We start from the raw sequence: 1,118,858 nt of genomic DNA, 5'->3' as shown, positions 1-1,118,858 counted from the left end.
GTGAAATGTGTACTAAGCTGCTAGAAATAGACACATGATTTAAGATTCTTGGTCTCCTTAACTATAAACAGTTAATATAAAGATTTTTCTTTCAATTTTAACTTTTTATGAATAAAAAGCTTAAGTCACAACCATGAATACTGAATCAACACATAATACATTTCCCTAGATTTTTTATACACAAAATCTTTATATATTTTTAAAATGGAAAAAGAAATATGAAGCAGAAAAACAAACAAACAATTATCTGACAAAGAGAAGGAATAGATTACTTTCAAGGGAATAACAACCAGGCTGATGGGTGATTTCTTAACAGAAACTATAAAAGCCAGATGACAGCAAAAGGAATGCCAAATTTTAAAAATTTGATTATTCAATAGGTACTTCCGGGTTTCAAATGAAATAATCAAAGCCTTGAAGCTTTCTAAATGCTTGGGAAAAAATCTAGGGAAATGAATTATGTGTTGATTCAGTATTCATGGTTGTGACTTAAGCTTTTTATTCATAAAAAAGTTAAAAATGAAAGAAAAAATCTTTATTATCAATTTCATAGATCGAATTCACTGACAGCAGCTCTAAGATCATTCAGAAACTCTGTTTTCTCTTGGTTATAATGAAATTTTGAATTTGCATGATAAATTGAAGAATAATGTTTTCCTCTAATAAATTAAAATCTGGTTGTTTGTAGTGCTCTGTGCAAGGGCAAAGTTAGCTTCTGATTGAGGCTCTTATTTTTTTTTAATACACATGATTGATAAACTAATTCAAGGACAACACTAATTGCTTTTTTTTTTTTTAGAAACACATAAAACAGTGGTCTTCTCCTCTGATATGATTTTACTAAGTATTCCTTCACTCTTCAGTTTAGAAAGAGCTGAATTACTCAAAGAAATAAACAACAAAACATTCTGTACTTCATCAGGTAGAACTTTCAGTTTTATGTCCTTACTGTTCAGACTCACAGCAAACATTTCTGCTATAGTGAAGTGTCTGGATTTCAGAGATCTTAGTGTGGCCTGTAACTGTTTCTCCAATTCCCACACCTTTCATGTAGGTCCAGGAGTTCAAATGTTGGAAAGGAGCCAGAATTGTTATTGCCCCCTGTGAATCAAGCAGGATGTACACAGTCAAAAGAATCTGCTCACTAGAAGTTTATCTATATTAAATAACTTATATAATTTTTGTATTAGTCCATTTTCACACTGCTGATAAAGACATACCAGAGACTGAGCAATTTACAAAAAAAAAAGGTTCAATTGCACTTACAGTTCCACATGGCTGGGAAGGCCTCACAATCATGGCGGAAGGCAAGGAGGAGCAAGTCACATCTTATGTGGATGTTTGCAGGCAAAGAGAGAGAACCTTTTGCAGGGAAACTCCCATTTTTAAAAAACATCAGATCTCATGAGACTTATTCACTATCATGAGAACAGCATGGGAAAACCTGCCCCCATGATTCAATCACCTCCTACTGGGTGTCTCCCACAACATGTGGGAATTCAAGAGGAGATTTGGGTGGGGACACAGCCAAACCATATCAATTCTCATCAGGGAAATTATGCAACATAAGCATTAAAAAGTATTTAGACAATGGTGAGTACACTCATTCAGAAGAGAATCTTGAGATTCTACTAGCAAATGAAGATGTAATACTTTATAAACACTAAAAATTTAGAGTACTTTCATTTGTAAATATGTTCAATTTAACCTAAAGAGGTTAGAAAATAGTAAAGTAAAATTCTTTTTTAAATAAAACTCTACTAAGGCTTAAAAGATAATTTCAAGTGTTATTGAGACATCCTAACCAGAGCAATCAGGCAAGATAATGAAATAAAAGACATCCAAATAGGAAAAGATGAAGTTAAACCATCTCTCTTTGCTGACAATATAATTCTATTACCTAGAAGACCCTAAAGACTCTGCCTAAGGGACCTTGGAACTGACAAATGACTTCAGTAAAGTTTCAGGATATAAAATCAACGTACAAAAATCAGTAGCATTTCTGTACACTAATAATGTTCTAGCTTAAAGACAAATCAAGAACACAATCCCATTTACAATAGCCACACACCCAACCCCCACACACCCGCATCTCTCCGACTCCACACACATACATAGAAATACATCTAACCAAGGAGGTTAAAGGTCTCCATAAGGATAACTACACGACACTGCTGAAATAAATCAGAGATGACACAAACAAATGGAAAAAATTCCATACTCATGGATTTAAAGAATCAGTATCATAAAATGGCTATATTGCCCAAAGCAATCTACAGATTAAATTACCAACCCCAGTGTTTACAGAATTAAACAAAATCTATTCTAAAATTAATATGAAACCCAAAAAAAATGTCTGAATAGACAAAGCAATCCTAAGAAAGAAGAACAAAGCTAGAGGCATCACATTACCCGACTTCAAACTATACTCTAAGGCTACAGTAATCAAAACAGCATGACACTGGTTCAAAAACAGACACATAGACCAATGGAACAGAATAAGACCAAGAAATAAACCCGCACATGCAAAAATCATCTGATCTTCAACAAAATCGACAAAAATAAGCAATAGAGAAAGGACTCGCTTTCAATAAATAGTGCTGGGATAACTGGGTAGCCATATGCAGAAAGAACCTGACCCCTACCCTCACCATACACAAATCTTAAAATGGATTAAGGATTTAAATGTAAGACCTCAACCTATAAAAATTCTGGAAGACAACCTAAGAAATATCCTTCTTGTCATGGGCTTTGGCAAAAAATGTATGACTAAGTCCCCAAAAGCAAGTGCAACAAAAACAAAAATTGACAAGTGGCACCTAATTAGACTAAAGAGTTCTGCACAGCAAAAAAAAAAAAAAAAATTACCAACAGAATGAACAGACAGCCTACAGAATGGGAGGAAATATTTGCAAAATATACATTTGACAAAGATCTAATATCCAGAATCTAGAATCTACAAGAAACTTAAACCAACAAGCAAAAAATAATCCAATTTAAAAATAGGCAAAGGACATGAACAGATACTTCTCAAAAGAAGACATACAAGCAACCAATAAGCATATGAAAAAATGCTCAACATAACTAATTATCAGAGAAATGTAAATGAGAACCACAAAGAGATGCTATCTCACACCAGTCAGAATGGCTATTACTAAAAAGTCAAAAAAAAAAAAAAAACAAAACAAAACAGATGCTGACAAGGCTGCATAGAAAAGAAATGCTTTTGATGGGAATGCAAACTAGTTCAGCCACTGTATAAGCAGTTTGGAGATTTCTCAAAGAACTTAAAGCAGAACTACCATTCAACCCAGCAGTGCCACTACTGGGTATATACCCAAAGGAAAATAATTCATTCTATCAAAAAGACAAATGCAATCACATATTCATTACAACACTGCTCATAATAGCAAAGATATGGAATCAACCTAGATGCCCAACAATAGTGAATTGGATAAAGAAATTGTACACCGTACAATACTATGCAGCCATAAAAAGAAGAAAATCATGTCCTTTGCAGCAACATGGATGCAGCTGGAGGCCATTATCCTAAGCAAATTAACACAAGAACAGAAAACCAAATACCACATGTTCTCATTTATTAGTGGGAGCTACACATTGAATACACATAAACATAAAGATGAGAACAGTAGGCACCTGGGACTGCTAGACAGGGGTGTATGGGCTGAAAAACTACCTATTGGGTACTACGCTTACCACCTGGTTGATGGGACCATCTGTATCCCAAACCTCAGCATCACATAATATACACATGTAACAACCCTGCACATGTACCCACTGAATCCCCCAAAAAATTTTATTAAAAGGAAAAGTAAAAAAAAATTCTCAGATGAGTGGGCAATAATAGCTTTATTTATACGTAAATTGTAGAGAAAATATTCCTTGTCTTACCTCATTAGAATCAAACTTATATGGTATTGAATTTGGTAATCTATAATTCACTGAATATTGCTATCATTATTGAAATTGGATCTTGATTTTCTGGTCCTCAGAAAAAAATTGGCTTCTTCAAATCTTTTCCCTATAAATCTTCATGGAAATAGATCTCACAATAGGCAAGTTTTTGTTTTGTTTATTTTATTTTTTGTTTTTCTATTTCACATAATATGATGTTATAATAATATTAAATTGATTTAAATGAAAATATTAATATAATTCTATCAGGTTGACCCTGTTCTCCTTCCTAGATTTTTTATTTCAACCAGTAATTAATATAAATAGAGTCAGGTGGGGTTTTACACAGTTGAAATCAGTGCATTGCTTGTGTGTGTGTGTGTTGATATCATTACCGTGACATATTAACACTTTTAAAAACATTGTCAAATTATAGCTTAAATAAATTAGTGTTATTTTTTTCTGACTAATTTGACAAAACCAATACATTTATAAACCAATGTAAACATCAGAGTTAGCACAGTATTATGATTAAAAGAATGGATTCTGGTGATAGACTACCTGGATTAAATTCTAAATTAGCTAGTTGAACAAGTTAGTTCTTTGTGCCTGATCTTCTTTGAATTCATCTGTAAAATGGACATATTTTGTCACTTTCATTAGGGAATTATTATGAAGATTAAATGAGCTGTAAAAATTAAATGCGTGGAAAGGCCTTAGAAAAATTCCTGACTCATAATAGATGAAAGTATTAGGCATCAATATTTAATCAACAGAGAAATTAACATTAAAAAAAGGGCAAACTATTTGGGCACAACCTTATTGAGGTGCTTATACTAGCATTAATATTTTTTCTGTGAAATGAAATTGTTCTAATTATATGTAATATAATTTTACATTATATATTTTGCATAATATTATTTCACTCAGTTTTTTGTTACTGCAAAGCCTTGAATTTTGTAAAAGCCACATAACATTCCATCTGGTTGATATATACTATGATATTTAGATTGTTTCAGTTTATCATTGTAAATATTATAAATTTCTTTGTCAGAATGACTTTTTACTTCTCATGATTTGTTTCTTTAGAGTAAATTCCCAGAAGTGGTATTACTGAGCATGGACTTTTTCAAATCCCTTTTGCGTCCAAATTTTACTCAAGAAAGATGCAGGTAACCACAGGAAATAAAAACAAGTGGAACTACAGAAGGCCAAGTCTCTGTCTGGAGGGAGGAGGTGGAAAAATGCTCATGGAATTAAGGTAAACTGGAATGAGAACAACAAAGGGAGGACAGGCACACACAGGAAATGGAAAGAGAGACAGAAGACTTTGCAAATTTGCTTTGGGCCATCTACTAGCTTTCTTTCTCATTCATTCATAAGTGGAATTCATACCAGAAATAAGACTGGAATCACACAACTTTTGATATAAATAAACTTTTCGTTGGAAGATATGGTGGATACTGATCAAGAAATTCACAAAGCTTTGGAGCACCGAGATAGCAAAGTAGATGCATGACACCTAAGCATTGACTGATAAGTATGGCAATGAGATCATTTAATTGAAATCCCAAGCCCTGGGCAAATATCTTAGAAGAGCCACACTCCTGTAAAAGTTGACTGGTGTTATGTGTGTGTATGTGTGTGTATATACAGGTATATATGTATGTATATGTATGTATGTGTATGTATATGTACATATACATATGTATATATGCACCTATGTTTTCCAAGGGGGACCAGGCTTGACAGTGACTTTTGGCAGGAAGAACCAAGGAAAGGGAAGCCATCTAATAGATTTAAAATCAGAACTTTGAGGTCCTCCACAAAATTAGACACCTAAAACTCTGGCAGCCATGGAAATTTTCATGTGAAATTTTCAAGGGAGAGCATGAGGCAATTTGTCTGATTCGAGGTCTAGGACATATGAAGTACTGGTATGGATACCTTCCTATGCACCTCCCTAGCAAATGCTTAATTTGTCTTTGTGTCTGAGATGATGACTATTTAATGTAAACTCTACATGGAAGTTGGGAAACCTTAGAGTGGAGAACATAAAAGCTTACAAAAGCTCCTCTGTGCTCAAGCTCAATGGAGAGAGGGAAAAATCTCTAGAGAGAAGAAATGAACTTGAAAGAAGTTAGAGAATTAAAACCAGCATCAAGAAATTGCCAGCAAAGGAACATGATGGGGAGAGAGAATTCTCAAGTAATTGTTTACTATACAATGATGATTACTACTTATTGAAGCTTTGCTACTATACAGCATGATCGTAGCTTCTCCTACTTTTTTTAAGTGATTAAGCATCTCTGTTTTAGAAATGAGAAATACTAAGATTTAGAGGTATTAGTACATTTGCCCAAGATTGCATAGCTATTGAGTGGCAAAGAAAGGATTGAATTCAGACTGTTTTGCTCTGAAAAACCAACTAATCACTCCTATGAAATATAGAGCCTTTTGGAGAAGAAAACACCAGCTTGCACTGAGAGAAATGAGAAGAATTGCAGCAGAGCTTCAGAACTATGATCTATTACAAAGTAAATGGTCATTGATGAATTACAGCTTTAGAGAAATTTCAAGGTAGATGACCTTGCTAGTCCCTTTTAATGAGAAGATTCTATGATTCTAATGTTTCTTAAGATGATCCTCTGAAGTGACTCAATGGCTTAAGGGACAAACATTACTCTCTGATTCATTGTAGCCCTTCCACTGTTTGGCAAACTAGCCAAGTGATTTGGGCTTATTTCTAAAATAAAAGCAGTAAGATTCGTAAAGTGTACTTTCATTTTGGAAAAAAAGCCAAGGAAATAAGAAAAAACATATTTGGAGGAATAATTAAAAAGACTTAATACATAGTGGCATTATGAACTAGGCATCTTAGAGGTATATTTTTAATACACATATTTGTATGAATAAAGAATGATTTAGATGACATGGGAGCTTTGGATTTTTTCAATTTCTAGTCTCCTATGGGATTTCAGATAAAATAGGCATGACTTTAACTCTATGGAGGCTTACTAGGGAAAAAATATTTGCATTTATTTTGTGGTGGTATAAGAAGAGAATGTAGCTTGATGGGGATGGCATTGAATCTGTAAATTACCTTGGGCAGTATGGCCATTTTCACGATATTGATTCTTCCTACCCATGAGCATGGAATGTTCTTCCATTTGTTTGTATCCTCTTTTATTTCCTTGAGCAGTGGTTTGTAGTTCTCCTTGAAGAGGTCCTTCACATCCCTTGTAAGTTGGATTCCTAGGTATTTTATTCTCTTTGAAGCAATTGTGAATGGGAGTTCACTCATGATTTGGCTCTCTGTTTGTCTGTTGTTGGTGTATAAGAATGCTTGTGATTTTTGTACATTGATTTTGTATCCTGAGACTTTGCTGAAGTTGCTTATCAGCTTAAGGAGATTTTGGGCTGAGACAATGGGGTTTTCTAGATAAACAATCATGTCGTCTGCAAACAGGGACAATTTGACTTCCTCTTTTCCTAATTGAATACCCTTTATTTCCTTCTCCTGCCTGATTGCCCTGGCCAGAACTTCCAACACTATGTTGAATAGGAGTGGTGAGAGAGGGCATCCCTGTCTTGTGCCACTTTTCAAAGGGAATGCTTCCAGTTTTTGCCCATTCAGTATGATATTGGCTGTGGGTTTGTCATAGATAGCTCTTATTATTTTGAAATACGTCCCATCAATACCTAATTTATTGAGAGTTTTTAGCATGAAGGGTTGTTGAATTTTGTCAAAGGCTTTTTCTGCATCTATTGAGATAATCATGTGGTTTTTGTCTTTGGCTCTGTTTATATGCTGGATTACATTTATTGATTTGCGTATATTGAACCAGCCTTGCATCCCAGGGATGAAGCCCACTTGATCATGGTGGATAAGCTTTTTGATGTGCTGCTGGATTCGGTTTGCCAGTATTTTATTGAGGATTTTTGCATCAATGTTCATCAAGGATATTGGTCTAAAATTCTCTTTTTTGGTTGTGTCTCTGCCCGGCTTTGGTATCAGAATGATGCTGGCCTCATAAAATGAGTTAGGGAGGATTCCCTCTTTTTCTATTGATTGGAATAGTTTCAGAAGGAATGGTACCAGTTCCTCCTTGTACCTCTGGTAGAATTCGGCTGTGAATCCATCTGGTCCTGGACTCTTTTTGGTTGGTAAACTATTGATTATTGCCACAATTTCAGCTCCTGTTATTGGTCTATTCAGAGATTCAACTTCTTCCTGGTTTAGTCTTGGGAGAGTGTATGTGTCAAGGAATGTATCCATTTCTTCTAGATTTTCTAGTTTATTTGCGTAGAGGTGTTTGTAGTATTTTCTGATGGTAGTTTTTATTTCTGTGGGATCGGTGGTGATATCCCCATTATCATTTTTTATTGTGTCTATTTGATTCTTCTCTCTTTATCAAGCTACCAATGACTTTCTTCACAGAATTGGAAAAAACTACTTTAAAGTTCATATGGAACCAAAAAAGAGCCCGCATCGCCAAGTCAATCCTAAGCCAAAAGAACAAAGCTGGAAGCATCACACTACCTGGCTTCAAACTATACTACAAGGCTACAGTAACAAAAACAGCATGGTACTGGTACCAAAACAGAGATATAGATCAATGGAACAGAACAGAGCCCTCAGAAATAACGCCGCATACCTACAACTATCTGATCTTTGACAAACCTGAGAAAAACAAGCAATGGGGAAAGGATTCCCTATTTAATAAATGGTGCTGGGAAAACTGGCTAGCCATATGTAGAAAGCTGAAACTGGATCCCTTCCTTACACCTTATACAAAAATCAATTCAAGATGGATTAAAGATTTAAACCTTAGACCTAAAATCATAAAAACCCTAGAAGAAAACCTAGGCATTACCATTCAGGACATAGGCGTGGGCAAGGACTTCATGTCCAAAACACCAAAAGCAATGGCAACAAAAGCCAAAATTGACAAATGGGATCTAATTAAACTCAAGAGCTTCTGCACAGCAAAAGAAACTACCATCAGAGTGAACAGGCAACCTACAACATGGGAGAAAATTTTCACAACCTACTCATCTGACAAAGGGCTAATATCCAGAATCTACAATGAACTCAAACAAATTTACAAGAAAAAAACAAACAACCCCATCAAAAAGTGGGCGAAGGACATGAACAGACACTTCTCAAAAGAAGACATTTATGCAGCCAAAAAACACATGAAAAAATGCTCATCATCACTGGCCATCAGAGAAATGCAAATCAAAACCACTATGAGATATCATCTCACACCAGTTAGAATGGCAATCATTAAAAAGTCAGGAAACAACAGGTGCTGGAGAGGATGTGGAGAAATAGGAACACTTTTACACTGTTGGTGGGACTGTAAACTAGTTCAACCATTGTGGAAGTCAGTGTGGCGATTCCTCAGGGATCTAGAACTAGAAATACCATTTGACCCAGCCATCCCATTACTGGGTATATACCCAAAGGACTATAAATCATGCTGCTATAAAGACACATGCACACGTATGTTTATTGCGGCATTATTCACAATAGCAAAGACTTGGAACCAACCCAAATGTCCAACAATGATAGACTGGATTAAGAAAATGTGGCACATATACACCATGGAATACTATGCAGCCATAAAAAATGATGAGTTCATGTCCTTTGTAGGGACATGGATGAAATTGGAAACCATCATTCTCAGTAAACTATCGCAAGAACAAAAAACCAAACACCGCATATTCTCACTCATAGGTGGGAATTGAACAATGAGATCACATGGACACAGGAAGGGGAATATCACACTCTGGGGACTGTTGTGGGGTGGGGGGAGGGGGGAGGGATAGCATTGGGAGATATACCACCAGCATGGCACATGTATACATATGTAACTAACCTGCACAATGTGCACATGTACCCTAAAACTTAAAGTATAATAAAAAAAAAAAGATTAAAAAAAAAAAAGAAAAAAAAAAAGAAGAGAATGTAGAATTTGCATGAAGGAGACCTCAGCTCCTGTTCCATTTCTGTCGGTAATTGACTCTGTGACCATGGACTAGTCACTGAATTTCCATCAATCTCATTTCTATACCTCAACAATGAGCTAGATGAGAAACCATTTCCTTTTATTTCTGACATTAATTCATTTTTAAAAATCCATTCATTTAAATAAACACATCTATTTTATTCGAAAATGTATTGTAAATGGTAGGTTATATTGTGATTGAGAAGATATTGTTTCTACTTTAGTTAGCTTAAACTCAAGAAGGGCTCCCCAAAAAGACAAAAAACCAATAATCTTGGAAGTATGAAGAGTTACAAGTGAATGAAGTTCTAGATGCTGAGCGAGGGGCAAGCTTGACAAAGTATGAGATTCACTGAAGGGTAGTCAAGTAGGATGAAGACGGATTTTCACTGTTGGATTTGGATTGGATTTCACTTTTGAGCTGTCACTAGTAAATTAGAGCAATATTTTTTTTTTAGTTTTTGCTTTCTTTTTTTTGGGTACATAGTAGGTGTATATATTTATGGTGTACATGAGATGTTTCAATACAGGCATGCAATGTATAATAATCACATCATGAAGAATAGGGTATCCATTCCCTCATGCACTTATCTTTTGTGTTAGAAACAATCCAATTATACTTTTTTAGTCATTTTTAAATGCACAATTAAATTGTTATTGACTGTAGTCACCCTGCTGGTCTATCAAAAAGTAGGTCTTATTCATTCTTTCTAATTATTTTTTGTATTGATTAACCATCCTCATCTCCCTCCAACCTCACTCCCATTTCCCTTCCCAGCCTCTGGTAACCAAAGAATGTTTTAGACGGTACAAAAGGGCAAGATCAGTATTTAAACGAGCTGAAGGATAAATGCACTTAAGATGAGAGAAGGTAAAGATGACTATTCACAGAAATTTTGCCAGGAAGGGAGAAAGGAAGGAAGGTAAGCTTACTTAAGCAAGAGTTTGTGTTCCTTGAATGATTTTATTATTTTACTTAATACTTCCAGTTTTCAGTGATCACATCCCTCTTTGACATTTTTACTAAATGATTAAATGAAGGCATTTTTGCTTTTACATGGAGCATTAATGACACAGAATTGTAACATCATTACAGTGAGCATTGTAACAATTTCCAAAATGACTCTAATGAAAACACTCTAATTAAGGGGATATTTGGGGAATGGAGCTCTACACCAATTCATAAGCCTGACCTACCCCCAATTATCCATCCCTTTATTTCTTTATTTGCATCATCGCATTTTAAATTGTTTCCCAAATCACACATCAATGGGTTAACTGCTTTATATTGAGAATTTCTTGTATGCTAAGGATTATGCCAGCACTCAAATTAGAAGCGAGCAAGTAAGTGGAATTATAGAAGTTCAAGATGCTATTATCTATCTCAGAGAACACACCAAAAAAAGAAGTCTACATGGATTAGGAATTTAACATGTGTAAAACCACAGTGTCCAAATAGAGCATGTTATTAAACTATAAACAGATTTAATTAGCTACAAGTTTTCAGAAAAAAATATGAAGTTTGAGGGCTCACACAACTAAGAGGGTAACATTGCAGCCCCTAGAAAGAGAATCTCATCGCAGAAATAATGTCAGAGAAATCAAAGAGAAAGGTAAAATACAGAATATTGAACTTTTCTTGAAGCCCAGGTCTGACATGATTTAGGGCCTTTAAGTGAAAAGAGACATATTTTGCATGGGAATGCATATGCTTTGATATAGAATATAATATCCAATATGTTGTTAATTTTCTAAGATCATTGGATGACAATTTGCTCCTCCTTGACTGGCATAAATTCTCCAAATGGGAAGGAACAAAGTCTACAAATATAGTAGAAGGAGGGAGGGTCAACAAATAGGTTTTCTCTGAGAATTATACAGATGTGGATTCAACAAACAGCAATTCAAGAAGAGCATCTTTCATGTGCAAATGACAATGGCATCTTTTGGCACAGGGTATGTGGTGTGAACTTGCCACATCTCTTTCTTTAAATTTAAACTTCATGGGCAGCACCTTCTGGGGAAAATGCACCTTTTGGCTGAGGCTAGAGAATCTATTTCTCTTCCCCCAGGGAGCAGGGGGCAGGACAGATAAGGTATGCCTCTCCTGTGCAGTGGGGACCATGTTCCTGGCCAAGGAGATAAAGGTAAACTTCTTCATAAAGATTGTCACTGGTACGATTTGGCTGTGTGTCCCCACCCAAATCTTATTGTGAACTATAATCTCCACATGTTGCGGTAGTGGACTGGTGGGAGGTGATTGAGTTGTGAGGTTGGACTTCTCCCTTGCTGGTTGTTTGATAAATGTCTGGCACTTTGACCCTCACACTCTCTCTCCCTCCTGCCACCATGTAAGATGTGCCTTGCTTCCCCTTCACCTTCCACCACAATTGGAAGTTTCCTGAGGCCTCCCCAGCAATGTGGAACTGTGAGTCAATTAAACCTCTTTCCTTTATAAATTACTCAGTCTTAGGTAGTTCTTTATAGCAGTGTGAAAATGGACTAATATGGTCACATTTTTTCCTGAGAAAACAGTCACATTTTTCCTAATTCACATTTCCTATCCTTGGATTCTTGAGAAAGAGGGAAAAAAATACCATGTATTATTTTTAGTTTTTTTTTTAAATCACATTTCTTAATGTCATTTGCCAAGTCCACCAGCAAACAAGCAACACACACTATAGTTTGCTTGTGTCCTGTTCCAGCTTTTGACACTTAGATATACAGACTGAAGCCTCTGGTCTTAGGTGGTGGCATAGGTAGGACAACAGGTTAGTTTTGTATCAGGCTTGAAGAATGCCACATAGGAAGGAAAGCTCCTAAGACCCTATAAGCCCACAGTGAATGATAAATCGAGGTGCTTATTCTTTTTGACTCTTCCAGAAAATTGAAGGAATAACACACAAGATTTGTCATCATTTCTGAATCATTTAATCCTGAAATGAAATCATGCCTTTTATCTTGGGAATTCTTTTGAATACAGACCCATTTGGCATCTAAAAAGTTAGCCTCTTTGACTCATGCATCTCGCTTCTCAGACAAGGAAACACATTCTTAATTTGGGAAAATAACTTTTTAAAAAAATTCTCTCCACTTGAAACAAGGCCTTGTAAGAGCAGGCTAAAACTTGGGTTTAGAAATCACATGTGGATTCCCTTTTTATCAAACAGACACTAACCTCAAACAGGACCCAGGTTCGAAACTGAGAAAATCTCAGAGGTGAGATTCTCTGGGCCAGGGGATGGCCAATGGATTAAGAATTCAGGGTTCTCCACAGGGCAGCCTCTTTCTCACAATAAAAACTGAAAGGTGTAACAAGGAATAACAAGACCACCGTGCTATCAAAATGCAATGGGTATTCTCAGAAAGTTCTAAAGAAGTAGCGTGTTGTCTAATTCAGAATGGAAATCTGAAACATTTGTTGCTTTCAAGGCTAACTGCTGATGGAACAGGCTGAAAGTCTGCACCAAGTACTTGCTTTTTCCTCTCCTGTTCAACAGCCATCTTTTTTAAAAAAATGGAAAACTAAGACAAAGGCTCAAAAACAATCCTTAAACTCCACATCCACTTCCAGCTACCATCCTATGTTCTGAGTCTGCCACTCACATGCAAGTATTTTGAAAGTGCGATTTGCCATCATGGTGTTCAGTGAACCTGTTAGCAACTCTGGATATGAAGGGATGGCTTACTACTCTCACCACCTAGCTTTACAATAGATCTTTAAACCTAGTACAAATCCTGAAAAATATTTCTCCCAGCAGAAAATGGCATGTGCCAAATTTTATTAATAGAGAATAGTTATAATAGGGCAAGAACTTTTTGCATTTTTAAGGTCAAAGACCAAGAGATGATATGAGTCAAAATCTTGTTTCCTAAGACAACAGAAATTCCTCTATTTTGAGGTTATTAATTTTCCTACACTTATTTTTCACTATAAACAAGAGAGGAAGAGCCAACAAAGAATCATGCAATGGCCCTGCATTTCTAACTAAGCTGGAGTCAGGAAATGGCATTCATCTGTGAAAGAAGTCACTCACTGCCAAATTAGTTCACTGACATTTGGGACAGCAATGGAGAATTTAAAATGGTTAACCTAACACATTAGAAGCAGGATTTTTGGAATGAGCCTTAAATAACAGAAATCTCATTATTGTAGGTCAGAAAAGCTGACTTTTGAGAAGATAAAATTTGAAGTGAGAAGATATGGAATAATTTTTTGTTATTCATTTCAAACTTTCAAATGTAATTGTCTTTCAAGTTTCTTACACTTAACCTGAGGCACTTTTTCTGCATTTTTGTAATTGATTATGAGACTCGCTGCTTGTATCTTTCTGTCTGATTTGTTTATTCTAGGATACTTTTACAAGAAAAATTAATCTTCAATGTTTTAAAATAAAATATCTCAACATTTGCAATGTTAATGAGTAACTTACACAAATTCAATTATACTTCTCTCTTTTTAGTGATTAAAATATTATAGAATATATTAACATATGCACTATATGTTACGGTATATATTATACATTGATAAGTCCATATTTAAGTATAGGTTTAAATATATAATATATGTAAATATATAAATGTAAGTAACAACATATAATGTAAGTAAAAAGTAGTTTAAGGACTTTTTTAGAGTAATTTAAAATTCTATTTTGACCTATTTGCTAGCTTTAAAAAACATCTTCAAATAAGATATGCTACCTCAAATGTACCCATGAAATCAGTTTATACAGTTTATACATCGGTGCTACATTCACAGGAGAATTTTATTCAAATGAAAATAATCCATTTGTAGAACCCAATACAATGCCTAATGTTTATCAGGTATTCACGAGTATTAATTCCTGTCTTCTCTTAAGAAACAATATTGCATGCAGATGAGAAAGTAATTCATTACACAATAAGCAAGAAGTTTTTCCAAATAAGAAGAAGACAGTAAAACATGGAATATACATTATAGTCAAATGCAGGAGCTCAAGCAACGAGTGGAAAGATATTTCATAAACAAGAAATTTTTAAGAATCAAAGGAGAATATGTAATTATATTTTCACTGCTTTTCATTTATTTAAAATTTAATGTCCCCTTTGAGAAGTCAGCATCATTGGAAAGAAAATGCTCTTCATTTTACAGCAGAAGAATGTTAGTGTTGAGAATAGTGTGGGAGATATAAACGCTGTGGAATCTATTAGAAAGGATACAATGGTAGAATAATAATATCACCTTTCTTTATTATGTGCTTACTATAGTTAAGTGACTGAGAATGAACTAGTCATGTCCAGCACAATGACTAAATCATTTGCATTTATTGTTCTTTTTTCAGGTAGGCACTATTTTCTCGCATTTATCCATCCTGAGTATTCACTGAATGAGATATCAGTTGATGACTCCCTGATTTTTAGAGTATATGTAAAGATGCCTTGAATTTTCCCCCAGGCAATGTATTTCTTTAATATTCCAAAGTTCCCCTAAATTTCTTTAAATCTGACTAGGGTGCTAGTCGACAACAAGTAAAATGCACATGCATCTTTGGCTTCAGACTTCTGCACTGGTCAAATTCATTCAAGTTATGAATCACCTAACCATCCCAGAAGCTCTCTCTGTATTTGGGCAACACATAAAGTCACATGTGAAACTTATATAATGATACTATCTATGGCTCCTCCCTCCGAACTATTCCCGGGGCCTTTAGAAATATTATAGATGTGATAATAATTTGGTAGAGGAGGATAGAGGAGTGGTCAACATTACAACACAGCTTCAACTTCAACGTTAGTCACTCCAGTTCTTAAAAGTTCTTTAATTGTCCCAGCTTTCAGATTTGCTTTCTGCCTGTTGCTCTCTGAGTGGTACCCAGGTTCATACCTTCTTTCTGTCTTTTGTATTGCTCTTTCCCCCCGTCTTCTTTTCTCTAAGTATCAAAAAAGAAAACAAAACCCAAAAAAACAAAAACAAAATGAAACAAAAACCAAATCATTCTTTTACAAAACAGTTTGGCCATTTCCTACAAGTTTGGCCAATTCTAAGGTTGCCTAAACTCCTAATATTACCTATGCCTTGGAGTTCTCACCTTCTACCAAAGCTATTCGAGACATTTATCTCTACAAAGAGTGTTACATCCCTCAAAATAATTCTCGTGCCCAATATTAAGGTTATAAAAGTTTCAGCAACAAACCCTCCTTTCCTTTTTTCTTCCCTCCACACTTATGTAAAGATAAACTCTTTAGATCACATTAGAGTTTTCCAAAATAAGACACTGAGGATACAATTTTCCTACATCTTTTAGTTTATGAGTGAATGGATTGTTAGTAGCAGCCAGTTTCAAACATTACCTTATGAGATGCATGGCTGCTCTCCTTTTCATCTGAATTTAACAGTATATAGAGAATGTTAATTATGTGGCTGAAAAGTTAAATGTCTCATTAAAAGTCCTTCACAAACTGTATAAACACAGAATTAATTCCTTATGCAATGTAGATGGCCAATATATACTAATCCTGTTTTTAACTGTGACTCTGCCTCAGGGACAGAAACAATTCATTATACTCAAATTATTTCTCCAGTATGTGACTATTCTTTAAGCCTGACTTCAACACATTGCTGCATGACAGTTCAAACTAGAGCATTCATACTGACAAATCTACAAGAAATTTTCTTACCTAATACCTAACAAATGGTATTTTAATGTGGCAGTTTTATCATCACTGACAAGTATTTAAGAAGTACCCACTTGTGTTTCTCTGTTCGGATTGCTAGGGAATCTTAATGGATGGTTCCAGAATTATGAAAGAAAAATAATTTGGAACACAGAAAGAGCTAGACAATAGCTGCTATTTTTCTGGTACTAATAAAAATGTAGCTAGATTATATAATTAGGACAGTTATGATGTATAGTTTTGTTTTGTTTTTATCAAGAAGAGTTCAGTTCACCACTCGGATATCCAGTGATTTCACATGGCTGACTCAGAGACTGTGAAATAGAAAAGTATTATTGTGCAAATTAGTTAACTTCTCATGGGAAATTTTTTAGGAGTGTGGAAAAACAGTAGAATCAACAGAACATTACAACAGAATGGAACTTGTATTCAATCTATGGCAGAGACATTAATTTCTCTGCCATATATCACTTCCCTCATGGGTTAATTTGCTTCATTCACAGTCATGGAAGAGAGTTTCTCTATATAAGGAATCACCCCCTCCACTTTGGCCTCAGCTAATTGGGTCAGGACTTATAGGGAAGGCAGTTACTCATGTGGTTGACTAAGAGCCAATCACATTGCCTGTCTCTTGAGGACTTCATCTGAGGGCACAGAAAACGGACTTGGGAACTGTGTCTCCAGTGAGGCCAGCGAGCATCTGGTAGGGAAGTTACTGAATACTTCATTGTTTATCCCTACTGCAGCCTGCTCATTCCCATTTATTGAGACTCCTGGAGTCTCAAATTTAAGTTTCAGTTATTTGCAGTTGGGGATATTGGAATAATACTTACAGTAAGTCATGTTGAACTCCCTCACAAAAATAAAAGGAATTCCTAAATGAATGTGTTATTCTGGATTGGATCCTGGAATAGAAAAAGGTCAATAGTGGGAAAACAGATGAAATCTTAATAAAGTCTATAATTATTAGTATTACATCAATGCTAGCTTCTTAGTTTTGATAAATGTACCACAGTTGTGTACAATATGAACACTGGTAGAAGTTGAATGTAGGCTATACAGCAACACTCTCCTATCCTTCCAACTCTTCTGTAAATCTAACATTATTTCAAAATAAAAAAGTTGGATAGATATCAAGATAGATTATGATAGATAGACAGACAGACAAAGATAAATAGATAAAAATATAGAAAGAAATTTGGAGCCAGAAAAGTGAAACCCATATTGTATGATAGTGAAAGGCAGAAATTGCTCTAAAATTTTATTCTCATTACTTGAAAGACTTGTGTTTTTTTCTTTATCAGAATTTCCTGATGTGGAATCCTTTAAATATTGGTTATTCAGAACACTAACAGGTTGAAAACAAAAAAAGGTGAAAAGTAAGAGTTTTCTCATAATTAAACTAGGTTTAAGAAACACTGGGATAAACCAAGGTTTATTCCCTACAAATTTTTCTGAGCCTTCTTTGATGGGCTATTTCACTGGACCAGTATTCTGAGGAAATCATACTGGGAAATGCCCCATCTCCGTGAAGTCCACCTAGACTTTTTTCAATCACAAGTACCTTTTGTATATTTCTCACAGAAAAATTAATGAGACAATAAATATATGGTAATATACCTTGATAGCAGCTCTCACAGGCCCAGCACTTCCCAATAGGGTTGGTCATGCTGATATTTAACCTTACTGTTAGTTATGGTGGCCATGGGGAGAAGTAAGGCAGATCCTGAGGAGGACAATCATTGATTGCCTTGTGAAATGCCTCATTTGAGGTCTCTGCATAGCATTCAAGAAAGGGGTCATCTCCCTTACATCAAGGGAGTTGGAGCCACTTCTGAAAGCCAGGAGGATTCAGGGAAGTCAAGGGGGACCAGGGTCTCCAGAGTAAAATCATCCTATCAAATAGCCCTTCTTCCCTATCAGGGCCTTGACTTTGACTTGGAGGAACTGTCTAGGTTCAGAATTAATTCTTAGAAAACTGTCATTTTTCTAATGAATTTTGTGCCTGATCTTCAGCTGTGTTTGCCCCTTGGCTGCAGGAGATGAATATCTGTCAATGCAGCTAAGGAGGCTCTTGGACACTCACACTTTGCTGTAAATTGTAGATTAGTCTCCCTGGGCCTGCTATTTTGAGGAGGATTTGCAGAAGAAAGGGCATGCAGGACAGGAAAGGATGCAGGACAGGAAGGAAGGCAAGCAAGAAAGTGGCCTTGGCTGGAAATGTGTCTTAGTCTATCTGAGCCCTAAGGGGCTCAGAAGCAGAAAGTATATACCCTAGAAATTGTTCCGTTTTGAGACAAAGGAGCTCCTTTCTTTTCTCCTCCTGGATCAGTCAGTTATTAACCTCTGTCCTCTCGAAGTAAGAAGTAAGGTCCTGTTAGAAGAGTGCTGTGGCTCACACCTGTAATCTCAACACTTCGGGAGGCTGAGGCAGTTCAAATAAAAAAACACCTGAGGTCAGGAGTTCGAGAACAGCCTGGCCAAAATGGCAAAACCCCATCTCTACTAAAAATACAAAAATTAGTCAGGCATGGTGGTTTATGCCTGTAATCCCAGCTACCTCGGGAGGCTGAGGCAGGAGAATTGCTAGAACCCAGGAGGCAGAGGTTGCAGTGAGCTGAGATCACACCACTGCACTCCAGCCTGTGAGACAGAGTGATACTCTATCTCAAGGAGAAAAAAAAAAAAAAGAAAAAAGCAGCACCTATTCAGCTGAGGGCGATTCTCAGGTAAAGCATGCCACTGTGAGGGAAGCAGAGACACTCACAGCACCTGGGGGCTATATAGCTGGACTGGTGAAGGTGATCTGGGTGGGCCCCAATAGCATCTCTACAGATTCCCCAATGCCAACTTTGAGCTACTTTAATCTTCATTGTTTCCCCAGCTAATAGCTCCTCTACACTAACAGCCCATGCCCATAGTGTTTAATCTGCTGCATTTTGTTATGCATATCAACAGTTTTATAGATTATCATTTTATCTGTCCAGCTCTATTTCTTGGCATCAAAAGATAAGAATTGGGTAACACATTTGGTTTTTCTACTGTTTAAGTCACAATGTTGAACTTTTGGTTGAGACATAAACACTCAGTGATTAGCGGAATAGACAAAGTGTCTGTAATACAATACTTCTTCTAAGCTTACAATAAATACTGATTAGAGAGCAGCAGAAATTGAGTAAAACTAAAAGAAGTTAAAAAAATCAATGGGAAAATATGTATGAATAATGAGAATTCTATATTAATAAGGATCAAACATTACATGCAGCAGGCAAAACATTTGAAAAGATGACACAGTAAACTATCAAATATTCTCCATTAGGCAAACTGTGAGACAGAAAAAATATGAGATGTTACATTTAAAAAAACCTAAAGACATTGTATCATGTATACGCTTAATACAGCAGCCATAGATTGGATTTTTTTTCTTGTGGTGAATAAAGGATACCAAAGTAATCAGAAGTGATAACTACATTTTTAAAGAAAGTAAGTAGAAGTGGATGATAATACAGATATGTGAGGCCATTTGAGTAGAGAGTGCTGATGTTCCAGAGGACTCAGAAATTGCCACACCTGTACAATAGAAGGACATCCCATGCTCATGGATGGCAAAATCAATATTGTGAAAATAACCATACTGCCAAAAGCAATCTACAAATTCAATGCAATTCCCATCAAAATACTGCCATCATTCTTCACAGAACTAGAAAAAAAAATTCTAAAGTTCATATGGAACCAAAAAAGAGCCTGGATACCCAAAGCAAGACTAAACAAAAAGAACAAATCTGGAAGCATCACATTACCTGACTTCAAACTATACTATAAGGTCACAGTCACCAAAACAGCATGGTAGTGGTATAAAAATAGGCACATAGACCAATGGAACAGAATAAAGAACCTGGAAATAAACCCAAATACTTACAGCCAACTGATTGTTGACATAGCAAACAAAAACATCAAGTGGAGAAAGGACACCCTATTCAACAAATGGTGCTGAGATAATTGGCAAGCCACGTGTAGAAGAATGAAACTAGATCCTCACCTCTCACCTTATTAAAAAATCAACTCAAGATGGATCAAAGACTTAAATGTAAAACCTGAAACCATAAAGATTCTAACAGATAACATTGGAAAAACCCTTCTAGACATTGGCTTAGGCAAAGACTTTATGATCAAGAACCCAAAAGCAAATGCAATAAAAACACAGATAGATGAGACTTAATTAAACTAAAGCTTTTGCACAGCATATAATAATAATAATAATAATAATAATAATCGCAGAGTTAACAGACAACCCACAGAGTGAGAAAAAATCTTCACAATCTGTACATTCGACAAAGGACTGATATCCAGAATCTACAAAGAACTCAAACAAATCAGCAAGAAAAAAACAAACAGTCCCATCAAAAAGTGGGCTAAGGATGTGAATAGACTAAGCTTGTGGAAAAATGCTCAACAACATCACTAATTATCAGGGAAATACAAATCAAAACCACAATGCGATACTACCTCAATCCTGCAAGAATGGCCATAATCAAAAGAACAAAAAATAATAGACGTTGGCATGGATGCAGTGAAAAAGGAATACTTTTACACTGCTGGTGGGAATGTAAACATAGTACCACTGTGGAAAACAGTGTGAAGATTCCTTAAAGAACTAAAAGTAGATCTACCATTTGATCCAGCAATCCCAATACTGGCTATCTACCCAGAGGAAAAAAGTCATTATATGAAAATGATATTTGCACACACATGTTTATGGCAGCACAATTTGCAATTGCAAAAAAATACCCAAAAAAAAAAATTTTGGGTATCAGCCCAAATGTTCATCAATCAGTGAGTGGATAAAGAAAATGTTATACATATATAACATTTATATTAAGGAATTTATATTTATGGAATAAAGTCAATCTTCTTCTGCCATAAATAAACATTTATAGGCCAGGTGCAGTGGCTTACACCTGTAATTCCAGCATTTTGGGAGGCCGAGGCAGGTGGATCACCTGAGGTCAGGAGTTCAAGACCAGCTTGGCCAACATGGAGAAAACCCATTTCAACTAAAAATACAAAACAATTACCTGGGCATGGTGGTGGGCACCTGTAATCCCAGCTACTTTGGGAGGCTGAGGCAGGAGAATCACTTGAATCCAGATGGCAGAGGTTGCAGTGAGCCCAGATCACACCATTGCACTCCAGCCCAGGTGACAAGAGTGAAACTCTGTCTAAATAAATAAATAAATAAATAAATAAACATTTACATTTATAGAAGAAAGTAAATTTCTTTATCCAATCAATGAATCGATAAAGAATGTTTTATATGTATATATATATACACACACACACGTATATACATATATATATATAAAACTGAATACTACTCAGCCATAAAAAGGAATGAAATAATGGCATTTGCAGCAATCTTAATGGAATTGGAGATTATTATTCTAAGTGAAGTAACTCGGGAATGGAAAACCAAACATCATATGTTCTCATTCATATGTGGGAGCTAAGCTATGAGACACAAAGTCATAAGAATGATACATTGAACTTTGGGGACATGGGGGAAAGGGTGGGGGTAGCAAGGGATAAAAGACTACACATTGGGTAGAGTGAACACTGCTTGGGTGGTGGGTCCACCAAAATTTCAGAAATCACCACTAAAGAATTTATTCATGTAACCAAACACTACCTGTTACCCCCCAAACCTATTGAAATAAAAAAATTAAAAATAAAAAAATACAATAGCAGGAATGGGCATTACTCAATATCACAGGTGGAAAAATTCCAAATATAGTCATACTAGTCATACAAGGTTCCCACCTGACCTTTTAAACAGCTAAATATTTTAGACATTGAGGCAAATCTTCAATGAGACACAAATGCATTATTTAGGTGAGCAGGTGTTGGCTTCTGCAGTCATTTCAAAACCTCTCAGTAGAATCAAAGGAAACATGTTTAGCTCACAAAGAGCAGTTTTAATCACCACTCCCAGGGTTCAATCAGGGAAATAAATTTTTGCCTAATTCTTGTCTTTTTCAAGGTCCAGCTCCCATGAATATTTTCTCAGTCCTCTAGACAAAAAATTTAAGTAAAAATATAAAGTGTGATTCTATTTAAGTATCTCTAAGACACTGGGAATCAAGGGAGCACAAGTCTTAAGCCCATGTAGTAGAACAGTACTACTGGTGATACCGTTTGGCTGTGTCCCCACCCAAATCTCTCCCTGAATTGTAGCTCCCACAATTCCCACATGTCATGGGAGGTACCTGGTAGGAGGTAATTGAATCATGGGGGTGAGTCTTTCCCGTGCTGGTCTCATGATAGTGAATAAGTCTCACAAGATCTGATGGTTTCATAAGGGGAGTTTCCCTGTGCAAATTCTGTCTTTGCCAGCGGCCACGTAAGATGTCCCTTTGCCCTTCCTTCATCTTCCTCCACGACTGTGAGGCCTCCCCAGTCATGTGGAATTGTGAGTCCATTAAATCTCTTTCCTTTATAAATTACCCAGTGTCAGGTATGTCTTTATCAGCAGTGTGAAAACAGACTAATACAACTGGTAAAGAGATTTATGTCATGTTGGCAAAGAACATGGCCTGGCTTCAGAATGTGACGATCAGGAAGTCAGAGCCAGCTTTGGTACACAAAGGGTTTGGGTGATCAGCGGAGGTCAACTTCAGCAGGTGGTGGCTACACTTTGGTGGGACCATCATGCCCAGAGGCACCACTTATAGTTGAGAGCACTGACTGGTGAGTCCTCATGAGATATTTCTTATGGTCTCCATGAAAATGTTGGAGACACAACTCTGCAAATAATCCCTGGAGATCTGGAGATTTCACAAATAGGGAAACATCAATCAATTAGGGTTTTCTGGATGAAAACTTCAGACAGCCACTCATGTGATCCAATAGGAAAGAAAATCATTAGTGTGATGGAGTGTAGCTCACAGATTCAAGGAGAAAGCAGAATAAGGCAGGAATCAGCATAGCTCTGGAAGCCAATAGATATCCCCTTAGACCTGCTGCCTGTGTGAATTTTTGTTCTGTTTTCACTCTGTTCATGACTTAAATTCCAGAAAGATCAACTCTTTAGTCTAGCTTCAGTCGTGTGCTCATTCTTTGGCTACAGAAGAGCTAAGTGCCTTGATTTGCAGACTGTACTTGCTAGGACACTAAATAGACTGTATTCTGTGGAACAAAGACAATCCTCCCAAAGGGAAATCAGAATCTTTTTCCAAAATGAGGCACATTTTAGGAGGAAAAGGTGTACAGAACCACTGAAGTTTAGTTAATTGCTAGTATACTTAAATAAGTTGGCGTGGAACACCAATGAAAATAGTTCCAATGAAAAGATATTGAGTTGTGCAAGACGAAAATGACCTACGTTAAATAAAGTAAGGGAACTGAGACCAATGGCATGAAAAGAAAAAGAAGGCAGTTCAAAATAGATTGGAAATGGAGAGAAAAAGAATAGAACTAGAGACCAGTCTTTCAAGTTCCTAAATACAATGTGACATCCATCCTTGAGGGTAGAATGTCTTCATGGGTGTTTTACTCATATTTGTTTTCATAGCTTAGTCCTTCCTAAGTATACAGCAGATAGATGTTCTATAAAGTTTTGCTGAATTTTTGGTGAATAAATAAATAAATAGACTAGCAAATGAATGGATGGGTGGATGGATAAAAGGGAGGACAGCTAACAAAATAATGCTAATTTGGCCAATAGAAATAGACAAAATACACCATGGTAGCGTGCTTCTGTTAGAGCAGAGGTCCATTAATTAAAGTCGGGTCATTAGGTTAGCTACAAGGCAAGTCATGACTCATGCTTAAATTTCAAAAGTGTCTTACAGAAATCAGAGGGATCTAATTGTTTTCAATTCTGCATACTCAAAGAACACAGTTGTCAGCCTCAAACAACTTGTGTGAGTGAGGAGTCGACTTCAATGTCACAGCTTTTGGAAATTACCCAAAATATACCAAAATCCTTTCATCTTGTAAATTTATGTACAATCGATAGCTAGCCATTTTGTTTGCTGTTCTCCTCTAAAGTTTGCTAGAATGGTAGCTAGACTAACCTCATAAACCTGAACTTTGACATGCAATGGGAAATAATAAGTTAATTCAAGTCCTTCACAGAAATCCTGGTGAAATTGCCACAACTCAGCCAGGATCATTGCTATGTTTTAAGGGTTTTATTTCTTAGAACATTTCCTATTTCAAGAAAGGAAAAAACAGAGAGCTCAATAATTTAATCCTTTGTAATTAAAATCTTTGAGATGAGATTATCTGATTTTCACTTTTATAGCGAAGTTCTGCTTGTGATAAGCTTTCTGAAAACCTATGACCTTTTCTGGCTTGACTTCAGCTTGTTGTTTTTAATGTGACTTTTTCCGACAGACCCAATGAGAAGTTTGATATGTTTTTTGTTGTACCATTCAGTAATATATTAAATACCTTCGCATTGTCGTGCAACCAGTCTCTAGAACTATTCATCTCACAAAACTGAACCTCTATTACTCATTAAACAACAACTTTCCACTTTTTTCTCCTCCAAGCCCCTAGCAAACATCATTCTACTTTCTGTTTCAATGAGTTTGACTATGGTGTATTTCACATAACCTCCTTAAGGTTCATTCATGTTGTAGCATGTGCCACAATTTCCAATCTCCTTTTTTAAGGCTGAATATATTCCATATATTCAAAATAGCTTGTTAAGTGGGGCAAACCCGATGCTTGTCTCACCCTCAGTAGGTAACTGGGTGCTTAAAAAGTGCCTTTTAAAAGCAGGAAGCCACATCCTCCAAGGGTGAGACAAGTGGCCTTAGAAAGCTGCAGCTTTAGAAGTCAGGAAGTTTGGACAGAGAATTGAAGCACTGGAGGCGAGCAACCAGACGGAGTCGCAGGAGAGCCAGGCAGATGGTGGCCTGTCACAGGAACGCCTGGTCACCCAGGTATCTCTCTCCTCTTTCTCCCTTTTCTTTCTTCTGTCATTCCTTCTGCAAATATTTACAGAACAACTTTGTGTTAACACTACTTTAGGCCCTCAGGATATATTAGTGAACAAAGGAGATTTTTAAAAATTCTGCTCTCAAAGTGCTAGGATTATAGGCTTGAAACACCATGGGCCAAGGTGGGTGGATCAGGAGGTCAGGAGTTCGAGATCAGCCTGGCCAACATGGTGAAATCCCATCTCTGCTAAAAATACAAAAATTAGCCAGGTGTGGTGGTGGGCATCTGTAATTCCAGCTACTCGGGAGGCTGAGGCAGGAGAATTGCTTGAACCTGGGAGGTGGAGGTTGCAGTGAGCCGAGATTACGCCACTGTACTTCAGCCTGGGCGACAGAGGAAGACTCTGTTTCAAAAAAAAAAAAAAAAGAAAAAGAAAAAAAATTCTGCTCTCATAGAGTTTACATTTTGGTGTAACATTTCTTCTTTCTTCTCTCTCCTCCTTTCTGGAATCAGATTTCAGAGGTAGAACCAAAGTTTTTGCTGTGGCCAACAATTCAAAACCCTAGTCCCAGAGCAATTAAAAAACAAGAGGCTTCTGTCAACTCAGTCAGTGCTGGGCCTGAAGGATTCTACTAAATGTCCCCAGATTTTTTTCTAAGCATTCATCACCACTCATAAAAACATAAGTCTCTAACTCTCAGGGATGAACTAAGAGGCCATAGAAAGGAATGGGAAAATGGTTAAGACCATGGGGTTTGAAATTAAATTCAAAATGAGCTCTACTACACTCTGCTTGTCGACCAAGAAGTATAACTGATGGATGCCCAGTAGGGTGGCTCTAGGCAGGCTGTTGGCTCTGGGAGTCGAAACTAACAACAAATTATTTCCCAATTTAAATTGTGGTCTCAGTTGGGTTTCAGCTGTTCACTGAAAATAAGGTGAATCATTCCAAGGGCAGGTTATTTTTCATATCTTCTTAGGCTTTGTACCATATCTTCATTGCACATAAATTGCATTAAGCCTTCCTACATACAAGTCAACTAAAATCAGCTAAGTTTTTGACAATGTTAAGTTGTCAGGTTGGCAACATTGTAATAGTTCACTAGTGTAAATGATGAATTGGAAATTTTAGTGAGTGAATTGCTAGTCATGAATAGGATTAACAATTCCATGAGCACTTGAGAGTGTAATTACTTATGATCTGCAATATTTATGTTCCCTTTGGGCAACATTATGTTTTTCTATGTGAGTAATTTTATAACCCATACATCTATAAAGGTCCAAAGATATTCACATATGTTTATATTTAATTTCATTTAAAATATCTATATTACACTCAAAAATTCACAGAAGGATAAATTAGAATAATGTGAAACTGGTTACTAGAACAGAAAATATTAAATATAATTCTTCAAAAATAAGATTGGCTTCAAATGTTACATGATAATTTCACAAACATACACTGTAAACATATATATAATGTTACATAAAATATGAAAATATTAAGTCTTCTATAAGTAATTATTACTGCTATTGATTTGCTAATTATTTTTAAATACTTAATGTGTTGATTTAAATTATAAGCAATGTGGTGTACGCATAAAAGAAAAAAATCTCTCCCTCTCAAACAAGAAAAAGATACCATGGTCTATACATAACCAGAAAAGTTACATACAGATTAAATCATACAAGGCTCCTAGGGCAGTAAAGAATATCTAAATCTCATATTTCTCATTATTTGCTGTTTCCAGTTTGAAGATATTACAAATAGTGTTGCTAGGAATATTCATGTACATATCTGCTGGTGATTATATATGAGTTTACTTTTATTGTCTTCTCTGACTAGGGCCTATAGTACAAAGTTGAATAGGAAAAACAACTGTATCTCTGACGTAGTCTTAATTTTTAAAGAGATACTTCTAATGTTTTCCCATTCAAAATTATGTTTGCTGTAATTTTTTGGTATAAACCTTTACCAAGTTATATATTTCTACTTTGTTAATTTTTTTTTTTACCATGAATGGGTACTGAAATATGTGCACCTATTGTCATATAGTTTTATGTGCTTTAATCTGCTAATATGAATAGCATTTTTAGGTTTGCTAACATTAGAATACTTTTGAATTCCTGGGAACCCAACTTAATCAATTCGTGTTATCTTATAAACAGAGGTGAATTTGGTTTGCAAGTACTTTGTTTGGGATATTCAGGGGAAGATGGTAGAATAGGAGGTCCCAGGCTGCTCTCCCCGCATAGAAAGCTCAACTACAACTATCCACTGATAAGAACACCTTGGTGAAAATCTCAAAACTTGAGAATAAGCTTGAGACACCTGAATGGACCATGGAACTGAATAAGAACAGCGTTAGACAGGTGTTGCCTCTCCACATCCTCCGAGTCGATGCAGCACCACACACAGAGGACCAACAGCGCAAAAAGAGAACCAAAACCTCACATCCAGGTCCCCTAGCCTCCCGCCAAGCCAAAGCCCACTTTGATCTTGTCTCATGGGGAACACAGGGAACACAGGGGAGAAAGACATGACTAGACTGCCTGGGGTCAGATAGAAACAAAGCAAGGAGGCACTGCCCACAGTGACCTGCACCCAGATCTTGGTGGTAGCTCCATATTACTGCCAGCAGAGGTGCGGATCAGAGGTGCCAACAGCACAGCCCAGAAGCAGAGCCAGGCTGATTGCTACCAGAGCACATTAATTAGGCTTGAGTCTTTGTTTGTTTGTTTATTTATTAGAGACAGTGTCTCCCTCTGTTACCCAAGCTGGAGTGCAGTGGCATGATCATAGCTCACTGTAGCCTGGAACTTCTGGGCTCAAGAGATCCTCCTGCCTCAGCGTCCCAAGTAGCTGAGACCACAGGGACATGCCATCATGCTCGGTTATTTATTTTTTGTAGAGATGAGGTCTCACCATATTGCCCAGGCTGGTGTCAAACTCCTGGCCTCAAACAACTCTGCCACCTAGGCCTCTTAAAGTGCTGGGATTGTAGATGTGAGCCACAGAGGCTGGCCTGGCTTGAGTTCCTAGATGGCTAGCCTCCATCCTCAGCCTCAAGGCCCCTTTTAGCAAAGCTCAGGCACTAGACTTGTACCATCTAGGCTTTCAAACTATGGCTCAGTGCAGCCTCAAAGCTCACCCTAAAGCTCTGCCCAGATGAAGAGGCAAACCTCAACCATGCATTTCTACCAAGCAAGAAAAAATGTTCAATGTCACTAATCATTAGGGAAATGCAGATTAAAACCACAGTGAAATATCATCTCATATCCATTGAAATGGTGATTAAATGTCTTATTAAAAAGACAAAGATTACACACACTGTTGGTGAGAATGTAAACATAGCCATTATAGAAAACAGCATGGAGGTTCTTCAAAAAGCTAACAATAGAATTACCATATAATCCAGAAACTACATTGAAGAGATATCGGCATGCCCACATTCATTGCAGCGCTATTCACAATAGCCAAGTTATGGAATCAACTGAAGTGTCCATCAGCAGATGAAAGGATAAAGAAAATGTGGTATATATACTGTATTAGTCCATTTTCACGCTGCTGATAAAGACATGCCTGAGACTGGGTGATTTATAAAGGAAAGAGTTTTAATTGACTCACAGTTCCATATGGCTGGGGAGTTCCATAGTCATGGCGGAAGGCAAAGGAGAAGCAAAGTTACGCCTTACATGGCGGCAGGCAAAGCGAGAGTGAAAGCCAAGCAGAAAGGGAAACCACTTATAAAACCATCAGATCTCGTGAGGCTTATTCACTACCAAGAGAACAGTATGGGGTAAGACCCACCCCCTGATTCAGTTACCTCCCACTTGGTCCCTCCCATGACATGGGAATTGTGGGAGCTACAATTCATGATGAGATTTGGTTAGGAACACAGCCAAACCATATTATATATGCAATGGAATACTATTCAGCCACAAAAAGGAAGAAAATTTTTTCATCTGCAGCAGCATGGATGGACCTGGAGAACATTAAACTGGGTAAAGTAAGTGAGTCTGAGAAAGACAAAAACCACATGTTCTCACTTATATGTGGAATCTAAAACAATTGAATTCATAGAAGCAGAGAGTAGAAGGGTGGTTACCAGAGGATAAGGGTGGTGGAATGGGGCAATGTCAGTCAAAGGATAGAAAGTCACAGTTAAACAGGAGGAAGAAAAAAAAGATGACGGGTATGTTAATTCATTTGATTCAATCATTGCACAACATACATATGTCATGACATCACTGTGTATCCCATAATTCTATACAATTACAATTTGTCAAAAAAAATTAAAAATAATTTTTAAAATATTTTATTTGGGATTTTGCATCTATGTTTATGAGTAAGACTGGCCTGTAGCACTCCTTTCTCATGCGTTTTTTAATCTAGTTTTAGCATCAAACGTTATGCTGACTTCATAGAATGGGTTAGATAGGAATCCTTCTTCAATTCCCTGGAAATGTACCTGGGATTGAGCTAATCTGTCCCTTAAATGTTTGGTCAGATATAAATATACAAGAGGCCGGGCGCAGTGGCTAACACCTGTAATCTCAGCACTTTGGGAGGCCAAGGCGGGTAGATGACCTGAGGTCAGGAGTTTGAGACCAGCCTGGCCAACATGGTGAAACCCCGTCTCTACTAAAAATGCCAAAAAAGTTAGCCAGGCATGGTGGCAAGCACCTGTAATGCTGGCTACTCAGGAGGCTGAGGTAGGAGAATCGCTTGAAGCCGGGAGGCGGAGGTTGCAGTGAGCCAAGATCGCGCCATTGCACTCCAGCCTGGGCAACAAGGGTGAAACTGCGTCTCAAAAAAGTAGATAAATAAATATATAAAAACAAATAAATATACAAGACACTGCATCTGGGGTCTCCTTTGTGAAATTATGTTTGTCTTAGTCAGCTCAGGCTGCCAGAACAAAACACCGTAGACAGTGTGGCTTAAACAATAGAAATTTATTTTCTTGCTATTCTGGAGTCTAGAAGTCCCAGATCCTGAAGCCAGCATGGTTGGTTTCTGGTAGGGGCTCCTCCCTGTCTTGTAGAAGGCAGTCTTTTTAATGTGTCTTCACGTGGCAGGAAGAGAGAGAGCGCAAGTTCTCTGGTGTCATTTTTTATGGGGGCCCAGCCCATCATTGAGGACCCCACCCTCATGACTTGATCTAATCCTCATTACTTCCCAGAAGTCCCATTTCCAAATACTGTCACAATGGGGATTAGGGCTCCAACATATGACATTTAAGAGGACACATTTCAGTCCACAGCAATGTTAAACAACTTACAAAGTTTCCTTAATAATTGTAAAGTAATTTACTCTTTCTATTCTTACTCAGATGTATTTTTCATTGTGCCTATAATTTCAAATTTTTTGGCGTAAAAGATGATCTCCTTAGTTTATTATTATATTTTAACCTCTTCTCCATGTGCAATTAGTTCCTCATTCTCATGCTTAATATTTTGGTATATGCCTTTGCACCTTCTTTCTACTTTTCTGGATTAATTTTGCCAAAGTTCTTTTTTCAACTTCATTAATATTTTCAAAGAGCTAAAAGAGGTTTGTAGATCTTTTCTATAATTTCCTTATTTTCTACTTTATTGATTTCTGCTGTTGTCTTTATTTTATCTAACATAGGTAAAGATAAGACATTATGATGTAACTTTTTTTTTTTTTTTTTTTTTGAGACGGAGTCTCACTCTGTTGCCAGGCTGGAGTGCAGTGGTGCGATCTCAGCTTGCTGCAACCTTTGCTTCCCAGGTTCAAGCAATTCTCCTGCCTCAGCCTCCTGAGTAGCTGGGACTACAGGCGTGCGCCACCACGCCCGGCTAATTTTTGTATTTTTAGTAGAGACGGGGTTTCATCATGTTGGCCAGGATGGTCTTGATCTCTTGACATCATGATCCTCCCGCCTCCGCCTTCCAAAGTGCTGCGATTACAGGTATGAGCCACCACGCCTGGCCATAAAATTTTAAAATAATTTTTATTTCATACTTTCACACTAATTTAAAATAGGATAAAAAGATTACGAGTCTCTTATGGGTGTACACCTGTACCAGTTGTCAGTTTATTGTCTCTCAGCCACAAAACCAGTGTTCATTGCCCTGCTGAGGATACTGGAGCTGGAATTACTAAATATTCTTCCTTTGCCGTTAGAGGGTCTGGAAGGGATGCTGCAGGAAGAAGATTCTTCCTGTAAAGTGCCTGCTTTTTTTGTTGTTGTTTTTGTTGTTTTTTTTTTCCTACAGTGCAAGGCTAGGCTGTGGGACACCCAGTGGAACTTACCACCACCTGGTTTCAATGACGTCCCCATGGGTACTTCCCAGCATCTCTTGTGGGTGATTTCCCAGTAAGTCCTACAGTGACCCAAGCCTACTTCCCAGAGAATTTCACCTCCCTCCAAATTCTTCATAAATGTCATAGGCACTGCAGCAGGGGGTTTTCTGCCCACCAGCACCCCAGTGGGAGCTTTCTAGCTTCCCAGTCCCAGTCCTTGGCCTCCACCTGCTGTAATGGAGCAGCTCAGGCCTGGGGCAACTCGGCTAACTTCAGCCTCCACTGGGTTTTAACTTCATCCTCTCCATCGAGATCTGAATCCCATCCTTAGAGAGGGGTCCTCTTCCAAGTTTTTGCCTCCCTTTGCATTAGGGACTTTGTACAGCTCTCTTTTATCCCCTTTTTAGTAGTTAATCCCCTACAAATAGTCAATAATTTTTTTTTTGCATGAAACCTCCCTGTTCAAATTATTTTGTTGTTTCTGTTTTCTGAGTGGACCTTGACTGACACAACACCCCCACAAATATATATATATATATATACACACACACACACATATACACACACAAGAATATTTATAGCATCACCATTTAATAGACAAAAATGGAAAGCTACTGAAATACTTATTAATAATTGAATGGTAAATTAAATTAATTATAGTACGTTTATACAGTATATATTTGATTTCTGTTGCTGTATAACAAATTACCTCAAACTAAGTCACAGTTATTTATTTTTTATTTTTATTTTAAGTTCTGGGGCACATGTGTAGGATGTGCAGGTTTATTACATAGGTGGACGTGTGCCATGGTGGTTTGCTGCACCTATCAACACATCCCCTAAGTATTAAGCCCTGCGTGCATTAGATATTTTTCCTAATTTCCTATTTTTCCCCTGATAGGCCCCAGTGTGTGTTGTTCCCCACACCCAGGTCCATGTGTTCTCATTGTTCAGCTCCCACTTATAAGTGAGAACATGCAGTGTTTAGTTTTCTGTTCCTGCGTTAGTTTGCTAAGGACAATGGCTTCAAGCTCCATCCATGGCCCTACAAAGGACATGATCTCATTTCTTTTATGGCTGCATAGTATTCTGTGGTGTAAATGTACCACATTTTCTTTATCCAGTCTCTCATTGATGGGTATTTGGGTTGATTCCATGCCTTTGCTATTGTGAATAGTAAAACAACACACAGTTATCATCCATAGTTTCCATGGGTCTGGAGTCTTAGCACAACTTAACTGAGTCCTCTGAATCAAGGTGCTGGCCAGGCTGTGCTGTCATCTGAGGGCTCTATTAGGGAAGAATCTGCATCTAAGTGCATTCAGGCTGTTGGCAAAATTCCCTTCCTTGTGGCTGTGTGACTGAGGGCTCTGGCTTCTTACTGGCAGCCTGCAGTTCCCTGCCACATGGCCTTCTCCTTGGGGAATTTACAGCAGAGCTGGTGGCTTCTTCAAGGCCAGCAGGATGGGAATGACACTTCATCTTCTTTGACATATTTTATTGGTTAGATACAGGTCACAGGTCTTTCCTCACTTGAGGGAAGGGGCCATGGCTCATTGTGGGCCTTTAGGGTGTGTCTGCCACAGACTAGAATTCTTTATTGCAATGGGAATTAACATGGATAAATTAAAACAATGCTGAGTCAAAGAAGCTGGACACAAAAGAGCATTTACTGTGGAATTCCATTTATGTCGTGTTCAAAATCGGGCAAACTGATCTATATTGTTAGACATTAGTGCAGTGGTTACCCTTGGGGATGTGTATTACTTGAAATGGGGCAAGTAGGGTGCCGATAATGGCCTCTTTCTTGATCTAGATGCTGTTATTTGGGCATATTCACTTTGTGAAAGTTCATGGAGTGGTACATTTATGATTTATGAGGAAACAAAATATCTAGTCTTCTTCCTCTGTCCTTTAAATGCTGGTGTTACCAATTCACAGCCTTAAACTTCTTTCACTAGCTGGATCTTCCTGTAATACCTCATCAGTTTTCATAGCATTAACTCTTTCCTATAAGCATATGAATCCAACATTTATAACTTCAGCTAAGTTATCTCCTCTGAGCTACTAGATATCTCCACGTGGAGACCCTATACACCTCAATTTCAAATTTCAATCTCTTCATCACTTGAAGCCATTATCCTTCTCCCCAAACCCTTCTCATCCTATGTTTGCAATTGGTACCACCATCCTGACCCACCAATGGCCAGAAATCTATGGTTTATGTAGCCTAGTAGACAAAGGCAAGAGCTGGGGAGTTAGCTCGTCTGATTACAAATTCTCTTGCATACAATGTGTTTTTAGACTTGTTACTTAACTTCGGTACTCTTCTATTTTCTTTTTCATTAAACTGGGTTGGTAATATTACCTACTTCTAGGATTTTTACGATTACATACAAAGTATATGTAAAGCAATGTTCCTGGTGCATGGTAATTATTCAATACATGATATTTCTTATTAAGAAATTTGTCCCTATCTCCTTCCCTCACCCCACATTCTTTTAATCATCAAGTGGTGTCGACTTTACCACTTTAATATCTTTTTGTTTTTTTTTTTGAGATGGAGTCTCGCTCTGTCGCCCAGGCTGGAGTGCATAGGCACTATATCCACTCACTGCAACCTCCACCTCCTGGGTTCAAGCAATTCTCCTGCCTCAGCCTCCCGAGTAGCTGGGTCTACAGGCACGTGCCACCACACCCAGCTAATTTTTGTATTTTTAGTAGAGACGGCGTTTCATCATGTTGGCCAGGCTAGTCTTGAACTCCTGACCTCAGGTGATCTGCCTGCTTTGGCCTCAAAAGTGCTGAGATTACAGGCGTGAGCCACCATGCCCGGCCACCACTTTAATATCTCGAAATATCTGTCTTTTATTTATTTCCACTGTCACTGCCTTCATTCGAGTTTTCATCTTTTCTTATATTTTTATTTATTTATTTATTTTTGAGACTGAGTCTCGCTCTGTTGCCCAGGCTGGAGTGCAGTGGCGCGATCTCAGCTCACTGCAAGCTCCACCTCCTGGGTTCACGCCATTCTCCTGCCTCAGCCTTCTGAGTAACTAGGACTACAGGTGTCTGCCACCACCCCTGGCTAATTTTTTTTGTATTTTAGTAGAGATGGGATTTCACTGTGTTAGCCAGGATGGTCTTCATCTCCTGACCTCATGATATGCCCGCCTCGGCCACCCAAAGTGCTGGGATTACAGGCGTGAGCCACCACGCCTGGCTTTATATTTTTATTTTTGTAATAATTTCTCAGTAGGTCTAATGTGCAACACTGCACCTGACACGTTTTCAAAACCAGTTACCTACACTTCTTTCAAGGTGATCTAGTTTAAATTATCAAAAGATCCTCTTACCACCTTCGAACAGCCCTAGAAACCTATGGACTCTGTCAATTAAAACAGTAACTACCGTCCTAGGTGGGGGTGTGTGGGACTATATACCACCGCTGTGCAAAAGTTATTTACCAATTGCCTCCACTTCTGAGACTATAATAGAGTTCAGTGCCAAATGCTGTAGAATCTACAAGTTAAAGATAGCTTCAGGATATGTAAGGATTTCTTCGAGAGCAAAAGAGGTTATTAATCAGCTAGGTGCTCACCTCTGGCAATAGAATGATACGTAAGTCAAGTATCACCGGCCAAGCGGCTCTTTCCTTTGAAGCTGTTTATTTCTCCACAGCAGTCAAAGAGTGACCACAGGCATCTCCGCACTCACCCTTTTAGTGCCTGATTTTCACAATGTGTAGTTCTCCTGCAAGTTGTGTTTGAACTGACATTTTACATTATCTTATCCTGGAGAAGGGAACAAGTACTATTATCATTGTATTTCTTTGTTCTTTTGTTTGTGTTTTGTTCCTTCGGTGTCTGGAATACCAGTGGCTCTTTTATAAAGTCACTGAAACTCCAGTGAGGGCTTGGTGAGTGGTAAAGCCCATTGTCAGGAATCTGTTCATGTCTCCTCTCATATCACGTCTTGTGGTGCCTCTAATTTTGTCTCACCCTTCCATTTAGACATTTCCTTTCTCCACGAAAACCCCTGACACGCTTTTTTGTTGGGGCTGCTACCTAAAAGCTAAGTCCCAGCTCCAGCACCTACTCCTGCAATTATAAGACTATATTGATGATGGGATAAAGTGAATGGTGCTTTGTTTTTTGAAGAAACTGACAAACTCATTCTAAAATGAATATGGAATGCCAAAGACCTAGACTGACCAAAACATTATTGAAAAAGAAGGCAATGGTGGAAGACCCCTGCTACATTATTTCAAGACTTATGATAAAGCTACAGTAGTCAAAGCACTGTGGCACTGGGATTAGTATAGATAACTAAATAAAGAGAAGAGAACACACAGCCATAAAGAGACCCACACATATACTGTCCATTGATATTTTTTAAATCAAGAAGCCAAGTCAGTTAAATGAGCAAAAGAATTTTTTTTTTTTTTTTGAGATGGAGTCTCACTCTGTCGCCCAGGCTGGAGTGCGGAGTGCAGAGTGCAATGGTACGACCTCGGCTCAATGCAACCTCCACTTCCCAGGTTCAAGCAATTATCCTGCCTCAGCCTCCTGAGTAGCAGGGATTACAGGTGTGTGCCACCATGCCCAGCTAATTTTTATATTTTTAGTGGAGATGGGGTTTCACCATGTTGGCCAGGCTTGTCTCGAACTCCTGACCTCAAGTGATCCTCCTGCCTCGGCCTCCCAAAGTGAGGGGACTACAGGTGTGAGCCACCATACCAGGCCAAGAAAAATATTTTTAACAAATATTAAGGCAACAGGATGTTCAATGGGAAAAAGCCTCAACTGCTACTACTTAACTCCATTTATAAACACTAATTTGAGATCATAAATTTAACTATAAATGTAGAACCATAAAACTTCTACATGCAAACACACTCCACAACCTTGGGACAGGTGAAGATTTCTTAGGAAAAAAAACACAACAAAAACTAACCATAGAATAGAAAATTAATAAACTGAAGTTGTCAAAATGGAAGTGTCTCTTCATCAAAAGACAATATTAATATTTTCTAACTTCTAACACTTATATCTTAAATTCATACCGTGGCCTTTCCATTGGGAGCTGCCTTAAACTTCATTAAGATAAAATCCTATGTTATAAATTTCTATATTTATATGTCTGAATTCCCCCATCATAGTCTCTCCTGTTTCTTTCATTTAATCTGATTTTTCAACCAGATCTTCCTCTTTCAAGCTGCTCATTACTCTTGAAAGTATAATCCTAATTTGCTGTATCCTTATTCTTAGTAATGTCAGTTTATAATAGAATTCAGGAGTTATAAACTAACACCTAGGCCTAAATTTGGCCCAAATACTTGGATTGTTTGGACAAAATATACTTTAAAAAAAAAGATGTGGCTTTATATAGGAGATTTCCTCTCCAACAGATCAAAACTTCTACCAGTCTTATGATAGAAGAGTGTGCAGATTCTCTCGCATGTGTTTTAATGACCTGACTCTTGAAATCATTTGGGTTTGACACCCTCAATGCTGGAGGTCTGGCTAGTGGTTTCCTTCAGACACTAGTGGTCTAGTAAGAAGTAAACCGGAAAGAATGAATCTGTCTCTGCATAGGCTGAGGTTAAAAGGGCCCTCCAGCTGAGGGAGGACTCTGGAGGTTCATAAGCTTTCCTCAGGGCATGAGAATCTGAGAGAGCTGGTCAGTCCTCTTATATATGGGAAGATAACGATTCCATTCAAGTTGCTGAGGGCACTTAGGAGGCAGTAAGACTGACTTACCCAGCTCAGGGCACAGTGAGAGAGCTGGCTAGGTGAGCTGTGATCTCCACACCACCACATTCCAAAGCCAGCCCTTCACCACTCCCACCTCTCCTAGGCTATAGAGACCCAGCAATTCAGTTGTAGCTTGTAGACTACATCCCCCCTCTAGACAAGAAATATGGGAAATATTGTATGTAATTCTACATTCTTGAGTAGCCTCAGAGAGTAATAGAGACAGGCAAGGGGCTTACAGTAGCTGTGGGGATCCAATTATTGACACGATTTTCCCAACTCCTTTAAATTTTCTAATCTCCTCTCTCAATGAACTATTTTTTGAAGGAAGGCTGTCATAATCATCTGAAAAGATAAACTAAGAAACAGTTTCAACAGTAGTGGTATCCATAGAAGTGCAACTCTAAATTCTGGTGGATATCTGGACCAGTTAACGAAGTTAAGTAATTCTTACATTATTTTATTGGAATAGGGAATTTGGAATTTGATGAGGTTTTAATACACTAAGCTGATGAGAACACTGGGTTTTGCCTGCAGTAAAGCATATTTTAAAAATAGTTTTAACATCTTATTTTCCACATACTTTCCACAACATTTCTTTCTTTTAATTTTTGTCCTACTAATAATTTAAGAATTGAAATGAGTTTATTAAAATGAGAGGGAGCAGGATGAATTCACATTGAGTAATCCAAATTCCAAAACAATTTTCTGTGCTCTGAATCATGGTTACAATTTGTGATTGGATTCCTTTTTATCCGAGCTGAATTATAAATTTAACATGTGGACTTACTGATTATTTTTTTCCTCAAATCTTATTCTGTGATTTCCTTGCAAGCATCTTTGGGATTATACGTGAAAAATAGCTAAAGAAATGTGGGCACTGTAAGCATGGAACAGAGACCTATTGTGTGAACTCCTGTGGCTATGTTTTAGGAAAAAATAAACACCAAGGGTCCATATGCACTGTGCTTTAGTGAATATTGACCCTTCCTGGAACTAGGAAGAGCTATTTCTGTCTCTGAGTTGGTCTGTGGGTCAGATTGGTAAGCAACTGATCTTTGCAGTTTGGTGCTTGAGCAGAAATGAACTGTTGACCAAGGTTGAGGCAGGCTCTTGAGGCCATTCAACCCCCTTCAAAGCAGAGATGCTGGCCCTGTACTGGCAAATGGACCAAATGAAAGAAAGGTCACTGAACCAAGTGAGACCAAAGGCAAACCCTGACTTGGGCAGCTCCTGGGCTGCAGAGGGCCCTCGGGACAGAGTCCTGATGCAAACCAGCTACTGCTTTAATACCCTGAGTGTTTGATTCCTGGAAAAGTGAATCTTGCTTCTCAGCCGCTCTGGGACTGTAGATGTACCATGCAGTTTTTAAACACTCAATTCAATGTCCTGAAGCTGAATCATTTTTGTACCTTCCAGGCAGTGAGGCTGATATCCTTGTGACTCCTTAATTCTGGGGGGAAGGTGAGCCTCTGTTCTGTCTTGTAGCAACTCACCGCCCATATCAGGCAACAATAATGTAGGCATGAAAATTGCATCAACCTATGACTTGCATGTCAACGTATGTGTGGGCACTTCGATTGCTCTGATGTGAACCTCACCAGATTCTGTAACAGACTTAGGCTCTCAGTTCTATTCTGATGCTTCATTTTTATAGTTACAGACAGAGGCTTCATTTGCAAACCTGAGAATGAGTTCCTGGGTTCCCATGAGATTGCATAGTGACATTAGAAGTTATCAAAAAGGGAGGAATCTAAACCTTCATCTTCATGCTCCAAAGCCATTGAGTCACATGGGGTGGCCGTCTCCCAGTTCTAGGAAAACCAGAGAATATTTGCATGTATTCTTTATTCATCACCCATCCTTTTAGAGTCATGTTTTCTTTCTGATAATACGGACTGTTAAGGAGAGTCACTAATTAGCAATTTTTCTTATCACAAATACATGATGACTAATGACATTAATATTCTAGTTGATTCAAGCTAATGGTGGACGGAAGTTGTTGGCTACGTACATAGACAGTGCCTGTTGAGAAATAGCCTCTCCTTTTTAGCCCCTGCTGTTAGTGCCCCACTGAGAGTCATGGGACAAAGAAAAATGATATTTATACTTTGTCGTTTGTTCCAATACATCTTGTATCATCAATACTTATTTATTACTTCCCGAAAGGAAGTGTGAACCTTGGTAGCTTGAATTACCTTTCCACCTGCAACATCACTAAATTAGTATAATCCATACAACATCACTTCACTACAAATTATTTCCATTATTATTTAGTTTCCAAACATTTTCCAATTAGAAACAAATTAGTAGTTATGTCCCACAATTTAGTAAATTGTATTCAATTTGGGAAGTAAAATATTTTTATTTTATTTGTAAAAATCATTATATACTTTCATCATAATGTTTTAAAATATTGTCATTATAACCACTACATATAACCCAACTTCTAATATCATCTTTTATTTATTTACAATTTTCCTTTACTTTTCAGGTATATTCTCAGCCCAGCCTCTCCTATAAGCAGCTGCTCAACAAGAGCTAAGATCTTTTTTCTTTTTTTTTTCTTTTTTCTTTTTTTTGAGAGGGAGTCTTGCTTTGTCGCCCAGGCTGGAGTGCAGTGGCACAATCTCGGCTCACTGTAAGCTCCTCCCCCCGGGTTCACACCATTCTCCTGCCTCAGCCTCCCGAGTAGCGGGGACTACAGGCGCCCGCCACCACGCCCGGCTAATTTTTTTATTTTTAGTAGAGACGGGGTTTCGCTGTGATAGCCGGGATGGTCTCAATCTCCTGACCTCGTGATCCGCCCACCTCGGCTTCCCAAAGTGCTGGGATTACAGGCATGAGCCACTGTGCCCAGCCAGATCTTTTTTTTAAAACCAAGATTCACTTCTTTTTCTTTTTTATTTCTTTTTGTTTGTTTTTATATTTATTTATTTTTAAAATTTCAATAGTTTTTGGGAAATTTAATTTAATTTTGGTGGTTTTTGGTTACATGGATAAGTTCCTCAGTGGTGACTTCTGAGATTGTGATGCACCTCTCACCTGAGCTGTGTCCACTGTACCCAGTGTGTAGCCTTTTATCCCTCATGCCCTCCCACCCTTTCCCGAGGCCCCAAAGTCCATTATATCATTCTCATGCGTTTGAGTCCTCATGAGACCTAAGATCTTAAAATGGGAATTTTCACAGTTCTCTTCCATTAGTCTTATCTTCACTACCTACACACAATTTCAGATTTACCCTTCTATGATAAGCTCTCTTTTTTGGTATATGCCTGTTGCTCCAAATCCTTATTTCATTAATGTCTACCCAAATTTATAAGGGTATAGCTAACATTTCTTTATAAGAATCAAGGTAAGGGGAAATGTCTTTGAAGAAAAATTAGGAATAATGGCATAGTAATTTCCTTAGACGTCAACTACAAACTTACAGATAATGGCAACTTCTAGCTCAAAGATTCTATGTTTTTAAAGCAGAAAGGTAAATGAAATGTAAATTGAGAAAGATACTTTAACAAGTGTCATGCATCTGTCTAAGATCCCATGCAAAGAAAAGTTAAGAGACAAAAGGACATCTGGAGAGATCTAGATCCATTTTCTGTCTCTGGAACAGATGAGGTTAACATGTAGGTAGGGCATGAGGCAGAATGAGATATCTGAGAGAATGAACCCGTAACTCTGTAGAGAACAGAACAGCAAAGGGGGAAGAAGCAAAATTATGAAACGAGGGCGAGTTTCCAAGGAACAAGAAAAGAAAGAGCACAATTGTGTGGGGGAAAAATGAGACAAGTTAAAGTCTGAAAACAGATGCATCTTGCCAGAGATTTGCAATTACATAAGGCAAAAGAGAAGGACCAAGGAAATGTTTTCTCTCTAATAGGGAGAAAAAGCTGTTAACAGAGGATTGTGAAAAGGCAGATGCTTTTCATGTATCCTTTCCCTCTTTCTCCTTTCCAAAAACTGCAGCTGTTATCAGTTAACCAGCTAGGAGACCATTTGAGTGTGGAACACCAAACAAGAGTAGGGAAATAAGTAATTAGAGTATATTTTTCTAAAATCTAGATCTACTGAAATGTGCAGCTCTAAGGGTCTTAGGAACTCATAGACACGATTATAGAACTCTTAGTATCTATCTTTGAGATATCCTGTAAGATAGTTTCTGCTTCTGAAGCCCAAAACCAGAGTGTGTATGTGTACATGTGTGTGTATGTGTGTGTTAGTATTAATATTAATATAGAATACTGTAGTATTCATAGTCATATATATTATATCTGCTACATAAAAACGTATAGAAGAAAAGGTGTAACTTTGATTACTAAAATGGATAGATTCACCTTAATCCTTTCAGATGTGTTAGAAAACTAAGTATTTAGAATTTACTTTCCCAGATATTGAAAATATAATCACATTTAAGATGTCTAGATTTTGGTTATCTTAAGTGATTATTAAAGAAAATTTGGTGTTCTTCACCAAAGAACGTAGTTTCCAACTTACAAATTCAACACCTGAAACAGTTGATATAGTATGCAATATGCATTCATTCATGAATAAAATAAGCGTGCGTCCAGATCTCACATGAAGTACAATCTAGGGAAGGTAACATTACATTTGTGATATTTCTTTGTTTTCTCCCCTCTCTTCTCCATTCTCTTTTTCTGAAACTTCTATTTATCAAATCCAAGACCTCTATTGATTTTCTATGACTTATCCTTAATCTCTACTTTATCTCTAATACTTTAAGAATTTGTTTCATTTTGACATACTTTTAAATTAAATTTTATTTTAATTTAGGCAGTTTCTAAACTCCATGAGCTTTTTTTCTCTGTTCCTGAATGTTATGGTTAATATTGAACGTCAACTTGATTGGACTGAAGGATGCAAAGCATTGTTCCTGCGTATGTCTGTGAGGGTGTTGCCAAAGGAGATTAACATTTGAGTCAGTGGACTGGGAGAGGCAGACCCACCCTTAATCTGGGTGGGCACCATCTAATCAGCTGCCAGCGTGGCTAGCATAAAAGCAGGCAGAGGAATGTGGAAGGACAAGACTGGCTGAGTCTTCTGGCCTTCATCTTTCTCCTGTGCTGGATGCTTCCCGCCCTTGAACATCAGACTTCAAGTTCTTCAGCATTTGAACTTTTTTGGACTTATACCAGTGGCTTGCGAGGGGCTCTTGGGCCTTTGGCCACAGACTAAATGTTGTATTGTTGGCTTCCCTACTTTTGAGGTTTGGAGACTCGGACTGGCTTCCTTGTTCCTCAGCTTGCAGATGGCCTGCTGTGCGATTTCACCTGGTGATCATGTGAGTCAATACTCCTTAATAAACTCCCTTTCACATATACATCTATCCTGTTAGTCCTCTCCTTCTAGAGAACCTTGACTAATACACTGCATCAGGTTCTTGCTTTATACGTGCAGTATTATTCATTCTCGGTTAGACTTTATCTTTTATTATCTAGCATCTCTTTTCACTACATATTCTTTAAGTTTTCTTCAAATGCCAGGACATCTTTGGTTGTTCAGTCATAGACACCATTTATGATAGCCCCTTCCACCATTAATTTAAAATCTCTTGGGTAAAATGGAAAGGGAAAGGAAGGGAAGGGAATGGAAAGGGAAAGGGAAAGGGAAGGGGAAGGGGACGGGGAAGGAGAGGGGAAGGAGAGGGGAGGGGAAGGGAGGTCAGGGGAGGGGAGGTTAGGGGAGGGGAGGGAAGGGGAGGGGGAGCTAGAAAGTCTGACTACGACGTGGGATTTCTCCACGTGGATGAAGTTATTTAAAGGCAGGTGTCTTTTTAGGCTGAGCAGGTGTAGGAAGCCCGATGCAACCAGGGTGACCCCACATAGACAAAGGCTTAACTCTGGGTTCGACTCTCACAATTGTCATCCTAGTTCTCCCATGGCAGCTACTCCCTCTGCCCCAACCCCATTTCTTTAGAGAATAACTCTGTAATTATTTTTCTTCTGATCATCCAGGAATTTCAGCATTCTGTAGCAGGAATGGGAGATCAATAATCTTGTATGTAAGCCTTCAATTTATGCCCCTATATTCAGGCCCTTCCATAAGCTTGCCCTCAGTTATAGTGTTTCCAAATTCCTGACAAATATTAATCTTTGGTATTCAGGAAAGGTCAATCAGAATTGGCAGGAATTCTTAGGAATTTCCAAACTTATAAGTAGTTTTGCATTTTTCATAACACATTATTTATATGTTTTAAAATAATAAAAATAATCAAACTGCAACCATGAAAATTTTTCTGTGATGGGATCACACTAAATGTTTCAGAGATTTTCTGTAACAAAAACAGCATAATAAATACATGGCTTCTTATTATATACCCATATATTGTGATGAAATATCTTTCAATAATGTGTGAAAATAATTTCTTCCCGATAAAGAAATTTGATAATAAAAAAACATCAAAAAAGGCAACTCCACCAATCAGCGTTTCCTGCTCTTGCTTTTGACTTGACATCAATAGTGTCATGGGCTGAATTGGGTCCCCCTAAATTTTATATGTTAAAGTCCTAACCCTACAGAATGTGACCACAGAATGTGGATGTATTTGGAGATAGGGTCTTTGAAGAAGTAATTAAATTAAAATGAGGTCTTTAGGGTGAGCACACTAATTCAGTATGACTAATGTCCTTATAAGAAGAGGAAATTTGAGAACAGATGTACATGGAGGGGGTACTATGTGAAGACACAGGCCCAGAAGAGAGGCCTCAGAAGAAACCAATCCTGCTGACACCTTGATCTCAGACTTCTAGCCTCCTTGTGAGAAAATAAATTTCTGTTGTTTAAGCTCCCCATTCAATGATTCTTTGTTATGGCAACCTTAGCAAATCAACACAAGAGGATGCCTCTAAATGAGTAGCGCTTTTACGTTGAATGTTAAGCTTTAATTCTTGCATTCCTGATTTTGCAACTGATTTCTTTTGGGATTCAGAACTTGTGAAAGTGTATACATTCTCCCAGAAATATCAGGAAGAAATGTCTACTTGTATTTGTCAAATCTGAGCTTTTCCATAGGACAGTTAATCTGCTACAAACTGTCCACATTAGTTCAACATTGAAGTTGCCTTGTCAATTTCCTGGATCCGCTCTTCAATCCACTGCCCGTCTTTCCCCAGAAATGTACTGCAATCTGTTGACCATTTATGGCTCCCTTTTTCTTGTTTTGATTGCATGGGACAATATTTCTTCGGCAAGGAAAGGGAGACATGTTCATGAGCTCAATATACCATATTAAACCTGAGAAACTCCAGGAATATTATGTCTCTCCTTTTTTTTTTTGGCAGATTTTGTGTGTATCTACTGAAAGGAAAGGAGAAGATAGAATGTTATTTTCAGATCTATAGAGAATGATTTCTAACATAATTTTAGAGGGCATTAATCTTAGTCTCCCTTCAAACTCATGTATGCAGCAATATGGCTGAATTTTTATAACTGAAATTAATTTGTATCCTAAACAGCCCTTATGTTAAAAAAATACTGAAAAAATAATTTCAGTCAATTTTATAATCATCTTAATCAATTCAGGATTACCCTAGCAAATCTGGGTTTTGACACTTCCTCTCTTTCCGGAATTAAACTCATGTCCCAACAAGCATTTTATTTCAGTGGTTTGCTGATGCAGCCTTCCCTAAAGCAGTGGGCGCTAGACTCAAGTTCTATTCTTTCTCACTTCCGCCAGTCTAAATCCAGATCTTTATTATCTCACCCCTGATAAATGTACTCTACATACCATTTTCCCAAGCTGTAAGGTGGTCTCCACATGACTCCAACCACTACATTATTCTGGAGTAAGGATCTTAAACAGCAGGTGATGAGCACTGTGAAATTTCATGCATGGACATGTAAGATTTGGTGAATGCTCTGAAAGTATTATATATGTGTGTGTGTGTGTGTGTGTGTGTTTTCATGTGTGTGTATATACACATATGTATTTCTGGAAAAAGGTCCCTAGTTTTCATTAAGTTTTCAAAATAATAAAAAATAATCTTGGACTACTTAATTTGACCCATTTTTCTAAGTTACCTCAGTCATCACTGGACTCTAAGTATAAGAAACATATTTTCCTAGTTATTTACTCCCCCACTCATCCAGCAAACCCTTTCATATTTTTCTTTTACTTTCTTCACATCTCCTCACTTATCCTTACTCTCAGCTATTTCCCTGAGAAAACAGGTGTAATCAGAAGAGGCATTCGATAAACTTCCACCAGTTCTTCCATTCATCCACCTCGGACCCAACCACTCTGCCTGTTAGTGTGGTTGAAGAGAGCTTGTGCCAAGCAAAGGTCAATCCCTCTATTTTTGAATCACCCACTTCCTCTCTCTTCTCAAGGACATCACTCAAGTAAAACCCCACTTTACCTTCTGCATCACCAATTTTCCCTATCTTGCATCTCTCCCCTCAGCATGCAAATGTGCTTTTGATGTTTCTCTGACATAAAGCCAAATTGACACCTTCTGATATGGTTTGGCTGTGTCCCCACCAAATCTCATCTTGAATTGTAGCTCCCACAATGCCCGCGTGTTGTGGGAGGGACCCGGTGGGAGGTAATTGAATCATGGGGTGGGTCTTTCCCATGCTGTTCTTGTAATAGTGAATAAGTCTCATGAGATCTGGTGGCTTTATAAGGGAGAGTTTCCCTGCACAAGCTCTGTTTTTGCCTGCTGCCATCCTCGTAAGATAGGACTTGCTCCTCCTTGCCTTCTGTCATGATTGTGAGGCCTCCCCAGCCATATGGAACTGTAAGTCCATAATTTGTCTCCTTTGCATTTATCACTTTGTAAAACAATATATATTTTACTTGACTTTTATTATCTGTTTCAAATCAAAGAATGAAAGCTCCATGAGGGCAGGAATTTTGATCTGTATTATTCACTACTATATCATCAGAACTTAAAATGGTGCTGGGTAGATAGTAAGTTCCTTATAAATACTTGCAGAAGAATTAATTAAATGAATCGTAATCTACCCTGCAGCAGGATTTGACTCTGTTAATGATACCCTCTTCCTTGAAAGATCTTCTTCACTTGTTTTCCAGATGACATGGTCTCCAATTTTTCTCCTATTTCAATAGCTTCTTCTTCCAGTCCATTTTTATCCCATTTGTTTCTCAAAACTCCAAACTCTTAATGTTGGCATGCCCCAGGATTATTGGCTGAATTGTGTCCCCAAAAATTCATATGTGAAAGTCCTTAACCCTAGTCCTTCAGAATGTAGCCTTATTTTCAGATAGGGTTTCTACAGAGGAAATCAACTTAAAATGAGATTATTAGCATTGGCCCTAATCCAAAATGACTGATGTCCTTATGTAAAGTGAATATTTGGAGACATGCACACACCAGGGAGAACACTACCTGAAGGTCATGGCAGAGATAGAAGTGATGCTTCTATCAGCCAAAGATTGCCTGCAAACCACCTGAAACGAGAGGAGAGGCATGGATCAGATTCTTCCTCACAGCTCTCAGAAGGAGCCTGCCCTGTTGACACCTTGCTCTAGCATTTTTTGTCTCCAGAACTGTGAGACAATTGATTTCTTTGTTTGAGACACCTGGTCTGCGGTGCCTTCTTATGGTGGCACTAGGAAATAAAAACACTCAAGGATTATGTGTTGAGGTTTCTGTTTTTGTTGTGTTTTGTTGTTTAGCAACGCTTGGTCTCTTGCTGATCTCGTCCAGTCTTGTGTTTCTAAATCCCATCTATATGCGAAATCTCCCACTTGCCCATCTGCAGCTCTGCATCTCCTCTTCATGACATCTCCAACTCCCTACTCAACATCTGCCTTAGTGCATCCAAACTAAGCTCACCTTTCCCTGAAACCTCGTTCCTCCCAGTCTTCTCTGTCTATAGCAATCCCATCCTTCAAGTTGCCTCAGGTGATTTACCTTGGATGTCATTCTTGACTTTCCTCCTTCTCGAACTCCTGGCCTCAAGCAATCCTCCTGCCTCAGCCTCCCAAAGTACTAGGATTACAGGCATGACCCACCATGCCCAGCCTCTCCTATTTCTTGTCTTCAATCCATTCTCAGAAAACCTGACTCTTCCTTCAAGATCTATTCAGATATACTTCTCAATACCTCCAGTGCTTCTGCCTTGGTGGCACCATCATCTGCCACTTGATTTATAGCACTTGCCCCCTAGTTTGTACCCCTGCTTCCACCCTTAGCACTCCTTCACTCTTCTCTCATTAGAGTATCCAGAAAGATCCTGTTAAAGTGCAGTTCAGATAATATCACACCTCTGTCCAAAACTCTGCAGTATCTCATCTCACTTCACAAACAATTACAGTGGCCTGTGAGGCCCTACAAGGTCCAGTCCTTAGTAACTTCTTTGACCTCCTCTCCTACTGAGTCCCTGTCCAGCATACTGTGCTCCAGCCACATGGGCTTCCTTGCTCTACAGATATATCAGGACTGTTCCCTCATTTGCACTTGCTGTTCCCTCAGCCCAGAACAATCTCTCAGATAGCTACATAGCACATCATAGTCATTCAGTGAATATTTCTTCAATGAATTTCTTGAAGCAATAGGGAATAAATTGAAAAGATTCATATTAATAAAATAAAATTAAAACTCTTTAGTTACACACTCAAATTATGGCTCCATTTCATCTTTACAAGCTTTTTATGTACACTTAACACTTAGAAATTGTCTGCTTTCACTGCAGTGCTTCTCATAAAAATGTCACTTAATAAATATTTAATAATTTGAAGAATCAGATAAGAAAAAGAGATACAAGAAGCTCAATTTACTTCAACTTGTGAAAACTACTTTGCAATTACTGGTACTTCTAGACTAGTTCCTCCTGATGTGGCCATTTGTCCTAATTGTAGAAAATGAAACCAAGCAAAACTTTGCCTTATGGGGATAATGCTTCTTCATTAATGGTTAGGGTCTGACTCTCACTCTCTTCATTATTTCTTTAAGCTTTTTGGGTGAGAATTTAAGATCCAAGCCTGGAATTATTTTTAATTGCTGCATAAATTTATTCTTTCCTTGTTTTATATTAATAGAGTCTTAGTTTTAAGTTGGGTACATGATCACCCAGAAAAAGAAAAGAAAACATACTACATTTCCCAGCCTCTCTTGCAAATGACTGTGGCCATAAGACTATGCACTAGTAAAGGGGATGTTAGTATAAGATATCAGTTCAAAGAGAACTGGCATATAATATTTGCTCCCTTTTTTCTTCCTATAGCCTGCTGCCTGGAATGCATATGTGATGGCTGGAATGCTAGCTCTAATTTTGGATCATGAGGAAAAGTGCCACACCATTGGAGATGAGGGATGAGCTGAAAGGGGTGTAAGTTATTGAGGGTTTTGCTGAGCAGAACCATTATAATAACCCTGACATCTTACTTCTTGACTTATGTGAGAAAGAAATTTCTCTTTTATTTTAGCCATCATTATTTTAGAACTTGCACACAATCAAATACCACAAAAGCTATCTAGTGCCTAGAACTTTAGAGCTAAAATGAGTTACTGCTGAATCATATAAAATAAACAAAAAAATTATCTGCAATCATAATCGAGGTCTTTATTTTCTCTCTTTGATTTCTTAAAATTATTTTGGAAAAATAGTTGTGTCTCTAAATGTACTTTCACAGAAGGAAGCTCATATGACCAAAGCAATATTCTGAGTCATTATGGCAAAAATATTTATTATTGAACAACTGAGTGTTTCATTCACTTCACATTTTACACATACTTAACACAAGCAGAAAGGGAAGTTTCAGTGTCAGAAGCAGGGGTCGTTCTCCTTAACTGAAAGACTATCAGGAGAGAGCCTTTGGTGATTAGCAATCCAAATTTGAGATTTTTTAAAACACCATTAAAAATAAAGGTTGCCTATAAAATATGGAAACATAATATTTTCTGAAAATCTTTTTGGAAGAATGTCCTTTTATCTTCATTGTTACTATCTTAGACATTTTGAGGTTTATTTAACACAGCATTCCATCTGCTTAACATTCAAATTTAGACACACTGATTATCTGTTCTACTCTCCTGAATAGTTAAGTACACTCTATAAATAAACACATCAATTTTGCTCTATTACTACTCTTCCAAAAACGTCTCATATAATTGGAATTAACCTAGCATTTACTTATCATTAAATATATTTTTTTGTTAGAAAGGATATACAGCATATGAAATTGCAGGCTTTTTATGAGTTAAAGACAAAATTTAGAACTCTCAAATACTATTTACAATGTAAACATCACAGTTATTACATTAGCTAGAATACATCACAACATTCACAACACAATATTTTTATTTGGTTTGGATATTGAAGTTGTTTTCTTGAATTACTTATGTAGAACTCAAAATTTAATTATGTTGCGTATCGTTTTCCTTCAAGAATTCTGAAAAAGAAAAAATTGTTGCTTTAGGCATAAAATATATTTTATTTCTAGCATCTTAGTTTCATTCACTGATTTACTTATCTGATAAACACTTATTTCTCTTTGTCCCTTGTTAACAGCCTGTGGCAGGGGATCATGTCCTGGGACATACCAAGAGAGCAGCTTCTAGAGGACTGATTATCAGAGAGGAATTGGAATGTGAAAAGACGTCTAACTAACCATTATTAATGATTCACTTGTAATTTTCACTAATGGATGACCCACATGATTTCCTCTTCAAAGAATTTGTCCAAAGCCACCCATTTAAAAAAGAAAAGAATGGAGGATGGAATCTCATAAGTGATCTTACCATTTACAAAGCACAGTGTTAATCAATTCTCCTTTATATTTTAGTGCCTACCGTGTTTCTTAATTTGATGGAGAAGCCTTCTTATAAACACTCTTAGAAAAGCTATATGTAATTAACTTTCTTCTTTGAGCAAAGGGACTTGTTTCTCTGAGATGTCTATAAAAGATAAAGAGTTGATGTGGGCCACACTCCTGCCTCTGCTTTCTCTTAGAGGTCTAAGGGTAATTAGTGGACAAAAGCAGTCAATTAGGCAGGTATCTTCCCAGACACCATGTCCACTCTTGATGACTGTTGAAAACCTTAGATAACCCCATCAGGAACTGAGGTAAGGCCATGAATTGCCTTTAGTTTGAGCATGAGTGAATTTAATCTCCTTAACCTAGTTAGGGATTGGAATCTGGCTCACCTTCAGGTTTTATGAATAAAGTTTTATTGGAACACAGTCACTCCTATTCGTTTTACATCTAACTGTGGCTGCTTTTGTGCTACCATAGCAGAGTTAAGTCACTCTGACAGAAAATAGATGGCTCACAAAGCCAAACATATTTTACTCCATAGCCCTTTAAAATCTGCTAACCTTTGATATGGTGACAGTATGAAATTTCTTTAAGCACTTGCCCAGTATTATAGATTTTTTATGAGCTAATGTAAATATTAATGTAATGTAACTCAGGAAAGAAATATGTCTTGAACCCACATTTATATAAAATCAATTTTGATAGCAAGCTTATTACTTCACAAAGGAAAAAAGTCTATCCATGTTTTTTCTGCTCAAAAAATATGTTTGCAGAGAATGCTATTGGAGTCATATAGGTAAAACAAACTTACAGGTAAAACAAGCTAAATTTAACTTTTGCTCTGTGAAGTTTGCCATGTTTCAAGGAATATAGTTAGACCCAGAATGCCTTGATATTTTCATAATAATGGGCCATGCTCTAATTTGGTGGTATTTCCCTATACTTAATTAAGTGAGGTGCTAACAGTCAATTGTGAGACTAAACCTTCAATTAATAAAAGCAGCATGGGTCGATCCTCAAAAGGAAAGCCCATTTTTCTTGTCAGTGTGAGCCAGCCTCCTCTGTTTTTTTATCTTGATACAAAGGTAGAAATAACCCCAGGTAAGCCAGGAACACTATTCAGATCTCAAAACATTTGCTTATTGTGAATGTTCTCTTTTACAAGATCAAAAAAATTGCATGAATCATTCTAAGCTGTTTACTGGGTTGGGGTCCACTGCACTGTTGTAGAAGTGTTTGTCTTGGATGAGGTCTCATGATGAGAAACTATTTAACCCTAAGATGTTTCTTACTAAGTGACTCTTAGCTACTTATATAATCAGAGACTGCCATAAGAATACAGAAGGAATGCACGAATATACCCACCACTGGGAAGTTGTCATCAGCTTTGCTCCAAAGGGCTTTTTCATCATTTTTCTAACTCTTCTGGAAAGTCAGGAGATTCTCCCTCACTGCTGCAGACCAGAAAAACATTGTGCATATTAAGGCTGTCAGATGAGAAAGGTTCTAAAGAAACTATTATGACATAATGAATGTGCTGTTCTTTGTGCTCTGAAAGTATATGGGGAGGCTAAACAATTATCTTTGAGGTTTGTTAGTACCTATGAATTACTCATCAATCTTAGAGTTTCTAAAATTATTCTTACAGAATTATCATCTAGTGGGCAAAGAGGGTCATCTTGCCTGATCACACCCAAACAGAATTATCCTTAATACTCATCATTTAAACAAAAACAATTGGAATAAAAAGACAGAACACTACACTGTTTATGTATTGTGTCCAATATTTACACACCAGAGAGAGATATAGATTTTACAGAATCTAAATATACAAAATACCTAATGGTTTAATTTGATTAAATAAGAGTATTGAATATGCACTCGAAGTGAGTTCCATGTGTTACCAAATTGCAATTGACTATGCTTTACATGTTTTAAAAATCATCACTTTTGATGAAACTTGCTCTTAGATTCAGACTAGATGTCTGTATAGTCATCATTTTTAACACTGGCAGCATAGTAAAGTCAACTGGGGAACTCTTAAAAGAAATGAATGCCTAGGGCCACACCACCGAAGACACCGATTTCCTGGCAATTGGTTTGGGAGAAGGCCCAGACATCTGTATTTTTAGAGTTCTGCGGGGTAGTCTAATGTCAGCCAAGGTTGAAAATCACTGCTTCACGTAGTATAGCTAGATAAGTGAGATAGAGAGGTCTCCATGTGCAGCTTCTATTTTGAAAGTCAGTCATGATTCCTCATTTTAGCAAGTTCTCTTTTTCTTTACCTCCTCTTTCCATTCAGAATTGAGTTCAAATATTTCTTTACAGCCATTTGTTTTCTAAGGCGGGTATAGTTGTCGGTGAAGACTGCATCTGAGTGACGTTTGACTGGTACAGGGTCTTCTGAGATGTTACTGCTAAGGAACATGAGGAAAAGGAAATCAAAGAGTTTTCACAAGAAATGATAAATACACACATGTTCCAGGTTTCTTGGAGCCACATAAAAAGGAATTTCCACCCAACTAATTTTCTATCATAAAAAGACTAAAAGAAAAATACAACTAAACCTAAGGATGAAGGAAAGCAAGGAATCATCTGCCATATTTTGGCATGGCCTGGGACTGTTTTATGACACATTCTGTACAGCTGAGCAAATAATTCATCCAAAAATAAAAATTTGGGAATAGCTGAAGTTGTGCTCTGCCATTGGGAGAAATATTTTTTTTTTTTAAAACATAATTACTTCTTTAGAAGCTATGCTACCCTGAGCAACGTCATCTAAATATTTGACTGTTGGCCATTTGGAATTCTCCATTTAATTTGAGCAGGAAGTAAAAAGAATATTCTGTTTGACCTTAAAATTTACCTCAGTCTGTACTATCTCTTTTTGATTGTTTTACTGAGTCTTGTTCAATTTGATTGCAGATTGGTAAATGATTGCTACTTGAGAAAAATGTGTGTCTGGAGTCAATGAACATGATATTATGAAAAAGTCTTAGTCCATGGGCTTGATAGATGTTATTGAAGAATACAAGTTATTTCATTTAACTAAATTGAACATTATCAACGAGTTTTCAATTTCAAACAAAGTAAATAACTTGTTAAGAGTGAAAATACAATATTCAGATTGAATAATGATAACACATTTTATAAAAATAATAAATTCTCTTTACCTAACACGTTTTCCCATAAGAGACTCAAGGTACTTTTTGGCAGAAAGTTGACCCAAGAGTTTACTGAAGTCACTGGTGAAAACTCCATCAGCATGCCTGGCATTTCTAAAACAAGGAAGAAAAAAATAGCTATTATTTTGTAAATGGCTTTCTAGAATATTATTATGGCTCATTAAATAACAAAAAAATTATGGGTTTATTATGAAAGCTTCTCATTAAAACTAAAGTTCAAAAGGAGGTTTCTTAACACCCTAACAAAAGGGATCTTCTAGTCACTTATATCAAGATATACCCTATATTTCTAGCCCAAGACACTGATAAATTAAAGAAACAGGCAATTCTAGAAGCACATTTCAATATTCCTCCACGGTTGAATCTTTATAACTATTTTTTTCTAAGAAATATTGGTGTAAAAATATGATCTATTTAAATTAGCTGCTATTTGTACATGGTGCTTTGTGTCTGCCCCACTGAATAAAGACATACACAATTGGAAAATATTCTGATTTTGGAAAGTTCATAAACCCCAGTACACCTTTTTTTTCTTTTTCCAAAATATTTGGAAACAAAATCTCTTAAGATAGAGAAGGCAATAAGGCCTATCATCCCACCTTTTCTCTTTCAAATGAAGCACCTTTTATACTTTGTCTGTACCAAGTACTATAGAGCTACTTGGTCTGTACTTGAAATGATGCTCTAGACAAACAGCTTTATGAATGAACAGCTCTATCAGACACCTTTTCTTTATATAGAGATAAAACTCCTTGGCAACTCTTCCATCATTGGAATGCTAAATGCTGTAGTTTTATCAGAATTGGTATAATCTGTGATGTTGGAATTATGTGCAACAGAATGGAAGTGAATGATGTGTTCATCCTGGCTTGTTACAACCTTTCAGTATGAAAATCATGTACAGCTATAAGAGCTGCAGTAAATCAGGATGAATGAAGCCATGACACATGGAAACCTCTAGTGTTTTGCTATCGGAATAGCTTCATGGTGAGATAAAATTAGCACATTTATAATTCTTAAATACATTTTCTAAAATAAAACTCACTGGATAGTTTTATAAAAATAAACTCACCTGGATACATCATAATAGGGTGTGTCATTTTCAGCTAATGCATTTTGCAAGATGTCCATGTCTTCTTTTAATGAAACTTGATCAGGTTCATTTGCTCCCTCAAAGGGTATTCTGTCACCCAACCTGATAGGGAAAGTTACACGAGAAGAATAATACATTCGTTTTTCAGAAGACAGTGCGTATGGTTCCACAACCATTTAAAATAAGATACTTAACCTCTTGGGAAGTATTACCCAGTCATAATATGAGAATAGCATAATTTGACTTAATGGCTCATATAGTTAATGAGAGTATAAATAGGAAATTCCTATTATCTTATAAAGTAGATGTCATATGACTTTTATAATCTGAATATAAAAAACGTAAGAGCTACTTAATTCACTCTTATCAGAGCATTAAGCAAACTATACTTCTTTGGTGTAATTTACTATGCCAAGAATATCTTCACTTTGCAAAGTCAAATTTCATATGTAGAAAGATTTTATGCAAAATAAAAACTTGGAAAAAACTAATATTGAATGAGAACTGATAACAATTTATGGATTTGGTGATGTTCGGTATTACCTGTTCCAAAAATCTCTGAAGAATGGGGTATTAACTGCTTCTCCCTCTCTCTCTTGACCCCCAAGCTTTGCTTCAAATATTTACCTTGGCATTATATATTTCTCTGTATTGACAAAGTTCAAAGAATGTCTCCATAGATGAATAGCTCATCTATGAAGATGAATTTGAATTCAATAAATTTTATGGGGCCTTCTGGTTTCTTATCTTACGTATTAACACAACTTTAATAAGGGGTGTGCAATGTTATGCTGAAAGACTAAGAATAGTCAAATGCATATATGGAATATGACTATATTTGTGGATGCATGCATATTTCAATCACCGGCAACTCTTATAATTTTGTGTGTGCAGATTTTCACTGCTAGGGCAGACATCCAAGGAGCGTGTCAGCTCCTGGACACTTGTGTATCTTTCAGTGATTTGGGAGCTGGGAGTCACTAGCAACTAGTCCTCTGTGGGTCTGAAGCTTAGCAATCAACACAAATGTCCACATTCTTATGATTGTTCATCTGTTGTGGTAGAACTATTCAGATAGAACCATTTTATTTAGTTATCAAAGCAACGCAGGAACTGTATTTAAACAGATTTCACAGAGAACACTAATAGCTAAGAGGTTATTCTCTCTATTGAGCATAAGTCTACCTTAAGCAAAAAATCAAGAATGACCAAATAAGCAAAGAAGGAAACCAACCCAATTATTATTTTTCCTTTGGAGATATAGTGGTGCCCGTAAACTGAAAGGAAAGTTTAAGCTAATATAGTTTTCATTTATTGTTTACTTCTTTAGCATACATTAATAAAGTTTTAAAGAAGAGTTGTGTTATACTTTATAGATTTGGAATATATAATATAACACATAGAACAATAAAACTAAGGATTTATGGTCCAAACAAAGTATATCAAAATTTTCCTATTGGGGGAGTGTATCTCAATAGATCAATTACCCCATATTTAATATTGGCAAATTGACTCTGCCTAGATAGATTTCTGTGCAACATGATTTTATACATGTTTCACTAATCAACTACTAGTCTTATGATTATTTACTGATTAATCTTGAAAATAAACTAAAATGTGGTTGGCAACTAAACAGCTTTTTTCCACCAGAAATTGAACTGACTTGAGATAACAATGGATAAAAGCTTATTATTTATCTAAAGCTGGTTTTGAATAAAAAAAAAGTCAAAGCCTCCTTTCACCATGTTTGGGAATGTGATCCACTCAGCCCATAAAACTAATAACTGACAGTGTCTCTCATGCCCTGAAAGTGAATTCCAGGACTCAGAATGACCTGACGTTGACAAACACCTCTCACTCAACACATCAAGGAAAAATTTAAATACATAATACATAATTTACACTATTTAGTTGTCCAACAAAATGTATAGGAAATTCCCATTTAGATGAGGAAGGAATGTTCAGATGTTTGAATTGAAAGGGAACTTACCTGAGAGCAGAAGGTGCCCTGTAAAGAGGCCATGCCGACGTCTGGGAGAAGAGCACACTGAGAAGAGTCAGGAGCACAAGGAGCTGGGCCTTATTTCTGGTGTCCATTTCTGTGCCTCTAAAGAGAGAGAATCACCTCAGCTCTTCCAACCAAAGATGTCACCAGCAAGGTAATTCTGATTGTCTAGCAGTAATTTTCAATGGCTCTTGCAGAGTTTGTAAAGAGTAATTTTCATCTTGTAGAAGGAGTTAAATTGCAAGATGATACATTCAAAAATCAGTATTTCTCTCAGTGACAGGTGCTTGAATAAAAATTAGAATTCTTTTCACCTGCGGTCTGGGCACATGGTTGGCCCCAGTATCTATTGAATGCCATACTTCTATAGTGCTGGAAATAACCCTGGGGACAATCTTTTCATAACAGGGATGTACCACTCAAGCTTAGTGTATTTTTTGACGAAGGAAACAGCTTCAAGACATTGATTTTCTTCTGCTTTAAAATTTCAGTGTCTGATTAATATAAGACTGGGGTACCATCTATTTAGTAATTATTCTGCTCGTGTGTGTGCAAATGTATAAATATAATGTGTATATATACATATAATTTTAAAAAAGATTTTGTATATACATTACTTTTTCCTCTTTCAATTGTAGATATTACTGGAAACTTATTTCCTTACACCTGGATTTGAACATCTTAACTCAGTAGTGAATATTAATACTCAAAATATTACTGAATCATATGTTGTCATTAAAATAAATTTTTCCATAAGAGGAAAATATATATTAAAAGCAAAGCTTGCATTTCTTGCATTTAATCAACGTACACATTTCATTTCTAGTTTCTAGATTAAAAACCTAGGAGTTCAAGGTCTGTTTCTCTTGCTGCCTATAAAAATTATGGAATTTAAACTTAAGGAAAAAATAAATGCATCTTAGATTCACTTAACCAACATATGAAATAGGAAAAAAAATAGCACTTTAAAAATAAGTTGAAAATTTCAAAAGCAAATGTTCCCACTGAACTTTTCAGTCAAAAATCTACATACAAGTAAACTTTACTTGAAAGAATTATTTGTAAAAATCACTATTCAGTAAAAGAGCAAGCAGGGTAAAGCGTCTTACAAACAAAAGAATTCAGAAAATCTATCTATATGAGAGAAATTGAAGTATTTCTATCCTTACCAGGTGACTTGAGAAACTTGTCTTTTTGCTGTTGCAAAAGCAAAGCACTATCAAATTCTTTTCAAGAGAGAAAAATTCATTATTTTGTGAGAAAAGTTCCAGAGACAGGAGGGAAAAAGAAGAGGAAAGGTAGTTTTCACTTACCTCTCCCAGTCGTGCTCCCCCGGAGCTGACTGTTCTGGTTTGTTTTGGAGCTGTCTTAGGTGCTGAAGTCCTGGGAGTAAGAGAAAGGCTCCACCAGTTCTCTGCCCTTAGCAATGGCTAAGGGTTGGCTGTTACTGCCTGCTGGTGCTTCTCACTCTACCCTGACCAGCATTTCAAAGCCCATCATTTTATAGGGCTTATACTTAGGACTGAGCAATCACAAAGTGCTCTGAAAGACGTCACGGTATGACGGCCATGGGATGAATAGGGCTTGAAGTTCTTACTTAATTGTCATTATGTCTAATTTATATAAGTTTATAGTGAGTAACTTCAAAATGTAAGATAAGAGGAAATTTACTTTTCTTTAAACAAACAAAGTAGCAAGCTCAATGTGAAATGTTTTAACCTTTAATTAATTGTAAAATAAGAAAATGATTGTAGTGTTATAGCCAGGGCCAGTGGGATTCCTTCAGAAAATAAAGACTTCATGTGTAGAAACAAATGCAGAAAGCAACAAACACTTATGTTCATTACGCTTATATATGTATAATTATACTTTATTACAAAGTATCAATTCTCTTAATATTTTTAATTTTTATGCTATTCATATAGTTCCAGATTTAATCTTTCTTGAAATCTATCCTAACTTTAAAAGCTCTAGAGATAATTTTCACCTTCCTATTATTACATTTCGTTTTTGTTGAAACTAATTCCAAGATAAGTGTTTCAGAAAGTCTCTAAGATAGTAAGATATGCACGCTGTTGTACAAAGCAGTACAAGTAGTGCTATTTCATGTTTGTATAAATGGCACAATTCCCAATGCACTTTTACATACACTGTGCCAAATGATCCAAAAAATAAATTGTTGTCAGACTATATACCTCAAGGAATTTAATTGTCTTTTCTTTTTAAAGATTTTCCTCATCACTTTTATAAGTCTTTGCGTAATGTAGAATTAGTTTTCTACCCTCATCCCCAACACACACACATACTCAAACCAGTTTTGAACATTTCTGATTCAATCACTTGACAGGTGGCTTCAAATAGTTGAAAAGCATTTATATAGTACTTTGATAAATACTTCACTTCTATTTGTGGATTTGTAACTAAAGGTAGCCTAGAACACATTGAATCAGAGTTTAAGGTAAAAATGCAGCCACATGAAAAATTTCCTAAACAACAGAGGAAAATGCCATTTTTCCTTTTATTTTAAAGACTTTCTGCCATGTGTATTATTTTTACATTTTGTTTCTAAGTTTCATAAGAAAGAATGGCTTTACAGTCCTCTTTCTTCTACTTTAAGATTTTAGTATCTATTTCCTTCGTTCAAAGTCAGACTGATCCAGTAAAAGAATATCCTGCTATGCTTAATCATATTTTCTAATCCAGTTACCAGAAAAATTAAATGAATTAAGTTTCAAAATGTCTGGAAATTTGTTTCCCAGTTGACAGCTCTGACTTAAGCCAGAGTTCCTGTGGCTTAATTCCAGGAAATCTTTTTTACCTGATTATTACAAACTAGAGGTTGAAACAGTTCTCATATGGAATTTTTTTATCCTTAGCTCTTCATCACCCAATTCTTAGTGAACCAATTTTATTTCAGAGCAGAAACAGCAAAGCAACTTAATTGAGGGCCACAGACAAATTACTGCTGAATGATAAGAAGAAAAATTTTAAACATAAAAGATGTAAAGCTGATCATTATTTGGCCTAGGCAAGCACTTAGCATTTACAAAGAGTAACTATAGTAGCTTTTCCCAATACAAAAGACAATTGCTTCTATAATAATAATAATAAGCTAAAATAAAAAGAAATAATTCAATTTTATTACCTCTGAATAAAAGTAAACCAAACAGCTGCATTTTCTCTTATGAATTTAAACTAGAAGGCAAAACAATTTGAAAATGGAATCATAGCACCATCTGCAGGTTCAAAGTTTTAATTCACAGACTTTATAAAATTGTGTTTCTTTCTTCTTTTCTTTCAAGGAAATGAATTGTAAACCAGAGGTCCTGTAGCCGGCTTAACTTTTGGATGCTTCCAGAAAAAATAAACATAAGAAAAAGTACTGCAGTCAAATTTATCCTGAATTCTCGGTTACCATAAAACTTAGTAAATAAGTACAAAAATACAAACTTGAATTTACTGTTTAAATGTGTCTTTTCTGTACTTTGACATATTCTTCCATAATTTGCCTACATTTCTGGCAAAGTTTATTTTTGCCTTAGGCCTTCTCAGTAAAGTGATGTTTGTAATAAGGGGAACTATAATTCATTCACATAGATAGAAAAATCTTCAAGATCCTTCTTTTAAAATAAGTAAACTGATCTCCAGAAAGTTTCAGTAATTTTTGCCACTCAGGTGGTTAATAACAAATATGAGATTGGAAGATAGACCGTCTGACTTTGAGTCAGCATTCTTTCAATTTAGAATTGGTAATATTCTGTAACTGTTGCTATCACCTTTTTGATGCTAGCAGGTCAGATACGGAAATTGACAGCTCATAAAAATATTGGCATCTCCTCTCCCCTTTTTTCACCAACAGAACCAAGAGCAGGGAAATAAAACTGGCATTCTAAATTCAAACATACTGGATGCAAGGAAATTAGATGGAAGGGATTTTCAAGCTCAGGATATTAGCAGAAATCCAAATTTGCCTTTTTTTCTTTAGTGCAAAATACTAATAGAGGGTCCATATTCTTACTATGGATTAAATGCCTAAGCTTGTGCTCTTCTGCCTCTTTGTATGATGGTTTTACCTGCCTAATTCACCCTATTTCACCTCCAGTCCTGAGACCTAGCCAATGTCTACGTTGGTAATCCTGAGTGGGTAAGTCTAGATCAGAGGTCTGGAAACTACAGTCTGTGAGCTAAATAGACTGACCCCTCTGGGTTTTGTTTGTTTCTTTCTTCATTCATTTGTTTCTGTTTGTTTATGTCTCTCAAGCTAAGAATGGTGTTTATATTTTTAAATGGTTAAAAAAATTAAATGAACTTTTTGTGACACATGACAATTATATGTTATTATTTTATTTTATTTTGAGACGGAGTCTCATGCACTCTGTCATCCAGGCTGGAGTACAGTGGTGCAATCTTGGTGCACTGCAACCTCTGCCTCCCGGATTCAAGCGATTCTCGTGCCTCAGCCCCCAGAGTAGCTGGGACCACTGGTGCCCACCATGTTGGTCAGGCTTTGGCCTGGAACTCCTGAGCTCAAGTGATCCGCCTGCCTCGGACTCCCAAAATGCTGTGATTACAGGTGTGAGCCCCCTCCCTGGCCAAAACTTATATATAATTTAAACGTCAGTGCCCATAAATAAAGTTTCGCTGGAACATAAAAGCATTTCATCATATATGTATTCTCTATAGCTGCTTTTGTGCTACAACGGCAAAGTTGGATAGTTGCAACAAACTGCACAGCTCTCAAAGGTTAAAATAATTACTATTTGATCTTTCACAAAAAAAGTTTTTCAATCCCCTAGATCCTCCTGTTTGGCAGATATTTAAGATGATATGTTTGCTTTAATAGTCTTAAATCCAATATCTTTCAATAACTTGTATTAGGAAATATATATTTGTGTATATATATTTTATATACCTAACGTATAATGTATTATGTACTGTATATATTATACATACATAAATACATATATTCTATAGATTATACGTGTATATATATGTATAACATACAGAATATATACATACATTTAATATACACATATACTTTTACTAAAAGTGTACATTTGCATAAGATGTATATACATATGTATATTTGTATAGCATATTAAAAGTTTATATATTTAAAGCATATATATTAGAGTATATATAAACACTTTCAGTTCTTTTAAATTAGAAAATTTGAACTTATTTTCAGGATTTTGTATTCTTGTCATATTAGTGATTTGATGAAAATAATATTACAATAAAGGTAAATTTTCCCTTTAAAGTTACCTATTAGAATTCATTCCGGAATCTAAAAATACAGCAGCAAATATAAAGCAAAACAAATAATGATCTAAATGATATGATTGAGGACAACTTCTCCCTTAACTCCAAAACCTCGTTATCTGTCCCACTTACTGATGCTGAGAAGTTTAGAGAAAATTATTCCTTTGTCTCAGAATTTTTTTGCTTCAAATCAAATTACATGTAGAAAGAATAATGCAAGTGCTGCAAGTCATTCGAACTTTATTAGGGTTGTATGTATCAGACGATTTCCTGAAAATAGATTTCAAAAAGAAGGCTATAGAGAAATCACAGGAACACACAATACTAAGATGTAGAAGTTGAAAAATAGAGTATTAAAGATTTTAAAACCAATTTTACCTACTTCACAATGTCATCTCTTATGTATATGTTCCCCCACCACATAGAGTAGTCCTCCCTTATCTGCAGTTTCTCTTTTCATGATTTCAGTTACCTGTGGTCAACAGCAGTCTGAAAATATTAATGGAAAATTCCAGAAATAAACCATGTATTTGCTTTAAACTGTGTGCCATTCCAAATAGCATGATGAAATCTTCTGCCATCCTGCCCAGTCCAGCCTGGGATGTGAATCATCCCTTTGTCCAGCATATCTGTGCTGTCTATGCTACCTCCCAGGTAGTCACTTAGCCAATTTGTTGACAGATGGAAAATACATGGTTTATATAGGGTTAGGTGCTGTCAGTGGTTTCAGGCGTCTGCCAGGGTGTTGGGAGATGACTGTACACATTCCATGCAACCAGCCTTCAACTCAATCACCCTCTGTGTTTACTATATGGATCAAATGAAAAACAACTATGTCTAATTTCTGGCTTTTAACCTTAAGAAAGCTGCAGTCTAGACGTTAGAATGAAGATTTGCCAAGAATATTTTCTGAGTGAGTTCTCACGGCCCCTCTACCACTACATCTATTCTCCACAGGCCAGGGAAGAGCCTCTGAGATGGGGAAGCTGGTGTGAGTTTATGGTAGAGTGGAAGGGATGGATGACAGAACCCTGTGTTATCAAGTGTAGGGACTGAACAATAGAGGCTAACTTGGCTTCATTTCACATCTGGTTGACATAAGACAAAGCAAATCATGGAGAAACACTCTGCATAATGGTACGGGAGACAAACCTGGATGATAGTTGCACACCCTGCTTAGGAAAACCCAAAATACCATCCAAGGAACAAAGAGTGGAAAGGGCCTAGCAACGGACAGGTTTTAAACAACCTACCAAGAGCCAGCGTGGGTGTCCACACCCAGGGACCAGATGTCACTGCATATTTCAGTCGATGACAACCAGCCCTAGACCATCTCCAAAGTGCCCAGAGGAAACCTCCCAGATTTCACATTGCTCTATCAGAAGCTTAGATGCTACTCTGAGGGAAAAGAGGAGACAAATCCTCTTTTCAAATCTGGAAAGACAAAATTTGAAATGACAGAGAATCTGAAATGATAGAATTTTAAATCTGAAAAGTATTGCCTTTACCTAGAAATGATCAAGTTAAACTTTTTTTCCCCTAGACTTGGAGTCTGTCTCTGTAACCCAGGCTGGAGGGCAGCGGCACAACTGTAGCTCAAGGCAGCCTCCAACTCCTGAGCTCAAGCGATCTTTCTGCTTCAGCCTCCCATGCCGCCAAGATTACAGGTGTGAGCCACTGCACCTGGCAAAGGTAAACATTTTTAAAAACAAATTTTTGTGTTCATTTTACTCTGTGGCCTGTGAAAATATATACTCACCATTACTTTACAATGGCCTTGAATTGTGTATAGTCATGGTTTGCCTGGGAAGAGCGTGCCAGGGACCCTATATCCTACTTAGTGTTAAAACCAGTTTCAAAGAGGCCCTGGGACCGAAGCTTGGTAACTTTGAGATTTGTCCTAGAATGGAGCATGGGGGCAGGATGGAGGCCTGCCCTGACCCTGGAGGCCACATGTCTCCCTCCCTCTCTTTGTTCTTCAGTTGTTCCAGCTGGTCTCCAACTTTGCCACCTGGTTCCTCACCTTAGGCTTCTTCAACCCATTCCTTGGCCCTAAAGCTAAACCTGTTTCTTTCAGTTTGCCTCAGCCCTAGAGGATCTCCCAGGAGCCCTGAGTTTCAGCTTACTCTTGGGAGAGATCTGACGCCACAGGCTCTCCCCCCAGCTCCCGCCTCTGCTGGGAACCCTCTCTGCTCTTCTTCACTGTTTCTGTTTCCTTGAAGGCTGACCTTTATGGACTACATTGTCCACACCCTGGTCCTCTGGCTGCTGGCTGAGCTCAGCAAAAGAGACGTGCTGGTTGGAAATGAAAGGACCAAAGAGGAGGGAAAGAGAGCTCTGGGTATTTATTCCCCTAGGCCATGGCTTGGAAGAGACTACATTCCTCCCGCAAGATTCAGTTTCTGCAGGGTGGCCTCTCTCCTGCAGCCCTAGAGGGGCCAACGGCTCCCTGCTGAGGCTCATTCATGGATTACTTGCTACCTCACTACTTCTACCTCTTTATTAAATTCTCCTCAATTCTACCTCTTTATTAAACTCTCCTCAATTCACCTTTGGAAAGAGCCTTCAGAGTCCTTCCTGGACCCTTCCTAGTGTACTCCCATTCCCACACCCAATATTTAATTTTAGGATTGGATAGCTTCAGAAGGCCTGCACGTTTTAAAATTTTTGGTATTTTTCATTTGAGTTGGAAGAATTCTTAAAATAATCAATGGGGGAACTTGGAGGAAGGGCACTCTAGCCCCGAGCAGGTCTGTCCAACTGGTGAACAATTGATTTCTGAAGACTGCTGCTGAAACACAAATACATTAGAAGTTCATTCAGGCCCTTGATGCTCCTCGAGTCCCTCCAGGAAAAGAAGCTGGATCCATTGCTGACACAATTGCAGAGAAAAGGTCAATGTGCTGCCAGAAGCCAGACACCAAATCCTCATGGGGTCTTTGTGAGGAGGTGTAGAGTAGCCTTGGGAAGGAGACTTGAGGCAAACTGGGCCCTGCGTCTCCAGGGCTGCTGGCGCCTGGCCCTCAGGAAAGAAACTCTCCCTGTCAAGGAAGCAGGAGCTGCAGCTATTTGATAAGCTTTTAAAATCACCATTCTTCTTAATCATATATTCTAATATCCTGTATCTGTAGTTACTTCCCTGTACTTCCAAGTCTGGAACACTAATGTTCTCATTTCTGACTCATAAAACCATCATTTTCAGCTAGAAAGAATTTAAGGAAATTTAGTCCTGTCACTTTGTTTTGAGAAATTTTAGCAACTTCATAACTGAAAAAAGGCAAGTGACTTCCAATGAGTAGCGGAGCTGAGATCTGGACCTTTCACCTTTCTCTTCAAGCGGGTTGTGAGGCCAGCAAATTCAAAACCCACAGAATAGAGCATGGAGAGTGGGGAGCGGGGCATGGTTGCCTTGCTGCTGTGACCCTCTGGATTTACCGGGACGGCTGAGCAATGTGTAGTGATGATGTTAACAGGCAGTTCAATCCAGTGATTTACATTTGCTTGCAAATAGTTCTTACCCCAAATGACAACCAAAAGAAATGTTGTTGAGATGCATCCTAACGGGGAGTCGCTTCCTAGGTCCACACTCCTTTCTGTGGCTGCAGTGCCTTTAGGGTGTCTCAAAGAAATACCACGCAAGGGCCGGGCGCAGTGGCTCATGCCTATAATCCCAGCACTTTGAGAGGCTGAGGCAGGTGGATTGCTTGAGGCCAGGAGTTCAAAACCAGCGTGACCAACATGGCATAACCCTGTCTCTACTATAAATACAAAAATCAGCTGGGCGTGGTGGTGCACCCCTGTGTTCCCAGCTACATGGGAGGCTGAGGCAGGAGAATTAAGCAGAATTGCTTAAATCTAGGAGGCAGAGGTTGCAGTGAGCTGAGATCATGTGACTGCACTCCAGCCTGGGTGGCAGAGCGAGATTCTGTCAAAACAACAACAACAACAACAACAACAAAATAATCGAAACACCATGGAGGGAAAGAGAGAAAGCCGCTTTTTCTGTCAAAACAGGGCTGAGCCTAAGTAATAGATAGAGAAGGCACAGGGTGCTTCTTTCTTCTCTACATTCACAAGGACTATTCTTGGCATTTTTCTTAGTAAGGAAATGAGAAACACTTTTGCAGTCATCAGAGTTTCTAGAAACAGATATCAATGACCTCTGCCTCTGACAATCTTACTTATGTGTATAAACAGGTATCAATGACCTCTGCCTCTGACAATCATACTTACACATATACAATCATACCTTATGTGTGATGGGGGAAATCAATGTGGGATTCCAAGTTCTTTGGATGACAAAACTGAGGATCCACTAAAGAAGGCTCGGCCTCCATTCTCCCTCTCCTGTGCAACTTCTATAGACTCAAATAGGGTTCCACTAGTTATAACCTTTTTTCTTCCAAGCTCTTTTCCATAATGCTGCTAAAGTGATCTTCCCCCGAAATGTCTCTGATCATATCATTCCCTTGTTTAGAATCTTTCTGTGGTTCCCTATTGCTCTTGAAGGAAACAGGCTTGCAAGCCTGGATCACGCTATTCTCATCAATGGCCCCTCATTGTCCCCTCCCCATCCACCCACAATCTATTCTCAGCCACGTGGAACAACTTTCGGGTTCTCAAAAGTACCGTATTCTCTCATGTCTCTGGCTTTTCACACATACCATTTCCTCCCTCAGAAACACCTACACCAATCTCTTTTTATCCTTCGGGTCTCAGCTTACAGTAGAACATTTTTTTCCAGAAAGACTGTAACCCATTCTCCCATCAAATTTGGGTGAGGTGCTGTGATTTTGGGCCCTTGTTTAACCCCGTATTTCCCCCAGCCTAACACTGAGCATGTTGGATCACTACGGTGACATACAATGACATTTCCTCCATCGCCAGCCACTTTTAGCATGCAAAAGCGTGTTGCTGTCACATAATAGGTGCTCAGTAACTATTTCAGATGAGCGAATGAATGAGACTGAAATTGTACTTATTTCAACTCTATTTGGTTTGGACCTCAAGTCTTTTTAAAAAACTTTTATTGTTTTAGTTTTCAGTTCTTTGGGTCCAATGTTCAATACTTCTTTCCTATTCTCAAATGAAACTTAGTCTTTGTACAGGATGGCTATTACTCAAATCCTACCAGCTTTGTTTTTAAAGATTTCTCAGCCATGTTTATTTTTTTCTCTAGGCTAAGTTTCATTCAATGATAGTCATTTTCTTAGTCCTTTAAGTCATCTCAATAATGCTTGATTCATATATGGGGATGTATTTTTAAATGCATAAATGTTTTTCCAGGTCTTGTTAAAAACAAAAATAGTGTAACTTCACAACAGAAAAGGGAATATTTTCTATAAAAATCATACAATTTTTAAAGTCTATGATTCATTACCCCTTTAGAATGCCTTTCCAGCCTTGCTTTTATTGCATTTTATCTGTACTTTTTGTGATAATATTTTCTACAGCACACTTACATAATCAATTGATTTAATTATGCCTCTTACTGAAACTGTCTTATGTATCATTATATCCCCAATACCTGGTACATTATAAGTTGCTCCCAAATGAGTGCTGATCAGAATAAACATTCAAGGTGGAAAAGTGGAAAGGTTTTTTTTGATGTTTATTTTTGCAGCCAGTATTACTTAATCTTAATGTTGAATCTCCTCCTCTTTGCTGAAGCAAAAAGAAAACAATCTGGAAATGTTCTTATGTGAAAAAGAGTTCCAATTAATGTTTTAAAGCCTCTATAGTAATTCCAGGATCTAAAATCTTCACTTCACTCAAAAGCAAAGGGGGTTCTACTTAGACTGTTTAAGAGTTTTTCTTAGCATGAATGGGCATATTTGATGTCAAAACGTGTTAGTCACTTTACCTAGACTGGAAACATTGACAAAGTTGGGATTTTTTTTCTTTGTTCTGTGAAATAACTTCAAGTCAATGCAGCATTTTAGGGAAAAATTATTTAGAAATTCACATTGTTTTTAGAACTTGATATACTTATCCCACACTTCTTAAATTCTATAGCTCATATACATTTATCACAGGAAATAAAAAGTGGCTGGGGTTTTCCTGAAACTCCTCTCTCAGCTTTTTTAACTGTCTTTACAAACTTGACCTATAAGACCTTTCAAAATTAACTTCATATTTCTACAATTATTCTTATTAAGAATGTGCTTATGGCTAAAGAAAAATATATCTATAAATCAAATATAACTAAATATGCTGTAAATTTTTATATAAAAAATTAGTTTTTCAAAAGTAAAAAATATTCGTCCTTTTGTTCTCACTTTCTTGTAAGACAGCTCCATCTAAAAAGGATTTCATCTGGGAGATGTGTACTTGTTTAAAACAAACTGGAGCCTCTTTTGGAAGAGAGTAACTTACTGAAATGGTGTCAACTAATTATGCATTTACGTCAGATGTATACTTTAATTTCCAACACTTCATAAAAGTTAGAACTATTTTATTACTTCTTATTTTTCAAGTTTATATTTCTATTTTTGTACAATGTCTACTTTTGGTTATTTAAGGCTCTTTTGTCAGTTTGCCAAAAATTCTATATGGTTAAACAGTAAGAAAAGAAGCAAATTTCTAAGCACTTTTAGAAAGTGAAATGAAAGTTATCATGCTTTTTTTGGTAGGGATAATAATTATAATATTTCCAGCCTGGTACGGTGGCTCACGCCTGTAATCCCAGCACTTTGGGAGGCTGAGGCGGGCCAATGCCCTGAGGTTGGGAGTTCAAGACCAGCCTGACCAACATGGAGAAACCCCGTCTCTACTAAAAACACAAAATTAGCCGGGCATGGTGGCGCATGCTTGTAATCCCAGCTACTCTCTCCAGAGGCTGAGGCAGGAGAATCGCTTGAACCTGGGAGGCAGAGGTTGTGGTGAGCTGAGATTGCACCATTGCACTCCAGCCTGGGCAACAAGAGCGAAACTCCATCGCAAATAATAACAATAATAATAATAACAATAAAAATATACATATATAAAATATTTAAGAATGAGTCTGTATTTTTATTTTTATTTTTGCTTCTTACTCTGAATCAAGAATTCTAAAGAGAAAGAATCTTGGAAGTGAATATAAACACCTTCCTCAGATAGATGAAATGAACAGCCAATTGGTTTCAATTTTCACCAAACTAAAGAGTTACATACAAATAAATGAAACTGCCTGACAACTTAGCATTTTTTAAAACATAGAATTGAATATCAAGTTTATGAGTTTAAAAAAATATTTCAAATTTCAAGTAAAATTAAAAATCGCAAAGGAAGTTATGGGCTTACTTGAATATATGACAGAAAGTTAATATTTTCCAAACCTAAAGCATTCATTACAAATGGGTAATAAATATTAAATGCCTAAAAAAAGGAGAAATGATATGAATAGAAAATTCATGCAATACAAACTTAAAATGATCAATTAACATAGTTAAATATTCCATCATAAATCATTACCTTTGATCAAAAATAAAAGAGGCTTAAGTTAAAATTATAGAAACTCTCATCTTGCAAAATTTTAAAATTCTCTTTATTCATTCTTTGCTGGCAATGTGATACATCAATCTATATCAAAATCATTAAAAATATTCACAATTTAAGCCAATGATTCTATCTCTAGAAAACTATGCTAAGAAAGTAATAAAAATAATCCTAAAGCAAAAAAAATACAAAAATATTTAGAATAGTTTTACTTTTAATTGTGAAAAGTTATACTATTGATTGCAGATTATAATTTATTAAAATATTCTAAAAACTACTTGTAGAATATTTTAACAAATTATAATCTCCAATCAATATAAAATAATATAGCCTTTTTTTTTTAGGGAAACTATTTGGCAACGAAGAAACCACTTCTAGTGTTAAGTGTAAAGAGAAATATAAAACTCCCAATATAATTTTATTTTTTTAAAAGTATCCTTTGTGTATCCTAAAAATAAACCCCCAAAATGTTAACAGGAGCTGTATTTTGGATGATGCCATTGATAATACTTTCTTTTTTTCATTCTTTTCTCTATTTTTCAAATTTTTATTATTGATTTTGAGCTGCATTTAATTGAAATACCTTTGTTTCTAAAAGACTAGAAAAACTGTAATGGTGCCTTATATTTAAAATTCTGTGATGCATTATATATTTTTTATCAGCATGGCTTTAAAAACAAAACTAAATTTTGTTCTGACATGTTAATTACATTTTTTTCTTTCACCATTAAAACGGTAATGTCTCACACATTAGTCCAACCTTCTGAATACTCAACAAATGGTAGCTAAATGTGCTAATCCATTTGGGTTGTTTTGTTTCTTTTAAGCACATACTATGTGCTGGGAAACGCTGTAAACTTAAGGATTAATTTGCATTATCTCATTTGATCTCGACAACTCTATGAAGTAAGCATTATTCGCTCCATATTCAGCAGGAAAAAAAATACGGTATAAAGAAGTTAATTAACTGGCAGAGTGTCGTTCAGTTAATGAGTGGAGAAGCCAATATTTGAAAGGTAGGAATTCCATTAATGGCCAGTGAAATCCTGAAAACCTCTAGTGAAAACCTAGGAACTTGTCAAGGAATTGGCAAAATTCACTGGAAGATAAAAACCACAATATTAAGGAAAGAACAACAAAATAATTGTAAGTTTATTACAATATAACTATTTCCATTTTCTCCATATTTCCTTTCACAAGTATACATTTTACTTGCTGAAAGTATAATAGATGTTAAACATATGTCTATAATATATGTTCAAAGCATGTCTATATATATGTTAAATATATGTCTATGATAGTTGTTAATGCTGTTTTTTCTTGACATTTAGCCAGACATTTTCCATGCTTTTACACAATTTTTATAATTATTTATATTTGTGTTTATATAGCTGTTTTTATGTCCCTTAATGTAAGACCCATGGTTTTCCCCACTAATGTTTTCTTATTTTCTGCTACAAATAAAGATATTCTAGATATCTTCGTGAATATGGCTTTTTGCTTTCCTTAAATTATTTGATTGGGATAAATTCCTAGAAATAGAATTGCTATGTCAACTGGTGCAAAGAGTCATAAAGCTGGCTGGAGAAACTGAGAGAAGAAAATAAATCACTTAAATAAACTCTCTTAATTTTGTACGAGTGGAACAATACTTCCTACACTTCAACAGTCACTGGCTAAATGAAGAGATACAGCTATTATATTAGCTGCTCTGGACGCCTCTTAATTGTGAAACCTTAAACAACATATGCATTATACCAGGTCTTGAAAGAGCAGTTACTAATTTCTAGTAGTAAATAAGAGGGTTTATTCTTTCATTCACAATAACTTGTTCTTTTATGACTTAATAGCATTTTGAATGAAATAGATGATGCCTTGTTCCTCTCCTAGATCCCTTTCACAGACAGTGGAGAGTGAACATTCCTTCACAAGCAAATAGTATGATCATATTATTGTACATAGAGGGAGCATAGTGTAATGGCTAAGACAGGTGTTCTGGAGCTGCACTGCCCTTGCTTGAATCCCAGCTCCACCACATAAATACAGTATAAGACCTTATGCAAGTTATCCAATCTCTCTGGGAGACTTTAGAAATAGATATAGATATCTCCAATATTTTTCTTAATATACAATATATAATACTAAATCTTAATTTATATATAAACACACACATACATAAGATGCATAGTAATTTTATTCTCATGATCTAGCCAAGACCTTAAGAAGCTTCTACCTCAACTCTTTATTGCCAGAAAAAAAAACTTTTAATTTATTTATAGCTAACAACCCCATTCAGCAAGGTATCTCATTCAGTTACAGAGAAGTACATTTTGCAAGCAATTTATCTTAGTATATTGTTCCAGGAAATTACATTGCTCAAAGCCAGACAGTCTATGAGTGACTTATTCAACTCTTTCTTTTGTAATGTTCAAGATAAGCTTTTGGTTATACCTGCTTTAAAAATACTTGTGTTAAACTTATTAACACACTACATGATAAAAACTCAAAGTTTTGTAATTTCGTTTGGAAGGCTCACAACATCATTTTCTGTTAAGATCTATATCTTTCCTAGGAATATACCCTGTGCTTACTTCCAAACATATATGAAGCAGGGTTCTCAACCAATTAGCACTAAATCAGCATGTCAACTTTCTTAAGAGGAAGTACAAACCACCCTTGTTGACTGATTCTTAGAGCATATGTTTTTATTCTTTAATGTGTCATACAGATATTTTTTATTCCGAGAAGTAGGCACGGAGCACACTCTCAAAACTAATGATCATGCATGTTCACGAATTTCTTTTTTTAAAAAAAGTGTATTAATAATGGATGTGCAGCCTATTCTTTTCTCTCAACCTTTTCTGAGGCAAAGTTTCTTTTGTTAAAAAATGCAAACCCTGTTTTCAGAAAAATGCATCCATGACCTTATACACCCACCGATGTACACAATTTACAGCATTTCCTAGAGCTCTCTTTCAAAATTTATCGATTCCCTTTGGGGTCTTGAACCTGGTCGGGAAGTTCTCTCCAGATACTCTAATAGTCCCCTCACAGGACCATGGAAGTGAATCCTGCCTCACTGATATGGTGGGGTTTGCCTCAACAGGATTATTTTCACTGATTTTTTTTCTGTCATGATGACAACTCCCTAAATTAAGACACATCCACATAAAATTCCTTGCTGTATTTATCCTAAGGGTATTACTTAGTAATTTGTTCATTGCATCACACAGGATCCTTTTTATGATAAAATTCAAATATTGTTAGGACCTAAAATCAGAACTCACTGTGCTCTGGAATGAATAATTTGTCTTTATCTTATGAGCTCTGTGAATATATATCTGTTCCTATTCCTTTCATTAAGTGCACAGCTAAAAAGCTAAGAGCTAAATCCATGGCCCTTTGTTGGTTTTAACGATGTAAGACTGGTTTTTAGCACTAACCTTATTACTGGCTCCACTTTGCTTCCCCTTGGCCCCAACTCTATCATCTACTTTATATTTTTGTTATCTTGTTTAGAACCCCTTTTATAAATATCATATAACAATGCAAAGAGGAAAGAAATAAAAGATGGAATGAAAGAATAAAATGAAGAAAAAAAGGGCTTTTTTCTTTTAACTGTTACATTCCTTTACATTCAATTTCATTCAAAGTAAGCAATTCATCTATGGCTATACCACCCTGAGTGTGCCTGATCTCATCAAAGTCAGCAATTAATTAAATACTTAATTCTGAAATTAAGTAAACAAATATTTTAAGCTTTCTATTTCAAAATGTTATACTACTTTAGAAATTTATATTAAAACAGAAAAGAGTAATAACAATTATCTTGTCAATTTGTGTGATCCATTGGTGATTGCAAAATCTCAGTTGCCAAAACTTCTAAACTTTAGAATGCATGAGGTAAGCATATTTGGAGTTCCTCTTCACCTTTATTTAGGCGTTTTGTTTACCTCTAAACATCAATGTCCATGGATATAGCTAAATGTTTAATATAAATGTAGTGACAGAATTCATCATATGGTGATCCAATTCAGTAGCAAGAATTAACTCTAGACTACTTAAGTTAATAATAAAAAGTATCTACTAGGAAAATTTCAACTTTCAATATTACTACAAAATAAGATCTTATTTATTATGAAATATCCAAAGGTTCTATTAATTCAAACCAATATGCATTGATTTCTTAATAAAGGCTCACTTACCAAAAAGTTTATCTATTTATAATATTTACAACTTTGAAATAAAGACAATCTTCTCCAGTTATTTCAACAATGCTAAACTAAATATTTTTACCCTTTTAGCATTTGAGCCTCCTCTCTACCTGCCTTACAAAAAAACTGGATGATATCCTAATAATTTACACCCTTCTTTGTATGTTTTATTCTCCTGTTAAAAACAGTCTTGTTCTTTTATGTGCTTTAGAAACATTGGAGATAAATTTCCTTTTTAGAAACCTTCTTTCAGCAGCATTACCTCATAAGCATTGCCTGATTTTATAAATCATCTGTAGATTAGGGATCTGGCATATGTTGTTTTATTTTAAAAAACAAATTTCCAAATTTCCAGTAAATGCATTTTTCAGTTGACACTTAAGAAGTCAAAATGTCAAGATGACTCAAAAACAATACATTAAATTGCCAGTGAACTTTACAGATTTGATTTGGTAAAGATAGCACAAGATTCAATGAGACCAAGAGTCTACAATATGCCTGAGTGAGCAATCAGAGATCATTCAGGAAGATAACGTCAAAGGCCAGACCCACGCCACTTATGCAAATACCTTGGGGTGGAATTAACCTAATAGAATGAAACATTTTCCTAAAAAAAAAAATGTCAAAGCATGTGGGAAATGTTACTGAAGTGTCTTTTCCAATGAGAATTTCCATGAGTTATAATCTGTGGAAAAGCATGCATGCACATAGGGAAAGAAAAAGGACAAATGAGTCACTGCACGCAGCTCCCACCTCTTATTTCCACCCAGAAAGAACACTGCTCATGACATGTTCCCTTCCAGGCAGGTGAATGGAAGTGTCTAAACACCAACATTGCAGTTTTTCCAAGCAACACAGTTGCCTTTAGTGTTTAACACACATAAGCATCTCCTCACTTCCGAAACTTTCGGGGAGGAATTTGAACCATAAGTTTTGCGCTTAACCAGAAATAAGTTTCATGAAGTCGGAGATTTATTCTGAAGAGTTGGAGGACTGAAATCCTTAGAATAATATAGTTCCTGTTTTAAAACTGAGATATGATGTGGGAACCTTTTAACCATCAGTAGGAATTCCACAATCTGGTCTCACAAGATACTTATGATTGAGGAAGAGTATGCTCTTAAAAGCAATCACCTACCTCTAAAGGATAGTCTTGAATCCCACATTTCATTTCACAGCATAAGAAAAGCAGAGACAGGAGAAATCACCACAGTATTCTGGTGAAGGATTGATGGACTGTTTTTAATTTTTAGGACCTGGCTCTTCGTGCCAGTAGACTTTAAGAGGCAAGACTGTCTGTATGCCAAAATGTTAACAAGCAGAAGCACTTCTGGAGTGATGGAATAAGGTCTTCTGAACATTTTCTCTGCCATAAAAACAGTGGAAATAAATGGCAAAAGAAAAAGCAACTTGTTCAGTACTCTGCAAATTAACTGAAGACTTGTGACAACTCGAGGAGCATTTATTCAAGAAAAGCAACTGAATCTTGTTAAGAACAGAGACCTTAGTGACATTTTAACTTGCCTATTCCCAAGTCCTTCTTGCCAGCTCCAAGGTAGCCATGAAAATCAGCAGGCTTACAGAAACCAACAGCCTAACAGTCATCAGAGAAGTCAAAATGGGTTAGAGCTTCTTTAAAAAGCTCCATGCCTCAGCAATAGTCACTATTTGACCTGACTAGTAACTTCTTGAAAACCCCATTCACAGGGCTTGTCTTTATATAACTTCATTCAGAGCTCACTAGGTGGAAAGCTCCCTTTTTCCTCCAAGGCACTTGTTAAAAACAGTCAGCAGCATCTGTTTGATTTTGTAGCTGCCTGATAAAGAGACACCAGCTGGAGTAGAAAGAGGCTGAGCAAAAAATGTTTAAGAAAACCATGGAAGACCAGGCATGGTGGCTTATGCCTGTAATCCCAGCATTTTGGGAGGCCAAGGCAGGCAGATTGCTTGAGCTCAGGAGTTTGAGAACAGCCTGGCAACATGGTAAAACCCCATGTCTACAAAAAATACAAAAATTAGCCAGGCATGGTGGCATGCGTCTGTCATCCCAGCTTCTCCGGAGGCTGACGTGGCAGGATCACCTGAGCCCAGGAGGTGAAGGTTGCAGTGCACCAAGATCATGCCACTGTACTCCAACCTGGGTGACAGAGTGAGACCCTGTCTCAAAAACAAACAAAGAAATAAAAAAACAAACAAAAGAGCAAGCAAACAAAACAAAACAAAACAAAAAACAAAAACAAAACCACACACACAAAAATAAAAAATGAAGTGTCTATAGGTAAAAGCTCTGACATATTCCTGGGGAATCTAGAAACCCACACACATGTGAAGGGCCATGTGTATGCCCAGGAAGGATGTGAGAAGGTGCTAATGTTTTAACTTTAGCTCACCTTAAGGTTCTGCACAAGAGCATCCATTCCTTGCATCTTCCATGTTCTGACAGGGTCTGGCATTCCTTGGCTTGTGGCTGCTTCACTCCAATATTCAAGATCAGTATTTCCAGAAATCCCTTTCTGTCCCATTTTCACATCACCTTCTCTTCTTTGTGTCTGTGCCAAATCTTCCTCTGCCTTTCTTATAAGGCCACTTGCTGTAATAAATAAATACTACACACTTACAATAAATCCTAATTGTTTTGAATCTATATTTGAAAACTTTAGTTTTTTAAAAACTAATTTCAAAATTAAAAGAATCTGAAATTACATTGTTCAAAGACTAGTTTAGAAAAGTTTTTCCCATGTAAATATTTTTACATATTTATGTATTTTTATTGCATGCCACTATTTCATTTTTTGTTTACATTCTTTATCCATTTTGAACTTATTTTGAATCAAAGAGACTTTTCTCTACAGCTAATTTTCTCCCAAACATTAATTAATCAATTGTCTTAATTTGTTGAAAATACCACTCTCATCATAACTAATTTCCCATATATGCCTAGTTCTATTTTAGTATTATTTATTTTCTTCTGTTGATTTGCATGACTTTTAATTTTTATTTTAGCTTTAAGACCAGTTTAATATCTGTTAGGCCGAGGATCTTCTGTTACTTTTCTTTGTCAGAATTTTGATGACATTGTTTCTTAAGTTTTATTTCCACATGACATTTTATCTTCATCTAAGTTAAAAGACAAACAAAAGCAAATATAAAAAACAAAACAAAAGTCTGTATGTCAGAATTCTGTCTTTCATCACATTGAATTATAAATTAATTTGGGTATAAACTATCTTACAATGTTAGACTTCTTATCCACAAATAAGCCTTCCAAACTTACTTGTATATTCTTTTGCATCCTTCACTCTGTAGTTTGTTTTATAAAGTCATTTCTGCAGCCTAGGCCACATGGTGAAACCTCATCTCTATAAAAAATATAAAAATTGGCCAGGTGTGGTGGCATGTGCCCTATAGTCCCAGCTATTTGGGAGGCTGAGGTGGGAGGATAGCTTGAGCCTGGGATGCAGAGGTAGCAGCGAGCTGATATCGCGCCACTGCACTCCAGCCTGGACAACATGGAGACACCCGGTATCAAAAAAAAAAAAAAAAAAAAATGGCGTTCTCTGATGCTTACTCGTGATGCTTTATACCTCACTGGGAGTGGGCTCTTCAATAATTTAAAGTATGGATGAAGCTAGAAACCATCATTCTGAGCAAACTATCGCAAGGACAGAAAACCAAACACCGCATGTTCTCACTCATAGGCGGGAATTGAACAATGAGAACACTCGGACACAGGGTGAGGAACACCACACACCAGGGCCTGTCGTGGGATAGGGGGAGGGGGAAGGGATAGCATTAGGAGATATACCTAATGTAAATGACGAGTTAATGGGTGCAGCACACCAACATGGCACATGTATACATATGTAACAAACCTGCATGTTGTGCACATGTACCCTAGAACTTAAAGTATAAAAAAAAAATAGAGAAATGCAAACTAAAACCGCTTTGAGCTACCATGTACAATCTATTAGATTAGCAATGATATAATAAATAAAAATTTAATTAAACACACACAAAAAATTTAAAGTAATATTCTTTGTCCTATTTCACATACTTCATCTTGCCCAACTTTTTTTTCACACTAGGTACACACTAACATACTTTTGCCTGCCCTTTTACTTTCACATTTTCTGAGCCACTTCACTTTAGGCAAGATTTATTGACTTGAAGGTAGAATTTTTTTATTGAAAAGAAGTCTTTTGTGTATGTGTGTGTGTCTCATTGTATTTATTTTTTATAAAGACAGTAATCTATTTTAATTCTAATATCTTATGCTTTAAATTTTTGTTTTCATTATTATTTTCTGTTTCTACCATTTGTTGTATAACCTATGCTTCATTTGTCTACATGCCTATTTTCCCAAAAGAGATCATCTATATTTAATTTTGCCAGCAGTTGCTAATATAATTTCAGATAATATGCTTAGACACATATTTCTCAATTTATCAGCTTCAGAAATAAAGCAGTATATATTGAATCCCTGTATTGGTTAGAAATCTTTTCAGCAAGTTATTGTGACCTAATCTAATGTTGTTTATATAAAAATGAAAATTTGATAAAAGGCGATTGTGGTATCTAGTAGATTCCAATAAAGATTTCATTACCTATGAAGGAAAGAGAGATATTCAATAGCTAGGCTTCAGGGACTGCAGGGACCAATGTAACCAAATGCAAGTCTGGATGCTTCCCACTCGCAAAATCCAATTAACAAGAGTAAGGTCTGGTAGAAAGTGATTTTATTAAACAAAAATAGTAATGGAGACATGGCCAGATTCCCATCCAAAGCAACCACTTCAATTTTGAGGGGCAAGGCAAGGGCTTAGAAAGGGAAAACTTGATAATGGATGGCACGCAAAAATTGTGCAGAGTACAATGTCTGTGTGTCTTGTTCCAGTGGCTATCTTGGGTTTCAGTCCACCGGGGAGCGTGGGCTGGTGTCATTTCGACAATGGCCAAGTTGCTGACTAGCCACTTTGAAGTAATCTCTGGAATTTTGCACCTGGGTCCAGATTTGGACTTTCTGTCTGAAGATTGGCCCTTGGAACTTCTAAGATGGCACATAATTAGATGCTAGCATACAGTTAGATAAATGTGAAGGGAGTATATATGGTGAGAAAGGGTAGAACATGGAATCTATTTTAAGGCTAAGGAAAATGCTTCTGCAGTTTGCTGCAAGGTTATATCTTGAAATCCAAGAAAAAGAAAAATACAAGTTTTAAAATGCATTTTGAAGTTAAGCTGCCTGGTTACACTAAGAATTTCAATGTGATTGGCACATCTACATTTTACTGCCTCTCTCTGAGGGTTAGTTTAATTCCTTTCTTTCCATGTTGAAGAAAGGGGCTTTTAAATTTTACTTTTTATAGTTTGAGCCATCTGGAAGATATTTGCCTGACTCTGTCTGGATCCCTACCCCAAAACACTTTGCAAAGGCCACTGGATCTACCCAAGTCTGCGATTTGCCCAGTTAGAATGTGGTGGAATCCCTTGTTTCCCTCAGACCCTTTTGGTCTGTTGAGCACCTGTGGTGTAGGTGCTCAGCAGATCACAAGGTTTAAATATGTAGGCTTGAATATTCAGCACACCAACTGGATAAAGCAGGGGGAGTCTGCATTCTGAGTTTTGACTCTGCAGTTTCTTCCTTAATTTGTGTTTTTCTAACTGTGGCCAATTTCATCCTACCACGAAATGTTCCTGAATTGTGTGGCAGCTGTACCTTGGATTTCAGCTTGGTTCTCTGCATTATACTTTGATGATTTGGTGATAAGACATTCAGCAAGCTACTTTGGTGATAAGACATTCAGCAAGCTACTTTGGTGATAAGACATTCATATTTAAGAGCAATCATTTAACTTTTGAAATTTTTCATACTTATGTATACAGACTTAAGTGTTTATGTTTTTGTTGTGACACTGTATATGTATTCCTCAGGTTGTACAAAACCAAGAGCTAAAAATAGCAGGGCTTATAGAAAAATAAGGTTAAAGACAAACCACTTAAAAAAAAAACCTGTGGAAATTTGTCACTGGAGCACTAACCAAAACTAACAATCCTAGTAATAATATTAGTGTAGTTAAAATTCCAAAGAACATTCGCGCCTAGCATCAGTGTGAGTCAATACTTATAGCTCTGCATAGAATTTTTATGGCGGTTTTCAGATATTGTTAGAGTTCTTTTCCTTAATTTGAAAAATTCTATTCCTAATTGCTTCAAAACATGAGTGTTTCTCCAAACTGGATATTCAGAGAGATGACAGTTTTGTCCACTTAACTCATTCTCCACAAATCACACTGTGTCCCTAAGCTGGAAAGCACATGTTGTTCTTGATTCTTGATAACCTTGTCAATCATCAAAATTTGACTGTATTTTGTTGCTATTCTTTGTGAATTCTTTTTAATTAATGTATTATCTATTTATTTGAGACAGGGTCTCACTCTGTCACCCAGGCTAGAGTACAGTGGCACGATCACAGCTCACTGAAGCCTCAACCCCCTGGGCTCAAGCTATGCCCTCACCTCAACCTCCCAAGTAGTTGGGAATACAGCCTCCCGAGTAGCTGGGATTACAAGCCTGGCTAGTTTTTTGATTTTTAGTAGAGATGAGGTCTTGCTATGTTGCCCAGGCTGGTCTCAAACTCCTGAGCTCAAGTGATCCTCCTGCCTCACACTCCCAAAGTACTGGGATTACAGGCATGAGCCACCACGCCCTGCCTCTTTGTGAATTCTTAATAGGAGTTTTTAGTTTTTCCACTTTCAGTGTTGTTAAAGGTTTTTTTTTTTCTACTTAGAATTCTTTATGTTCATTTTCACTAGTGAATTTCTTAATTTCTTTCTTACAAAGATTTTTCCCATTGATCCTGTGAGCTCTTTATGTAAAAGCATTAACTCCTTGTCATGCATTTTGTGAATTTGTTTCCCTCAATTTGCTCCTCAGCTTTGAACAAATACCTTAGGCTACTCCCGTCATACCCTACAGTCCTAAACTCTCAGATTCTCATTGACCATTTGGCTGTTTGACTTCTGTTACTTAATGGCACCCATTGCCCATTCTTCCTGCCCAACTGTAGTCAATAATCATTTAAGTTTCAGCCCTCTTGTTCTCTATTTTAGCTAAGCAGAGGCTTACCTATGAAGCCTGCTTTTTCCTTTTTTTTTTTTTCAGACAGAGTCTCACTCTGCTGCCCAGGCTGGAGTGCAATGGCATGATCTCGGCTCATTGCAACCTCTGCCTTCTAGATTCAAGGGATTCTCCTGCCTCAGCCTCCCAAGTAGCTGGGATTACAGGTCCACACCACCACGCCTGGCTAATTTTTGTATTTTGAGTAGAGACGGCATTTCATCATGTTGGCCAGGTGGGTCTCGAATTCCTGACCTCAAGTGATCTGCCTGTCTCCGTCTACCAAAGTGCTGGGATTACAGGCGTGAGCCACCACGCCCGGCCTGAAGCCTGATTTTTCAATAAAGACTCCTCCCAGTCTTGAAGTCCCTGAGTCCCTGGCACTCTAAGAATCCCACAGTTCATAAAGGTGTCCATTTCTGCTGTAGCTTTTCAGTGGTGTCAGAGTGACAGCCATTGGGAGCAGGGATTTGTCACTGGCAGCAGTGGCACCTGCTGGCCCTGCAGCTCTAGCTCCTGGTCAGGCATTTTGGAACTTGCATCTATCCTTTCCCCAACATACCTTATAAAAGCCACCACATATGCTAGTGCACTTGCATGGCCGTTCTCTATTTTACTTACACCACAATGAAGATCTCATTAAATCTGTTCTTCCAGCATGGCTTCAACTCTCAGAACCACTCTCAAGCTATAGCTACAATATTCTAAGCTCTTCTGTGGTTACAGACACAATGTCTATACCACAAGGATGAGAGATGATCAGAATTTTACCACAACAAAGTATGGATGACTTGCTTTTCAAATCACATTAGGCTCATACTTTGTGTCTCCCCATATCATCTCAGCACAGGGACAGAGCTACAGTGTGTGAGGCCCTGGACAAATATTTTTTGCAGGGCCTTATCTTGTATTTAAAAAATTAGTTAAAAATGTTTTACAAAATTCATGGGCACAAATGAGGTGTAGTGATCTTTCCATAATTTTTTTTTTTTTTTGAGACTGAGTCTCACTCTGTCACCCAGGATGGAGTGCAGTGGTGCGATCTCGGCTCACTGCAACCTCTGCCTCCCAGGTTCAAGCGATTCTCCTGCCTCAGCCTCCCGAGTAGCTGGGATTACAGGCGCCCGCCACCATGCCTGGCTAATTTTCTTTATTTTTAGTAGAGACAAGGTTTCACCACCTTGGCCAGGCTGGTCTCAAACTCCGGCCCTCCCAAAGTGCTGGGATTACAGGCGTGAGCCACTGCGCCCGGCCTCCATAAATATTTTAAGTGAGTTGAGAAGAAGTACTTAGATAGTTATTACCCAGAGATTCTTCATTCTGAGTTAAAGTCACCCCAGATCAGCATGTCAGTACCATTCTGGCTGTCCAGTATCATGTGATTCTGTGAAAGAAATACACTCCCATCAGCAGCAGTGACCTGATTGCTAGGCTGTCCTCCTGAAACTGCGGTTCAATCACGGAGACCGCATAGATAAAAGTCCTGGAGAGCTTCTGAGATAGCTGGTTGACCTGACATGCTAGATACGGGTCAAAGATCACCTGAAAGGGAACGAAAAAAAGAAAAAAGGACTAGCATCCACACAGGTCTTGGTGTAGGCTCATGTGCCCTGTCCAGCTGGCATTGCCAGTCCTGGCCATTTCTACACACTGAACTGTGATGTAGAAAACTTCAAAGAAGGTAATCTGACGTGTGAGGCCCCATGAGGCATGGGTCCCACTTGCCTGGGTGAGGGTAGGACTATCCCAGTGTCTAGACCGTGAGGGTCTATTTATCATCAGCCATTCTTTTTTTTTTTTTTTTTTTTTTTTGAGACAGAGTTTTGCTCTTCTTGCCCAAGTTGGAATGCAATTGCACAATCTCGGCTCACTGTAACCTTTGCCTCCCAGGTTCAAGCGATTCTCCTACCTCAGCCTCCTGAGTAGCTGGGATTACAGGCATGTGCCACCATGGCCTGGCTAATTTTGTATTTTTAGTAGAGACAGGGTTTCTCCATGTTGGTCAGGCTGGTCTCAAACTCCTGACCTCAGGTGATCTGCCCGCCTCGGCCTCCCAAAGTGCTGGGATTACAGGTGTGAGCCACTGCACCCAGCCATCACTCATTCTTTGAACTAGTACTCAGGTGAATTTATTTCAAGTTGTAACATTGTAAAAAGATATGAGTAATCTTAAGTAATGGAAGTTTATTCAAAAGATACTGCAGCCATTTTACTCCAGGTCTTTGTTATTTTAGTCTCTCCTTTCCCTTCGAGGTCTCTCAGTGGCAGTTCTCCCATTCTCTCCCTTCATCCCCACCCTCTCACACAAAGCAGGGAAGATGTAGTTCGGTCGGTTACTCACATCTGATACGGAATGCTCTGATCCAGTCCCACACGGCTAGTATAGCAGGCTTGGTCTCCATACAAGTTCATCGCCACTTTTCTCAGAGAAAACCATGTACCTGGCAGGTGCTAGGAGACTTCGTGGTCTGCCTAGTGCAAGACTCCTGACACATTTCATCAAACTGCCTTCCAAAAGGGCAATGCCAGTTTACCTTGCCACCAGAAATATGTAGGAGCACTCCCTTCTTAGTACATTTGCCAGCAGTGAGGAGATTCATTATTTCATAAATAGTTAGCTATCGTGGGCCGGGCATGGTGGCTCACACCTGTGACCTCAGTGCTTTGGGAAGCTGAGGTGGGCGGATCTCTTGAAGCCAGGAGTTTGAGACCAGCCTGGCCAACTTGGCAAAACACCGTCTTTATTCAAATAATAATAATAATTAGCTAATGTGATAGAAAAAACTACTAGAGTGTTGTTTAAACGTACATGGGCACTTTCTTAGTAGTAACATGCAGTATTTTACCACAAACTTGTAAATCAATTAATTTTTCTCTTTGGTGAATTGCTTGTTTTGGTCCATTACTAATTTATCTATTTACAACTGAGTATTTTCCATATGTATTTATGTGTGCTAATCATGACTTCAAGATATTGGCCATTTTTGCCATATTTATATTAACATCTTTCTTCTTTTTTTGTTTTTGCTTGTTTTTAGATTTTGGATAAATTTATCTTTTAATGAACAGAATTTTAAATGTTTTTAAATAATCAAAACTGTTAATATTTTCCTTTGTAATTTATTTCATCCCTTTGGCTCTTAAAAAGTGCCCCTTTTCTATTTCATAGATTTGCTAAACATTTATTTCAAATTTCCTCTATTTTTTTAGATAGCCATTATTTAAAATGCTTATTCTCTAAATAAAATAATTAAATAATTCTGTAATTATATATTTAGCTAATGAGATAAGACTGTAAGTTCATGTTTTAAATAAATAATTTACTAATTCTTCCATCTGCATTAATTTTAAAAATCTTGTAAAATTTATTTGTGATGTTCCCTTTCTCCATTATACATTTTTATATGAAAAAGGATTTGTGTCTCAGTCCATTCATTTACAAATAGTCTAGATTAGGTTTAAATACCAAAGTAAAAAGGAGACTTTTCTTATTCAATAAATTTTAATAAGCTCAAATTCTATAGTATAATTTTCCATCTAATGTGTTTTCCTGATTTAATCTGAATTTTATAATTTCTTGACTCCTTGCTTTTTAGAACAGTGTTGGCATTATTTCATAAATGAATTTTGAATAAAACGACATCAATTTATTTTTATTTCACAATCCACACAACATTTCAAATTAAAGAAATACAACATTAAAAGTCTCCAGTTTTTGCTTTAATTTCACATTTCATACACTCACAATATTTAGGAAATAGTCATTTTGACTGTCTTATAACTGGGATAAGGGTGCAGCAACAATTCTGCCAGATGGTTAAATGCCCCAGAGGATTTCTGCTCTTCTCTTCCTAATTTGGGAGCTATAAAGCAGTTTTTACTCCCAACACAAATTCTTGATAAAAACCATACTCTTTGCTGATTTTTCATGTTAGACATTAAGGATGACATGCAAGTAAAAAAAAAAAAAAAAAAAAAAAAAAGTAGCCCTGATACCAAGTTAATATTCCCTTGAAACCTTACTTGGCTGCTAAATTTCTTTGTTGAAAACCAACTTATAACAAATTGGTTATCCAGTTAGCTTTTTTCCCTTTTTCTTCTATTTTCTTCTTGCTCCCTCTTTCCCTTACTTTTTCCTTTTGGCATGTTTAATTAGAGAACATTTTCTATAAGCATTATTAAGAATAATTGTCCTTAAGGAATGATGGATAATATAAGGGAAATGAAAATAATAAAGAAAATGCTACATGGAATCTCTTATTCTTGAACCATGTTCAGACACTATTAGCTGTGACCACTGCAATAGGAAATGAAAAAGAGGGTACTTTTTCACTGAAAATCCCAGTGTTCAAAGAAACAAAGAAACGGCCACATAATCTAAATATTCGCAATACTGGAAATGAACCACAGACTTTTTGAGTAATACTCCAGTGAACTCATGTCCTTAAATGAGAAGGGCAGCCACAGACATCTGCCCACTGGAGCTCTCTGGTGCCCACATTTAGGGATGCATTCTTCCTTACAAGGGCAGCCACCTGTGGAAGTGGATTCTTAAATAACTGTGTGCACCAAAGACCATCTGGCATGGCTTAATCACTGTACAGACTCTGCAGAGAAGTTGGAATTGAGATTCGTAGAGAAGCAAACCAGGAATGATGCCTGATGATTAAGAGTCAATCCAGGAAGGAGAATTCTTCATGGGCAACATCTATTTCAATAACTAACTCTCTCCCCAGTGACTCATACTTATTTGTCTGCAAAGTTACAAAAGAAGATCCCCAGAGAAAGTGCTTTCCAAGTTGCTAGATGTAAGTTTAAGAAAGAAAATTTTTCCCTTGAGAAAAACGTGAGCTTGGCTTTAAACTTGAGGCTTGTTTTTAGGTCAAATGAATTGGATTTTTTCCTGTTGTTTTTCTAACAATGTAATGACAACGGTGAAGAAAAGGTAAATCATCATGTTAGTAAATCCAAGGATTTTGCCTCCAGGAAGTAGATAACTATTCTTGGGAAAAACACATAAAGAGTTTGTCCAGAAAAAATTAGTGTCAAAAATGAAACATCCAATGACACCAAAAGAGTTCAGTTTCCTGTGCTTGAGTCCCACACTTCTTATAATGATCAAATCAAGGAACTTTAGAATGTCCTATGTTCTGTCATTTTGTGCCCACATAGTCCATTAAAAATCCAAGATTGGCCAGGCATGGTGGCTCATGCCTATAATTCCAGCACTTTGGGAGGCCGAGGCAGGAGGATCATTTGAGTTTAGGAGTTTGAGACCAGCCTGGGTAACATAGTGACACTTCCTCTCTACTAAAATTCAAAAAAAAATCAGCCCGGTGTGGTAGTGCACCCCTGTAGTCCCAGCTACTTGGGGCACTAAGATGGGAGGATTACTTGAGACTGGGAGATAGAGGCTGCAGTGAGTCCTGATCATGCTACTGCAACTCCAGCCTGGGCGATGGACCAAGACCCTGTCTCAAAAGAAAAAAAAAGAAAAATCCAAGATTGTAAAATGTCAATATGATTCACTTGTCATTCTAAAGAAAGTAAAATCCAAATTCCTTAGAAGATTTTTCTTTAAAGTGACACAGTGATTTTTTTTTCTCTTTCTAGTCACATTGGAAGTAAATGAGGATTGTAATCCACAAATATCTGAAGTTTTAATTTTAATTAAAATATATATAATGCATCTTAGCTGATTCTTACATTAGAATCACTATTTTTAATAAGCCTCACATTGAATACAAAATACATAAATATAAAACCCTTGGGGGAAAATATTACATTTTTTGAAACAAAAGGGAAAACGTGTTTGAAGAAAATGTGCTTTACATTGTAATGTCCAACTTGCACAACCATGTTTCAACTTGGAACTCATGAGTTATTTGGGCCATGCCCTCAAAATTCTGTTTAGCCTATTTATGATTTCCTTTCAATAAAAGACAAGACAAGAAAGAAACAAAAACCAAAAGCCACCCTACTCAGGAATCTGGGAATGCCTTGATGATGGACTCATAGGCAGGTGGGGGCAGTGTTGAAAGGCCCACTCGAAGACTGTTACTGGACCAGTAGTCAGGACGGCTCAGACTGTGGGAAGTGCTGATGGCGGGAGAGATATTGGAAGAAGGGAGAGTCACCAGCTGACTCTCAGTTTCCACAGGAAGTGGTGGACATTGCAGAAAGGGATGGAAAGTAGAAGCTCTGAAACTTGATTTTCTTGGAAAGGAATTTGCTTGTTCCAGGGAAGCTTGTCGCTGGAAGGTGAGACTGGCCAGGCTGAGGTTGCTTCGACGTTCACAGCCACTGTGGCGGTAAAATCCAGTTCTGTTGAGGCCGTGGGTGTAAGAAGACCTAGATCTCCTGCTTGAACTCCACTGTGAGATGGGAGCACTGGCTCTTCTTCTTCGAGACAGACAAATGAACACAGCCCAAATAAATCCTCCAAGTACCAGCCCGATTGCCATGGATACGGTGAAGGACATGATAAGGTCCTCTGAAACAAAGAAAACAAATTGCTAAATCAATTTTTAAATAGGTTTTCAACTAAAAACAAGGGTCAGCATATATACTGTAATTCAAAGAATACGTGATTAATTTAAACATACTTTGAATTAGGGAAATAGAAGACAGTGTTAGGTGGATATGAACAAATGGAAGCTGATAATGCTTCCATTTATTCAAGCAGAAAGATACAAAATAACACTTTCAGCTGTGGCATTCCAGGTCTCTTAACCTGTTTTATTATCTTTAAGAAATAAAAGATAAAAGTAGTCTTACTTGATGTCATTAATTTATGGCATTTAGTTCATCCATTTTTTACAGAGCTGCAAATGTAGCCCAAAGTTGATTTCCTTTTGAGTTATAGTAGTAACTAATGTGCCAGATTGACAAAGAATTTTGTCATCACTTTAACGTTGCCTTTTCCTCTGTCTGCTTTCATCAATCACATTGATTTCTGCCACCTGCAGTCTTCATGATGCCTCACTTCCTTTGCTCTTTCTGAGACAGGAAGTGCTGGGATAGAACCATCTGGCCAGCTGACTGATTTATGTCATATTTCCTGAACTCTCAGACAGTCACCTATATCTCTGACTCTTTGATGACTTGACCTGTGCAGACTACTGGGATCTTTCTTGTTTCCCAGGTTCCAGCTCATGCTTCTGTTATGCCCTTGTGACAATGAAATTCCTGTCACCTGAACCTCCATAGAGCCTCGGCTACGTACCAGTATTCTGTAATTCGTAGAACTTGTAATTTGTTCAGATTTTCCTTTCTGGGGAGAAAAATGCCTTTTCCTAATGGAAATGCTACCTTACTGCCTCTTGTAAACTAAATACATATTCTTGAATGAAACTAGGTAACTGAATCCCCCCTCACCACACCACTTTGCAAAGAAAAATTCTGGGTATTAGAAGACTCCTCCAGCCTGTTGGTCCCCCACATTTCCCCTCCATGATCAAACCCCTTGTCCCCAACATTTCCCCTCCATGATCTAACCCACAAGTCATGCTGGTTTCTCACTGTACCAAAGCCTGTCATTCTTTCTAAAACTCTGAGCTTTTCCACATATTTGTCCTTATATCTGAATTCAATTTTTTAAGCTTCTGTCTGGAAAACTCATTCTTCAAGCTCTACCTTCAAGTATCACATCTTCAGTAAAGACTCCTACATTTCCTAGACAAAAATAAGTTACTGCTAAGTAGAAAGGTTAGCTATCATATCTAATTGCTTATGTAGGTAGTCTGCATTGAGAGAGCCATAGCCTGAAAATTAGCTGATGGGTGTTGTGAGACTGGGGAAGAGGAGGAGACAATAGCCACAAACGTTTTGCTGTTCCTCCCATCAAGAGATAGAGTCTATTTCCCCACCCTTTGAATCTGGGCGGGCTTCATGACTTGCTTTGACAAGTAGGATGCAATGGAATTGAAGCTATACAAGTTCAAGCCTAAGCTACAAGAGGCTCAGCATCCACCCTTCCTTCTCTTGGGACCCCTGCCATTGTCAGCATATAAATAAGGCCAGACTAGCCTGCCAGATGATGAGAGACACATGGCCCAGGAACCCCTACCACCCTAGCCAAGAGCCTGCTAACCTGGACATATGAATGGTGTCATCCTAGATAATTCAGATGCTAGTCAACTCACCAAATGACTGTGACACATGAGCAAAGACCAGCAGAAAATCCACCAAGCTGATTTCATCTCAAATTACCAATCCACAGGATTGTGAGCTAAGCAAATTATTATTATTTTAAGCTACTATGTTTGGGGGTGGATTGCTACATGGCAAAAGCTCTCTGATAAAGGGTTCCAAACTCAGCTCTGTTCCTAATATGTTTTGTGATTTTTAGGGAATTTGTTTAGACCCACTGATTTCATTATACATATATATAAAGGAGTTAGATTTTATGATTGCCAAGGTTCTTTTTAGCATATTGTAATCTATGATAATATGTAGATTACCTAGAATGCAGAAATAACAAAACAAACTAATGTTGATAACTACAAAGGAATAATCACTGATGTCTAATTTTAGGATATAGTTCAGTATCCTTCCACCATATATTGTCACATTTATCTCCTGTGGAAAAGCTACATTTATTGTGTCCTACTTTCACAATTATCTGTACAAATAGTTATATCAACATTCTCTAAAGCAATGGCTTTATGCAAAGTTCCCAGGCACATTTTTTAGTGTATTATATCACTTAATCCTCAAACATCCCAATAAAGGAAATGCTAGCGTTATTCCCATTTAATAGTTGTGGCTACTGAGAGGTAAGTAACAAGCCCATAGTCCCACACCTGGTGAAGGTCAAGTAAGGATTTGAGACCAAAGCATCTTAATTAATAGCTAAATTGCTTATTTATTTTCTAAGTGTAAGGTAAGAAAATATTAATCTAAAATGAAAATGAGCAATATAAATTGCATAAACATTGGTCGATTCAATACCAGAGTATCTTGCAGCCTGTTATGAACAGAAATACTTGACAGAATGGCGGTTAAATAATATTGTGTGTTCTACAGATATATTTCCATGAATCAATAGCCTTTAGTGGAGACTTTTAAATATCGACAAGCTCAGCTATAGACTCATAGAAATCGAGTTTCAGCTAAAACAAGCTTTTGAAAATGTGTTGGACATAAATTCCTCATTTTATAGATATTGAAACAGAAGCTAAGGTTCATGTGGTAGAATTAACACTTGATTTATTGTAATAATTGATTGGCAAGTATTGCTCGTTAGGGAACTATTAGTTACACTAGTGTATGATACAAATGAGAAGACAAATACTCATATTTACAAAGTATATGTCCTTCCTATGTGTAAATGTACCTAACCACTACTAGAGTCTGACTGAAGACTCTAAATATCTCATTATATAAGCAGGCATAATAGATAAAATGTAAAAAGAGATATTTCCTTGATTTCAGCAAAATGGAGTTAAAACCAGAATCTGAAAGGAGAAAATATATTCAGTTACTCAATGAAAGTATTTAAAGATTACAAGAGTCCTTATACATGGTCTCTGTGTACGCCCTTTGAGCCTCTCATCTTCTGACAAATCAGATATTCCCAATATAAATGTTATTTATAGTGGAATAATAGCAAACTTTAGATTCAAGAAAAAAATAGAAACTATTTAAATACACAATCAATGAAAAATAATTTCTTGTCTATTATTGTGATTGAGGCCAGGTGCAATGGCTCATGCCTATAATCCCAGCACTTTGCGAGGCCGAGGTGAGAGGATCGCTTGAGCCCAGACCAGCCTGGGCAACATAATGGGACCTGTCTCTACAAAAAGTAAAAATAAATTAATTAAATAAAATACAGCAATTGAGTATATTAGCAAAAACAACAAAAATACATGGAGTGAGAAATATATTTATATTTCAGGTGACTGTTTTATTTCCAAAATACATTATTGTTCTGATGTAAGAAAACTAGGATAATATCCAAACTCTAATGGGCAAGTTATTATAGAATATATTGGACCATCACAATCTTCTTAAATGACAAGTTTCAGTTTGGGAACTAAAAAGATTATTTTTGTGGCACTAAAACTATAACAACATTTCCATGAGAGGAATTTGACAACAAACCTATTTAAAATGATCATTCTCTGTGGCTTGGTAATACTTTGATTTGATATGGTAAACTTATTGTCTATGCCCAAAATTTGGGGAAATGACTTAAAATGTCATCAAATATTGGGTTATATAGATATCCAAAAAGGATTAAATAATGAATTTAAAATGTACGTGAGAATCATAATAATAATATATACACACAATAGTAGGCTATTTAAATTTTGAATGAATATAAAGTAGGATAAGATGGGGGTGCAACAGAAATTATAAAAATTACAAAAAAATTGCTTTTGATATGGATTTGTTTAATTTTTGCTCAGTAGAGTACACGTATCATGAAAACGACTTCTTAATCCATAAAGTCAGTAAAATACACACTTTAGAAATTGTATTAGTCTGTTTTCATGCTGCTGATAAAGACATACCTGAGACTGGGCAACTTACAATAGAAAGAGGTTTAATTGGACTTACATTTCCACATGGCTGGGGAGGCCTCACAATCCTGGTGGAAGACAAGCAGGAGCAAGCCACATCTTGCATGGATGGCAGCAGATGAAGAGAGCTTGTGCAGGAAAACTCCCCCTTATAATAACCATCAGATCTCGTGAGACTTACTCAGTATCACGAGAACAGCACAGGAAATTCCTGCCCCCATGATTCAATTACCTTCCACCGGGTCCCTCCCACAACATGTGGGAATTCAGAATGAGATTTGGGTGGGGACACAGCCAAAACATATCAGAAATCATTGCACTAATTCTTATACCTTGCAGAATATTAAAACACCTACAAATAATACTGCTGACAGAAGAATTTCTAAGACTTCCTGAGATATATGGTAAAATACTTATCTATCTTCTTAAGTTCCCTTAAGTCCAAACAGCAAAGGCAAATGTAGAAATGCAGAAAGGCAATGAGAAAGAGATGCTGAGTCAAATAACAGGGGTGGTTTTCATACACATTTTTTTTTCATTTAATTATAGTTAATGATTTTTCTGACCTGCCCAAACTAGAATTTAGAAACTGTGTGATGAAAGCAGCATCTACTGGTCATACAGCTTTAAATTTTCATATATGTAATTCCATTCTGGCAGACTTTTGACAATGTATTTTGGGAGCCTTTTTTAAAACCTAGTGTAGAAGAAAATGTAACTGAAAAAAAAGACATTGGCAAAGATATTACTTTTTAAAAAATGATATGCCTTCTTACTTCTCAACAATCTAAGGAGAAGAAAAATGAGCCATAATCTTTCTTCTTAATAATTGCAATATAATGCAACTTATGAGACCAAATGATTACTTTCAAAAATGTTAACTTTCCTTTTGAAAGCAGAAGGAAAAAACTCTAACATTGGTCAGCTATGCCATATAAATTAAATAGATGTCATCCTAATTTGTAATACGTACCTACAAAACTAGCAAGTAGATGGCACATAACAAGCCCTCAATGAACACTGGCTCTTACTGCTAATAGTTGTGTAATTTCCTCAAGTCATTTGACCCTTCTTGGCCTGATAATAACAGCCATGTTCGTGTCTTCCAATTTTAATATTGTAATATTGAATATGATTTTTAGTAAATATAATCAATACCCCAAATTCCATCCACTTGTATTAAAATTTAGTAGAGGTCACCATCTAGTGGCCTTGAGTTGAAGCATTCCAACTCTGAAAGTGATTTATCAGTGATGGCAGAATGAAACATTGTTTAAAACATTCAAAAACCCTTTGCAGTTGTTAAGAATCATAAGTTCAATGTTCACCAAAGCAGGCCATGAAGTCCTTGGTATCATAGAGTGTATAGGAGAATGGTTCAGGCAATAGAACTACTTTTGACGAAAAGGATTTTTAGGGAGAATAATATTTAGGGCATAGAAATTTGATTGATTATAATAATTTAAACAGCCGAGGAGTATTTTCCATTATATCTCATGTGCCAGAACATCTTATTGGGTCTGTTTTCACAAACAAAAAGAAATCCAGAATTCAACTTCTCACTACCCACTCTGCGACTTCACTGATCCAAGTGGCCATATTCCCACATCTGTGACCTGGAATACGGTCTTCCTGCTTCTGTCCTTGCCATATCCCTCACACCCCAACAATGTGCTCAATGCAGTAGTCAGAGAGAACATTTTAAAATGTAAGTCAAATCATATCAATCTTCTGTTCTAAATCCTCCACTTCTCCCAGAGTAAAAACAAATGCCTAAGAATATCCTAAAAGTCCCTACTTGATAGGCTCCCAATTATCTGAGCCCATCTCCTCTACTCTTCCTTTGGGTCACTGAGCTCTGTCTGCACTTCCCCCCTCACCATTCCTTAAGTACATCAGATGGGCTGGCTCCTGACTTAGGGCCCATCCCTGGTTGTAATCTATTCCTAAAATTATTTCCTCAGCTATCTGTATGGTTAATTTCAGGTCTTTTGCTTATATGTAAGTTTCTCATTGAGGTCTACCCTGGCTGCTCCACCTAAAATGACACCCTGTCCCACCTCTGAAGCCTAAATGGAATTCTTGTTTTTCTTTTTTCCTTCCTGGTTAATGGAAACTACATTCATTAATTTATACTCTTTAAGAAAATGTGAATGAGACGCATAACCATTGTGAGCTGAAAATGTCATTATGTTTGAAAGATAGGAGGATAACATATATCTGGAAGGCTTAAAAAGGCTTCATGGAAAAAATAAATTGTAGATGCCTTTTTGTGAATGGTAGTGGTCAAATAAACAAAAGGCTTGGAGGTTTGAAAGTAGTTTTGATCAAAATTATAAAGCACAAGCCATATTCTGAATATAATTAGTTAACAGTATTGCTAGAGGTGAGGGCAAATTCAAAAGTATCAAGGTAGCACACCCCTTTCTGTATATGATAGACTAACATGTATCAAACCAATGAGAGCAAGCGTACAATGGAGAATAAAATATTTTCTTAAATTTGTTTGAAGCCATCAGAGACTTATCGAAACTATTAAATCAAAGGAGCAAATTCCAGGAGAAAAGAAAATCTTTCATCACAATAATCTGTAAAAAGAAACAAAAATATCTGAGTAGAATGCTGTGCACTATAAGTAAGCTTAGAAAACATAAGTTGGTGTTCAGGGGCTGCCAAGGAAGTTGGACCCTAGGAAACATCCCAGAATCTGGAATTAGGCCCCCTAGGATCTACTCCCTAAGATTAATGGTAAACAGGAGAAAGACCAGACCTCACAAAGATAAAAATATAGATCAATCCCAAGTTGGACTGAGGTGATCTTCCCCTAACTGCCAGAAGGAAAGTTTTATACATATATATAAAATAGAAAGTTATATATTTAAATAAATTTATATATACCTAATAATGTTATATATATATGTGTAACAAATAATAAATTACAAGTCATCCTAAGAGGCAAGACAAAGTAAACAAAAACTAAAAGAACAAATAGAAAATGGAAAAATATCTGTAAGTTATGAAAATATTTGAATTATCAGACAAAAATATTAAAATAACTTGATTAATGTGTTTAAAAAATTAACAAGTTAAAAATTTTCAGCAGAGATTGAGGATCTATAAAGATAATTAAATAAAATATCTAATGAAAATTATAAAATATTTTAACTGAATTCTGATAAAATTGTGAAATATCGAAACATGTGAGATGTGCCTAAAGCCACATTCATAAGAACATTTATAGCTTTATAGGTATACATTTTAAAATAAGAAAGCCTACAAAAACAATTATTTCAGTTTCCATATTAAGAAGCTAAGAAAAGATCACTAGCTGAAACATAAGTAAAGTAGCATACAGTAAATAAGAGAAAGCAGAACTTAATGAAACAGGGGCAAAAAAAAAAGAAAAAGAAAAAATAGAGGAAATTATCAAAGCCAGATATGAAAAAAATCTAATAAAAATGAATAAAATACTAATTGGAACGACAAGGATGGAAAGAAGAGAGAAAGAGAAAGAGGGAAAAAGAGTGGGCAGGAGCAAGAGAAAGAGACAGAGAGAAAGAGAAAATCACCAATATCAAGAGTAAGAAATGTGACATTAGAACAGATATAGGCAATAAAAACATCAAGCTAGGATTCCAAATCAGCTTTTATGAACTGACCCTTTCAAGTAATAATGACTATGAACACTGAAAACAATACAAAAAAAAATTCTACCTAAAGGCCTTAAGAATGACCAAATGCTTGTAGCTACTGGAGAGGAGTTGAGACCTGGAAGAAAAGAACAGCAAGTACTAGTCAAGCTCCAGTTTTCAAACCTCTTAACCTGAGGGAAGCTTCCAGTCTGGGACAGGTAAAGCTACAGTCAAAAACCTGCACTGTTTCTGATCTTGAGAAACAAAGGACAGAGATTGTGGAAACAAGAGCTGCTGAGAATGTGAGAGGGGAATCCTGGAGAAGAGAAAGCCAGAGAGGAGAATCCCCAAATTTTATTTATAAACATTTCACATATCTTTGGTTGATTCCTGATTCACACATACGCGGGATGTATTCCAAACAGCACTAGAGAAAAAAAAAAATAAACTAAAGTGAGATTTAAGCTGCTGCCCAAGGGACAGGCTTTATAGGTTTCTGTAGTTGTAGTTCCACGGAGTTATTTGCCTGTGAAAATAAACTAGGGGGAAAACATACATCATAACACTCTTCAGGGTAATATAGCGGAATCCATTCAAAATGTTCAAGATACAATATGAAATTACTGGGCACATGAAGAAACAGGAAAATGTGATCCATTCTCAAGAGAAAAGACAGTCAACAAAAACAAACTTTAAGATGACCCAGACATAAGTAGCAGACAAAAATTTTAAAGCAACTCATATGTCCATATTCAATGATTTCAAGTAAAACACTCACAATGAATAAAATGATAGGAAATTTCAGCAAAGAAATAGAAACTATAAGAAATAACAAAATGGATATTCTAAAATTAAAAAAATGAGAACTAAAAAATTTATACCATGAGCTTAACAGTGAAATTAAAATGAGAGAGAAAAGAATTGGCCAACTTAAAGGTGTATTAATAGAACTTATCCAATTTGAAAACTGGAGAAAAATATTGGGAGGAAAAAGCAAGCCTCTAGGACTTGTGGAACTATATAAAAATATTTAACAAATGTGCAATTATAATCCCCAAAACAGAGGAAAGGGTGGATGGAGCTAAAAACATTTTGAATAAATGAGGCTGAAATTTTTCAAAATTAGTGAAACAAATTAATCTACAAATCAAGAGTCTCAGTAACATCAAGCAGAATATATATAAAGAACTATGCACATCATAGTCAAACAGCTGAAGATCAAAGGTGAACAAAAAAAACTTGAACACAGCCAAATTACAAATAATAATAACGTTACATTCATGAAAGACAATTATTTGAATACTCACTTTTAATAAGACACAGTGATATTTTAAAGTGATTTAAAAAAGCTGTCAACTCAGAATTTTATATCCAGCAAAAGTATCCCTTAAGTATAATAGTGAAATAAATACTCTTTCAGGTGAAACAGAATTCAAATTAATCACCAGCACACCTACACTAAAACATGTGCTGAAGAAAATCCTTAGTCTGGGGATAATGAAAACTGGGATCTTTAAGAAGAAATTGAGACCATCAGAAATAGTATCAGAGTAAATATAGAAGACTCTTTTCCATCAATTTCTTTAAAATACATTTTTCTAGCTAGAGCAAAAATTAAAATATTTTCATATGAAATGTATAGTTTATATAGATTTAATATGTAATAATTATAATACAAAGAATTGGGACGGGATATAAATAAATCTATTAGCTTGATTGATTGATTTAGTTTTTAAGAGATTTTAGAGACAGGGACTTACTATATCATCCAGGCTGGTCTCAAAGTTTTGGACTCAAATGACCCTCCCACCTCAGTCTCCAAGTAACTGAGACTACAGGCACACACCAATGCACTCAGCTATTAGCTTGTTTTTTATATTGAAAATCTTATGTATTCTAAAATATAACTACAAATTATATTAAGCAAGATTGCAGAATGTAAGACTTATATATAAAAATATGTTTATATACTAGCAGCAAACAACTGGAAAGTATAATTACACCATTACAATAGCATCATTAAGCATAACATACCTAGGAATATTTTTTTACAAAATATATGCAAGATGTCTGCACCACAAATTTTGAAATACTACTGAAATAAATTAAAGGTCTAAAAAGTGGAGAGATATATTATATTTGTGAATTACAAGCCTCAATATTATTAAGATGCCAACTGCCCTTAAATTTATTTATATAAATAAATTTATATAACTAAGTCAACTAAAATTCCAATAAACAGGCTGTTTTTATTATTTTACAAATGACCCTAAGTTGTATATGATGACAATACAAAGGAACAATAAAAGCAAAGCTGGAAGCATCACACCACTTGATTTTAAAATATACTACAAAGCTATAATAGTCAAAACAGCAAGGTACTGGCATTTACATAGACATTTAGATTAATGAAACATAATAGGGAGGAAGCCCAGTAATAAATCCATGCATTTGTGACAATTGGTATGTGACAACAGTATCAAAAATGCACAATGGGGAAATTATTGCCTCTTCAATAAAAGGTAATGGGAAAACTGCATATCCACATGCAGAAGAATAAAATTGGACCCTTATCTCATACCATATAGAAAAATCAAGTCAAACTGGATTAAAGATACAAACCTAAGACCAGAAACCCAAAAAACTACTAGAGGACAACATAGGGAAAAAGCTTGATATTGATCTGGGCAATTATATTTTTGCATATGACAGCACAGGAAAAAAGCAAAAATAGACAAGTAGAATTGTGTCAAACTACAAAGCTTCTGCACAGTAAAGGAAATAATCAACAGAGAGAAGAGACACCTACAGAACGAGAGAAAATATTTGCAAACCGTATATCTGATAAGAAGTTAACATCTAAAGTATATAAGAAGCTCACACAACACAAAAGCAAGAAAACAAATAATCTGTTTACAAAATGAGCAAAGGACCTGAACAGACATCTCTCAAAAGAAGCCCCACAAATGACCAATAGGTAGATGAAAAAATGCTCAACATAACTACTCATCAGGGAAACGCAAATCAAAGCCACAGTGGAATATCATCTCACACATGCCAAAATGCTATTATCAAAAAGACAAAAGATAATGAGTGCTGGTGAGGATGTGGAGAAAAGGAAACTGTACAGTGCTGATGAAAATGTAAATTGATGCAGTCATTGTGGAAAATAGTATGAAGGTTCCTCAAAAATTAAAAATAGAACTACCATAGAATTCAGCAATCCCTCCAGGTGTACATTAAAAGGAAATGAGATCAGAATCTCTAAGAGATATCTGCACTTCCATGTTCATTGCAGCATTGTCACAATGGCCAAAATACGTAATCCACCTAAGTGTCCATCATCAGATGAATGGATAAATATGGTGACATATATATGCATACACACACACACACACACACACACACACACATATATATATGGTTTCTATAATGGGAATGTTATATTTCAGATACTCTTAGATTTATGATGAGGTTGGATTTAGATAAATCCATCGTACATTGAAAATACCATAAGTCAAAAATGCATTTAATACCCCTAACTTACCAAACTTCATAGCTTAGCTTAGCCTACCTTAAATATGCACACAATACTTACATTAGCCTAAAATTAGGCAAAATCATCTAACAAAATCCAGCTTTATAATAATAAAAGGTAGTATTTTTAACTTTAAACAAACTTTTATTACACAAAAGTTGTCACATAATTGGATATTTGTCTACTTTGTACACGATTATTCTCACTCTCCACAGAAAGGCTGCTTAACTTCTCATCTGGTGGTGGCAAGCACCAAAATCCTGATTTTAACAGAATAGTAGTAAAAATACCTCAGTGATTTGAGTTGAAAGCAGTACATTGTACGTGGCTCTTGTACCCAGTATCAGGAATATACAAATGTCTTTTTTTTCAAAAATACAAAATAAATTATCTGTAGGCATGAACAATGACAGCAGTAAACCATTACATAGTTTGTCAACTGAAACCAGTAACTGATGGTTACAGTGATTTCTTAAACATCAGCCAGCCTTTCCTTCATTTTCTCCAACTGACTTCTCTGAAGTTATTGGTGAGGAACACTGCCTTGGGCTTCCTGTCACAGCTCATTAATAAAGGTAAAGCACTATTCTAGGAGTTAGAACATGCCACCTCTCATACCACCTCCCATTCCACCCATTGCACCCATTCCAGGGTCCTTCTCTTTTTTAGGAATTTTTGTGACTACAATTTCTGCTGTAGTTAACGGAGAGGCCACACCAGCAGCATCTGATAAAGCAGCTCTCACAATCTTTGTTGGGTCAATAATTGCTTTTTCCACCATATTCACAAAATCTCTGACCACAGCATCGTAACCAACTTCTGAGGAACTTTGCATAATTTTCTCAACTATCAAAGATCTTTCAACACTTGCATTCTTAGCAATGGTCATTGCTGGAATTTTGAGTGTCCTTTTAATAATTTCTATACCAATTTTTTTATCTCAGTCAGCTGGAGTCTATGAGTCCAAGGCTGGAATGCACCAAAGTAGGGGAAAATTTTATAATAATAATAATAAATTAAAATAATAAACATTAAAGATCAAAATTCAAAATACAGTTTCTACTGAATGTGTATCATTTTCATATCATCTTAAAGTCAAAAAAATTGTAAGTTGAACTATCATAAGTCAGGGACCATCTGTATATAATAAAGGAATGTTATTACTCAGCATTAAAAAAAATCCTGTCATTTTCAGCAACCTAGATGAACCTGGAGGACATTATGCTAAGTGAAATAAACCAGGCACAGAAGGACAAATACAGCCAGCCTCCAACTTACAATGGTTAGATTTGGGATTTTTTGGCTACGATGGTGCAAAAGCCATAAGCATTCAGTAGAAACTGTACTTCCAGTACCCATATGACCATTTCGTTTTTCACTTTCAGTATAGCGTTCAACAAACTACATGAGCTATTTAACATTTTTTAATAAAATAGGCTTGGTGTTAGATGATTTTGCTCACCTGTAGGCTAATGTAAGTGTTCTGAGCACATTTAAGTTAGGCTATGCTAAGCTATGATGTTCAGTAGCTTAGCTCTAGTAAATACAGTTTCAACCTGATATTTTCAACTTACAAGGAGTTTGTCTGGATATAACCCCATCGTAAATGGACGAGCATCTGTACTGCATGATTGCACTTATTTGTGGAATGTAAAAAAGATGAAGTTATAAAAGCAGAGAATTATGATTGCCAGTGATTTGGGGGTGAGGGAAAAAGGGAGAAGCTGAGAAAAAAATGCAGTTTCAGTTGCGCAGGAGCTTGGAGCCCTAACATACAATATAGTGACTGTAGTTATTAAATTATTTCTTATACTTGAAATTGGCCAAAAAAGTAGGTCTTAGATGTTCTTACCACCAAAAATAAAGCTAACTACCTGAGGTGATGGTTGTATTAATTAGCTTGATTGTGGTAATCATTTTACAATATATATGTATATCAAAATATCATGTTGGACACCTTAAATATATTGTTTTTATTTGCCAATTATACCTCAATAAAGCCTGGGAGTGAGAAAATACAAAAGGTCACGAAAAGCCAAAGTAATCTTGAAAGAGAAAAACAGTTAATAATATATTGTATAGTTTCAAATATCTAGAAGATATTTTGAATGTTCTTGCACAAAGAAATAATAAATGTTTGCAGTGATGGATGTGCTGATTACCCTGATTTGATCATTACACATTGTATACTTGTTTTAGTGTTTCACTCTGTACCCCATAAGTATGTACAATTATGTGATAAAAATTGTTTAAAAAATAAAAAGGAGAACAAAGTGGAAGATTTATGTAACTTAAAGACTTACTATAAAAATCAACAAATGACACAGAATAGAGATCTCAGCAGTAGGCTTACACTTACATGACCATTTGATTTTCAACAAAGGTGCCAAAGGACTTGAATAGAGAAAGTCTTGGCTGGACACAGTGGCTTAGGCCTGTAATCCCAGCACTTTGGGAGGCCAAGGTGGGCAAATCGCTTGAGCCCAGGAGTTTGAGACCAGTCTGGGCAACATGGCAAAGCCTTGTCTCTACAAATACAAAAAGAAAAAAATTAGCCTGGTGCGGTGACATACACCTGTAGTCCCAGCTATGTGGGAGGCTGAGGTGGGATGATCACTTGAGCCCAGGAAGTTGAAGCTGCAGTGAGCTGTGATTGCACCACTGCACTCCACCTGCGTGACAGAGTGAGACCCTGTCTCAAAAATAAAATAAAATAAAATAAAATAAAAAACAGGGAAAATATTTTCAAGAAATTGTGCAGAAAAAGCTGGATATCAATATGAACACAATCCCTCAATTTCTACACTATATGCAAAAATTTAATTTGAAGTGGACAGTTATGGATCCTAAATGTGAAAGCTAAAATTTTAAAGTCTTAAAGCCTTTAGACTGGGAGGGGGCATTTGGAAACTTTTTGGGCCAGTGATTATGTATCTTGATTGGGCTTTGGGTTACTCAAGTGTGTGTGTCAAAATTCTACAAATGTTCTGTTATGATTTGTACACTTCATTTTTATGCACCTTATATGTTTCATTGTATGTAAACTTGACTTTAAAAGGAAAAGAGTTGCAAAACACAATTGAATTCCTGTTAATGATATGTATACTAAAGTAATTAGGGGGAACTGTATTGATGCCTTTAGTTTACTTTGAAATATATTGACTAATAGAATGACAAAGAAAATGAGTATTATAAAAATGTTACAGATAGAATTCAGATGGTAAGGTATATGGGTGTTCACTGTAGAATTCTTCAAATATTTATGTATGTTTGAACATTTTCATAATAAAATGTTGAAAAACTAATGAGAATGGCATAAACAACATTTAAGCAATATATTTTGAAATTTAATTCAAATGGTCAAATTCCTGGAAAACACAAACTCCCTTCACTAACAGAATTGATAGAAAATCTGAGTAGTTCACCATTGTTAAAGAAATGGAATGTGCCATTTAAAACCCTCCAACTGAAAATACTACATATAGTTACAATAGGGAATTTTCCCAAGCACTTAAACAATAAACAATGCCCTCTTATACAAACTTTTCCCAGTAATAGAAAAGTAGCGAAAACGTCCCAATTTGTTTTACAAGGCTTGCATAACATTGATACCTGACAAAGCTATCAGAGAAAGGACAGTTATAGGCAGGCCACTTTCTCTCATGAATTTAGATGCAGAAGTTTGAGGTCAGGGATGTATTAACAAGTCCAGTCTTATGGAATCCATCTTACATCTATTGAATCATAATCTCTGAGCATGGAGTCCAGTGAGAGGTGAGTTTTCATAATTCTTAGTAATTCTGATGCATTTCGAAGACAAGCATTTGTAAATGTTTGTTTTTCAAACTTTCTAGGTAACTGAGATAGGGGAACTAATGAATAGACTATTAATATGCAGTACAGACATTTCTTCTTAAAATACAAATTGAAAAAACGAATTTGAGAAATAGTATTTGTTTCCAAATTTGGGGAAGATATGGTGGAAATTCTTGGGACATATGCCCAGGCCATAAACCTGTTCCCCTCTTAACTTCTTGGGGAACATCCTATGCCCATCTGCTGGGGTGGTCCCTAAGGGCCATATTTTTCTACAGGCTAAAGAATAGTATTTGCTGCTAGTAGCCAGGGATCCCTCCTCTTGACAGCACTTGATCCCCAACAAATCAGTTCACAACCCTGCATCTCATCCATTACCTTAGAGAGAATTAAGTCTGTTAGCAAGGATGCATAGAAAAAAGTCAATACTTCACATTTAAATTACTAAATAATTTTTTAAACATATAGAATAAATAATTGTTTGAAAGCCAACATTTTTACTGCAATAGTTGGATATTTCGAAATAGAAAAGAGTGCTTTGAGTTTCTTTGTTTGGTTCAGTTTCTAAATGCTAAGAGCCTAAAGGACTTAAGAACATAACTTTTTATCATAAACAGTATAGGAAAGAATAAACCATGGCCTATGAGTCAATTTCCATGCATCTAAAGAGGAGGAGCTTTGGGGAGACAAAGAGAAGAGCTATATAGAATACGACCTGTAAGGGTTTTGGAGAAGGGAAGCATCACTCTCCAGCCCTCCCTGTGATGAGCTACAGATTGATTAGGGAATCCCAGAGGAACTGGTACTCATTTCCAGCTTCCTGGGAAAGATGGCAAGCCGCTCTGAGAACCCTTGGGTATCTGAAGGGCAGATAAGGAAGTGAGGTAGGGAGCAGGGGACATGGTGTTACTGCATCCAGGCCAAGGGCACCTGATGTAGCCCAACCTCCTAAGGAAGGCTCTTGCAGCTCTAGGGTTACGGGACAATATTGAAAATTATTCTGTGCCCTTGAGACAGATGGAGAAGTACCCAAATAACGGCCAGTAGACCAGAGGGATTTACAGAAAGGAAAAGCCATGCTGTTAGCTAATATTACACAGATCATGTGAGCCAGATTTTATAGTAGGAGATTTCGGCAGTGAAAATCAGAGAAAGGGCAATGTCTCAAAAGCTGATGAGAAATACATGTCAGTAGATGTCAGCAGAGGCCAGAACTTGATCAAGCACCAAGGTCCCCTCTCTCCAATACACAGAATATAACCCCTCCACCCCTCCACCCATCCACACACCCTCTCCAACCTTAAAGAAAATTCCCAGAGGGAGGAATATGGAGAGATTATAAATCACTGGATTGCAAGTGATCAGGCTAAATTAGATCAAACTTTTACGCTGACATTCAAATCTTGCAGAAATCTGCCTCCAACCTGCCTTACAAACTATGTCCCTGAAACAACCAAACACAGACTCTCTAGCCAAGCCGTTCTTTTCTCCACAAACATGCCTGGGTGTTTTTACTTCTGCATATTTGCTGGTGACATTTTTCCTGAGCTCCCCAAACCTCTTGAAATGCCTTATTTGTGTCACTGACTCCTAACACATTGCCTAATATGGTCAGCGAACGCTTCTGAGTGAACTAATGAACTGGATGAGAATAAGTTGATGAGGGAAAAAAATGAATGACTAGAATGTACTTCTTAGAATTATCTCCCTGTCTGAAATTTATCTTTCTAGGAAGAGATAGCACCTCATTTTTTTTCTGAGAAAGATTTAGGGATTTTTTCTGCTATATATTGTTTTAACTCATATTATCAACCGTTGCTATTTTATCATATGTTATCTTGTATTATTCCACAACTATATAGGTTTGTATGTGCATATGTAGCATATGTATAGACGCATAATTGCCTCCAAGAGCATAATCCTTTTGAGACAGACATTGTACTTTTGGTGAGAATTGAATTAAGTGAATAAATGCAAATTCCTGCAACCATATCTTCCCCCAACTTTTCACAATGCTAGCCATAAGGAAAAAAATGCAAAGCAAGACAGCAGAAACAACCAAAACTACGTCTTCTACAGGACTCTCAAGTACTAACAGAATAACTGAGTTCAGTATTCGTCTCCTATTGCCTTAGAGGAGGACATGGCAAATTTTCACGGGCCATGTTTCCTGCAGCTTTTATGGGAATGTTTATAGAGAAAGGAAGTGCATTAAAGAAAGCAAAAATAGGGAGTGGAAGGTGATAGTCTGCATCTGTGTTATCACTTTCAGGCTAACTTTGTTGCCAACCCTTGCACTTAAATGCTTGCACACCTTTAGGAAGTTTTAGTGGGTGATAGCTATGAAAATGCAAGCTATTGTTTTTGGTAATAACCTGATATTATTATGCCATCATTTAGCGCTCATTAAAGTAAACCAGAAAAGTTATATTGGGAAAACAACTTTTTCTGTACCTTAAAGTGTGCTACGTCTGAGCAATTTATATGGTTCAATGTACAAGTTTTCCTTTTCTAAGCTGTTTTTCTTTATTTTCCAAATTCAATGTGCCAAGCAGATGACTGATTTTGGAAGCAATAACAATGCATTACACTGCATTGTACAAAATTCTCAAAATAATATTTTTGAGGAGTCAGTGGTCAAAATAGACATCAATTTAGATACAAAAAAGCAATGCAAATTTAAAAGATTGACATTTATATTTCAGGAAATGTATACATTTTATATGTTTATATTTTTATTCACATTTTATACTTCATATTTTTACCCCAGAGGCAATAATACAATCTTTTATATATTTTCCTAAAATCATCAAACATTATATCTGCTCTCCATATTTCCATTGGCTTTGTTAATGTTTATCAATGCAACACTCCCCTTTCTGGTTTTCATTATTTTCATCTAATTTTCATTACAGTCACATAACAAGAGAAAGGAAAAACTAGTATTTGGCTTTGAAATAATAGGTTTTAATTCCCTCTTAAGCACAGATTTCCATATTAAAAATATCTAAATTTTTAGAATCAATAGGTGGACTCCGACTAAACATTCTCTTATTAATATCAAGTTTATTTTAATGTTTTAGTCAGTGAGTAATGATTTGTTTTTTTAAGTAAACCTGAAATTTAATTTTGAATGGTTTGAAAAAAATAGATTGGCTTCTACATATTAAGTTTTGCAAAAACTACTTTACTTTTGAATAATTTATACAGATAACATTTTTATAATGATGAATTTGATTTAGACAGACTCTAGCTCTTTTTCAGTGTGTATTTAGCACTTATTTTCTCTATAAGTGAGGACAGCAAATAATATTTTAACAAGCATGTAATCAGACATCTACAATTCAAAGGCTTCTGTCTAGTGCTAGCTACCTAAAATAACCTATTACCGAAGCCTTTCTTTACAATGTACTAGAATAATCTATTTTCTTCTTCTTAATTTTGTTATATAAATTTATTAGGAGCTCACCAATATCCTTCCTTTTCAGTCTTCCAGCAAACATAAATGTAGGTGAGAAAAAAAGAATGAGTTAATTCTTTTTTTCTTATGCTGAATTTTTAATATCTTTTAAAACCAATAAATATTTGTCCCCACATTTTTCATCTAAGAAAGTACATAGGTTAAAGGACTGGAGTGAATTCTTTTCATGCAAATTTTTGTGATGGTTCCCAGACATACAGATTGCTGGGAAAAGTCGGCCACTACTGCTCACTGTTTATGTGAAAGTTCCCAAAACCCCACCTTGAATCACAGCAGAAAGTCTGAACTGTACACTGAGAGGATTAAAAACTTGTTCTGGGCATATAAACAGATCTGTGCATATACACTATTTTCTTCATTAAAGTGTTTTTCTGAATTTCATTTAAATTACCTCCTTTAATATAAAAATTTCCCTGAACCCAAGAGTACATGTCAACTCCCCATGTGAGCCCTTCTTCTTTGTACCTCTAACCTGGAGCAACTGAATTTGACCTCAGCATAGTCCCATTGTCAACATCAAGGAACACTGGACTGTTAGCTGTGGCTGGACTCAGACAGAAAATACTCCAAAAAATACTTTTGTATTGTTCTTTCCCCCCACCCCCCTGTGATAGGATTCCATTGAATGTTACACATGAAGTTATTTCCACTTAAGCTTTTCTACTATAGTTTTCTCAAATTTCATATTATTCCATGTTTTATTTGTTATACTCTAAAGTCATTCATTTATTTTACCTGTGTTATTGCACTTTAAATTCACTCATTTAAGTACAGATGTTATTAGGATTCAGTTTGGAAATTAAAGCATATAACATTCACAACATAAGTGAAAATACCCTCTATGGAAAACCTCGGTTTCATAAAATAAAATATATAATCTATAACCTTCAAACAAATGAAAGTTAATTTTTCCAACACAATCTACATGCCATATTCTAAGCAGGAATTACCTCCACCTTATGTTTTTTATTTTTATCCTCACTATTTCCTAATTATATTTTGTAACACCAGCCAAAATCTGTGCTTAATACCCAGATTCTTCTTGAATATCTTCATAGAACACTATAAAGACAAATAAATATATAAGTATATATTTATATCTATAAATATATTTCTGCTAATAAACGTATGAAATAGATTTCTGTTAATAAACATGAAAACTTTAAGTAATCACGTTATAGTAAACAAAATGTCTCAGAGATTTTCAATGTTTTAATAATCACGCAGTGCATTTCTTACATCCTAATTTTAAATTTTAAACAGTAAAAGAAAATACCTTACCCCAAAAGTTTTCTGGCCATGGACTCCCTAAACTTGTTGTGTTATTAGCCATAATATCCACAAGAAATAGAAGAAAGAGAAGAAAAACAGAAAGAAAAACCAGTATGTCGAAAAAAAGCAGTTTGATTCTATCTCTTTGTAGTACAGCAAGAGAAAAATAATTTTTACACAACCCCTCATATACTTGTGTTCACATAAAAGGAAATAAGTGTATCATGTTTCCTGCTTTTATACTCAAATTAGCAACTGTTTTTCTTATCTTGGAATTCCACATGGTTCCTGAGACACAAAACAATGTCCTTTTCATCATTTCCTCAGCTAAGTTCCTAAGTTCTCTCCTCTCAGTCACCTCCAAAACTGCTTTTAGGATAACAGGGTTGTGTGTGTGTGTGTGTGTTTCCTCATCCCCTACTGGCATGGAAAGGAAGACTCCAAACTCTCAGCTACAGCACCTTGAATTAAATGTATACAGAATTGAGAAATAGACCACGTTCCAATGCTTGAAAATTAAATTTATATAGTAAATTGGGGGAAAGGACTATTCAAAACTCAGATACTTACTAAATTCTTTGTTGTTGTTGTTGTTGTTGTTTTTGAGACTTAGTCTCGCTCTGTCGCCCAGGCTGGAGTGCAGTGGTACGATCTCGGCTCACTGCAACCTCCCCCTCCCAGGTTCAAGCGATTCTCCTGCCTCAGCCTCCGGAGTAGCTGGGATTACAGGCGCGTGCCACCACACCCGGCTAATTTTTGTATTTTTACTAGAGATGGAGTTTCACCATGTTGGCCAGGCTGGTCATGAACTAGGCCTGACCTCAAGTGATCCACCTGCTTTGGCCTCCCAAAGTGCTGGGATTACAGCCATGCGCCACTGTGCCCGGCCACTAAATTCTTAACATGTCTGTTTCTCTATTTGGTATACAAATTTTGAAAGTTATTTAATTCATTTCATAAATATCTAAGTGTAATTTATATAAAATTTGTGTTACTCTTTACTTAGTATTTAGTATGAAAAAACAGTTTCTACATTGAAGAAATATATTTAAAATCAAGGAGGGAAAACATAAATGCAAAATTTTTCATTACAAAGTTTGTGAAGTGCTATAGCAAAGGGTACAACGATCTCAGGAATTTGTTTTTTATAGAGAAGTTTGAGAACTGATATAGGAAAGAGTTACATGAAACATTTTGAGAAACACAAGTTAGTTAACATTTCAAGAGTCTTTCCGCAAGCTTTGCTTGTTTAGACTGGATCCTCTGAGGACTTTGGAGGCACTGGAAATTGTGAATAATGTGTCAAACTGCACCTAATAACTGCGCTAAACTGCATTCCATGATCTGGCTTCATCAATCTTCGAGTGACTCTAGCCTGAACTCTTGCATATATCTTGTATTAATCATATTCTAACTTAATAGTCATTAGAATATGACTTAGTGCAAAGTAGTATTCCTCTTTGTGAAGTCTGTAATATATTCCTGAGTAGTTCTAAGAAAACAACAAAAAAAGACAGTTATATTAATTTTTGCAGTCCTGCTTCTTCCAAAATGAGGTTGTTTCTGATCAGTCTCATTTTTTTTGTGAATTTAAGTATAAATTTATTAGAAATTAAAATATAAATCATCTAAGAGAATTGTAAAACGTCATAGAAAATTTAGAGAATTCACTGAGCAAATATAAAGACTCACCTCTGTAATATTCTTGCTAAAGTTTATTTTCAAATAATCCAGTAAATAGAAGCTCCTACTATTACTTAACAGACAAAAAGGGCTTACATTTCAACAGTTGTCTTTACTTTTCAATATTGTTAACAAAGTTCATAAAAATAGAAAATAAAAGAACATGTTATTTCTGAAGAAAATGTAATCTGGATGAAAGTATATTGAAATACTAATCACTTTACTGTTCTAAAAGCATCGAGTACGATTCTTAATTACTAAATGTATTTTTAAATACACATTTTGCATTATTAAAGCCTACCTGATTGCAATAAATCCTAATTTCAAAGGTGTATATAATTTCCTAAACACTGCATAGATTGCATTTTCCTTAAAATAAACCAAAATGAGTGGAATGGGTAACTGACATTGTCTCAACTGCCTTCTGTGCAGAAACAGAGCTCATTCCATTTCAGGGCTGGGATACAGGCTGACACTTCCTTTCATTGTTCTATGTTTAACTATGCAGATTTTCTCCCAGTGGGTTTTCATTTTTGCAGATGGCCACAACCCAGTCAAAACTCTAAACAAAATGTGTTTCTTAAATCAGTTTATGACCTAGGAATAGCTTGCTTGTGGACAGCACTGGCTCTTGTCCGTGTATGTAATTTGCTTGGTAAGGGTTCATACCTTTCCCTGGCACGGATCCATCTAAGTGAACGTTTATGTCTATGTGATTTTTGAGTCCCATGACTTGTCACGCCACAACAGGAACTTGGTTTTTATCTTTACAAAACTGTTGGGTTTGCTTTTCTACTGCTCATTATTTCATAACCTGGGTCTTTAGGTCTGGGTTCTCCAGTGGTCATAAAATACATTGAGAAGTTTGTTCTTGCCTCAGATATTCACATGACTTCCTCACTCTCCTCATTCACGTCTCTGGCCAGAAGTCACCTCTTCAACAGGCACTCGCTAACCACCCTGTCTAAAGCGTTCCCACTTAAAACCATGCTCTGTCTCCTGACCCTACGTTATTTATCATTTCCTGACATTATGCTATATATGTGTCTTAGTCTGTTCCAGCTGCTATAACAAAATATCCTAAACTGGGTGGCTTTAAAACAACAGAAATTTATTTCTCACAATTCTAGAGGCTGGGAAGTTTAAGATCAAGGGGTTGGCAGGTCAGTGTCTGTTGAGGGCTCGCTGTCTTGTTGACAGTCATCTTCTCGTTGTAACCCCACACTGTGCAAGGGGTGAAGGGTCACTTTCAGCCTCTTTTATAAGGACACTAATCCCATTCATGAGGGCTGGATAACCCAATCACTCCCAAAGTTCCCACCTCTTCCTACCATCACCTTGGCGGGGAGGATTTCAACATATTAATTTTGGGGGAACGTAAGCATTCAGGGTACATAAAAATGCTTTGCTTTTTTGATTGTGTTTTGTCTCTTCCACCAGAAATAAGTTTCATGAGGATAGGAGCTTTACTGATTTTGTTCACAAACTGAACTCCAGTGGCTAACATAGTGCCTGGCATGCAATAGGCTCTTCATAAATATTTATTAAATAGGGAAATGAAATAATTTGAAGGGATCTCAAAATGAAAGTATTTTGGACACTCCAAGTTAATAAAAGTGTCACTAGACACTAAAAAACAAGTTAAAAATCTCTATTCACATGCATTTTAATATTTTTACATTTTAACTTATAACTTAATATCAAATGACACAAAAACATCATCACATTTAAGAGAAGGTACATATTTGACACTGAATTTCCTTTTTTAGCTTTATATTTTAAAACTATAATAGGTTTTATCTTCCCAATATTAAATTGACCCAAACAGTTTCAGTAAACTGGGAGTACTCTGAAAACCTATAAGAACTCCCCACAAAAAATTAAAATTTTAAATCTATTTTTTAATTCAAGTTTTTAGAAAGTAACTAGGAGGATGACTAAAACTATGAACATGTCATTTTAACAGAGTTATGCCTTTTTTCTTCTTTGTTTACATGGTATAAATGTTGGTCTTCTTTTTCTTTCTCCTTAAATTCATTCACTTTGGTAGGGAGAATGACAAAATTAAGAATAGAGGTGATGATGACAACACTAAAATAGAGGTCAGGTAATAAATGTGAAAATCTAGCTGTTAAGTTTGAAGATTTTACAAACTACAGTGGAAGTAAAGATAATTTCCCAAGGTCAGTGTCATTAATTTTTTTCTCAGTAAATAAGTCTTCATGAATGTCTGATTGTGGCTATGGAAAGTGATGATCAGATCTGAGAGGGAAATTGACTTAAATCTGAACAACGAGAGTCAGAGCTAGAGGCACAGGGAGAAAGTGCTGAAATCAGTTCTGATAGTTTTTTGGCTGAGTCTTCAGGGTTTTCTACATATATGGCTAAATCATCTGCAAATAAAAATATTTTTACTTCTTCTTTTCTGATGTGTATGCTTTGATTACATTTTCTTCTCTAGTCTCTGGCTAGATGTCCAGTACTATGTTAAATAGATGTGGCAAAAGTGGGCATTCTTACCTTGTTCCCGGTCTTAAAGGAAAAGTTTTAAGTTTTTTTCCCATTGATTATTATGTTAGCTGTGGGCTTTTCATATATGGCTTTTATTATTCTTTCTATATCTGTTTCTCTGAGGGGCTTTATCATGAATTCATGTTGAATTTTCTCAAATGCTTTTTCTTCATCTATTGAGAAAATCGTGTATGGTTTTTAAGCTTCATTTTCTTAATGCAATGTGTCACATTGATTAGTTTTCATACGTTGAATTCCCTTTCATCCCATAGACAAATCCCACTTGGTCATGGTGTATCATCCCTTTAATGCACTCTTGAATTTGGTTTGCTAGCATTTACTGAGGATTTTTGCATGTATTTTCACCAGGGATATTGGTCTATATTTTTCTTTTTTTGTGGTAGGTTTGTCTGGCTTTGGTATTAGGGTGGTGGCCTCATAAAATGAGTTTAGAAGCATTCCCTCTCTTCTGTTTTTTTGTGAGAATGTAGGACAATTGTTATTCTTTGAATGTTTGAAATCAGTACATTTGCAGGCTACAAAATCAACATACGAAAATCAATGGTATTCTATACACAATGAAAAATCTGAAAAGGAAATTAAGAAAACAATTCAATTTACAATAGCATTAAAAAGAATAAAATACTTAGGAATAAACTTAACTAAAGAGGTGAAACATTTTTACACTGAAAATTATAACATTCTGATGAAGGAAATTAAAGAAAACCCAGGTAAATGAAAAGACATGCCAATGTCATCATTTGGAATTATTAATATTGTTACAATGCTCACTTGCCCAAAGTGATCTAAAGACTCAGTGCAATCCCTATCAATATCTTAATGGTATTTGTTACAGAAATAGAAAAAAAATCTTAAAATTTATATGGAATCACAGAAGACCCTGTATAGCCAAAACAATCTTAAGCAAGAAGAACAAAGCTGAAGGCATTCCGCTACCTGATTTCAAAATATACTACAAAGAAACAGTAATCAAATCAGTATGGAATTAACATAAATACAGAAAAACAGACCAAAAGAAAATAATAGAGAGTCCAGCAATAAATCTATGCACCTACAATTAAGTGGTCTATGAAAAGAATGCCAAGAAGACTTAATGAAAAAGTATAGTCTCTTCAACAAATGGTATTGGAAAAACTAGATACCTACACGCAGAGGAAGGAAATCGGACCTTTATCTCACACCATATACAAACGTCAACTCAAAATGGATTAAACACTTAAATATAAAACTTAAAATCATCAAAAGACTAAAAAGAAAACACAGGGGAAAAGCTTCTTGACACTGGTCTGGGCAACAAATTTTTTGGCTATGACATCAAGAGTGCAGGCAACGAAAGCAAAACTATACAAATGGAATTGCATCAAACTGAAAAGCTTCTGCACAGCAAAGGAAACCATCAACAGACTGAAAAGACAACCTACAGATTGGGAGAAAATATTTACAAACCATGTATCTGAGAAGCAGTTAATATCCAAAACATGTAAGGAACTGAAACAACAGCAATGATAAAAACCAAATAACATGATTTAAAAATGGGCAACGGATCTGAATAGACATCTCTCAAAAGAAGGCATACAAACAGCCAGCAAGTGTATGAAAAGGTGCTCAACATGATTCATCATCAGGGAAGTGCAAATCAAAACCACAAGGAGATATCACCTCACACCTGTTGGAATGGCTATTATCGAAAAGACAGAAGAAAACACGTATCAGTGAGGATTTGGAGAAATTGGGATCCTTGTACACTGTTGGTGAAAATGTACATTGGTACAGCCATTATGGAAAATGGTATGAAAGTTCCTTAAAAAATAAAAAATAGAACTACCATATTATCCAGCGACTCCATTAGTGAGTACGCAGCCACAGGAAATGTCATCGGTATCTCAAAAAGATTCCTGCACTGCCATGTTCATTGCAAGCATTATGCAAAATAGCCAAGATACGAAAACAACCTAAGTGTCCATTGACACCTGAATGAGTAATGAAAATGTGGCACATATATACAAAAGAATATTATTCAACCTTTAAAAAGAAGGAAATATTAGCATTTGTGACAACAGAGATGAACCTGGAAGATGTTATGCTAAGTGAAATAAGCTAAAGAAAGGCAAATACTGTATAATCTCGTTTTTAGGTGGAATCTAAAATAGTCAAACTTGGCTGGGCACAATGGCTCACGCCTGTAATCCCAGCACTTTGGGAGGCTGAGGCAGGAGGATCACCTGAGGTCAGGAGTTCAAGACCAGCCTGGCCAACAAGGTGAAAGCCTGTCTCTACTAAAAATACAAAAATTAGCCTTGTATGGTGGTGCACACCTGTAATCTCAGCTACTAGGGAGGCTGAGGCAGGAGAATCACTTGAACCCAGAAGGTGGAGGTTGCAATGAGCTGAGATTGCACCACTGCACTCCAGTTTGGGTGACAGAGCGAGACTCTGTCTCAAAAAAACAAACAAAAAATAAGTAAATAAAATAAAATAAAACAGTCAAACTCATAGAAGCAGACAGAATGGTGGTTGCCAGGGGCTGAAGGAAGGGCAAATGGGAGATGTTGGTCAAAGAGCACAAAGTTTTGGTTATACAAGATGAGTAAGTTCTGGAGGTCTAATGTACAGCTTTGGCTATAGTAAACGATACCGTACTGTACACTTGATATTTGTTAAGAGGGTAGATCTTAAGAGTTCTCATGAAAGAAAAACATGGTAGCTGTGAAATGATGGATCTGTTAATTAGCTTGATTGCAGTGATCATTTTACAATGCATGAATATATCACCTTAAATACATAATACACCTTAAATACATAAAATTTTTATTTGTCAATTATATCTTAATAAAGTTGACAAAAATTGTTTGAGTTGATGTTTACCCTGAGGACGGCTGTGAGACTTCAGGCTGCAACTATAGTTTAGTCAGTGGCATTAGCAGTGACCAACATGCCTTGAGAAATAAACTTTCTAAAGAAACACACTTTAGGCTGGTTGCAGTGGCTCATGCCTGTAATCCAAGCACTTTGGGAGGCCGAGGCGGAGAGATCATCAGGTCAGGAGTTCGAGACCAGCCTGACCAACATGGTGAAATCCCATCTCTACTAAAAATACAAAACTTAGCTGGGGATGGTGGCGTGTGCCTATAATCCCAGCTACTCAAGAGGCTGAGGCAGGAGAATTGCTAGAACTTGGAGGTGGAGGTTGCAGTGAGCCGAGATGGTGCCACTGCACTCCAGCCTGGGCGACAGAGTGAGACTGTGTCTTAAAAAAAAAAAAAAAAGAGACGCACACTTTAAATCAAGGTATCAAAGAATTCCCAGAGATAAATTCTAAGAAACATGAACTTAAAATTGGAAAAAAGTCAGTATGCACATTACTAGGCAGAATGACTTCCCAAAGATGTTCATTTCCTAATTTCTGGAACCTGTGAATGTCACATTACATGGAAAAGGGACTTTGCAGATGTAATTAAGGGAGATTATCCTGGATTATCTGGGGCAGGAGGGGCTCAAGTTAATCAGATAAACTCTTAGAAGCAAAGAACTTCCTCTGCTTGGAGTCAGAGAGATGTGGTGGAAGAGAAGAGGGAGAGAATGAGCATGAGAGAGCGCCACATGGAAGGCAGAGAGATGATTCCCAGCATGCCCTGGCTGGTTCCAAAATGTGCAAAGACCAGAAAAAGGCTTCTAGGAGCCAAGGGCAGCCCTCAACTGACAGCCAGCAAAGAAATGGGTATATTAGTCCTGCAGTCACGAGGACCCGAACTTAGACAGCAACCTGAATGAGCTTGGAAACAGATACTTCTCCAGCACCTTGAGTAGTGGGTACAGCTCTGCTGACCTCTTGATTTTAGTCTTATGAGACCTGGAGCAGAAAAATCAGCCAAGCCACTCTGTGGCTTCTGAAAGTGTAATAGAATATAGTCATCTAAATAAGAAAAACAATCAAATGCTTAAGGAGATACTTAATTTTTATTGTATAATACCTATATCAAGAAAATGACAAAATTGAAATTGTTCATGAAAGAAAACTTAAATTTATTAAAAAAAGACACTATGCTCTTGGAATGGGAAAATCACATAAAAATATGTTTCTTCCATTATATTCAAAGTAATACTGAGGCAGGATAGGTCTGTCAAGGAAGTGACCATATTCTCAGGTCACTGTGGTGACCGTACAGTCAACACAATAAGCCTCAGCATTCACATTGTAATTGAGCTCATTCAAGAAGAGTTACCTTCAGTAGGAACTTTCCCCTCTAGAGAGGATGCTCATTTTGATTTTAACTGTCCTCAAACTGACCTTTTGCTCATTTTAATAGTAAAAAAGACACCCTTGGGTGGAGATTTAAGATGCTGATGAGACATGCTACATATGAAGAAACATTTACAGCTACTGCACATGTGCACCCCGAGGACCACCTAGAACATGCTTTCTAGTCACACCTCTTTCCACCTCCTTATGAATAATCATGGCTATCCCTAGTGCCAGTCTTTGCTGTCTCATCCTTACGAGCTTCCTGCCCTGAATTCTCTCTCTCTCAGGTTGCGCTACCTATTCCGCACCCAACTTTCAAAATATTGTTTTCTTTTGCAATAAATTATGCTACACTTCTTTTGCTGTGTGTCTCTTGTTTGAATTCTTTTAAACTAAAAAGACAAGAACCGAGGTATTACATCAGCCTTCAAAAATACCAAAGATTAATTTACAAAGATTTTGTTAAGAAAATGTATTTTATTGGATTTGCTGTTTCCAAAGTTCTCATGAAAAAGTAAATATGCAAGAATGTTTAAATGAATATATACTTTGATGCATAAACTGCTCTCAGTAGATCTATTCCATAGAAATATACACACAGTTTACTATAACACAGGTTGTGGTAATAAAATTCAGTATCTTTGTGAAATAAATTTTTGAATTGCAAACAAATTAGAAACAGCCTAAATGTCTATTAATGGGGACCAGTTAAATCATATATGGTATGACTACACTGTCAAATTCTATGCATCAGCTTAGTAGATTTAGATAAAACCATACAAAACAAAATAGGACAATCTTTAAGACACATAGTTAAATGAAAAACCAGACTATGTAATAACATTTTTATTTGGTTAAAAAAGGCAGTTGAATAGGTGCGTAGTAAATATGATATGTTATTACATGAAAATACAAAGAAGAAAGCATCAAAATTTTAACAGTGATTAAGTCTGTGGAGGAAAATGGATATGGAGTGGAATGTTAAGGGGGATTTTTACTTTAACACCTTTTACAAATAAATTTTAATGTGTACCTTGAGTTATTATCTTTAAAAAGAAAATGTGATGCATTATTAGTTCATGAGGTTCAATTGCTCATTGTACCTCCAAAAAGCATTCTCTGCGTATCCCGGAAAATGGATTTTTAACTCTTGCATAGCCTCCCAGCTAAAGCCTAATGTTCCAGTATCCCACAGAACCAGGCGCAGCAGGCAATTAAGTGCTGGCCAATCAGACATAAACGGAAGTGCCAAGGGCCACTTCCTGGTCCTGACTTAATGTTAGGATAAATAACCCCTCTCCCTGCATTTTTCATTTCTTCTTGCTGGAATGCATATGATGTGGAAGTTGCTGGGCAGCCATCTAGGACCACGAAATGATAGCAACAAGTTGAGAATGGTAGAACAAAAAGAAGGGGGCTCGGGTTCCTGATAATTGGAGGTGCCATCCAGTCTGGATCTCCTACCAATGCCATTACATAGTAATAAATAATAGTAAGAAATACTATTATCTTCTTGGCCAGGCGCAGTGGCTCACGCCTGTAATCTCAGCACTTTGGGAGGCCGCGGCGGGTGGATCACGAGGTCAAGAGATCGAGACCATCCTGGCCAACATGGTGAAACCCCATTTCTACTAAAAATACAAAAATTAGCTGGGCGTGGTAGTGGGCGCCTGTAGTCTCAGCTACTTGAGAGGCTGAGGCAGGAGAATCACTTGAACCCGGGAGGTGGAGGTTGCAGTAAGCCGAGATCGCACCACTGCACTCCAGCCTGGCACAGAGTGAGACTCTGTCTCAAAAAAGAAAGAAAGAAAGAAATACTATTATCTTCTTTAAACCACTATTATTTGGGTTCTGTGTCACAGTAAGCAAAATTATATCTGCCCTACCATAATATTTACTGGTGCTTAACAATGGACTGGATAATACAGAATTTATAGAAGTAACTTATCTTAGCAAACCAAGCTTTTATATGATAGATATGATGATATCACCACAATATGTAAAACTTTGATGGATTGTATATTCAAAACAAGAGTCGAAGCCATACTGAACAAAAAATTATCAAATTGGGGAAATATTCAAAGGCTATTCAAACATGCATGTGAACTGAGTTGTTTGCTGTCATTGATTTGCTATTTACAGTTACCTCAAATGTAAAGTGTATGGGTCACTTGCTAAGTAAGTAATAAAGAATTTATTATAAAGTGCTTGGAAATGAAACTCTAGATACTCTTGTTTGACTTAAAAATAAAAGTGTTACTTCATTTACTGTCACTTGAAAGAAATGAAGAAACATTCAAAACTGTTTAGAATAGATTTGAAAATTTGGGAGGGAAATATCTAAAAAATCAATTAAAATGTCTTTATTATAAAAAATAAAATTTGAAGATAAACAGATTTTGGAAATTAAAATTTTTATCTACTATGTCTGAAGAAAGCTTTTTTTTTTCTTTAAAGTAACATGTTTTTTCAACCTATGGATACTATATTACAAATTTAATCTAGTATAGCGGTTAAGAGTGTGATCCCTGCGCGGATTTGAATCACAGCCCTGCCACTTCTTTTGTATGACCTTGAACAAGTTAATTTTGTCTCTGTGTACCTCTGTTCCCTCACCTTTAAGCAAGTATCTTTACTGATTATAAGATTGCTGTAAGGGTTTAAATGAGTTATCACATATAAAAATACTTAGGTCCATATCCACCATACACTGATCTGACACAAATGTGAGTTACAGTTTTTTTATGAAATATTTATAGAAAAAGTGAAAAAATTTATTTATAACTTAAATGAAATGCAAAGGTAAATTAATCAATATCCAACTACTTAACATTTTGATGCAAATATTAAAGTTTGCATTAAAGTTTACTCCATATGTCTGCATGAGTTTAAGAGCTCTTTCATGGTTGAGTTCAAGAATTCATTCATTGCTTGGGTTTGCCCAATAACTGCATCAAATAGACTGTTCAATATTTCCTTTGCATGTCCTCAAGCTATAACCAAATTCGGGGAGAGGAGATGATCTGGCACTCATGGTGATGGGACAGGCATTGAGACTGTTGTGGTATGTTTTGTGCTGCTATAACAGAACACCTGAGCCTGGGTAATAAACAATGAACAGAATTTTATTGGCTCAGAATTCTAGAGGCTAAATCCAAGATCAAAAAGCATCGCCATGTGGCAAAAGCTTTCTTCCTGTATCATCACATTGATAAAGAACTGCTGTGCTCCCAGCTAAACCCACCCCCCCCATACATAAGCCTGGAACTAAGTGAAAACAGCTGACCCCATTTTTCTGCCCAAATGTTGCCCTTTTGGCCTGCCACACCCCTATCCTGTGCCCGTGAAAAAACTTCAGCTGTCAAAGCAGCACAAGCTGCTGAGCGGTGGGGATACAAGTGGCTGACTTCAGATGGTGCAGCTTCAGGGAAAGATCACCTCCCCGTACCATCCCCTTTCCAACTCCCGTCCCACCGAGAGCCACTTCCATCACCCAATAAAATCCTCCACATACACCACCCTTCAATCCATTCATGTAATCTGATTCTTCCTGGATGCTAGACAGGAACCCGGGTGTCTAGAGGGCAGGGGCTTGGGTGCTCCTGCGGGGCCTGCTCAGAGCCTGCTTCCGCCAGAGAGGAGCGACCCGCAGGTTCCAGCGTTCCCTCAGGTTCCGTACTTGCTCACTTTCAAGCTCCCTCTAAAGGGGAGTGGTCAGCGGCCAGCTGAGTGAAATGAGCCGCTCTAGTTCCTGCCCACGAAGGGGGTCAGGGTCAAGGGAATATTCCCATCTCAACATGGCAGAAGGTAGAAGGGCAAGAGTGAAAGAGGGGAGTGAACTTGCCCTTTTATAGCATTATTAATCCCATTCATGAGGGCAGAACCCTCATGACCTCATTAATGCTTAAAGGTTCCATTTCTTTCTTTCTTTGTTTTTTTTTTTGAGACGGAGTCTCGCTCTGTCGCCCAGGCTGGAGTGCAGTGGCGCAATCTCGGCTCACTGCAAGCCCCGCCTCCCGGGTTCACGCCATTCTCTTGCCTCAGCCTCCTGAGTAGCTGGGACTACAGGCACCCGCCACCGCGCCCAGCTAATTTTTTGTATTTTTTTTTTTAGTAGAGACGGGGTTTCACCGTGGTCTCGATCTCCTGACCTCGTGATCCGCCCGCCTCAGCCTCCCAAAGTGTTGGGATTACAGGCGTGAGCCACCGCGCCCGGACCCAAAGGTTCCATTTCTTAATACTGTTACAATGACAATTAAATTTCAACATGAGTTTTGGAGGGGGCAAACTTTCAAGCCACAGCAGGAAGCCACCTGGTAGGACCTGAATAATTCACTACGGCTGGGTGAGTAGTGATGCTTCACTGATTTTCCCTCACTCATATGAATATTTGACTTTGCTCATATCAGCATAGTTTATAGTAGGGGTCCTACAGCCTAGGCGTATTTTAATAAGAAAATTGCTTTAGCATGACATGATTTGCTGTATTGAAATAATACAGGTTCCCAAAATACATCTGAAAAATAGTGTTCATTCCTGAATACCCCTTAAGTCATTTATTTAAAAACTCATTCTAAAACCCATTAGGATTGATGGCAAATACTTATATTAAATTTTAGAAATCAATTTCATTTTTTAAATAAAAAGTTTCCGAGTTGCTCTGATTTTCTAAACCTACATTTGATAGATTGATATTCAAATTCTCATTAGGCTACAATCCCAATTGCTCAGACCCAGAAGATATTACTCATTTGAAGCAGCTAAATATTAATATATAGTCTTTTGAGAGACCAGACTTCAATTCTTTCTTTTCAATCTTTAGTTTCCCCTTTCAGTCTAAAGATCTGTATCCTTAACTAGAAAAAGAAAAGAAGAGCTGAAGATTTCGGTTTCTTCACTGCATCATTGGCTTTTACTTCCTTTGACCTGGCTGTGATCACAAATTTTTAAAAATTGTGTTATTAGATTTTCAAGTCTCATTCTGTGTTTTTTACATTTCTGTAAATGTATAGCATATTCTTGTGCATATTTTTCTATTTTTCCTTACTTTTTCACATATTGCTTTAAAAAAAAAAAAAAGGCTGGGTATGGTGGCTCACGCCTGTAATCCCAGCACTTTGGGAGGCCGAGGCGGGCGGATCACGAAGTCAGGAGATCCAGACCATCCTGGCTAACACGGTGAAACCCCGTCTGTACTGAAAATACAAAAAATTATCCGGGCATGGTGGCGGGTGCCTGTAGTCCCAGCTACTAGGGAGGCTGAGGCAGGAGAATGGTGTGAACCCGGGAGGCAGAGCTTGCGGTGAGCCGAGATTGCGCCACCGCACTCCAGCCTGGGGGACAGAGTGAGACTCTGTCTCAAAAAAAAAAAAAAAAAAAAAGAGACAAGGCCTCGCTCTGTTACACAGGCTGGAGTACAGTGGCACGATCATAGCTCACTGAACCCTTGACCTCCTCTGCTCAAGCAATCCTGCCACCTCAGCTTCTCAAGTAACTGGGACTACAGGTGCAGGCCATCACATCCAGCTTTTGGTTTGTTTGTATTTTGGTAGAGACGGGATCTCACTTTGTTACCCAGGCTGGTCTCAAACTCCTGGACTCAAGTGATCCACCGGCCTCAACTTCTCAAAGTGCTGGGATTACAGGGATGAGCTACCACGCCTAGCCATATATTGCCTTTTTCCTGAGTTAGCTTCAGCTCCATTTTCCATAAAACCTTTTCTTATCCTTTTCTGAATTCCTGTTGAAATTTTAGTTAATTATGAAATTGTCTAACTGATTATTTTCTAAATGCCTTCCATATGTTGAGTTTTTCTCCTCAGATCATGATGTATGCTGTGTGTCTCCTTCATATTTTAAAAATCTTAAACTGTCTCTCTGGCATAAAATAGTTACTTAATAACTATCATATTTACCTTGTTTATTCAATAATTGATATGAGGTATGACTTATTAACTATTTTGATTATTGAATATTAACTTAATAAAATTAAGTATTGAAATTAAAATAATACTAGTAATTTTCTATTATACATTTATACAAATATAACAAAAACAATGTATATTTAATGATGCATGATAAAGTTTGTTGATTCTTGAGAGGATGGAGTATAGCCTTATTGACAGTTTGAAGGCTTCTGAATGAAATATTAGAGCAAACTTAGAAAGTATCTTCATCTGAGAATTAAAATGTTCATTAAAAATCATTTTATTTCACAATCTACTATACTTACCCCATACTTCTCTAAATGGAATTCATCAGCAAAGGACTGTTTCACTCGTGTCCATGTGAAGAGACCACCAAACGGGCTTTGTGTGAGCAACAAGGCTGTTTATCTCACCTGGGTGCAGGCGGGCTGAGTCCGAAAAGAGAGTCAGCAAAGGGAGATAGGGGTGGGGCCGTTTTTATAAGATTTGGGTAGGTAAAGGAAAGTTACAGTCAAAGAGGGGTTGTTCTCTGGCTGGCGGGGTGGGGTCAGAAGGTGCTCAGTGGGGGAGCTTTTGAGCCAGGATGAGCCAGGAGAAGGAATTTCACAAGGTTATCAGTTAAGGCAGGGACCGGCCATTTTCACTTCTTTTGTGGTGGAATGTCATCAGTTAAGGCAGGAACAGGCCATTTAAATTTCACTTCTTTTGTGATTCTTCAGTTACTTCAGGCCATCTGGATGTATACGTGCAGATCACAGGGATTACTGTGGCTTAGCTTGGGCTCAGAGGCCTGACAGATTGTTTCTGTGACCTGTTTCTCTAGGTAATTGCACATTTTTCATAGAGTGAGAGCCAGTAAAGTAGTGGGTTGTGCTGATCTGGGGATGTCCTTTAATTTTGCTGCTTTTTTCATGCAGAGGTCCTTAGAATTAGAGGATTGAGTTGGCCATACTCATCCCTTCCTAAGATGCTTCATCCTCAGCTCATGCTTTCTAACATTCTTTTGTGTTTATTTTCACCCATCATTTATTATTATTGATTTACTCCTTTCATCCTCATTCAGCACTTCTATTTCCCTTGCTCTTGTTGTACTCGAGCGAGTTAGAAAAATGCCACACTTTGAGACGAATTAAGAGTCCTTTATTAGCCGGCGACCGAGAGACGGCTAACGCTCAAAATTCTCTCGGCCCCGAGGAAGAGGCTTGATTAACTTTTATATCTTGGTTTAGGACGGGGAGGGGGGTCTAGTTAAAACAATTTTACAGAAGTAAAGTAGGCAAAAAGTTAAAAGGATAAATGGTTACAGGAAAGTAAACAGTTCCAGGTGCAGAGGCTTTAAGACTATTACAAGGTGATAGACGCGGGGCTTTGGGCGTTATCAATCAGACGAATTCTTGGGGACTGCGGATATAGCTTGCCACAGTATCTTATCAGTTAATTGCATTCTTGGATGTGCTGGGAGTCAGCTTGCACAAGTTAAGTCCTTGAGGAAGGGGCTGCAAATGAAAGAGCCAAGATGGAGTCTGTCTGGTTCTTTTAGCTAAGGGAGAGTCAATTCAGGTGGAAACAAGGCTAGGTGATTAAAGGAAAGGGAGAGTCTGAAAACAGGGTTAGTAAAAACCAGGTTGGGCATTACACTCCAACCATTATTCTAATGTGTGACCTATGTATCATTTACTTGGAATGATCCTCTAAAACATATAGAGGGTTTGAATGCATACATTTTTAATAGGCATCACTGTACTTTAAGCTTCATTTTGTCTCTTACCTTTTTCCACATGGCACTGTGTTTTTCAGTCCCATCCATTTTTCTGTGTGAACATCTGGTCTGTTGTATGGCAGTCATTCAATTCAATAGCTTTCTGTGGTGAGTGCAACCGTTTTTTACTTACTAATGAGGAACACATTTTAAAGGTCTCTTTCATAGACACACCTTGGGTCATATTTAGAGTCATTTGTTCCCTGCTCATTTTTATTGTCTTTTGTTTCTTTAAACATTTCATGCATAATCGTTGGAGTTAATTTTGATTCTGATTCCAAGTTCTTAGGATGTAAATGTAGTTTTTTGTCCTTTTAATCGAGTTTCATTCATACTTACTTACTTCCTCATGTATTTGGTCCTTTTTTTAGTTGTAAGTTCATGTTTGGCTGAAGATTATGAGAATCTTGAGTGGCAGGATTGAGGCTGCTTTCCTCTAGAATAGATTTGCATTTTTCTCTCTGCTGACAGTGAGTGTCCTTCCAACCTGGGACAACTTTAATTGTTATCATGGTGTAGGGTTTTTCCACAGGTGCTGTAAATTTTAAGCCCATACAGCATGAGGGCAGATCAATGATTTCAAATTCTCAGGGAAAACAGCTCTCTGGAAACCTTGGAGCTATAGCTGAACAGAGCAGACGTTTTTCTCATTATCTCTCTTTGCCTACAGGCAGATTTTTTTTGACTACTCTTTCACTAAAGTGGAATTTTGTTAAGAATTGCAGCTTGATGCAAGGGTTTCAGGTTCCTCCTCTCCCCTCCCCTCCCTTCTCTCTCTTTCTTTCTCTGTTTCCTTTCCTTTTCTTTTCTTTTTCTTTCTTTCTTTCTTTTCTTTTCTTTCTTTCCTTCTTTCTTTCTTTCTTTTTTCTTTCTTTCTTCTCTTTCTTTCTTCTTTTTCTTTCTTTCTTTTTCCTTCCTTCCTTCCTCCCTCCCTCTGTCCCTCTCTCTCTTCTTTCTTTCCCTTTCTTTCCTTCCTTCCTCCCTCCCTCCCTCCCTTCTTTCCTTTCCCTTCTACCCTCCCTCCCTTCCTTTCCCTTCTTTCCTTCCTCCCTCCCTCCCTTCCTCCTTCCTTCCTTCATTTCTTTCCTTCCTTCCTTCCTTCCCTTCTTTCTTTCTTTCTCTCTTTCTTTCTTTCGTCTTTGTCTCTGTCTTTCTTTCATCTCTGTATCTCTTTCTCTTTCTTTCATCCTTCTGTCTTTCTTTGAGTCTCGCTCTCTCACCCAGTCTGCAGTGCAGTGGCATGATCTCAGCTCACTGCCACCTTTGCCTCCTGGATTCAAGCGATTCTTGTGCCTCAGCCTCCAGAGTAGCTGAGACTACAGGCATGTGCCACCATGCCTGGCTAATTTTTGTATTTTTAGTAGAGACAGGGTTTCACTATTTTGGCCAGGTGGATCTCAAACACCTGACCTCTAGTGATCTGCCCGCCTTGGCCTCCCAAAGTCATGAGATTATAGACATGAGGCATCACACCTGGCCGAAGGCCTATCTTTCTTATATCCTGTCAAATCAAAATTTTCCAGACTGTGAATTCCTTCTTTCAATGTTTGTTCCTAACCAACCCTAACTTTAGAGCTTGCTTCCTTCTACAGTTTCAGTTCCCTATTGTTTGTTATGTCTGTTGTCATTAGTTGTTTTTGTTTTTGCCTTTGGACATGTCTCTTACTTTCCAGAGAGCTCAGAAATTCATTTAAAAGTATTGATTTTATTTTTATCCTAAGAGAAATGTTCATTGATTTGGAGGAATACAGGAGTGAAGAGAATGTGTGTGAGGGGAGGGGAGATGGAATAATTTCATTTCAGAAAGGTTTTTTTGTTTTTGTTTTTGTTTTTTGTCTGCAGAATGGAAACTAGATTGAGGGATGTGTAGCTGAGGAAAACAAGTAAATAAATATAGATGACTGCTATTGCACTCATTTGGGAAAAGTATTTTTTGTAATATGTTCTAACCCAGTGGCAATAGAGCTGTAGAAAACTCTCATATTCAACACATATTTAGGAGATAAAAATGAACAGATGTTGTTGAGAATTGGATGGGATCAATAGAACAGGATTGCTGGCATATGTAAATGATGGTTAAGGAGACCTGGATGAGGGTAGATTCTTGGAAAGGTCAATGGTTTAGTTTGGGGCAAGTTGACTTTAAGGTGTCTCTGGATATTCAAGCACAGATTTCAGTTAGGCAATTTCATATAATGTCCAGGGTTCTGAAGAGAAGTAGCTTGTGGATATAAACTTGAGTGAGTCTTTGTGTGTGTCATTATTTTTGTTTTGATGGTCGTTGAAGAGATGGGTGTTGATGTGTTCAGTCTGAGAGCACATAGAGAGGAAAAAGTGATTCTAGGATTGAACTTCAAGAAACTGATACTTAAAATCTAGGTAGAGGAAGATGAGGCAGAAGGATAAGATAAAGGTAGCAGCAAAAGAGAGAAACCCAGATGGGTGTACTGGTATGGACGTTAAGGAGAAAATATATTTTAAAAAGAAACTGAAACTCAATATAGTAAGGATATCAATTTTTCCCATTAATCTATAGATTTCATAAAATTATTGTCAAAATCTCAGCAAAATTTGTAGTAAACATAGACAAGTTTACTCTAAAATTTACATGGAAAGGCAGAGGCTACATACAGATTAGCTGAAACAATCTGAAAAATAATAATAAAGTTGAAGGAGTCACTCTACTCAATATTAAGGTTAACTACATAGCTTCAGTAATCAAGACGATGTGGCATTGGTGAGCAATAGACACACAGATCAAAGAACAGGATACAGACCCAGAAGTAGAAACACACAAATATGCATAAGTGATTTTTTTTATAAGTGTACAAAAGCAATTCAGTGCAGGGTCATCTTCCAACAAGTAGTGCTGGAGCAACTGGACATCCGCAGACAAACAACAGCAAAATTTCAGCCCAAGTCTCATGCCTTGTGCAAAAATGACTAAAAATAAATCACAGGCTTTAATGTAAAACTATAAGAATGTAAAATATATAACCAAAAAATGTGGATTTTTTTTAAAAACATAGGAGTAAACATTTGAAATCTAGGACTAAGTGAGGAATTCTTAGATTAGACACCAAAAGTATAATCCATAAAAGGAAAAATGTAAAAATTAGATATCATCAAACTTTAAAATTTTTGCTCTCTGGAAAAAACCTGAGGATAAAAAAGGAAAGCTACAGATTTGGGGGAAATATTTGCAAACCATATATCTGACAAAGGACGAGTACAAGAGTGTTGATAGCAGCTTTACTCATAATAGCCCCAAATGGGAAATAATTTGCATGTCCTTCAATCAATGGGTAAATGGTCAAACAAATTGTGATATGTCCATACCATGGAATATTACTCAGCAATAAAAAGGGACAAATTGTAGTTCCATGCAACAGCTTGGTTGGATCTTGGGGGAATTATATCGCGTGAAAAAAGCCAATTCCAAAAGGTTATATAATGTGTGATTCTGTTTATAAGACATTCTTAAAATGACAAAATTTTAGAGATAGAAAACTGACTAGTGGTGGTCAGGTGTTAGGAATGGAGGGTGGGGGTGGGACGGAAGTAAGTGTGGTTATACAAGAGCAATAGGAGAAAATCTTTGTGGTGATGGAACTGTTTTGTATCTTGACTGGTGGATACATGAACTTACACATGTGATAAAATTGCAGAGAAATAAGCAAATGCATGCACACACACATGCACATAGATGTATGTAAAGCTGGAAAAATCTAAATAAGTTCAATGGATTGTATCCATGTCAATATCCCAGTCGTAATGTTGCACATTACAAAACTATAGTTTTGCAAGATGTTTCTATTGGGCGAAACTGGGTAAATGATTCAAGGGATCCCTCCATATTACTTCATAGAACTGCATGCACATTTATAATTATCTCAAAATAAAAAGCTTAATTTAAAAAAAAGAATGAGAGTATAGAAATTCACTAGAAAAAATACACAATTGGATTTAGTAAGGAATTTCAATGCTTTCTGAAGACTGACATGAATGATGGCATGGTGAATAAAAGAAGACAGAGAGAAGCTCATTAGGAATCAAATCCATCTACCTTGCCAAACCTCAAAGAACCTTGGGACATGAATATGCCTGATTTGAGTAAAAGTATGTGTGAGATATGGGAATATAAATAAAGAGATTAACTATAAGTATGTTCCTTGTGCAGACTGCTCCCCATTTCCCCTACAAGTCCCCAGCCTGAGAAGAGCATCTGACAGCCTGGTATCCAGGCATTCTCCCATACCATGTCCCCAAAGCCCACTCCTCTACTGCCACTTTCCACTCCTCTCCCTCCTCACCCCTCCTCACCCACCCCTTCCTCACCCCAGGTAAAAAGTGATGTCCTTTCCAAAAAGGTTCTGTGAACTTTTTAGGGAAAAGCAAGACACCTAGTCTAGGGGGTCCATGCTCCAGAGTAAAGCCTATGAACCCTAGCATTTGTGGGATTTCATAGAGCAACAGCCATCTCCCCAACCACTCATAATAAAGCATAGGTCTTCTCTGTAAAATGAGGATTCTAGTAATATTTGGTGTATATGAGTATGGCAAAAATTAAATAAGGGAGTAGATATGAACCCAGATTCGCAACACGTAGCAGGCTATGCAAGGTTTGGTTAGTAAAAATACAGCAACAACGACAACAGTGTTAAATCTAAGGAGGAGAGAGCAAAATGGAGAGCAGGGCTGAAGACACCAGGTGGGAGTGGGGAGTGACTAGAGATGGCTAAAGTGCTAAGTGCAGTGGCTACTGCAGCCCATAGTCCTCTCTTCTCAATGCAGTCACTCCTGCTATGCTCCTTCCACCCTCACTCAGGTTTTCACTTGGCCAGAGGGTGCTCCATGGTTTTGTTTTCATGAGGATTCACATTCAGATCACCTGCCCAGATTCTTTCTGTGCCTGTCTGCGGTGACATCAAGGCAGCTGGTAGAGTTGGAATCAGGAACTCTTTCCTCCTCTCAAATAATTGGAATGTTGGAAATGACTCTAAGGAGTGAAGGAGGTAAGCATCTCTTTTTTTTCCCCCTCCATAATCTCCTCCTCTGAGACACCAGACCCTGGGCTAGACTTTCTCGTCAACATTCAGGTACTAAAGGAGTCACTGGTGGTCATTGAACTCCAGTGAGCCTTTTTCCTAACCAGTAAAATGGGCTCCAACAATTTAATCTAAAGCCAGTATCACTAAATTCTATTTGCCTTAAAAGCTCATTTTACATAATAATTAGTTACCAAGTGCCAAAGGCCTTACAATAGAACACTTCTATGGGAAACCATAAGAGCTTCATTTTTATCTTTAAAGTCAGTTCTAATTTGTATTTCTTCTTAAATATAACAATTTAGACTCCCACCAACAATGTAAAAGTGTCCCTATTTCTCCACATCCTCTCCAGAATCTGTTGTTTCCTGACTTTTTAATGATTACCATTCTAACTGGAGTGAGATGGTATCTGATTGTGGTTTTGATTTGCATTTCTCTAATGACCAGTGATGATGAGCTTTTTTTCATATGTTTGTTGGCCACATAAATATCTTCTTTTTAGAAGTGTCTGTTCATATCCTTTGCCCACTTTTTGATTTTTTTTTTTGTAGATTCTGGATATTAGCCCTTTTTCAGATGGATAAATAGCAAAATTTTTCTCCCATTCTTTAGGTTGCCTGTTCACTCTGATGATAGTTTCTTTTGCTGTGCAGAAGCTCTTTAGTTTAATTAGATACCATTTGTCAATTTTGGCTTTTGTTGCCATTGCTTTTGGTGTTTTAGTCATGAAGTCTTTGCCCATGCCTATGTCCTGAATGATATTGTGTAGGTTTTCTTCTAGGGTTTTTATGGTTTTAGGTCTTACTTTTAAGTCTTTAATCCATCTTGAATTAATTTTTGTATAAGGTGTAAGGAAGGGGTCATTTCAGTTTTCTGCATATGGCTAGCCAGTTTTCCCAACACCATTTATTAAATAGGGAATCCTTTCCCCATTGCTTGTTTTTGTCAGGTTTGTCAAAGGTCAGATGGTTGTAGATATGTAGCGTTATTTCTCAGGCCTCTGTTCTGTTCCATTAGTCTATAAATCTGCTTTGGTACCAGTATCATGCTGTTTTGTTACTGTAGCCTTGTAGTATGGTTCGAAGTCAATTAGCATGATGCCTCCAGCTTTGTTCTTTGTGCTTAGGGTTGTCGTGGCTATACTGGCTCTTTTTCAGTTCCATATGAAATTTAAAGCAGTTTTTTCTAATTCTGTGAAGAAAGTCAATGGTATCTTGATGGGGATAGGATTGAATCTATAAATTACATTTGGCAGTATGGCCATTTTCATGATATTGATTCTTCCTATCCATGAGCATGGAATATTTTTCCATTTGTTTGTGTCCTCTCTTATTTCCTTGAGCAGTGGTTTGTAGTTCTCCTTGAAGAGGTCCTTCCCATCCCTTGCAAGTTGTATTCCTAGGTATTTTATTCTCTTTGTAGTAATTGTGAATGGGAGTTCACTCATGATTTGGCTCTCTATTATTGGTGTATAGGAATGCTTGTGATTTTTGCACATTGATTTTGTATCCTGAGACTTTGCTGAAGTTGCTTATCAGCTTAAGGAGATTTTGGGCTGAGATGATGGGGTTTTCTAAATATACAATCATGTCATCTGCAAAAAGAGACAATTTGACTTCCTCTCTTCCTATTTGAATACCCATTATTTCTTTCTCTTGCATGATTGCCCTGGCCAGAACTTCGAATTCATTGTGGAAGACAGTGTAGCAATTCCTCAAGTTTCTAGAACCAGAAATACAATTTGACCCAGCAATCCCATTACTGGGTATATACTCAAAGGATTATAAATCATTCTACTCTAAAAACACATGCACACGTGTGTTTATTGCAGCACTGTTCACAATAGCAAAGACTAGAACCAACCCAAATGCCCATCAATTATAGACTGCATAAAGAGAATGTGGCACATATACACCATGGAATACTATGCAACTATAAAAAAGGATGAGTTCGTGTCCTTCGCAGGGACATGGATGAAGCTGGAAACCACGATTCTCAGAAAACTAACACAGGAACAGAAAACCAAACACCACATGTTCTCACTCATGAGTGGGAATTGAACAATGAGAATACATGGACACAAGCAGGGGAATATCACACACCGGGGCCTGTCGGGGACTGGGGAGCTAGTGTAGGGATACCATTAGGAGAAATACCTAATATAGATGACGGGTTGATGGGTGCAGCAAACCACCATGGCACATGTATACCTCTGTAACAAACCTGCACATTCTGCACATGTATCCCAGAACTTAAAGTTTAATAAACAAAAATTAGTTTTTAGCTAAAATTTGCATTCTGTTGTTAGTAAGTTTTCCAGCAGCCTACCACTATTTATGATTTTTCTGTTTATATTCTGTTTATATTCTTGTTTTAGGAGCTGGCACGTGTCTTGACTACATTACTGGCATTTTACATCCTTGGTTCTTTGCCAACTGATTTCCTTCTTTCATTCCTTCCACTCTTTCCTCCATGTTTGCTTCTCTGAATTTAAATTTCTTCATTTGTTAATAGGGGTGACAATAACACTCATCACACAGAACTGAGAAGTGATCTAATGAAATGACCCATTTAAAGCATTTCGATCATTAGGTCAATATACAGTAGTTGTAATTAGTGCCTGATATACACAAAGCCCTATTATTAATGTCTTCTGAAAGAATTTGTATTAGAAAATCTCTAAGCTACTCTAGCTATTATTTTGACCTAATTTTATGGTAATTATTATCTAATTATAGTGAGTTCTTGTGTATTTTTTAAATGTCAGGCTATTAATATGAGAAGATAGTTATTTAAAATGAAACAATGGTAGTGGACTTTAACAGAGACAAAATGGGTTTATTAAATGTCTCAATCAGTATTTTTGTAGAAATTATATTTATGCAATAGCACTGAAAATTAAATGACTAGTAGAAACAGAGAAGAAGGAAACAGTAAAACAACGGTAGAAAACTTTTTCAGTAAATATTACATTTGAACATAAATTATTAATTTTTACATGGGAATAGTAGCATGATTTAATGCTTTTGAATAATTTAAAATAATTTTACCTTGAAAAAATGTAGGTAAACAATAAAGAAGATAGTTTGTGTTTTCCCATAGGAAGAAAAAATATGTCTTTATTATACCAATTTGTTCCAGGGGAATTGATGACATGTAGAAGCATATGTCTAACTGGCTCAGATAAATCGTCCAGATACAGAATGTTCCCAATAGTGTTGTCTACAGAATGTACTTTTTTGTCATCAATAAAAAATGCTGTCTGAGCTTTGGAAAGGTACCATAGTAAATATAATAATGAATTTTTTTTCCTCTGACTTTTGCTTCCATCAGTCTCTTCTCTGTCTCTTACTGGTCATTGAAATTTTGAAAGCAAAATGCAAGTCAGTGCTGAAGTAGTTGTTTTTAAGCATATTAAAGACTCATTTCCTCTTACTTGGTTCACACCCTTATGAGAGGAATTCCAGGGAAGGACACAGTAGAGAAATATCCTTGAAAGTGTGTGTGTAATCAGTGGAATTGTATTCCACTGGGAGTGATTTTTTTTTTTTTTTATCACACACAGTTTACATTAGTGGGTAATGAATCCCCGTAAATCCAAAGTTCTCAATTTCCAAATACTTTTCATCTCCTAACTGAGATTGTGTTAAACACTCTGAAATGCAAACTATTGCTTGAAACAACTCTGGTTTATTATTATAACCTGAATTAACCCTCATCAAACTAATTTTAGGTGTATCATACAGGCAATAGATATGCTTCCTTAAAAATAATGGTAATCTTTTAATAACACTTGGGAGTTCATGATTTAAAGGAGCTTTTAGAGGATTGTTTTTGTAACATAATGACTAATTTTATAATAGAAAAGAATCAAATAAGGGACACTTTACAATAAGATAGAGATGTATTGTGTGGGTCTATATTTTTACATAACTTTAAATTTTATTTCTTTTTTTTTTTTTTTTTGAGACGGAGTCTCTCTGTCACCCAGGCTGGAGTGCAGTGGCGCCATCTCGGCTCACTGCAAGCTCTGCCTCCCGGGTTCACGCCATTCTCCCGCCTCAGCCTCCCGAGTAGCTGGGACTACAGGCGCCCACGACCACGCCCGGCTAATTTTTTTTTGTATTTTTAGTAGAGGCGGGGTTTCACCATGTTAGCCAGGATGGTCTCAATCTCCTGACCTCGTGATCCGCCCGCCTCGGCCTCCCAAAGTGCTGGGATTACAGGCGTGAGCCACCGCGCCCGGCCAATATTTTAAACTTATGATAGGTTTATTGGAGTAAGTCCAAGAGCATCTGTACATGTTAACATGTAATTTTTGACATGGAGATAATAACCCAGGGTGTAGAAGGTATAACCTCAGCCTCTTTCCACCATATAACTACGGAACATACAGACAGAAAGAAATGATGCTCTGCAACAAGGAAAATAAGCTGTGAAGTAGTGGTGTTAAAGGAAACCCTTTACATTACACTTTGATGCTAATTGTCTCAATTAAAGACAAAAATGTTACCTTTTTCACATTAAGTGAAAAGAAGCTAGACACGAACAAAGATACATTGTGATGCCATAATATTACTCTTAGAAATGGACATTTCAAAGTGATTGCCATTAACACTCATTACTATGGATACAGTCAAGAATTCATTTTTTCTGTCCTTCTAACAATGGTTTCAAGGTGTTTGAACGGAACAGAAGACCTAAAAGTGGGCAGGTGATGCTATAATACTGGAATAATTATAAAACAATCACAAGAAAGCTTGTTTATTCTATAACCACATTATCCAATACGGTGGCCACATTTGTCCATTTAAATTTAAGTTAATTAAGACTAAATTAAATTAAAATTCAGTTTTTCAGTAATGCTAGTCATGCTTCATATGCTTGTAGCTAGCAAGCTTTCATTCACTTGTAACTAGCAGCTGCCATATGGACATCATAGATACAGATTTCCATCAGCACAGAAAACTCTACTGGACAGTGTGGTTTTATAATCACCAGATTTTTTTAAGTTACCCATGAAATTATGTATTACGTATTTGAGGTTATCCATATTCTGTAAAATAGCAATGACATAGTAGAAATATTCTTATATAGTATTGAAAGGCTCTGTAACCTCATGAGAAGAACACAAAATTCAGACTCACATAAGTCTAGATTCTAATCTTAACTCTGCTGACTGACCTTGGACATACTACTTTTCATTTCTAAGCTTTTGTTCCTTCATTTGCAAAATGAGGTAGCAAAATGCTTGCCTGATAAGAAGTTTATAAATATTAGAAATAATGTACATAAGGGTGCTTCCTATGGTGCCTGACACATAGTTGGTATTAACTTATGGTTGTTATTGTTTCTATTAATTAACAAAGGAGAAGACAGTAAAGCTGTCGGTGGTCACAGACACAAGTCATACTTTTGCATAAAAGGTGAATCTTTATTTTCTAGAAAACATATCTTATAAGCTCAGTTCATTTTCATAGTATCACACCAAAAATGTTTGTGATCATAGCAATCACAGAATAGTGAGGAAATGACCAAGCAAGGATAGGAAAATATATAACCACAAAGAAATCAGTGAGTCAGGAAGAGGATAACGAGAATTTTAAATGGTATGAAGCGGAAAAGACAGAGATAATAAAGAAGGACGCAAATATGCAAGAATAGAAAGGAAGAAATAATCTCAGATACAGTTCCTCCTGGAAATATACCAGAAAGATATGTGAAAACATAATGACACAATCAAATAGGGAAGGGAAAATGATTTCTTACTACAAGACTGTGAGGAAACAGCTTTTCTATAAAATTATTTTTCCTGTGCTAGAGAAGCATATAAATCTAAAAGATTAAAGAGAAAAAAAGAAGGCAGAACTGCTGCAGAACATCTACTTCTGGTGTGTTTTTAACCTTATGCATGTTCTTCTAAACTGATGTGCCACTGTTTTTAATACATAAAATGAGTAGGATGAAATAGATATTTAATCCCTCCAGATTTAGTATATATTGTTGATGGTAAGAAGTTTGGCTTTGACGACCAAAATGTGCACTCTCTGAGAAGTTTCATCACAAAAAGGCACTCCTGTAAAGTCATGTGGCTCATTTGCCAGGAGGGGCATATATGAAGGATAACACAGTAATGGAGAACAGAAGAGTCACATGTCACTGTGGCCAAAGCTTCCATAATGGAGAATTAAGGACTCAATGTGATAAAGCTGCAGAGCTAGGGAGGGATCTCAGGCATTGCCTGTATATTCCATGGGGAAAACCAGCTGCTTGAATTTAACCTGGACACTGGAAGAGATAAGGTGTTTGGAAAGGAAAGCAAATCATCCCTTTTATATAAGATTGGGGCTTTTTAACATCCAGAATTTGGATGAAACAAGAAGCAGAGTGAAAAATTTGGGCAGAAAATTTTGAAACAACCCAGAGTTCTCAGACTCAGCAATAAATTTCCATTTGATCTGGGGAAGTAAAGTCAAGCTCAAATAAAGATAAAATTGAGACCTATTAATATAACCCAACATGTGTGTATTGAATCCCCATATTTGGCATAAAAGTATCAAGTACTGAGGATGCAATGATGACCAAAACTATCACAATCCCAGCCTTTTGAAACTTAACCATCTGTGTCTAAAAACAGGTAATTTTATTTCAATCACTGTTAATATTGTTAGTTTAATAAACACATATATTCTTATTGATAAAGGCATTTGTTTGGAAAAATCAGTCATGTAAAGAGCCTGTTGTAAAACCTTATCCACCATCTGATTAAGTACTGCAAGGAGTTAATGAAACTCACCAGAAGATGGCAATACATAACCTCCTATCTCTGCTGTTATAATTGCTAAGGCCAAAAGGTAAACCTAAAGACTCCTATGACACCTCTATTACAATTGCAAATAACACTTTTTATTTTAGTTGTTTGCATCAGGCATGCTATGTATATTATGATCACCAGGCAGTATAAGTATTATCAGATTTACAGGATTTTATTGATAAGTAGGTAGCTAAAAAGTGCAATGTTATAAAAATCTCAAATCTGAAGGCCCATAGCAAGACATCACTTTGGTCTACTTGCTCTCTTTATCCTTTTCTTATTTTGAACAATGTAGAAGATTCAACAATGGCAAAATTTATGAATATAAAGTATTAATACAATTGTCCTATAAAAATTAGTTGTTTTTACATTTGAAACTTTAGCCTCAATATGTATGTATTGTATCATAAAAATATTCAAGTGTTTTTTATTTTTCTTGAAAGGCAATTCAAAATTTTAGCTTTAATTAGTTATGCAAAGTAGGTTTTGTTTTCCGTTTTAAACTCAAAATAAAAATATTTCAGTTATTTCATCAGTTTTTTTAATGGAACCAGCTAAATATTCAACTATTGAAGTCAACTGAGTTATCCTTAATATGAATATAGCAATAATAATCTAAAATCATGAGTGAGTCAGTCATATTCATTAAAATGTGGAAGAAACCTATTATCTATTCAAGCAGAAAAGTATTATTACCCTAGACATCTAAAAGTGGTTGAATAATAAGGATTTGTGTTTAATTTCAGTTGATGTTGTGGTTGATTAGAGTTAAAACTCTAAAAAAAAGGGAGACATAATAAAAACTGTAAAAGTTTGCTCTCCTCTTTATGGAAGTAAAAAATACATTATAGTTCCCAGTAGAGATAGGTTGAATAGGCAGTTTGTCAAAAATAAATGCACTAAAGTTCTTGTGTACTATGTAGAAAATGGCCAAATACTCAAGCAGTATTTGTTGCATTTCTTCCAAACTTAACACTAAAATACATTAGAGCACCAAAACCAGTCAAAATTGTGGGAATAAAACTCAAACAACATCCATAATTTAGGAGAAATTTTACTCACTATAAAATGATGGAAATGGATAAGAAATGAAATCCGTGACTTATCATTGTTCTGACATACTAAAAACGGAAAGAATGGTTTTCCCCTTCTCTGCAAAGGGAAGTTCTATTTTTGTGGTGAATCCAGAAAACCAGGCATGCACTATTAATGGGAGTAACAATAATAACAAAAAATTTTTACAGATTTGAAAAAAGATTCAACTAAATATATCAAAAGTATATATTTTTACAGGCAAATCAATTTGTAATCCAGATGTCCTGATTTTTGTTAGTGCTATATCTACCCTTGATTCATTAAGAGTAATATTCTATATCTTGAAGGTGTACCATCTCTAATGAGCAAAAACTCCTGACTGTGCCATAATTTTCCTCTCCATTGATATTTCCAGGAATCCTTTGAAAATTTATCAGTTATAATATGAATCCATAAATATTACCAAATTTGATGAGCAGCCTCTGTCAAACTTTAAATAAGAGTTAATAAACCAAGTAATTTAAGTTTAAATATATTGAATACATAAGGATAAGCAGTAAGAAAAATAATATGATATTGCTGTAAGTAGGCTAGATAATAGGAGGAAAAGAAAAAATACACTAAATCTGCATTGCTCATACCTAAGAGTCAATAGATACTGTCTAAACATATAGAGACTATGGAAATACTAAATAGAGTTAGGTAGATGTAGCATCAGCAAGATAGTGGAGTAGGCAATCTCAGCCCTTGTCTTTCTACAAAAACAGTAACTTAACCACTATTCGTAGGCCAAAAATAACTCTGGGAGAGCTCCAGAGTCTAATAAAGAAGCTGTACCAAGCCCGTGGAGCACAAAAACTGAGGATCGCCTCATAGAAAAGAGTAGGAAGCATTTTACTTGTGTAACCTCATATCTCAGGCTCTGCATCAAGAGAAATCTTCTTGGTTGCCACTTCATCCCCTGGTGAAAAAGGAGGATAGAAAGATACCGTGGTCCTTACCACTCCCACAGATACCCACAGCCTTCACCACAGAAAATCCCCACAGTCTTTGCCAATGCAGATCTCAGCTAATTGAGCTACACGGAGTCCCTGCCATTGTGCCCTGCCTTCCTGCCCTGGCACCATCACATGCACAACCATCCCCCAAATCTGATGCCATCCACCCTGGATCTGATGCTGCCCATATCCTTTGAACCAAATGTCAATGCACCCCAAATCAGATCCATCACTACTGTGTGCCCCCAGAACCAGTGTCCCTATGGATCCCTGAAACTGGTGCTCGCACATGTCCCCAAAATTTGTGTATCCCACCCACCTAGCATCCTTGTACTCACCAGCATGTGAAGATCTTTCCTCATAGAAGTCAGTTCATAAAGTCTGGAAAAGGTGAGTGTTCCATCAAATATACAGACAAGCCTTTGAATAACAAGAAAAATCAGGAAAATATAACATCTCCAAAAGAGCATAGTAAATTTCCAGTAACCAACACCAAAGAAATGGAGATCTATGAAATGCAAAATGAAGAATTCAGAATAGTTTTTCTTTCTTTTTCTGAGGTGGGCTCTCACTCTGTCACTCAGGTTGGAGTGCAGTGGCACAATCTCAGCTCACTGCAACCTCTGCCTCTCAGGCTCAAGTGGTCCTCCCACCTCAGCCTCCTGAGTAGCTGGAACTACAGGCATGCACCACCATGCCCAGCTAATTTTGGTGTGTTTTGGTAGAGATGGGGTTTCACCATGTTGCCCAGGCTGGTCTTGAACTCCTGAGCTCAAGCGATCCACCCACCTTGGCCTCCCAAAATGTTGGGATTGCAGGAGTGAGCCGCCACACCTAGCCTTCAAAATAATTGTTTTAAAGAGGCTTAGTGAGTTACAAGAGAATACAGATAGACAACTCAACAAAATCAAGAAAACAATACATGAAAAAAAGAGAGGCCCAACAAATAGATAGAAATCATAAAAAAGAACGAAACAAGTTGTGGAGTTTAAAAATTCAATGAAAGGAGTTTAAAAAATAAAATAAAGAGCTTCAATGGTTGACCCTATCAAACAGAAAAAAGAATAAGTGAACTCAAAGACAGATCGTTTGAAATTATCAAGTCAGAGAAGAAAAAAAATAATGAAAAAGAGTGAAGAAACCCTACAGTACTTATGGGACACAAGCAAGCAAACTAACTTATGCCTACAGGATACCCAGAAGGAGAAGAGAGAGAAAATAGGGAAAGAAGGTTATTTGAAGACATAACGACCAAAAAGATTCCAAATCTGGGGAAGAAAATAGACATCTAGATTTATGAAGCTCAACATTTCCAAAGAGGATTAGCCTAAAGAAGACTCTTCCAAGACATTATAATCAAATCATTATAATAAAAATCAAGGAAAAAGAGAACTTTAAAAGTAGTAAGAGAAAAACAACTCATCACATATAAGGAAATCACTATAAGACTATCAATGGATCTCTCAGCAAAAAAAAAAAAAAAAAAAAAAATACATATATATCTATGGCAAGCCAGAGGAGACTTATATTACAAAAAACACTTGAAGGAGTTCTTTAAATTGGAACAAAAACACTCTGCAAGGAACATAACATACAAAAGCATAAATTTCACTGGTAAAGATAAACACATGGACAAATACAGAATAATGTAACACTGTTGTGGTGGTACATAAGTTATCTTAACCCTAATATAAAAGCTAAAAGATAAATATTTGTTAATGGACACAATATAAAAAGAAATTAACTCTGGCCACAAAAATACAAAGTATGAAGGTGGGCAATAAAAGTGTAGAGTTTTGTATGTGATTCAAGTTAAGTTGTCATCAATTTAAAATAGATGGTTATAACTATAAGATATTTTATGTAAGCCTTGAAGTAATCACAAAGGAAAAAATACCTATATTAGATACACAAAGTATAAAGAGAAAAGAATCAAATCACTCGCCCAAAAAATATCAAATAATAAAGGAAAAAAGCAAGAGAGAAAGAGAGAAGCAACACAAATGCAAAACACACAGAAAACAATTAATGAACTAGCAATAGTAAGCCCTCACTCATCAATAATTACTTAAAATGTAAAGGTATTAAACTCCCTAATCAAAAGGCATGGAATGGCTGAATAGATTTAAAATATAGGATCCAGTAAAGTGCTGTTTACTAAAGACTCACTACAGATTTAAATGAAACACATAGAATGAAAGTAAAAGGATGAAAATATGCACATGGAACATTCTCCAGGATATATAATGTTAAATTACAAAACAAGTCTCAACAAATTTAAGAAGATTGACATCATGCTACATAACTTTTCCAACCACAATGGAATAAAACTGGAAATCGATAACAGTAAGAAAATCAGCATATTCACAAATACATACAAAATAAACAACACAATTGAATCAAAGACAAAATCAAAAGGGAATTTTAAAAATACCTTGAGACAAATGAAAATGGAAACACAACACATCAAAACTTAAGGGATGCAGCAAAAGTAGCACTAAGAGGGAAATATATAGCCATAAACACCTATAATAAAAAGAAGAAAAATTTGAACTAAGCAACCTAACTTTACACCTCAAGGAATTAGAAAAAGAAGAACTAAGCCCAAATTTAGCAGAAGAAAGGAAATAATAAAGACATACACACAAACAAGCAAGATTAACAAATTATCATGATAGAATAAAGATGAACTACATCTTTTATATGAAGAAATGCAAATAGTCTAAACTTATCTATTAATAAAAAGAAATTTCAGATTGACTCTCAAAACAAAATTTGAGTCTTGTATACAAGAGATACATTTAAAATAGAATAACTCTGAAAGTTTGAAGTATTTTTAAATAAGCAAAAAAGTACCAAGCAAATATTAACAACAAAAATAACAAATTCACACTCTTGGTATCAGACAGGGTAAATTAAAGTTAAAAAAAAAGCATTAAACAAAACAGAAAAGTATCTTATAACTATAGAGTGAGAAATACACAATGAAATTATGACAGCTATGGGATGTTTATCAATTAATATCACATCAAAACTCATTAAGCAAAATGTAAACCACAGGAAATAAAAAGAAAATAGAAACACATTAGGAATGGAAGTCTTTAATTCACCTACCGTATCAGTTTGCATCCAGTCAAGAGGAAGGAACCCACAGTTATTTTAACAGAGATAATTTAATATAAAGAAAGATAATTTAATATAAAGAATTCTTGGCCGGGCGCAGTGGCTCACACTTGTAATCTCAGCACTTTGGGAGGCAGAGGCGGGCGGATCACGAGGTCAGGAGATTGAGACCATCCTGGCTAACACAGTGAAACCCCGTCTCTACTAAAAATACAAAAAATTAGCCGGGCATGGTGGCGGGTGCCTGTAGTCCCAGCTATTCGGGAGGCTGAGGCAGGAGAATGGCCTGAACCTGGGAGGCGGAGCTGAGCTTGCAGTGAGCCGAGATTGTGCCACTGCACTCCAGCCTGGGTGACAGAGCGAGACTCTGTCTCAAAAAAAAAAAAAAATAAAAAAGAATTCTTAACTAAGTATTTGTTGTGGTTATTTCTCAGAAACAGGAGGGACCCCCAACCAAAATTCTGTTTAGATGTCAAGACTGATGATGCCTCACACACACCAAGACAGTATAGAAAAGTTTATCATCACATCATGAGGTTTTCTAGGAACAGCAGGGCAAACTTACCAGAAAGGTCCAAAAAGTCTTTAGAAAACAGAGAAAGAAGACAAATAGATGTTTTTGTGATATTTAGAGGGTGGGGCGGGGCCAAGGTGAGAATTCTGGTGTGGGCAGACTTTCTATAGTTTGAACTTCCCTCTAGAACTAAAGGAGGGAACACCCAGGATTTCTCATCAGCTTGCCCACAGGTGAGCAGAAAGGAAAGAAAGAAAGGTGACAAACATCAAAATATATTGAGTCAGGCCCTTTGTTACAGTATTAAAGAACTGAAAGGCCAAAAGGAACACCAACACCAAGGAATCACAGAGAGTGCAACTTCAGGAAGCAGCTACCACTCCTAAAGCTGAGGAAACAAAGGAAAGAGATTGGAGTTATAAAACTTATAAGTTTCAAAGAACAGCTCCATAGAGCTAAAACTCAAACCCTGAGTAAAGAGCCCTGCTTGGCTGGTGCTGGTACCTCCAAGCTTGGTGGAGGGTCCGCATGGGCATAGTACCAAGATCTCTGAAAAAATAAATGGGAATGTGCTAAGTTTCAGCATGCTTGTATTTCTCAAGTCTGAAGGCACAATCCAAAGCAATTCCTGGGCTTACTATTTTGAAGAAGAGAAAGTTTCAGTAGCTTCTGCTTGATCCTTCCTACCATAAAGGTCCTTCTTCCATAGGTCAGAGAGCCAAAGTGGGATTCTATAAGTTGCTGCATATGTCTTTTCCAGTTACGCATTCCAGAAATGGAGAACTAACCACAGATGGACTAATGAACGAATGTACTTCAAATTTGGGACAAAACTCCATTCATTATCTGTCCACTATAGACCTCCTGTTGATTGATGAAACAAAACAGCATTTTGAATCCTTTGGCATTTACACCAACTTGGAGCTAGTGTCCAACAGTCCGTATAAAGTCCAAATATATCCATTTTCCTCTGTACACATGACTCTAGAAGATGTCTTGGAAAGAAGATCTACAGTATAATCTTGTTAATTCTCCAGTGTCCTTCCTCGAAAGAATTTCATCTTCCCTTCTTAAGAGGCTGTAAGTAAAGTAATTCTTCTATTTGGAATCCAAACTTAGAAATATTTTTCTGTTATTTGGATCAAGAACATTTAAGTAGGCTATCAATCTATTTCAACCCTAGGGATATTGTGATCAAATAAATAGCCCCCACCAAAGATTCCTTCAGGACAAAATATGCTGATATTTTCAACCTCTTATCCACTAAGGTAAGTGTACTCACCTTGTCTTTGGTGATTAGGAGCTGCCATAACCTCTGCCACACCATTATGTCACACCATTATCCTGAGAAAAATCAATGAGCCCACCTCTCACCACCATATCCAGGCGTCAAAGGACAGCCAACACAGAGCTTTTCAAGGATGCTGCTACTCACCTCACCAGGTATTTCTCAATGCCTTAGTGATAGGACCTCTTATGTCAGGGGCATTCAGGCATCTCAACCTCATTCAGTGTAAGCCACAAATGAATCTAAATTTTAGTCAACTAACTAAATAAACTATTTAGAGTTTAGAGAAAAGTGGGTTAAAGAGTTAATATTTATATTAACTATTTCAAATAATGTTAAAGAACCTTTTAAAAAACAATAAAACGTCTTCTTCAAAACACCACTAGAAAGTCAACTAGATCAGTATGATCTAGTTTTGAAGATCTCATTTTTCCCCTTTGTTCTTTTAATATGCTGAATTCAAAAAGTAATTACTGCACTTTCCTCACATATAGTTACCTCATATATAAGCAACAACAAAAATATAGTACTATCAGGGATACAATGCTCCTGTGTCACCTAAGAGGTTGCAGATCACAAATCTGAGTATGGAATAGTAGGTTTGAAGTACAAATAAAGAGCCTTGGCATTCCTTGTAGTTATATTACTTCGACCTCTGCCTCCTTCCTTAATCACCTTTTTCTCTGTGGTTCCATGTTTTCTCCCCTTCTTAGAGGGACACTTGTGGTTGGATTTAGAGCCCACCCCAATAATCCAGGATGCCCTCATTTCAGGATCCTAAACTTAATTACATTACATCTGAATAAAAACTTTTTTTTTTCTCTCCCAAATCAGGTTACATTCACAGATTCCAGGTGGACATGTTTTTGTAGTGGATGGAGAAGGGAGGGTCACCATTCAACCCATTACATAGGTGTATTAATCCATTTTCAAAGTGCTATAAAGATACTCCCTGAGACTGGGTAGTTTATAAAGAAAAGAGATTTAATTAACTTACTGTTCTTCATATCTGGGGAGGCCTCAGGAAACTTACAATCACGCCAGAATGCGAAGGGGAAGCAAGGCATGTCTTACGTGGTGGCAGGAGAGAGAGAGAATGCAGGGGAAACTGACAATTCACAAGAACAGCATGAGAAAATCTTCCCCTATAATCCAATCACCTCTTACTAGGTCACTCCCTTGACACATGGGGATTAAAATTCCACATGAGATTTCAGTCGGGACACATAACCAAACCATATCAATAGGATAGTAGAGTTCTATGTTAGCTAGGGTAAGAAACTCCAGCTCTTTTACTAACTACCTCCAAAGCTCAGCTTATTGATCACTCTGATTGCTGTCCAATGCACATTAGTGGGGAGAGGAAGAATGCTCTATGCAGTCATTCAGGGATGCATGCTCTATCATCATGTTGTCCCACCATCATCTGGAACCTTGTCACCTTCACTCAACTGGCAAAGGGGAAAGAGATCATGGATGGTTGTATAGGAGGTTCTAGGGTCCAGGCCAGGAAGTGGGGTACATCATTTTTTGCCCACATTCCATTGGTCCAAACTCAATCACATAGTCCTTATTTCATTGCAAATGAGGCTTCTTGTTGAGTGCTCAAAAATAAGAGGAAATAGGTTTGAAGGGCAGTTTCTGCCACCAGCCATATGTAAAAAAAAAATCAATATTATAAATCTAATTCCTATACACATCAAAAACTAGACCTTAAAAATAGAGAATTACCTTACTTTTTAAACTCCTATGGAACATTAAAGGCAATTGACCTTACATTAACCCACAATAAAAATCTCAGTAAATTAAAATAAGTAAAAGTAGAACTAGCAGTATTCTTACTTTCAAATGTAATTAGACTAGTTTCAGTTCTCTTAAGGGCATGTAAGTCCACTGCAGTGCATCCTTTCTGCTAGTTACAACTAAAAACTCTTGGAAAATCCACTCCCCAAAGCACCAAAGAAAAGCCTACCTGAGGACTATGAAAAATATTGAACTGAGAATTTAAAAACAGAGGGGAACAAGTAGAAAACAAATAACAAAATAGTAGACTTCAGTGAAACTATATAAGTAATTGCATTAAGAGTTAATGCTATAAAATAGTACTGCTAATACGAATATAGTAAGTCATTTAACCATTTAAAAAATTTTAGCCACATTAAACAAATAAAAAGATGCTCATATATCCAGATATTGTTTAAACATGCAATCAATCTAAAAATTATTAATGAAAAATATTGCATTCTTTCTTTTGGAACATCTTTGAAATCCAGTATGTATTTTTACAAGTATATAGCAATTTGGACTAAGCACATTTCAAGTAGCTAATAGCTACTGTATTGGACAGTAAAGCTCTAAACCTTCCAGTTAAAAGGTTGACAGTCACAGAGTGGGTAAAAGTAAGACCCTGCTGATTGATTATTGGTTCAGTTTCTCTGGAGAGCGCTGACTGATGCCTTCAGACATTATGCAAGACAATTGATCCAGTTTCAGTAAGAAATCAATGGCAGGAAAAATAAGAGGGAAAAGGACAACTGCTCTATACTAAAGAGATTTAACAACCAAATGCATAATTCCACCATGTTTGATCCCACGTTAAAATCACTGTAAAAAGCATTTTCGAACAATGATAAATATTTAATTATAGATTGAATATTAGATGCATCAAAATGCTATTGCCAATTTTGTTACTGATAATAGTACTGCAGTTATGTAAGAAAATGTCATTTTTAGAGATGCATACTGATCTGTGTAAGGGTGAAATAACTTGATGTCTACAATTTGCCTACAAATGATTTATCAAATGAAAAAACTTCTAAGTATGGATGAAACAAATATAGCAAAGTCTTGAAGATTGTTAAAATTAGATAATGGGCATATGGGAGTTCTCTCTACTTCTATATTTGTTTAAAAATGTTTTATTATAAAAATGTAGAAAGCCACAAATAGAATCTTGTTAATAAAAAGGAAAAGAAATACCTGCTTCAAGAGATCATATTCGTGAGCCCCCATCCTTTCTGACATCACAGTGAAATCAAAGAATAGAAACACAAAAAAAGGAATAACCACAAAATGAGACATATATTAGGAATTAATACCTTGAGAAGGGGAGAGACTACAACAGATTTCTGGGAGACTTTAGGAATTGTGTGTGTGTGTGTGTGCCCACGCACGTGTAAGGATGAAACCAACTAAGAAAGCCACAGTCACGAATACCCAACTTGGTTTCTATAGAGCAAACTAGGAACGCTACCTCAAAGTCAGGAAGATAAGCAGAGTGGGAATGAGAAGTAATGCTGAAAAGAAGTTAATTGAAGACCTGTATACACAACAAATACTCCAGGTGGTACTCCTATACCTTTTCCCCACCTGATTGTGCCAATATAGGTGCCCTAACTAAGACGATTAACTGTCTCAGCTTGCCTAAGATTTAAGGAGGGTGGGATGGGGAGAAGCAAATCCTAGAACTCCTCCTAAATAATTTTAATGAGCTTTCTGGAGGAGACTAAGGCTTCTATTGTCAATGTTGATGCCCAAGAGGAAAGTTCTCTTCAATCTGCTAATCTGCAACTAGATAATCACTCAACAGAAGTGATGCCTATTGAATAACACACAGCCCACCCCTTCCCCACACAGGACTTAATTAGAAATTCTTAATTAGCAAAAAGAGAAAAAGAATAAAGACATTTATGTATCATAGAAAGAAAACCCACACCCTTCTCCTGTCCTCTTTCTTAAGTGTAAACAGATACTCAAGAATTGGCAGCTGTATGAGAATAATTGGCTGTTTAAAGGGGAAAGACAGACATACATTAATAAACAAACAAAATTGTTCTTAGAGGAAACCAATAGAGGAAGACAGATTAATATTCTAAGAGTGACTTAAGTTATTACATCCATAAATAAAAACATTACATACTCAGATAAAAAATAAATGTTCTGTAAGTTCAGCAGCCTAACTCTCTTGTTACATTGCTAGGGGCCCAGTGATATGAAACATGGTAATATCCCTTCTAGAGTAACAGGATTGTTGCTGTGCCTTGCACAGCTCACTGTGGAACAAGAAGTGTGATATGTGTTGAGCTTCCTGGGATTTTGGAGGTAACAATACCAGCTTTGATCAAGTTGTTCTAGTCCATTTACTGTAATTGATAAAGCTACTAGTTTTGAATAGGGCTCAGAGGAAGAAAAGGCTCTGCAGCAGGCCCGGGCTCTGGCAGCCATCCTGATCCTTGGGCCTTATGATGCAGCAGGTAGCAGAAGTCTCTGGGGCAGACAGATGTATAAAGCCTCTGAATAGTCCCCTTAAAAGAATAATAGTGCAGACCCTTGGGATTTGGGGAGCAAGGTCGTCTTGCCCTCTTCTGCAAACCACCATCCTTTTTTTTTTTTCATAGAGTTTTGCTCTGTCACCCAGCTGGAGTGCAGTGGTACAATCTCGGCTCACTTCAACCTCCACCTCTTGGGTTAAAGTGATTCTGGTGCCTCAGCCTCCAGAGTAGCTGGGTTTACAGGTGGGTGCCAACACGCCTGGCTAATTTTTTGTATGTTTAGTAGAGAGGGGGTTTCACCATGTTGGCCAGGCTGGTCTTGAACTCCTGGCCTTAAGTGATCCACCTGCATCAGCCTCCCTGAGGGCTAAGATTTACAGACGTGAGCCACCACGCTCAGCCAAACCACCATTCTTCATTAGAAAAGAAGGATTTTTGGCTTTGGTGGAGTCTGAACACCCAACCATGGGACCATAGGTATACTGGGTTGAATGGTGTCCCCTTAAAATTCATATCCCTCCTGCAACCTCAGAACAACCTTACTTGAAAGTAGGGTCATTGCAGATGTACTTACTTGAGATGATACTGGAATATGGTGGGCCCTTAACCCACTGTGATGGGTGTCCTTACAAGAAAAGAAGAAGACACAAAGCCAGACACACGAGGAGAATGTAGAATGTCATGTGACAACAGAGGCAGAGATTGGAGTGATGGGTCCACAAGTCAAGGAACACCAAGGATTGGCAGCGACACTGGAAGCCAAGAGAAAGCCAAGGACCAAATTCACCTCCAGAGCCTTCAGGGAGAGTATGGCCCTGCCAACACCTTGATTTGGAACCTCTAGGTTCCAGATTATGGGAGAAAAAAGTTCTGTTGTTTTAAGCCTCCCAGTTTGTTGTACTTTGTTCTGGCAGCCCTAGGAAACTAATACAATGAGTTACCATGCGACCTGCGTTTCATGTTTTGAACTGACCATGAAACCATAAACTTGAGTATACACAGCAAAATTACATTGTAAAGCGGAAGTGGTATCCATGAGGGCTGGCCCCAGGGTGTCTGGAAGGCAAATGCATTGCATGAAGCTCAGACTCTCAGTTTACTACTTTGCTGCCTCACCCTTGTCCCAAACCGAGGACTTCCTGGGGAATTTCCTATGAAAAGTTACAAGAAAATCTTGGGTCTTATACAAAGATGAATTCCTGCTGTGCCAGCCCAGTTGAAAGTGAGCAGCTGATGTACTAAAGCTCACACAGAGATGCTTCTGGAAAAATAGTAGTGATGGAAAGTCCTCCCGGCTGGCAGGCTTTCAAGTGTTACAGATGATAGTTCACTTTGTGTAGAAGAAGAGAGGACCTGAGCTATTGATCTACCATGACTCTTGGACAAACTAGCAGGTTTGTCACCTGAAGAGGGACTTGAAAAGAAGAAAATTAGAAAACTGATTATAAGAAAATTTGGAGGAGAACTATATAGCGGTTTGGAGGGGAACTATATATGTGTGTATATATATGTATGTGTGTGTGTATATATATAACTAACTATATATATATATATATTTAGTTAGTTGGAGGCTTTGTAAAAAGAAGAAAGTATGAAAGTATTTGTTTTCCACCTAATGCTTACCAAGGGCACACCGAAGTGGAGAAAATTCTCAGTAATAAGGTAGACAAGATTACTTCTCAATGGATGTGAGTCAGTCTTTTTCCCATGCCCTGTGCTGCTGATAGGGCCTATGTGCAAAGTGACCATGTGACATAGATGCAGCCTAGGCATGAACTCAAAAACATGGACTTCCCATCACTAAGGCTGACCTGTCTGCTACAACTGCTAGGTACCCAGTCTGCAAACAGCAGCAACTAACTGTGACTCAATACAGCCAGCCACCTACTGGATTCTTCCATCATACAGAGGACAGTGATTTATCTATACATATAGGAATGGAAGCAAAATTTATGTCAAGATTTGCCTCCTCACTCATTAACTTCATTAGCATCTCCTCCATTCATCAATGTTAAGATTGTCTGTAACATCTGCTATGGTCTGAATGTTCTTGTCCCTTCCAAATTCATATATTGAAACCTAATCACCAATGTGATCATATTAGGAGGTGAGGCCTTTGAGAAGTGATTAAATTATGAGAGCAGCTCTCTAATGGGTGAGATTAGTGACTTATAAAAGGAGCCCCAAGAGCTGCCTTGTCCCTACCATCATGTGAGGACACAGTGAGGGGGTGCCATCTATGAACCAGAAAAGGGGCCCTCACTAGACACTGAATCTAGAGGTGTTTAGATCTCCTCCCCTCCAGAACTATGAGAAATAAGTTTTTGTTGTTTGTAAGACTCCTGGTTTATAATAGTTTGTTATAAAAGCCCAAACAGACTAAGACATGATAGTATACCACATATCACCTCTGATCATAGGATACAATTTATAGCAAAGAAAATGTGATAGTCAGTTCATGCCCATTCACTCCACTAGCCTTACATGTGCTTCAACCCAAATATACTCCTATTTTTTATATTGACAAATTCTAGTTATATATGTTTATGGGGTAAAAAGTAAGGTTATAATTTTTCATATAATATGAGATGATTAAATCAAGCTAATTAACACATCCATCTCTGCAAATATTTAACATTTTTTTGTGATCAGAACGTTTGAAATTTACTCTCTTAGCAATGTCAAAATATACAATACTCAATTATCAACTATATTCACCATACTGTGGAATATACCTCCAAAATATCAGACTATCCCTCCTATCTAACTGAAGATTTTTACCCTTTATTATCTCCTAGCCTCTGATAACCACCATTCTACTCGGTACTTCTATGAATTCAATTGTTTTAGATCTCACAAATAAGTGAGAACATGCAGTATTTGTCTTTCTGTGTTTGGCTTATTTCAATCAGTGTAATATTCTCTACTTCCATCCATGTTGTCACAAATGACAGGATTTCTTCATTTTTGAAGGATAACTAGTATTCTATTGTGTATATACACCACATTTTGTTTATTGGTTTATCTGTTGATAGATGCTTAGATTGATTCCATAACTTGACTATGGTGAATGGTATTACAGTAAACATGGGAGTGCAGACATCTCTTAAACATATAGATTTCAAGTCTTTTGGGTAAATACCCAGAAGTGGGATTATTGGATAATATGGTAATTCTACTTTTAGGTTTTTGAAGAGCGTCCATACTTTTTTCCCTAATGGCTGTACTAATTTACATCTCCAACAACAGTGTACATGGGTTCCCTCTTCTCCACATCTTTGGCAACACTTGTTATCTTTTGTCCTTTTGATATAGTTATTCAACAGGTGTGAGATAATATCTCATTGTGGTTGTAATTTGCATCTCTGTAATGATTAGTGGTGTGCAGCATTTTTTCATATATCTGTTGGCTAAATATATTTGTATGTCTTCTTTTGAAAAATGTCTATTCAGGTCCCTTGCCCATTTCTTAATTTTATCTTTTGTTTTCTCTGGATAATTTAGATATAACATTTGGAAAGCATTGCTAACACATAAGTCAGAAAATGTAGAAGAAAATATCTTCAAATAATACAATTTCCATTATAAGCTGTTTTCTTTTTTTAATTTTACTTTAAGTTCTGGGATACATGTGCAGAACATGCAGGTTAGTTATAAAGGTATACGTGTGCCATGGTGGTTTGCTGCGCCTATCAACCCATCATCTAGGTTTTTCTTTTTTTTTTTTTTTGAGATGGAGTCTCGCTCTGTCACCCAAGCTGGAGTGCAGTGGTGCTATCTCTGCTCACTGCAACCTCTGCCTCCTGGGTTCAAGCAATTTTCCTGCCTCAGCCTCCTGAGTAGCTGGGATTACAGGCGTGTGCCACCACGCTGGGCTAATTTTTGTATTTTCAGTAGAGACGGTGTTTTGCCATGTTGGTCAGGCTGGTCTCGAACTCCTAACCTCATCATCTGCCTGCCTCAGCCTCCCAAAGTGTTGGGATTACAGGCGTGAGCCACCACGCCCAGCCCCTCTAGGTTTTAAGCCCGCATGCATTAGGTATGTGTCCTAATGCTCTCCCTCCCTTTGCCCCCACACCCCCCACAGGGTCCTATGTGTGATGTTCCTCTCCGTGTGTCCATGTGTTCTTATTGTTCAACTCCCACTTATGAATGAGAACATGTGGTGTTTGCTTTTCTGTTCCTGTGTTAGTTTGCTGAGAATGATGGTTTCCAGCTTCATCCATGTCCCTGCAATGGACATGAACTCATTCTTTTTTATGGCTGCAAAATATTACATGGTGTATATGTGCTATATTTTCTTTATCCAGTCTATCATTGATGGGCATTTGGGTTGGTTCTAAGTCTTTTCTATTGTAAATAGTGCTGCAATAAACATACATGTGCATGTGTCTTTATAGTAGAATGATTTATAATCCTTTGGGTATATACCCAGTAATGGGATTGCTGGGTCAAATGGTATTTCTGGTTCTAGATCCTTGAGGAATCTCCACATTGTCTTCCACAATGTTTGAACTAATTTACACTCCCACCAACAGTGTAAAAGCGCCCCTATTTCTCCACAGCCTCACCAGCATCTGTTGTTCCCTGACTTTTTGATGATCGCCATTCTAACTGGTGTGAGATGGTATCTCACTGTGGTTTTGATTTGCGTTTCTCTAATGACCAGTGATGATGAGCTTTTTTTCATTTGTTTGTTGGCCTCATAAATGTCTTCTTTTGAGAAGTGTCTGTTCATATCCTTTGCCCGCTTTTTGATGGTTTTTTTTTTTCTTGTAAATTTGTTTGAGTTCTTTGTAGATTCTGGATATTAGCCCTTTGTCAGATGGGTAGATTGCAAAAATTTTCTCCCGTTGTGTAGGTTGCCTGTTCACTCTGATGATAGTTTCTTTTGCTGTGCAGAAGCTCTTTAGTTTGATTAGATCCAATTTGTCAATTTTGGCTTTTGTTGCCATTGCTTTTGGTGTTTTAGTCATGAAGTCTTTGCCCATGCCTATGTCCTGAATGGTATTGCCTAGGTTTTCTTCTAGGGTTTTTATGGTTTTGGGTTTTACATTTAAGTCTTCGATCCACCTTGAGTTCATTTTTGTATAAGGTGTAAGGAAAGGGTCCAGTTTCAATTTGCTGCATATGGCTAGCCAGTTTCCCCAGCACCATTTATTAAATAGGGAATCCTTTCCCCATTTCTTGTTTTTGTCAGGTTTGTCGATGATCAGATGGTTGTAGATATGTGGTGTTATTTCTGAGGCCCCTGTTCTGTTCCATTGGTCTACATTATAACCTGTTTTTTTAACAAATTTGTCTAATCCACCTCTTTCATAATCTCCTATGTGGGGTCCCTCATTTCTGAGTTTGTGTAACCTACCATATTTTAGTCAGTACTACTTCGGGAGATTGAGTTCCAAAAGTACAACAGATCATTTATAAAGTGGTTCTTTTTATTTGTACTGCGTTTCCCTCCTTGATAATAAACTACCTTTAAAATGGTCTCTTTATATGTAAATCATCAAGTAATAACTTGGACATGATGGTTTTGGCAATAGCTGAGACTGAATAAAAAATGACAACAGAAATAGGAGGGAGGAAGATTAACCAAGAGCAACAGAAGAACTAGTAAACAGATAAAGCAATCAAAAAGAAACAACTGCACTGCCTGAGAACGTAGGAAGAGGGACAGAACAGGGCACAGTAGAAGTGATATGTTGGATTTGTTTATATGGAGGATTTGTTTCCTGGAATTGTCTTAAGGAAGATTAACCAAGTGGAGAATGTCAGAATTTCTGCTGCAGTAGCAATTTGGAGGAGATAGAAATAGAGAAATAAATTAGGGTGGAGGCGTGTTATCTAGAGAAAATGAATGAAGGACAAAGTGAAAGACGCAAATACACATAGAAAAAGAACCCATGTTTGTTTAAGGTCAATATCTTTCTCCTTGCTACCCAGGTTGAATACTTATGATTTATGATTGATTTCTCTCTCTTGGCTTCTACATTCAGTCAGCTGCTCAGTCATTATAGCTTTTACCTATGAAATGTCTTTCAGAGCCACCTTCTTTTCCTTTCCGCTATGATCAGCTTAGTTCAGATCCTAATTTCCTCCCCGCAGTAAACTGATAACAATATTCTTGGCTTTGCTTTCATGACCCTCTGTTTTGGATTGATTGTGTGCCCCCCAAATTCATATGTTGAAGTCCTAACCTTCAATGTGACTATATTTGGAGATATGACCTTCGCAAAGGTAATGAAGGTTAAATGAAGTTATAAGGATGGGGACATTAATCCAAAATGACTGGTGTCCTTATGAGGAGACATAGAGACATCGGGGTTGCTCAGGCACAGAGAAAAGGCCATGTGAGGACACAGTGAGAAGGCTACCAGCCACCTGCAAGCCAAGGAGAGAGGCCTTAGTAGAAACCAATGCTGGTAGTTCCTCGGTTTCAGACTTCCAGCCTCCAGAACTGTGAGACAATAAATTTCTGTAGTTTCAGCCACGCAGTGTCAGGTATTTTGCTCTGGCAGCCATAGCAGACAAATCCATCCTTTCCCTGAGGTTGCGTAAAGCTTTTTCAAATGCAGCACCCATGCTGTTACTTCTTTCCTCACGAATCATTAATGACTCCACATAGAGATGAATCACCCTGGTCTTAAAAGCCATTCTTCCTGGATTCAGCTTTTGCCAGTCCCCTATTTCAACAAAATATGACTCCTCATCATTTCTACACATGCCAAATAATTTCTTACTGCCACGCTTTTTGCAATTTATATATCTCTATCTGGAAAGTTACTTCTTTTCTTTAACCCAATAACAGTCAGGAGTAGCAGGAACCCAGTCTAAAGAAGTCCTGGGAGCCACCTCTAGTATACGCAGACTGATGCACCATCAGAAAGTCCTTGGGGCAGCAGCCGAAGCAGTAGAGGCTGTAGGAGCCCCAGAAGGATAAAAATGCCTCTGTCATTATTACTGACCTTCCTGTTCTGTTAGTATTTGAGTCTTCAAGAGAGATAAGACTTCCAGGTGCATTGCTTCTGGCTCTTAGCTTGCCTGGCTTCCTGTCATTTAACCCGCTATACTTCCCATTAGGTTTCAGCCCAGCCCCGGCCTCTAATATCAGACCTTGATTAGCTAAAGCAATATAAAGAGGACTGTAGGGCTGTAGCTCAGTAGCTAAGCAGCATATTGGTTATGCTGCCAGCCCAGATCTAGCCTTAATTCTCTGTAACTAGACCCTTCTCTGAACCAATGAGTGGCTGTCTTTTTCCACAATGACCAAACTACTGCCTAATACTCCAAATTTGCCACAGTCAAAATTACCATGATGCATGTTCTTAGATATGCCTAATGCCTTCTTGCCTGGAGATGTGCCGATCATCTGATATAGAATTGCCAATCACTTTCTCAGCCATTCTTACATCACCTTGATTCACTCTGGGTCTTATCCTGGGCTTAGAATCTTTGTTATTCTGCCCATTTTGATTGCCCCAGAATTTCACTTGGAACTTACCCTATGAGAATGATGCCCTTTTAATTTCAGACCTGTTAGAACTCCAATTTTTTCGTGAGAAATCTTTGGAAACATTCCACTGATCTTAACATCTTGATGATTTTTCTATCTTTATTCACATCCAGACTGTGAATAAATCTTACAAGTTCCCAAACATATTAGAATTTGATCACTTCTCACCACCTTCATCACCACCACCCTCTTCCAAGCCACCATCCTCTCTCACTGTGTTGCAGCAATGGACTCATAATTGGTCTCTCTCCTTCTGACTTTAATCTATCCATCTATTCTCAACACAGTAGTCAGTTATCTCCTGCAAACACAAGTCACTTCATGTCATTCTTGTGTTCAGGGCTATCCAGGGGATTCCCACCTCTCTTGGAATAATGGCAAATTCCCTATAATGACCTACCAGGCTTATACAGTTTATGCTTCACCACCACCATCATTTCTATGACTTCATCTCCCCCTCACCCACTCCATTCTGGCTACTCTAGCTTCCTTCCCATTCCTTAAATAGAACAAGGAGTTTTCAACCTCAGGGCCTTCTCCCTTGCTCTTTGCTCTCCCCAGAATGTTTTCCCCAGCTATCCTCCTTACGACATCCTCATTTACTTTTTTCAGGACTATTTTCAGAAATTACACTAAAATTTCAGCCATTGACTTGACACATCTTTTGTCTCTTCTCTGCTATATTTTTTCTCCCTAGCAGCCATTATTATCCAATATGGTATATATTTGTATAGACATTGTTTGCTGTCTACATTTTCCACTAGAAGATAAACTTTATGAATGCAAAGTTTTCTTTCTTTTTTTTTTTTCTCCCGTGCACTGCTCTAGAAAGCACAAAAAAACATTGCCTGGCCCATGTGTAGTAGGTACTCAACAAATATTGAGTGACTGAACGAATGTTGTATACCCTAACTCGGCATATCTGCCTGGATTTTGAGACCTGCATTTGCTGGTCCAGCCTATCATTTTATGCTTTTTTGCCTATCATGACACATGAAGTGAATGAAGGAGGCAGCTGAGGACCCTGCTCTGCAGTGTAATGGCTTGACCATCTGAATTGCCCAAGGCTAGCTCTGGATGGAGATGGAATGAAGTCCACTGCCCCTACAACCACAGCAGCTGTCACAATGGGACCCCCCCTGGGACACATAGCAATTCTGTGCTTGGGGAGCCGAAATTAATTATATCCATTTTAGGCCTCGTTGGTTGCCAGATGGATTTTAGAACATAGGCAGAGAAATTGCAAAATGGTGCTCAAATATAATCAGGAGGAAAAAAAAACCTTTTAGGGTTTAATGTATCCTATTGTCAAGAATGTCCACCTCTATTTTATCAAAATAGTTCCTGCTTAGTGAACTCATTTTTCTCTTATTTGATCTTCAAGAAAGAGAGAATATAAATTCTCTATCATCCACATGATCATCTTTCACATACAGAACATTTTCAGCCATGAAGCTGTCCTAGAAGTTAAGCAATATGACCCATCATTAGTTAATATCCTTTCTGTAACTGCTGATATAGCTGATGACAATCAATATGGTTAATTAAGATAAATAGTTGGTCTATGCTTCTCACCACTGAGGTAGGAGAATATTTAGATAGATAGATAGATAGATAGATAGATAGATAGATAGATAGATAGACATTATACTTAAAAGGCTTTTTGTTTTGTATTATTTTTTGGAATACTAAGTGGTGTCATAATAATCTGAAGGCGTCTAGGTAAGATTAGTGAGTCAAACACTTCTGGTCTGTAGGCAGCATTGATTGGCTGTCTCTCCAGCATTTATTGTCCTCTCCTATCTTCTTTGCAGTACCCACATTTTAATTCAGATACTGCACAGAATACTTCCCATTTGTTCCTGTCCTTTTCCATTCTGCTCTGTCCTGAAAGAATGACCAGCGTGGGCAGCATCACACTGCTCCTGCATCCTCAGGCTTCTGGTTTGTTTTAAACAATGGGGAATCCCAGTAGAAACAGGAGAAAACAAGAATATCAGAGTGCTAATTTCCCTAGTTCCCTCTCCAAGCTCCTCTGATGTTACCTGTGTTCTCCCAGGGTCATTGCTCCTATCAATATATTATTCTCTACAGGACTCTTCCTTTGCATTCCAGTAAGCTCTCCCTCCCTGATTTCCTCTGGGCCTGGGATCAGTAGCAGCTCTGCTCTTGCTCACTCCAAGTTCCCTGGCTATGTCTTATGGTTCCACTATTCCCCCTTCACACTTTGTAATTTGGCCCTTTGAATAAAACAAACCAAAATAAAACGGACTTCACCTCAAATTACCCTCATCTAGTGTTTGTGACTTCTGACTTCCCTTTCCTTTTGGGGCCAAATACAGGTATCTACACTTTGCTACGTAGGCCATTTGCTTCAGGAAGATGTTATGCCAATGATGGGTCTGACTGGGTGAAAGGCAATCAGAACATTTTATTTTTCTTGACCAAAGTGATTGGGAGGAGGCCACTAGGCACACAACCTAAGCTAGCCTAATTAGAGTAATATTCAAGACATTTGCATGGAATTTTAGACACAAATACTTTATCTCTCAGTGGGTGAAACAAAAGTATGCACCAGTCTAATTATTGCTGGTACACATCCAACAAACATAAGGATCAGCCTTAGAATGAACTCAACATGTGGACAGCAGAAGAGAAGAATAGAAAGAAACCAGATCCTTGATGTAAACTGGAATGAATCCAGAAACTTATCCTTTTGGATTTTTGCAAGCTAATAAATCTCCTTAATTTTTATTTTTGCCTGTGTCCACTGGCTTTTCTTTTCCTGGCATCACAATGCATCTGAACTGATACATGTTCATCTGGTGATTTCTTACAAATTTTCCAGCTGGAAATAGATATGGGTAATGAAATAAACCAGGAAGGAGAAACTCACAAGTAAAGATCGTCTTTCCTTTTCGGAGGCTCCTTGAAGTATTTCCAAGTGGTGGATAAAACTGTGTGTGCTAGTGAGTTCATTCAGTCACTCTGGAACACTCTTGGTAGGAATCCAGTTAAGAAATTATGTAATCCACATGATCCTCTCCCACTGCAAACTCAGCTACAACCTAATGTCATTACTGGCACAGTTATCTTGTAAACAAAAGCTCAGTTCTAAATAGTATTTAGCAAAGCCATCATACACAAGTCAGATAGACTGATAGTGGCCTATAAAAAAGCTCTTTAAATGATCCAGAAAATGTTAAGAACTTTTGGGAAAAAAAAATAAAAATAAGGGCAGACAAAAGGTAGATGATATTAATATATGATGAAGGCAAAGAAAAGTTGCCAATATTCCTAAATAATTACACAAACTCAAGGGGAATATGAAAAGCTCTACAACATCTCAGAAGTGGATGTATCAGGGGATTTCAGAGCTGTCTACTTATCAGAAACCATTTCAGACATAGAACTGTATATCCAAACAGAGCCAAAGTACAATGACAGAAGTGCTTTAGAGTAGTTAAAAAATTATGAACCAAGAAGAAAGGATAATATTAAGAGCTGAAGAGAAAAAAATATATTTTTCTATTACTTTATACCGTGAAACACGGGAATATCCTAATTGATGACCCATTGAAGATCAGGATGTCCCAGAGATTTGAGCAATCAGTTTCTAATGGGTTTGATAATAACGTAACTTTATAATTGATGGTATGTAGAATTCCATAAGGCATAGTGAGCTTGGTATGTTCATTCATTTATTTATTCAACAAACATAAATTGAGTATCTTTTATGTGCTTGTTTTAAATGCTAAGAACATAAGAGTTAACAAACATACTGAAATAGCTGCCCTCATGGAGCTTACATTTTAGGGACAGACACAAAATAAATTAGATAAGTAAGAAAATATATATACAATGTTAGTGCTAAGTGCTGCAGAAAAAAAAAGTGTGGCATAAAGGCAGAATGTTCAAAGAAGAGTGGAGGGTGTTTAAAAATTTTATACAGCACATTCAGGAAAGAGTTCACTGAGACGGTAACGCTTTGATGAAAGACCTGAAAAAAGTTAGAAGGCCAGACATGTGAATATGAGCAACTTTCAGAACTGAATTTGCCCGCAGAGAGAATATCACGGAAAAAGGTCCTGCAGTGGGAGCTTGCCTAGTAACCTTCAGGAACATCAAGGAATGCATGCAAGCTGCAGGTCAGTAAGTGAAGGGGAGGGTTGCAGATGGGGCTAGGTAGTTAATGAGGAGATGGGGCAAATCATATAGGGCTTTATAGATCATAAGAGGACTTCACTGTAAGTAATATGGAATGCTATTAGAGGGCTTTGAGCAAAGGAGTGACATCATCTGGTTTATGATATAATAAGATTTATGTGACTGTTATGTTAAGAGTAGCCTGAAGGCAGCCAGGCACGGATGCTCATGCCTGTAATCCTAGCACTTTGGGAGGCCGAGGAGGGTGGATCACAAGGTCAGGAGTTCAAGACCAACCTGGCAAAGATGGTGAAACCCTGTCTCTACTAAAAATACAAAAAATTAGCCAGGCATGGTGGCAGGTGCCTGTAATCCCAGCTACTTGGGAGGCTGAGGTAGAGAATTTCTTGAACCCAGGAAGTGGAGGTTGCAGTGAGCTGAAATCGCACCACTGCACTCCAGCCTGGGCGACAGAGCGAGACTGTCTAAAAAAAAAAAAAAAAAAAAAAGGAAAAAAAAAAAGAGAAGAAAAAAGGGGTAGCTTGAAGGCTAGAGATGATGTCTAGGGTAGTAATGGTGGAGTTGATAAGTAATAGATTTTAGATTCATTAGACTTTTTGTAACCTACAGAAAAGTTTCAAGAGTATTACACAGAACTCCCTGTATGCCTTCCAACCAGATTCATCAGTTTGCTGACATTTTGCTCCATTTACTTTCTTTAACCATCCTTCTTTATGTTTCATTATATTATGTTTTCTGAACTACTTGAAAGGATGTTAGAGACATCATGCCCTACAATTGCTAAATATTTTAGAGTCTATTTTCTAAGAACAAGGACGTTCTCTGAATATGTTTTAAAAATAGAATCAACATGTTTGCCAATGGACTGAAGGTGAGCAATGAGAAAAAAAGAATTGTCAAGTATGATGCCAAGACTTTAGGCTTGAGCAACTGAAAAGGATGGAAGTTACCATTAAATGATGTGAGGAAGCCAAACAAAGGGGCAAGTTTGGAAGAAAAGGTCACAGATTTAGTTTTGGACCAGCTTTATTTGGGATGCCTCTTAAACTGCCTGGGAAGGCAATTGGATATAGAAGTCTGGAGTTCAGAAGAGATATCTGGGTTAGATACCTAAATTTGGGAGTTCATAGCATATACATGATATTTAACACCATGAAATTGAATAAAATCCCCTAGGAATTAGTGCAGCTGGGAAATAGAAAAGCACCAAAGATGGAGCTCTTGGTCCCCCAAAGTCTAGAGGTTGAGGAGATAAGAGGGATGCAGCAAAGGAGACCAAGAAGCAGCCAGAAGAGAGAAAGTGAGGGAAGAGGTAGGTTCAGAAGCCAAGTGAGAAAACTATCTTGAGAAGGAAAGAGGAAATAACTAAATGCTTCTAATAGATCAAGATAGGGACAGAGATAGGAACATTAGGTTTAGCAAAGAAGTCACTGGTAACCTAGCTAAGGTGGCATGCTGGGGGTGAAAGCTGGCCTGTGGTGAGTTCGGGAGCAAGTGGGAAGAGAGAAATTGCCAACAGAGTGTAGACCACTCTTTCAAGAAATTTTTCTTAAAATTTAGGAGAGAAATGAGGTAGTATTTGGAGTTTAGGTGGTGAACAAGAAAGTTTGTTTTTGTTAATATGGGAGGAATAGCATGTTTATATGCTGATGGGAATGAACTAGCAAAGAGAAAAGAAAGTCATGATGCTAGGAATAGAGAAAAACGTTGTTGACAGGAAGGGATAGATCGAATATATAAGTGGAGGAGGTGGCCTTAACTAGGAGCTTAAAGAGTTCATTCCTAGCAACAGAAGACAAATTGGAACATTATATGCAGGCACTGACAACATGTATGCATATGCTAGTGGCAGCTTGTGGAAATTCTCTTTGATTGCTTAAAATAATAAATAGGAAACAAAGTTAATAGCTGAAAATTTAGATATGGGGGAACATTTGGGGAAATCTGGGAAGATAGGAAAAGTATGAGATTTGTTTAGGGAAGTGGGAGAGTATATTGGTTAGAGAAATAGAGCATTCAGGGGCATTTGATTTAGTGATTTGCCATAAAGGCAAAGACCAGTTAGCATAAGGTAGTGTTCCCCCAGCCATCTTCAGCAGTGTGGGTGCAGGCACGAAGTAGGCAGAGCTGAATTTAACAAGGGATGTGTGTTAGCCAAGTGAGTATGACAAGGCGAGAGGGACAGTCCTTGAGGATAAATTCAAGAGGTGAGTAGGATGGTTACATGTGGAATTTAAACCATTTTAAAAGGGATGAACATAAAGGGGGAGATAGACAATGAAAAAAATTGCAGAATCAACTGTCACTGAGCAGCCACATATGGTTAATGTGGGTTATGCACTACATACACGTAAGGTGACATCTTTCAGGTGGGCACCATCCATAAATGGAATTTAAGATTCGGGTATGCATTGTAATTTTCCGAAAGATGGCACTCAACCATCTTGTTTTATCAAAAGTGATCTTTTACAATAGTTTCCAAAAGATGGAGTTGAAATATCTGCTAGGCATGGTGGTTCATGCCCGTAATCCTAACATTTTGGGAGGCCAAGGTGGGAAGACTGATTGAGCCCAGAAGTTCAAGACCAGCCTGGGCAACGTAATGAAACCTTGTCTCTACAAAAAATGAAAACAAAATCAGCCAGGCATGGTGGCAAGCGCCTGAAGTCCCAGCTACTCAGAGGCTGAGGTGGGAGGATTGCTTGAGCACAGGAGGTTGATTTGAGGCTGCAGTGAGCTGAGATTGCACCACTGCAGTCCAGCCTGGGTAACAGAGTGAGACTCTGTCTCGCAGAAAAAAAAAAAAATCTTGAAGAATTCAAACAAAGGCATCCCAAGGGCCACCAGTGACCCTGCCAATGGATGTGAGGTCCTATTCAGTTGAGGGGTTATTGGAATTGGAATGCAACTGGGAGAGTACTGGGAACAAAAGAGTCAGTGATCAGAGAGTGGAGTGTTTCCAGTTGAGATTATCATCACAAATAATTGTTACTGTTCATCATGACAAGGTCAAGACTATGATCACGGGAGTGGGTGACTAAGTAGAGGAGAGACCAATGGTCTAAGAAGATCAACTCCTGAAGGAAGCATGGGGAGAAAGGGACAAGAACATTTCACTGGGGAATTAATATTTTAAAATTTATTCAGCAATGCTAAAATGTTTCATTTTTTAAAAAGTATTAAAATCTTAACTTTTAAAATTCTAAAACAATATTAATGTTAGAGTTATAAGAGATTTAAAAGATTTAACTTATTAAAGTAGAATTTCTGTACATTTTTCTTTTTTTTTTTTTTTTTGAGACAGTCTTGCTCTGTGGCCCAGGCTGGAGTACAGAGCACAATCTTGACTCACTGCAACCTCTGTTTCATAAATTTAAGCGATTCTCCTGCCTTGGCCTCCTGAGTAGCTGAGATTACAGCCGTGTGCTACCATACTCAGCCATTTTTGTTTTTGCAGTTTCAGTAGACAGGGTTTCACCACGTTGGCCCACCTGGTCTCGAACTACTAAACTCAAGTAATCCACCCACCTCAGCCTCCCAAAGTGCTGGGATGACAGACATGAGCCACCGCGGCCAGCCTAGAATTTCTGTAAATGTTAATTTCAGTAAACATTTGCATTCACCAGTTCACCCAAGTCTGTGTTTGTACTGGATACTGTTTCTTGGCAAACAACCTGCATTCACACCTCTTTCTGTGCTCTCTCCTGTATCTCTGGAGCTAGAAGTTTGGGCATTACATTTCTCAGGCTCCCTTTCCTGAGGGGTTTGGGTGAAATTTGCATTCTGCCAGTGCTCTCACATGAGATTTGGAAGGCAATGTAGACACTGAGAAATTCTCCCTCCAGCGGCAATGGCAGTAGTTTTACAGAGGCTGGCTGAACACCCAGCTCCCTCACCAGGCCTAGCCTCTGAGCAAGGGCGGCTGTGATGCTGTTGGCGGTTTGCTGCAGTATCTTGACCTCTGGGTGGCAGCAGCAACTTGCCGAGCTCTGGATTGCACTTGCAATGGTGCTACCTGAAAGCTGAAGGCAGCCTGATGATGATCACTTCTCTAGCCTTTCCAACACTCCTTAAGTTGCTTTGATTTTTCTTTAATGAATCTGGACTGACACAATATTTCATGCCAAGATTGGTTCCAGAGCTTCAAAGATGAGAATCTTGTTGTCTGACCTGGTTGCATTTGCTTACAGTGATGACCTAATTGCCTAATTCTAGTGCAAAATAGAATTATGAAGAGACATGGCACATGGTGGCAAACACCTCCTTAAATTAACACCTGTGGTTGTCAGAAGTGAAGGACTTATTGAAATCAAGAATTGAGGAGACTAAGTTGACCGCTGCTCTAGAGTCTGAAAGTAGGAAACAGAATGAGAAGGACCATGGGGTGTGTCATCTACTTCCGACTGCACCAGAGACCATAGAAAGAAAATGGCAAGCTGGGAAACTTTACACTTTTGGATCAAGGCCTGGTCAAGAACTAGAGGACTTCTAGGACCCTTGTAGCTACATTGCTGATATAGCCAAAAATCAGACCTAAGGTCCGCTTCTGCATGTTGCAAAATTACAGCATAAAATAAATTCAAAGACTTGCCAAGTCTCTTACATGAAAGCTAAAGTTCTTATTGTAAAGAGTGGTCTATGAGAACTGGAACAGGGGCATTTGGAGGATTTGGGTGAATCTGAGGACTTTGAATGCAAATCCTCCTGAGGCACTTACTTGTCAGGAAAATAAGTCCCTCCATCCTCGTTTGTCCTTTCTCCCTTGTCAACAGACTATTGATTCCACTACAGGCCGTTACCTAACAAGTGGCTCCTAGATTTCTAGAAGACCAAGCTGGACCTCTACTGACTACATCAAGACCCTGACTGATAAAATGCCCCTTAACCTTTAAAAAGTAAGAGAGCTACTTTGATTGAAGTTTCACTGCACTGTGTGTACAAGTTGGTTTTGAAGAGATTCAAGACTAAGGGAGGGAGGTGGAAGAAGAGAGCCATTTGTTGAGTTGCACATGTGTTCATTCGAATAAAGATGCACTTCTGGTAGATCCTCGGGCCGCTGCTTTTGATAAATCCACAACATATTTTAATTATGGCAATTTTTGTCATGGTATCAACACAGATACTTAAAGTAGGAATGACAGAAGTAGAAATGATTATTCGGGTTGGGCGCAATGGCTCACTCCTGTAATCCCAGCACTTTGGGAGGCCAAGGCGGGCAGATCACCTGAGGTCAGGAGTTCGAGACCAGCCTGGCTAACATGGTGAAACCCCGTTTCTACTAAAAGATACAAAAAGTTAGCCAGGTGTGGTGGCGCATGCCTGTAATCCCAGCTACTCAGGAGGCTGAGGCAGGAGAATCACTTGAACCCGGGAGGCAGAGGTTGCGGTGAGCCGAGATTGCGCCATTGCACTCCAGTTTGGGCAACAAGAGCAAAACTCCGTTTCCAAAAAAAAAAAAAAAAAAGGAAAGAAATGATTTTTCTCTGATTTCATATGGGCACAATGTCTCATATTTTACAAATGCACAGAACACCATGATGCAGGCATTGGGATGAAGCTGGGCTGAAGGCAATCTGCAACTGTTGCTATCTTTGGTACCTCTTGCTAATGCAGACAGGGGACCTTTGGGGTCCAACTACAGTCATATATAAGAAGAAGATTCTTTGTAAAGTGAGACAGAATGAAAAGACGGATGAGGAGGACAGGCCCTGGGCCTGGTGGAGGAGGAAGTCAGGTTGCTGTCCTGGCAGCTGTCTCTCAGCCTGTGATGGCCCTGGGATTGTATTTTGTTGCTCTCAGGAACTGGTGTCCTAGCTCTATTAGGCTATTGCAGTGTGAAATGGAGAGTGATGGTTTGCCAACTTCAGAAACATCTAGACTAATAGTAATAATAACTAGAAGCATAATAATGATGCTAATTATATCTTTCATTTATTGACCACATGCCAGGCACTGAAGTGCTGAGTGCTATTCAGGCATTAGCTCATTTCGTCCCCACAACCGCTCTATGAATGAGATACTATTAGAATCCTGAATTGCAGGGTTGTAAACCTGAATTCACGAGAGGTTAAATTCCTAGCTAAAAATCACATAGGCACTTAATGGTAAAGCTGGGACTCAAACCCAGGCCTTTCTCGCTTTAAAACCCAATACTTTAACCATTATACTTTTCTAACTTCCTTTCGACACAATGTCTTAGTCTGTTCGGGCTGCTGTAACGTAATACTATAGTACAGGTGGCTCATAAACAACAGACACTTACTACTCACAGTTCTGGAGGCTGGAAGTCCAGAATCAAGGCACCTTCAAATTCAGTGTCTGGTGAGAGCCCACTTCCTGGTTGATAGATGGCTGTCTTCTTGATGTGTTCTCACATGGTGGAAGGGGCAAGGACTTCTCCAAGTTCCTTTTATTAGGACACTAATTCTATGCATGAGGGTTCTACCCTTATGACCTAATCACCCCCAAAGGCCACAGCTCCTAATACCATAACACTGGGGATAGGTTTCGACATACGAGTTTGGGGGTGGGGGAACATACCTATTCAGTCTATAGCACAACATGGCCTTATGCCCTGTAAGTTTTGTCTATTAAATATCTCTCAAGTCTGTCTACATTTTCCTACCACCATCACTCTAATAATAAATACCATGGTCTTTTCTAAAGGATTACTGCACCACCTTCCTAACTGGTCCATGTTTATTGATTCTGGCTCCACTTCTAATCTGTTTTTCAACATTTTAGCCAAAGAGAAAATTTCAAAACATAAATCTAATCATGTTGCACTGAGAACACTTTAATGGCTTCATGTAAAGGACCATCCCTTTGGGGCAGTTTTTAAGACTGGCATAGTCTGCCTTTGGCTCTGTTTCCAGCTGCACTGGGCCCACCATTCCCTAAACCTCTTGGCCCCTCCCTTGCTTTTTCTTCTGCAGCCTCATCAGGCTTCCTCAGTTCCTGCAGTGCACAATGTGCTTTTCTTCCATAGAGCCTCTGCATATGCTGTTCCCTCTGTCTGGAGCGCTCTCCCAATTTCCCACCTGCCCACGTTCACCTAGTTCCTGCACCTCACTGTTCAGATGTCACTCCCTTAGCAAAGCCTTTCTAATCCCTGAAATAAATTAATTCCCCTCCTTTTTTTTTTTTCTGAGTCTTGCTCTGTCACCCAGGCTGGAGTACAGTGGCACGATCTCAGCTCACTGCAACCTTCGCTTTCCAGGTTCAAGCAATTATCCTGCCTCAGCCTCCCGAGTAGCTCAGATTATAGGCGCCTACAACCATGCTGGCTAATTTTTTTTTTTTTTTGACAGAGTCTCACTCTGTCGCCAGGCTGGAGTGCAGTGGTGCAATCTTGGCTCACTGCAACCTCCGCCTCCCAGCTTCAACTGTTTCTCCTGCCTCAGCCTCCTGAGTAGCTGGGCCTACAGGCATGCACCACCACGCCTAACTAATTTTTTATATTTTTAGTAGAGATGTGGTTTCACCATGTTGGTGAAGCTGGTCTTGATCTCTTGACCTTGTGATCTGCCTGCCTTGGCCTTCCAAAGTGCTCGGATTACATGCATGAGCCACCGTGCCTGGCCAATTTTTGTATTTTTAGTAGAGATGGGGTTTCACCATGTTGGCCAGGCTGGTCTCCAACTCCTGTCCTCAAGTGATCTGCCTGCCTTGGCCTCCCAAAATGCTGGGATTACAGGTGTGAGCCACCATGCCTGGCCAACTCCCGTTCTTGAAAGCTCTCATAGCAACATTTGCCTTTGCTTGGAGAATGGGGTTTTATAAGTATTTGTGTGGTTCTCTGATGAATGTCTGGCTCTTCCCCCATCATACTGTAAGCTCCATGAAGGCAAAAGCCCAGTCAGAGTTTGCTTACCACGGTAGCCCCAGCACTTAGGACAATATTTGTTATGTGGTAAGTGTTCAAGCAATAGCTGTTGAGTAAATGGAGCTACAACACCCTTCCCTGGGGTGTGTGAAACTGACAAGCCCTTTGCAAAACTCTAAAATGTGCTTAGTCCTTCTACAGAGGATAAAGTTTAGCTGAGAACGGGATTTCAGCTGTATAGGGAACCAATGCCAGCAAGACAGCTCTATGCTTCTGTCTGTCTCAGCCTGCAAGAACAGAGATTAGGCCTAGTAGAAGAGTTTTAGTTGGTGGAAGCAATGTTTCAGGCTTGTGTTTTAAGTGGCTCACTTCTCAAGTAAGTAAACCCAAGAAAGTAGTTGCTTAACGTGTAGAATAGCAAGTTGGTGGCCAGGTGCAGTGGCTCACACCTGTAATCCCAGCACTTTGGGAGGCCGAGCCGGACGGGTCACCTGAGGTCGGAAGTTCGAGACCAGCCTGACCAACATGAAGGAACCCTGTCTCTACTAAAAATACAAAATTAGCCAGGTGTGGTGACGCATCCCTGTAATCTCAGCTACTCAGGAGGCTGAGGCAGGATAATTGCTTGAACCTGGGAGGCGGAGGTTGCAGTGAGCCGAGATCGCACCATTGCACCCCAGCCTGGGGAATAAGAGCGAAACTCCATCTCAAACAAACAAACAAACAAACAAACAAACAAACAAAAAGAATAGCAAAGTTGGCACAATAACTTTCTACCCATCTTCAAAAGCTGGCAGGGTGGATTGATTCTATGAAGGTAGGGATTGAGAGGGTGAGCTGAGCCATTCTGATCTGTTTCTTCTGAGTGGCAAGCCTGGAAATCTGGACCCCATTTTGTGGCCACTGGGCACAGAGGGCTGACCTGGAATAATTATGCTCTGGCGGTTGTCTCCACAAGGGGCTCTGGGGGTGCCCCAGGATTGTTGCCCTCAGGCAGAGGCAGGGCATACATTGAGAGTGATCCCAAACACTCCTCCTCCAGGCCCAACTTCTGGATGTAGCAAGTTCTGCAAATAGAGATCCATTATTTGGTTTCTCTCTCTAAAAAAAAACAAAAGTCAGCACAAAGAAGAGGAACACATCAGATTGGTTTACCAGATTTGTTTCAGATGTTATTATTTTGACATGATCCAGAAGAAGGAGAATTTGAAGAAAGTGGAAAGCTAGGCAGTGGGAATGTTGGCAGCAGGTAAGGGAAAGGCAGGCAGCAAAGAGAAACTTCATCTACTTTATAAACTGCTCCTTCCTTTCAGCAAATTTAGAGGATAAATGACTGTTTTGTTCAGATTGGAGATTCAAGGGGGGAATTATTACTTTTAAGATTATTGCACCATGGCTTCGATTATTTTAGCTGCAATCATCCTGTTGGACTTGGACTTCACTGTTGGTGAAGAGAGACTGTGTTTGACTTTGCCTGGATACCATAAAACCACAACAAAATAAATTCTCCTGAATGCTACCAGGCAACACCAAGATCTCTTACACCACGAGAAGGACTTGTGGCCAAAGATACAAATGGCTCCGCAATGTACAGGGTGCATACAGTGCACCTGAAGAACCTAAAAGTGGTTTTTAGAATCATCGTAATAAACAGTCAAGAATTAAAGATGTCAAGCGCTTTCTCAAGAAGTCTAAACTTTATAAATAACATTAAAAAAATCTATAAAGCCTGACCAGTCTCCCTCAAATTAAGTTATTTGCTACTGACTTGGCAGCCAAAACGATTTAGGATCTTTCGGAAGTTGATGAAAAAGGAGCCGGCGGGTTTTGCTCTTTGCTCTGCATCACGCCCTTCCTGGGACCATCAGGGAACCTCCCAGCCTTTCAGGATAGGTTCCGCTCAGAAAGGTCACCCGGGCAGTGGAAACCGTGGGCAAAAGTTAGCTGGCAGGACAGCGCAGCTCCTCCAGGCAGCGGAGGCAGCGCGTCCCGGCTCTCAGGGACATTTCCTTCCCACCTCGACCCCCGGGAGGTGGTCCCGGTATAAAGGCTCGCTGAGCGGGTGGGTCACAGCACAGCTTTGCAGCTGCGGAGAAACGCCCAAGGCCGTGCATCTCCAGGAGGTAGGGAAGCCTGCGAGCCTCCGGGTCCCCGCCCCCAGCTCTTCCAGGCACTGGCGCATCCCGGAGCCGGGCGCGGGGCGCGGGGCACGGAGCCGGGGAGGGGGTGTGGCGGGCCAGGGCGGTGCAGAGACCCTGCCCAGAGGCTGAACCGGCCTGGACGACCTTCCTTCCCGACAGGAGCAGTAGATGCGGGGGGGAGGGCAAAGGGGGAGGCCTCACCCCCCAGCGTGCAGCCGGGAGGAGGAACCGGTCGCGGAGGGCGGGGAGCGCGGCTGAGCAGCCCGGCGCGGGAGTGAGTGTGGGCGAGCCAGCCAGGGTGAGCGCGGGCGCCGGGCCGCGGCCGCCGGCCGCAGCGGGCTGAGATTGTTGTCCTCTGTCACCAGGGCGGCTGGGCTCCCGCAGTCCTGCAGACCGCGCCCGATCCCGGCTACAGGGCGGGCGGACAGCCGCGCATCCCCGGGGTCCCGCCGAGCCTGGGCGCAGCGAGCCGGGAGGAGGCGTTCGCTCGCTTCGCCTTGCTGCTGGGAAACTGAACGAGGCCGAGAGAGAAGGTAAAAGGAAAGACAGAGACTGGGAGACAGGGAGAGACAGAGACAGGGAGAGGAGAGAGAGGTGCAAGACGAACACATTGCAGACAAATTGTCAGCAAGTTTGTGCCTGCACGCTGGGGCTCTGCGTGCTTGATGGGAGGGGGTGGTGGCAGTGATGTGTGTACGTGTGCGATACTCATAGATAAGGAGACTAGGAGGTTGGGGAGCCTCTTTGCATCTCGTACGTAGATGTCCCTATTAACATCCCCCTCTCTGAGTTGTCATTTCCGCTTGTGGCACATCCCCTGGGCTCCAATGGTGCAGAAGCAAAAGGCAGCCAGCCTCTTATTGTGATGGTCGGTACTGTTGCTACTATCAGATGGGAGAGGTAGGGCGTTGAACAGATTCTAGGAGCCTCCCTTCCTCCACCCCCTGACTATTTTAGGAAGGGCTGGGGGAGGGAAATGGCTTGAAGGCTGCGCGGAGGCCCTGGCGCGTCAGACTCCAGCGGCGCTGTCATGGTGCAGTTGCTTCCCGGCAGAGCCTGCACTAGAGGGCAAGAGAACTTTCGTCTCCTCTTTAGAAAGATACGTTTCACATAGAGAGATCTTGCATTGCTGGCGGAGGAGTTCTGGGAAATGGTGGTGCACAGGCGGCCAGGTGCATCCCAACGGGCAGGCATCCGTGCAAAACGAAGCAGCCATCAGCCGCACAGGAAGGAAAGCCCCTTGGGAAGGCAGGCTGGGTGTGCTGACTGGGATCCCAGACTTTGGATGCTGGAAGTTCTGCCCCCTTCCGTAAATAGAGTCAGGCCCAGCCTAGAGGGAAATATCAGCAATGAAGCCTTAGCATCCCACAATGTTCATTTCTGAGCTTTTCGTTTTGGGGTGGAAAACTTGCATCTGAAATGTTCCTGTGAATGTTAAGAAAGTTAAAAATGAATTATTTTTCTCTTCTTTAATGCCCATCCATTTTTTGTCTTCATCTGAGAATGACTTTCCTAAAAACAACATTCGTATACAGAAGCCAGACCTATGCAAGAGAAAGTATAATAATTTTCAATGAGGCAAAGGTCATTAATATGACCTACATCTTCATAAAATGCGAATTTAATCACGAGTCATGACGATTGTTCTTTGAGAGGCTTTTTATTCCCCATGGTGAAAAAAGATTTGTAGTATGGCTAAAAAGTTCCTGATATCACCGGAACAGTGTGACAAAATACCTATCTATTTTTTCTTTTCTGTTCATTACTTTGTGGCAGATTTAGAACAAAATGTGAGAGATCTATACTAACTTAATATGTTTCATGTTGAAGATTAAGAAACAGCTTCAGACTGACCCAGATAATAATATTTGCTAGGCTTTGGAAATATTTGCTTAGCTCTTATTTTATAGTCTCACTTTCATCTTTCTGAACTAATGATTTTCACAAACTGGTTTTCTTCTGTCCTCATTGACCTCATTTAAGAACTCGTTTTTACTTGAGTCCTTCCTGCCAGGGAGTGGAGATTGGAAAAAGCTAGTTTGCGGTTTAAAAATGTTCAAGAATTGTTTGGTGCTGCACTGGGCCTACTTTCTGATAACTATGCTGCACACACAGCATCTTGGAAATGAAAGGAGGTGTGACTGTCACAGGATGTAGAAAGCCCATAACTGGGCAAGGTTGGTGGCATTTTCACAACTCCAGCTCTAGCTACTGCAGCCACACCCTGTGGTCTGAATGTGACAGGCATGCAGGGCCCAAACGCCTCTGCGGGGTCCTCTGTGTGTCTCCTCTTAAATGTGTACTTCTTTGTGGTCTAATCTAAGGAGAACTAATGTTTGGCAAGGCGTGCAATATATACTGTAGCAAGGGAAAAAAAGAAGGTTGCAGATGTCTTTGGTCGTAATTTATACTTTAGGCTTACAATAAACAAAATTTAATTATGACACTGAATATCTTTCATGCTGATTTCTGCTATACACTTTGTCTTTTGCTTACTTGTTCATGTTCTTCTAGGGAAAAGATCATTTCTTATTGTTACTCTGTATAATTCATACTAGTGAATAAGAAACAGCATTGTTCCCTGATAACCTGCACACATTTGTTAGTAATATACTTATATTAATTCAAAGATATCCCTGTTCTTCTCTACCTTTTAGCCATCTTAGTGTTCATTAATTAGTACCATTATTAATGGGTGAATAGAGAAAAAAATAATTAAATTTAAAATTAAACAGTATGTGAACTCTCTTCAGCAAAAGACTTGAATAGAAGGGAAACTGAAATTTATTCATGACTAAAAATTTTGTTCAATAGTGGGTTTCAATATTAGTGCTATTCTTATACATGTTTAGACATTTAATTAAGTAATATCTGTACTTCCTGCTGTTGTGAATCTGTTTATGTATTTATGTTCTCAGTTCATTTTCTTTTTGGTTAGAAATGAGCCACATTGTCTCTGGTCATTGCAGGGTTTGAAATTTTCTGCAGTAGTTTCCTAATACCTAGAAATTCAGTTGCATTGCTTATATATATTTTTGTGGCTCAGTAGTATTTCTTCAGTGCTTTTCTTAGTGTATTCCTTTTTAGTCACACAAACAAGAAACTGCTTTAAGAGCCAATGTCCATTCTGCCAAGAGACAGAAAAAATTGAGTTGTGCTATTTCACAACTGTGTTTTTTCACAGGGAGTGATGTTAAGAAGAGTATGCCTTTCAACTGGGAGCATCCCAAATAGCGGATAGTCCAAATTCCCTCTGTGTCCTGAACAAAAAAAAATGCAGCAGATGGTTATTGATTGGGTGGGTGTTTTGTTTGCTTCCATAGTAGCCTGGACTTTTCCATTACAATACTTGCCCTCCTTTGTTGTAACATTGTTTATATCATCTTCCTCTACCGGCACATAAGCTGTAAGAGGGGCTTGTCTCTCTTGTTGACTGCTGTTTACTCAGTACCATGGTCCCTTACAAATAGCTACTCAATACATATTTATTGTGAAATAATAAATACAGGAATCTTACCTTTCTGGATGTATTTAGCTCCATCATAATCTTAGTTCCTTCCCCTGGAAAAATCTGGAGATGGTGCAGGGACTATTTATTGCTATACAGCCCATCAATGTCCATCAAATTCTCCAATTCCATCCCAATGCCTAGCTTCACTCTTCATTCCCTCTCCTTCGTGCTCACGCAGTATCCTGCACCTATTAAAAACTGTTTTAATAATCTTGGGAATAGTGAGTTTATTGATGTTCTGGATCTTCCTCTGGTGTTCTGGTTCTGTCATGTCCATAGCCAGAACACTGCTAGGTAAACAGTCTGTTGGAGGATCTCATGACCTTGCACCAGTCATTGTTTTAGCTGTGCCTTGTGCTGCTATTGGTTTTGGAACAGAAGAGCACACTTGGGAGTACCTCTGCATTTTAGGGCCGTCTCTCATATTGCAGCTGGAGAAACTGGGAACAGGGGAAGGAAAATGGAAACTAGTATTTGCTGAAACTCTGCTACATGCCAATCAATCTGCTGGAAACATGACATATTTATCTTTTAAAAAAATTAATTTAAGCAGGATAAAATTAAACCTAATTTGGCATAAGTATACCTCATTTTACAGATGATGAAAGAAGGGCTCAGCAAAGCTCATTTTTCTTAAGCCTGCATGCACAGTAAGAGATAGAATTAAGATTCAGCTCCAGGTCTTTCTTAGATCAAAGTCTGTGCATTTCCTGGTACCACACTCTCCTCCAATAGGTAGTTGTTGAGGACCTTCATACATAGAACCAGCTCAAAATCACCCAACTAGCTGGGATAAAGTTTAGCCTAGAACTGATATTTCCTAATTCCCAGTCTTCTTTTATTACCTTCTTTCTATTAACATCATTTAAATTTCTTATTAAATCATGTAATTAGATAAAGTATCAGTAAAAAGCAAGAAAATCATGATTTCACAAAATAGGAAATATGTGTACATGTGAATGATGAAAGCAAAATGTTTAATGTCTGAAAAAGGAAGGATATTGCATCCACTTTTTTTTGCATTGAAGAGGAAGAGGTTTTCTGGGGATTTTCTCATAAATGTAAAGTATTATGAACTTGATTCAATGAAACAAAAAATATATATCGGGGGCCTAGGATGTGGTCAGGGATATACTTGGTGTCAATGAATGAGATTTTGCAATGTTATAGCCTCTGTACCAGTGAAATGTTCACCGTTTCTTTAGAGTGAGGTAAGACTAGCAGTAGTGAAAGATAGAAGCCAAATTGTACCTAGGATAGTATGGATCATTGATGTTAGAGGCCTCAGTGGAAAATAATGGTGAGTGTTGGTTGGTGTGTTTAGCAAAAGCTTCAAGTGGTATGTGGATCCTGGGTTAGGTATTTCGATTTGTTCAGCTGAAAGTGTTCTTCAGAGGGGTGATGTGAAGGGGTAATGAAGAAGTTGCTCCTGAGTTGTTCCAAAGATATGAAGCATGAAGGGGAGAGTGTTTGGATGTAAAACCTATACAGCCCCTCTTCTGCTGAGCTCAATTAATGGCACCCCAAATCCTGAGAGTCATCTGAGACTCCTCAGATATACACTCTGGAAACCCCACCTCCTTCTACCTATACCCACCTCCACCCCTGGGTGACCAATCACCAAGTCTTACAAATTTTGCTCCCTAAAGCTGTGTTATATTTGATTCTCCACTCACTCTGCTACCTCTGTCTGATTTCCGTCTTTGGTCATCTTCTACCTGGATTCCTGAGATACTTTCCTAACTGATCTTTCTGGATCTTCCAGTTTTGTCCTTCTCAAATATATCCTTTAAAATCATAGCTAGAATAATCCCAATCATACCTTCTCACTTCCAGCTTAAGATCTCTCAGTGGCTTCCTGTTGCCTGCTAGAGAACCAGAACCAAACTTCTGAGCATAGCACTCAGGGCCCTCCGCCATCCGGACACCACCTCACTCTGTGCCCTCTTTTCCACAATGTCACCTTGTAGAGTTTCTCAGTGTCTGACTGGTGATAGTTCCATGTCCCAGTCATGCTGTTTCTCATGCTGAGGCCTTTGCTCAAGCTCTTCACCCTGCCCAGGATGTGTCTTTCATATGTTTCACCTGAATGACTAACCCATTTACCAAGACTCAGCTCAGGTGTCTGCTCCTTGCCAAGAAGGACACCTTTCCAGAACACCCACACTGGCTTAGCCACCATCCTCTGTATCTTCCCATCTTTGTATTTGCACTTAGCCCTGTTATTTTTATATTATCTTTTCTATGTTTTATCTCCTACTGTGTCCTAAGCTCTTCAAAAATAGTCTCTGTGTCATATCCACCTTAGTAATCCCAGCATTGAGCTCTGGCACTCTGAATGTGTTAGTTATGCTGTGAAAGTAAGACTGGATGAATACTGGGCACATGCAGGGAGATTCTGAGTTTAATGTAACGAGAGAGAGAGAGGGCATGCACAGTATTTCAGATTAATCTACCAAGCTATGTGAATGTGAATTAGAAGAGGATAGAGGCAGAGTGATTTCTGTTGCAATGATTTACTGAAATCCCTTTTAATTCCATAATTCTTGATTGAAGGTGGGGACTGTGTGTTAATCATCTGTGAGCTCCAGTGCTGAGCCCAGCTTGGAGTGGGGTATCTGAAATGAAGTGAATGTCTTTAATATACATGCAGATAAATGATATAGATAATAGGTAGATTGGTTGATTGATTGATTTCAGAAAGTTATATTTTTGCATTTGAAAACCTAACTTCCTAATAGCTTAGGGGATCCATTTATAAGGTCCTTCAGGCACTTTTCACTATCTATTATTCTCCCAAATTAAGATAGCTTTTGTATGTGGGCAGGTGGAATATTTTTCCCCAGGATATACAGGCTGCTAATGGGCACACAATTCCAGCAGGGCTATAGGTATGTATGTGACAGCCCAACCACAAGTAATTATTTCTCCATGAAGAATCCCTTGGAGAGTCACCCACTGAGAAGTACCTCTCTAGCCTATAAGACACCAGGTATTGGGTCCTACTTCTAGTATATACTCCTTTCCAGTAGCCAAGAGAAGTTTGCCTCTATCTTCCTACCAATGACTTCCGTTCACTGCATCGCTGTCCCGTGTCTTGCTAAGTTAGTAATGCTTTCTTGCTCCAGTACATCCTTCTGATGCATTGCACATGGGGCAGCAGCAATGTGCAAAGGTTTGCATCTTTTTTTTTTTTTAGATAATAGGCTAAAAAGCATGTTACTAGCTTTGCATTCATACATTCTGACCAGATACCAATGTATAATAGTATTAGTAATGCCATTTTAAAATAAATTGTAATTCATAATTGCACTCTATTACTTAACCAATCCTTCATGAGCAATGCCCTTTAATGGACTATAATCCAAGTTATAATATAATTTTTACAGCACTCACAGGCTCCTCTCATTTTCTTTTTTCCTTCAGGAAGGTGCACCATCTCACATGTATGAGCTTTCTTTAGGAGTTTTGCTTTTGCCATTCTCCCCTTCTTCCTCTCTTCCCCCATTCCTTTTTTTAACCTTCATCATCATAACCTAGAAATGCAATGGGAACTGTAGTCAAGTATCACCTCCCTGTGGGCCTCTTCGGAGGCCGTTTCTTTCTCTTGGTGCATTATTCACCCCCTCTTCTTTCTAATTATTTTGTTTATGGCAATACCTTCTCTTCAGCTAAACCTAGGGTTAGGAAATTCTTATTTAAAGTACATTTTGCAATATCAAGATTTCAACGACTACTCTCCTACCTCTTCCCAAAGCCCACTGCACCCCCTCCTCCCCCCCGCCCCCCATCAATGAAACTTAACCAGCCAGGCGCGGTGGCTCACACCTCTAATCCCAACAGTTTGGGAGGCCAAGGTAGGCAGATCACTTGACGTCAGGAGTTTGAGACGAGTCTGGCTAACATGGTGAAACCCCGTCTCTACTAAAAAACACAAAAATTAGCCAGGCGTGGTGGTATACGCCTGTAATCCCAGCTACTTAGGAGGCTGAGGCATGAGAATTGCTTGAACCCAGGAAGTGGAGCTTGCTGAGATCACGCCACTGTACCCCAGCCTGGATGACAGAGTGAGACTGTCCCAAAACAAAAACAAAAACAAAAACTTAACCAATGCAGAGAATTTAGAAGGAAAATGTCCACTCTGCTTAGCCCACCCCACCCTAGCCTTAAAACTTTTGAGTCTTTATACATAGGGAGGAAAAAAACTAAATCATACCCATTTGGCTTCTTCTAAAATTGGAGTACTTGAAACTCAAATTTTTAGAATGAAATGGTTTTTACATTTATACTGCTTTAATTCATCAAATTGGTATGAGAAACAAGGATTTGGTCCCATTCCTGGAAAGAGTACAACACAACAGAGCAAAACATGTGCAAAGCAGGCTAAATTAGCAGATAAGAGAACCCGTGCATATTGAAAACTAGAATTGAGTGTTTTTGGTATAAGGGAAACCACTTTCATAGATCAATGGAAAAAGTTGATAGTTTAAAAAGAAAACATGGAATGAAAGTGAACATTTCTTCTTTTAGCAACCCAATTTTATTCTATATGTCTCATTTATGTATTTATTTTATTAAATATCATGGGAATTCCTAACATTTGCATAGTACTTTGTAGTTTATAAGTGCTTTTCACTAAGTTGTTTCACTTGATAATGGACCAGGCATTCAAATTAAATAGAAATATTTCTCCTTTTAGCACTGTGGTGACCTTCGTAGATTTTTTTTTATGTTGTACCTTTTCTTTTTTGTTTTTCAGGTTCTTGAGTTCATGTAAGAGGACAGTCTTAAAACGGAAGAAGAAAAAGAAGCAGTTCAGTCTTTGGGAGAGCTGCCTCCTTGTTGAGTGCTGCAAAGGCCTGGAATTCATTTATGACAGAATAGATCTAGAAAAGTCCAAGCATGTTTTCTAGAATGGTGTAGCCCTGTGCTACCTCCAGTGAAGAGCCTCTTGGTGTTGGCTTCGTGCTTCCGGAGGGACCATGGCAACCTCCAGAGGGGCCTCCCGGTGTCCTCGGGATATCGCCAATGTGATGCAGAGGCTGCAAGGTAGGGGGAAGAAATTTCAGGTTTTAAAAAAATTCAAATACCATCTTAACCCACAATCAGTTAAATTTGTTTGGGGTTTTACTCAATTTCATGGAATTATAGCCCAGAATGGGTTGGATGTCTTTATTCCAGTGTTTTTAAACAGGGCCATGCTGTCTTCAGATGCTGTCTTCATTACATAGAAGGAAAAGATAAAAATACAGCTTTTTTTTTTTTGTAATTTTGTGTCTGCATTAGCATGTCTTACATGGTTATTCATTGTCCAGTTGGGAATTAAGAGTTATTGCCAAATGTACTGCTGTTGTTGTTCAATAATACCAGTGACAATACATCCTCAGTTGTTTTGATAGATTATGGACAAGTTGTGGACATATAACTATATGCTATTGTCAAATAGGTGAACCAGTGGCATTTCCCAACTAGAAGACCCTTAGATATTTAGAATTTTTTTAAGAAAAATGAGGCAAAAGAGGCCCGAAGAGATGAAACGATGTGATAAGATGAATTGTTCGTGGCAGGGTACAGACTAGTCCTGCATCCCTCAGTGATGCTCTTCTCCAACAACAAACAACAGTGGTTCTCTTCTCTGCTTTTGATTTTTTTTAAGATGGAATCTTGCTCTGTCTTCCAGGCTGGAGGGCAGTAGCGCTATGTCGGCTCACTCCAACCTCCACCTCCCTGTTCAAGCGATTCTCCTCCCTCAGCCTCACAAGTAGCTGGGATTACAGGCATGTGCCACCATGCCCGGCTAATTTTTTTTTTTTTTTTTTTTTTAGTAGAGATAGGGTTTCACCATGTTGGCCAGGCTGGCCTCAAACTCCTGACCTCAGGTGATCTGCCTGCCTTGGCCTCCCAAAGTCCTGGGATTACAGGCATGAGCCACCGTGCCCGGCTGCTCTTCTCTGCTTTCTAGAAGAGAACTAACAGGGAAATACTATAGAAACTCATAGGTGAACAGATTCTAATTATCAATTTTCTTTACATTTATGTTTCAATATTCCTTGAAACAAATATAATTATCACCTGTAGTTATCTAAAGATATTGCTTCTTTGTCATAATCCCAATGATATATTCACTGCTTCATTGTCAGAATCCTAACGATATATTCAATGTCATAAGCCGAGCCTTCAAATGCATGGTTTCAAGGTATAAAAATACCCCAATTTAGAAGAGTTTTGTGCTAGTCTTTGCTAAGAAAGCTTAAACATAATGTTATAGCTTGACTTTTAGGTTTTCTAGTATCTCCAACAAATGATCATTGTGGTTTTGCACAGTGTCAATGGTATTAATTTGTCACAGACCCACTTTCTTTGCTTATAATGCATTTGCTGTGCATAGCAGTAATTTCCAGTTAAGCATTCTTGACCTTCAAATACATACCAAGCTCTTAAATCGGGGTATTCATGACCCAGAACACGCTCACAGCTATAGAAAATCAGGATATTGGTGGAACTAGGAGTTTCTCCACATCTGTCCAGAGATCACCAACTTGATTGAGAGCTTCTGTGTTCAGGTGACCCCCCACTCGTGTTTATCTGCCTGGACTGGTTTGTGATGCTTCAGTGTGAGTGGTACATGTTTCCTATTTCTTGTTGACCAATCCCACATGTCATGCCAGAAAGAGCCTTGTTAGATAAAAGATCCTTGCTGAATATATAGATGGATCTAGACCTTTTCCATGGGCTGAAAATTTCTCTGCTTGGGTCTGACCAGCACCAAGGATCTCAGATTTAAGTTGTACATCTTCACCTGGGTAGATGCAATGCTGAATTTGAGTTCCATTCCACTGTCTATGTTTGTCTCGGCTGTTTGTCTGAGGGTAAATTGTTGAACCATTTTGTGCCTCAATGACATCATCTATGAAATGATGGAAAGGAAGCCTGTGAGTCCCTTACAAAAGTGTGGGGAAGATAATAAGGTAGTAAAGCAGATTTTCCTTTGAGTATATTAGATGTGAACATTCTCTGGATGACATACATGTTGACCGTAAGTGAAAGTTGCAAACAGCAAATTTGAATAAACTCAATCAGAATCAGACTGTGTTCCTACAAACACTCTACTCTTCATTCTGATATTAGTTTGAGTGGAAGTCCTTTTTATTAAGATAATTGGGTTAGGGGTGAGAAGAAAGTGAAGAGTATGGATGATTTAATGTTGTGTTTTATTATGTTTTTATAGTAGATTTAGTTTTGCTTGAGAAATCTGTGGCATGGAGGAAAGAGCTGGAGCCTCTCACCCTATCACACAAATAGGCCTGTGACAGTGGATGCCCTATTTAACATCTACATGTCTAGGTGCCCCATTTGCAAAATGTGGATTGCTCCCATCTGCTTAGCCCCTCTCAGAACTGTTGTGAAGCTCAATGAGATAATCTACTAAAGGAGATTTAAAAATTATAAATGCTGTGATATGGTAAGCCATTCAAATAGTCATGGAAGAAAACTGGATGAGAAGGCACAGCCTGATAATTTGTTCAATTTTTTCCTGCAAATTTTTCTAACTATCCTGATTTTTGGAGGAATGTTAATAGTTTTGTACACTCTGTGCTGTATAAAACTAGTAATTTTATTACATAATAAAGTAACTATACTTATTGCATTAATTAGCTTTTATTTCTATAAAAGAGAGGGTTATAAGGTGGCATAAGGGTACCTGACAAAGTTAGAAGAGTAGGCCTGAAAATTCAGAAGACAAAACTCCTGAGCACTAGATACTTATCACTAGCCTTTGGTATCAATTACTTCATGTCTATAGGTTATGTTGGCTACAAAATGTAAAGTCTGTACTGCTGCAAAATGCAACACATCTAGCCTGCATCAAAGGAAACTGGGTGAAATGGCAGGAAGTGAAAGTGATCTGGCGAGTGTGTCTTAACAAATTGATCAGCTGGATTAATTCTGCTGATTCAGTTGGTGACGTGCAGGTCTCTTGCTCTCAGTTGTCACTGTGCATATTTACTAATGCTTTAAGTCCAAAGAGGGGCCAATCTCCACAGAAAGAGGAGATCTGTCCTCTGTCAAGGGTATTTAGTAACCCTGCTTACCTGCTGGAACCTCCAAACAAGTGCCCAAGATCCTAATAAATGGAGGGCTGGTGTTATTGCCCAGATAATTAAGACAAATTTGAGGAAAAGTAAATTTCCATTAACGTAAACAGAACCAGAGTTGCTAATTTCCAAAGTTCAAATTCATAAGAACATTCTCCTAGAATCCTTTTTCTTTGTCTAGATATGTATAATGAGTAACTAACGTGTTTGAGGTTTTTTTCCCCCATTTTTGGGTTTCATTGTCATTTCAGACCTGTGCGTAACTAATAAAGAGCATGCAGCTTTGAATAATTGCAACTTGGCACTACTCCCTTGCTTATTTAGCTTACACCCATAATTGCTGACTATTTTTCCTGCTTTTAATTTTTATTTCTAGGGCTAGGAAATTAAAGCACACACAGAGATTGCTACATAATTTAGCTGCAACAGTAGCCATTCAATATTTCACCTTTGCCAATATTTGTGCTTGTTTGAGCATAATGTTTTAGGCTGGGATACTGAATTATGGATGAGCAGTCAGACTGCAATGCAGAGTTTTGTTTGCTTTTAAGAATAATGAATGTTTCTGGAACTTTAATCAATTTAAATATAACCTTAAAAGCAAATACAGGACAATAGTATAATAAAGGGGTATTAAAACTCTAAATGCACATAATTAGTACATACATTTTCTGCTGTTCAAGACCAACTAAAGGGGATCCATTTAACAGGTGGCTTATGGAGTCACTTAGTTTAGCCACAACTAAGAAAATAAATGGCTGAACTCTTCAGATTATAAACTTCTTTTAGATAGTGACAACATTTTAAGGCTTTTTTGTAATTTTTCATAGTTACTTAAAAAGAACTTGTTGACTGACTTTTATTAACTACATTTTAAATGTGAACATACTATATTAAACTTTATGTTTCTAAAATGAACATATCAGTGTTGGTTATTGTAGGATGGGGTGACATCAATGCAATCTTACAGAACAAGTGGTAAATGCCAGAAAACATTAAAATGTGCACGCTTAGGTGTTGTATATACAAAAAAATTAATAGGAGAGTAGGATTATTCACTGCAAGGACAAATTTTGATTATTAAACCTTGTGAATAGATTGAAAGAGAAACAAACAAACAAAAAAGGATAAGCATTTACCCTTGGAGATATAGCTATGAAATTTGCTAACTGTTCAGTATAAAGTAATCACAATCTCCTCTTGAAAATTTTTTATGAGTAATAAAAACCTTAAACCTTTTTTGTTTTAGGTATATTTCCTATAAGTTCATTACACAAAAGAAAACTTCAGACTAACAGAAGTATACTGAAAAGTCGAATGAAATAATAATAAATAATTGATGAAAATGTAACTTTCTTTTAATTTAGCATCATTGGCTATGATCATAGCTTGGAAAAGAAAAAGCTTGGCATCTTGTGAAGATCGAAATGTTTTTATAATGCCTTGATTAATTTTTATACTAATGATCGTTGGCCGCATGTATATCTTCTTCTTTTGCAAAGTGTCTGTTCATGTTTTTTGCCCACTTTTTAATGGCGTTGTGATTTTTCTTGTAAAGTTAAGTTCCTTATAGATGCTGGATATTAGACCTTTGTCAGATGCATAGTTTGCAAAAATTTTCTCCCATTCTGTAGGTTGTCTGTTCACTGTGATGAGTTTCTTTTGCTGTGTAGAGGCTCTTTAGTTTAATTATATCCCATTTGTCAATTTTTGCTTTTGTTGCAGTTGCTTTTGGCGTCTTCATCATGTAATCTTTGTCTGTGCCTCTGTCCTGAATAGTATTGCCCAGGTTGTCTTCTGCGGTTTTTATAGTTTTGGTTTTACATTTCAGTCTTTAATATATCTTGAGTCAATTTTTGTATATGGTGTAAGGAAGAGGTCCAGTTTCAGTCTTCTGCATGTGGCTAGCCAGTTATTCCAGCACCATTTATTGAATAGTAAAGCCTTTCCCCATTGCTTGTTTTTGTCAGGTTTGTCAAAGATCAGAAGTTTGTTGCTATGTGGTCTTATTTCTGGGTTTTCTGTTCTGTTCCATTGATTTATGTGTCTGTTTTTGTACCAGTACTATGCTGTTTTGGTTACTGTAGCCCTGTAGTATAGTTTGAAGTTGGGTAGCATGATGCCTCCAGCTTTGTTCTTTTTGCTTAGGACGCCTTGGCTTTCATACGAAAAAAAGCTCAACATCACTGATGATTAGAGACATGCCAATCAAAGCCAAAACCATCTCACAACAGTCAGAATGGCTCTTACTAGAAAGTAAAAAAAAGTAACTGATATTGGCGAGCTTGTGGAGAAAAAGGAATGCTTACATGCTGTTGGTGGGAGTGTAAATTAGTTCAACCTTTGTGGAAGACAGTGTGGTGATTCCCCAAAGACCTAAAGACAAAAATACCATTCAACCCAGCAATCCCGTTACTGGGTATATACCCAAAGGAATATAAATCATTCTATTATAAAGAAACATGCACTCATATGTTCATTGCAGCACTACTAACAATAGTAAAGACATTGCATCAATCTAAATGCCCATCAATGGTAGACTGCACAAAAAAAATGTGGTACATATATGCCATGGAATACTATGCAGCCATAAAAAGAAAAAGATCATGTTTTTTGCAGGGACATGGATGGAGCTAGAGGTCATTATCCTTAGCAAACTGATACAGGAACAGAAAACCAAATACTGTATGTTCTCATTATAAGTGGGAGCTACATGATGAGAATACATGGACACATAGAGGGGAACAACAGACACTGTGGCCCATTGGAGGGTGGAGGCTAGGAGGAGGGAGAGGATCAGAAAAATAACTAATAAGTACTATGCTTGATATCTGGATGATGAAATAATCCGTACAATAAGCCTCCATGACACAAATTTACCTTTGTAACATACCTGCACATGTACATGTACCCCTAAACTTAAAATAAAAGTTAAAAAAACTTTATACTTTATTACTCTAACTTAATGACTCTTCTTATTAAAACACAAAACAGTGTCAAAAACTCATTTATTATATTTAGGCTGAAATCCCTTTGGGTTTAATCTCTCTTTTCCCACATAAATGTTGTGTAAAATTATCTCAAATTTAAGTATGATACAAAACAGTGATCATTTCTTTATATTTTGGAACATCATAGTTAAATACATTTTTGATAAATAAATGAATAAATCATTATGCCTAACTTAATGAACTGAAGATAAAATTGATCAAGGCAATTAACCAATTAAATCAATTACATTGGGTCCTACTTTACCTGCCCTCTTTTTGAAGAATGTATATCTGAATTTTTGTTTTAATCAAGAGTGGTTTTTTACTATAAAATCAGTTTAAAGATACACATCTTGCCTGAATGAGTGATGTGTTTGTTGTTTTTATAGATACAATGTTTTAAGCACATTTTCCTTTTAAATGGTATATTACTTGTTCACATCACTTTTATTAATAAATTTTTGAAAGTGTTTACATTTGTGTAGTGTTTGGTCCTCTAAGCGCCTCTGTTTGCCAACCTATTGCATCCATTGCGCTTCATGGAGAAAGTGCTTCAGGCCTTCAGGGTCTTCAGTGACCTATAAAATATTCGCTCTCAAATAGAAAAAGAAAACAGTTAAATTAAAAAAAAAAGCAAAGGTTTACAAATACTAAGTTATGGCAAGCAGTCAAATGTAAATCAAATCAATTCAAAAATTATATATGTGTCAATATATTTTATATGGCATGTAAGTACACTTTATTGCACCTTTGATATAGTGTGTGGCAGGCCTCTAAAAGTAAGAGTGTCTAAGGTCTACAAATAAAACATAAAGTATCCCTCTATATCATGTTACCTCCACATGAATTTTTCTAAACATATTACCTTACTTTTGTTACTCTTATGATGTAACATTAAACACATATAACACAATTACTTATTTGACCTCCCTGTTAAAGTCCCAACTCCTTTGGCTGGGATTCCATATTCTAAGTCCATTTTAACTGTAACAGCTTTTTCCTCTAGCTCCCCTATATATCCACCTACGTCAGCCAAATGTTACTACTTTCCATGCTCGGAAGATGTCCTGACTCTTTCATCTCCTTCTGGGGCACCTTCTGGAATGAGCTCAAGTCACTGTTCCTAAAACCCACCTTCAATGCAACCTCCTCAGCAAAGGCTTTATTGCCAATACAATCAGAAATTTCCTCTCCTTCCTCTAAACCCCTCTAGCTCTTTATAGCACAATATGACAATTATCTTCTGTTGCTTTGTATTGGGTTGCGTGTATGTATCTAACCTATTCACCCAGAATATAAAAACTTTGAGGACAGGAATTGGGTCAAACTCACATCAGTGCCCTACACATCGTCTAGCATAGTGCATTTCATAATATGGACACTTCATAAGTATTTGTTAAGTGCATATAATATAAATAGTTAATATTATATTTATTTTCAATGGGGGAAGCTGGGAGGCCAGAATAGAGGTTATTTTTGACAAGTCAAGAGACAGATGATGGGTTGAACGGTGGATGGGGAGAGAGGTGGTAATATTCTAGATATATTTTGAAGGTAAGACTAAAACAATGTGTTGATGAATTCGGTTTGGTGTATAAGAGAAAAAAATTAAAGTTTGTCCTCTCACTTTTAGTTTTGAAATAAAGAAAAACTGTTGTGTGGAACAGCATTGAGGAGGAAAACTGAGACCTTATTTTGGACATGTTACATTTTAGATGCCTGGTAGATTTCCAGGAAAGGAGTTGAGTATATGTATGTAACTGTAGAGATCAATGGAGGAGACACAGCAGGAGAAAACATTTGGACGTTGTCAGCACAGAGATAGTGTTTAAAGCTGTGAGATTGGTTGGCACCACCCAGGGAGCCAGGACAGATAAGAAGAAAAGAGGTTTGTGAAATGGAGCACTCAACACTGAGGGAAGTGGGGAATGAGGAGAGTCCCACATATGAGACTAAGAAGCTGCAGCCTGTGTGGTAGGAAGAAAAAAGACAAAAGGAAGGTCTGAAAGCCAAACAAAGAATGAGTTCAAGGAGGGAGTGATCAACTGTGTTAATGTTGTTAATTTTCTTTACATGCACGTGTTTCTACATGTTCATAATATATAAAAAGAGTATGTGCATTTTATATATAAATATCAGGTCTGAGCAGGTGCGCGTGTGCCTGCCTATCATTTAAAATCATTCCTGGAAAAATAAAGAATGGCTTTGTGCATTGCCCACAAGGAGGTTCAAGATGCTCAGAAATTCACTGGTTAAGAGCAATTCTTTAAGAACGCGTTAAATATAATTCTATACCTTATGTAGAGCCCATTTAGAAATAAGTCCTAAGAGTAAGACGTCTCTTCTTTCAGGCCCTCCCTCAATCAGCCTCCCGCTCTTGTTGAGTTGGGGACCGTGCTGTGAGCTGACAATGACCCTTGTGAAATTCTTCTGTCGGTACCATCTTGGACACTTGTGTGTCACTGCCCCGCCTCTCAGTGCCTTCTTTCCTTGGGCACCCCTCCCCTTAGACGTCTCCACTCGCACCCCTTGACATTATTTCTCTAGAAGTTTGCTATGTAACTAAACTAGTATTATTCCTGCTTGTGTTTTGGGGAAGTTCTTTATGGAGTCAGAAATGTCTATTTTCCTTGCTTTCGTCATTGTTTAATTAGCTCTGCCAGGGCTCAAATTTATGAAAAGAAAAGAGAAAGTATGGCACTACAGGTGACTGGATTGTCTGGAACATTGTAAACGCTGGGATTTCCTCTCCATGAAAACCTGGATGGAACCCTCCCCAAAAGTAAGGCAATTGAATTGGGGAAATTGCATCTGCATCTGGAAAAAACTCTGTTAGCCACTGTGCTGGTGGCTGTGTGACCCTGTCTATGTTGGATAAGAGCTGAGGCCTTGGCGTGGTCTCTGTAAGAGGAGTGAAGACCACGCCAGTGCCCATGAAATTTAGAGTTCCATGAATGTATAATTTAAGGCAATATGTACTTATAAAGGGGGGAACCAGACTTTCAGTGTCATGTGACAAATCCCTCATATATCTTAAGAAACTTAGAAAAACAATTCACATCCCAGGTTATTATTATTCTCTTTTATATTCTTTCAGATTGGGGCTAATGAGGATATTACACTTTGTGTGTGTCTGTGTGTGTGTGTGAGACTCTCACACCTAAATACCTAGTTTCTAATCTTTGTATGACAGTCTGTAGTTTAATTAAGCAATTGTTAATCATAAGTATTCAGTGTTAATCATAAGTATTCAGTTAATCATAAGTAGTAATTTATTTTAAATAGTTGAGAATTTACTGTATAAGAATATATGCAGCCTTCCATAATGCTGAGGATAGACAATGATAATTTTCTATTTGTTTCTTCTCAAATAAATACGTGGAAACATCTCAAAGAAGTTGGTGACTGCCCCAGACAGATTCAGTTTCAAATTATCCATGTACAATTTTGAATTATTTTGATGTCGTGAAGTTTGTTAAGTATTTAACAAATGGTTTCTGTGGTAACTTATGTTCTTTTTTGTTTTTTATTGTTCACAATGACCTCTTGGATTAAAAACAAACAATTCCTTCCTCTGCTGATATTAATCTTTCATATTTAGTAAACAGTGGTCTCCACCCACATTAAAAAAGTTATTTACCTAGAATTATGCAATTGCCTTCCATTCATTTGCTTCCTTTCTCCTCACATGTGTCACTGGCACTTTGAGTTCCTTTCATCTGCCTATTCTTTATTCTACTGTTGACTTGTTTACTGACTTGGGAAGAATTTTGAGATTCTCAGGACCTATCTTGGTGTTCTTTGTTGTTGTCATTGTTGTTATTTGTTGATGTTGTATTTGTTATATGTTGTTGTTGTTATAAGTTATGAGCCACTGTGTTCATCTTGCCAAGAATTACACTGATTCCGTATTCATGGCCTGCTTTTTCAGCTCCTTTACTTTTCTGGGGCTTCTCACAGATTATTTTCATTTTATCCAATTTTGGCTGATATGAGCATTCCTTGCTTTACTATTCAACAGGAAAAAGTGGAATTCTTACAATACATCCAGAAATGTAGGAATTCAACTAGACCACATCCCAATATTGTAATAAGACAGATCTTTCAAAACACAACAGCAGTGACATCCATTGTCTTCTTCCCTGTTTAGAAGCTTGCAAGGACTCACTATAACCTTCCAGATAAACTCATTGTTGTTGGAAGGGTGTTCGTTGCCTGACTTTGATTAACCTTCCTTTCTTCATTTCTACTCAGCCTCTGTAAACTATGGTGTTGCAATCCCCTGAACAATTTCTAGATTCCTTCAAGCCAATCTCAATCTCATTTCCCTGCCCTACATGTTCTTTTTACCTTTTGCCTTTCTCAAGTTTCAAGACTCAGCTCAAATCCTGCCTCCTCTGTGAAGCCTTTCCTAATACCACCAGCCAGAGTGAGAGGATTCCTCGTTTGTGCTCTACTTTGAACATGTTTCTATTAAAGTGTTGATTGCATTAGTCTGTAAGGGTTTATGTAAGTAGCTCTGTGCGCCATTAGTGTATTAGAACCTTGAAAGTAGGCATCTTGTCTTATTCAACTTTGGATATCCAGTACTAAGCACAAGTAGGTACTCATATTTTTTTCAGCTGACATTTAGTAGGTACTTAGTTTATTCAATCATACATTCATGCATTTAACAAATATTTGCTGGGCATCTACTGTGCTCAAGTCTTCTGAAAACAAATGTAAACATAACTTACAGACTTTGTTTCCTCATGGAGCTGTGGTCTATGAGAGTGACATAATAATTGGAGAAATTTAAAAACTGAGTGTAGATACTGTGGGTAAGTATTTATTTAATGAATAGTTGAAAAACTAAAACTTCTACAAAAACAAACACATATAATTAAGGAAATTAACCAGGGTAGCACTCTACTGGATGGTCTAAATTATTTTCATGTCATCTTTTACTCTGCAAAAACACCTTCCCTTTAAAAAGCACAAGTCCCTATAGGCCGGTGTGGTTGTTTAGATGGGAAGGAACTTATAGTTCATAATTTGCTGTTCTTATTTTGCAGATGAAATAACAGAGTTCTAGAGTGGTTAAGTGGCAAACCGAGTTCCTAAGTAGATATTTGAGGGACTTCAGTCTCTGAGAGAATTGAGGGGTAACTCAGTATTCATATATTCATGCATATTCTTTCAAGGTTGTTCTTTTGCATAGCTGTTAATGACCACATGATCATTATGGATAGGCGGCAAGCCTGGCTACCTTATTTTCAGGATCCAGCACAAAATAAACAGTTATTAAGGGTAATTAATACACAACAGGGCATAAAACTGTGTGCAGGGCCCATCAGAGTGCAGGACCCTGTGCAACCACTCAGGTCACACACTGTGAAGCTAGTCCTGGGAGGAGGTCAGAATTTGGAGGACTTGGGACCCTGAAGACTTTAGGGTCATTGCAGAAGAGGAATTAAGAGGTAGAAAAGTATGAAGAAGAATGGAAGTAAAACATCAAAGAGAGCCATCAGCTGTTTCAGATTGTATCTGGAATCAATCTTGTAAAAGGGAGACTGTCTCATCCTCATCTCAATGCTCCCTTGACCAGAATCAACAATAGCTTTTTTGTTGTTGTTGTTGTTGTTGTTGTTGTTTTGTTTTGTTTTGAGACAGAGTCTCACTCTGTCATCCAGGCTGGAGTGCAGTGGTGCAATCACAGCTCACTGTAGCCTCAACCTCCTGCAGGCTCAAGCAATCCTCCCATCTCAGCCTCCCAAGTAGCTGGGATGACAGGCATATGCCACCATGCCTGGCTAATTTTTTTAAAAATTTTTGTAGAGATGAGGTCTCACTATGTTGTGTAGGGTGGTCTTGAACTCCTGGCATCAAGTGATGCTCCTGCCCAACCTCCCAAAGTGTTGGGATTACAGGTGTGAGTGACCGTGCCCGGCCCAACACTAGCTCCTGAGCACTGTCAGGCAACCTGTCTACGGCTTACTTATACAGAGGACCTGGGAGACCACCCATCACTTACAACTTTATCTTTCCGGGTTCAAAATAACTTATTATAAAGATGATTTCATGGTTATTTAATGAAGTGAAGCTTGCCTATACATTTCTTTACAAGGAAAGATCATTTTGAATATTAATTATTTCAGTATCAAGTTTCCCACCAAAAACATTTAAGTCATACTGAATAATCATGATGAGAAACTAGTAATTACTTTGCTTATTTCTGGATACATTCATGCTAATTGTATGTCTTTAATTTCTCTGTTCCAATAATTAGTAGGAAATGTGATACATGGCATACAAAAACACTGGTGAAAATTTCTGTCTCTGGACTTTGTCTTATTCAGTGAAGATGTAAAAAATTCCTAAAGAGTGCTTTGCTCTTGTGTCTGTAAAAGTCAAAAGGTGTGAAAACACTTTGTTGAGAAAGAATTGCCAAACTCTTGAGTAAGAGTCAGATATTCTGAGATCATTTTGTGTTCTAATGGTATGACACTTCTTTGAGTATATAATTATTGTAGGTAAACACCTATGCATAATTAATAAATTTAATAACAAACTAATGTAAAAGATGTTTTAATCAGACTGGAAATGCGTGTGTACAAATAATACTCTAACAACTTTTATTTGATTTTATGTTTTTGTTTCTTATGAAATATGTCTCAACTGTGTGATAAAATGGCTCCTTTTCAAAACAATAATTCTTAGCACCATAATAATAATAATCAAAGAAGGAATGTTATTTCTGATATATTTGAAAGTTTTGTATATTTTGTTCTCCTGTTACTTTGTGCTTTAAAAAAAAATAGTTTCAAGACAACATTGAGTCTTGGAGTCATCTTTATGCATTTAATATGATGATAACAATAGTTGTTCAAAACTCCATTAAATATTTATAAATATTTGGAAGACGGCTAATAATATTAGACATCCTACTTTGGCAAGTTAACATTGCCTATACAATGATCTGCATTTTTTAAAAAGCAAACTTCACTAGCAGGAATAGATATGCATTTTAAAATAGCTTCCTATGTGACACTCAATGGTTGAAATGTTGTGATCCTGAAAGAGTTATACAATTTCATAATTTTGATGGAAAAAATCTTTCTTTTTTATTATACTTTAATAAAGGGTACATGTGCAGGTTTATATGTAGGTATACATGTGCCATGTTAGTTTGCTGCACCCATCAACTTGTCATTTACATTAGGTATTTCTCCTAATGCTATCCCTCCTCCAGCCCCCACAGACAGGCCCCGGTATGTGATGTTCTCCCCTGCCCCCCGTCTCCAAGTGTTCTCATTGTTCAGTTCCCACCTATGAGTGAGAACATTCGGTATTTGGTTTTCTGTCTTTGTGATAGTTTGCTGAGAATGATGGTTTCCAGCTTCATCCATGCCCCTGCAAAGGACATGAACTCATCTTTTTTATGACTACATAGTATTTCATGGTGTATATGTGCCACATTTTCTTAATTCAGTCTATCGTTGATGGACATCTGGGTTTGCTCCAAGTCTTTGCTATTGTGAATAGTGCTGCAATAAACATACGTGTGCATGTGTCCTTATAGTAGCATGATTTATAATCCTTTGGGTATATACCCAGTAATGGGATTGCTGGGTCAAATGGTATTTCTAGTTCTAGATCCTTGAGGAATCGCCACATTTTCTTCCACAATGGTTGAATTAATTTACACTCCCACCAACAGTGTAAAAGCGTTCCTATTTCTCCATATCCTCGCCAGCATCTGTTGTTTTCTGACTTTTTAATAATCGCCATTCTTACTGGTGTGAGATGGTATCTCCTTGTGGTTTTTATTTGCATTTTTCTGATGACAAGTGATGATAAGCATTTTTTCATGTGTCTGTTGGCTGCATAAATGTCTTCTTTTGAAAAGTGTCTGTTTATATCCTTTGCCCGCTTTTTGATGGGGTTGTTTGTTTTTTTCTTGTAAATTTGAGTTCTTTGTAGATTCTGGATATTAGCCCTTTGTCAGATGGGTAGATTGCAAAAATTTTCTCCCATTCTGTAGGTTGCCTGTTCACTCTGATGGTAGTTTCTTTTGCCGTGCAGAAGCTCTTTAGTTTAATTAGATCCCATTTGTCTATTTTGGCTTTTGTTGCCATTGCTTTTGGTGTTTTAGTCATGAAGTCCTTGCCCATGCCTATGTCCTGAATGGTATTGCCTAGGCTTTCTTCTAGGGTTTCTGTGGTTTTAAGTCTAACATTTAAGTCTATAATCCATCTTGAATTAATTTTTGTATAAGGTGTAAGGAAGGGATCCAGTTTCAGCTTTCTACATATGGCTAGCCAGTTTTCCCAGCACCATTTGTTAAATAGGAAATCCTTTCCCCATTTCTTGTTTCTGTCAGGTTTGTCAAAGATCAGATGGTTGTAGATGTTTGGTGTTATTTCTGAGGCCTCTGTTCTGTTCCATTGCTCTATATATCTGTTTTGGTACCAGTACTATGCTGTTTTGGTTACTGTAGCCTTGTAGTATAGTTTGAAGTCAGGTAGCATGATGCCTCCAGCTTTGTTCTTTTTGCTTAGGATTTTCTTGGCCATGTGGGCTCTATTTTGGTTCCATATAAACTTTAAAGTAGTTTTTTTCAATTCTGTGGAGAAAGTCATTGGTAGCACTGAATCTATTAATTACCTTGGGCAGTATGGCCATTTTCACAATATTGATTCTACCTATCCATGCGCATGGAATGTTCTTCCATTTGTTTGTGTCCTCTTTTATATTGTTGAGCAGTGGTTTGTAGTTCTCCTTGAAGACGTCCTTCACATCCCTTGTAAGTTGGATTCCTAGGTATTTTATTCTCTTTGTAGCAATTGGGAATGGGAGTTCACTTATGATTTGGCTCTCTGTTTGTCTGTTGTTGGTTTATAGGAATGCTTGTGACTTTTGCACATTGATTTTGTAATCCTGAGACTCTGCTGAAGTTGCTTATCAGCTTAAGGAGATTTGGGGCTGAGACGATGGGGTTTTCTAAATATACAATCATGTCATCTGCAAACAGGGACAATTTGACTTCCTCTTTTCCTAATTAAATATCCTTTATTTCTTTCTCTTCAATGAGTGCCCTGGCCAGACCTTCCAACACTATGTTGAATAGGAGTGGTGAGAGAGGGCATCCTTGTCTTGTGCCAGTTTTCAAAGGGAATGCTTCCAGTTTTTGCCCATTCAGTATGATATTGGCTGTGAGCTTGTCATAAATAGCTCTTATTATATTGAGATATGTTCCCTCAATACCTAGTTTATTGAGATTTTTTAGCATGAAGCACTGTTGAATTTTGTCAAAGGCCTTTTCTGCATCTATTGAGATAATCATGTGGTTTTTGTCGTTGGTTCTGTTTATGTAATGGATTATGTTTACTGATTTGCATCCTTGCATCCCAGGGGTGAAGCCAACTTGATCATGGTGGATAAGCTTTTTGATGGGATGCTGGATTCGGTTTGCCAGTATTTTACTGAGGATTTTCACATCGATGTTCATCAGGGATATTGGTCTAAAATTCTTTTTTCTGTGTGTCTCTGCCAGGCTTTGGTATCAGGATGATCCCAGACTCATAAAATGATTTAGGGAGGATTCACTCTTTTTCTATTGACTGGAATAGTTTCAAAAAGAATGGTACCAGCTCCTCTTTGTACTTCTGGTAGAATTCAGCTGCAAATCCATTTCTGGTCCTGGACTTTTTTTGGTTGGTAGGCCATTCATTATTGCCTCAATTTCAGAGCCTGTTACGGGTCTATTCACAGATTCAGCTTCTTCCTGATTTAGTCTTGGGAGGATGTGTGTGTCCAGGAATTTATCCATTTCTTCTAGATTTTCTAGTTTATTTGCATAGAGGTGTTTATAGTATTCTCTGATTATAGTTTGTATTTCTGTGGGATCTGTGGTGATATCCCCTTTATCATTTTTTATTGCATCTATTTGATTCTTATCTCTTTTCTTATTTATTAGTCTTGCTAGCAGTCTATCAATTTTGTTGATCCTTTCAAAAAACCAGCTGTTAGATTCATTGATTTTTTGAAGGGCTTTTTGTTTCCCTATCTCTTCCAGTTCTGCTCTGATCTTAGTTATTTCTTGCCTTCTGCTTGCTTTTGAATTTATTTGCTCTTGTTTCTCTAGTTCTTTTAATTGTGATGTTAGGGTGTCCATTTTAGATCTTTCCTTCTTTCTCTGTGGGCATTTAGTGCTAAAAATTTCCCTCTATACACTGCTTTAAATGTGTCCCAGAGATTCTGGTATGCTGTGTCTTTGTTCTCATTGGTTTCAAAGAACATCTTTATTTCTGCCTTCGTTTTGTTGTTTATCCAGCAGTCATTCAGGAGCAGGTTGTTCAGTTTCCACATAGTTGTGAGGTTTTGAGTGAGTTTCTTAATCCTGAGTTCTAATTTGATTGCACTGTGGTCTGAGAGACAGTTTGTTGTGATTTCTGTTCTTTTACATTTGCTGAGGAGTGCTTTACTTCCAATTATGTTGTCAATTTTAGAATAAGTGCTATGTAGTGCTGAGAAGAATGTATATTCTGTTGATTTGGGGTGGAGAGTTCTGTAGATGTCTATTAGGTCTCCTTGGTGCAGAGCTGAGTTCAATTCCTGGATATTCTTGTTAACCTTCTGTCTCATTGACCTGTCTAATGTTGACAGTGGGATGTTAAAGTCTCCCATTATTATTGTGTGGGAGTCTAAGTCTCTTTGTAGGTCTCTAAGGACTTGCTTTATGAATCTGGGTGCTCCTGTATTGGGTGCATATATATTTAGGATAGTTAGCTCTTCTTGTTGAATTGATCCCTTTACCATTATGTAATGGCCTTCTTTGTCTCCTTTGATCTTTGTTGGTTTATAGTCTGTTTTATCAGGAACTAGGATTGCAACTCCTGCTTTTTTTTTGCTTTCCATTTGCTTGGTAGATCTTCCTCCATCCCTTTATTTTGAGCCTATATGTGTCTCTGCATGTGAGATGGGTCTCCTGAATACAGCACACTGATGGGTCTTGACTCTTTATCCAATTTGTGAGTCTGAGTCTTTCAGTTGAGGCATTTAGCCCATTTACATTTAAGGATAATATTGTTATGTGTGAATTTGATCATGGCATTATGATGTTAGCTGGTTATTTTGCCTGCTAACTGATGCAGTTTCTTCATAGCATCAATGGTCTTTACAATTCGGCATGTTTTTACGGTGGCTGGTAGTGATTGTTTCTTTCCATGTTTAGTGCTTCCTTCATGAGCTCTTGTAAGGCAGGCCTGATGGTGACAAAAATCTCTCAGCATTTGCTTGTCTGTGAAGGATTTTATTTCTCCTTCACTTATGAAGATTAGTTTGGCTGGAAGTGAAATTCTGGGTTGAAAATTCTTTTCTTTAAGAATGTTGAATATTGGCCCCCACTCTCTTCTGGCTGGTAGGGTTTCTGCTGAGAGATCCACTGTTAGTCTGATGGGCTTCCCTTTATGGGTAACCCGACCTTTCTCTCTGGCTGCCCTTACCATTTTTCCTTCATTTCAACCTTGCTGAATCTGACAATTATGTGTCTTGGGGTTGTTCTTCTTGAGGAGTATCTTTGTGGTGTTCTGTGAACTTCCTGTATTTGAATGTTGGCCTGCCTTGCTAGATTGGGGAAGTTCTCCTGGATAATATCCTGAAGAGTGTTTTCCAACTTGGTTCCATTCCCCCCATCACTTTCAGGTACACCAATCAAATGTAGATTTGGTCTTATCACATAGTCCTGTATTTTTGTAGGCTTTGCTCATTTCTTTTTACTTTTTTTTCTCTAACCTTGTCTTCTCACTTAATTTCATTAATTTGATCTTCAATCAATCACTGATACCCTTTCTTCCACTTGATCAAATCGGCTATTGAAGCTTGTGTATGCATCTCGAAGTTCTCATGCCATGGTTTTCAGCTCCTTCAGGTCATTTAAGGTCGTCTCTACCCTGTTTATTCTAATTAGCCATTCATCTAATCTTTTTTCAAGGTTTTTAGCTTCCTTGCAATGGGTTTGAACATGCTCCTTTAGCCTGGAGAAGTTTGTTATTACCAACCTTCTGAAGCCTACTCTGTTAACTTGCCAAAGTCATTCTCTGTCCAGCTTTGTTCCATTGCTGGCGAGGAACTGTGATCCTTTGGAGGAGAAGAGGCACTCTGGTGTTTAGAATTTTCAGCTTTTCTGCTCTGGTTTCTCCCCATCTTTGTGGTTTTATCTACCTTTGTCTTTGATGTTGGTGATCTACAGATGGGATTTTGCTGTAGATGTCCTTTTTGTTAATGCTGGTGCTGTTCCTTTCTGTTTGTTAGTTTTCCTTCCAACAGTCAGGTCCCTCAGCTACAGGTCTGTTGGAGTTTGCTGGAGGTCCACTCCAGACCCTGTTTGCTTGGGTTTTACCAGCGGAGGCTGGAGAACAGCAAATATTGCAGAAGAGCAAATATTGCTGCCTGATCATTCCCCTGGAAGCTTCATCCCCATATAGACCCGCCTATATGAGGTGTCTTTTGGCCCCTACTGGGAGGTGGATCCCAGTTAGGCTACATGGGGGTCAGGGACCCACTTGAGGAGACAGTCTGTCCTTTCTCAGAGCTCAAACGCCGTGCTGGGAGAACCACCGCTATCTTCAGTGCTATTAGACAGGGACATTTAAGTCTGCAGAAGCTGTCTGCTGCCTTTTGTTCAGCTATGCCCTGCCCACAGAGGTGGAGTCTACAGAGGCAGTAGGTCTTGCTGACCTGTGTGGGCTCTACCCAGTTTGAACTTCCCAGTCACTTTGTTTACCTAGTCAAGCCTCAGCAATGGCGAACGCTCCTCCTCCAGCCAGGCTGCTGCCTCACAGTTCAATCTCAGACTGGTGCACTAGCAGTGAGCAAGGCTCTGTGAGTGTGGGACCTGCTGAGCCAGCCTCAGGAGAGAATCTCCTTGTCTTCTGGTTGCTAAGATCTTGGGAAAAGTGCAGTATTTGGGCGAGAGTGTCCTGTTTTTCCAGGTACAGTCTATCACGGCTTCCCTTGGCTAAGAAAGGGAAATCCCCCAACCCCTTGCACTTCTGAGGTGAGGCAGTGCCCCACCCTGCTTCGTCAGCTCACCCTCCGTGGGCTGCACCTGCTGTCCAACCAGTCCCAATGAGATGAACCAGGTACGTCAGTTGGAAATGCAGAAATCACCCGTCTTCTGTGTCGATCACTCTGGGAGCTGCAGACTGGAGCTCTTCCTATTCGGCCATCTTGGAATGGGTCTGGAAAAATCTTTCAAAATCAGCTTGTCTAACTCTGATTATTTTTTTATTTTTTTATTTTTTGCCACAGAGTCTCGCTCTGTCACCACGCTGGAGTGCAGTGGCGCGATCTTGGCTCACTGCAACCTCTGCCTTCTGGGTTCAAGTGATTCTCCTGCCTTAGCTTCTGAGAAACTGGGACTACAGGTGTGTGCCATCACACCCAGCTAATTTTTGTATTTTTAGTAGAGATGAGGTTTGACCGTGGTGGCCAGGATGGTCTCCATCTCCTGATCTCATGATCTGCCTGCCTTGGCTTCCCAAAGTGCTGGCATTATAGGCGTGAGCCACTGTGCCCTGCCCTAACTCCAATTTTTAAAGACAAGTAACTGAGGTTCCTAAAGATTGATGGGTACAAAGTCAAGCATTTAGTTAAGGCAAAATAGGACTGGATTCTAGAGTGTCTGACCCTCTCCAGAGTTATGAAATTGTAAGCATTTTCCTTTGTGATAAAAATTATATACTTCATTAAGAAACATGGCCTTTTTTAGCTCTCTTCTGAGTTGAAAAGCATAACTAATATTTTGTGTGTGCTTAATTTATATAAAATTATGAACACTACATTTACCTGTAATTAGAGCACTTATTATAAATAGTTAGAGCTATTGAGGCCATAGCCAGTATCTTTTTCAACTTTGCAAAATGAGGTGAATAGTCACTAAATATTTACTGAATGGATATTAGTGAATTCACCTTGTCCATTGTGTGCCTTTGAAGAGAGAGAGCAAGCAAGCAAGAGAGCGCACACACTTTAGTTCATCACTTTAATGTTTTTTATTATTTATTTTTATTTTTTATTTATTTTAAGTTCCAGTATACACGTGCCGAATGTGCAGGTTTTTTACATAGGTATACATGTGCCATGGTGGTCTTCTGTACCTATTAACCCATCATCTAGGTTCCCTCCCCTTGCCCCTCACCCCTCAACAGGCCCCAGTGTGTGTTGTTCCTCTCCCTGTGTCCGTGTGTTTTCATTGTTCAGCTCCCACTTATGAGTGACAACAGGCAGTGTTTGGTTTTCTGTTCCTGTGTTAGTTTGCTGAGGATGATGGCTTCCAGCTTCATTCATATCCCTGCAAAGGACATGATCTCATTTCTTTTTATGGCTGTATAGCATTCCATGGTGTATATGTACCACATTTTCTTTATCCAGTCTATCACTGATGGGCATCTGGGTTGGTTCTATGTCTTTGCTATTGTAAATAGTGCCGCAATAAATATATGTGTGCATGTATCTTGATAATAGAATGATTTAGGATCCTCTGGGTATATACCCAGTAATGGGATTGTTGGGTCAAATGGTATTTCTGATTCCTTGAGGAATCACCACACTGTCTTCCACATGGTGAACTAATTTACACTCCCACCAACAGTGTAAAAGCGTTGCTATTTCTCCACAGCCTTGCCAGCATCTGTTGTTTCTTGACTTTTTAATAATCAGCATTCTGACTGGCATGAGGTGATATCTCATTGTGGTTTTGATTTGCATTTCTCTAATGATCCATGATGTTGGCCAACAAACATATGAAAAAAAAAATCTTGACATCAGTTTTTTTCTGTTGCTTCAGAAGGGCTGTTGCAAACACTTTTCTATAGGACTTCCTTACTCACTGTAGTCACATGAACTAGTAAATTTTAACTATCAGGCTATAGGTTAAAAAAAGGACATTCGGCCAGGCGTGGTGGCTCACGCCTGTAATCCCAGCACTTTGGGAGGCTGAGGCAGGTGGATCAAAAGCTCAGGAGATCGAAACCATCCTGGCTAACACAGTGAAACCCTGTCTCTACTAAAAATACAAAAAATTAGCCAGGCGTGGTGGCCGGCGCCTGTAGTCCCACCTACTCGGGAGGCTGAGGCAGGAGAATGTCGTGAACCCGGGAGGTGGAGCTTGCAGTGAGCCGAGATCGCACCACTGCATTCCAGCCTGGGTGACAGAGCGAGACGCCGTCTCAAAAAAAAAAAAAAAAAAAAAAAAGAACCGAGGCATGCGCCTTTCCTTTTGCCGGGCGCGGTGGCTCACGCCTGTAATCCCAGCACTTTGGGAGGCCAAGGCAGGTGGATCACAAGGTCAGGAGATCGAGACCATCCTGGCTAACATGGTGAAACCCCATCTCTACTAAAAATATAAAAAAAGAAAAATTAGCTGGGCGTGGTGGCGGGCGCCTGTAGTCCCAGCCACTTGGGAGGCTGAGGCAGGAGAATGGCGTGAACCCGGGAGGCGGAGCTTGCAGTGAGCCGAGATCACGCCACTGCACTCCAGCCTGGGCGACAGACCCAGGCTCAGTCTCAAAAAACAAACAAACAAACAAACAAAAAAAACCCCAGAAAAACCAGGACACTCTCTTTTGAAAACTTTGCCATATGATTGATTCACTTCTTTGCATTCGTGTGCTCTTCTATTGGTAAAATGCAGTCAGAGTGGCAATTTAGCAGATACTTTATTCCTATGACACATATAAATTGAGCATCTCCTGTGGTCCAGATACTGTTAAAGGTAAGATTCTAACTCTGCAACTGACAGCTATGTCCTGGGCCTTCAGGAACTGTAAAGTTACGACCAAGTTGTAACCACAATTTTGCCCTTGAAGAATTTTGCAGTGAGTTGCTCTGGACAGGGGGCAGTGGACTCTTTGGAAGCTGGTTTAGGTCCTTCCTGGGCTAATGCCGGGTAGCCCCTAGAGTCTCCCTGTGTACTGCTACGCTTCGTCTCCGGCTTGGACCCTGGCCCTTCATCACTTTAATCCTCATGCCAGGTTTTAGGAACTAGGCCACATTATGACAGAAATGCCAATGAGATCCCCTTCTTGCCACACTACAGATGGCCACTGGGTCACAGACAACAAACTGTGGCTTTTTCTCTCCAAGCACTGCCAAGCCACAGACTGTGAACATGGAGGGTATTTAAACCACAGATTTGTAATGTTAACATACTCTACATTATCCTAGGGGAAATTGGCTCTGGTTTCATGTCCAAGACATTTAGGAAGAATAGTTGTTAATTATTACTTCCCTGAACTTAATATTTTAACTTTGGCTTTGGGAAGGTATGAACTACTTGAATAACATACTCCGCCTATTTTATTTAAAACCAAGCAATACTCTAATGAACACATACACATCCAAGAAAAAGAAAAAAAATACCTTTTTAAATTAGCAAAAACACCAAGCCTTAATCACAGCTATAAAAATACCTTTAAAGATGTGCATTTAGAAAAGTAAAATTGTTTCTATAAAAAGAGCCTTTCTGCCCAGAAAGCTATGTGTGGAGTTTTAACCTGGAATTGGTTTTAATTGGCTCAGTTATTGAAGCCTCAGAGATGAAGTTGTATCATGGAAGTGTTGACTCAGCCTCAAGTACAGGTCACCAGACTGAAATGCTCTAATGCATTTCTTCTTGGCAGGGTCGCTTTACAATCAGCCACATATTAATGTGAACTTTTATATGTTTGATAAAGATAACTATTTCCTGTTATCCAAAATAGCTTCTGATGTGGGTCAGATTATTGATGTGGAACATTAGACACTCCCTTTACATCTCAAGGACAATCAGTACTTTGAAGTACCAAGTAGCTTTTGTTTCTGATTTAAGAGAGGAAACATGATTCCATTTTTTATTCTTCATTCCTAGTTAGCTATTTAATAATTTAACGTAGAAAATGTGATGCCTGGAAGATACAAGATTTCATCATTGCTTCTTTAGATGAGAAATAAGTTCAAGTGGAAAACTAGTAAGGTTTCTGTATTTTAAGCAGAGATATTCTTTATAAAATATAGTTGTTATTTTTTAGAATTCTATTAATGGCATTAACCATTAATAGAATTTTTTCCTTTCTCCTTCCTTCCTTCCTTCCTTCCTTCTTTCCTCCCTCCCTCTCTCCCACCCTCCCTCCCTCCCTCCCTCCCTCCCTCTCTCTCTCTCTCTCTTTCTCTCTCTCTTTCTTTCTTTCTTTCTTTCTTTCTTTCTTTCTTTCTTTCTTTCTTTCTTTCTTTGTGAGGTAGGGTCTCACTGTTTGAGTGCAGTGGCATGATCTCTAGTCACTGCAGACTTGACCTCCTGGGCTCAAGTTGTCCTCCTACTTCAGCCTCCCGAGTAGCTGGGACTACAGGCACACACCACCACACCCAGCTATTTTTTATTTTCTATTTTTTGTAGGGACAGTGGGAAGGGGGCCTCACTATGTTTCCCAGGCTGGTCTCAAACTTCTAGGCTCAAGTGATCCGCCTGCCTTGACTTCCCAAAGTACTAGGACTATAGGCATGAGCCACCGTGCCCTGCCCCCAAAAATTATTAGATAGGTTTCTATAACTTTTTTCCAAAATTAAAATAGCTGGGATGGGCACAGTGGCTCATGCCTGTAATTCTAGCACTTTGGGAGGCCAGAGTGGGTGGATTGTTTGAGTCTAGAAATTCAAGACCAGTCTGGGCAACATGGCAAAACCTTATCACTACGAAAAATAGAAAAATTAGCCAGATGAGGTGGTGCACACCCTGTAATCCCAGCTACTTGGGAGGCTGAGATGGGAGGATCACCTGAGCTCAGGAGGTCAAGGCTGCAGTGAGCTGTGATCACACTACTGCACTCCAGCCTGGGTGACAGAGTGAGACCCTGTCTCAAAAATAAATAAATAAGTAAAGCTTAATTTCCTCAGATTATATAGTAATGCAAGTTCCTTAAAATTCAACCAACATAGAACAGTATAAAGAATAAAGTGATAATCCCTTCCCAATACCACTACATACACACACACACACATACACACACACACACACATACACACACACACACACACACACACATATAAAGGGTTGGAGACTTTATCTGAAAATATTCCATAGTAATGGAAAATTTATGCAAACTCATCAATCTTTTATATCTAGAACATATATACATATATGAACATACATATATGAACATACATACATATATATGTTCTAGATATAGATATACATATGTATATATACAGATATAGATACAGATATAGAGATATATATATTTATATATACATATATGTATATATAGATAGTATATCTATATACATATAGATATATGTATATATAGATAGTATATCTATATATATACGTATATGTATATATACATAGTATATCTATATATACATATATATACATAGTATATCTATATATACATATATGTATATATACATAGTATATCTATATATATACATATATGTATATATACATAGTATATCTATATATATATACTCTCTCTATATATGTACATAAAATAAATAGAGAGATGAGTTTATATAACCCTTGAATTCCTGGGCTTAAATAATCCACACATATATGTATGTATAGATATACATATCTATATATTCTAGAACATATATACATATGTATTCTAGATATAGAATAGGGAGATGAATTTGCATAACTTTTCCATTACTATGGAATATTTTCAGATAAAGTCTCCAACCATTTTCTTCAAATACAGCCAAACTACCTAACCCAGAACTACCTAACCCAGAAACAGAATAACTCCTGTCACATCCACATCCCCCAACTTGCATGGGAAGTTCTGAAAGGCAACTTATGTCAGGAGATGTGGCTTCATTTCCTTTGATCAGACTTATCATCCTGGGGCTAAGGACAGAACAGTCCATAGCATTTTCATTTAAAATCGTGTAAACTCATTTTTGCAAAATAACCACCTGTGATATGTTAAAGCCAAATTTAGTCATTATGTTGCAGAATACGGCATGGAAATCAGGGAGGGAGGCCAAAAAAGTCTCCCTCAACTCTGATGTAATATATAGCATAGATACTGGAGTTAATTTTCCCGTTGCTTGAATCACCCAGCAACTGCCTCAGTGCTCAGCCTCATCAACTTGTGCTGTGAGTGAGAGTGAGAAGTTGGGAGAAATCTTCAAAGAAATGGGCCCCAAGAAGCTAAAGTCCTGTCTCATGTTCCTGGCAATGATTATTTCACCTGCAGGCTAGTGATCTGAGTCTGAAATTCACAGATCCTCTGCCCTGGTTGACCCCTGGTGCTGCTTCTCCACCCTGGTCTGGCTCATATATGCTCCTCCTGTTCTTTTCTTCATTTTATGGGTATGGCTTGTTTGTCTTTCCTTGAAATGCCACAAAAGGGGCACCTCCCCATTTAAGCCAGCTCTTACAGGAGAACTCTTTCCTGCTGCCTCAGAAAGGCACACACACACCTTCATCAATTTTTGTTACGTCTCTCCCTCCTTTTCCTCTCCCTCTCCCTTTTTTCTTTCTTTTTTCCTTCTTTCTATGAATAGTAGCTACTTAAAACTCAACAGGTATGAATAAAAAGAGGAAGCAACTGTGGGTTTAGTTTCAGATCACAAGAAATCTGTATTTATACCCTACTTGTTCCAGAAAGGGTTGAAAATAACAAAAACACATATAATCAGAGGCATTTTGTTTAAATGAAGCATTGAGTAACATGGGCCTATGGAAAGTACTAATTAACATCACCTTCATTCTTCACTTTGTGCAGAGGTACCTGTATTACCTTGCTAGGATGGTCATATTAAAGTACCATAACTGGGTGACTTGAACAATGGAAATGCATTGTCTCTTGGTTCTGGAAGGTAGAAGTCCAAAATCAAGATTTCAGTAGGGTGACTCCTTCTGAGGGTTGGGAGGGAAGGATCTGTTCCAAGCCTCTCTCCCTGGTTTGTAGATGGCTGTCCTCTTCCTATCTCTTCTTCATATTGTCTTCCTATGGGTATTTCTGTGTCCAAATTTCCCCTCTTTCTGAGGACACTAGTTATCGTAGATTAGGGCCCACCCTAATGAGCTTACTTTAACTTGAAAGACTTTTATCTCCAAATAAGGTCACATTCTGAAGTCCTGGAGGTTAGAACTTCAACAGATGAATTTGGTGGTGGCAGTGGGTGGAGGTGGCACAACTTAATCCATATCAATATCCAAGTCTTTCTCAAGCTGAGGGTTGAGGAAATTGGGATGGAGGCAGAGAGGAGAGTACAGAAGATGCATTAGGTAACTTATCTCCAAGCTCCTGACTTTGGCATCAAAGGAGCACAGGCACTGGATCAAAATGAGTGGAGACCCAGGGGCAAGACCATCCAGGACAAGCAGCTGTGGGTAGGCAAGATGAGAATGGCCAGGTGAACCCCGGGGATGAATTTCAAAGGCAGGTGTCACTTTTTACACACAGCCTACTTCTGAGTATATGGAATCAGTAATGAGTGGACATTCCCCTCACTCCTGTTTAGATGTTCTCATTTCATCTACTGCTGGGATCTTATCATAGGAACCAGTCCTCTCGATGACACTTAACTTCCATTCAAACTGCAACTCCAGTTAGATTCCCAGAACTATTGCTAAGTCTAGTGATTCCGCAAGCGTTTCAATGATGGTTTGTCGTGTTTTCTGTGGGTGTTTAAGGGCTCCTCCTGCCTATGGCCTGAACTTCATTTTTACCCATACCTGTTCAGCAGGATAGCAGCCTGCCTGGGTTCTTTGTATATTGGAAAAGTTAGGCATCCACATTCTAATCCTGCTGCGAAGTTTCCTCACCTTGTGTAGGCGACACTGGGCTGTCTTGTATTTGCCTTTTTTGCCCTACCAGATATCTCGATGGCATTGCCAATTAAATGTCAACCTCAGCCTATTGTTCCTTCTTCTTTGGTTTGCCTAAAATATATTTATTAACCCATGGATTAGGTGAACCTCAATTTCTTCAATTAAATTAACCCTGTGCCTAGCCAGGTCTACTATTGATCATGGCCTTGACAATGATCACATCATATATAAATCTTGTCTCCCAATAATTATCAAATGCTTTGCTTCCTATTTTTAGGCATTTGACTTGACTCACTGTTGAACTCTACCAATGTTTCTGCTTTTGATTTGAATGGCTGCTCCCTAGCTTGGTGTAAACCATTTAGCATATATCCCATATCCATTTGAATGAGCAAAGCTTCCTCACTTCTCAGAGGGATAAGTTTCTTTTGCTGTTTTGTTAGATTTGGAAAGTGATCTTCCCAGATTGTCTGATTTTAAGCTTGCAACTTTAAGACATTGTAAATACGTGGGAAGAATCACAGCATGTTTCCCATCTAGAAAAGATGAAACTGTTTGTTCAGACCTTCACTGGACATTTAGTTCTTTATTAAAATATCATTTTTACCATAGTTTCATTTAAGTAAGAGTTTTTAATTTCACAGTGCATACATTCATATTCTGAATTACTGAAAAATTTTCTGACTGTATCTCTTTTATTCTTTATAAAATAAAGAGCCATCTAGAGGAAAACTTTCCTCCAGTGACCCCAATTCCTTCCCATCTCTTCGTTTCTCTGAACATCAAGGAAAATTTAGACCTGAAGCAAAGCCAAGAAGAAAGGGAAACATGAACATGAAAATTGGAGCTAAATGATTGTCATTAGTTAAGAGAGAAATACAGAAGTAGATTTTCAGCAGATCCATTTGTTTCTTTTTTGCATTATTTGCCAGCAAACAGATACTTCAACCCCAAGGGAAAAAAGTTACCACAGCTTCTACTCATCCGTAATCAGTCTTAAAATTCTGCACTTAAGTTTCTGTGTAAGACAAAGGAGAATATGCCAAAAAGAAAGGTTTCTGTTTGCTTTTTAAAAAAATAGGAACAATTTTAAAATTGTGAGCTTTTTAAAAAAAAATTATCACCCTTTACCAGCCATTTGAGTCAAAAGTATTGTTTGGATTATACATTTTATACCCCAGTGTCTCAAAGAAAGCCATGCATAGGTGAGATCTGTTTGGACTCTCAGTTCCTTCTCACCTGGGTCATGGCAACTGTTCCTTAGCCTCTCGCCATCTGTTGTTTTGTTTCGTCACCTCTTCTGAGGTTTGTGCCATATCAGAGCTATCCTCCTGTTAAACTGTTCGCCTTTGTTACTTACTATATGTGAAGTCATAGGGCTTGTCAACTGCTACTGCATTTAATGGAGTCGTCAGTCCTGAGGAGTATTACCGGACTTTGCTGGCTCTTGTTGGCACTAAAGGGGAGACATTTTATAGAATTTACTGAATCTCTTCAGGTCTCACATTATTTTTTGGTTCAACCCAAGTCGTACCTTTTATCTTCCAGGTAGTTCTTGTGTCTCCAGTTACCTCATCTTCTACATTTCACTTACCAGATATCATTTCATGTATTTCATCTTCATCTATTCACTTGTAGCACCTTTAGAGTGTTTGTGTCTGACTTTCTATGCTATAGGATACGTATATGATTTCATAATGCCACTGCTTTTATAGGATAAGTAAACAATAGAAGACATAGCAATGTAAATAAAATAATATCCTTGAATACACTTGACTCAAATGAATCTGGCCAATGGATTTTAATTCTTACTATAGAAAGGCAGCAGAATTTTAGTTACATAATGAGCAGTTTTATAGTCAGTAGTTTGGGATTCTTACCAAAGGAAATGACCAAGCCTCTTTCAACTTTTCACAATTTATTCATGTTTATCTAAAAATTAGGCAAAAATCCCTGATGTATCTAGCTCTGGTAGACAGAGTGTCCACAGCACTAATTCCAAGCATTTATTGTTCTTTTGTCGTTATTCCTTTGGGAACCAAAGACATTTTTAGTTCTTTGATCTGATAGTGTTACCAATGTAGGACTGCTCAGCATGTCAAGGGCGGGAAGTGGGAGGAGTTCTGGATAGCCCTGTGGGTGTGTGATAACCTAATGCCATCAGATAAGTAGATCCAAATAGTACTGCACAAAGAGCATTCTTCCTCTGTATTCCAAGCACTTACTAGAGCAGCCTACAGTGATGTTTTCCTTGGCAGGCTTGTGTAGTCATTATTAGCCAGTGGCTTGTCCATTTTAAAATTGGTGATCATTTGAGGACTCAAGGGGCTGGATTTAGTGTTTTTAATACATTAAGAACGATAATTTTTCTCTCCTGTGAATTTGTAGTATTGAAATTATGAAAGAAACAGTAAATTTCCTTGGACTGTGCTGTTTATTATCTCACGAGAAGGGTGAAAATTAAATCCAGATGTTTGTTCTCTGTTTGATTATGGTATAAGACTCAGAAGAGGCCTCTGATCTATTAAGAAAGATAATAACATCACTTGAATTTCTTATTATTAGGCTTCTCTCTGTGACAAAGATGAACAGCAGCAAAACATCTGGATTAACATGGAAGCACAGCTAGATGAAAAATAACACTGTTAATTATATCATAAAATACTCTTCTTGGCTATTGTATTATCTGTCAGATAGATCACATATTGAATGTATATTTATATGTTACCTGCTTCTGTTTCTGCATACAAAGACCAGACTTACCCAGATTCAAGAATTTTGAATTCTTCAGATTCATCAACTGTGATGACTAATTGCCACATTGTCCCTTCTTGCACTCTACAAATGGCAGACTTTCTTTTAACTTTGCAAATGAAGAGGACACCACATTCCCATGATGCTATTTTGAAACTCTTGAAGCTGATTCATTATGGGAAGTATTGCTAAGAGACCATTGAGTTTATGAAAAACTGGCAAATGTGACTTAATTAAATTACTTAAAGAAGAATTGTTTTAATATTTTAATGTGTATATTCAGTTTCTGTATTAGTCAGTTTTCACACTGCTGATAAAGACATACCCTAGACAGGGCAATTTACAAAAGAAAGAGATTTAACGGGCTCACAGTTCCACGTGGCTGGGGAGGCCTCACAATAATGGTGGAAGGTGGAAGACACGTCTCACATGGCGGCAGGCAAGATAAGAGAGCTTGTGCAGGGAAACTCCCCGTTATAAAACCATCAGATCTCGTGAGACTTGTTCACGATCATGAGAATAGCGCAGGAAAGGCCCGCCCCCATGATTCAATTACCTCCCACCAGGTCCCTCCTACAACACATGGGAATCACGGGAGCTATAATTCAAGATTAGATTTGGGTGGGGACACAGCCAAACCATATCAGTTTCTGAATGTGAATATCTGAGCCTGAGCTTTTTTCTCCCTAAGGCCCAGGAAATATTTCCTTTTTCTTATCTCGTTTAAATGTAATAAGGGATGGTGCCTTCGTTACCACTTCATCAATGCAGTGATACTGATACTAAATTAGATGGAGCTCGTGGATCAATTCCTAGTCTTAGAAAAATGAAAATATGTATGTATTTATAAAAATCATCATGATATAAAAAGTAAATAATACTCACTACCATAGTTGCTATAGCGAAAGAAAAAGGGAGATTTTCTAGAGGAGAAAAACATCGCTTGACTATAATATATACTACATATTTAAGCATGTATTTTAGGGATTTTTCCTTATAAATATATTCATAATAGCTACAACAAAAGAAGGAATTCATTACAAGTAGCTGTTTCTTCAGTGGACATGCAGTCTATAATTGTATAATAGTGACATGGTCTCTGGAGTTTGTGCTCACTCATTCCGAACACAGCAGATATCTGGCTGCTGAATTAAATCCAATTCAACAGCCGTTTATCTTGTACTTGCCAAACTATAGGAGGCCAAGGCAGGAGGATCACTTGAGGCCAAGAGTTCAAGACCAGCCTGGGGAACATAGCGAGATGCCATTTCCACAAAAAATAAAAATAAAAAAATTAATCAGACGTGGTGGTGCACATCTGTAGTCCCAGCTACTCAGGAGGCTGAGGTGGTAGAAGGATCACTTGAACCCACAAGGTCGAGGCTGCAGTGAGCCCTGATCATGTCACTGCCCTCCAGCCTCGGAAACCAGAGTGAGACACTGTCTCTAAGAAAAAAGAAAGTTTGAGGCAAACAGGAAAGTGCTTTAGGTAGTTTTAGTTACTGTAAGATGCACGTCTATTTAATGTTTAAAAATAAATTTCTCTCCATATGCTCAATGGGAAAACATGTTGCTCAAAAATCAAATGTCTGTTGGTTTACTAAAATATCTAGAGCCTCCCAGAGCAAGTGCGTGTAAATGAAATCTACCACTTCATATCAATTTAACAAAAATTTTTTATGCTATTAGAGAAATACCTATGATTGGAGAAGAGGGTAAGAGTGATCTTATTGAATTTTATTTTGTCTACCAATTTAGTGCCCACATTTTCCCCAGACATATGGAGGCCCTCATGTTCCTGGCACAGAGGATGAGCAGTTTTTGCTTGTGCCTTTGTCTGTGCCTTTAGAGAGAACCAGTCCTTTGTGAAATAAACCAACTGCTCTGGTAAGTTCGAAAGTCTGTAATGCCAAATGTATTTGACTGTCAAATTCAACAGGAAGGGAAGATGATAAGAAGAAAGATCTCTTTTCAATTAATTTTTAAACATGTTGTTTTGTGAATACCATCGTTAACAAGATATAAATCCTTTACATATCGTGCTTCCCACACCTTTTCCTTTCATTCTGCTTACGTACAATACTTACCTTGAAAGTAACTAAGCAGTGAACACTCCCAGTCACCATGCATAGTGGAAAGCTTCAAGAAATAAGAATAATAATAAAAAAGTTAAAACTATAATGATAACTTGGCCAGGCGCACTGGCTCACTCCTGTAATCCCAGCACTTTGGGAGGCCAAGGCGGGCGGATCACTCGAGGTCAAGGGTTCAAGACCAGCATGGCCAACATGGTGAAACCCTGTCTCTACTAAAACTACAAAAATTAGCTGGGCATGGTGGCACACCCCAGCTACTCATGATGCTCAGGCATGAGCATCTCTTGAACTCCCCTGGGAGGTGAAGGTTGCAGTGAGCTGAGATCGCCTGGGCAACACAGTGAGACGCCATCTCAAAAAAAACAAACAAAAAACTGTAATCATAACTTTTTAAAACAAGAAAATAGTCAAAAAATACCTCATAGTGTAAAATTGGCCTTAAAGTAAATACTGACAATTGTTCTTCTCTAAGTTCCACCCACGGACACAGATCACAGGAGGCTTTTTTTTTTTTTTTTTTTTTTTTTCAGATTGCTCTTTTTGCCAGGCACGCTTTTTTGGGATAGAAGTGCAAGGAATCAGAAAGAAATCTGTAGAATCAACCCCTCGGTTCGAGCCCTCAGTTCTCCACTGTGATGGCCTGATCAGGGCAGCTAGCTCCATCTCTCTTCTCATTCTATGTACAAGCAGATGTAAGGACAAGGTCCCCATTTAGCTATTCAGGATATAGAATATTTGAAACATAATAGCATAGAATTTCAGAGTGGGACTAGACCTTAGAGAACATAGACCCAACAACCACATCGTACAGGTGAGGCAGCTGTGACCTTGAAGTTTACTGCTTTGTCAGAGCCTAAACTCTAGATTGGCTGCTGCTGTAAAGTTTCCAGAGTTCCCACTAGGGGCAGATGTAGAGCCAATTGCATTTTCCCACAACAGCTCTGTTAACAGATTTCTGTTTCAGTGTTTCCAAATTCGGGAAAGAATATATAGTTTCTGGCAAGGCAGTTTGGAATAGCTAGTGGCAACATTTTTAAGTATTACGATTAAAAAAAACAGATTGCTCATTTATTCATTCGCCTACTATTTAATAAACTTCTACAATCCTACTTGAGATAGGGGTGTCAGCAAAAGCATGCTAACGAGTTGATGTTGCATCTGAGAACTGCGTGAGAAGGACAGAGCCTTGAAAGCGGGCAAGGCATTCCAGGCTGAGTAAATAACAAACATAAAGGTTCTTGCAATAAATTGAACCAGTGTATCTGGAGCTTGGATGATGATGCGTGAAATCAAGCAGTTGTGCCTTGAAAAGTTCACATCCAGTGGAGATGTTGAGAAATCAGTTTTATTGAACAGGCTGGGGCTCAGAAGAGAGTTCAAGGGTGAGGATATGTGTTTATGATTTGGGAGCATAAAGATGACATTTATCCAGATGAGATTTACTGAAGGAAGAATGTAGAAGTGATCATTGTTCACTTGGTCCTCCCCAGTATTTTTAGTTCAGAACAAAAGACAGGAGACCGCAAAGGAACCTGAAAAGGAGCAGCAGTACGGTAAATAACAAACCAAAAACAGGAGAAGAGGATGGCCGGGCATCCAGGCTATTGGAGTTTTAAGAATGAGGGTGTAAACTAGCAATGGTAATGTGCTGAAAGGTCATGTCATATGAGAACTGAAAATTAAGCTTGGAATGTGGTACGGTGAAGGTGTGGCATTGATAAGAATGTTTTCATTAAAATAGTGAAGATGAAAGTCTGATTGGCCTAGGCTCAGGAAAGACTGGGAATTGATAAGAATGTTTTCATTAAAATCGTGAAGATGAAAGTCTGATTGGCTTAGGCTCAGGAGAGACTGAGAGTTGAGGAGGTGGAGACTGACTCAGTAGAAATTCCTTGGAAGAGTTTTTTGTACAAGAGAGTTGGGAAACTGATGGTAGCTGGAGGGAGATGTGACATCAAGGGAGGTATTTATTTTAATGAATTGTTTTTAGATAGTTTACGATAAATATGGGACATAATTCTGTAATTTAAAATAATTCACCCTGTTTCCTATAAGCTGGGTCTTGTGTAGCATCAAAACAAAGTTTCTTGAAGATTTCATAGGTTCATTGGATATTAAGTTTAGAATACCTCCTAAAGGTAATACAATCTGACCTTTTAGAACCACTTCCCTGTCCATCTTTGGACAGAGCAAACATCCAAAACCCAGTTCTTTATGTATACTGAACAGAAATATGTCTCTTTGTGACTTCATTCATGTGTCCTAGTTTTATCCCATTGGGCCTCAGGGGACCTTGTCTGGCTGTTCCTGCACACGAGGTGACGCTGGTCTCCTCAGTGTTCCTCTCTTACAGGTCAACACTCTCATGTCCCCTGTCCATTCTTTGTATGATTTGGTTTCAAACTAAAAAATCAGTCTTATGACTATTCCTTACAGTGATCCCTGTCCCACACAGAATGGCAAGACCAGTAGACTTTATGAGACTTCACCTCTTCCCTTGACTTTGTGCACCTGACAATGACTCCTCCCTCCAGCTACTGAAGCCTTTCCAGAAACAAAGAAAATGAAAATTGAGCAGAATGGGATGGGGCGGGGGCCGGGGGTGGGGGAAGAATCTTGTCCTCATCTAAAACATTGGTAAAAAGAAGTTAATGAGAAGGTGGGTGGGTTCTGCTCACTATGGTTTTTTCCAGACCTTCGTGATTAAAGAGCTCCTGTTTGTGGAGGCCCATGTTACTAACGTGCTGCGAACACATCTAGGTGCTCTACTTAATGATCTCATACGATTTTCACAACCCTGTGAGTAGGCATTTCTATCTCTGTTTAATAAATGAGAAAATAAAGGCCCCAAACTCTAAATATAGTAAATTGGTCAAGGCCACATGGTTTACAAATGGCACCATCAACATTAAAAATCACAGTCTGTCTGACCTCAAGTCTCTCTTAGACTCAACCTGGCATTTCTCAATGCACTGAGATCACAACTATAGAGTCCTTGAATGTTTTCTGCCCTCTATGTCTTCAAGCTGTGTCATTTTTTTTTTTTTGAGATGGAGTCTCACTCTGTCACCCAGGCTGGAGTGCAGTGGCACAGTCTCAGCTCACTATAAGCTCTGCCTCCTGGGTTCACGCCATTCTCCCGCCTCAGCCTTCCGAATAGCTGGGACTACAGGCACCTGTCACCACACCCAGGCTAATTTTTTTGTAGTTTTAGTTGAGATGGGGTTTCACCATGTTAGCCAGGATGGTCTCGATCTCCTGACCTCGTGATCCGCCCACCTTGACCTCCCAAAGTGCTGGGATTACAGGCATAAGCCACCGTGCCCAGCCCAAGCTATGTCATTTCATAACACATTTCATTATAGTATAATTTTCTTTATGGTACAATAAGTCCTCATTGAATGCTATCAATAGATTCTTGGAAACTGCAAACTGTAACTTCAAGTGAGATGACTTATAAGGAAACCCATTTGACCACAAGTTAATTGATATAAACAGGAGTCAAGCTCCTGTGGCATATTTCTGGTTGCAAAAGTTTCACCAAACTTCTAAATAAAGACCAAAATACTTCTCATATTAAACATTGAAATAAATGAGTTGTACATACATTTAAGAAAGATAAATACCTACATATTCTAGTTCAGGGTTGCAGGTGGTCAGAGCCCACCCCAGGAGCTCAGGTGAGAACTGCCCCAGCCAGGCTGCTGTCGCATTGCAGGGCACACTCACACCCACACCCACACTCACTCACACTAGGCCCATGAAGACATGCCAGTTCACTTAATAAATACACAGATGATTATATAAGGTGTGATATGATGGATAATCCGGAAGAGAGGCACTAATAAATTCTCTGCCCTCTCATCTGTGAGTGAAGGTGGAGAGGATATTATCAAGTGAAGGACTTTGATTTTCTTTTCTACTTTTATTTTAGATATAGAGGGTACCTGTGCAGATTTGTTACATGGCAATATTGTGTGATGCTGAGGTTTGGAGTACAGATCCCATCACCCTGGCAGTGAGCATAGTACCCCATGGACAGTTTTTTAACTCACTTCCTCCCTCCACCTTCTAGTAGTCTATAGTGTCTATTGTTCCCAAATTTATGTCCATGTGTTTTCAATGCTTAGTTCCCACTTATAAGTGAAAACATGCAGTATTTGGTTTTCTATTCCTGTGTTAATTTGCTTAGGGATTATGGCCTCCAGCTCCATCCATGTTGCTGCAAAGGACATGATTTCATTGTTTTTATGGCTGCATAGAATTCCATGGTGTATATGTACTACATTTTCTTCATCCAGTCTACCACTGATGGACACCAGAGTTGATTCCATGTCTCTGTTATTGTGAATGGTACAGCAAGAAACCTATGAGTGCATGTGTCTTTTTGGTAGAGTGATATATTTATTTATTTTTTGCATATACCCAGTATATGCAAAAAATACCCAGAATATACCCAGCATATACCCAGTAATAAGATTGCTGGGTCGAATGGTAGATTTGTTTTAAGTTCTTTGAGAAATCTCCAAACTGCTTTCCAAAGTGGCTGGACTAATTTACATTCCTACCAGCAGTGTATAAGCATTCCCTTTTCTCTGGAGCCTGGCCAGCATCTGTTGTTTTTGAGTTTTTAATAAGAGCCATTCTGACTAGTGTGAGATGGTATCTCATTATGCTTTTGATTTGCATTTTTCTGATGATTAATGATGTTGAGCATTTCTTATATACTTGTTGGCTACATGTGCATCTTCTTTAGAGAAGTGTCTGTTCATGGTTTTTGCCCATTTTTTAATGGGGTTTTTTGTTTATTTTATTTTTATTTTTATTTGCTGTTAAGTTCCCTATAGATTCTGGATATTAGGCATTTCTCAGATGCACGGTTTGTGAATGTCTGCTCTTATTCTGTAGGATGCCTGTTTGCTCTGTTGATAGATTCTTTTGCTGTGCAGAAACTCTTTAGTTTGATTAGTTCCCACCTGTCAGTTTTTGGTTTTGTTGCAATCACTTTTGGGAACTGAGCCAAAAATTCTTTTCCAGCACCGATGTTGAGAAGAATATTTCCTAGGTTGTCTTCCAGGATTTTTACATTTTGAGGTCTTACATTTAAATCTTTAATATATTTTGAGTTAATTTTTGTATATGGTGAAAGGTAGGGGTCCTGTTTCAATCTTCAGCCTAGGGCTAGCCAGTTATCCCAGCACCATTTATTGAATAGGAAGTCCTTTTCCCATTGCTTGTTTTTGTTAGCCTTGTTGAAGATCAGATGGTTGTAGGTGTGTGGCTTTATTTCTAAATTTTCTATTCTGTTCCATCAGTCTATGTGTCTGTTTTTGTACCAATAACATGCTGTTTTGGTTACTGTGGCTGTATAGTATAGTTTAAAGATGGGTAGTGTGATAACTCCGGCTTTGTTCTTCAGTAGCATTTCTGTACACCAACAACATCTGGGCTGAGAGTGAAATAAACAACACAATCCCACTCACAATAGCCACAAAGAAAATGAAATACCCAGGAATGCACCTACCCAAAGAGGTTAAAGATCTCTAAAAGGAGAATTATAAAACACTGCTGAAAGAAATCAGAGACAACATAAATAAATGGAAAAACATTCCATACTCATAGATTGAAAGAATCAACATCGTAAAAATGGCCATACTGCCCAAAGCAATTGAGAGATTCAATGCTATTCTTATCAGACTACCAATGACATTTTTCACAGAATTAGAAAAAAACTATTCTAAAATTCCTGTGGAACCAAAAAAGAGCCCAAATAGTCAAAGCAATCTTAAGCAAAAAGAACAAAGCCTGAACTTGATATTTTTAATGAATTAGTATGTGAGATGAGTTTCAAAGGAAAAGTGAATTAGATTGTCCATTGGCAGGCAGAGAACTAGCATAAGCAATGGAGTAGAGGTGGGAAACCTTAAGGTAAATTGGGACACATCCTATAACTCAGTTTAGATGGGACAAAGGATGTTTATTAGTGATCGGTGACAGACAAGTTAGGAAAGCCAGAACCACACCCACAAAGATAAGACTATTATTTTGCACTTGGCAACAAGAAACCATACAGGACTTTTTTTTAAAGTAATAATTGTAGAAACTATGGGAAGCTTGTAGTTTTTTGGTAAATATAAATTACATTTGTAATTATAAGAATAATATAATAATAATAGTTTTTGTCTTTTTACACGGTAAAATAAAACATTTAACATAAAAAATTAGGTAGTATGCTATGACCTATGTGGAATGTTCCAGAAAAAAATAAATGGATTTTCTCTCATACATGTCTTAATTTAAATGTGTTGTTATAATCTAAGATTATATTTTGTTATGCCTCAGGTGACTATTTCATTCAGATGAACACAGTTTACAAAGTTATAGTAATAAGACATATTTTTTTTTAGCTGGGCACAGTGGCTCACACCTGTAATCCCAGCACTTTTGGAAGGCCAAGATGGGAGGATGTCTTGAGGCCTGGCAACAGAGTGAGATCCCATCTCTACAAAATAATAATAATAATAATAATTAGCCAGGTGTGGTGGCATGCACCTGTAGTCCCAGCTACTCCTGAGACTGAGGCAAGAGGGTTGCTTGAGCCTAGGGTTCGAGGTTACAGTGAGCTATGGTGGCACCACTAGGTGCCCTAGCCTGGGTGATAGAATGAGACCCTGTCTTTAAAAAAAAAAAAAAAAAAAAAAAAGAACAAATTGGTTCTGGTTCCTCCGCTGAGTGAAGTATGCTTTTATATATTGAGACAGTAGGTTCAAACAGCAAACTGGTGGAATATGAAAGAATGTGTATTGAAAAAATGGATCCAGCTAAGGTTTGCTAAAGTAGTAGTTTCATTTGGCATTAATGTTTCAAGTGGGTAACTGCAATTCATATTAATTAAGAGAGCCATGCTTGATGGTTATGCTGGGCCTTTGCTGCCTCTCTAAAGGGGAGTCCCTTAGGGCTGGTCACATGCACATGTCATTCTTGCTTGACTCAAAGCTTCCAAATATTAATGGTGATATGAATTGATGGATGAAATGTTGACTGCAGACTTTTTAGAAAAAAGTTCCCATGTGGTTCTATTTTTGTACCTTTAACATTGTAACTTCTGACCTGCACTTCTACCGGTTTAGATCCATTTATTACCAAAACTCATTTTTATGATTGATTTTCTGATAAGAAGATGAAGTGTTTTCACACTAACAGGTTTTTACTTAAAGTCACCATAAAAATAAGACTTTAAAATAAACAATATTTACATTAAATTTCATGGTAGAAAATGGTTTTCTGAGATTACTAGTAGCCTTTCTCAGATAATCAAAACTAGTAATAATATATTGCATGATTACATAATCCCATGAAATGGCTAACAAATACCCATGATCGCCACTAAAAGGAAGGATTAGAACACAGCATTTGGCCAAGCATGGTGGCTCACTCCTGTAATCCCAGCACTTTGGGAGCCTGAAATGAGTGGATCACCTGAGGTCAGGAGTTTGAGACCAGCCTGGCCAATGTGGTAAAATCCCGTCTCTACTAAAAATACAAAAATGATCCGGGCATGTTGGGGTTGCTTGAACCAGGGAGGTAGAGGTTGCAGTGAGCCAAGATCATGCCTCTGCACTCCAGCCTAGACAACAGAACAAGTCTCTGTTGAAAAAAAAAAAGAGAAAAAGAATACAAGCATTTAAAACTCTTGGCTTTCCTGATTTCTTGCTTGCTATGTGGCTGTAGAGGGTTAAGCCTGGCTTATTTTTCAAAAGGTGCCCTTAGTTCTGGGTGCCCTCCCAGGGACCCACCTGGATGGACCTTTGCAGGGTGTCCCTACCAGCCTTTTTTGGATGCAGGGTGAAGAGGAAAGAAAGTTAATTACCTAGAAGACTTCAAAATGTGCCTGCCTTTCCTTCTCCCTTCTAATGTTCACTAGAACTGCAAAGCGAGGAAGCCTGGACATGTGAGTTTCAAAAGAGCTCCTCTGGCAAGTCTGACATCCCACACATCCCTCCTCCCCAACCCTTCCTATCCATAATGTAGGGGCAGCTTGACCTGCTGAGAGGATTCTTTTTTCTTCTGCAAGTCTAATCTTGACGTTGCTTGTCCTAGAACCTAGTTAGCTACTGATCAGGACTCTCATTGGCTGTCCATCTACTCAGGGAGTAAAAGCACACACACAAAAAATCCAGACCAAAGAACTTTTAATAGAATAGTTCTTGCCTTTCTGTGTGACATTGTATCACTGATCATTTCAATCTTGAAAATTGTCATCTCTATTTAGCCCAGCACGGTGTAAACTTCTTCAAGGCACAGATTATATAAGATACTTCTTTATCCTTAATGCCCAGTACAGACCCTCAACAAGAAGGTTATTTTAAATTTTCTTGTGGGTTTTGTTGTTGACATTTATGTTTTATTCACTGCTGCCCACCTTAGTGCTAAGTCTGATTTGAGACATTTGTATCTGATGAAGCAGCTGGGGGTGAGAAGTTAGAGTACTTGAATGTCAGCTAGACTGTGTAAATCTCTAGGTTCTTCAGACAGACAAGTGATAAAGGTGAAGCAGTCTTGAAATTTTACGGCATCTATGTCTAAGATAAGTGTCCAGTTAAATCCTGCTATTATTATTCTTAAACAGAAAAACATTTACAAGCCCAATGTAAGAGTTGGTTCTTTGATTCAAGGTGACTGTCCCTCTTACTTAAATCAATGTACTATTCCCAAAATCATAATTTATAGCAGTTGAGTTCCATGTGGCAGAAAAGGAATTTCTTCCGGACAATGGTTTTAAAACCATTTCTGTGATTACTAATGGCTATCCTGGATTTTCCAATAAGTGAGAACTCAAGAGAATGGAAACACATAAGGCTGCCTGCCACCACAATCTAGCTTGCACCTAACACAGCAGAGGGAGGTGTCCTAATCTCACACAGCAATATTGCCACAGCAGACCCTCTACAAGAGAGGATGTGGGAAGGGGAAAGAGAAGAGATTAAATAAGAGGAAGTTGCTAAAGAGATTTAGTTCCCTTTCTGTTCCTTTCTGCCTGAGCAACTCACCCCACAAAAGCAGCTCTTTTTCATTAGTTTTTTCATTATTCTACAGGCATCCTTTGCTTTTCTACTAGTCACTATTTTGTGTGAATTTGATTTTCTCCAATATTGGTCTTTTAAAATGTTCTTTCTTTTCAGTGATATGTATCACAGTGAAAACTTGGCATAACCTAAATATCTAAAAATGGGATATTGGTTAGATAATTTAAGTACAGCCATTCAAAGGAGCAGCAGCTAGCCCTTGGAATAATGGTGTAGGAGTTCTGGTAAAAGATGATAAGGAAGGATATTTTTATTTTTCCCTGAGACTTATCAAAAGCAACAAAAAGGAATGCAAAAATTGTGGAAAAAATTCAACATTGGTAAACTTGAAAATAATCATACTCCTACCCAAATCTTTAGGATAGGAGTATCTCTATGTGTCAAATAATAGTGATAATTGGATCAGATCAAGTGAAAGACATCAAAGACTGATACATACCACTCTGAAGCTCAGTTGGGATATGGACTTCTCTAAAGATAAGCGAAATGGTCCCAAAATAACCCTTTACAAAGATATGACTTGGCCCATGGGAAGCCATTGTAGATGTGGAGAATGTTCTAATACAGACCGATTTTCTTTCTGAAGAACATCAGAGAATCAGGGCTGAAGAAGACAACATAGAGCTGCAATTATTTTCTGTGACCTAGAATAGACTTAGCAGTTTGTTAATACAGTAATGTGTTACCAAATAGGGGAGTCTTCTAGGAATGTAGGGATAATTCAATATTATGAATTATATTAATATAATTTATCTTAGTAATAACCCAAAGAAGAAACTCTGTACCCATCCAAATGCAAAATAGGTTCTATGAAATTTGCACTTAATTCTGATTTGTATAAAATCTTCATAGTGTGGTGTGTGTGTGTGTGTGTGTGTGTGTATGAGAGTATGTTTGTATATAGCCAGCATCAGTGCTAAGTTTTAAGAACATTCCCACCAAAGTCAGTAGTCACATACCAGCCAATATAATTGGGTACAAATAAATAACAAAAATAATTGGAAGTGGTATGGCAAACCTTTCATTAGTTACATATATTATCAATGTACGACTGGAAGACATAAAGGAATTAACTGAAAAGCTGTTAAAAAAACAGCAAGAGAATTTAAGAAGGTGGAAGATGTCAAATGCGGAGAAATTATATGAGGAAAAATCTGACACAGTCTTTTGAGGAATATATAGAAGAGGACTTGGACAAAATTGAAAGACACAACTTGTTCCTGGACAAGAAAACTCACAATAAAGATGTCAGGTAACAAATTAAGCTAAAATTGCACTCTTGAGCAAGACTTTTAAAAAATTTGAATTGTTAGAAATAATTATATTAATTCAGAAAAATAAACATTATACGGTATATAGAAAAAAGTCTACAAAAGAAGAGTTATGAGGGAAACTTAATTCTATTAGATATTGGAATATACTTGCCAACCACAGTAATTTAGACATATATATACTCAGGGTGGAATATGTAGTTCAAAATAGGCCCACTTATGTAAGAGATGAGAATATTCATGACATCATTTGGAGACACTTGGATAGGGAAGCAGAGGAAAGGAGCTGACTTATTACCTCATGTCTTTGTGTTTCACACAGCACACACATACACCCCAAACACAGGCACACATACACACAAACACAAACACATGCGATTTCAAGCAGACCAAAGGTTTAAATACGTTTGTCTGCAACTGATATTTTGTAGGCTAAAATCACTTATTTTTATGATTTCATATGGCTTAACCTAAATTTTAAAAGACGAAACCATAGAACTATTTTAAAAATCATGGCGGTGTTTTTCTTTTTCTTTTATAATCTAGTAATGGGGAAATCCTTTCTTAGCTTGTCAGAAACCCAGAACCAAAAAGAAACTGATTTGTACATTTCAGTGCCTAAAAATATCTGCACAACAAAATGTATAAATAAAGAGCAAATGAGAAAGTTGGAGAAAAATGTGTCACAAATATGACAGAAATTATATAATTTTGTAATAGACAAAGGTCTTTATAAATCATTACAAAGAGGAAAACCAGTCAGTAGAAAATAGGCAAAAGACGAAAACATCTGCACTTAGGCAATATTCCTCCAATTAGAGACGTGCATAAACATTGAGTCAGTAATTTTGTTTCTATGATTTTATCCCATGGATCTGTTTGCATTTGCATGCAAAACTAGACCACAAAGTTGTTAATTGCAACATTTTTGATAATGCTAGTGTATTAGTCTGTTCTCATGCTGCTAATAAAGACATACCTGAGACTGGGTAATTTATAAAGGAAAGAAGTTTAATTGACTCACAGTTCAGCATGGTTGGGGAGGCCTCGGGAAACTTACAGTCATGGCAGAAAGAGAAGCAAACACGTTCTTCTTCACGTGGCGGCAGCAAGGAAAGAAGTGCTGAGCAATAGGGGGAAAAGCCCCTTATAAAACCCTCAACTCTCTACTTTCATGAGAACTCACTCACTATTAGCAGAATAGCATGAGGATAACCACCCCTATGATTAAATTACCTCCCACCGGGTCCCTCTCATGACACGTAGGGATTACGGGAACTACAATTCAAGATAAGATTTGGATGGAGACATAGCCAAGCCATATCAGCTAGAAACATCTTAAGTTTCCCTATAAGGAACTCTTTATGAATAGAAAAATGCATTCATGCCATGCAACATTATGCAGCTATTAAAATATGATGAAGATTTAAATGTAATGTAATGTGAAGATGCAGAAGCATGTGTACATTTTTATTCCAGAAATATTTTCTGCATGTTTTCTACATGTAGGGGTACATATAAATATTATGTTAACTTGCTATATTAAATACGATATGAAAAATATAAGGCCGGGTGCAGTGGCTCATGCCTGTAACCCCAGCATTTTGAGAGGGTGAGGAGGGAGGATCACTTGAGCCCAGAAGTGTAGAGCAGCCTGGGCAACGTAGCGAGACCTCATCTCTACTAAAAATCAAAAAAATTAGTTGGGCACGGTGGTGCACACCTGTGGTCCCAGCTACTGTGGTCCCAGTGAGGTCTGACAGCGCCATTGCAGTCCAGCCTGGGTGACAGAGCAAGGCCCTGTCTCAAAAAACAAAATAAATAAATAAAATAAGTAGGGATACAGAGAAGCAGATGTTATTTTGCACCAAGGGGAATACATTAAATGTGTATTTTGGGTTATCTCTACTTAGACTATAAATTATAAATCACACTAAATTAAGTATAAAAAGTTAAAGTATAGTATGATCCGATTTTGTGATCTCTTTCTTTCTCTCTGTCTCTCTTTCTCTCCATATTTATTGAAACTTTGTGGCCAGGCACTACTGCAAGTGTATATGACATGTGTCATCTTACTTAAATCTCATCAGAACCCTAAGGAAAACTTCAATTATTGTGCTCCCCGATTTAGCAGATAAGGGTATCGAGGCACAAGTGTCATAATCTGCCAAAGATCACAGAGCTAGGGAGTGCCAGTGCCAGGATTTGAAAGCAGGCAGTCTGGTACCAGAGCTTCTGTTCATAACCCCCAGGCAATAATGCCTTCCTATACATTGCCTCTAAATCCATCGCAAAGATGCACACAGAAGAGATGTTTTTCTCCTTCCTTGTGTGGCTATATCTAGTTTTTAGGCAACGTTGAGTAGGATAAACATATTTGTTAGGACTCCTCACCTCCAGTCCATCCCTGCTTTTTTACTGTCTGCTGCAGGCCCACCCGGGTCTAATTCACCCACGTTTGCTCTCAGGAAAAGAGCTGATAAATTCAGTCAAATGACCAAGGAGGCATAGTGCTCTCTTCCAATGTCCCTTTTACAACAGAAATGAACCACTGATTCCAGACTGACAGGCTCATCTGAGTCACTGCCAGCTTTCAGGGGATTGGAGGCTGATAGGGGGATTTGAGGTAGGAGAATTTCTGGAACCTGTAAAAACAGACACAGCCTATCTTACCAGTCTCTAGAAGTAAGGCGCCTTCTGTTTCTCTAAGTTTTCTGATAAAGGTCCCACACATTGGAATTGTTGTAATAAAACAGGCAACATTTATAGATTTCCTATTTTTCTGCACAATCCTCACAGTAACCTTAGAAAGCTGGTGACACTATTTTTATCCTCATAATAAGGGAATGGGGCTCAGTACAGTGAGGTAATGATGCCCAACTAGTAATGATAGAGATGTCACTGCAAAGCCTGTCCTCCCAGGGAGGCAGATATGGGTTGGGGGTGTGAGAAAGGGAAAGTTGTGATGATCCTAAAGGCCCCTCCACCCTGAGTGACCTTCATTTTAGGATGTGACGCGTGAAGCCGGGGCACACTACAAGTCCCAACACACAGTGGTTCCTTAATGAGGGTCACTGATTTAGGATCTGAGTAAATGTAACTCAAAATATATATTTAATGTATTCCCTTTGGTGCAAAGTAACTTTTGTATTACTCAGTAGCAGCTTATTTACTGGTCTTTGTCAATAAAATAATTATAAAATGTATAAGATTTATAACACTTCAGAATCTCTCCACTCTAACAAAGTGACCACTTGATTCTAATAGCACTTCATGATTTTGTCTGTATTCATAGCAAAACAATTACTAAATAGAATACTCTGACGAAAAATTTTAAATATGATTGCAACCTTCTACAAAGTATTTAGAAATTATGAAATAAATTTATATTGTAGAATTACAGATTTCAGCAAATTTTGAAAAGGCCACAATATATGTAAGTGGCCAGTATACTCTTTAACAAAGATGAAGTAATTTAAAAAAAAGATGGAAGTAATAGACACTGAAAACTCCAAAAAAGGGAAAGATGGAAGGAGGCTGACGATTGAAAAATAACTTATCAGATAGTTTTCACTGTTTGGGTAATGGGTACACTAGAAGCCCAGTCTCCACCAGTACCTAATATTCTCTTGTGACAAACATGCCCATGTACCCCATGGATCTAAAATAAAATAAAGTTATATATATATATATTTATTTATATATATATATAAAGTTTTGAGCACTGGTAACCCATTTTAAGCTGGCAACGTGTATATGTAATATGTAATATGTGTGTGTGTATATATATATAAATTTGACTTAAAATTTAACTCAGTGTGTGTACACACTCATGCACGCACATGTATATATACACATATTTGAATACTTTTAGGGGGTGAGTGGGACTAGGTAAGTATTGATATTGTTATTACAAGGAGAGATGTGAGAGATACTATGAGAATGTTTAAGACAAGGTGCTACAGAGAAGGGAAAGAGAACTTCCAGATATGATGATATTATGGGAGATCTTACCTTTGAACTAGGTACTAAGGAGAATTTTGACCAGCTGCCACAGAAGAGCTGAAGGTATTCAGAGTGTCAGGCTAACTTGCAAAACTTCCCTTCAGGCAGGCAGCTGGTGGGAAGTCCTGGCTATGTTTGGGAAGTAGGGGGTGGAGGGGGATACCATTTGGCAGAAGCAAGCTGTATGTCATACAACTAGCTCTATGTGGGTTATTGGTGACATGACTAGGAAGTAGGTTGAGGCCAGATTGGAAAAAGTTTTGAGTACTGGGATATAGAGCAAAAAGCCTGCTAGGCACTGGTAACCCATTTTAAGGTGGCAAGGGAGTGATATTATCAGAGTCAAGCTCTGAAAAATTAATCTAGTGTTCACAAGAAGAGTGAATCGGATAGCAGAGACTAGAGTGGGGAAGACAAGAATAGATGCATAAGAATCAGCAGGGGACATTTACAAAAATTCAAACCCTGGATCCCACCACTGGTGATTTTGACTCAGTGAGTCTGGAGTGAGCCAGGGGTCTGCAATATTAACAAAACCCCCAAGGCATTCTTGGGCTGGTGGACAACTAGGTTCCCTTTAAGAAACATCAAGGGAAAGTGATGAGGTGTTTGCACTAAAACTGGAAAGGGAGGTCTGAGGACAGGACAAGGAATGAAAGCAAAGGTGACGGATGAGACATTGGTGTAGCGAGAGGGGCCATGAGCAGTGGGAAGTTGGTGTGCTTATGTCTGCTATAGTACTCGCCACACGGTAACTGCATGTTTACATGCTTATTTTCCTACTCTGAAGTCCCTACATCATCCTTTTAGGATGCAGTGGCTACTTAGTAAATATTTGTGGAATGACATTATTCTTTGCACCCTCAGAGACTCCTGTGTACTTACTGGTGAGACTCCTGGTCTCTCTCCGGGTAACTGGGAGGTCATTTGATTTGAGGTACAGGCTGCAGGTTGTGGCTGATGGAGAAGCCTTCTCACAATATTCCAGTCCCTGGCCCACCAGGGCATCCCCTCTTACCTGTGCAAATAAAAGTCCTAGTTGATTCAGGCCCATACATGGTTTAGCCTGCTGTACTTCGCCGGGAATTCAGAGAGCTGTCAGTGCTATGTTGAGGGCATTCTCAGGAAAGCAGGTCTTTGCACACATCAGTAGTTCCTGAGGCCTCTCTGGAAGATGTATTGTTCGTTTTAACTAGGTAGGTTTTGCTGAAGTTTACAAAGTAGAGACTAACTGATCAATGAAGAATGGAACACATTGTATAAGAAGCCAAGAGAAGAGCAACATTACAGATATTAACAGATGTAGCCCAATGAGTGCCAAATACTCTTCCTGCAAATGTTTACATCTAAGTGTACATGTGTTCTGGTCGTTTGTGGCTCTGTAACAAATTAGAAAACTCAGTAGCAAAAACAATCACTTTTATTCTCACACATTTTGAGGATCAGGAATTTTGGGTAGGGCTCAGTAGGAATGGCTTATCTCTGCTCCACAATGCCTGGGTCCTCAGCTAGAAGTCTTAAATACTGATGGCTAATATGCAGAAGAGTGACGCTAGACCCCTTCCTTTCACCATATACAAAAATCAACTCAAGGTGGACCAAAGATGTAAAGGTAAAATCTAAAACTGTAAAACTGTAAAACTGTAGAAGAAAACCTAAGAAATACTATTCTAGACATAGGCCTTAGCAAAATTTCATGATGAAGACTCCAAAAGCAATTGCAACAAAAACAAACATTGACAAGCAGGGCCTAATTAAACTAAAGAGCTTCTGCATAGCAAAAGACACTATCAACTGAGTAAACAGACAACCTACAGAATGGGAGAAAATATTTGCAAACTATGCATCTGACAAAGATCTAATATCCAGAATCCATAAGGAACTTAAACAAATCAACAAGCAAAAACTAAACAACCCCATTGAAAAATGGGCAAAGGACATGAACAGACGTTTCTATAAGAAGACACGCATGTGGACAAGTATATGAAAAAATGTTCGACATCACTCATCGTCAGAAAAATGCAAATCAAAACCATGATGAGATGCCATCTCACACCAGTTATAATAGCTATTACTAAAAAGTCAAGAAATGACAGATGCTGGTAAGGTTGTGGAGAAAAAGGGAACACCTATACATTGCTGGTGGGAATGTAAATCAGTTCAGCCACTGTGGAAAGCAGTTTGGAGATTTCTCCAATAACTTAAAGCAGAATTACCATTTGACACAGCAATCCCATTACTGGGTGTATACCCAAATGAATATAAATTGTTCTACCATAAAGATACATTCATGTAGATGTTCATTGCAGCACTCTTCACAATTGCAAAGACATGGAATCGGCCCATCGATGATGGACTGGGCAAAGAAAATGTGGTACATACACACCATGGAATAATACACAGCCATAACAAGAATGAAATCATGTTATTTACAGCAACATGGATGGAGCTGGAGGCCATTACCCTAAGCGAATTAACACAGGAAAAGAAAACCAAATACCACATGTTGTTACCTGTAAGTGGGAGCTAAACATCGAGTGCATATGGACACAAAGAAGAGAATAACATAGACACCGGGGTCTACTTGAGGGTAGAGGATGGGAGGAGGGTGAGGATTGAAAAACTACCTATTGAGTACTATGCTTATTACCTGGGTGACAAAATAATCTGTATACTAAACCCCCAACGCATGCAATTTACCCATGTAACAAACCTGTACATGCACCCCCTGAGCCTAAAATAAAAGTTGGAAAGGAAAAAAAAAGTGACACAGTAAGAAAGCAAAAGAAAATGCTGGTGGCTGGAATCTTCTGAAAGCTCTCTTATTACATCTGGCAGTTGATTCAGGCCTGTGGCTGAGACTTTAGCTGGAACATCTGCCACATGGCCTCTGCCTGTGGCCTGGGTATCCTCACAACATAGCAGCTGAGATCCAAAGGCAGGTGACTCAAGAGAAAGAGCCAGACAGAACTTTTTGCCTTTAAGACTTAGTCTCAGAAGTCACACAGCCTCACTTCTTACATATCCTACTTGTCACAGCAGTCCCAATAGCTCACCCAAATTCACGGGGAAGGAAAAAAATTTCTACCTCTTAATGGGGTAGTAACTAGGTTCTGGAAGAGCATGTAAGACCAGAAATGTTATTGTTGTCATCTTTGGAAAATGCAATCTTCTACAATATGACTTAAAAAAAGAAATACTCTTAGTTACTAAATTTAAACCAATGGAGCCTATTTTGTGAGAAGTAGCAAGTGAAATATCATTATCTTTACTATAGATTTGCATTTCTTGGTTATAGGCATATGAAGTCAAATCTCTTCTGAAATAAATTAGAATATTAACTTAACATCTGTTTCCAAAGACTTGATGGATTTTTAAATAAATAACCTGGAAACAAAAGATGGCTCTTACTGTTAAAAAAAATAAAAAGTTAATGAAATAAACAGAGAAGTGACAGTCATATAAAATGTTATTAGATAAATTCATAAAAGAGATGTATGCATAGTAATTAGAGGTCAAATTCTTAATTATGAAAGTTAACAAGAAAACAGGATTATAGACTTCATAGGGTTAATAAGCCTTAAAAATTTCAAAGGGAATCTTGAAATCAAAGTTAGATACTGGAATTAAAGAATATGAAGGGTTTTTTTTTTATTTTTTTATTTTTATTTTGTTTTTTGAGATGGAGTCTCACTGGCTGCCCAGGCCATAGTGCAGTGGCACAATCTCTGCTCACTGCAACCTCTGCCTCCCACGTTCAAGTGATTCTCCTGCCTCAGCCTCCAAGTAGCTGGGATTAGAGGCACATGCCACCACACCTGGCTAATTTTTGTATTTTTTGTGGAAACGGGATTTCACCATATTGGCCAGGCTGGTCTTGAATTTCTGACCTCAAGTGATCTGCCCACCTCAGCTTCCCGAAGTGCTGGGATTACAGGCATGAGCTACCACGCCAGGCCAAGGATATGAAGTTTTGATATTATATTGTGGTAATGAAAGATGTTAACATTGGGGCAGACCGGGTGAAGGTGTACATGGGATTTTCCTGTGTATTTCCATGTAACTTCCCGTGAATCTGTAAATATTTCATAATTTAAAAGCTTTTTAAAAAGTGAAAAAAATATAAAGTTTGAGATTTCATGAATTTAACGAAAGAAAAATAGTTTGCAATTGTTTCACTGCCTATTGTAGCAAAAAATGGTTTTTTTGCTATCTAGATTTATATATTTAGTAGAAAGAATGACACTTTGCACATACACTCCCACACTCACAAAAACACTGCATCAAATCACAGAATATACAGGGAAAAATGCAGGATGTAGAGAAGATGTGGAGTTTGTTATTCCAAGAAACATTTGCTTCTGGTTGTTACTTTCTAAGTAAGGCCTGTTGGATACTATAAGCATTTTGCAAGTAGGCAAGGTATAGTATAGTAAATAAGTAAATTATTTTATTGGCATATTGCTTACAAATCTAAATTAAAAAAACAACAACAGAAAACTCAAGCTTGTAATAATGGGGAGTTGTGATACAGTCTAAGTGAATGTAGACCTTCACTCCAACTCCCGTCTGGAAAATCACCAGAGTTTAGAAGCATTTTCATAGTTAGAGAATTTTTTTTTTCTTTTGTTGTTGTTGAGATGGAGTCTTGCTCTGTTGCCCAGGCTGGAGTGCAGTGACACGATCTTGGCTCACTGCAAGCTCTGCCTCCCTGGTTCACGCCATTCTCCTGCCTCAGCCTCCCAAGTAGCTGCGACTACAGGCGCCCGCCACCATGCCCGGCTAATTATTTTGTGTTTTTAGTAGAGACGGGGTTTCACTGTGTTAGCCAGAATGGTCTCGATCTCCTGACCTTGTGATCCACCTGCCTCGGCCTCCCAAAGTGCTGGGATTACAGGTGCGAGCCACCGCGCCCAGCCAAGAATATTTTTATGATTTAAAATGCAGTAACGATGTCATTTCTTAGACTCAATTGTTTTCATGGATCTTGGTGAGTTCTTGCAAAGTGGCAATTGTGTTCATATTTCTGCCTAAAACCATGCACCCTAGGCTAGCAATGTGACTTCTTTAAAGCCCTGCATTAATTATACTTCTAATAAGATTCTTTCTATCGTTGAGCCACTTGCAACAGCAAGTTTTATTCTTTGTCAAGAACAAAAACACTTTATTAGCTGCAGTGATTGTAGCCTTCCTATCTGAAGCTCAAATTAATTTAAAGAAATGACAAAAAAAATGCCTTCTTAACATATGAACAATTTTGATTGTCTGACAATAAAAGCTGGCATTTTATATGTGTATGTGTCCCTCAAGTTATTTTTAAATTACTAAAAATGCTATTTGCTTTAGACCCCAATCTATTTTCCATATATCTTTCGTTAGTGCTCAATCATGAAGTCCAATTGTGTCTCCATTTCCTGTTTGCTTTGAGGGTGATCTACTCTTCTTTAATCTAATCGGACTAAATGTGATTACACTCAGGGAAGCACAAATTCAAAGTTGGATTTTTCCACTAATTCTTGACAGCCAGATTTAGAGGAGTGTAAAATAATTTTCCCAGTTCCTGTAGCTAATTTGAATAGGAAGGTCAAGAATCTGGCTATCTGTCCTTATACCTGCTGTGACTGAAAATATGACGAGGTTTTGAAAGCCTTTGTTCTGTGTGCCCCTGTGTCACTTGGAAAATACCTGTGTCTTTTTGGGGTAGGCTGCATCCCATAGTAGTTAATTATTTAGTTACTTACCTCTGACAGATCTAACAAGGTAGGCCTTAGAGGTTAATCTGGTGGCAAAAGGAGTAGGGTTAGAAAGGAAAACACACCAAATTGCATAGGATTTGTCATCAAGAAATTTGAGTATAATGTACTCTTGGAAACTGAGTGATTGGAAGAAAAACCTAACACTGTCTAAATACATGGGAGTGTTGTAAACTGCATAGCAGGACTCAAAAACCAAGACTGTGCTATGTGCTAGTATTTCTGCTGTAAATGCCTACTAATTCCTTATTCCCAATCCGTAGTTGGACCTTGAACACTGGCTCATGCAAAGCAAGTTCTATTGATTTTATTTATATCCTATAGATACAGAATGTGAGTGCATACCAATAATTGCAAAAGCAAGCAGCTAACGCGGATTAGAGTTAACATTAGCAAAGAAAGATGGGTTGGTACTTATTTTTTTGAAAAACCACAGCAGGAACAATTTAATAGCTGACTGAATTGCTACCAGAAAGACATGCACAGGCATGTTTGCTGATTAGCCGAGGTCCACTTTGTTCTTATTTGGCAGATTATGCAATAGCCGTTTCCCAGAACATTACTAATAATGCTGCAAGAATTATAAGAGAAAGTTTGTTTACACTGAATATTTTAAAAGAGATTACAGTCACCGCAAGTTGCTAAGACAGAAAGTAATAATGTAGCATGCATTAAAAGCCTATTACATTCCAGGCACTGTGCTATGTGTTTTGCATATACATTGTTCATTTAGCTTTCAAGCAACCCTGTGAGGTAGCTGTTAATAGTTTCCTCATTACAGTGATGATGAAACTGATGTTCTGATAGGCTGAGAAACTTGTTCAAGGTTGCATAGTTAGTAAGTTGTGGCAAATCTAGGCTGTTCTGACTGCAAAGATCATGTTTATTTATGTTGACACCACAATCTTAAAATGGAACAACATCCTATTGGATTACTGAACTGTAGTGAAGTGCAATATAACTTCTCTTTTTCATGTTTTCAGCAGTTTGCATAAATAAACTGTCGAACAACTATTTTAAGATTCTAAAGCTGTGGTTTTTGAATTCTAGTTCGGATAAGAATGACATGGGAAGTGTGTTCCAATGCAGACCTCTAAGCCTTGTCTCAGAGAGTCTCGGGGCATCTAATGCGGAACCCAGGAAGCTCCATCTCTAGTGAGCATTGCATTCTGATGTCATTCGTCCATGAAACAGATTTTGACAGATACAAATCTAGAGGCATGTAATTCAGCCCAGACCACTAAATAAAAGCTTCATTCAGAATTGTTCTGCTCAATGCAGTATGACATTAGGAAAAACTTTATCAGGTGTTGCTCCTTGAAATAGTCCTTTAGGGCATTTATTACATTCCCAGATTGAAGACCACCATCCTATACCACCGGAGTTAGAGAAAACCTCATCAACTGTACACACCACCATCATGTGTCATTCAGGGATGGGATTATAGCTTAGATGGAAGAGTTCCTACATTTCATGTTTTGATACATTCATTCACATTTATTTTTCTTAAGAAAGCGTAATTCCAATGGTTATTCTCTTAAAATAAGTACTTCCATGGTGGCTTAAAGAACCTAAAGCCACAGAAATGAAAAGCAAACAAAATTAAAAACAAACAAACAAAACAAAAAACAAACCAAAAACAGCTAAGAGTGAACTGACGTTCCAAGAGTCCTGCTCTATAAGGATTTGACTGAATGGTGCCTGTCCCAAGGATCTGAAAGTGTTAGTGTGCCTGAAAAAAACCAGAAGTTAGATTATACATTGGGGAAAATTACTTTGATTACCTTAGTTACTTCAAATACCTTAATACTTTCACACAAACATATAAAGTGTATATCCCTCAAGTGGGGTTTTCCATGGTTGAGAAACAACTACGGTATTTACTTAGCACCTATTATGCTCATCTCCTTTCCTTCCCTCAAAGCTTCATTTAGTCCAATTAATGAGATAAGATTTGGATTGATTACCAGACTGCTTAAGCTTAATCAACCAACAAAGACTGAAGAGAGTCATGAAAGAAGTGAGAGCAAGAGGAGGAAGGGCATCCCAGTCCTTGTTGTTCAATTACAGCAATTAACTGTCAGGTGCAGAAAGGAAAGGCAAGAACAAGAGCAAAGAAGAGGTAATTACACAGGGTTGAGCTTGGGGATGCCCTTTGCAGAGGTGCAGACACGTTTCTGAGGCAACTCTCCAGATCTCATCTACGAAAACAACAAATATATATATAATATATATATATATATATAATATATATTTCCTCTCTAAACCTACTCCTTTTGCCACCAAACTAACTTCTAAGGCCTACCTTGTTATATCTGTCATATATATATATATGTGTATATATATTTATGTGTATATACATATGTATATGTGTATATATATACATATATATGTGTATGTATATATATACATATATATGTGTGTGTATATATATATACATATATATATGTATATCCCATTATATATTCCATAACTGTAGGTTTGGCCCATTTTCTCCATTCTCACCCCGTTATGAGGCTCAAATCATAGTTACAGCTGGGGACTTCATGTAATTTGTTTTTAAGAATCTGTAACTCACAAAGAGATGACTCAGAGCTTGGTTGAACATCTCTAATGTTTTTGCTTCCCCCAGCTCCCACAGCCCATAAAGTTAAAATATGTTCTGTGGTTCCAACAGGTGAAACAGAGCTTTGATGCTATTATGCTGTATCTAACAATGAACCTGTTTTGTTTCTTAGTCATAGAAGTTTGCTGTATATGATACATACTCTTTTAGGATGGGTAGATGCTATTGTTACTGTTAGTTTGATCATTTTCTTCAAAGTTTTAAAAAATAATTAACCTAATTCTTGAGCATATGAATTAGAGTGTCAAGGTAACAGACTTTTATAGGGAAATCTTCAGAAAATGTAGGCAGAAAAGTTATGATTTATGAGAGTCCCAATATTACATTCTTGACATTTCTTGAAGATAGGTTCTAAATCTTCTTGAACATTTTTTCCTGTTTTCAAAATTAGAGAATGGTAAGTTGGGGTCATCTGAGGGAAGAAGAGTTGTGAACAATGGAATCCAACCTGCTTTTTCATCACTTCTCTTCAGTTTCAGTTAAAAATGTCAGCCTTGGAAGCCATCATTCTCAGCAAACTACCGCAAGGACAAAAAACCAAACACCGCATGTTCTCACTTATAGGTGGGAATTGAACAATGAGAATACATGGACACAGGAAGGGGACCATCACACACCAGGGCCTGTTGTGGGGTGGCGAGGGGGGGAGGGATAGCATTAGGAGATATACCTAATGCTAAATGACGAGTTAATGGGTGCAGCACACCAACATGGCACGTGTATACATATGTAACAAATCTGCACGTTGTGCACATGTACCCTAAAACTTAAAGTATAATAATAATAAAATTAAAAAAAAAATCAGCCTCCTCTATAGAGACCTCAAGTAGGTACTGCCCAGAGGGGAGTCTCCACCTCTAAGTGCCTCGCCCTTAGAAAAGTATTCCTTTCTCTTTCTTTACCCTTAATTTTTCATTGCCTGAGGATATTCAACAAGGTGTTATCTAATTCGAGCAGTTGACAATGAGGTGTGAATGTCAAATAGACGTATCCTTCTCAGAAGGTGTTTACATTCCTAAAATGTTTATTAGACCAAAGGCAACTCCCTCTTTCAGAATTTGTGGCTGATTTGTTTTTTGTATGCTCTGTTGGCTTTTCCTGCCTTCCCTCATAAACTAAACGACCCAGAAAACATCAACACACATCATTCACACACAACACCCATGAACAAATACCATGGAATATCTTTTACTCCATAGCTTTTGGCATTACACCAATTCATTCCCCTTACCTCCGCTCTCTCTCCTTTTTAAGTTACTCTTCATCCCTAGCGAAAGTGAGTTGCCCTTCAGGAAAGACTTTTTCTGGAACGAATCTTTCCAACTGCAGAGGAAGGAGCTTTTGAGTATCCGGCAATGATGAGTAGTATTACTGACATTCTGGTTTTGTGACATTGGGTGGGTCATAGACTCTGGAGCTGTTTCCTAATCCATAAAAAGTGCTCTTATTCTAGAAATCTGTTATTCTGGGAGTCCCCTTATTCTGTTTATTGGCTTTGAAGCTCTTCCAATCCAAACAATTTCTCCCATAAGGCATAGGAAATGAGCACTTTTACAAAAAGCAAGACATTTAGGACTGAAGTGAGTCATTCTAACAGCTAATTAGATTGTTGAGCACTTTGGATACATGTAATTAATGGACCCCTCCTTTAAGAATAGTCAGAAGAACTGAATTGGCAAAATGGACAAAAATAGAACATACTTTGGTTTATAAGTTTGAATTTACGTAAGATGGTAGTAACATTACCTCAATTGTTACGCTTCGTTACAATAAAATGCTAAGTATTATATTATGCAATTACAATAGAAATATCACTCAGACACCTCAGAAGTGTCATTAAAGATGTAGGCACTGCAAAAAATATATTTGATTTCTACTTGCCTTTTCAAATGCTTCAGGCAAAAGGTCAGTCCAAGATTGCGGTGATAAAGCTGCCTCCACCCCAACCCCTTCTTTAATTCAGGAAGTGACTAGAGTTTTGTTATTGTAATTACAAACATGATAATTTCCTGGCAAGGAAATTTTTAAAAACTGTGATGATGCACAAACTAGCATTGAAGAATTTAAAAAATGCATTGAAAATAACAAGTTAGTTGCATATAGCAAGTAAGTAGAAAATGATTAAAAACTAAATTTAGTTACATGTTACTCTTTCCTTTTTAAATTATTTAAGAAAATACACTAAAATGTTAATCTTTTCTCTGCCAGGGAAAATGCCTCTTTCATCACAGTAATTGACCCAATACAGATACAGCCATAATAAAACAATTTTGTTTCCTGAGACCCATTTTCTTTCTCTTTGTGGGTACTTTACAGTCATGGATTTTGAGTTAAATCACACCATTTTATTAGTGACAAGAAGGTAATTTGCATGCTTTCTTCCTTACTTTTTTTTAGGGTAAAAAGTATACACATATAGAAATTAAATATAAATCCTCCCCCTTCATCATGCAGCTGTCATGAAATGCCTCTGAAGGATTGTAGGTGTGTAGCTCTAAATTTCATGGTGCTACAGGATTCATATACATGTATTCTCCATTCCTTCAGAAATTGCTGGCATTTTTTGTTTGTTTCTGCACATTGAATTTTTCTTTCTTCTCTTGATTTTCCTTTTCTGAAGACCTAGAGTCAACACAAGAGCCAGTTCTCAGCTAGAGGTCATTGCCAAGGCTGTTATTTTAAAAGCAAGCCTAGTAATCAGTACTTTGTTTCCTGTTCTTAAGCAATCTCAGAAGACAAACCCAGTAGGGGTCATTTCTATTCCACTGGGTTAAAAGAAACCTCGGAATGGAACACATTGTAAGGTAATGTTTACAGGTTAAATTTATTGAAACTAAGTAACTGAGATAGAAAGTTGTCAATTGAAAAATATCTCTGTATTACTGTGTAGGTCAAAAAAGACCAGAGTAAACATCAAATTAAATAAGCAGCTTGATTTCTGAGCAAAGTCCCTTCCCTTCTTGCTTTCTGAGCAATGGGATGAATCTCCCTTTGTGCATCCCTTTCTGAGACTGGGCAGGGCGGTCTCATGTGAATTCCTCCGCATCTGGCTGCCTTTAGGAGAGAGCTCCTAGATAGATGCTTACCTTACTTATTGCTGTGAGTAGGAATTTTTTTGTTTGCTTGTTTGTCTTTCTCTTTAGTGAGGTACACTACAAAAGAAACACTTTTTACCATGATAGTAAGGACTGAACCTTCCTAGATAGCTCCCTTTATTAATTTGTAGAAGGAAGGGGATACCATTGTTTCGATTGCCTCTGATTAAGGGAACAGCTGTTAGTAATCTGCAAGACCCGTTTCCTGGTGGGAATAGGTGTAGCACACCACCCATCCCGAAGTTTGTTGGGATGAAGGACTAAAATACCCAGCGCTGAGAGACTGGAGATCCAAGGTGGCCTCAGCAAGTCCAGCCTCTAGTGCTGGCAAGGCTGCACCTCCCCAAAAGGGTCAAGTTGACCACGTTGGCCTTTAACAAGCAACTTTTTGTTCTTCGCAGATCTCACTGACTACCCCATCTACCTGACCCAAAAGGTATGTTAATTCCCTGGCTATCCTGTTCACAGGAGAGAATCTAAATACTATACACAGAGAAGGAAGAGTATGAGTTTTATATATGATATAGTAATGGTTTTATAGGCAGAGACTCAAAAGATTTTTCTGAAAGCGTAATATTTTGATGTGTTCGGGACAATCAAATACCTACATAATATAGAGGAAATACACTATTTTAACTTTTATATAGCTTGGTGCTGAGAAAGAACATAGGAGCAACAGAAAATGGAAGATTGTGTTTTTTATTTTGCTGTGACTTCATAATGATCTATTTAGTTATTATTAACATGGAAATAATTGAAGAATTCAGCAGAGTTGTCACACAGGGTCTAGACAACACAAAATAATTGCTAGACTTATGCTTTTTGTTTTTAAATTATTTCAGAAACTAAATTGTAAACTAAATTGCAGGTCAGTCTATTCAGTAGACTGAAATAACTAAGAACACATCTTAATGACAGGCTAAGATCATATTCAGATCACCTGTAATTTAATAAATGTGTATTTATTTTATGAAAGTATGGCCTCAAGACTTGTTTCTACAGCTATTTTACTAGCATCAAAAATCAAACAAACATATCTTTACCATCAAAGAGAGGTGGTTTATATACCCAAATTGTTTTAGGCAGAGTGCAAGAATTCACACTTCTAGGGCCATCTCCAAGAAGATCTCTGAATTAATTATACGTGTGGCTCTCCACTGGCAGAGTATTTGAGAGTATTTTGGATGCAGCTTGTGTATATTCTTTTTTCTTCCTCCATTTCTTCTCATCATCCCTAAAGCTGCTTATGACCCATTTTTTCTATTCTACTACAGATATGCAAATCTAGTTGTCATTTCTCACAGTGTAATTATTGATTATCTTTACTTTTAAATCTTTAAAATATGGTCTTTTCCCTTCTTTATTAAACTTACTTAAAAAAATTTAAATTTAACAATGGGCTAAGCTATATAAGCACTGATACATGTGCTTTTCAAACATAAACTTCTGTTATCCTATCAACAACCTTATGAGGCAAGTGCCATCATTACCTCCATTTCACAGATGAGGAAACTGAAAGGAGAATCTAGATAACTTGCCCATAAGGTGATGATTAAACTAAACCCAGGAAATTGGATGCATGCTGGGAACCACTGCACCACAAAATTTTCTACAGCTTATGATCCATACAGTGATCCCCAAATTTGATTGTGCATAAGAATCACCTGGGTATCTTGTTAAAGCCGATTGCTGATCTGCTTCTGTAGGTCAGGACTGGAGCCAGGAATTTACATTTCTAACAAGTTCCCAGGTGGTGCTGATGCTGCTGCTCTGGGCACTTTAAGGACCACTGATGTATGATAATACTGAGACTAGGAGCAATAAAGAACTAATTCATTAATGTTACTTAATCTTCATTATAAGAGTTAAAAATACTGGCTTTCAAAAATGGCAACTTATTACAGCTCAAAATCTCTTTCTTTTTGTTTAAAAGTTACCCCTGGATATTATGCTTATCTCATTGTTTTTTAAATTGAATAATGTAAAACTTTATTTCACATGTTTTAAAGACCATTTTATGAATTGCTGGTCCATATCTTTGCTTACAAATGTAATGGGACTGAAAGTTTTTCTCATTGATTTTATTTAAAATTCTAAGCCAGGTGCAGTGGCAAGAGCCTGTAGTTCTAGCTACTCAGGAGTCTGAGACAGGACGATCCCTGAGACGAGGAGTTGGAGGCTGCAGTGTGCTGATTGCACCCATGAATAGCCACTGCACTCTATCTTGGGTACATAGAGAGACCCTGTCTCTAAATGTAAATAAATAGGCCAGGTGCAGTGGCTCATGCCTGTAATCCCAGCACTTCGGGAGGACAAGGCAGGTGGATCAACTGAGGTCAGGAGTGCAAGACCACTCTAGCCAAGATGGTGAAACCCCATCTCTACTAAAAATACAAAAATTAGCCGAGTGTGGTGGTACGCATTTGTAGTCCCAGCTACTTGGGAGGCTGAGGCACAAGAATTACTTGGACCCAGGAGGTAGAGGTTGCAGTGAGCCGAGATCTTGCCACTGTACTTCAGCCAGCTTGAGCAAAAGAGCAAGAGATGCTATCTCAAAAAAAAAAAAAAAGAATAAAATAAAATAAAAATTTAACTCATATTTTTAGCACATATTTTCCCACTATACTCTTTGCCTTTATGTTTATAATATGTTGGGTATGTATTTTTGATTTTTATGCAATGAAACCTATTCCTCTTTAGTTATTTTTAGGCCTAAAATGTCTGTCTTCATTATTAAGCATATTTACTATATTTTCAGGTAGTTGTTATAGTTTATTTTAATTCCCTAAACCATTTGGAATTTATTTTGGTGTAAAGAGAGGTTCTCAATGATTTTTTTTTCTATTTTCATTTGCCCTCTAGTTTTCCCTAAACTATTCATCAAATAATCTTTCTCATTTTGTCTAGATAGACACAAGTCTCTTTCTGGACTGTGTATTTCATTGCATTCTATGGTGTGTTCTTTCTCTGTTACCACATTGCTTTAATTAATGCACCTTTTACATTTTATTTTTAATATTTGATAGGACAAGCGATGTGTTCCCTTACCTTGTTACTTTTCCTTTTCATATCTGAGATTTTCTACATGAGGAAGTCAGACCGCCCTCCTTTTCTCCAGAAAGCACCCAGGAAGCTATTTTTTGACAATAAAGATTACTTTTTTTTCTTGGATTTTGCACAAAAATCTGTAAGTGCAAAGTTACTGCTATAATAACTAGTTAGCATTGGAATAGAAGGAGAGTTTCAGGCTGGGGACATCATGGCAGTTGAAAAAATACTCTGTTCTTTTATTCTTCTCTGTTGCCTTTGCTTCAGCAGATGGTAGAAGGACTCAGTGGTAATAATGGAGACAAAAAAATCAATAGAAGCATCCAAATTACTGTTATATATACTTCACTATAGGCTAATTACGATCTTTACTATTAAAGAAACATGTAAGCACTGTGTAGGTTAGGAAAACAAAATAACGTACAGTTTTATATTATAATGGGAAAAAAATCTTTTTCATTGGCTGAGTTATTAATAGAATGATTAAAATGGTTATGCTTAGCATTCATCCATCTACAAATGAATGGATGAAGAAGTTGTGGCATATATATAATGGAATATTATTCAGCTTTTAAAAAGAAGGAGGTCCTGCGACTTTTGACAACATAGATGAACCTAGAAGACTTGCGCTAAGTGAAAAACACTGCATGACACTTACACAGTAAATCTAAAAAAAGTCAAATGCATAGAAACAGAGAGTGAAACAGCAGTTAACAGGTGCAGAGGGGTGGAGCAGGTTAGGGAGATGGGGGACAAAGGGTATACAGTTGCCACACACGCATACACACACACACACACACACACACACACACACACACACACACACACAGAGTATGTGAAGAGAAGGATATGTTAGTTTTCTTGGCCGTAGTAATTATTTCACTATGTGTATCAAAACATCATGTAATACAACTTAAATATATACAATAACAAGTTAATGTTTAAAATCATATGTTGAAAAACAAAAGATGCTTGGCAGTGCCACAAAAAAAGTGTTTGTGGATTGTTATTCTACCCGAGATTAGGCCCTTAAATAATGGAAGTCACTCTTACAACTGCGGTTGTTTGTGAAATTAATATTTGAGTCAGGCCAAGCTCTAGGTGGAGTAATCCTATAAAGACACCTTGCTGAAAATGCATCTGTGGTTTCTCTTCCTGCCTGATGTCCATTTGGCATCCACACTCTGTTGATAATCCCACTAAGCCTTATCCTACAGCACCGTGAATTTAAGATTTCGTGCCAAAAATGCTCTTTTAACCATGCTTTGAATTTAATTTGAAAGGTGGTGGATTGGACTCAAATTGCCTCTGAACCTATATTTTGCTGCTCTTGGATCTTCCTGTGTCCCCTCTGCACCTCCTTCCTCTCACACTTCTTAATTGCTATTTTTTTTAATGTGGATATTTTTTTCTCAAAGCTGGTATTGTTTCTTCCTGAAAAGAAACAACATTGCCCTTGACAGTGCAAAACGAAAATACAAAGAAAGGTCATGCTAGTTGCTCGCTTCAGCTTGAGAAGCAAGAACATGTTTTTCTCAAACCTGCCAGCATCTCTGTGTTACCTTGCGTCATCCCTTGTTCCTTCACTCTTATCTCAGTGGGCTGTGATGCTTAACCTTGGTTTTTCACACACACCCCGGGTTCAACACTGGAGGGGTAAGGAGCTAGAAGCTGCTACATTTGCTTGGTGCTTCTTCCCCTATTTTTCCCTATACACAGCTGTAGTGCTGTGGAAGAAAAAAAATAATTTTTCAAGGATGTAAAGGAACTAAGTTTACAAGGACATTAGGTTTAGGTTTTGTATCTTATTCTTCTCCTTGCCCCTGTGCTCTCTGCTCCCATCACCCATGTATGTAGTCAGTGCTTTGCACATAATTTGTGTGCAGTAAATGTTTCTTGAGTCATTTAAGAAGACTGGTCCTCATTTAAGGCTACAAACCATGTTTATTCTAACTTTTAAACCCCACAGTTCCTCCCCCTTAGTTGGCACTGAGTAGCTGGATTTCCAAATGGAAATAAGGCTTAAGTGAGAAATTGAAAAGGACAAGAAATCCTATTTGTAAAACAACTGAAAACCATCTCCCTCTTATTTTTTCAGTTTTTTAGAAATATGCCCTTCCTTAGAGCCTCCTTTTTTTTTTTTTTTTAAATTTCAGCAGGGAACTTGTCTGAATAAGGGAAGATTTTAAAGCGAAGTAAAGTTTAGCAACCTTTGACCCTTTTCTGGGTCTTGAGTGAATATCAAATGATCATTTCAAGAATTATAATGTTGAAGATTTAATGTTGAATATATGGGTATTGGGTCGTCAGACACTTAGCACATAATAGAGGGTAAATAGCAGTGCCAATAAATGCCAAAGAGTATTAATAAGTCCGTACTTTTCCCTGACTTTAAATTGCTGCATATGCCATACTGGAGGACAAATCTGCTAACCCTTAGGAATGAATACTAGGTGGTGGGCCCAGCTTTTAAGGATTCAGGATTACTTTATTCCCAGTAATTAACTAACTTAATTGGCCTGAACATGTCAAGATAAATTGAAACCAATGATTTGGATTTGCTCAGTAAATATACCCTTGAATGTCTAAATTCCACAAGAGGCCCTCTTTCTTAGTGTTGAAGCTGGTGGAGGCAAAAGGAACCATATAAATTAATGATCAGGTTTCTCCTGGCTTCTAGAAACTTCTTCGCTTCCCTGTCTTTATTAAATACATGTTCTAATAATAAAAGAAAGCAATGGTCTGTTCTATTCCCTTCAGAGAAGTTAATTGCTGCTATCATGTTTAAATCAATAAGAGTAAAAGCAAGTATAGCAAGTAACTAACATTTATTGATGAATGAATAGTATGTAATAAGTTTTGGACACAGCATTTATGTAAAATATGTAACTTAATATTTACAGTAATTCTAGGAGGTTTTCATTATTATTTTTGTCTCTAGTTTACATATGGCTAAATGAAGCTATAAAGTGGCTAAGTCACCTTTTGAAATTCTCGCAGTAAATGGTGATGCTGGGATTCCGAGACGGATCTGTTGCACTCCTAGACCCCAAAGTCTGTTGAGGAAATTCATATTTCTTTTGGCCTCTACTGAAGAGTGAGTTTGATTTTTTTCCCTAGAAATCATGAGAATAGTTAACATTTTTTATAAGCAAACTTTTGGGCGTTAACAAATTTGATGTTATAATAAACGTTCCTGTCCAGGCACGGTGGCTCACGCCTGTAATCCTAACATTTTTGGAGGCCAAGGTGGGCAGATCACTTGAGTTCAGGAGCTCAAGACCAGCCTAGGCAACATGGCAAAACCCCATCTCTACAAAAAATACAAAAATTAGCCAGGTGTGGTGGCATGCCCCTATAGTCCCAGCTACTTGGGAGGCTGAGGCAGGAGGATTGCTGGAGCCCAGGAGGTTGAGGCTATATTGAGCCGAGAGCATGCCACTGCACTCCTGTCTGGGTGACAGAGTGAGACCCTGTCTCAAACCAAAACCAAACCACAACAAAAAAAAAACCAAACATTTCTTACTCTAAATGAGTCAGAAAAATGAAAACATTTTCACCAGTGATGTTGTTTGTGGTGTTGTTTTAATAGGCATGAGTAGGCTACAACTGATTCGTGTTTTTCCTTGAAATCCCAGGCCAAGAAATTATTTGATTCTAGACCTGGAGAGTCTCACACATCTGTAAACATTTCTTGCTTAAAAATCTAGTCTTTGATTGTCTTAGGCAGTATAAAATGGAATTTAAAAAATATTCTTTGTACATTCTTACACCTATATTTGTTTGTCTTTTGTAAGGCTCTTTCTTTAACTGATATTTTATGTGCTTAAGTAATGTCAAACCTCTCCAATATTGTTTGCAAGTTTCAAAAAAATGGTGTGATTCTCTTGGCAACTTGCTATGTGTATTTCTAGTATGGCAATTATAATTTGTAATGAGTGTTTTGCAATATTAGATATTTGGGAAAAATTCCAGAAAGTTCAAAGAACAAATCAGAAATAAACAAGATTATATCTTTTGTAAATATAAATACTAGAAATTAAATGCCTATGTAATAGTGATCTAAAAAATGTCCATTTAATTTCTTCTCCCAAATTCTAGAATTAAATTTTGAAAGTAACAATTCCGGAAGTTTTTATAAGTTGGATGATTTTTTTTCCAACAAAAATCCCTTAAAAGTTATTAAGATTTTTAAAATTTTTTCCAGCTTTATTGAGATGACATAAACATCGTGTCAATATATCTTTTCAAGGTGTGCAATGTGATGAGTTGATATATTTCTCATTGTGAAACAATTACCACAATCAACACTAGGATTTTAATAAGATAAAATGCCTAATTTTCTAAATATCAAATGAAAAATGTCTCTTTTTTTTTTCACCAAAAGTGCATCTGAAGCACTTTTAATAAATCGATATGAGCACTGTCTTTGTAGACACGCTGGCACTGGGGAGCGGTGCATTTGGCTAGTAAGCAGGGGGTAAGGATGAAGAATGAGGGAAGAATAGTATGCTTTCATAGAGATGTTGCTATAGTGATAATATCAGAAGAATGCTGCTAGGAGAGTTGGAAGTTCCCTTGGTGAAAGCTGTGTTTGGTTTAGATACGACTGAATTAGGATAATTTACCAAAGTCAGTAAAATAGGTGAGATATGATAAAAACAATCTACAAGACTCCAGGTATGATAAAAGGTACTATTTTGTTATTGTTGTCTCTATGTGTGTTTCTCCATCTCTTTCTCTTTCTCTGTGTGTGTGTGTTTGTGTGTGTGTGTGTGTGTGTGTGTGTGTGTGTGTGTGTGTGTGTGTGTACTCTTTTTCCTCTATTATAATTTGAGTTGAAATACTTGGTACCAAAAGATGAATGTGTGGAGTAGACTTTAAAAGAACTCTAAAAGTTTAAAATCTTTTCTTCCTATTGTATCTGAACCTAAAACTAGTGGAAGTGAAATGAATAATACTGATTTACATTCGTCATTTTGGAAAACCTAAAACCAGCATTTATAGTGAAAGCCTGAATAGTGAAAATTTAGATGATTGATATTTAGAGTTTTTTAAAAAAATATATACTTTAAGTCCTGGGATACAAGTGCAGAACGTGCAGGTTTGTTACATAGGTATACATGTGCCATGGTGGTTTGCTGCACCCATCAACCCATCATCTACATTAGGTATTTCTCCTAATGCTATCCCTCTTATCCATTTGTTTGTCAATAGACAGGTTGATTCCACATCTTAGCTGTTGTGAATAGTGTGCAGGGCATATGGTGGTGCAGATGTCTCAGTGATATACTGATTTCATTTCCTTTGGATATATACTCAGTAGTGGGACTACTGGATCATATGGTACTTCTATTTTTAATTTTTTTGAGAAATCTTCATACTGTTTTCCATAATGTCTGTAATAATTTACATTCTCACCAACAATGTCCAAGGGTTCCCTTTTCTCCACATCCTCACCAACACTTGTTATCTTTTGCTATTTTGATAATATACATCCTAATGCATGAGGTGATGTCTCATGGTTGTTTTAACTTGCTTTCCCTGATGTTTTGTGATGTTGAGCATTTTTTCTTGTAGTTGGCCATTCGTATGTATTCTTTTGAGAAATGTCTAGTCAGGTCCTTTGCCCATTTTTTTTGTTTGTTTTTCTGCTATTAAGTTTTTGAGTTTCTAACATATTTTTCATATTAATCCCTTATCAATTGTGTGGTTTGCAAATATTTTCTCCACTCCCTAGGTTGTCTCTTCCCTCTGTTGATGTTCCCTTTGCTGTGCAGAAGCTTTTTAGTTTGGTTCAATTCTATTTGCCTATTTTTGCTGTGTTGGCTGTGCTTATAAGGTCATATCCAGAAAATCATTGTCTAGTCCAATATCAAGAAGCTATTTTGCCCATGTTTTCTTCTAGTACATTTATGATTTCAGGACTTACGTTTAAATCTTTAATCTGTCTTGAGTTGATTTTTGTGTATGTTGTAAAATAAGGATCCAGTTTCACTTATTTGCATGTGGATAGCCAGTTTTCCTAACACCATTTCCCGAAGGGACAGTCTTTCTCCATTGTGTATTCTTGATGCCTTTTTCAAAGATTAATTGACTGAATATTATATATGGGTTTATTTCTGTGCTTTCTGTTCCAATCCATGTATTGTTTTTTTATGCCAGTACCATGCAGTTTTGATCACTATAGCTATATAATATAATTTAAAATCAGGAAATATGCCTCCAGCTTTGTTCTTTTTCCTTAAAATTGCTTCATGGTCTTTGATGGTTCCATACAATTTTTAGGACTTTTTTTTTCTATTTCTATTAAAAATGCCATTGGAATTTTGATAGGAATTACATTGAATCTGTAGATCATTTAAGGTAATATGAACATTTTGACAATATTGATTCTTCTGATCCATAAAAGGAAATATCTTTCCATGTATTTGCCTTGTCAGTTTTTTGCATCAATGCTTTATTGTTTCATTATACAGATCTTTTATCTCCTTGGTTAAATTTACTCCTAAGTATTTTATTCTTTTTTATGCTATTGTGAATAGAATATTTTTAAAATTTATTTTTTGAAAAAAATGTCTTTTTGGATAGTTCATTGTTTATGTATAGACATGCAACTGAATTTTGTATGTTAATTTTGTACCTTATAACTTAACTAAATTTATCAGTTATAACCATTTTTTTGGTGGAGTCTACGGTTTACTCTATTTGAGATAATGTCATCTGCAAACAAAAGTTTATGTATTCCTTTCTGATTTTGATGCCTTTTATTGCTTTTGCTTGCTTAATTGATTTGGGTAGGAATTTCAGTGTTATGTTGAATAGAACATAGCACTCTGTGAGAGTGGGCAGCCTTGTCTTTTCACTGATCTTGGAGGAAAAATTTTCAACATTTTACCATTCACTATACTATTAGTTGTAGGCTTTTCTTATGTGGTCTTTATTGTGTTGAGATACATTCCTCCTGTACCTAATTTTTTGAGTTTTTAATCATAAAAGTATGTTGAGTTTTGTCAGATTCTTTTCATGCATCTATTGAGATGATCATATGACTTTTATCTTTCATTCTGTTATTATGGTATATCACATTGATTAATTTGCATATATTGAACCATTCTTGAATCTCAGGTATAAATCCCATCGACCATGGTCATGTTGAATTTGGTTTGCTAGTGTTTCATTGAGAATTTTCATGTCTATGTTTATCAGGGATATTGGCTTGTAATTTTCTTTTCTTGTATTCTTATCTGGCTTTAGTATCAGAGTAATGCTGGCCTTATAAAATGAGTGTGGAAGTGGTTCATTCTCATTAATTTTTTAAACAGTTTGGGAAAGATTGGTATTAGTTTTTCTTTAAATGTTTGGTGGAATTCACGCATAAAACCATCAGGTCCTGGGATTTTCTTTGTTGAAAGACGTTTTCTTACTACTTCAATCTCCTTCCTCATTATTGGCCTGCTCAGATTTTCTATTTCTTCTTCTTCTTTTATTTTTCTTTTTGAGATGGAGTCTCACTCTGTCACACAGGCAGGAGTGCAATGGCACCATCTCAGCTCACTGCAACCTCTGCCTCCCAGGTTTAAGCGATTCTCCCACCTCAGCCTCCCAAGTAGCTGGGACTATAGGTGCATGCCACCACACCCAGCTAATTTATTTATTTATTTTTTGTATTTTTGATAGAGATGGGGTTTCACCATGTTGTTCAGGCTGGTCTTGAACTCCTGACCTCAAGTGATCTGCCCACCTCGGCCTCCCACAGTGCTGGGATTTCGGGTGTGAGCCACCATGCCCAGCCTTCTATTTCTTCTTGATTCAGTTTTGGTAGGTTGTACGTGTCTGGAATTTATCCGTTTCTTCTAGATTATCCAATTCGTTGATATATAATTGTTCATATATTCTCTTATGATCCCTTATATTTCTGTAGTATCAGTTGTAATATCTCTTATTTTATTTATTTGAATCTCTTCTCTTTTCTTTAGTCTAGCTAAAAGTTTGTAATTGTGTTTATCTTTTCAAAAACCAACTCTTAGTTTCATTGATTGTTTTCTCTTGTTTTCTAGTCTTGATTCCGTTTATTTCTGCTCTGATCTTTGTTATTTCCTTCCTTCTCCTAAGTTTGGGCTTAGTCTTTCTCCTTTTGCTAGCTCCTTGAGTTATAAAATTAGGTTGCTTAAAATCTTTCTTTTTTAAAAAAGTAGGCATTTATTACTATAAACTATCCTCTTAGAACTTATTTTGTTGCATCTCCTAAGTTTTTGTAGGTAGTATTTCCATTTTCATTCATCTCAAGATATTTTTTGGTTTCCCTTTTATTTTTTGGCCCACTGATTGTTCAATGAATTGTTAATTTCCACATATTTGAGAATTTTCAAATTTTCTTCATATTATTGATCTCTTGTTTTATGTTTTTTTGTGGTTAGAAAAGAGAAGACATGATTTCAACTTTCTTAAATATGATAAGAGGCCAGACAGCAATAGCTCATGCCTGTAATCACAGCATTTTAGGAGACTGAGGTGGGAGGATTGCTTGAGGTAAGGAGTTCTAGACCAGCCTGGGCAACACAGTGAGACCCTGTCTCTACAAAAAAATTTTAAAACATTAGCTGGGCATTGTGGCACTCAGCTGTAATCCCAGCAGCTACTCAGGCTGAGGTGGGAGGATTGCTTGAGCCCAGGAGTTCTAGGCTACAGTGAGTGCCACTGCACTCTAGCCCAGGCAACAGTGAGTGCCACTGCACTCTAGCCCAGGCAACAGATGCGACCCTCTCTCTAAAAATAAATAAATAAATAAATAAATAAGTAAAAATTAAATATGTTAAGACTTGTTTTGTGGTCTAATATATTAATATATTATCTATCCTGGAGAATTGTCTGTGTGCACTTGAAAATAATGTGTATTCTGCTGTTGCTGGATGGAATGTTCTATATACATCTGTTACATTGTTTAGGTTTGTAGTGTTCTTCAAATCTATTGTTTCCTTACTGAGTTTCTGTCAGGATGATCTATCCATTGTCAAACGTGAAGTACTAAAATCTGCTACTATTAATCATATTGCTGTTTATTTCAATTCTGTTAGCATTCATTTTATATATTTAGGTGCTCCAATGTTGGGTAAATATATACTTACATTGTTATGTACTCGATGAATTGATCCTTTTGTCATTATATAATGATCTTCTTTGTCTCTTTTGACAGTGTTTGACTTAAAATCTACATTGTGCGATATAAGGATAGCCACCCTTGTTCTCCTTTGGTTACCATTTACATGGAATTTCTTAATCCATAACTTTACTTTCAGACTGTGCTTCCTTAAAGCTAAAGTGAATCTCTTGTAGGCAGCATATAGTTAGATCTTATACTTTTTAATCCATTTGGCCACTCTTTGTCTTTTGATTAAAGAATTTAGTCTATTTACTTTTAAGATAATTATTGGTAGGTAAGGACCCAGTACTGACATACTGTTGTTTTCTATTTTGTAGTTATTTTATTCCATTCTTCCTCTCTTGCCATCCTCTTGTGATTCAATGATTTTTTTGTGATGGTATGTTTTAATTCCTTTATCTTTATGTATCTACTTACAGATTTTTTCTTTATGGTAACATGAGGCTTACATGAAACCTCTTATAGTTATAATAGTCTGCTTTAAGCTGGTAACAATTTAACTTTGACTACAAACGAAAACTACACTGTAACTTCTCCTCTCCCCATGTTTTATGTTATTAATGTCACAATTTACATCTTTTTATATTGTGTATCCATTAACAAATTATTGTAGCTTTAGTTGTCTTTAATACTTTTGTCTTTTAACTTTTATATTAAAGTGACTTGTATGGCACCATTACAGTATTAGGATATTGTGAATTTGACTATACTGTTACCTTTACAATGAGATTTTACTTTCATATATTTTCATTTTGTTAGTTAGCTTTCTTTTATTTTAACTCAAAGAACTCTAACGTTAATTTTTTGTAAGGTAGTAGGGACTAACATCCACAGTTTTTGTTTATCTAGGAAGGTCTTTATCACTCCTTCATTTCTTAAAGACAGCTTTTCTGGATATGGTATTATTGGTTGACAGTATTTTTCCCCCGCCAGCACTTTGACTATATTATCCCACTTTCTCCTGGCCTGCAAGTCTCTGCTGAGAAAACTGCTTGTAATCTTATGGAGTTTCCCTTATACGTAACAAATCACTTTTCTCTAGTTGCTTTCAAAATTTTTTGTCTTTGACTTTTGAAAATTTGATTATAATGTATCTTGGTGAAGATCTCTTTATGTTTAATCTTTTTAGGGCTCTTGGTATTCATGGATATTAATGTTTATTTCCCTCTCTAGATTTGGGAAGTTTTCTGACATTATTTTTTTTAAACAAGCTTTCTTCTTTCTCCATCTCTGCTTCCTCTGAAACTCCCATAATATGTATATTGATTAGCTTCATGGTGTTTTATATGTTCCATAGGCTTTCTTCTCCCCCTTTCATCCTTTTTTTCCCTTCTTGATCCTCTGACTGAATAATGTCAAGCCTGTCTTCAAGCTTGCTGATTCTTTCTTCTATTTGATTGAGCCTAATGTTGAAGCTGTCTATGCAATTTTTTCAGTTCGGTTACTGTGTTCGTCAGCTCCAGAATTTTTGTTTGGTTCTTTTGTATGGTTTCTGTCTCTCTGTTGAACTTCTGATTTTTTTCAGGTGTTGTTTCCTGATTTGGGTTAGTTGCCTTTCTGTGTTCTCCTTTAGCTCACTTAGCTTCTTTGTTAGAAGATTATGTTAAATTATTTCTCAAGCAGTTCATAGATATCCATTTCTTTAAAGTCAGTTACTAGTACTTTACTTGCCCCTTTGGTAGTGTCATATTTCTCTGATATTTGGTTTGTTGTGGCCTTGAGCTGGTGCCTATGCATTTGAAGACATAGGCACATTTGCCAGTCTTCAGACTGGCCTTATCAGGGAAAGCCCTTCATCAGTCAGCCTGACCAAGGATTCTGAAAAGGTCAGCTGGAAGGGTTCATGGATAGGCATGCTACTGAAATCCTTGGGAGGGCTGGCCTGATGTTTTCGTCAGGGGACAGATGGTCCTCTCATCATGTTAGCTTATAGGGGCTGACTTGATATTTTGGACCATGGGAGTAAAGCTGGAACTATGGTCCATTGTGGTGGGCCTGGTGACTGGGTCTGTGGAGGATGGCCTAAAACCTGAGTCCACAGAAAACAGTCAGGCACTGGGGTGGGCTTTTGGCCTGAGTTCGTGGGGGTCATCCTGTACTGGAGTTGGTCTGGCACTTGGGTCTGTGAGGGCAGTCCTGAAACACAGATCTGCATGGGCAGGCCCAAATCCTCGGTCTGAAGGGGCCAACTTGACACTAGAGTCACTGGGGCAAGTGCTGGAGTCTACTTTGAAGTCAGGTGCTCACTTCACTATTCTCCCTCATATGGAAGTTATCTCTCCATGGTATGCAGTACAGGCTTGGGAAGGGGGTGATATGGGTGGGTAATATAAAACTGTTCTTCATACCCTCTTCAATGTATGTGTTTATTTCTGTGCTCTACTCAGGCACTATATTCCTTAGCTCTTAGGAAGATATTTTTGTTGCATGTGAATGGGTTGTTCAAATTGATGTCTCTGTGAGGAAATGAGCACTGGAAACTGCTATTATGCCATCTTGTTGGTATCACTTTGTTTTCAGATCTCTTTTAAAATGTGAAGGTGCCTCAGCATTTTACCTTTTTTTCACTATGTTTACATATAGGATGATAATCAGATGCACTCAAGTTTGCCTCTGGCATCACAGCAGTTTCTTCAGTGACAACCTTCAGGACATAGGTAGCTGAACCATTTTCCTTACTAGGAAACAAATGTAGATACAGTAGTAAGTTTTATTCTGGTTTGGCTACATGGAATTTACTGATAACAAGCTTACTCTGGATATAGATTCTTATATTTTCTAAAGTTTTATATAAAATATATCATGCATTCTTATAACTCATTGAAATTTAGTTATGATGTTTGTTTATATATAAAAATACCAACATGTTATATTGTTATTTATCAAATTACATGAATTCATTCATGTCTTTACATCATTGCAAGTAACTTTTCTTGGGTTCCAATTGTTCTGGGTTTCAGTGAAATAATACACTTGCTTAAACGTATACTAATTTAAAATACAATCAGGTATTGCTTAACAATGAAGATACATTCTGAGAAATGGATTATTAGGCAGTTTTGTCATTGTGCGTACATCATAGAGGGTACTTACACAAGCCTAGATGGCATAACCTACTACACATCTTGGCTATGTGTTAATAGCCTTTTGCTCCTAGGCTATCAACCCGAATAGCGTGTTACTGTACTGAACACTGTAGGCAATTGTACTACAATGTTAAATATTTGTGTGTCTAAACATATCTAAACATAAAAAGTACAGTAAAAATACAGTATTATAATTTCATGGGACCACAATTGTATATGTGGTCCATCATTGGCTGAAATGTTATGTGATGTATGCTTATACTGGGGGAACGGATTGAGAATATAAACAGAATATCTTTTCCAATTTCCCCAAAGACACAACATATCTATAACAAAGATATAATAATTGTAACAAAAAAATGAGTTTATTTTAAAATCAAGAGTCTCTATTTTACTTCTTCGCTCTTCCTAAGATTTCTCATCATGTTGCTTTTTCAAAATCTCACTTCCCATTTATGAGTATTTGAAATATAAGTCTTCCTCTTTTAAGATGCCTTAAACCCCATTACCTTCTGGTGATTTGAGAAGTAACTGGTTAAAGACAAAAGAAAGTGATGGGTCTGTGTAAAAATTAGGACTTAAGTCGTACCTACAAACATTTAAATTAAAATGTTTTCTTGGAAGGTTGCGGGGTGAAGGAAAATACATTTGGGGCCCAGATTCTGCCTACATGCCACTACTTGGCAATCCATATTTTTTATTTGTGTAGGCTCTTGGGTGATGATGTTTAAGAGCTGGAAAAATGGCATCATATTCAGGAGAAATAGTTATGCAAATGGTGGATGATGGTATGGATGTCAGAGGGGAGAACTAGATAGTGGCTGCCAAAGTTGTCTGGTTAGAGAAGTAAAATGGTACCTTAGATAGGCAGGCTCAGAGGGTAGAAATATACAACCAAGTTTGGTTGGTTAAACTGAGGAAGCATATGAATTAATAAGAAACTGATAAAAAAAACTAAGACGTCTAAGATGGTTTGGAGAACTCCATGATTGGCTGCCTCAAGAAAGCTATGGCCCTTTCCCTGTCCTTGCACTATCGATCTTTTGATCCAGAAGTCCTCAGACTTTTGATCCAGTCCTCAGAAAAGTGCAAAAGTGGGCCTTGAACACTTTGTTCATTTTGAAATAAATGGAGGAGGCAGCATCTCGTGGTGGTCAAGTGTTTGGCTGTAGTCCCAAATAGAAATAGGAGCAAATCTTGACCCCCTTTGAATGCAGTGTATCGAACATAGCATACAACTAATGAGAACTACTGATCTCATTATTATTGGGACCGTGCTGCTATTCTCATTGTTACTGGGACTGTTTAAATTTTCAGAGCTTAGTAGTTAACGTTGTAGCTGGTGCAGCAGATGACTGGGGCACAGTGCAGACCATGCCCCTCAGCTCTGAGGCCCTCATTCCCACCTCTCCAAGTGTTGCCAGCTGAAGACTCACAGCTAAGCCTCTCCCCAGGACTGGTCCTCAGCCCCGGGGATCTGCCTTTCTCAGGTTATACCTCCTCCCAGGGCCACCCCATATCCAGCAACTGGCCAATACCTGGATGCAAAGTCCCAGCCCCTTGCCTTCATTTTGGACGTCTCTGAAAGACTCTCCTAGCTTCAGCTGCATAATTGCATGAGTCCAGCGTCTCCCTGTGTCCTAATTCTGCTTCTCCACACTTAAAGTTTTTAGTTCTTGAGAGCACATGCTAAAAAACCTCCTGCTGACAAAATTCCTTCTAGAATTTGTTTCCCTGTTATCCTGACCTGTGACACATGATATAATAATAATACCAAGGCAGATGCAAATATAGACATGTGAAAGGAAAATTATTCTGTGGATTCATAGGTGAGCCAATTCCCATAAACATTTCCTGCTCTGTTGAGGAGGCTCGAGTAGTAGTAAGATGGGCTGAGAATGAGGATAGACAAGGTTGAAGAACTGGAGATAGGCGGTCAAGATGTCCGTGGATAGGAGAACTCTTTATAGTTTGTAGCTCAGGAAGATAACTGAGCATCATGGCCTAGCTTGGAGGTGCTCTATTGACCAGCTGGATTCTGGCCATATCGTTTTTAATATAGTACGAGGGAAAGGGAGTAAGGAGGGTTTCATTTGACTTTGGCACTTGCTTGCTGAGATACCCATTTCTGACACGGTTTCCTCATCTGTGAGTTGGGAATTGCGTCTACATTGCCTATCTCCAGATAGGTTGTGATATGTAAAGTTATTCTGGAAACCCCAATGGGCAATTTGGACATGAGAGTAGAATGAAGTGATTGAAGGATGGGCTTTTGAGGCAGACAGATATCCATGCTCTGCGTTTAGTGTCTTTGTCACCTCAAGGGAGTTGATGAACCTCGTTTGCTCCAGTCTCTTTACATGTAAAATTGGTGAGGGTAGAGGATATTTCCTCATATGGTTATTGCAAAATTTTAATTAGATAATATGTGTAGTAAATATATGCAACATATGCCTGCCACATACATTCTAAATAGAAGATAGATTTCTATTATTATTAAAAGTAACCTTTAAAATTATTCATTACTATACAAATAAACTTCAGCATGTATGGTTGGACTGACACTCAGGAAATTTATTTGTGACACCCACCAGCTGCTGTCTCATGTGGAAGCCCCTGCAGCTGCCGCGGTGGCCACAGGTTCTGGAGTCCAGTGCATATTCTATTATGAGGAAGGTCACTAATACCACGCTAGATCTGAAGCAGCCGAAAGCAACAGCGCCACCTGGTGCTCTGTGCAGGATTAACCACTGAGTGCAGGTCTTCCAAGTGGCTAATTGAATTACATGGTGGGGGTTGAATTGAGATTGCAGTTTCTAACATTGGCTCTTTAAACTCTGTGATTTGACCTTATTTCTCAGGTTCACTCTTTTAGGTGCTTGCTGTTTTTCATTTCATCTCCATCTAAGATTTATGAGTTTTGTTGTTAAAATTGTAGCTCTCTTTACATCTTCTCAAGGGGACAGGCAGTATAAAATATAGGTGAAATTGTGTCAAATTATCGTGTCCATGCTTGGATATTGACAAAATAATATATAAATATATAATATAAATATGTAAATATATAAATGTAAATATTTATATATTATGAGAGAGAGAGAGAGAAGGAACATTTAGATCACAGGGTGAGACTAAGAAATAATAGTAGCAGTAATTTGAAATGCAAAATCCCAAAATGAGAAAATGTAAAATTGTAGAATCCTGAACCTACTTAAGATAAAGAGCAGTAATTTGATGAAAAGCAACGACCAAACTTTGAAAGCACTTTCTGAGAACAGTCATGTTTGTTTGAGAGAACCGTGGGTTTTTTAAAAGTCTGGATTAAATATTGGACATAAAATATACGAACACCGTGACCAGCTTTTCTCCCCCCTTTCCCCCATTCCACACCAAACAATGTATTTTGAATTGTTGAAACTCTTGGTATTGGAATACAGTTTCAGGTTAAAATAAAGTGGTTCTATGAAGGTAGTATTTCAGGACATTTTTCAAGACTCCCTTTCTTTCTGTTGCCCTGGTATTGCCAAGAGCTCATAACAGGAAAATATTTCATAGTTTTGGTGGCTTTCTTGCAAAAGCAGGAGACGCCACATTTTACAGGAGGGAGCTGGCTACATGTGGCAAGTTTGTCCAGCCTCAGCTTGAAGTCCTTCTCAAGGCTTCTGTGTGTGCTCTCTGATTGGAAATAACCTTTCATCCAAGAGATCAGTTGTCTTCATGTTTTCATTAACATGTACCTTTATATGTAATTCAGTAGGAAAACTCTTAGATGTGAAGGCAGCATTTTCTCCTTAGCTTCCATTGTAGCAAGCAGTAGGAGGGTAGGCTTTCATGTTTTCCACAAGAATAATCTTTAATCATGTAGAAGTGATATTTTTTAAATATACTAATATATTTCATGTCACTGTTCTGAACTTTTCTTTGCATTTACAAAACTTGGACTGTGATGTAATTCTTTTTGATTCCTGTTTTCCCTGATGGACTCTCAGGGACCAAACCCATCCTCTCAGATTGCATCCACAGCTGGTCAACAGAACGGCTGGTACACGTGAGGGGCACAGTGGAATTTATTAAATTAGTGAATCAAATAATCAGCAAATTGATCTGGTCAAAATTAGATTAGGGTAAGAGTCTGACTACTAAATACTGGTCATTATTCTGTAACTCTTCAGCCTTCATTCCAGTTTCTAGATTTCTGGCGTATTTCCTCACTCCCACTATTCTTTAGCTTCCTCGTTCACATCCGAGTTAATGGTCTTCTCTGTGTACGTGGCAGGTTATTTGTGAGAACCCAAATGAGAAATGTATACAAAACATGAATAAGTTCAAGTGCTGTACAGATACAAGGTAAAAGGTATTTTCATTACTTTACTATCCGATCATTGTCTCCTGCAACATTATATCCACAAATAGAGGAAGAAAAAGGTGTCAGGAAAAAATCCACAAAAGTTCTGCTTGAAACTATTCAAATGTGGTCTTGATTTAGAACTAAAAGGTTTGAAGTGCCACAATAAGCTGTGCTGTTTTTCCTCCCATTGTATTGATTGCTTTGTTCTCTCTATTGTGATTATTACTCTCTGAGTGCACATCTCCATCCCTGCACTTCTGTGTGATTCACACAACCCTTTATCCGAAAGTCTAAGGACCCCAGCTTTTTTTCAAACTGAGAATCTTTTGGATTTTAGAAACATGATACGGTGCACATACTATTTATTATGGTTCACTCTCAATCAGAGTCTGTGGCAGCATCTTGCAATCAAAGACGTTGATATTTCTGCAGAGAAAAGTATGAATTTTCACATTAAGTGGAGTAATGAAAGACTATAAATAGTCTTTTCTCAATTCAGGTCAATTTTTTGCTACCAAATTATTTACTACGAAGTTACAAAACTGAGGCCCATCCAAGGCTTCAAGGCTGATGCATCTGTCCCCTCCTCTCTCCCACACCCCCATACATACGAGATGACAAATTGTTCGTGAGATGAAAGCATTTCCACATTGTTGTCACCCTAGAAGCCAACCCAGTGCCTAGCACATTTTCTAATATATGTGTCCTTATATAACTGCCACCATTGTGACAAATACATTAAAATTTGGTAAATTTTAAGATTTTTAAAATATTTGTTTTTTAAAAAACAGACTTTGCTTTATATAGTTCTAAAATACTTTTTAGAGGTTTAGAATTATAAGATAAATCGAACACACTATCAGATCTATCCACCCTCTCCCACTTATACCTTCCCACCACATGAGACCAAACTTTCCAGATTTGAATGACATAATTTCAGACATCATAAGATATTTTAATTCATATTGGAAAAATTGTGTAATTTCTATATAACCTTTCAGCAAAAGTCTTAGATTTACTATATTTTGTCACTTTTCAAGTAGATATATCACTAGGGTGTAGGGTACTACCAGTATCTAATGTGTAAAGGCCAATGACATTGCTAGACATCCTATAATGCATAAGACCACCTCCCACGACAAAGAATCATCTTGCCTAAAAGTCAATATTGCTGAGGTTAAGCAACCGTAACTTAGGAACTGAGATAATTATATTCCTTTCATTCCATCTGCCTTAGATTTAAAGTGAAATGATACTACATTTTGCAAATATAACTTTAATGAAATTGGGCTCTTTCAATCTAGCCACTGGTTTTAAATACAAAAGAAATGCAACTCCAATTCTGAAAGTCTTAAGAGCAATGTAAGTCTTTACTGACATTCACTTGAAAAAAAAAAATTGAAGCAGTCATTAGAGGACTCAACACAGGCAAGACTCCCTAAAAATTCTCTTAACTCGTCTTTTCCCTCAAGCCCACAGCTGTAGATAGCTGTTAGTTTTCTCTCTTCTCGTCTGTCCCTTCGCATCAATCCATGTCAGAACTCATGCAGAGTAACTTTGGTTGCCCTTGTTCTTTGCAAATTTTAATCCATTACTTGTCTGATTAAAACAGGAAAAGCCTAGGAGACAGGCCCAAAGAAGTAAGCCTAGAATCTTTTCATTATGGAAAACAGAGTGAGGGAGGAGGAGAAGGACCCCTCCACCCCCACCGCCCCCCAACACATGTAAATGCCTTTATTTCAGTTAGCCTTTGCTGTGTAACAAACTACTCCAAAACTCTGTGGCTTAAGCCAATCAGAATTCATCCTTTCTCACAGTATGTGGATTTGCTGGTTAGTTCAGTTAAATATGGATGGTTTCATAAGGACACATATATAAGACAATATACCAGGCAGGGGGCTGATCTTTAGGAATACGATATTGAGGAAAATGCTTTCTTCCCACAAGGAATTTGTATCAAGTATGTATGGATGTGAGAGAGAGGAGGTATCAGACACATCAGCCTTGAAGTCTTAGGCCTCAGTTTGTTGACTTCACTTGGGTTCACCTGTGGCTGAGTTCATCTGCAGGGCTGACTGAGCTTGAAGATCCAAGGTGACCTCATTCACGTGCCTGGTGGTTAGTTCTAGCGAACAAATGAGACATCTGAATTCTTCCACAGATGGAAACATCTTCTAATATAAACTGCTTTCTTTGCACAGTGGTTTTAGGATGGAGATACAAGACAGCTAAAACAGAAACTTCACGACCTCTTAAGGCCTAGAATCAGATGACATAAAGTAATTTCTGCTGCATTATTAATTAAAGCAAGTACCATACGAGTTCAGATTCAAGGGGAAGGGAAATTGATTCTACCCCTGGATGGGAAGAAGGACAAAGTCACCATACAAAAGAGGATGCATAGTTGGACCGCAGGATTTTGTGGCCATAATTTAAAATCTGTCCTCTGGTCGCTACTGTTTGTTTTCTTCCTGCATGGAAAATATATTCATCCATTCTCAAGGTATCAAAAGTCTCCTCCAGCCTTCGGTTTTGCATCAAGCTCTAAGTCCTGTGTTGCATCGTTTGCATCTTGTCCAGATAGAGATGAGGTTCCTCAGGTGAAATTTCTCTCAATCCATAGACCCATTAACTAAAAATAGAAGTTACCTGCTCCCCACTTCTTCAACATGCAGTGATGAGGCAGGAGTGGGGTCACTGCAATAGATGCTTCTGTCTAAGGAGCGAGAGAATTGAACAGAGGGAGCAATTGTGGTCCAGCCATTCTGAAATCCAGTGAGCCACATGTGACCAGTTCCTTTTGTCCAGGGGCAAGGCATGTTCCTTGCTATCTTGGTAAGAGATGGCTCAAGATTGCAACTGATAGTTTTCTTAGCCTTCTTCGTAGCCACACAAAGTTGTGGTTCCAGTCTCCTGTTCTATTGGAATGGTGCTGTCCCTTCAGTGAAAGCTGGCTTCCTAAAATCTTGTCTGTAGTGCATTCTGTTCCCCCAAAATCTCAACTTTGAAACAAACTTTGGACACATATGAGGCTGCTGTGGGCAGTGCCCTTAAGATGCTTAGAAGCTGGTTTGTCTAGTTGAGAAGGTCAACTAGGCACTACCTTAAACTTTCCAAATGTTCTCTTTTTTCCCCAGCCTTATTGAGGTATAATTGATGAATACAACTTACATATATTTAAGTTGTACAGTGTGATGATTTGATATACATATAAATTGTGAAGTGATTACCACAGTCAAGTTAATTAACACATCCATTATGACAGATAGAGAAAATGTGACACACACATACAATTGAATATTATTCCTCCATAAAAAAATAAGGAAATCCTACCATTTGCAATGACGTGGATGAACCTGAAGGACATTATGCTAAATTAAATAAGTGAGATACAGAATGAAAGATACTGTGTGATATCATTTATATGTGGAGTTTAAACAAGTCAAACTCTTTCTGAGTTTTCAACAATACTCATACCTTTGATTTGCTGTTACCCTGAAGCATTTTCTTACTTTGCAAATCTTTTTTTTTGGAAAGACTAGGAATAACAAAATATCTTATTTTTCAGTCCATCATATCCTAGGCCTCTGTGTTTCCTCTGCCTTGTGCCTGCAAATGAAACAGCTCATTTCTGTCTCTTCCAGCACCTTATAATGTTCAGCTAAAAGAAGCCAATTGACACTTTCAGCATTCTGCAAGGAAATTTCCCCAGCCAGAATCATGAGTTCAAGTTACTGCAGGTGACAGAATATATAATGTACAAAATATGTACGGCTCTTTCTCCAATTTCCAATGGCGGTTCCCTCACTGCCCAATCAGCCTCCGCTAATAGGCCCTTTGTGTCCTTCCAATCTCCTTCCCCTATTTGGTCCCAAGACCAATGCCATATGTCTTAGATTTTTGTTAGAGCAACACCACACTCCTGGTAGCAATTTCTGTTTTGGTTAGCTTTTCCTGTGCAACAAACCACCACCAAATCTTAGTGGTGTGGAGCAACAACAGTTTAGGATTTCTCATGTTTCTGTGAGTGAGTTGGGTGTTCCTTCTGCCAGCTGTGCCTGGGACCATTCACATGGCTACATGCAGCTGGGGTATCAGTTGGACTGGCAGGTCCAGGGCGGCTCACTCATGTATCAGGCAGCTGTTGCTGGCTGCCATCTGAGGTACCTCAGTTCTCCTCCAAGTGACTTTTTTTCTTTTCTTTTCTTTTCTTTTAGCTGTATTTTTACTCATTGAAACACTAGGTAAAATCAGGGTAAAGTCAACTAAAGGAAAAATGGTTGTTTCATTCATTTGTGCTTAAACCAGTCAAAGTAGTACAAATGTCATTATGATGCAGCAAATACAAGACCTCTTTCTACAAATATTAGCGCAACCAACAAATTAGGGGATATAGTAAAACAGAGCCAAAAAGTGTGAGGAATGAAGTATGTTACAGCTTAACTCTTTACCTCAATAGAGTTTTTAAAAATAAGTAAAGCCTCCCAATCCCCAAAAATAGGAATATACCTTCATCACACCAATTTGTACTTTTATTTCTTATTCTTGAGGTTTAGAATCTATCCTCCAAGTGGCTTCTTATTCACGAGGATCTTAGACCAGTTTCCTTGTGTAGAGGTCTCAGAGCAGAGTTGAATTCCAATATAGCCAAAGTGGAATCTCAAGTCCTCTTAAGGCCCAGCCTCAGATGTCACTTAAAATCACTTCTGTCATATTATTGATCAATGCAGATCTCAATGCCAGCCCAGACTCAAGGTCTGGGGAAATGAGACCACCTCCTAAGAGAAGAGGCAATAAAATCACATTGCAAAGGATGCGCTGATCACAATGGGAAGGATTTATGGTCATATTTGGAAATCTGCCACAGCCTGGTCCTGTAAATGTCTTTCATTTATATATTCAGTTTTAAAATCTTAACATTGAGTAGTTATAAGCACCTGTAAATTGTTCATTTTCTTGTGTTGGACTATTCAATATACTTTATTCCCTACCCATATATAGTAAAGTTAGTGGTAATTTTAGTAATTGTAGATATGCAATCCGGATAATATAATTCTGTTCCCAAATCAAGTCATTTGACTGTGTTTGGTAATTAATAATCATTACCTTGTCACTGTATGCCTTTGCTGTTGTTTTCCCCTTTGTATTCGCATCATTTAGTTGTGGGAAGAAATTCAATTTGCATTTGTCTATTTTTTCAATTTCATTCCAATATTTTATTGAGGTGTATTTGCCTGCAACGAAAATGATGAATAATCTTTATTAGATACTACCAGGAATAATGTGATTTTAAATGTGTGATTTGTTTTAAATGAACATTTACATTTATATTTTTAGATAATTTAAATCCTTAAGACATGTATTTAAGCTATCATTATCATTAAAGAAACCTATTAGGCATAATAATAATCTGCAAAAAAAAACCCCAAAAAGTTTATCATAACCTACTGCAAGCTCCTATAAATGTATCAATGCATGGTACTATTTATGTATTTATTTTGCCAGAGATTGCAATTTCATGCTTACCTATATATAATTATGTAAACAGCATTTCTTTCTTCTTAGTATTAATTAATTTATTTATTTTTGAGATACAGTTTTACTCTGTCACCCAGGCTGGAGTGCAGTGGCGTGATCTCTGCTCACTGCAACTTCTGCCTCCCAGGTTCAAGTGATTCTCCTTCCTTAGCCTCCCGAGTAGCTGGGATTACAGGTGCCTACCACCATGTCGGGCTAATTTTTATATTATTCATAGAGACAGGGTTTCACCATGTTGGCCAGGCTAGTCTCAAACTCTTGACCTCAAGTGATCCTCCTGCCTGGGCCTTACAAAGTGCTGGGATTACAGGCATGAGCCACAGCACCCAGGCTCTTCCTGGTAATATATATATTAAATGTGATATTAATTACAGATGGATACTTCTAGACATTTACTGTTTTGCTCTTTATGATATTTTATGATTCTGATGAAAATACATTATGCGTTATTATGTACATACTGATACATGAAATGCTATATCACTCAGTAATAAATTATTACAGAAGAATGTATTCAATATATTAAAATATACTAATTTCATTTACTGTCCAAATTTTAAACATACCATCTGTTAAGTGGATATTGTCATGTATTTTAATATTTTTGTAATTTAGTAAATCTATTTAAAAGTCAGTGGTCATAGGACGCTGTGACACAGTTTTACATCACATATTAGTTGGTACATTTGTTGTGTAAGGTAAAATTAAAAGTATATTTAACATGTTTCTAGACAATATATTATTTGTGATTGATTGCAATGGCTGCACAATAACCCAAGCCACCTTTTATTATGATCTTTGTGCTTCCAGGTGCATGTTTAAGTCACCTAGAGAAAACCACAATTGTGCAGTACCCACAGGTGACTATTAGTATAACTCATCAGGAAGAAAACCATGTGAACTATCATCAGTTATGATAGTTTCCTAATAGTCAAATGGAATCACAGTTGCTAAATTGGGCCTCATTTGTGCATTTGTTGTGTGTCATGATCTTGCCCTGAAATGGCAAAACACTGAGAAAATATCTAAAAATGGGCAAAGAAATGCAGAAATTGAATATCTGAGCCAGAACCCTGTTTTTTTTTTAACTCATTTCTACAGAGGGATACTATGGTATAATATTACCCAGAGCTAGGTGTTTATATAGCCTCAGCTGACTCCAATTCCTGAGGTCTGTAGGACCAACTGCTTTTGAAATACAAGCAATGCGAGCCTCAAGGATGAAGGACCCAGAGAGTATTTGGAACTCCTCTGTGGTTGTTGCTTTTAATGTTACACAGTCTGGCCTTTAGGAACCAATTACGATTTAGGTTATAAAAGAGAAGGAGAATTTGAACCAATTCTACCCAGTAATAATCACCCATACCAAAAACTGGTCTTAAATCAGAGCCTATCACAGCTATGCAGCACCCAAATTGTAGTGTGGCTTCCCCAGCCACACCTCTCCTCTACCCTGAGGCTGCTGTCATCTCATCCATTTTACGATGCCTTTGCAATTGGTCTGAATTCTCATAACTCTTCTCAAGCAGAAAAGCTGAAGACAGAAACATTGTTAATAAAGTTGTTACTTGTTAAATATATTTAAACTGTTTTCTTAAATATAATGACATATAAAGTCATGTGTAGCTTAATGATGGAGTTATATTCTGAGAAATTTGTTTTCTAGGTGAATTCATCGTTGTGGGAACTCTGTAGAGTGTACTTGCGCAAACCTAGAGGGTATAAACTATTACACATCTAGGCTACATGATATAGCCTATTACTCCTAGGCTACAAATTTGTACAGCATGTGACTGTACTGAATATTGTAAGCAATTGTAGCACATGGTAAGTATTTTGTGTATCTGAACATGTCTAAATATAGAAAAAGCAATGGGTTGCCCTACAATGGCAGGACATCACTAGACAACTGGAATTTTTCAGTTGTGTTTATAATCTTATGGCACTACTGTCATCTATGAGGTTCGTCGTTGGCCGAAAAATCATTATGCAGTGCATGACTGTACTTAAGAACTTTATAGACCTAGTCATGAAGGTTCATTTTGTTCCCTGTCAACAGCATTAAAAAGAAATGTTATTGTTCATTAAACTTTTAACACAAGTTGATAGACATTCATTGCATGTTTCTGTTACTTCCACAAATTGAACATTTTATGCTGTTGGTATCAGATTTAACTACCAAATCTTGGGAGTAAGGTTTTCAAGTTTTACATAAAAAATGAGGGTTTGCTGAATAATTAAATTAAACAATTTTTTTCTTTCAGGAAAATAGTAAGTAAAATCAGAAAAATATTTACCTAGAATTCAGCTGACTACGTTTGATAATACAAAAAGTGAATTGTAGGACCTAGTAAAATCTGTTTTTGCAACCATAGTGAAAAAGGAAACACGTAAAGAATTTAACATTTAAATATATGCTGTGCTACAAAAAAGATAATTTGAAGATTCTAAAAAAGGCCATTTAGCTGAAGTCTGACTATAAACTCAGAGACTTACCACCAGATGAAATTGTTACAATACTATTATTATTTCATTAAAGATTATAATAGTGAAAATATAACAATTTATATTAAGAAGTAATATATCATCAGATTATATATTTAATTTTATGACACTATAACATTAACATATTATGCCAATTTATATTAACATTTTTAAACAGTGGTATTTTGTGATGTTTATAAAAGAATGTATAATCTCAAGTTGAGTGTAAACAATTTACATATAATCTAACTGTGTCTATTTTAGATTTTGAATTGGATTTTATGCATTATAAAGTTCGAAATTCCATCCAACCTACCTTGATTGGTTAAGATCATTTTTCCGCTACCTAACTTTATTTAGACAACCTAAAGATTCTCAGGTCAAAAAATATGAACTATAAATTTATAATTTTCATGAGATTAATATTTGATAGATGAATGTGGTAATTTTTATGCTACCCTTGAGTGACAGTATAATGGCATAGTATACTACTAGATATCTGAAGTCTACAACATGGCTGTGCTGCTGGATGACCTTGGTAGTTCAGTGTCTTGACAGTTTTATATGTAAAATGGGCATTATAATAGTTCCTGCTCATAGATCTTGACAAGAATTAATGGATTAATACATATATAATATTATATGTAATATATAATGATAAATAAATGATAATTGAAATATCAAGTGATTGATTTATCTAAACGTCAGTGCCTGGTATATAGGAAGTGCTACTTATTTTTATACCAATTTGTTTTTTATATACACTTGAAAATGAGCATGTTAAAATATATTAGAGGTCATGGATTCTGTCAATTTTATAGATAGATTCAAAATTTCTCCAAATTAAAAGGTTTTGTATTTATTTTCTTTATTCATTCATTCTTATTGGTCATACTTGCAGGCATTGGGAACCAAGTTGCTGTCCTCCTGGGCTTTACATTCTAGTAGACAAGCAAATGGTCTGGGCTGAAGCACAGACAAGGTCAGAGACAAAGACAGAGATTTGGGTATCATCCCTCAAAGGGCGAGGGATTGAAATTATTTCTGGTTTATGTCCGCCACAACATAGCGTTTACTAGTTTGTGAACAGCTGATACTCAGTACATGCTGGTGGGGTGGATAAAATTCAATTCTTCTTTTGAAGGTATTAAACTACTTCTGTGTGGCTTTTCTCTCTTTTTTTTTCAACTTTTATTTTAGGTGCAGGGGTTACATGTCTAGGTTTGTTACATGAGTAAATTGTGTGTCGCTGAGTTTTGTGTATGAATGGTCTTGTCACCGGGTTAATGAGCATATTACCCAATAGGTAGTTTTTCAACCCACACCCCCTCCCAGGATACAAAATCAATGTACAAAATTCTGTAGCATTTCTTTTTTTTTGAGATGGAGTCTCACTCTGACGCCCAGGCTGGAGTGCAGTGGCACGATCTCAGCTCACTGCAAGCTCTGCCTCACAGGTTCACACCATTCTCCTGCCTCAGCCTCCCGAGTAGCTGGGACTACAGGGGCCTGCCACCATGCCCGGCTAATTTTTTGTATTTTTAGTAGAGGCAGGGTTTCACCGTGTTAGCCAGGATGGTCTTGACCTCCTGACCTCGTGATCTGACTGCCTCGGCCTCCCAAAGTGCTGGGATTACAGGCGTGAGCCGCCGCGCCTGGCCAATTCGGTGGCATTTCTATACACCAACAACTTGTAACCTGAGAGCCAAATCAAGGATGCAACCCCATTTACAATAGTCACACACACACAATAAAATACCTTGGAATACATCTAACTAAAGAGGTGAAAGATCTCTACCAGAAGAACCATAAAACACTGCTGAAAGAAATCATAGATGATACAAACAAATGGAAAAGCATCCCATGCTTATGGATGAGAAGAATCAATATTGTTAAAATATCCATACTGCCCAAAGCAATCTACAGATTCAACGCTGTTCCTGTCAAACTACCAACATCATTATTATCTCTTTATACCTCTAATTAAAGCCTACCCAAACCCTACCTCTTTTCCTTTCTATATTAGTTCCTCTTGTTACATAGCAAAGTACCACAAACCTTGAAGTTTAAAGCAAAAATCATTTATTATCTCCAAATGTTTGCATGTCAGGAGTCCATGCAAAGCTTAGCTGCATTATCTGTTCAGGGTCTTACAAGGCTATAACTAAGGCATCAGCTGGATTTCATTCTTATCTGGATGCTCAACTGTGGAATAATCCACTTTTGGGCTCTGTCACAATGTTAGCAGAATTCATTCCTTGTGACTGTTTGACAAGGGCCTGGTGTCTTACTGGCTGTTCACTGAGATTGCACTTCACTCCTGAAGGGAGCCTCTAGTTCCTTGCCATTGACCCTCTGCAAAGGAACTTCACAACCTGGCTGGTTGCTTCTTCTAGGCCAGCAGGAGAATCTCTCACTCCAGTCAGCTAAGCTGGAGTATCATAAAGTAACATGATCACAAGTGTGACATCTCATCACCTTTGTCATATCCTATTGGCTAGACACAAATCACAGGTTCTACCCACATTCTGCCGACACAAAAATGGGGACTCCATGTGGTGGGAATTTTTGGAGGTCACTCCAGTGTGTAGTCACCACATTCTCATCTGGGTGAAGTTCCTTTTGTGCTTCATGTATACGGCTCTATCTTATTGCATTATTGTGTAACCCTCTACTATTCATAGTCCTTGCTTGTCCATTTCCACCTCTAGATATTTTATAGCAGGGACCTTGCCCTATTCAACCCTCTGTATTCCTTTGCACTTAGCATAAAATTCAGCACTTAGTGGTCTTGGTGAATTTTCATTTTTAACAGCTTTGTTGAAGTATAAGTCATCGGTGAATTTTAAGTAAGTGGATGAAGGTAAACATAGGGCTAACATATGACAAATTTTAAAGCATTTGCAGATAATTTTTTAAAGGAATAGTCTGTATGATTATATAGATCGACTTTTGTTGACTTTTCCCTTCAAGACAATAATTGGTAAAATGAATGAGAAAACGATTTCACAATTCCTTCCCGATTTGTGTAAATAGGACTTTTTCTCATTATACAACTTCATGAAATATTACATTATTTAACCAGATTTCTTTTTCCTTCTAGATGAGCAAGAGATAGTACAAAAACGAACTTTCACAAAATGGATCAACTCTCACCTGGCCAAGGTAAAGGAAACTACCCAGCATTACAGGTTTACTTAGGTTGAGCCAGTAAATCATTAAATGTCCAGTATAACAAAATGCTTCTGTCCCTGTTGTCACTGTTGGGAATCAATGATACTGTAATCTTATAGGTTGGTCTAGCTGTTGCCTATGAGTGGAATTTGCTAACATTGCTTCTGGGAAGAAATGAACTTATAGCTAGAGTCAAGAGCAGTTACTTCATGTCAATTCTGTGAATCTTGAGAAACTATTTCATCCAATTATTTTTTCTAATACTAATGTGTGTGTCATGTCAAAAGGAGAATTTGTGCTGGATTTTTGTTTGTGTGTGTTTGTTCCTATTTGGAACACAAAGAAGCTATAAGTGATCTATGCTAAGCAAAAGATTTTAGCTAAAGAGATTATGATAGTATCAGTGCTCTCATCTCTGGTGCTTTGATTTAAAAAAGTAACCATGGTAATAGGACATGAAAAGGCTAAAATCATTCTAGTATTATCCACTCTGTCATTCAGTGATATTAGGTGACTATATGTCTATGTATTAGAATGTCTTTGAACATAAATACTAATATAAAATAAATCTTAATCTTGATACAGTATAATAAAATTAATCTCTTGTACTGCTGATAAAAAATAAGCAAGCCAAGAGACATCATATTTGTAAAAATAAATTCAGATTATGGGACAATTGTGTCTGAATTCAGTTAGAGGATTTGCCGATAATTTTTAAAGGAGTAGTCTATATGATTATATAGTTGAAGTTATGTTGACTCTCCCTTCAAGACAATAATTGGTTAAATGAATTAGATGATAAAACAATTTTATCTTCAAACTTTTTATTCTCACTTTTGCTGAGAGTGGTGCCTATAGTATGTAAAGCCCAACCCTACAAGCAGGTTTTGATCAGGGGCTTCCCCAAAGCCACTTTGATAGCGCAGAAGCAAACAAAGCATGACAGTTGATTTTAGTCCCATTCTACAGATTGTGTCTGCGCTAGCCTTTGAAGACACGAAAAAATTAGTAAAACACTTTCCCAGGCCCCGAGAAGCTCGCAATCCAGCCATGAAAGAAGCCTAGAGCGACCTGTCTAGATATAGGATAAACCAGGGTCATCTTTCCTATGCTCTCTTCCCCACAGCCACTTGATGAGAAGGGAATTTGGCCCAGTAGTTGCCCCACAATCTGCTCTGTGAAAAGGCAGTGGATACATAGGATTGATGACTTTGGGGCTTATTTTTTAAAGCCTCCGTTGGTCCCATCTGGCCGCTATTTGTACTATGGAATTGTCATCGATTGGGGAAAAGGTTTTTTTTTTTTTCAAAATGAAAAGAGTTATTATTTTTTCATAGTGTACAGAGGTTACATAATTGAAAATAATATTAATAATGAAACTTTTAGAAAGTGTAAAGAAAGTAAAAGTAATCTTAAATCACATAATCCAGATACAGTCATCATTAAGATATTGGACAACACTTTTCTACACACAATTTCATATAAGTGGTTTTATAGGATATTGTTCTGGAGCGTCTATTTCACCCAACACATCAATCCATGACAATGTATAGAACTATGTAATTATTGTAATGGCTAAATAAACTTTGTCATGTTTATCTGTGATGAGTTAGCCAGTTGCCTGTGGAGGGTTATTTAGGTGGTTTTCAGTTGTTTCATATTATATAAAATACTACAGTGAAAGTCCTGGTATACGTTGTTTGAACACTTGTATGATGTTTTCTTCTTAGGATAAATTTCTAGAAGTAGGTAGTCAACAGCTATGCACAATTATGATTTTAATATATTCTAAGATATTCTAAGAATCCTAATTTCCTTGCACTATTAAAACACACTTTAAAGTTTTTAACAGTTAGTGGTTGGAACTCAACCCTGGAATAATGGCAGTGATGAGCTTTTCTCACCTTTCCTGTTTGATGTTTCCTTGCATGGTAATCCAGGTATACATAGCTCTGTGCTTTGGAATGTTTTCAGATAAACTGACAACCAAACTGTTTATAAGTTAAATTTACCATTTCCAAATATAGCTTTAATAATAGGTAGTGGCAGGTTTAAGAGCTGGGATGTTTAGTTGAGAAGAAAGGAAGTTGATCCTTTTCTCCTAAAGTTCTTCAATCTTGGGAGCACTGGGAGCTGTTCAGAAGATGCTTAGGCAATCAGGCAGGAGAAAGAAATAAAGGGTATTCAATTAGGAAGAGAGGAAGTCAAATTGTTCCTGTTTGCAGATGACACAATTGTATATCTAGGAGCGCTTTTTAATAGGAATTTTTATTTTTGTGCTTGACTGCTTTGCTCAGTTGCAAATTAATATACTTATGACTTTTAATTAAATAAAAAATCTTTTACTGATGACATTTTATTCTAGTGTAACATTTCTTTATAAATATTATGACAGCAATAAGAAGAGATATTATGCAAATAAGATTGCAATCTGTTTTTTAAAATATGCTTTTATTATTTTTTCTTTTTTACATTTGTTAATTATTATAAGTAAAAATATGCTTTTCTTAAAACAAAAATCTTATTATAAGTAAGAAAAAAACCTAAGGATTTTCTGTGTTTGTGTTTTTATTCTATTTTTACTACACAAATGTTGGATCATTAAAACTTGTGGGTATAAATATCTGTTCTTTTTTGATGTTTATTATCAAATTGAAGTCTTAATGCTTCTCCAATTATGTAAAACATTGCAAATCACAAATTGTTGATATAACATTAACAATTGGCGGGTTGTTGTTATTTCATATACCTGATAATTTCTTTCAGGGATGGGGCTCTATTGTTAGACATTGAACCTATAATTTTCTCACTTTTCAAGAAGAAACCAGTATCTTTCTATTCTGTTAGCTCTGTTAATGAAAGAAGGTGGAGTATTTTATTAAATTAGCCCAATATTGATTTTTAGTGATGGTTTTTCAAAGTCAGGTTTCTGACTCACATCTAGCTTATCAGCACTTATTGAGAAAACATGTTCCTAAATTCTTATCACTGCCAATTACAGTGCCTTAGCAACTTTATCTCTTATTTATTTAACCCTCACACAAGAAAATGCATTATTTTTATTATTTTGTAGATTATGAACCAGAAGCTTAGAGTTCTAAGCTTAAGTGGAGAAAAATGGATAGACTGAAAAGATGTTTAGGAGTGGACTTGATAGAACTGAGTAATTAATTGGAATCTTGGAGGGGAAGGAATCAAGAATGACTTCTAGATTTCTGGCTTGAGCAAATGATTGAGATTATTCACAGATATAGGGAATACAAGAGGCTTCGGGGGAAAGCTAGGAAATTCAGTTTAGAAGGAGAAATTAGTTGGTAAAGGTGAACCCATTCGATTTGGCAGTTTGGAAGTCATTGTCCGCCATTGGGAGTGGCCATGTTATAGTAGAAACTAGACTATAGCGAGCTGATGAGTAAATGAGAGGTAAGGATGTTAGTACACTTAATATATATTACTATATATATTGTGTATATATATAAATATATATTACTACATGTAGTAATATATAAATATATATTACTACATGTAGTTATATAAAAATATATATTACTACATGTAGTAATATATATTACTATATGTAGTAATATATATAAATATATATTACTACATGTAGTAATATATATAAATATATATTACTACATGTAGTAATATATATTAATATATATTACTATATGTAGTAATATATATAAATATATATTACTATATGTAGTAATATATATAAATATATATTACTATATGTAGTTACATATATAAATATATATTACTATATATTGTGTATATATATAAATATATATTACTATATATATTGTGTATATATAAATATATATTACTATATATTTTGTGTATATATATATAAATATATATTACTATATATTGTGTATATATATATAAATATATATGTATTACTATATATAGGTGCAGAACATTGGATTTGGTAAAAGCTGTTTTAATAAAGGGTGGTCATGAGCCTGCATCTGTATAGAAGGGAATGATCAAGAGCTTGTAGAGAGGGAGAGGCTGAAAAAGAAGGCAATGAATGGGATTCTGAAGGAACAAGGCGCCCGAGGAGGCAGAATGAGAGAAGAAATCAAGAGCAGAGGTGGAGGGTGTAGGTTTGTTCCAGAGCAGAGATATCTCCCCTTCTCTGAGACTAGCATTGGGAATAGGAAAGTGGGTGTGGCTGTGTCTAACTTTGGGATAGGCAGAGAGATGAAGACAGAGGTGGCATGGACTTGAATTTGAAGGAATTCTCACCTAATGACCACAGATGTCTTAGGCCTAACAGCATAGGCCTTGCATTTTAGGCAAAGAAGTTATGTTACGATGAATATATTTAAAATTCGACAGTTAAAAATAGTTCTTTCACATTTTAAAATTTATCTTAAAAAATTCCTACGTTTTACATAAAATTCATAGACTGTTGTAGTTATTTAGTACTTCAGCCACCCAAAGGGAACAATCTTTAAAAACCCTTTGTAAAAAGTTAGATGTTTAAAATTAGGCATGTATAAGCAATCTTAATATTTATGTTGATTATTTTCTATTATCAAATGCTTGCAGTTTCATATTTTCTCTCATTTTATCAAATAGAATGGAATATTGTATTTTTATTTAAACACCCTTGATTCAATCTTATGATATTTGACTGTGAGATAAATAGATTGCTTGTCACTAAGCCCTTTGAGGAAAAATAGGTCTCAAATAGCCATGTTTTAGTGTTTCTATAAATGGAGCTTCTTTTCAATATAGAATGAGCAGTCCTTTATCCTTCTGTCAGCCTTAAATTTATGAAGCCATCAACAAAAGGCACTGAACATTTTAAATACTGTGTTTGGGATGAACTTAGGCATGATATGAGCATCTTCTCACTTTTCAGAAAAACTGCAGAAAAAAAATTTATAAAACATTATTTAGGTTCCCTATTAATTGCTGGGATTGCCATAACAAAGTACCACATACTGGGTGGCTTAAAATGAGAAATTTGTTATCTCAGAGTTCTGGAGACTCGAAGGCCAGGCTCCTTCTAAGTCTCTGGGTAGCTGCATGATTTCAGTCTCTGCCTCTGTGCATGTCTGTGTCGAAATTTCCCCACTGTGTGAGGGCACTGGTCATATTGGATTAGGACCCATGCTAATGACCTCATTTTAACTTGATTACCTCTCTAAAGACTCTATTTCCAAATAAGGCTGCATTCTGCAGCATTTTGGGAGGTTAAGATTTCAGCATATCTCTGGTGAGTAGGCACAATTCAACCTATAACAGATTCCATTAAGAGCACATTTTGTTTTAAAACCAAGTTAGATGCATACAGTCTTTTAAAAGGAACATTTTGGATTTTCCATGTTTTTTCTGAAAACAAATCCATGCTAATCATGAATTTAAATGACATCTTTAGAGTCATAAAATATCACTTTAGTGGTGGCTTTCATCTTCTTTAGTTGTCTTTCCACCAGCAGTGCTGAAAGATAACATGGAAACATGTTCAGAATAGAATTTTACTCCCATCTGTTTCCTTGTACACATTTTGGTGAGACTATTAATGAGCTCAGACAGGAAGATAAAGAGGCAAAGAGGAAAAGGTAAATGCAATAATTCAGCCCCCCAAATAATTTTTTAGTTGTTTTTCTCAAGCTACAATAAGTAGGTGAGATGATGGATATGTTAATTAGCTTGATTTAATCATTTCACAATGTATGCACATACCAAGATATCTATATCTTATATAACAAATATATACAATTTTTATTTGTCAATTATATCTTAATAAAGCCAGGGAAAAAATAAACCCACTTTAATTTGTCAACCCTAAACATTGTAATGAATTAGTTATTTCCAAATATGTAATTAAAACCTTATAAAGGAAAATTCCCATTTCAAAATGAATAGCATTTGTTAATTTATTTATAGGATATATTAGCTTATGGATAACAAAGATCTAGATCTCACAAAGTTTATGCAGATTAATAAACATTTTGCTAATATTAATATTTGTCAAAGTTCCTTCTTTAGAAATATATTATTTTATTTATTTATTTATTCATTCATTCATTTATTTATTTTTTTGAGACAGAGTCTTGCTCTGTTGCCCAGGCTGGAGTGCAGTGGCATGGCTTGGATCACTGCAACCTCCTTCTCCCGAGTTCAAGTGATTTTCCTGCCTCAGCCTCCTGAGTAGCTGGGATTACAGGTGCCCACCGCCATGCCCAGCTGGTTTTTGTATTTTAAGTAGAGACAAGGTTTTACCATGTTGGCCAGGCTGGTCCCGAACTCCTGACTTCAAATAATTCGCCAACCTCAGCCTCCCAAAATGCTGGGATTACAGCTGTAAGCCACCGTGCCCAACCAGAAATATATTTTATTTATCATACATTTATTCAATAAATATTTTAAAATGCTGTTTAATAAGCTAGAGAATATTCTAGGTGCTGAAAATGTAGCAGTGACCAAAACAGAAAAAAACATAACCATCTCATTATGAAGCTTATATCCTAATGGGGGAGACGGACAGTAAAGAAGATCAAGAAGCTCTTCTGCTGAACATAGACTGAAGAGAAGTAAGGGCAGAAGGAGGGAGATAAGTTAGAGGTTATTGAAGCCATCTGGCCAAGCTACTGGTGACTTGGACCAAGATAGTAGCAGTGGAGGTGATGAGAGGTGGTTGGATACTGGAAGACTTTTGAAAATGAAGCCAACAAGATTTGTTGATGAATCAGATATTGAGTGTGAGCAAAAGAGAGGAGTCAAGGGTAACCCCAACTTGTACCAAATAAATAACTTGGTACAATAATGCTTTTATACTATATAGTAAAACAAACTTTATTACATCTGAAAATTGTTAAGAGCTGAGTTTTCCAAGCAGACTTAAAGCTGAGCTGGAGGGCAATTATTGCCTTTGGAATATTTATTCGGAATTGAATTAAATAATCAAGGAAGTGGAAAGGATTATGCTATCTGTCACAGGAAACAAAAAAGAATGGGAACGACCTTCCCACCTTTGCCAAGCAGAAGTGGAAAATGATCACAACAGTGCTGTTATAAAGGCAGTGAAAGAGAAGCAGATTACACATACAATTTTTAAATTACTACACCTTGTTTCTGAAGATATTGGAAACATTCAGTTAGATTTGCTAAATAAAATGACAAAACCTGTTGGACATTAATTTTATTTGACTACTGTCAGTGGTTATAATCATGATTTACTTGATCTGGTCCAAGGATACTTTGGCATTTTGATACATATACTGTGGAGGGTTCTTTGCCAACCTTTGGGGAGGTCACTTGCTCCATATCTGCTGGTTAACCTCTCTTCCTTCCCACTTCTCTATATTACTGTTGTTTAACTTGCTGCTCCCACCCAGAAGATAATCATCAGAGCATGCAAAAACTCCAGACTGGTCCTGGGATGGGAATTTTTCTACATATACAATCTCTTAGCTTGTGAAATAATTCCTACCTGAAACTTATATAAACCAGAAGTAGTGGTTTATCTGGTTCTAGAAGTTATGGGTCGTTCTGTGCACAGAGGTTTCAAGGGTGCACAGAATGCACATGGAGAGTCAACCTTTGCCTTGAGACTTCCCTAGATGCTCTGCAGAAGAAAATGTTGTGACTATCTCAGGTCATGACTCTTCATCCTGTTCAGCAACCCTGACTGTGCTCAATAGTGTGTGTGCCTCAACTGAAGTAAATACTTAACTGTGGCATGCGCTATTCTTCTAAGCATTTTCTGGTTCAGTTTTATTGGTATCACTAGGTACCTAGCAATCACAAATATTAAGCCATAGGATATGTGTTTAGTATTTTAAAGTAAAATATTGTAGCTTTTTTTGATGATAAAATGTTTTGAGAGCTCTTTTCTCAAAAGGAAAAACCATTTACTAGAAGACTAAAAGTGATTATGGATGATGGCAAATGAGGACCTAGATGGTCCTGGTGTGAGACAGGTGATTTTATCATTTTCTTTGTTAAATACTAAATTATTAATACTGAAAATCTACTTTATAGCTGCATGATATTGGTCAATAGGGATTCTAAGATTGTAGAAGATTCGTAGAAATTTGTACCTCATACAGTGATGATATGCTAGTAATGTTTCAAAGTAGGTTTCTATTCTTCCACAATGCAGCCACTATGTAAAACAATATGTCAGTTTTTCAAAAAATAAGATAAAAATAGAATTAACATGTAGTTCAGCAATTCCACTTCTGGGTATATATCTACAAAAATTGAAAGCAGGGTCTTCAGGAGATATTAATACACTCACGCTCATAGTAGCATTAATCACAATAGCCAGAAAATGGAAACAATGCCGATGCCCGTTGATGGATGAATGGATGCAAAATACGTGGTATATCCATACGATGGAATACAATTCAGCCTTTAAAAAGGATGGAATTCTGGCACCTGCTACAACATGGATGAACCTTGAGGACATTATAATAAGTGAAATAAGCCAGTCACAAAATGACAGATACTGTGTGATTCTACTTATAAGAGGTATCCAGAGTAGTCAAAATCATTCAAAAGAAAATAGAATGGTAGAATGGTAGGGGCTGAAGGGCAGAGGGAATGGCTAGTTGTTGTTTAATGGGTACAGAGTTTCAATTTCACAAAATGAAAATGGTGGAGATCAGTTGCACAATAATGTGGAAATATTTAACACTACTGAACTGTATGCTTAAGAAGATTAACATGGCACATTTTATATTATGTGTATTTTAGCACATTTAAAAATTAAAAAGTTAAACTACATTCAAAAGGGACGTGTCTGAAACCCCAGTAGATGCCTGAAGCCACAGACGGTACTGAACCTGATCACTGTCCACTAGAACACATTTCTGTTCATGTCCTCTACCCACCAATGTAACACCTTTTCCATCTTAACTCAGCACTTACCATTTACTCTGGCCGTAACTTTTGTTGAGGTGTGACAGCCAATTTTCTTTTTTCACAGTTTCACAAATAAAAGATTTATTCTTACCATGGATCTTAGCAATCTCAGATTTTTTTTTTCATTTTCTTATTGAGAACTTTCATCTTTTCACTTAAAGGAAGCACTTTACAGCATCTTGTCAGCATATCCAAATTGACATCATCACTACACTTGCACTTTGTGGTCATTGTTAAGTAAAATGAGGATGACTTGAACACAGGCACTGTGATACTGAGGCAGTTGATCTGATAACCTAGACAACTATGAAGTGACAAGCAGGTGGGTCAGGTTGAGTAGACAGCATGAATACCCTGGGCAAAGGGATGATTCATGTCCCAGGCAGGGACAGCTGAAGATTTCATCACACGGCGGGGCGCGGTGGCTCATGCCTGTAATCCCAGCACTTTGGGAGGCTGAGGCGGGCAGATCATGAGGTCAGGAGATCGAGACCATCCTGGCTAACACGGTGAAACCCCGTGTCTACTAAAAATACAAAAAAAATTAGCCAGGTGTGGTGGTGGGCGTCTGTAGTCCCAGCTACTTGGGAGGCTGAGGCAGGACAATGGCGTGAACCCGGGAGGCAGAGGTTGCAGTGAGCCGAGATTGCGCCACTGCACTGCAGACTGGGCCACAGAGCGAGACTCCGTCTCAAAAAAAAAAAAAAAAATTTCATCACACTATGCAGAACAGTGTGCAATTTAAAACTTATGAATTGTTTCTGTCTGGAATTTTTTTTTAAACATTTTCAGACTACAGTTGACCCTAGGTAATTGAAACTGCACATAAAGGGGGACTGTTTTAGTAAAAAAAAAAAAAAAAAACCGTACAATTAGGTTCTTCTGAAGATATGCACTTCTGTTTTACAGAACAAATTTACTTTTGGTCACTTATGTGAGTGGGAGTGGGGAGACACTGATATTTAAATTGTTACACTCAGAATAGTGTTTACACACTAAGAAATTAGACACGTCAGTCATGCCTCCTTTTGTTGCAAGTAAATAAAATTAATTTTAGATGATTTAACCAAGAAGAAAGAGCTATTGAAAGGCTACTAGTTGTCTCAAAGTATGAGAAGGAAAAGCCAACTGGGCAAGACAGACTTAACTCAGCAGGCCTGCGGTGCTCAGATGCTGTGTTCCAAAGACGGGCCTTAAAAAAAAAAAGAAATTGAAAAAAAAAAAAAAAAAAGAATAGACCTTGGCTGGCTTCTGGGAGATAATCTGAGCCCTTGGAATATTCTGCCCCAGTAGTGTGGTTTTCTATGCCTGAGACCTTGAGCCACACTATATTTATAGTGAACATCAGTTTTTGTTTGTCCTGGGGCCTTGGCCATGCTGTACCACCTTGATAGATCTTTTTATGTTAATAATGTGATTTGGGTTAACTTTTTTTTTGCTGGGTTTGAGGGTGTGGGAGAGAGCTGGAGCTGAGTAGCTGAGGTCAATCACATGGATGTTGCTTGTCTATGTCATAGACCCCCCAGTAAAACCCTGGACACTAAGACTTGGGGGAACTTCCCTGGTTGGGAACACTTCACATGGGTTGTCACATGTCATTGCTAGGAAATATAAGTACATCCTCATGTGACTCCACTGGGAAGGGAGAGGTCATTCACCTCTGAAAGCCTGTGCATAGTTTCTCCTGGACTTCACTACATGTATCTTTTTGCTTTGCTGATTATAATCTGTATCTTTTTGCTGTTATAAGCTGTAACCATGAGTTCAGCAGCACTTCTGAGTTCTGAGTCCTAGTGAATCATCAAGCCTGAAAGTGTTCTTGGGAGCCCCCAACACACTGACTAACCCAGTTGCGAGAAAGTCAGAATGGCTCTTGGAACCTCAGCAGCATGACCTGATGACACTAGTCCCTAGGTCACTGCCATGGGACAATGTAATCCCAGACATCTTCTGGACCCAAGCAGAGAATATGATGGGCCCAGCTCAGGCCACTCACATACAGTATGAAATGAAAATTTAAGAAGTTCTCACATTTAAGTATTATATATGAAATAAAAAATGTTCATGCATAAAGTAATTATGACAAAATAGTCCTTCTATAGACTACATACAATATATAAATTCCAATATTTAGTAGGTATTTCTATGACTTAGATATTACTCAAATTTAGTGAGTGTTTAATAAGGATAAAAGGAGAAAGATAATAAAATAGGAAGAGAAGAAAAATGAATAAAATATTGTTAAACATCTAAGTGTGCTGAGTGCTATTATGCGGACTCCTACCTGCTATCTTGTTTAATATTCACAGCCACTACCTATGGGAACACCACCCTCTCTTTAAAAGCAAGGAATCTGAATCTCAGAGACACTAAGTGACTCGGATTAGAGCCCAGGATTTTATACTTTGAGTCATCTTGTTAGACAGGAAGCTTAGTATAAAAATGATGGTATTAACATTAATTTTTCCTGAATAATACACAAACCCATAAATGTAATTCATATTTATTATCAATAGAAAAAGTACTGACTGATCAGCTGAAGTGCCTGCTACTCTACTAGAAACACTAACTTTATTAACTTCTAAAAGTGAATTTAAGAAAGACTAAAAACGTAATAATAGAAGCATCGTATGTACTAACATATCTTAACATATACTGGCATGGACACAAGCCAGCTCAAGTCACATCTTTATTTTCCATTAAGTCAAGATCCAATAAATTATCTGCATCTCTAACTCTCCCTTTTGACCTTCAGCACTATGACCCAAGTCTTACCAAAGTCACCATATTGGTGGTATAAATATTTGTACATGTGACAGGAGAAATATTTTAGCTGAAAGATTTTCTATTAAAATATTGTTCCAAAAATTAAATGTGAGGTAGTCATCATAGTAAAGGTCCCCCTAACTGATTGTTTGGTATATATAAAGAATACCTTATACAAACTGGATGGCAAAACTTGTCCAGTAATTACTAATTTTTTTTTATTCTGGTGTAATAAAGTCTCTTTATTGGTTTCACACAATATTTACATTCATTCATTCATTCATTCATTCAGTCAGTCAGTCAGTCAGCAAGCCAGCAATAGATATGAAGTGACTGCCACATGTTTGACAAAGTTTAGGAGAGGTCGCTTACCTGGATTTAAGAGTCATGTATAAGCAGAAAAAAATTTGTAAAGAACAAAGGACTCAGGACTGAGTGGTGAATGGCCACGGTTAGGAAGAAGAGAGGAGAAAGAAAGAGAAAGGGCTGTGAACTAGGCAGTCTGGTCACAGAGTTTTGGGTAGGAACAGATCAGGGAGAGAATGGTATTGGCAATGTCCCATGCAGAGGGGCCAGTAGGCTGCTGAGCTGTTCAGCTGTCGCTGCTGAGCTGTTCAGCTGTCGCTGCTGATCGGAAGGCCAATTCCAGGAGCCTTGTGGAGGGAACAGCTGGAGGGAAAAGGAAAGCACCTGCAGCATGAGTAGCAACAGAGGAGGGAAAGAAGAGAGGCAGAAGTGAGGTGAGAGGACATGTTCCTCAAAGTGGCAGACACCTGTGTATTTTTAAAATCGAAACAGATGAAGATGTGCATTTTATCATTTTTGGGTGTAAAATTTCTTGAAATCTTTATTATTTCATGAGAATTCCCTGCTTTCCTTACTTTTTGCATATTTATAACAATGCATGAAAAATTTTATTTGCATTTGCTCACTGAATGTATCAAACATTTATGAACTTGTTCCTTATTGTTTTGCTGGATTTAAATAATTTGGGTACAAGTGGTTACTTTGAATGATAAATAGACTGCGTTTTTAATGACCGTATATGGCTAATACAATAATTTTGATTCTTATTGCACCAAATAGTTTTCTTTGTAATGGCTTCTTTTATTCTGATGAATTTTATTTATATGCTTAGAATATAAAGTCACTATTACATTTTTGCTATGTAAGTAAGAAGCAGCGTGAATGGTGAAATTTGAAAGAGAATGATCAAAAAATGAAAACTCTGTTATTTTTGAACATGTATTTCACAGCATGAGAACAAAATGTATTCAGCTGTTCATTTTATAATGAGAGAAAAATACATTTTAACTTAGAATTGTACTATTCAGACATTATAATTCATGCAGTTGTAAGAGAAATATAAATGCTCACGTCAGTTGGCAGAGAAAAAAAGTTACATTTCAACCAAACATTTGGAGTTAAATCTCTTACATAGAACACATTATTTTTTAAAGAAAGAAAGAACATTGAAAGTCAGGAATTGAGCATTAGGCCTTTAACAAGATTCAGTAAGAATCAGAAAACTATAAAGTTTGAATTCAGATGCTAAATGGAAAACAAATTCTGATTCTGTGATAAATCAGTGAACACCTCCCCTCTATTGACCGTCAACATTGGCATAATGGCTTCTTTACTTTCTCCTGAGCCAAGATAGACCCTAATTCAACGTTTGATGAATTCTCATATATTGAGTATTTTAATAACCTTCATAAAAAAAAATGCTCCATGAATTAAATGTGGTCTTTGGCTTATTTTTCCAGCAGCGATGATAGATTTGCACTGATCAGTCTGTACTTTTGTGCTTATGATCTTTTGGGTTCAATGCCACACTGAAAGAAGGTTCGCTAGATTCACCAGGCTGTAGAACACAACATAACAGCTAACTAACCCACAGGAAGATTGAACCTGCAACCTTAGCTGTGCCGACAGTGCTCCTCTAGCAGGTCACTGAGCTAATGAGGTTGCTGTGGTGAGAATGTCCTATAGAAGGGCTGCACCTTGTTAAGCCCCAGTAATGTGTCTTGCACAAAGTTAAGCTGAGGTTGGTCCATGCAGCTCTTGCTCTGCTTTTACATCCTGCTATAATCTCTCTCTTATCTTTTAGGTTGATAGTACCCTCTTTTCCTTCCCTTATCCCACACCATCCTGCCCTTGTCAAAAATCACTTTCTAGAAAGAAGCTGGTACATACATTAAGGCTCAAGCATTAAATCTTCTGAGGTTTTTCAATATCGAGTTTTATCTCCACTGGATTGTTTTTCTTCTCACAGTTATCGAAAGGCAATTGGCAACTCAATCCAAAATGAAGAATTAAAGTATGTAGAAGCCTCTCCTACAAATTTCACCACCATAAGTAACAAAGGTGAGAGAGAGAAAGAGAGAAACAGAGAGGGAAGAGATATTTTCTGCACTTATTCCTCTTTGCTTTTACAGCGGAAACCTCCAATGGTGGTGGACGATCTTTTTGAAGACATGAAAGATGGTGTTAAACTGCTTGCCCTTCTGGAGGTCCTGTCTGGGCAGAAACTGGTAAGAATTTTTTTGTGTGATCATACTTGTCAAATTGTTTCCATTTGGAATTTGGGGACTGTGGAGTTGAGAGTGCTAAGATGTGCTGCCCAGGTAAAAGAAAGTTATTTGTTGTGGTTGGTAGTATGCTGGAAACACTGCTGGCACTTCTACTTCTAGGTGCAAGGAATATATTTCCCTTCTTGTTCCTGCAAACCCCTAGTGCATTTAAAATGTTATGTTTATAATAACAACCTTACAATTAAGAGTAAAGAACTTCATCAGTAACTTAACATGATTAACCATTGTGTCTATATGGTATACAAGAAGATTAGTTGCAAATTACCATCTCCCTCACTTTAAGTGTTTGTCTTCCATTTAGAAAGAAATGTTGGTCCATATCTGTGTATTTATATAGTTGTTTATTGAAAATTAAGCAGGAAACCAGTGTGGCATTTTTCATATTCTTGTTGACATCACCCATCATCCATCATTTGTAGCAAGAACAGCCTGTTCAGAGTTGTTTTTATGTGCTGTGGAACCAGCAGAGTGAAAAACAACATTAACAGTGAGCTAGAAAGTACATTTTCTACATTGTCAAATAATAAATTATCTCTTCTTGCTTATCTCTTTTTCATTTCAGAGTAGTAGAGCATTAAGTAGTTTGTAAACATAAATTATTTATAAATAATGTTTACCATAATTTGGAAAAAGGAATTCAGGAAATAATTTTCAAGATGTTGGATAACACACTAGACACAGAGTCCAAAATTGAAAGTCCATTTTTTCTTTATCACTTGTATCTTGGCAATAATGACACAATCATTATTACTTGGATAACTGAGTTTTTAAAAGAGGATGTTTACCTCTTCAAAATTAATTTCCATTCATTTTGTACAGGGAGCCCTCAAATAGCTTTTGTAAGAGTTGTTTGTTGAAAAACATAAACTGGTAATAATTTTGCATCAGTCGTTTAAGTAATTGGATTCCCAGGTAGCGGATGCTTCTGGCACCCCATGTCTCATCTCAGCTACATCAGTGGTAGACATTCCCATATACTCTGACAGCTTCTTTCTTGAGGCACTCGTAGTATCTATCTGGCTTTCTGCCTCAGGGCTTTTCTTAAAGGCACAAGTTGCACAGAGCAGCTTTGAAGTGTTGGGGAGTTAGTAGTACCAAGGGACCCTCAACCAATGGATATGGGAGTCTATGAATAAATGCTCCACCCTAAAATTATTAGGGTAATTCTGAGATAGGTGATTCTGAGGCATATTTTACACATGTCTTATAGAGTTCCCATAGAGTCACCAGTGGGACTGAGTTCCAGTTGCCAATAGCAGTAACCCTCAATAGCACATCCTTTGTTAGCTTTTCCTCCTTCCCCATCTCGCTCGCCACATATCCTCATTCTTGCCACCTGGGGTCACCTCCCTAGTAAGCTACATGCACCCAAGTGCTTGTCTCAAGCTCTGCTTTGGAAGGAATCAAGCTAGACATATATGAACAGGCAATTTGGAATGTATATAGGCATATGCATTAGCTAAAGATACTAGATAAGCATTAGGTTGTGGGAGTCATTAGACTGAAATACATACTCCCTTGATTACCTGATATAACTGGCCATTTAGATATATCCTCCTGAATTAAGCTATTTTCTTGAAGGTTAAAGGAATCTTTATGTGAATATTCATGTGGGTATTCAAGAAGTTAATGTGTCATTCTAAGTGTCATTATAATTCTGCTGTTATACTTGACAGTACAATACAGTGTACAGAAATCTTGATGGGCATTTAACTGCCAGGCTAAATTATTCTAGAAAAAAGCATATATTTTTGACATGACAATCCTACTACTGTTTTAAGTGCCCTACTCATTCAGATATAGTTAGAATTATGGGATCTTAAAGCTAGCAGGGATTTCAGAAAAAAATCTTAGCTTTCTCATTCAACAGATAGGGAAACTGGTGCATAGAACGACAGTTTCTGATTTAACCTTTATTGTTTATTTATATTGAATTCTTCAAGAGTCTGAATTAGGTAAAACAAAATCATTCTGAAATCATAAATATGCTGTGACAAAGGTTATTTAAATTTTGTACATGTTTGTATTATTGTTCAGGACCACACTAAGATGAAGAGCATCATTGAAAGGTATGAGCATCCTAGGCATTATTTTAGAGCTTTTCAAAGGGACAATATGGGCAAGAGTGTTTCCCTTAGGAGTGTTAATATTGGTCAGGAATGTAATTATGTGATAGAACCTTACTGAGAGCGCTATACTTAATGTCACAGTTCACATAGGTCAGGATTCTGGATCTGATTATGATCATCTGATAAACGTGGCCAAATGGTTTAGCATCCTTTCTATTGCCAGCATCTTAGGGTAAGAGTGGAATTTCAATATCCTAGTACCCTTTAATAGCCTATTGTGACTCCCTTGTCTATGATTTTATTTAAGGTATTAGGGAGTTATAAAAAATTAAAATTCTTATTCTTGGATTTTTCTACATCCCTTGAATATTATTTGTGAAACATTTATTCTTTGAATGGATCAGTAATTATGTAGCTGCAATTGCACATAAACATAGGAAAACTAAATTTAACATTGCACTTAAGAGTTTTTTTAAGAATGTGAGGAATTACTACTGAAACAGAAACAATAGAAACAATATGAGTAGAGATTAAGGGCTGCAGAAGAACTTCTTTCTTATCTATGTTAGTAACCTTCTGAAGAGTATTTTTGCAAAAGACTCTTGAACACTTTGCCTTTCAAGAGAAGGGTAATAATCCATTTAGAAATGAATGATGGACGCTCAGAAAATCTTGAGTGTCAAACTTCCCTGCATGTTCACCAGGTGACCCTGTTAGTCATTGATCATTTATTTAGAGTAGAACTCAATTCTCCAGTGGTATTTGTCATTGTTTAATAATCATTCAACTAACATTTCTGGAGTCCCTATTATGGATAAGGCACTATCTTATGCCCTCTAAGAAAAACACAGATGAATGAGATATAGTCAGTGCCCTCAAAGAGATTATAGCCTGATAGGGATAATAATTATATTATAATAGGTTAAGTTGTGTGAAAATAGATGCAAATATACGGTGGAACAATACAATAAGTGTTTGTATCTTTCTCACTTAGCCAGGACACATCTGAAGAAGAAAAACAGGGACAAAGTATTTGCCCTACTAGATATCAGATCTTACTATGAAGCTATATCACTTTGGACAGTGTGGTCTTGGTACAGAGACTCTATAGTACAAATACCATAGAGTCCAGAAACAAGCCAAGGCATGAATAGAACTTTAGTATATGTCAAAGGTGGATGTCAGATATGGGTGTGCAGAGTGGGAAACTGTTCAATAAGTGGAACAGCTCAAAAGAAACCTTACAAGCCAGAAGGGATTGGGGTCCTATCTTTAGCCTCCTGAAACAGAATAATTGTCAACCCAGAATTTTGTATCCAGCAAAACTAAATTTCATAAATGAAGGAGAAATTGTCTTTTCAGACAAAGAAATGCTGAGATAATTTGTCACTACCAGACCAGCCTTACAAGAAATGCTAAAAGGAGTTCTAAACCTTGAAACAGAAGGTGGATATGCACATCTTGAAAGCATAAAACTCACAAGGTCTATAAAACAATAACATAACTAATAAAGTATCTAGGTTACAATCAACATGATGACTGGACCACAACCTCTCGTCTCAATATTAACATTGAACATAAATGGCCTAAATGCTCCACTTAAAAAATACAGATTGGCAGAATGGATAACAAAACGACAAACCAAAATATTTGCTTTCTTCAAGAGACTCACCTAACATATAAAGAATTTTATAAACTCCAGATAAATGAGTGGCAAAAATATTCCATGCAAATGGAAACCAAAAGTGAACAGGAGTAGCTATTCTTACATCAGATAAAACAGATTTTTAAATAAACAATGTAAAAAATGACAGAGAAGGCCGTTAGGTAATGATAAAAGGACAAATTCAACAAGAAGATATTACAATTCTAAATATATATGTGTATAACTCTGAAGCTTCCAGATTCATAAAACAGTTACTATTAGACCTAAGAAATCAGATGGACAGCCACAAAATAATTGTGGGGACTTCAACACTTCACTGACAGCACTAGACAGATCCTTGAGGTAGAAAGTCAAAAAAGAAACAGTGGATTTAAACTGTACTCAGAACAAATGGACCTAACAGGTATTTATAGAACACTTGACCAAAGAACTGCAGAATATACATTCTTCTCATTAACACACGGAATATTCTCCAGGATAGACCATATGATAAGTCACAAAGCAAGTCTCAATAAATTTTAAAAAGTCAAAATTACATCAAGTATCATCTCAGCCCACAGTGAAATAAAACCAGAAATCAACTTCAAAAGGAACCCCAAAACTATACAAACACATGAAAATTAAACAGTATGCTCCTGAATGATTTTTGGATTAACAATGAATCCAAGATGGAAATTTAAAAATTATTTGAAATGAATGGTAATAGTGACACAAGTTATCAAAACCTCTAGGATACAGCAAAAGCAGTACTAAGAGGAAAGTTTATAGTGCTAAATTCCTACATCAAAAAGTCTGAAAAATCACAAATTGACAACCTAACATCATACCTCAAGGAACTAGAGAAACCAAAACAAATCAAATCCAAAGCTAGTAGGAGAAAAGAAATAACAAAGATCAGTGCTGAACTAAATGAAATGGAAACAAACTAACAGAAAATACAAAAGACCAATGAAACAAAAACTTCGGTCTTTAAAAAGATAATAGACCATTTGCTAGATTGACCAAGAAGAGAGAAGAGTCAAATGAACTCAATTAGAAATGATAATGGAGACATTACAGCCAACACCACAGAAATACAAAAGATAACTCAAGACTACTATGAACACCTCTATGCATACAAACTAGAAAATCTATAGGAAATGGATAAATTTCTGGAAACACACAACTCTCCTAGGTTAAATCAGGAAGAAATAGAAACCCTGAACAGGCTAAAAACAACCAGTGAAAATTGAATCAGTAATAGAAAAATTGCCAGCAACAACAACAACAAAAAAAGCCCAGGGCCAGATGGGTTCACAGTTGAATTCTACCACACATTCAAAGAAGAGTTGGTTTTAATCCTACTGAAATTATTCCAAAAGATTAAGAAAGAGGGAATGCTCCCTAACTCATTCTAAGAATCCGGTGGCAAACTGATACAAAAACTAGGAAATGATGTAATGAAAAATATCCCTGATGAACATAGATGCAAAGATCCTCAACAAAATACCAGCAAACTGAATCTAACATCATATCAAAAATAATATACCATAATCAAGTGGGTTTCATCCCAGGGATGCAGGGATGGTTTAACATATGCAAGTCAATAAATGTGATACATCATACAAACAGAATTAAAAACAAAATCTATATGGGCATCTCAATAAGTGTAGAAAAAGCATTTGATAAAATCTAGCATCTTTTAATGATAAAAAGCCCAACAAACTAGTCATAGAAGGGACATACCTCAAAATAATAAAAGCCATATATGACAGATCCACAGCTAACATCATACTGAATGGGGAAAAGTTGAAAACATTCCCCTTGAGAACTGGAACAAGACAAGGATGCTCACTTTTGCCACTTCTTTTAAACATATTACTGGAAGTCCTAGCCAGAACAATCAGGCAAGGAAATGAAATAAGGGGCATCCAAATTGGAAAAGAGTAAGTCAAACTATCATTGTTTGCTGATGATGTGATTGGATACCTAGAAAACCCTAAAGACTCCTCTAAAATTCTTAGATTTGATAAACAAATTCAATAAAGTCTCAGGTTACAAAATCAATGTGCACAAGTCAGTAGCACTGCTATATAGCAACAGCCACCAAGCCGAGAATAATATTAGTAATTCAATTCCTTTTACAATAGCTGCAAAAAAATATCTAGGAACATATTTAATCAAGGAGATGAAAGATCTCTGCAAGGAGAACTACAAAACACTGCTGAAAGAAATAATAGATGACACAAACAAATGGAAACACATCTCATACTCATAGATTGGAAGAATCAATGTTGTGAAAATGACCATACTGCCCAAAGAAATCTACAGATTCAATGCAATTCCTATCAAAATACCAACATCATTTTTCACAGAATTAGAAAAAACAATTCTAAAATTCACGTGGAACCAAAAAAGACCCCAAATAGGTAAAGCAATCCTAAGCAGAAAGAACAATTTGAGGCATCACATTATCTGACTTTGAATTATACTACAAGGCTATAGTTACCAACACAGCATGATACTGGTATAAAAGTAGATACATAGACCAATGGAACAGAATATAGAACTCAGAAGTAAAGCCAAATACTTACAATCAAATGATCTTTGACAAAACATTCAAAAATGTAGATTGAAGAAATGACATCCTATTTAATAAATGGTGCTGGGAAAACTGGATAGTCACATGTAAAAGAATGAAACTGGACCCCTATCTCTCGCCTTATACAAAAATCAACTCAGGATGGCTCAAATACTTAAATCTAAGACCTGAAACCCCATACAAATTCTAGAAAAAAAAAACTAGAAAAAAATCTCTAGACATTGGCCTAGGCAAATAATTTTTTACTAAGACCCTAAGAGCAAATGCAACAAAAATAGAAACAGATAAATGGACCTAATTAAACTAAAAAGTTTCTGCAAGCAAAAGAAATTGTCATCAGAGTAAACAGACAACCCACAGAATGGGAGAAAATATTTGCAAACTATGCATCTGACAAAGGACTAATGTTCAGAATCTACAAGGAACTCAAACAAATCAGCAAGAAAAAAGACAAACAATACCATCAAAACGTGGGCAAATGACATGAATAGATATTTCTCAAAACAAGATACAAATAAGTAATACACATGAAAAAATGTACAACTAGTCATCAGGGAAATGCGAATTAAAACCACAATGAGATATCACCTTACCCCTGCAAGAATCGCCATTATTAAAAAGTCAAAAAACAATAGATGTTGTCATGGAAGTGTTGTAAAGGGAACGCTTATACACTGCTGGTGGGAATGTAAATTAATACAACCTCTATGGAAAAACAGTATGATTTCTTAAAGAACTAAAAGTAGATCTACCATTTGATACAGCAATCCCACTACTGGGTGTCTACCCAAAGGAAAAGAAGTCATTATTTCAAAGACACCTGCACACGGATATTTGTAGCAGCACAATTCACAATTGCAAAGATATGGACCCAACCTAAGTGGCCACTGACCAATGAGTGGATAAAGAAAACGTCATATACATACAACCATGGAATACTACTCAGTCATAAAAAAAGAATGAAATAATGTCTTTTGCAGCAATTTGGATGGAGCTGGAGGCCATTATTCTAAGCGAAGTAATTCAGGATTGAAAACTAAATACTACATATTCTCACTTGTAAGTGAGAGCTAAGCTATGGGTACACGAAGGCATGTAGAATGGTATAATGGACTTTGGAGACTCAGAAGGATGAGGGTAAGAGCGGGGTGAGGGATCAAAAACTAAATGTTGGGTGACAGGTGCACTACAATCTGAGACTTCACCACTGTATTATTCCTTCATGTAACCAGAAACCAATTGCACCCTAAAAGTTATTGAAGTTAAAAAAAATGGAACAGGAAATTAAGTTCATTCTAGCAGAAAAAGGTAAAATTGAATTCTTATCTCATGGCCTATACAAAAATTAAATCTACATGAATTAAGGACCTACTGACAGTAACACTTTAAACTCTTAGTAGAAAACGTGGGTGAATATGTTTTAGACACAGGGATAGGAAAACAATTATTCAATAAGACACAAAAATATTGACAATAAAAGATTGCTATATTTAATATATTAAAATGAAGACTATCTTAAAAATTAAAAACCTTTAAAACAACTGGCAGAAGTTACAAACTTGTTGAAGATATTCACAATTCATGTTGTAAAAGGATTAAATCAGGAATATATAAAATACGTCTTCAGAACAATATGGGTGCAAACAACCCAAAGGAAAACCTGGGCAACAGATGTGAAAAGGCATTTTACAGAAGAAACACACATCACCAATGAACAGAGGAGGAGAAGTCCACATTGCTGCTGATCAGGGAAATGTAAACGGAGACTGCAATGAAAAAGAGTACATATACATTTTACATATATTCAGTTGAAAAAAGTATGTTTAAGGTATCTGTCAAAATCAAATGTTGGAGATGATACAGATTAGCAGGATTATTTTTGCAATGCTGATCAGAGTAAAAAGTAGTACAACCATTTTAGGAGAGTTTGATATTACTTTACAAATGGAAGTCACATTCCCTTCGACTCAGCAATTCTACTCTTAGGTACATGTGCAAGAGAAACTGTGCTTGTACAAAAGGTGAGAAGTACAAGAATAATCTATCAACATATCAAAATATCAATAACCTGGAAATAGCACATTCATATCAGAAGTAGAGTATAGAAATAGCACATTATGTAGCTTTCGAAATGAATGAAATACAGTGAAAGGCAATGATATGATGAATCTTAGCAATATAATGTGGAAAAGTAGGTCTCAAATGATTAATACAGTGATGCTCTTCATATAAAATTAAAAACTAAGCATTCTTTTTAAGAAAGCGTGTGAAAGAAATGAATCTCTATAAAATGGCAAACACTGGACTAGAGTTAGTGTGACGGGTGCCCTCAATGTAGTCAGATAGGAGGATGGGATTAATGGTGGTCATATTTTGGGATATGGCTTTCATACTTAGTTGTGGGTCCTGACTTTGTTTTAGGTTGCAGGTTCTGGGTGTGTTTTACATTTTTAAAAATAATTAACTAATAAACTAAATAAGTGGGCTGTGTACAGACCAGTGATGAGACTGTGTCGTGTCTAACAGAGGTCTCAGTAAATAATTTCTGCGCTTAGACATACAGAAGACTAAAAGGCAAATGCATTAACAGATAATCTGAGAATGAATGCACTTATTGCGTGAATTAGTATATCTTCAGAGTGCCATGGGGAACACCCCTTTATGTATTTGCTAACCTTTATAGAAAGTGAACAATGTTGGTTGCTTTTGAATATTCTTCAAGTATATTTTTAATCCATTTAAATAGATCTTATAACTAACATTTTAATATGCAGATTTTGTCTCATTCCCTTTTTTACCCCACTTTTTACAGCCTTGTGAACAAGGACGCCGGATGAAGCGAATCCATGCTGTGGCTAACATTGGCACGGCACTCAAGTTCCTCGAAGGAAGAAAGGTAAGAGAGAAACAAAAACAAAATGCCCAAGGAAGAAGGTATGGGCATACTTATGTTTTCAGTATTGGCTATAGGTCAAAACACTGCATGTAATCAATACAGCCTAGACATACAATATCACTGTATTATAAAATACTCTTAGATTTATGGAGAAGTTGCAAAAAAGAAATTTTATTTCTACAGTTCATTTCAGTGTCTAGTGTTAAGAGCTTACATAACCATAATACAATGATCAAAGTAAGGACATTAAAATTGGGATGATACTATTAACTAAAACACAGACATTAGTCCAAGTTCATCAATGTTCCCTCTATTGTCTGTGTCTGTTCCAGGATCCACTCTAGTATCACATCTTGCATTTAGTTGTGTCTTCCATTCTATGACAGGTCTTCATTCTTTCCTTGTCTTTCATGACCTTGACACTTTTGATAACTGCTGGTCAGTTATTTTGCATAATGTCTCTCAATTTCAGTTTGTATGATATTTTCTCGTGATTAGGTTGAGTTTAGACATTTTTGGAAAAAGTACCAAGAAAGTGATATCATATTCTTCCCAGTGCACCATATTAGTAAATATAGGGTGCTGATATGTCTTATTACTGGTTACATTAACTTTGAATACTTGGTAATGTGGTGTCTGCCATGCTTTCCTATGGTAGAGTCACTGTTTTTCCCTTTATAGTTGGGAAGTAACTTAGGAGAGATAATTGAGACTATGCTAAGTTTCTGCTTTTCCTCAAACTTTTGCTCACTGATTTTAGTATCCATTGCCTTCAATAATTATTTCTGTGCTACTTGCCTAATGATTTTCTATTTTCCTCATTCCTTCTATATTTATTAATTGGAATTGTTCTGTAAGAAAAAGATGTCCTCCCCCACAATTCACTTATTTATTCAATTATTTATTCCAGTAGGGACACATGTATATTTATTTTGTTATGTAGTTAAAATTCATCATTATAGTCATTGTTATTATTTTGTCACTCAAATTGTTCTAGCTTTGACCACTAAGAGCTCCTTCAGGCTTGCACCTGTACGTTTTTAATATTGGCTCATAATTTTTCAAGCAGTTTTTTATTTGCTAGAACTACAAATATTCCAGGTTTTTCTTAAATTTTCCCTCCCCAGTCCTGGAATCAACCACTTCTCTAAAGAGGCTTCGTTCCTTTTAGTGATGAGTGGCATTTAGAAACCAAGATCTAAATGCTAAGTATTTCATTGCTACTGGGGCATCATTTCTCCTAGGCCCTCTCAGCAAATAGATTAGAAAATGTATATGTTTATTTATTTTTTTTCTTTTTGTTAATTATTATTATACTTTAAGTTTTAGGGTACACGTGCACAACGTGCAGGTTTGTTACATATGTATACATGTGCCATGTTGGTGTGCTGCACGCATTAGCCTGTCATTTAGCATTAGATATATCTCCTAATGCTATGCCTCCCGCCTCCCCCACCTTACAACAATCCTGGGTGGGTGATGTTCCCCTTCCTATGTCCATGTGCTCTCATTGTTCAATTGTATATGTTTATTAACTCATATATATACATATATCTGTGCTTCTCTCTCTCTCCTCCCTCTCTCTATCTCTGTATGTGTGTACATGTATATACACATATACATATGTAGCTTCTCGCACGTGTGTGTGTATGTGTGTAAAACATTAGTTCAGACTAATACCTCTGATTCAAGTTAAACACTGCAAGTTTTACTCTGGCCTTATGTCCTTAATTGTTTCTGCTTTCTCTGATAATGAGAAGGCTTACTCTCATCTACAATATATTTACTTATTTTTTCAACCCTAGTGTGTTAGTCCATTCTCACATGCTATAAAGAAATACCCAAGACTGAGTAATTTATAAAGAAATGAGGCTTAATTGTCTCATGGTTCTGCAGGCTGCTCAGGAAGCATAGCTCTGGCATCAGTTTCCGGAGAGGCTTCAGGAAGCCTACAATCATGGTGGAAGGTGAAGGGGAGCAGGGACGTCACATGGCCAGAGCAGGAGCAAGAGAGCAAGGAGAGAGGTGCTACACACTTTTAAACAATCACGTCTTACGAGAACTCACTCACTATTGTGTGGAGAGTACCCAAGAGGGACGGTGCTAAACTATTCATAAGAACTCGCCCTCCTGTTCAATCTCTTCCCACCAGGGTTCACTTTCAACATTGGGGATCACATTTCAATATGAAATTTGAATGGGGACATGTATACAAACTATATCACCTAGTATACACATCTAGTATGTCACTAACCCATGCCCCTGTGAGGAACAGATTTACAAACTAGAGAACAGGATTTGTGTGTAGTTCTTTTTGTCTTTAGCATTACAGTATCCAGTCAAAAAACTATTTTTGAAATGTTCTTAGGTTAGTTCTATTCTTCCCCATCCCCGTCAGTGGGATTATGTCATTATCTGTTATAGAGATAGGTTTATTTGTTGTTGTTTGTGTTCTATTTTGTGCCCCACCCGCATCCTGGTTGATTTTATTTGTTTTAAAGAGTGGGACATTATTATGGTTCTAAAATAATAAACGTTTTATTTAAAGAAGTCAAACTCCTTTCTCATCCCTACTACTCCATTCTCATTCCCTGCCTCTAACTGCATTTCCTACCTTTAGATAACCAGTCTCTCTAGTTTCTGACATACATTTTGCATTTTTTCCACAAATAAGATGTGTTTTCATATATCCCCGTCTTTCTTACATGAAGGATAGCATACCATAGATGCATTTTGCTTTTTTCACTTATCAATATATCCTGGAAATCATCCCACATCAGTTCATAGTGATTTCTCTACTCATTTTTACAGTTACACAGTGTCGCATTGCCTAGATATGCCATAGTTTATTCAACCACTCTCTTATGAATGGGAATTGGGTTGTTTCTAGTATTTTTAAAACACAAACAATGATGCAGTTAATAGCTATGTGCATAAGTGCTTCCATATAATTGGAGGTGTATCTCCTAGGTAAATTTCTAGAAGTGTGCTTGCTAAGTCAAAAGGTAAATGCACATGTAATTTTGGTAGATATTACCATATTTCCCTCCAAAAGGGTTGCACCAATCCTCTTACATTTAGCCTTTTCTAATTTGTGGGAATTGAGGAAGCCTGTGCTTGGTAATACCAAAACTAGTTTTATAAATGGAGATCCAGATACTTCTGGAAAATAGACTCATTCAATTATTTCCTTCTCAGTTTATATGCACTGAATTAATTAGATTACAAATGTATAATTGATGACTTTCTATAAGACAGGAACTCTAGAAAATACAAATTTATAGAAAACTTAGATTCTAGCACTTAAATAATCTACATTGTTGATAAGTTGGTAATGCGATCCATCAGTATACATTTCAGTCAATTGTGCAAATTTCATGCCCAAGAGAGATTCCAGGCATTAGGATAGTGTGCAAAACAATTTTAGCTTCTTATGCAATATCAGGCAGTGTTTCCAGATCACACTAATCTCATTCTTATTGAAGGGTTTCTCTTCTTTCTGCTCACCCTTCATTAATTTTTCATTGAAAGCTGAATGAAGCCTTGTTAAACAGGATATTTAGAGTTTTTCAGGACCAGATGCAGTGGCTCACACCTCTAATCCCAGCACTTTGGGAGGGAAGGGTGGGTGAATGGCTTGAGCCCTGGAGTTTGAGATCAGCCTGGGTAACATGGTGAGACCTTGTCTCTAAACAAACAAACAAACAAATTAGCCAGATGTGGTGGCATGTGCCTATGGTCCCAGCTACTCGAGAGGCTGAGGTGGGAGGATCTCTTGAGCCTGAGAGGTTGAGGCTACAGTGAGCTGTGATTGCACTCCAGCCTGAGCGACAGAGCGAGACTCTCTTAAAAAAAATAAAAATAAAAAATAAAGATAGAGTTTTTCAGGTCATTCATTCTCCCATTTCAGCTGTATGACAACAGTGTCCTACTTCATTCTGAGTTATATTGATTGGCTGGAATACAAAAACAAAATTCCTCTTATTAACTTGGAAGCCTTGGCGAAAACTTTAACAACTTCACCTATGAAAGGCATTGTTTATAAAGAAGACTTGTTTTCACAATGTCCATTTTCACGGAACAACCCAAAGTAAAAAAAATAAAGTTTAAATATATTTGCTAAGCACCAAAAGTAGTGTCTTGAGAATCAGAACAAAATGAAAGAATTTCTCTTTTTTCCCCACAAGTCTCTTAATCCTTTTAAAGTCACCGCCTCCCCGCATCTCCCTGAAACATTCTTGTCGGCCACACTCTCTTGCACTTCTGTATCCTACGGCCTCACAAAATGTTTGCCTGTGGGAAGTAATGAGTTTTGGAAGGTTCTTTAGTGCCCTCCCACTTATTATCTTAGCATTGATCTTTACAAGTTAAAACTTATGTCTCTATCATATTTTTAGAAATTTGTCTTTGATCTTTGTACTGACTTTGTCTTCCATTTGGAATTTTTTTCTTTTGATAACAGGACATTTATTTAGTCCTTTTATTCTTATTTAGTTTGACTTAGGGAATAATGAAGGTATTCCTCATTTTACTGGGGAAACCCTAACAGTGTCCTTAGCTTTTCTCTTATTTGCAGGGCTATTGAAAAAACATATGTAAGAATCTGATGAGAAATGTGTAAATGTGACTGTGGTGAACAGATTCATCACCATTTGCCACAAGTTTCTTTCTCCAACGAGGTGTCAGGCAGATCATTCAGCACCGTAATACAGGGAGCCAACCACTGACCATCATAGTGCAGACAGGGGACATAAATTCAGATTCCTGTGAGGTCCAGAAAGGTGATGTAAAGGAATGAGGTGAGTTCCAGGCTAACTGTGGTAACAGGAGAACTGAGTGGTCCTGCGTCCTGTCTGGAAGAGGGGAGCAAATAGTTCCAACTAAAGTAACCTCAGTGAACCTCAAGAACTGTGATCCCTGGTTTTCTAATTTACAAAGAAGAGCCAGTCGTCTGGACTTTTATTAAAATGTAATTAATGTTTAAAATTCCTTTAAATTGTGTATTAAATAAGGCAGGCAGTTGACTACTTGCATTATTGTTGAGAATGAGGTACCTGATACCTCATTGTAGAAAGCAACTAGTGGAAAGCAGTAATGGATTTATTCATTAAGTTTTCAAATTTATGAAGAAAAGCTAGTAACATGGATGTTTACTGAGAGTTTTTTGAAATTTATTTCCAAATAATTCAAATGTTTTACTTTTTTTCTTTTCTTTCTTTTTTTTTTTTTGAGACAGACTCTTGCTTTGTCACCCAGGCTGGAGTGCAGAGGCACGAACTAGGCTCACTGCAACCTCCACCTCTCAGGTTCAAGCGATTCTCCTGCCTCGGCCTCCCAAGTAGCTGGGACTACAGGCACGCACCACCAAGCCTAGCTAATTTTTGTATTTTTAGTAGTGACAGAGTTTCACCACATTGGCCAGGCTGGTCTCGAACTCCCGACCTCAAGCTATCTGCCTGCCTTGGCCTCCCAAAATGCTGGGATTACAGGCGTGAGCCACCACGACTGGTCTCAAATATTTTTTAAACATCTGTGAGCTGTGTATTAGTCCGCTTTGGCTGCCATAACAGAGTATCACAGACTGGGTGGCTTAAACTACAGAAACTTATTTTGTCAGCGTTTTGGAGGCAAGAAGTCCAGGATTAAGGTGCCTCAGGGTTGTTTTCTGGGGAAGCTTCTCTTCCTGGCTTGTAGACAGTTCCCTTCTCTTTGCGTCCTTGCATGACATTTTCTTTGTGTGAGTGTAGAGAGGAAGATCAATCTTTGGCATCTCTTCATTTTTTTTTTTTTTTTTGGTATTCATTGTTTTTTTTTTATTATTTTTTTAAATTATACTTTAAGTTCTGGGATACATGTGCAGAATGTGCAGGTTTGTTACATAGGTATACACATGCCATGATGGTTTGCTGCATCCACCAACCCATCATCTACATTAGGTATTTCCTAATGCTATCCCTCCCCTAGTCCCCTACCCCCTGACAGGCACTGGTGTGTGATGTTCCCCTCCCTGTGTCCATGTGTTCTCATTGTTCAACTCCCACTTATGAGTGAGAACATGCAGAGCTTGGTTTTCTGTTCTTGTGTTAGTTTGCTGAGAATGATCGTTTCCAGCTTCATCCATGTCCCTGCAAAGAACATGAACTCATCCTTTTTTATGGCTGCATAGTATTCCATGGTGTATTTGTGCCACATTTTCCTTATCCAGTCTATCACTGTTGGGCATTTGGATTGGTTCCAAGTCTTTGCTATTGTGAATAGTGCTGCAATAAACATACATGTGCATGTGCCCTTATAGTAGAATGATTTATAATCCTTTGGGTATATACCCAGTAATGGGGTTGCTGGGTCAAATGGTATTTCTGGTTCTAGATCTTTGAGGAATCACCACACTGTCTTCCACAACGGTTGAACTAATTTACGCTCCCACCAACAGTGTAAATGCGTTCCTACTTCTCCACATCCTCTCCAGCATCAGTTGTTTCCTGACTTTTTAATAATCGCCATTCTAACTGGTGTGAGATGGTATCTCGTTGTGGTTTTTATTTGCATTTCTCTAATGACCAGTGATGATGAGCCTTTTTTCATATGTTTGTTGGCCTCATAAATGTCTTCTTTTGAGAAGTGTCTGCTCATATCCTTTGCCCACTTTTTGATGGGGTTGTTTGTTTTTTCTTGTAAATTTGTTTAAGTTCCTTGTAGATTCTGGATATTAGCCCTCTGTCAGATGGATAGATTACAAAAATTTTCTCCCATTGTGTAGGTTGCCTGTTCACTCTGATGATAGTTTTTCTTCATCTTTTTTAAGAACACTAATCTCACTGGGCCCAGCATGGTGGCTCACTCCTGTAATACCAGCACTTTGGGAGGCCAAGGTGGCCAGATTGCTTGATGTCAGGGGTTCGAGACCAGCCTGGCCAACATGGCAAAACTTCATCTCTACTAAAAATGCAAAAATTAGCCAGGTGTGGTGGCGCATGCCTGTAATCCCAGTTGAGGCAGGAGAATCGCTTGAACCTGGGAGGTGGAGGTTGCAGTGAGCCAAGATCGTGCCACTGCATTCCCTCCTAGGCAACAGAGTGAGAATAATCTAAAAAAAAAAAAATCTGATTAGATTAGGGCCCCATGCTTATGAACTCATTTAACTTCAATTATCTCTTTAAAGACTCATTCTCCAAATACAGTCACATTGGGAGTTACATTTCAAAATATGAATTTTGGAGGGACACAAATAATAATTCATTCCATTCAAGCCTCTGTCTTACAACTCAGACTTCTCCAGATTACATGGGCCAGGTACAATGGTCTAGTCCAGGATTCTCAAGCACTAATGTGCATCAGAATCACCTGAAGGTTTTAAGACACCTTCCAGAGGCTCACTTCCTTAGTTTCTGGTTTAATGGGTCCAAGGTGAAGTCTCCGATTCTACATCTCTGACAAGTTTCCAGGTGACGTGCTTGCTGCGACTCTGGGAATCACCCTTTGAGAACATCTGGCTCAACATCCTTCTGCTGTGGTTTTATCTGTCAATATGGTCCCATCTTCCTTCTGGCTTCTGGAAATTCTTCAATCTCTTTGGATGTGTCTCTATTGCCCATCCTACCCTCCTAGGCTACTAAGAATGTATTGTACGTTCAATAGGATTTTGCAAGAGATGGGAGGTTAAATAAACAGACAAACCAACCTGTGCTCCCTAAACTCATTGTGAAACACATTTTGGGGCAGATAATCATGGAAAACATTTTTCTTCACAAGTTAGGCAAAAGATCCTTTAGCTTCTGTAATAAATTGAATATGTTAACAATGTACAATTTCAAGTACAATTGGAACTGGGTCGAGGTAGGATAATCAAATTATATTCAATAGCACTTTTTAAAAAATGATGCACAAGGAAAAGGAAGAAATTTTCCCCTGTGAAATTCATTAATCTTATGGATATTAGCATATATTATAATTTTTTTGTGTATGTATGCTAAAATGGATGTGGAGAAAATTCTGGAGAAGTTGTAAAATGAAGCTCTCAAAATGATCCTAGAGATCATAGTAGATTCTTTCATAAAAAGTTAAAAAAATTGATGTTCTTTATTTTCCATAAAGATATCTTAAACGTCTTATACTGATTGATTCAAAGGAAGTAGATATACAAGTTTGTAATCTATACCAGTTCTCAATTTTTATTTTTTGTCATCGAACCTGATGAATGAACTTCACCAGTGAGACAAAAATCCCATAGGTATATCTCAAATCGTTTACAATGATTTTTGTGCTAGCTTTTACTCCACCTCTGTGATGTAAAACTAGTAAATTTAAACTTTCAAGAGTAAAGTATTTGAGAAATGATTTTGCATCTGACACAAATTTAAGTAAAAAATGTACAAACATCTGAGCTTTTTATTGATAACACACTTCATGAAATCTTGGCTGAGAATTATTGAGCTAGAGGTCTGAGGGGTACTTTATTATTATTTGTTTTCATTTGTTAGGAATTATTAAAAGGATGTTTTTGATGGTAGGCTATAGAAATTGAATGAGATAGACTTAACCATGTAAGTCCATTTTGCTGGGACTTAGCAAACAACTTTGTAGTGGATGGAAAACATTAGCATGAATAATTGGGGGTCAATTGTACATAGATTGACGTCTCTCCTTAATGCTTTATATGTCATCACCCAAAAGTAGGGAACTGAATGCTAATAGGCTCTGTTTTGCTATTTCTTGCCTTTCCTTTGTTTTTCTTTAAAACGTATTGCCACAGTCAGGTTCTAAACTGACTACCTACCTCTTTATTACCTTTGAACAAATAATGCTGATTTTGAAAGATGATTTATGTATATCTATTATCTTCTCCCTTTGTTTTTCATGTCAGTCCATGCACAGAGGATCACCGGTTAGTACAAATTTTAGAATTCTTAACTCCTGATTTTTATAGGTAAAAGGGAACATAAGTTACCTGCTATTTGGTAACAAACTTCAAAGTAAGTGCATCTTCTTAAACTTCTCATTGCAGTTTCTTTTAAGCTCCAGTCAACCTCTAAATATAAATAATAACATTTTTTTTCTGTTTGACATTTTTGTTGGTAATTGCCTGCATGTTATATTTTTTCAACTTTAAACAAAAGAAGTTTCTGAAATCCATTTTATAGTTTTTACTTTGTACACCTAACAAATCCCCCTGAAATTTTCACTGAAACCTTGTGCTTGTTTGTTTCGGTGCCTCACTCTACTTACTCCCATGTACTATTACATAGGCATGATCCAATCTTATTGATGTCTACTAAAGGCCTAATTGTTACATAATTAAACGAGTTATAATGTTCTAGTACATTACTAGTACAGTTTCTCTTTTTTAAACAGATTAAATTAGTCAACATTAACTCCACTGATATAGCTGATGGCCGACCCTCAATAGTTCTTGGATTGATGTGGACCATTATTCTATATTTCCAGGTATTGTGCTACAGTTCCTCTTTCAGTTGATGCAATGTCTCAGAGGGAGATCATGGTGGCCATTTTAATAATGCTCTCATTTGCCATGTCTTTGGGGTTGATCCTTAACTTAGCAGAAATGTACCTTTCACACATACGTTGTTTCTTTGGTAGGAGAATTTCCTCTTCTCCCTTGCAAAGCTGTTGCATGTGGAACCTCACACCCCGAAGAACTCCAGCAGAGGTGCCCAATCTGAAAAGCGAGCACCTCAAGATGGAGATGAAATATTGTTGCAGAAGGAGCTCAGGAAAATTTTCTTTTTTCTTTGGAAGGGAGCACTTCTAAACTCCTTTTAGACATGAAGGGGAGGAATGAACTTGCCATTCTATTCAGAATAATTGTTCTAACCATTAGGTTTTAGTTGATTAATTCATTCATGTATTCTACAAATATGGATTATTGTATGTAAGATACACTAGGGGTGCAATGGGAAGTGCAAAGAGGAGTAAGATATCAATCATGCCCTTTAAGAGCTTGCATTTTGTCAGGAATGTCAAGAGTGTTAACATACCTCATTTGTTGCTGGAAAAGTAAAACATCTGAGGAAATAATAACAAAGATAATGCTTATATTTTTGCTGGCTGTTAACTCACAAACAGATTGAAGAGTTGACCAGCAACCTGCCCCACCTCCAGTCTTTGTCCAGCAGCGCATCCTCTGTGGACAGCATAGTTAGCTCTGAGACTCCCAGCCCACCAAGTAAACGGAAGGTGACCACCAAGATCCAAGGAAATGCTAAGAAGGCTTTATTAAAGTGGGTTCAGTACACAGCTGGCAAGTAAGTATCAAGAGTTTGTCTAAATTTGAAACCGTTAAATAATTTGAGTTATGAATGTTCCTAATTGCAACTTCTAATGATTGCAAAATGTGAAGAGACATTTGAATGAATGGCTTTGCCTTAGCGCTTGTTTCACTCTTGCCTTGAATTGAGATATAAACAAAAATCACCACTAATACTCTAGGAAAATATGCTCTTAAAAAATTAATTTTTTCTTTATTCATGCGATTGGGCCTAATTAATTAAACTGACTAATCCTAAACTTTGAGTAGCATGAGGGATAATTCTATTTAGGTCATTGTTTAGAGTTTCTGCTCCTATTAAATAATCTTTATATAAATAAATTTGAAGTTTAAACTTGGTTATCTCTTCATGAGACTATTATGTTCTATTTAAGAACAGTGTGAACTGTTCCAAAAACATTTTTTTTTTTTATGTTCTGAAACTTTCTAGCAATTTGAGTTTTTAAATTTTTTCCCTTTGGTCTCATTTTTTATCTAGAGTGTAGATTTTTTGTCAACTCTAGCTTTGTGAGCTGAGAATTTGCATCTAGTTTTCAGTTTTCCTCTAGGCATAATAAATTTACATGTGTATACATTTATATGATAATAGTGGATAGAAAATGACTGCTCTCAGCCAGACGCAGTGACTCATGCCTGTAATCCCAGCTCTTCGGTAGGCTGAGTTGGGCAGATCACCTGAGGTCAGGAGGTCGAGACCAGCCTGGCCAATCTGGTGAAACCCCATCTCTACTAAAAGTACAAAAATTAGCTGGGTGTGGTGGCGCGTGCCTGTAATCCCAGCTACTCGGGAGGCTGAGGCACCAGAATCGCTTGAACCTGGGAGGTGGAGGTTGCAGTGAGCTGAGATCAAGATTGTGCCATTGCACTCCATTCTGAGCGACAGAGCTAGACTCCATCTCAAAAAAAAAAAAAAAGAAAAAGAAAGAAAAAAAGAAAAGAAAAAGAGTGCTCTCAAAAAGTACTTTTTCATAGCAATTTCAATGGAGTTTTCAGTTGATCATATAAGTATTTTGTAGTCTGATGTGGTCAGGGGTAAGTCCTTTCATGTAGAGTATGCTTTTGTTTGATTTTCCTAAACAACATGTAAAATTACTCATTTTTTATCTTGTTTTGCATGCTTAAATGTAGTCTAAATTTGATTCTCTACTTCTGGAAAATAGTTGTAAACAAGTACTTATTATAAAATATTGAGGTACTAAACATAGGGAGTTCTATATTTAAGGTGTTTGAAGAGCAAAAATAAAAAAATAAAAAGAGAAACAAAGGATGTAATTAGTGTTACTAATTTATGTTGTTTTGTTTAACTTTTAAAGTGTGTTGCTGGTTTTCTAATTTGGGCTATGTTTTCACGATTCAAGTTGTAGTCAAATATATTTCTGAAAACAAAGCTTTGTGGCTCTTTAGAATCTGAAGTAGAAATGAAATAAAAAAACCCTTCCCACATTGCTGGAACACTGTTTAATTGCATCCACAGTGGCATTACTAATCTCTCTTACAACTTAACTGGGTAGGGAGAAGACTGGTGACTGCACACTGATGTGTCACGATGCCATTGCAATTAAACTTTGTAATAATGTCAAGGTGATATTGTGTGGTCCATTGCTTCACACGGCATTAAATTAACCAAAAACAAATTGATTTTCTTTTAATAAAACAGTAGCTTGAAGTAAACTCAAATTTAATGCTGTTGGAGTTATCCAGCATTTAATTTAGTTTCATGCATGCTGTGTTGGGTTTCAAAGATGTGCAAGAGTCTGGTGACAGCTCAAAGTCATTGCTACAACTTATATGTTGGTAACATCAGTGGAAGTTTTACTTTCCTTATCTGGGCCAATATCCAGAATCCTGGGCCTGAGCGTTCTCCACCCGTGAGCAATCAATAAAATCCATTTCTTTTGTAGCTGCATAAATTGTAGAGGTTTGGGGCGATGACTTTTCTCTGCCATAAAAATTCTGTAATGAACACATGATTCCATGATGCTACCAAACTGTTGATAATTTTTTCTAAAAACTGCTTTTTACACTATCCCAGTATGTACTTTTCAAGCAACTTATTATCTAACATGTGTAAAAGGCTTTAGAATCTGTATCCATTTTGAGGTATGAGTGATGTTATTCCTAAAATCATAATATTTCGTGGGACTCTAGTTTGGAAGTTCATCACACTCATAAGATTGAAGATGGTGGGAAATGATAAAACATCCAGTAAACACTAGACTAGTTATCAGGATGTATCCACTGTTTTCGTATAAAGTTTAAAAATATTTGAGAAATAAATTTAAAAATGATTTCAGTAACATAAGATAGTTAAGCCCTCTAACTGCTAAAACTAATTTCATCCACTATCAATACATATTATCAGAAATAAAAGCTTTAAGTTATAGCATATCTTACATTTGCATAACTATTGTCACATTTATAAGAAGAACAATTATATTTTCTGACAAAAATTAGTAAGGTAACAAAATAAATAAATATATGCATATACGTAGTTATTCAAAGTAGCTTGAAGTAAATACATATTAGAGGTCAGAAATGCTTATAAATTGGGCACCGTTCATCACTTCTTTAAATGGCGTGTCTTTCTTTTGGTTCATATCTAAAATTCTCAAATAAGACGTTTGAACTGAAACTAAAACTTTTAAGGAATATTACCTACTATTTTAACTGATACAATAGGAAACAGTGTGTGTGTATGTGTGTGTGTGCATACCTACATATATTTTTTCAACAAATATAGAAGAAATAAAATGTGCTGAAACATTTTTAATTATTTCATTACAGTAAATATTTAGAAAAGCATATTATGTATTTCTCTTTGAAAATGTCTAAAACAATACATAAGTTCAAGAAAATTAGAAATAGCTAATTACATAGTGAATATTTATTAGCTAATTATTTATTTACACCCCACTTAATTTTGTTAAAAACTAATTTGAGGTGGCTGAACAAGATAAAAAACATTTTTAAATGAGGAAATGTGGACAAAGAAAAATAAAATGAAGTCAGAGATGGATTACAAATGAGTAGATAGAAACGACATACTGTTCAACCTGCATGATTGTCAGCTGTCTGCTGAAAAAAATTATATCTGTACTACCAGAGACAAGCTTGAAGATAAGAGAAGATTCAAGATTACTTTACAATTTCTGGAGTCTCATAAAATTGTTTTTAGGATATTTATTGATGAAGCCAATGATCAAGCTCAATGATGCATAATATATTTTATGCAAACAGTGTACATTGGTAAAACATGTTTTAAAGTGAATGGTAAGTTGTCTACAATAAAATTTAAGGATAGGCTGTGCACAGTGGCTCATACCTGTAATCCCAGCACTTTGGGGGGCCGAGGCAGGTGGATCACTTGAGGCCAGGAATTTGAGACCAGCCTGGCCAACATGATGAATAATACAAAATGTTTGTATTCTTATTGTATTTTTTGTATTCAATAATACAAAAATTAGCCAGGCGTTGTGGCACATGCCTGAAATCCCAGCTACTTGGGAGGCTGAGGTGCAAGAATCCCTTGAGCCTGGGGGGTGGAGGTTGCAGTGAGCCGAGATTGTGCCACTGCACTCCAGCCTGGGCAGCAGAATGAGTGAGATTCTGTCTCAATAATAATAATAATAATAATAATAGACACTTACAAACTTATTATATTAATCAGCATACCATTCAGATTGTATTTTTTCATGAAAATTTTGAGATTCTAGTGAAAATTAATTGAGCAATATTTTTGCTTTAGTTAGAGACATCTATAAGGTTAATGAGACTAACTTTTTAAAAAGAAGCTACTAGATGACTTTATCCATTGAATGTTCCCTAATTAAGTGATCATATTTGCAGGCCCTCCACTTATTCAAGGGGTGCAGCCGATGCTCAAAATCATCTTTACAACTCTGTTTTTGGAACTGCCTTTATAATTGATAAGTTACATGTAGAAAAAAAAATCATTCATTGTGAGCTTGCCTCGCTTCTGTTTTCCAAGGGCAAAATATGGCTACCAACTTGAATCAGTTCCTTAATAACTGGCTTTGAGTTAGTCAAATCCGCCACCAAAGAAAAAAGATTTACCACCATGGCTTTGCCCTCAAGACAATTACCAAAAAGGAGCTTAAAAACAATTTTATTGGTGGAGTAATTGGAATTATTGTTTGCATTTAGGTGGAATACAGGGTCCTTTGTGAACACTTTGAGATATAATTGCAATATTTGCATTTGTCTATTCTGTTGCATTTGAAAGTATTCAGCCACATTATCTTAGTCTGTGATAACCTGTGTACAACATAGTGCTGCTTCCCATTAGAAACGTGTTAGCTCTTTCTACAAAAAATATACAGTGGTTAATTGCTGTCACTTTTGGCATCTTTATAATTTGGTTTCTTAAAATTTTTTCAGACATTTTTCTCTAAATTGATTTTTCTTTATAAAATAAATGTAAACATCCTTCAATAGCTCAGCTGGTAGAGCAGAGGACTGTAGGGGTTTGAGTATAAAATAAATGTAAAAATATGCTTTAAATTAACTATCTTAATTGCTGAAAAATCCAACATAGAAATCTCTAAATATAGAACCAGAATTTCGACATCTTATCTTGTTGCCCCCTAAAAATTTTGTTTCCCTTAATTTTTCTCAAATACAATGAACTGATACAGCTCTCTGCATATCGTTGGTGAAAAGCACTGGATTTTGCATGAGGCCTTGAAGAAAGTGCTTGTATCTATTCAGAATGTGACATCATTTTATGTTTTTATAATACAAAGGCAGACTGGAATAGAAGTAAAAGATTTTGGGAAGAGTTGGAGAAGCGGGGTTGCCTTTCATTCCGTTATTCATGCCATTCGACCCGAACTGGTGGACTTGGAGACAGTGAAAGGCAGATCCAACCGAGAAAATTTGGAGGATGCTTTCACTATCGCCGAAACAGAACTGGGGATCCCAAGACTGCTAGATCCTGAAGGTAGGCTGAATATTCATTGACTGTTATATACCTTAACACGGAGGGTTTTTATGTCTTAAACCCAGAAATACACATGACTTCCAAGATTCTATTGGAGGCCAGAAAGCTGGAGAAAAGTGGCAAGTAATGGTATTTTCCTGCATCAATTTTCTTCTGGATAAATATCTACCACCATGGTTGGGGTAAAATATGATTCCATTGCTCCAAACAGCACTTTGGCATTGGTATGTCAGTCGGGTGAACTGGACTTAATATACTTAAGGGTGGAATGAAAGTTTTAGAAGTGTGTGTATGAGGGGTAGGTGACAGGATAATATAATTACTCTATATAATCTCAGAGGTCTGGAAGATGTAGATTATTCATACTTAGAGATGTTGTTAACCATGCAGTGTTTTGGTGTCAATCAGCAAACTTCACAAATGTTTGACTAATATTTGTCATTTCAATTGTTTGGCACGTGTTTTGGTAAGGGCGTGAGTGCTAAGACTTTTTGGAAATGGAGTGAACTCTTTCAAGCCTTCAAAAGACAATTTAGATGCCTTTGATAAACTTTTATAAACTAATAAGTTGTTATGTTGAAACAAAAGTATCAAAGTGAAGTTTCCAAATGTCACAGATAATTTCTTATTTGGGTTGGCAATTATGGACATTTCTACCAGTGAATGCAGAAATGTAAATATACAGTGAAAGCAAATTGTTTTTCCCCTCTCCTCCCTACCCTTCCTGGCCTCTGGTAACCACCAATCTACTCTCTGTCTTCATGGGATCCACCAAAAATTATTTTTAACGATGGAATTTCAGACTGAACTTCCCTAGCTCTAAAACAAAGAGGATAGACTTGTGTTTCCAAGAGTAAGTTACAGAGACCCAGTTAGGTTTCCTCTGAGATGAAGGGCCCCATGGAGATTCCTTGCCATTTTAGGATTCTGTTTTTGAGTCCCACTCTGCCCCCACCCCCACTTTCACTAGGATATCAAAGGGCTTTCTGCCTTCTTTCTGCACAAAAATAAATCAAGGGAAAAACACATATTCCAGCCATCGACTTCAGAGGATGTATCAGAGCTGACATTATTCCTAGAGTGGGATGAAAGGAGAATATACATGATTCTTTCATATCCACCAGACCGGAAGATCTTAATATTTTCTTTGATGATTAGAAACTGAGGTTGCCTAAATACAAGGCTATCCTAGATACAAGACGTTCCTCTAATTTCTTAATGAGAACTTCCCCTTCAAAAAGTTATTTAGCCAACTTGGATGTATAAGCTTTTAGGGATACAGATTAAGTAGACCAAAAGCTATAATAATAATTATTTTATGATTTACATATATAGTTAACAGCATATACTATGTTAAATCATGTATTAAATATTGCTTTTCTTTCCACTTTCATATTTCCTGAAAAAAAAGTTTTACTCAATGGTTTGACTCATCACCTTTGAGTCATTTAACAAATTTCAGAATACATTATCTTCGCTTCCTTTTAAATGGTGTGAGTTGCAGCACTCTTTAAACCCTATATTGCAAGTCTCTAGAAATTATACCTCTAATCAAAAAGAACTTTTACGAAAGATTAGATTAGTTTTATACTTCATTGTGGCAATTTGGTTTGCTTTCTGCTCTATAAATTGCTCTGTAAGATATAATCATTTCTATTGCCTTTAAAATTGATATTTAAAAGACTTGTTTACAACGCGTTTTACTTATGCATTCTTACCTCCATGTATAATTACTAAATCTGTATGAATCTATTTGCCTGATTTTTACCATTTGTATTAGATAAATATCTGTAAGCTTCAAAATCACAGTGATGGAGGGCTTCTCAGGCAGTTTCCCTCGAAGAGTGCTTGATTGCTCAAAGCACTGTAATTTGGAGAGAATGCTCCAGAAAGAAGAGGCTGCCCAGGAAATTGAATATAAGGCATCTGCCTTTCTTCTAAACTTAAATTTGTGGGGGCAGAGAGGGGGCTTGTCTATATTTGGCCATATATAGTGTGTGTGTGTGTATATATATATATATATATATATATATATATATATATATAAATAATGTCATTCAGTGTCACACTTGTAAGCATTTTTGTACTTCCTATTTATGCCAGTTCTAAAATTTACATATTATTTGTGTTCTATTCACTAGTATGAATAGAACTAGTATGAGATACTGTATGAGTAATCATACCGTATCTCACCCATTTGGGAGATACTGTCTCATGAGATACTGTATGTCTTATTTAAATGACATATATGCTACTTTCTTAAACGCTGTTTGTTTAAATGTGTCATCTTTCTGAGTAATATAATTTTCATCATGTAATATCCAGACTAAATTTGGTTTACCCTCCTCCCCGTCCGAAATTCTAAGTAGTACTTCTGTTTTTCTTCTGCTTTTAGCGTTTTTGGTGTGATAGCTAGATACCAAACTTGTATTATCAAAATCCAATGAATGCTAATTGATTTATTCACATTTCTTTTTTGTTTTTTCAGATGTTGATGTGGATAAACCAGATGAGAAGTCTATTATGACCTATGTAGCCCAGTTTCTGAAACATTATCCTGACATCCACAATGCAGGCACTGATGGGCAAGAGGATGATGTAGGTATTTGCTTTCTTCAAGTATCACTGGTATATGCAATGACAGTGACTCAGCTTTTTGAGTATACTGTTCTCAAAAAATTAAATTTGAATGCATTTTAATATGAGACCAACTGATTTTAAAAAGCTATCACCAAATGGGGTAATGATTAGAGGAAAGGGTTTTTCTGGTTTGTATGTTAGATATATTAGAGAAAGCATTGCTAATAACAAATGTAAGGTATGTGATGCTGATACACTAAAACAGAAAAGATAGCAGTGTTGGGAACTCCATTTTAGCGATCTGAGAATTGACGTAATTGTATTTCTGTCATAGCATTTGCAAATCTAGATCTTGAATCCGCTCGCTCTGGTTGATCTGATCAAATCTAATTTTGACTTTTGGATTTTATTACATCTATTGGCAACAAACATATGGAAGTAAGACACAATTTGTAAAAGTTCTAATTATTCACTGTCATTAGATTTTTCAGCCTTTAAATAATTTAAATAACATTAACATTTTTCATGCTGCTCAAATTACATATGTTAATTGTCATAAATTTTTTAAATCAAGAAAAAAAGGAAAAGGAAAAAATTTTCTGTATTTGACCTTCTAGAGAGAACCTATACCAGAGAAAAATTAATATGTTGATGTTAATTCCCAACGTTTGTATTGTATATGGCAGATACATACAATATTTTAATAAAAATAGAATTATGGTATACATATAATTTTATAATTTTCTTCTTCCATGAACATTATAAAGAATTCTGCAGATCATCATATGTATGTACATTAATTTATTACTCAATCTTGTTTTAATTTATAATTTTTGTTGTTATAAGCAATGCTTTTATGAACAATCTTGTAATAAAACATTGTTCCGAGATTCTTTCTTTTTTTTTTTTTTTTTTTTGTGAGATGGTGTCTTGCTCTTTCGCCCAGGCTGGAGTGCAGTAGCACAATCTTGGCTCACTGCAACCTCTGCCAGCTGGGTTCAAACAGTTCTCCTGCCTCAGCCTCCTAAGTAGCTGTGATTTCAGTTGCACATCACCATGCCCAGCTATTGTTTTCTGTTTCTAGTAGAGATTGGGTTTCACATGTTGGCCAGGCTAGTCTCAGGCTCCCGACCTCAAGTGATCTGCCTGCTTCTGCCTCCCAAAGTGCTGGGATCACAGGCATGAGCCACCACGCCTGGCCAAGATTCTTCTTTAGAAGTGGAATTCCTAGGCTAAAGGGCATACAAAATTTTAATGCTTTTAAAAATGTTTTTCGTGTTGCCTTGTAGAAAGTTTGTCCTATTTCACACTCCAACCAGAAAGTTTGTCCTATTTCACACTCCAAGACACCAGACTGCCTGTTTTCCTGTTTTTTTTAAACAACGGACATGACCATTCTTTTAATATTTTTGAAGTAGTATTGTATTCTATTTTTAATTACATAGAGAGGTGGATTCACTGCGGAATTTTAAATTAATTAGAAGTTGCTCCTCCTCTTCCTTTCTCCTTTCTTCCTGAAAAAAATAATTATAAGGCAAATGACATCAGGAAAAATAAGAAATGGAATTTTCAAGATGTGTGAAAAACTGTCTGTCTTCACTGTTCAGGTCTCAGCTGGAGTTTTCAGAGCAGTTTGAGATGACAATGAAAAGTAATAAGAAAACCAAAAAATGTAAAATATGTTTTCTTTTTTTTTTTGAGATGGAGTCTCGCTCTGTCGCCCAGGCTGGAGTGCAGTGGTGTGATCTCGGCTCACTGCAAGCTCCGCCTCCCGGGTTCACGCCATTCTCCTGCCTCAGCCTCCCTAGTAGCTGGGACTACAGGTGCCCGCCACCACGCCTGGCTAATTTTTTTGTATTTTTTAGTGGAGACGGGGTTTCACTGTGTTAACCAGGATGGTCTTGATCTCCTGACCTCATGATCCTCTCACCTCGGCCTCCCAAAGTGCTGGGATTACAGGCGTGAGCCACCACACCTGGTCAATATGTTTTCTAAATAGACTTAGAAACATATATAAAGAAGAAAAAGGCTAAGGAGCATAACCAAAAGCTTACAAGTAGACGTCACGCCAATAGTTAGAAATCAGTGACTTCATAAAAGAATAAGCAAAATAGAGGTAACTGCTGTTTCGTAGGTCTCTAAATGAAATTAATTTGGCATTTGATAGAAATATGTTAGCTTCTTAAAAACAATAAGTTCAGGGAACCTCTTTTGTTCCTTGCCAGGATTGGGGCACAAACATTGGCCACCAGAGTGACTTATCTATAGTTATTACTAGTAAAGTAATTGTTTCTAAAAAGCACCACAAATGGCTAAAGCAAAGACTCCATGTGCAAATGCTGGCATGGATTGATGCAAATATTTTGGAGTCATCTGGGGCTTGCTGGGTTTTGACAATATTGCTGTGTGAATAAGAAACTCTATAAGAAAACACATTAGACTTACCTCATATAGCACAGAGAAAATCCATCCAAACTTCCATCTGGTTTTTATACGTGAAGTCCTTATATTACCTAGATGGATTTATATCTAATTTGGTGTCTGAGGTTTTACTGTTTTAGAGTCTCTGACATTAATCATCTCTCCAGATTAGTAAACTTTGTGGCTGGAAGCATCTAAAAAAACAAAAGGAGATGCTTTAGTTAATGCTCATGAGCAGGAGTTTAATGCAAAAATCCTTAGAGATTCGAAACACACAATCTATTGATATAAGCTTTTTAATATACTTTACTAAAGAAGCTTTATTATTTTCAGAGGTTACTTTAATCATCCAGAAAATAAATTCTGGTCGTTAAAAAAATTCCCTCTATCCCTTTCCTAAAAAGAGGATGCATATGATTTATTCAGGCTTATTATCTCAAAAATTAATTTTGAGGAAAATGTATTGGAAGCTTCGCCCTTTTTTAGTGGCATTTGTCATGTAGTACATAAGCATCTAAAACTGAATATTTTGAAAAATGTATTTTTTTGTTATGACATAGGGCTTATATTTAACAGTTAATGGTAACCTGATTCTGTCTAGTGAACCTTTAATATTTTGTAAACTATGCATGTTAGTTTTGAGCCCTCACCTCAAAGTACTCAGTATTTGTCACTCAGCTCTTACTCTCTTAATTCATTTTTTAAAAAATTCTTGGCATGAACATATCTACCAGGCTTTCATTTTTGTGTGTATTTGATTTATATATCCCCTTTGTGATTTTATTTGAATTAAATATTTTATCGATACCATTTTAAATATGATTTTCTTACTGAAAATCGACATCACCGTGGGTTTTTTTAATCTCATCCAATAAAACTGATAAACTTTTCCCCTTAAGATATTTCTTGAATAATTAGCACTCAGTCATAAATAAATAAAATAGGTCTATTGGCTTATCTCATTCACCTTCTAAACTTTCATTTATTTTTTCACCCATCTGTTCTTCCATTGCAACAAACATTCCTGACTGCCCTAAGAAGCACAACACATTCTTAATTCTTATGAGGACAAAGAAACATGTGTGCTGTGTATATTTATAGGGAAAGTAATATGAGTCCATATAACTCTTCTTTACATAGTTTACCTTCTAAAATATTTAATGTTATTTCGAGATATGTTTACAAAATATATAGCTACATATGACTATTTCAAGTTAAAAATGTGATTTCTAGGAAATGATGTTGCCTTATTGGAGTTGAATATTTTTGTAGTTTCAAAAGCTATGAAAATGTCTTAAAGTAAATATACCCTTGAAATGATTGCCTATTTCTCTAAAGGCAGATGCCTTTCCATTGATTTTATTCTTGTTTTCTAAATAATTTTTGACCCTGATTTATATTATATTTCTATATATTATCTTTTCATATTGTTAGGAAATACTTCCAGGTTTCCCATCTTTTGCAAATTCTGTACAAAATTTTAAGGTAAGATTTAAGTAATCTTGCATTGATGACCTCTTTCAAACATCCTGCATTCTGTAGCATTTTAGTCATTCCCTTGCATGTTTTTGTATTTATGTATACATTTCTCTTAATACTTTAATCACATCATTTGTGTTTCCTTTCTAACAGAACAAATAACATACATATGTGTTACCAAATGTTAGTGATAGTCTAAGCTACTCCCATGGACTTGCCCATTAATCTTTCATTATAAAATGGTATCTATCAATTAATTTCTTCTTTATAATACTTAATAACACTAATAAAAAGGACTTACAGTAACTACGTATGGTGTCTTTAAATGTGACACAGAAAATAAAAACAAAATAAAGGTTTAGTTTTGTATCTTAAAATGTTAGCAGAGAATCAATGAACAAGGTAAGTATTCGATCAGCTTGTCAGTCTGAGTTTCCTCACTCTCTTCTGCTCAGTATTGGGTCTCATGGTTTAGTAAAATTCATGACATGTAGTGGGTGCTCAAAAGATATTAGCAGAATGAATGGTTATGAATTCCTGTCCATATCCAAGTTATTGAATGCATGTCCCATATTTCAGCTTTTCCGTTTTTCTTTATGTTCCATCTAGGCCACAGGTTAAGGATATTTGTATTTATATCAACATTGGAATAGAAAAATCAGAAGCAACTAATTTCATATCAGATAGTAAATTTTTTAAATATCATGCTCCATAAAGTATGAGTTTATGTATATGTGAACATGGTACACAAATGTAAATGTGACTTATATGTGTGTGTTTGTTTGTATGTGTGTGTATGAGTGAATGGGAGAGAAAGAAAAACAATAAAGTGAAAGAAAAAGTAGAGAGAATGCTGGCAGTATAGCTGCTTGGAATTTAGATATAAGCAATAGGTTGCCACGTCTTCTGAATGTGTGTGAAAGTTATCAGTTGAAGAAAAGCCCCAGACTAATGGGCTATAAATATTGTTTTGTACTTCATTTTTCTCTTAGAAAGGAGAGTGTTGAGTATATAAATAGCGACATCCTTCTCACCTTATTGTAATCTGCTAGACACTTTCCAACCATTAGAAAGTCATTTACTAAATAGGCTCTAATAAAGTTATTTTAAGAACATAACCCTTTTCTCTCAGATGACTTTGTGTAACAAATAGCTCCTCTTCAGGGCAGTCAAGTGCTTTTTAAATGCAGAAGTTGGTGAGCAGCCTGTCCTCAGGCTCACAATGAAGTCTTGTGCTCACTGTTAGATGGGTCACTTCTGGTGGCCACACTGACCTCTGGTACCTTGGGGACACACCAAGAACAAGTTTTCTCTCTGAGCTCATAAGAATGTGGTATCAATGCTTTTCTGGGCATGAGAATCAACTGATAATAAAACATGTACCTTAATTATATTCACCTGTTCATTCAGGAAAGACATCCTGGGAAGAATTGAAGTTTTGTAGTCTTGGGCTCCAGTTCCATTTCTTTCTACTTTTAACTGAGTTTCTAACTTATTGCTTATTCTGCAATCATATATTGAGTGATTCTGAGTGCCAGACACTGTGTTAGATGATGGAGATTAAAAAGATACATAAGGAGTGTCAAACGTGTCCATGTGAAGAGCCCACCAAACAGGCTTTGTGCGAGCAATAAAGCTTTTTAATCACCCAAGTGCAGGCAGACTGAGTCCGAAAAAGGAGTCAGCAAAGGTAGATAGGGGTGGGGCAGTTTTATAGGATTTGGGTGGGTAGTGGAAAATTACTGTCAAAGGGGGCTTTTCTCTTGCAGGCAGAGGCAGGGGTTACAAGGTGCTGAATGGGGAGCTTCCGAGATTCATTGTCCAGAGAAAGAATTTCACAAGATCAATTGATCAGTTAGGATGGGGCAGGAACAAACCACAATGGTGGAATGTCATTGGTTAAGGCAGGAACCAGCCATTTTCACTTATTTTGTGGTTCTTCAGTTGCCTCAGGCCATCTGGATGTATACGTGCAGACTTGGGCTCAGAGGCCTGACAAGGATTTTGTGTAGTTGTCCCTAGATATTCACAAGTGATTGGTTCCAGGACCCCCAAGATAGCAAAATTTATGATGTTCAGGTTCCTGATATAAAATAGTGTAGTATTTGCATATAACCTACACATATCTTCCCATATACTTTAATCTGTAGATTATGTATAATACCTAACACAATGTAAATGCTATTTCAATAGCTGTTATACTGTGTTGTATTTTGTTTGTATTATCTTTATTGCTGTATTGTTATTTTTATTATTTTCTGAATATTTTCAATCTGCTATTGATTGAATCTAAGAAAACAGAGGGCTGACTTTATATAATGCATTTGGGTGAATATTAGCGCTGAGGTTGTCACAGGATCATAGAGAAGTGTTCTCAATATATGATTCCTTCACCAGCAGCATCAGATTCACCTGGGAACTTAGACATACGGATTTTTGGCTCTACCCCACATCCACTCAGCCAGAAACTCTAGGGGTGGTGCCCAGCAATTTGTGTTTTTATAAGCCCCTCAGATGATTTCTAGTGTGTACTAAGTGTGAGAACCACTGGCATAGGAAACAGATGCCCTCACTCAGACTTCTGGGTTAGAAAATCTTCCTAGAGTAGGTTGTGCCTGAGCCGAGTTCTGAAAAAGGCATTATCCAAGGGAAAATGTGGTAAGTGTTTAGGCAGAAGACAACTGCTTTTGCAAGACAAGAAAGTGAGAGAAGGCATGGATCATGAGAATATGACAACCTCTGTACTAGACATGCTACATAGATTACCTCTAATTCTCAGCAAAACCATTGAAAGCGTCCGTGATGATTTAACACACCCTTTAGTACATCCTGTAGTACAACAGTAGAGAGGTTAACGAAAAAAAAAAAAAAAAAGACACACCAAGCTCACAGAGCTAATGCATGGCAAAGCCAGAATTTGAAACCAGTTTAGCCTGCCTCCATAAATGGCATTCTTTCTATTCGGAAACATCACCTGCCAAGGGGGACAGTCATTTTACCTGTGTCACAGCACTGTCAGCAGCAAGTGAGATGCTGGAGTTGCATTTTGTAAATGCCGAAAAATCATGTACCATATGATTATGAATACTTGGCATTCTTATGAGACACGACATCTTGATGAAAAGTTAGGATATTTTCACTAAATCAGTGCTATGATAGAATGGCCCTTGTCATTATTTGTGAAAATAAGTATGAAAATCCCAATTTTATTTTTCATTTTTGAGATGAGTGGTGACCTGGATACATTTATTCACCAAATAACTTGATAAATCTCTAATAGGTATTATGTTCCCAGGGTCTAGGAATACTGTGTTGAACAAGATAACTGTGTTTTCTGTCCACATGGAGATTGTAATACCTAATATCAGTTTAAATAGTAATATAGACAAGTCACCCAATAGTATTCTGGGTGTAACTCCTCAAATTCAGTCAAAATGAATCCCATCTAGAACTGTCTTCTGGGTTACCAATGGCTTTGGGTAGGAAGCAAGCCACAGGACTGTGTTTCTACTCCAGCTATTACTCTTATTATTTGTGTACTTAGGAAATTCCCTCCTGGTCACATTTTCTTTATTAAATTAGCGTTACTTGGCAAAAAAAAAAAAAAATGGAGTTGGTTAATTTTGTTATTCAATAAGATAACTAAGATACTTTTCTCGAGTTAACTTTTGCTTCTTACTGTCCTAAAGGTGGGGGTGAGGAGAAAGGAAATTTTTCAGAGACAGTTGGGACTTACTAAATATTAAGTCTCTTCTAGAATCAGTCAAGTATTAATCAGCAATTAAATAAATGCACAGATACTAATAAAATTGTAATGTCTCCTCATTTCCAGAGAGAAGACAGACTAATTTTTAAGGAAATGAAAGTTTGGATAGAACAATTTGAGAGAGATTTGACAAGAGCACAGATGGTGGAATCAAATTTACAGGATAAATATCAGGTAATGTATGGAGAAGATTTTTGAATTTTTCAAAAGCTATTTTTGACTAATATTTATATATTTCATTTGATCTCCATTTAATGCTTCAAATTACATTAATGAGAAAAATCTTTAAAGACATAACATTCATTACCCTAAGTTTGCATATAATTTAATAATTGTATTTCTAACTTATGTAGATAGTCTTAAGTTGCATTGTGTCCACACTATATATGGAGCACTGAGGCTTCATCACTTTTCCATAACTCAGTCTTATAGATGACTTGGAAAACAAATGCAGAGTCATTGTGTTTATAGAACTCATGAGTTTTTTTTTTTTTTTTTTTTTTTTTTTTTGAGACGGAGTCTCACTCTGTCTCCCAGGCTAGAGTGCAATGGCGTGATCTTGGCTCACTGCAAGCTCCGCCTCCTGGGTTCACACCATTCTCCTGCCTCAGCCTCCCGAGTAGCTGGGACTACAGGCGCCCACCACCACACCTAGCTAATTTTTTGTATTTTTAGTAGAAACGGGGTTTCACCATGTTAGCCAGGATGGTCTCAATCTCCTGACCTTGGGATCCACCTGCCTCGGCCTCCCAAAGTGCTGGGATTACAGGCGTGAGCCACCATGCCCGGCCAGAACTCATGATCTTATAGATCTCACCTAACCCAAAAATCTACCAAGAACAAAGAGTTGAGTCAAACTGAAAATTACTATAAAATAAACTGAATTTAACAAAGGATTGCAACATGAGTATTGGAGGGTCCATTAAAGGGATCAGTTTCGACTGCAACCTGCCTAGTCCAACACCATTGCATTCGAGTTGAGCTCAGAGTTAATGTTTTTCTCCAGTCTGACTACAGTGTCATTAATTGGACTTCTGCTTCCGATTTTCACTTCCAAGACACAAAACACAGTTCATTCCCATTTAAAAAGTGTGATTTCAATAGCAAAGACACAGAATCAACCCAAATGCCCATCAATGTAGAGTGGAGAAATAAAATGTGGTACATATATGCCATGGAATACTAGGCTGCCATATAAAGGAACAAGATCATGCCCTTTGCAGGGACATGGATGGAACTGGAAGTCATTATCCTCAGCAAACTAATGCAGGAACAGAAAACCAAACCCTGCATGTTCTCACTTATAAGTGGGAGCTGAACAGTGAGAACACATGGACACATGAAGGAACAACACACACTGGGGCCTGTGGGGGAGTGGGAGAAGGAGAGCATCAGGAAGAATAGCTAATGGATGCTGGGCTTAGTACCTAGACGATGCGTTGATCTGTGCAGCAAACCACCATGGCACATGATTACCTGTGTAACAAATCTTCCTGTACATGTACCCTAGAACTTAAAAGTTGAAGAAAAAATAAAAATTAATAAAAATTGTGATTTATTTGATCCAGCATTATCATTTTTCCCAATGTAAAACATCAGTCCCTTTTAGTGGCAAAATTAAATATAGTATATTCTGAATGATATTCTGTAATATATTCTACTCGACATCATATTTCAGTCATTTCTGCTACAGAAAAAGCTCAAATGAAGTGAGAACTTCAACATGGTAGACAAAAGATTTATCTATGGCATTAGTGATTTTATATAATCGTATCTTTAAAATATGCCTGAATTTAGGTGGATGATAGCATCAATATTATATTTGTCAAACTTAGCAAAGCAATAAATATGTGGTTAATATGCATGTACTCTTTTGCTTTGAAATTCAGTGTAAGCTTTTTTCCCCAAAATAAAATTTTCTGGGCTGAGATCCATTAAAAAATGATTAAGCCAGTAAATGGAGAAAAGAATTGCAAGAACAGAGTGAATATACTTATTTAGTCCACTGATGAGGTTTAGGTTTGGCACCAATTATCAAAAAATAAATTCCAAGTTATAAAGCTATCTGTTATACAGATGCTAGTTCATGAGGGAAACAAAGGCTTAGAAAAACAGAAAACAGAAATCCTCCTTTCAGCCCGAAGGTGATCACTAGTCTCTTAAAAATGGGTTTAGAGTCTATCTGAAATCTGAATTTAGGGAAAATTTCATTTCATCTTTACATTCTGTAATCAGCATTTTAAATCTCTTTCAATGTGTAGCAAATGCTGCATTTTCCAGTTTTTTCACTCAGAATCCTGTGGAATAAAATTTAAAAGTTGATTTTATGTTTTGTTTTTTTTTTAATTTATTTTTATTTTTTGTTTTTTTTTTAATTTTTTTTTAGACAGAGTGTCATTCTGTCGCCAAGCTGGAGTGTAGTGGCATGATCGTGATCTCAGCTCACTGCAACCTCTGCCTCCCAGGTTCAAGCGATTCTCCTGCCTCAGCCTCCTGAGTAGCTGGGACTACAGGCATGCGCCACTACGCTCAGCTAATTTTTGTATTTTTAATGGAGACGGGTTTTCAACATGTTGGCCAGGATGGTCTCAATCTCTTGACCTCATGATCCGCCCGCCTCGATCTCCAAAAGTGCTGGGGTTACAGGTGTGAGCCACCGTGCCCAGCCTATGTTTTGGTATTTTTAAAATTCCATTCAGTTAGAGAAAATGGAAGAAAACCTTGTAGGTAAAATTCTAGTTCACTATCTCCCCCCAGTGTTCTTCAAGTGAATTTACATGTTTGTTTATAATTTTGAAATTCTTTTAGTTGTGTTATCTGCTAACTTTTGTGGGGCCATTCTCCTGTAACATAATTGCACACTTTAATTATATTTTCATTTTATGTTTAGATTTGGAGTCATATTTTAGGATGGGTTAATTTAATTAATGTAAAGTATAAAACTTTAAAAATTGTTTTAATGTTAGCATTAAGCTTATAGTTAAGTCTACATATAATACATTGATGTCAACTGTACTGTGATATACTTAATATTTTAATACCATGAAATTAAAGCAAAGGATTATCATGTAAACATGGTCCCCTAAAGTAAACCTCTTTATGCAGGCTTACTTAAATACAAATCTAGACAGCTTTAATTCTGCATTATTTTGATATATGCAATTTCTATTTGTAAATTGTTTGGTACTTGAAGTAAAGCAACTATCTTGATTATTAGCTAAGATTTATACTCCTGTTTACTATGATTTCCTGACAAACATATACTGGTACATAAATTACTTTACTAGAAGTGAGAAATCCTAGGCTTTAGTCCTACCTCTACTACTTGTCCTTGATAAGTCATTTCTGGGCTTCAGAATAATAATGCATGTGTAGGGTGATGGAGAGAACCAGAGAGGATAATATGAAGAAAGCACTTAGCACAGGGTCAAGCTATGTCAGGGCTTGATGAATGACAGCTGCTATTACTATCATAACTACATTATTATTATCAACAACATATATTGAGTGTTATCCAAATAGAAAAGATTGTTATTTAGGAAATGTGCTTTCCTTTGCTTTTGCTTTTTTTTGACTCATTGCCATACTGTTGCTGTTTTTCCTCTTTTAGTCATTTAAGCACTTCAGAGTTCAATATGAAATGAAGAGGAAACAGATTGAACATTTAATACAACCATTACACAGAGACGGTAAATTGTCACTTGACCAAGCATTGGTAAAACAATCTTGGGATAGAGTGACCTCCAGGGTAAGTTCTCCCACAATTAGTTGTACTGAGCTTAATAAATTTAGAAAAGAATATTTTTCATCATCTATTTCTACACAGTGATATGACAACAGGTTCTACTGCCTCTGTCTGAGGCTAGAAAGACTTAACTATGGGAGAATCTTTGCCTCCTTGTCTAGTTTTCCTGTAAGTTAATGGAAGTCTTTGGTTTAACAGCTATTTTCTTGCCTTGGCTTCCCTCTATGTGATATCAGCCATTAACTAGATGATAGATTAAAATCCTGAGACCATCTGGATCACTTCACACTTTACACAACTTCCTTCTGGGTGGTTTAGAAGAGGTGACTCTCTGGTCTTGTAGCAGATTCTCCAGAGCGGAGCCACAGCAACTTCTTGTATTCCAAAATCATGTTTCATCAACAGTTAATGACCTTCCTGTGTTGACATACAATTTTGCATTCTTTAATTCAAGCATCTTTTTTTATCTGATCATGAATCTGAAGGAAAATTGCTCAGTATCTTCCATATTCATATTCTTCGTGCTTAAAGGCCAAGATTTCAAACCCCTGGAACACTTCTATCACTAATAAGAATATTTGTCTTGAACTTACCATATATTCTTTATTTTATTTTATTTTGTTTTTGAGATAGTGTCTTGCTCTGTCACCCAGGCTAAAGTGCAGTGGCACAATCAAAGCTCACTGCAGCTTCAACCTCCTTGGCTCAAGCAATCATCCTACCTCAGCCTCCCAAGTAGCTGGGACCACAGGCATGTACCACCATACTTGGCTAATTTTTTTTTTTTTTTTGTAGAGATGAGATCTCACTATATTGCCCAGGGTGGTTTTAAACTCCTGGGCTCAAGCATCTCACCCATCTTGGCTTCCCAAATTTCTGGGATTACTGGAGTGAGCCACTGCACCCAGCCTAATTTCTTTTTGATAGTCTCATTTTTTCTAGTGACTCCATTAAAGAATAGGCTAGTTCCTAAGCACCTCAACTCATCCCACCTGGCTTTCCAGTAAGCTAGGAAATGTGTCTGAGAATTGGGTAAAATGGAAGAGATGGAGAGAAGGGTAGACAATCATAGGATTATAGAAAGAATCCTTTAAACCCATCTTTGTCCAGAGCTGCTTAGATAATCCTCATTTTTCTGAACTTGTTCTGATCACGTGGGAGGTTTTAATGGGATTCTCATTCCGACGACCAAGATACACATGTGCCAGGTGTATAACTGCTGCATCCTCCAAGCATGTCACCAAACCTGATCCCTTCCCTTTCAGCAAAAGCTACACTGAAAATCAGTGGGTGCTTCATGCTACTCCTGTAAGAGGAAAATTGCTTACACTTCTGATAATATTCTTCCGTGTTTAAGATGTATTTTCAGTTTCTTCAAAATTTGCTTTTAACTGTAATTTTCTCCCCATCCCTAAAGTGTCAAACTCAGAACACAGACATTTGCTTGTTTGATATTTATTAACTTAGCCTGAAATCATTAACTTAAAGCTTTATGTATGCTTTACTATTATTTGGGTGTAATTTTATAAATTGCCATCTGTATTAAAGATATTTTACTTTTCTGCTTTTTAAATTTTAGCTCTTTGACTGGCATATACAGCTTGATAAATCTCTTCCTGCACCTCTGGGCACCATAGGTGCCTGGCTGTACAGAGCGGAGGTGGCCCTGAGAGAGGAAATAACCATTCAACAGGTCCACGAGGAAACAGCAAACACGATACAACGGAAACTTGAGCAACATAAGGTAAAAATTCTGGTTGGAAAACCTTGCAGCATAACAGCCCTACCGTGGTCTGGAGAGGTAGCCTGGTTACAACCTGCTCTGACGGGGACGCCCCAAATATTAATTCTACATGATCGGAGATGTCACACCTTCTTAGAGTTCTCTAATTTGATTATTTCTTTCTTACACTGGTTAATGACGGTTCCAGTGGGTTGATTTCCTGAGATATTTTCCATACCTGTGTGGTATTTTTTTCATCTGCAGCTATCTTTGTTATTTCTGTTGTTACATATTATTTTTCAAAAGATAAGCATAGATGGTATGCATTTACATAATAACGTGGCCGGCCATTGGCTTCAGACCTCATTTCTGCCTCCATTCTCAAAGGAAGGCAGGCAAAAGTTCTTTTGTCCTGGTGCTGTGGGGTGGGGGTAGAAGGAATGGAGGCTGTAGGAAGTGGTGGGGTTAGGCTTTGATGGTCTCTTAGTCATTTGGGATGTTTTAAACTTAATATATGATCAGTTGTATATGGTATAATTTCCAATATATTTCCTTTTTGTGTTTTGTGATATTACAGGCCTAACTAAAAATGCTGTTTTTCATTAACATCACATTAATGCAATCTTGCATTTTATGCAATTGAATTTGTATACTTCATTTGCTGTAATGTGGTGGGGTATTCCTGCGTATGTGAAAAATAGAGATTTCTACTCCTGACTACCCATGGGCAATGTATAGCCCATGTATATTTTCTGCCAAATTATTGATATTTTTAAAAAATTACCCCAAGGAAATACACTGTCCTTTATTCTAGACAAGATCATAAAGCGAATTTACAACAGATTTTATTGCCTTTTATTATTTTATGCCTCTCTGGGGCTTTACTTTTGGAGCTAGATATACAGAGACACAGAGATGTGATGCCATTGCCGATCTTGGCCATTTCAACTTGACAGACTCAACCTCAGACAAACTCATCAAACCAGATGGCCACGGCAAGATTTGATGATCTGCAGAGGCCATCACTCAGGGTCCTGCCTCCATTTCCTCTTGGCCTTTTCTGATACTCAGTGCCTTTAGACACTTTTAAAGTTGCTGATTATCTCTTAGCTCCTCTCCTCCCCCAGTCACCAACGCAGACAAACACACACACTGAACTCTCTGTCATTTGGCTTCTCAGATGCAAGCATGACTTTGGGGTCTTCTTCATCTGTGCAGATACTCACAAATAAAAGCTGGGCCTGCTTATCTGTGCCTTAGTGCCCTAAAGTGGGGGCAGCTATGCCATAAGGGACCCAGAGTTCAGGCCTCATACGAGATCAAGTCACAAGAATTTTCCTGGGATTGAATCAGTTTCCTGGGCCATGTCAATTTTGAACCACCCCAGTATATTAAAAATAGAGGGAAGTGTGAAAATAGTATTACACAAACAATAACATCTTTAGCAAATTAGCAACTAAGCATATATAACACACAATACTTTTTTCATGGAAAACTTAATTGAAACTATTTTTTTACCTTAACTGGCATTTGTTTATTTATTTATTTTTAAATTGCAGATTCAGGGGGTACATGTGCATGTTTCTTACATGAGTATATTACATAATGGTGGGGATTAGGATTCTAGTGTACCTGTTACCTACATATGAAACTATTTTAATTGATGTAAATATTTGATACTAAAGAAGTCCATTTAGAATTTTAAATGAAATGTAGAATGTATATTTATTGAGAATTAAATACGTTAATTCAGCAAATAGGCATGGTAGCAAATATTCCTACTATGTGCAGGTTTTCAGCTCCAGGGCAACAGGTGAGGGGCCCAGACGAGGTCCGGGCGTTTGTGGTGCCTCCAGTCTAGAGGTCTGAGAAGCATCTACACAATTGTTCTTTGTATAATACCTTTAACTTTGACTTAAATGTCCCACCACAGAGAAAATGCCTGACAATGTAACTGCTATTTACTAGTTAATTATAACAGTTTGTAGAAATATTAATTCAAGGCACACTATAGACAGTAGTATCTCCTACGGGGGAGTGAGTCCTAAGTCGGCCAATGCACATGCTATCTGTGTGTTTCAATGGCTATATGATTTCAGGCCCTTCATGAGCCCTTCTAGCTCCCTCGAGAGACAGTGAGAGAGAGACACCCTGTGCCAACCCCCAAGAATACAGCTAGAACAATCTCTCTGCCAAAGTCTAGTGAACAAAGCATAGAAACCAGAAATGAAGTGGATCGGGGAGAGAGAGAGGGGCAGGAGTTGGAGAAAATGGTTATCTGAGGCAAACAAACAAACAAAAACCCAGAAAGGACTAGACTACAGAGAAAACCAAGGAATGTAATAAAGAGATAAAGGTAAAAAGCAGAGATAGGGGCTCAGGCCAGGTTAAAGGTGAATATTAGAATGATCTTTTCATTGAGGTAGGAACTTTTACTAGGCCTGGGCATGGGTACTTAAAGTAGCTCATAAAACAATTAAATTGTCAATTTTAAAATCAATTCTCATTTATTGAAAAATATATATTAGGAGCCTATAATAAGCTAAGCTTTGAAGGTGAAAAGCTTGAATTATTATTATTATTGAAATGGAGGCTCGCTTTGTCACTCTCAGACTGGAATGCAATGGCGCGATCTTGGCTCATTGCAACCTCTACTTCCCAGGTTCAAGCGATTCTCCTGCCTCAGCCTCCCGTGTAGCTGGGATTTCAGGCATCCACCACCATGCCTGGCTAATATTTGTATTTTTAGTAGATATGTGGTTTCACCGTGTTGGCCAGGCTGGCCTTGAACTCCTGACCTCAAGTGATCCGCCTGCCTCAGCCTCCCAAAGTGCTGGGATTACAGGCATGAGCCACCACGCCTGGCCAAGTTTGACTGATTAAAACAACTAAAAATTATAAGTTTCCTCAATGGCACCAACTCAGTCTCTCGATTTGATGTAACACCTCTGTGCTGGTATCTTGGGCTCACTTGGAGATGCAATAAATTGGGAAAATCACAATTTAGGAATCATTGATGTATGATCAAGAATGTTTGGGAATATTGTCTTCCTATCTTGGTCTAAAAAGTAATTCTGGTTTTTGTCAAGAAAACTTGAACAAGCTATCAAAATTACAATGCTTGGTTTTTTTCATTCTTCACACCTTTTAAAAAAAATAACACAATTTCAACACTTAATGCATAGGCAACGTTTGCAAGTTGGATTCAGATCATTTTTTTGAAGGTGTGTTTCCGAGAGTTCACTTCGTGAATGGTTCTGCCAGTGGTTTTGTTTTACTATTTCTGAAAAATTAACATATATATGTATATATATGTAAGAACTTATTTATTCTGCAAAACAGAGTGTACCTGTATTATCTTTTCTATTTTCCAGTTACCCTAATGTTCAGTTATCTAGAAAAATAACAATAACCATAGCCAACTATTATGGAGGACTTAACCATGTTTCAGTCCTAAGTATCTGATTTTTACCAAACACTTAACATGACGGATGTGAGATAGGTATTATTATCCTTTTTTGCTGATGAGGAAAGTGTAGGCAGAGAGAGGTTAAGTGACTTGCCCAAGGTCACATAGCTGATGAGCCAGGTTGTCTTCAGCACTAGGCTTAAAATGTGACCACAAAGCTATTGCTTATCGTACTTGTAGAGTGATTATACTGACTAATTTATTATTCTTAGTATTGATTTGGCAAAGTAAGGCTTTCAGTCATAAGGAATCATGAAAGTAGTCATTAGGCTCTGCCACCTGCTACACATCCTTATTGCAGTTACCAACCCTACCTAGGTCACTTGCCTTCCTTTCTTGAAGATTTTATTTCCTGGATGACAATACATGTCATAATTCTTAATAACTTCAGTAACCTAGAGATGATCCTCCCAATATCATGACCTCTCAGGTTCTTGACCTCTTCCCCCAGGATCCTGTCCTACACCCAACCCTAGCCACTCACTCCACAGTCATAGCCTAGAATGCTCATCACCAGTAAATGAGACCCCTCCACAAGCTCTTTGTCAAGTACCTTCCTCTCCAGTCAGACAAGGCTTCATCTCCTCTGTGCCCTATAATCTGTTACCCTACCACCTTTTCACTGTATCCTGTTCTCTTTACCATCTCCCTTTGTGCTCTGCTTAAATGCAATGTAAAAGCCCCACTCGTCCACATCCTCGCTTGCCTTGTCCGTATTTCACTTTGTTTTAGTGTCCTGGTAAAAACACAATGCCGGTGAAAGCCAGCTCTTTGCCTAGTTCATGCCCACACACACGTAGCTGACTGTGGCTGGAGAAAAACACACCCCCAGGCGCAATGACTAACCCAAGTGGGCCCTTAATGGTGCCTGGCAATCAGAAGGCATTTCCCGACTCCATTCCCTCTTCATTTCTGGGACAACTATTTCATATCTTGTCTCTTCAAACCTTCCACACCTCCTCCCCATCCTCACTCTTAGCTGATGACATTACTTCCTTTTTCTTTGAGAAAATAGAAGCAATCAGAAAAGAATTTCCACCAGCTCCCACGGCCACATCAACCCACCTACTTGCATCTGTGCCCGCATACGCGCTCTTCACTTCTGTTACTATGGGTGAACCATCTGTGCTCTGGGCCGAGGCCAACCTCTCTATGTGTACATTAGATCCCACCCTCTCTCCAAAAGGTAATTCCTGTCCTTCCTCCCTTCTCTATTTTTTTCTCTTTCTTTCTTTGTTGGAGTTTACTCATCCACATACAAATATGCTGCCATTATCTCATCTTTAAAAGTCTTTTTCTTAGCCCCACTTCCCCTCCCAGCTACTGTCCAATTTTCTTCCTTCCTTTTACAGCAAAGCTCTTTGAGAGAATTGGCTCTTTCTTCTTTCTAAATTCTCTTCTCTCATTCTTTCTAAAATCCATTCCAATCAAGCTTTTATCTTGCCATCTACCATGTGAAGTTTACCAGGCTTTGCCTCATTCCTCATCCAATGGCCAGTTCTCAGTCTTCTTACATCACCTGTCACAAACATTTCACATAGTTGTCCCTTTACCCTTGAAAGACTTTCTTTAAGGCATGGTGGCTCATACTTATAATCCCAGCATGTTGAGAAGCCAAGGCAGGAGGAGCACATGAGTCCAGAAGTTTGAGACCAACCTGGCCAACAAAGCGAGACTCTGTCTCTACAAAAAATAAAAATAAAAAATTAGGCATAGTGGTGCATGCCTGTAGTCCCAGCTACTCGGGAGGCTGAGGCAGGAGGATTGCTTGAGCCCAGGAATTAAAGGCTGCAGTGGGTAAGCTATGATTGTGCCACTTGTAGTTTCCTTCCTACTCCCCTGGCTGTACCTTTCTGGTCTTCCCTATTCTTTCAACAAATATCTGTTGAGCTTTCTCAGTTGCAAAGCAGTGTTTTAGGCATTTGTGATACATCTGTAAGCAAAACAGACAAAAATCCCTTCCCTTAGATAATTTACCTTCTAGTGAGAGGAGGCAGATAAAAGTAATAAATATAAAAAATAAGTAAATTTAGGTTAGAAAGTAAAAGGACATGGGATATTAGGTGTTGTTGCAATTTTAAATAGGGTTGTCAGTGAAGCCTCATTGAAAAGATGACATCAAACAGGCAAGCATATTCCCTACCTTGAGGTCTTTACCCTTGCCATCCTTCTGGAATGTTCTCATCCCTGAGTCTGAAACATCCTCTTACTGATATTCCCGTTATGTTCTTCTTCATCTCTTTAAGGCCTTTGCTAAAAGGTCCCCTCTTCGTCCACCCTTTTCTGGCCACCTCTTTTGAAATTACAACTTCCCCCAAACTCCCCTTCCCCTTTCCCATTTGATGTTTCTCTTTAGCATTTATCATCATCTCAACTGTTACCAGTTTTAATCATTTATCTTATCTTTTGCTTGATTTTCTGCACTATAATGTCAACTCCATAAAAGTGGGAGTTATTGATTTTTTTTTCACTGTTGTCTCCCCATATTCAGGCTCTCAAAATTGCAATTGGGTCAATATTGATAATGCATACTTTCTAAAAATGTGTGCATTTGACTAAGTCTTCAGAATTATTAGCATAAAATTGTTCAAAATATTGTTTTATATATTTTGTGGTGTTTTCTGTGCCTATGTATATTTCCCCAATATTGTTTCTTTGAACTGCCTCACTTTCGTTAATCACACTTTGGCATTGTTGATTTGCTCCACAATGTTCTAACCTTCTTTTTTCATCCATTTTCTTTCTTTCTTTTCTTTCTTTTTTTTTTTTTTTTAGATAGGGTCTGGCTCTGTTGCCCAGGCGGGAGTGTAGTGGTGTGGTCATGGCTCACTGCAGCCTCTGCCTCCCAGGATCCAGTGATCCTTCCACCTTAGCCTCCCGAGAAGGTGGGACTACAGGCATGGGCCACCACACCTGACTAATTTTTGTATTTTTTGGAGAGATAGGGTTTCACCATGTTGCCCAGCCTGGTCTCAAACTCCTGGGTGCAAGTGATCTGCCCACCCTCCTAAAGTGCTGGAATTACACGCATAAGCCACAGCACCCAGCCCCATTTTTTTTTTCCCCAAAGGAATGACAGTATTTTCATGATATGGCTGCTATGTGAGAATAGACTGGGTTAGGAATGGAGACCAGAAGCCAGGGTACCATTTCCATCATCCAGTTAGAGTGCTTTGAACAAGGGAAGTAGCTGTAGAGATGGTGAGAAATGGACAGATTCTGAATACGTTTTGAGGGCAGAACAATTTTCAGCATTAGATACATACCGTGAAAGAAGAAGAGTCATAAATGACACTATGATTTGGGGGCTGTGCAACTGAAAAAACAGTTTCTATCAATTAAGAATAGGAGACAATGAAGCGGCTTTGGGAGGAAAGATCAGGAATTCAGCTTGGGGCATGTTGAGTCTTTTTCTCATCCAAGAGGATATGTGGAGTAAGCAATAGGTAAGAGAGCTCAGGGAAGAAGTACAGCTTGGAGATAAAAATTCGGAGTCATTGGCATCTAGAGGGATGTTTAAAGCTCTGAGACTGGATAAATTAAATAAAGAAGTATATACAGAGAAGAGAAAGGGACCAAGGACTGATCCTGGAGGGAATCCAGTATTAAGAGATTGAAGAGTAGAAGAACCAATAAAAGTCTGAGAAGGAGCAACCAGTGAAGTTGGAGGAAATCCAGCTACAGTGTTGTCTTAGAAGCCATGGGAAGCAAACGTATGGAGGATAGGGTATTTTCAGAAGAATTGCCACAGTGATCCTTAAAATGCAGCTGAGATAATTTCACCAATCTGCTCAAAATTCCTAGCTGGCTTCCATTATCAAAACACCACAAGTTCTTATAAAGACCATTCCTGCAGCCCTTTCCCTTCTTTACCCAACAAGCTGCTATAACACTTGCTTCCTTTGCTCTATCTCATTTAGAGAGGCATGTTGATAAACCCCACAGTGATGTTGACAGTTCAGGTTCTCCTTACAGTTCTATCAGTTTTTCCTTTATATATTTTGAAGTTTAATGGGCATGCTCAAGTTCAGGAATAATGTACCTTCTAGTAAGTTGAAAGTTTAATCTTTATGCAATTAATTATAGATGGTTTCCAACTTATAGTGATTCAACTTACAATTTTTGACTTTACAGTGGTGCAAAAGCAATATACATTCAGCAATGACATGTGATATGATATTCTTATATGAGATATTCAACATTTTATTATAAAATTTGGCTTTATGTTAGATAATTTTGCCAAATTGTAGGCTAATGTGAGTGTTCTGAGCACATTTAATGTAGGTGAAGCTAAGCTATAATGTTTGGTTGGTTTAGGTGTATTAAATACATTTTTGACTTACAACATTTTCAACTTACAATGAGTTTTATTGGGACATAACCCCATCATGAGTCAAGGAGTGTCTGTACTTACAATGCTTCTGTTCTGAAATCCATTTTGTCTGATATTAATGCATTTATATCAGATTTCTCTTAGTATTTGCCTGACATGTGTTCCATTTTATTAATTTTAACCTATCCGTGTTCTTAATGATTAGGTGTATCTTTTGTAAAAAGAAGATAGTTCTGTTTTGTTTGTTTGTCCAATCTGGTAATCTCTGTCTTTTAACTAGTAAATTTCTATTTTATTCACATTTATTTATTATTATTGATGTACTTGAATTTGTTTCTAGCATCTGAGTCTTTGCTTTCTAACTGTTCTACTTTTTCTTCTTTTCTACTTTCTTGCTATTTATAAGTTGATTAAGGAGGTTTTGCTTTTTGTCTCCTTCCTCATTTTTCTTATTCCATGGTTTTATTTCTACTAGCATGAAAGTTATAAGCTCTAGTTGTACAGTATGATTGCCCTCAAAATTTGACCTTAGATACTTAACAACATTGAAAGTTAGCTATATCTTAACCTCCTCTTAATCAATATAAGGAATTATGAATACTTTAACCAAACCACTCTCCTTTTTATCGTACACATTGTTGTCAAATATTAAATTATTGACATTTTTCTAGCATGATAAGTTTGTTGTTTCTGCTGGTTCTCTCTCATGGTGGCTTGTTTCCTGTGGTTCGTGGTCTCTGCTTTCCTCCTACTGTATTTGCATTTGCTAATAACCTGGCCATGTTAGCCCTCATTGAGGGTTCTGACTAAATGGAGGAGATCTCATTTCAGTGTCCTCATCCTGTTCACATTCTAAGACTCAATCTCTCTCAGCAGTGGTGTAGATATTTGCCCAGGACAATCTGGATTTGTCTATTTGTTTTTTGCCTACAGGTCTGTGATCTAGTTTTTGGGTCATGTTTTACTAAGAATGGGGGACCTAAAATATTTCATTTACTTCCTGTGAACCCAGCAAGGTGAATTAAAATCATATATTTTGCCCAGCATCTAGCTGCTTTATAGTGAGATGGCCTTTCAGAGGAATCAGTGACATCATGCCAACTGTTGAAGTTCTTTTTTTTTTTGAGACAGAGTCTTACCCTGTTGCCCAGGCTGGAGTGCAATGGTGTGATCTTCCCTCACTGCAACCTCCACCTCCTGGGTTCAAGCGATTCTCCTGCCTCAGCCTTCCAAGTAGCTGGGACTACAGGTGCACGCCACCATGCCTGGCTAATTTTTTGTATCTTTAGTAGAGACGGGGTTTCACCATGTTGGCCAGGCTGATCTCGAACTCGTGACCTCGTGATCCACCAGCGTCCGCCACCCAAAGTGCTGGGATTACAGACATGAGCCACCACACCCGGCCTAAGAAGTTCTTTTATCATAAGTGTGAAAATGTTTTTGTTTGGGTAGCTTGTAAAGACTTTTTCGATATAGTAGATATTTAAAAACTGTCACAAATCAGAGCTAGCTGGGGTGATAACTCCAAGTGTGCTCTGCAGTCACTTGGGAAAGTTTCAGCCCAATCATAAGCTACAGTAATGTGTCTGTGTGTGGTAAAGGAGGTAGAGAATGGCTAGAATACTCATCATCAATAGCTGCTCTAAGAACACCTGTTTGTTCTCTGCCCTCCTGTGATGAGTTCTTGGCTTCACATAGTACCCTCCCTTGAGGCACACATGACTTGTGAGTATCTCTGCACTTACCTTCAGAGTCAAAGCAGGTCAAAATGTGATCGTAGCAAAATATATCAGGATAGAAATAGTTTGGCCCTAAGGTTTTTCTACCATGTTAAAATGTCATATGTGGGCAAGCATATACAAACCTGAACATTTTAATTTATATAGAAAAGTCTTCACTTGTCCCACCATCAAGTGTGTCTCTTGATTTTAGGCTGGTTTTGCTACTAATTTCTCTAATTTGCTAAATGTTAGTATGAGATAAAAATATTAATTTTAATGTATTATTTTGGTGGTCTAATATGTCTTACTTTTTCAATGAGTGACACATTTTTAAGCACTGTATTTATTCTGCAATCAAGACACAAACTAAGCTCTAGAAATTAAGGCATGAATCTCCTTTCACCTAACTTCTTCCTTGCTTCTATGTGAGAAATTGGTGAGGGAGTGTAAAATACATGTACATCTTTTTAGAAATTAGTTTGTAAATGATGAAAAACACAGCAAACAAATCAAAGAAGATTCAAATTAACCTAAATAAATGAATCAAACCTGTGGAGTTCTATACAGTCTATAATTAATATTTATTAACATCACATTTAATCTTCTCACTGTGTTACCTATGGGGTATTCCCTGCACTTGTTTGAAATTTTCTAATCAAAAGGGTATTTCAAAATATATTGTAATATGATTGATTTACTTTAGATGGCAAGCAAATACCACTTTATAATAGTCTGCATGCATTCAAAATAAAATAACAGTAGAAAGCCTAATCTCTTTTGCCATTAAAGGTTTCAGTTTGTCATGCTCAGTTTTAAGCTTTCAAAAACCAACACATCCAAAATCAAGAAAGGCAAAAAATACTAAAATCATTTCATAGCAGTAATTACATTTTCCTTTGGATCATGTGCCTTTAAAACGTCTGAATGCATTGCTGTGCAAGTGTCATGTGTGTTTAAAAGATGCATAATTATTAGATGCAGTTCCAGCATAGTGTTTTAAGTACAAGCACCCAGCTCCTATTCAAGGTAAGAGCCTTTGACAGGCACCAAGCTGCCTCTGAATGTGGCAGCGGGATCAAATTGTTGAATACATTGACTCATCGGTGCGGGCTGGAAATTATGCTTCTTAGCCCTCTGTGAAACATGTTTTTCATTTTTTATTTTTTTTTAAACTGTATCTTAGGATCTGCTTCAAAACACAGATGCCCACAAAAGAGCATTCCATGAAATCTACCGGACCAGGTCTGTTAACGGGATTCCAGTGCCACCTGATCAATTAGAGGACATGGCCGAGAGGTAAGAGAATATCTGCATTTAAATGAAGTCTCTTTTTAAAACACTAGGTGGATGCTTTTTATATTTCTTTTATTTTTTCATGATTTTTTTTAACAGAGGTGCCTACCTTTGGTAAATAGAAAGCGGGCTCCCGTAAGACATGCTAAGAATGCCACCATTCTAATGTATTATTAACTGAAAAGAGTGAATCTGAATTTGTCCACAGCCTAGAAATCACAGAAATGGTTTCTTCAGAGGCTGTATTTTTGTTCAGTACTGTAAGGAACATTATGTAATATTGCAAAAACAGCTTATAAAAGAAACAGACGAGAGATGTGTTGGCAGGGGAAAGAATTAAATCGAAGACTTCAATCATTCATGTTTTGCTTTTAAATCCAGAGCTAGAAAAGGAATCGGATTTCCAGAAAATGATCAGCCAGAGTTAGAAGAGCTTGTGGCTGCATTCTATTTAAGGCTGACATGTAACAGGTTAAGTAAGCATCAGTTCTGTTACTATTAGTTACATTCTATAAATTCTCCCTGTTTTATTTCTAGGTTTCATTTTGTTTCCTCCACATCAGAGCTACACCTAATGAAAATGGAATTTTTAGAATTAAAGTACCGTCTGCTCTCACTGCTGGTTCTTGCAGAGTCAAAGCTGAAGTCTTGGATCATTAAGTACGGGAGGAGAGAGTCAGTGGAGCAGCTTCTACAAAACTACGTGGTGAGTCCCCGGTGCTTTGACAGAGAATTCCTATGAGCCGTGGATTTAGCAACACAGTTCAGTTTCTTTGATGTTGTTATTTTAATTCTTGAATTTAAACATAAAGATAGCGTGTGTTAAATGGGTTAGATACAAGTTTATGAGCTTTTCAGAATTATCTGAAATCTAAACCTATTTCTTTGGAATTTGATTATTTAAAATCCCCTAGTTCAGTTTAGTTTAATGCTTTGCTGCATTAATCATATGGGACCATCCTGACTGACTTAATTGATTTTTTAAAAAAGTTTTTGTATTGCATACCCACATTTTTTATTGGAGGTCACCATTTCAACTGCATTAAAATACTTAAAGATTACCTTCATGTCTTTTAAAATTCAACTATGACTAGTTTAGAACCATTCTCAAGTGGCCAAATGGGAGCTATCTATTTTTTTAGATTGTGTCCACTGTGTCTTTTTTTACCGTAATTCCCTGGGCTTCATTGCCTCTTGTGTGCACCCTGGAAGAGTAACATTTTGTCTATGAATCTCTGTACCAACTTAATTTTTAAAGATTATCTCACATTTTGGGCTATCAATATAGATAATTCTATGTTTACTAGAATCATAGACCTGCATTGATGAAAGAATTTGTTTGCTCTGTAACTAGCAGTTTTCACTTACATGTAATTAGTGTATTATAGATACTAAAGACAGGTTATTTCTTAGTTAATTAAACATGGCCATCCTACAAATTAATTTTCAATGCAAATTTGCTCATAAAATTAATGTTAATAGAGTATCTTAGTCTTGTACTGTTTCATTTATGTTTAAACACAAATACTATGATAAATCAATGAACTTTTAAAATATAAACCCATTTATAACTTGATTAGTCACTGTGACTCTATAACATGTTCTGCTTGAAGTACTTATTGAAACCATATTTTCACTGAAGCATCTTAGAACTATAATCTGTTTTGCTACATTTTAATTTCATTTTCTGTGATGGGTGAACAACATATAGTTGAGAAAAAAATGATTTAACTGCTTTACAGTAAAATCTTTCCCTAGATTTACTAAAATTGTCTAGGAAACATTTGTTCCAAAATGCAAAATCTGTTATGTTCCTTTACTCATTTTTAGTTGTTTTGGAAAGTTATGAAAAACTTGATTTTAAGCTTCAAGCAATTACATTAGTTCTCCAAATATGAAATACAAATATGCATGTATATTTTCAGATTTAGTCATGCCAAATGATACCCTCTCAGCCCAGCAGTTATTTATACCAGACACAGTCTTTGTTCTGGATATTTCAGAACAGCCAATCAGATTTAAACAGCTAATAAGACTATTCCACCAGGTTAATGTTCCAACACAATGATGTTAATAATTCTCTTTTTCTCAAATGATATGTGAATAAACAATTATTAATGATACACACGTTAGTACTCCCTGCCTACTTCATCAAGCTCACTCAGCTACTAATTCCAAACTGCCTTGTAACTTTCATAACTATTCATAAAATTGCTGATTATCCTACATACGTAGCATGCTTTAATTAACATTTCCTAGTACTCTCATCTGCTACTGAAGAATACCTACTTATCACTCGTGTTTCTTTTCTGTGAAGGGTTTTAAGGTAATTTTGTTTAATAGTTTTGATAACCGTGGAGTATGGAGCATTTCCCACATGCCAAGTGTTTTACATGCATCATTTCTTATCTCAGTGATGGCCCTACAGGCTGGGGGTTTCACATTGTTTTAGATACCAAGGAGCCAGTGCAGGAGCACTGAGACTCCATAGACTCAAGTCACTTGCTCCTGGCGGCACACGCTCCAGGTGGTAAATTGTGGAATCAGAAATTGAATCCATATCTTTCCAAATCAAAAGCCCTTGGGCTTAAGTGCTGAATATCACAATCTAAAAAAAATTGTAAAAACAATTTTTAACTTAAAAGACCAAATCATTGATATGGTATCTTACGTCTTAGTGATCTAAAGAATGTAATTCACATAAATATCAGTTCGATTTAATATTGGTCCATACCTGACAATATTTTACACTTACATACCTGTAAGTGTACTGTGAAAGCCTCGTAGTTGCTATTATTTATATATGAGGCAGCATGGTTGTAGTGGTGGGGAACCGGTGAAGTGCAGATACCAGCCACTAGAAATGTGTTTGGTCATGGTTTAGCTACTGAGCACCCATGTGTCTGTGAATAACTTAATTTCTAGAAGGCTTAGTCTTTCCCCAATGTTTAATAATGATAATGATGATGATGATAATAATAATAATAATAATAATAAAATGGTAGGAATTTTTCTAGGGAACAAAGACTGACATATACTGTTTTTATTCTATGTTAACACCTCATAGAGCCTCTCTTATCCTTTTAGAGTGTTATGGAAAATCATTCATTATAGAACAGGCTATTTCAAAGAGGCTGAAAACTTTCAAATAAAATCACAAATCACCAAAGTCAGTTTTGTAAGTGCAATTCTTTCCTTGGTTTACACCCCCCACACTCCCCCAAAACAGGGCTGGGGGCAGCAGCTCACACACACCTGTAATCCTAGCACTTTGGGAGGCTTAGGTTGAAGAGCCACTTGAGGCCAGGAGTTTGAGACCAGCCCGGGAAATATAGTGAGACTCTGTCTCTACAAAAACTTTTAAAAATTTAGCCTGGTGTCATGGTGTGCACCTGTAGTTTCAACCACTCAGGAGGCTGAGGCAGGAGGATGGCTTGAGCCCTGGAGTTCATGGCTGCAGTGAGCTATGATCTTGCTGCTGCACTTCAGCCTGAGCTACAGAGTGAGACCCTATTTCAAAAAAATAAAAAGAAAAATAAATAAAGTGTTATAATAAGCTACAAGCTTCTACATCATCTAATAACCAAAGTAACATTCGGGCCATAAATTTTCCGTAATTATATTTTCCTTAGTCATAATTCTCAATTCAGACTTATCCATCCTGCAAAAAAGAAAGAATACTTTTTTTAAATGTTAGAGAAAGAGAATGTACATCCTAGCTCAGATATGCAGCCACTGAGTGCTTAAAGAATTCTTGGAAAATACTTCACAAATCCTTTCTGTCATTAATTTAGGCCACATGCCATTGGTAAGTGATTGCATGCTGTAATGCAAACCAAAAGGTAATTGGTTTAGTCCTTGCTCTCAGAATTGTTGACAATGACCAAAACATGTGCTTCCATTTCACCATGGAAAAAAGAGGCTAATATTTCAATCTTTCACATGAAAGAAAAAAAAAAAACAGCTCTTGAAATTGTGGACTGTGTGAATGCAACATAGTGTGAATATTCATTTTATTATTCATAATTATATTTTAATGTAAATAGTCTTGATAAACCTCTCCTCAATGTTAATTTTAAATATCTTGAATAATCTGGCATAGTTTCATTCAAGTGAAATTGATGAGCTTCATATTTATTATATTTACACTCATCTTGTGAAAGTAGAAATGCAGTCACTAACACTAAAGTTAAATACCAAAAATAAGTATGTCACTTACTTTTCTTGAAGTACCATCAACTTTAAAAGTCCCCTGACTGAAATGTCTTATTTGTTGAACTTGGGATCCAAGTTTCAACCTTATTTTGAAAGAAATAAATGAATCTTGTTATTATTATTTTAAACATGCATTTGTATTTACTTTTGCATTTTTCTGACAGGTGTGTCTAAATAGCTTACAGTAAAATGGAGATTTAGCAGTTCTGCCAAAGTGATTCAATAGATAAAATAATCCATATTGCTAAATGCATTTACTCCATATTCAGAAAAAAAGGACCAAATTAAATGGACCAATACAAATTTAAAATACAAAATAGGTATCTTTCTTTAAAAATTAATCATCCAGTCTTCCTAATAGCCAAATTCAAAAATACATTAATGAGTGTCTACAGCATTTGTAAAACATTCTTTCTGAAAACATTCTCCCCTCTTTCCTGCCTCGTGGGCCAGACATAAATTGGAAATAAGCTTTTCTCACTTGTTCATTTTTAATTATTTTGTAAACTTCTCTAGCAAAAGCATATTTAAGTCTTCCTGTGCACCACATGCACTATTTCCCATTTCTTTGACACTTAGAAAAATTGTTTTGCTACTAGCTTCTTGAAATTTGTACCAATACTAAATGCAGACTCTTTTCTAAACTTTGCCAAATATAATTATTTCTTCAGTTTCTTACGCAGTATCTTGAACATTAGGTATAATTTTCCATTTTTGATCAAATAATGAATTGCTTGTTTAGTTAAATTATTCAAAATTTAAATTCTAGTAAATTATTCTTTTCTCAACTGGGTTGTAATAAGAAGATATAAGGTTAAATAGTGAATTAATCAGAATACTATTGTCTGACTTTATTCTCAAACAAATAAAATAAAGCCAATTAAAGTTATTGAATGTAGTATTCATCATGGAACCTCTCATTCCAGCTTTTTCTATTCACTTTATCCCTAAGAATAATTTATAAGTAAATGCTTTATAAACATAAAATGATATGAAATATGTTATAGATACAATTTTTAAAATGTTATCTCAAAACATGATAAACAGTTATCAATAAAAATCCAGAGATTTCTATGAAATTGCTGTATGAATAATGTTTCCTCTGCACACAAGTGTCTTGCATCTCTATATTAAGCATTCATCAGCATGCTATACAAGAATTCAGCTGGTTTTTGAAGGCTAATTTTGTATTTATGACCGTGACATTTATCAAGTATTTTAATAGATTCAAATCATAGGAACTCATTATACTATCGCAAGAAATTAAAGAGCCTTTGGTGATATGTTCTTAACTGTAATTGCATTAATTTTCTACTTTCAAGAAGTAATAATAATCTTTGAAACGCACATTATTTTATATTCCTAAAAGTGAACAATAATAACATTTACCTAAGGACTTTTTTGTCTATTCTCAATTTTATAGTATTCACTTTCCAGTAGTGATTCTATTATATATATAAATTACAAATAGATATATAAACATGTCTTACTGCAATTTTTCTATAATAGGTCATTGAAATGTGAGACCATTGATAACATGGATAGAATATGTAATTATTTCCAATTTTTCTACTGACTTTTTATTTTAAGGGAAGCATTTGTGCACTGTCATTTATTTATAATCTAGAGTTCCTCAGAGCAGTCATTCACCAGGATTAATGTTCAAAGAGCAACAGAATTCCGCAGCTGAGACACAGTGGGACACTTTAAAATGTTCTTCTAAATTTAGTGCTTTCTAAGTGTTAGACCCAAGTTCTCTGGAGAAATTTCGGTCTCTTCAAAAAGCAAACCCTTGGTTGGTGAAGAAATAGAATATTTTCTCAGTCCTGTACTGGGTTAGAATCAAAAGCGTGGAATCAATTTATGTGTTCAGCATGATCTTAGGTAATTTGTAGCAGTGGAATTAATTTTATGTTTTCAAGAAGACTGAGATTAACAAATTTGGGTAAACTGTGCTTATAGCTATATTGAAGAAAATTGACTTTGGCATTCTACATGAGCCTAATGTTTGCTATCTTCTAACCATTCCTCCTTTTCTAGTCTTTTATAGAAAATAGCAAGTTCTTTGAACAATATGAGGTGACATACCAGATCTTGAAACAGACAGCTGAGATGTATGTCAAAGCAGATGGTTCAGGTAAAACATACTACAGAATTTGTTGCAACGTAGACTGCAGTAGAATTTAGAGCCTGCAGGTTTCTATCTGATCAGATCATTCTTTCTGTCCGTGGAATTTTTGAGTGACCTTGCCATTGGCCAGGAGAACACATACTGGATTCAGTTCCCTTGGCTTTGTACAATGCCTAACCTGCATAATCATTGCGTGTGTGTGTGTGTGTGTGTGTGTGTGTGTGTGTGTGTATGTGTTCTTCTAAGAGAGAACAAAATAAGCATTCATTTTCTAAATTGCATCTAAGGATTAAAGGCAAAAGCATAGAATAAGTTAAGTATTAACAATCAAGTAAATGAGAAATTAATTAGTATAAAGACACAATTTGTAAAATACATTTGTTTTCCATTTGTAATTATGTCTGTCACATTTGTTGGAAATGAACTCTGGCCTTTGTGATGGATACTATTGCACACCAATGTATAAGACCATAGAAAAAAAGGTGTGGAGGATTTAAAATATAAGATAAGGGTTATAATTGGTTTTATCTGTTTCAGTGGAAGAAGCTGAGAATGTGATGAAATTCATGAATGAAACCACCGCTCAGTGGAGGAATCTCTCAGTAGAAGTTAGGAGTGTGAGGAGCATGCTGGAAGAAGTGATCTCTAACTGGGATCGCTATGGCAATACAGTGGCTAGTCTGCAAGCCTGGCTAGAGGATGCTGAAAAAATGCTCAATCAATCAGAAAATGCCAAAAAGGTAAGATTGGCTCATGCAAAAAGAAAAGACGTTTGATGTATGTAAAAATGAGAGACTTTTACAGCGTAGCTCACTAGGGGATCTCATATATTTACAAGTGTCACTCAAGAATCTTGACTTTGCCTGAAAAGTTGCACTTTCAGGTTAGCAATAGACCAATAAATACACTGCTTAATAGAAGCTGATGGAGGGTTGAGCAAATCCAATGGGCAGCAAAGGGGAGGGCACTATATTACCCTGAAGTCTGTCTATGAAGGGGAGTGTCTAGGGCCCCAGCCTTCATGGATTTCCTGATTTAAGAGAGGATGAAAACAACTTTGTTTTCACGTAGTGCTGAAACACATACTACTGGATCTATGTGGTAGCATACACCAGTCGAACAACTGGACCATGACATTTGTATCTCGTTAGATATTCTCTTTTGGATTTTATCAACCTTCAAGCAAGGGTCTCATTCTGGGTAGGAGTGATTTCTTTTTTGGCCAGTTATAAGTGTGTATGTGTGTGTGCCTGTGAGAGTTACTGTTTTATGTTAATGTCACTTATATGTAAATGTCACATGAAATGGACTGATTTCTGCTTATATACTTCCTAATGGGAGCCTGGCATTTTTACATGGAAAATCAATTTATATGTAAGTGATACTAAAAATGCATGCATTAGAATTACCATATGCCATCCAAGATTGGTTCATCTATTATTGTTTGGACAAGTAGATGTATCACTTTTAAATGTTTTACCATTCTATATTTCATGTAGATCAACTATTCTTGTGTAGCTGAGGGAAGCAGTAACTATGTACCCATACAGATTTTGGCTTTTCTGATTAGACTGGCAGTGCCCTAGTGGATGTCATACGTGTTAATTTGATCAAAAGAAATATAACCACCAGAAACAGAAGTGTTCTAATCTATTTATATATGTAGGAAGTCCTCCCACACAAGGCTTACGAAATGGATTTTGAATTATCTTTGGTATCCTTGTTTTTCACTGTGATGTGTGTTGTGTGTGTGCGTGTGCACACAGACGCTATATTTAAAATGAGTTGGAAACTGTTTCATTGCCAAGAGGGAACCCTTAAATAAATAAGAAAGTGTGTTATTGTACTAAGTGCTCCTGACTCAGATATTTAATTTAAACTTTTTTTCTTTGATGGTTTATCTCCATGATTGCTAATTATCTTAATGTACTACACTGAAATTTAAAAATCAAAAGTAACAGGTCAAAAAGAAATTATTAAAGAAAGCTATTCTTTCTTTAAAAAGGAATAAAAGCCCCAACTTTACCACCACACGATCTATGCATGTAACAAAATTGTACTCATACCCCATCAATTTATACAAATAAAAAAGGAAGCTATATATTTCCCTAATGTATTATGCCTTTTATATGACTGTGGCACTGATATTTACTAGCCTGGAGGTTATGCACAGGTCTCTTACACTTACAGAGATTCAGCTTTTTAATCTGTAAAACAGAAATAACAGAAAATGGTCATCATGTTTTGTTTTGTCTTCGGCAAATGATATGGCACAACTGTTCCTATAAAAAAAGACACTCAGTATCTCTAGCTCACATTTTGAAACTTTTTATCAAAAATGTGCATTTTAAAGAGATTTATGATTTATCTTAAAATTCACATGAATGTTAAAACAAAAATATTTTTCCTACTTTAGTCACTTTCATATCAGTCACTGATATTTGGTTTATGGTTTATGATATTGTGCATTATTTATTGTTTAGGATTTTTTTCGGAATTTACCTCATTGGATTCAGCAGCATGCTGCCATGAACGATGCTGGCAATTTTCTAATTGAAACCTGTGATGAGATGGTTTCCCGTGACCTGAAGCAGCAATTACTGTTGCTAAATGGGCGGTGGAGGGAGTTGTTTATGGAAGTCAAGCAAGTATGTCTTTCAAATCTATATAAACCTCAACGTGTATGTGTTACAAATGTGATAAGTAGTCTGTTTAGAGAGAATGCTATTTTTAGAGCACGGGTTTATTAAGGCAAAGCATAGATATGTTTAAAACCGGTGTGTTTTATGGTTAGTTATTCATTCTTTTCCATGTATAATGGAGGAATATTACAGAAATGCATTAGTTTGATTAAGGATTATGTTGACATATGGAGCCTACTTATATGGAATGATTCTCGTTTCAAATCGTATTTCTTCATTTTCATGCTAGTTTCTTTTTTTCTTTCAAACTAATTGGACTTACTTCAAATTTATCTAAAATGAGAATCAAAGATTAGAGTCTTTCTTACCGGATAACAATTCCAGCGAATACGTGAAAGTGAAAGTTGTGGTTCCAGTGGTCGCAGCTAAATGGCTTTCACGATGTTCCCTCCTCCCTTTCCTTAACAGTATGCTCAAGCTGATGAGATGGACAGAATGAAGAAGGAATACACAGACTGTGTTGTTACCCTGTCTGCTTTTGCAACGGAAGCCCATAAGAAACTTTCTGAACCCTTAGAAGTCTCTTTTATGAATGTCAAGCTATTAATTCAAGACTTGGAGGTGAGGGGTTTCTGAATCAAAATGAAAAGCCTACTCTGTTGTGAGAGGAAAGATCAGCAAGTTTATTCAGATCATTGCAAAAGCTGTTTCTGTGTCTCCTGGGCATCATTTTGACATGTCTGTATGTCCCAATTTGCACCTGTCAGAAAAAAATGTATTGAACGTAAAAAAGACATGTCTTGATCATATAAAGTAACTTCAAATTGTTTTTCAGTTTGGAGATTTTTTTTTCTACAACCAAGTTATAAAGTATTAGGAAAAAACAGGAGACATCTATAGATAGCACCCGCACCTAAATACTTTCAATAATAAAGGATTTATTGCATGAACTGTGGTATTTGCAATTTTGAATAGCCTGCAGCTCTCAAAAATGAAGTAGTGGAAGAATTTTTGATGACATGGTAAGATTTTGCAATATATTGCTACATGAGAAAAGCAAACAACAGTATCATTCTTTTGTCTTTGTAAAAATTTTAAAATGGGTGTAAACACAGGAAAAAAACTTAATGATGTATAGATAAGATGTTGGCTTTGGATTCTACTGTGGGAGAAGACTATAAGTAATTTAAATTGTCATTATCCTAATATTTCTAATTTATAAGTTTTTATAATGGCAATGAGTTACTTTTTTTTTTAAAGAAAACCAGTCTAATTTTTAAAGTCAGAATTCCCCCACATTTTAAATATACATTTACATTTTATTTTATATTTCCATACTACATTAACATGGGATTTGTTTTGGAAAGTACAAAGATCGTTTCAGCTAATCTTGATGTTTTGGTCACTTTTAAAGGAAAATTTTATTAACTATATAATATTACAAATATTTATTAGTAATGAAGGGAAGCAATAACTGGAATCGTCTAAAGTTTAGTGTAAGTATTGGATTTTATACAGTGCATATTGATTTTTGTTCTGCCTTCTGTGGAATCCTGAAGTTAAGAGGAAATGTGTCATGTGTGAATCTGGCTGTTTCAATGATTCATGCAGGATATTGAGCAGAGGGTGCCTGTGATGGATGCCCAATACAAGATAATTACAAAGACAGCACACCTCATTACCAAAGAAAGCCCCCAAGAAGAAGGAAAAGAAATGTTTGCGACCATGTCAAAGCTCAAAGAGCAGCTAACCAAGGTGCGAAAATAATTTAATACACAATAGGCTGTGTCACACCAACAGTGCCTTCAGCTTGCTTGCTGCCTCCTTCTCCCCACGGGCAAAGTGTTTACTTGTTAACAATGCTTTTGTTTCTAATTGGGATTCTAAATTTAGTAACTTTGTCATGAATTAAAAAAAAATAAAACTATGATGCTGATACCAAGTATTACCTCTGTTAATTTAGAAGTATTATAGGTATATTTTAATAGAAAGTTAGATACTTTTGGGGAACAGTTACATGTGATAAAACCAAGAGAGGGAAAGAGAAATGAAGAGAAAAAGGAGATGAGGAGGAGGAAGAAGAGGGGATCATAAATTTAAATGAGAATTGATTAAGATTTGTTTGATATATCTCCACTCCAAACTTATTTGTGCAATTTTCTGCAAGCATAGCCACAAAGCCGTGGAAATTCTGACTTCCTCATCTCATGGAGCTCACTTAGGCTTAGAATATATACATTTAGGCCAGGTGGGGTGGCTCACGCCTATAATCCCAGCACTTTGGGAGGCCGAGGCGAGCAGATCACAAGGTCAGGAGTTCGAGACCAGCCTGACCAACATGATGAAACATCGTCTCTACTTAAAAATACAAAAATTAGCCGGGCATGGTGTCGTGCACCTATAATCCCAGCTACTCAGGAGCCTGAGGCAGGAAAATCACTTGAACCCGGGAGGCAGAGGTTGCAGTGAGCCCCGATCGAGCCATTTCACTCCAGCCTAGGTGACAGGGCGAGACTCTGTCTCAAAAAAAAAAAAAAGATTATATACATTTATACCTTTTCTGTACAGGGAACTAGATGGATGTAAGCACTAGTCATAAGCATTTTCTAGTCTATTCAGTGATTTTCCTTAAGAGCTTTGGAAGTTCCATTGGGATTTGTTATCTATCCAAATATGAATTTTAGGAAGATGGTATTGTTTGCAAAATCCACCTAGATTGGGTAATTAATTTCTAGTAAAAGAGAGAAGTGATTATAATAAATGAATGGAAATATTTTAAAATGAAGAATGGGAAAACAAAGTAGAAACAAAGTAGAAGACCCTGTTAAATAGGAAAGAAAGGTAGAAAGGAAGAGAATAACCTTTGTGACATCAGTGGTAGGGAATTAATGAAAAAGAATGCATTCAAAAAGCTAAAATAGGAAAAATCATGACCATAAAAAAGAAAATTTTATCTATCAATCTGGTATGTATGAGAATGTTTATGTTCAGTTCATTTTATTTTAACATTCAAGTTAGAATTATTTATAATTTAAAGGTTGTGGGCAATAATGATAATATTGGCTACTAGTAAAAGCTGCTAAACAATGAGTACAATTTGAAGTCAACATTTCCAATTTGATAACTCCCCAGCAGCTTTCAGGGCCATAGCTGGGCTTGCACATCTTAGCCTGAGCCATGCTTAGGTGTTCAGGACAACCCCTGAGAAAGCAAATTGTCATTTGCCTTTTTACTGTTTCAGATGCAGCATCTTGATAGGTTTTCTCTTCTACCCAGGAGAGATCAATAAAACACACTGATTTGTATACACGTTAGTAGACTCTCTTGGTTTTGTTCAAGGTAATTATATCAGAGTCTTGTTGCAGTAGCAGGATGGTAACTTTCTTTTGATGAGTGTATACTTCAGGCAGTATATCCTAGAACATAAAAATGTTTCTTCATACATAATTCTATGTTTAACAGTAGAGCAAAATGTTGCCCTCTCCCACTTTCTTCAAGGATTATTTTTTGGAATATGCCTCATCTGGTTAGAACATTATTGTCTTTATACTATATGAAAAACAAAGAATGGCTTACTAACAAATACTGATTAATTTCCTTTCCCTGGTTATCTGAAAGTATGAGAAGAGGTGGGAAGTTCTTGGAGGATGAAGAGTAGACACCTCCTGGAGCTCTTGATTTCCAGGAGCTAGTGGCCTCATCTTTAAGACAATACAGGTCTATAAACTAAAACATATTTTACAAGACAAGTGACAGGTAAGGGCTGCATCAGTTCGGACTACAGAGCCCTCCCCTAGCATGGGAAGCTTCATGAGTAAATTGGTGTGACTTTAGTGCTTCGGATGAGTAGGATGTTGATAAGCAGGGAGCAGCAAAGCATGGAGCTGGTGGGAGGCAGGAAAACACAGGCCTGTCTGGGAAGAGTGAGTCAACAGGTTTCTAAGTTTATCAGCAGTCAAGGGTTCAAGTAGGCAATCTCTTGAAAACAAAGCTGGAAGACACAGGTTGGTCTAGGTAATATAATAATAATTCGTGACTGTCTTAGGTCAGATTTCAAGGCCAAAGTGAAAATGAGTTGCATGGTTTATGAAGTATAATTTGATGCCATCTGGCTCACTAAAAACAATCATTTAGATGAGAAAGTGCTATCCAGATGGACGATTTAGATGAATTTTCATGAGAAAACTCAGTAGCCATTTATTTGTCTCAGTGGTACAGCACTATTATTTTTCACAGCAAAATTTGACAATATAGAGGAAATATCATTAAAGAAATGTCTTTGGATATTTGTAAGCACCAAATGATCATGTCACTAAAGAAAATGTTCCTCAGAGCTATGAACGTTCCCTGAGCTAGTGGCACTTAATGGTCTTTCATGGAATTTTTGTCTTTATGTTTTTAAAGGTCAAAGAATGTTACTCCCCACTCCTTTATGAGTCTCAGCAGCTGTTGATTCCGTTGGAGGAATTAGAAAAGCAGATGACGTCCTTTTATGACTCACTTGGGAAAATCAATGAAATTATCACAGTTCTTGAGCGTGAGGCACAATCGAGTGCTCTTTTTAAACAAAAACATCAGGTGAGAACAATCCTTTTCAGGAGACAATTATTCTAAAGCATGTGTAACAAGACCAGGGTGTTGCTTACAGGAATAGAAATTCAGTGAGGACAAGAAACATTTTTCTAGAATAGTACTACTAACTCAAAACAAAAATACATGTCTTGTCCAAAGATGAAAATCCATTCGCTATCAGTGGAGGGGCTATGTGAGCTGTTTGTTTCCAGGGAATGGTCTAGCTGGACTCAGGTGCAAACCAGGCTCTATTCATCTGAATCAGTAAGTTCACTGAGTTGAGCAAAATTAGAAAAAATGGTTTGTTTTGAGCACCCAGCTCCCCTTTCTATCAATGGAGCAACATTGTGATCTGGCAATACTCAGCAAGCATTTATAAACATCTGCTGTGTGCATGCATAAGCCATGCATCCTGAGTCCCAACTACAGAAAGTGCAAAGTTCACAATGTCTCTGTGAAATAAGGGATGTGTTATAGAGATGGAGCCAAATCCACTACTCTAACTTCAAACATTAAGTACCCATAATCAAAGGACTTTCTATTATTTCTCTGCTTTGTATTTATTTACTTTTCTTATAGTTCCTGTCTACTAGCAATAGACCACATATAGTCTATCCTTTTAAAAATACAAATGAGAATTTATTTACATTAAACTTTTTATGGGCTTTGTTCATGAAACGTGATCCCTAGGTTCGCTAGTAGAAAGACACTGTAAGAAAATTAAATAAATATCCTGTCTCTACATTAAATAACTAAAAGATAAATATATATAAATTTTATACATATAAAACTTATACAGAGAGGATATTTATATAAAATATATAAATATTTGTATTATATATACAGATATAATATTTTCATTCTTATATTGACTTTGTTTTGGAGAATCATTTACTCTTGCTTCCCACACATAGCTTTAGGCATTACCTGCTGCCTCGCTGATTGACGAAATGGTTAATTTCACTTAAAAAGGCATATGTGCCTTCATTTCTTGATACTTTGAAAACAGATAGATAGATAGATAGATAATTTGATATATATTTACATACATATAATAAAAACAATTGCTTTCCATTTTCATCCAGTATCCATAACCTCTGACTTATGAGATCTTTACTTTGCTTCTTGGAATACGACAGTTTAAACAACCTTGAAATTCTGGAAATGTGTTTGATGTGATAATCATTTTTCTTTGTCTCATTTTTAGTAAACAGATTGTATGCATAACAGTCTCCTACTGAGTGTTGTAGTTAATTGAGTTATTTGGTTTATTATAATGAACCTATCCATCAGAGGAGAGAGACACTAATGTACAAAAGGTTTGCCACTGCATTAATTGACATAGATTCATGGGAGGAAGTTAGCATCATTAGTAGAAAGAGCCGAGAGTGTCTGAAATGAGTCTGACAGATATTCAGATCTTAGATTTAATATTGCAAATTAGGAAGCTTTGATTAGCTTTAACTTCCTCACTTTAAGATGAAGGCTATAATACCTGAGTGTAAAGCTTATTGCAGATATTACATTAGATACACCATGATGTCACTAGCATATAATAAGTGGCACTATATGACTGATAGCGTTATTATTATTATTATCTGTAGTAAAGCCACAACGATTATACCACCAAACTGCATTCTCATTGTATTGGATAGAGATTATCTTTCATTTTTAAACATGGTGATATCTCCTACATTTCTAAATTTGTACAAGTTGTCATTATACAATCTTTCCATAATTAAAATAATGTTCATAGCATTATTAATAATAAAATCTAATAATACATTTTGGACTTATATTACCCTTTTATCTCCTAAGTTTTCAAAAGGAAAAAGTATGTCTTTATTCTGTTTTTCCCAAAACAAACAAACAAAAAAACCATGCTCTTGATATTTGCATCTGGATATCCAAAAATGGCATCCAAATGAGCAGTTTGAAGTATTTTTTTAACGCAGTTGAGGATACTGAACTGCAAATGGCGTAATTCAAGCCAAAAAATGACCCTCTGCCTTGTGCTGGGCTCAATGATTTCCATGCTCTCTACTGCCAAAATCACAATTGCAGGCTACAAGTCAGAGGTGGAGGTGTCTGTAAGTCACCATTGCATCTTGTCCTGCAGATGTGCAACAGTTGCAAGTCTTCCCCAAGTGCATCGGTCTGCTGCCTTTTTTTTCTTAGGATCTGAACCCTACCATTTCATTAATAAGGCTGATAGGTTGTACACCTTCAAATATTATAAATTAGGATATACTATATATATATATATAGTGCATCTCTTTCAGCAAAGTGAATGTGCATTGATGTTTAATTTGTTTAGTCACCTTAAAACCTGATATGTATTCATTGATTTCATGATTGTTCTCTCAATAAACCACAGGCCTATCATCTTACTAGAGGAATGCAGACCTAGACAACTTTTGATGCTCTATCATTTTCTTAATGACAATAAAATGTACATGAGGTATTTAAAAATCTCAAAAAAAAACTGTTTGTAACATTTAAATGCCTTATATAAGAAAGCACTGACTTCAGTGATTGTTTAAAATTGAGATCTTTTGAAATGTTCCACCGTACTTTTGGTTTTACTTATTGGTGTTAGAAGCCTAAAAGCTATATAATGTTGTTCTTATTATCTGTAATGGTCACTCTCTTTCTTTCTCTCTCACTCTGTTTTGTAAATAACATTGTTGTGGGGTTTCATTTCGTTATAGGAACTGTTAGCTTGTCAAGAAAACTGTAAGAAAACCTTGACACTTATTGAGAAAGGCAGTCAAAGTGTTCAAAAGTTTGTGACCTTGAGCAACGTGTTAAAGCATTTTGATCAGACGAGGCTACAAAGACAGATTGCAGATGTTCATGTTGCTTTTCAGGTAATTTGCTCTCCCTGCTTTAGAGCTGTGAGCCAGGGAAAATGCAGAGTGAGGACAAGAAACCATCACTCGTGCTTTTGGTCTTGCTAAAACGCCTTACCTGCTGGTGTTTGGAAGCCAATCATTGTCCTACTCTTTTACCTAATATTAATTAATATTGAAAAGAGTTAATTATTCCCATGATGATGAAACGTCTTTTTTCCAAGTGCTTTTAAAATGAATAATACCCTCTAACAAAATGATCCTTTCAGTAATGAGAAAGCAGCATCATATTATGATTGTTTTTCACATCAAGAGTATGGTAAAGAAAACTGGAGATTGGAAGAAGCACGTGGAAACCAACAGTCGCTTGATGAAGAAGTTTGAGGAGTCTCGAGCAGAGTTGGAGAAGGTACTGCGGATTGCTCAGGAGGGCCTGGAGGAAAAGGGGGATCCGGAGGAGCTCCTGCGGAGACACACTGTGAGTCCACCCTTTAGGGGACACTTGACCTGAATACATGGACAAACAACCTTGGAGGAAAACTTAAAAAAGGCATGCTGATCTGATACAGAAGGGGAGCGGGCAGATGAGTCAGGGAAGCAGAGACTTTTTAGGTATGAGACCCAAAGATATGGTGAGCAAAAAGAACTTCAAGAGAGTTGGTGAGCTGACTTGTCATTGGCCATTCCTAAGTCCCCAGAAGAGTAGAGAGTCATAGAATAATTCAAGTTATCCAAATTACTAATTCATTATTTAGCTTACAAATTCTTCTGTAACTAAAGATTCTTTTAAACAGATAACTCGAGGTGACTAGCTAAGTCCTTTGTGCTCATTTTATACATTCACCATATCATAGTATAGATACAGTGTCACTTGAAGTCTGGTGGCTGATACACAACTTGTCCCAGTATCTTCATGTTTATCATCTTCATGTTTATCATGAAAAGCCATCTTCATGTTTATCATCTCAATATCAATATTGGGAACATTAGTCATAATGTTCATGAATGGTATATGGAAATAACCAGCACTCTGAGAACGTGTATTTGAGTTATCCTTCCTGACATTTCAGTGGCTATTTGTATAAACCACACTCTCAAATGATACATGCAATGTATTTATGATTATGCAGACTAGATTTAGGGTTAATGTCTGTGACCACGAAACACAAAACATCTCATTCAGTTTATTCACCTCTACAGTATGGTACTTTTTGTTTTGAATCACCGTTTTTACAAAATAATTCTGCATGTCTACTCCTGAGACTGTGTGAGACTTAGTCATATGTAATATGTACATGTGTATTGTCTTTATCTGCTTGACTGCCATAGCAAAATACCATAGACGGGTGGCCAAAGCAACAGAAACTTATGTTCTCACAGTTCTGGAGAAGGGAAATCTGTGATCAGGTGCTAGTATAGTAGGGTTCTGGGGAGGGCCCTCTTCCTGGCTTGCAGATGGCTACCTTTTCCCTGTGCCCTCACATGGCAGAGAGAGTGAGCTAGCAAGCTTTCTGGTGTCCCTCCTCATAAGGGCACTAATCCTATCATGAGGACCTCATCCCCATGACCTCATCTGAACCTAACCACCTTCCAAAGTTCCCATCTCCAAATACCATATGAGTCTGAAGAAGAACACAATTTGGTGCTAGCATGTGTGCCTATGTGTGCACATGTGTGCTTCTGTGTGCACATGTGTGAATGTGACAATGGCTCATGATGAAGCATCAGGCCCTGAAGCACTGTGGTTGGGGAGTGTGGAATTATGAGGCTTAGTCCTGGCTTCTGTTCTGTTCTTCTGACTTCACCAAAGGGGAACCAGAGCTCTATCGCACAGAATCAAGGTTTTGGCATCTCCCCTTGGAAGATGAGATATTCCTTTTGGAATATTCTACCAAATTTGAAAATCACAAAGAATTTTTCTAAAAAATAAAAAATACTAGTAGAATTTCAGATATGATGGCTTCTGATTCATAACTATAGGTGCACATAGTTCATCCTTAAAAAACAATAGTGGGTGCCTGGAAGTCTCCAAGAGGGCAGCAGCTGGCTGAGAGGCTTGTTTAGAGGCTTAGAGGCTGATCGTGCCTGATGCTGCCTTTTCATCTGTCCAACACTCTTACCCACTTTCCCCTTCCATGTCAGGAGTTTTTCAGTCAGCTGGATCAGAGGGTGCTCAATGCTTTCCTGAAAGCTTGTGATGAACTCACCGACATCCTTCCAGAGCAGGAGCAGCAGGGGCTGCAGGAAGCTGTTCGAAAGCTCCACAAACAATGGAAGGTGAGTCAGGACAGGACGGAGACACCGTGCATCCTCAATGAAGGGAGAAGCTTGAGCGTGTTAAGGTCCAAATGTAAGAGAAATTTAGAAATTCCTGGAAAGTCACTGTAACTATTTTGCTCATTTAAAAAATCAAAAAACTGGATTTAAATAAAACCTGATAATATATGATAGAATTGTGTTATTCCTATTTATTATCAGCATCAATTTTATCCTATTACTCGAGCATTCTTTTTGGTTTCCTGATTTTTTTTTTAATCCAGGGTGCAAGAACATTTAACTTATTCTAGCAACATTTCATAAGCTTCTCTCTGCTGAATAAATCTTGCTAGGTATACCTACTGAAATCATAAAACATGTATTTATAGTTTCTGCCCCCCAAAGATTTTATCATCTAGTTGAGATAGCTATGATCAAAAAATATAAATGAAAACATTTTGTAGTCAAGAATTCAATGATGAATAAAGCATACCCCTCTTCCCCCCAAGAGCTTAAGAGTTCAGTAAAGGAGATAATTAGTTGCAAATAATACAAGTATAAATATGATAAATCCAAATGTGCGTATATTTATGAAAGCTTTGAAAGAGGGAGGTGGACCCACTTGGAAATTGGAAAACAGCGAATCGGGTAACTAGTTTTGAGCCAGAACTTTACAGAAGAAGCAGAAATGGGAGTAAGCAGGGGGTGACACAACAGCACAGAAGAGAGAAAGCAGGAGAGTGTGCAGGGGGACGCGGGGGCCCTCGGGCTTCCGTCTGACTTGTGTGTCATGGGCTGTGGAAGACCCATGGGAGATGAGCTGAGTCTGTCCCATGGAGGCTGACTTCAGACTGCATGTCAGGTTCTGGAAGTAGCTGCAGCACAGTGGAGACCCATGGAAGGCTGTCTTCCTTGAGGTAGACAGGAGGAAGACAGCTCTAGCTTTAGGTGAGTGTGTACTACCTTGAGGTGATATTTCACATGCGCTACATGGAGGAGTTTTGGAGTTCAGAAGATTGGCAGCTGAAACTCTCTCCATCAGGTTGTCTCACTTTGTGTATTTTTAAGATCTCAGTAACATAAGCTAAATAATTATCCCTGTGCACAAGAAAAACACAGTTAAAGAAATATCCTTTTTACTTGCTATATTACTAAATATGAAAATTCAAGTTTTTCATTAAAAAAAGGATTCTTAAAGAAATCCAAGCTTTGTTAGATGTCTTTGAAACATATCATATTGTAAATGTATTATGGAATAAAGACTATAACTGAAGGTTGTATTTTATTACACACACACACGCACACACACACACACACACCTCTAGGATTTAATCTAGGTGGGACTTTCCATAGGCCCACCTCATTTTTCTCATCAGTCATCTTAGTATTCTCTTTCAAAGGTAATCCTTTAAAATGCCATAGGATAGAAGTTAGTTAAAATTAATTATGGGACTAAAGTTAATGATGAAGCTTATGTTTATCATTTAAAAGAACATGAAATGTTATGTAGTGTTTGAGTGCTTGCTTGCTTGTTTCTCAGTGTATGATCTAAGGAAAAGAGGATATGGCAGGTGGTCAGCAGCCTGGGCTATGTTTTCTTTTTCTTTTTCTTTTCTTTTTAAAACTTTTTTTCACTAATAAGCTTTCCTCATGTTCTTTCTTTTTGAAGTGGGTATAATATATGCCCCTCCTACCTCACAAGGTCATTGGCAAAATCAAAAGGGACACATACAGGGAAGAGGGTATGATTTAAATCTATGGTAAAATCCTAGCTTTTGTACTTACACCTGAGACTTAATGATGTAATCTGTAAAATAAGAACATTAATACTGTGCAGCACTGGCCAGACTTAGTGGCTCACGCCTATAATCCCAGCACTTTGGGAAGCTGAGGTGGGTGGATCACCTAGGTCAGGAGTTCAAGACCATCCTGACCAACTTGGTGAAACCCTGTCTCAACTAAATGTACAAAAAGTGGCTGGGCGTGGTGGTGCTGCCTGTAGTCCCAGCTACTCAGGAGGCTGAGACAGGAGAATCTCTTGAACCCAGGATGCGGAGGTTACAGTGAGCCAAGATCGCACCACTGTACTCCACCCTGGGTGACACAGCGAGACTCCATCTCACCAAAAAAAAAAAATAAATAAAAAATACGGTGCAGGGCTACTGTGAAAATTAAATCAAGTAATCACTGAGGAAACACCTAACCCACAGCAGACTGAAAGGATTTGCTGTGGTCCTGGTACTTGGAAAAATACAAAGTAGAGAGACCAGGTGTGGAAAGTAGTGACCCATTCACACTGGCCCTAAAAGGAATATGTTATGGATTTTTTTTTTTTTTTTTTGCCACTTCAATTGGGAATGTACATAATCAGGAACTTCATCCTAATTTTCTGAATCTTCCTATGGAATGTAGGATCTTCAAGGAGAAGCCCCTTATCATTTGCTTCATCTGAAGATTGATGTGGAGAAGAATAGGTTCTTAGCCTCTGTAGAAGAATGCAGAACTGAGCTGGATCGAGAGACCAAGCTGATGCCCCAGGAAGGCAGTGAAAAGATAATTAAAGAGCACAGGGTACGTCTCCCACACCACAATGTGGATAGCCGTGTCAAGTCACATTGTTCCATAAAGGATATTACTAATATTTTGGTTTGAGTCTGAAAAATAATAGCTTAATTACTCTACGTTGGTAGTCTGTGTGGGAATCTTCCTTTGGTTTTTCTGTGAAAATGTAGAAGTACTGTGTGGCTTCTCACAGAGATTATAAAAACATTTATTACACATTAGGTTTTCTTCAGTGACAAAGGTCCTCATCATCTCTGTGAGAAAAGGTTACAGCTCATCGAGGAACTCTGTGTGAAACTCCCAGTGCGGGACCCAGTAAGGGACACACCTGGAACCTGTCACGTGACTCTCAAAGAGCTCAGAGCTGCCATTGACAGCACCTACAGGAAGCTCATGGAAGACCCAGACAAGTGGAAGGACTACACTAGCAGGTAGCCTTAGAATGGCCTCCAGAGAGGGGTGTAGTCAAACTTAATTCTGTTAGTTCAGAGATCATGACAAAACAAGAAATAACATATTTCATATTTCTTGCTCATGTTCTCATACAAAAATCCTTCATTTAATAAAAGGAATGGATGTTAGTCAGTATCAGGGTGAGGCACTTTGTTTCCAAGTGACCCAGATGTTATCTCTTTGAGGCAAAGTTGGCCAATCCCTTTCTCCCCAATATCCTTATGTATTAGTCCTTTCTCACATTGCTAATAAAGACATACCTGAGACTGCGTAATTTATAAAGAAAAGAGGTTTAATTGACTCACAGATCAGCATGGCTGGGGAGGCCTCAGGAAACTTACAATCATGCCAGAAGGGAAGCAAACATGTCCTTCTTCACATGATGGCAGGAAGGGGAAGTGCAGAGCAAAAGGGGGAAAAGCCCCTAATGAAACCATCAGATCTTGTGAGCACTCACTCACTATCATGAGAACAGCAGCAGGGGGGTAACTGCCCCCATGATTCAATTACCTCCCCCCAAGTCCCTCTCATGACATGTGGGGATTATGGAAACTACAATTCAAGATGAGATTTGGGTGGCGACACAGCCAAACTGTATAACCTCATATCCCTAAAGGGTGGCTTCTTCCTCTACAGGTTCGTGTCTCACCCTGGTGGGGACACACGAGGCCAGACCTCAAGTGGTCCCTTCCCTCTTTTCAGGTGCTCATTCCCTAGAACACATCTTTTTCCTTAGCTGAGCTCCCCCATCACCCTGCCCCTAGTAACTGAGCATAGAGGAGGCCACCCCTGCCCTTTAACATGAGCTTCATGTTAAAACAATAGTTTCCAGAAAAGTTGTTAATCAATTTGGTAATCACTTAATTGTTAAATTTCCATGAGTGAATTCAAAATAGAAAACATATTCTAATCATTCTGGTATGTTCTCCCTTTAATAAGAAAGTGCTTATGTTATTTCAGATTCTCTGAGTTCTCATCTTGGGTATCTACAAATGAGACACAATTAAAGGGGATCAAGGGTGAGGCCATCGATACTGCCAACCACGGAGAGGTTAAACGTGCCGTTGAAGTAAGTTCAGGGTCATTATTTGCTAGAGGAAAATTTCTCATAGTGGAAAAATAATGTTAGAGAATCTAACGGTTCTCTGCTTTTTTCTTTCTGGACAAAAAATAAGTTCTTGAAAATTGTCTTTAAAATAAGTCCCCTTATATTACTGTGGAGCATTGTAGAGTTTTTTCCTATTGAATCCTTGGTAGCTTTGAGGGTTAGTCATGCTCCGTGGTGCCACAAATGCATCTTTAGCTAATGGGGAGTCCTGCGTGGAAAATTGCATGCATGGGCGTATAACCCAGTAGAAACTTAAGAATCATCATGGAAAACAAGAACACTGTATGCGTTTATACAATACATTTTCAGCCATGCAAAAGGCAGGTCACAGAAAGATCAGGGAGCTGGGCAAGGTCTCTAGGCATCCTTTCTATGTGACATTAAGCTGGATTGGTTCATTTCAGCCTCTATGAGTGTGAGTACAGCCTGAGAAACCCCACCAGGGCCACAGAGCCTCAGGCTCAAACACAGTTTGCATTCTGTAAATGGCACTCTCTCACTCTTAGACACATAATGTTTTAAAAAGTCTTCATCTTTGAACATTTTTAACCCTTGCACATCACATAGTTGCCACATAGTTGCTGTTGGGGAGAATATATTTCCTTTCTGTTCCTGTCCTTTGAGTGTTTGTTTGTTTGTTTTTTGAGACAAGGTCTCTGTCACCCAGGTTTGGAGTTCAGTGGCACCTTCATAGCTCACTTCAGCCTCGACCTCCTGGGCTTAAGCAATCCTCCCACCTCAGCCGCTTGAGTAGCTGGGACTGTAGTCACATGCCACTATGCCTGGCTAATGTTTGTATTTTTTGTAGAGGTAGGGTTTTGCCATGTTGCTCAGGCTAGTCTCAAACTCCTGGGCTCGAGCGATCCGCCCTACTCGGCCTCCCAAAGTGCTGGGATTACAGGTGTGAGCTATTGCCCTTGGCCCATTTCTTTTTCAATTAAATTATACAATCCCCTCAAATGCTAGTGGTGCTCAATATCATGGTATGCATATGGAAGGATATCTACATTTGCTGCTGGTTGCTTGCATCGCGCAAAAAAAATTCACATCCTAGAATGAAGAGATCACTGGGGTCTGGAACCAACAGTTTCCTGGCTGGTGTGCATTTGCCCTGGCAAAGCCCTGGAGTGGCCCTGGTTGGGGACCCCTGCTCTTGAGCCACCCCAGAACTGCTGTAGGGAGGACAGGCTGCTCCAGTCACCACTCCCTCAGTCAGCAGCCCTTCAAGGTCTGAAGCCCTGGAGTCTTTCTAGCATTTTCTTATCAATAAAGCCTCGCTTCCTAAATTAGAGCTGTGCTCCCATTTATACTTCTTGCTATATGGGATACTGGCTTCTAAAAGCTAATAAAAATTCAGCAGAAAATGTAAGTTAATGAAGTTAAAATAAACCTTTAGAGCATCCATAACAATATTCAACAAGTAGACTCTTCAATAAAAGAAATCAGCTGCTTGAAAAAAAGAACTTTCATTATTTTTTCACAACATATCATCTTCTTTCCGGCTCAAAGGAAGTGAGATAACAAAGTATATGTATGTTATAGTTGCCAATTGTAGCGTCTCATATTTTTCTACAGTATTTTTAGAATCATCTTTTTTCCCATAAAGGACATATCTATAAGTATCTAACCAATCTAATTATGAAGCTGATTCAAGAATAGACAACAGTTTTCTTTCAAGCACTTGTGGACTTTTGTTGAAAGTACATACAAAAAGTAAACTAAGCAGGCACTGTATTGCTGAATGATGTCTGGCTCTATTCTGCTCCACCTGCAAACCTTTTTAGGCTGAGTCCTTTATTGCTGGAAAGTTATGATTTCACAGTTGCACTGTGTTCATCAAAAGTGTTCTCTCATTTCAGGAGATCAGAAATGGTGTTACCAAAAGGGGTGAGACCCTCAGCTGGCTGAAATCCAGGCTGAAAGTTTTGACAGAAGTTTCTTCTGAGAATGAAGCCCAAAAGCAGGGAGATGAGCTGGCAAAATTATCCAGCTCTTTCAAGGCTCTTGTGACGCTGCTGTCAGAGGTACAGCGTTTACTCACACTCTAAACAGACAGTTCTGAGTGAGGCATCTGGAAGGTTCTTTTTCTTCTGGTTGTAGTTTAGCAAGTAATTTTATAAAGAAACCATAGTTGAAACAGAATTGTTGTTATGCTTTTTTTGTATGAAGCTTGTTGGGAAAGATGAAGAGGATGTTTGATGTATGGTCTGTGCCATTATTGGAAATGTTAGTTCAGGTTCATGACCTATATCTGAAATATAAAACTTGTCAAATCCACTGTTTTTACTCTTATAAAAAGCATTGTTATTTTATGGTCAGCTTAAGATAAATCATGGAGGCTAAGAATAAGGCTTAGGGTCAAAGAAATCCAGGATTAGAGTTTAAATGTGATACCCTACCTCCTAGGTAACCTTCAACTTACGTAACATCTAGGTCTTGATTTCCTTATTTATAAAACAGGGTTAAAAATACTCACTCTAAAAAGAAGTATCATGAATTAAATGCAGTAATGTATGTTAAGCACATAGTGTAGTTCCTGAAACAGAGTAAATGCTCAATAGCTGGTTCTTAGTAATAATAAAATATTCAGTGTTTAATCAGCAGGCCAGTGAAATTCTCTTCCTAGTGCTTTGATATGCATTTTAATGTTTTTCTATATTCCTTTATAGATTAAAATATACAAACCCATCTACTTCATTTCCAGTAGGGCCACTTCCACCATCAGCAAAAATATTTTTACTGACCAGGTTTTTATATAAATCTAAGTTTGTGCTTTGGAAGATAATGTAAGAACGTAAAGTAGAATAGATATTTACCAGTATTTCTTGAAATCATTTAAGTGGAAACTTGCATGGAAAAATGGCCTAATGGATTACAAGAAAATGACCACAAAGCTCTGTTTCTGAAAATCTGAAATTCTCCATAGAGATTTCTCATCTAACAGTTCATCTGTTAACCTTCATGTTTTTGATCTATTTAAATCTGCTTGAGACTCTAGTGCTGAATTTACATAAGCCAAAAATACTCTGAACTGCTTACGATTTTAGTTTTATGTGAGAATTTTTATATATAAATTAGAGTTTCCCTATGAGTTTTTGACAAATTGAAAATAGTTCTATGATTAATCAAATTTTGGAACATAATCTATTTCAATCCTTTGATTATCCGTCTTTCAAAGCAACGGTCAAATTTAGCCAGTTGCCACAACCATACCCTTTAGTGAAAATTTGGCAGTTGCCTCTTTTGCTCTTTCCTTCCCTCTTTTGGTGACAGGAAAAGTAAAAACAACATTCTAAAAAGTTAGTGTATATGAAGGTGATCTTTGAGCCAAGATCAAACAAATACTTGTCGTTATTCACAGACAAGCTTGTAATATATTTTGTCTCACCAAAAAAAAAAAAAAAAAAATTGACTGTCTTTAAAGTTAGAAGTCAGTAGTTTCCCTAACATTTACCAAGGCCATTTGCTTTATCTTCCAAGTACTGTCATGATTTTGCCCCAGGACTTGTAGTAAGAATCTCTCTCTAAAGAATGTTCATACAGACATTAATTTTTTACACACTCATCTCCCTTAAACTTCTGCATAATTTATATTAATACCCTTTTCCACTACTTGATCACTTACTTAGTGAAAGCAGAAAGAGAGGAAAGGAGAAAAACACATTTTGTTTACAGATGGATTTGTATGAAGAGATGGATGTGGCACATTCAGCCCCTTTCTTTGATAATAATTCATTTAGTATTTAAATTAATGTTGAACACAATGTGTTTGCAATTGTCCAGTGTAAGAAAAAAAAAAGACTGTGGGTGGATGCACAAGATACAGTGAAGAGTCATTATTTCAACAGATTTGCTCTGATTTATATTGAAATTGGGAGTTTGTGTTTTTCATAAGGTCTCATTGCTGCTTGTTTGGAGAACAGATTGCTCTCCTTGGAAAAACTTAGATCAGAAGAGAGTCAAAGAAAAAAGATAGGATAAAAGAAGAAGAAACTGGAAGGCTTCTGTGGAAAACAAATGACAACATGTAAAAATGAGGATCTTAGTGAAGATAAAGGATAGGCTTCGAAAACAAAGGATGTTGGTAAAACTGAAATAGAGGAAGCAGAAATTAGACAAGAAAATTCAAAATTTAGGGAAATGATAAGGAAGAGAATCCATTAGATGACTACAAAATTGTAAATTATATTTATTTTTATGTAGGAATATTGGAAGTACATTTATAACAAATACTCTTTTATTCTCTTTTTCAACTCTACAAATGTTTTCCTATTTGTTTTAAATAATACGGACTCACTTTCCTGTAAGGCACTTTTATAATTAGGTTTTAGTCATGCAATTATAATTAAAGAGACCTAAAAGGCAATATATATATATAATATATGCAGTTTTGTTATCCTTCCTTGATTACCAGGTTGAATGGGTTTTTAATATGCCACAGAGCACCATATCGAATAAAGCCTGCAAGCCCCATAAATGATTATGAAATTTAATGATAATGGAATAAGCCTGAGTAATATGAGAAAGAATAAAAGTTAAAGATCTGTGTTTATATGTCAAGTGGTTGAGGTAGACTTTGTGCATAGTCCTAAAATATGTAAGATTACATGATCTTCAACAGGGGGGTTTTGATTGACGAGTACAAACATTAAGTTCTAAGATGAAAAAGTTCTGGTGGTGACTGCAGTTAATATTACCTATTGTATACTTGAAACTTGCTACGAGAGTGCACCTTAAGTGTTCTCACAAAAAAACAAAAGGAGAAATATGTGAGATGATAGGCTAATTAGCCTGATGTGGAGAATCATTTCACAGTCACGTAGTACACCTTAAATATATACAATGTTTATTTGTCAATCATACCTTACCAAAAAAATTATACAAACTTCAACAACTAGCATATGATTTACGTGTTTTTTTTTTCATGAAAATATAGGTTGAAAAGATGCTAAGCAATTTTGGGGACTGTGTCCAGTACAAAGAAATAGTCAAAAATTCTCTTGAAGAATTAATTTCTGGCTCTAAAGAAGTCCAGGAACAAGCTGAGAAGATCTTGGATACTGAAAATCTGTTTGAAGCACAGCAGTTACTTCTTCATCACCAGGTAAAAATGCCTCTTCCTTCCAACAAGATTATGTAAAGTTGATTTGCTACTGAAAGAACCAGAGAGATAAAGAATACAACCACTGGCCTGAGGGAGTGGGTGAGGGGGTGTGGGAAGGAAGAGTTGAATGGCTAAAAGAATTTGGCGCTTCTGGGTTTTGCTTTCTCTGTTAAATATTAAACATTTCAGGATATTCTGCAACATAAATTTCCACACCGAGTGACTTGATGACATCAAAAAGTTCAAGGAATACTGTGGAGAGAAAATTGATTTAGCTATGAAAAACTGCACAAAACTTGCTAGATTCTCCTTTTCAAAACAGATGGAAAGGCATAGATGGACCAATTGCTTCCTATTTGAGATCACTGTTCTTTTGTCATTATATTAAAATCTTTCTCTTCAACTTACAACGTTGAACACACTTTAGTTTGAGAAATGATGACTTACTTGAAGTACTAGACCTTCCTGGAGTGCACACTCTTATAAAGATTAGAACTAGAAATACAGAAATTCTGGTATATATCCTGATAAGAAACTATTTTAATCAACTTAATTTCTGATAGCTGGTAGTGCACATTACAAATGTTTGCATAAAAGGAATATATACCTTGTTAAACGCAATATAAATGGAAATTTGATTCAAATAAAATATTTTAATGAAAAATTCTAGCTAACCTGATACACAGTAGCAAAATGGTAGCTAATTTATATAGTATGTTCGTGTATTATATACATATATATTCTGTAATATATAAAAATGGAAGTCGCATTAAAAGTATGTTTAAAATCCCAGCCTTCAGGATTTCTAGATTTACTTAATAATTATAAAAAGGCTGAGTATAGGCCGGGCACGGTGGCTCACGCCTGTAATCCCAGCACTTTGGGAGGCTGAGGCGGGCACATCACGAGGTCAGCAGATCGAGACCATCCTGGCTAACATGGTGAAACCCAGTCTCTACTAAATATACAAAAAATTAGCCGGGCGTGGTGGTGGGCACCTGTGGTCCCAGCTACTCAGGAGGCTGAGGCAGGAGAATGGCATGAACCCAGGAGACGGAGCTTGCTATGAGCCGAGATTGCCCCACTGCACTCCAGCCTGGGCGACAGAGCAAGACTCCGTCTAAAAAATGGCTGAGTATAAAAAATTAATATTTGGTGTTACATTGTTCTCAATCATTGTGAAATGGTTTTTTGGGTTTCCATTTACTTTAGGTCCAATAAATTTAAGATTATAGATATTTATGTTAATATTTTAAAACGCTTAGGCCAGGTACTTTTTATATGGGTGCATTTACTTTGTGAAAATTTATAAGCTGCATATCTGAGATTTATGTACTATTCTATTTGAAGATTATACTTCAATAAAAAGTTTACTTTAAGACAATTTCCCCCCACAAAATCTCAGCAAATTAACCATTCCGAATATACTCAGGAAATAAATATTTATTCATTTATTTTTGGAGACAGTGTCTCACTCTGCCACACAGGCTGGAGTGTAGTGGCACAATCATAGTTCACTGAAGCCTCGAACTCCTGGGTTCAAGTGACCCTCCCAACTGAGCCTTCTGAGTAGCTGGGACCACAGGCATGTACCACCACACTTGGCTAATTTTTTAATATTTTTGTAGAAACAGGGTCTTGCTATGTTGCCCAGACTGTTCCAAGCTTTTGGCCCCAAACAGTCCTCCAGCTTTGGCCTCCCAAAATGCTAGGATTACAGGTGTGACCCACTGCACCGCCCCTGGCCATAAATCTCTTAATATTTGCATTTTAATAAAGTAAATGATTTTTAAAAATTGGAGTTGGGACTTTGTGTTTTTAAGCAGAAAATAATTATTTAAGAAGAATCATGTCAGATGAATTGTTTTGCCAGACTCTTCCTAGAGTATTGCACAAAATGCTAAATGTTCTCCAAATTTGCACACAAAACACGAAAGCCAAATTATTTATGTTGTTTACCATTAAAAACATACAATATTTATAAATAATGTTCATCTTTGACTAATATAGCAACCGACTACCATTTCAACTGTTAATCTTAGCTTTAAAATACATTTCGGGCCCACCTTTCTGTACTTCTGTTAAGCGTGGGTGTTGATGTCCCTACTTAGCTGTTTAGAGAGCACAATTTATATCCATCTGTTGAATAAATGCTTCTAGCAAAAGACAAAGCGGATCTCAGCAAAGAAGAGAGATGTGCAGCAGCAGATCGCGCAGGTGCAGCAGGGAGAAGGGGGGCTGCCTGACCGAGGCCACGAGGAGCTGCGGAAGCTGGAGAGCACCCTGGATGGCCTGGAGCGCAGCCGGGAGAGGCAGGAACGCCGCATCCAGGTAGGAGCCGAAAGTTAGGGGCCATTTAAACAGAGGCTGGGCAGTGTTCACTTCCGGTTGTGCCTCATAACACCAAGGCGAACCTTTGTTACCGCCTCTGATGTTTCAGCCCTGTGTCAAATTCTGTACATGAACCATCTTTTAATCATCACATCAGCCTTAGAGATGGATATTGGAATTAGCACATTTTGCAAGTGTGGATGCTTAAGAAGAAAGAGTTTGGGGACTAGGTGCTGTATCACACAGCACTGATCAATAATAAAGCCAGGATTTCATCTACACTTTTCTGAATCCAGAAATTTGATCATACCGTTTCACTTTTCCAGAAAGCCATGCAGCCACACATTTATGCCACCTTTATGCTTTATTGGGATGTTGACACATTACCTTTAAAAATGTTTCTGAGTTTTTGCCAACTGCTTAATGCTCTGTCTTCATCTCCTTGTCCCTCTCCCTACCTTCTTCTGTGCTTCCTTTCTTGTTTGAGACAGATTGAGAGGCCTTTTTTATTTTTTTGTCACTTATCTACATTTTAAGTAATATCTTTACATTTCTAAGACTTTACAAATTATAAAAAAACTCAGAAATCATCTGAGTCCATGTGTCCTCTCTTTTTGTAGATGAAAACATTAACATAGAGAAAAGAAATTCTTACAGAAGATACTAGAATCATCTCTATTCATTGTGACTGTGTGAAATTTGAAATGAGAATTCGCTGAAAGTTGACAGTTTTGCAAACGAATGAAAATGTGATAGTATTGTGTGACATTTGTAACCCAATTGTTGTTTATTTTTTCAAATTTAGGTCACATTAAGAAAATGGGAGCGATTTGAAACAAACAAAGAAACAGTAGTAAGATACCTTTTTCAAACAGGTTCCAGTCATGAACGCTTCTTGAGTTTTAGCAGTTTGGAAAGTTTATCTTCAGAACTGGAACAAACAAAGGTATATTATGGCTCCTTGGTACCCAATATTCAGAAAAAACAAAGCAAAACAAACAAAATGATTTCTCCTCCATTATTACTATTAATTGTTATTGTTAATTTAATCGATACTTACTATTTATTGATGACCCATTCTTTCAACATATTGGAGAATGAAAACATAAGTAGGATTAAACATCAAGAAGTCAAACAAAGATTTTTATCAAATTGGAAAATGGTTAGTTCCCTAATAGATGTGTATAGAGTTTTTAAAATCTGGAGGCAAGCCGGGCGCTGTGACTCAACTCCTGTAATCCCAGCATTTTGGGAGACTGAGGAGGGCAGATCATGAGGTCAAGAGATTGAGACCATCCTGACCAACATGGTGAAACCCCATCTCTACTAAAAATACAAAAACTAGCTGGCCATGGTGACACACACCTGTAGTCCCAGCTACTCAGGAGGCTGAGGCAGGAGAATCGCTTGAACCCGGGAGGCAGAGGTTGCAGTGAGCCAAGATGGCACCACTGCACTCCAGCCTGGCAACAGAGTGAGACTCCATCTCAAAAAAAAAAAAAAAAAAAATCTGGAGGCAATAATATTTTTTAACTGAACCTTAAAGGGCAGTAAAACTTAGTAGAGTTTGGAGCAAAATACAGACATTCTTTGGAAGGTGGAATGGCATAGAGCATGTAAGTGTTCTGAATAGGAATTCTGGGTTGTAAAATAGAACAATGGGAAATGAATTTGTAAAGGAAATTTGGCCCATATTTCAGAGTCTTGAAGACCTAAAGCATTACTTTCTAGGCAACATGGAGCCGGACTTGTTGAAGGCTTAAAAGGAAAAGCCACACGATCAGAGCTGGGCTTTGGATGAATTTTTAGGCAGGTGTAGAAAAGTGACTGAAAGTGTGAAAGACTGGGGTCATGGGATCCATTTAAGTTATTGCATATGGGCATATGGGAGTTAATATGGGCATAAATAAGGGCGGTGGGGTGGCAGGTGATACACAGAAACAGATACAAAAGATGTGGAGTTCACAGGAAGATAGGGAAACTAACCAGACAGAGTGAGTGACGAAAGTGTTGATACCCGAGGTTTTGAGTCTGACAGAGACAATGGAAGTGAGGTGGGGAATGTGAATGAGAAGCTGTTCATGGGAAAAGATGACCAACTTCATTTTGGAGGTAGCGATTTTGAGACTCCAATGGGGCATCAAACAGACCGTATTTAGTAGGTGTACTTGGTGAACCCAACCCTACAAGCTCAAACACCTTGGACACTCTAAGCAGACCAACCAATTTGTACCAAGCATTGAAGTTCTTATGGTGCCTCTTTGGGGTTTATAGAAAGACTGAATCAGTAGAGAAATGAGCTAACCGGTGTCTTAGAAAGAAGAGCCTTGTGCCCACCCTTCCCTAGCCTTCAGCAAGAAAACCTTTGTGTTTCTGTTTTCTTACCTGCAAAAGGCTTCTCTCTCTCCCATACTGCTAATTTTTTGTTTCTCCTAAAAACTCACTGAGGATTTTGAAGTTTTCTAAGACCACAGACTCTTTCAAGTCTATACAATATTCATCAGCCATTTAAATAGAACATTATTTTAATTTTTAATTTAAATTATTTGGCCGGGTACGATGGCTCATGCCTGTAATCCTAAAACTTTGGGAGGCTGAGATGGGAGGATTGCTTGAGGCCAGGAGTTGAGACCAGCCTGGTCAATATAGCAATACCCCATCTCTATTTTAAAAAATAAATAAATAATTTCGTGTATTAAAAACATATCAGGTGCCTTTTATAAATACAAAGATATTTATTGGGTTAATTTCCTAAATGTTTCTGACCACGTTCCATCCAGAGTTTCTGACCCCCTATGATTCCATTTGCACTAATCCCTTTGGATCAGTTTAAGTACCTGTAGATTGAAACAAATGGAATCTTTTGAGTCTTGTTATTCAAATTCTCCTTTGTCCATGGTCTTCTATACTTTGGGATTGATGTAATAATATGAGGTAACATTTATCAAACACATATAATATGCCGAATTAATTATTTGATGTTTATCATCACCTTTAATCCTCAAAACAGTCCTAAGAAATAGGTATCATTATCAATCATGTTATATGAAGAAGGACACATAAGGCACAAAGCTGGTGATGAACTCACTCAAGATCTGTGGATCACTAAATGGTGAGGTTGCGATTTCAGTCCAAAAGGTCCTTTTCCAGAGCCCACATCTTTAGTCACTACGTTATTTTTTCATTCAAAAAACAGAGCCATTTTACTAACTGCCTATGCTCACTGCCAATCTAGAATCATTGTTCTCCTGTAGTTCTTTGCTCACTTTGCTTTGTTATTACAAACCTTTATTCAAGTTGATAGCCCTTGAGTAGTTGTGCTAAGGAATGGTTATGCTAAGGGACTTGAGTGTCCTCTGTGTACTGGTGTGTGTGATAGAGGGTTCATAGCAATATCATGTTTAATCTTGAAAATAAGGTATGGCTTTAGTGATGAAGAAAGGAAAATTCAGAGAGATGTGGCCAAAGGTCACTCAGCTAGTGAAGGTCGGAGCCTAGGTTTCATCCCAGATCAATCTAATGTGAGTCAATTTTTACCTGATGCATCCTGCTGCCTGCCACTCATATGTTTTCTAAGAAGTTAGAGATAAGGCCTTACAATGTTATTCTGTTTTTGTTTAATTTTGTTTTTTTATCTCCATCATTCTGCTCTTTCGATTTCTCTGCATTATGCTTTTTCCATACATAGCTCACATAAAAAGCTCTAAAATTGAATGTATATAAGCATTTTCAAACATTACTTTTTCCATGTTTTTCCTGGGTTCTGAGAAACACTAGCAGAAAAAAATAAAACACTTTATTTTTCACTTGTGATTATATTCATGGGATTCTAAGAGATCATGTGGTGATTTGTAATCTCCACAATTGAATCTACAATGACTGTCAGATATAGTAACAGTGGGTGCTTTTATCCAAAGAATTTAATGTTGTGACATTAGCAACTACCATATTTTAGTGTACTATAAATCTCTATGCCATAAGGAAGCTGTACTTATTCATTTTTATTCTCTTAAATTGCAACGTAGTTCTCTGAAATAATATTGATTTTTTCTTCTTCTTTTTTGAGACAGAGTCTCACTCTGTCACCTAGGCTGGAGTGCAGTGGCACAATCTCGGCCAACACTGATATTTGTTGGCCGAACTCGTGATATTTCTATGAGAACATTAAGTCTTTTAAACATGAAGATATAATAGTATTATTTAGTAACTCTATCTTATATGGCACTATGTTCTAGGAGATGCTCTTACTGAAAAGCTGACTTTGGAAAAATACTTATATTTCTACATTATTCATTTAGGAGAAGGGAGTTGATCAAAATTTAAACCTCCTGTGAGATTCTCTTACATGAGAAGAAGTGAGATACCAAGTACATTTTCTTCACTTAGGTTATTACTGGGTTTACCTTTTCTAATTCAGCATTCAATATAATTACTTGACAAAATTCAGGTAACATCTAATATTTACCAGCCACATACATACTAAATCAACTTTTCAATTAAAATAGTTGAAAATAAGTATTTTAAAATATTGAAAATAAGTATATTGGCTTAATAAATCATTTTGTCCTCAAGTTTGTATGAGAGACATAAAAAACAATAATCAGTATCTCCCAGAGTGTTAGGCACTTTAAAAGTAAGATTGCTAATAGAATGCTAACAGTAACCTTCTAAGAAAAGCATTATCATCTGCATTTTACATGAAAAAGCCTGAAAATAATTCACCAAAGTCAAACAACTAGTGATCCTGGATTCTAGCCCAGGCTTGACTGGTTCAAAACTTAAATTCTCTTTCCATCATGTGATACATGTGTATGTAATAAATAAGATTTAACAGCACTAAGATTAGATTATAGCTCTTTTCAGAGAGAACTAGTTAACAAAATGGCTTGATTACTTCTCTCTCTCTCTTTTTTTTTTTTTGAGACAAATTCTTGCTCTGTTGCCTGGGCTGGAATGTAGTGGCGCCATTATGCCCGCTCACTGCAGCCTCTATCTCCTCTCTCCTCAGCCTCCTGAGTAGCCAGGACTACAGGCATGCACCATCATGCCTGGTCACTTTTTTTTTTTCCCTAGAGATGGAGGTCTTGCCATTTTGCCAAGGCTAGTCTCAAACTCCTGGCCTCAAGTGATCCTCCTGCCTCAGCCTCCCAAAATGCTGGAGTTAAAGGCATGAGCCATCATGCCTGGCCAAAGATCACTGATAGTCTCTTTTGACTAAGATATTACATTAAATAAATAAATGTTTCTATTCATTGGCCTAGAAATCTATTATGTCTATGATCAATCACTATTGATTTTGTGAACTGGCCTGTAATAAGTAAACATATTTGTGAATAAATTAATTATTATAATGGATCTAAGAATTCTAAACAATGAGACAAAACCAGGAAACAAAGGAGAAACAATTTTTGTGAGTATTATTGGAAAACTATGAAGGTAAATAGCTGGTTGTGTATAGAAAATTAAAAAGTTAGCCAGGCATGGTGGCACCTGCCTGTGATCCCAGCATTTTGGGAGGTCAAGACTGGAGGATCACTTGAGCCCAGGAGTTCAAGATCAGCCTGGGCAACATAGTGAGACCTCATCTCTACAAAAATCAGAAAATTAGCCAGGTGCGGTAGTGCCTGCCTATGGTCCCAGCTACTCAGGAGGTTGAGGTAGGAAAATCATATAAGCCCAGGAGTTGGAAGCTGCAGTGAGCCATGATTGCACCACTGCATTCCAGCATGGGCAAAAGAGCAAGACCCTATCTCAAAAAAAATGAAATAAAATAAAAAACTGTTAGCAAAGTGTCTATTTTGGCCATATGGAAATAAGTCAGATTTATTGTTAAGAACAATGTAAGATCCATACATGTATGACTCTGTCTCTTCATCCACCTATCTGTTCTGTATGCAATATGTGCACTTTATTTGAGGGCAGAGATAAATAATATAAAGTGCCTACCTAATGATCATAATATTTTTTCTAGGAGTTTTCTAAACGGACAGAAAGTATTGCAGTCCAGGCTGAGAACCTTGTAAAGGAAGCTTCAGAGATACCGCTTGGGCCCCAAAATAAGCAGCTGCTTCAACAGCAGGCCAAGTCAATCAAAGAACAAGTCAAAAAATTAGAAGACACGCTTGAAGAAGAGTATGTGATTGACAAGTCCTAAACTTTCTTCTCTGAGATAAAGTTTCATACAATCTTTCCTGTACCTTGTATTCAAAACACTCTTTTAAAATCTCAAAGTGTCTGTGTATTTCAGCATGTTTTGAGGGAACAACTCACAGTTCAAAAGAAAGTATTGCTAATACAGAAACCAATATCTATAACAGAGCCCAAAAAATATAAAGGATGTGGGTTTTGCATCTTAAACTGATCATGTTCATGAGAAAGCCATATCTATTCTATTCTGTGGCCTTTGTACATTGTAGAGGGAATCTTGAAAAAGAACTAATATTTAAAATAATTTTTTTACTATATTATTTTGCTGTCACCATTTAGAGCGAAAAGGAGATATTTTGTTAGTGTAGATTCCAGGCCTAAATACACATCACATAGACCATATATCTCCAACCTGAAGAAGCTCCTGGAGCTTGTTTACAGTGCCTCGGTATTCAAGTTATCCTGACTAATATGCTCTTTCCAGAAATTAACTTTAAAATATTTTATTTTTAAACTTTTAATGTTTGTTTATCTGAAAAAAAAAATAACTGCTTGGCCTATTGATATCCTGTTGTATACCCAATATATACAAAAGAGTTTGGAGGGGAAAAACATATGAGGATACAGCCAATATTATCAAAACAATATGGCTAAACATTTCTATTTTTAACATAATTTAGTGGCAAATCAATGATATATAACAGCATATTATTATTAAGGGACAGGCCATCATTTCTAAGGTGGGTTTTAAAATGTAAAATGTGTTTTTAATACTATTAACAGCTTAAAATTAACATTTTACATTTGCCTAAACTTTAAAATTTGATACATATTTTATTTAAAACAAATTATGACTTGAAATTTTGAAGACTTTATATTACATTAAATATTCTCTATCAAGTTATGGAAATAGTAAAACAGAGTTTATTAGAAAGGAATTTACTTCTATTAAGAATAGCCATTTTAACCTTTATTTAATTTAAAAAGTTGCAATATAACACAGCTTGCATTACCTGTACTGCTGACAGCATTAGGCACATTCAGGGTATACATTTGAGACTGCAATATTATTTAATTTGACAATCAATGATGCCACTGTATTTTTCTTGATGTCTTCAAGTGCCTTTTGGTAAACAGGGACATTCTTTCACTTTTTTTTTTTTAACCCAAGGACTTACCAGTTCAATTATATACTGTTAGTTTCTTAGTCTTTTTCTAAACTGAAAGCCATAGTCACCTGGTTATACATGCATAGCTAATACAAATTAGAAATCTATAGTTGAAATTCTGTTCACTAGATTTGTTACAAATAAAACCTAAGTTGTCTAAAAGTAGTTAGGGTGCTCATGTACAATAATTTATAAATGTCTTTTGGAATCAGGACCATAAGACATTTATGAAAATGGCTGAAGTCACAAAGATTATACATCGCAGGATTAGCTCTCATAATAGAAACAGTTCTTGCCCGGCAGCATGGGATTGAGATCACAAGCTCGGTCTTGATTGATAAGATGCAGTTTATAAAGGTATTTCTATAGAAAGCATCACTGCAGTGTCTCTCCTTTAAGTGTAAGAAGAACATTTCTTTGGAAATAGGACTATTGAAAAGCTGTGTACACTGAAATCTTTTCTGGCATAGTTTATAAAAATAAGTCCTGGCAACAACTGGTCACATGCAGAGTTTAATTAGATTCTACCTGGATTCAAACCCCTTTGGACCCAGCAATATTTTGTTCAAAGTGCAGTTTCACTCAAAGTGTAGATACTGCCTCATTAAATGTTCATTCTCAGAGAAGATAGGAAAACCTGATAAACTACTCAGAACAACCGTGCAATTTTTTTTTTAGCGTGAATAGTTTCAACTTTGAAATGGTCACAAATGTCTTCATTATCTCTTCACCTGGTGATTTCAAGGAAAATGTGTTGTTGTTCTCTATTAAAATACTGAGTTTTATTTACTTAATTTGGTTAATTTTAGTATTAAAACCATGGAAATGGTGAAAACCAAGTGGGATCATTTTGGCAGTAATTTTGAGACTCTGTCCGTCTGGATAACTGAGAAAGAAAAAGAACTCAATGCCTTGGAAACGTCGTCATCTGCCATGGACAGGCAAATCAGCCAAATTAAGGTGACCTGCTCACACGTTATATTTATAATCCATGTCTAGCTTTTAAGAACTACTTTCTTACATTTCCTCAAATGCTGTTCGGTCCCAGGACAAGACTTTCATTGCAATGTGACTATTAAAATTAAATTCATACATTTTATCAAGCTAAGAGGTCTGGATTAATACTGGGCAACATTTATAGTTGGAATTATGTATTCACATTGTCTGACTTGTGCATTCAAAGTTAATATTGTGTGAAATATCATTAAAATATTTTTATGGTTACATTAATTCTTTTCCTTGATTTTGAATTAACCTCAATAGAATGCTCTGCCGGTTCATTATACAACATGAAATGTATTCATCCTGTACAACTCTAAAATCCCATTCCCAATGTCTAGTTCAAGTATTAATGGTACTTACCCACACCAATCACAAGGAGGAGTTTGGAAAGCATCTTTCTTAAGTGAAGCAGTTCTACTCCATGGTTATGATGTTTTCATTTATGACCTTGGAGCATGGACAGAGGTCCTCTGATTCCTTAGCTCTCCCAGCTCTAAAATGACCAGGTGGATAGACTATCATTGGCCACTTCATTCAGACAGTTCAAGAAGAAAAATGGGCTTACGGGGGCTTGGAGTGTTTATTTCTCTTTCTTTTATACAATTTTATACCACACATTTTCAAAATTCAGCCACTTTTTCTACCTCAGCTTTTTTTTTTTTTTTTTGGAATGGGAAAACCCTCTGCTATTTCATTCAATTAAATATAGTAAAATAAATACCAAGGTGAGGGAACATTTCACACTGTGGCTCAGAACAAGTCATTACCATGTGGAGAGTGGGAAGGTGCAATGTTGCTCAGATAAGATTACCCACTGTGCAGATCATCCTTGCTTCTCACACATCTTTTGCAATCAAGCATACATGGAGTTTCATATACACAGTCTGCTATGTCTTCTTTGGTATACCAGGAAAAATAGATGTGAGGCCATGGAAGAATATTCATTAAATATTTCTAATTTGTTAAAATTGTTTCTAAAAGTTGTCATTTAATCATTTTCACTAAATTCTAAGAAAAAAGAATAGCACATTTAAATAGTTTTGTCTCAAAAACGTCCCCTTTTGAAAATTAACACACATTTTTCAAAGTATTTATTTTTTCTATAATTCATTTACTATTATTTCCACCCTTATTCCAGAGCTTCTGGAATATATCAACTATCTAATGTCATCTCATTGTTATTCTCCAGAAAAAAAGATTACATGTTTTCTTAAAATATATATTCAATTGTCTATTTTTATCTTATCAGACTAGAAATACATTTCAATACGTCCAATAAGGCATTTTTAAAACTATCTAAAATATGTAAGTGAATATGAATACCAGGAAAAAGATATTTGCTAGAAATAAGCAAAGTTACAGTGGAATACACTGTCCTATGGAAATTGGTCTATTAGGTTCACATTTTATTTCCAAACATAAGACTACATTATAGGAAAGGTTTAAAATATAGTAACACTTGTAATATTTTTCCTTTAAAACGATCTTAGGATTAAAAGTAATGAAGCATTTGCCTTGGAAGATAAATACACTAAGCCCACTTTTGTTCATTATTACATGCCATTTCAAATGACTGATTTCTTATTCCTAACTTATAATTGATAAATGATAAGAACATATGCTGGGTTCGTCTTCCATCTTCTTCTCTTGGATGGATTTATTTTTACCACAATCCAACAATATGATTGAGTGATTCGTATATATGAATTTGTTGATGGCAAGTATTACTCTAATAACTAAGAGCTCGGTTCTTAACTAAGTTTGTTTCACCGATGTGTTACAAGCAACTAGAACAATTATTAGTGCTTTGTAGACAACCTATATTTTTTGAATTTATGATTAATTTTTCTAAAAAATATAATCTTAAAAAACAGCAAAACAAAGGAAGCCTGTATAAATGCTCAAATAACAAATATTGATGAGATATACCACTTCATTCATTCATATGAAAAATAAAAATAAGTGATGCATATCCAACATTTAATCTTATGTAAATTATTTCTGATTGCCTCAACTAGGCAGAAATTATTTCTGACTATGGTGTCTCATCTAGACAGAAGTCAAAACTTTATTTTTTTCCTAGGGTAATAGTATTTTCCATTTAAATAATCCGAAACAGAGACTTGGCTGAATTTTTGATGTATTTTGATTGAATAATTTGGCCCTTTTTCTCAGAGAAATAATTTTCATCTTCTTATATACAAACAAGCTTCTATGTTTGTGAGAGACACTCCACAGACACACATAAACACATGTGCACATGCACACACTTCCTTAATAGTTTTCAGTATTTTTCAGATGTTGGTTAACATGTAAAATGTCCTTTCTTCCCCCAATTGAAATAAATTGAAATGACAGTATGTGGGCTTTTCTCTGTCAAGTACATAGCAATGAGGTCCCTGGATCAGCAGCCTCAGCATCAGCTGGAGATTTGTTAGAAATGAAAATTCTTGAGCCCCACCTTAGACTTAGTAAGTCTGAATCCCGGAGAATAGGGACCAGATGGTCCTAGTGCATTCTAGCTTTGGAAACCACTGGCATCAAGAATAGATGATAAGTTTGAAAAAGGAAAACTGCTTTTAGGCAGCTGTGCAGTTATTAAACCTTTTAGTAACATATAAAATACTCAACTGAATTTTAGAAAAATAAGTGAATGTCAATATTTAGCATTCTAATGAGTTACTGAAACACAATGCTTCCCCAGCTCAGTTAATTAAAACGCCTAATTCATAATGTAAACATAATTCTCTGTACCTTCAGAGACACTGTAAGTGTCCCAGGGACATCTCCTTGCTTACTTCACTGCAAGCAAGAGTAGCTATTTCTTCATATGCTCTATCCAGCAAGCACCCCCCAACCCATCACTGTATTTTGCAGACATTTTCGGCATATCTCATCTCCCCAAACACATGGTGTTTGCTCACAACTGCGCTCTAACCATCCAAGTCTTCAAATATCAGTTAAGGAAATATTCCCTCTTTGCAGATAATTGTATCATTTCAGGAAGGCAAGCTTGCTCAGCCTACATTGTCATTTTTCTTGTTTTAACTATTAGGTCACAATTCAGGAAATAGAAAGTAAGCTCAGCAGCATTGTAGGATTAGAAGAAGAAGCCCAGTCTTTTGCTCAATTTGTTACCACTGGAGAATCTGCTCGAATTAAAGCCAAGTTGACACAAATAAGAAGATACTGGGAAGAGCTTCGAGAGCATGCACAGTGTCTGGAAGGAACAATCCTGGGACATTTATCTCAGCAGCAAAAGTTTGAAGAGAACCTTAGAAAGGTAAGAATTGATCCACCCATACTTAAGTTTACATATTTCACATTGTATTTATGGGTAAATGCAATAAATACTTTACAAATAGTGGAATAAGAGAAAGACATAATTTGTGAAATAATGGGACATGTTGATTTTAGATGTTTAAAGAATGCATTTTATAATTACATTAAAAGTTATCCATAAAAGGTGGGTATGCCATTTTCTCAGTAACTTTTTTTTTTGTCTTGCTATGTATCTTTCCCACTGTTATTTTTATATTGCACCAATGTTTTAGATCCAGCAATCTGTGTCTGAATTTGAAGATAAACTTGCTGTTCCAATTAAAATATGTTCTTCAGCTACAGAAACATACAAAGTTCTTCAAGAACATATGGTAAGAGTATGCTTCAACATTTCTACTATTTACCGACTTAAAATTTGATAATTCCCACTTGAAAAGAAAATACAGTAAACTTTTTAAGAGAACTGAAATTGGAAAAATGTTTATATTAGTTGAGTAATTATATAGATCTAATGTATTCACTTTATATAATCCAAGACATGTAAGGATGTGAATAAATTTTCATTAAAGATGTATATTAAAGGAGTATTCATTTCAAATATATTTCTCTCTTTCAATTAGAATGAGTAACATTTTTAGAGCTTAGCTTTAATAAACCCTGTTACCTCTTGCCAGCATTATAAAAAAGTATATGTGCAAGGAAAAATATATGTGTATAGCTGTCTTCATATTTTCACCCACTGTACTCAGATGTTTAAGGACTATATCCTCACTGATCTGTTTCCAATGACTGGTTTTTCTCATCATTGCGAATCTTCTGCAAGGCTACAGGCAGATGGCTCTGGCAGAATTTAGGGGGAGGAACAAAGGGGGAGAATTATGCACAAAGAAATACTACCATATGTTAATTAATAAACAAAAATACAAATATGATTCCTATTGCACATTCATGTGTGCACGAGCATTTATAAAGGTGTATGTAATAGAAAACAAGCCATTGACAAAGGCACATCTGGAAGAGGGAGTGAGATTTCTATTGTTTAAATATTGATAATGAGAATACACTTTTGTGTTACTTATTCGTAATTTCTTAATACAAAAAATGAGGAAAAGTAGGAGAATTCAGTGTGATGAAATTATTTTTATGGACAACTAAGTTAATAATGGAGGACCAAAGAGGCTAATATTCTACTTTTCCGATATTTAGATTTCCTAAAGCAAGTTGTTTTTCTGTGTCTTGATTTTCTAATCTGTAAAATGAAGGTAATGAAAGAACATACCTCTTAGGGTTCTCAGGAAGATGGAAAGTCAATACATGGGAAGCAGGTAATGCAGGGCCTGCCACATTCTGAGGCACTGTGTCATTATTATTATTATTATTACTATTGAGATAGACAGTAGCTTCTTCAGCCATAATTCTTTTTATATGTATTTTTTGGAGCGATTATAGCATGTTACATGTGGGTTTTGTAAGTTAAGAATAGGGTTTTTAAATACATATTTAGCATAAAATGACTAATAATCTTCACAAGTTACCTAAATTGTTAAGGGAAAGTTGAAAGTTTTTAGATAAATAGCAGTGCATTCTTATTTGAAGAAGTGTCTCCATTTTCGTTTTTGATTTCTGTATTTATGAAGTCACTTTCTTCTCATTTTCACTATGTCTTGCTGCAAATCATGGGCACAGACCTTTTAAAATAGATATAACTCTTATTTGTTTTTGGGGGTGCACATGTGATAATTTAATATATTCATATAATTTGTAAAAGTAAAATCAGTGGAATTGGGACCTTCATCACCTAAAATATTTGTGTTTTATTTATACAAGAAACATTCAAACTATTTTCTAGCTATTTTGAAATATAGGATAGATTATTGTAAACTATAGTCCCCCTACTAATCTGTTGAACACTAAGTCTCATTTCTTCTATCAAACTATATTTGTACCCATTCTTAGTACTATTCCTGTTTATTATGACTGAGGGAAAATATTTTGTGATGATCGGTGTCAAAGAAAAACGCAGGCCTCATTGGCTCCTGTGCTTTCATTGCATTCTTCTCGCACTCTTCTTAGGATCTCTGCCAGGCCCTGGAGTCACTGAGCAGTGCGATCACTGCCTTCTCAGCCAGTGCCAGGAAGGTTGTGAACAGAGATTCCTGTGTTCAGGAGGCTGCGGCTCTACAGCAGCAATATGAGGACATCCTAAGGAGGGCGAAGGAGAGACAGACGGCGCTGGAGAATCTGCTGGCCCACTGGCAGAGGTGAGCAGCACTTTTCCTTGAGTTGCTGCACTACTAAATAGGAAATTCTGGATTAGCAGTTCTTAAAGTGATGGGGAGTAGTTATCCCAGATGCAAAAGACGTGAACTTGTGGGTCTACTGTAGGAAACTCTTGATCTTTGTTATAAGGCAAAGATTCCCGAGAGTGGAGAGGATGTATATGGGTCTTTACATATTATCCAATATAAACATGAGTGCAGGGACACAAATGAAAATAAAAGGAGTGATTTTTGTGCTGGCATAAGACTGAGATAACTGAGGCTGTATTTACTATGGTTTGTGTTGGACCCTCCAACTTCAGAAAGGTTTAATCTGCTAGCATGATAATTTTCAATAAATTTGTTTCTGCTCTCTGCTTCCTTTAGGCTAGAGAAAGAACTATCATCCTTTTTGACCTGGTTAGAGCGGGGTGAAGCTATAGCCAGTTCCCCAGAAATGGACATTTCTGCAGACAGAGTCAAAGTGGAAGGTGAACTTCAGTTAATACAGGCAAGTTCAAGGAAGTGTGAGGAAGGAAAAAATAAAATGCTTTTTGTTACAGTTACATTATTTAAAATAATAAAATAAATAAACTTGTACCTCCCTTCTTGCTTTGGTTTTGTGATTCCTGAAGCATCATTTGACATCAGGGTGTTCCGAAAAGAAGAAAGCAACCATGACCTGAAAGGGAGAGAAACTAACAATGAGAACTTTGTGATGATCAATTTCCATGATGTGTTAGAAAATCCTGTAATGTAATGCCCGGCATCTGAATAACATGATTTGGCAAAGGAGTTGAGGAAAGGATGGGTAGGAATATAGATGAAAGAGGTTGGCTATCAGTTCATAATTTCTGAGGCTGGAAATAGGTATAATCTCTCTACTTTTGTAATTATATGACGTTTGGGCAATAAAGGGTGTTCTTTTAAAGAAATAAGTAATAGAATGTAGAAAGAAGTCACAGTAATGATTATTCTTATGGAAGACAGAAAAAAATGAATGAGCACAAATGTAGGTAATAGGTAGAAAGACAAAGTTTATTTCATACTTGAAGAAGCCAATTTTTTAAACTTAAAGAAAATCTTTGAGTATAATTGAAGCTAAAGGCAATGTTACTGATTTCTAGAGATTAATAACTTGCCTTAAATGATACTGTCTATGCTGGAAAATTCAACAGTCAAAATTGCTTCTCAAAAGAGATCTATTGTATTACAGATTTATACTCCAACTTTCTCCCATCAACTTTTATAAGACGTTTAAGAGGAAGCTACGTTCTTTTGCCTTTTGTAATCGCTTCTCTGAAAACTCTGTCACCAGTGTCTATAGCATCGGAATCTGTGGCCCCATCTTTAAATGTTCTCCTTCCTTGACTTGGGGGGTACTCCGTTCTTCTGGTTCTCCTGCCTTTCTGGTTTATTAAACACTGGTGTCTGCACTCATCTTCCACAAAGTCCCTTCTCAGAAACCTGTAGTGACTGTTTCCTGCCCTGACCATAAAGGGCAATCCTGATCTACAATCTGGTTCCTGTCTTCTTGCAAATACATGTGGGGTATTCCCAGAGGGGAGGGACTTCACAGCTCTTTTCCTTATAAATGAAGACACTGACTCAAGGCTACATGGGCATGTAAAACTGTTGCTGCCCATCTCCACGTGGAAACTAAGTGCCATATGACTGAGAGGACTGCAGACTCTGTTACTCCTGCATCCTGACATTGCGTCAGTAAGGCAGCCTTGCCTTGTGGGCTGGACCTGACTTGTGCATTCCTAACTCCTGGCTCTGCACCCTGCGCTGTTTCTTTCCTTTGTACCCAGCATAAGTTGCAGTTCTGCTTTATGATCTCACCTGTCATCCACAGGCTGTGTACTCCTTCCTCTAATCCCTTTAGCAATCTTGCTTGTATCACCTATGTGGCCTCACTAGGAAGGGAAGGAGAGCATTTTGACAAGTATCTACTTACTATCTGCTGTGCCATACCTATCATTTCACTTAATATTTTTTTATTATTATTACCTATCTATTGGAGTGTTTATATTTTATCTTTTGTTAGGTAGGAGCCACAACTTTATGCACCTCACAGCACTTAAGAGATTCGTTGACTGATTACATTTTTAAAATGAAGGAGTTATGTTGCTTAAAAGTAAAATGAAGAGCCCTTAAGTTCTCCAGTTTGGCCTAATCTAGACTCTAAATAGAAAGGCAGAACATGTCCCAGGCTAGAATTGCATCTCTCTTATTGTTAGCTGTGCGCTGAGTCTCTCCGGCAATAGTTTTTCTTTGATTTTCTTTGCCTACTCAGTCTCTTCATCATGAAAGAAATTCTACAGCTTCTAGATTTGCCTAACTTAGAACTCAGACTCCAGAAAACTTATTCAGGTTTTAGTCGCATTTTATTACTTGATTTAGAAATGGATCCACTTAACCTTTAATGGAATGGAACCAAATTCCACTAAAGGTTAAGTGGATGAACCAAATTCCTTTAAAAGGTTAAGTGGATCCATTTCTAAATCGAGTAATAAAAACTCTCTTCAGCCTGGCCCGAATGACTTGCATTTTGCAAGAATGCAAATCCTTTGGACAACAGCTGCCTGTGCCGCATGGTCCTTACTTTTCAGTCCTGTTAGGATGAGATCCGTAATGTCTTGTATTTTTCAGGCACTGCAAAATGAAGTTGTATCCCAGGCCTCATTCTATAGCAAACTTTTGCAATTGAAGGAATCATTGTTCTCAGTAGCCTCCAAAGATGATGTGAAAATGATGAAACTACATTTGGAGCAGTTGGATGAGAGATGGAGAGATTTACCACAGATCATTAACAAAAGGTTGGTTCTAAAAGATAAATCTTCTAATATTGTTCATTTGTTTTTAAATGATGAGCATATAAATTAAGAAAGCATAGTTTTGTTTACTTTTATTTAACTCAACTACTCACCTGATAACTACAGAAGGGAAGAAAACTTTTATTATGAAAATCAAGGTCCATAAAACTGAGCATTTCTGATGAATCCCAATACACAATTTAGTCTTAAAATAAGGGCAAGTTATTAAACCAGTTGCAATAGATTAAAGAGAGTAGGATTGCTAATGTATGTATTATTTATTGCTTAAGCTGTTTTTGTATAGGAAAAAAATGGTACCTAAAATTTTATCTCACATGACATTTCTCAACCAGAGGCATTTTATACACATATGCTAGTCCATTTCATTTTAATATAGATCTTTTGGAGAGAGCAAGGGAGATTATTGATAAATGGAGGCAAAAATGGATTAAATCTTAATTACTAGGTGATTAACAATTGGCATCTATACCTTTCCAATATACCAGAAAACAATTTTCTCTTTAAATTGGTATTGATCACCCGTGTGATCTTAGGCATTTATAACCTTTCTGACCATTTAAAAATTCATTCGGAGGGGGGAGGAGCCAAGATGGCCGAATAGGAACAGCTCCGGTCTACAGCTCCCAGCGTGAGCGACGCAGAAGACAGGTGATTTCTGCATTTCCATCTGAGGTACCGGGTTCATCTCACTAGGGAGTGCCAGATAGTGGGCGCAGGTCAGTGGGTGCGTGCACCGTGCGCGAGCCGAAGCAGGGCGAGGCATTGCCTCACTTGGGAAGCACAAGGGGTCAGGGAGTTCCCTTTCTGAGTCAAAGAAAGGCGTGATGGACGGCACCTGGAAAATCGGGTCACTCCCACCTGAATACTGCGCTTTTCCAACGGGCTTAAAAAACGGCGCACCACGAGATTATATCCCGCACCTGGCTCAGAGGGTCCTACGCCCACGGAGTCTCGCTGATTGCTAGCACAGCAGTCTGAGATCAAACTGCAAGGCGGCAGCGAGGCTGGGGGAGAGGTGCCCGCCATTGCCCAGGCTTGCTTAAGTAAACAAAGCAGCCGGGAAGCTCGAACTGGGTGGAGCCCACCACAGCTCAAGGAGGCCTGCCTGCCTCTGTAGGCTCCACCTCTGGGGGCAGGGCACAGACAAACAAAAAGACAGCAGTAACCTCTGCAGACTTAAATGTCCCTGTCTGACAGCTTTGAAGAGAGCAGTGGTTCTCCCAGCACGCAGCTGGAGATCTGAGAATGGGCAGACTGCCTCCTCAAGTGGGTCCCTGACCCCTGACCCCTGGGCAGCCTAACTGGGAGGCACCCCCCAGCAGGGGCACACTGACACCTCACACAGCAGGGTATTCCAACAGACCTGCAGCTGAGGGTCCTCTCTGTTAGAAGGAAAACTAACAAACAGAAAGGACATCCACACCAAAAACCCATCTGTACATCACCATCATCAAAGACCAAAAGTAGATAAAACAACAAAGATGGGGAAAAAACAGAACAGAAAAACTGGAAACTCTAAAAAGCAGAGCGCCTCTCCTCCTCCAAAGGAACGCAGTTCCTCACCAGCAACGGAACAAAGCTGGATGGAGAATGACTTTGACGAGCTGAGAGAGGAAGGCTTCAGACGATCAAATTACTCTGAGCTATGGGAGGACATTCAAACCAAAGGCAAAGAAGTTGAAAACTTTGAAAAAAATTTAGAAGAATGTATAACTAGAATAACCAATACAGAGAAGTGCTTAAAGGAGCTGATGGAGCTGAAAACCAAGGCTCGAGAACTATGTGAAGAATGCAGAAGCCTCAGGAGCCGATGCGATCAACTGGAAGAAAGGGTATCAGCGATGGAAGATGAAATGAATGAAATGAAGCGAGAAGGGAAGTTTAGAGAAAAAAGAATAGAAAGAAATGAGCAAAGACTCCAAGAAATATGGGACTATGTGAAAAGACCAAATCTACGTCTGATTGGTGTACCTGAAAGTGATGGGGAGAATGGAACCAAGTTGGAAAACACTCTGCAGGATATTATCCAGGAGAACTTCCCCAATCTAGCAAGGCAGGCCAACGTTCAGATTCAGGAAATACAGAGAACGCCACAAAGATACTCCTCCAGAAGAGCAACTCCAAGACACATAATTGTCAGATTCACCAAAGTTGAAATGAAGGAAAAAATGTTAAGGGCAGCCCGAGAGAAAGGTCAGGTTACCCTCAAAGGGAAGCCCATCAGACTAACAGCAGATCTCTCGGCAGAAACCCTACAAGCCAGAAGAGAGTGGGGGCCAATATTCAACATTCTTAAAGAAAATAATTTTCAACCCAGAATTTCATATCCAGCCAAACTAAGCTTCATAAGTGAAGGAGAAATAAAATCCTTTACAGACAAGCAAATGCTGAGAGATTTTGTCACCACCAGGCCTGCCTTACAAGAGCTCCTGAAGGAAGCACTAAACATGGAAAGGAACAACCGGTACCAGCCGCTGCAAAATCATGCCAAAATGTAAAGACCATCGAGACTAGGAAGAAACTGCATCAACTAACGAGCAAAATAACCAGCTAACATCATAATGACAGGATCAAATTCACACATAACAATATTAACTTTAAATGTAAATGGACTAAATGCTCCAATTAAAAGACACAGACTGGCAAATTGGATAAAGAGTCAAGACCCATCAGTGCGCTATATTCAGGAAACCCATCTCACGTGCAGAGACACACGTAGGCTCAAAATAAAAGGATGGAGGAAGATCTACCAAGCCAATGGAAAACAAAAAAAGGCAGGGGTTGCAATCCTAGTCTCTCATAAAACAGACTTTAAACCAACAAAGATCAAAAGAGACAAAGAAGGCCATTACATAATGGTAAAGGGATCAATTCAACAAGAGGAGCTAACTATCCTAAATATATATGCACCCAATACAGGACCACCAAGATTCATAAAGCAAGTCCTGAGTGACCTACAAAGAGACTTAGACTCCCACACATTAATAATGGGAGACTTTAACACCCCACTGTCAATATTAGACAGATCAACGAGACAGAAAGTTAACAAGGATACCCAGGAATTGAACTCAGCTCTGCGCCAAGCAGACCTAATAGACATCTACAGAACTCTCCACCCCAAATCAACAGAATATACATTTTTTTCAGCACCACACCACACCTATTCCAAAATTGACCACATACTGGGAAGTAAAGCTCTCCTCAGCAAATGTAAAAGAACAGAAATTATAACAAACTGTCTCTCAGACCACAGTGCAATCAAACTAGAACTCAGGATTAAGAATCTCACTCAAAACCGCTCAAATACATGGAAACTGAACAACCTGCTCCTGAATGACTACTGGGTACATAACGAAATGAAGGCAGAAATAAAGATGTTCTTTGAAACCAACGAGAACAAAGACACAACATACAAGAATCTCTGGGACGCATTCAAAGCAATGTGTAGAGGGAAATTTATAGCACTAAATGCCCACAAGAGAAAGCAGGAAAGATCCAAAATTGACACCCTAACATCACAATTAAAAGAACTAGAAAAGCAAGAGCAAACACATTCAAAAGCTAGCAGAAGGCAAGAAATAACTAAAATCAGAGCAGAACTGAAGGAAATAGAGACACAAAAAACCCTTCAAAAAATTAATGAATCCAGGAGCTGGTTTTTTGAAAGGATCAACAAAATTGATAGACTGCTAACAAGACTAATAAAGAAAAAAAGAGAGAAGAATCAAATAGATGCAATAAAAAATGATAAAGGGGATATCACCACCGATCCCACAGAAATACAAACTACCATCAGAGAAGACTACAAACACCTCTACGCAAATAAACTAGAAAATCTAGAAGAAATGGATACATTCCTCGACACATACACTCTCCCAAGACTAAACCAGGAACAAGTTGAATCTCTGAATAGACCAATAACAGGAGCTGAAATTGTGGCAATAATCAATAGCTTACCAACCAAAAAGAGTCCAGGACCAGATGGATTCACAGCCGAATTCTACCAGAGGTACAAGGAGGAACTGGTACCATTCCTTCTGAAACTATTCCAATCAATAGAAAAAGAGGGAATCCTCCCTAACTCATTTTATGAGGGCAGCATCATTCTGATACCAAAGCCAGGAAGAGACACAACAAAAAAAGAGAATTTTAGACCAATATCCTTGATGAACATTGATGCAAAAATCCTCAATAAAATACTGGCAAAACGAATCCAGCAGCACATCAAAAAGCTTATCCATCATGATCAAGTGGGCTTCATCCCTGGGATGCAAGGCTGGTTCAATATATGCAAATCAATAAATGTAATCCAGCATATAAACGGAGCCAAAGACAAAAACCACATAATTATCTCAATAGATGCAGAAAAAGCCTCTGACAAAATTCAACAACCCTTCATGCTAAAAACTCTCAATAAATTAGGTATTGATGGGACGTATTTCAAAATAATAACAGCTATCTATGACAAACCCACAGCCAATATCATACTGAATGGGCAACAACTGGAAGCATTCCCTTTGAAAACTGGCACAAGACAGGGATGCCCTCTCTCACCACTCCTATTCAACATAGTGTTGGAAGTTCTGGCCAGGGCAATTAGGTAGGAGAAGGAAATAAAGGGTATTCAATTAGGAAAAGAGGAAGTCAAATTGTCCCTGTTTGCAGACGACATGATTGTATATCTAGAAAACCCCATCGTCTCAGCCCAAAATCTCCTTAAGCTGATAAGCAACTTCAGCAAAGTCTCGGGATACAAAATCAATGTACAAAAATCACAAGCATTCTTATACACCAACAACAGACAAACAGAGAGCCAAATCATGAGTGAACTCCCATTCACAATTGCTTCAAAGAGAATAAAATACCTAGGAATCCAACTTACAAGGGATGTGAAGGACCTCTTCAAGGAGAACTACAAACCATTGCTCAAGGAAATAAAAGAGGATACAAACAAATGGAAGAACATTCCATGCTCACGGGTAGGAAGAATCAATATCGTGAAAATGGCCATACTGCCCAAGGTAATTTACAGATTCAATGCCATCCCCCATCAAGCTACCAATGACTTTCTTCCCAGAATTGGAAAAAGCTACTTTAAAGTTCATATGGAACCAAAAAAGAGCCCGCATCACCAAGGCAATCCTAAGCCAAAAGAACAAAGCTGGAGGCATCACACTACCTGACTTCAAACTATACTATAAGGCTACAGTAACCAAAACAGCATGGTACTGGTACCAAAACAGAGATATAGATCAATGGAACAGAACAGAGCCCTTAGAAATAACACCACATATCTACAACTATCTGATCTTTGACAAACCTGAGAAAAACAAGCAATGGGGAAAGGATTCCCTATTTAATAAATGGTGCTGGGAAAACTGGCTAGCCATATGTAGAAAGCTGAAACTGGATCCCTTCCTTACACCTTATACAAAAATCAATTCAAGATGGATTAAAGACTTAAACATTAGACCTAAAACCATAAAAACCCTAGAAGAAAACCTAGGCGTTACCATTCAGGACATAGGCATGGGCAAGGACTTCATGTCTAAAACACCAAAAGCAATGGCAACAAAAGACAAAATTGACAAATGGGATCTAATTAAACTAAAGAGCTTCTGCACAGCAAAAGAAACTACCATCAGAGTGAACAGGCAACCTACAAAATGGGAGAAAATTTTCGCAACCTACTCATCTGACAAAGGGCTAATATCCAGAATCTACAATGAACTCAAACAAATTTACAAGAAAAAAACAAACAACCCCATCAAAAAGTGGGCAAAGGACATCAACAGACACTTCTCAAAAGAAGACATTTATGCAGCCAACAGACACATGAAAAAATGCTCATCATCACTGGCCATCAGAGAAATGCAAATCAAAACCACAATGAGATACCGTCTCACACCAGTTAGAATGGCAATCATTAAAAAGTCAGGAAACAACAGGTGCTGGAGAGGATGTGGAGAAATAGGAACACTTTTACACTGTTGGTGTGACTGTAAACTAGTTCAACCCTTGTGGAAGTCAGTGTGGCAATTCCTCAGGTATCTAGAACTAGAAATACCATTTTACCCAGCCATCCCATTACTGGGTATATACCCAAAGGGCTATAAATCATGCTGCTATAAAGACACATGCACACATATGTTTATTGCGGCATTATTCACAATAGCAAAGACTTGGAACCAACCCAAATGTCCAACAATGATAGACTGGATCAAGAAAATGTGGCACATATACACCATGGAATACTATGCAGCCATAAAAAATGATGAGTTCATGTCCTTTGTAGGGACATGGATGAAATTGGAAATCCTCACTCTCAGTAAACTATCGCAAGAACAAAAAACCAAACACCGCATATTCTCAGTCATAGGTGGGAATTGAACAATGAGATCACATGGACACAGGAAGGGGAATATCACACTCTGGGTACTATTGTGGGGTAGGGGGAGGGATAGCATCGGGAGATATACCTAATGCTAGATGACGAGTTAGTGGGTGCAGCGCACCAGCATGGCACATGTGTACATATGTAACTAACCTGCACAATGTGCACATGTACCCTAAAACTTAAAGTATAATTAAAAAAAAAATTCATTCATTCAGCAAATATTTATTGAGTTTCCACAATGAGTAGCATACTCTTCTATGTGCTGGAAATAGCAGCAATACAGAGTTTCATCCTTTGCTTTCATGGAGCTTATATTTATTCTATTATTTATTTATTCCTGTATTCAATCAATCAACAAATATATATCAGGTGCCTGCTGAGTACAAGGTACCATAGCAGACACCAAAAGCCATAAAAATAAACAAAACCTAACCCCAAATAATTTACAGATTAGTGTGGGAATAATGAGGGGTGAACATGAAGTATTATAGGATCAAAAAAAAGGACATTTGAATGGGTTCAGAAATTTACGGAAAGATTTGATGCCACCTCTTGAAAGGTGAGCAATTTCGTAAAACAAAGCAGTAGCTGCCCTTTGCCTATCCCTTAGAGGGAAAGTAAGGGACTTTTAAAGTGATACCAATGTGTGAAGTCATTGAAAATATAATGAATGCATATAAGGATAATGTGTAGAAGATTTTATAAGTATTAAAATGTGAAAGCTGATTTAAAAGTTGAACTTTGGATACAAACCATTTTAATAAATACTAGTTTTGATTAAGGTATTATTTTTAATATGTTTGGATTCTGATCTCCAATCACCTATTATTTATTAACTAATTCATTTATTACACATGCATTGATTGGTCCCTGATGATATCCCAGGCACCTTTTTAGGTGCCGAGGATACAGCAGTAAGCAAGGCAGGTCCATGGGGTGGAGAGAGGGGAGGAAGGAGCTGGGGGGAACATAAATATATAACTAAACAAGTGAACAAACAAGACAATTTCAGGCAATGTTCAGTATTATGAAGACAATAAAACAGGGTAGCGTGGCAGGGACTGCAGGATGGTGTATCTTTAGAATGGTGGTCAAGCAAGACCTCTCTGGGGAGATGACACCAGATTAAGATCTGTGGGCTGTGCAGGAAACAGACCCACACAGGCAAAGGGAGCAAAAATGGCAAAAGCTCTAAGGCAGTAATGAGTTGGTTTTATTGGGAGACAGAGAGGAAGTCAGTGGGAATATGGGGCAGAGCTGTGTCAGATGAGACCAGAGAAGTAGATGATGTGAGGTTTCTTGTAGACCACAGTAAGGAGTTTGGGGTTCTGCCTTCTTAAGTGCAATGGGAAACCACCTAGTGTTTAAGGAAAGGGAATGCCCTGTTCACTTGAAATCATGTTTACTTATTATCTAGAGAGTATATTGTAAGGAGGCAAAGGTGGGAGGGAGGAAGCCAGTTAGGAGGCTGTTGAAGGTCAGGCAAGAACTGAAGAGGTTTAGACCAGGATGAGAGCAGTGCAAATGGAGAGAAGAGTGCAGAGTCAATGTATAGTGTGTGTTGGGGGGGAGGGAGGAGGGGGGGGATTATAGGGCTGAGGCCCTTGGCCCCCTAGAGGTTAGAAAATCACTGACATGAGGCAGATTAATAGAAAATGAATATAAATTTATTTAATGTATATACACAGGAGCCTTCGGGATGGAGATCCAAACTCCATACATTTGACATACAGAATATATGCCATATTGAGGTTACAGAAAGATCATGAGCTCAGAAAATGGCCCAAAACAGGTTTTCATGTTAAGACAGGTTATTGGAGGGAGAAAGGAAGAGGCTTGGCTAGCAAAACTGGTCTTGTTATGTAGACGAAACCTCACAGGTATAGTCCTCAAAGAGAATACATGGTAAAGGTCTTTTTCAGGTCTTTATGGTGTTTGACTCTCAGTTCATCTTTCCTAGATCTGGACAAAGGCAGGGCTAGCTGCATTAGTGCAGATTCTCTACAGATCTACAGAAGCAAGTTTATTCCCCAAAAGACAGCTTTGCAGGGACATTTCAGAATTTGTCAAAGAAATATATTTTGGAGTAAAATATTTTGATTTCCTTCAGTTCCCATTTTGAAACTTAAAAAACATTTCACATATTAGAAGCTACATGGAAAGTTTTGAAGAGATTTGTGTTAAAGTTTGTTTGATAGAGATTGGGTGTGATGGCTCATGCCTATAATCCCAGAGTTTTGGGAGGTCAAGGTGAGGGGATTGCTCAAGGCTGGGAGTTCAAGACCAGCCTGGGCAACATAGCAAGACCCCATCTTTACAAGAAATTTTTTTCAAAAAAGTATCCAGGCATGGTGGCATGTACCTGTAGTCTCAGCTGCTCAGAAAGCTGAGGCAGGAGGATTGCTTGAGCCCAGGAGTTTGAAGTTACAAGGAGCTGTGATCACAGCACTGCACTGAAGCCTGGGTAACAGAGTGATACTTTGTCTCAATAAAATAAAAAGAAAAAAAAAGGTTGTTTGATAGAGATAGACAAAGGAGTGGAAAAGCAAATTAAGATAAACAGAAAAAAAGCAAACTGAAATATATTGTTGCATGTCTTCTTTAGTCAGTCTCTTAGTCCTGAAAATCGATCAGTTCAGTTAAATAGCTGTGTCCCATTCCAGAAGGTGGCATTGCAAATGGGCTGGGCCTCTATATATGATGCAGGCAAACAGATCTTTAATAAGAGGCATTTCTAAGGAAACAGAAGAAAAGCAAAGTTTAATATCTAGAGTAGTCTATAGACTTGTTTTTCTAGAGTTTGTGAAGCATCTTCAGATTGCAGTAGCAATCTGAACAGATTTTTCTGGATTGTAGTTCAGTTCAGATGAATGGTCGAGTGAATTTTCTGAGAAGTCAATACATCAGCAGGCACATAGGTTGTTTACTTACAAGTTTCTTTTATTTCTCCCAAAGTTTAGTTGCCTAGCTTCAGTTTGTGGGGCATTAAGAAAAGCAGTTTTGGCTGAGCATGGTGGCTCACACCTGTAATCCCAGCACTTTGGGAGGCCAAGGTGGGCGGATCACCTGAGGTCAGGAGTTTGAGACCAGCCTGGCCAATGTGGTGAAACTCCATCTCTACTAATGATACAAAAATTAGCCAGGTGTGGTGGCAGGTGTTTGTATTCCCAGCTACACAGGAGGCTGAGGCAGGAGAATCTCTTGAATCTGGGAGGCAGAGATTGCAGTGAGCCAAGATCACACCATTGCACTCCAGCCTGGGCAAGAAGAGTGAAACTCCATCTCCAAAAAATAAATAAATAAATAAATAAATAAATAAATAAATAAATAAATAAAATAAGGAAAATGGAAGGAAGATTTGGAAAACCTTAGTTTGGAAACTTGCGGCCAGGAAACAATTCAGGATTCAGTCCAAATTATGGGAACATAATAAAAACTCAAAAACAATGAACAAAGTTAGATTCTAGTAACATACATACTGTTGTTTTTTTTAAAACATAATTTTTCTCTCTCCAGCCCCCAATTTCTACCAAAGACAAATCACAGTAGGATCAACTTATTTGCAAGATAAATTTTAGTCTTATTATACTTGGCCTAATTATCCATATAAAGTGCAGCAAGATTAGTGACTGGCCATACAAGCTTTTTAAAAATTGGCTTTGCTGCTACGTTTTTCATAAGAAATCTCAGATTAGACTTTCAAAAGTCTCTCAACGTTAACCAAACCAAAGGTTTATCTGTGCCTGCAGATAATCCTTATGAATTGGGTGAATTCCTTTTTTCTCAAGGTCCTAATATAATTTGAGATTCCTGGGCCTGTCAGAAAGTGACATTCTTTACTTACCACAGGTCAGGAACTTTATAAAGGCACCACATAGAAAAGTATAAGGCCAATCTTCCCAAGGGGCTTTTCATTGGTTCTGTAAAGTTTTTCTGAATTCCTCAAAGCAGTCTGATCATATCTGAAAATATGCCATTCCAGTCAAAGCCTTGGTAAAATAACCAATGTTTCCAATTGTGTCCTGTAACAAAACATATTGAACTTATACAAGTAACTGTATTACCATACATTAAGAATGCTCACAAATAGTTTCCAGTTTCTGGAAAAATCAAGTAGAGAGAAAAAATATACTACAAATTTTGCTCACAGAAGTGTAGTTTGCCCAATTTGTTGTAAGCTATAGACAATTCAAAGAAAAAAAAAAGTTATCTTGACTTTGGAAAGGAAAACATGAAAAATCAGCAATGTTTCAAACAAAACACCACTAAAAAAAGTATTTCAGGCCTCTATTAGTTCAGTCCTATGTAATTAAATCTTGTTCTGCTTAATGTTGGGTTAGCAAATCTCACGAATGTATTTTTAATTAGAGTCCTGGAAGTTTTTTCTTTTGAGACAGAGTCTCACTCTGTCACCCAGGCTGGAGTGCAGTGGCGTGATCTCAGCTCACTGGAACCTCTACCTCCTAGGTTCAAGCAATTCTTATGCCTCAGCCTCCTAAGTAGCTGGGATTACAGGTGTGCACCAGCACACCTGGCTAATTTTTGTATTTTTAGTAGAAATGGAGTTTTGCTGTGTTGGCCAGGCTGGTCTCAAACTCCTGACTTCAAGTGATCCAGCTGCCTTGTCCTCCCAAACTGTTGGGATTACAGGCATGAGCCACTGCACCTAGCCATGGAAGTTTTTTCTTAGTTCAATAGTATAGTCTCCAAAGTTATCAGAAATCTGTATTTTAGAATACTTGTAAGAGTCCTTTCCATGAATTTTCTTAAAGAAAAAGCAAATTTTAGATTGCAGCTGACTATAAACCACTTTTTGAGAAGAATAAAAGTAAAATAATAATTGTCTATGGATGACAAAAGTCATAGGCTAGCCATGGTTAAAGACACAATTGATTAAAAACTTTGGTTACTTCTGTGGCACACAACAATTGAACATAATGATAATTATTACTGATAACATATACTAAGGCATCAGAATTACAGGAATTTCATTCAATTTTGGAACATGTGTTATGCTGAGAGGGTATCCATAGATTAGATGCACTCGTAAAGAAAGGACAAGATGAAGAGTGCCTCATAGGACCATCAGGGTGAATGGTGGCAATGTTCACTGAGACAGGGAAGATTGTGAGTAAAGCAGGGTTTGGGATGTAAAAAATATCAAGAGGTATAGAGTGTTCATGTGTGACAACATTGCTTTTGCCCTTGGGTAAGCTTAATTCCCAAAATATATCATTAATCCTTTCTGTTTACTTATGGGACATTTTAACTTTAATACTTTGTCTACATAGGATTAATTTTCTTCAGTCTGTGGTTGCTGAACACCAGCAATTTGATGAGCTGCTGCTTTCCTTTTCTGTCTGGATTAAGCTGTTTCTCAGTGAATTACAAACTACTTCTGAGATTAGCATAATGGACCATCATGTAGCTCTTACTCGGCATAAGGTAAAGTGGTTTTTTTTTTTTTTAAGATTGAAGAAGAATTTCTTCATAAAAAAGTTCTTGAATTAAAAAGAGATGCAACATTTTAAAAAAGTTTAAATGGTGAGAATTTAACTTTTTATTTATATGAAAATGTTTTAATAATTGAGCATGTGAGTTAAGGCAATGAATTATGCAGACAAATTAAGCAGATAAAGCCACTTCAGATAAAATTGGCAACCATCTTAAGAAACTTTCTCTTCATAGTGGAGCAAATGATTTCTAGGATAAAGTGATAAGAATGTCCATTTTTAAGCTTCCCAGTTTGTTTTATTTCAAAACTGAAAACTAATACTGAATTCAAATACTTTAAGGATATAGTTTTTCTGAATTACTATTCAGCTTTAAAATGATTTAAAGCTTATTTCCCTTATTTATAAATTATGCATATGGAGGGGTGAAAAGATCTTTCCTCTGCTCTCTGAACGTTCAAATAATTTCAGTCTATGAAACGAACTGACAATAGACCAATTAACAGGAGAAATGGCAAACACATTTATTATGTGCATATTGTATGGGAGTCCCACAAAATATGAGACTCTAAGAATAACCAGATGACTAAAGTTTTTATGTTATACAGAAAGAAATAGGGGCTGGGGCTTCAGGAGGGTAGTAGGGACAAGCTATGGGAGGGTGAGGGGAGGAAATGCACTGTGAACAAAGGCTGTCTTATTATGCAGAAAAAGTTTCTCAGGTAGCACACCTCAGAATTACAGATGGCAGCCTGTGCTAACAGTCTTTCCAAGTGAGATGTCAGACCTTAAGGGACTTTCCTGTCAGTTATTCCTCCCTGGTTGATGATTATATTTCTTCTGGAGGAACTTTCCTTAGTCAGATAAGGGAGCATCAGGAAAAGCTCTTCTCTGAATTTGCTGCTCCTCAGGTTCTCTCAGTTTAAAGTCCAAAGTGACATATTTTAGGGTATCATTTTCTGAGTCCCCAACACATTATATCTATCCTGGCACCAGAAAACATTCAAAAATTCCGATATTGATCATAAAGCATTGAAATAATGGAGATAAGCTACATAGTACTCATATAGCAACAGTTAACAATAGAATATTTCATATTTATTGAGTGTTCACTCCTTGCTGGGTTCACTAATTGGTTCTGTGGCAGGGAAAAGCAACTTTCTCCTACCTTCAGGACAGGAGATAGTTTTACATCTTGGGGGAAGGTGCCCAGTGAGTTTAGGTTCTACCATCCAAATAGACTGAGAGAGAGCAGCTATCTTCCCTGATGATTACATTTCAAAGGGATGGCTCCCAGGTCCTTCAGAAAAATATTACGGAGGTAGAAAAAACTGGCCAGAGCTTTAAGAAGAGTTACATCTCAAAGGGGCAGAGAATAAATTTACAATTATAAGTTTTCTAAAGTAAATGCTCTAAGAAAAAAAAAAAGGTCAGGATCTGCAGTCAAGAGGAACCTATCTGAAGTTTAGTAGTCAAACAGGGGAATCTTAAAGTCATTGTTGTCAAGATTAAGATAGGTGATAATTTCTATTTAATGGAAACCACTGAGAATGTTGCCAATTTGCTGCTAGATTTTAAACATGATTTATTGTGAGCTAGTCAAATTTCCTGTACAGAAGTCTTGCATAAAATACAACTCGGGTTTGGAACTAATTTAATGGAAAAAGATTTCTTCATGGATTTTGTGGATAGAAATTGTTAGTTAAAAAAATTAAACATTTAGATTTTTAAAGATTTATATGTATACACATATACATCTGTTGAATTTTTAAATTTAAAATTTTTTCACATACATGCATCTTCTAAAATTTAAAATTTTTAAAGTTGAAATATTAAAAATATGAGATATCTAAATACAAATATTTGTACATAAATGTATACATATATGCATCTTTAAAATGTTAAAATGTAAAATATATGTAAGCATCTTTAAGAATCTTCCAATGTTTTTATTTCTTTTAACTAACAATTTCTATCCACAAAGAAATTTTTTTCACAGAATTAATTACATAGTTCCAAAACAGAGTTGTGTTTTTTTGTTTTTTTGTTTGTTTGTGACGGAGTCTTACACTGTTTCCCAGGCTGGAGTGCAGTGGCGCAATCTTGGCTCACTGCAAGCTCCGCCTCCCGGGTTCATGCCATTCTCCTGCCTCAGCCTCCCGAGTAGCTGGGACTACAGGCGCCCGACACCACGCCTGGATAATTTTTTTCTACTTTTAGTAGAGACGGGGTTTCACCGTGTTAGCCAGGATGGTTTCGATCTCCTGACCTCGTGATCCACCCGCCTCGGCCTCCCAAAGTGCTGGGATTACAGGCGTGAGCCACCGCGCCTGGCTCAGAGTTGTGTTTTATGTGAAAAATGTGGATCAGCAAAACAGAAAATTCTGTGCATTTTCTAAGATTCACTGTAGATGACCTTTAAGTAGTATACTATCCATGGCACCTAAAATAGATAGATCTTCACATCACAAATCCTGTAGAATACCTCTGTCATAGACTGTAGTGTATCTCAGGAATCAATAACTCTCTCTTCCCTTCCAGGACCACGCAGCAGAAGTAGAGAGCAAAAAGGGCGAATTGCAGAGTCTGCAGGGTCACTTAGCAAAGTTGGGTTCTCTGGGCCGTGCTGAGGACCTCCACCTCCTGCAGGGAAAGGCTGAGGACTGCTTCCAGCTGTTTGAGGAGGCCAGCCAGGTTGTGGAGAGGCGGCAGCTTGCCCTGTCCCATTTGGCAGAATTCCTCCAGAGCCATGCCTCTCTGTCCGGCATTCTCCGCCAGCTGAGGCAAACAGTGGAAGCAACCAACAGTATGAATAAGAACGAGTCTGATTTGATAGAAAAGGACCTCAATGATGCTCTTCAAGATGCTAAAGCATTAGAATCTGCTGCCGTCAGTCTGGATGGCATTCTTTCCAAAGCCCAATACCATCTGAAAATCGGGAGCTCTGAGCAAAGGACTTCCTGCAGAGCCACGGCTGATCAGCTCTGTGGAGAGGTAGAGAGGATCCAGAACCTTCTGGGAACCAAGCAGAGTGAGGCAGATGCCCTGGCAGTGTTGAAAAAAGCATTCCAAGACCAGAAAGAGGAGCTTCTGAAAAGCATTGAGGACATTGAAGAAAGGACTGACAAAGAGCGATTGAAAGAACCTACCCGCCAAGCTCTTCAGCAGAGGTAAATAGGAAACTGTCACGGCCACTTGTCTCTTTTCTTTTTTATTTGTTCTGGAATTAACTTTTATGCAAAACTTTATTAGTACTGTCCAAGGAAAATAAAAACTCAGGACCCCAATTCACTCTGCCAAAAGAAAGAAATTAAGCTGAGTTGAGTCATGCAAGCAGCTGCCTTTCCTTTGGTCCTAAACAGATAGATACAGAGAAAAGATTAAATAATTCCACAGGTAGCTACTCTATGTTCACCTTATCTTACGTAAAGTGCTGATTTACTGAGCACGAGATGAATTCGTAATTGACTATTCCCTGCCTGCTTCTTTTCTCTTGCAACACATGGATTAAACTTATCCTCTCTCTTTCCCCTCCAGCCCATTTTTCCCCTTTAAGTGTTGAAGCCCTCAAAATCATCTTTGGAGAAATGTATAAACCGCAGACTGTTTCTGTGATTTCATATTTATTTCTTCCGAGCATGTCCTTAACCTTGGCAAAATCAAGTTCTAAATTGATTGAGACCTGTCTCAGATACTTTTTGGTTGATAGTACCATATTTAGCAATTTCTTCTTCCTCTTCTTTTTTTTTTTTTTTTTTTTTTTTTTTACCACTTTGAAGATAAGATTAACGACTAATTTGACACTTGAGAAGTACTAAAATTTCTTTGGATTTCCCTAAAGTCAGTTTATGAGCAAAGAATATGTAGATCTTATTATCTATTTTTAAACAATTTTTTACTGATGGGAGAAGGGACTCATCTTCTATAACAAGAATGAAGGCAGAAGAGAAAGGGAGTGATCCTAGTAGTTTTGGTGGTAAAAAGTATGAGGAAATTCCTCCTTGGTGGCTGAGAGCCTCTTGGTAGAGACTGGTGCAAGCTCATTAGTTCAGAGGAGAGGGCAGATGTTGGAGGAAAGAAAATGGTGTGAAACAGTTCTCTTGTAGAGGGGAGCTTAGGAAGGTGATGAACTGTCATTTGAGCTCTGTGTTCATTTAAAGTGAAACCAATCAGCTTGGCAGAGTCATTCTCTACAACTGCTTTTAACTGTTTGCTTAGAGGTATGGAGAGGCAGAGGAGTGGGTTTAAGTAAACAAAGCTGAGCTTTTGTCAGGTGAGTTCATTTGAGAAGCAAACGGGTCAAAGATAAGTTCCCTTAGTAAATTTGAAAAGTAACTGTTTTCTTAAAACTGTAGCCTTCTTTTCAATTTTTTTTCTTCTTAATGGAACCTTCTGACTCCTGTTTTCAGGGCCACTTTCTCTTCCATTTTTTTCAGTGGGCAAAGAAACAGCTGAAATGCATTCATGCCAAGGTATTCATAATTGGTAAAGATTATGTTGTTCCTGAAAGACCATTGCTGGTTGTTTCCTTTTAACCAGAATCAAATATTATGTCGAGGATTTAGTCAGATGATAGTGGAGTCAATATTGGGACTGGGCTCCTGAGGTTATACCCTTTATAGGCAATAAATTATCTGATTAGTTTAAGAATAAATTTACAAAAGGGAATGATACTTGGGAAGAAAAAATAGCCTCCAGAATAAAGAGAGAACAAGGTGCCTAGTGTCACTCACCCTGGATGCCAGCAGTATCATTGGTGCTGCAGGGTGTCATGGCCTTCTTAGACCAAGCAGACAGGAGATCCTCAAATTGCCAGAGTAGAAAGCCCAGGTAGAGCTCAGGAGCCACATCAGTACCCACAACACTGCACTCACCAAAGTCACACATCGGGTGCAGAAAATGTTATATTGAATTAATGGACTTATTTAAATTCCAGCCATACTAATGCTTCACTGTGCCACCTTGGGAAAACCTCTTCTCTTCTTGTAAGGTGGGGATAATAAGAACACCTGCCCCCAGCCACCATCTTTTAGGAATTAAATGGGATAAAGCATGTAGACTCATTGTGTGAACTCTACAGTCCTATACCAAACTGTAAGAGTGAAGAGTAAACGGCTGCCTCTATGTGGCCACTTTTTTTTTTTCTTTGAGACAGGGTTCTGCTCTGTCACCCAGGCTAGAGTGCAGTGTTGCAATCACGGCTCACTGCGGCCTCAAACTTTTGGGCTCACATGATCCTCCAGCCTCAGCCTCCCACATAGCTGAGACTATACACATGTACCACCACAGCCAGCTAAATTTTTTTTTTAATTTTTTGTAGAAATAGGGTCTTGCTCTGTTGCCCAGGTTGGTCTTGAATTCTTGGTCTCAAGCAGTTCTCCCACCTTGGCCTCCCAAAATGCTGAGATTATGGGCATGAGCCACTGTGGCTAGTGATATGGCCACTTTTTATAAATGCTGAGATACTAATAGATTAGGGACAAAAATGATCATTTCCTTATGGTAATCTTTTCAACAAAGTAGGTAATTTAAGTTTTATATATATATATATATATATATATTTTGCAGAGCTCAGTAAAGCTAATTTGATATTGAATGAAACAACTGTAATCCTTAAACACTATTATTTACATGGATTGAACCTCATGGCCCAGAAACATTTCTTACCAAAGATTTTACAATAAGTATTTACCTAGTTAGCCTACGAGATCAGCCTTAGTTTTGAAAATCTTCTACCATCAAAGCAAAGTAGAAAGAAAATACAAGCTTAGTAGAAGGTTGATGGTGAGTAGTAAGAATGACTTTCAATGTTTTCTGAGGTACAGTCTGAGTTATTTTGCAAAATTAACTTTAAAAGTAGCTTTATCTATTGATAAATATTAATTTAATTTCTGTGTTAAAAGTTTTTCTAGCTGTCTAAATGAGTGCTTTATGGACTCATCATATACTTACGGAGAAGAAATATTCATTTACTACCTTTAGTAAATTAATAGGAAAATAACATTTTAATTCACAGGTTAAGAGTGTTTAATCAGCTAGAAGATGAATTGAATTCTCACGAGCATGAACTGTGTTGGTTGAAAGACAAAGCCAAGCAAATTGCCCAGAAAGATGTAGCTTTTGCACCTGAAGTTGACAGGGAGATAAACCGCTTAGAGGTCACCTGGGATGATACCAAAAGACTAATTCATGAAAAGTAAGTCAAAACCCACCCAGTTCTTGTTTTTAGCTGCCCACTTATTTTGTGACATTGGGACATTGCCTGTTTTGTGTTGATGTGATCAGTGGTTAAATATCTTTTACCATTTTAGGTATTCTGTGTCACTTTCATAACATTGAAAATTTACTTATTTCTACAGAACTTTACTGAGAATGTTGCTTTGAGATAACAATTATAGGCCAGGCATGGTGGCTCACGCCTGTAATCCCAGCACTTTCGGAGGCCAAGGCAGGCGAATCACCTGAGGTCAGGAGTTCAAGACCATCCTGGCCAAAATAGTGAAATCCCATCTCTACTAAAAATACAAAAATTTGCCGAGTGTGGTAGAGGGTGCCTGTAATGCCAGCTACTTGGGAGGCCGAGGCAGGAGAATCACTTGAACCCTGGAGGTGTAGGTTGCAGTGAGCCAAGATTGCGCCACAGCATTCCAGGCTGGAAGACAGAGCAAGACTCCTTCTCAAAAAAAAAAAAAAAAAAAAAAAAAAAAAAAATTACATGTGAAATTGAATGCTTAAAGCAGGAGTTGTCAACAGTTATGAAGTACTACCATGACAGCCTTAACTTTTAATTTTCTACTTTTTTTGTTTTGTTGTACTTGTTTGTAATTGAGGTATAATTTAAACACACTAAAATTTACTTTTTTTCATACCCAATGCTATCAGTTTTGACAAACTTATACAGTTGTGTAACTATTAAATTTCACAATGAAAGTTCTACCACCTAAAAAATGGCCTTATCTTTTCCCCTTGCCCTTAGCCCCCCTGCAACCAGAAAACAGTTTTCCACATCTATAGTTTTGTCTTTTCTTAGAATCATTTATAAACAAAATCACATAGAATGTGACCTGGCTTCTTTTATCTAGCACAACATATGTCATTGTGTGTGTCAATAGCTGATTCATTTTTTTCTTTTTTTTGAGATGGAGTCTCGCTCTGTCACCCAGGCTGGAGTGTGGTGGCGCTATCTCTGCTCACTGCAAGCTCCACCTCCCAGGTTCACGCCATTCTCCTGCCTCAGCCTCCCGAGTAGCTGGGATAACAGGTGCCCGCCACCACACTCAGCTAATTTTTTTGTATTTTTAGTAGAGATGGGGTTTCACCGTGTTGGCCAGGATGGTCTCGATCTCCTGACCTCATGATCCACCTGCCTCGGCCTCCCAAAGTGCTAGGATTACAGGTGTGAGCCACCGCACCCAGCCAGTTCATTCATTTTTTATAGCTGAATATTCCACTGAATGGGTGTACTACAGTTTATTCATTTACTAGTTGATGGACAATTGGGTTCTTTCCAGTTTGGACGATTATAAATAAAGTATTTATAAACATTCACATTCAAGTTTTTGCATGTACGTAAGTTTTTATTTCATTTGGGTAAATAATCTAAAAGTGAGACTCTGGATTGTAGCAAAATATATGTTTAACTTTGTAAGAACCTGCCAAACTATTTTTCAAAGTAGTTGCACCATTTTGCACTCACACCAGTCTTGTGTAAGATTTCCAGTTGTTCCACATAATTTCTAACACTTGGTATTGTGACGTTTTTGTTTATTTGCTTGGTTGACATTCTACTAGATGTGTAGAGCCATCTCTGTGTGTGTGTGTGTGTGTGTGTGTGTGTGGGTGGGTGTGTGTGTGTGTGACTTTAACTGCTCCTTGTGGAGCAGGACTAGCTAACTCATAGGCGCTGTGCTCAGAATTGGCACATTTTGTTTTTAATTTGTATATCCCTAATGACTGACGTTGAGCATATTTTGTTAAGTTATTTGCAATCTGTATGTCTTTTTAAATATTCAAGTTGGCTGATTTGGGTGATTTTTTTTTGTTATTGAGGTCTTTTTATACAATCCCAATCAAAACGCCCACAGAATTTTTGTAGAAATTGACAAGATGATTTTAAAATGTATACATAAAAGCACAAGACCTACTAGAATAGCCAGTACAGTTTTCAAAAAGAATTGGAGGACTTTGCTGGCAGCTCTGGTACCTAAAATAAATAAGTAAGTAAATAAATAAATAACAAATGAAAAAGGATTGGAGGACTTATACTAGCTAGTTCCAGTGTGGTACAGGCTGAAGGATAAACATATAAACGAGTGGAACACAGTCCAGAAATAGACCCAGACATATACAGTCAATTGTTTTGACAAAGATATAAAGAAAGTTTGGTGGAGAAAGAATAATATTTTCAATAAATGGTACTAGAACAATTGGACATTCATATGCATTTAAAAAAATGACACTCAACATATGTTTTACATCATGTACAAAGACCTATTAAACAAAATTCGGAGCACATTATATAATGTAGACTATTTCTGTAGGCATTTTAAATTGAATCATGTTGTGCAAACTTTATTCCATATTATTAAACATTATCCTACATTGTGATTTCTTAGAGGTTGCACAGTGTCCTATCATAAGAATATATCCGGATTTATTTAATTATTGACCTGTTTTTAACATTTTGGTTATTTCTATATTTTCTCCTTTTACAAATAATCGTATGAAGAATATCACTTTACCTAAATCTTAGTGCACATAATTTTATTTCTTTGGAAAATCTCTAGATGTAAACTTGCTTGCTCAAAGGCATTTTATTCTTTTGTTGTTGTTTCTTTTATGAGATAGTCTCCCTCTGTCGCCCAGGCTGGAGCACAGTGGTGTGATCTTGGCTCACTGCAACCTCTACCACCCCAGTTCAAGCCTTTCTCATGCCTTAGCCTCCTAAGTAGGATTACAGGCATGCGCCACCAAGCCAGGCTGATTTTTGCATTTTTAGTAGAGATGATGTTTTGCCCTGTTGGCCAGGCTGGTCTCAAACTCCTGGCCTCAAGTGATCAGCCTGCCTTGGCCTCGCAAAGTGCTAAGATTACAGGCATGATCCATGGCGCCCAGCCGTTTTTTGTTTGTGTGTGTGTGTGTGTGTGTGTGTTTGTTTAAAAAAAAAAAGTCTACAGCTTCCAATATTCCCAGAGGGTCTCCCATCCAAGTACTAACCAGACTGGACCCTGCTTACCTTCACAAGATCAAATGAGAGAAAGTGCATTCAGGGTGATATGATTGCAGACTACCTTATTTTTATAAACAACAGCTATCTTCTCCTTTTGACAGTCTTCAGGGTAGTCATATCCAATGAGAATTTATTACATTGAGACGGAAGAGAAAATCTGATATATATTTTAATTACTGAGTAATCTTTTTATTTGTTAGTTTTGGGCTATGTTTTGTTTTATTGTTGTTTTCCTTCCCACGACATATGCCATTACGAAATAATTAAAACACCATGGAAAAAGACAAATTAAAAATATATATATTTGGGTGACTCGTCTATGTAAGTTTGAGTTGGCAAGAACATATATTGCTTCTTTGTCATTGAGTTCATAGATTTTGTTTCAATGGTGATTGAGTTCATAGATTTTGTTTCAGTGGTTGCGTGCATACCTCATTCACGGAGAATATTTTAGACATTGGAGTAAGTAGGATTAACCAGCAGCACTAGTTTGAGGACAGTATGTAGGAATCTGTCTATGAGTATTAATACCTTTACGTAGTGAAACATCAAGTCCAATTGTAGGGAACTTTCCCTTTTCCTGATACATGACACCAAATAATATATTTTCTTTAATCATTACAGTCAGGGTCAGTGCTGTGGACTTATTGACTTAATGAGAGAATATCAGAACCTGAAATCAGCTGTATCTAAAGTCTTAGAAAATGCCAGCGGTGTGATTGTAACCAGAACTACCATAAAAGATCAGGAGGATCTTAAATGGGCTTTTTCCAAGGTAAAATTCAAAATGTGTTTATGTTGGTATTCTGCTTTAGTAGATCTGGTTTTTATTCATAAAGCAGTAATCTGCACTATTCTTATCAGTATACTTAGATGTGGGTAATTCATGCTAATGAGCTCAACTTTTTTTCCCCTAGGAATGCTGACATTCTAGGATTCTAGCAATTCAAGAAAATGGTGTTATATATATTCATATAGTTAATTAATATCACTATCACTAATTTCTGCATAAGGTCAATTATGAATGAAATTTCTTAGAGGCAAATGGTTTTAAACTCATGACTTATCACTATTTTATTAATTAAGAAATCATTTATCCACAGCATGAAACTGCCAAGAACAAAATGAATTACAAACAGAAAGACTTGGATAACTTTACCAGCAAAGGAAAACACTTGTTATCTGAGCTGAAAAAAATTCACAGTAGTGATTTCAGCTTGGTGAAAACAGACATGGAGAGCACCGTGGACAAATGGCTGGATGTAAGATAATCACCTGGGATTCTGTGAACTATTTAAATATTCACATTCCCCAATCAAATTTTTGGGCAAAGCGTTATTCAAGGATGTGAATTTCACTTTTTTTTTTTTTTTTTTTTGGAGACGGAGTTTCACTCTTGTTGCCCAGGCTGGAGTGCAATGGCACAATCTCAGCTCACCGCAACCTCTGCCTTCCGGGTTCAAGCGATTCTCCTGCCTCAGCCCCTGAGAGTAGCTGGGATTACAGGCATGCGCCACCATGCCCAGCTAATTTTTTGTTTTTAATAGAGACGGGGTTTCTCCATGTTCGTCAGGCTGGTCTCGAACTTCTGACCTCAGGAGATCTGCCTGCCTTGGCCTCCCAAAGTGCTGGGATTACATGTGTGAGCCACCGCACCCAGCCGAATTTTACTTTTAACATTTAGTACTAAATGCAAAATGAGAGTCTGAGGAAAAACCGTGCTCACATAAAGTTTAGAAATAATAAAATATGTATCTGCTTTGTAAAAACTTATTCTCAGACTTTTGGGAATTTCACTTGATAGCCTCAGTCATAACAAGTTATAACTCTGAATGTTTTTCTTTCCCAAACTATGAAATTATAGATAAAAAAGAAGAATTTATAAACATTCTATGGAATATTAAACCATAACATGTAATAATTTTAAGTAATAAGGCTATAATTTTGCATTGGAAAACATTGCACTTATAATTTACATCTTTCGGTTTTAGTTCTTGTTCTGTCACTTACTAGCTACGTGACCACAGAACAAGTCACTTGATTTTTCTGGAAATCTAGATATCAAGCCATAAATATTTTACATTACCTTCCAGCTAAAAAATTCAGTGATCCTGTTGCCCTCCTTCTATCAAAATCTAGTTTCAGATGTACAGTGGTTCCCCTACTTAAGCTAAATTTACCAGTTAGACTTTGATATTTGTGTAATATAATAAAATAATTTGGGGACTGCAGAAAACCCTACATGCTTCCACTTTTAAAAGAATATTCTTTGGCTAGGCGTGGTGGCTCACACCTGTAATCGCAGCACTTTGGGAGACCGAGGTGGGCAGATCACTTCAGGTCAGGAGTTCGAGACCAGCCTGGCTAACATGGTGAAACCCCATCTCTACTAAAAATACAAAAAATTAGCCGGGCGTGGTGGCGAGCGCCTGTAATCCTAGCTACTGTGGAGGCTGAGGTGGGAGAATTGCTGGAACCCGGGAGGCGGAGGTTGCAGTGAGCTGAGATCACACCACTGCGCTCCGGCCTGGGAAACAGAGTGAGATTCCACCTCAAAAAAAAAAAAAAAAGAACATTCTTTTATTTTTTTTAGCATGCTATTTTTGTTTTATTTATAGCTTTTGGGATTTTAGTGCATATCATTATAGGAAGAGTGATAAGCAATACTATTTTATTTTAATGTGCAAAATTGGTTGCTTTCATATGCATTATGTTATAAATATGTTTGAATCTAATTAATGCTAATTATACCTCAGCATTACAAATAAAAATGCTTATTGTTAATACTTTCAAAAATAAATACAACACTGTTCTTGATGGACATTTGTCCTGTAGAATTCAACCTTATAGTGAGTTATAGTAGATTCCAATGGACTTGTTATTAGTATCCCAATTTACAAATGAAAATGCAGTGTCTCAGAAATTCAAACAACTCTCCTAATGACAAAAGCAATCTATGGATTGGTTAGCATTTACATGAGTTGGGTGCACTTATTAGATTACAATAATTTTTGTGAAACTGTCAGTCAGAATATACTTTTCTGATAAAAGAAGCATTGGTACTTTGGTTGGGGGATGATCATCTTACGCCTCTGACTATGAATGCCACGGCTTCTGTTTCTCGCCTAGGTATCAGAGAAACTTGAAGAAAACATGGATAGGCTGAGAGTAAGCCTGTCCATTTGGGATGATGTACTGTCAAGTAGAGATGAGATTGAGGGATGGTCAAACAACTGCGTTCCACAGATGGCAGAAAACATCAGCAACCTGGATAACCGCCTCAGAGCTGAAGAACTGCTTAAAGAATTTGAGGTAAATTGACTGTGTTGACATATGGGAGCTGGTGGCATATTGTTGACCAGAATATGAAAAAAACAAAGTCTTTCTTAAAAGTTTATTCTTCTTTTAACTTTTATTTTTTATTTTATTTTATTATTATATTATTATTATTCTAGGCAAAGTTTTGCTCTGTCACCCAGACTGGAGTACAGTGGTGCTCCAGATCTCGGCTCACTGCTACCTCCACCTCCTGGGTTCAAGCGATTCTCCTGCCTCAGCCTCCCGAGTAGCTGGGATTACAGGCATGCACCACCAGGCCTGGCTAATTTTTACATTTTTAGTAGAGATGGGATTTCACCATGTTGGTCAGGCTGGTCTTGAACTCTTGACCTCAGGTGATCTGCCCACCTCAGCCTCCTGAAGTGCTGTGATTACAGGTGTGAGCCGCTGTTCCAGACCTTATTCTTCTTTTTAGAGACATAGAAGAGCATTAGAGAACTCTTAACTATCTTTTGCTATTTAATTTGAACAGGTTATGCATTTGAACCTGTTATGCATAACCTGATATGCATTTTTATCTATGCTTATTTAGGGCTCTTTAAATCGTTAGTAGAAAAGTAAAAGTTAATTGTTCCCATTCTTCAGGGGATATGGCATCCTTCTACTTCAAAACCAAATTGGAAGTGTTTGTAATTTAGTAGTGTTTAGTACCTATTTTTCCTTATTCAAAAAAATCCCAAACTGCTCACTGAGTCCTTACCATGTGCTCTTATTATGCCAGGTAGTGGGTTCTTCCACTTCCTTTTCAAAAATGGAAGACAATTGGAGATTGGAGGGTCACAGGCTTCCACAAAGAGTCCCTGACCTTTTAAAGTTCTAGTCACCAATTCACTTTAAACCTTTTTATTCCTATTTCTTGCAATCATTTGTTAATCATTCTTCAAATTTTTAATGAGCACCTAAGATATGTCAGGCACTGTTTTAGACATTGAAAATATAATGGAAAAACAGAAAGTCCTACCCTCGTGGGATTTGCATTATTTATATTACAATATATATTATATATAAAATATCAAGTAGTAATCGGGCTATGATAAAAGTGGAGTAGGGTAAAGAGAAATAGAGTAAGGAGATAGTGACTTTGGTCCAGAAAAATATACATGAATGAATTGTATTACCTAACTTATTTGTCTCTGATCCAAAGAACATTCTAAATGTTTTATTATCTAATTCCAATCTCTGAGGGCAATCAGAAGGAGAAAAAAATTATCCAGACTAAAAGTACAGGCAGGGGTGATGGATACCGCAGTGTCCTCAGCTGTTATCTCTGGTGCTAAACTAACATTACAGCTCCAAAGTGACCTGTGCTGGATCCAGCTTATACCAGCTTGCAAAAGTCAATTGTTAAATGTTCAGGAATTTTGGGAGCCACTGTTAAAAACAACCATTATTAAAACTTAAATTGTAAATAAATTTACAAAATAAGTTCCATTGAATACAAAGGTAATGACAACTAAAAACATATCACTTTCCATTATTCTTCTACATATCACTACTGTTACGTAGGCCTTTGAGTTATTGACATCTATTGTATCATGGTTGAAATAATTTAGAACAATGTACTGCTGTGTATGTCTTCAACTCCATGTGCTGTGACGTCATGTTGTAGCTTACCATGGTGGTAAATGCTACAAATCAGGGCTCTTTGTGGGAGGTTGAGAGGGACTTGTTAAAGTAATCAACTACTATTGACCTCAGAAATCCAATGATTCAATATGCTTCCGTGCCACATTAGATATGACCAGGTTCAGTTAGTCACAGAGATGGGTTCTTTATGTTACCCACTGTCCGTGTGACACACTAGCTAATAAAATTAGTGAATCAGACTCAGCCCAGTGCCCACAGGGCCATTCCTGCTGCAGTATAGTGAGTGTAGATAAGTAGGGAGATTCCTCAGTTGCCCGGCCAGCTTCTGGAGAAAGCCAGAGGGCCTGACGTCTTCCAGTAAGGAAATTCCTTTCTGAATTGAAGGCATCAGGAGGTTTGCTAGTGTCCCCAAAGCACCAAAATACCATTTTTGAGAGGAATAGTTTATTAAATGCCCCTTTGTGGTTTCAAATAACTAATGAAGTTTACAAGCATCTCATTTGTTTCACAATTCTTTGATCTTCTTTCCTCTTCTTTATGTTACTGTTGGTGCAAAAAAAGGCAAAATGTTATGTATCAATTTCATAATGAATCTGTTTCTGCTTTAATATCCTTTAAATTTTTATTTGAAACAATTCATTCATATTACACATAGTCTATAATAATTAGGCACTCCTGATGTGTACTTGCTTTGAAATGCTTCTTCAAGAGTTTCATGCTGCCATAGTAACCAGTAATATTAAAGTTAATGAATAAATGACAGTTAACCTATTGAAAATCCCCACTGACTCAAGACTTTGGGTCAGTGTTTAATTTTTTTCCAGGAGGTTTTTTTTCCTAATACAAAGGAGTGGAGAAAAACAAAGTTCTGCACACTCCTTCACATTCCCAGTGAACATTAATTGTAACATTTTCCACATTTGTACATCATAACAGCCCTCAGAAAAATGAAACAGATTTTTTTTTACACTGGCTTAAAGTTGGGGTATTTCGACAAAGTTAGCTCTTCTTGAAATTATTAAATGCCAAATATAGCATGTCAGTGTTTTTGATTAGTTATGTTTCTTCCCTTTTGGCAGTCTGAAGTTAAAAACAAAGCATTGAGATTGGAAGAACTGCATTCCAAAGTTAATGATCTGAAAGAATTAACTAAAAATCTAGAAACACCGCCAGACCTTCAGGTAAGCATTTTGTAATAACTACTAGACTTCCATCCATTTTGTAATTACTACCATATACTAGACTTTCTCTGTCTCTGTGTGTGTGTGTGTGTGTATATATATATATATATATCTCATATATCTATATCTCATATATATCTATATCTGATATATATATCTCATATATATCTATATCTGATATATATATCTCATATATATCTATATCTGATATATGTATCTCATATACATCTATATATGTATCTCATATATATATATCATATATATGTATCTCATATATATATATCATATATATGTATATCTCCTTTATATGTCCTTGATGTTATCATCATCACCATAATTCCAAGGAAACATGTGGATTGTATCAGACATGGGAGTCAAAATATTAATATATTTTCACATTCCTTTGGCCAGTATTAATAGCATATTTCCAACTCGAATATTATAATAAGGGTAGTTCTTTTTTTGCCTACTGAATTTCGGAAGCATTTCAGCCAAGTTGCCTCATGGACCATTTCATGTCTAGACAGGAACAGAACCCCCTCTTCTTTTGGTGTTTTTGATGTTGGTTGTTTGTTTGTTTATTGAGACAGAGTCTCATTCTGTCACCCAGGGTGGAGTGCAGTGGTGCAATCTCGGCTTACTGCAACCTCTGCCTCCCAAGCTCAAGCAATCCTCCCACCTCAGCCTCCCTGGTAGCTGAGACTACAGGCACGTGCCACCATGGCAGGCTAATTTTTTAAATTTTTTGTAGACAGGAGGTTTTGCCATGTTGCCAAGGCTGGTCTTGTACTCCTGAGCTCATGCAATCTGCCTGCCTCGGCCTCCCAAAGTGCTGGGATTACAGGTGTGAGCCACTGCGCCCAGCCTAGAAACCCTTCTTATGAATGTTGATGTTCTTATTGATATTTTCCTAATGCTGTTACTGAATAACTGGGTTTAGAGGGATCACCACTATAAACCTCCCTTCACGGCCCTTCAGATGGCACAAATCCACGAGAACCATGAAGCAGGCCAGGGTAGATCAGCACTGGTCAGAACACCTGCGCTACTTCAGTGCCCAAGCCCTGGAAGCATCCAGCATGGTGGGTCTCTTTTGGCTGGCAGCCCCACTGGCTCCAGGCTCAGGTTTCTGCTGCATCCCTTTAGCTTCCATATGTGTTGCTGCTTCTGTTGATTTTCTCTACATTTCCTTTCTTCTTCTTGTGCTTTCTCTTTGATTTGCTGCTTTGGGCCAAGCAATCAATCTAGTTGATCAGTTATGCTTTTGCTCTGACCTGAGACTGCTTGTTCAATAGTGCCATTAGGGATGATATACATGCACAGGAATGCTAGAAGTTTTGTGTGAAGTAAGAAGACACAAAGGAGGTGCTATCCATATACAAAAGAGATAAAGAGTCCTTATGCATGCTGCCTGTGTTGGGGATATCAATGGTTAACAGTTGGACTTTTGCAGAGTTGAGCAGGAGTTGAGCAGGATCTTCAGAGAGTTATTGGTGTACTCTAGTCTTCTCTTTCTTCCTTTCTCTCTCTCTCTCTGTCTCTGTTTCTCTCTCTCTCTGTTTCTCTCTCTCTCTGTCTCTCTCTGTCTCACACACACACACACGTGTGCACATACACGCACCCCTATGTATACTCAAGGAAGAGGTGAGGGGGTGGCTTACCTTACCTCAAGGCAGAAGGGTTCCGGCAGTGCCACCTGGAGAACAGGATATTTGTCCCCTGCATTTGGCAGGCATGGGAGTCTGATCTCTATCCCCCCAAGAATCCTAAAAGTGACAGACAGGCTGGCTAACTGCTGCTATATTTGCCAAAGGATAAATGATGGCTTGTGGGGTCCTGCACCTCAAAGTTAGTTGGAGGTAAATGCCAGAGGTCACTCTGGCCCAAATATGAACCAGGAGAGGAAACGAAAGGAAGAGACCACCATATGAGGATATTATAGGTGGCCTAAGAAGGCTATCTGGAGGATAAACAGACCTTAGCAATGAGAAGTTAAAGAAAGGCCTCCAGGCGGAGGAATGAGAAAGTAAAGAGCCAAAGAACAGCGCACTGTCGTGTCAAGGGAACTTCACTGGGAAGTCCAAGCATGAAAAAAGTCAGAAAAACACAAGACCAAGGCCTATGGGAGGAGGAATGAATGCTAAACCTTGCCTGGCCTAGAGGGCACAGATGCCCATCCAGTGAGTCAGAACGCCTCACCCGCCTCCTGCCAGTCCAAGCCTATAGGAGAAAGAAGCCTTACACAGGGTGGCAGAATAGAAATAAAACGAAGGAAGAGAAAGAAAGATATTTACTCCCTTCCACACTGTTGGTCTCCTGCTCCCAGCAGATCTGAGGTGGGGGTAAGAATAAAAGCCTTCAATTTACGTTAAGTTGAAAGTTTTCATTACCAAATAGGCCAGGATGTTTGAATTGTGGAATTGAGATTGTTTTTCAATGTATAGTGACTATATGTCCTTTGACTAACTAGGGGGCCGTAGAAGTCGACCCCCCTCAGCTATATCATCCAGGGAAAAGAGAATAACTATCCCCACTCAATATTTTAAAGCAACAGTGGGGACAAAAATAAAATTGTTTTATGATAAAATCCTACAGTGATATTTGCCCCAGATAGTGTTACATCTGAGCAGACAATGGGTATTTCCAGGGAGAATCAAGAGCAGATTTTTGGTCACCACCTGGGAATTCTGGGTAGGTCTAGCTCTACTTTCAGAATGCCCTCTCACATCTTCCCTGGAACCTCAGTTAGAGCTGCCACTCTCCCACCCAGTGTGAACACAATCCTTCCTCTTTCTATTTGCCCGTCACTTCGTGTGTTTGGCAACTGTGTCCACTGATTTTCCTTCTTGGAAAGGCATATTAACATTGGAGCTGGCTTCCATGATGAGACTTGTGTGGCTTTGACAATTAAGCTGCACGTGAACAGAATTTCTACTGAATGAGTATTCTTCTGGTCTTCAGAGATATTGATGAAATCTTGCTTGATATTTAGTTTATAGAAGCAGACTTAAGGCAGAAACTGGAGCATGCCAAAGAAACAACTGAAGTAGCAAAAGGAACCCTGAAGGATTTCACGGCTCAAAGTACACAAGTGGAGAAGTTTATTAATGACATAACAACATGGTTCACAAAAGTGGAAGAATCGTTGATGAACTGTGCCCAAACTGAGACTTGTGAAGCACTGAAAAAAGTCAAGGTAGGTAATAAACTATCATTAAGTGCTTCCATTCGAATGGTGATCGTAGTTCTGTTTTGTGGTGACTATAATAAAAAATATAACCTCTGCTCTCAGTTACCCATATGAACACCAGACCAACTTATTTATGACATTGAACACAGCAAAGTAAGCAACACGTGAAAAACTGAGTGCAGGTGTTCAGAAATCAAAAATGAATACCTTGAAAACAGAAAGCATGTGTTGCTGTAGCGCCTGCTCAGAGTCTATGCTTGTTCAAAGTTTTTTTTCTTTTTTATAAAAGGGTGGAGCCTGTGGAAGAACTATTTGACTTCCGCAAATTTTCAAACTTGAGTATCCAATAGTTTTTCATCACTTAATTATATTTATTGGTCACTGTGACTTCTTTCATCCACAGAATGTATATTTTTTGAAAAAGAAGAAGTTGAGAAAACATTCTATTTCCATGTTTTCTATTTTTTTATTTTTATTTTTTGAGATGGAGTCTCGCTCTGTCACCCAGGCTGGAGTGCAGTGGCACAATCTGGGCTCACTGCAACCTCCCCTCCCAGGTTCAAGTGATTCTTCTACCACAGTCTCCCCAATAGTTGGAACTACAGGCACCCACCACCATGCCCAGCTAAGTTTTGTATTTTTAGTAGAGATGGGGTTTCATCATGTTGGCCAGGCTGGTCTCAAACTCCTGCCCTCAAATGATCCACTGGCCTCAGCCTCCCAAAGTGTTGGGATTACAGGTGTGAGCCACCACACCTGGCCCATTTTCATGTTTTCTATCCATATTAATAGATAACATTCCTAATTAGCTATCTGTAAAGGACAAGCATTGAGTTGACTTTTCAACAAATGCAATTTGTTCTCTTTTAGCATATTTCCTTGCTGTACTAGAAACTGAGGTCTTTTTTCCTTTTTTTTTTTTTTTTAATTAACTACTGGTGCTTTTGGTGAGCACGTGACTCTGAAACAAAGTTCAAGTGTCTCATTGAAGAATGTGAACTGCAATGGTCTCTAATCAACTGACTAAACCCAAGATCATGGACTGGAATCTATAAGGACCTATTCAGTTTGCTTGAAATGCTAAATTATACCTCACCTCCTAACTACTTCCCAACAGCTGTTTGTTCCCAAGGAGAACTGGGCAAAATTCTGAAAGTATCAGTACAGATCTAGTACAAGTACTCAAAAACTTGCACCAAAATGTATACTACATGGAGTGGATTCAACAATGTCAATTTCAGATTGTAAAACAGTACCATAGTGAAGTAAATGGAGTATTTCTCTCAAGTTATGAATATCCTTCATAATATACTTTTATTCTGTAGGATATACAAAAAGAACTTCAAAGTAAACAAAGCAACATCAGCTCCACCCAAGAAAATCTCAATAGCTTGTGCCGCAAGTACCACTCAGCTGAGTTGGAGAGCCTGGGCCGTGCAATGACTGGTCTGATTAAGAAACATGAAGCCGTGAGCCAGCTGTGCTCCAAAACCCAGGCCAGCCTGCAGGAATCTCTGGAAAAACACTTCAGTGGTGAGTTCTGAGGGGCCTTAGCATGAGTAGTTTGTTTCCGAGAAAGAATCCAAACCAAATGCTGCCTAGAAACTGCCAGCAAAAGTTTGAGGAAACTTTCCAGGGTGTCATTTCAAATTTGTTTGTGCTTTGCGATTTGAGCAATAGAAGTGCTGTGCTGGAGGCTCTCACCCTATACACAATTTTTTCTTTGTTTTTCCTCTTTTTCCCAAGAAAGCAAGAGTTCACCATCTTGATGATTCTGAATTTCATCTGCATTTTCTATATATAGCTCATGTGTGTGGAAAATTACTTCCACTGCTCAAGTGGCCAGCAGCCACTGTCCAAACAACTGCTGAAATTTTTTATGCTATGATGAAGTGACACAATAAACTTAGATGTTGGTAGAAGCCATGAAACAGGGGCAGCCATAGGGTCCAGGAAATTGCCCATCCTGTGGCGCTGCCTCTGCTTTCCACACAGCTGTGCCTGACGTGGATCCACCATGACTCCCCAAAAGAGGAGATGGTTCCTTCCTGTGCCATCAAAATGGCTTTAATGTCCCTGGAGCATTTCTCTCCTTGCACTTTTTACGTATTCAGGCAATTAATTATTTTTCTTGACCCAAAGAGAAAACACAACAGGATATTAGACATTCCAGGAACATACATTTCTTTTTAGTCTTTCCTCTGAGATAACTTCTCAATTCTACCATGAACATGCATGGCTGTAGAGCATACTGTATTACTTTATATATTATTATTTTCTTTGTGGAATATTTTGTAAGGCAAGAGGAGATGAGCTAAAGGCCAGAAATAATTCATTGTGGTAATCCTGGGAGCCCATTCAGTGTTTTGGATTTGCTTCTGATTTTTTATTTTTATTTATTTATTTTTTCTTTCAAAAGAGTCTATGCAGGAATTCCAAGAATGGTTTTTGGGAGCAAAGTCAGCAGCAAAAGAATCATCAGATCGCACGGGTGACAGCAAAGTTCTAGAAGCAAAGCTCCATGATCTTCAGGTATAGAAGCTGACATCCTTTTTCTTCTTCCCAAAAATGTACTCAAGTGCCTGCAGGCAGACCTAAGTTATCTCATTTCCCAAATCTTATCTGAGCCAATCTTTTCCTCATCCCTAACAGAATTAGGCTGATTGAGTCAGAAGGAAATAGATAACATGATAAGTATGTTGAGAAACAAGTTGGGGCTACAGAATTTCCAGATCTCTTTCCTCTCTTTTTTTAGCCTATTGACAATTCTTTGAAATTCATTCTAAACTAAACCTAGTTTTAATTTTCATAACAATAAGAGTATAATAACTGTATCTGTATTATATGACTATTGTGGAGGAGTTTTAAAAAGAAGAAGACATGGTTTGTGTTTTTTAGTAATTTATGGTCTATAGTTAGAGATAGGAGATATTCAAACTAAAATAATAGATATTACAGGTTTTATAGGTTTTACTGACTGAAAATGTATGAGCTTAGGAAGGAGAAGGCCATGGTAAAGTAGAGTTAAGAAATGATTTACAGAAGAATAGGCTCAAGTTAGGTTTTGGCCAAGCTTGTCAAGCAGCTAATCCGAGTAAAGCACTATGTTAAGTATTATAAAAAGAAACCTTTTTCTTTTTTTTTTTTTTTGAGATGGAGTCTTGCTCTGTCACCCAGGGTGGAGTGCAGTGGCATGATTTCAGCTTACTGCAACCTCCACCTCCTGGGTTCAAGTGATTCTCTTGCCTCAGCCTCCCAAGTAGCTGGGATTACAGGTGTGTGCCACCATGCCCAGCTAATTTTTGTATTTTCAGTAGAGATGAGGTTTCACCACGTAGGCCAGGCTGGTCTCAAACTCCTGACCTCAGGTGATCCACCTGCCTCGGCCTCTCAAAGTGCTAGTTACAAACATGAGCCACCATGCCCGGCCAAAATAAATCATTTTTAAAAGCTAATGAGAACCATGAGGGTTTTGTGGCCTAATGGGGGATAAAAATGATAAAAATGATGTTGATAATTCATTAGATTACAAGTTAACGATAGAAAGATCATTATAGTAAAGGAAGCTGGTTTTGCAGGAGGTGTGGAGAATTCAGATGTAGAATTGTCTCCTTTTAAGCTTGAGGTGTAGCAAACGCCACAAGGAAATGCCTGATTAATGGGTGACATACCACTCTAGAGCTCTGGGGAGAGGCAGGGCTAGCCCTGGACTCTGGAATTCTTTTGCTTTGTCAAAGCCCTGTCCAAGCATAGATTTTCCAAGAAAGAGATACAGACCAGGAAAAGAAAGGGCCTGAGGATTTTGCATGCAGGGTGGATCAGGGGAGGGGCTGGAGGCAGCTAACCAGGTAGAGGATCTCACATGAACCCTGAGAGATGGTGGACCTGGACCATGTTGGGACAGTGAGAATGGGGAGAGACTGAGAACAAGACCTTGGTGAGAACGTCCTCGGTTCCAGCTCAGCCTTGTTTACACTTTGTCCTCAGTGGTTCCAGTGGCTGGCTGACACCATTCTCAATGAGGAGCCTTGGTTGTGCCCAATTGTATGCATCATTTTTACTCCAGCCTTGTTAAGCCGTTTTCCTTTGGACTCTGTTTTTCTTCTCCTGCTTTACTACTTCAGCTCACAATTGTAATGCATAGTCCCATGCACCTGTTACCTTTATTTCCTGAAACAGAACATTTTGGACTCAGTCAGTGATGGGCAGAGCAAACTTGATGCGGTGACTCAAGAAGGACAAACTTTGTATGCACATTTATCTAAACAAATTGTCAGTAGCATTCAGGAACAAATCACAAAGGCCAATGAAGAGTTTCAAGCATTTCTGAAACAATGCCTTAAAGATAAGCAGGCTCTTCAAGACTGTGCTTCAGAACTTGGAAGGTAGGTTAGTTTAACCAACATAGATTTCATCATACACCAAGTGTGTTTTTAAAGGCTTAGAGAAAAGAGTCATGTGAATAAATAAATAACGTTTGACACTGTGAGTTTAAATTATAATAAGCTTTGATCATAAATACAGGTTGATACTAGGGCAATAATCAATTTTTCGGACTCTGAATTTATGACTTGGCTTTTTTTAATATAGAGAAAATAAACTATATTTACTAGTAACTGAAAATTATATAAATGCATATAATTTTTATTTGGTTCACCAATATATAAAGCTCTGACACCTCAATTTTTAGATTATACAAGGTTTTTCCTTGTATCCACTTCATTTGGGATAGAGTCATAGCAGAAAACAATGATTGAATTCTGTGGATCTAGATTCCAATAAGTAATATATGGTGAATATACGATTAGAAGGGGAGAAAGAGCCACCTATGACTAGGGTGAGAGAAGATGTCAGTAGAATCAAATTGTCTTTCTGATGGCAGAATAATTTGCCTGACTCTTGCCCAGCTTTCTTGGAGAGCTTACATTGTTTCCAAAACTTAGAGCTCTTGAGATATATTTGAAAATCCCTTAAGAAACAAAGACACAGGGGCCACTTTCCCTTCTCTTCCCAGGGATTCCACTGCCCTACTTATTCACTGGCCCCAACTCAAGGGTCTTTGTAGTAAGTCACAAAATTAAAGTGCACATTGACATGGGAATGTAATCTTGTTGGCAATTACCAGCTATGAAATCAATTCATATCCGTTGGCCCCAATTCAGGGGTCTTCGTAGTAAGACACAAAATTAAGTGCTCATTGACGTGGGAATGTGATCTTGTTGGCAATTACCAGCTATGAAATCAGTTCAGCTAGGTGAGATGATTCTTTTCCTGCTTGGATCTCAAAAGAAATTGTCATGATTTTCACTTTGTTATTAAAATAAGTGATAATTTGGGTGGGTTAGTTGTTAAGTTTTGTTTTGTTTTTGTCACTTGAACGTTCATGAGGTCTTGATTGCCATTTAAAAGACATTGTGACCTCAGCTATTAAAAGTAATTTATCATAACAAGCATGTAAGAATTTCTCTAAGGCATTTTCTTTCCCTTAGCTTTGAAGATCAGCACAGAAAACTGAACTTATGGATCCATGAAATGGAAGAAAGGTTCAATACAGAAAACTTGGGAGAGAGTAAACAGCACATTCCTGAGAAGAAAAATGAAGTTCATAAAGTTGAAATGTTTTTGGGAGAACTGCTGGCTGCAAGGTATGGTCCAGAAATGGAAGAGGTCCTTTACCTCTTACCATGTTTTAGACTAGTTGGTTGGTTGTTTGGTTTGGTTTTGATTGGTTGGTTAGTTGGTTTGTGGGTAGTGGTTTGTGCTGTCCTTGAATGTCTGGAATACAGAGGACTATGCTGCACTCTTTGCAGCAGTGCAGTATTCTGGTGAGAGTGCAGGATGGAAGTAAGAAGCTCATCTGCATTCCAGATCCACCTCCTGTTTGTTCAAGAAATCGGGCAGGTCACTTATCTCCTGTCGCTCTTGATTTTAGCCTTTAAACATTGTGTTAATAATACTGTATTTTCCTCTCTGAGGTTATTTTGAGGATCAATTAACATAATGTGAAGCTGATACGAAGGAAAGAAAACCACAAATTCACAGTGACTGTAAAGATAAAAAAAAAAAAAAAAAAAAGAGTGCTTGCCAGGTGCAGTGGCTCACACCTATAATCCCAGCACTTTGGGAGGCAGAGGCAGGCAGATCACCTGAGGTCAGAAGTTCGAGACCAGCCTGGCCAACATGGTGAAACCCTGTCTCTACTAAAAATACAAAAATTAGCTGGGCGTGGTGGAGGGCGCCTGTAATTCCAGCTACCCGGGAGGCTGAGGCAGGAGAATTGCTTGAATCTGGGAGGCAAAGGTTGCAGTGAGCCGAGATCATGCCACTGCACTCCAGCCTGGGTGACAGAGTGAGACTCCATCTCAAAAAAAAAAAAAAAAAAAGGAAAAAGAAAAAAAAAAAGAGTACTGTATATGTCAATTTCCATATGTTATTCACACATTTCAGCTTCCAGTTCCATTTCCCACCCACCCATCCTTGTAATCTTAATAAAGTAAAAGGTATGGTCAAGTCTGACTTTCTTTGTGGTTCCTGTTCCCAACTACAGTATTTATTTCTTCATTGCTTCCCACTGAGAAAACATTTCTGGCTCCTTTCCCAGGCAAAGTTCCCTGATCTGTGCTTTTGACCCTACCACACTGAGGGCTTTGCTCGCAAATTTGTGCTCCACCCCTGGCATTTTCAGTTGCTTGCTCTCCTTTGGAAGATAGGACACTTTCCACAGGGAAGTGCAGCTTGGCTTTGGCTCCTTGGGCTCATTACCTGTCCTCTTAAAGAGCCAGTGCATCTACATAAGAAGCAGAAGAGGATAGCACCCACTCTACTTTATCAAATAAGTCAGAAACAATCATATTAGAAATCATTCTACTATAAAGACACATGCACATGTATGTTTACTGCAGCACTGTTCACAATAGCAAAGACTTGGAGCCAACCCAAATGCCCATCGATGATAGACTGGATAAAGAAAATGTGGCACAAATACACCATGGACTACTGTGCAGCCATAAAAAGGATGAGTTTCATGTCCTTTGCAGAGACATGGATGAAGCTGGAAATCATCATTCTCAGCAAACTAATACAGGAACAGAAGACCAAACACCGCATGTTCTCACTCATAAGTGGGAGTTAAACAATGAGAGCACATGGACACAGGGAGGGGAACATCACACAACAGGACCTGTCAGGGGATGGGGGGTTAGGGGAAGGATAGCATTAAGAGAAATACCTAATGTAGATGACAGGTTGATGGGTGCAGCAAACCACCATGGCACTTGTATACCTATGTAACAAACCTGCACATTCTGCACATGTATCCCAGAACTTAAAGTAAAATAAAAATAAAAAAGAAATTCCAGAATTCAGATCATAGTCATTTTCTGTTTCCACTGAGTCTTCTTTTTAGTCAAACATGCCCAGTATTCCTTGTCTTGAAAAACAAACATACAAACAAATGCACAAAAGAACCCATGCTGATAACTACTTGTTGGTATGCTAGTTTGATGACTGCTATAAATTGTCCCTGAAATACATTGGAACATCTCTATGAGCCGTTACTATAGTGTAAGCTCTTCATTTACTCTATGAACCCCAATTTCCAGCTATGAGTTTCTCAAGATCAGTGACTTAAGATCTGTATCATTTCTGTTCATTATCTAGTATAGTGCCAGAAAATAGAAAATGTTTGCTGAATTAATAGAATAATAGCATCATTGCAACCATATAACTTTCTGAAAACTACATTGCACTTAAATTTTGCTTTTTAAATGTTGACTCATGTCTAGATACAATATAACACACCCAGACCTACTTCCCTTCTTCCAGATGTTTTAAATGGTTTTCCATAGTCTCAGCTTTTATTTCTTCTCTACAGGCTGCTCGTTACCTTCCTCTGTATCTGCTTCTCCTGCCATCATTACACCAAAACTGCGTTAGAGAAAGTGGCCCAAATATACTTCAACACCAAATTCAAGGTCTTTTATGTTCCTCATTGTTTTTCTAATAATTGCAACTTTTTCACATTGATAAGCATGCAATCCTTCTTGCAGTTTCAGTCTGATATTCCAGGACCAGATGCTAAGAGATCTTAGTGTGCTTGTTTCTGGGTTCTTTCTCTCCATCCTGGCCACTTCTGCAGACAATCCTAACACACTGTTCTGCTCATTCAGGTTCTCCATGGGGCCACCTGACTTCTCTCACTGGCTTGCTGCTTGCTCCTCCCAGTCTTCTAGATTTCTTTTCACCATAATATTTCACTACTTGAAATATTTTAAGGAAATGCCCTGTATAAAAGTACCTCAGCTTAAGACTCATTGAATTTTTATCATGCATTAAGCAATTTATCTCATAGTAAGAAGGGAAATCTCTTTTCTTGAATTATTATTTACTCAAATCATTGCTTAAGCCACCTTCTTGTCTCACCAAACAGATAACAAGTATAATAAATGTCTTTTAGAGTAGGTGTTTTATTTTATTTTATTTTATAAGTTCCAGGGTACATGTGCAGGATGTGCAAGTTTGTTACAGAGTAGGTGTCTTGTTGTATAACTCTTAGCAGATCTCAGGGTGGCCCATAGGATATATTTGCATAACAGCCACTCCAAAAAAATTTGAAACATTCAGTTTCCACGAGAGATTTGCTTTGTGTTCTTTTTCTAGTAGTCACAACAGTTTATGTTAAGACATTCCATGCTACCCTCTGATATCCTGGGCTTTTTCCTGGTAAATGTGCAGATAAGAATTCAGAACTCTGTAAAATGGGAATAAAACCAACCAAGCCACATAGTGCTTACGTTTTCCCCTTGATCTAATTAACATGGCTCCAAACTAAGATGAGCTCAATACCCAAGATATAACAAGAAAGCTCATAAGTGCTCCTACAACAGCTTTTCGAAAGAACATTTTTTTTCCCCACTTAGTCTCTGCACAATATTGTGTTGGGTCTTGGGAACATAAGGTGAATATAATGGCCCTAGCTTTTAGAAAGTGAAAGGCTTTTGGATTGAGATAGTCGGCATACATGGTGATAGAGCAAGACAAGGAGCAGAGGGCACAAAGAGGTCCCACACTCCCCACCCACCCTGAATTGGTGTGGATGCTCCTGGGGATGTGATGCCTGCGCCGAGCTTTGAACAGGCAACTAGGAATGCAACAGTGCTGAGCAGAAGGGTTTTCATAAAGGAGGAATCTCCATGTAGATACAAGACAGCAGGGGTTTTGAGAATTTCAGGGAGCTTTTCATCATCTGACCATTAAATAGGAATGCAGAGATGCTACGGAGAAGCCTGAAGAGGCAGCTAGGACCATTTTCTGAATTAAATTTCTGGAAATACAGTAAGTAATACAGTAGGCTCCACCACTGCTATTTGGATGCAGGCACAGCACAGACTGAATGTTATCCCCCGATAGGTACTGACAACATTAGGAGAGATCATAAGAGAATGAAATAACCAGGTCAGTTCCCAGCATCTTTATTTAAAAGGCATGTCAGCTATGAGCCTGTGTCTGGTTACTGCTCCAATATCAACAATCATTTGTCACTCCCCTGCACTCCAGAATGTCAGAATTAATTTTTTTTCTTTTTTCTTTTTTTTCTTTTTTTCAGAGAGTCTCTTGATAAGCTTTCCCAGAGAGGGCAGCTTCTGAGTGAAGAAGGCCACGGTGCTGGGCAGGAGGGCCGCCTGTGTTCCCAGCTCCTCACAAGCCACCAGAACCTACTTAGAATGACCAAAGAGAAACTCCGGAGCTGCCAGGTGGCCCTTCAGGAGCACGAAGCCCTGGAGGAAGCACTGCAAAGCATGTGGTCCTGGATGAAGGCCATTCAGGACAGACTGGCCTGTGCAGAGAGCACTCTTGGGAGCAAAGACACCCTGGAGAAACGGCTGTCACAAATACAGGTACATGCGACACCAGCCAGACGCTGACAACTGCTGAATGCTAATTTGATTAGATTCACAAGTGCTTGTGTTGTGTCCTAATTGTTCTGTAAGCCTCTAAATGAGGATTGTGCGGGCAAAATGGAGAAATTGGGCAAAAAAGGATACAGAGGCATCATTTTTCCCCTTTGTAAGGGGAAAAATGTTATTTTAATAGCTTTAAATAATTTTAAATTTGATTTAGTAAATATTCAGCAAGCGTTACTGAATATCTACTCTGCTCCAAGCACTCTGCAAGTTGCTGGGAATATAGAGATAAAAGTTAGGACCCATTTTCTAGGAGTTCACAGTCTAGGGGAAGACACCAATCTGTAAATTGTTACTTTCAATACAGTCCGTATGTAGGGGCCATGATTAAAGCCATCAAGGGTATATTGAAAGCTCAGAGGAGATCACCAACCTAGCCAATGAAGCTGACGTTGAAAGAGAGAAATTAGCCAGCCAATTAATGTAGGGGACTGCTGGGTTTTAGACAGATGTGTCTTCATTTTCAAAAGAATGTATTTTCACTCTTTGAAACTGAAGTCAATAAAATTATACTTTCTAGGCTAGTGGTCCAAGTTTTCTAAGAATTTATATTGGAATTAATCTTTGACTCCTAGACTCCCAGATACCTAATTTTAAGTCAATATTATATTGCAATAGGGCCCAGAGTTTGTTGTTTTCATTTTAAGGTAAGTAAAGTATTCCTACTTCAGTTCTTATGGAAAACTACCATTTTTTAAAATAGAAGAAGGTCTTTACATGCCTACTGATGAGTATTCTTTCTTCCTTTCCAGGATATTCTCCTGATGAAAGGTGAAGGGGAAGTTAAGTTGAATATGGCCATTGGCAAGGGGGAACAGGCCTTGAGAAGTAGCAACAAAGAAGGTCAGAGGGTGATTCAGACTCAGTTAGAGACCCTTAAAGAAGTGTGGGCTGACATCATGAGCTCCTCCGTCCACGCTCAAAGGTACAGAACCTATTTTTAGTGTTTGTTTAAGTCCAATGCAGTGACTTAGTAAAATGATGGAGCAGTACTGAGGTCTCCTGGGGTGGAATTCCCAAGCATTTTACTGTAGCTTGTAGGCATGCCTGTCTTTGTCTAAGTTGTGTTTTCCACAGGGCGATGACTGGTTTTTGCTTGTTATTGCTTTGTTTCTGTGTTCTTACTTGCATTTTTTAAATATTTAAATGTACCTATTATCTCTTCTGGAATCTTACGTGACATGGGCTCAGCAAAACATCTCCTTTCAAGCCATCCAAGCAAGAATATATGGTTCTTTAATAACTTGAATACATTTTAGCTTAAGGAACATATGGAGAATTAAGCTATTGGCAGCTGTTGAGCTTAGTCGTAAATCTATTCCTCAACTAGAAGTCATACTACGCCCATTTGCATTATAGGAAATGTGTAGGATGGTTTTGATTGTCACAGTGACGAGGGAATATCCCTGGCATTTAGTGACTGAGGCACAGAGAGCTCATATCCTACAAAGTGTGGAACATTCTCACACAACCAACAGTCAGCCCATCCAGAATACAGCCCAGCCGTAGAGCCTCTGTTGAAAATCACCTGTACCAGAAGTTGATGAGGAAGTAGGGAAGCCCTTGATTGTTATACCAGGTAGTGTTTTTGTTGTTGTTGTAATTATAAGTGAGAGATTTCTCCCTACCTCCCTCTTCTCAGAGTATCCATAAATAATCTGGCTCATTTGTTGGACAAATGACCGTCAGTCTGAATTACAGTAAAAAAGAGCCATATTCTGATGGTTATATATCCTGCTAGATCATTGACACACTGGGTGCCCAATGTGATCATAATAAAATAGATGAATAGAAGATTAAAGTTCATACAAAGAAGGGAATAACAGACACTGGTGCCTCCTTGAGGGTGGAAGGTGGGAGGAGGGAGAGGAGCAGCAAAAATAACTGTCATGTGCTAGGCTTAGTACATGGGCAATGAAATAAATCTGGGCAGCAAATCCCCAAGACATGAGTTTACCTATACAGCAACTCTGCACACGTACCTTTGAACCTACAATAAAATTTTAAAAATATTTAAAGAAAATTCAAGTTCATTACAAAGCAAAACAAAAATAACACTATAGTTATCCACGGCAATGTGAACAAAAATCCCTGGTTACAACTAACAATTTGGAGGGTTTTGTTGTTGTTGTTGTTGTTTTTTCATTTAATATGGAGCATAGGCAGTGACTCTCAAAGTCAGCAGGACTTTGCATCTTAGTAATAACTCACAATTATCAGCAAAGAAAAAAATCAGATGCTATCGTTGTCTTACTCTATATCATAGACTGCTGGAGCGTGAACTAAGCTTCCAGAGGCTTAGCTTAGGCCAGTTTCCTAAAACTTCATAGGAATATGGGTAGATATTTTTCAGATGTTAGAATAAGATGTTACATGCAGGAAGCAGACTCTGGTCCTTGACTCCACTATTTCAGCAAGAAATTAAATTTGACAGTGACATATTGAGTGACAGCAATGTTCAAATTATTGCATTAAAATAATGAAATAAAACAGAAAGGTTTTTGCCCTCTAAAAGCTCAGACACCAGCACAGGATGTATTTTGGAATACTCTGACTCAGACTATGTTACTAACCATTTTCAAAACACATTGTGGAGTTGTAGAAGAATGCAGAGTCTTGGCTCATGCCTGTAATCCCAGCACTTTGGGAGGCCAAGGTAGGCAGATTGCTTAAGCCTAGGAGTTTGAAACTACTCTGGGCAACAGGGCAAAACTATGCCTCTACAAAATATGCAAAAATTATCTGAAGTCACAGTCAAAATTCAAAGAAAGAGAAACAAAATATAAAAATTATCCAGGCGTGGTGGCACACACTTGCAGTCCCAGCTACTCGGGAAGCTGAGGTGGGAGGATCACCTGATCGGAGGACACAGAGATTGCAATGAGCTATATGATTGCACCACAGCACTACAGCCTTGGTGACAGAGTAAGACCCTGTCAAAAAAAAAAAAAAAAGGCGGGGGGGTGCTTTTTAGAAAATTATTTGAGGAACAGGTAGGACTGTAAAGCCTGCATGATGAGGTTCCAATGGATCAATGGATGCAAAGATGCAAAAGCAACAGTTTGAGCAAATGCTGGAAGTTCATTTACCACAGGATTTTAATTTCAGACTCATAGGCTTGTATGCAGGGGGAGCTGGGGAAATCACTGCAGATGAGTTTAGAATAGTTTGTAATGCTTAATAATGGAGGGATTTTTCCTAAATGCCAGTCTGGAGAGCGTTTGGTTTGACTATGTAGAAAGCTATTATATTTGTGACTATTTTTCTTATAAATACTTGAGCATTCATTCACACATTCGACACAAAAGCACTGTATATTGTGTGTGTGTGTGTGTGTGTCCCCAAATGAAAATCAACCTAATGATATATCATTTACTCAGGAAGGATACCTTGAATTTTGAATTCCAGTCAACAAATAATGACCATCTGATTTTAATAAGATAAACTATTGATAATTCCAAGAAAATTAAGAACTGATCTATATGAAATAAAATTTCATTGATGTTCACATGCTGATTTTAAACAACATAACATATAAATGTATATTGTTCATTTAGAATAGTTAGCATTTGGAAGACAAATTCCAGATGCATGTATGACCACAACTTCTTATTTCATGTTTTAATATAGATTGACTTTGTTCAAAGGACCTGTGGTAAGGATCTTATGGATCAGAGAAGTAGTGTTTCTCCCTGCACTCAAAAGCAACATTGTCATCACTTCCAGTAGCATTCAATAAAACAATTGGCATGGATGTCACGACTTTGCGATTGGTTTTCAGTAGAGATGTCAAAATAATTCATTTTTGTTAATATGTGACATTAATTCTAGCACTTTAGAGTCTGTGATTAGCCAATGGAATGACTACGTAGAGAGGAAAAACCAGTTGGAGCAGTGGATGGAATCAGTGGATCAAAAAGTAGAACATCCCTTACAACCGCAGCCAGGTCTGAAAGAGAAGTTTGCCCTACTTGACCACCTCCAGTCCATCCTGTCTGAGGCAGAAGATCACATGAGAGCCCTTCACCGTCTAATTGTGAAGTCCAGGGAGCTCTACGAAAAGACAGAGGATGAGTCTTTCAAGGACACTGCTCAAGAGGAGCTGAAAACACAGTTTAATGATATAATGACTGTTGCCAAGGTTAGTGCTTTATATTGAAAGTAGATGCTTTATAATACATTAATATAATATATTGATTTATATTAATAATATAATGACTGTTGCCAAGGTCAGGTAAAGAAGAAACTGTGGATTAAATTGTTGGAGAATTGGCTGCTCTAAAACTATTTGCACATTCAGTAAATGGGTATGACATAAAGATCATTTCTTACTATGAATGCCTATTCATTTTTCTTTCTACAACCTTGGGATTATTCTTTATTGCTTATTTTTTTCTTTCTCCGCTTTTTTAGTTAATCTATCTACTTTGCACATCAAATGTCACTGTTAAAGTTGTTTTTCTTTTGCTACACTTATATTTGTTATATTAAATGCAAGTCTATTTACCGTCAAGATTCAGTAGTGTACGAAATATTGTGTTCATCTCTCATCTTAGTAAAAACGGTTTCTATTTTCCAAAATATAAACTCCTTTATATAATATCAAAAATATCTTTCCAATTCTCTATATGAATCTTTCATTTCCTTCATGATTATTCTTTGGCATATTTGTAAATATTATAGAAATTAAGGGAGAGAGTTGTTGTTTGCTGCTTTTTCTTTTCTTTGGTTTGCCTTCTTGGGAACTAACTCTTGTCTTCTTGACATTACGATTATTAATAGATGTGCTTGTTTGTCTTCATTTTCATCTTGTTAATGATTAAGAGCTATGACTCAAGTCAAAAAGACGTAAGTTTGAATTCTGGCTTTGACACTTTTGAATGTGTGACTGGCCACAATTACCCATTACCTAACCTCTCTAAGCTTGAGTGTCTTTTCCTATAAAATGATAGTAATAATAGTATCTTCCTCACAGGACTGTTATGAAGATTAAATGAGCAAATGCATTTGAAGTGCTGAACAGAGTGCTGTACACCAAGCTAACAAATAATTGCTTTAATAAGAATGGTTATGATAATAATTATTAAGAGGATTGTTAGTGAGGGATGTTAGCCAACGTGAATTAAGCATGATTTCCATACTAAGGTAGAAAATAGTAAACTTAACGGGAAAATAGTTGCTTCTCCAAAGCCTTGACATTTAGTTAAATTTGATAGTTTCTTCTTAAGATATTAAACTCAGAGAAAATTCAAGAATGAGAATGAAATTTTCTGAGATGTATTAAGAGAACTCTATCAGGCCTGTTGTCTTACCTGAGTTCATGTTCTCAAAAGGATCACTGTTAAGGTAGTCTTTTCTTTGTTTACTAGGAAAAAATGAGGAAAGTGGAAGAGATTGTGAAAGATCATCTAATGTATTTAGATGCGGTCCACGAGTTCACAGATTGGCTCCATTCAGCAAAGGAAGAACTTCACCGGTGGTCAGATATGTCTGGAGATTCATCAGCCACCCAGAAAAAGTTATCAAAAATTAAGGTCAGGAAATGAACAGACGCTATATCTACATTGCTTCATTCCTTCTTGAGTACAACATACTTTTGATAAAGATTTTGTGGATAAGATTCTGTTATTTAAAATGTTTCCTTCCTGTTTTCTATTTGATGCCTCATTGATTCTAAACATAAACAAGAGTCATGAGAAGAATTCAAAAGACTTTACACTTATGAGCACAATGTAACATTGTCTTTACATTTCTGTATGCAAATGTGCTTATTGCCGTAATATGACAGGCTAGGAAATGGCTAACTTGGTGGGCTGACAAAACCAGATACTATTGTTTAGCACCATAGAAGAAAAGTTTTTATAGTAACTTAGTTAAATGTATTCTAACAATAACCTGAAAATGTCATTCTGGATGTTTTGTTCTGCTTTTCTAGACGACATCCAACAACATAATAGAAGGGAGTACTTCAAAGGACCTTAAAATTATCATCTCATTTACTCTGCATAACGACAATTTCTAAAACAGAAATTTACCTTTCTGGGGGAGTTGCAGACTCTGGTATCTTTTAGTAAATTTCTAGTTGCTTAAATATTAAATTGTAATCATTTTCCCCCATGGAAAATGGATTTTAACATTAAAATGAAGCAGCAATGAAATCCTCAGTGGTTTAGTTTTAGAGGAGGAAATGTTAGGAATAAATAGTGTAATTGTGGTCAGGAATTTAAAACTCAGATTGTGTTTTGATTCCAAGATCAGAACACAAAAGTCATAAAAATTATAGCTGATGGTTACAATTGTAACCACATTTTGCAGATCTATTTTTTTTTTTGAAATGGAGTCTTGCTCTGTCACCCAGGCTGGAGTGCAGTGGCACGATCTCGGCTCACTGCAACCTCTGCCTCCTGGGTTCAAGCGATTCTCCCTGCCTCAGCCTCCCGAGTAGCTGCGATTACAGGTGCTGACCACCACGTCTGGCTAACTTTTGTATTTATTTTGGTAGAGACGGGGTTTCACCATGTTGGCCAGGCTGATCTCAAACTCCTGACCTCAGGTGATCAGCCTGCCTTGGCCTCTCAAAGTGCTGGAATTACAGGCATGAGCCATGGTTGCCCGGTCCCTGAAGATCTGCTTCTAAGTGCTTTAACAGTATTATCTTATTTAAATCTTATGACTATGTATGTTTTAATTGAGATAATAACATAAAACCACTTTTTAAGTCCTTTTTTTGTGTGTTATTCTTTAAAATTCTTCTTTGATACATTTCTTAGTAATATTCTGATTTATTCATCCATCCTTCCATCTATCCATCTACCCATCTATCCATTTATTCAGCCAGGACTGTGCATTCCCTAAGGAACTTGCAGTCTAGTGAGGAACAGTGATCCACAAACTGGTCTTTATAAAATAATACAAGAAATGTAATGAGAGCTTACTGTACTATTAGAATTCAGGCTCTGGAATCAAAGAAACCCAATGCCACATCCTCCTTCTATTGGCTTTCTAGCCATGTCTGTCAGCAAGTTACCTGATGTCCTCAAGCCTCCACCTCTCAATTGGTTAAAAAATGCATACATGAAAATAGTACCTGTCTGATAAAGTTGTTTTGACAACCAAATTAGATCATACACATAAAACCTGTAGCATCATGCCTGGCACATAGAACACACCCAATAAGAAAATCCAGTGGATTTGGTAAATGAGTGATTAATGGGCTATAGCATGACAAGGTGGGAAGAGTCAAGGATGGTGGTCAAGTCTTTGCCTAGAATCCACAGGACTATTACCACCTGAGGAAAATAATTGCATGCGGAGGAGCCTGGTGATAGAGGTGAAGACATGAGCTGTTCACTGATGATCAGATCCAGTTTGAACTGCCAGGTAGTAGTAATGTCTTGGGGGCAGTTGCATATTCAAGCCTGAATTTCAGGTTAAGAAGATGGATAGAAGACATGGAGTTGAAAGTGATTAGTGTCTAATTTATTGTTAAAGCCACTAAAACAGATAAAACCAAGACCTATGTATAGAGCAAATAGAACAATGGGCACAGGACCAAAAGCTGGGTACTACCAATATTTAATGAGCCATAGGAGAAAATGATTTGAAAGGTAAAGAGAAAAAGGAGGGGAAAAACAAGAAGGGGAAGAGTAGGAGGGTGTGATGCCACTGAGGCTCTAAGTAGAGAAGGTGGTCGCCATCACAGGTACAGCAGGAGGCTGCCATTAGGAGGAATACTAAAGAATCCCAACTAGGTTTGACAGTGAGGCTGTTGGGCAACCAGTCTGAGAAACATTTGCACAGCAAGGGAAGGTGAGAAACCAGGTTACATGGATTTAGGAGTAAATGGCAAGTGAGGAAGAGGAGATAGCAGAAATGGACTAATGTTTCAAAAAGTTAATAAATAAGAGAAAGTAAGATAATTCTTTCACAAAGGCTGCTTCCTGGGTTGACAAATACTCTTTTTTGTTGAGAAAGTCTTTATAAAGTGCTTCCATAAAGACAAGGAATATAGGAGAAGGAATTGGCAGAAAGAAATTGGGATGGAGAAAGTGAAGACTATCAGAAACTGCCTCTCAGAAGTTCAGGTCCAGCCTGAATGTAGGTTAGTGTGTGAGTGGTTTCAAAAACCTTGGAGGAAATATATAAAGCACCTCATCTGTCCTTCAACACCATACCTATCACATCCACAGGAATAATTACTGAGAAAAGGCAACTCTAAAGCAAAATGTATATGGGTATGAGGGCGGGAATGTACATACGTGTGTATGTGTATATCATATGTTTAAAAATGTAAATACAAGATAAGAAAATATATGCAAAAGCCATTTCAAAACTCTTGACAATGATGGTGTCCTTATTCAAATTCTGAATGACTAGATTTCTGATTGCAAATATTGAAGTGTTCCATTTTCATGCTAAGGAAAATTGGGATAAAGCATAAGAGAGTATTTTGGGAAACTTCAAATTTGAAATTGCTCACAAAGGCAAAATAATTACAAGTATTAAGGTCTATTAGTTAGACATAGCACTGGTTAAAAAGTTATATTTTTTTCTTCATCAAATAACTACTATACACACTAATAAACAGTGATGGTTTTTAGAATCCTGCTGCTGAGAAGGTTGAATATGCATATCATGCTGTGTGTAAGGGTTTTCATGTCATTGTAATTTAGACTACTGCACAACTGAATACTAAATACTTTCAAATGATCTATATTAAAATATGGCTCTATTGTATATAATTATGAACAGATATATTTATTTCAAGTTAATTTAATGAGACGCAAACTATATTATATAGACTAGTTAAGACATACTTTATGCTTAACATAATTTATTAACCATGCTTCATACTTAACATTCCAATGTTTCTTTACTTGCTAATTGGTCATTGATTTTCTTCTTGAACATTTTTGTGCCTGATTATCTTTTATTTCTATTTAATCCAGTAGTAAAGTCATAATTTTGTAATAATATTAACAAAATCCTGCCTTTAGCAATAGATATGTAAATATATAAACATCGGATGATTATTTCACCAAGAAAAATTTTAGTAAGAGAATCTATTCTCAGAAATGCTGCAATTATATCAATTTAACAATGTGATTTAATTTTATCTTGTTTTCCTTTAGAGTATTTATGTGCTTTAAGATCAAGCTAAATTGTTAACTTGGCTATAGCTAAACTGTTAAATTTCTAGTGACTTTTTTAAGGTAAAAAAATACAAATAAATGTACTCAGTCTAGAGGTTACTTTAAACTTTTGAGTAAGTCAGTCTATGAATGAATTATTCATTTTATATGCTACAAAAATGTTTACTTAGTATTGAAGTATTTGGAATCGAGTAGGGCTCATTCTTTTGCTGTGATGAGTCTGCTTGATTCCTAGTAGAATGGAAGTGTGATTCAAGCCACCACCCTGTTGAAGAAGATGAATTGAGGATAGAGACCATGAGCAGAACACAGTTCTGCCACAATCTTTATTTACTTGAGCATCCACTTTTAGGGAAATATGGGTTTAATCATTTACAGGAGCAATCCACCAGAGTCACTAAACATTTTCACGTGTGCAAATAATGCCTGATTTCAGGGTCTCTGTTTAGTCTGTTTCAGGATATTGAGGATTCTCGGGATTTTTTTGCCATAAGCCTTAGGCGCTGGTGATGACAACTCCCGCTATTATAATTTAAGAGTGGACAGATGAATTGATTCTGGGTCCTTGTGGCACACTTGTTAAAACTTCCTAGCAGGACAGGGTCCCCCTGTGTACACAGTTGAAAACTTGCAGTCCAAGTGACTCACAGGCTCTTCAGTTACCATGGTGATATTCCATTACAGGAGCTGATAGATTCCAGAGAGATTGGTGCAAGCCGTCTCAGCAGAGTGGAGTCGCTGGCTCCCGAAGTGAAACAGAACACAACTGCCAGTGGGTGTGAGCTCATGCACACGGAGATGCAGGCCCTGCGTGCCGACTGGAAGCAGTGGGAAGACAGTGTATTCCAAACGCAGAGCTGTTTGGAGAACCTGGTCAGCCAGATGGCCCTTTCGGAGCAGGAATTCTCAGGCCAAGTGGCTCAACTGGAGCAGGCCCTGGAAGAGTTCAGTGCCCTTCTGAAAACCTGGGCTCAGCAGTTAACCCTCCTGGAAGGCAAGAACACGGATGAGGAGATAGTGGAATGCTGGCACAAAGGACAAGTAAGTTGGCTTCCTGTTTTCTATTGGTGGTTATGCTTTAAAAAATGTTTTGACTTTCATCATTCCTTAAAAAAAAAATCTTGCTAACTAAAAACACGCAACATGCACACTTGGAAGAAGTATTTATCTCATTAAATAAGCAAAGTCTGATTTGTTTCCTTTTCTTATATATCAAACTTTTGTAAAAATAAAGATTTGGGTTATTATTTGTGGTAGGAAACATTTGTTGTTAGTGGAGACATTTTACTTTCATTCCTATGGTGTAAGAGTTTGTAATACTGTATTCAGCCATTCAGTCTGAAAAATGGCCTGTGGGCAGGGGCATAAATAGACAGAGAGTCATAGCTGTTTTCTTGCCAGTTAACTATTTCATACACTAAATGATTGAATTTATAGCCTTAAAAGACTCACTTGGTAATCTCCTACAGCACAGCAAATAGTTATCGCCCCAATTAGCTCTCCTCTGTGTGCTTTTGACAGCTGTTCTTGAATTAGCCTGTTAACAGAACTCTACGTCACACTCCCTGGTCACCTTCCCGAGACTTTTTTTTTTTTTTTGAAGCTAATGGCAGCTTCTTTAGAATGTGAGAAAGGGAATCCTACGAGGGAGACCGAAGAATGAGCAAGAGTGTAACCTCTTCTTCCTTTCTTTCACTGTTAAACAGTATCTTTGAAAGCCTTTTCAATATTTCCAGTTTTATAATGCCCTGATTCATGGATGTCCTTAAAAGGAAGTTTAGTAAACTTCTCTGCTCCTATTTATATTACAATCATTTCAAAATAGCTCCTGCCAGTAAGAAAGTCATGTAGTATTTCCAGCAGTGTCTGGTTTTAAATCAAGTATTTGAAACAAATGCAGCATGCCATAAAATAAAGCTTTCTACCTCTTTATGCTGCTTTATTTATAATGTTTCTAGGTTTGGGGGTTTGTTTTTGTTATTCTGTTCCATTTCCTGTCCTTTAGATTTATGTACCAGAATAAAGCATAGAAATCAGTTCTGTCACACAGGGACAAAGAAGTTGATAATTGCTCTACATGGTATAATATGAAAAAATCAGTTACACTGTTTTGGTTCCTTTTTCTTTCCCTTTCTTTCTATTCCAGTAATATGAGTGAAATTTTTAAAAAGGAAAGATTTGGCTGTGCCTAGATTACATTACTATTCTGTTGTCATTATTTTTTACATTGATATTATTAGTAAAAATAATGGTTGAGGCCTATAAAAATACACATGAGAATGCAGTAGTAAATATGGGTTTTCAGTTGTATTAAACAGTGCAAATGTGACAGCCCTCTGTGTATGTCTGCTTCCAGATTTGACTCCAGGGTCAATGCTTTCGATGACAATGCTACATTGCTTCTCAATATTCATGTTTTCTTTTATTTCTAATAATGGCATTTTATCTAAAAGTGGAGATATTTCTATCACAATGAATATATAAGAAAATGTTAACAAAATAGTAAATATACTAGGGTTCTTAGGGCATTGTTTTGCTTTTAGGGAGGACTTGTCATTGTTGATGATCACAATAAGAATTAAAGTATTTATTTTGTGCAATTAGATGACAATACTCAAGAAATTCTTTAAAAGATAAAAACAGATGATCTATAAACTATATAATATAATATTATAAAAAGAATTCTATTTACTATGTTTGCAAAACTCATTTATCTTAATATCCATTGGGATATTAGCATTGGAAATAATTTTCTTAAGCTGTATAAGGTGGAAAAATGCATTCTAGAACTTAACAGAATCAGAAATATATAAGCTGATATTTATATAATGACTCTACTGACATACTTTAGGATGAAGTTATAGAAATGTTTTAAATGTAACATTTTGGTCAAAAACTTTTCACTTTTAATGTCATCCCATTCATAAGTAACTGACTTGAATCTCCAGTATTTTTATGTTTTTGTTGAATGCTAACTTTCTTTAGTTCTTACAATGTTCTGTCTTAAGTAAAAGGTTCCATATGGTGTAAAATAGTTGGTCCTAGTTTAGTGTTTGGAATTTCAGAGAGAAATTGTTTAGTTGTTGATGAATTTTTGTAAATAAAAATGTCTTAGACTCCTCCAGCCCAGACACTGAGTTAAATAAAGAATTGACAAACCAAGAGAACGTCATTCCTGCTCTCATAATCACAGCCTAGGTGGGGAGATACACAAGCATGAAGCCAATGTGGATACTCCTTGTGATGAATGTCTGCAAGGTCCTGTGTATCCTCAGATGAGAAACCCGAAGAGGTGGGAAGGAGGGCAGGGGGTACTTAAAGGAGCTGTTATTTGAGCTGAGTCTTGAGGTATAATTAAAATGTGACCTGACAGGTGAGGTAGAGGAACAGCATCAAGATGCAGGATCATTGAAGAATCAGAAAACACAAGAGAGGAACCTAGAGAGGAGGAATCAGATTAGGAGGATGTAGTGCCACCCCCAAAAGAAATAATGAATATGTAAGTGGGTCTGTGAAAGTCAACGTGCAGAGGCAAAGAGGGGAATGATGAAAGGAGCTAAGACACAGAATAAGCTAGCCTGGATATCTCTTGCATAGAGTGAGAAAGGACACAAAGGGAGAGGCCCGGATGATGCTTAATCTTCTGATTGACATCAGCAGGGGACAGTGGTGCCATTTACCAGGACGAGGAATGAAGCACAGGGCTGGTTTGTTGAGGGATGTGGTTTCTCTACAAATCTGGGCCATCTCTTGACAAATATCAGACAATAATGGTCACAGCAACAGCTATTTGAGTAGTTACTCATCTTTTTGCCCCTCCTCCTTAATTTATTTTGTTTTTTTGCTTCAGTGCTACTGTTATCCACACAGTGTTTACATATTTGGGAGTCATTCTCCTTCTGATTTTATGAATTAGACACTTAGTGTGCTAGGAACTGTGCTAAGTATCTGACATTCATGATTTCATTTGCTCCTTGTGACAATCCTATGAGAGGAACACTCTGAGTGCAAAGCACCTTGTGTAACTCAATTGACCATGGCCTTGATTTCAGAGGTCTACTTTTCAAGACCTAAGGCTTTATTTTGGATTGAGTGTACACAGTAATGTAGGTATTCATGTGTCTCCCTCATCTATTAAATTGTGAGCTCTTCAAGAACAAGAATCTTACCTTTATTCGTGGGGGGACTTGGGTCCCAGAATCCAGCAAAATGCTTGGCACACAGTAGACATTTAGCAAATATTTGATGACTTTATGAATGAAACTATGAAATAAATGAATTACTCTTTAAACCAGACTCATGGATTATAAGAAATTTTTAATGTAAAAGTTAACTGTATATACTACATAAAATCAATTGAAACAGGATTCAATTTTGGAGATATATATATATATATTTTTTTTTTTTTAAGACGGAGTTTCGTTCTGTCCCCCAGGCTGGAGTGCAATGGCACGATCTCGGCTCACTGCAACCTCCACCTCCCAGGTTCTAGGGATTCTCCTGCCTCAGCCTCCCAAGTAGCTGGGATTACAGGTGCCCGCCACCACGACTGGCTAATTTTTGTATTTTCAGTAGAGATGGGGTTCACCATGTTGGTCAGGCTGGTCTCAAACTCCTGACCTCAGGTGATTCACCCTCCTCGGCCTCCCAAAGTGCTGGAATTACAGGCGTGAGCCACCACACCCGGCCCTTAATATATATATTTAATCCAAAATAAGTCTTGCTTTTCTTTAAAATAATTTGTTTTCACCTTTAAACAATATACATATCTCCTGATGGCCTAGTCCAACTATTTATAGACAATGTAGGCTATTTTCTCTTTTCTTTTTCTTGTCTTATTTTTAAGTCATTTCACCACTTAATCACTTAACTACTTTGCAGTATTTGATGCTAGAGTGTCTATCCATGGCAAGAAAAAAGGGACAAATGAGCCAGGTGCTATTATTTGTCAGAGGAATCCTGAAAATAGGCTTCATTTCTTCATTGAATCTACCATGTTGGTTCTTCTCTCACTAATAATTTATAATATGATTGATGCGTGAATAGTGTGAAGATATGGAGATCACCCAATGTAAGTGCTCACTTCTTTGTCTCATTATTTCTGAACAGGAGATACTGGATGCTTTGCAAAAAGCAGAGCCTAGAACAGAGGATCTCAAGTCTCAGCTGAATGAACTTTGTCGATTTTCCAGAGACCTGAGTACCTACAGTGGAAAAGTTTCTGGCTTGATTAAAGAGTATAATTGGTGAGCATGAACCTTATTGGTGTTCAAGATATTTTTATACAAATTAGAAGCTAGAAGTTTATTTTAAGGTGTAATTTCAAAATAATATTAGTTCAGCATTAAATATATTACTAAGTGAGGTAAGTGCACATTCTAAGAACTGGTGATTCTATCAAACATGATTTTCATCAACTTTATCGCTTTTTCCTGCCATTAAATTTTTGCGTCACCTTTTCAGTCTTTGTTTGCAAGCATCCAAGGGCTGCCAGAATAAAGAACAGATTTTACAGCAAAGATTTCGAAAGGCCTTCAGGGATTTCCAGCAGTGGTTGGTTAATGCAAAAATCACTACCGCCAAGTGTTTTGATATACCTCAAAATATAAGTGAAGTTTCAACTAGTCTTCAGAAAATACAGGTAAGGGTGTTATCAATTAATTCTAGTAGCAGTGCTGATGTGAACTAAAGTTAACCTCTAAATCAAGGGTCCCCAACTCCTGGGCCGCGGACTGGTGCAGGTCCCTGGCCTGTTAGGAACCAGGCCGCACAGCAGGAGGTGAGCAGCAGGCCAATGAGCGTTACTGCCTGAGCTCCGCCTCCTGTCAGATCAGCGATAGCATCAGATTCTCATAGGAGCCTGAACCCCATTGTGAACTGTGCACACAGAGGAACTAGGCTGTGTGCTCCTTCTAAGAATCTAACTAATGCCTGATGATCTGAGGTGGAATAGTTTCATCCCGAAACCATCCCCCCTGCCCCACCCCGTCTGTGGAAAAATTGTCTTCCCTGAAACCACTCCCTGGTGCCAAAAAGGTTGGGGACCGCTTCTCTAGATCTTTTCAGAAGGGCATCACATATAAAAGTTTTGCGTAAGAAATTCAAATTTCAAATAAATCCCCACTTAAAACAATTGCTTCTGTATATGAAGAGGAACCAGTTCATTTATATAAATGCACACTATTTTTATATATTAATGGTGATCCAGGAAATAATAAAACGTTTTTTCTATGTGACAAGCATTGTTCCTGAGCACTCTAAGTGGATTTTCTCATTTAATTTTCACAACCACCATTTCAGGTATGTAAATTTGCTACTGTCAGTGTACAATAGGGTAAAAGCGTCAGTGAGGTCACAGAGCTGGTGTGTTAAGATAGCCAGAGCTGCGGTTGTATTTTATGTTTGTTCATTTGGGTTTATTTTTCTAGTCTTTTTTTTTTTAACCTAACTGTAACTTCATGGTGCTAATTCACATACCACCTTCATTCAATAGCAGCACTTTTTAAGCACAGTTACTGAAATTGCCTTTCGTACCTGTATGTCCGCTCATTTGACATAGCAGCAGTTCTGAGTGATTGGTTATGAAATTTGAGTTTCTTTCAGAGGGCACAGGTATGTAGAACACTGTGTGTAAGCACTCGTGCTTGAAGTGTCTCTAGCAGGAGCAGACTCTGAAACAGTATTGTTCATATGTAGTTCACCTTTTTAAATTCTTGGTTAATAACTTAATATAACAGGACAACTCTGCCTGTGAAAATTTGCTCCATTTAAAATTCTTCCAAGCCAGGTGCGGCGGCTCACACCTATAATCCCAGCACTTTAGGAGGCCACAGTGGGTGGATCACTTAAGATCAGGAGTTCGAGACCAGCCTGGCCAACATGGAGAAACCCTGTCTCTACTAATAAAATACAAAAATTAGCCAAGCGTGGTGGCAGGCACCCGTAATCCTATCTACCTGGGAGGCTGAGACAGGAGAATTGCCTGAACCCAGGAGGCAGAGATTGCAGTGAGCCAAGATTGCACCACTGCACTCCAGCCTGGGCTATAGAGCAAGACTCTGTCTCAAAAAATAAAATAAAATAAAATAAAATAAAATAAAATAAAATAAAATAAAATAAAATAAATAAAATAAAAAAATAAAATATAAAAAAAATAAAATGTAAAATTCTTCCCGTTTTGCTTCAGGGCAGTGGGTAGAACTGCAGAAACTGAATCACCTATTTTTCTATATTGGAGAAACACAGTGCTATTTTTCTTTTCTTTTTATTTATTTATTTATTTTTTTTTTTTTTTTTTTGAGAAAAGTGTTTACTCTGTCACCCAGGCTGGAGTCCAGTGGCCCTATCTTGGTTCACTGCAACCTCTGCCTCCCACGTTCAAGCAATCCTCCTGCCTCAGCCTCCTGAGTATCTGGGATTACAGACATGCATCAACATGCCCAGCTAACTTTTGTATTTTTAGTAGAGACGGGGTTTCACCATGTGGCTCAGGCTGGTCTCGAAGTCCTGGGCTCAACTGATGTGCCCACCTCGGCCTCCCAAAGTGCTGGGATTACAGGCATGAGCCACCGGCATGGCTAGTACTGTTTTAGAGGATAGCCTTTGGCCTTTTCTCTGACCCTCCCACCACAGCATGCCTCCATGGACAGGGATGGCCATCCATTAAGACAAATGTCCTGGCAAAGTTTCTTTAATCAAAATCTACGACAAAATATCTATGCTTCTGTTTCTTGCCAGAATAAATAACTTTGAGCTTGTGCTTTCAATTTCTTCTTCTTTAGCACTTGAAAATATTGAGAATCGACTGTAGAATACAGAATCTACCCATTTTTCTAGAGGAAGACTATTCTTTGAGATCTAGCCACATGAAAGGAAAAGTAGATACCGTAGCTACACTTTATTAAACTACACTTTGGCACTAGGTCATTGACTTGTCCTCATAAGGACAACCCTATGAAACACTCTCTTGTTATTTTTTTATATAAGCTGCTACTAATAATGTAATCTGCTCCATTTAATAACATTTATTTGAATAAGATTCCCCACGGAAATTCATCTCCTGTCTTTTCCTAGGGAGAATTGTGCTTCTGCTGAGCAGATTGTGTGTTTTTATCCAGTGGGCTCTGCGAGTCTTGTCCCTGGTTGTGTTTACTCTTTTACTTTGGCAGCTAGGATCCTCAGAGCCAAAATCATAATCCAGCTCCACAAACTATGTGGAACTACAAGACATTTGTTTTGTAAATGAGTCTTAGCCAGAGTTTATTTTATTTTAAAACTCTTATCTTCCCTTGGTCTTCATTTCTTCTCCTGATTATTTTTATCAAATTTTTAATATTTTATGAGATCACTCACCACCTTTTTGAGACAAGTCAGAATTTAGATTGGTAAATAAAGTAGTTTGCAACTTGACTATTAAAGGATGACCTGGGTCATTTAACGTATACAGTAAAAAGAGCTTATTTCCTTTGCTTTGACTTTATTAAGAAATAATAGAAGGTGGGTGTGGTGGCTCATGCCTGTAATCCCAGCACTTTGGGATGCCAAGGTGGGCAGATCACGAGGTCAGGAGATCAAGACCGTCCTGGCCAACATGGTGAAACCCCGTCTCTACTAAAAATACAAAAAAATTATCTGGGTGTGGCAGCACACACCTGTAGTCCCAGCTACTTGGGAGGCTGAGGCAGGAGAACTGCTTTAACCCAGAAGATGGAGACTGCAGTGAGCCGAGATCGCGCTACTGCACTCCAGCCTGAGTGACAGAGCAAGACTCCATCTCAAAAAAAAAAAAAAAAGAAAAAATAGAAACAACACACAATATTTTTATTATGGCTAATTCTATATTTTCTTTTGTAGGAGTTTTTGTCAGAAAGTGAAAATGGACAGCACAAGCTAAACATGATGCTGTCTAAAGGGGAACTTCTGAGTACCCTGCTGACCAAAGACAAAGCGAAAGGGATCCAGGCCAAAGTTGCAGCTGCAAAAGAAGATTGGAAAAATTTTCATTCAAATCTCCACCAAAAAGAATCTGCTCTAGAGGTATATATAGCCAACCACATGGAAATATTCTGTGTTATTTGTTATTGTTGTTGTTGTTGTTAGTGAAATCACAGTTTCTGTATATCAAAGCCCCCTTGTCAATGATTTTGGTCACCCCTCTCTGAACATAAGCAGACAATGGGCTAACAGTAAGGAATAGCCCAATGCTAGAAGTGGGAGCCTCCCTGAAGAATTAAGTAGCTTCCTGCATGTTAGGGTCTATTGTCACTGACTTGGCCTTGCACTCTCGCAGCAGGAACAGCCAGTTTTACATTTCAGCAGAACACTTAGCCTTTCATGTGAACTGTCTCAATTCTGGAAGGTGGTCTAGGAGAATGATCAGGAATATCTATATAAGCTGCAAAATGCTGCAGATGAGAGTGTATATTATTACTAATGCAAATACCAGGTAGTAGGTTTTTAGGCATTAAGTATGCAGAAACAATGTTTATATAATTTTATTTTCTCCACACTCAATAGAAGATGAATCTATTATAACCATAAAATGATTACTGCCACAATATAATTTTTTTTTCCTTCTGAGACTATCTATTTTATATATCGACTCTTCTTTCAGAGGAAAATTTAGAGGCATAGAGGGTATCTTTTCCTTTTAAAACACTTTTTGGCAGAAGAGATCCTTCATTTGTTTGTGATCATTATTAATGAAGGTTGGAAAAAGATAATGATAGAGAAATAATATTCAGTAAGAGAAAATGTGTATTTCCTCAATTCTTTCCTGATCCAAGACCATTGATCTCTCTTTTGTAATGGTGACTGTTTTTTCATGGCCAGCATCCTCCATTTAACAGAGTGATAACCATTGTGCCTAGAAATGTTTCCTTAATCCTTCAGGGATCATTAATGCTATGTGGTCTGAGCTCTGAAGCATCAGCTGCTGAGTGTAGCATATTTAGCATTGATTACAAGGTTATCTAGTTCAAGAGATGCCCAAGAGTAGGTGAGTAGGTCATGAATTGCCTGTTTTCTTAATCTGCTGTTCCCCTCAGAATAGGTATCTATCTGTTTTATTTGATTCTTTCCTTTCCTTTTTCCCTTCCTTTCCCTTCCTTTCCTTTCCTTTCCTTTCCTGTCCTGTCATTTCCTTTCCTTTCCTTTCCTTTCCTTTCCTTTCCTTTCCTTTCGTTTCCTTTTCTGTCCTGTCCTGTCCTTTCCTGTCCTTTCTTATCCTTTCCTTTCCCTTCCCTGCCTTCCCCTCCCCTCTCCTCGCTTCCGCCTTCCCTTCCCCTCCTCTCCCCTCCCTCTCTGCCTACCCCTCCCCTCCCCAACCCCTTCCCCTTTCCTCTCCCTCCCCCTTCCCCTCCCCCCTCTCTCTGCCTTCCTCTTCCCCTTGCCCTCTCCTCCTCTCCCTTCCCCTCCCCTCCCTTTCCCCTCTCCTCTCCTCCCCTCCCCTCCCCTCCCCTCTCATCTCCTTTCTTTTTAGAACCTAAATTCCTGATCATGGTCCCCCATTTGCCCTGTTTTGTGGCGTATTAGTTCATTCTCATGATGTTATAAGGACAGACTCAAGACTGGGTAATTTATAAAGGAGAGAGGTTGAATTGACTCACAATTCTGCAGGGCTGGGGAGACCTCAGGAAATTTACAATCATGGCAGAAGGGAAAGCAAATACATCCTTCTTCATATGGTGGCAGGAAGGAGAAGTATGAGCAAAAGCGGGAAAAGTCCATTATAAAACTGTCAGATCTCATGAGAACTCACTATCATGAGAACAGCAGCATGGGGGTAACCACCCCCATGATTCAGTTACCTCCCATTGGGTCCCTCCCAAGACACATGGGGATTATGGGAACTACAATTCAAGATGAGATTTGGGGGGGGACACAGCCAAACCATATCAAGTGGCCCCATGAGGCTCTAGTAACAGGAAGATGGAAACACCTTGAATTTATGAATTTAATTATTCAACAAATATTTGTTGAGTGTCTTATATTTGTGAAGGACTAGTCTAGGCTCTGGGGCTATAGTAGAGAATAAAACAGAACCAAGTCCCTGCCTTCATGCAACCTAAATTTTGGTAGAATACTCCAGAAGTTATTTTGGTATTTTACATTTGTGAGATACTAACTTTTCAAAGGATTCTTACAGCTAACTCATATCCCTCAGAGGTGAGTAAGGCAGATGTGATTTTCCCCATATTGTAGACATCCCAGACCAGATACAGGTGGAACCTTGAGCTATTCTCTCATAAGTTTCATTAGCTCTTGCCACTTAGATTTTTCAGCTAACCTTTATGTACTCCCTCTTGGACAATACTACCTAAAGTACTGGTTGTTTTTACAGCCTTTAGTTGACTCACAGAGTAACATAAATAACAAATTCACATTCACATCCACCTACCACTTTATAAGTAAGAGACAGTAGATGCAGACACCTTTGCTAAAGTTAGACAGTACCATATAAAACTTTATCAAACACATTTTACACCTAGGGTACTACATAGTAACTGTGAAAGTATTATGACATTCTTATGTGATAAGCACATAACATTATTTAGTATTTCTTATCACTTTATAAATCAGAATAAATTATTTATTAACAACATAATCACGTAAACTACATGGATATGCTACTTCTTGTACCCTCATTAATGAAAATCAACCAAATGTTGACTAACATTTCTTTACATTCCTGTAAGGTACTATGGTGTGTCTCCGGAAGTGTCAGACCCAGGCCCTCCCCTCATGGAGCTTGCAGTCTAGTTTTGGAGACAAGGCACACCTGTGTCAGATGAAAATTCACAATCCAACCTAGTCTATGATGAAGTATATAGGCATGGTATAGACAACAAATGTTCTAGAAGTTGAGAAATGGGTGTGATCTCAGAAGTGGGCCAGAGAGTTAGGGGGGAAAAATTCTATTTTCAAAAGGAGAACCCTAAAAAGTTCTTAAAGGATATTCAAAAATTGTATTTGTACCAAGGTAAAAGATAGAGTGTTTCAGACTTTGGAGTGGGCTTGTTTTTTTTTTTGTGGAATTTTTTTTTTTTTTTTTGAGACAGAGTCACCCTCTGTCACCCAGGCTGCAGTGCAGTGGCATGATCTCAGTTCACTGCAACCTCTGCCTCCTGGGTTCAAGCAATTCTCCTACCTCAGACTCCTGAGTAGCTGAGATTACAGGCACATCCCACCATGGCTGGCTAATTTTTTGTATTTTGGTAGAGACGGGGTCTCATCATGTTGCCTAGGCTGGTCTTGAACTCCTGAGCTCAAGCTATCTGCTCACCTCAGCCACCCAAAGTGCTGGGATTACAGGCGTGAGCCACTGTGCCCAGCCTGGGTGGACTTTGAATGCCAAGTGAAGGACCTTGGACTTGCTATTAAAATATTTTCTTGTCCTGGACACTATCTAAAACCTTGCAGAATCTAAAGATCCAAATGAAGGACTTTGAAGTAAGTGCTGAGCCTATCCAGGACTGGCTGAGTAAAACTGAGAAGATGGTCCATGAAAGCAGCAATCGCCTCTATGATCTGCCAGCAAAGAGGAGGGAGCAGCAGAAGCTCCAGGTGATGAGCCCGCCTCCCCGTAGCCCCATCTGACCTAGTCTTTGTCCGTTCTCTGTCGACCTTACAGATGCATGCTCAGCACCCTTGAGTTAGACTGTGCTGCCGTGAGACATAGTGTGTTTTTCCCCATTTCTGGCGGATTTTATGTTTTCTGACTTTCCTTGGAAGTATGATTTGTTTCCTTCCATGATTTGTGCTCCATGGTGTGTAGATTGGAGATAATAAAGCCTCCAGGGTACACGGACTGCCTGCCAGTGTTGATTTCCATGTTCTCTGGGCCAAAGCTTCGTCCGCGGTGTGCTTTTCCCCAGCCTCTGAATAGTAACTTGCTTGTGCTTTTCAGTCTGTCCTTGAGGAAATACACTGCTACGAGCCTCAGCTCAACAGGCTGAAAGAGAAAGCTCAGCAGCTGTGGGAAGGACAAGCTGCCAGCAAGAGCTTTAGGCACAGAGTGTCGCAGCTGTCTTCTCAGTATCTAGCGCTAAGCAATTTAACAAAGGTAACGCCTGGCACGTGCTGTGTGTGAGTGTGATACTGATGTCGCAAAATTGGAGTTGCAGCAGGTTCCGCAGGATGTGCATTGCATCCTGACCCGCCCACAGTGTGGGTCTGCAGGTCAGCAGTAAGGGGCGTGTGTGCTGTTTCCTCAGCCTTGCAATCTGAGTTCATCATTGTTGTTGCATCAGCTTGATGTGGCTCTCTGAAAAGGCCGAAGGAGGTTTCAAAGATTGAAGAGACTTCCAGTCTTCATTATTGCACAAGATATTCCTTTTAATACTGAAATGATATGTTTCCCAGGGCTTTGATTTGGAAGACTCAAATCATAAACATGATTTTTTTGTTCTAAATAATCCCAGAGTTTTTGTTCTAAATAATCCCAGAGTTTTTGTTCTAAATAATCCCAGATTAAATTACTTTAGAAAAAACATGGATTCTAAACAGTTTAAATTTTATTAGATTAAATATAATGATATTTTTAAAAAATTCATCTGAATCTTTGCATTCGTTGTATAGTAGTCAAGGATGTGTTGATTGAGAGTTTCAGTTCAGATTCTAGAGCAGAGCTCAAAATTGGCAATGGTTCAGACAACTGATTAAACCTCTTTTCAAATAGCTTAGAAGAAAATAAATGGAATCCTACTACAATCTCATTTAGAGCATTCAGCCAGTGTAACGTAGACCCATTTTGAACTGTGCGTTGCAGACCTATCTTGAGCTTTATGTGGCTTATAACCTTTGTTTCCTATATTTTTAACTTTCAGGTGTTAGAATATAGGGACACTGGTATAATTTAGTCTTTAATTTGGCCTCATCTGTTCTGTAAGTGTGGATTTACAGAGGGTCTGCTCATCTGGGTCTTCAATACACATCACTGAGGCAGTCACACTAGCTTAGGTCAGGGAGTAAATAGTCTATGTTTACACCCATTCTTATTCTATGATTGTTATTTTGGGTGTTTTTATAAAATCTGGCACATATCTAAGTTAAGATAAGGAATGAATCATCTTAGAATGAATGAAGAACATGTTTCCATTCCTTTGTATTTACTTAGATACCAAAAGTAATCGATATATGAATGTTTTGAGAGCTGTAGATTACTCTTGCAAAGTCTTCACTGTGTTAGATATAGCCTATAATTGATAAACAAAACCACATGTATGGTCCCATGTTTTAAAATTTAGAGATATTACAAAAATCTCAGATTATTTTTTTTTAGAACTCTGGCTACAATGTAGGTCATGTGGGTTGTTGTGTCAGGTGAGCCTAATGTGATATGTGAAAACTAGAAACTACTTTGACCAGTCTCCCAGACAAGGCATTAGGGAGAAATTTTACTGATTTAAAATAATCATGATAGTCATAAAGAATTGGAGAGGCATAAAATTGTAACTTTTTTTTTTTGCTTTTGACCCAGTTAGTCTAATAGTTTTATGATTTAGAAAGATCTTTGACGTATCTCATAGATTTAGGCCAGACTTGCCTCGTATCTGTGCAGCGTATGAAGCTATGACTGATTGCCTTTGTTTCAAACAAACCGTTAGCTTTACAATTTGTCTCTGTGGGATGGACAGCTCGAAAACCATTTCTGTCATTTCCAGGAGAAAGTGTCAAGACTGGATAGAATCGTTGCAGAACACAATCAGTTCTCTCTTGGGATTAAAGAATTACAAGACTGGATGACAGATGCGATTCACATGCTGGATTCATACTGCCACCCGACATCCGACAAAAGTGTGCTGGACAGCAGGACGCTCAAGCTCGAGGTGTGCATCTTTACATAGAAATATCTCCAACCTACAGAATTTGTTTTTCTCAAAATTTCCCGTCTCCATCCACCTGGGGTGATGATGTCACATTCTCTCCATGATAAATTTCAGATGCTTTGTGAGTGCAACGCTGTCTGCCTTGGGTGCACATGCCAGAGAATTCCTGAATCATCTGACCCCGGATGTTTTCCAAAAAATAAAATAAAATAAAGCCCGAATGTGATTACTTGTGTGATCACTTGTTAAGAGGCTAGTTTTAAATGAGATCACAGACATATTCATTATGGGAAAATATTTTGAGGAAACATTTTATAGGGCAAAACATTTTCCATCTTTTTCAACTCACTTGTCTTCCTGTATTTAGCCAATTCTCCTCCCATCCCAAGTTATGAATTCAGTTTTGCATTTGTGATGAAAATAATGAATCTGCATTCATTTGTATACTGGGTGCCTTCTAGGAGACTGGCACTCTGTCTTGACACCAAGGAATCAAAGGTGAATAACACAGTCTTTTTCCTCAAGGATTTTACTGTCTGAGGTTGGAGGTCGAAATATAGAAGACAACAACCACAGATGCAGATGTATTTATGGTGTTATAGACATACACAGGAGTGGAACCATGCAGAAGGGATGGGGTTGAAAGTTGGGAGAGATTTCTTAGGAAGTGTGATAGGTAACCCGAGTTGTGTGGGGTTTAAATTTTTTTTTTTTAATAAAATTAAGACAGAGTCTTGCCTTCTTGCTTAGGCTTGTCTTGAACTCCTGAACTCAAGCGATCTTCTTGCCTTGGCCTCCCAAAGTACTGGGATTACAGGTGTGAGCCACTGCGCCCTGCTATAAACCAAGTTTTTGTTTTGTTTTTGGTTTTTGTTTTGTTTTGTTGTAGACGGAGTTTTGCTCTTGTTGCCCAGGCTGGAGTGTAATGGTGCGATCTCAGCTCACCGCAACCTCTGCCTCCTGGGTTCAAGCAATTCTCTTGCCTCAGCCTCCCAAGTAGCTGGGATTACAGGCATGCACCACCACGCCTGGCTAATTTTGTATTTTTAGTAGAGACGGGATTTCTCCATGTTGGTCAGGCTGGTCTCGAACTCCCGACCTCAGGTGACCTGCCCACCTTGGCCTCCCAAAGTGCTGGGATTACAGGGTGAGCCACCGCGCGCGGGCAAAACCAAGTTTTTAAGAATGATAGGGAGAATTATTTTGGCAAAGATAACTGGGTGGAGACTTGGGAATGGTGCCAGAGAGGGGAAAAGTGTGAGGAACAGCCAGAGGAAAGAACAGCGTAGTGTGTGAGAAATTTCTACCAGTTGCTTATTGCCACAGCAGAAACTGGTGGCAATGCGTGGCTGAAGCTGAGGCTTTGGAAGTTGGCAAGAACCACATTATAAAGAGAGATGAAGCTTTGTCTTTTAGTCAACATTATCAGTTTTATAACTTGGAATTAAAACTTCCTTCTGGCTGGGCGCAGTGGCTTACACTTACAATCCCAGCACTTTGGGAGGCTGAAGTGGGAGGATTGCTTGAGCCCAGGAGTTCAACACCAGGCTGGGCATTGAACCCACCTTTACAAAAAACAAACAAACAAACAAAACATTTAAATTAGCTGGCCATGGCAGCATGTGCCTGTAGTCCCAGCTACCAAGGAGGCTGAGCTAGAAGGATCACTTGATCCCAGGGGTTCGAGGCTGCAGCGAGCTATGATTACACGACTGCACTGAAGCCTGGGAGAGAAAGATAGACTCTGTCTCTAAAAAAAGCAAAAGAAGAAACTTCCTTCTCACATAGAAAAAGAATAGTACTTATGAAGAACATGAAATATATACTCTATTTCTATGGGTTTTTTTGGTTATAGAGACCATAACATTTATAAGCTCTTCATCCTATAACCTTTGAGAAATCATGAATTCTACTGTACTATATTTTTCGCTTGTTAAAACCAGTAAAGTAAAACTTCATTGGAAGGAAGGGATTATTCAGAGAAGACTGGAGACCTTCAACACCAAGGCCACTTAGTAAAAACCAGCGGGTAGCTGGTGACTGGCATTCACAGCAAGCCACTTCCCCACCCTCTGTCTCAGCCAACTGGGAGCTCCAGGGCTGGGCACAATTGCATATTATTCTGTGATCTTTAGGAGCTCTGCAATATTTAAAGCCAGCAATGTTAAACATACAAATGACAAAGGACTTCTGTATGTGTTTTCACAGGCTCTATTATCAGTCAAACAGGAAAAAGAGATTCAGATGAAAATGATAGTGACCAGGGGAGAATCTGTCCTTCAGAATACTTCTCCAGAAGGCATTCCCACTATTCAGCAGCAGCTGCAGAGTGTGAAGGATATGTGGGCATCCCTTTTGTCTGCAGGGATTCGTTGTAAAAGGTGAGGGAAACTACAGCCAAGCACTGGGGAAGCTATTACTAAAAGATCAATATAATACTACTGAACAGACCATTCCTGTGGCTGGCTTCCCTTCCCTTCCCTTTCCTTCCTTCCTTCCTTCCTTCCTTCCTTCCTTCCTTCCTTCCTTCCTCCCTTCCTTCCTTCCTTCCTTCCTCCTTCCTCCTTCCCTCCCTCACTCCCTTTCCTTTCTTCCTTCCTTCCCCCCCTTTTCTCTTGATTCCTCTTTCTTTTTCTTTCTTTTTTCTTATTAGAACAAAAGAAACTGGCAGATGTAATCTCACATTTAGATTGACCTGAATACTGTGCCAATGTGGTAATATAACTAAAAATGCATGTTTCTTTTTGTTGTTGTTGCTAACATAAAAATACAAAAAAAAGATTCATAATGTAAAAATATAAGGATTAAAACCAAGTAGTGGACTTGGGAGGTAAACCCAGGAAATACAAATAGAGGAGTGGGAAAGAAATGGCAGGCAGGGGGAGGGCAGTAAGTAAAGGGTGTTGTATTAGCCCGTTCTCACTCTGCTAGGAAGACATTCCTGAGATTGGGTAATTTATAAAGGAAAGAGGTTTAATTGACTCCCAATTCCTCATGGCTGGGGAGGCCTCAGGAAACTTACAATCATGGCGGAAGGGGAAGCAAACACATGCTTCTTCGCATGGCAGCAAGAGAGACAAGTGCTGAGCAAAAGGGGAAAAGCCCCTTATAAAATCATCAGATCTCATGAACACTCACTGACTATCACGAGAACAGCATGGGGGAAACCACCCCCATGATTCAATTACCTCCCATTGGGTCCCTCCCATGACATGTGTGGATTATGGGAACTACAATTCAAGATGATATTTGGGTGGGGACACAGAGCTTAACCATATCAGGTATGTTATCAAGCAAGTTGCCCACCGTTGTGAGCAACTGCAACTTAATCCAGTCAGGCAATGCTGGGAGCTGGTATACAGTGTGAGCCTCAGTTATCCCATCCAAGGGCAGGGGATCTGGAGTATTTAGAGACAAACTCGTATGAATTAGAAGAGCAGTTGAGGGCTGCCCCTCAGGGTGAGGCTCCCCTGTGCCTATATTGCCCTCAAACTGAGAGTACATCAGGGGCTAGAGAATGTCTTCAAGCTAAGAGATCTAGGAGCAATTAGAAGTCCAACTGGACTGTGCTGCAGTGGTGTGATCGGGGGGTGTGGATGGATGGAGCACTTACAGTGTCTGCTACAAAAGGACCCAAAACCTGGTAGTACAATTAGGCAGAAATGATTAATGGAATTTATTTATTTTAATATTTATTTATTTATTTATTTATTTATTTATTTATTTTGAGACGGAGTCTTGCTCTGTCGCCCAGGCTCCAGCGCAGTGGCACGATCTCGGCTCACTGCAAGCTCCGTCTCCCAGGTTCACGCCATTCTCCTGCCTCAGCCTCTCGAGTAGCTGGTACTACAGGCGCCTACCACCATGCCCGGCTAATTTTTTGTATTTTTAGTAGAGATGGGGTTTCACCGTGTTAGCCAGGATGGTCTTGATCTCCTGACCTCGTGATCCACCCGCCTTGGCCTCCCAAAGTGCTGGGATTATAGGCGTGAGCCACCGCACCCGGCCTGATTAATGAAATTTAAAATATAGCATGTGTAGGCCGGGTGTGGTGGCTCACGCCTGTATTCCCAGCACTTTGGGAGGCCGAGGCGGGCAGATCACAAGGTCAGGAGTTCAAGACCATCCTGGCTAACACAGTGAAACCCTGTCTCTACCAAAAGTACAAAAAAATTAGCCGGGCATGGTGGCGGGGGCCTGTAGTCCCAGCTACTTGGGCGGCTGAGGAAGGAGAATGGCGTGAACCCGGGAGGCAGAGCTTGCAGTGAGCCGAGATCGCGCCACTGCACTCCAGCCTGGGTGACACAGCAAGACTTTGTCTTAAAAAAAAAAAAACTAGCATGTGTATTGAGACAAGGGAAGTGCTTAATTTATCGATAAAAGAAATAATTAAGTTTTAATATTTAGACCAAGTCAGGAAATATTGTCCTTTTATTTCATTACGATTTTCTGATGTTTAATCTCATGTAAGGTGGTTACTGTTCTTATTTTTCTCTCTTGCTCTCAATGTCCTGCTCAGTTTGATATAGTTAAGTGTTGCTTCTCTCCCTGCCCAGAGCTTTGGCTCCAGAAAAGACCCACTCAGGGGATCTCTCTCAGTTTTGCCTTTGAGACTCCCCCAGTGTCTCGTGTCTCCCCAGCCGCTGACTCTTGAGTTGATAGCTAGTTCCACGTTTCTGCAGATTGGCCTGGGTTTAAATGTTCCTTGCTTCCTGAGGCTGCCCTTCAGACCTGGACTCAGTGTCCTTAAGCCCTGGGCAGCCTGCTCACTCCCAAGCAAGCTTCTTCCTGATCTCTTGACCCCTTGCTTACTGGAGTGGATGGAGCAGACACAATGACATTTTAGACTCCTAAGGATTCTCAATGTGGATTTATTGTCCGTTCAAATCCCTTTCAGCCAACTCGAAGGAGCTCTCTCCAAATGGACAAGTTATCAGGATGACGTTCGACAGTTCTCCGGTTGGATGGATGGTATGGAAGCCAACCTAAACGAATCAGAAAGGCAGCATGCGGAGCTGCGGGATAAAATAACTATGCTCGGAAAAGCCAAGGTGAGAGCTGGATTTCACATTCCATTTGCTTTCTCACAGGCTTCTTTAGAATGCCACAGTCAGACAAAAATGGGGTTACGTGTACCCTAGGACAGTGCACATAAGCAAATTACGTTTGGGGCTTTTAGTATAATCTCTAAAGGCTTCTTAAACTGGACTTTCATTTGTGATTACTTTATTAGTGAGTGAAAATTTTCCCTTCCAGGAAAACCATGTAGATCCATGTTATATGATACAAACCATTTAAAATGTAGCACCATGAAATATCTTTTAATGTCTTCAGCCTGCTCATCATTAGGAAGTCTTCCTTTTTTTTTTTTTATCACATCCCTTTGTGTTATCTTTTGTGCATTCGTCATAATGCTTACATTAGTACAGTACTACATGGAAAGATTTTTTTAAATAAATAAATAATGGCATGTTCTTAAAACTTATTGACAGTAGTATTCAAACATGAAGTTTTACAGTCCTTTGGTTTATAGCTGCAGCCTCACTCCAGGGCGTGATCATTGGTCAGCCTGTTCCATCACCCCCTTACCATTATCCTAAACAGCACTTGTGATCTTCTACACAGAAATCCTTTAACCTCTCACATTCTCTATTTCTGCTCATTTGTATCACCTCACCCTGAATATATTACATTGGAAACCTCATTATTCTCAGTGACTTCTTTCTCATTGCCACTTTGCATCTGGCACTAGGTCCTACTGATCCATCCTCTTCACCTGAACTGGAACAGACTCCTAATTTTTCACCTTGTTTCTTGCCTCCATCTATTATTATCTCCTATAAAGATGAATGTCTCACTTCCTGCCTGAGGTCCTGTGTTGGCTTCCCATTGTCTACAGTATAAGCTCAGTCTCCGTCACCTGGTTTGTAAGAATGGAAATAAGCTCCTCTGCCATGCTCCTTTCCTTCATGCTCCCAGCCTCCTCCCTTGCGCTCTCCAGCCTTGCTGAATCTCACACTATCTCCTGAACATGCCACAATCTTCACAATTCTGTGTCTTTGCATAATCTCTTCTCTTTTTACAGAAGGTCCTTGCTCTGTCTCTGCCCCTGGCAACCTCCTACTTATCTTTCTGAATGAATTTTGAAGTCATTTTAGCTATGCTGCACCACCACCGCTCAGGCTTGATTCATTGTTCTGTTCTCTCATAGCCCTTGGTTCAAAGCTCTTTATCAATTTCATATATATTTGCATGTCCCTCTCCTTCAGTGAATAGAGATGCTTAATTTTCTTTATATCCTCAACACTTGGCTCTCTGTCTGACACAGAACACATGCTGAATAAAAGTTATTTAAATGACTAAATGATCTTATGTCACCTATGCCAAGGTACTTAATGTTTCTGGGTCTCATTTATGCATCCATAAAATAATATAATTATAATTATCTGCTTCATAAATACCTGCATGTATTATCTGTTATAATAATTAATTGCTTAATTAATTGGATTGTTCATCTATTCAATCAATATTTATTGAGAAATTGCTACATGTAGGGATTGTGCCCGATTCTAGCAGTAAAAACAGTCAAGTGTACGTTAGTGGGGATGCATGCACTCAGTAATAAATGTATAAATAAATAATTTTAACTGCTGAGTACTATGAAGAAAAAAAAAGTAGTGTGGTGTGAGAGAGAATCATTTCGAAAAGGCTCATACAGCTTGTTTGAGGCCAAGGGAGAGGGACAGGAAAGGCCTCTCTGAAACAGCAGACATATAGTCCATGCACTAAAGAATTTAAGCCAGAGAAATGAGCCTGGGGAGGAGTTGAGGAACCAGCATTCTAGATAGAATAAAAAGCAGGTCCTCGGGCCCTGTGGAGGGAAAGATCCTGGTGCAATGGGGAGCTGTGAGGAAACAGGCAGGTGTTGTTGCAGCAGAGAGTAGGCAGGGAGGGGCTGCAAGGGGAGTCTGATGGAGAGACAGAGCCTGATCCTCCATTGCCATGCCAGCTGCTCTGAGGATTTTCCACTTGATCCCGGCAGCATTGGGACGATAATCCAGGTTTTAAGCTGAGAAGCGACATGATTCAACTTTTAATTGCAAGACATTATATCACTTAGACTGCTGTGTGGAGCATGAAATAAGGGACAGGGAAAGAACTGGTGGCCAGGAATCTGCCTGGGATACCACTGCAAAGTCCAAGTGAAAGAGGAGGGCAGCCTGGGCTGGGGAGTTTGCAGGAGATGTGGGGACAGGTGTCGCAGTATAATAGGAGGTAGAGCTAACAGGATTTCCTAATGGTTAAGAGGACGGAGAGCTAGAGAGGACGCTGGAACAATTCCCATGTTCTGGGTTGACCGTCTGGGTGGGAGGTCATGGCATTTGCTGTTTGAAAAGAGATGGAAAGAGAAGGGGGCTTCATGGGGGCTGGGGTAGAATAGGGATGAGGTGAACATCAGGGGTCCATTTCTGGACATAATCAGCTTGAAATGTTAAGAGTAGAAATATAAAGTAGTTAATTGGTAATTCATATGTTAGAGAAAGTTCTGGACCAGACATAAAATACACACACACACACACACACACACACACATATCAATGCATTCACACACATATCTGTGTCAAATAGATAAAATGATGGAGGGATGGATGAAGAGATAACCTGAGGTCACTTGTCAACTGTACAATTAAAATATCTTGATTTTAACAGTGTCGTTGATGTGATGGTGCATGAGTGGCCACTTTATTTTTCTTAAATGCTCTCTAGTTATTAAATGAAGAAGTGCTGAGTTACAGCAGCTTGCTGGAGACCATCGAAGTCAAAGGGGCTGGCATGACAGAACACTATGTCACCCAGCTAGAACTCCAGGATCTACAGGAACGATACAGAGCCATCCAAGAGAGGGCCAAGGTACGGCAAAGCATTTTCCTTGTAGACTCACCAAAAGGGGAGTGTTTGGAGCCGTGCTCCTTTAAAGACTCATTTATGTTCAAGAATGACAGGCTTGGGAAAACAGAACAAAAGCAAAATGAATTTTTAATATTTTAAAGGAATTACTGGCAAAATCAAAAACCTTCAAATATTGTTAGTATTATGAAAGCTATGAAAGTAAGATAATTTTCAACTAAAAATTCCTAGAAATGTACCAACTTAAAAAAAATTCTGGACAGCTTCCATTGAAGGCTCATAAATGCCTTATTATGTCTGATGATGAGAGTTTTCTAAGGTGGGAAATAATCACTGATAGTATTAATCATTCTTCATTTAGTCCTCACAAAGAAAATAAATATGCTTTTTCAGAGCGCATTCTACTATGGAAAATTTAATCCACAGTAAGTCCAAATCTTCATTTAAGGCACAATATAAGAATTTCAATTTTCTTCATTAGCAAAAGTGAATTTTTATGAAATTAGTAAAGTGAATTCATTTCTTAGCCTGTTACATTTTATAAGGTGTTCAGAGATCATGTAGTTAATTCAACAAAATAATAACACTTTTATTCCTGAAATATTAGGTTTTTATATTTTTACATAAATCTTGAAGATTCATGATTCTAGGAAATAACTCATATTCCAATGTCTCAATAATTATACTTTTCTAAAATTTCAAAAGTGAATTACAGCACATTGATGCTTTATAAAGTAATGTGTTCCTATCTTCATTATTTTAAATGCTAATTATAGGAAGCCGTAACCAAGTCTGAAAAACTTGTCCGCCTGCACCAAGAGTATCAGAGAGACCTAAAGGCATTTGAAGTTTGGTTGGGGCAAGAACAAGAAAAGCTCAACCAGTATTCAGTTCTTGAAGGTGATGCCCACACTCATGAGACAACATTGCGTGATCTTCAGGTAAAGCCTCCTTTATCCTAAAACAAAGGAATCTTCATTCTGAATATGGAATTATTATTTTAAGCAATAGGAAGTTAATAGAAACCTTGAGTCCAGTGGCTAGCTGATACACATTAAGTGCAATCCCCATAAGGTTTGATCAAGAACATTCTGAGGCCTCAGCAGTATGTGCTAGTTGACATCATTTTGTAGGCAATTTAGATAGGACAGGACTGGCACTTGGGGAATTCATAGAGCTGCTAGGGTGGCCCTGACGAATGGCTGGAGATCTAATTGATGGGGTTGTCTGGCTTACCTGCGTGTTTCTCCCTAAGGGATCACATCAGATCTGGGGGACAGCAGCAGAAGTCATTAGAAGGTGACACAAAGTCAAACTAGTGGCAATATCTTGAGCCATGTAGTTTTAAGCAAAACCTGCCACATTGCTGATGGTACAGGTTCAGGCTCAGAGTTCTAGAAGAAGGAATTAGAGAAGTAAAAAAAAAAATAAGTGTTAGTGCCCAGGCCAGCAGGCCGTAATTCACGGTGAGATGCCAGACATGGTGGAGAAAGTGGTCACAACCTATATACTTATTTACTCATTCAGTATTTACTGGATACTTAATACAGTACAGATACTTTGCTAGCTACTTCAGGCAAAGATGATTAAGATATGATTTCTGTCTTCAAGGAACTTGAAATCTGATGAGGAACACAAACCCATAGAAAGATGATTATAAATAATATGGCGAGGACATTAGTAGACTAATGTAAGGGGTCTTATGGTAGCATCAAAGAAGGGCCCATAATCTTACCTTAAGGAATAGGTAGGAATCAAGGAAGTTCACCAAGAAAGGGCCGCCATGTACAAAACAAACAGCAGAAGATGGAGGAAGGCCAATGAGACCACTTTATGTCCCACCAGTGATGTGTTGGAACTTACAAATGTGCCATCAGCCCTGATCAGAATTGGTTCAGGATTGGGTAAGTTTTACCTACAGCTTGAACAAGGTGGGAAAATCAGGGACCATCATGATTATCGGTCACATATAAAATTTCTGGCTTTTTCTACTAGGTCTTGGAAATTGTATAATGGCAAGAGAATGGGGTTGGGATTAGGAAGTTGGGACTCTAATCCTTGGTGGGACCCAACACTGGGTGACTTCAGGCAAGAAACAACTTCTCTGACCCAATTTCATCCACAGAGTTGTAAGGATTAACCGAAATGGAAGAAAATCTTATTTAAATATACGGTCTACTCATGAAGTAAGTAAATACTAAAAGTTAGAAGGGTCACAATTTCCTTAGCTTACTTAAGGGTCTCATCCATCCTGCCTCCAAAGAGTAGGATCTACAGGTTTAGCTGTTGTAATTTATTTGACTAGAATTGACTATTTTCTTTACATAACCCTTCTTAGTTCTACACTACCAACATCACTGGTAAGCAAATGCTGAGCTCCCTGTGCTTTTGTGTAGAACTAAGTCAATAGTTACCCATCACCAGCAGATGTTGCTGTTGCTCTGGTCAAAAGAAAATATTTCACTTAAGCTGGTATTCATGTGGTGCAAACCTAACCTCCCCCTGATTTCACCATGCATTAATTCTTACATTTTCTATTGTGAGCCACCACAAAGGTTAAAAAAGAAGGAAGATGCTAGTGGCAGGAAGCAGTGGTGGAGAATTGTGATGCTGCAACCACAAAGCAGAATTTCTTCAGGATCCTGATGTTCTGTAGCATGTACATGGTGTAGGGATTGGCCAGTAGTGTGGAACATATTCAGAAATTATTTTATATAACCTGAAGGCCTAGTTTGGGTCATAGAACATATATATAGTTTATATATTTTAATATAATATCTTTAATATATTAATATATTTTAATATATTATATACACACATTTATGTTACTTATAGATTTTATATATTTAACAATATTATATATATATATTTATTTAAATATTGAACCATTTTTTCCTTCAGAATACAGACTTGAAATTTGGGATATATGAGAATTTATTTAATAGAATATTAACTTGGATAATAGATAAAGTGGTTATTTATGAACTATGGAAAAGATGTTGAGAAGATTAATAAATTAGTCAACTACTGTCCAGGGCCACAGTGTCTGTATTTTTAAATAAAATATTATTGGAATGCAGCCACACCCATTTATTTATGTATCGTCTGTGGTTTTATTCATACTACAATGGCAGAGTTAAGTCATTGCAACAGAGACCTATGGCCCACAAGATCCAAATTATTTACTATCAGGCCTTTCAGAGAAAAAGTTTGCCAACCTTGAATTAGGAAAATGATTATAAAAAATTGTCTTGAAAAAAAGTCTAAATATTTTAGAATAAAGTTTATGTATTTGTTGCCAACTTGATTAATATTTTACCATGTATATCTATAGTTCTTCTCCTTCCATGTGCATATGTCTTTACATTATACCATGCTTGAAGTGACATCATATTTGAAGAAAAATTTTCTATTAGTTGAAACCATGTGAGAATGTTATTTTTGTAAGAAAAATATTTTAGCAATCTTAAGTGGTTTTTAAAATATAGTATTGAGAAATACTATGTTTTAACTACATATACTGATATTTTTAACATTGTTGATGGGATTTGACTTGATTTATTTTACTTTGGGTGATCAGATCAAGTGACAGTATAGATTTATATTTATCACCAGAAATATAAGTGTGCCATGTTGTTTTACCACATCTTTAAGGATATAAGATTCTTTTTGTCCTATAAAAAATAGCGTATGCTCTTCAAAACTTGATTTATACTAAATTTGTAGGGTAAATCTTTGGGGCTTAGGCTTTGGTGGAGGAAATTTATTTGCACCTCAGAGCACCTGGTGGGCAGGTGTGATGAACCAATTTCCCAAGTTTGTGTGCCCTGCACTCTCCAGGTTCAAATTTTCTTGGCCACCACAATGCCTAGAGTACAGCTTTGGCAAAAGATTCCTCCTTAGCAAGCAGAGGGTTCATTGTTTCTTTCTCAGTCACAAATGTAGCACTGAGCTATTCAATGTCAAAGCAAGAAGCTTAAGTCACTTTAAGCAGATTATGAGCTATAATAAGCCTAGGTCATTCTTTTAAACAATAGCCCTTTATTCACAAGTGTTTTTGCCTGTTAGCTAAAAAGTCAAATTTCGGAAACTGTTGACTGAGAAAAATATTGGGGAGTGTGTGTGTGTGTGTGTTGATTATTTTAATTGAAAAAGTTTTAGGAATCCTTCTGACTTCGGAGAAAATATGGTTAGGGACATATTTTTGTATAGGGCATAATAAAATCATTTTTTTCTAATGAGAAGTTCAAGCAGGCACAGTTGGCTTGGGCGAGACATGCTAACCCATGCAAGTGTGAAATATGATTGAGAGTGACAGCCATACCTTTTTCTCTGCAGGAGCTACAGGTACACTGTGCAGAGGGGCAGGCCCTGTTGAACTCAGTGCTGCACACCAGAGAGGATGTGATCCCATCAGGTATCCCACAGGCAGAGGACCGGGCTTTAGAGTCTCTCCGGCAAGACTGGCAGGCTTACCAGCACAGGCTGTCCGAGACCCGAACTCAGTTCAATAATGTGGTGAACAAATTGAGGCTAATGGAGCAAAAGTTTCAGCAAGTAGATGAATGGCTCAAAACAGCAGAGGAGAAAGTTAGTCCCAGGACCAGACGTCAGTCTAACAGGGCAACCAAAGAGATACAATTACATCAGATGAAGGTACAACTCATGTAGATTCCTGATCTTTGTCAAAGCTACAGTTACCTTGCATAGTTTGTTTCATTAAAATATTTAGTAACTTTTATCCAAAGCTTAGGCTTTGCAAAATCTTTTTGATTACCTAGAAAGTTAAAATAAATCACAATGGAGCATTCCTCTTACAGCAATTATTTCATAAATTAGTCTTTGATACAAGGTAGTTTAATGTGACCGTTTTATATTTTCTTTCCATACCCTCTTACCTTGTTTTGTGAAGATACATGAATGCTTGTATTACAATAATTTAAGTTTATGGTTCTGATATGAAATTGCTCCAATATAGTTCATTGAAATAGTACTTGAGAATTAGTTTTATTCCAAGTTTTATGCAATTTTAGTGCACACATCTAAAATAATGCTTGAGCCTTAGGAATTTATTTTCATTATCCACCCATTTTAAAATTGATCTAGGTACAATAGGAGGTCGAAAAAATTATGCCACTTTGTTTTCATGTTTATTTATTTTATTTAATTTTTTTGGAGACAGAGTCTTGCTCTGTCGCCCAAGCTGGAGTGCAGTGGCGCGGTCTCAGCTCACTGTAACCTCTGTCGCCTGGGTTCAAGCGATTCTCCTGCCTCAGCCTCCCAAGCAGCTGGGACTACAGGCGTGAGCCACCGCACCTGGCCTGTTTTCATTTTTAATTTTTGAATTGAAGTGTAATAGATACAGAAAACTATCCAACTCAAGTGTACAGTTTGTATCACATTGTTGTAATATAATATTTATGAAGATAACATATGGCATTTTCAAAATTATATCTCAAAATAAACATCTTCTAAACATACACTGAAACCATTTCCTATAAGAAGATATACGTTTGTCTTATTCGAATGGCTAAGATTGAATCTTTCCCTTCGATACTTTGTCATTTCAGAAGTGGCACGAAGAAGTGACTGCATACAGAGATGAAGTTGAGGAAGTGGGAGCTAGAGCTCAGGAGATACTGGACGAGAGCCACGTGAACAGCAGAATGGGTTGCCAGGCCACCCAGCTGACTTCCAGATACCAGGCCCTGCTTCTCCAAGTGCTGGTGAGTGGGTCACCAGGTGCTCAGCATAGACCAGCAAACTTCGCCAGCCAAAATAGCCTTCCTTTCACTAACATCCAGTGAAGATACATATTCATCAACAAAGGCCCTGGCACAGGCCTTTACTTCACCATTCAATTTTCTCTTTTCTTTCATAGGAACAAATAAAATTCCTGGAGGAAGAGATTCAGAGTTTGGAGGAATCAGAATCATCCCTCAGTTGCTATTCTGATTGGTATGGCTCTACTCATAAAAACTTCAAGAATGTGGCTACCAAGATTGACAAAGTAGATACAGCAATGATGGGGAAGAGATTGAAGACGTTGGAGGTAGGCACTCATACTTCAGATTTGTATCCAACCTTTCCGTTCACCAAGCTGCCCCATTCTCCTGCATAGGTACTAGAAACACAGGTGATCATCCCAGCCATTATGATTGGTGATCCTGAGCTCATCATTTTACTTGAAATACTAAGTTGGCTCTTTAAGGCCAAAAGCTGGCTTTCACTTATTGATGATGTGTTGTTATCAGAATGACTTACACATGGACACCCATGAAAGTCTTCACTGAATTCCAGTGTGACACTTCAATATTAAGAGAAAACTATCTCTCTCAAATTAATGGCCCAGTGCTTGTACAGAGTTTAAACTCAGGTCTTTAGAAGGAGATTGCTAAGGATGAGAGAAACATCAAGTTCTTTTTCAAGTCTCTGATTTGGAAATGATATATTGAACTTTTAGAACCTATATTGAAATAAAGAAGCCAGGGTTCCTGATTCCTGGCACGTCAAATCTGGTTATGAATGTCAAGAACTTATTTTAAAGGGAAATAGGTGGACTTAAAAACAGGCCTTGAGAAACCTTTCTTTAAAAGGAAAAGAAATGGCCAGGCACAGTGGCTCACACCTGTAATCCCAGCAGTTTGGGAGGCTGAGGTGGGTGGATTGCTTGAGGTCAGAAGTTCAAGACCAGCCTGACCCACATGGTGAAACCCTGTCTCTACTAAAAAATACAAAAATTAGCTGGGCATGGTAGCATGCACCTGTAGTCCCAGCTACTTCGGAGGCTGCGGCAGAAGAATCGCTGGAACCCAGGAGGCGGAAGTTGCAGTGAGCCAAGATTGTGCCACTGCACTCTAGCCTGGGTGATAAAGTGAAACTCCATCTCAAAAAAAAAAAAAAGAAAGAAAAGAAAAGAAATAAGACTACCTTTGCTTCCTACTCACTCTCTTTTTCAGGTTTTGCTCAAAGACATGGAGAAAGGTCACAATTTGCTGAAATCAGCCCGGGAGAAAGGAGAGAGGGCTGTTAAATACTTGGAGGAAGGCGAGGCAGAGAAGTTAAGAAAGGAGATTCATGATCACGTGGAGCAGTTGAAGGAACTGACCAGCACTGTCCGGAAAGAACACATGACGCTGGAAAAAGGTCTTCATTTAGCAAAGGAATTCTCAGATAAATGCAAAGCACTGACACAGTGGATAGCAGAATACCAGGAAATCCTACATGTTCCTGAAGAACCCAAAATGGAATTATATGAGAAAAAAGCTCAGTTATCTAAATACAAGGTAGTGTGTTTACTCATTGACAGATGCATGCAGAGGTCACACAGAGACCAAATGGGAGGGAGGTGATTCTTGCTGGGTGTCACCCGTAACGGCTGCTGGAATGCACCCCGCATGTGTCCGTTCTGCAGCTGACCAGTGATGCCATGACCTATGGAGATTTATTGGGTTAAATCCACTACCTCAGAGTTATTTTTGCATTCAGAGATCTGATACTCAAAGATTGTATCAATATATTTATTGATTGTACGTATCTGTCAATCAATGAAGACCTTTTCTGATGTGTGAGCTAGGTATTTGGATCCTCCAGGTAAAATCTTGCTGGCATCAGGATCCCATATCTTTCCCATATTGAGGCTTCCCTTCATCTTCTGGTACCTAAGGCTAGAAACTGACCTGTGGTAAATTGAAAATGACATATCATATTTATAAGAAAATAAGTTCTAGTTAACAAACTCGAGCTAAGTACCTTAGAAACTGATTTTTGAAAGAATAAATAGTGATGTGGCTATAGCTATACGTGACATAGACACAGGTACTTCACCCACTCAAATTTTTGAAGCAATTATGCAAGCTTATATGTGGAATAATTTGTGTTATAAATTTGTTCTGGATGATTGAGTGATACCTTTTAAGGATTACAGTGTGCTGGCTTACCCCAAAGCTTTCCCTGTTGGAAGCTTTTGTGACAGCCTCTTCCAGCCAATGTCTATTTCTATCCTTGGCTTCTCTGCCAAGCCCGACAACTTGTCTTTGAAGAGGCCACATAAGAATCACAACCTCTTCCTCCTGGCCACTGAGTTCTTGATAGATTTAAATAGTGCTTTTAGCCTATCTCAGCAAGGTCACAACTGGAATTGTTCTTGCTAACTCCATAAATAGCTCAAACTGGAACTAACTTCATGAACTCAAAATCAAAAGATAGTGGCCTTTTTATGTTGAGATTTTTTTTCTCTGATGAAAGGAATAAGGTAGAAGCCAGAAATATAAGCTATATTTAATTTAGACAAATATAACTATTTCCCATCCTTTTATCTCCACATAGGAAGGGCCATTTGATGTGTGACTCTGCTGTTGTATTTAGAAACTGTGTTCGTCTTAATAAATCGCTCTCTCTTTAATGTTTTGCACCTATTGCTTCATAAATATGAACAATCTTTCTTTGAGGTGGATCATCTCTTGCATACCATGGGAATATGTATGTATTCATCTTGTCCACAGAGATGAGCAGGCTCATTTTTTTTTCTTTGTAATTCAAGTCACTTCAACAAATGGTGCTGTCCCATGAACCATCAGTAAAGTCAGTGAGAGAGAAGGGTGAAGCTCTTTTGGAACTGGTGCAGGATGTCACTTTAAAGGACAAAATAGATCAACTTCAAAGTGATTACCAGGACCTGTGCAGCATAGGAAAGGTAAGGAGAGATGAAAGACTCCGTAAAAGGGTTTATTTTCCAAAATGTGGGTCCTGACTCCTTTCTCTCTGTCACGTAATTTTAAGGCCTGGTACGGGTTAGTATTTTTTTTTATTCAGATGGATATTTAATTGGCATAGTGACTATGTTTTTTTTCCATTCCTGGTAGTTTTCTAAGTAGCTCTAACTACCCTGTGAGTTGCACTGGGTTTTTGTAATACAAAACAGTTTTGAGTAGGTTTTTCACTTGAAAGTCATCTCTGATGGACACCTGGTTTTGCAGGAGCATGTCTTCAGTCTGGAGGCGAAAGTCAAAGACCATGAAGACTACAACAGTGAGCTCCAAGAGGTCGAAAAGTGGCTGCTGCAGATGTCCGGCAGACTGGTGGCACCTGACCTCCTGGAGACAAGCAACCTGGAGACAATCACCCAGCAATTGGCCCACCACAAGGTACCCCTGACCTTTAAAGGGCTGCCTTTGGGATGGCTTCACCAGTGTGTGTACGTGTGTGTCTGTGCATATGTGTGCATGTGTGGGGGTGCACACACAGGTGCATCTCTGGTTTATAATGATTGTACTGAGAGAATCAGGTCTGTATTAGTCCGTTTTCACATGGCTGAAAAAGACATACCTGAGACTGGGCAATTTATAAAAGAAAGAGGTTTGTTGGACTTACAGTTTCTTGTGGCTGGGGAGGCCTCACAATCACAGTGGAAGGTTAAGGCACATCTCACATGGCAGCAGACAACAGAAGAGAGCATTTGCAGGGAAACTCCCCTTTTTGAAACCATCAGATCTCATGAGACTTATTTGCTATCATGAGAACAGCACAGGAAAGAGCTGTCCCCATGATTCAGTTATCTCCTACCAGGTCCCTTCTACAACACGTGGGTATTCAAGATGAGATTTGGGTGGGGAGACAGCCAAACCATATGAAGGTCTGAGTCTCAAGCACTTCTGACAATTGACAACAATTGAACTTGATATTCAAGTGAATCAAGAAGAGTTGGATCCTCGCGTTGAACTTCTGAACACATTGCTGCATTTTCCCCAGCTAATAATTTTTATCTCAGAATTTAGTCTTTATGGAGTCTGTTTTAGAAAATGCAGCCAAAGGCATCAGAAAGTCTGGATCCTAGGCTGGACTCTTCCCCTTCCTGGAGAGACACCTTAGCCTATCTGAGTCTGTCCTTTCTCCTTTAGGATGATAACAATACCAGCCCATCTCATAATTGTTGTGCTAATCACAGGAGATAATATTTGTGAAGACATTTTGTAAATCACGAAGTACAAAACTAATATGAGGAGTTCTTATCTTTGATATAGGTGATAGGCTAAAAGCACTATTTAAATCTATCAAGATAAGAACTTAATAATACGTATTTTTAGTAATCATGTTTACCAGATGATAGATGTTATGGTCACAGTTTTATGGAGCAACTTATTTGTGATCTTAATGGAAAACAAGTTTACTCATGATGTGGTCAGTGTCTGACAGTGCATCTTAGGAAAGCCAGTTAGCCCCTCTGGGCTGCAACATTTCTGTCTATAAGAAAGGATTTTATTTAACAAATATGAATAAAAAAGTAGCTACACAATACCTTCTGGCAGGCACTGAGGAGATGACAATCCAGAAGGTAGTCTACCCCATGAATGGCCTCATGATGGAGTGGTTCTGTTCTAACTCAGAGACAGAGTGGTTCTTTTCAACTGAGCGTATATAATAACTGCTAGCCCAGCACTGTTTGTAGACCCTGGACTGCTGAAGGGCCACCCAGGTTTCCTATAGATATAATGATGGGTTACCCAGGCAACCCAATGTTGGATTGTGTCACTTGTCATTAGCTTCATATAACAGAAAAAAAAAAACCACTAGAACTTGATTTTATTTATTTATGTATTTATTTATTTTTATTTTATTTTATTTTTTTGAGACAGAGTTTTGCTCTTGTTGCCCAGGCTGGAGTGCAATGGTGCAACCTCAGCTCACTATAACCTCTGCCTCCTGGGTTCAAGCGATTCTTCTGCCTCAGCCTCCCAAGTAGCTGAGATTATAGGTGCCCTCCACTATGCCCGACTAACTTTTGTATTTTTAGTAGAGACAGGGTTACACCATCTTGGCCAGGCTGATCTCTAACTCCTGACCTCAGGTGATCCACCAGTCTCAGCCTCCCAAAATGCTGGGATTACAGGCATGAGCCACCGCATCTGGCCAGAACGTGATTTTTTAAAAATAAGTTATTCTTCCCTGAGTCATCTATAAGAATGCTCACTAAAGAATGCAAGTGGGCATGGTGGTGTGAGGTGAAATCAGGCCGAGCTATGTCTAAAGCCTGGGGGCTGTGCCATACCTTGACTGTGTTGTGCAACCTCACTGTGATTCAGTTTCCTCATCTATAAAACAATGATAATACACATTCGTCAGGCTTATATATAATTCCTGGACTATAGCAGGTACTTAATAAATGATAAGTTTAAATGCTACTTTCATTATTATAAACAGTAATAGATGTAAGTTAGATATTACATGAATTAAAAATTAGATATTAGATTATTACAGAAACTAGAATTAGATTATTATATTTGTGCAAAAGTAATTGCAGTTTTTGCCATTAAAAGTAATAACAGGCCGGGCGCGGTGGCTCACACTTGTAATCCAAGCACTTTGGGAGGCCGAGGCCAGCAGATCACTTGAGGTCAGGAGTTCAAGACCAGCTGGCCAACATGGTAAAACTCCATCTCTACTAAAAATACAAAAAAAAAAAAAAATTAGCCAGGTGTGGTGGTGGGCACCTGTAATCCCACCTACTCGGGAGGCTGAGGCAGGAGAATTGCTTGAACCTGGGAGGTGGAGGTTGCAGTAAGCTGAAATTGCGCCACTGCACTCCAGCCTGGGCAGCAGAGTGACACTCTGTCTTAAAAAAAAAAAAAAAAAAAAAAAGGAATGACAAAAAACACAACTACTTTTGCACCAACCTTATAGAAATAAGATATTATATAAAGTTGATGAAATAGTAATTAGATTGTTTTAGATAAAAATTATGCCAGAATTCTAACTTATTAACCTGAAAAATATAGGGACATCTTTTTGTCTGGTAATAATACCATGGAGTATTATCTCTCTGAGACCAGCCGTGAACACATTCTAGTGTTAAAGGTTACTTCATCATTCCTTGTGTAACTAATCTCTTAAACTCATTGACTCTTCCTCTTGGAGTATCCCTGAAAACATACATGTGCTTTTGTTTTCATTTAATATATAACTAAGGTAAATTGCAAGATTCTTTCAAAAACAATATTAAACAGTGAAATTATCTATCTTAAACTTTGATGGATAAGTTACTTAAAAGTACAATTCTGAAAACTCTGTATTGGTTTCATTTTTGCAGGCAATGATGGAAGAAATTGCTGGTTTTGAAGACCGTTTGAACAATCTTCAAATGAAAGGTGATACTTTGATTGGCCAATGTGCAGACCACCTGCAAGCGAAACTTAAACAAAACGTGCATGCTCATCTGCAGGGCACAAAGGACAGCTACTCAGCGATCTGCAGCACAGCTCAGAGGGTGAGCTCACCCAGAACATTCCACAATGACAAGGAATTATGGGGAGAGGCTGTGCAGTCTAGAGACTTTTTACAAATAGAGTCGATGCTCAAATCTTTGGATTCGTTTTGGTGTGTTGCCAGACAGGAAATACGAGGATAAATTTCACAGTCGCTATGTGAACACAAAACTAACATATTTTGTATTTGATTGATGTGACTAAGCAGTGAATTTCAGATATTGGTTTTTTTGTTTTGTTTTGTTTGAGACGGAGTCTCACTCTGTCGCCCAGGCTGGAGTGCAGTGGCACGATCTCGGCTCACTGCAAGCTCCGCCTCCCAGGTTCACGCCATTCTCCTGCTTCAGCCTCCCAAGTAGCTGGGACTACAGGCGCCCGCCAACACGCCTGGCTAATTTTTTGTATTTTTAGTAGAGACGGGGTTTCACCGTGTTAGCCAGGATGGTCTCGATCTCCTGACCTCGTGATCCGCCCACCTCGGCCTCCCAACGTGCTGGGATTACAGGTGTGAGCGAATTTCAGATATTGTTTTATCCAATTTGTTTATTCCATGAATTGATTGTGAAAAGGTTTGTTAAAAGTTGATTTGGGCCGGGCATGGTGGCTCAAGCCTATAATCCCAGCACTTTGGGAGGCCAAAGCAGGTGAATCACTTGAGGTCAGGAGCTCGAGACCAGCCTGGCCAACATGGTGAAACCCCGTCCTCACTAAAAATACAAAAAATTACCCGGGCGTGGTGGCAAGCACCTGTAATCCCCGCTACTCCGGAGGCTGAGGCAGCAGAATCGCTTGAACCTGGGAGGCAGAGATTGCAGTGAGCCGAGATCGTGCCACTGCACTCCAGCCTGGGGGACAAAGTGAGACTCCGTCTAAATAAAAATAAATAAATAAATAAATAAAGCTAATTTGTTTGTGGGTAAAAGGAATTTGAGGAAATTTAAAAAAGAAAAAAATAGTTGATGTGTTTGAATAGAGGATGTGTTTTTCTTTGCACACGATCAATACTTTCTAATTTTCCATTTATTATGTAACACAAAAGTAAATTTATTTCATATTTTTCACGATAATTATTTTCTTTTTAACTGTATGCAGCCTGGGTTCTAATCTAAATCAATATTTGTTTGCATTCATATAGAATTTGAGAAACGAGTGACTGACAAATATGACTTACACTTAAGTGGGTGTACTTCCACTAAAACAGAATTCTTAATGTTTTAGAAATAAGTGTAAGAGGGGTAAGAATGGCTATTTTAACAAAAACTTACTAAAATTGGTAAATTGCTTTCTATTATTCTAGAATTTTTAAATGACACTACAAAGAGTTTTTATAAGCCTTTAAACTTAGTATTCTGTGTATTTTTGTTTACTGGACTAGCCAGTAAGAACTGGTGATACACCAGTGATGTGGTTAGAATGGTCCATGTTCACCATAATAATAAAAAAAATTCTGAGTGACATTAGTAACTTCCTAGACTTAAAAAAAAAAAGTCACCCTCAAAGGTTAACAAAAAGAACTGGTGATAGATACATCAGTGATGTGGTTAGAATGGTCCATGTTCACCATAATAATAAAAAAAATTCTGGGTGACATTAGTCAACTTCCTAGACTTAAAAAAAAATCACCTTCAAAGGTTAACAAAAGAGGACTACAAGAATCTAATAAATAATTGAAAATGATGACAAGGGGAGAAAAGGGGGAGTGAAGAGAGAAAATGAGGCTACACATAGAACTTTCTGGTGAGTTCATTCGTTCACTCATTCAACAGAGATTTCTTATACACTGTCTTCCTTCACAGTGGACATTTTCTTTGTATTAGGGATACAGTTTAATTTGTTTTAATTGGTGGATGTTGGAAAAGCCAACATAATTTTTAAAATTTAAAAAGTGAATGAAATTCTAAGAACATAATCAGAACTTCATAATTAAAGTTTGCAAAAGTGATAAAGAGAACAAAACACCATTCTTTTAAAAATTCTGCTTGGAATAAGAATAAATAAGGGATAAACCTAATGTCAGACGAAAGTGATGAATTTAAAAGATGACAGAGAAAAGCAGAATTCAATGATTGCTTCTATTGTCTCAATAATGAAAGAAATGCCAGGTTAAACTAATTTCCTTCTTTTTTCCTTTTTCCTAAATGGAAACATCGCAGATATATTTTCTCTTGATCTCAAATAGACAACATAATTTTTCTTAATACGTCTTATGGATAAAATGAAAATTGGTTGGCTTGTTAAGGATTAATTAATTAAATAGACATATCAGAAAGTGTATGAATTATTCTGGATTATTTTTGCCCTGGAACATAACTTCTAAGATGAAGTGAGGACATCCACCTCTCCACTCCTCATGTTATAATTTAGTTCAAATTTTACCCTACCTCTATTGCAGAAGCATCTCAGTTAGAGAAACATTGGTTATCTTTTTTTGAGATCATTTTTTATTTTTACTTTTAGTTGCTAGCTTAAACAAAAAGTGCAATATTTATACCATAGGAAGAGAAGCTGCAAAAACCTCTGTTTATGACAATTAACTTCAATGATTTTATGTATTCTAGCATGCCTCTACGGTTATATTTACCCTGCTCATGTTCTCTTCCCCTAATCCGGATATTACATTGTGATGTGTGGTCCGAGAAGTTATCAACTGGAGTATAGGCATTGCATTTTGCAACATCTGGGGAGACATACAACTGCCTTAGATATTAGATGAAATTGCAGAATCTTGGGGGAAAAATCCATTTAGATGTACTGGTCATGTTTCATTGAATTTCAATGATCTTTATAGAGGTAGAAAGCGGTTCTCATAATCTCAGCATGATTGTATTGTCTCAGGTGTACCAGAGTTTGGAACACGAACTTCAGAAGCACGTCAGCCGACAAGACACCCTGCAGCAGTGCCAGGCCTGGCTTTCTGCAGTCCAGCCGGATTTAGAGCCAAGTCCTCAACCACCTCTTAGTAGGGCAGAAGCCGTTAAGCAGGTAGTAAACTCCTGAAAGTTTGTGTTATTCTCATGAATCATTCAGAGCGTCAATGAAAATGTGTGAAGTACCTATGATGTGCCAAACTGTATTGACTCCTGGGAATCTAAAAGTAGGAAGAAGGTCTGAGGTTGGCTCTAGTGGAGTTCATGTGCCAGCCAGAAGATGGACATGATACTGAGGGGCCAACTTGGTAGACTAGAAAGAGAATGGGGCCAGGCGTAGTGGCTCATGCCTGCAATCCCAGCACTTTGGGAGGCCAAAACGGGCGAATCACTTGAGGCCAGGAGTTCGAGACCAGCCTGGCCAACAAGGTGAAATCCCATCTCTACTAAAAATATAAACATTAGCTGGGCATGGTGGCGTGCACCTGTAATCCCAGCTACCCTGGGATTGAGGTAGGAGGGTACCTACCCTCCTGAGGCTGAGGAGGCTGAGGCAGGAGAATCGCTTGAACCTGGGAGGCAGAGGTTGCAGTGAGCCAAGATCATGCCACTGCACTCCAGCTTGGGTGACAGAGCAAGACTCTGTCTCGAAAAATTAAAAAATAAAAACAAAAAATGAAATAAAAGAATAATAAAAATAAACTATTAAAAAGAAAAAAAAAAAAAGAGAATGGGGCCGGGCATAGTGGCTCATGCCTGTAATCCCAACACTTTGAGAGGCCAAGGCGGGCCGACCACACAGTTTCAAGAGTGCAAGACCATCCTGGCCAACATGGTGAAACCTCATCTCTACTAAAAATACACAGATTAGCTGGGCATGGTGGCAGGCGCCTGTAATCCTAGCTATTCAGGAAGCTGAAGCACGAAAATTGCTTGAACCTGGGAGGTGGAGGAGGAGGTTGCAGTGAGCCAAGATTGCGCCACTGCACTCCAGCCTGGGCACCAGAGTGAGACTCTGTCTCAAAAAAAAAAAAAAAAAAAGAAAAAGAAAAGAAAAGAAAACGAAAGAAAGAGAATGGGCACTGTAACCAAAGATTAATTCTGATATTTATTCTGTTGGGGGACCATGGGTAAGTCGCTTAATTTCTCCAAGCCTCCGAGATAGTTTCCTACTATCAAAAGTGACATTTATAAGTATACTTACTTCTAAAAGTTATAATGAAATGCAAATATCACACTACAGATAAACATGATTTATAAACAGAAAAGTAATACTAGCTTCTTGCATAGTTTTGGGGCATAGACAAGGTGCTTCATAAATAATTATTGAATGGATGATGAATGAAATGTTAGTTTTTATCATGTGAAAGGAATTCTATTCCATATTAATTTGACATCCACATGCTGGAAATGTTATTGCTGAGACTTAATCAGAATATGTGGGAAATATTTTTTTAAACTTTTGTACTAAGCAGCTTTTGTATGCAGTGTTGACTCCGTGGGAAAATATTTTAGAGGAATTTAGTTATAAAGGTTATTGCTGCCAGATATGAATTAACAGTATTTAATAATTTAATTTTTTACCACAAATTAGAATAACATAATGTATTTGATCACTGAGTCCACATAAAGAATGTGTCTAGTTAATTTGTCCCCCAAAGTATACTTTCTAAAGGCTAAGATGATTTACATTGTCATTCAATGGTTCACAAAAGTGTTCATATTTTACTTTATAAGAATAGAATCAGGACAAATGAAACATAGTTCTCCTTGAATCAAGAAAAATGAATTAAAGACTGCCTATATTCTACTTTTTTATTAGACTGTGAGTTTTCTTGAACCACAAGCCACCTTGTCTTGTGGCTGTTTGTTTCCAATGCACTTTATTCAGAACAATTCAGATCAACACTTAATTTTTCTCCTTTGTTACCAAAAAAGAAATAAAAGAGATAAAGGGAGAAGAAAGTATTAATGGCAGTGATGTTTTGCTAGAGCAGGAAGAGATTTCCTACACATACCGGAGTAAGCCGTGGTCACAGGAGGATACTGATCCTTCTTCCAGATTATGTGACTGTATGGTTCCCTGTTTCTGCCTCTTTCACATGTCTCTCAAAATGGTCTTTGAAAGTAGCCAGAGAAGGGAGTTCGAGGTGGTAGAGACACTTGGACCACAGTCACTCTGAGGAGGAAAGGTTTTTTATTTTGTTTCCTTTCTTATTTTATTTTTTTGTTGTTGTTTCTTTTGTTTTAGTTTTTCCCTTGGCAAGTGCAATAAGTCCTCACTTAATTCCATCGGTAGGTCTTAGAAACTGAAACTGTAAGTAAAACCATGTACAGCAGGTCCTCAAATAATGTCATGCCCTTCAATATGCAGCTTTGTTATAGCGTTGATGAGAACAAAAGTTGTTTCATTATACAACTTCCTGCTTAAAGAAGTCACGGTTTCCAAGAATCTGCTGACGACATTAAATGAGGACTTACTGTGTTCATGTAAAACTGACCAGGCCCTTAGTGGCTGGTGAGCTTGGATATGTGACTGGAGAATCCACTTACAATGGGCATGGTACCAAGATGCAGTGTGTATCCCCAGCACCACCCGTCTAGTAAACCCAATAAACCCTCAATACATATGTGAAGATAATACACTCCCCGCTACCACAAGAAAATGGCACATGGATTCGATTCCGTTCAGAGTGCTATATGTTTTTAGAAGGCATAAGATGTGAACTTTAGGGAATGGGAAAAAGTACTATAAGATTTTTCTGTAAAGTTGATTTTAGCAAACATCGTTTGCAGCTGTGTGGTCACTAACACTCTATATGCTGCTTCCAATGCTTTCGGAATCAGATCAACTATATAAATCATACCATCATTCCTTTCAATTAAATATGTTCATAAAATACAAATTATGACAACTTATTCTCTTCTCATATCCAAAAGTTGTTTGAGACAAATAACTTTCTCTGGGTCATAGGTGCATGATGTGGTACTTGTGCACAGTGGCTGATGACTCACAATACCGTAGTTAGCTTGTACATTCAATTGAAAAGGTGCTACTTCTGACTTAATGGGAAATTGATCTGTGTTTATTATATCCACAGGAACACAGCGTGTCTAGGTAATCCACACAGTGCAGAGGAAAAATACTCAGATTAGAGTCACAAAATCAGGCGCCATGATTGACTCTATGATTTGGGAAAATCCTGGAAGTCAACTTTATCCCTGCAACTTGTAGTCAATACTGCCTTCCTTATTTATCCCTATTTATGTAGTAATCAAGAACCACTTCTCACTACCTCAGCCACCACCCCCTGTCAGGCCATCTTCATGGATCATCTGATCCCTGCAGTAGCCTAACACCTGGGCACCGTTGCTGCCTGCCACCCCTGTGGCAACCCGTTCTCCACGTGATGTTCAGAGGGAGTCTTTGAAAGCCTGTCTCAGATCATGATGCCCCCGATATTTTCCCATCACACTTAAATTCCAACTTTCTTACCACGGCTTATGAATAGGCTGATTATAGAATTTGTTTTCCCAAATGGAACCTTGATAAGACAGAGTCTGCTTTACATAATCCAATGGGACTAGCGCAGTGGTTCACAACTGCGGTGGAGGAGATGGTGACTTTGCTCCTACAAGGGACATTTGCCACTGTCTGAACACGTTGTTGGTTGTTACAACTGGGAGTGGTGGGGACGCTGCTGGCATTAAGTGGGTAGACGCGAAGGATGCTGCTGACGTTCTGCAAGGTATAAGTCAGCCCCACAACAAAGAATTATTTGGAGTCAACTGTCAATAGTTCTGAGTTGAGAAACTCTAGACTAGAGACAAAACCCAGCAAACTGGGATGTATGGTCAGCTCTCCTTATAAGGGGCTCCATGACTTGCCCCCGCCCACCCTCCGACCTCTGCTCACACCTGATTCACTCTGCTCCAGCCTCAGGGCTTTGCATTTGCTGTCTCTCTACCCACCACATCCACCCGCCTGGAATGTTCTTACCTTATGCCATGCCATGCATTCAGGTCATTTCCTCAGAGGGGCCTGGGAGATACACTGTCCCTGAAGTGGCAATGCTTCTTCCTCATACCCTATCTGCTTAGCACCTTGATTTTCCCACATGATATTTAACACTACTAAACATCCCAGTGCAAGTTTGTTTATTTATATATTATTTATCTCCTTCCTAAGAATGTCAACTCCATGGGAGCAAGGGTTTTGCTTTATGGGCTGCTCTATGCCCGGTATCTAAAATGGAGCCTGAGTAGAATCTGAGCATCTGCAAAGAAACACATTTCTTTGTTTCTATAAATAGATTAAAGATCCACCTGGAGAAGCCTTTCTTGGGCTTGTGGAAAGAGAATAACACAAGATGAATCTCCTGCAAAGTAAAGAAGCCCAGACATCTGTGTTTTAACCTCACTCCAGTGAAACCTACCAACTCACGGACCTTTGCCTTCTGTCTCTAAGATATGCAAAAGCATGTTAAGAAGCAGGCCAGAGTAGGCTACAAATTCTTTCTCTGAAATGGAAAATAAGCTGGCATGTGAGCAAATAATCTGGAAAGATTATAGAAGTTTCTTGCGTTTTCCCCTTTCCCAGACCATACAGAATACTTTACTTACAAGGAGAAGCAAATGGTGGACAAATAAATCCCCATTGGTGATATAAATTTTTTCCTGTGAGTCACTAATATATGTCACTTGAACACAATGGTGAAAACACTGAGCATAGCAAGACTATTTTTGAAATGTCAACAGAATATTCCAAATGATACAAGTATTTGCTATCTAAATAGCTGATGCATCGCTTTCACTCTGATAATTGCCTTTTCCAGGTCAAACACTTCAGAGCTTTGCAAGAGCAGGCAAGGACCTACCTAGATCTCCTTTGCTCCATGTGTGACCTGTCAAATGCTTCGGTGAAAACCACAGCAAAAGGCATTCAACAAACAGAGCAAACGGTAAGAAAATGAAAAATCACATTGAATTTGTTTGTTTTATTATATTCTCTTGCTTGAATGTTTCATGTGAGGTTGAAAGAAAATAGCTCTTGGCTTGTTCTTGCTGTATGTAATGGTTCTACAGCCATTATAATAAATAGATATTTGAATTTCAGCTAACTTATAGAAAATTAAGCACATCCTGACACTGATGACGTCAGATTGGGACTGAATCACGTAGTCCCATTCATTCGCTGCCCATTAGAACCTTTCTTTTTTCTCCTCCTTAATGACCATTCTCTCAATTTTCCCATTTTGCCACAACTTTTTTGTTCTTTTCTCCTTTTCCATCTTTTTCTTTAGGCAATACTTAATATGAAAGGGGCTCTTGACCCTTTCTTTATTATATCAAGGATGTCAAAGAGCATGCCATCTGTCACAATCCTTCTAGTTCGTTGGTAAAGTGTGGTGTTCAGAAGGATTTTGAAATTGTCTGGGCTGTGATGAGCTAGCAGTACCGGCCCACACAGACAGATGGCAGCACTGGACGCGTATTTCCCGGCTGCTGCCACTGCAGCCTTAAACTCTTCCATGAAACACATTTGGGTTTGTTTGCTCGTTTGTTTGTTTGTTTGTTTCTTTATTGTGAGACACTCTGCCAACCAGTCTGGAGTGCAGTGGCGCTATCATCACTGACTGAAGCCTCAACTTCCTGGGCTCAGGTGATCCTCCCACCTCCGCCTCCCAAGTAGCTGGGACTATAGGCACACACCATCACACCCAGCTAATTTTTATACTTTTTGTAGAGACAGGGCTTCGCTGTGTTTCCCAGGCTGGTCTCGAACTCCTGGGCTCAAGCAATCCTCCCTCCTTGGCCTACCAAAGTGCTAGGATTACAGGCATGAGCCACCACGCCTGGCCCACATTTGAGTTTAAAAGAAAAATAAGACTTAGTTTTGGTATTTAATTTATTAAATATTCACAGAACAGTAAAATGATTCACAGGAAAAAAATGTCAAAATAATAAGGTTTTTCTCTTTAATATTATCAAATCTGTTTTTAAATCCTTACAAAAGATGATGTAACCCATTTATTTTATTTTATTTTATTTTATTTTATTTTATTTTACTTTATTTTATTTTATTTTATTTTATTTTATTTTATTTTATTTTATTTTATTTTATTTTGGAGAAAGAGTCTCACTCTGTTTCCCAGGCTGGAGCACAGTGGCGCAATTTTGGCTCACTGCAACCTCCGCCTCCCATGTTCAAGCAATTCTTGTGCCTCAGCCTCCCGAGTAGCTGGGACTACAGGTACACACCACCATGCCTGGCTACTTTTTGGTATTTTAGTAAAGAAAGGGTTTCACTGCGTTGCCCAGGTGGGTCTCGAATTCCTGAGCTCAGGCAATCCACCTGACTTGGCCTCCCAAAGTGCTAGGATTACAGACATGAGCCACCGTTCCCAGCCAATGTAACCCATTTATTTTTACAGAAATGATTTATTGAAACAAATTACACAGCTTCAAAAACCAGTGAAGCAGATCTAAAGACATATCCAAAACATTAATAATTCAGCATGTTGTAAGACGGATGAACAAATGTGCAACAGAGAACAACAGAAGTCTTTTCTAGTCAACCTTAACACCAAATTCATGAGTCATATAGATGAATCTACTGAAATGCCCAATGCGAAAAATCATCAGAGCAGCTTTAGACCTAATACATTGATAAAACTTATTAGAGTTTCGCTGGGCGCAGTGGCTCACTCCTGTAATCCCAGCACTTTGGGAGGCCAAGGCGGGCATATTATCTGAGGTTGGGAGTTCGAGACCAGCCTGACCAACGTAGAGAAACCCTGTCTCTACTAAAAATACAAAATTAGTTGGGTGTGACGGCGCAAGCCTGTAATCCCAGCTACTCAGGAGGCTGAGGCAGGAGAATCACTTGAACCCGGGAGGCAAAGATTGCAGTGAGCCGAGATCGTGCCATTGCACTCCAGCCTGGGCAACAAGAGCAAAACTCCGTCTCAAAAAAAAAAAAAAATTATTAGAGTTTCACGACACTGATTAAAACCATATAGCATAACTTGTAGACATTTAAAGTCTTTAGGAACCCTACATTTTTTTAAAAAAAAATCTGCTTTTCCTGAAGCAAATAAAGAAGTACTTTTTAAATTTATGTATTTGTGTGTGTGAGTTTGCGTGTGTATGTGTGTGTCAAGTGAGTGCACAGGCCAGCTGGAAAGTTCCATCTCTGATTCATTAACCATAAATGTTTCCATGTATGGTGGCTAACTTTTGTCTCTGTGTTTTCTCAAGATTGAACAAAGGCTCGTCCAGGCCCAGAACTTAACTCAGGGTTGGGAAGAGATCAAGCACCTGAAGTCTGAGCTCTGGATTTACCTGCAAGATGCTGATCAGCAACTGCAGAACATGAAGAGGAGGCACTCTGAGCTGGAGCTGAACATTGCACAGAACATGGTTTCACAAGTTAAGGTGGGAATTAATTTGCCCCCAAGGGAGATAAAAGAGGCCAACAGAGTAGAAAACTTGAAATGTGTTCAGTGTATTCACTTCAATATGCCTGAGTGTCTGTCAATCCTTAGACATTAATACAACTCTTTAAGGCAGAGGTCCCCAAGCCCCAGGTTATGGACAAGCACAAGTCCATGTCCTGTTAGGAACCTGGCCGCACAGTGGGAGGTGAGCAAGCATTAATGCCTGAACTCCACCTCCTGTCAGATCAGAGGCCACATCAGATTCTCATAGGAGCGCAAACCCTACTGTGAACTGCGCATGCAAGGGATCTAGGTTGCATGCTCCTTATGATAATCTAACTAATGTCTGATGATTCGAGGTGGAACAGCTTCATCCTGAAACCATCCCCCTCCAGCCCCATTCACGGAAAAATTGTTTTCCACAAAACCCATCCCAGGTGCCAAAAAGTTTGGGGACCGCTGCTTTAAGGAATAGCAAATCTGAACAAACATTATTTGGTGCCAGGGAAAACAGATTATAAAGTAGACATTCAAATATATTACTGAAGCTTCAGATGGCCACTTGCATCAGAAGACATTCATTTTCTACATTATTCCTGAGAAAAGCAGGTGTGATGTAGTCTACAGAGTAGACTGCTTAGTCAGAAAACTCTGTGACTAAGCAAACATGGAACATTATCCTTTTTTTAGATTTTCATCACCATATTATGCTAAAACTGTAGGACTGTAAGCTTATCAATTCATTAGTTATATATTTGAGCTATATGTAATTAAAGTATAATATAAATGCAGTTTGTATTACATATTTATATATAATTTAAATAATTTAAAATATGTGGGAAATTGTGGCCAGGTGTGGTGGCTCATGCCTGTAATCCCAGCACTTTGGGAAGCTGAGGTGGGCAGATCACTTGAGGCCAGGAGTTTGAGACCAGGCTGGCCAACATGGTGAGACCACATCTCTATTAAAAATACAAAAGTTAGCCTTGCGTGGCACATGCCTATAATCTCAGCTACTTGGGAGGCTGAGGCACGAGAATCATTTGAACTTGGGAGGTGGAGGTTGCAGTGAGCCATGATCATGCCACTGCACTCCAGCCTGGGCCACAGAGTGAGACTCTGTCTCAAAAAAAAGAGAAAAAAGAAAATTATAAGTGTATTAACTTGATTGGAAGTTGGGTCAGATTTTAAATAAACTTAAAGATGTTTTTTCTCTGTGATTATGAGTCAATAATAATATATTGTCTACTGGAGTGCTGTTTGCAAGTACAGAAAAAAAAGAGAATAGGGATCGGGATAATAAGATTTATTTTTTCTCAGAAACATGAACTCTTTTTTAAAAAAATTTGCGAACCATCCTAGAAATTTAATTTTTTAAAATGTATTTTATAAGAAAAGTTTTGTTTATTATAAAAGGCTTAGAATATACAGAAATGTCTTAAGAAGCAAATTTAAATCACAATGACTTGTGATACTACCATTCAGAGATAATAAACAATACCAATATTTTGCTGTATTTGTTTTAGATATACACATAATAAAAACATTCAAGATGATACTCTTGTTAACATTTTAATTGTGATTGAACCTAGCTTTAAGGACAAAATTTCATATATCAGTCAGGGGATTTAAGAGGTTTTTTCTGGGTAGTGGGAGTAAATGGAAATGGGAGTGAGCAGTGGGGAAGTATGGAAGCCTATGAACCAACCCCTTGGAGGAAACACTATCCAAAGAAATGATCCTCTGGCCACATGTTGGGCTGGCAGAGATGGTATCTTAGAGGTTTCTTTTTGCTGTGTATGCAGGGAGTAGATGAATCTAAACCATTGCCTTTCCACTTTGTGAATGTACTCCAGCCTTCCCCAACTCTGTACATAGCACCACTGCCCACCTGGTGACCCAAGCTACTTTGCCTTGTCTCTGACATTTGGAAGGTTTCCGTCAGAGGCGTTCAAACCAGAGCGACTCCATCTTGAATAGGGGCTGGGTACAATGAGGCTGAGACCTGCTGGGCTGCATTCCCAGAAAGTTAGGCATTCTTCGTCACAGGATATTTAGTTAAGGGAACAGGTTAATAATGTTTACTGAACAGATCCAGAACTTGACAGACCCAGGACTTAGCAGACCTAGGAAATGTCCTAATGTCCTGATGTCTTGAGAATAAAAGCACTCTTAGTTTAAGAATAAATTTTGAAAAACATGAACTCCTTAAAAATCCTTAGAAAACAAAGGCCGCACTTCAAGGTAAGATAATGACTTTTTTCATTAATGACTGTAATGTTTCACATGTATTAGTTTTTCTTTATGCCTCTCGGAATAGTACAATGAAAGAATATACCACAGCTACCTGAATCTTGCACAGGTGGGAATTAACGTTCATAAAGAGGTATGGTGATTTTTAGATTTTCTCTTTGTTTCCCATGACTTATTATACATTCTTCAGTTTTTTTCATATTAAGGAACTTAGAGTGTTTAAAGCTCTTATGTCTGTGTCGCTCTCTATATTTATTTGGGCATTTCTTAACACATTACATATTTTTTGTTGCTGTTATCCTTTAGGATTTTGTTAAGAAACTACAGAGCAAACAGGCATCCGTGAACACCATAATAGAAAAGGTGAATAAGTTAACAAAGAAGGAGGAATCGCCTGAACACAAGGAAATAAATCATTTACATGATCAGTGGCTCGATTTGTGCCGTCAGTCTAACAACCTGTGCTTGCAAAGGGAAGCGGATCTTCAGAGAACAAGAGATTACCATGATTGTATGAATGTCGTTGAAGTGTTCCTAGAAAAATTTACTACAGAATGGGATAACTTGGCCAGGTAACAGAAATTCTCCCATGGGTCACCAAAATGCTAAGCCAGACATTTCTTAATATCTATAAAAATTTAAAATGTGCCCAGGTGCAGTGGCTGATGCCTGTAATCCCAGCACTTTAGGAGGCTGAGGCGGGTGGATTAGTTGAGGTCAGGAGTTCGAGACCAGCCTGGACAACATGGTGAAACCTCATCTCTACTAAAAATACAAAAATTAGCTGGGTGTGGTGGTGCATGCCTGTAATCCCAGCTACCTCGGAGGCTGAGGCAGGAGAATCAATTGAACCTGGGAGGAGGAGGCTGCAGTGAGCCAAGATTGCACCACTGTACTCCAGCCTGGGTGACAGAGCAAGACCCTGTCTCAAAAAAATAAAATAAAATGTCTTAGGTATAACATCTATTGTTTATTATTATTAATATTGGTAAGTAGAACATCATTATGAACCTAATGTTTTCAAATGGATATAGAGTCATGGTTTTCCTAGCTCGATATTGATTTAACCAGTGGGTAAAAGAGAAATGTTTGAAAATGGTACCATTTTCTCTGTGACCTCAAAGAATATTCTAAAAATATTTCTAATTTTGTTTAATTACAAGTTATGGGATATCACCTATAAATTCATGAAATGAATCCTTCTTGAACCTATATGCTCCCTAGTTTCTTATCAAGTCTATAAGGTAATGAATGCATTCTGTGTAATTCAGTCAGGTTTTTTTCTTATAAGAGTCTAGGAATTAGTGAATAATCCAAATTCAGTTAATTTGTGTCTTTTGTGTTTTTGTAGTTATTGAACCCCTCTTAGCTTTCTTCTTTGAAAAATAAGAATACACACACACATACTGGATCATTATATGAAACCATTCCATACTTTTGATCACTATAATTGTTAAAATCTACACTTCTTCTGCACCGATTTACTGGTTTACAGCAAAGAAAACTGCAAATATTGTTCTAGATATCATGAAATCATAGTGGGGATTTGGGGTTTTTTTGTATACCATTTTCTGGTTTGTTTGCTTTTCTTTGATACTTAACATTTTACTCGTCTTTGGGATTAGTCCAGTAAATATTAACAACTCATATTTCTGGCTCACGGTAGGCCCCACAGACACCTGAGACTTAACAGGTCCAAAACAGAACTCCTCACACTGCCTCCCAACCCTGCTTTTCATACTTCAGAACTGATCATTTAGTAAAAAAGACTACAAGATTCCATTTTTTATGTGTGCTTCATAGTCAAAGGGATGAGAATTCTTTACATTTCACACTTATTACTAAAGATTACTAATGATAAGCAAAAAATATCCAAGTACACAATTAAGTAGCCATTAGATCTGTTGGTTATACCTTACAGATTGTACTACCTAGAACTATATTGTTTGTTGGACCCTCTTCACAAAAGAAAGCACATAAATCATGCATCACTTATTAATTTCTTTCAGTATCATTTTCTAGAGTACACTAGATCAGTGCTTCTCACTGTTTAACATTACACAAACCATCCAAGGATCCTGTTACTATATAGATTCTGCTCAGTTGATAAGAGCCAGAGGAAGATAAAAGCATATTCTGATTTGATTGGAAGGCATTATCAGCCAGAAAGAAGTAGGCAACTTGGTTTGATTCAACTTCTAGTATTGACTTCTGATGAGACTTGTATTCCATAATTATAGCACTTCTGTCAACAAACCATGAATTGAACTACTCTCAATTGTTCTAAGCTCAGAAGATCCACTTAAAGAAATGGTGAAGTGTCAGCCAGGAGTAGTGGCTCATGCCTGTAATCCTAGCACTTTGGGAGGCTGAGGCAGGTGGATCACCTGAGGTCAGGAGTTAGAGACCAGCCTGACCAACATGGTGAAACCCTGTCTCTACTAAAAATAGAAAATTAGCCGAGCATGGTGGCACATGCCTGTAATCTCAGCTACTTGGGAGGCTGAGGCAGGAGAATCGCTTGAACCTGGGAGGCGGAGGTTGCCGTGAGCTGAGATCAGAGCATTCATTGCACTCCAGCCTGGGAAACAAGAGCAAAACTCAGTCTCCAAAAAGAAAATGGTGAAGTGTAATTTAGCATAGTATGAACAAACATCGATATTGACTACAGCTAATTTGCTCTTATACCTTTCCATGTATTTTCAGATCTGATGCAGAGAGTACAGCTGTCCACCTGGAAGCTTTGAAAAAGTTAGCATTGGCATTGCAGGAGAGAAAGTATGCTATTGAAGATTTGAAAGATCAAAAGCAGAAAATGATAGAGCATCTGAATTTAGATGACAAGGAGTTAGTCAAAGAACAGACGAGTCATTTAGAGCAACGTTGGTTTCAGCTTGAGGACCTCATTAAAAGGAAAATCCAAGTGTCAGTCACCAACTTGGAGGAGTTAAATGTGGTGCAGTCCAGATTTCAGGAGCTAATGGAGTGGGCAGAAGAGCAACAACCCAACATCGCCGAGGCCCTTAAGCAGAGCCCTCCTCCAGATATGGCTCAGAACCTTCTCATGGATCACCTGGCCATCTGCAGTGAACTGGAGGCCAAGCAGATGCTCCTGAAATCGCTCATAAAGGACGCAGACAGGGTCATGGCAGATCTTGGTCTCAATGAGCGACAGGTCATCCAGAAGGCTCTCTCTGATGCACAAAGCCACGTGAATTGTCTCAGTGACTTAGTGGGCCAGCGAAGAAAGTACTTAAACAAAGCCTTGTCCGAGAAAACCCAGTTTCTCATGGCAGTGTTCCAGGCCACCAGCCAAATTCAGCAACATGAGCGAAAGATAATGTTCCGTGAACACATCTGTCTGTTACCAGATGATGTGAGCAAACAAGTCAAAACATGTAAGAGTGCACAAGCCAGCCTCAAGACTTACCAAAATGAAGTCACTGGACTTTGGGCCCAGGGTCGCGAACTAATGAAGGAAGTCACAGAGCAGGAAAAGAGTGAAGTGCTGGGGAAGCTTCAGGAATTGCAGAGTGTCTATGACAGTGTTTTACAAAAGTGCAGTCACCGGTTACAAGAACTAGAGAAGAATTTGGTTTCTAGGAAGCATTTTAAGGAAGATTTTGATAAAGCTTGCCACTGGCTAAAACAAGCAGATATTGTTACATTTCCTGAAATCAACCTAATGAATGAGAGTACTGAGCTTCATACACAACTGGCTAAATACCAACACATTCTTGAACAATCTCCAGAATATGAAAATCTTCTACTTACGCTGCAGGGAACTGGGCAGACCATATTACCATCGCTGAATGAAGTCGATCATTCCTACCTCAGTGAAAAGCTAAATGCTTTGCCTCAACAATTTAATGTAATTGTTGCCTTGGCTAAAGACAAGTTCTATAAAGTCCAGGAAGCAATTCTTGCTCGGAAGGAATATGCTTCCTTGATTGAGTTGACAACCCAGTCTCTGAGTGAACTTGAAGCCCAATTCTTGAGGATGAGCAAAGTTCCCACCGACCTGGCCGTTGAGGAGGCTCTTTCTCTGCAAGATGGTTGCAGAGCCATTCTGGACGAGGTGGCGGGCCTTGGGGAGGCGGTGGATGAACTGAACCAGAAAAAAGAAGGTTTTCGCAGCACAGGTCAGCCTTGGCAGCCAGACAAGATGCTGCACCTTGTCACCTTATATCACAGGCTGAAGCGACAAACAGAACAGAGGGTTAGCTTATTAGAAGACACCACCAGTGCTTACCAAGAACACGAGAAGATGTGCCAACAGCTGGAGAGACAACTGAAGTCTGTAAAAGAGGAGCAGTCCAAAGTGAATGAGGAAACGCTGCCTGCAGAGGAGAAGCTCAAAATGTATCACTCCCTGGCAGGAAGTCTCCAGGACTCAGGGATTGTACTGAAACGAGTAACCATACATCTTGAAGATCTTGCCCCACACCTTGACCCCTTGGCTTGTGAGAAAGCCAGGCATCAGATCCAGTCCTGGCAAGAGGAGTTAAAACTGTTGACTTCTGCCATTGGTGAGACGGTGACAGAATGTGAGAGCCGAATGGTGCAGAGTATAGACTTCCAGACTGAGATGAGTCGCTCCCTGGACTGGCTGAGGAGAGTGAAGGCAGAACTCAGTGGGCCGGTGTACCTAGACCTCAACCTGCAGGACATCCAAGAGGAAATCAGAAAAATCCAAATTCATCAGGAAGAGGTCCAGTCCAGCTTGAGAATCATGAATGCGCTGAGTCACAAGGAAAAGGAGAAGTTCACAAAGGCCAAGGAGCTGATTTCTGCGGATTTAGAACACAGCCTCGCTGAGCTCTCAGAGCTGGATGGAGACATTCAGGAAGCCTTACGCACCAGACAGGTGGGTATAATAGGACTTCACTTCTCTTTTTTCCACTCTGCTTATTTGTAAACAGGTACAAGAAATTCGTTTGCTTGGTTATAATTGCTTCTTTAAATATTTCTTTCTAAATACTACACAGAAGCATCTTCAGCAGTGACTTAATGGTTATTTTAATTGTGTTTTGTTTTGTTTTGTTTTTTGGGTTTTTTTGAGATGAAGTCTCGCTCTGTTGCCCAGGCTGGAGTGCAGTGGTGCGATCTCGGCTTACTGCAACCTCTGCCTCCTGGGTTCAAGTGATTCTTGTGCCTCAGCCTCCCGAGTAGCTGGGATTACAGGCACCCGCCATCACGTCCAGCTAATTTTTGTATTTTTAGTAGAGACAGGGTTTCATTATGTTGGCCAAGCTGGTCTCAAACTCCTGACGTCAAACGATCTGCCTGCCTTGGCCTCCCAAAGTGCTGGAATTATAGGCGGGAGCCACAGTGCCTGGCCAGGTGATTTTAATTGTTTATGTGCATGATATTCATTTTGTGTGGTTTCCATCTTGACTTCACTTTGCTTATAGCAGTGATGCCTCAGTGATTTCTCACCTTAAAAGAGATGATAAATGGTATTAGTAACATCATTAATATTATGTATTAGTACATGGAATAGTACAACTGATTAACCATGAATAATTAGTGATGCCCTTTGTAAACAATGTGAAGGCTGGTATTTCTAAAATCAGTGCTAGATGAAGAGTCTAAATGGAGAGAGGCAGACAATGCAGCCCTGACCTTGCTAATAAGCCACATTTTTGTGGGGTATCCTGTTAGTTGCCCCATCTCTTCACCCCCTCTGTGGGGATGAGTGCTGTCCTTCTCCTGCTTCCCTGTAGCACAGCAGAAGAAAGACTAGAATACTCGTAATTACTTGACTTGGGGATAACAAAAAGAAATGGGAGCATGTACAAAACTTCCCAGATTGGCCTAATTGCAGCTTGCTCTGGGGCTTGCAAGTTCTGTGCATTCAAAAATAAGAAGAGGGCCGGGCGCGGTGGCTCACGCCTTTAATCCCAGCACTTTGGGAGGGTGAGGTGGGTGGATCACCTGAGGTCAGAAATTTGAGACCAGCCTGACCAACATGGTGAAACCCTGTCTCTACTAAATACAAAAAAAAAAAAAAAAAAAAATTAGCTGGGTTTGGTGGTGCATGCCTGTAATCCTAACTATTTGGGAGGCTGAGGCAGTAAAATCGCTTAAACCCAGGAGGCAGAGGTTGCAGTGAGCCGAGATCATGCCATTGCACTCCAGCCTAGGCAACAAGAGTGAAACTCTGTCTAAATAAATAAATAAATAAATAAATAAATAAATAAAAGAAAAGAAAATAAGAAGAGAAAAATAGTGCCTAGAGGATTACTTCCTTTAATTTCTTGGCCCATTTTCTCCACGTCTGTCTTTAGTTCCTGTGATTCTAGGAGATGTCAGCCAACCCTTTAGGTAAAGGATAGCTTTCGTCAGGATAATACAGCAGCTACAGCCTGGGAGGAGGGCACATCTGAGTTTTAATGGCAGCTATTTGATCTCAGGAAAATGACATCCTATAAGGCTCTGTCCCTCTTTGTAGAAGAGAGATATTAATGATTCTTTTATTAGGTTTATCTTCTTAGCATTGGGTCTGACACAAAGTAACCTCAGATGAATCTTAGCTCTCATTTAACTATATTTTCTGCAGAGGTTAAGGTTAACACTTTAAATAGTAAAAATTTTAATATTGGATAAAATCATAATGAACTTCTTAAAATTCTGACTTTTTTAAACTAAAAACTAGTACACTTTAACCTTTTCATGTTGATTCAAGGCTATTGCTTATACAAATTTTAAACTATTTTTCTAGCACTATTAGTATAAATAGAGATATAGAATCTAGAATGTAGAGTAAGAACAGAAGTTACCAGAAATTTTCATTCTTGAAAAACATTTGTCAGGTAAGCTTGCTTCTTTTGGTGAGTTTTGAACCGAAATCTTAAATCTACTAAGATGTCTCTGCTTGTGCCGTCTTGTCTTATTGATTATCTTGGTCCAAATAGCTAAAGGTCATTGTTCCTGGGGCATTTCTTATTCCCTCCACTGATTCTATGCTTTGCTGTCCCTGTTCTTTCCTTAACTGGTGCTCATCTTATGGGTACTTTCTCTACCTTTTCTATGCATCTTCGCTTGCACAGTTGCGGCTTATCTTGTCTAGTCATTGATGGCTGGTTAGAGTGTTTCTTTTCCTTCTGGAATTGAATGGACCAGCTGTCCAGACTTAAACTTTTCAACTTTTCTATTTTAGTCTGTATACAAGACTCACAGGTTACTATTTCGCTTCCAGAAATTACTCTGTGGCTCTGTGGTCTGGTAAATGCCAGTTTGGAAGTTTGATGTTGCTATATTTCTTTTTTTTTTTTCTTTTCTTTTCCTTTCCATGTTTGTTTGTTTGTTTGTTTTTTGAGAGACAGAGTCTGGGGTGCATTGAAACGATCTCAGCTCACTGCAACCTCTGCCTCTCAGGTTCAAGCAATTCTTGTGCCTCAACCTCCCAAGTAGCTGTTACAGGCATGTGCCACCACACTCAGCTAATTTTCGTATTTTTAGTAGAGACAGGGTTTCACCATGTTAGCCAGGCTGGTCTCGAACTCCTGGCCTCAAGTGATCTGCCTCCCTCAGCCTCCCAAAGTGCTGAGATTACAGTCATGAGCCAGCATGCCTGGCCGTGTTGTTATACTTCTAACCAATGGAGACATTACTGCACTTTGGTAAACATTCAGTCTGCCACATATTACTAAGCATCATATTATTTCTTAGAGAGGGAAGTTTCAGAACTAGTCAAGAAACTGACATAAATTTCTATCCCATTTCTGTCCTTATTATTTAATTTAATGGCAGTAGTAAAATTATAACAAGAATAGCAGAAGGAAAAATCAAGGATAATGATGATGGCACCACAAAAATATTCCACTAACTTATCAATGCACTTACACACATACACCCATGAGACTAAGGACTGGAAAACAAATGAATGAATAAAACTCTTTCCTGCAGACACATTGCAAAGGAGAGTTGATTATGTTTGCAATTGCTGTTTTTCAGGCTGCCTTGACTGAAATATATAGCCAGTGTCAAAGGTATTATCAGGTATTTCAAGCAGCCAATGACTGGCTTGAGGATGCCCAAGAAATGTTACAGCTGGCAGGCAATGGCCTAGACGTGGAGAGTGCAGAGGAAAATCTCAAAAGCCACAGGGAATTTTTCAGTACAGAGGATCAGTTCCATAGTAACCTGGAGGAGCTCCACAGCCTGGTAGCCACCCTGGACCCACTCATCAAGCCAACCGGCAAAGAAGACCTAGAACAGAAAATGGCTTCTCTGGAACTCAGGAGCCAGAGGATGAGCCGGGACTCTGGTGCCCAAGTGGATCTCTTGCAGAGGTATTTCAGGATGTTTTGTGTTTTATATTTCAGTGAAATGAATTTCCACACTGAAAGTAGTAATACACGAATGATATACATTAGCACGTAAATTCGTTTTTCCCTAAGTATCATTAGACATACTGACACCAGAGCTTCGTGTAGAAATACGTGATTTCGTGCTACTTATCAGTTTCTGTTGGACTCTTTCAAGATGCACAGCTCAATGGCACGATTACCAGAAAGCAAGGGAAGAGGTTATTGAATTGATGAATGATACAGAAAAGAAATTGTCTGAGTTTTCTTTGTTGAAGACTTCGTCTAGTCATGAAGCGGAAGAAAAATTGTCAGAACACAAGGTCAGAGTTTTGGGCCATTTAAAAAAAAATCCTTTTTCTATAATTATAATGGGTCTTTGCAACATGATCAATAAATCTTCATTTCTACCTGGACTTTTTCAATGTGATAAGGATGCATTTAACAACATTTTATAGAAGTTTTAAGTTTATTAAATGCTATTACCTTTTAGGATTCCCATTGGAAATGCATAGCTAAGATGTTCAGAGCAATTTGCTTCCGATAAGATGTGGCACTTAATAAATGTCAGTGAATACTTTTTGTTGATAACAGATTAAATAAAACTAAAACGTTAATAACTGAGTCTCCCTTTATCAGAGCAATATAAGGAAAAAATGTAACATACTAAAATATTGCATTTGGTTCACTTGCATTTGTGCTGCTTTTTAAAAATGAAAAAAATGTCATCTCAAGTAGCAAAATACACTTTTGCTTTTAATAAATAAATAATATTCACCTTACCTCTTTAAAAAGCCTTAAGACTAACTCTGGTTAAAAAATAAACATAAAAGTAAGAGTATTTAGAGGAGAATAAATGTATGTAGAAACATTTCCTTTTGCAGGTAATTTTGGGCTTTACCAAGATCCATAGAACTTTATAAAATTAAATTACTCTCTCCCTTGTCTCCTCTCTTCCGTCCTCCACCCCCAACCCTAGGCTTTAGTGTCAGTGGTTAACTCTTTCCATGAGAAAATTGTGGCCCTTGAGGAAAAAGCTTCACAACTGGAGAAAACCGGAAATGATGCCAGCAAAGCCACCCTGAGCAGGTCAATGACCACCGTCTGGCAGCGCTGGACACGCCTTCGAGCTGTGGCCCAGGACCAGGAGAAGATCCTGGAAGATGCAGTGGATGAGTGGATGGGCTTTAACAACAAGGTAGTTTCCACTGTCCATGGGCTCACCTTTCTTTCCTCACTAATTATAATGTATTTTGAAACACAGTATTTTGCCCCTTTTTGAAGTCAGCCTTATGAAAGTAATAAAGGCTTTTAAAAATCTGTTTCAGTGACATAAAAATTAAGTTATGAAACAAAGTACAAAATGCAATGTGCAGTTTCGTCCCAAGTCACAGTCAAATTATTTCAATGAGAAAAACCAAGCAATTAAATTTTGAAAGGAGAACAAGCCCATTTTGCCCCATTTGCTTTCTTTCTTTTTTTTGACGGAGTCTCCCTCTGTCGCCCAGGCTGGAGTGCAGTGGCGCCATCTCGGCTCACTGCAAGCTCCGCCTGCCGGGTTCACGCCATTCTCCTGCCTCAGCCTCCTGAGTAGAGAGTAGCTGGGACTACAGGCGCCCGCCACCACGCCCGGCCAATTTTTTGTATTTTTACTAGAGACGAGGTTTCACCGTGTTAGCCAGGATGGTCTCAATCTCCTGACCTCGTGATCCGCCCGCCTCGGCCCCCCCAAAGTGCTGGGATTACAGGCGTGAGCCACCGCGCCCGGCCCATTTGCTTTCTTAACGGCCTTGAAAAAGAATGAGATACTTTTTCTTTACCATGAACCTGAAAATGAGCAGAAATTTGACTCATTACCCAAATTGTATATTCAACGTTTTCCTTTTTGGAGTCTTGCTCTGTCGCCCAGGCTAGAGTGTAGTGGTGTGATCTCAGCTCACTGCAACCTCCACCCCCTGGGTTCAAGCAGTTCTCCTGCCTCACCCTCATGAGTAGCTGGGATTACAGGCACCCGCCACCACACCTGGTTAATTTTTGTATTTTTCGTAGAGACGGGGTTTCTCCATGTTTGTCAGGCTTGTCTCAAACTCCTGACCTCAGGTGATCTGCCTGTCTCAGCCTCCGAAAGTGCTGGGATTACAGGCGCGAGCCACCACATGCCTGGCCGCTTTTTCCATCTTTAAAGGTTCAATGTTTTAAGCCATTATCTTCCTTTATGATTTAAAGGCACTCATTTATGTTAACTTAAATATTGGAAAGAGTATTTTGTTCGCTTAGTTTTTTTTTTTTAAAGCTTCTTCTGTATTAAGTATAGTCTCTGATTGTCCTAATATTATTTCGAGATTAAAGGTTTAAACCCAGAGATATAGAGGTGATATCTCCTTACATGTTAAGAAGGTTGCTCAGGTTCCAGTTTCCTAACATGTGGAATTTATATCATCATCTTTAATTGGCTTCATACACTAGTGTGTGGCTTTTATGGGAGTTACCCTATTTTTTTCAGTTTATTTATTATTGAACTTCATAGTATGTACATTTGTCATCAGGTTAAAAAGGCCACTGAAATGATTGATCAGCTGCAAGATAAGTTACCTGGAAGTTCAGCAGAGAAAGCATCGAAAGCAGAACTCTTAACTCTTCTTGAATACCACGACACGTTCGTTCTGGAGCTGGAGCAGCAGCAGTCGGCCTTGGGCATGCTGCGGCAGCAAGCCCTGAGCATGCTCCAGGATGGAGCCGCCCCAACCCCTGGGGGAGAGCCTCCGCTCATGCAGGAAATCACCGCCATGCAAGATCGGTGCCTGAAGTAATTAAGCACCTACTTTCATTCTTTTGTTTGTTTGTTTGTTTTTGAGACGGAGTCTCGCTCTGTCGCCCAGGCTGGAGTGCAAAGGTGTGATCTCGGCTCACTGCAAGCTCCGCCTCCCGGGTTCACGCCATTCTCCTGCCTCAGCCTCTCTGAGTAGCAGGCGCCCGCCACCACGCCCGACTAATTTTTTGTATTTTTAGTAGAGACGGGGTTTCACCGTGGTCTTGATCTCCTGACCTCGTGATCCGCCCGCCTCGGCCTCCCAGAGTGCTGGGATTACAAGCGTGAGCCACCGCGCCCGGCCCCTACTTTCATTCTGTTAATAAACTTGGCCTTGACCCAAAGGGATAAGTAGGTTATGAAGTGTGAAGGTGCTCCTTCACACCACCTTGAAAATGTGGGGATCCGTTCCCATCACTCTTGCTTTTCCGTTTCCTTAACTCTTCAATCATTTGTCTGACAAATACATATCTGATAGTACTTAGAGATACGATGATGAACCATACAGACTCAGTGTCTACCTTCATGCCGTTTACAGTCAAGCAGCAGAAAGCTAGGCAACTAAGGCATCCTTTTTAGTCAAGTGTGAAAAGGGAGCTGAGGGAATCCGAAGCAGAGACAAGCAGCCGAGGAGAGGGGTCAAAGAAGGCATCCCTTCAGAAGGGGAATTGAAGCAGAAGCCTGAGCGGGCTGGAGCTAGGCATTGAGTTTTGCAAACAGGGACATGACATGTAAGAAAGGAATAAACATGTCACTTTCAAGGAGCTCCTTGGGTGATGCGGGGAGACGAAGGGTGATTCAAGAGAAACGAAGCATGAGATGGAAACAATTGAGAGCTATTAAGAACTTAGATTTGATGAAGATTGAGAACTCATTGGCCATCTGGGGTGACAGGGATATAGGAGCAAAGATGACACCACAGTCCAGGTAAATAATAGCCACTGACTAGCAGTGAATTTAGTAGAAAGAGCAAGTTAATCTTGATATATAACCAGCCCTGATTCACTTCTTGGGCCAGAGAAAAAATATTCATTGATAATTTAATTTCTACATTTACAAATATTACCTCATTCATGTCCTTGCATTTCACCTCTTTCCCTTATAGGTGATGTCAAGGTAACCTAACACTTTTTAAAATCTTCTTACCAAATTTACATTAATTCAAATAAAGACTTGAAATTTGTACATTATTAACATGATTAATTATGACATTTCCAAAACTTGATTTTTTTCTTTAAAGACTACTTTCTATTAGATAGCCATATATATTCCAATTACACATTACTTTTAAATGTACCATTTTAGGAGATTTCCAAAGAGGAAGTAAATAATGAAATAATCTCCAGGCTACTTTAAATAGGAAATTGATTGCAATTTAGTGGCATGTGAGACAGTCAACTCTCAGTTTTTCAAGGATAAATTATTTACTTTATATGACATTTATACATGAACTGCAGTGTTATTTAACAGTGTTGAGGAAGTGTCTTTTCTTTCAAAAAAGATATTAGGTTTCCCATTTCTATATATGTATTGGATAAAATGTTGCCAAGTATTAGGGGGTTCCTGTCACTTCACTTCTGTTTTATCCCTGTAATGTTTCTGAAGCATGCAGGAGAAAGTGAAGACTAATGGAAAGTTGGTGAAGCAAGAGCTGAAGGACCGAGAAATGGTGGAGACTCAGATCAATTCTGTGAAATGCTGGGTTCAGGAAACGAAAGAATATTTAGGGAATCCAACAATAGAAATAGATGCTCAACTTGAAGAACTTCAGGTACAAAAAAGTCTCCTCATTCTCTTTACCCATCATTTCAAAAACAATTGCCCTGATTTTAGTTGAACATACTTGTTTGTATTTATTGAATATTGAATTAAAAAATTTCAGAAGTGTGTTATATAAAAGATATTTAGTATTACTTCATGGGATTTTCCTTTGTTTTTTAAAGTGAACATACTTTATATTCAGAGACAAAAGAAGAATATTGTATTAAGATATTTTTCTAATTCCACACTTAATTATATGTTGATGAAAAATATACAGCCTTGTCTATAACAGTCCCCTTAGAAGGTTCCCAGAAATTTCTTATTTTGATCTTTTCTTCAGATTCTCCTAACAGAAGCCACAAATCACCGACAGAACATTGAAAAAATGGCGGAAGAACAGAAGGAGAAGTACTTGGGTCTTTATACCATATTACCTTCTGAACTCTCCCTTCAGTTGGCTGAAGTGGCGTTAGATCTAAAGATCCGAGATCAGGTAAACCTATGATCAAGAAAGAGTGTCTTTCCATTTTGTTTATAGGGTCAGTCCTCTTGTGTGAGAGTTCTTGATTTTCACAATAATGTCTTCTTGGAGACAGAGTTAAAAAAAATAGATGGCTATAAAACAATAATATTAAATTAGAGGTCTTTTTCATAGGCAAGATGATCATAGATATGACCAATAATGCCATACAATTAAAGATAATTTTTGTGCTTCCCCTCACCTTTAAAAAAATGACTTAAAGAAACACAAAATTAAGATATATTTCATGTGTTCAATAAATATTTAGTGAATGCCCAGAGTGTGCCAGGGACTCTTCCAGCTGTTATTTTATTTCAGCAGTGCAACAAAATGTCAGTTAAGTAGGTGAAGATGTTGGAGGAAAGAGAAAAATCAAAGAAATAAAAATAAGATCAATGCAGGGATGAAGTTATTTCCTAAAATGCATGCAGGTGGGTCCCCTAATGTTGCTAGAGAAGAGCCATCATTTTAACCCTAGCTTCTAAACACCCAAGGAAAAGAGTAAATAGAAACATAATCCTGTCTATAACTCTAAAAAACAAATATTTTTGTTTCTTTGAGAAGAAATGCATAGTCCTTTTTGGTGTTGAGACCAGAGTGAGATTTCTGTCTCTGGTCTCATGAAGAGCACAATTTCATGTAGTGAAAATAGGCTCAAATATCATCTGTATGGAAATATAATAGATTTTTTGGACTCTCTTGGTGGCTTAATGCTAAAGCTATTAAAGTTTAATGAAAACCATTCTGTATGAGACAAAGAGGAGACATACTACAATTCTAAACTGCTACATGAAAGTAATATCCCATTGTACAAACTGTAAAACTCATACAGTTGTGCTCTACTTTTGGAATCTTCAATGTATGATGCAAAGTGTTTTAAAAATCTCATCAAAATCTGATCCTACTGCATCATGACTTTGACCTAAACTACTGATAAATGCTCTTTACTATTTTAAGTGTTTAATTGATATATTTGGCTTTTCTTCTTAGACATTGGAAGATCTATTGGGAAGGATGACTTGGCAAGTTCATGGTCTTTTTATATTTTTGAGACAGAGTCTCGCTCTGTCCCCCAGGCTGGAGTGCAGTGAAACAATCTCAGCTTACTGCAACCTCCACCTCCTGGGTTCAAGCAGTTCTCGTGCCTCAGCCTCCCAAGTAGCTGGGATTCCAGGCATGCACCACCATACCCAGCTAATTTTTTGTATTTTTAGTAAAAAGAGACAAGGTTTTGCCATGTTGGCCAGCCTGGTCTCAAACTCCTGGCCTCAAGTGAGCTGCCTGCCTCAGCCTCCCAAAGTGCTGGGATTACAGGTGTGCACCTCTGTGCACAGCCATGGTTTTTCTTTGTTTGTTTGTTTTTTTAGTTAAAATTTAAGCTTTTCTCTGGATTAATTTTCCTATCATAGCCTTATTCATATGTATTTCATTTACTTTGACACTCAAAATAATGAAGGCCAAAACACACCATTAACTCTCTTTTAATGGTGTGTTTTCTCCCTACTAAAGAGGTTTTTTTAAAAACCTTTAACTACGTAAAGAAATGTTTCTTCTCTTTAATGTCTTTTCTTCAGCATTTTATTCTAAGCAACAGTGTGAATGTTTGTTATCAAATCAAACCAAAGTCACTGGAAATTTGTAAATGCGAACTGTCTTTTTTCACCTTCCTTTCATTGGATGTACTTAATGCTTGGTTGGCATACTATAGAGCTGTAGTCGGAAAGTTACAAAAAGAGTTAACAGGTCATTAAGAGCCATTTATTAAAAGGTGCTTGGAAACAAATCAGTGTGCTTCCAACTGTTTGGGAGGATTTTCCATCTTATGAAGAAAAAGGCTTAGAGGCGTTTGTGTGCTCAAGGTCATTACGTTAGTTAATGGAGAAGATAGGATTCAAACTCAGCTGTCTACACAACCATCTATAATGAGTGTTGTGTAAATATTTAATAAGTGAATTTCTCTACACACATTGCTTGTATCTTTGCTGGAACACAAGGAGGTGCAGTAAATACTTAAAGATAGCGAAGTCAGGGAAAGCGAGGAGAGCTTGTAACTAACTGCACATCGCTGGTGTGACCAGGTGTTTCAATGCCAAAGCAGTTAAAATGTGTCTTGTCAACATCATTTGAGATTTTTAGCATCTATTATCCACTTTTAACCATGGTTTGTTTTGCTGTTCTTACTGATTTTTTTAGATCCAAGACAAAATAAAAGAAGTTGAGCAGAGCAAGGCCACGAGCCAGGAACTCAGCCGGCAAATTCAGAAGATAGCTAAAGACCTCACAACTATTCTAACTAAGCTGAAAGCGAAGACAGATAATGTAGTTCAAGCTAAAACTGACCAAAAGGTAAGAAGTAGAATTTTAAAGAGTACTACTGAATGAATTAAATAGTTTTTGGAGTCAGTTTTACTTGGGGATATAGGATAAAAACCTTTTAGGAAACTTTTTTAAAACCAAATAGTAAGAGCAGGCGGTAAAAGAAATTTTGTAACTGAAGCAACACAGATCCTCTTACATAATTGATCATTATAATTGAACAGTATTAATAAATATACATGCATGAGTGTGTACGAAAGAAGAGCGTCAAAGGACTAAGTGATGATTTAGGAATACAAGTATATAAATTCCAAACTGAATTGTGTCCTTGGTAGCTAAATCTGTGTTCTTCCTCTGTTGATGAGTTCAGGGACTCTAATCCTTTTTGGGTGGGGCAGAAGGAAAATGTTAGCCTTCTCACTCAGCCTCATAGGAAATAAACACCAGCATTACAACATATCCTGCTCTGCCTTTCCAACCGAAGAAACAAAAATGACCTGATCATAGTAGAATTATAGTAGAATTATTCATTATAATATTTGGCTTTGACAAAAATCAGTCTGATCTCGGGAAACCTGGAGAAATTTATTTTCTGTACTCTAATGTTCTTTTATTTTGGTGACCATCAAGGTGCTGGGAGAGGAATTAGATGGCTGTAATTCAAAGTTAATGGAATTAGATGCAGCAGTACAGAAATTCTTGGAACAGAATGGCCAACTGGGTAAGCCACTGGCCAAGAAGATAGGAAAGCTGACTGAACTTCACCAGCAGACCATCAGACAAGCTGAGAATCGGCTCTCCAAGCTCAATCAGGTATGTGTTCCGGGCCAGAAATCCAAATCGTCTAAGGCAGAAACTTCCATGTTCTGCTTTTCTCTTTTGAAAATAAATTAACATAAATAAAAAGATAAAATGGACAATGAGAGAGTAGTTTAGGTGTAGCTTATTTCATGCTACACTTGTGATCCTAAGACTTAGGTGTAAACCAGCACTTATTTTATATCCAGCCATATGATAAAGTCACTGACAAAGGCGGTCCTACAAATGGACTTTGGAGTGAATATTTTGTAAAATGGAGAAGTGTTTTGTAGAATGAATATTCACCCATTAACATGTTTTATGAAATCAGTTTGGGGTGAATTCAAGTGCCTTTAAGTAAGCTACATATATATCAGCTTACGTTGACTTAATAGATTCAGATTGCACGTCTGTAATAATTGTTGCATATAGGCTAGACTTTTGAAATCGATTAATATAATCAGGGACAAGTTAAAACCAGGAGTTGGTAACCCATTAATTATAGTTTGAAACTTTGCCTGCTAGAATCCCCACTTGCCACCTCCTTACCCAGGGGAGGGTGAAGGAAGGGATAGAGGAAGGCCTGGCATGGTGGCTCATACCTATAATCCCAGTACTTTGGGAGGCTGAGGCAGAAGGATCATTTGAGCCTAGGAGTTTCAGACCAGCCTGGGCAACATGGTGAAACCTACAAAAGATTCAAAAATTTAACAGGGCATGGTGGCACATGCCTGTGGTCCCAGCTATGTGGGAGGCTGAGGTGGGAGGCTGAGCCCGTAAGATTGAGGCTGTAATTAACCATGATCCTGCTACTGCACTCCAGCCTGGGTGACAGTAAGACCTTGGAAAAAAAGAAAAAAGAAAGAAAAAGAGGAATAATTCAATCATATTAAGAACTTGAGCTTTATCCTAAGGTCACTGAGAAAGCTTTGACAGATTTTCAACAGGGAAATGATTTTTTGATACCATTGAATATCATAGATATTATAATGATCAACCCCTAAGACTGCTGTGTCCAAAGAGAGAGAAGACTGATTTATAGCTCAAGAAACTGAGTTTACATTTGTTATGTTAATGTTACTGGTTTTTCAGGCAGCATCACATTTAGAAGAATACAACGAAATGCTTGAATTAATTTTGAAGTGGATTGAAAAAGCTAAAGTCTTGGCTCATGGAACTATTGCATGGAATTCTGCAAGCCAGCTTCGGGAACAATATATTTTGCATCAGGTAACCTTAGGAAAAATAATCTTTAAAAAGTAACCAAGGGCAATTTGATTTAACTGGGTAGACTGACACAACACTTAGAGGGCTGTGATGTAAAATTTTTGGAGCTACCAGATAAAAAGAATGCTAAGGTACCCCTAAGTTGTTCAGTAGTTGGACAGAAAGGAGCTTCTCATGAAATTTCATGAAATTGAATAAATAAATATCCTTGATCTTCCCTAAACCTACCTTACACCAAGACCCAAACCAATCAGCCTTGTAGAACTCATTTTCTGTAGCTTCTTTGAAATAATTATCTGCAGGGATCTGGTGGGAAGTTCTTTCCTGTGAAGAGATGCAATGAAGTGTGGAAAGATTCTAGACTCCACACTCAGACTGGTGGGAAAACCAAGCTTCGCCATGCAGGGTTGTGTGATTTGGAGCAGAATGCTTTGCCTCTCTGAATTCTGTCTTCTCATCATTTGTATGAAGATGTAAATAATATTCGTATTTCAGACTTATCATGAGATCAAATGGTTTAAGGTACACACGTGCAAACCTCTACCTGGCACATGCAGGTGCTCAGTGGGAGATCTCCCGCCTGCTCCCTCAGCCCTCACCCAGGCCTGTCATCTGGCCTTCCACAGGAGGTCGGGCAGCCCAGAGCAAGCCATGAGTCCACATCACATGCTGGCTATGTTAGTTCATTTCCTCTGAAGTTACATGAGAAAAATGTTCCTTTTCTGTCAGTCACGTCATCCAGGAAATTATTTCATCCTTTTGTAATGTAAGCTTAAATTAGACACAGATAGTTAATAGGCTAGTTATCGTATAATAAAATATAGGGTGACTTTTATAGGAGTTACATGGGTATCCTCGAGTATTCTAGATTTTTGTCTCATATTATTTATGTATCCTTGTGGCCTTTAAATGAATCCGTGTTTCCATTCTTGTTTACAGAGTTCTAGATCAAAGCCTCATTTTTCCATTTTTGGAATGCTTTAACAGCTTCTAATTTTTCTGTATATTCACAGTCTTTCTTCTCTGATCAATCTTGCATATTCTTCCCACAATGTCTTTCTTAAGCAACTCCAATCTTTTGCTTTAAGATATGCTTAGATATGAACAGACAGGACTTAAGTTACCACTGATTTGAAAACAATGAAAAAAAGCCAACATCCTTAGAAGTCTAGAAATGCAAATTTCAGCAAAAAAAGAGAGGAAGAAAGACAAACTTAACTGTCACATTCATACTGTTTCTTTCAAGTTCATATTTAAGGAAGTGAGAGCTCTCAAACATTGCTGGTATCCTGGTAAAATCTCTTTGAAAAATAATTGGCAAAATGTATGGTGATTGTCAAAAATGTTGCTACTCTGGGCCAGGTGCGGTGGCTCACACCTGTAATCCCAGCACTTTGGGAGGCCGAGATGGGTGGATCACAAGGTCAGGAGTTCAAGACCAGCCTGGCCAATATGGTGAAACCCCCATCTCTACTGAAAATACAAAAGTTAGCTGGGCATGGTGGTGGGCACCTGTAGTCCCAGCTACTCAGGAATCTGAGGCAGGAGAATCGCTTGAACTCGGGAGGTGGAGGTTGCAGTGAGCCAAGATCATGCCACTGCACTCCAGCCTGGGTGACAGAGCGAGACTCCATCTCAAAAAAAAAAAAAAAAAGTTACTACTCTGGCCTGTTGGCTCCTTTTGGACTCCTTTTTATGGCTATAATCCAAAATATAGAAAATATTTTCCACAGTATTAATAACTGTAGTGAAATTTTAAAGAAAACTTAAATGTGAAATAATTTTTTTCTGAGTAAATATTTGCATATAATAAAATATAATGAAGTCCTTAAGGTGATCATGACTTTTTTTTTTTTTTTGAGACAGCATTTCGCTCTATCGCCCAGGCTGTAGCTCAGTGGCGTGATCTCAGCTCACTGCAACCTCGTCATCGTTGCAGTGAGCCGAGATCATGCCACTGAGCTACAGCCTGGGCGGGTTCAAGTCAATCTTATCCCTCAGCCTCCTGAGTAGCTGGAACTACAGGCACGCACCATCACACCTGGCTAATTGTTGCATTTTTAGTAGAGATGGGGTTTTGCCATGCTGGCCAGACTGGTCTCAAACTCCTGGCCTCAAGCGATCTACTCGCCTTGGCATCCCCAAATTCTGGGAATACAAGCATTTGTTTATTTATTCAACAAACATACAGTCCTTTCCCAAACTAGGACTTTGGTTAGGCATTTAGGGTACAAAGGATATTCCCTGTCCCCACCCCAGGGAGTTGATTATTTAGGGGAGGGGACAGATAGAAGGAGACAGTACAATATAGTGTGATTTGTGCAAAGACAGAGAGCCCAGGTGCTGAAGGAGCCCACAGGAGGGTGCTCAACCCAACCACCCACCAGGGGTTTAAGAGGAAAGTGCAGAAAGGCTTCTCAGGAAAAGGTGATGCTGGGCTGAGTCCTGAAAAACATGACAGCCTACTTGTGGAATCTGTTTAGATAAAAATGCATGCTGAAATCCTAGCAGTAAATGTGAGGAGTGTTTTCTGATGGGGGTACAAGGGATAAGAGATAAGAATAGAGAGATAAGAAAAAGATCCTAAAAGTCTGTTGGGAATTTGGGCTTTATCCTGAAGTCACTCTGAAGCCTCTGAAACTGATATTCTGCCTGCAAAGGACAAGTTCAGACTTGTATTTTCAGAAAGCAAATTTAGCAGCCCTTGGAAAACACATTGAGGATGGTAAGACAATATAAAAGATGGTTTCAGTATTTCAGTAGAAGATGACAAGGCCTCTCTTTGGAGATTAGGAGGAGAAGACAAAGTCAAGAGATACTAAGCAGCTGGAATTCTCCAATTTGGAGACTGAATTGGGTGAAAGAGAGGGAGGAGTCAACGATGAAAGAGAGGGAGGAGTCAAGGATGATTCCCAGGTTTCTATGACTTGAGCAGTAGGGTGGGTTGACTGCATCATGGGGCACAGTGAAAAAGACACCAGGTCCTGAGATGATCTGGCTCAGAAGCTGAAGAGAGAACGCAGACTATAGACTCTTTTGGTGAGTTCTCACGTGCCCCCTTTAGGAAGTAAAGCAGCCTGTGTTTATTTAAAAAGAGTGCATTGTGAGAAAAGCCATTGTGTTCTTTGAGAGGCCGAGAGGGGTGGATCACTTGAGGTCAAGAGTTCGAGACCAGCCTGGCCAACATAGTGAAACCCCATTCTCTACTAAAAATACAAAAGTTAGCTGGACGTGCTTGGGAGTGCCTGTAATTCCAGCTGCTTGGATGGCTGAGGCAGGAGAATCGCTTGAACCTGGGAGGCAGCGGTTGCAGTGAGCTTAGATCGCACCATTGCACTCCAGCCTGGCCACAGAGCAAGACTCCATTTCAAAAAAAAAAGAAAAGAAAAGAAAATCCATTGTGTTTTTTCTAATGTCAGAGATGTGAGAACCAGAGTGACTTCATAGGGGCCTGAATAGGGGTTGGGTAAATGAGGATGACACCTGTTGGGTAGCATTCCCACGTCAGGCATTCTTAGTCACAGAATAATTATGGTTAAAGAGACAGGTTGATAATGCTTACTGAAGATACCCAGGCCTTAATAGATCTGGGAAATAACAGACTCAGGAAATGTCCTGATATCCTGGTATCTTAAGAACAAAAGCATTCTTGGATCTATATTTAAAAAATAATTTTAACATAGATTCTTATAGAAGACAGCAGTTACACAAAGATTAACAATCTTTTGTCACAGGCCCTTGTAGAGCATATCTCCGCCGTGATTTTTTGCTTTGTTGTCTTATATATAAGCAGACATTGTACCTAAGGTGGATGCATTTCTTTTCCTGCTTTTGGGAACACGCTGCTTTGTCAATGGAGTAGCCGTTCTTTCATCCCTTTACTTTCTTAATAAACTTGCTTTCATTTTACTCTGGATTTGCCCCACATTCTTTCTTGCATAAGATTCAAGAACCCGCTTTTGGGGTCTGGATTGGGACCTTTTTCCGGTAACGCTAAGATCGGGTGAAAAAGAAAGATGGAAAACTATAGTCATGTTATGACCTCAATTATTAATACCTAAAAATGTGCCCAGATGTATCAGCAGTTAACTCTTAAAGTTATTTCTGGGTTATAAAATGATGAGATATTTTGTTTTCTTCTTTATATTTTCAATATTTTCCAAGTCATATATTTTCTATTTAATATATTTATATAGTAAATATATATTTAAATCATTTAAAATAATTAAATTATTAATAAACATACTTAAATTGTACATTTTACATTAAATATATATTTAACAGATTATATATATATATCCTTACTATATATATTTATGTGTTAAAAATAAATATATCTTGTATAGGGGCTGGGTGCAGTGAGTCACATCTGTAATCCCAGCACTTTGGGGGACCGAGGCTGGCGGATCACAAAGTCAGGAGTTTGAGACCAGCCTGACCAACATGGAGAAACCCCGTCTCTACTAAAAATACAAAATTAGCTGGGCGTGGCGGCGCATGCCTGTAATCCCAGCTACTCGGGAAGCTGAGGCAGGAGAATCGCTTGAACCCAGGAGATGCAGGTTGCAGTGAGCCGAGATCATGCCATTGCACTCCAGCCTGGGCAACAGGAGCAAAACTCCGTCTCAAAAAAGAAAAAAAGATAAACATATCTTGTATAAATACATATCATATATCATATACAGATAAATATTTATCTGTTAAATATATATTTATAAACATTTATTGTGAGAAAAGAAAGTACTTCATTAAAAAAATAGTCTATCGCCGGCTGGGCGCAGTGGCTCACGCCTGTAATCCCAGCATTTTGGGAGGCCAAGGCCTGCGGATCACGAGGTCAGGATATCGAGACCATCCTGGCTAACACGATGAAACCCCGTCTCTGCTAAAAAATACAAAAAATTAGCCGGGCGTGGTGGCGGGCACCTGGGTGCCTGTAGTCCCAGCTACTCGGGGGGCTGAGGCAGGAGAATGGTGTGAACCCGGGAGGCGGAGCTTGCAGTGAGCTGAGATTGCGCCACTGCACTCCAGCCTGGGCGAAAGAGCGAGACTCCGTCTCAAAAAAAAAAAAAAAAAAAAAATAGTCTATTGACTAAGAATAATATCCTATTCCTCATTTCTCCTCTTTACACATTACACACCCCACTAACTGTGTGTTCTAGATTCACGCATCTCTGTACCTATGCATATGCTGTTCTCTCTGTTTGAAATGTCTTTCCTCTTCCCCCTCATCTGTCAGATTCCAAAAGTCCTTCTGACTGGGCTCAGATGTGATTCTTCCCGGAGACCTTCTCCCAATCTTCCCCAAGTCGCAGTCATCTCTTCACACTGGCTTCTCTTTCGTTCTACTTTTCATAGACTGTACATTGTATGGTTACTTATCCATTGTATTTCTGATAGACCCAGTAGATGATACCATTCTGAATGATCAGGGCTATTTTTGCTTCTCTTGATAGTTATTGCACGTATCTTCTACCCCTTTGTCTCACTTAAAGCAAGTGAGCCAAGGTTTTTGCTTGTAATGCTCTTGTTCTTATTTTCATTTCTTAGACAAATATGAACTTCAGTCTTATAGAATATGAGAGCTGAAAAGTGATTCTTTAGTTTAAATATGAGAAAATGGAGACCCAGAGATACGAATAAGACACGTAGTATGTTTGAGATTTTCACTGCTAGAATTCCTATGTCCTGTTCTCACGAGGGGGCAGCTTGGGCTTGACCGAGCAGGAGCTTCATGGTCCCACACGTAGTATGACATGTGACCTCTGCACATTGTTTACAGTTCCTAAACTGTGATTTCTTTTTCTGTGAAATAGTCATAATAGTAAGTGGCTACCAAGTAGAAAGTGGTCATGGGGGGTGAAGGTTAAACACAATAACAGACACACAGAACTTACCCAGGGCATTTTATGCCAAGCTATATTGAATATCTATACCCCTCTACCTGCCCGTCAATGTCATGAATATTGACAATTCACTCTAGACCCTGCTAGAAGAATCCAAAGAAATTGACAGTGAGCTGGAAGCAATGACTGAGAAATTACAGTACCTCACTAGCGTGTACTGTACAGAAAAAATGTCTCAGCAAGTGGCAGAACTGGGACGGGAGACTGAGGAGTTGCGACAGATGATCAAAATTCGTTTGCAGAACCTCCAAGATGCAGCTAAGGTAAAAAAAGAAAAAAAAAGAAACAGAAAAAAATGTCTATCATTAAAAGAAAATGGCAATGCCACTATGGAAATAGTGCTCACCTGTGATGTGGTTTCTTGACTGTGATGTTATTCTTCCCCTATGACTTTGAACTTCAAGTACAATACATTGATATTGACTCTCTAGGATATGAAAAAATTTGAAGCAGAGTTGAAAAAGTTACAAGCTGCCTTGGAGCAAGCCCAGGCAACACTGACTTCTCCAGAAGTTGGACGTCTCAGTCTCAAGGAGCAGCTCTCTCATCGGCAGGTAAGCCAAACTAACTTGGAGTAAATAGGGACAGGGACCTATATTTTTAAAAGAGGATAGCAAGGAAAAATGCCTCCTAAACTCAACACTGTTTTATTTTTTTTTTAATTTATTTTTAAATAGAGACAGGGTATCCCTATGTTGGCCAGGCTGGTCTCGAACTCCTGAGCTCATGTGGTCCACCCGCCTCAGCCTCTCAAAGTGCTGGGGTTACAGACGTGAACCACTGTGTCCAGCCCCTAAACTCAACACTGTTTTAAACATTTTTTTTTTTTTGCAAAAAGTTTATAACTTGCAACGTAACTATAATTTAGTAAGTGCCTTTTGCTTATGAAATAAATGATTTAAATATTAAATTTTTGAACTATGAAATTGCATTTTCAGCATTTGTTGTCTGAGATGGAGTCACTGAAGCCGAAGGTGCAAGCAGTGCAGCTCTGCCAGAGTGCCCTCCGGATCCCCGAGGATGTGGTTGCCAGCTTACCTCTCTGTCATGCTGCTCTGCGGCTGCAGGAAGAGGCCAGCCGGCTGCAGCACACTGCCATCCAGCAGTGTAACATCATGCAGGCAGGTGCAGGGTACCCACACCAGCAGAGCAATTGCTGATGAATCATGGGCTTCTTTTCTTAGCATTGTGTGGGCTCAGCCATCAAAACACATCCAGGGTGTTGAATCTGACAGGCTGTTGTGGTTTTATAAAATAAGGAGATTAAAATGCTGTCATTTGGATCACCCACAAAAGCCTGGGGAATGCTATATAAAAAATATCCTTGGTGAAAATTATCTTTTAGTGATATTTTTAAATAAATAACTTGTAAAGATTAATTTTCTATGCAATTAAATGTTTTTATCTCTTATTATTCACCTGAGAATCACCTACAAACTGATAATACAGGTTTACTGTTATCTTGTGTTACAGAGTTTTTTTCATATTTCAGCTTATTAAAGCATTAAATCCATTTTCTTTTGAGTGCCTAAAAATGCACTCAAGTATAATTCTTAGTCTCTTTGCCTAGTAAGAGAAAATCATTTACCAGGAAGAAATGACAGTGTTTACCTTATGTCTCCCTTCAACTAATAATTCTTGCTTTATCCAAAAATTGTATCAATAGCATCTCACTAAAATCACTAGTGGCTCATTTGGTCAACTACCCTTTCCTCCCTGTTATCTTGTAATTTGTTGGACAGAAAATTCCTGAGGCTAAAAGTCATTCATACTTCATATGTGTATATACTTTTGTTTGGTAGAGATGGTGGTGTCACCATGTTGCCCAGGCTGTATTGAACTCCTGGGCTCACATGATCCAGCCACCTTGGCCTCCGAAAGTGCTGAGATTACAGGCTTGAGCCACTGCGCCCAGCCCATAATTCGTATTTTTATTCCCTACCGTAGCACTTAGATAAGTGTCTTACCTATATATTCAGTATTTGTTAGATGGAAAAATGAAATAATGTTTCCCACACTGCTTCACCCTTTCTGACCATCATGTTCCATCTTCAGGATGATATCAGTAGGGAAAAGAGAGAGAAAGAATCCTAACCACTTAACTATTTTGATTCCATCAATAATTTTGCTACAATATTTTAGAGAGAAAGTTCTGAAATATCTAAGTAAAGTGAGGAATTCAAACCATCTAGGAATTTTACCCATTATTTCTTTATTCCCTACCTGTACAGGTAAATAGGAGTTAAACTACAGAATCACTTACCTAGTTATTGATAGAGAAAAAAAACTGTCTATCTTTCTGTTTTTTTTTTTTCAAAGGAGGCTGTGGTGCAGTATGAACAATATGAGCAAGAAATGAAACATCTCCAGCAACTGATAGAAGGAGCTCACAGAGAGATTGAGGATAAACCTGTTGCCACCAGTAACATACAGGAGCTGCAGGCTCAGATTTCTCGGCATGAGGTGAGAGGAATGTAGGCGAAATACCGAGGGCAGGAAACTGGCTTGATTAGAGTATATGTTTGGTTTCTAGAGAATGGAAGAGAACAGTTTCCCCTGTCCTGCACTTAATGTGTTCAACTCTTGAGAGGCCTCTTTGGCTATCTAAGCATTGTGAGTGCCGTTTTTGCTGATTCAGTAACACGTGCGTTCCCCTTGATTCCACAACCTCTCTACACGTTGTTCGCATTATATCCCTTGGGACCCACTGATTGTCATCTCCTGCACCCAGAATTCTCACAGTTAATACACTAAAACACAGTCCATACCCTGTTTTTAATGCCTACAAGAAACAGCAACACTTAAAGCTTTGCTGCATTGATCGCTGTCTTGGTGGCTTACTCCTGTAATCCCAGCACTTTGGGAGGCCAAGATGGGTGGATCATGAGGTCAGGAGATGGAGACCATCCTGGACAACATGGTGAAACCCCGTCTCTACTAAAAATACAAAAATTAGCTGGGTGTGGTGGTATGCGCCTGTAATCCCAGCTACTTCGGAGGTTGAGGCAGGAGAAGCACTTGAACCCAGGATGCAGAGGTTGCAGTGAGCCAAGATCGCGCCACTGCACTCCAACCTGGCGACAGAGTGAGACTCGGTCTCAAACAAACAAACAAGACTTAATATTTTAAACATTTTCTTCTTTGACATATTAGTCATTTCAGTTCCTCTCCCCCAAATCAGAGGATGGTCCAGGTTGTTTACTTTGCTAATTTTCAGATTGGGCCAGCTAACATGTGCCTCATTTTCAAATGTTCTTTCCTTTTTCCTTTGGCATCATTATGACCTTAGGACTTGACCACTCCTTGTGCAGTCCCTGTCCCAGACATCATAGTCCTTGAGTGATTGAGCTTAGCAGGGGATTTCCTTTCCTGACCTGTCAATTCCATATAGGTCAAATTCACTCTTTCCCTTGGGGGCTGGTTCATAGCACTGTGAATTTTGGTAAATAACTGGGAGAAGGGTGTCTTATTTTTTCTGCACTAAGGATAGAGTATATGGAGTATATCCTTCCATATGCTCTATTTTAACTTTGTCATGAGAAAAACGAACAATTTTTCCAAACCACTGACATTGAGATTCTCAAAAGATTCAAAGTATTGCTTTGTAAGGATGAAAAATCTCACCCTCTTCTCCAAATGCAATTAATTATTTAATTTCTTGACATATACAAACATTAATAATTTTCATTTATATATGACTTACAAAATCATTTAAATATCCCATCTACATTTACTCCTACAACTGTAGACATCATCTATGTTAATGATTTTTCTTACACAATTGTTAAATGAAAATGTTATGTAGATTTTTGAAACCACTGTTTATGTAGGTCTATATGTTAGACTATATATTACATATTTATTTTGAAACTATTTTTAATCCCATCTAGGAAGATCCAAAATTTTGTTGTAACAACTCTTCTATCATGGTACAGATATTTTTAAAATCTTTTCTCGAGTAATAATTGTTATTACTACTAAACTTTTTTGTTGTACGGTTTTTCTTCCCCAAGAAACTTGCGCTTTTTTTTTTTTTTTTTTTTTTTTTGAGACAGAGTCTTACTGTATCATCCAAGCTAGAGTGCAGTGGCAAGATCATGGCTCACAGTGGGATCATGGCTTATTGCAGTCTCTACCTACTGGGTTCAGGCAGTCCTCCCACCTCAGCCTCCAAGTATTTGGGACTACGAGCATGTACCACTACCTCAGGCTAGTTTTTGCATTTTTTTTTTGTAGAGACGAGACAGGGTTTCGCCATGTTACCCAGGTTGGTCTCAAACTCCTGGGCTCAAGTGATATGCCTGCCTCAGCCTCCCAAAGTGCTAGAATAAAAGATATGAGTCACCATGCCCAGCCAGCTTTATGTTTTTTAAAGTAACTTACAAAATTTTACATCACTTTTTTATACCAACTCTATGAGGTAAGTATTTATTTATTTATTTTTTAGATGGAGTCTCGCTCTGTTGCCCAGGCTGGAGTGCAGTGGTGCAATCTTGGCTCACTGCAACTTCCACCTCCTGGGTTCAGGCGATTCTCCTGCCTCAGCCTCCCGAGTAGCTGGGATTACAGGCGCACACCACCATGCCCTGATAATTTTTGTATTTTTAGTAGAGACGGGGTTTCACCATGTTGGCCAGGTTGGTATTGAACTCCTGACCTCAAGTGATCCATCTACCTTGGTCTCCCAAAGTGTTGGGATTACAGGAGTGAGCCACCACGACTGGCCGGGGTAAGGATTTTTTTAAAATCATCTTTATTTTACTGACAAAAAAACTGAACTTAGAAAAAAGTGACTTCCTGAGCTCCCAAATCTAGTAACTGATTGAAATTGGACTCAGTCTCAGTATCTTTGTCTCCAAATTCCGTGATTTTTCTTCCACTGTAACAGAAACTATCTAGGCTACTTAATTAAACAAAAGAGAATAATGAAGTCCCAGGAAAATAAATGAGTCCCCCAAGGTCACAGAGGGAACTCAGCTCAGTCAGCAGTGGACTATGTCTTCCTGACTCTTGGTCCAGGGAGCTGTTTATTTTGTCACATTTTCTTCCACAGTTCTGAACATCCATGTTATGTTTGTTAGTTTTAAACCAACTGCGACTTAGAACACATTTTCATGTAAAAAATGATGCAGTCCTGTGTGAGCTTCATTGTATGTATAAAACAAACACAGGAAGGAAAGTGCTGAGTGGAGAAAGCTTAACTGATGATAACATACAAATTGGGAAGAGGATTTCTGCCTGTATTTTCTGTCTTGTTTTAATTGAATTTCAATCTTATGGTGAATCTAGTTTTCTTACAAATAACTTTAAAAATAACTGATCATTTATTTATGCCTAAGAAATTCAAACTTTTAAAAATAATTTTTCGGCCAGGTGCGGTGGCTCACACTTGTAATCCCAGTACTTTTCGGAGGCCAAGGCGGGCAGATCACAAGGTCAGGAGTTTGAGACCAGCCTGGCCAATATGGTGAAACCCCGTCTCTACTAAAAATACAAAAATTAGCCTGGGTGGTGACGGGTGTCTGTAGTCTCAGCTACTCGGGAGGCTGAGACAGGAGAATCGCTTGAACCTGGGAGGTGGAGGTTGCAGTGAGCCAAGATTGTGTCACTGCACTCCAGCCTGGGCAACAGAGAGAGACTCTGTCTCAAAAAAAAATAATAATAATACTTTTTCAAAAGTTGCATTTAATTTGAAAAAAATCATCCTGCCACTTTTAAATAATAGGAGAGGATACTCACACCTCTTTTCTTTCCGCCTGATGCGGAAAGCCTGCTCATGAATACCAGAGACTGGCCACAGAGGGCTGCTTGTCTTCTAGTGGCCACTCTACCTGAAATTCCTACCTTTATAAACATTTTCAGAAATTTTATAAAGAGAATGGGTAACATTAAACCAAGTATTCCATTTTATTTTAGTGGATTTGACCACAGCTTGAATAACCAACCCTCAAAGGTAATGAGATTACAAGAGGTTTACACTTACAGAAGCAAGTTGTAGAGTACTATTTCTCAGTGGAAGTCACGTGCATTGGAGTCACATGGGCTAATTATGAAGTGCAGACTCTCATACACCTGGTAAATCAGAACCTTTGGAAGTGGTGACCAGAGTTGCATTTTTTAAAGAAACAATCCAAATGAGTTTTGTACACAATAAGGTTGAGAATTGCAGCTTAAGAAATGGTCACTTGCTGTCAGTGTGGGCACATCTTTGCAGGATACTGTAGCAGGGAGCTGTGCCCAGCCATGTGATTACAAAGGGTGGAAGGCCTAATACTAACTCTGTCTACTTCATAAAGATTCCTCAAATTGCCGGGCACGGTGGCTCACACCTGTAATCTCAGCACTTTGGGAGGCCAAGGCAGGCAAATCACTTGAGATCAGGAGTTCGAGACCAGCTTGGCCAACATGTCTCTACTAAAAATACAAAAATTAGCTGGGCATGGTGGCGCATGCCTATAATTCCAGCTACTTGGGAGGCTGAGGCAAGAGAATGGCTTGAACCCAGGATATGGAGGTTGCAGTGAGCCAAGATTGCACCACTGCACTCCAGCCTGGGTGACAGAGTGAGACTCCATCTCAAAAATAAAATAAAATAAAATAAAAAAGATTCCTTAAATTTTTGTATAATGGGAAACCATTGTGCGAAAGCTTGGTGACTTGAAATTCAAGGAGTCCAGTAATCTGCTAGAGCTCTTTTCTAGTATTAACTAGTTACAGTAAATGTCATTTATTGAGTACCCACGTGCTAGCCACTAGACGAGATATAGTAAATAGCTATTCAATCACTGTTTTTAAAAATCCTATTAGGTTTAATTAACTGCATCCCCAGAGGTAAAGAAGCAATGATTTCTACTTTTTAAATCCTTGTTTTAAAAATTCCTATACTATTAGGAGTCAAGAAGACTGCCTGCTGGCTGAGTTCTGCTGGACTGTTTTTCGCTCCACTCGGCTTCAGTTGGGCAGGAAGAAACAAACAAAACAACAATAATAACAAAATGTGTGTGTGTGTGTGTGCATGTGCACACGTGTGTTTTGCATACAGTCAGCCCTCCATATCCATAGGTTCTGCATCCATGAATTCAACCAAGCATGGATGGAAAATATTTGAGGAGCAAAAAGGATGGTTGCATCTCTGCATGTTGATCTTCTTTTCTTGTCATTATTCCCTAAATTGTACAGTATAACACCTATTTATAATGCATAACATCTACATTGTATTAGGTATTATTAGTAATCTAGAGATGATTTAAAGTATTTGGGAAGATGTGCATAGGTTATATGCAAATACTATGCCATTTTACATCAGAAACTGGAATATCTGTGAATTTTGTATCTAAGAGGGTTCCTAGAACCAATGCCCCTCAGTTACTGAGGGATGACTATGTGTACATATGTGTGTGTGCATGTGTATATGTGTGTGTATATATATGAATGTATGTGTATGTATGTACACAATTATTTTAAAGACATTACAATTTAATATTTTTGTCACAAAATGTGTTCTTTTTTTTTTTTTTTTTTTTGAGACAGAGTCTCACTCTGTTGCCCAGGCTGGAGTACAGTGGCACAATCTTGGCTCACTGCAACCTCCATCTCCCGGGTTCAAGCAATTTCTGGCTAATTTTTGTATTTTTAGTAGAGACAGGGTTTCACCATGTTGGCCAGGCTGGTCTTGAACTCCTGATCTCAAGTGATGCCCTTGTCTCAGCCTCACAAAGTGCTAGGATTACAGGCATGAGCCACTGCACCCGGGCCACAAAATGTGTTCTATGCGCACAATAAATGACAGCCTCTGAAACAAAGAAGCCAAATTAAAAAAAAAAAAGAATTTAAATAGTTTTGTACTTTCAGGAATCATGTTTTGAAATATGTATTTTCATTTTTTAAAGATGCAATAAAGTATAATTTTAATATTTGATACTTAAAATATTTAAGCAAGAAAGTAAAACTTTAATATTTTAGAATTACCATACTCCTAAAATGAATCTATAGTTACCTTTTTAAGGGTTATGTGCTATCCGGAATATATTTCCAATAAGCTCTTAATAAAATATTTAAAACCTCTATCTCTCATAATATATTTTTTCATTCTTGTCTGCTCAAAAACAAAAACAAAAAAACAATTATTTTTTCAAAAGCAAATGAAATTAAAAGACACTAAATCCGAATTGCACTTCAAGTTTAAAGTTCTAGTTAAAGCCTCAGCAACATTTGAGACATGATGAAGTGAGCAAGAGAAAATTTGATGAATATACAAAATTTTTTTCGGGGGTCAATCTGCATTAAAAATTAGGATTTCCATATGCAATATCTAGCCTATCTAAAAAAAATTCTTAGAGACATAGGAACAGACAGGCTATTGACTATGTGACCCTATGTAAAATAAATGACTGTCATCTCTGTTGAATGTACTCAGTAGGGTAAGAGCTGAGCCTTGCATTTTTTTTGGTGTGGTTTTAGCCATCACATGACCTAATTTCCATGGCATGAACCATCTGGTAAATTTCAGATGCTTTCTGCTTTTTAAGAAAGTTGTCAGTTCCTAATGCTGCGGAAGTTCATGATTCCATATGGGGCCTCTCGCGATTAGAAACCACTCATTCGGCCTCATCCCCTCATTTCTCCTTTTGTACCGACGCGGGGACGCGGGCTCGGGCACTTTGGCTGTGCCTGCGCCGCGCCGCGCAGCCTGCGGTCTGGCTCGGTAGCGAGATGCAGGAGGACTCGCCGCCTCCACATCCTGCCTCCCGGGCCCGCGCGGCTCTGCGCGCTCATTGGCCCGCCCTGCAGGAAGATGAACGCTACTACTTCTGTTTCCTTTTGATGCTGCTCTGACACCCCGGTGGGGGAAATGTTTCCTCAGGAGCTAGCGCAGAAAATTAAGGGCTACCAGGAGCAGATCGCTTCTTTGAATTCCAAGTGCAAGATGCTGACGATGAAAGCCAAGCACGCCACCATGCTGCTGACGGTGACCGAGGTCGAGGGGCTGGCGGAAGGGACAGAGGACCTGGATGGGGAGCTCCTCCCCACGCCTTCGGCCCACCCCTCTGTGGTCATGGTAAGGATCCAGTGGGTCCCCGCGGCTTTGCTCTTTGACTGGAGCCTGGTGAGTGGCTCCATGTTCCCTCTCCGTGGCTGATTTCGGGGACCAGCCTTCGATCTTGCAGATTCAGAGGGAGGAACAGTTTCCTTAACTCTCTTTGACTACCGTTGGGCCGGGCCAATCTTTGACACTGTAAACAATGACAGTTAAAATGAAACTATGTGCTCGAGACAGCTGAATTACTTAACATGTCGGAGGTCTACCCTGTATTTGTTTATAATTTCGCAATAATACTGACAGGCTCTGAGCTTTAAACAATAATTTACTTGCACAGTGGTTTAGTTGTCTGGGGGATGGGAAATTCATGGCATATATATTTAGTTGTGTTTTCCACGCTAACTAGCTAACTACATATGTGCATGTACTCTACTGTATAAATGTGTAATACAATTTAGAAGAACAGCTATTGTTAGAAAAATATGAAAACAGACCGTCTAAAGCTTGGCTTTGGATTAAAATAAATCAACTTTGTTATTTTCTATTCTGCACCACTATTTTCCTATACACTTGCCATCTAAAATGCATGGAGTATTTTGGTGACTATAATGTTTCCCAGTGCTGTGTATTTTCCCTCATATGTGCTGTGCCTCAGGTAATGAGTAACCATACCTGAGCCCATTTGGCAATACAGTACTTTGGGTGCATTTATCTCGCTACCATATTTGGAACTTGAGATGTCCACGAAAGACCAAGCTTTATTTCACAGACCTTTTCTCATTTGTATGATTCGTGATTTTTCCAGTTATTTATAAAGCCACAAACTCTCCAAAGAAAGGAAAATAATGAAGTATTTAATCAACAACAAAACTTCAATGTCATATGCACCCCCATCCCTGATTGTTTTACAAATGATTACTAGCATCATATTCTCTTGAAGACAGAACTTTTAAATACTAACACAGGATTAATATGTGAATTTGGGTCCTAGTAATTTTAACCTTCGTTTTATAATTAACTCTGTTTTGGCCTGTGCCTGAACAGGACTTATGTTAACATAGCTAATTGATTTTCATGTCCTTTGGGCTACATTTTACGTGGCAGATGACTGCAGGTCGCTGTCACACTTTGCTGTCACCGGTCACTGAGGAGTCTGGGGAGGAGGGAACCAACAGTGAGATTTCCTCTCCACCTGCCTGTCGCTCCCCTTCACCTGTGGCTAATACAGATGCTTCTGTTAACCAGGTACCTCCCACTTGGCATTCCTCTAGCAATAATCTCTGGGCAGATGCAGGACTCCATTCTCTCTTTCCATTAGATCGTGGGTATGAATCTCAGACTCTGTTGCATTTGGTTCCAGGGACACACTATTAGGTGTTATAGTTGCACAAACTATGATTGTCATGTGTCTCAGTATGTCATCTCCTCTCCTGGGCTACAGAAAATGGGATGAACAAAAATTAGGTCATGGGAATGATAGCCCAGAAGGCTCTGTTTTAAGACATTATGGCCTTAGTTTCCAGCAATCATCTGGAATGGGGTTCTGCATCCAACAGAAAATAAAAGATGTGTGTCACCATTGTAAAATAACGTGATTCGATGGCTTTATAACATGCATTGAAAATAGTGCTGGCATTTACCAGCTCAGATTTTGAAGACAAGAAACTTCTATTTATTATGTCAGACTTCTTCTTTATTTGCAACTTGTGTACCAATGTAAGGAATGTCTGCCATATTTATACTAGAATGCCTACTAGATTTGAGTGTTTAACTTATCTTTCAATAATCTTAAATTTTATTTTCTATAAAATGGGGAAAATAAAATAACCATTTAGTTATAAGAAGCCTTTTACCATGTATTAAATGTAGATAATACTAAATTAAATGTCAAAAAGCTTTTATGTCAAATGTTAGATAGAAATCAAAAAGATGCCTTTAAAGTAACCAAAGACTTTTAATGCATGTTAAGTAATACTTTATTTTTTAGTGAAGACAACTAAAAAATGTAAACTATCCTATGAAATTATGTTTTTTCAAAGAAGTTGATATGTATTATTAAGGGAGAAGCATTAAACGGAGCAAATGTTTTATAACCTGTATTATAATTCAATTATATTACTTTTATTTTAAAGCAGAAGCATTCAGACTGTCATAGGATTTCTGTGATAAAGAGAATCCCCCCTCATTAAAAAAAAAAAGGAACATCAAGGTGATGAAACCTTTAGTTAATGCACTTACACTGTTCTCTTGGTAAAAATCAGGATAGCTCTAGGGAAATTATCAACTCATCCATTTGTCAAGTACATTCTGACACCTGCTCAGCGTGAAACCTTGTGTTGCTTCCTGAGGATGCAGCTGAGAAGGAGTCAGCATGGCCCTACCTGCAAGGCCCTGACAGTCTAGAGAGAAAGGCAGACATGGGACAGATAATAACAATGTGATCAGAGGAAACTAAAAACAGCAACATAAAAGGAGAAGTTCAGGGAGCCGTGGGGAATTTGGGAAAGTGTTCTTCAAATTCTCATTTTAAAATATGTATTACTCATTCTTTGATGATTTGTCCTTCCCTATGGTTACAGATGTTATTACAGAAATTAAGCTATAGTCAGCTGATTATTATATAGAAAAAATTATTCTATTTAATATGGTTTAGGTTCTCAAATTTTTCAAACTGAATAATAAATACTTATTTGAGACTTTGTGGAAAGAATATACCTTTTCTAAAACTGTAAATCTCCATGCTACTTCTTGTAAAGTGTCAAAGTATACATGAAAGTGCCCTAAAAATGATGAAACATGCAAATATTTCTATTATTATTTCTTGACATTAACCACAAAGCTTCATCAGGTCCTAAAACTCAGTGAGATTAGGCTTTGTTTTAATTCTTCCCCTCTCCCCTAGTCACAGGAAAACATCAATTAAATTGCATTGTTAATCTAAAATACTTACATGTGATGCTGCAAAGTAGGGGAAAATGCCTTTACTTAGATTAAGACACACAGCTTTACTCTGAGGGAGCTGTTAAAAAGGAAATGTATTATGCTTGGTGTTCATCAAACAAATCAACCCCATCATTACGGCCACATGTTATTTTTGTATAGTAATGTCAGTTAGAAGACAATGAAAAAATATGACACCATGACCGGTGATGCACTGGATTTATAAAATTGTCTCTTGAAACTGAGGAGGACCCCCTTAAGTTTCAGTTTTCAGATTAAAAACCCTGAATTTTGTGCACAGAATGTGTACAGCTGTTTCAGGGAGCAGCCAAATAGAACTGCTTTATAAAATCACAGTTGTTAAAAAAAAAAAAAAAGGTTTTGTGCCTGCTGTTCCTGCAAGTAGATCTCCGTTATATAACTACCTGGTCCCACTCACAGTGTATTCTGTCTCTGACAGTAGCTATTAGCTAAAATGTAATAACAGTTTAGCTTACTTGAAGGTAGAAATACCGAGGCATTCCTAGATTTTGCTGCAGGCTTCTTGATTCCCCTTAGAAGCAAGCCAAGGCTTAGACTCTGCAGAAGAGTTGAGAGAGGAATACATTTGAAAAGAGGGAGCAAGAGTGTAATGGGAAAATCGTTGGCCTTCAAGTTAAAAGCTCACACTGAGTTGCAGCTCTTTCTCCTCTAAGCTGAGTGCACCTGGGAAGTCCCTTGATACCTTCATTTGTAAGTGAGAAGCAATACTACTTAATTCACAGCATTGTGAAAATGAAATGTGACATTAATCGTGAAAGTGCTTTTTAAACTAGAAAATACTGATCAAATAGTAGCTACAGTTGTCCAAATTTATTTCCTTAGGAATCTACTCATAAGTCTTATAACTTAGGCACATAAGCAATGAGAAACGTATTTTTAACAGTGACTCCTCACTACATCAAGTATTGACTTTAGTAGTTATTTATAGTACTGAGTGATTTATTTTAATTGAATTTATGTATGTACCTCAAATAAATAGAAATTATTCATCTATAAAAGGTGACATATTTTCAAATCCTTTAAAGAAACCAGGAGTTGTCATTCGTATCTGTAGGCATGAGCCATGTGCGCGCACACACACACACACACACACACAGAGATAGTGAGTGCCAGAAAAAAATTATTTGCAATAAATTTATTTTATTCTAGCTCTTTTGGGAGCCTTCTGTATTTATAATAGAGTATCTAATGTAAAATGTTTACACCATTTAAAGGCATTCCTGCTTTTCCTTGTGGGCAGTAATAGTATTACTTTACATGTATATAAAATAATAGAATTTATATAAGTGCATTTACAAGCATGATTTATTATGAACATATAGGCCTGCCTGTTATTTGCCAAACACTCCACAACGTGCTCAGGATGAAGACGAAAAGCAGTGACCCAGACAGCCCTTAGGGAGCTTACAGTGTGTGTGAGGACAGGCAAATGCTTACAAGAGAAGGTGGCAGGTAGTGTGGCCGAGGGCAGTACAGTGTTGTGGGAGGGCCTAGAGAAAGCACCTAAACTGGCTGGAGTCAGGCAGACGTCAAGGATGGCCCCCTTTAGTTTTAAGGGAGGAGCACAGTTAGGCAGTTGGAGTGCAGTTGGGTCGTGTGAGATGAAGATTTTCAGGCAGAAGAAACCACCTGTTGGAAGCTGTGGAGGCGGGAAGAAAAATGGCCCATCCAGGCAACTGCAAATAGTTTCAGTGTAATTGGAGAAACATTGGAGGAGGAGGAGAGGGGGAAATGAGACTGAGAGGGATATGGGAACCACATCATGGAGGTCCTGAATGCCACAGGAAGGAATTTCAGCTTCCTCCAGAAGCTAATATTTAACCACTGAGGGAATTTAATGAGAAGCTGTGTACAGAACTGATACTTCTGGATCAATGTGGACAGGAGAATAGAAGTGTGCCAATTCAGAGCCAGGGGAGCTGTTAGAAACAGAAGTTACACAGTCTCATGCTTGGTCCACCCTGGTGATAAAATGAGAGAAACAGGCCAGGAGGGACTACAGAGGCCTGGACAGCTCCTGCTCCACATAAATGAAGCAATGTCTCCTCTGTTAGCATTACTTTAACAAAGACACAGGGCCCAGTGTTACCATACCTTGTGGTTTGCAAAACAAGCTACGAATGTGAATTTTAATGAAATCTCTCTATCTTCATGAAGAGAGATTTTAAACAATTTAAAACATTGTATAAGCCACACTAAATGTGTGCAGGTCAGAGGCAGCCCACAGGCTGCCAGTTTGCAACCTTTGAGTTAGGAAGCTGTTACTGTAATGAGAACTTGAACCAAGGCTGTGGCCAGGATATGCATCGTTAGCACTCCATCCTCCCATAAGCAGTGGATGTTAAGGGGGAGGAGAAATCAGGAATAAATCCCAAGTTTATAGCTTAGGTGAGAAGACATTCCATTTATTGCAAGATGGATAATACTTCATTGTTTTTTCCTAAATTGGTTCCTTTTGGAAATGTTGACTTTGAAGAGCCTACAGGATATGCATGAACATCTGGATATGTGAGTCTGGAGCTTATCAATTCACCAATATTGGCGAGTGAGTGGAAAACAAACTATAAAAGAGAAAGAGTGAATGACTAGAAAGCTGGGAGGAGAACAGAGAGATTTTTTAGAAAGTGCTTCCAGAAAGGGTTTGTCAGTGCTATTGAATGCTAGAGGTCTGGCAAGGGAAGGGATGAAAATTCATCATTTTTTGTCAAAGAGAAGGAGCTGGTGAGAGCAAGCTCTGCAGTCATCAGGATCAAAGTCCAAACTGGAATTTAGAAGTGGATCGAGGGTGAGAAAGTCCCATGAAAATCACCGTTTCAGAAGTTGGATTATGAAATGAAAGGGAGGAAACAAAGAAATTAGGATGGAGCCTGTGTGTGCAAGTGCATTCACGTGTGACGATCCGTCACATTGTGAACTGTGGAGTTTTTAGAAAATGTGATATCCTTCAAGAAAACAAATAAAAGAAACAGTGCGTGCAGGTGTTTTTGGATGGAAGAGAGAAAGTCAACAAAGCCAGAGAGGATGTTAATAGACCAAGATCCTTGAAAAAGCAGTTTATGGGATTCTCAGAGTCTGTGGGAGAGTCAGGTTTAAGCAGTGAAACTGGAAAGCATAAGATAAGGGTGAGTGTGAATATACATAGACTTTTGAAAATTTGAGAAGTTGCAGTATCTCCTTGACATCTTGGATTGCATGTGTATGTGTGTGTGTGCGTGTTTGTGTGTGTGTGTGTGTGTGTGTGTCAGTAACACACACACATGCATATATGACTCTGGATTGAGTCATGTTTGCGGTTTTCCAAGTGGATGAAGTAAAGGTTAAAAGAGCAAGAGAAACAAGAGTCTTGGCAAGAAAGGGGTTTAAGTAACTTTAGACATAACTACAAGTCCAGCTGAGCGATGACAGCATACAAGGGTGTGGAGGACTGAAGTGGGGTGGGAGTGAGTGAGGATCAATGGATCTAAACCTATTAAGGACATGAAGAGTAATCCACTCAAGACAGTGACAGGGTTAGGAATAAAGAGGAACCAGTCTCCATGTTCCAATATCATCAATAAATGTTGGGGACATTTCATCATTCACTTTGTTTTTTTTGTGTGTATACTTTGAGAAATGCATAGAAAACCTTTATATTATTTGTTTCTTAGAGTAGTGGTAACTTCCCCATTACATTTTTCTTATTTAATATCAAAATATTTAAATTAATTCAGCAAATGATGAACCCACAGATGGTGAAGATCTGGCTGCATCTGTAGATTTAATTTTATTTAAGTCAAGTAGTTTTTAAATTATTTAAAACTTTAATGAATACATTCGACAACATTTTAGGAACTAGATCATTAAGATTCTCTTTTTTTGCTATTCTAATCAACCTTTAAATACATGTGTACTGCTTAAATCCTTTGTATTTCCATTTAACAAACATAGAATAAGATTGAGTTTTGGCAACTTGAAATATTGGTAAAGTTGTTTTTTGATATATATAAACCAAAATTCTGAAACAATTACAGTGTGCTTTGATACAGTCTTTACATTTTTCTTGTCACAAGAGTTTACTAATTTACTAGTTTGTAGTGCCCCATGAAAGGTGTAGATCTGAAACCTTTCCTTGACATGACCAACAGTACCCAGAGCATATTAATCTAGACTTTGTAATACAGTACTGTGCTTTGCACTCACAGGACATTGCATATTACCAAGCCTTGTCTGCTGAGAGGTTGCAGACAGATGCTGCAAAAATTCACCCCAGCACATCCGCATCCCAGGAGTTCTATGAACCGGGATTGGAGCCATCCGCTACTGCCAAACTGGGTGATTTGCAGCGTTCTTGGGAAACCTTAAAGAATGTGGTAAGTCTTCAAGGTGGACTAGTTTATGCCCACCAGACACCAGTAACCTTAGCGATTGTCTTATGAAATACATGCAGAGAGTTTACACATCCAGTCCACAGTTGAGTACCCTATGTTGGGCCACAGAGGTAAAGCACTGAAGAAAGAAATGTTGTAATCTGAAAGATAAGGGGCTGGGAAGCATTTGGTAATATCCCTTTTCTGGTGTAGATCAGTGAGAAGCAGCGCACACTCTATGAAGCTTTGGAACGCCAGCAGAAGTACCAGGACTCCCTCCAGTCCATCTCTACGAAGATGGAGGCCATTGAGCTGAAACTCAGTGAGAGCCCAGAGCCTGGCAGGAGTCCAGAAAGCCAGATGGCTGAACATCAGGTACAAATAGCCATGACTTCAGTTTCCTGCTTGATTGAATAAGGCACTCTTGTGACTGGTTGGCCTGTCAGGCATGTGTTTGAGACAGCCAGGTGACTTTTTAAAAATGTTTTAACCTTATCAGTTCTTCCAGAGTAAACAAGGGTCCTAATGGTGGTCATTTCTACTGCGGATTCAGGGAGGGATCTGAGAAAAAGAGAGAGAGGGAGAGAGAGAGAGACAGTCAGACCTTGAATCTAATTAAAGAAAGCTACATGCATTTATGTTGCTTTTTAACTTTGATTACACAAAATGTGTTTCCTTAGAGTTGCCAGGTTATTTTGATTTTGTTGTGAGCCATTGTTGTAAGAATAAAATATACTCCAAATCTACCTTTTCTGGATATTGTTGTTTTAAGAAACTTAGCCAGGGGGTGCCCCTCCATTATCACTTCAGAAAATACATCTCAGACTTCGTAAGTTCTAAGTCTCATCTTGTGATTGTCCCTGACTTAAATCATTTTTTAAAAGGTTAAACTAGGCAAAATATTAGCTTTACATGAAAAACAGAGATCATTACATTAATCTAATGCAGAAAGAAAATGTTAAAAATGTGTCAATTTAAAACGCATGCTAAGAAATGTTCAGAAATTAAAATCTGGTTAATACTTTAGCAGTCTAATGAGGTACGCTGTTAGAATTATATTTATTTTGTATAACTGGGGTCTAAGGATACTGAGGCACACATTCTCCTACATATTCATCACCGTGATGTAGGAAAATGCTGCCTGGCTGGGACAAGAACCCAGGAGCATGTGACAATCCTTCAGAAGGCAGGAGGAAAGAAAGATATTTTTAGATGTTAATTAAGAGCTATGAAAGCATGGCATGGTAAGCATGTTTATCAAAACAGGGTAACTTAACAGCTTTAGGAGTGAAACGTTGTACTTTGTCTTTCTTCTACTTTACATCTTTCTAGTTTTGGAAGCAGGATAACCTTGGAATAGACTGCTTGTTCATATGTGTAGTCAGATAAAGTTGCATTCTTTTGCAGTATATATCTTTCAGTATAAGATAAAAATGAGAACATTTCATCTAGAGACAGCATATTGAGAAATAGTGGTTTCAGGTTGTTTACACTCTTGTGACTTCTGAAGATAGAGATCGAAGTGCATAGCGTCCATTTTTAGGCCTTATTTTGGTAAAAAAACTACCTTCTGTAGGTCTTTCTGCTATCCCACAGTCACCCACCCTTAGCCACATTTGCAGAGGATGCTATGAAAGCACGAAATGAGAATTAACCCTTGTTATCCAAGACCAGACCAATCAGGAGGACGGTCAGGGGCTTGGGGGACTATTCCAATGCCATTTACTTCTGAGCTTCCCCCATTTTATCACTAGACTGCTAGTCTCCCAAACCCCTCTGCTTTCTAAAGGGGCCTCAGTGTCTCCCAGTTCTCTTTAGCTGCTACTTCAGTTTTCTGTTGCCAGCGGCCACCTCTTTGTCATCTGAAGGGGTGTCCCTGTTGCTCCAGTGTGCTCCCTGTGGCTCCTAGGTCTTCCTTGCTCCTGCGGTTCTGTCTGTCCGGCTGTTCCCTGCACCTCTGCTTCACTGTACTGGAAGGAGCCAGAGAGCTTCCTTCAGGTTGAGTTCGTGCTCCTCAGGCCAACCTCGATGGCTGTTCTGTAAGAGGCCCCGTTCTTTAAGCATTCAGAAGGAATATAGTGTAAATTATGCAAGGGCTGGATTAGAGTGCATTTGAGAGTCACTCACTCAGATTATCAGATGACGATGTTGCAGAAAGTTTAAGTAGTTTGACCCTCTCTCCAGCTTCAGGACATCTCCACCTTTGTTCAAGCCCCCATTCTTGTGGCCCAGGAGGCTGCCCACAATTGCCAAAGACCCATCACTGGCTCCCACAATAGTTAGGAGCTGCATGAAAACGGGATGCTGGTGGCCTGCTCTGCCCTTCCAGAGTTCGTACATGAGAATGCAAGTTAGCTTCCAATCAGCACCACCACCCTGTTGCTCAGGCATTAGGATGGAAACACACATAAACTGAATGTGGAGCAAAATGATGATTCTGTTCAAGGGATTTAATGGAGACAACTCAAAATTGCACATTAATTCTGAGAATTATAAATTAGAAGTGAATCTGTGACTTTTCTTGTCATTAAGGCCAACCACATGACTTTTTTTCCCTTTCTAAGTTGGTAGTAGTCGTACTAGCCATCACAGCAGAAGGAGGTACAGCTAATTTAGTGAAGATTACCAGTCATTGGGGCTTAATGGTTTATTAAGAGAGAAAATATATTAATGTTATATTAATATATTAATAAAATTGTATATATTAATATATTATATTAATATAATTGTATATATTAATATATTATATTAATATAATTGTATATATTAATATATCATATTAATATAATTAGAACATAATGAGAGGGAAAGAAAATAGCAATAATGTAGAATTTAGTATATAATTTCATGTATCATCACATATTTCATCTGAGCTATTTTTGCTACCTTTTGCTGTCTGTGCCAAAAGTTCTACAAGTTCTGGAACACAGCTGCCTACATGAAAAGCTGGTGGTATCACAGTATCTAAATTTGTTCTTAGCTTCAGGAATGGTACTTTAAAAATTTCAAGCACTGTTATAGAATTACTATTTCTAAATTTCAACTGAATGGGTGTGAGGAAGTCCAGTATGGTTTTTTATATTTCCTAAAAATTAATAGAAATACTTTAGTTTTTATTTCTTTCCCAACACTCTCTTGGAAGTATTCATGTTTTTTTAAGGAGGTAACCTAATTCCTACACTTTTCCTTTAAACACTTGTCTAAACTACTGAATTTGTGTGGAATGCTGTGCCTCTCTGGTTATCCTCTCTAAATTGTCTTATAGATTTCTTTTTTTTGAGACAGAGTCTCACTCTGTTGCCCAGGCTGGAATGTAGTGACGTGATCTTGGCTTGGCTCACTGCAACCTCCGCCTCCCAGGTTCAAGTGATTCTCCTGCCTCAGCCTCCCGAGTAGCTGGAATTACAGGTGCTTGCCACCACGCTGGACTAATTTTTGTATTTTTAGTAGAGATGAGGTTTCACCATGTTGGCCAGGCTGGTCTCGAACTCCTGACCTCAGGTGATCCACTTACCTCGGCCTCCCAAAGTGCTGGGATTACAGGTGTGAGCCACCATGCCTGGCTGTCTTACAGATTTCATTTTAAGGTTTGAATGCAGTTCATGAGCTGACTTGTGGCTGCTGTAATGACTGTTAAGTCCTCTGTCATTGCGACCTTATTATCATGGGCATCTGATGCTTTAGGGACATGTGTTGCCATGCAAAGCTCAGTGATATATAGCGCACAGAGCTCTGTGGTTATTTTGTTTTGTTTTGTTTTTTCATATATGTAACAACTAAAATAGAATGTGAGAAGAACTGTGGTCTCTCATCTGATCTTGGAAGTTAAGCAGGGTTGGGCCTGGTTAGTACTTGGATGGGAGACTGCCCAGGAATACCAGGTACTGTAGCCTTAAAAACAAAACAAACAAACAAAAACAACAACAACAACAACAACAAAAAAGGCTGGGCGCGGTAGCTCACGCCTGTAATCCCAGCACTTTGGGAGGCCAAGGCGGGCGGATCACGAGGTCAGGAGATCGCGACCATCCTGGCTAACATGGTGAAACCCCGTCTCTACTAAAAATACAAAAAATTAGCCAGGCATGGTGGTGGGCGCTTGTAGTCCCAGCTACTTGGGAGGCTGAGGCAGGAGAATGACGTGAACCTGGGAGGCGGAACTTGCAGTGAACCGAGATTGCGCCACCGCACTCCAGCCTGAGCGACAGAGCGAGACTCCGTCTCAAAAAATAAATAAATAAATAAATAAATAAAACAGGAAACATTTCAGCCTGGCCAACATGCTGAAAGCCCATCTCTACTAAAACTACAAAAATTAGCTGGGCATGGTGGTGCACACCTGTAGTCCCAGCTACTCAGGAGGCTGAGACAGCAGAATTGCTTGAACCTGGAAGGTGGAGGTTACAGTGAGCAGAGATGGCAGCTAGGTGACAGAGCAAGCTTCCATCCCCCCAAAACAAACAAACAAAAAAAACCTTGTGTTCATGTAGACAGTTCTGAAGGTCACATAACATAAGGTCCGTGTTTCTTTTCACCCTTACTATTAAAGAGTTTTTATGTTAGAGAAGCTCATGGAACTTCTCTAAGCTATGTAAGTGTCATACACATGCCAAGTTTGCAATTACAAATCAGAAACCCAAAAGCATGCATTTCATCTCTTTCTCCTTATCTTGAATCATATATTGTCGGGTAGCTGCTGGCCACCAGCTCTTATACTCAGAGTTATGGGACTGAAGACATATTTGATGGCTAATATTTTTTAATTGAGGTGAAATTCACATAGCATAAAATTAACCATTTTAAATTGTACAATTTAGTGGTATTAGTACATTCACAATGTTGTACAACCACTGTCTCTCTCTGGTTCCAAAACATTTTTATGACCCCAAAAGAAAATCTCACGCCCCCTGAGCCTGGCTGCTAGATCTTGAAGTTAAAAACTCTAGCTACCTTCCAAAAATGTCCACTCATCTTTAAGAGTAAACTCAAGCATGAGTGGAGAGGACTGCTTCTAACAAGATTTAAGTGAGGCTGGGCACAGTGGCTCACACCTGTAATCCCAGCACTTTGGGAGGCCAAGGCAGGTGGATCACTTGAGGTCAGGAGTTCAAGACCAGCCTGGCCAACATGGTGAAACCTTGTCTCTACTGAAAATACAAAAATTAGCTGGGCGTGGTGGTGCAGCCTGTAGTCCCAGCTACTTGAGAGGCTAAGGCAGGAGAATTGCTTGAACTCAGGGGGCGGAGGTTGCAGTGAGCTGAGATCGTGCTGCTGCACTCCAGCCTGGGCGACAGAGCGAGACTGTCTCCCAAAAAAATTAAAAAAAGATTTAAGTGAACAGTTCCGGATTTTCCTAATTCCTTTATTACTGACTGCAGAACATTCCGCGAGCTATTTAAGAACATTGTGAGTTTTAAATGGCAGCTGATACCTTCAGTGCGCACCTGGTTGGTCAAAGCCAATGAGATTTAATGAGGTAGTGCTGGTGAGAGTTACCAACACATCAAACAGAAAACAGAAATCTGCTTGTGGGCTACAGTTAGTGGAAAGTAGGTTAAATGAGATCTAACAAGGACTTTGAGGAGACAGAGTTTGAAAATTTGGAATGGCAACAGGAGTGGGTAGGAGGCACTATAAATGTAAATGTGTGTGGAAAGGCACAGAAGAGAGGATGAGAATGAACACAGTGTGAAATTGTTAGGAGGCTCTTCTTGCTTGTACAGAAGGATCAGTGTAAAAAAAAAAACAAAGACATAATAAGATCCATCTAATTATGGAGGAGCATTTAAAATCAAACCAAATATAGATTTTATACTTTTAGCATTCAGGCACAAAACATTATTATGAAATAATGGAAAATAATTTACTGAATGGAAGTTTTTGAATGTGTAATACTTTGAATGTATAAAAAATACTTTGCATATATAATAAACAATATCAGTCTGTAAATTCATTGCAATCATGTTTTAAAAATTGCAGCAAGTTTTTTGGTGGAGGTTGACAAGCTAATTCTAAAGTATACTACAGGCTGGGTGCGGTGGCTCATGCCTGTAATCCCAGCACTTTGGGAGGCTGAAGCGGGCAGATCACTTGAGCTTAGGAATTCGAGACCAGCCTGGCCAACATGGTGAAACCACATCTCTACGAAAAATACAAAAATTAGCTGGGTGTGGTGGTGCATGCCTATAATCCCAGCTACTCTGGAGGCTGAGGCAGGAGAATCACTTGAACCCGGGAGGCAGAGGTTGCAGTGAGCCAAGATCTCACCACTGACTCCAGCATGAGCAACAGGGTGAGACTCTGTCTCAAAAATAGTAATAATAATAATAAAGTATGCTGCAAATGTGTGGGAAAATATATATTAAAAATGCCAGAAGTAAAGAATAACCAGGACAGTCTTGAAAAAGATTAATAAAGTTGAAAGATATATCCTACCAGATAGGGAGATTTATAAAGCTACAATAATTAAGATTGTGTGGTATTTGCACAAACAGCCAAATGGGTTGATGGAACAGAATTCGAGCCCAGAGCAGAATCACATTTATACAGACACTTGACTTGTGGCAAAGATTACACTGCAAAACAATGGGCGAAAAAAAAGAATTTTCACCTCTTTCTACACTGGACATGAAAATTAAGTTGGTGTGGTTTGTAGATCTAAATGTGAAGTTATTACCAAAAAAAAAGTTTGAAAATAAGACTTTAAAATAATCTATGGTGAATGATCTTTTTAAAAAACATTCTAATCCATCACAGACGGATACTTTAGTAAAATTAAATCAAATGCTGCTTGGATGTCATAACTGTCAAATTACTATAAAAGTTTCTTAGCACTTGCTCTCAATGTGTTTATCTCATCATAAGCCAGTAACAAACATTGTGCAGACTGTTATTATTCCGTGGACCACACTTTGAGTAGCATTCTTACAGAAGATAACCTATGAGAATGTATTCTATTTATGACCTTGGATTAGGCAAAAGATTTCCTATATAGTACATCAAAAGCCCTAACAATAAAGGAAAATATTGATTCTATTAGACCATGATAAAATTAAGAACTTCTTTCCATCAACAGATATTATTAAGGAAGTCTTTTCCTGTTAAGGGAAAACCATGCCTCAAAGTGGGAGTAGATTATTTGCTATATGCAGAACCAAAAGAAACACAGGCACTCCTATCCAGAATATACAAACAACTCCATACATCAATAAGAAAAGGAACAACTCTAGTGGAAAATGTGCAAAAGATTTTTAGCAGGCAGTCGCAAAAGACACTCAATCTCATTAGTCATCGGGGAAATGGAAATTAAAATTACAGTGAGATTCCACTATTAAACCCACTAGAAAAACTTAAAGTGAAAACAATTCACAACCAGGTGACAGTGGAATATGGTATAATGATAAAAATGGGTTAACTCTTTCTCCGTGCAACAAAATGAACGACTCTCACAATCATGAAAGGAGCCAGACACAGAGCAGTGCATCATGTATGATTCCATTTCTATAAAACTCAAATAAGGGCCAGAGTCCTCTGATATTTACAAGTTAACACAGTGGTGATTTTTGAGGACAGCAGTAGCAAGAAGGAGGAGGTCGAAAGAGCTTATAGAATCCTGGAAATGTTCCATTTCTTGATCTGGGTAGCAGCAGCATGGATATATATAGTTGGTGTGCTTATAATCTGTTCACTTTTCTAGATGTATATAATGTTAATAGTTTATTTAAAAATTAATTGTCATGATGATATTTGATATTAGGAAAAGATAAGGGGTTTTTGCTGTTTAACATTGTGAGAGCCCACTCTGAGGAAGCACTGCACTTACAGTGAAGCCTCCAGTCCTGTGGAAAAGATAGGAATTATGCAAATAAGGGCACATTGGAAACTATGAAATGCTGGCAAATATAAAGCCTATGTTACTTTACTGGAAATCATAGTTGCTGCTCTGGTGATAGAGCCTGTTTTTCCAACTTCATTGAAATCCTAAATAACAATTTCTCCTGTGAAGATTCCATCTAAAGAGCAAGTCATAAAATACTCCAAAAAAGAGAAATAAAATCAAGTATAATTATGATAGACAGGAAAACAGGGTGCTATGAGAGAGAATGATGGAGATTTTCTTAGGATTGGGTGGTCATGAAAGGCCTCTCTGAAGATATGACAATTAACCTAAGAGCAAAGGATGAATAGAGCCATCTCACACAGAGCGGGAAGAGTTTTCCGCGTTGAGGGAACAGCATGTTCAAAGGCTCTGAAGCCAGGAAGTGACTGAAGTGGGGCCCTGGAGTGGCTGAAGAAGGCTGGATTATGGTGAGCAAGAAGGGAGTGTGGCACACGAGGCAGGAAAAGTGAGACTACACGAGTGTAGTAACAAGTTTGATTTATTTCACAGCAAGAATCCAGTACATATTTCAAAGCAGGGGAGTGAGAGGACCTAATTGATATTTTCAAAAGGTTGCTGTAATTGCTTTATATAGACTGGACTGGAGCAACAAGAGTGTAAGCAGATAGACTCATCAGTAGACCATTATATAGCAACTCAGTCGAGAGAGGAAGTTGACTTTGGCTTCAGGTGGGGGCAGTGGGGATATTCAGATATACAAGATATATTTTTGAGATAAAAGCCATTGGACTGGGTGATGGATTGGATCTGGTGAGTGAAGGAGAGGAAGGTGTGAAGACTGACTCCCAAGTCTCCAGCTTGAGCCATAATGAGAGGTGGTGGAAGACAGGTGGGGAAGCAGAATTAGACTTAACACTATGCAGTCACCCGTGAACTAGGTAAGTTGAACACACAGCCTGAAACTTAGGGCAGGTGTCTGGGTTAGGGGTGTACCTTTGGAAGTGCTCAGGATTAGAAAGCATTTGAAGTCTTGGGAATGGAAGACATCACCCGGGAGAGACCCTTATTTTTTAGAGTTTGGTAAATGAGAAAAATGAGTAGTGTGACGACATAGAAATAGGTTACAGGTTTCTCCCATCCTGTGAGAAACGATGTGAGTTTTGGACTAGAGTTCAATGCTGTTTCAGATTTGGGGAAAGCAATAGATTAATGTGGGAAAATCATGTTGAGGAAGAAAGTAATACATTTTATTTTCAACGTTGTATTGGAGACTCTTAGAAATGATTGAGAAATGTGGTGGCTCATGCCTGTGATCCAGGCTGGAGGATTCCCTGAGGCCAGGAGTTTGAGACCAGCCTGGGCAACATAGCATGATCCTGTCTTTACAAAAAGTAAAAAAAAAAAAAAAAAAAAAAAAATTACCAGGTGTGGTAGCACACACATGTAGTCCCAGCTTCAAGCAGGAGGGCTGCTTGAGCCCAGGAGTTCAAGATTACAGTGAGCTGTGATCATACCACTGCACTCCAGCCTGAGTGACAGAGTGAGACTCTGTCTCTAAAAAATAAAAAATAAGTTGGTATTACACGTGATCCTTGTATTACAGATGATCCTATTGAAAACTAGAAAGATTAATTAAGTTGTTCAAACTCACTTTGGTTAGTGATACATACATAAAATCAGAAAAGTCCTGGCCTTTCACTTAGAAACGTAGGTGAGTAGGCCCCTATTTGTTGATTGATTAATGATTCCCAGGTGAAATCTCTTCCGCTAATCCCAATGGATGTGAGACTCAGCTGGTGCTAATGATCCCTCAGTGAAGAAATGAATACATGAGTGTGATTCCACAGTCTTTCCTCCAGGCATTGATGGATGAGATTCTCATGCTCCAGGATGAAATCAATGAGCTCCAGTCCTCTCTCGCAGAGGAGCTGGTATCCGAGTCTTGTGAGGCCGACCCCGCGGAGCAGCTGGCCTTGCAGTCCACGCTCACTGTCTTAGCCGAGCGAATGTCCACCATCAGGATGAAAGCCTCGGGGAAACGGCAGCTTTTGGAGGTAACCAATAACTCTAAAGTGGCCTCCTCACTTCTGAGTTAACTTTTAATGTTGTGTTACCAAGTATGTGGGTTACTTACATATTTACATTTTCATTGCTTCCCTCTCCTAAGCTGGGATTGTGTTTCAAGAATGGTCTCCATGGCCGGGAGGGGTGGTTCACACCTGTAATCCCAGCACTTTGGGAGGCTGAGGCAGGTGAATCACGAGGTCAGGAGTTTGAAACCAGCCTGGCTAACATAGTGAAACCCTGTCTCTACTAAAAATACAAAAATGAGCCAGACATGGTGGCGTGTGCCTGTAGTCCCAGCTACTTGGGAGGCTGAGGCAGGAGAATCACTTGAGCCCGGGAGGCAGAGGTTGTGGTGAGCCAAGATTGCACCACTGCACTCCAGCCTGGGCAACAGAGCGAGACTCTGTCTCAAAAAAGCAAACAAACAAACAAACAAAAAAAAAAAAAAACAAAACAGTCTCCCGAATAGAGTACAGTCAGTGTGTAGCCATGAATATGTCCTTTGACTCCTTTCTGACTCATTTCAGGCGTGAAATATTGAGAATGTGGAAAGCAAATTCTTGGTAGACATGAGCCTTGTGAAGAATAATTGTAGAGGATTTGCATAATGGTTTGCTATGTTTACACGACAGCATTTGATGGATGATATTACTAACACTATAAAGAATAAATCCTACTTAGTCACTGTTAGCCAATTCAGACATAGTAATTCATGAAAATACTCTTGCTATTCTGGTTCCCATGTTACTTAATTTAAATATTATTTAATATAGAGACAAATTTGGGCAGCAGTAATATCTGTGTTAAAAATCAGCTATCTTCCTTTTTTATTTGTTCTCTCGTAAATTCTTGGCCCTAAGCTTCTAGGCTACTCATATTGTTGCTCCTATAGTTTGGTTAGACTGGAGGCTCCCTAAAGACCTTTATAGTATCTATCATCTTGTATCTCTTAGCAGCTTCTCTGGCACATAATGGATTCTCAATACATTTCTTATTATATGAACTGAATATTATTTTATTTAGCTGCTAATTACACCATAATGCAATTAACCATGACCCTGTTGCTGGGTGTGTAGTCTCTCTCTAGTTTTACCTATTATATGATTAGTCAAATAATATATTCATATATTAGATTTGTGCAAAAGTAACGGCAAAAATCACAATTACTTCTGCACCAACCTAATACTTCTTGTATTAGAGAAATTTAAAGCCGATGTGTCTGCCCTACTTCTTAATTTCTATTTTAAATGGTTTAATAAAATTAATTTTAAGATAATGAATTATTCATAAAATAATTTTTAAAATATTTAGAGTATTTTAAAAGTTAACTTTTAATTCATTTATATTGTCCCCAGTAACTCTATGAAAAACTTGTGGGGGTTTCAAAATGAAGCGATTGACCTGGATTTTTTTTTTCAACATGAATTATTTGCAATCATTGAAAAACTCAGAGAGCTAACCTAGAAATTTGGATTTCTGCCTTTACTGGAGATGAAAGTTAACACTGGGCCACCCCTTCCCACAGGGATCAATTGCCTGAAACTGTATGTGGCTGCTGTTTTAGGCAGGCCGCATGTTTTTCAGTTTGCCACAGTCTCCATCACTCCCTACTCTTCCCAGAAATAGAGGTCCGGTGTCTACTGCCATTTACCAACTGCTTTATGCCATTGTTTTGTTCTAATCCTTGGCTGATTTCCATCATTTCTATTACTGCCTGGTCCTATAGGTATGTTATGTGAGAATACCTTGGTCAACTCTAGGTACACATTAAAATCACTAGGGAGTCTTTTTTAAAATACCAATTTTGAGACTCACCCCTAGAAATTCTGATTGTTGTTCTGGGATGTGGCCTAAGCAAAGGAAATTTTTAAAAGTTTTACCAGTGATTCTTATGTACAGCCAGGGCCTGGAACCATTGCTTTACTGTGTTAAATTCTCAAGATTTTACCTTAGCGTGATCTATGTTACCTTTTACTGAATTCAACAGGAGAAGTTGAATGATCAGCTGGAGGAACAAAGGCAGGAACAGGCCCTGCAGAGGTATCGCTGTGAAGCCGATGAGCTGGACAGCTGGCTCTTGAGTACCAAGGCCACTCTGGACACTGCACTGAGTCCACCCAAGGAGCCCATGGACATGGAGGCCCAGCTTGTGGACTGCCAGGTACCAAAATGGTCTCAAAGGAATGTGTCAACATCATGAAGCACATTTTTTTAAACTACAGAAAACATACTATAAAAAGGCTTGGTGTGGATATATGATTTTTCCCAACCCATAGACTTTATATATTTAAAGAATAGAAAAGTAATACATTATAAAAGCTTAAATGAAATCCAAACTTGGACTCACTTTTTGAAAAACATTGACCACAGTGTCTCCGGCTTCCTAAAGGTCATGTTTAAAAACTGTAGATAACCAAAATACCATAGTATCTATATTTACTACTTATTAAGGAATACAAAGCCAATGGGGAGAATCAGTAGCAGTGAGTCAGACTGGAAATAAACACAACAGGAAGTATCTCTAGGTGCTCTGTTGCAATTTTGGTTCTAATCCTGATATATTATTCGGAAAACTTTTCCAAGTGTCAGTTTTAGGCAAACAGGGAGACTGAAGATGGGAAGGCTGTCTTTTGGAGCAGTGAATGTGTTTTCCACCCATGTTAGGGCTCTAGGAATTACTGTGAGGAGTAATTGCATTAAAGTCTTTATTCTAATGCTATTTTCTTACCTCTTTATTATGGAATTTTTCAAAAATGCATATAAGTATAAAGAATAGATAATGAAGTCCCATATGCTTGTCATCAAACTTCAATGATGATCTTCATATTTGACTTCGCACATGGGTGAAGTATACCTTAAAAGCTTTTTCATTTTATTAACTAGGAAATATCTAGAAAACCCTATCTAGTCTTCAGGGTTAAGTATCAATATATACAACTTTATATTCCTTTTTTTTGGACTCAGAGGAAATATGTGAAAATCATTACTTAGTGCACACTAACTTTTTTCTTAATTTACGGTACACCATTTTGGCTATTCTTATTTGTGATTTGAGATTCATAATATTGATCATTATTATTTGGATTTTTTAATGCTTTAGGAAACTTATCTATGTGTATCCAAAGCACTGTTATTCTTTGCCATGATGATAGAGATTAATTAGCCATATGCAAGTTTTTCTGCTCTTTATATCTTCTTTCTAATGTTTATTTTTTGAGAAGAAACATCTATTAGCCCATTGCATTTGGCACTTGAAGTTACCACCCAAACTAACATTTCAAAGTTATGTTTTATCATACTGCCACCTCTCTCTTGTGAAGATATCTGTTTTTATTGTAACACATAAAGTCCATAAACCAGATAATGTATTTCAATACTTTTCCAAAGTATTAAAATAGTGTTTTGACCATACTTTAAGACAGGGGTGTTCAATCTTTTGGCTTCCCTGGGCCACATTGGAAGAAGAAGAATTGTCTTGGTCCACACATAAAATACACTAGCACTAGATGATGAGCTTAAAAAAAAATTACAAAAAAAATAACATTTTAAGAAAGTTTCTGAATTTGTGTTGGCCACATTCAAGGCTGTCCTGGGGCACATGCGGCCCATGGTCCGTGGGTTGGACAAGCTTACTTTAAGAAACTGGAAACATATTAAATCACACCAGAAAATAGTTTTTAAAAATCTAATATTAAATTACTACATTAAATTAATTCAAATTTTAATTAGATTCAATTAAAATCTTGCATTTAAGCCAGCTAAAATCTTGTCAATTAAAATCGAATATGAATCCAGTTGCACGCTAATTATAACGGTGACTATTACACAGAATTGGAGCCACGTGATGTCCTTTGTGGGTCTGGGCACTTCATTTTTGTAGGCTGTTTCCCCCGTGGAAGTGCTAAAAATTATATTTTCAGTTTTACAATTGCTGTGGTACAAAGACTTACATGATTCGGAATAGATTTGTTGTGATGTATTCCATATTATTATATTCAGTTTTTTTCTTTTGATTTTAAAAGAAATTAAAATCAAACATTTTTTGGGGGCTCTAAAAGCATCACAGACCCTCAGCACTGTACTTGCTGTGCCTAATCGTAAAATCAACCCTGCACAGAATTATGTTAATTTCTTAACAATAATCCTCAGGAAATCATCTTTTAATTCCTATTTTAATAAAAGTATTACTCTTCTACTTAGTTCTAGTTTTTTGGTTTGATGTTATATTCTTTTTTTTTTTTTTTTTTTTTGAGACAAGATCTCACTTTGTCACCCAGGCTGGAGAGCAGTGGTGCAACCTCAGCCCACTGCAGCCTTGACTTCCTGGGTTCAAGCAATTCTCCCACCTCAGCCCCGCAAGTGCGGGGAGTACAGGCACGTGCCACCACGCCTGGCTTATTTTTTTGTATTTTTTGGAGAGATGGGGTTTCGCTATGTTGCCCAGGCTGGTCTCAAACTCCTGAGCTCAAGAGATCTGCCTGCCTCGGCCTCCCAAAGTGCTGGGATTACAGGTGAGAGCCACCACACCCAGCCTGACTTTATATTCTTAATTTTGATTTTGTATAGGGAAATGAAGTATCTTTTCTCATTAAGAAATTACTTTATTTAATATAAAGAAGAAAGTACATTTCAAAGGGTGCAGAATTAATATAAAAACAATGATTTATGAGGAAAGTAAAACTTTTTTTTTTGGTTTTTTTTTTAGTCTTTTTTGTTTTTTGTTTTAAGTCTTATCTAGGAAGAAGAAAGGCTATTTTTCTTTTTCTCTAATTTAGTCTCCATTTTAGAGGAGACTTGTCTCAAAAAAAAAGAAAAATTAAGAGGCTCAGGCAAATTTTTTATGGACCCCTCTAATACCATAACAGACAATTAAAAGTCACCAGACACAGTGGCTCACACCTGTAATCCCAACACTTTTGGAAGGCTGAGGTGGGAGCATTGTTTGAGCCCAGGAGTTTGAGACCAGCCCAGGCAACAAAGTGAGACCTTGTTTCTGTTGAAAAAATAAAAAATTTAGCCAGGTGTGGTGGCACATGTCTGTGATCCCAGCTACATGGGAGGCTCAGGCAGGGGGATCCCTTGAACCCAGTAGATGGAGGCTGCAGTGAGCCATGTTCATGCCAATGCACTCCAGCCTGGGCAACAGAACAAGACCCTCCCTCAAAAAAAACAAAAACAAAAAAGGGCCAGGCGCAGTGGCTCACTCCTGTAATCCCAGCACTTTGGGAGGCCGAGGTGGGCGGATCATGAGGTCAGGAGATCGAGACCATCCTAGCTAACACGGTGAAACCCCATCTCTACTAAAAAACAAAACAGTAGCCGGGCATAGTGGTGGGCGCCTGTAGTCCCAGCTACTCGGGAGGCTGAGGCAGGAGAATGGCGTGAACCTGGGAGGCGGAGCTTGCAGTGAGTCAAGATCGCTCCACTAAACTCCAGCCTGGGCGACAGAGTGAGATTCTGTCTAAAAAAATAAAAATAAATTAAAAAATATAAAAAAAAGCCTACAGACTACTCACTCGTCAAGGCCGTGGGAAAACTACAAAAAATCATGAAAGCCTGTCCGTTTGGTAAAAGACTCCAGAGGGCTGTATTTCACTGTGGGAAACAGTCTTTGCAGAGGCTGGGGAGATGTGTGAGTTTCATTCTTATTTCTGTTGCTGCAGAATATGCTGGTGGAAATAGAGCAGAAGGTGGTGGCTTTATCAGAACTGTCAGTCCACAATGAGAACCTGCTGCTGGAGGGCAAAGCTCACACCAAGGATGAGGCCGAGCAGCTGGCTGGAAAGCTGAGAAGGCTCAAGGGGAGCCTGCTGGAGCTGCAGAGAGCCCTGCATGATAAGCAGCTCAACATGCAGGTGAGGGTTCCAGCCGCTGGCCCACAGCCGAAAGCTGGCACACTGTTCACGTGCTCCTTCTAAGGTTTGCCAGGTAAAGGAACAGGTTGGCGGTGACGCATACTTGTGTGTGTACCTGCTTTACGCTGACATTTTAGCATGCAGCTTTAAGTTTACACTCTTGGACTTTGGCAAACATTTGCAAATAGATTTTGTTAGGACTACTAACAACAGCAGTTCAGCGGAGTGGTGGAGGCAAAAAGCACTCTGACATGAAAGTAACAATGAGAGGAGAGTAATTGGAGAGGGAAAGTAAAGGCTACTCCAGGAGTGTTGCTGTAAAGTGGTATATAGAGGAATGAGATAAGCTATAAGGAGAAATGGGTCAAAGAAAATTTTATCTCTTTTTTTCTTTTACATTCATCACAATTTGAGTATTTCATTTTAAGATCAGAAAAATAATAAGTTTACACGTTGATGGAAATAACTCAATAGAGGAAAAGTTGGTGAAAAAGGAATGTGGACAGGGCGCCGTGGCTCACGCCTGTAATCTCAGCACTTTGGGAGGCCGAGACAGGCAGATCACTTGAGGTCAGGAGTTCGAGACCAGACTGGCTAACATGGTGAAACCCCATCTCTGCTAAAAATACAAAAAAAAAAAAAATTAGCTGGGCCTCTTGGTGGACACCTGTAATCTCAGTTACTCGGGAGGCTGAGGCAGGAGAATTGCTTGAACCTGGGAGGTGGAGGTTCCTGTGAGCCGAGATTATATCACTGCACTCCAGTCTGGGCGACAGAGCAAGACTCTGTCTCATAACAAAAAAAAAAAAAAAAAAAAAAAGAAAAAGAAAAAGGAGTGTGATTGCAAGAACAATCTTCTTGTTGGGGAGGAAACGGATAGGATAAAAAGTACACAGGCCAGGTGCGGTGGCTCACACCTGTAATCCCAGCACTTTGGGAAGCCAAGGCTGGCAGATCATGAAGTCAGGAGATGGAGACCATCCTGGCTAACACGGTGAAACCCCATCTCTAATAAAAATACAAAAAATTAGCCAGGCATGGTGGCGGGCGCCTGTAGTCCCAGCTACTTGGGAAGCTGAGACAGGAGAATCTCCTGAACCTGAATCTGGGAGGCAGAGGTTACAGTGAGCTGAGATCGCACCACTGCACTCCAGCCTGGGAGACAGAGCGAGACGCCGTCTCAAAAAAAAAAAAAAGAAAAAAGAGTGCAGAGTTTGGTCTTCCCTACCCTTCTTGCTAAGTAAGCCAGGGACCAAATAGTTTAGAAGCCCATTAGCTGCCCCAACCCTATAAGCATCTGATGGTATCATCTGCTCCTTCTTGTGGCCTAATCCAAACTGTGCCTTCCTTTACCATTTACACCTTTCTCCTGCAATAATGGTTGAGACCAGGCCAATCTGTTCTCCAAGTAAAATGAGGAGGGAGGGAAAGCATCTATGTTGGAATACAAATACTGGTAGGAAGTAGGACATAAATATTGTTATGGAAACTTCATGGAAGTTCACTGTGATTGCTTCTGTTTTCTCAGTGTGAGGATGATTGTTAGGACTAACCTATGTATTTTTTTTTTCGGCTTTTTGCTGATGATATGATTATATGATATGGAAAACCAAACTTAATCAACTAAAAACTATTTAGAAGCAATGGAGAAATTTAGGAAGATGATGGCTTATTACAAAATATGAAGTTAGGTCATTGAAAAGCATAAAAGAATCCAACAAAAAATAAAAATTAAAAAATGAAGTCGGCCGAGCACAGTGGCTCACGCCTGTATCCCCAGCAATTTGGGAGGCCAAGGCAGGTGGATCACCTGAGGTCGGGAGTTTGAGACCAGCCTGGCCAACATGGTGAAACCCCATCTCTACTAAAAATATAAAAATTAGCCGGGTGTGGTGGGGCATGCCTGTAATCCCAGCTGCTTGGGAGGCTGAGGCATGAGAACTGCTTGAACCTGGGAGGCAGAGGTTGCAGTGAGCCGAGATTGTGCCACTGTGCTCTAGCTTGGGCAACAGAGTGAAATTCTGTCTCAAAAAAAAAAAAAAAAAAAAAAAAAGTAGAGAATTTATAGTTTTTATATAGACAAAAAACAAGTTAGAGGAATAATGTAATATTCCACATAAAATTTTTAAAATGAAGAGTTTTGAGGGGTTATTAGTCTTATCATATATGTGTGTGGATTTTTTTTTGGTTTTTTTTGAGACAGGGTCTTGCTCTGTCACCCAGGCTGGAGTGCAGGGACGCAATCTCAGCTCATTGCAACCTCTGCCTCCTAGTCTCAAGTAATGCTCCCACCTCAGCCTCCCAAGTAGCTGGGACTATATGCGCGCACCACCATGCCCAGCTAATTTTTTTTATTTTTTGTAGAGATGGAGGTCTCTCAGTGTTGCCCAGGCTGGTCTTGAACTCCTGAGCACAGGCAATCCACCCACCTCAGCCTCCCAAAGTGCTGAGATTATAGGCGTGAGCTACCAAGGCCGGCCAGTCTAATCATATATTAAAATACAATATTATAATAATTAAAATAGTTTGGTGTTGGCACAATAAATATGTGAACAGAAAATTAAACAATAACTATTCCAGAAAGTGATTTGGTATATAAAGGAATTTGATAAATATTTTAGGTGGCATTACAAATCAGTGGACAAAATATGACTCACTCTGTAAATAATCACTTGAAACATGATAAACTGTATTTTCTACCCCATACTTTACAGAAAAATGTATCACAGGTGGATCAAAGATTTAAATATAAAACTTAAGTCTGCAAGGTACTCAGTGTATGATTTTTTTTTTTTTTTAATCTTAGGATAGGGAAAACCTTTGCCAGTATACCCCAAACCCATAATTTTATAGCTTCTTTTAAACTAATACATTGGCAGGGCTTGGTGGCTTATGCCTGTAATCTTAGCAGTTTGGGAGGCTAAGAAGGGAGAATTGCTTGAGCCCAGAGATTCAAGACCAGCCTGGGTATCATAGCAAAACCCCATCTCTACAAATAATAAAAACATTAGCCGGGCGTGGTGGCACACGCCTGTGGTCCCAGCTACTAAGGAAGCTGGGGTGGGAGAAGCTGGGAGGAGGTGGGAGAATCCCTTAAGCCCAGGTGGTTGAGGCTGCAGCGAGCTATGATTGTGCCACTGCACTGCAGCCTGGGTGACAGTGTGAGACGCCAACTAAAAAAATAAACAAATGGGCCATGGCTCCCACCTGTAATCCCAGCACTTTGGGAGGCTGAGGCAGGTGGATCACCTGAGGTCAGGAGTTCGAGACCAGCCTAGCCAACATAGTGAAACTCCGTCTCTACTAAAAATACAAAATTAGCCAGGTGTGGTGGTGGGAACCTGTAATCCCAGCTACTCAGGAGGCTGAGGCAAGAGAATCACTTGAACCCAGGAGGCAGAGGTTGCAGTGAGCCGAGATCACACCATTGCACTCCAGCCTGGGCAACAGGAGTGAAACTCCATCTCAAAAATGAATAAGTAAATAAATAAATAAACAAATAAAAATGAAACTACTACACAAAAATAAAAAAGTTCTGTATGACCCCCCCTCCCCCACCCCCAAAAAAGTAACCAAGTTGAAAGACATAGACAGGGAGGAATGAGTAACACAAAATAAAACAAAAGACATAGACAAACAGGGAAGAAACTATACAATTCACAAATCTTTTGTAAAACAATAAGGAAAGATCAAATAATAGAATATGGACAAAAGATATGAAGAGATAATTCACAGGAAAAGAAATACAAATGGACAATGAACATATGAAAAGACGTTTGAACTCTGTGTTGGGTAAATAGATGCAAATAAAAAATATAACTTTTCACTTGGATTTACACACTTGAAAATGCACATGCAATGTGACTTTGTAATTAAAGTCAAAAGAAAAGGTTACACATACTAAAACTGAACAGAAGTAGAATGATTTTCTAGCTGTAAAAGTAGACAGCAATTCACCTAGTTTTGTAAACAGCTATTATAGGTCTAATACATAATGCTTTCTTCTATTTTCAGTGGTGATCTCTGAATGAACTTAATTTCTAAAGAAGCTAAAATAAAGGGAAAGCCTTGAAAGTTTCCTAGGTAGGATAGCAATCATTTATAAAGCTCTTATTATTCCCTTGCCCCACCCTACCCCTAGAGGCAGGTAGTAAGGGAAGGGGTGGCCTGATACTCACTCACAAGCACAAGAGGGATTAAACAAGGCAGGAACCACAAATTCCAAGGTCTCGTGGCCTGGGAAGGGCAAAACCAATGAGGGGAGCAGGCCCAGCCTGGCCCTTGGCAAGCTGGTCTCCTGTCTAAGAAGCAGCTGTTACTAAGCTCTAGCTATTATCACACAAGAATTTACAAGTGGCATTGCTGGATCTTCTAGTTTTTCAAGAGATAGGGAATGTGGATTTATTTCTAAAGCCTCCCAACTTTTAAACGTTGACATTTAAATCTAAAATTTTAAAATAATTTGTGTGCCAAAGAAAGCATATCCACAAGCCAGGATTGAAATCTGTTTATCTTTTTCCCATTCATTATTAACGAGGTGACCTGGGGCAAGAGCCTTAAATTTCCCACAACTTTCTTATGGATCAGTTTTCTCATCTGTAAAATATGGATAATAATATTTAACTTAAAAAAATTCTTTAGAACATGTGGAAAAAATAATCAAAAAGAAAAAAAAACAGTGAGGATTTAAATGCAAGTAATACAATAAATGCTCAAATTGCAGCAGTTAAAATAATTAATAACAATAACCAACTGTTTCCAAATCACATTCTTTGAGACGAAGAAGCTTCTGCTATGCTGAAAGGCCAGGCTTGAGACTTAGCGGGCTGGACTGAGCATGTACACACCACTGTGGTGTCCACACCCAGCAGATCCTGCCCAGGTCCACGGGAATTCTTTAAACTGAGTCAAGTCCTGACCCTGCCCACATTGGGTGAAGTGTAAATACAGAAAAATGTGGTAGTGTTTTACTACATGGAAATTGGTTACTGTTTATTTTTAAACTGTCTATAAATTCCATCATCTTTCATCTAATGAAGTTCCCAGCATATAAAATATTACTAGATCTTTTAAAATAATTAGAGCTTCCTGGAAGATTGTTTTTCCATCTGTGGGAAGAAAAGGAGCCCTGTTTACGTTATTATTGCCATGAAAAGGATCATGTCCCTTTATGTAGAAAACTAAAAATAATTTGGAGTTAATCTGAAATTAACTAAAGTTAATTGCAGAAAACAAATCATCCATTAAATGCAGCCCTCAGCAATGTTAATGCCCTTTAATTGGGGCTTGGATGATTCAGGAGGGTTGGAATACCTTCCTAAGTCTGTAAGCACACCATTACTTAGTGCTACTGAAGCTGGGAGATGGTAATACCGCTTACCTCCATTCTTTTTAACTAATTTGACTTGCATGGGTATCAGTGAATGACTATGCTTTTTTGTTTCCTATCAAATAGACTGCTTCTCTATATGAAGATCTTAAGGGCATGTAGTAAGATCTCCTGAATTACGTGGTATCTTCATGAAGCTGGGTCTTTTTCACACATTATCATTCATTAAAAGAACAGAGAGATTGCCCCACAAAATAATAAAAAGCTTTATAAAGAAATGTTTTTCCAATTGTTTGTATCCTCTTTTATTTCCTTGAGCAGTGGTTTGTAGTTCTCCTTGAAGAGGTCCTTCACATCCCTTGTAAGTTGGATTCCTAGGTATTTTATTCTCTTTGAAGCAATTGTGAATGGGAGTTCACTCATGATTTGGCTCTCTGTTTGTCTGTTGTTGGTGTATAAGAATGCTTGTGATTTTTGTACATTGATTTTGTATCCTGAGACTTTGCTGAAGTTGCTTATCAGCTTAAGGAGATTTTGGGCTGAGACAATGGGGTTTTCTAGATAAACAATCATGTCGTCTGCAAACAGGGACACTTTGACTTCCTCTTTTCCTAATTGAATACCCTTTATTTCCTTCTCCTGCCTGATTGCCCTGGCCAGAACTTCCAACACTATGTTGAATAGGAGCGGTGAGAGAGGGCATCCCTGTCTTGTGCCAGTTTTCAAAGGGAATGCTTCCAGTTTTTGCCCATTCAGTATGATATTGGCTGTGGGTTTGTCATAGATAGCTCTTATTATTTTGAAATACGTCCCATCAATACCTAATTTATTGAGAGTTTTTAGCATGAAGGGTTGTTGAATTTTGTCAAAGGCTTTTTCTGCATCTATTGAGATAATCATGTGGTTTTTGTCTTTGGCTCTGTTTATATGCTGGATTACATTTATTGATTTGCGTATATTGAACCAGCCTTGCATCCCAGGGATGAAGCCCACTTGATCATGGTGGATAAGCTTTTTGATGTGCTGCTGGATTCGTTTTGCCAGTATTTTATTGAGGATTTTTGCATCAATGTTCATCAAGGATATTGGTCTAAAATTCTCTTTTTTGGTTGTGTCTCTGCCCGGCTTTGGTATCAGAATGATGCTGGCCTCATAAAATGAGTTAGGGAGGATTCCCTCTTTTTCTATTGATTGGAATAGTTTCAGAAGGAATGGTACCAGTTCCTCCTTATACCTCTGGTAGAATTCGGCTGTGAATCCATCTGGTCCTGGACTCTTTTTGGTTGGTAAACTATTGATTATTGCCACAATTTCAGCTCCTGTTATTGGTCTATTCAGAGATTCAACTTCTTCCTGGTTTAGTCTTGGGAGAGTGTATGTGTCAAGGAATGTATCCATTTCTTCTAGATTTTCTAGTTTATTTGCGTAGAGGCGTTTGTAGTATTCTCTGATGGTAGTTTGTATTTCTGTGGGATCGGTGGTGATATCCCCTTTATCATTTTTTATTGTGTCTATTTGATTCTTCTCTCTTTTTTTCTTTATTAGTCTTGCTAGCGGTCTATCAATTTTGTTGATCCTTTCAAAAAACCAGCTCCTGGATTCATTGATTTTTTGAAGGGTTTTTTGTGTCTCTATTTCCTTCAGTTCTGCTCTGATTTTAGTTATTTCTTGCCTTCTGCTAGCTTTTGAATGTGTTTGCTCTTGCTTTTCTAGTTCTTTTAATTGTGATGTTAGGGTGTCAATTTTGGATCTTTCCTGCTTTCTCTTGTGGGCATTTAGTGCTATAAATTTCCCTCTACACACTGCTTTGAATGCATCCCAGAGATTCTGGTATGTTGTGTCTTTGTTCTCGTTGGCTTCAAAGAACATCTTTATTTCTGCCTTCATTTCGTTATGTACCCAGTAGTCATTCAGGAGCAGGTTGTTCAGTTTCCATGTAGTTGAGTGGCTTTGAGTGAGATTTTTAATCCTGAGTTCTAGTTTGATTGCACTGTGGTCTGAGAGATAGTTTGTTATAATTTCTGTTCTTTTACATTTGCTGAGGAGAGCTTTACTTCCAACTATGTGGTCAATTTTGGAATAGGTGTGGTGTGGTGCTGAAAAAAATGTATATTCTGTTGATTTGGGGTGGAGAGTTCTGTAGATGTCTATTAGGTCCGCTTGGTGCAGAGCTGAGTTCAATTCCTGGGTATCCTTGTTGACTTTCTGTCTCGTTGATCTGTCTAATGTTGACAGTGGGGTGTTAAAGTCTCCCATTATTAATGTGTGGGAGTCTAAGTCTCTTTGTAGGTCACTCAGGACTTGCTTTATGAATCTGGGTGCTCCTGTATTGGGTGCATATATATTTAGGATAGTTAGCTCCTCTTGTTGAATTGATCCCTTTACCATTATGTAATGGCCTTCTTTGTCTCTTTTGATCTTTGTTGGTTTAAAGTCTGTTTTATCAGAGACTAGGATTGCAACCCCTGCCTTTTTTTGTTTTCCATTTGCTTGGTAGATCTTCCTCCATCCTTTTATTTTGAGCCTATGTGTGTCTCTGCACGTGAGATGGGTTTCCTGCTCATGGGTAGGAAGAATCAATATCGTGAAAATGGCCATACTGCCCAAGGTCATTTACAGATTCAATGCCATCCCCATCAAGCTACCAATGACTTTCTTCACAGAATTGGAAAAAACTACTTTAAAGTTCATATGGAACCAAAAAAGAGCCCGCATCGCCAAGTCAATCCTAAGCCAAAAGAACAAAGCTGGAGGCATCACACTACCTGACTTCAAACTATACTACAAGGCTACAGTAACCAAAACAGCATGGTACTGGTACCAAAACAGAGATATAGATCAATGGAACAGAACAGAGTCCTCAGAAATAACGCCGCATACCTACAACTATCTGATCTTTGACAAACCCGAGAAAAACATGCAATGGGGAAAGGATTCCCTATTTAATAAATGGTGCTGGGAAAACTGGCTAGCCATATGTAGAAAGCTGAAACTGGATCCCTTCCTTACACCTTATACAAAAATCAATTCAAGATGGATTAAAGATTTAAACGTTAGACCTAAAACCATAAAAACCCTAGAAGAAAACCTAGGCATTACCATTCAGGACATAGGCGTGGGCAAGGACTTCATGTCCAAAACACCAAAAGCAATGGCAACAAAAGACAAAATTGACAAATGGGATCTAATTAAACTAAAGAGCTTCTGCACAGCAAAAGAAACTACCATCAGAGTGAACAGGCAACCTACAACATGGGAGAAAATTTTCGCAACCTACTCATCTGACAAAGGGCTAATATCCAGAATCTACAATGAACTCAAACAAATTTACAAGAAAAAAACAAACAACCCCATCAAAAAGTGGGCGAAGGACATGAACAGACACTTCACAAAAGAAGACATTTATGCAGCCAAAAAACACATGAAAAAATGTTCATCATCACTGGCCATCAGAGAAATGCAAATCAAAACCACTATGAGATATCATCTCACACCAGTTAGAATGGCAATCATTAAAAAGTCAGGAAACAACAGGTGCTGGAGAGGATGTGGAGAAATAGGAACACTTTTACACTGTTGGTGGGACTGTAAACTAGTTCAACCATTGTGGAAGTCGGTGTGGCGATTCCTCAGGGATCTAGAACTAGAAATACCATTTGACCCAGCCATCCCATTACTGGGTATATACCCAAAGGACTATAAATCATGCTGCTATAAAGACACATGCACACGTATGTTTATTGCGGCATTATTCACAATAGCAAAGACTTGGAACCAACCCAAATGTCCAACAATGATAGACTGGATTAAGAAAATGTGGCACATATACACCATGGAATACTATGCAGCCATAAAAAATGATGAGTTCATGTCCTTTGTAGGGACATGGATGAAACTGGAAACCATCATTCTCAGTAAACTATCACAAGAACAAAAAACCAAACACCGCATATTCTCACTCATAGGTGGGAATTGAACAATGAGATCACATGGACACAGGAAGGGGAATATCACACTCTGGGGACTGTTGTGGGGTGGGGGGAGGGGGGAGGGATAGCATTGGGAGATATACCTAATGCTAGATGACGAGTTAGTGGGTGCAGCACACCAGAATGGCACATGTATACATATGTAACTAACCTGCACAATGTGCACATGTACCCTAAAACTTAAAGTATAATAAAAAAAAAAAAAAAAAAAAAAAAAAAAAAAGAAAAAAAAAAAAATAATAAAATAAAATAAAATAAGCATTAAAAAAAAAAAAAAAAAAAAAAAAAAAAAAAAAAAAAAAAAAAAAAAAAGAAATGTTTTATTTAATGTTTAGCATTGCCCAGTCCTCATTCATCTTCCAAGGAATGTTCCTGGCAAAAGTGGTTACTGTTCTAGTATTTCCAAAATAAAGTTTATGTAGCCCCACCCAGTGGGGACTGGTGACAGAAACCGCCCAACCTCCGCATTCCCTAGGTATGGCAGAAAACTGTTATCACACCTCAGAGAAAGTAATTACCATAATTACATTCCTTCTGGCTGCACCTTCTTATCCCCAGGGGAAAGAGAATGAAATTTGAACTGGATTCTTAATCATGGTTTGCTTCCTGTGGTCCAAGTCTTATGTTTCACAATGACTAAATCATTCAGAGAAAAATTCACTCACTGAAAAACTGAGTCTAACTGCATAGAATCTGAATATATATCTGTGCATATAAAAGTGAGGAAGTTGTTAAGACCTAACATTTCGATTGTCAGTGTTCCAAATCCAAATTTGGTGTAAGGAACTTGAGCCAACCTCTCTCAATCAGACCATAGTAACTGGCGTAGAAGAGCGTGTTGGGCTCAGGGCTCGGAGAAGTTTCCAAGGGAGTCTTCAGGCCGGGCTCTGAAAAACAAATTTTTGCTGAAGAGAAAAGCAGAGAGGAAGTGGTCTGGATCCCACAAAAGCAAGTCAGCAGGTCATGGCCAGGGCCACTACGTTGGCAGCTGGAGCAGCTCTGACGGGGACAACTTTCAGTCTCGTCCACTGATTTCTTGAGGCCATTTTCTATGGGTTCCTTTTGAACTGCTGTTTCAACTTTGCTTGGAAGAACCAGGATCTTTTAGAGCTTATTCTTAGAAGGTGGTGGAGTCTTAGATGAGAGAGAATCTGTTTTCATGCAGAAAATCATGGGTTCCAGTTCTGGGAGAATGCCCATCCACCCAAACTTCCCATCTCTAGGAAAATCACTGCTTATCTTTGAGAAATTCCGCAGAAGGTGGAGAATTTAGTGTCACTAGTCACCCATTCTGAAGTTCTTGCAAAATGCAACTAGCATATATTAGACCATTGCACCCCCGTTGTTCTACCTAAACTGCAATCTCTGGCTGGATCATCTGAAAGGAAAGGAAGTACCTCTGAGCTCAGGTGGGCTCAGAATCTGGGAGAAAGTTTTATATACCATTACCTACAGGTTTTTACTGTTCATTTAGCTTCAAGCACCGACACCGCCTTGCAAAGATAAAGATAAAGTCTATTAGACAATTTAATCATGAGATTCTAATGAAAAAAAGAAGAAACAGAAAGGTAAACAGATCCCATCTATTTCCCTAAAATGGTGAGTATAAAACTCTGAAAATAAGAGAGCGAGAGAAGGGTCTCTGTGGGCAGTTAGGTTGGATGAGCTGGAATGGCTGGGTCCCATGTTGTGCTCAGACATTGCAAAGAACAACCAGGGGCAGGCGAGCAGCAGCTCCAGAAATAGATGGCAGGAGGCTCCTCCGTGGAAGCAACCTGTAAAATATCCTTCCTCTGCCCCATGGTACGCCAGCCCTGCTGTCCTCTTCACTGCTCTGTTCTCTCTGAAATGGCAAATTTCTTTCACCTTAGGGTCTTTGTGCCAACTGTTCCCTGGGTCTGAATGCCCTCACTCTAGATCTTTGCAAGGCTGGTGGTCTCTCGTCATGCAGAGTGCAATTGTCTCTTCTAAAGATGCTTCCTTAGGCCTCCCTAAAACTTTCTATCCCATTATCTGTCTCTGTAGGTCTTATCATCAGCTCAGTTATCTTGTTTGTTTATAGTCTAACTCCCCACCAGGGCCCTCATCTGGCTTCCAAAACACTCCCAGCTTCTAGAACAGTGTCTAGTGAGTGCTTATTAAGTAGTGAATGAGTTATATTGAAATTATAATTTATCCTTTGACAGATGAATCTATGTGAGTAGAAAAGCTCTCATTCAGAACTAATCCCATTTGATGTGCAACATTTTAGGGCCTTTCAAATTCCATTAGAATAATCAGGCAGGAAGGATCAACTCTTGCCTAGGTGCTGACTCATTACTTTGGTCTTTCTCCTTTAGTCAGACTTTCTCCAAGCCAGCTTAGCAATGCCCAGTTCCTGATGATGGTGATGGAGGGAGTGAAGGGTACTTTTTCAGAGATCTCACCTTTAATAATCACACCACTGACCTCTCAAGGCTCAATTAAGCTTTGAATTTGTAAAATGGTAACCACATGTGCCCACAGTAAATGACTTTTTTTAATGTGCTAATTGATGGTTCTGAAAGAAAGACTCTTAAAGAGTTTTCATCTTTGAGTACAGTCTATTAATTATGTAGGTCAGTCTATAAATATTATCATATAAACAGCAGACTCTCAAAGACAGAGAATTCTAGGAATAATTTAAATCTATCGCCCTAGTAGGGTAGACACAGAAGGTTTACACAGACCAGTATCAGGGATGAGGCTTCCTGCCTAGTTCAGTGTCTTGGGACTTGAGTTACCTGTGGTGGAGGTGAGGCTCTGTGACATAGAGGTCAAGACCTGGTCTGTGAAAGGTGGAACAGAGGATGTCCAGCCAGCCTGGGAAACCCTTGTTTAGACTCCTTGCCTCTATGCTGCAGTACATTTTCTCCCATATGAACTGAGAATCAAATTTAAGTTCTTACTGAATTCCAGAGAGTATGATGCCTTACAGAACAGTGAACTTTTTGCTTCTCAAAGACATTAAAATGTCTTTGATTAATAATCTTTTAGAAAAATTTTTAGGAAGATTATTCTAAAAATCTTTCATTGTCTGGACCTGGATTAGAGAAAGTGACATAGGGCAGGGTAATGCTTTCACGGGAGAGACACAATTATTGTGGGTAATGATCATTTGAGAAACAGTTTACCTTTGTGTGACTTAAAAAACAAACTCATCAAAGGATCTTGAGTTATGTTTTTGTGGAAAAAAAATCTGGAATATCTGATGACCACATTGGTCAGCTAAAAGACTAACCTCTAAATATATGGGTTTTCCCCTCAAACAGTTCTATGTGTGATTATCTGTTTGTTGTTCTTGCTCCTGCAAATGCCATAACTTAGATGGGTTTTGTGTTACTGTTTTTTTAAAAAATGTGGTTTCACATCCCAATGGAGCCACTTTGGTATCATTACATAGATCACACCGAATTAGCCTTCTCTCCCCTTTGGTTAAGGTTTTCCGGTGTGTAGCATGACTTGATTTCTGCCTCGTTAAAAGCAGGGAACAGCACAGGAGAAGGAGGAGAGCGATGTTGACCTAACAGCCACGCAGAGCCCCGGCGTCCAGGAATGGCTGGCCCAAGCTCGCACCACATGGACCCAGCAGCGGCAGAGCAGTCTCCAGCAACAAAAAGTAAAGTGTTTCCTACCTCTCTCTAGCTTGCAGATCTGCCCAGGGTAGAACCCGAGAGGCATATTTCAGAAGGACAGACAAGTTGCTTCTGTACTAAAGACAGAGTGTCTCTTTATCTTCTCTTTGAATGAAGCAAGATGTGAGTGTTTCAGTGTATTGACTCATGACCACTGGGATGATTGGTCAGTTGAAAATCCAGTCTTTAAGAAAAGCTTGTGTTTAGGTTTACAAATAGTGTAACATGGCTCTCATCTTCTTTACCAGAGATACCTATTCTGTTTTCAGATTTGCCCTCTGAATCTATTTAATTTTAATATAAATCTCAGGAAAGCCTTTTGAGGTTTGGTGAAAGTGTAAGTTGCATGTTTGTTATTTTTTTTAATGAATGCAGTTTGTATTTTTACTTTCAAGTAGATGTCGTTACAAAATAGGATTGCTAATTGTTGCCTAGTGAAACAAATGAACTTTGATGAATAAGAATGATTTCTCCTTGGTACCTTAACTGTATGTAAAAAGCATATTCAAATATTTTATTTTCTCAAATAACAAGAGGATTTATTATAAATAATGAAGAATTAAAGCCAAATCTATTGATAACCTAATTTATCAATTAAGTGGAGAACTTAAAAAGCCACTTTTCCCAAGGATCTATCCTTTTAGCATGACAATATTGATTTTGAAAAATGGGAGTATATTTTGTACCACTTGAGGGCACTATTGCCCGGCAAAATTTTCTTTTCCCATTGCTGGTTTTTTTTTTTTTTTTTTTTTTTTTAACCCCCAGATTTTTCAGAGGTATCCTGTATCAAAGCAAAAGAACACTACAGAGTACTCTGGAGACACATTTGAATATTTACATAAACCACACGCTTTATGCAATATGCAAACTTAAAAGCTCACTACCGAAGTTCTCTGAGAATTTTATAGCTAGAACTATGATTGTAGGCAATAATCATAAAGTAGCAAATGTGTTTGCGTTTGTCCTTTCCCTTGAGCAGGAGTTAGAACAGGAATTAGCCGAGCAGAAGAGTCTCCTTCGCTCAGTAGCCAGTCGTGGAGAGGAGATTCTAATTCAACATTCGGCGGCAGAGACTTCTGGTGATGCTGGGTATGTTTCAAAATGCTTCCATTTTCTCTTCATTGTGTTTCCCTGACATTTGAAGAAAAGTAAACATCTCACTCAAAATTTTATTTTAAACATCTTCTGCAAAATTTAGTCATCTCATTTTTACTTTAGAGTAGTAAATGTACCTGCATTTTGAACATTTTGTTGCATTGCCTGAGCATAGTGCCTGTAGTAAGCTTACTTGTTTGCCCTCCTTCCAGTGTGCGCAGCCTATCTGTCCAAAGATGCTCATGAGTTCATCTTTTTAATCAAATAAGAAATGCATTATAAATGAGATACATGATGTTTCTAATTGAATGATTATATCTAACTGGAGAGCATTCTCTCTATAAGAGCTTACCTTGCTCTAACAACATTCTAAAAAATAAATGCAGGGGCCCATTAAATATTTTGAAATCTTGGTCTGGAGTGAAGACTTTCAAAGTCTTCTACACAGAAGAGTCAAGAAAAATTAAGGAAGTTGGAGAATTTTCAAGTTGAAGACTTTTATTTAAAAGGTCATAGAGGAATTGCAGCAGTGTGGAAGCACCACTATATTTTGAGGCAGGTCTGAGTTTTATTCTAGTTCCACGAAGGTCACTTTGGAAAAGTCACTCGACTGTGAGCCTCCTCTGTAGAATTTAGAATAATAATCCACTAATGTCATCACAGAAGTTTTGTGATAATTATGAATGTCAACTGAGAAGATATACAGGAAAACTTTCTTTGAAATCTAAAACATAAAAAAAAAAGTTTTCATGCAACCTCTGTGTTTATGTATTACTAAAATTTGTAATTTGGTAGTATCCTTTGGCAAATAACTTTGACTCCATTTCCCATTTCTGAATATTCATTTTTTAGGGGAAGTAACATAAAGGAGGAAATATGTATTATGAAGATGGTTTTGGAAATATTATTTGTAATACCAAATAATTAAAAAGGCATAAATGCTCACTACTATAAAAAAGTTGAAGAAAATTTTATACGTATATAATGTTAACCAAAAGTGATGTAACCGTATCAAAAAATAAATGTATGATGCTAAGTAAAAATGTGATATGAAGTTGAAAGTAGAGTATGTGTGTAGATAAGAACTAGAATAGACCGTCAATAATAAAAAAAAACATTTTAGAGATGGATGACATAGGAATTAAAATTTTTTTTTGCAGTTTAATCAGTGCTGACATATGACATCAATGCTGACTATGTACAGTCTGTTACATATACACACACATATATACATATATATGAATTCTGAGGGCAAGTGATAGGAGAATAAACAAACTAAAATGCAATTGCAGCAGATATATTGTGACAAAATATGTAGGAAATAGGAAGGCATTCAAGAAAAGGAAAACAAAACAAAAATCTGTGAAAGTTTTGACATGGCTAATAAATATCAATGTAAAAGAATAGGAATGAATAGTATTATGGCATCTATAGGCAGGGATTGACTTTAAATAACCCTAAAACTGTAAAAATTGCCTTAAAAATATAAAGGAGTTTAAAAACTGTCTGTTGTGTATCATGCTTAAAGATGCTGATTAGACCATGAATATGTGTCTGTAATAAACCCAAAATGAGACTGTTTCTTTCATGTTGATTGAGCCGAGACTTGCCTTCATGTTACATTCCAGGTCCTCTAAAATGTTTACTTATCTTGCATAGTTTTCTGAATATTTTTGCCAAACAAATATTTTGACAAAGAACCCATCCAGCATTGCTTCCTCTCTGTATGTATCATCACTAAAGGAGCAGAAGGGATCTTCTGCAACTTTATTACCATATATATTTTTTTCTTTCCTTGGCCTTTAGCTTTGGAAAGGACCTAAATGAAATACAAACAACTGTAAGTTACTCTTTCAAATATAAAAAATATTTGAAAAATAAATTTGCAGTGCGGTACTGGCTTTCTATATAAGATTCACTTTAAAGACTACTTATAAATTCTTTAACTTTTATACAAATTTTTAAGAAACTTCACCTTTATATGCAGTTGATAACAGCTCAGCCTGTTTTCAAGCCTTTGGGTACCAGGCAAACAATTAACCATGAATTAATGATATCTACATTCCAAAGTAAATATATATGTATATATATATATAAACCTTGCTAGGAAAAAGCCTGATATTCAGCCCTTAACTTGCCAGCTGCTTTTCTAATACCATAAATGTGACTTGGTTTGTGTAAGGAAACCTCTGTGGGAAGGGCATGACCTACTTTATAGAGTCACACATTTGCCGTATAAGGAACAAGTACTATGTTACTTGTAGAGGGTTGATGGAGGGTGCCTTCCAAGATTACTAAGGAAAAACAACTGGAAATTTGTTGATGTCAATATAAAAGGAAAGAAGAATAATTTTCATGGGGAACAAAAGGCTATGTTTTAAAAGGTTTGCTACTGGTGTTGTACATGTGTCAATGATTAAATGTAAGGCTATAAATATTAAATATTCCTCTGGTTTTATTACAAATTTTTATGTAAATACAAATGAATTAAAAGTGCTATACTGTAGGCTATTACCACAAAAGAAAAAAGCAATAAAGAAATTTCACCTCATAGGAACTTCAAAGCTTTTTAAAAACAATTTTTAGAAAATAGAAAAATTCAGATACTAATATTATAGACACTCAACTAAAGGTATCAATTATGTTTTGGCATTTTTTTCACTCACCATTATTTTTTGAGATATATTCATGTTGAGATATAGATCTAGTTCTTCATTTTAACTGTTTAATAGTATTTTATTTTGTGAACATAATTTATTCACCCATTTTCTTATTGCTGGATATTTGCACTATTGCCATTGCCATTATTATTATTGTTACTATTGCTTTTTTTTTTTTTTTTTCTGAGACAGAGTCTTGCTCCGTTGCCCAGGCTGGAGTGCAGTGATGCGATCTCAGCTCACTGCAACCTCTGCCTCCCGGGTACAAGTGATTCTCCTGCCTTAGCCTCTCGAGTAGCTGGGATTACAGATGCCCACCACTATGCTTGGCTAATTGTGTTTTCAGTAGAGATGGGGTTTCACCATGTTGGCCAGGCTGGTCTTGAACTCCGGACCTAAGTGATCCCCCCACCTTGGCTTCCCAAAGTGCTGTGTTTACAGGTGTGAGCCATGACGCCCAGCCCTAAGATTGCTGCTTTTAGCATTGTTTAAATTAACTTCCTACACGTCTCTCAGATGGGAAAGATTCTCTGCATTATATCCTAGGAGTGGAATCCCTGCATCACAGATTTTAAGAGTTTTATTTTTCTTGAGACAGGGTCTCACTCTGTCACCCAGGCTGGAGTGCAGTGGTGTGATTATAGCTTACTGCAGCCTTGAACTCCCAGGCTCAAATGATTTTCTTGCCTTAGCCTCCAAGTGGCTGGGACTACTGGCATGTACCACCATGCCTGGCTAATTTTTGAATTTTTTTTTTGTAGAGACAGGGTCTGGCTATGTTGCCCAGGCTGGGCTCAAACTCCTGGGCTCAAGTGATCCTCTTGCCTCAGATTCCCAAAGTGCTGGGATTACAGGTGCGAGCCACTGTGCCTGGCCAGTTTACAGAAATTTTAAGTCTTATTTCTAGAGACTTATCTAAAGACACTGTTGTGTTTACATTTATTCTAAGAATAATTGGCTTTGGGGTACCACAGAGTATTATCCTGCCAACACACTTGTTATTCTTTTTTTTTTCACTTGAGCAAAAGGCCCTGCATCAAAATATTAATTAATATCTAGTATTCCTTTTAGATGACACGGTTTTAGTTAGGACTCCAAAGGTCCTGAAAAATGAAGATCCGTGGAAATTCAGCCACCCTAGGTTGTTCCTGTTTTCATCTTTTTTTTTTTTTTTTTTGAGATGGAGTCTTGCTCTGTCACCAAGAAGAGTACAGTGGTGCAATCTCAGCTCACCACAACATCTGCTTCCTGGGTTCAAGTGATTCTCCTGCCTCAGCCTCCCGGGTAGCTGGGACGACAGGTGTGCGCCACCATGCCTGGCTAATTTTTGTATTTTTAGTAGAAATGAGGTTTCATCATGTTGCCCAGGCTGGTCTTGAACTCCTGATCTCAGGTGATCCACCTGCCTCGGCCTCCCAAAGTGCTGGGCATGAGCCACCACACCCAGCCCATTTTCATCATTATTAACCCCCATTTATTGAGTGGCCATTATTTCCCAGATAGGGTTATAGGCCTTAAGCATGTATTCTCTTTCATTCTCATATTATGCAAGGTAGATACTATCTTCATTTTAAAGATGAGAAGATTGAGGCACAGAGAAGTGAAACAAATTACCCCAGTGTCACAAATAATGTGCTAGAGGGAGGGCCATAATCCAGGTCTATCTCACTCTAAAAGTTAAACTTGGCTAGCCATGGTGGCTCACGCCTGAAATCCACAAATTTGGGAGGCTGAGGCAGGAGGATCACCTGAGTTCAGGAGTTCCAGACCAGCCTGGGAAACATAGTGAGACCCTGTCTCTACAAAGAATTAAAAAAAAAAAATTGGCCAGGTCTGGTGGTGCATACCAGACTTGGGAGGCTACTTGGGAGGCTGAGGTGGGAGGATTGCATGAGCCCAACAGTTTGAGTATACAGTGAGCTGTGATCACACGAGTCCACACCAGCTTGGGTGACAGAGTGAAACCCTGTCTCAAAAATAAATAAATAAGAGCCATACCAATCTCAGATGTCACATTGCTGCCTACCTTTAAGGATGACACTGAAGGGCCTTCCTCCCATATCTCTCTGCACTATCCCTCCGTGTCCTGTACTACCTTCCTAGGTGCTGTACTGTCTCTCTGTGTCCTGCACTACCTTCCCAGGCTCTATACGATCCTTCCTATGTCCTGCACTACCTTCCCACGCCCTGTACTATTCCTCCATGCCCTATACTACCTTCCCACGTCCTGTACGATCATTCCTGTGTCCTGTACTACCTTCCCAGGCCCTGTACTATCTTTCCGTGTCCTATACTACCTTCCCAGGTCCTGTACTATCCCTCCATGTCCTGTACTACCTTCCCAGGCCCTGTACTATCTTTCCGTGTCCTGTACTACCTTCCCAGACCCTGTGCTACCCCTCCATGTCCTGTACCACCTTCCCAGGCCCTGTACTATCTCCCCATGTCCTGTACTACCTTCCCAGGCCCTGTACTATCCCTCCGTGCCCTGTACTACATTCCCAGGTCCTGTATTATCCCTCAGGGTCCTCTACTAGCTTCTCAGGTCCTGTCCTATCTCTCCATGTCCTATACTTCCTTCCCAGGCCCTGTTACTATACCTCCATGCCCTGTACAACCTTCACAGTTCCTGTACGATCCTTCCTGTGTCCTGTACTACCTTCCCAGGTCCTGTACTATCCCTCCGTGCCCTGTACTACCTTCCCAGGTCCTGTACGATCCTTCCTGTGTCCTGTACTACCTTTCCAGGCCCTGTACTATTTCTCTGTGTCCTGTTGTACCCTCCTGTGTCCTGCACCGCCCTCCTGTGTCCTGTGTTTTCTCTGGACTCATACTCGTAACTCTCCCTAGACTAACACATTTTTAAGGGTTTGAACTAACTTTTCTGCTATTTGCCAAAGGATACTAGTCTGTAATCATGCTATAATTTTTTATTCCAAATGTTACAATTATTTTTATTCAATGCATTTTTAAGTATCCCTTCTGCACATGGTTCAGTTTATCAATGAGTGGGAATATAGTTGCTTTATGATTGGCCTAAACATTTTTGTTATTTTTAAAGTGTAAGCTAATAACTAAGGTAATCTTATTTCATTTGAGAAGCCAGGTCTGGTTCACACAATAAGTTACCTGTCTTATCACTTTTTTGTGCACATTGTAAACTTAGATTATTTATTCTTCTAATAGCGAAAAACCTGATGTGTTATCCCAGGAGTTGGGGATGGAAGGGGAGAAATCATCCGCTGAAGACCAGATGAGAATGAAATGGGAAAGCCTACATCAAGAATTTAGTACCAAGCAGAAACTACTACAGAATGTTCTGGAACAGGAGCAAGAGCCAGTGGTATCAAATATTTTACATTATATATTAACTAATATAAAAGATGTAGAGTTTATGCTGAGGGATTATAACTGTGCAATCAACTTAATTTTCATGATCAATTTCAAACTAAGACATGACACCAATTTTTCACTCTACATTTTTCTTAACAAGTCTATTTCACATTTCCCTTCATAAATATATTTATATGTGAAAATTTATTTGATTTATAGACAATATTTTTCCTCAGAGATGATTAATATCTGATTCCTTATTAGCCTAAACCATTACATTTTAAGTGCCCTCTTTTTGTGTGTGTTTTGCAAACTTGAAAAAGTAAGGATGGAAATCAAGGATACAAGGATATGCACATCTAGGACAGAAGGATTTCCACAAATCTGGAACTCAATTGTGAGGACATCTTATTTTCCATTGCCACCTCCAGTATTTAATAATTTCAGGAGATCTTAATGAGAAACATATTGGGACGTTGGTGGGTCCAGGGCAGGGAAGTGAAGCCAGTGGTCAGCTGGAATAGTTACGGACCCATCTGCAAGGCTGGTTCCTGGGAGGGATACTGTGTGCTGTCGGGCTTGGTTCCACCGGGCATGCCAAATCCAAGGGAATTGAAGACAGCAACAGATGGTTCCAGGTAATGGCTATTACTTCACTCTAAGCAGAAGCCAGGGAACAACTGGAAGTCAGAGGACTTAGAAAGTTAGAGGGCAAATGAGGGAGTCAGGAACACAAGCCAGCCTGGGATGCCTACTACAGCTGTGGCCCAGAGGAATTCTTCAGATACAAGACTAGTCCCTTGTCCTGGGCCAGCAGCGTCCATCTAGGCTCATTCCAAGTCAGCAGTATTATCGGAGTGAATTCTAAAACCTTTCCTGTTGCTCTGCGGAAGCTGCTGTTTCTCTGCTCTGGCCAGAACTAGCTTTAGGGGCTGGGAGAGGCTAAACCAGAAGCAAAGGGTGTCAATAACTGCAGTGAATTGGAGGAGGGAAAGGCTGGAGCTGAGAAAGTAGGCATTAGAAAGCAGGCGCAACCTGCCAGAGTTAAATGGAAGGAGATGGTCTAAAGCAGGGCTTCCCAACTCCCAGGCTGCAGACAAGTATGGGTCCGTGGCCTGTTAGGAACTGGACCTCACAGCAAGAGGTGAGTGGCAGGCAGGTGAGCATTACTGCCTGAGCTCTGCTTCCTGGTTAGAACAGTGACAGCACTAGATGCTCATAGGAATGTGAACCCTATTGTGAACTGTGCATGTGAGTGATCTAGATTGCATGCTTCTATTATGAATTTAATGCCTGATGATCTGAGGTGGAACAGTTTCATTCTAAAACCATCTCTCCCACCCCTGAGAAACCAATCCCTGGTGCCAAAAAGGTTGGGGATCACTGGTCTGAAGGTCATGAGGTGTCCTGTCATCTGTGGATAGCCATGCATACGTCTCTCCAGAGCCACGCTTTCTATTCTGTTTTTATAAAAGCACATGCTTTTGTGAATTTTCTGCCCCCTCACTTTCCCTCTCTGGCCAGGAGGCTTCTTAACCTCTGTCTGCAGAAATAGCCACCAGCTCTGCCCTGGGAAACTTAAAGCACTGTATTCCTGGAAGCAGTTGTCCCAGAATCGTATCCACCCTGGCAAATGGTGCCCTATACTTTTTGCGTGGACCTCCTCCCTGTATTTTAATTCATCCTTCCTCAAATCCCTGAAAAAATGTCCTCCAGACTCATAGCTCAAATTCCTTGTTCCTGATACGGATCTTCTGGACTTGACTGCTAGCTCTCCCTTCATATTCTAGTATCCCTCCAATCCTTTGAATAGGAGAGGTATGTACAGTTCTGAATCAGGGACTGCAGTCTTTTCTGACTATCTTAAGTTAGAGAAATCTACGATATTTCTAGATTCTGTGCTTGCGTATTATTCTCCATTCATAAAGCACCTGTGTGATTCATCCGGCATCTGCAGACCTCCTGGAGGTCTCATCCATTACCCGCTTTGATCTTCAAGAGCTGCTTTTGCTCTCAGTTGGAGCCGACACTCCAGCGTCCTCCATGCTGTGCTTACTGAACAAACCTTGCCCTGCTGCCACTGACATTCCACAATACCTGGACTGTTCAAATTTAGGTTCATGTTGTGCCTCCCTTGCCTTTGGATTAGAAATAAAAGCATTGAATGTTCTTTTTTAATGACATTTTTGCATTTGAGTGCTTTGTTTCAGCAATCGCTGGTCATTTGTACAAAGTGCCTCATAGGTTGTTTTCCTCTCTGTGGTGTGAAAAGGTGAAGGAAAAGAGAGGGAAGAAGCAATTTAGCTGTCAGTTTCCAGGCAGAAAGGAGTGATCATATAATGAGCACATTTTAAGTTCTAGGTGTTAACATCGCTAACAACATTGTGGTGAGGTCAATATTATCTCTACTTTGTAGACCTGGAAACTGAGGCTTAGAGAGGGTCTTGCAACTAAGAAGTGAATCTGGAATCAGGAAGCCGATCTCTCTGTTACCTAAGTCCCTCCTCTTTCACACTACCTTAATGGCAATTTTGTATCCTAGAAATACTTACTACTTTCATATGTAAAAACAGGCACATTTTGGCCTAAAGTTCACTAGGTCAAAGGGTACTAACCTCTCAGAGCAATTTTTCTTAATCTGTTTACTTCCAATGTATTTAGTGCTTCCGTGCACAACAACCTACTTGGCTTCAGGGTGAAATACAGCTCCTGCTTCTGGGAACCTATAACCCAAATAAGGAAATAGTGGATACATTTCTAAAAAAAAAATTAGGCAACTATGACAGGATCCATAAGCAGAAATTCAAAGGAAACAAAGGTTAAGAAAAAATAGTCAAAAGTTGCTATGATTGGTATGGAAATTAAAGTAGTAGATTTTAAGGGGATGCTGGGTGGAGGATATCCCAGCTGCAATGGGGAATGGGCTTGGCATATTTACAGGATCACGAGTAGTCAGCCTGAAAGGTGAGGAGGTATTTTGAAAAGTCAAAAGAGACTGATGGCTGGGTGCAGTGGCTCACACCTGTAATCCCAACACTTTGGGAGGCTGAGGCGGGCGGATCACATGAGGTCAGGAGTTCAAGACCAGCCTGGCCAACATGGGGAAACCCTGTCTCTACTAAAAATACAAAAATTAGCTTCATGTGGTGGTGCACACCTGTAATCCAAGCTATTCAGGCGGCTGAGACAGGAGAATCACTTGAACCCGGGAGGCAGAGGTTGCAGTGTGCCAAGATCGCACCGCTACACTCCAGCCTGGGCGATGGAGCAAGACTCCATCTCAAAAAAAAAAAAAAAAGAAGAAAAAAAGAAAAAGGAGACTGCGTTTGATTGAAAACATGGTCAAAAGTTTGAATGCTACACCGTATCATTGCCCTTATTGGGGAGCCATATGTATACCTAAGAGAGTTTAGGGGAAATAGGGTTAATAATGAAAGCAAAGAGATCAGTCTAGGTGTCTTGTATTTAGGGTGGATTATTTCACTATAGGTACTGCTAAAACCAAGAAGAAAAGTTGAGAGGAAAGCTGTGATAAGATTTCTTTATGATTGCTAATAACTTTATTTAGTCAATTTTAAGAAAAATTACTCTATTATTTTGAAAAACTACATATATGCATTATAATAATTCGCATAATGCAGCCAAGTACAACGATGAAAATGAAAAAGAACAATTGTAACAATTCCCATATTCTGTAAATCAATTTAATCTTTAAATTCCTCAGTGCTCATAACCAACCCTTTCAGCATATCTTTTTAATTCCTAAATTTTTAATTTTGATCCAGCTCTCAGGTATTAATTTCATTGTCAAGTAACTTTTTTCAAGAAAACTCAGGTTCTATCATGTTTGGGAATATCAGCTAGTTGCCTCTATATTTGATGGACAGTTTTCTGTCATACTTTTATCCCTTCAGAATTTGTATTTATATCTGTTTTTTCTCTTCTGGCATTGAATGAAGCTTTAGAAAAATCTAACATCAGCCTACTATTTTTCCCCTTATTTATTTTTTGTTGTTGTTCTCTGTATGGATGCCAGAAGAATTATTTAGTTTTCTTTAAGTTTCAACAGCTTATCTAGGCTATGTCTGATGTTGAGTGTTCTGCTATCATATTTTTCCTGTAACACAATATACTTTTTTTATATTTAAGAATCAAGGTTTGCTTTTTTATTAATTTTAGGGAATTTTTTGGTATGATTTAGATGTATTTTATGCTATATTTATTATATCTCTGCTTCAGGGACATCAATTATCCTTGTGTTAGATCATCTTTTTTCTATACCTATTGACTTATTTTTAGTTGTACTGATCTTTGTTTTTTTAAAATTTGTATTTACTTTTCATCTGATTATTGCAAGATTTTTCTCTATGCCAGTGATTCCATTTTCAGCAATGTCTGTTCTCATCCTTTCTGTTTCTAATTTATTTGTCTTAATGTCATTTATTTCATAAAATTTGCAAGCCACCTTTTAATTTAATTTTCTTTTTTTATAATGTCATCTTTTGTGTGTTTTGAAACAGGGTCTCGCTCTGTTGCCCAGGCTGGAGTGCAGTGGTGTGATCTCAGCTCACTGCAATTTCTGCCTCTGGTTCAAGCGATTCTTGTGCCTCAGTCACCCGAATTGCTGGGATTATAGGCATATGCCACCATACCTGGCTAATTTTTGTATTTTTAGTAGAGACGGGGTTTCACCATGTTGGCCAGGCTGGTCTTGAACTCCTGGCCTCAAATGATCTGCCCACCTCAGCCTCCCAGAGTGCTGTGATTACAGGCATGAGCCATCGTGGGTGGCCTGCTTTATTTTATTTGTATATAATATTTGTACATATTTCTGGTGTATAGTGTGATGTTTGGATACATGTATACAGTGTGTAATGTTCAAGTCAGGGTAATTAGCAGACTCATCATCTCAAACATTTATCACTTCTTTGCGGTAGAGACATTCAAAATCCTCTCTTCTAGCTATTGAGATATACAATGTGTTATAGTTAACTATGTTTGACCTCCTGTGTAATAGAACACCAGAACTTATTCCTCCTATCTGTCAGACATTTTTTTCCACTGCTTAAAAAAAAAAATCCATCCATGGAAACATTGCCATTGATGCATCTGGCCGCTGTGTTCAGTGGACATGGTATGTTGTAGAAGTTATATTTCTCTAGAAGAAATTTTCATGTGGACAGTTTTTTCAGCATCTATTTCAGTATGCATTTCCAAATGAGAATACTGGGACATAATGCATATGCTCTTCAACAAGCTGCCTTTGTTTGCCTACAGCTTTATAGCAGGCCAAATCGACTCTTGTCTGGTGTGCCACTGTACAAAGGGGACGTGCCAACCCAAGATAAATCTGCAGTTACATCTTTGCTGGATGGACTGAACCAAGCCTTCGAGGAGGTTTCATCCCAGGTAAGGCTGTGTTATCAGTGTGTTTGGCTTGGTTGATAAGAGTCTTGTTTTGCTTGTATTGATTTGCCTGGCCTCTGTGAGACTGTTCCATCCACCCCTGAGCATGAGACCCAACACTAGTGATAAGCGCTGAAACAAAGATCACTGGACCCTGGAGTCCCATCCTGTTTGTTTGTTTGTTTATTTATTTGTTTATTTATTTATTTATTTATTTTTTAGACCGAGTCTCACTCTGTCACCCAAGCTGGAGTGCAGTGGTGCAATCTCGGCTCATTGCAACCTCCGCCTCCTGGGTTCAAGGGATTCTCCTGTCTCACCCTCCCGAATAGCTGGGACTACAGGCGTGTGCCACCACACCCGGCTGATTTTTTTTATTTTTTTTATTTTTAGTGAAGACGGGGTTTCACCATGTTAGCCAGGACGGTCTCGATCTCCTGACCTTGTGATCTGCCCGCCTCAGCCTCCCAAAGTGCTGGGATTACGGGCGCGAGCCACCGCACCTGGCCCCATCCTGTTTCCTGTTTTTTATTTTATTTTATTTTATTTTTTTCAGAGTCTTGCACTGTCACCCAGGCTAGAGTGCAGTGGCACGATCTTGGCTCACTGCAACCTCCACCTCCTAGGTTCAAGTAATTCTCATGCTTCAGCCTCCTAAGAAGCTGGGACTACAGGCACATGCCACCACGACTGGCAAATTTTTGTATTTTTTAGTACAGATGGGGTTTTGCCCTATTGGCCAGGCCAGTCTTGAACTCCTGACCTCAAGTGATCTGTCTGCTTTGGGCTACCAAAGTGCTCAGATTACAGGTGTGAGCACTGCGCCGGCCCCATCCTGATATTTTTCCTGGATTTTCAAAACACTGAAATTGATTATTTGACCCTGTTTTGTGTTTCCCAGAGTGGAGGGGCAAAGAGGCAGAGTATACACTTGGAGCAGAAGTTGTATGATGGAGTCTCAGCCACCTCTACTTGGTTGGATGACGTTGAAGAACGTTTATTTGTTGCCACAGCACTTTTACCAGAAGAAACAGAGACTTGTCTCTTCAACCAAGAGGTAGGTTTAGTAGTTCCTGCCTGTGTGTGTATAACATTACAAAGCACTTGACATTTTGATGGGATAATTAATTTTATGCATAAAGAAAGTCAAACATAAAACAACTCTAATAATGCAGAACATAATTGCTTAAATGCAGAATATTTATAGTTTGCATTTTCATTCTTTGTCTTGTGTAAGTATGAGGGAAAAATGGGAAACTCTTTGTAGAAACACTGTTATGTATCACAAATCTTCCAAATATGAAACACATGCTTAAAAAAAGTACCAAATTCCTAAATAGCACTTTACATTGCTCATTATTACTAGTGAATGAGGTAAAGTCTCTGAGAGCAACTTCCTGAAATGTATAGAAGTATTTGAAAGAGGTTCCAGTTGTCTTAGGTCTGATTATTACTAAGCAGCCAGAGAGATTTAGTTGACTTTCTATGAGAAAATAACATGATTTGCATATCAATTCATGTATCTAAACACTGAAAAATGCCCTTTTATCACCTCTAGATTCTTGCCAAAGACATTAAGGAAATGTCTGAAGAAATGGATAAGAACAAAAACTTGTTTTCCCAAGCTTTTCCAGAGAATGGTGATAATCGAGATGTTATTGAAGATACTTTGGGTTGTCTTTTGGGCAGGTTATCCTTGCTAGACTCAGTAGTGAATCAACGATGTCATCAGATGAAAGAAAGACTTCAGCAAATACTAAATTTCCAGGTAAGTAAGACATTATCAAAGGATACGTGACCATTCTCTAGGTATTCAGTAATAGTCAGTCACGAGTCTGTGTTACAAACCTGGTTGTTGCTTTTTTTAAATGCATAATGAAGAACAAGAGCATTGTAGAAAATGAAGGGGGTTGAATTAAAGGAGTAGATGCTAAAGATTTTTTGCTCCTAGAAATGGTAGGTTGAGAAAACCACCCACTTCAAACTAAGGACTGAATAGAATTCAATCAATAAAAGTCAAATTTATGGATCATTATAATTATAATTTTTAGTTACTAATACCGGAGTTTAAACACATTGCAAAAGAATATGCAGAAAATGGCCGGGCACAGTGGCTCACGCCTGTGATCCCAGCACTTTGGGAGGCCACGGCAGGCAAATCATTTGAGGTCAGGAGTTTGAGACCAGCTTGGCCAACATAATGCAACCCATCTCTACTAAAAATACAAAAATTAGCAGGGTGTGGTGGTGCAGGCCTGTAATCCCAGCTACTTGGAGGCTGAGGCAGGAGGATCGCTTGAACCCGGGATGCAGAGGTAGCAGTGAACTGAGATTGCACCACTGAACTCCAGCCTAGGTGACAGAGCAAGACTCCATCTTAAAAAAAAAAAAAAAAAAAAAAAAGAGTATGCAGAAAGTGTTGGAATATAGAAAGGGCCATAGACTGTAGTACCTAAGAGTCTTTGAAAGTGGCTGTGGTCTAATTACTTCTACCTGTGTTAAAATGTGTTACATTACTTTCCAGTCCTAACTCCTCAGACTTACTGCCTTTTAGCCCCATATTATAATTCTTATTGTGTGCTTAGGAAACTTTTCCTATGATTATATACTGGAACAAATGCAAAAGCTGCTGATAAACTTTTAGTGCTGATTTTTCTTTCCTAATAAAAAGCACTCTTTGAGAATACATAAGTTTTAATTGAATGTTATTTTTAACCAACATGAAAGATTTTATAAAATAGAGACATGTCATTAGGGCCAAGAGTTTGATGTAGAGTTTTGATTTGCAAAAAAAAAAAAAAAAAAACAAAAAGCAAAAAACACTACACATAAATGTAGCATTAGCCAAGAAACATGGAATTTTCATGAGGCACAAATTACCACTGCCTTCTAGTAGTCTACATTCTTAAAACCACAGAGTAAAACTATCACAAACATTTGAGTTTCATTTTTTTATTCACAAAATATTTTCTCATATTCATTGTCTTTAATCTTTGCAACATCCTGCAAACGTTGTTCTGATAATAATTTTGCAAAGTCAGAACAGTAAAAATTAAACATGTAGTCTCCAAAGCTAACAGTCTGGGTTCAAATTCTGACTTTGTCACTTACTGCTGTATAACTTTGCAGCTTGACTTCCGTGAACCTTGGTATCCTCAACTGTCAAATCATACTCATACTCATATGAATTGCCTCATAGACTGTGGTGAGGATGAAATGAGTTGAGATGTGTTTAAAATACTCTGAACAGTGCCTGATACATAGTAAGCACTCAGTAAGTGTTGTTATTGTTATTACTAGTAGTATTATAAGAGATATAGGATCTAAAACCAAGAGAAAGATTAAATTACTTCAGTGTTACTCAACCATTAAGAACTAGAGCCAGTATTTTACTCAAAGAATATATATATTTTTGTATTTTATCATATTAGGGTGATCTCAGGGAAGATGGGGAATGTGGGCCTTCATTAGAGTCTCTTAAATTTTATCCAATATCCTTTGCCAGTGGATGGTACCACCAGCAACTCAGTCTTGTCCCTGAGTCAGTGGCACTGCTATCTAGCAGTCTTCCCTGATAGTTACTGCCCCCCAAGATGATCAAGTCAGAATCCCCCAGTGCCTCAGCAGTCCCTTTTGCTCTCATTCCCCATATCTTTTGTGAATTGCATTTAGTATCTTTAGTACTTTCATACTTTTAAACTTTATTGGTAATTATCACCAGTCACAGTAAAATATGAATTAGGCATGAATGCTCTGGAACTTATTTTGTTTTAAGGATCTAAGAGAATCATGGAATTCTCTTTAAATCACGTTCTCTATTTTTCTTCTGCCAACAAGTTTCTATTTGTTGGTGGCCAGCTCACGAACAAAAAGACATTTCAAAATATTTGTGTTCCAATTTAGTTGAGAGAAAGTTTCCAATGTTAACATAATTAAAGGTCAAGTCACAAACTATTTGCCTTTTTGTTTTAACTTTGCACCAAACACCTTGGTATGCTGTCAGTCCTCAGCAGTTACTGGAAGGGTATGCCTTCATTCTGCATTTAATCTTTGAGGATTAGCTTTTGCCAGACTGCTAACATTACTCTATACCAAAAAGGCTATTTTGAAGGATGCATAGATGTTATGTAGATGTACATTACATATATAGAATCACAATAAAGTCAATTATGAACTATTTTGTATTTTAAAAATTTTACCCATGGACGTAACCTCAAATAAATTCCCCAAACATATAATTGTGTATTGTAAATTATTTTAAAAATTGGAAAATGAATGAAAGAATTCTTTAATGAATGAGTGAGGCAGCACAACTGATTTTATTTATTTTATTATTTATTTACTTATTTATTTAATTTATTTATTTTGAGACAGAGTTTTGCTCTTGTTGCCCAGGCTGGAGTGCAATGGGGAGATCTCAGCTCACTGCAACCTCTGCCTCCCGTGTTCAAACAATTCTTCTGCCTCAGCTTCCCAAGTAGCTAGAACTACAGGCATGCGCGCCATGCCCAGCTAATTTTTGTATTTTTTAGTAGAGATGGGCTTTCACTGTATGTTGGCCAAGCTGGTCTCGAACTCCCGACCTCAGGTCATCTGCCTGCCTCCACCTCCCAAAGTCCTGGGAATACAGACATGAACCACTGTGCCCGGACACAACTGGTTTTAAAGCTTGAAACTTTCTGCAAATCTGTTTCTCAATGGCTAGAATCCTGCTCCTTTTTGCCCTGCCAATAATTCCAGTGACTATAAGAAAAAAAAAGTGATGTATTTTATGTTTGTAATATATGGATACCTTAATTATCCTGTTGTATCACAAGTGTAATAATACAAAAATAGTTCAATTCTTTGCATTTTTATTTTTAAGAAAATGTCAATATCCATGTGATTACGAGCACCTCTTAAAGTTTTTATTTAGTAATTTTAAAATCAATCATATTCTTTGCTTTACTATCTTCTTGACTAGTCTCTCCCAATAATCAGTCTGACTTCCAGAAATATGAACTCTGTGTTTCCTACCACCTTGAGTAGAACATAGCTAAGAGAGAAAATATGCTATTAAAAGCATAAAAATGGGCCGGGTGCGGTGGCTCACGCCTGTAATCCCAGCACTTTGGGAGGCTGAGGCAGGTGGATCACCTGAGCTCAGGAGTTTGCGACCAGCCTGGGCAAGATGGTGAAACCCCGTCTCTACTAAAAATACAAAAAATTAGCCAGACGTGGTGGTGCATGCCTATAGTCCCAGCTACTTGGGAGGCTGAGGCAGGAGAATTGCTTCAACCTGGGAGGCTGAGGTTTCAGTGAGCCGAGATCGCGCCACTGCACTCCAGCCTGGGTGACAGAGCAAGACTCTGTCTCAAAACAAAACAAAACAAAGCATAAAACTGGCATACAGGAAATCTATATATTCACCCTTCATTTCTAACCCATGTTATGTTATATATACTTAGCTACTCATTTAGATTAACTGGACGAATGTCACTGTACACACATTTGTAGGTAATGTTGGCTTCTGTTCAAGTGAATGCAGGACATCTTTTACTAGGCTTAAAAACAGATAAATGTGTGATGGTTTTAATGGCCCACGTGACCTTACTCTGAACACAGTTGAATGATACAGACCTAGTAACTCATATGTAAAACTATTGTTTCTAGGATTTTTCCAGGGCTGTTATTATAATTTCCTATTTAGTTAGCCACTAGACTTGCAGATTGCTTTGAGTTTTGGTTAGTGGCAACTATTCTAGTTCTCATGTTCAGCACTATATTTTCAATTTTATAATTTTTACTGCATAATGCACCCATTATTTTGCTTTTTAGACCTGAATTTACATTATAAATCCTTCACATGTTCTTATAGATGTTTTTCTTCCTTGGTACGATTATCCTTCCACTCATTAGACAGTCAGAATGTTTGCATGTTGGTGATGTGCGTGATCAGGCCCTGGTAAAGAGGTCCTGAGTTGAGCTTTAACCTCTGACAAATATATGTTTGCTGACTATTATGAAATAGAACTTATTTGTTGATATTTTAGAGAAAAAAATACATTTTTTGGTAATTTTTTTTTTTTTTGAGATAAAGTCACCCAGGCTGGCATGTAGTGGCGTGATCATAGCTCACTTCAACCTCAAACTCCTGAAGTCAAGGGATCCTTCCACTTCAGCCTCCCAAGTAGATAGGACTACAGGCATGCCACTGTGTCCACTTATTTTTTTTTTTTAAACTTTTTGTAGAGACCGGGTGCACTTTGTTGCCCAGGCTGGTCTTGAACTCCTGGCCTCAAGTGATCTGCCTCAGGCACCCAAAATTCTGGTATTACAGAGATGAACCACTGCACCTGGCCAAAATTTTTTATAATTTAAATATTCTTCTAATTTATTATTCCCTGTGGAATTAAGTACCAAAGTTCTAATAGTTGTCTCCTTTTTATACAAATCTAACTCAATATAAATATATTTGGACATTTAAATAAGTAATATTTTTGAACAAAATACCTAACAAGATCTTTTTGTGTTGTCTCTTCACATGTTTTTGACCATCATGGATAATATTTATTTTCTAAACTTCTGGATGGCTTTTTTAAAGCTTGTGCAAATTTTCCAAAAATAGAAGAAGAAACTGATGGAGGGAGGGAAGGAGAGGAGAGAGCAAAATGGGAATCATATGATTCTTAAGTATCATATTATTTCCCAAATCAGGATAACACCTATAGGTTATTTCCCTAGATAAGAGCCACTAATATAATATTTCTGTGCAATGTTTGACTGTGCTCATTTATTTCGGATGTAATGAGATTAGGGTGACAAGCGTTGCTTTTTACATGTATGGTTCAACTTCATTTGTGTTATGTAGAAGATACTTTGGGTAACAGATTCTTCAGGAGTCAGTTTTAGCACGTAAGTAAATTGTTACCAGTTCCTTTTACCTTCCCATAGCACAGTATTGTTTCTCCTGGAAATTAAATTTCTGTGCCTCTATATTATTTCTTAGAATCTGTGTTATATTTACAAGTATTTTGAATTCCCTGTTACACATTTTGAGTTTTCCTGTTACTTTCCTCCTTAGAATGATCTGAAAGTGCTGTTTACATCACTGGCTGACAACAAATACATCATTCTGCAGAAACTGGCGAATGTGTTTGAACAGCCCGTAGCAGAACAAATAGAGGTATTTATAGCTGCCTTTTCCTAGAAGAGAAAATGCATAGAGGAGATATGACTTACTATGAAATTTTGAATATTCTATGAAAGATTAATGGCTCACAGTGGCACTTTTGTTTGTATTATTTTTGTTTTTGAGTACTGGGTTTGAATAACATACCAGGTGACATTGACTCTGTCAATGACTCTGCACAGAACTAGGAAATGTGAGCTGGGAAAAGGTATCCATGGCAGATGCTGACCTGAAGGAGTTTTCTGCCCAATGATGAGATTAGATATGAACCTCAATGACATAGGGCAGAAAGTCAAACTGTCCTGGGAGAGGTACTGACAAAGCATTATGGGTACTCAGACCCTTCTGGCCTCCAGCAGGGGTAGGATTAGGGAAGCTTTGTAGAGGGAAATTTGAACTGAACCTAAGAGTTTGGACACACAACAACAGGAAAGAAAGATATCACGGTAAAGAGGACAGCAAGAAAAAAAGCACAAATTGTTAGAGAATTCTGAGCACTTAGGGAAAAACACAGGTAATTCTATTTTAGCTGAATTTAAGATAAATGAAAGTGACTGAGGACAAACGAGATTGGTTATGTAAATTTAAGGCAGTTTGTAGGGCCTGTTGAATGTGTGACTTTGGACTTTATTCTATAAACTAGTTACCTGTACACTTTATTTGTTGCATGCCTCATTAGCTAAAAAAAAAAAAAAAGGAAATAAATATGCAGCATAAGTGTATGTATTTTTATTTATTTATAAATTATAAGCAATTTATTTTATAAATCACAATTAAATTCAGCCACATTTATTTTCAATTTTTGTTTGTGTACATGCTACAACCAAAATTGAAAATTAATGTGGTTGAATATAAATGAAAGATGTGGTGTTTCATCCTGGTAAATCATCTTGCACACTCTTGGGTGTTTAGACTCAGCTGGGAGATCCCTGGCCATGGAAAGTTGTAGGGGATGTTTGCAGGTAAAAATGAATGGCAGTTCTAGATCTTGCTTCTGGATAGTTTACATGACAGCACCAGGGTCAGGAAACAGGAGATCCATCATGAGGCTTCATGTAGCTGTACTGGAGAGAAAGAATGAGAACCCAAACTGGCATGATGGCATGAAAATGCAGAAGACAGAAGAAATGGGAGGGATGTTAGAATATCTCCTGTTTCATAAGCTAAGTAATTGTGAGAAGTATGTGTTTTAATAGAATTCTCTGATTTAATTTCAGTGAACTTCCCGGGAATCTATGGATAGACGATAGAGAATAATCTGACATATAATGTGTGTGTGTGTGTGTGTGTGTGTGTGTGTGTGTGTTAAAGAACACCTCTCAAAACAGTTTGCAAAACTGTGAGTGTGCATTTTTCTTTTTATTTATTTTTAAAAATATATGTGTGTGTGTGTGTATATATATATATATATATAAAATAAAACATATATATTTTAATATGGAGATAGGGTCTCACTTTGTTGCCCAGGCTGGTCTGGTCTTGGAGATAGGGTCTCACTTTGTTGCCCAGGCTGGTCTGGTCTTGAACTCCTGGGCTCAAGCAGTTCTCCCATCTCAGCCTCCCAAAGTGTTGGGATTACCGGTGTGAGCCACCGCATCCGGCTGTGCATTTTTCTTTTTTTATTTTTATTTTTATTTTTATTATACTTTAAGTTTTAGGGTACATGTGCACATTGTGCAGGTTAGTTACATATGTATACATGTGCCATGCTGGTGCGCTGCACCCACTAACTCGTCATCTTTCTTGACCATAATTTCATCTGCTTTTTAAAGAGATTTCTCATTTCTCCCCATTAAAAATCTTTTTGTTTTTTTTCTTGGCGTATAATGTATGTGTGATTCCAAAAAAGACTGGAGCAACTGTAGTGATGTCTTGCTTTGGATTTCTAATATGAATTATAAGATATGTATGATCACAAGTAATAATTTTTACTAATTTTTGACCAATATAACTGAATGTCACAGATGAAGAAATAACCAATTAGATTTTTTTCTTTGAATAAATGGAATGCAACTAATGAACGTGCTAATTCCATGCCTACCCAACTTGGATTAAAAAGGCAATAACAGCAGAGGGCATGGGGAAGACACACCTCACTCAATATAGTCATCTCTTGAGTTGTGCTATTCCAATCCAGAGCAGTTCTCTTGCCTCATAAACCTGGTGCACAGTTGTCTTCTTGGATTTCCCTTCACCACCATCCTGAGAATCCCTTCATTTCTTCCTATGTTGGATCTTCTCTCTTCTGAATCCCAAGTCTTTCTCTTTACTGCATTGCTTCCTTTTTTTGTTAGTGCATGTCCTTTCTTAGAAAGGGTACATGATAAGTGTATTTTTCCAGATGTACGTCTGAAAATGTTCTTATACCATGATCACACTTTATTGGTCGCTTTGCTGTTTTTATGTGATCCTTCAGGGTCATTTGTTGAATATGAATTCTTTTGGAGTTTCAAGGCTTTTTCTTCATTGTTTTCTAGCTCTCAGTGTTGTCTTAAGGAATCTAAAAACATTCTAATTCCCAGAGGTTTCCAGTGTCCTGAAATTTCACAATCACATCCTTGGGGAGGATCTATTTTTATCCACTGGGCTGGGAGCTCAAGGGGCTCTTCTGATTTGGCAGCTCTCATCTTTCTGTTCTGGAAAATTTTCTAATGATTTATTTAATACGTTTCTTTCCTGCATTTTACCTGTCTTCTTTTCTGGAGAACTCCTTTTTGTCAGATACTCGGGTTCAACCCTTGAACTGTCTTACCAAGAGACCTTTCTCTGTCTTTTTGCTCCGCTTTTTGAGAAACGTCCTCAATTTCAACTCCAGACTCTTATACTGAGTTGGCATTTCTGCTCTCATGTATTTAATTCTCCCGGAGCTCACTTTGGTTCTCCGAATGATCCTTTTTGTAGTATTTTTTATTTTTTTTAATGAATACATTATCGTTTATATTTTTCTGGGTATATTAATGGTTTTTTTTTTTGTTTAAAGTTCTACTTTTCCTGTATAATGTGTTTTCCTCCAGCTTGCTTTTATTTGTTTGCTTCTGTTAGTCCTCATCTTTCATGTCATCGAAAGGCATATTGAAATCTTTTGTTGCCTATTCAGGTTTAGGATGGAGGACTAAACAGCTGAAAGGGAACTCTGTGTGGATGGAACATGATAATTTTAAGAGTTCCTGCAGGATGGTCTCTATGGACCATTTATTTGTTAGAGAATCCTTCTGTCAAATTGTCAGGCCTGTCTTATTGGTATGTTCAGATATTTTTCCCTCTCCTGTCTGGAGACTAGAGCCCTGACTGCAGCACTTCTTGCCCCAGGGAGAGAAGACTCAGGGGCCCCACATTCAGCATGCAGGGAGCATCCAGTTATTTCATCCCTTGCTTTCAGTCAAGCACTCAAGCTCACAGCTGTGTCCAGTGCCCCTCAGTCTGTTTTACCTTCTCCAGAGAACACACTTTCAGTCTTTTACCCGGGAAGAAAAAGGGACAGTATGGAATAAGGAGGGGCATCTGTGGGTTAACTGTCCTTTAAGCAGCTCTTCACTAACCCTCCTTACTTAGCAACCCAGCTTACTTCACCCAGAGTTCCAGAGATTTCTGTTGCTCTGAAGTGGGTGGTGGAGATCCTCCACTGGTTTAGAATTCAGCTTCCCCAGATGTCCTAAGTCAATTATCATGTATTCTTTTGACTTCTAGCTCCCAACATATTGTTGGCATTGTTTTCTTTTCTGTTCCCTTGTCCTTTTAGATTTATGGGGAAAAAATATGCCAGAGAACAAGCAAACAAAATACTCACTCTGACTGTAGGGGGGTTTTCAGGAAAGAGAACATTTGACACATGTGTTTCAGCTGCCATCTGGAGTCCTGTTTTTGTCCTCCTTCAGGGGCAACCTCTGTTGCCCTCTTTCCAAATGCCTGCTTAGGCTGCTCCAGGATTTGTGGTCTGGTATCTCCCTTCTCTGATCTCTGCTAATGGGGATGAGTTGGCATTATCGAGTTTAGTACTTACTTATATTCAGCCTTGCTTTATTTTTCTCTGTTTACTCTGGCTTCCTAACCAGACCATCAGCTCCTTGAAGGACAGGATGAGATCTTGTTCTGCTTCTACAGACCTCACACTGGGAAGACAAGGCTTAGCAATAGCAGCCACTTGAATACTTGTTGACTGATTGATTTTCCACTTCACAACAAGGAGCACAGATTCCTTGACCATGCTGTAATATATGTTTTGTTACCTCGCTGAATCTCTCTCCAAAGATGCTCACAACTATGTTTCAAGGACAGCAGAACATGGTCCCTTAGAAAATCTCAGGCAAATACCTTTTTTTAACTATGTCCTAAATGATGCTCCTTTTTTTAACTATTGCTTTTCAAAACTCCCTTTTTTGTTTAAGCAAGACATCCTTCTCCCAGCCCTCTACCCTGACTTTCTCCTGCCTCATTATCTGTAAGATAACTGCTCTGTACTAATGAGGGGACTTCTTCTGTTTTCTATATACCCTCTGAACATGGCTTTCGGTTTGTTTTATTGAAATGATTCCTTTTGTATATATTGAGAATGTTTTACATGGAGAGGAGGAACACAGAAAGAGATACAATAATCACATCTTCTGTGGGGAAATTGTTCATGGGAGTTTTAATAAAATGTCATGGATCTTACCTAGGCAATACAACAGGCTGAAGATGGACTCAAAGAATTCGATGCAGGAATCATTGAATTAAAGAGGCGTGGTGACAAGTTACAGGTCGAGCAGCCGTCCATGCAAGAACTCTCCAAGCTCCAGGTGCAGCCTTCAGCCAGTAGTATTCAGCTGCAGGGGTACATCAAACTTGAAGTCTGGAAAAAATCACTTTATTTTTCTTGGCTTTCTTTATAAAATTCATGCCACTTAGGTCCTAACCTTTCTGCCAAGCAACTCTTAGAAAATTTTCTGAAGCTTAACATGTTTAGTACAAGGAAATGAGTTGTTTTCATGCTGCTAAGATTCATATGTTTTTCTGACAGTTACTTTATTATTATTCTCATGGTTAAGCATTACAGTATAGTTTAGTTGTAGCATATTATTTTCTACTGTAGAAAATAGAATAATTTTTAATCCTACCTAGAAAAATTTAAAAAAGGGATATCTACCCTCGTATTGCACTATGTCTTCAAATACCATTTTAAAAAGCAAATAATCAAAGTAATACTTTGTAGAAAGTGTTTTTTTCTAAGGCAAGAACTATAGTTTATCCTCCATATATGTTTGAATGGAATAGAGACATTGTTTCAATTCTAGAACAACAACAACAAAAATTAAACTAGAAGGTAGTTGAAATCTAAACAGACTTCCTATCATCCTTCAGGAATAGAGAATAACGCTTTGGGTTAATTTCCTTTCCTAGATCTGACATTTAGGCAAGAATCTGATATTGGGGTAGGAAGAAGATCCTTGGATATTAGACCAACAAAATTTAGCATCAACTAGGCAAGCAGTTGTGTTCGATCAAGAAGAAATTGTGTGCAACTGTGTACAGTCACACAGACACACACGTTAGATTTTCTCTGTGTGCAGAACTATTGAGAACTAGTAACCTCAGTCCAGTACAGGGTTGTGAGTTCTTTCTTTGAGAAAATAAAATAGACCTTATAAACAAAAGAACATTTTTATTTTAACTGTATCTGTCCTTTATCTAACATTTCATAATGTCATAAGCCCACCTCCCCCACTTTGTACTTTTTTAGACAGTTTTCCGACAGCACTTAAGCATCAGGTGTAAGAGTCAAATGTCATTGCCGTAAATAGGCATTAAAATTGAACTCTTCCAGATTGAACCATTTTGGCCTGCTAAACCTTAATGTGATATGTTAATCAGGTCCGTATGCCTCAAATAAATTTTGTGTTTGGTGTGTCATCATCTCCTAAAATGTCTTTCCAGTTTAAATAGTTATTTACTCCACCACATTTGGCAAAAATATTGCCTTCTTAAGTTTGAAACTCTTTCTGCTCACATTAAACTCCCCTATTTCTCTAGCTCTTTGTTTGAGGGATAGTCCCAAATATGATTGTTATTTAGCAGGAAAATGTTAAGGATATTATATTCAATTGCTCTGAAATTATATGAATGTTGAGAACACTATAAAAATGGGAATTACATTTTCTATGACATGTCCCTCAGCCACATGGACAGTTTTTCAACAGTTTTACCCCACATCTCATCATAAACTATTGATATCCTGAGAAAAAAGTTGTCAAATCTACCTCATATATCACTTCTAGGAAACACTTTTACATGTCCTTTAAAATCTTAAAATATTAACCTTATTTTTAATAGACACATCCTTATTTCCTTTCATATTTTAACTTATTAAATTTTTATTTTGTAATCAATCTAAATTGCATTTTGGTATGTGGCATGAGATAAGACTTTATTTTTCTTTAAGGAGTTGAGTTGTTTCCACATTATTTATTGAATATTTATTTTATCCTTTCAGTGGCTTCACACTTACATTTTTATGAATTCAGTTTTTTTTCAGTTTCTCCATTGTGCTTTATTGTCAGTTAGAAATAAAATAAAATTTAAAACAACAAGATAAGAACACCAAATAAGATTAATGAAAGAACTTGAACCACCAGATATCAAGACACAGTAAAGTCACAACCAATATCATAGGCATGAGAATAGAGGTCCAAAGGTCATTTCTTTGTGAAACATGTTTTCAAAGTAAGGCTCATAGAAAGACAAGCAGATGGCCTACAGGCAGAGCCTTTCCACGAGGCACATCCCTGAAGGCATTTTCTTGGTTGGGTCTTGGGCTTAGTGCGTTCATAGTTCATATGCTTTTAGAGAGTTGCCAGGATATGAATTGAAAGTGAGTCTTGTGGTCTCTGCTTCTTAGGACATGTATGATGAGCTGATGATGACCATTGGCTCCCGGAGGAGTGGTCTGAATCAGAACCTTACACTCAAGAGTCAGTATGAGAGGGCCCTACAAGATCTGGCTGACCTGCTAGAAACTGGTCAGGAGAAGATGGCAGGAGACCAGAAAATCATCGTGTCTTCCAAAGAGGAAATCCAGCAACTACTTGACAAACATAAGGTACATAACAAAAAAGAGTGAGAGAGAGAAAATGTAATTGGAAAGCATGCTCTCAAACCCTGATATATATTTAGTAAAACCTAATATTCTCAGTCTTTTATGAGTTCTTACTTGTATAAGTTATTCTTTAAAAATGGCCAAAAAATTTATATTCAAACCCACTGGCTTTCAGTAGCACAGAGAAATTATAGGGGATATGTTTCTATAATGTTGTAAATTAAAAAAGAAAATCAACTTACCTATAATTTTACCTATCAGTTCCTCACTAGTATTAGCCAGGCTTTCTCCCTAGATGAGCTAAAATCAAAGGAAAACTCAGAGCCTCTCTTCAAAGGAGCCCACCTTCATTCTTAACTCCACCTTTCCCTGTGTTTCCTTTTTGCCCATTTGTCCACCTGGTCCCAGTTGCTCTCTTTGCCCTCCCTTGTCCTCGTCAAGGACTCCTCGCTCACTCCTTGCTCTCCTGTAGAAATGCAGAGCTGACTACTCAGCTCCAGGGTTGGGTTGGTGTCTTTTACATACATTGTTTAGATCCTCTGACCCTTACACATATGCTCCTCTAGTTGCTGTAGACCTCAGACTTTCTCCCTGGGAACAGCAAGGCCGTTTACTATGTAATCAAACTTGGGAGGCCCGAAATCACTCCATCGTTGTGTGCCACAGCCAAGCTCAGGTTGGACACTACTCCATGGTAGAAGAATGCGTATTTCACACACACACACACACACACACAGCTCTTGCATTATTGGCAATGATTACGGAAAGCAATTTTGCCAGTCCAGAAACCCAGCCTTCTAGACTATGGGAATTTCCTGTAGGGAAACTAAAAAAATCCCACTGGGTTATAGAAGTTTAAATCTTCTACCATTGTGTAGCTCTCTGGTGGCTTGTAAAGGTGGATTTTTTTTGTCTTTTTCAAATTGTCCTTCCTATTTTTTCCCAGACGTTTTTGTCCAAAGCTTCATGATTTATTAAAACCTTATCATTTGGCTTTGAAAACATTGCTTTAAAGTCCACAGCTGGTGTTTCTCACATTGTGACCATAGCAATAAAAGATCATTCTGAGTTATTCCAGAGGGGAAACTAGGATCAATGAGTATAAATAACAGGGAAATAAACCTCAATAGAAAAAGAACTATAAAAGGAGTAAGCTGCCATTGAGCAGACAGCCCTTCTGGCCATGAGAAGTCCAGCCAAGGCTTTTAGGGGAGATGGGCTTGTAAAAGGAATCTCAGCTTTCATTGCATGTTGGGCTAGATGAACTTCAAAGTCTCCTCCAACTTTAGGACTCTGATTTGGTAATTGTTGGTTAAAAATAATGATTCTAGCTTCTACTCACCAGCCCATTTTCTGAGGGAGAGTTCTGCAGTGCTGGTGAGAAACACAGATAAAGCCACACTGCCCTTGGGTTTGAACCCCAAGCTCTGCCGTGACTAGCTATGTGACCTTGGGCAAGCTACATAGATTGGGGGGGCCTCAGTGTTCTCATCTGTAAAACTGGAAACAAAACTGCCTATCTCATAGAGTTATAGAGTTGTTAGGAGGATGAGATGAGTCAGATAAAGTATTTATGGAGTGCCTAGCAAACAGTAAGCACATAATTAATGTTAACTGTCATTATCAGTTGCCAGTTCTTCCATTTTATCATGGTACTGGGAACAGGAAATGGGATAAGCTCAATCTCCATCCTCCAGGGTCTATTATACACAAACGGTAACATTTCAAAAACATTAGTAGGATGGCGCAAGGCCTACAGTTCTGTTATGTGTAGGTATAATACAAGGAAAGCAAATTTATAATATCAATCAGTGCATATAAAGCTGTTCTTGACAACATGGAATGAGCACGCAAACATCCTAGAAGTTCAGAAAGTAGAGCCCAAGTCCAGCCATGGAGGAAGGAAAGCAATGTTTTTTGTTTGTTTGTTTGTTTGTTTTGAGACGGAGTCTCCAACCAGAGCTCCAACTGTCCTGGCAAAGAAAAACTCAGAGCCTCTCTTCAAAGGAGCCCACCTTCGTTCTTACCTCTACCTTTCCCTGTGTTTCCTTTTTGCCCATTTGTACACCTGGTCCTAGTTGCTCCCTCTGCCCTCCCTTGTCCTGGTCAAGGACTCCTCGCGCACTCCTCACTCTCCTCTGGAAATGCAGAGCTGTCTACTCAGCTCCAGCGCTGGGTTGGTGTGAACTCCTCTCCACCCAGGCTGGAGTGCAGTGGCGTGATCTTGGCTCACTGCAACCTCGGCCTCCCAGGTTCAAGCGATTCTTGTGCCTCAGCCTCCTGAGTAGCTAGGATTACAAGCACACACCAGCATGCCCGGCTAATTTTTGTATTTTTAGTAGAAACGGATTCCACTGCGTGGGCCAGGCTGGTCTTGAGCTCTTGACCTCAGGTAATCCACCCACTTCAGCCTCCCCAGCTGTTGGGATTACAGGCGTGAGCCACCGCACCCGGCCCTAAACCAATTTTGATTCTAACATAATATATGAATGAGTTGCTGACTTCTTTCTCCCTGAAAAATTGCAGGAATACTTTCAGGGCCTGGAATCTCATATGATCTTGACTGAAACACTCTTCAGAAAGATAATCAGCTTTGCAGTCCAAAAGGAAACCCAGTTCCATACAGAGCTGATGGCTCAGGCTTCTGCTGTACTGAAACGGGCTCACAAGAGGGGTGTGGAGCTGGAGTACATTCTAGAGGTGAGACCATTGATGTCATATCTTCCGTGCTGCAAACTTCCTGCTGCAAAATAGACCTTTAATGCAAGATGTATCTATCCATGCAGTTTGCCTCACGTAACCTCAGAACTAGCTGCGCTCTCGGGCTCAGGACTACACTTTTCCTATGGTTCTGTGTTGCTTATTCCCCCTGTGTTTTCTGTGTACATTTGGCTATCTGCTGTGCCATGTTGAAAGTAAGATAGATACACACTGACTTCAGACTATGCATGAAGATATTTGGGGTTTTGATATTCAGACTGATAGCTTACTTAAGAGTAAGAAAAATGTAGAAATAGGCCAGGTGCAGTGGCTCACACCTGTCATCCCAGCACTTTGGGAGGCTGAGGCGGGTGGATCACTTGAGGTCAGGAGTTCGAGACCAGCCTGGCCAACATGATGAAACAAACCAACATGTTGAAACCCCGTCTCTACTAAAAATACAAAAAATTAGCCAGTCGTCGTCGTGGGTGCCTGTAATCTCAGCTACTTGGGAGGCTGAGGCAGGAGAATCGCTTGAACCGGGAGGCAGTGGTTGCAGTGAGCCAAGGTCACACCATTGCACTCCAGCCTGGGCAACGGGAGTGAAACTCTGTCTCAAAAAAAAAAAAAAAATGAAAGTAAAATGTAGAAATATTTTTTTCTGTCCCAAATGCGGTTGCTCTTGGAACAGAGTAGTGCTCAGTGGTGGCTACTGGCAAGCTATAGAACCCCGTGGAAATGTAGGACATTATTGATGGAACAGTCCCCTTTCTTTCTTCAGTAACTGTATCAGCTGCCCTAAACTTCCTGCTTTCTCATTCTTCCTCTTTCCCTTGCAAGTTTTAGAGATTATAATCTCTCTCCCCTTTGTTGACTTCCCCACCCACTCCCACAATATTACTGATCTTAACTGGGTTGCCTGCAGGTCATATTTGCATTTCTTCTAAATGGGATTTTCCCTGGGCCAACATTTTCATAGGTAGCTAACCCCCAAATCCCAGATGTGGAATTCCCTGATGTGGAATTCCCTATATTTTGGAGAGACATCTACCTTTAACGTTCGAAATCTCTGTAATAATAGTTACACTTTATTGACATGTCAGGTCCCTGGCAAGACTTCTTACATTTACATGAATCCATCTCATCTTTATCATAACCCTTTGAGAGAGAATTTTGAATCCCTGTTTCAGCAATGAGTCTGGGAGCAACTGTTTGCCAAGACACGTGGTTAATTGGTGGCAGAGTCAGAGATCACACCTTCATCTGTCTGAATTCACAACCTGAAATGTGTGTTTCTCCATGAAACTTACCTGATGACACCATTTAAATTGTAGCCCCACCAGGCACACACCTGGGCACTCCCTCCCACCCCTACCCAGTTCTGTTGTATTCTTCCACAGCACGAGAACTCTATTATACCATACAACTTATTGTTTGTTTTTGGTTTATTGTTTATTATTGATTGCCTGTCTCTCCTCACTAGAAGGCCTGGGTTTGTGTCTGTTTTATTTACTCCCAGATCCCCAGGCATTGAAAGTACCAGGCAATAGATATTTGGTAAGTGTATTTAAAAAGCATGGGTTTCTACTACTGTGCCCTGTTGCCACTCCAACTGCACAGTGAAGTGAGCATACTCACACTGAGAAACTGCTGACCCACAGCGTAAATTACTGGAAAAGACTTCAACTGATCTTTTAAAAAGTGTTTTCCAGTTTTAAATAAAAGTCTGAACTTAGGAATAAGTGATGTGGTATTTTTCTTTAACAGAATATATAAACTATATATTCATATTTATAGATATGTTTCATATGCAAATGTAATTAATTTGTTTACTCGTTACATGAAAGGCAAACATCCCCATCCTTTTGACTTAAATCCTTACTGTGGTAAAGAATAAAACCATGCATACCTGGGCTAGATGTGGTGGCTCATGCCTGGAATCCTAGCACTTTGGGAGGCTGAAGCAGGAGGATCTCTTGATGCCAGGAGTTTGAGATCAGCCTGGACAACATAGTGAGACCCCCATCTCTACAAAAAACATTTTTTTAAGTTAGCCTGGTGTGGTGGAATGCGCCTGTGGTCCCAGCTACTTGGGAGGATGAAGCAGGAGGATCCCTTGAGCCCAGGAGTTCGAGTCTGCAGTGATCCGTGATTGTGCCACTGTACTCCAGCCTAGGCAACAGAGTGAGAGCCTATCTAAAAAAACAAAAAAAGTGCATACCCAATAGAAGGTACACTGCATACATTATTCCATTTAATCCTCATGATGGAGAAGATAGCTATTATTATCCCCATTGTAACGTATGGAAAAGAGGTACAGAGTTTAGTAGCTTACTCACAGTCATAAAGGGGCTTAGTGGCAGATTCCAGAGCCCATTCACAATGCTTTCAAGGGTCACCATTTGATTACTTGCTTTAAAGCCATCTTTTGCTTCCCAAAGCAAGCCCCAATGCAAACATCTCTGATATAACTTTAAGGAGAGACTGTCAAGCACGCATTTTGCACCCAAGGAAGAATGTCTTTCTCTAATGAGGGTTTTTTTAGCTCACAGACTCATGTTGTGTTTCTAGACGTGGTCCCATCTGGATGAGGACCAGCAGGAGCTCAGCAGACAGCTGGAGGTGGTGGAAAGCAGCATCCCAAGCGTGGGTCTGGTGGAGGAGAACGAGGACAGGCTTATTGACCGCATAACACTCTACCAGGTTGGTGTTACAAGCTGCCACATTGCCTTTAGAAACTTACCAATAGTTTTAACAGAATGTAAACAAACTTGTGATCAATTATTTTATTAGTACTTTTACTTTTCTTTCAAGTTATTGACATTGAAAGGAGATAATGTTTCCGTTATTTATAGTTGGACATTATTAAAAGTCTTTCTTTTTTCTTTTTTTTACTGAGAGCTCTTTTTGAAAATTCAGCCTCCACCAAGCATTTTCTGTAGTTTATGCTGATGCCACACAATTCTTGAAATAATAATTTGACAGCTTTAAATCCACCTAAAGTCATTACCAAAAAAAAAAAATAAACAACAAAAGGAGACTGTCTATACTTAAATATAGACGAAACATCTCAAAGTTTTCAATGTTACTTGAATATAGTTTAAGTTTGAATAACAGGTAATGGGAACATTGTAGGTACCAGAGAAATTATAATTCTTAAAGACAAAAATTGCATATCCAAACTTTTAACTCAATAATTTCAATATTTTAGCATTTAAAATCTAGCCTTAATGAATACCAGCCCAAATTATATCAAGTATTAGATGATGGGAAACGACTTCTGATATCCATCAGCTGCTCAGATCTAGAAAGCCAACTAAATCAACTTGGAGAGCGCTGGCTAAGTAACACCAATAAAGTGTCTAAGGAACTTCACAGACTGGAAACAATATTGAAACACTGGACCAGGTAATGCAATGACTGTTTTGTATATTTTTAGATAAGTGCTGCATTGTATTAATAAGGCTAGTGCGGGGGATGATGGCTCAAACCTATAATCTCATTACTTGGGGAGGCCAATACGGGAGGACTGCTTGAGGCCAGGAGTTCACGACCAGCCTGGGCAACATAGTAAGACCCCAATCTCTACAAAAAAATTACAAAAGGACTAGGTATGGTGGCACATGCCTGTGGTCCCTGCTATTGGAGAGGCTGAAGTGGGAGGATTGCTTCAGCCTGGGAGGTTGAGGCTGCAGTGAGCCATGATCATGCTACTGTACTCCAGCCTGGGCAATAGAGTGAGACTCTGTCTCAAAAATAAATAAATAAATAAGGCAAGTAGATATTCACTTGAAAGTGACATGGCTCCTCTAGAAACTTATTATATAGTTTGGAAAATAAAGATAAGCAGAGGCCAGGCGCAGTGGCTCACGCCTGTAATCCCAACACTTTGGGAGGCTGAGGCGGGCAGATCCCCTGAGGTCAGGAGTTCGAGACCAGCCTGACCAACATGGAGAAACCCCATTTCTACTAAAAATACAAAATTAGCCAGGCGTGGTGGTGCATGCCTGTAATCCCAGCTACTCAGGAGGCTGAGGCAGGAGAATCGCTTGAACCCGGGAAGGGGAGGTTGCAGTGAGCCAAGATTGTGCCGTTGCACTCCAGCCTGGGCAACAAGAGCGAAACTCCATCTCAAAAAAAAAAAGAAAAGTAGAAAGTCCCCACTTGGATTCTTGTATACTCATATAAACATATAATTAGAAGTGAGCAAGAAGGCAGATGCATAAGACACCTTACCTTTGAGTTTCACTCTCCCTTGCCTAATCACTGTGTCTGAGATATCACAGTAAAGCCTGAGAGGGAGAGAAAGAGAAAACATGGATTGAGAAGCAGAAGCTTCTCAAGGGCAATGGGAAGCATTCAGCAGGGTGGAGGGTTGATTTTCACATAATGACATAGTCTGTGTCTAAGCCGCCTTTATTTCAAAGGACTTTTTGTAACCATCGTCTAATATTTTCTAAGTAGCATCAATGTGAAAGAGTAGGGGAAAGATATTTTTATACCCAGCTTAAAGACAGGCCAGCGGAAACCCAGAGAGACAGGCTTGATAAAGGTATCAATATGAAGAAAATTTCAGAGTGCCAACCTCATGCATTTTTCTTCTAAATCTTCAGAACTCTTGTTTTAAAACTGTTGGCATTGGTGAGTAACGTAGGTGAGCAGAAGATAGGGATGAAATGTTTACTTAATGGACTCCATAATATACTTAACAGGTATCAAAGTGAATCTGCAGATCTAATTCACTGGTTACAATCTGCAAAAGACAGGCTAGAATTTTGGACTCAGCAATCTGTGACAGTCCCACAAGAGCTGGAAATGGTCCGTGATCATCTAAATGCTTTCCTGGTAAGTCTGAGAATCTAAAGCATTTGATTCAGGCCTATAAGTTAGGCCTGACCCATACACCAGTAGAAAAGAAGTCAGGCCGGGTGCGGTGGCTCACACCTGTAATCCCACACTTTGGGAGGCCAAGCAGTCAGATCACGAGGTCAGGAGTTCGGGACCAGCCTGACCAACATGGTGAAACCCTGTCTCTACTAAAAATACAAATATTAGCCGGGCATGGTGGTGCATGCCTATAATCCCAGCTACTCAGGAGGCTGAGGCAGGAGAATCACTTGAACCCGGAAGGCAGAGATTGCAGCGAGCTGAGATTGTGCCACTGCACTCCAGCCTGGGCAACAGAGCGAGCGACTCCATCTAAAAAGAAAAAAAGAAAAGAAAAGAAAGGAAGTCAACCATCAGTGGATATACTTAATAAACTAAGCTATAGAGAATATATTAATGTTGACTATGTGTGTTCCATAATTATGCAAAGTAATAGGGCTCAGTGACTCAACACTGCCTCTTCCAAGTAGTTCTCAAGCAGGGGCTTCGTAGTTTCCTTTCATTCGAGGGCAAGGGTGTACTGCTATCATTTTCTTTTGAGTGTTCAGCATAACCCCCTCCAGGATGTAAAGGAAATTGTTTCATGCACTAAATTGGTCGCTTTCCTTTTAATGAATGGTCTAGCTATTTAACCCTAATTTGAACATCGCTACTTGTTTCAGGAGTTTTCTAAAGAAGTGGATGCCCAATCTTCCCTGAAATCATCTGTTCTGAGTACTGGAAATCAGCTCCTTCGACTAAAAAAGGTGGACACAGCCACGCTGCGCTCTGAGCTGTCGCGCATTGATAGCCAGTGGACTGACCTGCTAACCAATATCCCAGCCGTCCAGGAGAAGCTCCACCAGGTACAGAAAGGATCGCTTTCGTGCGAAATAGCTGACTTAAGCTATTTGACATGGAGAAATACATTAATTTGCTTTTGCTCACAAATTTATATCAGCTTTGTCCCAGACACCTGGCCTCTTCTCTCTCCCGTTGTATTAATATTAAGAGTGAACTCTGGCCGGGCATGGTGGCTCACACCTGTAATCCTAGCACTTAGGGAGGCTGAGGAGGGTGGATTGCCTGAGCTCAGGAGTTCAAGACCAGCCTGAGCAACACGGTGAAACCCCGTCTCTACTAAAATACAAAAAATTAGCCTGGCGTGGCGGCGTGCGCCTGTAGTCCCAGCTACTCGGGAGGCCGAGGCAGCAGAATTGTTTGAACTGGGGAGGCAGATGGAGTGAGCCGAGATCGCGCCACTGCACTCCAGCCTGGATGACAGTGAGACTGTCTCCAAAAAAAAAAGAGTGAACTACGCTACAAAGCCCTGCCCCAAAGGCATTTCCTCTGAGGGTTTCTTTAATGTGTGTATGTGGGTGTGGGTATGTGTATTGGAATGTTTGTCTGGCTTTGTTTAAACTCTGTTTTCTCTCAGATAAAATGTGGACAGTTACGTACACTTTTCTCATAAAGTGAGTGGTTATGAAGATTTAGAACGTAATATATGTTAAAAATATCTTATGTATAGGAGAGCAACTGGCATTCAGTAGATGTAAATAATCCTCTTATCTGAAAATACACCCACCTCCCCTGAAATCCCAGAACATTTTATCTTTATCTCTCTTTGACACTCATCACTGTGTTTCAGGCAGGATAGCTGTGTTTTGTGTACATGCCTAATCTCTCCTAAGCAACAGCTGTGCGCCCCCAGAGGGCAGGAACCAACCCACGTTCATTGCTATATCTTTCAGCACCACACAGAAGTTGATATACAAAGATTTTAAGTGATCGCTTTTGTTCCTCCAAATCATCATAATACACATATGCATAAATGTGTGATATGTTAAGTAAGATTTCGAATTGTAAGTACTGTATATCAGCTAAGGACTGAGGAAATTGGCTATGCTCTTTGGAATAAATATTAGAGTGCCAAAAACTCTAGAAAATGATAGCTTGTAGTGTGGTATTTTTCTTTCTTCTTTTAACATTCCTGAGTCATAATATGCAGAGATTTTACAAGATAATTAATAAAATACATCTGTTGAATGTTTTGTGGTTAAGTTTTTTTAGACTCATAAAACTAGTTATAAAATAAGAATAATATTCTCTTCTTTCTGGTGTTTTGATTAATTAGTTAATGTTTATACAGTGTTTACAGTATTGGATATCAAGTGAACATAAAATGACTATTATTGTTCAGCATTTGCCTGATGTTTAACTTCAAGCTTTCAAAAAGGGTAAGATCTCCAAATGTCATTAAGGAGTGTTATCTCTCTTGGTACATTTTTAAGAATTATTGTAGGGTTTTTAAGTTAGCAGAAGTTGGGGTTTCCATTTTAACACTTGGGACTGGTTCTCTCCCTGACTTGGACAGCTCCAGATGGATAAACTGCCTTCCCGCCATGCCATTTCTGAAGTCATGAGTTGGATTTCTCTAATGGAAAATGTTATTCAGAAGGACGAAGATGATATTAAAAATTCCATAGGTTACAAGGCAATTCATGAATACCTTCAGAAATATAAGGTAATTAAAATTTTTTGTTTTTAACTTTTCATATTTTCAGACCATTTTATTTGAAAGAACTAAAAAACTCAAATTATGGTAATCAAGTCTTGGAATGTATGTTTCCTACACAGTGACCCAATAGGAATTCAAGAGCAAGAAAAATGCATTATCAGTTATAGAAATAAGAAGAAATATCTAGTACTAGGAATGATTTTGAATAATTTTGTGTTATTCTTAAAGAATTACAGAAATTATAAAAATAAATTTATAAATATTTTATAGTGAGGTTATATAATTTAGTTCTAAATCTTCTACCTAAATATATATATATATATATACACACACACACATACACATGTATATCTGTGTTTATGTTCATATAAACGTATACAAATATATATTCGGCTTCTAAAAATAATGGGTTGTGTGAATACAGACAAATTGTGCCATTTCAGCTGAGTTATGGAAGTGATAATATTAATATTAAGGTTACTTAAGGCTTTCCAACTCCTGGAAAACTAATGAGACATTTATTGTATAGTCTTATTTTCTCCTCTTTTTTTTTAGGGTTTTAAGATAGACATTAACTGTAAACAGCTGACGGTGGATTTTGTGAACCAGTCCGTGCTACAAATCAGCAGTCAGGATGTGGAAAGTAAGCGTAGTGATAAGACTGATTTTGCTGAGCAACTTGGAGCAATGAATAAAAGTTGGCAAATTCTGCAAGGTCTAGTAACTGAGAAGGTAAGCCAGTGGCTTCCCACTGTCCAGATTTACATGAAAACCCCAAGAACAGGCACATTCTGTAAGGAAGACTGTGTTCACAAGTAGTGTGGCTATACTGGGCAAAGAACGCTTCCAATAATACCGCTGAAGGTTAATCACCCTAAACTTTCTTTAACCTGTTGGTGATTTTCTCTTATACATTCTCTGCTCTTTGTATATTTCATGGTGTTTCAGTTTTCCAAAGATGCCTCTTGATTTATTTTGCCTTTGCTTCAAGTTGACTTTAGTCCTTTCTTGCTTCCCAGTAATAGTCATTGATTCATACTTTATGAAATTCATTTATTAAATCAAGCTTGCCCAGCCCGCGGGCTGCATGTGGCCCAGGACGGCCTTGAATGCAGCCCAACACAAATTCGTAAACTTTCTTAAAACATTATGAGATTCTTTTGCAATTTTTTTTTTTTTAGATCATTGGCTATTGTTAGTGTTCGTTTATTTTATGTGTGGCTCAAGACAATTCTTCTTCTTCCAGTGTGGCCCAGGGAAGCCAAAAGATTAGACACCCCTGTTTTAAATCACATATACGATGAACTGTATTTTAAGAATTCTTAATTTGGAGAAAATACTGGCTAGAATAATTAGTCTGCTAATGATTTGATTTTATTAAAATAAAGTTGCAAATTTCATTTTATTGTGTTTGTTCAGATCCAGCTGTTGGAAGGCTTATTGGAATCTTGGTCAGAATATGAAAATAATGTACAATGTCTGAAAACATGGTTTGAAACCCAGGAAAAGAGACTAAAACAACAGCATCGAATTGGAGATCAGGCTTCTGTTCAAAATGCACTGAAAGACTGTCAGGTAACTTGTCCAGGTGGCTAACACGCACCATCTCACAATTTCATAGCGTATGCTAATATGTTTATAGGCCTTGAGAGTTGCAAGTTAAATATTTGTTTAAATATTTAGAAGTTGCATTTAGTAACAAATTTTGCTGATTTTGTGAGTTTATAGGGTTTTTTAAATACATTAGGTTTTTTTCACTTGTTTTTAAAAATTTGAAATTATGAAAATTTTCAAACATACTCATAAGTAGAGAGAAATGCTATGAACCCTGTATACTGAGCATCGGATTTAATAGTTGTCAAGATTTGCAGCCTGGGCAACATGGTGAAACCGTCTCTCTACAAAAAGCTACAAAAATCAGCCAGACGTGGTGGTGCTTGCCCCTGTAGTCCCAGCTACTCAGGAGGCTGAGGTGGGAGGATTGCTTGAATTCAGGAGATCGAGGCTGCAGTAAGCCATGTTTACACCATGGCACTTCAGCCTGGGTGACAGAGTGAGACCCTGTTTCCAAGAAAAAAAAAAAAATTGCCTAAATTATTTCTTTTTCTAAAATAGATATCATAGTAAATACCAGACATCATGTCACTTTATTCTTACATACTACAATATATATCTTTGAAAAATAGACATTTTCTTAATGCATCCATATTATTATCACCACCAAAAGTTTAATAATTTCTAATATTATTTTATGTTCAACCCATAATCCTATTTCCTCGGTTGTCTTTAAAATGTCTTTTATACGTTAACTTATTCAAAATAAGGATGCAAACAATATCCATATGCTACATTTGCTTGTTAGATCTCTTAAATCTTTTGAATATTTTTTTAAGACCATAACCTGTCGCAGAAACTGTTGATGGGTGCCATGTTCAGGATTGGCCTATGAATGTCCTTAAGATGTTGTTTAATTTGTTCTTCTCTCCTCTGTATGTCCTATAAATGGAAGTTAGCACTAGAGGCTTAGTTGGATTCCCGTTTGCCTCCTCTGAACAAGCACTTCACAGTGGAATTCCTATGAATTAATTATTAATAATATCCCATTATTAATTAATAGGAAGTATCCATGTTACTTCCTTTTTTGTCACATGGAGAAGTACACAGAGTGTGCTTGTTCTACTCTGAGGGATGAGGATTGAAAGTTCAGGTGAAGCAGTAACATTCCAAATGTTTTCCAGTGACTCAGGGACACAGTCTTTCCACAGGTCTTCTTGTGTACCCAAAAGAAAAGTGAGCTATTGCAGTTAATGCAGTAATAAGATTTTTGAAAATAATTCATGAATTCATATAATGTTACAGATTATGACTGTTCCCTTATAGTGTTTCCTAAAAACAATTGAAAACTAAACAGTGAAGTAATTCTACAGAAAAGCTTCTCTCTGCAAATCTTGTTTTTCTATTTCGGGTTTCAAAAAGAAAGAACTTTGGTAATGATCTCTCTTCCGATCATCATGTTTTCTGTTTGGGACACATATAAAGAGAGGCACATTTAAGCACTTCATCAAAGCTTTTCGGTTCTGAAAAGGAAGCGAAGTGCTGGCTCCCCAGCTAATGGATTACAATTTTGAGACTGCATAAAATTGATAAAGAAAAACATCGTATAGAGAATACCTTGAAGTAATAATAGTTTTTTTATTTAATAAAAAAAAAGCCTCACATCAGAAAATGGGTGCTTAAAGACTGAAGATGAAGAACATGCATCAACTAGTCTCATTGCATTTTCAATTTTCTAGAGGCCAGTGGTATTTCTGATTTAGGCCATAAATTCAAAAATCTACAAGTAATCCAGAATTTCAGCTCTTTACTTCTGAGGACAAAATGTCATAACTTTCGTTGAGTTCCTAAGTTAAAATACATGCATTGATTTTGAAAGGTAATTCTGCGTATTAGAATTAGCAAAGTGAGTGCCTTCTGGTTGCATGGTTGTGATAAACTTTACTGTTGAAAGACTGAAATACCACATTAATATCATTTGCATTTTCTTTTATTTTTTCCATTTCTTTTCTTCTATACTTTACTTTTTCTCTTAGTATTTTTTTCTTCTCTTTAACGTAGCTTTTTCTGCCATTTTCCATTTTGTTTCTTTTCCTGTTCATTTCTTCTACTTAACAGGAAGGCACCTTACCATCTGGAAAATATAACAGCAGCTTGACCATGTTTTACCAAGTGTAGGACCTAAGTTTTAGTCTTTCAGAGAGTCGGGACAGACAGTGTCAGGAGGGAAAGCTTAAAGTGTGGTTTAAAGAACTTTGTACTGATGCCGGTTCATGATTTCAAATGAAAAATCCTATCTTTGAAACAAAAGACAGAATGAAAGTAGCCCATATAATTATTTTGGGACAATGCATATAAATAAATCACAATGGCCTAACTGGAAGGTTCTATTTGGCTATACTACAGGTCTTCATACAGTTGTCATTTTTGAGAAATTGTTTTTTGGACCAAAGTGTGAAATTCAAGCCACTATACTTAAATTGGTGACTGGATTCCAGCTTTATTTTGTTTTAAAAATCTTGAGTATTTTCCCAGTCTTTTATAGGTGATTTATTAATTTAAACCAACATAAAACTGATATTTATGAATTAATCGAAGTTAAGAATGTTTTATTGTTTTTAAAAATGGTAGGTTTGGCCTTTCCCCTTTTTGATCAGAAACAGAATCATCTTTTAATTATTATTGAAAGCAAGGGAAACACACCTTTATTTTTTATAAAATATATATTTCAGCCCTGTTTCCCTCATGGGTTTTGCTCTTCTACCAACATACGTGTGCAGGGCATTTTAGAAATAGTTTCTAAGCAATGGAACATTCATTTAATATTCCTCACTGAGAAAAAGTTAACATCATAGAAAAATGAGGATAAACTCAATTTCTAATGGTTGAATTTTAGAATCATATTAAAGACATATTGGAAGGATTGTTTCTGGTCTTTTAATCTCTTTACAGAAATAGAAAAGTTCTAAATAGTAAATTAATTATATTTTCTATACTACACAAAGGACCTGTAACCCCAGTAATCACTATATTTATTCTCTGGTAATTATCAAAGCTGTCAAAGTAGTGACAAAATTATAGAGTGGAAATAAGAGAACAATATGAAAAACAAAAATGATCACTTTAAGCTGCCAAATGCGTGAGTGTCTAACTAATTAACCAAAACAAAAATAGCTTCATGATAATTCAATAGAGAAAAATAAATAAATTTGCACTGAAACATGGCACATTGCCAAATGGCTAAACATAATAATATCTTACATTTAGCTACTTTTTGACAGCTTAAAATATATTTTATATATATTTACCTAATTTTATCCCCTTGGAGTAAGCAGAAAATGTCTTATTATTACTATTTTAAAAATGAGGTAGAGAGAGATTAACAAGTTGAACCATAATAGAAACAGAAATAAAAGAGGCAAAAATTATTTTTAAAGAGGCATGACATTTGAAATTAATATAACAGAGACTGGACTCCTCATTAACACCTTATCAGCAGCACTATCCAATTTCAATCTTATTACTCATGTATGGATCATGAGGGGGGTGAAAATATTTTTTATGCAATTGAGTTGTTATCCAAAGTTAAAGTATTTGGGAATTTTCTCCATTCGAATCTCCAAGAACTACAAATCTGTTTTTAGTTCTGAGGGTATACTTCTGAATATGGGACTGTAACCATGCCTTAATGCCTGGCTTTTCATATCACCCCAACATGGGATTTATATTCCCTCCACAGTTTGAGGTTCAGCCGACTCCCTTCTGGCATCAGGCTGGGAGTCCATAGGCTCCAAAGACTGGGTTCTAATCCCCACTCCATCCCTCACCAGCTCTTTTACCCAAGACAGGTCGGACGACTTGATCGTCAATTTATTCATTTATAAAATGTTGATAGCAGTCTCAGTCTGCTTCACTGAGCTTCTCAAATTTTCAGATGGCATTAAAATAGAAATTAGGGTTATGATACAGGTTCAGTATGAGCTCCAGATCTTTTCTTCGTTTTGCTTTTCATTCTTGAACATTTTATACTGACAATTATGAATGCATATCCCAAAGAAAATGAGGATTTGATTCATCAAAGAAGCCTGAAGCCTTTCAGAATCACATAGAATTCAGAGTATTTTAGAGAGAGAGGATCATACAGATGATCTTTTCCCATCTGAAGTCAGTCTTCTGATTTCCCATCTGAAGAAACTGAGACCCAGTAGAAATTTCTCACCTACCCAAAGTGACTCAGCTTTATAGTAGTAGAAATGTGACTAAATCTCAGATACTAGGGCCCAGAATACCACATTCGATCACATTTCTTCCTATGAGGTAGGCAGAGTAACTTTCTGAATACCAACATATATGAACTTAATAATATAAATAATATTACAGTTTCTGACATGTATTTCTTTCTCACAGCCTCTTGAGAAAATTACATAGTACCATTTCCTTATCTGGTAGAATATCAAATTTTACTTTTTTAAAGTTATGCTAATTTGCCATGTGTAAAAAGATGACTTTTTTTTTGCATTTGAGTGTAGGAAGAAGTACTTCTGCGGAGTGCCTCTTCTGAAAGAGATAAGCTTTTTGGATTAGTAAAAGGTTTTTAGGACATGAAACTATAATGGCCCAATTTCAGTGCACCCCAGAGTTCCATAATAGAACAATTTAAAGTGACTATTTTTTAAATCTTTCAGGATCTGGAAGATTTGATTAAAGCAAAAGAAAAAGAAGTAGAGAAAATTGAGCAGAATGGACTTGCTTTGATTCAGAACAAGAAAGAAGACGTCTCTGGCATTGTCATGAGCACACTGCGAGAGCTCGGCCAAACCTGGGCAAATTTAGATCACATGGTAATATTGCTCACAGAAAGGCAGCTCCAGGACCGTGTTTGCCAGCTCTGTCCAAACTCTGGGTTTTGGTTTTCCTAAAGTAGTGGAGGAAATAATCAAATCTATACATTATCTCTTTGTACTTTTAAGTCCACTTCGTTATCCTCTTTTTTTTTTTTTTAAGTCTAGTTTCTGGTGTTTTCTAGAATAAGCCTTTATTTTAAACATTACTCTCTTAATGATCTCATCCATTCCCATGGCGATAGATCATTCTCAAACATCTGTCTCCAGCCTGGGAAAGGATATACAAAGTGGATATCTGTATCTAAGTGATGCAAACCAAGCCAAACACTTTTCTGACAGAGATAAATAATTATGAGGAAGGAATATCTTAGATGTTTTGTCTTAAGATATTTATCTGAGTGTGTGTGTGTGTGTGTGGGTGTGTGTGTGTGTTTGCACATATGTGAGATAGATATGGGTATTGTTATAGCTATAGATAGATTTCACTTTCTGGGACCTGACTACCTGTATTCAAATTGAAATCTCTCACATTCTAGCAGTATAATCTTGGGTAATTTTCATTACCTGTTAGTGTCTCAGTTTCCTCATCTATAAAATAGGGATAATGATTATACCTATCTCATAAGGTGTTGTGAGGATTAAATGAGTTAATGCATTTGAAACACTCATTTAATACAATTCTTAAACTGTTTTATCAAAAGTATCAACCTCTTATAACTTAAAAATATATATACATATATATGTGTATACATATGTGTATATGTATATATACATATATATGTGTATACATATGTATATATGTATATATATACATATATATATATTTATCAGTTACCCTTTTAAGCATTTCCACTTAGAACTGAGTGTTTAAAGTGTGGAAGGCATAAATTTCAAAGTTGATACATTTCACCTTTTAAATCTTTTTCTTTTTAGTTTTGTTTGTTTGTGATACCTGAAACCCTGATGAAGTTCTTAGATGTTAATATTTTCCCATCAATTGAATATATATTCCATCATTCTAGATATTATGAAATTATAAGCCATATTTGTCTTTTTCAAAAGGTTGGACAATTAAAGATACTGCTGAAATCAGTGCTTGACCAATGGAGTAGTCACAAAGTGGCCTTTGACAAGATAAACAGTTACCTCATGGAGGCCAGATACTCTCTTTCCCGATTCCGTCTGCTGACTGGCTCCTTAGAAGCTGTGCAAGTTCAGGTGGACAATCTTCAGGTAAGGAATTAATTTAACACATCCTTAATGTTAATTTTAATTTTAGAAAACTGAAAAATTACCAAATGGAGACATCATCCTGAAATATTGCCATATGTTGTTTACGTTTAATTATTTTTTAAGATCTTTAAAATTAATTTTACCTGTGTTATTGTTACTTGAGCAAACTTGCCTGTGTGTGCCAAATTCTGGATTAGCTGGTATATAACTAAATGGTTTCCAAGATCCTGTTGTAAAAAATATTCACATTGTCTTCTATACAATGATTTTATGCCCAACTGAACCTCCTTGATTCATTGTCACTGCCTTTTGTCTTCCTTTTCTCTTCTTATCCTGCATCTCCAAACATATTCTAAGGAATGTTCAAAAGAAAACAAAGAGAAAAACGGCAAAAGTGGTAAATGTTTAAACCATTCATTCAGTTGCTTCCATTCAGTAAAATATCAGTGGCCTATCCAGCGTGTCCACAGACTCTTCCTTTCTAGCACTTACTGCTTGGTTTCCTGTGGGTCCTTTGTCATTGTGTCCATGTAAAATGATATCCCTGATGTTTGTCTTCAACATAGCATTCTCTCCTGTCTCAGGTCACCGCCCTCAAATTCCTGCTGCCCCCACTCTCCTGTGCACCGGGCCACTCTCACCTGTCACTGCTCTTTCTTCTTGGCTAAAGAACACAGACTATGGAATGGGCAGGGCAGGCCCCTAAGGGATGGGAGGCCAACAAGAGACCAGCTTGTGCCCTGCTCGTATCTAGTCCACCTCCCTGGCCAGCCAATCAAAGCTTCTATGTTGCTGACCTCAGATGCAGCCTGCCTTCCTCTCCTCCCCTCTTCTCCCCTCCCTTCCCCTCTCCTTCCCTCCCCTCCCCTCCTTCTTTTTTGAGACAGAGTCTCGCTCTGTCGCCCAGACTGGAGTGCAGTGTGCTATCTCGGCTCACTGCAACCTCCGCCTCCCGAGTTTAAGCAATTCTCTGCCTCAGCCTCCTGAGTAACTGGGATTACGGTATGTGCCTCCATGCCTGGCTAATTTTTGTATTTTTAGTAGAGACGGAGTTTCACCATCTTGGCCAGGCTGGTCTTGAACTCCTGACCTCATGATCCACATGCCTCAGCCTCCCAAAGTGCTGGGATTACAGGCATGAGCCACCGTGCCTGGCCGACTTTCTTAAGGAAATATTTTTTTTAGGGTAGGGTGGAAGAGAGGAAGGACAAATTTGTCTATATAATTTCTTAACCCTTAAATTGTCGTTACTAAGGATCACAAAAACTTCTTCTGAGGATAGTAAATTTAAAAGCACATCTTATAACTTTGAGGAGGTTAGAAATGCTTTTTAATTTAATATATGTTATGTTTAATACTTGCAAGAGCTGTCTTAAGACATGAAAGGATTAAGGGTCTTTTCCTTGACTGTTTTCATTTGAGGGTAAGCAGATATTGGTGTTAAATAGTACTCGATTTTTGTAGCCTACTTCACCTGTGGAGTTTTATGAAGAAGTGAGTCTGTCACCTCAGCACTATTTCCAGAGAAACAACTTTCTTTCAGTTCCTTTACTGGTCCTTGGTAGCAGACTATTTAGATAGGCTTGGTAGAAGATGCCAAACCTGTCTGATAAATATTCTTTGCTTTAAGCAATCTTGACATATACAGTGCATTATTATTAATTATAGTCTCCATTCTGTACAGTGGATCACTAAAGCTTATCCCTCCTGTGTAGCTGAAACTATGTTCCTTTTGATCAACATCTTTCTTTTCCCCATCTAATCCCTTATCCCATGCCCTGGTAACTACCATTCTACTCTCTACTTCTATGAGTTCAACTTTGCTAGATGAAAATGGATAAGTATGTGAGGTAATGATATGTTAACTATCTTAATTTATTCATTCCACAATGTAAACATATATCAAAACATCATATAGTACCCTACAAATACATACAATTATTAGTTGTCAATTGAAAATCATTTTTTTAAGTTAAAAATAATTCTTGGCAAGGAAGAACACCCAGAGATAAAGCTTGGCAAAGCTGTGCCTTGTTAGAGTCTTCATCTTTGGGAGTTTGTGGTAGAAGCACTGTGGGTATGTAACAAAATAGAGACCTGGCTTTGGCTTTGAGTGTCAAAGAGATCCACAGTTTGGCAGATAGCACATTACATACACCATTGCCATGGCTTTGTTAGAAACAAGAGCTTGGGGTAGCAAGGAAAATGAGCACTTAAAGGATTTCTCAGCAAGGCAAATTTACTTCTCCAGGAAGGTGCCACTCACACTTCTGGCCGCTGTGAGAGCACACTGAACAAAGGAGAGAAGGAGTTTTTATCCCTAACGCAGTCCCTATCCCTGCATCCTTCCCCTGTTGGCTAGGGTTGGACCACACAATCTAAACTGACCCCAGTTGGCTAAGACTTAAACTTTTCCAATTAGGGTAAATATGTGATTCTCAAGGGAGGGAGGGGTAGGAGTGGTCTCTGTGTTACAGCACAAGGCAAGTTGGAACATGTCTGGGAAAGTCAGGACACAACAAGAGCAGGAGGGCTGCTCACAGGCCAGAAACAAGAAAGTACAAGGAGGTGAGGCCTCTGAACCAAGGACAAGGACATTACACAGTTAAACCCTTTGAAGAGGAATTTACCATCTCTGGCAGCTTCCTACCAGACAATGGACAAGGGCACCCTATGTGAGCTTTTTCAGCAGAATGCAAATGCCAATAGAAGAAGGCTTCATTGCTAAGAACCTCTTCTCATAGCCAAAATAACAAAATCCTAAAAAAGAGAATAAGTGATTATCTAAAGAAAGCTGATAAAGCATTGGTGCTAAGTCATGCCTGGTTTATAAAAGTATATGTACATATTTATGAAAACATATACAAATTCCTTTTAAACTTGCTTATTAGAATTTAGATCCTGTTATGTCATCTATGGGTCTTTTTTTTTGGGCAGAATCTCCAAGATGATCTGGAAAAACAGGAAAGGAGCTTACAGAAATTTGGCTCTATCACCAACCAATTATTAAAAGAGTGTCACCCACCTGTGACAGAAACTCTTACCAATACACTGAAAGAAGTCAACATGAGGTATGGAGTATGTTAACTTTACACACTATTTATATCATAGCCTTATTATAAATAATGATATAATTAAAACAATGACATTTTGAATTTGAGCTATATAGATTCTATTCCTTTAAACTTCTCTTTCACAACATGAATTTAAGGATAAATAAATGTAGTGAAGAGATTTAGAAAGAATTAGAAGTACTGTACACCCAAAGATTGCCATCATCCTCATTACCTACCCTGAAACTAGGAATACGAAACATTAATTTTTATTATGTTAACTAGAAATGAGTATGTCTATATTCACATGAACCAGGATCATGAAAAATAAAATAGCACATATCAACATTTGGTGAGAGGTGGTAATCTGCTCATGAGTGTTGGTTATTATTTCCAGATGGAATAACTTGCTGGAAGAGATTGCTGAGCAGCTACACTCCAGCAAGGCCCTACTTCAGCTTTGGCAAAGATACAAGGACTACTCCAAACAGTGTGCTTCGACAGTTCAGCAGCAGGAGGATCGAACCAATGAGCTGTTGAAGGCAGCCACAAACAAGGACATCGCCGATGATGAGGTTGCCACATGGATTCAAGATTGCAACGTATGTTCAGGAGCTATCTTGTTTTCCCCACATGCCCTTCTTAGACTGCCCAAGTTTAGCTTTTGGTCTGTGTAAGCTTTGGTATGTCTCTCTATGTGAGACAGTTACCCAAAAATAACTGTCTTAGGATCAAAGAGCCTGCCTGATTTTCAGAACACAGGTGCACATGCATCAGACTAAGAGGTCTCCTCCCATTGTTTTATTTTTTAAAATGAGTTGTTTTCCCATTTTTCCTAGTGGAATTTAGTCAATGTGAAAGATTGAGGCTCTTTGTGTTTTCTGGGGTGGTCAATATAAGACATGACCATATGGGGAATAGTGTTCTATCTTTAAAAAATCTTCTGTTCCAGATGTTGTCCATTTACATTCATTAACTCCTATGTAAGCATCTACACAATAGTTTCATCTAAGATATTAATGGTAGAAAGAAGTCTTTCTCTCCTAATTTACTGGTATACTTCTTTTAATGGCTTTTTAATAATTCTCTTTTTCACTATAGCTGCCAATAACCTACTTAAGGGTTTAAGGAACAGCTCTTCTCTTGTTTCAAGCATTGCATGGCTCTTACTATTTGTCCTTATTTGTCTTTATTTTTAAGAGCTTGTTACAAGGATATTTTTATAAACTTTTCCAAATCAGTTTATTAGAATTAGGCAAGCTACAAAAACTATGTAAATAAAAGTTTAACCTATTCTAATATCTTCAACCTGAATAATCACTTTAAAGCTAAAGATGGGTATTTTAAAATAAAGATAATACAGTGCTTTTTTCATCCACATAATTTGTGTATACAAGAACTGTCATTTTCAATACTCCTGAATTGAAATACACCTTGTCTGTTATCTGTGTCAAGTGTAAAGAGCCCTTTGTTCTTCTTTCTCTCACAGAAGTCACTGCCTAGGCATAACATGACTGGGTGGGATACCAGCAACAGGTAGAAGAAGCAGTCACTTATTATCTCTCAATGATAGGATACAAAGCAGAAACAGGGAGTTTCCATTGGCTTATGTTTTTTAACCTGTAAGAGGGTCCCACAGAAAGTGGAGGCAAAGAGATCCCATGGAAAAGAATGGGAATACAGGCTACTCTTACCCCCTGCTCACCAAAATCATCACTGTGTTCTGTACCCTACTGAGATAGGAGGTTGTTGTACTTGCAATAGTGTGACCACACATATAGAAGATACCACGGACAAATTCCTGGTGTGTATAATAATAATAGAAAAAGGAAAAATATAACATTTTGTTTTCAATTCGATACAAATTACATAAAGAGGCAGGAAAAAAACTGCCAAAATATTTCCAGTTATTGGCTCTATGCTTGGGTCATGTTTTTTTTTTTTCTTGTTTATGTATGTTTTTCTGCATTTCCCCAAGGTCCTGTAATGAACCTACATAGCTTTTACTAACAAAAGAGTAATTATATATAGCCATAGGTTATATGTGTATAATGTATGTTTAAAATATTAACATAGCATTTTAAAAAATGGGGTTCAGTACTTGATCATTTTTCCACAGGTGAAGTTTATTTAGCGTAATAATATGATCCGTAGGAATGGTGTGTTTCTACATGTGTAGCCCTTTGCCGATTGCTGTTTATGATAAGGAGTATAAACACGCTTCAGAGTGGGCATATTTTCATCTCTTCTAGGACCTCCTCAAAGGACTGGGCACAGTTAAAGATTCCCTCTTTGTTCTCCACGAGCTGGGAGAGCAACTGAAGCAACAGGTGGATGCTTCCGCAGCATCAGCTATTCTATCGGATCAACTCTCTTTGAGTCAACACTTGTGTGCCCTGGAGCAGGCTCTCTGCAAACAGCAGACTTCGTTACAGGTACAGAGCTCCTATTTAGTATCTTCTATATATTGGCTGTTCTCTAATATCTGGGCACAAACACAGAAAAAGAATTCCTTGTCATTGCAACAATGCCTCCTTCAAGACTAAAGAAAATAGCAAGTAAACAAACTTGGAAGTTCTGGTGGGGACGATGAAGGTGGACGTTTTGCGCTGTTCTCTGCCAAGTAATTTTAAAATCGGTTTAAGATGCAGGCCTCTAAACCAATGCCTGCCACCATGGTCTGTTCAATTAATAAACACTAAGCGGCTTTAATATGAATATTCGTGTTTATTTAACTCAGACTTTGACAAGAATCAGAAGATTTTTCAGACGTGTTGTTTGATCATGTATTTAAAGAATAATTTTAATTGTTATTGACTTACGGTGCATAGAAATAATTATAGTTTTTAGAAAAATTACATAAAGAAGATTTAAATTGTTATAGCTTTTTTTATAGGAACATCTTGAGAATGGCAATTTGATACAAGAATATGAAAAATAATTTTAATATCCACTTGCCCTTTTACCAGACTTTATTAAAATACCAATTTTTTTTTTTTTTTTACTGAAATACCAATTTCTTTTGTGGAAAAAAAGGCTGGAGTTCTTGATTATGAAACCTTTGCCAAGAGTTTAGAAGCTTTGGAGGCCTGGATAGTGGAAGCTGAAGAAATACTACAAGGGCAGGACCCTAGCCACTCATCTGACCTCTCCACAATCCAGGAAAGGATGGAAGAACTTAAGGTAAGTGTGTTCAAATCTGAGTCCCAGATCTTTTACCATCTGTCTTCAAAATCTTCTTTTTTTTTTTGAGATGGAGTCTCACTCTGTCGCCCAGGCTGGAGTGCCGTGGTGTGATCTCGGCTCACTGCAACCTCTGCTTTCCGGGTTCAAGCGATTCTGCCTCTTCCTCCCGAGTAGCTAGGATTACAGGGGCACGCCACCACTCCTGGCTAATTTTTGTATTTTTAGTAGAGATGAGGTTTCACTGGTCTTGAACTGATCACCTGAGGTCAGGCCTCCCAAAATGCTGGAGTTACAGGCATGAGCAACCACACCCAGCCCTGTTTTCAAAATCTTAAGGGAAACTCAAAGCTGATGTAGACCCACTCTTTCTTTCGAGTGAGCCCCCAGTGAGACTTTCTCTGGCAAACAGTAGACTGTGTGCTGGCAGTGGGCACAGGCTGATTTCCCAGCTCACTCCTGGAAGCCACCGCACTCCTCCCTCTTTCCACCGCTGGAAACCACCTCACTCCTCCTTTCCACTGCTGGGCCCTCTCCATGTTCCTGTACCCAGTCCATCACCTCTCTATTAGCTTTTGAACCTCTTGTCTCTGTTTCTAACATCATCTACTCCTAGCTCAAGCTACTCCTATCTCTCTGAGACCCTACAGCCGCCTCCCACAGATCTGCATCCACTCACCCAACCTCCCCTCCTGCTGGCTGTCAGAATGACCTTTTTTGTTCTTTTTAAGGGTTTTACTTAATTAGCTTGATTTAATCATTCCACATTGTGTGAAAACATCATATCATACTCCATAAATATATACGATTATAATTTGTCCATCAAAAATAATTTAATAATTTTTTTTTTTTTTTTTTTTTTTTTTGTGACGGAGTCTTGCTCTGTCGCCCAGGCTGGAGTGCAGTGGTGCGATCTCGGCTCACTGCAAGCTCTCCCTCCCAGGTTCACGCCATTCTCTTGCCTCAGCCTCCCGAGTAGCTAGGACTGCAGGTACTGTCCACCACGCCTGGCTAATTTTTTTTTGTATTTTTAGTAGAGACGGGGTTTCATCATGTTAGCCAGGATGGTCTCGATCTCCTGACCTGGTGATCTGCCCTCCTCAGCCTCCCAAAGTGCTGGGATTACAGGCGTGAGCCACTGCACCTGGCCTAATGTAATACTTTAAAAAAAGAAAAAAAAAAGGTTTTACTTAATTGTGAATTTTTTTTTTTTTGAGATAGAGTGTTGCTCTATTGCACAGGCTGGAGTGCAGTGGTGCGATCTCGGCTCACTGCAACCCCTGCCTCCCAGTTGCAAGCAATTCTCCTGCCTCAGCCTCCCAAATAGCTGGGACTACAGGCATGTGCCACCATGCCCTGCTAATTTTTGTATTTTTAGTAGAGATGGAGAGGGGGGCGGTTCACTATGTTGGCCAGGCTGGTCTCGAACTCCTGACCTTGTGATCCGCCCGCCTCGGCCTCCCAAAGTGCTGGGATTACAGGCATGAGCCACTGTGCCCTGCCAATTGTGAATGATTTTAAACATTCAATCAAGTAAGCAAAATAATTCAACAGACATGAAAATTTTATTGTATTATTCCCTTGGTTAAAGCCCTCAAGTTTTCCCACTGCTCTTAAGGAAAAGACCATGTGGCTTCTCAAGGCGGCATCCTGGTTCCACCTTTCCTGAGGATCTTATTCTGTTGCACCATAGCCCATCTCTCCCTCCAGCCACTCCAGTGCCACTGTGCACGTGATATTTCCTCTCTCTGGATTTGTTTTCTTGTCCTCGTCAGCTCACTCCTCACTAAAAAGAGTAAAGTCCTGGTCATTTTGTTCAATATCACTCTCTTAGGAAAGTCTCCACTGTCTGTCCAGGGCCAGGCCCCCCAGTGACACATTTTCATAGCACACTATTGTTTTTCTTCCATGCTCTATCATGTCATTTAATTACACTCCTGTGAGTAGGGGACTACTGTTGCACTTTTGACTACTAGAATAGTATCTTATTCCCTGTAAGTGCCACGAGGGGAAGGACTGTGTCATGGCTATTTTGTTCATTGCTGATGTCTACCCATGGACATTATGCCATTTAACAGTTATATTTTGGTTTCAATATTTGAGAATTATTCTTTCTTCAAAAAGCATGAGTCTTTTGCAGAACATGCAAAGAGAAGACACACACATAGCCAAAGGTGGCCTGACATTTTTTCTTTCCTGTAACCAATTTCCTAGATGGAGGTAAGAATACCCATGGGAAAACCAGAACCGACAACATTGTCCTGTGTTTGAAGGGAGGGAAGAGATCCGAAAGAATAGATGGCTCTTTTGGTTGAGTCTCACCAGCTGTGGGGTGGGGGGTCAGAGATCTAACACTAGAGCTCTTAAAATGTGTGGTCACTTCATAGCTCAAGTGAAATCTTATTTTCTCTAGCAAGAACCCAAGGAGGTTCGTTTACCCTCTTCCATTTACTAGCTGGGTGGCCTGGAGCAATTTACTTAGTTTCTGTGCCTCCCTTTCCTCCCTTGTAAAGAGAGAATAGCAGCATGACTTATCTTACGTGATCGTTTTGAGGATAAAATGAGTTCTTACTTGTAAAGCTCTTGTCAATGCTTGATTCATAGTAAGTGCTCAATAAACGTTAGCTATCACTGTTATAACTTTTGTTAGTTGTGAATAATAAAGGAGGAAATTAGCATGAACAAATTAAACATAAATGGTAAGAAGTAAGGTCTTTTACTTATCAGCATAATTTTCATCCTTAATCAGTTCTGTCAAGAATTGCCTATGAGTAAATAAATCAAGTAAATAATATAATACATGTAATATAATTACATATGAGTAAATCAAGTAAATAGTATATGTAATATAATACACGTAATAAAAATCAAGTAAATAATATAATACGTGTAAATAAAGTAAATAATATACTTGTATGTATAATCCATACAAGTAAATAATATATCAAGTAAATAACAGAATACATGTAAGTAGTCAATAAAGGATAATGAGCGGCTTGAGTAGCAATAGCAGCAGCAGCAGCAGTTTAGACTGAATAGTAGATTTGGCTTTTCGCTATTTGTACCTAGAGATTGTAAGTAAGTGGCCTAGAAATGCAGAGGCCACTAGACCGAAGACCAGCTACTTCCTGAAATCAGAAATTTACTGTGCACTTCGAAAAAGTTTTGACTTTTTTGACCATGGTGCTAAACCTACTTTTAAATCTTCCTCCTAGGGACAGATGTTAAAATTCAGCAGCATGGCTCCAGATTTAGACCGTCTAAATGAGCTTGGATATAGGTTACCCTTGAATGATAAGGAAATCAAAAGGATGCAGAATCTGAACCGCCATTGGTCTCTGATCTCCTCTCAGACTACAGAAAGATTCAGGTAGAGTAAACAAGAGATGTCTTGGTTGCTCCAGTTGTCTTAGTCTGGTTTGTGCCGCTATGTCAAAATACCACAGAATGCATAATTTATAAAGAACAGAAATGTTGAACAGTCTCACAGTTCTGGAGACTGGGAAGTCCGCAGTCAAGGTGCTAGCAGATTCAGTTGTCTGGTGAGGGCTGCTCTCTGCTTTCAAGAGGGCAGGTTTTATTTTTATTTATTTTTTATTTATTTTTTTATTTTTTTATTTTTTTATTTTTATTTTTTTGAGACGGAGTCTTGCTTTGTCGCCCAGGCTGGAGTGCAGTGGCGCGATCTCGGCTCACTGCAAGTTCCACCTCCTGGGTTCACGCCATTCTCCTGCCTCAGCCTCCCGAGTAGCTGGGACTACAGGCGCCCACTACCACGCCCGGCTAATTTTTTGTATTTTTAGTAGAGACGGGGTTTCACCATGTTAGCCAGGATGGTCAAGAGGGCAGGTTTTGCTGCATCCTCAGGAGGGGAGAGTTGCTGTGTCCTCACACAGTGGAAGGCAGAAGGACAACAGTGCTGAACGCTGTGTGAATCTTCTTTTAAAAGACTCTTAATCCCATTCACAAAGGAGGAGTCCTCATGGCCTAATCACCGTGTAAAGGCTCTGCCTCAGAATACTACCAACATTCACCGCGAAGTTTCATCACCTGAATTATGGAAGGGATACATTCACACCATAGCACCAATGTATCAATAGAATATAAGCTCATGACTTGTGTATGTTTATAAATTCTGATCTTTCCCATAACACTGACAAAATTTGAACTAAAAGTGGGAAATTCAAATTGTAAAGTCGTTTCTCATGTTTAATGTACTAAATAGCACTTTAATCAGAAAACTTTTAAGTAAGAATATATTAAAAGCATATACATAATTTTTATCATTTTAAAAGAGGTACATTTTAAACTTCTACATTTTTTCAACTTTCTTTCTTCTTTTTTTTTTTTTTTTTTTGAGATGGAGTTTCACTCTTGTCACCCAGGCTGGAGTGCAAAGGCACAATCTCGGCTCACTGCAATGTTGGGTTCAAGCAATTCTCCTGTCTCAGCATCCCAAGTAGCTGGGATTACAGTCACACACCACCACACCCGGCTAATTTTTGTATTTTTAGTAGAGATGGGGTTTCACCATGTTGACCAGGCTGGTCTACAACTCCTGACCTCAGGTGATCTGCCCACCTCAGTCTCCCAAAGTGCTGGGATTACAGGCATGAGCCACTGCAACTGGCCTCTTTCTTCTTTTTTAAAAAAATTTTACCACCTAACATGAAAGCTTTGTGGTGGTCCAATTAGAATTGAGCACAGAGATTATTTAATCTGGTTTTATATGCTAGAGATGTAAGAATAAGCAGCGAAATAACCATTGTTCCTTGCTGTTTGTTCTTTCAGCAAGTTGCAGTCATTTTTGCTACAACATCAGACTTTCTTGGAAAAATGTGAAACATGGATGGAATTCCTAGTTCAGACAGAACAAAAGTTAGCAGTAGAGATTTCAGGAAATTATCAGCACCTTTTGGAACAGCAGAGAGCACACGAGGTAAGTTGTATCAGTAGATTTGGGGGTAATAAGAAATTTTTAGGCCCTTGGAAGATGCTACGAAATGCTGTGTGGGAGAATTAAAATCATGCCCTTTGCACGAGTGTCCAAATGCACGCATCATTTTGCCTTCTTTCTTAAGCTTGAGGTTTTGATAACTTAATTATAAAAATGTAGTCCTATTTGCTGCTCCATGATTGTTTATAAGCACGTGTCAACCTTCAGTTCCTTGTAAAGTATAATGCCAGAATTGTGGTTAAAGGCTACTTACTCGAGACAGGCAAAGTTGGTGGAACGTGTATAGATAGTTAGACAATTTTCAAACTGGGTTAGAGACTACTTTAATATTGCCAAGGACAATTGCTTAAGAGACAATGCTTTGATCAAAAGTCTTTAAAAATTTTGTGATCTTCAAAGAGCGTATATGAATTTCATACCAGGAAATCAATCTATCAAATGTCTCCAGGTGTACCTCTTGATTAAATTGCATTATAATTATTTCTTAAGAAACAAAGAGGGAGAAGAACTATATACACAAAGTAAATTAATAAATTTGCCCACTGTTAATCCTTATGTTGCTATTTACCGGTATAACTAGGTCAGTTTGTGTATTTATGAATTATATGCACATGGAGAGATAGGTCTTACCTAAGAGAAAAGAAAAACTTAATTCAGAATTTTTTAAACAGAAAATTTAAAGATATCTAAGGTATTTTTAAATCCAGTTTTATTGAATTGACAGATGGTGAAATAATAGAAAAAAAACTACAATGAGATTGCATCTCACACCCACAAGGATGACTATAATGAAAAAATAGCAAATTTTGGTGAGGGTGTAAAGGAATTGGAACCCTAATACATTGCTGATGGGAATGTAAAATGGTGAAGCTGCTTTGGAAAACAGTTAACATAGAGTTACCATATAGAGTTACATAGAGTAATCATATAACCCAGCAATTCCACTCCTAGGTATATACTCAGGATAAATGAAAATATGTGTCCACACAAAAACTTGTATAAGTACATTATTTATAGGACCATTAGTCATAATAGCCAAAAGGTGGAGACAACCCAAATGTCCATCAACTGATAAATGGATAAATAAAATGTGAAATGTCTATATAATAGAATACTATTCGCAATAAAAAGGAATAAGGTACTGATATATGTTGCAACATGTATGAACCTTGGAAACATTATGCCAAGGGAAAGAAACCAGTCACAAAAGACTACATATTGCAAGATTCCATTTATAAGAAATGTGCAGAGTAGGTAATTCATAGAGACATAAAATAGATTAGTGGTTGCTGAAGGCTGGAGGATTGGGAAGAAATGGGGAGTGATTGCTAATGAGGATGGACTTTCTTTTTGGGGCAATGAAAATTCTAAAATTGATTGTGGTAATGATTGTAAAGTCTGTAAATATAATAAACACCACTAAATTGAACATTTTAAATGAGTGAATTGTATGGTGTGTGAATTGTTACTCAATAAAGTTGTTTAAAAAACAGCAGAAATAATTCGAAGGACCTTCTGTTGAATGTTTTAAAATAGTGAAATAAGTTTATTCAAATTTATTAATTGTAAAATTTAAAACTTAAAAACAGTGAGTTTTAAAAGACAGAAAAAGACTAGGCTTTTTTTTTTCTTTGACTTCTTTAACGGTCCTAAGCTATTCTCTAAGTTTTGAATATGGATCATATTTTATACACAAAATAAACCAGAAAACAAATTGTGCATTAACTTACTTTATTAGGTGTTTTTGAAAGAAAGAAGAGAAATATAATTCTACTTTTGGTCATCTAGTTTTAGTAAACCAAACACTAAACTTTATCTTTGAGTGTATCTTAATTGATGATTTAAAAATAAATGATTCCTAAACTGCAGGATTTCACACATTTTCTGGTTCAGCTGGTGATAGCTTTCATAGTCTTGTGAAAAGTAGAATATTTGGAAAGTTATCAGAGAACCGATCACTAAAATTAGGAACTCTAAAGTATGTTCTTCTTTTTTTTAAATTGTAGTTGTTTCAAGCCGAGATGTTCAGTCGTCAGCAGATTTTGCACTCAATCATTATTGATGGGCAACGTCTTCTAGAACAAGGTCAAGTTGATGACAGGTAGGATCTTTGATAAATTATTACAAAGAAAGGTTCCAGTAAATTAGTCATTTTCTTTTTAATGAGCAGATTAGAGGGCATATATCCAATCTTCCTGAGGCAATTGAACTGTAGTGGAGCCTCAGTAATTGGAGGAGAAACTTGTCTCAATCTCTGAAATGACTGAGTATTGAATCTTTTTAGAGAGCTGCTATTATATTATATGAAGGGCATAGAGTAATTGGAAATCACCTAGCCAACCTTCACTAGTCATCTGTAGGAAATGGAATTAATGAATAGATCAGCATGAACCATATCAATGACCTATCAACGGTTTGTAAACAGATGCTTCTAATATTCTTATATACTTACAGACATTTTTTTGTAAAAGGAGCATAGAGATCACTAGCCCATCTCTCTTACTTATAGATGAAAAACCCGAAATCCACAAATGTGAACTGATTTGACTAAGGTCGCAGAACTAAGTAGCAGCAGAATCAGGCCTGGAGCTCGTGTCTGGTTTTCAGTCAGTACTGGATCATACCAGCCAGCTTTCTCATGCCATGAGAATTCTGTGTTTGAAAATGGTTTGCTACCTTAAGTCAGATTACATGCCGCCTGAAATCTTTTCTTCCTTTTCATTTACAATAGCAAATTATCTCGTTATTAAAAATGGAGAGGTAAAAATTTAGCTTCTCCCCATATTTATGGTATGAGAAATGACAATTTCATACTATATTTACATTTCCTAGGAACAATATTTACTTTATCTAATCGACTTTCCGTGGTGGTATTTGGAGTATTAGCCTCATGTGTTCTATTACATATGTATACCTTTCTCATGTTTGGGAACCAGTAGTTGTGACTAAAATTAACTTGATATTTTTTCAAAAAATAAATTATTTTTATTGAGAGTTTTGTCTTTAATGTTGTAGAAGCAATTTCAGTTTTAAGTGGCTATTTCTTTGGAAGTACATAAAAGATCTTCATGGTTAAGCTCGGAACAACAGAATGTGATATTATATTTATTCTATTCTAAGTAAGCCAAACTTAAATGTGAGCTTTCCTGAGAATTTAAGGCCTTGAAAATAAAACAAATTCAAATACAATTAACTTTTATCTTTTGCTTTATCATTTCTTAGCCAACTCTATAACAATATTTAAATGTTTGAGTCATTAAGTAAAATAAAAATTAAATACTCACATGCAAGCCAGCATCTATTAACTTTTCAATACTAACATTTAGGGAAAATACACCAAAGAGATGAAAATGGGAGGTTAGACTTGGGGGTAAAGAATTTTGAAAGTTGAAGGGAAAAAAAATCAGATTAGAGCCTACTGACAATAAGAAGGCCTCAGATTGCAAGTGTATTTTGTTCTGAAAGTTAATTTATGAGTTACGTTTTTTAGAGCTTCAAGTTCAGCACAGGGAACAGTGTCATGTTTTAAGTAATTCCTCATGCTGGCAGGTAGTTTGGGACAGCTTGGTTGTATCAAGAGAGGGTGGGGAATCCTAAGAGGCCTTGGATGGTTACCTGGTAGGGAAAGCAAAATTATACGATATTCTCAAGTCCTGGAGTTGTACATTTTCTGCGATGACAGATGCTTGTAACTTTTAGGGAAGTATCATGAACCTAATTCATCACATTTGAATGCTAGTGCATTGATTAATACAGCAAAATTCCCTTTCAAAAACAGAAGTCATCATCAAAATCTAAGTAGCTATCACATGGATTTTTTTTTTTTTTTTTTGAGGCAGTGTCTTGCTCTTTCGCTCAGGCTAGAGTGAAGTGGCGCTATCTCGGCTCACTGCAACCTCCGCCTTCTGGGTTCAAGTGATTCTCCTGTCTCAGCTTCCCAAGTAGCTGGGAATACAGGCACGCACCACCACGCCCGGCTAATTTTTGTATTTTTAATAGAGATGGGATTTTGCCATGTTGGCCAGGCTGGTCTCAAACTCCTGACCTCAGGTGATCCACCCACCTTGGCCTCCCAAGGTGCTAGGATTAAAGACGTGAGTCACCGAGCCCGGCCCATTATGGATCTATTTTTAAGATGAGAGGGCATACGAAATTTTTTGCAGAGGCTTTACTTAGTACATTTTATTTTTAATACTTGCTTTGTTGACATTGTCTGTGTGTTATTCATCTTTTGTTTAAGTTGAGTCATTAAATAAGTTTCTAGGACTAACAGCACATTTGGTTACAAAATCAAAGTTTATAGTGGTTCTGGATAATAGGAAGTTTCAAGAAGATACAAGTTCAGAATAGTAAGTCCAATTCAAAGTTGATGCTACCCTCAAGAGAAGAGGATAGTATATCTGAGGAAGAAAAGCAAAACTATTATAATAGAGAAGTGCAAGTATTTAGTATTAAAGTGCAACATTACTTGCACTTTATGTGTGAATAACACTGTAATCTACATAGAAACTCATTCTGTTTGATGCGGGACAGACTCTTACTAGCCAGTTCTAGAGCCATAAATTAAATATTAAATAAAACATAATAAAGAACTACCTATATTTTTTTAAAGCTAGAAAACAGAGAGGTAAGAACACGTTAGAAGATCTGATATACTTTAGCCTGAACTTGAGAAATATTAAGTAAAATTTATTATTTCTAAATATATTAATGACATTTATACAGACTATGATAACAAGTTTTCATCTTTCTAAGAATAAAGTGAAGTCAGCCTACAATGTAGAAGAGATAATTCAGATGAATGTCTGGAATGATTTGCTAAAGGTTGGTGCTGTTTATTGTGAGGGAATACTGAGAGAGTTTATGGAGTACAGTTTTTAAAAAATCTTTTTAAATTACATAATTTGATTCAAGTGGCTTATGATTCGAACTGAAGACAGAGGTTCTACATAAGCCTTGTTCCACACATTTTCCTGCAGTGTGGCCCACAAGACGATATCATCATCACGAGCTGCACATGTTGCTATGGAGCTGCTTAGGATTTGCAGCTATTCCCGTTGCACCTGCAGCTGTCCACTCCTCCCCTCTCATGCTCTCAGGGAGACAGTGAAGGACAATAACCTTATTGTATATTTGCCTTCAACCTATGCTGAGACATGAAAACACTCACCATTTGCAAACACTGGTAGTTTAATTTTAAAAATTAATCGCAATAGACCCAAAACCCAGTAAGAGATCATGGCATGATATTCGAAAACCACCGCCCTAGATCACTTCTCAGGGCTTAGGGTTGTTGACAGTGTATACACTGGCTGATTGCGTAACTGCATCCAAGATAACAGTGTTTTTTTACCATGTGATTATTTCTTCACTAGAGATGAATTCAACCTGAAATTGACACTCCTCAGTAATCAATGGCAGGGAGTGATTCGCAGGGCCCAGCAGAGGCGGGGGATCATTGACAGCCAGATTCGCCAGTGGCAGCGCTATAGGGAGATGGCAGAAAAGCTTCGTAAATGGTTGGTTGAAGTGTCCTACCTCCCCATGAGTGGTCTCGGAAGTGTTCCTATACCACTGCAACAAGCAAGGACCCTCTTTGATGAAGTGCAGGTAAGATGCAAAACACAGTGTTCTCACACCTCTTAGGCATTTCCACCGCACACTTTACCTTCGCCTCGGTTTTTCAAAAGGACTCTAGAGTGACATTGCAACTGGGACAAACATTGTTCTCAAATGTCAACAGAAATATACAAAATGGTTGCAATACAAAGCCCATATCTAATGGTGAAATGATAGTAAGCCCCAGCCTCTCACAAAGGCTGCTTACACTTCACACACTATGGCCTGCCGCAGCTCACTAAATCCCAGCAGGGATGAAAAGGTAATGGCAAGGGAAGAAAAACTTCATGTTGCTTGCATACATTTTATTCTTGAGCAATTTAAACACGTAACTTGAGTACTCCAAAGAAGACAGGAAGCCGTGTCCTGTTTGAGTTCTTTGTTCATTTCCAGGTTGCCCCTTACCTTCAGGCTTCTAGCATCTTAGACAGATATCTCCTGTCACTCCAGTGAGTTCTCCCCAGTGTATCCAATGGGTTCCTCTTCCCTTAAAGTCACTGTTCTTTGGTTCGTTTCTCCTCCAAATTTCTCTGAAAGCCCTCATTCGCAGACAGGACTTCAACTGCCCCCTGCCAGCAGAGAAGGGGCATATTCGTATCTTCTGGTCATATTTACCTGCTGTGCTTTCGACTTGTGTTTCCAACCACCTTTTGAGTTTATGTCTATGTGCATCACAGATGCCTTGTACCCTGTGGGTCCCAGCAGAACCTGTGATCTCTGGACCAACTTTTCTCCCTTTTCCATCACACTTCCAGGAAGTGCCATTAGTCTAGGAATCCTAGAATAATTTGAGAGCTATACTTCTCCTTGTCTATCACCCCCTTATCTAATCTCCCTAACTCTGCATCCCTGCTGCCACTGCCTTGGTTAGGTGCTCGCGATTTCTTGCCCAGATAGACAATAGCTTCCTAATCTTAGTATATCCAACACACACCCTTCTTCCATTCTACTTTTACTCGATTCCTGAGTGCTTTTATTAAAACTTTAATCCCAACATCAATATTCTTCTGTGAACCCCAGTCACTTTTAGTATAAAAACCAAATTTCTGCAAGATGTCGTCTGGCCTCATCTCCTACCACTCTCTCACATGCCGTCCACACTCCAGCCACTGAAAACCATACTTAGTTTCCTGAATTTATCATATTTTTCTCATATAGTGAATGTGCGCATCCTCATTTGTCTGTGAGAAGGTGTCCTCTCCTCCACTCCTGATCACACTCATCTCACCGCACCAGGTCCTTCTTAATCTGGTGAAGTTCATGTCTCGCAAGACTCATTCAGCCTTTACTGCTCTGAGGAAGCCTCTCTGCCTCTTGATGCGCCCCCTGCTGGGTCAGATGTCCCTCTGTATTCCCACGCATCAATCTTAGAGAGTGGTTATCTTATTGCATCAATCGTACTTACCTTGGAGACAGAAACTAAGCCTGTCTCCATTGTATTCTCACTCATTTATTCACTGGTGCATGCAAGTGCAAAGCACCACTACAGTAAATGCTTGCTGGATGAAAGAGGGCAAAAGTTAGGGCCATTTAAAAATCCTTATGGGAAGGAAACGATGAAAGAAAGAATGAGAAAATAAAAAGCTATGGTTCCTTTCAGTTCAAAGAAAAGGTGTTTCTGCGGCAACAAGGCAGCTACATCCTGACTGTGGAGGCTGGCAAGCAACTCCTTCTCTCGGCAGACAGTGGTGCTGAGGCCGCCTTGCAGGCCGAACTCGCTGAAATCCAAGAGAAATGGAAATCAGCCAGCATGCGGCTGGAAGAACAGAAGAAAAAACTAGCCTTCTTGTTGAAAGTAAGTTCAATTAGAAAAAAACGAACCAAAAAATCCTTTTAGTCGTTGTACTACTTCCTCCCATTGTTATTCTACAAATCAAATAATGCAAAGATCATGAAATAATACCCTGCAGTATTTTGATTCTCTGTATTTTATTTAAGACTTTGTCTTATCTTGCACAAACTGGAAAAGTTTCCCAATTTTCAGCATTTAATTTTTCAGGACAACCTCCCAACAAAGTAAAGTCTAATAAGACTGTCTAAGCTATGAATTCTGATTAATGACCAGTATGAAACCTTAGCCATGTGATGACTTTATAAATCCATACAGAAATTCAAAGGGTAGGTTCCACTCCCTAATCTGAGACTCTAAAGTGGTTTTCAAGATTGGTATCTCTTCTTTTATGGAAGGGAAAAACCAATCCAGAAAGATACTCTTGATTTATCTTAGCTGATCCAAGCAAGTTGCCATGAGATAAAATCTCCAGGAGGTGTATTAAGCCCTTAGTTGGATACAGATCACATACTGATCACACAGTAAGTTTTGGAAAATGCAGATTTATCCGGACCTCCCACAATATGCTTTTCTCTCTCACTCTTCAATTGCATGTATAATGCATAATTAAATGAGCAGTTTAAAAAGGACAGGACCTCTAAAATAAGATAATCTCAAGTTAAAATCATGGTAAACCAAGTGACCCGGTTAACTTAGCCTATCTAAGCCTCAGTTTCCTCATCTGTAGAGTGGGTGTATAATTTCACCACCTCCATGTGGCCATTGTGAGGACTTAATGAAATAATGATAGTGAATCATGTGGTACCTTACCTGGCTCATACTGAGCGCTAAATGAATGATAGTGATTATCATAGTTGATGTTATTACGATCTTTAAAAGTAAAGACACCTAAATGTTATGGTCCTGTATATGTTGATAATCACCAACACTTCCGTGAGGGTATCTATTAAATTTGGCCTGTCACATGTTTGGATCAAAGGTAATGACTAAGGTTAATAGAAAAGATTTTGCTTTTTTTTTTAATGCTTAAAGTGTGCATACATACCCATTGGATTCATTCCATTGAATTTTATTTAATAATATATTGCCTTCTGTGTAGTAAGCAATCCATCAAAAATGTCACTGAACATCTATAAAGAACTATTATTTGCACACAGCACAATTTCATCAGTAATGTAATATGCCAGGTTCATTTTCTTCCTTTTGCTTTTAGGAAAGGATTTAAAACATTGTAACTCATCCTGTAGAGAACATGTTAATCATATATTTTTTTAAATTTGTGATGTGATTTTTGGAGATGTTTCCAAGACTTAATAAGGCATGATGTCTGAGTCACTACATTTGCTTTTCTTGTCTGTCTGTTGGTTTAGAAAACATCCACTTTAATAGATATTTGCAGGCTCATGACATTAAGTTATTTCCTTATAATTCATGTCATAAAAGGACTTGGTTATAGATTTAGAATCTAAGTCATCCTTGGAAAGAGGAATCCCTCTTCTGTTCTTGTTAAAGTTTATTTTATTTTGACTTTTAACACTACATCCTGTTTGCCTAAGAAGGAATTTATGAATCTGAATTTTGATGTTTATATAGCCTCATTTTAGTCTATTTTTTTACCCCAGCTACAATACTTATCTATATTTAGCTTTTAATACTGTTAGTAAGTATGCCAAATATAGGCATTATAATTCCATGCTCTGTATGTTCACCTTCTTCACTATCATCTCTTAATTTTGTTCTGAAAAGTAAGAAGCTGATGTTTTTTATCTTTCTTTCTTGTTTTTTTTTCTTTTTTTTTTTTTTTTTTTTGACACAGAGTCTCACTCTGTCACCCAGGCTGGAGTGCTGTGGTGCAATCTTGGCTAATTGCAACCTCCACTCTTCTGGGTTCAAGTGATTCTCGTGCATCAGCCTCTCAAGTAGCTGGGATTACAGGTGCACGCCACCACGCCTGGCTAATTTTTGTGTTTTTAGTAGAGATGGGTTTTCACCATGTTGGCCAGGCTGGTCTCGAACTCCTGGCTTCAAGTGATCTGCCCTTCCTTGGCCTCCCAAAGTGCTAGGATTATAGGTGTGGGTCACGGCACCCGTGATGATCTTATCTCTTTTAGATCAATAAATTTTTATCAACTGTATGTTGATCAATTTCAGGATGTTTGATAGTTTTATTGAGAATGTTGTTTAATTTAAGCAGAAAGAGAATCTTTTTGTCTACCCTCACTATGGTTAGCATTGATAAGCTAATGGTAGCCTGGGAACACAAAGGATAAAACAAAGGAGAATTTGAACAACTCTGTCCCTGATAGACCATTTTTTTTGTTTTTTAAGAATTTTTTTTTCTGGTAATTGGCAAGAGGGAATGTGGTTATGCACTCTAAGAAGTTCTATGAAGGAATTTTAAAGAGAAATGAGACTTGTGCCAAATTCTCAGTTCAGTTTTTGAATAAAGACATTTTGAGTAAGGGGGCACTTTAGTCAACACTGCTTCCAGAAAATAGTTGTGGTAATAACACCTCTGGGTTGTTATGCTCAAACTAAGGTGTCAGGAGAGAAGTAGAAATAATCCAGATAAGAAAAGACTGATGATAATGGAAGAGATATTGTGAAGGAAGATGGAACATGATTTGACACCATATTGACAACTAAAAGTGATTCTAGCCATGATTCTAGTTGTCTTGCTTTGGAATTCTGTAATTCACGGTGTATGGAGTGGCCACTGGGGAGATGAGTGGGGAGCAGGAAGGCCTGGATTGGAGAGTTTGACAAACGGGCAGTGTTGGACAACATGAAGGAGACTTGTTTAGTTGAAATTAATTTTCACTGGCACTAAGACACCGGATATGAGTTAATGTGTAGATAAGGTGCTATAAAACAGATCAAGCTCTGCTGTGGTTCCTGTCATTTTTTAAAATTCTACTTTTTTATTACAAAAAAATTACATGTGTCTGATTTTTAAAAATTAGGTAATAATTTAACTATACAGAGTAAAAAATGAAATTTCCCTTATTGTACCATCCAAATTCTCCTATATTCTCAAGAGGTAACCATTGTTACCAGTTTGCTGTGTAACCTTTCAAAACATAACCACACAATAGATGTTTTATTTTGTTAGTACATAGAGCTCTACCTCGTTCTATACTGCCTATCTCTACCACCTGCCCTGGCCTGTTCCTCTCCAGAGCACTTACCGCTACTTTGCATATTAGATATAGATTTCTTAAATTGTGCATTATCTCTCTTCTTCTACATCTTAATTTACATGGGTTTTTATATATTACACATTTAATCCTTTGCTACATATGTTTCAGCATGAACAAGATAAAGCCAGTCAAAAATGCCATGCTTTTGTAGTGCATGTTTCTTTTTCTGTAAGACATGCCATATCCTCTTTTTTTTTTTAAATCCCTTATAGTACGTTTGGGAAAGGGTAGACGTTGGGTGTAGTTATGGATGGGGTTAAGAAAGAGACAAGGTACTGAGATTATAGTCCTACCTCTGCAGATAGATGTGGATTCAGATAACATTTTTGGGTACCCATAATATTCTGGTCGTTGTGCTTGATGCCTTGACACTCATTGCTTCCTTTGGGCTCCAATAAATATGGAGAGTTTGTATTTTTTCCATTTTCATAGGGAAAATGGAAACATAGAGCATTATCTGCTTAAAGCCACACAGATAGTCAGTAACAGAGTCAGTTTTGAATTCAGGATGACAACAGCATGTTGCCTCCCCTGGCAATGAGTATGGGCATACCTTCATATTGTTCATCAGCGCAACTTTCTTCTTTTTTATTGCTTTTTTTTTTTTTTTTTTTTTTTTTTTTTGAGACAGTCTCACTCTTTTGCCTAGACTGGAGTGCAGTGGTGTGATCTCAGCTCACTGCAACTTCTGCCTCCTGGGTTCAAGCAATTCTCCTGCCTCAGCCTTCCGAGTAGCTGGGATTATAGGAGCCTGCCACCATGCCTGGCTAATTTTTGTGTTTTTAGTAGAGACAAGGTTTCACCATGTTGGCCAGGTTGGTTACAAACTCCTGACCTCGAGTGATCCACCCGCCTCGGCCTCCCAAAGTGCTGGGATTACACGCGTGAGCTGCCACACTCGGCCATCAGTGTAACTTTCATTCTTTCTCTGGGAATGAAGAAGAGTGTTTCTTTTCTTTTTCCCCCCAATTTCCTACATCAAAAACATCTATGCTATTTGTTTTTATTCCTATGATAGGACTGGGAAAAATGTGAGAAAGGAATAGCAGATTCCCTGGAGAAACTACGAACTTTCAAAAAGAAGCTTTCGCAGTCTCTCCCGGACCACCATGAAGAGCTCCATGCAGAACAAATGCGTTGCAAGGTAAATTACTGAACTGAGATTTTCACTGTCACCTGTGTGCCTCTGCTGGAATGTCTTTGGGGCTATAATCCAGTCAAACTCTTAGGTTATCTACATGCAGATACAAGATCCTAGTATATGACATAAGGGCAGGCAACTCAGGTGAACCTCGTATTGCTGATTTATTGCAGTTGATGAAATTATAGACTAGTTTATGGATTACTCCAAGGAAGCAAATGAAAATTTAAAACACATTAAAAGATATTTAAAAGCTGAGTCAAGAGCAATAAAGTCATCTTTTTGAAGCATCCACACTGGGGAGTCATTCTACCAGAAGAATCTAGTCTACAAGAAGGAAAAAAAAAAAAGGACCAACAGCCTGGAAAATCTGCAGACAGTGGCCCTCCAAAGAACACACCCTGCCCTCTAAACCATTATGCAAGGAAAGGGGGAGAAATAGCTTATCTCAGTGATTGCATAGAGACACACAATCCCTAAATTGCTCAGGGCTCTAAGTACTTAAAGATTATGATCAACACTTCAAATGGTACTTGGAAGCAAGTCAGTAGCTAATACACAGACCACTCCCTGGATTATGAGCTCACGGAGACCAACACAATTCAGTGGCTGTAAGACTCATGCCTTTCACATCTTTGTAGCCAAGTGAAATGTCCAAACAGCAGCTCTTTGCTGAGCAATAGGCTGATCATATCAAACGTACCTTTAAAAATGTTTTTCTTTCAAATTAAACATGCCCTTATGTTCCCCAGTCATTTGCAAATTATTGCTCTAGGGTAATTCTGTTAAAAATTCGCATATACTTAAATGACTTGGGTTTTAATTAGAAATTCTCTGCCTCACTTTGGCAAAGAAATCCTAAGCATTTAAGAGATGATAATTGTTAAAGAGGTCTAGAAATCATGAAAAGTGTGGCTATAAGAATTTTTTCTTCAGTTGTAAAATCTAAGGATATTATTTGAAACTTGAAAAAGGCAGATTTAGGAAAATTAAAAGGTAGTATATTTTACATTATGGATGGAAAGTGAAAGAAGTACTATCTTGAGCTGTTACATTCAGAAGTATGCAATGGTTACAAAGATTAAAAAGCGCATTTTGAACCTGTGATGATAAATTTATTAAAAATAATTAAAGAAGCCGGGTGTGGTGGATCATGCCTGTAATCCCAGCACTTTGGAGGCCAAGGCAAACAGATCATTTGAGACTAGAAGTTCAAGATCAGCCTGGGCAATATGGCAAGACCCCATATCTAAAGAAATTTAAAAATTAACCAGAGTGGTGGTGCTTGCCTGTAGTCCTAGCTACTGGGGAGGCTGAGGCAGGAGGATCACTTAGGAATCTGAGGCTGCAGTGAGCTATGATCACACCACTGCCTCCAGCCTGGCTGACAGAGTGAGACCCTGTCTGTAAAAAAATTAATTAATTAAAAATTATTAAAGAAAACTTCTGCAAAGCAGGAATGGGCATTTATTAGGGGCTGTGACTATATTGGTGTTATCTCAGTTGGCATTAACACAAGCTCGTGAAAACATTTATTATTGCCCCTTTTCAGATGGGAAAACTGAGGCTTCTGGGAATTTAATAACTTTTCAAAGTCAGTAAATATCTGGGTTGCCTGTATCTACAGGCTATATTTTTGCCACACTGACTCATTTAATGGGTTGGTATACTGTGCATCTGAAACAGTTGGTTTTTGGTGGTGGTGTTATTATGTATTTTTTTTTAAATCCATATACAAATCTGATGCTCGAGTTGGGGGGGGTAGAAATCGGTGTGAAAAGTGGAAAATCTTTCCAGTGGTATAACAATTGAATATGTTTAGAAGTATTGGCAGAAATGTTGCATATTTAATTAACCTAGATGGTTTGGTCTTTCAGCCAAATACTGTTGCCATGGGGCGTCATTTTTTATCTCCCAAAAAACATGACGGTTACAAACACACGCTGCTATTGAGTGTGTAGATTTAAAAAATGTATTTTAGTCTAGTCCTGCTACTCTTCCCCAGACTGCCCTTAGCAGCAAAACAAGGCAATTACCTGGAAAATTCAGGCTAAAATCTTGTTTGCCTAAATTGCTTGGGAAGTTAGCCTCAGACAGCACCGCTAATTGCCTTTGCCTTTGGAAACCTTTCTACCGTGTAAAGACACATAAAGGGAGGGGAAAAGGCACATGAAATACTCTATTTATACACAAAACTAGCTGGAATCTAAAAATAACAGCAGGTTATACAATTTGCAAAACTGGTAATTAGTCAAAATATTGTAAAAACTAATGTCAACTCATTCAAATATTGCTATATGAATTTTTTTTCTTAAATCATTCCCCTAAAAGACAGGGTACATAATCTTTTTTTAGTAACTTAAAGAAATGTTTGATCCTGCAGAAAACGTATTCAGTGCATCGTTTTAAATTGAGTAGTAACAGCAACAGATCTTCTCAGCTACTACATTAGAAGTATAGATCACAGAATGTAGCAACTCTATAGTGCTTGAAAATGAAAGTTAAATTTAGGTGTCTGTTTTTAAAAATATTTCGTCAGTGTGATCAGCAATTCAGGACAAAAAGAAAGGGTAAGTTAGAGGTTTATGAAGTCAGTCTAAAGTAAAGATCAATACAGTGATTAAACTTCAATTTAGGAAAAAAATTTTAAATCAATAAAATGGTGAGTAGATGGCAGAAAGATTCTGCAGGCAATCATACTTTACCAGAAGGACTTAGCAATTTATCAAATTATGTGGAAGCAAATGAAATATGGGCAAACCTCATTTTATTGCACTTGTTTCAGTGTGTTTCACAGATACTATGTTTTGTTTTTTGTTTTTTGGGTTTTTTTTTTGTTTTTTTTTTTTTTACAAATTGAAGGTTGTGGCATTGCTGCATAGAACAAGTCTACCAGCACCATTTTTCCAACAGCATGTGCTCACTTTATATGTCTGCATAATTTTGGTAATTCTCACAATATTCCAAACTTTTTCTTTACTGTTATGTTTGTTACATTGATCTACAGTCAGTGTGACCTTGGATGGTGCTATTGTAATTAGTAGCACCACACACTGTGCCCATAGAAGTCAGCAATCTTAATTCATAAATGTAGCATGTGTTCTGATTGCTCCACCAACAATGTTCCCAATCTCTCTCCTTCTCCTCTGGCCTCCTTATTTGCTGAGACACAATAATATTGAAATTAGGCCAATTCATACAGTGGCCTCTAAGTGTTCAATTGAAAAAAATCTCATGTCTCTCACTTTAAATCAAAAGCTAGAAATGATTAAGCTTAGTGAGGAAGACATGTCAAAAGCTGGAACAGGCCAAAAGCTAGGCCTCTTGTGCCACAAACAGCCAGGTTGTGAATGCAAAGGAAAAGTTCTGAAAGGAAATTAAAAGTAATACTCCAGTAGATGCATGGATGAGAAGAAAGCAAAACATCCTTATTGCTGATACAGAGAAACTTTGAGTGGTCTGAATAAAAGATCCAACCAGCCACAACATTCCTTTAAGCCAAAGCCTAATCTGGAGCAAGGTCATAACTCCCTCTAATTCTGTGAAGGCTGAGAGAGGAGAAGTAACTGCAGAAGAAAAGATGGAAGCAGGCAGAGGTTGGTTCATGAGTTTTAAGGAAAGAAACCATCTCCATAACATAAAAGTGCAAGGTGAAGCAGCAAGTGCTGAAGTAGAAGCTGCAGTAAGTTATGCAGAAGATCTAGCTAAGATCATTGATGGAAGTGGTTACCCTCCCTCCCTCCCTTCCTTCCTCTTTCCTTCCTTCCCTCTTTCTTTCTGTCTTTCCTTTTATCCTTCCTTCCTTCTCCCCTCCCCTCCCCTCCTCTCCCCTTCCTGACAGAGTTTTGCTCTTGTTGCCCAGGCTGGAGGTAGATCAAACAGCCCTATGTTGGAAGAAGATGCCATTGAGAAATTTAATAGCTTAAAAGAAGTCAATGCCTGGCTCGAAAGCTTCAGAGAAAAGGCTAACTCTCTTGTTAGGGGCAAATGGAGCTGGTGACTTAAAGTCAGTGTTCATTTAACATTCTGGAAATCCTAAGGCCTTTAAGAATTATGCTAACTCTACCTGTGCTCTATAAATAGAACAACAAAACCCAGATGGCACCATATCTGTTTACAGTACAGTTTTACTGATATTTTAAGCCCTCTTTTGAGACCCACTGCTCAGAAAAAAAAGGCTTTCTTTCAAAGTATTACCACTTCTTGATAATGCACGTAGTCACCCTAGATATCTGATGGAGATGGAGATGTACAAGACTAATGTTGTCTTCATGCCTGCTAGCACAATATCTATCCTGTAGCCCATGGATCAAGGAATAATTTCAACTTCCAAGTCTTATTATTTAAGAAATACACTTTGTGAGGCTATCGCTGCCATAGACAGTGATTCCTATGACGGATCTGGGCAAAGTAAATGGAAAACCCTGTGGAAAGGATTCATCATTGCAGATGGCAATAAGAACATTCCTGATTTGACCTGAGGAAGCAGAGCAAGATGGCTGAATAGAATTCTCCACTGACTGTTCTCCCTGCAGGAACACCAAATGTAACAACTATCTACATAAGAAAGCGCCTTCATAAGAATAAAAAATCAGGTGAGCAATCACATTACCTAGTTTCAACTTCATAGTACAGAAAGAGGCAATGAAGAGGGTAGGAAAGACAACCTTGAATTGCTCACACCTCCTCTTCTTTTCTGTGCCCCAGCAGCAGCCACATGGCGCGGAGAGAGAATCTGTGCATATCGAGGAAGGAGAGCCCAGTAGTTGGTCTGCATTGCACTGGAGCTCAGTGCTGCCAATACCAGGCAGAACTCAGCTGATGCCCACGGAGGGAGCATTTACACAAGACCTAGCCAAAGGGGAAGCTCCCATCCCAGCCAACAGAATCTGAGTTTTGACAAGCACTTGCTACCATGGGCTAAAATGCTCTGGGGTCCTACATAAATTTGAAAGGCTGTCTAGGCCACAAGTACTACACTCCTAGGTGGGTCCTAGTGCAGTACTGGGCTTGGAGCCAGTGGACTTGGGGGTACATGACCCAGTGACACACCAGGAAGACAGCTAAAGGAGTTGTTGTGCCAATCCTCCCCCAACCCCAGGCAATACAGCTTGCAGCTCCAAAAGACACCCCTTCCTTCTGCTTGAGAAAAGAGGAAAGAGTAAAGAGGACTTTGTTTTGCAACTTGGATACCAACTCAATTACAGTAAGATAGGGCACTGGGCACAGTCATGAAGCCTTCATTCCATGCCCTAGTTTCCAGACATTTCTAGACACACCCTTGGCCAGAAGAGAACCTGCTGCATTGAAGGGAAGGACCTAGTCCTGGCAAGACCTATCACCGGCTGACTAAAGAGCCCATGGGCCCTGGATAGTCAGCAGTGTAACCAGGTAGTACACACTGTGGGCCTTGGGTCAGATTCAGAGACCCGCTGGCTTCAAGTGTGACCTAACACATTCACAGCTGTGGTGGCTATGAAGAGAGTCCTCTTCTGCTTACAAAAAAGAGAGGCAAGAACAAAGGGGACTTTGTCTTGTAACTTAGGTACCAGCATAGCAACAACAGGAAAGAGCATCAAAGAGGCTCCAGGGGTACTCAATTCCAGGACTTGGCTCTCGGGTGGCATTTCTGGATCTACCTTGGGCCAGAGGGGAGCCCACTCCCCTGAAGGGTAAGTTCCAGGCCTGGCAGCATTTACCACAAGCTGAGTTGAAGAGCCCTTGGGCCTAATGTAAACATCAGCAATGGCCTGGCAGTATTCCCCACGGTTCTGTTGTGGCAGTGGACCTGGGGAGGGACTCCTCAGCCTGGGACAGGGAAGGGAAGAGTGGAAAGGACTTTTTCTTATGGTTTCGGTACCAGCTTATCTGCAGTAGAAAAGAGCACCAGGTAGATTTCTAAGGTTTCCAACTCCAAGCCCTGGCATCTCTCGACCACCTGGGGCCAGGGGGAGCTCATTGCCCTGAAGAGAAGAACACGAGCCTGTATGGCTCCTTCACCTGCTATTTGCAGACTCCTAGGGCCTTGACCAAACATAGGCAGTAGCCAAGTAGTGGTTACAGTGGGCCTTGGGAGAGAGCCAGTGCTGTGCTGGCTTCAGGCCTAACCCAGTACAGTTCCAGTAGTGGTGGGGGATCCACAGGGGTACTTGTAACTCTCCTCTCCACCAGTACCAGGGAACTCAGCACAGAGAAAGAGACTCTGTTTGTTTGGGAGAAAATAAGGAAAGAGAACAAGAATCTCTGCCTGGTAATCCAGATAATTCTTCCAGGTCTTATCCAAGACCACCAAGGTGGTTCCTCTATCAGTCTGCAAGAACCACAGTTTTAGTGGGCTTGGGGTGCCCCCTGATGCAGATTTGACTGCAGTGACTAAAAACTTAGGTCACAACTCCCAAGTCCCTCTGAATACCTGGAACACCTTCCTAAGAAGGGTAAATACAAACAAGTCCCGACTACAACTACAATAAATACCTAATTCTTCAATACCAAGACACCAGCAAACATCTGCAAGCATCAAGACCATTCAGGAAAACATGACCTAACCCAACAAACACCAATAAATAAGACACCAGGGACCAATCCTGGAGAGACAGATATATGCAACCTTTCAGACAGATAATTCAAAATAGCTCTTTTGAGCTGGGTGCAGTGGCTCACACCTGTAATCCCAGAATTCTGGGAGGCTGAGGTGGGTGGATGACCTGAGGTCAGGAATTTGAGACCAGCCTGGCCAACATGGAGAAACCCTGTCTCTACTAAAAATACAAAAATCAGCCAGGCGTGGTGGCACATGTGTGTAATCCAAGCTGCTCAGGAGGCTGAGGCATGAGAATCGCTTGAACCCAGGAGGTGGAGGTTGCAGTGAGCTAAGATTGCACCACTGCACTCCAGCCTGGGTGACAGAGCAAGACTCTGTCTCAAAAAAAATAAAAAATAAAAAAATAAATTTAAGAAAACACAGAATGAATTCAGAATCATATCAGATAAAGAAATTGAAATAACTAAAAGGAATCAATCAGACATTCTGAAGTTGAAAAATGTAATTGACATACTGAAGAATGCATCAGAGTCTCTTAATAGCAGAACTGATCAAGCAGAGGAAAGAATTCGTGAGCTTGAAGTAAGCTACGCAGTCAGAGGAGACAAATGAAGAGGAATAAAAATCAATGAAACATGCCTACAGGATCCAGAGAATAGCCTCAAGAGGGCAAATCTAAGACTTATTGGCCTTCAAAAGGAGGTAGAAAGAGAGATGGGGGTAGAAAGTTTATTCAAAGGGATAACAGAGAACTTGCCAAACATAGAGAAAGATATCAATATCCAAGTACAAGAAGGTTATAGAACACCAAGTAGATTTAACCCAAAGAAGATTACCTCAAGGCATTTAATAATTAAACTCCCGAAGGTCAAAAATAAAGAAAGGATCCTAAAAGCAGCAAGAGAAAAGAAAGAAATAACATAAAATGGAGCTTCAGTACATCTGGCAGCAGACTCTTCAGTGGAAACCTTACCGAACAGGAGAAAGTGAGGTGACATTTTTAAGGTGCTGAAGAAAAAAACCTGTTACCCTAGAATAGTATAACCAGTGAAAACGTCTTTCAATCATGAAGGAAGAATAGACCTTTTCAAACAAACAAAAGCTAAGGGATTTCATTAACATCAGACCTGACCTACAAGAAGTACTAAAGGGAGTTCTTCAATCTGAAAGAAAAGAATGTTAATGAGCAATAAGAAAGCATGTGAAGGTGCAGAACTCACTGGTAATAGTAAATACACAGAAAAACATAGAATATTATAACATTGCAATTGTGTTGTATAAGCTATACCTTTTTTTTTTTTTCGAGACAGTCTTGCTCTGCTGCCCAGGCTGGAGTGCAGTGGCGGGATCTTGGCCCACTGCAAGCTCTGCCTCCTGGGTTCATGCCATTCTCCTGCCTCAGCCTCCCGAGTAGCTGGGACTACAGGCACCCACCACCACGCCCGGCTAATTTTTTGTATTTTTTTAGTAGAGACAGGGTTTCACCGTGTTAGTCAGGATGGTTTCGATCTCCTGACCTCATGATCTGCCCACCTTGGCCCCCTAGAGTGCTGGGATTACAGGCATGAGCCACCGCGCCTGGCCTGTATAAACTATACCTTAAGTAGAAAGATGAAAAGATGAGCTGATCAAAAATAATAACTACAACTTTTCAATATATAGACAAGTATGATAAGATATAAATAAGAAACAACATGGCTGGGCATGGTGGCTCACACCTGTAATCCCAGCACTTTAGGAGGCCAAGGTGGGTGGATCACTTGAGGCCAGGAGTTTGAGACCAGCCTGGTCAACATGGCGAAACCCTGTCTCTAACAAAATTATAAAAATTAACCAGGTGGGGTGGCGTGTGCCTGTAGTCCCTGCTACTCGGGAGGCTGAAGCACGAGAATTGCTTGAATCTGGGAGGCAAAGATTGCAGTGAGCTGACAAAGTTAAAGTGTAGAGTTTTTACTAGTTTTCTTTTTGCTTGTTTGTTAGTTTGCACATTTATGCAATCAGTATTAAGTTGTCATCAGTTTAAAATAATGTGTATTAAGATATTATTTGAAAACATCATGGTAACCTCAAGTCTGAAAACATTCAGTGGATACACAAAAAATAAAAAGCAACAAATTAAAACATACCAACAGTGAAATCACCTTCACTGAAAAGAAGACAGGAAGGAAGGAAGGGGGAGAAGACCATATAAACAACCAGAAAAAAACAAATAATAAAATGGCAGTATTAAGTCCTTACTTATCAATAACAGCATTTAATGTAAATGAACTAAACTCAAAAGACATTGAGTGACTAAATGGATTAAAAAACATAAGACCCAATGATCTGTTGCCTACAAGAAACACACTTCATCTGTAAAGACACACATACACTGAAAATAAAGGGATGGAAAACGATATTCTATGCAAATGGAAAGCAAAAAGGGCAGGAATAGCTATACTTATATCAGACAAAATAGGTTTCAAGACAAAAACTATAAAAAGACACAAAGAATGTCATTATATGATGAAAAAGGGGTTAATTCAGCCAGAGGATATAACAGAAGTTATAACATTTGTAAATATATATACACCCAACACTGGACCACCCAGATAAATATATAATATATATTTATATGTTTGAGAACAGCCTGGTCAACATGGCAAAACCCAGTCCCTACTAAAAATACAAAAAAGTTAGTCGGACATGGTGGTGTGCTCCTGTAGTCCCAGCTACTTGAGAGGCTGAGGTGGGAGAATCACTTGAACCCAGGAGGTGGACGTTACAGTGAGCCAAGATCACACCACTGCACTCCAGCCTAGGTGACAGACTGAGACTCTGTCTCAAATAATAATAATAATATACATTTAATTTTTTTCCTTGGTTTTCTGTCACTATGTATGCTCATGTATCCAGGTATATAAAGCAAATATTATTGGAGCTAAAGAGAGACATTAGACCCAAATACAATAATAGCTGCAGTCTTCAACACCCCACTTTTAGCATTGGACAGATCATCCAGACAGAAAATAAACAAAAAAACACTGGAGTTAATCTGCACTGCAGACCAAATGGACCTAATAGATATTTACAGAACATTCATCCAACAGCTACAAAATACAGATTCTTCTCCCCAGCATATGGATCATTCTCAAGGATAGACTATATGTTAGGCCACAAAACAAGTCTTAAAACATTCAAACAAAAGTGAAATTTTATCAAGTATCTTCTCTGATCATAATGGAATAAAACTAGAAATCAATAGTAAAAGGAATTTTGGAAACTATACAAACACATAGAAATTAAACTATATGTTTCTGAATGACCAGTGAGTCAATGAAGAGGTTAAAAAGGAAATAGAAAAATTTCTTGAAACAAATGATAATGGAAACACAACATACCAAAACCTACGTAATACAGTGAAAGCAGTACTAAGATGGAAGTTTATAGATACAAGCACCTACATCAAAAAAGAAGAAAAACTTCAAATAAATAACCTAACAATGCATCTTAAAGAATTAGAAAAGCAAGAGCAAACCAAACTCAAAGTTAGTAGAAGAAATAATAGAGCTTAAAGCAGAAATAAATAAAATGGAAATGAAGAAAACAATACAAAAGATCAACAAAATGAAAAGTTTATTTTTTGAAAAGATAAACAAATTGACAAACCGTTAGCCAGACTAAGAAAAAGAGAAGATCTAAATGAAAAAGGAGACATTACAACCAATACCACAGAAATTTAAAGGATCTTTAGCAGCTATTATGAGCAACTATATGCCAATAAATTGGGAAACCTAGAAGAAATGGATGATTTCCTAGAGACATACAACCTGCCAAGATTGAACCATGAAGAAATCCAAAAGCAGACCAATAGCAAGTAACAAGATTGAAGCCATAATAAAAAGTCTCCCAGCAAAGAAGCCCAGGACCTGATGGCTTCACTACTAAATTTTACCAAACATTTAAAGAAGAACTAATACCAATCCTACTCAATCTATTCTGAAAAATAGAGGAGGAGGGAATACTTCCAAACTCATTCTACAAGGCTACTATTACCCTGATAACAAAACCAGACAAAGACACATCAAAAAAAAAAAAAGGAAAATTATAGAACAATATCTCTGATGAACATTTACGTAAAAATATTCATTAAAATAATAGCAAACTGAATTTAACTGTGCATTAAAAAGATCATTCATCATGACCAAGTGGAATTTATCCCAGGGATGCAATGATGGTTGAACATTCTCAAATCAATCAATGTGTACATGAGATCAACAGAATGAAAGACAAAAGTTATATGATCATTTCTATTGATGCTGAAAAGCATTTGATAAAATTCAAACTTTCCTGATAAAAACCCTCAAAAAACTGAGCATAGAAGAAACATAGCTCAACATAATAAAAGCCATATATGGCAGATCCACAGCTAGCATCATACTGAATAAGGAAAAACTGAAAGCCTTTCCTCTAAGATCTGGAACACAACAAGGATGTCCACTTTCACCACTGTCATTCAACATGTTTTCACTTATGTGTGGGAGTTAAAAATTAAAACAGCTGAACTCGTGGAGATAGAGAGTAGAAAGATAGTTCCCAGAGCTTGGGAGGGTACATGGAGGCTGCAGGGGTGATGAGGATGGTTAATGGTTACAAAAAATAGAAAAGTATTTGATAGAACAACAAGGTGAATATAGTCAGTAAGAGTTTAATCATACATTTTTAAATAAATAAAAGGGTATAAATGGATTGTTTGTAACACAAAGGATAAATGCTTCAGGTGATGAATACCGTATTTACTTTGCTATCATCTATTAAAATATCTCATATACCCTATACATATGTACACCTACTATGTACCCACAAAAATTAAAAATAAATTTTATTTTCACAAAAGCAACATTCATGATTCATGGGAGGAGGTCAAAATGTCAACATTAACATGCGTTTGGAAGAAGTTGATTCCAGCTGTCGTGGATGACTTTGAGGGGGTTCAAGACTTCAGTGGTGGAGGGAGTAGCTCCAGATGAGGTGGAAACATCAAGAGAACTAGAGTTAGAAATGGAGCCTGAAGATGTGATTGAGTTTCTGCAATCTCATGTTAAAACTTGAATGGATAAGGAGTTGCCTCTTATGGATCAATAAAAACAGTGGTTTCTTCTGAGACCAGACAAGATTGGGCACGTTTAGGGTGGTATGGCCGTCAACAAGAAAGTGGTTTCTTGAAATGGAATCTACTTCTGGTAAAAATTCTGTGGATATTGTTGAAGTAACAACAAAGGATTTCAAGTATTACATAAACTTAGTTGATAAAGTAGCAGTAGGGTTTGAGAGGATGACTCAAATTTTGAAAAAAGTTCTGTGAGTACAATGCTCTCAAACAGCATCACATGCTACAAGGAAACTTTTGTAAAAGGAAGAGTCATCAGTGCTGCTTAAACTTCATTGTCTTATTTTAAGAAATTGCCAGAGCCACCCTAGCCTTCATCAATCACCACTGGATCAGTCAACGGCCTTTCACATTGAGCCAAGACTTTCCACCAGCAAGAAGATTATGACTTGCTGAGGCCTCAGATGATCATTAGCATTTTTAAGCAATAAAGTATTTTTAAATTAAGGTATGTACATTGGTTTTTTTAGACATATGCTATTGCACATTTTATACACAATAGTATAGTGTAAACATAACTTTTATATGCACTGAGAAACCAACAAATTTGTGACTCACTTTATTGTGATATATACTTTATTTCAGCGGTCTGGAACCAAATCTGTAATATTGCCATGATGTGCCTCTAGATCCCAAGTTAGATATTTAAATTGAGGGCTATACAAAGGAAATTCTATCAAGAGGGGATTCAAAAACACTTCAGAAATCATTGGCAGGAGATGTCCATGGGTATTCAAGTTTGTTTTTTTATTTAGGAATTAGAAAATGCAGTTGGGAGCTGGACAGATGACTTGACCCAGTTGAGCCTGCTGAAGGACACCCTGTCTGCCTATATCAGTGCTGATGATATCTCCATTCTTAATGAACGCGTAGAGCTTCTGCAAAGGCAGTGGGAAGAACTATGCCACCAGGTAAGATAAGTTCTAAAAATGGAATTCTCTTGATGATGGAAAATTGGGAGACGAATTTGAACGTCAGATGGGTTAACCCACATGTGGACCTGGCCCATAATTCTTAGTACGGACAAAGGAAGAACACTGTGGTTACTACCAGAACATTTCAGATCAATACATTTATATTTTACCACATTTTAGAAAAACCTAAACTAGATTCTTTTTCTTTCACTTTTGCTGGCTGGCATTTTACATATATATATATATATATATATATATACACACACACACACACACACACATATATATTTATTTATTTATTTACTTTTATTTTTATTTTTTTTTTTGAGACGGAGTCTCGCTCTTTTGCCCAGGCTGGAGTGCAGTGGCACAATCTCGGCTCACTGCAAGCTCCACCTCCCAGGTTCACGCCATTCTCCTGCCTCAGCCTCCCGTGTAGCTGGGACTACAGGCACCTGCCACCACGCCCAGCTAATTTTTTGTATTTTTAGTAGGGACGGGGTTTCACCGTGTTAGCCAGGATGGTCTCGATCTCCTGACCTTGTGATTTGTCTGCCTTGCCCTCCGAAAGTGCTGGGATTGCAGGCGTGAGCCACCGTGCCTGGCTGCTGGCATAATATTTTTAAGAGAAAGCACAATGTTATGGTTCACAGATGTGATTTTGCTGGGTAGATATACTTGAAACGTGAAAAACTACTGTTGTATTTGCAACATTAGCTAATACTGTGGAGCTGGTTTTGTTCAGGGAATATTTATTATCACTTTTAATTTACTGTAGTTGTTTCCTGGTAATTTATATTCATTTATTTTAGTCATACTTTATTCATTTATTAAATACCTTCTATGTGCACAACATTTTAAAAAATATCCCAGATTGACTTTGAGTTGGAAATGAAAGGGAAAGATTGGTGGAAAGGCAGCGAGAAGACATCCTAGGCAAAGAGGAAAAACAGATTCAAAGGCTCATAATGAAGAACAGACCCAAATTCCTTGAGGTTATGTTCTCCAGGAAGCAGGGCCCTGTCTTTGTTACTTCTATACCCCGAGTGCCCTGCCTGGCACATAATAGGCTGTGATACATCTCTGTTAAATGGATCAGTCATCTTAATTATTGTGATGTTAACAAACTGTAATAAATGTCCCTATCATCAAGTTTAAACTTGATCTGAGACTAAAAATCAGTCTAGGAGAATGTGTACAGTTAAGAAGAAAACCAAGCATAAACAGGTAAAAACAATGTATAAAACTGTCTAAAGGACCCAGGTGTGGTGGCTTATGACTGCAGTCCCAGCACTTTGGGAGGCTGAGGCGGGTGGATCACCTGAGGTCAGGAGTTCAAGACCAGCCTGGCCAACATGGTGAAACCCCATCTCTACTAAAAATACAAAAATTAGCCGCGGATGATGGCAGGTGCCTGTAATCCCAGCTACTTGGGAGGCTGAGGCAGGAAAATCACTTGAACCCAGGAGCCGGAGGTTGCAGTGAGCTGAGATCACACCATTGCACTCCAGCCTGGGCAACAAGAGCGTAACTCCATCTCTCTCTCTCTCTCTCACACACACAAACTGTATAAAGATGTAAGCAAGCTAAGGCTAGTGTGGATGGCAAGGAATAAAGGAAATGTTTCTTGAGATGGATACATTTTGAATTGAGTTTTGAAAAGGGGAGTGGAGGAGACTGATTGATGGAAGGAAGCAAATGAACACTCTGACAAGGTGGCAGTTGGAGCAGAGGAACTGGCTGGAAAAAGCTGGTGTGGGAAGACTGAGGAAGGGGCTGTTGAGAGGGGGCTCTTATGTCCCTACTCTTATGTCCCCGCCAATTGTGCTGCCCTGGGATCTCTTTTGTCTCCCATCCTCCACACTTTCTCTGACTTTAGAGATGCTTATCCTCATACTTCAGGAACCATTAAACAGAGTTTAAGAGGCTCAGAGCCTCTTGATTTATGTGATATCAACAAGAAGTGTGTTTTCAGGAAAATTTCTCTCTGTATATTTAGGTGAAAACCCATGTTTTTCTCAATCCGTGGGCCAACAGAAAACTCTGGAGCACACATGGTAGATGTGTGAGCAGTTTCCTATGAATATATACTTTTTAAAAAGGGGGATACATGTATGAGATGGCTTTCACCAACATGTTAATGATTTGAGTTCAAAATGAATTTGGCTACTTTCACAAAGCCTCATTTTCTCAGTGAACACAATGAGGAATTTACATGGAGTTACGCATAGAGGGTAGTAATGCTAATCACAACGCTTGATTCATTTCTGAATTCTTCAAACTGAAAGCAATACCTTATTATACAGTAAATCATCCTATAATTTTGCAATGTAAAGACTTTATCATGATGTATCAAAATGAAAGATATTTGGTGGGTACAAATTGTGGGAAATTGTCACAGCAACCTTCAGTTACATTTGTGAGCCCATTCATCTGTTTTTCTTAATTTTAGGAGAAGCCTAGCACTACCTGCTCTCTTAATATTTTTTAGCATGTTGGATGAATTGAATTAGACCAGATCTATTGCTTTAGCTAAATGATGCCTGTGAAGCCTTCAGAGAGATAATATTTTAGAGATTGGATCCTGTTTGCTTCAAACCTGCCATGAACTTCCCTCCCCAAAGACCTGGATTATGCCACTCTTTCTGCCGACACAGTTTCTTCCCTTCTAATTTTCTTCTCCTTTTTTTTTTTGAGACAGAGCTGCTCTCTTTTTGCCCAGGCTGGAGTGCAATGGTGTGATCTCAGCTCACCGCAGACTCCACCTCCTGGGTTCAAGTGATTCTCTTGCCTCAGCCTCCCGAGTAACTGAGATTACAGGCATGTGCCACCATGCCCTGTAAATTTTGTATTTTTAGTAGAGACAGGGTTTCTCCATGTTGGTCAGGCTGGTCTCCAACTCCCGACCCCAGGCGATCTGCCCACCTCAGCCTCCCAAAGTGCTGAGATGACAGGCATAAGCCACCGTGCCCAGCCTTCCCTTCTAATTTTCTAACCTGTTTTCTTTTACATTCCACAACCCCTGTGATGTCATTTATGAAATTCTCAGCCCTCAGTATGTTCTTGGTCCTCTGAATTCTCATTTCTCTTTTGGTTGTGCCATTATGTGGCATTGTGTTATTATTCTTTTTAATGTTTGTGACCTCATTCCAAGAATATGAGGACTTTGATATGCAAAGACCATTTCTTTGCATCTTCAGTGTCTAGAGTAGCTAAGTGTTCATGATGTATTGTTTATAATGAAGACATTATGGCATTGATTCTATTTCTTCATACTTACGTTTCTCTTAGTGTAAAATAATGACAAGATTTTGAATATTTTGAAGATTAAGAAGATTATGGTTATGCAATACTTTTTGATTTAGGAAAACTGTTGTATAAAAATGCCATGGAATTATTTTTATTATTAATTGCTAAAGTAGTCATTCATATGTTGTAAAATTGTTCTCCAGACTTAGATATATCTAGACAGCCATCTGAAAATATATTTCAAAAGCTGATGTTGATCATGCGATATGCTGTAAATAGATTAATAACTTGCACCTGTGAGGAGACTAAGAAGTTAAAAAGAAACAGCAAACGGAATACATAGTGTTTTTAGAAACTTTCCATGTTGAAGTGTCTTAATGCTTGAAGCTAAAACGTACTTATATTATTAATACTTCAGTCTGAAAAATAATATTTAAACCAATGAGAGTTTAGTCATGGGTTTGATCAAGGTGCCAGGATGTAACTCTAAGGAGGATATAGATTAGTTTCTCATTCTTGAGTTAGTGTTTCTGGTGAATTTCTGTCAAGTATGAAACCACAAAAGGAAATGAGCTTGTGCCCATGTCTCATCGTAAAAGTCAAAACTTGAGTTCAACATAACATTATCCCTACTAAGGAGCAAGTAGTCTGTTCCTATTCTGACTGAAGCAGTTGATGAGGAGTCTGGAGTACCTGGGACTGGCGATGAGAATGCGGAATAGAGGCCGTGAGTAAACATTGCAGGGCAGAGTTAATATATTAAAGTATCTGTTTTCAAGTAGACACCCCAAATGTTTTGTTGTGCCTGTGTACAGCCAGAGCTTATACTTGTTTTTATTCTCTTTTGGTTTGTAGATTTGTGTGTAATTCTAGCTGAAATATAAGTATATGTCATCATCATAATTGCTCGTTGTTTTGTCAAAACATCATGGTAAAAATATTTCAACCAGAAAAGGATGTATTTCCTGTTGAGCTGCTGCACACTCTGAAGGTTTTAGCTGGTGCTTCTCAGCTGTTGGCAATGCAATGTATTTGTGCCCTTGCAAAAACATAAATAGGTGCTAAGCTGATAAATAATTTGAGGGTTCATCTGAATCCAAAGAAAGAGATGGTAATGTTTACTTAGTATATAGACTAAATACTAGATGTACAAACCAGAAGGAAGATGCCGTTGCCCTTATCTTTTCAAAAGCGTTTGGCCTGGGTTTGCACCCAGTGCTTGTAGCCTCACTGTGTCTTTTTTAAGGTATAGCTCCGTGGTAAGAAAATGAAAGCAACATTTTCATGGTGTGTGATAAACACAAGGGATTTAATATATATTTTATCTATCTATCTATCTATCTATCTATCTATCTATCTATCTATCTATGTGTATAATCCAGCTGCTTAGTGGAGATATGGAATACATGAGTGTCAAGGGAGGAAAAAAATTTAAAACTTAAGTGATGCCCTGTAGTCATGTATAATAGTACTAGTAGCAACAGCATAGTAATGGCCAGCTGTTGTCAGGTCTTTAATATATATCAGTCAATTTCTTTTTTTTTTTTTTTTTTTGAGACAGAGTTTCACCCTTGTTGCCCAGGCTGGAGTGCAGTGGTGCAATCTTGGCTCACTGCAACCTGTGCCTCCTGGGTTCAAGCAGTTCTACTGCCTCAGCCTCCCAAGTAGCTGGGATTACAGGCACCTGCCACCATGCCCTGCTAATTTTGTATTCTTTTAATAGTGATGTGGTTTCACCGTGTTGGCCAGGCTGGTCTCAAACTCCTGACTCAAGTGATCCACCTGCTTCAGTCTCCGAAAGTGCTGGGATAATAGGCGTGAGCCAGTGCGCCTGGCCATATCGGTCAATTTCTTAAATTAGTCTCTTATTTGTATAATATTACCATATTGATAGGACAGTGCTGGGCACATAGAGACACTTGTTTACTACAGACAATAAACATTTGTTTAATGAATTTTTGGAGCAAACATAAGAATAATTTCCAAATGAAAGGAGTAAGTCATAGAGAAAATGAGGGACCTTGTCCTGGTCATGCAGTTAGTCAGTGATGGATGAACTATTTTTGAATCTCAGCTGCCTCTGGATATTTAATCATATTTGCACCCCATGTCAAAGACTCAAACTTTGCTGGTCTTATCTTGTACTGATTCTAAACAAGTGCCCCAAATTTGTCCAGCTTTCACATTCCTTGTCTCTGGAATGGGGATAATGATACTTATCTATGAAAGTAATAGGTAATATTTTTCTATTATGGGACCATCCTCCCTGCAGATATTGGTGAGTAAAGGCCTAGAGTTCATTCTTGGCTTATGGCCAAGATTTGGGGGAAGTGTAAGGAGTTACTTTTTCATCTTCAGTCTGAAGGGCAGGGGTTTCGATTCTTTTTCTTTTTTTTTCTTCTCACTCTGTTGCCCAAGCTGTAGTGCAGTGGTGTGATCTTGGCTCACTGCATCCTCCGCCTCCCGGGCTCAAGCGATTCTCCTGCCTCAGCCTCCCGAGTAGCTGAGATTACAGATGCCTGCCACCACGCCTGGCTGATTTTTGTTTTTTTAGTAGAGATGGAGTTTCACTATGTTGGCCTGGCTGGTCTTGAACTCTGCCCACCTCAGCCTCCCAAAGTGCTGGGATTACAGGCATGTGCCACCAGGCCCAGCTTCGATTCTTAGACAATGATTACTTTGGGCAGTCCAAATAATAAGAGTATAGTTTCAGTTTGGCCATCAGTTGAACCGGGATTTTAACGACCAGCCAGACTCCTGACTCTTGCTGCTCTGTGAATGAAAGGGAAAAGGCCGTATTCACCAGAGAGTTCGCAATCTGAGAGATCAGCAGAAGATCAGAGTGCACGCGGCTCTGAGAGCTAGAGGGGTAAGGGGTCCTGGAAGGACTGTGTTCTTCAGTGCTATTTGGGGTATGGTGTAAAGTGACAAAATTTGTCCCCAAAACTTTTAAATCTCTGTTTCCTTAGCTTTTTCCATTTCTAGTAGGACCTACCCCAAGTGAGTTCACTGCCCTTTGACTGTTCTGTATTATTCTGCCTCCAAAAACCTCAATGAGAAACTAAATTATACTAATGGGGAAATACTTAGTAGATTCACCAGTATCACCCAACCCAGAAAAACTTTTACTTTAAAAGATCATAATTGAATCAAAAGAATAAATTTCTCATGGTGGCCTTTCAAAATTTATGGTAGGTTATACGGCTCACTCTCTAGGCAACTCACTATGCCTAAGGCTGGCCTTGGGATATGTATCCTGGGCTCCTGGACTAGTTTACAAGGATGTAGAATCACAGATATTTAGTTTTGTGTTATCTGTCTAATCATTAACAGAGCCAATCCAAGGCAGAATTGATAACTAGAAAGTGTATAATACCTTAGAAATATTTTCATTTTCATTTTAAAAAGGAAATTTGTTTGAAATACATAAAAAGTAAATGTATTAAGGAAGGAAAATGTCTTAAAACAAAATATAGCAAAATGTTAACAGTTTGAGCCCAGGGAGTATGTAATGAGTGCTTACCATCCAATTCCTTCAGCTTTTCTGTGTCGGAAATGTTTTGTAATAAAATGTTGGGGGTAAAATAAAATCAATAGGGACATGTTTAATGCAGTGGAATGAATAGTGGAATAGCTAGCATTATGAACAAGACTGTGGAAGAATGTCTTCAGACCTTCTTACCAAATCATATTATGTTTTGCCAACGTGTAGTTTAACTCAACTAGAAACATTCCTTAGTATTTCAACCAGCACTGTGAACACAAGAGTATTATATTTTGAAATCAGAAAATTTTAGAATTCTGGAAAGGATAATTCTAGACCTAGAGATAGGAAAACAAGCCCATTGTATATATATCTAATGTATAAGAAACTCTCAGAACTCAGTAATAAAAAGGCAATCTAATTAAAAAGCAGGCAACGGATTTGAGTAGATAATTCTCCAAAGGAGATATACAAATGGCTAAGAAACCTGAAGAGTCTCAGTATTGTTAGCCTTTAGGGAAATGCAAATCAAAACCATCATCAGATACAACTTCACATCCATTAGGATGGCTGTAATCAAGTGTTGGTGAAGATGTAGAGAAATTGGAATCCTACTACTGGTGGGAATGTGAAATGGGCAGCCACTTTGGAAAACAATCTATAGTGTTACCACATGACCGAGAGATTCTACTCCTAGATAAACACCTAGGAGAAATGAAAACATGTGTTCATACAAACACTTGTGCACAAATGTTTATAACAGCATTATTCAGAATAGGCAAAAAAATGGAAACAACCCAAATAAGATGAGTTGATAAATACAATGTGGTATATTCATACAATGGAATATAGTCAGCAATAAAAGGAATGAAGTATTGATACATGCTACAATATAGATGAATCTTTAAAATATGCTAAGTGAAAGAAGCCAGTCATAGAAGACTACATATTGTATGATTCCATGTATATGAAATGTCCAGAATAGGAAAATCCATAGGGACAGAAGGGAGATTAGAACTGGGAGGTAAGTGAGGAGGAGCAGTGGAGTAACTGCTGATGGCTACAAGGTTTTCATTGTTGTGGTGGTGGTGGTTGTTTGAGGTGCAGTCTTGCTCTGTCACCCAGGCTGGAACACAGTGGCACGATCTTGGCTCACTGCAATCTCCACCTCCTGGGCTCAAGCGACTCTCCTGCCTCAGCTTCCCAAGTAGCTGGGATTATAGGTGTGCGCCACCATACCTGTCTGATTTTTGTATTTTTAATAGAGACGGGGTTTCACCATGTTGGCCACGCAGGTTTTGAACTTCTGACCTCTAGTGATCCGCCCGCCTTGGCTTCCCAAAGTGTTAGGATTACAGGCGTGAGCCACCACACCTGGCTTTTTATTTTTATTTTTTGGAATGATAAAAATAGCCTAAAATTGATTATGGTGGTGATTGCACTAATGCTGTGAGTATACTAAAAAGCACTGAATTGTACATTTTTAAACAGGTGATGGTATCATATGTGAAATACATCTTAATAAATCTGACATGCGAAAAAAAAAGAAGGAAAAGAAACAAAATTAAATAAATAAAAATGAAAACTTCAGAGAAGTAGAGGAACTTGCCTGGAGTCCACATGTCAGTATGGAGCTGAGGCTTGGGGCACCTGCCTCCATTTCAGGCCGCTTCGCTCGGATGCTGCCCGCTTCCTCACTCTCTAGATACCTGAGGCTCGTTCTTCCATCCCTTCTTTTCTTCCTTTTCTTCTTTCTTCCCTATTTTTACTCTTTTCTTTCATCTTTCTATTCTTTTTTCTTTCTTTCCTTTTTTTCTCCCTTCTTTACCATCTCTCTTTCCTTTTACTTCCCTTCTTTCCTCTCTTCTTTCCCTACTCTTTTCCATTTCTTCTTTCTTTTTTACATTCACTGGTCATGTATCCTATCTATCCTGAACCAATTGTGTGAAGTTGCATTATCCAGAACCTCTAATAAGCTAATGTGTATGTGAATCTTCAGGAAAGAACTAGAGGATGCAATGTCTCCCACTTTATAATAGCAAATCCTGGACTTCAGGAAACAGTGGGCTAAAAAGATGTATGACTATCATTCATTTTAGTCCTAGTTTATTTGCTATTTTCCTTGGAGTGTGGGCTTCTCTCTGATAATCATTTTGCCTATTCTCCCATTTTAAACTTTTCAGCTCTCCTTAAGGCGGCAGCAAATAGGTGAAAGATTGAATGAATGGGCAGTCTTCAGTGAAAAGAACAAGGAACTCTGTGAGTGGTTGACTCAAATGGAAAGCAAGGTTTCTCAGAATGGAGACATTCTCATTGAAGAAATGATAGAGAAGCTCAAGAAGGTATGGAATGCATGGCTACTTAGGTTTTCGTTCTTCATAAGGCTTATGTATACTTTTCACAGGTACAGAAGGTGGCTTTACTCACAATTACTTTCCTGTCAAAGGAGCAGTATATTTTAAACATTTTATCTTTTTAATATAAAATAAACTTGCGGCTGGGTGCAGTGGCTCACGCCTGTAATCCCAGCACTTTGGGAGGCTGAGGTGGGCAGATCATGAGGTCAGGAGATCAAGACCATCCTGGCCAACATGGTGAAACCCTGTCTCTACTAAAATACAAAACATTAGCCTGGCGTGCTGGTGCACGCCTGTAGTCCCAGCTACTCTAGAGGCTGAGGCAGGGGAATCACTTGAACCCAGAAGGTGGAGATTGCAGTGAGCCAAGATCGTGCCACTGCACTCCAGCCTGGTGACAGAATGAGACTCTGTCTCAAAAAAAAAAAAAAAAAAAAAAGGATGTCCAGCATAAAATAAACTTGCATAAAAAGGCCTGCTTTACACATAAAATATATAAAATACTTGCAATTTGTCATGAAATAGAACATCTACTATTCAGTTCAGTATTTGGGGGTCTTAATTACCTGTTCAGTAGGAACCCTTTATATGTATTATTTTTCTTTCCTTTTTTTTTTTGTTTTTTGTGTATTTTTTTTGTTTTAAAAAGGTAAAGCCACTAGAGAGAAACTGAAAGAAAACATTCTTAAGATAAATTGAATTGACATTTTCTCTCTAAAATACGATTTATAGACCATAGATAGGAATTAAGAGTTTCCTGATAATTTTGGCTTCATATTATTTTAAAGGTACGTATATCTTATCAAATTATTTTACATATTCATTTGGATCCAAAACATTTCTGATGTCTATATAAAGCTGATCAAATTTGCTAGCATTTTAAAATTTTTGATGATTTCGGCCGGGTGCGGTGGCTCACGCCTGTAATCCCAGCACTTTGGGAAGAGAGACAGGCAGATCACCAGAGGCCAGGATTTTGAGACCAGCCTGGCCAACACAGTGAAACCCCATCTCTACTAAAAATACAAAATATTAGCCAGGCATGGTGGCACATGCCTGTAGTCCTGGCTACTCAGGAGGCCGAGGCAAGAGAATCACTTGAACCCAGGAGATGGAGGTTGCAGTGAGCCGAGATTGTGCCACTGCACTCCAGCCTGGGTGACAGAGTGACACTCTGTCTCAAAAAAAAAAAAAAAAAAGAATTTGGTGATTTCAGTGTTGTTTCCACAGTGCTTGTGAACAATCAGTGATTTTAATGTTATTTTAATTTGTGCTTCTCATTAGTACATATCACCATCTAATGTACAATATATTTTTTGTATTTACTTATTCATTGTCCGAATGGAGACCCCACTGATCTGTCAGCTTTCCAGGAACATGGGCTTTGTCTAATTTTGTTTATTGCTATATCCCCTGCACCTGAAACAGTGCCTAACTTCTCATAAGCACTCAGCCAGTATTTACTGCATTTATTCTGAAAAGAAATATAAATGGTTATTAGGAAAAATTATTTCTATCCATATGCACACATAGAAAATTAAAACATCCAAAGCCAACATGTACTATTAATGATGTTACAAATCTAATGGATTTGCCATTAGATAAGCCTTTATGTATCCAATTTGCTTATCCATTGGATAAATCCAAATGGATAAGCATTTGTTTACTTGATATTGTAAAACTTAAAACTCTTGGCTGGGATGATACAGATTTCATTTTAGCATCTGCTCACGGTTGCCCTTTGCTAAGTTGCTGGGTGTCAGAGAATGCTGTCAGTGCGTGATTAATGCACTATAGGTAGTAGAGTAAAATTTGCTATAGAATAAATTTTGATTAAGTTTGTCTCTATTCTCATTGCTTTTTTTAACTAAATTTAGGATGTATATTGTGAGAGTGTGGGGAAAAATACCATCTCTTGAACAATCTATAACCAGAACTTAAAATTTAGAAAAATTTCAGCTTTTCATATAGATAATTTTATTACATTGGTTGGCACAATGTTAGGAATATTATTTAAAATGTTAACTATACTACCTCGTATATTAATAACTCATGGGTTTTTTTTAAAGGGCTTTTGAGTTTTCCTCTTTGTGGCGTCTCTTTTGTAAAGGAAAATAACATCAAGGTTTGGTAATTTTGGCAACATAGAGAAAGGCAGTTGGCAACTGGAAAGTGCTAATAAGATGAAGGAAGAAGAAAAAGGCAATTCATAAAAAAATTGAAGCCAAGATATTAGTGTCTGTTGATATTAACACTCAAAAACAGTTTGATTTTAAAGACAATCCAAGAGGATTATTTTATTATAAATACTTTTTAAGTCTTAAAGTAATTCCCTTGAAAGAAACACTTCTCAATAAAATCATCTCAAATGTTTGCTGAAATATTATAATGTTAATAAATACATTCAGTGTATTGGTCTTTGAATCCCATTGTGCTGCAATAACATAAAAAGGAGGGTGGGTGGGGCTGCAGGTATGAGGACAGCAGTCAGCCCTGGAATGGAATAAAGTTTTGTTGGTCCCTACCATTCCCTTGGGGCCCTTTGGCTTAGGTAAATGACTTGGGAGGATAGCTCTGTTACCACACTAACTTTAGACCAAGAGAAGGTTAAAATGTTCACACTTATATAATACCCATCTTCATATATTATTTTGCTGAGAAGCTATTTATTACATAACAGGAGCTTAAGCCAAAAATAAAAAAGTTGATCCTAAAGACTGGATCCTGTCACTGTGGCAAGAGAATAAGAGGGTCATTGGGGATAGCAGTGGCAGTCAGGGGGAGGGGATTGTCCTTTCATCGTCACTTAAATCACACCATTTCGTGCTTATCTCTTGCAAATAGTCCATATGGAGTCTGTCCTCTTTAACTCAAACAATCTAAGAGAAGCTAGCACAGAAAGTGAGTAAATCAAGAAGGTTTGAGGCCTGTCGATTCTCTATAGTTAATAGTTATTATTATTGAAAGTTAATTTATCATTGATTTATTTACTGCAAAATATTGACATTGTATAGAGGATTATCTCTTTAAAATGAAGGAACTCTTTTAAAATATTCCTCACAAATAACGTAATTGACACACACATTCACATTTACATATATACCTATATATCAATTGCATATATATATATATATGTGTGTGCATTTTATAAGTCTCTCAGCAACTATTTGTCTGAGAATTTATTCTAAGTATAACATCAGGTTAGTGATGAGAGAAATAAGCTATAATTTTCCAATATTAAAATCTTTTAAGTTTTATCTTTTATATCTATCTTTTATTGTTTTTTAATATGTATTTCAAGTAAGTAGGAAGCAGCACCCTATTTATTTCGAGAACCTCTGTATAAAAATTTAACCCCAACTCTGCATACATACCACAAATAATAGGCACTACTAATACTTGTGCACATGGGCTAATGTCCACATGATATTCCTATGCTCAAACTATTTCCAAGCAGTAGAAAACAGTAATCATCACGTTTCTAGTAGAGCCGGGCTGGATGTATTAAGAATACGCTTTCTGACCTCTGTAATTGCTATTTATTACACAGGATTATCAAGAGGAAATTGCTATTGCTCAAGAGAACAAAATACAGCTCCAACAAATGGGAGAACGACTTGCTAAAGCCAGCCATGAAAGCAAAGCATCTGAGATTGAATACAAGCTGGGAAAGGTCAACGACCGGTGGCAGCATCTCCTGGACCTCATTGCAGCCAGGTAAAGAGGACCTGAGTCAATAGGGCACATGTGGGCAGTATTTTAAAGCCTTTCAGTCTGCCTTTCATCAGCCAAAGATAATCCAGTAAATCAGTCTCTCTTCCTGGGTTATCTCACCATTTTCAAAACTGTTCATGCTCCTGTCATAATTGGCACTTTATTTACCTTGAAAATTCTCCTCTTACTTTATAAATCTCGTGTTGTTTGTATGTAGCTGCAAGAAAGAGAGAGAGAGTCATATCCAAACCAAACTAATTCCCAAGAGAAAATTCTTTATTTTAGGGCTTCATGGGTATTCAAACTCCTATCAGGAAGAAACTGCTGACCAGTATTTGTGGAGAGTGTTTTTGTCTGCAGTAGCAAAAAAAAAAAAAAAAAAAAAAAAAATTACTAAATCCCTGCCATATTTTTAGTTAGCAAGGTATAGAAATAAATATGATTATTGCCACTCTACTCAGTTGTAAAAATCAGCTGCTGCATTATAGTAATTTTATGTTGAGCTTTAGTGCTAACTATAAGTGTTTGCCTCATACCTAAGAAGAATATTACATTCACTTTCTGTTGCAGAAGGGTAGGGTAAGAGAGATGAAAGTCAAAAAGAAAAATATATGAGGGTATTTACTAGCAATATAAAAGTCTAATATGAATGATGCACTATGTTATAAAAATGTTCTATGCTATTAATATAAAAAGGAGATGTCTTATTTTAGGTGAATTTGGCTTCATGTTGGAACTTAGGCACCCTGAGGTCAGGAAACTTTCTCCATTGTATTCACTACATATCACAAGCACTAAGAACAGTGCCTAAATATGGACTCAATGAATACTTCAGTGCATAAATGAATATTTGAATATTTGAGTAAATGTTCTTCATGGCAATTAGGAGAGTTGGAATGTTACAAATGGTGCCATTTGGGGTCCATCCCACAATACGCTTTTAAAATGTGGGTTTCTTTCCTCAGCCGTGCTGCATAAAAGTGGATGTGAAACAATGTCCTCTGCGTACCATGTGCTCATCAAAACCGCATGTGGGCACCACAACTCTGTATGCTGATTTTGAAAACATTGGATATATTTCTTTTCTATAAGAGAGTTATCAAAAAGTATCTAACTCAAGAAAGTGAGATTATCTTTTAGTGACAATGAAACAAAATGGAATAAATGTATATCAACTTTTAATTTATTTATATTTATTTATTTATATTTGAGATGGAGTCTTGCTCTATTGCCCAGGCTGGAGTGCAGTGGCACAATCTCAGCTCTGCAACCTCTGCCTCCCAGGTTCAAGCAATTCTCCTGCCTCAGCCTCCCAATCGCTGGGACTACAGGCATACACTACCACACCTGGCTAATTTTTGCATTTTAGTAGAGATGGGGTTTCACCGTGTTTGCCAGGCTAGTCTCAAACTCCTGACCTCAGGTGAGCCACCCGCCTCGGCCTCCCGAAGTGCTGGGGTTACAGGTGTGAGCCACCGCACCCAGCCTCAGCTTTTTAAATGTTTAACCATAGCACTGATATAGCTAACATTTATTGAACACTTTGCTGATTCCAATGACCATGCTACAGGTTTCATAGGCATCTTTTCGTGTATTGTTCATAATGTCCTTTGAGGTGGCCTTATCATTATGCCCATTTTACAGATGCAGGGGCTAAGGTTGAGGCTTGTCCATCATCACGCACACATTGCGTGGCACAGCCTGTGCTCAGACTCCAAAGCGCGTGTCCTGGAGTGCTGTGCCCTCCTGCCTCTCAAGTTTGTGACTTCCTTTTCCCTGTTAGAGAGAAGACAGTTAAATGGAAGATAAGTTCTGTTTTTGATCTCGACAATCTAATTTCTCAGTTCTTTGTAAAGTACTTACAATGTGACGGTGACTGTGAGAGTCAAGATAAAATGACAGAACTGAAGGAGAACTTCTCCTTTGAGAAGTTCAGGATGGGAATGGAGTAAAACAATGAGATAAGTAGGAGCTCTGGAAAAGGCACTATAAAGAGATGGAAATAAGATTTTAGCTTAAATTGGTCTCGGAGTTTCGACAAATGTATATTTTAAAATCCCAATGCTGTGTTCAGTCCCACTTCTCCCTCACTAAAATGATAACAAAATCTTGTTTCAGAAGGAGGAATTGAAGTCCTTCAAGCTATAAATATCCTTCTTAGGGAAACTGCCTGTTTGGTAAACATCCCCCCCGGGGAGTTTCTTGGTCAAATTTGACTCATAGATTGATTGACATTTCCACGTAATCCAGTTAAACTAGTTAATATTATTTTCCTACTTTTAGTGACTCAGTGATGTGGAGAGTAAGGATGCACTATGTCAAAGATATTTTAAATCAGATTTAATGTAATCTAGTCATAAGCAGCTAACTTAGTGTATGCCCAACTATGAGCCAATATTACAGCAAATGAGTTTGCTGCTGTCTCCTTGAATTCACATTTATTTATAACATATTTTGTCTGGCTGTTCAGTGGAGAGTTTTCTAGATATTAATTGTTTACTTTGCCAAAAGACATATTAATAAACTTGAATCAATTACGTGTTTATAAGGTACACATGCTTCTCACTATAGTCACTTATATAATACTAATTTTTGTTTCCTCTTATATAAAGCCTCAGAATACCCAGATAAAATTCCACAGGAGATTTTTGTATATATGTTGCCTGTTTCTAATTGCCTCCTTCCAAATTAGACTAGATTAGGCACTGATCATTGAGCCCTCCTGGAGTTTAACACCATATTAGAGTCACAGTCGCCCTTGCAGCTTCTCCTGAAAGACACCCGGCTGTCACATCTGCATTCCATTTCCTTGTTTATTGGTGCTTCGTTCGTACACAGATTGGATGCATGTTTCCCACACCCATCCTCAACTGTGAACTGCCAGCTGAAGTATTAGGTTTCTATGATTCAGTCCATTCACCACTCTTGCCTCTTCCAGCACTGATGCACTAAAGCAAAATATAACCCAGGGTATGCCTTTCGACATTTCTGTCCTGTGTTGGTGCTCTTGTGGGAGTGGAGAGGTTATTTTTGAAGATGATAATATTTTTAGGTGAACATCTCAGCTAATAGAAACATGAACTGTGTCTTTAATATTCAATCACAGAAGCAACAAAAAAGAAAAGAAAAAGATTTACTGATAACAAACCTATTACATACATAAAAATAGAACATGTAGTTTAGAGTCAACTTGACATCACCATCAGATTAGCTTAGATTACTCTGAGTACAAAATAGATGTGCTTTGCATTGAGTTTTTAAATTGTGTTGTCAAGCATTGTCAATTTTTTAGGGCAACAAAAGTTGCTCAGTTACTTATAGGACTCAGTGAATAATGTTCTAGTATCCTTTCCATACTTTCTAGATCTGCTGTATGTAATACAGCAGTTACTAGCTACGGATGGCTATTTAAATTACAGAATATTTAAATTAACTGAAATGGAATAAAATTAAATTACTCCTTAATTTTAATTATGGTCAGTTGCACTGGCCACATTTTAAGTGGTCAATAACCCCATGAGGCTAGTGGCTACCTTATTGGACCCTGTACAATGCAGAACATTTTTATCATCTCAGAAAGTTCTGTTGTTCAGCAGTGGCCTAGATAATTAAAGTACCTCTGAGCCCTTGGCTTTTATTAAAAGTCAACATAAGAAACTGTCATTGGTGACGCATCACTCTAATTTCTGTAAAACTGCCTTTAAGAATACTGGCTCTCGTTTTTGTCAATGAATCCTGTGCAGAAAATCCACATAGCAATTTCTCTGGAGCTCAGGACTAAAAGGAAATCCGTCTTTTTAGTATTAATTCTTCAATGCTTCTTATCACAGACAACGAATTAAGTAACATTTCTCATCTTAGCATCTAGGAAGGTCAAATTCAACTTGTTCACTCTGTTATGATGATTTAGGGGCAGGGAAGTGGGTAACTGGACCTTCTAATAGAGAAAATTCTTTTTCTCTCTGCTAAACCTAAATCCCCATCACCAAGGCAAAAGCATACTTTAGTTATTTGGCTCTTATCTTTTTGTTTTTTTCAATAGCAGCTTTTTTGGGGATATAATCCACATGCCATATAACTCATCTATCTAAAGCATGTAATTCAGTGATTTTAGTATATTTATAAAGCTATGCATCTATTACTCCAATCAATTTTAAAACACTTTTATCAGTCCCAAATAAAAACAGTTACCCATTAGCCGTCACTCTTTTCTTCCCTCCTCTTCCTTCCCCACTTCTCCCAGCCCTAGGAAACTACTAATCTACTTTCTGTTTCTACATGTTTACCTGTTCTGAATAGTTCATATACATAGGTCATATAATATGTGGCCTTTTGTGACTGGTTGTTTTTAATCTCTATGTTTATTATAATTGCCTCAACATTTTGTAGAAGTAGAGTAAAAACAAATAATTTTTTAAAATGATTGAACGCCTACTATATATGAAGTACTATGCTTCTTGCTATAGGGCAGAGGTTGGCAAATGTTTTCTGTAGAGGACCAGATAGTAAATATTTTTAGTTTTGTGGGCCAAATAGTCTCTGTTGCTATTAGCGTGTTATTATAGAGTGAAAGCAGCCATAGAAAAATCTGTAAATAGAAAACCATGGCAGTGCTCCAACAAAATTTTGTTTACCAAAACAGGTGGCCTGCTCTAGGGATATAAAGATGAGAAAGAAAATGGTCCCTAACCAAATAAGTGTCATAATGCAAGTACACAAGCGTTCCTCACCGCAGGGCCTCTTCCTTTCTATTCTCTCTTCCTGGGCATTCTCCTGCCTGCCCCTGGCCTGGCCAGCTCCTGATTGATTCTTCCTGTTTTTCCTTCTCTCCAGATTAGATCAGATTCTTCTTACGGGCTCAGTAGGCTTCTCCTTCATAGCATTTCCCTGAACTATGTGAAATCTTATGTGATCAGTCATTTTAAGCCTGTTTTCTCTACTAAAATGTAAGTGTATCCAACCTTGATCACCATAGTAGTCCCAGCCCCTGACCTTGTTCTTTGCACATAGCAGTCACTCCATTATTTGCTGAGTTTCTCAAATCTAAGCCATAGGGTGGAAAATGTACGTGCACAAATGAAAGCATACACAAAGCAAAGCGTTGGCTTCGGGCTTCAGCTGCCTGAGTCATAGCGTGATTCTGCTTCACCAACTTGCTTATCTTCTCAGCACCTCGGTTACCACATGTATAAAATGAGAATCATAATAGTAGCTAGCTCAGAAGAATGATTAGTGGTTTAGCACTGTATTAGTCCATTTTCATGCTGCTGATAAAGACAACTGGGTGATTTATAAAGAAATAAATCACCCACTCGAGACTGGGTGATTTATAAAGAAAAACAGGTTTAATGGACTCACAGTTCCACATGGCTGGGGAGGCCTCACAATTATGGTGGAAGGCGAAAGGCACATCTTACATGGTGGCAGACAGGAGAGAATGAAAGCCAGGCAAAAGGGGAAACCCCTTATAAAATCATCAGATCTCATGAGATTTATTTGCTACCACAAGAACAGCCTGGGGGAAACCACCCCCATGATTCAATTATCTCCCATCGGGTCCCTTCCACAACGCATAGGAATTATGGGAGCTACAAGTCAAGATGAAATTTGGGTAGTGACACAGCTAAACCATATCAACCGCTAAGCATAGAATATGTTCAATAGAGGTCAGCTCTCATCCCAGAGGGAGTTCAAAGGCTGTGGAGGTAAAACACATATGCAGTGCAAGCAAGGCTTTGTGAAGTTCCTAGCAGCTGCCCTCAGGAGGACTTTCAGTTTAAAGGGTGTTCTACCCACGTTGGAGGTCAAAGGAAATGAAATTCTTGGAATTCATGGCTGGTATTACCTAAGGGTGTTTGAGTCGGAAGGTCCCTGGTAAGGATCAGGAATGCGTTGATGCGATGAGCACAGAAACAGCACAGAACTAATCAAGAGGCCTGAGTTTAGTCCACCTGGTTCCTGCTGTGTGGCCCAGGTCTCACTGAATAACTTCTCTGAGCCTCAAGTTGCTCATTTTCAAAGTGTTAATGAAACTAACTGCCGCATCTCCAGTGAGAAAATGCAAGGGAAAGGACCGTGTTTACTATAAAACACTATCTATGCCAGTCTCACTCTTTTAGAAACCTGCAGAGTATTCCATAGTATAAATATACCACAACTTATCTAGGATTTTCTGTATCAATGAACATTGCCATTTTTGCTGTTTCAATAATTGTATCTTTAGAGCTTTGCCTTGTCTCATATTTAGTTCATTGGAATACATATATTATGCTAACAATAATAAGCATGAAAAAAATTTCAAATTTTTTAACTCCATGAGGTAAACTAAATAAGGTAAAAGAAATTAAACTAAGGAAATTATGACAATAAAATGTTTTGAAGACTTCAGGTTTTTTAAAATGTTAGACATAATCAAGAAAAAAACAAAGTTGCCTATAGTGGTGGATTCATAACCAATATATTTCTTTAATCAAAGTTTAAAATATTTTCATTTCTGATTACTAAAAATATATTAATATAAGAAGAGTGATTGTTTTATAAAAGAATTCACAGTACAATATCTTTAAGTACTATGTTTTCTAGAATTTATTTCTTATATAAAATGCAGTTTTCTTTAATTTTTTTTTCTTTTTTGAGATTGGGTTTGCGCTGTCACCCAGGCTGTAGTGCACTGGTGCAGTAATGGCTCACTGCAGCCTCAGCCTCCTGGGCTCAAGCAGTCTTCCTCCCACTTCAGTACCTGGGACTACAGATGCATGCCACTGTGCCTGGATAATTTTTGATTTTTTTTTTTTTTTTTTTTGAGATGAGGTGTCACTTTGTAACCCAGGCTGGCAAGTGTATTTCCTTTTTTTTTTTTTTTGAGATGGAGTCTCGCTCTGTCACCCAGGCTGAAGTGCAGTGGCACGATCTCAGCTCACTGCAAGCTCTGTCTCCCAGGTTCATGCCATTCTTCTGCCTCAGCCTCCCTAGTAGTTGGGACTACAGGTGCCCACCACCACGCCCAGCTAATTTTTTGTATTTTTAGTAGAGACAGGGTTTCACTGTGTTAGCCAGGATGGTCTTGATCTCCTGACCTTGTGATCCACCAACCTCAGCCTCCCAAAGTGCTGGGATTACAGGCGTGAGCCACCAATGTATTTCTTTTATAAAGAAAATGTGTTTCCTGTAGTGTTCTGTTTTAAAAACAGTCAACTCACATGACCAGAACCAGATGCTTTGTTTTATTTTAGTTACAAATCATCATGTAGTCCTTTTTGGAAAGAACTTAGCAAATTTTCATTATTTATTTAATATTTATTATTTATTTGTGTGTAGTTTTTAATCCCCTAAAGGATGTAAAGCATCCAGCATTAATCGTATTTTATTGAATTATAGGAATTAATAATTTGGGGACTTATTTTCTTTAAAAGTATAAATTATTAAATTATCATCTGCTGAGTGCAGAAAGTTTGGAAACTCTTGAAATTCACAAAAGAAAAAGAGTTACCTGAAGACCCCCCGAGCAAATGAATATAGTTATTTTTTTAATTGTCTTAAAATGAAAATGTTATTTTTGTCATCTACATGATTATTTTTAAAGGACAAAAGTTTTGCATATGTAAGGGAGAATAATATTTCTTCATTATTTTTCCTCCCCAAATAGTCTACTCAAAGATAAAGAGCATGTACTTTCCCACCTTCGCAAACAACCCCTAAAACTCTTGCATACACTACCGAGCTGGCATACTGAACCCAAAAAAGAAGGAAGTTACTCCTTTTGCTACTACCATTTGCTGTGTTTGTGGACATTTTGTTTGTTTGCAATGGGATGATTTGTTTTCTTTAAATAGCTTTCCCAGCATAACAAACTGCCCGCAAGAAAAGTTGACTGTCCTTACAGAACAGCAGAGTGTCTGCAGCCGATGTTGTTTTTGCTGTCCTTTCTTTAGACCTGTAGCTTCCTCCTCCTTACAGATTACACTGAGCTTTTTCCCCTTCTTACACTCGTGGCCTACATTCCAGGAGATCAAGCCTGGCACATGTTAATGAATGTAGGTTTTATTTAGAAACATGACCACTTGTCACTGCCCAGTGTCATGTTATCGGGCAGAGACTACCAACATTTGTCTACAGTGAGCATTTTCATAATTCTATACACAGACAAGGGGAAACTTTCATCCCCACGCAGGATATAGCTTTTTGCTCTGCAGAGTCTAACTTTTGCAAGTGGAAGCTTCATGGTGGTGGCAGAGGACCTGAGTGCCCTGAGGATGGCAGAGGACGGCTGTGTGGACGCAGATCTCCCAGATTGTAACTGCGATGTCACAAGGCAGGCATCTTCTTGAGTTTCTTCCATTGTACATAGCTTTCATGTTACGTGGGGTTTGTAGGATAGATGCTGGAAGCCTTAATCCAGAACTGTTTTTGCCAATGTTACATGAAGAGGATTGGTGTTGGGAGATAGCTGGCCATGTGGACTCCCAAGAGTTATTCGTTGGTTTGTTTTCTAGTACCTCTACTGGGCATGCAGAGCTGGATGAAAAGGTTAATGGACTTTATTATGACTCTGTATTCCAGTTGTCTCTGGACCGTATGCGTCATACAAGGAGTATGGCTAGAGTAGAGAGGCTGAGACACAGGAAAGCGATCCAGAAAAAGACTCAGTTAGTCCATCATCTGCTATTTAAAGGATGGGCTTCTGATGAAACTGAAATTTAGCCTTAGCTGGTTCACAGCTTTGTAGTTGAAAGCTTTCCTTTCATGAAATAAAACTATTTCAGGGCTCTAGAAAATGCTGTGTGTTTGAGAAAGTTGCTTTTGTTTGTGCTTGTCAGTAAGTTTTAGTCCCTAATATGAAGCTTATAAAATATCTGTGCAAAGTGTACAAATTAATGTCTAAAATAGTAATTTAGTGCATTATGCAAATGTTTAGTTCATGATTTTTTTTAGTTAGAATAAAAATATGACAGGAATTTTTTTAATATGTTTTTCTTTACTGTATCATCCCTCAGATAAATTTCTACAAATGAATAGGATTTACCCAATGGTAATTTTTGTTCTATTATATTTAGAATTTGGACTTTTTGTTTTGTTTTGGGTTATGGATATACTAAATTACTTTGAAGGAAAGTGGTGAAATATAGATACAATATATATAGATATATAAGCATATATGTGTAAGTACGTATATACATATTTATGTGTGTTTGTATATACATATTTCAGTGTTAAGAAGCTGGACATTTGGATTTCATAGTAGAATCCTTTTCAAGAAAGGTCAAGTGCCTGTGATACACACTGGACTGTGAAAGAACCATAAGCTGCAGGGACTTACAGATTTATCAAGCTGCTATACTTACCCAGACATGTGACGTCTGCAAGTATCTAATTTGAATAATAATCCTGGATGCTTACCAAAAGTAATGTTGCTCAGACTTCTCACGATGATAGATAAATAAAAATACTGTGACGCTTCACCCAAAAATTATCTTTAAAGAAATAATGGAAAGAAACGTGGGACATTTCTCCTAAAAAAAAGAGTGATCCCTGTCCTGCAAATAAATGTCAAGTTTAATAAGCCAAGGCTTATTAATCCTACTACCCATGCCCTACAGGCTCACCTCTGCTCCCCCCAGCACACATGCACACTGTATTTTGCTATTTGTGGTAAAAACACAATTTTTTAAAAAATGAAAAAGAACTGCTTAAATATTCACCCCCATCGACTTTACTAAATTTACACATTTGTTTGAAAGAGGAACTTGTCCCTAATGGACTATATGAACACACATTTCCATGTCATGATGCCCTTGACATATTGCATACTAACCGCTCTGACTTGGAACTCATTCGATATTACAAAAGCTATCCTGTAATTTATTTTTCTAATGTAGACAGTCCTATGGAACAGTGTTTACTTGCATCTTTTTGTGCTTTGGATCTTTTGATCATATTTGTAAGTGAGTTTTGAACCAAGAAAACGAATGAATTTTAGTACTTAACAAATAGAGCACTGGCAAATGTTGAATCTAGAAGTAAAACTTAATACACACTTAATATCAAATAAAAATTTTAAAATGAAACCATGTTAATTAAATAAACACAATTCGCTTAGAATATTCATTATTAATGTTTAGCAACCACTTAAACAGTACCCAGTTTAGTGCAAAGCACTGAGTTTAGCATGGCCGGGGTAGGGAAATAGCCAAATATGGAAATTCACATTTCCAGCTTTCCAAGGAACTTACCATGGAGGAGACCAATTAATGCATAAATAATACCAGGGAACTAAAATAAGGAAGGGAGAAAACAAGCACTCCAACCTCTAGTAAAACCCTAATGACATTACCATCCCCAAGCCTAGTAAGTGTTCAGATCCTATGAAATCTGAAGTCATGCAGGAGAGGCTGCTGAGAAGACATTCCTACAGATGTAAAAGCAGGACGGACCTCTCTGTGCTGTGTGCCATTCTTCAGGCCTCTTCCAGTGGGTTTATTGATGGTAAACTCTTCTTTCAGTCTGGGGCACTATGGCCAGAGCCATGTAAAATTCCATGTCCATGCTGTGGTCGATCAGATGCACTCCATGAGCTTTGTACCCAGTAGCCATAATAAAACTGTCATTCACTGACTGATGCCCAGATGAATTTTGTCTTAGCCATGAGAGAAATGTGAGTGAGTTGTATGTAAAAGGTCTTGGAAATAGTGTTCAAGGCCAATGCCTTGAAGTGTCTGGGGGACAGGGTACAATTTGTATTTATAAAGCTAATTGGGGAAATCTTATCTCGAGTGGAATTGTAAGTCACAATAAACATTGCAACATATTTTCATTTTCTACCAAAAGAATATATTGTGAAATATGAACATAATTTTTTAAATACACATTTTTTAAAACAATAAAAGGTAATGCTCCTGAGGGTTTTTACAAACTGAAAATGTTATTCAAATAGAAGTATTATTAATTACAATTATTAAAATATAGATATTATTAACAGCTGACCATAGTGAAAATCCTTTAAGAGCATTTATATGACAGTGCTTTGAGGAAAAATGACAAAAAGGAAAAGCGATCATGTTGTCAAATGACTACATTTTCACTTGAGAGAGACACATCGATTTATTGAAACTGGAACAGAAGTGATGACATCAATTTTAAGCAACTAAAAATAAATCAAATGTTCAAAATACTTTGATTATGAGACATTTTCTTCAGAACAGTGTGTCTTGATCAGAGAAACGTATCAGAACCACCTGGCGGTGGTGGCTGGTAGTTGGCACCTGTGGTTTGAAAGCACCCTCCACTGACTGTGTGACAATCCCAGCTTGAGAATCACTTCTTTAAATGCCCGGAAGTAATGTGGGAGTGGGGGAGGGGGGCGCGAATATCTGATGACTCTAAGTGTATAAGTTGTCAATCTTTGAGAACATTCTATTGCAGATCCCTGCCTTTAAATGTATCACAAACCTAGAGTCTTACAAGTCATGTTGCTCTTGACATATTTTCAAGAAGATAGATACCTCTTCAGTTGAGCCAAGATGACACCCTAGCAGCTTGAAGTATTTTGCTCATCTGCTGTTTACCTCTGTTTTACTCTAATGAGCAGTGCCAATTAGGTGGCCATATTTCCTGAACCAAAAGGCGAGACTCATAGTCTAAAGGTAGCAGCAATTTTTAAATAAGGGCACTAATAGATCATTGATCATATGCTTATTATCACCATGACCTTTCTCTTCAGAGCAATCTGTACACTCAGCCATGTCAGGCTCTTAACAGGGAGTCAATAATTGATTTTTGCTGTAAGTAGGTAGTAATGGAGTTGAGAAATACTACCTGTGGTTCTTCCCAAACTTCTGATCACACCCTGCTCACACTGGGAAAACTGTGTTTAAAACTAATTTATCTATCTCTGCTCCTGTGCCCTGGACCCCTGCCTCCTCTGCATCCTTGCTCCTTTGTCTGTATTCATCTCTGATTTCTATCCTCCTTTTTCTTCTGTCTTTGGCTTCTTCCACATGAGTTTCTAACTCTCTGCCTAAAAAGATGGTTAAAGCCCAGTGTTCTCCTCTGCACGCGAGGGAAACATGAGTGGGCCTCTCGCTGAAGTGGGACATTCCCCCTTCTCTGCCCACAGGGTGAAGAAGCTGAAGGAGACCCTGGTAGCCGTGCAGCAGCTTGATAAGAACATGAGCAGCCTGAGGACCTGGCTCGCTCACATCGAGTCAGAGCTGGCCAAGCCGATAGTCTACGATTCCTGTAACTCGGAAGAAATACAGAGAAAGCTTAATGAGCAGCAGGTAAGACTTAAAATGGAAATGGAATTAATAAGCCATGGAATATCTGTCCTCCTGGCCAGGATGATGGGGTGGGCATGAGATGGTGCCTGGAGATGGAAGGTCAGGAGGGAGCTAGGCGGGACTGGTGAGGAAGGGGGCTTTGCCTAGGCAGGCGATTGAGGCCAACAGGTTCCATGTCACTGCAGAGTTCAGCCTTACAAAGATGGTTGTGCCATTGTACACTTAGTGTCATCCATCCACCAAGAAACCTTCTAAGATGGTAGGTAAGGTGGAGTTGCAATTACATATCTAAAACAGTGCTAACAGATTGGTTTATTTATTTGAGAGTCACTAGCCCTAGCCCACTACCATACACTTAGATAGGACTGAAAGAAGCCCCCCTGCCCCCGACTTTTTTCTGGTGTATAGTGTTTGGGGAAAGATTACAAGGCATACTTAGAATTTTTCAAGTTGAAAAAATTTTGTTTTGCAAAAAGGATTGCACGACCTGCAGATCGCACACAGTAATTCCACTTTCCTGTGTGTAGCAAAGATAGAATATCTCACTGGCGGCGTACAACCCAACAAAGCAAAAAGGGATGATCCTGGAAAATGTATACAGAAGAAATTTTCACCTCCCATTCCCTCCCTCATTTATTCTTTCTTTTCTTTTTTTTTTTTTCTGAGACAGAGTCTCGCTCTGTTGCCCAGGCTGGAGTGTAGTAGTGCGATCTCAGCTCACTGCAACCTCCACTTCCCAGGTTCAAGCGATTCTCCTGCCTCAGCCTCCCAAGTAGCTGAGATTACAGGCATGCACCACCGTGCCTGGCTAATTTTTGTATTGTTAATAGAGACGGAGTTTCACCATGATGGCCAAGCTGGTCTCAAACTCCTGACCTCAAGTGATCTGCCCACCCTCGGCCTCCCAAAGTGCTGGGATTACAGGCGTGAGCCACTGTGCCAGGCCCCCTCATTTATCCTTACTAACTATATTGGACTCCAGTTGCCAATAGCAAACACTGTAAATCCCCCGCTAGAGGTATTGTTACTCCATGCATTTAGGTTGCTTTGAATATTCTATCCACACTCTGGTTCTCTCCATTACATTTAGGCCATTGCAGCAAAGTTGCTTAATTTTAAAATGCTATAAAATGTAAATACCTCCTATTTTTAAAATCTTATAGTTTATGTACTTACTTCATTTTACAGACTATTTAAGCCAATGAAATAGGTGTCAAAATACAGTTTTGGGTGTTGAGGTTTTTTTAATATTAAAATTCTCATTAAAATTTTTTTCTTTCTAATGAGTATATAGTAATTGTACATATGTGTGGGGTACAACGTGGTGCTTCAATGCATATTTTCATAGTGTAATAATCAAACAAACTGAGGTAATTTGATTACCATATCCATCACTTTAAACATTTATCATTTCTTACAATACTCAAAATCTTCTCTTCTAGCTATCTTGAAACATACACTATATTCCATTGCTTTAAAAAAACTGTTAGCAAGACATTTTTCAATTTTTATGAAATTAAAGTTTTCTGATGGGTGGTGATGTTTGAGATTCTGATGATTGAATTGCAGGGATCCTGGTTGGCATCCGGCTTCCCGGATTCTTCCAGAGAACATGGTAATGATGTGTACAGTGATGAGTTGAAATGCAAATGGGTATCGTAATTTCACAAGTGTATGAAAATCAACAAAATATCTAGTTAAATATGGCAACTTGATCATATGTATTTATAGCCCCACCTACTACTAAAACCCCAATAAAATGATGGTGGAGAGGGAAAAAGGTTAAAACCACAATGGCAAAGAGAACAGGAGAGAAAATGGTAGAGATGACAGACATCCAACATAATTTTGCAAGATAGAAAGTGGATAGATCAGTGATGTTGTTAACAGAATGGAGGGTGGAGAAGGTTGATTCATGCCACAGAGTTCGAAGAAGGCTCAGAAAGTGGAGATCAGGTGAAGCTGAAAGTTGAGTTGCCTATTGAGCTGTAAAATGGAAGATTACTTGAAAATCTGAATAAGGTGTGCTGAGACTGGCAGATTCCTCCTAAGCCCAGCCAGCCAGGGAACTCTGCTTCCTTTACTCAGGTAGAAGACCAGATGATTACTCTCTGGAGAAGGCAAACCAGAGGGACTCTGGGTTTGGGGATCAGGACACCATGGAGGCTAGAGTCACTATGTTAAAAATGGGGAGATGATGTGAATGGCTCAATACCAAATGCTAGGACCCCCAGCCCGCTTCCCCAGCTTGGCTCCCACTATGTCAGTACCCAGGCTTACACCCTAGCCAGGAGATTGGAGCATCCTTTCTGGAGAACTGATCAGACAAGCGAAAAGTACCTTCAATTAGTGATACTTAAGGTAACCCAGAAAAGGCCAGACCCCTGCCTAACTCTCCACAGGGAAGCCTCCCAATTGACATACTTTAGGTGCATACGCAGCTTCCATAGCTGACTCATTCTTGAGTATGTGTGGGTAGGCAAGAATCCTCACCACTTAAGAAAGCTTCTACCATTAAGAAAAAAAAATAATAAATAGAGGGAAATAAAGAAAGGAACAATCAGAGGAAACACATTGTAGAGAAAGAAAATGTAAACAAAACAAAACAAACTCACAGAAATGAGAGGTTTTGCATTCATAAAATGATAGGATGCCATTTTTCTTTAAAAAAAGCATTCAGAATGGAGACTATCTTCCACATAGTAAAACAAAAAGATAAATATATGAAAAATAGGAAAGAAATATAGACATAAACATAATAAAATTAACAATAATGCCAGAGTTTCAAAATCCAATTCAGTTATTTTGTAAAAGTCCCCTGCCAAAAAAATAAAATAGAGAGGAGAAAATTACCATAGTAGTAATGTAATATATATATTTATTTATTATTAAATAATATATGTTTATTATTAAATAAATAATGTAGTAATATAAAAACATATTTTATATATTTATTATTAAATATATATTTATATTTTTTGTTACATTGCTACTATGTTAATTTTCTCCACTCCATTTTCTTTATTCTTTTTTGGGGGGACTTTTATAAAATAATTGGATTTTGAAACTCTCGCATTATTGTTAATTTTATTATGTTTATGTCTATATTTCTCTCCTATTTTTCATATATTTATCTTTTTGTTTACTTTGTGGAAGATTACACGTATATGTGTACACACATTACACATATGTGTGTGTATATATATTCATATATATATCTAAAATGAAAAACATGCATTTGCAGATGATAAGGGCCATATGAGTGCCCAGGAAAACGTAAAACAAAGCAAAGCCACACTGTAAAATTGCAAAACACAAGGGATAAGGAGATCCTAAAGGTTTCCAGGATGAAATAAACTCTGGCTTCTCCAAAACAATACTGGGAGCTGGAAGACAATGGCTCTGCCTTCAGAAAGCAGAGAAAAATTCTTTATAATTTAAAATTTTATACCCTGCCACTTAATATCTAAAAATTTTACCTCCTATGTACCCATTTTCAGGAAGCTAATGAAAGGTATGCTACATACATGAAAGTGAGAGGAAAATACACTTCATACTTGCTACACATGCTACATACTACTATGCTATATATGCTGCATATGCTACACGCACTAAAGCAAGAGGGGAAATGCTATTCAACTCAGGAGAAAGAAAAAGGGAATTCCCAGAGTGAAGGTGCAGGAAAGTCCCTGATGACAGCTGTACTGCAGCCAAGCCAGCACCTGTCCAGATGGGAGCAGGGGCTCTGGGTGCTCTAGGAGGGATGTTTCCAGGAGGAGCCAGGAGGGGCTAGATTATCTGATGGGCTTAACCACTCCGGAAGGAGTTTTATTAGTTCAATAAGAGAGATAATAGAAGTAAGCATTATAAATTTGAGAGAGAGAGAGGATTGTAAAATCCAGGAAAATGAGTTATCAGGAGATCGAGACCATCCTGGCCAACATGGTGAAACCCCATCTCTACTAAAAATACAAAAATTTAGCTGGGCGTGGTGGTGCTTGCCTGTAATCCCAGCTACTCGGGAGGCTGAGGCAGGAGAATCGCTTGAACCAGGAAGTCGGAGGTTGCAGTGAGCGTAGATCGCGCCACTGTACTCTAGCTTGGCGACAGACTGAGACTCTGTCTAAAAAAAAGAAAAGAAACATAACCATAGTATATTTTGTTCCTCAAATGTGAAAAATATTAAATAACCATAATCATGAGAACAGTGGTTATTACCCTAGCTCTAAGTTGTACTGTAACAGTCATTAGAGTTCAGTCAGCCATGTAGAAGTTTATTTCTTCTCTACTATACAAGAATTCATAAAGTATGGACAAATCAAGCAGTAGCTGTGTTACTTAGAACTAGAGAAGTTATATATTACTGAGAAATATAGAAATAGGTTGAATGTGGCAGCTCACCCCTGTAATCCTAATACTTTGAGAGGCCAAGGCAGAAGGATCACTTGAGGTCAGGAATTCGAGGCTGCAGTGAGCCATAATCACATCCCTGCACTCCAGCCTGGGTGACAGAGCAAGACCCTGTCTCAAAAAATTAAAAAGGGTAGAAGTAATACCAGAAGAAAGAGCTGCAAGAGATGGAAATGGTTGCTGCTGAACAGGTGAACTCCGGGGTGGAAAGCATGCTGCTTTCTTCAGAACCTGCTAGTAGTTTTTTACTTTTTACTACATTAAATATGCACATATAGCTTTTTAATTAAATTTTAAATTAAGACTTTAAAAAGTCCTGTACACCAGTGGTTAAAAGTAAACTTTCTGGGTTCAGATCTTGGCCTCACTACATTCCCATATGATCTGGGACAAAGCCATAACTATTTGAACGCTTAGAGCCCTGATTTATAGAACGCCAATCATCAGAGTCCACACCACACAGTGTGATTTTACAAATTACTAAGAAGAAGCACTGAGCACAGTGCCTACCTAACACAAAGTCAGGGCTTGATAAATTTTATTTTAATCATGTCACAGTTACCACAGTTTCCCTTGTGGAAAATTTTTAAGAATGATTCTGTCTCTACTAAAAATACGAAAATTAGCTGGGCATGGTGGTGCGTGCCTGTAGTCCCAGCTACTCAGGAGGCTGAGGCAGGAGAATTGCTTGAACCTGGGAGGCGGAGGTTGCAGTGAGCCGAGATTGCGCCACTGCACTCCAGTCTGCAGACAGAGCGAGACTCCGTCTCAAAAAAAAAAAAAAAAGTTAAAGCTGAGCCTAAAACTTTGTCTTAGGGCACTTATGTATGATTATAAATCCCCTCAGATCTTAGGGTTGCTATTTCATATATTGATTTTAACAAAAACTTTTGAGTATTTAGGGAAAATGAAATAAAAATGCTAACTTTATTAAATGCATGGTTTATGTCGAGGGGCCTAACACTTCTTCCAAATGTATATCCTTGCACAAAATGTAGTTTAAGACCTCAAATGTACTTGGTAATCTCATTTACAGAATTATTTGTCTTTATATTTATCTTTAAGCAAATACTAAGTTTAATTTTTATATTACTTTATTTTATATTTTTTAGAACAGCAATTCCTGTGACATATTCTTTCATGTAAGTGAAGGAGGTTATGTTAGAGATTTGAAAGGACTGTTTATAAAAATATAAATATTTTAGTAAAATTTATCATCTAGTGTCTAGTTTATAAAATCTCCAAAATTAATTAAAGCCACTGTTATGACATTTGACAATAGCTAGTGTTTTCATAGATGTTGGAACATGGCATCAAGGAAAAAAATAAGAGGAAGAGCAACACAAGAATATAAACCCCAGGTATCTGCATAAATTGAGGAATTTTTAGAGCAAGAGAAAAAATAAGCAAATTCAAGAACTTCCTGATGAAAGAAAAGGAAAACACATTAAGGACATTGATGAATATAGTAAACAAAAAATGATACTGATAGAGCTTACTTTTAATAATGGAATACTTACTTGGAGTAAATGGAGTTAAAGTTCAATAGAGAAAACAACATACAATTTGAATTTACATTTTATACAGTTAAAATGAAGATTTCACATTGTGGGACTCCAGGGAAATCCAATGCTTTGTTTTTATCATAAAACATTTTACTTCTGTCCTACATTAAAAGTTGCTCTATGCCAGGCGCAGTGGCTCACACCTGTAATTCCAGCACTTTGGGAGGCTGAGGTGGGCGGATCACCTGGTCAGGAGTTCCAGACCAGCCTGTCCAACATGGGGGAACCCCGTCTCTACTAAAAACACAAAAATTAGCCAGGCGTGGTGGTGGGTGCCTGTAATCCCAGCTACTCAGGAGGCTGAGGCAGGAGAATCAGGAGGAGAATCAGGCAGGAGGTTGCAGTGAGCTGAGATCATGCCACTGCACTCCAGCCTGGGCGACAGAGTGAGACTCCATCTAAAAAAAAAAAAAAAAGAAGTTGTTCTCTGAGGAAACTGCTGATGTCGTGCATGATATAGAACCTAGGTCCCTTAAATAGTATTTCTACATATTTGTGGTGCACATATGATATTTTGTTACATGCATAAACTGTGTAATGATCAAGTCAGGGTATTTGGGGTGTCCGTCATCTCTGGTATTTATTATTTCTATGTGTTGGGAATGTTTCAATTTCTCTCTTCTAGCTATTTTGAAATATGCAGTACATTGTTGTTAACTATAGTCATTCTACTCTATCGAACATTAAGACTTATTCCCTCTAACTGTATGTTTGTGTCTATTGCCACCTCGCTTCATTGCCCCCAAACACTCTTCCCAGCCTCTGCTATCTGGCGTTCTACTCTCTACCTCCATGAGATCAACTTTTTTAGCTCCCACATACAAGTGAGAATGTGTGATATTTGTGTTTTTGTACCTGGCTTATTTCACTTAACATAGTGACCTCCAGTTCCATCCATGTTGCTGCAAACAACATAATTTCATTTTTTTATGGCCGAATAATATTCCATTGTGTATATATATGCCACTTTTTCTTTATTTGTTCGTCCATTGATAACCATGTTACCTTTTAATGATGGCGGAATTAACTGTTTAAAAAAGAATGCAAATCAGCTGGGCGTGGTGGCTCACACCTGTAATCCCAGCACTTTGGAAGGCCTAGGTGGGTGGATCACCTGAGGTCAGGAGTTCAAGACCAGCCTGGCCAACATGGTAAAACCCTGTCTCTACAAAAATACAAAAACCAGCCAGGCATGATGGCGGGTACCTGTAATCCCAGCTACTTGGGAGGCTGAGGCAGGAAAATCACTTGAACTCGGGAGGCAGAAGTTGCCATGAGCTGATATTGTGCCATTGCTCTTCAGCCTGGGTGACAGAGTGAGACTCCATCCCCCCAAAAAAAGGTAAATCTTTGGATCTTAAAGCCCAGTTCTTGAGTGCCAGGTCTAGCACATGCATATATACAGGCCCTCGGTATCTACGGTTCTACACTGGTGGATTCCACCAACCGTAGATCAAAAGTATTTGGAAAACAATTTGCATCTGTATTGAATACATACAGACTTTTTATTCTTGTCATGATTCCCTAAACAATACAGTATAAGAACAATTTCTATAGCATTTACATTGTATTAGGTATTATAAGCAATCTCAAGATGATTTAAAGTGTATGGAAGGATGTGTGTAGGAGGTATGCAAATACTACAGCATTCAATATCAAGGACTTAAGCATCCATGGGTTTTGGTGTCCGAGGGAAGGTCTGGAACCAATCCCCTGACAGATACTAAGAGATGATGATTGATTGATTGGAATGAAAGTGATGTATTCGTGAAGTAGAGTCTGGGGCAAGATTCATTTTTTATTGATTAAAGAAGTTAGTTTTACTCTTAGTGTAGACTATTTCATTTGTTCAGTTTATATTTTGGCATTGCTCGCATAGCCAAAATATTTCTACATCCATTTTCTAGTACTTTTGAGCTTGCTGGATTTCATAAATGAGGCTCAATAAATGTCATACGTTCAAGGAAATTAAATATTTGTCAAGGTGTAGCCTAGCCATTTACCAACATATGTTGCTTCAGTTTCTCTCATCTGTATACATGTAATTGTTGAATAAAGCCTGTTACGTTCCCCTGCAGGAGCTTCAGAGAGACATAGAGAAGCACAGTACAGGTGTTGCATCTGTCCTCAACCTGTGTGAAGTCCTGCTGCACGACTGTGACGCCTGCGCCACTGATGCTGAGTGTGACTCTATACAGCAGGCTACGAGAAACCTGGACCGGCGGTGGAGAAACATTTGTGCTATGTCCATGGAAAGGAGGCTGAAGTGAGCTGGGATGCTGAAACAGATAGGGAAGAGGAAAGACCAAAAAGAAAATAAAAATCACCCAGAGTATCCACTATTCACTCTTTCCTGTTGGTTACAATGTCCAAAAATAGCTGTGGCTTCCCAAACTTACTATTGTCTACATTTAGTTGGGAAAATAAGTAGGTATAAAGGTAATATATAAATATAACAAGCCAAGTTATTTCTGACCTAACAGTTGAAATATAATACGGAAACATAAAAATACACCCTTGTCAAACAAGCATAACATTACAGAATGTGTGGCTGTGAGAACAGTAACATTCTTTTATTAAAAATTAAATAATAAAAGCACATTTACCTTTAAGCCCTTTGAAATTCAAGGTGGCAGAAAATCGTGCTGTGTTACAAAGTGATCATCATGGCTGTGCTCTCTGGTAAACCGTTGAAAGCTTAATATTTGTCCTGCTGTCATAGATTGACTTTTGTCAGTGTGAGTTGAATGTTGGACTTAAATGGATTTTCCGACCTCGTCTTTATTTCCGTAAGACACTGGCCTGAGTGCACACTGCAAAGCTGGTGTTGCTTTTCTAAACTTGTTGCGCACATTCAAGGCAGCTCGTGTGATGTGCTTGTAATTTTCAATTTGACTAATTCAAAATCCAGAGCTGCAGGACGTGTTTTTAAAAAAATAAAACAGCTGTTTTATTTTAGCTCAAGCAGTTGTCTCTCTTGCTCTCTGGTCAAATTTGGCTCGAGGAATGGTTATCGTTTGGCACAACAGTTGCCTCTGTGGGCACCCTTAATCCAGTCGCAGGCAGCAGACCAGGTTCTGGAGCGAAAACAGTCTCCAATAATCTGAATCTGTTCTTTCATTTTCTGCCCCAGAATCGAAGAGACGTGGCGATTGTGGCAGAAATTTCTGGATGACTATTCACGTTTTGAAGATTGGTTGAAGTCTTCAGAAAGGACAGCTGCTTTTCCCAGCTCTTCTGGGGTGATCTATACAGTTGCCAAGGAAGAACTAAAGAAATTTGAGGTAATCTATAATTCCAAATTTTTAATCCTTATTTTGCTATTAAAGTAGCCAGCTGGTAGTTGGAGTTCCAAGACCTAAACTAGTTGTTCACCACATGTTATCTGTTCAAATTGCTGCGTGAGGACTTTGCAGCCATCTTTATTATGACCTCATACATAGTCATACGTATGAAGGGGGAAAAAGAGGTTTTTATTTTAAGATTATCAAGAAGCATAAATACTGTAGTAATGAAGAGAGATTCTATTAGAAAAGAAGAATCGTGATTCCTCCCAAAAGATCTTGGCATGAATTTATTTCAGAATTATTCCACAGTCAACCATCTTTTCTAAGATTAAAATATGATTTTTTATACTATAAAAATCTACCTTCCACATACATTTTTGTATTTTCTTTACCTAATCGCAGTGTGTATGTGTGTGTGTGTGTGTGTGTGTGTGTGTGTGTATTTGATAAAAGAGTTGACTCTAGAATGGAATAAAACATTTTCATTATAATTCATTTCTAATTACACAGTGAAGAGTAGTACTGGTCTTGAGCCACCAAAACTTTTCAATTGCACTGAGATGAAAATAGCTGTAGTGTAACCATATTCATAAAGAAAGAAGTTATCCAAGAATTGATTCCAATACCTTGCCTGCTTGCACAATCTCGAGTCCACTCTATCACTGTTGTACAATGAAGCTCTGACTTCTCAGCTGCCTTTCATTTTCATGGAAGACCTGACCTAGCCCAAAATTGACCATTTTTAAATTTGAAGGTGTTTTTCCCTTCAGTTCCCACTAATAGGCAGTTGTGTACTCAGGTATGTTAACAGCAAAGAGTTCAGAAGCATTCTGACCATTGCTGATTATGCCCCAAGTTCCTCGAGATGTTTAGAAATAAGACTGAAAATGTAATGAAATGTAGCTGCATTCATTTTTACCTTGCAACATCAGGTAACCAGGCATTTACTGAGGCCTATGATGGGAAATAAGAAGTTCGCTTTTTATTCTTATGGAGTTTAAAATCTCAGGGTTGTACATGGACAGCTATATGAATCTAGAAAAATGTTCAAATACTTTGTGAAATGGATGAATTACTCTGATGTCTGAATGGTGAATGAATTCATATGTAACTATACCACTAAATTAAAATAAACAACACTTTTATTCCTATATAAAAGATACTCCCTTAGAAAACTACTAGTAAAAAGCACAGTAAACTCTGCAGTAGATTCCAGGTCATCTCGATGTGAATGAATGCTAGTGGAGAGCTGCTCAACTGCATCTTACACCCTCGCTTCATAAAGGTGAAAACCTTTTATAATTGGCTTATACTGCAAAGCAGATTATATAAGATTCTTTTTGATGCTATTTTAGACTCTCAGATTTTAAAGCAAAAGTTAGCCTTATAGTTAGCTTCTATAATGATTGATTTTATTATTTATCATGAATTTTGTAGTTAATTTTCTTAAGAGACAGAAATGAATTGCAGAAACGAAGTTGTGCTTGGGGGCAGTCTTTAGCTGGTCCAATCGCATGAACGTTTGGGATGGACATGGGTGTGCTGGGGTATCTGCCTGGGGGTACTCCAACCTTACCCCAGTGGGCAAACACGTACTGGGACTTCCAGTCATGGCCAGAGCTGAACTTTCCTTACCACTCCCTTTGCTGGAGAAATAACTTAAGGTTTTTAGACTGGAAACTAAGATTTCCTAGGATGAAGGCTCTGAAAGCAGCTCTCACAAGGAAAGCAATTTAAGAGACAGAAATGTGGTCACATGTAAACAGTGTGATGAGCCAAGGAAAACAGAATTTGGGGATTTGATGAGTGCGGTTCAATTTATTAATTATAGTTTTCATTTTGGTCTAATGCCAAGATAAAACTCAGTCATAAATCATACAAATGATTTTTTTTTAAAGCTTCATTTTATTTTGGCCAAATGACTCTTATGCTATAGGGCTCTTCTACATTGGAGGGAAAAGGCAGAAAAGAATATTTTACCTTCAGAATCTCTAAACTGACCCTGGGATAGCCTCAAAAGTAAATTGATGCTACTGTGTGGGTGGTACACTAGCTCTAACATGTTTTATAAAAACTAATTAAATCACAGGAACAACAAAAAAGAAACAGAGCATGTTCCAAATTTTTTAAAATATAAAGTTACTTGTATTTTACTAAATTACTTTTCTTAAAAGCTTATAATAGCTTGATTTTTTGGAAGACCTTTTGCAAAAGGTAGTTTTAAGTTTTTTCCTAATGGACAGCAGAATTGAGGTAATTTCTAGATTTTTAGAAAAGTACATATTTTACAAATAAACAGTTCCATTATAGATATCTTTTTCTCCATATTGACAGCAGAAGTCGTCAACATTTCAGACTCACATTTCCACACACACGTGTATATTTTTTATAGTGGTTTGCTTTGTGGGAATATTTGTTTCCAGGACATTAATTATTTTTAAAGCTACGTGTATATGTGTGTGTATGTATGTGTGTGTGTCTATATATGTGTGTTGGGTGCGTGTGTGTTTATTCATTACTACTCCCCATTTTCATATTTTTTGATAGATTCTCCCTTTCCTTTAAGTTACGCTGACTAGATGACTTTGCGTTAACAAGGGGAAGTGTACCGTTATTAGACATCATTCTTTCCCTCTGTGATGGTGTAACTTCCCATTCTCCCAGACGCTACAATAAGAAAACCAGGAGCCACTACTGAGAGTCCTTCGCTGATTTCTCACACTGATATGCTTCACTGTGGCCTTAGGCTTTCCAGCGACAGGTCCACGAGTGCCTGACGCAGCTGGAGCTGATCAACAAGCAGTACCGCCGCCTGGCCAGGGAGAACCGCACTGATTCAGCGTGTAGCCTCAAACAGATGGTTCACGAAGGCAACCAGAGATGGGACAACCTGCAAAAGCGTGTCACCTCCATCTTGCGCAGACTCAAGGTTTTTGCTATGCCTCGTCTGTAATTTAGAGGCCAGAGGATGGGATTGGGCCATTTGAATGCAGTCTTGAGACACAGTCTCAGTGATTTTGTAAGAATGGGATGGCAGGAGGAGTAAACTGGGGAGTGATATAGCAAAGGATTGCAGGCTTCTCATTGCTTGCTGAGAAAATGACTTTACAGAACACTGGAACTTGCTGTGCCATCTCCATATGTTTAGAAGGACTTTTAATAAAAATAATTGTTACTACTTTCCTCTTGCCTTCCAGCATTTTATTGGCCAGCGTGAGGAGTTTGAGACTGCGCGGGACAGCATTCTGGTCTGGCTCACAGAGATGGATCTGCAGCTCACTAACATTGAACATTTTTCTGAGTGTGATGTTCAAGCTAAAATAAAGCAACTCAAGGTAATAGATTATTTTTCAAGTTATCAATATGAAGAAAGCCTGAAAAGGAAAGGATTTGTGGCTTTTTTGTGAAGAACACAGCAAATAACTTTTCTTTTGAAAAATGAGTTCTGGACTGCAAAAAAATTCAGAAAATATAAAATATATAAAAAATAAGATAAAGAGCACTATCTAGAGATAACCATATTGCTTATCTTGGGGTAGTGCTCTTTATCTTATTTGATATTGATATTGTTGTTGATATTTTTCAACAGCTTGATTGATTTTCAATCAGCTTGATTGCCAGGGTGTTAGGGATGTTCTGTTGTTGTTGTTTTGTTTTGTTTTTTTTAGAGGGAGTCTCACTCTGTCGCCCAGGCTGAAGTGCAGTGGCGCAATCTTGGCTCACTGCAACCTCCGCTTCCCTGGTTCAAGCAATTCTCCTGCCTCAGCCTGCCAAGGAGCTGAGATTACAGGCACATACCACCAAGTCCGGCAAATTTTTGTATTTTTGTATTTTTTTAGTAAAGATGGGGTTTCACTATGCTGGCCAGGCTGGTCTCGAACTCCTAACCTCAAGTGATCCGGCTGCCTTGGCCTCCCAAAGTGCTGGGATTACAGGCGTGAGCCACCCTTCCTGGCCTTGTTGTTGTTGTTTTCGTTTATTTTTTCTAATGTGTTTGTAGCGCCTTCACATGGTTCCTTTAACCTCCATGTTGCAAAGCAATACAACTTTCCTATGTCGGGATTTCATTCCTCATAGTCTGCATTCTTAGATGCCAAGTTAATTTTAAATACATTTTGTATTTTTCACTATATAATTCAAACACAGTGGCTAGCTAGAAATTCGAATAGGAGGGATATACATTAGATGTAAGGATTTCCTAAAAGGGGGAGTATTTAACAAATTGAATATTTTCCAAGGCAGCTTATGAAATTTTCTTCCCAAGGTAGATGGATTTTTTTAAAGAATGGTCATGACGCCCATAACCTTTGGGTTGTTGTAATAAAACAAGGAACTTGCCCGTAGACATGGATTCTCAGGATGGAAGAAACAGTAAACCCTGCTATTCTGCCTCACCCTCTCCCCTGATTCCTCTCTCCTGTCATCTCACAGGCGAATCAACATTTACATCCTTCCACAGAAAGTTTCTGCCAAGTGGTAATTGAATCTTGTCCCTTGGGACCCTGGCAGGATGATGGAACTTATTACTACCCTCCCTTCTCTCCTGGGAGTCTTTTTCACCATTGGACAATTCAGCTGTTCCACAATTTATTATTGTATTGAATTAAAAGTGAACACTGAAACATACCCCAGTGATTTAAATCTTTTGCAACACATAGAATGAGTCTAAATAATCCTCTTGGAATTCCTTGTTTTTCAAATCATTATAACTTTACCTGCCTATGTTCTGAAATAATAAAAGAATCACCTGAGAAGAAGGCGTGGCATTGGATGGCTTCTCTTAGTCATGTTTGACATAGGATGAGGACATCTGAAATTAAAATGTTCGGGATATTTCTTTAAAATGCCACATTTATTTCAGTGGCAGTATATTGACTGCCATTGCTTTCATTAGGGATAACCAGTGCTGTCAACTTTTGGTGGGTTTGAATATTTTCCCCTGTTATTCTCTACCCACACTACCTGTGATGGTAAATTTTATTAGCCAAAAGCGCTTTTCTGATCATGGAATTCGAATGTTTCTATTTATGACTCCTGTTCTGGCTGAAAATGCGTATGTTTTACTTTAGAAGGTAATAGCCTCTTGTCTTGTGATTGTATATGGTCAATTAAATAGCCCCTACATGTCTTTTTTAATGTAATGAGAAATATATCTATTATGATTCTTTTATATCAATGTAAGCAACAACAATAGCAAAATCACATGAGATTTGTACTCCCTAGGCCTTCCAGCAGGAAATTTCACTGAACCACAATAAGATTGAGCAGATAATTGCCCAAGGAGAACAGCTGATAGAAAAGAGTGAGCCCTTGGATGCAGCGATCATCGAGGAGGAACTAGATGAGCTCCGACGGTACTGCCAGGAGGTCTTCGGGCGTGTGGAAAGATACCATAAGAAACTGATCCGCCTGCCTGTATGTAACATTGATTTTCTTAGTTGTCATTAAATCTAAAGAGAATAAATCGTGTGGGATTGAGTTGTATTGATAGTGGGTGAGAGCTCAGACTCTGGAGCTGGAGCACCTGAGTTCAAGTCCTAGCTTTGTCCTGCATTGTCGCTGTCACCTTCGGCAAGTTACTCACTTCACCCTTCTTGCCTCAGCTTCCTCGAAAGTGAAAGTGGTTTAGTAGCAGTAACTACCCTGTACAAAGGATTGTTTTGAGCATTAGACGAGTTAATGTATACAAAGAGTTTAGAAGAACATTTGGCTCATATCTTCTATGGAAGATAAATAAGAATCTTTTGATCACAGAAACATGGGGCAGCACTGCTCTAGAGAAGCCTCTAGAAGAAATAAGAGAAGCCTCTAGAAGAAATACAATAAAAGGAAGCAAAGTGAACAGCTTCTTAATTGATGAGGTTAGGTTTAGGTGAATTTTCATTCTTCCGTTTTCCTAATTGCTACCATAATCACATCTTACCTATAGAGATGTTATTAGAGTATTTGGAATCTTCTACGATCAAACCTATTTTATATCTGGGCTATAAGGACAAGCTAAGGTCTTAGTAATTTGCTCTTATTTCCGATCCGTGCCAGTGTGTAGGTGTTGTGTGGTGGGCATGGTAGTAGATTGCATTTCTTTATAATATTTATTTAATCTTATATTAATTATTTGAAGTATGTTTTAATGTTATTCCCATTTTACCAACAATGAAACTGAGGCGTATGTAGGATAATTTATAAGACTTTTTAATTTTTTCCCACTCAAAAAAAAACCCTGTGGGATGCCTGGGACTGTTATTCCCATTTTATAGATGAGAAAGCTGAGGCCCAGAGGAATTAAGTTCCTTATCCAAGCTTAAACAGGAAGCACACAGCGTAACTGAGATTTCAACCCAGACAGTCAAACTCTAGAGCAGCACTGTCCCCTGTATTTCTGTGATCAGAAGATTCTTATTTATTTGCTCATAAGAAGTTAAAAATTATCCCCACATGGTAGGCAGGTGGCCCAGATAAGAAGCTAGTCTGACCACTACAGTGACAGGGTTGCCTTGACTTCCCTTCTAGCTCCCAGACGATGAGCACGACCTCTCAGACAGGGAGCTGGAGCTGGAAGACTCTGCAGCTCTGTCGGACCTGCACTGGCACGACCGCTCTGCAGACAGCCTGCTTTCTCCACAGCCTTCCTCCAACCCCTCCCTCTCGCTCGCTCAGCCCCTCCGGAGCGAGCGGTCAGGACGAGACACCCCGGCTAGTGTGGACTCCATCCCCCTGGAGTGGGATCACGACTATGACCTCAGTCGGGACCTGGAGTCTGCAATGTCCAGAGCTCTGCCCTCTGAGGATGAAGAGGGTCAGGATGACAAAGATTTCTACCTCCGGGGAGCTGTTGGCTTATCAGGTAGGAAAGAGCCTCTCCAGTTTGCCAGCTTAAAGGAAAGTCAGAGGGAATTAATATTGCCCTGGAAACATGACAGCTATCCAGAATCATTTGCTTCCTTCTTTCATGCGGGGAAATTGTACCTAAGTGAACACTTAGATATGAATGTGATTACAAAATGCAAAATTTGGTGTGGCCATTGATTTATTCCACGTAGATTTGTGGTAGTAGGTGACAAGCGCTTTGCTAGGTTCTAGGGATACACAGTTCCTCTTCTTCTCCCAGAGCTTCCACTCTAGTGTGGGACACAGTGAGAAACCACTGTATGAAGTGTTTGGGGCTCAGATGGCAGTGTGGTGGCAGGACACACAAGCAGGGGCAACAAAGCCGGAGTCCTGGGAGAGGCTTCAGGAAAGAAACCATGGAGCAGAGTCCAGAGGGTGAATCGCAGTTGGTCAGGTGGGCTCGGAAGTGCTTAGAGGAAGAAAGGAGGGGAAGCCTCCCTGCTTTGTGATTGGCCTGGTGCTTATCATCGGCAGTTTGTCTGGAATGACAGGCATGGAATGGACAAAGTGGAGAAGAGCCTGGCTATGAAGCAGCCTGTTCACCATGGAAAAGAGCTTTGGCTCCTATCCTGAAGGTCGTGGAGCCACAGCAGGATCTGCGGAGGGAGGTGCTGGGATCCTCCCTCCTCAGGGATGTGCAGATTTTCATATTGTATCTTTCTGGATACCACAGGGAGAAGGGCATATTCGGCGGAGAGAGTCCAAATGAAACCTTTTACAACCTCAGACAGAAGTAGGGTGGTGGCCTGAACCAGGGGAAGCAGCATTGGGAATGGGGAGAATGGGAATGATGTGAGAAATCACACAGAGAAGACTCCTCCAGAACTCTCAGTCCATTGAACTGGGATGGAGGCGATTTTCTGGGCTGGGCATCTTGGTGAAAGATGCAGGTGGTCCTAGGCCCTGAGGACCACAAGAGGGAAGGAGCACTGTGGGTGCAGGTGGGCAAGGGAGGTGGGGCTGTGAGAGCAGGGAGGGGATGAGTTTGCTTGTGTGCATCCTGATCTTGAGATACCTGCAGAATATCCAAATGCAAAAGTCCAGTCGTAGATGCACGGTGTGAAGTGCAGAAGCCAGAAATGCAGATTGGGTAGGTATTCACATGTAAATGACAATGGTCCTGGAGTGAACGGAGGAGCTCACACAGGAAGAGTGTGTGAAGGAAAACAAGAAGGACCACCACCCAAGCCACACATGCAGTGAAGGGATGGACAGAGGAACAGAAACTCTGTAAGGAAGGTGAATAAAAATAGAATAAAGAGTTGGAGGCTGATTTGTGGCACTTGGAAATGTATCTCATACATTCTGTCAAAGGACATCTGGGGAATTTCTGTTTGGTTCTGGTGGTTCACATCAGATTCCCAAGGGATGACACTGTTCTAAAAAGAAAATTATTTCTCTCATTTCTATTTTGTCTTTACAGTAAGGCCTATTAGTCAGGCATATGGCATCTGAAGCAGAGCTGTCCAAAACCAGCCACTGGCTAGTTGGGACTGTTGAGCTCTGAGATGGGACTGTGCAAATTGAGATGGGTTGTGCGTGGAAAACATGCTTACATGAATTTCAAAGACTTAGTACAAAGAAAGAAAATAAAATATTAATAATTATATTGATTACGTTATAATTACATGTTATAATCTAATATAGTGTTAAAATTAATTTTGTATGTTTCTTTTTACGTTTCTAATGTGGCTATGAAACCTTTAAGATTACATATATAGTTCACATAGAAATATATGGGACAGCGCTGCTCTGGAGTCTGACTGTCTGGGCTGAAATCTCAGTTCTGCCAGGTACTCTCTGTTTAAACTTGGATAAGGAACCTAATTCCTCTGTGCCTCAGTTTTCTCATCTATAAAATGGGAACAACATTCCCAGGTACCCTATAGGGTTTCTATGTGATAAATTTGTGCTCAGACCAGAGCCTGGCTCATAAAAACACTCTCAGTCACTGTGAGTTCTTTTTTTTTTTTTTTTTTTTTTTGAGACGAAGTCTAGTTCTGTTGCCCAGGCTGGAGTGCAGTGACATAATCTCGGCTCACTGCAATCTCCGCCTCCTGGGTTCAAGCGATCCTCCTGCCTCAGCCTCCCATGTCGCTGGGATTACAGGCACCTGTCACCACACCTGGCTAATTTTTGTATTTTTAGTAGAGATGGGGTTCCACCATCTCGGCCAGGCTGGTCTTGAATTCCTGACCTCAGGTGATCCACCCGCCTTGGCCTTCCAAAGTGCTGGGATTACAGGCGTGAGCCACCACGCCCCGCCCACTGTGAATTCTTATGATTCATTTCAGGAAATCTTTGGTGAGCCTGCATGCTCCTCTGTGCACTCAGGAGCTATGTGTCTAGAATAACTGACTTCCTTTTTTTTCCCTAGGAAAGTTATTTTCCTGCACAAGGGATTCAAGGTTTCCAGAACTTAGCTGTCAACTTAGACTATGCTTTTTTTGCAGATGTAATGATCCCCGAAAGCCCTGAGGCCTATGTAAAACTCACAGAAAATGCAATCAAAAATACCTCCGGTAGGCACAACAAGCCGGAGCCAGCCTCCCTCCCTCCCCTGTATAGCAATTCTCCTCTCTTAGCACATCTGCTGTCTCTCTCCCAGCTTTGTGGCTCTAGCATGTTAAGGCACAGCCTTCCTCTCTTACTGCTGTACTAGAAAAAACAGCTGGTTAAATCCACACCAAGAATAAGATTTCACTAATCGAGCGAAATAAAATGACTTCTCAACTTGTTAAATGGTGATTGGTCTCATTAGGTATAGACCTCTCATGCCCATTAACTGCAGAAAATATGAGAAGGAAAACCCAGTCATCAGCCTCTGCGCCCTAGTGTTCTACGTGGTGTGGTAATTTCAGCTTCACTGCGCGCAGACCTACCTGTGGCTGGAGACTCAGGGTGCAGGCTCTGGTCCCAAGTCCGCCAGCCTGCATGCGTGACCTTAGGCACATCCACCACTTTATCCTCCTCATCTCAGGAATCCCGTATGAGACAAGGGGTGAGATCAGATTTCAGCTCTAAAAAATATATGTAATTTTAATTTAAGAGGTCATAAAAGATAATTTGAAATGAAAAATGTATTCCACGGTATGCTGAGCCATAGATAAGGACAAAACTATTCCTGAAACAAGAAGAATTAAAGAAAGAAAAATGGAACTAGTTTTGCTTGGTGTTGTGTTAGACAAACTGTAGTGCAGGAGTTCAGGAGCAGTGATGTGGGATGTCGGCGGGGAATAGAGTTTGAACGCAGTGATATGATATTGAATCACGGAGTTACTAGTTTACGCTTCAGTTTTTGAAGAAAATCAACAGGACAGAAAGCAAAGTAACATTACTGAGAGGGTGATTCCCAGGGAGAGACTTCTCCTAGGTGTATCCAGAAGGCCTTTTTAAGAAACAAATAAAAACATTTAATAAAGCTTACTAATATTTGTTCTGCTTTCACCCCATGCTAGCTTCACTCTGATGATCAAATGTTCCTGTGTAGTTCGAAGACTTTGACACACACACACACACACACACTCAGTAATTTTACAAAGAAATGTTACAACTTTGAGAGGAGAATGAGCCAGAATTCTAGGCTATGAGTAAGAACCTGCCTAGATGGAAATGTTAAAATCTTAGCTTTCTCCTGGTTTTGTTTTAGATCTTAAATAAAAAGCAAGTCACTGCTAGTTTGATATCTCTGTATGTATCTATTCTGAGGCACTCTTTTCTTGATTAATGAATTTATGCCTTCAGTAAATGATGCAGCAACCTGAGCCTTCCGTGACACTATCTTCCCCTGAGGTGCATGAAGAAAAATCAGAGGGAGGATCTTCCCCTGCTCACTAAGCGATAGCAGAAAGAACATGAGAAAAAGAACAGCTTTCTCCTTACTGAGATGCAGTAGACACCATTGCAGATTTTTAGAAAGGCCCTCCCCACTGACAACATTCAGATGATCAGGGGTTCAGCTGGAAGAGGGTCAGGTGCACGAAGCTGTTCAAAACGGACTGGAGAGCCGTTTTGCGACGTCCAATCTGCTAGGGCTCTCAGTCAAGCACCTTCATTGGTTTGGCCATTTTAATGCCTAACCCACCGGCACGATGGTACTAAATTTGCTTTGTAATTACCCACACCTGCCATTTCTATGCTGCTGTAACTGAAATCATTTCTGAAACTTCTCCTTGAATATCAAGCTTTAAATAAGTCAAATAGTTTGTCCAGTAAAGATTCTTATGGTTGCCACCGCAGGGGACCACAGTGCCCTAGAGTCACAGATCCGACAACTGGGCAAAGCCCTGGATGATAGCCGCTTTCAGATACAGCAAACCGAAAATATCATTCGCAGCAAAACTCCCACGGGGCCGGAGCTAGACACCAGCTACAAAGGCTACGTAAGTATCCTGGGCATCCTGATTCCGACCTGTACGAAACCACAGTTCTGTGTCAAAGAACAGTTCGTCTGCAGCATCAGGGCTTTATGTGGTCTCTGAATACCATGCTGCGCTTGAACTCGTGAACCTGGATGTGCAAAGCCAAGCCCTGTTATTAAGTTACCATTTGAGTAGAACTTGTCTGTTTTTAGGCCCACAAAACTGTTGTAATGACAAACCTGTTCCTTTACACTGAGCACTTAGGGAGATCCTTTTCATTGAGAGCAACGAAATACTTTGGCTCCCAAAAGTCATTAGGCATTTTTCCAAATTCAACTAATAATTTTTGGACCAAGGTTATCCTTGGAGCAGCAGATTTTAGCTAATAGATTACTAACATGCAGTTTTTTTGTACTTCTTTTCCTGGGTTCACCGAATGACCTTGGGAATGTTTTTCTCTTCTGTTTTTAGTGCGCTCATTCTGAAGAAAACAGTTCTAACAAGAGGGATTTGGGGAAAAGATAGCAAGGCATTAGATATACTACCAGTTCTATCTATGCGGCTATTGGTTATGTATGATAAAGTCTAGCAGAGGGTTATTTGCCCTACTCAAGTTACTGACCGGTTAATTTTCCCTAGAGAACTACCTGCTTTCCTACGCGTACTTAAGGAAGAGAATTTTAAAGCCAGTCTCTTCTCTGCCTCACGTCTTCTTTCATATCCAAAAGACTGGTTAGTACAAGGAAAGAAAAATGAATTTCCCCAAGTCTGGTCACAACTCACACGTTCTACTTTTTGAAATTAGGGAAGAAAACTGTTCTAGCTATATATGTTGATTTTATTATCCTTACAATTACAGAAGAGCAGTCAATTATGAGTTTGTTTCCTGTTCAGTTTGGCCTATTATACCAACTTCTATTATAGTGAAACCACTTTTTAAAAATACCTATGATATAGTTTTATGGTAATCATACTGACATCACTAGGATTACACTTAACCTCAATCAAAAGTAATCAGAGTAACAGTCCTACTGGCATTGTGATTTGTTAAAGGATTTATGGTAAGCACAGCAGGAGTATCTTGAAATGATTTGTTCTTTTAATCTTTGAATACTGTATGTGATATTAAAAATGAATTTGGAAGCTTTTCTTTGACTTTAGAATTTGGTCCCTTGATGCCTATTAAACATTGCTTACATTTTTTTGATAAAACAGCTGGCTTTAATATTGCTGTATAATTTTAAGTATTTTAATTATTTAATGCAAGAAAGTTCCCATGAGATTTGTCGTAACATTAACGTTCCCACATTTCAATTTAAGAAAGAGAAAGAGGGAGCAACTTGCCAAAAATTATATACTGCATTGCCAGCTGAGGGCTCTGAGTTTTAAATTGCAGATTGGTTTAATCTGTTTTGATTCATGAATCGTAAAGAAACTTCAAGGACTTCTCGTGCAAAATCATGTATGCAAAGTATATCTTTAAGGCATTGTTTTTTGTATATGTGAATGTATCACCTGTTTAAAAGGCATGTTTTTGAACTTTGCTTATTTAATTTTTTTTTTTTAAGAGACAGGTTCTCACACTATGTCACCCAGGCTTCAGTGCGGTGTCATGGTCTTAGCTCACTGCATGCAGCTGAATTCCTGGGCTCAAGCAACCTTCTCACCTTAGTGCCCTGAATAGCTGGGACTACAGGTGCTCACCACCACGCCTGGCTCATTTTTTAAATATTTTATAGAGACAGGGTCTTGCTATGTTGCCCAGGCTGGTCTCAAACTCCTAGGCTCAACTGATCCTCCCACCTCGGCCCCCAAAGTGCTGGGATTAGAGGCAGGAGCCACCGAGCCCAGCCTACCTCTGCTTATTTTTTTCTTTTTTCTTTTTTTTTGAGACTGGGTCTCACTCTGTCGCATAGGCTGGAGTGCAGTAGCACAATTATGGTTCACTGTAGCCTCGACCCTCTGAGCTCAGGTGATCCACCTCAGCCTCCCAGGTAGCTGAGACTACAGATGCATGCCACCATGCCCAGCTAAATTTCTTGTATATTTTGTAGAGACAGAGTTTTGCCATGTTCCCCAGCCTGGTCTCAAACTCCTGAGTTCAAACAATCCATCTTCCTCGGCCTCCCAAAGTGCTGGGATCACAGGCCTGAGACACCACACTCGGCCATCTTGGCTTATTTTTAGCAGGGTGGCACAGAGGAGCCAAACACAGACACTTCTCTTGCTGAGAAATTACAAAGAGATTTTCCCCGGAAGCTTTTGCATTCATGAAGATTTGGGTGACAGGGGCCGGTTGTTTATGTCTAAACAGATGAAACTGCTGGGCGAATGCAGTGGCAGTATAGACTCCGTGAAGAGACTGGAGCACAAACTGAAGGAGGAAGAGGAGAGCCTTCCTGGCTTTGTTAACCTGCATAGTACCGAAACCCAAACGGCTGGTGAGTGCGTAGCATCCAGTTCAAGAGTGAATGAAATAGAAGATCCTGAAGCACTTTGTTAACAGCAAAATTCCACTTAGGCTGCTTGGCCTTCTTCTACACCGTTCTATCCTGAGAACTTCCTTCCAAGTTATAACAGTCTCCTTTTTTTTGTTGTTTTTTGTTTTGAGGCGGAGTGGCGCTCTGTCGCCCAGGCTGGAGTGCAGTGGCGCTATCTCGGCTCACTGCAAGTTCCGCCTCCCAGGTTCATGGCATTCTCCCGCCTCAGCCTCCCGAGTAGCTGGGACTACAGGTGCCCGCCACCACGCCCAGCTAAATTTTTTTGTATTTTTAGTAGAGACGGGGTTTCACCATGTTAGCCAGGATGGTCTCCATCTCCTGACCTCGTGATCCACCCGCCTCGGCCTCCCAAAGTGCTGGGATTACAGGCGTGAGCCACCGCACCCGGCCAACAGTCTCCTTTGACAGTGAGGGGATGATGCATGCCATCGTGGTAGTGTTTGCCCATGTTTCATTTATCATTATGATTTTTAATATTGAGATGAAGTCTCGCTGTGTTGCCCGAGCTAGACTCCAACGCCTGGGCTCAAGTAATCCTCCTGCCTCCCCTCGAGTAGCTGGGATTACAGGCGCGCACTACCACCCCAGCTCTCATGTTCCAATTATTTTAATGCACTGTTTCTCACATATCTAATCAGGCATTTTATATGTGTGTGTTCAGAGCCCTATTGTAGACAGGATCCAAGAATTGAATGATAGTTCGTGCTCATGACTGCTTATTACTTCGTAAAGCTCTTTACAGTGTGAATGCCCATGTAACTAACTTTTTTGCTTCATTATTATTAGAAATACAAATAGAAAAAACACAGCCATTGTACCCATGTAACTGTTATTTCCAGATGACAACAATGAAAATGCCCAGTGGAATTACTTTTCTTTCTGTTGCTATTTAAAGTTGGCTGCCAACCTATGTTTAAAGCATTTCATAAACATCACATGTAGAGGAAAATAACCTCACTGTTCTGTGCATGTCTTGCCAGGTGTGATTGACCGATGGGAGCTTCTCCAGGCCCAGGCATTGAGCAAGGAGTTGAGGATGAAGCAGAACCTCCAGAAGTGGCAGCAGTTTAACTCAGACTTGAACAGCATCTGGGCCTGGCTGGGGGACACGGAGGAGGAGTTGGAACAGCTCCAGCGTCTGGAACTCAGCACTGACATCCAGACCATCGAGCTCCAGATCAAAAAGCTCAAGGTAGCTGCCCCTTGCCTTTCCCATGGCGGACAAACAGAGAGCCACCGCGTGAACGACTGTGCAGATGGCACCTCTAGTTCGAGCTGCTCTTACACAGCAGCAGAAAAGGGATCTAACAAAAATGAGTGAGAATGCTCTCCTCACCTCCAGCCATGCCAAATTCCTGTATTCCACAAAGATGGTTTTCTTTTTTTTCTTTTCTTTCTTTCTTTTTCTTTCTTTCTCTCTCATTCCTTCCTTCCTTCTTTTTTTCTTTCGTTCTCCTTCCTTCCTTCCTTCCTTTCTCCCTGCCCCCTCCCTCCCTTCCTTCCTTCCTTTCTTTTTTTTGATGGAGTCTCACTCTGTTGCCCAGGCTGGAGTGCAGTGGCATGATCTCAGCTCAGTGCAACCTCTGCCTCCCAGGTTCAAGCCATCCTCCTGCCTCAGCCCCACTAGTAGCTGGGATTACAGGCACGCGCCACCATGCCTGGCTAATTTTTGTATTTTTAGTAGAGATGGGGTTTTGCCATGTTGGCCAGGCTGGTCTCGAACTCCTAACCCCAGGTGATCCACCCACCTCAGCCTCCCAAAGTGTTGGGATTACAGGCGTGAGCCACCGTGCCCGGCCACAAAGATGGTTTTCAAGGGCAGAAAAGGGGACCATATTGTAGAACTATCCACCATGTAAATAAGCACACACGATTTAATGAATTGATATTTTAAGAAATGTCCAATTAAAATTTCATGAAGCATCCAGGTACTTCTGGGACCTACGAGAACTCTTTGTAAGCGAAATATAGAATGACCAGGCTCCTACAGGTCTATATCTAGAGCTGGAGAGAAATCCTCTCCAAAATTGTATCTGCATGAATTTGTGGGGGACATAATGAAGTTATTTGACCTCAAGTAAGTGAAACTTCTGAAATTGATTACAGTAGTGGTAGAAGCAATTTTTGCTGTAATAAATAAAACTATAGAGTAATTGCGGTGAAACACCTGGCATTTGCGTTTGATTTTGGCTTGGCCTGCATGGATATAGTACACCTTAACTCCAGCTCTAGATCTTAAAATCCTCCTTAACCCAGACACTAAAATGCTTTAATATATGGAGACTATTGTGAGCATCTCCTGAACTGAGAGCTCAGTTTCTTTTTAAAACCCATCAGTGCTTGTTTTTTCCTGTTTGGACAGTATTAAGATGTGCTCCTCCTCAAAATGTGGCTACCTAGGCTCTCCGGGGTCAGGATAAGGAATGAAGTGTGTGCTGCTTTTGTGTTTCTGTGGTTTTAGTGTATGCTTTTTATTTGGGGTTGATGTTTTTTGGCTTCCTTTTAGTGATTGTGTGATTTTGTTTTATTTTATTTATTTATTTTTGAGACAGAGTCTCGCTCTATCACCCAGGCTAGAGTGCAGTGGTGCGATCTTGGCTCACCATAACCTCCGTCTCCTGGGTTCAAGCGATTCTCCTGCCTCGGCCTCCCGAGTAGCTGGGACTACAGGCATGCACCACCATGCCCGGCTATTTATTGTATTTTTAGTAGAGACAGGGTTTTGCCATGTTGGCCAGGCTGGTCTCGAATTCCTGACCTCAAGTGGTCCGCCCGCCTCGGCCTCCCAAATTGCTGGGATTACAAGCGTGAGCCATTGCGCCTGGCCTGTTTTAAATTTTCAAACAGAAAACTTCAAACAAGAGAAAGGAATCTCCCCTCCAGGTGATCCAAAAGCTGCATCCCTATAGAAAGGCCTCTACACTACCCCATGAATTTCGGGACAAAGTACCACGTGAGAGAGATTTACAATGGCTGCATTATGAAATGCATTTTTATCTAGAGTCCCTAAATGACTCTAGTAAGGCCATGTTGCATTATAACCAGATTCCTTAAAAAGTTGATGAAGCAAATGCTGGCCAGGGTCTGAGACCTCAGAGAGATTAGGGTAGGGAAGTAAGACCTTGAAAGTCATCCTGCATGACAAGAAAAAAGACACCCTCCTTTGTACTTTCTCCTGATGCTTCCTGTCTGTATTTTCTCTGAATAAATCTGTGGAATAATCAAGTATTTTCCACAGTGTCTCTTATACCCATGTTGTCTGTGTGGTTGAATCTATTCTACAGTATGTTAAGAACCTATTGAAAAGTGAAAAATCAAGACAGATTGGGAACATAGCAGGGCTAGTGAGAAATGATTTCAAAATGCAGCCTAGGTCAATGTGACTTCCAGGATCTCTCACCCTAACTGGATTGGGGGATTTTAAACAGTATCTAGACACTCAATTACTAATACAGACTCCTGTGCTCAAGTTCTTGGAATTGAGCACTGGGTGTTTTGGAAATGCACAAAGCCAAAAATCAGTCACCTGGTTTTTGTGAAATCAAACCTAACTGGTTAGCTCATGAAATACCCAATTCATTCTCTCTACCTTCACATCAGTGTGGCACAGGCAGTACTCTCAGCCTGTGGGCCACTGAGCCTGCAGATTCAGTACATCTGGATCCCAGGGCCCTGGCATCTGTTTTCGTTGCTTCATTCTTAGGCCCACAAATTTGAATTTTGTTGTGGTTGAACCTCTGTACAGAGTGTGGACTCAATCATACTCCTTAATGAGGTCATTGCCTAGCGTTATTGTTGCTTCCTACAAGATTCCTCTTCTCTTTATTCCTCCCCTCTGCACCCCCTACCCTGGCTGAACTCTAAGTTCCCATTTGATTTTCAAAATGGTAGCTATTCTGAAATATGTGGCAGACCTTCTTTGTTCAGATATATTCTTTAAAAATATGGATTTGTGTGTGTGAATGTATTGAGGCTGTTGTGTTCCACGTAACATTCTGTTTCTGACGTTTTCACTCTACACCCTGTTTTCTTAAGATTCATCCATGTTGTTAAGTACTCATCTAATTCATTTCTTCCAACTGCCATACAGTTCTCAGTGGCATGCACCCTCTGTCTTTTACCTAGCCATCCTGTTAAGGCCAGTTTAAATTAATGGATCTTTTCATTCATGTGAAACATTTTCAAGGGAAAATATCTTTGTCATTATTGTCCTTGTTTGATTGTCTTTTTTGTTCTTTTCAGGAGCTCCAGAAAGCTGTGGACCACCGCAAAGCCATCATCCTCTCCATCAATCTCTGCAGCCCTGAGTTCACCCAGGCTGACAGCAAGGAGAGCCGGGACCTGCAGGATCGCTTGTCGCAGATGAATGGGCGCTGGGACCGAGTGTGCTCTCTGCTGGAGGAGTGGCGGGGCCTGCTGCAGGATGCCCTGATGCAGTGCCAGGTCTGTAGAGCTTTGGGCAGGAGGTGACTCAGAGCGAGACGTTAGCAATTTAGCTGAGTGTGTGACTTGATGTATCATGGTTTCTAGAGGGACGCAGTTGCTCCCCAAAGTCAGTATTTCAGTGAGATAACCTTGTGCCCAAACTTTTCATTTTACTGGAGCATTTCTACATGTTCATGACCATGTTCAAAATCTCTAGGTCCTATCTTCTGTCCAGATAAGAAGAGACTATTCCTCATGTTTATCTCCGTCGCAACGCTCCTTCTATGACTCATTCATTTATTTCCTTTATTTATTCAACAGATATTTACTGGGCAAGTAGGCAGACCTTTCTTGAACATCAAAGTGAGCGTTGCAAATATTTGTTTATCCATTCATACTGTAATTACTTGCTGGGCGTCCACCGTATGGCAGACATGGTGCTGAAACATTGAATACAGCATGGCCTCTGCTTTTGTTGGGGAAGACAAGATCAATAAAATGCAAGTAAATAGTTAAACCAGATACTTGCAGACGTGGATGATAAAAGTAACTGAGAAAAGCCATTTTGAGAGGGTAGTCAGGGAATTTATTTGGCTCTTTGAGCTGACATTGGAAGGACGTTGCTATGAAGGTAATATAATAAATGGAAAGTCCCAGAAGTAGGAAAGGACTTAGTGTCTTTAGGAACAGAAAAGAGGCCATTGTGACCAGAGTGTAGTCGGTGAGCCGAGCCAGGGAGTGATAAGAAAGACTGAGGAGGTGGTCAGGAACCAGATGGCTTTGTAGGTCCAGGCCAGGAGATTGGATCATATTCTGAGCACCATGGAAAGCCCTGGAAGGAGTTGAAGCCTGCTCTCCAGGTTTATATGTGCCCCAAGAGTAATATAATAGTTCCTTGAAAGCAGGTACCTAAACTGCTGTTTCACCTCTGTACCCACTCCTAGTACAGTGCCTTATCTGTAGGAGATCTTTAGTAACTGTATGTTGAATAAATAAATGGATGAATGAATGAGTGAATAAATGAATGAATGAAGGGGATATGAGATTCAGCCTAGGTAGGCCTTAAAAGATGGAAAGATTTGACTACACAGAGAAGAGAGGGCAGCAGAGTTGCTTCCTTCCAAACTGTATAATAGCACTACCCTTTTTTCGGAAATAACGTATTTTGATGCCAATTTTCCTTTATCTAAATTTTCCTCCAAGTAATAAATTAGATGCTTTTGGTAAGAACGTGAACTCACGATCAGGTCATTACAACAGCACCAGTGCCTTCCTCAGAAAGGAGTTGCATGTACGTTCTTAAAACCAAGTATGTTTGCTAGTGGTGGCAGTTGAAAGACATTTAAGTTTTGAGAGAAATAAAAATATTTTATTTACAGTTACTTTAAATGTTTTCTGTAGGGTTTCCATGAAATGAGCCATGGTTTGCTTCTTATGCTGGAGAACATTGACAGAAGGAAAAATGAAATTGTCCCTATTGATTCTAACCTTGATGCAGAGATACTTCAGGACCATCACAAACAGCTTATGGTAAGATGTGTGAACTCTGGCAGCCTCCAGTTATTTTTAGCAGGGTTGCATTTCTTTTACAGAAAATGAATATAAGTGGTAAGTGTTGTTTCTTTTTTTTTTAACTTTTTGCATTATAGTCTCTATTTTACACTTTTTTAACTCCCTGTGGTTTCCAATCTTTGTAAAGCAAACATGTGCATAGAAGATGATATCTGCTAGCTTTAGAGTCTGATTCTAAAGTTGTTGCTCAGTTGTAAAAATCTTAGTGTTCTCAAGCAATCTTAATTAGCTTGTGTTGTTTATTAAGGCAGCTTAATTTAAACTTCATGTTACATCTATGTCCCAAAAGTATATTTGGTGGCTTGTAGTAAAAGGTCATTAAAATATTAGAATAGAATGAGACAATTAAGTCTTTGTTTGTTTTTGTTGTCGTTGTTTTTTGAGACAGAGTCTCACTCTGTTGCCCAGGGTGGAGTGCAGTGGTGCAATCTCGGCTCACTGCAATCTCCGCCTCCGGGATTGGAGCAATTCTCCTGCCAATTCTCCTGCCTCACCCTCCCGAGTAGGTGGGACTACAGGTGTGAGCCACCACGCCTCACTAATGTTTGTATTTTTAGCAGAGACAGGGTTTCACCATGTTGGCCAGGCTGGTCTCGAACTCCTGGCCGCAGGTGATCCACCTGCCTCAGCCTCCCAAAGTGCTGGGATCACAGGCATGAGCCACCACACCCAGCCAAGTCTTTCAAAGAGGAATTAAATACATCAGATTAAACATGAACCTTAGCATCAAGTCTTCTGAAAGCCAAGACAAAATGGGAAACAAGGAGTAAACTTACTTTCATTATCTGGCAAAAACAAAACATACCACTTCTCAAGGAAGGAGAAACTTTTTCTAGCACTAAATTCAAGAGGAAATTAACTGGTAGACTCTTATACAAGGATCTTTGGACAATATAATGTACAGTGTATTTAAGTGACTTTATAGAAGATAAGGAAGCATATTTGAGTTCCATTAGAAGAAAATATTATGCACTTTGTAGCTCTCTGTATTTTTAAAATGTTATGTCTTAACATTTAACACTCGCCTAAACTACAGAATTGGTACCTTTTAATTCAGTACCATAATAGTCTTAGAAACCTAGAGGAAATAGCTGTGGAACTGCATTTTTACTTCACTTTGACCTCTGGCATCAAGCTGTGAATGACGAATCACCCCTTTTTTTTTTTAAATCTTGACTAGATATCAGAGGATACCTACACATACTTCTGCTTGGCTGTATTTAATGTTGTGCTTTTCTGTTTAAAAGATTATCTTACATCTCACTTGCATACTAATCTATATGTTAAGTACTGTCATATATACATTAACTAATTTGAACCTTCCAATAATACTGTGGACCAGGCGTCAAATCAAACTGAGATCAGAGAGGGTCAGGGGTCTTATAGAATATTTTTGGCAGAGGCAGGATTAGAACTCAGGCCGTGAGCTGCTGCATCCTTTAGTGTGTGAGCTCCACGTTTGATGCTCAGGTATAATTTCCCACCAAGTTAAGTTGATTTCATTCTGCACTTTCGGAGCTTTTGCCAATTGTCAAAAATGCTTAGAAAAATAAATTTATTTTTGTATGCATAGCAAATAAAACATGAGCTGTTGGAATCCCAACTCAGAGTAGCCTCTTTGCAAGACATGTCTTGCCAACTACTGGTGAATGCTGAAGGAACAGACTGTTTAGAAGCCAAAGAAAAAGTCCATGTTATTGGAAATCGGCTCAAACTTCTCTTGAAGGAGGTCAGTCATCATATCAAGGAACTGGAGAAGTTATTGGACGTGTCAAGTAGTCAGCAGGTAAGCTCTAAACAGACATCATCGTGTAGCATTTCTTACTGGAGACCAAAGAAGCATCATCTTCATGCATTTTAGAAAGACTTTAAATATGGTACTTGTCAGAATGGAGTGTCTCCTTTCAGCCACTGCTCTTACAAGTCCTATCTCAAAATAAAAAAGCAGCCACGTAAACTTTTACAACAAGACACTGCTTTTGATTCTGTTAAATCCAAAAGCTCTCTTGTTGTTGTTACTAATGCTATTACCACAACTGCTGTGGCATTTTATTTCACCCTGTTTAAGAATTTACACACTTTAATTACACAGCCATGGTAGAGCAAACCAATTGTTGTATCTGAGTTTGTATTTAACCACTCTCAGGCATGAATTCTCCATTATGTATACAGTAAAAAAAAAAAAAAAAAAAATTAAAAAACAGTCCTCTGCTCATTTAATTTTTTATATTTTTTTTCTACAATCAACTCCATTGTGGTATTATTGGTTTTGAGAAATGCATTTGCAGGTGAGATGTGGTGATGCCTGGTAAGATTTCAACCATTCTGCTGTGAAATCCTGCCACGAACACATGCTTTGCCCTGCTGTAAGCATGCAAAAGAACAATCTACTCTGAATAGCAGCAGTGTCCAAAATAGTAAAGTCCTCTAATGCGAAAAGGCAGACTCCTGGATGACTATCTTTTGTTTCCAACTGGAATGTATTGACTTCTGTTCAGCCTGAGTGACCAGCAGGCTCTACAGCAGGTTTCTTCCCCTCCTAAGCCAATATCAATTCATTCACATCCATGTCTCCAAGAAATAATAAAGCTATAAGTGAAACATAGCAATAACAAAATCATAGCTATATTTTCCAGAACGGCCAAACAGACAGCTAGGAAATCCCAATACACTAGAAGAATTTGGCCCTATTCTTGTACCTGTCTGGTTCCATTTTCCCCAAGGAATGGTTTGATTTTTATGGTGGAGACATGGGGGTGGATGGAGATGGAGTGGGAGATAACGTGGTGCGACAGAGGGCCCCCATGGGTCTGGGACATGGAGTTGTTAAAAGAATCTTTCTCCCACATAGGATTTGTCTTCCTGGTCTTCTGCTGATGAACTGGACACCTCAGGGTCTGTGAGTCCCACATCAGGAAGAAGCACCCCAAACAGACAGAAAACGGTAACTTTCCACTGGTCGTTTTCAGTTGGCCCGTGGGAGTGAACACTGGGAAGTGACAGTATTTGCACCCACCACAGGGTTCACAGGCAGGCGTCCCCTCCAGAGGAGGGCTGTCACACAGGGTAGCGCTCTTCCTCAGCCCTGCCACGTCCCCTCCCAGCATGCGCTCAGGAATGGAAAAGAGCGATTCTGGTTTTCAAAAGAATCAGGACTCAACGTGTGGCTGGTATGCAGGGAGAACATTTATTTTTCTTGCTCAAATAAGAAAATTTCTAGAATGGTGCCCATTTGTCCCTTTGGTGGCTCCTTTCTTCAAGCCATGGCTGCCACGACTATCTTAAAAGGTAGGCCTCCACTTGCGGGGCGCCTCGGCTGGAAGTGCACAGAACCGTGAACGCCTGTGAGCCATTGACTCGTTAAGGCAAGTGGAGGTTCTGTTGACTCTCAAGCTAAGCTGCTTCTGGGTGGTGGTCCTGAAGGTCTGCGGCAATTGTGCCGCCCCTAAAATGGCAACAACTCACCCACAGGCCTTGGCGGGGGCTGCCTCACTGAACACAAAGAGGATGAAAGGACAAATTCGGCCCCTGCTACCCTCTATGCCTTGATTTCTCTGTGTAATTAGAAGCTTGTTTTTTGTTTTGTTATATATTTTTTGTCCAGCTTTATGATTATATTCATTCCATTTTTCCTTAGTTTTTAGAAGTTTTGATTTCATTTGACTTTTTTGTTATAAACATTTATGTTCTATGCCGATAAATGTATTATCTTTTTTAGGATTTTTTTTTTTTTTTTTTTTTTTACTACATTCACTAGTTTCCTATAGATCCTAGTTTAAGAATGTGAAGGAATACTGGCTTTTCAAGTCAAATTTTAACCTTTCTTTAAGTTGAATATTTAAGTTGGGCTTCATCACTACAAAGCCCAATCTCATATTGCCATTGTTATTTCTTATGGGCCAAGAATTTTAACACTGGTTTACTATTCTAAAAGATGAAAAAAATATATTAAGTGTCTTTGAAATACGTGATATGGCATAGTGCATTTTACATTTATTGTATGTAAATATACACATGTATTTCTACCATGAAAAGTCATGAGAATTATGCCCACCATAGTATGGACTCCAGAATTCCAACTTAATGTTTTATCAGTGGCTAATCACATAGATATAAATTTATTTTACTTCTTCAACAAAAGAAAAGCCAGTTTCCTTAATTCATGGGTACTGATCATTTCATTTGATTTATTTTTCCTTTGCTGCACTTTTAGTTTAATTTTCATTAGTAGCTTGTCTTTATTTGCCTGGACTGAACATTCTTCTTTCTTTACCCCCTGTTCATTGCAAACAGCCACGAGGCAAGTGTAGTCTCTCACAGCCTGGACCCTCTGTCAGCAGTCCACATAGCAGGTACCTCCTTCTCCTGGTTTCCACACTGTTCTAGAACCCCAAGAGGATGATGAAAATTGTCCATGACTTAGGTTGGCCTATATCTGGTCTGCCTCAGGGTAGTTGGGAAATTACTCATTTCAGTCCACACCCTTTCCTCACAAATTGGAAGAGATGTTTCTAAATGAAATGTTCAAGTATATTTCAGAGCATAAAATATTTGGACTCCGTGAAAATTCTGTTTGTCTCAACATAGCCCATCTGGTACTTTTCATCAAATTGTCAATAAGGATTTGATTACAATTGGTGGCACCACTGCCATTTGATTCATGGCAGACTTTTATCATCCTCTTTATTTCTAGAGTTTACAATAAGACAGGTAATCGATCAGTGAATTCTTTTACCATTCACAAAACCCGCATATCTGAATAAAATATACTAACATCCCCAACTTTTTATTTTATTTTCATGTTTTATCCAGATTGTGGGTTTTGGAGTCTCAAAATGGCAAGTCCTAATTTGGTGTTCATTGAAAATTTATAAGTACCTTCTCTCTTCTGCTTATCCTAAAACTTCCCTTCATCCAGCACACCCAGCCACTCACTTGCCGGGCACTTGGCAAGCTCACTCTGGAACCCGCAGCAGCCAGTGCCCCTGCCCAGTCACCTCCCGAGAGCCGACTCACAGCTGCCACTCCGCGCTTCCTGCCTGGCCTCCAGCAGCCCCTCACTCCCGCAGTTAGCAGTGCTTTGCCTTCTTTGTTGTCGGTGTGGTGTCTGTGCTCCTCTGCTCCTCCACTGATCAGTTCAAGTTTCCCCAGACAGCTTTCTAAAAAATGAAAACACTGTCCTCGGAGCCTGTTTTCATTCCAGTCCCTAGCAATTCACTGTTAAAGTAGCTTGTCCCTCTGGAAACTTATCACCACTGAGCAGGAATCTGAATTCCTGGAAGGAGGGTGGGGATGAGGAAATGTAGAACTGTAAACAACCCTTGAGTAATACTTTTAGTTTTCCAGCTGTACATGAGGGACTGGCTATTTCATTTGGTCCTTCCCACTCGGCTGAAGTCAGGCAGGACGTATTTTCATATGTTCTCTGGTTTTAGACCTCCTTTCCTGTTTTTTTTTTTCTTTTCATTTCCTTTGGTTTGGTTTGAAGACAATTTTATGAGTTTTTTTTTTTCTAGCCTAAACAAAATAGCAATAATAAAATATGGAGAAAAACTCTTGGGGACTTTTGAAGATAATGACGAGCATCCGCAGATGCTCTAAGGTTTGCTCAGCCCCCTCTAAGTAGAGACAATTTCTTTTAGGCAGATCATTGTGTTATATAGTCCATCTTTTCCCCACAAATTGCTGATGTACCATGAACAGAGATGAAGAATATCCCCACAGCATTCCTTCGAGGATACCAGAGATCAGTTCTTTGGTTGATAGAAATGATAGTGACGAGAAGGGGGAAAGCGCTTATGTTATGATGCAACGCCAACAGCAGTCACTCTTTGGTTCCCAAATATTGCGTCTATCTGCTCTCCGCATTGTTTCAGACAGCCACATAGATCTTTTGAAAATGTCGAAGGCATCGTTTCTTAGGGCAGCAAGTGCTTCCTCGTGCCTCCTAACAGGGCTTTGCAGCTGGGACAGCCACATTCTCACTACGACACTCGCAAGGCGCCTTTCAGCTCTGCTCTGTCCAGCACGGTTCATTAACATCTTTCTGAGCGTTCAGCGCAGTGTTCACTTTGCTACTCAGGTGGGAGTGGAACATAAATAATCTTCACCTGAATGGCAAACGTCATCCAACACCTTCACAGACAGGTTGTGGTTGAACATTCTTGGGCTTCGTTACCGTCGGTACCTCTGTTTGGGGCACACCCAACCCCGAGAATGAAGGGCAGAGTCTGCTGGGGAAGAATGAACTTCACCCACAGTCCAGGCTGTCGTGGTGTTCCTTTACATTGAGACTTGAGATATCTTGTGTTTAATCTTGCACTGGTCCAGCAAATTGGAAAGGTTATTGCAGAAGCATAAATAGTTTAGAATGTTGTTTCCAGCGGTCTGCAATGGGAAATTTTTAGATATGCATTCTTCCCGAGAGGAGAAGGAGACTGAGTTGGAAGAAACTGACTATTAGTTTGAAGGGAGGAGTTACTCATTTGGTTTCTTTGTTGTTGTTTAAAGTCAGATGTTAATATTATACTAGCCTGTTACATATTTCAATTTGATTTGATGGTGGTGATTCTATATCTTCATACAGTATTTTAAACCTACATTTGAATTGATGCCAATAGGTACTGAACACCTACTAAATTTAGGCCCTGGGCCTACAAAATTAATTCAATGTGATTCCTACCATTAAAAGACTTGCAGTATATCAGAATCTAGAGATTCCCTAAATCGTTACAGGGAGCTCCCTAGAACTTCTTAAAATTAGAAACATAAAAATCTGTGCATACATTCATAATAACCATATTTGTGACTGTTATTTGAGGTTAAACACACTTTAGAAGCATGCTTTCAAAGCAAATGTTTATGATGGTCTAGCTGGTACTTTTTCCCTACATTTGACTTAAAATTTTCTAACCTTATCGCCATTAATTCTTCAAAACTCTACTGCAACTGAGTTGAAATTGACAGCTAGAAAGATTTCACTCCAATTTCCAGCAAGGCAAAGGAATAATTGCACTGTAGTCCGGATGTAGCAAATTGATGACTTCATTCTAAAGCTTAGAATTGTAAAATGCAAAATTGCCTTGGGCACCTTAGGTCTCTGGCACCTTCTTTACAGAGAACGAAGATGGAATGAGAAGTGGCAAATGACTGGCCGAAACACTGAAAGAGGGAAAAAAGCCCTCGTTTAAAAATGTATTCAAGTTAATCAGATACATTTAAGCAAGGGCAGTGGGGGTTTTTTGCATGTACACTAGGGCCTCACTATAAACACTACTCAGTTTCTTGTGGAATTTGTTTTGAAGTCTTCATTATCTGGGGATCTATTTATTCAAAGCATTCAAAGAGCCTCAGCACAGAGCCTCTCCCCTCTAAGGCAGGTTGCTCACCCGTGCCCCAAGGAAAGCTGTAGGGTAAGGCTCCAATAGGTTTCTCTGTTGCTATTTGAGGTAGGCCTTCCTGGTGTTTCTAGGGAACAAGACAGGCAGTTTGAGAAATTTATCACATGCTTGAAAGCACTATTAATAAATCAGGTATGTTTTCCTGAGAGAAAAGGCCGAATCCAGCCAACCCCTAAGGGTATGAGTCAGCACACCCTTGGTATCATTATACAGATAATAGTGATAAGTCGCTGACATTTATTTAGTACTTAATGTGTTTCAATTATTTAGTGCTTAATTGTGTACATGCTAAGCATTGTATGTATTTTACCTCATTTAACCCTCACAAGAATCCCATGACATGGCTATATTCCCAATTTATAGACAAGGACACTGGGGATTAGAGGTGTAAAGATGTAGAATTTGAACCCAGGTCTCCCCTGACTCCAGACCCTACCCTGTTAACCATACCACTCTGCTGAAGGGCCATTGATGGGTAGAAGCCTTTAAACAATGGTTTTAGAGCTGAGGCCACCACAGGCTGCCTCAGGTAGTTTAGGATTAGCAAGAATGTTTGGTTTGGAAAAAAAGAAGACCTGGGTCCTAACTTGATTCTGGAAACTTGTCTCCTGAACCATATATCCAGGAAACACTGGGTTTCAAAGACAAGACACGTAAGGGCAGGATCAAGATCACGGACAATCTAGATATTTCTGCACAATAAATTCCTGTTACATACTGCCAGTGTTAGCCGAAAAGTAACAAAATAAATTAGAAGTTTCTTGTCATTTGGCTTTAAATGATGCATGCACAAAATTAACTCATTTTCATTTCCTTGATTATGTACAATTTTCAAAGTGAGTCATACCCTATGTGCATGGCATTCAGACTTCTCACAATTGTGTGTCCTATACACTTTCTTTTGAAGGGTGTGATTTTAGCCACTACTCCCTCCCTGCCATTCTCCTTATCCCACAATTGTCTAGGTATTTTGGGACAACATACCTAGAAACAACTCGTGGGCAACTATTTACCTGGAAATTTGAAGGAGTGAGGGAAGTGAGAAAAATAAATAAAAATTTACTTGTATCAAATAAGCACATTTTTTGCTGGACAGAACTATCTGATATATCTGTATTGATGATGTTCCTTAAGGAGGCTCACACATTTAATTTTTCCTATATAAACACAATCTAAACTGGCATCCATGTATGTCATAAGACCAGAGGAGAATGACCAGTGAGTAGTCAACAAGTTGCCTTTGTTCTTTCCCTTATCAAATTTCCCAAGACTCTAGAAACTTAGGTGATTTTTAGCACAGTAGATAAATATTAAAAATAACACTTTCCCTGGGACCATTAGCTTCTTGATACTAAAATCGCTAGAACAAGTTCCCCCTGAAGATGAGGCAGCTTTGGGCATGTTGAAACTCTGGTAATTACCCCAAGGGGACAGGCATTTTCCCAGTGGATAGTTCGGATATTTTCAAGGGCAGCCAGCTGCATGGACGGTCACTGAATATTGTGTGTTCTCTCTGTCCCCATCTCAGCCCATGACTTCTTCCTAGCTTGGCATTCTTCAGCATTAGAAGTCATGCACAAATTAAATTTTAATAAAAAATCCTCTGATGCTGTTAAATGTGCCATGTCCTTCAACAGACTCCAACATAGGAGTCCATATTCTGTAAATGGTGACATTTTTATCAAAAATGGGCAAGTAAATTAGTCTCTCTGGCCTTCAGTTTTCTCATTTGCAAAGATGAGGGGTGCATTAATATCCTAAAATTGTTTTGGCTGTCATGATTTATGATTCAATGGTTTGCCATTTTTCTCAGGAGTGAACAGGTCAATGGGCAGCCCTTGTTTTGATCTTGATCTTTGACCTAATTGCACAAAGAATTTAACAGTTGACAAAGAGGAGCTATTCAGCTCTGTCAGATTGTACTATCAATTATATATGTAAATCTTCCCATCACTAAAGTTCTTAAATGTCTCCTAATGAAAGTTAGTCAGGTATTTAATAACTAGGAATTGTGGGAGCTCTCTTCAGTCACTCTGTTATAACTCATCTAGCTACAGGTGTTGAGTGTTGGTTGCCAGGGCATATTTTAAAGTCAGGGGAAGGATATTTTGAAGAAAATTTGATCCAAAGTTTGTGGGTAGCTGTCCTATCCTTCTTAAGACACTTTAAGGCAAACCATTGAATCATTGCAAATGAGAAAACTGAAGGCCAGAGAGACTAATTCACTTGCCCATGGTTATGTAACTGCCTCAAAACAAAATGTCCTCACGTCCACACACGGATTTGATGATCTGCAGGATACTGTGAGGCCTTACGACCAGAGGCTTTAGACAGGAGGAAACCACTTGTTTCCAAATATTTTAGGATGCAAGTTCAGGATTCTCTTCTTTGCTTCTACATGTGAGATACCTGTGAAATGAATACGACCTGAATTACCATTACCATTATTCCTATCACCAACCAGCAAAACATTTCACAGCAGAGAGTGCGGTGGGCAGGGATTTTGGAAGCCTGAGTTCCTGCTAGGCCTCTTCCTTTAATTGTAGAATCTGAAGCAAGTCATTCAGCCTGTCTAGAGTCTCCGGGTTCTGGTAGTTAAAATCACAGGGTTGAAATCTTCTGCCACTGGCTGTGTGAGCTTGAGCCAGTTATTTCACTTCCCTGAGCTTTCTTTCACATCGTCTGTAAAATGAAGTTAATAAGTACACACCGCAGAGGACTGCTGTGGGGGTTAAATGACAGAACCCAACATAAATGCTCAGAGTGCTGCCTAGCAATTAGAAGAGTAAACATGAACTGTCCTTAGCTACTCCCCTACAAAATCAGGAGATGAATTGGATGCTCTCTAAGGCCCTGTCTCAACATGAATATTTTATGCTCAGGTAACTCAAGAAGTTTCTATTTTCCTTTTCCATTAATAAGGTATATGACATACTTCTTTTATGTTCTACTATATTTTCACAAAATATACTTTTTTTTCCTCAGCTTATTAGGAATAACTCATTGGTCTTAGCACAAGGGCAGTTAATCAGTTTGACCACTAGATGGTGATTGAGCTCTTGTGGCTTCTTGGGAGATTATTTATACTGACAAATCAGTAGAAGACAAAACATCGAACAGTGAACTTTAAAGATAGAAGACCATCTATGCTAATTTGAAGAGGTTAGTGAAGAGGTTGACACCTAGAGATGAAGTGAGTTGTTCAAGGTTACATTACCCTGCCGTTACTTGTGTGGGCTTCAGAAAAGAACATGCTTCCAATTTAAACCAGTGATTTGATTTTTCCTTACACCACAAGAAGTGTACTAGAAACACTGCGTGCTGCCTGCTTCTTGGGGTTTCTGCAGAACCAATCTGTTTTTGAGATAGAGTCTCGCTCTGTTGCCCAGGATGGAGAGCAGTGGTGTTCCGATCATGGCTCACTGCAGCCTCCGCCTCCCGGGTTCAAGCCATTCTCCTGCCTCAGCCTCTCAAGTAACTGGGACTACAGGCACATGCCACCAGGCCTGACTAATTTTTGTATTTTTACCATGTTGGCCAGGCTGGCTTGAACTCCTGGCCTCAAGTGATCCGCCAACCTCAGCCTCCCAAAGCGCTGGGATTACAGGCGGGAGCCACTGTGCCCAGCCCTCTCCCATTTTTCTTTGATGGTTTGATAAAAGAGTTTTGAATACTCCCTCTGTTCCCTTCTAAGGGGATTCTATCTGTTTTTAACATTTATTTTCTTAGGTGTCACTCCGAATCCCACACCGATATTAGGGTAATCTATCTTCAGAAATTAATAGGTAATAGGTGAGCTACAAACATAGTGCTTTCTTCTGGACCAAACCTACAGTTACCAGTACAGCTTTCACACGCTCATATTATTTCAGTAGCCTCACGTACAATGTCCTTATCCTTGGTGATATTAAAACTCTTAGGGAATTTATACTAGTTGTGAGGGAATGTTTCTTTTGGCTATATCTTTTATTTTTGTTCATTCAATGTTGTATGGGTCTGAGTGTACACCAAATGCCTGTTGTAAACAACATTTCTTTCTTCATCTTTTCTGCTAGTAACCAAAAAAAGGTAATGGCTGTTCACAAAAAGAAAACAGTAGCACCCAACTCAGAATCTACTTCCAGATTCTGTATTTTCCAGGCAGTCCTTCTTAAGAGTTCTGAAACCTGTACTCAATCTCTAATGCACTGTTTAAAAGGAAGATAAAAGTGAAATAGAAAAACTTGTCACTGTGAGTGTAGAAGGGGCTGCAGGATGACAGTCCATCCTCCTCAGAAAATGGTGTCCATTTTCCAAAGTAATGACGTCAGTGATAGGATCAGCCTAGCATCTACATCATACAACACCAGTGTTCTGTAGACAGACTCCACTGCTATTCCTTGTTCGTACAGCTTTGGAACCCGCTAATGTCAGGGCCTGATGCTGACTCAGTGCAAGATGAAACCAGGGTATGCTCTATGATTAATGAAGCTTTTATGGGTCTGTGCAAAATGACAAAGACTGTTTTTATTTTTGCTGCATGGATTTTGGCATATCCAGGATGGCTAGATGGGATACTTGGTATGATTCTGACAGCAACTAATTTTGCTTAAGAATGTTCATGATATTCTTAAAACAAAAATATGCTGCATCAAATATCTACATTTTAATTATTCTGGATCTACTTAATTCATGCTAGTAGAATGTGTATAGAGCAATTATTTTTGTTGATAGAAAATGTTTCACCAAATTAAGGGATAAAAGGAGTAGAATTTGAACCTAATTAGTTAACGTTTAGTTGACTGACTAAATGTTTATTTCTCGTCAGTGCAGTTTCCAACAACTTCATCTGATGGTGGGGGGTGACCTGGGCACACTGTGGAAGGCTGGCAGCTGATCGCCAGGCTGGGGTGTGCTTGGCATGGCCCTTTAGCTTCCAGGAAGGTGCAGAGGCAAAAAGCAGCGTCCATCCGACACTGGAGTTATCTGAGTAATTTATGTCCATTCTTCTCTCAGGTCCACAAAAGGTGGCTCCGATTCCTCCCTTTCTGAGCCAGGGCCAGGTCGGTCTGGCCGCGCCTTCCTGTTCAGAGTCCTCCGAGCAGCTCTTCCCCTTCAGCTTCTCCTGCTCCTCCTCATCGGGCTTGCCTGCCTTGTACCAATGTCAGAGGAAGACTACAGCTGTGCCCTCTCCAACAACTTTGCCCGGTCATTCCACCCCATGCTCAGATACACGAATGGCCCTCCTCCACTCTGAACTAAGCAGATGCCATCTGCAGAAGTGCTGGTAGCATAAGGAGGATCGGGTCATAAGCAATCCCAAACTACCAACAAGAGGACCTTGATCTTGGCGAAAGCCCTCGGTGTGGCAGCTTTAGCCCTCCTCCAGATCACATGTGTGCAAATTATGGCTTCAGAGGTGGAAGATAAACAGTGACAGGGGAACAAACAGACAACAAGAAGGTTTGGAAGAAATCTGGTTTGAGACTCTGAACCTTAGCATTAAGGAGATTGAGTAAGGACCTCCAAAGTTCCCCGGACTCATGAATTCTGGGCCCTTGGCCCATTCTGTGCACAGCAAGGACTTCAGTAGACCATCTGGGCAGCTTTCCCATGGTGCTGCTCCAACCATCAGATAAATGACCCTCCCAAGCACCATGTCAGTGTCGTACAATCTACCAACCAACCAGTGCTGAAGAGATTTTAGAACCTTGTAACATACAATTTTTAAGAGCTTATATGGCAGCTTCCTTTTTACCTTGTTTTCCTTTGGGGCATGATGTTTTAACCTTTGCTTTAGAAGCACAAGCTGTAAATCTAAAAGGCACTTTTTTTTAGAGGTATAAAGAAAAACTAGATGTAATAAATAAGATCATGGAAGGCTTTATGTGAAAAAAGTTGAATGTTATAGTTGAAAAAAAGATATTTATGTATGTACAGTTTGCTAAAGCCAAGTTTTGTTTGTATTGATTTCTTTGCATTTATTATAGATATTATAAAATATTTTGTCTGTGCTTTTTTTCCCTAAACAAATAACTCTAAGTTTCATTATTAAGCAGGCACTGATCAGAATGCAACCTAAATGATCATTTTTTTGTGCAATGAATGAAGCTGGAACATTAGTGTATATTAAAGGAAAAGGATGGCAAGAGGCAGCGTGGATTTAGACATAGAAGACCCCAGGTGATTCCTTTTTTTCTCTTCCTTCCATAGTCAATCAAATCTCCTGAATTCTTGCTTCCGGAAACCTTTCATCCTCTATTCTCCATTCCTTTTGCACATGGGAGAGGCTTCCTAGGAGCTGATATCTGAGGTCCCTTCTCCATTCCATTGCGAGCAGACAACAGCCACAGAAATCTTCTTAAAGCACACTTCTGTTCAGATCCCTTCTTTGCTGCAAAGCCTTCTATTGTTCATTGTCTACCGGATAAAATACAGTTTTCTTCTATCATTTAAGTCCATATGCAATGAGATTTTATTTTGCTCCTCTGAACTTGCCTACTATAGTGGCCCTCATGGAATTATGTGATGCTCATGGCATTTTAATGTATCATTTAATAATTCTGGGGCACATAAAACTCAGGTCTCTGACTTCTCTTCTGGTAGACAGCTCTGGTGCCCTAGTCCGGAGCACATATTCCTGCATGGCAGTAATTGCCGGAGCTTGTTGGCTGCTGTCCCCTCCAGAATTGGGAGAGAGAGAGAGAGTATCTCCTATTTGTACTTGTAAACCTTCAGCTTCTCTCAAGGTCTGTGTCACCCTAGCCCCAGAGTTATTTAAGTTTACAAATCCTGCTCTAAATTGAGTATTTAAACCAAACTGAGGCCCTTCACCTTGCCTGAAACTGCCGTCTGTGGTTTCCATAATGCAGGTAGTCTGAGTCCATCTCAACTAGGGTTCCTGGGGCTTGCTAAATTTTCCAAGTCCTGGGCTTGCTTCAGACCTTCTAGTTCAATCTCTGGGATGGGGCCTGGGAGCCGGCATTTTAAAGAGATGCCTGAGGAGACTTTATTCCTCCTAACTGCTGAAAAGCACTGCCCTCTACTTCCTTAACTTCATTCCTCCTTGCCTGCCTCACAGGACTCAGCTCACAAGCCACCTCCTTCTTGAAAAATTTCCTGATCACTTTCACACTGTATTTAAGACTTCTCTCTACTACTTGGCTTCTTGCCGTCAGGTTGTCTGTATCTTATGGCCCATGAACCCATCGTGTTCCACAGGGAACACGATGGATCTCCCCCCGCCCATTGTTATTTTATAGAGAAGACCACCTTGTGGTTAAAGTGTCCCATCTTCCTGCTTCTGGAGAGGCTGTGAGCAGCGGTGGCCATTGGCGTTGAAGGGTGCCCTGCACTCTCATCTGAGATGGAGCACTCTTCAGGCCTCGCTCTTCCCTCACTTTCCTGTCACTCCTCCCAATATCTGGAAGGAGAAGTCCTCCCTCCAGAGCAGTTTTGCCCTTCAGGGGGTATGGAAATCCCACACAATGAAGAGTGTCGTCGTGGAAAAGGCAAGCGCAAAGAGACTTCAGAAGCATTTCTTCTCCACATCACTGTCAACTGACTTCCTCCTATACATCTCCCATCACTGAAGAATCAAATGGCAAATGTTGCTGAGAAAAACATTTGGTTTCAATTAAGAAAAATCTTAGCATACATTCCATCTGTGCCTTTCTCAAAACTCTGTGAAACCCCCAAAGGAGTGTAGAACTTCCATTTCCATTACATTTTTGAAGATTTAAACAACAGAACCTTCGAAGAAGTAGGGAACCCAGGTGAGTGCAAACATTGAACCCATGAGGTCGTGGCTCTTCCCCAGATGATTGATTGGCCAATTTAGCAAGGGCCATGCCAGACGCAGATGATGGGGAGATGGGTATGGGGCCATGAGTGTCCTCACCCGCACCCAGCGGTTGCTCTGGCAACAGAGAGAAAAAGCTTCATGGAAGGGGTGTGGGATGGTTTAAAGAATAGTAAGGAGATAAAAGGACACTGATGGCTGCTGAAGAAGCTTCCATTTCTGCAGTGAGGACAGTCAGGAGCCCTGCTGTGGCCTGGAGAGAGGGAATGGTGTCCCAAGTGAGTGCTGGGAGAGGAAGGGCGTAAAGAGACCATCTACTGACCAGGAAGGATGGGAAGGGAAGGGTTAATAACATGGTGGTAAGGAGATTTGCACAAGCAAATGGGAAATATTAGAAAAGTGAACAAAGAATCCAATATAGCTAACGTGGAAAAATAAGGCATTAGAATCTAAAAGTAGTAACTTAATAAGAAATCCCAGGAGAAATGAAAGGATTTTTGGGAAATGATGGCTGAGGAGCAGGAATGTCCCTCCTGGAAAATGGACCCACAGTAGCTTCTCTTGTTTTTGTAAGAAGTGAGAAGAGAAGACTTCTGAAGGCCCAGATGGGAAATTCAGCATGCCGAGGCCTGAGATTTACTATAAAAATGCAGGTTAGACTAGATTGATTGATAGCCTACACCCCAGGGCCAAATATTAAGACATTATAGCTACAAAACTTAATTGACAAACCACATAAAAGATCGTAAAGCAAAGAATAGTGGAGAGAGATGATTTATGAAAGCCAATCGTGTCCAGAAAAGCCGGGCCTCCCAGGGCTGGTCTGGGCTGCCTGAAAGCAGCCCAGTGGACAGGTTCCTTGTTCGGTGCAAGCAATTCACCAGCACCATCGCCAAACCTTCACAGGGGATTGTGGAGAAATTGAAATATCCTGAGTGTGTACCAGATAGGTCCAGAAGTGCCTGGGGAGAGCAACAGCCATTAATCTCTCAAGTAGTTCGCTGAATGCCCACTATGTGGCAGGAACTGCTCCAAGCTCCCTCGGGGAGTCCTCTCGGGGAGGACCTTAGAAGTTCTTGTGTTTGTTTGTTTGTTTGTTTTATTTTTATTTTTTATTTTACTTTAGGTTCTGGGATACATGTACTCAATGTGCAGGTTTGTTACACAGGTATACATGTGCCATGGTGGTTTGCTGCACCTATCAACCCATCATCTAGGTTTTAAGCCCCACATGCATTAGGTATTTGCCCTAATGCTCTCCCTCCCCTTGCCCCCCACCCCTTACCCCCTACCCCCCTGACAGGCCCCAGTGTGTGGTGCTCCCTTCCCTGTGTCTATGTGTTCTCATTGTTCGTCTCCCACTTATGAGTGAAAACGTGTGGTGTTTGGTTTTCTGTTCCTGTGTTAGTTTGCTGAGGATGATGGTCTTCATCTGTGTCCCTGCAAAGGACAAGAACTCATTCTTTTTTATGGCTGCATAGTATTCCATGGTGTATTCATGCCACATTTTCTTTATCCAGTCTATCATTGATGGGCATTTGGGTGGGTTCTTGTTTAATGACTCATTAAAAGCAGTCACCACTGGGCCTTTGACATAGAGAAGAATCCATATTTCCCAGCACCAGTTATGTCCTGAAATGGGATGAAGGCAAATGAGGAAACTAGAAGGGAATTTAATAGAAACAATATCTAATTTAGGGGAGGAAAGGGAGATTAAAGCTGTTAGATCTCTATGTTCTATGAGCAAATTCCTCTGCTTTTAGCTTCTTGGTCACCCAGTTTATATTACAGTGGGATGTGTTTTTGAAGAGTATGAATGTCCATCTGCAGAAATGGAGGCAGGTGGAGTGGTTTATAAGCATGGAAGCAATTTTTCACTTAGGTATAACACTGAGAAGTTAATTCAGGAAATAGGTGTTTTTCTGAGTGTGGTCATCTCAATTTTAGATTTAGTAGTACCCTGGGGTAACTGTGGCTGATTGTCATACCTAAAGTAACCCAAAGATAATGAAACTGAAAGCGAAGGACTTTTATTCTTCAATTCCCAGCTTCTCGTTAACCTGTCCCTTTAAGTTTTAAAATATGCACCAAGAATCCACTGGAGGCTACCACAGACAGGCCTAAATTTGGGAGCGAACCCTCACTCAGATGAATAAGTGCATGAACAAGGTGCAGCCTTCTGCAGCCGAAGGAAGCTAAGGGGGCTGGACAGTTGGGAATGATTAATGAGAAGCAGGGTGATGTGCTGTAACACAAGCTGAACAATGAGAACATTTAATCTGGGGAGCTGAGGAAGCCGGTTGGGACTTGGATATAATCTTTCTAAAATATGAAGGTCACAGAAAAATAAATCAGGCTCATGAATTTGCTTAACCTGTTACCTAATACAAGAGTGGGAACATAACTGAATTTGAAAACCGCAATTATGTCAGGAGAAGAAAGTCCTGGGTAAGCCTCGTAACAGATTTGATGCCACAGGCAATCGAGAAGAAATCCAGATCTCCCTGCTGAATATTCACATCAGAGCCTCACAGATGTGCGTTCCCAGCTCAGGCTTAAATCCTGCCGGACACATTCTTGAAGCTGTTGTTGGGCTCAGAAAGCGAAGCTGCCAAGCAGCTGCCAACTTCGACAGCAGTTCCAGGCAGCCAACCTCAAACCCCATTTATTGGCAGGAACCCAGTGGAGGCCATGTCCATCCCTTGCCCCACACCTCCTTGTGGGATTTACAGGTTGACTGGACACTGTAGGGATGTAAGTAGCCATGGCTTTCAGAGTGGGTTTGGCTCACCTGTGGCTCAAAGAATCAATATTACCTGGAAACCTGTTAAGAATGCACCACATTCAGCCCTAGGGCTGGGCTTCCAAGCTACCACCTGCACTGGATTTCTCCATCTTTGGGCCCTTTAACTCTCTCCAGTTGGCCATGATAGCAAGCAGTAACAGCAAGCTTCCCCATCCTCCTCCACTAACTCAAAATATATTGGCTTCACCGAACAATTGGTTTCCATATAAATCTGGATTTTTATTCTGAACTCTAGTCAATGGTTAGATCTACCTGGCCATTGCTGTTTTAATTATAGCAGTATGTAGTATAATTTATTATAATGATGTATATATTTGTATAATATAAAAACAAAATAAAATAGATATAAATAATACAAATATATAAGTATGTACTATAACTAATAATATAGTAGTATAGTATATTTGTTACTTCAAGTTTTAATACATCTTAGGAAAAGCCTCATTTCTTTCTCACTGTGTATGTGTCTATTTTAAAGGCTAATTGTTAAAAAAAAGTCAATTATTTTGATTACAAAAGATCCTCTTGTGTTTCACAGAAAACTAAGTTTCCTATCTACTCTCTCTACATCATCTCCCGCTTTTATGTTACCTTTCTATGCCTTTGATTTTCTTATGCAAACAACATATACGTTTTTAAGAATTGGATCTATTCTTATTATTCTGTAACTTGCATTTTTCACTTAACGATGTCCCACAGACATATTGGTACCTGTGCCATCATCCTCACTGAGTTGGAGATCTCAGTATCTCTTTTTCAACCACTGGTTTCTTCCAGGGTTTGTTAGGAATCACGGCTGCAGTAGACACTCTTGCGTGTATATGCATGTGTATCTTTTGATAGTGCTGCTTTTATTTCTCCAAGATGTATTGTTCAAAGTGGAATTACTGAATCAAAAGGTATGTACATTCTTCTAACTTTTAGTAAATTTTAATAAATTCTGCCCGTTTGCTTTCTAAAAAAGTCGTGATGATTTACACTCCCACCCACACCAGAGACGAAAACCTCCTTTGCCTCATACCCTCCTTTAATGTACACTAGTGGTTTCCAAATTACGGGACTTATTCCCAAATTACTAATGTTCAAATTCTGTACATTAGACTCTCTCAGGAAACTTTTAAAAATGTAGAACCCCAGGCCATACCCCAAACCAATTAAATTGGTAGCTGGGGATCAGTAGTTACTTGAAGGTCCCCAGGCGATTCCCAGGTGCAGACGGTTGGGAAGGGCTGGCCTAGATGCTATCAGTTTTCTAAAAATATTGCCCAATTGAGAGCAACAGTAGCTCATTGTTTTTAAAATTTGCATGTCCATGGCTAGTTTGTATAATAATTGTTCCATTTGTATTGCCTCTTCTGTGAAGTCTGTTTTATGCTCTATTTTTCTTTTATATTTTAATATTATTTTCAATGACCTCTTTGCCTATTAGAAAAATTAAATCTGGATATGAAGTGTCCTGACTTCATATAGTTCTTTCAGCCACACAGAAAGTTTCATTTTTATGTCATCAAACCTGGCAGGTTCTTTTTCCTTGGTAGATTCTAGTTAGTCTACATTAAGAAGGCCTTTTTTTATTTTAAGATTATGCAAAAATTGCTTTGCATTTTCTTCTAGTAGGTCTATAATCTATCTGGAATTATTTTTGTCATTAGTATGAAGTAAGGAACTAGTTTGTCATTCTCCAAATGAGTATATAATTGTCCCAAAACCAATCAGGAACAAGACAGAGAGGCCCCCTGTTGTTATAATTTTTTAGCAACCTAGATGTTCATCAGCAGGAGGATTGTTGAATTAATTATAGTGCATACCTAGTATTCAGTATGGTGTAACTATTTTTATAAAATGAAATCAATCTATATGTATTGATTAGGGAAAATGCCTACTATATATTCTTACATTTTATAAAAACAAGATATAGAATAATATGATTCCATTTTGTAGGGAAAAACTCGTGTATATAGTAATGGCCTGAAGCAAGGTGAAAGTTTGGAGAGACATGTGAAATATAAGCCTTGACATTTTGACTGCAGTCAGAGTGGGGAAAGCAGTTTAAACATTTGTATTTAAATTACATCAAGGAGCATGACTTGTGTTTTAGATCCAAGTTGCTATAAGAATAATGATAATTTTAAAAGACAAAAGAAAAGTACTTCAGTTCTTATATGAGGAAACATTTGACTTGCTTTTTAATTAAAAAATTTTTCTTGGTATGCCCGAAATAAACGTTAACAAGTCATTTATTAAAAGTGGCCAAATTCTAATGGATGACTTTGCTCTAGGTGTTCATCTTAAATGCATGGTTGGTTTCATGGCATAAGAGCAAAGGCCTGATTTGAGGTAAGGAGGCTCCCTGACTGGGGGATTTATGAATCCTAGGAGATGAGCTTTCCTAGGAGAGATGTCCAGATGAGACCTACATGTTCACAAAAACCCGCAACTTCCTAAACTACCACCTGCCTCCAGAAGTCACCCTGCTCACAGGTGAAATCAGTTCTTGAGTCGCAGGCTGGTCCCCAGAAATGATGGGGCGGGGAGGGACAGTGACTCGAAAGTCATAGGCAGCTTCTCTACCTGTACCTTTCTTTCCTGATGCAGGTGCCAGAGAGTCAGCCTGCTTTCCTTCTGCCTTGAAATCTGTTCCCGTTCAATAGCTTCACACAGGATTCTGCCCACCCAAGCCTGGCTTGGGCATGGGGCTCAGTTCCTCCCTCCCACACCTTCCCTATGGTGTTTGCTAATCACAGTGGGAAAACTGATAGAGTAGCTAATGATCTGGACATTTATAAAATCCCTTTTGTCCAAATCTTACAGAGGCTCCTTCCATAACATAGACTCTGGAGCCAAAAATACCTTGGCTCAGTCCCCAGCTCAGCCACTTCCTAGCTGTATAACCTGAACAACTTACTTAAACTTTCTATTCCTCAGTTTCTTCCTCTGTAAAATGGGATGATAATGGTGCCTCCTGCGTGGGTTGTTATGACGTTAATACATTAATGTATAGGATGTGTTGATGAGGACTGAGGGACAGTTAACGCTATTTTAGTCGTTCCTCTAGTTTGGTTTTGGAAATCGCTATTGGGAATTACCAGATCTTCCCACACTTGTTTTTAATCTTTTTTATGAGGAGAAAGTCTCTTAAAGTTGTTAAAATTGTTGTTTCTTTCTTTTTTAAGATTGTGGTTAAACACACACGCACACACACACACACACATAATATGAGATCTTCCCTCTTCACAAATGTGTCAGTGTACAGCTCAGTTCGTTACTTCTTAGCACAATGTTGTAGGGCAGACCTCTGTCTCCGACTCTCGACAGCCCTGCGGTAACTGAGGACTCAGCCAGTGGGAATGGAAAGACTCCCTCCCAGGTGAGTGCATTTCCCAGACCCTCCCTTTCCAGGTGCCCCCCGCCCGGTGCAGAGGACCACCTGTCAGGGACTCTTACTCGTTTCATCAGGAGGGTACCTGTGGCTTGATGGTGCCTGACAAAGGTCAGGGAATTACAGTCCCTGCCTGTATTTATAGGCCCTTGAGCTAAGAAGGGGTTTTATATTTTTAAAGAATTGTAAAGCAAAGAGAGACAAACAAACAAACAAACAGAAATGCCTAAACTACTTACTCTTTGGCCCTGTACAGAAAAAGTTTGCTGACCTGTGATAGAGCCACCCAAGACACACAGCACTGGCGGCAGGGTGGGACAGGCAGTGGCCCCGGCCTTTTGCGCTTCTTTCTCCTGAAACAGTTCTCAGAATGGGCATCCTCTTTGGGTGAGCTCAACACTCGCCCCACCTCCATCTGACTGCCATTTGGGGTTCTTCCCTGAAAACACGTTCGTGACATCCATCCATGAAGAATTCTCTCTTTCATTTTGATGTTCCCTTTTTGTTTTTTCTTGGATTCTGTGGGGGGTCTTGGGAACAGGGACTTCACGTTTTTGTCTTCAGAATGGAAATGGCATGGTCTTTTGCAGTGGGCTCAGAAGGTTCTGCAAATCCCTTGGCCGCTTCCAGGTTCCCTTGTTCGTTTCCTGGTTGGGGCGCCTGCCAGGTCAGCTGCTGGTGCTGACATCAGGAGTGCCAGTAGCTGGCCCCTGTGCAGAGTTTCTTTCTGGGGCTGGGTATGTCCCTCCGGCAAGGAGAGCACACATGTGGTTTCCCAGAGCTTGGTGGGAATGGGCAGTGTGGCACCAGGATGGTGACATAGTTTGGCTGGTGATAAACCTTGCTTATTCAGGGTTTTCAATCCTTTTGATTGGCTTGATGGGATCCTGCGGGCATTGTTAAGCCCTTTCTTCCTTTGGTGGCCTTTGTGTACTCCAGAGGCCTAAATATCCCTGGTAGCTGCTGAGGTCTTGAATCTCCAGTGTCACAGAGTTGCTGGGGAAAGGAGGAACTCACTAGTCGGGGACACTTGACTTGAAATGAGATACAGGAAATTTGAAAGGGCATCTATTTTAACTTTCTGCTTCTAAGCAATCACAGAAAATAGATGAAGAAAATCTCCATATTGTTTCAAGTTCTCTGACATTGCCTTTCCATTGTTTTTTAAACCTAGATCAAAGTTTAGCTGCTTTTTCCATAGACAGAAGCCTGGAGCCGCCTTGAGTTCTGTCCTTTTTGGGTTCAGGTCTTTCTGCTGCCTGGACCCAGGTTCTTGTGATGCTGGGCTAAAACCAGTGGGTACCAACATTGCCAAGTAATTAAAATAAACTTTTCCATCCAAACCTCCAATCTTTTGACAAACCCACTTAATGTTTTTCTTTATACACGTTTCTTTAGCATTTGAGAATGGATTAGATTGTAGGGATTGTTAAAGGGTGTTTAAAAATATTTAGTAATAAATTCAAAGATGAATTGATGGAGTGTTTACTCTAGTTTGTAATCCGTTCTTAGGGAACCATCTGGCAGCTCCAATTTTGGCACCATCAGCCCTTCCCTCCAATTGGAAGGAAATGCTTCCCTTGCTGGGGTTGAGCCCCAAAACTGGTCTGCGCCTGGCGTCCTCAAGGCACTGAGACCACATGTAAAGCAGCTACCGAGACAGCGACACGGTTCCCGCAGCTGCCTGCACCCTCTCTCTGCCCTTCTCCCCTCCCTTCCAGCCTGTGGTCTGGGGCCCTGGGTATTGAAACATGTTCTTTCTGGTTGGAAATATGGAAATACTCAGGAATCTTTTCAGCTTAAACTCCATTGAGTCCGGGGTGAACTTGAGAATTTAATCAGCTTGTAAAAATGTTAACCGGCTCACAAACCTTTCACTGGCCTTTCCCACAATTACTGATTTCTCAGTGAAAAGGCAGCTGATGGCAGGTTGCAGGTCCGCAGAAAGGCCTAGCAGTGCACTGAGTCTGGGAAGTCGCTCCGAGGGCTGTCTGTCCTGCAACCCTTGGGGCGACTGGCTCTTGGCAAAGGGCCTAGCGTCTGCCACTTTGGAGTGCATCCCGGGCACCCAGCCTGGCCTGGCCACTGAGGTCAGCCCACCCACTTTTGAAATCACTTTTTTAAATGTTTGCCCAAAGGCTTCCTTGCTCCAGTTTTATCTTTTTTCACGTTCATTTAGTGAGGTGACAGTTCCTTGTCTGTCAGTTCTACATAGATGCCAAGTGCTTTCACTGTGGGCTGTGGTCCCTTCCTGGGCCACGAGATGGTCTTGTGGCAACGGGGGGAGGGTGAGCCTGCCCCAGAAACTGTCAGAGGCTGAGACAGGCCCTGCTGCTGGTGAGGGTGCCACCGCTGCAGGCTTCAAGGTCTCAGGTCATCGGCTAGAAATAGAGCTCCTCCTGGTGCCAAGGTACAGAGGAAAACCACTCCTCAGCAGGAAGCAGAGGCAGGAAAGGGGCCTCAGAAACCAAGAGCACTGGTGCCAGGAAGATGGCGGAAGTGCTCCTCAAGCTTCTCTACCCAACGGCTGCCCACCAGAAACACAACCGGGACACATTTCTCCAGGATTTGAGTGGCGTAGCTTTCAGCATCCTGTCCAAGGTGTCATGTTTCTTTGATGAAATACTCCTTTTGCGTTAAAAGTTCTTATGAGTTTTTCTTTCTCCTCAGAAAATGTGAAAGCTTGTTTAAATGCAATTTTTGAAAAAAACTTTTATTTTGGGTTCAGGTGTACATGTGCAGGTTGGTTATATAGGTAAATGTGTGTCATGGGGGTTTGGCATACTGATTATTTTGTCACGCAGGTATTAAGTCTAGTACCCATTCATTATTTTTCCTGTTTGTCTCCCTCCTTCCACCCTCCACCCCCCAATAGGTCCCAGTACGTGTTGTTCCCCTTTATGTATCCCTGTGTTCTCATCATTTAGCTCCCACTTATAAGGGAGAACATGCAGTATTTGGTTTTCTGTTCCTGCATTAGTTTGCTAAGGATAATGGCCTCCAGTGCCATCCATGTTCCTGCAGAGAACATGGTCTCATTCTTTTCATGGCTGCATAGTATTCCATGATGTATATATACCACATTTTCCTTATCCAGTCTACCACTGACAGGTATTACATGCAAAACTAACATTCACTCTAGTCCTTGAGTAAAATTCCATATGTACTCAGCAACTCTCAGTAATTCCTAGGAAGCTCTACCCTGGTCTAAGAAGTACCAATCATGTTTAAAGTCAGGAAGACTAATTTCATGTCTGCCATTCACAAGATTTCTGACCTTTGGGAGTTGCTTAACTGTCTTAGGCTTCAGTTTCTTCATCTGTAAAATATAATAATTTATCCTTATATGGTAGCTGTGAGGATTACCTGAAAAAGTGGTGTAAAACTGGTACGTAGCTTTTGTGTGTATGAATGTGGGTGTGTATGCTGTCTCACAGTAGAAAGAAAGATCAAAGAACCTTCCATCTGCTGAGGGAATCTTTTCAACAACATTGTAGCTGCATGGTTATGGATACATGCAGAGGTGTCTCCCGTTGCAGGAAGTTCTCCCCACCCTTCCCTTCAACCGGCGCCCCAGGTTATCTATAGGCAGTTCTGTTAGAAAGTGTATCTCTGTCTTGAACGAACATCTTTTCTCTGGTCTCAGCTCTGCTCTTTTGGTGGTATTCACAAATATTTCAACTGTTTTTGTTGTTGTTGTTATCGTTTGAGACAGAGTTTCGCTCTTGTTGCCCAGGCTGGAGTGCAATGGCACAATCTCGGCTCACCGCAACCTCCACCTCCTGGATTCAAGTGATTCTCCTGACTCAGCCTCCTGAGAAGCTGGGATTACAGGCATGCACCACCACACCCAGGTAATTTTGTATTTTCTTTCTTTCTTTTTTTTTTTTTTTAGTAGAGATGGAGTTTCTCCATGTTGCCCAGACTGGTCTCAAACTCCCTACCTCAGGTGATCCGCCCGCCTTGGCTTCTCAAAGTGCTGGGATTACAGGTGTAAGCCACTGCGCCCAGCCCCAAATATTTTAATTGTAAGCCACCATGAATGTGAACTTAAAACTAGCTTCTTAATGCACATAATCCAAATAATGAAAACTATGAAAATTTACTTATTTAAGGCGTATGATGTAGTTTGGATCTGTGTCCTCGTCAAATCTCATGTCAAATTGTAATCCCTAGTGTTGGAGGTGGGGCCTGGTGGGAGGTGATTGGATCATGGGACGGAGTTCTCCTGAATGGGTTAGCACCATCCCCTCTGGTGCTATCCTTGTGATAGTGAGTAAGTGAGTTATTGTGAGATCTGGTTGTTGAAAAGTGTGTAGCGCCTCCCCACCTCTCTCTGCCTTCTCCTCCTGGCAAAGTAAGAAGTCCTTGCTTCCCCTTCACCTTCTGCCATGATTGAAAGTTTCCTGAGACCTCCCCAGAAGCCGAGTAGATGCTGCCATGCTTCCTGTACAGCCTGCAGAACCGTAAGCCAATTAAACCTCTTTTCTTTATAAATTACCCGGGCTCAGGTATTTCTTTGTAGCAGCGTGAGAATGGGCTAATACAACATACATTCTGTATTTTTGGAGAAGCAAATCTAAACGTGGTAATTCTGAGTTTAAATGTTCCCAAAGGCTTAAGAATATCTAACACTGGAGAATGTGCTCTTTACCTAGTATGTAATCCAGCCCCAGTCAGGCATTCCTACATTGGCACACTCCAATGGGTACATTTAAAAGCTCCATAGATTGCTCAGTATTCTCTCAAAACCTTGCTGATCCCCAGAAATAACACATGGCTTATGTAGACCAGTCTGCTCCTTGGTATTCTGATAAGAGAAATAAAGGATGGACAGGGTATGTGGAGAGGCGAGATCCCCAGCTATGGCTGAGAGAGAGGATTGGTAAATCCTCACTCCAAAAAGAAACTATAAGGTTGAACAAAATTGACAAAAACAACTATTTCAACACTCTGCAAGTTGACCAAAGATGTATAACAATCTGAGAAATGTTTATATTGAAAAATTGCTGAAATTTGCATAAGTACAGTGCAGATTTGTGGCATTCTTGCCTGGGGCTGCTCCCACCCTTACCTCCCCCAGTTTGGTCAGCAACAGAACAAGGCAGGTAGAAGGATGGACAGCTTTGTTGCTGCAGTCACAGGGGAGCTCACTTGATTTGGTGGATGAGTGTGCAGGGCCAATATCTTCACTAGCTTGAGGTTGTGGCCGTGGCAAGCATATTCCTCGCTTAGGCTGCAAACATGCCCAGGGGAGATCAGAGTGTGCCCGGGCTAGCTAGCCCCTGACTCCTGTCTGACCATGAGGGCTGTGTGCATGTGCAGAGGAGATGCAAAGGGGCCCAGCAAAAAATTGAGTCAGAGTTGAAAACAGCCTGAAAATTGAATGCATTCTCCTGCCACATACAGATCCATCGGTGGAGGACAGAAGCCTTGCTGGGTTAGGGTGTTTGAGCCTAGTCATTGGATACACGCTCAGCTGTGGAGATAGGGGCAACTCTGAGAAAGTCAGGCTTAAAAATAAAAACAGGAATAATAATTTAAGAACCTAGCAGAAACATCAGAGGCCAAATACTAGTAGAGGCAAGTCTCATATATTTAACTCAGGTGAGTTATTTAAAAAATGAATAAAAACAACAAAATCAAGCAGTAGCAACAAGCAGGGAAGAATAAGAATCCAGAGTTGCTACAATAGAGTATCTAAAATGTTCAGTTTTCAATAAAAATTAGGACATATGTAAAGAAACAGGAAAATGTGGCCTATACTCAGGAATAGCAGAGGTCAAAAGAAACTATGTGTTTCCCAGATGCTGGATTTAGCAAAGACTTCATGTAGCTATTATAGATATGCTTAAATATCTGAAGGAAACCATGTTTAAAGAATTAAAGTATGACAACAATGAATCAACAAATGGGAATTCTTAAGAGACAGAAATAAGTTTTAAAAAATCAATTTTTATTCTGTAGTTGAAATATACAATAATGGAAATGAAAATTCACTAGAAGAGCTCAACCTCAGATTCAAGAAGGCAGAAGAAAAAAAAAAAACCAGTCCCCGATAAAGGAATAGAATTATGTAATTTGAAGAACAGAGAGGAAAAAAGGCAAAAGAAAATGAATAAGTGCTCAGAAATCTGTGGGACTGACATCAAGCATACCAACATATATGTAAAGAGAGTCTCAGAAAGGGAGGGGAGAGATGAAGGGGGAAAAACATTATTTGAAAAAACAATGGCTGAAAACTTCCCGTTTGATGAAAAACATCACTTTACACATTCAAGAGGTTCAGTGACTCCCAAGTGGAATATATACAAAAAGATCTACACCGAAACACATTATAGTCATACTGTTCAAAGATAAAATCTTAAAAGCAGTAAAGAAAAAGTAACTTGTCAGATACAGGTGAGCATCAAAACATGGGTGGCTCTGATTTTGTATTGGAAGCAATGGAGGCCTGAAGACAATGGGATGACATATACAAAGTGCTGGGCAGGGCATGGTGGCTCACACTTGTAATCTCAGCACCTTGGGAGGCCAAGGCAGGAGCATTGCTGGAGCCCAGGAGTTCAAGACCAGCCTGGGCAACATAATGAGACCTCATCTCCACAATAAATAAATAAATAAATAAACAAACAAACAAAATTAGCTGGGTTTGGTGGTACATGCCTGTACTTCCAGCTACTCGGGAGGCTGAGGTGGAAGGATCACTTGAGCCTGGAACATGGAGGCTGCAGTGAGCTGAGATTGTGCCACTGCACTCCAGCCTGGGCGAGAGAGCAACACCCTGTCTCAAAAAACAAAACAAAACAAAACAAAACAAAAAGTGCTGAAACAAAAACATCAATGATCATCAACCAGGAATTCCACATTCAAAAAAACTACAAACCGCTCTTCAAAAATGAAGGTGGAATTAATATATTACCAGATAAACAAAGACCAAGATAATTCGTTACTAGTAGACCCACCTTACAAAAAATACTAAATGAATTGTTTCAGGCTAAAAGAAAATGACACCAGACAGTAACTCAAATCCACAGGAAGAAATGAGGCACACTGGAATTGGCAAATACGCAGATTAGTATTTCTAAAGTCCATAAATTTGTTTCTCATTTCTTGTCAATTTTTTTAAAAAGATAGAAAGTAGTTTAAGGCAATAAAATAACGTGGTTGAGTTTACAGCATATATAGATATAATATATGTGGTAATAAGAGAATGGAGCTGCATTGGAGCAAATATTTTCATTTTATGTCATCAGATTTAAGTTACTATTAATTTGAAATATACTGTGATAGATTAAGATGCATACTGAGCAATCACTAAGAAAATAATTCAAAAAATAAATTAAATTGGCTGGGCCCAGTGGCTCACACCTGTAATCTGAGCAATTTGGGAGGCTGAGGCAGGTGGATCACTTGAGGTCAGGAGTTCAAGACCAGCCTTCCCAACATGGTGAAACACTGTCTGTACTAAAAATATAAAAATTAACCAGGTGTGGTAGCGCTCACCTGTAATCCCAGCTACTCGGGAGGCTGAGACAGGAGAATCGCTTGAACCCAGGAGGCAGAGGTTGCAGTGAGCCAAGATTGTGCCACTGCACTCCAGCCTGGGTGACAGAACAAAACTCCATCTCAAAAAAAAAAAAAATTAAATCAACAGAGGAATTAAAATGACACGCTAAAAATATTTATTTAACAATTTGGGGGGAAAAGGTTAAAGGTTTTCTGTTAGATCCCACAGGTTAAGGGCTCAGTCCCACAAGACTGCCCCCCATCTCAGACACCAATTGCAAAGTACTAAGTTGTCACCTATACCTCTGACCAACTGGTTATAATTGGAGTTTCCACAAATCCCTCGTTGGGCTTGATTCATTTGCTCATAGAACTTAGGGAAACACTTATATTTACCAGTTTATTATCAAGGATAATATAATGAAAAAGATACAGATGGACAAATGAAGAGATGGAGAGAGCCAGGTATGGGGGAAGGTGCGAAGAGCCTCCGTGTCCTCTCCAGGTGGGCCGTCTTCCAGACACCCCCAAGTGTTCACCAACCTAGAAGCTCTCTCAACACTGTCCTCCTGGGTTTTTTATGGCAGCTTCATTACATAGACATGATTAATTACATCAGTGGCCACTGATGATCTATTCAACCATCAGCCCCTCTCCAGAGCCTCTCAAGAGCCTCTCCAGAGGTCAAAGTGTAGAGCTGAAAGTTCCAACCCTTTAATCCCATGGCTGATTCCCCATCCTGAGGTTATCCAGGAGCCCACCAGGAGCTGCCTCATTAGAACAAAAGAAGTTTCTATTGCCCAGGACATTCCAAGCGATTTGGGAGCTCTGTGTTAGAAACCAGGGTCAAAGACCAAATATTAGAACAAGAGAGCCTCCTAGCACCCCTGTCTACAAGAGTTTTAGAAATTGTCTCAGAAACTGGGGCCAGAGACCAAATATATATTTCTTATTGTACCATAATATCACTAAAACAACGAAAGGCAGTAAGAACAGAGGAACAAAGACAGGAGGCACGTACAAAACGATAATAACATGAAAAATGTAAATCTAAACATATCCATCATTCTATTAAATGTAGATGCTCAGACAGGGCAACAATAATTGTGATAAAAATAGCAAATGTGGATTGAGTGCTGACTATGTGCAGTACTATCCTGGGCACTTCACATGTCCAGTCTTGTAATCTTCACAGTACTGCTATAGGGTAAGTGCTATTCTTGTGTCTATTTTAGAAATGAGGAAACCATTGAAAACAGGGATTGAAGAACTTGCCAAGGGAATGCTTGGACAAGAAAATGAATTAGTTTCCTGAAATCCATGTGACTCAAACAATGAGAAGACCCTCAACCCATCCTAATAAAGAAATGAGTCCAACGTGCAGTTTCGGAAGACTCTGGAAAGGGAGAAGCAGTGTCAGCCACGGTCCTTCCATACTCTCCATGAGCGAACCATGTGGTCTTCATAAAAGAACCCTTCCAGGCAGATGCACTGTCATCTCTCTTTACAAGTCAAGAAACTGAGGCCCAGGGAACTCAACTTGCCCAAGGTGATGCCAAAAAAAAAAAAAAAAGGTAGAATGAAGCTTCAAACAGTAATCTAGCTGCAGAGCCTGTGTGAATATTATGTTGCATCTCAGTAAGTCCTATACCCACCCCCTCCCAATTCATCAGTTAAATCTGAGAAAATGGGTAAAGGAAGCACGCAGGTAGCTCTAAAAAGGGAAGGGAGTCCTGAAATGGAAACCTGGGGTGGGGGTGGACCAATTGTTCCTGCTTTACCTTCAGAATGAGGGAGAGGTTTTTAAGCTAATTATATCATTTCAGATCACTCATTCTTCCATTCACTCATTCATTCATAAATACCCACTCTCAAGCATCCTTCTTCTCCCTCACAGGGAAGGATTTGGGCCAGGCATTAAAAAACAGCAACTAGGTTTAATGAGCACCTCAGTTAGTCCTCACCACCATCCTGTGAATTAGGTGTTATTACTTATCATCATATTGTTGATAAAGAAGCCGAAACTCTGAAAAATCAACTGCCAATGATCATAAAATTTGTAAGTGGTGAAGCCAAGAATTGAGGCCAGTTCTGCCTGACCACAGTGTCCACACACTTCCTGATACACCTGGGGGTGTTGGGCAGAGGGAGTGAGGTGAGTAGAGGCCTTAGCATTCAGACTCACTGTGTGTGACAGATCGTTTAACCACCTTGATTTTAGAGGATCAGCGGTGAACTGCCAGCAAGAAGTGGAGCTTACAAAAAACAAACTTGTTGTCTTTAGTTTAATTCTTTATTTGAACATCAAATAGGTTGAGAAAATTGTTTACAGGTGCTCGAGCATCCCGCTGGATTCTTTTTCAAAGTGCAAAAGAGGTTTACAAGTGTGTTTCATTAAACAAAGCAAAGCTGCGACAAAACCGAGTCACATCAGTAATAGTATGCATCAGCAAAAGGGCGTATTAATCCATCAAACACGATTTGGCATTTGAGCCTTTTCCCATAAAACAAGAGCTCTACACTGAAGAGTATGTAGTGCACAAAAAGCATTGTTTATCACCTGTGAGAGAACAGAAACTGGCATAATGTCACTTATTAATTCAAGTCTCTATAACCAATGACCTCTCTGTGAATGCAAAGGGGTCTGTGTCTCAGGCACCTGCTCATGGGACAGTATGTTGTTTCTAGGGTGCACAGCTCTAAACACACACACTGACGATGGGTTTGGAACATGGCAGCATTTACATATTTTAAAAGTTCAGGCACAATTGGATGCAAAAAAAAGAATAGAAATTTTTCTTGAATCTCAAAAGACAGTGCAAAATTGAAGTGCCATAATAGAGGCAACAATTACTTAGAAAACAATTTTAAATGACTAAAAACGAGGCCACACTTTAATTCAATTGGAAAGGAAATGCAGTTGGAAACAGAGCATAATTAACGCTACTGAAAAGATGGATATTTGGGACCAAAGTTCATTTGCTCCAGTTGAGAGTAAGTTTTCAGGGGATTAACTTGGGAATGGTGCAGTGTAATCTAGATCACGCTCCCAAGACCTGCACCAAAGAGAATTATGGTTGCCTTTTGAGCTACTGTATGACTCTATTTGCCTTTCACATAACTAGCTTCCCCAAGCAGATCTGCCTGTGAATATTAGACATTACTATGGTGTTAGTGATCATTCCCAGTACCCACAGTCCATCTCATAATTGGAAAGTATGAATAGGAAAGGATTTGTAATCAGTGTCATGCAGGGGAAGGAGTACTCTAAGCCAATGGCCTAAATCAATGGCCATTTCAGTGTATAAGATTTCAAGGTGAGAACACCTTAATGTGATCAAAAGTAAATTATCAGTAAGTCCCTTATTTGTTCAGCCCTCAAAAGGCATGGGCTATGGCGTGGTTAAACATATCTGCAAGGTTACTAGGGAAATCAAATCAAAGACTGCACTTCCTTAGGGGTTAGATTTTGCAACCTACATTGATAGGGTCTTCTCTTTGGATGACCTAGCCTCTCATAATTGCTGCATGATGGCCTTACAGAATCATTACGGCAAGCTAGGCAATGGCGAAAAGAAACACAGACCACTAGCTATTCCATGGACTTTACTGCTGATGTTCTTTCTTCTCTAGAACTGAAGCTGCCATTTTAGAAATGGCTGTAAATGGAGCTAGTTGATTTGTGGTCTCCAGGGCAGAAGTGGACTCTACTGAACCCTGGTGCACACCCAGAATTAACCATTTTCCTCCAAATACTTTCAATACTCTTCTTAATATATTTGCCATTCCCCAGATTCCTGAATCCACTTCCCCACCATACCTGAGCCCCCAGATAAATCACATCTTTTAAATTTTAACTTGCCTCAGAGTGGGGGAAAGCAGAGGCAAGAGTTTTTTTTTTTTTATCATGTTCCTACACCCAATACCAACATCAGCCAGAAAATATCTGCTGTCCATTAGTGGCACTTCAAGTAAAAATACAAAGAGATTTCCAAAGTTGCTGGAGACCCCTGGGCGAACATTTCAATCACCTGATGTTCTCTGCCCACCTCAAATGTAGTAGTATCTTAACATGAATACAAACACATTGGATGAATAATGTAAAACCTTCCACTGTATAATTGTTTGGCTTTAGCTGGTATTACATCATCTAGTCCTAGAAATTTTTTTTTGTTTTATTTTAATTTTTTTAAAAGAAAATCTAAGTATAAACATTAAAAAGAACCCACTGACCCATTAGCTACTGTCCAAAAATATTACTACTGATATTTTGGTAAAAGCAAAATTAGCTGCCCTGAATAATTTTCCTTTTCAGGCATAATCTTTGCTACATAAGATTGTCTGTCATTCAATATCCAACAATAGGCATCTGGATTAGTGCTATTTTGTCTACTGTGGATACAAAAGTTGATATGAAATGTGATCTTCATTTAAATGAATAATCACCAGGCTTTAGGCATAAATGACTGTCTACATGACAAGGTAGCTTGAAAAGTATACAAAAAAAAAAAAAAACTAAATATTTTTCCTTGGTTTTTGCATGTTAACCCAGTCAAATTAAATCCAGAACAGAATTACTACATTCAATTGTCTGATAAACAAGCAATGTAATTTCAAAAAAATATATATTATACTATATAAGGTGCTTCTTAAACAAACTAAGGTGCTTCTTAAACAAACAGCAACAAAAGAATTATGTTCTTAAACATATCCTTAACACAGATACATAAAATTGTCCCCAAATTTAAGTGCACATAAAAACTTTTTTTTTTTTTTTTGCCCTCCCAGATTCTCAGTCCTTTGGTGATCACTTAACTGGACAATCAGAAATTAATGAAATCCACTTTTCCAAACAAGACATACCAAGAGAAGCCCGAGCAGCTCACCTGGGTCATTGGCTAACACAGACATCACCTCTCAATAGGGTTTCAATTACAGACAATAAGGTCACCCAGAGGAAATCAAACATTCTTTTTTGTTAAGAAAAAGGAAGTAACCCATAATTGTGCTAGAGAAGCAAAGGCCCAGGGAAGGCTGCCCTGTGGCTGGAATGAGCCTTTCTTTTTTAGCCTATAGGTCAAAGGAAATTGAAGGAAATGAGCTGGCAGGAGTGGAGGCGGTAGGGAATGGGGCGGGGGAGGAAGGGGGAGGATTTTCTTCCCCAAACCAAACCCTGATTTTGGATTAGCTCTAAACCACCAAGGGCATACGTAATCTGACCAGGCCCCAGTCAGCCTGAGTAGTGACAGCAACGGTCCCCACCCTTCTCCCGTGCCCCAGGGTGCTGGGCCAATTGTAGGAACACAGCTGTCTACAGCAGCTGTGACAGCTGCTTCTTCCAACCAGGGCCACGCTGGGAAATGAAGAAGAGCTGGACTACCCCAGGGATCCCAGGGCACCCCCAAAGGACAATGCGGGGTCTGCAAGGAATGTTCCTAGGTAGCTGCAGCCTGTGGCAGGGCCACCCTGAGCAAGTCTGGCTGTGCCTCAGAACTGTATCCAGTTTCTGCCCTACTTTCCCTCTTGTTCTCTAGTAGCCACAACAATCCCGCACAAGTACTGTTCAGCTCCATGCCCCAGGGCTAAATGCAACACCAGGGCCCCTGCTCCTTTCAACTACCATTTACCCTCATCATGCGTCACCACAGTGAACAGTTCACCCCTGTGTAAGGCACACACACGCTGGGAAGATCCAAGTACAGTGCCCACTGGAACAGGTCCTGAAGCTGACCTTACTGCAAGTTCAGGGAGGGAGGGCTTTCTTTTGTAACACAAAAATAAAAACAAAAATCAGGAACTTATCCCTCATATAGGGAGACTTAACTAAGATCAACTTGCTGCTCTCCATAGGTCCGTGGGAGGCATGAATTAACTGGAACCCATGACTGGAAAGCCAGAGGCAGAGCTTTCAGCACATCTGAAGCTGCAGTGTATCAAGTTAAAATAGTCTTGCCAACTAGGGGATCTGCCTTCCCTGTGTGCCCCTTGTATTCCTATAGCGGGAATGAATTGACAATCACCAGATACTCTGCTACAGTCATATAAAAGCTTTAAGGTGTACCCCTTTCATAAAAGGATGCATTGCCATAGGAATACAAGAGGGTGCTATAATAAACCCTTGACCTAGCTTTCTCCAAGTCACCAATTAAAGGAGCCACTTTAAATTCTTTGCTGTGGCTTATTCTTAGAGCCATTTAAAAAGTGCTTATCAGAGGCAAAATGTCTACTCTCCAGGCCTGGGTCTCTACAAGTAGCTTAAATGCACAGAGTTATCTGAGCCCCAACCCATAGACTGAGTTCAGCTGTGAAGAGCTACGGGAATCCTCACGCTTAGTGACATAGCAAAGGGGGAAAGAGAGCTGTTACAAAGATTTAGCCCTGGAATCCCTTTGGCTGTTCCCAACAGAAGACAGGAGATGTGCCACTAAGAACTGAGCAAGCAAATGAATGGCCACTCATCTAGAAAGCCATTGGTGTTGGATGCATGCCGGAGTGTATGCAGGAGACAGAATTTGGCTAAAGTGGTGCATGATGAGGGTAAAATGCAGCAGGGATTATCTGAACCATGTGGGAGCCAGGGAGCTCTCAGACTGTGGCAGGGAAACCCTCTGCCTCCCCCGTGATGTAATACTTTTGCAAGGAATGCGATGAAGTAGAGCCTGCAGTGGCCAAGTGGCTTTGGTCCGTCTCCTCCACGGGCGCCCCTCCACGGCTAGTGGGCGCATGTAGGCGGTGGGCGTCCAGCATCTCCAGCAGCAGGTCATAGAGGGGCACCACGTTCTTGCACTTCATGCTGTACAGATGCTCCATGCCTTTGTTACTGTAGGTGGGAAGACACAGACAGGACCACTTTAGAGCCAACCCGAGCCCCAGGAGTGCTGAAATCCCTAGAAGGGGAAGGAAGAGGAACTCCAAAGACACTTAGCAGCCAATCTTTCTTCCTGTTTAAAGACCCACTTCAGGATGGGAGCTGGGAAAGCTGAGGGCTTTCAGAAGCCCTAATCTGGAACTCATGGCTGTGTGGTTTTCATTTTCCACCTCCTACGAGGGCGGTCCCACCCTCACACTCTCCCTGCAGCCACTTTCAGGGTATTTGCTATGCAGGTGACTTCCATGGCCCTCCGCGGCCTCAAATGAGATCCTATTCCCCTCCAATAGGATCTAAATGCATTCAAATAGGATCGCCAATGCTTCTAAAAAGACAACATGAGATATTCAGCCAAGCAGGAGTGGGTATTTTAAATGCGTAAAGCAGTTCAAGACGCTCCATTGTTAAATCTCTCACGTCACTTCCCATTTAACTCAGAATACGATCTAAATGTCTTTCCATGTTCTACAAGGCCCAACTGGTCCAGCTTCCATCCATGTCTCCAAGCTCTTCCTGCCTGTCTCCCCTAATGCGCTCTCCGGAGCCACACTGATTTTTGTGCTGCCCTTAAAGGAACTAAGCTCCCCCAAGACTTAGGGGACCTACACTTGCTGTTCCTACTTGCTGGGATGAACCTTCCTCCGGTCTTCAAATGCCGCCTCCTCGGAAAGGCCTACCGCTACCCAGTGGCAGCAGCCTCAAGCCTCTGCAGGCTCAGCCTTCCTCTTTCACACCGTTCTGTTTTTCTCAGCACTCTTATCACTACCTGAAATTCTCCTTTTTATTTATTTGTGTTTATTCTCCCCACCTCCAAACACACACGTGCACACACTCACACCCTCAGTGCGAATTCCTAGAGAAGCAGGCTTTATCCTGTCCCCTGCTAGGCCTAAAACAGTGCCCAGAGCTCAGTTCATGTTCAGGAAAATGAGGGGGGAAATGGGCAGGGGGAAATGGGCAGAGGGAAATGTAGGCAAATGGCATTCTCCTTTCCCTACTCTCCTCCTCTGCTCTCCTCCACTAGCCACAACTCTGCTGCCCCACCACACTACTGGTAGTGGGGGTGGGGAGGAGAACAACTATTATCTAGTTTGAAATTTCTTTTAAAAGAAATATGTATCATGAGTAGCAGGACCAAGAGAAGGTCTTAGAAAAATTTGCAATTTTAGTAGGGGAAAATTCAGCTCAAGTTGGAGACTTGCCATGAAAACACAACATCAAAGCTATTCAGGGCCTACAGCATGGTCTAAATTACTTGTTTAAGTGTTACTTTTTTTTTTTTTTTCATTTAAAATGCTATAAAAGTTAAATGCCCCCTGGATCTGCCACTGTGTTCCTCGTGCAACCTGATGATTCACATTTACAGTCAGATGAAATCTGATATTAAATTCTCTGAGTAGCAACATATGGCTGGGGCCAAGCTTACTTAACAAAATAGACTTCTGTGATTTAGATTGGCTGTAGTGAGGAACCAAAATATTATTATTATTACAATTGTGTGTGTGTGTATGTGTGTGTGTGTGTCAGAGAGAGAGAGAAAGAGAGAGAGAGAGAGAAAGAGAAGCAACCTCTCTCTAGCTTTTCACACGATTCCAACAGAAACTCTACAGAGCTTTCTCCCTGCTGCTGCCCTCTGCCAGATGTGGCCAGTAAAATCAGCCAGGGTTGTATATTTAGTGCAAATTTACTTAGTATTAACTAATTAGCCTTGCTAATGCTGACAAGCAGTTAATGGATTTGAAAATTCAGCAATTCCTTTCAACAAATAAAAACACCCAACTGCAATGCATTGAATCTACAACATCACTGAAATTCCCAGCTCAGAGTCAAAGCTAATATGTTTTCCTCCAGGGTAAGGTTATTCTCTCAGTCAGGGATTTTGGCATCTAATCCACTCATGGCTTCCCTCTCTATAATACTCATCAAAAGAAAAAGACAGGGGAGACTGGAAATGTACACTCTGAATGCAGTCACCTACTCTACCTGACAGACGTGATTCCTTCATCTGTTACACAGGGATCCTTGGGGAACCCTGAGAACAGAGATTGCAATCACCTTCTTACCAAGTAGAAGCCGAATTCACAGAGCAGGGAAAAGCCTGCCATGAGCCATTTGTTCATCCATTCATTCCCCCATTTCTTTGTTCACTCACTCAGTAGTAATGTTGCGGGCATATACCATATGTAAGTCTTCACATATGGCACTGTGAGGGATGCAAAGAAAATAAGATACATCTATTTTCCCAGGAGCTAATAATTTTTTAAGGTTGTCTCCAGAAAGGGTGGTGCCTGTGAGTTTAATGGAGCAAACTTCTTGCCATTTGAATCACGGTCTAAGGATTTGAAGGTCCCTTAAAAATGATCGAATCCAACCTCCTTAAGACATCATAGGCCTTCCCTCATAGCCACTAAGAGAAGGAATCTCTTTCATTCCTAGGGTCCTGGTGTAAGCCCAAGGTCATGTAGGCTTCATCACCCATGAGTACCTGTCCTTTCAGTGATACCACTTGACATCGTCATTGTGGCTTCATCACCCATTGGCACCTGTCCTTCTAGTGTCATCACTTTGAATCATTGTTGTGGTCCTGCTGGAGTCTGCAATAAATAACCCAGCAGTCTCCCCATCTCTTCCCTGCAGATGAGGTCTACTTATGGGAATGGTATCCACTAAGCTTTTGGCTAGCCAAATTACAGGACAATGGAATGGAAATGAGACCACTTTCACCTTTTGGCATAGAAAGACTCTATTTTGTCTGCTGATGTCCTTCCTTAGCTCTTACAGAAAACATTTGTTGAGTATTTACTATGTGCTCTACATCATGCTAGGTGATATTGGGTAAGCAAGCCGTATTGCAATGATGGCTCACAGAGTTGTCAGTCTAAACGGGCAGAAAAATAGTAAAATGGGCAGTAACCATAGGGAAGAACAGAGTGTAAGTTCCAACTAGGTCTTAAGGATTAGGAGATGCTTCCTGCAAGGAGTGAGATCTGAGCTATGATAGGTTAGATTATTGCTCAGAAATAGTCATGACCCCGGCAACATGTCCATCTTTGACTCTGGACACCCCACATGCTTGCTTGGCCAATGAAATGTCAGTGGACATGAGTGAAAGAAAAGAGTAAAATGCACTTGCCCAAACAGGATCACTTTCTCATGCCTCTGCCATTGTGATGAGAACATGTCCCAGCTAACATGTGGGTACAAGGAGGATAGGAGACATGAGGCATAGAGCAGAGTCACCCTGGCCTCAGGCAGCTGCCTCCCAGATGTGTGAGTGAGCCCAGCGGAGGTCAGGAGGGCTGACCGCCAATCTGCAGCCTGAAGAAGAACCTCCCTCCAATGACTCATCCAACAGTCAGCTATTATGGCTAGAGCTCAGACATGAGGAAGTCCTCGTAAGCTAAGTAAGGGCTGAATCATAAGGAGTAATAAAAACAAAGTGAAAGGGTTTATATTTTATCTAAAAGCAATGAGAACTTAAGGGTTTTAAGCAGGAGGATGACATCAGATTTGGTTCTAGAATGATCACTCTGGACACATCATGGAGAATGATCTAGAAAGGATCTAGATTACAGGCAGGGATACATGTCCAGTGGCTGGCACAGAAGTCCAACAGAAAATGATGGTGGCTTAGACTAGGGTAATGGCAATGGGGGTGACAAGAAGGGGTTCAACAGGTATGACGGAGTCAACATTGACTCCCCGTGAGGCATCTGGCCCCAGGGTCTCTCATTTAGGATATCCGAGTGTACACAGGGACCATAACAGATGTACCCAGTGTCTTCACAGGATGTGTACATTCACAGACTTCTCTTGATTGGCCCCCTCCTCCTATTTGCACACTGCACACAATCTCTAAACCACTGCCCCAAAGCACATGCTTTAAACCAAGCATATCGCTTCCTCTATGCCTTCTCTGACACTTGCCCTGTGACCCTCGCAGATTTAAAACCTCTCTCTTCTGTCCTCCTATAGCATTTATGCTTATTGTGTGCCAGGAACTGTCACAAGTGCACTCTCCATATGCAGGCACCAGTCCTTCCCGGCCAGCTGTCACATAGGTTTGGGGGCACGTTTTCTTTATGTCTCTCCTGTAGGAAGCCCACAGATGCCTCACCTCATGTGCCTGATGTGGGAGAGGATGAGGAGGAGCTGGGCCAGCCGCCGGTGCTGCTGCTGCAGGGTCAGGCCTGCCTTGGCCATCAGGTGAATCAAAGTGTCTGTGATCTTGTCCAGGACTCGGTGGATATGGTCCTTCTCTTCCAGAGACTTCAGGGTGCTGGACAGAAATGTGTACACTCCTGAATGCGCAGAGAGAGAGTGAGAGAGAGAAGCTCAAAGAGGATGAGGTCTAGGAGACCCAGAGTGTTCATGGGATGTAATAATGAGCCAATGCCCTTCCTCAGCACAGTAGTCTAGCAATGGGGATGCTCTGGACCCATTTGAAACCGAGTTACAGTGTAAAATTCCTAATGCATTTGCAAGTCTCAGAGCACCAGCAAACCAAGGAGGGCTCCTTTGTGTGAGCCATGACCCAGAAAGGGGCTGTTAGCCTTGGGGCCTGTCATGGTAACATGGGCCACCTTTTCTCAGACAGGTCTGACACCCTCATGAATTATCCATGTAATGTAATTGACCATGTAATTGACAACCCTGTGAGCAGCCATTGTTGTTCCTTTTCACATCAAGAAACAAAAAGGCAGAGAAAGTCACTAACCTGCTAGGGAACTCGGATAGTAGGTAGGCAGAGCTTAGATGAAACCCAATCTGCTGACTCCACATGTGGTAATGATAAAGGAGACGCTCTCTCAGGAGATGTGTGAAACTCGTGGTGAGATTCAGAGACAGAGAGTGATGAGCGATTGGCTAAGTGACTGGAAGGTGATTTTTCCAGGTAGGATTTCTGTTTTACATCAAGTTTGAAGTCTAAGCACTTTTAAGCCTCAGCAGAAAAGTTTATGATGTGGATGGGGATAGGCCACTTGAAAACTGCTGTTTTTACGGCCACATGAGCCTCTCTCGTCTATTTTCTGAAATAGATCCTGCTCTCTGGGCCCCACAGATAGATCCAGGACAGAAAGTGAGACCATCACAGCGCCTGGTGCTTCTGGACAGCCTCAAGCCGAAAATAAGAGCCTATTTCTGAGATTGTATATGAGGTTGTGAGACAAAAGTTCTTTCTTCTAGCATTGCTAAACTGAGAGGATGAGAATACGAGGCTCTGAATTACGGCCCTCTTCCCAGCACATAGAACTCCTGTCTGCGGAAAGGAAACTACTGACAACAAGGAGAGGTGATAGTGTGGGGGGTGAGAGAGAGAGAGAGAGAGAGAGAGATCCAGGTAGTAGGTAATAGTCACAAGGTCTTAGGGTTTTTTTTGGTTTTTTTTGTTTGTTTGTTTGTTTTGAGACAGAGTCTCACTCTGCCGCCCAGGCTGGAGTGCAGTGGCGCATCTCAACTCACTGCAGCCTCTGCCTCCCAGGTTTAAACAGTTCTCTGCCTCAGCCTCCCAAGTAGCTGGGAATACAGGAGCCCGCCACCACACCCAGCTAATTTTTGTGTTTTTAGTAGAGATGGGGTTTCACCATCTTGGGCAGGCTGGTCTTGAACTCCTGACCTTGTGATCCACCTGCCTCGGCCTCCCAAAATGCTGGGATGATAGGCGTGAGCCACCACGCCCCACCAAGGTCTTCGTTCTTACATTTTTTTCACTTGACCTTTGAGCTTTCGTATATCCTTCCTAACACACGTATCAGTGAATCCCCTTTTTGCTTAAGATAGTGTGAGTTGGATTTCTGTCGCTTATAACTGAAAAAATTCTATTACAAGAAGTTGAGACCTCAACCCAAGGACAGGAAGAAAATGAGTGACAGTGAAGTAAGAAGTATTGAGAACAAGAGATGGGCAGGATGGAACAGGCTTTTTTGGGACTACAAGGATGCATTTTCTAACACTGCAGCAATAAGCTCCATCCTGCCTAATCACACCACCTTGCAGGGAGGAGATGACAGTATTTTTGTTTTCCAGATTATGTGTATTTATAGTAACACTTTTTGGTCAGACCACTATTCAGCCCACTGACCATCTCACAAACAAATTCCTTCTCCTCCCCTCTCCCCTTCCTCATCAGCACCTTCAAGAGCTAAAGGCTCCCAAGTTTATCAATCCCTGACTTTATGCAGATAACATGGTGACAAGTTACTGCTCACGTAGCAGTTTGTAGGTTGGGTATGGGAGAAACATCTACACAGAGGAACTCATAGTAAACAGAGTTGTAACTGCCCAGAATGGAAAATGGCTAAGGTTTAAAACTAACGTAACAATAACAACAAACCAGAATGGTCAGGATCTTGGTTTCCATGCAGTTGAATAGTATAATGTAGCTTTTGGTACCCTGGGGCACCTTGATCTAAAGCAAACAGCACAGAATGAGTAAGCAGCAGAGAGACAGCAGATTAAGAAGGAAATTGCTGAATTACTTCACTTATGTTCCATGTGGGCTGTTGGTAGAGAAAGAATGTGTCTATCAGAAAAATGGGCAAACCTCCCATGGCCGTGGTGTTGGCCTGGAGGTGGCAGATAGCAGAGGGTGTGAGCTGGGAGGTTAGGGCTAGGAGGGCCTCAGCTTATCTCCCCTTGTCTCTGCCTCTCACAGTCCTCTGTGTCATCATACCCAGTGCAGCCTCACATCCCCTAGAGCCTCTGCCTCCGGCTGGATATCCTAGGAACCCGCCCAAGCCACAGGGCTGAGTTAGACCAACTTGGATGATGTACTTTCTACCAATTTCCTTTTTTGTTCCCACCCAGGATGCCGGCCTCATTCACCAATAATCCCTTTCTTGTTCAAGGAAATCACAGAATGGAGACTCAAACAGCTTGGATGTCCCTGCCTGGAAAGGTGACATGTGTGCATCTCTTCTCTTCTTATTGTTTGCATGGTGTGAAGGCACACTGTGCTGGGACCTCAGCGACCCCGAGAGTCAGCATTTCACCATGACCTTGCCAATGGAGGTCAAAGACATGGCACTCGGCCTCTGGGGAGTGACTTTTTTCTTGGGCTGCCAATGTTCCATCCTCCTTAAGGTGCGTGTGGGTTCCTTCATCCAGCATGCACTTACTGAGAACCTAGTGTGTGCATGACTATGCTAAGGATTCCAAGCCTTACTTCCTTTCAAGTGTTAATGTTTTAAGAGCAGATATTGCCTGCAGAGAGAGAATGTTCTTAACACGGACTCTCAGGATGGAGGCCATTTGCAGAACAAGCCTGTTTTTCTAGTCCTGTTTTGGCATCAATACAGCTTATCATCTCATCCTTGTCAGCAGATGCTTCCTAGTTGCGCAAATATACTGAGAAATAAAAATAGGTCCTGTTGAAATGCCAATAGTTGACAACAGCAGCCATCTTCTTTCTGGACTTTTCTGGCAAAATGTGGTCCATGTTTGCTGCCTGTTGCCCTTCAGGGGCCATTTGGGAGAAACAACAGAAATTCAGATTCCCAGAATGCTTCGTGTGCTTTGGCAACCACTGCAAGAGCAAAACAGGGCTGCTGGTAATTTCCAGATCCCAGGTGGTCTCTCCCACCCTGGATGGCCACACCACTGTGCCCAGCAGCATAGAGCAAGTGAGCAGACAGTGTGGACCCTCAAAAATATTATTGCAACAAGGTAGGCTTTTGCAACTCTGGAGATTGCTCCAAATCCCAAAGATGGAAACAAGAAAAAATCGATATGTCATTATCCAGTCTTGAGGTGCTGTCAGCAAATCTGAGCTTCTAGGTAATCTGGATCTTGTAGCCAATAAGGGGATATTTAGGAAGAGTCTGGGGAAGCGGAGTGGTACAAACGAAAGGGGAGTGAAGCCACGAGGACACGCCCATGTACAAGACATCTCAACCCAGTCTCTTGCTCTCTCCCTCTCCCTCACTCTCAATTCTGCTGTCCCTCACCTTCTCTCATTTTGCTAGGACATTCTCCCTTCCTTTTCCTCTTTCCATCTTCACCCCAGAGGAACCCCCTTCTCCATTTCTTAGCACTTTTCTAGATAATGGAGTCTTCCGGAAGCTGGAGGAGGTGTGCTGTACACTGCAGTGCCTGTGCAGTGTGGCTGTGCCCAGAAGGAAGCTCTAGTACAACTAGGGGTCCCCTTGCCATGGGCCTCCATGGAGATGGGGGACACATCTAAATGTCTCTGGAGAAGTGAGAGATGCTGATGCCTATGGCTTACCAGATGCTTGAGGACAAACTCTTCAAGCCAGTCCAGATTTTCTATCTGTTACCAAAGGAAGGATGTGACAGCAGACCCTGAAAGAGTCCTTCATTCTATCGCATCTTGATCAAAAACAGAATGACTCAAAGGAAAAAGTGAAGAAAATTCCTCAAGTCACAATTTAAGTAGTCTGGACCAGAAAGCTGCCACTCAGCTTGGAGAAGGAGGAGCTTTCAGCATTCTCAGAGGTCCTAGGGATGAGTCACACATCAGCCTTTCGGGTGCCCTGCCAGGGACTCATTCTACAACCAAATAGTGTTCTTGCTCAAAAGTGCCACCGAAGCTGACCGTCCGATGAACACCATGTTTGTTGTATGCTTCTCCTATGATTGTGGTTCTTTTGTGGTTCCGGGAGTGGCACTGTCCCTAACAGGGTGTTTGGACAGCCCGAGGCTGCTGCTGCCACTTCGTGGAAGGGACTGTACTGGATGTCCTACAATGTGCAAGACAGTCCCAAACAATGAAGGATTTGTTCCAGTTCCTATGCCTCTCAAATGCCCTACTGAACTAAATCTACTACAAATAAAAATCTATAGTGGCTGGGTGCAATGGCTCATGCCTGTAACCCACCACTTTGGGAGGCCGAGGCAGGCGGATCACTTGAGGTGAGAAGTTCAAGACCATCCTGGTCAACATGGTGAAATCCTGTGTCTACTAAAAATACAAAAATTAGTCAGGCGTGGTGTCAGGTGCCTGTAATCCCAGCTACTCGGGAGGCTGAGGCAGGAGAATCACTTGGACCTGGGAGGTGGAGGTTGCAGTGAGCTGAGATCTCACCACTGCACTCTAGCCTGGGTGACAGAGTGAGACTCCGTCTCAAACAAAAGTAGTGAAAAGTTTTGAAAAGCTTTCACATGGCTGTGCCCAAAAGGTCCAGTGTATGAACTGGTTATAGAGAAGGAAGTTTAAATGGAATATATTTTCTCCAAATTATTAAATAGCTTATTCACTTTATGCAATTTGGCAATTGAATGTATTATGTCAGCTTTTCAACCATGCATTTAATTGAAATGATTTCAGTGCAGTTGAACAGGTACTACAAAAACAATACAACTGGATGTAAATATGTAGAGAGGAGATGTAAGACTCTACTAAATAAAATTAGAGCCAACAATTATAAAATAGTACACATCAATGAAATATTGTTGTTGCCTCCTATATGTTTTAAAATAAATTTGTAACATGATAAGAAATCCATTTTTGTGCAATGTACATATTAAAATTATTTTGAGGTTTGTATCTGTTTTACATTGACATCGTCTCCAGAGTTTTCCTGATAGCCTCTTACATGTTTTTTTGTTTGTTTCTTTTTCCAATCCATCTTGTCTTCTCCATTGCTCATCCAAAGGATATCATCTCCAAGGCCTTGTTAAGTTCTAGAGACTGACTGAATATTTGCCTTGAATGTAGTGGGATATTAAGATAGGATAAATGTTTCTATCCATTTTGGCTCTTTTTCATCTTATAACAAAGGGAATCACTTTGACAATACACTTATAATAAAGCCAGACTCATTTGCAAAATTACTTCATTTTTTATTCTTCTTTCACTTCCACAGTCTTTCAATTTTCTTGGAGTGTGTTTTAGCCCATTTTCTGTTGTTTATAACAGAATACCTGAAACTGGATAATTTACAAAGAAAAGGAATTCATTTCCTACAGTTACGGAGGTTAAGAAATCCTAGGTCAAGGGGACACATTGGGTGAGGCCTTCTTTCTGGTGGGGACTCTGCGGGGTCCCGAGATGGCTCACATGGCAAGGAGGCTGAGTGTGCTAGCGCAGGTCTCTCTTCCTTCTCTTATAAAGCTACCAGTCCCACTCCTGGGATAACTCATTGATCCATTAACCCATTATTCCGTGAATGGTTTCAACCACTCATGAGCGCAGAACCTTCTTGAACCAATCACCTCTTAAAGGTCCCACTTCTCAATACTGCCACATGGGGGATTAAATTTCAACATGAGTTTTGGAAGGGACAAACATTCAGACCACACGGTAGCATATTTTTACTAATCAATTTTTTTTCTCTCCTTTTATCATACACAAATAGGTTGGTTAGTTTTTAGTTTTCTCAGTCTGGTGTCCATCTCTTGCTCTACTTTTTCATATGCCTGTACTTCTTGGACAAAAAGCCTCTGATCATCTTCTCATATCCAAACATTCATTATAAGTACATATAAGCATTTTATTACTTTATTATGTTTCCTACTTTAGTCAAGCTTGGGCATCTGCATTGAAATATGTATCATTTTATTTTAATATAGTTTAATATAATTTCTCCTTTATATGATGGTTATAAAATACATTAAATTTTTAATTATATGTACAGGTAAATTATTACCTATTTGTTTCATTTAAGAGTAGTCAAAGGAATATGTATGTTTTATTAGACTGGTAGTTTGTTACTGGCAATTCAAAGAGATTTTTTCTCTTAAGGTTTGTGAATCTCAAACTTGGCTGTCTCTCAGAATCTCCTGTGGAGTTTTACAAGATGCAGCTGTCAGGTTCCATCCAAACCTGATGATTGGAAGCTGAGGGTGGAGCCCTGATATCAGTGCTTTTAAAACACTCTCCATTAACAGCCATGATGACGAATCACAAGACTATCTTAGCTTATTTGTATTGTGGCTACTAAAATGTAAAATCTTGAAAACATGGACTGTATCCTTGTTTTGTGAAAAGAGCCCTATCACAATGCTACAATGACTTTAAGAGGATGATCTATCCATGGATATCTTTGCTCCTCCATGCCTGTTCTGCCTTTCTGGCTGGACTGGTTAGAACGGAGATAACTCTTAGGATGACCTTGGAAGCCACCCACTCATGATGACAGAGCCCTCAACAGCCTGAGTCCCTGAGTGACCACATAAAAGAGGGTTATGATATTAACATGTTCATGGACCCAGCATTGTTAAGTAAATAAGAAATAAACTGCTAGGTGTTTGAGCCATTATACATTTTGTAGCCTATTTGTTATAGTAGGTGTCCTACTGTAATGCAAGATGAGAAGTATTTTATGACTTACTGATGGGGAAGTGAATACGTTTGTATAAAGAAGAATAAAGACAGAGGAATGTTTTGTATACCTCCTTTTGTGGCCATTTCCTACATTCTTAAGGCTTTAGTAAACTTTGTGAAGTTACTTAGAAGTCATTTCTCTTCCCTAATGCCAATACTGCCACACTTTGTTATGGAAACCACAATCTAAATTCTAGAACCACCTAGACATCCCCCATCATGCTATCCATTCATTTGGAACACTAACATACTTCATAGCAACCAATTTGTTCAAAGAACTAAGGGGAAAGCCTAAGACACTTGAATGTTTAGTTTGATAAAGCCCTCAACATTAAAACCCTCAACATTACTGAAGACTTCAAAGAGATTGCTTTATGGCACAGAGGAACTGACTTCTCATTATGTGAGTTGAATAAAGAGATTATTGCTTTGGGAAATATTTGTTCATAGATAGGAAACTTCCATCCTTCTCCTGATGTGTAATTGTTCACCTGAAAGGTGAAGAGCCTGCTCATAACCCAATCCTTGAGCAAATGTGTATTGTTAGACTAGTGTGTATAAGACCATACACTCATCAAAGTCCTCTCTAAGAGGTCTCAAAGAGAGACGACAGTGAAGATGAGTGTTTTTGCTGGAACCCAGCAAGGGAACATGGCAGTGCTGTTCATTTGGTATTGCTATATACCCAGTTGGCACAGATGACTACATAACCAACCACATGCCTCTGATTCAGTGACATTTTTCAACTTGGTATAATTTTTTAGTGACATCTACTAGATGTTCTAGAAAGTAAATTCTTGGTGCATCAACACGTTCATAGTGAAACTGATGAACTGGTTCAGTTGACTTGAGAAAAAAATCTTAAATGTGCACTTTTTAAAAAGAATTTAATGTCTCACCTTTAAATATAAAGTCCCAGTTTTTAATTTTTGTAAGAAATATTATATTTATTTAAATATTAATTATTAATAATAAAATAAATATTTATTTAAATAAATATTAAGTATTTATTTAAATACATTTTGTAATAAATATAGCCTTTGTAATAAAATATTATAGCCTAATACCTTTTGGGACAAAGCCATTACGGATCTATATTTTCCTCAGGAGGCTTCTTTTCATTACTTGTATCTGTAATATATTTTAAAACAGTCAGGGTTCTGGATTTCCTACTCCACAGTCAGTTACTATCTTCCCAAGGTCAGAAAGGAGATGATGAAAGACACATTTGGAAAATGCACAGTCCATCTATTGCAGAGGAGTTTGCAGAAGGTTCCACGTGGAACTTCTAGTCCCACTGGGGTGACCTAGTCTCAGAGGCTTTGAGGGTTTCCTTTTTTCCTAGAAAAGGCAGACCAAAACATCCTGGATACATTTGTTTCCCTGGATCCTACCTTTTCTTGCCTGGTATTTCAACAATAATTAAGCCACAGTGCAGAGCAGGAAGCCTCTCTTGCACACTGGGGAAGATTGTGTTTTCCAAGGATAACCACACCAATATCTCCTATCCACAAGCTTTTCTACAAGGTGTTCTTGGCACTCTTCCCATGGAGATATGGGATCTGGGCCCTCTCCCTTGAAACTGAGTGGACTCATGACTCACTTGTAATCAACAGAAAGGGCTGGAAGTGACACATTACCACTTCTAAGTGCATGTCGTAGAAGGCTATGAAACTTTTTTTTTTTTTTTGTCAGCTGGGACACTTGCTTCTGGAGCCCTCACCACTTTGTGAGAGGTCTAGTGTCCTATGCTGGGATATCAGACAGGTCTCCCAGTTGACAGCTCCAGCTGACGTCCCAGCCAACAGCCAACATCAATTGCTAGCCTATGAATAAAGATGCCTCAAGGTGGTTCCAGCCCATAACTCTCAAATTACCCCTGGTTGACTACTCTCCCCATCTAAGACTTCAGACATTGTGAACATGAGACAAGCCATTCCCTCTGTGTCTTATCCAAATTTATGATCCATAGAGTCCAAACTTTTTTTTCTAGCTGTTAAATTTAGCAGTCAGCAGCAGTAACCAGAACACACTTGGACATCTTTTTTTCGTTTTGTTTTGTTTTGTTTTGTTTTGTTTTTTTAGAAAGAGAGACAGGGTCTTGCTCTGTCACCCAGGGTGGAGTACAGTAGTGTGGTCATGGCTCACTGCAGCCTCAAACTCCTGCACTCAAGCAATCCTCCCACCTCAGCCTCTCAAGTAGCTGGGTCTATAGGCACACACCACCATGCCCAGCTATACCTAGACATCTATGCCAGACACTTCAGGAGGAAAGCGATCCAGAAGAGGAAGATAGGAGATTTGACTCCTGACCTGATACACCAAGAGGTGGAATAGAATTTCAATGCTTCCTGCCCCATGTTATAAACTCTGCCTGCCAATGCTCTGGCCTAGCTCTCATCCATGCAGTCAGCGGTAAGGGCTTCAGTGCATCCTGTCAGCTATAGTGTGAAGTTAATGGTTTTCATAGGAGACCTTTAGTCTGATCACCACCAAGGTGATTATCAAAACACATGGATCACCCCCTAACTGGTAAAGATCTGTACTCCGGTTTCTCACCACGGAATAAATGACTTTGAATTGTCAGTTGCACAATCCTTGCCAAAGTCCTACTCGTGAGAAATAGACTTTGTAGAACTTTGTCTGAAAAAGAGTTTTCATGTTGAATAACTGGTTTTTTTTTTTTTTTTTCAATTAAAAGCCTGTGAACCTTATAATAAAATGTGTTCTTTTTGTTTTGGCCAGGCAAAGGAAATTTAGAGCCAAACTTGCAGTCCATCCTGGGAACTGTAAAGATATACTTCTGAGTGTGTGTATGAGTTCATTTTCATGCTGCTGATAAAGACATACTCGAGACTGGGAAGAAAAAGAGGTTTAACTGGACTTACAGTTCCACATGGCTGAGAGGCCTTAGAATCGTGGCGGGAGGTAAAAGGCACTTCTTTTTTTCTTTTCTTTTCTTTTTTTTTTATTATACTTTAAGTTCTAGGGTACAGGTGCACAACGTGCAGGTTTGTTACATAGGTATACATGTGCCATGTTGGTTTGCTGCACCCATCAACTCATCATTTACATTAGGTATTTCTCCTAATGCTATCCCTCCCCCAGCCCCCCAACCCCTGACAGGCCCCGGTGTGTGATGTTCCTTGTGCTGTGTCCATGTGTTCTCATTGTTCAACTCCCACCTATGAGTGAGAATATGCAGTGTTTGGTTTTATGTCCTCATGATAGTTTGCTTAGAATGATGGTTTCCAGCTTCATCCACGTCCCTGCAAAGGACAGGAACTCATCCTTTTTTATGGCTGCATAGTATTCCATGGTGTATATGTGCCACATTTTCTTTATCCAGTCTATCGTTGATGGACATTTGGGTTGGTTCCAAGTCTTTGGTATTGTGAATAGTGCTGCAATAAACATATGTGTGCATGTGTCTTTATAGTAGCATGATTTATAATCCTTTGGGTATATACCCACTAATGAGATCACTGGGTCAAATGGTATTTCTAGTTCTAGATCCTTGAGGAATCACCACACTGTCTTCCACAATGGTTGAACTAATTTACACTCCCACCAACAGTGTAAAGGTGTTCATATCCTTTGCCCACTTTTTTGATGGGTTTGTTTTTTTCTTGTAAATTTGTTTAAGTTCTTTGCAGATTCTACAAAGATATTAGCCCTTTGTCAGATGGGTGGATTGCAAAAATTTTCTCCCACTCTGTAGGTTGCCTGTTCACTCTGATGATAGTTTCCTTTGCTGTGCAGAAGCTCTTTAGTTTAATTAGATCCAATTTGTCTATTTTGGCTTTTGATGCCATTGCTTTTGGTGTTTTAGTCATAAAGTCTTTGCCCATGCCTATGTCCTGAATGGTATTGTGTAGGTTTTCTTCTAGGTGTTAGGTCTTACATTTAAGTCTTTAATCCTTCTTGAGCAAATTTTTGTATACAGTGTAAGGAAGGGATCCAGTTTCAGCTTTCTACACATGGCTAGCCAGTTTTCCCAGCACCATTTATTAAATAGGGAATCCTTTCCCCATTTCTTGTTTTTGTCAGGTTTGTCAAAGATCAGATGGTTGCAGATGTGTGGTGTCATTTCTGAGGCCTCTGTTCTGTTCCATTCGTCTATATATCTATTTTGGTACCAGTACCATGCTGTTTTAGTTACTGTAGCCTTGTAGTATGGTTTGAAGTCAGGTAGCATGATGCCTCCAGCTTTGTTCTTTTTGCTTAGGATTGTCTTGGCTATGCAGGCTCTTTTTTGGTTCCATGTGAGCTTTAAAGTAGTTTTTTCCAAGTCTGTGAAGAAAGTCAATGGTAGCTTGATGAGGATAGCACTGAATCTATAAATTACCTTGGGCAGTATGACCATTTTCGTGATATTGATTATTCCTATCCACGAGCTTGGAATGTTCTTCCATTTGTTTGTGTCCTCTTTTATTTCGTTGAGCAGTGGTTTGTAGTTCTCCTTGAAGAGGTCCTTCACATCTCTTGTAAGTTGGATTCCCAGGTATTTTATTCACTTTGTAGTAATTGTGAATGGGAGTTCACTCATGATTTGCCTCTCTGTTTGTCTATTATTGGTGTACAGGAATGCCTGTGATTTTTGCACGTTGATTTTGTATCCTGAGACTTTGCTGAAGTTGCTTATCAGCTTAAGGAGATTTTGGGCTGAGACAATGGGGTTTTCTAAATATACAATTGTGTCATCTGCAAACAGAGACAATTTGACTTCCTCTTTTCCTAACTGAATACCCTTTATTTCTTTCTCTTGCCTGATTGCCCTAGCCAGAACTTCCAACACTATGTTGAATAGGAGTGGTGAGAGAGGGCGTTCTTATCTTGTGCTGGTTTTCAAAAGGAATGCTTCCAGGTTTTGCCCATTCAGTATGATATTGGCTGTGGGTTTGTCATAAATAGCTCTTATTATTTTGAGGTACGTTCCATCAATACTTAATTTATTTAAAGTTTTTAGCAAGAAAGGCTGTTGAATTTTGTCAAAGGCCTTTTCTGCATCTATTGAGATAATCATGTCGTTTTTGTCATTGGTTCTGTTTATGTGATGGATTACATTTATTTATTTGCGTATGTTGAACCAGTCTTGCATCCCAGGGATGAAGCTGACTTGGTTTTGGTGGATAAGCTTTTTGATGTGCTGCTGGATTTGGTTTGCCAGTATTTTATTGAGGATTTTCACATCGATGTTCATCAGGGATATTAGCCTAAAATTCTCTTTTTTTGTTGTGTCTCTGCCAGGTTTTGGTACCAGGATGATGCTGGCCTCATAAAATGAGTTAGGGAGGAGTCCCTCTTTTTCTATTGATTGGAATAGTTTCCGAAGGAATGGTACCAGCTCCTCTTTGTACCTCTGGTAGAATTCAACTGTGAATCCATCTGGTCCTGGACATTTTTGGTTGGTCCAAACCTTGGTTCAGATCCTGTTATTGGTGTCTTCAGAGATTCAACTTCTTCCTGGTTGAGTCTTGGGAGGGTGTATGTGTCGAGGAATTTATCCATTTCTTCTAGATTTTCCAGTTTATTTGCGTAGAGGAGTTTATAGTATTCTCTGATGGTAGTTTGTATTTCTGTGGGATCGGTGGTGATATCCCTTTATCATTTTTTATTGCATCTATTTGATTCTTCTCTCTTTTCTTCTTTATTAGTCTTGCTAGTGGTCTATCAATTTTGTTGATCTTTTCAAAAAACCAGCTCCTGGATTCATCGATTTTTTGAACGGCTTTTTGTGTCTCTGTCTCCTTCAGTTCTGCTCTGATCTCAGTTATTTCTTGCCTTCTGCTTGCTTTTGAATTTGTTTGCTCTTGCTTCTCTAGTTCTTTTAATTGTGATGTTAGGGTGTCGATTTTAGATCTTTCCTGCTTTCTCTCGTGGGCATTTAGTGCTATAAATTTCCCTCTACACACTGCTTTAAATGTGTCCCAGAAATTCTGGTACATTGTGTCCTTGTTCTCATTGGTTTCAAAGAACATCTTTATTTCTGCCTTCATTTTGTTATTTACCCAGTAGTCATTCAGGAGCAGGTTGTTCAGTTTCCATGTAGCTGTGTGGATTTGAGTGAGTTTCTTAATCCTGAGTTCTAATTTGATTGCACTGTGGTCTGAGAGACAGTTTGTTGTGACTTCTGTTCTTTTACATTTGCTGAGGAGTGTTTTACTTCCAATTATGTGGTCAATTTTAAAATAAGTGCAATGTGGTGCTGAGAAGAATGTATATTCTCTTGATTAGGGGTGGAGAGTTCTGTACATGTCTATTGGGTCCGCTTGGTCTAGAGCTGAGTTCAAGTCCTGGATATCCTTGTTAACCTTCTGTCTTGTTGATCTGTTTAATATTGACAGTGGGGTGTCTCCCAGTCTCCCATTATTATTGTGTGGGAGTCTATGTCTCTTCGTAGGTCTCTAAGGACTTGCTTTATGAATCTGGGTGCCCCTGTACTGGGTGCATATATATTTAGGGTGGTTAGCTTTTCTTGTTGTGGCCGTCTTTGTCTCTTTTGATCTTTGTTGGTTTAAATTCTGTTTTATCAGAGACTGGGATTGCAACCCCTGCTTTTTTTTTTCTTTCCATTTGCTCGGTAGATCTTCCTTCGACCCTTTATTTTGAGCCTATGTGCATTTTTGCACGTGAGATGGGTCTCCTGAATACAGCACAGTCTTGACTCTTTATCCAATTTGCCAGTCTGTGTCTTTTAATTGGAGCATTTAGCCCATTTACATTTAAGGTTAATATTGTTATGTTTGAATTTGATCCTGTCATTCTGATGTTAGCTGGTTATTTTGCCCGTTAATTGATGCAGTTTCTTCATAGCATCGATGGTCTTTACAATTTGGAATGTTTTTGCAGTGGCTGGTACTGTTTGTTCCTTTCCATGTTTAGTGCTTCCTTCAGGAGCTCTTCTAAGGCAGGCCTGGTGGTGACAAAATCTCTCAGCATTTGTTTGTCTGTAAAGGATTTTATTTCTCCTTCACTTATGAAGCTTAGTTTGGCTGGATATGAGATTCTGGGTTGAAAATTCTTCTTTTTTTAAGAATTTTTAAGAATGTTGAATATTGGCCCCCACTCTCTTCTGGCTTGTAGGGTTTCTGCTGAGAGATCCCATTAGTCTGATGGGCTTCCCTTTGTGGGTAACTCGACTTTTCTCTCTGGCTGCCCTTAACATTTTTTCCTTCATTTCATACTTTTTTAATCTGAAAATTATGTGTCTTGGGGTTGCTCTTCTTGAGGAGTATCTTTGTAGTGTTCTCTGTATTTCCTGAATTTGAATGTTGGCCTGCCTTGCTAGGTTGGGGAAGTTGTCCTGGATAATATCCTGAAGAGTGTTTTCTAACTTGGTTCCATTCTCCCCGTCACTTCCCAGTACATCAAAGAAACATATATTTGTTTTTATCACTTAGTCCCATATTTCTTGGAGGCTTTGTTCGTTTCTTTTCACTCTTCTTTTCTCTCATCTTGTCTTCTCACTTTATTTCATTAATTTGATCTTCAATCACTGATATCCTTTCTTCCACTTGATCAAATCAGCTATCGAAGCTTGCGCATACATCACGAAGTTCTCATGCTGTGGTTTTCAGCTCCATCAGGTCATTTAAGTTCTTCTCTACACTGTTTATTTAGTTAGCCATTCATCTAACCTTTTTTCAAGGTTTTTAGCCTCCTTGCGATGGGTTAGAACATGTTCCTTTAGCTTGGAGAAGTTTGTTATTACCGACCTTCTGAAGCCTACTTCTGTCAACTCATCAAACTCATTCTCCATCCAGTTTTGTTCCCTTACTGGTGAGGAGCTGCAATCCTTTGGAGCAGAAGAGGCGCTCTGGTTTTTGGAATTTTCCACTTTTCTGCTCTGGTTTCTCCCCATCTTTGTGGTTTTATCTACCTTTGGTCTTTGATGTTGATGACCTACAGATGGGGTTTTGGTGTGGACATCCTTTTTGTTGATGTTGATGCTATTCCTTTCTGTTTGTTAGTTTTCCTTCTAACCGTCAGGCCCCTCAGCTGCAGGCCTGTTGGAGTTTGCTGGAGGTCCACCCCAGACCCTGTTTGCCTGGGTATCACCAGCGGAGGCTGTGGAACAACAAATACTGCTGCCTGATCCTTCCTCTGGAAGCTTCGTCCCAGAGGGCACCTGCCTGTTTGAAGTGTCTGTCGGCCCCTACTGGGAGGTGTCTCCCAGTCAGGCTACATGGGGGTCAGGGACCTGCTTGAGGTGGCGGTCTCTTGGTTCTTGGAGCTTGAACACTGTGCTGAGAGAACCACTGCTCTCTTCAGAGCTGTCAGACAGGGATGTTTAAGTCTGCAGAAGCTGTCTGCTGCCTTTTGTTCTGCTATGTGCTGCCCCCAGAGGTGGAATCTAGAGCGGCAATAGGCCTTGCTGAGCTGAGGTGGGCTCTGCCCAGTTCAAGCTTCCCTGCTGCTTTGTTTATGCTGTGAGCTACTCAAGCTTCATCAATGGCAGATGCCCCTCTCCGCATCAAGCAGCAGCATTGCAAGTTGATCTCAGACTGCTGCGCTAGCAGTGAGCAAGGCTCCATGGGCGTGTGACCCACTGAGCCAGGCAAGGGAGGGTATCTCCTGGTCTTCCAGTTGTCAAGACTGTGGGGAAAAGTGCAGTATTTTGTCAGGAGTGTACCGTTTCTCCAGGTACAGTCTGTCACTGCTTCCCTTGGCTAGGAAAGGGAAATCCCTTGACCCCTTGCACTTTGTGGGTGAGGCGACACCCTGTCCCACTTCGGCTTACCCTCCGTGGGCTGCACCCACTGTCCAACCAGTCCCAGTGAGATGAACCAGGTGCCTCAGTTGGAAATGCAGAAATCACCTGCCTTCTGCTTCGATCTCGCTGGGAGCTACAGACCAGAGCTGTTCCTATTCAGCCATCTTGGAAGCAACCAAAAGATTGATTTTTAAATGGAAAAAAAAATGTTTTCCTGACAGAGTATAAAAATATAAAAGAGTATCTAACCCACTGCAAAGAGAGGTCTTATGAAATTCAAGGGGTGAACCCTGGCTTTCTGTGAAAAGAAAGGCCGTCTTGGTCAAAGTAAACATAGGCACTTGCAGTCCATATTGTCAGAAGAAGGACAGCCTGCTGCTCCAGCAAGTATACTTCTTCCTTATGCTTGTGAAAGGCACTTCTTACACGGCAGCAGCAAGAGAAAATGAGGAAGATGCAAAAGCGGAAACCCTGATAAAACCATGAGATCTTGTGAGACTTACTCACTACCACAAGAACAGTATAGGGGAAACTGGCCTCATGATTCAAATTGTTTCCCACCAGGTCCCTCTCACAACACTTTGGAATTATGGGAGTATAATTCAAGATGAGATTTGGGTGGGGACACAGAGCCAAACCATAACATTCCACCCCTGGCCTCTCCAAATCTCCAAATCACATTTCAAAAGCAATCATGCCTTCCCAAGAGTCCCCCAAAGTCTTAACTCATTTCAGAATTAACCAAAAGTCCACAGTCCAAAGTCTCATCTGAGACAAGGCAAGTCCCTTTTGCCTATGAGCCTGTAAAATCAAAATCAAGCTAGTTACTTCCTAAATACAATGGGGGTTTAGGCATTGGGTAAATACAGCAGTTCCAAATGGGAGAAATTGGCCAAAACAAAGGCGTTACAGGGCCCACGCAAGTCTAAAATCCACCAGGGCAGTCAAATTCTAAAGCTTCAAAATATCTCCTTTGACTGAATGTCTCACATCCAGTTCATGCTGATGCAAGAGGTATGTTCCCATAGTCTTGGGCAGCTCTGCCCCTGTGGCTTTATAGGGTATAGCCACCACCACCTCCAACCCTGACTGCTTTCACAGGCTGGCGTTGAGTGTCTGTGGCTTTTCCAGGCACACGGTGCAAGCTGTCAGTGGATCTACCATTCTGCGGTCTGGAGGACAGTGTTCCTCCTCTTACAGCTCCACTAGGCACTGCCCCAGTGGGGACTCTGTGTGGGGGTTCCAACCCCACATTTCCCTTCCTCATTGCCCTAGCAGAGGCCCTCCATGAGGGCCCCACCCCTGCAGCAAATGTTTGCCTGGGTATCCAGGCATTTCCACGTATCTTCTGAAATATAAGTGGAGGTTCCCAAACCTCAGTTCTTAACTTCTGTGTACACACAGGCTCAACACCACATGAAAGCTGCCAAGGTTTGGGGCTTGCACCCTCTGAAACCGTGGGCCAAGCTGTACCTCAGCCCCTTTTAGCAACAGCTGGAGCAGCTGAGATGCAGGGCACCAAGTTCCTAGGCTGCACACAGCATGGGGACCCTGGGACTGGCCCACAAAACTGTTTTTTTCCTCCTAGGCTTCCGGGTCTGTGATGGGAGGGGCTGCCATGAAGACCTATGACATGCTCTGGAGACATTTTCCCCATTGTCTTGGGGATTAACATTTGGCTCCTTGTTACTTATGCAAATTTCTGCAGCCAGCTTGAATTTCTCCTCAAAAAAATGGGTTTTTCTTTCCTACTGCATCGTCAGGTTGCAAATTTTCTGAACTTTTATGCTGTTTCTCTTTTAAAACAGAATGCTTTTAACAACACCCAAGTCACCTTTTGAATGTTTTGCTGCTTAGAAATTTCTTTTACCAGGTACCCCAAATCATTTCTCTCAAGTTCAAAGTTCCATAAATCTCTACAGCAGGGGTAAAATGCCACCAGTCTCTTTGCTAAGATATAACAAGAGTCACCTTTGCTCCACTTCCCAACAATTTCTTCATCCCCATCTGAGACCACCTCAGCCTGGACTTTATTGTTCATATCACTATCAGTATTCTTGTCAAGGCCATTCAACAAGTCTCTAGGAAGTTTCAAATTTTCCCACATTTTCCTGTCTTTTTTGAGCCCTCCAAACTGCTCCAGCCTCTCCCTGATATCCAGTTCCAAGATTGCTTCCACATTTTCAGCTATGTTTTCAGCAACACCCCACTCCTTGTACCAATTTACTGTATTAGTCCATTTTCGTGCTGCTGATAAAGACATACCCAAGACTGGGAAGAAAAAGAGGTTTAATTGGATTTACAGTTCCACATGGCTGGGGAGGGTTCAGAATTCAGAATCATGGTGGGAGGCGAAAGGCACTTCTTACATGGTGGTGGCAAGAGAAAAAATGAGGAAGATATAAAAGTGGAAACCCCTGATAAAACCATCAGATCTCATGAGACTTATTCACTACAATGAGAACAGCATGGAGGAAACCACTCCTATGATTCAAATGATCTCCCACTGGGTCCCTCCCACAACACATGGAAATTATGGGAGTAAAATTCAAGATGAAATTTGGGTGGGGACACAGAGCCAAACCATATCAGTGTGATAATCTGTCTCCTGGATTTATTATTTTCTTCAGATTATCCTCAATTTATAATGATGTGTCAAATATTGGTTTACCCCTTTACATTGCATAAAATTTGGTAAGGCATTTCAAATCCTCTGTGGAATATGTAATATACAAATAAAATCATGAAAATGGCACCCCTTCATTCCTTGCGAAATCAATGAACAATGTTAATGTGAACAGAAGTGTTTATAAAACATCATGAAACACCTATCTGACACTTAGACTAAAATGCAGAAAAAAAATGACATACAATCTGAGCATATATAATTGGCCAATATGCGCATGTCCATATCACCCTAAATTGAACAGCCTGCTTAATAGCCTGCAAAGCTTTGCAATAGTCACTAATAAATGAGAGTCATATCATCTTGGTTCTGGTTTGCAAATGTATCACATGAGCCAGAAACCTTCAAATGTATTTTCCCTCTTTTTCCTGGGCTAGAATTGAAATGGCTGAGAGTTCTCTCTGATTATTTTTAAAAAGATAACTAGTGTTGAAAGTTCCTCTCTTTGAGAGATGAGTGGGCAAGTGAATGGTGCATATTCTTTAGGTGTATTGTTTCTATCATTCTAAGTGAGCACTACGTGGATGAAAACTGTATGGAAAAAGTGTCACATGAGTGTTTATAACAGGTTTATCTCATTTTTCCTTAACGAGAGGAAGGTTATATTACATTGGAAAAATAGAGCCACAAAATTCCAGAATCATAAATCTTAAAAGGGCCTTAAGATGATCATCTAGTTCAGTGGTCTTTAAAACATTTTGAGAGTAAAAACCCCTTTTAAAACAAACAAAAAGGTGAACCTCATGTAAAGTCCTCATATGCAATCTGGATGAAGTCAAACTTCTCTGATTAAAGCAAGAGAAATGTTGCGGGGTGGGGGCACCAGAGCCCATTCACTCCAACTTTCCCTCACTACCCTGTGCACCTATCCCCTGGTGACCCCATGGCTTCTTCCACAATACTTGGCTTCAGCAGAAGAAAGTGTAAAAACCACTGATCTCCAGAGAATGAGAAGACAAGCCACAGACTGGGAGAAAATATTTGCAAAAGACATACCTGCTAAATGACTGTTATCCAAAATATACAAAGAGCTTTTAAAACTCAACGATAAGAACACAAACAACCTGATTAAAAAAATGGACCAAAGACTTTAACAGACACCTCACCACAGAACACACGCAGATGGCAAATAAGCTTATTAAAAGATGCTCCATGTGATATTATCCGAGAAATGTGAATTAAAACAAAATGAGATACCACAATACACCTGTTAGAATGGCCGAAATCCAGGACATTGACAACACCAAATGCTGATGAGGATGTGGAGCAACAGGAACTCTCACTCATTGTTGGTGGAAATGGAAAATGGTACAGCCACTTGGGAAGATGGTTTGGCAGTTTCCTTCAAAACTAAACATACTATACAATCCAGCAATTGTGCTCCTGTTTATCCAAAAGCATTAGAAATGCATATCAACACAATTACCTGCACATGGGTGTTTACAGCAACTTCATTCATAATTGCCAAAACTTGGATGCAACCAACACATCCTTCAGTAGGTGAATGTATAAATAAAGTGTGCATAATCCAGACAATGGAGTAGTAGTATTCAGTGAGAAAAAGAGATGAGCTATCAAGCCATAAAAAGACATGGAGGAACCTTAAATGCATATCACTGAGTGAAAGAAGCCAATCTGAAAAGGCTACAAACCTTATGATTCCAAGTATATGACATTCTGGAGAAGGCAAAACTATGGAGACAGTAAAAAGATCAGTAGTTGCCAGGAATGGGGTGGAGGGAGGAATGAATAGGAGGAGCACAGAGGATTTTTAGGGCAATGAAATTATTCTGTATGATATTACAGTGGTGCATACATGTGTCAAAAGCCCTAAAATGCCCAACGCCAATGCAAACTATGCACTTTGGGTGATAATGACGTGTCGATGTAGATTCATCAGCTGTAACCAATGTACCTCTCTGGTTGGGGATGCTGATAGTGAGGGAGACTGTGTATGTGCGGGGACAGGGAATATATGGGAACTTTCTGTACTTGCCACTCAGTTTTGCTGCAAATCTAAATCTGTTCTAAAAAATAAAGTCTTTAAAAATAAAATAAAATAAATAAATTGTAATGTAAAAAATGAAAAACTGATTCAGTACAATTACTAGGAAATTGTTGGGAAACTGAGGCAAAAGGAAGTGAAGGAAGTGGGGTTGCAGATGCTGCATCTGGAGGGGCTTGAGGCAGGGCCGCTAGCCTGGACTTGCCTGAGGTCGTCCAGTTGGTAAATAAGTGGTAGAGCTGGAACTAGAACCCAAACATCCCTCACTTCTGGCCCAGTGCTCAAAAGCTACACAAATAATTTCCTAACTTCAAGGTTTGTGAGAAACTAGAAATGACTGCCAATAGACTCGCCTCCAGAGATATTTGAGAAAACTAATAATTTTCCTGGAATGATTTAGAAACAATTCTGCATTTCAAAACAGGGTGCAGGATGGTGTGGAGAAAGGAAGAAGTGGCAGTGAACTGGCATCTTTTAAGAGTCTCTTTAATTAAGGATTTTCACCAAAATGTTGACAATGGTTACTTTTGTGTGGTGAAATTATGATTTCTTGGGAGATTATTTTGCTTGGTGGCTTTTCTGTATTTTCCAAGTTCTCTGCCTTGGTCATGGATTACTTTCATAATTTGGTGGAGGAAAATGCTATTAAAAATACAAAATCAAAGTCCCTTTCATTCCTATTATTTCATGATCTTCGTCAACACCTGGACTGTTGAGAGGGAAATCTGGCTGATGAACCGATACTCCAAAGAAAAAGGAGTTTGCTGTATGGGTATTACTTATTACTATTTTCATAATATTTCTATCATCCTTAAGGCTGCTCACATTTCCGAAACTCTTCAAGGCTGGCCGTTTTAGCAGGAAGTAGGGCTAACAAATTTGTAATTAAAGCTTCTGTGAATAATTTTCTTAGTTGGAAATGCCTCTGGCATGTTATCACTAGCCTGAGCTACATAAGCAAGTACAAAAGATCAGCTTCAAAGCTGAACAACACATCATCCTCAGAGGACTTGCAATATGCTAAGAAAGCATGGCACTAAGATTTTTCTAGAAGGTGGTGAGTGTTTGGCTTTCACTGAATGTGAAGTTTCCATTGTCTAACTCAATGATTAATACTTGCTATTCCAGGAGAAAGGACAGATGTGTTGCGTGTCAAGATGAAAGTGAATTTTGCATTCTGGGTTTCATCCATAACTGTTGATTCCAATTTTAAAGAATAAATAAATGTTCCCCTGCCAGTCCCCTCCTGACATTCATGCATAACTGTCCTCAGAGCTAACTACCTGTTCCAACCTGGACCATGAAGCCTAAGCATCTGCTTTCTGTTGCAGAGAATCTGGAGAGTAGACAGCACTTGGTCCTTCGGGCCTTAGTGGGATTAGACAGGGCACTTTCTGAACCAACATCTCCTTGATCACTAGAGAAAGGCACAACTAGAGTGATAGCAAAACCCCATGTTCAGTCCCGTGTCCAGCAGCTTCCTTCAAGCTCAGGGAAGGACATGCCAATCACACAAAGCAAACAAAGTCTTTGGAAGAGGTTGTCCTTCCCTAGAAAAGTTTTTAAAGAGAGATACACTCACAACAAATCAACCCTCCTCTTTCTTAAAATATCACTTAAAAAAAAAATCAGTGGCAAAGAGCCCAAAACAGAGGATAAGACATAAAATGCAAATGCTTTGAGAACTCAGACTGCCTGGAATAAGCAGTTCATCAGCATTGTGTCAGTGCAGGTCACAAAACTTAAAATGAACATAACAAGGACCTATATAGATACTAAAATGAAGAAAATTCTCTGAGAGAAGATAATTTGTTTCAAAAGGAGATGTTTATAATAGGATCTATGTAGAAATTCCCGACTGTGGCTCTTTTAGAGCAGAGGGCAGTGGCTGAGCAGCGGGGAAGCCGTCTACCCTCCATAACTCTCCTCTGTCTCATGGCCCGCATTGCATGATAAGGTTACATTCATGTGAATGCTTTCATACACTCTTGGTAAAAGTGTAATTGATAGTTTCCTGGGGCAGTAGGCAATATGTATGAAGAGCAGGCAATATGTAGCAAGAGCCTTAAAAATGTTTATACCCTTTTCACCAGCAAATCAATTTCTAGCAACATATACAAAGTAACAATGAAAAGTGAGCAAAAGATGTATGAAAAAAATGCAAAACAAATGTTATTTATAATCCTGAAAGAGAAATCACTTAAGTGTTTAACAGCATCAGATTTGTTGAATAAATCATGCTGTATCATCATGACTGATTATATAGTTATTTAAAATCTTATTTTTAAAGAAAGTACATGTATATCATCCTAATTAGACTATGTAAATATAAATATGAATATATGCATACACAGTACGGATGGAGAATAAAACAGTACGTAATACAAATTGTTAGTTTAAGTAGGTATTGTTCTAAGAGCTAACTTGTATTAAAAATAGCCCTATGAGGTAGGCGCTATTATAAACTCCATCTCATGGGCAAGCAAACAGAAGCACAAAGGGTTTAAGCAACTTGTCCAAAGTCAGACAGCTAAGAAATAGCAGAAAGGGATTTGATCTTGGAATCAAAGTCCCTTGTTCTTAACCCTACAATCCTTTGCAGTAAGATAATCAGAACATCAACATTGTTGGCTAACGTCAGGTGGTTTTATATTTCCTTAATTTATTATTTTGTTTCTGTAAATTTCGTAAAAATCCAATTTAGTGAAAACTATTTTTATATCACAATTTTATATTTAAAAAGAATAATTTTCTTGTTATATCTGTCTTTACCATCAGATCGTGAGGTCTTTGAGGTAGGAGCTGCCTTCCTAATTGTTACCACTATTGATATGAGCACTGGGTCGCTGCTAGGGAGTTGTCCCTAGGTTTCAGGGAGCAGTCCCTATGCCTCACATAAACCACACTGTAGGAACTACTACTCTCTCTATTTTACAGATGAAGCAAGTAAAGGCAACTTTGTATTTCTACCACTTAGCACAATGCCTGGAAAGTAGTAAACACTCAATAAATGGTGATCAAGCTAACAAACAACAGTTGACAAAGCCACAGACATCACTCTGTTCCATGGAATATTGCTGTCTTTCTTATATGCCAGAAGAAAAATGCAACCTAAAAAGCACATCTAAAGTAAAAACTCAGAGGAAATGGAGCTGAATCAACCACAATCAATTTCAGTCTGCAAAAGCAGCCAAGGGCCCTCTGGCGGAAAGTGCTGGAAGAGGTGGAAGCTGGTGGGGAGCTCAATGACCCCATGGGGGAGGCCATGCAGGGCAAGATAGAACTCAGCGCAGGGAGTTTGCTTTTCCATCCTTCAGCCCAAGAGAAGCAGTTGGAGGGAGCGATGGGGCCATGAGTGGCAGATGCAGAGGTACATATTCTGGCTAAGTGCTGTGAGTTTGGTCTAGACTCAGAGATTTACAGAACAGTTTGATGTTCCATTTCAATTTTTCAGGAAAGCATACATATTCTATTACATATGCTTTGAATACCCATTGAACAATTCATAGTATGTCTTACAGGGAAAGAAAAATTCATTAAAAAACAATTATTCTACTTTTGGGCTCAGGAAATAAATGGAATTTTGTTGTTGTTTCCTTAAGGTTTTCTTCAGTTCAAGTTTTAAAGTCTTTTAGACTATAGTTCAGTATGCTGGGAACAAGGACAGAGGGAGGGCACCTACGGCCTTTCCAAATATATGGCCTGATTGCACCTCTAGTTCTTTGATTAGTGTAGGGAGGTCTTGACTTCAAAATTTTGGTAGGATATTAGATTGCTGAAGATTTTTTCCTTTGAAATAGAGAGTACTACAGAAATGGTGATATTAACTTAGGTTTTTGCACTATCTTATACATCACAACACTATCTTATACATCATAACCTGTAAGGTTGACAGTACTGCTTAGAATTAGTTAGAGGTCCAGTGACCTGATGAGACATTCACTGGTAGTTTAATGTTATTGCCAGAAATTCCCTTGTGTCCTTCTGACTCCAGCTAATCCTACTCATCCTTGAAATCATCTTCATAAAATTAACAAAACCAAATTACTAGGTTTTAAACAAAAGCATAAGCTTTGAATAGAAACACAGCTAAGCATTAACCAGCCTGCCCTACAGCCCAGAGGTCCCCAACTGCCTGCGTTGCAGACTGGTACCAGTCCGTGATCTGTCAGGAACTGAGCCACACAGCAAGAGGTGAGTGGTGGGCAAGGAAGCATTACTGCCTGAGCTCCGCCATCTGTCAGATCAGCAGTGGCATTAGATCCTCATAGGACTGTGAACCCTATTGTGAACTGCCCATGTGAGGGATCTGGGCTGTGTGCCCCTCATGAGAATCTAACTAATGCCTGATGATCTGAGGTGGATCAGTTTCATCCCAAAGCTATCCCCCACCCCACCCTACACCACCCCATCTGTGGAAAAATTTTCTTCCATGAAGCTGGTCCCTGGTACCAAAAAGGTTGGGGACCGCTGCAATAGCTCACTTTCTGACAGCCACTTAACACTTCAAAGTCACGTAGCCCCTGTCACAAAGTCCTAACTTCTATAGATAACATCTTTGATGCTAAAAAAAACTCTCAAGTTTGCCATTTTGAGATATTTTTCAGATCCTGCGTTCCAATGGGTTCACTGCTGCCAGCCAGAGTGAGGACCCCCTCCAAGGAACTGACCCAATGCAAGAATGGAGTTTCTATATCCTTATTGTCTCCTCCCCTATGTCCTAACCAATCAGTTACCCCCAGCTCCTCAGCCTCCTTCTTGCCAGAATTCCCTTAAAAAGCCGAGTCCCAGGCTTTTTCAAGAGATGGATTTAAGGTTTCCTTCTGTCTCCTTATTTGGCTGCCACACAATCATTAAACTCTTTCTCTGCTACAGCTCCTGCTGTTTGGTGTACTGGTCTGTTACCATGCAACATGCCATCAAGCCTGGCGGTTCAATAATGTCCTTGTCACTCAGCAAAGGATCAGTCCTCAGCTAAGGACTCCTTTGCTGGGTCTCTGCAGCACTCAATACTTACTTTCATTACAACCCTGAACTCATAATATTAAAATAATTGGTTAATTATCTTTGCCTCCTACCCAACCCAGTCCATGGAGGAAGTGGACCTTACTCATTTTTATGCAGGCAGTGCCTGGCACAGTTCCAAGCATGATCAGTAGCTCCCCTGCAGTTTGCAGAATGGGTAGTTTTGTAATATACTAGAGAGCTATTTTATTTTAGTGGAAATTCAATTGTCTATGCCAGTAGTTTTCAAACTAGGTTCTACATGCTCCTGAGAATTAAAGATGGATTCTCACAGGTCTTTAAATTGTCTTTAAGAATTTTAAAATTTTATGCTTTTGTCTTAATGACATTCCAAAACACATGAAGACATTAATATCAGAGTGTTCTGCATCAATTAAGTCAATGGTTCTAAATCCCGGTCACAAATTTTAGTCTGGGGGATGGTTTTAAACAAATGTTGATATTAAGGCACCACTCTGGGATAATTGCATAGGAATCTCTGGGTGTGGGTGCTCATACAGAGATTTTTCTCAGAGCTCCCCTCCTCCACACCCCCAGATGAATTGTGTGGTCAGTCTTAAGACTCACCAATCTAGATAATCCATGGAACCCTGAACTGTTTCCTAAGTAACACATTTTTCACAGATGCTTATGAATGCCTTAGAATCTAGCAGTTATATTTTAAGCATCTCAACTAAATACAGAAGCAAACAAAATGCATAAATGATGTGTTCCTGCCAAATCCAAATGACGGACGTTGCAGAACACTGGGCGAGCAAAGGTTTTGGCACAGTTCTGAGCACAAGCAAGTGCTGGGAGAGCCCAGTTGTGGCCGCATCCTCGGTAGCCTCTCATGTCAGATGCAAAGAGGCCAGGAGTCTGCCCCAGGCATGTTGCAAACAGCAACTTAATTACACAAAACATTGTTATTATCAGTTTCCCTTTTAGTTTGTATTTAATTTAAGAATTTGTTTTGCTTTTATACTTCCATAAGAGCTATAAACATTTGCAGTTTATATTTGGTGCGGTTGCCAATTTAAGTAGAAGTCATTCATATTTAAGTCATTCATATTTAAGCAACATTGGCATACTAAGAACATTTTAAGTCAGCACTGCGGGAATCAGGGGAGCATTTTTTCCTTTTGTTTTAAAAAATTTTTGAGACGGAGTTTTGCTCTCGTCACCCAGGCTGGAGTGCAATGGCACGATCTTGGCTCACTGCAACCTCTGCCTCCCAGGTTCAAGTGATTCTCCTGCGTTAGCCTCCTGAGTAGCTGGGATTACAGGTGCCCGCCACTGTGCCCAGCTAACTTTTTGTATTTTTAGTAGAGATGGAGTTTCGCTGTGTTGGCCAGGCTGGTCCGGAACTCCTGACCTCAGGCGATGCACCTGCCTCAGCCTCCCAAAGCATTTTTTCCTTTTAAACTGGGTCCATACATTATTCAAACTTAATGCCAATTTACATAATGTCTGGACCCTAGAGAAGGTAGGATAAAATGGTAATCAAATTGAGTCTCTGGGAGATGGCATTCTCCTTTGTTGGTTCTCTTGAGGATACAAAATGATAGGCAGCTTCTCCTCCTGAGGTGCTGAATGTGAATGGAAAATGGCTCCTAACATCCAGAACAGTGCAAGGATTTCCCGTCTTTCAACACCTGCTGCCTTTTTTCACCTCCCATAAATTCATGCTAAAACTCCCTACATTTTCCCCAGGCTACAGGCGTTTTGTTGGTTTCCCCAGTTCTCAGAAGCTCCAAGAGAGCTCTGCAACAAGATGCAGGAACAAATCCACACCATTTGGGACCTGAGATGATTCTATTCACAGAACATCTTCATCATGGGAATGCAATCTTTTAACCCGAAAGGGCAGGGGTGAAATTCTCCTGCAGAATTTCCAGGCAGGAATTTATTTATTACCTGCTAAGAAGAACAGAGTAATTTCTTTCATAGTGACAAAACTAAGGCTTTGTATTTGGAGGGCATAACTAAAGCTTAGTAACACTCATGTGCATCTACTGTGTGCTAGTCATGGTGCAAGATGCTTTACTAACTGGTCATTCTTTCAATTGTCACAACAATTCTGTGAGTTAAGTATCATTATTTCTATTTTTTTATTAGGCTCAGGGAAGCAGCTTATCAAAGGACATCAGTCATCCCCCTTCCGCCAAGGAAGTGGCAGAGTTGCTTCTCCTGAATTCAGTCCTCTCTGATGACAAAGTCCATGCTATACCATGTTGTCAGGAAACTAACAGGAGCCATGAGGCTTGCTTAAGGCAACACCAAAAGTTGGTAGCAGAGAAAGGCTCCAAAGTTGAGTTGCTGCCTACAGAATACAGTCAGCCAGAGAAGAGACAATGAACCACTTAATACTATGAAGTGCCATTTATCTCAAAATAATGACAATAAGCAAGCTCCCTGGAGAGGAAGCTTGGCATTACAAAGGACTCCAGAGAGAATAGAATCCAATCTTCTCCAATGTGACAACAATGGGCATACCTGACAATGTGCCCATTTACAATTTCCAAGGGCTGTTCCTGTCAGAAACCTTCAACTGTTGAGAATTAATGATTTTCAGTGTTTACAGTCAATATGTTTTAAAAATGTTCTTTCATCTAAATACAGGGACTCTCTGAATCATTGTCTTATTTCTAAACATAAAAACATAAACAATCTGAGTAATTGTCTAATAATATAAAGTGAGTGCAAACAATCCAGATCTGGAGAAAGAAAATAATCTTTGTGATGAGAACTTGTTATAATTAAGTATGAAACAAATACTTCCTTGACCAGAGAGTGGCTTCTGATCAAAGCAAACAGAATGGCATCAGCTTCAGCTTCCTTCGTTTCATGAGGGCACCATCATGGCAAGATGTGCCACATTAACAAAGCATGACTATATGGCAGACAGCAGCTGGCACTGCTTCATGTTTATGTTTAACATATATGTTCCTGTTTGACATTCCATAGTCCTTTTTTTGCTAAACACTAAAGTACACATTTTAGAGATGTTGCCATAATTCTTTCTCCTATCTTGTTTTCCCTTAACTTTGCACCTTGGGTATTTAAATGTCTATGAATTTTGACCCATATTCCTCTTTATTATTCCATCAATTGAAAGAGAAATGTTGTCTGAGGATCAGTTTTGGATGAACAGGTGAACAAGGCTATAGCATTTCAAGAGCATAAGACATTTCCAGGGGAACAAGTGGCCCTGCGAACAGTGATGCAGAAGCCAGCAGCACACAGAAGGCATCCGGGTAACTGGAGAAGGTTTGAGGAGTCAGGAGAGAAAAAGAGGACCTACGGTTGAAGAGAGGACAGAGGGCTGGAATCATGGTCTGGCTGGTTCTCCAGGGAGAGAAGTAGATAAAGTTACCAGGGAGGGAGGTGCATGAGGCTCTTCAGAATTAAACATATGGAACTGTGGTTAAGAGCGGTTTAGAAAAGAGGTAGAAATAATTATTAAATTGAATGTGAAGGCCAAACCAAACATTTATTAGAGAGTATAGATTTTTACATATAAAGCTTTGACATATGAATTTTTCTGAGCCTTGAGGAACTTTCACTGAAAGGGTGGTTTTCTGATAGAGGTGGATTATCAGGGGTTATGAGGCTAAAACCAGGGCCCACTGATGAATGATGCATGAACCCATGTGACTCCACAGCAATTCACCATAGAGTTTTCATCAAGGTCTCTCAACGGTAAGTCCCAATCACAATCAATTATTATCCACAAGATAAATGTTGCTCTAAATTTTCTCTAAATCTAATTACGTGGCATAATTAACAGTCTCGGGATAACAGCCATGGTGGTCTCTATTGTTGGTGTTACCCTGGAGTCCCCACTTTTTTTTATTGTAAGCCTTGCTAAAGGCCTTTAAACTAAAACACTTCATTACACTGAAAAAAGGCATGAACCTACTCCGTTTAAGCCAGAGATTCTCATCAGTGATGATGATAGCTGTTGTTGACTAAGGGCCTACGATGGTCCATGAACTGCAATAGACACTTCCTACACAATTTCCCCCTTATCCACAATAACCCAAGGAGATGGGTCTTGCTTTTTCCATTTAATAATTTGATATCATCTAGATCTGTGGAGCACTGAAGAGCATGATACATTTCAGAATGGTAAGAACAGATGGGAAAAATGAGGACTTTCCAGGTCCTCCTGGCCATGTCTAGCAAATAAGCATCTATTAAATGACTGAATGATGTAACATCTGTTGACAGTCCACAGGCTAAATAGACTGTGAGGAATCCAAAAAAATACAAATAGTTTATAGGGAGATTAGCAAATACATGCATAAAGAGTGAGAGAAAAATCCAGGTTAACGTTAAAAATGCAAAGAAAAAAACCCCACACAACGGTAACATTCATTTTTGTATACCTGGCACAAAGTCCATAGTAGGAACTCAATAAACATTGAATTATTGAATAAATGAATGAAATCAAACAACTAACCAAATCCTAGACTGTGTGGTAGTGACTGTAAGAATTGAAATAGTCTAGAGAGGAAATTCATTATGGACTGGGGTAGTAGCAAAACTTCCCGAATAAGGTGAGCTGGGCCTAGAAAAATGAGAAATAATTGAATGATATGCAGGAAAACTGAATTCCCATTGGGCAGAAGGGATACTGTGGGCAGGCCCAGAGTCTCCACCATGGCCCCCTTTGCAGCTCCAGCTCCCATCCTTCCTCCACGGCTGCTGCTTCACGGGCTTTTGCCCTGGGCCCATCACTTCTGTTCTGATTTACCCTACACTTCAGCTCTGTCCAGCTAGTTCTCAGAATGTCTTGAAGTTGGCATCTTGGATTAACCAGGAATGCCTCTGTCCTTTGGTGTGGAGTGGAAAAACAAACAATGTGTGTCCTATGGATGATTCTGGGTTTTTGCAAGCAAAGTAATAAATTATTCTAAATGGGGCAGAAATGATGACGAATATCTCCCATTCCCAAGCAGCTGTGAAAATGGCTTCCCATGGAAATTTTGGCATTTGAGAGACCCTCTCCAAACTTCCAGAAAGACATTCCGAGCAGGTCCTCACAACAACCTTTCAATTCCCCTTGTGCCTCGGCCACAAAATCGGGGCCAATATAAACCCAGCCTCCTCAGACCTTGGCGACTGGGGCTCAACACAAAACCTTGGGTTCCTCCATACACTGAGGTTTTGTTTCCCAGGTGTCAGAAAGGCATCTTCTGGCTCAGGTTTCCTGAGCCGTTTCCAGCTTGGCTTCTGTCAGAGATTCCTGGAGTCAGAGTCACTTGGTCATTGGTCTCATGATAGGTAGAGCTGCCCCGTATCAGGGCCATGAATTGGTTGGACTTTTAGAAAAATCCATATCTCCAGTTGTGGAGAAAAATTGTTGATTGTGGTATGACCACATGCTTCATATGACTGATTGCTTTTTTATTCTGAAAAAGGCTCCTAATGCTACAACATTGTGTGTCAGTCTTGCCCTCTTTGATGCTGTTTTTCAGGAACAATAGGAGACATGAGGAGCCCTGCTCAGCAGCAGATCCGCTTTTCTGGGGCACAGCTCACTTTTGTAGGGAAAAGAGTGGTTTCGCTTTGTACAGGGTTGAGAGACAGCTTCTGTTTGCTTACTGCTCTCCTGAGCCAGCAGTACTGTCCTTGATAGAAAAGAGGAGCTGCCAGCCGCTGTGTTATCTCATGAAAAAGACAACTATAAACTATGTCAGCATACAGTGCCTTGAATTTCTACAATAGCGTTTCTGCCCTTCAAGAGCAAAGAAGTGCCAAGAAGATCCTAAGAAAGAAGCGAAGGAACAAGGATGGAGTGTGAAAGTTTAACTAGTCTGAGAAGGAGGCAGACAGAGGCCAAATCCTGCAGTGAGAAATAGAGTCTTGAGGTTTGGGTGCCAGTCTTTAATAAAATACTTTCTTGTGAGGGCTGAAAGTGTTTTCCCCCTGGGTTGTAAAAACCCTGGGTCTATGAATCCAACGTTTTGGTGGCAAAAATCCTGATATTTCTTGCATAATAGTTTTAAAAACTCACTCTGTCATAGGAACAGAAACAAAACAATAATGCAGGAAAAGTCTATATGGATCTGGAGGAAATATTTTTTATTACTGAGATCAGAGCATCCACTGTGTGGATCATACAACTCTGGCTAATTTTACTTCCTGTCTGGGGTACTTTTTCTCAGTAAAAGTTCGGGGTGGGGAGTCTTAACACTTAATAGGCCTGCCTTCTCTGAAGTTCCCAGATTGCCCACATGAAAGCTGTCAGCACGTGCCAGCCCTCCACCAAAGAAGGCACAGGTTCAGGACCTGGCACCATGTAGCCGAGTGGCACTGCTCCCAGAACTCTCATCCAATAAAGAGTCATTGTGGGATCTGGACCCTACAATGTACAGGACAAGCGACTGAAATGAAAAGCACAATGCACGTGAGTGGAAACAGAAACTTGAATGGAGTGGTAATCACTTCCTTAGTGTGGATCACATCATTTATCATGGGACTTCATTCTGTAATTCAGTCCTTGCTTAGTGTAATAGTACAGATTTCCATTTATCAGTTGATAAGTGAGAATGATTACTGTGATAACCATTAAGCAACACAGATTACTAGTGGTGGTGGGGAAGAGAAGTGGAAAATTGTCATGGGAGGTGGGAAGGGATTGGCGTTCATCAGAAAGAGACAAAAACACAAGAAAAGAGAAGGAAGGGCTGATTCCATTAAGCAACACAGGTTCCTAGCAGTGGTGGGGAAGAAAAGTAAAAAATTGTTAGGGGAAGCGGGAAGGGATTGGCACTCATCAGAAAGAGACAAAAACACGTGGAAAGAGAAGGAAGTGCGGATTCTCTATGTATGTGATCAATACAAGCTGCAATTCAGCTATTGAGGAATTTGAGACCATGTCTGATGGTATAAGAAACTAAGTCAGGCCCAGAGCTTCAAAATAGCTATGATTTCTATGTGAGAATGAGGGATGAGGCACAAAGTGGGGTTAGAGCCAGGGGGAAAGGTGGAGCTTAAGGGGAGCTGCTGTACAGCTGATACCCAATGTGAGCTTTAGGTCCCAGAGGCTGTAGAGCTAGAGCTTAGATCCAAATACCAAGAGGCTAGGAGGAGTCAGGGCACTAATTCAGGCTGAACCATAGTTTCCATCTTGGTGACATAGAGTAACTCTTTATACAACAGCCAACCTCACTACATTTAAAACAAAAACAAAACAAAAACAAAAACAAAAACAAAAAACAGATGTTGCTCTTAGCTAAGCTTTCTTAAACAAATAAATACGAAGGGGCAGTAGAATCAGACTTCATAGAGCAAATGGAAAATGCTCTTTCAGCTGGACAATTTATTGCATTCCACATTCTTCTGTTTTAGAAACAGGTTTTTCTATCTCTAAGCCAACTATATTTTTAGCTAGTCAGTTTTGACCAGAAACATGGTCTGTCTCAAATAACCCTCTTTCTTTACTATCTGGAGCCTGGAATTGGTCACAATTTCTTAACAGAATTACTTGGTCTACTTATTTTCAGACATAATATAACTATCAACTAACATATGTCTATATACATATACCATTTGAATAAAAACATCCTATCTGTGAAAGCATACAAAAATTTTAGCTCAAAGGCCATTTGATTCAATGCCAAATTACAATTTTTCATGTCTATTTGGCTAGCATGGTTCTACCTCTATAAGGAATCTGCAATGTTGGTAGGTTATTTTAAAACGTGTGTCAGTAGTTTCTTTCTATTTATGACATTATGCCTTTGGAGTGGGTAGATCGTATCTGGTTGAAAAATACAAATAAACATTTCATCCAGCATTGAGTTCTCTTGTGTTATCAACTCACCAGAATTAAGCAAAATAATAGATTTGAGGCACACAAACTCCTCTCCCTGCAGATTCATCATGCGGAACCGAGATGATGTAGCCAGCAGCATGTCGAAGATCTCCACCATGCCCTCTACACATTTTCCCTGGTTCCTATGAAAACATAGCAAAAATAAATAAATGAATAAAAAGATTAAAAAACAGAAAATCTTCCACAAGACACGAAAGGGTTCACATTCATAAAAATCCACTGTTTCTAAATCTTTAACAAAAAACTATCAGCCATTGTCTTCACGGAATACGAACATTCATTTGAATTCTAGAAGGCAAAACAAAAAAATAATTTCCCATCAATAAAACATTCTCATTTCAACTTCTTAGAAGAGGTAGGTAGTTCAGTCCTCAAGTCTGCCATGTTAAATATGGAGTTCTTCAACCTATGGGTAATTGAAAATGATCAAGATCTGGGTAAACGATTTATCTAATACATGTATATTGATCTGCTACTATATTCTAAACAATGTGGCAGTTCTGGGAATAAAAACAGGGCCTCGGCTGAAGATGCTCATAGCCTTCAAATAATGTAACAAGTCCTGATGGTTGTGTTTTGTAGTGCTTTTGAAGTACAAGAACAACTACAATAACTATGGGCTATGGTTGGGCTGAGCCCATTGGTATTGCAGGAGATGGTATGTAAGTAGGTGGCATTCGAGTGGACGCTTTAAGATAATGTAGGGTTTCATCAAGCAGAGATGTGAATGCCTCCTTGGAAGAGGGTCCTAAACATGGGAGGAGGAGCAGCATGAAAGAACATAGAGCAGTGTGTTGGAGGTCAGGAGATGGCAGATTAATCTGTGAAAACAGAAAAATGTCAGATGTTCAGGCTTTTAACCTTGGCATCAAGAATTTAACATTAGTAGATTGCAACTATTAAATAAGCAAACCAAAGGTGCATAACATATAGTACTTAAAAACATGTGTCTGTATCTTTTTTATTGGGTTGTTGAAGAATTTAAATGAGATACTACACATGGAAGGAATTCATTTATTTTTTTCTTTATCACAAGTTGAATTTTGGCATGATGTGTTTGAGGGGGTTAGAAAGAAGTTAAAATATTTTCTGCATGCACAAATATATATTTGTGAAATATATAAACAATTAAAATATGAACACTAAACATATTGTTTAGCACCTTGTTTTGTTTTTTAGTTAATAGACCTTGGAGTTCTCCATCAACTTTTTTTGACAGCTCAATATGTCTTCACTGAACTGAATGCTAAACTTTCTTTAATCACTTCTTTCTTGGGTGACATTTCTTTGCTTTCAAGTATTTTGTTGTTAAAAACATTTCATTCAATGACTATCCTTATGTTTATGTCTTTGGATACGTGTACAGATAGCTACAGAGTAAATTCTTGGAAGTAGAATTGCTAGATAAAAGGGCTTATGTATTTTAAATTTTGATAGTTCAAACATTGCTTTCAAATAGCTTGTACAATAGACTGTTGATAAGAGAATATATTGGTATAGGCTTTCTCTAAACTGCCTGCTCTTGTCCTTTGCACGTATTTTTCTGTTATTTGTCATTTTCACATAGATTTTTAAGAGTTCTTTAAATATTATAGTAATAAGCCATTTGTCATATGTATTTTTAATTGTTTTTCTTATGGTTTTTTGTTTTTTTCTTCTGATGTTGTTCCTGGTATTTTCTTCTGCAAAACATTTAATAGAGAATTAAATTTATCGAACGTTTCATTTATGGCTCTAGAACATTATGTCTTGCTTTTAAAAGCAAAGAAAAATAAATAAAAAATTTTTACATATAAATATATACAACATAACATATAAAATTATCTTATATTTCCTTCTAGTATACTTCCATGCTTTCATGTTTAAATTTTTGATCTTCTGGGGTTTATTCATTTTTATAACAATTTTATTGAAAGATAATCACATAACATAACATTTGCCCATTTAAAGAGTGTGATTCAATGGATTTCAGTATATTCACAATGTTGTGCAACCATTTTTGGGGATTTATTTTGGTGTAAGGTATGAGAAAAAGATCCAATTAATATTTTTTCAAGTAGCTCATTAGTTTTCTTTTTCACAGTCGTTCTTTTCTTTGACTTAAAAACGTTGATTACTTCTGATATATTCATATACTTCTTAAAAGTGACCTCTAAGATTAGCATTATTATTTCTATTTTCCAAATGAGGGGATTAGGACTTAAGATTGTTACGTCAAATCACATTGCTTATCAACCAAAAGAAAGAATTCCAACAAGAAGATCTTCTCTGTCTTTAATTCTTGCTCTACTTTAATTCATTCAACAAGATTTACTGAGAGCCTATTACATACTAGTCCTTATGCTCAACATTAGAGTACCAAGAAGAAAGCCATGGGCACTGTCAGTAAAGAGATCTAGAATGGGAACAAGACAGACAAGGAGAAAGCCAGCTGCAAGACACAGGAAAAGTTCTAGAAAGAAAGCTTTTTGCATCTAACATCAGTCTCCCCAGATTCAACCCATCTCAATATTGAAGAAATTGTCATCCTATTCCCAAATAAAGTGAGATGAGGTTTTTTATGTAAAGTGCTTAGAATGGAGTGTGGCACACAATAAGGATCACCTTTAAGTATTATCTATAGATATACTGATAAATACATGGATATGTCAAGGGAGAGGTTGGCCTTTTAACTTGAAGGAGTCAGAAAAAAACTGCCATGCGCATTTTGCTTTGACTTTGAAAATCTGGATGCATGGAAGCTCTATAGAAGCACAGCAGGAATTTCAAGAGGTATGCTGCCCAACGTGCGGCTGGCAGAGTGCTCACACCAAAGGCTCCATTGGCATTGAGTGGGGAGAACATACTAGAAGTGGGTTTTTCTTGTCATGGAGTTGAATTTTTTTTTTAAGCAGTTCATCTTCTTTCTAGTGAAAAAATAAACAAGGATAGGGGAAAATGTTTGGAGGATGAAGCTTTAAAAATAACAACTCATAGCCAAAATAGAGAAATGTTCCTTTCTCAGTATAACGTCTCTGTTTACTTAACAGACTGCACACCGGCAGGGGAGGAAGTCTCAGTGTGGGAGAGGGAGCCTGTGTTCACCTGCTGTGAGCAAAAGTTCAGTTCAGAAACTGAGAAAGTGGAGACTTAACAATTCTCCTTTCTTCTTGTCCTTTTTCAATCGTCTCCCATAGTTTCCCACGAAGAGCTCGTTCTTGACTCTTCCAGCAAGAGTGTATTTTTCTCAGCCTCTTCTCACTGGATATCCTGTTATTCCTAACCAGGAATTATTACCTGTCAACAATATAATGCTTGCTCTACAGCACACATTAGGAGCTGTAGACTGTGCCCTCAGGGATGGTGTATACCCCAAACTCTCAATTCAGTTCTCGTGTGTGTGTGTGTGTGTGTGTGTGTGTGTGTGTGTGTGTGTATGCATGTGTATGTTCCTTTAGGGAATGTGGAGGGGGCATATGTTGACTATTAATCATAGACATATTATGATAGGAAGACCCCAGAGCCTACCTTCCATGCAAACACATGTGCTTCATGTTTTTGTGGTGTACATCTGAACTTTGAGGACTTCTGAGGGGATATGCAATGCAGTGAAGCTACACTTTTCTAAGCAGTGCTGTTTAGAGGCTAAAAGAAGTTTATCCTGATATATTCTTAAGAATAAAATCACCCTGTTTTTCAATGGGAGCAACTTGGTTGGTCTAAGCACTTTAGTGAATCCACTATTTGTATAATAAATAAAAATTATGTACTTTGATGATTCTGATGATAGTTTTGCTAAATTATCCAAATGTTGCTTGAATCTCAATGACTGGCCAATTATGTGGTACCTATGGGTCTCTCACTAGCATTATTACAAGGTGAAAAGGCTTGCCACGTGAGCTAGTGAAAAAGTGATTTGTCAACCTACAATCTGGCACATATCTATGTGGACTTTGAAAATGAGATAGATACTTGTCACTTGCCTGATGCAAAGAAACTCTTCAGTGTCTACTGAGGTCATTATGCATTGTGGTCAGGGCTTCATTTTCAAAGTCTAGCCAAAATATTCTATACTAACTTCAAGGGGCAAATCAGACTAGAGCATTTAGCTCAATTTCAGTGGGTATGGATGGATCAATGGCATCAGAAATGGGGTGATTCCTAGGAATCTGGAAGTAACATGACTGTAAAAGACAAGATTAGTCTAAATCCATGAGGTGCTCCTGAGGCTGAGAAGCATGTGGGGCATGGAAAAACAAGATTTATTTTTAAAGGAAGCACACAGCTCCAGTCATAGACCAAGAGTAGTTTATCAAGCAGACCAGCCTATGACTCCCACTGAGAGACGTGACAGCCTGCAGTGATGAACTCCTCCATGGATTATGTCAGTCTGGTTTTCAGAGTACCTCAAAATCCCCTTGTGGGGAGCCTTGTTCTGCTACTTATCCTCTTCAAATGTGGTCCATTTGCACTTAAGTAATGGGGGAAAGAACCAGACTTGACAGAGCATTTGCTCATGGCATGTTCTGGAAGTTTCTCCTCTATAAAAATAAAAGCCTGTTTTTCTGAAGCCCTAAGGCATCTCTTCCTCCACATGTAAAATAAAGAGCTCTAACGAGGGTGTACAGACCAAACCTTCACTTGTATATCTTCAAAAATATGCCTTACAAAATGTAAGGTTACCCATTAGCATCTCTTTATATAAAAGGAAACTGATAAATGGAAACTGAGAAAACCCAGGGGATCAACACAAGACATTTAATTTAGCTGTCCTGAAGAAAAGTACAATATGGTTTTAAAAAGGTAACAAATTAAGATGCTGTTCAAAATCAATAGTGGCAAGATTAGATGTATTTAAAGAGCTTCTTTATCTTCAATGCTACAAAATCTCTCAGCATGTGCTCAAAATGCTGAGACTCCATAAATATTTATATGATCAAGAGGTTTACATATGCAGCTCTGAAGTACGGAAGAAAGTGATGAAGATGGAAATTGTAAGTGATATATCTTGAAAGATGCAAATTTTAAAATGAAAGTTGTTTAGACTCTTGAGTCCAGCTGCCTGGGTTCAAATCTTGATGCCACTATTTACTAACTTTGTGATCTTGAACAAATTACTTAAACTCTGTGTGTCTGAATGAGTATACAGACAGAAACATCACAACGTACTGTAAGTTGCAATTAACATTGGGATTTGATGGCTGTTTGATACAGCAGTTAGCCCATGTAGATTAAAAAAGAAATTGGTACTGGAAGTGAATACTGCCATGAAAAATGTTTACTTCCTAATGCCAGGTAGTAAGAAAACATAGCAAGCTAGGGAGCCCTCTTAAAACATTGCAAAATATCTGCTGTGAAAGAACTTGGCAGGTAGGCTACATGCCTGGGGAAGTGGTCAAATGAGACCGATAGTGTGTAGTGGACAGACACTCTGGCAGTCATTAGTAAGGTGTTGCGAGAAAGACGTGAGATCAGGCAAGAACTGAATGGTTCTCAAGCAAAAATGGAAGGGAATGGAGCAAGATCAAAGATAAATGGCCTTACAAGATTGGAAGAACCAACAGTTTTTGGCCATGAAATATTAAGCAATGAAAAGTAAAAGGGTCTTGGGCATGGAAGACCAAGTAAAACTTCTTTGTTTACAAAGTAACTCAGTCTTATGGCAAAGGGTGACAGCAGAAGGGTATTTCCTCGCCATCCAAACTTATTATTTCAAGTAGTCTCAAGGGAGTCACCGTTAAGTCACGAGGGAAAGGCTGAAGCGCTAAGAGGCAAATAAGAATATCAGGCTTGTCGGCGAGGACATGAGGAAAAGTGAACCCTGGTGTGCTTGGTTGGATATGTAAATTACTACAACCATTATGGAGATACTACAGAGGACCCTGCCCAAAATTAGAAATATAATTACCATTTGATCCAATAATCCCACTACTGGGTATATATCCAAAGGAGATGAAATCAATATGTTGAAGAGATACCTACACTCCCAAGTTCACTGTAGCATTATTCACAATAGCCAAGATATGGAATCAACCTGGGTGACCATCAACAGATGAGCAAAAAAAATAAAATGTGGAATATATGTACAATGGAATGCTACTCACCCTTTAACAAGAAGGAAATCCTGTCGCTTGCAACAACATGGATGGACCTGGAGGATATTATGTTAGACACTGCTCCCAAATGACCAAAGGGCTATAAGAAATGTCATTCCATAGCACCCTGCTTTACAGATTCGAATCATTTCCAACTGGCATGATCAGTAAAGGAACAAATAGTATGTAGCATTTGATGTGGGTCTCAAAACACTGACTGAGTGAAGAGGAAAGAAATTTCAGGAATTTCCAGGAAGATTGAATGGTATTGGAAAGGCCAAGAGGTGGGAGAAGAGAAGACCTATTCAGGGAATATTGAGTAATCTAGCTCGTAGACTCTGCTATTTGTAAAGAGAGAAACTGGCAAAGAGGGCTGAGTCAGACTGTGAAGAGTGGTTAATAAAAGGCTCCTGAGATGAAATGGGAGATAATGTGTAAGGGAAGACCATTAAGAGCTTACCAGTGGGGGTGGCACGATCACGTAAACACTTTTGTTGTGACTAATTTGGCATCAGTGCGCAAAGGAGAGTGGGGGAGAGAGACGAGTCTGGAAGAGACGGCAGGTAGGAGGAGTGGGAGAGAAGACGTGAGACAGCACCGTGGGGATAAAGAGAAATCAGGGCTATTCTGAAAATCCTTTGTTGATCTGAGGGAAAAATCAACAAGATTTCAGCAAATGATCCTCGGTGTTAGGCAATGAGGAAGGATTTAAAGACTCCTCTGGAACTGTATGTTAGGATGGATGGAAAGATGATAAAACAAAGCAAGAAATTAGCAGAAAGAGGGAAATTCAGAGGTTTGTCTGAATTTCATTTTTAAGGGAAGAAAACATCTTCCCTTAAAAATGATTAGTTTAAAATTTCACGAGACTAAGTCAAGATGACAACAGAAAATTGAAAATGTGGGTCTGAAACTTGAGAGAGGGACAGCGCTAAATATATCAATTTGATGAGGTTTTTTTTCACTTACTAAGATTGGGTATCTTTTCAAATAGGCTTGTTAAAATATACCTCATCTTTTAAATGGGTGCCTGGTATTTCACTGTGTTCATATGTATTTAACCGCTCTGATTATAGGCATTTATATTATTTCTAATTTTCAGCTACAACAAACAATGTGCAATTATTCCTATACATATATTTTCTACACTTACAAAAGTATGCGGGAAAAAATCCTTACACATACAATAGCAGAATCAAGGGGTGTAAACATTTAACCTTTTACTAAGTATTGCCAAAACGCCTTCCAAAAAGGTTATACCAATTTACACGGCCTCCATGAAAGCATAAAATATCCAGAAATACAAATTTTGGAGATATCTGAATAGAAATCACTGAAACTGGGAAAGCAAGTGAGCTCACTAGGGGAGAGAGAGAGAGAGGCAGACAGAGACAGAGACAGAAAGAAGGAGAGAGAAAGAGAGATTAACAGAGAAACAGATTGAGAGAGAAAGAGGGAGAGAGGGATTGAGTGAAAGAGAGGATAAGAGAGAGAGGAAGAGAGATTGAGAGAAAGAGAAAGAGAACGGGAGAGAGACTGAGGAAGAGAAAGATTGAGAGAGAGGGAAAGAGAAAGAGAGACTGAGGGAGAGAAAGATTGAAAGAGAGAGGGAGAGACAGAAGGAGGAAGGGGCGAGAAACTGGCAGAGGGAGGCAATTTGGGAGCAACAGCATATCCAGCATGACAGGACAAGGTGGAACCAATCAAGAGGACAAATGGTTGAATGGTCAGAGGTGTGGCTGGATAGGAGCGACCAAGATGTTGAATGTCAGAAGGTCCAAAGGAAAAGATGGTAGAGTGAGATAGACTAAGGGAGGGACTGAGGGAGGGAGGGAAGGAGAGAGTAATGAAAATAGATGAGTGCAGAATCAATATCATCACAGGAGAGAAATACCTTTTTCTAACTCGAGGATATGAGAAGAAATAAATGTGAATGCAGAAATTCTGAGAGGTTAATTTTTTAGTAAACAATTTTTTTACTAAACAAATGTGATATTATTTTCAGAGAATATGGGAAGGTAGCCTGAGCCTGGAGCCTCCAGGACCTCAGAAGCATCAGTCAAGGCTGCTAGGGCCCTGGATGGGCTAAGGCACAAACTCCTTAGCAATGTCCTTGGGTTTCTGGCCCTTGTCCAATCTCTTCAAGTCCATTTCTTACTGCTCACCTTGCAATTTATACTGCAGGATACTTGTGAACAAAGGCAAGTTTTCCAGAACACTTGCCCGTGCTGTCTGCTTGGATCACCACCGCCCACCCCACCTCACCCCCATCCTGCCCTTGGATGTGTCCTTCTCATCTTTCAAGGCACAGATTGGGTCCAGGGAAACTTCTCTGCAGTCCACTATGCTCTACTCTTTCCTCCTTTGGGTTATATGCTTTTCCTCTGTGCTGTGAGACTGTCCTTTATATCAGACTTTTTCTGTAAAAGACCACAGGGTAACTATTTTAGGCTTTGTGGGGCCATTACAGTCTCTGTGGCAGCTACTCAACTCTGATGTTTTAATGCAAAAGCAGCTTTGAACAAAATGTAACCAATGATTATGACTGTATTTATTTATTTATTTACTTTGTAAATAAATAAAACTTTATTTACAAAAGCAGTAGCAGGCCAAATTTGTCCTGTCGCCTATACTTGGCCCAGCCCTGCCTTATATCACTGTTCTACATTCAGCGAGCTTATTGAGCACTTATAAAGTGTAGATGTGTGTTCCCTCCAAATCTCACATTGAAATTTGATCCCAGTGTTGGAGGTGGGGCATGGTGGGAGGTGTTCAGGGTGGATCCCTCACAACTGGTTTGGTGCCATCCTACCGTAATGAGTGAGTTCTTGCTCTTTCAGTTTATGGGAGAGCAGGTTGTTTAAGGAGCCTGGCATCTCTCTTGCTCTCTCCTTTGCCGTGTGAAACGCCTGCTCTCTCTTTGCCTTCCACCATGAGTAAAAGCTGCTTCAGGCCTCGCCAGAGGTAGATGCTGGCGCCATGCTTCTTGTACAGTTTGCAAAACCCTGAGCCAAATAAAACCTATTTTCTTTATAAATTACCTGGCATCAGGTATTCCTTTATAGCAGCACAAAATGGACTAACACAAGCCCCAACCACGGCCCCTGCTAGTTGATAAGAATATAGTAATGACCAGGACAGCAATGTGTCTTTCTCAAAAGGAGCTTACGATATATGTGGGCAGAAGATAATTTTTAAAACATAAAATTTAAAAAAAAGAAACAAAGTTGTAATTAGTGGTATGAAGGGAAATGCATGGTATTTTAATATGGGGACTTCCACAGGGACTCCCTGTGGAAGAGAAGTTTGAAATGGTGAGGGACATCCACATGGACCTTAGAGAATTGTGGACCTGGAGCTCAGAGAAACACTGGGGTCTGGAGAAGCAGTTTTGGGGGTTGACAAGGGAGACTGCCTGAGTGCACAGAGGGAGAGGAGAGATGGCATCTTGGGGGAAGAGAGCCTAAGAGAAAGATGAGCCTGCAAAAGACATACAGAGAAGCAGGGGGAGGTAGAAGAAAGCACCGAGGAGGAGGGGTGTCCCAGGTCAAGAGGAGGCGTCAATTCTGTTGATGTCTAAAGAAGTCAAGAAAGAGAAGCATGGATTTGCAGACAAGATTGAGATCCTATTCAGTTTTTTGTTTTTGTTTTTGTTTGCTAGTTTGTTTTTGTTTTGTTTTCATCAGTGCTGGGCAGCCTGGGGATGGAAGTGAAGAAAGTAGACAGTGGATGTGGCTCAAGGCAGATGACTGACTCTCTAGATATGGAGAAAACTGGAGGGCACAGAAATTCTAGAAGGTAATCTTGCAGTGACTGATTATGGGGCTTAGTATGAAACCAGAGGAAAATGAAATCAGAAAACTGTTTATGATAAAAGAACAGAAAGTATTATAGTCAGTATCAAAGACCAAGTAGGCTCAGAAGGAATAAGGGGTGGGAGAAGTGGAGGCTACAGAGATTATAGTCCTAGAGAGGGAGCTTCTAGTCTAAGATGCTGCTGGTGGTAGAGTTGCTAGAGGTGGCATCTACTCTACATCTACTCTACTAATGCAGAAGTAAAACCAAATAACGGAAATGTAAAAGCTTAAGAACGCTGAGACCACAGTGCCTATCCTTATAACAAAGCACAATATTAAACAGCTGAGTGACAATTGACAATATTAAACAGCTGACTGACAATTGACAAAAAGCCTGTTTTGAAAAATTACCCAGGACCCATTTGTTTCTGACTCTTCAGCGACCTCCCAACTTTGAGATGTTTTCCTCTGCAGACGATTCTGAACAAATGCAATGATCTGAAGGTTACAAGAATGGGATTGATGATCTCACCAGAAGGACAGCATGTCTCTGTCATGCCCAGCCTTCCTTCTGCCCACTTGTCAACATGCAAAGCTAATGGCCTTGGGCAAAACTCTATGTTTATATGTTAATGTTCTTTAACTGTTGTAAGCTATGGGTCAAGGCAAATGGGCTAAAAATATATCATGATAACCCGCAAAAATGTCATTCCTTTTAGAGAAGGCAGTGTTTGGATACAAAATTAAAGAAAAAATGGAATAAAATTAAGACAAATAAGAGAAATTTTTAAAATATGGCCAGAGGATCATCATCTTAGAGTTATTCTGAAAAAATGGAGATAAAAACCATGTTGCATGATTCATTTAGAAGGATTATATTTCAAGTGGAAATGACTTTTGGTCCATTACCTTGAGAATGGTTGGTATGAGACTGAAAGCCAGTGCTATCTTCCCTGAGAGTTTGAGGAATAAATGCACGGAGCAATTTAGCAGCAGTTTAGAAATGTAAAGTTCTCAGAAGGCATGTTCCCAGTCAAGCAGACCTTGCTGAAGAAGCTGGGAAGTATGATTGCAGGAAAAAAGTTTCAGTTCTCTGCTTTTCCTAGCTTAAATCCATATTTCACTTTGTTGCTATTATTGTCTTTTTAAAATCTGAAACATAAAGGAATCTATGAAAGGAAGCTGACCAACAGTGGTGCCCAGTGGATAGATTTCCAGTGAAATGGGGGGACAAAAGCAAAAAAGATTCTTTTTGTGTAAGGAAGTCCATACTTGTTGAAAACAAAGAAGGAAGTGAGTATTTCTCTCAGGCAGTATCATTCAGAGAGAGAGAGAGAAAAGTCAATCTCCTTCAGAGACCTGCCTTGTTGAGGCATTAAATCCCTGACTACTATGGGGTGGAAGGGGCTGTGACACGTTACCAGGTCATCCACACACATCTATTTCCACTTCCAACCCCTCGTAGGATGAAGGCCCTCCCAGGGTCCTCTAATCACATCCCTGGCACAAAGCCAAGAGGAACCTCACTCTCTCTTCCTCCTTTTTTGCAGCCTCCACAGGTGAACCTCAACTTTACAAGAGTCACTATGAGCCTGCCTCTAAATCCTGGTGACAGAGGACAGATAACTGATACACCCTTTACTCACCCAGAAGAATTCAGACCCTCTCCATTCATGCTGGTGCAAATGGTTATTGTGGAAATTACAGAGAAAATGTTCAATTGGCCTATGGAAAAGATGTGTCTGGACTTTAGCTTGAATCATGTAGTCATATGATGTCCAATTGTCTTTCTTAAGCTGTCTGTCACACGGGAGTAAGACTCCATGCTACCCCTTGCTATTTACTTTTTTCACATCAGGGAGCTGATAGCCAGAAGAGTTCTTAAGCCAAGAACTCTTTATATATTTTCTAATAAATAGAACAAGCCTTAACATGTCCTCTTTTCTTATACTTTTGGGTGCTAAAGTGGTAAGAAAGGAGGTTAGAGTTGGTTATTACAGATGCTTCTGTCAGAATGTGTAAAACACACTTCTGGGTTTGAATGGTTTGCCAAAGGGAGATGGAATTCTACACTTCTATAGATAATGATCCACTTGAGTTTGCTTGTTCAGTTTATATAGTTTAAGAGCTAAAGTAAGTCCCTAGAGGAAAATTCTGTAATGGTTGTGCCTACTCAAATATCCAGCTGAAAGGAGATTCGATCAATCATTTAAAATGCCCACATCAAGTATGTACCACAGGGAAGAATACCTCAGTTATTCACCTTTTGTTTAAATGTTTTGGAATAACACAGACACAGCAATTATGAAGTTTTTCTCCACTCTACTTAGATGAACAGATTCTGTTAACTAAAATGAAGGCAAATGAATGAAGAGAGTTCTATGTTATATATCTGAGAGCAGGGTCTCTATTTTTGATACACTGACCATTGTTTCTCTGTAAAAAATACAACTAATACTTCATCTGCTCATTAACTCAGTTTTAGTTGAATACTATTTTTTAGTCCATTGTATATGGCAGACTTTATGTTAGGCACGAAGGACATAAAGATTCATTCATTCCTTCACGCAGTAAATATTGAGTTGGAATCTCCTATGTTCGAGGCACTGAGTTAAGTGCTGAAGGTTTAACAATGAGCAACACAGACACAGTTTTGCCTTCCTGCAGGGTACAGTTTAGTCAGGAAGCAGACATTAAACACACATATACACTCACAATGATAAAATAAAATAAAGCTGTTAATTTGATCAATGCCAAGAAGAAAAAGAATGGGGCTTATAAGAGAATACAACAAGGGGTGCAACTTAAATGAGGGGGCAGCGGAGTATCTGAGAAGCCCTCTGTGAGTGAGTGACTTTTTTTTTTTTTTTTTTTTTTGAGATGGTGTCTCACTTTGTCTCCAGGCTGGAGTGCAGAGGTGCGATCCAGCTCACTGCAATATCCTCCTCAAGCAATTCCCCTGCCTCAGCCTCCCGAGTAACTGGGACTTCAGGCACATGCCACCACGCCTGGCTAAATTTTTTTGTATTTTTAATAGAGACGGGGTTTCACCATGTTGGCCAGGATGGTCTCGATCTCTTGACCTCGTGATCCACCTGCCTCGGCGTCCGAAAGTGCTGGGATTACAGGCGTGAGCCACCGCGCCAGGCCGAGGGAGTGACATTTAATCTCAAACTAAATAACTAGCAATTAGCCAGGAAAAAAGTTGGGAAGAGTGTGCCAAGAAGAGAGACACGCGTGTGGGTCTTGGAAGCCAAAAAAAAAAAAAAAATGCTTGAGGAGTCAGAGAAGCTGAAAGAAGGGTGACATCCTGGAACCCTGTGACCCCAGGCACAGTGGCCCTGGATGAGCCTGGAGAGCCGGGAGCACATAGTGGCCACAGGCCACAGGAAGAGGTCTTAATTCCCCCGGCCAAGCGACATCAGAGCAGTTTTCAGAGAGGAGTAACCAAAATTTGTGTTTCTCTTATACTTTTCTTAAAATGTTTATAAATGTACAGGGTACAAATGCAATGTTGTTACATGCATAGATTGCTTAGGGGCCAAATCAGGGCTTTCAGGTATTCATGGATTTGTATTTTTCTCTGCCCTCAAGGAACTCAGACGGGGCAATTCCTTAAGTCTCTATAGCAGGATGAAAAGAAAACTCACATTTCTTAACCCGGTCATTCCACTGGCAAAGCTCTTGTGCACACAAAACCAAAACAAAATGCAACATACAATATTTAGGCTCCATCATGGCCATTGAAATGCCTGAAGTAAAGACAATGCCTTTCTTTCCCTCTTCCTCTTATAAAAAACCTTAATCCACTCACTATCCTTTCCATGACACTTTTCCAATACAGTGTTGGAGTTCCAATAACTAAACTAATGACCTAGGAAATTTCATGTTGACTTCTCACAGGAATTCAGTCATTCACTCAGTTAGAATTGACCAGGTTCTTACTAGGTCCTAAGCACTTTGCTAGTTGGTGAAGGTCCCTTACTTTCCATGAGCTTACAGTCAAGCAGAGGCAAATAAGAGACAAGAATAAGAGACATGGATGAGATGATCTCCAACTGTAGTATGTTCTACTAGAAAATAAAACAGGGAGTAGCAAGTATGGGGCAATTTTAGTTTCCTTGTGGTTGAGAGGGTGACATTTAAATGAAGGTGTGAGTGACAAGATGTTTGGAGATATTCCAGACTTCATTTTTAAAAGAGAAAAATTTAAAGTGTTCTTCATGAGGGTAAGAGGTGGTTATTTTCATGGTTGGTTCCAAGGCTAGGAAAAAGTGTTCTAGTTTTGAAATCCAGTAAGGAAGACCAACAAATGCCAAACAATGCAAGAAACTTGCAATGACAAAGTGGAATTAAAAGTGGCCTAAACACTCCCTTCCTCTTAGAATTGCCAGCCTTTTCATGCTGAATTTGGAGCTGCAGCTGTCAGGAGAGTAATGCTATCCATGGAAGCCAGCTCACAAAAGAGGCCTGTGAGCAGAGTCAATGGAAGATGACAGGACTTCTCAGCCCACATTCAAAACAATCAATCCTGTTTTATTAAATATATCTTTCTTTTAAGATTACAACTCATTGGCAGTTCTTTTGTCTCTTTCATTCTTATTTTGTCTTCTTTTCCTATGGACAATCTTTGCCTTGAGTTCACCATATAATTTCTACTTTGTAACTTCATTTCACGCTTCTCAATCTCTTCTAACCTCACTCAATGAAAATACAGTCAATATGTAACCACCAAGTTAAATACTAGTTTGTTTCTTGAAGCTCTTGCATATAAGTACTGATTTGGAAGTGCACTTTAATTTTTTTCTTTTGATTAGAGTAAAATCTGAAAAGTGCAATGATTTGGCACTGTGCAGCAATAGGTAGCATTCATTATGTAACTAGTAAGAGGCGCTGGACCAGCAAGGAGCAGGCTTTTGTTCCTGACCCTACTCTATTAATAAATAGTCTAGTCTGCAACCTTGGACAAATCACCTAACCTTTCCGTAATTCCATTTCCTCATATGCAAACAGAGAGGCTGGATTAAATCACTGGTTTTCAACTGATTTTTAGAAGTGGGATCCTCTTAATAAATGAAATTATATGTGATGCTGCAACTATAAAACATAATCAACGTCCTGTTTTATAACTGGAAGGGTGTCTCAAGACCCACTCCCTCCGCCTTCCTTCAAGGCAACTCCTCAGCCACTTCCATGAAAAGTCCCATAGAGCACAACTTGCAAAGTGCTGGCCTAGATCTCAGGTGTTATTCCAGTTCTAAAATAATGATTCAGTGACTTTTTCAGTGCAAATAGGACAATAAGAGTCTCCCAAATGATCATTCAAATGCAGAATTAACATTTTGTAGACTTACTCACTTCCACAAGAAGGTAAAAGTGTTCACTCTTTTTCTTTAATTATTAAGCTCCACTTCTATTGACCAAACTTCTTAAAACACTGTTATTCTTTTCTTCATTTCAGCACCAACCTCATAGGTTAGGCGATTCAGCTCCACCACCAACACTAACAATTGTAATATAGTACCAATGAAAGCTAACCTTCATTGAGTTCTTACTCAGTGCTAACAAGCATAGTCTTGGTACCAGATATCTAATCACTACAACTCCACGAGAAAGGTACTGTTGTAATAGAAAAAAACAAAAAACAAAAAACAAAAAGCTGAGGCCCACAGAGATTATGTGACTAGGCAAAATCACACTGTAGTTGGTAGCAGACCTGCAGTCTGGCTGCAGAGCCTCGTGTCCCTAGTCTCTGCTATGCCTGATCCCATCCTCCTCAACCCTCTAAGAGGCCTCTCTGGGACTCCCCTAACCCCAGTGGATCTGAATACAGTGTGGAGTACCATGCCCTGGTTGATTCTCACATTGTTCCTACACTGAGGCTTTGAAAATTCCTACAACTCTTCACTCCACAGGTTCCAAAGTCTTTTCAATGGCCAAGTGCACGGTGCCAGTCCTGAGACTAAGACTTGGCAGCTTGGTACCAGGTTCGTCAATTAAAGATTCCACTGCTCTTGCATCTTCTTCCCATGCCCCTGTAGTGAGCCATTCATCTGCTCACAGTAATTGTCCCTTCTGCTTCTCCATGTACCATTCCACACTGCCACTTCTTCCAAGATTAAGACTGAGTTAACATGCACCCACAGACAGCACTTGCTACCTCTACCTCTCTCACTTGGCAGTTATCTAATTTATACTGATATAAGCCTTACATGTAACTGTTTTCCTTTCTTCCAATAGATTATGTACTCTCAGATAACAGCAATGAGTCATGTTTTTCCCTATATCCCTAAAGCCTAGGGTGATGGTTAATACTGAGTGTCAATGTGATTGAATTGAAGGATGCAAAGTATTGTTCCTGAGTGAGTCTGTGAGGGTGTTGTCAAAGGAGATTAACATTTGAGTCAGTGGACTGGAAGACGGAGACCCATCCTCAATCTGGGTGGGCACCATCTAATCAGCTGTCAGCATGGCTAGGATAAAAACAGGCAGAGGAACATGGAAGGACTAGACTGGCTAAGTCTTCCGGCTTCCATCTTTCTCCTATGCTGGATGCCTCCTGGCCTCGAACATTGGACTACAAGTTCTTCAGCTTTTGAACTCTTCGACCTACACCAGTGGTTTGCCAGGGGCCCTCAGGCTGTCAGCCAGAGACTGAAGGCCACACTGTCGGCTTCCCTAGTTTTGAGGTTTTGGGACTTGGACTGGCTTCCTTGCTCCTCAGCTTGCAGACTATTGTGGGACTTCACCTTGTGATTGTGTGAGTCAATTCTCCTTAATAAACTGCCTTTTATATATACATCTCACCTGTGAGTCCTGTCCCTCTAGAGAATCCTGACTAATACAGATTTTGGTACCAGGAGTGGTTCTGGAGGAACAGAATTTTAAGGATGGATTTCTTTAGATGGTTTGGGGGTTTCTGGAGTTGGCTGCTAAATATGATTAGACGCCAAAATGCTAGGGACTCTACTTCTAATAGTGTGGAGAACACTGATAGCCCTTGCTGTGAACTGTGTAGAGAGTTATGCAAAATAAATGCATCTGATACTCCTGATTCACTGCTCATGAGAGGCAAGGAGTTTAGTGACTTTATACCTAATACCTTTGATCATATGTGGAGAACCAAGGAATATAATGAAGCTAGTTGGTTGCTCCTAAGTTCACTAATCAAAGTGATGAAAACAAAAAAATGATGAACTCAGGGATTCTATCTCCCAGCTCCAGAACCACATTCTGAGCCTCAAATCTTCTAAGATTGCCCTGGGTTCGAGTCTTATCTCCTGTAGAGAAAGAGCTGAAATTGTGGAAAATCAGACACAAGCTCTTATCATGTGAGTGGCTGACCTGCAACGAAAGATACGTGCACAGCCTCGCCAGGTGTTTACTGTTAAAGTGACAGCATTGATTGAAAAAGAATGGTACCCTGCAACTTGGAATGGGGCCGTGCGGGAGGACCCTGATAAGGCTGGGGGCACTGAGCTTCTAAATTCTGATGAATCATTTTTACCAGAGGAAACAGGCAACAGAGGGGAGGCAACATCCCCTCCTCCACCTGTGCTGCCATCAGGCTTTTCACCTTTGTCTGAGGAGTTTAACCCTGCACTGCCTAAGGCATCAGCAATGACCTCCCTTGAGGCAGTTGCCAGGAAAGATGATGTTGATTCTCCTAAGGACCCACCCCCAATACCCCTGTTTGCTTATAGTTATAGAACTAGACTAAAGTCCCGGCAGGCCCCTTAGAGATGAGGTTCAGAATGTGACCCACAAGGAGGTGCGCTACACTTCAAAAGAACTGCTTGAGTTTTCTAATTTATATAAGCAGAAATCTGGAGAACAGGCATGGGAATGGATATTAAGGGTGTGGGATAATGGTAGAAGGAACATAAAGTTGGATCAGGCTGAATTTATTGATTTGGGCCCACTAAGCAGGAATTCTGCATTTAATGTTGCAGCTTGGAGAGTTAAAAAAGGTTCTAATAGTTTATTTGCTTGGTTAGCTGAAATATAGATCAAAAGGTGGCCCACTGTGAGTGAGCTGGAAATGCCTGATCTCCCTTGGTTTAATGTAGAGGAAGGGATCCAAAGGCTTATGGAGATTGGGATGGTGGAGTGAATTCGTCACTTTAGTCCTACTCATCCCAGCTGGGAGAGTACAGAAGATATACCTTTGACCAGCACATTGTGAAATAGATTTGGGAGGGCAGCACTTGCATCCTTGAAGAGCTCTGTGATTGCTCTTCTCTGCATGCTAGATATTATAGTGGGAACCACAGTCATTCAACTACAAAATTTAAATGCAATGGTAATAATTGGATCCTGAGGTGGCATGGGCCAAGTGGTGGCACTCAAGCATCAAGGCAAGGTGGGTGCAATTACCGTAAAGGTCAGCGGAGGCAAGGCAACAATCAGAATAGTCTGACTTGTGTAGAGCTCTGGCATTGGCTAATTAATCCCAGTGTTCCTAAAAAGTGAAATTGACAAGAAGCCTACTGCATTCTTGCTTAATTTATATAAGCAGAAAACTTCCAGGTCAAGTAGACAAAAGACTAATTTAAATTAAAAATTATACAAAGAATCACAGCCCCTCAATCAATTTGCAGACTTGAACCAGTTTATAGACCCAGAACCCCTTGAATGAAGGGGAGGCTGGGTCCCCTTGAGGAAGGACCCCACTACATTACTGACAATTTATGCAGTGACTCTTTCTCCCATCCTTCCCCCAGGAGACCTCTGGCCTTTTACCAGGGTAACTGTGCACTGGGGAAAGGGAAATAATCAGACATTTCAGGGACAACTGGACACTGGCTCAGAGCTGACGTTGATTCCAGGGGACCCAAAACATCATGTGGTCCTCCAGTTAAAGTAGGGGCTTTTGGAGATCAGTTAATTAATGGAATTTTAGCTCAGGTCCAACTTACAGTGGGGCTGGTGGGTCCCAGACTCATCCTGTGGTCATTTCCCTAGTGCCAGAATGCATAATTGGCATAGACATATTTAGCAGCTGGCAGAACCCCCACATTGGCCCCCTGACTGGTAGGGTGAGGGCTATTATGGTGGGAAAGGCCAAATGGAAGCCATTACAGCTGCCTCTACGTAGAAAAATAGTAAATCAAACACAACATTGCATCCCTGGAGGAAGTTAGTGCCACCATCAAGGACTTCAAAGATGCAGGGGTGGTGATTCCCACCACATCCCCGTTCAACTTTCCTATTTGGCCTGTGCAGAAGACAGATGAATCTTGTAAAATGACAGTGGATTATCGTAAGCTTAACTAAGTGGTGACTCCAATTGCAGCTGCTGTACCAGATGTGGCTTCATTCCTTGAGCAAATTAACACATCTCCTGGTACCTGGTATGCAACCATTGATTTGGCAAATGCCTTTTTCTCCATTCCTGTCCATAAGGCCCAGCAGAAGCAATTTGCCTTCAGCTGGCAAGGCCAGCAATATACCTTTACTGTCCTACCTCAGAGGTATATCGATTCTCCAGCTTTGTGTCATAATCTTGTTGGAGAGATCTTGATAGTTTTTCTCTTCCACAAGATATCACACTGGTCCATTATATTCATGACATTATGCTGATTGGATCCAATGAGCAAGAAGTATCAAACATACTGGATTTATTGGTGAGACATTTGTGTGCTAGAGGATGGGAAATAAAATTGACTAAAATTTAGGGAACTTCTACCTCAGTAAAACTTCTAGGGGTCCAGTGGTGTGGGGCCTGTCAAGATATTCCTTCTAAGATGAAGGATAAGTTGCTGCCTTTGGCCCCTCCTACAACTAAGAAAGAGGCACAACGCCTAGCAGGCCTATTTGGATTTTGGAGGCAACACATTCCTCATCTGGGTGTGTTACTCCCGCCCATTTATCAAGTGACCTGAAAGGCTTCCAGTTTTGAGTGGGGTCCAGAAGAGAAGGCTCTGCAACAGGTCCAGAATGCTTAGCAAGCTGCTCTGCCACTTGGGCCATATGCCCTGGCAGATCCAATGGTGCTTGAAGTGTCAATGGCAGATAGGGATGTTGTTTGGAGCCTTTGGCAGGCCCCTATAGGTCAATCACAGGGGAGGCCTCTAGGAATTTGGAGCAAGGCCCTGCATCTCCTGCAGATAACTACTCTCCTTGTGAGAGACAACTCTTGGCCTGTTACTGTGCTTTGGTAGAAACTGAATGTTTGACTACAGGTCATCAAATCACCAAGCAACCTAAATTGCCTATCATGAACTAGATGCTTTTTGACCCATCTAGCCATAAAGTGGGTTGTGCACAGCAGCATTCCATCATCAAATGGAAGTGGTATATACGTGATCAGGCTCAAGCAAGTCCTGAGGGAACAAGTACTTTACATGAGGAAGTAGCTCAAATGCCCATGGTCCCCACTCCTGCCACCCTGCCTTCTCTCCCCCAGCCTGCACTGATGGCCTCATGGGGAGTTCCCTATGATAAGCTGACAGAGGAAGAGAAGACAAGGGCCTGGTTTACAGATGGCTCTGCATGATGCAGTCACCACCCAAAAGTGGACAGCTGCAGCACTACAGCCCCTTTCTAGGACATCCCTGAAGGGCAGCAGTGAAGGGAAATCTTCCCAATGCGCAGAACCCACCTCGGCCTCCCAGGGGTTTTGCCATCTTGGCCAGGCTGGTCTTGAACTCCTGACCTCGTGACCACATTATGAACCACAAGCATGACACATATTACCAAATTATCACCACTTAACACTTACCTTTATTTTCTAGAAGGAATGCCTCTAAGGCTTTTTAAAAAACAACGCAGTTTAGGGAAGGGAAGGGTAATAGCTCATAAATGCTTAGTAGAAACTGAAATGAAAAATGCACCGAGCTTCATTAACAGCAAAGCACAACATCATTCACGTGATTTCAGAGGCCTGGTGAACCTTTCTACTCCATCCAGAGGATATTGTATCTTTGCAGGCATTTGTACTTGCATTTTCAAGACAGAAAGAAGAGATTATCTTGATATCTTGTATGGCTAAACATGTTTTCCTCATCATTCTTACTATAAAGGGAAATGTCTTGGTTTTTGTTTTGTTATTTGTTTTTCTCTCTCTCTTTTGCATGCTCACTCTCCCCCTCTCTCCCTTCATTAAATATTTCCCAGGCTTTAGGCTTGCCCATACAGATAGAACTGATATCCTTAGTCCAACAGAACGACACTAAACTAAGCCGATGCTATTGCTCTAATTTACCAGAAGCTTCTTTAAGAAATAAATGTAAAGCAGGGACTGAAGTATAATCCTACCATCACATCAGCGATTGGCGCTGCAATACATTATCCTGGAAACAACTGGTAAACACAGTAAGCCCATTTCTGGGCTTTTAGAAAAACATTGCTCTCTTTTCTTTCCCCACCCAGTGTATTCCCAAGGACTTAATGCTGCACTCTGACCTAGCCCTCAATGATGGTTAAAACTGATTCCGAACCAAAGGTAAACAGGGTTCCTCCCCACGCCTTGGAGAGCTCCAGTCTGCAGAAAGCTAATGAAGCCCTTGAAGCAGTATCTTGTCTTCCACCCACACTTCATTGAAATGATTTGAGTCTTATTGTGTTGTAATTACATACTATAGAAAACTCCACCAACCTCTGTTTCAAGGTTTGGGCCCATGACTCTCGCTAAAACATTTCAGTTCCATTTTCCAGAACATACCATTTCTAAATGCATCTGTGAGGGCCCTCCACAAGTATTTTCAGTCCACATTTCAGAAAACTGGAAAGTGATGCAGGTTCCTGACTTAGTTGATGGTGGGTAAAGGGAATGCCATTATGAGTGGTGGAGGTTGTTTTCTTTTTTCTTGCCATATTCTCAGCATAATATTTGATTCTTACAAAAGAAGTTTGATAATATAACTGTATATTTTATAAAGCATAATAAAAATAAGTAACTATTTTTCCAGCAACCTGTGTTTTGTTTTTTGTTTTGATTTTGTTTTTGTTTTTGTTTTTTGAGATGGAGTCTCGCACTGTTGCCCAGGCTGGAGTGCAGTGGCACGATCTCAGCTCACTGCAAGCTCCGCCTCCCAGGTTCACACCATTCTCCTGCCTCAGCCTCCCAAGTAGCTGGGACTACAGGCACCCGCCACCACGCCCAGCTAATTTTTATATTTTTAGTAGAGACGGGGTTTTGCCATGTTGGCCAGGCTGGTCTCGATCTCCTGACCTCGTGATCTGCCTGCCTTGGCCTCCTGGGATTACAGGCGTGAGCCACCGCGCCTGGCCCTGGTTTTTTAATTAAAGTTGTTGATTTTAAAAAGGTTGACTTTATTAATGTTTCTTTTATGGTTAGTACTTTTGGTGCCATGTTGAAGACCTAATTCCCGACCCTGAGATAGGTATTTTTCTATATTTTCCTATAAAAGTTTTAGTTTGGGCTCTCCATTAAGTCCTACATTCATCTGGAATTATTGTTTTTACATAGAGTAAAGAAGGATTAAGGTTTTTTTTCTATGTAGATATCAATTGTGTCAGGACCATTAACTTACTAGTTCCTCTGTTCTCCTGTAGTCTCAGTGCTCGTTCTGATATAGGTCAGTTTTTCATAAATGTAGAAGTTGGTTTCTGAACTGTATTTTCTATTTATTTAGTCAATGTGCTTATTTCTATGCCAATGCCATACTGTATTAATTATTATAGCTTAATGACTTTAGAACTGAATTATAGTTTTTTACCTCATCTCTCAACTTTAATTTTCATCTTCCAAGAGCATTTGATTATCTTTGGTACTTAGCCTTTTCCATATACATTTTAAATGAGCTAAATATATTGATTGGACATGCACTGAATTTATAGACCAATTTGTCAAGAATTGATGTATTTTCAATAGTGAATCTTCCTAACCATAAATATGGTATAGCTTTCTTTTTAATGTTTTATGATATTACTGTCTTCCAATAGAAGTTCATACTTGTTTCTACAGAGCTCCTGCTACTTCTTTATTAAATTCATCCCAAAATACATGATAGTTTTGATTGCTGCTATAAAATGTATATAATTATAAATTAAATTATCTAAAATTATATATGTATAATTATGTTTTGTATTTGTGGTTCATATAAATAGATTTGATCTTTGGTATATTGATTAACTAGCCCTTCTTGTAGACATTTGGTGGGATTGTATATTAGCAAAATAACAAAGGAAGTTCTTATCTAAGAATGTTTTAAATAGGATATATTAAGTCTGACTAAATTGTTCATGGTTTTAAAAAAACTGGAATTTTTAATTTTATGGGATGCAGCTGCTAAAAGAAGGGCACGTAATCTCACAGGCTTTCTATCTCATGACTAACAAAATACAAAGTTAAGTAGCATCAAAACTAACATGGCTTCCTCTAAGCAAATATCTGTCACGTGCGTAGTTAGCAAACATCTATCACTCCAAAAATCAAAATACATTGCAGCAAAGAAGGAGAATCCTTTTGAAGTTCCATGTGATAGTTCAGAGTCTTTCCAGTGATGAATGATGCTGTGTTTGCTTGTACCCATTTTTAGCTTGTATCCTTTGCTAGTCGTTAGTAAAAACTTCGTTAAGATCTATGATTCATGTGGGTCTGCATTGACAATTTGGCTCTTCGTGGCACTTCTGTCCACAAAGCAGATGAAACTGTAGCCCAATTATTTCAGAATGAATTAAAAAGACTGAAGAATATGGTAAATGCTTTGAAAGAGTTAGTTGCACATTTCAGAAACAAAAAACTCAGAAATGATACGGTGAGGCAACAGAAAAAAAATACGAGAAATGAAACACTTTAGAACTGAATTTCTAAAAAAGGAAAAACATTCAGAACATAGACTTAATTATAAGGACACACAGCAGACAAACTCTGTGGACAGCACAGTGACAGAAATAAAGGATGTGAAGATAAAAATTAAAACAAAAGAATGAAAGGATTTAAGAGAAAGTCATATAGAAGACAGGTAAACGGTATCCTTTGTATGTATGAACAGGCCCCTAAAGAAGAAAATCAAAGCAATGCAGCCAAACTAGTATTTATTTATTTATTTATTTATTTTTATTGTACTTTAAGTTTTAGGGTACATGTGCACAATGGGCAGGTTTGTTACATATGCATACATGTGCCATGTTGGTGTGCTGCACCCATTAACTCGTCATTTACATTAGGTGTATCTCCTAATGCATCCCTCCCCCCTCCCCCCACCACACAAAAGGCCCCAGTGTGTGATGTTCCCCTTCCTGTGTCCACGTGTTCTCATTGTTCAACTCCCACCTATGAGTGAGAACAGGTGGTGTTTGGTTTTCTGTCCTTGCGATAGTTTGCTCAGAATGATGGTTTCCAGCTTCATCCATGTCCCTACAAAGGACATGAACTCATCCTTTTTTATGGCTGCATAGTATTCCATGGTATATATGTGCCACATTTTCTTAATCCAGATCATTGTTGGACATTTGGGTTGGTTCCAAGTCTTTGCTATTGTGAATAGTGCTGCAGTAAACATACATGTGCATGTGTCTTTATAGCAGCATGATTTATAATCCTTTGGGTATATACCCAGTAATGGGATGGCTGGATCAAATGGTATTTCTAGTTCTAGATCCCTGAGGAATCGCCACACTGACTTCCACAATGGTTGAACTAGTTTACAGTCCCACCAACAGTGTAAAAGTGTTCCTATTTCTCCACATCATCTCCAGCACCTGTTTTTCCCTGACTTTTTAATGATCGCCATTCTAACTGGTGTGAGATAGTATCTCATTGTGGTTTTGATTTGCATTTCTCTGATGGCCAGTGATGATGAGCATTTTTTCATGTGTCTGTTGGCTGCATAAATGTCTTCTTTTGAGAAGTGTCTGTTCATATCCTTTGCCCACTTTTTGATGGGGTTGTTTGTTTTTTTCTTGTAAATTTGTTTGAGTTCTTTGTAGATTCTGGATATTAGCCCTTTGTCAGATGAGTAGATTGCAAAGATTTTCTCCCATTCTGTAGGTTGCCTGTTCACTCTGATGGTAGTTTCTCTTTTGCTGTGCAGAAGCTCTTTAGTTTAATTAGATCCCATTTGTCAATTTTGGCTTGTGTTGCCATTGCTTTTGGTGTTTTAGACATGAAGTCCTTGCCCATACCTATGTCCTGAATGGTATTGCCTAGGTTTTCTTCTAGGGTTTTTATGGTTTTAGATCTAACATTTAAGTCTTTAATCCATCTTGAATTAATTTTTTGTATAAGGTGTAAGGAAGGGATCCAGTTTCAGCTTTCTACATATGGCTAGCCAGTTTTCCCAGCACCATTTATTAAATAGGGAATCCTTTCCCTATTTCTTGTTTTTCTCAGGTTTGTCAAAGATCAGACAGTTGTAGATACGTGGCATTATTTCTGAGGGCTCTGTTCTGTTCCATTGGTCTATATCTCTGTTTTGGTACCAGTACCATGCTGTTTTCGTTACTGTGGCCTTGTAGTATAGTTTGAAGTCAGGTAGCATGATGCCTCCAGCTTTGTTCTTTTGGCTTATGATTGACTTGGCAATGAGGGCTCTTTTTTGGTTCCATATGAACTTTAAAGTAGTTTTTTCCAATTCTGTGAAGAAAGTCATTGGTAGCTTGATGGGGATAGCACTGAATCTATAAATTACCTTGGGCAGTATGGCCATTTTCACGATATTGATTCTTCCTACCCATAAGCATGGAATGTTCTTGCATTTGTTTGTATCCTCTTTTATTTCGTTGAGCAGTGGTTTGTAGTTCTCCTTGAAGAGGTCCTTCACATCCCTTGTAAGTTGGATTCTTACGTATTTTATTCCTTTGAAGCAATTGTGAATGGAAGTTCACTCATGATTTGGCTCTCTGTTTGTCTGTTATTGGTGTATAAGAATGCTTGTGATTTTTGTACATTGATTTTGTATCCTGAGACTTTGCTGAAGCTGCTTATCAGCTTAAGGAGATTTTGCGCTGAGACGATGGAGTTTTCTAGATATACAATCATGTCATCTGCAAACACGGACAATTTGACTTCCTCTTTTCCTAATTGAATACCCTTTATTTCCTTCTCCTGCCTGATTGCCCTAACCAGAACTTCCAACACTATGTTGAATAGGAGTGGTGAGAGAGAGCATCCCTGTCTTGTGCCAGTTTTCAAAGGGAATGCTTCCAGGTTTTGTCCATTCAGTATGATATTGGCTGTGGGTTTGTCATAGATAGCTCTTATTATTTTGAGATGCGTCCCATCAATACCTAATTTATTGAGAGTTTTTAGCATGAAGGGTTGTTGAATTTTGTCAAAGGCCTTTTCTGCATCTATTGAGATAATCATGTGGTTTTTGTCATTGGTTCTGTTTATATGCTGGATTATGTTTATTGACTTGCATATGTTGAACCAGCCTTGCATCCCAGGGATGAAGCCCACTTGATCATGGTGGATAAGCTTTTTGATGTGCTGCTGGATTCGGTTTGCCAGTATTTTACTCAGGATTTTTGCATCGATGTTCATCAGGGATATTGGTCTAAAATTCCTTTTTTTGTTGTGTCTCTGCCAGGCTTTGGTATCAGAATGATGCTGGCCTCATAAAATGAGTTAGGGAGGATTCCCTCTTTTTCTATTGATTGGAATAGTTTCAGAAGGAATGGTATCAGCTCCTCCTTGTACCTCTGGTAGAATTCAGCTGTGAATCCATCTGGTCCTGGACTTTTTTTTGATTGGTAAGCTATTAATTATTGCCTCAACTTCAGAGCCTATTATTGGTCTATTCAGAGATTCAACTTCTTCCTGGTTTAGTCTTGGGAGGGTGTATGTGTCGAGGAATTTATCCATTTCTTCTAGATTTTCTAGTTTATTTGCGTAGAGGTGTTTATAGTATTCTCTGATGGTAGTTTGTATTTCTGTGGGATCAGTGGTGATATCCCCTTTATCATTTTTTATTGCATCTATTTGATTCTTCTCTCTTTTCTTCTTTATTAGTCATGCTAGCAGTCTATCAGTTTTATCGATCTTTTCAAAAAACCAGCTCCTAGATTCATTGATTTTTTGAAGGGTTTTTTGTGTCTCTATCTCCTTCAGTTCTGCTCTGATCTTAGTTATTTCTTGTCTTCTGCTAGCTTTTGAATGTGTTTGCTCTTGCTTCTCTAGTTCTTTTAATTGTGATGTTAGGGTGTCAATTTTAGATCTTTCCTGCTTTCTCTTGCGGGCATTTAGTGCTATAAAGTTCCCTCTACACACTGCTTTGAATGTGTCCCAGAGATTCTGGTATGTTGTGTCTTTGTTCTCGCTGGTTTCAAAGAACATCTTTATTTCTGCCTTCATTTTGTTATGTACCCAGTAGTCATTCAGGAGCAGGTTGTTCAGTTTCCAAGTAGTTGAGCGGTTTTGAGTGAGATCCTTAATCCTGAGTTCTAGTTTGATTGCACTGTGGTCTGAGAGATAGTTTGTTATAATTTCTGTTCTTTTACATTTGCTGAGGAGTGTTTTACTTCCATCTATGTGGTCAATTTTGGAATAAGTCCTGTGTGGTGCTGAGAAGAATGTATATTCTGTTGATTTGGGGTGGAGAGTTCTGTAGATGTCTATTAGGTCTGCTTGGTGCAGAGCTGAGTTCAGTTCCTGGATATCCTTGTTAATTTTCTGTCTCGTTGATCTGTCTAACGTTGACAGTGGGATGTTAAAGTCTCCCATTATTATTGTGTGGGAGTCTAAGTCTCTTTGTAGGTCACTAAGGACTTGCTTTATGAATCTGGGTGCTCCTGTATTGGGTGCATATATATTTAGGATAGTTAGCTCTTCTTGTTGAATTGATCCCTTTACTATTATGTAATGGCCTTCTTTGTCTCTTTTGATCTTTGTTAGTTTAAAGTCTGTTTTAACAGAGACTGGGATTGCAACCCCTGCCTTTTTTTGTTTTCCATTTGCTTGGTAGATTTTCCTCCATCCCTTTATTTTGAGCCTATGTGTGTCTCTGCATGTGAGATGGGTTTCCTGAATACAGCACACTGATGGGTCTTGACTCTTTATCCAATTTGCCAGTCCGTGTCTTTTAATTGAAGCATTTAGCCCATTTACATTTAAGGTTAATATTGTTATGTGTGAATTTGATCCTGTCATTATGATGTTAGCTGCTTATTTTGCTTGTTAGTTGCAGTTTCTTCCTAGCCTCGATGGTCTTTCCAATTTGGCATGTTTTTGCAGTGGCTGGTACTAGTTGTTCCTTTCCGTGTTTAGTGCTTCTTTCAGGAGCTCTTGTAGGGCAGGCCTGGTGGTGACAAAATCTCTCAGCATTTGCTTGTCTGTAAAGTATTTTATTTCTCCTTCACTTATGAAGTTTAGTTTGGCTGGATATGAAATTCTGGGTTGAAAATTCTTTTCTTTAAGAATGTTGAATATCAGCCCCCACTCTCTTCTGGCTTGTAGAGTTTCTGCCGAGAGATCAGCTGTTAGTCTGATGGGCTTCCCTTTGTGGGTAACCCAACCTTTCTCTCTGGCTGCCCTTAACATTTTTTCCTTCATTTCAACTTTGGTGAATCTGTCAATTATGTGTCTTGGAGTTGCTCTTCTCAAGGAGTATCTTTGTCGTGTTCTCTGTATTTCCTGAATGTGAATATTGGCCTGCCTTGCTAGATTGGGGAAGTTCTCCTGGATAATATCCTGCAGAGTGTTTTCAAACTTGGTTCCATTCTCCCCGTCACTTTCAGGTACACTGATCAGATGTAGATTTGGTCTTTTCACATAGTCCCATATTTCTTGGAGGCTTTGTTCATTTCTTTTTATTCTTCTTTCTCTAAGCTTCTCTTCTCACTTCATTTCATTCATTTGATCTTCCATCACTGATAACCTTTCTTCCAGTTGATTGAATCAGCTACTGAAGCTTGTGCATTCGTCACATAGTTATCGTGCCGTGGTTGTCAGCTCCATCAGGTCCTTTAAGGACTTCTTTGCATTGGTTATTCTAGTTAGCCATTTGTCTAATCTTTTTTCAAGGTTTTTAACTTCTTTGCCATGGGTTCGAACTTCCTCCTTTAGTTCAGAGAATTTTGATCATCTGAAGCCTTCTTTTCTCAATTCGTCAAAGTCATTCTCCATCTAGCTTTGTTCTGTTGCTGGTGAGGAGCTGTGTTCCTTTGGAGGAGGAGAGGTGCTCTGATTTTTAGAACTTTCTGTTTTTCTACTCTGTTTTTTCCACATCTTTGTGGATTTATCTACCTTTGGTCTTTGATGATGCTGATGTACAGATGGGATTTTGGTGTGGATCTCCTTTCTGTTTGTTAGTTTTCCTTCTAACAGTCAGGACCCTCAGCTGCAGGTCTGTCAGAGTTTGCTGGAGGTCCACTCCAGACCCTGTTTGCCTGGGTATCAGCAGCGGAGGCTGCAGAACAGCGGATATTGGTGAACAGCAAATGTTGCTGCCTGATCATTCCTCTGGAGGTTTTATCTCAGAGGAGTACCCGGCCATGTGAGGTGTCAGTCTGCCCCTACTGGGGTGTGCCCAGTTAGGCTACTCGGGGGTCAGGGACCCACTTGAGGAGGCAGTCTGCCCGTTCTCAGATCTCAAGCTGCATGCTGGGAGAACCACTACTGTCTTCAAAGCTGTCAGACAGGGACATTTAAGTCTGCAGAGGTTTCTGCTGCCTTCTGTTTGGCTATGCCCTGCCCCCAGAGGTGGAGTCTACAGAGGCAGGCAGGCCTCCTTGAGCTGCGGTGGGCTCCACCCAGTTTGAGCTTCCCAGCCACTTTGTTTACCTACTCAAGCCTCAGCAATGGCAGGCACCCCTCCCCTAGCCTCGCTTCCACCTTGCAGTTTGATCTCAGACTGCTGTGCTAGCAATGAGCGAGGCTCTGTGGGTGTAGGACCCTCTGAGCCATGCACAGGATATAATCTCCTGGTGTGCCATTTGCTAAGACCATCGGAAAAGCCCAGTATTAGGGTGGGAGTGACCCGATTTTCCAGGTGCCATCTGTCACCCCTTTCCTTGGCTAGGAAAGGGAATTCCCTGACCCCTTGTGCTTCCCAGGTGAGGCGATGCCTCACCCTGCTTCAGCTCACGCTTGGTGCGCTGCACCCACTGTCCTGCACCCACTGTCCAATAGTCCCCAGTGAGATGAACCTGGTACCTCATTTGGAAATGCAGAAATCATTTGTCTTCTGCATCACTCATGCTGGGAGCTGCAGACTGGAGCTGTTCCTATTCTGCCATCTTGGAACCGCCCCCTATTTATTTTTTTTTGAGACAAAGTCTCACTCTGTCGCCCAGGCTGGAGTGCAATGGCATGATCTTGGCTCACTGCAAGCTCTGCCTCCCGGATTCAGGCCATTCTCCTGCCTCAGCATCCCGAGTAGCTGGGACTACAGGTGCCTGTCACCACGCCCGGCTATATTTTTTGTATTTTTAGTAGAGACGGGGTTTCACCATGTTATCCAGGATGGTCTCAATCTGCTAACCTTATGATCTACCCGCCTCGGCCTCCCAAAGTGCTGGGATTACAGGCATGAGCCACCGCACCCGCCCTCAAACAAATATTTAAAACTATAAATCAAGGGAATCAAGAAGTCTGATTTGAGTCTACATATCCAAAAGACATTCTATGTACCTAGGAAAATGGACCTAAAATGTTCAATGCAGAGACATATCTTAACAAAAGTATTGCAATTTATGTTTATATTTAAAAATTCGACATTCAGACAAAAAGTCCAAATCACTAATGAGGGAAAGAAAATCAGACTGGCATCCAGCCTCTTGTGAGCAATATTTTATACTACAAAATAATGAAGCAATCACTTAAAAATACTTGAGAAAAAATGTAAGCCAGAGATTTTGTATGCAGCCAAATTTCTCAGCATAAAGTCCAGAGAAAAATAATTATAAACATTTTTAAACCAAAGAAAAAAGAGTTATCATGAGGTCTTCCTGAAAATAAACAGTAAAAAAGCTCCAGACAACCAAAAACAATTAGAGAATCATCAGCATATAATCTGAAAGTGGACATTAAATATCTTAATAATAGAGCTAATATCAAAAAATGGGGTTAGGGGCCAAAGAAATGTGCATATAAGTATTATAACTTCTAATAATGTAGAAAAATATAAGTAATAAAAATAAGATGAGAGGCTGGGTGCGGTGGCTTACACCTGTAATCCCAGCATTTTGGGAGACTGATGGGGTGGATCACTTGAGGTCAGGAATTCGTGACCAGCCTGGCCAACATGGGGAAACCCTGTCTCTACTAAAAATACAAAATTAGCCAGGTGTGGTGGCTGATGCCTGTAATCCCAGGTACTTGGGAGGCTGAGGCAGGAGAATTGCTGGAACCCAGGAGGCAGAAGTTGCAGTGAGCCGAGATCGTGCTATTGCACTCCAACCTGGGCAACAAGAGCAAAACTCCATCTCAAAAAAAAAAAAAGAGAAACGAATAGTCATGGAAGTTATTATTAGCTTACAATTAGCTCATAGGTATGTGCTGGAAGTAAATTGATATCATTTGATTTTGACAAACCAAGTAATAGAGGCTTAAGTATAATTAATATTACAAAGTTTAACACTGCGTTATTACTAGTGACTAGGACTGGAGAGTGCTCAGGAGTTGTTAAGTTACTAGCTAATTTTACTACTGCTCATAGTAGAAAATGAATGCTTTATAAAGGAAGAGTTGACTAAGTATGCATAAATCTAACAACCAGAACAAAAATACAAAATACCTGAAAGCAAAAGAAATTCAATAAATCAATAAATAGTAAATAAAGAAGACAATTTAATATATAATAAATATAAAATAATAGAACAGATCTTGAATTAAACACAGTGTTGGTATCAATAAATATGTATTTGTGTAACTCATCTATTAAAAGTATTCTCAGATTGACTAATAAGTAAAATCCAATTGTAGACTATGTAAAATAGAAACTGAAAGCAAAGCTCTTCTTGTGTTTAAAATAAAGACAGAAGAAAGATATATTAAACAAGTGAAAACAAAAAGGAATCAAGAGTCATGATCTTGATATTAGATAGGGTAAAATTCAATCCTTCCAAAATATTAAATAAATCAATAGCTTTTTAACACAAAAGCCATAAGGCATAATAAAGAGAAAGCAAACATAAATACTTATGCAGCAGATAATGGATCATTAGTTTTCATTAAGCAAAAATTATAAGAAGATAAATAGACATGGGCATAGCTAATATTTTACCTTCTATCTTTATAAGGGTAAATAAACCTTCATTTCAAGTATACATGGAACATTTTTGAAAGCTGAAATTATATTAGACCACAGAAATATTCAGTAATAATTGTAATACAAGCAGTATTCTCTGATCCCAAGGCCAAAAGTATTTATAAACAGTAAAACAAAAAACAAAAAAAAATGCCCATCCAACCTGGAAATTAAACTGTCTATTAAACAACTCTTGAATGAGAGACAAAATTGAAATTGCTGAATTTTTAGGAAATAATGATAATGAAAGTAAGATATATTAGAATCTATGGGGCCTAGCGAAAACTGATGCTTTGAGAAAATTCTGAGCATCAGTTACCTATATCATGAAATGAAAATAAATTAAGTATCAACTCAAAAAGCTAGAAAATGAACTAAAACATTAACCGATAGCAGAATGAAGGATTTAATAAAGCTAAAGGCATAACTTAATGAGTTAGAAAGCAGAAAACTAGTAGAACTAATAAAATAAACTTAAGCTAGTTCTTTGAGGAAAAAAATCAACAAAATAGAGGAACCACTAGCTGACCTAAGTTTCTAAAAGAAGCATAAATACACAAAATAAATTATAAGGTCAAAGTAACCATCAAAACACAGAAATTTTTTAAACATCATCAGAAATCATTTGTCCAACTCAATGTGAAAAATTGGAATACCAAGAAGAAATGGATAACTTTAACAGAAGATTTGATATACAATATCTGACTCCAGAAGGAATAGAAAGTCTAAGGAGACCAATTACTACAGAAGAAATAAAGTTTCCAGAGAGCTCACCTATAAGAAGTCACCATGTCCAGGTGCTTTCAAAGGTAGAATTCTACCAATATTTTACATCTTAAAGATCAAATAATCCCAATTCTACTTACACCTTCCAGGACATAGGGAAAAAAAAAAGAAAAACTTCCAAACTATTTTTGTAATGGATAACACTGGTTAAAAAAAAAAAAAGCGTGATGAAGACTACACACAAAGCACAAATTTGACACCAAACTTTCTTATGAATTTTGATGCAATAATGACAATAACCTTCATTCCTATTAAAAATACTTAATAATTCAGAAATTCCTATAAACTTTGTAACATGAATGAATATTCAAGAATAAGGAAATGGTGCCTATGACTGCTACTATTTTTAGAAGACATTATAGGTGTCATCCAATGCCACTAGCTAAAAAAAAATCTTTTAGACACTTTGGAATAGAAAGGAAAAGGTATAACAATCTCTATTTGCAGACAATATGATTGTATACTAGGAAACCCCATGGACTTTCTAGTATATTTATATATGTATTTATATGTGTATAAACATACATATAATGTGTATATATGTGTATATGTACATATATATGTATATTTATAGATACACATATATGTATATTTATAGATACACATATAAATACATAGATAAATACAATACATGTATATATTATATAATATATTAAAATATATTTATGTATTATAACTATATATCATATATATTTTTATATACATATATATCTATATAAAACAGGTATAATATTTTTTAACCCTGCACGTGGCATCCAATAGGCACAAATATAAAAATTTGTGCAAAATACACATAAGGATACTTGAAAACACTTCTGAAAGACACAAAGAATATTTAACAAATGAAAAGGCACACCTTGGTCTTAGATATGAAGACTTAACGTGATGAAGATGTCAGTACTTCCTAAGCCAATTTATATTTTACATAATTTCAATAAAATTATCAATAAATTTACTTATAGAATTAAACAAGTTAATTCTAAAGGTCACATAGAAAAAGAAACAAGGAAGAATCCACGGTAAAACTCTGAAAAATCAAAGGGCAATATTTGGTGGGATAGCATGGCCAGAATTAAAACAATGTGCACCTTCTATAAACAAAGCTATGTGATATTGATCCATTAACAGATGAACAAATCTTAGTACAGAATTAACATATTAGAAAAAGACAAGACTGCAGAGAGATTTACTGTGTAATTAAGGATAGATCTCAAATCACTTGAGAAATACTGACTTTTTAATAAATGGTGTTGAGACAACTGAATATACATTTGGAAAAATATAAAAGCCATTCTTTATTGCATACTGTATATGAAGAGAAATTCCAAATTGACCCCTAATATGTAAGAGTAAAAATTACTAGAAGAAAATATAAGTGAATGTAATTATAACTTGGGGACACGGAAATGCTTTCTATGACCCCAACATATGTGACAGTGTTCCAGTAACATTTTATTTACAAAAATGTAAGGGAGTCGTATTTGGTAAGCAGGCTAAAGTATGCCAACCCCTGCAATGAGGCTAACTTCCATTTGCAGAAACACCAAGGATAGAGGAACAAGTTAAATGACACTGCAAGGAAGCAATCAGATATATCCAGACAGCTACAAAACAACTGACCTAGTCTCCACAGAAGCTGGAGAAAATAAACTAAGTGGAAATTGTTATAAATTCAAATAGACAGACATTAATGACCTAATGTCTAATATATGGAACTTGTTTGGATTCTAAATTGAATAAATCAACTATAAACAGACATTTTTGTTGCAGAAAAGAACTGGTTTTTAGATGATATCACGGAATTATTATAAGTTTATTTGGTATGAGAATGGCATTGTGATTATCAAGAATTTTTTTTTGTAAATGCCTACTGATGTATGATATTTAGGATTTGTCTTTAAAATGTTTTAGCCAAAAATAAACAAAGAGAAAGGACAAAATGAAATGAGATTAATGGATTAAGCAATGGGGCAAAATTTTAATAACTACTGAATTTAGATTATGGGCAGATGAGATTTCTTTGTATTATTCTCTCATTATTTCAGTTTGAAAAATTCATAATATTTTAGTTTAAAAAGTTCCCTTTGATGCTGTTGCTATCAAGAACTAGAGCCCCACTGTTTTCCTCACTGACAAATACCTCAAAGAACTGGTTTATAGTTCCTTTTTTCTAATATTCCACCCCCATTTTCTCTTTTATAAATTATACTTAGATTTAACATATTATACTGCATTTTATTCCTCCTTCCTCTTTACTAAAAATGCTCCCTTTAGAAACAATGAGCTCCTGATGAACAAATCTTTAGTGTTTTTCTTCTTACTCCTGTCCATCTCTCTGGTATTTGGCCCAATTCACCATCCTTTTTCTTTTTCTCTTTTTTTTTTTTTTTTTTTTTGAGACAGAGTTTCACTCTTGTTGCCCAGGCTGGAGTGCAATGGTGAGAACTTGGCTCACTGCAACCTCTGCCTCCCAGGTTCAAGTGATTCTCCTGCCTCAGCCTCCTGAGTAGCTGGGATTACAGGCATGCACCACCAAGCCCAGATAATTTTTTATTTTTGTATTTTTAGTAGAGACAGGGTTTCTCCATGTTGGTCAGGTTGGTCTCGAACTCCCAACCTCAGGTGATCTGCCAGTCTCGGCCTCCCAAAGGGCTGAGATTACATGCGTAAGCCACTGCACCCGGCCCATCCTTTTTCTTTTGAAAGACACCCTTCCTTTGGAACAAGGAACTTTGTACCTCTACTTCTCAAAAAACTGCCTTAACCCCAGGCTGGGATTCTTTTTCTACCTAAAACCCTGAAAAGTCAGCCTTTTAAGAGGTCTTTCCTCAGGCCTTTGGATACCTTTTCTGTATTATCTTGTCTAGTCATCACTTTTGTTCCACACTTTTAACTATGGAGATGGCTCTCAAATTTTTTATCTTCAGCTCTGATGTCTCTTCTGAGCTCCAAATTTCTGCCTGGAATAACCTTCAGGATATCTTCCCTGCACTTTAAACCCAACATGTATGAGGAAAAACTCCTCGGAGTTGCTCAACATCTACCTCTCTCCTGTCTTCCTAATCTCCATCAATAGCATTGCCATCCTTTCAGTCGCCAATACCGCAAATCTGGAAATCTTCCTTTCCACACCCGAAGTCACACACACTCTGAATTAAGCATGCTCTCAGGTTCTGCTTTCCTCAGAGGCTAAGGTGGCTCAATCCACAGGCCCAACTGCACACAGTAGTGATGCTTGTCATGACCACACTTGGAGATACATAACCCTTTTCTCTCAGGGGTCCGAAGTAGAAACCTAGTTTCCAGAGTGCCTGAGTATACTGAGCATGCAGTGTATTAGTCCGTTTTCATGCTGCTGATAAAGACATACATGAGACTGGGTAATTTATAAAGAAAAGAGGTTTAATGGACTTACAGTTCCACATGGCTGGGGAGGCCTCACAATCATGGCAGAAGATGAAGGAGGAGCAAAGGGATGTCTTGCATGGCAGCAGGCAAGAGAGAATGAGAGCCAAGTGAAAGGGAAAACCCCTTATAAAACCATCAGATCTTGTGAGACTTATTCACTACCAGGAGAACAGTATGGGAGAAACCACCCCCATGATTCAATTACCTCCCACCGGGTCCCTCCCACAACACGTGGGAAGTATGGGAGGCTACAATCCAGGATGAGATTTGGGTGAGGACACAGCCAAACCATATGCAGTAAGCAGCATTCCCGTAACATCTCATCATGTTTGTTACATCCCCTTTTCTAATGATAAAGTCATGATGGATCTCAGAATTGGCACCACTGGAGAATGGTAAATAAGTAAGCAGGTTAAGAAATTGATTCTCTGCTGTGGTGTAACAATCAAAGACATGGACAGTGTGTTTTCTATATCTCCTTTCTATTTGATAAAAGAACACACTGGGTGTATTAGTCAGGGTTCTCTAGAGGGACAGAACTAATAGCATGTATATAAAGGGGAGTTCATTAAGCATTAACTTACATGATCGGAAGGTCCCACAATAGACTGTCTGCAAGCTGAGCAGCAAGGAGAGCCAGTCCGAGTCCCAAAACTGAATATTTTGGAGTCCAATGTTCAAGGGCAGGAAGCATTCAGCATGGGAGAAAGATGTAGGCTGGGAGGCTAGGCCAGTTTCCCCTTTCACGTTTTTCTGCCTGCCTTACATTCACTGGCAGCTGACTAGATCGTGCCCACCAGATTAAGGGTGGGTGCCTTCCACAGCCCACTGACTCAAATATTAATCTCCTTTGGCAACACTCTCACAGACACACCCAGGATTAATACTTTGTATCCTTCAATCCAATCAAGTTGACACTCAGTCTTAACCATCACACTGGGAAATAGCAAATAAGAATATTAAATGACTTAATGAAGATCTCTAAAAGCATTAAAAGAAAAACTTCATCTTTCTTCTTATATTAGGAGTCCACAGGGAGAAATCAATTATATCAGGGTAGAGATTAGAACTTAATTCTAGATCATTAAGGGCACATAGCATGACACTAAAAATAAAAACAATTGCAAATTTTAAAAGAAACAGATATTGACAGACTAACTCCATTTATTTGAAGCCAAACCTCTATCCATTCATCAAATTAAGAACTGATGGGCCAGGTGTGGTGGCTCACACCTGTAATCCCAGCAATTTGGGAGGCCAAGGCGGGTAGATCACTTGAGGCCAGGAGTTCCAGACCAGCCTGGCCAACGTGGCAAAACCCCATCTCTACTAAAAATGCAAAAATTAGCCAGGCATGATGGCGCATGCGTGTAATCCCAACTACTCTGTAGGCCGAGGCACAAGAATTGCTTGAACCCAGGAGGCGGAAATTGAAGTGAGCCAAGATTACACCACTGCGCTCCTGTCTAGGTGACAGAGCAAGATCCTGTCTCAAAAGACAAACAAAAAAAAAAAAAAGGAAAAAATAAGAACTGTTGTCATAGAAGAGATCCAAGAAGTACTAACACATTGGCATTGGTAATATTTCAAAGATGTACAAACTGGGCTCATCCACCTTGATAGACCCCTGCCAACATACTCTGCTTTCCCCCTGCCAGCTCAAAAGAACCAACATAAGGAATGATCTTGCTTTTAGAGTTATATATATTACAGTATGCTTCTAGGCAGGATAAATGGATGATAAGTCTAGTTATACTAAATACTCTGCATGGCAATGTCAAGAATGAATTCATATATGCATACATGCATAAACCAGCGATTGGTTTTCACTCAGAATCCATAGCGTTTAGAAAGTGATGGAGGAAGATACACTAGATGCGAATGATGAGAGGCTGGTGAGGGCCTGCTTAGAATGCCCTGCTTTTGAGCAGATTCATTTGTTTATTCATATTACACTACCACTCAATAGTAAACTCCTTGAGGGCAGGAGTGCCTCTTACACATCTCTTTTCTGTGTGTCCTCCAGTATCATACAGCGCCCTATGGATATGCTGGTACTTAGTAAATACCTGTTGAGCTGGGTTAAACTGAATCCTAACTAACACAAACTTGAAAGTGGCCAACCCCCTCTTAAAGCTGGATTTTAGAGGCATCCATTAAAACAAATGGGGATCTTTCTAATACCATCATGGACAGGTGGCGGTAATAAACACAGATGTCAGAGTGGAATTACTTGATGGTCCCTGCATAGTATATGTAACTTAAATATTATAAGAATATTTTTAAACTCTCAAAAATATTATTTTGATTATACTTTAATAAATTCAGTTGATAATAAATGGTGAATAAAACATAATGTGGTGTGTAAAAATGTTAAGAAGAGTCAAATTAACCTCCTACACAGGATTAATACTTTGGTTGGGCTCACGCCTTTCCCTCTGGAGTAACTTTACATTGAGTGGATCCTTACTGCTTACAGGCTTAAGTCTCTTAAGAATTTTGACTTGCAGCTTAGCGTATTTTATAATGTAGTGCTGCTTAATTGCTTTTGTTTTTAAGGAGAAACTTTACTTTGATTTTTTTTAGCTTTATTCCAATAGAACCCTTCCAAGCACTTTGATGACTGATAATCTTGTTGATCAAAGTGACTTTTCCTAGAATTCCAATATGTGTGTGTATGTGTGTGCCTGTGTTTAACACCTTTTTTGAGATATAGTTCAGGTATCATTGAATTGGCCCATTTAAAGTGCATAACTCAATTGATTTCTAGTCAAATGGATATTTTGATTTATCTTCAATAAGAAGTGGCAATCATAATGGCAGTTTGGCTCACTTCTCCTTTCTTTTGGTCTCAGTTTTTCTCCTTTACAGCTTACAGTTTCATATTCCCAGAATTGGGCAATAAACCAAAGACTTTTAAGAGTCAGTCAAGTGGTATCTGCAGCTGAGCAATTAAGGGCTCAGAACCAGAAAGAATCAATGGATCCACGGTCAAAATAGAAACTAGCAAAACTCTTTCCTATCTGTATTCTCACACATTGAATGAAATGTACTTTAGAAGACAACCCAGAACAGAGTCCTATACATTAAAGCAGTTAAGTAAGTGTTGGCTTCCTTCTCTTTTTCTTTTTTTACTCAATTCCATATGATAGCGTGAAAAAAAATTAACATGAACAAAGTTCTTGAGGTATGAATGGACACAAGAGGCACGCAAACCCTTCAAGGGCCCAGGGCCTAAACAGTCCTGGAAAGCAATGGTGGAATCCAGTAAAGCTGACAGTATTCCTGAAGCTGTCTCCTGCCCAGGACTGACTTTGCTGAAAGGATCACTCACCGCTCCTCCCACCCCCAAAACCTGCTCCTCCCACCCCCAAAACTCCAGCTACTACAATGTGTGTGGTCCTCCTTTGAGTGTACCACCCAATTTTCAGAGGGGAGAATTTGAAGAGGGAATATAAAGGGAGGTCCTACTCTTCACGTGGACCAAAAACACATGTGGATGAATTCAACTCATTTCGGAACTTTTTTTTTATCATTCTTCCAAGTAAAAAATCTGCAAAGAATTTACCTGAAGTTTAACACGGGGAAAAAGATAGCTAATAAATATGTTACTGGAAGCACTGATTTTTGGGCATATTTTTATTTGCATGTATTTTTTCTGAAATATTTACAATAAACAACCTAAAATGAAAATGTTCTTGTTTGTAGAGAATGACTTTTTTTTTTCTATTTAAAATGAGTTTATCATTGGAAAACAGTCTGCTATTTAGTAGAAGAGGCAAATGTTCTTTCTGGTGCAGCAACCTGTTTTTCTCTTAAGGAGGAGAATTTATTCCTATTTTATGCCTACAAGTAAAAGAACTTTCTGTTGTCCAATACTATTTCCTGCAGGCAGAGCCTCCTGATGCAGGAGTGATGGAAAGAACTAGAGCAACAACTCTCTGGCCAAAGGCTTAGTAGAGGGAATATTCTGCTTGTTGAATTGGTCCCTGCTTTTCAAATGGATGAATAGTTTTTTTCTCTGAGAGTAAATAGAAGTCAAAAGAGAGTGCTTTGGCTTCACTGAGAAATCCGCAAATATTTCTCAGAATTTGTTAGCATGGAAGGCGCCAGTAAAACAGTTCCTTAGAAACTGGATCATCTTACTAAACAGGCAATTTACATTGTTTCTTCTAACACCATTTACTAACATCTCTAACATCTCTTTGAAAGCAAAGAGACCCCACAAGGAATGAGTAGGATGAACACTTTTGCTCCTGTTTTCAGTCTATATTTTTCCATCATGAGCACTCAAGCAGGACTAAATGAAGAGAGGCATTCCTAGTAGACACAGAGGACATATTTTGTGTTTTCTAGTGCCAAAACACACCAAAGGATTAGGTGCTAGAATGGAAAACAAGTTTTCTCCATTTCCTGATTACTTTCACAGGCATTCTTAGTATCTTTAACTTTCCTCTTGTAAAATATACACACACATGGACACACACACCCCAAGAGAAATCACTGGGTTCTTTATTTATACCTTATAATAACCTTTATTTCTTGGTTTTCACAGGAAGAGATGACAGCATTAAGTGTTTGGAACTCACTGCTGCAGAATACAGAGAAGAACTGGAAATTGTGACTAGGCTAAGCATGGCAAGGATAAAATTGGCCTATAAGCATATGACTACTAGGAAAGTTATAAACTAACAGAATCAATATATCATGGGTTGTCATCAGGAAGCCAATCAAGCAATCATTCTTTTTAAATGGACACAAGACAGGAAATATATCCTCTGCTCACAAATGTGGGATGGCAGCAGGTTTTTTTACTCTTATAATCACCAAACCCCATTTGCCAATACTAACATTTAAGCAATTACAAGAAAAGACTAGGGTAAGTTCTAGCATCCTCATGGTCTTGTAAGGGACTTACAGGATAGTCTTATAAATGCCTAGATTTGCAAAGATTTGAGAGAACAAGACATCATTACAATCAATTGAAGATGAAATCCAGGCTCCAGTTAGCAACATTGGTAATCCATGGGTTGCAGGGCTCCTGATGACTTCAAGCTATCTTTACCCCCTATTTCTATGCAAATGAAAACAGCCTATGGAGGCAGTTGACCTTGCAGAGGTAGCATCACAATGCCTGAGATATGAGAAAAATGATGAAATTACCATCATCTGCCTCTCAGCTGTCAACCACTTAGCTTTTAAAGTTATAAGTATCTACTATTTGTTGCTAAAAATGTTTACTATGTACAATGTGATGGGACAAGAGCAAAAAGAAGACCCATGTGTCATCTGCATCAGAGAGCTCTATTTTATTAAAGGGGTTAGGAACCTGTAGGGCAAAGACATAAACAGTCTTCTCAGCTGTCACTCAGAAGCCATCTTCTACATGTATAAAATCCCAGATGGGCTGTTGGTCACAATGTTTCACTGTTAATGCATCTATCAATGCCATCAAAAGCAGTTATCCTCAAACACCAAGATGGTAATTAAATAATATTGAAATTTAATAATATTTAGTGCATGTTAATGATTAGAAAAGTAGATAATTTTAAAAATTATAGACCATATTTTTAATATCATGTTATTTGTAAATATTAATATTTAAATATAAATGTATATGTATTTATACACATTCCTCATCATTAACATATACCTAATGTATTAGTTTGTCCTCATGCTGCTAATAAAGACATACTTGAGACTGGGTAATATATAAAAGAAAGAGGTTTAATTGACTCAGAGTTCCACATGGCTGAGGAGGCCTCATAATCATGGCGGAAGGCAAGGAGGAGCAAAGTCACATCTTACATGGCAGCAGGTAAGAGAGCTTGTGCAGGGGGACTCCCATTTATAAAATCATCAGATCTCATGAAACTTATTCACTACCACACTAACAGTATGGGGAAAACAACCCACATGATTCAATTATCTCCACCTGGCCCCACCCTTGACACCTGGGGATTATTAAAATTCAAGGTGAAATTTGGGTGGGAACACAGCCAAATCATATTGCCTAATTATTTTTACCTGTAGAGAGACCTTAAGGATTTTACTTCATAAGGGGTTTGATTATGGGAAAGATAAGAGTCTTTGCTTTTCCCCATTTGAAATTCCAAATGGCGAAATTTGGAATTTCAAATTTGGCATATAAGCAGACATATAAGCACACGCCAAATGCGCTTATAGATTAAGAAAATCTTTCCAAAACACATAGATACGTATTTCTGCAATGTTTTTAAAAGAATAAGTGGGGAATTGATGAGTAGCAATGCACAAGAAGTGAGTTGGATGGGAATAACAGCTGCCATGACTATCAGAAGATGTAGATTCTTCTGATTTGGCCACAAGCCACCTGGGTGACCTTGGCCAGTGCAATTAACAAATATTTGTTGGGTATCATGGAAGACTTCGTAAACTGGAGATCACACAAGATGAACAAGATCTGGTTTTTGACCACAAGAAGTTTATGAGCTAGTAGGGAAGGTAAGACATCCAATCATAACTAATATGGTGGAATGAGAATAATAAAGAGAAAAGCAATCCAACTACAATGGAAACTTAGAAAAGGAAAGGAAAGAAAAGCCTTTTGTATATATAAAGGCTGAAGAGGATAAAGTTTGAAGGAAGATTTTATAAAATGACGGCACCTGAAATGAGCCTTATAGGTAGATATGACTCTGATAAGGAACCGTAGTGGTGGAGGGTCTCTCAGAAGCAATGGAAGAGAAATTCGAATGTGTGAAGTTCAGAATTCAGCCACCAGGTGTTTTTAGCCTGGACAAGGGCTCACTGGGTCACCTGTGACTCTTCAGAAATTTGCGTTTGAGACACTTGTAATAGAGATTCATGATTATTAAGATAAGAAGTCTACACAGTATTTTCTTTCTTTTCTTTTTTTGAGGTGGAATTTCATCCAGGCTGGAGTGCAATGGCCCAATTTCGGCTCACTGCAACGTCTGCCTCCCGTGTTCAAGCGATTCTCCTGCCTCAGCCTCTCGGGTAGCTGGGATTACAGGCGTGAGCCACCATGCCCGGCTAACTTTGTATTTTTAGTAGAGATGGGGTTTCTCCATGTTAAGAATTGAGAGAGCCACTGAAAGGTGAGTCAGGAAGCATCATGATCACAGCTGTGCCTTAGAGAGCCTTCTCCAGCAGCGGTATGGGAGATGGACTGAAAGAAAGAGTAGCAGGACCAAGAAAGTGAGTCAGTGGTGCAGAAGCAAGGAATCTGCAGCAGAGACAACCAGGACCTGTGCCATGCAGAGGAATGGGGATAGAGGGGAGGTCTGGATTCAGAAGCAGTTCATAGATGACTTGATAGTTAACTGGATACTTTGGTGAGGGAGAAGGTAGAATCCATGGGCAACTTAAAGCTTCTAGCTTTAGTGTCTAGGTGAGTGTTGATGTCACCAAGACAGAAAAGAAAAGGAATAGACTTGTTGCGGAAGATAAAGTGTTCAGTTTAGAGTACAGTGTGTCTGAGGAGCTTATAGAACATTGAGTTGGGAAAGCATAGAGTGGTGATTCTCAACCAGAGACAATTTTACCTCCCCTACCCCCTGACACAACAGAAGATAGTTAGAAATGTCCGGAGACATTGTTAGTTATCGTAACTGGAGGAAGTGGAGGTTGCTACTGGCAGCTAGCTGGTGGAGTCCAGGGATGCTGCTAAACATCCTAAAATGCACAAGACAGCCCCTTGTATTAGTCTGTTCTCAAGCTGCTAATAAAGACACACCTGAGACTGGGTAATTTACAAAGAAAAAGGTTTAATGGACTCACAGTTCCTTGTGACTGGGGAAGCCTCACAATCATGGCGGAAGAAGGAGCAAAGTCACATCTTTCATGGCAACAGGGAAGAGAGAGAGCGTGTGCAGGGGAACTCCCCTTTATAAAACCATTAGATATCATGAGAAATTCACTGTCATGAGAGGAGCAAGGGAAAGACCTTTGCTTATGTTTCAGTTACCTCCCACCGGGTCCCTCCCGCGACACATGGGAACTATGGGAGCTACAATTTGAGATTTGGATGAGGACACACCAAACAATATCAACCCCTCAACCAAGAAAGAATGAAAGAATGATCTGACCCAAAATGTCAATAGTAAAGAGACTGACAAATCCTGGTCTAGAGGGAATTAAAATTTCCAATCTGAAGTTTTAGAAAGTAGGAATGAATAGAGATGAGAACTTTTAGTCATTCATACTTCTGTGAGAGAGGAAAGAAAATTAGCCACCACCGGAGTGTACAGAAAGGAAAGAGAAGGCTGTAGCTGATAAAATCCTAGGCCATATCACCTCATTGGCAATATGAGATTTTTGGGTGCAGTAATGTCAAAAACCTTCACATATTCAAAATGCAATTATTTGATGACTGTCCTCAAGCAAGTGTGTACTCAAGAAGATAGATAAGATCACCACACATTATATGTATCAAAACATCAGTGTGTACCCTATGAATCTGCACAATTGTGTCATCGTTATAAAAATTGAATTAAATTTTAAAAAAGAAGATAGATACAGATGAGGATGGAAATCAAGGAGCAAATGAGTTATGAATGTCCAAAAACCTAAACATGGTAGACACTCCAGGCAGTAGGCAGGGAAATATTACGTGTGATCTAAGATTTACATTTGCAAACTTGATATCACTTGGTTACAAAACCACACTGCTATAAGACAAAAAAATTAAGAGGACAGGAGAAAGAAAGAGGAAAGCAAAGGAAAAGAGAGGAGAAACGAGATAGGAAAAAATGGAAAGGAAACAAGGAATGGAAAGGAAAGAACATGGTAAAGACGTCCTCTAGAAGGCTGACAGAATACATTGTGAGTACAGTTCTAAGGAACAAGACTAGTGGCCATTCTTGATAATTTTGTGAAACTGTGATATCAAAATGTATTCCACAGACAGCAAAATATGCTTCTTAAACTGTATCACCACTGCTTTTCAAAAGCTGTGTTAACACAAAATGACAAAACAATAACCAACACCTTGTACAATTCTCCAGTACTTAAATAAATTTTGCTGCAACTCCGCTCCAGGCACTTGGCAGGTGTAGAAAGATAGTGAAATGCTCTGAAGTAAAGTACCATGCAGAGATGCACTGTGGGCAGCCTGGCAGCCCTAGACTGCTTGGCACGGAGGCAAAATAGGATTGCAAGAAACAACAAAATGGTTATTTCTCATCCAAAATGTTATGTAGCCCACAAAGACAAGATTTACCTGGAAAACAGAATGCTATGGCAGCAGACCAAAGGAGGCATCACTGAACATGAGAGTGGGAAGACCATGTGCCCAGCACAGGAGGTAATAGAGCATACCAGAGCCAGAAAGATCTTGAATTTGAACTCTGGCTCCACCATTTAGTGAGCTTTCCACTTTTTGCAAGTAGCAGGATGTCTCTGAGATTTAGTTTCCTTTCTGGTAAAACATGGATGATGACATTCCTGCCTCCTAGGAGTCCGGTGATGATTAAATGAGATAATATATGTAAAGTGTTTAGCATCACAGCTAGTGCAGGGTGGAGACTCTATCAGTGGCAGCTGATATTGAGTAATACCTAAATTCTATGACTCTAAGCAATGACTGAAAAAAAAAAACCAATGGGACCCACATTCCAAGACAACCCCAGAATGGTATGTGAAAGAAGGTAACATATTTGAACATGAAAATGAATTTGTCGACCTGAATGTGACCTTCAGAACTCTGGTCAAATTTCTTCATTTTACGGATGGGAAAATTGGAGAAGAAAATGAACAGGCTATTGTGGTATGGATGTACAAGAAGCAACAACAGATTTTAATTAAAGAGAGGTTATTATAATTTTTATATGATACAAGTTGAAGATGGAGTTAGAAAATTACCATTCATAATGACAGAGAGAGAGAGAGAGAGTGTGAGTATGTGTGTGTGTGTGTATTAGAAATAATAGAATTCTTCTGAGGTAATGTCTAGCAGAAAGTTATCCTTAGCTTTCTGTGAATTTGACTAGGCTTCATCACCCCCAATGCACCCTTTTGTTAAGTAAACATACCTAGTAAAGTTCTCTGAAGCTTCACCGAGAGATGAATAAAATAGTTTCATGAATGAACTGTGATCGTAAAGAACATGCTACTCCTAAGCTACAGCCAGGTCACTTACCTGTCCAAGAGCAAGTTAGGAGCAAACAGGAGCTTCCCTGGGTGCTCCATGGAGCGCCAGACGAGACCAATCATCAGGATCTCTAGCCAGGCACATTCTAGAAGGTGGACCTGATCATGGAGGGTCAAATCCACAAAGCCTGAAAACAAGCAAGAAAAACCCTGCTGACTCAAATGAAAAAGACTCATTACTGGTGAAATTAATGCAACAGGGATTTGAACTGACAAGGTCTATTTTCTACTAGATGAAGTAAATGCAATACGAACATACTTTATAGTGAAGTCAAGTAATTATTTTTAAAGTCTAGCTATCTCAATGAATTTCAATGTGGCATTAAGTTTCTTAGTGCCACAGTGTCACATCTACAGAAATGTACCAACCTGAGCAACACACTTAGCTTCCTATAAAGTGTTATACTCAGTGTGAAAACTTGTGTGCCTTCTACTTAGACAGTTATAATAGTAACCTGTGACTGTTCCTCATTTCTGTTTGAGTAGAAGATGCTAAAGTGCTAAGAAATTTAAATTACTTGCCTTAGGCCCAATAGGAATTGGGGCACAGGCAGAATGAAAGTCACTAAATTTTTATTTCTTTGCTTCGTCCCTAAATCACACTCTTTTTTTGTAATATGTAAAAGAAAGACTCAGAAAACTCCATATATAAATAAATCACTTGGGATAATGAGTCAGATGGAAAAAAAAGGTGACATTATGATTACTTCGGGTAATAACCACCAAAATGCTTCTTGTTTTCTAATGGTGAACTAGGAGATTAAAGCTTTTTCCAATCATTACTGATAGTATTGTGGTTACCTAATAACAATAATGAGAAGGAGGAAGGAAGAAAGGAAGGAAGAAGGAAAGAGAAAAGCAAAAGGAAGAAGAGGAGGAGGAGGAGGAGGAAGAAGGAGAAGGAGGAGGAGGAGGAGGAGGAGGAGGAGGAGGAGGAGAAGGTTTGTTAAGCCCTTACTATGGGTTAGAAGCAATCCTAATGTTTCTTGCACACAATTTATTTATGAATACAACAACCTGAAGAGGTAGGAACTGATATTCCCATTGTACAGATGAGAAGACAGATGCTCTGAGAGCTTATTTGTCTGTTGAAGCCAAAATCTGTGCCCTTGACCACAATGGACACTATATCTTCTGAGCTCCACTTAGTTAGAGAATTTGGATCAAGTGACTAAATAAATCACACACCACACACATTAAGATATGCCAGAGTGAGAGGGACATTAAATAAATCAAGTATCCATGAAGTTTGCTGCCTTCCAAATCAGCCCCCTATTCTTTTGCTCTAAGATATCCCATCATAGTCTGTTTCCTTCCCTTCTCTCTTTGCCCTCAACCTTTCCTTCCCTCTTATCCATGGGAATGACTCTAGGAATCCTGTTGAGTGTATGTGTGTGTGTGTTCTTTTCTTTTTCTCTCATGAATATTACACTTTTATTAGCCAGCTATACTTGTGTTGATAAAAAAGACAAAATGGAATTTTGTTTTCCTTTAACAATCAAGTATGAATGGTCTGCTTACAGGATGTTTCTTCTTAGGGTTCTTGGAGGTAACAAAAGCTCGGCATTAAACAGGTAGCTTATCATTTCTTACATGCTTAAGTATCATCTTTCAGATAATTCTTATATCCAAATAGATAATGATCCACATAGGGAAACCAACGCTAGAGACAGACCTCAGAGTCTGTGGCCCCCTCTCTTACCATCATTTCATAATCAAAGCTCATCAATTCTATCTTGAGGTAGCTATAATTTTCTCCTTTTTCATTGCCACTGTTAACATGCTAATTCAACTAAGCATAATTATTTTTAAGACTTAGCCATGTGGTTGTATGTATGATGAACAGTTGATTCTTTCTATTCCTAAGTGGTATTCCATTGCATGGATATATCCCATAAATAAATACGATGTATCCTTTCATTGGACATTTGGGTTGTTTCTAGTTTTTGGCTATTACAAATAAAGCTGCTAGGAGCAATTTATATACAAGTTTTTGAATGGATATATGCTTTTATTTCTCTTGGTTAAATACGTAAGTGTAGGATATCTGTATATGGCATGCCAGGTGGATGTTTTAGCTTTTTAAGAAACTGTCAAACTGTTTTCAAAGTAGTTGTACTGTTTACATTTTCACCAGCAAAACATGAAAGCACCAGTTGGTCTACAACCTCACCAGCGCTTGGTATGTTCAGTCTTTTTAAATTTTATACATTCTAATAGATGTACAGAGGTATCACATAGGAATGGTGGTTTTATGTGCATTTTCCTAATGACTAATAATGTTGCACATCTTTTCATGTGTTTTTTTAACAGATCATTTTGCTATACTGTATTCAAGCTAATCATGCATGTATCTGTAAATCCTGCTAGACCATATACTCACTGTAGGCACAAGATGCATGATTCCATCAAATTTTGCATTTTTAAAGTTTAAATTTATTGCACCTTCCACTACATCACTCAGCCATGCCAAGGCTCATGACAGTGTAGCCTGTCTCAGAGCTGGTGTCTTTCCATTGAAAAGAGTGGATTCCACTCATGTAAAGAAGGACTTGGCATCAGGAAAAATGAGAAAGTGGGTGGCTTTGTTTATAAGGATAAGTAAAAGATGAAAAAGCAATGATTTGGTTTCAGATCCCCAGGGGGTGTGGGAAGGGAGGGAACAGGTATCTCTACAGTGTGCAGTGATTTACCTATGGGATGTACTGGGTCAAAAGGAACTAGTCTTGCTCTCAAGGAAACATCTCCTGATGCAGCAGCAAATGTTCCTCTTTCTCAGTACCCACGATCTCATAGGATAAGCCAAACTGGTTTTGGTTTAAGTGATCAGTACTTAAAATGAAAGCCCTCTGGTTTCATTTCTTAATTTCATAATTCTTTAAGATTTCACCCCAATTTTTTAGGTTAAGTCTCATAACAGTAATGTAAACTTACACGGTACATTAAACTTATTGCAGAAATGTTGACATTCAAAAGGGAAGCTTTTTCTCTCTTCTCATGACATTTGCTATATGTAATATTGCCACCCATGATGAAACCTACCTCGGATTATCTAACACTCTAAATAAACCTCAAAAAGAATCACGCAGGATGATATCTGGGCGTGTCTCATGAGTTACAACTGCAGTTGACCATGTAACTGATCAACATGGAAAACCAAAGGCCCCTTTCTGATGAGAACTTTACATGTTAAATGGAATTATAATTTTTAATTCCCACTTTACAGTTCCAGTATTACTTAGGTCTGACAGTTTTAGTGGCCTTTTGGAAGCCAAAGAAGCTCCCCATAAGCATTTGTGCCACATAAGGATGGTGATCATGGAATCTGTCTGAAGTATGTCTGTTGGTAATAGTTTTCAGTCGGAGGCCAGCAGGATTGCTCGATCCTTCTGTTGAAATGTTGTAGACCTCTCAAAAAGAGTCTATTTAATTATCTTTCCCAGCTGTGCATATTGCCTGCAGACAAGGGTTATTAGATCTGTTGCACAGTGTGCTCTGCAAGTTCCTGGGTCAGGGTTGGGAGAGAGTGTGCAGGAAAGGTTATCAATTAACCTTCTCAATGAATGTGAAGACTATGAAAGATTATTAGATGGAGTGTCTCTTTTCTTCCAATATACTGGTCTCGACTTTACCACACAGCATCTAACTACCTTTACAGCGTGGAATAAATATCCATGAGATGCCTTCAGTTCATAGCCAATGGAGAAAAATAATGTAATAAACCACATGCAAAATTATATTGGGCCAACTATGGATAGACATCAAGTTTCAAGACCTTGGTTTATTTTCCTGATAAACAGGAAGAATGTTCTGATATGCAATTCCAAATGAACCTGCTATAATAACTTAGAGGCATTCAAAAAGTAAATCCTGTTCTCTCCTGAACACTAGAAAGTGTCACCAATAATAACCTGGGAGCTTAGCAGCTGCTACGGGACATAAGGAGAGGTATCAGTGATAGATATTCTCACAGGTGGCAAGTGAGAGGTGATTCATCCCGCCATCACTTGAGGACCTCCATCTCAATGACATGGGGGCCATGGGCCTGTGGCCTTCACACAGGAGGGACAGAATGCATATCAAAAAAGTAGTAACAATAGTTTGATAAGACTAAGTGAAATCAGTTGCTCAGAAATCTCATTTAATAAAATAAAGTTTTTTAAAAGCAAACTCAGGTTTTAATCCCTAGTCTATATTCACAAGTCCCAGTAATAGTGAATCCAGAGATGATATATTGAAAAGAGAGAGAAATGCCTTAAAATGCTCACTCCTCACCCCGCGTATGGGCAGTAATCCGGCTAATAAAATTGAGGGGAGTCTCTTTCATGGCACATTTCACCCCTCCATCATAAATCAGCTCACTACTTCCAGCTTCATCACCAAGCACAGACATCCCTGCCTTCTGCCTTCCATTATACAGTAACAGTTTTTCCTCCAAGATGTGTTAACTTTGTGTTGACTGTGAAAGGAGCTCATGGCATGTCCACCTCCCTGTCCCAGGCCTCACGAGATCCTGAGCCCTCTCTCCACTCTGCTCTACTAGGGACTTCTTACAAATTGCCTCATTTGCGTTGGTACACAAAGAGATTCTTGAAGCCTCACCCTCTTTTACTGAGTGTGGCAAGGCTCTTAGAAATGATGTTGAAAAGTGTGCAGAGATCTCCAAGCAAAATGACTAATATAATCTAAATCCTTGTAAAGTTCCACAATACCTTGGAGTAAAAGATAAATCAGGGTGGCTCTTCAGTAGAGACATGAAAAAAAGTAAGCACTACAGTAATTATATTCCTGCTTCCATGGGATACAGTCTATGAAGATTCAAAGCAGAAACACTGCAAAAGAAAAAAGCAACATTTCCCTGAGGAGTGCTATTTACAAAAAGCTAGGTGGTTGGTTCCCTCAGTAGATTCACTGGAAAAAAAAAATATTGGTTTCCTGACCTTCAAAAGAGATAATCATTTTCTCAGTCATATGATGACCCCAATGTTCTCCAAAATGTCAGTCATGAAATTGCCTGTTGCATTTTTTTCTGTATTGGCTTTTTACTCAATAGAAGAAGAGGTGAATAATTCATCTCTTTCCCTTTCAATGCCAAAGACTCAGTGCAAAAGTACAGTATGGGAAAAAAATAAATCATGGGAGGAAGATTGTGGCACAATGATGGCTACAAGCTAAATAAAACTTTGGATTTCTGGGAGAAAGCTTATAGAATATATAGTATCAGAAGAACTAGACTCCTGTGTAAATACCAAGCAGTCTTCATGTCCTATATTTTGCAATTTATTCTCCAAAAAATAGTAACTTATTGCCATACCGTGGATCATGGGCCCTATCGTTCCTATAGTACAGTTGAAATGACCTTCCTTCTCTCCAAAAAAATATGTTTGGACTCTCTTATATGCAGACTCATTAAAGCTATGATTCCCATTCTGTAACACTTTAAGATATCTTCGATAACAGGACAAACACTTAAAAAAATTAAGAAAATGAGTTTAATCCATTTAAATAAAGAATGTCACAAACAACTCTTACCAAATATGTACTACTGTTAGAAAATAAAATAAATGCAACATCCATCACCAAAATAAATAGTAATGGCATAAATAATCACTTGTTTTGAAATATTGTGAGTCTCAATGCTAGAAGAACATGAGCTTTCTCTTGAACCTACCCTACATCACCATTACTGTGACTATTCTGGTTTTGCCCTGCCATAATAAGGAGGTGTGAGCAGCTCCCACCCTGACCCCCATCCCATATCATACCACCTATCCATTGCTCTTATGCAGCTGCCATACTAAATAACCACCTTGCCAATATCAAGCTGACTCTTTCTTTCTTGAGGCTACAATAGCCTTCGTCCACAGGCCTGAGGACTAGCTATTTCCAAATCACATCCCAACATGGGATTTTTGATTATCTGGAGGGGACACTCCCACCCATCTCCCAACAGAATGAGGAGGGCAGAAGTAATGAAGTCATGAGCTGAAAAGTCAAGAAGACCTGACTTTCAATTCTTCTGTGGTCTACAACCAACTAATTAATATCTCTGAAAGCATTTCCTGTCTGTAAAATGCAGATGGACTGGCCTACCACTTAGGGTTACTGTAAAAATTAAGGGGTTAGCAGATGTCCCAGAAAGCCATGGTAGCTACTCAATAAATATTAGTTCTATTCTCTCCTTCATCCCAACAGGCTGCAATTTCTGCCCAATAGAAGAAAGCACTGCTTTTGTAAAACACCAAGAGAAATGTTTTGTTTTAAAATATTTTAGGTTTATAACTTCAAACTTAAATTGGGCAGTTTGCGCTTGCCCTCATTCATGATGTCATGTTGTATTTTCTGTTTATGTTTTTCTTTTCATTTATATATAAAAATAACCTAATAAAAAGGATAAAAAGGCATCCTGGGCCTCAAATAGCCCTAAAAAACAACATTTTTCATGATTTAAAAGGAGAGGGAACAACAGCATGTGGATTATATTTTGCCTAAAATACATGTGCAAAGAAATGAGAGAAGAAAGCACGTTTGGGGTTTTATTACACTCCAAGCATTTCAAGATGTTTAGCATGTCCAGAATGCAGCTGTCTTCATACACCCCCAATTAGGAATAGTTGATGGTTTTCTACTGAACCCAGCAGCCCTCCACACTATGTTTGCTGCTGTCTATTTGCCTTGGGATAGACAGAACAAAACTTGCCTTGTAGTGACTACTTGCCTTGGGAAACAAAGTGGTGTTCTTCGGGCAAACGCTACGCAGTAAAAACCAGTGGTGAGAAAAAAAACAAAAAACTGAATTCATTTGAGAAAAAATTGAAGAATTTAGTCCAGAAGTTTTACAATAAACAAAGGTACTGCTTCTTAAAATAAATGGTGTATGCCTCAAATAAATACCCCATATTAAGATGACCATTTCTTGAAAGAAGTATGAATGATGAAAGTCATAATATCTATGTAAATCTGCAAACTTGCCAACTTTGACTATGCAATCTGATAACAGCACCGTGTATTACTTTATGTAATGTAATGAAGACATTTCTGACATTACCCATCCCTTCAGAACAATGCAACAGAACTTATATCTTACTCTGAGATTTTTTTTTTTTTACATATACAGATTCAAAGGTGATGTTTCTGTAGTATATCTCAACTAAAAGCCAACAGGATTGTTTGTGATAATTCTACTTCTTCCTCATTTTTATCTAAATGGAGGATAAAAACCAGCAGAAGGCCTGCAGTGTTTCCTGGACCTCTCTACTGTAATGCATACACGAGGTATAAACTACACGGCAAAGAAAGTCTCTCCTTTACCAAGACCTTAAGTACGATGAGTGGCTAACTCATTGTAGACCAATCATTAAGAAAAGAAACCTAAAGACAAAACTGGTTTCAAGTCTGCCCAACTGTTGCTTGGTTTTCAACTCCAACCCAAGTAACCACAGCTCCTTTGAAAAATTATTGGTCTTAACCACAAAACTGCATTCTGACTCTACTTCAAACATTCTTTAACAGCTTTTCCCTGCTCTGGACATCAGCTCATGTGCACAGTTTAGTCATCCTGTGTGTCTGTGTGTGTACTATATTGTAGTTACATTCTACTCACCCACTAGTATTTGATTATTTTTACACATCAACATATAGGACATAAAAGCAGTGTATGAACTTCTTCTCTATTTAGAAAGAAAAATGAGGCTTATAAAGCCCTTCAAGAAATTAAGGTTTAGAATTATAGATTGTAGCTTATGTAAAATAACTATAATACAAAGAGAGAAATTATTCTTTACTTTAAATATAAATTTTATGAAATATTTCCCATAACCTTTATTCATCAGTTTAGTTTACCACATACCTTTTAATGGCTAAATATGTATATTTTTTCAAAAGCTGGATATATCTTAATTCTGATCACGATATATACAAACTTTTAAAATACTGGGTATATTCCTTTAAAAATGTATGGCCTCACTTTTTGTAGGAAGTTGATATGAGAAAATGTCATTTGTATCTTTGACAAAAGGGAGTATGAAGATATTAAGCTGTATCCCTCCTGTAAGCATTCATTTCTTTGGCAAATTTCTCTCCAAATTTGGTAACAAGAAAACGTTTTCCTCTCCTAAATAATTATGCTCCTATTTGTTACCTAATAAGAATGATGAAACTACTTACAAACTTCATGCAGCCCCAGCATCAGGAAGCACAGGTGTTAAAATGTTCAAAAGCAGTAACAATTTTACTTGTTTCATGGGAAAATGATTGCCTCACTCCTACTTGTTTCTGGATCTCACACTTCTCTGTATTATTGAATTACTAGGTACCTCATAGGAGACTTTGCAAAGTAGACAGATAAATAAATCATTAAAATATGTATATTTGTTTTCACACACACACACATAATTACCCTTTTTTCCCTCCGTTTAACAAGTAAGTTGTTTGATGACAGGTGAGGAAGTAGTTTGTCAGGAGAAAAGAATTAATCTCACAGCTCTATCTGACTCCAGAAAGAAAAATAAGTCAAGACTTTCAGATTTGAGGATGAGACTTGGGGATCACAAAAAAAAAAAAAAATGTCCCTTAGAGAAAACAAAGCAGATGGCAATCCTACCTTGTTACCAGCCCCATCTGTATTACACTCAGAGCCTTGGTTTATGAAGAGATGGTTGTCATGACAATAAGCATTTGAGAAGAGTTCTGGAGAAGCTGATGGATTTAAGAGTATCTTCTAGCTTCCCAATTTTCCAAACACACACAAAAAAACCCATCCCCACCCTCATCCCCAAATAAACAATTCTATTACTTCTTATATTTGCTACAATTATGCTATGTAGATATTATGAAATTTTGTACTCTCTCTTATCAAAATCTCCTGGGAGTGACAGAACAGATCCTTACTCTGACACAGCACAGCTTGAAGGTAAACTAGTCTTTTATTTTTGTTCAGCAAAGGCAATTGTATTAACCACAGCTTCTTTTTTTTTTTCCTTACACGCTCAGAAAGAAATCAATTTCAGCTAAAATGAGAAAGGGGAAAAAGGTAAAAGAAATTATTTTTCAGTTTCTGAGAGTAGACTGCAAACTAAAGAAGGGAAAAAATTAATAAACTATGAAGTAAAGTACTTAAGACTGCCCTTTTAAGTGCTTGTCAAATGGACAGGAAGGACAGCTACTGTGGAGTGATTCCGAGTTACCTGACAAAGAGCACAGACTGGCTGCATCCGAAAAGTCAACAAGCACTTGTACCTTGGAACATACATTCTTTCCATCAACCTAGAGGCAGACCTACGAGCATTTCAAATACTATTGTCATCAGTCTGCATTTTCCAGATAACTGTATGCTCCTGGTAAACACTACAAATGCCATCAAAACAAAAACTAAGAGGGAAGTAGACAGTCTCTTTTTTAGAGCAAGTCTCCAAACCGCATGGACAAGTATAGCTTCCTCCCATCTCCACCCAGCTCAAGACCCTCCATGAAGCCAAAATTGATGACAACACTGTCGTTTTAGTGAGATATTCCTCACAGACACACACACACACACACACACACACACACACACACACACTTGATTTAAAATCTAGAGGAACACCTGTTGTTGCCAAGAACCCAGGGACTTATAGTTCTGGAATGGATTAAAAGCAAAAAAAAGAGGCTTATATTCCCATTTTCTACTTAAGTTCAGAATGTCGAAATGGGAGTTTTACAAGGTAAAATTGCCAGAAATGCTGAGCATCAAAGCATATGACAATGCTTCAACTGGGAAGCCAGAGAAAAGCCCCATGGCTCCATATACAGAAAGAGTGGACCCAGCCAGTCAGGAGCCCTTTGGGGTCCAAGGGTCTCACAAGCACATGGGGGGTTAATTTAGAAAAGACTTCTCCCTTCCTTCCAGTCTTTCTATAGTTCCCTATCTCCCATATTCATTCCATTATCCTACACAAATCTCAGCAACAAAGAGAGAGAGCAACCAACCAAAGAAAGGAGAAAAATTCATTTCAGCATCTTCCACCCCACCTTTGAAGTCAGTAACCACTGAACTTGTATATGCCATTCTAGAGAGAGGCCAAAAGGAGACTGGAAGCCAGAAACTATTTTTCTTTAACCCATGGTGGATTCTTTTACAAGCACAGTAGATCTTGCCAGGTCATTAAATAGCCACTCTAAAAATAAAGTGGGTAGCTAGGTACTATAGTTGGGATGTAGTTTGTCCCCACCAAAACTCATGCTGAAATTTAATTGCCTGTTACAATGTAACAGTGTACAGAGTTGAGGCCTTTAAGAAGTGATTAGGATGTTAAGATGTATTCATGTCTTTCTCATGAGAATAAATTAGTTCTCCAGGGAATGGATTAGTCTCATAGTTACAAAGCGAGTTAGCCCCTTTTGTCCCCTTTCTTTCTCTTTGCATGTGCCCATTTCTCCTTCCAATTCTCTGCTGTGTTATGACACAGCAGGAGGCCCTCATTAAAAGATGGCCAGATGTGGCTGTCTGATCTTGAACCTCCCAGCCTCTAGGATTGTGAGTCAAACAAATCTTTATAATTTATACATTACCCAGTCTCAGGTATTCTATTATAGGAACAGAAAATAGACTAAGACACCAGGCCACCCTATAAGAGAAACTCTCTAGACTCTAGATGCTAATTACTTTGAAAGTAAAAACTATCCCATTTCTTGCTAGTTCAACATGGCCTCTGGCTTGGTACTAGGTCTCATCAACAATGTTGGCTCCCTAAGGATTACAACAGGAACTACAGCAGTATTTCCTAATAAAGATAAAGAGTAACCATATTAGTTTCCTCGGGTTGCCATAATCAAGCACTACAAAATGGGTGGCTCAAATCTGCCTTACATTTAGTAGTAAAAATGTATTCGATCTTCAAGATTGCAAAGCCTCTTGTTCTAAGTATTTTAGGTCACAAATGAAAATAGTTTGGATTGGGGTTACTGAAAAAGACCAAAAAACAAAACAAAACCATAAACCCCTCCCACATACAAAACAGTGGCACATATACCAATTAAAGCAAAGTTTACAAATATTTAGCAAGGCAGAGAAGGAGGTGTCTTTTCTTAGATACAAGGACATGCAGGTGCCGTCACTGAAATGACATAGACTGTTGTTATTCCATCTCATGATGACAAGACTAGAGATTGTCCTAGAAGAGAATTGACTTATCTCAGGAAATCATTACCTGGGCTCTAATTTGTTCAGGGAATGCTAGAATTAAAAAAAGGCAGAATCACTCCTTTCCAGGAAAACCTAATTAGATATCATATTTATATAAAGAGAAAAGTATCTGTTGACTACCTTCTTAGAGTTCCAAGTGTCTCAACAGGACTGTTAAGTTTTTCTATGTAGAATATGATATTACGAGGATGGAATGTGTGATAGAAGGGATAATGGGCTTTGTTAGGTCCAACTTTGCCACTTGTAAGTTAGGTGATTTGGGGTGAATTATTCAATTTCTGGTGCCTAGCAGAGTGCCTCCTCTTAGTGTATGCTCTATGGACATTTTTTGAATGAATGAATGAATTGTTCTGGGTTTCAATTTCTTCATCTGGGCAAAATGAGAATGGTAACACTATCCCTGCAGCATGTTATGGTGAAAACTAGAAAGAATATATAAAAAGTATCTATCACATTCCCTGGAAAATATGGGTGGTCAACAAATAAATGGTACCTATCATTGTATTACTTCCTTTTTCATTATAAAAAGTACCAAATATTATGCAGATAGCAAATTCTCTACTTACCACCTAACCATGAGCTACACATATGAAATTTATAGGTTGAAACACACACATAAGAGAGTTCTTAAATATTTTTATTCCATTTGGAAATCTGGTATAGTCTACAGATGACTTCTCAGATTAAGGTTTTAAGTGCATAAAACAAATTATTTTTAAAAATCACAAAATGAAACAAGTTATACTGAAATCCAGTTCTTAAAAATGCCTGGGTATTTATGGACCCCAGGGTAAGAGCCCCTGATAGGATAAGGATCAAAGTCAGTGACTTCCCAGATGATCAAAGGCTGCTGGAAGACTGTCTCATGACATCTTTTCAGAGGACTGTAGGAAACATTTTGATTCATTACATATTTTCTCTCAAATCCAAAACACAACAGACTAAATAAGAATTTCATGCATCCTACATGGCAAACAAGATATCTCTTTCCCAATCTCCTGCTTTTCTTGTAATGCTCTCATAAAATGATTGAAGAGCTAAGAAAGTATTATTAACTATTGGAAATGCTCATTATATATAAGACAAACAGATTTTTAAAAAGGTTTCAGTACAAATCTAGTAAAACAACTGCTATTTAAGAGCAGGTACAAGAGTTGGCCTTAGTGACTCACTGTCGATGATGACTCACTTCATCAACTATTAAAGGAAGTCATTAATATCATTAACTAACTAAAGAAACTCTGTGAAAATGCATCAAGATTTGAAGATTAAATGTAAATGCAAGCCTTAAAATAGATTAATAAATTATAAAATGATTTTGAGAAATCAAAATCATTTTATTTACTTTTAAGTGATAGCAAAATCTGTTAATATGAAGCTATACATGAAATAAACAGGTAAAACCTCCAAAAATACATGTTTCTTGCCTTTCAAATCTCTTGTAAAGATTTGCCTGAGGTATGAAGTTTTCTCTGGTGCCTGAACAGACATGGCCAGCTGAGGACTGGCCAGGAGAACCAGGACAGCCACTCAGACATTGACGCTGATACAACCATTACGAGGGTGTTTGGAACAGATGATGTAACTCTGTTGGACTGTCCACTCAGCCCATTTGTACAACATCTGTGGGTTCTGTCCATGACATCTTAGATACCAATAAAAGTCCAAATTTAGGACTAGGAATCCATGGCAAAAACCAAATCATTCCAATGGCATGTAGCTACATGAAAGGATGCTGTTTTGGACAGCAAATGGAGGGGAAGGATACCTAAACTTTGGAATGTAAGTTAAGAGGAAGAAAACAGATCCTAAATATAAATACTTGAAGGGTAACCAAACATATGAGAATTAACTCCAGTTGTTCAAGAAAACAATTGATATAGTGATATAGTCTCTATCTGGGGTCTGCAAGATCATGTACGATTAATAATATGCTTTCAGGAAAATGTAATTGGTTGAGTGAAAAAGGTTTCTGATCCCTTCCTTAACCTTTCTCCAGTTCTAGAAGATACTCCTCCTCCAGTGCATGACTTCCTGAGTCATCTGTGTGCTGGACTCACTAGAAAGGAGGATGCATTTGCCCTTGTCTTGGCTTTTCCCAAAGAACCCAGCACGGTGCTTTTCACAAAACTGATATTCAAAAAGGATTCTGAGTGAATGTTTGCAAGAAGCTAAAAAAGAACAGAAAAAAAAAAAGAAATAATACTGATTTTATTGGCAACTATAATATCCTCTTGGTATGGGCAGCTAGACTAGACCTCATTATATTTGAGGCTATGCGTAAATTGCACAATTACATGTAAATTTTACATAACCATTTAATACCCCCCACTCCCACCCCAATGGGGATGCTTCAGAGAAATAACAAAGGTAAAGATAAAAATTTAAGAACAGTCCTAGCTACACAGAAAATCTAAAGCCATAACATATGAGAGCAAATAATTTTCTTAATAAGCCCAAGGAAAATATTTAATTTGTTAAGTGGAATATGAAACCAATGAGTTAATGTGAAATTTTAAAACAGAGATAATAAGTAACATGAAAGATTAACCAAAAGCTAACGTATAGAGGAACAAAATGCCAAGAAGTAACAAGAAGAGCTGGGGTTTCCCTCATCACTTCTGAAAGCTTTGGGGACACCTCTAAGCGCTCTTTCCCTCCCTGTGGCTTTCCTGGGCTTGCTTTCGAATCTTTTCAGGATGGTAGCATCTTTAAAGATTTTCCATTCTCCATTACTGCTTTTCTTTTATTTCTGTGTTTTTTCTCTTCTGCCACTCCATCCAGGGGAGTTTTAGCAAAGTGAACGTGATTTAAAGTTTGAACTCTATCAAAAATTTCAGATAACTTTTTCCCTGTTAAAAACACAGTCAATGTCAAGAAAGAGGCAAAAGTGGAACCAACAGTTTGCTGAAAAATTACCTAGGTTCTTGGATCTATCTGTCTCCAGCAATCATAGCTTTTCTGCCCATTGCTTCTTAGGGCTTATTTTTCTCCCAATGCACCCATATTAGCAGTCATAATGTGTTATACTTGTCCATTTGAAGTACCTACAGCTATAATATTATCCTATGAGATACTTTGTATCTTCTGACTCATTTTGCAACACTGGGGCTATGATTACAATTAAACGTTTATCAGAGTGTAAAAAAGCATTCCAAGTTTCCTAAGGTTGCCACAAAAAGATTACAAGGGTTGGGGTTTATAGTGACCTAATGTCTCAATTTCCATTTCTTGAAGGATCTACTATAGGATCTTTCACTTATTTAGTAGTTGATTAGTAAATTCAGTGTTGATTGAATGGATTTAAAAATAAATAATTATATTTTTAGAAAATTCAGAAGCCAGACATATGCCAGTACTGACTTCCTACAAAGACTGATCAGATCCACCCCCATTAACTAGATTTGCACAAGTCATCCAAAGCAATGAACGTTAAGATGCTCTTCACACATTGTTTTTGTTTTGTGTTGCTTTTCTTTTTTTTGTTTTTGTTTTGGCCAGGACTAGGAAGTCTACTTACATACGGACAGTACCTGCTTTTTGGTTCTTATTGCCCCATTTTACTAGCTGGGATGAAGTAGTAGAATAACACCATTGGATGGTCCAGAACATGTTTGTCACTCAAATCTCCTTTGTCCTTAATAGATAGTGGATGGTCTCCTACTTGTTTGAAATTACCCAAAAAATGGGATTCCCTGTACTTTACTCCAAGCGTGGCACTTATGGATTTGCTCAGTTAAATCAATACATCAATAACAATTTCATTCCTCAAATAGTTACTGAAGACCTATTACATTCAATTTACTGTATGAAGGATTGAAATTAGCATACTTTTACTTTTATTTTGTCTATTGAGATGGATGAACCTCAAAGTTCTATGTTTACCCTCTATACGCATGCTTATCACTGTCTATTGCTAGAAAGGGAATGATATCTCAAGAGGCATATAACATGGTCTCATATTAATGGTATCAAAATAAGGCACTGCAAGTCTTGGTACCCAATCCAGAGGCACCATTTGCAATCTAAGAAGAGCCCAGAGGAGAGGAAAATTGGTAATGAATCAGTGGGGAGTCCACTAAGGCAGAGGGGCTTTGGCACAGCCCAACAGACAGACAGAAATGAAGCTCTCAGGACTCAAGAGGAGCCTCATTCCAGGCAGAAGAAGGATCATGGAAACCACACAAGCAGGGACTAACAGTCAGGAACAAATAGAACACATAGAGAGGACAGTGGGAGGTCCCCCTGGCTAAAGCAGAGGGTGTATTGAGAGAAGGAAACCTTTGTCTCAATGGATCGTAGGCAAACTGAGAAGGACCATAACACCTTGCTGAGAAGTTTGAATGTGATTCCTTGGTGACCACAGCAGGAGGTCCTGAAGTCCCTGTCCTTCAGACGCAAACAAGGAGGCTGTCCCATATAGACTATCAGGGAAAAAATGCACTGTTTATCAAAAGATATGAATGTTCTTGACAGGCAAAGCCGTGCTCAAATGAAATGGCAGTGCAGGGAGATGATATTCAGTGTGATGTAGCTGTGAGTACTTAAGAGTGTGGCCTGAACCCAGCAGGGCCTTGGGTGAGATCTCAGCTCAGCTACTTCATAGTGGAGACACCGTGAGAAAGCTATGTAACTTCTCCAGGCCTTAGCTTCTTCAGCTGAAAATGGAGCTTAACAAAAAAAGAGAGCACTTTCCTCATAGGGTTATCATGAAGAGTAAAGAAATCAGTAAGTACAAAGTGCTAGAACAGTGTCTGGTGCCTGGTCATTACTCATTAAGTGTTAGCTCATTAGCAGTTGTCGTACTCATTGTGATTCAAGGTGATTCAATCCAGTTGGTATAAATGTATTTTTAGGGCACCCACCTTCCTTTAAAATTCTTACCATTCATGTGGAATAAATAAAATCAAGTAACAATAATAATGATAATTCAAATGATTTGTATCTTCTAAAAAGTCTAACTAGAAAATAGAAACTAAGGACACAATGTAGTTAGAATTTCAATGTTGAACTTAAAAATATCTTTTTCAAATATCTGATATATATCTTAAGTCATAATTTTACTTGAAGCAGGACTTCCCATATATTTTTGCTAACCATTAGTTCATGTCCCTAGGAGAATTGTGTGGAATTTTCTTTTGTGTCTCATACTTCCTGTCATATAAGTGCTCAATAAATCTTGGATGGATGGATGGAAGGACGGATGGATGAATAGACAAATGGGTGGAAGGATGGATGGATGAGTGGATGGACAGATAGACTGATGGACAGATGGATGGAAAGACGGATAGGAGAAGGAAGAAAGGCAAACAGGCAGGCAAGCATGTCAGATGTCACTTGTTGTCCTGGAACAAGAAGTCAAAAGCCCTTTTATGGATTCAGGAGTTTTGGATCCCGGGCCACTACCCATGTTCCTAGGGGCTGCTTTTCATGCAGATTGTCAGCTTCCAAAGGTAGCAAGGGGACCCATGACTTCACAGTGGCTGCTGAGTGTGTGTTCCACATGGTCTCACCCTCCTTGTATCTTCCCTAAAAAGACCCCACAGCTGGGTTTGAGAAACACTGAAGATATGAGAAGGCATATGAAAGGCATTATGGTTTCCCCTTTGCATCTGGGAACATGACATTATTTAATTATTATTGATAAAGATTAGTTTATTAAGTCAAGACAAAATGCCTGCCTTGGAAATTGATCTTTCCAATGATAATTTCTCAAATGAAAATACCCTAAGCACAAATGTACAGGCTTGACTCTCTCCCTTGCTCATTCTTACCCTCTTTATCAATGAGCATCTATTTCCTGATATTTTTAAAATGAGATTTATAGGCATACTGGTAGTTTGCTAGAATGCACTGTATTGTATTTTAGAGAAAAAGAAGCAAGGAAGACTCCTTACTTACTTTGATCCAGTTTCCTGGACTCACTTTTGATGAAGAGACTCATTTTGGACACTGCCCACTGTCACAGATGGAACAACAAGGACAGGGTTTGTCACCCATGGGTCCTAAGTCAGCAGCTGAGGAGCATATTAGGGCATCAGCTCACCCTTACGGTGTATCTGGAGGAATGTTTTACAATTTAATTCAGCAAGTTTTTAATGAGTATATATGTGTCTAGCATTGTATCATGCTCTGTGAGTGATACAAATCAGAGACCAGAGATCGTATTTGGACAGTTTACTGCAAATTTAGTAGAGCTTATTTTTTTAAATGACAAGACTCCAGTCTTAAAGAGCCAGCATTAATGTTTTCCATATCATGTGGGCATAAAAGACTCTAATCTTCAGGCTAGAAGGGACCTCAGAGTTGTCTAGTGCAGTCCACTTGTTTTATACATGAGGAAACTGAGGTCTAGAAAGGAGAAGGTATTTGGCATAAACCATATCCGTGGAACATCTAAAATTCAAACTGAGTACTCTCAAACTTTTGTCACTAATCTGGCTGCCTCTGTGACCTTGGGCAACTTATTTACCATCTCTGTAACTCAGTTTCCCCATTTAAAAATAGTGATAATATTAGTAACTACCTTCTAGGGTTGTTAGGAGAATTAAGCAAGTTAGTACATATAAAGCATATAGTGCCTGGCATAGAGACTGTATTCTAGAAGTATTCATTATTATCATTATCATTATTTTGCAGTTTAAAAAAATAGAGAGAGATATCCATGGTAGAATTCCTCGTACTGCTTCATCTAGAAAGAAAAACTAAGTACCATATTAAGTGGCAGTGTGTCTAATGGAAGACATTGGTGCAGATCCTGGCTTCTCCACTAAGAAGCCGTGTGGCCTTGGGCAAGACACTCAACCTTTCTGAACCTCAGTTTCATTATCTGTGCAATGAGGACAGTAACACCCACTCTGCTTCCTGCCAGGTTGTTTAAAAGTTCTGTTGAGATATTGGTTAATAAAGCAAGTTATGAATTGCTAAGTGCTGTACGTGTCAGGAATAGTAGGGCAGAAAACTAGGATCAAAGCCAGAGAACTTGAGAAGAGCAGGATCTGCAAGGAGCCAGAGCTGGAGCTGGTCCCAGGGTCTGGGAACAAGGCATGTGCCCTTGTGCTTCTCTGGTCCTTTCCTTGACTTGTTTCCTTTGTGGCTTGAGTTGTTCAATTTGGTAAGAAAGCTGTGACTTTTGAGAAGGAGACAGATAGGTCCTGTTCACTTGCTCTGGGCCAAGTCCGACCCAGAGAAGAGAAGCTAATATTATTAAATAGATCAATACATCTAGCTCCACACCTTGCTGGCTGTAATGCAAAGGCGTTGGGTGCCTCATTGGACAGTATGTCAGCAGCACTTTGGCAGCTGAATGTGGTTTTATTATCTCCGCAGAGTTCAAGATGTTTTCTCCTTTATAGATTGGCAGTTGCCCAGGACGACTTTGTATTTTACATGTATATAAAAATCTTTAGATTACAGAAGAACCAGATGGTCTAATTTATAAATTAACCACTAAAACCACAACTCGTTTATTGTCATGAAGTACAATTTACCACAGAAAAAGATCCTTTTGCTCTTCATAATTTTATTTTTCAAACCTGTGAGTGGGGGAAGGATGTCAGAGACTCCCCCATCTCCCCCATCAACTTTTTGCAATTCAAGCCAAAATTACTGAAATTAGCGAGCTAAGTAGGCTTAACTAAACCAAAAAGCATGCTTTGGCACAGGCATCGCAAGTACTAGATAATATATGTTATAATAGACATATTTACAAAAAACTTGGTAGTCTCCATTTCCTCAGGTTCAGATCTCTTTTTAACCTGCTTATCTACTACTGGGGTAGGTAACTAAGACAGTGTTCTACACGAGTCACAAAAAAAATCATTCTTTTAATAGATAAGGGTGCCCTCTGGTCCACCACTGCTTATGGAAGCAAATCCACACGCTTCAAGAAACGTATCACTTTTCCATCCTTTCCTCACCCACCTTGCCAACCTCATCTTCCAAATTCCAAGCTACAGTGTCTCTGTCCTCAAGAAAGTGTCTTGAGTGTCCCTAGAATATGACATCCTATTTCTTTCTGGTCTTATGTTTTCACTCACAAAAACATTCATTGTCTTCTATGTATTGGGGGCTATCAAAGATAGAGAGATATAAAAATGCATAAGAAAACATAAAAGAACCTTGAAAACATTATGTCAAGTAAAATAAGCCAGGCACAAAAGGAAAAATGTTGGATGATTCCATCTATATGAGTAGTTAAACGCGTAGAAAGAGAAAGTAGAGGAGAGGTTTCCTGAGGCTGAGGGCAGGAGGAAATGGAGAGCTATTGTGTAATGGATACAGAGTTTGCCTGGGATGATGAGAAAGTTCTGGAGATGAATGGTGATAATGGTTGCACAACAGTGTGAATGCACTTAACGCCACTGAACTATACACTTCAATAGGTTCAAATGGTAAATTGTATGTTACTTATATATTATCACAATATGTTTTTAGGACATAACAAGAAAAATGAATAAGACACAATATCTGCCCTCCAAGAGCTCACTGTTGAGTTGGAATGAGCAGAAAACCTTAAATCAAAATGGCAGATGCAGTAATACAGAAGCCTTCCCTGACAACAAAGAGACCCAGCCTGGTGTCAGGGAAGTTTCCTGGAAGAGGTGATGCCTGCTCATGTCAGTTAAAAAGAGGGAAGAGCAAGTCAACCAGGAGTATGGGAATGTCTGGGACGAGATGAGTGGCCAGATAAGATGAGGAAGAGGATCCCCTGAGAAGGCACTCCTGTCTGACTGATGGAGCAGCCTAGAGGGGAAGAAAGCTCAGGATTTGTGTGGGGAACTACACTCAACTTAGCACTGCAGAAACAAGGGGAGAGGCAGAATCACAGACGTGAAGCAGAAGTACTTCTAAGCTTTTGCTCATCATGTCATTTCCACCACGACGTCCTTTCCATCTGGCCCCTGCTCCTCATGCCATTGAGACAAGTCTGAATCATCTTCCCCAAATCAGTGTGGGGGCCGTTTTCTCCGTGAAATTTTCTCTTCCTAAGGTAACTCATGATTATCTCTCCTTTCTCTAAACTCTCATTTCTCTGCCATCGTTTTGTTCCTAATCATATACTATTTCTGGGTCTAATTTTCCATCAACCGTATTTGGAGCCCCTTGAGGGCTCAAAATGTATTTTTTTTTCCTTGCAGCACTTAGCAGGTGAGATTAGAAACTCTTTTTAATAAATGTTTTTTGTAGTCAAATTCTTCCTGAATTTCCAACTACCAGTGTCTAAGAAAATAAAAATAAAATGCGAAACCACATTCTACAGAAGAAATGTTTCTTCCTAAGAAGGAATTCATGTATGGTAAAGAAGTTCAGGAACATGAGGCTATTCAAGATCTCCAAACCTCAGAGTTACCCAAGTCAGGTCAGTATTTTCTCTGTCATCACAGAAAATCAGGAGTTATACATCCTGGAAATTAACTTACTATCTGTACAGAGCCAAGTGAAATGGGCTTTTGGCTTAACATTCTCCTGTTAAACACCAGTCTCCTTAGAGCTACATTAGGCAAAAATTTAGTGCACTAAAGAAGTGTAGACCTGGATTTTGAAGATATGGTTCCTAGACTTTCTCCTGGTGGTATTGTGTGGATTTGGGCAACTAACTTAATTCTTCTTTGTCATTTTTCTTTTTAGTGTAGGAAACAAATTTATACTTATGTTTATAGATAATCTTATCTATTCCCATATATATAATATGTAGCAGATAAGCAAATTAAACTATAGAATTAAAAGTGGAAGGGAAAGGTGACCTAATTTTTCACTGACCTGTACTGATAATTATTTACATACTTAAGTCACAGGATGCTACATTGCCAAGGTTGAGAAGACGTCATTTCATTATTGTGTGGAGAATGGTTCTCACTGTCCACCAGAATTCAAGCTTCCCTCCCATAATGTACAGTACCACTGGGAGTGGGCTTCTTATCCAGAGGCTGCATTTCTCAGCCTCCCCTCTGCAGCTATGGGCCACCATGTCACTAGTTCTTCCCCATGGAATGGGAGCAAAAGAGATGTGCCAGGACCAGGTCAAGGCGGTCAAGAGGGCTATATTCTCCACCTTCACTTTCCTCATCCTAAAGTTAGATGCAGAGGACTTCAAGGTTGCAAGGGATTACACAGCCACAGAAGGAAGGAGATTGGTTCCCTGCATCACCATGTGGAATAGAGTCACCCATCAACAAGGAACACCAGCAATGGACTAAAAAAATAATTTTTTACATACTGTGTTCAGCCAGTATGTAAATTTGGTAGGGTAGCTAACACTACTTTTTCTAACATAACATGGAGATATGTTTCTCTCCTTTCTGTCTGTACTACACACACACACACACACACACACACACACTCATTCCACAAATGGAATATCACCAAAAAAATTAAACAAGCAAAAAATACTGTACTAGTTATGGCTAATCATAATTTCTACTACATTTCAGAAGATGTTTAAATTATTTAAGTTCAATAAACTTATATTTATTACCATTATAAATGTTTTTATTGTAATTTACATTTATTAACATTACTAATTAACCACTCATCTAACACTCTACTGAGGACTCATGAAATGTATTTATATGAAAACATTGGAAGCCTACATGTTTTGTAGATGTAGATGGTAGATGATGCATTTTTGTACATGGAAAGAAATACAAATTGGAGGACAGAAAGCATGTAGTGTCACAGAAACAGATATGCTAACACAGAAAAAAATGTACATCTACCCTACCCTTAAGACATGTATACAAAGCATGAGTGAAAAACAAATTCTGATGGAAGTTAATCCAATTACTAAGTGTCAGTGTCATACATTAACATAAAGGTATATTAAAACTAATATAGATATTGGGAAAATGCACAGAATAATCCCTTTACTTACTTGCCATGAGATCCCAGCGATCTGAGGACAACAATGTCATAATACATTAATTGATTATAGATGGAAGGTAACAGGATTCAATGCTATTTAGGCCCTAAGCCAGTCTACATATATTTCAACTGCAGAAAAATATTAGTGACCAAATCTGATTCTGTGTTTATTACTACATTTCCTTTCATTGCCCTGTACGAACCATTTAAGCATGAAATGGTTTTAAATATAATGATTTTTTAATACTTTTGAAGTTAATTTTTTAGGTTCAGAGGTAACTATAAATGCCATAATGTAAACACTACAATTTTGGGGGGAATTATTGAGAAAGACAGCATAAGAAAACTGTAGTAATGAGACATGAATGTGCCATATTCACAAAACATTTATTAAACCTGCGCTGGATCATCTTGTTTTTGATTAAGACATGTTTTTGAAATTTTTTATCAACTAGACAATACTTACAAGAGAGAGAGAATATGCTGTTGATGTTGGGTCTGCTTAACAGGCCTTAAATTTCATTTTTGAAGGCCTTAAGCGGGCAAGATCCAGATAAAACAGTAATCAAATAAAAATATTCCCACTTAATTTACATGGACTAAATAACTCTCTCTACATAGACTTAATACATTAAGGCATGCATTCTAATTCAAGAATCTCATCTTATGAATTTTTGTGGAGGGGAAGATCCAGCTAGGAGATGCATCGGGATATTCAGGAACACATAGATCATCTTTATAAAGGTATTATTCCCCATGCCAGTGTGTAATCTTTTAAAAAGTGTCTTTATCATCCAAGTCCTCAGTTTTTTAAAAAGTATTGGTGAAATTCCTAACCAATGTGCCTGACTTTAATGTTTGGAAAATCAAATGAAAGAAAAAAGATATTTTTTCATATACAAATATATTTATATATACAAATATATACTCATATACAAATATAACTCCGATGCAAATATATCCTTTTTTGAGGGAATTTTTTAACATTTATTTTAAGCTCTGGAGTACACGTGCAGGTTTCTCACATAGGTAAACTTGTGTCATGGGGGTTTGTTGTGTAGATTATTTCAACACCCAGATATTAAGCCTAGTACACATTAGTTATCACTATTTTTTCTGATCATCTGCCTCCTCCCACCCTCCACCCTCCGAAAGGCCCCAGTGTGTGTTGTTTCACTCTATGAATCCACAAACATATTCTTTAAAGCAGGGGTCCCCAACCCTGGTTAGGAACTGGGCCGCCCAACAGGAGGTGAGCAGTGAACGTGCAAGTGAAGCTTCATCTGTATTTACAGCCACTCCCATTGCTCTCATTACTGCCTGAGCTCCGCCTCCTGTCAGATCAGTGGCAGCATTAGATTCTCATAGGAGCACGAATCCTACTGTGAACTGTGCACACAAGGGATCTAGGTTGTGCACTCCTTATGATAATCTAATGCCTGATAATCTGTCACTGTCTCCCATCACCCCTAGATGGGACCATCTAGTTGCAGGAAAAGAAGCTCAAGGCTCCCATTGATTCTACGTTATGGTAAGTTGTATAATTACTTCCTTATGTATTGCAATGTAATAATAATAGAAATAAAGTGCACAATTAATGTAATGTACCTGAATCATCCTGGAATCACCTTCCAGCCCCCACACTGGTCCATGGAAAAACTGTCTTCCACAAAGCCAGTCCCTGGTGCCAAAAGGGTTGGGGACTGCTGCTTTAAAACTATCCTGAGTTTAGGCTTTTAATTACACTGACTTCTAAATTAAATCCAAACAACAGGCAAGGGAGGTAATTATTTGCACTCTTTGTCTTATTGGGGGAAGGATATACATATATATAAAGTACAAGTAATAAAGCAATAGATGCTTAAAAGTTAAAAGATAGACATGGCATACTCTTTAACAATAATAATCCAAAAGCCTTCTAAAAATAATAACAGCATACAAAAAGGAAAAATTCTTAAAAGTGCTATCAACTGGAGGCATATGACATCAACCACCCAAAGACTTTGGTGAGCCAGATGTGGTGGCTTACGCTTGTAATCTCAACACTTTGGACCCAGGCTGCAGGATGAGAAATAATCTGTGAGGAAAGGTAAGCGATCTGCCTGGAAAAGACCAAGGTCTCAGAGTAGGACTCCTTCCCTGCAGGGGGGATGGGTGGAGCAACTGTCGTAACCTATCTTTCTAAAATAAAGTCTGCCACGCAAAATGGACCCCGGCAGATCACCTGAGGTCAGGAGTTTGAGACCAGCCTGGCCAACATGGTGAAATGCCATCTCTACTAAAAATACAAAAATTAGCTGGGTGTGGTGACACATGCCTGTAGTCCCTGCTACTCAGGAGGCTGAGGCAGGAGAATCACTTGAACCCAGGAGGCAGAGGTTGCAGCGAGCGGAGATTGCGCCACTGCACTCCAGCCTGGGCAACAGAGCAAGACTCTGCCTCAAAACAAAAGAATAATTTAAAAAAAAAGACTGGTGAATTCCTGAAAGAGAGATGATTGCTGGGTGGGTGCAGTAGGAGGAGATGGAGCATCTCAACGACACTCAAGCACAGCAGAGACCAGAAGCCTGAGAGTCACTGTTCACAGCAAAGCCCATTTGGACCCAGGCTGCAGGATGAGAAATAATCTGTGAGGAAATGTAAGTGATCTGCCTGGAAAAGACCAAGGTCTCAGAGTAGGAATCCTTCCCTGTAGAGGAGATTGGTGGGGCAGCTGTTGTAACCAATCTTTCTAAAATAAAGCCTGCCATGCAAAAGTGGACCCATGCGTGCACACACACACACACACACGTGCTCGTGTGCACACACACACACATGCTCACACACATACTCCGTGAGCATACAACAAAAACTGAGAGGCAGAGAAAGAGGAAAGGAGAAGGGAGAGAACAAATGATTCATATTCTTTAACTTTCATACCAAGATGTCAAGACATTCTGCTTGAAGTTGATAAACCAAGAATTAGAGCCATCGGCAAATCATTAGAATTATAAGAACTGGTCAAAATGGTTTCCACTAATGAAGACATAGAAGAGAATATGGCAGAAAAGGGGACCTGACACTTTTTCATTTAATATCCAACTGCACTTGAATTATTTTGCCTCATGCACATACCTAATGAGTTTTCAAAAATAGATCTAAAACAACAAGTTGGTCCATAAAATGTGCATTTTGCTCATTACATTCACATTTTATTGCCACTTTTATAATCTTACTAAGACAAATAAACTGCTTTCTCCACACCAAGGGACCTGGGGGATGCTCACAGGTATAGGAGAACTAGAAGTTTAATTCAACATAAATGGTTGTATCTGGGGAGGAGGAAAGTGAGAGCTGTTTCTCCACTAAGTGATGGTGTTTTACAATACACAGAAAAAGAAAAGCAACAATGCCTTTATGTAACATTTTGCTCATCACAAATTTTTGCACTAATTTTGATTTTTTACAAATATCGTATTAAAATATTACCTCTTGAATTTGATTTTTCTTAAATTTTGTATCAAAACCAGTGCTTCATTCATCTCACACACCTCACCCCAGTCCTGGCCCCGTTATGAAGATGAAGGACAGTCACATCCCTTCCATATCACGCCTTCTCCACAGCAGCAGCACTGAGCCACTCACCCAGACCACACACATCAAAACACAATTGAAAATTAAGAAATGAAGAACCTTATCAACAGATTAACTTATTATGTCTAATGCCTGAAGCAGGCATATAATCCACTTAAAAAGCTGTAACAGTTGGGCCAGGCACGGTGGCTCACACCTGTAATCCCAGCACTTTGGGAGCCTGAGGCGGGTGGATCACCTGAGGTCAGGAGTTCGAGACCAGCCTGGGCCAACATGGTGAAACCCTGTCTATACTAAAAATACAAAAAATTAGCCAGGGATGGTGGCACACACCTGTAATCCAGTTACTAGGCAGGCCGAGGCATGAGAATCGCTTGAATGCAGGAGGCGGAGGTTGCAGTGAGTCGAAAACATGCCACTGCACTCCAGCCTGGGGGACAGCATGAGACACTGTCTCAAAATAAATAAATAATTTTTTAAAAAGTTATGACGATTGCCCCATCTGACATAGTATAAGACTGATACCTGACCTTTCAACTCTTCACATGATCCACTGGCCTCATCTATAGATCAGGTTTATTTTCTTCTTCTTTTTTTCTTTTTTTTTTTGAGACAGAGTCTTACTCTGTTGCCCCAGCTAGAGTGCAGTGGCGCAATCTCGGCTCACTACAGTCTTCATCTCCTGGGTTCAAGTGATTCTCCTGCCTCAACCTCCCAAGTAGCTGGGATTACAGGCACATGCCACCATGCCCAGCTAATTTTTTTGTATTTTCAGTAGAGACAGGATTTCACCATGTTGGCCAGGCTGGTCTCAAACTCCTGACTTCAGGTGATCCGCCCGTCTCAGCCTCCCAAAGTGCTGGGATTACAGGCATAAGCCACCACGCCCAGCCAGATCAGGCTTATTTTCAAAGATTGGTGTCCCATGAAGTCCAGCAGCACAGCCATCTCACCAGCATGAAATCCCACTGGAGTGCAATCCAGTTGCAGGAAGCAGCACATAACGTTATGCTGAGTGACACGTTTCATTTGTTTAGTACTCTACGTGGGGGGACATTCATACATACATTGATATGCTATTTCATTGCATATCAACTCCATGAAACAGGAATTATTCTCTGCTATTTTAATGATGATGAAATTAAGGATGAATGTGATTAAACTAGTTGTGCAAAATTAAAGAAAGGACTAGATCTTGAAACCAGGTTTCATGGCCCCAGGATCAGTGCTGTTTCCTCCACAGTTGTCTCAAAATATCCAACTATGGTGAACTAAAGAAGGATAATATTTAGAATTCAAAGAAAAATTAAGTACTCTAAATATTTGTTAAAATTGTCTGAGATTTCAGCATGAGTAGAGATTACTTTGTAGAAACAAGGGTCATAAAAGCAGAATCTGTCTATAAGAAATTGAAGCAGCTTATTCAAGAAAGAAAGACATTTCTAACACAGATGAAAAAACAGTGTCATAGAAGTAATACATACAAATAACAGCCCATCAGTGCTCAGATTACACAGCCCAGGGTGGACTGCAGGTAGTGGAGCTGGACTGTCTACTCAGACACAGCTAGTGTATAATAACAGAGGGAAAAATCATTGTGTGTAAAAAGTTCTGCATTTGTACATACGAGCGCCATTATTATTGATTTTAGCCTAACTTCAAGTCCCAACATTGATTACCAAGTTAGTTGTTGCTAGCGTTTGGTTCTCCAACGGAATCCTGCTTACATTATTTCCTCATAGTTGCGTTTAAATGGCCATCTTACCATTTTATGAAAGTCTCTGATTTCAACTTAACCTATACATCTCAGAAGATTAAAAAAAATTTGAGATTGATGGAGAAGTAGCCTTAATAGAAACACCTGATGAGACAACAGACATATGGGTTAGACGTTAGGAAAAGCCTCCTACAACTAGAAGGATGATGAGATACTAAAAACACAACCAAGGATAACAGCAAAAATTCCCTTTACTGAATATTTTTAAAAGTAGACAATTATCTTGTGGAGAACAGTCTTGAGAATCTTTCAAGATGGACCAGGCTGTTCTTGCCTGTGAGTTGTTTGTCTGTGCGCCTCATCTTCAGGGAGAGTTGGTGGAAACAAAGCAACAGGCAAAACACATAGTCAACTGGATAGAAATCTGCAAATTGGGGAGTTTACTTGATCCTTACCAGGGACTTGAAATTTAAAAATAAGCAACATGCTGAGGACTCTCTAAGGGTCTTAACTGGCAGAGGAATCAAGTCATCTGACTTTAAATTTTCTATTTGTCTCAAGGACACGACTAACATCCTGGAAAGGTGACAAATAGCAACCACTTCTGCCATTGCCCCAGGTATTCAAGTAAAAGAGCTAAAGGCAGGAATGGAATTTGACAGAACCCTGGTTGACAGCTGAAATGCCAATAAGCAAATGATAACAGACCTCAGAAGCCATCAAAAACCTTCTGTATGGGCCATGTTGTCTTGGCCAATCATAGGCAATAAGATGAGATTTATTTTTTAAAAAAGCTTTTTTTCCATTGGAAATAAATAGGCAAAGTAAATTTACTTACAGCTCAAAAAAGTCCTATTCACAAGGTAACCTTGAAGGTGACAAGCTGGAAATCTAAGCTTCAGGAAGCCACAGCATTTGGCACACCCAGGATCACACACATATCCATCCTTTCTGAAAAATGGGCCCATGAATATTTAGACACCAAGCTACTTGAGCTCAGGAACTATGTCTCACCAGCACCCACACCATGCACCTCCCATAATTCATGTTCAATAAATTACTATTAAATAATTAAAGAAGTCTACTGTTGCTCCTTCACATGCTTTCAAAAGATTGAATTGGAGTAGTCGCCCTCCTCCTCTCTACGTGGTGAATTTTTATTGGTTTTTCAAGACCCACTTCATGGATCCCATTCTTAACTTCCCGGAGCTTCCAGTTCATGAGTCTATTATAGCACTTGTTGCACTGAACTGTCATTCTAAAGCTGTACTATCCAATATGATAGCCACTGGCCACCTGCGACTACTGAACACTAAAATGTGGTCAGTGCAGCTAAGGAACAGAATTTTTCTTTCATTTATTGTCATTAACTTACATTTTTAAGTTGATAATTCAGTTATCAGAAACACTTTCAAGTATATTTGGAAGAACTTGGTTATGTGAATTTACTTTTTCAACCCCAAAATATATTAAAGCTAAATAGAGATTGAATATCTCCGATGACAATTTAGCATTAAAATTGAGATGCACTGTAAGTATAAAATACAAATTGAAATTCAAAGATGGTACAAAACAAAGAATGCAAAATAGTTGACTAATAATATATTCTATTGATTACATGTTGAAATGCTAATTTTTTATATAGGACTAAATGAATATATTATTAAAATTAATGAATATATTATTAAAATTAACGACCATCCTGGATAACACGGTGAAACCCCGTCTCTATTAAAAATACAAAAAATTAGCCAGGTGTGGTGGCGGGCGCCTATAGTCCCAGCTACTCAGGAGGCTGAGGCAGGAGACTGGCTTGAACCTGGGAGGCAGAGCTTGCAGGGAGCCGAGATCACACCACTGCATTCCAGCCTGGGTGACAAAGCAAGACTCCATCGCAGGAAAAAAAAAAAAAAATTAACTTTGCCTGTTGCTTTTTACTTTTTAATGTGGCTACTAGAAAATGTAATATTACCTACGTGACCTGAATTATACTTCTATTAGACAAGCACTGTTCTAGACATTCTATGAACACTTTTTAAAAGCTACTCACTGAAATAAGCATTTTGCATGTTAAACATGCTTTACCAGTAAGGAAACATAAGCACCTTTAAAAAGTCATGGAATACACCCAGAAGCACATTAAAGTGAGCTTCGAGCCAGGTGGCCAGGGCTTCAGAGGCCCAGGTCTCATCCCTCTTTTTCCCTGGTGTTTAGGTGTGTCAGCCTGCCCACTAGGCGTGTCAGCACAGACCCTTGCCTTAATCAGCTTTATATCTTCACCAACTGGCACACAGTAGGCAGCCAATGTATATGTTTTTATTGAATGAATTAAACAGAGTGAATGAATAAAGTGAGATTGTCTATATCATTACATTGGTAACGTGTAAAGGAATCTGTGTGATCTTAAATTCAAGTTTAACACTATGTAGAGGATGAAAATGAACCTTATTTGTCTAGACGCACAGCAGAACTCCTTAGCTTGATGTTTACATCTGACCCAAGAAATATGTCCCCTTTTGAGGAAAACATGTTTAGGAACATGAAGAGTTTAGCCTAATGACAGACAGACAAACTGCTGGAAGCTAGGTGGGACAAAGAACTATGTCTACCAATGGAGTAAGTTATATTACAAGATTGCATACATTTGAATTTCTAAAGTTCAATATAGTTCAGATTTGCTCAAATTACAGCAGCAATAATTTTTTTAAACAGACAATCTTATAGTCTTAGGTTTAATTTCAAAACAGAGTTTTTAATAGGCATCCTACACATATTTCTCAAATCCATTCTACTGAATGTGATAGGCCATCAAACAATGCCTTATGTTTAAATGTGGATTTGTTTTTTAAGGAGAAAAACTCAGCATCCATCAGAAGAAAAAGAATATAGCAACTTTAGCCTTGATATTTCCCTTGGGTTGAAAGTTTCCATAATACTATTTTCTTTATTGTCATTTACTCTAAGAACAAATTCAATTCAATTCCACAAAGATTTTCGGATATCTGCTGGGGCACCACTCACTGTTCTAGATGCTCTTATTAAAAAGTGAATAAGACCATGAACGAGAAACTCCTCCAGATCTCTGGTTTTATTATTTCTTTCCTTTCAGACCCACCCTTGAAAATGAGTCATTACTTTGGAAATGGCAATATAGGGGGAAATTAAAGCAAGGTGGTAAAGAAGCAACGCAAGATAAAATACCTCCAAACCTTAAAATGCAAGATGAACAAGACTAGAACCACTCCACAGATACAAACAGAAACTTCTCAGAACATCCTGCACAGGATATGAGATGAAACATAACCCTAGAGTTCTTGGTCTGGCCATTTTTTTCTAATCATTGGAAAATAAAATTAGTCTCCTACTAAGATACCTGCAGCCATTTTAAAACTTCAGATGGACTGGGCATGGTGGCTCATGCCTATAATCCCAGCACTTTGAGAGGCCAAAACGGGTGGACCACAAGGTCAGGAGTTTGAGACCAGCCTGGCCAATATGCTGAAACCCTGTCTCTACTAAAAATACAAAAATTAGCTGGACGTGGTGGCAGGTGCCTGTAGTCCCAGCTGCTTGGGAGGTTGAGGCAGGAGAATCGCTTGAACCCGGGAGGCGGAGGTTGCATTGAGCTGAGATTGCACCACAGCACTCCAGCCTGGGCAACAGAATGAGACTCTGTCTCAAAAAGAAAAAACAAACTTCAGATGGCTCTGGTTTGCAAAGTTCATCTATCTGAACTTCTTTTGGGAAAGGTAACACAGACATGCTACATGATGCAGATGGCTGGTCTAATCTGGTCCTTAAGGGCTACTCCAAAGAGAAAAGAATGCAATGGTAGTTAACAACCAATGAGTCGTGTATCTTTTTGTCACCTATATAGAAATGAAAGTTTTCAATTTTTGTTTAAACAAACAAACAAAAAATGCCTCCTATTTAGGAAAAAACATATGTTGTTTCCTTTATTGCTTCTCCCCCTCCTCAAATCCAGAAATTGTCCTTGAACAGATGCCAGACACTGAAAATTACTCAAAGCATTATAGTGACACATCAAAGAGAGAAGAGACTGGGAAATTAATTGCAACAATTTTTTGGACACTCTAACAAGTGCTTTAACTGGTGTGTAGGAGTGTCAAAATCCAAGAATGCAAACAGGGAGGACTTTAGAAGAAGAATACAAATTGGAATGTAGCTTACCATTTGAATTTATTTTCTTCTCTGGTAAAATTAGCAAGCAACACGTTCCAAGAAAACCCATCACTTACCAACCAACAAAACGGCTAATTTTTCCCTAAGAATCTTTTTGAAAAAGTGACAACTAGAAGTACATTGTTTGTCTAAATCTTTCAATGTCAGGCAAATAAATATTTAACGAAATGTCTTGTCATTTAAAAAAAAATACATGCAAATAGCTAGGTAATAGCATTATGCAATTTGGAAAATCTGTCCTGATTATTTTTAAGGTTCTTAATGACCACTGTATAACAAAATAAAGTATTTCTTATTGAAAAACCAACAGCAAAGACTCTGCTTGTTGAGATTACAGCAGTAAAAGCTCATTAAATTTTAATCTGTGTGCAATTTGGTATTTACAAAGCAAACGTGTCTAAGATTTATGTTCCATTATCTAAGAAAAAGAGATTAATTTAAAAAAAAAGCAACATTGCAAACATTTCTGAAAAGGAGGAATATTTACCCAGGTTAGAAGAGATTATTTTCAAGAACTTCAGAAGAATTATAGATAATTAATTTTTAATTGCTAGTCATTCTTATCTATTCATTAAAGCAGGTTCCACACTCTGCCTTCCTGAGTTACTGTACATTCTCAAAAGTAAATTAAAATATGATTTTATATGATTGTATTTCTTCAGAAGGCACAGTTTTACAGCATTAAAATAAGGGCATAACTCTTATGATTATGAGACTAATCATTTATTTTACTGAGTTTTAAAAAACATATCAAGTCATCAATAAAATAATAAAGGAGGAAACGTTGTATATTTAATGTCTATTTTCTCCTAAAATCATCTTAGGATAATTTAAACCAATTTTGTTCTTAAAAAAAATAAGTAACCTTGTTCTCTACCTGTTCTAGAAGATGGGCTTTTACTATAAAAGTTGTATTTATAATTGCTATCAGCTGGAGTGTGTCCCCCCAAAATTTATATGTTGAAACCCTAACCCCTAGTGCCTCAAAATGGGACCGTATTTGGAGATAGAACCTTTAAAGAGGCAAATAAGTTAAAATGAGGCCATTAGGTGGACCCTAATCTAGTCTAACTGGTGTCCTTGAAAGAAGAAAAAGTTTGGACACAAAAAAGACACCAGAGATGCAAGATGCATAGAGCACTTCAAGCTTCATCCTCCTCCTCCCGACTTACATACTATTATTGTTTCATATTTTAGTTCTACCTAATCATTTAACCTTCAAATTAGACAGTATCATTGATTCATTAGTTATTCTTGTTTCTATTTCCTCACATATTTCTCAGTATTTGACTTACCATTCTTTCTTGCATATCAGACATTCTTTCTAGAAACCTAAACTACATCCTCCAACAGTTTCTTTAGTGATATTTGTTATAAGAGATGGTTTTTATTTGATAATGTCATTATACTACCCTCTTTTTTGAAATGTAATTTTACAATGTACACTATTTTAAGTTGAAAATTATATTCTCCCAACATATTGAAGGTGTGCCACTGGCTTCTCATTTTCAGTTGGCATTGAGAACTCAGTCATCTGCTTGCCTCTTCCTTTGACTGCGATAGACCTTTTCTCTCTGGCTGCATTTTCAAGATAAGCTCTTCATCTCTTATGCTCTGCCAGTCCATGAAGATAGATCTTGATGTGAAATTCTTTTTACTTTTTCTTGCAAATTGTAGGTTTCTGAATCTGCGGATTGGTGTCTTTCAATACTTCTGGAAGATTCTCAGCCACTACATTTTTTGAGTTTTGTGTTTTTTCTTCCTCTTTACTATCTCCTCTTTAACTCCAGTTAGAATTTATTACACCTTCGTACACTGTTCTCCATGTCTCCTAATGTTCATATTGACCATCTCTTTATCTCCCTAAGCTTAATTCTGGACCTATTCTTTGGATATATTTTTCAGTTGACTAAATCTTTCTTCTGCTATATCCATTCTACTAATTAACCCATCTAATAACTTTTTTCACTATAATTATTATACTTTTTTATTTCCAGAAGCCCTCTATTGGATTTTATTTTCAAATCTGCTTGGTCATTTTTTCAGCTGTTGACTTTGTGCATTTCAAGCACCCTTCTACATCTTAAACATATTTCACATAGAACTTTTGTATAATGTATTTAAATCAAACTCTGAAGCCTCTGAGTCTGATTCATTTTATTTAATTTTTAAGTTTTGTAGGTATGAGTCTGATTCTATTGTCCCTCTTTTTCCTTGTTGTTTTTTTTTTTCTTTTTTTTTTTCCTGCTGTCTCACTCATGGTGGTTGTTTTCAGAAGGGTCAGATGTTTTGTGATTTCTAAGGGTTGGTGCATACACTTGAAATTCCATTCCCCAGTAAAGATCTGTGTTTCCTCTTCCCAGTCCCCTGCAGTCACTTTTTTTTATTATTATTATTTTTGAGATGGTGTCTCACTCTGTTGCCCAGGCTAGAATGCAGTGGTGCGATTTTGGCTCACTGCAACCTCTGCCTCCTGGGTTCAAGCAATTCTTGTGCCTCAGCCTCCCAAGTAGCTGGGAATACAGGCACCCACCACCACTCTAGGGTCATTTTTGTATTTTTAGTAGATATAGGGTTTCACCATGTTGGCCAGGCTGGTCTCGAACTCCTGACCTCAAGCGATCCACCTCCTTCGGCCTCCCAAAGTGCTGGGATTACAGGGGTGAGCCACTGCTTCTGGCTTTGCAGTCACTATTGACCTAGGTCCACATTAAAGCACAAAATCTGGCTATGGAGTTTTTGTTTTTTTTTTTTTGCACTACACAGATAGCGTCCATCCTAGCTGAAATCTCTCATGAGGGCTAGCTTGTGGTTAACATTTCTCTAGGAAGCTGTTTTCCTTTCCCTTACCCAGAGCCAAAGTTGTACGAGACAAGTGTTGTTACCATTCCTTTCTGCACAGAGTTCATTTCTCGGTCACCCCAATGTCACCACGGATTTACCATTTGGAACCTCGGATTTCTGTGGGAATCTTTGGCTGGATTACGTGCCAGTCAAAATGGAAACTTAAGGCCATCCAGTGTCATCAATATCTTCAGGCTCGCTTACCTCCCAGGATTCTGTCTTCACTTATTTTCACTCTCTACAACGGCATACTTTCTTGCCAGCTCGGTAATACATTTCAAAAGATATGTTTCAACATACTACCTAGCACTTACACTTGTTTTCAGTGGGTTTTTCATGGCATCTAGCCACCATACTTCCAACAAACGAAGTCTCTAAATAAATTCTTAAAGACTTCAAAAACCTCAGTTTAAAACTCCCTTACTACATTTAGTGGTAGATTTATTTTTTTAACTATGTATTTTTATATTTACATATATTTTATACATATATATGTATAGCAATTCTGTGAGTGCTAAAAGGGAGAGCATTATCCACACTTTTTACTGTTAAGGGCATACTCAAGTAGAGAGGCAAACACTGCATAAAAGGTTAAATACTTAAGATATTAGGTGATGATGACTAATATAAACAGCATTTAATCTCTATCAGTGATTAAAGGTTTTGAATTCTTATTAATTCTATGTTCTGTTTGTCTAAATAGGACAAATAATAACAGCAAGAGAATTACTACTCTTATGATATTTCTCCATTAACCCATATCAGGACATATGAAATGTCATAAGAAATATTAATACTATTCTGATGAGATACTTCACTGTACTTTCCAGACACATAGAACCTCTAAAACCAAAAAGGTTTTATAGGCATGGTGTGAAAGCAAGCAGTTAAGTCAATTTGCTGCAAAAAAAAAAATAGTGAAATATGTGGCTTAGTGTTGTGTTAAATGCTCCCTCCCCACCAAAATGTAACCAGATGATGGATTAATTGTTTTATGATTCAGTTAATATGGATAGTAGTTGAACTCAGCCCAAATCTCACATAAACAGAATAGAATCTCAGAGTCTTAGGTGAAAACAAGCTAAGTCACGATGGTATCAAATAACAATCACACTTTCATAGGCTACCCTCTTCTTCCCTGTTCTTCTGAGATTTGTTTTTTAATGAAAGAATAAAGCTTCTTTTATTGAGCATTAAAAAAAATACAACAAAATCTTAAACAAAAGAGATGAGAACCTCTTACAGTTCTGGGGCTGGTAAAAGTAATATACACCATCACCATCTCTATCCTTGGAAAACAATGCTCTTTGAAGTTAGCCAATGTAATATTATATATCTGAAGCCAAGCTGTAGGAACAGCTGCCAGTGGGTGAACAGTAAGGTCAAGCACACTGCAGGTATTTCACACTGCCTACCCAGTTAAGGGGAGGCTCCTTGATCTCTGCATTCACAGGGAATTGCTCAGAATGACCAGCGTTTCTCTAAACCTTAGGTTTATAGATAAGACTATAATGACAGATTGTGAATACCAAGTTTGCTGGCTAATTCTATATGCCAACTTGGCTTGACCGTGGTGCCCAGTTGTTGGTCAAACACTAGTCTAAATGTTGCTGTGAAAGTACTTTTTAGGGGGGAGGAGCCAAGATGGCCGAATAGGAACAGCTCCGGTCTACAGCTCCCAGCGTGAGCGACGCAGAAGACGGGTGATTTCTGCATTTCCATCTGAGGTACCGGGTTCATCTCACTAGGGAGTGCCAGACAGTGGGCGCAGGCCAGTGGGTGCGCGCACCGTGCGCGAGCCGAAGCAGGGCGAGGCATTGCCTCACCTGGGAAGCGCAAGGGGTCAGGGAGTTCCCTTTCCGAGTCAAAGAAAGCGGTGACGGACGCACCTGGAAAATCGGGTCACTCCCACCCGAATATTGCGCTTTTCAGACCGGCTTAAAAAACGGCGCACCACGAGACTATATCCCACACCTGGCTCGGAGGGTCCTACGCCCACGGAATCTCGCTGATTGCTAGCACAGCAGTCTGAGATCAAACTGCAAGGCGGCAGCGAGGCTGGGGGAGGGGCGCCCGCCATTGCCCAGGCTTGCTTAGGTAAACAAAGCAACCTGGAAGCTCGAACTGGGTGGAGCCCACCACAGCTCAAGGAGGCCTGCCTGCCTCTGTAGGCTCCACCTCTGGGGGCAGGGCACAGACAAACAAAAAGACAGCAGTAACCTCTGCAGACTTAAATGTCCCTGTCTGACAGCTTTGAAGAGAGCAGTGGTTCTCCCAGCACGCAGCTGGAGATCTGAGAACGGGCAGACTGCCTCCTGAAGTGGGTCCCTGACCCCTGACCCCCGAGCAGCCTAACTGGGAGGCACCCCCCAGCAGGGGCACACTGACATCTCACACAGCAGGGTATTCCAACAGACCTGCAGCTGAGGGTCCTGTTTGTTAGAAGGAAAACTAACAAACAGAAAGGACATCCACACCGAAAACCCATCTGTACATCACCATCATCAAAGACCAAAAGTAGATAAAACCACAAAGATGGGGAAAAAACAGAACAGAAAAACTGGAAACTTAAAACGCAGAGCACCTCTCCTCCTCCAAAGGAACGCAGTTCCTCACCAGCAACGGAACAAAGCTGGATGGAGAATGATTTTGACGAGCTGAGAGAAGAAGGCTTCAGACGATCAAATTACTCTGAGCTACGGGAGGACATTCAAACCAAAGGCAAAGAAGTTGAAAACTTTGAAAAAAATTTAGAAGAATGTATAACTAGAATAACCAATACAGAGAAGTGCTTAAAGGAGCTGATGGAGCTGAAAACCAAGGCTCGAGAACTACGTGAAGAATGCAGAAGCCTCAGGAGCCGATGCAATCAACTGGAAGAAAGGGTATCAGCAATGGAAGATGAAATGAATGAAATGAAGCGAGAAGGGAAGTCTAGAGAAAAAAGAATAAAAAGAAATGAGCAAAGCCTCCAAGAAATATGGGACTATGTGAAAAGACCAAATCTACGTCTGATTGGTGTACCTGAAAGTGATGCAGAGAATGGAACCAAGTTGGAAAACACTCTGCAGGATATTATCCAGGAGAACTTCCCCAATCTAGCAAGGCAGGCCAACGTTCAGATTCAGGAAATACAGAGAACGCCACAAAGATACTCCTCGAGAAGAGCAACTCCAAGACACATAATTGTCAGATTCACCAAAGTTGAAATGAAGGAAAAAATGTTAAGGGCAGCCAGAGAGAAAGGTCGGGTTACCCTCAAAGGGAAGCCCATCAGACTAACAGCGGATTTCTCGGCAGAAACCCTACAAGCCAGAAGAGAGTGGGGGCCAATATTCAACATTCTTAAAGAAAAGAATTTTCAACCCAGAATTTCATATCCAGCCAAACTAAGCTTCATAAGTGAAGGAGGAATAAAATACTTTACAGACAAGCAAATGCTGAGAGATTTTGTCACCACCAGGCCTGCCTTACAAGAGCTCCTGAAGGAAGCGCTAAACATGGAAAGGAACAACCGGTACCAGCCGCTGCAAAATCATGCCAAAATGTAAAGACCATCGAGACTAGGAAGAAAGTGCATCAACTAATGAGCAAAATAAGCAGCTAACATCATAATGACAGGATCAAATTCACACATAACAATATTAACTTTAAATGTAAATGGACTAAATTCTCCAATTAAAAGACACAGACTGGCAAGTTGGATAAAGAGCCAAGACCCATCAGTGTGCTGTATTCAGGAAACCCATCTCACGTGCAGAGACACACATAGGCTCAAAATAAAAGGATGGAGGAAGATCTACCAAGCAAATGGAAAACAAAAAAAGGCAGGGGTTGCAATCCTAGTCTCTGATAAAACAGACTTTAAACCAACAAAGATCAAAAGAGACAAAGAAGGCCATTACATAATGGTAAAGGGATCAATTCAACAAGAGGAGCTAACTATCCTAAATATATATGCACCCAATACAGGAGCACCCAGATTCATAAAGCAAGTCCTGAGTGACCTACAAAGAGACTTAGACTCCCACACATTAATAATGGGAGACTTTAACACCCCACTGTCAACATTAGACAGATCAACGAGACAGAAAGTCAACAAGGATACCCAGGAATTGAACTCAGCTCTGCACCAAGTGGACCTAATAGACATCTACAGAACTCTCCACCCCAAATCAACAGAATATACATTTTTTTCAGCACCACACCACACCTATTCCAAAATTGACCACATAGTTGGAAGTAAAGCTCTCCTCAGCAAATGTAAAAGAACAGAAATTATAACAAACTATCTCTCAGACCACAGTGCAATCAAACTAGAACTCAGGATTAAAAATCTCACTCAAAGCTGCTCAACTACATGGAAACTGAACAACCTGCTCCTGAATGACTACTGGGTACATAACGAAATGAAGGCAGAAATAAAGATGTTCTTTGAAACCAACGAGAACAAAGACACAACATACCAGAATCTCTGGGATGCATTCAAAGCAGTGTGTAGAGGGAAATTTATAGCACTAAATGCCCACAAGAGAAAGCAGGAAAGATCCAAAATTGACACCCTAACATCACAATTAAAAGAACTAGAAAAGCAAGAGCAAACACATTCAAAAGCTAGCAGAAGGCAAGAAATAACTAAAATCAGAGCAGAACTGAAGGAAATAGAGACACAAAAAACCCTTCAAAAAATCAATGAATCCAGGAGCTGGTTTTTTGAAAGGATCAACAAAATTGATAGACCGCTAGCAAGACTAATAAAGAAAAAAAGAGAGAAGAATCAAATAGACACAATAAAAAATGATAAAGGGGATATAACCACCAATCCCACAGAAATACAAACTACCATCAGAGAATACTACAAACACCTCTACGCAAATAAACTAGAAAATCTAGAAGAAATGGATACATTCCTCGACACATACACTCTCCCAAGACTAAACCAGGAAGAAGTTGAATCTCTGAATAGACCAATAACAGGAGCTGAAATTGTGGCAATAATCAATAGTTTACCAACCAAAAAGAGTCCAGGACCAGATGGATTCACAGCCGAATTCTACCAGAGGTACAAGGAGGAACTGGTACCATTCCTTCTGAAACTATTCCAATCAATAGAAAAAGAGGGAATCCTCCCTAACTCATTTTATGAGGCCAGCATCATTCTGATACCAAAGCCGGGCAGAGACACAACCAAAAAAGAGAATTTTAGACCAATATCCTTGTTGAACATTGATGCAAAAATCCTCAATAAAATACTGGCAAACCGAATCCAGCAGCACATCAAAAAGCTTATCCACCATGATCAAGTGGGCTTCATCCCTGGGATGCAAGGCTGGTTCAATATACGCAAATCAATAAATGTAATCCAGCATATAAACAGAGCCAAAGACAAAAACCACATGATTATCTCAATAGATGCAGAAAAAGCCTTTGACAAAATTCAACAACCCTTCATGCTAAAAACTCTCAATAAATTAGGTATTGATGGGACGTATTTCAAAATAATAAGAGCTATCTATTACAAACCCACAGCCAATATCATACTGAATGGGCAAAAACTAGAAGCATTCCCTTTGAAAACTGGCACAAGACAGGGATGCCCTCTCTCACCGCTCCTATTCAACATAGTGTTGGAAGTTCTGGCCAGGGCAATCAGGCAGGAGAAGGAAATAAAGGGTATTCAATTAGGAAAAGAGGAAGTCAAATTGTCCCTGTTTGCAGACGACATGATTGTTTATCTAGAAAACCCCATTGTCTCAGCCCAAAATCTCCTTAAGCTGATAAGCAACTTCAGCAAAGTCTCAGGATACAAAATCAATGTACAAAAATCACAAGCATTCTTATACACCAACAACAGACAAACAGAGAGCCAAATCATGAGTGAACTCCCATTCACAATTGCTTCAAAGAGAATAAAATACCTAGGAATCCAACTTACAAGGGATGTGAAGGACCTCTTCAAGGAGAACTACAAACCACTGCTCAAGGAAATAAAAGAGGATACAAACAAATGGAAGAACATTCCATGCTCATGGGTAGGAAGAATCAATATCGTGAAAATGGCCATACTGCCCAAGGTCATTTACAGATTCAATGCCATCCCCATCAAGCTACCAATGACTTTCTTCACAGAATTGGAAAAAACTACTTTAAAGTTCATATGGAACCAAAAAAGAGCCCGCATCGCCAAGTCAATCCTAAGCCAAAAGAACAAAGCTGGAGGCATCACACTACCTGACTTCAAACTATACTACAAGGCTACAGTAACCAAAACAGCATGGTACTGGTACCAAAACAGAGATATAGATCAATGGAACAGAACAGAGCCCTCAGAAATAACGCCGCATACCTACAACTATCTGATCTTTGACAAACCTGAGAAAAACAAGCAATGGGGAAAGGATTCCCTATTTAATAAATGGTGCTGAGAAAACTGGCTAGCCATATGTAGAAAGCTGAAACTGGATCCCTTCCTTACACCTTATACAAAAATCAATTCAAGATGGATTAAAGACTTAAACGTTAGACCTAAAACCATAAAAACCCTAGAAGAAAACCTAGGCATTACCATTCAGGACATAGGCATGGGCAAGGACTTCATGTCCAAAACACCAAAAGCAATGGCAACAAAAGACAAAATTGACAAATGGGATCTAATTAAACTAAAGAGCTTCTGCACAGCAAAAGAAACTACCATCAGAGTGAACAGGCAACCTACAACATGGGAGAAAATTTTCGCAACCTACTCATCTGACAAAGGGCTAATATCCAGAATCTACAATGAACTCAAACAAATTTACAAGAAAAAAACAAACAACCCCATCAAAAAGTGGGCGAAGGACATGAACAGACACTTCTCAAAAGAAGACATTTATGCAGCCAACAGACACATGAAAAAATGCTCATCATCACTGGCCATCAGAGAAATGCAAATCAAAACCACTATGAGATATCATCTCACACCAGTTAGAATGGCAATCATTAAAAAGTCAGGAAACAACAGGTGCTGGAGAGGATGTGGAGAAATAGGAACACTTTTACACTGTTGGTGGGAGTGTAAACTAGTTCAACCATTGTGGAAGTCAGTGTGGCGATTCCTCAGGGATCTAGAACTAGAAATACCATTTGACCCAGCCATCCCATTACTGGGTATATACCCAAAGGACTATAAATCATGCTGCTATAAAGACACATGCACACGTATGTTTATTGCGGCATTATTCACAATAGCAAAGACTTGGAACCAACCCAATTGTCCAACAATGATAGACTGGATTAAGCAAATGTGGCACATATACACCATGGAATACTATGCAGCCATAAAAAATGATGAGTTCATGTCCTTTGTAGGGACATGGATGAAATTGGAAACCATCATTCTCAGTAAACTATCGCAAGAACAAAAAACCAAACACCGCATATTCTCACTCATAGGTGGGAATTGAACAATGAGATCACATGGACACAGGAAGGGGAATATCACACTCTGGGGACTGTGGTGGGGTGGGGGGAGGGGGGAGGGATAGCATTGGGAGATATACCTAATGCTAGATGACGAGTAAGTGGGTGCAGCGCACCAGAATGGCACATGTATACATATGTAACTAACCTGCACAATGTGCACATGTACCCTAAAACTTAAAGTATAATAAAAAAAAAAAAGAAAAAAAAAAGAAAGTACTTTTTAAATATAATTAATGTTTACAATCAGTAGACTCTAAGTAAAACAGATTATTCTCCATAATGTGCATAGGCCTCATCCAATCAATTGAAAGCTTTAAGAGCAAAGACCGAGGTTTCCCTAAGAGGACGGAATTCTGCCTTGAGACTGCAGCAGAGAAATCCCGCCTGAGCTTCCAGTCAGCCAGCCTACCCTACAGATTTCAGACTAGCCAATGACCGCAATGGCATGAATCAACTCTTTCCAAATGAATCTCTTTTTGTCTCGATAGATTGATTGATCAATCAATTGATCCTACTGGTTCTGTTTCGCCAGAGAACCCTAACTAATACATCAAATTGATATAGACTTTTATTAGAAAAAAAAAAAACAAGCTAAGGGAAAAAAAAGAGTGGGGGGAGTTTACTAAGCACAATATTGTAAAGGGATTGCCTGAGTGAAAATGAGCAGCATTCAAAGTTGCCTCCATTCTTTTACTTTGTGTGAAGCACGGAGACAACCTTGCAGGAGATGTATGGCATTCCATCCTTAGAAGTAAGCTGCTAACATGTGGCCAGTGGCCAGGCCAAGGGGACAGAAGGGACTGAAAGATAGGTGCCTCAAAACTGTGCTAGCCAGGTCAATCTTTAGCAAGATCTAGTTAAGTTCAGATCATAAATTTGAATTGTACAGTAACATCCCAGCCTCACAGCTACCCCATTTCCACACAGCCTGAGTAATCTAGGAAAAGTCCAGGTGAAAAGAGTTTAATCTTGCTCAGCAGAGCAAAGGAAAGAGAAAAAATAGCTGACTTCCGCTGTGTAGTAGGGATGGGCCTAAAAGCAGGAACAACAGATCAAACACGTAGAAAAGACTAGCGCTGCTAGGCAGAGACAGAGCGAGTCAGAGAGGGAGCAAAATAGTGAAGATGGCTTTGGGGATCAACACCCTTAAAAACCTGTTATAGTTTCAAGAATTTCATTGCTTGTCTTAAAATGTTTTATTTCACATAGGAAAAAAAGACTAAGATGTATTCAAATGGCAGACTTATAACAAACATTTGTATGGTGTTTATAGTTTATAAAGCACATTCATATACGCTTTTATCCTCACAGCAATCTCTAAGGTTGGGAGGGCAAGTCCTAGTATTATTCCTCTTTCACAGGTGGGAAAGCTGAGGCCCAGTTTTAATGTAATTTGGCATGGAACGGAGTTGAAATGTGAACCCAGATTTCTGATTGTAAGTCCTAGGCTCTTTCCTCTCAGGTCAATATCACTATGATCTGTACAGGAGATCATGGATCCTGTAATCAGACCCCGTGTTTCAGTGTATTGGTGATGTGTGACCTCCGGCAGCCTCTGTAAGCTGACTGTGACTTTATTCCTTCCCTCAGCAAAAAATGAAGATAATAACAATATTTGCTTTATAAATCCATAGAAAACATGTAAAGTGCTTAGCCAAGTGCCTGACACATAACAAATACTCGATAAGAGTTGGCGCCATTCTTATCTCAATGATTAAATTAGATCATTGTGTCATCAGTTTGTTCATTTCCTGTTCAGTACATTTTAGAAAAATATGGAAAACACAGAATCAAATGTAGTAGCATCTAACAGGCATAGCATATTTTGTTTTTGTTTTAAATCAGGGGTTGAAAAACTACAGCCCAGATGACCCCTCATTTTTAAATAAAGTTTTATCAGAACACAGCCATGCACATTCATTCACATATCATCTATGGCTGCTTTTGTGAGACCAAATACTCACAAAGGCTAAAATACTAACTATCTGGCCTTTACAGAAAAAGTTTACTAACCTCTGCTTTAAATCAATGATGAAAACTGAAAAACAACCCTTTTAGGTACCTGACATGAAGTAACAAGAATAACAGGAGCACGAAGGGCCTCTGAGTCTGAATTATGAAAGCTGGGGAGCTATGTTTTGCCAATCCTGCATCTATTCAGGAAGCATTTACTGAGTGTTCACAGGACGCAAAACTTCACTTTCTACCAAGGTGGCATTCATACTCATTGGCCCTCCTGTGAAATTGTGTTCTGCTTCTGGAAGCATTTGGAAAGTCACGGTAACTTCTACAATGACTTTCTCAGTGCCTGCTAGAACACATCAGGACAGAAAAGGGGTAGACAGTGGGCCTGCGGAGGCTGGTGCTGGGAGCATAGTAGACTCTCAGGAAAAAACATCACTTAATAGCAGTGACAGCTTTGTGTTTCCAAAACACTCAGCCTGAGGAATTACATGGGGGATTCCCTGGTATCTCCCAGAGTAAAATTGGTCACCTCTGCAGACTCTGCAGTAAAGTTAGCCAAGTTATCAAAATAGGAGTAGACTGAACATCCAGTTGTATTCTTCAGCTTGTGTGCAATTCAGGAACAAATAAAGCAGCATGCTCTTTTGAATGCAGACAGAATATAATGGCTCTACTATCTTCTACTACCTAGGTATTCTGGGCAAATTACTCAACCCCTCTAAGCCTACTTCCTCTTCACCAAAAGGAAAATATATACCCACTACACAGAGCTATTGTAAGGATTAAATGAGATACTCTTTTGGTTGCTGTGATGATTAATATGTAATGTCAACTTGATTGGATTGAAGGATGCAAAGTATTGCTCCTGGGTGTATCTGTGAGGATGTTGCCAAAGGAGATTAACATTTGAGTCAGTGAGCTGGGAAAGGCAGACCCGCCCTCAATCTGGGTGGGCACCATCTAATCAGCTGCCAGCATGGCCAGAATAAAAGCAGGCAGAAGAACATGGAAAGACTAGACTGGTTTAGTCTTCTGGCCTACATCTTTCTCCCATGCTGGATGCTTCCTACCCTCGAATTTCTGACGTGAAGTTCTTCAGCTTTGGGACTCTTATACCTTCGACCACAGACTGAAGGCTGCACTTTCGGCTTCCCTGCTTTTGAGGTTTTGGGACTTGGACTGGCTTCCTTGCTCTTCAGCTTGCAGATGGCCTATTGTGGAACCTAACCTTGTGATCGTGTGAGTCAATACTTCTTAATAAACTCCCCTTTATATATACATCTATCCTATTAGTTCTGTCCCTCTAGAGAACCCTAATACAGGTGCCATTAACATCTACTTTTCCATGAAGACCATTCCCCATATTTAAAAATTGTCATACTGGGATGCTAGATTTTGTCAAATGCTTTTTCTGCATCTATTGAGATGCTCATGTGATTTTTGTTTTTAATTCTATTTATGTGGTGTATCACATTTATTGACTTGTGAATGTTAAACCATCCCTGCATCCCTGGTATGAAACCCACCTGATCATGGTTGATTATCTTTTTGATATGCTGTTGGATTCACTTAGCTAGTATTTTGTTAAGGATTTTTGCATCTATATTTATCAGGGATATTGGGCTGTAGTTTTCTTTTTTGTTATGTCCTTTCCTGGTTTTGGTATTAGGGTGATACTGGCTTCATAAAATGATTTAGGGAGGATTCCCTCTTTCTCTGTCTTGTGGAATAGTTTCAGTAGGATTGGTATCAATTTTTCTTTGAATGTCTGATGCAATTTAGCTGTGAATCTGTGTGGTCCTGGACTTTTTTTGTTGGCAATTTTTTTTATTATCATTTCAATCTCACTGCTTGCTATTGGTCTGTTCAGAGTTTCTAATTCTTTCTGGCTTAACCCAGGAGGGTTGTATATTTCCAGGAATTTATCCATCTCCTTTAAGTTTTCTAGTTTATGCGTGTAAAGATGTTCATAGTAGCTTCCAATATCTTTTGTATTTCTGTGGTATTGATTATAATAGCTCCTGTTTCGTTTCTAATTGAGCTTATTTGGATCCTCTCTCTTCCTGGTTAATCTCACTAGTGTTCTATCCATTTTATTTATCTTTTCAAAAAACCAGCCTTTTGTTTCATTTATCTTTTTTGTTGTTGTTGTTTGTTTCAATTTCATTTAGTTCTGCTCTGATCTTCGTTATTTCTTTCCTTCTGCTGGGTTTGGGTTTGATTTGTTCTTGTTTCCCTAGTTCTCTGAGGTGTGACCTTAGATTGTCTGTTTGTGCTCTTTCAGACTTTTCGATGTAGGTATTTAATGCTATGAACTTTCCTCTTGACACTGCTTTTGCTGTATCCCAGAGGTTTTGGTAAGTTGTATCGCTATTATCATTCAGTTCAAAGAATTTTTAAATTTCTGTCTTGATTTCATTGTTGACTTAATGATCATTCAGGAGCAGGCTGTTTTGTTTCCACGGTTTTGCATGGTTTTGAGGGTTCTGGATGGAATTGGAGACCACTATTCAAAGTGAAGTAACTCGGGAATGAAAAACCATACATCATATGTTCTCACTCATAAGTGGGAGCTAAGCTATGGGTATGTAAAGGCATAAGAATGATACAATGGACTTTGGGGACTCGGGAGAAAGGGAGGGAAAGGAGTGAGGGATAAAAAAATTACAAACTAGATACAGTGTACACCCCTCGTGTGACAGATGCACCAAAATCTCAGAAATCACCACTAAAGAACTTATTCATGTAACCAAACACCACCTGTTCCTCAAAAACCTATGGGAATAAAAAATAAATAAAGAAGTAAAAATCAGTTATCATTATTTCCCCCCAAGTCTCTGCTAGCTAGGACAAGTACATAGTAAAAATTTAATACAAATGCAGCCAAGAGGCATCTATTAATTATCTATGGTGTATAAGATGCTATGTTAGGCACCATGGAGTACAAAAATGAATCAAATATGCCTACAGCCTGAAGGAAATCAGGCACGTCCATAAGCAACTCTGGTATGGGTGAAATATAACAGAGTAAAGATACAAACAGCAAGATGAAATCAAAGGTTTTTATTGGGATAGAGGTGGAGAATGTCATAGACATAATAGCATCTAAGCTTGGACTTGTGGGATTTGAAACACAGAAATGGGCACTCTGAAGGGGAGAGAATGAGGTGAGGAAAGGCACAGATGAGGTAAATGAGTGAATTCAACAGAATTGGAAGCTGTCTTGAACAGGAGTTTAGAGAGAGCGAGGTGAATAAAAGCTCTGTGCTAAACCGAGAAGAGGCTGGCTGCCCTGCTGAAGAGCAGAGGCTTTCAAGCACAGGAGTCCTGGTCAGCTGTCTGGTGTTCCCCCATGTAATGTGTTATTAACAATAAAGTGTGAATAATTCCTTGAACAGCATAAATTAGAGGAGATTCAAGGGACTCTGTGCCATAGCATTTCTTTAGTTAACTGAGATTTGTCCTCAAAGGGCCAAGTTCCATAAGCACTAGGGCTGTGACTGCCCCATCACCAAGCTTACCTTCTAGAAGGTCAGAAAGACTCAACCTTGAAGGGATTTGCTTCCCTACAAATTTTTGTCTGTTTCCATAAAATTCGTATATGCTTGTGGGAGGGCTTCTCACCTGGAAGTTGCAATAGAAAGACAGAGATGCTGTCTTGTATGCTACGACAGAAAGACAGAGATGCTGCAGTCCTGGAGGAGAGGAACCTGTGACAGAAAGCAAGCCTTCATTAACTGCTGTTTTCTACTACTGTATATCACTGGCCTTCCTTAACCTTATTTACTGAATGCTGAGCACTGTGCTAAGCCAGTACAAGATCAGGGAATCAAACGTGGATTCTACCTTGGAAAAGGGTCAGCTGTCATCATCATCAGAGCCATGGTAAGGGCCTTTCCGGGGGCAGAGGGAAGAAATAACGGGAAGGTGAAGCATCTAGAAGGCAGAAGCCCAGCAAAGAGTCTTGTACAAGAATCAAGAACAGCTGGGAATGAACAGCGGCAATATCACTAGAAAGGAGGGGACACATAGGGAGGCAATGAATAAGTTCATTTAAAATTAAAAAAAATAATTTGTTGTGTTTTAAAAGGAAAGCGAAGTGGAGAGAGAAACACACCACTAACAACAACAACAACAACAACAACAACAAAAGCATAGACTAGGATTAGGAGATTTGCCTGAGACAATGAGTATAGTTTAATTTCATCAACCTCCAGTGTCCTGAAATGAAAAAACGTCTAAGGTGTTTATGCTCACAATGGAAACAGGCTAAGCAAGGCAGCCGAAGCTGCCCGCACTGCTGTCTGCTACAAGAAGACAGGTAAGTGGGAGGGAAAAGCGCTTCCTGCTGACTCCACATTCTATTCCTACTGTTGCCAAGGTTGCCTCCTGTTCAGATCCCACCACAGCCACAGCACGGCAAATGGAGAAGTTATGCCACCACCTGCCGCTGGCCCACTGTCTACTGGAATAATTAAAGGATGGGAGACATGGGAAAATGCCCTTGCATGTGTGCACACACACACACACACATTCCCTCAAAAGGGCACTTGCTTGCTCTACATCTCAATGGCTCATTTAGAAAAATGGAATATAGAACTCCATTTCGGTCTGCTACTTCCTTCTACATGAAAATAAGGGCCAATTTTTGATTACAGGCTTATAGAAGTTTGACTCTGGACCCAAACTCTAATAACGGTATAATAATCAAGTTCATAAATCTACATAAATATAAAATATTTTTAAAAAATAAACCAATGATAAGAAACAGATGGGATGGATTGGCACAGAATTTAGAGTAGATGGAACAACAACCCAACATATCAGAGGTAACCAGGTTCTTCCTGGAAGCCAGAAGTTCACCAATGCAAAGCACCCTGGAGCAACTGTGAAGAGAGTTTATTAATGCACTGCATTCAGAACAGCGTAGAGAACTGTGTGCTTCCCTACTGCCCAATACTCCTGCCCTCCACTCAAAACTGAAGCTCTGTTTGCTAAAAATGTGGGTGATCTGAGTGAGGAAATTTCCTGCTGTGGGTTTTGAGGCCAGAGAGAGCTTAAGAACCTCCAGATCTTTACCACAGACAGAAAGAGGGATACAAATAAATCAAGACAGCAGCTCTGACCAGGACCTGGCACAGAGGAAGTCTTCTCCATTGACATGGTTCCAGTGCATGGCCCAAGTTGCTCCCACCAGCCTGAAGGTGTGCCTGCAAGAGGAAATGCTCCATCCACTGACCCGGAACCAGATCAGCTCGCCCAGTGTAGGGAGAGGCATGGCAGGGAAAGTTTTTCACATAACTGTAGTGGAGTCACCTTGACTCCCATTTGTAAATATGAACCCTACAAATAGACCACCATGGACCACTGGAAAATCGAGAGAAAGAAAGAGAGGACACAAGAGAACAAACATGATTAATATGTCGTAAAAAATAAAATAGAGATCATTCTGGATATTAGCCATTTGTCAGATGGATAGATTGCAAAAATTTTCTCCCATTCTGTTGGTTGCCTGTTCACCCTGATGATAGTTTCTTTTGCTGTGCAAAAGCTCTTTAGTTTAATTAGATCCCATTTGTCAGTTTTGACTTTTGTTGCCATTGCTTTTTGGTGTTTTAGTCATGAAGTCTTTGCCCATGCCTATGTCCTGAATTGTACTGCCTAGGTTTTCTTCAAGGGTTTTTATGGTTTTAGGTCTTACATTTAAGTCTTTAATCCATCTTGAGTTAATTTTTGTATAAGGTATAAGGAAGGGATCCAGTTTCAGTTTTCTGCATATGGCTAGTCAGTTTTCCAAACACCATTTATTAAATAGGGAATCCTTTCCCCATTTCTTGTTTTTGTCAGGTTTGTCAAAGATCAGATGGTTGTAGATGTGTGATGTTATTTCTGAGGCCTCTGTTCTGTTCCATCAGTCTATGTATCTGTTTTGGTACTTAAACAAATTTACAAGAAAAAAAAAACAACCCCATCAAAAAGTGGGCAAAGGATATGAACAGACACTTCTCAAAAGAAGACATTTATGAGGCCAACAAACATATGAAAAAATGCTGATCATCCCTGGTCATTAGAGAAATGCAAATCAAAACCAGAATGACATACCATCTTATGCCAGTTAGAATGGCAATCATTAAAAAGTCAGGAAACAACAGATGCTGGAGAGGATGTGGAGAAACAGGAATGCCTTTACACTGTTGGTGGGAGTGTAAATTAGTTCAACCATTGTGGAAGACAGCGTGATGATTCCTCAAGGATCTAGAACCAGAAATACCATTTGACCCAGCAATCCCATTACTGGGTATATACCCAAAGGATTATAAATCATTCTACTAAAAAGACTCATGAACACGTATGTTTATTGTGGCACTATTCACAATAGCAAAGACTTGGAACCAACCCAAATGCCCACCAATGATAGACTGGATAAAGAAAATGTGGCACATATACACAATGGAATACTATGCAGCTATAAAAAAGGATGAGTTCATGTCCTTTGCAGGGACATGGATGAAGTTGGAAACTATCACTCTCAGCAAACTAACTCAGGAACAGAAAACCAAACACCACATGTTCTCACTTATAAGGGGGAGTTGAATAATGAGAACACATGGACACAGGGAGGGAAACATCACACACTGGGACCTGTCAAGGGGTGAGGGGCTAGGCGAGGGATAGCATTTAGGAGAAATACCTAATGTAAATGATGGGTTGGTGGATGCAGCAAACCACCATGGCATGTATATACCTATGTAACAAACCTGCACGTTCTGCACATGTATCCCAGAACTTACAGTATAATTTTAAAAAAGAGATCATTCTGGCAGTAGAGTAGTTTTAAAATGTTCTTTTCCATCCTGAGAGATTGCAACAGCTTATTGCATCCATAAAACAGGAGAAAACTGCAATGAAAAAGGAGAATGGTGGGATCAGATTCTTCCCCCTTCATAGCCTTTATTTTCCATCCCACTCTAAATAAGGGAATGCAAAGCAGGATTGTCAATAGAGGTTTGAGCAATGATCACGTGAAATAGGGATTTGCTTGTCCCACTATAGTGACAGCAAAAATTAAGCTGGAACTTCATTTGGAAGTGAGGGATAGAACAAAAGAAGGGTTTCTGATGGAGGCAATAACTTCTGGGCATTGAGGCTTGAGGAGGCCAGTAACAAAATGTTTGCCCAGCGTGCCCTGCATTCAGAGTGTACTCCTAATCAGCTGTGGATAAGGGTGTGCTCTTTCTAAATATTGCAGGATATAAAAAGGTTTCAGGACAGAAGTACTATTAGCAAAATAGATTCTTAGAAATTAAAAATGTGGTTGTCAAAATTGAAAACTAAAAATGCACAGACTGAATAATAAAAAGGATATGACTGAAGATCTAGTAAGTGATGTCTTATGTGTAAGAGAATTCTAAACATGGTAGAAAAAGAAAACAAAGAGAAAAATGTAGGATAATCTGAAAGACATGATAGATAATGGGAATGCTATATCTATCAGAAAGACATTCAAGGAGAAAAGAGAGACAACAAAAGAGAAAAAGAAGCCAAAACATAACAAAAAATTTCACAGAGCCCTAATAAAATGAGACTTTAATTAAAAAGCCTATAGTGGACCTACAGGATTAAATGAAAGAAGTCCTAACACCTAGAGACATGATAGAGAAGGTTCATCATTCTGAAGATAAGTAATATTTTCCCGGAAGAAAATGCCAAGTGATATGAAAGAAACAAGAGTCAGACTGACACCAGAATTTCTCATTAGCAGCAATGGATTTTAGAATATATAGTGGGGCAGTATCTTCAAAGCCATGAGGGGGAAAGAATTTGAAAGCAGAATTTGATACTCTGTCAAACTATTAGCAAATGTGAAAGCAAACTTTTTGGGTATAAGAGAGTTCAGACAGTACATATCGATTCTGAAAAATTACTCAAGGATATATTGCAATCAAAAGAAAAGGAATCCACGAAAGATGAGGTAAGGCACAGCAAAGGACTGCTGAGTTGGATCCAGAAGGAATGATCTGTATGCTTAGTAAATACCTCCTTGAGCTTCACTGTGTGATTACAGTAACTAATATTTACATAATAATGTTGTGAATGCTAGTTGTATAATCAAATTTCACATAAAATATGAAACAAATTTTATAACCACAGAACAGTAGCTATTATAAACCTTATCAACCTAAAAGCAATCATTTAGCCAAAAAGGGGAGAATGGGTAGGGGAAAAGAATGGAAAAGAAGGGTAAATGTACAAATTATTTCATCTCTCATCACAAGTCACCAATAGATATGTCCAAAGTTGATAAGTCAAAAATATAGGTTTATTATAGGTATATTATATAGGTATATTATAAATATAGGTATATTATTTAACAGTGGGTGAACTGAAAAAGTATAATCAAACTCATTAAGTAAGGAGAGGGTAGGAAAGTGAAAGGAAAGGTATATGTACTAAATTCCTCACTCTCAATAATTGGGAGGCAATAAAATCTAAACTTCAGGGATGTATTATATGAAGCTCTAAGGATAACCTTTTAGGTAATGAGAGAGTGGATGAGAAGAGAGACTTGTACTTTTTCTATATATCCTTCCCCATGAAATTTGCTTACCATTTGTACTCATTATTTATGTGATTCCAAAGATAGACAAATATATTCAAAGAAATAAGCAAATAAGTAATTCATACACATATGTATGTAACAATAAATATGTTTAAAAACTCTAGCAGATTTGAAAAATTCTTAGAGATATATATACTATGGTTTGGAAAGACAGTCACTGCATATTAACTGAAAAATAGCGAGTTTTGGATCAGATGATACATGATCCCAACTGGGTAAAAATAAATTATGTGTGTATATGTGTATGAACATGCCTAGAAAAAATCTGGAAGCAGATTCACAAAACTGTTCAACAATGTTCACCTACTAAAAACTGGTTTTAGAGGAGTTGAACATCATAGCTTTTGCCTCTTAATACATAAACTTCTTTATCATTTTCATGTTTTTCAACAAGCCTGTATATATCGCGTGATTAAGAAAATAGGGGCCGGGCGCGGTGGCTCATGCCTGTAATCCCAACACTTTGGAAGACTGAGGCGGGTGGATCACAAGGTCAGGAGATCGAGACCATCCTGGCTAACACAGTGAAACTCCATCTGTACTAAAAATACAAAAAAATTAGCTGGATGTGGTGGCGGGCACCTGTAGTCCCAGCTACACGGGAGGCTGAGGTAGGAGAATGGTGTGAACCCAGGAGGCAGAGCTTGCAGTGAGCGGAGATCGCACCACTGCACTCCAACCTGGGCGACAGAGTGAGACTCCATCTCAAAAAAAAAAAAAAGAAAGAAAATAGGGAAATGAAATTGTCTTTGTTTGCTGATGACATCATCATATATACAGAAAACACCAAAACTTTTATCAAAAAACTGTTAAAAACTGATAAACAAATGCAGTAAAGTTGAAGCATACAAAATAAACATGCAAAAATCAGTAGCTTTTCTATATAATAATAAAGAATTATCCAAAAAGGAAATTAAGAAAACAATTCCATTTACAATAGCAACGACAGCAAAATACTTGGGGTAAATTCAACCAAGGAGGTGAAACACCTGAATACTAAAAACTACATAACACAGATAAAAGAAACAGAAGAAAACACAAATAAATGAAAAAAGTATACCTCTTCATGGAGTGGAAAAATTATTATTGTTAAAAAAATCTATGCTATCCAAAGTCATCTGCAGATTCAATGCACTTCCTATCAAATTTCCAATGCCATTTTTCACAGAAATAGAAAAAATAATCTTTAAATCTGTATGGAACCACGAAAGACCCCAATTAACCAAAACAATCTTGAGCAAAAAGAACAAAGCTAGAGGCATCAAACTCTCTGATTTCAAGATATATTATAAAGCTATTGTAATCAAAGCAGTATGATACTGGCATAAAAACAGACACATGAATTAATAGAACAGATTAGAAGGCCCAGAAATAAACCCGCACAAGTAAGATCAACTTATTTACAACAAAAGTGCCAAGAATACACAATAGGGAAAGGACAGCCTCTTTAATAAATGGTGTTGGGAAAACTGGATATCCACATATAAAAAAATGGAAGTGACACTTATGCCCTATTAAAAATCCATTCAAAATGGATTAAAATTTAAACAAAAGCACGGAAACTATATAAATACCAGAAGAAAACATAGGAGAAATGCTCCATGACATTGGTCTGGGCAATGAGTTCTTTCGATACAACCTTGAATGCACAGGCAACAAAAGCAAAATTAGTTTGATAGCATGAAACTAAAAAGCTTTCTGCACAGCAAAGTAAACAATTGCCAAAGTGAAAAGATAACCCATGGAGTGGGGGAAAATATTTGCAAACCATAAATCTAATAAGGGGTTAATATTCAAAATACATAAGGAATTCAAACAATTCAAAAGGAAGAAAACAAATAAGCTAATCAAAAATGGCCAAAGGACACGAATATCTGGAGTTTCATTTTCTTGAGAAAGATAATCTAAGGAGTTTCACACTTTGGGATACCAACTGTGGTGAGGGTGGGTGAAGTCCCAGGACTGAAAACAAGCAGCTACTAAGTCTGCATTCTGAATGCTGGGATCACTCTTACCCACATTTTTACTTTCATGAAACAGACAACCAGGCTTTTACCCCCTGGAAAGAGATTGAAAAATTAAATCTCTTTTTTCTCAATCTCAAGAGACTGAGAAATTGAAAAATTTCTCCAGATCTGGAGAAATTAATCTATTCCAGAGAAAACATTGCACGGAAGCTCATTAATCCAAACATTCTGCTCAAGGAACACACAGGGCTCCAATTAACATTTTTAGTTCGTTATGGTTAAAAAATGAATGGATGGTCAAATATTTATGACAAGCCTCCAAAATCAAGAGCAAGAGCAAAGGAAGGGAGGGAGGGGGGAAGGAAGGCATGGAGGGGGAAAGGAAGGCATGAATGGAGGAAGTCTAGAGAGAAGAGATAATTTGGGGACCAGAAAAAGTGTTTTTTAAAAAACCTATAATGAATATCCTCAGAGAAATAAAAGGACACTGTAACAGCAAACTCAAATCTATGCAAAAATATATGTTTATATTATTCATTTTATATATATTTATAAGAAACATTTAGCGGACAAAGAATATCTCTTGGAATTTAAAAACAGGACAGGCACAATTTTAAAAAATTCATTAGAACAACTGGAAGACAAAGTTGAAGAAATCTTAAAAAATAGTCCTGCCTACCCTTACCCCATAAAAGAAAACCAACTTGAAAGGGTCCATTAAGTGTGTGCCCAGCACAATGAATGAAAAAGATCACATGATTATGCAATTTCAGAACACCAGACATCAAAGAGCCACAAGTCTTGGGTGAGATAGGGGGCTGTGGTAAGAAGCCACATACTTTTGTTTTGTTTGTTTGGTGGGTTTGGTTTGGTTTTTCCCTTGGTTGTGGTTGTGGTTTGTAAGGGAAAGAAAACTCTATCGCTATTTAATTTGTTGCTGGATTGCTGTAGTAAAAGATCCCATTTGAAAAGGAATGACATCAACCAGGGGCCCAACACTACATCCGGGATATGTGTAGATGGCTGAGGTCAACACCCAAACAGGCAAGTGGGGGATGGCAGAGTGGAAAACCCATTTCAGGGTGCTCCCGTGGTCCTCTCAGGGAACAGGGGGCAGAACTAGGATGGCTTAGGTAACCCACTTGGGTTTTAAGAAATGATAAAAATTATTCCATCTGAGCCTCCTAAAGGGCCTCAGGATAAGAATAAAGAGAAAGCAGGTCTCTGGCAGGACTCCAAACACACCTAGGTGCATGTTTCAATACATCCATGCAGAACCCAATCTCAGAGACTCCCTTGAAGCAGCAGAATGCCTAGAAGATGCCAGAAGCTCTTGATCCTAATTATAAGAGACAAGCAGCAAGATAGTGGATCCTACTCCCTTTTCACTGTCCCCTAGCCACTCAACATCCACTCCCTCCTCACCTCCATTGTTTTCCACAGTCATTCATCAGCATCACTGCCTCACACACAGTTTCCACTTCCTGGTCCCTTTCTTGACTCATCATACTCATTTTCCAGAACTGCTGCCCTGTCAGATTCAACTCTCTGCCAGCCACCCATGCTGACAATCCAACTGAAGAAGAGCCCACAACTACACCTCACAACCCAACACCAGGTGGGCTTGTAACGCAGCTCAGCAGCCATGCTATTTACTTTCCTTCCCCAATCCATTTACTTTCCCTCTCTCCTAAAAGACTGTGGCACAACTACTCTTGCCACTTTGACCTCTCACACTGTCTGCCCCATGTTCACTCTCAGCTGATGAACTTGCTCCCAATTCCCTGAAGAATTGAAGCTGTCAAAAGAGAACATCCACAGAACCACATGTGCCCAAAGCAGCCCACTCTACCTTCCTGCCTGTCCTCCTCTGTGAGGACACTCCCTCCTCCAGTGCACAGGGTTCCACCTTCCTATCTATGTGATGGCATCCCAGTAGTCATTCCCCATCTCCCTCCTTTGAAAGAGCTGCTTATACTTGCTGCTTCTAATCCCTTCCCTCCCATTTTCTCATGAACTCATTCCAAGTATATCTCCACCCCCTCCCTCTATCATGGCTGATCTTGACAAGATGGAAAATTATCAATTCTCACCCTACTTGACCCAATAGCAGCATTTGATACAGCTGACCACTTTTTCATCTTATACCATCTTCATTTGTCTTTCACGATGCCACAGTGAGATGGACTCCATTTCAATCTCCTTTGCGGGTTCCCTCTCTTCTTTCTTACTGCCCCAAGGCTCAATCTTTGGTCTCCTTCCCTTTCCTTTTTACACTCACTACTTTGCTAATCTCATTCATCATCTCTATGCTGAGGACCCATAACATCATATCAAGTCCTGGCTCTCTCCTAAACTCCAGACTTCTCCACTCAGATGGTCTAAAAACATCTCAAATTCAACATAGCCAACACTGAACTGATTTCCTCCTCAAAAACTTGTTCCACCTGTAGACTTCCCCATGTCAGTGGTTGACTCAACTTTATCATTGTTCAGGACAAAATAATCATCCATAACTGAATTCTTTCTCTCACATACTACGCCCAGCCCATCGGGAAAATCCTGTCAGCTCTACCTCAAGATATATTTGAAATGTGGTCACTTCTCACCATGTCTCCATTACCACCCTTGTCAGAGCCACCATCGGTCCTCATTTCTCACCTACATTGCTAGAGCCTGTCCTAGCTGCTCTCCCTGCCTCAATCTTTGGCCCCCTTTGGATGTCTTCTCAACCCAGCAGACAAAGAAAACACTTGTGACAAGTCAGATCATGCTCTCAAAGTCCTGCAATGAGTCCTCATTTCCTTCAGAATAAAAGCCAAAATCTTAGTTGCCACAGGACCTTACTTTCCTGACCACATTTTCTCCCACTCCTGCCTCACTCTGCTCTAGTCACATTGGTCTTCTTCCTGTTTCTAGAATATTCCAGAACTGCTCTTGCTGTCAGGACTCTGCACTTGGTGGGCCATTTGCCTGGAATGCTGTTCCCTCCACATGGCTAACTTTCTCACCTCCTCCTTCAGGTGTTGCTCAAAGGATCTCTCAATGAGGCTTACTCTAACTTGACCCTCACCCTGCCCTGGCACTGCTGTCTCCAGCTCTTGTTTTCTTTTGTCCACAGTTCCTGTCAACTTTCAAAAATAGATAATTAAGTTGTCCACCATGTTTGCTTTCTTTCTGTCTCCCCCACTAGAATGTTAAGCACCGGGGAGGCAGGGCTTGGTGTATCCCAAAAACCCAGAACACTGCTGGGCTCATAGCATGTCCAGTGAAAAGTGCCGAATGAACAAAGCAATCAATTAACCTGGAGCTGCCATTTCCAACCAGACTATGGGCATATTAAGGCAGTTTTTCTCTAAGCTTTTTTAAGTGTGGCGATTCCATTTGATCCATAAAATCTGAAGACCTACCCCTAACACCAGTATGTGTCAGGAACTGTTCTAGGAACAAAATGGATTAAAATTTCTGCCCTCATAGAACTTACATTCTATTGGCTCCATGGATTTATAAACACTTGAACACATAGTACATACATGTGTAAAACATATTATTTAATGTTTGGTGATCATATAGAGTAGTGAACATCTTACTTTAATGCATGTATTCTCAACAGGAGTAATTATTTTCTCTGACAGGACAAATGTTAGTTCTGGAGGTCAAGAAATCTTAAATATTACAGTGGCTTGTAGTCTTCCAAAGCTCAACCAACTTCAGTTTATTTTTGCTCTCACCAAGTGCAATTTGATACAATTTTTCTAATTAAAAAAAAAAAGAATTGAGACACCACAATAATGTGTCAGGCTTTCTGGGTGCATAGATCTCAGATTCACCACCCATGCTCCAGAAAGACCCCCAGCTTGGCTGTGGAACCTCTAAGGTTGCAGGACTACAACATCCTCAAAAGCTGGTAGAGGTAGGAGCCTCCCACTGCACAGCATTGGCACGGGGACTCTTCAGTGACATATAGGAATATAAAGATTGAGAAAAAGATGAGACTGGGGGCAAGGGAGAGACAAGGAAAAAGGCTGTGTTTATCCCAAGAATCTTTTTTTAAAAGGAAAAAATAAAAGCTCATGAGAAAATAAGCATTTGACTTTGTTCATGGATAGAAAAAGATGTGTGCCGCACCAGTGATTCCTAACAATTAAGAACTTATGCTGTCACAAATGACTAAGTGATCTTTCACTAAGGTTGATTAATGACATAATTCAAACAAAGATGGAAGAGACAACCCAACCTCTACACCTGAGAAGGCAAGGGTTGAATAGGGGGCATTTCCTGCTAAATACTTAGTCTTGAGATGGCCAGTTCACACATCAGGGAGTGTTTACACTTGCACACTTAGGTGGAGAGTTCTGGAGCTCGTCAGAGATGCCCATCCTGGCTTCCCAAACCCTTCATCCCACTCTGTTCTCCTTGTTGATGGCAGCACCCCCTGCAGATGCATAGAACTCCTCTCCGTAAACACACACACACACACACACACATACACAGAAACTTTTTCTCTTCCAATGGAAGCGGTAGAACTCCACTTCAAATTTATCATCTTTGAATCCCAAAGAGGGGCAAAAGAGAAGTGATGCAAAAACTTCGGGTCATCAAAGCTGTTGGCTCGCAACCAGCACTGAGGCTGGGTTCTGAGGTACAGGGGAGTGATGCTTTCTGAAAACAACTATTCAATGTCTGTTCACCACTTGTACTCAAAACCACGTTGTTCTCTCATGTACAGATAATTTCCCTTCAATATAAGAACTGTTCTTAGAGGTAAATGGGTGTGTGCATTTTGATCTATAACATACATTTTTAGAAACATGTACACAGTACAATCTCATGTGCACAGAATCTCAACAGTCAAATAGTTTGAATGGCCAGAATTTTTCACAAAGCCACAAAATAACAATGAACATTCATGATGACCAACTGCCACATCCTGGAATACTTTCTGAATTACATGATGAAGCAGCATTGTGCAATGGCCTTATGGGCACACAGGAACCACACTGCCCAGAGCTCCGCCACTCCTTATTCAAGCTACTTATCATCTCGATGCCTCTGTTTCTTTATCTGTAAAATGTCCACAAAAATAGTCCCTAACTCATAGGGATGTTGTGAAGATAATAAACACTCAATAAATGGTAGAGGTTTTTTCCCCAAAAGAGCCTTAGTGTGAATTTTTTATTATTGTGTTCTAATTCCTTTTCAAAGTTATAATCTATCTATGGTATAAGTTGACACTCACCACGTCAGAATATTCATTAAACAAGATATCTAATTCTAAAATTGTGAAGTTTATTATTGTAGCAGGGACTGCTATTTGCCCACCAAATATCCATTCAACTCTTTTCATTAAAAGAACTCATTTATTCCAGGTACAATTGCACAGCTTAAAGACTGTATTTTCAGCGTTCCTTTTAGACAGATGTATCTGAAGTTCTGACCAGTAGATATAACAGGAAGCACAGAGTGTGATGGCTGAAGCTCCAGTAGCCCCATTAGGCCAGGAGTCGACCTTGAGAATGTAAGCCTGTCCCAGGAAAAGGGAATCGAAGGTCAGATGAGCTTGGGTCCCTTTGACTGTGGAGTGGCCATACCACTGGTAAAATAAGTCTGAACTAATTTTATGGGAGAGAAAAAAATAAACTTTGTCTTAGTTATGCCAAGGCTTTATCTCGGGGTTTTCTGTAATATGTGGTTGATTCAAATCCTAAAACAGTCACATTTGAAATAGGATTTATTCTACAATAGATTCTATTTCTTACCTCTGTATTCTTGTACCTAATTCATTTAAGTATTTGCATGTATAACTACTTTAAGCTTGTAGGATAGCTTAAAGCACTTAAATGTAGCCCCAAATCACTAGTTAATATTAACTCCGAAAATTGGCAGGGGTCAATACCTAGAATTTTTTTTTCTTAACTGTAACAACATGTAAAAAAAAAACAAAACAATCAAATTTTAATTATTTTTGGTTAGTGGTAATAAGACTGTTTGAAGAGAAAGGCATGAAAGCATGGAGGCAGATCACAAAATACAAGTGAAAAGAAATACACAAGCTGAATGTTTAAAATGTTTTTTAGAAACTGGTTTCTATCCTAGTTTTGCAAAATTCCAGGTTCTCTCATGATTTTTTTGTATAGTTATGTAATAGTCTTAAAAAATTAGGCTCAAATTAATTATATCCAAATCCTTGAAATCACCAACAATGATAATAGCGAATATTTTTGAACACTTACTAGGGGACTGGGTTGCCCAATGGCAAAAGTTGTGTCCTTCAACGGCTGTAATATACAGACATGTGGGCCGCATGTGGTGGTTCACGCCTGTAATCCCAGCACTTTGGGAGGCCGAGGTGGGTGGATCACGAGGTCAGGAGATCGAGACCATCCTGGCTAACACAGTGAAAGCCCGTCTCTACTAAAAAATACAAAAAAATTAGCCGAGCGTGGTGGTGGGCACCTGTAGTCCCAGCTACTCGGGAGGCTGAGGCAGAAGAATGGCATGAGCCCAGGAGGCGGAGCTTACGGTGAGCCGAGATCATGCCACTGCACTCCAGCCTGGGCAACAGAGCGAGACTCCATCTCAAAAAAAAAATTATATATATATATATATATATATATATATATATATATATAATATATATATATGTATACAGACATGTATTTGTCACATGAAAGAGAGAGAAAGGAGAAGGGTTGTTTTTTTTTGGAAAAGAAAGTCAAATAATGATAAAATGATACAACTCTTTAAACATGCACAATCACTTCTTTAGCCTATGCTAAGTTTCAGTAAAAGTGTCCTAGAATTCAAATTGTTTCCCTAATACTAAACTATTCTATGTTATTAACCTTTCTCTACCTCAGTGCTGTCATCCATAAGTTGGGCATACAATGGGGAAAATAAAAGCACTCAGCTGAGTTAACAGGGGTAAAATGCTTGGAACAGCACCTGGCACACAATTAGCTACTACCTGTAACAGATAAATTAGTAAACTCTGCTCCATTTCTGCTCCTTCATGTGTGAAATGGGCAGAGAGTAATAACAGTATTCATATTCCTCATGAAATAGCTGGTACAGTAGAATGAAAGTTCTGTGAAGGCAGAGATCTGGTCAATTTTGTTCTCTGGTGTATTTTCACACACAGAACTAAAAGAACTAAAAACAGAACTACCATTCAACCAAGGAATCCCACTACTGGGTATATACTCAAAGGATTATATATCGTTCTACCATAAAGACACATGAACGCGTACGTTCATTACAGCACTATTCACAATAGTAAAGACATGGAATCAACCTAAATGTCCACCAATGGTAGACTGGATGAAGAAAATGTGGTACATATACACCATGGAATACACTGCAGCCATAAAAAAGAAAGAGATCATGTCCTTTTCAGGAACATGGATGGAATTGGAGACCATTATCCTTAGCAAACTGACACAGAAGCAGAAAACCTGATAATGCATATTCTCACTTGTAAGTAGGAGCTAAATAATGAGAACACATGGACAAAAAGAGGGGAGCAACAGACACTGGGGCCTACGTGAGGGAGGGTGAGAGGAGGAGAGGTTCGGAAAAAAAAAATACTGTTGGGTACTATGCTTAGTAGCTGGGTGACAAAATAATCTGTACACCAAGCCCCGAGTCATGAGTTTACCTATATAACAAACTTGCACATGTACCCCTGAACCTAAAATAAAAGTTTTTTTTTTAAATAACAGTTCCTAGCACACAGGAGTTCATCAAATAACTGTTAAATGAAATGAAACTGTTTGTACTATTATTATCAGATGCTGTCAGAGCCGCAAGTATCACCTATTTCTATTTATTTATTCCACCTTACTTCATTGGCTTATTGATTTATCTTCTTGCGATGTGTTTATATTCTTATCTAAGAATCAAATCTAAAGTTTTAGATAAGAGAAATCCCCTATGAATTTAATATCATTTTTATCCTATTTTTGCTATGAAATGTCTGTTTCTGTTTTATATATGCTATGGAAAGTATTATAACTTTTCTTTATTTTGGTAAAATGTATATAACATAAAATTTACCATTTCAACCCTTTTTATGTATGCAGTTTAATGGTAGTAAGTACATTCACATTGTTGCACAACCATCACCCTATCTAGCTCTAGAATATACCCTCTTTTTAAAAAATATTGCTTCTGTGATATGTTAAGTTTAGTTTATTAAGAGTAATCAAGGCAAAGCAAATCAGAAATTACTTAACTGGGCAATAATAACCATTTACCCATTTTGACAATCACCGTCATGCTAAAGATTCTGTCAAAGTGGTCTTGCTATTTGTTAGGCAAACAAATCTATTTAGGTAGATCTCTTTGATTTTATGAGACTGGGGCTATGTGTTTTGACATGTATATGTTAGATACTAATTGACTATTTGATTTTATTTGATTATACATTTACATACTTGTAAATCTTTTCAATTTGAAACCTCTCATAACCAGGTTCAGTGGACCCTCCCACTTCCACAGACCCAATGTAAAGGCGGCATTGGTCTGGATCACAGTTCAGAGAATTACAAGATCTACTTGGGAAGAGACAACATATTTTTCAGGTTATATCTCTGAATTTAGACAGCAATAAAGAAAAAATAAACCTGATTGTATTCCATTGCTGCCTTATTGATGCAAAAAGAAAAACACTGACAGATAGAACTTGAATGCATGTTTTGGAAGATATTCTTCTATAGCTCAGGGCCTTGAATGAATTCTTATATTTAAACCATTCATCTACCTAGTTTTAAAATATGCATTTCAAATGCCATAAGCAAACATCTTGACCAGGTAAAAAGAATCAAATGTTATGATGAGCCATGTTATTCTATGAAGAGACACTTAACATCTCCAGAGAGGGAACTGCCCACCGTTTTATTGGGGTTTGTATTTATGAAAGTCACATAATGAATACATGTAACACTACAAAGAGAAACTTTAATTCCCCCTAAAAAAGGGCACTTCCATCATTTTATTACATTTCCCCTTCATTTAGCAATCACACTTCTGCTTTTTCCTACTATTGTGTGAGGGGCTTTGCTACATACAGCTAAGTGATAAATCCTAGACTAAAAGGACAAGGCCACTTGTTTTTAAAACTAAATCACGGTGAATTTGTCTCAAGAACTTTAAAACAGAACTTAGATTTTAACACATCAAGCAATTTACTTACAAGGGAGAATGTTCCTAAGAGAAGCATCCATTCAAAGTTGAGCAAACCGCATGGAACAGTTTAGTAACCAAGGCAACAGAACTGAAACCCTAAGATTCCCTGGAACTAGGGGTTCCCAATCAGGAACAGTTAATTTCGTCAATGAATGAACATTCTATTTCATGTACAGCCATGTGCTTGAGACAGGGGATTTAGTTCATGCTAGCAAGAAAAATGCCTAATGGGCGTAATTAAGAAAGGGCTAGAGGCAGGGTGAAAGGAGAGAAGTAATAATTGTGCGAAAAATCAACAGTCAGTTTAGGCTGTAGTCTAAAGTAAAGACAACAAAGCAAATCTACAGGTTAGAGCTCTCTGGTTCCTGTGAAAGAAGGCAATAACATAAAAGTGGTATGAAACAAATTTCAAATATATTCAGTGAGCTTTCTCTAGAAAGTTATTGGTTACAGAGGGAGTTATATAGGAAATAGGTGAATTCTTCTCTTTTAATTCTGCTCCACTGTAAGATTCCCTCCAAGGTCCTCACTGTATTCTTTTTTTTTTTTTTTTTTTAGACGGAGTCTCACTCTGTCGCCAGGCTGGAGTGCAGTGGCGCAATCTCGACTCACTGCAACCTCTGCCTCCCGGGTTCAAGTGATTCTCCCCACTCAGCCTCCCGAGTAGCTGGGACTACAGGTACCCACCACCACACCCAGCTAATTTTTGTATTTTTAGTAGAGACAGGGTTTCACCATGTTGGCCAGGATGATCTTGATCTCTTGACCTCGTGATCCGCCCACCTCAGCCTTCCAAAGTATTGGGATTACAGGCATGAGCCACGGCACTGGCCGGTCCTCACTGTTTTCTATTGCCTCACTCACTTAGCTCTCATTAGAGGCCACACTGATTTTCTCCCCTTTTTGCAGTTCTCTGGTCTTCAACTCCTAAAGAAAATTAACCTCTTTCATCACTAAGATGTAACCTCCATTGTAAGGCAGCAAAGTTCGAACTTTGGCTTGGCTATGTTGGTACTTAGGGCACAGAGAGGTTAGCACACAATGGGTCTAAATATACCACCGTTTGGGGATAAATAGCTTCCAGGTATCTGGATGCAGAATAAGCTAAGCCAGAAAGATTCAATGCAATCACCTCGGAAAGTCAGCCACATGCATCTTGGAGAAGCCATGTGGTTTCAGGGCCATTCTAAGAACGCAGCTATACTATAGTCAGTCCAAGCGGTCATCACATTAAGGAATCTCAATTTGTGAAAAATAGTATTTCAATAAAAAAGGAGAACACTTGTTTTGTTAAAGGAGTGATAACTTCACGTGGATATTTGTCATAGATTTTATTTAAATCAAAGCTACCCTGACTACATTAAAATATGATTTATTTAATTTAAATTTATTTTGCACATATACAACTTTTAAAGAACAAGTTCATTGCTTAAGCAAATTAAACTCAGATTGTAGAAATACTTCTCATTTGCAAAGTCTTCTGGATAAAAATAGATACCCAGCCAATAAAGACTATTCATCTTTTCATTTCAAAAAGGAAATTCAACCATAATATAAACTCATCATCCAGCAACAAATATACCATGAAGGAAACAAGAAAATAATTAAGAGTTATTATTGTGTCTTAGACCACAGTTGATTCAGTCCTGCAAGATACTCTGGACCAAGGACTAGTTTTTGTTCTGTGACAGCAAACTCAATTCAAAATTGTATTTGCTAAGGAGTTTGAAGTTTCAAAAAGGAGGTAGGAAGTCAGGTGTCTCAGGGGAAAAAATGAGCAGGGAATCTGAATAGAGAGAAGCGAGTTCAGGGAATAAAACAAGGGAAAAATAAAATGAAGACATTATGTGAAGGGGAGAAGGGCAGGGGAAAGCGTGGGCCAAGGAGATTGTCTGACTTAAGCAGTTAATATTGGAAAGTAGAAATCAAATAGAATGGTCACCAGCCTTTTTACAAAGGTCTTTCCCAAGAGTCTGTTGAAGAAAGACTCTTCCTCTCAGGTTAGGCACCCTGAGGCATAATCTGGTTCTGCATTTTAAACTTTAGGGGATACTATTATTTATCTGTTAAAACAATTACTAAGCTAGATAATAAAGTCCTAATGCCTAACTGTTAATTGAAGTGCTAATGTTCATGTCCACCTGAACCTTTACTTGTGGTCATATTTGGAAATCAGGTCTTTGCAGATGCAATCAAGTTAAGATGAAGTCATACTCGATTAGGGTGGGACCTAAATCCAAATGATCAAAGTAGGATGTAGACCAAGCTGGTGACAGTGGAACAGGGAAGAAGCATAAATTTAGAGATGGTGAAGAAGAGGACCCAATGGTACACAGTAAAGAGGAGACAGGCACACAGATGATTCCACTGTTGAATGAGGAACAAGGGTGGAGCCCCTGGCAGAAGGGAGAGGAGTAGGAGAAGCAACTGAGTTTGATGGTAAAGGGACAAAGAGGAAAACGGCTAGTTTGTTTGCAGAGGCTAAAAGTTTAACAGCTGAGGTTCTGAGTGGACTAACTTTTCAAGTTGGTTCAAAGCATCAGGAAGAGTGAAAGAATTTGGGAGGACAGATGGGAAAAGTGAGAATGGAACATCCTTCACTCTCGGGGAACAATTTTGATGTCCTATTACAACCAAATGGCCCTTCACCTGATTACCTCTTATCAGTACTGGTCTTATTTAAATGTCTCAAGTCTCATAGATTTCTATCTTTTATCTCTAAGATTAATTAAAAGTTACTAAATATGTCCAAGCAGGACAGATGAATCACACTATCTATGCAGTTAATATAAATTAAGTGAAACTATAACTTTGAATAAATTTTTTAATTTTTGATTTCAGAATTGGAAAAAATAATCAAACGAGTAGGCCAATGGGTCATATCTTTCCCCCTACTTTAAAAGCTCTTAACCAATAGTAAACTTGGAAGTCAAGTATAAAAGAAGTCTGAAAAATACTTCTGTAGGAGGTTGTTCAAATGAAACCGAAACAACTGTGGAGCCACCTGTAGGAAAACCACGTAAAAGCCCCACCTCACACAGCATACCAGGATGAATTCAAATGCATCAAAGATGCAAAAAAAGGATAAACTACTAAAGTACCAGAGGAAAACATTATTCTGAAGGGTAAAATCTTTGACAAGGTATTTATGAGGTAGATGCATGAAACTGCTAACAATTATAAATCAACTTCTGATGCGTAAACTCTTACAATTATAAATCAACTTCTAAGCCAGTTCAGTGAACTACTTGGGCAGGCAGAAGAGAAATATACAAGAGTAAATGATTAGCCAAGTCTACACTAGATGAGCCAAACCTTCCTCGTTAAATCAATAGCTCCTTATTTCTTTTGCCTCAAAAATACAATAGAAGAAAATTCTATTTTTAATACACTTTGTATTAATTTCCTACGGCTCCCATACAAAGTATCAAAAACTAGGTGGCTTCAAAAACAACAGAAATGTATGCCTCACAGTTCTGGAGGCTAGAAGTCTGAAATCAAGGCCATACTCTCTCTGAGGGGGAGAGTCCACTCTTGCCCCTTCTAGTTTCCGATGTTGGCCAGTAAACCTTGGCATTTCTCAGCTTGCAGACCCAGCACTCCAGTCACATGACCATCCTCTCCCTGTGTCTTTTCATATCATCTTCCTCTGTGCATGTCTGTTTCTATGTCTAAATTTCCCCTTTCATTAGAATGCCAGTCCTTATTGGATTAGGGCTTGTGCTAATGACCTCACTTGAACTTGATTACCTATATAAAGGCACTATTTCCAAAGAAGGTCAGATTCTGAGATACTGGGGGTTAGGACTTTAACACGCCTTTTTGAGGAGAGACAATTCAGCCCAGAACACACTTCAATCATAATCTATCTATTACTTAAAACACACATTCTCCATGCCAAATCCCCCTGGAAGTAGCAAAGCCACAGGCCAACATTCCCCAAAGGGTGCCCTGGGGACACCACAGGTCCACCGTGTTCAACATAAACACACACTGACCCAGACTCACTGTATTAGTCTGTTTTCACACTGCTTATAAAGACACACCCCAGAGTAGGCAATTTACAAAAGAAAGAGGCTTAATGGACTTACAGTTCCATTGTGGCTGGGGAGGCCTCACAATCATGACAGAAGGTGGAAGGCACATCTCACATGGTGGCAGACAACAGAAGAAGAGCTTGTGCAGAAAAACTCCCCTTTTTAACACCATCAGATCTCTTGAGACTTACTCACTATCACAGGAACATGGGAAAGACCTGCTCCCATGATTCAATTACCTGCCATGGGTCTCTCCTACAACACATGGGAATTCAAGATGAAATTTGGGTGGGGACACAGGCAAACCATATCACTCACTGACATAGAACCTGGAGGAGGGTGGGCAAAATGCCCCAGACATGTTTCTCAAATACTCTCAAGATGAGAAAAGGATTTTTAAAGGTTAATAGCATCCAGGCCAATAAGCATCTATGAGGCTTCAAAGTTTCATGTGAAAGAAAAATCCAGTCAACAGCAGCTGCTTTCCTTGCGTTTCACCAGAGCTTCCACGGGAGCAGTAGAAAGCTGGGTGGGGTGACTTGGACATGGAACACTTGCAAAAAAGCTGCATATTGCCAGTCCAGAGGGGCTGCCATCATGCCTGCTAGGGCGATTCCAGCCCAATCCTAAGGCTCTTATTCTACAGTGGGTGCAAAATCTAAATGGCAAATCTTGTCCTTAAACAGAGGCGTCTGTCATCTCTCCAGGATGTCACCCATACGTCCATGTCATGTTATCTTTCATTACCTTGCCAAAGCATGCTGGACACCACAACAGCCTGAGAGCAGGGTTTACTGGTCCAATGACAGGTTGGGAAGCAGAGTGCTGGGAAGCCCTGCTAAATCTCTGAAATCTACAGGAACCTCCCAGAATTGAGTGTGTTCCTTGTAGATGCTCCCAATTCCCAGACTGAGGTATTACACCTTCTCCCGGAACCCTCATCCCTACCCACTTTAAGTTTCCAATTTCATTCACTAAGCGAAACTCACTTGCAGACAGAGTTGAAGCCTGCTAAAGTCCTCAGAGCGCATGGCTCCATATTTCTCTAGCTGTTTCTCTGTCCCTTACAAAAGAGAGATTGGAAATGGAAATAGAGTCTCACTACGGTGGCTGTCAGGGAGATATCAGAACAGCAGGTAGATTTTGAGGAGAGGAAAAAGGAGAAATGTCACAGCCTTAGAGAGCAGTTCTAGTCTATGGGAAAATTGAGCTGTAACAGGGCTCAGAGACTTCTTAAAATTAAGACTTTCAAAAATCACCTTTCATTTGTTCATTTATTCATTTATTCAAGCACTTCCTGAGCTCAAATCTGCTCATTTTAATGATGAGGATGAGGATGAGAGGCAGAGAAGTGAATTCCTGGATTCCTGGGGAATACAGACACAGAAGAGGCCTTGAGTCCTGGAATAACTCACACAACCATGCATCCTCGAGACAACACAGAAACTTCCAACAAACCTGAACTTGGGGCTAGTGGGAGACATGTCCAGAAAGAGGAGATTGCCTACCCCTGGGGCCAAAACTGAGCAAGGAGGCAACCTGAAGTAAATGACAGGGAGTCAGGACTGAGGAGGAAGAGGGGCCTTCTAGAGTGTTGATTAGAGGGGGACTCGGCAGGAAAGGGGAAGGAGAAGGTCGTCTAGTTTGCCACTAAAAGAATGAGGAAGTGGTTAAGGCGACATGTTTCACAGGAAGCCAAGCTGCCACTGAACTGCCCCTTTTCCTCTTTTCCTCTTCCTGGGCCAACACTCTGAGTGCACTCTCCCAGATCTGTGCCCAGCAGCAGTTCATGAGGCTGCTACACTTTTGGTTATAAGTATTTAACAGGCAATAAAAAACTCAGGGCTAGATATCTATCCAAATCTTCATAAAATATATAGAACTATAGCACAGACTTGAAGTATAAAATTGCTTTTGAGACATGTAAAATTATGGTGAATTTTGGAAAGGGCTTAACTTTCAATAAATCAAAATGACACTTTGGTGACACAATTCAAGCTTCTGGGGAAAAAAACTCAGATGTATTTCATTAACACTGAAACTAAGAATGAACCACTCAATGATGCAATTGAGTGTGATGCTGAAATGAAAAATACAACCACTCTTGCAGTCATATTTTTTCCTTTTTAACCTTCAGCTCAATGATATTACATTTATTGACTAGTTTCACCATGTGTAAAATAATAGTAAATAAAGATTTAATTATCTACTTTTAAAAAAACTGAATTTCTACCCAGGGATAAGGCTATAAAATTCCTATTAAATATAAACAAATTTCAGAGCAAACAATAAGGAGAAAAGTCTTCTTGATAGATAAATATCAAAAAGTAGATACATAGTATGTGTTATAAAAAAACATCTTTTGTCAGAGCTGGCTTCATAGGTTTATCATTCTTGCTGCTACTGTTGTTTTTAAACTGCAAAGAGAAAAAAAAATCATTTCTTAAGGTCTTCTTTATCCAGGTCTACCAGAAGTACTTTATGGATTGGAACTTGACTCTCACACTTGTATGATGCATTTTATCCTAAAGCTCTTCACATCTTAATTCTGAGTAGAGAAACATATCAAGTCAAAAAAATAAGCTCCAGGGGTTAATGAAAAGGAAAATTCAACTTATAATCATCAACATTTGAAAATTCTGACAATATTCTGTTAATTAAAAGAAAGAAGAAAGAAGCACTTCTAGAGCTACTAAGCCCAAAGTATTGACTATTTTTGTTAAAAATTCATCATTCAAAATGAAGTCAATTCATAGTTTTTGTTATATTGATAGGCATTCTGAGGATTATCCAAATGTTTCATGAGGGTTTTTGTATCATATAGCTAATTCTGGGTATTTCTAGAACTGAAATTTTGCTGTTCTTCTTACTAATGACGTTTACTATTCCCTTCTTTATTTATTTATTTAGAGACAGAGTCTCATTGTTGCCCAGGCCGGAGTGCAGTTGTGGGATCTCAGCTCACTGCAGTCTCTGCCTCCCAGGTTCAAGCAATTCTCCCACCTCAACATCCCAAGTACCTGGGACTATGGATGTGTGCCACCAAGCCTGGCTAATTTTTGTACTTTTTTGTAGAGACGGGGTTTTGCCATGTTGGCCAGGCTGGTCTTGAACTCCTGACCTCAGGTGATCCACCCGCCTCGGCCTCCCAAAAGTGCTGGGATTACAGGCATGAGCCACTGTGCCTGGCCTATTTCCTCTTTTTAAAACTTACTATTATTATTGTCATTCTCAAACTATTATCTCATAAACGTTATATTGTCTATATCAGATTTTCAGTGTGGGCTATATTTTTTAAATAACAGATGGTATTTGAATACGTAAAAGATATAAATCCTTTTCAAAATGTTGCTTTGTTTATTTTTCTGAAAAGCTTGACAACCATCTGTAGAGCTTTTGCAGAAGACTTTTTTCTTCCCTCACTTTTAGTCTCTTTAAAATCAATGACTATTTTTATTCTGCTTGGTCAGGCAAGTAGGCCTTTGATTTACAACAGCTGTATTCCCATGGAACACACACAAACACACATATATATAATTTCATTTTGCCTTTATAATTCTTTTTTTTAATTATCAAGTAAGACGACATAGTTTATTGGTCTAAGGATTGTGGAATCGTTCAGGTCTTTTAAACTAACATGATGAAGTTATAGAGTGGTTTTGTTACACATCTCATTGCCATAATTTTGTCTAGCTCTGGCTTTAATAATTGTATTTTAACAATCGTTAGCCTGTGTATAATATTTTCCTTTCCTTGACTTCTCCATTTTATTCCTAAATTCAGAAGATTATTGATGTGAATTCTTCAACCACTGGTAATGTATTTGAGCTTAATTCCAGTTGTTTAAAATGCTCTTCAACATTATTATAAAAATGTCATGATGGGAATCTACTGATACATATGAAAATGTCTGTACTTGAGTTCAGCAGTGCTCCAGAGCTAATATTCCCAAGATTTCATGAGGGAAAATATATATTTACAGGAAAATAAAACTGAACAGCAACCAAGAGTTGGCTCTCAAATATATGACCATTAGTTTCTTTGTTTGTTTGTTTGTTTCTCTTTCCCTAAAATGTAAGAACAAGGCAATAACAAATATAAAGAAAAAACTTACAGCCATATTACAATTAGATTCCAACAATTAACTTATAATGTATCTGCTTCATATGAAAATGCTAAAATATGTAGGTACTCAAGAAAACTTTTCATTCTGAAGACGACCAGAAATTTCTGTTTGCCAGTTCGACTGACACTGAAAACCTACATTTGCCTATTATTCTCCATGCTTCCATGTAAACTAATAACCACTCAACCACCAAAATGGTGGCCTCTAACAAGGCTGGGTTCTGGTACTGCTGGCTCCTTATTCTATGGCCCTCATGTTTATATACTGATAGATGCAAATACATGTAAGATTCTCTAAGGCCAGACATAAGTTCACTTGGCCTATAACACAGCAGTGACCCTTGAAATGCAAGTACAAACTCCACATTTTTTTAGTTTCATATAAAACATTTCATGCTTCATAGGAAACAATTAATTTCATCTATTAAAAGAAACCAAATGAGAAAACCTCCAACTAAATCTATTACTCATTTAACCTATAAGCCCAGAAAAAAAATTTAGCTTCTTCTTGCCTCGGTTTATCTACATTAGCTCCTGAACGAATACACTGGGGCAGGGAGAAAGTCATTTTCTAGTCTTGTTGCCATACAAACTTGAGTTCTTCTCCCTGAATAACAGGAGTAACAGTCCAATTTTACCAGAACACCAGTTCTGAGAGAATCAACTGAAGGAACAAGGTATCACTTCAGCCACTGTGTCTTTCTAAAAGTTTCTTTCAGGGATGATACCTTAATTTATTTTTCCATTGCCTTTCTCTTTCTCCTAAAATACTAAGCATACACCAGGTTGGATAAATAATTGGCATTCAGTAAATACACTTATTATTATCTTTTTAATCCATAAAGATCTTTTTTTTGTGTGTGGTTTATTTTTTATGACATGGTCTTGCTCTGTCACCTGGGCTGGAGTGCAGTGGCACTCCACACAAACACAGTTCACTGTAGCTTTGACCTCCTGGACTCAAGCCATCCTCTCACCTCAGCCTCCCCCATAACTGGGACCACAGGTGTGTGCCACTGCATCCAGCTACTTTTTAAAAAATTTTTGTAGAGACAGGGTTTCGCCACGTTGCCCTGGATGGCCTCAAGCTCCTGGGCTCAAGCAATCCTCCCACCTGAGCCCCAGAAAGTGCTAGGATTACAGGCATGAGCCACCACACCGAATCTTAAAAATCTTTTTAAGATAAAATTGTTTGATTAATAATTGAGATGTTTTCAACAAACGTCATTAATATTAAAAACTTTTGTAGGTCATTTAGTGTTAAAAGTTTCTGCTACTGTGAACATATACTATTAAATAGTTTTATCATGTAGTGTCCACCCTAAATCTTTTTGGTAAATAAGATGGGTTAAAAATAAATTATGTCAATTTAAGAATTTCAGTCTTCTAGATTTTGATTTAAAAATATTATTTCCTAATCTCTAGGAAAATTACAGTGTATTGATATTGAAAATGAACACATCTCCTGTAACCTTGAAACCAATTACATAACATGTTATTGCTTCTTTTCCCCCCACTATTTCTCCCATGACATCACAGCAAGTTCTTGAAAAGCTATTGACTCTTAAAAGCTGAGCTTCGCATTCTTACCTGGCACCCTCTTTGCCCAGTTGATCATGTGAACCAGCTCCCTGTCTGCCAGGTTGGTCAGTAAGCCCATCATCGAAGCCTCACTGAAGGGTCTGGTAGGATCATACTCGGAATAGAGTATGGGGGGCTCAGCATCCAACAAGGCACTGACCATCTGGTCGGCCGTCAGGGACAAGGCCGGGCTGTTCTTCTTAGAGTGTTTGATCATGAGCGGGCTTGGCCAAAGGTTGGCAGCTCTCATGTCTCCAGCAGACCCCACTTCACCCCTGCCCTCCCCATCATCTCTCTGGCGCTTGTGTTTCAACATTCTCCCTCCTCTTCGGTCTTTTCGTATCCCTGAAAACACAGGTGGAAAAAAAAATTAGTTTATTTTTTTCCCGTGTAAACTTTTATACAAAAAATTTTCAAAGCTAACCATCTTTCATTTTATTTGAAGAAATACTTTCAAGGACAGGTGAGCTGGTAAGTGTTTAACAAGTGGCTCTCCAAGAGAAGAAGAAAAAGATTTCTATTTGTAGCAGTTTTCATGGTGTAAATACTACCACCATAACATGCCAATTTTCATGGTGTAAATACTACCACCATAACAAACTTCAGGCCACTTGTCTGACATCAAATGGCTTACAAAACTCCTGAAAATTGAACAGTAGGCTTTGGTGAGCCCATACAAACTGATTCCGACACACTAGGTAGGGGTGTGTGTGTAACAGGTGTTACAAAAAGAACAGAATTCTAATTTTAGTTATTCTTAAAATATAATTTAGCATCAAAGACTACTTCTGCTAGGAATATTCTTTTAAAAGTAAATTAAAAGGGCATTTTTAAAAGCATTTAGTCCAAGTAGACTTCTTAATGGGCAAGACTAAATAAGAATGACTTGCTCATAAGGTATATTACAGCCTCCGGCCCCCTGGGGTGCTAAGTCCTTCACTGTTACTAACCTGCTCCTCATCACCCTAGGATTGCCCCAAGTCCCTCAAGTCATTTACTGGATTTTAAGCTTTTCACAAATGTATTTGTTTTTTCCTAACATAAAAGTTGTAAAATTCTAAAAAGAGTTTCATTGTTTTATTTGATCATTTCCCCCCAAAGGTTTTTTTTTTTTTTTTTTTTTTTTTTTTTTTTTTTTTGAGATGGAGTCTCGCTGTGTCACCCAGGCTGGAGTGCAGTGGCGGGATCTCGGCTCACTGCAAGCCCCGCCTCCCAGGTTCATGCCATTCTCCTGCCTCAGCCTCCCGAGTAGCTGGGACTACAGGCACCTGCCACCATGCCCGGCTAATTTTTTGTATTTTTAGTAGAGACGGGGTTTCACCGTGTTAGCCAGGACGGTCTCGATCTCCTGACCTTGTGATCCGTCCGCCTCGGCCTCCCAGGGAGCTGGGATTACAGGCGTGAACCACCGTGCCCGGCCCCCCACAAAGGTTTAGCCAGTTGTGGTTCTCACTAACTAAATTACGAAATGGGGTGAAGAGGGGGGATCCAATCTTTTTGCAGTGATTCTTTGAGGTTTGGGCTCAGCACCTTAACCTGAAAAAGGCCATACTGTACTGCCGAAATGTATTAACATCTGCAAAAAAACAACTATTTTAAAAAGACAAAAAGCTTCTATATTTTCAAAGAAGTTAATCTCTCCAATATTTATCAGACAGCATAATTCTTAGATTTATATGAAGGAAGCAATCATTTTGATAAAAAGTTAATACAACTATTTTTAATATCAAAGACATGAGAAATAAATGCTCTTTATAACATATCACTTGTTCTATTACTTTATAACAAATAACTAGCATGAAAATTTTGTCTTATTTTGTTTTAATTTGTCAAGGTATTTGGACAAATGTGTGACTGAAATATATATATGTTTTATATATATAATATATTAAATGACACTTCAAAAACATAGAGAAGCCATGAACTCTTCCTATTTGCTCAGTATTAAAATAAGCATTTCTCATGAAATAGTAAAAATTATAATAAAGATTATTATTATTTCTAATATGCATTCAGCACTTACTACATATTTTAAGCATTTACATACACTTTACATGGAAGCACTTTAGAACTAATTTAGTTCTCACAATAATCTTGTAAGTTTGAGAAACCGTTACTTAAAGAGATGAAGCAACTTGTACAATATCATTCTCTGTTACGTATGATTCCAGATTCTGCCTCTGAAAAGAAGTTTGCTTTTGTTTTCAGTTAAACAGAGATTTTGAATTTAATCCATTATGTAGGTACAAACTTAACAAGTTTCAGGACATTATGTAGGTACTAACTTAACAAATTGAGGGACACCTAAAAGTAAAAGATGAGAACAATGGCACCTGACCAGCCATTGTCCTGGATCAGGCATTTCAACTTTTATTGCCAGATTTGCCAATTAGATCACAATATCTGAATTAAGGGAGATGCTATGTCCACTCTACTCTCAACTCATCAGAGCATACCTGATGTATCACACTTATTGCTGGATCCTGAAACTAGCCTACTCAAGTTAGAGTAACAAGAAGGGTAAGGAGACATGAAATCAGGTTATATAGTGAGTAAGTGAGGAACAACGAAGGGTTAGCCTAGAGAAAGGAAAACATGGAGGAAACCTGAGCATCTCCCGTAGATGGGTTGTTCTGCATAAGACGGGTTCAACTTGTTCTTTATGAGCCCAAAGGCTAAAATAGAAGCAGAGTGTGGAAACTTTTTAGTTAGTTACAGCTCAATGTAAGGAAGCAGTTTGTAATAGTCAGAGCTGATGACAAAGATAGAAGCTGCCATCATAGGAGACGATGAGGGGGATCACTGAGGGTTTCCAAGAACAGGCTAGATGAAGACTTTCAAGGGGGTATTCCCAAAGGATTCCATTATTCAGAAAGCATTTGCACTAGTTGACCTCCAGTAGCCCCTCCGATGCTGAGCTTGTACTATATGACTCTACCATCTTCTATTTGAAACATTAGAAAAAAAAAATGTAAGAGCAAGAGCCTTGCGGTGGACACCAGGGAAAAAATGTCAAAAGCAAAGAATCTTTTTAGGTTCAGATTTCTCAGGAAATTCTGAGGTCAGAGTTTTGAGAAGATAAGTTCTGACTTGTATTTCCCTACTTCGTGTGAGGACTGGGGTAAGAAAACGCCTGGTTCTTCAGTATTAGTCAGTGTATTACCCAAATACGATTTATACACCTACTCTACAAGTTTAGAAAGAAATTAACAATGCGATCAAGTCTTACAGGAAAGATGCAGCAGTGATTACAGTCTTTAATAGCAGATCTACAGAGAGAAATAGAAGCAAGAGATTTGACTAAAAAAGAAATGGTTAGAAGGTGATATTGTTTTTCCTAAGGTGAAATCAAGAGTAACCAAATTATAACTACACAAGCATTTTACCTTTTAAAAATAAAGTACTTTAAAAATAATATGTTTCTTTCATAAATGTAATTTATCTTCCTTTAAAAAGATTCCAAAGAACAGCACTTAGGTTAATGAAACAAAACGAAACGTAGTATTACCACCCACTTTAAAGGCTTCAGCAGTCATACTAACGCTAATCTACTTTCCAGCAGAAGAATTTTAGAATCAATTCAGAAACTGATATTGGCAGTAATCAAAAATATTTTATCAAAGTATTTGTTCATTTAGTAAAAATCCGTTCAATACTTACAATGTATATTCACGGAAGATGCAGTGGTAAACAAAGACAGATCATGTTACCCTCCATCAAGTTTTCAGCTTGGAGGGAGGAAGACATTGATCAAAAGTTATTCAATATTCGTTGAATGAATTAATGAACGAATGAACTGCCGAAAGCACAGTGGATGGGAGGAAGTGACTGGGGAAGAAGGAGACAAAGAAAACTTCTCTAAGAAAGGATGTCACATTTAAATCAAATCATGATATTTCCCTTCTTGGAGGAATTTAGGAGCAGACTACTTAGATGGCTTAGTTGTAGTACTATGTAAAGAAGTAAGTGGAACCACCACACCCATTTATGTCTCACAACTGTATGATTCAGGTTGTTGAATACAAGACACACAGGTTTTGGCTTTGGAACAACAAAATACAACTGGAAAGATGAGGAAAGAGATGACTATTTATAAAATCATCAAATAATCAAGTAGGTGAAAGTAGATTCACTTAGCACTAACAAATATTTTCTTTAATATACTGATATGGTTTGGCTGTGTCGCCATCCAAATCTCATCTTGAATTGTAGTTCCCATAATCCCCACATGTGGGAGGGACTCAGTGGGAGGTAATTGAATCATGGGGGCAGGTTTTTCCTGTGCTGTTCTCATGATAGTAAATAAGTCTCATGAGATCTGATGGTTTCATACAGGGCAGTTCCCTTGCACATAATCTCTTGCCTGCTGCCATATAAGACATGCCTTTGCTTCCCCTTCACCTTCTGCCATGACTGTAAGGCCTCCCCAGCCATGTGGAACTGTGAGTTCATTAAGCCTATTTTTCTTTATAAATTACCCAGTCTCAAGTATTTCTTTATAGCAGTATGAAAATGGACTAATACATACACCCTAAATGAACTATATTTTCCAAATTCCAAAGTCCCTATGAAGTGTACAAACAAAACAAAAATAGTATTGTTTTTTGTTTTTTTGTTTCAGTTAAACAGATTTTGTTTCAGTTAAACAGAGATTTTGAATTTAATCCATGATGTAGGTACAAACTTAACAAACAAAACAAAAAAACAATAATATAAAATATTATATGGCCAACTGCATGTGATAGGATCCCAAGGGTATGGTTCAATGAAGAATGGATCCTCTTCTACATGGGAGTAGTAATTTTGCACATTATTGGTGATAATATTGCATAGACATTTTATAGAAGTTCAAAAATATCTAACTAGAATTGAGTGGAAGAAGGTAAAAAAAAAAAAAAAGGATGCGACTTCTATTTCAATTTTACCCTAGGTTAAGTGAAAACTGCAAATCAGAAACAACAGGCTGTGTCACTATGGAACATACAGCTTATTCTTAATTATATAGAATAGTGGACCACAGGAGTGGCATGGATAATTGAAATTCAAAGACAAAATTTAAAACTCATTCCTTGCTTCCTACCAAGACATTTTCTTGAATTGTTAGTAGAGCAGCAACATAGAGTGATATGGATTTTACTTCAGTTCACCCCCCAACTGTCTAACTTTTGTTAACTCTCAGGGGAAAAGCCAAAAGGTCAAACTACCAGTTCATAAAGCAGAGGAAAAAACAAAAGAAACAATTAGTTTAGATCATGCAAATATTAAACAGGCAGCCTCTTGACAGTCAAGAAGTTTACTTGCAGGGACCAACATGTTGGCTTGGGATGCCATACACACAAGATACATTGTCATTCATACACGAACATGCCATTTTCCAGAATGGTTGAGCAGTATATTCAACAGCACAATAGAGATGTTGTACCCTGGATAGCTAGTGTACACTGTCATTATAGCTCAAGTTATGTAACTCATTAGACGATATTTGCATCAAAGCAAATTTCTTTGTACCACTTTTCAAAATTTTAACCTTAACAATTATTGAAGAATTTTTCTAACAAGACCCACCTGTTTTGTATAAGGGATCGAGATACCAAGCTCTCTTTCATCCTGCAAGCCCACTGTAAGTGTGCAATGCCACCAGTTTGAATTTCATCTCCTTGGGTTAAAGCAACTATAATACCCTCGTCACGTTGTTGTAAGGATTTAGAAAGGCTGAGTATAAAATTTCTACTTAGTAACAATCAATGTGGATTTGAATGATTCTAATTCACCCTAGGAGGTGTTAACTTATGGGAATTTATTAAAACAATAAACTCAGGCAATAGGAATGAGGAGGAAAGGGAGAGAGATGGTACAGAGGGCACTCTCCAGGGGAGGTGAGCCCTAAGGAATCTCTTCAAAGTCGGCCTGGACTTGGAAGCTAGGTGGAAAGGCAGTACAGGTGACAACTTGTGGCAAGGTGAAAGGAGCTGAAGACACATCAACTGCTTAAATAATTATGTCCTGGCCCTGAAATAAAAGGATCTGTCCTAATGAGTCAAATGCCTAATGAGGCATTTTCAAAGACTACCTCTAATTACTTCACAGTTTGTTTAATCATCTGTTTTTTTCATTCTTTAAATTCTTTGGCTTGGCTATTGTATCTCAGAAAAAGTTAACATACTGCCTGAGTATTCATTAGGAATAGAATTCATTGGATTATGCTTCTAATGCACTCTAATTTTTAAATTTTCTTTCATTGAAATGAGTTTTCTTAATATGCTATGCTTCCAGAAAAAAACTAGTATAATATCAGTAAAGTTATTTCTCCAGTTTCCCATGACTACGTTCATGTATTATTAGATATTTCAAACATTTGCATAATCACTTTCTTTTGTTTCTCAATAATTCATGGGGTATTAAAAGGCAAGACAAAGAAATACACTAAGAGGTTTTAAATTCAACATGTTAAAGAAAACAGGAGTGCTGATTCATTAAGAATGAAATAAAGACAATAACTAATACAACTTTCTCTGGAGAGACTCCCCAGTAGCAATTCTAACACTCTCCCTTCAAATACTATAAGGTTAAGTACTGTCATTGTCCCCCATTTAACAGAAAAGAAAGAAGTTCAGATTAACTACCATGCTCAAGGTCATACCACGGGCAGCACAGAGGTTACAATTGAGGTCTATCTACCTCCAAAGTCTCTGTACCACAATGTCATTGACTGTAAAGCATTGGTAAGATGATTATATCATGATATATCATTACACTATGTAATTTATGTAATTATAGATTATTATTATTAGTGTTATCACAGACTCTAAATGTTTCAGGTCAAGGAGCTATAAATTATCTGGTTCACTTAATGCTGCTTAATGTTCTTTCCTTCTCTCCTTTCATATCTACAAACTCACCTTAACCTACTAAGCATTTCCTCACATGTCCCTGCCTATAGTTCCCTCCTTGCTGTCTTTAAGCCTCCCTCCTAGTTCATAGGTTCCTTCTTGCCTAGATCATTACAACAGTTCCTAATTTGTCACCTTGCCTATCTTCAGTCTTCCCTCCAACCCAATTAACTGATCTTGTCTATCTTCCGTCTTCTTTCCAATCCCTCAATGACTGCCTTAGCCGTCAGCAGGAATTAACTATACTCTGAAAACTCTTGGCAGTTCTATGGGGCTACCAGAGGTAGTGCTGTTGAGGTTTCTGGTCATCTCATACCCGCCATTTTGTCTAAAGCAGCTACGCTTTTATATGTATTTTTTATATTGGAATTAGGGGAAGAATTTATTTTAGATAGAGTTTACTGGTTTTATTTTACATTTTAAAAGCTACTGATCTCCTGAATAAAATCAAACTCTAAGATTCATGAATTTCCACAAATAGTCTCAAACTACTTTTCAAACTTATCTCTACAAATCCCTTCCAAAAACCTTTGTTTTTTATAAAACAAGGATAAGCCTGTGCCTCTTTTGATACTACTTCCCAACACCACCTTGTTCTTTTTCTATGCCACCTCTTGTATTGGCCTTGAAAACCAAATTAACACCCCATTTTATCCATAGTGAATCTTGGACCCCACTCTAGTTTTGTGGCCCTACCTCCTCTGTTCTTGTAGTTTTTCTTTCCTGTGCCATTCATTTGGCCACTATGATGTGCTACCTTATACATATACTTACACCTAGGTTCCTCCCCACTTGCTGTGGCCTGAAACTTCTCTCCAGTCTGGAAACAATCAGAAGGCTCACCCCAATTTTTTTCCCTTTCTTACAAAATACCATCCTGCACTGATTGATGTCCCAGGTTTAAAGACAACAGTGTCATGTCCAGTGTTTTGTCCAGTTTTTGTTTGTTATTATATTTTCTGGTGGGAAGGTAAATGTAGCCCTTATTATTCCACCTTGGCCAGAAGCAGAAGTTTCCAATAATTATTTTGGTCATCTGTTTAACAAAATCCTTTAACCTTGTCTTTTCTCATTAACAAACTGTCAATTTGAAATTCTTAGTTTCTTCTTCTAGAGTTTTGCTGGCATGGACCTTATTAGGATTTCCCTTTCTTTTCCCATAAAGTGTAACAAGCAAAAACAATTTCAAGACCAACTGAGAAAAATTAGAGGGTGGGGAAGTAAAGATTACGTTTAGTAGATAAAGGGTGCCCAATTTACCACCCCCCAACTTCTTCTACATGGCAAGTTTAGGGGCCTCATTTCCTCAAAGTTGCTCTCCCCAAGCCTTAGAATGAACTATGGTTCATTGCTTCCAATCAGCGAGTCTTGCCTTCCCCACCTGCTGACCATGAGAACGTTTCCATCTTCATTCATCTAATGATGCTCTCTGATACAGATTACAATGACTGGGAGACAAGGTTGTTGTCTATCCCTTTACAGTGGAGCTTGGGAGGACAGCACAGTCCCGATGACCTCAGATGAAGGGTCACAATGCAAATATTACTCTTTCTTTATTAAATGTGATAATATACCCTGTTGTAGGAGCAGGTTCTCAAGGCAAGTTGGAAAGGTCCTCCTGTTTCATGTTACATAATGAAAAAGGGCACAGATTGATGTGACTGATCTCTAGGATTTGAATACATCCCAAAGTAAGACTGTTCTGTTTCAGAATCTTCTAGAAGTTCAGAATCACTAAGAAATTCAGAATCACCTAAAGTTACAGAAATTTAGAAAAGCTGATGACCAAGGAGAGATTTCATCATTTGTTGGAGTATATTAAAGTGAGCTGTTCTTTGTAGGATGTTTTTTGGAAAATATTGAAATCTGTAATGAATTAACTAATTGGTGTAATACTCATTTGTTAATTCTTGGTTTCCCAGCATCTTAGCTGCCGTCCTACATTTGGCAAATTCCCTAGTATGTGAGTTGGTGGGTGTCAGGACTTGCTTTCCATCACAAAAGCTACAAGGACAATTACTGTTTTCTGTGGCTCCAGACTCTACGGTGAAGGTAGGTGACCTGGGCCCCACCTGCATGCAGCCTGCTCCCTGTGACTGTGAAGTCTGGACATAGGACAATTCAGTCTGCTGTCCTGTGGTGGATCTGCAGTCCAGGAGTGAAGGCAGTGGCTCCTGCCAGGCTGCCCCCAAGGCACCACACTGGTGAAGTGCTGGCTGCTATGCCATGCTGACTGCCTCTTGGTTTCCACCTGTTTTCCAAGCCTGGTTATTCATCCTTCACATTAAATCTGTGATCTAACCAAAATTACTTCAGTAATTTCTTTTTCTGCTGAAGTGAGAACCAGTTTGTCTTGCTTGCAATCAGTAATAATAATAATGATGATGCTGATGATAAACTAACATTTATTGAGCACTCGCCATATCCCAAGTGCTCATCTAAGCTCTTGACTAAGTTACATCATGTAATTTTCAAAGCCACAAGGTAGGTGCTATTAGTATTCCTTATTACAGCCAAGGAAGCTGACACATGAAGCTGAGGTTTGAACCCAGGCAGGCTGATTTCAGAGCCCATAATTTTAATTACCATGGTATAACTGCCTTAGAAAACACTGACTGGCACAATCTGTAGAAATCTACATGCACTGTCAATCAATATAAATGTGTTCTGTGTTTACATACGGGGCTCCAGAATCCTGAGAGGGCAAGCTATTATATAAGCCAGGGCCTCTATTGATCCATTATGGATATGATCATGATTCTGTAATTGCTGGAATTATCAGCTATAACATTTCTTATTAGAGATTACAAATTGCACACATCCTGGTCTAGAAATTCTTTTTTAAAAATAATTTCCCTGTTTTCCCATTGATGCTTTTGTTTTTGGAAATTATTTACCTATTGATAGATTCTAGTGCTTGAATATCAGATGTAATAAAATAGGCTATTATTCTGCACATGGAGCAGACAGGCTAAAACTGCTGTCTCCTACCAAAATTAGCTCTCAAAATCATCTTCATCATGATTTTTTAAAGGTACTACAACTGGTTGAGAATGGTTAAAAGAGCCCCCAAGGAATGGAAGAATGTCATGTATCACTTATGTAAAATGTACACATGCTCATAGACTTTTAATCAATTTTAATTTTATTCATTCACTTAATACAACAAAGTTATTGAGAGTCAAGCACTGCTCTGGGGCAAAAAGACAAATCCCTACCCTCGCGACATCATATTTTTGTGAGGAAGTTAGACAATAAACAAATAAATATATGATATCTGATAATGGTAAGTGCTAGGGGAAAAAACAAAGTGGAAAGCAGGCGGAGAGGGTGTTTAGATCAGGGACTACTACTTCTCTGTGCTATAGAAACCAGAATGAAGTGAGAAGGGTGAACGAACAACACACAAATGCTGACACTGGGAAGGAAATGGGTTCAAAGGTTTCTAGGAAGAGCCAAAGACCAGAGAGGTCACAGCAGCCTGAACAAGGAAAAAGTAAGACAAGGGAGGCCAATCCCACAGGGCCACGCCAGCTAAGGTGAGAGCTTTGCATTGTACTCTGAAAGAGATGAGAAGCCACTGCTTTCCACAGAGCAGAGGAGTGCCAATGATAGGGTTTATAGCTTTGGAAGAACTCTTGGCTCTTGGAAGAACTCAAAGAGCAAAAGTTACAAAATAAGTTAGGAAGCCATTGCAGTTGACGAGGTAACAGTGGGTTTGTATTAGGGTGATTTTAAAAATGCTGAGAAGTGGCTGAGTTTAATTTATTTTGAAAGTAAAGCCAATAAGACATGCTGATGGATTGGATGTGGAATGTCAGGAAAGAGATAAACAATTGTGATTAAGAGTTTGAGGGCTCTAATGGAAAAAGAAGACAACATACAATAAAAGATGAGTAATATAAGCAGAAAGATAGAAATTTTAAGAAAGAATCAAAAGCAAATGCTAGAAATGTAAAAATGGTGTAACAGAAATGAAAAATGTCTTTGAGGACTAATCAATTGATTCAACACGGCCAAGGAAATAATCAGTGAGCTGAAAGATAAGTCAACAGAAACGTCCCCAACTGAAATGTAAAGAATCAAAAGAATGAAAAAGTAAAAGGTATAACAAACATATGCATAATTGGAATACCAGAAAGAAAAAAAAAGAAAGGCGAAGAAGAAATATTTGAGGTAGTAATGGCTGAGAACTTTTCAAAATTAATGACAGACACCAAACCACAGATCTAGGAAGCTCAGGGAGTATCAAGAAGATAAATACATGCACTCCTTACAAAAAAACAAAACAAACAACACCTAAGCATATTGTATTCAAACTGTAGAAAAACCAAAGACAGGGAGAAAATCTTGAAAAAGCCAGAGCCAGGGCAGGGAAGCACCTAACTATAGAGAACAGGATGAAATACAGCAGATTTCTCTTCAGAAACCATACATTAATAAAGAAAGTGAAGTAAAATATATAAAATGTTGAAAAAAAGTGACCAATCTAGAATTCTAGATGCAGGGAAATTATCCTTCAAAAGTGAAGGAAATATTAAAAAAAAATCAGACAAAAATTCAGAGAATTCATCACCAGCTGACTTGCCCTGCAGGATATGTTAAAAGATGTTCTTCAAGCAAGAGGAAGGTGATAAAAGTCAGAAACTTGGATCTACATAAAGCATGGAAGATAATCAGAGAATGCATGAATTAAGGTAAAATAAAAGGAAATTTATTTTACACAGGATTCTAAATTCTTTCTAAATTCTTAATTGACGTAAACAATAACTGCCTGTTTAAAATCATAATAGCAGCAATGTATAGGTGATTATAGTATATAGGTAAGTGAAATGAAATAAATGACAGCTATGTCACAAGGGACAGTAAGGAGGAATTGAGAATACTATGTTATAATATCCCTATATTTCATGTAAAAAGGAATAGTGTTATTTGAAGGTGTATTTAGAATACTTAAAAATGTATACTGTGAACTTGAGCGGCACCACTACAAAAATTCTTTAAAGAAGTATAGTTAGGCCGGGTGTGGTGGCTCACTCCTGTAATCCCAGCACTTTGGGAGGCAGAGGCCGGTGGATCACCTGAGGTCAGGAGTTTAAGACCAGCCTGACCAACATGGAGAAACTCCGTCTCTACTAAAAATACAAAATTAGCTGGGCATGGTGGCACATGCCTGTAATTCCAGCTACTCGGGAGACTGAGGCAGGAGAATCGCTTGAACCCAGGAGGCAGAGGTTGCAGTAAGCTAAGATCGCACCATTGCACTCCCGCCTGGGCAACAAGAGGAAAACTCTGTCTCAAAAAAAAAAAAAAAAAAAAGAAGTATAGTTAATACTCTAAGAGAAAAGATAAAATGATATTACATACATTGCTCAAATAAAACTACGAAAGACCAAAAAGAAGCGTTTGGCAACAAATATGAAACAGTTAACAAACACAGGTTTATTTGTATTCAAATATATCAATACTTGCTTTAAATATAAATTGTTTAAATACACCAGTTAAAAGATGGAAATTGTCAGATTGATTTTAAGAAAGACCAAACTATATGTTGTCTACAAAAAGCCCCACTTATTGATTTATTTATTTTGATTCTCCTGCCTCAGCCTCCTGAGTAGCTGGGACTACAGGTGGCTGCCTCCACACCCAGCTAATTTATTTTTACTTTTTTATTTTTATTTATTTATTTTTTATTTTACTTTAAATTCCGGGATACATGTGCAGAATGTGCAGTTTTGTTACATAAGTATACATGTGCCATGGTGGTTTGCTGCACCTATTAACCTGTCATCTAGGTTTTAAGCCCAGCATGCAAAATACTTTATTTGGTATTTATCCTGGTAACAATGCCCACTTTAAATGTAATAACTCTGATATGTTAAAGGTAAAGGAATGGAGAAAGATACACCATGCTAACATTCACAAAAATAAAGCTGGAGTGGCTATATTAATTTCATGCAAAGCAGACTACCAAAGAAGGAAAAGTACCAAGGATAAAGATGATGATAAAGGGGTCAATTGTTCAAGATGATACAACAATCGTAAATATGTGTATATATGTGTATACCTAACAAAAGTGAATCAAAACACATGAAGCAAAATGATTGAAACTAAAAGGGGAAATAGACAAGCCCAAACCGTTATTGTACTTAGAAACCTCACCATTCCGCTGTCAGTAATTGCTAGTGCAAGCAGGCAGAAAATTAATACAGGTATAGTTGACCTAAACAGTATGATTAATCAACATGATCTCATTAATATTTATAGAATACTCCATCAAACCACAACTTAATACACATTCTTCTCAAGTTCTGATGGAATACGCACCAAGATAGACCACATTCTGGGTCACAAAACACCCTTAACAAATTTAAAAGAATAGAAATTGTACAAAGTAGGCTCTCACACCAAATTGGAAATAGATTAGAAATCAACAGAAAGATAGCTGGAAAATATCAAAATATTTAGAGATTAAACAACACACTTTTAAAGAACGTATGAGTCAAAGAAAAAGCCTCAAAATAAATGGTAAACTATTTTGAGCTAAATGAAGATAAAAATAGAACATCAAAATTTGTGGGATGCAGGAAAAGCAGTGCTTAGAGAAAAATTCATAGCATTAAGTAAATATATCAGATAAGAAAAATATATAATATCAATAACCAACCTAAGCCACCACCTTAGGAAACTAGAGAAGAAAAAAACTAGATAAGCTTAAAGCAAGCAGAAGAGAAAGAATAATATAGACAGTTCCCAACTTAAGATGGTTTGATTTATGATTTTTTTTGACTTCACAATGGTGCAAAAGTAATATGCATGCATTCAGTAGAAACTGTATTTTGAATTTTCAATTTAGATCTTCTGTGCTAGCAATATATGGAACAATACTCTCACTTAATGCTGGGCAGCAGCAGCAAGCCGCAGCTCTCAGTCAGCTATGTGATCATCGGGGTAAACCATCAATACTCTATAGTGTGTTTTGTTGCCAGATCATTTTGCTCAACTGTAGGCTAATGTATGTGTTCTGAGCACATTTAAGGGAGGTTAGGCTAAGCAATAATGTTTGGTAGGTTAGATGCATTACATGCATTTTTGACTTATGATATTTTCAAATTACAGTGGATGTACTGGGACACAACCCCATCATAAGTCAAGGAGCATCTGAAATTAGAGCAGAAGCCAATAAAATTGAAAACAGAAACATGATAAAGAAACTCAGTGAAACAAAAACTGGTTCTTTTAAAAGAGCAGTAAAATTGATAAACTTCCATTCAGGCTAATTAAGAAAAAGAAGCCAGGCACGGTGGCTCACACCTGTAATCCTAGCACTTTGGGAGGCCGAGGCAGGCAGAGCACTTGAGGCCAGGAGTTCAAGACCAACCTGGCCAGCATGGTAAAACTTCATCTCTACTAAAAATACAAAAAAAAAAAATTAGCCAAGTGTATTGGAGCATGCCTGTAATACCAGCTACTCGGGAGGCTGAGACATGAGAATCACTTGAACCCAAGAGGCAGAGGTTGCAGTGAGCAGAGATCACACCATTGCACTCCAGCCTGGGTGGCAGAGTTAGACTCTGGCAAAAAGAAAAAGAGAGACAGAAAACATAAATTACCAATATCATAAATGAAAGAGAAGTCACCACGACTGGTCTCTTGGAGATTAAAAGGATAATAAAGGAATATTATGAACAACTCTATGCTCACGAATTTGATAATTTGGATGAAATGGACCAATTCCTTGAAATACACAAACTACCAAAACTCACACATGGAGAAATAAATAGCCTAAATATCTCTATATGTATTAAATATATTGATTCAATAACTAATTACCTTCTAAAGAAATCATCCGGCTCGGGTGGTGGCAAGATTACTTCTAACAAATCTTCAAGAAAGAAATTGTGCCAATTCTCTACAATCTCTGTTAGTAAACAGGCAGAGAAAACACATCCTAACTCATTCTGAGTCTAGAATTATCCTAATACCCAAATCAGATAAAGATATTATAAGAAAGTAAAACCAGAGACCAATATCTCTCCTGAGCACTGGCACAAAATCTCAACAAAATGTTAGCAAGACAGAACAAACGATGCATAAAATAAATTATACATCATAAACAAATGGGATTTATTCCATGTCTGAAGGCAAATTCAACATTTGAAAATAAATCAATATAATCTGCCACATTAACAGTGAAAATGGGAAAAGTCATATGATCATATTAATTGACACAAGAAAAGTATTTGACAAAATTCAACAGCTATTTATGATTAAAAACTTAGCAAATTCAGAATAAACAGAAATTTCCTCAATTTCATATAGGAAATTTTAAAAAACAATAGCTAACATTATTCTTAATGACAAAAACTAACCACTTTCCCCTGAAGATGAGGATAATTCTAAGATATCTTATCTCATTCCTCCTATTATACATTATGCTGGAAATACTAGCAAATGCAATAAGGCAAAAAAAGAAATAAAAGATATATAGATTGGGAAGGAAGAAATAAAACATCTTTATTCACAGATGGCATGATTATCTATGCAGAAAATTCCAAAGAATCAACAACAACAAAATCTCCCCTGGAACTAATAAGTAATGATGCCACAGTTAAAGGATCTAACGTCAATATACAAAAGTCAATTTCTTTCCTACATATCATCATGAATAACAGGAATTCAAAGTTTAGAAAATATCATTTATAATAGTACATTCAATACTAAGATATAAATTAACGAAGTATGTACCAGGCCTATATGTAAAAATCTATAAAACAATGAAAAATCAAAGAAGATCTTAAAATGATGAAGAGATAATAGTCAGAGATTGAAAGTTCAATATTGTTACATGTTCATATTATTCAATACTGATAAAATGTCAATTCTTCCCAACTTAATTAACAGATTCAGAGTAATCTAAATCCAAATCCCAATAATCGATTTTGTAGATATTGACAATTGATTCCAACATGTTTAAAGAAGGGCAAAAGACCTAGAATAGCCTTTAATAATGAAGAAGAACAAAATTCTGAAGAAGGTGGAGCACTTGCACTATTTCATTTCAAGACTTACCATAAAGGCTACAGTAATAAAGGCAGTATGGTACTGGTTAAAGTATAAACAGATGGACTAGTGAAACAGAGTAACAAGTCCAGAAATAGATCCACACAAATAAGGTCAACTGATCGTTGACAAAGAAGAGCCAATTAAATGAGAAAAAGGTCATCTTTTCAGAAAATATTGCGCTGATTACCCTTAAGATATATATAAAAAGAAAATGTTGCTGAAGCAACTGGACATCGATGTGGAAAAAGAAAAACTTATACACAAACCTTACACCTTAAACAAAACTTAAAGTGAATCATTGATCTAAACATATAATGCAAAATTATAAAACTACTTCTTGAAGAAAACAGAAAAAATTCTATATGATATTGAATTTGGTAGTAAGTTTTTATATACAACACCAATAGCACAATATGGAAGAAAAAAATTAATAAGTTGGGCTTCATTAAAATTTATATTTCTACTTTGAAAAAAACAAGAGAGTGAAAAGATAAGCCACAAACTGGGAGAAATTATTTGTGAAACACATGGCTGATAAAAGACTTGTAATCAAAATATACAAAAAAACTCCTCAAACTCAACAAAAAGAAAACAAAAACCCAATTTTATGTATGTACGTATGTATGTATGTATGTATTTTGAGATGGAGTTTCATTCTTGTTGCCCAGACTGGAGTGCAATGGTTCACTCTCAGCTGACTGCAACCTCCACCTCCTGGGTTCCAGTGATTCTCCTGCCTCAGCCTCCCAAGTAGCTGGGATTACAAGTGCCCGACACCATGTCCGACTAATTTTTGTATTTTTAGTAGAGACAGGGTTTCACCATGTTGGCCAGAATGGTCTCGAACTCCTGACCTCAGGTGATCTGCCTGCCTCAGCTTCCCAAAGTGCTGGGATTACAGGCGTAAGCCACTGCGCCCAGCCCAAAACCCCACTTTTAAAATGGGCAAAAGATCTGATGTACACCTCATTGAAGAATATATACAGTTGGCGACAAATGAAAAAATGCTACATATCACTAATCATTAGAGAAATGTAAATTAAAGCCATGATGAGATATCATCTCATACCAGTCAGAATGGCTATTATTAAAAACTAAAAAAAAAATAAAAACAGATGCTGGGGAGGTTATGGAGAAAAGGGAAGACTTATACACTGCTGGTGGGAGTGTAAATTAGTTCACCCATTGTGGAAAGCAGTGTGGAAATCCCTCAAAGACCTAAAAGGAGAACTACCATTCAACCCAGCAATCCCATTCCTGGGTATATGCCCAGTGGAATATAAATTGTTCTACCATAAAGACACATGCACATGCATGTTCATTGCAACACCGTTCACAATAGCAAAGACATGGAATCAACCTAAATGCCCATCAATGGTATGCAGGGTTTAAAAAAAAAACAATGTAGTACATAGACACCATGCAATACTATGCAGCCATTAAAAAAGAAAGAAAGAAAAAAAAACACGAGAGGATGTCCTGTACTGGAACAAGGATGGAGCTGGAGGACATTATCCTTAGCAAACTAATGCAGGAATGGAAAACCAAATACTGCATGTTCTCACTTTTAAGTGAGAGATAAATAATGAGAGCCAATGGGCATAAAGAGGGGAACAAGAGACACTGGGGCCTACGTGAGGGAACAGAGTGGGAGTAGGGAGAGGAACAGGAAAAAAGAACTATCAAGAACTATGCTTAGTACCTGGGTGACGAGATGATCTGTACACCAAACCCCTGTGACACAAATTTTCCTGTATTAACAAATGTACATACGTACCCCAAACCTAAAATAAAAGTTACGAAATAAAATAAAAATAAAAATTAATTTAAAAAAATACAGTTGGCAAAAAAAGTATGTGAAAATATCCTCAATATTTTTTGTCATTAAGAAATTGCAGGCCGGACGCGGTGGCTTATGTCTGTAATCCCAGCACTTTGGGAGTCCAGGGCGGGTGGATCACAAGGTCAGGAGTTCAAGACCACCCTGGCCAATACGGTGAAACCCCATCTCTACTAAAACTACAACAATTAGCCGGGTATGGTGGCAGGCGCCTGTAATCCCAGGTACTTGGGAGCTTGAGGCAGAGAATTGCTTGAACCCAGGAGGCAGAGGTTGCAGTGAGCAAAGATTGTGCCACTGCACTCCAGCCTGGGCGACAGAGCGAGACTCCATCTCAAAAAAGAAAAAAAAAAGAAAAAGAAATTGCAAATTAAAACAATCAAACACTACTACACATCTATTACAATAGTTAAAATCCAAAACACTGACAAAAATCAAATGCTGACAAGGATGTGGAGCATCAAGAACTCTCTTTCATTGCTGGTGGGAATGCAAAATGGTACAGCTATTTTGGAAGATAGGTTGGCAATTTCTTATGAAGCTAAACACATTATTACCACAATGATGCAGAAATTGAATTCCTAGATATTTACCCAACTAATTTGAAAATACACATGCACACAAAAACCTGCACGAAAATGTTTAGAGCAGTTTCATTCATAATTGCTATGAATTTAGAAGCAATCAAGAGGTCCTTCATCAGTGAGTGGATAAATAAAAGTATTATTCAGTGATTAAAAAGAAATGAGCTATCAGGCCATGAAAATATATGGATGAAACTTACATGAATATTGCTAAGTGAAAGTAGCCAGTCTGAAAAAGCTACATATTGTATGATTTCAATTATATGATATTCTAGAAGAGACAAAAGAAAGATATTAAACAGACCAGGGGTTGTCAGGAGTTCAAGGTGGGAAGGAGGGGTTGAATTACAGAAACACAGGATATTCTATAGAGTAGAGAAACTATTCTATGCTACAGCAATAGAAACTATTCTATTCCATAGGAATTATATTACTATAATGGTGATACAATACATTAAATACTTGCCAAAATCCATAAAGCTTTACAGAACAAAGAATAGACCACAATGTATCCAAACTTTAAAAGTTAATTTAGGATGTCAGGGGAAACTGGGATGGAATGTACAATATTACAAAAGAATTTAAATGTATGACAAATACATGAAGCAAACTCACTAAAGGACTTAGGAAAATAAGGCGCTAACCTAAGTGACCTGGAAAATGAGTAAGTGGAATCTGTTAGAATAAAGGCAAAGGAACTGTATATAAACACTATACTCTAGTTGATAAAGTTGTTTCGTACATGAGTACAGATTAACAATTCTGAAACTTCCATAGAAGTATAGTGGAATTAAATAATTAAGTAAATAAATAGCAGATGGTAGGAGCCAGGTTTCTCACTATTGGTATAGGAAGTGACAGATAAGTAAGAGGAGAAGGCTAGAATGTTCCATGCTGTTGCAGGTTAGAATTGGAGACATCAGTAGGTACTCAGGTTTAGCCTAAGATAGATACAGATGGTTACAAATAGAAATATTTTTATATGTGTGTAGATATATAGGTTGGTACACACACATATATCTCTTTGCACTATCAGCTTAGAGGATCTAGAAGTAACAACACCCAATAACAACAAGTACACCAACAGCCCATATCTTGGTTTTCATTGAAGGAAATTATTGCTCCTTGGAGAAGTGGCTGATCATAGAACTGGGGCAAAAAATACAGAAGATAAGTCTGAACTATCTTGTAGTGACAGAAAGTAAGAAAAGGCTTTTAAAAAACCCTACAATGATACGTAAGAAGCCATAGAGATACAGGAGCCAACTGAAAAATCTCCAAATGGCCAAAGCTGGAACAAGATGAGCTACAAAATAAAATAGTACTGGACTGTACCCAAAGCATAAATATTCATGGGTTCTAGATGGCTGATACTAATTGTTGACTAAATAAATTAATGGAGGAGAATAGACACTTCCAAATAATTTATAGAGCTACTCCACCCTTAAAGAGGTAGAGCATATCTTCTCACTCCTTAAATATGAGCTCCATTTAAGTCTTTAATCCATCTTGAATTAATTTTTGTATAAGGTGTAAGGAAGGGGTCCAGTTTCAATTTTCTGTATGTGGCTAGCCAGTTCTCCCAGCACCATTTATTAAATAGGCAATCCTTTCCCCATTGCTTGTTTTGGTCAGGTTTCTCGAAGATCAAATTGTTGTAGATGTGTGGTCTTATTTCTGAGTTCTCTATTCTGTTCCATTGGTCTATGTGTCTGTATTTGTACCAGTACCATGCTGTTTTGGTTATTGAAGTTTTGTAGTATAGTTTGAAGTCCCCTAGAAGAAAATCTATGCAATAAATACCATTCAGGATATAGGCACAGGCAAAGATTTCATGACAAAACTGCCAAAAGCAATTGCAAAAAAAAGCCAAAATTGACAAATGGGATCTAATTAAACTAAAGATCTTCTGTACAGCAAAAGAAACAATCATCAGAGAAAACAGGCAACCTACAGACTGGGGGAAATTTTTTGCAATCTATCCATCTGACAGAGGTTTAATATCCAGAATATACAAGGAACTTAGACAAATTTGCAAGAAAAGACAAACAACCCTATTAAAAAGTTGGCAGAGGACATGAACAGACACATTTCAAAAGAAGACATTCGTGAGGCCAAAGAACATATGAAAAAAGCTCAACATCACTGATCATTAGAGAAATGCAAATCAAAACCACAATGAGATACCATCTCACACCAGTCAGAATGGTGATCATTAAAAAGCCAAGAAACAACAGATGCTGGCGAGGTTGCAAAGAAATAGGAACACTTTTACACTGTTGGTCGGAATGTAAATTAATTAGTTCAATCAACCACTGAGGAAGATGGTGTAGCGATTCCTCAAAGATCTAGAACTAGAAATACCATTCAACCTGGCAATCCCATTACTGGGTATATACCCAGTGAAATACAAATCACTCTATTACAAAGATACACGTATGCATATGTTCACTGCAGCATTATTCACAATAGTAAAGGCATGGAATCAAACCAAATGCCTATCCGCGATAGACTGGATAAAGAAAATGTGGTACATAAACCCCATGGAATACTATGCAGTCATAAAAAGGAAGGATATCATGTCCTTTGCTGGGACATGGATGGAGCCGGAAGCCATTATCCTCAGCAAACTAATGCAGGAACAGAGAACCAAACACCACATGTTCTCACTTAGAAGTGGGAGCTGAACAATGAGAACACATGGACACAGGGAGGGGAATAACACACACTGGGACCTGTCAGATTGGGGTTGGGGGAGGGAGAGCATTAGGAAAAACAACTAATGCATGTTGGCTTTAATGCCTAGGTGATGAGCTGATGGGTGCAGCAAACCACCATGGCACACGTTTAACTATGTAACAAACATGCACATGCTGCACATGTACCCCAGAACTTAAAATTAAAATTAAAAAAAAAAATGAGCTTCACAAAATGGCTTCTTCCAAAAAGTACTGTATGGACAGGGAGAAGAAAAGAGTAACTGTATAATACAGAAACCTGACAAATACTATCTCAAGCCAGATGATCAAGGTTAATATCAACAGTGATAAGTCATAATGATGGCATGTACCCTTGATACAATGTGATGACAATCACACTTAACCTCTGTGGTCTTCCTCCCCAAAACACATTAAAGCCAGTCAAACCATGAGGAAAACATCAGACAAATTCAGACTGGGAGGCATTCTACAAAATGCCTAAACTACCTGGGGTATCAAAAACAATGAAAGTCTCAGAAACTGTCACAACCATAGCGAGCCTGGGAAGACATGACAACTATACATACCATATCCCGATGGGGTCCTGGGACAGAAAAAGAACATTAGAGGAAAACTTAGAAAATCTGAATAAAGTATAGATTTAGTTACTAATAATGAAACAATATTGGTTCATTAGTTATGATAGATGTACCATATAATGTAAGATGTCGATAATAGAGGAAACTGGGTGAGGCATATATGAGAACTCTCTTACTATCCTTGCAATAATTCTGTAAATCTAAAATAAATTTTTAAAGTTTGCTTTCTTTAAAAAAAAAAGCAGTCAAGGGCAAGAAGTACTTTCATATAATATTAAACTTAGTTTTACGTTGCCCCTTCATTGTTTGGAATGACTAGTCTCTACCACTCATGCTGTTATGTTGATGGCGCACAGCTGAATCATCCTACCTTAGAGTTTGAGTCAAAATATAACTTTATAATAATGATTGCATTGTATGTACTGAAGACCATGAAGTTGGTAAAGATGAAAAATTAAAGTTGTCAGAAGAACCAGCCTATAAATAAAAACTACAAAGATTCTATCCTTGCTGCTTAAAAAGCCTTTATCTCCACCTTCATGGTGCAAAATAAGCTTTGGTAATTGGGTAAATAAGTTCAATCATGTTGCAGCTGTTTATATGTTTCTAAGGAAGACATATGCATATACATATACATGTACATATACATATACCTGTGTGTGTGTTTCTAGAACATTCTTCCTCCTTCATGTGTCTTCTTTTCTTCCTTGCTTACTTAACTCCTACTCATCTCTTTGAGTCCAGCCAAATGTGCCTTCCTCAAGTAAGTTTTCTCAGATCCTCTATAATAATCAATCAACCAAATACTGCTTTTCACAACACCCACTGTTTTCTCCTTCAGAGCACTTATCAAAATTACAACTAAAATATCTGCTGACACTTTAAGGTTTAAATGACTGTGTAATGTCAAACTGATTACATTGATGGGGTCAACATGTTCAACATGGGGTCAACAATTTGTAACCTCAGAATCTAACACAATGCTGTAGTGGGCCTCAATTAACATTTATTGGATGATAGATGTATGTGTGAATACATTACAGTGTTATTTTCAGAGCTATCACCTCTGAAAAGTTCTAAGACCACTAAAAACACTATTGTAATAAAATTGGCTCCCAGGTCATCAATTACTTGATTCCAAAAATTCTAGCCTATCTTGGGCACTAAATTTTTCTTTAAATGAAAAAGGAAAAACCAGAAGTGTTACTGAGTCTCAGAAATGCACATTACATTTTTGTTCCTTAACACTGAACACAAATTTAAATTAAAAACTTCTCCAATTAAATAACTAAAACAATCACAATAAAATGTCAAAGACCATTCAATTGCAAATTGCATGAAAGCGGGGACTGCATCTGTCTTGTTTACCATTGCTTGTGTCCAGAATATCTGTTACACTTCAACAGGTATGTGTCTGTTGAATACATAAATAAGCCTGGGCAGGACTTCATATTAAGGGACACATTAATATTAATGACACAATTTTGATATATTTAAAATATCTTGGCTACTATCAGTTACTGACATTTTATTATAGTTGTCTTCAAAATAGTCCTTTCTAATAATGCAACTCATTTTAAATAATCAATGTAAGTAACAAATCTTATTGCTAAATAAAAGAAATAAGTTAGGATCAGTCTTTCTGCATTAAATCCCTTGATCCAGTGATATATCTTAATTTGCCTGTGACGTGATTTACAGCTTTATCCCTCCATCCCTTCCCCATATTGCCAAGCTTTATTTTCATTGTCTTATATAAGTTTGGAACAAATTTGTTAATAGTGAGAAGGAGGTTATACACATAGCACAAGCAGGATTGGTTCATTAGTTCAGTTTTCTTAGAAGTTATTAATTGCCAACTTTTCCACCATGCTACTGTTACAACCACCAGTTAACTGAATTGTTGCAGTTGCTGTTTACTAACTGCTTCCGTCCTTCCCTCTCATCCACTAGCATGTCTACCACCTTCTCAATAAACTAGCATATTTATGGGTAACCATAATACCTCATGATGTCATCTGCCAGCACCCAAATTCAAATACGCTGGCAAGTTCTCATAACACTATAGTCCTTTGGGGTGATACACCATTGTGAACCAACTGCCTTTGATAAGTCTACTTAGGCACAGATAAGCAATGATTTCTCCTGGGGGTGCAAAGGGCACATTATCCCCTTTCCTCCTAAATTAGAACTCCCTCATACCCTCTCTCATTGCTACACTTGCATGAGATTTAACCAGGGCCTACCAGGGTGGCAGATCATGTTCCTCAAGCCCAATCTGGGTTCTCCTTCATCCCAGGCTCCAGAGTTAGGTTCCTACCTGCTGTGGCAAACTCAGCAATGAGGGAAGGGAGCAGCTGCAACAGCATGACTGAAGAAAACTCAATTCACATGCTGTCAGCCCTACCTGCTCATGTCTGCCCCATCACTGGGCATCTGCCCACAAGTTTACAACAGCCGAAGCCTCTGCCCTGCTGAGCTGGAATGGACTGACTGAAAAGCACCTGACAAACACAAACTGCTGAATAATCACAGGGATTCCCCTCTGCAATTAGCACGTGTTTATATTTACAATTCATTTTAAAATATGTCATTATTTTTCAAATTAATTCTTCTGCAAAGCAAATACATAGGGAGTGTGCATCTTCATCTTTTTGCTCAATCATATTGGCAAATTATCATTTACTTTGATGACATTTGTTTCTAACTTAATTTTTAAAAGTTACTGCAACGTTCCTTTCCCAACTTGTTGCTCAACACTGTTTAACCGAAGCAACCAAGGAGGTAGCCCTCATAGAAGAATGAATTGTTTTGGAATTTTCCGAGAAGTCCAGGCAGGGAGCATCAAGAATGGGAAATCAATCACAGGTTACCACACCTTTAACTGCATGTCAAATCATGCTACCTTATCCGAGCAACAGAACACCAAGAGTCAAGGCCTAGATCAAGTAACTGGCAAGTAGCATCCACATGTGTTCTCCACGACACCCCTTATGACCTAAAACTATAATGTTCACTCTTAAAACTACTGTGTATTTTATTTTAATAAAAATTCTGCTAATAAAAACATTTCTAGAGACAGCTGTGGCAGGCTGTTCTATAAGAGTCTGATTTATTAATAACAAAATTTATGGGCTGAGAAGAAAGGGAATACATGTTTTTCTTGCCTGGCTTCATTTCCCTGTAATATCTCCGTGATGAATCTCCTACTGGCTGGCATTCTGTAGCCAAGAGGAATAACTAAGACACCAAGGTTCAGCCTGTAAAGTTCTGTGTTCTCCCATTTCTTAGCAGTTTTGCAGCTCAGGAACTGCAGTTTTCCTTCTCTAGCTTGTAGAAGAAACAGTAGTCTCCCCACTTTGCCATGGATCTCTTCTTCGTCTCATGCTGATTGGTGTAGAGCTGAGTACAAACCAAGCCCCTGTTGTCTTTAATTTGGTCATGGAGGAGTCTTCCCAGGATTGCTTGAGTCACCAACATCCAATTACATTCTCTTGGACAAGAAGTGCCTGCCAGTGGGATAGTCATCATACAACAATTCTACAATTGGGTCACAAACAAGTTCATGCTCGCTGGAGATTTAATAAAGCCTCAAGCGGGTGCACATCATATTTCTCGAGACTTAAAAAGGGATATTCATTTTCATAAAGTCTCATTTGTGAACTCTGTCACCTTAAATATATTAGACATCTCTGACACACCCTAGAGTATAAAGGCCCAGAGTACCAAAGCCCAGTGCTGGGCAAATTATGGACTCAATAAATACTTGTTACATGACAAACTTATGTCTTATCTAGTGGTTAATAGAAATCCCTGGGTTTAGCAAGCATGACTGTTTCCTAAAATATTGATCTGGGCAAGTCCTGGTATTAGAGGATGATAAAATTAAGAATTATGAAGAGCCTGAATCATCACAAAGTTTTACCACTCAAATTTTAATAGAGAGGTCATTGAAAGAAAATATCTCACTCTTCTCACTAATCTGCCAGAAGCAATTCTTTCTCACCATGCTTATTCCAAAGGAGGTACCTATTGCCCCAAGCAGAGAATTTATCTCTGAAATATGCCACCTAAATTAAAAAATTTCTTAATAAGAACTGTGTCTAGCTCTCTGTATTTTCACTACTTAACTCTGTCTTGTCAATAGATTAGCTTTTCTAAATAATAATCGATGAATGTTTCATGTATTGAATTGAACCAGTGTCTTCAGAAAAGACAACATTCCACCAAGGACAGTAGTATTACCCCAGAGCCAGGCTCTCCTCTATAGAAATTCCACGTTCCTTTTCTCTGACTGTATTTCAGCATTAGCAACTCCCCATTAAAACCAAACAAAGTAGCAGATCTATTATACTGTGATTTGTTCCTGAATATCAAATATCTCACCCCATCTGATTTGAATTCCATTATTCATTCTCACAAGATCTTATCCACTTTTCAGAAAAATTAATGCATCTCGATGCAGGCAGCGTGTCCACATCTGTTCATTTCACCAATTACCAACTGGATCCTTTGCTTACAATTGCCAAAGCTGAAATTGTATTGAAAATATCTCAAACAAGCTTGTTTATCAAATGTCAAATGCTAAATATATACTGCTCCAGAATACTTGTCCTTCAGCGGGAAAATACTTAGCAACCTGACATAACTACTGGTTTCCTATAGAGAGAGAGAGAGAGAGGGAGAAAGAGAGAAAGGAGCCTCCAATCAAAATGCAAAGGCTGATGTCAGTGATATCTACAACAGGGTAGCAGAAAAAAATCCAAAATCAGCTGTCCAGTCTTAAATCCAGGTAAGATACATTTATAATATTTTCTTTAAATCTATAAAAACAGTTGAAGTCTTAGGTAACTCATCAGACAGACCTGATTAACAGTCCAATGATAAGTAGAACATACTAAAGCTAGCTCCATTTCATCATTTGATCTTTCTGAAGTCCTAGTACTTTGTAAAGATAATTAAGTGGTTCCCTGGCCCTATATGTATTACACCTGTATCCATTTCTAGAAGCCATTCATTCTGTTCATGTTTAGCAGAAATCAGAAGACATGATAAAGTCAGAAGTCAGAAGTTATGGTAAGAATCAGAATGAAAAGATTGCAGCCCAAATAAGGGGGAAATGCTCCTATTGCTATAATTTCCGAGAAAACATAGACCTTATTCATAGCTTACAAAATTGTAAATAATTAGTATTTTTCACAGAGACACATAGATGGAGAAATGAATAAGCAGAATTCCATGCATTCTTGGTAATGAAAGGGCTTTCCCAACAGCATAAAGGGAGAATGCAGAGAAATTTTACCCCCTTTTTTTTTCATTTCACCTTTTTTTTTTTTTTTTTTTTTGAGACGGAATCTCACTCTGTCGCCAGGCTGGAGTGCAATGGCATGATCTCGGCTCACTGCAACCTCCGACTCCCTGGTTCAAGCAATTTTCCTGCCTCAGCCTCCTGAGTAATAGACCTGTTTTATAACTGAATTAGAAATATTTTAAAAGCCAGAAACAATATTTAGTTGACATTTAATCAGATGGGATATTCAACCTAATGCTTTCTTTAAATTTGTTACCAAAATTTCCGTTGGTATAGGAAGTGAAAGGCAAGTTAACTATTCATGTAGTACATTTATCAAAAATGATCAAAACCTTCTTTTATTAAAATGGTTACAACTAGGTTACAGTATACCTGTCCTGAACTCAAAAGTGTATACTTTTTAAAAGGACAAGAATTACCTTATGGAGTGCTTACGGTATTATGTACTATGGAGGATGCTTTATATGTCACAACACTGAAACATCTGAGATATTTACCCCCATTTTATAAACAAACAGCTCAGGGAGGTAACAATGACTCAACCCAGAAGCATGTCATTAGGGACTGACAAAAGATTAGCAAGGCAGCTAATCCCAATGTCCATACCCCTTTTTTCTGCTATACTTCCTCCAGTACTAGTATGATTTGTTAAATATCTAATAAAATGGTGATTTGCCTTGTGAGCTTGTTAACCCAGTATATGATATACGCAGATTCTCATTCTTATTATTTCTTGGTATTATATCCATTATAAGCTATTTTTCTTCAACTTCATTGCTTACAATGCAGTCACCTGAATATGATAGAAAATTCTCTCACATTATGCGATGATTTTTAAGTCATTCAGAAGTTATACATTCAGTATGATGAAGTAAGATGAAAAGTTTGGTTCAATCAATAAGCAGATGGGTTTTAAATATGGCAATATAAAGATGATAAAGTCAAAATAAGACGGAAGCCTTTTTTTTTTAATGAAAAAGTAGACACAAGTACAAAGGATAATCTGAGAAGCTCAAAGAAATTGTGAGCCCTGAATTGCAGAGAATAGAGCAGAGTAAAAAGTTCCTTACAGTAGACAGAAGAAAAAGAAGAAAATTGGCTCACAGAAAATGATGGGGGAATTGGAGACAGACATAAGGAAATGATAGTTATTTTTCCTATGATTTTAAATTGAAGGAATAGAACACAGAGATCCTGAAACTAAAGATTTTATTTTGCAAGGAGAAAGCACATCAAGACCACATACTGTAGAGGGAAGAAAAAATCTAAGTTCTGATGAAATGGACTGAATGAAAACAAGAATAATTTTTTAAAATTTCTAAAATGATACTTCGAAAATTATAAGATTATCACAAAAAGGAATCATTTTTTAACTAAGAAGCAGAGTGTTAAAAGAATTTTCTAGTAATTTGATGGTGCTTATAATTTTTAGCCCAGTACATAAAAAAAAGATCTGATACATGTTATTCTTCTTCATTATATTTTTACAAAATCTGAAGTATCACACTGGGCAAGACTCAGAGTTCTTTGGAAGAAGGAAATTAAAACTGAAGATGTATGGACTAAAATGGGAAAAAAGATCATTTTGATAACCAAGTCCTATAGAATAAATTGTCCTAATTAATCTTCATAGGTATTGTAATAATCACAATTATGAAATACAATAACTGGCTTACCTGTCAAGGATATCAGTTAAATTGGCATTTTAATAATTCTTCCTTGCACCAGTGAATGTCACTATTCAAAATGGGGTGACATTTAACAGGATGAACTTGTTAAAAATAAAGTGTATGCATGTACAAAATCTTAATTATAATTACATAGTCATTTGTGATCATTTTCAATAGTTCTTGGCAAAGACAAATGAGCATAACGAGGTCCATTCACAGACCTGTGTGTTCTGTTTACGTGTGGGGGAGAAACCCAATACAAGTGTCCTAAAGAGCAGAAGGGCATGTGACGTGACAAAGTAGGTGGAGGTGAAAATCCGCACGTGGTGGGAGTAGAGGCCGAGGGTCATAAGGTTTCTAGTAATCTTAGAAAGTGATTTTCACCAAAAGTCAGTAAATACTCAACTGGTAAAACGGCTACTTTTCATTTTTTATTTTATTTTATTATTTTTTATTTCTTTTTCATTTATTTTACTTTTAGTTCTGGGATATATGAGCAGAACGTGCAGGTTCGTTACATAGGTATACATGTGCCACGGTGGTTTGCTACACCTATCAACCCGTCATCTAGGTTTTAAGCCCCACATGCATTAGGTATTTGTCCTAATGCTCTCCCTCCCCTAGTCCTCCAACTCCCGACAGGCCCCGTTGTGTGATGCTCCACTCCCTGTGTCCATGTGTTCTCATTGTTCGACTCCCACTTATGAGTGCGAACATGAGGTGTTTGGTTTTCTGTTCCTGTGTTAATTTGCTGAGAATGATGGCTTCTGGCTTCATCCATGTCCCTGCAAAGGACATGAACTCATTCTGCTTTATGGCTGCCTTTTCACTTTTTAATAAGTGTAAAGAATGTTAAGGTCGATATTCTCCCACTCTTATTGTTCCTGATATCCTAAGACTCTTCCGTGGTGCCCTACTGAGATGTTTATATGGATGTATTATTAGAGCCTGAGATCTAGCCCTCTCTTGGATTTCACAAATATCATAGTACAAGGTAATTACTGACACCATATTTTCCTTTGGTGGGATTAGAAACCTTGAGGCTATTGTCACCAGCTGTTCACCTGTTCCATAAAACAATATGGATTGCAAAGGAGATAACCTCTATGATCAAATTGTTTTTAAATGGTCCATGCACCAAAAAGAAGTTAGGGAATGAGTTAGATGCTGCTACAAACACTGTAACAAGGGAGACACGTTAAACAAAGGTAAGCTACGCAAATTAAAGCAGGCATAGTCCTTCACTTCAATTGACCAAAATCTGTTTCAACCGAATTTGAAAATTAAGAAATTCAAAAACTATGCTCCAAACGTAATGTAAGATACAGCGCCTATCAGACACGCTGAATGCTTTGAAGTTTCTCTTATATTCTGCCTTCTCTCCTTCACCTCTCCATTTCAATCTTTCCAGTTGTTGGTACCATTATTCATCAGCACTCTCTGTGGTGATAGAAATGTTGTATAGTAGCACTGCCCAAAATGGTGGCCACCAACCACTTGTGGCTACTGAGCACTTGAATACAGAGAGTGCAACTGAGGTGTTGAACTTATAATACTATTTAATTTAAATTCATTTACATCTAAATGGCCACATGTGGCTAGTGGCTACCTACCGGACCGTGCAGTAGATTAATGTGCAACAATCAAGCAATATTTGCAGAGCTCGAGGGTAACAAACAGCAGCCATGTCCGTGGTGCTCAATGCCGGGTGCATGTCAGAATCACCTGGGAGCTATGGGAACAGTTCTGATCACTGGGAACTTCCTGCATAGAGTCTCAGCTAATTGGTGTGGGGAAGGGCACTGGAAGTAAAATGGTCATTTCTAAAATCAGAACTATAAAGAAACTAAGTAAGAAAGAGGTTCCAAGGATCAGTCTTTCTGGCACTGTATTCATTTTACGTCATGCAGGAAGGCAGCTGTGAGTGGGGAGGGAGGCCTCCCAGAGGCGAGTCAGAGCAGGTTACAAAGTGAGACTGCCCAGTTTTGAAGCCTCTGATTGATCTGAGAGAATGTTCCAGGGAGCTGTAAAGATGCAGGGAAATGAACCATAGGAAAGACGTGGGGAGAAGCAGGAAGACTCATTGAGAATAAAACAGAATTATAAAACTAGTAACAACTGAACCCATTAATATAGTTATTGAAAATACAGTAAAGAAAAGCCATGTAATAACCATAACTTCCCTATTATTATGTTATCAAGATATCTGAGACTAAAATGAACATTTAATCACATTGGTTAGCACGACGGATAACCTTTTTGATAAAATATGCTACTGACCAGAGGGTTCCATACTTTCTAAGTTATACGTCTCTATTAGGAAAAAATATTTGAACAAACACTCTCAAGAAATGTACATATTTAATTACATTAATGCAGGACTCCCCAACCCCCAGGCCACAGACTGGTACCAGTTCATGGCCTGTTAGGAACCGGGCCACACAGCAGGAGGTGAGCAGTGAGCGAGCATTACTGCCTGAGCCCCATCGCCTGTCAGATCAGCGGCGGCATTAGATTCTCATAGGTGCGCAAACCCTATATGTGAACTGCACCTGCTCAAGGCTGTGTGCTCCTTATGAGAACCTAATAATGCCTGATGATCTGAGGTGGGTCAGTTTCATCCTGAAACCATCCCCGCTGCAATCCATGGAAATACTGTCGTCCAGGAAACCAGTCCCTGGTGAGAAAAAGTTTGGGGACCGCTGCATTAATATATTTGTGTATTAATATATTATGTACATCTAAGACATACAAACTGAAATATAATTTTCATAATGAGACTTTAAAAAGTAAGAGATTCTATTACTTTCTTCCTGCACTTTAATAGATTGCGCTACCAATGGCCTACTTTCAAAACTACTTTGAAAACAATGACTATACAATTTGACAGGAATATTTAGAAATTGGCCCATTAACTACAGCTTGAGACAGATACTGATAAAATTTTCATCATCATTTTATAGAGGGACAAACTGTGGCAGAATCCAAGTCTCAAAAATGAGTTCCTGGCTGTCTCTGTGTTGAAATTCAACAATTACCTGAGCATTCATCATCACAAGCAAATGAGTTTGCATTTTATAAATTTAAAAAATGAGTGCTAGTTATGGTTGAATATATAGCAAAACTAAGAGTACAGGCCCATTTGGGCTTTGTCCTGCTCATATATTTATAATTGTTAATTTACATTGTTCCAATATAGGATTTGCTGCTACCACTTACTCTAGTATCTAGATCTGTTCGGTTCAATCCAGTAACCACTAGCCACATGTTGCTACTTAAATTTAAATTAAATTTAATTTAAATTGAATTAAAAATTTAGTTCCATCAGAGAAATGCAAATCAAAACCACAATGAGATACCATCTCACACCAGTTAGAATGGCAATCATTAAAAAGTCAGGAAACAACAGGTGCTGGAGAGGATGTGGAGAAATAGGAACACTTTTACACTGTTGGTGGGACTGTAAACTACTTCAACCATTGTGGAAGTCAGTGTGGCGATTCCTCAGGGATCTAGAACTAGAAATACCATTTAACCCAGCCATCCCATTACTGGATATATACCCAAAGGAATATAAATCCTGCTGCTATAAAGACACATGCACACGTATGTTTATTGCAGCATTATTCACAATAGCAAAGACTTGGAACCAACCCAAATGTCCAACAATGATAGACTGGATTAAGAAAATGTGGCACATATACACCATGGAATACTATGCAGCCATAAAAAATGATGAGTTCATGTCCTTTGTAGGGACATGGATGAAATTGGAAATCATCATTCTCAGTAAACTATCGCAAGAACAAAAAACCAAACACCGCATATTCTCACTCATAGGTGGGAATTGAACAATGAGATCACATGGACACAGGAAGGGGAATATCACACTCTGGGGACTGTGGTGGGGTGGGGGGAGGGATAGCATTGGGAGATACACCTAATGCTAGATGACGAGTTGGTGGGTGCAGCGCACCAGCATGGCACATGTATACATAGGTAACTAACCTGCACAATGTGCACATGTACCCTAAACCTTAAAGTATAATAAAAAAAAAATTTAGTTCCTCAGTCACACCAACAACATATCAAGCGCTCAATAGCCACTTGTGGCTAGTGGCTATCAAAATGGGTAGCCACAGAACACTTCCATCATTTCAGACAATTCTATCAGACAGTGTCACACTAGATACATAGTATATCCTTCTGGAACTATGTCAGAGATAAAAAGGGTGGTACTGCCAATTGAATGTAATCTCTGCCTAGTTTTTCAATAATGATAATTGGTTACAGCATCCCTTCTTTGGTCCTTCTGTCTCCATGCTCATAGATTCTTATGATTAGATTTGTTGGGGGCCCCCACCTACAGTTCAGTCCCTCCCTGACCCCAAGCCAGGTATGTCAACATTCCTAGCTTGGCTATCTGGTGAAGCTTATAATTCAGTCTGCCCAAAGACGCAGAAGACTCTACTTCCACACCCAAGGCCTGGGCACACAGCTGAGTGGTTCACTACACATCTACCACTCCTCACCTGCACCACTCCCTGATGGCTCAGTTGGCCAAGTTCCAGGTGTCATGCTTCTGCCCAAGCCTTCCTAGGTGCACCTCAGCCCTGAACCCAGTGGTGGCTGAGGGAACCTTTGATGACATTTACCCATGCTTCTTCCAGGAACAGACTCCACCTCCAGAGCTCTCACCTGATGGAAGGTGTCCCATCCTTTATAGTCAGACATCCTGACACTGGTTTATGCAGTCACTGCCATCTGAAGACTTTCCTGGTGTCAGAAGCTCATTCTTTGCTACATGTATTGAATACAGTGCCTTGGACTGACACCTACTTTCTGAAGCCAGTTCTGTTATTCTCATCCTCTGCTGTCCTGTGGCCTAAGGTGCTCTAGAGTCTCTCTACCCAGCCTCAGTAGATTCTCTTCCTTGGTCCCACAACCAGATTCAAGGTGGAGACTCCCCAAGTCATGGCCTAGTTCACTAAAACATCTCTACTCTTTTGCCTCGCTGTAAACGGCTAGCAAGCCATGGAAACTGTGCCAAAGAACAGGGTTTTTCCCTTGAGCTTGACTGCCCTGTAATGGGATAGAAACCACGACCTTGGTGTTATTAGCAGCATGCTCTCACCAGCTAAGCTAACCGTCTCTAAGTTTCAGTGGAAGTTTAAGGTCACAGAGATTGGGTTGCCCTTTTCCATTTTATTCTCCAAAGATAGAGTGAATTACCTTGATTGCAGAAGTTGCCCAAATAAAAATATTTCAACTTTGAGATTTTTCAGAACAGTATGTACTTGTAGTGAATGTGGAGCAAGCCATCAGAGTAAGTTACCCTATGTCAGTTACAGAATCTCTCCAAAAACAAACCCTGATGGCAGTGGGACTCCTTGCTATGAAAAAAAAAATTGCTTTAAACATAAAATCATCAAATCTCTGCCAGTTGTGGCCTTAAGAAAACACATTCAAATAAAAGGACAGGGCACAAGTTTTTGTTTCAGAACAATTTTTTTTTCTCAATTGTTTAGAAAGATTTCATGATTCATAGAAACTCTGCTCCTTATTTAGCGCTGTCTCAGTTACCTTCAAAAGAAACTTTGATACAGGGATAGGAAAGTTAACTTATTTCTCTACTGCATCATGAAGTAACTTTTTAGGGAATGCACACCAATTATCCACGCTTCAGTTTTAAGCAAGGAGTGAGAAGAGTATGCAGTTAGAGGCTTAGCTGTATTCTTGCTGTTTGCCTCAGTGGCTGCCTTCCACCACCAAAAAAACACAAATGTAACCAACAGGCATATTAACACCCCAGAAACAAGTCATCTGCTATTGACATTTCAATATCATGATGATGACATTGAACGAACTCATTCAATGATATTTGTGAACTTGCCTAAAATAGAGCTAAGTATGAAATGGGGAATAAAATAATTAACAGTTGTGAAATTTATCAGCAAGATACAATAATGATAATGCACACAGGTATTAAAAGATAGCCAGTCAATCTCACTCCTCAAAGACAGAAATAAACATTTAAAAAAAAGAATTTCCATGAAGAAAGATTTCTAAAAATGAAAGAAATGAAGGAGAAATGTTATCCTACTAAACCTATATAAGAATACCAAAGTTTTTTATTTTATTCATAAGCGATTCATGTACATTGTTAAAAACATAAGAGGAAGGGAAGAAAAAAAGAAGAAAATGAAAGTCATACATAATTCCCTTACCCAGGGCTAACCATTTGTTAACCTTTTGTTACATACCCTTCCAGCATCACATATTCATTCATTTATTCACCCTCTTTGTTATTGCTCAGTATAAGCCTATATAACTTAAAATGCTTAAATACCATTTGTAATCACTTTCTTCATGATCTATTTCATGTCAATAAACACATTTCCATATATCATAGTTTGTGATGCTTGCAGAGTAATCTTTTTATATGATGTACCATGATTTCTGAACAAATCACCATTGGTTCCATTTTGACAATATATGGCGAAAGTCATGCAAAAGTACATATCTTTTGGCCCAGTGAAATAATTACTGTGGCGTGCAAGGATTTAGCAAGAAAAGCTGTTCCCAGTCATGTTGAAAACTGTGAAGTTAGAAACAAAAATATACAATTTGGGAAATAATTAAATAAATTATAGTATGTCCATGCTGGAATATTAATGCAGCTCCTCTAATAATTTTGGCTTGAAAGGATCCCCAACAGCATGGGAAAATGTTGAATGAAGAGGCAGTGTAATCCCAAATTTGTAAAACTTCAAAAAAAAGACATACCTGAAACAACTTAATAATATAATTTTTAAAAAGATATGTCTTTAAAATATCAGTAAGATGAGACAGCTATGAGTAAATTTTAATATGTAAGATATTTTGGAGAAAATTGAAAAACTTTATTAAAAGTCATTCAAAAAGACCTAAAATAAATGGAGAGTTACATAATGTTAATGGGTAGGAAGACTCAATATCATGAAGATGTCAATCCTCCTCAAATTAATTTATAAGTTTAATGCAATCTCATTAAAGTTTGATTTAAAAACTCATTTGAAAGCAAAAGTAGCCATAAATAGCCAAAACAATTTTGAAGAAGAACAAAGTCCCTTTCAAGGATTATAAAGTCAAAGTAATTATAAAGACACCGAAATTAAATTGCTTTTAGTGTAGACATAGACAAATAAAGAAACAGTGAAGAGAGCTCAGAATCAGATTCTCTTCCACAGGACAACTTCGTGCCTAATGGAGGTAGCTTCACAGATCAACAGGGAAAGAATGTATTGCTTAATTGCTCTGGGACAATTTGGTTATTCAATGGAAAAAAATCAAGTTATATTCCTACCTCACATAATAAACAAAATTCTCTTTCAGGTGAAATAAGTAACAAAATGTGAAAAAAAGCAAAGTTTTATTCCTTTTAACAGAATATAGACAAATAACTTTATAGCATCCAGGCAAGGAAAGATTTATTAGACAGGTCTTAAAGCACAAACTATAAAGAGAAAATACAATAAATTCCACAACTTAAAATTTTCTGTGAAACAGATGATACCATAAAGCAAAGTCAAGCTGCATACTAGATGACTACATTTATAATACATAAAATAAATTAAAAGTTAGAATTCAGAATATACAAATATCTCTAAAAAATTAGTAAGAAGAGACTATCCAATGTTTCTGCGCATTTTTCTTGCCGGTATTTTGTTGCTATAGTATTTGGAAATAAAAATTCAGGCTGTTATATACGTCTTATTAAGGGATCATTTTTCTAAACCCAGGCAACTATTTTTTAATAATTGTGTAGTTCATTTTCATTAAATATTAAAAATGTCTTAAGAATCCTAGATAAAATTCACTATCAACTTATTTTTAATGGTAATTATGTATTTCTCATTTCCATTTCAAGACTCTAAACTGTTTTTTTCTTAACTAGGTCAAAATTAACCTTAACTAACACACTTTTTAAAAAAAAGTCTTCTGTTTTAACGCAAAATGTATACTTTTAATTTCCTGAATTGACTAAGTAAACTAATTTGTCATTTACAAGGTGGGGAGGAGATACAGTTGATTGTTAGAATTTATCCTTCTCTACCTGTCCTACTACTTCTGTGGGTGGCTTTTAAAATATCTCACAGTTCTTAATCTCTTATAATTTAAAAAATATGGTGTGTCTAATTTAGTAGTTTATTTTACTTTCCAGCATTAACTTTTTGTTAACCCATTTACGCCGAGGTTGCAATTTTTTGAATTTTTGCATGAGTGAAAACTCAGACCTTGGAGATGACCTTGAGCAGTAGGAGATAAATAACTCCCACATGCTTAGCGTTCCAATAATGGAACGCTAGGCATAAGTGGGTTTAATGTATTAATCTATTGCCCTTGAAATGTCTCACATCTGTCTTCAACCATTATTTCAGGCATGATTGTGGGACATGCCAGTGAAAACTGACTTAGGTTTTTTACATGTTGAAATAGTATTTTTCTGCTTTCAAACAGAAAAGGCTATCTTGCCTATAAACTATGCTTGTGATTCTCATGAAATCTTTCTTATATTTCTACATTTTTCCTTAAATTCTTATATGCCTAAATATGGAGAAATAAACTCTAAGAACAGCTGAACATCTTACTTTTAACCAAAAGTTCCTTTTTTTAATCAAAAAATAGATTATATTAGCCTGTCTTTGAGGATTATGCCCCAAATCTCAAACTTTAGTTAGAGGAATATTTCCTTTTATTAAGTGGCTTCATTATACTTTCTTAAATGACCTCTTCTCTGAATTTAAATCGATTTTTTTCTATTGTTAGGTCTATCAGTTCTGCCTCAATTATCATCAGCTCTTCATGTAATTTAGAATCAACCAAGTTTTAACCCAAACATTTATTTGCAGTTGCACATGGTCCTGATATTGTATCCTCTTCTGGTGTGTTTACTGCCTCTCGCATTCTGAGACATTCTAAGCATAATGCAATACATCAGTAATCTACCACTTTCCTTTTGTCAGCCCATACCTCTTTTTGCCCTTTCTGTTTTTAAAAGGAGTTTCAGGTCACTCGCACCTCCTTCCTAGGTTGTTTCATTTCTGAGCAGTTGCTGAGTTTCCTTCACCAGCTCTGCCTTCTGCTGTTTGAGTTCTCTACTCTTTAATAAAACCTGGGTGGTTCATTGGAGTGTTTTCATTTTTTAAATATTCTCAATGTTTTAAAAATTTATCTCACTGGAGTTTGTGCTGCTGTTTGTTGTTTTGCTTTTGTTTCTGTTCTTAGTTCTTTGGCCTTGTATCAGACAACTCTCTAATTCTTTTAATTGGGTTAAAATCAAAGAAATCACCTAGTATTGTTGCTACTTTCCCATCGTCTCAGTGGGTGCAAGTGCAAGATGCAATCAGTGAATAACAACAAATATAGATGAGCACTTTCCTGGCCCATTACCGGTACTAAATGCCAAAAACCAACATCTTGGGAGTAAATGATACATCCACGTGAAACGAATCAATTCCACATGTTCAATATTGAATTTGGGGAAGGACTTAACTGAATAAATGGTGAACTACAGCCCTAGAGTAAACATAACAAGTTAATCCAAAATCGATTATTATTAAAATGCTTAGCACATTTTTAAATCTTTCATTTAATAAATTAAAATGATATTTATTGAGAGAGAAAGAATGTGCATGAATGTGTTAAAAACCAAAATGAGCTATTATCTGCTTGCATAAAAGAATACCTGGAAAATTCATGATGGAACTGTCATATTACAACTAATAATTTATAGGGAATCCCCAAGTATGGCATAAAATGCATATTTTTGAATCCCCCATGAAACAAAATAATAAACATAAAAGTATAATCTAAAGAGAAAAACACAGTAGAGATGTCACACCGAGAACTTCCCAAGATAAATATCTATATAGCAGTGTCAGCTGCTAACAAAATTATTCATCTTACTTATGATAGTGTATATCACTAAAATATCTCAATAATAAGGGAATCTTACTTTGACTTAATTTTAGAAATGGCTTTACTACTCCCTAAAGGAGTGCACAGTTTTATTTATTTGTTATGATAGTTGTAATATTTGGTTTTATGCTTCAGATTACTAATAAATTTTCCACAGGTCTATGCACTATGCACAAACAAAAGTGAGAAAGTGACAGAGACAGCAAGAGAGATAGTTATGATATTATGGTTGTGATATTACTTTCAGTCATGCTTATGTGACCTGAATAATAGACTTATATCAAGGGAATAGTTTAGCCAAGCGCTGACATAAATCACCACTTCTCTTTTTTCCTTTATAATTTAAACTCACCACTAATAACAAATATTGACAAAAATATTGCTGTGCTAGGAATTAAATAGCAATGTGACTGTCTCTACCTCTAGAAATTAAAATTTTAATTGGACAGATAGGAGATAAATATATTTTTTTAATACTAAGTTGTCAGCTTGGCTCAACTTGATCTGGAACATGGAATATAATCCTATATCCCATTCAATTAAGCAATCAATAAACAAAGATACATCACACGCACTGCCAAGCAGCCAGCTGGGCGCTGGTGGGACAGCATAATCCAAGGGCCAGGGGCTCACCGGCAGGGGTGCTCTTCCCTGTGAGAGGTCAGACTGGCATGAGCCTCAATGAAGTATTGGGGTCAGAGCTGAGTGGCTGTCATATGCATGGATGATTAAGTCTAGCAATTAAAGAAAATAAGTGGTCAAGTAAATGACTTAGAAGTCCAAAATCAAAGCCTAGTGTAGATGGGGTTCTGTGGCATGCCCAAGATCAGAACTGGAGGTGAGGTAGAGGGCAGAGGCTAAAGTATATGTTAAAACCAGAATGAGGTCAAGCAGGTGTTTAGAACCAAAAGCTGTCACTTGTTGATGGAAACGGCTCTCTCACAGTTGCAAATCACTACACACCAGCGCATCCAAGTTGCCCTCAAGCTGGCAGGGTACAAAGAGTTCAGTACCTGGATTAACACAGGAGCTGAGACAGCAGCTCACCTAACTTTCTGATTAGACACAGAGACAGAATATTATAGCAATTCAGAAGGAAAACATGATGACTTCCAGGGAATTCTAAATGAGCTAAAGAGAAAGGCATTAGTAAATGGGGAAAGTCACTACTAATAAAAAAAAGTTACTAAAAATGAACCTCAGATTGAAGGGAGGCATACGGGACAAAATATATTCTGTCGTCAATGAACAGAACTGTTTCCTGGAGCCAAAGGCTTGCTAGGAAAGTGGGAGACAATGCCTGAAAAACAGGTGTAATTCGGAAGGTGGAGGACTTTGAATGCCAGGATTAGAGGGAGGCTAACTTGTAGGTTCCTCAGGGCAAGGTACTGCATTTTATGTTCACTAATTATCCAAAGGGAACCAAAGTAATTAATTACTTAAGAATTATTGTTTCATTATAATGATGACAGTACACTAAAACTGGCATTTTATTTAGAGATTAGATTAAATCCTTGTGGGAAAAATTGAACGTACTTTTCATTACCCATTGTAACCAATTTATATGAAGGGCTCACCATAAGCCAAATACAATAGAAGCTTTACATGCCTCCTTATACATACTTACTAAGTTAGTATTATTATTGTCGTTATTTGACAAATAAAGAGACAAAGGTCTGAAGAGGTTACGTATCTTGTTCAAGGTTACACACCTATCAACAGAGCTAAAATTTGAATGCAAGTAGTCTGATTCCAACAGCTAAGACTTAAACCACAATGCTACATAATATATGAATGATATCTGACATCTATACATCAATTTGTGATTATCAAAATAGAGTTCATGTCTTTGAGTCTCAGAATAGCTTTATGGGGTAGTTGGTGTTTTCACATACTTATGTTTTCTATGAGACTGGAACCCACAAAGAGAGAGAAATAGATCTAGGATGGGTACGACTTTAACTTGACAATAGAATATACCTCCAAGAACATGAGCCAAAAGGGCCAGAAACCTTGAGCTTCCTTGATCCCTGAGAGCAAGATCAAAACTGGTGGGTGAGGTGATACAGCAGGAATTTTTAGGCCAACTCCAGTCCTAGGTCCCTTGAGGAAGGAAGGAAGTTTGGTCCTATTTTTTGTGAATGACCTCTTTTCACTTTTAGGTTGCCTGGATGCTGTGGTCAGTGATCACATCTTAAATCCCCTGTGTCAACAACACGTTCATGTAGTAAATGCTCAGTAAAGGTTATCTGTAAATGATTTAGGCCAAGAAGTTTGGATTTGGCTTGGCATTTGTTATGTAAAATTTTCAAAATAAAACTGTCAAAACTTCAAACATAAAATAAATGTAATACGTCAAGGCCAAAAAATGGTGGAAAGGAGGCAGGACTAGATTGCAGCTCTGACTTGGATGGACAGAGCAGTGTGTGGAAACTCACACCATAAACTTCTGCTCCACAACTACTGCAGGAATATACCAGGAAAGCCAAGAGAATCCACAGACCCTGTGAAGGAAGCAGTTTGCTCCTACAGGACCCAGGAGACACCCCAAATACTGTGAGTGCCCAAACTGTGAAAGTAGGAAAGGGGGATAGCCCACCCCTGAACACACACCCTCCCTGGGGAATCTGAAGCTCCAGATCATGGGAGAAGGATATGAACTTACTGGAGCTGATTTAATTAGACAGCTGAGTGAGATAAAGGGTAGAGAAAGCAAGGGGAAAAGCCCTGTGGGCTCTCTGGGTCCCCTAATAAGCCATTTCTACCTTGTCTCACAGGGGTCCTTGGGGAGGGTGGCCAGAGGAACTGGGAAAAGACCACAGCGAGAAGGAAACCTCCAGCTGAACTTTGTAACAATTCCAACCAAACATGAAGTCACCTGGCTAGAACTTGGGGGAGGGAGTGAATTTGGTGTACAGATTCAACAGGAAGGGAGGCATGAAAGCCCTACTTACATTCTTTGCTGGGAGGCTGGTAGCCTGCGGCAAGTTCTTAGCCTTGCTCATCCACTGCCTGGAAACAAACTTGATGCTGTTGGTAGGGCACAGGAGTGAGACCGGTTTTGGGGGTTGCAAGGGAGCTGGGTGAGGCCTGTAACTGCCGGCTTTCCCCCACATTCCTGACAGCCTGCATGACGCAGCAGAGGCAGCCATAATCCTCTGGGAACATAACTCCATTGACCTGGGAACCTCACCCCCCTGCCCCACAGCACAACCTCAGCAAGACTCACCCGAGGAGAGTCTGAGCTCAGACAGTCCTAGCCTTGCCCCACCTGATGGTCATTCCCTATCCATACTGGTAGCTGAAGGCAAAGGTCATATACTCTTGGGAGTTCTAAGGCCCTGCCCACTGCCTGATCCTCCCTATACTACCACAGCTGATGCTCTCTTGCAAGTGCCACCTCCTGGCAGGAGGCCAACCAGCACAAAAATAGTGCATTAAACAACAAAAGCTAAGGACCCCTGCAGAGTCCATTTCACTCCCCTGCCACCTCTATCAGAGCAGGTGCTGGAATCCAATGCTGTGAGACCTGAAAACAGTCCATAGCACAGGACTCTGAGCAGACAGCCCCCAGTACTAGCCTGGAACCTGGTAGCCCTGCTGAATGGCTAGATCCAGAAGAGAAATAACAGTCACTACAGCTCGGTTCCCAGGAAGCCACATCTCTAAGAAAAGGGGGAGAGTACTACATCAAGAAAACAACCTGTGGGACAAAAGAATCTGAACAGCAGCCTTGAGCCCTAGTACTTCCCTCTGACATAGCCTACCAAATGAGAAGGAACCAGAAAAACAATCCCAGTAATACGACAAAACAAGGTTCTTTAATACCCCCAAAAAAATCACACTAGCTCACCAGCAATGGATCCAAGCCAAGAAGAAATCCCTGATTCACCTGAAAAAGAATTCAGAAGGTCGACTGTTAAGCTAATTAAGGAGGCACCAGAGAAAGGTGAAGTCCAATTTAAGGAAGTCAAAAAAATGATACAAGAAATGAGGGGAGAAATCTTCAGTGAAATAGTTAGTATAAATAAAAAACAATCACAACTTCAGGAAATGAAGGACACACTTAGAGAAATGCAAAATGTTCTTGAAAGTCTCAGCAATAGAATAAAACAAGCATAAGAAAGAACTTCAGAGCTCAAAGACAAGGTTTTCAAATTAACTCAATCCAACAAAGACAAAGAAAAAAGAATTTAAAAAATGAACAAAACCTCCAAGAAGTTTGGGACAGAATTAAACAACCAAACCTAAGAATAATTGGTGTTCCTGAGAAAGAAGAGAAATCTAAAAGTTTGGAAAACATATTTGGGGAGATAATTGAGGAAAACTTCCTTAGCCTTATTAGAGACCTAGACATCCAAATACAAGAAGCTCAAATAACCCCTGAAAAATTCATCACAAAAAGATCATTGCCTAGGCACATTGTCATAAGGTTATCTAAAGTTAAGATAAGAAAAAGAATCTTAAGAGCTGTGAGGCAAAAGCACCAGGTAACCTATAAAGGAAAACCCATCAGGTTAACAGATTTCTCAGCAGAAACCCTATAAGCTAGAAGAGATTGGGGCCCTATCTTCAACCTCTTTAAAGAAAACAATTAGCAGCCAAGAATTTTGTATCCAGCAAAACTAAGCTTCTTAAATGAAGGACAGATACAGTCTTTTTCAGATAAAAACAATGCTAAGAGAATTCGCCACTACCAAGCCAGCACTACATGACTACATGAACTGCTAAAAGGAGCTCCAAATCTTGAAACAAATGCTGGAAACACATCAAAACAGAACCTCCTTAATGTGTAAATCTCATTGGAGGTATAAAACAAAAATACTACTAAAAAAAAATCCAAGGTATACAGGCAACAAATGGCATAATGAACAGAATAGTACCTCACATCTCAATACTAATGTTGAATTTAAATAGCCTAAATGCTCCACTTAAAAGATACAGAATTGCAGAATGGATAAGCAATCACCAACCAAGTATCTGCTGCCTTCAAGAAACTCACCTAACACATAAGGACTCACATAAACTTAAGGTAAGGGTATGGAAAAAGATATTCCATGCAAACGGACACCAAAAGCAAGTAGGAGTAGCTATTCTTATATCAGACAAAACAAACTTTAAAACAACAGCAATTAAAAAAGACAAAGAAGAGCATTATATAATGATAAAAGGCCTTGTCCAAAAGGAAAATACCATAATCCTAAATATATATGCACCTAACACTGGAACTCCCAAATGTATAGAACAATTACTACTACACCTAAGTAATGAGACAGACAGCAATACAATAATAGTGGGGGACTTCAATACTCCACTGACAATACTAGACAGGTCATCAAGACAGAAAGTCAACAAAGAAACAATGGATTTAAATTGTACCCTGGAACAAATGGACTTAACAGATCTTTACATAACATTCTACCCAACAACCACAGAATATACACTCTATTCATCAGCGTATGCAACATTCTCTAGGATAGACCATATGATATGCCACAAACAAGTGTCAAAAAAACTAAGAAAATTAAAACTATGTCAACTACTCTCTCAGTCCACAGTGGAATAAAACTGGAAATCGACTCCAAAAGGAACCTTCAAAAACATGTAAATACATGGAAGTTAAATAACCTGCTCCTGAATGATCATTGGGTCAACAATGAAATCAAGATGAAAATTTTAAAATTCTTCAAATTGAACAGTAATAGTGACACAACCATCCAAACCTCTGGGATACAGCAAAAGCAATGCGAAGAGGAAAGTTCACAGCCTTAAATGCCTACTCAAAAACTCTGAAAGAGCACAAATAGACAATCTAAGGTCACAACTCAAGGAACTACAGAAATAAGAACAAACGAAACCCAAACCCAGCAGAAGAAAGAAAATACCAAGATCAGAGCAGAGCTAAATGAAATTGGAAAAAAAAATACAAAAGATAAATGAAACAAAAAGAAGCTGGTTATTTGAAAAGATAAATGAAATTGATAGACCATTAGCAAGATTAACCAAGAAAAGAAGAGAGAAGGTCCACATAAGCTCAATTAGAAACAAACAGGAGATATTACAACCAACCCCACAGAAATACAAAAGATCATGCAAGGCTACTATGAACACCTTTACACACATAAACTAGAAAACCTAGAAGAGATAGGTAAATTCCTGGAAAGATACAACCCTCCTAGCTTAAATCAGGAAGAATTAGAAATCCTGAACAGGCCAATAACAAGCAGCAAGATTGAAATGGTAATTTAAAAATTACCAACAACACAAAAAGTCCAGGACCAGATGAATTCACAGCTGAATTCTAGCAGACACTCAAAGAAGAATTGGTACCAATCCTATTGACACTATTCCACAAGATGAAGAAAGAGGGAATCCTCCCTAAATCATTCGATGAAGCCAGTATCACCCTCATACCAAAACCAAGAAAGAACAAAATAAAAAAAGAAAACTACAGGCCAATATTCCTAATGAACATAGATGCAAAAATCTGGCCGGGCACTGTGGCTCACGCCTGTAATCCCAACACTTTGAGAGTCCTTTGAGAAGCCAAGGCGGGTGGATCATGAGGTCAGGAGTTCAAGACCAGCCTGGCCAACATAGCGAAACCCTATCTCTACTAAAAATACAAAAATTAGCTGGGTGTGGTGGCAGGTGCCTGTAATCCTAGCGACTCAGGGTGCTGAGGCAGGAGAATCGCTGGAAACCAGAAAGTGGAAGTTGCAGTGCCACTGCACTCCAGCCTGGGCAACGAGAGCAAAACTCCATCTCAAAAAAATATCCTTAACAAAATACTAGCTAACCAAATCAAACAGCATATCAAAAAGATATTCCACAATGATCAAGTGGGTTTCATACCAGGGATGCAGGGATGGTTTAACATATGCAAGTCAATAAATGTGACACACCACCTGAACAAAATTAAAAACAAAAATCGCATGACCATTGCAATAATTGCAATAGATACAGAAAAAGCATTTGACAAAATCCAGCATCCCTTTATGATTAAAACCTTCAGCAAAATCGGTATACAAGGTACCTCATTGTAATAAAAGGCATCTATGATAAACCCACAGCCAGCATAATACTGAATGGGGAAAAGTTGAAAGCATTTCCTCTGAGAACTGGAACAAAACAAAGATGCCCACTCTCACTATTCAACACAGTACCAGAAGTCCTAGCCGGAGCAGACAAGAGAAAGAAATAAAGGGCATCCAAATTGGTAAAGAGGAAGTCAAACTGTCGCTGTTTGCTGATGATATGATTTTATAACTAGAAAACCCTAAAGACTCCCCCAAAAAGCTCCTAGAACTGATTAATGAATTCAGCAGAGTTTCAGGATACAAAATTAATGTACACAAATCAGTAGCTCTGCTATACACCAACAGCAACCAAGGTGAGAATCAAATCAAGAACTCACCCCTTTTTACAATAGTGGCAAAAAAAAAAAAAAAAAAAAAAAAAAAAACTAACCAAGAGGGTGAAGGACCTCTACAAAGAAAACTACAAAACACCTCTCAAAGAAAGAAATCATAGATGACACAAACAAATGGAAACACATCTCATGCTCATGGATGAGTAGAATCAATATTGTGAAAATGATCATACTGCCAAAAGCAATCTACAACTTCAATGCAATTCCCATCAAAATACCACCATCAAGAATTCTTCACAGAACTAGAAAAAAAAAATCCTAAAATTAATATGGAACCAAAAAAGAGCCCGCATAGCCAAAGTAAAACTAAGCAAAAAGAACAAATCTGGAGGCATCACATTACCTGATTTCAAACTATACTATAAGGCCATAGTCACCGAAACAGCATGGTACTGGTATAAAAATAGGCATGTAGACCAAAGGAACAGAGTAGAGAACCGAGAAATAAACCCAAATACTTACAGCCAACTGCTCTTTGCCAAAGCCAACAAAAACATAAAGTGGGGAAAGGACACCCTATTCAACAAATGGTACTGGGATAATTGCCAAACCACATATAGGAGAATGCAACTGGATCTTCATCTCTCACTTTACACAAAAATCAACTCAAGATGGATCAAGGACTTAAATCTAAGACCTGAAACTATAAAATTCTAGAAGTTAATGTCAGAAAAACCCTTCTAGACATGGGCTTAGGCAAGGATTTTATGACCAAAAACCCAAAAGCAAATGCAACAAAAACAAAGATAAATAAGTGGGACTTAGTTAAACTAAAGAGCTTTTGCACAAAAGGAGCAGCAGCAGAGTAAACAAACAACCCACAGAGAAGCAGACATAATCTATACATCTAACAAAGGATTAAGATCCAGAATCTACAAGGAACTCAAACAAATTAGCAAGAAAAAAACAAACAATCCCATCAAAAAGTGGGCTAAGGACATGAATAGACAGTTCTCAAAAGAAGATACAAAGTGGCCAACAAACATATGAAAAAATGCTCAACATCACCAATGATCAGGGAAATGCAACTCAAAACCACAATGCGATACCACCTTACTCCCACAAGAATGGCCATTTTCAAAAAATCAAAAAATAATAGACGTTGGTGTGGATGTAGTGAAAAGCGAACATTTCTATACTGCTGGTGGGAATGTAAACTAGTACAACTACTATGGAAAACAATGTGGAGCCACCTTCTTGCTTGATCCCTCACTCCTAAATCTCTCTCCTCTAATCTATGAGAACACCAGGATAGGTTCAAAATTAAGAAAGTCACTTCTCTGCTTAAGATCCTTTATGGCTCCCATATCCCTCAGGGATCTCAAACTCCTGGTTTGACAGATAAAGACTTCTATGTTGGTACTGCAGCCCAGCCTCAGCTCCAGCGGCCTCCTTAAGCACAGATCACATGGTCAAATGAGCACTAAAATCTGGCTGGTCCAAAATAAGATGTAAGTGTGAAACACTTGGAGGATTTGGAAGTCTTAGTGAAGGAAAAAAACATACATAATGTATCAAAAGTTTTTAAATGTTGATTCTGTATTGAAATACTATTTGGGGTATATTAGTTAAATAAAATACATCACAAAACTTAAAAAAAGTAATAATGATTAGTCTTGTAAAGCAAGCGTTTAAAAATATAATCACCTAAAATATAAAAAATATAAATTTTATGTATAAAATATAAAAAATATAATCACCTAAATATAATTCTGTATGTTCCTCACCAATTTTTATTTGCTGAATCAAGCATAAACTAAACCATGTATTATCTCCAGGCATGACCAGAACATTTCTTTTCTTTTTTTGAGATGGAGTCTAGCTCTGTTACCCAGGCTGGAGTGCAATGGTGCCATCTTAACTCACTGTAACCTCCACCTCCTGGGTTCAAGCAATTTCCCTACCTCAGCCTCCTGAGTAGCTGGGATTACAGGTGCTCCCCGCCATGCCTGGCTAATTTTTTTTTGAGACAGAGTCTTGCTCTGTCGCCCAGTCTGGAGTGCAGTGGCGCGATCTTGGCTCACTGCAAGCTCCGCCTCCCAGGTTCACGCCATTCTCCTGCCTCAGCATCCCGAGTAGCTGCGACTACAGGCGCCCGCCACCATGCCCGGCTAATTTTTTTATATTTTTAGTAGAGATGGGGTTTCACCGTGTTAGCCAGGCTGCTCTGGAACTTCTGACCTCAAGTGATCCACCCAGCTCGGCCTCCCAAAGTGCTGGGATTACAGGCGTGAGCCATCATGCCCAGCCAACGAGAACATTTCTTTATGAACAACTCCCTCTGCTCTTCATCATAGGATGTCTCTTAAGGCTGACATATATTTCTGTAATTTCCAAAAAGACTGGCCTCAAGTGTGTTAGTTTATACCTACTGGATAAGTTTTCAAGCAGACATAACCAGACTAGCCTATGCGATATTTAATCAGGAACTTTCCAAAATTCACTATCTTTTTTGGCCTCTTCCTTTCTCTTTCCACAAGGCAGAAACTAGAAAGTCTCACCAGCTCTTGGGATTCCAGTCTTAGTCATGATTATTACATCTCTAACAGAAAAAAAAAAAAAAAAAGCTTAGTTATCTTTTCAGAGTCCTGCCTCAACAAACTTGATTCTTGAATTTTTTCTTTTATGTTGCTGGTGATTTATAGCAATATATGGCCATCTTCTCATTTCACTATCATGAAAGCATCAGACTCATTTTTGTGACTCTCCATTCAGAAGAGATTCACTTTCCACAATGACTAGTGAAGACAATAACTCTGCCCATTCCTACCGGTTTTTACAGTTGCCAGCAGTTGTTCTAAATTGAGCTTGAAATGTAAATATGATAGCTGCGGCAGTTGCTCCCAACCCCCAATATACACTTGTATATACTACCTTTAGCTTTGGATTCTAACCATTCCATTATTAATCTGAACTTAGATCATAAAACATAAAATTTAAGATTTGAAAGATACTTTAGCTGGCATTTTTCAGAAGTAAAAACTGAGTGAAGAAAAAGTATGTGATCTGCCCAAGGTTCCTAGGTAGTAGGTAAAGAGTCAAGTTTAATTGCACGCTTGACCCTTAGCTGGGACTCCTATTTGACAAAATGATGTTTTTATATACCAGAATGGGCATTTTAAAACAAAATCAGACTTTCAAAAATAGAATTATCTAAAAACAATTAAAACCTTGGCTGAAAGATAAAAATGCCCCTTTTAAATTATATTAAATATTAAATAATATTAGGTAATTAAATCTTAAGTAGGTCTTTTTAAAGTATCTGTGACACCGTCTATATAAATTTATTTTGGTACTTCTGCTGTGCAACTAAGCCAACATATGATTGATGTTTTTGTTGAAGAGGAGTAATATCCTGTGCCCACCGTAATATTTCCTAAGTCACAGTTTTGGTTTATGGGATATTAATATCTTACTCATGCATATGTCTATCTCTCATGACGCTTTATGTTACTAACAGGTCAGCCAGGCAGACGCATAACAATGAAAGGAGCATTAAACCATGGGTCAGGAGACTTGGTTTCCTGTCTGAGCAGTTAACTTAGCTTAGTGATTTGGACAAGAACAATCCAACTGAAAAACAAAAAGGTGCACTAGATGATCTTTAAGTTCTTTTCAGCTCTAAAAACTACCCATTAGCCTGATCACAACCACTGAAACAAACAAAAAAAAAGCATATGGAAATTCCTGGAGACTTACAGAATTTTAAAGTAGCAATTCATTCATATAATTACTGCCCCAAATTTCTGCATTTTATAGGTTCTATCTACGGAAAAATTCCTTACATCATATCAAGAATCATTTATTTTTGCAAAAGAAAATTATACAAACAAGATAAACCCTTTCTGAAATTTTTGCCTGGCCTTGAGTCACTGCCAGCATTTCTTCTAACATTCAAGGTAAGGTGAGACATGGTCATTCCTGAAAAGGTACATAAAGATACCTCATTTTTCTTCCGATATGAATCAAAATTATCTCTAAATAAGCAATCAAATAAATTGAGTATTAAAAAATTAATCAAAGTTATGTTGTAAACAGTTGAACATAGCCTGGTATAACTATAAGATCTTTTATGTAAGCCTTATGGTAATCACAAAGCAAAATCCTGTAGCAAATATACAAAAGGCAAAAAGCAAGAATTCAAAGGATACCACTATAGAAAATCACCTAATCACAAAGGAAGACAGCAAGATAGGAAGAAAGAGATACAGTGAGTAGATGGATTTAAAAACAAGACCCTGTTATATGATGTCTAGAAGAGATTCAATGCATGGTTAAGAAAACACAGAGAATGAAGGTGAAGGGACCAAAAAAGACATTCTATGAAAATAGAAGCCAAAAGAAAGCAGAGACAGCTATACTTATATCAAATAAAATAGGCTTTAAGTCACAAACTATAAAATAAGACAAAGAAGGCCATTAAATAATGACAAGAGGGTCAATTCATTAAGAGGATATAACAGTTGAACATATATATGCACCCAACATTGGAGTACCTAAATGAATGAAACAAATATTAATTGATATGAAAGGGAAGATAGACTGTAATACAATAATATTGGGGAAACTCAGTACCCCACTTTCAGCAATGGACAGATTATTCAGACAGAAAATCAATAATGAAAGTTCAAACTTAAACTATACTTTAGCACAGATGGACTTAACAGATACATACAGAATATTTCATCCAACAGCAACAGAACACACATTCTTCTCAAATACACATGGAACATTATCCACTGAATGTTAGATAAAACAGTATAGATCATGGCCAGGCACGGTGGCTCACGCCTGTAATCCCAGCACTTTGGGAGGCTAAGGTGGGCAGATCATTTGAAGTCAGGAGTTTGAGACCAGCCTGACCAAAATGGTGAAATCCCATCTCTACTAAAAAATACAAAAAGTTAGCCAGGCATGGCGGTGTGCTCCTGTATTCCCAGCTGCTCGGGAGGCTGAGGTATGAGAATAGCTTGAACCCAGGAGGCGGAGGTTGCACTCAACCAAGATTGAGCCAGTGCACTCCAGCCTGGGCAACACAGCAAGACTCTGTCTCAAAAAAAAAAAAGAAAAAAAACAGTATAGTTCATATGTTAGGACACAAAATAAGTCTTAATAAATTTAAGAACATTGAAATCATATCAAGTATTTTTTCCAACCATAAATAATATGAAACTATAAATCAGCAAAAATAATTTTGGAAAATTCACAAATACTTGAAAATAAAACAACATACTCAGAACCAACCAGTGGGTCAAAGAAGAAATAAAAAGGAAAGTTGAAAAATATCTTGAAACAAATGAAAATGGACACACAACATACCAAAATTTGTGGGATGCAGCAAGAGTATTTTCAAGAGGGAAGTCTATAGCAATAAATGTCTTCATCAAAGAAGAAGATCTCAAACAATCTAATGTTATACCACAAATAACTAGAAAAATAAAAATAAACTAAGCCCCAAGTTAGTAGAAGGAAGAAAATAATAAAGATCAGAGGAAAAATAAATAAAATTGAGACTAAAAACACAAAACAAAAGATCAATGAAACTATGAATTTGTTTTTAAAAAGATAAACAAAATTGATTAACCTTTAACTAGACTAAGAAAAAAAGTGAGAAGACACAAATAAACTGAATCAGAAATAAAAGAGGAGACATTACAACTGATAGCACAGAAATGCAAAAAATTATAAGAGTACTATGATGAATTACACACCAACAACTTGGATAACTTGGAATAAATGGATAAAGTCTTAGACACATAAGCCTAGCAAGTCTGAATCATGAAGAAATAGAAAGTCTGACCAGACCAATAACTAGAAAGAAGACTGAATCAGCAATAAAAAGTCCTCTATGGAAGAAAAGCCCAGGACCTAATGGGCTTTATTGCTGAACTCTACCAAATATTTAAAGAACTAATACCAATCCTCAAACTCTTCCCAAAAATTGAAGAGGAGGGAATACTTCCAAACCCATTTTACAAGCCCAGCATTACTGTGATACTAAAGCCAGACAAGGGTATTACAAGAAAATTAAATGTCATGCCAATATCCCTGATGAATATAGATGCAAAAATCCACAACAAAATACTAGCAAAATTGATTGTCATGACACGTAAAAGAATCATTCACCATGATCAAGTGGGATTTGCCCAGGGATGCAACGATGGTTCAACATATGCAAATCTATAAATATGGTACACACATTAACAGAATGAAGGACAAAAACCATACAATCATCTCAATAGAGGAAAAAATGCATTTGACAAAATTCAAAATCCTTTCATATCAAAAACTCTCAACAAATTAAATATAGAAAGAGTGTACCTCAACACAATAAAGGCCATATATGACAAGCCTACAGCTAACATCATACTCAATGGTGAAAATTTGAAAAGTCTTCCCCTAAGATCAATAACAAGACAAGGATGCCCACTCTCACAAGACAAGGATGCCCACTCTCACCACTTCTATTCAACATAGTACCGAGAGTTCCTGCCAGAGCAATTATGCAAGAAAAAAAAAAGGCATGCAAATTGAAAAAGAAGAAGTTAAATTGCCCGTGTTTGCTGATGACATGATCTTACACATAGATCATGTAAGTATAGACTCCACACAAAAAACTATTAGAACTAATAAACAAATTCAGTAAAGTTTCAGAAGAGAAAATCAACATACAGAAATCAGTAGTGTTTCTATACACTAACAGCAAACTATCCAAAAAAAGAAATCAAGAAGAAATTTCATTTATAATAGCCATAAAAATAAAACAAAATATTTGGGAATAAATTTAACCAAGGTAGTGAAAGAATTGTATGCTGAAAGCTATAGACATCAATAAAAGAAACTGAAGAAGACACAAATAAATGGAAAGATATACCATACATAGACTGGAAGAATTAATATTGTTAAAAATATCCATATGACACAAATCAATCTACAGATTCAATGCAATGCCTATCAAAATTGCAATGACATTTTTTACAAAAGTGGAAAAACAATCCAAAAATTTGTATGGAATCACAAAAAAACCCTGAATAGCCAAAACAATCTGGAGCTAGAAGAACAAAGCTAGAGGCATAATACTACCTGACTCAAAATATACTACAAAGCTACAGTAATTAAAACAGCATGTATTGACCAATGGAACAGAATAGAGAACCCAGAAATAAATTCATTCATTTAGAGTCAATTAATTTTTGACAAAGCTGCTAAAAGCACACAACGGAGAAAGGACAGTTTCTCTGATAAATGTTTTTAGAGAAACTGGATATCTACACACCGAACAATGAAATTAGACACTTACCTCATGCCATATACAAAAATCAACTCAACCTGGATTAAAGACTTAAATGCTAGACCTGAAACTGTAAAAACTACTAGGAAAAAAAAAAAAAACAGCTTAAGAAGAACATGGTCCTTATAGGGATTGTTGTGCTGCCTACACTCATGCTTCCTCCAGCTGAACTCACAGTCACAGAGGCTGACCTGCCTTCATCCCTAATAGGTAATGGAGGGCCTTGATTTTCATACCTAGAGGATGAAGGAGTTAGATTAGATCAGTGGCTTGCAAACTGTGTTCCTTGGAGCCCTAGCGTTCCAAGAAGGTTTCTCATGAACATCATAATGAATAAAGAGAGGGTATGCCAAATCAACTTTTATCTGTTTCATAGATGACTATCTGCTTCTGCTTGTGGAAACAAGAGCTTTATTGATGTAAAATACTGTCAAACATTGGATTCATTAGTCTTTAAGGTCCATATGTGATTCACTTACTTGATTCAGTATATTTGTTTGTTTGCAAATAAAAAATTATAATATGGGGAGTTTTTAATAAATATCTATTATATGAAGTAATAAAATAATAGTTTCAATATCATAAATATATAGATTAGATTACTGCTTAAAACAACCAGTCTCTCTTTGGTAAAGAGCAGCTAGCTTTTCTTTAACATTTTTCTTAAATTCAATCCTAAATAGGAGCACCCCAACCTACCTTTTGAGGAAACTTGGATTCACATGCAGCTACAAATCTTCCACAATTATTTGGCAATCCAAAAAAAGTAATTCACATCTACATTTTTAATTTATTAATTTGATTCTACCATCATGAACATTAATAATTGGTTGTATACTTTTTTTTTTTTTGAGATGGAGTCTCACTCTGTCACCCAGGCTGGAGTGCAGTGGTGTGATTTTGGCCTACTGCAACCTCCGTCTCCTGGGTTCAAGCAATTCTCCTGCCTCAGGCTCCCAAATAGCTGGGATTACAGGTGGGCACAACTACGCCCAGCTAATGTAGAGATGAGGTTATACCATGTTGGTCAGGCTGGTCTCAAACTCCTGATCTCAGGCGATCCACCCGCCTTGGCCTCCCAAAATGCTGGGATTACAGGTGTGAGCCACCACGGCCAGCCGGTTGTTTACTTTTGATAAAGGATAGCCAATGTAGGATTAAAGAGGATTCCAATCGCAGTCCCCAGGTTGGGAGTTTATCCATCAATAAAGCAAATTACGATAACTCATAGTGATAAATATTAAACCCAAGCAACAGGAAAATATTTTATTTTCCAGTGTTTCATTGAGCTTCTGAATCATTCTGGATGCATGTATATTTCCCTGTCTATATTAGTAGTATGTTATTTTCTCACTTTAAAATTATCCTGTTAATTTTTGGATTTATTTGTTATTTTGGAATATTTCTAAAAATTATACTGCAACATTTGTTATTAAAATAAATAAAGACTAGTTGACAATTACTACTTTATCTCAAATTTCTTCTTAATGTGTTATAAGGAAACATAACCAGAATAGTCAGTCCAAGAGTCCTGCACATCAATTAATTTCTATGTGCCAATTTCCTCACTGCACAATGAAAACCTTGCCTCAAACACGCCTCTGAATCTATGGTAAGAAAAAACCTTTCACAAATTCATGTAAATCTCTGGCATCATAAAATGATAAATAACACATCTCACTTGTCATTCAGCTATATTCAGCATATGAGATCAGAAAAGAAAAAAAAGCTTAGGTGTTTAAGCCAAGTTTTTATTCTCCACAAAGAAATTAGAAATTTATATCTTGTAGAAGTGATGAAATTGCCATTCTCTTTCTTTCAGCTGAAAAAAAAACCCAGCAGTGCTCGTATATGATGAAATTTTTAACTAAGATAGTAATTATTTTTAAGACAAAAAAGATATGTAATAGCTAACACTTGTGTGGCACTTTAGATTTATATTTTCCCATGTTACGATTTGTCATCTTCATGACAAACTCATTAAGTAAAATTTATTTATTTGTTTATTTATATATTTATTTTTGAGACAGAGTCTCACTCTGTTGCCCAGGCTGGAATGCAGTGGTGCAATCTCAGCTCACTGCAACCTGTGCCTACTGGGTTCAAGTGATTCTCCTGCCTTCTCCTCCTGAGTAGCTGGGATTACAGGCTTCTGCCATCACACCTGGCTAATTTTGTAGAGACGAGGTTTCACCTTGTTGGCCAGGCTGGTCTTGAACTCCTGACCTCAGGTGATCCACCCACCTCAGCCTCCCAAAGTGCTGGGATTACAGGCGTAAGCCACCATGCTTGGACAATAAAATTTATTTATCTCCATTTCATATTTGAAATTAGTGAAGCTCATAAAAGTGACTTTAACAAGGTTGTTCAGCAAGTTTGAGGAGGAGCCAGCATTTGAACACATTTATCTTTGGAAGAGTTCCTCTTTCTACCAAACTCAGCAAGAAGGCCACATTCTTGAGTAATAATATATGTCTTGGATGTCAGGTGTCTGAGTAATACTCTGAGTTGGACTAAACCTGAGAGTGGTTGGTTAAAGCTCTAGACTCCCATTCTGATCATTCAATATTTGAGCCATCTTGCAACCCAGTCTCCACTTGCCATTGAGATTTTTATTTGCCGCTTCCCACGCAAATGTTCTCTTTATACTGTGAGGACATTGAGGGAAGGGACTACAATCTTATTCATATTTGCTTTATTCCCAAGGGTTTGCATATAAGAAGCCCTACACAAATAACTATTTAAATGAATTGAATCAATTCATTAATTAGTGCAAAAAAATGCTTCTTGAACACCTACCTTGTGACTTGTTTCATGCAAGATCGGTAAACAAGACACAGAGACCCCCCCCCACCCCCGCCACCATCATGGAGTTTATGGACCATATGTAAAGACAGACATTGAATGACTAATAATAATGGTGATAAGAGCTAAGAGAAGAGCTGTTTGCCATTAAAGCTAGAACATGAATTTTCTAGCACCTTGATTTTGAACTTCGAGCCTCAGGAACTGTCAGGTAACTGTGTAGGCCTTCCTGAAGAAGAGACATGTAATCTACAACCTAAAGTTCAAGGGGAAGGAGACAAATGAAGAGGAAAAAGCAATGCAGAGAAACCAGCACATGTACTAGGATAGAAAAGCACATTCCCGAAAGTGCAATTCAAATCCTGCATCTTATAGAACTACCATGATTCAGAACCAAATCTAATAATGATGCTGGGATTTTCAGAGGCAGTAAGTATTATAACAAATTAAAATTGTTAGTTCATGGAGACAAATCATGCACTCTTTTGGATCTTTACAATAGATCTTCAGTGAATTTTTTCAGCCTTGCTATGAAAGTAGGGAGTAGGTCTGTGGTTCTCTTTTAACTGAAACTAAACTTTTTATTTCATAGGTAGAGTTTCAATATCCTAATTGGTAACCAGCCTGGTTAAGAAAGTGGATTGTTGTGAACCCTAATGGTTGAAAACATGTTGTAAAGATTTATTCAGTCACAGCTGGCCTTTGCCATGTGACTGCACATTTAATAGTTAGTTATCATTGTACTTCCAGTTGTAAATTAAGGCTTTATTCAGTGGGATTTTTCAAGGAGTTGTTATAGAGGGTATCCTGTGGCCATGTGTGGTATTCCCTGTTGTAGAAAATACAATAAATTATATTGATTTATGGCAAGTACTTTATACATATCATTAAAATAAGATGTTCTCACGGGCTATAATTTTATGAATTTAAAGCTTCATTTAAAACTTATGTACATATAAAAACTGCCAGAAAGATACATGTTTTCCTTACATGTAAAGAAATACTGAACAATCACTGAGTAACCCCTATGGGATATTGCCACATACTGAATTGTGTACCTTTAAAACTCATACGTTGAAATCTTACCCCCTGGGCCTCAGAATGTGACTGTATTTGGAAATTGTACCTTAAGTGAGGTGATTAAGATTCAGTGAGGTCCTGTGTGTGGGGCCCTAATCCGATATGACTGGTGTCTTCGTAAGGAGAAGAAGCTGTGGATGCACGGAGAAAAGGCCGTGTGGGGACACAGAGAGAAGGCAGCCATCTGCAAGCCAAGGAGAGAGGCCTCGGGAAAAATCAAACCTGCCAACACCTTAGTCTCAGACTTCAGCCTCCAGAGCTATGAGGCAATTGACTTCCGTTACTTAAGCCACACAGTCTATGGTATTTTGGGAGGGCAGCCTGTTATGAACTGTGTCCCCACAAAACTTGTATGTTGAAGCCCTAGCCCCCGGTGTGACTATATTTGGAAATAGGGCCTTTTTGGAGGTAACTAAGGTTAAATGAGGTCATAAGGGTGGACTCCTAATCCAACAGGGCTTGTGAAAAGAGGAAGAGATACCAAGAGTGCTCGGACGCAGAGGAAAGGCCATGTGAGGACACAGGCAGAAGACAGCTAGCCACAAGCCTAGAAGAGAGGCCTCACAGGCCGGGCATGGTGCCTCACGCCTGTAATCCCAACACTTTAGGAAGCCGAGGTGGGCGGATCACCTGAGGTGATCACCTGAGGCAGGTGGATCACAACGTCAGGAGTTCAAGACCAGCCTGGCCAACATAGAGTGAAACTCCATCTCTACAAAAAAACACAAAAATTAGCTGGGTATGGTGGCACACACCTGTAGTCCCAGCTACTTGGGAAGCTGAAGCAGGAGAATCACCTGAACCTGGGAGGTGAAGGTTTCAGTGAGCTGAGATAGTGCCACTGCACTCCATCCTGGCCAACAGAGCAAGACTCCGTCTCTCAAAAAAAAAAGGGGAGGGCTCACTAGAAACCAAATATTCCAGCACTTTGATTATGCATGTCCAGCTTCCAGAATTGGGAGAAAATTAATTTCCGTTGTTTAAGCCACCCAGCCTGTGGTATTTCATTATGGCAGCCCTAGAAAACTAATACAGATATATATTTTACAGTCATCAATATACATGTGCAAGTGTGTATGGAGCCATCCACAGTCTGCTGTGTACAGTCAAATTATCTAGATTCCTAGGCGAAAACAGTAGGGAGACTTTTATTATGTCTTTGCATATATGAATTTTTGTTAGATTAAAAATGAGAATGCGTAATTTATATTCATGCAGCCAGACCGTATCTGGATATTAATTACAAAAAAAACCAGAATCGGTTTTATGAAATGGGGTCAATGCATGGGTACCCCTCACATTTTAAAAATTGTTTTGGACATATTCACAACTTGATTATTTCAGCTTTCAAGGAGAATGTGTGTAAGAGCCTGTGCTTAACCTACCTATAATCGCCAAAGAAGAATATTAAACCTCGACTCCACTGTTTCAAATAAAGCTTTTCTTATGCAGCTGTTATATTCCTGTCACTTATCAAGTTACCTTAAGACGCATTTTGTGAGTTTAATTAAGCCTGACTAATTCTCCAACAGTACAAAGAAAGATGAATTCCTTAAATATTTAATCCATTTATGACTCAAGTGTCATTTTCTGAATGTAGCTGTTAAATTCTTGGAATTAATTACCCTTTGAATTAAAGCTGCTTTTTCAGATGTTCAAGATGTATAGTCATAGTCACAGCTCACAGAATGCGTAAATTCAACATTGCATCTCTTCACCAGGAGAATTTATTCCAAATGCTGCATTCCAAACCTCAACCTGTCCGGCGTATTTATGACCCCGGGAATAAGAAACCTGTCACTGTAAGCTTGTTAACAATCAAGCTTGTCTTCATCATAACCTCCATTCTTGGTCTTTCCTCTCCTTCCTCCTGCGTCCAAGTAAGAATGATTTAAAGGTTAGCTGCCCACTATTTGCAAAATCACTATTCCTTTTCATTGAAATTTTGTTCTCCTTAAATCACCCCAAGCTTCACCTCCTTCAGAAAAGAAACGGGCTTTTCCCTATTACAATCAGAAGGTAGCACCATCATCAGCCCTTCCCTCCCCTCAGTATCCTTCTGAAACACTAAATGAATCCGTGACTTTATTTATTTATTGAGACAGAGTCTCACTCTATCACCCAGGCTGGAGTGCAGTGGCGCCATCTCAGTTCACTGCCCCCTCCACCTCCCAGGTTCAAGTGATTCTCCTGCCTCCACCTCCCAAGTAGCTGGGCCTACTGGCGCTCGCCACCATACCCAGCTAATTTTTGTATTTTCAATAGAGACAGGGTTTCACCTTGTTGGCCAGGCTGGTCTCGAACTCCTGACCTCAGATGATCTGCCCACCTCAGCCTCGTGACTTTATTTTAATTACACATTTTCTACTTGTTCTCTTCCACTACACTGAAGGCTATCCAAGACTAGAAGCAATGTTCCTCAAGATAAGACTCCCAAGAATGCAATGAGGTCAATCAGGCAACCACATTTATGGGGCTCCTAATATTCCCAGAACTGGGATTCAGTTTCCAGATTCCTGTATAACAAAACTGGAAGATCGGATACATGAGAAGACAGAAAACCACACACACACACAGCCGCAAAGACAGCAAAAACACAAGCCCACAGTCACAAACCCTGCATGCTTTGACACTTGTTAGTGTAGTGCTCAGTAATCAACTATGCCAGCACCATGCTAGACACTGAGGTTAAGAAAGTGGCTGGTTGACTCAGGTTCTAAAGGAGAAAACTGCCTTTTGATTGAAATTCACATTCCTTAAGGGATGATAACAGACTGGAAGGCTATAAATTAGCTACTCAGCTTTCACATTTACAAGTCTCAATTTAGGGAAAGTTTATCCTCAGATATCATTTTCTAGCATTTGCAACATAAACAGTAACTGAAAAATATTTCTAGAATAATTTACTAAGCACTCTTCGTTTCCTTCCATCACCGCCTCCCACACACCTTTGATTTAAAATATAATTATTTACATTGAAAATCCAAAACACAAAATGCCATGTTAGAATTTCCAGTTCCAGACACTTCCACCTTTTTAAAATAAAATGGATTATGAAAATACTTTTGTTGCAAAGAAAAATAAGAATAGAAAAAAAAACAATTAAAAGAAAAAAACACAAAATTCCCATGGTGTTATTCCAATGGGTAGAGCCAGCACTGGGCGGTGGCCAGGGCCATCCCCAAGGGCCCCTGGGAGAGATGTACCTACCACCTTTCATCATTCCCACTTCGTAGCATTTGCGGAGCCGGCAGGCCTGGCAGCTCTTCCTCCTGTTTTTATCAATGGTGCACTGGTTGGTGGCTGGACACATATAGTCGTTATGTCCTATTAAAAGCAAGAGGACAGAATTAATATTATTTCAGGAAACTTAGCCAGTCAGAATCTACAGGGAAACCTTTTGGAGGCTGTTTTCCTATCACTTCCTCAGCCTTACTATGTTGCTCCCCAGCCTGCCTGCCTTTTTCTGTCCTTCTTGAAGTGCAAACAAAACCTCTCATGGGCCGGGCACAGTGGCTCATGCCTGTAATCCCAGCACTTTGGGAGGCCGAGGCAGGTGGATCACAACGTCAGGAGTTCGAGACCAGCCCGATCAACATGGTGAAACCCCGTCTCTACTAAAAATACAAAAATTACCCGGGTATGGTGGTGCGCACCTGTAATCCCAGCTACTCAGGAAGCTGAGGCAGGAGAATCGCTTGAACCCGGGAGGCGGAGGTTGCAGTGAGCCGAGATTGCGCCACTGCACTCCAGCCTAGGCGACAGAGTGAGAATCCGTCTCAAAAAAAAAAAAAAAAAAAAAAACCTCTCGTGGACTTAATTTCTACAGCAGCCAATTGCTTCAGGAGTCCTTCGGGCAAGTCACCTTCAGTTCACACAGTCTATATTTTGTAGCACCGTATTTTATGTGGTTATATTTTCTCAGCAGATAAGGTTTTTTGGTTTTGGTTTGGTTTGGTTTGGTTTGGTTTTACCAAGACTGCTTGCCAAAATTGTTGTGAGGCTAGAGCTGTTAGAAATAGAGTTTTCAGAGAGAGAGTTTCAAAGTAGCCCTTCTTAAAATATAATTTAAGTCGGTACTCACATGCAGCACAGAACACCTAAAGTCAAGCCGGCTTGGTGGGCTGGGTGGTGACAAAGTTCAGTCCTTCAGTTCATAAATTAGTCCATGACTGACTACCTGGAGAACTCTGAGCAAGCTACCTGACATTTCTAGATCTCTCTTTCCTCCTCGCTAATCTAGAGGAAATCATGGAACCCACCACATCCAACGATTCTAAGAATTGAATGTGAGAATGCAGGTCAGGAGTTTACCATAGTTCCCTGGATATAGAAAACACTCAAAAGATGTTCATTGTTGTTACTGTGATTTTATGATGAACCCTCTTTCTTTTCTCTCTTGTTGATTGACTCTCTCTCCCTCAAATGCTCCTTACTCATTGGCTTTGATCACATCCGAGACTGTCCCATAAAATAGTCTCCCTTGCCCCACATGCTCTCTAACTTCCATCTTCTATCTTGTCCCTTGTTCCCAGCTGAACTCAGAAACGTCTGCACATGAAATCTCCTTTTCTTCACCTCTCTTGCATTGCTCAACCCACACCAATCTGTTTTCCGCCTTAGTTACCCCAAAAAAGCAAATTCCCTAGGATTACCAATGAATCGTGTTGCCAAATTTTACAGATATTTTTCAGTCCACATCCTACATAACCTATCTGAAGCAGCTTACAATGTTGATACCTCCCTTCCCCCTGTGAGACAGGCTTTTTCCCTTGGCTTCCATAATCCCAAACACCCCAGTTCCTTCTGCCTCTCAGGCTGCAGCCTCCCGGTATTGTTTACAGATTCAATTTCCTCCATCCAACATTAAGCCAGAGGTGCTCAGGGCTCAATCTTAGGTCTTCTTCTTCTCTTACTACTCCATATTCTCCCACAAGACAATCTAGTGCATGTCCATGGCTTCCATCATCACCAAATGCAGATCACTCAGAATGTATGCTCCCAACACAACCCTCTTCTCTGAGCTCCTGGTACATATGTCCAGCTGCCCACAGGAAGTTTCTGCTCTAAGATTTAGAAGTCACCTCCATCCCTTTATCCCTCAAAATAAATCTGGTTTATAGGGAGCAGAATATTAAAATTCACAAACTAATAAATATTGGCATGTTTTTACAAAGTCTGTTTGCGTAAGTCTAAACTCTTACATATCTTGGGGAAATGTCCTGAATTTAGACTAAGGAAGTTATGTATACTATTGTAAAACATAGTTCTCATTCTCCCACCCCAAAACTGAATATATATTTCACACCCTAGTTCAGATTCTCTGCTTAAGTCTCTATTTTTTTCATTTACTAAGGGCAAGATGCAACATGCAGTGAAATGTTTTAACTACAGAGCTCTTTGTTCTTTATTCAACTTAAGGGTCAGGCCCAATTAGAAGAGGGTGGAGTGAGGACTTGACAAGAAATGCTGGCCTCATAAAACTTGGCTTTCCATCTTTAAATATACATTATAAAAGTCACTGTATACACGGGCTTCAGATCAAATTAACATTTGCACTCTTCTATTGCATAACAGAAACCAGCAAACTAGTCAGCAGAGTTATAAACCTGTAACTTCAGTAAAAGACCACACACTGACTCAGATATCCAGACATAGTTATTATTTTTAGAATTGTCCTTATTAATAGGGTCAAACTGAAGAAGTAATAGAACCAGAAACAAAACTTATCTGTGCAGATGCTAACCGCAAGCAAAAAGTGTATCCTTCTGATACCCTAAAGAAACTTTCAGCGTTTAGTCTCCTGTGGTATTTATGCAGTATATGCTGATATATTTCAGCTTTTAAAAAAAAATGAGTATATGGCCAGGCGTGGCAGCTCATGCCTATAATTCCAGTACTTCAGGAAGCTGAGGTGGCAGGATAGTTTGAGATCAGGAGTTTTAGACCAGCCTGGGCAACATAACAATATCTTCTCTCTACAAAAAAAAAAAATTAAATATTAGCCTGGCATGATGGCACATGCCTGTAATCCTAGCTACTCGGGAGGCTGAGACAGGAGAATCGCTTGAGCCCAGGAGGTCAAGGCTGCAGTGAGCTGTGATAGCACCACTGCACTCCAGCATGGACAACAGAGCGAGATCCTATCTCTAAAAAAAAAAAAAAAGAATAAAATAAAAAATTAATGAGTATACATTAAGTTTCAGAAGAAAATAGTCAATAACCATTCAAACCAAATATTACTTTGACTCACTTTCTCCCCAGAGCCAGTTACTTTGTAAGCCAGAAGAAGATAGGAGAACTGAATTGGGTCAGAGACCAGTTGGCTGAGTCTCATGTTTGCACGGGCCATCCACTGTACATATGTATCTTTGTAGAACCAAGTGAAATTCCTGAACTAACATGTTTAATGCATAAAAGGTACTAGATTTTTACAATTGAATTAGTCTCTTAACAGAAATGGAAATAGACGTACAACAGAATCATGTTCATACTGCAAACCTTTTGTGACAAAGCTAGAATTGATAAACTGACAAAAAGAAAAAATTAATAAATACATATTTGATATATGCAATTAAAACAAATTCTTCTTAACCAAACACCATTAACAACTATTTCTAAGTCTTCAGCTCACGTCAGAAGAAGAAAAACAACAAAGTAGTTTTTTTTCCTTAACGAGTGTAACTTGGTCAATATGTGTTATTAAAGCAATTGATTTAAGTTGCATTAAGAAGAAATTCTTTTTAAATTTTATTATCTGGTCTTCTCAAGATAATGCTTGAGAAAATCTTACTGAAGTAGAGTTGATTTTCTAAAAAACAACTCACACCAATTGTCTTAGTGAAACATAGCAGTGTGTGTGCGTGTGTGTTTTTAACTGAAAAGACAGGACTCGATGTACGTGACCAGACTGGCCCCAAAAGTCCTTCTGTGCGGGCCCGGATGAACGAAGCCCATAGGGCCAAAGCCACGATGTGATGTTCAGGTGAAGGTTTGGAAAAATAATCCGCACTATTTTCTTGCCCATCAAAAGATAAAAATAAAAAGCCTCTGGAGGAATCTAAGGTTTGACTGGCAGGAAGTGGAGGGGACAGGAGGTGAATGAAATGGAACCAGAAAGACAGGAAGCGGGGAGAGAAAACGCCTCTCAGTAGGAATCACCGGGCCCACCCCAGCCCCTGCAGCAACAGAAGGACCCACATTCAGCTTTTCCCCAAACTTCCCTTGTTCTTTTTCCTTCTTTTCTGATTTTCCCTCCTTTGGTAGCAGCTGGTTTGGCTTTGTTGTCATTACACAGAAAGTCTGCATTTGTTAGTTGTGAAAATAAATAATGGCCCGTACATATGCAGAGATTCAAAAGGAATATAAAGACAGGCCAAGCAGTTGCCTGAGAGAAAGCCAATATAATATTGCAGGTCTCTCCTTTTGTCACCTCTTTTCCCTCAGTATTTTCTGGTGGTCACTTCAGATCAGATCTCTTTCCTGAGTTTCCTGAATGTCCACCTGCCCCTGTCCATCAAGACTTGACTCTCTCACACTCGTCAAGATGGATGTGCCCCAGACAGAACCGACGACTGTCTTCTTTCCTCGCCAGTCTGTTCCTATTCACTTCCCAGCTGAACCAAGAAATGTCTGCACGTGAAGCCTGAAACATGGGCATTATTCTAGATTCAACCTCCTTCCTCACTTGACCCTCCCTCCCCACCTCCCACCACAGGCACACAGATCAAAACAAATATTTTCTAATTATTTTTCACAGCGAAACCAATTTTGCACTGGGCACCACCATAGTCCCTACCTTCTCCAGCCCAGATCATTACCACAGCCCACCGCAGGACCCTTTGCCTCCAGCCTTCCCCCGCCAATCCTTCCCCACAGGGTGGCCACAGTGATTTTTCCTAAAATCATACGCCATCAGGCCACTATCCTGCCTCAATGTCCTGAGGCTCCTCCAAACTCTAAAAATGACATCTAAATGCAATGCCTTCACAGTTTGCAAAGCTGTTATGTTTTTCCTTGCCTTCTCTCCCCACTCTAACTCCCATCCAAGTTCTGATCATGTCTTTCTGTTGACACATGTCATGCTTCTCACCCCCAGGACTTGGCACATGCTCTTCTTCTTCACGGAAACACACTTTTTCTCCTCTTGGCCCAACTGACTCCTACTCATCTTCTAAGTGTGCCAGTCAAGATGTCAATTCCTCTGTGAAATCTTATCTGCCCTTCCAGCCATGCTTAGTTTGTGTCTCATCATAGGACTTACTATGTTGGGTTTTAACTGCTTGTCTCGATGCCCAGATCAGTTTAGGCATGGCAAGGGATGGGCCATATCCGTCTCATTTATGGCTATTAATCCTGAGCCCAGCGCATTCTCACACACATAGTGGAGCTCAACAAGTATCCAATATCTGAACAATACTGAGATGCTAAAGCTCCCCTCACCCCCAGCTTCATTTGTGGAGCACAGGCCTCTTGAGGGGGACGACTGGGGTTCTATAAAGGAAGTAATGAGTGGGAAGGTTAGGACCCTGAACAATATGATGGCCATTCTACCTCAGGACCCCAAAACTCAAATCCGCAAGAACAAGGCTTGGTTCTAAGCAGGGGCAGTCTGCTCTTCAGCACTGGGTGAGGCCAGACATGAACACAAAGCAGATGTTCATAGACGAAGAGGGCCAGGAAGGGATCCATGAAGCCACGCTTTGCTCATGAATTATCCTCACTACTCTTTCCGTTTTGAGGCCTTGCCTCTTTCCTAATATGACTGTATTTCATGATTGCCCCAAAGAAAAATCAACATATTTGAATTATTCCAAAGCTTGTTTTATATAGAAATGTTTTTCTGAATTAAAATGCCATTTTCCCCTGCTATAATATGTTGGTTATGGAGACATTTTAATATGGTTCATTTTACTAATAATGATTTGTTTTCATAGTGTGTTTTAACTTTTTAAAATTTCTATTCCAAGATTTTACTAAACTCTACAAGATTAGCAGTTTCCTTGAATCATCTCCCCATTCACCACCATCACCAGGAAACACTTTAGCTTTAAACAAAATAGGTCTATGGTATTATTTTCCTAGAAATAAAAATCCTTATAAATGAAGTATTAACAAGGCTGAAGAAAAGGCATATCTTGATCAAAGGGTTTCTTACATATAAACTACATAAACTGTTGTGTAGCTGACTGATTTTATGAGAAGCTGAAGTTCAGAGTACTCCTCTCCTGGCTTAACAGTTGAATATTAAGATACTACAAATATTTGCTTCCATCATAGCCTACAAATTTGAAGATCAATTTGTCCCAATAATGCAATTCTGTGCCATAAGTATGTGGTGTAGTTATTTTTCCTTTATCATAACTTCCTAACTTTATGGAGTCAGAAATCGTACTTGAATGGTTCTTTCCTGCTATTTCCATCTTGAATTGGCACATTTCAAAGTGCTCCACAAACTACAACACAGCTAGGGATTTAATTTGTGACTAGAAAACTTCAAAATATATCACATCTATTCTTGCTTTATAATTTTTTAAATAAATGCATTCCCTAAAGAGATATACAGTACTCTGAAAAAAAATTAAAGTCAAGGAGACTTTCATAAGGTTAGATTAAAAGGCAAGTTATGTAAACCGGGAAAAGGTGTCGTCCCATTAAGGAATAAACACTTAGCATTCCTTATCAACACATACGAACATTTAGCTAACTGTTCATATTTTAAGGCTCAGAAATGAAAATGAATTCTAAAAGAAAAATGAATTCTCCAATGTTTAAGCACTCACACATCAAATAAGAGCCAATTTTAGCTAATCCTGCCAAAAAGCCTCATTGGAGGAGTCCTATTTTATTTTCGAAGTCCTATTTTTTATACCCGATTGACCCACAAAAGTAGCTAACATATATAAAGCTTGGCTACCTTTACAGTCTCCTTATTAAAGGCACTCATCGAATATTTACATAAAATTAACTACGGTTTATCACATTTTGAAGCATCCAGGAACTATAAATAATTTAAGTTGACAAGTAAGATGTCAAAATCTGACTTCCTTTCTACTTCTAAGCATCAATATGTTTTCATAGAGTGTTAAATACAGCTTTAAATCTGATGCGAAATCACAAGTTTCTATACATATTTGGCCAAAGGAAAACCTACGACATTTTAGTTTTATCAGTGAAAGACTATATTATCCTTTAGGTGTTAAGGTACAGACAACATAGTTTTGAGCTGTAACATTTGGGAAAATAGTAAGAATCTGCACGTGAATTTTCAAAGCACTGTTATATAAACCAGCAACTGCCCAGGCCTGAGTAGACGCTTCCAAGAGCCGTTCCGGCTCCGGCTTGTTCATTTCACACTTGTGCTCACTTCCTATCTGGGGGTAATTCCATAAGCTTGTCTAGCCAAACATTCTCTCTACCAAGGAAACCGAGTCTTCTAGGTACTGAACATCACATGCCAGGAAGTGTGTTATACATTGATTGTTTCATTTAACCCCCTAGGAACTTTAGGAGGAAGGAATTATATTAATCCTATTATACAGATGCAAAATTATAATTGAAGTTTAAAAGCCTGATCTAAGCCACACAGCAAGCAAGTGGCAGATGGGTTTTGAACCAAGGTCTCCTTTCATTCCAGAAGCTGAACTCTTATGCATTCTAACAACCTTCATATATGGAAAGCCCAGCTTCTCCAAAGGGCAAGCTCTTCATTCAAGAATGGTATCTACTTTCCAGATTGCAATCATGCAAGGAATCTCTGCAACTGTCTGACCACCAAGTGTTCCGCTTCCTAGGAAGCTCATGTATAGGAAAGAAAAAGTGAGGAATTAACACAGCCAACCCATTGTTACTGTCTTCTATTTAACATATCTACGAGACAAATACTTACTAAGACCACACCAAAATTAAGTTATTTGGGCAATACTTTGACTTATATGACAAGGATGAAATGCACAGTCCAACTCCCCAGCCACAACGGTACAAGGGAACAGAAGTCTTGTCCTGCCTTATACTCCGAGAAAGATATTGACTTTCTGCAGTACCTAGTATCTGTATCTACCCCAGCCCTTGACTCCTGAGTGATGCTTTGTCTTGGTAGGACCACCCACATTATCTACTGTAACCAAAGCAAAGAGGGAGTATGGGAATAGCAGCATAGAATTAGAAAACAGGTTCAAACAATGATATCATTGGAACTCACTAAAAGCAAAAAGGAAAGGAAGACTGGCAAAGAATTTGTTATAGAAAGAAGAATTCAAAATGTTTTTACACAAAAGTGGGAATGTATGATTGTCATAAAACATGAAGGATTAAAAGTATTCACAGTTATGCCAAGGAAAAAAATCATACCAAAACATCTACTAATCATCTTTGAGTAGCAAAGTAGATGAGGCAGAGAGAAGACGTAAAGAAGTTTTCAACAGCTTTGCCAAATAGGGCTAAAGGGAGGAGGAGGAGAAAGTCAAATATTCTAATAGATTGTGCCAGGATATTTTGAAAATTGTTCATACCGTTAATCAAAAAAAAGATCTGAATTGGGACAGGGGTGGCAAGAAGTCGTATGGAACAATTTAAAACCTGTTGATATGAGATTTCCATCATAAACTCAAAGCGACCTCCCAGCACGCTGTTGTAAATACAGTTCTGAAGCTTGGAAATTGTGTCAAAATGAAGTGGGAGACCATGTTCCACTTCCAACAAGCGGAAGCAATTCCACTTCCAACAATTCTGCTTTGAGGTGTAGACCCAAAATAATTGAAAGCAGAAACTCAAATAGATATTTTTATACCCATGTTCATAGCAAAATTACTCAGTATACCCACAAGATGGAAATCATCCAAATGTCCATCAACAGACAAATAGATAAACAAAGTGTGGTCTATCCATACAGTGGAGTATTATTCAGCCTTAAAAAGGAAGGAAACTCTGACACATGCTACAACATGAATGAATCATGAAGACATTATGCTAAGTGAAATAAGCCAGACACAAAAGGACAAATATCACATAGATGCACTTACATGACGTACCTAGAATAGTTAAACTCACAGAGACAGAAAGTAGAAGAGAGGTCAGCAGGAGATGTGGGGAAGGGGAACTTGGAGTCATTGTTTAATGAGCACAGAGCTGGCCGGGCACAGTGGCTCATGCCTGTAATCCCAGCATTTTGGGAGGCTGAGGCGGGCAGATCACCTGAGGTCAGGAGTTAGAGACCAGCCTGCCCAACATAGCAAAACCCCATCTCTACTAAAAATACAAAAACTTAGCTGGGTGTGGTGGTGGGCACCTGTAATCCCAGCTACTTGGGAGGCTGAGGCAGAAGAATCTCTTGAACCCAGGAAGCAGAGGTTGCAGTGAGCCGAGACTGCACCACTGCACTCCAGCCTGGGTGACAAGAGTGAAACTCCATCTCAAAAAACAAAATAAAATAAAAAATAAGTACAGAGCTTCACTTTGGGAGGATGAAAAGTTCTGGTTGCACAAAAATGTGAATGTACTCAATGCCACTGAACCGTACACTTAAAAATGATTAAAGTAGTAAATTTCATATTATGTATATCTTATCACAATTTTATTTTTATTTTTAATATATATATTTTTAAATTTCAATAGCTTTTGGGGTACAAGTGGTTTATGGTTTCATGGATGAATTGTATAGTTTACCACAATTTTTTAAAATGAAGTTGAAGGCTGGGTGTGGAGGCCTGTTTTCCCGGCACTTTGGGAGGCTGAGGTGAGGGGATCACTTGAATCCAGGAGTTTGAGACCAGCCTGGGCAACATAGCAAGACCCCAGCTCTACAAAAGTTTTTAAATTAGCCAAGTGTGGTAGTGTGGTCCTGTCATCCCAGCTACTCAGGAGGCTGAGGTGGGAGGATCACTTGATCCTAGGAGGTTGAGGTTGCCCTGAGCTGTGGTTGTGCCACTGCACTTCAGCCTGGGGGACAGAGTGAGACCCTGCCTTAAAAAAAAAAGAAAGAAGAAGAAGAAGAAGAAGAAGAAGAAGAAGAAGAAGAAGAAGAAGAAGAAGAAGAAGAAGAAGAAGAAGAAGAAGAAGAAGAAGCAGCAGCAGCAGCAGCAGCAGCAGAAGCTGAAGGTGTAGGAAGCATCTACATGGAGTGGGTCAAGAATAGGAATAAAGTTGGCCTGTTCAGATTCCCTTCTGTGCACCATGCACTGGGCCAAGAACTGGGTAGCAGCAGAACCCACATGCTTCCCATGGACCAGGTGCTGGGCTAGGTGAACTCAGCATTTTGCCTCATCTAATCATCACAAGCAATGAGTTAGATTATCCTAGTTCCCATGTTACAGAAGCAGAAACTGAGACTCCAAGAAGTTGACTCACTTGTTCAAGTTTTCTTGGCTAGCAGATGGCAAAGCCATGATTAAATCCAGGTCTGTCGCATTCACAAGTCTTTCAGGAGTGCCATGGTAGGGTTGGTGAAATAAAAAGAACTTGACGATGACTGAACAAGAACACCTAAATATTAAGTTATATTTTAAACTATAATAAAAATATTATTCCCTGATGGAATTACTATATGGTATCATTGGGAGGGCATTTCAGAAGCAGTAATAAAACTATTTCCAGAACCCATGATTCCTAACACTTCCATAGTTATATCTCCCAAAATATGAAAGAGTAACCCATAAAAAGTATTCATCAGTAGATTATGGCATATGCAAATCTTTCTGGAAAACCTTTCCACATACTCCAGAATAAAATAAAGAAAAAAAGAAAAAGTAGAAAGCAACGTATTAAGGAAATAAATAAGAAATTTATATTCTGTGACAGAACAACTGCAGTATTATGTTTGGAAATAAATTTTGACTCACATATTAAAGTGAATATCTCCAATTTACAGCCAATGCAATGAGCCAAAGAAAATGAAATAGGATTTGGCTGTCTCAGTGAACACATTCCTAAAAATCCAGTGAGGACATTCAATGTGCCATGATTTGAACTATTTCACAACCACATCTGTACACAATGGCATGCAAATAAAAATGGCATGCCTTAATAATGCATCCCAAATTATATTTTTACAGCTAGTCAGTTCTAGTTAATCTTGTCAGTGACAACCACCACCTCCAAGAGACATCTTACTTTTATTATTTAAGAGGAAGAAAAATATATTATTTGCATCTAAGTAAATTTTCAAAGAAAAAAATTTTTAAAAAAGGAATTCTAGGAAAGAAATTTGTCCTGGAAAGTTTCTTTTTCTAAATAACACAAAGTGAAGAGGAAAGCCTCTATCTATTTGCCCTCACTAGACCCCAGTCTGTTGAAATTTTGGCCAGGGCAGTGACATGATCCCTTTTTTTGTCCAGCCTCTAACTTACCATCTGCAAAACCACAATTGTTTTAAGCACCTGGCAAAGGATCAAACCAACAGCTGCAATAAAGGAAAACATAATGAAATCAGTGACCACCATCTCATTGTAATACCTCAGGGACAATGAACTGCTTTCAGTAATGCTTCTCAGGGCTCAACAAATAAGCAAGTGCTATTCTACAGCCCAGAAAAGGACTTTCTGAAATTGTTCCTTCTGGGACAACAGATAACCATCAAAGAGGAGAGAATTGTGACGACTGGTGTGATTACTTCAATGCCATGCAGCATTCAGCTCACCTGTAGACCCCTCTCCTTCACTCTGTTCGATTATTTCCAGAGAATTATCCAAGCTTTCCTCCCACTTGTACTCATTTGAAATCTAAACTATGGTGTCCAAAGTAGTAGAAGCAATTTCCAAACTGTTCTTGTCCTAAGCTGAAGAAGCAAGGAAGAGGAAAATGATCTCGCAATCAGAGCAAGAGGGTAAAACTCAGAAACCCTGAACAGGACTGTGCTTACTGCCCTGCCTTCCCAGACTCATAAATAACTCCATTTTCCATCTTCCAATTTCTGGGCCATTTTGGTGCTTTGGGAGAAAATAGAAAAGACGGTTCACTAAGCTCTGGTGTGGGGGTGGAATATGCATGTCTCTCAAGCTGCCACACCTGAACGTTCCCTTGTACACTTTCGACCCTCTAAGTGCTTAATAAGGGGTTTCACTCATCTTCAGGAGTCCCCCCAAACTAACTTCGTAGGAGAAGTGCCTCCCAGGTATCCTGATAAGAGTAATGAAAATAAATTGTTCTATTGAAAAGACACATGCACCCATATGGTCATCAGAACACTACTCAAAATAGCAAAGACATGGAATCAACCCAATTGCCCATCAGTTACCCTAGATAAAGAATGTATGGTATATCTACACCACGGAATACTACACAGCCATAAAAAAGAATGAAATTGTGTCATTTGCAGCAACATGGATGCAGCTGGAGGTCTATCTAAGCAAACTTACATAGAAACAGAAAACCAAATACCATCTGTTCTCGCTTATAAGTGGGAGCTAAATATTTGGTACACATGAACATAAAGACAGAAACAACAGACACTGGTGATGACTAGAAGTGGGAAGGAGGAAGGGGGGCAAGGACTGAAAAACTATCTATTGGGGCCAGGCACAGTGGCTAACGCCTGTAATCCCACCACTTTGGGAGGCCGAGGTGGGCAGATCACCTGAGGTCAGGAGTTCAAAACCAGCCTGGCCAATATGGTAAAACCCCATCTCTACTAAAAATACAAAAATTAGCCAGGCATGGTGGTGTACGCCTGTAGTCCCAGCTACTTGGGAGGCTGAGGCAGGAGAATCGCTGGAATCTGGGAGGCAGAGGTTGCATTGAGCTGAGATCAAGCCATTGCACTCTAGCCTGGGTGACAGAGCAAGACTCCATCTCAAAAAACAAAAAACAAAACAGAACAAAAAAAACAAAGAAAAAAACCAAAAAACTATCATTGGGTACTATGCTCATTACCTGAGTGACAGATTCATCCATATTCCAGACCTCAGCATCACTCAATATACCTTTGTAACAAACCTGCATATGTACCCCTGATTTTTAAAATAAAAGTTGAAAAATAAATAAAATGCAAAAATAAAAAAGGATTAATGAACAAACATTTGGGTGCTTCTGAATCAATGTCAAAGGGTTCCTGTAGCACAAGATTAACACACGAATTCAGTCATCCCTGTTTTTAAAATTGGTTTAAGTCCACCTCAGAAATAAGAAAACAAACTAAAAGACAGCCTGTCAGACCTAGAAATAACTACTAGTTGTAGGTCCTTGAGGAATCGCCACACTGTCTTCCACAATGGTTGAACTAATTTACACTCCCACCAACAGTGTAAAAACGTTCCTATTTCCCCACATCCTCTCTAGCATCTGTTGTTTCCTGACTTTTTAATGATTGCCATTCTAACTGGTGTGAGATAGTATGTCATTGTGGTTTTGATTTGCATTTCTCTTGACCAGTGACGATGAGCTTTTTTTCATATGCTTGTTGGCAGCATATTTATGTTGTTGGCAGTATAAATGTCATCTTTTGAGAACTGTCTGTTCATATCCTTCACCCACTTTTTGATGGGGTTGTTTCTTTGTGTGTGTGTGTGTGTGTGTGTGTTTGTGTAAATTTGTTGAAGTTCCTTCTACATTCTGGATATTAGCCCTTTGTTAGATGGATAGATTGCAAAAATTTTCTCCCATTCTGTAGGTTGCCTGTTCACTCTGATGATAGCTTCTTTTGCTGTGCAGAAGCTCTTTAGTTTAATTAGATCCCATTTGTCAATTACAGCTTTTGTTGCCATTGCTTTTGGTATTTTAGTCATGAACTCTTTGCCCATGGTTATGTCCTGAATTGTATTGCCTAGGTTTTCTTCTAGGGTTTTTATGGTTTTAGGTCTTACATTTAAGTCTTTAATCCATCTTGAGTTAATTTTCTTATAAGGTGTAAGGAAGGGGTCCAGTTTCAGTTTTCTGCATATGGCTAGTCAGTTTTCCCAACACCATTTATTAAATAGGGAATCCTTTCCCCATTGCTTGTTTTGTCAGGTTTATCAAAGATCAGAGGGTTGTAGATGTGTGGCATTATTTCTGAGGCCTCTGATCTGTTCCAGTGGTCTAGATATCTGTTTTGGTACCAGTACCATGCTGTTTTGGTTACTGTAGCCTTCTAGTATTTGACCCAGCCATCCCATTACTGGGTATATACCCAAAGGATTATAAATCATTCTACTCTAAAAACACACACACATGTATGTTTATTGCAGCACTATTCACAATAGCAAAGACTTGAAACCAACCCAAATGCCCATCAATGATAGACTGGATAAAGAAAATGTGGCACATATACACCATGGAATACTATGCAGCCATAAAAAAGGACGCAATCATGTCCTTTATAGGGACATGGATGAAGCTGGAAACCATCATTCTCAGCAAACTAACACAGGAACAGAAAACCAAACACTGCATGCTCTCGCTCATAAGTGGGAGCTGAACAATGAGAATACATGGACACAGGGAGGGGAACATCACACACTGGGGCCTGTCAGGGAGTGGGGGGCTAGGGAAGGGATAGCATTAGAAGAAATACCTAATTTAGATGACAGGTTGATGGGTGCAGCAAACCACCATGGCACGTGTATACCTATGTAACAAACCTGCACGTTCTGCACATGTATCCCCAAACATAAAGTATAATAAGCAAAAAAAAAAAAAAAAAAATAACTACTAGTCTACTTTCTTAGCTTAAATAACAATTTCTCCTAACAAATAAAAATAAATGAATGAATAAAACCTTTACAGGATGGTTGTTTAATAGAACAAATACAATCTATGCATTAGAAGAAATGTTCTATATTTATTTGCATGGTAAATTTAACTCTAACCAGCGTAGATGATCTGGTGCATTTCATAGTTCTTATGGTTGGGCACAGCTTCTTCGTTATTTGCTGCTTTTGCCCTGCACTCAGACAAAGAACTGTGTGAATATTAGACATTCAGTAAACAAAAGCAGGAGTGGTTTTAAGGTCTACACCACCTGGGCACCCACACAGCTCAAGTCGCAATGGTCATACTGCGCTGGCAGGAGAGTTATCTCAGATAGGATGCGTCCCACATCAGAAAGCAGAGTTCTCATTTCTCAAGGGTGTTTGGCTTGTCAAGCTGCATTCCATCCACATCCCATTCTAGCTGATGAGAAAAGAGAGCCCGGAAAAATCTAGCATCTCCGTTTCCTCCCCTCTCCAGAGCTAGCCTCAGGAAAGAAAATGATCCAGCTGTGTGGCCTAAACATGCTACTTAACGTCCACAGGACACACCCAGGTCCTCATCGGTGAAAGGAAAGAGATGTATCTGTTGTTCGTTAGTGCCCATTCAGTTCTAAACTTCAATTATTCTCTTTTCTCACTCACCTGAGGTCTATGTCTCCTTGTCGTCTGGCTTCTTGATGTCCCAGATTGGTGATCTTTTTACTGCTTTCAAAGAGTTTACCTAAATGTTGTAGCAGCTGCACTAAGTTGCAGGAATATGGGCCTGTTTAGGGAATGTTAGCTGTTTGAGTCCCAAGCTCTGTGCGATCCTGGGTGAAGCCCAGGTTACCCTTCTGGGATTCTTGATATGTCCATTGATGACTGCTATACAACCCAATGAAACAATATATGCAAACCCTTTGTCAACTGCAAAACTTTGCGCCAATAAAAGGTATTATTACTCCATACTATGGACTAATATACAGCCATTAAAAATGAATGAGTGAGACCAATATGTACTTATATGGAAAGATCTCCAATACACATTATTCGATGAGAAAAGCTAGGCACAGAACAATGTGTAGAGCATAAGGCAATGTATGTTAACAAAATATCTATGTGTGGAGGGTGTGTGTGTGTACATATGTAATTTTCAGAAGAAATTGTTAATAGTGTTTACCTATTGAGAAAGGGACTATAGATTTTTTAAAATTTTTTTATTATACTTTAAGTTCTAGGGTACATGTGCACAATGTGCAGGTTTGTTACATATGTATACATGTGCCATGTTGGTGTGCTGCACCCATTAACTCATCATTTACATTAAGTATATCTCCTAATGCTGTCCCTCCCCCCTCCCCCCACCCCACAACAGGCCCCAGTGTGTAATGTTCCCCACCCTGTGCCCAAGTGTTCTTATTGTTCAATTCCCACCTATGAGTGAGAACATGCGGTGTTTGGTTTTCTGTCCTTGCAATAGTTTGCTGAGAATGATGGTTTCCAGCTTCATCCATGTCCCTACAAAGTATATGAACTCATCCTTTTTTATGGATGCATAGTATTCCATGGTGTATGTGTGCCACATTTTCTTAATCCAGACTATTGTTTTTGGATATTTGGGTTGGTTCCAAGTCTTTGCTATTGTGAATAGTGCCGCAATAAATATACGTGTGCATGTGTCTTTATAGCAGCATAATTTATAATCCTTTGGGTATATACCCAGTAACGGGATGGCTGGGTCAAATGGTATTTCTAGTTGTAGATCCCTGAGGAATCGCCACACTGTCTTCCACAATGGTTGAACTAGTTTACAGTCCCACCAACAGTGTAAAAGTGTTCCTATTTCTCCACATCCTCTCCAGCACCTGTCGTTTCCTGACTTTCTAATGATCACCATTCTAACTGGTGTGAGATGATATCTCATTGTGGTTTTGATTTGCATTTCTCTGATGGCCAATGATGATGAGCATTTTTTCATGTGTCTGTTGGCTGCATAAATGTCTTCTTTTGAGAAGTGTCTGTTCATATCCTTCGCCCACTTGTTGATGGGGTTCCTTTTTTCTTGTAAATTTGTTTGAGTTCTTTGTAGATTCTGGATATTAGCCCTTTGTCAGATGAGTAGATTGCAAAAATGTTCTCCCATTCTGTAGGTTGCCTGTTCAGTCTGATGGTAGTTTCTTTTGCTGTGTTTTCAGTCTTCAGATACCCCAGCAAAGAACAGAAGCTCTTTAGTTTAATTAGATCCCATTTGTCAATTTTGGCTTTTGTTGCCATTGCTTTTGGTGTTTTAGACATGAAGTCCTTGCCCATGCCTATGTCCTGAATGGTATTGCCTAGGTTTTCTTCTAGGGTTTTTATGGTTTTAGTTCTAACATTTAAGTCTTTAATCCATCTTGAATTAATTTTTGTATAAGGTGTAAGGAAGTGATCCAGTTTCAGCTTTCTACATATGGCTAGCCAGTTTTCCCAGCACTATTTATTAAATAGGGAATCCTTTCCCCGTTTCTTGTTTTTGTCATGTTTGTCAAAGATCAGATGGTTGTAGATGTGTGGTATTATTTCTGAGGGCTCTGTTCTGTTCCATTGCTCTATATATCTGTTTTGGTGCCAGTACCATCCTATTCAACATAGTGTTGGAAGTTCTGGACAGGGCAATTAGGCAGGAGAAAGAAATAAAGAGTATTCAATTAGGAAAAGAGGAAGTCAAATTGTCCCTGTTTGCAGATGACATGATTGTATATCTAGAAAACTCCATCGTCTCAGCCCAAAATCTCCTTAAGCTGATAAGCAACTTCAGCAAAGTCTCAGGATACAAAATCAATGTGCAAAAATCATAAGCATTCTATACACCAATAACAGACAAACAGAGAGCCAAATCATGAGTGAAGTCCCATTCACAATTGCTTCAATGAGAATAAAATACCTAGGAATCCACCTTACAAGGGATGTGAAGGACCTCTTCAAGGAGAACCACAAAACCACTGCTCAACGAAATAAAAGAGGACACAGACAAATGGAAGAACATTCCACGCTCATGGATAGGAAGAATCAATATCGTGAAAATGGCCATACTGCCCAAGGTAATTTATAGATTCAGTGCCACCCCCATCAAGCTACCAATGACTTTCATCACAGAATTTTAAAGTTCATATGGAACCAAAAAAGAGCCCGCATTGCCAAGTCAATCCTAAGCCAAAAGAACAAAGCTGGAGGCACCACGCTACCTGACTTCAAACTATACTACAAGAGACTGTAGCTTTTTGAATGAGACCAGAGAAAGACTTTAACCTTTCATCATGTACAATGTTGTACTGCTTAACATTTAACCTTGTGTATTCATTTGCTGTTTTTTTTAATAATCCATAAAGAAGAACTGTATACTTTAAAAATTTCAAGCCAACACCAGCCTGGCATCTACAACCTTCTTTTCTTTTCTCGTTCTGCTACCATCCCATCCTGTGGTTATTTCCCTACAACTCACAGACTAAGCGATGAACTTCACTCCTAGAACCTTGTTAAGCAAGAGAAAACTACCACAGTTCTTTCACACAGAATAGGAAAAAGGCTAAGTGTGAGCTGTGTTTTCAGTCTTCAGATACCCCAGCAAAGAACAAGCAGCAGGTACCCAAACCGCAGGTGAACACTGCAGTCTGTTTCTGGTCCGATAGTCACAAATGTATTTGTGACTCTCCTCCCCAAGCTGGGCCAATTGCCCTTGGCTTTCAGCTCACCCAAACCTTTAGTCCTACAGGGCCTTGGTCTCCTCTCCAAATAAGAGGACGGAATTGTCCTTAACCTTCATGCTACACCTGGTAGGATATAAGGAGACACACAGGAGCATCCTAGTGTCTATCCATTGCATGGTAACAGCCCCATTTACCCTTGGCAATCAGGACTAACTCCAGCCAACTCTGTGGCCCCCATCTGTTGCCGGTTAACCTAGTGGGATGAGGAGCCAACTATTATCAGGTGACACTCCTCACTTCCAATGGCCTTTCTGGAAGCACTCCTTTCCCTTGGAGAAGGCAACAGAACACAATGGTTAAGAGTCAGGCTTTGCAGTCCTACTAGTCAGATTCAACACTGGTTTTGTTTCTTACATACCTTGGTTTCCTCATCTGAAAAGTGAGATTAATTACAATGCTGACTGCTTCAAATTTTATGGAGGATTAAATGAGATGATGCATTCAGGACACGTAACATAGAGCCTGGAGCAGGGCAAGTATTCATTACACATTAACTATTATTATTAGATACTAAATCTCCAAACCAACAGAGCTCAAATTTGTAAGGACAGCATCTAAACCACAATACCCTCAAACCAGTTTATAATAACATCATTTTCTCAGTAAACAATCCATTTTTACCCTTAAGTAATTTTCTTCACATCATATAACTTGTTAGGCTACATTTATGCAGTCCATTGTAAATCATGCAAAACACTTGGTCCTATGCAAAAAATCCACTCCAGTCAGCATAAGGCTAATTGTCAGGGCTGAAAACTATTCTAATGCTGGAAAAAGCAGGCAAAAAAAAAAAAAATGTAAGAATAAGAGCCATTTACTCAAGCCTCTGAACAAAATACATTCAAACACCTTTTTAAACAACCAAGATTACAGTCTAAACTGTCCAGGAATGTGGGGAAGTCATAACATGCCTCTTCCTGAGACTCTAACCCAGATGAACAACCCACTTCTGGGCTTTGCAGTGAACGTGGTCACCTCTGCTGCCCAGCAGGTTAAAGGACAATGCTCATCTACAGTTTGAAGTGAGCCCAAAACGATTAAGCCAATCTGCGGAACAGAAAAGTACTCTGATTCCTGATTCATGCTACCTGAATTGTCCTCATTGCTTACAAATGAGAACAGGGAAGAGGAACTGTATTTTATTTAACAGAATATATTTCAAGAAGCGTTCAATTTGATATAATTACCTTTTTGCAATCTATTCTCCTTCTACTGATTAATAATTTGGTGCCATTCCAAACTCCATTTTCAAGTAGCAATTATAAAGGTTATTAAGAAATTTAGCTTTTTAAAATTTACTACAAAATGCTCGGCTTGTTTGGAAGCAGGGCCCCATTCTTCGGGAGTGTTCTCATGGAAAGAGACATAGCAGGCTGAATGGACAATGCAGACTTACCCAGCCATGAGAGAAAGGATATTTTAATAATTTATACATCCAACCAAATTTAATTTAAAGTTGTTTACCTTTAATTCCATACTGTGCAAATTAAATACCACCTTTGTTATTTTTTAAAGTATATTTCAAGTCAGGGAAGGCCAGTTAAAAACACAAAAAAGGGCAACGTAGCAATCAAAGATAATATAGAAAATTCATTCAAGGAATTTTCTAAGTCTCCCTACAAGCTAAGAAACTGTATATTTGAGCCCAAGGATACATGACCTCTGCTATCTAAAGCTTGGTGTTCATAAGATTTAAAAAAACAAGAACAAAGCTTAGGTAAGAGGTAGAAATCCACAGGGAAGTTTTTAAATGTTCTGATCTCTTCTTTTGATTTTATAGCAGAAATGGTAACACATCATATAACTGGCTATGCTACATTTATACAGTCAATTGTAAATCATGCAAAATACTTGGCCCTATTTTCAGGTGCTGGCTATGAGAAAGAAATTCGTGTCTAAGAAGTAAGACGCATGTTTCTTTTTGTGTCCAGCTTGTTTCACTTAACATAATGTCATCCAGGTTCATCCATGTTGTTGCAAATGGCAGGATCTCCTTTTTGAAAGCTGAATAATATCCCATTGTGTATGTGTGCATGTATATACATATGTACATGTGTGTATGTCTGTGTGTTTGTATATACACACATATATCACACAATTATATATACATATATCACTCTCTCTATATATATCACACACACTATATATCTACATCCCACAATTTCAGGCATGGACTAGTGGAGAAAACGGAGAGGTATTGATCAAAGGGTACAAAGTTGCAGTTATGTAGCATGAACAAGTCTAGAAATCTAATGTACAACATGATGACTATGTTTAACAATACTGTATTATACACTGGAAATTTGCTAAGAGAGATTTCAGGTGCTCTCACTCCATGCCCCCCAAAAATGATAACTGGGTGAGGAGATTGATGTTAATTAGCTTGACTGCAGTAATCATTTCATTATGTATATGTATATCAAAACATCTTGTACACCTTAAATATATACAATTTTATTTTTGAAATAATTAAAAATAATAAAGAGAAAAATAAACAAAGAAGAGGTAAAAGTGGATTTAGAAGCACAATAATTAAATGTTAAATTATTTTCTCTGCTTAGTCTCAGAGCAGAAAGATATCTATAGGGAATGGGATAGAGCCAACAAGAGGTAACGATGCCGATGATTCTTTACAGAGCACCTGTAGGTTAAGCATGAACTCTAATCACTACATCTATCCAGCAAGGTAGGAACCAGGGTGCCATCCACAATTGAGGAAATGGAAGTTCAGAGACATCAAACATAGTAGACATCAGCATCAGGGAGGGAGGTAGCGTGGCTCACAATGATTTCACAGGGCGAGCCCCAGGGATCACCTCTGTACATGTTACTGCCTCCTGAGAACAGCTAGTTGGTCCAGAGGTGTGTCCCAAAGCTGGGCCAAGCAGGGTCCTTCTCTAATATTTGCTAACTGCAAAAATGCCACAGGAAGTCAACCCTGGCAGCTGTTGCCAACTCTGCTTCCCACCTTAGGGAAAATGCATACTTGCAGACAGAGAACGCGAACCTGACACATAGAGAAGAGTGGCGGTAAGGCTAAGGTCCTCACAGGGTCTGAGTCCCTGGGTCTGTGATCACTAAGGTCTGGTTGCACCCCACCATGTTTGCAGTTAGCCAAGACACGCAAGTAAACCTTCCATTGAAATCCATTCCTTCTCTTTTACTCCCACCTCTACCCAAAGCTAGTTTGAATTGGATTTTGCTCACTCAAAACTAAAAGCCTTAACTAATATGTGAAATAATTTTTCTAAGACTAAACAGATAAATCGTAACTATTTTTCTATGGTGACATAATAATTTGTATAAAAATTTGATCTATAATTTGTAAAGCAAGTTCTCATGTAATAACCATTTTTATTAGCTACATGTTACAAATTGTGATAAAATATGATCTGGATTAAAAATTCAAAAATACATTGAAGGTAAAGAATAGGCATGCTATCTTGCATACAAGACATGAAAAAAATAAGTGAAAGAAAGGAAAAAGGAAAAGTTAATGAACATGAAGTCCTGTTTTTCTGACCCTTCCATATCTACTGCCATATTGGCAGGTACAAAGCAGATAGCTGCACAGTGACTACTCCTGTAGTTTTCTTAGAAGAATGCTACTGTAACCTTACCCATAGCCTTTTAATAACAGTTCACCCCTTAACTGGTAACTGAAACAAAGCCAATTATAAAGAAGGGAACAGCCTCTACTAAATCTTACAGAAGTAAATCGGTCTCCTCTGTTATTTCTTGGTAAATGATTCAGTCTTTAATTTCTACTCTTTTCATTTCAAATATACTATTAAGTATTTAAATAGCCTCATACTGCACACTCTAAATCACAGTGATCCCTAATCCAGGTATAGTTCTAAGCAAAAGAGGAGTCCTAAACAAGATTGTACCAGACCGGTAATGATTGTTGTCTTGTTTCTAATTAAACAAAGCTAAACTCCTTAGGGAAAAAAAAACGAAGCAATGGAAAGTACTATTTTAATTCACAGATAAAATGCTTTAAAAAAAAAAAAACAGGAACGGATCCAAAGGCAGGGTAATGGGTCAGGACACATTCAAACAATCAAAGTGAGGGTCAGGCACTGTTTCCAGGCTGATGAGTCAGTGTATCTAGTCTATGTGTGTAGCATGCTCTTCACATGTGTGTAGACCTCATGGCTAGTATATGTGCAACTGCAATCAGTGACAGATCACAACCCAAAAAGGCTAGCTCTTCCTCTCTGGAATATAGAGCTAGGGTTAATAATCACTGGCTGCATGACTGAAATATTTTACCCTTGCTGGTCAGGCCAGCAGCTGTAAAGACCTAGATTCCTGGTGGTACTCTATTATCAACACAGGCTTTCCTCTGCTATGATTTCTCAACAACCCAAAGGAATAATATTGTATTGGCCTCAGCTACCTGATGTCCACCTGACACAATTTCTCTTGGGCTCATGGATAATGAACGAAAGCTGAACTTCAGTGAAAATTTGACCTCTTGCAAACAGACAGTCAAAATGATTTGCAAATAAAGTGTAAAGATTTGGTAAATACAGAATAATCTTTCTGTACTGAGGGAAGAGTAAAAAAAGTTAGTATATAATTAATCAATTGCAGCATGGATTTTTAATGAAGTTTTTATTACAGAAGTAAAAGATGTTTACTGTGGAAAAATAAAAATACAGATATGCAAAAAGAACAAAATTTATCCATAATCCTATCATTCAGAGATAGTCACTGTTAATATTTTGTAGTACACATTTCAAAAGTCTATACCCATTGCAACTGGGTGTGGTGGCTCACATCTGTAATCCCAGCACTTTGGGAGACCGAGGCAGGCAAATCACTTGAGGTCAGGAGTTCGAGACTAGCATGGCCAACATGGTGAAACCCTGCCTCTACTAAAACTACAAAAATTAGCCAGGCATGGTGGCAGGCGCCTGTAATCCCAGCTACTAGGGAGGATGAAGCAGGAGAATCACTTGAACCCGGGAGGCAGAGGTTGCAATGAGGCAAGTTTGCGCCACTGCACTCCAGCTTGGGCGACAGAGCGAGACTTGGTCTCAAATTAAAAAAAAGAAAAAAAAAAGTATATACACATTGGTGTGTGTTTGTGTGTGTGTGCGTTTGTGTGTGTGGCTGTGTTTATGAAGATATATATACAGTGGCCCCTCAGGATCTGTGGGGGATTTGTTCGAAGACTCCCCAGATACCAAAATCTATAGATGTTCAAGTCCCTTACATAAAATGGCATAATATTTGCATATAACCTATGCACATCATCCCATATAGTTTAAAACATCTCTAGATTATTTATAATACCTAATACAATGTACATTCTCTGTAAATAGTTGTTATATTGCTTAGGGAATAATGACAAGGAAAATCTCTCTATATGTTCAGCACAGACACTACCATCCATTTTTTTCCAAATATTTTTGATTTGCAGTTGGTTGAATCCATGGATGTTGAACCCACAAACACGGAGGGTGGACTGTACTTATGTATGGACTTATGTACGTGTGCAGCCATATATGAATACACACGCACACACAAAGTGTTTACAAGAAACTCTTGAATCAAACTTTTTATCTTGCCTTATATTCAGAAACAAAGTAGCCACCAAAAAAGCATTTTATAAGCAATAAATGTTACCCAGAGCCCTTCACAGTGGGGCAAAAATGTATCTTCAATCAGGAAGTTTGACACTGATGCCCTTACTTGGTCCAGTAAGGAGATGTGGGAACAAAATCAGAAAAAAAGAAGGGTACTTCATCCCCAAAGTTATGCTAGCACACACCTTGCTCTTCCAGCTCCTCCCCGGGATTTACAGAAAGTCAGGAGAAATGCAGTCAGAACAGGTGGCAGAGTGAAAGAAGCCCATTTCTGGGACATAGATTCATATTTTGCTATTATCTCATGTGTTTACACCAAGTTCATCAATAGTACCAACCTTAAGAAAAAGTATCATATAGGGAGAAAGAAGGCGAGAGGAACTGAAATCTTCCAAACACGTTGTATATAATTGATAAAAGCTAGCCAAAGCATTTTCTTCCTTCTCTGAGATCAGTTTTACTGCCACAATTTTAAAAATTCAAGAGTGTATCTAAGTGTATCATCTACTAATTGTTCATGTTGTGGAAAAGTTTATGTCAACTCTTAGAAGCAAAAGTCTCTAACCATTTTTAAAAACATCCTTTCACAAATATCTCATAGAAGTAGAGCCAGAGGAAGAAAATCAAGAAAGTTGCAAACATAAAAATTATGGCATATAAGCTAAGCCTACCTTAATAAATTGTAGCTTGGGACTAGTTGTTTCCCTTCATATCATAATAAAAAATATCAAATACACTTACCTCCATAATAGCTACATTATCTAGACCTACATTATCTATTGCTCCTCTTTAGGAGCATCTTTAGATTTTATTAATATCACTCCCATGTCAAACTTCAAAAGTAAGTTAAAATAGTACATCACTCACATCCTAGAAACAAAATATTATTCAATCTCTGGATACAAAATAGATTTACTGCTAATGATGGTGAAACATAGATATAAGAAATATGTTCGAATATATTACAAATAGTTTTTTTAAACCCACGCTATTCTAGTAGGTTGGTGCAAAAGTAATTGCGATTTTGCCATAAAAATACACAGTTATCACACATGCAGAATTGAGCATGCAATGACTAACGATAAATCACAGGCCACTTACAATTAAGTAGAACTCTCTTCATGGTTCTGTGGAAAGGTATCTATTTAAACACCACCTCCTCCATAAAGTCTTCGAGTTTAATCTAGAGCATTCTGTTTTCTCTTGCCTCTGAACTCATACCATTTGTTTCTGAAATACCCCTTTTTCCCATTATGCTGCTTTGAGGCATCACTTATAGTGCTGAATTTAACTCTTCTATTGTTTAATGTGCATTATCACAACCTTTCACCTTGTATATAAGCAGAACCCTTAGCTGGATTTCAGGGTCTATGGATGATATATCTTTGCATTTCTCCTAGAGCTAAAACAAAATAGTCATTCAATACATATCTGTTACATTTTATTTTAAATTTAAGTCTCTGAGCTTAACAAGTTAACCCTCTCTAGGGAAGAGAATGTGCAGAACTTCAACAGGGAGGTCTCTAGGTGTGGACAGAATACAAATGTGCTATGAAGAGTGAAACAGGGAGAAATGAAAAATGAAGTGAAGAGAGCAAAAATGGGGCTGGCCTGCAGGCACGTGTAAAATAGGAAGAGTAATCAGCATGCTAGCAATCAGAAAACAAACAAAATAAAATAAAGAGAAAAACCATCTCCATGGTGATTATAATATACCATCATGGCTTAACTGGTTAATAGTGGTGGCAAAATATACTTTTAAATTATTTTAAAACGAGCCAGGCACAGTGGCTCACGCCTGTAATCCCAGCACTTTGGGAGGCCAAGGCAGGAGGACCACTTGAGGTCAGGAGTTAGAGACTAGTGTGCCCAACACAGTGAAACCCCGTCTCCACCAAAAATACAAAAATTAGTTGGGTGTGGTGGCCCATGCCTGTGGTCCCAGCTACTCTGGAGGCTGAGGCAGGAGAATCGCTTGAACCTGGGAGGCAGAGGTTGCAATGAGCCAAGATCGCACCACTGCACTCCAACCTGGGCAACAGAGAAAGACTGCATCTCTAAATAAATAAATAAATATCATTTTAAAACGAAATCCCTTATTAGTAACTCTGAGGTGTCAAAAGCACAAAATAATTAGGAATTTATACTGTTTTATGAATTATAATTTATCTTTTATGATGTATAAGGAAAAATATTGTGCACAGCACTTAATGAAATGCCCTAAAGTGATGCAGGCATTCTTTTAAATTATTGCACTTAATACAAAAGTTCATATTTATAAACATAATCTAGCCACCCACCCTTGGGTGCTAATTTAGAAATTCTCTACTCATTCACTCTGTACTTCCTAATACATGATTTTGAAACTGCCACACTAATCAGAGAAAGATGATGCTTATTTGGATAAAATTGAAAATCCACGTACTCTTTCCCAAGGAAAACAGAGAGAACGAGTGCTTATTACAGAAATAAATGGTAATTTAATAATTAAGTTGTTTTGTCTTGGTTCCTTCATTTCTTAGCAACTGAAAAACTGAAATGTCTTTTTATTTCCGCTAAAGGAAAATGGAAATATGAGGAAAATAATAGGAGTGCTTTCCCCACTATGTTCTTTTCTCAGGTAAGGCATATCTTTCGCTTAAAAAAAAATCAAATCTGCTCTCTAACCCACACGTAAGTGGAAAATTAACAGAGTAGCCAGAACGAGTTTTACAAAGTAAATGTTAGACTTATGAAATAGATTTTCCTTACATGTTGTTATTTTTCAGCCAAATAGCCAGGCAAGCAGGTTACAAGATAACCTATATAGTGCTGAAATAGTGTAGTATATAGCTTAAAATTTAGCAACCTACATCTAAAATACTCATTTCTCTGAATGAGTATCAGAGATACAGGCCATTCTCTTTAAAACGATATAAAGCTACTGACAACAGTTCTCTATGAAGAAGAGAGAAATTTGGTGGAATTAGGCCACGAACCATGGTTGTAAGAACAGTGTCAGCACATAATTTTGAGGACTAGTTGATGCCTTTTGAAAATGTGCCCATTAAAACTTATCTATAATTTTTATGGGAAATTATTGCCACTGATAAACAAAGCTTTCTAATGGAATTGTTGATGAGCTTAACAACCATATGTGGGCACAAACTCTACTACTTTAATGGAAATAGTCAATGGCATGACCAGGACAGAACCACTTAGTAGGGAAATTGGAAATTTAATTTTGATCAGATGAACAAAAAATGAAGAAGAATGCTTGAAGTGGTAGCAGAAAAAACACCAGCGATTAAAAACATTTGGAACCTTTGCTTACCCTTCAAAGGCATTTGTTGCCATGGTTTTTCAAGACCTCTGAAAGCTTCAGCTGTGTCCACAAAAGCTGCCAAGAAATAGGGGTTCTATACTGATTTTATTTGTCAGAGGCATTTTTGTCTTAATTATCTCCAAGATAAAGATGACTTGGCCAAAGGGAGAGGAAAAAAGAAGAACTACTGTCATTTCACAGGTTGAAAGGCTGTGATTTAACTCTTCTGAGTTCTTCTTCAAATATATGTGTGCATGTGTGCACAAACACATCTAAGTTTCACAGCATCGCATTAACCACTAACAAGCACTTAACACTGGGGATGTCATTCTTACATGGAATGAGGTTTTCAGGCCTTGACTTTCATGGTGTGTCTTTCTATTTCTCTGATGAGAAACAGTAGCCAAACACCTAGCAAATTTACCAATACCTGAAGTTAATGCCCGCCTTTCTTTCTCTCTTTCTTTTTCTTTCTTTCTTTCTTTCTCTTTTTTTTTTTTTTTTTTTTGAGACGAGTCTCACTCTGTCGCCAGGCTGGAGTGCAGTGGTGCAATCTCGGCTCACTACAACCTCCACCTCTCGAGTTCAAGCGATTCTCCTGCCTCCACCTCCTGAGTAGCTGGGACTACAGGTGCACACCACCACGCCTAGCTAATTTTTGTATTTTTAGTAGAGACGGGGTTTCATCATGTTGGCCAGGATGGTCTCAATCTCTTGACCTCATGATCTGCCTGCCTCAGCCTCCCAAAGTGCTAGATTATAGGCATGAGCCACCACACCCAGCCATGACTTTCTTTTAAAAAGTTTCATTGCAAAGGCTGTCACTTGAAAATTACATGACAGCTCATATGTGTACACACTAAAACTCTGCTGCCCTCAGCCTCCATAGTCATTTCTGTTGCACAATATGTATGTTAACACATGATGGAGAGTGAAACATATAAGTAGAAATAAGGGAAGGATTATGCAAGCTCTGGGTCCGAAAAGGAGGCTATGAACTGCCACAGTATAAATAATCTGCAAAAAAAAAAAAAACAAAAAAAAACACCTGCTTGGTTCTTGTTTGGACATCATAAAAATGCTTGTATTTGTTTCTGCAGTTTACTATTTGTACAGCTTAATGTGCTGGTAGCAGGATGTTCTTTCTGAATTGTAAGCTCCCAGAGAGCTGCATTTGGCCCTGTAGGACTAATTTATGATTTTCCTGTTTAGAAGGGCTTTGCACATACACTTTTTATAATAAGAGTGTTTCTTACAAGGTTTGGTAAGATTCAGGGAATGCTTATATTATTATGAAAATCAAGAGGAAGGTTTTAGAGTTATTTCTCCATTATTAATAATGTGCAACCTTCAAGAAGTATTCAGACCATTCTTTTCATCAAGTTTCTTTAAAATTAATTGAGGAAATTAATTCAAATCCCCACCCCTGGAATATCTGCAGAGAGCTGATTTTGTTTCTGTGGCTGCTGGATAATTCCATCTGGACATCCAGCTATCATCTCAAATGCAGCATGTCTAGAATTGAACTTATCCTACCCCCTGATGACTGGCCTTCCTCTTGGTGACCAAGTCATTCATTTCTCAGTTCATTCAGTCTATGTCTGAACCTCTTTAACTCTTTTATCTCCTGGATAACCCATATTTAATTACCTTCGAGCAATGTGTATCCTTTCACTATAATATCCTTTATTCTATTCCCCTTCTTTCCATTTCACAAATACCAAAAAGTCCAGATTTTTAGTACAACTAAGCTAGTTGAATATCAGCCAAATTGGTCTTCACACTTTGATTCTTTCCCTTCTCTGGTCCCTCCTATATGCCTCTGCCAGATTAATCTGCATTAAAGACTCTTTCATCAGCCGGGTGCGGTAGCTCACGCCTGTAATCCCAGCACTTTGGGAGGCCAAGGTGGGTGGATCACCTGAGGTCAGGAGTTCAAGACCAGCCTGGCCAACATGGTGAAACCCCGTCTCTACTAAAAATATAAAAACTAGCCAGGCATGGTGGTGGACGCCTGTAATCCTAGCTACTCGGGAGGCTGAGGCAGAATTGCTTGAACCCAGGAGACGGAGGTTGCTGTGAGCTGACACAGTGCCACTGCACTGCAGCCTCAGTGACAGAGTGAGACTGTCTCAAAAAAAAAAAAAAAACTCCTTCATCATACCTCTCCCATGTTGAAAAAGTATAATGTTTTTGTGTTGCTAAAGCCCACAAACTGATCCTAATTTCCATTTATTCTTTTATTTATTTATTGAGTGACTCTGAGAATATTGGGCCCTCACCTTTAAGGACTTTATAGTCAGTATGGGACAGAACATGGACAATCAAATATATGCAATACAAAGGAATAAACTAATATCGAGGTCCCAGGAGAGAGAGAACTTCTGCATTATCTTCAGAGGCTTAACAACAGTCACTTTCGATTAGGATTCGAAGAATTTTTACAGGTAAATCTGGAAAGAAATTCCCAGCAAAGAAATGGAATCATCATATTTGTAGAAGAACAAGGAATTCACTGTGTCTGGAGTGCCTATTTCACAAGTAAAAATGGTGACTTTAAAATGACTAGAAAGATAGGCTAGAACAAGATTGTGGCAGTCCTTGAACTCTTGTTTAAGGACCATTCCATGGGCTATGGAGGTCATTAAAGGATCTTGTACTGCGTATTGACATGATCAGTTATTTGCTTTATGACCACTAATAGAGTGGCAATGTGCAGAATGTCTCGCAACAAGAAAAAAGACATAAGCAAATGGCTTAGATGAAGGAGAAGGCAAATGGAAACAATAAATTATTGCAAGCATCCTGGTGAAAGGTAATGCAGCTAACTCAGCAATGGTAAGTGGATGAAAATGCATTTAAGGAGATAGACTCAATAGAGCTATGCAACAGCTCTGGAAACGTCAGAGGCAGAGGCTGCAATAAGAAACAATGGAAATAACTAACTCCCCAGTTTGAAGTACGGATGCCGGAGGGAGCGGCAAGGGAACTGTCACACACAGCAGGCAGAAGGAGGGGCTGGTGGCAGAGGGAAACACAGGGGAGTCACTTAGAAATCAGGCTGGGGCAGGAGCTAGGAGCAAGATTTGGGAGATATTGGTGCAGCTGTAACACTTTAGGCCCCAAATATTATGTTATTATATTAGTTTCCTAGGCACCAGCAATCTTTGGTGTTCCTTGCTTTGTAGATGTTTCTCTTCTGTCTCCTCTCTTTCTTTCTCCTTCTCTCTCTCTCTCTCCTCCCTCTCTCTCTCTCCTCTCTCTCCCTCTGTTATCATATGACATTCTCTTCTCTGTGTTTGTGTCCAAATATGCTTCTTAGTCTAAAGATATCAGTCACATTAAATTAAGGGCCCATATACTGAAGTATATACTGGAAGTATACTGTGGGTTACACCACAGTATAACTTCATCTTAACTAATTACACCTGGAACGACATTATTTCCAAATAAGGTCACATTCTGAGGCACTGAGCATTAGGACTTCAACATATCTTTCTGGGAGACACAATTCAGCCTGTACCAGACATATACATATATATATATATATATTATTTTATATACATATAATACATATATAAAATATATCTATTATATATAATACATATATAAAATAATATATATATAATTCTGTATATATATAAAATTATATATATATAATTCCCTAGGAAACTAGGTGGAAAGAGAAGGATGAAGAAGAAAAAGAAGCTGAAATTGAAGACAGGACCCTAGAGAATGCCCACTTTAGAGAGCTGAAGAGCAAAACAGAAGGAGAGGACAATAAGCCGTGTGTTCTCTCAAGGCTGGCTTACTCAATTTCTCAATACTGTTTCACATTTCTGGAATTCTCCAAACTACCATTTATTTGCACGCTTATATCAAATGTACCACTTGCATTAACACTTCTCTTACCAACCTAACCCAGTGACATTTCTTCCTTCTCAGAGAGCCTCTAGCAGTTTTTCTCTATCATTATTTTTTTTTTTTTGAGATGGAGTCTCACTCTGTCGCCCAGGCTGGAGTGCAGTGTCACGATCTCAGCTCACTGCAACCTCCACCTCCCGAGTTCAAGCAATTCTTCTGCCTCAGCCTCCTGAGTAGCTGGGATTACAGGCACATGCCATCACAACTGGCTAATTTTTGTATTTTTAGTAGAGACAGGGTTTCACCATGTTGGTCAGGCTGGTCTTGAACTCCTGACCTCATGATCCGCTCATCTCAGCCTCCCAAAGTGCTGGGATTATAGGCATGAGCCACCACGCCCGGCTATCTATCATGATTCTGACCCTTCGCCATATTCTACTATTTAGTAGGGACGTGCCCAACATGACTAAAAGCACTGGAGCTATAGCAACAAACAATGCTGAACAGAAATCAGCTATCACTGAGTTTACATTCAAGTTTGCATGGTACCTGATGCAGACAGACAATAATCAAACAAATGAATAAATAGGAAAACTTCATAAGAATTTGAGAACTGTAAAGAGAAGTAAGAGTTGTATCACTCGTGGAAGGGTAATACTACTTCTGAGAAAGTGACTTCGGGCAGAATCTGAATGACAAGAAACCAGCCAAGTAAAGATCTGGGTATTCCAAGCGAAGGGAAAAAGGGAACCACATGTGCTGAGATCCTGAGGAAGGAACATGTTGGCGTGTTGGGGGGAATAGCAAAAAATAAATAAAACTAAAAGCTGGTGTGCCTGGAGTACAGTGAATGGGGGAGAAGGAACAGGAGAGAGAATATGTCGAATGTTTTCAGCTGCAGAAGGAAAATTCTTCTCTTGAGAGTAAGATTTACACTGAGGGCCGGGCGCGGTGGCTCACGCCTGTAATCCCAGCACTTTGGGAGGCCGAGGCGGGCGGATCACGAGGTCAGGAGATCGAGACCATCCTGGCTAACACAGTGAAACCCCGTCTCTACTAAAAAATACAAAAAATTAGCCGGGCGTGGTGGCGGGCGCCTGTAGTCCCAGCTACACGGGAGGCTGAGGCAGGAGAATGGCGTGAACCCGGGAGGCGGAGCTTGCAGTGAGCCGAGATCGCGCCACTGCACTCTAGCCTGGGCGACAGAGCGAGACTCCGTCTCAAAAAGAAAAAAAAAAAAAAAGATTTACACTGAGAGCTGTAAACTCAAGACCATAGGATCTGATTAATATATCTAAAATATCTCTCCTGCTGTTGCATGGAAACTGAATTCTATAAGAGCAAGTGTGGAAATACGGAGAACAAAGGGTTAGGATCCCAGTTGTATCTCTGAAAAGATAAAACAGTTACATGATGGGAGGGCAGCCTCCACTTCTACCCCATTCTCTAACCTGTTCCAGACATAGGGGCATACATCAAGCCAGAAGGTGACCAGACACAACTATGAAAATAAATGTAAGAACCAATCCACTTTAAGTGAACAAGAGTGAGTCCCCAAGCCCAAAAGAACTAAGATCTCTTTTAACAGAGCTCTACAAAGCAGATGAAGCCAGCTAAATGGGCGTGAGTTCTTTAGCAAGTAAGTGCCTGCTTACCGGCCACAGCTGTTAAAGGAGCTATCCAGGGTGCTGGACTGTCTCACCCTGAAGCTTTCTAAGGCCTGATGGATCAGGCTCTCAGTTATACCTGTAGGACCTAAGGTCCCCACCGCATTGACCCATAACCAGACTCTACCCTGATACCATGTCTTCCTGGCCAAAGATCATCTGTAAGTCAATACTTGCCTGGGCCATGTCTGTCTGATCTGATGAGCAGCTTCTGTTGGCACCTTATAGAAATAATATAAAATGGCAACATAGCTAGTGGTGTACAGGTAGGCCTGAGCCCCCTCTATGCCACACAACCTTCTGAAATAATAATGAAAGAGAAGCAGTGAGCTCAGTGGAGTCCTTTTTCCTTGAAATAATACTCAAAAGTAGTACCTGGCTGCTGAAGCTACAACCAGATCTGCTTATATAACTCATCCCAGAGACTCTGTCTAAAACACATTTTAAGGAACACTACTTCTATGCCTGCAATGATTAATAAACTCATAAAATATCCAATTTTGCCCCTTCTGACTTAAATAGCATCCTTCACTTTGCTTTTTAAAAAGAATGCATTTCACTGGAGGCCATTACTCAATCTCTTAAGTAATCAAGTTTGTACACTAAGTAGTGGATGAAAATTTGTATGCTTTCAAGCCAAACACTTTACCTCTTCAACCAAAACACTTAGAACACGAGAATAATCTGATGTACACTCATTTCTAGCTCTCTTCTTAAGTAACAAGGAAAACAGGGAGAGCTGCGGCATCTTCAGAACTTCCCACCTACGTGTCAGACCCTTCACCATCCTTAAATGTGTTTGAGGGGCAGTGTGATTTATAAAGAGTCACAGACAATTTCAGCAAAAACTTTTTAGTTCCAAGTTATCAAGACTATGATGAGAAAGCAGAACTAGAAACCCTTAAACTTGTTGTGGTATTTCCCTTTTATACACACGAACAAATCAAATACATGGAAATGCTTTTAAAGTATAAAGGAAATCAATTACTTGGTTTTTACACAGTCTAGGATTAAATCCATGGCCCAGAAATGTCTTTGTTTAACAGTACATTAATTTTGTTAAATATTACTCATAGAATTCCCCGCACTCTGCCTTTCCTCCTGGTCTTCACCCGCGGACTCATTCACATGGCTAAACATGCATTCCCTCCTTCTTCACCATGCTCCCTTGACTCACCCTCCAGATTTAATCAGGAAACCTCTGATAGCCAGACTCAACCACCACCAGGACTGAGTGGAGTTTGGATCCTATAAGACACTGCCTTCACCTCTCTCTTGACACCACCATCTAATTGCTGGTTTATCAGTCTGTATCCCCCTTTACCTCACAAGCTCTGTGAGGGTAGGGACCAGGTTTTTCTGTCATTGCATTTCCAGGGTCTTGCATAGGGCTTTGTTAGTAAAGCTAGTCAGTGAATAAGTGAATGAATGAAGAACTGAATAATTTTAAGGTTCCTCCCTATATCTAAAAGTTAATAACTCTGCCTTCTTTCTAGGCTTCTTCCAGAACTTTGGACTCAATATTCATCCCATTTTAAAAACCTAAGATAAGTGACTTCACACTATGATACACAAGAAGTTTCTGAAACCAAGTGGAATTGCATTTTTATATGCTACTGTTTCAGTAAAATTCTACTAGCTGGTCTGCGTATACAAGACGGCGATAAGAGGTTTTTGTTGTTAGTGGTGGTGGTGTTGTTTTGTTTGTTTTTTGAGATGGAGTCTCACTCTGTCACCAGGCTGGACTGCAGTGGCATGATCTCAGCTCACTGCAACCTCTGCCTCCCAGGTTCAAGCAATTATCCTGCCTCAGCCTCCCAAGTAGCTGGGACTACAGGTGTGCACCACCACGCTCAGCTAATTTTCATATTTTTAGTAGAGATGGGGTTTCACCATGTTGGCCAGGATGGTCTCGATCTCCTGACCTTGTGATCCACTCGCCTCAGCCTCCCAAAGTGCTGGGGTTACAGGCCTGAGCCACCATGCCAGCTGAGATACTTGTTTTTAACCATCAAAGAGTAGGCAGACATTTTTCAAAATGTTTGAACTTGAGATAATGCCATACCAATGAAATATCTCACACTGTATTCATTGATTTTTATAAATATATTTTCCTTCTGTTTTTTCTGTTCTTAATGCTTAGAGACAATACTAAATGTTATGGGAATTTATATAATTTTATCTTAAATGCTGAACAAAAATGATGTAAAAAATTTGTGAGAATATTGCCATTGTTTCTCGGAGGAAGATCACTTCCACTTTCAATCTTAATAATTTTAATTTATAACTGGTATTTTCATTTCTTACATCTCTCTATTATTTTCCTTATCTTTCTCATACAGGTAACACTTTATCAATACTGACTTACTTTCTGATTGTATCATGAGAACAAGTACATTTACTTCCTCAAATAAATTTCCTAAATAAATTTTAAATTTTGTGGTATTATGGATTATGTCTTACACTTTTTTTTATTTCTCTCAGAACATCTAATCAGGTATAGAGTAAGTAAGTTCTCAGTAAAATGTGAATAATCAAAACTTTAGATTTAAAAATCCCCTATTCCCTTCCATAAATAAAGGTATTTAGATCAGATAAATAAACATTAAATCAGGGATCAGCCACGGGCCAGGGCTGATCTGTTACCTGTTCTGATAAATAAAGTTTTATTAGCACATAATCACGTCCATGTGTTTACAGGTCACCTTACAGGCTATAATCCAGTTAAGTAGCTGCAACAGAGACTGCATGGCCCTTGTAAAGCCTAAAAAAAGCCTAAAATATTATTATCTGGCCCTTTACAGAAAAACTTTGCCAACCACTGCTTCAAATCATTTTTACTGATGAGGAAACAGTCTCAGCTCAATCCACCCAGTTGTGCAGTTAGACCTATCTACTAACCATACCTCTGTCAGACGCTCTTTCACTGCCAAATTAAATGCTTGGTAAAAACAATGGTATTTTAGATTATATAAAATCAAATAAACAGTAAAGCCACAAATTAAGAGAGTTGTCAAAACACCTCTAAGGGCTTATACTAACCTAAATCAAAATATAAATGTCATTTTTTCTGAATTAAAATAGCATCATCTGATAAAATTAAATAGCCTGTGTGCATATATATATTTATATATGTTTAGAAAAATAATAATAAATATATTAACTTACATTTAGAATTTATTTCTATATATATACACACACAAAGATTACTATTGAGAATATCATTAATTGTATAAAAATACCAACAAAAAAGTCCATGTGTCTCACAGCAGAGTTCTAAAAGATGTTAAAAGCAATGTGTCGAAGAAAACGCTTTTAAAATGGACCATGTTGACCTCACATGCTACTCGATTAAGATATGAACAGATTTAAAAAAAAAAAAAAAAAAAAGTCCCACTGGCAACGGAAGGAAAAATAAATACTATATACCATCCCCCAGCTTTCATCTCATATCAGGGAAGGAAAGAGCTATCACAGAAAATCCATGAGAATCACTTCTTCAATCAGTGTTTATTAACTTAGCAGACTCTGGTTTTCAACAAGTTACTTAAATCTGGGTTTTTGTAGAAGGAATCACATGAAAACTCCATCAGAAATATTCTTAGTGTTTATACTAACCTTCACTTAAGCTGAAAAGGTAAAGAATAAGAAGAGAGAAAAATGCCCCACACTTAAGATAAAAAATGAATTTGGTTAGCCTAAGCTGCTGTCAGATCTCTGTTCCTGTCAGATAAAGGATATTCAGCATAGGTATTTTAGGTAGTAAAAATGATTAGTGTTTCCCCAGGGTATCCTATTATAATGCAATAATAGAGACACTTCTGGAGTAGAAATAAAGTATAGCTCACCGTATATTAGCTACAATTGGTAAACTATAGACCAGAAAAGAATGGAGGCAGGCAGGAAAATGAAATGCTACAGGTAGATACTTAATAACTGTTTGATAAAGATGATATCTCCCCATTACAAGACACCAACCACTGAGTCAGCTCATAGCAAAACATCCTGTCATCCATTGAGACAAGAAAGAGATGGAAGAGAGAAAGGGGAGAACAAGCTAAACTAGAATAAAACAGAATATTTGCCTGGACAAGGCCTGAGTAGAGAGATAATTATGCATGGACAATTAACAGCATATACCAGATCATATAGGCAAAGTTGCCTACCAAACATGAATGTCCATCTGGCATTCCCCAATCAGGGCACAGACAACATTTCTTTTTTCCTCAGAGATCCAGCTAGTGGAATTCCTCTGTAGAGTTGCTCAAGACTGTTTGAGTCTTGCCAAAGGAAGGAAGCGGAATTACTCAGCCTCAGCTGCCCTGCCATGTGTCAACTCCTTCTCCTGAGATCCTGTCTCTTCTCCATGTTTCCACCAAAGATACTAGTGGACCTACTAGGGATTCATGTTTTGTACAAATGGCTGATTCTATGTCTTCCTTCCTCAGTCGCTTTGGCTCTTAGGATCTGCTCATAGGATCAAAAATAGAAGTCGTTTTCAACACACTATTACCTTGAATACTTCTCTTGAAGAAGGCCTTGCAGCCCTCACAGGACCAGACTCCATAATGGTAGCCTGAAGCATAGTCATTGCACACTGCACAGTAGCGAGTCTCCTTGGCAGATTCCATAGCCATACTTCCCTTGTCATTGGTACTGGCCAATCTTTCTCTGCCACCCTGGCGTCGATTATCTGAATTTGGCCTGGGGGGGAAAAAAACAGTAAATCCATTAACATTAGAAAAGCAAAACATGCACTCTCTGGGAGATGCAGCAGATCCACTTTATCCTGACATTTTCAAATAATGAATCATAATGTAAGCTAATCTTTCATTACCTCTTGCCGTCTGTTGCAGCAAAAGGTGTTGCCTATTATATTAACCTTGAGGGGAAATTGTTTATTGCAAACTTGTTTTAAAAACATACTACCTGCACCAGAATATGTTACCTATAAAAATGACAAAATGAAATTAGCTGGTTTCTAATAGACTTAATGTTTTTGCAGGAATTTACAATTATTTCAGAACCATTAGGGACCAATGCTCATCCCAACTCTAGACCACACTCAGGGTCTCTGAGAAACAGAGACAAAGCGAAAAACGGCTGGGACATTTGGAACTCAGATGAACTGATGGACAACACAGAACATGTGTCAAAAAAATAACAATTCAAATTTTTACGTCATTGCCACATAACCCTGGATATCAGTTTTTATAACTTGAATAATGTAATTTGAAAATACTGTTCTTCAATATTCAAAACTCCTCTTTAGGAACATGTAGAGACTGAGCATGGTGGTTCATGCCTGGAATCCCAGCACTTTGGGAGGCCAAAGCAGGAGAATTGTTTAAGCCCTGGAGTTTGAGCCCAGCCTGCACAATATAGCAAGACTCCATCTCTATAAAAATGCTTCTTAAAAAAATTAGCTGAGAATGGTGATGTGCGACTGTAGTCCTAGCTACTTGTAAGGCTGAGGTGGGAGGATCACTTGAGCCTAGGATGTCGAGGCTGCAGTAGGCTATGATCGATCATGACAACTCCAGACTGCGTGAAAATCAGAGGAACACAGAAAAAAAAAATGTAGAAAGAGAGACAATCAGAGGAACACAGAAAGGAAACTGAAAATGAACAGTAAGAAAATTCTAGGAAAACCAAGAAAATAAGGAAGTAAAATGCTTTAAGAAAGTAGAAAGCTAAAAAAAATGTAGAAAGAGAAGAGGAGCACAGAAAGGAAGCTGAAAATGAACAGTAAGGAGATTCTAGGAAAACCAAGAAAATAAGGAAGTAAAATGCTTTAAGTAGAAAGGTTTATGGAGAGGATGATCAAGAATGGCAAATGGGGCAGAGAAGTCCAACAAAGCAAAGACTGGTTAAGTGAATTCAGACCTGACAAAGCAGACTCTTAGCAAGGAGTTTCCTTAGACAGGTACAGGCACAAGCCAAAATTCAGCAGATGGAATGTAAGGAGATGAAAATGAGGGAAGGCATTTCTTTGAGAACTTGGAGGAGAATAGGAAAAGATACAGATAGGGTGGCAGCTGAAGAATATAAGACCCAAGAAAATGAATTTTTTAGAATGAAGAGACTTGAGAAGGCCTCGTGTAGACTGAAGGGCATGGGCCAGGAGAAAGGGAATGGTTGAAAGCACAAAGAGGAAGATAAAAGAATAAAGCCAAGAAGGAAACTAGAGGAGTTGGGATTAAAAACATAAGGTAAAAGAAATTGCCTCAATGAAGACAACTTGAAGAAGACTGGAAGGAAGGAGGTAAGGAAAGTAGAGGAAGATGAGTTTGCATCTCTTGCCAGACCAGACATAGGAGTAGATGTTATATTGGCCCAGGACTTGGCAGGCACGTGCAATCAAATAAAGGTGGAGTAAGAGCCCAGCACAGTGCCTGGTATGTAGTTGGCACTCCATAATATATTTAAATGAATGGAGAGAGTGTTCAAAGCTGTATAAGAAAGAAAGGTAGGCAGACATTGAAAGTGTAGATGGAGTGAAGGTTCCTGTGAACATTTTTTAAAAAATGAAAATCCTAAGATGAGCTAAAGTCAATTGATGATAGCCCTTCCAGCAGGGTCTCTTGGCAAAGGAAGCTCAAGCTTCCTGCTTCCAGTCCCCACCCAAATACCCGAACCACACTGACTTTCACTGGTCCTCCCCTTCACAAGCCCTGTCTTTCCTTTTAGCCCGAATTGTATAACCTCTCCCTGCCTTCTCACTCATTATTATGGTTCACAATTTTGTGGTAGTGGTTCTCAAACTACATTTGCCATAATATTCACAAAATATTGGCTCCTTGGGTTGAGTACGTCTGACTTTGCCAATTTCGTCCATTCTAAATAACTTAGTTCTGAGGTTGGCAGCCTCAAATAGGAATTCTTTATTTTTTAATGTTCATTAGAGAGCACTGGCTCAGTTTTCAATTCTAGTTCATATTCTGCTACCCATCTCTTTCCATTTCACCACCATGCTGTTGAACCCACCCCCATCAACCTCAAATCTTTTTATTGCTTGCTTACTAATATCCTATGCAAGTCAGTAGGAAGCAGCTATGAATATCTAACTGTAGAAGCTTAGTGCCTTTGGAGGTGGGAGTAGATATTTAGCAAGTATGAAATTGACAGATTCAACGTCTTATAAGCCTTATTAATGGTTGTATCTAGCTCAGTGCCCAGCACATAGCAAGCATTCAATACATGTTTGTTGAATGAATGAAGGAATAAGTGAGTGAACAGTATACGCATGGCCAGAAGTTCCAATGTGTCAAGTATCTTCCCACCCACGCCTACATAATAAAATGCTATATTTTTTAAATTGTGGTAAGATATACATAACACAAAATTTACCATCATAACCATGCTTAAGTGTTCATCAATTCAATCGTGTTAGATATACTCACATCATCGTGCAACCAGTCTTCAGAACATTTTCATTTCACAAAACTGAAACTCCATACCCATTAAACAATAATTCCCCATTTTCTCCTTCCCCTATCCCCTAACAGCCACCAATCTACTTTTGTTCTCTGTGAATGTGGCAATTCTAGATACCTCATTAAGTGAAACCCTACTTTTGCTTTCTGTGTCTGGCATATTTGACTTAGGATAATGTCCTGAAGGTCGTGATGTGACTAATATGCCATTGTCTGTATATACTACACAGACTTTGTTTACCCATTCATCCATCTATAGACATCTGGATTGCTTCTATTTTTTGGCTATTATGAATAATGTTGCTATAACTATGAGTATACAAATATTTCTTCAAGACCCAGATTTTTAATTCTTTTAGATATATACCCAGAAGTAGAATTACTGGATCATATGATAATTCTATTTTGATTTTTTGAGGAATCACCAGTGTTTTCCACAGTGGCTGCACCATTTTACATTCTCATGAATGAGGCACAAGGTTTCTATTTGCTCTATATCCTCTCCAACACTTACTCTCTTCTTTTTCTAATATAGTAGCCATCCTAATGAGTGCGAGGGGAATACTGCATTTTTATGTCTTTTGCCTGAATGCCTCTCTGCCCAGCCACTCCTAATCCCCGTAAACTTGAATCAACATCCCTGTTCTGAACTCTCTAGAAGATTTTTTTATTTCTCTTCTGCTACTTACTATATTAATCCTCAATTGATTAATTCTCATTTCCATTACTATCTGCAAAGTTCTTTGTGTCTTATTCATCTGTAAAATGCCATGTGCTTAGAGCATAGTGCCTCACTTGGAATAGGGACTCAACAATATTGATATCAAATGGCTGAATCAATAAATGTATAGTTTCCACAATATAGATAGAATATGTAAATATTATTTTTATAAATATTGACAAAAGATTTAATAGCGAGAGCCCATTTTCCTCAGAAATAGCCAAGATGTATGCTGTCAGCAAAATGCCATTCATCTACATTTTATCTCTAAGATGGCCCCCAGCTTACTGAAAATCAACTGCAGAATTTGGGCATACAAATAGAAGGCATCTAAAGAAGACGGGGAAACTACATGGGCTATATTCACTACCCATAAAGGAACTTTTTTAGCCAACTTAGAAATCCATGTAAATAACATTGTCAATTATCATTTTGGCCCAGACTTACTCCATAAAGACTCTCAAAACGTTATTTAAAAAAAAACAAAGAATATAAACTAAAAGGCAAGAGCGGTCTTCCTCTGGGCTCCAAGACCCTGTGGCACGTTGAAATAATGTTCACATTGAGTATCCATCAGACCAAGATAACATAACTTCCTCTAGACAGAGAGCTGTGTCCTCAGAATACAGACTAACACAGCCCAACCATGGGCAGCAGGAAGGAACAGACTGGGAGGTGTCCATGTCTGGGCCATAAGGGTGGGTCAGGCACCAATCTGGGCTTCTCTGAGTACCTATGGCTAGATCAGTCCCAGCAGATGGGCCTAGGTACAGGTCCCCACCTCCTCTCTTCCTGCTGCTCTCTACCTGGCCTTGGCCCACTGCACCTGTCATAGACCTGGCATTTTTAGCTTCACAGCTCTTTAGTAGAAAGTGCCTATACCATGTCTAAGTCCATCCTTCTTCTGCTCCTTCAGCCTCAAAGGCCCTTTGTTTTTCTGTACTATCACAGTACCAAAATGAATGTCTCTTGCTGGGCACATTGGCTCATGCCTGCAGTCCCAGCTACTCAGGAGGCTGGGACAGAAGGACCGCTTGAGCCCAGGCATTCAAGGCTGCAGTGAGCTATGATTGCACCACTGCATTCCAGCCTGGGAGACAGAGTGAGAGCCTGTCTCTAAAAAATATATAAAATAAATTTTAAAAATTTATTTAAAAGACTCTTATTTTCCTTCTTTAAAAGATTCAAAATATTTCAGGGTTTGCCTTCCTAAGGGGAGACTTCACAAACCCTAACCGAGCCCTATCCCTTTATTATAAGTGAAGGTTTCCCTACTTCTTTAGCAAAATTACTAAGATACCTCCTTCCTTGTAAAATTCTTCTTTTTCTCATTGAGTTGTCACCAAACCTGTACCGTTTCTCATCTTGGACACTTTCTCTTAAGACTCAGATAGAAAGTTGACTGGTTTACCAAGCTACACATTAAGACATTAGATGTCCTTCAACCTAACAGATGCCTGTAGAGATTCTCTGGAAAGAAGTAGAGCTGAAGATCGAATGAGAAATGAATGTATCTATGACAATGCATTACAACCACAAAGCACCAAGTGTAGCTAAGGAATGAAGAATAGCAGAAAAAAGGATGTCCAGAAGCATGAGAGATCATATAAGAAAGACAAAATACCACTGCATCTATGGAAACAGGAAGCTTAATTGCCTTGATCTAGTTCGACTACTAAATATTTTCAAATGAAATCACCACTGATATTACATATTCAACATAATTAAGAGGGATGTCTGGGCTGGGTACGGTGGCTCATGCCTGTAATCCCAGCACTTTAGGAGACCAAGGTGGGTGAATCATGAGGTCAGGAGTTCAAGACCAGCCTGGCCGAGATGGTGAAACCCCATCTCTGGTAAAAATACAAAAATAAGCCAGGTGTGGTGGCAGGTGCCTGTAATCCCAGCTACTCGGGAGGCTGAGGCAGAGAATTGCTTGAACACAGGAGGTGGAGGTTGCAGTGAGCCTAGATCGTGGCACTGCACTCCAGCCTGGGCGAAAAAAAAAAAAAAAAAAAAAAAAAAGAGGGATGTCTGAAGGTATTCGTATTGGGTCCAGAGAATAGAATCTCTTGGACCAAGTAAAAACAGAGCATAATAAAAACTATTGGCCAATAAAATTTTCATTAATCAAAGGAAAAGTTTAAAGCTCAATGTAATCAAATACTGTTGTTTTTCCAACCATAAATAATGATACCGGCTATCCAAAAGCATTATTCCCTTGATTAGCCAAGCAGTTTTAAAAATTTAAGAAGCCTTGGTTTTTAAAGGAAATATTTCTGTAAAGCTAAATTTAAAGAACCAACAAATAGATGTCCACTTCCTAGAAATGTGGTTTAATTCAGTTCTAGTGCAATAACTTCATAAGGCTCCCTCATCAAATCAAGTCCCCAAAGCTATGTACACTCAAAATTCCCTATACTTGTTTTTCATGGCACTTACCACAATTTCCAATCCTATATTTCGGTGATTATTGACAAGTGTATGTTCCCCTAGTAAACAGTAAACTCCAAGAAGGCAAGAATCATGTCTCATTTGCTCCCAATTTTAACCATATACAGTAGTAGGCCCTTGATATGGTTTGGCTGTATCCCCACCTAAATCTTATCTTGAATTGTAGCTTCCATAATTCCATGTGTCCTGGGGGAACCCAGTGGGAGGTAATTAAATCATAGTGGCAGGCTTTTGTCTGTGCTATTCTCATGATAGTGAATATTTCTCATGAAATCTGATGGTTTTACAAATGGCAGTTCCCTTGCACACACTCTGTTGCCTGCCACCATGTAAGACGTGACTTTGTTCCTCCTTTGCTTTATGCCATGATTGTGAGGCCTCCCCAGCCACGTGGCACTGTGAGTCCATTAAATCTCTTTTTCTTTATAATTTAGCCAGTCTTGGTATGTCTTTATTAGCTGCATGATAACAGATTAATACAGTCCTTAATAAATATTTGCTAAATATATCTCCTACATCTAACTCATTACCAAATTTCATCAATTATTTCTTCAAAACACTCTGTCTACCCTTCTTTGAATTCCTTGTTTTTCCATTTGTGTCTGAGAGATCAACAATACTCCACATTTGAATTACTAGAATTACTCTCCTGCCTCCAATCATTCCTCAAACTCATCCTGCAAGCCACTGCCCAAAGAACTGTCATAAAGTACAACGTTCTCCTTTGAATACCTTGTCGTTTCATGTATCTGTGACCACTGCCTTTTCTTTGGATCATAAACCTGTTTGAGAATGTAAAAAAAACACTGAAACTATCTTTTCCAGAAAATACACATAAAAATCTCAAACTTCTGCCTATATTCTGGGAGTGATAAACCGGGAAACTCAAGTTAAAAAAAATCATCATTATATAGACTTAAGTCCAAATTCCTGAATTCCTTGCACCAACTAGCATTGGTCTCTTTGTAGCTTCCTAAGCAAAATGCTGTCAAATTCACCTCTGAGAAATTGCTCACACTACACTCGCCCACATATTCATTGTTTCCTGTCACCTACACACATTTCATCTCTCCTGGAAAACCAAGCTCTAATTCCACGCAATTTATACGACTTATCTTAAGTATTACAGTTCACAGGGGTTCAACTTTGCATTCTTAGATACGTAACACCTTCCCCACATCTCACGACATCTAGTTAGACACTAGCTTCTATGTCTGGCAACCACTCCACTTCCGTTCCCTTTGCAGTATTTTCTTTCCCCAGCAGGCTCCTAAACGCCAGTGTTCCTCAGGGCTCTGCCCTCAGCCCTCTGCCATTCTCAGATGATATTTGCTATTTGTGGAATCTCTGCCACACCCAACTGCTGTCCCACACCCCTCCCCTGGACTTCAGACCTATGTGCTAAATACCCACTCTGCACCTCCACATGAACAAACCAAAGAAACCTCAAAAACTCAATGCATGCAAAATTAAAACAAATATCTTTCCCAGAAAGCCCTCTCCTACTCCTGCACTCCCATTTTGCCCCTATGATCTAGCAGAAGCATTCCAGCATGCTGTTCTCTGTGCCTAGAGCACCCTTCCTCTTCTCTGAAAAACACCTGTTTATCCTCCCATTCTCAGCTTAAACTGCATTTCCTCCAGGGAGCTTTGCTGGCTCCTGGGGTTAAGTTACAGATCCCAAACTCTCCCTATTATAGTAGAGATATTTTCACTCCCCTAACTCCAAGCCCTCAGCAGCTTCTCACCACAACAAGAGTAAAGCTCAAGTCCTTCCGTGACCTGGAAGGCCCAACATGACCCCCTGCACCTTCACCCTTGCCTGCCCACACTCCTTCCCTTGCTCCCCAAGTTCCAGGTGCTGCCACAGCTGTTCCACAAACACATCCAGGACCTCCCTGTCTCAGCGCCTTCTCCCTGCCTGGCTTTCTCACACCATTCTAAACGAGCCTATTACTTTCCATCCTCTTACACTGGTTTGTTTTCTTTTCTTTTTTTTTTAATTATACTTTAAGTTCTGGGATACATGTGCAGAATGTGCAAGTTTGTTACATAGGTATACACGTGCCATGGTGGTTTGCTGCACCCATCAACCCATCATCTACATTAGGTATTTCTCCTAATGCTATCACTCCCTTAGCCCCCAACCCCCTGACAGGCCCCAGGTGTGTAATGTTCCCGTCCCTGTGTCCATGTGTTCTCATTGTTCAATTTCCACTTACCAGTGAGAACATGCAGTGTGTGGTTTTCTGTTCCTGTGTTAGTTTGCTGAGAATGATGGTTTCCAGCTTCACCCATGTCCCTGCAAAGGACATTACCTCATCCTTTTTTATGGCTGCATAGTATTCCATGGTGTATATGTGCCACATTTTCTTTATCCAGTCTATCATTGATGGGCATTTGGGATGGTTCCAAGTCTTTGCTATTGTGAACAATGCTGCAATAAACATACGTGTGCATATGTCTTTCTAGCAGAATGATTTATAATCCTTTAGGTATATAGCCAGTAATGGGATTGTTGGGCCAAAGGTATTTCTGGTTCTAGATCCCTGAGGGATCACCACACTGTCTTCCACAATGGCTGAACTAATTTACACTCCCACGAACAGTGTAAAAGTGTTCCTATTTCTCCACATCCTCTCCAGCATCTGTTGTTTCCTGACTTTTTAATGATCACCATTCTAACTGGCGTGAGATGGTATCTCATTGTAGTTTTGATTTGCATTTCTCTAATGACCAGTGATGATGAGATTTTTTTCATATGTTTGTTGGCTGCATAAATTGTTTGTTTTCTCTACGGCACTCACCACTCCCCAACGTCAAGCCAAGCCAGATTTTAATGTGTTTACTTATTGTCTGTCTTCCGCAGTGAAATGTACGCTTCATTTCCTCCAGCACCTTGAAGACAGCTTGGCATAGAAATAATTGTTGAATCAACATGTGCATAAATAAATGACTGATGCAATGGGCAAACCCTTTGCAGTGCTCTTCCCTGCCTTACCTGTATACCATAACCCCCACTGTGGCAGGGACTGTGGTGACCTCACTTGCCATGGCCTCCCAGCTTATTCTTAGTGTCTGATACACAGCTGGATGATTAATAAATATTTGCCATCTGAGTGAGTGTATGGACATGGTGAGTCCTCTGCCAATCCTCCCAAATCCATGCCTGCCACACCTCCACATTGCAAACCTGTCCTCCCACACTGCAGCAAGAGCCAGGCAGGGTTCTACCATGCAAAATGGACCTTCATGTCTCCTCCACGGCTATCCTAAGGCTTCAGAATCTTCTTTAGATGGTGGGCCCCAGAAAAATAGCTTTAGCTTTAGTTATAGACTCACAGAGTTTACTTATAATCTTAGGCATTCACAGATCTCTTGAAGTCCATGAATGTCCCACCCAAAAGACTTCAGAGTAAGACCCACTGGCCTACAGGATAAACACAGTCTCCTTAGCCTCAGCCCATTGTAACCTGGCCACAGTCTGCCTCTCCAGCCCTACCCTTCCCTGTGATGGTTAATTTTATGTGTCACCCTGCCCTGACCAAGTTAGTACACCTCTAGCCTTCACTCACACTCCTTTCTACGTTGGTCAAAAGGCAAAAACCTCCTGAGTGACAATTACCCCTTCTCAGGTAGCAGCCAAAATGAGTTAATTGTTTCTCATCAGAATCTGCATGTGGCCCCAGAGCATCATGTATAGAACTATTCTGGAGTCCTTATCATCATCATATAACTACGTGTCCACTGGGCATCTCCAGAAAAGAGATCCTATTATAGTCGTCTTTGCTTCTCAGTTTCCACCACGATACTAACAATAGCAGCCATTCAACAGATGGTTGTGGAATGACTAAAATTCTGTGTTCCGTATTGCATGCCTTGCCTTCCCAAATAAGCTTTTCAAGAGTATGGATACAGTATTATAAGTATTTATATAACACCCACACACAGAGACATAAAGCACCTGGAATTGCACTTTTCAGACAGAAAATACCCAATAAATACCTACCGAATAAATTAATCAATAGAGAATTAAGAACAATTTTGCCAGAAGCATAGCTGAGTCTGTTGCTCTGACAGAAGAATGTATTCAGGTAATGAGGAGCCAGTTATCAATGCTTGTATGTGTGCCAACATCCGAGTCCATCTAAATGTGGTTTCCTGTGTACCTCTCTCTGCTTTAAATATCACTATGGACGGACAGAAGTTGGAGGCAGTTTGTGTCTGTGACCAGAACATACCTCCTGGGTATTTCTAATTGCTATGCAATTTTGTATGTATTTATTTTGTATCTATTTATTTTCCACAAAAGTAAATGTATGTTCTTAAAAAGAATTGACAAGAAGGACTCTACCTAAAATGATAGAGTCTGGAGAGGAAAATCCTGATCCTCCTTTTTAGGAAAGCTCAAGGTAAATGACTCCTGGGCCAGGTTTGGGCAAACCCTAACCATGTGGTAGCTATGTTCTGGGGTAGGCAAGTTAAAAATTGTTTCCTGCATGACAAAATATGTCCTCCCAACTTTTTACAAATTACTCTAGCCCTTTTATACTGTTTACCTGAAAACTTAATACATCTATCTCATATTATCTATTTAGTGATACAATATTTATTTAATTTTATTTGTAATCATGGTGTCTCTTAGTTAATAAACCAAGGCAGGTAATTCTCATCCCTAAAAAGTACAGAAGAAAATTTCTTCCAAAAAAATGACTGGAGATAGATACAGTTCAAAGAAGCTCCATGAAATCATCTAGGGAGAACGTTATGGCTGCTATTTCAGCTTCTGCACAAAGATTAGACCGCAACTTAGACTTCTGGAAAACCCAGCACGACCCTTTGTCTAATAAAGTAAAAGGGGCTGGCCAAGCAGGTGAGCAGATTTTCACACTAAATTGATGGTTGTGGCAGGCACTATTTTAAGCGTTTTACATGGATTAATTCATTGAACCCTTGAAAGTACTCTAAGCAGTACTACTACAACACCAGTTGTTTTAGAAATAGTAACCAAGGTAGCCAAGGCACAGAGGAATTAGGCCACTCACCAAAGTTGTACAATCAGAAAACAGGGAGTCAAGGACCCAGGCAGTCTGACCCCAGAGCCTGGGCTCCTGGAAGAGAGCAGGATCCTTGGGAGCCCACCCAAAGGGCTCACAAACCAAGATCAAATTATTTCACATCTGGAAACAAAGTCATTACCTCAGATCTCATCCTTAAACCCAGAAATACTAAATCCCATTAGAAATCACCTGCAATTAGCTGGGCATGGTAGCTCACACCTGTAATCTCACTGCTCTGGAAGGCTGAGGTGGGAGGAATGCTTCAGCCCAAGAGTTAGAGACCAGCCTGGGCAACATAGCAAGATCCCAACTCTACAAAAAATTTAAACATTAGCCAGGTCTGGTGTGCACCTATAATTCTAGCTACTCAGGAGGTTGAGGTGGGAAGACTGCTTGAGCCCAGGAGGTCGAAGCTGCAGTGAGCTGTGACTGTGCCACTGCACTCCAGCATGGGTGACAGAGAGAGAACCTGTCTCAAAAAAAAAAAAAAAAAAGAAAGAAAAGAAATTGTCTACAATTATTTATTGTAAGGACAGCAATACTTCTTTGAGGGAAAATGCTAATTTAATTTCTAATGCAAAGGTTAAGAACTCTGTTGAGTTCCATGAAAACAGAGTTAATGGAGCTGAGAGTCATATAAGAGAATGACTTGATGAAAGTTTGAATGTTTCCTAAAAATATGATTACAGATAATACCTAGTTTAACTCACAAATAGAAAATGAGGCATCATTAATGCTCATATATACAAGTTCTGAAATTCTTTATGCACAAAGAACATTAGCATTCACCATTCAAAATTTAAGGCTCTCAGTAAAATGTCAAGAGGCTTTCCCACTCACTTAAGAAAAATGTCTTCACCCCAAAATACAAGCAAGTGTTGATTTTTCACGCTAATGGGAAACACGAATAGGCTGGAAAAAGTTCCCTAAAAACCCATTTAGTCTGTATCTTTTTATCTTTTGTCAGTTACTAATGTGTAACCAGATGACCCAAGCTGAGTTTCACCACCTCTCCTTTCTTTATTCTTACCAATCCATTCCAAGTGCTAATGAATGGTGAGGTCTGGGAACCCAAAGATACAAGAAAGAAGGCATATGGATGATAGAAAAAAGGTAAGTCGAGAGAGAGAGAGAGAGAGCTGCAATTTGACACCACATCTTCTTTTTTAAAAAGCCTGACTTCCAGTCTAATTTCCACAGAAAGCATAGCACTGTATTGGGAGACAATAACTTGATTTACCTGCAGAATTACTAAGAAATTCATTCATTTATTCAACAGCATTGAGTGAGCATCTAGCTGAGACTAGCCAGGGAAAGTACCGAGACAAAGGACAGATACAAATGGAGGAGAAGAGAAGGGGGAAGCCTAAGAGAAAGGAGCCCAGAAGGAAGAGAAAGCATCCAGCCTCTGCCTTGGAAAGCTGACCCCTCAAGGCAGAAGACTTTGGCCCTTGGGAAATACACTACAAGAGTCCTAGACCCACTGACTAACACAAAAGTACAGAACTCCAAATATGAAAACCCACCTGCTTACACATTGGCCCCTGGCCTGCTTTTGAATGTGATCCATAAGTCATTCCATTTATGATCCTATCCAAAAGATAGGACCAATATGTCATCACATAAAATTCCACACACACACATGTCCAGAATTGCAAATGGAAATTTTTACTACAAAAATTATTTGGGAATCTGTGTGTCATTAGGGATCACATTGCTGTCAATGTGACAAATTTCAGGAAAAAGTAAGAGGAGCAGAGTATTGTGATGAAAAGATCTAGACTGACTCATACTCTTAAGTTCTGAACAGAAAGCTGCCAATAACAATTACATGCCTTAAACAAGTCACTGAACCTCTCTGCACCTCAGTTTCTTCATCTGTAAAATGAGAAATTACAGCTATGTTTGCTACATTCCCCATCTGGCTCTACAATTGTGTGACCATGATTTTATCCCTTGCCTCCAACCAACAATAACATCTGTAGCCAGCTAGAATTTCTTCACTGCATCCAAGAGGGCAAAGCCCATTTTTCAAACTCTTTCCCTACAGAAATAAAATGGATAAAAGATGAATTGGGAAGGGGTGGTAGCCCTGCATTTAAGTCTTCTTAGCATTCCCATGACCGAGTAATGATGACAAATGGCCATTTCATCAGAGGAAGCTGTCAGTGATAGCCATTGCATTTCTAATGCTAAAATGATTTTCCCACAAAAAAAATCACTTTTCTAAAATGAGGCATCAGAAAACAGACAGAGAAAGGAAACTAAAGGAAAGGAAGGAAAAGAGAGACAGAGAAAAGGGGGGAAACACTTCTGTACATCTGACATATTCTTTGTTCAACGAACTCTATCAGTAATGATGGAGGTGGGAACTTGAATAGAAGATAAAAGAGCTGAGATATCAAAGACAAAGTAAACATAATTCATCTATTATGACATTGCCTAGGTTAGCACACATGGTTGGAAAGAGTCCAACGGCATATGAGTGATTCTGGAATAAAAGAGAAGTTGGGCATGATGTAAAATTAAGAGAGGTTCTTTTTCCACAGAACAACTTCAACAGTGGCAAGGCCGAATTCTTAAACATAATCACACACCAGAAATTGTGACACCTCTGAGTAGATGCTAAGGGACCCCTTTGATGCGAAAGTTAAAACTAAATCTTCTGGGTTACTCTTCCTTGACTTTCCTATCCATCCTACAGTAAGTGAGGTCAAAGAGCACCCTATCCTTTTGCTGCTCATGTAACAAAGGAAAACAGTCTTGCTTACTTTTAAGAAGACATAGCAGAGCCTTCTGCAGTGCAGTTTGCAGACAATGTCATCTGGAGACTCTGGGAACATAGGCTGGGAAATGTATAGAGTTGCAGTTATATGGATGTCATGGTGACAGAAGATTGGGTTGATATGTGTGATATGCCCTACCAAGGCAGCAATTCTATGACTTGTTTAGAGTTTTGGAGTTTGGACATGCTATTACAACCTCTTTGACTTAGAGTAACACCTACATATTGCTCTCTGGAACACTTTAACCTCTCCCTCCAGATTCATCTTCTTCTGTTCCTTCACTCCCCTTCCATGTACTTTGCAGTCCAGCAACAGATTACATGACATTCCCAAATCTGCCATGTCTGTGCTTATCCTTATGCCTTGGCTTATGTTTTTTTCCTGCCAAGAATAACCTTCTCTAGCCCTTTCAAGTCTAGAGAAATCTTCATCACATTGACTCAACTTCACTCTGCTACCTCTCTTCTTTGTACCACTATCTTCTCAGCCCTCATCACACTGCACTGAAAGCTACAGTTACACAGGTTTTATACTTGTTAGACTATGCTGTTATGACTGTGAGCAGCATGTAATAAATAGGAGGCAGCCAATGCATCATTTGAATTTACTTAAGTTCAATTCGATTCAAATGAATTGTGTAGAACTCATTCCGTGATATCCCCCAAAATAATTAAAAATACCTTGAGAGGTCAGTAAATCAGTCCTGATATGTGCCTAGTTACCTGCACAAAGTTCCCATAGGCAACAAAAGACAATAGAGCAAAATAAATTTTAATTTTGGATAAGTCACTTCCAGTTTACTAGGATTTTCTAAACCAGTATCTAAGGGACTTGGGATCAAGTTACATAATATGTAAATAATTCTGTGTCATTTTCCTCATTTGAAAATAAGAATAATAGCATTTTCTCTATCTGGAGAGATGATGACATTGTATAACATTTATGAAAAGAAGTTAAAACTCATGAAGCCAGATGCTTGATGTTAATCTTTAAAACCTGCTTTGAAGTGCATACATAGTAGTCTTTCGGTAAATGGACTATGCTGCAAAGGTTTTTAATTACCATGCAATACTTGACTCCTCTCTCATGTCACATCCAACCCCTCAGGAAATCTCATCAGCTCGACCTTCAAAGTGCAAATCAATACAAACTCTTGATATTTAAAGACATAGTGTTAACTTTTAAAATATAATGGTATTACAGTTGGACTTTTAAAAATAGTCGTCATCCTTTGGAAGTGTAGACGGAAATATTTACAAATGAAACATCATAGTTGAAGCTGGGCGATGTGTACATGAAGGATCGTTATGCTCTTCCACTTCTGTAAAGATTTGAAAACGTTCACAATAAAATGTCAGATCAGGTCATTCCTCTCTTTCAAACCTTTAATTGGATTTTCGACTCACTCAGAGTAAAAGCCAGAGTCCTGAGGACTCTGTCCCCCACATTCCTCTCCTTACTCACCTCCAACTTCTTTTTTTTTCTTTTTTCTTTTTTTTTTTTTTTTTGAGACAGGGTCTCACTCTGTCACCCTGACATGATCTCAGCTTACTGCAACCTCCACCTCCTGGACTCAAGTGATCCTCCCATCTCAGCCTCCCAAGTAATTTGATCCTCCCATCTCAGCCTCCCAAGTAATTGGGACTACAGATGCATGCTACCACATCCGGCTAATTTTCTTTGTATTTTTTTGTAGAGATGGGGTCTCACCATGTTGCCCAGGCTGGTCTCAAGCTCCTGGGCTCAGGTGACCCATCTGCCTCAGCCACCCAAAGTGCTGGGATTACAGGTGTGAGTCACCATGCCCGGCACCTCCAACTTCTTACTCCGTGCCAGCCATGCTGGCCTCTGTACCTCAAGACACCAGGGATGTTCCCACATCAGGGCCTTTTCCCTGCTGTGCCCTTAGCCTAAAATGCTTTTCACCAGGATATCCTCATGGTACTATTCCCTCCCTTATTCAAGCCTTTGCTTAAATGTCACCTGTGTAATGGAATCTTTCCCAATTTGTCAATTTGTCCCATTAGACAAATAGATCAATAGTTCACTGATCTATTCCCAGTGCTGATAACAGTACCTGGCATAGAGTAGATGGTCAATGAATATGTGTTGAATGAATAAATGAGCAACGTGGGTCAGCCACCCCATGAAGTTAGCTGGAGGTTTTACAACATCAACAGAGTGAGGTAACAGCAAGGGAGACAAGCCACCATGGTCACTGTAAACCAGGCTGCCAAACTGATTTCAATTACTGCTTACTAGTAGGAAGAACAAGGATCCCATGTGGTGCCTAGGAAGTCAACAAAGTTAATAAAGCAGAGTTTTCTAGAGCCTGAGGATCAAGTATCCAGTAGGAAAGCTGCCCTTTTACTTTTCAGAAACATCTATCCCAGGCCTCGCAGCACAGGCTGACACATTCTAGCCTCTGCATTGGAAGAGCTTCCTCTCATTTCTAGACACTATCCTCTCATGGTTTTGTCTAGACAGTGGAATCAGAAGCAACCTAAAATCTCTGAATATAAGGCTCAAATTCCCAGACTGTACCTCATTCACTCTTCTCTTCCTACAAGATTTGGCCTTGCAAAGAAGAAAATCAACTATATATCTTTATTGCCCTTATAGGTGGTATTTATAACTTTTTGTATTGAGCTCAGAAATCCACTTCCTGATGCTCCTGCTGTAGTCTAAGCATGCTATGCGAAGCAAGGTGTGAGCATGCCATGAAGCCAAAGCCAAACCACACAACCAACTTTCAATTCCTTCCCCGCCACCCCCCCATCCCCGCATCCCCAGGGCTTTCTGCTCAACCTGACTCATGTCCAACTGGGGCAAAATCACTCAGCTGTTACCTAGCCACCTCCACTTCCACCTGCAAAAGCAACCAAATTCCTAAGTACCCAGAACCCTGGAAAACACATTTCTTTCTTTTTTTTTTTGAGATAGAGTCTTGCTCTGCCACCCAGGCTGGAGTGCAGTGGCATGATCTTGGCTCACTGCAACCTCCACCTCCTGGGTCCAAGTGATTCTCCCGTCTCAGCCTCCCGAAGAGCTCGATTACAGGCACGTGTCACCACACTTGGCTAATTTTTGTATTTTTGGTAGAGACGAGGTTTCTCCATTTTGGCCAGGCTGGTCTCAAACTCCTGATCTCAGGTGGTCCACCTGCCTTGGCCTCCCAAAGTGCTGGGATTACAGGCATGAGCCACCATACCTGGCAAACAACACATTTCTAACCCTCACTCTGGCTCTTACTCTCAAACGTGCCTTCCATCGTGACTCTGGGAATTCTTTAACGGCCTCAGGTTAGGACTGAGTAAAAGGAAATATTTTGAGGACCTGAGAATTCTCACTTCCATTCCTTTCCCAAAAAGACTTCAGAGAATTTTCCCCCAGAAAATGGCACAAGTACAGTTAGTTATCTGACCTATATTCCAATAATTTCTGGAGCATTTCCTTGTCTCACTGTCTCCCATGCATATCCTTTTGTTCACACCATAGCCCTGATTTCTTTACAAACCCAACCACGTGTTGGAGAGCCCCAGTCCCACAAGCCCGCTGTAACCATGAATCCCTTGTGCAGCATGCCATCTCCCAAGCCACCAGAGTCACGATCAAGCTCTACCAAGGCAGCCACCCCCAAAGTGTCGCAACCTGAATAGGTAGAGGAGGGGAGTGCAGATCTCTTTAATGTTTATCTAGACAGGAGGTTTGCTTTTGTCTTCTAAATCTTCCACACTTCAAAAAGCATTTCAGAGATTTATTTCTCTGAAATACTCTTTTCTGAAATCCAATTAAAAATAAGATAATTTCCCCAAGACAACAAAGAAAGGTGCTATTTTTATAATACTCATGATCTTACTCATTCACAAAAGTTACCTAATCCATAGTTTTGAAAGCAAGAACTCTTTTTTTTCTTTTTTTTGAGATGGAGTCTCACTCTGTTGCCCAGGCTGGAGTGCAGTGGTGCAAGCTCGGCTCACTGCAACCTACACCTCCTGGGTTCAAGCGGTTCTCCTGCCTCAGCCTCCCAAGCAGCTGGGACTGCAGGCGTGTGCCACCACGCCCGGCTAATTTTTTGTATTTTTAGTAGAGATGAGGTTTCATCATGTTAGCCAGGATTGTCTCAATCTCCTGACCTGGTGATCCATCCGCCTTGGCCTCCCAAAAGCAAGAACTCTTTTTTACCAGATTCTATTTCTTGATGTTCCCTTCATACATTGTAACATTTTCCCTTATACTTTAAGTATCCTTCTTCTTAAATGTTAGACCTAAAACCATAAAAACCCTAGAAGAAAACCCAGGCAATACCATTCAGGACATAGGTATGGGCAAGGACTTCATGTCCAAAGCACCAAAAGCAATGGCAACGAAAGCCAAAATTGACAAATGGGATCTAATTAAACTAAAGAGCTTCTCCACAGCAAAAGAAACTACCATCAGAGTGAACAGGCAACCTACAGAATGGGAGAAAATTTTTGCAATCTACTCATCTGATAAAGGGCTAATATCCAGAATCTATAAAGAACTCAAACAAATTTACAAGAAAAAAACAAACAACCCCATCAACAAGTGGGCGAAGGATATGAACAGACACTTCTCAAAAGAAGACATTTATGCAGCCAACAGACACATGAAAAAATGCTCATCATCACTGGCCATCAGAGAAATGCAAATCAAAACCACAATGAGATATCATCTCACACCAGTTAGAACGGCAATCATTAAAAAGTCAGGAAACAACAGGTGCTGGAGAGGATGTGGAGAAACAGGAACACTTTTACACTGTTGGTGGGACTGTAAACTAGTTCAACCATTGTGGAAGTCAGTGTGGTGATTCCTCAGGGATCTAGAACTAGAAATACCATTTGACCCAGCAATCCCATTACTGGGTATACACCCAAAGGATTATAAATCATGCTGCTATAAAGACACATGCACATGTATGTTTATTGCGGCACTATACACAATAACAAAGACTTGGAACCAACACAAACATCCATCAATGATAGACTGGATTAAGAAAATGTGGCACATATACACCATGGAATACTATGCAGCCATAAAAAAGGATGAGTTCATGTTCTTTGTAGGGACATGGATGAAGCTGGAAACCGTCATTCTCAGCAAACTATTCCAAGGACAAAAAACCAAACACCGCATGTTCTCACTCATAGGTGGGAATTGAACAACGAGAACAGTTGGACACAGGGTGGGGAACATCACACACTGGGGCCTGTCGTGGGGTGGGGGGAGGGGGGAGGGATAGCATTAGGAGATATACCTAATGTAAAGGATGAGTTAATAGGTGCAGCACACCAACATGGCACATGTATACATATGTAACAAACCTGCACATTGTGCACATGTACCCCAGAATTTAAAGTATAATTAAAAAAAAAGAAAAACAAAAACAAAACCAAAAAACAAATAATAGTCATTTCAAAAAAAATTATCCTTCTTTACAATTAGCAATAATTACAATTATCTGAATGACAGCAATGTCACTGTATGTTTAATCTAAACCTATGTCATCTATTATAATCAATAATAATGACAAAAATAAGGATGCAAATTCTACATCAGCATGCCTCCTTTTCTGGTAGAAAAGCAGGCGGAAATGGGCACCATAACAGGAAACCTCCAGCCTTCAAAAAATTAAGCCCATTAAGCAGAAAGGCAGCATGGCTAGGGCTGCCAGATGTAACCAACAAAAATACAGGACATTCAATTAAATTTGAATTTCAGATAAACAACAAATAATATTTTAGTATAATACTGCATGGGACATGCTAAAATGTTATTTGTTATTTAACTGAAATTCCAGTTTACCTGGGCATCCTATGTTTTATCTGACAAGCCTACATATGATTCTTCTAAGAGAAGGCAGCAGAGATGCATGAATCTGGCCGCAATTACAGATCTGAGCTCAGGACAATGGGAAATCATCACACGTTTAACCATGCTTTTCTCATCAAGGGACAAAAGTCTGTTTCGGACATAATTAAGCAACTTTGAAGATGCACTAAGTCTTGGGCCAGTGGGATATCACATTAGGTTGCTGTTCCTGTTTACTAAAATTATGTAGGAGTTTACAAAAAAGAAAAAGAAAAAAGCTAATGAACCTTCTGATTCACATAGCTTAGGTTACCAAAAAGAAACTCCTTCACCTTTAAGAACTCCCTGGCACAGCGTCATGAGGCGCGCAGCTTTCATTTCTCTTTCTCACTTCCTCTCCACCTGCTGGAGCTCTCCTTCATGGAGATTCAATTAGAAAGGTTTAGCCTGGACTTCGGGAAGATTTAAAATGATCATCTCCCAAGGAGAAGAAATATTGACTTAGAAAAAGTTACCATTGACCTAATCTTCCTGTGTTTAGCATCATCTGTCTCCAAGGAATCACCAGAATGCAGGATGCTGAGCAAAGCCTCTCAGAGTATCACGAGGGGAGTGAGCTTTGTTTTCACCTCCTTAGAGGAACTCATTTTGTTGCAAGGATCTTGATAGTATTTTCAAAACCAGAAGAAAATACATTTTGGCCTTCAATTTTTCACCGAAAGGAAAAGAAATGTGAAGGACAATCTCAAGAAGTCCATACTAACTTCACCTACCTCAAATTGTTTTGCTTCTACATGTATAAAAGTCATAAAATATTGATATCAAGAACATATTAATCCCTACGTTATCTCTTTACAGCATTGTGAATTGTAAGATTTTTTCATATCTCCTTTTAAAATTTTTTAACTGACAATTCTAGCAGTTCTTTGACTCATTTAAAAAAACAAAGTGAAAAAATGCTATAGTTTTGTTTAGTTATAAATTCTATCCTGATAAATATATATCTCTACAGAATAAGTTGTGTCAAATCATCTTGGTGTAGTACAGTTACAACCCACCAGCCATGCCTTTCTTTAACACATGTAACGGGGACATTAGTTATACTTCCGACATATGGGTCCATCAATTGCCATTCTTATTAAACTTTCATTTCATTTCCTGGAACAATATTAAACTACAAGGGGAAAATTTAATAGTAAACAGTATATAACCAACATCGGGCTTAGTCATTAGTCTCAGAGAAGACACATGTTTTTCAACATGTGGACCAGGTAACTAAAAATGTCTATCGTAACCTGGCTGCTAGATCAAGCACAGATCAAATTATTTTTTCTAATTCTGTCAATACTAAAGTGAAATATCTATAATGAAATAATGCAAGTTCCATTTTCACACTGGTGACAGTGGACTAAAAATAGCACCCAACAGCTTCAGAAATCTGAAAGGAGACAGTGTAAGTCTCCAGGGAAGTCTGGCAAGGTCACTCCTAACCTTTAAGCCCTGGAAACAGAAAAAAAGAAGAAAAACAGGGAATCTTCAATACCAAAGTAAACAATGTATGGTTATGAAATTGAGAGTAAATAATCTAAATGGAAGTATAGGAAATAATTCATCACTAGAGAACTAACACCGACTCGACAAACAGAGGTTAAAAATTCTCACATGAACCATATACCAATTAAACAGATGGCCTGTTTAGACAAGCATGGCTGGGGCATTCACTGTAGCCATCATTATAATGTTGTAGTGACCAGAATTAGGTATTCTGTCATCCTGCTTGCTTGAGCTTCTACTATAAATGCTAGAACAGTAGCAATGAGTATGCCATGGTCTGATGCCCTCGGTGAACAGGAACTGGGCATGCCTCCATCTATTAGGTGTGAGGTAGTGGTCAGGAGTCAGAATAGAGTACCTAGCCCTGGTTCTGTCTCTACCAGCTGGGAAACTTTGGGGGAAGTTCCTTCACCTTTCCGGACTTTGATTTCTTCACCTGGAAAATATAAAAGGTAGGATTCCATCATGTCTAAGGCCCCTCCTGGATGACAATACTGTGATTTTATGATGTTATTTGTGCAAAGAGACGATTGCACCAAATTACACTATAATTTTACCCAGATTTTAAGTTCTCAGATGGGTTTCACATGCAAAGAAATTCCTAAGGTTGCTATCAGCAAGACTTTGTAGAATTTCATTTATTGGCTTCTGATATTAGAAGGAAAAACATCCCCCTACTTAATGGAAAATTGTTTAAACATGCTTTTAGCAAGGATCATAAAAATAGCCATTGCCCATAAAAATAAAAGCAGCAGCCTCGGGACACAGTCTAAGATGAAAGCATTGTCACAACTAAAATAAAGACAAGGAAGTAACAAACTAACTGCCAAGTAAATTGATCAGCAACAGAAAAATCCTGTCAATTTCTCTGCATAATGTCGTGGGTTAAAACCTTAAGCTCCAGAGTCCAAATTCTAGATCTAGAATCCCTAATTCTCCAGTACTGGTTGTATGACCTTGGGCAAGTCACTTCCCCTCTCCAAGTCTTAGTTTCTACGTCCCATAAAATGAGAATAACAATAGTACCAGCCTCTTATGAGAAATGTAAGATTTAAACAAGATGATCATTAAGGTTTTCGGCAAGGCACCTGGTACATTGTGTTCAAAAAACACTAGCTATCAGTGTTCTTCAAGTTATTTCTCTGATTCTTAACAGTTTACCCTTATTTTATTAATTCAGTATTCAGCTCTATAAGTTAGTAAGCATTTATTCTGTCCAAGGAACTGGGCTGGAGCTCTGAAGAGTACCACTCAGTCCCTCTTCACAACCTCACCTGCCCTTCTTTGTCTGGCTAAATCCTCATTCTTAAAAAATTCAGTTGAAAGGGTCACTTGCTCTATTAAACCATTTTGACCTCCATATCAGTGGACCAAGATCCTCCATCTGGGTAAGTGCCTCTCCTCAATGCTCCTGGCTGTCTCTTTTCTATCACAGTTCTTATTCTACTGTTTTTTCATCGTCTATCCACTTGTCATCTCCCTCACTCAACCATAAACTCCTTGATGACAATGTTCCCAATCTCTGTACCTACCACCAAAGCCAGTACATGATCAACATCCAGTAATGCTTGCTGAGTGAATGAATATGATAAATGAATTAGTAAATCTATGAAATTACTCTAATATGCTTTATAAGAGTGGTCCCCAACCTTTTTGGCACCAGTTCCATGACCGGTTTCATGGAAGACAATTTTTCCACAGACGGAACTGGGGATGGTTTTGGGATGATTCCAGTGCATCATATTTATTGTGCACTTTATTTCTATTAGTATTATACTGTAACATATAATGAAATAATTATGCAACTCACCATAATGTAGATTCAGTGAGAGCCCTGAACTTGTTTTCCTGCAACTAGACAGTCCCATCTGGGGGTGATGGGACACAATGACAGATCATCAGGAATTAGATTCTCATAAGAAGAACCCAGATCCCTCACATGCACAATTCACAGTAGGGTTTGCATTCCTATGAAAATCTAATGCTACCGCTGATCTGACAGGAGGCGGAGCTCAGGCATAATGCAAGCGATGGGGAGCAGCTGTAAATACAGATGAAGCTTCACTTGCATGCCCACTGCTCACCTCCTGCTGTGCGGCCCAGTTCCTAACAGGCCCCAAACCAGTACGAGTCCATGGTCCAGAGGCTGGGGACTGCTGCTCTATACATTAATAAAATCTATTCCATAGAGGGGGAAGACAACTCTATTTACAACTAAAATGAAAGGAATTATCTGGTGATTACAGTAAAAGTACTGGGAAAAGGTGCTGTATGCACACAATGCACACCGAACAAATGCCAGGTGGAAAATTCACCTGATAGGGATAGCATTTGAGCCGAACCTTGACTTCTGGGTAGGATCAGCCTAACAGAGATGGAACAAGAAGAAAGAAGGGTACATGGTACAGATGAAGATCACTATGAAGAAGAAAGTAGGAACATGCCATTTAAACATGGCTCTTTCAACAAGAGCTTCTTGGAGTAATAGTTAGGAGATTGATTGGAATCAAAGTACAAGGGCTTGATTGCCACACCATGGAACATACATGTTTTCTCTGACTGGCCTGAGGTCTTTTACGCAGAGGAAGAACCAGATCAGGTTGGCGAGTATATATGATATATGTATATTATATATATATATGTATATCAGGTATATATGTGTGTGTGTGTGTATATATATGTGTATATATACACTTTAGGTAGTACACTCTAGTAGCTTATGATTAATTAGAGTTTGAAAGCTCAAAAGCTGAAAAACCAGTGAGGAACTCCTAACAGCAATAAGAGAAAACTGACCCTGTGTAGAGAAAGGCAAGAATGACATGACAGACATCTGAGAGGAAACTTCTCATCAGTGTTTTTAAGATGTCCTAGAAAATGACCAGTACTGCACTGTTGTCAACTACAGTCATTCAGTATAAGAACTCTTGCAAAAGAATGTTTCTACAAGTTACTTGATAACTTTGCTAGCTATTCCCTAATATCAAACACAGGCTTCTTAGAAAAGGGTTGCACTCTTGATAGAAAAGCAACATTGGTTTCATTGATCACAATTGCTGAGCATCAAAAACAAAGAACCAAGACCCAGGGAGCTCTGGGACAGGGGTTGATAATCCCTCATTGTGTGGAGCCCAAAACCTGTTAGTCAAGTAGTGTGGGCACTAGAGGAGACCCATGTTCACTTCTCACCCAAACACTTGCATTTATACATATCTCTGAGATTTTGAAGACTTGCTTTCAGCTGCTTATTCTGAGTTCACATGAGGAAATGAGCGGGCTTGAGGACTGAGGACCAGACACCATGGGCTTCTATACCAAGCTGGAGTGCCTGAATGCCACTTCCCTCATCCATAAATTCGTCTTCTACAACGCAAAATTGGACTGGGGAAGCATTAAAAACAGTATTCTATTTGTGGAAAGGATTTTGCAAATACGTCAGAGGGAGGACACGAGGAGAGCTTTAATTGAGTCCTCCTCCACATTTAAGACTGGTTTAAGGATTCAAACTTATAGGACTTTCCAACCATGCAACTGGAAATTTTATGCAATCAACAATTGTACTGATATTTGGGATTTTATAGCTGTATCAACAATGCTAGAGGTTATGTGTACCACTAACAGCCTGAATTGGTGGCAACTCTCTGATGAACCAGAAGGAAAAAGAACCCTATGAAGGGAAGATATGAGGGCTTAAATTACCTTCAGTTATCTAAACACTTAACAAAAATCGAATTATACAGGCTAATTGGCACAGGTGTGTGTTTGTGTCCATGTTTTAGATTGCTTCCTAATGTTATCTTCATATCTGGTATCAAAAATCTGCATCTTCATACCCTTCAATCTACCTTCTTTGTATTTATTCCATATCAAATGCAATGGCCAGTCTTGAAACTTATTTTGGAAAGCTGAGGAGTAGAATTGAAAGCTACTGTGATCTTTCTCCCCAGCACTCCTTTTACCCTCTGCTTCTGAGATCCAAGAGGCCCAAGGAAATGAAGACTTGGAAATCTAGCAGACCTGGGTTTGAATAGTGCTCCTCATGGTTAGAACACAGCAAAACCTTGAGGCACATCACTAGTCTCACTTCCCTCCATGTCTCCATCCTGAAGACTTGGAAATATCCTCCATGTAAAGTCATAGGAAGAGTAAATGAGCTTTAACTGTAAATCAGTGAGAAAAGCCCCAAAATTTGTTTTGTTTGTTGTTTTTCTTAACTACTGACTCAAGCTTCGACCCAGAGCAATTGTCAGAACTGCTGAAATACGACCTGGATCTCAGTAGTTTTTTAATCATCTGGGTGATTCTGAAATAATCCTTGATTTGGATATTCCAACCAACGTGAAAAAGACGTCCTTGTAGATGCTCCCTAAGTACGAGCTTCCAACTCCTTCTTTCTCACAGTCCCATTTTTCCAAATTACAGAAAAATTCCTTCCTTGCCCTCTGTACATCATAGCTTCTCCATAAGCTGCTTACCTCAGCTTCAATTAATTCCCTCTCTGGGATTGCTTCAGTCCACAATACTTAATGCCCCTCACTCTTTTTATTGATTGATTAATTTTTACTGATTTGGAGTGTCTTTGTTTTTGTTTTTGTCTTTTTGTAGAGACAGGGTCTCACTGTGTTGCCCAGGCTGGTCTGGAACTCCTGGACTCAAGCAATCCTCCCTTCAGTTCCTCAAAGTGCTGGGATTACAGGCATGAGCAGCTGCACGCAGCCAAATTTGAAGTTTTTTTTACAGTTGTTTTGTTTTGTTTTTGTAGCACAGTACCTGGCATGTAATAAGCACTTCAAGAAATACTAGCTTCCTGCTTCCTTTTGGTTGCAGAAGTTTAACTTCTAATCACAATAGGGTATTAAAGTTAGTCACTTGAAGGCAAAATAAACAAATATAGGGACATTCCAGACCCGTAGAGAATTCCCATACTCACCTTCTTCAGGGTATAGTACTCAATTCCCTTCCGAAGCAGTAATAAAAAATAATGACTTGCTATGTGCCAGGAATGTTATAAGCCCTAGACATCTATGAATTTGTTTAATCCTCACATCATCCAAACGATGTAGCTTTTACAGATTAGGAAACTGAGGCACACAGTTAAGCAATTTGCCAGTGATGACAACTACACAGGAGTCACGCCAGAATAGAAATATAGCTGCTGGCTCCCAGACCTGTGCTTTCATCACTCTATTATATAGAATTGATTCTCATTATTCATGGTACTCATGTTCTATAAAGTCGCCTCAAACACTGAATTAGCAAATACTGAACCATTGCATTGAGGGGAAAACAGGGTAGGTTCCTGGGAGCCTTTGGTCACAGCATTTTTGCCAACTCATTAATACATAACCTTGTTTTATATGTTTTCCTGTTCAAAAACACTGTATTTAATATATCCTGTTGATTCACCATCATTGAACTCATGGCCAACAGCATTGTAACTCATGCCTGAATAAAGCTTATCAAACACGTATTTTCTCTTAAGACACGTCAGAGCCTTGTCTTAGAATCCCTAGACAGTACTTCAGGACTATGCTTAGGGGCCATTTTAAACAGCAAAATCATCAACAGGGATTATGAAAATGCAAAAATCATAACACGAAGTAGATCGCAAGAGGGACACTTGTTTATAGTCTGAGGGCCGCAAGGAGAAGTGAGCCTTGCTCAGCCTCAGCTGGGAACATATACGTCATGTAACTCAAACTTTTTTTGCCATTCCACACATGTCTGCAAAGGACTGAGAAAGCACCGTGAGTATTGACTCGAAGGTTACAAATAAACGTCAGTAAGTCAGCGAATTTGCAAATACAGAATCCATGAATAATGAGGGCCGACTGTACTTGGAATGCTGTGTGGAGTCCTTTTTCTACTTTTGTTCCTGAGAAAGAGAGATTCACAAACTTCCCACATTCTTCCAGTGGCATCTAAGGTCCCTTCCTAAATGGCCTTTCTCCCAGCCAATAGACTGAAGCAAACCATGTCCCTGATGCTTCCTGCCCACCACCATCCATTCTTTCAACCAACAGCTTCTGCGGGCTTTCACGTGCCACGCACTTTGCTAAGAGCTTGAGGGAAATACAGCAATGAAGAAGACATGATTTCTGTTTGGACCAGTGCTCAGGGATTCCCCCTATTAGAAATCAAAGAGGCTTCCAAAAGCCCTACAATTTTTTCCCTGTAACTAAAGAAAATAGCTTCTCAATGTAACCAAATTTTATCTCATACGCAAATTGGAATGTATACCCTTTCACTCTGAATTGTTTGAAATATTCCAGGAGAAATAAATACAACTCTGTGTAAGGTCTTCTAAAAAAGCAGAAGTCAAAGTCACCAGAAAGAACCTTTAAAATCAACTATGTTTCTGACAATGTTGCTTTCAAAACTGTTACCCCACCCTCCGCAAAATCACCATTGAAAAATACCTTTGTGGTGTAAGTAAGATTAATCATGAATGCACTGAATGTTCAGAAATGAGTGTTTTTGTTTTTGTTGATTAAGTGGGAAGTTACAGTTAGCAAAAATGCCTTGTACACGTTCACATGGATCTAAAACTCCTGAAACCAAGTTTACTGGGAGACAACAGTCAAGACTACACTGTTAGTTTACACATGCAGGAGATTCTGGTATTAGAATCTCACCTATTCATGCTATAAGACTTCCCAGCTGCTAGGTGCAATGCTGTTGCATGAACTGCTGGGAAAACAAAACCACACTTTATATAGTCTAAGCCCTCAATGAATGACTCAATTTGGAATAAGGTAGCCAAATGAATGAAGGAACAAACTTTCAAAGAAATTCTACTAATTGAAAATTTATTCTTTATTTTGTTGAAGTTTCTATCCTCAGCGACAAGAAAAACATCACTTTTTGAAACTTTTAATCTAGTTAATACTACTCTGAGTTATTACGGTATATTCTTATACTGGCTGAGGTAGGAACTCTGTTTAGCCCTGTTCCAAATTTCATTAAAATAACAGATGAGACAGGTCAATAAAGAAATAAACCAGAAAAGGTGAAAGAAAAATATCTGAGAATACACAGATGGAACAACTAAAACAGAAAAGAAAAAAGAAAGCTTAATAGGGTAAAAGAGGCCAAAAACTCTTTAAAGGGAGTTTAAACTTCTATGTATTAGAAAATAAAGCAAATGAAACAAGAAAATATGAGAATGGACTCAAAATTCTAAAAGACCTGCAGAAGAAAGAGGAAGTACGTCAATGCAAAGATGACTATTTCTAACATCATTTAATTGCAGGAAACTAAAAGAGAACATTGTCTTTTGCTTTCAGGGCCATAAAAGAAATCCCAAGCCGCCCAACAAGTCAAGGAGCCAAGAAAACTGCCCAGGAAGTAGTGCCAGGTATGCACAAGTTGGCTGCTGGGGCCGCTAACTTGCCACTGTTTAGGAACAGGCAGAATGAGCCCGGGACCGAAGGATGGAAGACAGAACTGGAACCAAGGAGCGTGGACCTTAGGGCCCGGCCAGTTCTACGGCTTCTGAGAAGGAGATGAGAATCTGAATAACAAAACTGCAGAGGTCTTCCATTCCTCCTGGGGTTGACAACATTTGGGGAACTCTCAAAAAGAACCCACCTGAGCTTTTCAAGGGCTCATTTGGAAGTGTCTAGTTCTGAACATTACTTAATGGATTTTATTAACTTTAAGTGAACTTTTATAATTTTCCCAAGTGTAACTCATAGGATCTCCAAAAAATAGAACATTACCAAAGAAAGAAGTCTACTATCTTATTAAAGATGGCACATTTATTTAAAGTAGATGTTATAAGAACAAACTAATTTGTCCCTCTAAATAGTTCAGAGGAGAGACAAAAAATTTTCAGTCTTGCTTGGAATTTTGGGTTCTTTTAAATTTTTTGTGTAGCAATTATAGGTACTTAATAAGTTTCTAATATTATTGGTAATATCATTATTAAAATTTTCAGACTATGGAATTAGAATTCTAAAACAATGAGCCAAGTAGATTTAAAGGACTGGATTTCTGTATAGGATGAACATCTCCAGGGTCCATAGGAGGCATCCAGAAATACCACCTACCCAAACTGAGACAAAAACTTCATTTTCATCATCATCGTCATCATCAAAATCATGGATCATTACCACCACCTCATCACTTACAAGCGGGTTGTAAGAAAGTCATACTCTTTCTTATTTGCCCACGTTTCTTGAAATTATTACTTTATTAAACTACATAAAATTTTGTCAGTTGAGACCAGAATAGTTGTCATTCTATGCTTCCTATATTTTTTGAGGTGATCTAAAAATATACACATAATTTAAAACATTGTTGATTAATGCAGAACTTTCTTCAGAGTCCCTCCTGATATTATCCAAGGCAGAGAATTCGGCAATTATGGTTTCTTCCCTCATGAGATTAAGGATATTATGAAGGTGCTTCCCGTAACCTCCAGCCCACTTAAATCCTGGGATTTCAGAGATCAGTATGAGTATATTTTAGAGACGAAGTAGCGAACAGCTCAGACATACTTTTTTTTTTTTTTTTTTTTGTAAGTGACATTACACGTCAATTCACTGGCGGAGTTTAAAATATAAAACCCCTCAATAACTTTGGTGAACTGCCTCCTTTCCATGAAGTCCCTTACACTTTCGCTTTGGCTGGTTTCAAGTAGCTGTATTTTTTGGATTAATAGAGCATCTTTCTCTGGAGTATGCATATGGTTCTAAACAAGTGTAGCCACTCTGTTTTCCTTTTTTTAGGTAAGCAAACTGAGACAGAATTAAACCAAAAGACTAATTTGCTCCTCTCCATTCAAAGTTGTCTGGAAAAGAAAGAAACACACTTAGCACGCTGCTCTCTCTACTGGGTTCTTCTAAAGTTACATTAAAAATAATAATGAAGTCACAGGGAGGGGTTAAGATGTATTAATTTCATGCTGAGTACGGATTTTAGAAAAATATAATTAAAATTCATATATTTCCTTATGTAAAATTGTTTACACATAATCAGGGTTTTGACTTTTTTTAATGTATCTGTAAAATAAATGTTCTTTATGATAACCTGGTAAGCCAGGCTGCAGATAAATGTTGCAGATGGTGATAAAGATTTTACTTAAATTTGACTTTCACAGGAAAAGATTTCATATAATCATCATTCTATATTTATAACAAAATTCCTGACCACTTAAATCTGTTATTTCCCTGCTTTTTAGCCTATGAAAGCACCAAAACAAATATTAACATGTGAGTAAAATAATAAAAACACCTAATGTTTGTTTAGTTTCTATACCACTTTCACATATACAATGTCACTTAACAAAGTTACTATTGTCTCATCATTCATTAACGGTAAGTCTGGCATCTTTTCTAGTTTTTCCTGATATCTAATGGTTCCTCCCCTTGGCACTTTCGTACACCTGTCTTACATATCCTTAAAACTATAAGAAACTAAAAGAAATCCCAAGCCGCCAAAATTCTCAAACCTGAGAATTTTCTCAAATTCTGAATGTCATAGACTAAGTATAATCACAAAAGTAAATAACAACTTTAGCCAGGGATCCAAATTAAATGAGTGTGAGAAAGATTAGAATAAGTGGCAATTATCCTTCAGGAGCTTTCTTCCAAACAGGTACAAGCCACATGGAGGAGGTGAAAATGAAATGGGAATTGAAGATGTGATTCCGTTTTCATCCGAAAATATGCTCATTCACCAAGGAATATGTGACTCTTTGGACTATTCTTAGACCAGCACAAAGTGTCAGGTAATCAGTAACAATTTAAATTAATAAAAAAGTAAGATCAGAAAGGAAGGGGGCTGAAATGTTATCTAAGTAAAAGGAAAAATGTATCGGAAACTTGAAACTTAGTCACTTAAATCTCACTTTGGAAATCAGTCTCTATTCAAAGTTGAGAAAGAGTTTCAAACGATCACCAGTGGAAAAATTAGTTGTCCAAAATATGCAGACGGCCAGGATACAAATCAGCAGGGCATTGATTTTGATGCAAAAGGTTTATACATTTGCCAAGTTTTTTGGAGAAGTGAGAGATGTCTAACTTTTAAGAATACTGAGTAATAAAACTGAAATAAGCATGCAGCATTAAATTCCTAATTTGAACTTTAAAAAGGATAGTTGATATAGTTAAGCTTCATCTTTAGTTTTATTCAAAGTTCCTAAGTTGTTTGAAATCTAAAAAAGGAACCCAGGATAAGATGACTCCCTGTTTCCTTCATCGTGAAATTTTGAGTAACATCTTGCAAAATCTCAGCTTGCCAAGTAACAAATTTATATTAATAACAATTTGCTGGGACATGTGACAATCTTTCTCACATTATTATGCGCCCAGAGAAATTTTATCTATTACATTTCTTCACACATAGATGTGGCTGCATATTATGGAAGAAATGGAAGAAGGTAACCACAGCATCTCAATGCTAAATGACGTGACCTTCACATAAATTCTCTGAACATCCAGTGGGACACTCGGGAGGACAGTCCACATGACAGCACCATTCTACAATAGAAAAGTTAAAAATCAGATAGTAAAACTTAGCCTAACTGACTAAAGACACCAACCTAATTTATAAGGGGAAAATGAAGACAATCAAAATAGCCTTTTGATTTGTATAGGTAAAAACAACCAGCTACTTGCCTGAATTTTTTGTTTTCTACTGAACATATAATATTTTAGGCCATTAGCTTTCTAATTTTTTCTTTGAATTCAATCCACAGTAAGAAATACATTTTACATCACAATCAGCACACAGAAGCACATATAATTAAAACAGATTTTCAGGAAACAAAACTTATCCTTACAAAATACCATGCACTCTGATATTTTCTATTATATTCCTTTCCATTTTAGTCCTTTTAAAAAATATTCTAGACTCACTAAACTGATTTCATGACCCTCTGGGTCATGACAAGCAGTTTGAAAACACTGCTTTCAGCCCCAAAACTTTTGAGAACTACTTAAGAAACTTAAAGTTTCCTAAAAGAGCCCAATCAATCCTTTCCTTTATACCCAGAGTCATTTAAGCAGAAAAACTGAGAGGGGAAAAATACTAAATAATATCTGTCCATATGAAGCACTTGCATAGATGATTCTTTTCCTTGCTGGATAATAACAGGCAGAATTCTAACAAAAGAGGAAAGATAATCCGGGAAATAAAACACAGGAAAAATCATTCTAAAACTGAATTTCCACACAGAGTCCCATTTGTGCAAGTTTTTTTTTAATTTTTAAGTTCCTTGTCTCTTTTTTTATTATTCTAAGAGTGTTTGAATATCATGTAATGCAAAAAGTGTAAGATAGGGCATATTACACTGATACCACTTATCACTGGGATGATGAACAATTTTGAATAAGATGCGATCCCCTCTGTATTTGACCAGGTTCACTTTGTAATTATTAGCAAGGCAGTAAATAATCTACCAAGGAGCAGTCTCATTAGTGCCCATTGAAATTCAGCAGCATTAATTTGCAATAAAAGAACTGAAAATTAAATAGGGAAGAAAATGGTTTCTGGAGTCCATCATAAGGTTATGGAATTCACATCATACCAGTGCCTTCCTTCACATCAAGCAGTTTTAAATGTTGTGTGGAATTAGACTTAATCGCTGTACTTTGTTCTTCCATTTAAAAAAAAAAAAAAGGTGGGCAGAAGAAATCCTTTTTCTCTGTTTTAACCCTAAATTAAAACAAGTAAAATTAATTTGAAATATGCCAACTTTTAAAAGTTTTGTTCATTGTTTGTCTTTTGAGTAAAGACAGCTTGGATCTGCGTGGCTGTGGGATGCTCTAAATTTCTCTAAGGCGGCTGAAGATGCACGCTGAATACCCCCAGAATCTGCCCTTCAGTGTCCTCTGCGGCCAAACTGCACTTTAGTCCCCTTCCTTCTGCTATAAATATCCCTGGAAACAGAATACTGAACAAAAACTGGTCCACGGCTTACAAGGCAGAAAGATATAGGGACACCAGTCCGGATACCAGTGTACAGTTGGGAAATGCCTAATTCAGGACCCAGCCATGTGGCGCCCTGAAGCTTCCAAACCCAGTCCGGGGTACACCTGTCCTGTGGCCACCTAGGAAGGTGTTCACCAGAAGCGCCCACCTAATCCCTCTGCAGGCCCATCAGGAAAACAAAAAACAAAAGGAGAAACTGGGCAAGAGAAAATGGGAGGGAGAGGAGAGGGAGAAAGAACAATTCTTGTCGGGAAAAAAAATTAAAATGAGGACACACAACCTTCGCCATTGAAGTCACAAAGTGGTCTCCTGTGTCCTGGACCGGCCGCGCTCCTTCCACAGTGGCTGCGAGGCGCAGACCCTGGCTGACCCGCACGCCACTCCGGGGCATTCTCCCCGGGTGGGACAGGCTCGTCACTGGGCTGGCAGGAGATTATTTTTAAGCACTTGTGCTTCCATATGGCTTGTTTTAAACTCGCGGGACACCTACAAATTTCCGGCTGTCAGAAGTCACATGCCAGCAATCCGCTCCATCGCGGACTCAGCCAGCTAACTCCGAAATCAGACCCATTCAACTCCCAATCGCTCTCTAAAGCCCCAGGACGTGGGGTGGGGAGGAGGGGAAAGCGGGTGACAGGAATCGCTTCCCAGAAAGTCATCATCATAGCTGACATATTTCCAATCAAATAGTCTAGATGAAAGGAAATTTGGGGAGCACATTAAACAAAAACATTAAAAGGATAAATGAAACTCTGCCGAGCTCTGCTAACTCCAAACACCCCCAACTTTAAATGCCAAGAGCGAGACCTTCCCAAGTGACTCAAAGCGCCCCGTGTTTATTTGCCTGGAGGTGTTTTCCCCCACAAATAACTGCTGCTTTGTCTGGTTTTCCAACGTGTGTTTTGTTAGGAAGCCCGGGCTTTCGGGTCTGCCTCTCGCACGGACGGTAAGTGGGTGGCGAGCACGTTTTTTTCAGCTGCCCGGCGAGAGAACTTGACTCTGAACGCAGCGCGGGCTGCACGCAGAAACCCCGGGCTGGGCCGCGCGCCCCGGGCTCCCTGCGCGCACCCTCGGGTCGCGCGTCCCGCGGCTCCCGCAGCTCCCGCAGCTCCCTCGGCTCCCCCTTCTCCCTCCCTCCCTCCCTCCTGCCGGGCGCGGCGGCCACCCCGACGGGCGGCGCGGGCGCGGGTACCTGTAGAATGCCGGCGGGCCGGCCTCGCGCACCGTGTAGCCGCTGGGCTCGTTCTCCAGGTAGTAGGGCACCTGCTGGCCGTGGGGCTGCAGGAAAGGCGACAGCTGCGGCGGCGGGTGCAGTAGCATCAGCGGGCTCGGAGACACGCTGTTGAGTGGGGGGAAACCCCCCAGGCCGTTGGAGCCGAACGCCGCAGCCTCAGACCCGGGGCCGTAGGGGAGGCCGGTCTGACCGTAGACCTGCGCGTTGGCGGCGGCCGCGGCGTTGAACTCGTAGGCGGCGCCCTCGGGGTAGTTGTACACGGCGGGCTTGCTGCTGTCCACGTACACCTCGCCCAGGGGCCGCTCCAGGGGGATCTTGAGCTGCGGACGGTTCAGGGGCTCCAGCTCGTTCCCTTGGATCTGATGCAGTAGGGCCATCCCGGATGCTTTGGTGTGGAGGGTCATGGTCATGGTCCGTGGCCGCGGGCAGGGTGCAGACCGTGTCCCCGCAGGGCAGAAGGCTCAGAAGCCGGCGGGCCACCTGGAAAAAGAGCACAGCCCGAGGTTAGAGGCGACGCAGCGCATGTCCCGCCGACACGCGAGCTCTGGCCCCGGCCCTGCCCCGGGAGCCTGCGGGTCCGGTGAAGCCGGGCGACCCGACAGGGAGCAAGTGCAGTCCCAGGACGAACGCCCTCCGCCAGCTCCTGGGCTCCCGGGCCTCCAACTTTAAGTACTGGTCTCCCGAGCTCATATGCATTACAAAGGTGCTGGAGGACGGCCAGGGACTGTTGCCTTGCCCTGACATTGGCTTAAACATCACTCCAGGCACAACTCGATTTGGAGCGATCCCAAAGAGCAGCTTCCCTGAACTTTACTTTACTTGTCGTCGCTGCTGGATAGAGGCTGAGTTTCACGGCCAGGGGGCGGGGGCGCACGAGGATCAGCTAAAGGTGGCCCAGGGAAGACTGGGCTTAAAATAAACTCGAAAGACGAATCCAGGGGCCGGCTTTCTCTAATGTGCTGCCTTATGTGCCCCGTGCCAGACTCCGATATATCTCTGTTTGTCTCTCTTTCTGTTTGATTCCCCCTCCTCGTTGGCTAGAAATACGTAGTGTGTACATAGGATGACCCTGGGGAGGACTACACTGTAACCGAGATAGGGCAGATAGAATGGGGTGTGCGGTTGCATACGCAGCCAGCCACAGACAGCTATATTTAGCAGCTGGGGGAACTGACAGGGGGCATCTGAGGGGAAGGGGGCGGAGATTCAGGGTATACATATAGGAAGAGCTGCATTTTGCCATCAGGAGAATGCAACCTGCCAGGACCTCAGTTTCTTCCTCTGCAAAATGCTCCCAAAGTAGACCCTTCCACAACCTTCTGAGATTCTCTCAGCCTGACTTGTGTGTTTATGTTGGACCACAGTACTGTACTTGGTCCCATTAGGAATTCTCATGTGAAGGATGATTCAGAAAAACCTTTGGTTAGGGCGCACATGGGTGTTCATGCCTTCCACAGGTTGGTTATGCAACCAAAACTTCAGAAAACTGAATATAAAATGTGACCTTTTCATACCAAACATAACCTCAGGTCATGAACCAAAGCTTTGGCAATTATGTTACATTGTCGGTCTGGTCCAGCTAACAGATTTTTAAAATGCATTTCTGCATGTCTATCCTTTAGTCCTACAACTCGATCTTCTCGGTTCACTTGGGCTAGGATATGCAGAATCAAATATCCAGATGAAAAACAAATAGAAAAAAGTTTTTAACTGAATTAAAAGTTAAGCATGCACACGCACATACACACACACATATATGTATATATATATATATATACATATTAAGGAGACAAAAAATAGGTGAAGTATATCATGCGTCTATAATCTTGGATAGTTTATACTTTTTAATAAACTTCCTTTGCTGCAGCCTAATAGACTCTGATACAACTATCAATACTTTGTTTTAATTGCTATCCCAAACACCCAACAGAGTATCTGACAAAGTGTTCATGGTCTATCTAAATGCCAAGCTTACTGTTACTAAGAGTTACATTTTTGACTATTTTATATCAAGTATACATTTTATCTAATTCTTACAAAAACAGACCATTGTTGGACAATATGCAAATGTAGCTGAAGCCAAAATCGAGTTTAGCATTAATGACTATAGATTGTCAGCAAATAAAGGGTTAAAAACACATTAGGTGCATCGCAGATATTTCCCTTTATGGCCAGCAATCATTACTTTCCAAAGCAATTTTTTACAGATGATTTAATTTCCATAAATCACACTTTCAATTTTCAAATGCCTTTTTAAAACACATGCAAAAAGCACTTCATAGGGCTCTTAAAAAATCTGAACCTGCCAAATTATATGCAAATGGCACAAAGAATCCTACAAGTCCTGAAAGAAAAAGGAGACACACACATACCCCCATGGAGAACAGCAATCCTCATCTCCCTGCTAGGATACAGACACTAGCCAGAAAGGTAAGTTGCTTTCTCAAAATGCTAAAGCTACAGAGAGAGAAATCAAAACAAGCCTACCCTGCTGGATCAAGAACGTCTTTCCAGAAATGTTCCATGGGCTTGTAGAAGTCAAGGGCCGAGAGAGTGAGAAGGAAGGAAGGAATGTGCTCGCATGTGCGAGTGGCTCAGTGTGTGAACTAGGCAGAGAGCGTGTGTGGATGTGTTTGTGCGTGGAATGGCAGGGATTCGGGAAGCAGCCAGTAGGCAGGGCACTTGGCAGCCCCTCCCGGCAGACACGCAGCTGGGCTACTGCACAGCGCTGGATGAATGGCAGTGGGGAGTGAGGGGAGACTTGCTGTCTGCTCACAGGGAGCAGCGTGGCACAGCCAGAGAAAGCTGTACTGGGGAGGAGAAACCCCAGCCCCTTTGCCCCTACCCTTGGAGGCTGGAAAGTACCCTATGCTTTCTGCTGCCACCCCAAGCAAGAGGAAAAACAGGCTTGCTGTGAATCATAGTCTTACGGCTAAAATAGAATGCCAGTCAAAAGTGTATGGATATCAAGTTTACAAAATAGGACATGGGTGGTTTTTCCAAAAGAATATAATTTAACAATAAAAGCCTTCTGGGATACATGTGGATCAAATGCCTTACTGGCCCTAGCCCCCAGTCTCTGAACAGAGGCATTGCCATGCCTCCGATTGCACCAGGAAACCAGACTTTGGAATAAATGTTTTGGCATTCTAGGGATGTGTTTCCAGCTGAAATGTAATACTCCTCCACTTCGTTAACCAAACCCACAAACCTTTCCACGAATAGCTCAGTTGACTGCTTTCTGTAAACATGTGAAAAATACGTATTATTAAAAGCCTAGGATATGAACATAAGATAAAGGTAGATACCTTTGTTTTAAACTGATTTTAGGCTTTCGAGTTGCACTGACCGTGATCGGGAAAGAGGTCTCTCATTTCCCAGTGGCGTTCACATGGATCCACCTCTTGACCACTTTCTCAACTATTCTCTCGGCCATAGTACTAACACGCAATACTGAGGTGCTCCTAGAGTGCCCACGCTCAGGGTCCCAGGACACATGACACCCAATGGAGCCTTTGTTGCCAGACATTAGTCACCACCTTGGATATTAAATGACTCTAATCACAATGCCAGGAGTGGCCTGTCTCTGGCCCTGGGACACTATGCAGTTACTGAGAGATTTATGAGTGGCTCTTGAGACCAGTACAAAAAAGAAATAGAAAGCCATAAAAATGTTAATGATGCCATCATGCAAATATATGTTTTTGTGCTTTGAAAGACCCCCAATATTGCAGTGTTTGAGCACAGGAGAGCTCTCTCCATAGTCAGTATTGAAAATAAATATTGGATATAAATAAATATTGAAAAGAAAGACTGTTACCCTTTGTTGGTGACACTGGTGCCTCCTGTAGGTCAACAATGGCCACCCATGCTCTAGACCAGTCCCAGAAAAAAGCAAGAGTATTCAGGGAGGGAGGAGAGAGGAATAGGGGAAAGGAGAAGGAAAGGAAAGGGGATCTGCAATTGCTCACTATTGACATAGGAAGAATAAGAAGGTTGGCTGTCTCCTCACAGGCTTTGATTGTTCAGAGACTTACAATCGAAGTTAGCCCAAGAAGTTCAGTAAAGGCAGTTTTCTTAACCACTTTCTCTCCAGCATTCTCTTCCAAACTCGTCTTGGTGAGCCTTGTCCCTGGGCTTGGTGAGCATGGGTGGGAAAGTATACTGTGCTACGCTGACTTTCCTCTTGTGCCTTTGGCAAAAACTTCACTCTTGGGCTCCCAGCTCTCTTGGCTTCCCTCCCTACCCTCTCATGCTGGACACACACGTTCCAGCCATGACTTACTGGCTCTCTCAGGTGAAGAAGGGTAAAGATTGATCTGGCTCCTCCGTTGAATGTGTCTCCAGCCCCACTTTTCCAGCAGTCTGCTGGGCATTGCTGGCTTGTTCAAATATGAGTCACCATTCTCAAACATGGTGTTCCCCTCAACTTCCCCGTGTCTGTGCCCAGCATTACTGTCTCTCCAGTCACCCAGATTAAAATCTCACTGTCTTCTTCGAGGGCTGATTTTCCCTTGCCTTCCACACCTAATCAAGAGGCAATTCCCGAGCCTTCTAGCTTTACGATCTCTCTTTTTCCATTGCATTTCTGCCACTCCCTTTGAGACCCATTACCTTACCTGTCCTAACGGCCTCCTAAGGACCACTCTGCCCTTTCCTCCCAGACTTCATCCTAAACCCTGCAACCTGTTTACTTTCTTGGATTTTTTTTACTGCTTCAGGATCCATCTTGACATGACCCAGCTCTGTCTTTAACCCAAATCATAGCTTCCCCCATGAGTTCAGGGCTTCCTCTCCGCCCATAACGATCCTTCCTGGTCCATCTCCTCCGACTATAACCTATGCTTCAGCCAAGCAAAATTTTAATACTCCAAGAACTCAAGGCTTTTCTTTTCTTCTACCTTAAATCCCCACTTTCTTGGCTTGTCAGGGGAAAGCATGCCTCTTGTAATAGGTCCAGCCCAAATGCTACCACATTCATTATTCCTTCCTTTAGTCTCTATTCAAAGAAAATTTCCTCTCCTCTGAATTCTAGTAGTAGTTATCATGCATTTATCAAATTCTTCCTGAATTAGAGTTATTTATCTATTTTTTATCTCCTCATGCTGCTCATAAGCTCCTTGAGGACAAAGTCTGGCTAGAATTACTTGGGAATTATGAGCACCCAGCACTGTCCCTGGCCATGTTAAGTCAACAAATGTTGCTTAATTTATTGATATAGATACTTAAAAGGACAATGTAATATTATAGGTGTCTGGATTACTCTCTCTAAAAGTTAACTTTCCATGTGACATTCTACCATTTTTTTTTTTTTGAGACAGAGTTTCACTTTTGTCACCCAGGCTGGAGTACACTGGTGTGATCTCAGCTCACTGCAACCTCTGCCTCCTGGGTTCAAGCGATTCTCCTGCCTCAGCCTCCCTAAGTAGCTGGGATTACAGGTGTCTGCCACCACACCCAGCTGATTTTTTTGTATGTTTAGTTGAGACAGGATTTCACCATGTTGGCCAGGCTGGTCCTGAACTCCTGACCACAGGTGATCCACCCGCCTCAGCCTCCCAAAGTGCTGGGATTATAGGCATGAGCCATTGCGCCCGGTCTTTCAAAACTGTTTTTGCTAGAAGATTATCTTTGTATCTTCATGCCAACTGAGGCCATAAAGTCAAAATTTAAATTCGTACAATCTCGAGGCTTAAGTCTGCAATTCTTGGCAGCATGATTCACAAGAGAGCTCTGAATTTTTAGTTCGTAAGCAGATAATACTATGACCAAACATAGCTTCTTCTCTAGCTCCATTAAAAGCATTTTACATTTACAAAAACATTATTCCTCCAAAAGAAACATGAAAGAAAATAAATGTGGAACTATCTCCATAATAGCTTATACTACTAGAAATGGTTCCTTCACTCTGAGACATGAAGGTTTGTCTGTGTTCAAACTTATTATTGTACTGATTATAAATGCTCTGTTTGGAAGCTTATTTTTGAGCATTTATCTGATACTATCAATTTTCCTCTAATGTGGAAAAATAATGAAGAATTTCCCTTTAAGTTTCTGCTCATTTTCACAAATAGTTTGGTCACTTATTTTAAGGGTTTTTGATTAGCTCCTGGACTTTTTTCACCTGACCTTGAGTTTTTGTTTTTTGAGGCAAAATTTATATACAATGAAATACATGTATCTAAAGCATACCATTTAATGAATTTGACAGATGGATATGTCCATGTAACAATCATCCCAATGAAAGTATAGAGTATTTCCATCACCCCAGAAATTTCCCTTTGTGTCCCATTCTAATAAACTCCCAACCCCTCTAGGCAACCATTGCCCTGATTTCTATCACCATCTGGGCCAGGTGGCAAAATAAATCTATGATCTCTTTGGACCATGATCTCTTACAGATTGAAGTGCATGTACCACATTTCCTACCAATGGCCCAGCCAGCAAAGTGCTGGGCATGCAGGTTACTGGGCATCAACGGACGGAGCTATCCTCTTCTCAGTCAGACTCCTCTTGCTGCAATGGGACCCTCAAGGCCACAGAATTGTCCTAACACTCTAGTCATGAATCTTTTTAAGTACAATGGCTTTTAACATGATCAAGTTTTACCCAAGTCTGCAAGGGTACACATTAACAAGAAGCCAAATGGAATCAGTATTCTTTAACATGTTTTTAAACAGCCTTTTCTTTCCCACTATCTCTCCAAGGAAAAAAATGCATGATTTGTGACCAAGAATCAAGCCAAAGACCCTGACTCTCACAAAGCCTGTGATCTCAGATCCCATTTCCTGGCTTCCCACCCAGGACTTGATGAAGACAGTTTGAATTTTTCGGTTTTCAGGCAGCATGACTGTTCTTGATTATGAGTCAATGAATGATTTGGATTTAACTTGCAAGCTTAATAGAATTTAGTAACTTTTATCTTACATTTTCTGGGAAAATTTCTTTTTAACAATATTTTAGGATTTTTTTATATAATGTACCTATGTTGCATGTAATAGAAGACAATTTAGAAAGTACTTTCACTGTAAGTGCCATGAGTGATACAAGAATTCCAATTATTCCAATTATTGTTACACTGTGTCCCTCTCCTTCCCTTTATCTGTTGTTTACTTGAGGAATTTCATTGCCAGCTTAGAGTATTATTTCTCTATGAAGAGCAATATCTAGACTGTGCCTAAATTCACTTAGATTCAGATAGTCCTATCTAATGTTAAGAAGGGCCTTTACACACACACACACACAGACACACACACACACACACACCACATAATCAACCAAGAACCATCCCCAATTTCAGAGCCAGCCTAGCCAAATGATTTTTTTTTAAAAAGACAGAGGAGATTTGAGCAGTTTAGCATTTTCAGCCTTTCGACCTTTCAGCTCTTTCTTCGGATTTTGTGACCACGGCACCCTCCCATTCTCCCTAAGCACCCAGGACTTCCATGCTTGCGAGAGCTCCTCCCTTCTCCCAACCTGCTCAATGACAATCACACTGTGGAGGGAGTAATGCATTTATAAGCATGCCAGTGAATGACTCATTCATTCAATTCACTCAAAAAAATATTGATTAGCTGTATTTACCAGGACCATTTCTAAGTGCGGAGAACTGTTTTGGTCAGCTCAGGCTACTATAACAAAATACCATGGACTGGGTGATTTAAACAACAGCGATTTATTTTCTCAGTGTGGGGTTGGGGTGGGTCCTGGAGGAGGTAGAAGGAAGAGGACAGAAAAAGAGAGAGCTCTTTTTATAAGGCCACAGTCCTATCAGTGTAGGGTCCCAGCCTTATAACATCATTTAACCATAATTACCTCCCAAAGACCCTATCTCCAGATACAGTCACATTGAGTGTTAGGGCTTCAATATGTGAATTTGGGTGGGTAGGGGGGCATAATCTGGTCAACAGCAGGCATCCCAAAATAAACAGAACAAAAACCTCTGCCCCCAGAGAGCTGACTTCAGGGGCTTAGTGTTTAGTCCTATTACAATGGCCCTTCCTGCTCAGGCTCTTCTGAGAGCCCCTCTTCCTCTCCCTCCTCTCAGGTGTGGGTACCCCAGGATTCAGCCCCTAGACCCTCTTCCCTCCTCTGCATACCTTCTCCTGGATGGTCACAACCACTCCTTGTGTTTTTACTTTCATATATACATTGAAAACTTCAAAATAGAAATCTCCAACCAACCTCTCTTTCCTGACTAGGAAGTCCACTTTGCCAGGTACCTATTAGACATTTTTACTTACATGTTCATTCATTCAATAAATATTTATTAAGCTCCTCCTATGTACTAGCTACTTGAAGCTCAACTTGTCCAAAAGTAACTCAAGAGCCAAAGAACTTGAATTACTATCCTCATTTATCAAGAGTCCCCACCCTCCCCAACAGGTACTATGCTCCTCCCATACTGGATTTCTTTTAAGTTCCTCAGTCCCTCTGGACTTTCTCTGGGTCTAAATATTCACGTAAGCAAATCACCCTACCTGAAGTCTTCCTCCCATCCCTTTTCATCTGACATACTCCTACTCATGCTTCAAGTCTCCCTTGAGACATCATAGCCACCAGGAAGCCTTCCTTGATTTCCTATTGAGTGCTACTCCTATAAATGCTCGTATCTCCCTAAACATTCTCATTATACTACTTATCATGCTGTTGGATTTCCTATTTGTCTCTCTGCTTCCCCAAGTTGGCCTGTAAATTCAAAAAGGGCACACAAGGACTCTGTTTTCCAAAGACACTAGTCCAATGTGAGCACAATCCCTGATGTGTAGTTGTAGTTGGCCCCCAACAAATACTATTTGAACAATGAACTTGTAAACTCCTTCCAGACATCATCTCTGCATTAACTGACTTCCTCAATGATTTACTCGAAAGAAGTAACTATAATAACTGAAATTTAGAACCAGAGCTTGGAGGACAATTGGGGAGCAGATTCATATTTTCTAGAACAACTCACATTCTTTTCACATAATAGACAATTAGAATGAATGTTTCTTTATAAGTTGTTGAGTCCAAACTCTTCATTGCACTTATAAAGAAACTGGGGCCCTGAGCAACACAGGAGACTTGCTGAAGGTCATGCAGCTTGAGGAACTGGACTAGAATCTGTGTCTCCAAACTTGGAGTGCCTCCTTCTTTCTATCCCACCCTCAGCCTCTCTGGGTAGATGCCGCATTCTTCTGACTTTTAGTGTGGGCCTTGCTCAGCTTAAATAAAATTAAGGGACTAATTGGTGGCTCAATGAACTATTCTTAGAGTCTCAAAAATGCCTAAATCTTTGGAAACTACAACAAGACTGTCTTCACATTCCCAAATCACTGATAAAGAAATGGGAAGAGCTTGAGAACATAAGTTAAAAACATTGAAACAACTGTGTTCAGAGACATAATTTGCTTTTTGAACATGAAGAAATGAGTAATCTACCTTCCATTCATTACTCATCAGAAGAGAGTTCATTTAGGTCTCATGCTTATATCTGTATAATTTGAACTGAACATTCTAGCTAAAGAAAAAAATTAAATCTTTCCTGTATCTGCTAAATTGTACAAACTTGCAAATATAATACCTTTAACAATAACAGCAAAAAACCCTACTTGTTTTATTTGATTTGACACAGTTCAATTTCCAAAAGAATCTAATTTGAAAGATATTGAAGCTATCATACTCATTGGGGAAACTATTCTGTGATCAAAAAGTGCTAGCCTTCCTAAAAATCAGCCTTTTAAAAGAACTGGAAAGATTATTGGAAATAACATAAACATTCAACGACTCAAAAGAATTTAGCGTAAAACTTTTGGTTGATAATTGAATAAAGACATCACTTTTAATGACACTTGCCAGTAGCTTTTTGTACCATAAATCCAGAAGGAAACAATAATTCCACAAATTCTTATACCAAATTCTAATAAATGGCTAATGGCACAAATTGTAAATTTGTTCCCTTTTCTCACCCTGCCCTTCTCCATTTCCTGTCCTGAATTTGCATCTACTTCCTTATCATGCTGTCGAGCTCATCTCTTCACTGAGGGCTTTCCAAGCCAGCCCTATCCAATCTCTATTCAACATGGGTCACTTAGTGAGACCCAGAATTCTAATCAAAACTCACAGCAGAAAAAAAAACACCTGGCCAGCCAATGTGTTCTCCCTTACATATGTGTCCTCATCTCTCTCAGCCTCCCTTTCCAACAGGCTCAGTCGCTGACACTCCTTCCTCAACACAGCCTTCTCAGGCCTCGCTTTCGGCAGTGTACCCAGAGTTCAAGATGTACAACTGTCCCACCCGCTGAATCCTCAAGTCATCAAAATGCCAGTTTGCTCAAGGTCTTAATTTCAGTCTGCAGTTTATAGGAATGCATCTGATTAATTTCCATTCCCACCTCATATGTAGGTATTTGAATTTTAAAAATGGAAATTATATTAAACTGAGAAAATCCTTACGTAGAGAACTGATAAAATACAAAAAAGAAAACATAGGACCTGGGAGGACATAGCGCCCTGCAAAGCATATTCTGCTCCTTTCTTTCTCAAGAGGCATGAAGATTCAAAACAAGAATGAGCTGTATCAAACCATCCCTTGTTAGCCCCTGGAATGCCTAAGTAAGTTGTTCTTCACATCCCTCCTCCCCCTGCAGGGATCATCATTGTTCTTATGTAAGCAATTAATCATATGTAATAAACAAGCACAAGCAATGCCTGAAGGTAGACTTATGGATGTCATGGAACATATTCAACAGCAGTCAAATCAAATAGGCTAATGATTTTCCCAAAGGAAAAATGAGGAGAGAGTATTCCAAATACCAAAAATTCACTCTCTTGCTACTTGCAATGCTAGAGACAGAAAATATAAAAAGGAATAAAGTCCTTTCTAAGTCCTAGTGTAAAATACCCAAAAGTTTAAGTCTAACAGTCCCATTTCCATTGGCTTTTCTTTCATGCAAAATGTGATCTTTGACCCCTTCTGGCATGCTGGTTTAGCTTTCTCAAAATGGACATCAGAACGACTGAACTAAATATAACTCTTGCTCAATCAGTCTGGACATGCTTATTCTTGGAAATAAATGCTACATTCATTCAAACAAATGTTTTCCAATCAGCCCAGATTCATCCTTCACTATGTGCTTAACAGACTTTTCCACCTCTGCCCATGAGACCCGGTTACTTTTTTGGGTAATCTAGCACTAGCTAAGTAGCCAGTGACACTTGTAACCCCAGTGACATGCTCTTCACTTTGCTGAAAGGAATTACAGTAGAAACTCTGAACTATAATCTCATGAGTCCTAGCCTATGCTCCCTTCAGCTCTCACTCACAATGACTGTAGTAGCATTGTGTATACTCTTGAGAGCTTTGTAGTGGATCACCCCAACGTATAGGTTGGGAGGAAGGTGGTTGGCCAAGGGAACTAGATTGGCTCGGCCTCTTTCGGAGCTAGTTTGATGGTGAAGATGATTTCTGTTGACTCCAAACTACTGCTATGTGAACATGATCACCAGTTCTGGAGACTTTTCATTCAGACTGGTTTGACAACCACCAGTTTTAAAAAGGGAAATAATATTAAACATCCTTTCTAGTGTTCTTTACTTATTAACTCTCTTCTGAGCCCTCACCAGAAGCATAAGGTATTTGGTTGGTGCAAAACTAATTGTGGTTTTTGTCATTAAAACTAATGGCAAAACCATTACTTTTAAAATTACTTTTAATGGCAAAAACCACAATTACTAATAAATCCTGATGGCTGTTAACTGAACATCTATCAAGTGTTTTACAGATGCCATTTCATTTTAAAATTGTATTTTATTTACTCTTGATATATAATGCAGTTGGTGCTTTAAACTTGAAAAGATATTTTCAAAGCCATAGTGGGAAAATCTTTCACCTCTGCCTGCAACCCACCAATTTTCCCTCTCTGGAGACAGCTGAGGTCACCAGTTTTTAAATTTCCTTCCAGAGATGTTCTACACATTTTGAAGAAAACACACACACACATTCTTCCACACCCCTTTTTAAAAGACCTGGATAGTAACATGCACCTTATTCGTGCCATGTTTTTTTTTTTATTAGCAATATATCTTGGATATCTTTCTATTTCACTAAATAAACATCTTCCTCATTTTTTGTTTTGTTCTGTTTTCTTTTTTTTTTTTGAGACAGAGTCTCACTCTGTCACCCAGGCTGGAGTGCAGTGGCCCAATCTCGGCTCACTGCAAGCTCTGCCTCCCGGGTTCACGCCATTCTCCTGCCTCAGCCTCCTGAGTAGCTGGGACTACAGGCACCCGCCACCATGCCTGGCTAATTGTGTTTGTTTGTTTTTTTTTTGTATGTTTAGTAGAGATGGGGTTTCACTGTGTTAGCCAGGATGATTTTGATCTCCTGACCTCATGATCCACCCACCTCGGCCTCCCAAAGTGCTGGATTACAGGCGTGAGCCACCGCACCCGGCCACATCTTCGTCATTTTTGATGACTGCATAGTATTCCATGCACAGAGGAATTCTAGTTTATTTTACCAGTTCCCCATTAATGGCAATTAGGTGTGTTCCTAATATTTTACAATTATCAACAATGCTACAATTAGTAAATTGTACATAAGTCAATTTGCACATGAGTAAATATGTGCAATGTTAATTTTGGTAGATGTAACCAAATGCCTTCATAACGCCTGTGCAATTTAAACTCCCATAGCCTTACAGATATGATGGATCTTCGAACTTTTTGATGCTTTTCAAAATAGTATCTGTCCATGCAGTTTTAACTGACACTTTTTTACTATGATTGAGGCCAAGTAATCTATCTTTCCAGATTTTTTTTTTTTTTTTGGAGATGGAGTCTCACTCTGCCGCCCGGGCTGGAGTGCAGTGGTGCGATCTCAGCTCACTGCAACCTCTGCCTCACAGGGTTCATTCGATTCTCGTGCCTCAGTCTCCCAAGTAGCTGGGATTACATGTATGCATCACCACACCCAGCTAATTTTTGTATTTTTAGTAGAGGCGGGGTTTTGCCATGTTGCCCAGGCTGGTTTCAAACTCCTGACCTCAGGTGATCCCCCCACCTCAGCCTCCCAACGTGCTGGGATTACCGGCATGATCCACCACACCCAGCTCTTTTCAGACATTTTTGTTTGAACATTATACCTCCTAGTGGTTGTGTGATCTTGGACAAATCAAGGTCTTTAAGCTGAATCTATAAAATTGGGGCAATTTCCACCTCAAAGAGTTGTTGCAAAGATTAAATGCAATGATGTAGGAAACGCAAGTTCTTCTTGCTATTTTGCTCCATTATTCTGACCGTAGTTGACAATTCCCGGGGCCCCAGAAGCACAAGCTAATAATGAATGAAAGGTACTGAGAGTGTGATAAAGGTCAGAATTGTGTGGCCCAAAGGTTTTGGGCGAAATAAAGAGCTGTTGTTGAAGGCGTGCTTACTATCATTCCAAAATGACAGTTTGCTTGACACATCATTGAAATTTGGTACAAATTAGCAATGTTTCTCTGGGGACAAAGAGTAGCCATGCATGTTGGCACCTTAGGTGTGGAGAACGTTAACACCAGAAGCAAGCTATATAAACTTAAAAACCAAAAACTCACAAGTCTAGTGTGTTTTTGGAAATGAATTGTTGCAATGCCAGTTTTGAATGTTTCACAACATTTTCAGACCCATTGTAAACCATCTATTGCTCCCACTGAGACATTGTATAGTCCAAGTAAATATCTATTATCAGATTTTAAACCTTTGTAAATAACTGGTAGATTGTTGACAAAATTGTGACTGTCATGTTGAGAAAAGGACTTTGGCTTTCACAAAAATAAAAAAAATTTGGAAGTAATCTTTCAACTATCAGGCATTAAGATCTTTTGATCTATTGCTAAAATGCTTGGAACTCAAATGGCAAATGTGTGTACAGTCTAATTTAGGATCCCTTTATATACAAAATTATCAGTAGAGTTGAAGCCATAAGCCACTGAATTTTTCTTAACTTTATCTTTTAGTCTTTCCATTTATGTCATCGATAAATACAACTACTAGATCTGAAGATTATGGAAACCCATTTGGACTCCAATAAGAAGAAAACAATGATTGTGCCCTAGTTTTAGTGGAAAGAAAAGGTCTTATATTTATGGTTAACTTTTCACATTTGCAAAAGAAGCCAAAGAGTTGTTTTCATATTAGGAGAAAATCCAATTGTTAACATATTCATGAGTTTTCTGATCCACAGCATAGACATCAAAGGAGAGTTTACACTCACCCTCCCTTCCCCATTTTGTTACACTCGATCACGATTTTTTTAGAACTCAGTGAAGAGAACATTAAATAGCCTATCACTACAGAAGACATCCTATTCTCCTAATAGGTTTTAAAACATGTTTTTATATTGCAAGTACATGAATATAAAATTAATAAGTTAAGCAAGCAGGTTTAATTTCTCTCTGGGGAGCAGGTAGGCAACCAGCTATTACAGGATATGTCACTTTGAATTACACATATTGTTTTACTGTTGTGGTTTTTTTACTAGACTTTGAGGTCACTTCCAGCCCCTAGCACACTGCCTAGGCACATATTTGGTGCTCAGTAAATATAGTCATGCACCACATAATGATGTTTTGTACTGCAGATATGACAGTGGTCTTGTAAGGTTATAATGGAGCTGAAAAATTCCTATTGCCTCCTGACATTGTAGCTGTCCTAATGTCACAGCACAACACATTACTCACGTGTGTGGTGATGCTGGTGTAAGCAAACCTATTGTGCCACCAGTTGTATAAAAGTCTAGCAATACAATTACGTACAGTACATAATGATTATGATAATAAATGACTATATGACTAATTTATATATTTACTTTACTACAGTTTTTATCATTGTTTTAGTGTACTCCTTCTACTATAAAAAAATATTACCTGTAAAACAACATTAGGCAGGAGGCAGGTCCTTCTGGAGGTCTTCCAGAAGCCCATATTATTATCAGAGGAGATGACAGCTCCAGGGGTGTTACTGCCCCTGAGGACTTTCCAGTGGGACAAGATGTGGAAGGGGAAGACAGTGACATTGATGATCCTGACCCTGGGTAGGCCTAGGCTAATGCATGTGTCTGTGACTTTGATTTTTTAAAAAAGTTTAAAACTTTTTTTTTTTTTTGAGACAGAGTCTCGTTCTGTCACCCAGGCTGGAGTGAAGTGGTGCAAACTCAGCTCACTGCAAGCTCCGCCTCCTGGGTTCATGCCATTCTCCTGCCTCAGCCGCCCGAGTAGCTGGGACTACAGGTGCACACCACCATGCCCGGCTAATTTTTTTTGTATTTTTAGTAGAGACAGGGTTTCACCGTGTTAGCCAGGATGGTCTCGATCTCCTGACCTCGTGATCTGCCCACCTCGGCCTCCCAGAGTGCTGGGATTACAGGCGTGAGCCAGCACACTCAGACTAAAGCATTTTTAAAAACTTAAACAGAAAAAAAGCTTATAGAATAAGGATGTAAAGAAAGAAAACATTTTTGTACAGCTGTACAATGTGTTTGTGTTTCAAACTAAGTGTTATTATAAAACAATCAAGAAGATTTTAAAAATTAAAGTTTAGGCCAAGTGCAGTAGCTCACACCTATAATCCCAGCATGCTGGGAGGCTGAGGCAGGAGGATTGCTTGAGTCAGGAGTTCAAGACCAGCCCGGTCAACATAGCAGAACCCAGTCGCTACAAAAAATTTAAAAATTAGCTGGGTGCAGTAGTGTACGTCTGCAGTACCAGCTACTCAGGAGGCTGAGGTGTGAGGATTGCTTAAGCCTAGGAGTTCAATGTTGTAGTGAACTATGATTGTGCCACTGCACTCCAGCCTGGCCAACAGAGCAAGACCCTATCTCTAAAAAAAATTAAAGTTTATAAAGTAAAAAAAAAAAATACAGTAAGCTAATGTTAATTTATTATTGATTGAAGAAAGAAAAATTTTTAATAAATTTAGTGTATCCTAAGTGCACAGTGTTTATAAAGTTTACAGTAGCATACAATAATGCCCTAGGCCTTCACATTCACTCATCACCCATTCGCTGACTCTCCCAGAGAAACTTCCAGTCCTGCAAGCTCCATTCTGGCAAGTGCCTTGTACAGGTGGACCATTTTTTATCTCTTATACCATATTTTCACTGTGCCTTTTCTATGTGGAAGTGTGTTTAGATACACAAATACTTACCATTATTTTATAGTTGCCGCAGTATTCAGGACAGTAACATGCTGTACAGGTTTATAGCCTAGGAGCAACAGGCTGTACTATACAAGCCTAGATGTGTAGTAGGCTATACCACTGAGGTTGGCATAAGCATACTTGATGATGTTTGCACCATGACAAAATCTCCTAACAACACCTTCCTCCAAACTCATCCCCATCATTAAATGATACATGATTGTATTGGAAGAGAATGAATAAATGGATAAGATTATTTGAACTTGTTGTCTAACTTTGTGTAGATAAAACGTTTTTTTGACATTTTACCTGTTGTTTGGGGTCATACAGTATTTTCCAGGTATTTATTATTATACTATCTGAAATATAGAACAATATCCATTCCTCAAGAATTACAGGAGGAAAACACAGGTGCTCACTGGATTACCTGAAAGCCACATGTCTCCATAAGACCCAGCCCTGCCCTGCCTTAGGAGTTCAAGATGGGCCCTTCGTGTTGATTGCACTGGCTCTCCTTTGAGATTCTTGAGTCCCAGCTCAGCCCACAGCATGGACTTCTCCTCTTAATGACCTTCAGAAACTCTGTAACAATGTGGCTCATGTATTAGTCCATTTTCACACTGCTAATAAAGACATATCCAAGACTGGGTAATTTATAAAGGAAAGAGGTTTAATGGACTCACAGTTCCACACGGCTGGGAAGGCCTCACAATCATGGCAGAAGACAAAGGAAGAGCAAAGGGGCTTCTTACATGGCGGCAGGCAAGAGAGCTCGTGAAAGAGAACTCCCATTTATAAAACCATCAGATCTCGTGAGACTTATTCATTACCACGAGAACAGCACGGGAGAGACCCGCCCCAGTGATTCAATTACCTCCGACTGGATCCCTCCCATGACACGTGGGAATTATGGGAGCTACAATTCAAGATGAGATTTGAGTGAGGTCACAGCCAAACCACATCAGCCTGTAACCACAGATCCACCACACAGCTGATAAAGTCAAAAGATGTGAATAGAATGAGTGTGGAGACCCCTAAAACTGCACACCTGGCAGCAGACCAGCCGTCTGGGAGTTGCTCTTTCTATTCATGACCAGATGCAATGATTCTACTCAATCACTGTAAACAATTCATGATCAGTTATAGCATTTATTGCTTATACTGGTACTTTTGGGAAAACTCACACTATCCAACATTACAGTTAGGTTTTTTTCATGCCCAGAAATTTCATTATAACATCAATTTGCCAAATAAAATTATAAACTCCTTAAAGGTGGAGATTAACTCAGGGATCAATTTAGGAATACCCAATAGATGTTCGTGGCCAATAAGGTTGGCCTCATTATTTTAGTCTTTTTATTAACTGAATTAAGTGATTTGCTGGGCAAGGGTTAAAAAAGCTGGAACATGTTCATTTGGTCAAATGAATGTATGTATATAAACAAAATGTTCAAACAGAGCTATTTAGTCCCTGTGTTGGGCTGAGGTCCCCAGATATTAAATGGCACATTCCAAAGTAAAGTCTAAGGTCACCATGTGGGATTAAAAAAAAAAAAAAGCAGCGAGAAGCGTTTTTCACTCTTCTCTGTCACACATCAAGCATACGAAAGGATCAAGAATTGGGAAATTAGAGGATGTTCGGAGATGTTTGCCATGAACCCCTTCCACAACAGGTGGAAGAGACAGGACATGGCTGCCCTCATCTGCAGCCCAGGGAAAAGGGCTTCACCAAAACCCATGGAAGTATTGATTCATGTCTGCTAAGAATTGGTGGACGTGGTGACACCTGAAAATCTTCAGGATAAGAGAACTCTGGCCCACCACTTTGGTGGCATGCAAGAAAAGGTGTCTGTGTCGTCGTGGGGCTGTGCACCCCAAGTTTGCGGAGGAAAATGGAGCTCATGTGGGCCACATGCAAGAGAGAATCAGTGCAGGTTCAGTTTGCATCCAGCCCAAGTGGGCTACCCACAGGGACAGCTGACTTCAATAGGAAGTGTGTTGCTAATTCTCAAAGCTGAGAAGGCCCATCACAACCAGCCAGAGGGTGTGGTGCCACCTGCATGGAGGGATCCACAGGGCAAGATCCCAGTGCTAGAGCATGGGGGTTATCCGAAGAGCCCATAGATGAGGCCCTGAGTGAGGTGGGGCAGCTCCCAACACCTTCCAGACTCAAACACAACAACAACTCACGCCAACGTTCCTTAGCTCTCTCCCCACCTCCTGACCCACCCACTTCAACCTTGTAGGGAGTAGAAATTCAGGCTGGCTTTAAGATGCACAAAGACAAATAAATGGGAGGGAAGGAAAAAGAAACCATCTTCCTCCATCCCACTGCAGGCAGCGGGCTTGTATGGGGCCAGAACTGGGAAAGGGGAGGAGTTGTGAGATGAAATGAAACTCACACGTTTGATATTTACATTGGGCTGGTTATATAAATTGGTGACTAGTGGCCGTTTATGACTTGGAAATGACCAGAAAGTCTTGAGATTTGTTTTACGTTTCCTCCAGGGAAACAAATGTAAAAGCACAGTGAATACTCTATTTATACTCCATGGGTCCTGCTTTTCAGCATAGTAGTCACATTTCCATTCCTTCAAGGAATTTGCGTCTATCATTCACCCTCCCCACCCCCCGAACAATGCCTTCAATATTTAGAACAAATGGATCCCGTAACTGATAGTTTAGACTAACTGGGGTCAGCCAGGAAAGTGAACATATCTTATTTTTCCCATATTTGTTCATTTATAAAATACATAGTGTGCTATTGTATTGATACATGTTCATTATGAAACTCAAAATCAGAAAGTAAAAAGATGAGGTTTGAAAATGTAAAGAGAAGTTCTACTATTCAGGACACCCCCTTTGGAAGCTATTGCTGTAAGGTAACATCATCTGACTCAATAAAAAATTTTTCCCTGGCTATTTTCCAAAATGGCTGTACTAATTTACATTCCCACTAATTGTGTAATAAGGGTTCCCTTTTCTCCACATCCTCGCCAACACTTCACCTTTTGGGGTTTTTTTTTAACTTTTATTTTAAGTTCAGGGGTACACGTGCAGGTTTGTTTCATAGGTAAACTTGTGTCATGGGGGTTTGTTGTACAGATTATTTCATCATGCAGGTATTAAGCCTAGTACCCATTAGTTATTTTTCCTGATCCTCTCCCTCCTGCCACCCTCCACCCTCTGATAGGCCCCAGTGTCTGTTATTCCTCTCTATGTGTCCATGAATTCTAATCATGTAGCTCCCACTTACAAGTGAGAACATGCAGTATTAGGTTTTCTGTTCCTGCATTAGTTTGCTAAGGATAATGGCCTCCAGCTCCTTCCATGTTCCTGAAAAGGACATGATCTCATTCTTTTTGGTGGCTGCATAGTATTCTATCATGTATATGTACCACATTTTCTTTATCCAGTCTACCATCAATGGGCATTTAGATTGATTCCATGTCTTTGCTATTGTGAATAGTGCTGCAATGAACATATGAATGCATGTGTCGTTATGATAGAACAATTTATATCCATTTGGGTATATACCCAGTCATGGAATTGCTAGGTTGAATGGTAGTTGTATTTTTAGGTCTTTGAGGAATCATCATACTGTTTTTCACAATGATTGAACTAATTTACACTCCCGCCAACACTATATAAGTGTTCCTATTTCTCTGCAACTTCACCAGCATCTATTATATTTTGACTTTTTAATAACAACCACTCTGATTGGTGTGAGATGGTATCTCATTGTGGTTTTGATTTGCATTTCTCTAATGATCAGTGATGCTGAGCTTTTTTCATATGCTTTTTGGCCACATGTATGTCTTCTGTTGAAAAGTGTCTGTTCATGCCCTTTGCCTGCTTTTTAATGAGGTTTTTTTTTCTTGTAAATTTAAGTTCCTTATAGATGCAGATAGTAGACCTTGGTTAGACGCATAGTTTGCAAAAATTTTCTCCCATTCTGTAGGTTGTCTGTTTACTCTGTTGATAGTTTTATTTGTTATACAGAAGCTCTTTAGTATAATTAGATCTCATTTCTCAATTTTTGCTTTTGTTGCAATTGCTTTTGGCATCTTCATCATGAAATTTTTGCCCATTCCTGTGTCTAAGATGGTATTGCCTCGGTAGTCTTCCAGGGTTCTTAGGGTTTTGGGCTTTTCATTTAAGTCTTTAATCCATCTTGAGTTAGTTTTTATATATGGTGTAAGGAAGGGGTCCAGTTACAAGAAAAAGATGCCCTCTCTCACCACTCCTATTCAACATAGTATTAGAAGTCCTGGCCAGAGCAATCAGCAAGAGAAAGAAATAAAGCGCATCCAAATAGAAAGAGAGGTAGTCAAACTATCCCTGTTTGCAGATGACATGTCCCTATATGTAGAAAACCCCATAGTGTTGGCCCAAAAGCTCCTTCAGCTGATAAACAACTTCAGCAAACTCTCAGGACACAAAATCAACATACAGAAATCATTTAGCCTTCCTATACACCAAAAATAGTCAAGCAAAGAGCCAAATCAGGAACACAATCCCATTCACAATTGCCACAAAAGAAATAAAACACCTAGGAATACAGCTAACCCGGGAGGTGAAAGTTCTCTACAAGAAGAACTACAAAACACTGCTCAAATAAATCAGAGATGACACAAACAAATGGAAAAAACATTCCATGCTCATGAATAGGAAGAATCAATATCAATAAAAGGGCCATACTGCTCAAAGCAACTTATAGATTCAATGCTATTCCTATCAAACTACCAATGACATACTTCACAGAACTAGAAAAAAACTATTTTAAAATTCATATGGAACCAAAAAAAGATCCCAAATAGACAAGACAATCTAAGCAAAAAGAACAAAGCTGGAAGCATCATGTTATCCAACTTCAAACCATACTACAGGGCTACAATAACCAAAACAACATGGCACTGATATACAAACAGACACATAGACTGATGGAACAGAATAGAGAGCCCAGAAATAAGACCCCACACCTACAACTATCTGATCTTTGACAAAGCTGACAAAAATAAGCAATGCAGCCAGGCACGGTGGCTCATGCCTGTAATCCCAGTACTTTGGGAGGCCAAAGGGGGTGGATCAACTGAGGTCAGGAGTTCACGACCAGCCTGGCCAACATGGTGAAACCCTGTCTCTATCAAAATACAAAAATTAGCCAGGTGTGGTGGTGCACATGTGTAATCCAAACTACTTGGGAGACTGAGGCAGGGGAATTGCTTGAAACTGGGAGGCGGAGGTTGCAGTGAGCCAAAATCATGCCACTGCACTCCAGCCTGGGTGACAGAGCAAGACCCCATCTCAAAAAGTAAAATAAAATAAGCAATGGGGAAAGGACTCCTTATTCAATAACTAAGGCTGGGATAACTAGCTACCCATAGACAGAAGATTGAAACTGAACATATTTTTTTTCTTTTCAAGGACACATTCAATGCCTACCAGAAAAAAAAAGTCTTAATAATTCTTTATATGTCAAATTACAGATTTTTTAAAAAATCAACCAAAGTCACACTAAGAGGTTCAGTTTTTACCCTTGTTTAAAGCCAAAAGCCTCCTTCAGCAACATTTGTGTATATAAATGTTTGTTTGTTGTTGACATTTAAAAGCGTGAAATTGGGAGAAAATGGCATGTTTGTTTCATCAATGACTCTCTAGATTAAGTCCAGGGAGGATGAAATTTAAAAGGGTCAGTTAAAAAAGCTTTAGGCTGTGCCAGGTCTCCAGCTCACCTTTGCCAGCACAGTGAGTTCCTGCCCTGCAGCACGCTTGAAACCGGGGTGGGGCAGGAGAGGCAGCCTCTCGCTAGAGGGTAGAGGTGCCAGGAGGCTTGCAGCAGTTGCAAAGACCTCTTATTTTGGAGGTTGGTCCTGGCCCCACTAGAATCAGAAAGTCTCCTGGGAAACAAACCCCACTACCATCTCTTCTCCAGCAGTTGTGATCCAGGGCATCCTTGTGACTTTAATGTTAAAATTATGTCAAAGTCAGGAGTACTGTGAGCACCCTGTGCAGACAAGCCAGGCAGCCCTCAGATGCTGGGGTGGGCAGGGCCTTGGAGGTCATCTGGTTTAATGGGGTTCAGTCTCTTTCCCACTCACCTGAATGGTGACGCTTGCCAAGCTTGACACAGTCCTCTGTCTGACCCCAGGGTGGCTGTGATCTTTACCGCACCAAGATTTTCCTCCCACATAAGAAATTTTGAGAATAGAAAGGATGTGAATAGAGGAATAATTAACTCCTCCTTCACACTCAACACACAGGTGTCAGATAACAAAGTGCCTGTACTTGAATCACACTTCCTTCCTGACAAATCTCATTGCTTGATGGCACTACCACAATGCAGTCCAGGATTGCTTACCCATTAACACCTCTTTTTGTACAGATGGGAAAACTGAGGTTCTAATGGGTTCAATGGCTTGCCCAGAGTGACCACCCAGAGTCATGGCCTCATGTGCCATTAAAATTGACGGGATTTGTGTTTTGAGCCACCTCCAAGTAAACCTAGACTTTACCTGCGGTAGTATGTTATCTTCACTTTGTCCTGGAATCATTCAAAGCCTCCCTCTTGAGATTTTACCTTCCCAGAAAAGCTGCCAGCCCCTCAGAACATGTGAGGTAGGAATTTTGAGAAAAAATGGTCACACTGAGATATTAATGGGCTTTCTCAGGATTCATTGGATAATAACAGAGGTGTACCCTTACTCTGTGGTTCTCAAAGTATGGGCTCCAGGGCAACAGCATCAATATCATCTGGGAAATTGTAGAAGTATAAATTCTTGGCAGAACTGGTTCCTTCCCTTCTTTTACATCTTTTCATATCTCCACTCAGATGCCATCTCTCTTGACCATTCAATCAAAGCACTCCTCCCACTCCCTGTCTCCAGGCTCATCTCTCACTGTCCTGTCACTGGGGTGCTTTCCTGCTCATTACACTTTCTGTCTTGGTCACTGTGATGGCCAATTTCAGGTGTCAACTTGGCAAGGTTATGGCACCCAGTTATTTAATCAAACATGAGTCTAGATGTTGTTGTGAAGGTATTCTGAAGATATGGTTGACACCAACCATCAGTTGACTGATTGGCTTAAATGACAACTGATTGTACAGGTCCCCTTCATAACATGGGTGGGCCTTGCCCAATCAGTTGAAAAGCTTGTCAGCAAAAACTGAAGTTTCCAGAGAAGAAAAAAATGTCCCTAGAATGCAGCATTAACTCCTGCCTGAGTTTCCAGCCTGCTGGCCTGCTCTACAAATTTCAGACTTGCCAACCTCTGCAATTGCACTAGCCAACCAATAAATATTATAAAGACATGAATAAAAGGCACAAGTTGGGGTGGGGGGAGCACTCATGGGGGAACTGTTCAAAAAACTTATCTTTGGTGGGAAGGATATGTTAAAAGAACTAAAGTAAGTCCTGGCAGCTGGAACCCAGGAGGGGAAGTTACACTAGTCACTTCTGTAACTGTAACACTGGTTGCAATGCAGGAATGGGAAAGGTATTCCTTATAACTCTGAGTCACATGTTGCCTAACTCAGTCTGGGAAAGTTGTGACTTTTTCTCTGATCTTAGCACTTGAAATACAAACACTAATTTTTAGATTTCAAACAATCAGAATGTTATTTGATGGAAACATGGTACAAAGAACACCCATTAAGGAAAATTTAAAAATATTTTATCCCGTTGACTTAGTTTTTTTAAAGTGTTTTTATATTTAAAAACATATCTTCTCTATAAAAATATAACTTCTAGAAGCTGGAACAATTTGAACAATAAAATAAAGTAGTATTGTTTTTTAGCCCAAAGTCTAAAATAAATATCCATGAAGCTATACTGATATAAATAATTCAATAAATAAATAAATGGGGGAGAATAGACAAATCTCCCATGCAGAAGAATTCCAAATAATTTGTGTACATACACAACTCTCTAAGAGGGGAAGCATAGCTCCCCACTCCTTCATTGTGAGCTGTGCAGAGTGACTTCCTTCAAAGAGTACAGTGTGGAAACAGGGTAAGGAAGGACTTTACAGAGGAGAAACTAGACAAATACCACCCCAGCCAGTTGGCCAAGGTCAACATTAGTTGTCATAAATCATATTGTTAGAATATATGCTTGATATGATGTAATAAGAATGGCATTTCATTTCTGTGGTCTTCCTCTCAAAACACCTGTAATACCAAGCTAACCATGAGAAAAACATGAGACAAATCTCATTTGAGGTACATTCTACAAAACGCTTGACCAGTATTCCTCAAAACTGTCAAGGTCATCAAAAACATGGAAAATCTGAGAAACTCAGGACAACAGAATGAAATGTGGCATTCTGGATGGGATACTGGAATAGAAAACGGACATTGGGTAGAAACTAAGGGAACTGGAATAAAGCATGAATTTAGTTAATAATAAAATAACAGTATTGGTTCATTAATTGTAATATACTATACTAATGCAAGATGTTAGTTACTAATACGGGAGCTGGGTGTGGGTTAGATAGGAAATCTCTACTGTCTTCCCAATTTAAATCTAAAATCTAAAACTGTTCTAAAATAAAAAGGTGTATTTAATACACATATCTTTTATGTAAAGTGAAGAATTAAATATGAAGTTATTTTCTAAATAGGCACATACAGAGATTGTAGCACCACTTTGTATTAGACTACTATGAAATCAATCCATTTCAATTATCGTCTATACCAGGGCTTATGAAGTGTCTGTAGCAGTGAGAGATTCCCTCTGCCTGTCTTGCCCTGCATGTACCAATGGCACTTAAGAACCTGTCTCTTGACAACAAATTGCGTGCCCTTCTCCAGCTAGCAAAATAGCCAACCTCTCCCCAGGAGAAGAAGAGATAGACACAGGGCTGGTGCTGATCCCTTATGGGGATCAGTCTCCCCAGAGCAAACCACCTTTACACATAGACACCATGTGAAAGTGGTTTGGTTTGGGGAGCCGACTGGGGCTGGATTTCAGCCACCACTTGCCCCTCAACCCAGCACAAGTCACTGTGACAGTCATTGCAGTGTCCTTGGGGGACACAGGATGACATGTGGTTGCTGGAAGTATGGAAGTATGTATCAATAATATTACATATACCATACCTTTAAATATTTATCTTGAGGAATTAATCTAAGATACATGCATTAAGGTGATGGTGTTAGAGTGGTGGGGTCAGTCAGTGTTTCAATGAAACTCACCTAAACACACCAGTAAGTCAGACGTTTCTTGTTCATTACAGTTTATTTCCAATTTTAGTGAGCAGATGTGGAGTATGGGAAACAGCATGGATGTGGCGGAGGAATGGAAGGTGTATTTAACGTTTCAGTTGCCTTTGATTTACACTTAACATTTTTCCACATTTGGCCAGCACTTAATTGTCCATTCACACGTTCACTTCCTGTGTTTAAATGATTAGATTTCTGGAGGAGAGTCATAATACCAGGGTAGCTTGATTTATAGAAGGCAGCCAGAATAATGAGGAGTGTTAAAATGTGCACCTCCACACACATTTAAATAGGTGCACACATTTCTGGAGGGAAATATGGAAGTATGTATCAAGAATATTACATATACCATACCTTTAAATATTTATCTTGAGGAATTAATCTAAGATACATACTAAGATAACAAACAGAGATATCCATTGAAGCATCATTTACCGAAAACTTGGAAGCAAACTTAAAAAACCCAAACACTTGTTAAAGAGGAAAGGGTTAAATAAATCTTTATCTAACATTGAATTATAATACTATTCTTAAAAACAATTAATTCCAAAATAGACTTACCATCTTATGTAAAGTAAGAAAATGAGATTATAAAAACACATTCTTGTTTCTTTATAATTTTTAACACTTTCTATTTCATATTTTTACGTGATGATACATTAGTTTCATAAATAAAAAAATACTCGTAAATGTCTTCCTTTTTTTCATATCCCAAACAAGGATGGAGAATCAGATTCAAGTTTCCAACTCCAACAGGTTGTTGATTGATCTGTAGTCAATCAAAATTTGAAGTCTTCAGTTTTAAAACTAAGGGTTTGAACTCAACAATCCAAGATCCCAGCTTTTTCTAATTCCATGATTGACCTGTCTAGAACATACATTTCTCCACCACATTACAGTTAATGAAGAACTTTTCCCATGTGCATCTCGTCCTTAGTATTTTAGTTATTATTTCCTCAGTACTACTTACCTCTGCTTCACACACTTCTTTTTCAAAAAAGCAGAGTAACAATAAAATCATTTATACCAGACACTCTAAACAGCTCTGTGGTTCCCACTGTAAATTTATTTTGTAAAATATAGCCTATGCTGAAAGTAGTTTTTTTTTTTTTGCACAATACTTTTTTTTAAAACAAACACTTGTCACTGTTTAGTAGAAAGATATTTTATTCTGCTCCATTAAATAAAATGTTAGAGTCATTCTGACCTGCCTGGTATACAATTTGGGTGTGTAGCAGTTAGCAAATATCTTGCCCTCTTAGTGAAAATAGATGAAAACAGGAGAAAGGAATGGAAACAGCGAAGCGGTGGGATGTAGGAGATCAAACATTCTGAATTGGGAGTCAAAACACCAGGGTTTCAGTCTCAGGTTCTCTCTTCTTAACTAGTTGTATAATTCAGTGCTATGGTTTGAATTTTTGTCTCCTCCAAAGCTCATGTTGAAATGTAATTACCATTGTAACAGTATTAAAAGGTGGTGCCTGTGAGAAATGATTAGGCCATGAGGCCTCCACCTTCATGGATGGGATTCATGCCATAATAGAAGCACAAATTCAGCCACATTTTACCTCTTGGCCCTTCCGCCTTCCACCATGTAGACACATCCAGAAGGCCCTTGCCAGATGCCAGCACCTTGATATCAGACTTTCCAACCTCCAGAATCGTGAGCCAAGAAATTTCTGTTCAATATAAATTACCCAGTCTCAAGTATGCTCTCTTATAGCAGCACAAAATGGACTAAGACACTTAGATAAATTAATTAATATCTTTGAGTCTCAGTTTCCTCATCTCTAAAATTAAGGAATTCTATTAAAATAATCTTCAAGGATTCTTCCACTTATAAAATTCTACTTTGAAAGAAGTTTTAGAAGAAATGTATAGTTTGAAAGCAAAAGAAAAAATTAGTTTCATTAGTGTTTGCATTCTACAAAAAAGATCACCAAAATCTCAGTATTTTAAAGCCCGTTATATTTAATAATTTTGTACTACATTTTGATTTAAAACTAGGTATAAAAAGTTTGAGACAATGTTTAGCTGGAAATTTCTACAACACTGTGATTATATGGACAGAGTGACAAAAACAGTTTCAGGACTGAAGAGAGTTAGATGCTGAACTAGGGTAAGAGTTTTGGGCTGTGATTTTGACACCAAATGCTCTCCTGAGAATGAGGAGAATCAACGGACTGAACTTTAGGAATCAGTGACATCAAACATAAGCCTAACTCTCATTTGAATTCTTCCCAAGTCAGGGCTTCACCTTTTTGGAAGAAAAGAAAGAAAACAAAAACTTGAAAGTCCAGCATTTTTCAACCCTGGCTACCACCTTAGAATCATGAGAGGAGTTTTTAAATAATATTCATGCCCAGGCTACCCCACACCAAGGAAATCAGAATCTTGGGGGAGTCAGCCATAGGTGTTTTTTGAACTCTCCTGAGTAATTCTCTTGTGCTGTCAATTGAGAACTACTGAGTTAAATAAGAAAACATGAGAAGATGGAAGGAATGATGACTGCCAAAGCAAAAGGCAGGGTTTTTTTTCTTTTTCTTTTTCTTTTTTATTATACCTTAAGTTCTGGGATACATGTGCAGAATGTGCAGGTTCGTTACGTAGGTATATATGTGTCATGGTGGTTTGCTGCACCCATCAACTCGTCATCTACATTAGATATTTCTCCTAATGTTATTCTTCCCCTTGACCCCCAACCCCCTGACAGGCCCTGGTGTGTGATGCTCCCCTCCCTGTGCAAATATGTTCTCATTATAGAACTTGTGGAACTCACCCACTTGTGAAACTTGTGGAACTTGTGGAACTCACCCACTCATTATGGAACTCACCCACTTGTGAGTGAGAACATGCAGTGTTTGGTTTTCTGTTTCTGTGTTAGTTTGCTGAGAATGATGGTTTCCAGCTTCATCCATGTCCCTGCAAAGGACATAAACTCATCCTTTTTCATGGCTGCATAGTATTCCATGGTGTATATGTGCCACCTTTTCTTTATTCGGTCAAACATTGATGGACATTTGGGTTGGTTCCAAGTCTTTGCTATTGTGAATAGTGCTGCAACAAACATACGTGTGCATGTGTCCTTATAGTAGAACGATTTATAATCCTTTGAGTATATACCCAGTAATGGGATTGCTGGGTCAAATAGCATTTCTAGTTCTAGATCCTTGAGGAATCGCCACACTGTCTTCCACAATGGTTGAACTAATTTACACTCCCACCAACAGTATATGTGTTCCTATTTCTCTGCAACTTCACCAGTACCTGTTATATTTTTACTCTTTAATAACAACCATTCTGACTAGTGTGAGATAGTATCTCATTGTGGTTTTGATTTGCATTTCTCTAATGACCGGTGATGATGAGCTTTTTTTCATATGTTTGTTGGCTGCATAAATGTCTTCTTTTGAAAAGTGTCTGTTCATATCCTTATGGGGAAAGGATTCCCTGTTTAATAAACGGTATTGGGAAAACTGGCTAGCCATATGCAGAAAACTGAAACTGGACACCTTCCTTACACCTTATACAAAAATTAACTCAAGACAGATTAAAGATTTAAACATAAGACCTAAAACCATAAAAACCCTAGAAGAAAACCTAGGCAATACCATTCAGGACATAAGCATAGGCAAAGACTTCATGACTAAAACACAAAAGCAATGGCAACAAAAGCCAAAATTGACAAATGGGATCTAATTAAACTAAAGAGCTTCTGCACAGCGGAAGAAACTATCATCAGAGTGAACAGGCAACCTACAGAATGGGAGAAAAATTTTGTAATCCATCCATCTGACAAAGGGTAATATCCAGAATCTACAAGGAACTTAAATAAATTAACAAGAGAAAAAAACAAGCTTTCTTTAGCAATATACAATTGCTGCTCTATATGCTATGCACAAAACAAGACCAAAGGTGCTTACCCAGGAGAACTTGCATGACAGCGAAAACAAATTTTTTGGCAAAAAAAGTATCTTTTTTAATCACATAAAGAAATTTCCACAAACCATAATCTCACAGTTGAGATTCAAAATCTCACAGTTGTCAAAGCATTAGTGGTTTCTTTCCTATGATTTAAAAGTTGTAAATATGGCAGGTATGGTGGCTCACACCTGTAATCCCAGCACTTTGGGAGTCTGAGGTGGGCAGATCACTTGAGGTTAGGAGTTCGAGACCAGCCTGGCCAACATGGTGAAACCCCGTCTCTACTCAAAATACAAAAATTAGCCAGGCATAGTGGCACACACCTGTAATCCCAGCTACTGGGGAGGCTGAGGCAGGAGCATTGCTAGAACCTGGGAGGTGGAGGCTGCAATGAGCCGAGATCATGCCACCGCAATCAAGCCTGGGTGACAGAGCAAGACACTGTCTCAAAAAAAAAAAAAAAAAAAAAAGTTGTAAATATATATAACATAAAATGCATGATTTTTAGCCATTTTTAAATAATGGCATTAAGCACATTCCCAGTGTTGTGCAGCCATCACCATTGTCCATCTCCAGAACTTCTTCATCATCCCAAACAGAAATGTTGTACCCATTGAACAATCCTCCTTCCTTTCCACCTTTGGTCACCTCCGTTCCACCTTTCTATCCCTGTGAATTTGCCTATTCTAGGTAGTTTGTATAAGTGAAATCATACAACATTTCTCTTCTTAAAAACAAAGAAATTGAGAACAAGGACTGTCGTGATTTTCCGACGAAAGTGGAAACTTCTTTTAAAAATCAGACGACGAACCAATTGTGTCTTGGGTAGTTAAGTGTCAAGATGTAGATTTCCCGGTTTTACACATTCTATTGTACATTTTAATTTTTTATTCTTATTTATTTATTTATTTATTTATTTTTGAGACAGAGTTTCGCTCTTGTTCCCCAGGCTGAAGTGCAGTGGCGCAATCTCAGCTCACTGCACCCTCTGCCTCCTGGGTTCAAGCGATTCTCCTGTCTCAGCCTCCCACGTAGCGGGGGTTACAGGCATGCACTACCGTGCCCGGCTAATTTTTGTATTTTTAGTAGAGTTGGGATTTCCCCATGTTGGCCACGCTGGTCTCGAACTCCTGACCTCAGGTGATCCAACTGCCTCAGTCCCCCAAAGTGCTAGGATTACAGGCATGAGCCACCATACCAGGCCCTATTGTACATGTTAATCCCCCATGGTCACCCACTTCCTATGAGTTCAGCATTCTGGCCTCTGTTTCCCTATTGTGATTTCCAGTCCCCACATGACCCTTCTTACATTAACTTTTTAACCACAACTCCCTCTGCATTAAATCACCAACATTCTCCACATGTGTCCAGTGAAATACCTAACTCACCCTTTCTTTCAGATTTCCATTGCCTCAATCCTAACCCAATACCCTTACTTGGGACTGGTTAAAAAATAGAAAATAGGCCAGGCGTGGTGGCTCACACCTGTAATCTCAGCACTTTGGGAGGCTGAGGTGGGCAGACCACTTGAGGTCAGGAGTTCAAGACCAGCCTGGGCAACATGGTGAAACCCTGTCTCTACTAAAAATACAAAAAATTAGCCAGGCTTGGTGGCAGATGCCTGTAATCCCAGTTAATCAGGAGAGTGAGGCAGGAGAATAGCTTGAACCAGGGAGGCAGAGGTTGCAGTGAGCCGAGATCACACTACTACACTCTGGGCTGGGCGACAAGAGCAAGACTCTGTCTCAAAAAAAAAAAAAAGAAAAGAAAAGAAAAGAAAAGAAAAGAAAAAGAAAAGACCTCAGAGTTGTACAAGCCTTTCTCTGGCATTTTATGCTCAGAGCCAGCTTCCACACAAGCCTGGATCAACCTTTCTCAGATGCCATTCACATCCCCCCAAATACCATTTGTACCTTTTTGCCTATCCCATAAAACCTGAATGTCCGCCTGCTAGCCCATCCCGTCAAACTCACGTATATCTCCCTATAAAAAAATGCCCTCTCCAGCCAAGCCAATCTGTGGCCAGTCTTCTTTTCTTCTTTTCTTTTCCTTTTTTTTTTTTTTTTTTTTAAGACGGAGTTTCACTCTTTGTTGCCCAGGCTGGAGTGCAGTGGCGTGATCTCGGCTCTCTGCAACCTCTGCCTCCCGGGTTCAAGCGATTCTCCTCTCTCATCCTCTCAAGTAGCCGGGATTAAAAGCACCCGCCACCAAGCCTGGCTAATTTTTGTATTTTTAGTAGAGGCATGTTTCACCATGTTGACCAGGCTGATCTCGAACTCCTGACCTCAGATGATCCTCCTGCCTTGGTCTCCCAAAGTGCTGGGATTACAGGCGCGAGCCACCCCACCCGGCCTCCGTGGCCAGTCTTCTGAATGCAACATTCTGTCCCTGCCTCTGCGTGAGGACTCATCCAGCAGTGCTAATTCCCTGGTAGTTAATAGCCACTAGCACCCACAGCTCCATAACTGGCTTGAGCTTCCAAGCACTCCTGTCAGTCCTTTTCTTCTCACACCAAGGGCAGAGAACAGACAGCCTCTGCTTTGTTGTCTCTGATAAAATGTCTGGAAGAACCACTGGTCTTGCCCCACAAATCCCTCCTATTCTGAACTGAATTCCTGGGTCTCTTTTTCCTAATATTTCAGCCTGTGGTTTCGGACTCGAGCCAGCTTCTTTCCACCCAGGCACTATGTCCCCAGTCTATTCACTTCCCATTTATGTTCTCCAGGCCTCCAATGGATGTTTCTGACTCCTGCTTTCAGATCCCCTCTGACCCAGCCTCTTTCCTCGAACTTGCTTTACCTGCTCTTCCTGCCTCCAAAGTCCTGAACATTTTTACTTGCAACAAAAATTATCCACCCATTTCCTATATTCTTCTCTCTGCCTCCTTTCAGGGATTTAAGATCCGCTCACCTTCATTCTTACATGAAACTGACTTCCTGACCACAACCCTTGCTATTCAGATCCTAAAATTCAGCACCTCTTCTGGTTAAACCAGACCCCTGGGCCTGACGTTTCTTGCCCTGCCCAGTTCTGGTGCTATCTGAGACCTAGCATAGCAGGCCTTGAACAATATCTTCTGTAGATCCTGCTTCTCTTTGCCCACTGCTCTAGGCTGTAGCCTCTAGGACTGTTTTGGGTTTTTTTTGGATTTTTTTTTTTTTTTTTTTTTTGAGACGGAGTCTCGATTTTTCACCCAGGCTGGAGTGCAGTGGCGCGATCTCGGCTCACTGCAAGCTCCGCCTCCCGGGTTCACGCCATTCTCCTGCCTCAGCCTCCCGAGTAGCTGGGACTACTGGCGCCCGCCACAGCACGGCTAATTTTTTTTTTTTTGTATTTTTAGTAGAGACAGGGTTTCACCGTGTTAGCCAGGATGGTCTCGATCTTCTGATCTCGTGATCCGCCCGCCTCGGCTTCCCAAAGTGCTGGGGTTACAGGTGTCAGCCACCGGGCCTGGCCAGGACTGTTTTAACATGCTAGTACAGGTTGTGTATCCCTAGTCCAAAAATCCAAAATTCAAAATGCTCCAAAATCCAAAACTTTTTGAGGGCCAAGATGACACTGAAAGGAAATGCTCATTGAAGCATTTCAGATTTTGGATTTTCAGATTAGGGATACCGAGCGGGTGTGAAAATATTCCAAAATCTGAAATAATCCCAAAGCCAAAACAATCTGGTCGCAAGCATTTTGGATAAGGGATACTCAACTTGTATTTCTCTCCATCATGGAGTTCTTCTGTGTCTTTGGGTACCTCCTCTCCACGGGACAGACTGTTTTCCTTTTAGCATCTACTTTTTGTCCTGATTCCTTCTTTCACCTCTCCTGCCACTTCAGTGCTTGCCCAGAGAGGAGTCATGCAGATAAATTTCGAAGTCTGATCCTTCCCCGAGTCAAAGGGCTATACTGGACTAAACACTGGCTCCAGATCCACCTCAACTCACTATCTTCTTAAGGTGAGATGAGGGAAAAGTCAACTAAAATTACATTAAAAGTGAAATCTGACAAACGCAGTGAAAAGCAGTTTGAATGTAGAGCTCTTTATTTATAGTTAGTTATTTATATAATGGTGTTATAGTTATTTAATGTATGGTCATGTACAGTTATTTATTTAATGGTGACTTCAAGTCCCAAGTTTTTTCTGCATACCTAATCAGCTAATTCTGTTGATGTACCGGTAAAGATCTAGAAAGGTTTTGGCTTCTTTCATTTTAATCCTACGAATGTTCAACACCATGGATGAAGGATACTTTCCCTTCATACAGACTATCTAAATGGATCATCTCTAACTGCTGTGATCATCCTAGACTTCTACAGTTGGAAGTTGGTGGACAAAAGCAATAACATCCCAGCCCTCCCAGTACTGTGCCAGGGCCAAGGTAAGAATTTGTCACAAGCTGCTTACAGCTTTCAATATTGAAGGAAGACCACAATGTAGTACCACTAACCATCCATGACTAATGAGTCCCCAGTGATCCAGAAACTATTACCTGTTCTTGGCATATGATGCCTTGTTCAGGGACAGAAAAGTTCAAACAACATAACTTGACTTCAAACGAAATGTCAAAGTTATTCATTATCACAAAACAACCATTTGTTCCCCAACTCCCAAACTCCATTGTTTTCTGTGATATGCTATACTTCACCAAATGGAAACTTTCAATGTGACCAAAGCAAGCTTTTGAAAGTAGAACAAGTGAGATTGAGTGGCATTCCCCATCTTTGATTGCTAGTACCTTTTACAAACTTGTGAAATGGTTATTATAGTCCAAATTTATTGCAAGGTAAGTCAAAACTGACCAAACCTTTCCAGAAGCCCTCTCTAACTCCCTAATGACAATGTTCCATACAATAGCCCTGTTTAATCTAACTTCTTCCAACTCTACAAATACTTACTGAACACCTATTTCATACAAAGCATCATGTCCCAGTCTGTCCCTCACTCTTATTTCAGAAAGCTTTCTCTTTACTAAGGATGTCAGGTGTGTTTATTTCATTGAAAGCCACCGAACACCATAACATGGCTGATAACAATTCAAAGAGAAATTCACCCATAGACATTGACCTAGGGATCAATTTTCCAACTATAACCTCCACATCCCAATCCTTTGCCACCAGAGGAGATGAGAGATTATTCTTTTAAGGTGATTAGATTCCATTCTTAAGTTCTGCTCTTTACTCTACAACAAGCAGGGTCTCATAAACAAGTGAAAAAGAGAAGATGCCAGGATTCCTACTTGCACAGAGATCCTTGGAGTAAGAAAACAACCCGAGTCACTGGGTTGCCAGCCAGGAAGGCTCCCTGCCTCCTCCTATAGACTTCCTCTCCACTAGGACCAGGGTAAAGTCTCCAGTTGCCTGCCAGCAGCTGCCTTCAAACATATGCGTCAGCCAAGGCAATTATCCTTGTCCATAGGCTTTCAGCTTTCTATAGAAGGAATGAGTGAAGATTGTGACAAGGCCTCACTGTGATCACAGATGAGAAAGTGTAATCATTTCCCAAGGTTGCTGGAACAAAGCACCACAAAGTGGGTGGCTTAAACATCAAAAATGTATTGTCTCACAGTTCCAGGGGCTAAAAGTCCAAAATCAAAGCATTGGCAGGGTTGGTTCTGTTTGAGGGCTGTGCTAGAAAATCTGTTGCATGCTTCTCTGTAGCTTCTGGGGGTTTGCTGGCAATCTTTGGGGTTCGTTGGCTTATAGAAGCATCACCCCCCACTCTGCCTTCATCATCACGTCTTTCTCCCTATGTGTGTGTCTCTGTCCAAATTTTCCCTTTTTATAAGGACACCAGTCATACTGGAGTCCTTATAAAAAAGACTGGCCAACCCTAGTGGCCTTGTTTTAATTCCATTAACCCTGTAAAGACCCCACCTCCAAATAAGGCCACATTCTAGGATACTGGGGTTTAAGACCTCAACATATCATTTTTGAGGGGGACACAATTCAACTTATAACAGAGAGATTTTAAGATCCTGGAGGAAAAGAGTGTTTAATAATCCAAGAAGCAGTAGATTTGAGGCATAGCCAAATGAAGAGGAGGACTTTTTTATGAGCTGAGAGGAATGGTAAGACTACTAGTGAGGCTTTACAATTTGTCCATTTTACAACCACCCAGAGCTTTTCTCTTTGTAACCTCCCTGTGGAGCAGTCCTTTAGCATTTACGAATATGTTATAAAGGCTGCACATCTGATAAGAATATGAAGTCTGTGATAGTTGATTTGCTAACCGGGATTTTCCAGTCAGCACAATCCAACTTTGAATTGCTCACTAGCATGCAGCTGCTCCCATCCTTCTTGGCCCTTCTATCTGGCCTCACTGCACTCAAAGCTCCCCTCAAAAGGGGCCTCAATCATAAATCCCCAGAAAAGTAGACAATGTCTGTCTGACAAATAGTTGAAGAATCTGCCATAGAGTTTGCTAAATTTTGCCTTAAAATCTAAAGGAGAACTGAGTCTAGCCACCACTCCCTTCTTTTGGACATACCCATGACCACACAAAGTGCCACCCACCACCCTTTGTAATATGATGCAAAAGTTATTACTGAAGTTATTGGCAATGCTGTTCTCTTCATTGTTTCACGGTGTAATCAAGAAAGTTTGGAGAGATTCAGATTGGTGCATATGTTGGAAGGGCCACTCTTGCATGACATTTGGGTGCCATGTCACAGTGCCCAGGACAATCGAGACCCCTACAGGTACCTCACTTCCTGTTGTTCCAAATCTCCATTCCTGTTCCAATTCGATAAATCCACCATTACTAAAGTGGTTTCCCAGCAACTACGGGTGTGTACTGCCCTGTTAGAAACCCACATTGCTTGCTTTACCATAAAGCCTTGCGTGTTGCATTTGTTAGTAACAAAACCAAAATGAGGCATTTAGGCAGGAGGTGGGAAGGTTGAGCTGTTCATTTCATTAGAAACATTTACCCTTCTTTTCAAAACAACCTCCTGAGAAAAGCAGGGGAGTTTTGATTTAGCAAAAGAAAATAATAGTCAAGCAGTGTATCAACAAATTAATTATTTAAACATATTCCATTCCAAGTAATTTCTTACTCCCCATAGACATTTGTCAGTTGTTGTTTTTTTAATTACAAAATAACTTTTGTTCATTTTAAAGATTCAAACAATACAGAAGTGGGTAAAGTAAAAAGTATAATGTAAAAAGTGAAAATCTCACTTTACTTTTCCTAACCTCACTCCCCAGGGGTAACTGCAGTTCATAATTTAGCAAATATCTAAACATATATATTTAAATGATACATATGCAGTTGCTTATTTAAAAATATAGGATCTATTTGACATTTGCATGGTAACTTGCTGTTTTTCACTCCATGATATATTAAGGACTTTCTTCATGTCATTCCATGTTTCTTTTGAAAAAATACAATTTTATTTTTTGATCAGTGGTGAAATAGCAACAAAAGGTGTAACTATATGAACACCGGCGGCCAGCCTGCCACAAGAAATTCCAGCCGTATTTCTCGTGCAGGACTAAATTTTCAACAGGTTATACTGGGAAAAGTAGAAACTTTAGAACAAAGCAGACTGAAGAGTATTTCCAGTGCCGTGGATAAAGGTGGGGGATTTTCATTGCCTCCAAGTGCCCAATTTTTCTACTAAGAGAGGATAAATGCTTTCAATTACATGAATTCCCATCAGGCGGACAACAATAGGCATGGATACAATTCTATAGCTCTTGAGCAATAAAAAGTATATCACAGGCTAGAGAACGGGACAAAGAGAAACAGCTCTGCCTCCATAATAAGGGGAGAGTGAGAGTCGTTGTCTACAGAATGCTGCTGGAGCACATTAACTGAAAATTTTAAGCAAATAAGTTGGACACTATTTTCCAGTGATTTACAATAGTTCTGTAGAAAACTCTACTGTAATCCACCATGCTGCTGGTGCATAGCTGGGGCATCTCACTGGTTTAGGTGCTTTCTTTATATTTCTACTGTTTCCTTTTTCTTTTTGTTCTTCTTTCTCTCCTCTTCAAACTTTTTTCTCTCCCATCTGAACACTTTTAGTTTCTTATTTTTTTGCTCAGAAACAACTGAAATTGTCAAACCAATTATCTCCAGGTCTAATGTGATAGATTAGGTAGATTTCTAGAAAGAGTCTTCATCTGTCTAAACTTCTTGTGCCTCCCATTGTGACAAAATCTTTGAAAAAAAAATTGACTCAGTCATATTTATAACAGTAAAATTACATATGTAACCACTTAATGATACTATAAACACTTTTTGCCTAAAATTCTAAATCTTGGCTTAATTCTCCTTTGCTCTATATGTATAGACAAAATCACGTATCACCTTTACCGCTTGGAAAGAAGTGGTCAATTTTAAGATTCTTCTTCATAGTTTAACCAGCTTCAGTTGGTTAAACATTGAATTAGGGTTATATTAAATTACATATTAGTTACATTTATATATTAATTAGATTTAATAACTGATGTGTTATGAAATCGTTGGAATTATGCCTGCCTTTATTAGTGATGGCTATATTTTAAATTCTATAAAATAAATATTTCTAGAGCCTCTTCATTTAAGAAATGTTTATAACAAAATATCTTCTAAGCAAAATAGCTTTTCCATTTTAATTTCATTAACATTCTGAGTTCAGCTTTTAGAAAAGTATGGCAAGTATTGCATAATATTTTCTTATTTATAAATGAAAAATTAAGATTACATAATGCTGAAGTGAATTATCCCAGGTCTAGGTCTACTGGAATGTCAACGCACAATTTAGATTCACAAAGCATCTGAGTTGGTTGCTGAGGCAAAGAATTTCTTTCTTAACTCACCTATCATGCCCGTCTCTCCACTCCTCTATCCCATTCAGGCTAATATAACTTGAGTTCTCCTCGTCCCTCTTCAACCCTTTTTTTTTTTTTTTTGAGATGGAGTCTCACTCTGTCACCCAGGCTGGAATGCAGTGGTGCGATCTTGGCTCACTGCAACCTCCACCTCCCGGGTTCAAGCGATTCTTCTGCCTCAGTTTCCCGAGTAGCCGGGACTGCAGACGCGTGCCACCATGCCTGGCTAACTTTTGTTTAAAACTCTTCCATATACCATTATGCCATCATATCTTACTACAATCTTCCTTTCCTGTTGTTCAAAAAAATCTTACACTCTTATTTCCTCTGAAGCTTATCGATTGATGGGAATGGAAACATAAATAAATATCCAACTCCCAATTGGACATCTTCACATGGACATTTTACGGAAACCTCAAACTTAGTATATCCCAGACTGAACACATGATCTAGGCCCTGTGTAGCCCAGTCTGTCTTCCTGCAGTGTTCTCCATCTCACTACACCATCCACATTCAGTTACTTTTAGCCTAGATATTCAGTGTCCATTCAGTCAATCACCAACTCTGTCAATTACAAACGCTAAATGCTCTCTGTCATTCCACAACTCATCATTCACTCCACTTAGCTTTCCCCTTGCCATAATCACACTTACGGGGTTGGGGGAGGGTGTGTGTGCATGTGGTCAGAGTTGAGATCAGGGCTATTGAGAATTAGAATAAGTTTAACACCAAGTCACCACTTCTAACTGGTATAAAAAGACTATAATAGTTCCTCCTTAGTCAGAAATAAAAGTGAACATTTTCTTAGATTCCTGGAAGCTGCTATTCAATATTATAAGCCGTTGTTAATAAATGAGTTGGATTAGATCTTTTCTTCTGTGGCCCAGAAGCCAGCGTGGAGAGATGCCTGGCAGAAGTAGACTTCCAAGTCCAGATTTCCCGATAAGGTCTTGGTGAAAGCACTGACAATTCTGCTATTCAGATCTACCTAAATACGTAAGTCAATATCAAGATAATAAAATGTTCCAGGATCTGCAGGACTGGTGTGCACATTACTAGGCAGTATCCATACATAAAAGCACAGAAACATGCTGTCAGGAAAATGAATTAAAATATGAAGAGCTATATTTTTCTACATAGCCCAGGAAGTTATATTCTGAATTTACTAGAACATCAGTGACCAACTCAGATTGTCACTACCAAAGGTTCTTTGACCAACAGGAAAACACAAGGCACAGGAAAGGATGGACCATTTTCCTTAGTTTTATAAGAGCCAGGGTTATTGTTTTTCTTTTAAGTAATTTACGAGTTAAAGGAAAGGTTGAGAAAATGGTACAAAATATTCCCATATACTTTTACCTACATTCCCCAAATGCTAACATTTTATCACACTTGCTTTATTATCCTGTCATCTATCTGTCTATCTATGAACTTATCTATTTTTTTCTGAGATGTTTGAGAGTAAGTTGCATATATCAGCATGTATTTCCAAAAACAAGGTCTTATGTTTTAACTTAACCCCAGTGCTCTGATCAAAATCAGGAAATTCACATAGGTACAGTATTATTTTCAAATCTATTGACCTTATTCAAATTTTGCCAATTGTCTTACTAATGCCCATTTGCTGACCCAAGACCCAATTCAGGATTATACTTGCATTGAGGCATCATGTCTCTTTTAGCCTCCTTTGGTCTGGAACTGTTCATGACCTTGACAATTTTGAAGAGTTCTAGCCAGCTATTTTGTGGAATGCCCCTCAATTGGGTATTTTGTGATGCTTCTTTCAGGTTATGGATTTTTGGCAGGAACATCACAAGAATGAGGTTGTTTCTCCTTTGTGTATCATATTAGAAGCACATGATGTTAATGTGTCCCACTACTGATGTCACCTTTGATCACTTGGATATGGTAGTGTCTGCCAGATTTCTTCTTCTCTGTAAAGTTACTATTTTCCCTTTGCAATTAATAAGTATCTTATGTGGAGGTACTTGGAGACTTTAAAAATATCCTGTTTCTCATCCTGTTTTCCCTCACGAATTTTAGCATCCACTGGTGATTCTTGCTTCAAATAATTATTGCTCCACATTCCCCATACCTTACCTTTTTCCTGGACACACAGCTGAAGTACAGTGCCTAGTCCCCTCATATCTAGGAGGAATGATATAACTAATTCTAGCGCATAGAGCTATAATTGTAAGGGGTATATGCCCCTTCTAGGTTTGCTCTCCCCACCCAACAAATGTCTCCTATTATTCTGCAGGTTCTTTGCTTGTCAGTCAATTGGATGCATAAGATCCAGCAGAGAACACTAAGAAGGCTTTGGTAGTTGTGGAGCCACTAGACCTTAGCGTCTGTACCATTCAGGAAGTCCTATGAACTTGGATTAAGAAAATCTTTCTTTTAACTGGAATTTGACATCTCCCTTTGTGAATACAGATGGCAGCTATAATAGTGTTAGCAATACCAACGTCTTTGTCACCAAGATAAATCATATATATTACCTATCACGTTGTATTCAGTGCAGACATCTTGAAATATATTTACCTATCACTAATTTGAAATTAACTTTGAATTTTAATTATTAGATCTGTCAATATATCTTTTTTTTTCTTTTATCACATTTAGAAACTGTCCTGAGAGGAGATTTATTGGCTTCACCAGACTGTTAAAGGGGTCTAAGACCTAAAATAGGTTAAGATAGAAAGAGGAGTTCCCTGACTCACTGCATTTTGAGGACCACCTAGGGAAGGAGGTGGGGAATATCTGCAATAGAATTTGCATGAGAGAAAAATAAACTTTTACTCTCTTAAGCTGAGATACATGCTGTTATTTGTTCAGCAATTATCTTATCCTGAGTAATCAAGAGAATAAAGTTGTAAATGTGGAAATTATATGCATGGGAAGATGGTTGAGGCCATGGGATTGGATATGATTGTTAAGCAGGGAGACAAGTACTGAATTTGGGGCAATTGCTACATTTTGGAAAAGAAGACAAAAGAAACAGATGAAAGAATGATCTGAATAGAAGAAAGAGAACCAGAAATACGTGTTGTAAAAGATTCTATGAACCTGAAACCATATTTTCATTTCTCAGATGTCTTCATATAGAATAAGTCCTTATCTGTTGTCTGGAAAGATAAGAACCTAAACCATTTCAGTAGATTTTCTCAACTATATCTGTCATTTACGAGATGACAGGTATTGTACTTCTCTAAGTCTAGGTTTCCTTGTCTATGAAAAAATTGCAATGCAGATTACAGAAGGTAATGTAAGTAAACACATGCAAAAGAACCTACTACAGCTTCTGACATGTATCTATCGCTAGAAAAGTTAGCTCTTTTTCTCCCCAGTCTTTCCCCCTTCCTACCCTCATTAGCAATCCATTTCATGTATTAGAGTTTAAAAGAACTAGAGTATATTAAGAAAACTGTAAATTTTGTCTTAAGTCAAAATCACAGCATTTTAGAGATTATACTTGCTATAGTATTCAAGCTATAAAACTAAGCAAAATCATTATTAAAATTCAAATAGAATCTTGATATTTTATTTGGAAAACAGATTGAGTGAAAAAAAGAGGTGTGTGATTTTTATTTGGTTTTTTTTTATTTTTTATTTTTTTGTTTGTTTTGAAATGGGGTCTCACTCGATCACCCAGGTTGGAGTGCAGTGTTGCAATCTTGGCTCACAGCAACCTCCACTTCCCAGGCTCAAGCAATCCTCCCATCTCAGTCTCCTGTAATTTTTAAATGTCAATCAAAAGCAATCAAAACACCAAACCATCATTTATTGGAGTTTAGTATCAGAGAGTCCTCACGAGCTATGCAAAAATGTTGTTGGTCTTCAGGAAATCCACCTCTGAATCGCTCCTTCTTTGTCCTTAGTACCTCGTTCCTTGTCTCATGTTCTCCTACCACAAATGCAATGCGAAGGGGAAGAGAGGGGTGCTTCAAAAATCACAAATTTTATACAGGTACATATTTTATTGTTAATTTCTTTCAACACCGGATGTGGGTATTTTATATATAAATATGAAGCCCTGTATGCATGCATTCCTTAAAATTCAATTACAAAGTCCAGTGGAACATGAAAACATAGATTAATATTGCCACAGCATGTGAAGGAAAAACTGTCTCTCATCTACTTTGAAAAGTTTTATTAAGAGTCTCTTGGAATCACCGTGTCCAAAACACGGATGTGCATAAACCAACGCATTTTGATAACAGTTCTGTAATTGAACCCCTTTCTCCTCTCACCCTAGAGTTTCTTGAACTGAGGAATGAGTAATATCCTGGACTAGAGGCTGAGAGATTGTTTTCATAAGCAACAGCCATCTGTGCAGAATAACAATAGAGCTGAAAAGATTCTGACCTATGTTACCAAAGAATTTTCCAGATAATTCAGACTCTTTCTATGAAAAGTGCCAGAATCTGAGTGACAAGCCCAGGCAACTCCTCCTCCGTGTAGTTTTAGGAAGAAAGTGCTGCCATCTACAGGGTCGACATGGAACTAATGCTTTAAAAAAAGGTGGAGAACCTACTGGATCTTAAGGTTTTAATTAGCTATAGGAACAAAAATAGCAATAGCATGGCTAACGAGAGTAACACAACGTGTCCACTTTAAAATTTGTATTCCAAATATATTCTACTTCTTTGCTGTCCAGTACAGCTGCCACCAGCCACATGTGGCTATGAAGCACTTGAAATGTAGCCAGCGTGACTGAGGAATAGTTTCTAAATTTTCATTTCATTTTAATTAATTTCATTGATTTAAATTTTAAAACTGATATGCAATTCAGTCATTGAAAACTTTTAAGTATGCTTGTAACAACTTAGGTGTCTGAATCTATTTTTTTCAAATGTAAATTTTAAGATATCTATCTACAGATTAAAAATTCCTAATAAAAATGTAGCATCTGAATTACGTATGCTATAAGTGAAAAACGTACACCACATTTCAAATGTTTAGTACAAAGCCAAAAGAATGTAATATTTTTCATTAATAATTGTTATATTTAGAACATGTCAAAATTGATATTTAGCTATATTATGTCAAACAAAATATATTATTAAAATTACTTTTATTGGCTTCTTTTTGCAATTTTAATGTGATTACTAGAAAAGTTTAAACGACACGTGTGGCTGACAGATTTCTGTTGTACAGCACTGTTTCTATTGTACAGCACTGTTCTATATTTCTACTGTACAGCACTGTTCTAATTGATACAAAAAAAAAGAAGTAAATATGTTTAGCTGTTTAGTGCTGTTTACAGAATCACATGAAGTGCTAGATTTACAAATGTCGTATTTGACCTCAAAATTAAAGCAAACGTGTAACAGACACTGATGCCATTATGGGTTAATGTAACATAATTTTTAGAGGAAATGATCTCGTTCGGTCTTCAGTGATCATCATTGTGACTGATAGACATCTTAAAATGGTAGAAAATTTGGATCTTGATGAATGTAACAACATAACCGTTTTTATCATGGTTAATGAACTGGTGACAAGAAGCACACATTGTAAAGAAATTCCACTAAATTTGTGTCCTGTTCCACTTCTTCCATCGCTTTCCAGCATTATCTCCCCGAGACTACATCTTCATTCATTGCGAGGACTGACTCCCTGCGCTCAGCAGCCCCCCACTGGCCGTACTGACAAGCGCAGTGCAGACTTCTCCCTGTGGTGCCACCCCTTGGTCTTTCGCGGCTGAGGCAGTCCTTCTCCAAAGTAAAAACATCTCCTTCATCAAGGGTGTCTTCTTCCAATCTATAATATAAAAATCCTATCTCCCCTCTCCTTCTTCTTCCATACTCCATATGTTTAACACATTCTTCTGTTACTCAGGCAGAAAAAAATAAATAAATAAACCAGACAGGCCCATGACTCAGTTGGCAGATGCCCACACAAAGATAGGGTGGCCAACCGTACTGATTTGTTTGCCCAGGACTGTCCCAGTTTTAGTATTGAAAGTCCCACCTTCCAGGAAACCCCGGTCCCGAGCAAACCAGGCCGGTTGGTCGCCCTACTTGCCAATCTCGCCTGTTGACAGCAAAGCCAGAGACAGGAGAGCCACACCCCCGCGCTTTGCTCCAGCAACAGGGAACTGCCTGTTTCCCTGCTGAGTTTAACCTCCTTCCCTTTACCCACAGGGCCGCCCTTCCCCTTCCCAGCCCCCTAACTTACCTGTCGCCCTGTCATCCTCCAGGCATCACTCCCCGTCCAAGGCCTTCCGTCACTCCTCTGGCGCAGGTAAGTTGTACCTAACCACGTTGTATTTTAATTCTCTGTCCAGTCCCCAAGTTTCCCATCAGCTGTAAGCTCAAGTCAGGAGTCTTGTTCATTCTTGTATTTCTGTCATATATTAGCTGAACTGGTGAGTGAATGTTGATTCGTCTTAGAAAGGCACCTGGGCTCTGGGTATATTTTGTGGGCCTTCTTCCAGGAATACACTCCTCTTCTGACATAACGACCAACGACAAACTGTTTTCCAAGACTGGACGTCTGCATTTCCCAGCCTTGGAGAATCTTTCCCCAGTCTTAGTCTCTCCAACACAGTAGGGAACACCGTCCTGTCAGTAACCCCTGACTACCACCACCCCATTCCACCCCTAGGGGGAAAAAAAAGACGCACATATGTATGCACATCAAAAAGTTACAGCAACAATAACCAAAAAATTCCTTGCTTTCATTTTCAACACTGGCTAGTAATTTTTGCCTTTGGGGGTTGGAATGGCTCAATATGCATATTTCTTTCCAACGTGGGAGAAAAGAATGCACACAAGAATGCAGCAAAGTGGAGAGGATGCGTAGAAATAACGAAAGAAGTGTACCTAGAGGTGATTACATATGGAAAGACAACAAGTGATCTCAGAGTGGCAGGTAGTGACGAGGATGCAAAAAAATATCAGACACAGTCCTACTTGTCCAGGAGCCACAGTGGTTATAATTTGGAAATTACATAGGTATGTTTTCTAGATATTACATAACATATAAGGCAATAAATTGCTCTTAGCAATACAGAGGAAAATGTAAACATTCAGTAAACATTTTAACATATTAATTTTATATATTTCCTTTATGTATTTTAAACTTATCTATTTTAATATATTTAAAATAAAAATTACATCTTTATATATTGAAATATATTAAAAATATTTAAACTATTAATTTTTGTTTGTTTGTTTTTGAGATGGAGTCCCACTCTGTCACCCAGGCTAGAGTGCAGTGGCGTGATCTCGGCTCACTGCGATTTTCCTGCCTCAGCCTCCCGAATAGCTGGGACTACAGACACACGCCACTATGCCCGGCTAATTTTTATAGTTTTAGTAGGGACGGAGTTTCGCCATGTTGGCCAGGCTGGCTTTGAACCCCTAACCTCAAGTGATCCACCCACTTCAGTCTCCCAAAGTGCTGAGATTACAGGTGTGAGCCACTGCATCTGGCCTGTTAATATATTTTAAAACGTTAGATTATTAATGGTCACTTTTGAGTGCTAATTACGTAAAATAACTTTACCTGTATGATTCTCAAAGCTCTGTGAAGTAAGTTCTATAATTATCTCCATTTTACTGAGAACTTGTGGCACAGAAAAGTGAAGAAACTCATCCAAGGTCATAGAATTTGTAAATGAAAGAGCTGGGATTTAAAGAGGCCCCTTAAAGGTGACAGCAACCCCCTGGGATGCATAGAAACATGTTCACACCACTCTCCAATAATCAAACAGCACACCAGCAAAACTAATTTATAAAAAATAACTTGCAAAGTCTATAACAGTTTCAGCATGCACCATGCTGTTTTACTACAAGCTGTACAACATGCTTCCCAACAGATGTTCTAAAAACATGCATACACCTTAGTAAATGTTTATTTCTCATAGGATAAGCCCATGCATGAAAGAATAGATAACGGTGTCAGAATAATGAATTCATTTTCTCCTTCATTTAAGTTAGAATGATAGTTCTTTTTCACCTGAAAGCGGTCTTAGAAGTGTTGTCAACCTTAGCTGCTCAATGGAAGCACCTGGAGAACTTTAAAAGCCACTAAGATCTGGTTACCATCTGCAGAGGTTGTGATTTCATTGAGACTTTTAACCTCCCCAGAGGGTTCTGATGTGCACTCAAGATAAAAATGCACGTTTTGTTTAGAGTAAGCAGAAGAATTTCAAGGTGTGTCTCCAGATCAGCCATCAACTTCACTTGGGAGCTTTTTAGAAATACAAATTATTGCACTCCCTTCTGGATCTACTGAATAAGAAATTCTGAGGGTGGGGCCCGGCCTTCAGTGTCATAACACACCCTCCCCGTGATTCTGATACTCACTTGAGTTTGAGAACCACTGATGGAGCCTAATTCCTTCAATGAGAGATAACTGAAATCCAGAGAATTTAAATTTGCTTCAGGTCACATGACCCATCCATGGTGGGGCTGGCTATGAAATGATAACGATAGCTAGCATTTATTGAGGGCTTACTGTTCTAGATGGACTGTTTTGCATCGACTAATTCGTGTGATCACTGCAACGTTAAAGGGATATGTTCCATTAATATCCTACTTTACAGATGAGGAAACCAAGCCACAGAAATTGCTCAGGGTCACAGGGCTGAGGAGTAGAAAAGCAGGGATTTGAACACCTCCCCAGTCAGGCATGCAATGGGAATATGCCCAAAAACCTGTGAATCTTATTCTAAGAAAGAGAAATGGGTGAATCTAAATTTCCTATGCAAATAGTTAGGAATAAGAATGACAGAGCCTAGGGTAGTATAGGCCTAAATCTTCTTTTGTATTCACGATTGTTTCTACTATTTTAAAGTATTCCATGAGAATGGTTATTATTTTCTTTAGTTAAATATTTAATGTATATGAAAAAGAAGTATTAAAAAATAAGGCTAAAACATAAATATTTTAAATAAACACCTGACAACCACCAAGGTATTGCTGTTCTAGTTTTTTTTTTAATGCTTTGACCTACATTTCCATGTGTTAAATAATTAGTAGTGGGAAAATGGTATTGGATGAGATATTAAGAAATGTTCGCATACCCTTTGCCCAGCCACGATTTCTCAGGAACAGAACAGCATGCTAGTAGAGAGTGATGTATAGTTACCTTCTTGAAAGTAACATCCTTAGCCATAAATCCATGAAATGTGTACTGAAACATATCAGTATGCTAATAAGCATACAAAAATATTTTCCAATATTCCAAAAAGGTCTCAATCATAGAGTTTTATATCTTTTAATAGATAAATGAAACTTTAATCGATCCATTATTTTCTGAACATCTTATCATAGTAACAGTGTCTACCAATTTCTGTAGCACTTTACCAAGAGCTTGCAGCTTCACACATAGCCTCCATCTAGCTCTCACAGCAGTCTGTGGGATAAGTATGTGCAGTGCGTTTACTGTCATGGGTTGCGATGGGGAAGAGCAGGTGCTGGGGGGCAGCAACTGGCCTCGGAGGACTCAAAGAAGTGTCTTACCAGAGAGCATTAAGGGAGCAGGCTGGGGAGCGCAAAGAAGCCTATCTGCAAATTCCACATTTACCATAATAGGTCCAGGAAGGAGAGAACAAAACAAAGGATAAGCCAAAATATTCTTCATAAGACAACAAAGAAAGGACACAGATAATAGGGCGGCTCTCAAGATGGAAATACAGAGAAAAGAAGACAGGAGAGTACATTATGCTGAAGTCTGAATTGGACAATGGATTTTTAAGAGGAGGGATATTTAATATTCTATTTCTAGATGCTTGTTTGTTGCAATATAGACCCTTTCTTCAATGGAGTTTTCCACCAATTACAATGCCTCATTGGGTGGTCTTGTATGGGATTCAAAGAAAGGCAATGAGTTCTACCTCTGGACCCACCCAGTGTGGAACACGACTGTGACCCAAGGGAGGTTAAAGTGACCCACTAATTCAGAAAGGAAGAGCTGAGAACCAAAGAGAGCCCTGAAGAAACAAGCCTCCTGGGAATATGTATATATGGACGTGGTAGGGGAATTGGTCTTCACAAATTGAAGATTGAGCCAACCTTCCCTAGATTTTCCATGATAAGGTGATCTCTGATGTCGGCTTACTCACACATATGCATGTGTGTTTCAGTTAGGTTGTTTAATAAACCATGCATAGACTAATCTGTAGGATAGATTTAGGCAAATTTGATTAAGCTTTTACTGATTTTATAATATTCTGAATTTTACCAACCTTTTCAGGTGCCATTACTCTGAATGGCAAAAACCGCAGTTACTTTTGCGCCAACCTAATACCTGAAGGATCCAATTCTGATGATCAGAGAAGCAAAGCTGTACTTTCCTAAGAAGGACCCCTGAGGAAGGTCTGTTCCTTCTTGGGTATGCCACCTGATATACATCCGCAAAAATATTTGTAAAATGTAACCATAGTGCCATGTCATTTTATCAAAAATGAAAATGTGTCCAAGATTTCCATTATCTAAATATCAGCCACCAACTGGTGTTCTGCAGCGTCAAAGCTGCAGGGCATGCTGGGGAAGGCTAAGGAGATACTAATCTAGCTTCAATTATTTGAACACCTTAAATACAGTAAAGAGCCTCTAATTTTTTTTCCTGTTATTCTTTTATTATTATTATTATTATACTTTAAGTTTTAGGGTGCATGTGCACAATGTGCAGGTTAGTTACATATGTATACATGTGCCATGCTGGTGCGCTGCACCCACTAACTCGTCATCTAGCATTAGGTATATCTCCCAATGAAGAGCCTCTAATTTATAAACATAATTTTAATAGATCAGCAGGACCATATTGTCCTATGTAATGGAACTCACAAGAATATTCTGGTTTTATGTTTGGTTTTCTTTTTTTTTTTTTTTTTTTTTTTTTGAGACAGAGTCCAGTCACCATGCTGGAGTGCCGTGGCATGATCTCGGCTCACTGCAACCTCTGCCTCCTGTGTTCAAGCAATTCTCCTGCCTCAGCCTCTTGAGTAGCTGGGACTACAGGCACACACCACCACACTCAGCTAATTTCTGTGGTTTTAGTAGAGACAGAGTGTCACCATGTTGGCCAGGATTGTCTTGATCTCTTGACCTCCTGATCCGCCTGCCTTGGCCTCCCAAAGTGCTGGGATTACAGGCATGAGCCACTGCGTCCGGCCTTATGTTTGGTTTTCTAGACCATGTAGTAGATTTTGAGAAGTTTATTGTTATTACTCCCAAGTTGCTAGTAATTTTTATTTTAACTCATTGTGATGACAAGAACACTGGAAAGAGACTAGGAGAGGCACCTTTTCATGCTTAACTCTGCCAGCAAATCAGTGCGAGACCCTGGGTGAGTCACTGCCCGTCCTCACCCCCAGCTTCCTCTCCTTCTTCTTCTTCTTTTTTTTTTTTAATTTGAGACAGAGTCTCACTCTGTTGCCCAGGCTGGAGTGCAGTGGCATGATATCGGCTCACTGCAACCTCTGCCTGGTTCAAGCAATTCTCCTGCCTCAGCCTCCTGAGTAGCTGGGATTACAGGCACCCACCACCAGGCCTGGCTAATTTTTGTAGTTTTAGTAGAGATGCGGTTTCACCATGTTGGCCAGGCTGGTCTCGAACTCCTGACCTCAGGTGATCCGCCCACTTTGGCCTCCCAAAGTGCTGGGATTACAGGCATGAGCCACCATCCCTGGCCTTCCTCTTCTATAAAATGAAAGACTGGGCTAGATATTCTCTAAAGTCCCCAGGAACTCACACATGCTATATTTTTCTGATCCTAAATGCATCATTATCATGACTTCTCTTAAAGTATTGTAGAACAGCTAATGAAGAACAAATTGGTTGAAGACTATTAAATAAATACACAAAAAGGAACTGAGGAGACAAGTATATTTTAAGTTGCATTATGACAGGATGTCCCTAGAGGCATCTAAAATAGTAAAAGTAATTTGCTTCTTAGCATCCATTTCGCTACCTCTATTTGGGAAAACAAAGAAACCAGCCCATAATACCCAAATTCCTACTAAACTTCTACCATGCAGGTGACTCTGAAGAATGCTGGACAGCAAGACCATGAAACTACAAAGAATTCATATGGCCTGCACATTCAAAACTCCCAGGGATTTTGGAGACTTTGCAAAACTTTCCATTCCTAAAATTGTATAAGCCACTTTACAGTTTATAAAATACCTCGCTTCAGAAAACAGTCAAAGGTAAATACTCCTGTACATTCAGCCTCGAAATGGCCTCTGTTTAGAAGCACACTCTAATAGGTTCCTCAAGGTCAGACCATTGCCTTATTACAGGAAATGGATGAAGTCATTCCTGGCTCTCAGTTTTTCTGAAAAACTACCTGCTTTCTCAGTTTCACACACCACACCCCTCTATAGCTCTTGTTTTGTCTCCTCGGTCGTGGCACCTGTTCTGAGAACTGAAGCTTTCATCTTGGTTCTAGTAGCGCATGAGAAAACACATTTGCAAAAGCACAAACAAGCAAAGGGGTCCAAGCGAGAACTTCAATGTTTGGGTGAAACAACAGCTAAATTTGTTCACAGTAATAATAAACATGCATGAGCTCACTCTTTCAGAGAGCAGTAATTTGAGCAGCAATTCTGAGGTCAGGATCCAAGGTTCTAGGCCAGCTCCAGCTCAGTCTGCTCTGACCAGAATATATTTCTTCCAGACTCTCAGGGTCTTGCTTTCAGCCATTTGGGGTACAAGAAAGGAAGATGAGAAGAAAGGCAAGAGACAAGAGAGATGGAAACTTTTTAATATGTCCTTAAAAGCCTCTTTATAGAGATGAGTAATAAAAAGATTGGGGCCAGCAAACATTTCCACATTTTCTCTAAACAGTTATAAAACTGAGAGTCTTCTAAGGTCAGAGTTAAAGTAGTACAGCCTTGTTTTTGTATTTTAAATGTTTTCTTTTTTTTTAATGGAACGTTAAAATAGCCTCAGTACCAGTAAAAGGTGTGCACCAGAGTATTATTGGGTTCAGGAGAGAGGTAACAGGACCCACTGAGTAGGGAGGTTAGACAGTTCTGATGCGAACCCTCACTAATGCAAAGGAACTCTCTCTGTACCCTCACACATACACATTTTTCTCTCCTCCTCCAATCAAGAAATGATATCCTGTGAGATCATTTATTTTCTTTTTAATTTTTATTTTAATTTATTTATTTTGAGACAGAGTCTCGCTCTGTCGCCCAGGCTGGAGTGCAGTGGCTCAATGCCAGCTCACTGCAATCTTCGCCTCCAGGGTTCAAGCGATTCTTGTGCCTCAACCTCCCGAGTAGCTGGGATTACAGGCATGCACCACCACACCCAGCTAATTTTTGTATTTTTAATAGAGACGGGGTTTCACCATGTTGCCCAGGCTGGTCTTGAACTCCTGACCTCAAGTGATCTGCCCGCCTCAGCCTCCCAAAGTGCTGGGATTACAGGCGTGAGCCACCACGCCCGGCCCATTTAATTTATTTTCACCAGTTAGAATTTGTTACTCTCAATTTATTCAAAAACTATTAATTGACAGTACCTACCGGCCAGTACTGTTATAAATATTGGAAATAGAGCATTGGACAAAACAAAGAAGTCTACCCTCATAGAGCTTATATTCTAGTGTAGAGAGACAGACAAATAAATAGGTAGCATACACAGGAGGTTAGAAAGTAATACCAGCACTTTGGGAAGCCGAGGTCAGGAGTTGGAGACCAGCCCGACCAACGTGGTGAAACCCCGTCTCTACTAAAAATACAAAAATTAGCCAGGCGTGGTGGCATGCGCCTGTAATCCCAGCTACTCGGGAGGCTGAGGCAGGAGAATTGCTTGAACCCAGGAGGTGGAGGTTGCAGTGAGCCAAGATTGCACCACTGCACTCCAGCCTAAGTGACAGAGTAAGACTCTGTCTCAAAAAGAAAAGAAAGTGAGATAGGAAAAAAAATTTAGTAAGGGAGTAAAACGTACATGGGGAGGAGGGAAAGAAGATGGAGGAAGATGCAGTGTCAAATATGGGGGCCAGGGAAGGACTCATGGAAGTGAAATTTTAATAATCACCTGAAGAAAATGAAGGAACAAGATATGCACTTGAGGAAATAGCAAACAGAAAAGTTCTGGGTCAGAGGCATGTTCAATGCACTCAAGGGGTAGCAAAGAACATGACATCAGAAGGTCAGGAGGGGGCCATGCAGATCTGGCTGTTACTGAATGGAAGTGGAGAAGATGGGGAGTTTTTGAAAAGAGTCATGGCTGGGCGCGGTGGCTCACACCTGTAATCCCAGCACTTTGGGAGGCTGAAGCGGGCAGATCACCTGAGGTCAGGAGTTCAAGACCAGCCTGGCCAACATGGCGAAACCCCTTCGCTACTAAAAATACAAAAATTAGCCGGGCATGGTGGCTGGCACCTATAATCCCAGCTACTTAAGAGGCTGAGACAGGAGAATCACTTGAACCCGGGAGGCGGAAGTTGCAGTGAGCAGAGATCATGCCACTGCTCTCCAGGCTGGATGACAGAGCAAGAGTCTGTAAAAAAAAAAAAAAAAAAAAAGAAAAGAAAAGAAAAAGAAAAGAGTCATGAGGTAACCTGATTTCCATTTTTAAAGGACAGAGCTGACTGGCAGGACAGAGCATGGGCAGGAAATGCAGGAGCAGGGAAACCAGCTCTGCAGCGGCTCCAACACTCCAGGGAACTCTGGTGATAACTAAGAGCAGGTGGGTAGCGATGGCAGTGATAGGAAGCGGTTAAATTCCAGATAGCCAACAGGATACTCTGATGTTTAGATGAGCCCATGGAAGAGAGGAGTCAAGAATGACCCCATGGTGTTTGGCTTGACAACTGGAAGGAAGGATCTGCCATAAATCAAGATAGGACTCACTGTAAGAAGAGGAGGTTTAAAGGGGAGATTTGGAATATATTTTTTGTGTTTTGCTCTTTGCTTTTTTTTTTTTTTTTTGGTTTTGGTTTTGGTTTTTTTTTTTTTTTTTTGAGGCAGGGTCTCACTCTGTCTCCCAGGCTGGAATGTAGTGGTGTAATCATAGCTTACTGCAGAATCAACTTCTCAGGCTCAAGCAATCCTCCCGCCTCAGCCTCCCCAGTAACTGGGACTACAGGCGTGCACCATCACGTCCAGCTAAGTGTTGTATTTTTTTGTAGAGACAGCTTTTCTCTATTGGCCAGACTGGTCTCGAACTCCTGGGCTCAAGTAGTCTGCCCGCTTCAGCCTCCTAAAGTGCTGGGATTACAGGCGTGAGCCACCACCCCCAGCCCAGAATTTGGTTTTAGACATGTTAAGTTTGGCAAAGTTCTTAGAAATCCCAGTGGAGATGTCAAGTAGCAGTTGGATGGACATGTCTGGAGTTCAGGGAGAAAGGGAGTGATAGGTGGTGTTTGAAGCCATGACTCCAGATGTCAATCTGAGAAAGGAGAGAAGTCCAAGGACTTAATCTGAGGAGCACCAGTTTTGAGAGATTGTGGAAAAATGGAGCAACCAGCAGAGGAGACTGAGAAAGTGAGCCAACAGAGAAAGAAAAACCAGGAGGGCAAAGTATGTCGGAAGCCGGGTCGAGGGAGGTCTCAAGATGGAGGGAATGATCAAGTAGGTGAAATGTGGCTAAATGGTCACATAATATAAAAACTGAAAAGTGACATCGGATTTAGCAGTGCTCCCAGGTAAGATAAATGAAGGCTGACTGCTACTGTAATATGGGCACTAGCCTGAGAGAAATCAATCAAGGTTTAGCTAAATAATTAGAAATTAGGAAAAAATCCTTATCATTTCCGGTTGTCCTTTGTTTCATAAATCTTACTTTACAGGCCAAAGGCTAAATAAAATAAACACTCTTTTATCTATCCCTTATGCAAAACAAAAAAAAAAAGCAATAGATAGAGATTTTTATGTTCTCTCCAGCGACAAACTTATAATAATAGACACTTCTTAGCTAACAACAGGAGGTTTAACTATTTTTCACTTTTCTAAACTTCAGGAAATTATAAGCGACTTTTTTCTTAATTTAAAATAAACTTTTGCTTCTTTTCCAAATTATAACTGGAATTCAGAACTGTTTATTTCCATTGACTATTTTGACTTGAGTTTTTGTTCTCCATTTACTCTGTCCTTCCTGCTGCTTCTGAAGGTTTTCTCTGTTTGTGAGAGCATCTCTGATTTCTCTCTTTTTATCCCCTGCAATCTCTGACTCCTCTCCAGGTCTTCATTCTGCATCATCGTAGTCGATTTTATCTTGGGCACCATAAAATTCTACTTCTTCCCGCAGTAGCAGGCTGATGTCACCCACAGAACATAATGGATTCTAGGAACAGGCCCACAAGAGGAAAAGTGGGCAAGTACAAATATAGGTAAGAGGAAGAGAGAAGCTGGAGGCTGGGGAACTTAACCATGTGTTTCCATTCGTTTCCACATCAACCAGTTAAACCAGAAACTGGAGGATATAGAAATTCCATGTCAACAAAGTTAAGCCAAACTTTTACCTAAATAATTTGACACATTGAATAGAAACACTACGGCAATATCTGTGCACCCAAACTGTTGCTACTGGTTGGGAGCCAATACATTAAAACACAATCAGGCTGGGCACGGTGGCTTATGCCCATAATCCCAGCACTTTGGGAGGCCAAGGTGGGTGGATCATTTGAGACCAGGAGTTTGAGACCACCCTGGTCAACACGGTGAAACCTTGCCTCTACTAAAAATACAAAAATTAGCCGGGAGTGGTGGCATGCACCTGTACTCCCAGCTACTCAGGAGATTGAGGCAGGAGAATCGCTTGAACCACGGAGGTGGAGGTTGCAGTGAGCCAAGATCACGCCACTGCACTCCAGCCTGGGCAAGAGTCAGACCTTGTCTCAAAAAAAAAAAAAAATGCAATCAAATAACCCATTTTGAGAATAACTTCCTATTTGCATAAATTTTCCAAACTGGTTTGTGTATACAGAAATTGTCTACTTCTCAATGGCTGGCAGGACAAACCAAAATAGTGACAGTTTGTAGGATCTTTTTGGCAGGATACCATAATCCTAGCTTTAAAGCACGTCAACAGTTGAAGAAGCTGTGTAGTTGGTGACTGTGTTACCAGGCTAGCAGTGTAGTGGGTATGTTAAAAAGCTGAAATTTTAATACTTATGATTTATTCGTTATGGTGAATCTCAGAGTATGATCAGCAAATAAAAGTTACTACATGTTCAACACTAGATTTGATGATTTGGTGTTCTTGGCTCTTTTAAAAAATTATGACTGAGAATAAAGGAAAAGTACACACTCCAGTTGCAATGAAATGAATTATTAGTCTATTGGTCTTATTAGAACCTAGTAGTTCCGGAAATTGCTTAACAAATGTTTTTCTCCTACAATATCCTCTAAAAGAGAAAAAGCAGTAAATCAGAGAAAGAAACATCATACTGCTCAGAACCCTCATAAATAGTTTCTGAATGTAAGCATTTTTAGAAAAGAATATTAAATATTTTTAAATGCTGAACACATGTTAAAATAAGTACTATCTGTTGAAAATAACGTTTTAATTCTATAGTGTAGTCCTTTCCATTGTGGTGAATTTGACACATAGAAAAGAAGTCAAAGAGCATATTTTTTCTACAGTTTTGCAATTTGGAACTATAATTTTTTTTTATTCTGGTGAAAACACTTTGCAGAAAATTATGGAAACATACATAGGGAGCCTGCAGCAATATTATAGATTTCTAAAAAAAAAAAAAAAAGAAAAAAAGCTGTTGCAGTATAGATATGAAAATTGAATTCAAAATTAGGAAGTAAACTGATAAAACAGTATTTAAAAATAATGCAGTTTAAATGTGTCATTGCCTCTACATTTCCCCCATATTCTAAATCATTATTAAGAATACATTTCAGAGTGCGTCCATTTTGCCATTGCTAATTTTTCTTTATTATCTCAGAGTATGAGTAAGATTTTTGCTATTTTTTTAAAAGGCTACATTAAGATTCAGCCTCAAAAGAGGTTCAATTCCTAGTAACTGCAGGTGCATGACACTTACTGCTAATTGGACATGGCTGCTTTTAGCAAATCTGGTAGCTGCTAAAAGCCACTGTTGCTGTGCGGCTTCCTCGCCAGCACGCAGGGCATGGTACTATTACCTCTCCACTACCAAAGCTACATGTCTGCAAAATTTGCCAACTAAAATACCCAACCAACTCCTTCACTTAAATGCATAGAGACAGAAATCTCAAAGAGCTACCTACAAGGTCTCTGCAAGAAAATGCGGACCTCTCAATGCATATTAAATATTCTCATTAAAATATTTCGGTAATGTATCTTCCTGTTAGAATATGTTGTTTTGAGCCCTGTAACCATGCAGAGTGGGTTTCAAAATAAAATGCTGCTATTAGCACATTAATAATGATCTTCTCTCCTGGTGTGCTGTACCAACTGGCTGGTACATTATAGTTTTGGAAAATATTGTGAACCAAGTTATATCTATGTCTCATATCATTTTTTGTGTTTATGTAGGATGTTTGTTCTGAGAAAACTAAAAATACTTTGTTTAAATTGGATCACATTTTACCAGTTAAGTGAACCTTACCAGGTAAGTCTCCAGGTTTGGATATTAACTCTTTCTATTTGGGTTTTTTCCCCCCTAAATTTCTCCCTTCAGTAGAAGGTGTTCACTTTTATCAACAGTGATTTCATAAACCATTCAAAGTCTGACAAAACTGCCACTGGAGCACCATTGCTGTCATTCATTTTCCAAGACCCTGTGTCTTATTCTCTGCATTACATGCGTTCTATGATGATAAGTTGGGTTATCAGAAAGGAGTCACTGGGAACATGAGAGAAGAGAAAAAACCAGAAGTAGTAACATTAAAATAATCAAACTTTTACTCTCAAACAGATAATAAATGAATTGCCTAGCTGTACAATTATGGACCAAATATATGTAAAAATTATACAAATGAGCATGTGTTTCCTCCTGTTTTATAGCTTGACCCCATAAATCATAGGCCTCAAAAAAATCCCAGTACAGAGCCTTTCCCTAAAGAAGTTAATATCACCTATTTTAGGCAAATTTGTCTAGGATCATATGGCAAATTCAGGCTCAGCCAAAAATTGAAGCCACTAATGCTGATGCCAAGCTGATTAAATGTTTCCTTAAATATCTAACTTGTCTATCAAATGCTGTTTTAAGTATCTGAAGACTAGTACTCAGACTCTTACACCATTTAAGCTTCAGTTCTCCAAGGCTGTCTGCTTTTGCTGCATTTTGCATAAAAGCCATTTTTTTCCTCCATTTGAGTTAATTTTCCAGGTTCTCCTCAAATAATCCTTGGGCTTCTGAAACAAAAGCTTACAGAAACAGGATAAACAGTTTGAACTCTGACTTTTGTTTTTCATTTGTGAGAACGTGATTTTTTTTTCAACTTTCTAATCACAGTCATAAAATTAAGCCTGGTTTTCAGAACGAAGTTTACCTGATTCTCAAGTCCCCTATCTTCAAAAATTGCACATTTGATGGCAAAACACAAAATCTGTCTGAAAAGGTCTTGTTTTACTGTTAGCATTCGAGAAGAGACTTCTACTTCAAGAAAATCAAAGGATTGTTTCTCACCCTAAAGGAAAACTATGTTGGAAAGCTTGGCAAAATTGTACCTGGTCATTTATAATTTTTCATTAGACAACTGGGAAATGTTCTTCACTAAAAGAAACCTTTTAAAATTCCTAAAGAATTAGGCTCCTTGCTCACCAGCATTATGAGAACATTGATCCAAATCTGGGACTGAGGAACCAAATACCACTTTTCCCCCTCGCCCGCCATCCCACTAAACATACTGTACAAATTACCAGTCACCAACTGTCCATCAGTGTCCAAACTGCCATTGCTGAGAATGATTTATTACACAGCATCGATTATCAGGGACAGTAACACAAATAACTTCTGCTTTCTGGAAAACGTTTGCCATAGGAAAAAATATACTCACAAGTGTACAAAAGGAAAAATTCAATTCCTGTAAATGTGGATGTACATAACCAGAGCTGAATTGTTTTCATGAAGAGTTTGAATATATAAAACTCTTGAATCTACATTAAAAACTAAACCATGAAGAACTATCCCAAAAAGTAGGTATTAGTTTACATGACACAATATGAAATGTATCTAAGTGTCATTCTCTGATAACACCCATCTATATTCATGTCTCCCTCCCTCATTCCTTTTGTATTTAAAACCTGACATGTCAATTAGCACCTTACATAAATTGTATTTCATAGCATTTATTAGCTGAGTGTTGAAATCATATTGATTATGTCACCATAAGATGTTCTATAGAATAATCTTGTTTATTAATCACTTGAGGTCTCTGTAACTTGTTTCTGAATGAGATTGTCAGATCTGTGTTGACAGAGCTCTGTCTAGCAGTTCTTTTTCCCCCACAGAGCTAAAAATATCAGAGTAGCACAGTGAGCTGCCTCTCTACCAGCCTCCCAGACTGGGGACCCTAGCTCCGTGATCCCCTTCCTCCAGAATAATGTGGAGGCACAGGGTCACCCAGCTAGACTTCATTTTCCAAGTCTACCCTGCAACTAGAAGTGGCTTGCCAATGTATTTTCAGAAGTAATGTGTACAATTTCCATGTTTCTCGCTTAAGAGGAAATGGCTATGGGGAGAGGTTGATCAACAGGTACAAAGTTGCAGTTAGGTGAGAGAAAAAAACTGTAATTCTGGGGGGCTGTCTGGGCCTGAAGAATACTTTCTGCATGTTTCAATTTTACTTTTACTCCATGAATATGTTACTTTTTTCAGTAGTTTTACCACTTCATACCCATTATGACAAAACAGATAATAACAAGTGTACATGACAATGTAGGGAAATTGGAGCCCTCACACATTGCTGGTTGGAATGTAAAATCGTACAGCCATTTGGCAGTTCCTGGAAGTGCTAAATATAGGGTTACCATATGACTCAGAAATTTCTCTATTAGGCATATACTCAAGAGAATTAAAGATGTGTGTCCACACAAAAACTCACACACAAACGTTCATAGCAATTTTATTTGTAATAGCCAAAAGTGGAAACCCAAATGTTCATCAACTCATGAATGAGAAAATAAAATGTAGTACATATCCATACAACGAAGTCTTATTTGGCAATAAAAAGAATGAAGTACTGACACATGCTGCAACATAAATGACCCTTGAAAACACTATACTAAATGAAATAAGCCAGACACAAAAGACCACATATTGTATTGTTCTATTTATATAAAATGTTCAAAATTAGATTCCATGGAGACAGAAAGGAATTAATTGTGGCAATGATTGCACAACTGTGTGAATGTACTGAAAACCACTGAGCTTTGTACTTTAAATGGGTGGATTTTACATTTTTATGCAAAATATATTTCAATAAAACTGGAAAAAAAATAGTTTTTAGAAGCATTATCACATACATGGTTGCACCTGATCTTCATACCCATTCTGAGAGGTAATGGTTGCAAAGAGCAGATGAGATTGTGTTGACAACAAAACCCAGAAAGAAAAATAGCATGAGTTTAAAGAAGGTCTATCATCATAAACCTGGGTATTTACCTTTCAGAAATATTTCTGTAGTAAAAGAAAAAATTTACTCATGGTTTGCCTTCCACAACCCACCTGCCTATTCAGTGATTCATTCATTAGAAACTCTTCCAGTCACCTAGATTGTATTTGTGCTGCACTCACTGAATCTCCCAGTGTTCCCTCAGCATTCACAATCTAAGAGCTTTCTGGGTACAAAATGTTCTATCCATCACATCTTCAATTTATGAACTACTAATTGACTAAAAGGAAAGGGGATTTTAGATCATTGATTAGTCCACATTTTAAAACCATTCAGTTAAAAGAGACATACGTGTATATTTTTTGCAGATGACAATATTGATATGTGGGATGACACAAGGAAGATACAACAACCTAAGAATGGATAGCTTGTGCTAGAAAATCAATTACAAAATCTTATATGGCTTTTCCTCCCTGCCAGACGTCATTCCGGCATGTTGCGTATATTAATTCATGTAATGCCACCACAATCCATTATTAACTGTATTTTACAGATGAAAAATCTGGTGCTGTGAGGAGCTTGCCCAGTGGCACTCATGCAGCTGGCAATGGCCAGAGCCAGGATTGGTGCCAAACACTTGACTCCAGAATCCCTGCTCTTGACCACTATTCTACCCACTCCATACCTAAATCCCAGTTCGTTATGTAAAAGAGTTGTGACATAGTATGTTTTCTCTCATAATACTTTAAAGTTAAATCAAATTCATATTGTCACCCTAATTAGTACCTTTTTTCACCTCAAATCAGACTCAGTTAAGATAATCTTTGTATTACAAATAGCATTTCAGTCTCAACTACCATATCACATGTAATCACTATCATATTAGCTGTTAAGCAGCTTTGATTGATGCCTTTTCCCTGTATTTTGGTGTAAAATACACCTGAGGTATTAAAAAGGTTTGACTTTTGTGTTCAGATGCATAGCATTGGTTATAAAACACAAAAATAATGATGACTCATTTAAGACAATCACTGAAGCCCATCATCATTGTTGCAGGGACAATTTAACGTTACCATCTTCTTCATGAGCTATGTCTAAAATGACACAAACCCCACAAATTTAATTTAGTGTTCTCATTCGAGAAGATAAGTTGAAAAATTAAAACAATAATTATCATCTGATCCTGCAATCCTAATCCCACTTCTGTGTATATATCCCAAAGAACTGAAAGCAGAGTCCTCAAAGAGATTTGCACACCTGTGTTCACAGCAGCATTATCTACAACAGCCAAGAAGTGGAAGCAACACAAATGTCTACCAACAGATCAATGGATAAACAAAAAAATGTGATATAGACACAAAATGGAGTATTATTCAGCCCTGAAAAGGAAGAAAACCCTGTCATGTGCTGCAACATGGATGAACCTTGAGGACCTTGTGCTAAATACCATATGACTCCATTTATATGAGGTATCTAAAGTAGTAAAATTCACAGAAACAGAAAGAATAATGGTGGTTGCCAGGCCTTGGGAGGAGAAGGAAATGGGGAAGGAGTTGTTGGTAAATGGGTTACAGTTTCAGTTTTACAAGATGAAAAGCTCTGGAGATCTGTTGAATATACTTAACACTAGTAAACTGCTTTAAAAAATCAAGATGGTAAAATGTATATTTTATGTTTTTACCATAATTAAAAATAATATAATTTTTTAAATTAATGACTTCTAGTTTTACCTCAATGATAAAAAGTGTCTAGTAAAGTTTGAGGCCTTGAATGTAGGTGTCAGAATGTGAAAAATATGAACCTGTGACATACAAAACTTACCAAAAAAGTCTTAGAGTTTGGGATGGTGGATGGTTGATTATTTAAAATATAACTTAATGATTATGATTATATGATATATGTCATAATTTGTGAATGTTAGTCTACCCATAAAATGAAAGTTTGTTGTCTTCCAAATGATGCTAAAATAGATTACTAGTCCTGAAAATGTGGTTTCTTATGGGTTCCTCTAGTCATTTCAATAGGATAAATGTGCTGATAACACCCCATTAATTAAAGTCAATGGCTATCCCATAAGCACCAATGCCACAGTAAGCAACCAAAGCCATACCATGCATATATATCCAGGCCAAATGTCTCACTCAGGCCAGAAAGAGACCAGCTAAGAAGTCAAGGATGGCTGGGATGGGGTAACAAGTGGGGAGAAGGAATACAATAAAATTAGGAGGTGGGTTGAGGTCATGCTAGATAGGACCTGGAATTTTATGTTGAATATTTGAACTATTTTATAGAAACTAAGGAAAGAATAAAGTTTTTTTATTAAGGAAAGGACATAATCATATCTGTGTATAAGATGAATAACTGGTAGTATGATGGGAAATGGACTCTGGTGGAGAAGAGCTAAGAGCAGGGAGAGCTGTGATGAGGCTACTTCAACAGCCTGGACAAGACAAAATGGAAGGATGAAAATGGACTAAACATTTAGTGCTCGGACAACTGGATAGCCACATGCAGAAGAATAGATTTGAACCTCTACCTCACACCATATACAAATCATTAATTCTAAATGAATCAGACCTAAATATAAGAGCTGAAACTATAAAACTCTTAGAGGAAAACAGAGTTGTAAGTCTCCTGACCCAGGATTAGAAACAGTTTCTTAGATATGCACATAAAGCACAAGTAACCAAAGGAAAAGATATACAAACTGTTTTTCAACACAACTAAAAACTTTTATGCATCCAAGGACACTATCAAGAAAGTGAAAAGATTCACAAAATGGGAGAAAATATTTACAAATCATATATTTGATAAGGGTCTACTATCCAGAATATATAAAGAATCCTTACAACTCAACAATAAAATTTAAAATCATCAAATTTTTAAATGGAAAAAAACTTGAACATACATTTTCTCAAGGAAGATATGCAAATGATCAATATGCCTGAAAAGATGCTTAATGTCATTTATCATTAGGGAAATGCAAATCAAAACTATAACAAGATACTACTTCACACACACTGGGATGGCTATAATCAAAGACAATAACAAATGTCGGTGAGGATGTGGAGAAATTGAACCCTCATGCATTGCTGGTAGGCATATAAAGTAGTGCAGCTGCTTTGGGAACCATTTTGAAGATTTCTCAAAAAGTTAGATAAATACAGTTAGCACATGTCCCAGGAATTCCAGTCCTAAGTGGGTACCCAAGAGAAATGAGAACATGCATGCATACAGAAACTTTGTACATAGCCAAAAAGTGGAAATCCAGTTGTGTACAAGCTAATGAGTGGATAAAGAAAATGAAGTATATTTATATAGTAGACTAGTGTTCAGCACAAAAAGAAATGAGGTGCTGACACATGCTGCAATATAGGTGAACCTCGAAAACAGTATGCTAAGTAAAAGAAGTCAGTCACAAAAGGCCACATGTTGTATCGTTCCATTTATATGAAATTTCCAGAATAGTACTCCATAGAGACAGAAAGCAGACGAGTGATTATCAGGGGCCGGGGAAATGGGAAGTGACTAAAGGTAGGGAGGGGTGGCTCTGGGGTGATGAAAATTCTCTACAATTAATTCGTGGTGAAAGCTGCAGAATTCTGAATATGTTAAAAACTACCAGACTGTACATTTTAGATGGGTGATTTTGTGGTATATTAATTGTATATCAAATCTGTTTGTTTGTTTTAATAAATGACACATTGGGAGAGTCTTTGTGTGGAACTATTTAGTGACTACCTGTTCTAATGAGAGATGCCACCATCGAGAAGTTAGAAATTCTGGAGATAAGGTAAACTGTTACTGTGATCTCTGTAACATCAGAGACCAAGTTCTATGAAGTATGTAAAACCTGAAAATAAAATGTGATGCTTGAACTCAGTTTTAGGATACTAATTACTGAGTCAGAGGGCCAAGTTCAGGATGCCATGAGTGGTATTTCTGCTCCATATCCACACACTTGTTTATTTGCTTGAAAATTTGTTTTAGATTTATAAGTGCAAGTAAAGCACTCAGTAAATAGAGTGATTTAGGTACTTTCCAACAAATGGCTCTTGTGTACTTTGCACATGAATTTGCTGGGGCACATCAGGAGACGGAAGGAGCTCATGGGCGGGCAAATGTGACCAGAATGTCTCTACTGCAGTCTAAGCCCCCATGATCAAGTCCACCCCATGCCCAAGCCCTACATGCCCTTGCAGGTACCTCCTCTCCCACCAGGGCTTCCCAACAGTGTCAGCCCCCAGAGCTCTCCCTCCTCTCATCTCCTGTATCATTTACTGCCTGGCCTGCGATCCCAGTCCTGGCTGTTCTTGGGAATTCATTGGAAGCCCCTAGGGAGCTTTCTGGCACTGTAGAGTTTTGGACCCACGTCCAGATCTATGGAACTGAGATCGATGAGAGTTTGGCTAGCAAATCTGCAATTTTAATAAGCCTCCTAAATGATTCTGAAAGAGGCAGCCTTGAAGGGCTTCATATTAAGCACCATTCAATTTTCGTCTTATCTCCATCTTGTATTCTCAACCATCTGTGAGACCTGAAGGAAAGAAATTAGACATATTTCTTTGTATATATAACATCTAGCCCATTCATTAACTCATTCTCTCAAAAATATTGATTGAATGCCTGCTATATCCCCGACCCTATTCTAAGTGTAATGACGATCAATGAATAAAACACACACTGTCACTCAATAAATTGCTGGTGATCCTGATGATGATTCTATTAAACTGAATTCAACACATAATAGCAAACACTTAATAGCACTTTTTACATGGCAGTAACTGTTCTAAGCATTATTTTTATCAGCTCCAAGTAACAAAAGAAGGCACAGAGAGGTTACGCAACTTGCCCAAGTTTCCGCAGTTAGGAACTGGCAGGGACAAGAGATGAGCATGAGCAAGCCAGTTCCAGAGTTAGCGCTGGTAACTGCTCTGCTGTGTTTGTTCAGCACATGTAAGGGAAACAATATTAATGATGCCCTGCCCTTCTATTACCAAAAAGACAAGAAATAGCAAGTGTTGGTGAGCGTGTGGAGAAAAGGGAACCCTGTACCCTGTTGGTGGCAGTGTAGATTGCTGCAGCCATTACGGAAAACAGTATGAAATTTTCTCAAAAAATTAAAAATAGAATTACCCTGTGATCCAGAAAACCCTCTTCTGAATATATATCCAAAAGAATGAAATCACCACCTCGTAAAGATATCTGCACCCCCGTGTTCATTGCAGCACTATTCACAGCGGCCAAGATATGGAAACAACCTAAGTGACAATTCATGGACAAATGGACAAATGGAATATTATTCAGCCTTAAAAACGAATGAGATCTTGCCATTTGCCACAACATGGATGAGCCTGGTGGAGGTTATTGCGCTAAGTGAAATAAACAAAGACTCAGAAAAAAATTGCATCATCTCATTTATATATGGAATCTTTTATTAAGTCAAATATACGGAAATAGAACATAACACAGTGGTTATGGGGAGGGTTGGGGGAAGGGAAGAAAATGAGAAGATGTAGATCAAAGGCTATAAAGTAGCAGATATAGGATGAACAAGTCTAGAGATTTAATCTACAACATGAGAACTATAGTTAATCATATTGTACTGTATTCCGCATTTTTGCTCCATGCGTAGATTTTAGTGTTGGATAATGACGTGAGATGATGGATACGTTAGTTTGCCTCACTGTAGTAATCATTTTATTATCTATATATATCTCATCACATCATGTTGTACACCTCAAGTATACACAATAAAATTTACTTCAAAAAAATAATTAATTTTGAAAAAATCAAGTTGTACATCTTAAACATATACAATGTTATTTGTAAGTTATACCTCAATAAAGCTGGAAAAAATACACCAAAAAACAGGGAGCATATTGATAACCCAATCATCTCTAACTGCTGGGCAATTTTTCTGCACTTGAAATTTCCTAAAACATAAATCATGGAAATGAACTATGCTTGAAGCTATACCAATAAAAATGACTATTATTTTTTGGGCTCAAAAAATAGTAATACTCTGCCCTTATCCCGTATGAGCTCCTCAGTAGAGAGTTATACTATGAAATGAAAAGTGCCATAACAAAGAAATAAGCTTAGGCATAGAGGAGGACTGAATGAATTATATTTTTAAAATACGAAGCCTTTATAGTGCAACGCATTTAAGCTAAGCCTTGATACTGGAGTGAGGAGGAGAAGGAGGAAGAAGAAAAGAAGCAGGAAGAGGAGACAGGGAAGGGGAGGAGAAGACAGTTATGATACCAGAAAGATTATCATCAGGGCACAAAGGATAGAAAATGGACATTGCTATGAGTGCTAGGGAGCAGCAGTGACTGACGGGCCCGCCTCTCACACCCCAGTAAGAAGCGGAAGCATTTCTTCCCTATAAAGGAAGCTGGCTGGCCAGGAGGCAGACACAGCCACCACCAGGATCCACATCTCTGCTGATGGCAGCCGCAGTGGGACATCACAAGTGCCCACAGCAAGCAGAATATAGAAAAGCTGCTGCTGCTTAAACACTAGTGGTCTTTGAGCCATGTTCGCCAATCTGAAGAACAGAACATCAGTCCCAACACTTTTTAAAGAAAATCCTAGGGTTTAAGGAGAAGAGGTAGAAATGCTAAACCAATGACTAAAAAGAAATTTTCAGAATCGACAGAATCAAACAGAATATTGAGCATCAGATTCAAAGAACGGTTAACATAGACACAGGCAGATAGATGAGACAGACATACACATGCCAGAAACAAGTTCTGAAAATATTTTGCTCAGTTACAAAAAACTATGTAAAAAATATTGATCAAAAAATAACTAAAGAAGCTCCAAGAAAGTAAGAGGACTATTCCAAGAGAACAAAAGAAAAGCTCAAGACAGAGGAAAAAATGCTGAGATAAGAGTTTCCTGGAGGTGAGAGCCATTTTGTCAGCTGTGGGATGGCACAGTGGCCCAGGACACAGCTCAGATACACAGCCCAATCAGAAGAGGCAGAAAATGGCCAGGTGTGGTGGCTCATGCCTGTAATCCCAGCACTTTGGGAGGCCGAGGCAGGTGGATCACTTGAGGTCAGGAGTTTGAGACCAGCCTGGCCAACATGAGAAAAACCTGTATATACTAAAAATACAAAAAAAAAAAAAATTAGCCAGGCATGGTGGTGCGCTCCTGTAATCCCAGCTGCTCAGGAGGCTGAGGCAGGAGAATCACTTGAACCCAGGAAGCATAGGTTGCAGTGAGCAGAGGTCGCACCACTGCACTCCAGGCTGGGTGACAGAGCTAGTAAGACTCCATCTCAAAAAAAAAGAAAAGAAAGAAAAAATCAGTGGCAGAAAATGGAAAGATCCCCAGAGAATATTTGTTTCAATATACATAGGGGAACCCTGGCAATAATACAGGCATAAGTCTAAAGTGATCCATTAAATCTGCAGTGACAGAGGAAGCCAAGACAATGTCCAGTGTGCTGCCCCTCACATGATTGGTTCTCAATAAATATTGCTGGATGAATAATGGAAAAAAGGGATGGAGAGAGGAAGAAAGGGAAGAGATGACAAATAAGGACCATGTAGTAGAAGACTGCGGCCAGAATGCTAAGAAATGCAACTAAAAGGTATGAAAGAAGGGGCTTCTGTCTGAAAGAAATAGAAATTGCTATCAGTAAAGACAGAAGTCCAAAATGAACTTAGAGCATACACAATGGGGCCAACAAGATGAAATAAAACAATCTGCCTTCATCTATGGCATGGCCATATTTTGGAAATGGGATCAAAGGGGTTCGGGGTTATCATCTGCATACCCTTGCTTGTCATTTGACAGTCAAGGAGAAACGCTTAGTGAAAAATCAATCCTTGAGGTTTGTTACACATAGGACTTTGAAAATGGTTATAGTCATGGCTCTGCTGGCCACAGCTGCTTTTCACTTTGACAATACACAATCAGAACTGGACTTGGAGTCCCTTGGTGTCAATGAGAAGAAATAAGGAAAAGCTATCCACATAGAAGATAAACAGAAAATACCTGGTGCTAGAAAAATTCCCCAGAAAAGAACCTGTACCCTGATATAAATCTGATTGACTGAGATTATTACAATGGTTACAAGACATAACATCAAGAAACACCATGTTTATTTAGCCCTTACTTGCCAGGGACCTTGCTAAATGCTTTTCATGCCTTAGCTCGTTTGGTCCTTGCAACTCTGACATAGGTACTCCATGACATTATCCCTATTTGAAAGACTAGAAATCTGACAATTACCAAGACTAAGAAATTTAACCTTGATCCCCTAGTGGTCAAGACAAGACAGTCCTACTTAGTGAAGCCCCTTCCTATGAATAAGATAAAGCATGAAATATTAGAAGGGACTCAAGATAGGGAAGTCTCTACCAATCATCCATATTCCATGGTTTGAAAATGGCTGCAAGTATCCTGCTGCCTTCAGATACTAGAAATTCTTGCTGGGTGCTGAATGCAGTACTAATATTTTAAGCTAACAGAGGTAGGAATAGAGGTAAACAGAGTATCAACATTGTCCCAATGCCTTCCTTATGGGATAACTCCCAAGTCAATATAAAGCTAATTAGTCATTTCATTTTAATCAATTCCAATTCAAAATTAAGCCTACTTTGACTACAGGCATTGAATTCCAGCTCACGCACATTAGAAATTATTTCACAAATGAGGCATATGTGAAATGTAACTAACCCACAGAAAACAAACATCTTCCAACTACAAGTTTTCATAGACAGCTTCTAATTTATGATATTGCTCTTATAGAATATGTGGAGCTGGAGGGATGTCATTTTGGAAACTTTTTAAAAACCCTGACAGAAATGTTATGTTCAGAACAATTGATCCTCACGCCTATTAGGATGGGCTACTGTCAAAAATAACACCCAAAAAATAGCGAGCATTGGTGAGGGTGTGGAGAAATTGGAATCCTTGTGCACTGTTGGTGGGATTGTGAAATGGTGCAGCTGTTATGAGAAAGAGTATGGCAGTTTCCGAGAAATTTAAAAATAGAACTACCATATGATCCAACAATTCCACTTCTGGACATATACCCAAAATAATTGAAAGCAGGGTCTCGAAGAGATATTTGCACATCCATGTTCATAGTAGCACTATTCACAACAGCCAAAGCCCTTGTTAAAAGAATCTAAGTAAACAAAGAGACAACACTAGCCTCTGATCATCCAGGAAAATCCAGGAAAATCATTCACAAATCAAATCAAAATGATTGATAGATTTGATTGCCCAAAAAGACTTTTCCATATCCACACCAAAACAAAACAAACAACAACAACAAAATAAGCCTACCACCAGAAAACAAAATTGAAAAGCCAACAATGAAATGTGAAATAAAATTTACATCATTTAATACCAATGGTCAGTCATCTTATTTCACAGCAAAGACTTACAAATCATCATCAATAACAAAACATTAAAACCACAATTCTAAGACTGCTCAAAGAACACTGGCAAGCATTTGCAAAAGAAGAAATATCCAAAGCTAGTTAACAGATGTTAATATTTGCAACCCTTCCCTTATAATTCCCTTATAATGCAATAGTAGGTAGGCATCAAAAATAATAATATCATTATTTGATTATTAATATGGAATAATTTCCAAAATATATTGTTAGGTGAAAAAAGCAAGGGCAAAAACAATATATGTAGTATGCTTCTTTTTGTGTGTACCCTTATACCCTCCTTTGCTTGTATATGTGTAATTATTCTAGGAAGGCTAGTCAAGGAAATGGTAACAGTGGTCGCCTCCTGAGAGGGTTACTGATGGATGTCTGGGAGGCAGGTGCTGAAGGTGCACTCATTTTCCACTGCACAATACTTTGTTTCTTTGACATCTTGAACCACACACATTTACTCAAGGAATAGATAAATTTTGTTAATTTTTGAACTTTTTGCAAATCGCAAAAAAATGCACATTGATATGAGAAACTTTTTCTTTTGTTTTGTCTATTAAAGAAACAGAATAGAAAGAAAAATAAGCCAGAGGCATCCAGTATCCAGAAAAATAAAAATTTTTGTTCATTGCTTGCATTAATGGGACTTGAAACAATCTTTCTTGAGGACAATTGGCAAGATGAATAAAGAGACTTCAAATGTGCATCTCCTTTGCCTCAGCTGGTGATTCTAGGACTCTATCGTAAAGAAATAACCAAATATACGTCTAAAAATAACATGCACATTTGTTGCAGATTTGCAAATAATATGTCTTAATAAGAAATTCAATTATGGAAATGATGTAATTCCATAAAATAGAACATTATGTAGCTGAAAAAAATCATGGGGAAGAATAATAATTTTTGGCCTGGGAGCATACCAAAGGGAGGCTACCAAACAGTACGTGTGAAAACAATTAGCATTTTTATTTTTTATAAGTTTTTACGTACATACAAATTCAGAAAGTATATATAGCTAAGTTTTAAATGTTTCCTTTTAACAGATATCTTTGAATGATGGGAAAATGGATGCTATTCTTCTCTTATTTTTTATCTCATGTTTTCGAAATTCTCTGCATTAAATACAGCACAATTTTTAGGAGAATGGACTCAGGAGCCAGGGTGCCGAAATTCAAATGCCTACATTGCTGCTTGCACAAAGTCACAGAACCTCTCTCTGCCCCAGTCACTGTACCTCTTTCCTATCTGTAAAGTGGGGATAATAATAGTTACTGCAACAAAGGGTTATTGTGAATTCCGTGAATTAATGGAAGCATGCCCCTTAGGACACTACCTGGGCCAGGCGCGGTGGCTCACGCCTGTAATACCAGCACTTTAGGAGGCCAAGGTGGGTGGATCGCCTGAGCTCAGGAGTTCGAGACCACCCTGGGCAACATGGGGAAACCCTGTTTAGTAGAGACTAAAGTACAAAACAATTAGCCAGGCTTGGTGGCGTGTGCCTGTAGTCCCAGCTACCAAGGAGGCTGAGGCAGGAGAATTGCTTGAGGCCGGGGAGTGGAGGTTGCAGTGAGCCAAGATCACACCACCACACTACAGCTTGGGCTACAGAGTGAAACTCCATCTCAAAAAAAAAAAAAAAAAAAAGGAACACTACCTGGAATACAGTAAGTATTTATTGTTTTTATTACTTTTAAAATTAGGAGAAAAATCTTTTTAAAACTCAAGTTTCTGATCCACAATACAATTTCATTGTTTAGTTTATTACATGTAACTAAGAGTAAAAAAGCAAATGTATACGATCTGAGGGACAATGAATGAAAAAATATTTAATCTGAAGATTCTTATAATGGAAAGGACAGTATTAATTTGGCCTTCCAAATTTAAAAAGGTAAAGAGCCTTCTATTATATGCTAGTCTGTTTTCACACTGCTATAAAGAAATACCTGAGACTGGGTAATTTATAAAGGAAAGAAGTTTAATTGACTCAACAGTTCCACATGGCTGGGGTGGCCTCAGGAAACTTACAATTATGGCAGAAGGGGAAGAGGCATGTCTTACATGGCGGCAGGTGAGAGTGACGGCGTGTGAAGGTGGAATTGTCAAACACTCATAAAAACATCAGACGTCATGATAACTCACTCACTATTATGACAACAGCATGGGGGAATTGCCCCCCATGATCCAATCACCTCCCACCAGGTCCCTCCCTTGACGTGTGGAGATTATGGGGATTACAATTCGAGATAAGATTTGGGTGGGGACACAGAGCCAAACCATATCATATTATTCATATCTTAACATAAAAGCAAACAAAAACAAGCCCATAAAATCCAAGGACCCTGGGTACAGAGTACACTACTCGAGTGATGGGTACACTAAAATCCCAGACGTCGGCACTATACAATTCATCCATGTAACCAAAAGCCACGTGTACCCCTAAAGCTATTGAAATGAAAAAAAAAAAACAAAAACAAACAACCAAGTACCTCCCACTGAGGCAAGACTTCCGAAATATTATCTTCTAGGAGGGGACCATCTCATTTGGACACCTGATTGTGTATTCACGAGCAAGGTGCATTTTTCTACTAAGCTTATGGTTTCTGAGCAAGCACAACAAAAAATGTTTCAGGGAAGTTCTGTGGGTGATAAGAAGAACAAAACTTTTTACCAACTCTCTGTGGGAGACTAGTGATCAGGACCATCCTACTTAAATGAGAAATCTGTTGCTAGGATTCCAATGCTTCAAAAATCTGCAGGACAACAGGGGACTGATGAAACAAGGTTGGCAAGAGAGAATCACAGACCACGAGGACCACAACAATGCATTATGCTAAGAAACCTAGTCCAGAACTATGAAAAAAATCTGTGGATGTTAGATTGGTTCTATGAGCTATCAGCCATCCCCACAATAACACAGCCATAAAAGATAGCATCCTTGTCTAATGAAGAAATGGCCAAAGAATATAATTTATTTACTCACAGTCTGCTTTATTAATGTTTGATTTTAATAAAACCAAAATGACTTAACAAAGTCATAATGAGTCCAATGATTCATTAGTATCTAGTCTTCATTTCAGTTTACACATTTTTTTTAATCTTTTGAAGGTTGGAGGTGGGGTGGTGTTTCATGCCAGTAATCCCAGCACTTTGGAAGGCCGAGGCAGGCAGATTACTTGAGGTCAGGAGTTCCAGACTAGCCTGGCCAACATGATGAAACCCCATCTCTACTAAAATACAAAAATTAGCCTGGCATGGTGGTTCAAGCCTGTAATCCCAGCTACTCGGGAGGCTGAGGCAGGAGAATCACTTGAACCCAGGAGGCAGAGGCTGCAGTGAGCCTAGATCGCACCACTGCACTCCAGCCTGGGTGACAGAGCGAGACTGTCTCAATAAAAAGAAAAAAAAAAAGGTTAGCTTTGCCCTTATACAGGGAGCAGCAAGATGCCAAAAAGTGCAGCAAGAAGCCCTAACCTTGTCACCCAGGTGGTGAGTCCCTCTCCCCACAGAGGGCAGGAGCAATGAAGTGGGGCTGAGCAAGGCACAAGTGGGGCTTTGTCAGCTAGATGCTGGGAAGCGGAAGCACTCATAACCATATTTTATAGCAACTGAGGTGGCCAAGACCCAGCATTTGAAGCCAGTGGCACAGGCTCCAAAAACAGCTCAGGGAAAAATACCCTTCAGTGACCTTCAGAATCATGGCTGCCACAAAGAAGATGGAACTTGATGCAGATTGTGTCCACTTCTTTGGCTGCATCTTCTTGTACTTGATCACCCTTCTCATTTTCTCACAAGCAGCCAGGCCTGTTGCATGGCCCAGTAGCTAACCCAAAAAACCCAGGGAGAATATTCCTCATTTAAATAAAACTTTGCCTTTCTTAAAATACCACCATGCACCAAACCAACCCTTCAATCCTACAGCCAGTTAAAACTTCCATTTCTGCACTGGTGTGAGCTGAGGTCTTACAGGCAAAAAAATCTGACTCAAGAGCTTCATACGCAGTTGGAAATTGAGTGAACTCTCTCACAGTTTCAAAGTAGGAGGGACAACCCAATTCTCCCAAGTGAATATGTAATCAACCAAATTTGTAAAGGAAAATAATTGTGTAAGATAGAGGCATCCGGTGGAGGGCAGAAGTATATCTGTGACTCCAGGAAAATCAGGATGAACAGCCTGACCCTTCCCTTCGGAGAGACAGCTCCACAGAATCTGGGCCCTCTAGAGTCTAGCAAGAAGAAGAAAAAAAATCCTAATACCGGGGGCAGCAAAATTCCTCACATCATTGTTTTTTCTCACCTATTTGTTTCTTTTTTTCTTAATTTAAGCATATGGTATAGAGTGGTTAGGAGGAAGGATTCTGGAACCAAATGGCAGGGTCGCAAATTCCCATTTTACCACTTCCTAAATGCAAGGTCTTTTCAACTATAAACTGGGGACAACACAAATTTCATAAGATTGTTGTGAGAATTAAATCTAATTTATGTGAAGTGTGCCTGACCCACAAATTTGCCTTATATGTAGTAGATTATGATGAGGAGGAAGAGGAAGATAAGAATGACGATGACAATGATGATAGTTATAGGGCATCTGCTATGTGTGGCCCCAGGCATTGGAGATGGCTTATGTTCCTCATCACAAGAAACATACAATTAAGCAGGGGGAATGGACATGACACTGATTAATTTCATTATGTGATGGTGCTGTGTATATTTGATCTGGGTTTGAGGTGCTATAGAGTATGGTGGCCAATAACTTGGGCTCTTGAGTTAGACAGTCTGGGTCCAAATACTAGCTCGACTACGTACTGTGTGGTCCCAGACAAGTCATTTCACCCCTCAGTGCCTCAGTTTCCTCAACTGTAAAATGGGAGTATGAGAATCACCTGTTTCACTGCATGATTGCAAAGATTAAAGGAATCAATATGGTTAAAGTACTTAGAAAATGACACCATCTGTAATAAATGTTCCATAAATAAATGTAATCTGTTACTGTTATCTGGGCTTTTCACAGGTTCATAGGTTGAGAACTTCAGGATAAAGGAACAAGAGAAACAGAGAGTGATGGTGGTGAGAGAAATCATGAGAGGGAGTGGAGCACAGGGTACGTGGACAGCAGCCCTGGGGGATGCAGCTGGAGAGGTTAGATTCACAAAGTCAAAAACTTCTAGTTCTCTTCCTGTCCAAAAGGCAGCCATCTCTCTCAATTTCAATAGCATGATTTGTACTACCCTTCATGGGGCATGGTTACAGTAGTCACAGTCTGCAAGATGAGATCTGACAGCTGGTAAAAAGACTCCCTGCCCATATATCCCCTATTAGCCTCTCTGACAACCCAAAAAGCCTTTTTATCATAGAAGTTAATTCTGGGTTAAGGGACTATATCCAAAAATGCTCTTAAAAAGCAATAGGTCAACTGAAAAGGCAATCCAACTAATCAACACACTAGCATAGAAGAATGAGACAAACCTCATAAAATCACACACACACACACACACAAACACACACACATACACAAACATAAAGGAACCCTACTTACCGATACGTAAATCCTTTCTGGTTTTCATCAAAGAAATAGTGTTGCTTGCTCATAAACAGAATAACTTCAATTAGCAACGATCACTAAGTCCTTAGTTCTTTGGAATTATATTGGCAAGGTTATGAAACCACTTTTTACCTTGCAAGTAAAAGGGATCACATACAGTATGTGACCACAAGACACTGGTTGCTTTTTTAGTTTAGTTAAATAACTCATACTTTTTTTATGTAATGTAAATTAACCGCCTGATGAGACTCATGCCCTATGAACTTGACTGGCTATTTATAGTGGCAATTTTATAATTGAAATAAAAATGTTCTCATAGAAAAGAAGCATGGCTTTCTTAAACTCTATTATAAAAATTATCATTTCTAACTTGAAGAAACTGCATTTTCAGATTTTATCTCTCAAAAATGACAGAAAGATTTTCAGAGTAAACAGCAGGCAGTTAATAAGGGTGATCTAAGGTGCAGGGTACCAAGAGCAACTCTAGGCACCTTTTCTCATTGCTCCCAATTCCATGTCCTGCTCTGTTTCTTGTCTTCTACTTCACAGTGGACCCATATCATTACGGCTAGCACTTTCTTTTTCTGATTAGTGGGAAAACAGCACTTTCTACTGATGCAGAAATCTGCTGCAGTCTATCAAGACATAACTGTAGATTTAACCTCGATCTTATTCTTGCAAAATGAAAGTAGTAATGGAAACACCTTATTCTGTCTCCCTGATGAGGGAGAAAATTATGAAGGTTATTAGAAACCAAAGGCCCTGCAACTCAAATCTCATAGTGATTACATGTCTATTATTCCATGTGGCCAGAATAAAATATGATCAGTTTTCCATCATGAGTAAGCCATGGCCAAGACACTGGGTTAGCATAAACTCTCTGAGGGTTTATATGTGTCTTGTACAAAGGCTTTGTTGGGAGCTGACCTGCCACGAGGCAGCGAGAACCTGGCACAATTTCTAACCGTCTCTCTTGTGACTCTGTCCCTGGCATCCATGGGACAAGCAGCTGCCCATGTCCACATTGCTCTAGGTGCCCAGCCAGCCAAGCCCAGTTCTTCCAAAGAATTAAAAGCAAACCCCCCAAAAAACTTATCTGCCCCCACATTTCTTTTTTTTTTTTTTTCTTGAGAGATGGAGTCTCACTGTGTCACCTAGGCTGGTGTACAGTGGCGCGATCTCAGCTCACTGCAACCTCCACCTCCCGAGTTCAAGCGATTCTCCTGCCTCAGCTTCCCAAGTAGCTGGGACTACAGGCATGCACCACCACGCCCAGCTGATTTTATATTTTTAGTAGACACGGGGGTTTCACTATATGTTGGACAAGCTGGTCTCAAACTCCTGACCTCAAGTAATCCACCCATCTCGGCCTCCCAAAGTGCTGGATTACAGACATGGCCACTGCGCCCAGCCTGCACCCATATTCTATCTGCTAATCAATAATCCCCTGAGCAGATGAACAAGGCACAAAAGAATGAGTGTACTCCTCACTCTTAGGTGACACAGGCTCCTTTCCAAAGAGGCAAGAAGAATGTCTTTTTTATGATTAGTTATATGCAAAGATTCTTCTAACAGTAGTTTGGCTAGACAGAGAAAATTATATCTATTTAATTTAATGACATATTAAAAATCATGCTAAAGTGGTCTCAGAGCTAAAAGGAAAAATTAGGATGAATGTTTCACCAGGGAAGACTGGTAAGAATGTCTTCAGGGATACTCTTTATTCTTGAGACCTCAGCATGCCCGGGAAGCACAAGCAGTCTAGTTTCTAGTGATGTCAAGACATTCAGTACAAGATGTTGCTCCCTCTCCATCCTCCTTGACTAGAGCAAACACCAAATGGAAACAATTAATTGTGAAGACACATATTTATGTGTTAATGATTCATGCAGCAAGGCCAAAGCTAGACCCCAAAAAAGAAAGAACTGTCAAAAAGGAGCTAGTGAGGAACTCGAATGGGAGAGGTGAGACAGGTGTTGGCCATGGCACCAGCCAGACCTGGAAAAGCTGGAACTCAAGACCCTCTGAGAAGCAGGACACACATGGAGACAGATGAGCTCTGGAAAATGGGAGGCCAGACCAGAGTAGAAGATGGTCAGAAAGGGCAGGACCAGTGAAGGGACCAGACCAGTCCAACAGGTGGAGGCAGGGAGTTCCCCTCAAGAGTAAAGGGCAAGCAGAGCTCGAGACAGCGGATATGAAAGCTGGCAGGATGCAGGGATAGAGCAGCAGATGGTCAGCCCTGGGGGGTCGAAGGCAGCAGGGAGAGAAGCCCCAGTGCCAGGGCTAAGGACCAGGATGCCTAGCCCTGGGAAGACAAACAGGGACTAAGCAGAAGCCCACCCTCTGGGACCTCAGAAATCTAGGGATTGATGTGCATAACAGGAACAGGAACCCTGGAAATGGGCCAGTGGGAGAGGCAGAGACTTGTAGCAGAAACCAGGAAGGAAGCAATGACTAGCTTTAGGGCACAATTCAGAATGGAGGCAGACCAAGACTAAGGTGATGCTGAGTCACAGGAGGCACGATCCCAAGCTCTCTTTTTCTTTTTTCTTTTTTTTCTTTTTTCTTTTTTTTCTTTTTTTCTGTACAGACGAAGTCTCACTATGTTGCCCAGGCTGATCTCAAACTCCTGGGCTCAACTGATCCTCCCACCTTGGCCTCCCAAAATGCTAGGATTTCAGATGTGAGCCACTGCACCCAAGCTCTCTTAATTCCTCCTGACTAGAAAGAGCCCTTTGCCACTTTCAGCTTTGTTGCTGATAATTCTATAACCTTGGGCAAATTACTTAATGTCTCTGAGCTTCAGTTTCCCCATCTGTAAATAGATGAATAGGACCTACCACACAGGCTTGCCATCAGGTTCAAATAAGATAATGCGGGTAAATCACTTTAGCACAGTCTCTAGCACATGGCAGGGCTCAACGAAAGTCACCTACTTTCCTTTACCCTACTACTTCCAGTTGATTCCTACTAAACTCTAGGTGTTTTAAAGATAGGTCCAAGCATTATTAATTCCCCTGAGTACTCTGCTCAGTTCCTGCCTCAGTGCCAGGGACACACATAGGCCACATATGCTCCATGGTGAATAGAACTCACAATAAATAATGCCTTAGTCCATTCAGGCTGCTAAAACAAAACACACTATAGACTAGGTGGCTTATAAACAACAGAAATTTACTTCTCATGGTTCTGGAGGCTGGGAAGTCCAAGGCCAAGGCATTGGCAAATTTGGTATCTGGTGAGGGCCTGCTTTCTAGTTCACAGACGGCACCCTCTTGCTGTGTCCCTACATGCTCGGAAGAGCAAGCTAGCTCTCCTAGGCCTCTTTGCTGAGGGCACTAATCCTTTTCTTGAGGGTTCCACCCTCATGGCCTAATCACCTCTCAACAGCCTCTCCTCCTAATACCATCATCTTGAGAGTTAGCATTTCAACATACAAATTTGGAAGGGACATAAACATTCCATCCATTGCAAATGAACACCAAAAGGAGAGCACAGTGGTTGTGGAATATAAAAGTGTTCATGTGTCATGGCATACTAATAATTTTTCATTTTGGTGTCTGAAAAAAATTAGGTTTTATCTACATGCATTTTTAGCATCACCTTTTCTAGATCAAATCCTGTATTTTAGTACTGGTTTATGTGGTTCACACTAATCTATGTCCATTAAAATCAAGTAGAACTCCAGAGTGAGAAAGCACTTTTGCTGTCTTTTTCTATGGTGTTTTCTAGGCAGAGTGGGACTGCCCAGGGCACCATCAGACATTCTTTTTGGTAAACAGTGAGGGGTGGAGGGTAGGAAAGAGAATTTTAAAAGGAGGCGCATCAAATGTGTGGATGGGGGGCAGGTATGTTCTTTATGTTATTGTGGTAGTGGTTTAATGGTTGTATACATACATCAAAACTTATAAAACTGTACATTTTGAATATCTGCAGTTTCTTATATGTCAGCTATACCTCCATAAAGCTGCTAAAAAATTCAAAGGTATAAGTCATTGAATATTTCAGATATCATAAATGAGTTTGAAAATTATTCAAGGTTTTGGATCAAGCTACAACACTAGACTACTCAGTGTTTTCTTTTGATGAAAAACTTTCTGATAGACAGATTTAAACATTTTTCAATGTTCAGTTGAATTTTCCATTTACAGGATGTCAGAGTGAACTTTCTTCTTTCTCATATTCACAAATAACAATAATAATAGCTGGAATTATAATTACTTCTATGGGCTGAGAGTGATCTGACCTGTGCACTTTAATGTATCATTTAATCCTTAGAATCTTATTGGGTAAATAGAACATCATCCTCCTTTATAGAGAAGGATACTCAGTGCTAAGGTCCCATGCCACATAAGAGGGAGGACTGGCACTTCAAACCAGGCAGCCTGAGTCCAGAGCCCAAGCTTTTAAACACAAAGCTGTAAGAGTGTCCTGATTCGGCTGTGAGAAAAAAATCTCCTCTCCCATTGGATATACTCAGTCAAGGTGCTTGGCCTTCCCCTGCCATGGTTGCTGTATTAGTTAATTTTCATGCTGCTATGAAGAACTGCCTGAGACTGGGTAATTTATAAAGAAAAGAGGTTTAATTGACTCACAGTTCCAAATGGCTGGGGAGGTCTCAGATAATTATGGCGTATGGCAAAGGAGTAGCCAAGGCACGTCTTACATGGTGGCAGGTGAGAGACAGAGTGAGTAGCGAAGGGGGAAGAGGCCCTTATAAAACTATCAGATCTCATGAGAATTCACTATCACGAGAACAGCAAGAGGGAAACTGCCACCATGATCCCATCACCTCCCACCAGATCTCTCCCTAGACAAGTGGGGGTTACGGAGATTACAATTCAAGATGAGATTTGGGTGGGAATATAGACAAACTGTATCAGTTGCTATTCTGGCTCCTATTTTTGCTAAGTCTGATTCATCTACTTTTCCCTTAAAAAAAGATAGTAAATCAAGTTGGATTTAGTTCAGAAATTTTAAAATGCATTTGAAAATTAATGAATCCAGCCAGGCATAGTGGCTCACACCTGTAATCCCAGCACTTTGGGAGGCCCAGACAGGCAGATCACCTGATGTCAGGAGTTCGAGATCAGCCTGGCCAACATGGGGAAACCCCATCTCTACTAAAAATATAAAAATTAGCCGGGCGTGATGGTGCACACCTGTAATCCCAGCTACTCGGGAGACTGAGGCAGGAGAATCACTTGGACCCAGGAGGTGAAGGTTACAGTGAACTCAGACTGCACCACTGCACTCCAGCCTGGGTGACAGAGCAAGACTCTGTCTCAAAAAAAAAAAGAAAAGAAAATTAATGAATGCAATTCACCATATTAAATAAAGGACAATATTCATATGATCATCTCAGTAGATATAGAAAAATTGGTAAATTTATGTTACTCAACAATATATCATTAGCAGCATGTTAATTTCTTAATTTTTATATTACTTCATTTTTTTAATTGCCGTTAGCCAAGTTAGGATTAACTACCTGAATCTGATAAATGGTTCTACAGAAATCTGTAGAGCAAACATCATTCATAATGGTGAAAAGTTAAATGCTGCCCTGCGATCAGGAGCAAGAAAAGAATGCCCACCATCACTTTTTCTTCCCATTATAGTAAAGGATCCTAGTCAATGCAGTAGGTCAAGAAAATAGAATAAAGTTATGGAGCTAGGAAGAAGAAATAAAAATGTCACTACTCATACATGGCATGTTGTATATTTGGAAAATCCAAAAGAATCCATAGATAAAATTATTATAATTAATAAGTTAAATTAGCAAGTTTGGCAGATACATGGACAATATGCAAAAATCTATTGTATTTCTATGTAGTGTCAACAGTTAGAAACTGAAATTTTTTTAAAACTCTTGACCGGGCGCTGTGGCTCGCGCCTGTAATCCCAGCACTTTGGGAGGCTGAGGCGGTTGGATCACGAAATCAGGAGATAAAGACCATCCTGGCTAACACGGTGAAACCCCGTCTCTACTAAAAACACACACACAAAAATTAGCCAGGCGTGGTGGCAGGCGCCTGCAGTCCCAGCTACTCGGAAGGCTGAGGCAGGAGAATGGCGTGAACCTGGGAGGCGGAGCTTGCGGTGAGCCGAGATTGCGCCACTGCACTCCAGCCTGGGCGACAGAGCGAGACTCCGTCTCAAAAAAAAAAAAAAAATCTTTAATAATAACATAAAAGTGTCAAATACTTAAGAACAAATGTAACCAAAGATGTGCAAGTCTTCTGCATAGAAAACTACACAAACTATAAAAAATAAAGAAAAGTTAAACAGGGATTAAATAGATGGAGGGATATATCCTAGTCATGGATTGTAAATTCTTTCTCCGCCTAAATGAGCCAGAATTGGTTTCGGCTTCTTACAACTCAAGCACCCTAACTGGTACAGAGGTTTTAAGTTGAAGGTACCCCCCACCATACAACTGATTTCCGTGCCCTGCATACATCAAACACCCCTGTGGTTTTCCACCTCTTTATTTTTGCTCCTGTCTTTCTTTATCTGCCCAAATCCACTCATCCAACACAAGCTCACCTTTTTATGAGCTCTTCCTGTGCAACTCAGTTTAAGTTCACTTCTTTTGCCTTGAATTCAATAACAATTTTTCACATGTAATTAATCTTAATAATATTTGCAAGTTCCTATATTGACCATCTGTAAATATTTGTTATTTAACTTTTCACAACTCATCTCTCCCACTAGAATATTCTCTCCCAGAGGACAAAATTCAGACCTTATATTTCTTTCACTCCCTGGTAATGCCCTTCATGTAGAAAATGCTCAATATGCATTTACAAATGTGATTTGTTTTGGAAGCAATATGTTGCCACAATTACTGGATAAAAATTAGATGACAATTTGGCTCAAGCCAAGTAGATGCAATAGTCCCAGATCTAAGACATCTAAGATTTATATGCTTTTTCTCTATTAATTAGAACAGGATGACAAACAATAATCCTGGGAGCCTCACCAATTCTCAAGAATTTACTCAGAAAACCAATAATTGGAGACTTTACCAAGAAACTCTATAGTCTCAAATCAAAGAACATAGACTCAAGATTTCCTAGAAAAACAAACAAAAAGATTTAAGACTTTAAAAAATAAATTCTATGTCCTTGAAGTATTACAATACTAGAGGGACACTATTACATTTACAACCACCCCCTGCCCCCCACAACCACATGACCTCAAAACACATCAATGATGTTTGGCAAACACAAAAGCTATGCTCCAATCAACAAATATCACTAAAAGTAGACCAACCGCCCTGGGGGGAATAATAGGTTTAATGAGTTGTCATAGAGAATACTCTGCAATTCCTTAATCAGAGGCCAGAGGTGGGAGAATTTTAATAAATCTACAGTAGAAAGTATTCCATGGGATAACACACAAAATGAAAGGTCTTATCTTTTTAAATACTTGACTCTGACTTTGAAATACAAAGGAAAATACATAGAATGTCAATGAATGTGTTCCCTAATTTAATGTGCTGACAATACAGGATAAAATACCTGAAATTCAGAAACGTAACTCTTAAAATGACCAAATAAAAGCGTATTTTATAGGTTACCTGAGATTCCTAGCAGGTGAATTATGAAAAAGATCCGTAAATTGGCATCAGATGTTACCATCTGTAATAACTCTGGATTTAAATCTGAAAATGAAAAAGCAGGAATACAGACCAGGATGGACCCAGGACAACCACTAACACTATTAACGCGGGGCGAATTTCCCCCACCTCACAAAAATCTGTCTTCAGGATGGAGTTGGCTTAGCCAAGAGCACATGCAACCATTCCTTTCACAAACAGTAACCCAAAAGAGATACAAAATGTTCTTCATCTTGTAAATTCCTCCAGCAGAAGTGAAGTAAGTGTGTGTGTGTGTGTGTGTGTATGTGTGTGTGTGATTGTTTGGGTGTGTGACTAGGTGTCTACTGTTCAGGTTAGAGGCATCATACGGTGATCCTTGACTGTCCAATCACATTTCTGTATGTGTATCTCTAGGGTAATCGGGTGGGGACCTAATCCTTTAAATGTCCATTTCTGAAGGTTCTTTGTCTTGGACTTATTAGTTTCCTCAGACAACACCCCTCCAAACTCCTTCGTGGGTTGTAGGAGCTTTCCTGTCAGTCTTGAGGAAGGAGGGGCTGGGTGTTGTCCCCATTTAACATGATAGCCTTCACTTCATTTCTCTGTTTTCAGGGAGTCATTTACCCCTCTCTCCTAAGCGGTAGAATAATTAGAAACTAGGAAGGTATTTGTGGATCTAATTGCTCCTTTTAAAGACTTTACACCAATTCTGCTTTCAGTCCCAGCCTACCCCCAGCCTTTAGAGGCATCTGTCACTTCTAGATCCCAAGCCTATCTGGGGTCCCGTAATTAGATGGGCTCACTGCTCATGCCCCTGCCCCCACAGGCGTGGGTTCCACCTGAACTGCTCTGCTAAGCCTTCTACCTTCTAGAATTCCAGTATTACTCCAGCTTGCTTTAGTGTCCTATCCCATCTGCTTGTGCCTATGCCTTTTTCATTCCTTTATTGCCATTTTATTTTTTAGAAAATTTTATAGATTTAGGGGGTACCAGCGCTGTTCTTTTGTTTTTTTGTTTGTTTGTTTGTTTTCCCAAGATGGAGTCTTGCTCTGTCACCCAGGCTGGAGTGCAGTGGCATGATCTCGGCTCACTGCAACCTCCGCCTCCCGGGTTCAAGCGATTCTCCTGTCTCAGCCTCCCGAGTAGCTAAGGATTACAGGAATGCACCACCATGCTCAGCTAATTTTTGTATTTTTAGTAGAGACAGGGTTTCACCATATTGGCCAGACTGGTCTCGAACTCCTGACCTCAGGTGATCCGACCACCTCGGCCTCCCAAAGTGCTGGGATTACAGGTGTGAGCCACTGTACCCGGCCACAAGCGCTGTTTTGTTACATGGATATATAGCAGAGTGGTGAAGGAGCAATCAGATCCATAGATACCCTCCTAGTTTACAAACCTTCTACCATTTAGTAAAGAGGGGTAAATGTTTCCCTGAGAAGACAGAAATGAAATGAAGGCTATCAGGTTCAATGGGGAAATCCCCTAACCCCTTCTGCCTCGAGATGACAGCAAGTCTTGTATCACCCACGCAGGAGTTTGGAGGAGTGGTGACTGAGGAAACTAAATTTCCTCTCAGTTTCTGAAGAGGAAACAGAGAGAAATCAATCACCGGAATAGTGTAGATTGTACCCATCAAGTAATTTCTCATCCCTCACCTCCCTCTTCCCCTGCCACCCCTCGGAGTCTCCAGTGTTTATTATTCTGCTCTCTATGTCCATGTGTACACACTATTGATTAATAGCTCCCACTTGTGAGGACAGGTCTTTGTGGTCACTTTAGTAGTGCTTTCAAAGAAGTAGATTTTAGAAGTCTAAACAGGAGATTCTGGTTATATTTTATAGTAATCTAAAGGGCATCTCTCTAATTAAATAATTCCATATGCTCAGTGCCCACCGCACCATTATCCCCTTCCAAACCCATAGATCAAAAAGTATGATATGTTGCTTTTATATACATTGAAAACCACAATTGGGGGACACAAAACAATATCTTTCAAATGAATAATGAAGTTCTTTATAAGCCAAGACCCTGAACTTCTCTAACCTTTCAGGTATTGTACATTGTTTCTACTTCAGTGTGATGACCTGCAGCCTACATTACAGCCACATCTATAGGCGTTTTCTGGAAATAGAGACAGGCTTCTAATAAATGTTATGAAATGTAGTTTGCTTAAAAGTTCTGATCATCTGCCTCCTGACACGCCTTTACATCGCATTATCACGCACTGGCTCAGATAATGAATTAGCTTTTAATAGGATTTTGCCCCAGTGGCTATATGCAAAGTTGTAAGCTACTTGTGATCATTACTGTTTTAAGGAAAGACAATGGTTTTGGAGACTCTCAGCCGTGTCGGTGCACATGTTCTTGCTTCCTCTTTCACACCAACAGCACCAGCTTTCCCACACAAGGACAAAGCTTTGGACGGTTTTTCCTCTTCTTCCACTATCTTTGCCCCTGTCTGCCTTTTTCTCTGATCGTCACTGCTCCCTCCCTAAGCCAGGCTCTTTCCAATGTAATCTTCTTCCATGAGGGACTTCTCAATGAAATCCTTGCTTTCACCATGTTTCTTCCCTGTTCAAGGACTTCTAATGACTGTCTCTCGCCTACAGAGAGAAGCCAAAGCTTCTGAGCAGGCAGGTATGTTCCACCATCGGTGCACACAATCAGTGCTGAAGCACAAGCCTTCACTCCTCCCAGGCACCTGAATATTCCGTGCTCACTCCAAAACGACTGATCCCTCGCTCAGGGGCTGTCCCCATCCACCTAAGTATACCCTTCCTGACCTCAGTTATTCCCAACAATTTTCCAAGGTCCTGACTATAATCTACCTCCCTAACAAGACTTTCCCAGTGCCTCTGGGGCAGATCAGTCTCTTAGGAAATTAATCTGTCACCATCTGTTGGAAAGCAAATCACTTTGCCTGGTATCACTTGACTAGTTTACTTGTCTGTGGACTTGCTTCAAATAAAATGAAACATATTTGGCATGTACATCCAGCTCCCTGAGGACCCACTACAATGCAATGTACATTTGTTTAACAAATATTTGGTGGATGAATGAATTGCTTTTGAAAAAGAATGAAATCTTGTTGAACAGCTATGCCAAAAGCCCATGGTCACAACTGTAAACCAATTAGTCTGATATACTGAATTTCTGGAAAGGAGAGGTGGGGATCTTTCTAGCATCTCATACAGTATCTTATTCTCCCAGCTTTGGGCATGCTGCCTAGGCCCAAGAAGACACTCAACATAGATGATAAACAAATGAATGAAAATCTTTAGCATCTTCCTTTCCAAACATTCTAGTCCCATGATTTGCAAAGAGTTGGTGGGTCTGTTCTGATTTTGCTACCAAAAATTTCTTTTTCTAATTTTAAAATACCAGCAGATGTACTTACATGGCCCTATCCTCTTCTATCTCCCCAGGAATCTCGCTCCATCAATTATCCATCATGTTCTGTATTACAGCCAAAATGCTCTTTCTAAACCCACATCTGATTTTTGTTATTTCTGTCTTAGTAGCCTGACAGGTCATACCAAACCCTTGAGTGATCTGTGTACTCCCAATCTCTCCAGAGAGCCCTGGATTCTAGCCGTAATGAACCACTTACGACTCCCCAAACTTGCCAAGTCCTATCTTGTTACCCAAATGGTTCTTGTTGCCTCTTTCCTGAAGACTCACCTCCAACATGTTGCATTAGTCCTTCAGATAAACATCTATGAATCCTTTCAAATTCAGCTCCAATATCACCTCCTCCTGAAAGACTTCATTGGACAAAGTTAAGTTCTCGTGCCTTTGTTTCCATAGTACTTTACTGATGTGGCAAATGTAAGACTTATTTCAATCCTACAAATTATTTGTTTGTGCCTCTCACTGTACTGTAAGCCCATACTAGGAGATATGTTGTGCTGATGTTTACATATTCTCTTTATATTACCAGCACCTACCATAGTGTCTGACACTTAACAAATGGTTTGATTAAATAATTACCTTTATAAAGTAACATGAAATTCAAAAGAAAATAAACAATGCAAACCACTAAAAGTGCATTATGTCCTTACAAGGACAAAAGTAAGTTATGTCCTCACGTCCTTCATGTCTTGGCTCAAATGTATGTTAGACAACCTAAAATTGGTGTTTTATTCCAAAAAATTATTAAAGAATTCTTCCTATATTTAAATTTATCCAATCATATCTTTTCATGTAACACTTCTCCAAGTGTATCCCAAAGAATACCATAAAAGCAATTATACTTGTTGTTTTTTAAAGAGTTTCGTGATCAAAAAGCTTGGAAAAATTGGGGTAAATAAGTGAATAAAGGTTTTTCTAATACAAATTTCCCAAAGGCTTTAATGTGCTAATCTGCACTGTAAATCTCTTAAGAAGCACAAAGTTTGCAGCATTTTTCTAAACTTATTTGAACTTTTGCAATGGAGCATCTTGTGGAATTCATTTAGAAAATACTGCTTGCTATATATCTGTCTAAAGATAAGTCTCTTTGCTCATTTAAACATAGAGTGAGAGCAAAGCATGAAGGCAAAGGGATATTAAAGTATAGTACTTACCAGCTATGCATATGATCATAAACTTATTTAACCTCTCTGGGCCTCTATTTTCTTACCTTAGGAAATGAAGTTAAAGATACTTGTTTCAGCAGGCAGATTGCACAGTTTGAATAAAATGCTAGAGGTAGAACACTCAGCATATTGCCAGACACATGATAAAGGAAAAGTAAATGGTAGATATAGAATATTAGCAACTTAATTTATCATCTTGTAACCTTAGGCTGACAAAAAAAAGTGAGCCAATGGATTACCCAGATCATAACATTTCATAACACTCTGCCCTTTCTTTATTATTATCAACTACTAAGTTTTGACCTTGCATTCTCTCTGACAGCTGCTAGTTTAGTCATGTAGCTAGTTGAATCATGTTTCTAAACAGACTAGTATCCTAAGTCAAATATTCCTGCCCCTTCAAACATTAAAGGAAAATACATAAATATACTCAGTTGCTAACGTGAGAATCTTCCAGTCTCAGTAGCTCAGTAGTAGGGAGAAACCTACTATAATTTTCTGTGGCTCCTTTACAACTCTTTTCTCTGCTAGTGAATGAAAAGGGAAGAAAAATTCATAAAACAAGATTTTCCTAGTGATCTAAGGGAAGATCACCATATTAATCTGCTCGCCAATTAAGTTTTCACGTGAAAATGAATTGTAGAGATAGTATGAAAACACTTCTGAGAAAGTTTTCAGTTACATTTATCCAAAGCATTACCCTCTGAACTCCCCAGTCAAAAAGCAGTTCACCTGCCCCAGCACCTCCTGAGTCCTCCAATCTTTTCTCCCTTGCTGGGCTCCAAGTACAATGGACTCCAGTGATTCTCCAGTCTCGCAGAAATGCTCCCACCTTAAGGCGTAACACTGGCTCTTTCCTCTGCCTGGAAATTCCTTCCCTGGATAGCGACTGTCTCACTTCCTCATGTCCTTCATGTCCTGGTTCAGATGTTCTCAGGAAGGCTTATCTTGACAGTACTCTTGCATCCTTCCTCCACACCCACATAGCCAATCTGCCTTACCTGGCTCGACCTTTGCTCTTTCCTGTAGCATTTACCACCTTTTGACATCTAGACCTACTTAAGTTTATTGTTAATCATCTGCCTGCCTGCACCACAAGATGTAAATTCTAGACCACAAGGTGTAAACTCTACACCACGAGATGTAAACAATGGCAAGATGTTGGTCTAGGTTGTTTACTGATGGAGCTGAGCATCCAGAACACTACTTTGACATAGTAAGAGCTCAATAATTTTTGGTTGAATGGATACTATAAATTGGATTGTATCCAGATTGCAGATGAAGGCAGAGCCTGATGACACGGACGTGACGAAGGGAAGAATGAGGAACTACCAAGATAGGGGTGCTTTTCTTCTTTCCTCACCTCCAACTGATTTAGGGTGTTTCTCCCACTGCCTAATATGCGGAAGAAGAAAAGAAGAGCTAAGATAAGAGAGAAGAGGGGAGTGTCATGGTAAGAGAAGAAAGAGAAAAGGTAGAGCCACAAATAGGCACTCATCTGAAAACAGGGAGAACAAAGTTGAAGGCTTCCAACCGGACTCTGAGCAGAGTTCCACTCTACTCTGCTCTCCTTTTCCCTTGATGAAATTGAAACTAACTAAAAGATATTTTTAAGGCCTAATAAAACTGCATGATTTAAACAGACATCACTAATTGTCAGCAAACAACAAGGATTTGCTGGGGCACCATAACCTATTTTTCAGTCATTTAGATAGTAAAACCACTCCTTCACCTCTACATTCAGCCCATTGTCAAGGACAGATGTGATTTCTTTTTCTCCCAGTCCTGGTATAATTTTTCACACTAATACGATATTTTAGTAATGGGTAGAAAGGGAAAAATCTCATGCATGGTTTCAAAATGAGAAGCCCAACTCCTTGGTCACCAAAAATAATTCATTATTTAATTAACTTGCCAGGACTTCTTGTTTGCTTAGTAAATGTTAGTCTCTGTGCCTGTGCTGAAGCATTAAAATGGTAAGTTGCAACTCTTGGTTATAATTTAGTGCACTGTTTTTCACTTATGCTCCTTGTCCAGAGAGAACCTTCCAGATGTAGTTGACTTCCTCAAGACAATTTCTTATTACTAATTCATAGACAAGAAGGTATATCTTTTGTGTATTCTCACCAACCAAGATATTTTTATTGAATTTTATTTTCCTGTTTTATATTTGAAAAGAATAGATTTTCATATATTTTTCAAATACAAAATGTTATACCATTTTGTCACAATGTTTTTGTTCATTTATTCATTCATTCATCAGATGTCTATTGAGTGCTACCAGAGGCTGGCTAGGGGATATGGTTAAAATGGTGAGGAATAAGGAAAATGTTGTCTTAAATTGTATGTGCAACACCAACAAAGAGCTCCTCCACACTCCCCAGCACCTTTGCTCCTTGAGAATTACTGACTTAGTATAGCATATAAATTTAGTATTGAATTCCATCTAAAACTCTTGTGTATATGACTTTTCAAAGCACAATTATTCCTATTCTTATTCTTAAATTTTATTAATTCAATTATCCAATTCAATTATCTAATTCTTAAATTTCATTAATTTATTATTATAAAAATCATACATGATTAATATGGAAAATTTGGAAAATATAAAAAAGTGGAAGAAGCAAAAATGTTTCATTCATAACCCTACCACTGGGGTCAGCCAATATTAATGGTTTAAGACATTTTTTCCTTCCAGTTTTATTCCTTTTGCTGGATTAGCTTTATGCTAAAAAGAAACATAGCAAGAAAGCCAATATGAAGAAAATTAATCTTATGGAAAAACCTAACACAAGATCTAAATAATGTAGAAATATATCATGTACTTGGATTACAAGATACTATCACAAAGCTGTCAAATCATTAGGACATACATATAAGTTTATTACAACCATAAACCAACTATGCTTTGCTCTTACTTGTTTCTATTCTTTTTTTAATAAAGCTGCAGAAAATTCATTTAAAATAAATATGGAAGACTGAAGGTTGAAAACCAGACCAAGGGGCAAGATGGCCAAATAGGAACAGCTCCAGTCTGCAGCTCCCAGTGAGATTAATGCAGAAGACAGGTGATTTCTGCATTTCCAACTGAGGTACCCAGCTCATGTCATTGGGACTGGTTAGACAGTGGGTGCAGCCCACAGAGGGTGAGCCAAGCAGGGTGGGGCATCGCCTCACCTGGGAATCCCAAGGGGTCAGGGAACCCCCTCCCCTAGACAAGGGAAGCCGTGAGGGACTGTGCCTTAAGGAACGGTGCACTCCTGCACAGATACTACACTTTTCCCATGGTCTTTGCAACCCACACACCAGGAGATTCCCTTGGGTGCAGACCAGGAGATTCCCTTGGGTGCCTATGCCTCCAGGGCCCTGGGTTTCAAGCAAAAACTGGGCAGCCATTTGGTCAGACACTGAACTAGCTACAGGAGTTTTTTGTTTTTCATACCCTAGTGGCTCCTGGAATGCCAGCAAGACAGAACCATTCACTCCCCAGAAAAGGGGGCTGAAGCCAGGGAGCCAATGTTCTAGCTCAGTGGATCCCACCCCCACAGAGCCCAGCAAGCTAAGATCCATGAGCTTGAAATTCTTGCTGCCAGCACAGCAGTCTGAACTTGACCTGGGATGCTCAAGCTTGGTGGGGGGAGGGGCATCCGCCATTACTGAGGCTTGAGTAGGCAGTTTTCCTGTCACAGTGTAAACAAAGCCACCAGGAAGTTCAAACTGGGTGAAGCACATCACAGCTCAGCAAAGCTGCTGTAGCCAGACTGTCTCTCTAGATTCCTGCTCTCTGGGAAGGGCATCTCTGAAAGAAAGGCAGCAGTCCCAGTCAGGGGCTTATAGATAAAACTCCCATCTCCCTGGGACAGAGCACCTGGGGGAAGTGGCGGCTGTGAGCACAACTTCAGCAGATTGAAACATTCCTGCCTGCTGTCTCTGAAGAGAGAAACGGATCCCCCAGCACAATATTTGAGCTCTGCTAAGGGAGAGACTACCTGCTCAAGTGGGTCCCAGACTCCTGTGCCTCCTGACTGGGAGACACCTCCCAGCAGGGGTTGACAGACACCTCATACAGGAGAGCTCTGGCTGGCATCTGGTGGGTGCCCCTCTGGGACAAAGCTTCCAGAGGAAGGAACAGGCAGCAATCTTTGCTGTTTTGCAGCCTCCATACCCAGACAAACAGGGTTTGGAGTAGACCTCCAGCAAACTCCAGCAGACCTGCAGCAGAGGGGCCTGACTGTTAGAAGGAAAACTAACAAACAGAAAGGAATAGCATTAACATCAACAAAAAGGACATCCACACAGAAACCCCATCCAAAGGTCACCAACATCAAAGACCAAAGGTAGATAAATCCATGAAGATGAGAATAAACCAGTACAAAAAGGCTGACAATTCCAAAAACCAAAACACCTCTTCTCCTCCAAAGGATCACAACTCCTTGCCAGCAAGGGAACAAAATTGGATGGAGAATGAGTTTGATGAATTGACAGAAGCAGGCTTCAGAAGGTGAGTAATAACAAACTCCTCTGAACTGAAGAAGCATGTTCTAACCCAAGGCAAGGAAGCTAAGAACCTTGAAAAAAGGATAGAGGAATTGCTAACTACAATAACCAGTTCAGAGCAGAACATAAATGACCTGATGGAGCTGAGAAACACAGCACAAGAACTTTATGAAGCATACACAAGTATCAATAGCTGAATCAATCAAGCGAAAGAAAGGATATCAGAGATTGAAGATCAACTTGAAATAAAGCATGAAGACAAGATTAGAGAAGAAAGAGTGAAAAGGAATGAACAAAGCCTCCAAGAAATATGGGACTATGTGAAAAGACCAAACCTATATTTGATTGATATACCTGAAAGTGACAGAGAGAGTGGAACCAAGTTGGAAAACACTTTTCAGGATATTATCCAGGAAAACTTCCCCAACCTAGCAAGACAGGCCAACATTCAAATTCAGGAAATACAGAGAACATCACAGAGATACTCTCGAGAAGAGCAACCCCAAGACACATAACTGTCAGATTCACCAAGGTTGAAATGAAGGCAAAAATGTTAAGTGCAGCCAGAGAGAAAGGTCGTGTTACCCACAAAGGGAAGCCCATCAGACTAACAGTGGATCACTCTGCAGAAACCTTGCAAGCCAGAAGAGAGTGGGGGCCAATATTCAACATTCTTAAAGAAAAGAATTTTTAACCTAGAATTTCATATCCAGCCAAACTAAGCTTCATAAGTGAAAGAGAAATAAGATCCTTTACAGACAAGCAAATGCTGAGAGATTTTCTCACCACCAGGCCTGCCTCACAAGAGCTCCTAAAAGAAACACTAAATATGGAAAGGTAAAACTGGTACCAGCCACTGCAAAAACATACCAAATTGTAAAGACCATCAACACTACGAGAAACTGCATCAACTAATGGGCAAAATAATCAGCTAGCATCATAATGACAGGATCAAATTCACACATAAAAATATTAATCTTAAATGTAAACAGGTTAAATGCCCCAGTTAAAAGACACAGACTGGCAAACTGGATAAAGAGTCAAGACCCACCGGTGTGCTGTATTCAGGAGACCCATATCACATGCAAAGACACACATAGGCTCAAAATAAAGGAATGGAGGAAGATTTACCAAGCAAATGGAGAGCAAAAAAAAATCAGGGGTTGCAATCCTAGTCTCTGATAAAACAGACTTTAAACCAACAAAGATCAAAAAAGACAAAGAAGGGCATTACATAATGGTAAAGGTATCAATGCAATGAGAAGCGCTAACTACCCTAAATATATATGCACCGAATACAGCAGCACCCAGATTCACAAAGCAAGTTCTTAGAGACCTACAAATAGACTTAGATTCTCACACAATAATAGCGGGAGACTTTAACACCCCACTGTCAATATTAAACAGATCAATGAGACAGAAAATTAACAAGGATATTCAGGACTTGAACTCACCTCTGGACCAAGCAGACCTAATAGACATCTATAGAAGTCTCCACCCCAAACCAAGAGAACATACATTCTTCTTAGCACCACATCACACTTATTCTAAAATTGACCACATAATTAGAAGTAAAACACTCTTCAGCAAATGCAAAAGAATGGAAATCCTAACAGTCTCTCAGACCACACTGCAATCAAATTAGAACTCAGGATTAAGAAACTCACTCAAAACTGCACAACTACATGGAAAGTGAATAACCTGCTCCTGAATGACTATTGTGTAAATGACAGAATTAAGGCAGAAATAAATAAGTTCTTTGAAACCAATGAGAACAAAGACAGAACATACCAGAATCTCTGGGACACAGCTAAAGCAGTGTTTAGAGGGAAATTTACAGCACTAAATGCCCACAAGAGAAAGCAGGAAAGATCTCAAACTGACACCCTAACATCACAATTAAAAGAACTAGAGAAGCAAGAGCAAACACATTCAAAAGCTAGCAGAAGACAAGAAATAACTAAGATCAGAGCAGAACGGAAGGAGACAGAGACACAAAATAAACTTCAAAAAAAAAATCAAAATGAACACAGGAGCTGGTTTTTTTAAAAGATTAACAAAATAGATAGACTGCTAGCCAGACTAATAAAGAAGAAAAGAGAGAAAAATCAAATAGACACACTAAAATATGATAAAGGGAATATCACCAGCAATCCCACAGAAATACAAACTACCATCAGAGAATACTATAAACACCTCTGCGCAAATAAACTAGAAAATCCAGAAGAAATGGATAAATTCCTGGACACATATGCCCTCCCAAGACTAAACCAGGAAGAAGTCAAATCCCTGAACAGACCAATAACAAGTTCTGAAATTGAGGCAGGAATTAATAGCCTACCAACCAAAAAAAGCCCAGGACAAGATGGATTCACATCCGAATTCTACCAGAGGTACAAAGAGGAGCTGGTACCATTCCTTCTGAAATTATTCCAAATAATAGAAAAAGAGGGACTCCTCCCTAACTCATTTTATGAGGCCAGCGTCATCCTGATACCAAAACTTGGCAGAGACACAACAAAAAAAGAAAATTTCAGGCCAATATCTCTGATGAACATTGATGCAAAAATCCTCAATAAAATACTGGCAAACTGAACCCAGCAGCACATCAAAAAGCTTGTCCACCACAATCAAGTCAGCTTCATCCCTGGGATGCAAGTCTGGTTCAACATACACAAATCAGTAAACGTAATCCATCACATAAACAGAACCAATGACAAAAACCACATGATTATCTCAATAGATGAAAAAAAGGCCTTCAATAAAATTCAACACCCCTTCGTGCTAAAAACTCTCAACAAAGTAGGCATTGATGGAACATACCTCAAAATAATAAAAGATATTCATGACAAACCCACAGCCAATACCATACTGAATGGGCAAAAGCTGGAAGAATTCCCTTTGAAAACCAGCACCAGACAAGGATATCCTCTCCCACCACTCCTTTTCAACATAGTATTGGAAGTTCTGGCCAGGGCAATCAGGCAAAAGAAAGAAATTGAGGGTATTCAAATAGGAAGAGAGGAAGTTAAATTGTCTCTGTTTGCACATGACATGATTGTATATTTAGAAAACCCCATCATCTCAACCCAAAATCTCCTTAATCTGAAAAGCAACTTCAGCAAAGTCTCAGGATACAAAATCAATGTGCAAAAATCACAAGAATTCCTATACAGTAATAACAAACAGAGAGCCAAATCATGAGTGCACTTCTATTCACAATTGCTACAAAGAGAATAAAATATGTAGGAAGACAACTTACAAGGGAAGTGAAGGACCTCTTCAAGGAGAAATACAAACCACTGCTCAAGTAAAAAAGAGAGGACACAAAGAAATGGAAAAACATTCCATGCTCTTGGATAGGAAGAATCAATATCATGAAAATGGCCACACTGCCAAAAGTAATTAATAGATTCAATGCTATCCCCATCAGGCTACCATTGACTTTCTTCACAGAATTAGAAAAAACTACTTTAAATTTCATATGGAACCAAAAAAAAGCCCGTATAGCCAAGAAAATCCTATGCTAAAAGAAAGCTGGAGGGATCATGCTACCTAACTTCAAACTATACTACAAGGCTATGGTAACCAAAACAGCATGGTACTGGTACCAAAACAGATATATAAACCAGTGGAACCGAACAGAGTCCTCAGAAATAACGCCACACATCTACAACCATCTGATCTTTGGCAAACCTGACAAAAACAAGCAATGGGGAAAGGATTCCCTATTTAATAAATGGTGATGGGAAAACTGGCTAGCCATATGCAGAAAACTGAAACTGGATCCCTTCCTTACACCTTATACAAAAATTAACTCAAGATTAAAAACTTAAATGTAAGACCTGAAACCATAAAAACCCTAGAAGAAAACCAACGCAATACCATTTAGGACACAGGCATGGACAAAGACTTCATGACTAAAACACCAAAAGCAATGGCAACAAAAGGCAAAATTGATTAATGGGATCTAATTAAACTAAACAACTTCTGCACAGCAAAAGAAACTATCATCAGCATGAACAGGCAACCTACAGAATGGGAGAAAAATTTTGTAATCTCTCCATCCGACAAAGGGCTAATATCTACAAGGAACTTAAACAAATATAAAAGAAAACAAACAACCCCATCAAAAAGTGGGTGAAGGATATGAACAGACACTTCTCAAAGGAAGTCATTTATGCGGCCAACAAACATATGAAAAAAAGCTCATCATCACTGGTCATTAGAGAAATGCAAATCAAAACCACAATGAGATACCATCTCACACCAGTTAGAATGGTGATCATTAAAAAGTCTGGAAACAGGCCAGGTGCGGTGGCTCACGCCTGTAATCCTAGCACTTTGGGAGGCCAAGGCGGGTGGATCACGAGGTCAGAAGATCAAGACCATCCTGGCTAACACAGTGAAACCCCATCTCTACTAAAAATACAAAAAATTAGCTGAGCATGATGGCGGGCGCCTGTAGTCCCAGCTACTTGGGAGGCTGAAGCAGGAGAATGGGGTGAACCTGGGAGGCGGAGCTTGCAGTGAGCCAAGATTGCACCACTGCACTCCAGCCTGGGCAACAGAGTGAGACTCCATCTCAAAAAAAAAAAAAAAATGTCAGGAAACAACAGATGCTGGGGAGGATGTGGAGAAATAAGAATGCTTTTACACTGTTGGTGGGAGTGTAAATTAGTTCAACCATTGTGGAAGACAGTGTGACAATTTCTCAAGGATCTAGAACTAGAAATACCATTTGACCCAGCAATCCCATTACTGGGTATATACCCAAAGGATTATAAGTCATTCTACTATAAAGACACATGCACATGTATGTTTATTGCAGCACTATTCACAATAGCGAAGACTTGGAACCAACCCAAATGCCCATCAATGATAGAATGGATAAAGAAAATGTGGCACATATACACCATGGAATACTATGCAGCCATTAAAAAGGATGAGTTCATGTCCTTTGTAGGGACATGGATGAAGCTGGCAATCATCATTCTCAGCAAACTAACACAGGAACATCAAACCAAATGCCACACTCATAAGTGGGAATTGAACAATGAGAACCTAAGGACACAGGGAGGGGAACATCACACACTGGGGCCTATCAGAGGGTGGGGGGCTAGGGGAGGGATAGCAATAGGAGAAATACTTAATGTAGATGACGGGTTGATGGGTGCAGCAAACCACCATGGCATGTGTATACCTGTGTAACAAACCTGCACGTTCTGCACATGTATCACAGAACTTAAAGTGTGATAATAAAAAAAAAATTCAATTTACCATAATTTTATTGACCTTTTCTTTATATAAATTGTTGCTTTTGTAGGTCAAAAAGTGGTCAACTATTGGCAATTTCATATGGTTCAAGCTAATATTTTGGAGCTACGTTGCTGATGTTTGTTGGTTCGGGTTTGTTATATTTTTCTGATATATTGCGTGATAAATATTTTTTACTTTAAAGTCTATTTCATCTGCCATTTATACGGTTGGAGCATCTTCATTTTCATCAGTATTTTAAAAATGTAATCCACGTATCTTTCTTCTGACTAAATCCTATTTGGACTGAAAAAAAAAAGGAAAACCAGGCCAATATTATAAATAATATTAATGAGTAGGGAGCATCAAACTTGCCAAATGTTAAAATAGACTATACAGCTATTATAATCAAAGCAATACGTCTCAGGCCTGGCAACAAATAAATAGATTAGTGGTTTAGAGAAAAATAATTTTTTAATTGATGCTAATATAATTTAATTTATTGGAGAAAAGATTATTTAACATGTGATGTTTAAACAATTCGTTCTTTATATAAAAAGAGATGCCGTTGAGCCTTCCACTTTTATATAAAAAAATTCCAGATGTAAAAAATACTAAATATTAAAAATAATAAAATAAAACATCGAAATTTTTAGAAGAAAATTTTAGAAAATAGGAGGTGGGAAGACTCTTTGAAGTAAGATAGGAAATTCAGAATACGTATAGGAAGAAAAATTTTATTTCGTACAATTATTTTTTAATTTTGTAGCAGAAAATTACAAAAGCAAAATCAAAGGAGAAATTATTGACGGGGTAAGATTTAGCAATCCACTGACCAAAAAAAAAATCTATGGAAAAAATGCTCAGCATCACTATAATCATCAGAAAATGGAAATTAAAACCACAAAGAGATACCATCTCACACCTGTTAGAATGGGTATTATGAAAAGGACAGAAGATTAAAAGTGTTGGCAAGGATGCAGAGTAAAGAGAACCCCTGCACACTGTTGGTGGGAAGGTATGTTAGTACAGCCGCTATGGAAAAGAGTAATCATCCAATTACCGAATGACTCAGCAGTCCCACTACTGGGTATATGCCCAAAGCGAATGTATTCAGCATGTCAAAGCCGTATCTGCACTCCCATGTTTATTACAGCATTATTCATAATAGCCAAGATGTAGAATCAATCTAAGTATCCATCAACAGATGAATGGATAAAGAAAATATGGTATATGTTCACAGTGGAATACCATTCAGCCTTAAAAAAAGAGAAAAATATTGTCATTTGCAACAACACGGATGAACCTGGAGCACATTATATTAAGTGAAATAAGCCAGGCACAGAAAGACAAATACCAGATGATCTCACTTATATGTAGAATCTAAAAAGGTTGATCTCATAGACATAGAGAGTAGAATGGTGGTTACCGGGGCTGGGGCAGTGGCGGGCAGAGGGGTGGGAGGTGAGGATTGGAAAGACGTTGGTCAAAGGATGCAAAACTTCAGTTAAATCGGAAAAGTAAGTGCAAGAGATCCACTGTACAACATGGTGACTATAGTTAATAACAATATATTATATTCTTGAAAAATGCTGAGAGGTTTTAAGTGTTCTCACCACAAAAATGATAACTTCATGAGGTAACACACACGTTAATTAGCTGTATTTAGCCATTCCACAACGTGTGTATATATATATCTCAAAATATCATATTATACACAATAAATCATACAACTTTATCTGCCAGTTTTTAAAATCTGTAATAGTCAAAGAACTTTTACAAATTTTTAATAAGAGAAAAGCAACCATATAAGGGAGAAATAGGTCAAGGATATCCATTGGTAATTGACAGATAAGAAAATCCAAAGGAACAACAATAATGTGAAAAGATGCTTAAGCTCATTAGAAGTCAAGAAAATGAAAAGAAAATTAACAATGCTTACTCATTAGATCAGCAAAGATTAGAAAGCAGGGAAATAGGAGTACTAGTGAGGAAAATGATACTCTCCAACATCACTAATGGGACTGTGATTTGCTATAATATTTTTAGAAAATAATAGGAAAAAACCAATAAAAATGTAAAGATACACATACCTTTTAAACCAGCAATTCTACTCCTGGGACTTACACCATAAAAATAAAACCTCCAATTACTAAGAATATATATCTAAGAATATTTGTAATGACAGCACTTTTTTATATGTTGAAAACTGTTCACAACAGAGTATCAGCTGAAAGCAGATTACTTGAATAAGTTATAGTAAATTCATACTGCATGCAACTACTGAAAAGAATGAGATAGATCTATAAGATTTATCAGAATCTTTAAGATATATTGCAAAGTGACAAAACCAAGATTCAGAGTAATACACACACACATATATTATGTATATAACCTTATCCCACAATTTATGATAAAGAGGGACCATTGCCCTGAAAAATCAGTGCATGTGTAAATATTGGGTTGTGTGAGCATGAAGAAAAGAGTAGAGGATACACATCAACCTGTATTTGTTGGTTTCTGTGAAGGGGTACAGAACAAGAAAAGAGAAAGGAAAAAGAGAGGAAAAAAGACCCCCAAGATCTCTGTAACATAATAGAAATATGCATGGCACTGTAACAAGAGAAAATGTAAAAAATAAAATTCTATCTGTCAAATTAGTGGAAATTACCTATTATATTTAATAATAGAATAAGTTCATAGACAAGGACTACAAGAGGCATAGCCAAATAAAATCATGATTTGATTTCTAGATGGGATTTTGAAAAATTTTTGCTTGGAATTTTTAAAGAGAACTTCTACAATACAATCATGTTTTAAAAGGAAGTAAAAAAAATATATATCTGGCAACACTCCTTAAGGACTATATAAAGAACTTTGCCCCTTGACATTCTATTTCCACTTTTTGGAATTACTCTTAAGGAAATAAATAGATGTGGACCACAATCCTTGTTAAAACACCTAAGTAGTGTAAATAAATTCTAATGTTAACTAAAATCTACAAGATACAACATCATTTCAATTTGCAAAATATATACCTGTGTGTGTATCTATTTTATGCATGTATTTTATATATACATATAATGTGTATATATACATATATACACTACATATTACAAATGGAAATTGTGTTGTATCTTAGATTTTTATTAATTATATTGTGGGAATATTTTATGTTTTTTAATTTACATATATACACACTTAAATATGTATACCCACACACATACATATTGCTAAGAAAAAGATGAAAAGAAAATGTCCTAAAATATTGTTAGTGATTATCTATAGCTGATGAGAATAAGTGATTTTTATGTATGTCTTTATGCTTATCTCTTTTCTAAACTTCCTAAAATTAATATGCATTCAACAATATGCAAAAATGTAATAATCATTTTTAAATGGGAGCATAAGAAAGATAATGATTTCATTTTGAAATGAACATTGGCATTTCTAGTCAATTCTACATGTTCAGAGGCATAGCCTGCCTCCAATGCTCCTTCAACATTAGAGCTTTGTGCTAGATGCTCAGTAACCTAAACACACGGCTTACATCCCTTGGATAAAGGTCGAAGCACAGCCCTCTAGCAAACCATCCTGCCAGTATCATATAAACCCTGGAACACCACAAATCCTCACGTTTTGAGGACAAATCCTTCCGGTAGGCAGCTCTCAGAGAGGCTATACAGAAAGCCTTCCTATGATTCCAAACCAGTAAAGCTGTTTTTTTATTTTACCTCTACTGAATAGCAGTCATGATTTATTTCTTCAGGTTTCCAGGTAGAACAGATTTCTATAGTTTGGTCTAAAGTCTTAACATTGGAAATACTTCCTCCATGTTTTCTGTGGTTTCTCCTCCTGAGTAGAAAGGATATCAGCTGAAACCCTAGGCAAGATCAGGCTGTGGGAAGGCAAGCAAGGCTGCAGGGGTGACCTGGTGTGCTCTCGTGGCACAGCAAGGAAAACCAATAAGCTTTGCTCTTATCCCAGGAACCCTACCCTGAGAGGACCTGACCGGCCAACAAGGTAAACAATGGCCCTGTGGAGCATGCTTCTTCCCTCCCACCTCTCTCCTGCCCCGCCCTGGGATGGCCTTGTGCTTTCTGGTTGAGGCAAACAAGGATGCCCGCTACCTCTTCTTCCCATGGCCCAGTAGGATTGAAGAAAGTTAAACAGAAACAGCAGTGGATCACTTTCAAGCACACTAGTCAATCTCTCCTGTTGCCAAAGTCAGTTGAAGAAATGGGTCCTGCATGTTGGAGCTGAGTCAAAATCACAAAACTATGAAGAGCTTTTCAATACTCAGCTAGTAACAAAACATTATTTCCACTTTGATGAGCAGTAATATATTATTGAAATAGGTGCCAAAGCAATGGCTGAATGTTGCAATAGGAAGAAAATGTAAACATCTATATGTGCATGCAGGGTCTTAGGTCTTAGCTGATTCCAGCTGCTGGTGTCTGGCTTTCTCTGGCATCATGGAACACAAAAGTCCAAATAACTAAGATTTTTCACTGGTTGTTGTACACACACAGCTTCACACTACAGAAAATTGTGGTACCTCTTATTTGCTATTATGTGTCAGGCCAACAATACGACACATAGAAAACTAGTATAATCCACTGTGTGACCTTGTTATGCAGACAGACCAAAATAAATGGAATAAACCAGCTGAATCTTTTAGACTCAATCTACCATAATCAAAGCATGTACTAAGGATCCTCTTAGCACACACCCAGACTGATAAATTAATAAAACCAGTCCCTTCCTCTTGCCACCTGACATAAAGGCAGGAATTACAATAAACAATACTGGAATATATTTACTGGGTTGCAATTTACTTAGAGACAAGATTAAAGCAACAAGATAAAGTCAAAACTGGGAAAAATCACAGCAGATAGGTACCTGTAAGAATGGAAATACAGCAGAGAAGTAATTTGTCCTAAATAGAGAATGAAGAGACACAATGGCAGCTTATTCATTAGTGGAAATGAACACATATTATTATATTGTAGTCAGTTCTTGATTATTCATGTGTGATTTACCAATTTTTTGACTTATCCTTCTCTCTGCAAGCCTTTGTACATGAGTCATCTTCTTTCCATCTTTTCCATCATCTGTTCCATCTTTAGCTCATATGTGTTTAGAAACCCCCAAAATAGTGATATAGATCATTAACCCATATAAAACTTAATTAGGAAAGCAAAACTGATGGCATGGCTATTATACTGGTCAAAGGATCCTTTCACCTCTCCAGTTTGGGACCAAATCTGATGACACATTTTCACTAGAGGAAGCGAAGTCAGCATGGGAATTGAGCTTGATAAATAAAATTAGTAGTCAGCTAATCCTAGCCTGTTGTCTTTCTGCTAAGTAAAAGTGTTCCAGATATATATAATCTGTCAGCTCTATTAAGTATCATTTATAGGCAGGAAAAATGTGCTCTTATGATGATCAGAGTCCCCATATCTCACACACAATGGGGATACAAATATTTCACAGTGGAAGTCTGAGTTCCTCATTCAATGGATGACAAGCTCCCTATGGGAAGAGATCCTTCCTTTTTATACTGCTTCTATATAGAGGGCTTAGATCCTGAAGTTTCTGAAAGAAACTTCAGGATCTAAGCCCTCTGCCTGCATACATAACCTGGAAACCCATATTTACAGGGACCAAGATCTTGAGTTATTGTCCTAAGTTCATGTCCTGTCATATCATTGCCAGCTGGGTAGTCTTTAGCAAATTACTTGATTTTTCTAAGCCTTAGTTCGCTTTCCTAGAAAGTGGGTTTAATGAAACCCACTCCTAGAGCTGTTGTAATGACCGAATAAACTGTTTTCTATAAAGTGCCATGGAGAACAGAAAATAATCTGGTGGGTAAATGAATAGGTATCACAACTGTCATTCTACAAACTACTTGACTGAGCTCACTGACTCCAGACATGACTAAGTAGACCATAAAAGAAATGGAACTTTTATGTTTTAAGTTAAGAATTGACTTTTGTGTCCAGGGGCGTTGGCTCACGCCTGTAATCCCAACACTTTGGGAGGCTGAGGCGGGTGGATCACCTGAGGTCAGGAGTTCAAGACCAGCCTGGTCAACATGGTGAAACATAGTGAAACCCTGTCTCTATCTCTACTAAAAATACAAAAATTAGCTGGGTGTGGTGGCGGGCACCTGTAATCCCAGCTACTCGGGAGGCTGAGCCAGGAAAAATCACTTGAACCGGGGAGGCGGACGTTGCAGTGAGCCAAGATCGCACCACTGCACTCCAGCCTGGGTGGTGATAGAGTGAGACTCAGTCTCAAAAAAAAACAAAAAAAAAAAGAATCGACTTTGTAACTTGAGTGTTGGTTCTTAAAAAAAATATGAAAGAGTGGGAGTGGGGGCAACCCCATGTGTGGCTTCTACACTAACCTATCAACATACATTTTACATCTTTTATTTTTTAGCCCTTAGAATCTTTCTACTCAAGATCAAATTTTAATATTAATAGAGCCAAATATATTTGATTATGGGAGAACCACTGATGTTCTGTGTTGTTTATAAATTGGAAAGGCAGCAAAAATGGAGGAGAATTATTCTGGTGACCCAACCTAAGTGACACAGTTATCCAGGCAGATGCACAATAGCATCTAGAATCCCAACAGTTTGTTTCAGGTCTCTTTCAAAATCTCAGCAACAGCACCTTAGACCTTTCTGGAATCATCAGTTTTGGATCTAAGACTTCAAAGTGGGGAAAGCAATGCAAGACTACTCAGGGACTGACGTGTGTAGAATCAAAAAGAGAGAAAGGGAGGTGTATGCTGAAAATGGTATGAGATCCATACCCCCAGTGACTTGCACTGGTTCTTCTACTTTGTTCAGCCTCAGCTAGATGGAAGACTCGTTTATATATTAAAACCTTTTTTTCCCCCTCCTTCATTATCTCTCCCTGCTGCCCAAAAGAGGAATCAAACTCACTGCATCAAGCTGGCAAAGAGCTACAGGCGCCTTCCACTTGGAAGTAAGAAGCTAGAGCAGCTCACCCATTAACATTTCTGTGATTCACAGGAGAGCTCATTCACAGCTGCTCAGACTCTGAGCAGAGAGATTAGAACTAGAACTGTTTAAAATTCCTAAGCCAGAGGAGTTTCACGGGGTGGGGTGCTTCTAAACAGCCTGCAGTCAGCCATGCCCTTGCAGACAAGGCTCTGGGGGTTCCACATGCACCTCCAGCCTCAGAAGACTGGCCTGACCAGTCCTGCAGCAGTTTTGAGGACAGTAGCTAAGCCTGGAAGTGGTGACTTTATTTACCATTTTTGGTTAGTCACTAAGTAAAGTCTTTGCCTAGAAACCTTCATTTCTTATGCAGTAGGGTAGAAAAGGTCCAGCTAAAAATTTTCCTGAAATACTTCACCAAACAGGCCAGTTCTACAATTAGGAAATTACCACGCTGAGTAATATTTGCCAGTCTGGTTTTTAGTGAAGTCAGGTTTAGTCCACTGGCATCTCAAGCTGATTGGCAGACAGACCTAGGTCCTACACCCAACCCCTCCCTTGCAATTTGGGCAGGTTATATTTTTAAAAGTCCAGACTTCCTGTGCTTTTGAACATTTTGAAGGCTAGGATAGTATTCACAAATCAGGGGTGCATTTAATCTTTTATATCACATGCCTGCTACTGGATTTGCAAAATGCTACATAGATACACAGCCTCTCAAGTTAGCTTCTAGGCAATGGTGACAATTTGCACTTTCATTGCAATAGAGGCATGACTTTTCAAGAGTTTTGTGCACTAGTTTTAAAATGTTCTATGGAGGAAATGAGAAATGGACTTCACAGTCAGTAAGTTATTTTATCTTAATTTTAAATAAAAAATAATGTAATTACTTGGTGACCACAAATACAAGTGGCATGGCTTGTCTTTTCCCTTGTGAAACTGCTACCTGTTGTTTTGAATAATTAAATTCAATAGAAATGTTTCTTAATGATTGAGAAGGTTAGAATTATGTCTCTATTTTTAGGTAGGTCACTGAATATGTAAAGTCTAAATTGTGAAGATGTTCCCCTATTTTAGGGTTAAATTAAAAGCACACTCACATTTTGCTTCCTATTAGCACCATACAACTGGCAAGAGGAGAAGGAGGTTGTGAAATTCAAATCAAGAAATGTTTTCACTTGCTGGAAACTATGGTAAAGCTCTGAGGGAAAAAAGAATGAAAAGCTCTTTCTTAAGAAAAAAAAAAAGCTTGGGTTTTCCATACTTAGAGTGGACTATTGAGTATGTAAATAAATTGGTTAACCTCTCTGATACTATGCAAAGAAACCTCACCCACACAGTAGACTTGGGGATTTTTTTAAATGGTGGTAGTGCACAGATTGTATCCTTAATTTCAACCTAAGCAACGCATGTAGAGTGCCCATCAGATAGCAGGTGTACTGCTAAGACCCTGACAATACACACTTGATAATGAAAGAAATTAAATGAAAAATCGTTCTCCAAACTGATGACCAAATTAGATCTTATCAATTCACGGACAAAGTCAGGAGAGAGAAAGAGGAAACTAGTATGTTCACACATACCTCAGTGATGGTTCAAAGTTCAGATTAAAATCTACATCCTTTTTCAAGAAGTGCTGTGCTGATATTTGGTACCGCAGTCCCGGAGAATGTGAAGAGATCTTTGTGCTTACTCCTTCCTTATTTTCTTCTTCCTTTTGTTTTTTTAACAGAGAAGGAAAGGGAGATGTGGGTGATTTCTACAGATTTCCTTAATTAAAGCTAGTTTGACTCCCCACTTAAGTGAAATAAGGCTGTTAAAAAGAAAAGTAGTCTCACTTATCAATAGGCACTGAAGAATCAATGTTTGGCTTACCTGTTCAGATCAAATTCCTTGATTACATTATTTTACAAAGCTGAGTAGGGCTTAAGCTAGTTACCACTGATGCCATTGGCAAGCATTTCTTCACTCACGCACAGGCCATAATCCACTACACCAACTCAGGCCCACGGGATGACTTCCATTTCTTCTTCTTCTTCTTTTTTTTTTTTTTTTTTTTTTTTTTTTTTTTGAGATGTAGTTTCTCTCTTGCCACCCAGATTGGAGTGCAATGGTGCGGTCTCGGGTCACTGCAACCTCCGCCTCCTGGGTTCAAGCTTTTCTTCTGCCTCAGCCTCCCAAGTAGCTGGGACTACAGGCGCACACCACCACGCCCGCCAGCTAATTTTTTATCTTTTTAGTAGAGATGGGTTTCACCATGTTGGCTGGGCTGGTCTCCAATTCCTGACCTCCGGTGATCCACCCACCTCAGCCTCTCAAAGTGCTGAGATTACAGATGACTTCCATTTCTATAGATCCATTTTGCCATTAGAAATTAAAAAAAAAAAAAAAAACTCCCAGCCCGCAGTATCTCAAATCACATGTGCAGCAGCAGAACAAAACCTGCTGTGGCTGTGATAGGTATGATTTTACCACGAAGATTCAGACGTTGTTACATGGTTGAAAAAGTAGTCACTGCACAGAGCAAGTGAGAAATTGAGCAATGCACCTTAATACTGCTTTTCCCTATTGCTTATAAAACAACGTTCTTAATTTTTAATTACATGTAAAATTCTTCTGAATTTTTACTTTAAGTTATTTCAATAGACTCCCTTGGGGTGCTTTAAGAATATCCCATGGGGCACTTTTTTACTGTGGGTCATCAGCCTAAGCTGTTGGAAAAAGGCCCTGGGTTTTTTTGGTTTGTTTTTAAAATGTTGTATAACAGCTTTAAATGTGCAAGACATGATAGAGTGGGGGAAAAATACTTGTTGAATTCTTAACTTTGTTTTTCCATCTGAAATATTAGTATGCCTGTGTTTTTATTTTTTCCTAATTCCAAGCAACAGTGAACCTAATTTACAATTTTTTTCTCAAAAAAAAAAAAAAAGGAAAGTTTAACATTGTATTAGGGAGGCTTCAGAATTAGCAGGTGCACTCCAACAGATTTATAGGGGCCAGTGGACTGATAGCTGTATTTTAGAACTGGGAAACATCTGCTCAAAGTAAGTAGTTTATGGTTTCCATATCAAATAGAAGAAAAAAATACCACACTGGTCCTCAGACTTTGGTAGTTGTGTTTTTAGAAAACCAAATTCACACAAATTCTATTCTAGGGGACTTGTATATTTCATTGCTATGTTCTACTGAAGTTAAGGAGGTACAGAAATTGCTCCATGAGGAAATGATAAAGGTCAGAGCCTCAGAATTTTAAGTGGAAAATTCATAAGCATGCATTATGGAGGGGAAAAAAAGGCTAATTAAATATAACACTCAACTAAACTATAAAAAAAGACTTGTTTTCTCCATGTAAGTCAGATTATATGGGCTTCCTCCACCACTTCAACCCACTAATCTAAAGTAATGAAATGCAATATCTGGAAGCACTCAGAATTAGACATGTAACAGATAATAACAGAGATTTGAAGAAATTTTGCACAAACATGCAACAACCTTAGGAATGAACTCTTTTTTTTTTTCACTTGCCCTCTAGTCTCGCTCTAAATAACCACATGAAGTAAGGAATTGGCTGTTATTCAGTAAATTTGGACTGTGGACACTGACCAAATGGCTTGACATTCTACCTCCACCCCTTATCCTATTTTCAGTCCACATTTTCCCTCCACGGTGACTTTCTGGTTATATATTATCTGGTTTGGCCGTCTCCACTGCCCACTTCAGATAATTGCTCAATTCTCAACTTGGCTTCTTGCTGCATAGGCTTGACCTAAGAGAATGGATGAAGAAAGAGCCAGCATTTTCCTTTGATCTCTCAGAACTCAGGATTCCATTATATAATCTACCATAAATCCTGGCAGTCGAGATTGACACCAACATTGAAACTTGCCATAATATGACACTCCTTATTGATTCATTATGTATTCTGACATTTCTTCATTAACACGAACTCAATACTGCAGTCTGTCAGTGATAAGAAATTTTTCTTAGTTGCCTTCTCAATATTTTTGAGGTTTGCCTTGGTTAATTTTTCTCTTCTGCTATCTAAGCTTCATATGCCAAATGTTCTAACTGGCTATCTGCCTCTAAGGTTTAAGCTCACAGATGTTTCCTTGTGACCACAGAAAATACTACTCCGCTGAGAATAGGTTTGATAAATAAAATTGGCAATAAATTTAGAACCAAAGAGCTGGATAAAGAAATCAAGTGCAACCCATGTTATCCACACTTTTGTAAATCTACAAACTTGTCTAGTATACCCAGTGATAGTAGATTCTAGGAATCCCATCAACAAAGTAAAGTCTTAAATAATCCCAAAACCTCCTTCTATGTAGCAGTACAAATCTTTTCCCCTACTAAACATTACCATGGCTTCTAACAAGCAGAGAATTGGCACAACAAATTTCACTTCTATTCCAAGTGCAGAGGGAGGAGTAAAATGGACAGAATCCAAATGTCGAGAAAGAAGTGAAGAAAGGACCTTGCAGAGCCCAGATAGGAATAATACGTGAACTGTTCTAAGTGATTAATACTCCACTACATTAATACTGCTTATGCAACACGAATGCTGTAGTAAGCAGGAGACCTTTGCTTTCTGCTTTTTTCCCTTTCCTAGAAAACATTTTCCTAGGAGTCTTTCCCTTCACAAATGACATGTGAAGGAGCTATATGCTTGATTTGTGAAGATTGAGTGATCCGGAGGAATAGGACCGTCAAACGGACAAGAGCAGTGTTCTTCCTGTTGAATGTTATCATGTCACCCTCTCCTGGTACTTCGCTGCTCAAAATTCAAAGCCCAGGCATTTCCACCATGGAACATTCTCAGGAGTGTAGCATCATCATTTGAGATTTACTGTAACTGAAGTGAAATTATTTAGTGGGTTTGGCCTTTTTCCCTCCCGACTCTACCCCCAGTAGCTCCTTGCCTTTTCTTTTTAAATTGTTGCTCTAGCCTTTTATTTCCCCTTGGAAGAGAAGGAAAAAGAGGAAATCAGAAAGGACACTCGTCCTCCTTCCCTCTACCCACAAATCACAGAATTTAGCTTTTCCATTCCCATAACTGTAAAGCATTTTAGGCAACTGCAGGAGAGATCACAGTTTTCCTTTCCAAGCAGAATCCTAAATCAGTGCAATGAAAACATGTCTGTCTTTTATTCCCAGCACAGATGCCCATGGGTTTGGTTGTGTTTATACTGTCAGTATCTTAAGTTACTTTTTTTTTTTTTTAAGACAAGATCTTGCTCTGTTTCCCAGGCTGGAATGCAGTGTGCAGTGGCGCTATGTCAGCTCACTGCAGCCTGGATCTCCTGGGCTCAAGTCATCCTCTCACCTCAGCCTCTCAAGTAGCTGGGACTACAGGCGTGCGCCACCACACCCGGCTAATTTTTGTATTTTTTATAGAGATGGGGTTTCGCCATGTTGCCCAGACTGCTCTCAAACTCCTGAGCAAAAGCAATTCACCCACCTCGGCCTCCCAAAGTGCTAGGATTACAGGTGTGAGCCACCAGCATTAAATGTTCTGTCGCCCAGGCTGGAGTGCAGTGGTACAATATTGGCTCACTGCAACCTCCACCTCCTAGTTCAAGCGATTCTCTTGCCTCAGCCTCCCTAGTAGCTGGGACTACAGGCGCATGCCACCACACCGGGCTAATTTTTTATTTTTAGTAAAGAAGGGGTTTCACCGTGTTGGCCAGGCTGGTCTCGAATGCCTGACCTCAGGTGATCTGCCTGCCTCAGCCTCCCAAAGTGCTGGGATTACAGGTGTAAGCCACCACACACCCAGCCCTTAAATCACTATTCTAAGAGAAGATTGCTAAAGGCAAAAGCTATAGAATCATAAAATACTACAGCTGCAGGGACCACACATTTCCCCTAGTCCAAAGATTCCATCCATTTTGTGAGGGAAATGAGGTGTTAAAAATAAAAGACTTATTCAGTACCCAACATAAAGTACCTATTTAATAAATATAAAAAATTCAAATGGTCTGAATCCTAATCTCACAGAAATATGATCATTTTCTTCTGCATCTATATCTTGTCCAAAGAAAATAATTTTACTATAAAAATATTCCAAGTAAACAGCATTTTACACATATAAGGCATACTGCCTTTCAAAATTATATCACTTAGTCTTCATTGTATCACTAGTATAATGTTTTGACGGCTGTCTGGTAGTTGTTATGCCCATTTTACAGTTAGGAAGACGGGGCACCAAGCTTGCAGCTTCTCACTGCGCACATCAGTGGCACAGTCCCATCTTTTGACTCCCAATACACTTCTTTCTCCACCAGTCATTTCTGAAACAAAATCTTTACAACCATAAACAATCATGATTTCAAAAAACAAGTCCTAAAAGATTTTTTTTAATGGTGGGACACCTCCCTTGAACTATTTCCCTCACCTCCGAATTGATGTACCCACTCTTCATCTGAAATCTTCAATCCACACAGTATTTTTCTAAGGTTAAGTCTTTATTTCATTCCAATCCTACACCAACATCTTTAATGCCTACAAGATAAAGTTCAAGCTCCTTAACAGGACATCTGACTCTCCACTTCTAAATTACCTCCTACCACCACCTTGCACTTTTCTTAACTATGTTTCTGTCAGACTGATGGTTTCCCAAAACCACCTCCCCCATGCCTTTCATTATGCACCTCCTTTTCCTTGTATTTTCCCATGTACACGTTACCTGTCCTTTAAGGTCACGGTCAAGAGTCGCTTCCTACCCAAAGCTATCCCTAACCATCCTGCACCAACCCAGAAATACCTTCTTCTCTTTATGCTTCCTCACCGTGGTGCTCAGCACTCTGCAAGCACTCTTCACATTCTACTCTGCTGAATTGTATTCGTTGATGTTATGGCTTTAGGCACATATTATAGTGTGCTACTCTGTAATAGTCACATATCATATTATGTGCCTTACTGATCATAACTGATAGAGATTGTCTAGGGATCAAGGAACATGCCAGGCTCAATCTCACTCTACAATTATGTGCCAAACACCAGTGTGTACCAGGCACTTCCCAAGGCACAGGGTACAAACCTGAACAACCCCATCTATGCACCCGAGGAACTATTTATTTATTTATTTATTTATTCATTTATTTATTTATTTATTTATTTATTTGAGATGGAGTCTCTCTGTGTCTCCCAGGCTGGAGTGCAGTGGTGTTATCTCAGCTCACTGCAACCTCCGCCTCCCAGGTTCAAGTGAATCTCCTGCCTCAGCCTCCCAAGTAGCTGGGATTACAGGCATGCACCACCATGTCCGGCTAATTTTTTGTATTTTTAGTACAGACAGCATTTCACTATGTTGGCCAGGCTGGTCTCAAACTCCTGGCCTCAACTGATTCACTGGCCTCAGCCTCCCAAAATGTTGGGATTACAGACATGAGCCACCATGCCCAGCCCTGAGGCACTTTTAATCTAGCTGGGAATAGAGACTCTAGGACAAGCCATAATAAACCACAGCAAGGCCCTTGTCAATATTACTCATTTCTTAAATAAAATTAGAAAAAGAATTTAACAATATGAGTTAAATTAAACTATGCATATATTGGATTCTAAGTAACCTTAATCCTTAAATATTCTTTCAGAAAACTTGATGCAGGTACGATTTCCAAAATCTTAAATTTTGTAAATTTTGTAAAATTTGGAATTTCCCAATAAGGAATTTCCAAAATTGCTTATTAGAAAGAAAGAGCAATTTGTGTCTTTATTTGTCACATAGTTTTAAGGTGAAAGATACTAAAACGGATTACTATATGTGATGCAATTATCTTTATTAAGCACCTTTCTTTACATGGTTTTAAGCAAATAAATTCTGACCAGTTATTGCTTCTAATAAATAATTATTAGAGTACAAAAGCCAAATTTCTTCTGTCAGATACACTCAAATTTTCTTGTTGATTTCTTGGTGTCCTTAGTAACATTCCGAAAGGAATTATTCCAATGAGACCGTTTCTATGAACAGCAGAGGAAAGAAGGATCTCAAAAATGCAGATCATCCGTTTGCAAAAGGACCTTGATGGCTTCCTCTGAACCAATCTAGGGGAGGAGGTATGTTTAGGGGAGCTGAGCTGCTGGTCATTTTGACAAGGAAACAGTTGGAAAAAGAAATGTCAAAAAGCCAGTGGCACTCTCCTATTCCAGCAAAAGTCAGGAACCTCAGCAAGTCTACTCACGCTAAGCTCTCTAGGATTGTCAACTTGTTGGGGCCTGTCTCTGCCTCCTTGTGATTGGCCTGTGTGTTGTCTTCAAGGCAGCAAGAAAGGAGAACTGGAAGACTGCCCATGTTATATCCATTCTTAGTAGGAAAACCCGAAAAATTGAGAGTGGGTGGCAGCTTTAAATAGGAGACTAAAACCAAATGAAGTTATTAAAGTCTTTGCTTAGGGAAACCAAGCTCCAGGTATGCATTCAACAGGGATCTTGATGGTTTTTACAACAGAAAGGCTAGGGAAGCTCCTAACCACTTGTCTTCTCAAAAGAAATCAGAGAGCATCCCAGAATACTGGAGGGGTGCCCCCAGAAGAAGATTACCACCATCCCCCCAAAACCCCATCCATACTGCTGCTGCTGTACTCACATTCCAGCTTTGCCACATGGCTGGGAGGCGGAGACTCCCCACCCACACTTCCACCCTGGCACACTTTCTGTTTTTGAGAAGCATAAACCAATCTGCCCCTCATATCTATCTCATAGCACTACAGCCAGGTGAACCCTCATTCACTTAGTGGGAAGATTTTACATGGAACTAAGTAATAATTTATGCACTGCATATAACAACTTACTTTTTTTTTTTGTCTTTTTTTAGATGCAGTTTCACTCTGTTGCCCAGGTGGGAGTTCGATGGCACGATCTCGGCTCACTGCAACCTCCACTTCGTGGGTTCAAGCGATTCTCCTGTCTCAGCCTCCCAAGTAGCTGAGATTACAGGCCCATGCCACCACTCCTGGCTAATTTTTGTATTTTTAGTGGAGACGGGTTTCACCGTGTTGGCCAGGCTGGTCACGAACTCTTGACCTCAGGTGATCCACCCACCTCAGCCCCACAAAGTGCTGGGATTATAGGCGTGAACCACCAATCCCGGCCACAACTTGCATTTTATAAAAGTGAACTTTGTACAAAACTCTCTTACATGCATTACTTTATTTAATCCTCATGAAGAGCCACAAAACTTCTGTGACTCAGATGTGATTATTCCCATTTCACAGATGAAGATGCTGAGGCTAAGAGAGGGTGTAATGTTATCTCCCATCAACCCCAGATGCTTAACCTGCTTTCCCAAGGCCAAATTCATATTGATTACAAACTTTAAAAGTTAATACTGTCTCAAGTAATGGCTAAAAGCATGAGCTTTGGAATTAGATGAGTTTATCTTCAAGTCCTAGGGCTGTCACTTTTGAAGCTGTGTAATATTGGGCGTGTTACCTAGCTTTGCAAAGCCTTAGTTTCCTCATTTGTACTACAGGAATCATAACGTTGTTCACCACCTGGGGTTGCTGTGAGAATCACACGTAATAACACTATAAAAAGCATCGCACAAAGTAAGAGCTCCCCCAACCTTACGTGCTACTATAGTTGTTATTATTACCACCTTGTGGACATATGTTACGGGGCCAGAGTGGGAGAGACTATCTCAGGTCTTTGGTATCACATTGAATTAGAACATCAGCATACAACCGGGTATGCTGGCTGATGTCTGTAATCCCAGCATTTTGGGAGGCCAAGGCGAGTGGATCATTTAAGGTCAGGAGTTTGAGACCAGCCTGGCCAACATGGTAAAACCCCGTCTCTACTAAAAATATGAAAATTAGCTGGCCATGATGGCACATGCCTGTAATCCCAGCTACTCTGGAGGCTGAGGCAGGAGAATTGCTTGAACCTGGGAGGCAGAGTTTGCAGTGAGCTGAGAAAGCACCACTGCACTCCAGCCTCGGTGAAAGAGCAAGACTCCATCTCAAAAAAAAATCAGCAGAGAGCTCTATGTGTGCATGGACTAAGACATTGCCCAACAATGAAGCAACATGCTTCTGTTGATGTGAAAGGGAATGTGAAGCATTTGTAACACGTTTTTGACACGCTCATCTCAGCAAGATTTTTTTGTTACCCTTCTCATCACAAAGATAGTCACAAAGGAGAGGAATGATGGAAGGAAGAATGATGGAGGTTCCTGGACTTTCTCTTCCAACACTTTATACTCATTACAGAAGCAGCAGCATTTCAACAGATGGTACGCTCAGTTGATTGGATTGACTGCCCTTTGTTTTTTAGATCAAGTTTCCAGTTATGATCAGATGTTCATAAATTCCTAGCAGCTTTGGTGCTGACCTTGAATTATTTCACTGATTCAACCAACATGTATTGAGTACCAGGCACTGTGCTAGGCTTAGAATAGAAATAACTTCCTCATACTGAGTTTCTAATGCTTGGAAACTGCAAGAAGTTTAATGAGTGGCTTAATGTCATTTATTCCATATAATATATCTGGTAGCTACTGTTAGTACTCCCACTTTGCAGATGAGAAATTCAAGGCATGAGGTTAAATAATCTGCCTCTAATTGCACAGCTAGAGAGTGGTGGGAGCTATGGCTGGTACTCAGTCATTTTCCATGGATCTGAATTAAACTACTTAATATCAGAATTCTTACTGAAGAGTGATCTGCTGTGGAAAACCTGAGCAGAGGTATCAGCTTTCCAGCGAATATTTTTAGGGGCAGATGGATAGGGTAAGCCCCTTCATTCTCCGAAAGAATCACAGACTTTCAGAGAGAAAAATGTTATACGCCTTAGATAGAACGATAAAACTCAATGATGTGTACGCTTTTGCTGTTGGGTCCAGTGGGAATGATTCACAGGAAGTCTATTGAGATGTTGCCCAGAAGGCAGGCACACCATCATCACTCTTACCTGTACAGTGCATGCCTTTGAAAATAGCACTTCATTAGACAATATGCAGGAGGTTTCACAGATGGCGCCTCTTTCTCAGAGATTAACAATTGAGACCCTCTCCTGATAGAGGTGGATGGACAGGACCATATCTCCACTGCCATAGATGAAGACTATGCTATGACTTTTTTTTACAGTGTGGATGGTCTACCCAGAGCTGGGTCACTCTCTTCCTTGCCCTTTTTTCCAAATAGCCAATCTGCAGTCATGGAGCACAGCTGTTCCCTATTCAAAGCAAAGTAAACTCAACCACCAGGCCGTCAGCCCAAGCGATTGTTCTGAGCAACTAGGATAAATGAATGCAGATAGACTCAGAGAAGACCTGCAGATAACCATGTGAAAATGTTTAGCAGATGCCTGATGTAAATACTTATACTGTGTGGAGGTTTAGAGTGTTTGAAGGGAAGGTAGATGGTAGCTAGCTCTAAACCCAATATTGAACAAAAAGACCCAGAGTTATCAGAAACGAAAGATAGTTGGACTTTGTTCTTGCTGCAAGTTTAAGATACAAGAGCTTTATTCCTTTCCTTGACTGTCACAAGCAATAAAACGAAACAAGTATCTCCAAGTGTCCAAGAAAAATCTTCTACTCGTAAATACGACGCTTGTATTCTTAAGGAAAATTTTGCTTTTTTCCTACATGTCGTATCTTTTACCTACATTGTTTTTATTTGTAATTTCCTTGAAAATCTGACATTCTAGAGTATTTTATCCAACTGCTACAGCATTATCTGCGTGCATTCCAAGGCCTAGTGGGCAGTCATCACAGGATATTAACAAAATCAAAGAAAACATTTGCTTTTGAGAAATAGGAAGAGATTTTATGGTATACAAATGGACCCTGAACCATCCGTGGTTCTCAAACATTCTCATCCAATTTAAGTTCTCTGTACGTTTCAGAATTCAGTTCAAATACTTCTACCTGGTCTTCCTAAGTTTACTCTCAATATTAAAATATGTATATACCACATTCAAAACCAGATGAGTTTCCCAGCAACCTCATATACATGGAGTTGCTCTGTAAGCCTATTAGATCTGGCACATAAAGACATTAAAAATGTGGCACCTTTAAGCAGGAACCATTGCCATGATCACAAGTCCTGATTAAGCCCAACCCTTCTATCGAGTAAATTGCTTTAAAATCTTTTAATCATGTTGGCTCCTACGGACTTGTTTGAGAGAATACTGGTTATCTTCTTGACAAAGTATGAAACTTACAGTTCAACGAGCATTTCCTAAGACATGTGGCATTCCTCTAACCAAAATGAAAGTATTCTGCCCTGTCTTGTGACTGCCACATCATTACCCGAGTAGCCCACTGCTATATGTGGTGGAGTCATTATGTATGTGCCATCGTGAGGCAAAAAGGAACTGAGAAAATGGGACACCAGGACTCAAAAGAGCTTGCTTAAAATCAGAGGCCCATTTCAAGACAGAGGGGCTCATTTTTGTGCTGCTAAATGTGTAGCTTTTCAGAAAACTTGACTGCCTTTAGGAAACAAATAATGGCTTATTCACATCGCTTAGTTCAAACTCACGTAAGTTATGGCTCCAAAGATTCAGAAAACAGGTAGTGTGTTCATGCCACTCTGAGATTTGTCCAATTAAGAGCTTATAAAATTCTAACACAGTTCAACAATACAGTGTCTCCTAGCCAGTGCTAGATCCAATACATTTATGTTATCTGGAACAGACAGGCAGCCTGTGTGTGCTGTACTAAGAAAAGGGTAGTCGGATTGCCCTCTGCCTCAGCTAAATATTATTCTAGAAGTGAATTTCCACTGTACCAAGTTTAGATTTCACATTTTATCATCCCAGGAATACTTGCCAGTAACTTTGCAAAATATCCTTGGAGCAGAAAGACAAAAAAATGAACATTTTTTAAAGATGAGAGGTAAGCACTGAAGTTACAATATGCTTGTAAACAGTAGCACATTATATCAAAAAGGAAAAAATAAATTGAGAAGAAATAGGAGTACCTACTTGAAGAGAAGATTATCACTCAGAGACTGTCTTCTTATGCTATAGAATGGGCAGGAGAAAGGAGCATGGACCTTTCGAGCCTGTTAAAGAGCTTCTGAGCATGGAGCCTGCATTTTCAGTTTTGGTAAAATCCGTTCTGAGTCGGTAGACAGGAGGCTGTTATGACCATGAAATTAGGAAATGCAGTAACTCAAAAATAAAGAACTAGCACCACCATTTGACTAGGATTGGAAAATCTCATTGAAAAAATAGAGGAGGGGGTGGCCTTGCTTTTGCCAAGCCAGGCCCGAATCTAACTTTCTTAGCACTTCCATTAAGATGGATGTTCAAGAAGAGGTAAATCATGTGTTAATCTGCCTGAAATATTTTTTATGCCATCCAGCCGATTTTCTCTTTATTCATAATAAAGCTTGAAGTCTAGACAGGCATGTGGAGTTGGAAAAAAAAATAAAACATCATTCAGCACATAAATTTTGTTAATCCAAAGTTAGCTACAGCTAAGCTAAAAGCAGGGGCAAGGAAATATCTTCTGTGAGTGTTTTTTGGGACTTTCTTACTCAGGCATGGACTCAAAAGCCCGCTCTGCACTTCTTGTTACTGATTAATGAGGTTCTTGACTTCGGTAACCTGCAGAGGTCTAGCTTCTCACACTC

General features: G+C 38.6%; 4 protein-coding genes and 2 long non-coding RNA genes across 36 annotated transcripts; 3 read left to right on the top strand and 3 right to left on the bottom strand.

Annotated features, from left to right (window-relative positions):
• Positions 1–42,617: 42,617 nt before the first annotated feature.
• On the top strand, positions 42,618–53,972 carry LOC109027197 (uncharacterized). Its single transcript, XR_002006298.2, has 3 exons — positions 42,618–42,858; positions 48,768–48,872; positions 50,055–53,972. It is a non-coding gene; the product is annotated as an uncharacterized lncRNA (long non-coding RNA).
• On the bottom strand, positions 49,211–58,060 carry VIP (vasoactive intestinal peptide). Of its 4 annotated transcripts, none has more exons than XM_004044848.3 (7): positions 57,898–58,060; positions 56,570–56,686; positions 54,559–54,681; positions 53,475–53,579; positions 52,587–52,718; positions 51,667–51,755; positions 49,211–49,935 (listed from the first exon to the last, which is right to left on the bottom strand). In XM_004044848.3, exons 2-6 carry the CDS (start codon positions 56,674–56,676, stop codon positions 51,710–51,712), a joined length of 513 nt encoding a protein of 170 aa, XP_004044896.1. In that variant the 5' UTR covers positions 56,677–56,686; positions 57,898–58,060; the 3' UTR covers positions 49,211–49,935; positions 51,667–51,709. The 4 variants fall into 4 exon arrangements, with proteins under 4 accessions (XP_004044896.1, XP_018884469.1, XP_055246873.1 ...); XM_019028924.4 differs by having other exon boundaries at positions 52,587–52,715; XM_055390898.2 differs by having other exon boundaries at positions 51,667–51,752; positions 57,898–58,057.
• A 26,217-nt stretch (positions 58,061–84,277) lies between these two features.
• MYCT1 (MYC target 1) lies at positions 84,278–107,132 on the bottom strand. Its single transcript, XM_004044847.5, has 2 exons — positions 106,930–107,132; positions 84,278–87,145 (listed from the first exon to the last, which is right to left on the bottom strand). The coding sequence occupies exons 1-2, from the start codon at positions 106,979–106,981 to the stop codon at positions 86,634–86,636; spliced, it is 564 nt and encodes a 187-aa protein (XP_004044895.2). The 5' UTR covers positions 106,982–107,132; the 3' UTR covers positions 84,278–86,633.
• A 60,446-nt stretch (positions 107,133–167,578) lies between these two features.
• On the top strand, positions 167,579–690,157 carry SYNE1 (spectrin repeat containing nuclear envelope protein 1). 25 transcript variants are annotated; one of them, XM_055390866.2, is made up of 148 exons: positions 167,580–167,786; positions 168,170–168,337; positions 176,075–176,364; positions 264,658–264,719; positions 278,822–278,917; positions 288,106–288,189; positions 297,053–297,073; positions 297,541–297,633; positions 298,273–298,451; positions 303,238–303,434; positions 305,923–306,032; positions 309,870–309,920; positions 313,747–313,854; positions 317,291–317,428; positions 319,005–319,169; positions 329,855–329,967; positions 330,502–330,670; positions 336,220–336,316; positions 336,848–337,050; positions 338,794–338,958; positions 339,421–339,573; positions 340,564–340,707; positions 343,357–343,530; positions 346,236–346,394; positions 346,690–346,854; positions 348,519–348,653; positions 351,045–351,203; positions 351,417–351,625; positions 352,608–352,716; positions 354,615–354,779; positions 357,692–357,859; positions 360,020–360,190; positions 360,996–361,136; positions 366,162–366,322; positions 368,316–368,466; positions 371,564–371,791; positions 372,063–372,161; positions 373,864–374,051; positions 374,436–374,559; positions 376,704–376,870; positions 388,577–388,730; positions 391,280–391,908; positions 394,755–394,934; positions 398,592–398,742; positions 399,071–399,229; positions 401,097–401,279; positions 403,973–404,074; positions 407,067–407,270; positions 408,590–408,797; positions 409,684–409,796; positions 411,444–411,649; positions 412,754–412,909; positions 416,869–417,160; positions 417,979–418,151; positions 421,058–421,367; positions 422,596–422,760; positions 427,063–427,419; positions 431,488–431,624; positions 431,842–432,019; positions 435,232–435,414; positions 438,799–438,942; positions 439,286–439,441; positions 441,042–441,206; positions 443,415–443,587; positions 446,104–446,257; positions 448,974–449,117; positions 449,891–450,055; positions 453,453–453,770; positions 454,685–454,840; positions 454,996–455,166; positions 456,074–456,400; positions 457,657–457,809; positions 458,093–458,260; positions 461,200–461,376; positions 464,210–464,356; positions 469,077–469,202; positions 471,502–471,678; positions 474,240–474,505; positions 476,640–478,800; positions 481,893–482,230; positions 482,424–482,568; positions 483,225–483,443; positions 484,792–485,051; positions 486,660–486,825; positions 487,156–487,308; positions 489,529–489,681; positions 490,282–490,464; positions 491,542–491,679; positions 497,660–497,845; positions 498,014–498,136; positions 498,521–498,703; positions 499,902–500,045; positions 506,446–506,640; positions 507,727–507,867; positions 513,786–513,953; positions 514,164–514,325; positions 523,638–523,844; positions 525,845–526,018; positions 529,521–529,712; positions 542,533–542,667; positions 543,666–543,775; positions 549,628–549,784; positions 555,052–555,183; positions 556,082–556,237; positions 556,739–556,948; positions 562,244–562,345; positions 567,007–567,126; positions 569,223–569,423; positions 571,947–572,120; positions 574,692–574,823; positions 575,332–575,528; positions 576,833–576,965; positions 577,670–577,852; positions 579,364–579,513; positions 580,063–580,239; positions 580,927–581,082; positions 585,747–585,902; positions 586,968–587,138; positions 590,076–590,209; positions 590,589–590,793; positions 592,444–592,626; positions 593,228–593,374; positions 596,590–596,744; positions 598,166–598,313; positions 600,338–600,432; positions 603,707–603,941; positions 605,551–605,745; positions 609,961–610,086; positions 622,529–622,684; positions 631,604–631,762; positions 635,328–635,494; positions 647,604–647,766; positions 655,820–656,007; positions 656,875–657,025; positions 659,775–659,957; positions 660,226–660,363; positions 662,252–662,443; positions 663,539–663,872; positions 666,370–666,438; positions 668,156–668,298; positions 670,592–670,718; positions 671,759–671,970; positions 675,021–675,221; positions 676,605–676,733; positions 678,349–678,561; positions 679,627–679,719; positions 681,069–681,127; positions 689,171–690,157. In XM_055390866.2, the coding sequence occupies exons 3-148, from the start codon at positions 176,298–176,300 to the stop codon at positions 689,409–689,411; spliced, it is 26,499 nt and encodes an 8,832-aa protein (XP_055246841.1). In that variant the 5' UTR covers positions 167,580–167,786; positions 168,170–168,337; positions 176,075–176,297; the 3' UTR covers positions 689,412–690,157. The 25 variants fall into 25 exon arrangements, with proteins under 25 accessions (XP_055246845.1, XP_055246848.1, XP_018884799.3 ...); XM_055390870.2 differs by lacking the exon at positions 297,053–297,073 and having other exon boundaries at positions 167,579–167,786; XM_055390871.2 differs by lacking the exon at positions 309,870–309,920.
• Positions 690,158–707,928: 17,771 nt separating this feature from the next.
• ESR1 (estrogen receptor 1) lies at positions 707,929–1,118,355 on the bottom strand. Of its 4 annotated transcripts, XM_055390889.2 has the most exons (10): positions 1,118,206–1,118,355; positions 1,106,856–1,106,986; positions 1,001,776–1,002,297; positions 967,314–967,504; positions 930,194–930,310; positions 869,766–870,101; positions 796,422–796,560; positions 750,047–750,180; positions 716,635–716,818; positions 707,929–712,469 (listed from the first exon to the last, which is right to left on the bottom strand). In XM_055390889.2, exons 3-10 carry the CDS (start codon positions 1,002,225–1,002,227, stop codon positions 712,235–712,237), a joined length of 1,788 nt encoding a protein of 595 aa, XP_055246864.1. In that variant the 5' UTR covers positions 1,002,228–1,002,297; positions 1,106,856–1,106,986; positions 1,118,206–1,118,355; the 3' UTR covers positions 707,929–712,234. The 4 variants fall into 4 exon arrangements, with proteins under 4 accessions (XP_055246864.1, XP_055246870.1, XP_055246866.1 ...); XM_055390895.2 differs by lacking the exon at positions 716,635–716,818; XM_055390891.2 differs by lacking the exons at positions 1,106,856–1,106,986; positions 1,118,206–1,118,355 and adding an exon at positions 1,004,305–1,004,463.
• LOC134758784 (uncharacterized) lies at positions 1,045,837–1,065,114 on the top strand. Its single transcript, XR_010134401.1, has 4 exons — positions 1,045,837–1,046,182; positions 1,056,087–1,056,235; positions 1,058,377–1,058,452; positions 1,061,768–1,065,114. It is a non-coding gene; the product is annotated as an uncharacterized lncRNA (long non-coding RNA).
• Positions 1,118,356–1,118,858: the final 503 nt, after the last annotated feature.

Source organism: Gorilla gorilla, chromosome 5, assembly GCF_029281585.2.
Source record: "Gorilla gorilla gorilla isolate KB3781 chromosome 5, NHGRI_mGorGor1-v2.1_pri, whole genome shotgun sequence".
Classification (NCBI taxonomy): Eukaryota; Metazoa; Chordata; class Mammalia; order Primates; family Hominidae; genus Gorilla; species Gorilla gorilla.
The sequence above is the reverse complement of the archived record's forward strand: the minus strand, read 5'-3'. Positions and strand labels throughout refer to the sequence as shown.

What these genes read in the sequence shown, in the direction of transcription:
- ESR1 (XM_055390889.2), bottom strand. Translation starts at nt 1,002,227, where the DNA reads ATGACCATGACCCTCCACACCAAAGCATCCGGGATGGCCCTACTGCAT. An exon ending in CCTAACTTGCTCTTGGACAG is followed by an intron (nt 750,181 to 796,421) that starts GTAAGTGACCTG and finishes ATGTTTTCATAG; the next exon opens with GAACCAGGGAAAATGTGTAG. An exon ending in TCCCACATCAGGCACATGAG is followed by an intron (nt 712,470 to 716,634) that starts GTGAGGCATCTG and finishes TCCCACCTACAG; the next exon opens with TAACAAAGGCATGGAGCATC.
- SYNE1 (XM_055390866.2), top strand. Translation starts at nt 176,298, where the DNA reads ATGGCAACCTCCAGAGGGGCCTCCCGGTGTCCTCGGGATATCGCCAAT. An exon ending in CTATGCTCGGAAAAGCCAAG is followed by an intron (nt 446,258 to 448,973) that starts GTGAGAGCTGGA and finishes AATGCTCTCTAG; the next exon opens with TTATTAAATGAAGAAGTGCT. An exon ending in AACAGCAGACTTCGTTACAG is followed by an intron (nt 592,627 to 593,227) that starts GTACAGAGCTCC and finishes GTGGAAAAAAAG; the next exon opens with GCTGGAGTTCTTGATTATGA.
- VIP (XM_004044848.3), bottom strand. Translation starts at nt 56,676, where the DNA reads ATGGACACCAGAAATAAGGCCCAGCTCCTTGTGCTCCTGACTCTTCTC. An exon ending in AGGGCACCTTCTGCTCTCAG is followed by an intron (nt 54,682 to 56,569) that starts GTAAGTTCCCTT and finishes TTTCCCTATCAG; the next exon opens with GTTGGGTGACAGAATACCCT. An exon ending in CTTATGGGAAAACGTGTTAG is followed by an intron (nt 52,719 to 53,474) that starts GTAAAGAGAATT and finishes CATGTTCCTTAG; the next exon opens with CAGTAACATCTCAGAAGACC.
- MYCT1 (XM_004044847.5), bottom strand. Translation starts at nt 106,981, where the DNA reads ATGGCTAATAACACAACAAGTTTAGGGAGTCCATGGCCAGAAAACTTT. An exon ending in ATGGCCAGAAAACTTTTGGG is followed by an intron (nt 87,146 to 106,929) that starts GTAAGGTATTTT and finishes TCTTTGTTTCAG; the next exon opens with AGGACCTTATCATGTCCTTC.